Raw genomic sequence first — 1,153,433 nt, 5'->3', positions numbered from 1 at the left:
AACCTGCTTCCCAGCACTCCAGTGGCTCTTGTCCAGAAGAGGGCAAGATCACCTCTGCTACTTAGAATCCCTCTCTTTTTTGCAATTAATTATGATTTATTGGTCTTTTGATCGCTTAGCTTTCTCTCCTGAATTAGAAAGCCAAAGTCCTTGATACCTCTCCAACAAAATTTATACATACTATGGGTATTTTTATTGCATTATGTGGTTTAAAAAGGGACTGGCAAGAAGCTGTAAGATGGGTAGTGAGGAGGGCACGTATTGCATGGTACACTGGGTGTTATACACAGCTAATGAATCATCGAGCCTTGCATCGGAAACCGGGGATGTACTGTATGGTGACTAACATAATATAATAAAAAATCATTATAAAAAAAAAAAAAGAATGGTTAATAAGGAATTACAGCTGAACAGGAGAGATCTGTGAACAGCCAGGACTGACCATGACCGTAACCTTTCCCATGCATTTGCCATTAGGTTTGTGCTAATACTCAGACTCAGAGACTGCTCTATTTGAAAGAGACTTAGAGATTATTTGAACCTGTCATCATTTTATGCTGAAGGAAACTGAGACATAGTGCAGAAATAACCACTAGAACTACTGTAACTTTAAACTGTGAAGAAACCCATCCCATATACATGAAAAATTTGAAATAAGGGAGACTTAGCAGAGGATTACTCTGATCTGTCTTGCCATCCCAAGTCCCACGATTCATCTTCCCTGACTATCCTATACCCAGAGCGATAACTCGTTCTTCCTCTTGCTAGGTTTGCCCCATCCATATGAGAATGGATGCCCCATTTGCACTTGACTTCCATGCCGGGAATGGCACCATCTCTCAACCCCAGTCTACTTGCTGGAGCCCTGAGAATCTATAAGCAATGCCAGGATCCTCCCTCAAAAATGTCCTATTGCTTAGAATCATAAATCAACACCCCTCCCTTACTCGATGAGCGCAGTTTATCACCTACAGATTGGCTAACAAAGCAAGTCCAGGTTGTCACACTCCAGAGGTTATATTCAAACTCCTGGCCAGGCCCTCTCCTCCACAAGGACAGCCCTAAAGCTATGTTTACCCCTCACTCAGTTCCACTCATTCTCCTCTTCCTTGGCCTCATAACTAAGGACCCCCCAAGCTAATAGGCAGAAGCTATACGAGTTACAATGGTTACGAAAATATGTGTGAGTTCGAGGTGGAGACTAGGATTCGGCCTTTGCCAAGTTTATTCTTTGTGATATTTCCCATTCTGTTTTCCTTCACCCACTTCGTAGCCCTCAGTCAGAAGACACCTCGGTTGCTTGTACTCCAGGATCACTGGCAGGGTGTTTTTTCTTCAAGAGAGATTGACATTGTGAGCCTTACTCTTTTCCTTTAGTTAGGGGTTCACAGTGCTCAGTGTGCATTAGAATCACCTGGACATCTTCTACTGAAGCACAGGCCCCATCGTGTTTCATTAAATCTAAATCTCAGGGTATGGAGTTGGGTATTAGCATTGCTTAAAACCTCTCTAGGAGATTCAGAATTTCAGCCAGCGTTGAGAACCAATATCTGGTTAAAAGCTGTTCCAGGTTTGAAGTCTTGTGAATACTGAGAGACTAACATTTATTTGGACAGGCTCTTCCAGAACCCCTAAAACTACACCACACGAACTAGTACTACACAATCTGTTATGGTCTAAATAAGTTTGCAGAAAGACTGTAAGATTTAACATGAGAGACTTTCCGATTTCTTCCTAGGAGTTTCTGAAAGGAAAATTAAATTCACAGTTGATTTTTAGGAAGGAGCTTAAAGTATTCCATCAATTGGCCCTGGCCAAAGGCAAGGAAGAATTGGTAGGTCCTTGGAACAAATAGAAGCAGCAAAAGAAGTCTTAAAGGAGGGGCCAGACATCATGTCCAAAGAGAATTGGCTCGTGAATCCTATTTTGTTCAAAGGCATAAGGCAAGAACTAAGAGGAGGTTAGCCTATGGGAAGAAGATGGGGGTATAAGATGGACATTCAGGAATATGGGGTAAAATCAGTTCACTTAAAGACTCCATCTAAGGATAATGGGGGATGATGGGAATTGGGGTTCAGGAGCAAGGTGACAGTGGAGGTACACAGCAACTGGTCTGGGTAGAGGATAGACATTCATTTTAGACCCCATTGCTTTGGAGGGAATGGAGAAACTTCCCAAGTTCCCAAGAGACTAGAACAGAAGGAGGCATGGGAATTTTTCAGCAGTGGGTAGATGTCTACTTTGGAGAACTAAGAACTTAACACGTTAAGATTAATCCCAACTCCACTAATCCACAGGGGAAGGTTATTGGCACGCTGATGTGCTGACTTCCAGTTGGCTCGAGGAGAGGAGTCTGAATAGCCAGAGGAGAAGCTGAGGTTCATTATCCAGAACTGAGATAGTGTTAGTCTGAGGCAGAGCCTAACTTCAAGGATACCGGTGGCCAAGGACCATATCGACTTTGCCACGGTGTGCCAGATGGGAACTACAGCCTTTTTATTTGGATATCATGTGGAGAACTGACAACGAAGGCTAGAAAACTTGAGGACACATGAGGACAAATGTCCGGGCAATAGATGATTTTAAATGCCTTGGTATTATGAATGAATGAATGAATGAATGAATGAATGAATGAATGAAAAATATGTTCGTGTTTAGATGGAATAAACAGAATGTCTCTGTGACAGAGTGAGTTAGTTCCTGGAGATGTTTTTTTAAATCTGAAAGTCTGACTACATGCTCTCCTTTTCAAGACAGCATTAAGCAACTGCCAGATGTCCTACCACCAAACAAGGGTGAACACTGAGAAAGAAGGAAAAGGAAGACTTAAGAATTAGGAAATGAACAGAAGAAAGTCACAGGATAACAGTTGTGTAGCAGGCCTAGTGCACCAGCAGTCCATGCTGCAGGAAGATAGAGAGCTCTGAAAGGGAGTCTGCAGGAAAAACGAAGTGGGATGGGGCTCAGCAGAATGGAATACTGTCAGATCAGATGTCATGCTTGAAAAGTTTTTTAGTATATGGAGTCAACACTTAAATAGACATAATGATTACTGTCTTAACCATAATCTGTGATAAAACTACATTAAGAAGGTAGGGTTGGGAGGAGGTAGAGGGTGCATACGGTCATTAAACTCATCTACCATAACAGGAGTCAGGAATTATTGTTTAGGATGCAGAAATTAAGAAATATGCAATATCAGCATATTTACAAAAATAAAGGTCACTACCAGAAAAAAAGCACTAAAAAGAGTAAAATGGTTCTTTTTGGGAGTACACAGCTGTGGGGTGGAGGACAGCCATTCTTCATCAAGATTATGTCAGTATTATGTCATTTTTGTTTTAACTGGATGCACGGATTTCTTTGGTAAAAACAATATTTAATAATAGTAATTTAAAGGTACAAAAACAGAAGAGCTAAATCTTGAGATTTCTGACTGTCAGCTACCCCAGATGCCCATGCTTCTAAGTCCTCTCTCCTTTTTCTTAAGCACATGGGCTGGAGAGGTTGAGGGGTAGAGGTGATAACACAAAACACGTAGGGTGCACAGAAATCAGGAGTAGGACATAATCTTGCTCTAGTTTACCTTGGAGCTCATGCTGAAATCCAAGTCTGGCTGTGCAGACAGTGTGGAAGGCCAACCCTAACACTCTGCCTGCGTTACTGCATGCGGCTGGAAGGAGTTGCAAAGAAATGCCCACTGGTGTTTGGATCATTTGGCCATGGCCCAGCTCTAGCATCGTGAGGTTGATTTTAATGGCCTATTGATAATTTAAGAGAGCAGACTTTGTTCTCAAAGTGGTGCCTTTGTGGGTTTGGTATCTCTGCTTCCACAAAGACTTGAATCCAATAACCTTAGCCGTGTACAGGTCAGCGGTCACCCCATGACATTGCCAGAGACTTAGATCAGACAAACCTGCATTCAAGTCCTGGTTCTGTCACTAACTAGCTGTGTGACCTTGAGCATTTTACCTAATCTCTGTAAACCTTAGTTTCCTCAACCATCAAATGATGATGGCAACCATATCTATCTCACCAAGATCTGGGGAAGAAAAAAATAAGATAATTCATGTCAAGTGCTCAGTGCAGTGCTCCATAAATCTCAGCAGTAAGTACTAGCTCTCCTATGATTCTAACCCCTTGTTCTTCCTGGTGTCTGTCCAGTTAAATGGCCCTGACCAGGCAGGGCAATCCTCCAGCTTCCTAGAATGGTACCAAGCACACTGCCTCTATTCAGTACATGCTAATTATGTGATGACCAGCAAGATGGCATGGCCAATAGTCTCTTCTCTGGCAGTGAGGCACTTCATGGGAAAATCTATCTCCCTCTGCAAAAATGTGGTGCTGAGCGACATAGCATTTTCAGAAACCATCCTGACCCCTGACACTTGCACGGGGAACAGGAACGCTGATTTCTCTGAATTTGTTAGCCATGAAAATACTCTGGCCTGATGAGGCTGAAATGCATGCCACGTGAGAAAGGAAAACGCGTGTTGGCTTTGGGAGTGTCAATGATGTTATGTCCCATATTCTTCACAAAAGGAAAGAGAACAAAGAGAGAAACAAGCTGCCTTCTCAGTTGCAGAATACATGAAACATCCTCCAAGGAAAGAGAAAGGAACGCTGTTTTAGTCATTCAGTGCGCAGGCTCACCTCTCCAGAATGTCACAAATACCTCCATCAACTCGGTATACATACCTCTCAATCAAAAAAGACAATGATTTGCCTTGAAACCCTGGAGATCCTGACTTTTCATCTCTCTGTAACTCCTCAATTCTCCTGCCCAGGTTCTTCAAGCCTCCTCCCGATCACTATAGGTTTTCTCTAACTATTCTGAGCTTCTGTGAACATGCAGTTCTGGAATGGCCCGGCAGCCTTCTTAGTCACAGTGGGGCAGGCTGTCCTGCTTCTCCCTTTTCTCCCTACTCAGGCAGCCATCTTTGGAGCTGGAGTGTCACCAGAGCTCTTCCCACCTGCCAGCCCCTCTCAAAAGAAAATCTTTTGTCCTGTTTTTTCTAGTCTCCCACAGCCTCAGAACATTTCAGCAGCAGATTTTGTGTGTGTGTGTGTGTGTGTGTGTGTGTGTGTAGGACATTACTTTTTAAGAGGTTTTATATCATTTTATCCCTTTCGTAAATTAAGTGTCTGCCTCTGGATATATACAAGTTCCCCAGCTTTCTGGTGTCACTCATTATTTTATATGAAACTGGAAATGCCCCAACCCCCATTCCATTTACTCCAGGACTTGCACCCTACAAAACCATCACCCCTCGCGCATCATCTCACCTAGCTCTGTACCAGCATGGGCCCTGAAGGCGGGTGGGGAGTGCTTCTAAATTTTTCTCTCCCCTTTTCTTCTTTTTCCAGAGGCCCAATTTCTTTCTTCGGCAAACAACTCCAGCATTCCCCTCTTCTGTCTTGCAGAGCATTTAATTCTGTTTGAGACCACCCTGATCACCTAAACTAGCACCAGTCACCCCATCCTTCCACAACCAAAAAGGCCTAGTAAGATCTTCGAGAGCTTTCCTCAGTAGAATTTAGCCACCTTGATATGAACTGTCCCATTCCTATAAAGGGTGGAAGTACCTGTGGTCATTTGGTTTAGGAATTGCTCCCAAATCATATGACTAATTAGTGGCAAAGCCAAGGTTCAAATTCAGTCCTCCTGATTCCCAACCCAATACCTCCTTATACACCCATAATGCACCTTGATGCAGTCCATCACCTGGGAGAGCTTTATTGTGGGAGGCAGACTGAGAGAGGAAGTAGAGAGGGAACATCTCTGCCAGCTGGCGGTCATGGGCATTTATCAACCTGTGAATCTTTTCCCTTCAGTAAGGAAGCAGGCAATCTGCCTCTCTCCCTTTCTACACAGGTTTGGCTTTCTCTGGTGACTTTTTAAATCGGAACTTTCAAGCTGCCAAAGAACTCTAGAGACCACCTAGCCCAACAGCCCGATTTTATAAATGAGGAAATTGAGGTCACTGGCCCTTTCGAGCTGCTTAAATGTCCTTTTTAAGCAGAACATGCTCATTTTGCCTGTACACAAATTGCTGGACAAGGTACAGTGGGTGTTTTGTCATAAATCTTTAGTAGAGAATTTCCAAGATGGATTTGAATAATGATAGAAAACACAGCAAAACAGCTTAGGTGACAATAACAATAAGATACACTAGAAGCAATTTTATTGTATAGTGAACTGTGGAAAAGGCACTTTTGCACCTCTTAAAAGTGCTGTCAGGCTTTAACTTATTAATCATCAAAGTAGTGCAAAAATCTTATTCAGAAACACCTACTTTCCTAAAGCCACTGAGTGCCAAGAAAAAGAAAGAAATAGTATCACTGTGAACATCTAGATTTGAAAAATAGCTAAGGAGATCAGCAAAAGGCAGTATAGATGGTCTTACCACACATGGTGGTAGAACAAATGAACGAAACAGAGGAAGACACCAAGGACCTACGCTCCGCCTACACCCACTGCGAGGTGGAGTCATTCTGGGCCCAGATCTCTTGAGGACACCAAGCAGAGCTTCTCACATTAGCTGTGATGGAGGACAGTTGTCAAGCACTCCCACCTAGGCTTTCCAGACTTAGCAAATAAAAATACAGGACACATGGGGTATCCAGGTGGCTCAGTCAGTTAAGCATCGGGCTCTTGATTTCAGCCCAGGTCATGACCTCAGGGTTGTGAGATCAAGCCCCACGTTAGGTTCCCCTCTGAGCTTAGAGTCCACTTGAGATTCTCTCTTTCCCTCTCCCTCTGCCCTCCCCTTGCTCACGCACTCTGTCTCTCAAATAAATAAATAAATAAATAAATAAATAAATAAATAAATCTTTAAGGAAAATGCAGGAGACCCAATTAAACTTGAGTTTTTATAGATAAACCTGAGATAATTTTTAGTAGAAATATGTCTCCAAAAATTCTTGGGACATAGTTCTATTAAAATATTATTCATTGTAGTCTGCAATGCAAATATAATTGGGCATCCTGAATTTTATGTGATAACCCCATTCCCACCCGCAATACCCAAAGAGATGAAATGACTCTACATGTCTAGAAATAGCTTGCACCTGTTTGACTCCCCACTGAGTAGGACAACTGGTCTAGACTCTCTTTACTGAGATGCATCCACTGGTCCTATGTTTGGGTGTCAGAGCAAAGTCAAATTGCTATAAACATTTCTAAGCACTGACCCTCGATTTCTGTACTTACACACCCTGGACTAGGAACAAACACTTTCCCTACTGTCATTTGTGGAGCAAGCTTTGAGTAACCCTGGGCAGGAAAAGTGGAAGCTTCAGCTGCTTCTAGCTCTACCTCTTGCCAGGTGAGCCAGTCCGCTTAGGGCATGAGTCTCCCATAGTCGCCGATGGTCTCTAAAATGACAATGACAGCAATCGCGCCTAATGCTGGCTTTGTACCATGTACAGGCTCAAGTGCCCCATGTACTTGAGATAACAGCAATGGAAAAATGCCTCCACATCCTACAACACACCAAAGAGAGAGAGATGAAAATGTAAATGTTTGATTTTATCAAGAAGTTGTAATTACAAGACAATTCAGAACTTGTTAGACTCTCTTCTACCTATCATACTATTTAGAAACGCTTTCACATTAAAGGCTACATGAGGATGGGGGACTGGATGAGTACCTTAATCTTTGAGAGAGTAGTGATTCTAAAGATTTTAAACTATCCCTGATTATGGGGCTTTTTCTTACTTTATGTGATTGCCGTAAGATTCAAAAAAATTATGTGAAATGCTAAATGACTCATCAGTGTCTATTTTCTGTAAGCAAAATGTTAGTGTACTTAAAATTTGTATTTTAAAAGAAAAAAGAAATGTCAATTTTTGTCACTTGACCTGGCAAATTTTGTATATGTGTATGTGTGTATACACAAACATATACATACACATAAAATTTCCAGAGTTGAAGAGACTGTGGACACACGTACACTTACACAACTTTCTTTTCTTTTCTTTTCTTTTCTTTTCTTTTCTTTTCTTTTCTTTTCTTTTCTTTTCTTTCTTTTCTTTTCTTTAAGATTTTATTTATTTATTTGAGAGGGAGAACACAAGCAGGGGGAGCAGCAGAAGGAGAAGAAGCTAGGCAGGGGGCCCGATGGAAGCCCGAAGCAGGACTCGATCCCAAGACCCTGGGATCATGACCTGATCTAAAGGTAGATGCTTAACTGACTGAGCCCCCCGGGCGCCCTCACGTATACAGCTTTCTTAATCCTAGATCTCATTTCCCTTCTGTCTGCCAATCAAAATCTGCTCCCTGGGGGCACCCAGGTAGCACAGCGGTTAAGCGTCTGCCTTCGGCTCAGGGCGTGATGGGATCGAGCCCCACATCAGGCTCCTCCGCTATGAGCCTGCTTCTTCCTCTCCCACTCCCCCTGCTTGTGTTCCCTCTCTCGCTGGCTGTCTCTATCTCTGTCAACTAAATAAAATCTCTAAAAAAAAAAATCTGCTTCCTGGAAAGGATCTGTTGTTGTTGTTGTTGTTATTATTATTATTATTATTATTATTATTATTATTATTATTTTGTCCAAGTGTTCAGATTCTATTAGGTGAATTTGGTGGGAATATTTGGATGTTTGTCCTAGGGTTGGGACAACAAAGATTGATCTTACATGTGTTGTCTAAGGATAGATAACATAAGGGAGAAATCAAAACTGTAACCCAGGGGGCAACAGAGTAAGTCAAACAAGGCAAAGGCTTAATGGAAGTAGCAAAGTTAACCAACTCTTAGGAGAAACAGCATAAGGGTTAGTTCAAGAAGTTCGGGACTTGTGGAAGACTGTCTGAGGGAGGGCCCTGTTCTGTGGCCACATGCACAGAATGAGAAGGAAGACAGAACAGCTTCAGGGAACATGTTTGCTCGATAGGAGGTATGAATGATTGAGACTATATTGAGATAACTTAGTGAAATGAATCCAGGTGCTTTTTCTTTTGTATTTCCTCATACAAAACCTTCCCTTTATTCACCAGAAACATCCATTACTTTGGGGGAAGATTGATATAATTGTAATAGAAATACAAAGAGAGTTGGTGCTCAGATTCTGAGCTCCAAGAGAGGTTCTTGATGCCTACTTCACAGGCAATAATTATGAAAGCCAAAGCTTGAAGCTTTATATTTTAAAGGGAAAGAGTAAGTTCTGTAAATCAAAAGGCAAAGCCTTAACGGAGCTGAGCACAAAATATATCCACCAAAAAAAGACTGAAAAAAGAATATAGGTGACATCAGTTTCTTATCACAAGAAGGACCGGGTTATTGAGGATCTCTCTCCTGCCAAAAGCATACAAAAACGTTATACAAATTTAAAAAAAAATCTAGCTGAACTTGATAAAAAGAAAGTGTACTCTTCAACATTCAGAAACCAAGATGGAACTTAAAATAAGACAGGTATCAAAAACAAGATGTGGGGCGCCTGGGTGGTTCAGTCAGTCAAGCATCTGCCTTCAGCTCAGGTCATGATCCCAGGGTCCTGGGATCAAGCCTCACATCAGGCTCCTTGCTCAGCGTGGAGCCTGCTTGTCCTTCTGCCTCTGCCCTCTGCTGCTTGTGCTCTCTCTTTCAAATAAATAAATAAAATCTTTTTTTTAAAAATGTACCAGACGGGACGCCTGGGTAGCACAGTCGTTAGGCGTCTGCCTTCAGCTCAGGGTGTGATCCTGGTGTTCCGGGATCGAGTCCCACATCGGGTTCCTCCGCTATGAGCCTGCTTCTTCCTCTCCCACTCCCCCTGCTTGTGTTCCCTCTCTCGCTGGCTGTCTCTCTCTCTGTCAAATAAATAAATGAAAAATCTTAAAAAAAAAAAAGTACCAGACAATTAAGAAGAGAATTTTATTTAGGCTATTGTAATAGGGATAAGGTTCATTAATGGGAAACATCTCAAAAAAAAAAAGGAAAAACATCGAGAGATTTATAGAGGCATATAAACAAAGAGTTATTCCTAAATCTTATGGGGTCATGGGAAGGCTGGATTCTGCTCTAACCTGAGTCACTGAGGAAAGATGGAGGTGGGTTTTATCTTGAAATATGCCAGCACCTATTGCTAGTCTTTTGTGGCTGGCTGGTTAGAATTAACCTTTCTCTCAGAACATAAAAAGGTTGGGAGGATTTCTTAACTATAATTATTTTCTGGGAGTGCGGGGCTGAGGTAAAGTTCAACCTCGTCAGCACTCCCTTTCCAAACAACGAAGAGGCAATCAGAAACCTTCTGATTTCATGAAGTATGGTCTAACAAATAGTCTCTGGCTGTTGGCATTGTTCCTGCAAATCAGTTGAAATAGTTATTTAGAGGTGGTGGCAAAGGTCAGAGTCCTGCTGATCAGACATCTTAAAAGAGGGATCTCCATACTGGAAAGGGGAAATATTATCAAAAAAGGTTGTTTCAAAGTGAAAGCTAGGAGTTCAACCCTGAGGGTACCTGGTACAGTGGATTCCAAGAAGTCAGTGGAAAAAAATCTTTCGGCAACACCCACTCACTGAGTTTCTTGACTCTCTCAAGCTAGGAGGTGCCTGCTCCCAGTGTCCATGTCCAGTGTTGGCTCCCTCTCACATAAGGTCCTGCATGCCCCAAACCTTTCACAGTACTTTCTTTGCAGCTAAGACAGTTGACTGTTCAAGAGGACATCCAGCCCATGCATGGTCTGCTGTGAGAGGGAGGCTCCTATCAAGTTCTCAAGCTTTGGTTCACAGGGACTCTTCAGATCCTTGGGGAAAAGGGCCAGCCTCAACACAACTTAGAGTCTCAAGAGGGATCTGAGTCATGTTTTAGTCTTTGTCCTCTGTGACTCAGGGTCTAGCAGGAGGGAGAGAGATTAGAAATGTAATTTTGGAGGGTTGGGATCAGATACTGAAGAAAACTGGCAGAACTGAAAATGTGGTAAGGATTAACAATTTGAGCAACTTGGGGCGCCTGAGTGGCACTGCGGTTGGGCGTCTGCCTTCGGCTCAGGGCGTGGTCCCGGCGTTCTGGGATCGAGCCCCATGTCAGGCTCCTCCACTGTGAGCCTGCTTCTTCCTCTCCCGCTCCCCCTGCTTGTGTTCCCTCTCTCGCTGGCTGTCTCTATCTCTGTCGAATAAATAAATAAAATCTTTAAAAAAAAAAACAAAACAATTTGAGCAACTTGCATGCAGTCTAATTGGCACATAGATGCCAAAATTTGTTTTTCCAGGGTGGGGAAAGGGGCATAAATTTTTATTAGATAAGATAACAAGACAGAGTTTACATATCCATTAGTTACCATAATTTTTAAAGGGTTGAAAAAAAATACTCAGAGAAGGAACAGAGTTAGAACTTGACAACTCAAAAGACAGTGCTATAAATGAAAACTTTCTGTTGAAATACAAATTTCTCCCGTAGCCACCCCTCCTTTGATCAAAAATAATGTCAAAAAAAGATTATTCTTGAGCACAAAATAAGACTAGCCTCATTTCATTTGGCTTCACTACTTACATAAGTGCAGCAAAAATGGTAATTTACCATATAGACCTTCTTAAGTTGGTATTGCTGGAAGTGTTCATAAAGGAATCTCAAATTGAAATTTTAAATGCCCTTTGAGATTAGGAAATCAAGTCATGAACTCACCATCAGATTTCACTTTTGTTACCTATAAATTGGGGCAAATACCCCTCTACTTGAAGTCCCCCAAATGTCCTAAGATTCCTGAGCCTTCAAGGAGATGGCCTTCCTTAGTCATCCATAAATCAAGAAAATCTGTGACTCAGGTACCAGTCCAGTTTTTCCAAGGGAGGATTTATAAGCATTGATTCCACAGTTTTAACTTCAGTTCCTAAGTAATTGGTCATATCTGATTAAAGGAGCATGATTCTCAACTATGACATTTCAGGCAAGGCCTTGGTGGCAAAACCAATATTTCCAACCAGTGTTTCCAATACTTGTCAACAAGGAGAGCAGATTTCTGCAGAACGCATGCAAATAACTATATCGACCATGAAAAAAAAAGATACTGAATAAGAGCTCCCAAATTCTGGAGGTATCAATCAGGGAGGAAAAGGTAACATTTATAAATATTTCATCAGTTTACAAAAGCATAGTCTACTGAATTGTTATAAATTATAGATAACTTAAAAGATCGAAAGGATTCCTTATACATCCAAAAAATAAAACATTAACACATGAATAATATACCAAACAAAACCCACAGTCATCCTTCATCACTTCATTGATGTAAATCAATTCTTGTTCTGCTTGATCTTGGATTAGCAGTCTTGCAAACCCACTTGCTTCTTGACTGGAGTTCTAGAAATCTTCACTCAGTCACTGGTATGGTCCCAAAGTTGTTTAAGTGAGAGGATATCACCAGAATCCTGGACTCAGAAGTATCTGACACAGTCTTTGTCCACAAAGCTCTGACAAAGCCCTTTTTTGCTGAAGATGAAGCCCTCTGGCCTGCAGTTGGTTTTAAGTGCTTTCAGGGAAGCGTCAGAATAAAACAAAAAACTGCTTACAGATGAGAAGAGATGTAAAATAGTTGTGTTTATTACTGATAATTTTTTAAAGTGGAATATCTCATGAGTGTTCATTTTAAGAATAATGCATCTGGCAAAGAAAATTGGTGGTTTCCGTGGCATGTTAAATAAGATAAAATCAATAAAAAATTTTGGACAAAATATCTCTACACATAATGATTAACCTTATTTCTATGGAAGAATGAATATTGCATCTAATTTATAAAAATGGATGAATATAATCTTTTACAGAGAAAAACAGGTTCAGAGGTAACACACAATAATCCTGAGAAATAATATACAATGAATGTACCAAGTGGATATACCAAAACTATAATTAGACTATACCAAGAATTTCAAGTAAAGAGATTCTGTAAGTCTGGAGTGATTCCTAAGTATCTTTATATTAAGGTAAGTTCATGAACTCCAATTGAAAACCACTGGCCTGGAAGATGCTAGATCCAAATTAATGAAGTAAAACTGAAACCAAGTTAACAGCTTTACAAACAACTAAAATGATGACTCTACATTGTTGTCTGTTGTCGGAGAAAGCAGCACTAGAGCTCTGATGAAGGGAAACATATGAATAGTGAGGGCAAATCACTGATGGACAAATCTCTAGGAAATTTCCACACGGCATACAATTTCTGAAATATTCATATTAACAACATTTTTTTTCCATGCAAATTTAACCTAGGGAGGGCTAAACATCTCAACTGACTTGACAATGTTTCCCATGCAACTCATCAATAGTGACATATCAGATAAGCCTAATTATTTCTAGCACTCCTCTTTTTATAAGGTGGAAGAACATATCCTTGGTGATTTTCCAAGGACCTTCTGGGAACTATCAAAGACAGTTTTAGGTCCAAAAAATATTAGTTAGAATTCAATTTTTTTTTTTTTTTAAGATTTTATTTATTTATTTGACAGAGAAACAGACAGCCAGAGAGAAAGAGAACACAAGTAAGGGGAGTGGTAGAGGAAGAAGCAGGCTCCCAGTGGAAGAGCCCGATGTGGGGCTCAATCCCAGGACTCTGGGATCACGCCCTGAGCAGAAGGCAGACGCTTGATGACTGAGCCACCCAAGCGCCCCAGAATTCAATTTTAGTAAGGCAAAATATCAAGACTGTCAGCATATTTGAGCTTGATGAAGATATGATCATGGGTTTTACCACAACAAAATTTAAAAATTCAAAATTTTAAAGTTAAAAAAAATGAGTCATGTGTGATTAAGAAACAATACTTAACTACCTATTGAACAAAGTGCCAATAAAATATTTTAAAAGTAAACCCAGGAGGAAATGTGATTATAAAGAACTTTAGCTTTTTCACATGCAGGAAATTTTTGCTTTCTTAAATAATCAGGAACAAAGTCAAAACAGACCATGGAGATGATTCTAGTCAAACAAAGAATCTTCACTATCTAGGCACATTTTACAGAAAATAAGAAAATAATTTTTTACAAACTTTCAATAAGAGTAGACCAATACTCCAGGAAAAAGGTCACCTCAAGAGAGAGAAAACCAAACTCTAGTAATGCATCAATGTAATATTTGCTATTATAGCTTTCTAAAAAAAATATTACAAATAAACTCATCAAACTTTAGCTTTGACTTTAACAAAGTTCTCTTTCCATGAACCTACTGCTGTTTTCTATATACATACATCCCTTGCAGAACAACTTCTCAGGGTGGCAAAGATGAACACTTTCATTAATAGACACAAGTATATATGGCCTCTATGCAACATATAAAAACAAGAAGCAGGGGTGTCTGGTTGGCTCAGTCATTAAGCGTCTGCCTTCGGTTTAGGGTGTGATCCCAGGGTCCTGGGATCGAGCCCCCCATCGGGCTCCCTGCTCCACTGGGAGCCTGCTTCTTCCTCTCCCACTCCCCCTGCTTGTGTTCCCTCTCTCGCTGGCTGTCTCTCTCTCTCTCTGTCAAATAAATAAGTAAAATCTTTTTTAAAAATCAAAATAAACAAATAAAAAATAAAAAAACCAAGAAGCAGAAAGTATAAGCTTAAAATTATGCTTAAGAATGAATATATATCTAAGTGAACATTCCATCTTATTCAGAAATGATCTAAGTATCTAATGAATATCAATAAATTAATTCAATTTAGTTTCAGTCCAAGATTTAAATTATCTAAAGATTTTGGAACTTATCTTTAAGCTACATGCTACAAAACATAATTTCTATCAAAATAATATTAGAATAATGCTTCTATTTGGTTAAAAACAAGTTTACATCTCACATATTAAGTTATGTTATCTTATTTGACCAGTAAACTTGTATACATTTAGGAAAAACATATCCAAGTAGAATAAAATATATGTGTATATTATATTTAACACTGATAAATCAGAAGAGACATAGATCTTTTTATTAAATCAAAATTATTAAAGTAGTTTTATTTGCCAAATATTTTCCAAAATTATTTGATCTTGATTTTCTTAAAACATTTGAGTTAGTTTCTATTAGGATTTTTTAGCACATTAAAAACATTGTAAGTTCAGTTTTCTTAATTTCTGGGAACTTTAGGCATATTCAATTTATACAAGTACTTACTTATCTTTAAGTCAATCAGAATAGAGCTCCCTTAAGAGGAGGTATTCATTTATTAATACCATCCACAGATAAAAAATAATACACAATCATGCAATGAGAGGTAATGACATTACTGAAATTCAGAAACAGATATACAGACATATACAGGTGAAGCGCATATGCTTCAATTCTATACTTTCAGTCCTGGATCCAGAATAAACACAGAAAAATTTTCTGATTTTATATCAACAAGCTTTTTCTTTCCTAGTGGATATGAATTCTTAATTGACTTGAGGTCAAAATAGACAAATAGACAAACAAATAAAAGAGATTAACAAACTAGATTTTCTGTTGTCTTTCACCCAACAGAAACAAGATCCCTATGAACCATCAGTCCATTTCCAGAAATCACCAAGTGGTCAGACCATGAAATCAAAACGAGTGGCACTAGAAATCAAGTGAGTAATCGACAATAATCAAAATCAAATCCTTGGAATGATACAAATAGACAAGAATCCAGAACATAGGATCAGAAATCAGAGACACCACTGAGTACCCAGATCATCGGTCAGGAACAGAACTCACAGGTCTCTGAGAGAACCCATCACAGGGGTGGAGTAAACAGGGATCTCAAGGTGAGGTTCAACCTCATCTGAGTCTTAGTACCAAACTATCAAAGACAAAATGCACCTGACATTTAAGGAGATTATCTTAATCGGGTTATCGTAATTGATAGAATGTTCACTAATGAGAATCATCTCAAAGAAAATAAAGGGGGCCTGGGAAAATGCAGGTTTACAAAGGAGTCATCCATGAGTCTTATGAGAATGATGAGGGAGGATGAAGATGGGTCTTATCTGAGTCATTGAGGAAAGCTAGAGATGGATCTAATCTTGAAATATGGGAGAGCTGGGTGTCCTTTGTGGATTAGCCATCTCTCAGGAAACGAAAGGGTGGGGATTTCTTTACTATTGCTATTTTTCATGAGCATAAGTCTCAGGTGAAGTTTAACATTGTCAAAAGTAAGCTTGTGAGCTGTAACTCCCCAGCTGGAACTTGATTTAAGTTCTAATTGTTTGGGAATGGGTTTAATGCTCATTATCGAAAAGCAACACAACTTGCATAAGATGGGGAGCTGGAATTGAGAATGAGATAGCCCCATCAATGGCTTCTTTCTCAGTGAAATGAGAACTAAAATATCTTCTTGTGCCAGTCCAAAGAAGCAATAAGTAAGCTTGTCTGTTTGGAGCTGTGAGGGAAAATATCTCCTATGAGAAGCAAAGAGACAATAATTGTTGGCAAGGATGTGGAAAAAAAGGGAAACTTGTACACTATTATTGAGACTGTAAATTGGTACAACCACTATGGAAAACAGTATGGAGGTTTCCAAAGAAATTAAAAATAGAACTAACATATGATCCAGCAATTCTACTTCTGAGAATATATCCAAAGGAAATGAAAACACTAACTCGAAAACATTTATTGACAGCATTATTTACAATAGCCAAGACATGGAAATAGCCCAAGTGTTCATTAGCGGATGAGTGGATAAAGAAATTGTGATATATATATATATATATATATCACAATATATATAATGAAGTACTACTCAGCCATAAAAAATGAGGAAGTCCTACCATTTGAGACAACATGGATGGACCTTGAACATTATATTGAATAAAATAAGCTAGACAGAGAAAGACAAATACTGCATGATGTATGATCTCACTTACATGTGGAATATAAAACAACAAAAACAAAAACACACCAAACTCATAGAAAAAGAGATCAGATTTGTGGTCACTAGAGGTGGGGGTGGGTATGGCGAGGGGAGATTGGAGGGAGGTGGTCAAAAAGTACAAAGTTGCAGTTACAAGATAAATAAGCACTAGGGATGTAGTGCACAACATGGTGACTATAGCTAATACTGCTGCATAATATACAGGAAAGCTTATAAGAGAGTAGATCCTGGGGCGCCTGGGTGTCTCAGTCGTTAAGCGTCTGCCTCCAGCTCAGGGCGTGATCCCAGAGTCCTGGGATCAAGCCCCATATCGGGCTCCTCCTCTGGGAGCCTGCATCTTCCTCTCCCACTCCCCTGCTGTGTTCCCTCTCTCGCTGGCTGTCTCTCTCTCTGTCAAATAAATAAATAAAATCTTAAAAAAAAGAGAGAGAGAGAGAGAGTAGATCCTAACAGTTCTCGTCATAAGATTTTTTCTTTTCTTTTTATTGTATCGATATGAGATGATATGTATACATTGTGAAATGATCACCACAATCAAGCAAATTAACATATCTATCAACTAACATAACTATTTGTTCTCTCTTCAGATCATTTCAGTATTTCACTTTTTCTTTTTTAATGTTATATCCATTAAACAACAACTCCCTATATTCCCCTCACCCATCCCCTGGTAGCTACCATTCTATTGTCTGTCTCTGTAACTTTGAATATTTTGGATGCCTCATAGATGAGGAATCATGCAGTATTTGTCCTTCTATGACTGACTGACTTATCTCACTTAGCATAACTGTCTTCCACTTTGTTACCATAGCAGCTTTATTCATAATAGCTGGAAACAAAAACTGGAAACAAAAGAAAGGTCCATTTGCAATAGCGTGACTAAATACACTGTGGTAAATTATTTCATGGAATATCATACCCAATGAAAATAAGTGAACTACAGCTATGTGCAACAAGAACATGAATGACTCTTCCATTTGACTCCTGAGTCAGAGAAGTCAGGCATGAATAAATACATACTACATAATTCTGTGTACACAAAGTTCAAACAAAATTAGTCTATAGAATTAAGAGCATGGATAATGTCTCCGTGGCTTCTGAACTTGGGCAGGGAAGAGGTATGATGCAGAAACTAAGGACTGAGTTAAATTTATAGAATTCTTGGTTATTCCTCTTTCTCTTCACTGCCAATAAGTCATCGCTTCTTTCTCAAATGAAAGCAAAATTCTTTGGCTCAATCACAGGCATACCTTAAGACAAAAATAAAATTAGCAAATAAGATTATGGAACAAGTAACTAGTTTTTAGGGGAATTGAGTTTCAATCATACAAGATTTAGCCTTGGACTCAGAAGTTAGTACTTCATACAAATCTACTCTACCCGCCCAACAAGAAAAATAAAAGATAATTGGATTCAAGGAGAACATTGTGGGTATTCTGTTGTAATTCTCTAGTAGCTGATTATTATGAACAAGGCACAGGTAGGTAAGAAGTTCTAGTTAAAGGGACTTGGAAGAAAATTAAAGTTGTTTATTGTAATCCTGAGAAAAAAAGTCATATTATCCTAAATCTTTCTCCAAAAGCATCCACACCAAAACACATAACATATGCAAAGGTGGCATTGCCCTTCATGAATCCCAGCAGGCATCTCCACCATGGCCTTCATGGTATTAGCTGAGTCTTAATAATGAAGAAAATGACTCTCGTTGCTGGTATTAAACAGATAGCATTAAGAAAGTATCCTAGGACCCTGTGACGTGTCAACTACTAGTTATGCAAAATTTATAAAATCGGATCACACAAATAAAGAAGTTGGGACCACTAAATAAAACTGCTAGAGATCTGAATGTCCTTTTTGGCTGTGCTCTAGAGATTAGATGCAGAATCCAAGTTGTCTACGCAGAGCAGCTGGTCTAGGACAGAACACAAAACCTGGCCTGGGACCCAAAATCTGACAGATAATGACCTAGACTTGGTTTGAGATTGTATTTGTTTCAGTTTACTATGAACCAACCACAACCCATGTGATATATAAAGATCAAATGTGAATTCAAGTGAGTGAATGTGGCTTCCCATTGCTTCTCTAGTTTTCATGCAAGTTCATTACTCAATGCAGCCAATGCAGAACATGAAATCTGCTGGACAAGTTTGCTCAAAGACCTGGCTCTCTGCCTTTGGGCTGAAGGAGAATCACCTTGGCACCCAAGCCTGCCCAACCATGCATGAAGACATTTTTCTTCTGCTTAGACTGAAGAAGGGCAGCACTAGCACTGAAATATACCTACTAACACATAAGGAAAGTCTTGTTCTGCTACATATTTCCTATTGCATCACTGGGGTTACTTACAGCAGGACAGGCCATAGTCTCCTAAATGCAGCAAAGGAGGGATTTCTTTGGAAGTACAGTGAGTCTGAAGGACAACAACAAGAACCTACCAGCCTAGGCACATGGTATTCTTGCTATAACAAATTCCCTTTAGGTAGGAAGTATATTTATTTAAGTGACACATGGTGGGCTTATTACTTTAGTCTTTATGGAACCCATTACAAGGAAAATTCAATACTTATAAAAAGAAAAGGTTATAAATATTAAGAATAGGACCAAAGCCATAACTTTCAGGTAGGAATTATAAGAGGAAGCTGCCATCTTTATTAGACATTCTCATAAGAATATTAAACAGGTGGACAAGGAGAAAGACACTAATAGTCACCATAAAATAGTTACTATAAAGGAAGTTTACAGAAAATGACTGAATGGTTCCTGTCATCATAGAAGGTATAGTTACAGCAAGATTACTGAATTTTAGGACTGGATAATTCTTTGTTGTAGAAGGTTGTCCTGTACACTGTAGGATGTTTAGCTGTGGACTTTATGCATAAGATACCAGTAGTAACATCCCTTCAGCATGACCATCAAAATGGTCTCCAAATATTGCTTGAGAACAATCAGAGTGGAGAGCTCTCAGAAGCCACCCATCTAGTGGGTAGGTGGATGGAGTTGTCAAAATGGAGGCATGGAAGAGGAAGAAAGAAGTTGGAACAAATCCCAGAGAAAAGAAACCCAGGCAAAATCACTCCCAGTTGGGAATTCCTGAACTAGAGGAAAGATCCAAGAGAATCAAGGAAGAATCCAAGAATAATGATTAAATCTTAAAAAGAATATTCAAAGGAGAGTGGAAAATAAACTGACGGTGGGGTACTTAGCCTTCAACAAACCACAGCCCCACCCAGAAGAATAGGAAATTAAGTTCCTTTTAGCTCTAAGTGGGTTAAGAAGTGGTATTGCCAATAAAAGGTTTTGTCTATAAAAGACCAACAGAGCTAAAACTGTAAGTATTTTTAATAGTTAAATAACATTACAAATTAAAGAAAGAGCAAATCAGAAGAAGGCAATAAAACCTCATTAAGGCTAATTATGATAAGGGTTTCCTTTCTGGAAGCGACCTTTTCAATGACAGGCCAATTTGGGTTATCTAATTATCATATCTACTATGGAATTGTCAAATGAAGGAAACTGACTTTACAGATTTTGTGGTTTACATAAAGAAAAGAGACTAACACACCTAGGGTAATCTGCCAAGCTCTTATACTTCTGTGCCATTATCTCTGAGTGCTTCTTACAGAATTTGTTCCCACTAGAAATTTTATCACCAGTTCAACTCAGTTTAACCAGCTGATTTCAAGCCTGGGGTGGGAGTGGAGATAAAGAGATTTCTCAAGACCATCTCCTTATCCTCAATGAAGTTGTTAACTAGTGACAGAGGTAGAAATACTCTGAAATAAATCTTATTAATGCCTCCCAAGGAAATTAATAAGTTACAAACAAGGAATAAAACTGAAACTCAAGAAAGGAGCATTTAATTTCAACAGACTGAAGTTGGGGGATGGGACATGGGGGGGTGCTAGTTTATGTAAATTTAGAACTGAACCTGAAAAGTGGTAAGAATTCAATAGGTGCTGATGGTGGATGAGCATGAAATGATATTAAAGGTGGAAGGAACAGAAATGGTGAAAGCTGAGAGGTCAAGAGGCATAGGGTCTAATTGTGGAATGATGAGTTAATCTAGATGGCTGGAGCGTGGGATGTAAGATAACATGGGCGATGTTGCTAGGCAACCAGATTGGGGTTGGTTGTGGAGAGCTTTGAATGCCAGAGTAAGTTGTATATGATGATTGTTTAAAACTTCTGCCTTATTACATTGAATATTTTGGGTTTGAATTATAGACTACACTTGTTGCTTCCATCTCTAGACATATTGATTATAGATGAAGACTACATCATTACTAAATTAATGTTAATAATTTTTTCAAAAGCATAAGTACATCCAAGATGATTGACTGGTAGCACTTCCAGAATTTAAATCATAACAAAACGGCATTTCAGTCTTGGTCTTGATGTTGAATTTGCATAGCAGATACACTATTTTTACTAGAATTTTAAACCCATTTTGGAATGACTTTGAGAAAGACAGCAGAAATTATGGAGTCATTAAAGTTCTCTGAGTCTGATTTGGATATTACCATTGTACTTGATTAATTAAGAAGCTGGTAGGTTAATGTTGAAGAAAAATGTGTTTGTCTAGGCTCTATATCCAGTGCTGAAGCAATACAGAGGGTAGCAAAACCCAAGACATGTATTCTATAGAGAATAGTAGGAAAGGGCTCTTTGAATGTTATTGTTGACTTTCTAGAAATGTCCATTGGACAACAGTAACAGAAAAAGCAAATACTTTATGTCATTAGATACTATGCACCTTTCAAAGAAATAAACAACCATGTTAGCCACTAAACATTTTACCTTCCCCAACAAATTTTGTCCTGTGGAGTTAGGAATCAAGGTTACAAAATAATGTCAAAATAATGTCAAAAAGAAACTCACAGCTTTATCAGAACTTTTCCACTGAAGAGTTCACCTCTGAAAGCCCTTTTGTCAAGAGAGTTTGACCTATCCCAAAATAGTCTGAATAATCACTCCTCTAAGAAAACAAAAATGCCTTCGTGAAAGGTGCCATAAAAATATAGTTATGTAGATTTCATTAGCATTGCCCTTGCTCTATTAATAGCATATTTCTGAGACACTTCATGTATGCAAAATTTAAACTAGAGGTTAAGGTCTACTTGAATTACTGAAGAGAAAACAACACATCATCAAAGTGACAGTGTTGAAGTGTCTTGGCCAAGTCACTTAGTGACTGTTATTTAAATGATGAAAACTTACCTGTATTTGTGAATTTTAATCCAAGATGTTCTGTGCCTTCTGCTGAAACAGGACTGAATTACTAACCCTTGTTGAATGACATTATGTGTCCCATATATAACAGTCTTTTCCTCTGATTGTGTACATGTATCTTTATTACAGTCTCCTATGTGAGAGTTTCTATTACAGTGCTTCGCTCACAGAAGCTAGTAACATTCCATTAAAGTTAACTTTACATTTAAATGGGTGAGAACTATATTGAAAATAAGTGAATTCCAGTTTACCTTCACTATACAGGAAAAGTCTCCTTACGCTGCCTATCTTTGCTCAGAAAATAGGTGTACTTCGTTATGAAGATATTTCTCAGTCACAATTCCTTCTTCCTGGCCTACTTTTAGGTACCGCACTGTAGAGATTTGGTTAGTAATTTGTGCGATCTCCTTCAAGAGAAACACTTTGGAAGTTCAATAAGCTTTGGAGGCTAATGGATTCTGATTTGAATTCAGGCTCTGCTGTTTACTAACTCGCGTCCTGAAGAAAGTTACTTTAAGTTCTCTGCGCTTTGGTTTCCTGGTTTCTGCAATGACTGTAATCAGAGTACCTATTCCATTGTATTGCTGTAAGGTTTAAAGGGACTGTACCCACAGATCTGGTCCATGGTAGGTGTTCAGGGAATATGGCGGCCACCATTGGGGTTGTTAGTACCTGGTTAGAATTGAGCTGTGACAAGCCAGCAGCGACAGACCGGAAACTGGTGTTCTTCTACCGGTGAGAGCTAAGCTTAAGAGAAAACACTGTAGAGGAAAGCTCTCAGAAGCTACCTCTCTACCAGTGGGCAGAGTTGACCAAGTGGAGGCAGAGAAGAGGAAGAGGGGAGAGGCTGGAGCAGAATCCTTGAGGTGACAGGGGTGGAAATGTCAGAGTAGGGAGGAAAATCAAATCAACATCAAGAATAGAGTTGAGCATATGTGGAATGTAAGAAACAGCACAGAGGATCATAGGGGAAGGGAGAGAAAACAGGATGGGAAGTCATCAGAGAGGGAGACAAACCCAGGAGAGACTCTTAACTCTAGGAAACAGACTGAGGGTTGCCGGAGGGGAGATGGGTGGGGGGATGGGGTAATTGGGTGACATGCATTAAGGAGGGCATGTGATATGATGAGCACTGGGTGATATATGCAACTGATGAATTATTGAACACTATATCTGAAACTAATGATATACTATATGTTGGCTAATCGAATTTAAATAAAAAATTTTAAAAATAATAAATTAATAAATCTTTAAAAAAAATTTATATATGAAAAAGAAAAAGAATGGAGTTGAATATGGCTGTAGCCAACTGAGAAAGATAGTAAAAATAAAATTCTTCCTTAGCAGAATCAGAAACTAGGGAATATAGCAAAGCAAGGGAGTCAGCAATAACACTAACCTCTCACATGAGGACTTTACAGGTTCATAGCACAGTCACAACTATGAATTTAGGGTGAGGTAAACCCATCACCAAGCCCATACAATGCCTACAGCCTCACTGTTTAGAAAGTGGAAAAACCTGAAAACCCCACTGACACATAAATTTGTAACCTTCATGTTTTTGAAATCACCTCACTATATTTCTAACCATATATTAGAAAAGGAAAACATGTAAGTGCCCGGATTTCCAACCTGTGGGAAAAGGACTCACAATAAATAGCTCTCGCATGTTCTCCTAGAGAGCCTAGAAGTAATAAGCTCCCTTCCTGAGCACTGCTGCACCATCAGCATGGCCACTTATCAATGCCTGAGCAATCGTAAAGCCTAACGCTGGCTGGCTAGCTGCTGGACCAGGGCCACCAGGCAGTGCCAGCGAGGTTAATATAGTGTGCTGAGATGTACTTCCCCCAAGGCTACAAATGCTGACTCTTCAGGGGTTTGCTAAGGGGGAGAAGTAGCCTCTTTGCTGCCAAACAGGCTTCATCTGGGAAAATTGAGCTCTTGGTCATCCAGGCATTTTAATGGACTCTGTGAATCACCGATCAGCCAAGAATGAATGTGAAAGAACCCAGGATCCTAAGCGCGCTGATTGGCTCTTTCCACAAAGACAAATGGAGAGCCAGTCACTCTCAATGCAGCAGGCCACAAAAGAGATCCTTCCTGCTAACTCCAGCCTCTCCTGTTTCTGTCCCTGGAGGACCATAGAGGTAAAAGCTGCCATAAACCACAATTCCTTGCAGACAGAAGAAAAGAGTGCAGGAAACAAGGATGGATTGAGTCATCCAGCATTCAAAAACTCTCAGCCTGGGCTCACAGCAGATAAGAATATTGAGATGACTGGGGTCTTCATTTTTCAGAAGCTACATCAAAATGATTGAGACCCGACACACATTAGAAATAAGGACTCTTAGTCTTGGAAAGAAATTCAAGTCCATTTACTCCACCCACCCCCAAACCACTTTATAAATGGTAAATTTGAGGCTGAGAGAGGCAAAGGCAAGTGTCCAAGGTCAGATTGCTTATGAAAGGCAGAACTGAAACAGGAGTCTGTGACTGTGTACCCCCAGCCTGATTCTGAGTAGACCATGGTGCCGTGTGCGGGGGTGCTGGACGAAAGGCAGAAAGCACAACCACTTCAAGCAAATGTGAGCAGTCAGAACAAAGAGCCTTCACAAACAATACATACTTAAATCAGAACAGGGGGCTTGTATGACAAAATGCCTTTCAACCAAACTGTAAGATTTTGAGGGTCCCCAGGGATGAAAACACCGTCTTTGGTTGCTTAACTGAGACTTAGTTGGAAAGTGAGAGAAGATCCAGTTCTGATCTAGGACATATTGAGAGCACCTTTGCTAATATCCAAGATGAAATAATAGAAACCAGTTTATTCTCTCTCCTACAAAATATGTACATGAAGTGAAGCCATGGTTTTCAAGTAATTTGGACATCAGGCAACCAAGGACAGTGATTCTGGAGAATGAGAAAAAAATTAGGTGAGTCCTATGATGGCTCCATCTTACAACCTGGAGAGAGTTTCCAGGCTGTAACCCAGGTGGGTGAAGCCAGGTAGAGTCCCATTAATTTTCCGGGCTGGGATTCTAGGGAGGCTAAGGTGGTGAGAATCCATAAAGCAGAGTACAAGAGAGGAGAGTACTACAGAGAAAGAGAACTTAGAGATTTTCAGAAAGTGTCCCAAGAGTGTTCAGTTGTGTACTAAACAGTGGACGTATGGGATGAACACACAACTGATGGAGTATTCATATGACAGCTCCCCCTGTTTGAAAATCATACTATCCAGTTCTCTGATGTTTTCCCATTTTTAACACAAACATCTACTGACCTTCATGGCATTTCCCCAAACTTCCAGAAATTTGTCACCAAGACTTTTGGATTCAACATAGTCTTTGAAGCCGTGATTAATTTTGAATTATCAACCCTATTTCTACTTGCTTTAGCCATGGGAAGTCACTTAACTACGGTCTCAGTTCTCTCTCCAGTAAATGAGGACAACAAAATTTTGGAGTTTTTGTAGGAATTCAATGAGATAATTCACCTAGCACAATGGCAAGTCATGGGACATGTGTAACAAATGGCAGTAATGTAGGTCGAAGAGGGGCTCCTGGAATTGGAAGACTTGAGTTTGAAAAGGATTCATAGTTATATAATCTATATTTGGGTAGGACACATAACCTTTTAAGCCCTGATCTCTCAATTATAAAATAGAAATGATCATAATAGTCACTACCTCATTACATGAATTTGAGAATTAAATGAGAAAGTACAAAGTAGCCCCTGATGCACCTGGCATATAGTAGATGCTCCAGCAATATTGTGAGTTATTCTCTTTCCCACCCTCTTCCTTCCTCCACCCATCGCCCACCATCATCCAGGGCTGAGTTCCCATTACTCACACATCATTTGTTCCATCAGCTTTTCTGGCCTTGGATGACCCTATCACTCCTGATCCTTCACTCTATTCTCTAGCAGCCCACACTCAATTCCAGCTGGCTCCAAATCACTGCCCAAATGCAACTGTTTTCTACAAGTTTTGATGCTAAACTTCACCTCTTTAATCACAACATCATTTCTTCCTGACCTCCCACTTGCCAATCCTAATTTTTCTGCTCTCATAAAGTTCTGCCAGGCCTAGTTACAAAGAGCAGGATTTCAACGGACATTCAATGGGAATTCAATGGATACAACTGCCACCAGTCTCATCGGTTTTTACCTTTTTGGCCTGTGGGTTCCTGTTAGTTGTGCAGCCTTAGAATAAGGCCTACAGTCTGGCCAAGCACATTTGATCAACCATGGCTTAGTCAAAATATTATATCCTTCCATAGGTTTGAAATTCCCCTAGCCCACACAAAGTTTAGCTGATAGATTGGGAAAGCATCATTCACTTCTACAGATTTTACTCTTTGGCTCTGTTAATACTCTCTTGGCAGGAGGAAGAACCTGAGACGTTGAATTTAATGAGATCATTTGATGGCGTGGCATTGATAGTAGGACTTTGTTGATTTCATCCCTGGTTCCCCATTTAAACCTCTGAGGTGCCCAAGAACTTCTGATTTAATTGAGTTGGGAGGCCTGAATATTGGTGGTTTTGGAAATGTCGCTGTGATGATTTTAATATTCAGCTAGAACTAAAAACCACTGCAATAGAGGGAAAGATGAGATTATTAGAACAGTTTCGTTTATCTAATCCCAAGACCTCAATTATAGGAAACTTACTCTTCTGTGGTGTGCTAGAGCTGGCTTACACCAGCTCATGAAAACTGATTGTTGAAATTTCAGAAATTTCACTAGCCCATTAGTGTCTCATTGGTAGACTGAAAGTAGTCACATAGGAGCATTTACACATGGGTAAATACTACAAATCAGGGTGTCCCTCCCCCGCTGATTGTGAACCATTACCAGCACACGACTGCTCTAGTCTTCAGTTCATTTCCCTTCTACCTTGCTTGTCCTTGAATCAAATTACACATAACTAAAAGCACTTTCCTTTTAATGTCATCTCAGATCAAAGTTTTTTCCTATTGTTCGCTATGAAATTTCTCTGCTTCCTCTTCTTTAAAAGAGAAATTTAAAAGGCTAGTACTATTGCTGCCATAATAGTCGATGAATACTTTCATAAATAGGGACCTAGAGAGTTGAGGAGAAGAAGCCACTCTCTATGCAAGTCTATTTACTCTCATTTGCTCATTGGTCTGATAATCCCTAGTTCTATTGATCTCCTAGATTTATTGGTCTAATTTTCATGGCTCTGCAAACCTACCAGCAATCCTTCCAATTCTACAGCACAAGCGTTATTGTTTTCCATATATTTTATGGCAAGCAGTGTAAGAAAAACAACACTTATCTTAAGTAGACACGATAATACAGAATATGAAGAAAGAAATGACCTTAGAAGTCATCCAGCCCAACTCCCTCATTTTGTGAATGGCCCAGCAAGCCCGGAGAGTTAAGTGACTTACCCATGATCATAGCTCACGTCTAAGCTAGTTCACTTTTTCTATGCCTTTGCACTTCCAAGCAGCAGCACTGACATCCCCTACAGAATCTGGGGCTTTTCTGCAGACCTACTGTCTAAGAATCCGTATCTCAACAAGATTCCAAGGTTACAGGAGTGCGTGAAAGTTTAAGAAGTACTAATTTGCCCAATAATTCTACTTCTGGGTGTATGCCCAGAAGAGTTAAAAGCAGGGTCTCAAAGAGGTATTTGTACATCCATGTTCATAACAGTTTTATTCACAATAGCCGGAAAGTGGAAACAACTTAAGTATCCATTAATGGAAGAATGGAAAAACAAAATGTGGTATATGCAGAAAATGGAATATGACTCAGTCTTAAAAAGGAAAGAAATTCTCACACATTCTACAATGTGGATGAAACTTGAGGACATTATGTTAAGTAAAAGAAGCCATCACAAGAACACAAATACCGTATGACTTATATGAAGTACCTAGAGTAAAATTCATAGAGACAAAAAGTAGAATGGTGTTTTCCAGGGGTCAGAGAGAAGAGGGAATAAAGATTTATGGTTTAAAGAATTTCGGTTTTAAAATGAAAAGAGTCCTTCAGATTGGTTGTACAGCAATGTGAATGTACTTAACTTACTGAACTCTACACTTAAAATCGTTAAGATGATAAATTTCATGTTATGCATCTTTCAACATATTTAAAAAAAAAAAAAGTCACTTTAAAAAAAAAAGAAGGAAGAGAAGAGCACGAACCCATACCGATTTGATTCTGTTTTTCTGGAAGGTCTGATTCAAGAATGAAGCAGATGTCAAGTGGAGATAAAGCCAGGTAAGAAGACTACTGAAACAAGTTGCATAAAAACACTTTTCATTTATTTAAAATTTGTTTTGTTTAGGTTTTCTGCTGGCTCGGATTCCTCACAGCAACCTTCAGGTAGGTATTATTTAAGCCTCATGTTATTAATAAGGTGACCAACTCATCCTGGCTTGCCTGGCACTCCCACTTTTAGCATGAAAAGTCCCATGTCCTAGTAAAACCCCCAGACCTGAGCAAATTGGGACAGTTGACTACCCTAGTTATTAATGAATCTTAGAGATGTTATGTAGCAAAGTAGAGCTAAGATTCAAACTCAGATCTGATTGAAGAAGGAACCAAAGAAGTATAATTAAATGCATAAGAAAAAGAGAGGGGTGACCCTAAAACCTCTCTGCTGATGTCATCGTCGTAATAAGATAATAGGACCATAAAATCTTTTCCTACAGTCTGCGTTTAGATTTAAAAGAAATTTAATCTGCCATGTCAAATATTCTTAGTTAACAGGCTTCTCTGTCCCTATTAAATATGTCATTACGACCATTAATATTCTGGAAAGTTTGCAGGCTGCTGCTCTTCAAGGCAAAGACGAATCTCTGATCTGTGTGTCATGATTAGAATGACTTGGAGCACAGGGTAGAAACAACATGCAACGACCCCGTGGAGTATCATCAGGGCTGTAATCGGTATTTGCCCAAAACCTTCTTAATAAAGGACTTTGGAGGGGAGAGCCTGGGCTCTTAAAATCACTGTTTAAAAAAAAAAATCACTGGTAACCTCAAGCAACATTCAAAATATAGGATGACAACTGGATGGACAAAGATATTCGTGCTACAGTGACAGAATGACCCTATTTGATTTTTCCTACATTTCACCAGACCGGTAGCAGAGACGGGCAGAGGGAGCAATAAAGCCAGAGGAGTGGAGTTCCTAATAATCCATTTGAGCTGAGAAATTTCAGACTCATTCACATATCTGCCCTATCTCTATCTTCTTCGGTCTTGGGTGCTAAAAGAGAGGAATTATTAAGAAGTGAAAGGCAGGGGCGCCTGGGTGGCTCAGTCGTTAAACGGCTGCCTTCAGCTCAGGGCGTGATCCCAGCGTTCTGGGATCGATCCCCACATCAGGCTCCTCCACTGGGAGCCTGCTTCTTCCTCTTCCACTCCCCCTGCTTGTGTTCCCTCTCTCACTGGCTGTCTCTCTCTCTGTGTCAAATAAATAAGTAAAATCTTAAAAAAAAAAAAAGAAAAGAAAAAGAAAAAGAAAAAGAAAAAAGTGAAAGGCAGAAAGAACAACAGGAGGAAAAGGGAATGTTCCACTTCCAGGAAAAGAGATTAAGAATGAGAGCACCGGCCACTGATTGCCTAAGGAAGTGAGACAGCCCAAGTCCCCAAGGATACTTCTGGAGAGCACAAAGTGGATTCCCTATACTTCACTATAGATCAAGGAATAAGTATGATGATGCTGTGAGGTCTGAGGAAACTTCACGACCATTTAATGTTGCTTCATTTTTCATTCTGTTCAGTCCTTGGGGTTAGTAATAAAGCCCAGAAGTCACGGGTAGAGGGAGGAAAGCTCCACGTACTGCTCCACTACCGTCTGGGGGCAGGGGGGAGTTGAGAGAAAAATCTCCAGGTATTATCTGTGGAAAGAGGAGAACAGAATGCTAGCTCCCTTGAGCATGTAGAAAGAGAAAATGTAGCTCTTAGAAAGAGCTGACCTTGAATGAAACAAAGAAGTGGCCCAGGAAACTCATCCCAAGGCCTTTCCCTTGTAGGTTCACGGAACAATCCTCTCATCCATTCAGAAACAAACCAGCAGAAATGGGTGCCGAAGAGTTAGTGATAGACTAGAGCTTCCCTCAGCCTTTTCCTTCTGCAGCGCACTTGACAAATGATGTTCACATGCCCTGAAAACTCCCATGACCCTCTGCAAGGCTACTCTAAATTGCCTGTGTGATTTCTGCAAATTCAGTTTTGCAAAACAGGATGCCAGTGAGCGAGGGGGATGTTACATGGATGTGTGCCGATTTCCCTCAACTGCATTATAATGACAAAAAAAAGGCGACTTGGCTGTCAAGCTTAATTCTTTATCAAGTCAAGAATGACTTCTCACACAAAGATTTGGACACATATGTTCATAGCATCATTACCGTCGAGAGCCAACAAGTGGAAACCACCCAAATGTCCACTGACTGACGAATGGATCAAAAACATGGGCTAATAGATCCATGAATACTATTCAGGAAGATAAAGAAATAAACGAGTACAAATGTCTGAACCTCAAAAACATTATGCTAAGTGAAAGAAGCCAGACACAAAAGAACATACATTATATGATTTCATTTATATAGTATGTCAAGAAGAAGCAAATACATAGTGACAGGAAGTAGCTTAGTGGGTGCTCTGGGACTGCGGTTGGGACTGGGAATAACGGTAAACGGGCATGAGGTTTTCTTTAGGCTGCTGGAAGTGTCTTAAAATTAGATTTTGGTGATGGTTATACAACTCTGTAAATATACTAAACTTTATTGAAGTGTACATTTAAAAATGGGATAATTTTATGCCGTGTAAGTTATATCTCAATAACTTGCTTTTAAAGAAAAGATTACTTGGGAAAAAAAACCAGCTCGTGACATTCCTCATAACTGATAGAGACTGGCCTTGCGTATGTCTGCCAAAATCGCTTACCTCCAAAGCTGTTCTCTGGCATCTCCTGACACTTAGCTCAGAATTTTAAAAATGTACCTTGTGTCCCCTCCTTTGTTGAGAGAAGTGTGGCTCCATCCTCTGTGACACATTACCACATTTTTGTAAATATAATCAACCCCATTACACTTGCAGGATTGCTTGAAACTCAACAATCTATTCTAGAAGCAGAGAAACCAGGAGGTGTTGTGCATGGGTTACTTTCAAGGACAAAATACAGGAAACAAAATGTAACCTGTCATAATTTACCCGTTGTGTACCCTTGGGGCATTTTCCCCACCAGGGGGGCAAAAAAGGATAATGATAATGTTTTCTGGGCATTAAAGACTGTTTATATTAAAGAATATTTCTTATGTGTGAAATGAGAACATAAAGGTGATATTTCCTATTGACACTCGGTTTAAATAATCCTGTGTTGCAAATGACTCAAAAACTCACAGTTTTAATACATTTCTGTTGCCATATATAGATCTGAGAAAATATGATAAACAGATTACAAGTTTATAATAACTTTTGTAGTGGTACAATGCTATGAAACCAAGCTTAGCATGTTTAAATTTTACTTAGGTCACATCTCTGATTACAATGAAAAAAAAAGAAAAAGAAAACTAAAATATGCAAGTTGGAAGGGAACTAAAATACCATCTAACTAATTCTCCCAGCTGAGGGAACAAAGGACTATGATAATTAGCTTGCTCTGAATCTCACAGAATAGGGAAGGCAATCCAGGACGCAGAGACGGGGTCTCCTGACTCATGATCACGTGCTCTTTTCGTTATTTCTATAGTACCCAGAGCATGCACGTGGAGGTGACGCTTCGGAGAAATATGGATAAGAGAGGGGTTTCCACTCTGAGGACACCTCATATTCAGTTAGAATTAGGGTAGACGTGGCAAACTGTCCCTCCATGGACTAAATGCAGCCCTGCAGACCAGTCTTCTCGACCAACACAGATTTTTTTAAAGATTTTAAGTTTATTTTCAAATTTTTTAAATTTGGAGATTTTATCTACAAATTCAGATTTCCTGCCTTTTTTTAAAAATTGGAACTTTGGCCACACTGGGCCTGCATTCTTCCATGACAGCGATCAGGGGGTGAGAGGTGGCTGTCCTATTTAGAAGGGCCTTGCCTTCCTTTAGTTAGTGTGTCGTTTTTTTCTGACACCTGGTCTACCTCTTTCATTTCAATTACCCAGACCCTTGTAGGCATTTGTGTCGTGCACTGAGCTAGGGGATCAGGGAATACCGATTCCATAATGCGTCTGTATCAAGGTGGGACTTGTGAGACAGCTGTGGACAGCCTGCAGGTTGGCTCAGTCCTTAGCCTTTCTGGCTGGCTGTGATTTATGCAAAGGAAAACTGCTGGGACTACATGTCAACAACAGGTTTATTAGGGACATACTTAGGAATGGGTGTTTTTCTGTTTTGTTTTTTCAGGTTTTTTTTTTTTTTTTTTTCAAAGAGAGAGCTCTGGATATTCTAGGACAGATTTGTTCTCCACATTTGGGGGGCCTTGAGTAAGAATGGAAAGAAAGGCCTATGTACCCTATGCCTAAATTTTTAGAAGTTCCAAACTTAAGCTAACAGACTATTCAACAAGTAGGAATCTATTTTCCATTGACAAATGTACCCACGTTACATGAAGTCTAGTTTTCAATGTAAGATTCTCAGGTATTTTGGAGTTCTGGATGTGAACACGCCAGCACGTGGAGAGCTGGTTGCGTGGCCCTCCCCACAACTCACCCCACCCCTTCCCATCCTGGGTCCACCTTCCACTACAATGGCTTCAGGAACATTTATGTGGACATCACACCCAGCTCTGTCCTCACCCCTCCCCTCACACAACAGCCTCTGGCCACTCCTCCACCCTCGAGACTCGCACACAGGCCGCAAGGATGAGTGAACTCTGTGGGCAAATCCAGCTCACAACGTGTATTTGTGTGGCTTTTGAACTAAGGATGGTTTTTGTATTTTTAAAGGGTTGCAGAAAAAGAACAATACAAAGAGTATGTAACAGATTCTAAGTGGCCACAAAGCCCAAAATATTCAGTATCCTGCCCTTTACGAAAAAGCTTTGCTTATTCCTGCTCTAAGACCCAAGGCAGGATTTCTTCCCACTTGAATGGAAGGGCGGTTTCACCCAGATCCTTCTAAAACTGCCATGGAGGCGATTCAAAGTCTACTTGCCTCCTCCACAATCCCTCCGTGACCCTGGAAGAAGCCCTCTGTCCTACCTTTTGCAGCTTCCTCCTGATCAAAGAGGATCTGATCGGGGCCAGGGTAGGGGCCGTATGCTGAACACTTACTCTGAGTCAGGCACTGACCTAAGGCGTCCACACACGTTGCCTGATTCTAGCCTCTCAGGCCGACTCCTAACAAGGGTAGAAACCTGGGGGACAAACCCGGGAAATCTGGACACGTGAAGGAGTCTAGCACTCTCGTGTTTGCTGACATCAGCGTGATCGTCCACAGCACCATCTTCGTTTAAGTGGACCATGACGACGATGACAATGATGGGAAGGAGAATCGATCATCTTTAAAAAGCACAGTTTCGGTGAAGGGCAAAAATGACTCCTTTCTTCCTCCCCACAGCAAAGGGATTCGGGAGCTTAGCTGAAGCTCACAAGTTAGGAGTTAGGAGCCTAGAGACCTCTGTGATTAAATTCCACCTCTGTTTCTCCTCTGTGTCTCTCTAAGGAGAGAGACAGATGGTGTGTCAGACGAAAGAAGATCATGGGGAGATGAATCTCTCTGACACGGGCTCACAGGCAGCTTTCTCTGAGGCCGGTGGCCTCGGACGGAATCAAACGCTTCCATTAAGAGAGACTGCATCAGGGAGTTGGCCCCGCATGAGGCTGGGACACCTCACCTCCCAGCAGCCGGAGGGACTCTGCTCGGCTGTTCCCTCACACCACAGAAAGCAGCCCTGTCCCAGAGGAAAGCAGGCTCTTCCCCCAGAAAGGCCGCAGTTCAGATCCCTGAGCGGAATCGAGAACAAAGAGACCTTAGAGAACGTCAGTCATGACCTTTGAGGTTTATCTGATTTTCTTACTCACAGCAACACAGGAACGGCTTTTATTTTTTTATAAGCAAAGGCAAAAGCTGCACTGTAATGGAATAAATCAAAGGCGTAAGCATTTCCAGGAGCTTTTTTCAGTAAGAAATAGTTTTATCTATTGCTAATATAGAAAAACTTGGCCGGAATCTAGTAGAGAATTAAGTGAAAAAATTCCAAAATCAGAAAAGTGTGGAGGAAAACATAAAAAAAGGCACATAGGCTCATGCCCTCGATGAAGTAACATTTTGTCATAGTTGCTTCAGGCCTTTTAAAAACAAACTAAATTAACTATTATTTCTAAAGCCGAATTTCCCTTTTTACCCACATTTCCCTACAGCCCCACTAAACCTGTTACCTTATAAATTACATTAACAAAATCTTTTTTTTAAAAGATTTTATTTATTTATTTGACAGAGAGAGATAGCCGGTGAGAGAGGGAACACAAGCAGGGGAGTGGGAGAGGAAGAAGCAGGCTCATAGCAGAGGAGCCTGACGTGGGGCTCGATCCCAGAACGCCGGGATCACGCCCTGAGCCGAAGGCAGACGCTTAACGACTGAGCCACCCAGGAGCCCCTACATTAACAAAATCTTAATGCCAAATTATTGTTCCTTAGAATAAATCTTATTTGTTCAAATATATATGTGTGTGCAGTACTCGATTAAATTATTTGTATGATATCATCTATAACCTGTGCATTTATGCTCATTAGTACTATTAGACTATAATTACAGTCTTAAAAATGAGTTAGGTAATTTACCTCTTTTTTCTATTCTCTGAAACAGTTTGCATATTAAAGAGATTATTTATTTCCGTTTAGTTTTGGAGAAATTCACCTGTAAAACTGTCTTCTGTTGTCATAATTTTTTACTATTAATCCATTTTTTTAAGTTCTCATTCTGTTAGCTTTTAAACCTCTTTGGTTTTGGGGGATTGGGGTTTTTTTTTTTTACTTATAGTTTCCATTTCATTCAGATTTTTTGGTTCATTGGCAAAAATTGCTCATGGTATGCTTTTCGTGTATCTTAAAATCTCAACGTTATTTGTACTATTTTCCCTTTCCTATTCCTTTCAGTATTTATTTGTGATTTTCTTCCTTTTCTCAATTAATTTCATCATAGTTGTTTTACTATTTTTACTCTTGATAATTTCTCTTTTGTTCTGTTTCACTAATTTCTGATGCATCCTTTTCCTAGATTCTTTGTTTGCTCTGATTTTCTCTATTCTATTTCTTCGCTTGAAACCTTACCCCATTTATTTTTATTATTCTGTTTAAACAAATGCAACATCACACAATTTTATATGTAATTCCTTTGTTTTGTTCAAAACAAAATATTTTGTATTTTCAGTTATGATTACCTCTTTAACTTACTAGTTGTTAAGTGTTCCCTTGCTTTCAAATAAATTTATTTTTGAAATTTTTTCAATTAATTTCTTATTTAATTGTTTTTGGTAACTGAATGCGCTCTGTATGATATAAGTTCTTTGGAGTCTGTCGAGAGTCCCATTGTGCCATTATTGAAGGCTCATTTGGGAAAATGTTTTTTGTGTATGCTAGAAAATACTTTAGGTCCTCTATTCAATGACAAGTTCTATATAGGTACTGGATCGAGCTAATGAAATGCATTATTCATATTACTACAGTGCTACCTTTTTTTCTCCATGAGCTATGAATCTCTGAAAATGTTGTATTAAAATCTCCTTCTGTGATTGTATTAATGTAGTAAATTGCACTGATTGATTTTCTATTGTTAAACTACCCTTGCATTCCTGAAATAAATCCTACTAGGTTATAATTATCCTTTTTATTCAATTTGCTAAGGATTTCCTTAAGATTTCTGTTTCTATATTTATAAGAGAGATTATCCAGCGTACTTCCTTTATTGTAATATTCTTGCAGTAAAACGAGTTAGGAAATGTCCCCTTTTTTCAGTTCTCTGGAAGATACTGAGTTGGATTGTTGTTATTTCTGTCATTAATGTTTGGAAGATTTATGAGAGAAACCATCAGGGTTAGTAGTTTTCTTTGTGGGAAGCCTTTTGAAAATGGATTTAGTTTTCTTGATAGATACGAGAATTCAGATGTTCTTCTTTTTCTTGGGTCAGTTTTGATAAGTTCTATTTTTCAAGGAATTTGTGTATTTCATTGGAGTAGTCAAACTAGCATAAAATTTTTCATAGTATTTTTACTATTTCTTCAATATCCATAGGATTTATAACCATGTCCTCATTTTTTATTCCTAATATCAGTAAACTGATTTTTTCTGTCTTTCTCTTGATCAGTCTTATTGGGAGTTTATCAATTGCATTAATGTTTTAAATAACTTTTGGCTTTTGATTTTCCTGTTGTGCCGCTGCTTTCTATTTCATTAATTACCACCGTTATCTTCATTATTTCCTTCTTTCTATTTTGTTTCGGTGTGATTTGCTATTCTTTTTCTAGGTTATCAAGTTAAAAAATTATTTTTAACCTTTTCCTAATATATGCATCAAGAACCATAAATTTCTCTTTAAACATTGTTCTAACTTCATCACACAAGTTTTGCTGTGTGATATATCATATTTTCATTAAAACTCATTTAAAAATAGTTTCTAATTTCCATTGAGATGTTATCTTTAAAATACTAATTACTTAAAAGTATATGACCTAATTTCCAAGTAATTAAGAAATCTTTTCTGTTACTTATATATAATTTAATTCTACTGCTGTCTAAAAATATATTCTACTTAATTTTAAAATTTTATATTTTACTGAGACTTGCTTTATGGCATAACATATGGTCCCTTTTTGGTAAGAGTGTCACATACACCTAGAAAAACAATATGTATTCTTAAGTTGATGGGTGCAATGTCTACAAATGTCAATTTTGTCAAATTAAATAACCATGTTGTTCAAAACTTTTCTATCCTTACTATTATTTTTTCTCTTTTCCTATTAGTTGCTGATTAAAATATGTTAAAAGCACCAACAACAATTGCACGTTTCCACTTTTCCCTCTAGTAGCATCAAGTTTCTTTTTTGTATTTCAAAGGTATATAATTAGGTATTTACAAATTTTTGCTTTTTCTTGTCTTTCCCTGCATAAAACCTTTGGTACCATGTGACGTGGAAGTGCTAGCAGCATCCTTGTCTTGTCTTACACTTCAAGGGAAAAGTTTTTAATATTTCACCATTAAATTTGATATCTGCTATAGGCGTTTTGTAAAATATTCTCTGTCAGTTAAGGAAGTTCCCTTCTTTTTCTAGTTTGCTAATAGCTGGGATTTTTTTTTTTAAACCATGAGTGGAAGATAAGTTTTATCAAATAATTTTCTGTACCTTATAAGATCATATAATTTTGTTTATTAGTGTGTAATATTATATTCATTGAGTTTAATTGTCACATGACCCTTAATATCTGGAATAAACTCTCCTTGATTGTGATGTGTACTATTAGATATAGTGCTTAGTTTCACTTGCTAATATTTTCTTTAGGATTTGTTTATATTCTGTATTTTTGTTTTCAAGATTTTTATCTACGGTCTATATTTTTCCAATCTGGTAATATTCTTGTCAGGTTCTTGGATCAATATTATGCTGATCCATAAAGAATAGAAAAGAATGTACCCATTTTTAAATCTCTAGAAGAGTTTTGTAAGATTGCATTTTCTTCTCTAAACACTTGGAAGAATTCACCATTAAAGACATCTGGACCTGGAAGTTTTCTTTTGGAGAGAGTTTTAAAAATAGATTCGATTTCTGGGGCGCCTGGGTGGCACAGCGGTTAAGCGTCTGCCTTCGGCTCAGGGCGTGATCCCGGCGTTATGGGATCGAGCCCCACATCAGGCTTCTCCGCTATGAGCCTGCTTCTTCCTCTCCCACTCCCCCTGCTTATGTTCCCTCTCTCACTGGCTGTCTCTATCTCTGTCAAATAAATAAATAAAATCTTTAAAAAAAAAATAGATTCGATTTCTTTATTAGATACAAGAGTATTTAAGTATATTATTTTTTCTGGATCAGATTTGACAAGTTGTAATTATCAAGAAATCAGTCCATTTCATCTGAATTGTCACATATCGACATAATGTGTTTTGTAATATCCTTTTAGCATCATTTGAAGTATCTGTAGCATCTAGAGGGATGCCTTGTGTGTTCCCTCATTTTTTCTTGATCAGTTTCATTAGTGAATTATCAATGGTATTAATCTTTGAAAATAATCAAATTATGGATATAATGATTTTCTCTATTGTACATATGTCTTGTACTTTATTGATTTCTGGTCTTATCTTTATTACTTTTTTCCTTCTACTTCCTTTGGGTTAAATTTGCTGTTTTATTTTCAAGCTTCTTAAGATAGAAGCCTGGAACATTGATTTTTAGCTTTTCTTTAACATAGGTATTTACCCCTGTAAGCATCTCCACTATGAGCACTGCTTTAGATGTGTCCCTTACCTTTTTATATGACATGCCTTCATTACCTTTCAGTTAATAATATGTCCTTATTTCATTTTTATTTCCTCCTTATCCCACATATTATTTTAAAGGGTGTTATGCAATTTCCAAGCAGCTGATGACTTTAGCTCTTTCTGGGATTGAATTACAACTTAGTGTAACTGTGGTCAGAGAAACTATTTTGAATGATGTCAAACCTTTGAAATTTCTCGAAGTTTACCTTATGACCTAGAATATGATCAGTTTTGGTAAACGTGTCAAAGTGCACTTGAATGTGCATTCTGTCATTGTGGCATGCAGTGTGCTCTATGTGTTTATTATGTCAAGTTTCTAATTATTTTTAAATCTCTAATACCCTTACTGAGTTTATCTTTGTTTGCTCGTTCCATTAGATGAGGGAAATGTGTTAAAGTTTCCTTTCATGATTATAAATTTGTCTAGTTCTTATTTTAATTCTGTCCACTTTTGCTTTCTGTATTCATGCTAGAATAACAGATATATAAAAATTTGAATTGTTAAAACTTATTGGTGAATTGACCTTTTCATCATTATGAAATGTCATGTGATTGTCTCTAGTAATGCTTTTGCCCATAAAAATCTCCTTTATCTAGCATTAGTATTTTCACACCAGCTTTTGGGTTGGTATTTACACGGTATATCTTTTCCCATTCTTTCACTTTGCTCCTATCTGTGTATTTGCACTTAAGGTATTCATCTCGTAAGTAAATACTGTCGTGGTTTTTTAAATTAACTCTAAGAATACTGTCTTTTAATTGAAGCATTTAATCTATTTATATTTAATATAATTAATGTATTTAATAAAATCAGACATATTAATGTTTAATTACATAAATATATTAAGGTTTATTTCCACAATTATTGTTTTCTAGTTGACTCATTTCAGTTTCCTTTTTCATTTTCTTGCCATTTTTTAATTAATCAAAAAAGTTTATTATAACATTATTTTCCCGCAATAAGCGGTTAGTTGTATATGTCTTTCTTATTCTTTTAAAGAGCACGGCATACTTCCTTATGATAATCTAATACCATTTACTAGTTTTTACTACTTCTTCAGTGTAGCTAGAGCCTTAGAACACAACCTCATTTCTCCCCCTCTTGCCTTTTACAATACGTTTTTCATGACTTTTAATCCTACATACATATTTTTAAGCCCCACAAAACATAACTATTTTTGTGAAGTTGATATTCATTTGAATCTGGGGGTCCTGGGGTAGCTTAGTCAGTTAAGGGTCAGACTCTTGAGTTTGGCTCAGGTCTTGATCTCAGGGTCATAAGATGGAGCCCTGAGTCAGGCTTCAGGTTCAGCAGAGAGTCTGCTTGAGATTCTTTCCCTCTCCTTCCTCCTCTGCCCCTCCCCCACTCTCAGGCCTGCACCCGCATTCTCTCTCAAATAAATACATAAATAAATAAAATCTTTAAAAAATATTCATTTGAATCTACCCACACATTTCCTCTTTTCATTATTCTTGTTTCCTTCTGTATCTCTGTATTTCCACATTATTTCTGTTAGTGGAGACTGCTGGTGATTAGTTTTGTCTCTCTTTTTCTCTTAAAATATATTTATCTTTAACTTTTGAAGAAAAATTTTGCCCGCACAGCATTATAAATTGCTAAGTATTTTCTTTAGGTAAATTAAAGTTGTTATACCATTGTTTTCTAGATTTCTGTTGAGAGGTCAATTGCCAATCTTTTTGTTGTTCTTTTAAGTGATATTTCTCTTCTCTATGCCTCCCTTCAAAATCTTTTTCTTTCATTATTATTTGTTTACAGCTTTACTATGATGTGTGTGTACGGTCAGGAGGCAGGGGTTGTAGACTTTGCTTTTTTTAATCCCGTTTGGAATCTGTAGACTATTTTCAATCTGGCTGGCAGATATATAGTATAAACAAACAGATCATTATAGTCCAGCTAGGGTTTGAGATATTTTGAGGTTGTGTTTCAAGTTTTTGACAGCTTGTCTATTCTTAGTTTGTCTTTATATCTAGGACATTACTCTTCAGTTATCCCAACCAAAACCCTGGATATATTCCAGGTCTTCTTCTCCATGACAGACCCTAAACTCCCATTTTTTTTTTCTTTCTGTCTTAGTCAGCTCAGGCTGCCATATTCAAATACTAGGGGTTGGGTGGCTTAGACAACAGAAATTTGTTTTCTAATTGTTCTGAAGGCTGGCTGTCTGGATTAGCATGCCAGCACGGCTGGACTGAGGTGAGGGTTTTCTTCTGGACTTGCAGACACCTGCCTTCCCGCTGTGTCCTTACATGGTCTTTCCTCTGTGCATCATGAGAAGAGAGACAAAGATTTCTCTCTCTCTTTTTATGAGCTCATTAATCTCATCATGAAGGCCCTACCCTCATGACCTATTCTAACCCTGATTACCTCCTAAAGGACGCTTCTTCCCATACCAATACATCGGGTGCTAGGGCTTGGATATATGAATTTTGAGGGGACACAAACATTCAGTCCATAATGCTCCCCAACCCAATAAGGCTGCCAGACACCCTGGTTAGCATTTTAGCCTTTGAGCAGCTGCTTTGTGGTTGGTCTCCCCACAAATGTACAACTCAGCGGTCATCAAACGCCTCATTGGAAACTACGTGTTGGGCTTCTCCAGAGTTTCTTTTTCTCCAGCATCATGGCCTCTCACATCATGGCTGCTTTTGTTGCTCTCTGGTGCTTTGCAACATCTGTGGTTGTGTATTTTATTCAGATTTTAGAGTTGTTTTCAGCAGGAAATAACTGTATATTTTAGTCTGATAGATGCTACTTCTTTTTATCTGTAAGCAGTAGTATACTGCTTTCTGAATTGCATGGGTGAGAAAGATTATACAAATTCAAGAAAGACGTTCTTTCTGGGAATAAGATTACATGATTAGCAGAGATTCTCTGTGTTCTCTAGGAATTTGGAATGTAGATAGTGTTGATTCTTTTCTCATTCACTTTTTAAATTTACTTCCAATCTTTAATTTCATTTGGAAACTATTTGATCAGTAAAACTCTACTTATCCAAACTATACATTTATTCTTAATTCTATTTTACTGAACGTCCTATAACTAGAAAAGGGGGGTTGAAAAATAAATTTAAACTACAATGGCAAAAGATACATTCACTTCATATAGTCATTATGAAGCAATGAAAACATTGGAAATAAATTAGTTGTGAGTACCAATACCATAGATATTGGAGTTCAGAGTCTTTTTGCACATTGGCATTTTCCTGTTTCTGCAACACCAGGGCTCTACACTGAGAGAGAGAGAGAGAGAGAGAGAGAGAGAGAGAGAGAGAGAAATAGATAGATAAAATATAAAGAGAGACATGAATTGAACCATAAAAAGAATATTTCAAATTTCAACTCATTAACCCACCACGAATGGAAATTTATAAAATTTTCAAGGTAATATCTTTTTTAGCTAATTAATAATCTTATTAATTTAAATCTCAAACTACTCTCAGCATAATATCAAAGAGTTCCAAAATGTATATCCAATCCAAATATGCAATCTATAAGAAATGGACCATGATGTGTTATTACTGTTACATGTCAGTTTCATGTGTTATTATGCTATTTCTCACCAGACTTCAACAAATTACTGTCACCTACACAGCATTAAGATAATTTCTTGTTGAAGATAAGTAGCAAGAGCAAAACTACTTAGCACTTGACTAATGCTTTACATGGATTAATCCGCATTTGGCAAGTATTATCTTGTTCTCATTTAACAATTGGCAAAATGGAGACAAAGAAACATTAACTCTGTAGAGCAGAATTAGCCCAGTAGCTTAAAGAAGAAATTTGTCCGGATAATCATCCCACCTCTTGGATGCACTTCCTAGGCCAGAGCTAAACTGATTAGCAACCCAAACCAACCAACAAAGTAAATAAACAAACAAAATACTCATCTTTTAAAAAGATATACAGACCCTTTTTTAAAAATATTTGATAAAGGGGGACTAGAAAAAATGTTATTTTTAAGATTCAGAGTATTTCTGCTTTCTAAGGGATGGAGGCTTGAACTTCCCTGGAAAGAATCTCCTTAGTTGTAGGGAGGGGGTACGTTGAGAGCCCGCCACCAGGTAGGACAGGAATCCATTCATTATTATGGAGTGAGACTTTTCATGTGTAGTTTAGTCACTCAAATACTGATGCTTCAGATAAAGAAATTAAGGTTTTGGTTAGTAAAATAAATAAAATTAATTTTAATAGGTCTTTGTCATTTCAAATTATGTAAATTTGTTTTAAGTTCATGTATTATTGCTGGTCTTGGTAGATGTGAATGCTATTATTCAAATTGTTGCTCACAGGAGACCATGTTAAAATCTCAAAAGACTTAGAAGGTTGTATGGGCCTGGTCATAGCATCATACTGGAGAGCAGTCTTGAAATGGAAGTGTTCCGTTGCTGAGCCTAATCGAAGGACTAAAGACAATGATGTTGTTCAAAATAAATAAACTAGACTTTGAGAACTATACTAATGATGAATAAGCATATTTGGGACACATATTGATAAAAATTACAGGAATTCCAAGACATTTTATGATCTGATTTATTTGTGATCAAAAGCGCTAAGAGCATGGAAAGTGTGTATAAAGTTGGGACTCCCTCTCAAGGGAAAGTACATCCCCAATGACAGTCATCCTGGATGAGGGAAGAATGAGAGATGGGATTAGGTTGAGGGAGGGGGAAAACTATTTTCTTTCTCCAGAAATTCAAAGAGATGGGGCGAGGATTCTGGAGAAGGGGGTAAGATTATGGGGACTCCCATTGGAGAAAGCAGGCTGCCTCTTATCACAGCTGCAATCTAGAGATTAAATAGCCTGGCCGACCTTTAAAACAGCAAGACCACAGACAGCTGAACAAGAAGTTGCATAGTAGGGGATCAGTAATGAGGGTCTTAGGACTGTAGTCTCTTTCCAAGAGCAGCATATCCAGGTACAAATTATCTGTAATGTAATTTCCCCCAATATTGACAAGACTTTAGTGCAGTTCTCTAATTGCTCTAGTGTGGTTTCAGCTCTTGCTGGTCTGGCTGAAGTGGTGCTAAGAGAACAGCAATGGTTTCAACAACTGAGCAATGTGTTCTCAGGACTATAAGAAGCAATGCTCCAAAGTGAGAAGTGACAGTGAGAAGTGACAAAGGTGACAGGTGACAGATGACTGGAGTGGCAGACAACAACCTGGTCGGAGTGGGAACACCTAAGCACTCCCTGGGGGTTTTCAGAACACCTCGGGAAGGGCAGGTTTCTGCAAGTCTGGCCTTCTGGCACATGAGTGTTATAGAGACCCTTGATAACCTGATTTGGGACCTCACAGACTGGAAGATTCTAGGATATTTAAAGAACACAATACAAAAGCTTTCACAGTTAAAACAGAAAACTGCAGAGCAAAAATAAACAAAACTTACTCTATGCTTATCATTTTTTTCATGATGCTTTTTGGAAGTTTTTACCACTTCAACTGTTTTGTTTTTTTTTGCAACACATCAATCAATTTTTCTTTTAAAATTAAAGATTTTTTTTTCACCTTTACATCCCATCTGATTAGACTAATATTTTATTTTTTTAAAGATTGTATTTATTTATTTGAGAGAGAGAGAGGGAACACAAGCAGGGGGAGTGGGAGAGGAAGAAGCAGGCTCCTAGTGGAGGAGCCTGATGTGGGGCTCGAACCCAGAACGCTGGGATCACGCCCTGAGCTGAAGGCAGACGCTTAACCACTGCACTACCCAGGCGCCCCAAGACTAATATTTTAAAACAAATAGCGATTCTTTAATGTTAGTCAAAGGAGATTGTATCTCTTCGGAATAGATGTATTTCCTTCCCTTCACTAGTTATGATGAATAGTAAAAGTTTTCAGCAGTTGGTCTTTACGCGTGTTTACTTTTGCAAACTCACGCATGCACACACAGACACACAGGTATACTTTTGATTGACACTAATTTTGCTTATTTAAACCAATGTTTTTCAAAATTTCAAGGATTCAGATTACACCATCACAACATGCAGTACCCATTAATGATACAGATTCTTCCCTGGTATTCCCAGAAATTCTGACTCAGAAGGAAAAGTCTAGAGCTCAGAAATCAGAATGTTCATAAGCTCGTTGGCATTTATTGTGTCAATAATGTTTGAGAATCACTGCCAGGGGCTCCTCCATATGTTGGACATTTATTACTTAAAAAATTCACAGCTTTTTCACTCACTGTAGATGCTCAGAGATAAAACAGTCAGGTTATTTTTCTAAATGTAAAAAAAAAATCAGGGGTGCCTGGGTGGCACAGCGGTTAAGCGTCTGCCTTCGGCTCAGGGTGGGATCCCGGCGTTATGGGATTGAGCCCCACATCAGGCTCCTCTGCTATGAGCCTGCTTCTTCCTCTCCCACTCCCCCTGCTGTGTTCCCTCTCTCGCTGGCTGTCTCTTTCTGTCAAATAAATAAATAAAATCTTTAAAAAAAAAAATCAAAATCTGAAAAATACAAGAACATTTTTTTTTTTACCAAGAGAGTAAAAACATCTGAATTCATATTGAATTGCTGGACATGATGAAGCGTGTGCCCCAGTTTACAGCACTGTGATCTCACTTGAGATAAAGTTTTAAGTAACCTCTGCTAATCTCCGCACTTCATCCCTGGCTCCTACCTTCTACTGCGATGCCACCTCTGCAACAGCTCCCAAGGAGGTAGAACTGGGAGTTTTTCCACGTAAACTGATCATCTTTCCACCCCCCAGTTCTCTGAACCTTCCACCATATTGGATGGACTCCCAATAGGATGATAGCTTTTCTTCTAGAACAAGAATTTCTAGCCAGTCAATAACATTTACTAATTACTAATTGTCACTTTTATTTTACTGGGGTGTTTGGTTAACACCTGTTATCACACCGGATTCGTAGTATCACTCTTTGATTTCTTTTCTCATGCTCAGTATACATCCTGCAAACTTGCCTTACTGTTATTCATGTGCATATCTCTTTCCTCCTCCCCTTTTCCTCCCTCTGCCTCCCTTCTTCCCTCCCTTCTCCATCTCCTTTCCTTTTTCGTCAGAAGATGCCCCGAAGAGCTGGGCAAACTGTTTCAGGATCACCCAAGGTTTGTTCCGCACACGTGGCATTTCTGGATTCTGCATATGTGGACAAACACTGAGCTTGGAAGTGAGAGGTGCAAGTGGGGACTGGAGGCAAGGCACTGGCAGGTTGCGCCTGCACAGAGTGGGTCAAAGCCTGCAGTGTCACTGCAGCAGCTGACAGGAGAGATGGGGGGCAGGGGGGGAGCTGTGAGATTGTGAGGGGGACCCAAGAGATGCTGACATAGGTGTCTTTGAAAAAACGCATAAGATTTACCAAGCAGACAAGTGGAAGATCAGGAGACTCCTAGTAGAGAGATTAACATATAGAAAGAAACCAAGGCATGAAACAATGGGTTGTGTACAGAGACCGATCTGCAGTTCCAGTTTGATAGAACATAAAATTTAAGGGGGTAATGACAGGAGATGAGGCCTTTCCTTATAGCCCTTTATAGAACTGAAAAAGACTCTGTGATTTGTTTATTTTCATGTATACTGGAATTTATTACTTGTTTAACTTCATGAGACATTTTATGTCCAATAAAGGCAAAGGCATGACTGTCTTCACCACAGTCAAGCACATGGTAGGCATCTTAAATGAAAAAGGGTGAAGCCGTCAAGGGCCTTGTGTTCCATTCCAGAAATCTCCCATCACTCTCGGAGATGCTGGAGGACAAACGTCATATCTAGTTCCTTCTCTTCAGTGCCTAGTGCAGAGACTTCTGCCAGTAGGTCCCCAGGGACTATTGACTGCGAATGTTGAATTACATCGTTTCTGAATCACACTGGTTCCGTGGAAGGTATGGAAAGCATAAGGATGCTGTGACAGGCTGCTGTATTGTAAGAGAGACGTCAGAGAGCGTGATCTGAAGAATTTGAAGGAAGACTGAAGACATTTTTGACATATAGCTATTTTCCAAGCTAGCTCGGCTCGTCACATCATTCATAACACTCCAACTAATTCATTCTATCAGCTCTAACCTCAGACTTTCTTTCTGGATTCTGGCACATGAACTTCCCAAGATGTCAGAGAAAACACTTGCTGTTACTTCACTGTTCAAACAGTAACAGTTACCCAAGCGTGGGCTTTAGAATATCACTGCATTTAAAAAACATTAATTGCTCTTTGACATTTGCTTTCAGATATAGTATTATCAATGTCAGTGTGGAGAGGCGAGTGAGTCCCAACAAATGAATGATTCTTGGGTCAAAGCCCCAAAACGTCTTCAGGTGCTCGCACATAACTGTGACATCTCTCATCTCTGACAAAGATCCAAAGACCATGTAAGTGACAAATAACATAAGGGATACCATTTCAGGGTGTTTTTTTCCTTCCTTTTCAAATGTCATTGAACATTCACAATGAATTGACCTCACCTAGAAAAGACTCAAAAAATGGAGATGAACATCTGTGAGTGACTCCAGGAAGGTCTTGAGATTTGGCAGTTTTATATACTTAAGCCCATCAGTTGTTCTCTGGCACTATCTTCTTTTTTTTTTTTAAAGCTTACATTGTATTGTTTACACAATGTCTTGATAATTTCATTAAAGAGTAAGATAGGCAACATCTGACAGAAAATAAGGAAAAATTTTTGCTAATTAAATTATGTGCTGGGCAACAGGATCAAAATTTCAGAGTCAGAAGGTACCTGAAAGATCTCGTGGTTTATCTAGGAATTGACAACCTATAGAATTAAGTCTGGCTTATAGATAGGTTTTCTTTAACCCACACTTGGTTGTTGCCCCTGCCCCCCGCCAATCTGAAGCAACCGAAAAAGCAAGATGTTTCCCACAAATCTGTAGACTTGCAGCCTCTCTTCTGTTAGGACAGTACCGGGCCCTTATCTCTGACTGCAACCTGGAGCTGCCAACAGCTCTTCCCTAGAGAAAACGAGGCCCTGCTTCTCCCCTCACACCCCATGAACCCCATGGACCCACTGAGAAGCATTTAGGTCTCCGGCTTGGACTCCATAGGTATGTGAATTTTTGATTCCTGTGTTAGTTTAATGCTAAGGAATATTTCAGCTCTCACATCTTGAATATCTGAAGTTGAATAATATATGCTGTACTTTTATCTGGATAACATGGGTAATTTTTCTTCAGTGTGGTATTATCTGACAATGTAAATATTATAATTTGTTTAACATGTTACAGTTTAAACTAATTAGGGATTTACTTCTACCTAATGAAATTTGCTTATAGCAGTTTAATGTTATCTTGTTAGTACAGACTGCAAATGCCAAATTCTTTTAAAATATTTTTCCTTTGAAGTCAATTTGAACAGATATATATATGTAGATATATATATGTGTATATATATATATATATGTGTATATATATATATATATGGCCTCAGGTTAGTTTTTTATTCTGAATGTTTTTCAAACTTTCATACTAACTTGAATTAGCATTAATTTTAGAATGGCAAAACAGCTGACAACGAACACTCGGCTGTATAATTGGGAATCTGATGCTCGCTCACGATAAATGATTTGGCCTACTTTATTGAATATTTATTTAGCAAATGTTTATCATATTTCAAAATCTCTGTGTAAAGGGCAATTAGGGAATATAAAGGTGAATGAGACATGGTCTCTGCCCTCCAAAGAATTTACATTCTGGTCAGGAATACAAATACATAAATAATTCAAAGCAGCAGGGCCAGGGGAGTGTTGAATGGTTGGCCAGTGGAACTGAGCACTGTCAAGGTCAGAACTGGAGTAAAGGTGTCGGGGGCGGGGGGGGGGGGGGGTGTGTAGGAAGTAAGGATGTTATTCCAAGATTCTGACCCGGTGATCTGGTGGGTGTTAGAGAGTCTATCCAGGTTTCGGACAGGATTACAGATCAAATGCCTGCTGAATGCTGCCCCAAAAAGGGGTAGATATCAGGCTCTGATCTTGTTAGTAAGAATTTTTTTAACAGCTTGTATAGCTTTGTAAAAAATGCAACTTGCAAGAGTTAAATGTTGGCCTCAAAAGAATTAGGATACTAGTCTAATGACAGAGAGATTAACAATAGTCTGCCTCTCTGTTTGGAGTTGCTTTGACTAGTTTCTCATGAGGATTGCTGTGGCTGCTCCTGGAAGGTGTGGGTTTGGGGTGGCTCTAATATTTGCTAAGAGGAGAGATAATATCCTCTTAGACTAGGTCATTGAAGACTCTTGTCCTTTAGACAACATTGAAAAAATCTGGTCTGTAAATGTTTGTCCTATAATGAGTTTATTCTGGAGGTAAAATCAGCCAGATTTACTATTTGGTATCATAGATTTTTAAAAAAATGATAAGAATGACTGTTGAGCTAAAACTTTCCCTTTCCAACTTCTGCAAATTCTTCTATTTGGATAATCTGGTGACATTAGGAAATCTCACTTTAAATGACTGAGACTCACTTAGAGCCTCCAGGGAAGGAGACTGGGATTAAGAGAGGTAGGAAGTATCACTGATAAATGTGGCAGAGTGCACGCTTCAAATTGCAGAGCTGCTGTAAAATGTCGTTTCTGATTACACATTATTAGTGTGCTCTCAATAGTACCAGCTGGCCAAACACAGACAGGAGAAGAGTGCATAATATTAACTCACGCTGGTAACTTACAGTTGTCTCGTACTTTTGTTGAATCCATCTGTTTCCATCTGCTTAAGTGCTTCCGATGGGGCTGTGTACCTGCTTACTTGTCTTTTGCCAACAGTGCTTAGGTCAGCTTTTTTTTTGGGGGGGGGGTCATTGTTGGCCCTTCCCTAAGCACAGTTAGTGAACTAGTCCATCCGCCTTTATATTTATTGAACATAATTGAGGCGAAGTGCTAGCACAGATACACAGAATACAGTGAGAGTCAGTCCCTGCCTACAATATGTTTACAGGAAGGAAGGTGGAAGGAGGAGGGAGGGAAAGTAATTCATTAAGACCCTGTAAATCCCAAGCACTATTCTCTTATTTAAAAGCCCCATAAAAGTTGTTAAACTTACCTGCATATTTATAAAGGTGGTCACAGATTGCTCACCAGAATGACCCAAGCTAGAAAGTGATGCAACCCCTCCCACCAGACCTCCCTCTGGTAGCTTTCCTTTATTCCTTTGTCCTTAGGCCGGTAGATTTTTGCCCTCTAATATAGCGAGTCATATACTTCTGTCACAAAGACTGTGCAATACATTTTCATAATTCCAGTTCCTAGCCTAGGGTTTGGCTCATAATTGGCACTCGGGGAATATTTATTGAATTAGTTGAATTTCCTTAACGAAAACAGAGTACTGGTGGGGAGATGACACTTGGTATTCAAAACCTCTGATGTAATGTCTCCTCACCACGGGGTTGGAGCACGTCCACAGAGGAGACAGAACACCTGCCCATTAATCACTGAGCAATTGCCCAGGTCATCAGTTTTCCCCAAGAAAATATGAAAAGGGCAAGTTGCTGTAGCTTGGCTTACTGACGAATGCTCTGAGTGTATGAATGTGCCCCACTTTAGGAAAACCTAATGTGGAATGGCTGAATGTAAAAGACCTTTTAAAAATGAGAACTCCAGGGGCGCCTGGGTGGCTCAGTCAGCTAAGCATCTGCTTTCGGCTGAGGTCGTGGTTCCAGCATTCTGGGATCGAGCCCCTAGTCAAGCTCCCTGCTAGGCAGGGAGTCTGCTTCTCCCTCTCCTTCTGTGTGCGCTCTCTCTCTCTCTCTTTCTCTCTCAAATGAATAAATAAATCTTTTTTTTTTTAATGAGAGTTCTATGGGTTGGATTTGTAGTGCCCTGTGAGCAGGCCACGAATTGCGCTGGCCACATCCGCTATGTTAGGCACAAGGGGTAACGTGATAAGACAGATGGGGTGTATCCATGACTCTGTGAACCCATGTTTAAAATGGCTGCTTTCCTGTGGCGCCTGGGTGGCACAGCGGTTAAGCGTCTGCCTTCGGCTCAGGGCGTGATCCAGGTGTTATAGGATCGAGCCCCACATCGGGCTCCTCCGCTATGAGCCTGCTTCTTCCTCTCCCGCTCCCCCTGCTTGTGTTCCCTCTCTCACTGGCTGTCTCTATCTCTGTAGAATAAATAAAAATAAAATCTTTAAAAAATAAATAAATAAATAAATAAAATGGCTGCTTTCCTAGATACACGGCCTTGCCCCCACGTTTCAACACCAGCATTCTAACTTCCTGTTTCATCGAAGCTCAGGATTTTTTTTTTTTTTTTTTTTTTTTAGATTTTATTTCTTTATTTGACAGAGAGAGACAGCCAGCGAGAGAGGGAACACAGCAGGGGGAGTGGGAGAGGAAGAAGCAGGCTCCCAGCAGAGGAGCCTGATGTGGGGCTCGATCCCAGAACGCCGGGATCATGCCCTGAGCCGAAGGCAGACGCTTAACGACTGCGCCACCCAGGCGCCCCGAAGCTCAGGATTTTGATACACTCTGTTGACTAAGCACGTCCTCACCACCATAAACTTTAGCAAAGTTGGCATTGCATCTCCAAAATCATGTGAAAAATGAATCAGTGCTTACACTTTGTTTGGGAATCACGTTGAATTCAGAGTCCACAGGACTTCCTCTGGCTGTCTTGCAGAAAATCTCCAGGATCCTCTCTGCTTCCTTTCTTCTCCTGGACCCCTCAGGCCCTGATGCCCCACCCCGCTGCTCAAAAAGGAGAAATAGTGCAGAAATAAGACAGGGATGACTGTATGTATGTACTTACATATGTAAATGTGTGTGTTTTCCCTCTCTCTCTCTCCATTTACAAGTCTACCAAAGTAAGACAGGCCTAGGATTACTCCTGTCTGAGTGGTCCCCCCCGCCGTCCTTCACCAGGTGTGCCTCTATTAGGGCCAGCCTAAGTGGCTTTACCGAGTGCTGGAGGTGAGAGCGCTCTGCTGCAGATACTGATAATAAAGGTGTGCAATCTCCTGCAGAGATTTTGCAAGCAAGAATAAGAACAAATTAAAATCTGTTTATTACCACCACATACCAGGAACTCTAAGCAATGTCTGCACCAAATACTCCTCCTGACCTAGAAGGAGCAGACCGACTGTTGGCTGGCCCAGTCCCTGGTACACCTCCAGCCAGCCCTGCTCTGGAACTTAGAAATTCCTGCCCTTGGCTGGCTTTTCTCACCTTTCCTCTCCACGGAGGAAGAGTAAGCAGGGTGGACTTAAAGCAGCACAAAATATGACCCTTGGACCCCTGGTGGCCTCTAGTTATTTAGATCTATCAAGTTGGCAGTTTCAAAGGAAAACAGATGAAACAATATACTTTTCATATGTTGGCAATTATTTTTCTCAGAAATCACGTTAACATCTTTCAAATTACATTCCTAGCCTCTGCACCATGTACTCTAAAATGGCAAAGTTGGTTTTTCATCTCAATTAACAGTGCACGTTTGTTTAAAGAATATTTCCCAGGGCTCCTGGGTGGCTCAGGTGGTTAGGCGTCTGCCTTCAGCTCAGGTCGTGATCCCAGGGTCCTGGGACCGAGCCCCGAATTGGGCTCCCTTCTCGGTGGGGAGTCTGCTTCTCCCTCTTCCTTTACTGTTCCCCCTGCTTGTGCTCTCTCGCTTTCTCTGTCAAATAAATGGATAAAAGTCTTTAAAAAAGAAAAAGGAAAGAAAAAATAAAGAATATTTCCCATTGTTTGCATGTTATTTGTTTTAATAAAATTAACAGTTTTAATTATTTTTGCCATGTTGCATTACACCCTTCAAAAGTGGCTCAAATGGGTCATTTAAAGCATTAAGGTAATCATTTAAAAAGTAATGCAACCACAACTTTAATGAATCTGAAGTTGTGCTAATTTTATACAAGCATCTGGAAAAAGAAAAATCTACATAGGAAGTAAAGAGTAGTTATCTGAAAATCAGTAATTACTGAACAAATGACCCATTTACTCCCTGTCCGAACCTTAGTTGTCTATGAAACTGTCATTTAGTGGCACGAAGCCGTAAGATTTTCACATCATTCTAAAACAGAAGAGCAGCCACTTTGGTAAACCAATCACCTTTTCTTGGAATGAGCACAAAATAATGTTTTGGAATAGCAAACTGATTCATTTTGTCATTAAAGTTAGACATGAGGTAATATCGCTCATGCCTCTAAATTACTCGGGCATCAAAATGAGTAATTTTCAGTACATATAGCAAAAATAGGTTTGTCCCTCTATTTCCAAGAGTGTAAAACCTGAGACAAAGTCATTAGCCATGTTTTATTTGGAGAAGAAACAGAATGAGCTCTTGACCAACTTATTGAATGACACCTTTTAGATGTTCCATATTGTCAATGGCACAGGATGTGATCGGCAGTCGGCATCCCGTGGACATGCTAAGAGCTGCCACACTTTACAGGGAGATGGAAACAGTATTTTGAGCAGAATATAGATCCACTTCTGGCAAAGGTAATTTAAATGAGGAAAAGTACCCAATTATTTCTTATTATGCTTTTCTCTAAAAACACACACTACGGAGGAGAGCTTTCTCATAGATAACACCTGTTTTGGCGAGTCATGAGGTAGGCTGGAAATGGCACGTTGGGGTCAGAATCGAAGATGAACCAGCTGTGCGGGCCATGAGGAAGGGCTTTACCAAGAGGATAGAACGGACTGTTCCTGGACGCCAGTCCACACGTCAGTATAGTCACAGAGAACATGTGGCAACATACCTCCAGCTCTTCCTTCAGTGACTGTGACTTGATTGTAAACCCTGAGGAAATGTCTTTTCAGCCTGCTGTTTGAAGAAGAGGCAGTAATACGGGACTCTTGTTACACAAGTTTGCTAACTTTCGAGAGGAGTGGTGCTTACCCCTGAGTGGTTGAATAAGGTATGAAATACAACTTTTTTCTCATGGCACTGTCCAAATCAGCAAAGATCATCACAACAATTTTAAATGACTTGCTCAAATGGAATATTTCAACATTCCAGTCAATAGCTGAATACCTTGAATCTATCATCCGGGAGATTAAAATACAATGTTTAATGTTTAGGAAAATGTATCACCTTTATTAAGAAGACTGAATTATGGTGAAGACAACTTTGTCATCAGGAATTTGGATCTTTCCCAAAATTTTATTATTCTTTTTCTCCCAGCAGAAAAACAAATCAATAATATATATAATTGAGCATTTTTTAAAAAACACGTCCAAATGCCTAGAGCAAAAGATTATAAATACATTAAGAATTAAAGCAACTGCAGAATGCCCATAAAAGAGGGGATTAGCTCATGTCTAAGCTCCTCTATCTAACCTTATCTACCAAACTAGAGGCCAATTTATTCATCTATCTATCATTAATCCTTGCCCAAAACTTAAGATCCTGTGAAAAATTGCAATTCATGATATCAGGTTTCTAAAGCTTAGAAATAAAGATCATATTTAATAATTTTTTAAAAAAGAATTAAAGCACCTGGAGAGTGGATTATTAATCTACTTCTTGCTGTTTCTCCCATTACAACATTTAGCTTTCCCGTTTGGGACATGATATTCCAGGCTAGAATGTGACAGAAATTTGAAAGTAACCTTCAGTGAACTCTCTCCTCATCTTGCCAGGCTCTTCACTGATCCTAATATTCATAATTATCTGACAGAGTCACCAAATACTTGCTCCCATTTCTGCTGACCTGTAGTTGTAAATAAAGCTTTTCTATTTTTATTTTGTACAAAAATTGAGAACATAAGCCAAGTAGACGTGAAACACGTCTGGCAGCTCACGGCACATTCATCCTAGAGCCAGGCATCCGTGTACTAGTACTTTGGTGAAAGATGCAGAAGTATATTATCCATTATACTGATACAAAATAGTATTAATTAACTTGTAAATATTTTTATATCATATTTACCTTATTTAAAAGATGCTCATAGAACACTATGCATGCCCGGACACCCATAAAAAGCTTGCTGATGCTAAGATGAAAAAGACATTCTGCTTCAAGTCTGGATAAATGAAATCACAAGGAATTACACTGGGTTTGGAATAAAACACTCCTGGTAATAAGCCATGTGACTTTGCTTTCTGCCTGCAGATCCCTGAGGAACCTCGTCAGAAAGAATGGAAAAGATGAGGGAGAGGAGGTCAGGATTTGAGGATCCTAGGTTTCTGGCCGTTTCCTTTCTTCCATCCTAAGTTGTTAGGATGGCTTTAAATTTTGCATATATTGCATATGAAAAAATTGTTTTATAATAGAAGATTTTGCAGCATTTAGCTCATTTTACTCTCATCTTTTAGTATCTATTATTATTATTGCTTATTGCAATTTAAATAATGTCAATGCTTCCTACTCTCATTGTCTATTAAGACTTAGAATTTCATAACCATGCAGTTAAACTCTCACAGTGACAATAATTGTTATGTGTCTGTATGATCCTATGCAGAACATTTTTACTGCATGTGTCTTCATTTCAGTAATGCAAGGGTAAGCATTTGTTTCCCATACAATCACAAGCTGTTCTTAATGTAAACATCAGTATTCCATCAGCCTCACAAAGCCACAAGCAGCGGCAGGCACTTCCGTAAGCATCAGCATTCTTATCTCTATTCCTCCAGGGAATACATTTTCACTTTGGTAATTTTGCCTGTATTTTTAGGATTAAACGTCTGCTTTTCTCACACTGGAGTGAGGAGGGGCCTGCTCATTTATCATTAAGCAGCCAGTCTGTTTTCTAACACCTAAGAAGGGAGAGAGAAAGGAAAAAAACCCTGCCATCCAGCTTGACTTCTTGGAGTTTTCCAGGAGTTTGGACATCTGTCCATGGTAGCATATACCAGGTTGCACTCCTTTCAGGTGCTAGAACAAAGAGGAGAGGAGAGGAGAGGGGAGGGGAGGGGAGGGGAGGGGAGGAGGGGAGGGGAGGGGAGGGGAGGGGAGGAGGGGAGGGGAGGGGAGGAGGGGAGGGGAGGGGAGGGGAGGGGAGGGGAGGGGAGGGGAGGGGAGAGTTAGTTGTCCCTCTTATCAAGTGGCCAATCTACCTCTTGGTCCTAGCACTGTTTTAGTATCTATCGTCAGCATTAAGGGGTTAATTTCTAGAGTGGGGGATTGGCTGGTATAGCGAGGAGCAGGCAAGTGAAAATAGGAGCCATTTGCTTTCCTCTTCTTTTTCTGTGTTATAATCATTTGAGCCTAATGCTCTTTGCCAGTAAACCACATTACTCATACTACCACTCCCTAATAATGAGAAATATCATTTAATAAATAAATTTCATCTGCAAACAACTGTGCTGAAGGTTTTACATATATCACTTCATCTAAAACAATTCAACAGCTATAACGCAGGGGTTCCTTCCTCCAATGTTCAGATTAGGTCATCGAGGTAGAGAGTTAAAGAGTTTGCCCAACACGATGTGGCAATTACACGTGGAACTGTCATACCAAAACAGAAGCCAAAGACTTCAATGCCTTAAGTGATGTAATATGATGAGCCAATGTCCTAAACCTCTATATTATTTTGTTCTACAAAAATATTTTGTGAGGCTTTCAGGAAGAAAAGCTATACGCAGTTTCCTTTGATCAGCATTAACTAGGTTGTTCCATGAGGCTCTCGAGGGAACGTACACCTAAGACACGGATCCCTTCCTCAAGGAACTTGGAATCTAGGGCTAGAGATTATGGAGACAAAAAATAATCGTAACACAGCAAAAAAGTGGTAAGTATCCCAAAAGAAGTACAGATGAGGTTTGTTTGGTGGAGAATTAACTTGCAGCTGGAAGATCAGAGAATCTTTAGAACACAGGCCAGATACAGTCAGATATGGAAATGTACAAGCAGGGATACATACTAACAAGCACATGTGGTTACCTTACCCAGCCACCCATTCGAGAAGGTTCCCCAGCCTCATCATATACAGGGCTAGCAGATGCTGTGCTTTCTGGAGCAAATTATATTCTCTCTTTGATCTTATCTCCTTACCTATAAATTGAAGGGAGTGGCCTGTAAGGCAAAGGAGAGCCACATTCCATGGCTTTGTATTCAGATTCTGATTGGATTGGTTGCCAAAGGGAAAAGCAATCCGGGGGAAGAAAGAAAGAATTGTTATAGACTCTTGAGTGACTCTTGCAAAGGAAGTGAGCTGAGAGGGGATGGAATGTCTTCTACATGCCCACAGAAATCCCTGGGTCTTGAGAGGATAATCCCAGAGCCATGAGAGGATAATGCTGGATGTCCATCTTGTCCCCACCCTCTAGGGATCTGTATTTTTTTCCTTTCCTTTGACTTGCATGGTAAAAGGGTCAGAGTCTGGTCTTCAAATTCGGGCTGTTGGGAGGGGGGGCTGGATGGCAGGCTGCCTGGACTCAAATTACCTCTACCCACTGTATTTCTCTGTGAAATTTCCATGATGCTACAATTCAAGAAATGTAGATGAAGTACCAAGTGCAACATGGGTGCATAGTAGGGATCCAGTAATATCTACTGGAAGTCGGGAAAGAGGTGCTTGAAACAGACTGTAATGGAACCCAAATTCATCTGTCCAGTGCCTGGCAAAGACCGTCACTGAGACATCCAGCATGCAGCATGGAAAGGGTTTATTCAAGAGGCAGCCAAACAAAGACACAGTAGGGTAAGCCTCAAACCCACCACCCTGAACAGGAGGAGAGGCAGAGAAATTTAAAGACAAAGGAAAGAGGTCTGGGTAAAAAGCTGCCGCTGCTATTATTAGTCCTGTTAACTCATTGGTTACCGGTTTCATAGCCAAGGGCAGTTTTCCAAATGATCTATCTCCTCTTTCTCTGGTGATAACAACTCAGGGGCCCTGCTAGGGATTTGAGACTTTCTCTCCCATCAACCACCCTTTTCACATTTTATTGGCAAAAAGTTGATGTACAATTTCCAAAGGGAATTATGCCATAAAAATAGACATCCAATCAATGGACAATTAAGCATCCATTAATAAAAATATGCAGACTCTGTTCTTAGGAAAGTGCAAATGAAATAACATTAAGTGGAAAAGTCAAATAAAAATTATTACATAGACTCTGTAATTACTATAATGGTTACACATGGAAAGATCTAAAATAGGCCAAGGAATGGTGAAAATAGTTGTTTAAGCAAAAGGAATAAAGATATATAATTCCTTGTGAAACTGATTTAATCATAAATTCTTTTTCTAATGAATATATCATGGTACTTTTTCTTATTGTTGCCAAAACCCCACACCACACAGAAAATGTTAAATTCCCTACATAATCTCACTCCCCAGGGAGTAAGATTTAGCTGATTTTAGCAGAATGCTGGAAAACTTCCAGATTTCCGTGCATATAAAAGCATACCTACACACATTTCTCCATAAATGGAACCATGTTCTGCATTCTGTTTTATATCTTTTTTATTTTTTAATATCAATAGTGTTTTTGATCATGAAAACAATGTAAGTTTATAAAAATCTTCGAACAATAAAAGATAATCCATTTAAACACAAATAATTCTAGAGGTTCAAACACAAAGGACAAGGTATAGTCTTTTCCTTGATTGCCATCAAGATTCCAATCAGGTGGAGCTCCCCAGTTCCTAAATGCAGCAGCCTGGTAATAAGGCTGTGTCCTCCAAGGTCAGGAGGAAGGGCAAGAGAGGAATTCTGATGGTGTGGGGGAAGGGGACATTAGCCCCATCTGTCATTTTGCGCCTGACCCATCAAGACAGGGCTCCGTGGGGTTCTCCACAGTGAGGAAGGAAGAAGTTGCCTTTTGTGTTAATTAAATAGATGTGAGCCGGGGGGGTCCATAAGTGAGCCGCAAAGAGGCAACCGCTGAAAAACTGCTACATATGTGCGAGCGGGCCCCACAGGCTTGGTTTCGATTTTCTGTGTTTACACCCTACTATCCAAGGAGACCTGCTATCCATATTCTGCAGGTCTCGAGCCCGTGTGCCTTCTCTCCCAAGGGATGCTTCTCGGCTAACGGAGGCTCTTACTCATTATCCTCCTGTCATTCTAGCTAATAGGACCGAGGTTTTCCTGAGGTCACATGGCACTGCTGCTCCATCTTTGAACGAGGCAGGCTGGAAAAATGCCTTCTCCTTCTGCTCTGTAACTACTTGAGTAATGAAATAATGTAAGGTTATGCAGCTCAGCATATGGCATTTCCTTGAAGAGCAGAATCGTAGGAATGGAAGCCCAGGAAGTTAGTCTTTAGTTAGAACAGCCTCACGGAAGCCTCTTAGATACACTAGACCTGCTATTTTTCACACAGGCCCCTAGGTTTGGGGACCTATGAACGCTGGCCGCTGTCAGCATTTGCATCTCTCTGAGGAGAGAGTCTAATGCGAGCATCAGATTCTCAAAGAGGTTTGTGGCACCCTGAAATATAAAAACCCCTGACATTATTGGCCTTGACCGCCACAGCACACCCTTTGGCCAGATTCCCTCAGACTCTGTTTGCTCTTTCAAGCACACTCTTCAATTCCATACTGCTTTTGCTTGGAAAGGCTCACACCTGTGACTTTCCAGAGACTCGCTGCTTCCTCAGACAGAAAGCCAACTACCTGGAATTTACATCCCCTTGGGGTGGCCCTTGGCCAATGACAGGCTGGTAGAGTCTGAAAGCCAGCTATGTTGGCCCCAGGGGGAACAGTCTGATGGGTGTTTCATACTCCGGTGTGCCTGTGGGACAGGATGCAGCTGGAGATTGGCCAGACATTGCTTGATGTCTTCCCCTTCCACAGCTTGTTTCCCTTGCTAACTCTGTGGGTTTTTCTGGGAGCACTTTCTTAACTCACACAGAAGTCCTGGTCTCTGGGTCTCCTGGGAAGCCTGCCCGAAGACAACTGCCTATAGCATGCCAGCACAATGAGCCCAGTCGTCCTTTTCCCCCTGGAACCTCTTAAAACAACAACTGATCACAGCCAAGCAGCGAGATGGGCTGTGCTGGACAAGCGGGAAGCATTGTAAGAGGCGAAGCGAATCTGAAACAAATAGGTGGGCATATAAACAGGACACAGAAAAAAGGAAAGAAAAAAAAGAATGGTAAGAAATAGTAAGAGAATCATTCATGTATTCACGTGGTACCGTGTTACACTGGAAAAGGTTTTAAATAAGACCAGAAGAATCTATGTTCTTGTTCAGACTCTGTAAATTATTAGCTGCTTGGCCTTCAACAGTCACTCAAATTCCCTGAGCTTCAGTTTTCTGACTGTAGATCGGTGATCATGACGCTGCATTCACAGGCTTATTGGAAGGATCCAGTAAAACAACGGAAGTGAAAACTTCAAGTCAGAAAGCGTAATGAAACACCGTCTTTCCTAAGCACGTGTTTGTCCCATGATTTAGACTACGTTAGTACTTAACCAAGTGCAGAAAGCACTGAAGATACGACACTGTCATACAACAGGTTTTAGTCTAACTGGAGAAACAAAACAAACGCAAAGGAAAGAGCTAAACAACAGCTAAACATGGATCTACATACAAAAATGTGTAGCTACCGAGAGCAGAAGACTCCAGAAGATGGTGAGGTCACACTTGCTCGGACGGAGGGCCTCATGGCTTAAGTCATTTCTTTCTGGTCAATGCTTCCCTGACACCTGTTCTCTTTTTCTGGGAACACTTTTCACATCATTAGAAATTAGTTATTCAATGTCAAGCTTTTCCACCAGATGGTAAAGAACAAATCATATCTGAATTATTCACCCAAGAGTCTCCGGTGCCTAGCACGTAGTGGGGGCCCAAGAGGTATTTCTTAACGACTCAGTGAATATTTTAGGGTAGGTGGAATTTGAATTGGCGATTCAAAAAATATGTGGCAATGTGAATGAAAGTAGAAACAATGGACAAAACTGTTTAGACTCGAGCAGGGCTTGTGCTCAGCAGCCCAGGAGAAAATGTGGAGATACAGGGTGAGAGCCGCACTATAAAATGGTTTTGATTGCCAGAGTGACTGACCTTCGCCCTCAAGGAGTCACCGGAGCTTTGGTGGCAGAAGAACATGGTGGAATCAGTGCACTAGGAAGATCCTTCTGGCAGCAGGTGTGGCAAGTGCTGTGGGGCTATGTCGGTGGGATGGAGCTGAGAGCCGGTGCATGAGGGACCGAGCAGATAGACTAAAGAGCAGCCCTTGTCCAGAGGCACAAACCATTGCCAGGGGCGCCTTTCCTGTCTCAGCTTCCCTTTCATAATTTAGCCAGAGATTAAACTTTTGTGTCAAAGGCCATCCAGTCTAAGTTCCTCACTATTTTTCCAACAAATGAATCGGCAAAGAACAGATTTGCACAAAACTAGAAAATGAAGTCAGCGATACATCTGATGCATTGACCTATGGGTTTCCTTCCAGGCAGCGTGTGGCCTGTGCTCACGCACTTCCACGGACCTCCACCGGCAAAGCCCTCGATGCCTTAAGGCAGCCTGTTCCTCACCCACAGGACTGGCATCACTGACATGACTGGTCATTTGTTCCGAGAAACTCGGCAGGATCATCCTGCCCCTGGGTCTGGGACTGGCTGGCAGTCAGAAAACTCAGATCCTATTGCAGAGATGTCCCTGGCTAGATGAAATGGGGCGAGTCATTTCTTCCAAGTTTACTTCTATGTTCTCACCTTCAAAATGACGAGGTTAGGCTAAGTCGTTGATTTTTCAAACCTGGGTAATCGTTACACAAGTTCTCCCTGAGGGAACTTGTTTGAACCCAACCAAACCTCCTAAATCAGAATCCTTGAGAGCTGGGCTCAGGAATTATATTAGAAACAAACTCAAGTGATCTTATGAAGCCAGTCCAGGTCGGGTGCAGGGAGAGGCACTGGGATCCCATGGACTAGATGAGCCCCTTGGTCTTCTTCGGCTCTAGAAATTCAATTCAAGAATCTTCTCCTGTGATTCCCATCTTAGTAATAATACAAAAAGTCAGATAACTATAATATTTTGTCATAATATATGGGCTTAGGTTTTAAAAGCAGGGGTGGGGGAGGGTATCACTAACAATGTAAAGAATTTTTCTCTAACTCTCCCCCTTCCTGCTGCTGCAGACACTCCAATTCCCCTCCCTCCCGGTATTTTGGGGGTTCACCGGGGCATCATTAAACACCCCATTTCAGTTACCAGGGTATTCTGCTCTGCTGCTCAGGCTCTGCTTCTGATGAGCTCCCGTCCTCCCTGGAGTGACGTGTGCATCATCTCCGAAATGCAAGAATCCCTCCAAAAGCTATGTTGGTGCTACTGCTCCCTGTGTCCTGCTGAGGACGATTATCCCCTGCTTGCCAGCAGTGTCGCCAGGATTCACAGCCACGAAGCCCACTGCTGAGGAAAGGGCCACCCACATCACTAAGTTGCAAATAGAGCAAATGGGTTTCATCTCCTGTGCTGCCTCAGACCAGTGGAGAATCCCACGCCTGCATCAAGGTTTGGGGGAAACGCCATGACCAATTAATTCTGTCTGTTATGAGTACAAGGTTGAAAAATGATGGCGTGCCAAGGATGAGCCATGTAGTCCAAATCCCCTTTGCTGTTTCTGGCTGTCTTTTATTTTACAGATGAGAACACTGCAGCCCAGAGAAAGACGTACCCCAACTTCCACAAGTACTGCAGAGACACAGATTCGCCCAGGCAAAATTTTGGTTGGAGGCAGGACTTGAGGCTTGTGGGATCGTTCTGTGTGTGTGTGTGTGTGTGTGTGTGTGTCCCCTTAGCAACCCAGGCAATATTTCACATTGCAATGCAATGCCTCTTGTGCATAGTCTGGGTGGGCTTTCCAGATGTTTATCTGTCCTTTCAAAGTTGAAAAGAAATTCTCTACAGGATTGATCCAGGCAGCCTGATCTCAGGACATTACTTACTGCATTTTCTAATAGTTGCTATTTCCTCTTTGTTAAAGGGTCAGCTGTAAAATAACGCTTCCTTTGCTGAAAGCCGGCACTGCTGGACAGATTAGATAACTGGGGGGATTGGCAGCAGACTGCAGATCCTTTAACCCGCGGGTCACTCTTTCATCTCTCACCCAGATGAGGCCTGACAGCTGTTCAGGAGCCTCCTTGGGAAGGAATGCCCAGCCACTTGTCTCAAGGCAATCAGCACCAAGAAATAGCACCTCTTTGAATGTCTTGAAATACATTTTGTCATCCCTTTTACTCCAGTTGTCTGTCATTCCACAAACCAACAGAGATCCACGACTTCTGGATGAAGTTTAGTTGGCACAGAACGAGGAGGCACATTAAAACAGGTCTGGTGTCTGGCCCCACAGCTCTGTCCACAGGCCACATGTAAAAGGATTTCCCCACATCTGATCCCGATTCCATAGTAGGTGCTAGAAAAGCAGCACTTCTTGAAGAAGAGGTTCTCTGTCACATTTCAATAGAGTCCGTTATTCCCCACCATGTCCACTTCCCAGAGTGATGCCCAGTACTCTTTTTTTTTTTTTTTTTTGGTCTTCCTCTTTTTTGTAAGATTTTATTTATTTATTTGATTGTCAGAGAGAGAGAGAACCCAAGTAGGGGGAGCAGCAGGCAGAGGGAGAAGCAGACTCCCCGCTGAGCAAGGAGCCCGATGTGGGACTCAATCCCAGGACCCCAGGATCATGACCCGAGACGAAGGCAGACGCCCAACTGACTGAGCCACCCAGGCGTCCCAATGCCCAGTGCTCTTGCACGACATCTCACAGGCTGAAATTGTTCAATGTCTTGGTTAAGTTCAACCCACTCAAAGATTAACATAGAATTCAGCTTAGAACGTATCAATTTACATGGTAATTACTGTGATCGTCGATTCTATGATAGGAATAAAGACTGACATGGGAGAGAGTATATTATAAATGAGATTTTTTAACATTATTGATGCAGAGCAATAATACACAACTTTTCCAGTGAAAGGACACCTTCTACTCAGGAACCTCTCCAACCATAACTGTGGTCATTCTTTTGGTATTCATGGAATGGCAAAACATTTATACTTACAGATCTCTGGAATCCTTGTCCTAAATTCTCCCAAATTCTCCTTCCACCTTCCCCAAGTTTCTCACAGGTCAGGAGCCTCTGGCCCAGTGGGTTTATGCATGGGTGTATTCTCACAGGGAGCCCTGTTTGTTGACATGCCTGCTGGATTATCTGCTCCTACAATTATGCTTTATTGTCATAAATGTACAACGGTTGTAAAAATGGGGTGTAGAAAAAGAGCAGGGGCACCTGGGTGGCACAGCGGTTAAGCGTCTGCCTTCGGCTCAGGGCGTGATCCCGGCGTTATGGGATCGAGCCCCACATCAGGCTCCTCCGCTATGAGCCTGCTTCTCCCTCTCCCACTCCCCCTGCTTGTGTTCCCTCCCTCGCTGGCTGTCTCTCTCTCTCTGTCGAATAAATAAATAAAATCTTTAAAAAAAAAAAAAAAAAAAAAAAGCAGGCCGGTGACAATTTTCAATCCAAGTTACTATTTCTTGATTTGTATTTGTATCCCAAATCTTTCTATGGGAGACAAAGTCAGCTCCGATGATCCCCACTCCACCCTGGCTCTGATACTGCTACTGTTGCTGTTTTATTATTCCTTCTACTTTCATAAGTATCATTAGCAAATTAGGGATAATCATGGAGTATTGTTAGGCTTTTCTTTATCAGAGAAAGGTATTATCAAAGGAAGGTATTTTGGAGAACTGTGGTGTAGTAGAGAGAACATTGGATTAATAGTAAAAAGACCCATTCCTCTTATCAGACTGAGTGTTTGGGCATGTGATTTAAGGCTCCTGGGCTTCAATTGTGTCATCTATAAGTTGAAAAAATAATTCCTGCCTCATAGCATAGTTAGAGAGATCAAATACTTTCATGTATATGAAAGAACCTGCAAGCTATTAAAGTTTTGCAGTATTACTTGTCATACATTTTTTACAGTTATAAAAGTAATGGTAGTTTATTATGCAAAACTGCAAAACGTAATGAAGTATGAAGTCAGTTAATGTAACTCACGATCTCACAATTCCAAAGTATCTCCTGTTACAATTTTGACATGTGAACTTCCACACTATTTTTGCTCTCCGTGTGTGCACATGAATGTGTTTAAAAAATTGAAGTCTGTAAGCATGGTTCTGTGATCTATTTTTTTCACTTACGATATCTTGAGTGTGATGAGCTGAGGCGTGTTTCCCCAAAATTTGTATGTTGAGGCCCTAATCCACAATGTGACTGTAATTGGAGATAAGCCCTGTCAGAGGTATATAAAATCAAATGAGGTCATAAGGGTAGGGTCTTAATCCCAAATGACTTATGTCTTTTATGAGAAGAGGAAGAGACACCCATGATGTGTGCACACAGAAAATAAGGCTTTGTGAAGTTACAGGGAGAAGGTGGCCATCTGCAAGTCAAGGCCAGAAACATAAGAAATAAATTTCTGTTGTTTAAGCTACACGGTAATGTTTTGTTATGGCAGCTCTAGGAAACTCACACATGGAGTTTCTCTTTAAATATTCTTTTTTTTTTTTAAAGATTTTATTTATTTATTCGACAGAGATAGAGACAGCCAGCGAGAGAGGGAACACAGGCAGGGGGAATGGGAGAGGAAGAAGCAGGCTCATAGCGGAGGAGCCTGATGTGGGGCTCGATCCCAGAACACCAGGATCACGCCCTGAGCCGAAGGCAGACGCTTAACTGCTGTGCCACCCAGGCGCCCCTCTCTTTAAATATTCTTAATGGATTTTATTTTTCATGTCCATGCATTCACCTGTTTGATATAATTATGTAATGAATCCTCTATTCTGATTATTTAGGTCATTCCCAATTTCTGGCATAATAAATAATGTTTCTAATATTCTCATATATTTGTAAACATTTTTTGGTGCAACATGCTCTCCAAAAGGACTGTAGTACAAATTAATGTGACTAAACTATAGGAATTCTTTGTTTTGGTATCTTTTCTGAGTTAAAAAATGTTTTAAAATAAAAGTAAAGAGAGAGAGAAAACCCATAATAAGGATAGAATATGTCTAGAATATTTATACGAGTATTATCTGCAGCCATTATTATTTAGGTACAAGACCAGACAAGCCTTCTTGGAGATCAATATTCTGATTACAAATACCGTCAATCAAACAGAGACTAACATAAACGCTCTCTGTTAGCAGGAATTTGACAATGTGGTGAGCAAAAGGGGTGGAAGGAGAGGATGTTCCACAGAACGTATCTTTCTAAAAATTATTGCTCCTGCACAGAGAAGAGCAAACACAGGAGTGGATGTGGGATCACTGCCTTTGGTGGTCTCTTCCTTAATTTTATGAATTTTATGAGCAATGGCCATAGATACTTGTCTCCCTCTGTCCCCCATATTATGAAAAGATTTACCCTGGCTCTTATAATCAGAGTGGTACTCCCTGGGATTTTCTGGGAGTAGGATAATTCAATTAATGCCAAATATTTACTAAGCACCTAATTTATGCAAAGTTTTGTTCGAGGTTACAGAAATTAATAAGGACGAGTTCCTACCCTCTAGGTGGACGAGCTAGCGAGGCAGACTAATAGGAAAACAACGAGCTCTCATGAAAATTGAAGGAAATAAGCCCGTTGGGAGCTGGAATAGTACTGACTAAGCATTAAAGAGATTAGGACATCAATAATAGAGGAGGTGGCATTAAGGGACAAATAGGTTTTGCTAGGCAGAGTCAGATGGAAAGCCGCTAAAAATTCCTCACATCTGAAAGGAATGTCTGGGGATCAGGGAGGTGTGGTGCGTAGGATGTGTGATGGGGGAATGCACCTGGCTGTGGGAGCCACAAATACTGTACAATGGGTTTGGGATAACTAGGGAGCCACCAAGAGTTTTTTTTTTTTTATTTTATTTGTATTTAAAGATTCCTGGGAAAACTGTAAGGGATAAAAAGAGTAGAAGAAAATATATCGTGCCTTGTCCAAGAGTGACAGAGGAGAAAAATTTGCTCCCTACCCCACTCTACCCCACCTCCCAAAATTCAGTTCGGGAGGATGCTGTTGCACTTTGCAGAGCCAGAAAGTGGGAGGTATATGTCTGTCGCACACTACAAGGCAGTGATATGAGGTGATCAGACAGAAGATTCCACGCATTTGTGCAAGCGCTTGGCTGATCCGTTTCATATTTGTCCAAGTGTGGGAAATGGTTCACTCTTCGCTTGTGGCAACGCGTCATGCACCTTCTTTTGCAAAGCTTCAGCCTGCATCTGCCCACCTTGATGTGACTTCCGGAAAGTTGCATACCCTCTCTGAGCTTCAACTTTCTCCTTTGTCTAATGTGGGTCATCCTTACAGACCTCACAAGGATCTTGCAAGCATCGAATGAGATGAGGCATGTGAGGGTGTTTGATAGCTATAAAGCACAATACACACGTTACTGTTATTATAATAATTCTTTATTTCTGTTTTCTATTCTGTGGGAAAGACAGAGGAAATATTCTGTACCATTTTACCAGAAGGTGGCAGCATGTTGTCTGCTAGGCATATCCTTTCTCTTTTAAATCTAGGAGGTATTTTCTGGAGACTTCTTCAAGCAACCATGAACCTCCCATGGGAAGGTGTATGAGTGTGAAGACCCTGAGTCTTCTCTTCTGTCTTATTTTGTTTTGTTTCAGACTAAAGGGGATTCACATAGAGAAAAGTTGCAGGAAGCAAAGCCTTCTTAGAAGCTCAATTAAGGAGCCTGCATTCTTTTTCAGGCTCCACCCTGCAGGGTCTGTGAGAGTCAGGCCGCATATTTGCTCGTGGCTTCTTAAAATGCCCTCATTGTGGCCTGGTGTTTGAAGCAGGGACTTAGCTTTGGTTTTATGGATCTGATGAATGGTTTTATCTGATTGTCTCGTCTTCTACCAGTTAATCCACATCAGCATGTTCGCATGCATTACCCGAACACTTCTGGCTGCAGAGATGATCTGAAGAAAATCTCAAAAATAGTCACATCCTTGAGGATTTTACAGCCAAGCTTGCTGGGAAGACCAAGCATGAAAGGGTTTGAAAACTGTTACAAAATTATAAATCAACATGAACAAACAAAGGTGCTATTGGCTGACTATTGGAGGCCCTACAAATGGTCAGAGCAAGACAGGTGGTGATACATATTTAAAGGAAATGTATTCTACCTGTTATTTCAAATCAAAACACTTTTTGTGATGTTTCACAACGTCTTCCACTGCACACACCCCCAAAGCAGACCCAGCATACCTTGCACACCACCATTTCCCACAGAGCTCTATTTATGTATATGTATCTTCTTAAGATAATGTTCTCTTTGGACTTTGTTAAAATATGTTATTCATCATTATTTCTTATAGTGATATAAGACAGTTATCTGGATATACTAAAAACCTAAGGCTTTGGAGAACAGGGACTATGACATTTATCTAAATATCTCTATAGTGTGTCTAGTAAAACTAAATAGTTGTGGCAAATAATTTTGTTGATAATATAGAGATGGTATATATTTATATCAAACCTAAGAAGCGCTTTAACCATTTTTTTATAATATTTTTTTATTATATTATGTTAGTCACCATACAGTACATCCCTGGTTTTTGATGTAAAGTTCGATGATTCATTAGTTGCATATAACACCCAGTGCACCATGCAATATGTGCCCTCCTTACAACCCATCACCGGTCTATCCCATTCCCCCACCCCCCTCCTCTCTGAAGCCCTCAGTTTGTTACTCAGAGTCCATAGTCTCTCATGCTTCATTCCCCCTTCTGATTAACCCCCCTTTCTTTATCCTTTTCTTCTCCTACAGACCTTCCTAGTTCTTATGTTCCATAGATGAGAGAAATCATATGATATTTGTCTTTCTCTGCTTGACTTATTTCACTTAGCATTATCTCCTCCAGTGCCATCCATGATGCAGCAAATGTTGAGAAATCGTTCTTCCTGATAGCTGAGTAATATTCCATTGTATATATGAACCACATCTTCTTAATCCAGTCATCTGTTGAAGGGCATCTCGTCTCCTTCCATGATTTAGCTATTGTGGACAATGCTGCTATGAACATTGGGGTGCATATGGCCCTTCTCTTCACTACGTCTGTATCTTTGGGGTAAATACCCAGTAGTGCAATGGCTGGGTCATAGGGTAGCTCAATTTTTAACTTTTTAAGGGACCTCCACACTGTTTTCCAAAGTGGCTGTACCAACTTGCATTCCGACCACATCCTCTCCAACAATTGTTGTTTCCTGCCTTGTCAATTTTTGCCATTCTAACTGGCGTAAGGTGGTATCTTAGTGTGGTTTTGATTTGAATTTCCCTGATGGCTAATGATTTTGAACATTCTTTCATATGTCTGTTAGCCATTTGTATGTCTTCATTGGAAAAGTGTCTGTTCATATCTTCTGCCCATTTTATGATTTGTTTATTTGTTTCTTGTGTATCGCTTTAACCATTTTTAACAATTTTTAAAAATCGTTTTCAGTGCTCTTGGATACTGGATATCTACTTGGATAACCAGTGTTCCCTCGACTTGGTTTTGCTTCCTACCTCGAAAATGATGATAGCACAATATACAGGAGTGGTGATGAAATCCAAGTTGACTATGAAGTATGATCCAATTGATGCTTACTGTGGTTTTGTCAAATGTGGAAACAATGAAAGATTTTTTTTTTAATTTTAGGAACTATTTACAGAGTGGCATGAGGTACATAGCCTGTACCTATGAATCCAAAATTGACAGTAGATCAGATAGGCTTCATTAGGAAAGAGCCCAAGACCCCAACCTCTGTGATCATTATGCCTCAGTGATAGGAACTAGGAAAGTATCCAAGTCTATGCAATATTTCTTGCAGCCCATAACACTTACAATTACCACGACCTTCATTTTCATTTCCAAGTTTGTTTAAAAATCTATCTGATTTTTGCCCAAGATCCAACTCAAGTGTCCTGCTATCTCAGAATAAGCAAAGATTTATCTAGCCAGGCATTTCTTTTGTCTGTGAGATTAAATAACTACTTATACCATATCAAAAGAGATAATCCTAGACCACAGGAGACATTTGCTAACACACAGTTTGATCGGTGAAAGTCATTTCTCTTTCCTGAATCTCATTTTACCCATCTGTAAAAAAATGGAGATGGCATCGGTGCCTGTCAGCCTTGACCTTCTGCGATTCTGAGAGAGGTCAAGTTGTGGTAGTTGACCAGGATTCAGGACCAGGAGCCCTCCTAGAAGTGGGGAGGGTCTTTTTAATGCAATTCTTTTCACTGCGTGTATTTGTGTCAGTACCTGAACTGCTTGGTTGACTGGCCCATGATCAATAATGGGGCCTCACACATAAACTCTTCCACCAGATCAACCCCTTCCTTTCCCCTTCCGGTTTGGAAGCACCATTCAGATAGTGAAAACTTCACTTCAGAGCTGCCTCGGTCGGTCCTCCAACAAACGTGGAAAGCGTGAATGCTGCCTCAAATGATGAACGTCACCAACCTAGGGCACTGATCATCGACGAGTCAGCAAAAGAACACTCGCCCTAGAGTAAGAGAGCTTAAATTTGAGACCTAACTCTGGTCCTGTTATTGGCTTGAGTCCTAGGACCTGAGCTTCAGTTTACACGAATTTAAAATGTGAGAATAACAGCGGACTGTGTTGGTTATGGTGTTCATTGGGTGACATTACAGATGTGAACTTTTACGAAGACGCATCATTCAACATTAATTGAGAATCCACAATAGGAAAGTGATATGGTTTTTAAGGACCCTTCAGGGAAACAAGAACGTGGCTGGCACACAAAAAGAGTAACGTAAAAAAAAGACTAAAACCGATAAGTTTATAGAAAGAGTATAAAATGGCATGAGCAGAGACAACGTCCATGTAATTCGTGACAGCAACAGAGAAAATAAGTTAAACCAGAAGAAAATCACAACAGGTAAAAAACTAGTACGGGAATAAAATAGCTATTGGTGAGTAAAAGCCATCAGAAAAATACCCCCAAAAATCTTCCCAAATTAGAAAGCTGCCACATACCAGGAGCCTAAAATAAATGTCATTCATAACGTTAGAAACATCCCCAGTTAAATACAAGTTTAGAGGTACACACCATAGTTATCCCCTCAGAAATGTTACCCAATGACATAAGACAAAACAAAGGAACAAACTAATCTATTAACTATGGGAAAAGAAGTTAAAAAAAAAAATCTCATTATTTGCAGATAATATGATCATCTATCTAGAAAATCCATGGGAATCAATTTTTAAAATTATAAAGATTGAGATATATTTAATATTTTATTATATTAATATTTAATATTGCTATATTTAATATCAATGGCTTTCCTAAATATTAGCAAAACGAATTAGACAGAATAAAATAAAATGGCAATCACAATAACAACCCAAACTATAAAATTCCTAAGAATGTGAAAACTATACAATTTATTAAAATGCATAAACAAAGACCTGGATAAATTGAGAGAGAAATAGTATTTCTGGAAGGGAAGACTCCTTGTAAATAAGTGGTTCTGGGTCCCATGTTGGCGTGTGAATACCTTTAAGACATTAAAAAAAAATTGCAGGATAATATGAAAGGAAAATATCCATGTTTTTAAAAAAACAAAACCGTGTATTTCTATGTAATTTTTGCCTAGCAAAAATTAATGTGGTTACCTCAGGGGAAAAGGCTGGGACTGAGCACAAGAAGGGATTCAGTTTTTCCTGTACTCTCAGAATTTCTTCTAGCAATATATATTTGAGAGGAATTAATACCAATGAGGAAAATGAAGGAAGGATGAGGGAGAGGAATTTCTTCGAGCAGCCCTTTGAAAAATGGGGACGTGCTTTTCAACAGGTGGAGACATGTGACCAAAGCATTCCAGAATGGAGGGAAAGCCATAAGGAAAAGAATGGGAGCATAAACATGAAGGGGACAGCTCTGCCAATTCCCATTTACACTGTGCAGATTTAGAGTTCACAAAGCACATTTCTCCCAGCGTCTCATATGAGTAGCACTATGATGTAGTGGTTTAAAAACATCAGTTCTGGGTTTAAATCCCAGCTCTGCCACTAGCTAGCTGTGTGACCTGGGGCTTGTTACCCAACCTCCCTGAGCTTCCATTTCCTTGTCTCTAAAGATGAGCTAATAAAAATACCTGACTTATGGTAACATCTTTTTTTTTTTAAGATTATTTATTTATTTGAGAGAGAGAGAGAGAGCACGAGCAGGGAGGAGGAGCAGAGGGAGAGGGAGAAGTAGACTCCCCGCTGAGCATGAAGCCCAATGCCAGACTCGATCCCAGGACCTCAAGATCATGACCTGAGCGGATGGCAGACAATCAACCAACTGAGCCACTCAGGCATCCCGACTTATGGTAACATCTTAACTAGAAAACCAAAAGGGCCTTGTAGGGCCTTCTCATCTCTTCTAGTCTACTCTGAAATTTGGATAATTTTTTCTTCCATAGGAAAATACCATGTTTTCCAATTCCCTGTCATGAAAACCATGACTATTTTTATATGAATAATATCGTTATGGGCCTCCTTTCTCCGAGATGCCATGCGATGAAATGTTAATGGACCAAGTGTGTTTTAGAACCTGCAACCAGAAACACACACATGTCATGGGCCAGGGACATTCCGCTACTGCGCAGGGGCCTGGCCAAGGAAGATCACTAGCAAGGAGCTTCCACAGCCTTACTTTTTTTTCTGATTTGCTATAGATTGGTCTCCTTCTCTTCTCGGTGAAAGATGTGAGAAAAAAAGATAAATGAGAATCTCTAAGGCAAGTCAGCCTCCAACGAAAAAAATCATTTCCGGATAAGAAGGCAGACCTTTCCTCCAGCATGGCTGCAGGTGAGACAGAAGTCAGTAACCGTGTTTAATATTTTAACAAGGATGCAGGCATAAATAACATCATTACCAAATGTGACTCCACAAACCGGAGACGTTGTACCGGTGAGTTTATGCATGATGAGGCTTTTGGAGAAGGAAGAAGGAAGGCGATAGAAATGCAGTCAGAATCTGATTTTTATCATCTCAGAATTACAGGAAAGAAACGGTGAGCCAGTAGAGCATAAGAATTCGTGTTCAATATCCCAAGGGAATTCTTAAGGGGTGGAAAAAACCCATATGGATTATATACAATTGCAAGAGTACCTTCCATGAATTATGCATGTTGGAACTGAATCTTCCAAAATCTAAATCACTGATCTGTAAGAACACAGGTGAAGTTCTGAGCTAGCATCAGTTTGCTTTTTCCATGACTGTTCTCATGTATTCTGCAACGTTCACTCCTCACTCAGTTCAGGAAAAAAGCTCACCATTGTGCACAGCTCCTTTTTGAACTTTAAAATCTCCTTAAGCGCCTATCTAGCCCATTATACAGATAAGTTGATTCATTTTCAAAAAAAAAAAAATGTTAACTGAGAGTAAGTACTAAATGAGAAGAGAAGCTCAATGACTTAACTTTTCTGCTCAAAATCCCCTGAATGCGTATATCACTTTCTTCTCTTTGACACAAAGCCTTCTGGATTAAAAATTTCATATCAAGCTCTTACGCACTAGAACAAAAGACCTGTGTCTGCTTTGCTTAGCCTGTCCTTGCACCGCCCCCCGCCCCCAGACATCGAGCCTCTGTGTGCTCAAGCCGGGAGGTTCTGAACAGCCTCAGGCTCTTCGGAGCACCAGGTTCCAGGAGACGCTCGACGACTCTTTCAGCCTGTGTCTCAGCAGCCCGGACTCCTGGCTTCGTCCTGTCACAAGGTCCCCATGAATGCTAGGGCCAACGTATAAAAGTCCCCAGAGCAATGTTACATCGTACACCACACTTCCTGGTTCATAAGTCACCCCATCATCATCAAAAGCGTTTCTGAGCATCTCTTGCAAGAGGCAGTCTATCACACAGAACGCTTAGTCTGTGTTTCAGTGGCTGGCCTGGAAAATTTTCTCTGGAGCAGTAGGGTCCTTGAAGGAATTGTAGAATTAGTAGGTTGTCAAAGGTCTGGATATCACCAAGTTGACCTGTGTGATCAATCCTAAATCAAGTCATAACATGGAGTGGCTGAGCCTGGACCTATCAGAATCAGAACGAATATGATAGAAGTCAAGTTTGGCTCTCCTGGAATCAGCCAAGTTCTGTAACACACTCAGCCACTCACAGTAACCTTCGGTTCAGCTGGTCATTTACGGAGGGCCTATTCTCGTTCGTGGAGGGGAGGAGTGTACAAGTATATGAGTGACTTCATAGAGTTTCTCCTCACTCTTGGGGACAAAAGGAACTCAGAGCACATGCTCTACCAATGGTGAGAAAGGGGTCTTGGGTTTGGGAGAAAAGACTTGAGTTTGAATGTAGGCTCTCTATTTCCGTGCATATATCTTGGACGAAACTATTGATCACAATGAACTCAAATTGCTTCAACTGGACGATGAAGATGATGACTACTGCCTACTTCACAAGATTATTGGAAAGCTCAAGTTTGGTAATGATTGTGAAAGTGCTTCATAAAATGCAAATATATATATACACACACATATTTGGAATTATTTGTGTTATAATATTATCATCATTATTACGGTGCTGATGAGCATACTTAATGTGTACAAGAACCACCTGGAAAACTTGTTAAAATGCATATTCTAATTCAGTGGATCTGGGAAGGGACCCAAGAGTTTGTATTTTTTAATTGGATGCCAAGTGATGCCAATAGCACTGCTTTAGGGACCGTACTTTGTGTGGCGGGCATTCAGGACCACTTAGGACCCTTGAAAGTGATGGATGTCTGCAATGCTTCCATATGTGACTCTGGGAGAAAGAATTAGAATATCTTAGAGTGTTTATTCTATTTTGAACATAAAGGCAGTTTTTACTTCGCACTGATTGCAGGCACCAAGGGCACAAGAGTCTGTCACACAACCTCAGTTGTGGACTGTTGGATTGTGTTACCATAAACCATAAGTACAATCAAAGAATAGTGATGAATGTCTTCTATACATTTTTTCCCTTTAGAGATTTTGCTTTGCCTAAATACTCAGCTACTCTTTAGAGAAAATTCAATTTGGAAACTTGTTCTTGGCAGTCCTGAGAAATTATTTCCAGTAGAGAAGAGCTGTGACCGGATGGCCTGAGAGGGACCTCTCCCTTCCACGTGTCCACCAGGCCCTGTAAGACTCTCAGCAGTTGTGCTCACTGTGAAATTCATCTTTGTCACAAATAGCAAATCACATGCTATAGGATATCACAATCTCATTATGGGATGTCATCTCACAGCACAAATACATTATTTTCACCAGATTCACAGATAGCGCAGCCCATGTCACCGCCAGCATGTGATGCATAGGCTCGATCTGGGTGTATTTGGGTGTGTGATTTACACATGGCAGGACCCTGGCAGACGTGGACGGCAGCCAGCCCCAGAAGGGCTCTAGAGAAGGTTTCTCCTTCACGGTCCCTTAAACACAAAACCCAGTGGCTGGCAAATGTTGTGGCACTTTAAAGGAAAGAAATAGGGACTACCTCAAAAATCTGTCTGAGACACTTCTCTTAGCATCCCGTGTACTAGAATTTAGACCTTACAAACAAAGGGATTTTGGTGGAATTCACACAAGACTGCATTGGCTGGGCCGGCAAAGAAACATCTGGTATTAAATCTCCCACTACGGAAAAACTAATTTAACAAGGCGTTGTATCTTCCATGAGAAGAAGCACTGTGCTATGCAGTTTGGAATTTCTATGGAGATCAAATCTTACCAGGAGAATGAGGTATGAGAGAATTACAAGTATTCTTTTACTTGTGGCCACTTTATCTCTGGAAAGAGAGAACCAAATCTTGAGAAATGAAGCTGTATAAATCTCATAGTGGAGAATTTCAGTATGAAAGCATCTAAAACCCTTCACATCTTCTATTCAATGCTCAAATCTCTTCCCCACATTATAGTTGCCCAATCTCTGCTTGACTACTCAGGGTATTGGGGAGATCATGATCTCCAAAAAATTTTGCTTTTATTTTTCAAATTCTTGGACCGTTGGAAAGTTCTTACACAGAATGAGGTACTTCTCCAGTCACCACCCTCTGGCCCTAGTTCTAAGTCTCAGTGGTTCACGGCATAAGTCTATCTCATCGTCTCCCCAGCTCCCCCACCTCTTTAAATTCTACCTCCCACTAACCATAGCTCTAATACCGCACATCTCTAATGCTACATTGGTTTGGTCCCTATGGGAAATTCAGTTTTCTGAAGGAGTAGCATCATACTCAAGACTAAATTCTTTTACTTTTTTCTAATTCAATTGCATGTGCTCATCAGAGAGAAAGAGAGAGAGAGGGAGAGAGAGAGAGACCCAGAACAGCAAGGAAGGAAAAGAGCAGTAACAGTCTAAATAAAGCTGATGATTCTGTCCATCTCTGGCCCCAGGGACTGTGTAACCCAGGATAAAGGTAGAATCTATTTCCTCTGTTGGCTCAACTCCCCAGTGTCCCTCACGTATAGGCAACTCACCCCTTGAGCGTGTTTCAAGTATTTAAGATGACGTTTCTTGTTGTTCTAGCATAGCACCAAAACACGGGCCTGCTACTCCATGGGGAAACTACTAATATTTCACGGAGAGTAATTTTAAGCTAACTGTATTAGTTTTCTATTGCTGCTGTAACAAATACTACAAACGTAGTGATTTAAAGCAACACAAGTTTATGATCTTACAGTTCTAGACAGTCAGAAGTCTGACTGCGAGTCTTACAGGCTAAAAGTGACTTTAGCAGGGCTACGGTTCCATCGGCAGGGCTGCATTCCTTCTGGAGGCTCTAAGGGAGAAGAGTTCCTTGCTTTTCCCAGCATCTAGAGGCCACCTGCCTGCTCGTGGCCTCATTCCCTGACTCTGTCTCTCCTAACTCCCTCTTGTAAGGACTCTCGTGATTACATGAGGCCCACTGGGATCAGCCAGGCCAACCTCCTCATCTCACATCTGCGAGGTCCCTTGTTCCAATTAAGATAACATGTTCGTGGGTTTCAAGGATTTGGATGTAGACTTGGGGTGGAGGGAGGCATTATTCAGCCTACTAGCCTAAGTTGAAGCAGAGGAGGCAATTCTGCATTTTCTTTTTTCTTTCTTTTTTTTTTTAAGATTTTATTTATTTATTTGACAGAGAGAAAGAACACAAGCAGGGGCAGCAGCAGACAGAGGGAGAAGCAGGCTCCCTGCTGAGCAGGGAGCCTGATGTGGGACTCGATCCCAGGACCCCGGGATCATGAACTGAGCCCAAGGCAGATGCTTAACCATCTGAGCCACCCAGGTGCCCCAATTCTGCATTTTCTATTAGAGGTGTGTATTTCCTGACCTAGAAAGATGGGAGGGTGTGGAAAACATGAGCAGCCTAGCGTCTGATCTCAGCATCTCTCCTTTACTGCCTGGTCGTGTGATGGGGTAACTCATCTTCAGAGCCGGGATGAGGGTGGGATGAGACCGTCAGGGAGCACAAGGTAAGGGGGCACTCAGGCTCGGGTGCCAGTCTGTACTCACGTGCCCTACGAGTAAGGGACTCCAGAAATTTCAAGCCCTAAGGGCCTTGCTTGCCTCACCGTAGGCTCTGCATCCTTTTATCTTTCTATGCCTTGGTTTTCTCGTCTGTAAAATTGGAATGTAAAGTTAATAATCACTGTTCTTCTCTACCTTGCCTTTTTGTTTTGCTTTATCTCATCAGAAAGCTATATGAAAGCAATTTTGTCCATGGTAAAACACTATGTGCACATTTATTTATTTATTTATTTATTTATTAAAGATTTTATTTATTTATTTGACAGAGATAGAGACAGCCAGCGAGAGAGGGAACACAAGCAGGGGGAGTGGGAGAGGAAGAAGCAGGCTCCCAGCGGAGGAGCCTGATGCGGGACTCGATCCCAGGACCCTGGGATCACGCCCTGAGCCGAAGGCAGGCGCTTAACCTCTGTGCCACCCAGGCGCCCCTATGTGCACATTTATGACGGCTAAGATTTTTCTAAAGCATGAGGGTAGGGTAAATACTTCCTACTTTTCAGCCAATTAATATAAAAGTTAATTCATGTAAACAAAACGTGTTAAGGTACATGTTTACAAAGACAAATCAGGAATGTCCAAGGAGCTGTGCGGTTGAGGGCGATGGTTCATCAACCTTGGCTGCCCACTGGAATCACCCAGGAAGCTGTGCAAAGTGCCGATGCCGGGGTCTCATCCCCAGAGAAGCTCATGTAATTGGCGTGGGGTGCAGCCCAGGCACTGGGATTTTTCAAACTCCCCAGCCGACTCTAATGTCCAGCCGAGGTTGAAAACTGCTGGTTCATGCCTACTCTAGAAGCCTCAGAAATGTGTTTCAAATTGATTTAAATTTTATGGAGAGTAGAGAACACACTTTTCCTGTTTGCGGAAGGTATGCCGTAGAATCAACACGCCAGGCAGAATTCACAAAATCGTGTTCTGATTCATACACAAAGCCATTCTGTTAACATAGAGGAGTCTAAACATCAAGATGTAAGGGAATGCTTACTTTTGACCCAAAAAAGGTTATGGATTGTTAAAAGAAGAACAGCCTAGTACAATGTCTCCTTCATAGATTAAATCCTACCTAATCTTCGCTCTGGTAGTGGTTTTAGATATTAGTACATCAGAACCGAGGAGCTCTGAAAATGCCCTTACAGCCTCTCTGATCAGTTAAGATCGAGTCTCTGAGGGTGAGACCCAGACATCAGATATTTTTAAAATTTCCCCTGGTGACTTTCATGTGCCAACAAAATCAGAGCCCTTAACCTAATTCCCTTACACTCAAAAGCACTGTGACCAGCCCTTACTGAGAACAGGCCATGTATTGTCAGGAGCTGCAGAGAGATTGCTCCCTACCCTCAAGAGGCACGCAGTCTGGTGAAGAAGAAAAACATGGCAACCTACAGTTCATAAAGGTAAGAACAAGATGGCGGGAGCATACAGAGACAGCTCTGCCATTTCTCCTTTGACGGGGCGTGGGAAAGAGGGAAAGAACAGAACACTCCAAAGTGCAGCAGGAGATTCTGTGAAGGTGAGACCTGACCTGCAGCTGTGGTGAGAAGGGAACTTCTAGAGGATGTATCACGTGCATGAGGACCAGAAGCCTCAGGGAAAGGAATTGACCATATGGTATACGGCACTACTAACTTTCTCAGAATTACCACAGAATCGTCTGAACAGCATCATATTGGATAGAGAACATAACAGCATGTATCAAACTATTTAAACACAATTCTTGAACTACTAGTCAGAAGTAAAAGCCCCAACTACTGATGAACACACAAGAAGGATGCATCTTAAGGGAGTTGTGCTGAGCGGACTCAAACCACCAGATACTGAATGATACCGTTTGTAGGACATTCGTGAAATGACAGAATTATAGACTTGAAATACACGGGGTTAAGGATGGGAGGGGGGAGAGGAGAGAGAGCTGTGAGAAAGAGGAGATCATCGTGGTGATAGATTAATTCTGTCTCTTGATTGCAGAGGTGGTATCAATTTCCATATGGGATAAAAAGGCAGAGATCGATACACTCCCATCACGTCAATGTCGATTTCCTGGTTTTGATACCGCGCTACAGGTACGTAAGGTGTAAGCATGGGGAAAACTGAGGGAAGGATGCACTGGAACTGCCAGTAAATCTATCATTATTTCAAAATATTTTTTTAATGAACTAATAAAATAGAATAGATCGTTACAAAGGAAACCCCACAATTCTAATATCACTATGATTCAAAAGGCAGCTTTGGACCCTGAAAAGAGTGACAAAAAATTTCTTGGATTTCCTTTTATTCTTTTACTCTCCTTATTTCTCTTTTTCTTACCTTCCTGCCCTCCTTTCCTCCTTCCTTCCTTTCTCTTTTTCTTCTGTTTTCCTCCCTTCCTAATCTCTTTTCTAAAATTACTGCTTGAGGAATACTTTTTAAGATTATTCCAAACAATAGAAAGGAGGGGAAAAAATAATAAAGGGCCTAAATGATAGAAAAAATTTAACGATGTTCCAGTAAGTCTCAATAGTTATTGGCTATAAGCCCATTCTGAAAATCTAGTTTATAATTTACACAGCAGGATACTCATATGCTATTTTATTAATATGCTAACTTCAGGCTAAAATAAGAACCAAATAACATCTCAATTACAACCATTTTAGCTCCTTTAATCTAGTGGTGACATATTAACAACCAAGAACAAACCTTGAGGATGAGAAAGAAAATGCAGTTTAAATTACAGAATTTAGGCTATTTCTATATTGGGACACCTGGGTGGCTCAGTTGGTTAAAGGTCTACCTTCAGCTCAGGTCATGATCCCAGGGTCCTGGGATCGAGTCCCACATCGGGCTCCTTGCTCAGCGGGGAGCCTGCTTCTCTTTCTACCTGCTATTCCCCCTGCTTGTGCTCTCCCTCTCTCTCTCTCTGTCAAGTAAATAAATCTTTTAAAAAATAGAATATTTATATATTTATAAAGTTGCTTATAGATTGACATTTTATGTTTTGCTTAAAATGTGTTCATACGGGGCGCCTGGGTGGCGCAGTCCTTAAGCGTCTGCCTTCGGCTCAGGGCGTGATCCCAGCGTTCTGGGATCGAGCCCCACATCAGGCTCCTCCGCTGGGAGCCTGCTTCTTCCTCTCCCACTTCCCCTGCTTGTGTTCCCTCTCTCGCTGGCTGTCTCTGTCAAATAAATAAAATCTTTAAAAAAAATAAATAAATAAAAATAAAAATAAAAAAAAAATAAAATGTGTTCATATAACAACAATAAAGTGGCCCTCTATGGAGCGAACTCCTGCACTAACCTCTAACGTATCTAATAAAGATGGGCACCTCTGCTGTAGCTAAGTGCTCTTGAGAAATTATCAGTAAAGCAAGTCACATCTTTCCTTTGTCTTCCATGTTAGCAACACAAATGTTTGTTCTAGCAGTTCTTGCCAGTGAGAAGTGGGGCGATTAGAAGCTCCCCCAAGGATTGGCAGCAGGCCCAGGCCTCATTCTGAACCAGGGCCGAGGTGAATTTCCCTGCTCCGCCCCTCAATGACTGACGTTCTAGAAAATAGGCAGATGCTGAAACTCAAAGGCCGTAGCACCTTCTCCATGAGCTACCAATGCTGCAAATATATCATCCTTTGATCTTCAAATGGCATAATTTATATTTCCAAGTAAACAAGAAATATGCATCTAAAATTATTCAAAGGGATAAATGGGTTTTGTTCAAACAACAAAAAGGAAATAGAACCTTTTCTTTTACAAAGGAAATTACATACTTTAGAAAAACCTAAAAATATCTTCTAATTGAAGAGAATATGAATATCCCCTAAAGAAAAAGAAGCAGCTAATTATACTAAGAAATTTAATGAGATTATCACATACCTTAATGGTTCTAGAGTCACTGTGGACTTTTTTTTAATTGTTAGGGTAATCTGTACCTTTGATGACTTAGAGAAAATGGATAGTTTTCCACTAGGTTATTGGAAAACTACTTTATTAAGTTCTTCCAACTCGAAGTGCTCAAATAAAGCCAAATCACAATGAATCTAGATATAAAGAGATACTGAGCCTTCCTGAAAGTGAAATACAAAGCAGATGTGCCAAGAGCTACTTTCAAAAAATGAAACCCTGCACCATGTTTCAGATGCCAGGATGCACAGAGCTACCCCTCGTGCATGCGTCTCTTGCTGGCTGGCAGCGATGTGATGCGATGTGACAGGGAGCCAAGCTAGAAGGCTCAGAGGACCCAGAGGACCACCTCTGTCACTGGAGACCCTCTGCAACCTGGCAGACACTCTCCTTCCAGCCTCTCTCTTGTTAGCTCTTGCCCAACTCTCCTCACTCAATTACCCTCCATTCTCCCAGCTGTCTTACCCAGTGCTCTCCCTTCTCTGTCCCTCTCCCGTGGCAGGTATTACCTTTGCTGGAAAGGCTTCCTCACTGAGTCAGACCTCTTTGTTGACCATCAGCTGCCTGCCCAGGGCAGAGAAAAAGATAGACAGGGGTCCTGCCTTGATAGAGCTTAACTGTTAAGTGGGGGGGCATACACCCAAAACAAGTAAGCAGATAATTAAGATCATTTTGAGTCTACTGAGAGCTATGAAGGAAGTCAATAGAGCAACATAATAGAGAGTCGCTGGGGCCAAGAGGCAGGGCTACCTACACAGGGCATGAGGGAAGGCATCTCTGAAGAGGTGACATTAAAATGAGAACCGAGGAATGAAAGGAAGTCTACCATGCAAAGAACAGGAAACGAGCTTCCCAGAATCGGGGATAGAAAATGTGAAGGCTCTGGGGTGGGAATGGAATTGGTAAACTCATGCAACTGAATTGAAATAAGAATGGCCAGAATATAAGAGATTCCAAGTGAGGTCAAAGAGGTGGGATTACATGGGGTCATGCAGGATCTGCAAGGCCATGGAAGGGAGTTTATGTTTAATTTCTAGTGAGATAGGAAGTCATTGGAGAACTTAGAGCAAAAGAATATTATGATCAAATTTATATTTTAAAAATATTGCTCTGACTGCAGTATGGAGAATGCATTTTAATTTGGGGTGGGGGTTGGGGGGGGTAGAAACAGCAAGATCTGCCAGGAAGTTACTGCCATAGACCAGACAAGGGACAATGTTGGCCTGGAATAAGATGGTAATTGTAGAGATTGAAGAAAGTGAATGGATCTTAGTTATATTTTTGAAGGTAGAATCGACAGCTCTTGCGGAAGCCTTGGTCTTGAAGGATAAGAGAAAGGTAAAATACAGAATGACTTGTGGCTTGGGGACTTGAACACTGAGATGATGGTGGCAACATCTAATGAAGTGAGGAAGACCAGGGAAGAAAAAGATTGGAGGAGGAAAATGGGAGTCATATTTTGGACACTGAGATATCTGTGACACATCCAAGTGGAGATGTCAAGCAGCAGTTTTGATGAGAATAAAGCATAAAGTAGGAGCGAGTTCCAATCCCGCTGCTGAGACTGAAATCCTACCCTTTTGGTTTTCTCTCTACATTTAAATATTTATCCCCTTGGAACAGAAGTTCTACTTCTGGGTATCTCTCTTCCAGGAAATGCTGACACAATGTACAAAGAGGCATGTACTAAGGTATTTTTGTAGCATCATTTGTGATAGCAAAAAATTAAGATCAAACTATTCACACACACACGTACAAGAAAACGATCCTCATAAACCACGCGGTACATTCCGAACCCGGAATCTCTGACGGTAGTTGATGGAGAGTTCTAGTATTATAGTATCTAGTATCTAGTATTATAAAACGAGATCACAAGCTATATTTTTATGTAAAAAGAAAAAGTCAAGTTATAGAATTACAAAAAGATCTCACTTATGGGGAAAAGTAGTATTATACGAAGATAAATGCATATATAAACAAATCCATAAAGATGTGACTCTGTAAAATTACATCCGTGGAGGAGGAGAAGAGCGGGTGGGAAGTAGGACCTGGATTCTTTATTCTACTCAAGTAATGTTGGACTTTTTTTAAGAAAAATATATCACTTTAATATCTTAAAAAATAGTTACACCAGTAAGTCCTACCCACGGACCTCAAAAACAATGAATCCTCCTCCTTTATTTTACAGAAGAGAGAAGCCAGGACCAGGGAACTTGAAGTAACTTATCAAACTTTCATAGCTAATTGAGCCTGAATGCAGGTTTCGTGGTAGGTGAGGCTATTTGGCTCTTAGAGTTGTTGACATGTGTCTTAGTTTGAGCTGCTGTCACAGTACCACAAGACCGGGTGGCTCATAAACGAAGGAAATTTATTTCTCACAATTCTAGAAGTCCAAGATCTCACAATTCTAGCATGGTCACTCTCCAGTGAGAACTCTCTTCTAGACTGCAGACTTCCACTTTCTTGTTGTATCCTCACATGGCAGAAAGAGTGAGAGACCTCATCTCTTTTATAAGGACACGAATCTCACTCATGAGGGCTCTCCCTCCTGATACCATCGCACTGGAGTTTAGAATTTCAACATATAATGTTAGGGGAACACAAACATTCCTCCATAACAACATGTTGGTATATTTTATTAGCATTTGTGTGTGCTAATTTCATTGATTCAGTATATATCTGGCTACAATGTGTGGATTTTGAGATTAAATGTGTGCAGTCATTCTCTATATAAAGAATGGATGTGTATTTCTCTCCAGCTGTGGGAGTAAGAAAGGACGGATCCAAGGAGTTTAGAGTAAGCCAGAGAGAGCTCCATGAACCACATGAGGGACTGATAGGAAACTGGGATCACATGCGCGTGCACGCGCACGCACACCCACATGTACACACACAAAAGGTAGAGAGAGGATCTCATGGTATGGGGTCAAATGATGAACTATCCACATAATTTCCTAAGAAAATAACTGCCTGCAAAGACACACTTTCCTCCCCACCATGTCCTGAGGGGTGATGCCTCCGCATGGCACTGCTCACTACATGACAATTTCAAGGCATAATGAAGTAGGTGGTAAACTGAGGCAGAATTTTTTGAAGTCAAGATTGGGTGGACAAAAGGATGGCAAAGGGTGATCTAACGGAGAGGAAGAGACAGGAAGCTGAGAACAAGAGTGCATCTCGATGGTTCTGACTCTTTTTCCCCTTCATTGCATTTCATCTGGTCTGCAGCAGCCGTTTCCTTCAAGGGGGAGGAGTTGTTATTCCTGCCATACCAATTCCAGCTTGTTTCTCAGGGGGACTGTCAAGGGGACTGGGCAGTGGACATGCTTCTCCCACACTATGCCTTCCGTGTGGAGGAGTCCCCACCACCAGGGCAGCCTGCCCCCTCTCCGCCTCTCTTACTCCTGCCTGTGGAGGACAGGTGACGTGTCTGAGTGGAGAGGACTAAAAATTGAACCTGTATCATCTTTGCCCCTTATCTTTCCTTTTCTACTTTGAGATCTTTCCTGCAGGAAGCATGCATTCTTCTCTGCTTCTCTGTGTCCTGAGTTTTACAAAGGCAGGTGTTCCTAACAGGGCACGGTCCGTCTCTCTACTTCTAGGATTCAGTATTAGTTAACCCGCCAGCCCGTCAATAGAAACTACATTCTCTAACACCAGCCTCATTTATAATAACCAACCTGCCTTACTCTAAATTCTTACATGCTCCTTGGTTCAGAACCCAAATGGACAAGAGGGCCTGTTGATTGGGCCTGCTCAAACCCGAACAAATCCACATGTAATGGCAGGAACAGTGCACTAGTCAAAATGCATTTGGCACTGATGACTTACTTGGGACTTCGTAGGGGCACACTGCCTGAAACCAGTCTACCAAGAAGTATTCAAATCAGAAGGAAATCAGCACATTTTTTAGCATTTATTGAACACATGTCACTGTAGAAATAAATATTCAGTTATTATTGGAGATTTGTGTGCACTTAACGTAATTAAAATATTTTTATTGCAATGAAAATAAATCTTACCGCCTGGGTGACTTTAAGTCTTAGAAAAATGTCAGCTCATCCATCGAGTCTGCCTTGCTGTCACCTGCAAGATATGCTTCCTCCTGCCTCAACTCCTCAAATACTTCCTCTGCATCACTGAAGCCAGTTCCCACAAACAGCATTCTATGGTAGCAGCTGTGACTATGTCTTCTCTCCCATCTCTAGTGCTGTGAGCTCTGCAGCCCAGGGACCTTATCTTATTCACGGCTCTGTGCTTTGCGGCATCTATTATAGAGACGTGCAGTTGGTAGATAACAAGGAAATGCAATTTCAGAATGTTTAAAAGCAAGCAGATCATAAACCAAAAGGCTTAGAGTTGATGGCAAATCATATCATGTTCTTTTCCTCTTTATAGCCATTTAATTACGTATTTAAAAATCAATGGACATCAAGGACAGTCTTGAAAAGAAAAATATCCTGAAGAGCAGCCTTGGGCAGTTGAGAAAGGTACAAAGAGGGAGGCGCAGTGCCTCTTGTCCTATGTGATTTCAGGGTTTTTCACTATCTCTCAATCTTAATAATCCATATTTCTCAGGCTCTTGAACCCCATCAACATGATGCAAGGATCCACCCCCCCAACAATGTTCTCCCCTCCCCCTCATCATTCCCAATGGGTATCTTAGGTGATTCCTAAGCATCCCTATCGATGTAGTCTCTTTGAGCACTGGGTGTTATATGCAGCCAATGAACTATTGAACTCTACATCAAAAACTAATGATGTACTATATGTTGACTGATTGAATTAAAAAAAAATGCAGGGGCGCCTGGGTGGCACAGCGGTTAAGCGTCTGCCTTCAGCTCAGGGCGTGATCCTGGCGTTATGGGATCGAGCCCCACATCAGGCTCCTCCGCTATGAGCCTGCTTCTTCCTCTCCCACTCCCCCTGCTTGTGTTCCCTCTCTCGCTGGCTGTCTCTATCTCTGTCGAATAAGTAAATAAAATCTTAAAAAAAAAAATAAAATAAAATAAAAAAAAAAATAAAAATAAAAAAAATAAAAAATAAAAAAAATAAAATAAAATAAAAAAAAATGCAATCTCTTGCCCACAAAGCCTGCGGGTCACATGGTAACTCACTCTACCACAGCTGCCTCCATCTTTGACCAAGGCTCCTAAGCCTTTTCTGTCAGGGCTCCCAAAGCTGCCAGATGTGTAAGGGGATCATGGGATCCTCCTGCATGCTGAGGAAACTGTCTCACTTCCTCACATCCCATCACATGGGTTCAAAGGAGGGATGCTTGTGTTCATTGTCTCCTGGAGAACGTTAGGGAGAGAGTTCCTCCAGCTTCTGCCTGGAGTCCCTTGTAAACCACCTCCTTGTTCTCTTTCAGAAGAAAGAATAATCCCTCATGAAAATTCATGCTCAGAGAGCCTGCTGTCACTTCAGCAGGGCCCCAAAGCATTTAAACAAGAACTCCACCTACATCAGGGACCCTTTGCTTCAGGCCATGCCTATCCTGTACCAATTGGCCAGAGAAGCAGCATGGAGCCTCAAAACCCCTGAGAAGTCATCCCAAATTAACCATACAATTCATCCAACTCTGAGCCCTGGGGCTGAGAAATCCGGCTCTCCCAGTTCCATCTCAGTGCTCACATAGGCGAGTCATTGCCTACTCCACAGTTCATCAGCACAGTGGAGTGGGATTTGATGAAAGAAGGTGAGAACACTGAAAAGAGCCCAGGGTGAATGTAAACTCCATGCTCAATCCCTCTGGTCCAGACTGGCTGCTACTTTCATAGGACCTTGGAAATGTGAGTAGCTTCCTCCCCTTATTCTTTGTCCATCTGTATACAAAGTGGTTGGACCTGGAGATTACACTGACATACTAAGAATACATGACAGCTTATCTAATATTAATACTAAATATTGATTTCTTGGTCCTAGTTTAAGCTCATTTGATCATTCAGACAGGACCCATGCTCATTCATGCAAAGCTTGAGCCTATTTTAAATTATACAAACCCACGAATACCAATGTCAAAAGCTCCATTCATATCTTTTTAAGTTAAGAAAATAGCTTGCCACATACTCACCTACCGCCTGAGACAAAACCAGGAGCTGAGAAAAAATTAAGTAGGAGCAACATTTACTGTTCCTGGTGGAACATACAAACCTGTGGTAGAAATTCAGTAAACCAAGCAGCTGTTTCTGTTTTAGCCTGTGATCTTTTCCTTTGCTGAAGAAATACACTGAAGCACTGGGTTTTATCTGATACTCAGTGAAAATCATGTTGCAAAAGGAATAATAGAACTGGGGTTTACATTGCAAAGGAGCAGATATCAACCCTTGACTTGAGCTGCAGGAGGCCCATCCATTGCACAATTCACACATGTGATCAATTGCACCCTTTCCTCTCTCAGTGAGAAGCTGGGCTCAATTCATTACATTAATTTTATTGATTTATAGTCTGTACGAGATAAAAGTCATGTGATTGCATGGCTAGCCCTGGTAATACTCCATGTTCCTTGACAGGTTTCATGATAGGCCTAAGAGTTATTTTTTCCCCTAGGCCATATCTTAAACAGCCAACCTCAGCATTTCCATAAGAGCCCAGGAACGCAAGAGACCTCATAGGTTGTGCACATTAACCCTCTTCATCCAGCACAGTGGTTCACACTTTCTTAAAAAGTCTCTGAATATCATCCAACTTAGGGGAACACATCTAAGGGGCAGGCAACTCATGACCATGAGTTCATCCCTTTTATTTTTAGATGGCTCCAATGGTTAGGAAGTTCTTAAGAATCATGAGTCTAGGGGTGCCTGGGGGCTCAGTTAGTTAAGTGTCTGCCTTTGGCTCAGGTCATGACCTTGGGGTCCTGGGATCAAGCCCAGCATTGGGCTCCTTGCTCCTTGGGGAGTCTGTTTCTCCCTCTCCTTCTGCGTTTCCCCTTTGCTCGTGGTTTCACTCTCACTTTCTCTCTCTCTCTGTCTCAAATGAATAAATCTTAAAAAAAAAACAAAGAAAGAAAGAAAAGAAAGAATCATGAGTCTAAAATCTGTCTTCCCACCCAGCTTCTAAAATGTTACTACCTTATAAACTCTTCACCCACCTCCTCACAGATAGTAAATACCTCATAAATAATAAGTACCATATGGGTATTAGACGGCGGTAGTTCATTGTATGATATTAGAACCATGTATGTTGAAGGCAGGCAGGCCTAAGGTAAAGTGTCACCTTGAGCAAATCATTCTCTAAGCCTCAATTTCCTCATCCATAAAATGTGGAAAATAATCGCTTCAACCTTACAGAGTCGAAAGGATTAAATGAGATCATGCGAAGCAAGCACTTAGAATAGGGGCTGACAGGAAGCACTCAAAATATTTAGTTATATTAATAGCACCATCAACAATTATTTCTGGCAATGCTCTCTTCGATTGAAAAACTGTCAGACACATACCCTGAAAGGAAATGTACAAAATAACCTGCTGAGAGCAAACAATAGAAAACCTCCAATTGATAGCAGAACTCTGTCCTGGTCAGCTCATAACCTCCTGTGCATAACATAGTACTTGGTACTTTTCTACATCCTTTGGGATATTGGACTTATTTTTATTACTGCTTATGTGATGGATATCAGAATCTATCATATCTAGCAGTCAATGGTCATAGAATTGGGAGGGGACTTGGAGATTAATCGGTATTTTACATATATTGAAAGGAAGGCCTAGGGAAAGGGAGCAATATGACCAAGGTCATGCCAGATTTTAGTAAAAGAACTAGAACCAAAAAAATGACTTCTGACTTCCAGGTTAGAATTCCTCCTACTCTATGATTCTGCTAGTTGATACCAAGGAATTCAAAGACATGTGATGTCTTTGGCATTTCTGAGCTCTGTTCTGTAAGGGTAAGTAGATGTGTAGCCTCTCTTCATATTTGCTAGAAGCATTTAGAAAGATGCTTGTTATCCTTTCTCCCCCTAGTTATTTCCAGATTTTCTACTGATCACCTTCTTAAATCATATCACTTGTTTGAATCAGGCCTCCTTAAATTCAGGTGGCAGAGAACCAATTTGAACTAATTAAGGCAAAGGGTAATTATTTGAAAGACTGCTAAGTGTCTTCTAGAACTGAAGGAAGTTTTGACTTTGGAAAGGAAAGAAACTTCCAGCGTTCACGGACCTCCTGCCTAGAGTACTGCCATTAATGCAATGTGACTTCTATGGCAGTCACTCTCTGTCTCTTTTGTTCTTAGTTTTAAATGAGAGAGACAGAGAGTTGGACAGAGGGACAGAGAGGGAATAGATGGGTACAGCTTAGGTCCAGTGTCTACTCTTGGACCAATGCCATTGTATGAGTTAGAAGGTTACCCATTGTGTAGCTCTGCTGGAGACCTCCCTCCCCTGGGCAGGAGGAGCTCTGTCTGGAAAATGGGGAATCAGTGTGAGCAAAGAAGCTGCTTCAAGAAGTGTGTGTTACATTTCACTTGTGCTTCCCAAGTAGATTGTGAGTTTGTGGAAGACAAGGACTATGGCAATTTCATCTTTATAAAGTATTTTCAAACACTTTCCTTCCCCTATGTGTACTAAACATCCGATGAGTATCAGTGGATTTGAATGTATTAGAAACTAGATTAGAAGCATACCGTTTCTCTTGATTCAGGCTTACCAAACCAAGCTGAGAATGTCGCAGTGTCCAATGACAAGCAAGAGGCCTCCGCCATGTTTTTTGGGTCACATGGAAAACCTCAAACACAGGTAATACATCCTGTCTCCAAGGAAAGCTATCCTGACCATGTTTCCCTCTCCAGCTTCTTGTAAGGATAGAGCCCTTCTTTCTTAGGCTATCTTCCTACTGGAAATGTCTTTTCCTGACAGCCTGGTGCTTCCCCACATCTCTGTCTTCTGTGGTTGAAACGGAGCCCTGCTGTGCTCAGGTCATTAGGGTTCTCATCTTGCCTCTTCATGTGACAGCTATCAAGATGACATGTTCTCTTCTCCTGAGAAAAAGCCCCAATTAAATATGCTCATTAAAGCCCTGTGATTCTCCTGCTTTCTTCAAATGCATAACAAAAATGAATCACTTTCTGCTGACCTGAAGCCTGGCCAGGGAGTGCTTGGCCCAGGCCGAGGTGTGGGCTGACGGCCAGAACCTTGTGCGATGTACTAGGCAGTTTTCCCTGTCAAATGCCAGACTTTTGCTGCTGCCCCTCCAGCTGGTCAACAGACGCTGGCAGGCGACTGCATGAAGAACCCGGAACAAAATATCACAGTTTACTCAGAATCAAAAGAATGATAACAAATTAAGGTGAAATTGAGTTCAAATCTGCCCAATTCAGCCCTTAATTGGCCACATCCACCATTCCTGGCTTTTTAATTATAGGCTATGAGCCAGTGAGGTAGGCAGGAAGGCACGAGACAGGAAGTCAGAACAACGGAGTTTGCCCACGGGCCCCACCACAAGCTTGTTATATAATCTTTCAGCCTCAGGTACCTCGTGTGAAGAGAAGATTTTGCTAATACCTTGCAGTTCGCAGACTTTATTTTAAGATATGATCCCAACAGGGGCGCCTGGGTGGCATAGTCGTTAAGCGTCTGCCTTAGGCTCAGGGCGTGATCCCGGCGGTCGGGGATCGAGCCCCACATCAGGCTCCTCCGCTGGGAGCCTGCTTCTTCCTCTCCCACTACCTCTGCTTGTGTTCCCTCTCTCGCTCGCTATCTCTATCTCTGTCAAATAAATAAATAAGATCTTTAAAAAAAAAAAAAAGGTATGATCCCAACAAACTTTACTACTCCCGATACAATTACCACTATTAGCTAATATTTATAAAATATTGACTCTGTGCCGCACACTGTTATGTGCTTACTTGCTATGTGTACATTTATGTAATCCTTATAACAACCTTTTGAAGAAATTTAGTAATATTATTTTCCTGTTTTACAGATGAAGGAACGGAGATTTAATGAGAGAAATAACTGGCTCAAGGTTACATCAGCCAGTAATGACAGAGCTTTGGAACCCATGTTTTTCACAGCTGTGATACCCCAGTAATGTCTCAGTGACCAAAACCAATGTGGTGATGCTAAGCTTCCTTCCTGGCCTCCTTCTGCCCTAAACACTTGGTTTCTGGTCCTAAGTACATAAGCTAATCTCCTTCAAATTGGTTCACTATTTCTATACTAACTAAGCACTTTGAGGACTTTATCCCATTTAAAAATCAGCTCATCTCTGCCTTCTAAAAACCACCAAGGTATAGCTGTCTGCATTTGCTCTGAGCTCCATAAATTCACCATCTATAATTCTCATTTGGCAGCAAATGTGTTGCCTCATTAAGTCATTACTTTATCATTATCATTTATCTCTTGATCATCTTTTGCTACTTATGTCCTCTCTCACCACCGGGATTGAATACCTTGAGGATGAGGACATGGACCATACTTCTTTAAATTACTCTTAGCCCCTGGCACAGTGTTCCATGCCGATCAGTAAATGCTAACTGGGCTCAGGATAGCTTCTTCCCCGCCTTCAGCCTGAACTATATCCCTCAGTGTCTACATGGCTGTAGGTGTCCTCTTTGGAAACTATGGTATCAGAATTGACAGTCAGAAGTCTGGTGGCTTTCATTGTGCAGGAAAGACAAGGAAAGGGCCCCCTGACCTACACCCATGCCACTGTAGCAGCCTAGGTTCGTTACTCGTGCCAGAGCTTTACCATGTCTGCACACTTCTATGTGTCTTATGGGATCAAGGCTAGCTTTTCTGGGGACATCAGCCAAGAAAAAACAGCTGGCAAATGTGGAAACGATGGTACTAGGCACCTGGCCCGCTTAGATCAGCTTTCTGTGCCAGCTTCACATTTTGCATCAAGGCCTACCTTGCAAATAGAGAGTGACTATATAGTCTGTCCTCTCCAAAAGCTGATCTTTCAGTGCCAGTTTCATAATACTCATCTGTTGGGCTGTCTGTCCACAGCACCTGCAGCTCAAACAGCCAAATACAGAGGTTGCAAGATCTAGGCACTCCCAGAGTATAATGGCAATGCCAAGAGCTGAGGAGTTGATGAGTGTCCAAATTATCTTGTCACCTTGTCTTTGAGGTTCCAATACCCTAGCGCTGAAGGAAAGCGGACAAGTTTTCCAGGTGAATTGTATTGTATTTTATAAACATCATGTATTTCAGCAAACAGGAGATGCAGAAGGATTCAGTAAATTCTGAAGAGCTCAATAATTTTCAGAAAGGATGTTGTCCTGTTATTGCTTCCACAACACCGATTTATTAACGATCTTCAAATTGCTTTTAGTAGCCAGCTGCTTTCCAGTTTCACTGACAAGGTAAGATAAACCAGCTTTGGCAATAGCAAGAAGAGAAGGTATTAGCTATAGGTTTTCAAGTGTACTCCTTCTACACCAGCTTTGAAGGAGGTGCTGAGCAGGATGGGTGCTGAACAGGGGAAATGGTACCAACAGGGGCAAATATAAAAGTTTTGTTCATATTTAAATCTCTGTGAAGATAATTGATGTTTTAAAACAAAAATAATAACAATAAGCTGTAAGGTTTATAATATATGTGGAAGTTAAATGTATGGCAATGATAGCACAAAGGCCAGGAGAAAAGAAGTGGAGGTACAATCTTATCAGATGAGAATACCTGATGTACTGTGGCATACTGTCACTGGAAGAAGTTCAAGATGAATACAATAAACCTGAAAGCAGCCATTAAAATAAAACAACAAAGAATTATAGCTAATTGTTAACAAAAAATATAGTAAAATAAAATCTTCTAAAAAATAATCCTGTAGTCTAAAAGAAGGAAGAAAAAGAAGGGAAAGGGAACAAACAACAGAAAGGACAAGTAGAACTGAAATAGCAAGAGAGTAGAGTTAAACTCCATCATGTTGATAATTATATTAAATGTAAACGATTGAAATACCCCAGTGAAAAGGCAGAAATTGTCAGATTGGATTAAAAAAACAAGACCCGGGGCGCCTGGGTGGCACAGTGGTTAGGGCGTCTGCCTTCGGCTCAGGGCATGATCCCGGTGTAGCAGGATCGAGCCCCACATCGGGCTCTTCCGTTGTGAGCCTGTTTCTTCCTCTCCCACTCCCCCTGCTTGTGTTCCCTCTCTCGCTGGCTGTCTCTATCTCTGTCAAATGAATAAATAAAATCTTTAAAAAAAAATAAAATAAAATAAAAAAATAAAAAAACAAGACCCAGCCATATGCTGCCTATAAGAAACCAGTTTAAATATAAAAATATAAACAGATTAAAAGTAAGAGCATGGAAAAAATGTACAATGCTAGCATTATTTTTTATTAAGTTTTTTTTATTTTAATCCAGGTATAGTGAACATAAAGTGTACAATGCTAACACTAATTAAGGGGAAAATTCTGGAGTGGATTGATTAATAGACCAGGAATATTTCAGGGCAAAGAATATTACCAAGGACAAAAATGATCATTTCATAACGGTAAACGGATTAACCTATCAAGTCAAATTAACAATCCTAAATCATTACATGTGTATAACAGCCAAAAATCTGGTAGAACTGCAAGAATAGACAAATCCAAAATTATAGCTTAAGATTGAACATTCCTCTCTCAATAATAGCTAGAACAAGTAGACAAAAAAATCAGGAAAGATACGGAAGACTTGGAAAACACAATTGATCAATTTGACTTAATTGATATTTATAAGAATATTCCACCAAAATTAGTAGGATACACATTCTTCTTACATGCAAATGAAGCATTTGCCAAAATAGATCACACCATATCTTTGGCTATGACCAAAGTTTCAATAAATGTAGGGGGGGTTAAGTTATAGAATGTATGTTCTCTGACTGCACTGTAATAAAATGAGGAATCAATAACATAAAACTCCAGAAACGTCTCCAAATATTTGAAAACACATTTCCAAATAGCCAATGGGTCAAAGAAGAAATAAAACTGGAGGTTATCGGGGCACCTGGATGGCTCAGTCATTAAGCGTCTGCCTTCGGCTCAGGGTGTGACCCTGGCGTTCCGGGACTGAGCCCCACATCAGGCTCCTCCGCTGGGAGACTGCCTCTTCCTCTCCCACTCCGTCTGCTTGTGTTCCTTCTCTCACTGGCTGTCTCTCTCTGTCAAATAAATAAATAAAATCTATTAAAAAAATAAAACTGGAGGTTATAAATTGTTCTGAACTAAGAAAATGAAAATACAGCATATCAAAATGGGTGAGATGTAGGTAAAGCAGTACTTAAAGGGAAACTTATAGCACTGAAAAACTTCATAGAAGAAAAGAAAAGTCCCAAATCAATGGCCTCATTTTCCATCTTAAAAATTAAAAAAAGAAGAGCAAATAAAACCCAAAGTAAACAGAATAACAAATATAAAGATTAGAATAGAAATCAATAAAAATAGAAAACAGAAACAATAAATTCAAGGAAACCAAATGTGGTTCTTTAAAATGGCAAATAAAATTGATAAACCTCTAGCAAGTCTAATCAGTAGAAAGGATAGATACTAAAAGTGGCCATGAGAAACGCGACTATAGATTCCAGAGATATTAAATGATGACAAGGGAATATTATGGAGAACTTTATGTCAATAAACTCAACAACTCAGATGATATGAACAAGAACATCAACAATGACAACAACAACAAAAAAACTGAATAGCTCTATATCCATTAAAGAAATGGAATTTATAGTGAAAAACCAGGGCCACAGAAAACTTCAGTGAAGCCCAGCTGGCTTCACTGGTAAATTCTATAAGATACTTAAGAAATAATACCAGTTTTATATAAACTCTGCCAGAAAACTGAAAACTTCCCAATCTAGTCTATAAGCCCAGCATTTGGTAATCTGAGAGCAAAACCAGTGGAAGTCATTTTAACTAAAGGAAAACACAGACTTATATCCCTCCTTAACATAGTTGCAAAAATTCTAAATATAACTTTTAACAAGTTGAATGTAAGAACATATAGAAAGGATAATACATCATGATCAAGCGAGATTTATTCCAGGAATGGAAGGGATTTAACATTTAAAAATCAAATTCGTATTAATAGATTTTTTAAAAACATGTGATCATCTTAATAGATACACAAAACATATTTGATAAGAGCCAACATTCATTCCTGTTAAAAATTCTGAACAAAGATAGAAGGGATCTTCTTCAATCTGATAAAGGGAATCTACAGAAAATATATAGCTTTGCAAGGTTTCAAGCTATAAGATCATAATATAAAAATAAAGTACACTTCAACATGCTAGATATAAACAATAGGAAATTGAAATTTAAAGATCAATACCACATGCAATAGCATTATTATTTATGCAATATTTAAGGATATAAGTAATAAAAGATGTCCGAGATATATACCCTGAAAAGTACAAAGTATAGCTAAGAGAAATATAAGGAGACATAAATAAATGGAGTTCTCTCCTATGTTTATGGACTAGAGGTCTCAATACTGTTAAGATGTTAATTCTTCCCAAATTGATCTGTGAATTACAATCAATTTCAATTAATATCCTAGTAAGATTTTTTTTAAAGAAATTGACAAGCAGACGTACATGAAAATGCAAAGGACCTGAATAGCCAAAACTTTGAGAAAGAATGAAGTTGGAGGACTCATACTACCTGACTTCAAAATGTATCATAGTTGCGGAATCAAGACTGTATAGTAGTAGAACAAAGATGGATAAATTGAACAGCATGGCAGAATAAGGAGTCTATATTTACACACACACACACACACACACACACACACACCACATACATGGTAATTGATTTTTTACAAAGAAGAAAAGGTAACTCGGAGGAGAAAGGGTCTCTTTGATCCTATATTATCAGGATCAGTAATATAGGAAAAGTAATATAGGAAAATGGAATACCCATAGAAGAAAAAAAAAAGTGTGCTTTGATCCATACCTCACAACATACACAAAAATGAACTCAAAATGAATCAGACCTAAATGTAAAACTTAGAACTATAAAACTTCCAGAGAAAAACACAGAAGAAAACCTTTGTGGGCTTGAACGAGGCAAAGATTTCTTAGCTATAGTACGATATGGAGGATCTGTAAATTTTTTTTTAAAGTCACCTTATCAAAACTAAAAAATTGTACTCTTTAAAAGATATCAAAAAATAAAGAGACAAACCACAGACAAGGATAAAAATACTTGCAAATCACACGTCTGATTGCCAATTTGTATCCAGATTAAAGAAGTCTCAAAATTTAAAAAAAAGAAGAAGAAGAAGCAGCAAACAACTTAATTTTTTTAGTGGGCAAATTATTTAAATAGACATTTCATTGAAAAAGATATATGAATGGCAAATAAGCACACAAAAAAAGTTCAACATCATTAGTTATTAGGGAAATGCAAATTAAACCCACAGTAATATTACTATGCACCCATTAAAATAGCTAAATTTAAAAAATTGAACTTACCAATTATTAGCAAGATTATAGGGTAATGAACTTTCACATACTGCTGTTAGGAATGTAAAATGATACAACAAATTTGGAAACGAAGGTACAATAAACTCCTACCTTCTGACCTCGCCATTTCATTTCAAGATATTTACCCCAAATAAATGAAAACATACGTCCATACAAAGATTTGTATGCAACTGCTCACAACAACTTTATTTGTATTAGACCGAAATTGAGTTATTCATACAATGGATTATTAGTCAGCTATAAAAAAAGAATGAATTATTGATACATGCAAAACATAGATGAATCTCAAAATACAGTCCAAGAAATAAGCCGAACCAGAAAGAGTACATACTATAAGATTCCATTTACATAAAATGCAATTCTAGAAAATGTAACCTAATTTGTAGATAGAAAGCAGATCAGTAGCTGTCTATGGATGGGGATGGGGGATGGGGTGGGGCAAGAGGGGATGAATCACAAGGAGCATGAAGATAATTTAGGAGGTAAGGAATGTTCATTTGCTCAATTATGGTGATAGTTACATCGGTGTATGCATATGTCCAAACTTACCAAATTATCCACTTTATTTTTTTAACATATTTTTTATTTAAATTCAATTAACCAACATACACTACATCATTAGTTTTTGATGTAGCGTTCAATGATTCATTAGTTGCATACAACAGTCAGTGCTCATCAGATCACGTGCCCTCCTTAATGCCCATCACCCAGTTACCCATTCCCCCACCTGCCTCCCTTCCCCAACCCTCAGGTTGTTTCCTGGAATCAGGAGTCTCTCAGGGTTTGTCTCCTTCTCTGATTTCTGCCCATTCAGTTTTCCCTCCCCTCCCCTATAGTCCTCTGTGCTATTCCTTATATTCCACATATGAGTGAAGTCATATGACAGTTGTCTTTCTCTAATTGACTAATTTCGCTTAGCGTAATCCCCTCCAGTTCCATCCACATCAGTGTAAATGGTGGGTATTCATCCTTCCTGATGGCTGAGTAATATTTCATTGAATATATGAACCACATCTTCTTTATCGATTCATCTGTTGAAGGGCATCTCGGCTCCTTCTACAGTTTGGCTATTGTGGACAATGCTGCTATGAACATTGGAGTGCAGGTGCCCCTTCTTTTCACTACATCTGTAGCTTTGGGGTAAATACCTAGTAGTGCAATTGATGGGTCGTAATGTAGCTCTATTTTCAACGTCTTGAGGAACCACCATACTGTTTTCCAGAATGGCTGAACCAGCTTGCATTCCCACCAACAGTGTAAGAGGGTTCCCCTTTCTCCTACATTTGTTGTTCCCTGTCTTGCTAATTTTAGCCGTTCTAACGGGGTAAGGTGGTATCTCATTGTGGTTTGATGTGTATTTCCCCATTGGCAAGTGATGTGGAGCATCTTTTCCTGTGTCTGTTGGCCACCAAATTATCCACTTTAGATTTGTGCAGTGTTTTGAATATTGTTTTTACTTCTCTAAATACATATATACCTACATATATAAATGTCAGAGAAAGTTGAAAATTTATGGGCTAGATCAATCAAGTATCAGGGATGTCAGAGGTAAGTGCTAATACAGAGTAAAACTCAGAGTTTCAATTTTGCTTTCCCAGTGGAGCCACTAGTTTCCATCGAACTCAGGCCACCTGCCTGCATCTGGGACATCTAAGCGAATGCTACTCATCACCAAGGGTATTTCATTCTTGAATGATACTCCCTCTTTATAACAATGACAGACGGTACTAATAGGAAAATATTTCTGAGAATTGTCTCGATCAGGTGTGAAATAAATTCCAATGTTTTCCTATTGCCTGTATGCGTGGATTGACATCAACCCTTGCCTGGGAATAAGATGGGAACCTGCTAAAGCAGTGCTGCCCCGGCAGCTGGAAAGGCTGTACACAGTGAAGAAGTACCCTGGTCAGCTCGCGATCCCGATGAGTCTAGGGGTGGTGACTGCAGTGGCTGGCGGGGAAGACCGGAATGAGGAGCCCGTAGAAGTCATTCGACTTTCCTGACGTCACCTTACATTCAATCAGTTCTGAATTCATATCCCCAGTTCAGCAGCCACATCACTGGGCTGCGTCAGCCAGAAGCTACTCTTGCCACACTGTAGGGAGCGAGAGGAAAAGCAAACCGTGGAGTTTCCCAGCTAGCTAGCTCAGGCCACAAATACCCTGCAAACAGTGGACTAAATAGAAAGACCGTGTCCCAAGGCTTGTGAACCTGAGCTAGTCCTCTGCCAGCTTTGTGCCTCCGTGTCCCCGCTTCCTCGGGGCCCCTCATTTATTACGCTCCAGGCATACTGTCCACAGTCCCTCAGTGCACCAAGCTCTTTCTTGCCTCAGTGGCCTTGAACATGTGGTTTCCTCTGTCGAGAACAGTTTATCCTTCACATAACTGACCCCTTCTTCTCTTTCAAGTCCCCTCCTCAGAGAAGCCCTCCTAGAGCCCCATAGGGAAGGTTATCCCACTCGGTTCTGTGTCCTCTGTGGCTCCTAGCACCATCCATCATGTGCCTTGTTTCTTTCTTTCCTAACAGCCCATCACACTCTGTAATTATCGATTACGATTTGGTTTATATGCTTACTGTCTCCCTATAGCATATCAACATTGTACAGAGTATATGAATATTTGATAAAACATTTTTAAATTGTGGCAAAACACACATCACATAAAAGTTACCATTTTGACCACATGTAAGCTTTCCAGGGCAGGAAACTTCGCAGGTTTTTTCTGTACCCCGGAGCCAAGAAGAGCGTGTGCCAGGTACTCAACACTGAAAATCTGTGTGTTGAATTAATGAGTGGAACATTAAAAGGAGGATAATTCCTACCCAGCCTGCCTCACAGAACTTTTATAAGAGAGAAAAACCACTCTGAAACACTACCCATTCAAAGGTATAAAGGTATCGATGTTTTTGTTATTTTTAATACGATGCAGCTCAGAGTTCAATGCTAATTGGGTACTTAAATGCAGATTGGTTAATGAACACAGTTTAAATTGGGCTGGCCTGATCAAAGACAACTTTCTAGAGTAGGGGCAGAGTCTAAATAGCTGAAAGGAATCATACCTTGCTTGTCTGGACAGGCCGAGATCTAACGCAGAGGTTTGTCTCCTCTTGGCTTCCCAGGTAATAATTTTTCTGGCTGTCTTTCATTAAAGATGTTTTTTTCCCTTTCCCTCAGAAGAACAGGCAGAGTTGGCATTTCTGAGGGAAATAAGCAGTCAAGGAGCATAGCTCTGGACACACTGAAAGAATTCTGATGACTTCGTGTTTTTCCTCGAAGGGCTCACAGTTTGCAGATCTCCTCTGCATTTACAGAATGACAGTACTGAGGCCAAGCTAGCGATGAACGCTGAGGAAGGAGGAGCTCTCCACGCAGGAGTGACTACGAGACCTCACTCACCTCCTTGCATTCCTGAAGCTTGCCGAAAGAAACTGGTTTTCTCTTGAAAATGGAAGGCTAAATACCTTACCTGGGAAAATGCCACTTACAGAGATAGAAATATTGGAGATGCGGTAGGATGTAAGTACCCTGGATTTGTAGGTGCCAAAGGAGATTCAAATGGGAAAAAATGTAAAGAAAATAATGTGCAACCCAGGTAGAAGAATGTGGACAGTAAGGAAAATCCTGATTTCCTGGTGTCAGAGAGACACGAGGTCCTCTGGACCTAACTGTGTGACTCTATACAAGTTATCGGCCCCTTCAGAAAAAATGAGACACCTGGATTGAATGATCTCTCGGGGCCTCTATGGTTCTGTTTTTCCTGTGAAACTCATACATTCTTCCTGTGAAAGTAAGAGGGTCAGGAGTCATACGGAGCCTTTGACCACATTTGTTTCATCACCTTAACTGCATTGGGGAACTGGGTTTAGGGCTCTCCTGCCTTTGTTTAATTTGATTTTTCAATCAGGGTTCTGATTTGCCGAAGTTCGGGATGGAGGGAGGATACCAGCTGTGACCGGTGACCTGTGACCTGTGACTTCAGTTAAAAAGAGCTCGTTGAAAAGATAGCACCTTACAGAATCACAAGAAGCCTGAAGAAGCCAGAGGGGAGGTGGGACCTGAGGGCCAGCGAGGACCACCACCATCGTGTTACCAATCTGGTGCCCTGAGGACTCCACACTCCCTCCATGAATACTGGATGCCACGCTGGCACCTCCATGTCCTTGACAGAGGACATCACAACAGTCAACACCAGAAGTGCAGCAGCTGCGGCCGCCGCCTGACTCTGGGATGGATTCTTGGCTGCACCTGGACCCAGTTAGTCATAAGCTCCCACTTTAGTCTTGGTGGTTGGGTCTCATGGCCCTAGCTTCTATCATGTTACCTAGGACTAGGCATAAAAGAAATAGGAAAGGGCGCCTGAGTGGCTCAGTTGGTTAAGCATATGCCTTCGGCTCAGATTATGATCCCAGGGTCCTGGGATCTAGTCCCACATCGGGCTCCCTGCTCAGCGGGGAGTCTGCTTCTCCCTCTCCCTCTGCCTCTCCCCCCTGCTTGTGCACTCTCTCTCATTCTCTCTCTCAAATAAATAAATAAAATCTTTAAAAAAAAAAGTAAAAAAAAAATAAAAGAAATAGGAAAGTGAATAGTTGGGTTTTTCAATGTCCATAGTGGAAGACAAGTTCTATCTCCCCACAAGATTTATGAGGTGGAAAACTCGCCCACAAAGGAAATGTTCGGATATGTTGCAGTCACAAAAAGACAGATGTTTAAAACATCTGAAGTATTTATCAATAGGAAAAGAACATGCATTCATACAGGGCCACATATCATTAAGGACTCAAACTTCTAAAATTGAGACCTAGAAAGGAGACTACAGGCCACCTAATCCAGCCCTTTGTTTTACAGATGAGAGAGGGATGATCGCCAACCCAGGTGCACAGCTGGACCAGCACTCCGGTTTCCTGTTGTGATGCCAATCGTCTTTGCATTATCATGCCACCTTCCAAAAAAAGAACAGAACCTCTTTGTCAAACTGGGTGAGATGCCGAATGTTCATAAAACATTTATTTTTGCAACTTCACTTGGTTCGATTCATTATGAAGACTTTGAGATTCAACAGATGCAGATACGACGCCCTCCCCTCTCGAGATTTGTATTCAATTAATATTTATTAACCACCTATCATAATGGCCGTCATTGAGTTGCAGTTCTCCTTAATGTAGCAGGAAGGGCAGGGGTCGGTTGGGTCTGAGGAGCAATTGGTGAGGGACCTAGGGCACTGTGGGATTCTCTCACCCTCTGTCACCTTCGCTGCTCTCAGAGCATCATTTTATGCTCCCCTTTTTTTTATAGCTCCCTCTGCCTCTGGTCCTTTTGGCTGGAAACAAGACCTGCAGCAGCTATGGAAAGATATGTTACGGTGTCAGTAAACAGCCCCGCTCCCTCATTGCCAGCACCAAATTCCCCAGGAGGAAACAGTGGCCCGGGGTGTCCCATCCCATCAGCGGTAGCCAGGGGCATCAGAACTGCACTGCACAACATGGCTGCTCCCAGCATGTCTACAGAATGGGGAGGGCAGTTCCAGAAAAAGCTGGGAAATGCTCAGAAAGAACATTGATTCCTGTATACATATATGAATTAACTTCACACTCACATTAGCTCCATTCATTCATTTCCTCATTAAATACATACTGAATGCTGCCACTTTCTCTGCCCTATTTTAGATCATGAACGTACAGCAGTGAACCAAATAAGCAAAGACCCAAAAAGGTAAATGAAGAGGGGGATGTATTGTGCATCAGACTGCGGTGAGTGCCATAGGAAAAATAAATCAGGGTTAAGAGTGAGGTTTGGGGGGGATGGACAAATATGCACCCATGATTATTTAATGTAGCATACAGAGAAGGCCTTGTGCAGAAGTGGATATTTGAGTTGAATTCTGAGGGAATTGAGAGAACAAACCATGAAGCTATGTGATAACAGCATTATTGGCAGAAAAACAACAAGTACAAAGACTCTGAGGCTGGGATGTGCCTTGGGTGCTCAAGAAACAGCTAAGAGGGTGGCGTGGCTCTACCAGAGAAGGCGAGGAAGAGCTCCAGCACGAGATGAGCAGGACGGGGAGCAGTCAGACCGGTGGGGCCCAGGGCTTTGTAAACCACTACCGAGGACTTAGGCTCCTGCTCTGAGTGCGAGGGAAAGACATTCAAAGGTTTTAAGACTAGAAGTGACATAATCTCACACGCTTATTGTGTTGAGAGGAAAACAGGGAAGGAGTGAGAAGGTTGCCAAGTTTGGGATTTATTTTAAAGGTGAAACTGACGAGGTATACTAGTTGATTAGATGTGAGAATTGAGAGAGAGAGGGGAGATTTAATGATGAGTTTTGACTTCAGCAACTAGAAAGATAGCAATGCTATATACGATGAAGGGGAAAACTGGAAGAGAAGCAGGTCAGTGATGGGATCTGGGTTCAGTTCAGGCCATGTTAACTTAAGGTGATTTTTAGACATCCAAGTGGACAGTGAGCAAGCACTTGACTGCATGAATATCGAATTCACGTAGGAAGCTCTGGTGAAGATAGATATTTTGGGATTGTCAGTACATGGATGGCACGTAAAGCCTTGAAACTGAATGATATTACCATGGAAGTGAATATTAATACAGAAGAGAGCAATGAGGGAGAGGAGGAATCCCCTGAGCAGTCCAATATATAGAGGTTGGGGAGATGAGGAGGAACCATAAGGGATTTAAACAGGAATGTCCAGTGAGAAAGGAAGAGAATGAAAAGAGAATGGTATTCCAGAAGCCAAGTGAAAGAGATGTTGAAGAAGGAGGCAATGATTAAGTGGATCAATAGTTCCTGGTACTCCAATCCGGCTGAGACACTGGACTTAACAACATGGAAGTCGGAGATACATTTCCTCTCTTTCTTTCTTTCTTTCTTTCTTTCTTTCTTTCTTTCTTTCTTTTCAGTAAGGTGCTGGGAACAAAATCCAAGCACCGTGAGTACCAGAGAGAAAATAAGGAGAGAGAAATCAAAGACAGCTTGTATGAAAAACTCTCTGGAAAATTCTGCTATAAAAGTGAACAGAGAAGTGGGGTAGTAGGTGGAGGTCAAGAGGAGTTTGTTTCATTTGTTTGTTTGCTTGCTTTTAAGATGAGAGTATTGAAGCATCCTTGTGTACTTACACGAATGATCCAGTAGAAAGGGAAAAACTGATAGTCGTGGGAGAGAGAAGGGAAAAATACCAGAGGGATGTTCCCATGTAGGTGAGAAATGATGGGATCTAGAGCACGAGTCTGAAAGTTGGCCTCAGATGGGAAGAGAGAAGGTTCGGCCTCAGTAACTAGAGGAGAGTGAGCCATATAGGACAGATGCCGGTGAAGTGATAGACATAGGAGTAAGAACATATGGAAGTTTCTCTCTTTTTCCAAGTTTCTTTTTTTTTCAAGTGAAGTAAGAAGTAAGGTCACCAACTGAAAGAGAGGATAGCAAAAGAGATCCTGGAAGTTTGAGAAATTAAGAGAGAATGTAAACTACAAATAAGTAGGAGATTAGATGGACTAGGGAAATTTAACAGTATTTTCAGGCTTCAATACAGGCCCTTTTGAAATGTGTCATCATGAATTTAAAGGGTGACAAGACAGCATGGTTAATTGTTATTTCCCAGCTACATGTGCTGCATGTGTGCAGTGACTGTGTGGGTGGAGTATTGAATTTAGCCAGCTTGGAGGTCTTGCCAGGCAAATGTGATGAAGGGAGACGGGAGAAGAAAATGGAAGATATGGGTAAAGGGGAAATTATAACAATGAACGATGGAAACTGAATTGAGTAAAGTGGGAGAAGGAGACAGGAAAGCATGCAAAAGGCAGAAGAATCAATGACTGTAGATCTCAGTGGAATGGAAAATTTAGCATTAGAGTTGGGGTATAAGAAGGAGCGAGGTGAAAATCCACAAGACTGAATCAGAGAGGGAAATGCATGTGAGATATTGACATGAAGAGCGATGATAAGGAGTAGGCTTACGTTGTTGTGGTGAGCGCCGGGTGCGGTGCGCAAGTGTTGAATCACTAAATCCTACCCCTGAAACTAATATTACACCGTGTGTTAACTAACTGGAATGTAAATAAAAACAAAACAACAACAACTAGAATGGGCCTAAGTTATGTAACTTCCCTGAGACCTGCCAGTGGAAGAGCCAGTTTCCCTTCTAGTCTGGTTGCGATGGTGTCACCATGGGGCTGATCTCTTGTCTGCCCTATGGCCATTGTTCCTCCCGTTCCCCCTCTTCTCCACCATTCCTGACCATAGAATGCTTCCTATAAGCACAACAGGAAGACGAGGCTCAGAGAGGGTAAGAAACATTGCCTAAGACCACACAGCTGGAAAGTGGAAATATTTGTGACCCAAGAGGTAGGATGAGAAACATGCCAAAGAGTTGAAGGCCAGAATCAAGAGGCAAACCTTCCTGTGGAGGAAACAGCAGTGGTGAAGGATCCAGACCAGACAAGAGCAAGTTTCTGTGGCAGCCCGAAGCCTCAGGACCTCTCCCAGTTTCCTCTCGTTTGCCCACTACGTGGTGTGTGATGACGGGTTGCCAAGGGTGGAAACCTTGAAAGATTTAATAATAGTTTTGTAAAGGTCATTACAAAGTGCTTTATAATTGTTCATCTTCATCTTTTAATTCCTGTTTTGAGAAACAGGAAGAGAAATAAACAGGAAAATCCCCAACAGGATCCAATTAAATAAAAATAGTGCAGACAGGAAACAAACATCATAAACCTTTAAAGGAGGGCAGAGGACGATATGGGTTGAGAAATCCTGCAGGACTGATTACTTTTCCTTGATATTGAAGTAATCAGTTACCGTTAAATGGAACACTGACAGACATTGGACAATAGCTTATCATCTACTTGCAACCCCTTTCTGCCATGTTGGACGTGTCCCCAAAACTGTGTCTGCCAACACCTGTAAAGGAAAGAGGACCAGACCTGGCCATGCCTCTGTCAAGTTATAGCATCATATTCCGGCCTACGAAGCAAGTGCGTAAAAGAATAGCTAGCATTCATTGAGGGTTAGTGTGTGTTATACACTGGGCTATGAATTTCGCACACAAAATTTAAAAGAATTGCCATGCCTAAATGATACACTCTTGCTTTATCAAGTCTGAGCCTCGACGAGCTTTGAGTGCCTCAAATGTGAACTAATTCATCAGATTACCCAGGGTTTAAGTGAACGTTTATAAAATGCTACTGTAAATGGGACATCCAGATTATCACTGTAAGTGCAGAGATCGATAAGACACAGGCCTCTAGAAGGTCATAATCTGGCTAAATATTAAAGTTAGGATCTGTTGAATCTGTCCTATATTGGTGCCTATCATGTGTTTCTTATTAAAAAGTACTTTTTTTTTTTACGATTTTATTTATTTATTTGACAGAGAGAGAGACAGCCAGAGAGAGAGGGAACATAGGCAGGGGGAGTGGGAGAGGAAGAAGTAGGCTCCCAGCAGAAGAGCCTGATGCAGGGCTCGATCCCAGAACGTCAGGATCAGGCCCTGAGCCGAAGGCAGACGCCCAAGGACTGAGCCCCCCAGGCGCCCCTTAAAAGTACTCTTGATTGGAAGTCAAGAGTCTTTATTTCTACCCCCTTTGCCACCAGTTTAATCAACTGTAAAGACTCCAGGGGAATCCTTGCCCTTCTTTGGAACCCAACTGAGTTTCTTAAAAGGAATGGTTTGACCCACGTTCCCTACATTCTCTTCCAATCCTTTTATTTTTTTATTCAACAAACATGTATTTAGGACCATGTGCCAGGCCCTTTGCAAATATTAACCTACTTATTCCTCATAACAATCTTATTATGTTGGTAATATTATTATCCCTGAGAATATCATTGTATTAACCCTATAATAAAACTATTACTATCCCCTGTTACAGATGGTGAAACAGAGGCACAGGGTCATTTGGAATACTTAAGATAAGGTTACTCTTGGGGCGCCTGGGTGGCACAGCGGTTAAGCGTCTGCCTTCGGCTCAGGGCGTGATCCCGGCGATCTGGGATCGAGCCCCACATCAGGCTCTTCTGCTATGAGCCTGCTTCTTCCTCTCCCACTCCCCCTGCTTGTGTTCCCTCTCTCACTGGCTGTCTCTATCTCTGTCGAATAAATAAATAAAATCTTTAAAAAAAAAAGATAAGGTTACTCTTGAGAGACTTAGGATTTGTTTACTTTTGCTTTGCTGAGTGATTTATACACAGCCTTTGAGCATTCATGGCAGGTGTAGTTACGATATCAGTTTTGTAGAATGTTTTCTGCTTGGGTAGAACAGCTGCAGTCACCACCAGAAACAGTGGAGCCACAAGTCTTCTGTGTCACAGTGACAAACATGCACACGGGAGCAACCGGTGGGAGTCCCTTTATGTCCTTTCTGTCCCCCGACACTTACACTCTCTCTTGCCTTCCCTTTAATGAAAATAGGTGGAAGTGCTTAACACAGAAACCTGTTTATTTTACGCTCTTTAAAAAAATCCCCTTTCTCTTTTGTTCCTTCTCTCCCTCTTCCCTTCCTCTGTCGCACTCAGCCTTTCAATACCACCACTTTTATATTTATGTTCTTTTCTGTCTTTCAAACCACTTGCTACCCAACAGTGATGGCTAACTTCCACCCCAAGCTGCCTGTGTATCTCTACCCCATGATTCTAGACTCCTTTGCCTCCCTTCCCATCTGCTCTCAGAGACCATTTACCTACTGCTGCAGTGAGGGCCTGCAACCGGGTCCCCACCACAGCCCCGCAGTCTGATACTGCTGCCACAAGCTCCCTCTCCCACCCCCCCACCTGACCCAACAATTCCATCTTTCTGTGTTGCCCCATGCTCTGAGATTTCTACATCAAAGGGCTCTGCAAGCACCAGGCTTGATCTGATCTAAGCCTTCTCAACACCCAGCTATTTGACAACACAAAGTAGAATTTTAACAATGGGAGTTCCTCAAAATAATATAACGTGGTGGTCAGAAGACACCCGTTTTGAACAGAACAGCATGTGCAAAAGCAAAGCAACAGGTTTGGGGTTTATTATTATTTTTTACAAGTCACTTGATACTAATAACATTTAAAGTGCTGACACCTGCAACTTTTTAAAAATTGGAGAAGAGGCAAGGTGATACCTTTATTAATGTGACTCTCACTGGCCTTACGACAGCATTCTTGCATGGTGGGGCCGAAGAGGCTGCCCTGCTCTCTAATGTTCTGGGCCAGCCTGGCTCTGTTCCTGGGAGAGCTTCATTCAGATGAACATCAGCTGTCAAACATGTTGCCGGGGCGGGGTTGTGGGGGGGTAGTTCCCAGCTACTGGGCAAGGAGAAAGAGCATGGACTTCAAGTCAGAAGACTTAGGATGATATCCAAGCTTTTCATTTACTTACAGTTTAACTTTAGGCAAGTCACTCTCTCCACCCAAATCTCAGTTGACTCATCTGTAAAATGAAGAATTTGGGGGAGCTCTCCTCTTCTTGGCAGGTGGGATGCAGCCCAATTCAAAAATCACTTAAGTAAGCCCATAAAATCTTCAAATTAAAAAAAAATGAATTTGGCATATTAATCCCACCGGTCACTAGTGCTTTAAAGTTCTGAGATTGCATGATTTTAAGCTTATCATCCAAAATATCTAAATATCTAATTTTATCAAATTGCATATTACAGCAGCAATTTCTAAATTCCCTGCTAAGTGGTCCCCAGTAACGAGCACCACTCTGCTAGCTAGGGTGTGAGGACATAACGAAAAATAGAAAACATGGTTCCTGACCTCCAGGAGTCTTAATCTATTATCTATGCAGAGAAACACTGACAAGGGTAACTGGCCTGAATACTTGGGAAATGAAATTTTTCTAACTCTAGTCGCACCTGATATTCAGAATCATGACCGATAACAAGAGTGATCGTGATGTTGGCTCTAAGCTGGGCTTTACAGAATGGGCAGATCTTGATTAGTGAAAACAAGAGAAAAGACTTTTAGTAGAGGAAAAGCAAATAATAAGTGTTTGAAATGATGTGTGGAGAAGGTTATTGGACAGTAAGAGAGTGACAATGTTAAGGACGGTTTAGAAAAGCTACGTGGAGGGGCGCCTGGGTGGCGCAGCGGTTAAGCGTCTGCCTTCGGCTCAGGGTGTGATCCCGGCGTTCTGGGATCGAGCCCCACATCAGCCTCCTCTGCTATGAGCCTGCTTCTTCCTCTCCCACTCCCCCTGCTTGTGTTCCCTCTCTCGCTGGCTGTCTCTATCTCTGTCCAATAAATAAATAAAATCTTTAAAAAAAAAAAAAAAAAAGAAAAGCTACGTGGAGAATTTCAGATTTGTTTCCATGAATGGTTGGAAGCCATCAAAGGATTTTTGAGCACTTAATATGATAAATGCACAAACCAAATAAATAATAAAAATCAAACCTATATCTCTCCTGGAAGTCTTAATGTGGCAGGTCCCAGAACCAAGGGCATGTTAGAAGTTTATAAGTATAGGGGCGCCTGGGTGGCACAGCGGTTAAGCGTCTGCCTTCGGCTCAGGGCGTGATCCCGGCGTTCTGGGATCAAGCCCCACATCAGGCTCCTCCACTGGGAGCCTGCTTCTTCCCCTCCCACTCCCCCTGCTTGTGTTCCCTCTCTCGCTGGCTGTCTCTATCTCTGTCGAATAAATAAATAAAATCTTTAAAAAAAAAGAAGAAGTTTATAAGTATAATAAAAGAAAGAAAGAAAAAGAACGAAAATCTCCTTCCTCTCATTTTCTAGTACTCTGATCTGGGGACTAGTAGCCGAAGCAGCCGAGAGTTCTAATTGCCTGTTAATTGACAACGCATAGGGAGGGAAGTGATTGCTAAGGTAACCAGGTCCCAAGCCATATGGGGCTTTGCAGAGTCATTCCAACACCTTGAGCTACCCTTGGTAGTGAACAGGCAGGCCTGTTAGGCTGCTCAGTCTGTGGCAGAGCGCCTGCTCCTAACATTCACCCAGAAGAAGGCAGGGCCATCCTCGAGGCCAGATGACATTTCTGGGTGACATTAAAAGAAGTTTGATGCTGAAATCTTTAGGAAATGTGAAAAGACAGATTTCTCTCATTGAGCCCCAATCGTCCCGCTAAAACAATTTTAAGTGGAACATCCTAGAAAAATTTCAGCAGCTATCTGTAGCCACAAAGTGTTAGACCTGGAATTGCCCTTAGATGCCAACACTTTCATTTGTTAGATGGGAATATCAGCCCAGAGTGGAGAAGGAAAGTTTTTAAGGTCAAATTTTAATTAACAGCAGACCCGGGGTGAAGCCCCAGGTTTCACAGCTCTCAGGCAATAGTTTTCTCTAATTTATCAAATGGCCTCTCGCATTATTGCTTGTTGACTTACAGAAGGAATTCCAGGCAATCTTCAAGATCAATGTGGTAGAGCGATGGTGAAGGGGGGAGTGGGGTAGTTTCTTGGAATTCCCACACATCTAGGGTACTGTTTGTGAAAAAGACCCTCCAATTCTGTCAGTTTACTAGCTGTCACTACAAAGGGAGGGAGACTTGGAATCTGGTGCTCCTGGAAGCAAAAGTTAGATTATTCCTTGACAAATCAACTTCTAGACATCTGGATATTGTGATAAAACCATCCTATTTAAAATCCAGTTTTCAAGCTATCCCTTCTTGCTCCCTATCCTCCTTTTTCTCTGCTCTCTTTTTTCATCCCATAATACTTACGACTTTCTAACTTACCACGTGATTTTTTTTTTTGTTAAGTTTGTCGCATATTACCCTGACTCCCGGACAAAAATGTCAGCTCCACCAAGAATCTTTGCTCGGTTTACACATGTATCCCAAAGGCCCAGGTAGTCAATAAATATTTTAAATGAGTGGCTGCATAACAACTGGATCTGCCATTTACTTTGAACGATGAGCATACTTTTAAGTCATGGTTTCTTATCTGTGAAATGGGCAGAATAATTCCCACCTAACAAGGATGTTATAAGGATCAAATGAAGTAATGTGAGAAAGTATCTTGCACAGTACTGGACCCCAAAGCACCTGTTACCCCTGGAAATGGTTGATGGATTGAAAAGTTGTCTTTCAGAAAGATGGGTTCTGAATGGGCAACACTGAATCCCTCCACGACTGTGCTGTGATGTATAGCTTACAGCCAGGTTTTCTACTTACATTTCTCACTTTTCAAATGATGACACACTGCAGAGAATGCTTGTGTAAAAGCTCAATTTACTGGGAGTATTTTTTTTAAGATTTATTTATTTATTTATTTGAGAGAGAGAGCGTGCGCATGTGCGGGGTGAGGGACAGAGAGAGAGAGAGAGAGAGAAATCTCCAAGCAGGCTCTCCACTGAGCATGGAGCCCGACATGGGGCTTGATCCCAGGACCCTGAGATTATGGCCCGTGTCAGACGCTTAACAGGCTGGCCACCCAGGTGCCCCCAAAAGAGTATTTATTAAATTAAAACAATTCACAGATGTGAAAACTGCTTTTAGTTTTTCTTCAAAGCACTTCATAGTTTACAAAACCCTTTCATATCCATCATCTCGTCCGATCCCATTTGTCACCAGGCACAAGGAGTGAGAGCTCATTCTGTGCCTTGTCAATCATCTTTCCCATTTTACATACTGTATGTCCCTATACTGCAGACACCAGGCTTCTTCTCACTCCCAGATCCTGGTTTGTACTTGTACTCTTCCTTTTTCCATCTATACTTTGCTCAGGTTGTCCCCTCTGATTGGAATGCCTTCTTCCTTCTGGTCCCCCAAAGAGACCTTAAAGTTTGATCCCTTTTTTCAAGGCCTAATTTGAGTCCCTTCCCTTCCAAAAGCCACCCCAGGCCCTTTTAGCAGGTGTCTGTAGAGAAATCTGTAGTTTTTGCCTCTTTAATATCCATTCTTTCTTCTTATGGTATCAACAAACCTTTTCCAAATGATCCTAGTGGGGCTATCAAATGCCCTGTGAAGTGTTTCCCCCTCCCCAAGCTGTATACCACCACCAACGCAAACACTGAAGCTGGACATGTGAGCCGAGCCAAGCCAAAAGGCTCTCTGCTGAGATGGTGGGATGGAGTCTTGGGCAGAAGGCCATTCTGTTGTGAACTCCTGAGCCTTGAGTTATTTCAGTAGCGTGATCCTAAAGACGATCTCCAAGACCTTGGACCGCTAAGCTCCCAAGAGTTGCCTTCCTGTTCCTGTCTTTCCAAGACCTTTTCTCCTTCAATTCGGAGAACTATCCAGTTTCCCTCAATACATGATCCACTTTATTGATTAAAGTTTTTGTTGTAAGCAGCCAAGGAAACTGAACTGTTATATTCTCTCCAGTGTTTCCACAGTTCTTTCTTGGTCACTCTATTATATTCCCCACATTTCTGCTTTAGATAAGTGTTGAGATATGCTCCTGCCTCTCTTATTGAACTCTAAGCTCCCCACCAGGGTCTGTGCCCCCTTCAGTTCCTACTCTTGTCACTCGCATGCCTAGGCCCTCAAAAAATGTTAATCCAAGTTGAGAAAACATATATTTTCTTTAGATTGCCTAATGATTCAAATTCTCATCCAACACTTAGTTTAAAAAAAAAAACCTATTTTTTCTCAAGTGCTTAGGATAATTGAATCTCAGGACTGGAAGAGACTTGTAATTTTAGTAATAGAATTTAGTTCTTATGCCCGTATCCCATCACCCACGTAAGAGATGAAGTACAAATAGATACCATTGGAATATTGGTATGGGCGAAGTGATTGTCACCCCTCTCTAGGAGAGCCACTCTCTATCTCATTCCATCCTCCAATGATCAAAAGCCAAACTACAGCCAGAATTAGTGTAGAATGAAGCAGAGAAGGGATGGTGGTTAGGGGGAGTGGCAGGAATTTTGAGTGCCTGGAAGAAGCAGGATAGACCAGAGAAAGTTGTAGAATGAGTAAAAGCAGTGCCAAAACTTTTATGTGCTTGTAGAGCTTTCACTCCCATATCCATTTGAAGGTCTTTAGGAGTGCATCTGTGAGGTAAAATAAAACCAGGGCTCCCTGCTTCAGAGAGAGCCAAGAGCCTAGAGAGCCCAATTCCCCAGAGAGATTTCTAACTAGTCCTGGCAGAGCCTGCCCTGTCTTTGCATCAGGGTGGAAAGCAGGATACATTTAATGTTCTACTGGGATATCTCTGTTTTTTCTATTTCTTTCAACTTTATTTCATTTCAAGCTTCAATTATCAACAGATGGTATTTCCTTTTATTTTTCTTGGATTCTCTATTCTCTCAATTTATAAAATCTCAGATGTAGCCAATGTTTATTTTTCAAACATGCCACTAAAGCTTCATTGTAAAATTTGATAAATTATGTCTTCCCCTAACAAATAAATCAATTTATTAATTTAAAAGTTATCCTTCATATATAAAATAGGTTAGTATATAAAATATATGTAACATTTTAAATAAAGAGATATGCTATATCTTTAATGTATAAAGTTAAATTTATCCCAAAACATATCCAGCATATGAAATATGGGAAGGCAGAAAGGAAAGAAAGAGAGGGGGGAAAACAATATTTATTTAGTCTCTGATGTATGTGACACATCTTTATTATACAAACGAGGAACTGTCTATAAAGGAGGTTGAATGAAGCCAGTTAACAGATGCTCTCCTACCCAGGCATTTTTAATAGGTATTTTTTTAATCAAAAAATGTTTATGATCATGAGTAAAACAAGGAAGGGAAACTGACTCTATGCCATTAACTCAGGAAATGATGGCCAAGGAGAGAAGCAAGTTTCCAGCAAAGCCAAGCACAGGATGGTATGTGTGCTTTCCCTGCCCCATTCCCCCAAATCGAAAAGTACTGAAGAAGGGTGTCAAGCATAAAACGCTTCTCATTTGGAGGAAGCAAACTGAGAGCGTGAAGCGTCAGTACTGGGGAAGTTCATGGAAACATCTTCTATAGCGCTTGATATATCTGCCATCACAGGGCTTCAACATATGCAGGAAGGGCTACCAAGGCTTAGGACCTCTCAGAAAAGACATGGTGTGGGGCCGAGATGGGAGGTACAGTTTGACTGGGGGGGATATGCTCTGGCTGGATAAAGTGGGCCTCGCGCCCCAAATTAGGAAGAAATGAGGTTGGGAAGGAGAGCCTTTCTTCTTTTCAGCTCCTTGCCATTGTCTGTGAGTATCTGAAATAACGTAGAGAACCTATGGCTTCATTAACCAATTAAAATATCATCTGGAATCATTAACACAAAAAGGATCTGAATAAGGCTTCTTGTGTGTTTGATCAACAAGAGTCAGCCCCCTGGAGCAAAATCGCCCTTGCATGAATGGCTTGAAAAAGAAATTGCCCCTGGGTGTAGCTGAAGATCGGATGCAGGCCAACGGGAAGCTGATCAGGAAACAATGAAGCTGTCTTAGTGCGCTGCCCTCACAGCCCAAAGTCAATTTACCAGGTTCTATCATATCAGTTTATACACCTACCCAAAATATGGTAGTGTCTACCCCACTCCACCCTCCCCCATAACACAGTGTATCATCAAACATTATGATCTTTGCGTTTTTCATAGGCAACAACTTATTTCATTGTGTTTTCAAATTGTATGCCCTTTACATAAGTACTAAAAAAAAATGGTGAACTTCATATAAAAGATAATTTTGAGATAGGGAGGCCTTTTTAAGCATGAAACAAAACCCGGAATCGTAAAAGAGTGGCAAATTTGAATGTATAAAAATTAAAATTTCTGGGTGTGAAAAAATAACATAAGTAAGATTAAAAGCTAACAGGAGGGAAAAATATTAGCAAAGCAAAATACAAAACACCATTTTATTTATTTATAAAACTTTTAAATTAACAAGAAATATTAAATAGGAAATGGGGAGAAAGGAATAAAATTATTTCTAAATGTAAACTTGATTTCTCTTCCTTTAACACTCAAATAATTTTACACCATTCTTGGAATAAAAGTCAAAATCCTTGTGTGGCTTACCATCCTAGGCATGATCTGGCTCCCCTCCACCCCTCCAATTTCATTTTTTATCATTCTCCCTCTCGCTTCCCCGTTCCAGATATATTGGCCTTCTCCCAGTATTTCTTGATTTCTTCATGCATTCTCTCCCCTTAGAACACCCTCTCCTTCCTAAAAAGTAAAAATAAAACAAAATCCTTATCTTAACAGACATTCAAATCTTACCTTAAATGACATTTCCTTAGAGAAGCCTTTTCTGAGCACTGCAGCCCCCCACCCCAAACTAGATGAAGTTCTCTATTATTTGGTCTCACATTTCCCCACCCTTACCCTTCACGGTACCTCACAGTCCGCTGATCTCTATCTGTCCTGATTAACTTATGTCTCCTCCACTAGATGGAACTCCCCCAGGGAGTTCACCTGCCCATCTCCAGGACTTAGCCGATTGCCCGGCACAAAAGGCAGTTGAACCAAATACTTGCTAAATTAATGCTTGTTTTAATTTTCTCAATTCTCAGACCATTGTGGTAAACATTCCTCACATGGCTCCTATGTGTACCATTGCATTATCTCAGGTACTGGTTGTCCAAGGATGGTGAGTCAGCAGTATCTGCATTTCCTGCTCACTTGTTAGAAATGCACGTTTTGGGCTCCAGTCTAGACCTACTGAATCAGAAACTCTGGAGATGGGGCCAACGATCTGTGTTTGAATAAGTCTCCAGGTGATTCTGACGTGAACCAAAGTTTGAGAATCACTGTTCTAGGATATCACCAGCTTCAGGAACCCACACACCCAAATACCAAGTTGCTTAATCACTCTGAAAGTTTGTTTCTCACTCATGTAACAGTCCAACATGGGTGCTCCGCAAGGTCGTTCAGGGACCTAGGCGGACAGAGGCTGTGCCAGCTTCCACACGTGGCTTCCAGGGTCACCCACAACTTTGGGATCCAGTGGAAGCAGGAAAAAAGAGAACATGGAAACCATGAGCAGCTTCGAGCACCCTGGTCTGGAGGCAACACGTGGCACTTCCACTCACATTCCACAGTCCACAACCAGTCATGTGGCCCCATTTCGAAGTAAGGAGGCTAGAAAATACAGCCTCTACTGGGCAGCTGGTCCTCAGCAATAACGCTGTCCTATGGAGGAGAATACAAACTTTTGACAGGTAGTCGGCCATCTCTGTCACTGTCGTAGCATGAAAATGTCACTTTCGAAACTTATTTCCATAAGGAGAACAGGAACCCTCTGTCTCAGCAAAATCCTTATGAGGCAGATTCTACGTCTCTCATTCTGGTTTCTGTGGTGTGATTCACAGGTGCTACAACGAGCCCAGGTCAGCTGTTTCATCCATTTGGTGGGGTTTGCTCCATCTGGTGCAACACTCCTGGTGATCTCTTCAGTTCCTGAAGGGTTAGGAAGAAAATGGTTCATGCCGGTCCAGGTGGGGCAACAGGCCGGACACAGGCCTCCTCCCTCTTCTCCCTTTTCATCTAACACTCCGATCACAGGCCACCACAGAGAAGTACATTTGGTGTTTAGGTTTATTTTTTGAATTTCTATTTATTTTTTTATTGTTTTGTTTAGTAAATACCAAAGTTCTGACATAGATGCCCAAGCCCAAGGCACTAGTAAGAGATCATGTCAATGCTTGTCTAGCGTAGCTGTCCTCCGTCCTCTCAGAGCAGGCAGGTTCTCCGTCTCGAGTGTTCTGTTGGCAGCTGGCAGGAGTGGCGAGGAGTGCAAGGGGAGGCCTGTTACCAATAGGTGAGGACCGGACATTGGCTCCGGCCTGCTCGGTGTCCGTCTACCGCATGAATCTCATTAATCTTTTTTTTTTTTTTTTGAGAGGAAGAGGGAGAGAGAGAGAGAGAAAGGGCAGAGGGAGAGGGAGACAGAGAATCTCAAGCAGACTCCCCGCCAAGTGTGGAGCCCAATGCAGGGCTGGATCTCACAACCCTGAGTTCATGACCTGAGCCAAAATCATGAGTCTGACGCTTAATCGACTGAACCACCCAGGCGCCCCCTCATTAATCTTTTATTTTTATTAATTTAACAATTTTATTAATCATTTCATTAATCATCATTCTCCGAAAGTATTTATGTGTACACAAAAGTGAAGCCCTGTGCTGGGCCATCCATATGCAAAAGAACAAAGTTGGATACCTACCTTATACCGCCTACGAAAGTTAACTCAAAAAGGATCATCAACTTAAATATAAGAGCTAAAACCATAAAACTCTTAGAAGAACACACAGAGGTAAATTTTCATGGTCTTAGATTAGGCAAGGATTCTCAGATATGACATCAAGAGCAAAAAATAAAGAAATTATACTTCTTCAAAACTAAAAAACTTTTTGCATCAAAGGACATTACCAAGACAATGAAGAGATACTTACAGGATGTGAGAAAATATTTACAAATCATATATCTGATAAGGATCTAGTATTCAGAATATATAAAGAACTCTTACAACTCAATAGCAAAAGAACAACTACACAAAAGATGGGCAAAGGACTTCCATAGACATTTCTCAAAAGAGGATATATACAAATAGCCAACAAGCACATTAAAAGATGTTTATCACCATAAATCATTAGAGAATTGCAAATCAAAACCACGATGAGATACCATTTCATACCCATGAGGATGACTACAAGAAAGAAAAAGAAAAAAAAAAGGAAGCGTTGGTGAGAATGTGAAGAAATCAGAACGCTCATACTCTGCTAATAGTATATTGCTAACAATATGGAAGTAGTTGAGGTTTTGGGTTTTTTTTCCCCCATTAAGTCTAAGCTAACTTTTGGCTCTCTATGATAATTGATAAAGATAATTTCTGATAACTCAAAAGTTACCACTGGAATTTATCTTGGGTTCCTGTTTTGATGTATTCTTTCTCAAATGTTCAAAGCAATGACTTTTGGAGTCTGCCTTTCTACAAGATCTGTGAGAAATATAAATGAGATATGAAATGAAAACAGAGAAAGGTGAGAGAAAAAAATAAGGTCTTGGGCTAACCACAAAGAGAATAACCAACTTCTAAAAGACTCAGCATGAATATTTTTTAGTTTCTATCTTGAACCAGGCACCTGGAGTGGGTGGTAGAGAGGAGATTAAAATGAAGAAGGACAAAGGAATCATGGCCACTATCCTCCAAGAGGCAGAACTTGAGTTGGGACTTAAGGTACACGACTTTGACAGTGGCAACGTGAAGCGTGGGTCTGTCACACAAAGCAGTAGTAAGCACATAGTACCTGGCACAATAAGCTCTTCAAAATTTAAGTTTGACTCTTGCTCATTTAGAGGTTGATTACCTAGTCTGTTTATAGTCTCTAGTCATCTTGAGTTTAAGCTTTCTTTCACTGGGACAGATTTTCATCATTCCAGGTTTGTACATATTTTGGAAATTTTGTACCATCTTAAGTACTCTGCTGATTACAGCTAAAACTGATTCTCCCAGGCAACTCATTCATTCCTTCCTCTGTGTTTCCACGGTGCTCTGTTCACACCTTTATGGAGCTCAGATTACACTGTATATTAACTATATGTTCACTTTTCTGGCTCCTTCACTTGAGTGAAAGCTCCTCATGGAATGTGATCGTATCTTTTCGAGACAGTGAAACATAGCGGTTAGGCATTTGGGTTCTCAGCTCCTTCTCCCCAAGTTCAAATCCCTGCTCTACCATTTCCTATCTTGCTGTATAACCTCACACATGTTATTTGTTGACCTCCTAATATTTGTTTCTTCCTGTGCATAATAATGAACCTATCTCATAAAGATGCATTCTGAGCATTGATTAGATATGCAAGGTACTTTCTCCAGTGCTTGGCACACAGGGGGTGATCAATAAATACAAACTCTCATTCTATAGCCCACAGTTTCTGACTCGCACTAAGTTCATAGAAATAGTAAATGAATAAATTATTTTACTAGAGCTTCCTGGATTGGGGAATAGTTGCAGCCTACTTTTCCTGCCCAAATTTCCTACAGATAAAAAGAGAAATCCCCTTTCAAACATCCCATGATGCTACAGTGAGTCACTCATTTCCCTTTGATTTGGTGGGGAAATGACGGTAACTGTTTCTTCCTCATCTTTCCCAGAACCTCTGGACTCAGTTAAGAAATGAAGATAGGGAGCAGTCATCCGAGGTACAGCTCAAAACAAAACAAAACAAAACACCCCAACCGTAGCCGGTCAGTTCCCTGAGGGCTACTTCTGATCATTCTCATGGACGAACATAGTGTGACTTGGGAAAAGACTTCCGGAATCTCTGTACAAAAGGTGTCTCCTGCAAGAGATGTTATTACTACGAGGCCTGATTTCGTGGATAAATAAGGGTTATCACCTGCTCCCAAGATGCGTTCGCGCTCCTTTTAGTGCTCTCTCAATACCTAAATCACAACGACTAACCATGAGTAAGCTACGTGTTGAGGGCTGTGCTAAATGCTTCACATGTCTTAAATCATTTAAGCCACACAACATGTCCACAAGGTTGGTGTTATGACCCCCATTTTACAGGTGAGGAGACTGCAACACAGTGAGTTGAAGTGACTTCCCCCGAATCACCTGGGGATATGACCCGAGGCCACCTGCCGCCCCGTTCCCACACAACAGTACGTCCAACTGCCCTCCCAACTATTTCCATGTCACTCACTAGCCTGTTGCGTAGAAATCCTTCCATGACAGGATCATCTCCAATCAAATTGTGAGCCTCCTGAGGGCACAGCTCGAAGCCGCACTGATTCCCCAGCTCCTGTCACGTACCCGGGACACCATAGGTGTTCAAGGCATGTTGCAGGAAGGATTAAGCGCATAGAGGCAGCGTGTCTGCCAGAGGATGTTTTGTTGGATTTTAATGAAGAGAAATTTCATCTGCCTCGGGTTCCTGAAACTGGTCAAGATCTTCCAGGTCCAATGGCGCTGAGATGGTGAAACTGGAGCCCTCCTCTCCGTACCCCTCAGCAAGACATTTCAAACAAATCATCAGATAGGAATTATTTCACTTGTCATTCCTCACACTGGTTTCAGACTTCCATAAGGAGCTTTCACTGCAGGCTCGGAACACAGTTCCGTGGCTCGTTCAGTGCCTCCTGATATGGCCAATTTCTCCATCTGCCTCGGGAACTGAGACTCCCAACATCTGCAAAACCCTCCCAAGGGAAGCAGTCCTCAGATACAGTATGTCCAAGAATTGGGCTTGTGACATGGTCTCAAAAGAAGCAATGTTTTTTCCAAGGATTGAGCTGCTTTTCCTGCCTTTGGTTGATTCTCTCCACACGTCCAAGGCAGAGTTGGGCTATTCTGGGAAACTACCCTGTTGGCTAAGGATTTCAGTAAGAATTTAATGAGGATTAAAGATCCCAGGGTATTTCGCTAAAGAATAAAGCTTGTTTGGGGACCCTTGGGTGGCTCACTCAGTTAAATGTTCAACTCTTGATTTGGGCTCCAGTTGTGATCTCGGGGTTGTGAGATCAAGCCCCACATCGGGCTCCACGCTGGGGGTGGAGCCTGCTTTAGATTCTCTCTCTCCCTCTCTAAAAAAAATTTACGAAGGAAGGAAGGAAGGAAGAGAAGAAAGAGAAGAAAGAAAGAAAGAAAGAAAGAAAGCTCCTTCGGTAGCCAGGAATCTGAGAGTGTACAGCAGCTTTTTGTGGACTGAGACTACATATTCTCAACAACCTTCCTCATTTCCTTATGGGAAATCTTACTGTCTCTGGTCAGGTTGAGGTTTCATTTCTTCTCAACTACCTATGACCACATCACATGACTGTTAAACAGAGCTCCCTTCCACCAAACAACACACACACACACACACACACACACACACACTCACTCACTCATTCACTCTATCATCTGCTTCAAAAACAGCTGCCATCTAAAGATTGCTCAAGTGATTTTCATACAATTGAAAGTAAAATTATGAAGCCCAGCACAATACGCATCTTTGGGTAACTATATGAAGCATTTCTTTCATCAACTGTCATAGAATTGAGTTAGTTTAATGCACCATTCTCAGAAAGCATGTCAGCGTTCTTTAATTTGTCAAGAAAAAAGAAATATAACTGATGTACTCTTTTTTTTTTTTTCAAATGTGCCCTTCTCCTCCATGGTTTACTGACAATAAAAAATGACAATCATTCTTTCCTTTCACCGGGTATTATCAACCTTCTTTTGCTCATCAAATATTTCGAGACCCTCAGTGTGCAAAGCACAGTACACCACCCTGGTTCTTACCCATTGTTCTGAAGAGCCAACTTAGAAATAGTGCTAAAAAATGAATTTATATTAATAATAAATTGCAACTAATATCCAATGGAGAGGTAGTACCCTAACAGGAAAATTTAGAACAACTCATGAGACTATCTATACAGGGATTTTCTAAAATGTTCTTTAGCTTCAAAAAGTCTTCACATAAAATGTTAATTGGGAGCCCACCACATCAAATAAAAGTCATTTTCTAATTGAAGCAGCTGAGGTTGGAGTTTGCAGACTTTAAACCCTGTGTCCTGATTCATGGGCCTTGGCCTCAGTCACCAACGAAATACCTAAAAAGGGCATTATTCCTCTCAGGATTTGGAGAATATACCTATGATTCGGGATATCTTCCTGGATTTAGTGGAAAAGGCTTAGACTCTGAAATATTTCAAATGGGACTGGAGTGGAACAGAGGTGAAAGAGTGGATTACTTAGATGGCACTGGGAAAAGTGGAATATTAATATTATATGAAGAAAATAGAGAGCTGTAGCCCTACCGTATACCATATTCAAACCTGGGCTCCAGGTAGACTACGGACCTAAATATTAAAGAAAAAAACAATAAAGCTGTCAGAAGAAAATACAAGATATCCTTGTGAGAATCGAGAAAGTCTTTTAAAGGAAAATCCGAAAACATAAACCAGAAGGTTAAAAGTTGATGGATCTGACTCTAGCAAAACTAAGAATTTTTGCTCAGTGAAAGACGTAATAAAAGCCAGAGGACAGGCTGGAAGAATATATTTACAACATACATAACAGTCACAAGATGGATATCTAGAATATGTAGGGAACTTCTCCAAATCAACAAAAAAGAGAAAGGAAAATAAACAGAACAGTACTCAAGAGATATGCAAAGTTCATTTGTAAAAGGAAGGACCTTAACTAGATTACTTAAGAAGTATATGAAAAGATGCTAATAGTCAGAAGAATGCAAATTATAGCAACACAATACCACTCTACACAATCATTATGGCAAAACAAGAAAAGAAGATGATACCAAATATTGACAAAACTATAAGGAGATGGGAACAATCTGGCACTGCTGCTTTGGGTGTAAAACATACAGCTTTGTGGAAAGAAACCTGGTGACACTTAGTCAAATTAGGAATGAATGTGTTCTATAACCCAAGAATCCCACCCGCTAATGAGTATGCCCAGAGGATATCGCCCATGAGTTCACTAAATAACACGCACAAAGAAGTTATTTGTGACATTGTTTGTGGTATCACATATGGAAGTTAACTAGTATCTGCCAGGAGGGAATAGATGAGTAAAATATTGTATGTTAATATTCTGGAATACTGGGCCACGGTCAGAGTTAACTAAATAAACGTATAACCACATGAATAGACCTGAAAACTTACTGTTGAATGAAGATGTGTACATAAAACAGTATTTGCAAAGTTAAAAACACACCAAAAACAGCAGAGTGCGTATCTAAGGGAGAGAAAGAGCTGGAAATGACAATCGTGAAGGGAAGAGAATACATAGTAATAGAATGAGGACAGTCTTTGAATGAACTAATGATGACAGTATTCCAGGAACTACTGAGTGTAATTTAATAAACTCTGGAGGAACAGAAAAGGAAACAGGGAGGACTGCGGTTGGGGAGGCCATGTGATATAGAAGCAAGTCACCCAGCTGGGGGAGGGGGGAAGAGTGGAGGGGGGAGGCAGGAGACCTGGGTCCCAGCTGGACTCGGTCTGTCATCTGTTGGTCACATGAGCCCAGGACGTTCTCGAGATTTCCTTTTTCCCCTTTGATAGCTGGAATTTGGACGATCATTTCCAGCTTTGTGCTTCGCGTGCTCTGTTCTTCCTTTCCCATCAATAACCTCCGTAATGTCATCAGCAACAATAAAACCATATCACCCATTTCAGAACACTTTTACTCACATCGAAAAATAATCTAACTTATGAAAACTGTCTTTTGCTGAAGGTGTATTTTTATACACCTGGATGACAGAGTGACATCATTTCTTTAAATGGGCAGTCTTTATCATCTTAAAGCAACGGTTTCCCTTTCTATGGATGAATGAACAAAGGAAGACAGTAAAAAAAAAAAAGCTTAACTAACGTTCAGGAAGACTGGAGGAACTGCAGGACCAAAGAGCCCTTCTTAGAGAACCACAGGTTGATGAAGAGGAGGACAACGACGACAGTGATGATGATGATGACGATGATGACAGCCGACTGGAAAAACATAAATCCAGAAGAGTTCGGCTTGTTTCTGGATATCTAGCTCACAGAGGCCACTAAGCCCTTCTAGCTGGCTCCAGTTCCCTTTTGACCCCACTTTAATTTACTTTGAAACATACCCTGGAGAGGAGAGATGGAAAGCATTATAAAATGAGGAAAGCCACTTTATAGAACTGTGAACTCCATTTGCAAACTAAAACTAACAAAATGGGAAAATATACACTATCGTAGAAAATCTATTCTGAATTGTTCTAGAGAAATCGTTTTGCCCTTTTCAGAGTTCATTAACATTCAACAGCTCATTTCAATCAATTAATACTTTGGCTATGAATAGGAAAATATGTGTGACTGGCCGGTCCGGCACAAACTAAAACATTTGCATAACATCAGCTCTTTCTTTGGTTGCATAATTAATCATTTGGGATTATCCATTTGTAAGTATAATTTTTCAATGTCATGAGAAATTATGTGTTACTTATGGAAACACTCCAAGTCATAATTACAGCTATCATTTATTGAGCGCCGACTAAGTATTTGGTATTATACATATCTTAATTGTCATGCTTAACACAATATTATAAAGTGAATATTATTATACCTAGTTTTTGGATTAGGAAACTGAAGTTCTGGGCGGGTTATTAACTTGTCCAAGAGGATAAGCCATTCAACACTGAGAATGACTGTCCACAGAGCTCATCTTTTTACCCTGTCACACAGCCTCCTCTGACAACTTTTTCTTCTAGTAATAGTGACTCCATATTAATAGCTAATGTTTCTTAGGTGTTCACTATTTGCCACTGTACATGAAACTTTGACAGGCACTGCTTCATTTTAATTCACCAAACATCCCTATGAGATGTGGATGTTCCTGGTATGTACATTTTAGGTAATGGGAAAACTGGGGTTTAAAGAAAGTAACGCCTGGTCCGATAGAGCACAACTAGAAAGTAATGGAATCTGCATTCAAGGTCCCAGTATCAGTTCATATTTTCCTTAATTTCATTTTTAAAAATTTGCATATAATAAAATTGAGCTTTAGGGTATACAGCTCCATGAGTGTTCACATGTGTATAGATTCACATCACCACCACCGCAGTCGGTAGATAGAACAGTTCCATCACGCTAAAAAAGAGTTCCTTCATGCTACGCTTTTGTAGTCGTGCCCTCCTCCCGTACCAACTCCTGTGCTCCCTGATCTGGTCTCTGTAGTCTCATCTTGAGAATGTGATATAAGTGGAATCATGCAGTGTATTATGTTTTTCAAACTAGGCTTCTTTCAATCAGTATAATGCCGATCAGCTTCATCCATTTCATTCCCTCGATGACGTTGCTTGTTATGGCTGCGTTGGTTTTCCATTGTAAGGATGTACCGCATTGGCTTATCCATTCAACTGTTGAAAAAAGTTTGGATTATTTTCAGTTTTATGAATAGATGATGAATAGGTGATGGTGTATACAGTTGTGATAAACATTCATCTACAGGTTTTTTTGTGTGAACGTAAGTTTTCAGTTCTTTAGAGGAAACACTGAGAACTGGGTTGTTGACTCATAAAGTAGGTGATTAATCTTATAAGAAACTGCCCAACTATTTTCCAGAATGGCTTTATCACTTTATCAATTTGCCTTCTTTCCAGCAATACAAGAGTATTCTATTTGCTCCACACCCTCATCAGCATTTGCTATTGTTAGTTGTTGTTGTTGTTGTCGTCGTCCTGGTTTGAGAGAGAGAGAGAGTGTGCAAGCGGGGGCAGGGGGAGTGGGAGGTGGGGAGGGGAGTGGGGAAGGGAGAGAGAGAATCTTTTTTTTTTTTAAAGATTTTATTTTTTATTCAACAGAGATAGAGACAGCCAGCGAGAGAGGGAACACAGGCAGGGGGAGTGGGAGAGGAAGAAGCAGGCTCATAGCAGAGGAGCCCGATGTGGGGCTCGATGCCATAACGCCGGGATCATGCCCTGAGCCGAAGGCAGACGCTTAACCACTGTGCCACCCAGGCGCCCCGGGAGAGAGAGAGAATCTTATACTGGGTGTGGAATCCCATGCAGGGATCAATCTCACAACCTTGAGATCATGACCTAAGCCAAAATCAAGAGTCACTTAACCGACTAAACCACTCAGGAGCCCCCCTAGTTGTTGTCTTTAAAACATTTTAAAATTTTAGCCATTCTAAGAAGTTTGTAGTGGTATCTCATGTTGCTTTAATTTGCATTTTCCTAGTCATTCCTTTATGTGTTTATTTGCCGTCTATATTTACTCTCAAGCAAGGTGTCTGTTCAAGTATTTTGCCCATTTTTTAAATTGAGCTGCTTTCTTACAATTGAGTTTTAAGAGTTCTTTATACTTTCTAAATACAGGTCCTTTATCAGAAATATGATTCACAAATATTTTCATACAGTCAGCTGCTTATCTTTCATTATCTCCATAGTGTGCAGAGAGGTGGGTTTTTTTTTTTAAGATTTTATTTATTTGTTTGTCAGAGAGAGAGCACAAGCAGGGGCAGCAGAGGCAGAGGGAGAAGCAGGCTCCCTGCTGAGCAAGGAGCCCAATGTGGGGCTTGATCCCAGGACCCTGGGATCATGACCTGAGTCAAAGGCAGACACTTAACAGACAGAGCCACCCAGGCATCCCCTGTGCAAAGAGTTTAAACCAAGACAAGTCATGACACCAAAGATCTACTGGGGTCTCAGACAAACACATGGGGCAGGGAAGTAGAATGAGTCTCCCCAATACCCATCCCCACGGAAAAATGTCCCTTGCCCGCATTCAACTTTTCTCTACACAAGAGCAATGTGCATGCAATCCTAAAGAAGCCAAATTCAGGGCTTCAGTTCTCATAGTTTGTGTATCGCCCCTCCTCACCTGGACTCAGGGGCTGAGAGGAGAGAGGGGGTTTCTCTCAGTCTCTTGCTGGACTGGTGGGGGGCCCTGAGTGAGAGACAGGAGCCTGCTCTGTAGTAGCCCCATGAAAAGTAGAAACGCACGTCTGTTTGCAGGTAGAGAGAGTTGCTTCATCACAGCTACTGCTCCGTGGTTTCCAATCTTCATAAACAGTGAATTAAAGGAAATTGGCTTAACACGGCAGTATAAAAAATAAAAGTCCTACATGAAAGGATTTTCCAGCTACGAGGAGTTATAAACACCGTGTTGTATTTCTGATCCGAGGTGTATACAGAGTCTCGGAGAGACTGTGTTCATTCTGTTTATTTAGACTCCACTTTGGGTAAATAACCACCTCTGGGGAGACATAAGCATAGCACCTCTTCCCCATTACAGAGTAACAATTTCCAACTCTATGCCATCCCTTTATCATTAGTGTGTATATATAATTTTTGTGGAGTTATAATCCATGTGATGCTTGCTTCCTAGTGTTCTGGGTTTTGCTTAACATTATTTCACATACATTTTTCCATGGAGCAGCATAGTCTAAATATTTACCATTTTACAGAGCCACACAGTGATACAGCGGAATAAGAATAGCTCACACTTACATAGCAATTACTGTATGTCAGGCAAGTGCTTTACCTATTTTTACTCATTTAATGTTTCCTCCCTACAACCCTCTGAGGTGGGTACCATCTGTCTTAGTCTGGCTTCAAAAGAAAGCAGAGCCTGAAGCAGAGGGTTCCACACACTACTTTATACAGGGTGCCATCCCAAGGAAGCAGGGGTAAGGGAAGAGGGACAGGCGGCAAGGAAAGGAGAAGTCGATTTGAAGGTGTGTTATCAAGCCCGTTACCACCAAGTGTGATGGATTGCCCTACCTCCCAAGACCACCCATCCTCTCATGAGACCATCCTGCAAAAAGCCACGTCAGCTGCACTGAGGACAGTCATACAGAAGGAGAAGGGAGGGACTGCTTATCTACCACTTCTCATCTGCCCCGTGACATTTTATCCACACACACTTCTGGGCTGGCTCATGGCACACCTCAGGGTCAGCAGGGAAGCCTCGGGAATGAGGGCTTGAGGTGAGGTACTCCGTAGTGTGCCTGCCCAGTCACTAAGTCACTCAGGGCCCACATAAACCTGGGGTGGTGGCAGCAGTGGCTGGAATAGACAAGAGATTCTCTTATTGCACTGGTTTTACAGATGAGATGCAGAGATTAAATACCTGCCCTAAACCACGTAGCTAGTAACCGATGGAGCCACGTTTGAACCCAGAAAGCCAGGCTCTTAACAACTGTGCTAAACCCGTCCTTTGGTCTAGGGACACCTGTGTTGTTTTCAGGTTTTCACTGAAATGCTTCAGAGCATAACAAAGACATTATTGGACAGGAATCATTTTTTTCATTCATTCATTCTTTCTTTCTTTCTTTCTTTCTTTCTTTCTTTCTTTTTCTTTTCTTTTCTTTTTTTTTTTTTTAGAGAGAGAGAGAAAGAGAGTGGGGGCAGGCAGAGGGAGAGACAAAATCTCAAGCAGACTCCACAACCAGCATGGAGCCCAATGTGGGGCTCAATCCCATGGCCCCGAAATCATGACCTGAACTGAAATCAACAGTTTAACTGACTGAGCCACCCAGTCACCCCTGGACAGGAATCTTTGATTCTGACATGGCTCAAAACTTGGAAAACCATTTCTGCATGGATTTCAACTTGCTTATGTGTTTTTATGAGAGCTCAGACTACATGGTCTTAGAGCTTTCTTATTCTGAATAACATTATCCTAAAAATTTTTGAGCACATAATATATATTTTTTAACTTACAAATCCTTAGAATGTAAACCCAGAAATTAGACTTACTGGGTCATCGGGTAGGACCATTTGTATGATTTGTGGTTGAAATTACCAATTGTCTTTGAAAATAATCTTACCAATTTCATGCATTTACCAGATCTTTAATGTATAAGTTCACCTCTTTCCTTCCCTGATCACCATTGGGATAAAATAATATATATAAAGTAATTAACTTTCGGTGGTTTGATAGATATGAAGTAGTGTCATAAAATTTTTTTTCTATTTCTTTATTGACTAAATAAGTCAAACACCTTCCCAAGTGTTTTTCATGTGATTTCCTCTTGCACTAGTTTTATTTTTAGCAAGTTATTTCCCCTCTCTGGGGGATCAGCTTTATCATGTCTCAAGTGAACAGGTAGGCTGAGATCTTCAAGGCAGTTTCGAGCATTGAGACAGTACCTATTGGAGTTCTACTTTGATTCTCTAAATAAGTCAGTGAGAGTTTTCTATCTTTTGAGTTTCTATGAGTCTAGAAACAAGTAAGCATATTCCTTGACCAGAGACTCCAAGAAATGTCTTGGTCAATCAAATTCTCCTCTTTCTGGATGGCTCATGTTTTAGTCCTTCCTAAAAGGAGGAGAGATGAACTTAAATAACCTGGTGGTGTTTCCCCCAATTTGAACAGTTTATAACATTTTATATAATGAGAACACACATCACATGCCTCTCCCAAGGCAGCAGTTATCTCAAATGGTGAACACTTCTTGTTGTCTTCGAAGGCTAGAGCTTCTGAAATATTTGACCTATTTGTTCTGAATTCGTGGTGACCTACTGATTCTAAGTTTTAATCTTTTAGTGGCTGAGATCAAAATGGCCCAAGTGATGAAGTCATCATTGTCATTTCTGGAGATTTAAAAGAAAAACAACAGCACACTCAGACACTAGTTAGGGAGTAGATTACCATGTTTCCATCTTAGGACAGGGCCAAAAAAAAAAAAAAAAGCAGGGGCTGATTCTTGAGGAGTGCCAGCCTCTGTTTCCTAAGCCTCTTTCTACATTCCAGAAAGGAGAGGCCTCCTCCTCTTCACTTTTACTCCTATAAAAATCTGTCTTCAGAACTGGACTAGGAGGCAGGCGAGATAGGTTCAAGCCCTGTTCTGCACTTGACACCCCTGTGATTTTTAACGTCACTCTCTTCTTCAAGTCCAAGTTTCTTCATCCATTCCCGTCAATACAGTCCTTTTTACTAATTCTCCATAGACTCCACTAACTGGTATGCAAGATGTTTGAGTTAATAGCAGTGTCTTGTTTATTATCTCTATGCGCCCCCAAAGGCTTGTTATGGAATTTGTCATAGGAAGGAGCTCTCGCCTCATTAGTATACTGAATTTTTAATGACTCTCTCCTTGTCCCTGTGGGTGATCACTACCATCCTTTCTTTCCAAGTTTGCCCAGGTGCATGAGTTTCCTAGAGCTGCTGTTCCTTGGCCAGAGGCATGTTCCTTGACCAGAGCATGCTCCTTGACCAGAGACTCCAAGAAGTGTCTTGGTCAACCAAATTCTCTTTTGTCTGGATAGCTCATGTTTTAGTCCTTCCTAAAAGGAGGAGGTAATTAACAAATTACCACAAATGCGGTGGCTTTAAACAAAGGAAATGTATTCTCTCATGGGTCTGGGGGTTAGAAGTCCAGAATCAAGGTGTCTGCAGAACCATACTCTCTGAAGGCTCCAGGGAAGGATCAATCCTTGCCTCTTCCTACCTTCTGATCATTGCTGACAATGCAACTGCATCACTCCAATCTCTGCCCCTATCATCACATGGGTTCGTCCCTCTGTGTGTCTTTCCACATCTCCAAATCTCTTCTTATAAGAGCACCAGTCATTAGATTTAGGGCTCAACCTAATCCAGTATGACCTCATCTTAACTTGATTACGTCTGAAAAGACCTTAATTCCAAATAAGGTTACATTCACAATGGATGATGTTCTAAGCGGATGTCAATTTGGAAGGACAGACTATTCAACCCAGCACACTAGGACGTCTCTAGCCCTATTCCTCCCATCCCATAGCTTTGGGCCTTATCTCCTGCCCTCATTATGAACAATCCTTTCCCCTCAAATGATTCTGCCTCTCTGGAGTCATGATAATCATTTTCATTGTTCTCCTTGACAATAGGCTCTCGCTCCTTCCATCCATTTTCCATAAGAGACTGCTGTCAGGTTAACCTCATAAAAAGGACAGCTTGATTATCTTGACTTCCCTGCTCAAGAACTTTTCGATGGCCCTTATTACCTATAGCATAAGGGCCACACTTGGGCCACACTTCCTTAGAAAGACATGCACAGACTTTCCCACTAACTCCGGCTCACCTTTGCAGTCCTATACTCATGACTTGGATTGTCTTTTCCCTCTATCATCTGCCTTTTCCTCCTCCAACACTCTGTCTCTCCCTCCATCCAAAAGCCATTCTCCATCAGAGCATGTATTATTCCCACCACTCTTGGAAAACTACATTGTTGCCAAAGTCTACCAAGAACCCCAGCCTATGCCCTGCCAAATAGTCACTCCTGCTCCAAAGTCCCAGAATATTTTGTACTTCACTTGATACTTTTCATCCTTAAATTACCCGATCGAGCTAGGTCTCTTCTGATGAGACCATGAGCTCTTAAGAGCAGGATGTTTTCCTCATTCCCCCAACACCTGGTTCTTATGGAAAGATGGTTGGTATGTTTTAAAGAGAAAACAGAAGGAAGAAAAGATTCTAAAGTAATGATCTTCAGAAAGTGCTTTTGGGGGTATGAAAATATTTTGTATTTCATTAGTAGTCAAGCTTATAAAAAAGCAAAAATGCCACCTTTACCCCTAATTTCAAATTTTCCTACTTATGAAAATAGCTCACTTCTTCATACTAAGCAAATGTTACTCATTTGAAATTACCAAATAAATGTATACTAATAAAATGTGTTTTTGTCTTATAAGCAGACTCTGGGTAAGATCTATTGAATTAAAATATATGAAAACTACTAGAGCAATGGAGTCACGTATTGCCCTTGGTTGATGCAGTGCTCGCAGTTCCTCTTAGCCTCTCTTAATCCCAGGAGCCATAACGGTGGTCGAGATGTTTTTATCCCATGTGTGAGATTAAAGAAGACAGATGCTGTAAGGGCAAGAAGCAGACCAGAAAGGTACTGGACTTTGGAGGCACAAAGACTGTGACGATTCTGCCATTTATTAACTGTGCAATTTGGGGGATATTACTTCTCAAAACCTGTCTAACTCACAGGATTGTTGGGAGGATTAAATAACAGGCCTAAAATTAAATGAATAACATATAAGAGAATAGATGGCACCTACCTCATTACAAAGGTAAGCTCCGGTGAGAGGTGGATTTTTTTGACTTGCCTGGTGAATTGCAGAGGTAATTCTAACAGCCGCTGAGAACAGAGATTGAGTAGGGCCTTAACCTCTAAATTGCCCCGAGGGAGAGCTCGCTAATGAAAAGCCGCAAGAGTGAATTATCTGCTGAATACACCCTTTTGCAGAGGTGCAAAATTACTTTTGTATAGATATCCAGTTTGCTAATTATCTTTTAAAAATCAAAGGAGAGCTCTTTCTAAAGTCCTGGTAGTGACCAGGAAAATAACGTAAAGAAGAAGCGTCACATTTTACTCAAGAATCAAGAAAAACTCACTTGGAAATAAAATAAGTACTTGAGTACAGAGTGTTTGGTATGACTCTCGAGTAGACAAAATACTTCCTCGACCGTGGTCCCCTTCCTGTAAGATTTGGGTGAACACTAACATCAGGAGATGACTCTGAAAAATAGAAAAACCCACTTCCTGAATTCATTTGGGTCTTTAAAAGGAAACCCGTGGCTGATTTCTCTTGCTGGTTGGGTTTCAAATCGTCTTTTTCTCCTTTCATGAGGCTGCCCTTCTCTACTCTCTGTTCTGTTATGGGCATCAGCATGCAGGGCTATAGGAGCCAAGAGCGCTGTATGGGGATGCTCTGGCTTCTCTGGACAGGGCTCCTATTAGGTTTGGCCCGTGAGTCCTGGGCTCTCACATAGCTTGTACCTTCATGGCCAGTGTCGGAGAAAAGTATTCAGGCCCTTACAGGGCTTTGGGGGATCCTGCCCCCCTATGTGTATGTTTCCGGGCCTACTTTTCAGCCTAGGATCTTTTTATCTTCTTTGTCTTAGACCTCAAAGAACTTAGCCTCCTGGCTCTGTCCTTCTAGATGTTACCTTTGCTTCCCACTCTATCACTTGCATAAGACACCAGGGCTCTAATTAAGAGTTTTACTACCAATTAGAATAGGGAGCAAATAGTAGCTAATAGAAATCACATGGGGAATGTGGAAAGTTTCTAGTATCTTACCAGTAGAGCAGTATCCAGAGTCTGTGTCCAGCTTCTATCCCTTTGCTCTCTACCCTTTACCTTCACTATTCCAGTAAATCATTATCCTGTTTCCACACAATTCCCCTACCACATTTATACTTATACATACTCATTCACGTACACACACACACACACACACACACACACAGGAAGAAACAATCACGACAAAAAAGAGATGTTCCTTGTTAAGAGTATACCTTTGTCTCTGAAAACTCCACACTGGGCATCTCTTCACTTTTCATAGGAATGAGTGACACAGGACATACTCAGTGTGGTGACGGTGATAAGAATAAAAAATTAGGGGTCAGATTCTTTGGAAGGACTTCATTCTGCTCATTCTTATACCCTGATCTCTTGATATCTTGCAAAGCCCATCATCGTCTGATTTCGAATCAAGCTGGTCCCTTCCCGGTGGTTCTTACACTACCTGGCTTGGTATCTGTGAGTAGCTTGTTTGTTGCTCTTCTCCCACCCACGAACCACCAGAGGGTCCCCAAAGCCACAGGCTGAACATGATATACCTTTCTGTCCACAAAATCTCAAAGATAAGGGATTTAAAATCCCATCTTCATATTAAAATAAACACATGCATATTGTGAGCAGAAAAAAAAGTTCTTGTGTTTGGTTGAACAATATGGGATTGCCAATATTCAACCATTTTTGGCCTGAAAACTGGCAGTTGCATATGGTTTAACCTAATGGGTTTTTGTTGTTGTTGTTGTTGTTGTTGTTGTTGTTGTTGTTTTGACAGAGAGAGAGACAGCCAGCGAGAGAGGGAACACAGGCAGGGGGAGTGGGAGAGGAAGAAGCAGGCTCCCAGAGGAGGAGCCTGATGTGGGCCTCGATCCCAGGACTCTGGGATCACTCCCTGAGCCGAAAGCAGATGCTTAATGACTGAGCCACCCAGGTCCCCCCTAATGTATTTTTTAAATCACAGAAGTGGTTTTATGGGGGCTTGAGCCCCAGACGCAGAAATTAAACTTCTGTTTCCATTGACATGAGGGATATTTTAAGTAAAAGTTTGAAAAGCAGCCCTTTGCGCAGTTTAATTTATTCAATGATATTTGGAATATTCAGTCACACTGGGAATAATTGGCTTTCACTCAGAAACGGCTATCTTTCAAACTAATTAGCACTGGATTCTGAGAGCAAAGGGGAAAATGATAGGTTTCACGTTTTGAATTCTCTCCAAAGCATCAGCTCCTTCAGAGTTCTTCAATCTCTCCCAAACCCAAATCTTCCCCTTTTTTTTCTTTCACAGATCTTAATCATAAAGACCTATTCGGCTTCTCTGCTTTCCCCCACTCCTGCCCAGAGCCTAAGAATTGATGAAACATATAAGAATCCAGATCATGGGCTATGTGTCCAGGTGGCTTGCTGGCTTTCTGTGCTCCCTTCTCGAACTGAGGCAAAGGTAAGATTTTCATAGGAGACTGGGGTGAGAAGCTGTGCTGGGGAGAAAGAAATGTCTTTATTAAAAGTTGATGCATCGACTAGAAGAAATCTATAAAATCCTCATATATTACTGGATTGTTTCATTCACATTTGCATTAAATTTTTAGTCATGTGACCAAGAATGGGTTCCTCCCCTTTCTCAATCTCACGGCCCCCTCCCTCTGTCATGTGTAAAATATAGGTATTTAACTGCATGGATTAAACCCTTCTAGGTCTGGCGCTCTAAGATTCTACAACTGAAAGGCCTGCGTCCACGTTCATAAAGCTAAGAACAATTCAAAATACATCAGATGAGCTCACCATCAACCAGGGATATCAGTCTTTGGTCATGAAGCCAACCCTTTTTTTTTTTCTCTCATTCTACTGCATAGTTGCCCCATGTGGCTGGGATTTGCCAAGATTATTGATCCATAATATTCAATAATTGCAAAAGCAAGGAAGTGTTAGAAGTGCTAATAAGAAAAGGTACATGGTAACTTAGGTAATGATAATTAGGTAAGCAAGGTAGGGTATGTTTTAAAACTTTAAGTGGCATGATTCACTAGATTGCAGGGAAATTTCTAAAGACAAAGAGCTATTCATGAAGCAGGTGCAAGGATCTGTCTATACCTCTGCAATCAGCAATAATTTTTAAGAGTAAAAGAAAGTGATTGATGAACCAGAATACATTTGAATGTGACGCCAGCATCTGCAAAAGTATGTTCATTCAGGTGAAGGCTGTGAGTTTGTTGAAGAATTTAAAGGTGAAACATGCAGTACATCCCCAGTTTTTGATGTAAAGTTCCATGATTCATTACTTGCATATAACACCCAGTGCACCGTGCAGTACGTGCCCTCCTTAACACCCATCACCAGCCTATGGTGACTAACATAATAAAAAAATATTATTATAAAAAAAAACAGGCTTACAGAAAACAGATAGAAGTGTCACCAATTACAATTTTTTTGATTAATAAACCTTAAAACAAACAAAAAATATTGTAGACAATTCTATTAGATACATTAAAATAAGATTATACTCTAAGGAATTATTCTTCAAAAAATTCCAATGGCATAGATTTAGAGATATATGGGGCTTAATAACTGAAGTATATGTGAGTCATTAGCAAACATGATTCTTTTTAACTTTTGCCTTACTATATGCTTATGTTATTTTGATTATTTAAAAATAACATCTGGAAAAAAAAAAAGAAAAATTAAATAAAAATTAAAAAATAAAAAAAATAAAAATAAATAAAGGTGAAACATGGTATCCTTGCTGATAAGACCTGTCACAAACTATGAAAAGTTTGTGAATTTAAGGATCTCAGTGAAGAGGGGGGAGTGTAGGCACGATAGCTACTAAGAGATTCCCCCACAACACAGACGAATTACCAAGGAGGGAGGTGACCTGACTCAACAGATTGCCAGTATATGAAATAAATTGATTATTTTTGGAAAAGATGGAGAAAAGGTATATCCATAAGAAGGGAATTCTTGGTTTTAAAACTTTGCAGGTCACACTCATAATTCTATGTGGTGAAAATGAGGTTGTGGACAATAAGATTAAACCATTCTGTATTTGTTAAGGTAAGACTCTATAATTCTCGTTGGCTTAACACAATAAAGGTATATTTCTCACTCAGGTAAGAATTCAATGTGGGTGACGCTTGTGGGGTGATAGTTCCTGTGCAGGGAGCCAGGAGCTCTCTATTTCATGGCCAGGGCCTCCTTCAGGTCCTAGGCGTCTCTCCATTGTCCTAAAAGATAGAAAAAGGGGCTATGGGGAAGGCACAGCCACCTCTTACCATCCCACCCAGAAGGGACACAAAATCACTTCTTCCCATTGGTGAGAATTAGCCAGATGGCTCCCATTTGAGATGCAGGGGAGCAGGAGAAGGAAAGACACCCCCAGGCTTGGCATCACACCCTAACAGCAACCCTACACTAGGAAGGAGTCTTTGGCAGGGGTCAGCTGTCCAGCTCTGCCACACCTTCTAATCCCAGTGAGGAACAAAAGGATTTGCAATCAACTTTTCAGAACCTAACCTATTTGCATATAGAGAAATAGAGAAACTTCTGTGGTATGTACTCTAAAATAGGAACCATGACTCACAGCACTGAATGCCTTCGTTTTATAAAATGAATGAATAAAAGCAAATTTTAAAGGAACAAACTATAAAGAAAGGAGAGGTGTTCTATTTTAGATCGTAAGTGTTTTAAAGCCGAGTTTGGGTACTGTGTGCCTGTGTGTGTGTGTGTGTGTGTGTGCGCGCCTCTGTGTGTGTGTGTGTGTGTGTGTGTGTGTGTGTGTGCCACTATCTTTTCCCTTGAAAAATTACTCCACCCTCATTCTGTAAATATCTTACTAATTGCAGCTAAAGATGGTGGGGGAAACTGACCAGGGTCACCTCCCTTCCTCGGGGTTACGTAAGATTCCCCTGTCAATCAAACATTGTTATGCCTGTGAGCATAGTGAGTTTTCAGGAGTGAGCACTCCACCTCAGCCGGGCCAATCAGAGCTCACTATGGTGCCTTTTATCCGGAGACTCTTTCTCTGGGGCCGTCATCTCTAAAACCTGTAAGCCTGAGGCTGTTGACTTTTGCCTCTGCATGGAGAGCCTAAGAATGAAGCCAATCAGAAAGCTGAGGACATGATTTGAATGCCTGGACAATAATGACCAAGTCCACCACTTGAACATTCTAGTTATACATGAGCCAATAAATTTCTCCACTTGCACCTTTTTTTTCTTTGCTTAATTTGATTTACTGCTGATAATAAAACCTTCAAAATTAAAAGGGTCTTCACTATGACACTTGGTTTGAATTTTTCATATCTTTTCATCATGTTTACAGTTCTGTTCTAAAACCTTTAATAGGCTCATTAATTGCCCACAAAGCTAAATTAAAGCTCTTCTGCTTCACTTTCAGAACCTTTCACCAAAAGGGTTCGCCTTCCTCATCCAAGAACATAAACCTTAGAATGCCCAGGCATTTATTTCTCATACTGACATCTGGTTTGAGTCCATTTCTGTCTTAATCTGTCTCAACTTCTAAAATTTTACATAAGTTAGCACGGTGCCCGTGGAAATTATTACTGCTTTGAGGGCTGGAACCAGGTCCCACAGACAAGGGTAATCAGCATCACCAGCCGTACCCCACCCCTTGCAACAGTTCAATTCTTAGCATGGTACAGAACCCATAAAACACTCAGCAAATACTTGTTGAATTACATTTCCACAGTGATATCTCTTTGGGAAGCAGATTTTTAATTTTGAACAGTTTACATTTTTTCTTTCTGAGAAGGAGAAAAACTATCTAAGTAGACAATTTAAGAAGTGAATTTACAGCTTGAAAAAGGTGCTGAATTGACCAAAGCCTTCTTGGAGGCCAGCATTAAGGTCACTTTTTTCTTTATTTCATTTTCAACACAGTTACGGCTCAGGCTGCAGTTCAGGCAGGGTTTCCCAGGAACTGATCTAAGTGGTGGTCTCTTTTAAATGTGAAAGAAGAAATCAAGTTCTCCACAGATCAGCTATCCTGAAGCCGTTAAATATCTGTTCTTCACTACTCCTGGCGCGCCACGGCGTCTAGTATTTGTTAAATGATCCCCTCCCTCCCTTGGGTTCTTTCCCCCAACCCCAGACATCATTTAGTCCTGATAAATACTAGGAAAACATAAAATCAAGGTATAAAATCAAGGTTCAATTCCTCATATCTTTAAGTATTTTTATAGTTTTTATTCACATTCCATTTGTTCACATGCCCTTCATAAAAACTTTGTAGCCAAGAAAGAAGAATATTGTCCATTTTCCAGAGGAGGAAATTGAGGCTCAGAGAGTCCAGGGAACCTAAAGGTCATACAGCTGACAAACAACAGACCCAAGGTGTCAGCACCCACCCTGTACCCTATGTAAGACATCATCATATGTGCTCTGGGAGGCTTCTCAGGCAGGCAGGTGGTGGTCAAGACCATAGACTTGGACGGAAGCAGCCATAGGTGAAAGCTCAAGTGTGTCACTTAGTACCATGTGACCTTGGACAAGTGACGTGATTCAAACCTCAGCTGGAATTCAAACCTCAGTTTCCTACTCTGAAAATAGGAATCCTCCTACAACCTCCTACAGAGATAGTAAGGGTTGACTGACCCAGTGGCTGAGACTTGATAAGTGCTCTGAAAATACTAGCTATTAAGGATAAAATTGTCAGGGCAATGGGGAGCTAGCCAGGTGCATGGAGTGGTTCCTGCAGGTCTGAAAGCTGGACTTCAATCTCTCTTTAGATTAAATAGACTGTGTTGTCTATTTAATGTACTGTGAAGGACCAGGACTGCGGGACATGCTTCTTCTTTGAAGAACATCAAGAAGACATTGCTGGCTTTTGGCCCTGGCTCCATAATACTAGTCTTGAAATATTATCTCTGGGTGAATATGGGAGGGAACCCACCCAAGTAAACTCAGACTAAGGTCTCCCGAGGAGGGCATAGGCAGGATTAGGATCCTGGAGTGAGGAAGTGCATCTCTGCTAATCCCATGCCACCGGAGATTTCCTGTTCCCATGGACCTTTCTAGCTGAAGGTCTCGTTGCACATCCCCCCAGCACTTTCTCCTTTAATGATCAGCCACACCTGCAGCTTTTCCCACCCCATTTTGCCTTGTGGTCAAATCCTGGAAGAAACAGATGCCTCACCCTGCTGATACCTGCCCACCTACCTCACAGTCTGGCAATTGGAGGCTGACCCACCCGGAAGTGAATTTTGAATTTTGATATTCCTCAAGTCCCAATCCCAATTGAGTGAAGCTTCTTCTTTTCTATCTGCCTCCACCTGCCTTTGGTACTTTGGTGAGGCTCTGACTCTGCCTCGATGATGGTCTCTAAGGATGACTAACTCTTTTAGTCATCTGCTCTCTATCCAAAGGGATGTGACCTTATCCTGAGGCAGACTGAAACACAGTAAACTAAACCTACCACAATAGGTTAATACCTACTCTTGGAGGAGAAACTTTATTTAACAAAGACCATTAGTCAGTGTAATTACCGTTTATTGTCATCGAGATGCTCCAAGTCTCTCTCTCCATACCCGCCCCCTCTGAAATACATCCGGGCACCTCCCTAGACACATGTCAGGTGTTGTTCATGTGCTGTGGAGGGTCACACTCTGTCCTCCCTCCCAGATGTGCTCCAACAGCCTATGAATCTATGGTCAGCCTTTCCTACAGGGTGGTTGTGTTAAAACAGGACGTGAAAACGAGATGGTATAGAATAAATCGAAAGCATTATGTAAATTTGAAGTAAAGTTACGATGCTAAGCCTTTAGACACTTTCTAGATCTCTTCACCCTTGGAAATAAGAGAAGAACATTACCACAAGACAAATATTCAGCTATCAACTGAGGAAGGTGAACTCTGATCCTCCTTGAGGATTCCCTATATCTTTGAACAGCCACTTCTTGGTGATGTGCATTTATTTAATACCTCTGATCAATAACCTCATTGCTCCCCAGTCTCCCTTTTACTGGCCTCTTTGATAGTTTTAATTAAACTAATGCACTTTATGGAGATAGGAAACCAGGCACTTGATAATGTCACTTCCTGGTTTGGGTCTTCAAGCTTCCCTTTCATAAAGTAGAAGTAGGAGGGACAGAGGGGGAAGGAGAGGTACAATTTGCTTCTGCTCAATTCACAGTGGTATGAAGCAGAATAAAGACTTGTTTGGAAAGTGTCTGAAATCCTCTAATTCCTATAATTATCTTAACTTTTTAAAATGTTACATTAGCCTCAAAGCCGAGCACATTGTTTTGAGAGCCATAAAACCATCAATTTGGGGAACAAACCCATGTATGCTTAGTTCAGTAGTGGAAAACATGATTTCCTATGTAGGCAAAGTGATGATGGAGTTTAAAGCAGGGATGGGAAAGGCCGGTAGTGGAATAAGGCACAGCCCACGTGTGACTTGGTAGACCAACAGCTATTCCTTAAAAATGAGGGAGGGGCGCGGGGCATGAAAACAAGATGACAGAGAAAAATTGTAATAAGTGGAGTATACAAAGCACACATTGTGAAATAAAAGAAGTCCTGAATGACTTTTACTTTCTTGTGACCCCTGTGGCTCCAATGTATACTTTCTCCCTGCATATCATTCCCCTGACCACAGCAGTTTACTTATGGTACCAAAAAACCCCAAGAAATATCCTCAACTGAGCGGTCAAAGCAGTAGGGTTTTAATTTTATGATATGTAAAGCCCCGAGCATCTTGTTTGGGGCATTGAGACTTACAGGTGCACTGAAAGTTAGGGCCTAATAAATTTCTTCCATGTATCAAGGAATAAAATGACTTTTTAAAAGATAGTTAAACTGGAACAACGAAGATAAGGCATAACCTCCTTTCTCAGGTGTGGTAAAACTCATTTTTGAAGAGTCAACAGTATCCAGCTTCGGAAGAAAATGGCATTGACTAGTATGTGAAGATTTTCTGTGTGACTTTGGCGGAGGCTCTTGATCTCTCTGTTTCATCAGCAAATATTTTAATATCTTGGAATGAGTACTTGAACAAGCACTGAGTAATCACTGGCTAAATAAAAGACGTTTTGATGAACGCTCTGTATTTCCAGCCCAACTGAACCACTCAGGGTTTCTATATACATCACACATTTTCCTGACTCTACACTTTTGCTTATGCCCTTTCTTCCACTAGGAATTCACCCTCCTGTGTTCCTTGTTCTAATTTTACCCATTCTTTAAGGACAAGGTCAACTGTCTTTTGTGTTTTCAGCTTTTCCTGATTTCATTACCTGGAAGCACTGTTTCTTCTTCCAGACCTTCAAAGATCGCTCTTTTTCTCCAGATCGGTAGGGCCTCATATTCTTATTTTTGACTTAAGTACATGGCTTCCGCCCTTCCCTTAGAGGGCAAACACTGAGCATGATTTGTTGCAGAACTTAACATGTAATAAGCACTTAATGAATGTTTGTTGGGTAGATTGTGTGATGGTTAGTTTTATGTTAGTTTTAGGTGTCACTTTGGTTAGGCTACAGTACCTAGTTATTTAATTTAGTGATTTATAATACCTAGTTATTTAATACTAATCTGGGTATTGCCAAGATAGTGTTTTGTAAATGTGATTGACACCTACGGTTGACTTTAATGTGGGTGGGCCTTAACCAATCAGTTGAAAGGTCTTACGAACAAAACCAGAGTTTTCTGGAGGAAATTCTGCCTCAAGACTTCAGTATCAACTCCTGCTTGAGTTTCCAGTCTGCCAACCTGCCCTCTAGACTTTAGATTTGCCTGCTTTACAGCTTTGGGGACTTGCTGCTCTCACAACTGCACAAGCCATTTCCTTGAAATATTTCTCTTTATACACGTATGGGCTCTTGGTTCTGTTTCTCCAAAGAACACTGACTGATAGAGATAGCACAATATATCCTGTTTATCATTTAAACTAAGGGACTTACTTGACCACAAGCTCCAGGAAGACATGAACTTTCGCTTTGTTCACTGCTGTATCCCATTGCCTAGGACAGTGCCTGACACATAATAGAAGTTCGATTAGTATTTGCTGAATAAAAGAAGGAATAAAAAAGACAGCTTTATGGAAAACACCACCGCTGGCTACTGGCTGGGTTTGAACTTGCCCTCGCATGCCCTGGCTCTTGTGCTGATACACATGGCAGAAAAAAGTCCCAGGCCTGCCACTCTGGGTGTTCCCCCAGGCAAGCCACTTCCATTCACTGAACTTTATTATCTTTTTTTTTTTTAAGATTTTATTTATTTATTTGACAGAGAGAGAGACAGCCAGCGAGAGAGGGAGCACAAGCAGGGGGAGTGGGAGAGGAAGAAGCAGGCTTCCAGCGGAGAAGGGAGCCCAATGTGGGGCTCGATCCCAGGACCCTGGGATCACACCCCGGGCGGAAGGCAGACGCTTTATGACTGAGCCATCCAGGCGCCCCATGAACTTTATTATCTTCTTCTTCTGTACGATTAAGATTTTGATCTGGTAGAGCTCTCAACTCCCCCACACCCTTCTTTGACATTTTTCATTTTGATGCACGGCTATAATATCCTCAATTTTGCGTCTGTTTTTTGTCATTGTACACACTGGAATATTATTTATTGCCTGATAGTCTTAATTTCTTTCATTACAAATCACACTGTCATCAAATACTACCTGAGCTTTATAAAACTGCTCTTTTCCAAAGCACTTCAAGAAAACTTCAGCCTCCATTTCTAAGATGAAACTCTGTCCATATCTTAGTTGTAGGGAAATAAATAGACTCCCTAAGGTTTACCAGAACTACAATTCCTTGTCCACGAGTGCTTTACAAGTCAGCTTTAAGGGCCCATACATTCATTTATCCTGCACCTAGGTTTCAGAACTCAAACCTTTGCTTCTAATTTTAGGGCCAGGAAATTATTTTATAGCTGTTTTGCAGCCTCTTATAAATACTTCCTGCAGGGCTTTCTTTGGGTATCTTTTGTTTCCTCTCATCCTGTGGGGGAAAGGATTTCTGGAGTCTGAACATACCTGCTGGGCCCTGCCTGGGCCCTAAGAACACAGAGGTCATATATCTATGCCCCGGGGCCAAGCTGCTGAGTAAATTTCGGCTGCAGGGCTCGCTTCAACTCCCACCAGCAGAGGAGAAGAGGCTCTTTGCCAAGATGTGCCAAGGAGGGGGTCTTAATGCACTTATAGCTTCTCCTCTTCCCATTTCAGGCGAATTCTTTCAGAGCTGGCATCCTAAAGACAAAAAATTCTTGGAATGTCCTCCCATGGAATGTCAGGTTGTGCAAGGGTAGACTGGGGAAAAATAAACAAATAAACAAAATGTACCAAGAAATTGTACCCAGCACAAGATTGCTTTATTTGTCTTTTCATGTCAAAGTCACAGTTCTGGAATGTCACGCCTGGATGATACCGTATTCTATTCATTGACACTTGAGGAAAAGGAGTTTCAGAGATGAGGAGAGGCTTTTCCACCAATCATGGAACGAACTAATGGGCAAAAGCCTGGCTACCATCAGTCTCCTGGCTTCCATTCCACTGATTTTATCCAAATGTATTTATTCATAATGCATATCTATATACTCCCGCTTCCCTCCAAAAATTTTATGAGGCAAATCATAATAAAATGCACATACTCATATCCCCAGGGCAGTTTAAATAGACATGAATCATTAGAAATTAAATAGAGAGAGGGGGCTGTGGGGTTTTCTTTTCTGTCTTTCTTCCTTTTTTATATTTTTTTTCTTTTTTCTCCTGTTTTCCCACTAGACTATGGAGCGCACTGGAGAATTTGCGGGTTTCTTTGGTGTGTGTGTATGTGTGTGTGTGTGTGTGTGTGTTTATGCTCAGAAACGACTAATCGAGAAAGCATAATTTGAAGGCACGGTCCAGGAAGTATACCTAGGGTTGTGTGTGATAATGTTGTCAGAGCTGGAAGAGTGTCAGTATTCCCATCAGATGCCCTCTCTCCAGGTTTTGCAACTTGGGATTTAAAATAAGCTTTGGACCACAACTCAACCCACCAGGTCTTCGATCAGGGGAAATAACTCCTTCTATTCATGTTCTGCACTGGGCATGGGGGAAAAAAGCCAAGTTTTTCAAATAAGCTTGTTATATACTGCTGGGTTTAGAGAATCTTTTTTTTTTTTTTTTTTTTCCACAGGCTTTAGAAGACAAAACAGGCATCACTACCATTCCCTGCTCCGTTTTATAGGTCTGCTCAGAGAGCCGGCTTCTATCATTATAACATAAGTGTGTAAATAAAAGTGTTAAAGGCAATACCTATTTTTTTCTTCTCCGTGAGAGCTTCTGGAACGGGGACTTGGGTGTGCGACGTGGGTGTGATGTCTGTGGCATGTCTATACCATGGGGTGGAAAAAATAGCCTGCTAGAATTGGACAGTAGGAAAGCCAGAAACAATGAAATATGAATACATTTTAAGCCTAGAAAAAGGGAGATGCAATCTTCAATCGTGGGTCTTTGGTTAAAATAGATATAAAACACCTCGTGTGAAGAGTTCAGAACCCAGAGTCTGTTGTGAGGCGGATCCTTGCAGGAAAGGAGTTGTCAGTTGTTATCTTAACTGGTAAAAATCATCCAGTCATAGCTCCTCAGGCCTGAAAGGCACCTCAGGAGTCAGAGCCTAAGCTCCTGACCAACTCGGGAACCTCCTCTTCTGTAACCCTGACAAGTGGGCAACACGGCCCTGAATACTGCCCGTGATGGAGAGTTTATGAACTCACAAGGCAGCATCTTCTGTGGAGTGGCCCTCCTTAGAAAATGCTCCTGTATCCTGAGCGAAAGCCTGTATTTCTGTTAACTGCTGTCCATTTTTCCTTGTTCCACTTTCTATAGCCATCCAGAAAAATAAATAAATTTTCCCTCTAAGAGCCCTTCATTCAATCATTCACAGCAAACCAAACCAAATATCTCCAGTCTACACTGACAAGGTATTGTGCTCCCCCCTCAGCCCGTGACCCAGTACCCAAGGTTTATAGAAGACAGGATTGAAGTGCAGGGTGTGGGGCTGGGCCTTGGGGCAAGTTTAACAGCTAGAAGGGGACGGAGTAGTGTCCAGAGATTGGTATGGGGGACCCCACAGTTTCCCCAGAACAGTTGATGAGGTCAAGGCATTTGTAGAAAGAGGATTTCTAGAGCAATCAATCAGTTGCTTTTTCTTGCCTGACGTAGGAGATCCAGCAGACTCGGTTTCCCCAAGAGAAGGGAGAATTGAAAATTCTGACTTAATTTTTTTTAAGTTATTTTGTCAGAAAATTTATTGAAAATCTGTGTTCAGATTTTAAGGTAGAGAGAAGAGAAATGAAAGGTTTTGTTTGCCATGGTGGAACTCGACTCGAGCTTTGGGATCCGATGGTGCGTGTGGAATGCTGGGTAAAGTGTAAGGCTCTCTAAGACAGAAGAGATTGCTGGTGTTTTTCTGGTAACAACACAGTCTGAGGTCCGATGCAAAGAACCTAAGTCTGGGGCCGCAACCAGCCACCTGCTTATTCATTTCCTCTTTCATTTATCAAACATTTATTGAACACCTACTATGTGCCAGCGCCAGCGATAAGCACTGGGAATGCATCTGTGATCAAGAAGGACACAGCCGTGGCACACATGCAGGGTACATTTTTGTGGGGGACACAGACGAGTTGTCAGGCAGCGACAATGGCATTTGTGAAAGACTGGTGACAGAACCAAAGGCGATGAGCGGCTGTAAGGAGCCCACATGACCCAGACTAGGGGGTGTGCAGGTGGAAGAGGTTGGGGAAAAGCCATTTGCAGGAAATGACATCTAACCAGAGAGCTGAAGGATGACAATTGCTAGCTGGGGGCCTCGCAGAAATCACCATCTCTCTGAGCCTCAGTTTCTTATCTCTAAAATTGGAATGAGAATAACAGTCCTGACTCACCTGCTTTAGTGGGAGGTCGTGAGGATCCACAAACAGATTTCTGTGATAAGTGCTCAGTTAAACTGTAAAGTGTTCTATCATTGTAAGAAATGACAATTGTTAATAATTGTTATCAGATAGTGTGTTATCTCCATTCCTAGACTCTATTTTCTTCCCACAGGTACAGATCTGGCTCCTTGAGCACAGCAGGACGAGAGAATAAAAGGACAGATTTGGGTGCAGAAATTTACACAGCGACAATTTCTTTCCAGCTAGAGCCCCCAGGGCCTCAGGGCTACCGGGCACAGTGGTGAAGGGGAAGGTGGAACAGGGCCCTCTGAACCAGGTGCATGGGTCACAGGGGGTGCGCTTCCCTTGGTGTTCACCTTGTTAGAAAGAACAGACTGAGTCAAATAGTTATCCACGCTGTTCTGGGGACCTCACTAACATTTCCAGGGCCCAATCTCACCAGAGATAAAATTTCCCCAGCAGGGTTTCGTGCCCCTGAATGACTTTATGAGATGCCAAGGATATTCAGCTCAGCTCATCCTGATGGTGGGGAAAACCAGTGGCCCAGCAATTCCAAACGACAGCAATTCCTGGTTTACTGAGATTTAACTTTCAAGAGCAAGGAGTGCATTTTGCCCAAGGGCCAGTCTCCTCTTTTTGTTTTATGCATTCTGGTCAAATTTCAGGGGATTTTCCATGCCCCCTCTGGTGGCCTGGAAACATTAAATGTTTACTAAATTCGAAATTCATTTGAGAAATAGAAACTGCACCGTCTCTACTATTTGGGCAGGTCTACTTTCCCTTTCTGTGCCCTAGTTCTCCTATCTGCAAAATAGACATGGTGGATGGGATTTCTCCCCAAGTCCCCCTACCATCAACATTCCGCATGTCTGTGATGCTTGTCTCTCTTCTTGCTGCTTACAGTTTCAAATCTAAGAAGCTTGGGCCACTTCCATTTGTTAGACTTTTCTTGAAAATCCAACCACCCTAGAAGGCCAGATCTTGTAGCCTGGGCTGCTATTTAAATCTCTGTCAGACCAGAGCCACTTTGTTTAAAATTATATTTTGTTAATCCATCATGTGGATGTGGAGCTTGCTATTTTTAATACATGCTCTGAACAGCCCAGTTATTCATGGCCGAGAGTTTGCCACAGAACTTTAGAGCTGAATTTAAAAACAAACAGCCCCAGAGAAGCAATAAGAAGGCTGCTTTCACAAGCGAATAAAATTCAGGAGTGGGAAAGTAGAGGGGCAAGTTTTACCTTTAAGTGGGACAGCAGCTGGGGAAGGCAGTTCATTTCTTTGCTCTGTTTGCTGCTGGAGGAGGAAGTAGAGGAATGACCCTCCTTATTGCTTGTTTACGTGGTAAACTCCATTGACCTTTCCTGAGTCATTTGTCAAAACTCTGGAAATGTGCACTTTTGTTATAGGACCGGGACACTCTTTAATATCTTCTAAAAATTTCTCTCTCTCTCTCTTGCCTCACTTTCCCCTCTATTTCCTTTCCTTCTTTAGGCCATATAACATACAAGGGGGGCACAAGTCATGAAAATAGAAGTATTTAATGAAATTCAAGCAGAAATACCTATATTTAGAACTCTTTTTTTTTTTTTAAGATTTTATTTATTTATGTGACAGAGAGACAGCCAGCGAGAGAGGGAACACAGCAGGGGGAGTGGGAGAGGAAGAAGCAGGCTCCCAGCGGAGGAGCCCGATGTGGGACTTGATGTGCGACTCGATCCCAGAACGCCGGGATCACGCCCTGAGCCAAAGGCATACGCTTAACGACTGTGCCACCCAGGCGCCCCTATTTAGAACAACTCTTAAGTGATTGTTGGGAAACCATAGATAGCTTACACTGAGATATGTAATTCTAGCAAAAACCACCTAAATGTTGACTTCCTGGACTTTGCGAGATGATATTAATTTGTCATTCATTCGTTTATTTATTCATTCCTTCAAACATACTAGTTAAGGTTATAAGATGGGCCAGGAATTGTATTAAATGCAGTGTTTACAAAGCTTGCCCTTGAGGAGCTCATGAGTTTACTAGGGCCCAGAGATTAGAAAGCCTCCCAAGAGCCCAATTCAGGAAATGATGATTCCTCATCCTCTTTCTTATTTTGCCAATTCGGCGGGAGATATTTATACCATTTTATCAGAGTTCTATAAGATCATATCAAAGGTATTTTGATTTCTCTTCAGGACATCCTCTATACATATAGGCTCATTAAAGTTCAGTGATTCATCGAATTCTGATCTGGCTCATGTAAAGTAGAACAGACAATGCAGAAGAACAGAGAGACCATTTATTGACTCACTCCTTCAAAACATCCAAGGCCCAGGGCTAAGGCACAATTGAACAATTTCTGCTAACTACCTGTTTTCTCTCTGTGAATAGAAGTATCACAAGAAAGGGTAGAAACAAGAGAAGAGCAATGTCTTAATTATGCTTTTGGAAATTAACAATGAAAAAAGTGTCTTGACTTTTTGGCCGGAATTATTTCAAACTGCCATCATGTAGGTTGGAGGTTGTCACTTGCATGGGTGCGCTAGTATCCTTCCGATCCGTGGAATGACTATGCCTCAGCCCGCTGTCTCACAGATGCCTACCATTGATCACGAGAGAAGCACTGACAGATGGGAGTGGATCGATTTGTGTTGGAGTTCCAATCACTCACATAGCTTATACCACCGCCCAGGTAATGGTAATAACCCTCTCCGATGAGAAGTCAGGGCAGCTATAGCAGACCTGCAGAAGCCAGCATTTGGGGCATGTATCCTCTTTAATATTGAGTGGGTGAGAAAGCTTGTTTCAAGAAGAAGGAAACCAAAAGCAAAAGAGATTAACTGGTTCTGCCAAAGTTCTTCACTCGTTACTCAATTCAGTAAGCCTTGAGGGCCTTCGTACAGGGTTAAATGCCATGGGAAATATGAAGATGGATACGATGTAGTCCTTATTCTAAAGAATCTCATAGTTTGAAACTTGCGTTAACAATGATAAAGCAAGGTCAGAATTCATCAGTGCCACCTGAAAGTTTCTCAAACAGTGTGGCGGAGGTCCTAAGGAGGGGACTTTCCGACCAGGTTGGGGGGGTCGTTGGGGAAGGCTTCTGGGAAAAGGTAGGTGTGGAATTGGCTTTGGTATAAGGTTGAGAAGAGAGTAAGGAGGGGAGAGAAATTCCAAGGTAATGTCAGTGGCCAGATCTGTGTTTTGTAAACATCACTGTGAGCCACAATATGGAGAACAGATTGAAGAAGGGAAAGGATTAAGTTTATAACAACAGTAGTAGCAGCTAACATTTAATTAGTTATTACGTCAGGCATTGTACTAAGTGCTTGACCCACTTATCTCATATAATCATTAAAACAACCTTGGAGATAGGAATTACCATTTCCCTTTTATGGGGAAAAGCATGGCAGAACCTGGACTAAAAACAGTTTGTATTCTTGGCAGTGAGAACTTGTAAGAAAATGAAAAACTCCTATCTGAATCAGGGACTGTGGAATAGAGAAGAGATGGATCTTAGAGAATTAGGAAGATAACTGGTTTCTAAGAACCAATAGGCCTTCTAAGTGTTTGCCTCAGAAACCTCATAAACACTAAAAATAGCTGTGAGATCCTGTTCTATCTAAAAGGACCATGACTTAGTGGAACCTGCCCTGTCAAGTACCTATAACTCCATTGCAAGAACTCCTTTGTCTTATCACAGTCCATCCACCCACATTCTGGCACTCTGCCTGGCAACTGGTGGGTGCTCAAATGGTATTTGTTGAATGAGAGAATTCTCACCTGGGCATTCAACAAGCATTGTGAACCTGGGGCCATTCATTCTGTCTCCCCTCCCCCCCACCCATACTTTAGTTTTTCTAAGAGCAGGCTGTGCCTCATTAACTCATTATATGTTAAGTTGAAAAAGGTGTTTCCAGGAAAATTAATTACCTAGGGCAAAGATAAGAATACCGTAGTGGCTAATGGGAGTGTCTATATGGCACGTGGTGGGCATTCTTTATTGATATACTTAATTCTATCGTGTTTGGCAATCTATGCAGAAAAGGGCAGAAGATTGGTTTCATATTCCTTAAGGCAGGTTCCTTCACCATCTAAGACATTGGAGTTTTTGAGATGGAAATGATCCCGTAGAGATGTCCTGGCTCAGAACACCGCCCTTAAATTCAGAGGGAGGAAGACTCCCCTCTCCTTGAATGAGCTTGGCAAGCCCTGCCCCCAAAGGGGGTGGAGGTAAAGAAAGAATACGTCCACAACTCGCACGTCTGCCTGAGTAGAGATTGGCAAGTGGCATAGGCGCGCAGACCTCTGTCATTTATTTATTTTTCTTTCCACTGGGTGCGCTGTCCCTTTAAATGGGGACGCTGGTGCTGGCTCCGTAACACCGGAGCCGGCAGCTTGTTGATTTCAGAGCTGGTGAATTTCACATTGTTTCCACTTCACTTTCCTCGCTCGGAGGGAGGCTCCGGTTGGCTCTACCACCGCTATCGCCGCTGCCAGCGAGGGCCAGGGGAGGGCAGGGACCTGCAGCATCGGGGCCGCCGTGGGGCCGCAGGGAAGGGTGTCGGGGCCACACACGCACCCTCGCTGCAGTCAGCTGCTGCCGAAGCCGGGACGCCCGGAGCGCACCGAGCCGGGACCGCCCGCCTAGACGGCCGCCCGCCCGCCAGCCCGCCCACGGGCCGGGGCCGCAGCCAGGGAGCCGGCTAGGGGAGGAGGCCCGTGGGGGCGGGGTGGGGGGCGGGGGTGGGTGCTGCTGCCGCCGCGGAGCTGCTACTCGGCGCGTTTTGCATGAAGATGGCGGCTCCCACCGCCAGCAAGGCAGCCTCCCTGGGCTGTAACAACAAGCCAACGTTCCCGGAGCTGGATTTCAGGTCAGGAGCTCGGGTGGAGGAATTGAACAAACTCATCCAAGAATTCACGAAGCACGACCAGCGGGAATACGACGACCAGAGAGCACTGGAGATTCACACAGCCAAGGACTTCATCTTTTCCATGCTGGGTAAGGAGGAAAAAGGGGGAGGTGTGTGTGTGTGATGGGAAGCGGGGCAGAGAACCCATTCCCCCTTCTTGTGCTCTCTTTCCTTCTTGGTTTCCTTGCCGGAGCCGGGTGCCTGTGGTAGAACCCATCTCTGTTCCGCCTCTTCCCTTCTTTCTCCGCCTCAAGCCGAGCTCCCTTCCTTAGTATACTTTGCGCCGGATCCCCTTTTACCCCCGTTCGCTGGCTCTTTTGTTAATTTCTCACCGGCCGGGGGGCTTGTAAAGCAGGTGAAGTGTTCGTGGTGAAACAGCTCTCTGTGGGAGGGAAGCCCCTGGAAGCAGCGCGGTTCAGGTGAGACCCGGAGACGCCTTTCAATGAAGGTATGTGGCTCCGGAGGTTCGGATGAACGCCGAGCCTCGGGTCCAGTCCTGAGCTTGGGGCGCGGAGACAGCTCGGGGCTCTGGCTCCGCGCCCGAGCGACAAGTTGCTTCTCTAGTCTTGCGGCGCGGCGCTGTCATGCCAAGCCCCCGGTGACCAAACTTGTTGGGTGTTCCCTAGTAACCCGCTCGAGTAGGCTGGGCGCCCGGAGTTCCTGCAACTTTGATTTGCAAATCGACTTCCCTTTGAAGCGCTCGGAAGCATTTCCTGTGCTTCTTCAAGGCTCTTGCTGAGCTCGGAATTTCTAATTCCCAGCTCGAAAATGACCAGGCTCAGAGCTCGGACCCCAAGAAGCGCCAGCTCCCTCCTCTTTGTGTATTGTCCATGCGCCGGCCGGGCTAGGCGCCTTGAGTTTCGAACCCCGGAGACAGCGGGGGTAGAATAATGCCGCCCCTCCCACCCCCAAGCCCGGCACCTACAGGTCCTTCAACAGATTGTCGGATGGTGTGTAATGGAAAATAATTAAGCAGACCCGGAGACCAAATCCCTCTTCAAGTGTCCTGTCGTTCGAATGATTGCTACTAGGGTGTAGACTGAGTGTCGGCTGCTGGGAGCCTCCCTCCCACGTATCTTGCGGCTCCACCAGTGCAACCCTGGGGGCATGCTGTACGTGGCCTGGCCGTTAACGTTGCGCAGAACTGGGATTCGAGTGTAGGGCTGTCCTTACACGGGGCTCTGTGCCCTCTACAGATCCATCCTCAGCCCGTTTTCCAGGGTCGTGGAAATTTTTTTTGAAAAATGGCTTTGACCCCAGAGGCAGAGAGAGTTTTTTGCCTTTCTGCTCCCACATACTTGGGTTTCAGCCGGTTGTCGGTCGTTGCTGGTTCTGTCATAGGGTACCTTCTTCCCTCTCGGTTTTCTTCCTCCCCGAAGCCCAAGTCCAAGTCGGGGGTTTTACAGATTGAACGTCTGGGGGCCGGTAATAGTCATGCTTTGGGAAGTTGGAGAAAGTATGTGAAAACTTGAGGTTGGATTTTACCTTTTGCTCCACCCAGGCCAAGTATGTCCTAAATTCTGTATGGAGTTGAAAAGCTCTCTATTGAGCTACTCGACCATTCAACTGTCTATATGAATTAAATGTATTTCTTTTTTCCTTTTCTTTTCTTTCTTTTTTTTTTTTTAAACAACTCCCTGACCTGGTGGGAGTGAGCTTCCAGATCTGAAAACCAGCACAGTGATTGTCAGGAGGGTGGGGATACACGGAGAAGGCTCAGGGCAGTGATTTCAGTTGCTTAATCATGGCCTTTCTCTTTGACATAAATAATGGAAGTCTGCCATTGTGTTGTTACAGCCCCCGCATCAGTTCTGATGTCTCCTGTACTAGGTGGTTTTCTAGAGAAAGGTGCTGGGTCACCATCACTCAGGATAATCATGGAACAGAAAATGGGAGGGGAGAGGAGGAGGTGGGGTAAGTTCAAATACCCAGCTCATTGGGAACTTCTCTGCTAACCCCGTGGCTGAGACACTGATCTAGCAGAACCTTCCCCCACATATGAAGGGTGAATTATTCCAAGGTGCTTAATGTGTACGTGCGTTTAATATCACCAGAGGCATTGTGTTGGCAGGTAAGCTAAATTACCTTCTATTCCTTTTTATCCCGTTGACCTTGCCAGAGAAGTTTTTCTTGCCCCCCTGGGAATTTGATATTTCCACCTGCAGGAGAGAAAATTCAGGAGAGGTCATTTAAGCCTTTTGCCCCTCTGGACACTAGAAGGCAGATGGCACAAAGCCCTTGCCTGTGTGTGGTGCTGCATTCATTTGTGAGTTCTCTGCTTTCCTTTAATGAGGTGCTGGCAGTTGTAGACAAGTGAAGGTTTGGCGACAGCCAGGGTCCCCGTGTGGATTTACTTTTTCTAAAGCGGATTTTCGCTTGGCTTAAAAAACAAAATCTCTTTTTGTGCACTTTGTTTCACTTGCCACAGCCTTGAGTCTTTCATGAATATGCAAATGAGGTGTCTTAATGACCCTTAGCTTGTTAAGGTGTCACTGGGGTGGCACCAGGCTCTCTTTTCTGGGAATTTTTATTGGGGGGGGGGGGCGCAACTCGTCTTGGCTTTGTTCTGTCTCTATCTGAGCTGCGTGTACCCGAGGATGGTCAGCAGCTTAAAAACATTATCCCCTCACACGGAGTGAAATGGTGGAGGCATTTGGTGCAAGCCCCTTTAATGGAGCTGTGGCTAACCCTACCTCTGTTTTTAGGCAGCTGGGGTGGTGGGGAGCTGCCACTCTCTCTGTATAAAATTGTTAGTCTGGACCCAACCCCCCTTCTCAGACGCTTTTTGTATGGTCTACCTTGGAGGCAACTTGATGGTAGACAGTTGTCATCATCAGTGACCTGTCAGCCCCAGGGAAGTCCGTTGTCCTATCAAAGCAGGGTTCTTAATAGGCTGTGGAGTTGGTCTGAGCCTGTTGGTGGTCACTGCGGTCTCTGTGATCTGTCTGGACATTCTGTGTTTGTACAGAGTTTCTGATTCCTTTGAGGCAGATGTTGGCTGGAAACATCTAGACTCACTCTTTATTTCTGTACACCTTGGTCTTTTAGGAGACTGATTGCTGTTATTATCTAGTTAATATTTGAGAGCCCAGATTGTGTGAGAGGCTGGCAGTGCATAATAAACACCATTTATCAAAATTCAGGGAAATTGCCGGAGTTCATTAATGTTTTAATAATATTTGGTATTTGCATAATGTCTCTGCCAGCTCTTTTGTTATCTTTATTCCCTGGCGAGGTTGGATGGAGACTAGTTGTGTCCCCATTGAACAGATGCAGAGCAGGGGCTATGCAAAAACTGTAGAAGCCAGGAAGGAGACAAGCAGTCACTTACCCTACAGTCCAAATGGTAGCTACTATGGCATAGTTACTAGGACAGCTGTCATTTACTGACGGCCTTCTCAGTGCCAGGAACTTTGCATGGTCTTAAGAGTAGCTATTGCTTTCCCATTACACAGATGAGGCTATTGGAATTTACTGGGGTGAAGACCCACCCAGGGTCTCAGGGCTAATAAATAGTACAGATGTTGCTCAAACTCACAACACGCCACTTCTAAGATGTGTTCCTTTTCTCCTACTTGAGAAACTATTAAGAATAAATGCACTAAGTCCAGAGGACGGGCTTTGTTTAAAAAAATTGCTACCTCTTTCAGGATTTAGTTTCTGATTTCAGCTGTCAGTGTTAGAGTGATCCGAGCAGCACCTGAGCTGATTTTTGGAACAGTCTGAGTTCAAGTATTTTATTCCATGATAAAATCACTTGTTCGAGTTTCTGGTTGAGAAAATGGCCATTCCAAAAAAATGTGGAAATCTGTAGTTTTAGTCCTGGTCTGCTTCTTTGCTAGCCGGGTGGTCTTAGTTTCTTCGTCTGTTGAACATGAATAACTTAGTAAACTGAAAAGGAATATATATATGATTTTATTATTTAAAGAAATGGGCATTACTAGAAAACCTAGTGAACTTAAGCCTGGATTATTTATGCAGGTTGGTATCAGAAAGAACTAGAGAGTACCACTAGAGGCGGCCTAGGAGAATATAGGCACTGGCTATGGAAGGCATGACTAGTTCTAACTTGCACCGTGATTTGTTAAGCTCCTTCTGTGCTCTGGCCATTGTGCTAACCTGCATAAATCCATCGATTTACGTCATTTTCTTCCAAGAATTTGTGTGAATAAATATTCTCATGCCTCTGCATTCAACAACTACTTATTGAATGTTATACTGCTTGCCAAACAGGATGCAGGGTCCCGAGGACAGCATAGTGAGCAGAAACTTGGAGAAATTCATATACGCCCTTGGAGACCCCTCCCTCTTCTCTTTTGCCCGCAACCTCCACGAAAGTAGTTTGCTGGCTCCTGTGTCCTTTTAGGTCCGTAAATACAACGTAGCCACCCCACAATCCTACAGTGTGGTGCTTCCAAGTGCTGCTATACCTACCGTATCTTGGGGCAATTTCTGTGTCTTCAGAGTAGACCATTTTGAAGCCTGGTCTTTCCAGCGTTTGAATGACATTTTTCTCTTAATGGATTTATCCAGCAATATTTATTGAGGGAATTTATTCTGTCGTTGCCTTGTGGGCCTCCAAGTCTTAGTAAGTCCCTTAGAGTTCTAGTCACTAACGTGCTGTGTCTGGGTAACGGGCAAGATCATATTTGAAGTCGGCTCCAGTGCTGAAAGTGTTGTGCGTCTAGGGCAGGGAGAGCCCTCTGAATATTTATTTTTGTTTCTTGTTTGGGTTGGTTTCAGTTCTTCCTCGGTGGTTCTGGGCATTGTTGACCTTCATCCTTGACAGAAGAGGCCTAGAACTGTGGATGATTCTGGGTCTTCCCACGATGCCTTGTTCTGCTGGCCATTGGATAACGCGCTGTGCATGATTAGACTGGGCCCCTTTTGCTTACACAGAAATATTAGATTCTCTCTTGTCAGACTGAGAACTTGCCATTGAATATTAGCTCTTTAGACTCTTCTGCAGCTCTTTTTTTTTTTTTTTTTTAAACAATTTGGAATCTCTGGTCCCTTTTCAGACCTATTGAATCAGAATCGCTGGAGCTCTCCAAACTGTCTGATCAGCACTCTGATATCCTGTCCTGTCCTAGGCCTGATGCCATGCATTTCTCATCCAACAGGACTGCTCCTGTGCACAACGAAGGATCCCAGTTGACGTGGAGGCTAGGACCAGGCTGCTGAGCCTAATGAGTAGATACGCCTGCTCGTTCTTGGGAACGGAGTCCTTCCACCTGGGACAGAGGCAGGGAGGCATGGCCACTCCACCAGAGGTTGCCCTAGGGCTTTACAGCATTGTATCATTTAGTTGTCACCATAACCTTTGGAAAAAGAACTACAGGACCAAATTCAGGAACTTCTCAAGTGTACCAACAGGGAAGTGGCAGAGCCGGGACTTAACCGAGGTCAGGCTGATGAAACCCTTGCTTTTAACAAAGACACTACTCTGCTTGGTCAGGAGTGGGAGGAGACCTGGATTCGGGCCCCCATTCTTCCGGTTATTTGCTATATGACTTTGGGCAGGTCACTTAGATTCTGAGCCTCAGTTTCTGAATATGTAAGTTGGGGCGAGTAATCATAGCCACCACATGTGTTTGGGTGCATTCAGTTCTGAATCTGAAAACCTTTGTGCAGGACAAACGAAGGACATGTCTGAATTCTAGTACCAGCTCTGGTTTATACTGTGTAGGATGTGCGTTACCCGGAATAAGTCTCCTAGCCTCTTTGGAACTTCTTTTTGCCCATTTTCCAATTATAGAAAATACAAAGAATAAAGCAAAATCATTCCCTCATTCGAATCACTATTAATATTTTGACATGCGTTTTTTCCTAGACATCTGTGTTTATACACACACGTATACCCACTCATACTTACGTGCACACAGTTTTACATCATATGGGTGCATGATTTCTCTTGGTAAATTTATCAATATGCTGTCATCTCCCACACTTTAGAAAAAGGAGTTCTTGTCTAAAACCTGTGGACAAATGTTCTCCTAACTTCTTTCGTTCATCTTTTATTCCAAAAGAAGATACTGTTCGAGAACTTAGAACACATTCTCTGATTTAATCAGTGGGGGTGTTGAACCTTGACATCGTTGACTCGTGAGGGTTTTACCCGCCTTCCAGGGCCATCTTCTAGCTGTGTCTTTGCGTGCTGTGGATGGTCACAGAATATACCAATACTTCTCACTTTCTTCCTTTGCTTGGACTATTTTCACTGTGAGGAGTTCTTAACCTAGGTCCATGGAAATAATAATATGGAGTGTGTGAATTTGAATGGGAAAAATTACAGCTTTATTTTTATTAATCCCCAACTGAAATACAGCATTTTTCTTCCATTATAAAAGTAGGTAATAAATCATAGTAGTATTAGCAGTACCTGTATTTTTTTCCTTTCCACTAGAAATCAGATATTTTCATTTCACATTATAATTGTTGCAGATATCTCAAAAAGTTGTTTATTGCTGCTGTGAAGTGATCATGTCTCTTAGACTGGCTGCTAGATTTCATATAATGCAGTAGTGAAGAATCCCATGTATTCTGTCACAAATTTACTTTTTAAATGTATGTTTTTGCTTTAATATTGATTTTCTTTAAAGTCCTGTGTAATTTTATCATTTTCATCTAAATGTTCTTTTTGCAGGAGTCCATAGGCTTCAGCAGCCTGTCAAGATAATCTACGTCAGAGAGACAGTTAAGAGTTTTAGCTTCTAAGCAGTGACACCTTACCTCTACTTCCTTTGCCTCTTTCAGCTCCAAGTCCAATGCCACTTGACTCATGAAGCTTTCCTATAACTCTCCAAGGAGAAAAAACATTTACCTTGCCTCTGTGTTCTCCTAACACCTGGTCCCCCTTATATAGCACATTCCTCCCCGTGCTAAGTTAAAGAATCCAAGGCTTATTTATCTTTGCAGCACTCAGTGGGGTACACACTGGGTGCTCACAGAGTGGTAAGTGATTTGGTTCACTCTGGAAGAAGCTTTCTGTGTGAAACTTCTTCTTTCAGCCTCAATTTAAGGAGTGAGCACTTTCTGACATTGTCTCTAAGAATTTTCCCTTCTGGAAAACCAGGCTAAACGGTCTTTTCTGGAAAGAGAATTTTGATCTGATCTTTTTAATTGGAAGTGGAGTTTTTTCTAGATTCCAAGAACAATAACCTTAAGACTTATTGTAGGGCAGTTTAAGAAATGTGCTGACAGATTGCTGTAGCTTTTTGACCCAAAACAGCAAACAGTGAGTTGTAGGAATATCCCCTTTCCTGTCGATCCTGACTTTTCTTCCATGGCCATTGAGGGTCCTCGTGGAACGCTGCGTGGAAGTTCTGCCTTTGGGGCTTTACAAAATGCAGGGAGGGCATAAGTCATCTTTCCCATGAAGCCGTTTCTTAGGTTTCTCAGTCAACCTCCAAGTTTCCACATGCCTACTCAGGAATCTGAATTCTAGCAATTCTTTATTATAAACTACTATTCTTTGCCATCAGTAATAATAAGTTACCTTTGTGCAATGCTTTCTAGATTATAATACACATTCACATTTGATGTGGAGTGGTATTATTCTCTGGACAGGCCTTTGGGAAAGGTTGTGTAGGAACTGTTGACCCCCATTCACAGATGGGGGTCCTGAGACTCTGGGAGGAGTTGGAGGTCATGGAGTACCTTGTAGAACAAGACTCAGCCCCGATCTCCAGTGTTTTCTGCTGCAGCACACGGTCTGCAAAGAGCTTGTGGGCTTTCCCGCCTTTAGACATCTTCCATGGGTTGCTGGGGTGAGTCTGTGTCCCCAGACAAAGGCAAGGGTAGCAGTTTTCATTCCTCTCTGGGCTTTTCTGCTCTCCCCTTGGGCCAAGGACAGCTAGTGAGTGAGGCTGGCTGAGATTGGAATGGGTCAGTACCTGCCCCATACGTCTGCCTTCTCCAGGTCTGATTGTTAGGCCTTGCCCAACTGGTTCTTAGGGTCTGTGACGGCGCTAACAATGGACCTGGGTGTGAGTACTTGCCGCTCCGTGATCTCTTTAAGGACATTCGTAATTACGCTGTTATGTGAGGCCCTGTCTCTAGGAAAGAGCTACCTGGTTTTTTGTCCACTTACGTGTCTTTTCATAAATGCCCTCTGCACAAGATAAAGGGACAGCTAACTAGGTACAGTGCTGTTATGAACAAAGCTACCACGGGGAGCTGTTGTTCAGTTTGTTTACTTTTCATAATTTTCCCTCAACACAAGAAGACGTGATTGGTGTTGGTGTTAAGTCAGTAATGGGAGGTGGTATAAGTTTTGTTTCGGTTTTGGTTTCTCCTAACTAGTGTTGGACTGTCTACAACGCGTGGAGAATTGTGTAAGCATTCCTTCATGAATTCATCCAACACGGTCGGGAGTGCCCACCGTGTACCAGTGTTCCTCACTGCACTGTGTAAGGGCATGGAGTGCTGAATGAGAGAAGCAAGGTCACTACCTCCACGGACTCCCGTTCTCTGGGGGATTCAACGAGATTGCAGTATGCAAACAGGTAGGGACGCGTGCTAGTGAAGAAGCGCAGAAAGTTATGATAGAGGGTGTAACTGGGAGGCTGGAGTGAAGCAGAGACGTTGGAAATGGGAAGGTGAGAAGGAGCCGGCCCTCTGAAATGAAGACGAAGTCGTATTAGGAGTTCTGCGTAGACAGAGCAGCATGTGCAGAGACCCTTGGGTGGGGTCGATTTGAAAGCAGCTTTCCAAGCTGCTTAAATTATAGCAAGTCTGATCCGGCCTCTCCAGGGGGAGTGGTCTGTATGCAGACTCAGCCTGCGGTGGAAGGAAGGGGGTGCCTGCCTTGGACTGTAGGGGGCTTCCTGCAGGTGGAGCCTTTCCAGGTGGACCCACCCTTTGACGAGGCACCTGCTCACAATATTCAGGGATTAGGGGGAGGAGGATAATGTAGAAAGGTTGGATTACAGGTCCTCAAAAGGCCCTTTGTAGGCTTGTGATTCTCTGATTTCACCCTTGATAGCCTAGGCTGGAAACAGTGAGTCCTATATTAGATGGTTTATGGGTCAAACGGTAGTTTTCATGGGGTAATAATAAGGCTTTACTTGTATCTAGTCCTGCACAGTCTACAAAATACTTCCAGATGCGTAATCTCATTTTGACGGCTCACAGCAACCCTCTGAAGTAGGTGGTGTTTTTGTCTCTCACATGGGAAGGAACGCAAGGTCAAGAGAAGTTAAGTAACTCACAGTTACTACGTGGTTGAGGTGGGATCCAACTCAAGCCCTCTGAGGCCCACCCCAGAGTCTCTGTATTATGCTAATTCTAAAAACCTTCTCCCCTACCCCACCCCACTGTGCCCCAGGGTGTGGAGGCGGTAGGATTTCTGGGCCAGAGAGAGGCTCTCAGGGTCAGGAGGAGGAACCCAGCCAACAGACTGCAAGTCTGCACGTGCCTGGTACTGATATTCAACTTGTAAGCACTTTCTAGGCTGCTTCAAGATCACCCTTTTAGCAGCCGCAGCTGTTCTTAATAGCAGCTGCTTGTGCGGATTGTGTTGTGATTAATAAAGGAAACTCAACAGTTTGTTCTCTCAACTGTGCCCTTGGTGTGCGCAGCCCGCTCCCAGATAGGCGCTGTTTGGGATGCGGAACAATGCAGTCCCGCTTGGGCACCGTGCAGAGGGACCCCTCGCCGTGCTGTCAGGAGGGGCGGTCCCTCGAGATTAGGGCTGGTGAGCTGAAGCCCTCCCCCCCCCGCCCCACCCCGGGACCAGGTGGTAAGGACAGCGAGTGCGGTGGGCAGCTCGAGAAATGCCAGCTGGTCCTTGGGGTCCAAATCAGGGATGCCAGGGAGTGGGCGGCGCACCGGGAGACACCATCACTCTCCCCTCTTGTTTAAAGGGGGGCACTGTGCCTAGGCACCTGCCAGTGGCCAGTCGTGCCTCCGTGCAGCGCCTCCCCAGCTTTAGGGCACCTCAGCCTCCCGTTTGTTAAAGCAGATTGCCTGCCCTGCGCCCAGAGCTTCTCAGTCAGTAGGCCTGGGGTCCAGGCTGAGAATTGGCATTCCTACTAAGTTTCTGGGGGATGCTGCCGCCGCTGCTGGTCCACAGCCCACACTTGAAGAACCACTGCTGAAGAGGCAGGGCTGATCCAGCTTTGGAAGTTTTAAGAGACCCGATGGATCTGGATTTTTACATGAATTCTTGATTTTTTAATATTGAGACTAAAATATCAAAGGAACATCGTGTGGTTTAGAACAGGAGGTCGTGTAGTACACTGGCTGCCGGTGCATCACCTCTGATCTGAATACTTTCAGAGAAATCCTTGTGCTGTCTGCTCTGGAAACTGAGGCCCAGGGAGGGGCAGTAGTTCGTCAATAGCATACCGTCAGTTTGGGGGCAGGATCATGACTAGAGCACAGGTGCTCTGTCCACTTGCCAAAGGTATGTGTGTTGGTGTTAGTCCTAGCGTATCGTGTATGCTAACATACCAAATACATTTTCCCTTCGAATGGAAAAACTACATAACTTTGAAAATAATCACACTGAAATAATTTTTTACTCTGCTCCAGGCACAGTTCTAAATACTTTATACTTTATGTACGTTGACTAAATTAGTCCTAACCACAATCCTATGTAGAAAGGTTATTCTTCTATTCTTATTTTCTGACGAACGTCCCAAAGTACAGAGAGGTTAGATAGTTCCCCAATGTCCCAGAGTTACTGGTAGAGTGGGGATTTGAACCCCAGAGATCTAGCTAGCCTCAGGCAGAAAGCAGCAAATAATTACGAATCTTCTTTTGTATCTCATTAAACAAACAAAAAACCTTTTCCTCCTGCGAAATGAAAATCACTGATGGAATATTAGTTTTAATTCATGCTGCTAGGAAGCTTGGAAATTAGCTGGGCTAAGTTCCTCCCTCCTCCGTTTTACAGAAGTGGAAACTGAGCTCCAGAAAGGAAAGGGGACTTAAGCATCGTGAACATTGATTTTACTTTTGGGCAGAGTGGAAGTTAGGTAAGTGTCCAGCAGGTGATTGCTTCCTGAGAAAGGTGCTTACCCCTGAAACTGGTCACTCATTAGCCTCTGTTCCCCCGGAAGGAAGGGTCTGCCTGGGTTTGAAGGGAGGGCGAGTCACTGAAGAGGGGCTGTGCTTCAAGGTAGGGAACATTCCCTCGCTCCAAAGTCACTTGGTGTCATTTGCAGTTCTCTTAATTGCTATTAGATGAAGGACGCTGAATAAATAACCTCATGGGCGTAGTGTATTTCTGGTCTGTCGTGTTTGCCTTTGTCTCTTGATTGTTTCTTGTCTCTTCCTGTCTGGTTTCTTTCCTGTGGCCTGTGTCCTTTTCTCACACCTGTGTGCTGTTTCCACAGCTTTGAGTGTCATGATGAATGCTGTCCTCTCTGAACGATCTGTATGTGTAGTAAGGGAGGGGCTGGCTGGGTGGACGAAGGACTCTGGCCAGCCTGCAGTTGGGAGGAAGTGATGCTGCAGGGGCTAGGACGCCTTCTCCGGACCCGAAGGAGAACCACCACTGCTGTCCCTCCCTGCTGCTGGGCTGAGGGCTCAGAGCCTTAGTAGGATTTAGAGAATTGTAATAGGATTCAAAGAACTATAGAGGAGTTAAGCCAGTGGGGATCTTCCTGAGATCAATTCACCCACCCTAGCGTTTTGCTGGTGGGGAAATTTAACCCCCTGGTGGACAGTGACTTGCTCAAGGTCAGAATAGTGGTGGTTGGGAAATATGCCCCAGCTGTTGGCCAGGGATTGTTCCAAGTGCTTTAAAATCATTAACCCATTGAATCCTTGTAGTGGTTTTGTGATGAGGGTACTGTTACCATCCCCAGTTTCCTGATACGGAAACTATAGCAGTTCAGTCACTTGCTCAAGCTGGCGATGGGGGCTCCATTCCAACCCAGGAGTTCTGCTCTGTCCCCCCCCCCCCCCACACCTTTCCAAAAGTCAAGGAGCACTACTTTCCCAGGCTCTGTGTTGATTGCTGGCATCTAAACATGAGGTGGTTATGAACACTGAGGGGAGGATGGAAGGAAGGGAGGGGTGGAGAACATGGTGGTCATGCTACTCTGCAGGCCAGTGGCTCATACGGTTCTTCGGTTCTTTGGGTTCTGGTCCAGAGCCTTGTCATTCTATCATGTAGCCTTCCTTGGCAGCGCTCATTCTTCTGATACTTGTGGTTTATGTTTATTGAAAGTGTTTTGGATTAAATCTTATTTTATCCACAGTCTCCTCAGTTTGAAAGAAGGAAGGTGTGTCCCAGCTAAGAGACTGATTTAAAGCTGTATAAAGGTCAACTGGGCCCTTGATATTCAGTAAATTAGGGCAGTTTTATGAAGGCTTTTTCCTCTCTCTCTTCCAATTCCACCCCCCTCCCCAGTGGGTTTTGTCCCAGATTTAGAACATTTAATTAGGACATAGTTAATGTAGTCTGTCGTTGTGGGGAGATTGGGGAGCAGATCTTTTTTTCAGCAAAAGGCAGATGCCAAATGTACTTTTGACAAAGTTACTTTGAAATAAAAATTTATAAATTGGGTTTTATGTGAACCAAAAGATCTGCCTCTTTAGTGTCGTAACTGTTTTTGAAAAGCGAGTAGTGACTCGTTGAGGTAAATAACCCAGTCCGGTCTCCCTGCTGTGTAAGGGCAGATGTTTACACATAGACCTGTCTGCGGCGTTGGCCTGGTGCTCCAAAGCCAGTCATTGGGATGCAACAACTCCTTGAGATCCCAGTGCTCATGATACAGAAGATTGGAATTGGAATCCTCAGGGAAGCCTCATTCCCAACCTACTGACTCATGGTTTTCCTGTGATAAAGTATTGGTGGGAATGGAAGCGTCCTGGTTTGCTAAACCCATCTGCACGATGGAGCAACTCATGGGAGAGGATTTTATCCTCCCTAGTTCTTGGGGGAGAGGACGGATGGGAAACGATTTTATTCAGTATTTTTGTCATTCAAGACCAACCGGCCCCTGTTCCTGTCCTCTGGATCGCATTCTCACTGCAGACCGCCTCAGCCCTCTGCCCGAGGGATTATTTCTGCCCCCTTCAACTACAGTGTCTCCTTCTGAGACATTCATGCGTGCGTTCTGTAATTTTTCACCGGGGGTCTTGGAGGACCTCTGCAACAAGTCCTCAGCGAGGCAGTGGAAATACGATGTGGAACAAACCTTCATGTTGTTGACACAAGTCTTAGGAGGAGATGGACAATGAAAAGAACCATACAGATTATGACCAAAGTCCTGAAGGAAAAATCCAAACAAAGCAGAACACGTTCCTGTGATTTGTCATTCCCTCTCCAATTGGACGTGGTTGGCCATGCTCTCCTGAACTCTCTTCGCGTGGCTTCTGTGGCAACATACTCTTCCTGGTTTTCTCCTTTTCTCAGTTTTCCAGGTGAAGGACAGACTTGAATTCCTTTGTCCAACCCTTGGTGACTGTTTCTGTCTCTTCTTCCTTCCCTGTCTCTGACCTGTCTCTACGGTGCCTGTCCCAGCCTGAACTCTTCACCGCCTCTTTGACAGTTCCACTCGGGTGACCCCAAGGTGCCACAGATTGAGTGTTCAAAGTGAATTTATGCTCCAGAGCTCCTCCTCAGTCAGCCACACCGCTCTTCACCCAAGTGCCCACGACAGCAACTTGGCCGTTATCCTGAGCTCCCCGCTTGTCCTCCTGTCCCAGAGCAAAGGAGGAACGGAGGCCTGTCAATTCAGCCTCCTTCTTTAAGACCCCACTTCCTTCTCTCCATCCCCCTCGTCGCCACGCTAGTGGGGGCCACTACCATCTGTTTCCTGGATTACTGCAGTAATCTTCTCACTGGATTTTCTGTTTCCAATCTTGCATCTTTTTAATCCATTGACCATGCTGAGTCATCTTTTAAATATGCCTAAATCCCTCAGGGGCAGCCTATCATTCTTCACATGAAGCTCACACTCCTATTTCACAAGGCCTCCGGAGACCCAGCTGCTCCCATCTCTGGCTTCATCCCCCTCCAGTTCTACCGTTTATCTCCTGTTTACCTGCTCTGAGATGGGCCCTGTGTGAGGCACTGACACTGCGTTCTCTCTTGAAGTAAAATCCCATACATTCTGAGTGTGACGAGAAGGCCTCAGTGCTCTGTCTCCCATGGCCTCTTTGGCCTCCTCTCCTCAGATGTCCTCACTGACTTGGTTTCAGTCACATTGGCCTTTCAGTTCTTGGGAAATGCCACATTGCTACCCACTGAGGCCCTTTGCTGGAATGCCCCATCCCTCCCACCACATGCCCACACAGCTCATGAACTTCTATTACCCAGAAGATCTCCGCGCCATCAAATCAGCACTTCTCAGGGAGGCCTTTCAGGCCAGCCCGGAACAAGCCAAATTCTCGTAAGCGGGCCTTCTACCTTCACAGGTGTCTTAGTCGCACTGGTCAGCTATGAATTTGTGATCATTTGTGACAGATGTCTGACTTTTCCGACTGCCATAAAAGCTTGATGACAGTCCCTGGGGTATCTGGTTTTGTTCCTCTTTCTTTGCTTGCCTGAAATAATGATCATTCAAGAACTCTTTGGGAGGGGCTCAGTGAGTATTGGTGGTGGTGGTGGCTATTTTGCTTTCGTTCTAGCAGTGGGGTAGTATACCATTCATGAAGAGTTCATGATGGCCACGTGTGTGGTGAGTTTTGAGTATACACCTTGGTGTGGTTAGGGGGCTTGTCTTCCTTCCCTCCCTTGTCTCCCACCTCTCTGTAGCATGTAGGCATGGAATTATAAAAATGTGGACTTAGAAATTATTTAGTCCACTCATTTCCAAGCTTTTCTAAACATAAGGGTCTTTTTTTCTTTCCAGTGAAAAAAATTACAAAGGTTTAAATGGTAGTGGTTGTATTTTTACTGTCAGTCCATTGGGGAAAAATGGGTAGTTATGGAAAGCTACAAGGGATCCAGTTAACCATGCAAATCACTTTGGATTTTTTTATAATAGCATCTGCATGTATTTGAAAAATAGTCGTGTGTATGCATTAGAGCGAATGCTTGGTGGGCGTATGGATTTCTAGCACCAATAACTCCATGCTTCTGTGATCTCTCAGGAGCTAGCATCCAGTCTGGCTCTTTATTTTACATTTGCATCAGTTTTAGAACTGGTTACCTGTGAGCTCAGTTTTCTCTGTATATGTGTTTAATTTGACCAGCGTAGTGTTTTTACAAATTTAGAGCAAACGTTTAAAAAGCTGGGAGATTTTTCACAACATCAGATTTCCGGCTTGAAAAATTAGAGGGCCTGGGCCTTATTTCCTCGATGGCCGTAAGTGAACAGTAAGTGTCTCCTTAGAAGTGTCACCCTTTCTTCTGTGTGTCATGGTGCTCGCTTCTCTCTATTGCTGTCTAGCAAGTGGCCAGTAGGATGGGGCCTAGAAACTTGGTGACCTCACCCCTGGGTCAAGAAGGCCTCCTGTCCATCTCTGCAGAGGCTTATAAGCAGGAAGAGCCCTGGAGTCAGGAAACCTGAGTCCTTGTCCTGTTGCTGTTACTAACTTGCTGACCTTGAGTAAGATAGACCGTCTCTCCAAGCCTCAATTTTGTCATCTGTCACCAACTTACAATAAATATCTCCTGGACCCCACAGAATTGTTTGGTCTATTAGTACAATGGGACGTGTTTGCTGTTGACTCCCCCATCTTCTCTTTCCTTGTCTTTGTTTCTGTCTCACAGAGGGATCCGTCATTTATTGTTACACCTCGACATTCACCTTAACAATACGAGAAGGGAGCCATGGGTTCTCCCTTGCTTTCTCTCCCCCAACCATTTTTTACCCCTGTCCTGTCTGGAGCAGCTCTACTCCTTTCATCCCATGTCCTCTGCTCCTGCAGGGGGCGGGGGGGGGGGGGTCCCAGAGCCATTAGTAGGCTCCGGCGGTGACACACAAGACACCTCAGAGTTGAACTCCAAATGGCAAAGAATCGTCGTTGCATTATTTTCTGTTGAGATACTCAGTAACCAACCAACTGTGGCATTGCTAATACCTGTAAAACCCTAACAGGATACTTGGCTGGCATGGAGGATTTAGTTTTCAGGGACATTGTCCTTGTAGGCAAAATTTGTGGTTCTGTGCTAAATTGTACTGTTTGAAAGGAACAATACCAGTGCTTTTGTCTCTCTGGATCTTCAAGGCACAGTAGGCATCAAGGCGACAGAAGAGGAAGTAAACAGGAGTGTTAGCCTCTGGGATTCCATGAAGCAGGGTGATAGGGTGGAAAGAAAGAATGTGGTCTTGGGAGTCGGGCAAACCTGAATCTGTGACAGGATAGCTGTGTGACCTTGGGCAAACTATCCTTTCTGAGCCTGTTTCTTTGTTAACAGAACAGGGATAAAAGAGCATGTTTCACCTTTTAATTTTATGCAGGCCTACCTCGGAGATATTGCAGGTTCAGTTCTAGATTATTGTACTAAGGTGAGTATCGCAGTAAAGCAAGTTAAGTGAATTTTTGGTTTCCCAGTTCATGTGAAATTATGTTTACACTATACTACAGTCTGAAGTGTGCAATTAAGCATTACGTCTAGAAAGACAGTGCACACGCCTTAGTTAAAAAATACCTCATTGCTAAAAAACGCTACCCATCATCTGAACTTTCAGCGAGTGGAAGTAACTGATCACACGTTGTCATAACAAAGATAGTGATAAGGAAAAAGTTTGAAACGCTGCAAAAATTACCAGTGTGTGACACAGAGACACGAAGTGAGCAGATGCTGTTGGAAACATGGTGCCCATGGACTTGCTTTGATGCAGGGTTGTCACCAACCTTCAACTTGTTAAAAAATAAAAGGCAATATGTGCAAAGCACAAGACAGGGAAGTACAATAAAATGTGTGCCTGTTCATAAAACTGTCCTTCTCGTCCATTTTTTCACTGAAAATCCTTTTCTCCCCCCTCCTTTAACTGGGATGAGTGGGTCAACCTGTGAACAGAGAAGTAGCATAAAGGTGTCTGAATAAAGGTCTAGTGTGATTGTTTGTGCAAACATTTGGGCTCAGCATTCCCTGGAGTAAGTAGAATGGAACTCCTAATGTTGTTGTTGTTGTTGTTGTTGTTTTAAGTTTTGTAAATAAACCAAAGTAGATTTTCCAGGAAAACAAAAGAAATTTTTTCTGCCTTTAATGGTTTCCCAGGCATTTCAAAAAAGGGTAGGATTGGCCAAACAGGTGCTCATTCCAGCCACTCCGTAAAGCCAGTTCACCGGGCCTTTGGAGGGGAACAGAGCCCCCCCACCCCATGCCACAGTGACGGGCCTGGATTAAAGTAATTGAACTAAAGTTGAGATTTTAAATTTGAAACCCATACTAATTTTCTCCCAGAAGAGAGGGAGAGGGAGATAATGCAGGGGAGACCTGACTTGGAGCTGACTGGCGTATACGCTCAGGGGTGTGGGAGAATGTGGCCTGCCCACTCAGAAGTCTGCATAGGAGTTTAAGATTGCACTAATACGTCTGAGAATTTAGGGTGGTGCTAGAGGCCGGGCACCTGCTGGGGAAATGAAGGAGGTAGGCCCTGGATCCCAAGTGAGGGTGTCAAGAAGAGACTTCTGCTCCTCCAGGTTTCTTGAGAAGTGGGGGCCATGCAGAGAGGTCCTAGCAGATACCCCACTCATCTACCCATCACCCAGCCTCCAGGAATTGGTGACTGGTTGATTTTGTGGAGAGTGTTGGTGAACTTGGAGTTGATGATGAGTTGGATACCAAAAAGGATCCTGGAGAGACTGAGAAGAGCTTCTGAATGTTCTCTGAGATGTCAGACAAAGAGGAGATTTCTTACCAATGCTCTTCTTTCTTATTGCTCTTCACTATATGTGTTATAATTGGGTGAGAAAAAGCCAGAAGGAAATCTTTCCCTTGAGGGAGAGCTGCCCTGTGAAGTTGTCATACCCCTCATCAAAAAGCTCATTCCTGTTTCTCAGGGTGGGAGAAGGAGGGCTGGGGTGCTGGGTGGGCAGAGAAGATGGCTTCTTAAGGAATGGAGGGGTGGAGCTTCTTCTCTGGTTTCAGGACTAGAAGCTTTCAGGGATGGAAGCAGAAGCTCTAGTAACTTCCTTAGAAAAGAAATGAGACTGAACATTATAGGCCACGGGTGACAAGTTTGTAAGGTTCTGGCGGCTTTTAAACGTTCTTGGGTGTGTTGCTTGCATTACCTGTTTTCTCTCTGCTGTTAGGAGAGGTAGAGATCTCTGAGGTGAGGGATGTATTTGTCTTCGGTGGGAGCCAAGTGGAGGGCTGGGCATAAAGCTGGGGAGACCAAGGCTCTATTCAAAAACCAGTCGGGGATAGAAGAGCCCAGGCGGGGCCCTGAGGAAGGGGCAGACAAGCCTGCCTCAACAAGGCTAGGAATTGCTAAGGATGCTTCCCAGATGTTTCAGGAGATGGAGGCTTATCCTGTGATACCACAGGCATTTGAGACCTTGCTTGCCTGCTTGCCGTGTTGTCTTTAGTAAGTCACTGCCCCTCGCCAGCGCTCTCTTTCCCATCTATAAGTGAGGAAGTTGGGTTGCGGGAGTCTATGATTTTAGGATTCCCTAAGTAGAACCTTCTCTCTCATTGATACATCAAATAGCTATACTTTCGAAATTCCTGGGCGTTTGTGGAGGTGGTTGGTTTGGGGCCAGTTCCTTGTCCAGGGAATGTTGGGAGAGTGGTTTCTGTTCTCACTTGAGGAAATCGTGGTGTCAGGTCACAGGACTCTCGGGGAAGCCCACGTCCCCTCCCGTGGCTCCCTGGAGGGTGACTCCCTGAACTCCTGGGCAGCGTGGCCCCTGGTAGGGGTTAGTGACCTGACCCCTGATGCTGTGAGTGCTACGGAAGCTCGAGGCTGCGGGCTCCGTGCCCTGGGACTGCAGCGTGGAAGGCCCTGAGAAGGCAGGGGACACTGAAGGTGACAACCAAATCTCTTTGTGCAAATTAAGCAGGACACCAAATGGGGACTTCCTCTTTATCTTCTTTAAATACTTTCTGCTCATTTGTCAAGGTTCCAAGTAAGACAATTTCAGAGGTTCAGAGGTGTCTAATACAATTTCCCCCCCTCTGTACATAATTCTATGCCCGTTGTGGAACTCTATTAGAAACATGAGGGTAATTATAGAACGGCTTTCTGCTTTTCACTTGCTTTAATACTAGCCCTCAGTCTGCCTGGACTGGCCGTGTTCATAAGTAATGACTGAAAATTAAAAAGAATGCGGCAGACTCCTGATTTAAGATTTTTCCACGCCTTTCTCCCTTGCATGTACGTGCTACTTACTACAGGTGGGGAGGCTGATCCGTGGGGGTGTGCTTTGGTTAGGAGTTCAGAGACCCAGTTTCCAGCTTGGGGGGCGGGCAGGGGCACAGCTCTTTGCACTCGCAACGGACGTGAGGACCAGAGAGCCTGTTGGGTGTGAAAGCACGTTGGAAGCTGATGATGGGTGGACAAATGCCAAATGCTGGAGGGTGTTCGTTAGCACAGTTCCTGGCGTGTGAGCAGCAAGGCACTGCCACCCTCTCGTGTGCTTCTGGGCGGTCTTACACGTGTGTTTTGTGAGGTGAAATTTTATACTTCGTAGTTGGGCTCGTAATTGTTACATTTGCTGGACACATTATCACGCACACGGTACACGTAGCCCCAAAACTCTCCAAGGTAAGTGGTTTTGTTTTCTTACAGCCTCCCAAGCAGGTCAGGTGCAGATGGGTTACGTCATGTGCCCCAAATCAGATGAAAGTGTTCGGAAATACTCCCCTAAACGCTTGGCTTGTGTTCACAGCCTTTGCAAGGTTTTCTTTTCTCATTTGTCACGTTTGACTTTGGAAAGGCTTCCACCACCTCGGTAACAATAATAACAGCTGACATTTCCTGCAGCTTGCTTCTGCCAGCACATTTTACAGATGAGGAAGGCGAGGCTGGGGATGTGCAGAGCTTGCCAGAGGTTACCCAGCTGGGGTGGCAGGCCCATCTGAGCTGTTTCTGTACCACTGGGAATAAAAGCGTGCTTAAAAGCGTTGACTGCATCCTCGGTGTCAGGCACCGTGTGAAGTAATGCCCATTCAGAACCTCGTCTGGTGGCTCACTCCCCACCGAGGAGACCCTGGGAAATGTTCTGCAGGCGGAAACTCTTCTCAGCCTTCCTCGCCTCACAGTCCATGTGCAACATTTCCCTTTTGCTTTTTTTCTTCCTGATCTGGAAATGTTACCTCTTAACAAGACTTCTCTTCCTCTCCTAATCCAGATGTTACATGTCATCTGTCTGCAGCCTGAATTGGGTTTGTAGACCTATCACACTTGGCCCTGATTGTCTTAAAAACAAATACGAAATTGAGTTAGATCTAAAAATTCAGGTGACTATGGAAAAAAAAATCTAGATTTAGGATTTCTTATGAAAAACTGTGTCAATATGGGATTTGCTTATCCACCTGCCAGCATCAAACTACTCCCTCTAGACTGGAAAGGGCCTCCATTTTTTTTCTCCCTATCTCCTTTCTCCATCCCCCACATAACTATCAGGCTGTGGCACCTAGGAGTGTATACTTTACGTAAGATAGAAAAGTAAATAAAGTTGGGCATAGAGAAGAAATTTAGGAAGTGTATGCTGAATTGAATTAAAGTTGGTGGCTTAAGAATCATTTTAGTTTGGTAATAGAATATTTGCTCTTTGCGAGCTGACTTGCTTTCATGATACTTTTTGGGCAGATGGGCGTATTAGGCTTAATCTATTATTTAAGGGAGGAAAGGCTCTATCCCTCTGCTTGAAGGTTTATGACCCATCAAAAGCTAAAAGATGTACTTAGACCTGCTCTTGATAAAATTATTTTTATTGGACTAGTCAGCATTTGGAAATATGAAGAAACTATTTTCTTTAAAACAAATTGTAGACTTGATGAGTTAAATGAGATAATGTATGGGAAAGTACTTTGTATGTTATTGAGTATTAAGCCAATAACTTATTGGAGATGTTTTGGGAGCGTTATCACCTTATCATCATTTCAAGCTTATGACAGACATTTAAATCTTTGCTCTCCACCACTCCGTACCTCCCTCGACAAACCACTTACCCTCTCTGAGGCTTTTTCGCAGGTGTATAAAAATGTGGCTAATGTTATCTCCCGGCACCTAGGACAGTGCCTGGCATAGAGAAGGTGCTCGATATTTATGCTGGATAAGTGAATAAATAAATAAATAGATAGATATGGGGATTTTTGTGACCTTACTGAGCTAATGCACATAAAACATTAAGCAGAGAGTCAGCATATGTTAGCTTGAGTTTTTAGTTTAGATTGTTTTCTAAAACTTCCTCCTGGACACGGGCTAGGGGATGATCTATGTTCTTGGAGGAAGGGGCGGGAGGCCCGGCAGGCAGGTGACAGGAGGCCACAGAGCCCCAGGCTGTGTGTGAGATGCTGAATGGACAGAAGCAAACTCATACAGGTGTCAGAGCTGCTCTGTTGCTCTGATCCCCAGCCTTTCTCATCCGGAGCACGCTACAGGCACATGGTTAGGCGGGGGCAACATGGGTTCAGACGCGTGGAATTCTGGACGTAGAGATTAAAGTATTGGAAATAACATGTCAGATCTAGAAGGGCCCTTCTTTGTCCATCAGACTCATCACTTTCTCGTTCCCAATGCTATGTAGAGAGTGGAAAGAGCAAAGAGCAAGGACTCTGGATTTGGACAGTCCTTGGTCTGAATCTCTACGTTGCCTTTTCCTATGTGACTGTTGGCATGAGTCTTAACTTCCTTGACCCTCATTCACTGGAAGTTTGTGAGGCTTAAGTGAACTATCAAGCATTCTCAGCACTATGCCTGACATGGACTTGGTACCCAAGGAAAGGGGGGGGACCCTCATTGTCATGGAGAGGAAATGGAAGTGTAGAGAGACAGGAATGGTTGGTGAAAAGTAGTGGCTATGGGTGTTGAGCTGGTGCTGGTCCCTGCCCCCATGTGGGGGTGTGGTGGGGGAGGACATGTGTGTTTATTGTGGCCAAAATTGAGTTGCCTTTTTTAGGGAGTGAGCTAAGACAGCATGTTTAGGAGTATCAAGGCAGGACCTTACCTACCTACTGGAGATAAAATGGTACACCGAATTAATTTGAGCAGGAACCTTCCAGAGGAACTTTAGGCAACTGAGAAGATGATGTGTGTTTTGTATGCCCAATAAATCTCTGGTTTCATCTTCTGCTGAGTGGTGAGAGTCTTGTTCTTTGAGATAAGATGTTAAGAAATGATGAAAATTATCTCTAAAAATATAAGAACTTTGAGCACATCAACCATCATTTCCCCCCATCAAGACAATCTTTGAATTTTTATTAATATTTTAAAATCACCATTCTTTGTGCTGTCTCCACTGCTCTGCCGAGATGTGATATTTAGAGACTTCTGAGAGGTATGTGTATCCTGTATCTGTAACCACCTGCCATGGATGACCTGAGGGCGGCCATTATGACTTCATGCGGTATCCTCACGCCATATATCATTTTTGCTGAAATTCACTTGTTCCGAAGGATTTTACAAGATAGCATAATCACTTGGCTTCATGGCTTTCCAAATTTATGAGTTTGTACCCGTGCAGTCAGGAAGAGGCATGGTATGCCAACTGTTAACTTTATAGGTAAGGGTTTTTGGGGGTTTTTTTGTATTTTTTTTTTTTAAACCATTGCCTACAAAACACACTGCATCAGACTTTTCAATACCCAGAAAACCATCATGCAGGAAGCTCAGGTTTACCTTTTGGCATGCTAGGCCATTAGACATTAAAAGCTAAGCCTGCCGCACTCTAAAACCCAGGCTTTCTTTAAAGGACAAGTACAAGCTCTTTGTTTATCTGCTGTCTTGAATTTTCAAGGTTCACTCAAATCATGACTTCCCAAAGTCTAGAAAGTTGAAAACACTAGGAAAATTCTTCGTTCTTTTATTTCTGATGGGAATATCCCCTGGCAAGTTTGATCTGTGAAAATAAACGACACAGTGATGAGGCTTTGTGCTCGAATGCACATTACTTTACCATTAACCAAGCTACCTGTGTATGTTTGATCCTCGTACCTCTCCTGTGACAGAGGCAGGAACATTGTTTAGTTACTTATTCCAAGGAGTTGTTTTTCCAGAAGCACCAAAGGATGTCAAGAAAAGGTTGCTCTTGTTTTTGTGTATTCCGGGAATAAAGAAACGTGAAAAGAAATGTTTTTCTGACTAGCTGTCGTTTCAGAAATTGCATTAGACATTTCTTATTTCTTAAAATCCACCCTTCCCAGAAAAGACACTTCTCAAGTCAAACTTTAGATTATTTGGGTTTCTTACTGACTGAGCAGCATTTTTAGTATTTTATTTTATGAAACTGAGCGCTGACTCTGGCTGCAGGTGAGCAGGACGTGATGTCTTTTTAGAGGAGGTTTTTAGACTGGATTTAATCTTACAAATGGTAGAGTGATTTCTTAGTGTGGGAGAAGGCTTTTACCATAATGTTTTACTGTCATGTTGTACATTTTCCGAATAATCCACAAAATACTTTTCAAGTTTTGGTACTCCGGGTGCATAGTTTTTTGTTTCTCTGTTCATTCTCATTCATTCATACAGTTTTGGCTGGGGCTTGAGCCACCCTGGAACAAGCCTAGAAACTGTTTTTAGATGTATGTGTGTGTGTTTTCTTTTCTTTTCTTTTTTTTTCTTTCCTTTCCTTTCCTTTCCTTTCCTTTCCTTTCCTTTCCTTTCCTTTTCTTTTCTTATCATCCTGTGATCCACTGTAGGGCCAGATCGGACCTCGCCTGGGCAGGGTCTTGTAGTTTCCCTGCAGGCTGCAGTCTCAAGGAAATGTTTCTGGGACTAGACACAAACTTTGAAAAAGAATAACACATGTTAAGTAAAAATTAGGTATTAAATGTGAAATGAGAGATTCAGAGCCAAGAAACCTCTTGGAATAGCCAGTTCAGTGAATTTTCTTTTCCGGGGAGCTCCAGCAGTCTGGGCCTCTGCATTCCAGCCATTCCAAGCCACTCACTGGTTTCGCTTCTCACATGCTTCAATTGTATTCTTCCTTCTTCATGTATTATAAGCACCACTATTTTAAGGCCCAGCCTGAAAACCATCTTAGTGAAGCCCTCCTTAATCCTTTTGTCAGGATTCTACCTACTCTGAATGGAATTTGTGAGTGTGTGTGTGTGTGTGTGTGTGTGTGCATTGAACAGATAAATAAATTATATTTAAATTTTTCTGCTGTTGATTTTTCCACTGGACTATACAGTCCCATATGTGGAAGGCAGGACTGTGTGGCTTTTTTCTGTACCCCTCCCAGTAGCTGGTCCCTGTCCTCCCTGTGCCAACGGTGGGGCGGGGGTGGGGGGGGCTTGGTCTGAGCTGTTCTTCTAGACTTCGGAGAGCTTGGACCTGGAATTCACAGGGCAGAGGGCTTAGTGCCTTCTTTATATCCTTCCTTGCTGAGGGAAGCAAGAATTAACACTTTAAGAAACATTTGCAAAGAGGTGAGGGATTTAGAAGCTTTTATAATTAGATTTCAAAATACAATGAGTGAAGACAAAGCATTTTAAGTGAAGTAATTCATATAAACTGCTTAGTGCTTGCCTAGCATTTAGTAGGCTCTCCACAAATGGGAACTGTGTGATCCTAAGGGAATGGCTTAATCACGTATCATACTGGCTAAAGGAGGGAATCCTCAATGATAATCCCTGCCCTCTGGGCATGCCTAGCCTAACAGATAATGGAGCCGTCTCTGAGGACGGAAGACTTTGGTCCCGTTCACCCGGTGACCATAAAACATTAGAGGAACTAATTGTATTTTGTGGACAAGATTTTTTAGGAGTAGAAATTTTGTTGCTGCTGTTCTTCGGAGATTTGACGGTTGTTTAGGAATGTTCATGCTTCAATGGATTTTATTTCTTTATCAGATGGAATTTGCTAGTTTCCAAGATACTATTGTGTTCTCTTAAACTTCTTAACAGTTTGTTAATGATTCCCAAGTCTTGCCTTGGCTTCTGAACTTTGACATCTAGACATCGTTGTTTTTTGTTTTGTGGTGATGGTTGTTTTGTTTTTTTGTGTTTGTTTACTCATTCCTTAAAGATTCAGGAACAAATCTATCAGGGCAGTAATCTTTCATTGTTATTTAATGAGTTTAGATGTCCAGGGCTGGCCCTGAAAAAAACCCGACCTGATTGCTGGGATTCTTTTGTTTCTGTACTGTCCTCTGTTTTGGGGGTTACCACTGAGTGAATAGTGACAAAGGGGTGCAAAGGGGTGGGGAGACCTCTCTCCAGAACACGGCAGTGTTGGTGCCCTTCTAGTCCCCAGAGAAGCAATGTCAAGAAAGCTTAGCTGGCTTCTCCCCTTGGGAAGGCTCGCTGGCTGCCGGCGAGTCCATTGCCTTGCCCCTCAATGCATGACCCACAGACGTGCAGCGTCCCTGAGAGCTGGTGCGATATGCAGCATTTCAGGCCCTGCCCCAGGCTTGCAGAACAGAACATGCAGTTTAACAAGGTCCGGAGGCAAATGATACACACGTTCAACTTTGAGAAGCACTGTTCATTCTAGGGCCACAGCAGGTGAAGCAGGTCTCAGAACTGTTAGCATTTGGAAAATATGCTGCTTTTTATTTCTACTTAAAAGTAAAAGAATTTGGTAAATGAAATGTGTTTTGGTTGGAATAAACCTTCATTTACGACTTTTTATTTTGGAGAACCTCAAATATATAGAAGTAGGGAGACTAGTATAATGAACCCCTACATACCTGTCACCTACCTTTAATGGCGGTCGACCCAACTCATTCTCTCAACCTCACCCCACCCCACCCTGATTATTTTAAAACAACTCACAGCCATATAATTTATCCCCAAATATTTATTTTTCCCTTTTAAAAATCTGTGGTAAAATATACATAAAACTTAACTATCTTAACATTTTGGAGGGCACGGTGCAATGGTGTGAAGTACATTCTTGAGCAGCCAAGCTCGAGAACTCTTTTCATCTTGCAAAACTGAAACTCTGTAAACGCTAAGTATCTTTTTTCTTCTTAATATAACCATCACACCTCAAAAAAAGTTACATTAATTTCTTAACGGCATCCAATCCCCAATCAGCGTTCAAATTCCCCACATTGTAGTTTAGCTTAAAGAAATCAAGGCATTCATGTCCCCGTCTTCTCTCTGTGAAGCTGGTGGCCTTGTGTGTTCAGTGAAGAATCTAGAGACAGTGGTGAGAGTGGGGCTTGTTCTTCCCACCCGGTAGCCAGGATTTTGTTTGAAGACTTTGTACTTTCCAGTATTCTATTTTTAGAAACCAAGAGTTTTACAGTTTCAAAGAGCATGGACTTTTGATTAAGAAGAACAAAGTCTGAATCACTCATTGCTTCTTAGAATTGGGCAAATATTTACTCTTTCATTACTTTTAGGCAGAAGATTTCTATGAAAATTGAATTAATGTGGAATACCATATAGTCATGAGAATGAATGAACTAGAGTCATATTTCCCGTGTGGATAATTCTCAAAAACAGTTTAGAAAAGCAGGTTGCAGAATGATGTGTACAGTGTAACACCATTTATTTAATGTTAAAAAATTACTATAAATCGTCTATGATTACACACATGTAAAAGTATGCAAACATGCTTCAGAGCGACACTGGCACATTTCAGGATAGCAATCCCCTCCCTCAGTGAACAGGAGAGTAGCTGGGATAACTGTATCTATGGTTTTCTGTTATCCAAAAATCTGAAGGAAGCGTGGGGAAATGTCAAGATTTGCAAAAGCTGCCTTTTGCATGGGTATTCCTGGCATTATTTCTGTTGTGTATGTTTGGAAATACTGCAAAAGAAACACTTTTTAAAAACTGGCCAGTTTATAAGAGGCAGCCCACGGAATGGGAGAATATATTTGCAAATGACACTACAGATAAAGGACTGGTATCCAAGATCTACAAAGAACTTCTCAAACTCAATACACGAGAAACAAATAAACAAATCAAAAAATGGGCAGAAGATATGAACAGACACTTTTCCAATGAAGACATACAAATGGCTAACAGACACATGAAAAAATGTTCAAAATCATTAGCCATCAAGGAAATTTAAATCAAAACCACACTGAGATACCACCTTACGCCAGTTAGAATGGCAAAAATAGACAAGGCAAGAAACAACAATTGTTGGAGAGGATGTGGAGAAAGGGGATCCCTCCTACATTGTTGGTGGGAATGCAAGTTGGTACAGCCACTCTGGAAAACAGTGTGGAGGTCCCTTAAAAAGTTAAAAATTGAGCTACCCTATGATCCAGCCATTGCACTACTGGGTATTTACCCCAAAGATACAGACGTAGTGAAGAGAAGGGCCATATGCACCCCAATGTTCATAGCAGCAATGTCCACAATAGCTAAATCGTGGAAGGAGCCGAGATGCCCTTCAACAGATGACTGGATTAAGAAGTTGTGGTCCATATATACAATGGAATATTACTCAGCTATCAGAAAGAACGAGTTCTCAACATTTGCTACAACATGGACAGCACTGGAGGAGATAATGCTAAGTGAAATAAGTCAAGCAGAGAAAGACAACTATCATATGATTTCTCTCATCTATGGAACATAAGAACTAGGATGATCAGTAGGGGAAGAAAGGGATAAAGAAAGGGGGGGGGTAATCAGAAGGGGGAATGAAACATGAGAGACTATGGACTATGAGAAACAAACTGAGGACTTCAGAGGGGAGGGGGGTGGGGGAATGGGATAGACCGGTGATGGGTAGTAAGGAGGGCACGTATTGCATGGTGCACTGGGTGTTATACACAACTAATGAATCATCGAGCCTTACATCGGAAACCGGGGATGTACTGTATGGTGACTAACATAATATAATAAAAAATCATTAAAAAAAAAAAAAAAAAACTGGCCAGTTTATGTGCATTTTTTTAGACTCAAGTACTCAAAACTGTTATTAAGTATGATTTATCTATATTCACAGTACATCACAAAACTTTGAAGCTGAAAGAAAAATTTGCTGGGTACAAAAATTATAAGAATGATTTAACTGGTGGGGTTCCTGGTGGTGGTAAAGATGTCAAAAAAAGGGGCACCTGGGTGCCTCAGTCGTTAAGCGTCTGCCTTCTGCTCAGGGCGTGATCCTGGCGTTCTGGGATCGAGCCCCACATCAGGCTCCTCCACTGGGAGCCTGCTTCTTCCTCTCCCACTGGCCCTGCCTGCGTTCCCTCTCTCGCTGGCTCTCTCTCTCTCTCTGTCAAATAAATAAATAAAATCTTTAAAAAAAAAAAGATGTCAAAAAAAAATTGAGGTAGAGGCACTTGTGAAGTGTGCGGGGTTGTTCAAAATTTCAGCTCATCTTCTGTGTCCTGCCTGTTTCATCTCTGGGGATTCTGGGGAAGGGGGCCAGAGCCATTGTTTATTTTATTGGAATGGGTAGCTCTGCTGCTTCCGAGGAAGGTTTGAGGTGGCAGAGTACCAGCTCCGCGGTGGCTCTTTGGCCTCGAAAGCATCTTAGGGCCACAGAGCCTGCCCTTTGCCCTCAGTTCCCTTTGCTGCTGTCCCATCTGTGGACAGCACGACTCTGAGTCCTCAGAGCCAGGTGGTACTCTCAAAGATCAGTGAGAAGGGGGCTTCCTGGAGGACTGTTGGTCTTGAATCATCTTTTCCTTACATCGGGTTTTTCCTGCCACACTGATCAGTGGTCTTATTATGATAATCCTGCCTAGAGGGTATGATAAAGGGCACACGTTTGGTATTTATTCATGAGTGTAGAACGGAAACCATTCACTGGGGATGTTCCTTCTGGCAATGGGAAAGATTTGGGCTTTTAAACCAAAGTAGATGTGCTGCGGGTGGGGAGCCGACATGTTAATTAAGCCCCATTGACAAGAATGATGGAATATGTCATGCCAAGAGCTGAAATAATGTGCTATTTCTTCAGGTTGTCTAGCATCAAGATCCCTTCATTGCGGATGTTTTATTGTTGGTAATTAAATGGAGCCTGTACCCGTAGTCACACCGGTACCTGAAGACGGCCCGGAGGTCTGCCTCTAGTCCCATGTAACCCTTGCTACTGTGATTTTATTTCCCTCACAGACTGATTTTTGTCCCCTTAATCATATTTATTGCTCTTATCTCAACTCTCAAATATCTCTAATCTTCCAGAAACATATATAATTATCTTTTAAGGGTCTGAATTGTGCCAGATGTAGCAGAAGAATTGCTTCCTGGCTCTTGCACAACACTAAATCATTTCGTATCAGGTTTTCCCTCTTAGAGTGGGAACGAAACTCTGTCCTTTTCGCTCAGTGATTCATGGATTTGTCCTCTCATTCAGGTGCTCATCAGATACTCACTGAGCACCCCTTCTGTGTAGGGAGCTATGGTGGGTGCCAGGAGGGAGACAGAGGCACAGCAAGGGGGTTACCTACACAGATCCATGTGCAGAGAGAGATCCTTGAAGCAACCTGAGAATTTTTGTTTGACTTGGATCGGGATGGAGCAGTTGCTGGTTTTGAAACATACCTGTGTACCTCTACGTCCCTCAACCTCCTTGCACTGGGGTCATTCACTTTAATTTTCAGCCGCAGATAGTTACCAGGGAGAGAGGGTGAGTGCAAAATTGCAGAATGCTTGACTGTGTTTGAAAGGTGGAGACATTAGGGGGATGACTGGTTTAAAATATAAACAATAGCAACTATGGAAATGCAGTGCAATTCCATGTTAACGTCATTGCATGGACACCAGACACTGACTGAAAGGTAAGGGGATGTCTCATTTGATATATCTGATATGTTCCGGTAGCAAGGACTTTGGGCTTGGCTTTTTCTGCCTGTGAAACTGTGTCCCTGTGATTCGAAGTGTTTTTGAGTCATGGTGAGCTCCTTTGCTGTGACAAGATGTCCCAGACTCCCAGACACAACCCTGCAAACAGACCAAGCCTGAGAAATTACTAGAACTGACTTTTTTTTTTTTTTTTTTTAAGCAAATGGAATTTTCCTATCTGGGTCTCCTTTAAGGACTTGCCTCTAAAGGAGAAGGGAGGTACCTGGAGTGGAGGTGAATTTAACTCTTTCAAGTTTGGGAACTATGTAATGATCACATAACCTTGTAGCTGGAACTGGTGTTCAGAGAGAAGTGACTTTCTAGAATTACAGTAGCATCCCCAGGACTAAGATTTCAGTCGGCCAACTCTTCCCACTGAACTGTAGCAGAGATAAAACTACTTGCAGGGTTTTAAGTAACTTCTAACGGATTGCTTCCTTTCCCCCTTTCTTTTAGGGAATGGTTAAAAATTTACATCATTGACAATGAATACTGAACCTCGCTGTGAACCAAACTAGAAGCAGACTCTATAATTCCCCGCACTTTGGCCTCTCTTTATATGTATATCTTCTACTCTTTCTAACCTAAAATATAAATGTTTACGTACATGATTTATTTCCATGCTGGGCCAGAAACTGGATCTTTTCTCCTGTCCTTCTCTTGTCAATGTATAATTTTTGTTAAAGTTATAAACATGACTCTCATACAAATGTAAATGAGTACATGTCAAAGAAATATTTAACTCATGAATGCGGGAAGCAACAGGAAGTGAAAGCCAGTTCAAAGAGGCTTTGAGGAACTGTGTAGTTGGAGGCACTGAGGACTATTGAAGTAAGATTTGCTAGGTTAGATATGAAACTGGTTAATATCCTACAGGGCAATAAAACAATAACATTTGGGGCTCCCATTTCTACCAATCAGAAGTCATATGGCTCTATAATGGAAAAAAAATCTGTAAGTTCACCTGTAACTTCACAAAGTCTGAACCTGTCTCGATGGAAATAAGCAAATCAAACGCAGGTGCAGCTCCTAGAGAATAAGAGAATCCTTGAGTGCGCCCATCAGATAGGTAATACTCCAGCAGGGCATGGTACATCCCGCCTCCCTTTTGCCTTATTTCCAAGCATTGCATGATGTTTTCTGATGTCCTCACTGTGGTTGTGCTTAGCCTAGGAGTGTGTGCATTCCTTCATTTCTTCTTCCGTTTAATAATTACTGAATGTCCATTTTGTACCAAGGAATATGTAGGCACTTGGAGATCTATAACAGAATGAGTCAGATGGTCCTTGTTCTCGTGGAGCTCAGAGGCTATTATACTCACATCCTAAAAGGGAGGCAGGGAGTTCTTTTCAGGAAATCAGTTTTATTGTGGGGGAAGCAATGGGAATCATCTCTTTTTGGCTCCCCGTCCCTTTTGGGTCTCAGTGCTTACATGGCTAGGATAAAATGCAAATATCACTGAGAATGACAACCAGAGCCAGGACTTTTTGGGATAAGAGCAGACAAATATTCATGCCACTTCTTTTTGTTCATGTGGCATTTATACCTTTCTAGTGACAAACTTTCACAGAATCAAGATTTTGCCTTCTGATGTGAAGGGCTCCCCATGGCCTGTCCCTCCAGATTTCTCCAGTGGCCTCCCTCTGTTTGCCTCCACGGGTATAGATCTGCTTTTAACTGGTTAGACCAGTTTGTGACATAAATTTAAGCAACTTTTGGAGCAGCAAGGACCTGCCAGGGAGGCTGCTTTTCCCCAGAAGGGTTTTGGTAACTGTGATAGCTCAGATTTCATGGCTGTCAGTACAGTTTTCTTACAGCGAATACGTATACATTTATTTGGGGTATTTGGGGTGTTTGCCAGTTTAGTTCTTCCTTTCAAAAAATGGGGGGGTGTGGCTGACATTTGTCTTAGAACCATAAAAGATGGAGCTGCAAGGAGCCTTAGAGATCTTTCTGGCTTGCCCCTATCCCAGCTAACACAGGGAAGTAAGTATGGAGAAGCCAGATATTAATTAACCTTTGTTCTCCTGATGAGTCAGTACTAGATCTGAAGTTTTTGTTTAGTTTTGGGTTCCTTCCTCTGTAATGGTGGTTCTGACTGGATTTATTGGTGGCATTTACAAATCCTCCAGAGAGGATGCTTTTCTTTTGAGTTTGCATCTTTGTATCTGTTTACAAAGACAGATGCTAGATGCTTGGTTATTTTTTATAGATTTTATTTATTTGAGAGAGAGAGGAAGAAAGGAAGGTCAGAGGGGGAGGGAGAGAATCTCAAACTCTGCATTGAGCTTGGAACCCAAAAGGAGACTCGATTTCACAACCCTGAGATCATCACCTGAGCCGAAAAACCAAGAGTCAGATGCTTAACTGACTGAGCCACCCAGGCACCCCGATGCTAGATGCTTGTTAAAGAAAATTCCATTAATACTTCAGGATATTAAGAAGAAAGCAAAAATCCTCTCAAATCATGGCCTCCAGCGATAATTTTACTGAACATTTTTAGGACGATCCTTCCAGGCGATCCTCTCAGTATTTACATCTCTATCTATATTTGCATTTAGATAAAGATGTATGTATGTCTTTATAATTTTCAGTAAGTGAGAAGAGCATCATTTTCTTGCAGTTGATTTTTCTTTAACTTGAAAAAGGATACTCAGCTTCTTTTAAGTACACATGGAAGTCTTTTTCTCTTGGATTGTAATTTACTTGTATTAATCTATCTCTAGGAATAGAACTTAAACGTTTACTCTTCTTACTTAATCATAAATGTCAAGACAGGTTATGTCTTCGGGGCCAGCTGCAGAGATGTGCCTCCCAGGTTTCCTTTGAGGGAAGGGCTTGCTGACAGTTGGGGGGAGGGCAGTGTGCACACAGCCTGTGCTGGCTGTCAGCTCCACGAGAGTCCCCCGTGGCTGCGGCTGCACGGAGCTGCTCGCCCCCGGCTGTGCCCTCCCTGGGGAATCTGCATCTGTTGACATCTGATGACATCTGGACCTATGGGGTATGAAGGCTGCCTGGATACCAGAGGCCCTGCTGCTAAGCTGAGGCCGTCTGGTTTCTTTGGGGTTCCGCCTTTGCCTCTGCCCGATCTGCTTCCTCTTCCTGCCTTTGCAAGGGCTGATCCTTAAGAAATACCCTGAACTCCAAACTCCGTCTTAGCTTCTGCTTCTGGAGAACTCAGCCTAAGCATCGGATCTTGTTGCTGTTTGGGAAGTGGCTCAGTAGCCACGGGTGCGATAGGAGCTCCTGCTCCAGGTGATCCCGGGATGTCGCCCTGGGAGCCAGTGGAATCCTAGGGAGCTCAGGATGTCCTCATCCATCCCTTTTCTCAGGGTGGGCTCACACTCTCCTTCGCTGCCCCTCATCAGAGGTGTGGGGTTTGAAGAATCTGGCCTTGGGCAGGTGCTAAAGCTGACTGCTGTGTGGTTTTAAGGAAAGTTCAAAAGACTTTCTTGCTAGTGGTATTCTCTACAATAAAAGTCTATTTTAGTTGTTTATGATATTAATCAGTTGAAGATTTATCTACTTTGGGAGAACTTTCTCTGGACCATTGAAACCTCCTGCCTAAGAGTTGATGATTTTTTTTTCTTCCTCTAATAGATACCCCCTTCTTTGGCCTTCCCCACTTCAGACTTGCAGCAGGATGGTGTCCTCTCTAGACGAACCGTGTTTGCACAACCTCTCCAATCACGCTTTTATTTCCAGTAGAACTTATAATCTCACGGATGAGCTGGAAAGAAATAGGGCGATGGAAGGCGAAGGAAGCAGAGAGCGCCTTTTTAAGGCCTAAGGAGGTTTGTTCCAGTCTTCGCATGTGATCAAATGCTGTGTCACCTTGGTTAGTGCTGAGAGCGCCGGTGGACCCTTCCCCTCTCTCTTCTCAAGGTCCCTGTGGAGACCTTCATTTCAAAGCTGTTTATGCTGGTGGAATCTAGCTTAAGGAGAGCCATGTGTGCTCTGCGGCCCCTCAGAAACTCCCCTCCTAATCTCCAAGACTGAGTGTATTTTGCCTTTAACCTCTAGCCTTAGCTGGCACCTGCTGTGTGCATTTCAGAGTCTGTGTGTATTTCAGGGAGATAAGGAAGGCCGGCAGAAGGTTTGGCCATTGTTTCTTTAGCACCTCTTTCTGTCTTTTTCTGGGGAGGTGGAGGTGCTCCGTTAGACTTTTGCTGGCACCGGGGTCATGCTCTTCAGCACTGCACGCCCCCCACGTGATCAGCCTGGACGATAGCTGGGACTGTAGAGAGGAATTGGGATTCTCACAGGAAGGTCTGCAAGTCACAGTTCATATAAATGCAGAAATTCAAAAGCCTCACTTGACTTAATGGATGCTTTTTAAAGCTATAAAAAAAAAAGTTAGTTTTTCATGAAAGGGCAAACTAGACCAGAAGATGCTGCTGAATAAATCTTTATTCTATAGACGGTAATAAGTAAAGACCTGATATCAAAGAACTTAAGCTTTTTATTTCTTGTCCAATTTTCTCCGTGGGGTGAAAAGGTCTATAAAGCCACTCATCTGTGTCCACCTTTTTAATAACTTAGTCATGCTTTTGAATTCACCTGGGGGAAGAGAACTCATAAGTAGATAATACACCACGGAGCCAAAAAGCCACTTGAAGTCATTTAGTTCACTCTTCATTTTGGGTGCTGGGAAGAAGGGGAGGGACTGCTTGAAGACAAATGTTTGTTAGGGACGGTGCCTACCTATCTCATGTCTTCTCCCTATCCTCACGCTGTCTCCCAGTGATTTTTTTTTTCTTCTTCTTTTCCTTTTTCAACAATAGGTTTGAGTGAAAGGAGGGTTGTGATTTACTTGGGAACCTCAAATTGCCAACAACTGGTATCTTTGGCCCTTCCAAGTTTTGACAATAAAATCCTCGTCCAAATTTAGACATGAAAACTTCTGGAGAGAAAGATGGGCAAGACATGCTTCTGTGTGGAATACTCGCCTGAGAACTTCCAGACCCTCAGCTTCCGCATCTGAGTAGCCACGGCAGAGTATCACACAGTTGTTACTTATTCTTGTTCATAACGATGCCTTCATTAGGAGTTCGAACTAGATTCCTTGAGCAGACGTTTGAGTACGGATAAATGTTATAAAATAGATATGTACGATATAGAACTACAGGCAAACAGTGTACATTTGAGTCATTACAAATGAACAGGGTCGACCCTGGGAGGATGTCTGTATGCCACCTTGCGGGAGGTCAGCGAGATTAGCCCTGCCTTGAGCGGCTCTGACACGGGTAGCCAGGGAAGCTTCATGGATGAGTTTATATTTGAAATGGGCAGAGCTTAGAGTAGGGAAGTGGGGGTGGTGTGAATTAAGTTTCGGATATTGGGAAAGTGCGTGCATGACGTGTTTGGTGGAGGTAACCGGTTCGAAACGGTTCTGAATACTCAGGATGATTGTCCGGTTTTTTTTCAATTATGATGTATGTTGTTATGGGTGCTCTTTTAAAGATGAGTTTCGAATCATCTGGAATGATTTGAAGGTAATACAGTTTAAATACAAAATAATAGATATGGTAATCTCTGGTATTCAGTCCATCTCCTTAGTTAGAAAACTAAGAAGATACAAGTGTGCGGCTAAGGCCTTTGTGGAATCCTTGGGGTCCTATCTAACACACATCTTGTGCAGTACATGGCATTGGACTTGGTTAAAAAAAAAAAAAAAGATGAGTTTTCATCCCTCCCTTCCTCCTTCTTCTCTCTCTTTCTCTTTCTTGCATTCATCCACAAACGTATATTAATTATTGTGGGCAGACATTGTTCTAGATCCCAGAACTAAATGCCGAGCAGGTCACTCCCCTCAGGTTTCCCTCAGAAATCAGTGTGTTGCCATTCTGAATAGGCAGTATCAGGGGCTATGAGAACACACCGGAGGAGCACCTACCCCAGGCCGGTGCCCTAAGAGAGTTTCTGGAGACAGCTGGAGACCGAAGGGCCAGTAGGAAGAAGCCGGACCAAGGAGGAGGAAAGAAGGGGAAAGGAAGAGCATTTTAACCAGAGAGCAAATTCTTCAAAGGCCACTGAGCCCAAGGAAAACATGGCCCTCCCAGGAGCCACAAGGAGTTTCGTGTGACCGACAGTTGGAGCGAACAGAGGAAGTGACCAGAAGCCAAGCTGAAGGGTAAACAGAGGCTAGAGAATAAAGAGCCTTGCGCACCAGCCTTATCGTAAAGCACGGTCCTCAAGAGAACGTAGTCGCTCTTGATGGAGGGGAAGGAACGCGCTTGGGGAAGAGCACGGTGGCACGATGCTGGGCAGGGGCCCGATGGTCTACACAAGGCCAGACTAGTTAAGAGTGTGGTGCGGTAGTCGATGGGAGCCTGAACTGCAGTAGGAGCGGTAGTTATGGAGAAAACAGGGCAGGTTCCAGAAATAGTGAGAAGGTACCCTGGTTCAGATGCGTGTTGTCGATGTGGGTGGTAAAGGAGAGGCAGAAATCTAAGGTGATGGCTGGGTTGCTGTCTTGGGCACAAGACCGCATCCTGGAGCCATTCGTAGAATGGCTTACGGAAAGCGAAAGGAGACACGTTTCAGGGTGGACCAGAGAGCTTGCCACGGGTCCTGTTGAGGTGGCAGTCCCTGGGGAACATTCAGGAAATGATATGAACATTCCACCTTTGCTGTCGGCTGGCCTGGCCCTGGTGGTGGCAGGGGCAGCACGTCAGAACTGTCATTTTGCTCATGAGGAAAGTAGAGTCCAGAGAGGTGGAACAACTTGCTTAGGGTCACATAGCTTCTTACTAGTTAAGTCTCCGGCATTTGCCCAGGTGTGTTTCTGCTCCTGTTGTTGGCTCGGTAGCTTCTGGAAAACATGTAGAGATATATTTATGTAACCATGTTGTCCCTTGCTTGAGAGGAACTGCTGATAATAACAATGTGGGCCATAAATCCACGTGGGGACGATGCCCCATTTGCATCTCATTTGGTTCCATCTGCGCTGTCTTCACACAATTACGGCAACTTTGTTAGGCAAGTGGTTGCTTAACACAGTGGAAAGTCTTAATTACTCTTTAATAGCTATGTACAGAGGGAAAGTCGACCTTAATGTTTAATCATTTGGTTGTCTCTTGAAAAAGTTTATTTCCGTATTCCATTTGTGTACTCATAAAATATATAAATGCATATTTGTTCCATTTCCATTTTCCTTCCAGATTTCAGTGGCACAAAAATATTTTCTTTTTGAAGTATTATTGCTATATAAACATGGCAAATTTAATGAAAAATTAAAAATTGAAAATCCACCCACAGTCTTTTCATAACAACAACAACAACAACAAAATTCAGGCTTTATGTTCTTGTACTCTCTCTCCACATCCATATGGTAATCCTAATTCACATTCATTTTTCTGTTTTCTCCCACCAGATATTTTGCCATATTGTTTGCTCGTTTGTTTGTTCATTCATCCATTTGGCAAACATCTTAAGTATCTTCTAGACACATGGTGTTAGGGGTTATAGTAGTGACTGTCCTTACAAAGGTAACATTTGGGAAATAGAGGAATGGTTGGGCATGTAACATATTTACAGGTAACAAGTAAGACCTAATAGAAGAAAATTGCAATTGACTTAATAATCATGTTAATCAAATAAGCATGCTGGTTTTATGTTGTTGACATAATATAACTACTTTCTTGTTTTTTCTCATTGTATCAGTCGGGGTCGCAGGAGGAAATGGGCGGCACACCCAAATTAGGGTAAATGGAGGAGGCTTTCATATAGGGACATTCACAAAGGGATGGTGCAGTGCCCTGGTGCTAGTGACGATAAGACACCTGTTCACCTAAAGGACCGGAGGAGGAGACATTTTCCAAGTACCTTCAGTGTGTTAGGTGCTGTGCTCAGTGCTTATGAGAAGGGCGGTAATGTACTAGGGGCGTCTTCTGCCTCCAGAGGGTGAAGAAGAGCAGGACAACAGGTCAGAGTGGCAGAGATGGGCTCACAGGGAACAGGCATGAAGGAGGCCATGTGGTTTCCCCAGCTGTGAAACTGGCTAAATGGCGAGGGTGGGAAGACTGAGTTGAGCTCAGTCGTTCTTTCAGGCAGAGCTTTGCAGTTTGGGGCTGTGGATGGGTTCTAGTTGGGGAGGGGAATGAGCAGGGAGGCCTCCTGAGTCTAGTTACTTATGGTCCTGGAGGCCTCTTCCCCTTCACCCTGATGTCATACAGTTATCAGCACTCTCTTGTGTGCTGTGACACGATGAAAGTTGGGAAGTATCGAGGGACCCTCTTCCAATTATCAAGTACTGTCTTTCTAGAAATTCTCCCCATACTGTCTAAAGCTATACACTTGAGCACTGGTGACATTGCTCAACTCTAATGTAATCATACCAGTAGTAGTTGTGTGTACGCAGACTTTCCATTTTCAAGGCTGGGGGAGGCTGATGGCGCCGAGGGAAGGGTTTCATTTTGGAGCGCGTCTGGATTGAAGCACGTAAGCACTTCCCTCCCTGATGGATGTATAGGACAAGGGCGTGCTTACTAGGGTTGTGTGTCTTCTAAACTTGTGAATTTCACGTTGGGTGCTTTGCTGAGCATTGCCAATTTGGGGAACTGTTGGCTTTGGGGAGCTAATGAATCCCTTATGCTGAGCCTCGTAAGGGGAAAGGGAATCGAGGTCAGAATCCAGAGGCACCTTTATGGCTGTAATTCTGTGTGTGTGTGTGTGTGTGTGTGTGTGTGTGTGTGTGTGTGTTTCTCTGTCTCTTTGAATGAATGAAACCTTGGCTGTGGCTCATGTTTCCAAAGACACAGTGTAGGGTCCTTACTGCGATCAAGTTATTGATTTTTCCATTGTTTTGTTCTATTTTGCTCTCCTGATGGAGGCAGAGAGGCTTGTCCAGAGATGGTCCTGGAGAAAACCTGGAAACTGATTCTGCTCCTTAATTTCAGCCATCTCCTTACCCATAATTCTTTTTCAGTATTGAAATGTTCAGCCATAAAGTCAGAGCTTTGCTACCTTTGATCCTGAGGCCTCCCAGGAATAAGACAGAAGGCCAATAGTGACCTCCCCTTGACCTTGGGATACCTTTTGGTTTGTTTGTCTCTTTACCTTGTATTGTAAACTGCCACAGATCCTTTTTGGAAACAGGTGGGAATGAGTGAATTGTTTTCCTTTATCTAAATCTGAACAGTCAAGAAGCTAGGCAGGAATTATTTCGATGCCTCGGTTTTATGAGACAAACTGGGTCATGATTATTAAAAAAAAAAAAAAAGTGAAATGTCTAGGAAAAGTCACAAAATTAAGTCAGCTCTACCTGAATCTATCACAGGGTTTATTTTTCTTTTTACCTCAACATCCTATAATATCTCTGTTCAGTACCCAAAGGTATTTCCAGTTATTGAAGTGGAGAGTCACCTTAATTGCTCTCCCCACAAATACTTTTGTCCCCATCCTGTCACTCCGGCTTGAAACTTCCCTGTGGCTCCCATTATCATCAGATTAAAAGTCATCCCTGTTCACCTGCCCACCTCCTGTGCCTCATCGTCTTCTTCCACAGTATTTGCTCTCTCCACTCTGGGTTCCTTTGAGGTCCTTTAGCCTGACTCACTCACTCTGGACTTGAGACCTTGGAACATACTTTCTCTGGCCTCTCCCCCTCCTTACTCTTCAGCTCATAGGTGAGGCCGGCTCAGTCTGTTCGTTATACTCCCATCGGTACCTGTACCTACTATCCCTTATGAGATGTCAATCCTTCTGCATAGAAGCTAGTCCCCATGAGGACAGATTCTGCATCGTTCTTGTTTACTACTGTATCCTCTGCTTCCTGCCCGGTGCCTGGCAATCAGTGCATGCTCAAGAAAGATTTGTTGAAAAGAATGAAATGTATTCTTTACAATAGTCAAGTTTTGCTGACCTTGCATAACCTGTATTTGGTAGGTACTATCAACTTGTAGATAACTAGCATTTTTAACAAGTTAGTATCCTTCCTTTTCCAATAAGCTTGGATATCTTCAGTCTGCACATAGCGGCAATTTTTCTAAGTTGCTAAGTGATTGTTGGCACCGGGGGCGCGGGCGGAAGGTGGATTGTGTGTGCAAGCGACTGGCTCAGCCCCTGGCTTCAGGAACATGCTCACGGTCCACGTGAAGTGAAGCTTTACAATACGAACTTTCTCTTGCATCATCTCCATGGATGGCCTCTTCATAACCTCTGAACTTGGTAGAGCAAACGTCTTTATCCCCACCTTACAGCCAAGAGATGTTCCCGACAATACCCAAGTCAGTGTGTGGTTGAGCCGTTGTACCGAACATTCGCTCTGAGGGTGGAGATGACATCAGGCCACACTGACTGGAAGGACAGCAGTACGGAGTTCCAACAGCCACGGGAGACCACTCTCAGTTCAGATCTATTGTTGCCTGACACGAGGCATGTGATGAGTGGTTATCTGTTGCAGCGTGGGTCTGCATGCTTAAGGACCAGGTTAGCATGACCGAAATGCCCAGATGGTCTGGTGCACGTACTCATTGTGCTCACCATGCTTCAAATGTTCTAGTTTATTTACCCGTTTTACGGATGAGACGCTGAGAGTCAGAGGATGTCATTAACCAGGAAGGCTCAGCTGGGGAATGGAGTTGGGATTCAGACGCAGATTTCCTGACTCACATTAAGAGGTTGTCTCCGAGCAGTAAGAGCGAGGAGCAGCCTTGAATGCATGGTTTAGGGATCACTGTGTGTCTAAGCAGGCCTGGACCAAGATCATCACTATTTGGTTGCGTAATGTATTTCATGATGATGATTACTAGCCTTCTTCAGCAGCCATTCTGATAAATTGCAGGCCCTTGCTCCAGTTAAGCACCATCCATCCAAGTACGATTGCTGTACAATTTATTTTCCTCTGGGAATCGCTCCGCATGCCTCTAATATAATGTGAAGGCTGCAGCCACCTTGTCTCCTGCCGCTCAGTTCCCTTCCCTAGCTCAGTTCAGCTGAGTGTAGAGCGTGCTGGTGGCTGCCTGGAGAGCAGGGGTCTTCTCCATTATTCATGATGTTAGTGGCGGGTTGTCGGCTTTGGCCTGTGCGGACTGGAATGGGCTCATTGATGGCAGCAGGTGCAGCTACTTCCTGTGGAACTGGCCACAGCCCTGATGCAGGCTGAGGTCAAGGGCTGCTGGGGATACGGGCTTTGCAGAGCAAAGGTCTCATCGGGGTAATTGGCAGTCTTCACTCTCTTTTGGCACAGCTGGAAACTCAACTGCGATTGGAGCGTGGGTAGGGTCAGCCACGACTGTGTGATTGTAGATGGTTGTGCTTGGGCTTCGTTCTAGGGCTAGGGGAGACAGAATGGCTAGAGCCTCGGACCTCAGCTGGAACTCGCTTTTTAGATTCTGGATTGTTTTATCACCACGTCTGTCTCCTCCACCACCCAATCCCGCCATGTTATTCCTCCTCCTATTTCATTACTAAACACAGTATGTTTATTTTAGCAACTAGTCTGTGGCCTCCTGAATCCTTTAGTGTTTTCTTTGATGGACACATTTTTGGTTAGTAGCCTGGTCCCCAAACTCACATTTCATTGGCCCCATTTCCATGGTAGTTTGCTTAGCTAGCCACTAATGCCAGTCTGCTCGGACGGCTGCCTCAGTTTTTCATCACTCTATGTGGCCACTGCCATAGCATGGAAGCGCTGCAGCCACTGAATCCCAGGGACGTTAGGCTCTTCCCTTCCCTGAAATAGCTCAGTCCCATCTTTTCATTTTAAAGACCAGAAAAACGGAGCCCTGATGTGTTTAAAATTTTTGCCCGTAGGTACCCCCATCTGTGCCCCTTAGATGACTTCTTTCTTTGCCACTGATGACTGATGGGCTAGGAATGGCAGAAAGCAAGGACCAGGGGTAGCTTTTTCTCCGTTAGCTGGCAGGCACTACAACAGCAGCAAAGTGTCAGAACACGCAACAGACTTGCTTTGGCAAAATACACATTTGGTGACCTGCGTCATTGAAAAGTCCAGGACTTCTGGCTACATGAAGAGAGTCAAATGATGTCCTTAGTCCACATCAGGCCTTGTTTCTTTCCTTTTCATGGCTGTTTCCCATTGCCTCGACTCCATTTTCAGAGGAATTTTCCCCTCTTGCTGTACCTGCCTCTTGTCTGTTTGAAGTCCAAGCGGGGGGGAAGCTCTGCCTCTTCTCCAGCCTTCTTGGCAGAAGCCTCTCTCTATCTCATTGGCTCTGAGTAAATCAGTCACCCACCCCTGAAGCAGTCTCTGATCAGAAGGATATAGGGCCAAATGACATAGGGGGTGAGATTACCCCCAAACAATGGGAGGTCCAACCTCTCCTTTTCTGTGCACTGAGAGTGGGGAAGCAGGGGTTCCTCAAATGAAAATCTCGTTACTGGGCCATGGATGATTGCAGGAGACCCAGCCAGTGATGGTCCCACGAAAGCATGCATGCAGCCCTACTGGCCTCTGGATTTGGCTGTCCTAGTGAGTACGGAGTAAGAAGCGGAGGCCGCTGAGATGCGTGAAGGTCACAGGGTTGTCGGAGCTGGGAGGGCTTTTCGGGTCCCTGTCTCAGTTACTGATTGCTGCATAACAACTACCCCCAAAACCTAGTAGCTGAAAACAACAACTGATTGTATTTGATGATTCTGTGAATCAGGAATTCAGGCAGGGCACCGAGGAGATGGCTTATAATTGCTCTATGGTTTCTGTACCTCAGCTGGGAGCTGGGCAGACATCTCTCTCCCTCGCTCCTTCCAGTCTCCCCCTGCACCTTCAGTCTCCCTATGTGACTATTGTGGCCTTCCTCATAGCAGGACAGCCTCCGTGTAAGTCAGACATTCGACATGGAAGATCAGGGATCCAAGAGACAATGCTCCAAGACACAAGAAGTGGAAGCTGCTAGCTTCTTAAGTCCTGGGCCCGAAAATCTGTGACACATCACTTCTGTGGTATTCGGTCAACCTGGCAGTCAGAGAGCCCAGCTCGATTCCAGGGGAGAGGACCTCTTCTATTCCAGCTGGAATTACCTGAGGCCCCCAGAGAAGCAGGGATTGACCTAATTTCTCAGAGCCCTCTTCTCAGAAATGAAATGAAAACCAACAACAGCCGAGGACAAAGTCCATACCCTCTCCAGCCAGGACACCTGCACTTAACCATCTTTTGCTACCTTTTTTCTGGGCTGTCTCCATGAGTCTTGGGATCGCAGGGCAGGGTGGGCCTGGGTATCTAGCTTCCCCTTTGCAAATAAGATGCTTCCAACGAGCTGCTTGTCTGAGCCACCTCTTCCTTCGTCCAGTGCTCTTCCTGTTACCTAGTGGGCCACTGACAGGTTTCTGTGTGAAAATCATTCATTTCAGAACCTAATCATGTCAATATTATCTGACTTCATCGTCTCCCTCCAGCCTGCGGCTGTGCCCTGTGTGGTGTGTGCGCACACACTCAGGGAGATGAGAGGGAAGGGGAATGCTCTCCATTCCTTCCCTTCTGGAAGGAGCGAACACTCACAGCTCGTCCTCACACAGGGCCGGACGTCTCCTTCTAGGCGTGTGTGAGGCAGAAGAGAGGTAGTCGAACGTGGTCGTGTGGGGCTTTCAGCAATTTCTCAGGAAACCAGAACTCCCCTCTTCTGAGGATGGGAGTTTTCTCCCATTTGTGAGTTATCTCGTACCTGGTGTGAGGACATATTGTTCTTTATATCCTTATGTTTCATGTGATCTCCCAGAATGCCTCCAAAGTAAGCACTGTCTTCATGGAAATATAAGATAATTAAGTTAGTTCAGAATTTATTTACGATCTGGGACACCTGGCAAAGAACATTCTAGTTGCGAATCGCACGTGCGTGTGTGTGTGTTTGTGTACATATGCATGCACACCTGCACGCAGAGATCCGCCGTGTCCTTAACATTGCAGATCGAGCACGAAGAAATCCCCCAAAACCCCCATATTGGGCTTGGGGGTAGGAGGAGGTAAGGAGATTATTTGAATGCAAGCAGCCCCATTGATTTCCTGATACTAATTCCCTTAATCAGAGAGATAACCAGAAGATTCAGTCTACTGGATGTTCTCTTTGTTTTTAACCCTCACAAAGTGAAGGGACCAGGCCAGCAGTGTCTTGGTCCTTCGGGAAGAGCGTGGCTTCTGCTTACACTTGCACTCGAGAGTTTTAGTCTGTATTTAAAGTTTGCAGTTGTGTTCTCCACCTGAGGGTTTGGGAGAAGTTCTGAGCCCTGGAGATGAACAATTAGCTTAATAGAATGATATTTAGGGAAAGTTCGTGGGGTACAAGGGTCACTGGCTCAGTTCTCAGTTTCTGATGAGTCGATTTCATTGTTACCCTTGGTGTCAGCTACTTCTAGACCCTTGCTTTTTAAAGGGGGCATATCTAGTGTTGCATTGGACACACAGGTCATATACTGGGTGGCGGGCGGGGTCGGGGAGGAGTTAGAGGGCTCCACGCCAGGTCTGCTGCCCAGGTGCCATCACAGCTGCATACATCCCACAGCTTCGCTCCCTACTCTACCCTCAACTCCTTTCTCAAGACCCCCAGATTCCGAGCTGTGGGTGTTTTGATCATGTGCGGGGAAGTGCTTCCTACTTGTGGATGAAGGAAAGTAGGATTTGCTCTCTTTGCCCTTCTAGTGGACTCCTTGTTCGTGTCTTTGAGTAGTTTGCGCTTACTCCCTCTGAATCCCTTTCTCCATAGACAATCCCAGAGGCCCGTTTACACGCTTCAGAAGAAGAATACACAAAACTGTGAAGACAGTGGCGTCTAAGGTCGGGAACTGAGATCTGATCCGGGTCAGCCTCTAAGTTGCAGTTCACATAACCCTGGGCCACCCCCTCGCCTCATCCACGCTGCCAGCTCCCTCGGCTGCTGTAGGAATAAAACCCAGTGACATGCGAGGGTGCTCTGGAAGGGGGGAAGCTCTATACGCAAGAGGTTATATAATTATGTTCTGAGAACGCTCCCAGCTGTCAAGTATGACACACTGACATCCTCTCTTGCTCCTCCACTGTTGGGAAGCAGCTGTTAGCTTCGTTTCTGCCGCTCCCTTCTCCATATGCCGGAGCGAGGAGAAATGAATGGATTAAAACTCTGTTGGGGGTGGGGGAAACCATCTGATGTCTTCTGTCAGGCTTTTCATCAGTGAGTATTTTAAGCTTTGGTATTCCCATTGAAGCTGTAAGGGGGAGTATAGATCCAGTGTTGGGGAAGGAAGGTAGTGGTCTAGTCACTCCAAAGCAAAACAGGACAGTGACACAGTGCTCTGGATGTTGGGGTAGGAACTGTAGTGGACTCTTCAAAGCTGGAGCTGAGGTTGTCCAAGCACCTGTGAGGTTTCCTGGGCTAATTTGTGTGCAATTGGAGCTGCTTCTCCACAGATCTCAAGTTTCATTTCTTATCCCTCCTCATACCCTGCATCTACCCATATCTGGGACTTAGGTCGAGGCCCTTGAGCATGGGTTGTCACATCTAGAAAGTGCTTCCGTCTTGGTCACCAGAACGCCAACTTTCAAGATCCAGTGCAGATGTGACCTTTGCAAAAAGTCTGTCCCAGATGACCATTCTTGTCTTTTCCTTATCTCCGTGTCTATAAATGCCTCGGTTACAGCACCCACCACTGATGTGAAGACACCTGCCAAGTAATGGTGGAATGTGAACAGTGAGCATTTGAAGGCAGGCATCATGTCACCTGTCCCTGTGTCCTCAGGGCTTAGCAGAATTTTTGCCACATATTAAGGACTCAGCAGATGTTTAATAAGTACATGAGTGAGTTAGAAAGAAAAAGAGCTGAACTAGTTCCTTAACATTCCTTCTGATTCAAGAATTAATGTTAGTGCCCCATCCAGATCCCCACTTGGAAAGCATTCTCCTTTCCTAAGACACGGACTGTTACCAGGTTCGGGCCTCGGGGCTGTGGTAACACATGATCACACATTAGATGGCTGAAAACAAATGTCCCCCCTCACAGTTCTGGAAGCCAGAAGTCTAACAGCAAGGAGCTGGCAGGGCTGTGCTCCCTCTGAAGGCTACCAAGAGGCCTTTCTTGCCTCTTCCTAGATGCTGGTGCTCGCCTGTGGTTCTTGGCGTTCACTCTCTTCTAGCTGCATCACTTCTGCGTCCGCCTCTGTCTTCCCACAGCTGCCTCCCCTCCGTGCGTGCCTGTGTCCACATCTCCCTCTTCTTTAAAGGACGCCAGGCATTGGATTTAGGGCCTACCCTAATTCAGGAAGATGTCAACTTGACTACATCTGCCAAAACCGTATTTCCACATAAGGTCTTATTTACAGGTGAGGGGGCTGGGGGAGTCAGGACTGAACCGTTCAACCACAACAGCACTTTGGGCTTTTATCTTGGAATCTTGACTCCTTAGCTCCTCGGCCTCCCCTCCCAGTGACCGTCCAGCTTCTGCTTCAGCCTCTCTGGTCCTGGGGAGTTACCTCCTTCAGAGGCAGATTCTCTGTATGTGGGTGGCGGCGCTGGGGGGAATTTTTCCTCTCATTGGGCCCAACTCTACCTGCCTGCCACCCCCATCACTCTGCAATTGGGGTGAGGAAGGGGAGCTTTCAGCCTTTGGAGATGCTGCCCCTTCCCTCTGAGGGTTTCCCTCTTGGAGTTTTCCATTTCTGTGACTCTGCATCCAGGTTATAGTTTCGTTACCAAGCTTCCCGTGTGTCCTCGCGGGGGTGGGACTAGACGAGGGCCTTCCAGGTGTGGTGTGAGCACAGATCAAAGCCAACACATCTGCTTCTAGGGAATCCGCTTCTGCTCATGTAGCTTCAGTCACACTGTCTTGGCAGCCAACATGCACCCTTGAAACGTCAACTCTTGGTCGTATGCGATGCTGTTAAGCCCTCTTCCTCTCATTTAGCATTTCGACCCCAAGAGTAGGACCTGGCCCTTGTGCGATTATACTTTTCTCTGTTGCGCTTGGCATGTTGCGCTGGCCCGTAGCCCCAGCCTGTTGAAACAGCTGTATCACCGAGCTGTCATTGCATATTGGATGATGATGGGTCGCGTTGCGGGAGGGTGGAGGGAAGGACCATCACTAGAAGTGGGTCTATGTCAGAGGCCACTGTGCTGCTTCTCCATCCCCAGACAGCGGACCAGCACAGAACCTAGATATGATTTGGCGCTAACTATAGAAAAGGCATGAGGATTTTCAGCTGTCACTCTAGGTTACTGAGATGGGGGGCAGCTCCTTCATACCCTTGGATGGGAGGTCTCTTCTGATACTTAGGTACTAGTCAGATACAAGTAGGCTCTGGTGGTCCCAACCATTTCTCTTGGAATGAGTTTACATTTACATTGACTGAATTTGAATAACTAATGCCATAGATGGTCAGAACCAGAAAGGACGTGGCACTGTTAACCTAAAGGCAGTGCAGGCTCTAGGTTAAGTCCATGAGCCTGGATCAGGCAGATTTGCACTCCTGGTTTATTTGTGATTTCGGAAAACATTACTTTGTAAAATAGGATTAATAATAGTATCCACTCAGAGGGTCGTTGTAATTAAATGAGATGATAGGATCCAAATAATTTTCACTAAGGTGCAATCAGGAAAGGAAACTGAGACCCAAAGAACTCAAATGATTTATCCAAGGTCACTTGGTGTGTGCCACCTTGAGCCCAGCTCTTTGGTCTAAACCACTCCAGCACTTCAGAAATCATCGTTTACCAATCTGCTTTTGTTCATAGAATAAAGAAAGGGAAATAAAATTGGTACTTAAAGCCTCCTTCACCAGAGTGTGGACTGAGTTCCTCTGTAGCCTCTTTGGATTTATTTCGGATGTGTCTGGATTACCAGCAGGAAACAACTGCCCTCTGGGACAGGGACAGAAGGGAAGAAGTTGCCCCAGACCTTGGTAATGTCACCCACTCCTGCTGGGCGGCCCTGGCAGCCGTCTGCGCGCTCAGCAACTGCCTGCATCCTGAGGCCATGTTCTCTCCGTTTTCTATATGCGGTGTGGACTATATTTTCTTTCAGTTTCCTGTGAATTGGAGAGGTGCATTGTGCCAGCTTTCCTAAATTGCCACAATCAATATTCTGCCTTGATTTTTTATGCATGCTAATGGCTTTTCTCCTTTTGAAATGTACTTGTTTCCTAGATTAGTCTTTGCAACATTAAATAAATAAAATAAAATAAAATAACTAAAAAAAGAAAAGGTAAAAAATAAAAGCCCTCTCTATATCACGGTGAGTTTCTGCCTGGAATTTTGTGGCATAAATCTAAATGGGGGTAAAGAAACCACTGCTCTGCAGGGCTGGAGAGACCCTGGCTGGCCTTTCTGGGCCAGTCAACTTGGAGCCCAGGGAGAGTGAAGAAGGAGGTGGGGTTTCAGCTCAGAGAACCACTTGGCCTGGTGCCCAACAGCTTGAAGGCCTGTACTGTCTTTGCTGGCTTTCAGGAGTCATGGCCCCTCTCTCCCACCAGCTGGATTGCTTTCTGACAGAGCTTTGTGAGTTTGGGGACACCAAAGTAGCCTCCTGAGATTGGGTGATACCCTTCGCACCCTTATTTATATAGGATTTTCTGTATTCATTTTACAGGAGGTTGGGGCTCCAGTTTGCACAATCTCTGCTTTAGTTTTCTTTATACATCTTACGCTTCAGACAGAGGAACCCCTCCCTGGTCTTACACTGTTCCCTCCACCTGTGATGTCTACTCTGGTCCCCACTGCAATCGGTGTCTGTTTTTTCTGAATACCATCCATCACTTAAAAATGAGATCCGTGTTGTCTGCTTCATAAAGCCTTCTCTGATTTCTGTTTTTATTCATTGATTTGTTCATTGCTTTCAATAAACATTTTATTGAATGTCTGATATGCTCTATGCTCTGTGCTGTGGATGAAGCACCAAAGAAACAGAAAAAGATCACTGTCCATGGCCTTTCCATGGCCTCTCAGAGAGAGAGAGAGAGAGAGAGAGAATGTGTATCTAGGATGTCAGATAGTAAAGTGGGAATGGGGAGGTCGTTTGAAGTAGAATGGTCCAGGAGGGAGGCCTTACTGTCGAGGTCATACTTGAACTAGGATCTGAAGACAGAAGTGCTGTCTTCCTCCTCTGACGGCCCTCCCTCTGCCTTCTTCTCACAGCCTCTTAGTTCCGATGGGGATGGGAACGTGTTGGGGGGTAGGAGAAAGGAAGTTATGTACACTTGCCATTGCCGCCTAACATGTTGTCTTCTGGTGCTTATGAAGTGACTTTGGAGCCTTTCTTGTTGACTCGGCTTGTTTCACCGCCGTTCCTAGTGAACTGAAGCAAGATGTATTCTGTATTGTGTCATACTGTTCAAGGAGGGGTCAGGGAGCCCTCTGGGCCCATGACCTTCAGCGACGGTGCTGTGTTGCTCTGTAAGCCCAGCACGCAAGAGCCCCTTCCAAAGGCTTCGTTTTCTCAACCTCAAAATAAGGGACTTGAATATCTGGCTCCTTAGCACGTTCCCAGTTCCGAGGTCCCTCGGATATTAGGAAAATCTAGCTCAGGTCGCATCTTGTGCAAGACCCTTGGCCGATGATGCCAGCCCACAGACTGCCCCACTGCTTATGGCGCATCGGCGCTCTGCAGGTGGCATCTCCTACCTGCAGCACCCTGAGTCCCAGGACAGTGTCCCCTCTGCCTAGATCGTGAGCACCCACATGACAAGCCTGGGGACATATCTTGTGCCCTTTATAACTTGCAGTAGTAGGCTCTGTGTTCAGGGTTAGTTAATTAATAGCTCTGTGTAGCTCTCTGTCCGTTATTTATTGCGTGCCTGGAGAGTCTGATCGGCCCTGTGATAGATCCTGGAAATACCTTTCCCAGGAGTCCTCTAGAAGTTCACAGCGTGTCAGATGAATAATATTATTTGTAAAGGACTTTGTTGTTTTCCTGGTGCTTTCACTTCTGTTGCCCTGTTGATCCTCAAACATCCCTATGAATGAGGCAGAACTTATGAGTTTATATTTTGGGCCCTTTAAATTATAGGAATGCAAGAATATGACTTGGCAAAAAGAGAGAGAGAGTGAGCGAGCCCACAAGAGCAATCAGTTTCAATTGTGCTGCTGGCTTGGAGTCTGGGGTCCCACCGTGAGACAGTGTCCTTAGGGGCAGGAGATGGGGATGGAGACATAGGTCCATTCTCTCCTTTGGTCTCTGGTCCCATGTGCCTTTTATGGTATATGAATTAAATCATGGGGCCCCTACCTTTGGGGTGATTTTACGGATTTCCAGGGCTGCTTTTAACACATGTGATTTTTGGCTTACCCATTGACTTGAGAACCGAGTTTCTGGTGTAAAAATTCCCCTTTTTTCCATGTCACAGATGAGGAAATGGTTTTGGAGGGAGGAATGTTCCTCCTGTCTGCATGGGAGGCCAAATGAGAATTGGTCGTATGCCTTCCTCACCTGCAACCAGGGCTTCTTCCTCGTGAGCCTCATTTTTATAATTCCACGGGGGTCACGTAATTGTGGACTCATAATGCCTACGGGGAGAGGAGCTTGTCCGGGAGCTGGCAAGACGTGCCCGTTGGACGGATAATAAGAGAGTGGCTTCCCTTTGAGTCTTCGGCAGCTCTGGACTGCCTTGGGCTCCTTCTGGCCGGGGTTGGAGACGCCTGTTCGGAAATCTGGAGCTGCTTCTCCACTGGCAGCTAATGAATTCTGACTGACTTTGAACGCTCCCCAGACTCAACTGCAGTTCTTTAAAGCCCGTCTTCCACATGGAATTGGCAGGTGCATTTAATTGTTTGGGAGCCAGATAAAAATGCTTTGTTCTTTGTTCCTGCGTTATGCCATTTCAGAAGATCTCTTCTCCCACAGATTGCTGAGGCTGTTCAATTTGGGCCTTAAATTGGCTCTCTCGGAGCAGATCTTTCAATTTATATTCCAAGGCCTGTTCTTTTTGATTACGCATTTAGGGTATCCGTTAGGTTTCTTAATCTCTTTATTCCTATTTATTTTTGCCTTTCTCTTCCCCCTTTAAATATGCTGCACGGTGAAAAACGTGCAGTCGTGGGACATGCAAGTATTTCTTTTTCTTGTCTGGCCACCATAGCTTATGATTCTTTTTTTTTTTTGGCTTAGTATTTTTCTTTATGTCTTAGGATGGGGTTAATGCTGGTGATAATGCTGATCATCATGATTAAAATGTTTCCTTATTAAGTCTGTTTCTGTGCTTCGATCTCAAGTAGGCAGCAGGTTATTAGTGAACAAGAGAGACACCCAGGAAACCGTGTTCCAGACTTCACAAAACGTGCCAAGTGCACCTCCAGGTGCTGGGGTAAAGCTGTGGGAGAGAGAATCTGGGTCTCTGTCCTCCTGGTGCTTACAGTCTGGATTCCCCTGCATCTCCTCATTTTTCCTGCGGGGGGGGGGGGGGTTGGATTGTGAGTCTCATTCACCGGTGAGGGAACTGAGGCTCACAGCGCTGACAGCCTCTGTCTGAGCTCACACAGTCAAAATGGACTGGAGGTGGCTTTCAGGCGCAAGTGTGAAGTCTCCACTGCTAGTTAGAGCCTGTGCTAAAGGCAGGTATTCCAACTTGACCTCTCGTAAGATGTGGTGGGGGCAGCCCTTCCCAAGTGCAGCTGGAGTCTCTCCTCATTTCCTCTCTTCTGAGCACGGGAAGCATTATGGCATGGAGATCTCTCGTGCTCCCTTTTTCTTGCTTTACAGCTTTTCTGAAGCTCCATTGTCTATCTGTGAAATGGAAGGTTTTGGGGAAGGAGGAGGGAAGGTGGGAGGAGAGGCGAAATATTCCAGAGAATGGGTTCTGAAATTGACAGACCTAGTAACAACACAGACACGTATATGATGAAATATTTAGCATATTGCAGAATAAATATTTGCAGGCTTTATTTTTCTATTGTGGTTACATCTGTGGTGAACTGAAATTTGGTTGGGTGTCAAATGATAAAAGTCACATTGTATTAAATGCTACTTTAGTGTGAAAAACTAGTTGTCCCGGAAGTGCCCGGTGAAGAAAGGAGGGTTGAGTTCCGACAGGGTCATCACGGACTGGAGTGGCCACGGGATGGCAGGGAGCTGTGGAGTGCAGTGGCCTGGACGGGAAGAAGAGCTTGGAAGGCTGATGTGGCCAGTGGGATGACTGGTCTTAAAGTCCAGGCTAAGGAACTTAGGCCTCATGCATTCACTCATTCATTCATTCGTTTCTTCGTTCATGCATTTATTCATTCATGATGCAGGGGCGGGTGGAGGAGGGAGCAGAGTCAGTATGCTAAACTTTGTCAAAGACGATTAAAACGGTCTCAGTGGGAGAGAGATGATGAGGGCAGGACTCTCAGGCAGTGATGATGGGGAAGAAAAGTAGCTGAGAGAAATCAAAGGTGATAAGATGGTTTAAAAGCACTTTGAAGCATCTGGATTTCGGGGTGGTCATGAAAGTAGAAACAGGCAAACCCAGGGTACCGTGGAAACGTAGTTAAGACTGCTACAGGGAGAGAATCAGGGGCGTGGTCATTAAAGTGACCCTGCAAAGACTGTGCAGAGGGTCGGTGGTGGGGACTTAATTCTGAAGATTCTGGGACACGGTTTGAGCATTTGCTGGACAACTGGGCTTCACCGGCTTCTTTAGCCGTCTCCTGATTATGTCAGCCACACGGGTGCATCTTTTGTTCTGATTGTTTTAAATTTCCTATGTTTACAGCCTTTGGATTCTAGGCAATGCACGAAAGAACATTCTTTTTCTCTCCATCATAAAATGAAGAGACTGTTTCCTCTTCTTATTTGAAGTGATCCTTAACTTCCCCTTCTTCTGTTTTTCCCTTCTTTAAAATTTTCTAAGAAAACGACCTTAGGACATCTATATGGAACAGGTTGCAAGGATGGTGCCACTGAGTGCTAGAAAATACTTAAGGATTTTTTACGGCCTGCCGGCTCAGGCAAAGAAACCGTTGCTTTGAAATATGGGCCTGTTTGTTTCTTATGGTATTCTGTCTCCTTACAAGCGTCCTTTCTAGTTCATTTATTTTTGTAGCCATTGCACAGATGAAAGAGAGATTGTAAATCCTGCCGCGTGTCGGAAACCAGAGCTGTGCATACCGATTGCCATCTCTGGTCATGCGCTCAGCGGAAAGGATGGACAGGCTCCCCCTCCCCCTTCCCTCCTCCTGAACCGGTTTGTCCAAGTTCTGCTGTTTGATCATTTCCCCTGTTGGCAGAACCTGCCTTTGACCCTCAGCCGCAGTGATTGAGTGTGTAGCTGGCGCTACTCCAGATGCCTGGGGGACCAAACTTTGCCCAAGTTGGCCAATCATTCCTCACAGCTGCTCGGTTGTTCTAGTCTTTGTTGATATTTCCTAGAAAGTTCTGGCTCCGCATTTGTCATTGGTTACTTAGTTTCTTTGGCATTTAGCTGGTCTTTCTGTTGGGGACTGTCGGGGATACAGTGATCAGACTTGGATACAGTCCTGGAAGGAGCTCTAGAGGAGAAAGAAGAGGAATGATACCTTTTTTTTTTTTTTTTTTAAAGTGTGCAATGTTGTGGTTTTAGTATACTTACAAGGTCGTGCAGCGACCACCACGATCTAACTGCAGAACGTTTTCATCACCTTGGGAACAAAGCCCATACCCACTGGCAGTCGCTTTCCCTCCCTCCTTCCCGCCGCCCCCTGGCATTCACTAATCTACTTTCTGAATCTGGGAATTTGCCTATTCTAGACATTCCCTATAAACGGAATTATGTACTACGTGGCCTTTTGTGTCTGGCTTCTTTCGCTTAGCATAGCGGTTTCAAAGTCCAACCATGTTGTAGGCCATAAAAAACTTCATTCCTTTTTATAGCCAAATAATATTCCGTTGTGTGGATAATCACATTTTTATGGGAGTAATATCTTGAGTAGTATGTTTGAATGTTTTCTATACTCATTGTTCCATCAGCTTTATTTTTTATTATTTATTTATTTTTTTTAAAGATTTTGTTTATTGAGAGAAAGAGAGAGAGAGAGAGTGCACAAGCGGGGCAGGGAGGCCAGAGGGAGAAGGAGAAGCAGACTCTCTGCCGAGCAGGGAGCCTGATGCGGGGCTCGATCCCGGGACCCCGAGATCGTGACCTGAGCCGAAGGCAGATGCTTAACCAGCTGAGAGCTACCTAGGCGCCCCGAGCTTAATCTTTTTGAAATTCATTTGTCTTCACATCAAACCTACTTGGTAACCACAATTATGATCACCTCTTTATACCAAAGGAAACAGGCACAGACAGGCCACACAGCTAATACTTGGCCGAGTAGGCTTGGTGTAACCAGAGCCTTGTGCTCCTAGCCACCACATGATCTACGCCCCGCTCCCCCACCTTACAAGTTAGGGAATATAAGACATGTTTAAAAATGATTATAAACATTGGAGAAAGTTACCCAGGTGTCTACGGTGAGGGTTAGTAGCTCAGCGTTGGGGGTGGCCTGGCCGATGTAATGTGTGTTGTACTCGGAATCATTCCTGCGTGCCCTTTGGATTGTGGCACACGGTGGATTGAGGCCAGCAAAAGTGTGTAGGCCACAGGGAAATGGGGTGGAGCTCTCAATTCACTGCCAGGTTTGCTTACGGCTGACCTAGGCCGTGGGTGGGGCTGAGCCTGAGGCCAGGAGTTTTCAGACAGTGTGTGTACCTGGGTGGGACTGGGCAGGCAGGAACTCGATAGCAAGCAGCTCTTTTTTGCCGGAATGTAGAGGAGTACATGCAGGGCAGAGGGTTACATCCAGCTTATCACAGGTGTGATGGGTGATGGAATGAAGGAGAGAGACCATGGGTGAGTGCCAGAGAGCCTGGAACGCCAATTGAAGAGTCCATGCCATGAGGGGCCTTGAGGGGCATGGAAACCTGCAGTGATTTCCATACTGGCTTTTTGAGCACTGCCTGTCTTGCCCAAGTCCATTCAGGTTTCTGGCACTCTGCTGGATCTTCTATCCAGAACCTGGCTGGGGGGGACACTATCCAGGTCCTTTCCGATGGCATTATAGAGTGAATGGCTGGGAGATGGGACTCTCCAGGCCTAGACTTTGCTTTAGTGGAGCCCAGGGTGTTGTTCTGTGATAGAATACTTCTGTCCCTGGCAATTCAGTTATTCATTCAACAAATATTGGAGGCCCTATTATGTGCCCAGAAGTAGACACACATCATTGAACAAAATGGTAAGGACTCCCTCTCCCTTGGAACTTAGACATTCTGTGAGGGAAGCAGACCATAAACAATGGACATGATAATAAATTGTCATTTTGGTTTTTTATTTAATACATTAAGTGTTCTTAAACGAAGAGTAAAGGGAATGGGAGGAGGTTTAAATGTTAGACAGATAAATAAGAAGGTGATGTTGAAGGAAAAACTAGGAGATGGTTAAAGATGAGCTATGGGAACGTTTGAGGAAGCCTTCCACCCAGGGCAGAATTCGAAGATGTTCACAGAACAGCAGGGAGGTGAGTAGAGCAAGTGTGAGCAGGGTGGGAGGTAGCAGGAGCAAGGCTTAGCACCCCTCTGCCATTGGGAGGACTCCGGCTTTTCCTCTGAAGGAAAGGCAGCATTTTAGGACTGAACAGAGGAGTGACACGTTTGCACATGAGCTTTAAAATCGTCCCCCCAGCTGCGGCGGTGAGACTCTGATAATGATCTTGAATCTGTAATATGCTAAGTGCACTTCTTGGAATAGACGGATTAACAACTCAAAAAATTAAAAATCATGCCCGTGGTATGTACAGAGCCTGAGGAATTCTGGAGTCCTCTGTTAGACCCTCAGGGGCCCTCCGAATACATTTCTTTTCCTGCCTGTCATCAATCAGGGCCTCAAGGGGGAAGTGCCTCCCTTCTGCAGCAGAAGCATGGCCAAGCCCTGGTCACGGTGGCTGTGATTTCTGCTGCTGGCTGTCTGTGACCAGGTTCTGGATTTTATTTGCTCTAGTATGACTTAGCTATCAGTACTGAATCATTTACATATATTGAGCATATACTTTAGGAAATACAGATATAGCCTGGGTGGCTCAGTCGTTTAGCGTCTGGCTTCTGCTCATGTCGTGATCCCGGAGTCTAGGATCGAGTCCCACGTTGGGGCTCCCTGCTTCTCCCTCTAACCCTCCCCCTTCTCTTGTTCTCTCTCTCTCTCTCTCTCAAATAAATAAATAAAATCTTAAAAAAAGAAATAGAGATGTATGTATATATAGCACATAGCACCTGGGTGCTAATGTATTAAATTGCTATAGGTTGATTTCTTCCATCTCACAAGGTTTTCTCCAGGTTAGAAATAGGAATGCAAAAGTGTACTTTTAGTCAGCAAAATACTGGGTCTTTTACACAATCCCAACTTACTCCGTTGGGAGTAGGAAACAGACAGTAGTCACATTATCTCCTCTATGAATGGACACCCTCTTACAGTATAAATGTATAAAAGTACTGACGTCACTTATTTTGTCTGGCTTAATGTGGGGCCTTGTCTGGGCCAGAATTTTTCAAAGATGCCTCCACTATTTGAAATTCATGTTACATTTGTTGTGCTGCCTTCTCCCCTCCCCATTAGAGATTTGTGGGATAGCTCCTTGGCAAAATGTCAATGCAAATGTTTGTAGAGGTGGGCGAATGAATTAAAAAGCAGAGTAGGCATTTAACTGGCAGACTGAAAGGAAAATGTCAGTTTCTGTGGGTTAAGCAGGATCTCTGCAGCATATTTAGCACTTGACTTCTTCCAAATTTGTCTACATGAAATAACCTCTCTGTTTTCACACAGGAAATATTTGAATAACTTTGAAATATGTGTGTAATGCTGGGTATGGGACCAGATGGAAGAGCATTTCTTGGCCGATAAATGTAAACAAGCTGCCACTAATGTTACAGCTGTAGACATAAATACACTTTGGTTGTGGTCGTATTTTATTTTTGAGAGTGTTCAGGACTTCAAAGCGAAGCCCAAATGGAGTTTCTATTTGAATTTTGTTGATGGAGCTTTCATTTGTGTCCATTTTACCTGCCCTTATTGGCTAGAATATTTTATCCCAACGTAAAATGAATACAAGTGTTTACATTTTCCAGGTAGTGTCCAAAGTATCACTTCCATCTCTGGTTCCCTGGGGAAAGTCCTCTGCAAACAGCTGTAGGATATTGTAGTTAAAGGAAATTGTCGGCGGAGTTGGTAGGTTACTGAGTTTGTAGAGTCTGGGCGGCTGGTCTGCTGTGTTAAATTGGGAGTTACTTGTCCTGCAAGAATTTTGGTTGTGGGGTGTTATGGGGAATGGCGTTATAACCTTTAACCATTGTTACGATCTAAAAATGATGGAAGATGAAGTCACGGCTCTGGATCAAGAAAGGTTCTGTCTCATACTGTCTTGTTTAATCCATCTCTTTAGGTGGGTGGATTTTTTTTTTAATGATTTTTTATTATATTATGTTAGTCACCATACAGTACATCCCCATAGGTGGATGGATCTTATTCCTATTTTATAATGAGGAAAATTAGCCTTCGAGAGATACTAGTCCCAAGGTCCCTAACTGAGAGTTAGTGACAGAGCCAAGATTTGGACCTAGTTCTAATCTACTCAAAAGCCCATGTTCTTTTTACTGTCTTCAGTTATCTCCAGGGAAGGGGCAAGGTCCTGTTTGTTAAGCATGCCCCAAAAGATTGTGTCTGACAGATGGTCATGTTTCTCAATCTCTAGATGGTTAATGGAGAACCCATGACTTTATTGATGATGACTTTATTTTCAACACTTACTCAGCAAAGTAATGTTGGTTCTCAGAGACCCATCATCTAGATCTTGTTCTGACCAATAATTGTGTGATTATCTTGGGGACTAATAAATCCGTAGGTTTCTTCCAGCTGTGTGACCCCGAGACCATGAAGACTCAGGAATGGCTCCTTCCAGGGTATTTCTAGAGTGTCTGCCTCCATGTGGTGGTTAGTCTTCTCCAGCCGGGCTGTAATTGCTACCTCCAAATAAAAGGGTTCAGGAAACCCTGAGACCAGATCACCTGGGGGCTCTTAAATTAATTGGCATTTAATAAAAATGTTTGTAAGAATCAGGGTGCCCATGCACACACTTCGCCTGTGCTTGGACCACACTTTTGCATCTTGACCCAAGTATGCTAGAAAAGTAACAATGGTTACATCCCAAGAAGACACAGACTAAAAGGTTATGATATGTGGAGCAGGAGTGATAGGTGGTCCCTGGCTTTGTTATTTTAGGGAGCTCTTTCCAGCAGTGTCTGAATGCAGCTTGGTCAGATGATGGCTGTTTTCTGATTTTAAATGAAATTGCATGGCCTTTTTGTTCAGGGTATTTCTGGTGTGTTTCCAGTAGAAAGAGATTTGTGTGGGGTCCCAAATCTCTGCGTTCTCTCAGAGGTAATGCTGTGGGTGGATAGGAGGGGGATCAGTGGTGTGGATTTATGTGTGTGCACGTGAGCACGTTGACCCGAGCCCGTTGACCCAAGCCTGTGGTTTGTGGCAAGGCGGGGGATGGGGGAGGGTGAAGAAGGAGCGGCGTACCAGGTAATTAGATATAAAAATAAAATGAAACAAAAGGAATGCCAAAACAGCCTATGTCATAGGATTATTATGAATATTTGCCGAAATAATACGTAGGAAGCGCTCGAAGTCTGGCATCTAGTAGGTACTCCATAGATACTGTTTTTTAGGTTTTTACTATTGCTTCTATTACTGTTATTATATGTTTATCAAATGTGCATGGGAGGGGCGCCTGGGTGGCTCAGTTGGTTAAGCGTCTGCCTTCGGCTCAGGTCATGACACCACGGTCCTGGGATCGAGCCCCACATCGGGCTCCCTGCTCAGTGGGAAGCCTGCTTCTCCCTCTCCCACTCCCCCTGCTTCTGTTCCCTCTCTCGCTGTGTCTCTCTCTGTCAAATAAATAAAATCTTTTTTAAAAAAAAATGTGCACGGGAGAAAGACTTCTGAATTACTAAGATAGGCTGTGTTTTATAACTGATAGAATTAGGTGATGGCTGTGATTACAGTATAAGCCAGACAGTTGAAGGATGGGTATCGAGTGAGATCTTTATAATGATTTGGCTGAAGGCATTATTTTAAACAATAAAGCAAATGTGGACTCTTGGGTGCCACTTTTTCGAAGTCTCTGGTGGAGAGGGCAAAGTGAGTGGCCAGAGTGAAATTTGAAGTTCTTTCCGGTGAGGCCTTTGGGGGGGGTGGATGGCAAAAATGATCAACCTGGCAGGGTAGAGAAACAGTCTCAAGCTGAGATGTGAATTATGGGCTGAGGAGGCCAAGACTTTCCTCACCTTTGCGACCCTTCTGTCTTGTGGTGGAAATTTATGACTGGAATGTAGATGAGGACACCCACCAAGTCAGGGGATAGAGAGGAAATGTGCTCTAAATGGCAGTCGCCATCATAGACACAAGGTGGTCTCCACCGCAGAGATCACCAGTGCCTCAGTACTGTGACGGAAGAGCCTTTTTGGATGGCAAGACCACCTGCCTGAGTTAGGGATGGTACCTTGTTCTTCCTGCAACTCCTAACTGATGAAAGTGGTTGGAGTTTCTTTTTCCCTGGCTCTTAATTACAAAAGGAGAAAACCTAACTCAGTAAAGTATGTCGTTTGAAGAATGTATGCCAGTCACCCCAGAATCCTCTCGTATTCTTTAGGCTTCTTCATCACTTACTCTGCAACTTTTGAGCTTCCCAAGGAAATGGTACAATGAATACATGTGTTTCTTTTCATTTTGAATCCGATTTGCTTAGCAGCCAAGTCGATAGTGAGTAGAAGATCACACTTGTTTAAGAGGCTGCTAATCGCCAATTGTACAAGTTCCAAGTGGGAACTGACAGGCCAGAGCTTTAGTCTTGTTGGCGTTGCTTTGGAGGAAATCAGGAGAGAGGCTGCCAGCTGCCTGGCTGGGAGATGGGAGGCTTAGCAGTGGACTTTCTCCTGCAGATCAAAGAGAGGCTCTGTGCTTACTCAGGTTTCTCTTTTTCAGGCAAAATGTGGTGTGTGTGAATGGCGTCCTTGTGAAGGAACAGGCTGGAATCAGGCCGTGGGCGTTAATGCGGGGAAGGGGTCATGCTGGGGGAAAGGCTATCGAAGCCTCTCCTCTCCCTCTGGAGTTCCCAACCTGCTGGGATCTGGGAGCACTGTCATAGGGGTGCCTGAAGGCTCCACCTCATCTCTCTCAGTGGGTTTTGTTGGCTCCATTTGCAGGAGGAGAGAACTGATGGGGGAGATCTGCTTGTAAACAGAAGTGGGCGGTGCCATTTTGTTTATCTCACACACTTATGTTTTGGATTGCGTTTGAAGCTTTGGCATCCCAGTAACTATGTGGTATTGTCTGCTAATTTACCCATCAGTCTGTCTGTGAAAGGGAAGGAAAGGGGAAGGTGAAGATGGCTGCGGGGAGAATAGTTTGTCTCAACTCATTTCCTCCTAAAAGGTTGAAAGTAAAATAAAAATAAACTTGAACACTGATGGGCATTGTGCCTCCAGGTCCCATCCCCACAGAGGCAGGGACAAGGTAAATGAGAGGGCCTGGCTGCATCGCTTGTCTCCTCGGGCTGCCTGGGTGGGGAGGGACCCATGCAGGTGGTTTGGGTGTGGGATTCTGGCCAAGGGAGGCTGAACGAGAAGGAACAGGACTGAGCAGCTATCAAACCCTGGACTGTAAGAGCATATTCCATAATCAGCAGATGAAGTGAGCCTAGTATGAAAGGAGCTGGAAGAACAGAGCTCTGGCCCCAGTCTGGCAGTTTGGACTCAGTCCGCTCATGGGGAGCAAGTTCCAGGAGGCTCCTTGTCTGATATGCTTGGAGGGGGGCCATCACGGTTGTTTACAAGCCTGGGCTGGGAACTGTGCAGGCACCTCCTCTCTCTTCTGTCGTCTTCTTGACGGGTGGACAAGGAGGGTGGTGTTTATTTCTCATTTACTGATGGGGAAACCAAGGCTCAGGAGAGCAAAATAAGCTGCAGTTGATGGAGCTGGGAAGTGGCGGACCCAGGATGGGAATGGAGGTGTCGTGCTTCAGTGTCCAGAGCGCTTTCTTCCCTCACCAGCTCTAGTTTATATGTACATACCGTACACACTTCCTTTGACAGATTTCTAGAGACATGTTTATAGTTCTGTGAATTTAACAAATCCAATTTTCATGAGCAAATGTCCCTGCCTCAATTGCTTTTGAACCGAGAAGGACGCATCCCTGTGGCGCCTACATAGTGCAGTGTTGCGGAGCTGGCCCCTAAGCGAGGATGGTCCTGTGTCATCACGGCGGGCGGAGAGGCACGGGTTCCTCGAGTGGGGTTCTTCGCACCTTCCCTCAAGGGGAAGCTGATCAGCATTCTTCTCTGACAGGCCAGAGACAAGAAGGAGCTTGCTTTCAGTGTTTGTCTTTTGTGGTTCCACCGAAAGGACTTAAGGACAGACAGTCCTCCGGCAAGCTACAGATGTGGCTGGTTGAGCCACTTTTTGGCCAAGGCTGAATCACATTACTCCCGTAGTAAAGCATCCGTGTTCCCCCCATTGTCTATGATGTAAGGTTCAAACTTCTTTTGGAATTCCAAGCCTCTGTAGTGGGGCTTGAGTCTCCCATTGCACCTGGTCTCCCCCGGATCTCCATCTCAGGCCACCACAGAGCCAGCCTTCCAGGCTTGCTGAATGGCCTTTGCCGCTGCCTCCCTGTCAAGACACTAGCTGCCCTTTGAAGGTCACCTGCTCCACTAGGTCTGCTTCCGCTTCCCCCTTGATGGGCAGCCTTTGGTTAGTCCGCTGTGACCGTTTGCTGACTCTGCTGGTCTGCCCAGCTCACATACCAATCCCTGTCTCACAGGACCTCACAGACTGCTGGGTGTGTAGTGGATACTCAACGTTTGTTGACTTGAAGGGCTCGGGTTTTGTTTCTGCATGAGATGAATAAATCTCAGAGCATAATGCATTCATTGGAGACTGATTGGAAGAATCTTCCTTCATCCTCTTCCTCCTTTCCACCACGGGATCGAGTGAAACAGAGCATGGGGCTGGGAGTTGGAGAAACCAGTATGCTAGTTCTTTTTTTTTTTTTTTTTTTAAGATATTCATTCATTCATTAGAGAGAGAGAGCGCGCATAAGCAGGGGGAGCAGCAGCAGAGCGGGGAGCCCGATACGGGGTTCAATCCCAGGACCCTGGGATCAAGACCTGAGCTGAAGGCAGACCCCTAACCTACTGAGCCATCCAGGCGCCTCCAGGAAGCTAGTTCTGATTTGCTCTCCAGCCTATATGACCTGGGCTGGAACAGCCTCAGTTTCCCTAGCTATGAGAGGAGTGTGAGCCAATGACCCTCTATGCATGCTAAGCCAGGTGGGCCCTAGTCTTTTGCATCTTGGTGTACTTTTTCCACCCCAGTGGCTTCCTTGCTTCTGGTCTTGTTAGGATCTGTGTGCCGTAGAGCAGGGCCCTCTTGCCCATTTCACTAGAAAGGCCCTAATTGCACACCGAACATGGGCAGCAGCTTCAAAAGCCTCCACCTAATTGAACAGCATCCACTTCCCTGAGATCCCACAATCTTAAGTGTTCTTTGAATCTCCATTGGCCTCTTGATGATTTTTCTCCTGTTACATAGGATGACTGGACAAGATTGATAATACCAATATTGTTTCTCAGTGCTTTCCTCCTCAGACATGCCACTGCTGCGAAGAATTGTTTTTGAATTTCCTGTGTATCACTCCCACAGTGGGTCCTCTTTTATTAGTATTTGACTTTATTTTATTAAAGATAACAGTGTAATTTGGAGTCAGTTCTTGAGGTTGAGGTGATTTAAGAGAAAACAAATCTTACCCATTTACTCTAATTCTGTGTCTATAATGTCTACGATATTTATGGCATTAATTTTGTAGGCAATGTATTGCACAGCAGAACAGGATGTTATATACAGGAATGGTGGCGCTTTGACTGAAGTATGTGTCCCGTGGTAGCTTTGTCCTCAGGCGTGTAACTAAATATGCGCACAGATTCAGCGACCAAGTGAGTACTCAGAAACCTCAGGCTTCTGCAGGAGGCCATGGGAGGTCAGTGAGGACATGCTACGCCATGTCGGCCATTCCTACGTCGGCCACACTCTCGTGCTGCTCTTTAGTTCCTCCCCTGGGTCATTACAAAAGGCTCCTGTTTGACTTTCTGGTTGAACATAGCTAATCCATCTTGTATGTGCCCACCAGTCACATCTGCCAGTCCTGGTTACTGCCTAGGCATCCCCTCGCTCAAGGATCCTTCCTTGCTCCCTGTTGCCTGAGTGAGAAGACGACCCTCAGTCCCGGTGTCCAAGCCCCTCTCCACGTTACCTGATGAACTTGTCTGATACCTCCCTACCCCTCTGTCTGGTTCACTCATGTCCGCAGCCTTTTGCCGCTCCCCCACCTCTCACAAACTCATCCTTTCTTCAAGGCCTGCTTCTGGGACCAAGAACTCCCAGCTTTCAGGGATTTCTTCCTCTTCCATACCTTGCAACTCTTAGTGTGGCCTAATGTATGGGTTACTTCTTGCTGTGTAACAGATGACTCCACAATTGAAAACAGCGAACATATATTGTCTCCCATAGTTTCTGAAGGTCAAGAATCTGAAAGTGGCTTAGGTGTGTGGTTGATTGTAGTCAGGCTGTCAGTCAGAACTGCACCATCTGAAGTTTTGGCTGTGGGGAGGATCCACTTCTGGGCTCACTCAAGAGACTCTTGGCAAGAGATCTCAGTCCTTTTCCACTTGGCCCTTACCATAGGGCTGCTCAATGACATGGCAGCCAGCTTCTCCAAAGTGAGTGATGAGAGAGAGAGAAACAGACAAAGATGAAGCTGTAGTGCCTTTTGTAACCTAATCTTGGAAGTAAAAACCATTATATCTGTTGGGCACACTGACCAACCTTGGTACACTGTGGAAGATGACCACTCAAAAATAGGACCGACAGAAAGTGAGGTCATTGGCGGCCATGTTGGAGGTTGGCTACTGCACCTGCCTTATCTTTCTGGATGTATATATGTATATATTGTTTTTCCAGCTAGCCTGGGGACTGTTAGAGATCAGAGACTGGTCTCATTCACTGTTGTTGCTTCCATACTTCAAAGTGCTTTTCATGGAAATGCGTATTTTGTCTTCACAATAACCTGTTGGACTTTTAAAAAAACTAGTTAATTAAAACAGATGCAAGAAATGAAGGCCCAGAGGGATTAATCTAAGTCAATCAGCTACTGTATGACAGTTTGTGAATTCACTTCTAGGTCTTTCTGATCAAAAACTTAATGGTTTTGCATTTTACAAATGATTTACTGATTTTGACTCCTGTAAACTATTGGCTGCAACCTGCTTCCTGTCTATCAGCTTTGGTGATAATTAAGAGGAACAACTTGGTGGCACCCAACGATGCCGGGAAGTATTTGTATAAAGCAATTCCAAGACAGGAAGAGTTTCTAAGAAGTTGTCCTAATCAACTGAAACCTCATCTTCTGGGCTTTCATTTATTCAGCAACTGTTTAATCAAAGCCCCTGATTTATCTGACGGTTCTACTGAGCAGGGGAACTTAAGAGGCCCATACAAGTGCCATGTTTCAACAGGTTTTTCGCCCTCGGTCCCCAGGGGAGGTCTCACCTGGTACCTTCCACCACAAGGCACTGCCTACCACAAAACCTTGCTCATCTGCTTCAAACAGAATGAGAACAGACTCTGGGTTTTCTAGGTTTGGTGGGATGGAGCCATATTTTAAGTTGAAATATCTCCTGAAAAATTGTCCTAGATACTGTGACTCCATTCACAGGGAGGTCGGTGTGATGGTGGTGTGGGGGAAGGGAAGAAAAGAAAAGAAAAAAGGGGAAAAAAGAAAAGGAAAGCCCTTGCTGTACCCTCAAACACAAAGTTCTGGTGGTTGAATTAGAGGAGCTTTGATTTTCATTTTGAACAAAACTCTGGCCCCCAGAGTTGACTTTCAAAGTGTGGAATGAGTACAAGTGTTTCTAATTTCAGTCATTCTTCCTTTATTCTCTGCAGAAAGGGGAACACGGCAGGTGGCTTTCGAAAACTTGAACCCCCCGAGTTTTTATGTCCCTCTCATGATCATCTTTTATGTCCGCAGGGGGCATTTAGACTTATTCTAGTAATGCTCCTTTGGATTTTTGACTTATTGGCTAAAGATACTTTTTTTCTTTTAATGTTCCTGATTTAGGTATGTCCTCCACCCCTTAGGCCTGGAAAAGTTGTCAGTATTGTGTTTCAAGCTCTTTTCTTATCTCTGCATAGGTGGGCTTTTCATTTTTTATTTTCTCCCCCCCGCCCCCCGTCACAGCCATGGGGTGTTTTAAATGTTACATGTCTCATCACACTGACTTTTCCCAAAACTGTAGAATTTCTTGGATTTCTTTAAAGAGTCCAGAAACACTGGGGAGGAGGAGAGGATGAGAAAGGGATTTGAAAGAGAACTGGGAATGAGCTTTCTCAGATAGTGTCATCCTCCTAGGTGGTTCTGAGTTGTTTTCTGTGTGGATTGACATTCTCTTGAGCTGAGTACTCAGGAGTCAAATTCTTTTCTCTGGAGCTCTGAGAAAGTGCCTGTTCTGATGACAGTAGAATTCTGTCTCACTATTTTGTTTTTAGTCTGCGCGTATCTCTATCTATATGCAAATAATATTTAAATATTTATGTGGAGACAAACCCTCAAGTGTGAAGTATTTCCAGAAATGTCCATATGTATTTGCAGTTCCTTCTCACTCTCACCCCCGATATAAATGGGCATTTAAACATTCAGGGGAGCAACTATAAATCCTTGCGAGAAGTTACCTGGTCAGGTAGCTTTGGTCAGTTGAGGTACATTTTACAAGGCCTACCCAGACACAGTTCCTAGGAATGCCACAGGTAAGACATGTCCACTAGAAAGAAAACGCAGTTAGGAGCAGGAAGATGAGCGTCCCTTTTAGTAGGATTTCCTCAGCACCCAAGGGGCTGCTTTGCCCCTAGAAGGAAAGTACACAAATCCAGAAGGTAGATGCGAAAGGAATGAAGATGACCTGGTGTGTTTGGCCCCAGTCCCTTCTGATATGTATACCCTCACGTTTAATAAACATGCCAGCAGTCGTAATTATGAGTATGTAAAGAGCTTAGCTATTTGTCCGGCACTGTCATGGGTCTTACCTTCTTTGGCTTCACAGAATCCCTGCCCCCAGCTCCACTCCCTCAGCACCGTGAAGCAGTAAGTCCTGCTTACTTCGTACAGAGAGACAGAGCTCAGTGGCTAAATGATGTACCTAGCTCGAACTGGGAAAGTAGAATTTCAAACCCAAGCCTTTTTTATCCCCCAAGAACCCAAGGCTTTTTGCCTTCTGATTTAGTACACTTACCTGCCTCTGTCCCTTACCTAACTGTGCATTCGCTAGCTTGACTTCATAAACGGAGAATAATATATTTTTGGTTCTGTTACTGCTTCTTTCTTCCACCTCTGCTCCCGTATTTCATGAGGTCAAGACCATAGATGCTTTTGTATCTCTAGTTTCTATTCCATTCTCAGAATATGACAGGCATTGACAGACATTGGAAGTCATGGTAGTTTAAAATATGTCCTCAAATTCTTTGACAGTCCCTTCAAAAGATGGAGCCTGTTCTCTTGGAATGTGGGTTGGACTTAGTGACCCATTTCTAACAAGTAGAAAAAAGTGAAAACGGCAGTGAGTATCTTTAGAGATTAGATCATAAAAGGCACTGTGGCTTCCTCCTTGCGCTCTCTGCTGGATCACTCACTCTGTGGAAAGTTAGCTGCCGTGGCATGAGGACACTTAGGAGGTCCTATGTAGAGGCCCATGTGGTGAGAAACTGAGGCCCCTGGTCAACAATTTGGAAATAGGTTATTTAGCCCCAATCAGGCCTTCAGTTAATTACTTAACAGCAGCCTCACAAAGGACCCTGGGTTAGAAATAGCCAGCCCTACGATGCCTAAAGTCCCATCTTACAGAAACTGGAAGGTAAGAAATGCTTGGTTTAAGTTTTGGGTGCTCTGTTATGTAACAATGCACGAACTAATATAGAGATGAATGGACACTCACCCAAAGAGCTCCAGGCTCATGATATTTCTGGTCATTAATGTTAGTGACTCAGTGATACAAACTGTGATTTATAGACACCAGCTATTTCTCTGTTGTTTTCTTTCAACTCTGAAAAAATGTGCAGCAGTTTTGAGGGCTTCCCAAGTTATATAATCACCTGGGGATCATTTAAAAACCCACAATCTAACTCAATGAAATAGAACATCCTAAGGATGGGGTTTGGGAATTTATATATATATATATATATATATATTTTAATGTTTTTTTATTATGTTAGTCACCATACAGTACCTCCCCGGTTTCCGATGTAAAGTTCGATGATTCTTTAGTTGCGTATAACACCCAGTGCACCATGCAATACATGCCCTCCTTACTACCCATCACCAGTCTGACCCATTCCCCCACCCCCCTCGCCTCTGAGGCCCTCAGTTTGTTTCTCAGAGTCCATAGTCTCTCATGCTTCATTCCCCCTTCTGATTACCCCCGTTTCTTTATCCCTTTCTTCCCCTACCGATCTTCCTAGTTCTTATGTTCCACAGATGAGAGAAATCATATGATAATTGTCTTTCTCTCTGCTTGACTTATTTCACTTAGCATTATCTCCTCCAGTGCCGTCCATGTTGCAGCAAATGTTGAGAATTCGTTGGGAATTTATATTTTTAAAAAATGGAGATGATTCAGATGCAGACAGCCTCCGCTTGTCCAAGGAGTATCATTTGGGAACCACTGGACAGGAATGCTTTTTCCTTATTTCAATTCCGATCATCAAGGTTTGCTATGGATAATTGCGTCCCGTTCTCTTGGAGGGCCTCGTCTTGAAGTCTTCCGTGGTAGGGGAGCATGTCTTGGAATGAAGAACCATTGTCAGATCTGCATGTTGGTTCCCCCTTCAAGCTCCACCTTGTGCTTGGCATGGAGCCCATGTCAGACCGGGGTTGAGGGACTGCCTGTCCAGGTACTGCTTGGGACCAAGAGCAGAGAACAGAGACAGGTTCCAGTGTAAATGTTGAGTCTAATGCCTGGGATTAGTCTCAAAATCAGGCATGTTTATCTTTGAGCATCTCCTCATGTACACAGACTTCAGAAGCTTCCTTTGAGAAAGGAAGGAGCACAGAGGAGAATCGGTAGCTATGGTGAGCACTCTGTAGGGGAAACTTGTTGGCCTTCTAAAATGAAGGAAGAAGTCCTAATCCCATAGTCTGGTCACTAGATGCCGACAGTTCTGGCACAACCGGGGAATATTCTGAAGGTGTGTCTTTTCTTCCATGAAATATTATAATCCTAATATAAAGTCGGTTCTCCATCCAACATGGAGGCCCCTGGGCCCAGGAGCGCTAGAGGAGTGTAGGGCTCTGCCCTGAGGTACAGGCCTTTGCCACAACGGTGGAGATGAAGCTCAGCCTGCATGTCACTTCGGACGATGGCTGAGGAGAAACAATGCAGACAGCATCTAGTATACGAAAATGTGAATTTTGGTCAAGATCCTAAATACGACTCCAAGCCTCAAAAAAACAACAAAAGAAACAAGTACAATTAGTTCTTCAGACATTATTACTGTGCCCTGGGTGTAGCTTCTGGGATGTATACCACCTGATGTCTATGCCAAGTGTCAGGGTTTGTCGTCTGATCTGCGTTTTTCAAAGGGAGGAAGTCTGGTGGCTGAATGTACCTATTTTCCCCACGAGCGGTGATCGAAAATCTCTCCTGGCACTAAGTCAGTGTGCGGCCTTGGAAAAGTCCTTTCCTGCTTTACAACTCAAGTCTTTTCAGTGGAGAAGGGAGAGATGTAGACAGATGGTCCAAGTTCTCATCTAAAGAGGTGAGTCAGTTCAGCATCGTGTTGACTAGGGCAGCTCTGACAAAACATGGGAGACTGGGTGACTTAAACAACAGATTTATTTTCTCTCGTTCCTGGAGGCTGGAAATCCAAGATCAAGGTGTCAGCAGGTTTAATTTCTCCTGAGACCTCGCTCCCTGTCTTGCAGATGACTTCCTTCTCACTGTATCCTCGCATGGCCTTTACTCTGCGTCCATGGGTTCTCTGTGTCTCTTTGTGTGTCGAATTTCCTCCTCCTACAAGGACACCAGTCAAATTGGATTAGGGCCCACCCTAATGGCCTCATTTTAACTTAATTTCTTTAAAGGCTCCATCTTTAAATACAGTCACATTTGGAGATATTGGAGGTGAGAACTTCAAAATAATGAATTGGGGGGAATACAATTAAGCCCATAACAAGCATCCAGATTACCTTCACAATTCTTAGAGTTCCACCGGATGCGCTGGCTGGGGGTAGGTGCGGGGCCTGCTTGGGTATGTCTAGCAGAAGTAGAAACAGAGTAAACCCCCTTAAGACATCTGGTCCTTTCCCTGCTTTTCCAGAAACAAATTCTGAGATTATCTCTGTAAGTCAAAAGTGTCAGAGTTAAAGTCACAGAATGCTAGCAGTAAAGGGGACCTACAAGTAATGCCTCTGTTTAACGTTAGAGCAAGTGAAGGGCTAGAGTGGGATGGCACTATGTTTTTAATTAGGTCTCTTGATTTATAATCCAATTACATCTGCTCAAAGACAAATCAGAGTACATAACCGTGGTTTCTGAGCTCAGTGTTGCCTCACTCCAGTACCTCTGAGGCACCCCAGCTTAGGAGCGGTATGACTCCAAGGAGGGGAGGATATAATGGAACTTCACTGGGATGTGCTAAGAACATTCCCAAAATAGTGACATTGTGTAATCAAAAGCTTTTTGTCCCGGAGAGGGCTTTTTTCGACACTTTCTTCTTGGTCTCCCGAGCGGTGCAGGTCTCTCCCCATGAGATATAGGATCAAGGGTAGTAAATCTGCAAATTGGTAGAGTCTTGTTATATTTAAACAGGTGAAGAACAGTGAGAAACAATAATAGAAGTGATCCACTGAATTTTAGTTTAATTTAGGGGTTAGGCCTGGGAACGATTTTTGATGTCGAATACTTTTAGAAACCAACAGCCTGTTGAAGTGTTTGAAGAAATTATATCAAATTGTTATGTCTTTCTGGAATCCATAAGTGGCTTGGGAATCGGAGATGTGACCTGGCACTTTCTCTGGGTTAAGTGGAATAAAATTTGCAAATACTGTTATATACTTTTAAGAATTTTTTTTTAAAGATCATGGGTAAATCAAATAAGAATAATCCTGTCAAATATCCATACCTGTGATTGAAAACAATTGTTTACGTAATTCAACAGACATTTCCATTTGTCCTGTGAAAGAAATCCGTGCGCGTCGCGTTGGTGGTACCCGTGTGTCTTACTCCCATGATTAAATAATGTATCCTTGTTAACCTACTGAGAGAAAGGCTGGCAGCTTTTCCCGGAGTCTGAAACAGGGACATCTGTGTTTAAGCATCAGCTACCTATTATTTATAAAGCGAATCATCTGAATGCAAAAATAGAGGTATCTTTTAGTATTGTTCAAGAATGATTTGCCAATTTTCTTGTATGTCTGCTGTGTCTGAGACACAATATTTGCACCACAGACCCACACCCTGTTTTCAGAGGGTTCCAAAATGATTTATTCGTTCCACAAGTACTTAGCGAGGCTTCCTGCCCTGGGCACTAGCGACCGAGCAGCGAACAACCGCACGAAGGCCCGCTCCTGCTCTCTGAGAGTTTTTATTTTAGGAAGAAAGGCCTCCGGAAGATCATTTCACTCTTCAAAGTAAAACTGCTAGTCAGGCTAAATTTCCCAAAAGAAGGGAACATGATTCTAGGAGCCACAGGAGCAGGTCACCAAGGAGCCTGCCCCCGGCTGGAAGGCTTCTCTGGGAACCTCATTCTGGGGTAAGAAATGGTGGGGGAGGGGGAGGCTCAGCCGGGAGACCTGCGCGACAGGGTCACACAGGGAGTAGGACGCATGCAAGGAGGAGGCAGAATGGGAAACCACAGGTTCGGAAGGAGAGAATTTGGATATTTCTATGTCTTCTTCCTTTTTCCGGTGTGACTTTGGGAAAAATCACTTCACTTCTTTGGGCCTCATGTCCTTATTTGCAGGAATCAGAGAATCTGAGGGACCTCGGAGTCCCTGAACTAGATTCTCTTATTTTCGCAAATTGCCTGAGCACCTACTGTGTACCTGAGCACCTACTGTGTACCAGTAACCTGATTGGTCCTGTCATTCAAAGGTAAAGTGAACTGGGACCATTGACCTCAAGCAGCTCGGTCCAGCCTCAGAGACAAACAGATGAGGCAACCAGTTGTGGTGCTGTGGTGTGTGTGTCACGGGAAGACAGGTGACAGTGGGGTGAGCCCTGGTGGGCGGAGCATGGCAGCCTGAAGGACTTCACGGAGGAAAAAGACCTTTCCCCAGAAAACAGGGCGAAGTCAGCCTGGGCAGCCAGCATGGTATGAAACAATTCATGAAGGTTGGCAATGTTCACTGGGACAACACTGGGTAACGCTACTCTGTTACTCTAAAGTATTGATAAAGTAGGCATGTCCTTTTGGGATTCTGCACGTACCCCAGTTTATGATTATGGAAATCCTTGCTCCTAATCTCCTTGCTGCGGGAGGCTGGGGAAGAGTGGGAACAGTTCCCGTGCTCTGGCTTGGTTTCCCATCTGTCAGAAAATGCCCTTTACGCAGCAGGGTTCTAGCCACTTAATTATTGTTTGTGGGATATTTCGGAGTTCAGGTCAAGGATGAATTTCTGTTGCAGAACTGAAGCACACAAGTAAGATGTTTAAAAATGAAGTGCAGGCGGTGTTTTGTTTTGTTTGGGGGTTTTTTTGGTTTTTGTTACATTTTGGTTTTGTAGGGAAGGATCTTACTGGCTCTTCTGTGCTCCTATCATTGGGTCAGATTGTCAAAATATTCTGTTATCCACCAGAGAAAGACAAGAGCTTTTTAAGAGATGCTCTAAAATTATTTTCTGTTTATTCTCTTAAGTATTTGGCTTGAATAGGAAATAGAGTCTCCTTGCCAAGATACAGTTAGCGTTCCTGCGGTGTGTTAAAAGCTGGCCAAGGGATTGGCATGAGAGGAGAAAGCCCACGCAACTTGAAGTGTTGCTGGAAACTGGGTTGTGGTCGCTTAGTCTAAATGTGATGAGAAACAGAACAAAACAAGACTAACAGGATTGATTGTAATATGTGTTCCCTTTCCTACCTTCCAAAAGGACCTGAGTATACACGTGACCATTAAAATACAGGACAACGCCGAGGCCTCACGAGAAGTTTTGTCTAGCAGCAGCGGGATTTTTGTTTGCTTTTTTTTTTTTGGATCAAGGTATAGAACTATTGTTAGTGTTGCTCTTGTTTGGGGGCGTGAATTTTAGGTGAAAGATTCCTGGCAGTCTAAGCAAAAAAGGGAAAAATGGTTGCCTAGCAACTTGCATTGACCGATAAAAAAGAAAGCAGGTCAGCCTGTCAGGAGATCTACTCTTTAATATAGTTATTATGCTGATTTTTATACTGTAAACATTGAATCATAGAAGTTTCCATAGCTTCTGTAAGTTTTCAGCCAATGGCATACTCTCCTTGGTGAGACAGCTTTCTTACATGGACCTTCGGTAAAATCTTATACTGGGTTGAAGGCATTTCTTATACGGGGACGCGTATGATTTGCTACAAGGGAAAAGTATCAGTAAGTGGATGGTTATCACCCTGTTTCAGTCTGTGTTTGAAAACCTGTGTGTTCACAAGAACGGCCTGGGGCCCTTGTTAAAATGTGGATCCAGTGCCTGCTCCAGATTTGCTGAATCCAAGTCTCTAGCAAGGGGCCCGGGTGTATATTTAACAAATGCACCAGGTGATTTCTTATGCTCGAGCAAGTTTAGGGAGCACTGCCACAAATGGTTTTCCTTGACTGTTTTTCCCTCGCAGTCGGCTTTGTAACAGTCATTTTGAGCATCAATGGTGATAGGAGCCTGAGGCGAGAGAGGTGACGAAGCCCAGCAGAGCCAGTTTAATTAGCTGGTCAGGAGCCATAATGTCATTTCCCTTCCTTGAGCCTGGGCGCTTCAGGATGGTGCCCATCAGCCCCTCCAGGTGTCTTCTCATCTGTAATGCCGCTGATCCTTGGAACATCTCCGTGTGGTGGGAAGAACAAGTATAACACCGTATTTCATCCATTTTACATCTCAGAAATTTGTATGCATTTTAGAATTGATGATGTAGGAATTTGGCGACCCCCCCCCTTTTTTTTGGTCTTAGTGATTTATAAAATAATAGTGCATCTTTCCAGTCAAAGGTACTGGAGATCTGATAAGCTGTAGTTGCTCCTTTTCCAGAGGAGGCATCTGAGAAGGTGGTGTGACCGTGGAGATCCACCACCAGTTGGGGGAGCCCAGTCTCAGACCCAGCGCTCTGTCCTTGCGGTGGTTACTAATAGCTGAGTAACCAGTTATCCCAAGAAGTGGTGGCTTAAAACAGCATTGAACATTTATTATCTTCTATGGTTTCTCAGAGCCAGGCATTTAGGATTGGTTTAGCTGGGGTATTCTGGCTTGAGGCTGCTCATGAAGTGGCAGGTATGCTGTTGGTTGTACATTCATCTGCCAGCTTGACTGGGGCCGGAGGTTCCACGTACAGGTGGGCTCACTCGTGTGGTTGGCCGGTTGGTGCCGATATTGGAGGGAGGCCTCAGTTCATCACCGTGTGGGCCTCTCCACGAGTTCTTCAGAGTCCCCACAGCGTAGTGACCAGCTTCCCCCAGAGCAGGTTGGCCAAGGGACCAAGGCAGGAAAATGTTCAATGCCTTTTATGACCTCGCTTAGAAGTTTCATGCTGTCAGCGCTTCCACGTTCAGTTTGCCTCACAGACCCGACTCTGTTCGAGGGGACCACACGAGGCACGGATATCAGAAAGGGAGGCTCCTTGGGGGCTGGCTGTTTCCTTCACACCACACTGCTTTTCCAATATCTTGCTGTCCCGATCAGCTTGGCCCTCTCATATTCTTAGGTCAGGTTCTCGAATGGAATGAATGAAAACTCTTCGGGATTTATGTCCCATTGTGGCACTTCTGAAATTTTAATGTGCCTACAAATTCCCTGGGCCTCTTGTTAAAACACAAACTCTGATCCAGTAGGTTTCAAGGCAGCCTGAGACTCTGCGTCCTGGCCGGCTCTCCTATAATGCCCTTGCATCTGGCTCTCCTTTCATTTTGTCTGACAGGCAGATGGTTTGGGGAGAAGGAACTAGGGGAACCAGCCTATTTCTCCAAGTTGGTGGAGGGAGGGAGAGGTACGAAGCCGATAAGAGCCCCTGCATTATTAGGTACGCAGCTCGGTGCAGCTGTGAGCCTCTTCACGGTGAAGGTCAGGTTTCCGACAGCAACAGCTGGGTGCTCAAAATGGCGAGGTAATTAGCTTGGGGGGGAGTTGGGGGCGGGATGGAACACAAACAGTGCTTAAAATGAACCGTGTCAATGCATTATTCAGAGCTCAGATGCCCATCGGTGGATTCCTCATCCTCCTCTCTCACCTCTCCCCTCTCCCTCTTACGCACACACATGAGCACTCAGGAAACCTCTAGACCCACACTATATTTCCCTGAATAAACTGAAAATCAGAGCTGAAATCCCTTAAGTGCTCCCACTTTCAGCTGCTTTGCTGTGATCTAGAATACTGGTCCTGGCACTCTGCCTTTCTTCTTGCCTCTGGCAAACCTTCTGCCCTCTGTCTTTCTACACATCCGTTAAGAGGAGCATACCAGACTGTAACCTCGGCAAGGGAGGAGCTGTGTCTTTTTGGTTCATCTCTATGTCATACCACACACATATGCATACATTATAAATAAATAGAGGAGTGAGTAAACCATCCTAACATGTAAGGGGGACCTTGACACTTGGGATGGAACACGGGAACCTCTGTCTTCACGTATCTAGTGGTCGCTGGAGACCTTGGGAAGGGGGTCAAGTTTATCACCTACCACTTCCTTATCAGCCCTGCCAGTCTATCCCTGTAGGAGCTGAAAATGGCTATTTACTGAGTACTTACTATGTGCCAAGCACGTACACCATTAATCCTCCAACAACTGAGAGGAAGGTAATTATCACACCCAGTTTGCAAAGAGGAAACCAAGCCTGTGAGATTTCCTCATACAGTTAGTAGGTGGTACTTGTGGAGTCTTGTCACCAGATGATGGTGGTTTCAGCCTAAAGCTGTTGCTTGGTGCCCATCGTTGCAGAGTAAGATGTCCAGAGAAGACAACAGAATGGCGGACTATCGAAGCTGGAAGGGCTCTTGACATTGAGCTCCTGTATTTATTCTGCATCTGCCCTTGGTGCCGTGGGGGTATGAGATGCAAGAGCCCACACGTTAATGGGATGTGGATAGACATCGCAGTCATTGTCTGAGGCTGTCATTAAATACCAACCAGTGCATATGTGGCTGGTGGGAATGCCCCGTGGTACAGCCACTTTGGGAGACAGTGTGACACTTTGTAAGAAAGTTAAACACATCCACTTAACAAATGGCACAGCTATCACACTCCTGAGTATTTATGTGAGAGAATTGGTGTATGTCCACATGGAGACCTGTTCACAGATGTTTGCAACACTTTTATTCATATTAGCAAAAAACTAGGAACAACCCAAGTGGGTGTCAGCTGCTGAGTGGATAAACAAAGTGTCATATCAGTGCAACGGATGGCAATAAGAAGGAGCGAGCTATTGATTTGATGATATGGATGAATCTTAAAAGTGTCACACTAAGTGAGAGAAACCAGCCATGAAAGGCTACATCCTTTGTCATTTATGTGCGGGTCAGGAAATGGCAAAACTATAGGGACAGAAATCAGGTCAGAAACGCCTGGGGCCTGGGAAGGGGACTGACTGCAAAGGGGCATGAGGAAATGTGTGTGTGTGTGTGTGTGTGTGTGTGTGTGTGTGTGTGTGTGTGTGTGGAGGGGGGTGATAGAAATGTTCTGTGTCTTAATTGTGGCTCTAGTTATAAAACTGTAAACCTTTGTCAAACTCATCAAACTGTATCAAGGGGATGAATTTTATTGTCTATAAGTTATCCCTCAGTAAACATAACTTTAAAAAATATATCAGCCCGTCCACACGCACCATGTTCTGGATGGGAACACTTAGCCCACATGAGGGAATGACTTGCTACAGCAGATGCGAGTTGGGAATAGAGGTTTCTCGGCGCCAGCCCTGAGGCCGAAGTGAGCTGGATCCTTGGCCTCCTATCTGAGGCCACAGCACGTTCTAGGCAGTCCGGGGGTGCTGACCCCAGAGCTCAGTGCAGCACTGAGGGTGACTTTTAAAAACTCACTCTCTACTGTGCTGCTCACCTGAAATTTGGCTGGAGGGCTCCTAATCAGGGAAAAAAAGAAAAAGTAAATTTGCATTTAGCCAGAATCCAAGAATATATAACTCCAATAATAAACCTCTATGTACATATTCCTTTCCACCTTTTTGGGAAAGCGGGGAAAATGGCAAAACAGGATGCTGATGTCTTTGGAATCATGCCTTGTAAGACATCACAACCCAGTTGGTCCAGAAAGAACAAAATATCCTGGAGATTTACCCCAACATCTTGTTGCAGAAAGCAGGTGTGATTTGGAGTGAAGCCAGTCCCGATTTTAGTTCCTAAATCTTTTCCTTTCTACCGTCATGTCCTTGGGTAGCCACTTAACTTCTCTGTCTGCAAGATAGTGACCGTAATTCCTACCTCACAGGGTTTTTATGAAGTGTAAATCAGAGATTGGGAAATAGAATTCCAAGCCTGGATGTGATAGACTTCTCTAGTACATTTATCACCAGGCCATGTCCTTTACATACACTATCTGAAACCTTAACAGCCACGATCCCCATCGTGGAGATGATGAGGTGACGGTAGATAATCTGCCAGCCGTTCGACCACCTGGGCAGAACCGCTGGGCCGTGTGTAGATCGCCGTGAATGATGGTGGATCTGAATTAAGACCTGTTTATAAAATAATTGGATAGGGAGATTGGGAAGAAGTGAAATTCGGGGCGCCTGGGTGGCACAGCGGTTGGGCGTCTGCCTTCGGCTCAGGGCGTGATCCCGGCGTTCTGGGATCGAGTCCCACATCGGGCTCCTCTGCTACGGGCCTGCTTCTTCCTCTCCAACTCCCCCTGCTTGTGTTCCCTCTCTCGCTGGCTGTCTCTATCTCTGTCAAATAAAAAAAATTAAAAAAAAAAAAAAATTAAAAAAAAAGAAGTGAAATTCTGCTTCTTAGTTTGAAAGAAGGCATTATTATTATTATTATTATTATTATTATTATTATTATTTGCTTTTTAAGAAAGAATAGGAAAACAGTTGAAGCCAGAATGAGGGCCCTGAGTATCAACTCCCAGGTAAAGAGAAGCTGCCTTCCCTGGTCTCATCTTCACTTAGCTTCCTCTCTTTGTCCAGGAAAAATACTCCAGCAACCCAAGTAGACCTTGTGCTATTTAGGGCCCAGCTAAAACCAGAGATTCAAGGAGCCTTTTTCCATCTATCCCTCAGCAGCATGACCCTCTGTAGACGTTCTCGAGACTCGCAAACCCTGCCTGCCTTCTGAGATTCGGTGGCTGGCTTAAGACTAACTCAATAGGGTTGATTTTATTAAACTTGTTTGTTTTTCTTCTTTGATAGCTGGAATAACATACCAAGTAAGTTTTCCATCTTCATTTAAAAATCGTTCTCAGTCTGTCACACAGCCAGTGTCAGCCTGGACTTATAAAACGCCAGCAAGTTTTAATAACCTAAGACAACTAGGAAAATACCAACTGGCAAACTTACCAAAGACCATGGAACTGGATGTTTAAATTCTTCTATTACATGCTTCATGTGCCTGGACTCCATTTTCCTTTTCTTTCTTTCTTTTTCTTTTTTTTAAGATTTTATTTCTTTATTTGAGAGAGAAAGTGCACGCACGCAAGCAAGCAGAGAGGGAGAAGCAGGCTCCCCACTGAGCTGAGAGCCCAACATGGGGCTCGATCCCAGGACCCTGGGAACATGACCCGAGCCCAAGACAGACCACTTAACCAACTGAGCCACCCAGGCACCCCTGAGTTTTCCTTTTCTAACCATTGTCTCCCAGTGTGACGTGGCCAGTTAAATGTATAGATTCTAGTGCATCCTATCAAGAATGGTGTACTGTTTTCGTGTCATGGGTATTATACACAAAGGGCATAATTTGAGCTGAAAGTAAGCATACTAGGTTCCAATAGGTAGAGAATATGATCAATGTTAAATCTATATGTGAGGTGAAAAGCCCAGGATATTGTGGGTACCGTAGATTTCTATACTACCCAGGGCAGAGTTGTCTTAAACGCTTAGGAGCCTGAGGACCAGAAAAGCTATTGTCAAGGCCGGTGGTCAAAGTGGGAGACTAGAAAGACAGAATCCCAACACCAGCCCAGAGCTGTTTCAACTAGCCCACACCACATTCCTTTTGTGTTGGTTATTTAATAAATTCATTTCACAACCCGTAGAGCACAGTAGGAAACAATGCAATTACTGAACCATAGGAACACAGCTGCCAACATCTTGTTGATTCAGAATTGTCCAAACACTTCCATGTGGGGGCGGGATTGATGCAATTTGCTGGTTCAACAGTTGACATTGATAAATTGGAGTTTCATTTCCTCAGCCTTCTGTTGGAGGTGCTAATGAGCATTGAAAGGCCAGAGAAACACAAGAGGGAGACAAGGGAGAATCCTGCCTGATCTACATACTAAGTAATTGAGCCTGCATCGTGTAGACTTGACACCTCTAGGTAATAGGTGGACTCACTGAACGCACTAATAAAGGCCAAATAAAATTAGCGCTGTGAAAATTTTTTTAATTATTTAAGTTCCACTTGCAGATTGTGTGGGCTGATATCCTCATTTATTAGAGAGAATGTTTGCTTTTCCTAATATTCTTTTGCGTGTTTCCTGAAATATTCTTTTCTATTCCATGGGGCACTATGCCAAAATTCCTTGGCTTCTGGAAAATGAGGGGGTTGGACCAGATGATCTCTGAGGTCCCTTCCACGCTCCATTTTTTTACTTCCTTGGCAAGAGAATTTGCCCGAAATGAATTGCATTCCCCAACACACACATTTATCCAGGCCTCTGTTTTCCCATTCATTTTCTTCTTCATTCAAAAAGCAATTGGGATGCTTACGATGTGCCAGTTACTGTGCAAGGAACTAGTAATAAAGTGGGAAGTGGGCCAGGGCACCACTAGGCCCCTTCTCGCATGAGTTATATTGTAACAGGGAGACAAGTAAGAAAGTAGAGCAGGTCAGGGACATGCTGGGGTTACACACAGCAGTATCCAAGCATACAGGAGGGTCCCTAAGCTGGACATCTTCACAGAAACTCTTTGGAGCATGTAATATTTTAAGTTGCCCCTTGAAATGAGAAGGTGAAGACTGGGAGGAAGAAGTGTTTGGATGGACTTTCTTCTGTGTGCCTCCCAGGACTTTTTGAGCATCTTTTCTGTATGTGCTTAGAAGGGGATTATGAGACTGTCCTTAAAACACAGGCATGGCTTGATGTGGGAACACAAAGTAGAGAGAAAAAGGAATGATTTTTGGAGAAGGGATGGCCAAAGTTAACAAAGTGCTGATGCTTTTAAAAGGTTAAAAATTATAAATAACAGCCTTAAAAATATGTATTTTATCATTTCCTCCTTAAATGTAGTCCGTGTACTACAATTAAATTCGATCACATCTTTAGGAACATCAGCTATTTGAATCAAATTGTTAGAGTTGAAAATCCTTTATATGTTGTCTCTTCTCGTTTTATACACAAGGCGATTAATGGACAAAAGAGTTCATCGTTTTTCCCCCCCAGAATTCAGCCAGTTTAATAGCAGAAGTAGCTCTAGAAGTCACCCCACATGGCCAAGGCACCTTCTTTTTTCAAAGGTTAACTCAACATACTACCTCTTCCAGAAGACTTTCTCCCATACGCTACTCTTTCCCACTTTGCTAACAAACTCCAATTGTAACCTTTCCCTCACAGTTTTTGCCAAGTTATTTGAAGTCTAATTACACCTCCTGACATTCGTTAGTAATTTATTTTTTCTTCTTTAATCCAACAAATGTCCACTGAACTTCTACACCGAGGGCCCTGGTACCAGGGAACGTTGTACCTGCACTGAGCGAGTTCGCAGTCTGACGGAGGATGGGTGACGTGGTTTCGCAGGATGAACTCTTAAGTACTTCCTTTGGGATTTAAGTCCGTCGGTGATCTGACCCAGTTCTTACTGTCCAGGATTCTCTTGATGAAGCTGGGTGTATTGCCAACCCAAGACATTGCTCCTTGTACTCCCAGAGTTCCCACAGAAACAAATTTGTACTAAACATATGTCAGCATAGAGAGGAGGGACAATGATTTTTGTCTTTTTTGCACCAAAGATCAGTAGGCTGTCTGTGGGATACCCTTCTAGGAGAAAAATTTCTGTTATTATTTCTATGGTTTTTATATTTTCTCATCCTCTTACCCTGTTAATTTATTCAAAACCAGAAACCAATTTGAACCAAATGGGTCGGCATGAGTCCTGGACATTCAAAATTAACCTTTTACATATATGAATCTGTATCATCTTGAAGTCCAAGCCAGCCATGAATAATCTTTTTCCTTCCCTTCAGCTCTTAGTCAGAAGAGTACATTCATCTTGGAGAAATGCATTTTATTAAGCTGGGAGTAGATGGAGTTCGGCATTCTCCAGCTGTAAGTCATTTTAGAGATTATCAGACATTTATTTACTCTGTTTTTAAAGCCAATTGGATCCTTTTTTTTTTTTTTTTTGTATGGCATTAATTAATATTAAAGCTGTTCTAAGCAGAATTTCTTTGCAGGTAATCTTGATTTTCTTTGTTTTAAATGTGCTTGGTTAAGGCCACCTATAAATAAGCCAGAGCTCAGAATATTCAGTGTGAAAATAATATGCATAAAAACGCAGATTTCACTTTGAACAACTACTCTACTAGCTTATAAATGTGTCAAAAATCTATCATATTATCATATTCTATCATCTCCGTTTAGTAGAAACTATAGAAGTGGAATGTCGGCTGATTGTTGGCGTTAGTATGTTGGTCAGGCTGTCCTGTAAAGGACTATTTGTACACTTACAGCCCATCTCACCCCCTCTGTGGTAGCACCTGACTCTTAAACCAGGGTGTCAGAGCACGGGTTGAAGAATTCGGAAACCTTGATCTAGTCGCGACTCTGACACTCACTAGCTTTGTGAGTTTCCTCTACTCGTGGTGCATCTTGGGCAGTCACCTCTCACGAATGCCAAATGGAGTGGTTAGGGGCCCCTGGGTGGCTCAGTGGTTAAGCGTCTGCCTTCGGCTCAGGGCATGATCCTGGAGTCCTGGGATCGAGTCCCACATCGGGCTCCTCTGCTGGGAGCCTGCTTCTTCCTCTCCCACTCCCTCTGCTTGTGTTCCCTCTCTCGCTGGCTGTCTCTATCTCTGTCAAATAAATAAAATAAAAAAATCTTCATAAAAAAGAAAAAACAAAAAAAAAAAAACCAAATGGAGTGCTTAGACTAGAATGCACTTTTGAGGTAGATGAATGTGAGCGATGGAATGTTTCCATTATGCACACAAAGAAGGAAAAGCCCTGAAAGATAACTGGAGAGTCACCAGCTCAATCGGAATGGCCAGGTCCTTTCAGCTCGGTGTCCTTCATCTCTTTGGACCTCATGCTGCCCTCACAGCCACCCTGGTAACTCCTCCCTGGGATTGTACTTCACTGTTTACAAAACCTGGTCGTTTGCATTTGCTCCTATGTCTATTAGGATAACTTCTAGGTGGGTATTTAAAAGTGTGAGAGTAGTGAAGTCAGTTAGCAAAATCCCATTTTAATAGTCCTACCATGCGATCAAAATTGGGGTCCTGTATACCTTTTCTATTGAGTCTTATTTTGGGGAGAAACCAATGATTACAGTGAAACAGTGGAAACCACTCTCTAGGGTTCTTCTTCTTCTCAACTATATTTAGAAACAACTCCTATTAAGAATGAAGAATTTAAGCAGATTCCCCACTTCGTATTTTCCTTTGGATTAATACCATCAAGCTTGTTTGGGGCATGTGTAATTAGCATCTATTGGCTTGCTACTAATGATGTCTCTTGGTAGCCTCACATTTAGCAATATGCTGGGTATGCATTCATTTGTTTAGAATCAAATTACATATTTTTTTCAAGATTTTATTTATTTGAGAGAGAGAGAGAGAATGAGCCAGGAGAGCAGCAGAAGGAAAGGGAGAAGCAGGCTCCCTGCCGAGTAGGGAGCCTGAAGCTGGGCTTGATCCCAGGATGCTGGGATCATGACCTGAGCCAAAGGCAGCTGCCTAACTGACCGTGCCACCCATGCGTCCCTCACATTACATATTTTACGTAAAAACATCCCAAGTAGTGCCTAGGTTCACAAGTGCCATGTTTACTCCATTGGCAGCTGGACTCTAATACCAGTCTGACCAGCCTGTGTTTGAGGAGCAAGAGTCAGTCCTGCAGAGAAGGAGAGGGAAAGAAGGGAGGCATTTGGAAATTGACAAGAGTCATCTCCCTGGCACCCCCTATTGCAGCCTCCTTGTCTAACTTCTGTCCTCAGGACCTTCCAGCACTTTGATGTCCCACTATGGTACTTTGTTAATCTACAAATCACTCCGTCCCCTCTGAATCAGAACTCCCATTCCGGCAGGGCAGGTGGTCTCCACTGCAGTGAGAAGGTCGCGCTCTGATTGAGCACGTTTCTACTAAGGAGTACATGGTAATTCGAGCCTTAACTCCCAAGAAGTGGTTCTCCGTATTCTTTTTGTAATTGTGAAAATGAACCTAATTGGTAGAATTTCTGGCAAGAGGAGAGGGAAAAGAGAAAATTTTGGCCTGAAAGTCTGTCTCCTGGTTCAATTTTCCTTGTCTGCCCTTAGCTTTCCCAGTGTCTTTCATTTCTGGACCCCCTACTGTTTGAAAGCTTCAGTTACTTGGCCCTCTCCCCGGGCAGTAGCGGGATGTGTTGTGAGGATGAGCTGGGGGAATGGGCAAAGTGGATAGTCATCGCCACTTACCGCTAGGCCGTCTAGAAGTCACTTTGTCTTCTAAGTCACATACCTGGGTGCAAAGATCAGATCTACAGACTATGTAACTTTGGGCAATTACTTAACGTCAGAGCGTCCATGTCTTCACGCTACCCAGGGGCATCACAAAGATTAACACAGAAACATCCTTTGGCTCGAAGTAGATGCTCGGTAAATGGGTTATGTTATTAGGAGGCCAGAGGTGGTTAGATAGTGGCATTAGCAGTATCTGGAAGGCAGCAGCATCAGAGGGATTTCAGATAAGTGATTTGTTATTTCAGATGTTGCTATTTGAAGGGTGCCTGATGTCAGAGACCCTTCAGATTGTTTTAAGTAGATTTCTGGGAAAAGAAAACAGGTGGTGAGGCTGCGTCCCATGCAGGTAGCCCGGGGTGGTCCTCTAGATGTGTGCGGATGAAGCCAGGAGGCTGCTCCCAGGAGGGGCAGCTGAGAAGCCCAGGGGCAAGATACTGGAGGAGGGCTCACACCCAGCCTGAGCAGCCCCTGGGGCCACACACTTCCTTCCGCAGGCCTTCATCGTCTGTCTGAGGTGAGAATCCATACCAGACAGAGAAGGTGCCAGATCGTTCATTGCCCAGAGACTGTCTGTAAATCCAGTGCCTGCTATTTTCTCTCTACCTGCTCTAAAGAAACTTCCACACATGTCTTTTCCCCGCAACACAGAGACTCACCTCTAGACTTTGAAAGAACTTTGGAAAAGTCTGAAATTACCTTTTGGGTCGTTAACTGTCGTAGTTTCAGGGGAGTTAAAGATGTATCCTGTTCCATTCTGCCTGAGTTATATCAGCACTCAGAAGGTCTTCATTTCCTCTTTGTTGCCATGTGTTCCTCAGTCCGCATGAATTGGAGAGAAATCATCTGTCTGGAGGGTCTGTGTTTGCCTCTGCCTGGATCCAGGAGGCATGTGCTTTCCACCTGCTCGCTCTGCCTTGCTACAGACTCACTTACAGCTCGGCTTTCCCTCTACTCGGGAACACTGCACCCTTTTTCTGTCCGGACTCCTGAGAGTCAGAAAGAACAGCAAGGACCATCTAGTCTGACCGCCTCACTTGGTTGTGAGGACACGGCCCGGAGAGGAGAAGCGACGTCCTCGTAGAGAGCGTCAGCGCCTCGGAGCATCAGGTGTCCGGCTTCGCATTTGGAGCTCTTAGCCATCCACAGCTTCTCTTCTCCCCTGAGCCCTGGCTGCGGGCTAGAGGGTCCGCTCTGCATGCTACCTGCACTTGGGCAAGCTCCTGACCTGCCTCGCAGGGTCTGAGAAGGGGCAGAAATAGTCAAATGAGCGAGTAAAGTTGGCAAAAAGTGAAGTCTTTTTTAGACAGCTTTAGAATGATTAGAGCAGGGAATTGGGAGCCCCCCAACAGCGTTCTGTATAGAGTAGATCTTTTGTAAGCACTGATTTATTTTTCTGCTGAAGGCCAGCCTCAGGCAGAATTGGGGAATGGCCAGCTGGATATGATGCAGGGATTTTCAGACCTTCTTTCCCTCTTTTAAAGCTGCAGTACTCTTACTTCAGATAGAGGCGGCAGAGGAAGCCCAATATGTTAAACAGAAAAAGGTGGTTGAAGTGGGGATGGGAGGCCCAGGTTCTGCCCTTGGGGTGCAGGGGGCTTCCTTACCCTGCTCACCCATCCCCAGCCTCCAGTCCTTCAGGATTCCTAGGGAGGCCTGCCCCCCCGCCAACCCCTGCTCAGTGTGGAAGCCACCATTGCCGTGAACAGCGGTGAGGGTTTGCAAGTCAGGCAACCCTGTGTTGGTCACTGTTGGCAAATCCTTTAACCACTCAGCCTGATTTTTCTTTTCTTGTAAATTGAATATAAAGCATCAGACTGAAGGATTTTTTTCATGTAAATGTTGAGATAACAAAAATCAACTTGGTTCATAGCAGATACTCTGTAAATGTTGATTCCCACCTCTCTTTTTATCTTTTTCTTTTCCTCCCCTTTGTCTATGCTGCTTTCCCTTAGATGTCCCCTCCCTCTTCAGAAGCCCTGAGGCCTCTGGCACTAGCACTGGCCAGACACTCTCAGCTCTCCAGGAAAACTGAGTCACTTGTATTCTGGTGGCAGCTCGGGGCGTGTCCGTCGTCCCCAGGAGCATTTCCTTTGGCTTTCTGGATTCTAGCAGAACAGCTCCACTCCTGCCTCTCTGAGTTTTAGTTCCTTGAGAGCTGGCCAAATAATTGACATGCGAGGGAATTGTATTGAGGACTTGGTAATCGTTCCTTTCTTACAAACAGCAGTCTGCCTTCTATCCCTGGTCGAGTACCAGTCTAGACATTTACGTAACAGTGCAGTTACAGAATAAGGAGGATTCCTTAAAGTCCTCCCGTGCTGCCAAATTGCATTCCAAAAGTGACAGGGCTCGTGTGCCGATCACTCAAAACCTGTTTGACTTTGTAACCAGGGCATTCACAAAAGCAATAGCAATACTGAAAATATCACTCCAATGTAGGACTTTACCTTGAAAAAAAAGGTTGACGGTGGCTTGACAAGAGTGTTTTAGGGGGAAAAAAAAAACCAAAAGGATAAAGTTGTTGCATTTTGGAGACAAAGATAAAATGCCCTAACATCATAAATAATAATAATCAGAAGGAAAGCATTTCCATGGCAGATCACATTCCAGTCTAAGCGAAGAGGAACGTGAGCATCGTTCTCTCTGCGGGATGCGTCATTCTGCTGCTGTTTGAGCCTGTTCTGTTTAGTAGCTATTTCTTGGTTGTACAAAATATTAACATTCTTGGAAAATTGCGTATGAACCTAACACTGCTTTCATTGTGCGGATATAATGCCAGTCTTGTACAAGCTAGTCCATGTTACAGTGACACATTCTGCATCCGGGCAGACTGTTCTAGGGCTCAGTAGCCTAACCCCTAGGCAGTGAACTCAGGGACAGAGGTGAGGAGTAAGGCTCCACCCCTGTCCTCGAAAACCTCATGATCTTGTGTGAGACACAGAAATGAGCTCAAATAGCTGTAATACCAGTCACACCATAAACCTCATGACGTTTCATATCAGATGAATCAAAAGGCTCTGCAAAGAGAGGGAAGAATACGTCTGTGGGGAGGAGAGGAGGCAGAAGCTTATAGAAGGGGTAGAATTGGCAGGATTTTACCAGGTGAAGATGGAGAGCAAAAAGAAGAGAATGAACAAAGGCTTGGGAGCGAGAAAGCACAGGACATATGCGGGGGACTGGTATAGTTTGGGGGTTTCACTTTGGGGCTAGAGCCGCTGAGGAACATAAGGGAGCAGTAGGACGAGGTTGAAATAGAGGTTGGCCTCAATGTCGGAGGCCTTGACACGAATGGGAGCACCGTGGAAGAATTTTGAGCAGGGGAATGATATGCTTAGAGCCGTCCTGTAAGCAGCTCCTTTTGGTGGATGATGCTGGGTGATGGTGCTGGGGAGTAGATCCAATTAAGAGGTATTGCAGTAGTCCCTGTGAGAGACGAGAGGGCCTGAGTTGCACAGTGACAATGACACACGGTGGCAGTGGGATATATGGGGAGAGCACGATACGAGACCTTTTGGAGCAGAATCTCAAGCGTTGATCAACTGAGTGGATGGTATCGGACTTTAGTACCTCTCCACTGATGACGGGTACTGTTTCGTAATGATAGCTAGTGTGGAGCCTGATTTTGGAATGTTGGAGAGCTCATGCTGAGGGCTGGCAGAGGCAGGGCTGGGCAGGGCACAGACCTGGGGTCTGTGACTGGTTAATACTGCAGTGTGGGCAAAGCTCGTGCCCCTCAGGTTACTGCTGGGTGATCCATGCCAGCTCTGGGAGGGGTGATGATATTGAGACCTGCCCGGAGCCCCAGTCCCTGCTCATGTTCTGACCATAGAACCATGCATTTTTAGATTGGAAAGACCTTAGAGATCATCTTTAAGTCCTTTGCTGGCTGGAAAACTATGGTCCAGAAAGGTCAAATGTGTATCCAGAGTAGGCCAGAGTCTGAACCCAGAATACAGCCTAGGACTATCACTCACTAATTTTTAGAAAACCTCTTAAGTAATGATGTGTATTAGCATTTTCCAGGGAAATGGAACCAATAGAATATAAAAGGAGATTTATTACGAGGAATTGGCTCATGCAGTTATGGAGGCTGAGAAGTCCCACTACCTGTCGCCTACAAACTGGAGGCCCAGGAAAGCTGGTGGTGCGATTTTGCACTTTGCTCTGAAGGCCTGAGAACAAGGGGGAATCTAGGATGTAAATCCTAGTTTGAGGATGGGAAAAGATATGATGAGATGCCTCAGCTTGAACAATGAGGCAGAAAAAGGGGGCAAATTCCTCCTTCCTACACCCTTCTTTTTTTCTCTGGTCCGTGCCCACCCACACTGGAAAAGGCGATCTACTTTACTGAGCCCATTTCCAATGCTAATCTCATCTAGAAACACCCTCACCGACAAACACAAAACACTGAACCAGAAATCTGGGCATTCCCTGGTGTTCTCAGGTTGACAAGGCGAATTTACTATCCTACGCTGTTTGGAATTGTTGATCACGATACTTTGTTCTAACAGAGCATTTTCTAACTTTTCAAAGTTTTAATTGACCTGTTTCTTTTTTGACCCTCATTTGACCTCATTGGTAAACAGACATTGTTCCTTTCCCAGGTAAGCAAATGAAGGTGTGACAGGTCATGACCTTCCCCATCACATGGGGAATTAATGGAAGATCTACACCTAGAGCCTGGGTTTCTTGCCATGATTCCCTTCTCTTTCCCACAGTTGGATTGTAAATTTTGTAGCTATGCTAAACCGCTGGTTCTCAAAGTGGGTCCTGGACCAACAGCTTCAGAATCACTTGGCAGCTTCCTAGAAATGCAAACTCTTGAGCCCTGCACCAGACCAGTGAAGCACGAAGTCTGGGGGCCAAGGTCCAGCAATCTGTGTCTTAATAATTTCTCCAGATGATTCTCTATGCTAGTTAGAAAACCACTGTGGGAACAAGACAGAATCTACTGGGTATCCGTGATTTGACTACATTCTGCTTATATATCGAAGTCATCAGAGAACAGAAAAGATGGTACTAAGCTAAAATTGACCTTAAAAATTAGTACATCTGTCTTTTTCTCTTCCATTTCCTTCCCTCCCACCCATCCCCCCAGTCCCTTCCTCCATTATCCAGCCAACCTACAAGTTACATTGTGGTAACTTATTTAAAGTGTTTTCTGTTCCTTACAAAGCTGCCAGAGTTTGTCATGAGCTTTCATTCATTCAACCCACATTACTTGACACTTACAAAGCATGGGAAACTAAAATCAAAAGAAAAGAACAAGGAAGGAGGGAGATGGCTGAATAGATAGACAAATACTGTTACATTTCTTAAAAAAAAAAAAAAAAGTCACATGCTCAAATAATAAGACCAGTGTTCTTTATTGACCTAGAGAAGTGCGAACAGATGCTATTTTAAAGAGACAATTCCATTTTCGCAACATCTGCAAATTTCTAGAAACCATATTAGGAGCTTGATGAAACTTTTTCTCCACCAAGCCTCATAATAGCCTTGTGAAAGAGGTGGTAGAATACTCATTAAAAAAAAAAAAAAGAGGGAACTAAAGTTTCAGAAAGTCAAGTAACTTATCCGAGTGTCACAAGCTAATAAATCATGAAGCAAGTGTTCACATTCAAACTTTTCTGTATCCTGAATTCATAATCTCTCTGTCACGTCATCCACATTATCTCTTAGGCATCTTTCTTTTCCATATTCCTTTTTCGTCCCAAAGCTAAGGAATTTTGTCAATGAATATATCCCACCACTTGAACAGGCTTGCTGCAAACAGCATGTGGGCATTTCGGATTCATCAGTGAGTAAGTACTGTTCTGAAACCCAGATCCATTTATGACTCACTTGGAAAGCATCTCAGTAAAACGAAGTGTGAATTAAAAATTATATCCAACCTATCCAATCTTCAGGCCTTTTTCTTCTTTTTTTTTTGTTTGGACTCAGTCCAACAACTGTTTAAAAAAAAAGATTGAAAGAAAATTGGGAACGCCTGACCTCTAGTGGAAACACTGCAAACTTCCTGTGGTTTTGCTGGAGGGCTTCTCCAGACCACCTCCTCCCCATGTGTAAAATGGAATTCTCGAATTTCTGATCGGAAAGCTCCTCTCTTGATAAAACTTGGATCTGTGTACAAAGATCGTTTTTGTTGCTGCCTTAAAAATAGGGTTTCTGCATCTCAAATTCATAGTGCATTTGGGTTGGAGTTTTTTAATGACCTTTCTCAAGCAAGCACCATCTCTTAAAAGAATTCTTGTTGTTTAGTCTTTTCCCCACTTAACTATAAATCCTAATCCAACTGGATTTTTGGAAGGGACACTGTAAGAATATGAGTGTCTGTATTTAATCCGTTGTGTCTAAATTTGCCTTCGGGACAGTTGATAGCTTTGGAAATTGTACACTTCTCTTCAAACTGTGTAATCTTTGGTTTCAGGGACTGAGCTGTAATTGTGCCCATCACCACAGGTTTTACTCCTTGGCTGCCAAGTCAGCCCCACAGCCGATACTCACTGACCCACATATGTGCTCCCAAGCGAGGAGTGGCGTGTGCCAAGAGCCCTCAAGGAGTCTCGGTTGATTACACAATTGCTTTGTCCAAGTTTAAGATTGAGGACAAAAATCAGCCACTGTCTCCTGGGTGGAGAGACATAGAGGGTGTGAAAAAAGAAACTGGAAGAAATCTAGAAAAAAAAAAAAAAGATCTCTTTCATTCAAAGCAAAATGAACAAGTGGGAGGTTGCAGATGTTAACGAATCCCCCAGCCATGAAGAATGAGAGATGTCCTGTCTTTCCTGAATCTCAAATACTGTCATGTTTCCAAAAGTTTCATCGAAGTTGTGTCTTTCTTGAAGAATGGGTAACCTCAGCTCTTAAAGATTTTAGAGAATTACTGGGACAGCGAGCCCCTTCCTCTGACTTGACAGCTTTGCCTTTCTTGAGTCCTTGCAATTAAACTGTCTGCTTTGACATTGAGGGAGGGAGTAGTCTTAATTTTTAAAAAGCATTTCAACATTACTAGTTTAAAACACATATGTATCCTTGGAGATTATGTTTCAGTCCCGGGTGGGGCCTGGGGACCCATATTTTCTACACACTCCTGATCAGAGACCCACCTATGGAGTGGAGAGAGCCCTGGATTGAGGATCAGGACTTTAAATTCATGCCTAGCACCTGTGGCAGGTGTCACCTAGGCGTTTTGGACTTCGACAACCTGATCTGTCCCCTGACAGTTGTAGTATGTGACCTTGAAAGTCTGCTCTGGCTGTAGTCAACGATGATTCATTCATTCTTTGTGTGCGGTACACACATACAACTTAAACTTCGCCCCCAGGAGTCCAAGAGTTACTGATTCAAACAATAATCTTCAACACTATAAAGTTTACCAAAAAAAAAAAAGCCCTCTTATTTCTCCCTTAATAGCCACCGTGTTGGTCCACAATTCCTGACTAGAATATCAAATCGCCCTTTTCAGCCCCACACCACCGACTCTTGCTCCGTTTTTTGATGGTTGGAAGACAAGTAGAAGTAGAAGAAAAAAGCCATCTCTCAAAATGTCACGTTCCCACTTCATCATTAAGAGATTCACTTTTTGACTTTCTCTTTGACTTTCCCTTCTTTATTGTGTGGGCATGGATTTAAAAACACTGCAACAATTTGACCCTCTTTCAAATGATCTGCTCATGCTTTTAAACTGCAAATTTCAACCTCCGCACAGGGCTTTGACTGGTTGTTTTTTTAAGTTTGGCTGCTTTTGATGGGAACATTTTCAGGCTCGAACAATAAAGTATGTTTTTACCCAGACACTGAAAGTAATTATCAGGTAGACAATCGTGGTTCTGAAGTAGATTCTGCTCTTTATTAGTCTGTCACGCTGTCAGTACTTTTATTCTGTGTCTGTTTTGCTTGGAAATACTTATTTGAGCCCCTAATCCTTCCTTAAATTATAGGTATGGGTATAGCTGTACTAATCCGAACTTTGGTGTGGAACATTTTGGTTTTATATAACGGAAAACTTTTAAGCCCTGCTAATGGAGTTGTTTTTTGAAGTAGCAGATTTTTAGGATGTTACTACTTGGTTGTTTGGAAACTTAATTGAAGGTGTTAGTATTTTTTTTTTTGTTTCTTTTTTTTTATAATAATATTTTTTTATTATATTATGTTAGTCACCATACAGTACATCCCTGGTTTTTGATGTAAAGTTCGATGATTCATTAGTTGCGTATAACACCCCGTGCACCATGCAATATGTGCCCTCCTTACTACCCATCACCAGCCTATCCCATTCCCCCACCCCCCTCCCCTGTGAAGCCTTCAGTTTGTTTCTGAAGGTGTTAGTATTTGAAGTAAGATTTATTTAAATGAAGATAAAGACAATGTAGGCAAGGGGTCATCATTATCAATGTATTAGGCATTACAGCAATAAGCCATATGGAAAATTGATTAATAACTATTGACTTGACACTTAAAGACGAGTTATCTTCTAGGAATGATCCACGTTTATTTTTCTGGTGTAGATAAAGAAAGAGGGCATGTCATGAATAACCCAGCCAGTGTAGGCATAACTAAGACCTCTAGGTTTATCATCTGTAGATTGCCCCTAGCAGAGCAAGCTTTACATTTGGAGCCCTTTCTTGACCTTTCTGCCCACCCTGCAACAAACCAATTAGTAACCTGGTAAGGAATCCAAATAACCCAACGTTCCTTTCTTGAAGATTATGGAGGGTGGTCAGACTAGTTTCTAATCTAATTTAGGCCAAAGAACCATGTAGCTATTTTGTGCAATTATATTCGCCAGCCATTTGGCCGCCAAGAGCCCCTGGTCCCCTGTCTGCGCAATGAGAACTCTAATGCTCTTCCCAGAATGACTGCTGGGAACAAATGAGAAAAAGACCGGGGCCGTTCTCTGGGAACTGCAAAACAGACATTTAGATCACGCGTACAGTGTAAATCAGTATTTGTTGTGATTGTATCGATCGAAGCCAGGTTAAAAAATCAATTTCCTTTTATTAATAGCCTTGTCTCCTTAAATCTTTTAGTGTTCTTACTTATTTGTAGTCAGAATCCATTTTCAGAAAGAGTGGTGCCTTAACCTCGTAACATCAAGGACTATTTGCTCTACCTTCTCTATTCCCCTTATTCCTAACACCTGAAGCTTTATTCAGTGATGCTGTGCCTTGCAAGCCTGTCCCTTGCAGCAAGGTCTTCGATATACTTTGAGAATCAGTTGTCAATCACATTGCCTGCCCAGACAAAGCATCGTTTAGTCTTGGCTCAACCTAGATGGAGCCTGTGAGCTCTTGAATTACCAACAGATTTTCTCCGGGAAACCAAAAGGCAAAGTTACGAGTGCCTGGGTGGTATCTTGAATTACAGCCCCCCGCCCAAGGGGGGGGTTGCTTGTAATATAGTCTTACCAAATCTTACCCCCTTGCTAATAAGCCTCTGTTTTAGGGTTTTTAGACGGTGGGTCCCAGCTAGAAATGCTAGGTAGATGAATAGGATGTGGGTGCCATCTCCTGGCAGTTATTAGAAATTGCTTGGAAAGACAGTCCATTTATTTACAGGGTCTGTTCTTGCGCATCAAAGGAAAAATGCACTATTATCATTGTTTTAAAAAGCAGGCGTTAGACTTTGATCTTAGATCACACTGTAATTACATAGTAGCTTTTCTTCTAATCTCTGGCTATGACTGTTGGCTAAAAACTGGTGCTTTGGAAAACGTCCTAGACTTGAATTATTCTTGAAGAATAAGAGATGTCTTTGTGGAGATACCATATAGTTAGTTAACGGTCAGCTCATGAACAGGGTCCTAGCTTCCCGCTTCCATCTCTTCTGCGGATGTAATAGGATTCCTTTGCTTGTAAATATCGTGGCTCTGGAGTCTTTCATTGTGTCTGGAAATGACAATGTCAGGTTGACTCTATCTAAGTATATCACCCTGGCAATTTTCACCCTGGAAGATGCTTATAAACTCTGTCTTTAGGTTCTACCATCCCTTTATTCATTTGCTGACATCCGTTGAACTTCTGTTGTGTGAGGTTAGGAGACACACAGGTCATCAGACAGAGAGACACGGACAGGCCAACAAATAATTGATAATTGGTCTAAGCCACTACACTAAAGAAGGTGTGGGCAAAGGTCATGGAATGTAGAGACTAAATATGTCATTCGCAATTTTTTCCATACAGTTTAGAGGGACAAAGGCAGAATAATCCCAGGTGGAGGCTAAAAGAGAAATGTTATTTTGGTTTGTGAATTCGGTTTGACCTTTTACATATGAATAAGGCTGTGCGCTTGAACAAAGCTCCATTCTGAAGACCAGTTCCTGCAGTAAACTGGGAAGCCAGGCTTTTTCTCCTCAAAGCTTACTCCCCATTGTTTTCTCTATAGTTTGAGAAAGGAGTGCCTGTTTCAAAGTAACATAAATTTTCATCTCTCCCGAGTTTTCCAGAAGGAGAAGAGGTTTTAGAATGTCCTTTGGGAAATGAGAATTGGAATATCAACAAAGCAATAAATGAATAGGCGAGGTACTAACTGCAAATGAAGTGGAAAACAGTCCTGCTGAGTGAAGGAAGATGATGAACTCTGAGAAGTGTGCTCACACACAGTTTTATAAGCCACATATCCTAGATCTATACCTTGATTGTGGGCAAGAACAAGTAATATCATTGGCTTATGCTTCAGTTCTCATGGCCAGTTATACATCCGACGTGTTATAATTCCACCCAGAATTATTAGAGATGAACCTGTCCAGCACTGCTAAGCACGCATGCAGGCACGCACGCACGCACGCACGCACAGCTCCAGAAACAAGAGCTACGTTGGTGTAGTACTAAGAAGCACAGGTAAGGGAACAGAGCAGTTAAAATGGAGAAGAGAGAAAAGCCAGGAAGGTGTGTGTTACTGAGCTCATGAGCGGATGGCTCCTGTGAGACCCTCTGGGGAGTGGTGTAGAACCCATTTCAGAACTGTCCCAGCAGGCGTGCCGAAGCTGGGACATTTATTCACAGATTCCTGGCCTCCAGCGGGTGAGGGCTGCCCCCAGGGGTGTCCATTCTTGTGCATTAAGTCCCGGGTACGTCCCGTGGTGCCGGAGTTGAGACGTTGCTCAGGCAAAGGAGCAGGATCTGCGGCCTGGAGGAGGGCAGCTGCCACCTTGCGGGGACCCGCCTCCCACAGCTGTTAAGAGCCGGGCAGGGCGCCGCCAGTGTCTGCTGCCCGCGTGCGTGTGAGCGCGCGCGCACACGCCACACACTTGTGTATTCACACACATGAGAAGAGAGGTGGAATAAAGGGAAGTCAATAATAATAATAATAAGGAATGCTCATTAATTTTATTTAGATATGAGAATGGTGGTTGCAGTTTTAAAAAGGTCTCTGGCAGGGGCGCCTGTCTGCCTTTGGCTCAGGGCGTGATCCCCAGGTTCTGGGATCGAGCCCCACATCAGGCTCCTCCGCTGGGAGCCTGCTGCTTCCCCTCCCACTCCCCCTGCTTGTGTTCCCTCTCCCGCTGGCTGTCTCTCTCTGTCAAATAAATAAATAAAATCTTTAAAAAAATAAAAAAATAAATAAAAAGGTGTCTGGCAGTTCGACACATATCGTGTTTATGGGTGAAATGATATGATGCCTGGGATTTACTTTAAAATATGACAGAAAAAAAAAAGTGGGCATAAATGAATCAGCAGTGGCAACCATCATTGTTGAAGGTGGGTGATGGCTACGTGGTGATTTGTTATTTTATTATCTCTATTATTGTGTATGTTTGAAATTGTCAAAAGTAAACTAATTTTAAGATGAGATCGTCACTAGCCAATGATGATTTAAAAATCCTCTAGAGGGGCCCTGTTTATATACATAGGGATCATTCTGAGCTAATGCAGAAACTCTAAGTATGTAGTGTAGACCACAGCCGTAAAGCCCAGTTTTAATGCGCAGTGTTGTATTTTCTTAGGCTGCTGGGTCACAAGCAGGCTATCTCTTCATATAGGCTTAGGGATACCAGTTGGTTTTTGGTTTTTGGTTTTTCGGTGGGGGAAGGGGCTGTGTTTTGAGAAGGCACAGAATTCCTCATGTTTCTTTCCCCCTGGCTCTCGGTGTGTCTGAGCTTAGTTTTACACAGGAAAGAGAAGTGGTCACTTGTAGATACTGTGTCCTCAGGGGAAAAAGATTTTCCTGCTTCAGAACTCAGAAAGAGCTTATGGCTTTGTGGTTATGAGTTCTCAGACACCGTCAATCTGGCTCCACAACCTAGTCATAGCAATTGAGGGGATTTGACTTTAAAATGAAGGCTTCACTGTTAGATTAAAATACGTAAATTAGACTGTGCGTCTAAATAGGTGGGACCGTTCTCAGAGTTTGTCTTGGGGTCCTGAAAGAATGCCAAGAATGTTGCTGTGTTGAAAACACTTGTGGGATGCTCTCTGAAAATGGTCTAAGAGTTACGTGTGCAACACATACACGTGTGTGCACACGTAGTTATGTGTCTCAGCGCTAGATAGCTTTTTTTTTTTTTTTTAGTCATTTATAATCATGCTTTCCTATGATCCATGACCCATTTTGCTCATACACTTCATTCCTTAGGGATGGCTAAAATCAGCTATTCATCTGCTTTAGAAATCATTTCATTCGAAAATAGGATCTGTTTTATTTTTAGATAGAGAAATAAACTTCCCCTATTTCCTATAGTGTCGTACATGGCAGTTTTAAAGGCTTGAAGATATTAAACTGTTTGTTTCCTAGAAGAGCACTCTTAATACTGGAAAGGAGCATGGGATAGTGAAAAGAGTATGGAATCAACTTGAATTTGGATCTCAGCTCAGCTATCATGACCATGAACAATTTATTTGTTATTTATCCTCATTTCCTCATCTGTAAAATGGGGACAGTATTATGAACTTGAAAGTACCACGAGCATTGGATGAGATGACAGGTAAAACATTCCACCTGTGCCTTAATGCATAGTAGAGCCAATAAATGTGCCCTTCTCAGAGAGCCTTTGGTATGAGATGTGCATACTTTGAAAATGTGCTCTATAAATTCAGTCCTTCTTTTGCCATTATGTGCTATTGCTAGTACTGTGCTCTCCCCTTTTAACACTGGCAGAGTTTAGAGGATGTGACCGCAGCTGGGCTGCAGGTTAAAAATGTAGATGAGTAAACTCAATGAGAGAGAAGAGTGGCATCCAGCATGATGCACCCTTGGATTTCTTACTGCCACTGTTTCTGGGGTCCCTGTGGCATGGCCATAGGTGGCTTTAGGAGTCTGTATTGTAGTTGTCTGTCTTCAGTAGTAGCTTTTTGTGATGCGTGGCCATCCTAGAAGACATCTACACTCAGACTCCATCACGTGTTCGTATTTGTAGTCTCCCGCTCCACCCCCCAAGATTCTGATTGATCATCTCTTGGGACAGGAAATGCCCACTGTCCACTGGCAGCATTGTCAGAAAATTCTAAGACAGGTCTTTCACTGACACATGAGATAGAATATTTCTCTCTCTGTCTTCTACTTACTGGAATCCCACAGGTAAAGCCCATTTCTTTACCAGGGCAACTCATCAAATATTTGAAGGTGGATCTCATGGCCTTCTTGAATTTTCGATTCTCCAGGCTAAATGATGCACTCCTCTTCCTCTTCTGTGTTTTGGCTGGGACCTTTATTCATTTCCTTAAGTGTTATTTTCTCAGCTTATAATTATATGTTCATTAGTGTATGATTGATTAGCGTGAGAGCTGTTCACACTGCTCATCAGGTATTTCTGGTTCTCTACCTTCCCAGCCAGAGGTAGAATTGCACTTTCTTCCCTAGGGTGAGTGAGACCACGTGACTAGTTTGGGCCAGTGATTTATGAATGAAAATGGTATCTGTTGGGGCGCCTGGGTGGCACAGTGGTTAAGCGTCTGCTTTTGGCTCAGGGTGTGATCCCGGTGTTATGGGATTGAGCCCCACATCAGGCTCTTCCGCTATGAGCCTGCTTCTTCCTCCTCCACTCCCCCTGCTTGTGTTCCCTCTCTCACTGGCTGTCTCTATCTCTGTCGAATAAATAAATAAAATCTTAAAAAAAAAAAAAAAAGAAAAGAAAATGGTATCTGTCATTTCCAGACCAGAGCACTTACCTGCTGAAAAGAGATTCTCCAGGGCTTTCTTTTCCTGCAGCAGAGTAACTGTGAAGTTCTAGATAAGGATAGCTCTATCCACCTGGGTCCTGGATTAAGAAAAGAAGAGCCCCCAGCCAACCCCTGATGGTCACAAAGCCTGAATGAAAAATAAAAGACTTTTGTTGCTTTCTGTCACTGAGGCTTTAGCTTTGTTACCCAACATAACTACATCTCTCCTGACTGATACAGTTATATGTGGCTTTCTCACTACACGAGAAGCATTATGCAGTGGAGGCTGTGTGTTTCTCTTCACCATCTAGCATAGTTCTGGCTTAGACGAGGCACTAAGACTATGTGTTGCATGCATGAATAAATTAAACCTGCGTTTTGAATCCCATCGCCATCATTTCTGCCAGTTCCTGAACTTGGCTTACTTCATTATTTCTCTTCTAAAATGTAGACGACCCCCTCCCCCGATCCAACCCGGCTTTCCAGTTTCAGAGAAATTAAGTGGTTTGCTTAGCATAGACAGCCTCAAATGGGAAAGGAATGCAGACCACACCATGGGGTGGGGGTCACAGGCAGAGGCGAGGGGGTACAGCTGACTTGATTCTGAACATCTCCGTCACAAGCTTATGGCTTCTTCTGCAGGTCAGGAGAAGGGTGATCTGGTCATCATTGATACGTTTCTGTGTCCTTAGATAGCCATTTAATACCATATTGGCATTACACTTGCTTTCCACTTGCTGTTGTTTTTATCTTTCAAGAATGAGCCTTCCAAGGTGAAGACTTCTTGTAAATTGACAACATGTAGCTTTCGTGCCCTGTTTTGGCTGTGGGAAGCTGGTAGGTGGGACTAACAAGCTGCCCCCTTGAGTTTTGCCATTAAGTTCTGATTGGCAGAAACCATGAGCTTTTAAACTATCCTAAAAACTAAAAGAAAAAAAAAAAAAGGCAAGACTTACGAGATAGGGAAAATATATTGATAATGTGTATTGTATGTGTGTGCTTAGAACCCTCTCTTTATTGGCTGCCAAGTAGTTATCAGGGCACATGCTAAGTAATTTGGTGTGCATTTTCTTGTCTTATCCCTTTGAGCACCCCACTAAAATTCGTTCTCATTCCTCAACTTCATTCCCCAGTTGAGACCCAGAGTGGTTAATTATGTCGGTCATGGGCGGATTGGACTTGAATCCAGGCCTAACTCATGCTCATTATGTTCACAATAGCTAAGTAGACTCTGACAAAGCCCACCAATTTCTAGAACTTTAATTTTTTAAAAAGTAAATAATGAAAAATTAGGCTTTTTTTTTTTCATTCCGACTTTTGAATTATTACTAAACGATCTTATAGATATGTGCTGACAGTATTTCATATTATATTGTGTGGCAAATTCTGTGATCCCCAAGATGCGGTTACCGAGGCATTGGAGTTGATGGAAACAATCTGTACACTCACCAAGCAGTTGCCTTCTGATCCCAGGATCTGTGTCAGCCACTGCGGTAATAAAACCTGACTACAGGAGCTTATGGCCGATTGTGACGGTTATCTTCCATTTGCTGAGCTTCTTTGCCAATTACTGTGTCAAATGTGTTCTATTATCCTATTGAGGAGGGAAAATAAGCCATGAGTAAGGAAGGCCCACTATTCAATAGGCGCAGGAAGTGCTAATGTACGATCGAGGCCCTCCGTGGGGGCGTGCAGATTATTTATGCTGCAGGGCACTGGTTCAGAAGGAACAAGAAAGGGCTGGAATCCAGCCTGCCCTCTACTTGCCAAGCGGTGTGCCATGCCACACGATGGCATTCATCAGAGGAAGCATCTGTAGGCTAGCAGCAGCCCGGGTGCAGCGAGGGAAGAGAATGCTCCATTCATTTCCCTTCATCTAACATGTTTTGTACGCCTTGCATGTGCTAGAGGCTTTAGACGGGTTTAGTTAAATCTTCAGAACAACTCCGTGGAATAGGTGTTGTTTGCTATTCCAGTTTTATAGATGGTGGAGAAAGGGAAGAACATATGGGGAGAAGGAGCGAAATATCTGCCATGTGCTTAGGCATTTCATATCAACTCCAAAAGGGTGGTTTTATGGTTTGTTTGTTTGTTTGTTTGTTTGTTTTAAATATATGAAGAATTGGAAGCTCAAAAATGTTAAATAATTTGTCTGGCTTACTTAATGACAAACCCAGATTTAAACCCAAGCCTTTCTTATTCCAGTGCTGTTGCACTCATATCTGTATCAAAACAAGGAAAGATCAAGCAAGGGAGACTCCTTTGAAGAGTCACCTTTTGAATCAGACCAATGACTATATATATTTGGTCAATAGATCATTACCAGGGGCACCTGGGTGGTTCAGTCGGTTAAGCCACTGCCTTCGGCTCAGGTCATGGTCTCAGTGTCCTGGGATAAGCCCTGCATCAGGCTCCCTGCTCAATGGGGAGTCTACTTGTTCCTCTCCCTCTGCCCCTCACCCCTGTTCCTGCTCCATCTCAAATAAATAAAATCTTTAAAAAAAAAAAAAAAAAAGGTCATTACTGGGACGCCTGGATGGCTCAGTCGTGATCCCAGGGTCCTGGGATTGAGCCCCGAGTCGGGCTCCCTGATGGGTGGAGAGCCTGCTTCTCTTCTCCCTCTCCCTCTGCCCACTCCCCTGTGATTTCTCTCTCTCTGTCTCTCTCTCTCACTTGCTCGTTCTCGCTCTATCTCAAATAAATAAAATCTTTAAAAAAAAAAAAGGTCATTACCATATGTAAGGTAATCAGTTTTCTAAAAGATTTAAATAAGATTACCTGCAGTTGACATTATGCCAAAAAGAACAGGCTCTTTGCCTTAAGAATATATTGCTATAACTGTTAATATTAATGATCACTCAACAGGTTATTGAAAAAGCTGAGACGTTCCACTGGTATCTTCCTTCTCTATTTCATGTGTCTTCTAGTCAATTTATTTTGGAATACTAATAGCTTCTTGCAAGACAGATAAGGTCTGTTCTTCCTTATGATAACTGTGGATGCTCAGACATGTTCTGCTGCTGGTCTAAAGTCACACCACAACTTTGACCAATGAAAGCACAAGGTTGACACTTTGCCTTGAGACCCCTGTTGCTTCCCTTTCAGACCTTTCTGCATTTATGTCAAGTTCAGTTGTCATCATAAGGAGAGCAGTAGGTCTATGCCATTCTGACCTTTGCAACAATTGTGGAAATAACAGTGCTGTTAATCTGTCGAATGAGTTATTTCTCCTTTCTGAACCTCAGTTTTTTCACCTGCAAGGTGAGGGACTCCACATATATGATTTCTGGCCACCAGTGAGGAAAATACTAAAATCCTCCCCAAATGGGAGTCATGAAAAATCCCGTAGATTGGTGCCTTTCTTAGAAAGTGGCCGTGCCTACTTCTCAGGGTGTGAGTAAGCTTGACAAAAATATTTATTTCTTTGAAGTAGAAATCAGGTTTTTATAGGAAGGTTTTATATTATTTATTAACAACCAATAGACCGTTCGCCGAGGAGGTGTATCCGAATCACAGAAGCACTTCGTCTGCAACGGTCCATTCCATACCCTTCCCACTAGAGAGCGCCGTTGCTATCACAGGGCACTGTCAGTGTGCCACATGAGTTTGGGTGGAAAAGATAACATCTTTTAATGAAATGAATATTGTCAAGATACTCAGGTCTTTTTTAATCTACATAGAAATCTTTGATATACATAGTCAAAGATACAGAGGCAAAATTTATCTAATTCTGTAGCTTTAATAATAAGACATAAACATTTTACCTCTTTGACCTGTCTTTCTCCCCCCATCATAGGTAACAGCTTTGGTTTTTTTTGTTTTTTTATGGAATCTGCACAAGGACCAATTTCCCTCATCTACTTCGTACTTATTAAATTACCTCCCTGAGTCCCCACATATCTACTGGAGAGAAACTATGAGGCTGGAAACCATACCTGGTTCCGGTGTGCCAGCGTTAACAGCCTGGCATTATGTGCTTGAGTGATGGCGGCTTGTAATTTGTATTCGGTGGAATGTGATAAAGTTTTATTCACTAGAATATAAGGGTGTCAGGGACAGAGCTCCATTTTTCACTAGATATTCTAAAGATAATCAGCAAAGGACTAAGTGGATGACATGAAAGTCATTCCTTAACCTCGAGGCCCCAGTGTAAACAGAACCCAAATCCTTCTGTCCCCTGCACCAGGAACCCAACCACTGAGACCTTGAGTGTGCAGCAAGGAAAGTGTCTCTTCAAGAGGCAGCCAAATGAGGGGGTGGGAGGGCAAGCCTTAAATCCGCCTCCCCCGGGGGTTGCAGGGGCTGCTGGGGGAGAGGGGAGGATTTCTAAAGGCAAGTGGAAAAGGGACTGGGTCAAGGGGGAGATTCACTCTGGTGACTCAAAATCCGACAGAGGAAGTTACTGAGCAGGGGAGTGTTAATTTCATTTCCTTATGCTCAAAGAGGAGGCCAGGGGTCCTGACTGGCTTGGCTGGCTTTTTGATGAAATCTTGAGTCTGGGCAAAACAACGAAATTAATACTTGGTTATCACAGTGTGGGCAAGAATATTAGGCTACAGAAACGTGGTGGCAGACAGCATTCCTGAGAACAAGCAGATTTGGGTGAAAGAGTTGCAGCCGGCTTAGCTGCCCTGTTAACTCTTTAGTAACTGGTTTCACCAGTAACACAAAGGTCTTCTTAAGTAGAAACTAGAAATAAAGCAAAGTCAAGGACTCAACTTACAGAAAGGGAGGCTGAGGGGCAGTTTTTGTGTTTTTAAGAGCAAACATATGCCCATGCTTCCATGAAAAAGAAGAGACCCACCCAGGGGAATAAGCCATTTCTCCTGCTAACAAGCTCATTGTTAATGTGTGATTCTTCCTTTTGTTCTCACTCATGGTTTTGGATAATTTGCTAATAGCTAAACAGCCAGTCACTGGATCTCACCCTCCTGTAATTACACAGAAATCCTTGGATCAATTCACAGATAGCACTTGTTGGAACTGGTGCCCATGGCCCAAGTATATGGTTGAATTTTTTTCCCTCCAGTCCCTGGCTGTGTTTTAGTTGCATGGCAACCCATCTGCCATGATAGCTGATGTCAGCTCATTTTCATTTAAACTGAGCCCAGGAAAGTTTTCAAGGAGGGCATTTGAGTAGAATGCTGGGCCTGCTCCAGTTTGTGTTACCAAGTCATTGGTAAAACTGCAGACTAATGGGCTCAGGCGGGCTAAATGTAAATGAGGATGTCACAGGGGATTAGCTTCCAGAAATATGTGGCCTTGGGGACTTTCTAACTTTTAGGAGCTTAGCAAATGAGCCTCAGCAATATTTTCTTTGCTTTCTTTCCTTTCTCTGCCCTCTAAAGGAGGAAGTGTCCAAAATTAACCGAACTCCTGGGAAGAGTTTAGCCAAATACTTTTGTGACTCCTGAAAGGAGGGGCAACATTTTAACTAGGTGCATAAGCCACATCTGGGAGGAAAAAATATTTTATTACCGGCAGGAAGGTTCCTAGTGTATACATTAACAAGTGAGAGCATGTTAAAACTTCTTTCATCCAGTAGAGGGCAGAAGGGAGTTTTAGCTTTTTCTTACCTTGTGAATATCCAAACAAAAATTGACTGTCCAAGGCAAAATGCAGTGGCATGTTTGTAAACAAATTTTACCCAGCCTGTTAATACACAACTTACTCTGGTTGTCTAGACAAGCCCTTGCTGGTATGCTCAGAGCCAGTTTGATCCTGTCTAGGACAAAAGAGAACATACAGAGTTTTGAGCCATGTATGCCTAAGAGGGAGCAGTGATATGGTATCCAAATTATAATACCACTTCTAATTTATTCAGATCTTACTTCTTAATCATAACACATTTCAACATGGTTCCTATGTGTATTTATGGCACCAAATGCTAGAATTTAAAGATATTTGAACTAATGATGAATAAATTATTTCATTATCAAGCGTTTATTTTTGAAAGTAACCACCTACCTGTGAACCTATAATATAGTGAAAATGGTTTTCCCAAGCTACCCTGGGTTCTGAGAAGCAAACCCTATCTGTTTATAGCTATAGCTAAAAACTTGGAGTGGTAATTGTTACATTGTAAAGATGAGGTTAATACTGAAACATGACAATTGAGAAATGAATTTGGGTTTTGGTGTTTATGATAACTTTTAATCCTTGGTTACAAAATTTGGTTTTCGAAAACACTTTTAAAAGGAAGATAAATTTTCCCTGCTGACTTTCTAGCGCAGGTTGGTTTTGCTTGGTTAGAATGTACAACCCAATTACAGTGGGTTCCTTAGGAAGCCCCCTTTGAATGGAGTTAGGATATTTATTTATTTTTTTAAAAGATTTATTTATTTGAGAGAGAGCGAGAGAGAGCACATGTGCACCTGTGTGGGGGGTGGACCGAGGGAGGAGAGAGAATCCCAGAGACTCCCGACTGAGGGCGGAGCCCAATGCCAGCTCCATCCTACAACCTACGAGATCATGACCTGAGCTGAAATCAAGAGTTGGATGCTCAGCCAACTGAGCCAGCCAAGTGCCCCGAGGATATTTATTAAGAAGCCCCCCCTGGAATCAGCCACTGTGGAAGGTAGGGACCCAAAGCAGGATCGGGCGGAGGGAGAAGTCAGGTTTCTTTCCAGGCCGCAATGTCAGCCTTAGCCGGCCCCTCTGGGATCTCTGGATTAGAATGTGTACCCCCCACCCTCACCCCAAACACAGGACATGACTTTGGGTGAGCTGGCTCTTTGCAGCCGGTCCTTAAGGGATTGTGCTGACAGATTCCCAGCAGCTGGGACAAGAAGTCCTTTATTGAGACGGGATGTGGGTGGGACAGCACAAGGCATGTGAGAAACAGCCTCAAAAGTCAGGTACACTGGATTCTCTTTCTGACTAGTTGTGGATTCTTTAAACTTGGGTAACTTTTTGATTACTTTAAAACAAAGTGATAGCTTGCTATATTGCTATTTGTAAGGAAATGGGACTAAATAAGAGTTTTTCGTGGTTAATATGGTTTGGACAATAGGATTTTAAAGAATGAAAAGAACACATTTTTATTTCACTTGAGTATTAAATCCTGAAATAAGATGGTAGCATAAACACATATACAAGGCTTATTTATTTGCACTGGAGTTGTCCTATGAATAGTAAACTATGTTGATTAAAAGTAATTGCAGCGAGGGGCGCCTGGGTGGCACAGCGGTTAAGCGTCTGCCTTTGGCTCAGGGCGTGATCCTGGCCTTCTGGGATCGAGCCCCACATCAGGCTCCTCCGCTATGAGCCTGCTTCTTCCTCTCCCACTCCCCCTGCTTGTGTTCCCTCTCTCACTGGCTGTCTCTATCTCTGTTGAATAAATAAATAAAATCTTTAAAAAAAAAAAAAAGTAATTGCAGCGAGTAAGGGAATTGTAGTTTGCGACAGTTCTTCGCAATATTTGGAGAAAAGATTAAGTAAGTCACTGACAGTGATGCTGGCTGTCATGGAGCAGTCATCTACATTTAGTCTATAACTGTTTAAGCTCTTCATGGTTAAGTCCCATGAAGTCCATCTGTTTGTTTCTTTGCCATTCAGTTCAGTTGTGCGCCTGTTGGGTGCAGAGCCCAAAGCCTGCCTAATACAGATTTGAGACGTGATCTGTACTCTTAAAGAGCTCCCATTAGCATCCAAAAATCACATTTTTTAATGTCACCACCAATCTTACCAGAAAAGTATACCATTTGGGAAGGTATTAAGCTCATGGTGCAAAAGATGAATTTTCTAAAATTTAGCGCTTTTTTTGTTGGAAAGCTCCAGTTTTTTTCATTGGCAATAAATATTTTAGTTGTTTTTGCGAAGACAGGCTAACTGTTCATTTTTTAATGAAAATGTCTACCAGATACCCAAGTCTGAATGCCTGTAGTTGATCAGTTGTTCTTCAAAGTAAAAATAGTCTTCCACGAACAAAGCCGCTAACTTAGCCCAGAACTCCAACACGGGCACTCTTCTTGAAAACAGCTTTTGTATTTCAGTATGAGGCAGACGTGCACTATGGTCACCTGCCGTTTTGTTGCACAGAACATTAGAAAGGTGGCGCTAGAGTTGGGATATGAGAAAAATTAACCCATTTTTCTTTTCCTTAGGGATTTTCTTCAGTGCAACTCAACTTTTTTTTTTTCAATGCTAGTACATGTCAGCAATAAAGAGTCCAAGGACTGCTAGTGTAGTTTGGTGCCACTGTCTTCACGACTGCCTAGCACTTTGACCCGCCTTTTGCTTTTGTCCCATCAACCATCAGTTCAAGTGTCAACACAGTAAACAAGGGCAAATACTGTGTTAGTGTTATTATGGGAAGAGTTATGACCTCACAACCCCTCCCAGTGTCCCACATTCAGTGTCCACAGCCTACACTGAGAGTCTCCGGGACAGAGGAAGGTTTAAGCAGGAAGAACCTAGGGGTGGGAGGCTGTTTGGGCAAGAGATAAAAGAGCCTGGCTTTATATGATGGCAGCAGAGATGGAGAACGGGGAAGGAGTGAGAAATGTCGCAGAGGTTATATACTTAAAATTTGATGGTAGAAGCCATCAAAGACTCAAAGCTTACCGAGGTGTTCAGCCTGAATGACCCAGTGGATGGCAGTGCCACCAACCAAGATGATGACTGGGGTAAGAAGACCCCCGGTTTATGATTTAAAAAGATACTGCTCTTGCCACAAGAGAAAATCTGTCGTTAATTCTCCCACTCTGTAAAGGATGTATTCTATTGCCTATGAGAAAAAACAAAGCATACTGCTGGCTGGGCCCAGGCAGCAGCCGAAGATCTGATTTTGTACTTCTAATGAATAGTGGGTCTTAGAAACTCAGCACATTCTATACTGATGCAAAAGAATCTGGTGTGTGTATTTCCAATAATAGTGTTTTCTCTTTCTGTTTCTAGGAATGGTGCAAAAGCTGGACCAAAAACTGCCAGTGGCCAATGAGTACCTGTTGCTCTCCGGGGGAGTCCGGGAAGGCGTGGTGGACCTGGACTTAGATGAGCTTAATGTCTATGCCCGGGGGACAGACTATGATATGGACTTCACTCTTCTGGTGCCAGCCCTTAAGCTGCATGACCGTAATCAGCCTGTGACACTCGATATGCGCCACTCAGCCTTGTGCCACTCTTGGCTGAGCCTCCGGCTCTTTGATGAAGGGACAATCAGTAAGTGGAAAGACTGCTGCACCATCGTGGACCACATCAATGGTGCCACCAACTACTTCTTCTCCCCAACCAAAGTGGCTGACTGGTTCTATGACTCCATCAGCATTGTCCTATCAGAGATCCAGAAGAAACCCCAGCGAGGGATGCCAAAGGTGGAAAAGGTAGAAAAGAACGGGACCATCATCTCCATCATCCTGGGCGTGGGGAGCAGTCGGATGTTGTATGATATTGTCCCCGTGGTATCTTTCAAAGGCTGGCCTGCAGTGGCCCAGAGCTGGCTCATGGAGAACCACTTTTGGGATGGGAAGATCACCGAGGAAGAGGTCATCAGTGGGTTTTACTTGGTGCCTGCTTGCTCCTACAAGGGCAAGAAGGACAACGAATGGCGGCTGTCCTTCGCCAGGAGCGAGGTGCAGCTGAAGAAGTGCATCTCTAGTAGCCTCATGCAGGCCTACCAGGCCTGCAAAGCCATCATCATTAAACTCCTGTCCCGGCCCAAGGCTCTCAGCCCCTATCACCTCCGGAGCATAATGCTCTGGGCCTGTGACAGACTTCCCGCCAACTACTTGGCCCAAGAAGACTTTGCAGCCCACTTTTTGCTGGGCCTCATTGATGACCTGCAACACTGTCTGGTCAACAAGATGTGCCCCAATTATTTCATCCCTCAGTGCAACATGCTGGAGCACCTGTCGGAGGAGACCGTGGTGCTCCACGCGCGGAAGCTCTCCTCCGTCCGCTCGGACCCGGCCGAGCACTTGCGCACCGCCATCGAGCACGTCAAGGCGGCCAACCGGCTGACGCTGGAGCTGCAGAGGCGAGGGAGCACCACCAGCATCCCCTCCCCGCAGTCCGACGGAGGGGACCCCAACCAGCCTGATGACCGTTTGGCCAAAAAACTGCAACAGCTAGTGACTGAGAACCCGGGGAAGTCCATCTCTGTCTTTATAAACCCTGATGACGTCACGAGGCCCCACTTCAGAATCGATGATAAATTTTTCTGAGCATTTTGCTGCCTTTTTCTTTCTTTTTTTTTTTTTTTTTTCTTTTTCCTGGTTCTCAAACTCTCATAATGTGTCGTGTGGTTTGTGATGCTGACTTTCCGTTTTTTACATATCCAGCCTCGATTGGATCTGTTAAGAACACCTTTTAAGTTTCCTGGTTCTGCAGGACGGCGCAGGCTCTGAAGCAGTGTATTACTATTTCATATTCTGCCTCTGATTTTGTTGTTTACTTTTTGTAGGTATTGTCACATTGTTTTTGGTTTGGGGTTTTTTTGTTTTTTAAGGAGAACTTGAGCCATAGGTGAAAATGCCCATGAATTCTCTTGCTTTTTACCGTTTCATGCTTTGTGCAAATTTGTTAATGAGGATAGGGCAACAGATCTCTTTCTGGCGCTTCAGGATTCTTTTTTTTTTTTTTTTTTTTTTTTTAATGAGCTTTCATCACTACAGATAGTTGAGAATCATCTGAACCTGGAAACTACCTGGTATGTTAGCTGGATTTCTTTCTTTTGACCAGTGACCGGAGTAGTTTCCCTCTCTCCACCAGACAACGTGGACTTTGAAAGTGGTAACGCTACCAGTTGTGTTTGGGAGCAACCTCATTGAATGTAATTGTCCTCAGATCAGAACTTTGGATGGTTTGGAGGCTGTGTTTGACAACTTTCCAAACAGAATTAAGGTTTCCAAATGGTAGTTTTAGTGTGTGTAATTATTTGAAGCCTTATTTAAATCCTATTAAAGAACATACCATTATAATTGTTATTTGCACTAATGAAATCTTGGCCATTGTCAGAGTTCCAATGTGTGTGTTTCAATATAAATTGACATCCACTGTTGAAATGCTATCATTTTTTTAATTTAGCCCATTTCTCTCAATCAGTAGAATAATTCTTTGCATTTGTTTCGTTCTCCTTTAATTGTGGGGTCCTGTTTTGCCCTCTTTGATATTCCTGGTTCCTGTCTCACTGAGAGAAGTTTGTGAAGCTTTACACCTGCTAGAGACCATCTGAAGCTGGAGAAAATATATACTTGATAGAGTAGGTGTCTTTGTAATGTACTGCCTTTGGGGTTATAGAGGTAAGCTTTTTTTGTAAAGTCTCTTTGCTTCTACCGGGAGTTGTGGGGAAAACTGGCAGAAAGAATTTATAATCCCCAAGTGGAAGATACCATGCCTGTTCAAAAGCAGGTTTTTCTACAGAGCAGGAACGAGGACATATCTGTGGGTGGTAGCTTCGTGTGAAGGTGTCTTCTCTTCATGAATGAAATCACTTGCCAGGTTTAGGTACTTCAAGGCATTGGCTCCTTGTTTTGGTGTGGACTCATGGCAAACTGTGGTGTTTGAGAGGTCAGGGGCCCTGCTGGTATCGCAAAGGATGACCATGGAAAGGTCAAGCAACATTTTGGATTTGATCTCGAATGTCCAGACCCACAGGTTGGTTTTTGGCCAACTGAAATCAGGCATATGCGGTCTTGGGTTTTTGCATGGGAATTAATGTAATGCTTATAACTGAAAATGAAATCATTCAAGCATCTTAAGTCAAACACAAAATAATAAAAGAAACATACTGGCCTTGGAATTTTGTTGTTGTTGCTGTTGTTAATTTGTGATCCAGAAGCTATTTTCTTATTAATAATACCAACAATGATTTTCAGTAAATGCAGCACTGGGTTTGCTATTGTCTTTCACATCAGATGCCCATGCAGTGAACATCCAGTATTCATTTGTCCATTTCCCCAGTTTTTCTACTGGTATCTACCTATCCTCCACATAATCTATGTCCTTCTCCTGAAATGACTCCATTCCCAGTTCGAGACATGGTATACGACCGATTGGCATAACTATTTCCTTGGCCAAAATTATTAATTAGGGATTTGTCATATGATGTAAGCTGTTCCAATCAGGGACATGCTCAGGATTCTAGGCTGGAATGCTGGGAACGAAGCAGACCTCTGGATGTGGAAGACAAGCACATGGCCTCTGTCGCTCTGATAGCTATCTCATGATCATGACTGGAGCCATCCTTAGGATGAAACTGACATTGTGTGATACTGTGGAGAGAAGAGAAAGAAAAGCATGAGCCACCTGACACTGCCGCCACCCCCCCCCCAATAGACACACACACACTGGATTTTCTTGTTAAATAAAGCAACATTTAGTTCTTTTAGCCAGTTTGAATTTGGTTCATCAACATACTTAAACCGACATACTGAACCATTTCAGTTGATGTGTGTCTCTTCTTTTTCTGTGGATAGGTATCAGGATATCTCTATAATGTATCTAAACGCTGGTTTATGCTCTCTGATTTGATTAAGTCCAAAGAGTATCACAGCCTCTGTAACTAATAAATATGCATCTGGTAGAGTCTGTTCAAATTTATTATACTTTGGCCATTATGTTACACTTCCGTGATTAGAAGAAATTGTTATAAACCACTAAAGTAGCAAGCATATTCAAAGGCGTTGGTTCCCTTTAAAGTCAACTTAAACTGCCATAACCTTGCTTTGAATTGGCCTCTCAGATACTATTAGCAACCTCTACAATATTTTAAATGCTGTGTTTGCAGACAAAATTTCATTCCAGGTGTGATAAAAACCTAGTTTCAGTGATTCTTTTGGCATGTTTTTCTTTTTTCCAGATCTAGTCCTAATAAGAACATTTTCTCCAAGTTCTTGGTTAAGCTTCATTTAAAAAGTCCAGAGCTTCCTGAGATCTAGTAATTTTTTTTTAATTAGAAGAGGGAGGGGCAGAGGGAAAGTGAGAAATCATGACCTGAGCCAAAATCAAGGGTCGGATGGACGCGTAAAACCAACTGAGCCACCGAGGCGCCCCTTGAGATCTAGTAATTTTAAAACTTAAATATTTTTTAGTTCCTGGAATTTTCTATCAGCACCATAAACCTAGGACTCAGGTCAGGAATTGTTGAAAAATGGATAGAAATGGTATGTAGTCTGATAGCCTTTCTTATCTGAAACTTAGTAAATAATTGAATTACTAACCTACTCTCCTTCTGAAGCCCAGAAGATTGGTGAAAATCACTTCTGTTTCAAGTACAATAGAAAATGTCATAAGACTGGAGTCATAATTTCAACATAGTTTATAACTGATTTTTTTTTTTTTTTTTGGTTGTGGGAATTTACAAGCTGTAACTCAATAGGATTTTAATTCCCTGATGAGATCTGGTTTCACATAGTTCAAAAGTAGATTGTTTTTTTACCCTCTGCCTTTCTCATTTGAAATGGAAGATCCGAAGATGCAAGTAAAGGTTGGTTTCAGAGTGGAAGGAGCCAATTAGGATCAGAGGTTATAAAAATAAAAATATCCCTGAAATTACTATACAGAATAATTTTGGAAAAAAGAGTGGCAGGCATATGTGGTTAATTTTACTTTCGGGTGGAGATGCGAGGAAGCAGGGGAGAGGCTTCTGGGGCTAGTTGAAGAGCTCCTAGTGACTTCTGTACCGTCCGCTTGCATACACGCACACACGTGCACACGCTGCTTGCCTTCACATCATCGATTGGAAATTTCTCCAGACTATTTTGTAACACTTCCAGGGAGGATTAAGCCCTTGGCTGGTCACAGCTAAGTGTTGATGATTTTGGATCAGATCATCACCTTGCCAAGAAAAATGTCCTGACTTGGAGTTCAGCCTTGGGAAGAGATTGCTGGGAAGGAAAAGGAAGCTGGTGCTTAGCAGCAGCCGTGGGATCCTGGGGTTAGGTGGCTTCCTGCTGCCTGAAAGCTCTGCCCTGGTCTTTAGGGAAGTACCTGCACTTCCGTCCTGATATGCTCTCTCCGAAACCTCTTCCCTTGAGTCACCCAAGGGGGTGTTGGTATGACTATTTCACTTCCCAACTGGTCGTTATTAGGGGTCAGGGAAAGTCTTATTTCATACTTTCCATCCCATATTCTGACCCAGGGGTGAAAGCTTTTTTGCCGTTAAATGGAGCACTAACTACTATGTATACTAAAGGAAGGATGGGCATCATTTCCGTTATGGTTCCTTTTATTAATATCAGGTAAGTAATATGTATTTTTAAACTGATTGAATCCATGTAATTAGTGCTCCTCTGTGAGAAAAATCGTTTTAGAAATGTGTGTAGCTTCCTCAATAGGTAAACAAAGAGCAGATGATCTACATTGTTTAGAACAGATATTTGCCATTGGAGAATTATTTCCAACATTTCTAGAATTCTGCCTTCTGTTAATTAGCTGGAAAAGTATACTTTTTATTTTTTTAAGAAAACATACATTATATACAGTAAAAATCAAGCTTGTAACAATTTACGATAATTGCGTCTCTCTGTGCCCATATCATAGCATTCATACCCTATTAGCAGTACATACAAAAGCATTATGGTTCATAAAGTGCACCTTTTGCTGTTTGGCACTAAACTTTTAGACGACTGTAGCATGACCCTGGTTTTCTAACTTTGGGTTGACAATTTTCAATCCACAGTTGGGTCCCAGCATTCATCAAACATCAGGGAGACCATATGCCAATGTCAGTGTGGTTTAAAATAATGTAGACATTTGAGAAAAGTCGATTAATCCCCCATATAAGAGTGCTCTTGTTCAAATATCTTTAAAGACATATTTACCCTTAGGGTGCTTGGGTGGCTCAGTTGGTTAAGTGTCCAACTCTTGATTTTGGCTCAGGTCATAATCTTGGGGTTGTGGGATTAAGCCCCATGTTGGGCTCAGCTTGGAGTCTGCTTAGGATTCTCGCTTTCCCCCTCTCCCTCTGCCCCTCCCCATTCCCCCTGCATAGCCCCTCTCTCTCTCTCTCTCTCTCTCTCTCTCTCTCTCGAAATAAATAAATAAATAAATAAATAAATAAATAAATCCCATAATATAGCAGCTGAGATGAGAATGTTTTGTTTCTAGACCACGTTCCCCCTCTTTTCAGGATGAGTGGATTCTTACTGTGACTTTGGTAAGGGTGGACACATTGATACATTTCTCATACAATCTTCTCCACCAATTAATCACAGAAGCTAAAGGGTGGTAAGTGTGGGTGGAGGTTAAACTTTGATTTTACATCCTTTGACTTTGTATCTTTATCTGTAAAATGTAGAATTGGGGTGGCTGTGCTTTTCTGGGTTTCGCAATCCAAAATTGCCTCTGTTTCCAAAATCATCTCAATTTTGGATCTGCAGATCCATCAATTTACATACCCGGCTCATTCATTTTGGTGGAATATTATTTTTAAAGATCTTGTTAATTGTACCCACAAATATAGTGGGGCACAGCAAACATGTTTCAGGTACTTTCTTCTACAGATGTTCTTGCTAGATGCTTTGTTCTCATGAACCTATTTAAGTTTCATGCTAATTCTAAACATCTAAGGAAACCAAGACTCAGAAGTCAGACTTGCTCAAAGTTCCATAGATAATTGAGTGGTAGGGCAGAGCCAGAATTTGAACCCACTTGTCTGTTTCCAAAATTAAGAACTTTCTACGATTCCCCCCTGCCTCTCATATTAGAATCTATTATTTAGGATAAATTCCATTATGTGTATTTATAGAAGACCTGCCTTTAGATAAAAGGTAAACCTTAAATAACAGAACCTGGAGCAAACTTTCCTTTAGAGCTTTTTTATCACAGAATAAACAGATTATTTAGAGAAAGTTAATTCTCTGTCACTCGGCAGATCCTGGTAGGAGAGAGAGAATCACTTTTGGGAAAGTTTCTGCTTGAGGCGGGGAATGAACAAATGTCTCCACCATCGTTTGGATTCCTGAGCTCATGGCGTGGGCAGTGGAAGAACTGTTACTAGTAGCAAAAAACTAACTTTTTTTTTTTTTTTTCCAAGATGCAGGGAGAGAGAGATTGTCTTAAAAAAAAAAAAAAAACAGTGGGTAGTTGGGAACTTAGTTACATTTAAAAATTAGCTACAAATGAAAAGTAACGGACAGCTTTAATGGATCTGTCTGCTGGCATTGAGGTAAAAAAAGAAATATATATAAATAGACCATCTTGTACTTTTAGAATTATTTCTGTGGTTTACGGTTTTTGTAATATGATGGTGTTTGTAAAAAAAATCTCTGGGCTTTTGATAGAACTTTGGTTGATGAAACTCACTACAAAATCTTACCACTTACATTTTCTAAATCAATACACTTAACCATTTACACTTATAAATCATTTCATAGTAATCGAACTCTTAAACCAGCTTTTATAGGCTATCACCGAATTAAAGACTGTGAAATGATTTTAATGACGACTTAAGTGGTGGGCGCAAGGGACAAGATAGCATTTCCTGGTTATAACAATATCTCGAAATAAACGTTTGTTTCCGATCCTCGTTTCTTCCAGTCTCGACACAGTCTGTGCTTCATAGACGGAGCAAGTATCTGTCACCGTGAGCCAGCCTCTTCCTTATTCATGGGAATACATAAACGCAAAGAAGTCTTCCCTGTCACGTGATAATAAAATGAAACACAGCTGATCTTTCCCGGTGATTAGCGAGTACTTTCTATAATGCTTACTGAAATTCACCCAATGGCTGTCCTCTGAAGAGGACTCTGGTGAAGCAAGAACAACAATCTTTAGAGGGTGGGGAAGCTCCGGCTGAGACAACCCGCACCAGTAGTGAGCACACCAGACCAGACCAAGAGCTGAACCACCTCGTCACTCAGTTCTGACAGTAGCTGTGTGACTGGGCAAAGGCCGTCCCTACTCTGGCTCCTCTCATTTGTAAATTGAGGAGTGAGATTTGTGACCTCTAAGGACACCTCCTTCTGTGAAGAGCTGTTGGCTCTAGAAGAAAAAAATACGAACAGAAACTGGACACAAGGGAAGAGTAATCAATGACAATTCGTGACGGGTAAACGGGACCAGCAGGCCCAGGCAGGAGTTCCAGATGAACTGAGGTGGATGGAAATGGCAGGGAGTGCTCAGATAGGCCAGACTAATGATAGGACATTCTTTTGGTTATTCCCTTCTGTCTTCTGCTCTCCAAGAGATGGCATCATTGTTCTGAGAGCTCCCCAGGGCCCGTCTCATGTTCATAGGTACAGATCCCTCTGGGCCCTCTATGCACCTGTGTTTGTGGCATTTTATAAAGCTGTTGCTTACAGAAAGATTTTACTAGAAAGTTGAAACCTTGTTTTGACTCTCAGATCTCTAAATATAGCTCAAGCGTTGACCTGAGGTAATTCAAACATCAGTTTTGTTTTCGGGTTTTTGATACAAAAGTTCTGAGAGAAAGGAAGCCATTTGGGGGTTTGTGTGAGAAGAAGGTAAATCTAGACTGGGCATATGATCTGTGTAAAGTTGATCTCTACCCGCCGCATGGTCACCTCATGATCAAAACTTCTGGGGCAATGTCTCCCATGGTAATCCTGTGACTCTCACAAGATCCCAGCATGACTCCAGCCAGTGGGATTGTTCCTTGCTGTCATATTGACCCTCCAGTCATTCTGTGGGGGTTTTTAATGCTGATAGTGTGGAGAAGAATTGTAACAAAGTATAACAGAGAATGGAACAAAACAACTTTATCCAAGAATGTTTTCCTCATCTTCACCACGAAGCTCCTGGCCCGGAAGCTCTCTGAACTTTGGCACTGATTATCTATTTCCCATATGTTCTATGCCCAGACTCAACCCTCTTTATATTGTTCTTAACAACAGCTATGTAGGATACTGAATGGCCCCAGGTCATTACAATAAAAGTCCCTGTTTTCTACCTCCCACCTTTAATTACCCTGTAATTTTTTGATAAACACAAAAACTTCATGCTTCAACCTTTCCTTGTAAGATCCTTAGACACCCCTTTTCACTTTCTTATTATTCGTTAGAGAATGACTATCTTCTGAGTATTCCCGCCAGCCAGCCAAAAATATTTTGACAAGCTTTCTCTGAGGTTTGTATTATGAAAATTACAGGTATTAGGGGGTTTTAAAAAAAATTTGAGACAATACTTTTTCAAACTACATATTCTCCTAATTCCAAAATACCATTATGCAACAACCCTCTCCCCATTAAAAGTCATTTATCTACATGGAAGGATAAGTGGATATTGAAGGAGTTTCCTAAATTTCTTCTGCTTTAATTGATCTCATCAAAGAACCTGTCTTAGTGGAGCGGGGGGGGGGGGGGTGATTCACAAAGAAATATCTAGTTAATCCACATATTTTGTGTAAGTATTGAATTCCCATTGTGGAGAGGGGCTTCATGGAATTTTAGTCTGCTGAAATGGAGTGAAGCTGGGGGGAGAACGTCTGCCCTAGATGATCAGATATAAAAAATGGAGGTTCCAACCACACATACACACAAACATTAGTATATCAAAGTATTAGGTTAGTTCAACAAAATAGGAACCTTTGCTCTGCACCTGCCTCTTGGGGTACTTAATGAATGAATGCAGCTTCAGTTAGTGGCTCTGTGACTTTATTTTGGTTACCTTTTCTCTCCACTTCAGTTTTGTCCATTGTTATTTGAGTGTAATTTGCATTGGTTTTTCATTGCCCACCTTAGGAGACGCCACAGTGTGTTGGTGGTCGGGCTCCAGATTCTTCGCCTTTAGAGGATCTCTATTCTTATCTGCCTCATATGTTAGAATTTTCCATGAGAAAGTATTTGTAGAAGTGTCACCATCTTAATGAAGAGTAAAAGGCATGTGAGGAGATTATCTCTAAAGGTCCTTCTAGATCCCTAGAGAATCCATAATTCTAGAAAGCAGATGTTAGACCAATGCAATGGGGAGTGAAGGAAGAGCAGATAACATCTCAACACTTAATTATGCACTCAACCAATATTTATCGAGCACATTGGCTCATCAAACATTTACTGGACACTTCGAAGAGGACTGTTTTCCAATCTTGAGAAGTTTTAAGCCTAGTGAAATGATGGTGAAAAGGGGGGAAGACATCAGCCCTAGATGCTCAGATAAAAAAATTAAAGACCTATGAAAATGTCATAATTTAGAAGGTAAAAAGACAAGTATTGCAAACTGTTTTGCCATATCTCAGCCCACATTGGCACAGTAAGTTAGGGTGTCTCAAACTCGGTACTGACACCTTGGACCAGACAGTTCTGTGTTGACTCCCCTGTGCATTAGGGTACTTAGCAGCACCTCCAGGCTCTGCTCACGCTATGCCCCTCTAGGTGTTGACAAACAAAAATGTCTTCAGACATTGCCAAACGTCCCCTGGAGAGCAAAATTGTCGATAGTGGAGAACCGTTGGAGTAACTAATTCTACCCTACCATTCATTTCCTGAGGGTAGAGACAATTTCAGGTTCATTTCTATGAATGACCAAAAGCAAGGAAACACCTAGGAAATGTTAGCTGAATTAAATTTGTAAGAGCAACGTGCTGATGAGTCTTTCCAGAGTCCTTCATTAATCACTTTCATGTTTGTAACTATCAAAATACTTGCGCCAGCAGGTAATCAACCAACATTTTATAAAGTTTCACGTATTGCCAACAGGGGCTGTGGGTTATCTTTGAATTGTAGCTTCTCTCCTCAAGACACTTACAGTGCATGTAGGGAGATAGTAATTGCACAGGTGGATACATATTAGCAGAAAATAGAGTATACAGAAAGGTCAAATGAAAGACCAGATAATGATTATCACAGGAGTTGGGCTTAGGGAGAAATCTTGGGTTGAGGTATTTAGGGAAGGCTTTGAAGGATAAGAGGATTTATAAAACCATGGAGATGGCTGGGAAAGTGTAGAATGAGGGAGAGTCTTAGGGAGACGTGGAAGGGTGACATACAGGAATAAAGGATAAGAAATCCAGATAGTTCTGTTCTTTCACACATTGAGGTCTGAAAAGTGCTGCTGGAACTGTAATTCGAACTTGGAAAATATATCTGTTGCAAATTTGCATGGAAATGGAATCTTCTTGCTTTATTTTTTGGCAGCATGGGAAGTATATAAAGCAGCTAGACAGTATTTGAAATTCAAACATTAATTGTCATTGAAATGACTTTACTGCTGAATAAGTCTCACATATAAGCCCTGTTTTGCTTTGTTATTTTTGGTTCAGTTCATTAAGGAACATTATCCGTTTGTAGCAACAGCTGTTTTCCAAAAGCCACACAAGGTTGAACAATAGCCATTGAGAGCAGTTCATCTCATTCAGAAAAATTTCAGTCTCAGCCCTGTGCCTGAAAAAGTCATAAAAAAAGGTTTACCAATGCTAAGTTATTGACTTTCTGTGTGGTTGAGCAATTCAGAATATTCAGCTTCTGTTTCTGAACAAAAATTCTCAGAATTGCCAATGGTTAAGACTACAAAAGTCCCTGAAGTTCACTCCTGATGCCACTGTGTTTATAACACATGATCAGTTCAAATATTGTTTTCAAAGCACCTGCTCATGAATAGTCCAATGAATAATAACAGGTTTGAACATTACAGTTCCACAAGTTTTACACATCTGTCCATCTAAGCTTTGGTTCTGCTCCGTACCTATTTTCAGCACCATGAGCTGTCACACATCTTGGCAGATTCCACTTCAGGTTGTACAGTATCAGTTTTTTGTTTTGTTTTGTTTAACTTTGAAGATGTTTTCACCTGTGGTTTTTCCATACAGACTAAAAGAGGCTTCGGTCATGTCAGACTCTGAACTGACTCCTCAAATAAACAACTGAGCAATATTAATAACACTTATGAACTCCTCCAGAGCCAACGAAACCCACTCAAACTAATTTGTCTTGTTTTTAAATTGGCCATCGATTTTGCTCTCAATGTCGTTTGTCTTCTGTTCAGATTATTCCCTCCCATCTTTTTTTTTTTTTTTTAACTTTCTCTAGCTTTGAAATTCCACTTTAGGAAACACTTTGGTATTGACTATTCTGAGAAATATTTGCTGGTTCCCTGGAGTTTCACTTCAACATACAATCTAGGCTTTATTATTATTATTATTATTATTATTATTATTATTAATTTTAAAAGGTTTTCTTGGGGCACCTGGGTGGCTCAGTTGGTTAAGCATCTGCCTTCAGCTCAGGTCATGATCCCAGAGTCCTGGGATTGAGCCCCTCTTCTGGCTCTCTGCTTGGTGGGGAGCCTGCTTTTCCCTCTCTCCGCTGCTCATGCTCTCTCCTGCTATCTCTTTCTCTCTCTCTTTCTGACAAATAAATAAATAAAATCTTTAAAGAAATAATAAAATAAAAGGCTTTCTTAAAATACAGTTTTAAATATTTGCTTTTGTTTTGATTTTTTTCTTCTGGGGCTTTATCAATACCCATATTCTATTGCCTTTGCTAGTCTTCCATATCTGTCATTGTCTTAAAATCTTTTTTCTTATTCTTATTTTCTGTTTTATTTTTTACTTTAATCTCTTACAATTTTCATTTTCTTTGCTATGCCTCCTTTGTGTCTATTCTTGTCTTCTTTTTAATTTACTCTTTTCTCTTTTTTGGTAAACAATGTCAAATTTACAGAAAATTTGAAAGTACAATACAAAGATAATTTGTCTCCCAAAGCTTTTGAAATTAAGTTGTAGATATGATGCCACATCATCACCAAATACTTATGTGAATTTCCTACTAATAAGGACATTTCCCTGTATAACCACAGCACAACTGTCTGATTAGAGATTGACTCTAATATGTTCAATGGTCAATCTAATCCTCAGACTTCATTCAAGTTTGGTAAATATCCCTAATACTGTCCTTTATAGCAAAAGGATCTTGTCCAGATTCTTACACTGCATTTAATTGTGACATTTCTTTAGTTTCCTGCTATCCAGAACCATTTCTCTACCTTTCCTTAGTTAGTTTTGGGCCTTGACACTTTTGAAGACTACTAGCTAGTAAATTTGTAGAATCCCTCTCAATTAGATTTGTTTATCCTTCATATTTAGAATTAATTTTTGTATCATTGGCAGTAAAAACACATGATCTAAGTAAGATGAGTTCTTAATGCATTCTATTCTGTGGCATGTTATTTAGATCCTCCTATCACTGGTAATGTTAACTTGGCCACTTGATTAAAGTATTGTCTGCCAAGTTTCTCTACCATAAACGTAACTTCTTTCTTAAAGTATTCTGTAAGGAGGTACTTTCGAACTATGTACATGCCCTACTCCTCATCATATTACTACTTAATTCATTTATTTACATTAGGATGGACTTGTGGATTTTTTTTTTAATTCAACGGCCCGTAATCCATTATTATCATTCTTTATTTTTATGTTGAAACAATCTCAAATTTGGCCATTGAGAGACACTTAATGATGGCTTCTGTGTCCTTTTGAGCTGACCTCATTACTCTTTGAGAACTTCTTCATTTTTCATGTACAACACCATGTTGCAGGCTAATCTTGTACTTTCCCTGCCCCAGGCCTGTAGTCATTCATTTTCCCAAAGAACTTTGGTTCCTTTTAGTAGAAAATGGTAATTAGAAGCCAAGATCTGGGTGCTGGGGCTGCTAATTGCTACTTCTCCCAGGCCCTCTCAGTGTAGAGAACTAGGGTACACACACACATCGCTTCTCGGCCTTTTGGCTAAGATCAAGTGTAGGGTACACACACACACACACACACTTATTTTTATTTCTCTATATTTTGAAAACCATGAGGTCATCCCAACATTTCCAATTCCAATCTACCTTCATAGAGTTCATTTCTGTTTTCTCCCTTTTCACCTTTTCATATTGTATCTTTATTCTCTGAGAAAACTGGCCTGAATATATTTATGTGATCAATGTTTCTGTATATAACCAATCTTCTATTTCTTCTGCCACTTCGTAGACACTTCTACTCCCCAAAGTGGATGGCCTTCTCATCCCACTTGAGCTCTGACATGGCCCCCTGGGCTGCTGCCCTCCCCAGTAAGACACTCTCCTTACCTGGTAGTGCAGCTTCTCCAGGCTAACATGCACCCTCCCCCGCCCCCCCCCCACACACAGACACACATACTATGGATGCCTACCATGCTTGGCCTTGTCTAGTAGTTTTGGACTGCATTATTTGAGGAGAGAGAATTTTTTTTTTCTTTTTAATTATTTCCAGTGATCTCTTGCTTCTTATTTCATGTACTCCTTATGATTTCCAACTGTTTAACTTCTGACATTTTCTAGATCTGATTTGTGCTATTCTTTCAAAGGTACAGTAATTTTCTTAATGTCTTTTAGTTCATTTTGGATTCTTAGTTTTTACCTGATTTGTGGGCATATTTTTCTGTATTCTCATAGTCAGAATATGATAAGTTTAGGGGCACCTGGGTGGCACAGCAGTTAAGCGTCTGCCTTAGGCTCAGGGCGTGATCCCGGCATTATGGGATCGAGCCCCACATCAGGCTCTTCTGCTAGGAGCCTGCTTCTTCCTCTCCCACTCCCCCTGCTTGTGTTCCCTCTCTCACTGGCTGTCTCTGTCTCTGTCGAATAAATAAAGAAAATCTTAAAAAAAAAAAAAAAGAATATGATAAGTTTATTTTAATATTTTTTTTCTTATAATTTGTGTTTTATGGGGCTAAATTGTATGCCTCTTTCCCTTTCGTGTTTAGATAAGGTGAGTTTTCTTTTGGGCTATTAGAAGGAATTGCCTATTGGGTGGGAGGGCTGGTGTAGGGTAGCTTTCCCAGCTGTAGAATTCAGTGACTCCCTTCTCTGTTACTGCCATGAAAAGCTTAATATATGGCCTCTCTGTGTAGCCTCACTGGATTCAGTAACATCGGATTCAAGAGCCAGCTTGGACTCAATAACATTTTTCTGCCTCTAGCCCTGTGGACTCCAGTCTCCTTTGCTTCCATGCTGGGACTCTCTGTTCTATCGACTGTACTGCTGTTACAGAACTCCCTGGGATGTGCTTCCTTAGAGTCCTTCCTCTTTTTTTTATCTTCACTCTCCTGCTCTGTGCAACTTGGTGTTTGTTTCCAGTACTTTCCCCTCAAGGTGGAGTTTATCCTTGGGGCACCTGGATGGTATAATTGGTTAAGCATCTGACTCTTGGTTTCAGCTCAGGTCATGATCTCACGGTCGTGGATTCGCGTCCCGTGTCAGGCTCTGTGCTAAGCGCAGAGCTTACTAAAGTTTCTCTCTTCTCTCCCTCTCTCCTTCTCTCTTTCTCAAATAATAAAATAAATCTTTAAAAAAAAGATGAAGTTTATCCTTTTGGAAATGAATGCTTGATAGTTATTTCTGAGATTTTCAAGGTCCCAGATGTCCTTAGCATTTTTTGAACCATATGAATCCCCCTCCCTTTTTTTTTGTATTTATCAAAATTCTGGCCTTGTGAGAGTCTTTCCCTGTTGGTATTTCTCAGAACGATCCATATTGTTTTCTCATCAGGATAGTATTTTCTCTCCTTGTGGATGAGAATTTGGTAATATTTTAGTTTTGATAGCTTTTAAGATACAGTGGCAGATTTCCACCACAAGGTAATTAATTATATCATGCAGGTCCTGCTGCTATTGATGGTTTGGTCACAAATGGCTTTTAGGGGGATCTTGTTGAAGATGTTGTCCTTTTATCCTCCCGGTATTGGTGGATGTGTTTCCTTATCAGGAAATTTTGGTGAAATTGAAAACCACAAGATGCAGTGCCAACCCACTACTGGTGTCCTGGTTTTTGAATGAAGTGAATTCTTCTTGGGCCAGTTATTTGCAATAGAATAAAACAACAGGGCCAGGAATTCTCTCTGGTTTGGAATGAAGCCATACAGTGAAACACGGCTTGTGTTTTTAAGGGTTTAAGCCCTGTTCACTTGGCTGAGAAAGAGCAGCACCTGCAGAGTTCCCCCTGCACCACAGAGTCGCTCCTAGTCTGTCACCTCTTTGTGGTGTTCAAAGGGATTCAATGACTTCCCAGGTGCCGCTTCCTCATCTCCAAACAAAAGGTCATTGATTCTACCCCCTTTCATGTGCCCTCCCATTTTAGAGGCAACCAGGTCAGCTACTTCTACTAGAGCTCCTAGTGAGCATGCTCCCTGCACATCCTCCCTTCCCCATTCACTCTTCACCACTCTTGACAGCTCGCTCTTCTTCAAATATAGTTGACTTGGGGCATTGGTGTTTCCTAGTTTTGTCTCAGAAAGGATTTTTGCTTTTTCTCCCTTCTCAATTGTTGCTTTCGATTGACGGCTAAAAAAGTGAACAGAGATGTCTTTACTTCACTACTTTTACAACTTTTCAGCTGTTGTGTATGTGTTCATGCACCGAAATATTGAGGCTTTTTACCTAAATCCTACCAATCTTTTCGTTTATGATTATTGATTTCAAAATTATTCTTAGAGAGGCTTTTGATTATAAGAATGTTCATGTATATTTCCTTTTCATGTTTTATTTTGTACCTTTAAAAAATATTTAATTCCCTAATTCTACTGGAGTTTATTGTTATATAAGGTTTAAATTATATGTTTAATTTATGTACTGTTATGAATGGTTGGTCTGTTTTCCCCCTACCTTTTGTTAATATCTGTCTTTTCCCCGCTATTATGTAATGCCACAAAATGTATTAAATTCTAATGTGGACTTTCTGGAGCTCAATGTACTGTTTTATTCCAATCATCTGTCATTCTGTTTCTGTTTCAGATCCACAGTGTCTTAATGATTTTATCTTGAATATGTGTTTTATTACATGAAAGAATAGCTTTATCTCACTCCCTTTATTTTTCCAAAATTTGTCTTAGCCACTCCAGCTATTTTTGAGGCATTTTGTTAAATTGATTAATTGTTATTTTATACCCTTTTAGAAACATGGAATTCATTTCTATTATGTCAGTATTTCAGCAAAGTATTCTGAGTTTTTTCCACTGTTCCTATTATTGCAAATGTAATTTCCACTCTTGTTCCATTACATAGTTTCTTAATAGTTACTACGGCTATAGAGAAAAATTTAATATCAAGATAAGACTGGCCTTGTGAAATTAATGGGAAAGATTGCCATTAAAAATTCATTTAAAGAGTTTAAATATTAAGAATTTTCTATTCCTTGAATATTTAAGGAAATTCCATTAAAACCTAACTAGGATTGATGCCATGTTGTGGGAGGGCTACATTTGCATTTTTTAAAGTTTTTAATAGATTTTATAGGGCACAAGAGAGACAAAAGCATCCACTTAATTCAGTCATTTTATAAACATCATATGCCAGGCACTGCACAGTGTTGGGGATACTGACATAAGACATGTTCTTTGCTTCTTAGTATCTCTAGAATTTATTTTAACTGAATAAACTGGTAAATATGCTAATATTAAATAATAATTAAACTAGCAAAGTAATCTGAGGTTATTTCTGACAAATTCTTCTTTTGATGTTGCATTACCTAAACTAATTCTGAAAGGTTAAAATGAGTTATTGATTAGTTTTCTATTTGAGTCCCCACTGTAACTTCTGGAGCGGCATTTGTCAAGTCTAATCTCTGTCCCAACCCAGCTGACCCAAGGGATATTACGCAATACCATTAATGCCAGTGATTCACTGGTTAGTGTTTGAACTGCTTTAAGAAGCGCCATGTTGCTTGCCCACCACACACTACACACATATTAAATCCCCTTTTTAGGGCTTATAAAACTCACATGAATCCTTCACATATGTTTATCCTTTTGTTATGTATAAGATGAATTCACAATTATTCTGTTTGTCTTTTTGTTTGTTTCTTAGAACATCCTATTGGGTAGTTAGGGCAAAGATTACTTCTTTTATTTTGCAATTCACAAAAGTAAGACTTGAACAGGACGACTTTTTCTAGGCCACACAGCGGGTGAGCCGTGGCTAAAAGGCTTGTGGGGGGAGGTCATGGAGGGGACGTGACCTGCGGCTGACCTGTGAGCGGACCCCCTGCCCTGTGCTTGAAATGTACATGCTGCCCCCATTCCCACAGCGGGGCTGTTTGCAGGACGCAGCCTTGAGAGAGAACTTCGGGCCGCCTCTATGACTAAATCCAGGTATGTGTGGCCTCCAGTAAACTTCTGAGATTCTGGCAGCTGCGTGGAGATCTGTTGGTCTTGCGGAGCCCAGAACAGACGTCCTGTCTCAGTTTCCCCCTCTGCAGATTTGGAGCGGTCTGTGCTTCCTCCCTCTCGACGTCCTCCGTGCCCTGGCCCTTTTGCAAACCAGCAGGCAGGGAGCCAGTCTCCTCACTGCACATGTCTGTGAGGGAAGTAGTTTTAATCTACCCAGTTTCCACTGCAGGGAGTGATGATCTGATTGTTCGGGCTCTGAATTCTACTGTGACTTAATTTCCCTTTGAATTATCTTGTAACTGAAAGTTTCTTCCTCTATGCCTGGCAGTGGCCCGTAGCCTTCCTTACCTGGAAAGGGGCGCCTGGGTGACTCATTTGGTTACGCTTCAGACTCTTGGTTTTGGCTCAGGTCATGGTCATGGGATCAAGCCGCCCCCTCTGGACTCCCCCTCAGTGCTGAGTCTGCTTCAGATTCTTTCTCGGTCTCTTCCTCCCCCTCTACCCCTCCCCTTCAGATAGATAGATAGATAGATAGATAGATAGATAGATAGATAGATAAAATCTTTAAAAGATAAACTGGAAAGAGCCATTGTGCCAGACCTCTAACTCAGCATCTGGGTCCTAACAGAGATTATAGGAGTTACTTCTTCACGAAGACATCTTGCTAACCTTCTAGCTTTCTCCAATTTTACCCCAATTTGTTATTTGTATTTTTCCCCCCTCGGGAAAAGAAAAGTAGACTGTGTAATGAGAATAATAGGGAGATATAATTTTATATTACTGAGATTGTAAGTGTTATTGATATTTAATTTCTGCTGTATTTTGTATTTTATAAGAAAAGGAGAACTTTGAAATTATTTCATACCTTTGGGAATACAGAGTTGAGTTAATTCAAGAGTAGCATGTAATTATGGACAGATAATGAAAATCGAGTTCATTTTCATATTGTCTTTATTGTGAAATGTAATATCATTCAGAAAAATGCATAAAATGTGAATATAAATATGCAACTTAACTTTGACAAATTTTTATAAGAATAAACACCATCGGGGTGCCTGAATGGCTCAGTCAGTTAAGCATCTGCTTTCGGCTCAGGTCATCATCCCAGCCAGGGTCATGGGATCAAGCCCCCAGGTCAGGCTGTCTGCTCAGCGGGAAGCCTGCTTTTCCCTCTGCCTCTGCCTGCTGCTCTGCCTCCTTTTGCTCACGCGCGTGCTCCCGTGTGCATGCGCACGCGCCCTCTCTCTTTGTCAGATAAATAAAATCTTAAGAAAAAAAAAAAAAGAATAAACACTGTTTACCACCCGGATCAGGAAATAGAACATTGCTAACACCCTCAAAACCTATTTGTGCTTCTTTCCAATTACAACCCCTTTTGCTCTATCAAATGTAACTTTACTAAACTTTATGATAAGTTCTTCTTGGCTTGCTTTCTAGCTTTTCTGTATGCTGCTGCACCTTTAAATGACATAGTTTAGTTTGACTGTGTTTTTGAATTTTACACAAATGGAATCATTCTTTTGTGTCTTATTTCTTTCAGTCAACTTTATGTTTCTGAGATTCATCCCTGTTGCTTCAGGAAACTGTAATTTGCTAGTTTTCGATGCTATCTGATATTCCATTACACAAAACGCCTCCATTTATTAACTATTTCCTGCTGATGGGTATTTGAGGATGTTTGTAGTTTTTAGTTATTGTGAATAACACTGTTATGAACATTCTTACCCATGCCTCCTGGTACTGACAGGCACATATTTTTGGACATAAATCCAGGAGTAGGATTGTTAGTTATAAATGTTTCAAATACTGTCTCCTTTCTGTGACTTGCCTTTTCCTTCTTTTAATGATATTGTTTGATAAGCAGAAGTTCTTCATTTTATCTCAATATAAAATTTATCAATCTTCTCATCCTGTTCAGCAATTTCTTCCTGCCCCCATGATTGGAGCCACTTTCCCATCTTCTAAAAGGTTTATAGTTTTTCTTTTCAAGTTTATGTCTACAATCCATCTGGAAACATTAGGGTTGTTTCCAAATGTTGCCTGTTCTTGACAGTTTGAATGGTTAGGAATAAAGTTTCTATATGGATTTTGTACCTGTCTTTTTATGGGACACATGCATTTGTTCCTTCTGGGTGTATATCTATGAGTAGAATTTCTGATTCAGCTGAGAGTAGATAATTCCCGTTATCTAAAGTGTTGCCAATTTATACATCCATCAGCAACGGATGAGATTTCTAGTTTGTCCCCATCCATGCCAGCACCTAATATTGCTAGCCTTTTTATTTGTGATTGTTTTGGTGGTGTATATTGTGTTTCATTACCATTTTAAATCTGCATTTTCTAATACCTAATGACATTGGATAATTTTTCTCATGTTGATTGAATATTTGTATATCTTCTTTGGTAAACTGCCTGTTCAAGTTATTTGTCCATTTTTGAAATTGGGTTGTTTGGTTTTTCCCTATAACATGTAGGCCTTCTCTATATATCCGCAAACAAGTCCTTTCTTATATGAATTCAACATCTTTCTCAGACTACACCTTGTCTTTTCACTTTCCTAATAATGTCTTTGATGAACAGAAGCTTATTTGTAAGAAAATCTAATTCCTCAAGTTCTTTTCTTTTGTGATTATTGTTACTTGTGTCCTGTCAAAAAATCTTCACCTACCCAAAAATGTCATGAAGATAGTCTCTTTTGTTTCTTCTAGATGCTTTACTGTTTTACCTTTTACCATTTACCTTTTACCATTTAGGTTTTTAATCTATCTCAAATTAAATTTGCATGTGAAGTAGGTTAAGCTTTATTTTTTTTCCTTGTGACTACCCAATTGGTCCAGCATCATTTATTAAAAGATATCCTATGTCCTTTGAATTTTTGGGTACCTTTGTTGAAAAGCAAGTGACTACACACACACACACAGACACACACACACACACACACACACACACACACACACACACTTCTAGTACTTAATTCTGTTATATGGTTGATTTCTTTATCCTTATGCCCAATGCCACACTATCTTAATTACTGTGGCTTTAAAGTAAATCCTGAAATCTGGAGATGTAAGGGCTTTAAATTTGTTCTTCTTCTTGAAAATCTATTCTAGGTTTTATATATTTCCATATGAATTTTAGAATCAATTCTTGTCAATTTTCACACACACACACACACACACACACACACACACACACACACACAGAGCTTGCTGGGATTGATGGGATGATGTTGGATTTGGAGAAAAGAACATTTAATCATTTGGGAAGAAGACGTAATAAAAAATATTGCATCTTCCCATCTATAAATATGGTATAGCTCTGTGCTTAAAAGGTCTTCTTTAATTTCTCTCAGGTATATTCTAAAGTTTTAAGTTAGAGATCTGACACATATTTTACCAGATTTATTCTTAGGTGTTAAACATTTCTGATGTTATTATAAATGGTATTGTTTTTTAAATTTAATTGTCTAGTAATTATTTTCTTATAATGTTTTCAGTGAAATCTATTTCTCTGGGTGCCTTGCAGTATGGTGTTAACTTGACAAGATTCTGTCTTCTCTAATCTTTCTCAGTCTCAGTGAACTTTTGTTTCACAATCTTCTTGTTTCTTTGTTTACTTCTATTCTGGGTTTTTAAATTTCTGAATTGAAATGCTCTTTGACATGTGCCCATTCTTGTTTAATTGTTTTCAATTATTTTGGTACAGTTTTCTTTACTTGGTGACTATTGTTTTGGTGGACAGTTTTCATTAGCTAAATATTTTGATTTGTACTTTCTGTTTTATTGTTATGATAGTTTTATATTAATGAGGCCTGCCACGTTTTGTTCATTTTTAAATGTCTTAGATTTTCCTCACCCAGACATGGCTAGTGCTTCTATGAAGGAAGTGTGTGAGGGATTTAGGGTCTTATTTTGTTCCTGATGTATGCTGCTTGCAGTTACACTCCTGTCAGTTCAACGACTAATAGTTCTATTAGATGGTGTCCTTTGGGGACAAGAGTTGGGTTATAATAACTGAAGATTCAAGATAGTGTCATTTTAGTAGAAAGAAACCATGATCTTGGATTTGACCAATGATTTCAGAATATGTTTTTCCATATATATGTTTTCTTCAGTGACTGCCACCTAACACTAATTCAAAATTTAGGTAACTTCAAATTAAGGAGAAAAAAATTTTCTCAGGTCTGGAACTTTAAACATTATAAAAATCTCTTCAACTTATTTCTCTGCAGGTTTTATTGTGAGTCTCTGGTGAGTTATAAATGTCCCCACTCTATATCCAGTTCCTTGGTTTCTGTTCTTTCTATGGCAGCTATTGGAATGCATGAATTTAAAGCCCCTGGGCTTCATAACAGTAATATAGAAAGTATTTTGCATTTCTGTGCAGTGGTTACTTTCATTAGAGATGTTCAGAGTACTTTATAGCCATTGTTTGGTGGAGAATGTCATTAGAAAGCATCCCCAACCACTAAGATTCTTTCTATACAACTTCATTATGCTTTTTTTTTTTGGCCAACAGAAACAGAAGAAACTAAGGTCCTAGGAAGGCTGAAAGACTCACCTGGTGTTTTATCATTTATACTTCTGGGCTTCAGCATTTTGGAAAAATTTTTTGAAAATGTTGAAGATAAACCTGAAACAAAATGTCCAGACAGTGAAGAAACCCCATTGACAGCAAATTATTGCAGCACTGTCTATGGAATCTGAGGTACTTAGAGATCGCCTCCATTATGGAAGACAGTTTCAACCCTGAGGCTTAACTTACTATTACGTCAATGACTTGCAGTTGTCACGGCGACAGGTATCCTATTCTCATAGATCCATCAATTGCTTGGACGCTTCCCTTGCTGAAGTTCATTGCATCACCGAAGCAAAGCCTTGCTGGCCAGGGTCCCCTAGGGGGCAGCAGAGTAGCAGCTGCCATCTACTAGGCAGTTCCTGAAGGAGTCTGAAGGCGTCCCAGGATTTTGGGGAAGCCCAGTCTGAAAGAAAGACCAGAAGACAAGAGTAGAAAAGTGTCAGGATGTCAGCATCAAGGAAATATATACAGGTATGCTCTGGAGGCAGAAATGTAACTGAGCTAGAAATGAGAGCTGGGTTTGTGGTGATTAAATAAATAGAGAAATTAATGTTTACTTTTTAATCTAGTGTTACCTGAGTACCTGATCTGGGGCAGGCGCTTGAGGCATGTATTAAGGATTTTTCTCGTAAATGTGGTATCGAGACACATAAACAAGTAATTAAGTAGGATGTGTTAGGTGTCTTGAAGAAATGCACAAAGGGCAGTAGGAATTCAAGGATGGTGACTACAGGGAAGGAGGTGGTGGGGAGGAGGGCTACCTGTGTGGGTGACACTGAGACCAGGCCTTGGAGAAAGAATGAGTAGTAAGAGAAAGAACGGGGAGAGGTTAAAGGGCATAATGCACATCTGAGCAACGGGGAGCTGTTTGGTCGAGCTGTAATATAATGTCCACAGGAGGAAGTAGGGAAGACAACGTGGTTAACTTCTCCCTCTGTGCACCTCTTCTCTAAAGCATAATATCTCTATTAATATACTCTGAAAATAAGAACCATGAATCCCCTTTGTCAATATTAGTGGTTTTCATGGCTCTTTAGGGTTCTTAAGAGAATGAAGACTAACTTGGCTTGCAGAAAATGGAGAGATTTTATTAACTGGTTGAAGCCAGAAAGCCCCAAGGGAAACAAGCAATAAGAGCCCTTACTTTGCTACAACATTGCGAGCTAAGGACATGGGGAGGAGGAGGAGAGACTTTCTCCGGAGAGATCAAATATGTCAACTCAGTATATAACCTTTGCTCATTGTTGCCCTTGTAGCTTCCTTTGTGAGCTCTAGGCATCTTGAAATTCTGGGGGCTTAATTATTAAAGTATCCAGGATTTTTAGATCTTTTGACGCTTGGGTCTTTCCCCCTCACTTAGTATCAATATATCAGACAAATATTGAGAAAAGCATAGCTCTTACAAATCACCTCGTGGAGAGGCGACGCACATTCTATGAAAAAGTGAGTGCCTATCATCACTGGTTAGCTTGCTTGGTATTTGACGTGACGTGGGATAGGGGTAGTAAATGGCTTTATTCTAGAGTTAAGATTCTAGACTCCCAGTGCTTACGTGAAAGATCACCAAACCGCTCCTCAATTCCCACTGGCAACAGTATTTAGACTAACATTAGCGTCTGGCAAAGAACAAACATGTGATCAATAGTTGTCAAATAAACAGATGAATGAACTCATCCATCCATCCGTTGCACTATATGAAAACAAAGACATTTGTCAGAGTTCCTAGCCCTGACTTTGTTGCTCTCTAGCCCTTGCCTAAAAAAATTAAGAACACTGATACTTGTAAAAGAAAGTCAGAGAGGCATGCTAATTGTTCTCTGAAGCAGAGCTCCCAGCCAGGGTCCTGAGCACCATGTGATGCGTATGCAGTAAGAATCTGACCCGCTTACCAGTGACTAGGTTCTGCGGCCGCTGAGGCTCGGAAGCCAGTTGCTTCAGGACACAAACAGTATCAGCTGACGCTCCTGGGAGGTCAGCAGGTTCCAGAGGAATTTGGGGCTCTGCCCCTAAGGCCCGCAAACTCCAAGAACGAAAGCCAGCCTTCTCAGCTCTGACAAGAAGCCCTGAGTGTCCACCTGGAGGAGGTGCCCCTCCGCCTGGATTTCTATCTCAGGGGCCCACTTTCTGGAGTCGGAGCTAGCTCCAGGGCGACCGTTCTATCAACGCAGGGACTGTCCGCAAGTTAAAGCCTATTCCTGTTTTGAATTAGTTGATAGGGCAAAAATGTTATTGCGCTCAAACCCCACTTACAAATCCCAAGAAAATTCACTATTACATCTGTTAATGCAAGTTAAGGAAAATTCATTAGATTCTTTAAATGTGCTTTCAACTGTTTTAAATATTTAGGTGATTATTGAAAAAACCAGTGGCTTTACATTTTTATCATCTGCTTTGGTGAATGGTTTCTCATCAATAATGACTAGCAAGAATTTGAAGAGCTCATCATGGCCATTTCAAGCATAAAACCTGAGCTCAAAATTTGATGTTCGTTGACAAGATTTGAAATTTCTGAAAATATTATATTCATAAATTTTATCAATATTTAATATAGTTTCCTCATTATGATTTTATTTACCTTATATATTAAAAGAAAATCTAATATTTTTTTTTAAAAAAACAAACCTTCTGGAGACTCTCTCAAATAACTTTCGATATTCTTTAGGGTGCCATACAAATATTATCATTTGCCATGAGCCCCAAGATGTACACAGTCACTCGCCCCCCACCCTTACACAAAATAGGGAGAAACCATGCTCTGAGTTTCTGAGACTTAGTTAGGACACTCATTCTGACTTTTTTTTAAAAATATTTTATTTATTTATTTATTTGACAGAGAGAGAGCCAGTGAGAGAGGGAACACTGGCAGGGGGAGTGGGAGAGGAAGAAACAGGTTCCCAGCAGAGGAGCCTGCTGTGAGGCTCGATCCCAGGACCCTGGGATCACGCCCTGAGCCGAAGGCAGACGCTTAACAACTGAGCCACCCAGGTGCTCCTGCCTTTAGGTCTTATGATTTAAGTCTTTACACTTGGCTTATGTCAAAGATCAGAAAGTTGCTTCATTTTCAGTATTTAAGATATTGTTTATTAGATTATCCAGATTGCCTGGTATGATCTGATAAGAATTTGTTTTATCATCCAATAAGAATTGAGCAACCAGTTGGACTTCCCTTGGTGTTGGCCTCCATGATGGTAACCCTCAACTGCAATAATAATTATTGTTGAGACACAGTAGGACTTTTGAAGTTGATGTTAACATCGAATAAATGATGAAGACAAACAGGCAAAAGTTAAAATCCCCCTTCATTGTAAAGAACTTGATGTTATCTGAAGATAAAAAGCTTAATCACCCAGATTGATCTGCATACAAATTTTCATTTTCTTTCCTCTGTTTCTTTCCCAACATCTAAAATAGTATCTTTGCTGGGCTACCCAGGTGGCTCAGTCAGTTAAGTGTCTGCCATCGGCTGAGGTCATGATCCAGGGGTCCTGGGATCGAGCCCTACATCAGGCTCCCTGCTCAGTGGGGAGCCTGCTTGTCCCTCTGCCAGCTGCTCCCCCTGCTTGTGCACTCTCCCTCTCTCTCTCTCTGTCAAATAAATAGATAAAATCTTCAAAAAAATTAAAAATAAAATAATGTCTTTGCTGAGACCTACACATCATTCTTGCCTGATCTAATTCTTGACAGGAATACAGACCCCTCCCCTATGCCCCATGAATATAAGTCAGGCAACTTCAGATCTGTATAAACCCAGCTACTGGTTATGAATTCTGAGGACTGAAAGGGTCTGAAATATGGACTCTTACTTGTCATTGTCACTTTCTTTGGAAGGACATAAGATCAAGCCCTGAGAAGTAAGGATGGTGAAAGTCTTGTCTCCTGCTGCACCTAGGAAAGAATTTTTAAGTGATTTTTATAAACGTGGGCCAAACTGCATATCTGAGACATGTTAAAGGTGTCACATTTAAACACTGTCACACTGTTTTTCCCATATCTTCCAAATCTAATCATCATCTCAACCTATTTTTGAAATCGAGTAGCCCAATGTATGCCTCCCCCTCCCTCTACTCATCTTTTTCTCCCCCCCCTTTCTCTCTCTCTCTCTCTCTCTCTCTCCCCCCTTCCCCCCTCTTTCTTTCTTGGTGTCCCTCATGATAGGACTGTAACAATGTTTTCCAAATACCTGTGACACAGCTTTGTCTTTTTTAGGTTATTCTCAGAACTACTGGCTCCTCCTGTCTTTTTCCTTCTTCTAAATTGTGTCTAATGCACTTGTCCTTTTCTACATGTGGTATTTGTTAAAAGAGGGATAGAGGAGTGCCTGGGCGACTTAGTTGGTTTAAACATCTGACTCTTGATTTCAACTCAGGTCTTGATCTCAGGGTCCTTGTAATGAGTTTGAGCCCCACATTGGGCTCCATGCTGGATGTGGAGCCTATTTTTAAAAAATTTAAAAAAAAAGAGAGATAGAAACTGTCAGGCTCTTATATAGGTCTATTTCTTGGGATTATATTTATTTTAGATAAGTGTATCATTGTTTCCTTCTGTTATTCTAAATAATTTGGAATAAACTGGATGATATTTTATCTTTCACATGTGTCTATCTGAGTTTTTCCATCAGATTATATTACCTTTGAGGACAGTGCTTATATCTTTCTCAAAAAATCTAGCAACCAATGATTTTAGCATATTCTGATGAAAACAATAGGTGCTTATCTCACTCAGCTCAATTTTGCCTAATGCAACATGACTTAAAAGAAGTCTGGCAGGTAAGGAGTCAGAGAACTGGGAATCCAGGGAGCCCTGGATTCTCAAGTCTACCTCTGGTAATAATTGGCTCTGTAATGTTGGGAAGATTTATTTCCATTTTCCAGTATTGTTTTCCCTATTTGTAAAATTAAGGGATTTGGGCTAGAGGTCTCTGAAATTTCTGTCATTCTATAGTTATGGTGAAATTCTGTATTTCTGCAGGAATAAGTTACTTTAAACAAAATTTCTTTGAGTTATCCCAGATTAAAATGAAAATCGAAGGCTGAGTCTACAAGTTTTTTTTTTTTTTTTTTAAAGCAGGAAACTTAAGGTTCTGATAAATTGTTGACACGAGTGCTTTTGAGAATGGAAGATGGAGTAGTTATAAGCTTATGCTTAAATAGTCAGAGGAGAAGGTTGGTAAATGATTACACGTCATTTACCACACCATTTAAGTAAATATGTATTTACCTGTGTCTTGTTATTTAAAAAAAATAGTCTGTATCTCAGTTAGTTTACTAAAAGGGAGAGATAAAGTTTCCTACAATATTAAATTTTTTATTTCAATAGTTCCAAAGCTAGTTGAGATTCTATTTATTGTAATTAAATGTTTTTGAGAAAAATATTGCTGTAGAAAACTGTGTTTATTTATTTCAAATCAAACTGTTTATCATAGGAGATTATGCATCCTCAAAAACTGTGGTAATTAACCTACTAATTTAATTTAAAAAATTAACCCGACCAATTTTTCTTAGTTAACTCAACTAGTACCAAAATATATACATTCTCTTAGGATGAAAATGTATCTTAGGTGCTGTACCTAGTAAATAGTCATTTTATAAGTAAGATAAATATCTCTAACAGATTAACTTTAAAATGTGAGACTGAATATTAGTTTGTTACATTGTTACTCTGAATTCTAATCTCAACCTGCTGTTGAAAATTGGACAACTTAATACTATGTTTTTTTTTTTTTTTTAATATATAAAAAGTCTCACATTTGGGGGCACTTGGGTGGCTCAGATGGTTAAGCATCTGTCTTCAGCTCAGGTCATGATCTCCAGGTCCTGGGATCAAGGCCCACATCAGGCTCCCTGCTTGGTTGGGAGTCTGCTTCTTCCTCTGCCTCTGCCTGTCCCCCCTGCTCGTGCTCTCTCTCTCTTTAAAAATGAATAAATAAAATCTTTAAAGAAAGTGTCTATATGTGTCTTAAAAAGAAAGTCTCACATTTTTTGATGACATAAGATGAGGCGCATCTTTTCATGTGCTTTTTTGCCATCTATACATCTTCTTTGGTGGAGTGTCTGTGGCCCATTTTTAAGTTGGTTTCTTTGTTTTCTTTTTGTTGAGTTTTAAGAGTTTTTTATATACTTTGGAGAACAGTCTTTTTCCAGATGTGTCCTTTGCAAATATTTTTTCCCAGTTTATGGCTTGTCTTCTCATTCTCTTGACAGTATCTTTCACACAGCAGAAATTTTAAATTTTAATGAAGTCCAGATTCTCAATTCTTTCTTATATGGATTGTGCTTTTGGAGTCATATCTAAAAATGTGCCGAAGCCAAGGCCATCTAATTTTTTTCCTATGCTACCTTCTGAGATTTTTAGTTTTGCTTTGAAACTTAGGTCTATGATCCATTTTAACTTACTTTTTGTGAAGGGTATAAGGTCTGTGTCTAGATTCATTTTTTGGCATGTGGATGTCCTTTGTTTCAACACCATTTGTTGAAAAGGCTGTTTTCTCCATTGTATTGTCTTTACTCCTTTATCAAAGATCAGTTGACTATATTTTTGTGGGAGAGGGAAGATAGGGTTCTCTATAATATGCCACTGGTCTATTTGTCTATTGTAAATTGAAACAACAATGTGATGCCATTAAATACCTATTAGAATGGCCAAAATTCACAACACTGAAATACCAAATGCTGGCAACGATGTGAAGCAACTGGAATTCTCAATTATTGCTGGTGAAATGGAAAATGGGACAGCTACTTTGGAAGGTACTTTGGCAATTTCTTACAAAACTAACATACTCTTACCATATGATCCAGCAATTTCAATCTTGGTATTTAACCAAAGGAGCTAAAAATGTATTTTCACACAGAAACCTGCATGTGGATGTTTTTAGTAGCTTTATTCAAATTGCCAAAACTTGGAAGCGACTAAGATGTCTTTCAGTAGGTGATTGAATGAATAAACTGGTATATCCAGACAAGGGAATATTAGTCAGTGCTAAAAAGAAATGAGCTATCAAGCCATGAAAAGACATGGAGGAAATAAATTCATCTTACTAAGTAAATTAATCTAACCTGAGAAGGTTACATATACTACATGGTTTTAACAATATGACATTCTAGAAAAAGCAAAACTATGGAGATAGTAAAAACTATAGAAACAGAGGTTTTGAGGGGGAGGTTAATAGGAAGGGAAGAATGAATAGACAGGGCAGAGGATTTTTAGGATAGTGAAAATACTCTGTATGATACTATAATGATTAATATATGTCATTATACATTTGTCCAAACCAATAAAATGTACAACACCAATAATGAACTCTAAAGCACGCAGTGGTCTTGGGGTAATAATGGTGTCTCTATGTAGATTCAATAACTGTAACAAATGTACCCATATGGTGGGGGAAGTTGACAATGGGGAAGACTATGCATGTGTGTGGCCAGAGAATATATGGGATATCTTTGAACCTTTCTCTCAGTTTTGCTCTGAACCTAAAACTGCTCTTAAAAAGTGTTTTAAAAATAGTCTCACACCCAGAATGTCTTTAATTAATTTATTGCATTTCCAAAAAAGTAAAACAAATCTCATGTTTGGTTTATTAAAATTCAAAACAACTGGTAAATATTCATGATATGAACTTCCTTCCTCATCACTCAACTCCCAGGAGAACAATACTGTTGTGACTCTTGGCACAAGAAAAATAGTGTTGGTATTCTCATCTCCTCTTTACGCTATCCCAGCTGCTGGTTGGTAGTTACTCTAACCTATAAACTCAGGAACAAGGCTAAGCATTACTGGAAAGCATGGATTCTCTGGTACACAGCCTTCACCAACAGCACACGCCTTCCTGTTATCATGAGCTATTTGCCCCCAACTGAGTAGGGGGAAAGAAGTTGAAAAAAGTAAAAGAAAGCTTAGGTAGACTGTGAGGGAAAATATGAAATACATAGTTATCACATATGTAGCAATCATATTTTCAAGAATAAATACAAACATTGGGCCTTCATTTGAAACTGAAAGGTGTCAAAGATGAATTTATATGAAACAAATTCTATTTTCCCATCATTGTCAATTGTTACAAATGAAAAATATATTGCCATGTAAAACAGTGCTTCCAATACCCTGCATTAATATTTTTGTTTAGAAAAGGTAAAATTGTTTGCAATCTTCATAGCATATTGGCATGTACAATAGGAGTGAAACTGTGTTTGGAGTTGAGCTTCCAACCAGACCGTTAATGTGCCATTGATCTTTAAACTATTCTAGACACCCCAGAGGATAATCTTCCCCTTGATCTCCAATGCCAACCTTGGACTCAGGGAATCCAGAACTTTTTGGGGAGTAGACACCTAGAGACAGTCTACTGAGGACCCCTTTTCCGTAAGTGCCTTTTTCTCATCAACTCACTTATTAAGAGATAATTACATTGGTGCCTCATAGCTGACCATTAACCCCAACTGTTTGGTTCGGAACTGGGCACACAGAACATGAGCCAGGTCAGAGTTACTTCTCTCTGAGATTTTTGATCTTTGGTTGAAGAATAGGGTCTTATCTCTCCATGGGCTGAAAGGTTGCATGTAGAACAACATTGGTGTTGTAAGTTGTGTTTTCCAAATATAGAGAAAGGTAGTCTATTGGAAGAGAAGGGAGCTATTTCTAGAAAGAAGCAATAAAGACAGGTGGAGGACATCCTAAAGGTCCCTGGTGACAGTCCAGCTATTCCTGAAGCCAGTTATGGCTTTGCTGTTCGATTATTTTCTAAGTTACTTGTGTACTCTTCCAATATATTCTCATTTTGCTTAAGTCTGCTGGGATTTCGTCACTTAGACCAAAGAGAATCTAATGTAGCTTCCTTTTATTACATTGTGTCTGGCTATCAACAGTGTCTAATGGAACTAGATGAAATGCCATGTTATTAGAAAGTGACACCATGTAATATCCATGGTCTCTGCAGAATGGGCTTGAGATTGAAGTTGAAGACTATGAAAACTAGTCTACTGATAGTTCTCTACTTACCAGTAAGTTCATAATTTTGAACATTGAGTTAACTTGGAATAGTGCATATCCACTATCCAGTGTTCATATCATACTTAAGTGTAAGAAGAAATATAGATATGGATGTGAATCTATGTGTGACATAATAGCATATCTCTTTAGGAATGAGAAAAAATTAAGAAAAATTACATTAGAGATGGGAATTTTCTTAGAGATTACCTATCTTTTCATTGTTTTCAGGTGGATAAACTAAAGCAAGAATGGGGAATTGGTTTACAGTAATTAGCAATATGCCTATGATTTCTCGACTTCTAGGTCAGTGCCCTATGGAATTCTCTGTGGGAAGAAGGATACTAACTTGATGTATGACCTTTCTGGGCCTCAGTTTGTCCTCTGTAAGGCACGGAGGTTATACCAGATAATCACTAAGATTCACTTTGGCTCTAACAGTCTATGATTCAATGATTTTTTTGCTGCATAAAATCATTAAGCAATGTTTATATAATGTCAGAGGACTGACTTTGTTTGGAAAATCTGGATTGAAATTCTATTTATAAAAGAGAAAGAAACAATTGTTAAAGAGGAGGAAAGCTAGGCCAGAAGGACAAAAAAACCAGAAGAGACACAAATTAAGACCAAAATTTAATTGATTTATTTGTTGGCAATTTACAAGTTGAGTCTTTATAGGTTTTTTAGAAGTCATCTCACTGCTTACATCTGGCTTACAAACAGATTTTGCTATTTAGTTTTTTGCATTTAGTCTAAGCAGAATGTTTTTCAATTAAAAATACATCAGGATCAGGTTCAGGAAATAATTCAATGAAGAACACTTAACAGCTTCAGCCTTGAGGATGAAATGTGTTATATTTTAAAAGGCTTAGTTATAATGATAGTATTGAATTAGTCATATCTTAAAGCAAGTTATAGGGAGACTATTAACAATAATGTGTTTCTGGGTAATGTGGACATTGCCATGACATTTTTAGAAAGACAAGTTCAAACACACTCATTTTATTGAGGGCTTTGGTTTAAATCTGAGTTCTAGTGCTTCTTATTTGTGTGTCCTTGGGCAAATTACCCAATCTTTCTGACACTCAACTTCCTTCTATGTAAAATGGAGATACTATTTATATTTAATTCAAAGGATTGTTGTGTGTATTAAATGAGGAAACAAACTGAGGGCTTCGGAGGGGTGGGAGTGGGGGATTGGGATAGGCTGGTGATGGGTAGGTAGTAAGGAGGGCACATATTGCATGGTGCCCTGGGTGTTATACGCAAATAATGAATCATGGAACATTGCATCAAAAACTAAGGATGTACTGTATGGTGACTAACATAACATAATAAAAAAATTAAAAAAGATAAAGATTATTTATCAAAAAAATGAATAAATGAGAGAATGTGTGTACAGGACTTAGCATGGTGGTCGGTGTATTGTAAGTGTTCAGTGGCTCCTTTCAGAGTAGGCTCTATTGATATATGACATTTAAACTGTAGATAACTTTGCAAAAAGGGAAAATCTTCAAGCAAAGTGGATACCAGGTTCTGTTTGTATTCCCATAAATAAATAACCTTATTAAATCAAGCAAACGAGTCTTTAACAACAAATGGGAAGAATTCAATCCAAACATATAGTTTAGATCATTGAAAATAGTAATTAATATTTATAGAGTTGTTTGTGGTTTACAATACTTTCATATATAAATAAAAGTGTGTGTATTAATTTTCATTTTTGTCTGTCCACTAAATAACCATATTATTATTTCCACTCTTTAGATGAAGAAACTGATTTAGAGATTTGATGTTTACGTAGCTAGTTGGTGTTGGTACTGGCACTTGAAATCAGATCTTCTGACTACTGCTGGCTCAGTCTCCACTTAATGAATGTTTATTAGGAGCAAAGCCCCATAATGGGCGCCAAGAAAAGTATACTATAGTGAGCTCCCATTGTTTTGCTCACCTAGCACTTCTTCCTTCAGCTATTCTTTATTTTCATTTAAAGATTTATTTATATATTTGAGAGAGAGAGCTAGCACGGGGGCGGGGGTGAGGGAGAATGAGAGAGAATCTCAAGCAGACTCCCTGCTGGGTGCAGAGCCCAACTCAGGGCTGGATCTCATGATCCTGAGATCGTGACCCTGAGATCATTTGACCCTGAGCCAAAATCAAGAATCAGATGCTTGACTGAGCCACCCAGGCATTCCACCGGCTGTCCTTTATTGGAATCTCCCAAAGTTTTCTGAGAACTACCACTACCCACCTATCTCTAGCCATGAAGTGACTTCATGTCACTTACCTCAGCCATGGCAACTAGCCAAAGCGATCACCTGCTAATAAAATGGGAGATTCAGAAATACTCTAACAGATGTGCCATCATTCATGAGAGAGAAAGAGAGAGAGAGAATGAATATGTGTATGTGTATTTATTTTGGGAAGAGTGGAAACCTGATGTGTCCCAAGCCAATTCAAATCTTCTCCCTGAGAATTTGAACTTACAGAAGAGAAAGTTATCTGGGTATATGGACTAAAACATGTAGCACTTGGGAAAGTATAGCAGTCACATTCTGCCATGGAGGAGAGGAAAAAGCCTGTCTGAGGTAGGACAGAAAAGCCGAGTAGTTATTTAGAAGCCAGTCAAATGTGGGACAGAGTCCTAGAGGTAACTTTCTAGTTGTTCTCAGCCCAACTGCATTCTTTCTTGGTGTTTCGTGACCCATTCCAACATCCTTACACTAAATCTCCACTTTTGATTAAAGTTAATCTAGTGAGAATTTTTTTTTTTATATGCAGCAAAGATTTAGAATTAATACCAGCACCAAGACTGAAGACATGCGGTCTCTGCTTCTGTGAGTAAGAAACCAACATTAGTATTTCCCAAAGGCCTAAGATTAGGCGAGGTGCCTGAGAAGCCCTGGGGAGCTTGTTAGAATGCAGATTCCAGGGTGCCACTCCTGCAGGCTCTGGTTCAGGATGTCTGCAGTTTGGCCTGGAAATCTGTATTTTTAACGAAATGTTCAATTGATTCTGATTCACTACCAGAATTGGAAACGTCTGGCAGAAATGCTTTTATACATGTTTTGCAGACGTGGCAATGTAACTTAAAGATGGTGTAGGTCATGTCAGTTATGAAACATCAGTCATATTGCAGTTTGAGTATTGATTAGATAGTAAAGTTAAACATTTCCCCTTATGGGGTTACTATCCTGTTGATGTGCTAGGGTGAAGAGAAGAGAGCAGGTAGTGCAGTCAGACTTGGGTTTTTGAAGTGTTTGGTGGAAGAATGGGAAAGGACTGAAGATCGGAGCACAAGATGTTATGTAGAAATGGAAGAAGAAGTGGCGGGTGGGCAGAGGAAGTGGAGTCACTCCTCTGCCCGACTCCCAAGGGCAATCACAGCATCAGGCATCTTTGGCCAGAAGCAAGGGAAAAAGCAAAAGATAGAAACAAAAGCTCTTTTGATGGAAAAATTCATTTCTGTGTCTCTGTTTCTCCTTCCTTGACTTGCCCTGTGCTGGTCTTTGCCTCCTGATCTGATGGGCTAATGCCAGATGGTCATCTTGGGAAGGATTACTTCCTACCCCCAAACTGACCCTGCCATAATTTACGTTTACCTCTGCATCTTTCAGAAGTACAGCTCATCAGCAATTCATGGAGCAGCTCTAACAGTCAAGATGCAAGGACACTTGTGAGAAGCTGTTCCATCGGAGAAACACAAACAGTTCCATCGATCTTGCTAACACCCTAGAGGTAAGTGTGAGAACAATAAAAATGGTCTTGGAGTTGGAGTGGGGCTGAGGGATGGCTTAATGATTCTTGAGTTGTTTCCTGGCTTTGCCAAAAAGCATTGCTGGGAAATAGAAACTGGGTGTGGTTAAATTCTCCATATCTTAGAATGCCCTTGCTGGAAGAAAACTTAGAGATTATCTAGTACCTAACTCTCTGAGCCCCAGTGAAAGGAAGGGACCTGTCTAGGTTCACGCATCTAGTTGGTGGCAGAGCCAAGTCGAGAATTTGGGTCTCCCAACTCTGAGCTTAGTGTGCAATAAATGCTCTACAACGAGCAGGGCATTGTGCTGTGTACCCCAAACAAAATTACTTTAAATAAAACTCATGACTGTACATAAGGTGTGAGAAGGCAGCCGGTAGGAGAACAAGCAGTGTAACAACAATTGTCTTAGTCAGTCCAGGAGGCCATCAGAGTTGGCTTCCACCACAGAAATTTATTCTTCATAGTTCTGGAGGCTAGAAGTCCAAGATTAAGGTGCTAGTCAATTCATTTCCTGATGAGATGTCTCTTCCTGGTTTGCAGGCAGGTGGCCACATGATGGAGAGAGAGAAAGACAGAGGGAGTGGAGGAGGGAGGGAGAGGAGAGCACTCTGGTGTCTCTTCTTATAAGGACACTAATCCCATTGGATTAGGGCCCCACCCTTCTAACCTCATCTAACCTTAATTACCCCCTAGAGCCTTTATCTCCAAATACAGTCTCACTGGGGAGTTAGGGCTTCAACATATGAATTTTGAAGGGACACAATTCAGGCATAGCAGCAATCATCTTCAGACAAGCCCTCATCCTATGTCTTTCTGCAAGTCCCCATGCTCACACTGATGATTCAGAGGGAGGAAGGGACTTGTTCTTTTCACTGCCAATAACGAAGATGTTGCTTTTGAAAGGAAAATGGAAGTACAACTATCTCTCAGTCATGGCATCTATTTTATTTCCTGTGGTTTTTCCTTATGAAGACAGAGAAAATCCGTAGGAAAAATCGGCTAACATTGATGAGTCTCTTAGAGAGATAAAGGAAAACGCCCGTATTAGTTGACTTGAGCTGAGTAGGCGTACAAACTGAGAAGTGGTACAGGTCCACTGTCCCGTATTTGCACTTCTGAAATCCAAAAAGCTCTGAAATCTGATTGGTTTTCTATAAACGTGAAGCAACCTCTCTTGGTGACAAAACTCCACCTGTCCTGAGTGAGGCTGTTTAGATAGCCTTTACTTATCCCAATTATTGAGAATATCCAGATGCTTTGCGGAAGCAATAGGAAAGCATTTGACTATGGCTCACTACCCCAGATCCTGCTGGAGGGTTTGTGATATATTAAGAAAGGTACTGAACTACTCACTTTCTAAAATCTCAGTGAGTATGAGTTCTTGAAATATATATGTATTCCAAAGATTTGAGGCAAGGAAAGTAGACTCTGGACTAGAGTGAATACTCCGTCCCAAGGACTGAAATGGCGTGTGGTATGGCGGGGGGCAGGGAGCCAGCTTCCGCAGAAGTGGTGGTGTGCCCCAAGTTGCCCGGAGATGAGCTGAGGCTGAAGTCGTCAGAGCAGGTATGGGTGAGAAGGTGAGTCAGTCCTGCAGATCTGCCAGTCCTTCCTCTGCCTGACTCCAATTACTGCGCGTGGGGTCATGGAATTCTTCAAATGAAGTTTTTAGGTCAAAATATCTGGATGTGTAGTGCAGAGGTTTCTGGGGAGGAGAGCCATGGTGATTTGAAACGGCAATAGAATGCAGTCATTTCAGGAATTTGGCAATGCGGTCTCATCCAGCAGGTTGACCTCCAGGGAGAAGGCGATGTTCTGCTCTTTCCTCCTTATTCATCTCTCTTTGTTGGAACTTGGCCCAATCACTTGATCTATGTGCCTCCTTTTCTTTTTTTCTTTCATTTGAGTGTGGATGATGTGGATAGCTTTTCTCACCACGTTCTGGATCAATACCTAAAATATCATTAGGAAGAGACTTTCAGCGACACACAGGTCCTGTTCCGATGGTTACTGGAGAGCACAGCCTTTGTTACAGGTAGCAACTTCAGGGCTGAGAGTTGGAAGTCCTGACTTTAGTTTCACCTTTGATATTAATCCCCAGCGTGACCTTGAGCGTGTCGCGTCTCCTCTCTAGACTTATTTCCTCACGTAGAAAACAAGAGGCTTGGAACTGAGGATCTCTGAGCTCTCTTTTATGGTTAATCCGGAACCTGCAAACAACAAGGTGAATAATGATAATTACAGTGCAGTCCCAGTTTATTTAAAAGTTACTGTGGGTTTTTGGGGGTGTTTTGTTTTTTTTTTAAAGACTTTATTTATTTATTTGACAGAGAGATAGAGAGCACAAGTAGGCAGAGCGGCAGGCAGAGGGAGAGGGAGAAGCAGGCTCTCTGCTGAGCAGGGAGCCCGATGTAGGGCTCGATCCCAGGACCCTGAGATCATGACCTGAGCCGAAGGCAGCCGCTTAACCAACTGAGCCACCCAGGCGCCCCAGTTACTGTGTTTTAAAAAAGATTTTATATATTTATTTGAGAAAGAGACATAGAGTGAGAGAGAGCGCGCAGGAGCAGGGTGAGGGGCAGAGGGAGAAGTAGGCTCCCTGCTGAGCAGGGAGTCTGATGTGGGGCTCAGTCCCAGGACCACGGGATCATGACCTGAGCAAAGGCAGACACTTAAGAGACTGAGCCACCCAGGCGTCCCTAGCAATTATTGTTTGTAGACAACTTTCACAGCCATTAGCTCATTGGATACTTACAACAAACATGTTGGCATGTGCTGGGCAACTTGGTATTGTTATTCTCTGAAGAAGTTCAGAGAGAGTGGAAATTAGTTGACCAAGGTTACAGAGCAAACTGGTGTCTAAGAAAGAAAGGGCCAGACCAGGTCTTCTGACTTTCTGGCAGCCTAGCCTGTGTTCTTTCCACTCTCCCTCACCACTTCACTCGTTTCAGAGGTGCCTTGCTCAGAAGTATCCTAAAAATGCAAGCACACTGTGTGTTCACAATAGAAAAGGATGTTACTTATGATTAGTTGTAGGCAGAAAAATTACTTATACTTTGTTTTGAACCTCAACAGTCGTTGGTATTTAGGGGTTAGGTAGTTACAGGACATGGGACAACGCCAATGACACGCTCACCCTGAGCACTCTGGAGGAAACGGAAGGAGGCAAGGAAACTGTGTGGGAAGAGGTGCCGTGGTCAAGTGAGACAGCAGCGGCATTCCCCCCAAAAAAACACACTTCTGACCTGCCTCATGTCCGAGAGTTTCGTACAGCCTAGCGTGGGCTTAGGAGGAATAGCATTTTCTATACTTGACACTATTGTATTTGGAGATAAAATAGCCAGAAAATGCTTTAGCTTTTGTTTGTCAAGACACAGGTTTTCCTTGTTAGCTGAGAAGATTCTGGCAGATGCGGTGTCAGAAATGTAGAAGAGAGAAGGACAAAAGGAATAGCGTCGAACCTCTCTGGGCCTTGATTTCCTCGTCTGTAAATGCACCTGGCACTCAAAGCCCTCTGCCATTTTGGCTCTGACCTTCTGTAGCTCCTCTGTGCATTCTGCTCCAGGAAACCCAACTTTTCTCTCTTGCCCACGAGGCAAACTGACCCTGTTTTTGCTTCTTTAAGCCCCTGTCTCTGTGATTTGTTCTCCTCATATTCTAACTTCCCTGGTTTTTTTTTGTTTGTTTGTTTTTTTAAAGATTCTATTTATTTATTTGACAGAGAGAGAGACAGCTAGTGAGAGAGAGAACACAAGCAGGGGGAGTGGGAGAGGAAGAAGCAGGCTCCCAGCAGAGGAGCCTGATGTGGGGTTCGATCCCATAACGCCGGGATCACGCCCTGAGCTGAAGGCAGACACTTAACGACTGAGCCACCCAGGAGCCCCATCTAACTTCCCTGTTCTTAAGGCCAGCACAAATGCCATGACACTTTCCCTGAACTCCCCAACTGGAAGTGGGGACCCCTTCCTAATCTGCAGGTCATTTGTTTGATTTGTGGTTGATGGTCAGAAATTTCCATCTTGTGTTATAGTTGTCTATATCTTGTACTGTTATCTGATTGGGATCCTTGAAGAAACACATCCCCATGCCCTGTCCCCTCCCCAGAGCTGTCACTTAGTGAAGTCAGAGCTTAATAAGCATCTAATGAACAAAGGGATGAATGAGATCTAAGGGCCCTTCATTTCTTTTTATTTTTATTTTTTTTAAGATTCGATTTATTTATTTGACAGAGAGAAACAGACAGCCCTTCGAGAGAGGGAACGTAAGCAGGGGAGAGGGAGAGGAAGAAGCAGGCTTCCAGCGGAGCAGGGAGGCCAATGCGGAGCTCGATCCCAGGACCCTGAGATCATGCCCTGAGCTGAAGGCAGACACTTAACTACTGAGCCACCCAGGCGCCCCAATCTAAGGGCCCTTCAAACGTGAACTCTCTATGATATAAAAGTAATATCACACCTCTTCTGAAAGAAGGTTAACAAGAATCCATTTAGAAGTAAGTACTTTTTACAAAGTTGTAATTGAGGCTTATCCAATCAAAAACTAAACTATTTTGGCTGAATTATTTTTATTTCTTAAAAAAAATAAAAAACATTCAAAGGTAGGTGTCACGCAGTAGAAAAAAATCATTGTGTAGGGATTTTTCCTGGGGAGAGTGAACTTTGAGATCCTATTGTGTTTCTTACTAGCTGTGTAACTTACGCAGGTCATGCCACTTCTCTGAGTCTAATTTCTTCAACCTGAAGACAATGAGATCTGTTTCACAGGGTTCTCAGGAGGAGTTAATGTGATAATGGATGTGGAAGTGCTTTATAAACTGAAAAGAACTCCACATGTAAGAGGGGTTAATCTCATTATCATTATTATTATTTTAGGAGTCATTTCCATGGAACATAGATGTGGTCTCTAGAGCTCCTTTGAGCCTCTTAAGTGTACTGACTGTATTTAGAAGTTTATATAATACAGATATGGGGTTGAACAACAGCCAATCAATGCTAATAGAACTGGGTCTTTATAGTGCCTTTCCTCTGAGCTCAAGAGCTGTTAAAAGCTGGATTCGTCACTCTTCAATCAATTTCCATTCAGTCATTTGTTCAACAAATGTTTACTGTATGCCTACTACGGTTTGGGCACTGTTTTAGACAGTGAGTAGGTCTTCAATAAGGCTAATGTCTTGCTACATTGTGGGGAATGCAGATTCATAGAAGAAAAGGGACTTTTCCACAGCTGCATACATAGACAGGGTGGGGGTCAGGGGTGCAGCTCAGAGCTTAGGGTGGTTAGTGGCCTACACTGTCGGAAGCATAACTGTATTTCATGAACTGAAGCCGGACACCTTTGGTTTGAGTCACATACCTCCATCTACAGCAAACTGCCTTCGCCTTATTTGCCCATAACAAGAAATGATGTCAGTGGCTGAAAGGCACATTGTGTGACCCAAGTTACATGGGTTAGGTTTCTGAATTGCTTTGGTCGGCTCAGTTTCAGACACTTTGGAAAGGAAAGTTAAATGCAGCTATTGATTGAGAGCGATTTGAGTCTGTCCCGGAGCTGACTCCTGCAGAGCCCCGCACCTGGCTGCAGACACATTTCACAGAGTTGCAGTTTCCCTTTTATTCTCCAGAGAGAATAGCCTTTTCTCTTCCAAGCGCAGGATTTTTAAGATGCCAGGATAAAAGCTCCCCTTTCATGTGTGGGTGACTCAAAGAGCAGGGAGTCAGCAAGGATGTGGTAGGCCAGTGCAAGGTGCTACAAGCGAGCATGAGGCCTAGTTCCCATTTTCAGCTGTGTAACTCTCAAAGACATTTCCTACCCAAGGGCTTAGTAAGCTTCCACAGTTTTGGAATATTCCAGCACTTTTAGCCAGAACAGGAAAATAACATAGATCGTTTGTACCATTTTCAATGATATGATTGTCGATAGTCAGTCTGACACATTTGCTGAAGGATTATGGACCTAGAGAAAGACACAGCAATGACAGGAACTTCTCCCTCCAAAAGCTCGCTATGGGGTAATTAAGAGCATACAAAAATAATTAGAAGGGACCACTCATTGAACACATAGTTCTTGACAAAATTTTGTTTACACAAACATATTCTTCAAAAAACAAAAAGGATTTAGTGGATTCAGGAAAGGACTTTTGTTTTGTTTTATATTTCTAGAATATGGTATTCAGGATAGCTTTCTAGGTAACTGAGAAGATTGGGAGAGAAAAGATTGTTCAATGGATATGAAGTTTCAGTCATGCAAGAAGAATAAGTTCTAGAGATGTGTGGTACAGCACAGTGCCTATAGTTCACAATATCGTATTGTGTACTTAAACATTTGTTAAGAGGGTAGATCTCATGTTAGGTGTCCTTAAAATAAACAAACAAAGGAATAAACAACAACAACAAATGGACACAAAGAAACTTTTGGTGGTGATGGGTATGTTTATAACCTTGATTGTGGTGATGGTTTCACAAGTGTATCCATATGTCCAAACTCACCCAATTGTATATATTAAATATGTGAAGCTTTTTGTATATCCATCATACTTCAATAAAAGCTGTTAAAAGAAAGATGGGATGGGAAATGTACATTCCAGAGATGAATAAGACAGGGAGGCAGAAGCTGTTCCTGGGCACCTAGAGTGGTCCTATTAGGATAGATTGGAGGGGACAACAGGCAAGTGCCATAAGAAAAGGTACTTGTGGGTCACCTTGACAGCAACCTTAACTTCTGTTAAATTGGATAGGCCATGCTATAAATCTTTGAAAGTGCTATTTGGAAGCATTTAATGATTTCTCATGTACAATCTAAATCTTTGGTCTATAATCACTATTTTGCAATTCACCCAGTGTCTTATATGCCACAGATTGCTCTGAGCAACTGGAAATCTGGCTTCTTCTCAAATAATAAGCGACATTGTAATTCCTGAAGAATGAGAGCTCAGAAAGATATACCACAATGGTTTTTCTAATTACTACTTTAGCTGGGATTTGGTGTGATTACCATGAATAATTTTCTTGCTTTTGGCAAAATGGCCCTAGAAATTCAATAACCATAATGGGTCATTAGTTTGAGTTCAATAAATACTATTTTGGCTTGCTGAGACAACAAAAAAAGGAAACTCCCATATCTTCCTTTTGATTATATTTCTTTGACTATATTATATTCAATATATAGTCAATATATTCAATACATATTCAATAATATATTAAGGTGATTTTCTTAATCACCTTAAATATAAGAAAATATAAGAAAATTTAAGAAAATAGGTGTATTTTTGGAATTAGTTTTCTCTTGTTCTTTGCTTGTTGTTACAATATTCTCGGTGATTTAGGAATTGGTGTGTTTATCTAGTTATCTAGTTTTCATTAAAGTAATGCATTCACTTTTTAAAAAAATTTAATTCTAGTATAGTTCACATACAGTGTTATGTTAGTGTCAGGTGTACAATATAGTGATTCAGCAATTACATGCATTACTCAGTGCTCATCATGGTTAGTGTGCTCTTAAATCCCTTCACGTATTTCACCCTTCCCCTCACACCTCCCCTCTGGTGACCATCAGTTTGTTCTCCATAGTTAAGAGGTTTTTTGTTTGTTTGTTTGTCTCATTTTCTCTTTGTTCATTTGTTTTGTTTCCTAAATTTTATATGTGAATGAAATCATACGGTATTTGTCTTTCTCCAACTGACTGATCTCACTTAACAGTATACACTCTAGATCCATCCATGATGTTGCAAATGGCAAGATGTAATTCTTTTTTTATGGCTGAGTAATATTCCAGTGTGTGTGTGTGTGTGTGTGTGTGTGTGTGTGTGTGTGTATTCTGCCTCTTCTTTATCCATTCATCTATTGATGGACACTTGTGTTGCTTCCATAATTTGGCTATTATAAATAATGCTGCAATAAACATAGGGGCATATATCTTTTTGAATTAGTGGTTTGGTGTTCTTTGGATAAATACCCAGTAATAGAATTACTGGATAATTTGATAGTTCTATTTTTTTTTTAATGATTTTTTATTATATTATGTTAGTCACCATACAGTACATCCCTGGTTGATAGTTCTATTTTTAATTTTTGAGGAACCTCCGTACTCTTTTCCACAGTGGCTACACCAGTTTGCATTCCTACCAACAATGAACAAGAGTTCCTTTCTCTCCACATCCTTTCCAACACTTGTTGTTTCTTATGTTTTTTTTTTTTTATTTTGCCATTCTAACAAGTGGGAGATGATATCTCATTGTGTATTGATTTGCATTTCCCTGCTGATGAGTGATGTTAAGCATCTATTTATGCATCTGGTGGCCATCTGTGTGTCTTCTTTGAGGACATGTCTATTAATTTCATCTTCCCATTTTTAAATTGGATTTTTTGGGGATTTTTTGGTGTTGAATTGTATGTGTTTTTTATATATTTTGGATACTAATCTTCTATCAGAAATGTCATTTGAAAATATCTTCTCCCATTCAGGTTATCTTTTAGTTTTATTATTTCCGTTGCTGTGTAGAAGTGTATTTTGATTTAGTCCCAATAGTTTATTTTTGCTTTTGTTTCCCTTGCCTCAGGAGATATACCTAGAAAAATGTAGCTAGGGCCGATGTCAGAGAAATTACTGCTTGTGCTCTCATCTAGGATTTTTATGTTTTCAGGTCTCACACTTAGGTCTTTAATCCATGTTGATTTATTTTTTGTGTATGGTGAAAGAGAGTGGTCCAGTTTCATTCTTTTACATGTAGCTGTCCAATTTTCTCAACACCATTTGTTGAAGAGACTGTCTTTTTCCCATTGGATATTCTTGCCTCCTTTGCTGAAGATTAATTGACATATAAGCATGGGTTTATTTCCGGGCTCTCTATTCTGTTCTATTGATCTATGTGTCTGTTTTTGCACCAGTACCATAATGCTTTGATCACTTTGCATACATCTTGAAATGCAGAATTGTGATACCTCCAGTTTTGTTCCTCTCTTTCAAGATTGCTTTGGGTATTCGGGGTCTTTTGTGGTTCCATACAAATTTTAGGATTATTTTTTTCTGTTCTGTGAAAAATGCTGTTGGTACTTTGATAGGGATTGCATTAAATATGTAGATTGCTAGATTGCTTTGGGCAGTATGATCATTTTAACAACACTTGTTTTCCCAATCCATGAGCATGGGATAGCTTTCCATTTGTGTCATCTTCAATTTCTTTCATCAGTGTTTTATAGTTTTCAGAGAACAAGTCTTTCACCTCCCTGGTTAAGTTTATTTCTAAGTATCTTAATCTTTTTGGTGTAATTGTAAATGGGATTGTTTTCTTAATTTCTCTTTCTGCTATTTCATAATGCATTCATTTTTAAGTATTTCTATTTCAAATTCTTTATTGTTCATCAAATGAGTATGTATATGAGTGTATATATAGCACCACTTTTTCTAAAATACCCAGAGTCCCAAACTAGTGACTAGAACAGAATAGAATAGTGGATCGGGCCTGTCCTGGAAATGCGGGAGGGATGGATTCTATAGGGCCTCCGCTTTGTAATGTTGGGCAAGTCACATACCTGCTGAGGGCCTCAATTTTCCTTCGGGAAACTCCCCTGGCTTTCTTGCCTTCCACTGGTATTTATTGATGTGTGCTAAGTGTGGTGCTTTGTGCTAGATATTGTACATACAGCTCCATTGTGCTTTCCCCAAACCTTAAATTCTAAAGAGGGAGACTTCAGGTTACCCAGCAGTTTGAGCCATGAAAAGAGAATATCCAGGGTTCTGTGAGAGCCCAGGATGAGGAACTATCAAACCACACTGGAGGATACAAGGATGCTTCATGGAGGGGCTGAAACTGGTGCTGAAATATGAGTGAATTCAAGAGAAAGGGGGCACGAAGTCTTTACAGGCAGGGAGAACAACGCAGAAGAATGCACAGAGGCATGACACATATCAGATACTTGGAGAAAGGGATAAGCATGGGGAGAGGTGGCACATGGGACTGGAAATGATGAAGGCCCTTTAGGCCAAGCTGTGAATACCACTACTGCTAATAGGAATTACCTTTTATGGATTGAATTAAAAATACAAGTTAAGCATATTCATATGTTTTAAAGATTGGCAAAATTAGTATTGCAGAGAGCCTAGATTTCAACCAAATAGTCATTTCAGATGCATATACCATTTCTCAAATGCAAACAAATATTTAAAAAGATCTGCTGGCTTCACTGAGCCCTATTAACAATGTGAAGAGATGAGGAAGTATAGAAATAATGATGTCCTTCCATGATATAAAATTTTACAACTGTTAATTTAAATGTTCACCAATAAACAGTCCAAATATTAGCATATTCTTGAGAGTAATAAGAGTTGAACTACTTGGTAGTATTAATCCTAGTGTATTTCTCCTGAGTATAGACATTCAGGATATTTTTCACTTCTCGGCACAATTTTATAAGTATTCAAATTAAGACAATTTTTCATGTTTACTGTAGTAGCAACCTATTAAAACCTGAACAGAAAAAGAGGGGGGGAAATGTGTAAGTTAGAAACTGCAACAGGAGAGAAGTGTTGAAATTCAGTTTACCAGTAATTAGTGATTCCAACCACATGTGAAGTTCATCCACTTTTGTTAGCTTTATTTGCTTGATAACCTTGTGAACTAATCATTCACAAACTGGAAGAGTTATAAGGATTAGGAATGAAGCATGAGAGACTATGGACTCTGAGAAACAAACTGAGGGCTTCAGAGGGGAGGGGGATGGGGGAATGGGATAGACCGGTGATGGGTAGTAAGGAGGGCACATATTGCATGGTGCACTGGGTGTTATACGCAACTAATGCATCATCGAACTTTACATCAGAAACCAGGGATGTACTGTATGGTGACTAACATAATATAATAAAAAAAACATTAAAAAAAAGAAATAATGTATATACCGTGCATAGTGTATAGAGTAAGTGGTTAAAAAATTAAAGTACTATCACTTAAAATAAAAGTAAAAGTACTGTCACTTTTCAGGCTCTGTGCCAAGTGCTCTCCTGACCCCCGCCTCAAGAGCAGGACAGATGGGAAGATGAACCAGTGGGACTTCTGTGGGAGCAGAAGTCCTGGGAGAGGTAGAGCTAGAAGGGCTGCTATCCTGAAGGTTGTTCTAGAACTCATGGAGTTAAGGAGGAGAGACAAAAGCCCAGCTGGGAGGTCAGAAGTTGAATCTTGCATCGTGCTGATCAGGGAGGTAAGGATGTAAATGCAAGTCAGATGCAAAGCTGGTGGCCAAGTGGAGAGAAAGAATCCAGGATCACACTGCTGAGTGCTGAGTGGGTGAGGTCAACAGGTGAAGATCCAAATTAGCATGTGGCCCAGATTTCTATAGTGCAGTCTGAACAACCGGAAAGTCAAGGTTGGACCCTCAAAGGAGCTACACTGGAAAGGGTAGGTTTGATGGCAAATATATGTGCAAGATTTGGTCTTTGTAGTGAATGAACTGAGATGGACAGGAGAAGTAAGCATGGAAAATAGTCAATGCCAAGTCCAAGGGAAGGCATCCCTAGAGTTTTGACAGAGGTAAATATGTTACACTGGAAGGCCCTTCTATCTAGGCAGTTCTCCTGCTCTGACACTGTAGCAACCACTCAAAATGGCCAACGCCATTGGGGCTGAAATTAAAATTGGCCCCTCAGATACCATAACAACCCTGTTCTAATGGGATTCTAGGATGGCTAAGGCACCTCCCTCAATTCAGTGCTGCTTTTCTTCTCATCTTCTCTCCACTCCAGCAGCACAGACAATTTGCTTCGCCTCAAATCCACCCTAGCATTCTCTCCACTTGGAGTTTAGTGCTGAAACTTCTGCCAGAAATAGCTTTTTCTTCTTTGTTGGACTGTTGCATTCTTCAGCATTCCAGTGCTCCTTCTCTGCCTGGCAAAGAAATGAACTCCCTCTTTGGGGCTCCTGTAGCACTAGTGCAAACACTGGTCATGGTGGTCTTATCTACCAGGTATGACTGGTAGTCTTCCCTACCAACTACATGTCCCGAAGGCATGTACAAAGGCCGAACATTCAAATTCTGAAAGTGACTGGTTGGACTTCTAACTCTATAGCTCATTGATGTGTATTTTGGGCAAATAATTACCTTTTTTTGAGTCTCGGTTCCGTATCAGTGTTATTATGGGGATTAATAGTGGGTAATAAGATATAACCCAGCATGATGTTAGACAAAAATTAAAATGTTTGTTAAATTCAATGGATGGAATTCATAATATGAATATAAACTAGCCAAGTACCTTATGTTGAGTTTTAGGGGCAACCTTCGGCTCAAGAAAGTAGTTTGATTTCTTACATTATCACGCTGTATCCTTTTGGTAAATTCTCTGATGTCACACAAGAACAAGTTGCTTTCCTCCCTTAGTAGTTTTATTGGAGTGATAAAATGGTGACATTTAAATCTTATTGGACGTATAATCCACAAAGAAAGACGTTCAAGTTAATTTTATAAGCTTATTTTTTTCAGTTTTGATTGCTCTTCAGAATTCTGATTTTCAGTTATCATTAAGATAGATGAACAATTCCATTTTTTGGTTCTTTTTCCATTTCTTTTCAGCTTGATTGCATTCAGACTTACATGGTCCTCCACTCAGGGCCTGAGTGATACTTCTTGCATGATCTTCACCCTTGAAAATAATTAAAAAACAAAACTCAAGTGTAAGAAGGCTTGATTCTGTTGGCGATTCTCCCGTCTCCATCTGTGCTGCCCAAAAATGTCTGCTTTCTGTACTCACAAGAGATTAGTCTTTTGGCACTATTATCTGGAGCAAATAATGCTGAACGTAAGAATAGCAAATGATTTGGCATGTACATCAATGTGGAAATAAGTTTACAGATGCACAGTAATGTACCTGCAAGAATACATCATCTTTTAAAATGTGCATCTCCAACATATTTACTTTCAATCAAGAAAAACACCACATCCATTATTACAAAGGTAGAATGGCTCTTTGTGTTCTGGAAGGATTATTGATAGATGATTGCTATGTTTAGCCATGGAAGCTACCATCTCACTTAAGGAGAAAAAAAGGCCCTCTATTTAGGGAGAATACCAAGAATCGAGGTATTTTAAGTTCCTTGCCTAAAAGGAGAAAAGTAATTGGGACAAAATTAAAGAAATTGGGTAAGAGGATCAAACAGTAACGTTCAGTTATATGCAGGACTTGAAACTAGAAGATCTAAATCTATGGAATATTTGTCATTCATTAATTATTTTGCCCAAATCATTCCTTCTTCCCTGACTGAGTCAGGATACTGGTTCAGTTCATGAAAGTCTATGGAGCCAAGCAGGGAGATTGTTAGTAGGTAGTGTGTGTGTGTGTGTGTGTGTGTGTGTGTGTGTGTATGTGTTTTAGTGGAGGGGAAGTGGGCAGTTGGGGAGATGGGAAATCCCAAGACCAGAAGGAGAAGAAATAGAGTGAAGAAAGTTTATGTTTAAGAAGACAGAAGTAGAGACTTTTGTTTCTACAACCTGAAGATTTAGAGAGAAACAAGCAAGAATAAAGTAGCCTGATGGGCAACACTGGGAAATCCAGTAGTAGTCCAGTACAGAAGCAGCCCTGCTCTTCAAAGTTCACTTTTATTTACTCCTGGGGTAAAATGAATGAATGATGCATCTGAATTGAAAGTTCCAGGACATCTTGGCTCCTTCCACAGTTTAGCTACTGTGGGCATTGCTGCTATGAACATGGGGGTGCAGATGGATCATAGGAGAAGGGAGGGAAAACTGAATGGAAAGAAATCAGAGAGGGAGCCAAACCATGAGAGACTCCTGACTCCAGGAGACAAACTGAGGATTGTGGAAAGGGAGGAGGGTGGGGGGATGGGGTTGCTGGGGGATGGGCATTACGGAGGGCACAGGACGTGATGAGCACTGGGTGTTATACGCAACTAATCATTGAACATTACACCAAAAACTAATGGTATACTATATGTTGGCTAATTGAGTTTAAATATAAAAAAAAAAAGTTCCGGGAAAAATCTGGCCCTTCATTCATTCAGTCACTCACTCACTGATTCATTAATGAATTCAGAGTATAATCATTCTGTGTCTACTATGTACTGGGCACTATGCTATATGATAGGACTACTCTTTAGACAGACATACAAATAAATGATAGGACTGAATGAACAATACTGAAAATACTATGAAGATTCAGAGATAGTTCCGCAGGATAAGTTTTAACTGGAATTTGAAGAATAAGTAAGTTTCCTAGGTTGGGAAAGAGTGAGCCCAAGGGTTCCATCCAATCCCATAGCTCTATGAAATTGAGTTTGTCCTTCTTTATTGAATACAGCCTTGTATCATCTACTAACTTGGGTTGCTGGCATGATGTAGGGGGTGAAAAAGAAAGAAACAAGTGAAAAGAAGGGGAGAAAGGGGCAGCAAGGTAGGTAGAAGGAGACTATTTTGACGGGATTTTTAACTCCTCATTTAGTGGTTGAATGGCATTCATGGGGCCTAGTGGATTACTCTTTCTTCACTTCCACATATTCTCTGTTTTATACTCAAGTACATTGTATTTCATCAACATAAGGAATATAGTAACCGTGAGATAATGGGTCAGAGGACTGACTTTGGATTCAAGCAATTCCAAGTTTAGTTCTCGGAGTCTTTATCTCTCTGGGGATCAGTTTCTCATTTATAAACTGAAGGAGTTGGGCTAGAGGAACCCCAGTAGTCTTCTGAGCTCTGACATGGATGCTGAAAGGAATGTGACATCTTGTGAGATAACCAGGGGTTAGCATGCTTTCTAATGGGGAGTGATGCCATGGTCCACATAGAGAGTCTCCCAGAGTAGGGGTTGGAAGGGGCCTTACAGATTGTGTTGTTCCAGCCTTTTGTTTCACAGAGGAAGAAACCAGGATTAAGTCTCAACCCTTCCCAATAATCTTCTTATAATGGCTATTAATTATTAATTATGTATACCTTGCGGTTCTTCAGAGAGAAGGGAAAAATGTTTATTCAATGAATCTGGAAGGGATTGGGAAGGCTGATTGAAAGGTTTGCCAGTCATAATATATATATAGGCATACTTTAAAAATCAAATGAAAAGCAATTTTAAATTAAGACAGACTTTAAGTACCTAAGAGAGGGCCTGGGAACATCAGCAGCATCATGGTCTTACAACCTCAGGGCCTGGAAATCAGTATACAAGGGACCTTCTGTGCAGAGCAGCAGGTTGGGTCCACCTCCAACTATGACTCTTGTCTTTGCTTCCTTAACATCTAATTCAGTAGAGTCATCTCAGTGGGATAAAATGATTAAAGAGGTAAAAAAAAAAAAGTGTAAAATTCTGGAAAACATTTTTAAAGATGACAAATATAAAAATCCATTTGTCTTTTTCCTTTTTAATTTTTTTGGTAAATTGTAGTGTCAGTATTATCAGCCATTGGTCATGAATCTCTAAGTTCCTGTTAATAATGCCCTTGAGCTAATACACCTGTGGGATCCATTATGCCATTGTATTCTTTTGCTGTTATTTAATTTCAGTTGGCTGAAATTACTCATTAATCTTTTCCTCCCTTTTTAATAGCAAGCTTTTTGGCACTAGTATCATGGCTAATTGCTTTATTTCTGCATTTTACTTTGCTTGGGTAGCCACAGCTGCTAAGTGAATTGGGATTTGAATATAAACATAAACCAGAAAGATTTTCACCAAGTAAGAACACTAGTAATGAAAGAAATATTTGTTATTAGTCATCACACAAGTGATACACTGTGCTACATCTATCTGGCACCATGTAGAACACAGTATGGAGGTTGATTATTGCTGGCAACACATTTTGTATAGTTAGCATTTTCTAGCCCTTCACCAAGATCTTCTGGTTGTGTTTACCAAGTGAAACAAATAGAGTTCTGAAATCATAGTTTGCAGATTCATACACATAGGACAGGTTCTCCAACCGAGAATGCACGTCCATGTGCATACCATTATGGAGGAAGCTGTAATGAAATGGGGCACCAAACAGATTTAACTTTTAATTTTGTTTGTAGCTTGGTACTTGACTTGGGAAAAGTTGTTTTCTCCCACTGTGGGCCTCAACTTACTTTTCACTTTTGTATAACAAATGTTTGCACTATAAGATTTATGAAATATCCTCTAGTTGCAAAACTACAATGTAAATACTATGATACAAACAGACTATGGGTATACCCCAATACCTAGGGTAGTACCTGGTAGGTTCTCAATAAATATTTGTTTAATGAATTAATGACAGACTTTGGTTATATTGGTTGACTTTTTTAGGACTACTTATTCATATGCTGTTTTTACCAGAAAAATTTGAGCTTTCATATATTTGGAACTTGGGGGGCAGTGATCTAGGGTGAATAAATGGCTTTGTTGCAAATGATTACATGCCTTTGAGGCAGTATTTTTATTGTGCATCTTTTTTTTTTTTTTAAGATTTATTTATTTATTTGAGAGAGACAGCATCCAGGAGAGGGGCAGAGGGAGAGAGAATCTTAAGCAGACTCTGTGCTGAGTAAGGAGCAGGACGAGGGGCTCGATCTCATGACCCTGAGATCATGACCCTGAGATCACAACCTGAGCTGAAACCAAGTGCCAGAGCTTAACTGACTGCACCACCCAGGTGCCCCTTATGGTGCATCTTTAGACTAAATAAAGCTTGGTGTACATTTTGTTTACTCTTATCACTAGAACTCAAGGATTGGGTTAGTCTTCTTAATGACTCCAACAATATTTAAGAAGTTACTTTTGCATGTCATTTGCCATGTGATTTCTTATCCCCAGAGAGAAAAAAAGGCAATCAGTTGAAAAGTGTTGTTTCCCAATATTCTGTTTGGACTGATCATTTCGACCTGTGTGTACTTGGGACCTAAACCTTAATGAGATTGGCACACCCCATTTTAAGTGGGCATTATGCCAGTGTAACAGATGGGCCTTGAAACTGTCAGTTGATAGCTTGTGTATAAATCTCTAATATTGTCAAATGGACAAAGTCCTTAACAAGAAATGTCAAAAATGTTTGTCAGTTGGCTTCCAGATGCCTTACCCATGCATCATTACTCTGCCTCACCACTCTGCAGGTCTCTTTAGACTCTTATTAGTCTCCAGAGAATTCACTGTTAAAGCATGTGGATGAGTGATTCCTTGGCAAAATACACCCAGATGACCTATATTCTCTTCTGCCGTTTCTCATCTTTCATAGACTATTTCTTACCTTCATTACATACCTACAACAAGAATTACTTCTATTGAAACTTTATCACTTACCGTTTTCTTCTTATGAAGACTGTTCTTTCACCTTCACCCAAGAAAGAGAATGAAACACTCACACATAGTAGGTGATCAAGATAGGTTTGCCCTCTGAGAGATACTGCCTCATCTCCAGAGCATCATTATTCTCACATGGCTTTGCCACGCTGACTCCTCGTTTTTTTGTCCTTTGAAATTTCTGTCATCTACTTTATTCCTCCCTTTTTTTTTTTAAAAGATTTTATTTATTTATTTGACAGAGATAGAGATAGCCAGCGAGAGAGGGAACACAAGCAGGGGGAGTGGGAGAGGAGGAAGCAGGCTCATAGCAGAGGAGCCTGATGTGGGGCTCGATCCCGGAACGCTGGGATCACACCCTGAGCCAAAGGCAGACGCTTAAGGACTGCGCCACTCAGGTGCCCCCTCCCTTTTTTTATAACTAATTTCTTTCAGCTTCCTAGGCTCTTTGTGAAGGCATGGCCTTCCTATTAGCCTGCCTAAGAGATACTTGAACATAGCCCCGATTATTTATGGTCTTTGCTCAAGAGTAAACACTGAGCACATTTGTTAACTGCCTTGCGATAATCTTGCTGCCTCACTGGTCACTTATGACCCTGTTTATACTATCAGGATTGCTGATTGATGCTTTTCATTTGCCAAGTAAACTGGTTTTATGGTCATGGAAAAAGCATTATTTCATCCAACTCTTTCATTTACTCCTCAGGTATCAAATTAGATCTTCTAAGTTCCACACGCTATTCTAGATGCTGGAGATACAACAGTGAACAAATGGACACAGCCTTTGACCTCGTGGAGCTTACATTCTGGTGACAGTTTGGAACTGATACCCTCAGTAGAGACTGCCACCATTTTACAGTGAATACTCCTTTATAATGCTGAGTTGACTTCAGTATTGTCAACCAAAAAGAGTTCTAAATGGTCAGCTGTTATTTTTTATAATAGATCATGAGTTATAAATGATGAATAGTAAGAAAATAATGGAGCACAAAAAAAAGGTCACAAATTCCTCTCAATTTATATTCAGCACTCTGGAAGAACATAGTGAACATATGGAGGAAAAATTTATGCAAACTGGTAATTGATCTGACATATTAGCAAGGCTCTTTAAATTGTTAATTGTAACGTAATACATTGTTGTTTGTCAATTCAATCTTTATATTGTTTCTGTACATTCTAGTAAGAACCAAAGCTAGAGAATCTGAATATGCATACACAGCCGATCAATTACATGGGTTAGCCAGAAGTAGGCTGGAATGTCAATATTGGTGGTGCTACTCTTATTCAATGTGTAATATAAGTAATATGACTGTATTATTGTCCAAACTAGGACAGTTTTTGATGGTCAAATGGGGCACCCCAATATTAGGGATCTAGTCCCACCCAATTCTTGGCATTTTTAAATAAAAAATTACCAGGCTAGTAGTGTATTTCCCCTCTTCCAAGTTCATCATCAAATAAGTTCATTATAACTAGGCCATATGATTTCTTATTAACACTTTCAGAAAGCACTTCTGTCCTTAAATCCTTTTTCATTTCATATGTGTGTTGGGAGAGGGGTCAGATCCCTTTTTCCTCCCTCTCTCCCTCCCTCCCTTTCTTCCTCTTTCTTCTTTCTTTCTTTCTTTCTTTCTTTCTTTCTTTCTTTCTTTCTTTCTTTCTTTCTTTCTTCCTTCCTTCCTTCCTTCCTTCCTTCCTTCCTTCCTTCCTTCCTTCTTTCTAGGATGAGGTATTTGAAGGTGTCTAGCTTCTTATTCTTAAAACCTATGGGTGGGCTAACTGCCGAACCTCTTCTGTGCTCCCACTATGCATAGTGTGATAATCTCTACCTTATACCTTACCATATCTTTGAAAATCAGTTATGCTTCTATCACCTTTAATAAGCTCTATGCTTCTGTAGGGCAGAGATCATGTTTTATTCATACTTAAACCTCTCTGTGCCTCTGGTTGCTCATCTTTAAAATACAGATAATAATAGTACTAACCCCATGGAGTTTTATAAAGATAAAATTAATTAAAACATTTGGAATCCTTATAATAGTGTCTGGCACATAAGCAGCTTTTAGTAATGGTAGTTCAATATTATTGTCATCATTATTTGTTATCACAGTGCCCGTAGTCAATGTCATATACACAAAAACATGTATACTACATATTATTAATTCATCAAACATTTATTAGTATTTCCTACATTCAAGACACTATATACTACCCGAATGAATCAGGAGTCTCTTTTTTAGTAAGGATGGAGAAGAGGAATAAGATATGCATATAAATAATTATAATACAAAATAGAAAGTAATAAGCAATCAAAGACAGGTAAAGATAGAGCAACATTGTTGTTTCTAATAGAGAACATTTTCAGATAATCTTGAGGAAAATATAAGATTTGCATATGTAGGCATTTGTGTTAGTGGTATAAGGAGGTAAAGATATTATAAGGATGACTATGTAAGTAAAGGTATGGAAAAGTAAAATCTTGAGGTTTGCTTAGAATAACAGCAAATATTGTCTAGGAGTTCAGTTTGGAGAAGACTTTAAAGGTAGTGTGGATTCAGATAATAAAAAGGTCTCAAATGTCAGACCACAGATTTTGCATTACATTTTATTTATTTTCTATTTAATAAAGCATCTGGGTTTTAAAAACTATGAATAAAAATAATGAAAATTCATGAACTAGGAGGTTCTCCTTGTTCCCTTTCAACTGCAGATAATGGGGAGGTGGCTATATAAGAAATCATCCTGGAGTAGATGGCTAGCTAGGCAGGACCCTTGGGTTCTGAGCCTGGGTCTACTCTGTGACTCTTACCAAGTCAAGTACTCTTCCTGCCTCTCCATTTTTTTTTTTTTAAAGATTTTATTTATTTATTTGACAGATAGAGAGAGAGAGAGACAGCCAGCGAGAGAGGGAACACAAGCAGGGGGAGCGGGAGAGGAAGAAGCAGGCTCATAGCAGAGGAGCCTGATGTGGGGCTCGATCCCATAACGCCGGGATCACGCCCTGAGCTGAAGGCAGACGCTTAACCGCTGTGCCACCCAGGCCCCCCTTTGCCTCTCCATTTGTAAAGAGGTAAATATTAAGTGTGTGTATAGATGGTTCTAAAATTATCTTCTTTCCTGAAACTTTTGAGAGGGAAAGTACATATAATGGGTACAGTATTAGGAGCAGAAATTATTTATCCCAATGAAATAGGTGATTGTTCTTTAGGAAAAACTAACTCTACCCTCACCCTTATTCTACTTCCTAAGCCTATCAAATTTTAAAGAAACCCCGAGTTTTGTGATTTTTCCACATATTTACTTGGGCATGCAATGGGAGAGCCTAAACGTTAGTAGGCCCTAGGTTGCGGCCTCTGCAATGCCATACTTGAATGTTTTAACTCCCCAGTGCTGAATGGAGGCAGGCTTTGCTCAGCCACAGCAGTTTAGCAGGAGTCCTCCCCTAATAAATGTCCATGTTTGGCTGAACCCTCATGATTAATATTTGTAATCATGGCCCTAAGGCATTGGAAAATCTCAGGATGCTTTCTGAATCACCAGAAGCCTGAATTATAGTCTGCCTCAGGTTTCTTGTTGGGAGTATATTTTATTGTATTTCGATGTGTTGAAAATTGGGATTAGAAGTTTACTGTGGAGGTGGGGCGCCTGGGTGGCTCAGTCGTTAAGCGTCTGCCTTCGGCTCAGGGCGTGATCCCAGCGTTCTGGGATCGAGCCGCACGTCAGGCTCATCCTCTGGGAGCCTGCTTCTTCCTCTCCCACTCCCCCTGCTTGTGTTCCCCCTCTCACTGGCTGTGTCTCTGTCAAATAAATAAATAAATAAAATCTTAAAAAAAAAAAAAGTTTACTGTGGAGGGATCTTTGTGTTATCTGTAGTATATGATTAATCTGCACATCTCTCTCCTTAACCATTCCAGATAACAGAGTGTTCTAGATTTGTTTTTATGCCTGAGAATAAGACATATTCTCAAGGAGAGAGTATTCTCTCAGGAGAATTTGGACTATTGAAAAAAAAGATAATAAGTACGTATTTTTTTTCCTACTAAACATTTTGCAGATGAAATATGGTGTGGGCTTTAAAAAATACTGTGATAAGAAAGTGGTACTTGAAGGGATTTTTGGCTTTGCAACCTTCCCTAGAACCTCATGCAAGAAAAACACTCTTCTTCTGCACTTTGATGAAAATGATTACATACGTAGTTTTAAAGTACATATTATCAATGAGGTGACTCCCCACCTTTGGGGACTTTGCTTCTTGGTAGATTGTTGAAAAGAAGCTAAAAAGAACACCTCACAATGGCCTCAGTGGCTTCGTTGAGAGAACTTCAGAAGCGCTAGAGCCTCATGGAACAGTTTTGAGGTGGAGGCCAAAGAGATCTCAGGGAAGCCAGCAAACTCTGAATCTGAGTAGCAAAGAAGCGGGAGAATATTAACCTTTAGTAGCTCCAGGAGGACTCCTACCTTATCCCTGAAAACAAAACAAAACAAATAGGGGAATGCAAAGAGAAATATAAAGTCGGGGGAAGTGGGTAGAGGAAGGGGAAACATACACCTGAAAAGTTACTGCAGCAACTAGAAAGAGAACCCCAAACTGTGACCACTGAATAGGATTCGTAAATCTCCTCTTCTTTTCTCCCTTCTGCTTCTGAATAAGACCATACCCAGCTCAGAGACCCTAGGCTCCTCTAAGGCTTCCGTAATCCATCCTGGAAAATCGTTTGGGACTGATGCACAATCCCAATCCAATCCATTTTCTAGTTTGCAAAGGAAAATCCGGTCCGGCGTTTATTTTTAGCAGCGCTTCCCTGTGACCGAATGCTACAGCTCTTCAGCTGGGATAACTGAGGACCCTATTGGGGAGAGAGGCGAAGGGGGCGGGGGAGCGGGAGGCGGTGAAAAGGGGAGGGGGGAGGCCCTGCGCATGCGTGCCAGCGCCCATGCAAATCTGCTGTACATCCAGAGAGCAAAGTGGGATGATCTGTCACTACACCTGCAGCACCACGCTCGGAGGACAGCTCTTGCTCGCAGCTTCCAGACCCAGGTAAAAAAAAAAAAAAAAATAGGAGCGGGCACCGTGCATGCATTTCAATATCAGATGCGCGTCTCAGCCTATTCCCTGTAGAGGCAATCTGCTGCTGCTGCTAAGTGTCCTTTGGTGGCTGATTGCGCTTCAAGGTTTAAGAAATCCCATCTTTCAGGAAGCCTGAGGGGAAGGAAGGAAGTACGGGCGAAAAATCATCAGATTGGCTTCCCAGATTTGGGAATCTGAAGCGGGCCCACATCTTCCGGCCAACTTCCATTGAACTTCCAGCGCTCGAAAGGGACCGAAATGGAGAGCAAAGGTATGTGGTTGTCCCCATCGGGGGACTTCCTGCTGCATGTGCGTGTGGCCCGGGCAGTCCTCAGCGAGGGGACTGCAGTGCTTGGGGAGCGAGCATCATACTAGGTCGATAGGAGGAGATGCTATGTCCGTTGCAGCACCAGGGGAGTGTGGCAGGAAGGCGACTTCTTTTTAACTCCCACAGCTTGGAAGACAGTGTTTAATACTCCATCAGTTGCGTAGTGAAGTGTGATGAGTTTTTTTTTTTTTTTCTTTTTGGGTGGGTGGGGGGGAGAGTCTTTAGATGGTGGGGGAGGAGAGAGATGTTGGTAAAGCAGTTTCTTTTCTGTAGAATGGATGGGCTCAAATAAATATATTTCATTTGCTTTAGGATTGCTGACAGGCGTGTTTGTATCTGATATCCAATAATGCATTGCTATAAAAAAATGTTTGGATTTCTCCACCCCCACCCCATAAAGATGGTATTTCTGGGCGTGTATGACCACATCCTACTGCATTTTGAATATATATCAGCAGAGAAATTGGGTCTATTTGAAACAGTGTGCGTTAGAACTGACCTCTAAGGAGAACAGTGTATCGGAGTACTGCTTGGCTCCCAAGCATGATGCATTTACTAGTTCTGGACATGTATATATTAATATTCTCCTCATAAGCAAATCTGCATACTCTACACACAGGAACTGGTAAATGAACTGTAAAAATCAACTTGTGATGGCATATTTAACACACATAAACAAAATGACTATTACAATTGTAAGGTTGGATATCCTTTGGGTTTAACTCCATCTATGCAGGTTTCTTCTTCCTCCTCCTCCTCCTCCTCTTCCTCCCCCTAAAACACCCACGAGGTTGCAAGAACCTTGAGTGATGTGGTCAGATATCCAGTAGGAACATTGGATGTATTTAATTCTGGTGAAATCAGAAGAAATGATGTCAACTTTTATGAAACTATATTCATTACCCAGAACTCGAGAAGCTATATTTGAAACAGGGTTTTATTTTTAAACCAGGAATGTCAGTCATCGTGGTAATGTGCTCAGGATCAGGGAGTGGTGGTGGGTTACCTATTTCTGAGCTGATTAATAAAAATGGAGTGTTGAATGATAGCAGGTATGTGTTCAATAAAGTATTTTAAGTATTTAATTAGAAGACTTAAGTATGTGAACCTAGGTGAGCATTTACAGTATGAAAAGAACTGAATTAACATGGATTTAGACTGGTTGGCAATTTTCAAAGTAGACAAATTATTCTTACGATTTGCTGATGGGCATTTCTGTGGTCGACAATGATGCACATAATGAGAGAATCCATGTCTCTCTATACATGAGGCATATATTTATTAACCCTATCGTGTAATCCATTTTTAATTGAGAAGCCAGTTTTAACTCATAGAGGTCTGTAATATTCTAGTTGATTAAGTATTTCTGGCACATAAATTAACAGAGAGAGTATCATTTTACTCTAAAGCAGTTTTTTTTTGTACTTAGATGACACCTGCTATTTGGTTATTAAACTTGGTTATTTGGCAAGGGTTCTTAGTAACACTTTTGCCTCCAATTTATACACTAATCCTTGGTCCATCATATAAAAAGGATGTATCTCTTAGCGATAATTTTTTATTTCCCTTCTTTGCCCATAAAATATGCTACATGTCACTCAAAGTTCCAGGTGATTTAAGTCTCAGATTGATAACAGTACTGTTCTAGCTATTAAGTACTGCCAGTCTTGGGAATTTGGAATAAAGAATCTCAGAAATATATCTGGGAAAAATCAGGCCAGAAGTTCTATGCCAATCCGGAGTGCAGTGATACAGGCGTGATTCACAGTACTGACCCAAACGCAATGAAGAATTTTTTCCCCAAGCCAATATTGTGGTCATTTTGCAGAGGTAGCATAATTAGCTCAGGTAAAAGACACACTGAAAGTCCTTATGCATTTAGTTCTTAGACTTCCTTTATAAAACTGAATTAGCCAGGTAGTGATCATATTAAGAATGGCTAATTACTTACACACTGGCCTCACTTTCTAAGTTGATGCAAATGGCACAGCTAAAAACGGTTGCTAACTTGAAATTTTTATTAGAGAACAAAGAAAAAGAGTATGTTAAGAGGAGTGTATCCATATCTTATTCTAATTGGTGTGTCTTTCATACTTTATGCTGTCTTGTGCAAACTTCTTCCCCCAGCAGATTTCAATTTAATTCTAGGAAGACATTCTCCAATGTAAGTACATATAATTTTTTTCCCCCACTGGAAACTCTTTTAACATAGATTCAAAGAGTGTTATTGCATGATTCAGTTGAAGGTTCAAGAGTTCTCCATTTCAGAAAGGAATCTAATGGCCCAATTAATTTTGAATCTCGTTGCCAGACTTTGACAACCTTCACATTACCTCCAGCATTTGAAAACCTTGCTTAGAACACTTGTCCAGAGTCTCCAGCAGAACATCAGTTATTTACAAATAAGATAACATTTTTTTGCTCCCTTACTTACTGCTTTCCATCACTTCCTATCATCCAGGGTAAGGAGGAGAGGAAAATAAATCAATTGACCTAGTAATCAATCATGATCTAATTTCAGAGATCTTTATGCACCATGATAATTAATATTGCCTCAAAGATTTGGGTTGGTGCGCAGTCTGACCAGCTTTGACAGAATTTGTGCCTTGCACTGGTTCATGGACTTTGCTGTACATTCGAATCCCCTGGCATGCTTCTTTTTTTTTTTTTTTTTAAAGATTTTATTTTTTTATTTGACAGAGATAGAGACAGCCAGTGAGGGAGGGAACACAAGCAGGGGGAGTGGGAGAGGAAGAAGCAGGCTCATAGCGGAGAAGCCTGATGTGGGGCTCGATCCCACAACGCCGGGATCACGCCCTGAGCCGAAGGCAGACGCTTAACCGCTGTGCCACCCAGGCGCCCCCCCTGGCATGCTTCTTAAACATCCTCATGCCCAGCCAAACCCATCCCAGTAACATCAGAATGCTGAGGAGTGAGAGAGGCACAGGTATTATTTTTTTTGAAAGATGCCAGGTGCAGCAATGTTTGGGAACCACTCATTGAGCCTCTTGGTAACCAAAATGTGATTTGAAAACTCAGCTTTTTAGAACCTCTGGATCTTTACTCCAGGCTTATTGAACGAGAATCTGATTTTTAATAACATCCCCAGGTAATGTACATGCACGTTGAGTTGGAGAAGCATTGATTTAGGGTTAGGAAGGAGGTTCTTTGTCCCTCTCTCTCTTTTCTACTTTTTTCCCTTTTCTGCCTGCCCCACATCTGTTCTTTGTCTAGTTACGTTCTCCACCCCAGACTGGCATATTAGAAACACCTGTGGAGCATTTAAAGCATAAAGATGCTTTGGGCACCCCTCGAGGCACTCTGATTTAATTGCTTCTGGAGTGGGACCTGGGTGTAGGTATTTTTAAAAAGCTCCCCAGGTGATGCTAATGGGTAGCCAGACTCAACCACTGGTCTAGGCCCTTGCTACTCCAGGTGTGGTCCATAGACAAGTAGCATTAACATCATCTGGGATGCAGAACCTCAGGCCCTACCCTAGACTTACTGAAGTAAATATGCCTTTTAGGAAAATCTGCTGGTCATTTGCATGCACATTAAAGTTTAAGAAGCACTGGTCTAGATCTTAGGGGACTGACTGTATCTAAGACTGCCACTTCAGTATAGAGGAGTGATATCCTCGAATCAATACAGAAGCTCCTGGATATGTGATCATGTTATAAGTCTTTGGTTGCTTTTGGAATGAATGGAGATGAGATGCAAAAGAAATTGCTTGCTTCATAGATAAGAAAATGGACTCACTTTTAGATACCCTCTCTGCTCTTCCTCACGCCGTTTACTTTCAACCCCTGATTATCTTTAAACCCTTATTCTGTAGGTTCAATCTGAGCTTCTGACAATGTCCCTGGTATTAACCCAGGGTAGTGTGATGTTAGACTGCTTAAATCAAGGTGCATCTCAGAGTGAATATAGCCTTAGCCTCTTCCCATGGTCATATGTCCCTGTTCAACTCTTTTGAGATTCATTTTATGTACCCCTTGCTCCATAAAATCTTCCCTGACCTCCCTCACATCTAATTAGTATTTTGTTGGCTTACTTTATATGACTTAAGTACTTTTTTGTCCCTCATGTAATGCATTTCCTATAATCCGCATTGCAATTTTTGTGTTTTTTTATTTACTTAATATTTGTTGAGCATCTGGTAGATTCTCAATGTGCTTACTCCTGAGACTGTAAAAGAACACCAAGATGCAGTTTCTGATCTTAAAGATCTCCCTTCATGTCTCCACTAATAGATTAACCTTCTTGTGGGCATCATCTGAACCTAACATTCCTGTAGCTGGCCAGGTGCCTGCTTCAGATAAAATGTTTTTGTTTACAGTAGGTTACATATGTTGAATTGAATGGTCTTACTTAGTTTACCGTGCCATGTTCATGCATCCAGGACATGGTAAATTGGGAAAGGTGAAGGATGTTTGGCTACCAGAAACATCGGTTTGATTCCAGACCAAGGAAGGCAGTGACCTGACCTGCTTTCTCTGTAGAGAGCTGCACATGTATTCCCAGTGAAGATTCAACTCTGTTCTGGGTTTCACACCAATCATTAGAGTCGAATAGGGGCCTGAACCAATATATCGAAGGCATAGAACAGTCATTTCTCTGAACCAGGATGGTCCACTCTGCAGGAGAGAAAGGAAATGTATATGTAGTAACTAGTTTAGCAGGGCTGGGAAGTGATTTTAAGAAAAGCTATTTTGTGGTTAAAAAAGAATCCAAAACTCTGAGGCCATTGTGGTGGGATAAGTAAAATATAAAGCAGTAAAAAACATAACAGAATAGGCATTGGGCATAGGAGATCCCTGTTCCTACCCTGGCTCTCATATGTAACCTTGAACAAATCATTTTCCCTCTCTGAGTCTCCTGACTCTTAAATAGTAAAGGGAGTTCATTTCATTTAATTCAAAATATTTACTTAGTTGCTGCATTGTTCCAAGCACATTATTAAATGCAGGGGATGGGGATAGAAATAGTGCACTAGCTTGCCCTCTGGAAGTTTCCAGTCTATGGACACATGGACAGGCTCAAGAGCTGTCGATTTCCATCATCGTGTGTGTTTTCCTCATTCGTTTTTCAGAGTTCTAATCGTTGCCCAGGAGGCTACAATATAAAGTCTTTCATGATTCATGGCCTCTATAGAAGCACTTAACATTCCACAGCAACAGTGCCTACCTTTTGTTCCCCCTTTGGTTTATTGAAACAAAATTGCTGTGTGGGGAAAACATTCTGAACTCAAGCTATGTATCTATTCTAAAAGTGGCTCTCACGGACCAGCTACCTTGCTAGTAACTTATTGTGTGACTTAGGTGCTTATCATGAGGCATGTTAACATTAGGAAGGAGTCCTGACGTGCCCGGGAGTGTCATCCCCTTATCTCTGTCTTGTTATGCCTTTAAGCTTCTGAAGTACTGACCCTACTGGGTATGGTGTTCTGTACCCACTAAGTGGCCAATCGTGATATACTGGATTTTCTGACTTGTCACATACTAGCAGCGATAAATAACATTCATGAGACACTTTGTATTCTTTCATAGGGCTTTTAATATATCTCATCTCCCTTCAAATCTGGTGGTTGGGCATTTTAACTGCATTTTAGAGATAACAAAACAGAGGCTCAGAAAGACTAAGTGACTTAGGCAACTCCTCTTATCTTTGTTTCTCTGTAAAACAAGAATTATTGCACCTACCCCAAACCCCACACCATACTATCATGATTCTGAAATGAAACTCGTACCAATAAAGCATGTAGAGTTGCTTGGAATCATTGTCTTTTGGTGTTACTAGCTCTGTTTGTCTTTTCATGAGGATACGAGATCCTGGAGGGGAGAGACTGGTCCTTCGCCCCCTTTGTAGCTTTAGCAGCAAGTCTACCACATAGATGCTCAACAAATCTTCCCTGTTGACTTCGGCCAAAGCTTTCATTTACTAAAAGGGATTTCTTTTGTGCGTATTCTGTATTTCTGTAGGAACTTCTCAAATACCTGAATTTGTCTCTGTTTTGCTGGGACTCAGTTATGAGGCAGTTATATAACATCTTGTGGGTTTGGGGATGGAGATGCATTAGGTCAAGTATCACACCTTGAATGGGTTTCAAACACTGACTGCGTGAAATCTGATGACTAATAGCTTTCTCCATCAGAGGTACACATGAGAATCATTGGGTAGACGTGGGACATGGGACTGGGATATTAAGAAGCACCTCAGTTGATTAAGGTATTCACTCTCAATTATGAATCAATAGATAAGCCACAGGCGATTAATGTGAAACCATAACATGTACCTCAGTCTTTTATCAGGAACACTATAGGGCTCCTACTACCTGGATCTTGACTGTTATTATCTTTAGTGTTAAGAGAGTGACATGTAGACAAGAGACCTAATTCCTATACTACAGGCTTGGGATAGCAAATAGACAGGTCAATAGATGGTGAGTGTCTGAGCCTAAAGAGACAGATCATTTTCCTTTTCCCCAATATCATCATCTTCATCTCTACATTGGTATCCTTGCATTCAGAACATGGTGGATTTTTTTCCCCCCAGGATCTACGTCTATACTTCTAATTTTAGTTTGCTCTTCTCTCCAGTTACTTTTTGAAATAATCCCTGTCTCCTTGTCTTTGGGAATGTGGGACTCCCACCCTCGGGTAGTATTTTGTTGCTGTGATGAAACTGACGGCACTTTGGAGGAAGTCCCAAAGGACACCTGTTGCTCTTCCACAGACCCTTGTTTTTTCTTTTTTCCTTTTTTTAAAGGTATATACTGGCTTTTTAGCTAATACAAACCCCACCAGTAGTGATTCAGAGAGCACGGATAATTGAAAGTGGGCTTTAAACTCTGCAAAAGATGGAAAGGAAGCTGTTTTTGTTTCTGTTTCTGGACTGCCAGTAGCCTGAGAAGCAACCCAAAGGGACTTGACTGTAAAAAACACCACCACCACCACCCAGAAGCTTTCGGAGGCCATTCAGAAGACAACTAAACACATCAAAGATTCCCTTAACCAGGAGGCAGGAGGAAGCAGCAATGCCAATCTGCCAATAATGTGTCCATCTCTCCCTACTGCATTCATTCCTACAGTTATCACCATGTGAGACAATCTGGTTTTTCTTTAATCCTCAAACACTGATAATATTCAAATAGGTCGAACAAACCTTGACACAAGGTGAATTGGGAAATTCCTTTTCAACTTTTTGGAAACCAAAAACCTAGATATGTTTTTGACTTCCAAAAAAAAAAAAATGACATAATTATTCTAATTGTTAAAATCTGCTAAGTTTAAAATTAGATTATTTATGCAGTTTTCTGCTAAGGCACTTCTTTTATTTCAAAATATTTTTAACATTTCTAGTACTATTTAAAATTGAATTTGATTTATTTCTTTTTCTCTTCTGGGATTTAAAGGAGAAATATTTGCTATGTGTCAAGAGATAGGTTGCCATCTAAATCACACTTGATTTGCAAGTCTACAAACGATTTAAAATGAGATGTCATTGGTACTTTTGGTACTTTTTACCTGTGGACTTTGCGTCAGCCTCAGTGTAAAAGGCAAAGTGAAAATGCAAATAGAGCAAAACCCTGAGTAATACTGAGGTAAGGGAGACAATCAAACAGGAGGGGAGACAGGTGAGGGGATGGACTAAGTGGGTGCTGGGGATTAAGGTATGCACTTGTGATGAGCACTGGGTATTGTATGTAAGTGATGAATCACGAAATTCTACTCCGGAAACCAACGTTGTACTGTATGTTAACTAACTGGAATTTAAATACAAACTTGAAACAAAAAATAAAGTACTTTGATTATAACAACAACAACACTAATATTGGATTCTAGTCCCTGTATTCAGTGGAGGAAACTGGGGAACAATCTCTCCCTTCTCCTGTCTGCAGCTCAGAGTCCTAAGCCTTTTTTTTTTTTAAACTCTATTTGCCTATTGATTTCTACTTTTTTATTACAAAGAAACTGCTTTTTCCGCTAGTTCCTCTTCTTCCTTTACTTCATTATTTTTAGGCTTGACATCTATGGAAAATAAAACATGGTGGTCATAACAACCACATTAATTTTTAAGGACCCATTGCAGGTTTGAGCTAGCTTTTTAATACTGTGAGTTGTGTGACTACGTTGCTGGGTCTATAACCGAGCCGAGCAATTAACTTGGTTCCAAGTGAGAAAGCACTAAGCTGAGGAAGAGCATTGCTACTTGGCTGGCATTTGTAGATTGCATGATTGTGACCACATATAAGCTCAGGTATGTCTGACTTGAAGGGGGACTGAGGGCAAAGACCCTGGCTGGGGAGTCTGAAGACTTGGACTTGAGTCCTTATTCTCACCCCAACTCATAATGTGAGGTTGAGCTGGTTACTTCCTTTCTCTGTTCTTGTTTCTCCATCTGTGAAACAAGGGTGGATTAGAGGCAAGATTCATTTAACCTCTGGAATTGTCAGAACCAACGTTTGTGAGGTATTTATGTAGGGACTACGGTGGGTAAATTCTGTTTAAGGATTTATGGTTGGTGCCTCGGTCTCTCCTATTTCTTTGGCCGAGTGACATTTTTGCTCAGCAGATCGTACGTTACGGCTTTATAACTTCTTTCTTTTACCCTCACATGTGTCTTCTTTACAATTAAGGTTAGTTTATTTACACATCAGTCATATGTGAAGTTGATTTGGTAGATATGGTTTTCTCCTGTCTCCCAACCTAACCAGCACCTCACCTCTAAGAAAAGGAAAGACAAACAGAATGAAAGAAATCCAAGTGCTGAGTGTTTTAGTGACATAATAGAAGGAGATTTGATTTTCTTTTAGCTCTCAATCAGCAGTAATATATTATTCAAAAACAATTGCACTTAGTCCTTCAATCTTCAAATAATTTAAAAACTGATAACTATCTCTTCTGATATTTGATTGGCTACTGATCATTTTAGATAGAAGATACATTTTTGCTTTCAGATGAAAGCTATCCAAAGTCTAAGAGTTTCATGGTTAGTAAGCTGAATTTCTTGATTTCACAAAGAATGAAATATAGTGATGGTTGGAATATTTAACAGGCATTAATGTGTTGATGAACATGTGCTATAATCAGAAATACTTGTGATATCATGATACTTACAAAAAACAGTGATGTGGTTATATGTACTGAGTACATTAATGTAAAATGTGTATGTCCGTGGACAAACAGTTGATAGTAATATGCAGAAAATGGCAATATTTGGGTAGTGATAATTGGATTTTGAATGGATTTATTCCCCATTTTCAAATTTTTCACCAATATTTAAGTTTGTTTTTTTGTTTTTAAATAAAGCATAGGTACACTCGGTATTGGGCTCAGTGATAAACTTTTAAACAGATCTACTCAAACTTAATTCAAGCAAATCTCTCTATATTTCATGGTTTTATGCTTTATTCATGTGAGACATTGAAAGGACGTTTGAAGAGGGGTGCCTGGGTGGCTCAGTCAGTTAAGGGTCCGGCTCTTGGTTTCAGCTTAGGGTCATGATCTCAGGGTCCAGAGATCAAGCACCGGGTTGGTCTCTACGCTGTGGAGCCTGCTTGGGATTCTCTCTCTGCTCCTCCCTCACCTGCGCACACACATGTGCTCTTTGCCTCTCTCTCTCTAAACAACAACAACAAAAAGAAGATAGGACATTTGAAGAGATTACTGTGTTTTGAAATAATGCTTATGTAGTTTTTGCTCTGTACCAAGCACTGTCTTTTACATATATTGACTCATTAAATCCTAATAACAATCCAGTGAGTCATACACTATTGTTATTCCTATTTTAGGGAGTAGAAAAACCAGGCATAGAGACTTTGAGTAACTTGCCCGGATCACATAGCTAGGAAGTGGCAGACTGGCTTCTTAGTCTGTAAGTTTAACCCCTACTGAACATCTACGACTCATTTTGCTCTAGTCTGTTAAGTCAGTTAACCTTCCTTTGTTACTGAAAAACTAGCCCAGATGCACACACATGTGAATGCACACACATGTGAAATGTGTACATTTCATTAACCTTTAGCATGCCTGATCTCTGTAGGCTCAGGTAGGTCTCACCTGAGGCTGTTCAGGGGGCCTTATGGCAGAGACTCTGGGCCAATGAGAGCCGATGTAGGGAATCGCTAGGAGTTCTTGCCTGCTATCAGGTAGGTATGAGAAAGAGCTCTCTGCTCTTGTGTGCCTTCTGTTGACTTCCAAACCCAAGGTTTTAAGGAAGCATGGGGTTACAACCTCCCCCCCCCCTTTTTTTCCCCTCATCTCACCTCAAAAAATTGTCCTGCCTCTCTGGGAAGCTCAGTGGTATGGTAGAAAGATTATAAGACATACAATTAGCAACTTGTTAATCCCTCCGACTTGGGCAAGATCTATCTCTGTGTCTTTGCCTTCTCATTTGTACCATGTCTCTTTTAAATTAATGGGACAAGGAAAGAAAATATATATAAAGAACCAAGCATAAAATCAGTACTCAGTAATAATAGCTCTTGCTGTTGTGGTTATTATTTGACCCTTAGGCTTACTACTTCCTCTGTTCCTGAATGAGGCTGCATTCTTATCTCAAACTCTCCATTATCATGTTAGCCTGGTTCCAGGGAACTAGATGCAGCTTCTGATGTCCTTCACACCATAGGAGCATTCCTGATACATGACAGGACTCCTACTTGATGCTGGAAGCTACTACCTGTGTTGCTCGTAGTGCCATATTCCTTCCCCAGTCATTCCCCTCCTCCTCCTTTGACATGAGCTTGTGATGGGTCTGGAATTGGTTCCACTCCTCCCCATTCTTCTTTAGACTGCTGACCTTGCTACCTTCAGGAGTTTTCTCCTTTATCTTACCTAATTCCTGCTCACTCATTTTTCTCTGCTTGAGCACCAGAATGCCACGCAACTGTGGTGTATGGTTCAAAATGATAGTTTTTAAGACATATTGTTTATATAACACTATAAAAATTAAAGAGTAGTGATACTGATTGGTTAATCCACTGCTTTTTTTAAAATCAGAATTTTACTAATTTGTTTCCATTGTCTGGCCTAAAGTGAAGTCCAGTTTCCTCAGGTTGTGTAGACAACCTAGTCTAAGGTTCTCTTGTACGTTGCTATTGAATATAGAAATCAATGTGTATTTTGCTGATTCTTGAGGAATGTTAGAATAAGGGATCACGGGTAGCATTCTTATGAGGAAAACCTATACCTTAAAAGAGTAAGCAAGATTATTCCTAGAAAATCACCCCAGTACAAACACACTGATTAGTTAGTTAATACAAAGTTGTTACTAATAATGTAAACAAATACACATGTATACAAATAATAGGTTTTGGATGTATCCATTTATCTGTGCCATGCAAATTGCTTGCCATTGGGATTAAAAATGAAAAAAGACAGTTTCTGACCTCATGGAGACCTCAAAGACAAGCTTTTGAAGGTAGACACCACAGAAGTCTGGGAAGAGCTGACAGCTGGGAATGCATGTGAAAACTTAGATTCAATTTTAAATTTTCTTGTAATATCATATCTTCTGTGTGGATTGCTCTGGCTAGGTGTTAACAGGCCAGGAACCAATGACTATGACAAGGTTTCTACCCTTTGCTATCACACCAGATATAGAAATATAATCTGTGGGAATACAGAGAAGGGAGTTGGCATTTGAGCTGGGTCTTGCAGAAGGGATGGAACGGAAACACTGGTAAAGTATTCCAGGCTAATGGATTAGTAGAAGCAAAGGCATAGATTCATTGGTAAATGTGTTGCAACTAGGAAAACATTAAGTGGTTGGTTGATTCATTCATCTAGCAAATATTTGTCATGCTGGATACTGTTCCAGGTGCTGAATATAGTAGTGACAAGACAAAGTCCCTGCCCTCATGAAGCAGGTAGGTTTGGGTACAGGATGAATCATGAAAGATTGGAGGTAAATTGTGGAGGCCTATTACAAATTACATAATGTAGGTGATGATAACTTACATTTCAAAAACATTAATTAATATAATTGTCTTTAAAGTTAGAGTCCCAGGGCTTTTAGAGTATAATTCTACTTGCAAAGCTTCAATTATTCCCTAGCTTTTCAAGAAAACATCCACTTTACAAAGCAAGGCACACCTGTAAGCCCACTGCCATAGCCAGAGAAAACACTATGATCCAGTATTTCACTCTATGACTTGGCAGTCTCTGATGCTGAGACACTTCCCTTGCTTAATGGAACAGTGAATGTCATTTCTGTTCACTTTTGGTTCTCAATCCCCTGAAGTTTTTGCATTGAAAATTACAGATTGGCCTTTAGGAGAAAGGTTCAGAGAAGCTTTTTGAAATATGTCAGGTTCAAAAATTGCTCCCTGAAGGTCTGTAAATTATTATCAAGGCTCAGAATTATGATGACAGGGCAAGAACTACGCAAGTACTAATATACATGTATTTTGCAATTATGTTATATGAAACTGTTCAAACTCTTCTACCCTTAAATGTGTGAAAACTCGTGTGAGAAATATGTTTGACTTCAACCTTACCATCACTCTTTCAATGGTAAATTTTGATTTTCTGGCTATCTTTCTTCAGAGAAGATAAGGAAATTAGAAAGAGCAGTTTTTGAACCCAATTCTGGTTTTGATTTTTGTCTGTACAATTCCTAGCTGAAGATATCAGACCAGGTTCCTAATCTCCTGTCGATTTTATCATCTACATAATGGAGATAGTAATAGTATCTATTAAAGGAGTTGTTTTGAGGATTAAATAAGATAATAAATTAAAGTGTTTACTATACTGCCTGGCATATAGTAAGCACTCAACGAAATGTAGCTATCATTATATATCTCATGACTGACTCATTATAATCTAAAATCATAGTCATGGCTTTTGCTGAGTCCGATGGATTCTGGTTTGCTTAATTATTTAAATGAATTCCAAGCATAATATTCCAGTATGAACCTCTAGTTTTAGCTCAATATAGAGCTGTAAAATATAGTAATCCCTCAAAGATACTACTTTTGGATCCAAGTCTTAAAATTGTTTCAGGAAGACACTTCCTGTCAAACTGGACAGTGATAATCAATGGTTGAAACCTAGAATACCGCCTTGTATAGAGAAGGTCTCATCCTGGCTGGTGAAAGATTTATGAACAAGAGTTGGAAATTGAAGGTCAGCAGATGATTTTCATCTAATAGCCATAAGGAGCAGTTAGACAGAAGGCAAGGACAGCCTTGTCTTCTCTCTCAACAACCTCTTTTGATCTTGACTGGCCACTGAATCATGTCTCAGTAAGGATGTGAGGGTGTCGGGAGCACACTGCAGGTTCCTATGCTACTCGTTCCTTCAAAAACGTTTCTAGAGCAAGAGAGTTATAAAGGCAATACCTCATGAATAAAATTTGAGGTGATTTCTTCCTTTTCTTTTTCTTTTTTTTGTTATTTTGGTCACAGTTATAGAAAGCCTATTATTCAAGATATTTCCTTGTCTCCTCCCTCATTTTTTAATCTTCAGAAACAATCTCGTTCAACTCTATTTGATATTTATCCTCATACTTTAAGTACTATTCTATTCTTGCTGCCTCTGAATTTCTCAGCTCTGTTGTTGATGTCCCACCTTGGAAATGAACTTCCCATCTCTTTTCATGAGCCCATTCTCACCACCACAGACATCCTTTATCCCCTCTTCTTCCCAGGGCTGTTACATCAGGATTTTGGCTAGATCAGTATTTAGAAGTTACATTAGCATGATTTTGTAAATACTTTTTATGACTAAACCAAGTTAAGCTATGACCACACTTCCTTTCCTCTTAAGATTTTGTGCTTTTTCTGTGATCGATAGCTGTCTTGTTTTTTTTGTTTGCTTGCTCAGCTCTCTATATACTTTTTTTTTTTTTAAAGATTTTATTTATTTATTCGACAGAGATAGAGACAGCCAGCGAGAGAGAGAACACAAGCAGGGGGAGTGGGAGAGGAAGAAGCAGGCTCCTAGCAGAAGAGCCTGATGTGGGGCTCGATCCCATAACGCCGGGATCACGCCCTGAGCCAAAGGCAGACGCTTAACTGCTGTGCCATTGAGGCGCCCCACTACATACTTTTTAAACTATAAGTCCCTGCCAGTGTTCCAAATCTCATTTCCAGACATTCAGTCGTACTGATATTCTATCAAGGTCATCTTCTTGAAGTAACCTCTCTCCGAACTTTCTGACTTGGTTCTAGATGTGCTCTTTGGTTTTGATTCCTCCTGCATGGGTTTGATTCTGGAATCTTCCTTCCCATCACCTTGGAAAATTTCTGCAGCCCTCTGCCTAGATCTCTGTTCTCCCGTATTCTCTGTACTCTTCACTCCCTTATTTTGGTGGACTAAGTTTTCCAGTAGCTTCCTGAAAACAGGACGCATAGTAGTTAAACTTCCTGGGCCTTTGCAATATCTGAAAATGCGTCCATTCTTTCCTCATATTTGAATAATAATTTAGTTAGGTATAGAATTGTAGGTTGAAAATAATTTTCCTTCGGAATTTAAATGGCACCACTATAATGTCTTTTCCCTCATTCAGTTTTGTTGTCCTGGTCTAATGCCATTCTGATTCTTTATTTTTTGAACATGACTGATTTTTTCTCTTTGAAAACTTCTAAGATCTATTCTTTTTCCCAGAGTTCTGAAAATTTATAAAGATTTGCCTTGTCATGGTTTAATATTTAACCATTATGCCGGGCACTTAGTAGGCTGCTTTAATATGGAAACTCATATTCTTTGCATCCAGAAAATGTTCCTGAATTTTTTTTTCTTGCTGATTTCCTATTCTGTTCCTCCTCCTCTTCTTCCTTCACTTCCTACTTCTTCTCCTTCTTCTTCTTTGTTATTGTTTGGTTCCAGCTTTTTGGAAATCTCAGTACTTGGATATTGATATCCTGAATTTATTTCTGTGTGTTTTATTTTTCATATGTTTTATCTTTTATTTTCCATCTCTTCTGCATTTCCCCCTGTTTTCCAGGTGATAGGCTCAACTTTATCTTTAATCTTTCTGTTAAGTTTTGTTTTTAATTTCTGATATCAGACTTTTAGTTCCAAGATCCTTATTTATTGGTTTTATTTGAATGTTTGAGTGTATATTATGCTGTTTCGTTTCACTGAGGCAATATTTTCTAACACCTTGTTGAAGATAGTAATGATGTATTTTTTTTAGAAGTTTTCATCTCCTGGGGTGCCTGAGTGGCTCAGTCATTAAGCGGCTACCTTCGGCTCAGGGCGTGATCCCAGGGTCCTAGGATTGCAAGCCCCACATTGGGCTCCTCTTCTGGGAGTCTGCTTCCTCCTCTCCCACTCCCCCTGCTGTGTTCCCTCTCTCGCTGGCGGGCTGTCTTTCTCTCTGTCAAATAAATAAATAAAATCTTTAAAAAAAGAAGCTTTCATCTCCTTCTATAGCCTTTGTTTCCAGTTAGCTTTTTTTTCCCCCTTGCTTGCTTTAATTTTTGTCTTTCATGTTAGAGACTTTTTACAAATGTTTTTTTATATTTGGCTACCTCTTCATATTTAAGAGCCGGCTAAAAAGGTGATTGGAAGCTCTGCGCATGTGGATGAGGCTTATTGAAACTTATTGAAATAATCTCAGTTGTAGGACAATCACAGTGGGCTTTTTCTGTGGAACTCCTGATATCAGTATCTTTAGGTCTTGCCTCTTAATATTTACAAGTTCCTCAAGGAAGATGTTTCCTCCTCCTGGGACAATAAAGACATGGCTGCCAGGATTATGTGGGTCTTAGCAGTCAGTGTATACACATTCACTTAATCTCCCAGTTTTCAGTGTGGTTCTCACTCTACCCATTGCATGGGGAACGCCTGTCCTATTTTCTACAAAGAATAAATCTCCAGTGTTCTACTTGGACTGGGGAGGGCAGGTGTCTGGATACTTAATGTTTAAGAGAGGGTTTGAGGTTATAGTTCCTTCTTCAATACAAACTTTCCACTGATCCTGCATATTTTATTCCCTTCCCTTTCATCCCATTTCTCAACAAACCTGGTGCTACCACGGTCTAAACTTTCGAAGATTCTGCAGTCTAAGTTAGGTTGCTTACTGTCTTTCCCCACTGCTGACTTAGAATTCAGCTTTCTCAGGTCTGCTAAATCCTTTATATCTTCATTAGCTGGTTTCCTATTTCTAATTTGTTCTCTTGTCTCACTTTTGCTCCATCTTTGTAGATTTATCTCTCTCCTCTCTCTCTCTCTCTCTCCCCCCCCCCACACACATACCTTTATCATACTTTTGACGGTGTTTCAGGTAGAAATGAAAGTAAAAGCAAATGTTCATTTTCCCCATCTTTAGCTAGAATTCTCTTTACTTTCAAAAGATACTCTTGCAGAATGATAATCTCAGCTCAGAGGTCCCAGAGATAGCATTTTGTGGAACTTTCAGCAGTGCCCTGGCTGGCTTTTCCCTTTTATCCAACATACTTAGATTGTCAGATATCAGGGTCATGAAAGTAGTCTTGTGAGAAAGCAACACGTAAATATCTTAAAGAGTTACAAGATTGGGGCACCTCGCTGGCTCAGTTGGTTAAGCGTCTTTTTTCAGCTCAGATCATGATCCCAGGGTCCTGGGATCAGACCTCACATGGTCTGGCTCTCTGCTCAGTGGGGAGTCTGCTTCTCCCTTTTCCTCTGCTTGTGCATTCTCTCTCTCTCAGATAAATAAATAAATTACCTTTTTTTCCCTTTTTTTAGTTACAAGATTAAGAGAGCTACCAAGATGATATCTGGATAATTTTTTAAGTTGCCTTGACATATGAATTCATTCATTCTTCCACTACCTGGGCATCTGTTAGATGCTTACCCTGTCATGCATTGCTGGGCATTGGCAAAACTTGAATAAGAGACTGTGACCCTGTGAACCTCCCATGTTAGGATGGAAGACAGTCACCACTGCTCAAGATGCAATATGGTAAATGGCCTAATGGACTTATTGACAAGTGCTGGAGGCTCTAAGGGGGATGAGTAAGTCTGCCTTCAGATTCATGATTGGAAAAAGTCAGCCTTCACAGTTCAAGCAATGATTTCCCAGAAAAATCCCCCCCCACCAATTCATAACTGGCAGGGTTACTGGCAGGGTTACTGACTTCCCAGCATCGTAAAAGAGTCTCTAGGGTCAGAAGGGACTTCGGAATTCATTTTTAGCTTCTTCACTTTACCTGTAAAAACCAAGGCTCAGAGAAAAAGTGGCTCAATCCTGGTGAAGTCAAGACAGAAACTCTGGTTTCTGGATTCCCATAGTAATTGTCTATCCACTACCTCATATTGATTCCCTACTCTAAAGCCCAGTTATCGATAAATAGGAGTAAAATTTTTAATTGGTGGCTCTGAGTCTCAGAGATTTGGAAGTAACAGTTTTGAAAACCCCTGAGGATTTTTTAAACACAGTATTGCAAATGAAGGAACTCTGCTTTGAACATAGGTGCAGGACTCCAAACTCTTTCTTATGTTAAGACTGGGGCTCCTGTGGTCCATATATACAATGGAATAGTACTCGGCTATCAGAAAGAACGATTTCTCAACATTTGCTGCAACATGGACGGCACAGGAGGAGATAATGCTAAGTGAAATAAGTCAAGCAAAGAAAGATAATTACCATATGATTTCTCTCATCTACGGAACATAAGAACTAGGATGATTGGTAGGGGAAGAAAGGGATAAAGAAAGGGGGGGTAATCAGAAGGGGGAATGAAACATGAGAGACTATGGACTATGAGAAACAAGCTGAGGGCCTCAGAGGGGAGAGGGGTGGGGGAATGGGATAGGCTGGTGATGGGTAGTAAGGAGGGCATGTATTGCATGGTGCACTGGGTGTTATACGCAACTAATGAATCATCGAACTTTACATCGGAAACCGGGGATGTACTGTATGGTGACTAACATAATATAATAAAAAAATCATTAAAAAAAAATAGATCATCAGCTGCTTGGAAAAAAAAAAAAAAAGACTGGGGCTCCTGGATGGCCAATTCTGTTAAGATTCTGACTTTGCCTTGCGGGGGTGGGGGTGTGTGTGATCTGTGGGTCCTCGGATCAAGCTCCCAGTTGAGCCCCGCCCAGAGCCCCGCCCAAAGCCCCGCCCAGAGCCCCCTGTCGAGCGGCACAGATTCCTACCTCTAGCTCCATGCTCTGTGCTCCATGCCTGTGGGGAGTCGGCTTTTTCCTTTCCTGCTCCTGATTTGTGCTCCCATTCTCCCTCTCTCTCTCTAATAAATAAGTAGAAATCTTTTTTTAAAAAAAGTAATGTTAGAAAGACAGAAGGCTTGGAGTTGTCACTAGTTCTTTTGAAAGCAGGGCCATGGTTCTTAAACTGGAAGAACAGGGCTCTTTTTATTCGCACGGATTAATATTGATCGAATTTAAAGTCACCCGGCAAATTCAGGGGATGACTTCCCAAATGAAGCTCTGGTTATGCTATTTTGCGATATATTTTTGAGATTTTTCTGTGTTTGTATTGTCTTGAAAGCACACAACAGATGTATAAACATATAATTTAAACATTTTGGAGAGGCGGAGAATGTTGTCTTCAGTGAACGCTTAAGAATGTAATGTATTCTGTTAAATTTATGGTTTTCTGATTTAATTAACTATTAGCAAATGGTATATGTGGGGAAGCTAAGACTGACAAAACATATTTTTCAATACTCATTCTTTATCAGTAATATAATACTAACAATAATTACATTACTCTTTAAAAACAAAACACAATAAGAAAGAGATCTTATAATATCTTCCCCAAGTACATTAACTTTTCATATCCACAAATCATTAGATTGTAATGTTCTCAATGAAGTTTTTCTTGGTCCTTCTCTGCTGGGAAGGGTCTTTCCTTCTTCTGGCCCTCTGTTCCTGCAGAGTTGATTTCTTTCCACTCGGAATTCTTCCGGTACATGTCAGCGCCTATCTCCTAGGCTGTAAGCATCTTGAAGGAAAAGACTATGTCTTTCTTGTTAGTAATCCCAGTGACTTGGCACACATTAAGTACACAATAGAGAGTAATTGAATAAATAAAAATATAAAGCCCTTGATATGTAATATTTACTTATTTGATTTTCATAACTTTTTCCATTATATCCTGGTGTAAATGGCTAAAGACTGAAGGCTGACACACACGTAGCACACAGCCTCTACTTCCCCTTCTTCTTTTTTGAAGTCACTCAGATTTCACCCTGAGCTCAGATCCAGCCTTTAAGTACTGGATCATATTCCCTGTGACTTAACTTCCTGTTTCCCGTGGAGGAGAACGATCAATCTTCACCCTTTCAGAATCTGGTTAGGCATAAAAACTTCCTCCTCCATCTTGTTAGAAGCATTTTCTCTGATGTTTTTATTTATTTATTTTTTAATTTTTATTATTATTATTTTTAAAGATTTTATTTATTTATTTGACAGAGAGAGACAGCCAGTGAGAGAGGGAACACAAGCAGGGGCAGTGGGAGAGGAAGAAGCAGGCTCCAGCAGAGGAGCCCGATGCAGGGCTCCATTCCAGGACCCTGGGATCACGCCCTGGGCCGAAGGCAGGCACTTAAGGACTGAGCCACCCAGGTGCCCCTCCCTGCTGTTTTTAAAAACAAGAAACAAAAGAGTGTCTTCTCTATTCTCATCCTGTACAGTAGGGGGGGGGGTATTATTTTTTATCTGCACATGTGCCTTGTCACCAGTCCTCCGGTCCTTCCTCCTGTTAGAGCCCCGGTGTGCCGCTGCCTGTCAGCTCCCACGGAGACTACTCTGAACACCTTCTCACATTCCCATTTTTGTCCTTACAGCCCTGACTTCAGTGACTCTGAGAGTACACATTGTACTTCTCGGGATCTTTAGCGAGTGCCACCAAAGAGACTTCTGTATTGGCTCAAAAGGGTGGCCACAACTGACATGACTAACATGTTCTTCAAGATGCCGCAGGATTTCTACTTTTTGGAGTGTTGGAGGGGAGGTTTTTTCATTCCCCCAGATCAAAAGTGGGGCCCGAAATAAATAGGTGTAATAATGAAGGCCTTCCTTGTCCTTGTTGTCTAAGTCACTTTGTTGGACATGCTTTTTGGTGTCTGTCCTATCTTTTTTCTCAATTCATCTGTTACCTTTGCATGGGTTATTCATTTGGTTAGTGTTAAAGTTCTTTCAAAATCAGCCTTTTGATTTGTAAAGGTTTTGCAAAGTTCCTGTGGCAGGCCCTTTAGAATCGTGGCTTAATAAGGTACAAGTGAGGATCATATGGAATAATTCTTTCTCTTTGATTGTATCTGTGGAACAGAGATTGCTATGGATTTATGTATGGAGAATTAAATTTATAGTACAAAAGTGTGCATTCAGATTTAGCTCTGTGACCTTGGACATATCCCTTGGCCTTTCTGGGCCTTAGTTTATTGTAAGTGAAAGTAAATGTCCTGTCTCTGGAGTTCTGGAAGGATTCAAGGAGAGAGAGCATATGGAAAGTGCTTTATAAAGTCTCTAGTACTGTACAAAAGCAAGTTGTTATTAATAGAGGTCTGACTACTCCCAATTGTTTCTGCTTGGTCAGTTAGTTCTGGATGAATAAATCGGAGAGGACAGGAAGGAGGGAAACAACACTGAGCTAGGAGTCGGGTGATCTGGAGTCCCTCCTGGTGTTCAGCACTCAGTCACTGACTTGATGTGACCTTGGCAAAGTCACTTTACCTCATGCGCTTCTGTTGCGTCATCGGTAAAGGAGGTGGGCTAAAGAAATGATGACCTAGAGACTCTTCCAGCTTAAAACCATCTAGGATGTTTTTGAGTCTAGCCGATAAAAGATTGTTATCTCTTTAAGAGTGTCATTATGGGGGCACCTGGGTGGCTCAGTCCTTGGGCGTCTGCCTTTGGTTCAGGGCGTGATCCTGGCATTACGGGATTGAGCCCCGCATTGGGCTCCTCCCCTGGGAGCCTGCCTCTTCCTCTCCCACTCCCCCTGCTTGTGTTCCCTCTCTCGCTGGCTGTCTCTCTCTCTGTCAAATAAATAAATAAAATCTTTTAAAAAAAAGTGTCATTATGTTTATGTTATTAAATCAGAAGTCTTACCAATTATGAATCCAAATAACGTATTTTGAATATACGATTTTAGGGAATTATTCTACAGAAAATGCCAAAGTGTAATCACTTGAGCACTGAAAAGATACTGATGGAATCTCCTATCCACTGAGTGTTTCTATTGTGTGTGGGAAAGAAGGTGTAGATTTAAAGAGGAGGCTGAGTATTAACAACAAATGAAATTCTGTATGAGAAATTAATTATGTCCACAACACCTAAAGCACATTTTGTTGTGGAATATGCACTAATATCTTTAAGGTTTTTTTCCCTTCATTCAACCAAAAGATAATTGAGTATTTGTTAAAAATCTGCGCTATGCTAAGCATTATAGATGCACAAGTGAAGACAGTTAATTCCTGTTAGAAGGGATGGTTGATCTAGTGTAGAGAAGAGCATGTGTTAAAAATTATGAGAGACGAAACAAGGTTCCAAGAGTACAGGATAAAGAGAGATTAATTTTGCTGAGGGGATAGAGGGAAGGTAAAAAATTATAGGGTCTTTAAAACACTTGATAGATTATACGTGTTCCCATGTACTATCTTGTTTAAATATTATGTAGACTTTGACAGGTATAAGACATGATAACATCTTTTGGAAATTAGTTTGAGATCCCCTGAAACTCTGAAGCTTAAGCAATGTAGAGAAATACCAATAATACATGGTTGTTAAAAAAATTAAGGTGGAGAGTTATAATCAAGTCTTGTGAATTACTGAAAGTTTTGCCCAAAGTGATGTGGACAGTTTTCCGTATTTGAGCATGAATATCATCCTATTAACCATCGCTTTTGAAAATGAGAAGGCTATAAGAAATTCCCCAATTTACATAGTGTAGGCATTTAATGGCATGTACATTTTTAAGGTGAATTTATCTAATATTTGCAGCACATTGGTTTGTGATCACAAAGCTAGAAGTAACCTTAGTTCAATTATCTAACTTTCCAGATAACGAATATAATATGCCCCTTACCTGAGTACAAAATGAGGATTATAATCATGGTCTCCTGGACCATTGTCTTTGTCACCTGACTACAGCCCAGAGTCTGCTTAAAGACTGCAGCAAGTAGATCTGCATTTGATGTAAGAGATTCCTAAAACGGTCTCGGTCTCTGTTCTGCTGTTCACACAGTATTTTTCCATGAATACCTTTTAAAATAATTAATGTCATGTTCAAAGTTACTAGTACTGAACGATGCTAATATTTCGAGGAAGCCCAGGACTCCTTTGTGTCACCATATGCTTTTAGTAAGATAACCACTCAAATATGCAAAGTGACTTCTACTCATAAAATGAGGAAATATGGTGCTAAGAAGGCATTGCTTCATCTCATATTCAGTGACAAAGCTTTAAAAAACGAAATGTGCCTTTCTATTATGATGCTACAGAAATTTGCTTAGGTTTGTTTTATGGCAAAATAAAATTTTAATTTATCTCAGCACATCTAATAGAGCAAATCTGAAATTTTAGTAACTGTGGCTATAACTTATTTTGTTTAAAGAAGTGTAATTTCCTGGGTTGGTGAATATGATCTTTGGTTACATTCTGTATCATTTGGATATTGTTAAAGCATTGTGTCCATTTTCAGACTCTGCAGTATGGAAGACTCTAGTAAAAACAGAGGAGAGTGTGCCTGTGAAATGAACACTTTAATGACAGGCTGAGGAATCGAAGTTGCTTAACCTGAAAAAGAGAGCTCAGGAAATGTGCCAATTACCACTCTTAGCTTCTAAGTGATTTTATGAGGACACTATTGTTACCCCTTCCATCCAGAAAGGAGGGATTTTGGTTCTGTGTTAGTGGTGATGGGACATAGCAAGGGTTCAGCCTGGGGGATTCTTGCTGCATCTTAATTATTTCTCAAGCCAAGAATTGTTGACCATTGGGTTTTAAGTTATCTTTTCTTGTGTCTGAGTAAAAAGATCTCTCAAGTTATCTTTAAGCTCTGTTGTTACCTTTGGGGCAGAGAGATTCAAGCCGATTTCTCCTGTAATAAAAATGATCAGGTACAATGAAATAACTGAATCAAAGAATGTGAGAATTTTCTAGCCAACCCCTCACGTTACAGCTGAGGAGCTGGAAGCGTGGAGAGAGTAAGTGGTGGAGAGAGAACTTACAGCAAGGTCTGACTCTCATGTCTGGGCTTTTCCATCTCTCTGCTCTCCTTCTGAATACTTGACTTCATTATCTAACATGTGATGGATTTGGTTGGCCATTAGTTAACATTAAAGTAATAATTGGGATGGAAGGTCAAGCTCAGGATAAATTGGGAAATGCAATTCTTTCCAAGTATTGCAAGTGATGGCTTATTCTGTCAGATTGGTGGCTTTCTGCCAGGGTGGCTAAGGAAGAATAGATTTGTTGATTGTAGATGATTAGCAGTTAGAAATTAGGAAAGTTTTGAGATGTGTGCTAGGTCATTGTGCTCTTCTCTTACACGCTAGAAATAAATGTGTAGGAGTGGGTATCTTGTACCTTATCACAATTGAGCAGTTATTACTGGTAATTCTGCACCCCCAGGGGTGGTATTAATGTCCCACCAGGTACAGTTTTCTGAGACACATGTTCACCACTGTCTCAGTTCTTTGCCGTGACTTCAAATTGTGTGGGAGAGGAAAGGATGGAGAGGTTCAAACCAACTTCCTTGTTGTGGAAAACATCAGTGCATAACAAATGATAAAGTTTCAAATGGCGTGGTTGTTATTTTGTCCAACCCCTCATCTGACAGAATGTAAAACCTGGATCCAGGAAAAAAAATATGGCTGTTATTTGGTAGTAGGTAAGGACTAGAAACCAGAAATGAGAAGGAAAAAAATACCCAACATTTGCAAGTTACACATGTGTTATGGGACGTCACAGGGAAATGGTGATGGCAGTTTTTTTTTTTTTAACAACTAAGACAGTTATCATATATCTTTAGACAGGATGAGAGAAGACATCTCATCATGCGTCATTCCCTTTATAGCGTTAACATAAAAGACTTTTTCTGAATGGAACTAATATTTTAAAAGAATGAGAACAGTATGATAAGTACTCTGAGAGGCTGACAAGCTGTTGACAACAACTCAGGTCTTCTCAGTAGTGTGTGTGGTTTCTCTTTATAAAACGGGAGTGACCATCACCTTTTGAGAAAAGATGAAAAAAAAGTGGTAAGGTCTCTGTTGCTACTTGATCATCTTTGGCAAGTTTCTAACCCTTTCAAATCTTCAGAGAACTAAAGGTAAATTATAGAGTTGGCAGGAATATTAGAATTCATCATTCATGCTCCATGTAGGAATCTAATCTATCTTTTGGATTAATGTTAAACTTCTCATTAAATTTGTGTCTCTCCTATCCTTGCTCTTGGTAGTAAGTAAGCTTTATTGGAGCCAAAGTCTATGTGTAGTCACCTTTATGGCCTTTAAGGATAACAACAGCTAACACTCAGTAAATATTTATGTTATTATTGCTGTGTATGAAAGTATCACTATTTTTACTTTTATTATTACCTACGGTTGGTGTTTGGAAGACACTTAAGAATATGGTGTAATTCCTCTACTTTGCAGTGGAGACTGAGTCTAGGAAAGAGGTCTATATAAATATATATAGCTACATAGCTGCAGACTGTAAACAGAGCTTAGATACACAAGCATTGTTTCTCTCCCAGTCCAGAACACTACATTTTAAAGTAAATAATCTTGTTAGAAAAGCCCACTTTTAGTTTGTTTTATTAATCTATGATTGACATATACCTTTATATTAGTTTCAGGTGCACAACATAATGATTCAATATGTGTAGACACTGTGAAATGATCCCCACAAGAAGTCTAGTTACCATCTGTTTCCATATGAAGTTACAATTTCTTCTTCTTGTGATAAAAATTTTCAAGATTTACTTTCTTAGCAACTTTCAAATATACAATACAATATTATTGACTAAGGCCACCATTCCCATGACTTATTTATTTTATAACTAGAGGTTTATACCTCTTGACCCCCTTTGTCCATGTCACCTACCCTTCAACCTTCTTCCCCTCTGGCGACTGCTAATCTTTTCTCTGTATCTTTGAATTTTGTTTTGCTTTGTTTTTAGACTTCAATATAAATGAAATCATACAGTATTTGTCTTTTGGTCTGATTATTTAACTCAGCATAATACCCTCAAGGTCCATCCATGTTGCTGCAGATGGCAAGATTCCATTCTTTTTTTTTTTTAATGGCTGAGTAGTGTTCCATTGTTTATATGTATGCCACATCTTTATCCATTTATCCGTCACATTTAGGTTTTTCCATACGTTGGCTATTGTAAATAATGCTGTGATGAACATAGGGGTACATATATCCTTTTGAATTAGTGTTTTCAATTTCTTTGGATAAATACCTGAAGTGGAATTGCTGGATCATATGGTAGTTTTATTTTTAGTTTTTTTGAGGAAACTCCACATTGTTTTCCAGAGTAGCTGCAGAAATTGAACTCCCATTAACAGTGCACAGGGGTTCTCCTTTCTCCCCATTCTTAGCAACACTTGTTACTTCTTGTCTTTTTGATAATAACCATTCGAAGAGGTGTGAGGTGGTACAACCCATTGTGGGTTTGATTTGCATTTCCCTGGTGATTAATGATTTTGAGCATCTTTTCATGTGTCTATTGGCCATCTGTAAATCTTCTTTGAAAAAATGTCTATTCTTATCCTCTGCCCATTTTTTAAGCAGATTGTGTTTTTTGTTATTAAGTTATATGAATTCTTTACATCTTTTGAATATTAACCCCTCATTGCATATATTTTTTGCAAATAATTCTCCCATTCCATAGATTGCCTTTTCATTTTGTTGATGGTTTCCTTTGCTGTGAAGAAGTTTTTAGTTTGATGTAGTCCCCCTTGTTTATTTTTGCTTTTGTTGCCTTTGCTTTTGGAGTCAGATTAAAAAAAAATTCATTGCCGGGGCGCCTGGGTGGCACAGCGGTTAAGCGTCTGCCTTCAGCTCAGGGCGTGATCCCGGCGTTATGGGATTGAGCCCCACATCAGGCTTCTCCGCTATGAGCCTGCTTCTTCCTCTCCCACTCCCCCTGCTGTGTTCCCTCTCTTGCCTGCTGTCTCTATCTCTGTCAAATAAATAAATAAAATCTTTAAAAAAAAAATTCATTGCCAAGGTTGATGTCAAGGAGTTTACTGCCTGTGTTTTCTTCTAGCAGTTTTATAATTTCAGGTCTTGCATTGAAGTCTTGAATCCATTTTGAGTTAATTTTTTGTATATGCTATAAGATATTAATCTAATTTCTTTTCTTTTTTCATGCGGCTGCTTTATTTCCCCAACACATTTATTGAAGAGACTGTCTTTTCCACATTGTATATTCTTGCCTCTTTTGTCATAAATCAATTGACCATATATAGCACGGGTTTATTTCTGGGTTCTCTGTTCTGTTCCATTGATCTTCTGTGTGTTTTTATGCCAATGCCATACTATTTTGATTACTATGGCTTGGTAATATTGCTTGAAATCAGGGAGCGTAGTGCCTCCAGCTTTGTTCTTTTTTCTCAAGATTGCTTTGGCTATTCAGGCTATTCTGTGGTTCCATAGCTATTTCAGAATTGCTTGTTCTATATCTGGAAAATGCCATTGGAATTATTATTCTTTTTGATGCAATTGTAAATGAGATTATTTTCTTAATTTCTCTTTCTGATATTTTATTGTTAGTGTATAGAAATACAACAGATTTTTTCAAGATTTTATTTATTTATTTTTGACAGAGAGAGCATGAGTGGGGGTGAGGAGGGGCAGAGGGAGAAGCAGACTCCCCACTGAGCAGGGAGCCTGACATGGGGCTCAATTCCAAGACCCTGGGATCATGACCTGGGCCAAAGGCAGACACTTAACCCATTGAGCGGTCCAGTCACTCCACAACAGATTTTTTTATGTTGCTTGTGTACTCTGCAACTTAACTGAATGTGTTTTTAGTTCTAACAGTTTTTTGTGGAGTCTTTAGGGTTTTCTATATATAAAATCATGTCACCCACAAATAGTGACAGTTTCACTTCTTCCTTTCCAGTTTCTTTCTTGCCTGATTGCTCTGGGTAGGACCTCCAATACTAGTTTGAACAGAAGTGGTGAGAGTGGGCATCCTTGTCTCATTCCTGATGTTAGAGGAGAGACTTTCCACTTTCACTGTTGAGTATGATGCTAGTTGTGGGTTTGTAATATATGGACTTTATTATGTTATGTTCTCTCTATACCCACTCTACCGAGGGTTTTTATCGTAAGTGGATGTTGAATCTTGTCAAAAATTTCTTCTGCATCTATTGAGATAATTATATGATTTTATCCTTTATTTTGTTTATGTGATATATCACATTCATTTGTGAATATTGAGTGATTTGCATCTCTAGAATAAATCCCACTTGATCATGTTATATGATCCTTTTAATGTATTGTCAAATTCAGTTTGCTAATATTTTGTGAGAATTTTTGCATCTATTTCATCAGGGATATTCGTCCGTAATTTTCTCACTTTGAGGTATCCTTGTCTGGTTTTCGTATCAGGGTAACGTTGGCCTCATAAAATGAGTCTTGGAAGCATTTCTTCCTCTTCAATTTTTGGAAGAGATTGAGAAGGATAAAAGAATTAAATCTTTGGGTGTTTGATACAATTCACCAGTGAAGTCATCTGTTTCTGGACTTTTGTATGTTGGAAGGTTTTTGATTACTGATTCAATCTTCTCACTAGTAATAAGTTTATTCAGGTTTTCTATTTCTTCATAATTCAGTCTTGGAAGATTATATGTTTCTAGGACTTTATCCATTTCTTTTAGGCTGTCCCATATGTTGGCATAATAACTGCTAATAGTAATGTCTTTTGATCCTTTGTTTTTTTGGTATGAATTGTAACCTCTCCTTTTTCATTTCTGATTTTATTTATTTTAGCCCCCTCTGTTTTTTTTCTTAGTCTAGCTAAAGCTTTGTCAATTTTATCTTTTAAAGAATTTCATTGACCTTTCCCATCATCTTTTTAGTCTTTATTTCATTTATTTATGGTCTGATATTTATTATTTCCTTCTACTAACTATGAGCTTCGTTTGTTCTTTTTTTCAGTTCTTTTAGGTGGAAAGTCATTGTTTGAGATTTTCTTGTTTCTTGAGGTTGCCCTGTATTGCTATGAAATTCCCTTTTAGAACCACTCTTCCTGTATCCCATATCTTTTGGTATGTTGTATTTCCATTTTCATTTGTCTCAAGTTATATATTTTTTAAATTTCTCCTTTGATTTCTTCATTGACTCATTGGTTGTTCAGTACCATGTTGTTTAATACCCACATATTTGTGATTTTCCAGTTTTCTTCTAATTCATTTCCAGTTTCATATCACTGTGGATAGAAAAGATGCTTGATATAATTTTAATCTTTTTAAATTTATTGAGACTTGTTTTGTGGCCTAACATATGTTCTATCTTAGAGAATGTTCCATGTGCACTTGAGAAGAATGTGTATTCTGCTGCTTTTGAATAGAATATTTTGTATATGTCTATTAGGTCCATCTGGTCTAATGTGTTGCTCAAGGGTGGTCTACCCATTGATGTAAGGGGGTATTAAAATTCCCTACCATAACAATATTGCTGTCAATTTCTCCATTTTGGTCTATGAACTGATTTATATATGTAGGTGCTCCAATGTTGGGTGTATAAATATTAACAAATGTTTTATCTTCTTACAAATGTTATCATTATGTAATGCCATGTTTGTCTTTTATTTTTTATTTTACAATCTTTGTTTTCAAGTCTATTTTGTCTGATATAAGTATAGCTACCCCAGTTTTCTTTTGATTTCCCATTTGCATGAAACACCTTTTTCTGTCCCTTCACTTTCAGTCTGTGTGTGTTCCTACATCTGAAGTGAGTCTCTTGCAGGCAGTATAAAGATGGGTCTTGTTTTTTTTCTTTTATCCATTTGGCCATTCTGCATCTTTTGATTGGAGACTTCAGTCCATTTACTTTTAAATAATTCTTGATAGATATGTACTTATTGCCATTTCATTGTTTTCTGGCTGTTTGATCGTTCCTCTCTGTTCTTTTCTTCCTTTCTTGCTTTTTTTCCCCTGTAGTTTGATGACTTTCTTTAGTGTAATGCTTAGATTCCTTTCTCATTATCTTTTGTGTATCTAGGTTTTGGCTTTGTGGTTACCATCACATATAACAACCTATATATATATATATATATATATATATATATATATATATATATATATATATATATATTAAGTTAGTAGTAAGTTAAGTTTGAGCGCATTTAAAAATGTCATATTTTATACCTTTTTATTTTGTTTATCCCTTAATTATTAGTTATTTTTACTTTTTTAAAATCATTTAACCTTTATACTAGCTTTATAAGTGATTAATCTACTACCTTTACTATATATTTACCTTTATCAGCAGGATTTTTTCTTTCATATATTTTCTGTTTCTAATTAGTGTCCTTTCTTTTCAGCTTAAAGAAGTCCCTTTAACATTTTTGGTAAGGGCCCATTCCGTGGTGATGAACTCCATAAGCTTTTGTTTGGCTGGGAAACTATCAGTCTTTCAATTCTGAATGATAACCTTGTCGAGTAGAATATTCTTGATTGGAAGTTTTTCCTTTTTAGCACTTTGAATATATCATTCCCGCTCATTTTGAGCCTGCAAAGTTTCTGCTAAAAAATCTGGTGATAATCCTATGAGGGTTCCCTTGTATCTAACAAGTTGTTTTTTTCTTGCTGCCTTTAAGAGTCTCTCTTTAACTTTTTCCATTTTAATTGTAGTGTGTTTTGGTGTGGATAGTTTGGGGTTAACTTATTTGGAACTGTCTGGTTGTCCTAGATCTGGATGTCTGTTTCCTTTCTCAGGTTAGGAAAGTTTTCACCTCTTATTTCTTCAAATAGTTTTTCTGCTCCGTTCTCACTTCTTCTGGGAACACTACGCTGTGAATATTATTCTGTTTGATGTCCCATAGGTTCCTTAAGTTATTTTCACTTCTTAAAATTCTTTTTTCTTTTTGTTGCTCTGTTTGGGTAAGTTCTACTGCCTCTGTCTTCCAGATCACTGGCCCTTTTTTCTGCTTCATCTAGTCTGCTGTTGAATCCCTCCACTGGATTTCGGCTATTGTATTGTTCAGCTCTGAGACTTCTGTTTGGTACTTTCTTATATTTTCTGTCCCTGTGTTGACGTTCTCACTGTGCTCATCCATTCTTCTCCTGATTTTGGTGAGCATCTGTAGAACCATTACTTTGAACTCTTTATCAGGTAGATTACTTATCTCTGTTTCTTTAATGTGTTTTGTCTCCCCCTGGGGTTTGAGCTTGTTCTATTGTTTGGAACATATTTCTGTTTCCTCATTTTTCTTGACTCTTTGTGTTTGTTTCTGTGCATGAGACAAAACAACTACTTCCAGTCTTGAAGGAATAGCTTTGTGTAGGAGATGAACTTTATTGTTCAAATTTGCCCTAGTGGTTGGTTGTCCTCAAACCTTGATGAGTGTCTTAATAGCCTGGTATATTCTTAATAAGTCCCAGATGCTGAGCGTGTGCCAACACCTGTCAATTTTTCAAAGGGAGAGATCTCAGCCAGCATCAAGTTTTGGCTGATTGGAAGCTAGACCCTCAGACAGCAGCATTTAAAGTGTGTAAATATATATACAGTTCTATGGGACCACAATCATAAACCCCGCTGGCCTCCAGGCTGGGCCATATGGAGGTGTCTTCTTAGTGACAGTTGTAAAAATCTGGGCTTCAGACAAGTATATAAGCTCTTTACTGGTAGGTACTGGCAAGCTGTAGCAGGAGTAAGGGAGAGTGCAAAGATGGCATTCTCTCAGCCTCTGTTCCCTGAGAGCACCTACCTTACCTCTAGATGTGTGGCAAACCTAAAGCTTGCCCCTTAGGCTGAAGCTCCAGGACAAGTAAACAGGCCTTTTGCATAGGATGACTGGGAGTGTGTTTTAGTCTGCTGTCCTGGTGGTGTCCTGGCGTGGTAGCCTGCCAAGAACTCTCTCTCTAATTGTTTCAGTTCCACGGGGCCCAGAAACTTAAGCCCCCTGGCCACAGAGCCAGGTGCTCAAGGGCTGTCCCGTGTGTGAACTCTGCATGCCAGCAGGCTTTAGTGAGGCAACAGGAGAGCTGGGGCCTGCCTACTGGTGGGAAAGCACAGGGATGGGGCATGCCTACCAGCTCGAGCAGTGCAGCATAGCAGTGCCGTGACTGCATGCCCCCACTGGCATGACCACGGTAGTGGGAGAGTGCAAAAATGGTGCCCAGCAGTATCTCTGTCCCTGAGAAGAGTCCCAACAGCTCCCTGCCCCCCTAGCAGATGCTTTAAGATTAGCAAATGAGTCTCCTTCACATGGGGTCTAGGCACCTTTTAAACTGCTGCCTCTGTGCTGGGTCCTGGGGTAAGTGAGTCTGTGCAAGCCCTTTAAGAGCACAGTCTCAGTTCCCTAAGTCCTTTGAGTCTTAAGGACATAAGCCCTGTTGGTTTTCAAAGCCAGATGTTCTGGGCGCTTGTCTCCCTGGTGCAGGTCCCAAGGGTTGGGTGCCTGATGTGGGTCATGAATCTCTCCCTCCTCAGGGGGAGATTTTGTATTTGTGAGAACCATCCTGATTGCGGGCGGCTGTGTCAAGAATGGTTTTTTGGCAACGCTATGTCTCTGCCTCTCCTACTTGTCTTGATGTGGCCCTTCTATCCTTTGTTGTGGAGGAGTCGTTCGGCTAGGTTTCAGGTCTTTTGGAAAAGGAATAGTGCTGTACGTAGTCGTGGATTTGCTATGTCCATGGGAACAGGAAAGTTTAGGATCTTCCTATGCTGCCATCTTGAACCGCCCTCGTCCATATATATTGTTGTGATAAGCAGCTGCACTATCTGAAATTCAAGACTTTAGAAGCCCCATTACTAATTAATTAGGTAATTGATTAAAAGACCTATTTATTCATTTGCCGACATTTCTTGAGACCTATCATATGCTAAGTACTGGTCCACAGAAAAAAGTGAAGAAAACCAACAGAATTTGCTGATTTCATGAAGTGTGTCTTTTATGATAGGGGAGAGACGACCAAATGAATAAAATATTTTATGTCAGATATTAAAAAGTACTGTGAAAAACGAGCAGGAAAGCAGGTAGAGAAATGCTAGGAGACATTGAGGGGCTTATTTTGAATTTTAATTAAGTAGGTCATTGGAAGGCCTCAATGAAGAGGTGACATTTGGGCAGGGGCCTGAATTGAGTAAGGAATAAAACCACGAGCAAGTGAGGGAACAGCGAATATAAGTCCTCTGAAATGGGAATGTGCCTGACAGTTCTGCTGAGCAGCGGGGAGGTCTGTGGAGCCAGCGAAAGAGAGAGTGTTGGAGATGAGGTTTGGTGAGGCTGTGGTATATCTCCATCTTCATACCCCATATCCACATATCCAAGAGGACACCCCGTGGATAATTGGGCCCACTCTTTCCTTTATGTAGGGTGCTTTCTGCCATAACCAGTTCCTTCAGACAATTAAGATTTGAGTCAGTAGGGTTAACAGTGAATGCTCTGGAATATTGAGGTGGGGCTACGCATTGACCTGTGAATGACCTTGTAGACCAGAAATTTGGGCCAGTGCCAATAATTTCCCCTTCGAAAATGTAAACATCTCTTCTGATGTTACAAGAGCCTCACATTGCTAGAGGGAGAGACAGAAATGCAAGCGAGTTTGCAAGAGGTGAAATTCCATCTGTACCTGTTTCCAAAGGCAATGTGAATCCAATGGATACCTCTGAAGAACTGTTGTAGAGCTAAACCCAGTTTCATTTTTAAGGGAGCTTGTTTTTCCACAGGGTTCCTCAGACCCCCCCCCCAACACATACACACACACAAGTAACCTTTGGGGATTCATTGCATTGCTAAATCATGGCATTAGCCTGCTGTCTTCTGGAAAAAAGCTAATCCCACTGCTTCTGTCAGTGGGAGAAGTCAGCCCTCAGGCTGGAACCGACTGCACTGAGAATAAATACACTTAGAGATACGGGAGGGAAGGGAAGCCCTTAAAAACAGGTTCAGATCTTCCGGGGGTGGGGGGTGGGGGAGGTGGGCAACAACTCTAGGAAATGCTGTGCTGAAGCAGACCCAGAGAAGGCACCTATTCCTATTATTGCTAATCATAATAGCTTTCTTGAATACATTACACTTTATATAGTGGTTCCCTTCCCCCATCTCATTCAGCCTCCTGCATCATCTATATGGCCTTGTTATCAAAATGAGATCTACAAGCCAGCAGATCGGCGTCCCCCGGAAGCTCGTTAGGAATGCCCGACCCAGGGGCATCTCCATGGCTCAGTCGGTTAAGCATCCGACTCTTGGTTTTGGCTCAGGTCATGATCTCAGGGTCACGAGGTCGAGCTGCGCTCAGGCTCCACACTGAGCGTAGAGTTGGCTTGAGATTCTCTCTCCCTCCCCTTCTGCCCCTCCCCCCACTCACTCTCTTGCGTGCTCTCTCTCTCTCAAATAATTAAACGAATCTTAAAAAAAAAAAAAAAAAAAGGGACTCCTGGGGGACTCAGTCGGTTAAGCATCTGCCTTCAGCTCAAGTCATGATCCCAGGGTCCCACGTCTGACTCCTTGCTCAGCAGGGAGCCTGCTTCTCCCTCTGCTTATACTCTCTTTCTCTCTCTTTGACAAGTAAATAAATAAAATCTTTATAAATAAATAAGTAAGTAAGTAAATAAATAAATAAAGGAAATGCTCCACCCAGATCTACTGAGCTAGAATTTGCATTCACTAAGACCCTTAGCCCCTTAGAGTTTAAGAAGTATTGTTATAAGGTTCATAAGACAATCATTCCTCTGATTACAGTAAGGAAATGCAGGATGGCATGGTTGGGTGACTGAGGCAAGGTCATGCACTTGAGTGACAGTGAAGTCAGACTCATGCTCAGGCTTCGTGCCTCCTGATCCAGCAGTCTCCCAACTGCAGTCACTTCTTCCCACACCATGATTCCTTTGTGGCTTTCCTGTGATGTACTAGCTTTTGAAGGAAAAGCAACCCTTTTTCTTTGAGCCTGGACTATCACCTTCTCTTATTTTCTTCACCAGCTGCCTTGGGCCCCTTCCTTATCTGCTTATGGGTTCTAGAATGCAGACACCTTGGGAAGCTATGCAGCAGTGCCCAGGTGGAGCCGACAGTGAATGAATCTAATAAGACTTGCTGGCCCCAGTAGCCTGCACTGGGCTTCTCTGCGAAAACTCCCCAGCTTCATTAAAAGAAAGGGGTAAAAATTCGGAAGAAGACAATGAAGGGAACACAGCAGGAACATTTTGATGAGTGCAAATGGGTTTTTCCACTCCTGCTGATGGTTATAAGAGAACAGATGATGCTTAGTTTAGTACCACAGAAAAATACATGTATAAAGTTTTCTTATGTCTACAGGGAGTTCCCCGCCACCATTCTTCATGGTTTACTACAGTCTTAAAAATATTAGTATTCCCATTTTAAGGATATAAAACTCTGCCTAGATGTCCCTTAGATGACACTCAAAAAGTGGGTGCTTTATCCTTTGCTGACTTATTGACCTGTTAGGTAAAACTGAGTCTAATGGGTAAATGGTGCTTTATCTATAGGAATCATGCTTTAGGTGAAGAAAAATTCTAACAGAGTTTTAAAGATGTGACTCATAGATCCTGAGCTATAGTTCTTTGAGTAATTAAAGCTCACTAATCTCGACTTGAATCTTCATATTTTATTAGACGATTTGTTCTGTGACAAATGATTCATGTCCGGTTCACCTACTGTGTGCACGGAGTTCATTGTAGTGTGTGGTAGGGAGGGTTCAGTAATGAATGAGATCATCTCAGGGCCTGCGGGGCCCATATATATATGTTCAGGACACACTCTAATGGGAGACAAAGAGACATTTCTCTTCCCACTCAAAGAATAAAGGCCCAACCCAGGAGGTGGGCTTTTTGTGTTCTTTCTGGACAGGAGGTAGGCTCTGGACATTCAGAATCTCCAGAGTAGGGAAAGTCACAGTGAGAGCAGAGACACAAGATGAAAATGCTAGGTTTGTATTTGGAGCAGCAAATGAACAATGTGTTGAATGTGGCTTAGAACCTATTAACTCAGAGGCAAAAGAAATATGCCTTTATTTTCTTTAATTAAATTAGCCTAAGTCTGACTTTGATTCTCTGTGCCTGGTGGTAAATTCATTATTGGGTGTTACTGCCTTTTCCAGGTGGAATCAAGGTCCTACCTGGGTCTTACGGGCCTCAGAACATTTGTGGTGATTGAGCAGTCCTGGAGTATGTGCTATGCCTGGGGCATGAACATCTTTATTGCTACCAAGAACTACTCTTCTCTGGGACTCTGCTTCCCAGAATGCTGATGCTCGCCCCCGCCCTCCTTCCCCTCAGCACTCACCTCCAAATGTCTTTAGTCCCAAGGAAAATCCCCCCCATCTAGATGTTCCTGGGGGCCCCTTTCATAGTCTCCACAATGACCTTATTCTTTTCCAAGAGCTAGGATCTTCAGACAGCTTCTGTTTCCCTCACCAGAAAAATCCCTGAGTCAAGGAAATACTACTTTAAGTGACCTAATTCAAATAGCAAAGGAAAAGGAGAACAAATGTAAGTTAATATTTTAATAAACAGCTGCATCACATGCAGAGTACCTAGGGCATGAGGTGATGAAGGAAAATGGTGGGGTCACCCTGGGTACTTCCTTGGCAGGAGAGGGAATGGCAGGGGCACCTTGCGCTAACTCTGGTGACTCTGCTGACTGAGGTCACAAGGGCCTACATTTCGGTCTGATCCCAACTTTCCCACTGCTTTTGTCATACATGAATTTGCCTCTATCTGTGCCTTTCTTCCCTCTTCCTTGCTCAGAATGAGTCAGTTTTTCCTTCATTCTAAGCCGATCAGCCTTTACCCTGGGTCCTGTCACCTTCCGTGTCTTGTGGGACACTGCGTCAGCATGTACTCTGTCTCTGGTTTTTCATCCTCTCTCTCTGCTGACTTCTCAGCTTAGCAACACACTCAAGTCTATCCTATTTAAAAACAAAATCAGCTCGTCAAAAGTCCTTCTCTTTACCTTCCATCTCTTTCTAGCTCCTTCCTTAACTCTCTGCTTTCCTCACAAAATCTGATTGTGCCACAGACTTACCTCTAGGACTCAGGAGTGCCTGAGAAACAGCCTGTGTAGCTCCAGTCTTGGAGACAGATGGGTTCTACCACTTATGGTATATTCTAGAAAAATAGACTGTAAGCCTTTCTAAGCGTCAAGTTCTTCATTTCTTTTTTTAAAAGATTTTATCGTTTATTTTAGAGAGAGAGAGAGAGCAGGGGGAGGGGCAGAAGGAGAGAGAGAATCTCAAGCAGACTCGGTGCTGAGTGCGGAGCCTGACTCGGGGCTCGATCCCATGACCCTGAGATCATGACCTGAGCCAAAGTCAAGAGTCAGATGCTTGAGCCACCCAGGCACTCAAATTTCTTTGTTTTGATAGCAATACTAGTGAGCCCAACCTTGAAGTACTATTGTCAAGGTTCAATAAAATGTAGGCAAACTATTTAGTACAGTTTTTGTATGCGTAACACACACTGAAGCTATGGCAGTGTTGTTATTGCTCATGCATATTGCCTGAACACCTACCCTTCCCTGTCACATCCCTCCAGTTCACTTGGCAAATTCCTGCTCATCCTTTAGTACTGTGCCCTGCGGTGGTATCTGCTCCCATCTCCTCCCCTTCGCTTCCCCTAGTCCATGATGTTCCAGCTATTCTCTCATGGTACCGAAGAAGTTGTCTTGTGTCTGTAGAATCTTCTGCTTCCCTCTCAGCATTGCCCTGGGAGCTCCTTAAGGTCAGAAACAATGGCTTACGTCTCCTGCCTTCACATCCTCATTCGGGACCTGACATGTTGTAAATACTCAAGTGCTCCTTGAATTTAATTTTATTTCATACACTTCTTAATAGTGCTTACTATGTACCAGACGCTTTGGAAATATTAGTTTGTTAATCCTCATAACAACACTGTGAGGTGGGCCCTATGATCTTCATTCTGTAGATAAGGGAACTGAGGCACTGCAGGTTAAGTTACCCGAGGCCACACAGAAGCAGAAGAGCTGGGATCTGAACCCAGGTCATTCGCCTCATCCGTGTCTAGGCTTAATACTATCTGCCCTGGGGTGATAGTACGTACCTTGTCGGTTGGAGGATTATCATGCAGACTATGAAAGGTATAAGTGAACTTTGTAAATTACAGAATGTTGAATGCAAGAGGGAGGTGAGTTCTTTGATTCCTGTTAAAAGTGCTGTATAAATATATGTTGTGACAATGCCCTAAAAGAGGGCATTATAAACATAACACTTTATGGAAATGTGATTATTGTTAAATGACTTTTTTAATCCTGATTTTAAATCACTGAAAGAAGAAATTACCATTCATATTTTCTTTTCCATCAAAGGCAAGCAAAAAGTGGAAACTAGTTTAACACATGTCACCTCTGGAGTGTGGTCCCACAGCCATTTTTCTGCAAGGATCAATTCAACTTGTGAGCAGCTGTTTAGAGCAGATGAACTTCCTAAAATGGCCCTGGAGAGAAAAAAGCAAACAGGCAGCTGCTTGACCTTTTTCCAAATGAAAAAACAAACCCTGATCAGTTGGTCTTGATTGGCATGGGCTGAGTTGAGGAGTCTTTGATCAGTGTTTATAACAAATCACCCGTGATGATTACTCACGGCTCACCAACATCATACGACAGATCTGGTGGGTCTGATGTGTGTTTCCATTTTAGCTCCATCAACACAGTCAGCTGCGGACGGGATGCGCCGTGCTGTGCAAGTGCTGACCTATGGCGAGAAGCAATCCAGAAGGTTTCGCGGTGTTTTTGCAGATCACCTGTGTTAGGATTACCCAGAAAGGTTGAATCATGCAGGTTTGTGGCACTCAGCTTGGACCTACTGATTCAGAATCTCAGCATAAGGATTCCAAGATGTTGCATGGAGAGCAAGCATCTCTAAGGTGACTCCAAAGAACACACAATTTGAATATTGCTTCCTTAGTCGTCTTGGCTGTCTTAACAGTACCGTAGATTGGGTGGCTTGAGCAACAGACATTTATTCCTTAGAGTTCTAAAGGCTGGAAACTCCAAGATCAAGGTGCTGGCAAGATTTGGTCCCATGAGGGCCTGCTTCCTGGCTTGTGGACTGTCACCTTCTCACTACACAGTCACATGGCCTTCTCTTGGTGTAACAGCATGACGAGATGAAGAAATAGATGTGTGGAATTGGGGCAGGCAGTGGAGGGAAATCCTTCTGTCTTCTTAAAGGGCACTGATCTCATCACGAGGACCCTACCCTCATGTCCGCATCTAAACCCAATTACCTGCCCAAAGCCCCATCCCCAAATACCATGCCATTGGGTGTTAGGGTTCCAACACTTGAATTTGGGAAGGATCACAACCAGAGGTAGGATTGTGATCTTTGACAGTCATGGACGATTGGAATGGGCTCTGGAACTTAGTTTGACCTTCCCCAAAAGAATGCCAGATTCTCTCTTTTTTCTTCCACTGGTGATCAATTCATTGACGTTTGTAACTGCACAGGAGCTTGGAGCTTGACTTTGCCTTAGAACAAAAAGATACTCTTAAATCTATTTTGGCTCAGTTGTGTCAGTGATTTCAATTCTGTTCCCTGTGCCTGTAGGAAGGAAAAAAAGAAATGAATTTTCTGGATGACCAACATTTGAATTGCTTGAGAATGATAAAAGTAAGCCCCCAGAGTCGTGGTTAAAGTGATGATGTATTAGGCAGGGCTTTAGTCAACACCTGAATGATGGCTGCTGCCCCCTAGAATTTTCTTTTTTTTTCAGACTTTGTAACAGCTGCTTAATATAGCAGGGAAAGATTTCTTTTTAAAGCCCTGTTAGGAGGTGCTGGTGCAGATAAGTGGGTCCTTTTTGACATCTCAAAGCAGTCTTCGTGTTCATCACACCAGCATAACCATGATGCCAACAGAATGGCAGCAGCTGAGCTCTTGTGATCACGTAACACTCGTGATCTGCCGCTGCCGGAGCACAGCACCAACCGTATGCCAGGGAGCCCTGTAGGTGTTTGGGGCCCATTCATTTGTCTAAGGACATATGCAGATTATAATTATTGTTCAATAGGTGTATCCCATGCACCACTGCAATTCTGACACGAACTGCCTGCAGTTCACACTGATCTCACAGGGAAAGGGCGTAGTCTCCAACAAGACTGCCCTCACTTTGGATACCAGCCACAAGTTTGGGACTCCCCAGGCCACCTTCACGTCTGGCCAATTGGCCACAAATTTGCAGGGGGTTTCCCACGACCTCCTTCAAATCAGATGATTTGCTGGAACAACTCACAGAATGTAGGAAAGCATTGCACTTCGGATTATAGTTTTTTTTTTATAAAGGATACAAGTCAGGACCAAATGAAGAGACACAAAAGATTAGGTCTGAGAGGGACCCAAACATGGAGCTTCCTGGCAGTCTCTCTGTGGAATCAGAGATGTCACCCTCCTGGCATACTGGTATGTTCTCCAGTGAAGAAGCTCACCTGAGCCTAACTGCTCAGAGCTTTTAATTAGGGTTTCATTACATAGGAATGATTCATTGAATCATTGGTCACGTGAATGACTGATTCTTCAGTTTCTCTCCCCTCTTGAACTGTGGCTCAAAGTCCCAACCCTCTAATCACATAGTCTGTCCTTCTGGCACAGCCAGCCCGTCATGAGTTATTGCCTTAACTTAAACTCAGGTGTGGTCCAAGGCCCCACCATGAATAACAAAGACATTCTTATGATTTGGAAAATTCCAGGGGTTTAGAACCTCCATGCCAGGAACCCAGGACAAAGACCAGACACATTCTTTATCACACAACACCTTAATTTCCAGAAAACTGTGTTTTAGATGAAATGAGTCTTGGCCATCAGAACCTTACCCATTGTTGAGGGAAGAATAAATCTTAGCAATGATTTAGTCCCAGCCTCTTCCTTGAAAGATGAGGAAACAGGTCCAGAGGTGGAGGACATCATCCAAGACTGTAACTAGTAAAAGAGAGAGGTAGAACTGGAAATCTGACCAGGTTTGGGTTTTCTTACCTCAGGGCCAGAGATTTGAGACAGGATGGACAATGACTTACAAGATCTACATTTATATGAGGAAAAATGGGGATTGGAGGGCGGTGAGGGAGAGAAAACATGCATGCTTGTGTGCACTCAAGCCTGTGTGTCTTAAGGAGCTTGTGGGAGAGAATGTTGGGCATCTGCTGTTTACCCTGCTTGTTCCAGGGCCGCCATCTGGTTAATGAAGGGCTTCTTAGACCGCTGCTGGGGGAATTACTGAAACATAAAACTTGGGGTGTGTGTCATTTCTCCTGACCTAGGGAAACCTTGTCATAAAAAAGACATCAAGACCCTGGCTTCTGGCTTTGTTCTGACTCTTGATCAACTCATGAGAAAACCATGGGGAAATAATCCTGTCGTAACTCCTCCATTCTGATGAAAAGAGTGGGGAGAGGAATAGCATCACATTCTGGCACTGTTAGGATGTCTCTGAAACCTTCTGAGATTTTTTTTTTCCTGGAGCAAATAAAAAAGATATAAAGAAAACACGAGATTGCCATCTTATGACCCTAGGCATGCCCCTTTTCTTCCCTTCCTAGACTTAGGCATAAGGTTGACTAGATGTCTATGACCCCAGCTCACTAGTATGGCGAGCATGTGGGTAGTCACCATTGCTCCCTGTATCCCTCTGTACTTACCTGCTTAAGCTAAAAGGAGGAGTTGTATAATGCTTTGGAAAGAAAACAAAAACCAAACAAAAACATGTCTTCCAGCTAGCTGACATTTTTTCTTCTTGATGCACTTCCTTTTTTTCTTTCTGAATCTTTTTGGTCATGGAGCAACTTTTGAAAGTTGCCCTCTCCCTCTAGACCTTGTATTTTAGGGGGAAGAGACAAGGGGAGACTGAGGCCTCCACTCAGCCCGTCTCTCTTAAAGAGGTCATCTGATCCTGGTCTTCAATGCCTCCTGTATTCCTGTGACTTGCATGTCTCTAGTCCAGAACTTTCTCCCCAACTTCAGACCCATGCACCTCAAATGGTACTGGCTCAAATGGAGTTCCTTATTTTCTCCCCGATCATTCCCCTGTCCATTTTCTCAGCTCCCAGGATGCCACCACAGTCTTTGAGAAACTTAGCTTTGTCCTCAGGAACTCCCACCCTCAATGACCCCATATACACTTTTCTTATCTCTAGTTTAAATTATGGTGTCCCTCTGGTTCTACTGTCTCTGTGCAGACACTCATCGCCCCTTACCTGTTTCCTGCAGTGGACAGACACCTCACTGCCCTGCCTTCTTCTGACAGTGCCCTTCTCCCCTCTACAACTTACAACAAAACACTGATTCCATGCTCTGGATTACATCGAGCCCATTGACATACATTGAGGAATGGCATCGAATGAATGAAAGAAATATTTGCAAGGGCATTCCTAAGCTGACTACATTTCAGCACAGCAGATCTACTTGAGGCTTTGGTCAGCCGAGCCCAGCACCAGGCCCTTATTAAATGTCTTTTTGTCAATAAATTATTAAGCCTAATTTAGAGCAGACTCTAACTCTTCCCATCCTGTGATCCTGGGGGCTCATGAGCCCGGTCCTTAAAAGTAGGGTCACTTCTTTTTTTATTATTATTCTGGGCCTAGCATGAAACTACCCAGCAAATGGTAGGTGCTTTCTGTTTTTTGTGCATGGAACGGATGCAAGAATGCACTTCCCTGTGTACTTGAGAGCCAGGAGACCCTCACAGGAGAGTGAAAAGATTCCATTCATTTGTAAATATAGAAGCTAGGGTTAAAGAGAGGGAAGCAAGTCACATTGGGAACCTGAGCTTGTCTGGCTGGGCTGTTCAGATGCCTCTCACGTCCCCTGTTGGGTTTCCCGCTGTGCAATCACTGGTCTTTTCAGTTCCTGGCTTTTCTTCTGTCTGCACCAGAGCTCACCCCACAGTCTAACAACCTCTTTGACTCTCACCACGTAATGACATGAATCACCCCTGCAGTAACCCTCCCCACCTTCCAACCTGTGTCCTCGCCTGAGTCCATTTGGGTTTCTAGCTGCTCCAGCTCCTTTACCTCTTTCAACCTGGGCCCCTGGCCGAGTCGCCTGTCCCTTTTGCACCATGTCCTTCAGTAGCTGGCATCACTCTTTCGGGTTTGTTTTCATCTGGGTACGACAAGACCCTTCCAATCACTCCCCCCTCCCAATTCTTTGTTTAAAAGATTTGGAGCAGTGATGCCTATTTCCAGATGTTGCTGCTGGCCCCACAACAATCCCTTCCCTACCATATCTCCGTTTCTGCCTTTTAAAAATTGTTTTCTTAGCCCTGATGGGATAGAACACATGGGGCGAGCTATTTTTTTCCATTGACAGAAAAAGCCCACAGTATGGAAATCTTTGGCAACACAGGAGCCAAAGAAAAGGTTTGTTTTTGTTATTTCCATCATTTAAACTATGATGTTTTGCTAGGACATGTGCACCTGACAGCAGAGGGAACGAGAGAGAGTGTCATGCTCCTCCAGTGCGGGAAGAATGACCATCTCCTAGCCCATCCCCAACCCCCACTGCTGAAGCCCCCTTTTCTATTAGGCTGGGCTCCACAGTACTGCACAGCTGTATGGAGAAGCCACACAAAGTGGCCATCATGGTTTAGAAGCTTTATAACAATAAGATCTTTCGCCTTTAGTTTTGATCCCTGGGTGTGGTGGTCCAAGGAGCATGGGCTTGATGGGGGTTGGGGCCTTCCTGGACGAGAAGGTGAATCTAAATTTCTTTATGATCTAAAGATGGAGCTGAACTGCTTATCTTTTGGGTCAAGTCCAAGTCTTCTGCTTATCTTCCCACACCCCACTTTGCACATCTCATGCTCCAGCCCCAACAGCTGCTTACATTGCCCACACAAGCCTCACCTGCCACACTTCCTGTATTTCTGCCATATACAACCTTACTTCCCATGGGGATGCTGCTTACTTATCTACTCATTTCTTTTTTACTTAAAATATTTACTATTCTCCCAACCTGGGACCTAGAACAGTGCTTCTCAAAAGCATAGGTCCCAATCCTGCAAAATTAGCCCCCCACCCCCGAACTTACTAAGAGTGTGAATCCCAGATCCCAGCCCAGACCTCTTGAATCAGAAACTCTAGGGTGAGGCCCAGCAGCCTGTGTTTCAGGAAGCCCTCCAGGGTTCTCCGGCATATACTCGTTTGAGAACCACGGCTCTAGAGTGAATTCCAGGTCCTCCTCGTTCCCCTATGAGCACCGTCAAAGATCTTATTCTAGTGGAGGTAGGAAGCTGGGTCTGCGCTGGCTTTCAGGAAGGCCCAGGATTCTGTAATTATGCCATGGAACCGACCTGGTTTCATTTGTTTCATGTGTTTGTGGAGAAGATCTTATTAACCACAAGGGCATGCGGTGGGCTTTGGGGAAATTTCAGGCATGGCTCAGCCATGAGTTTTGCACATAAATGAACTGGGACAAAACAAGGAAGGTTTAAGATTTGCAAACAACTGTAAGGCAGAACATTGTCAAATGATCTAAGAAGCACTGAGAAAGATAGGTACAGGGAGAGGATGTTTCTTGGTTAGGGCGTGGGGACACGGTGGAGTCTGAGTCACCCAACAACGATCATTAAATGCAGGTGACAAGAGGACAGGGCTGAGGAAGGAGTAGCCTCTGACCTCAGAAAGCTCACAGAGGGGAGGACACACCACCAATCCAACAATCATGGCTATCAGTGTGACAAACAGTCTGGGGTGGTGGTTGAAAGTGTGAGCTCTGCAGCTGGCTTGGCCTAACCTTCTGCATCTGCCCCTTACTAGCTATGTGAACGTGAGCAATTTACTTTACCAGTCTCTCTCTGCCTCAGTTCCCTCATCTGCAAAGGGGGAATAATGAAAGGACTTACCTCGCGGAGTTGCGAAGATTAGCGCACAATAGAGGAAAAATATTTGAGACATTTAGCCTGGCTCATTGTGAGGACCCAGTAGATGTTGGTTACTATTTCATCACTAAGTATTGAGACAGCAACTTGTATACAACACCCCCAGAAGCACGTGCTCTAGTATGGCTATTTTGATGCTGTTTTACTTGTGGTCGGGGTAGATCTAGAAAGCATTTGAACAGTAAGTCCAGCTGACTCAGTGGAATTATTTCATATTGGTCAAAAATATAGTGTTAGGATTGAATCTGGAAATGATTCTGGTGTCTCCTCTTTTGGTGAATGAGATCTCAGTCAGTCGGTTCCACACTTATGGGTCAGGACAGCCTGAGTCAGAACTTCCAATGCCAGCCAGTCCACTTAGGGTACAACCTCAGCGTAAGTTGGCAAACCTACCAGAAACTGTCTTTGGCATCATCCTCAGGCCTCTGGGTGGGGCAGCTTGCCTCGAAAAACATTAAGAGAGAGTGAGGTCACATTGCATTGCCACTGGTGCCAAGGCATTCTGCTCCGGGCACAGACCAAATGGCTTTTCTTCAATTTCCGAACTTAGAGTTTCTTATTCTTCAGAGTCATTTGCATATTCCTGTTAGAAGAAAAAGAAAAGACAATATATTGAACTGGGCAGTAAAATGATTAGAAAGTATTACTCATATTGAAGCAATTGGAAATATAGCTCTAAGAGAAGGGGGTTCTCTCTCTGTGTATGTATGAAATGCACGAGGCAGGAGCTCTGAGAGCATCGTGGCATGTCCTAGAGTTTGCCTGCTGTGACCTCTAGCGTTTCTCGCTGGCCTGGCCTTCTGCAGTGGTGACATAAGGAATGCAACGGAGGGGTGAAGTCATCTTCACCCTGAAGTTCACGAGTTACGATAAATGCTGGACTCAGAGTTACCTATAGAAATAGCCTCAGTCAGCTCTGTGTGGGAACCAAGGGAGTTCCATGCTGATTGTCTACAGGGTCACAGTTTGAATGGTGAGGAAGGAGTGAGGCCACTGTTTGGCCTGCCATCTTAATGTCTGCATCAGTGTAATGGACTTTTCATACTGCGCAAAGTCAAGCCCTCTCAGTGGCACGTATTTGGGTTGGGGCCAGGAAGAGACCCTGTCACTACAGAATGAGTAAATCCAGATTGCAGACCAGGAGCTGATCAGACACAGAAGAAACGGTGTGTCTATCCCAAACCCATTGCACTCATTTGCCAGGGCTGTTCTAACGAATGACTTAATTAACAGAAGTTGATCATTTCATAATTCTGAAGGCTAGAAGGTCAAGATCAAGGTATCAGCAGGATTGGTTCCTTCTAAGGGAAAACTTTTTCCATGCCTCTCCTCAGCTCCAAGTGGCTTGCTGACAACCATTGCCGTTCCTTGGGGGGTGGAAGCCTCACCCTGTCTCCCCCTTCATCTTTTTTTTTTTTTTTAAAGATTTTATTTATTTATTTGACAGAGAGACAGCCAGTGAGAGAGGGAACACAAGCAGGGGGAGTGGTAGAGGAAGAAGCAGGCTCATAGCAGAGGAGCCTGATGTGGGGCTCGATCCCATAGCACCGGGATCACGCCCTGAGCCGAAGGCAGACTCTTGACCGCTGCGCCACCCAGGTGCCCCTCCCCCTTCATCTTTACTCGGGTATTTCCCTGCATATGTGTCTGTCTTCAAATTTCCCTTTTCTATAAGGACACCCATCAACTAGGATTAGGGCCCATCCTCATGACTTCTTGACTTTCCTTACCTTTGTAAACACTCTACCTCCAAATATGGTTACATTTTAAGGTACTGGGGGTTAAGACTTCAACATACAAATTTTTGAGAAATACACTGCAACCCACAGTCACATACAATGAATCCACTCTACTTCCATCCTGTACACAATTACATGAGAGGGCTGTGGACCATGAAACAGGAAGCCTGAAGGGTAATGCCATCTCTACCTCTACTTTGCAATTTGACTTAAACACATAGATTCTGAGGCCTCTTTTCATTCTGTGAAGAGAGGGCCTGCTGTTCTTTCAGATTTCTTCCATTTCTAGTCTTCTAGGACTCTGCACCTCTTTCTTGAAAGTTCTCCTGTCCTGTCTAGGAAGTCTTACATGGGTTAATGGCCCCATACTTACTCTTCAGGCTCATAGTGTTTTGAGCTGTGCCAGTGATGGGTCCAACAGAGAATTCCAAACACTTCTCACAACAGGGGTGGAAGAGCTGGCTTATGCTTTTATTTGAACTGTTAAGACTACTGGTGAACTTCTGGGTTCGTGGATGTCTGATGGGTGTCTTCATTATCCTCTAAGTTCCCCATATGAACAGGACTTGTCAAGAGTGTAACCTCTCCAGTCTGATATTACTGAGGGTACGTCAGCCTGGAGGGGCCTGACCACAGGAGGTGGTGTCGTGGGTTTAAGAGCCTATGGGGGTGTGGACACAGCTGGATCTTCCCAAGTCTTCATGGCTGATGTGAATTGTAGTTTTCATTGCTCTGCTTAGCCATTCTTGAGTGCCAGGTGCAGTAGTACATCTGGGGAAGGTTGAATTTAACACATTTTAGTGACCTGGTTTTATATGCATATAGGACCTTTTGACTCTTAATTTTCTTTAATTTATTTTTTAGTGTTAACTATGTATATATATACTTTATCGGAGCATTAATTTTCAAGTACTGTAAGCTTCCATCTGTGTGTCTTGGGAGAGGCACTTTGCCTCTCCAAACATCAGATTCCTCATCTATAAAATAGGCACAAAAACCCCTTCTTAGAGACTCTGAAAATGAATCAGGTGAAATGGTGAGTAATGAGCAGAGGACTTTATGGATAGAGAGATCACTATGTCCCTGTTCATACCTTTTGTCTTGGGGTGATAATTAATAGCATCTCTTTGAAGTCTCAGAAATGTCTGAGTTTGCATAATAAACTATATGATCACCTTAGAAAATAATGAATAAAAGAAATATTGGTTTTATCATTCATGTCACTATATAGATGATCTTAACTTTTAGGGTCTTAAATAGTCTTCACTGAAAAAAAATTAGAGACTTTTTCCTTTGCTCACTTTGAAGGACAAAATAACCACCTGAATATGAGCTCTATACACCCATGCTCGTTCACATAATCGATGTCATGGGCCATTGTGCAGCCCAGGTAGACCCTGCTATTGCTCTGCCCTGGAAACTATTCCACCCCTGCCAGTGGTTAGGCTGTCCAGAGGCTTCTGTCACTCACCTGACTTTTCCCTACCCCTTACTCTATCCCTAGGACTGGCTACAGGGTGATACTGGTTTCTCTAGCTCAGCCTCTCCTGTCTGCTCCTAAAGACAAGTAGTCAGGCCTGTCCATTTTGAGGATAAAACCACTGATCACACTGGGAGACAGATGGTGATAGAAAGAAGAAAAACACAGGAAGGCTGCAAAGCTTACGAAAGGGTATGGTGTTCTTCCCAAGTGTCTCTTGTGTATTTCTCTACATCCTTGCTGTGACAGTAACTGCAAACCTCAGTAGGCTTCTATCCTTGCATTTAGGCCTAAGGCTGGAAGATACCACATTCTCTCCCTTTCTTTAGGCTCCATTTGCTTCTTTGGGAAAAAGCAAGCCTCAGTTAAAGTCTTGTCCCTCACAGAGTGCTGAATAACAGCCGAGGGCCTTTCCTTGAATGGCCATTTGCATCCCTAAGGATTTACAGACTGGAGAATACTCATTTAACAAGGACTTTTATTCATCGAACTGCATATTTTTAAATTACTATTAGCATTGAAATTTTTAGCAGTAGAAAGTAATTCAGGGATTACAAAATCTACTGTGCCCCGTCCCCCTTTGCACAGTTGTGGAAAATGATACTCAGAGATGAGTAACTGTCTTTTAATCACAGAGTGGCCCTCATGCTAGGTCTCCAGACTCAAGATTTCTTCCTAACATACTATTCATAGTCATTTATTTACCATTTTGTTTTTACATATAAGTGTGCACCAATGAATGATGAATTTCTAAATGGGTTGCATAGTTTCTACGTGTGTATTGCAAATAAATGCTGAACCTCTTTCTTCTGTGGATTACACTGGCTAGGTTTTGGCATCAGCACCTTTAGCATTCATGGTGTTTTGATTATTTATGAAGCAACCGACTGCTGTCTGTGGCATGTAATAGTTTGTCATGAGGACAGTAACTACCTCTTGGATTGTTCTAGGGATTAAATGAGATAAGGTAACAAAAGTCCTGAGCATGTATCTGAACCCCTAGGGCTGCAAATCTGCATGTCGAAGTGATGACGTAGTGAGAAAATCTAGTTCTGAAACACCCAGCATCGGGTCACCTGGGGGACTCAGATGGTTAAGCATCTGCCTTTGGCCCAGGTCATGATCTCCAGGTTCTAGAATCAAGCCCCAGGTCCGGCTCCCAGCTCAGCAGGGAGTCAGCTTCTCCCTCTGCCTATCCCCCTGCTTATGGGCTCTCCACCCACCTCTCAAATGATTAAATAAAATCTTTAAAAACAAAACAAAACAAAAAAACCCACCCAGCATTGACGTTGGAGTGAGTTGGATTCAAGAACTGGGTGATTTGGAAAGGTCTCTGGGTAGAGTCTTCACAAATGTAGGAGGTCTATCTATGTAATACTTTAATGTAATTGTGCTCTTTATGTTTTTTTGCTAATGCCAGAGACCTCTTTGTGGTTGCCCCCTTTCTGGGACTCCTCAAGGCACCCTGCTGGTACAAACATGTAACCCACAGAGAGTAAATCAATGATGAGAACACCTCCTCATGTTCAGGAGACCCAGGGAGGTGAATCACCTGGATTTGCTCATTTCATGGATAAAAACTACCCTTCGAATCCTCAGTTTCCTGCCTGGTTCAAACATTACCTTTGCCTAGTCAGAGCCTTCAACTTGCAGTGATCGCTCATTCTTCTGAAGCACAGCAGCTGCTCCTCTAGGATGCATGTGTGCTTCTCACTGCCTTTCATATCGTGCTTTCAACAATGCCTTACTTCCTCCTGTGTTCCCTTGTGTGCTTTGCCCAGAGTCTGACACATAGTAGGAGCTCATGAACTGCGTGCTGAAATGGAGTGGAGCAGGGGAGACAGAGCGAGGGGACTCAGTCAATCAGGGCCAGCCCGATATCTTGTAGAACACTTCCAACTCTTCTTGTTAGTGTCAAGGGTTCTAAACTTCATCTTTGTACCAGAGCTGCAGATTTCTATGGCCTTGATGGATTCTTTGGCAGTACAGAAGCTTGGCAACTGAAACATTTATGGAGATTCAAGCAAACTGGTTAATAAAGGGGACGAAAAGAAACCCACACAGTCTTCTCCTCCCATGCTCTATTTCTTTTCAAGAAGTCTGTTTGCGTTACCACTTCAACAGTTTGGTAAATAACTGTGCCTTCTCACTGATCTGTCCTCTTGTGCTTGAGTGGTAACATGTGATGATTAGTCATGGGGAAAAGCTGTATGCATCTTCCAAGCTGCTTGGCGATATGTATGCAGGAGTTTAAGGTAAACAGACATGAGTGCAAGCATATTGGCTTGGTGTGATAATTTTAGTATGTATTCATTGACTTAGAATTTTCAGGTTTGTTCATATCAAACTTAAAAAAAAAGAATGTTCTGATAATGACTTTCTTTTTGGCATAGGAAACCTTATTTTTCAATACTTTTATTAAAAAATCCAGAGTTGTCCTCAAAGCAGTTGCCCTGGGAGGTCTTGGAGGGGTTGTCTTTCTTTATCTCCTCCTCCCACCCTGTCTTACAACTGTCGGGCCCTATGGAACACAAGAAACCTCTATATTTCCCTTCATTATCACTCATGCAGCTTATTATAGAATACTATTGGACCAGAAGTCAGGAAAGATCAGTTCGAGGCCTGGTTTGGCCATTAACTTGCTGTAACATTGAGTAAGCCAAGCTCTTTTCCAAGGTCTCGGTTTCTTCATTGGGAAAATAAAAGAATGTGTCTCTATGAGCTCCTTGCTAGGGCAACCTAAGGGTTGATAGTTTTATTTTAGTTCAGTTCATAATGAAATGTCATTTTCCTTCAACTAAAATCACATGATTTTAGCTCTGGGCGTGGGCTTATATAGCTTCAAATTTCTTGCGTAGTCTTGGGATTTTACTTCTTTTTTGTTGGCCAAGAGGCACAAGATGCTTTGCTGAATGCCTCCACTTCACAGTAACCTTCAACTTCTCCCGTAACTAGAGTATTTCCAGTCTGTAAAGGACCATCCCATTCATCCTTCCTGTGACCTTTACAAAAAATATGCAAGGTACCAGGGGTGGGTATTTCATGTCTATCTTACAGCAAGGGAAGAGGTTACATCACCCAGTCGGCTCCCAGTCACACAGCTCGTAAGTGATGAGGAATATTCCCACCTACTCATCCAGAGTGTCTGCTATGTATTGGTCAGCTTTCGACCAGCTGGGAAACTGGTGGCTAGAGAACATAAGAAATCTATGACATTTCCATAGAAATCCCCACAATTATTTTGTCTTTAATAACTGACTTCTATGAGTCCTGTTTTCCTAACCTGGAAGAAATAACAAATGGAGCAGATAATCTCTAAGAAGTCTCTTAACTCTTACCTTGTCTCCAAACCTCCACCCCTGTCTCCTCCAGTACATCTTCTGCTCCACAGCCAGAGAGATTTTTTTAATTGAAGCACAAAGTAATCACATCACTCTCCTTTAATGTTTCCCTACTGTCTTCTTGGAAGCTCTGCAGGGTAGTCTAAATTCTTGCACTTGGTGTGTTAAACCATTCATAATCTGGCTTTTGCCTTCCTCAACAGCCACCCTTTCGCCCCATCATTTCCATGCCTTCCATTTATTTGCTCAAAACCGACTTTCACACTCATGATATTCCAGTTTTCATGCTAGGATGAAGATGACAGCTGGTAAATGAAATAGATCTCAGTGATGTCCTGTCTAAGATAACTGTCTACCGTCCAGCTGAGCCAAATTGTCATTTGACACTGCTCAGCCCAGTTGGCCTTCCCATTTCAGCCATCCTCCATCCACCTGAAAAACATCTGCTCATCTTCAGAACTCAATCTCTATCACCTCTATGAAGCCTTTCCCAGAGTCTCAAGGAGAATCAAACTAACTTTCCTTTTGGCCCCCATTGTACTTTGTATAATCTCCATGATAGCACTAATAACACTTTTTTTTTTAAGATTTTATTTATTTATTTGACAGAGATAGAGATAGCCAGCGAGAGAGGGAACACAAGCAGGGGGAGCGGGAGAGGAAGAAGCAGGCTCATAGCGGAGGAGCCTGATGTGGGGCTCGATCCCATAACGCCAGGATCACGCCCTGAGCCGAAGGCAGACGCTTAACTGCTGTGCCACCCAGGCGCCCCAGCACTAATAACACTTTAGCCATATTCATTGGTGTACTAGACGGCAGATGCCTTGAAGGTAGGAAACTCAATAAACATTTATTTAGGGCTTTAACTGTTTTTGTGAGTCTGCACAATCAATAAACCAGTGCCTGGGAACACTAGTCCATTTACTATGCTTCTATTATTTTTAGAGAGGTTGATCTGCCTGTAGATATATCCCAATGTGTTATCCTCTGTGTTAGATCATATATTAGATCATTTGCCATTTCAGTAAAGTATGCTGAGACTTTTGACTGACACCTGACACCATTGGCTGGCGTTAACTTTCAGAGAACCGCAGAGAGTTGGAGGCTAATGGATGGGTGAACCAGAGCCTTGTGTCTGCTACAGCCGTTTGCACAGCCCATAAACCTTCCTATCGCAGACGTGTAGAGGGGAGGAATCACTAGATAATGGGCCATGTTTGTGCCCAGATTAGACTATTTTAGATCATCTGGTCTTATTTTAAAAAATGAACATTTACATGCAATTTCAGCTTTATTGAAAAATGCCAGATTTATTTTTAGGGTTTTAAAAATTACTGTTTTATTTTTATTTTTTAAAAGATTTTACTTATTTATTTATTTATTTGTCAGAGAGAGGGAGCGAGCACACAAACAGGGGGAGTGGCAGGCAGAGGGAGAAGCAGGCTCCCCGCTAAGCAAAGAGCCCGATGTGGGGTTTGATCCCAGGACCCTGGGATCATGACCTGAGCCTAAGGCAGATGCTTAACTGACTAAGCCACCAGGTGTCCCACAAAATTACTGATTTTTTTTTAAAAAACAGCAAGCTTAAGAAAAAGAAAAGGGGAGGAAAATGCCAGGATAAAAAACTAAAAATTTAATTCTTTTCTGGATTCCTTATAAGCTGTTGTGTGTTTTTAAGCTATTGTTGTTAGTGCGTATCATCGATGAATCTGTACAAATCTACCTACATTCCATTTTCTAAGGTGAACAGAAGAGGGATAACAAGTGAAGATATAACTAGTACTTGATATTGAAGCCCGTGCTGTGGATTCCTGCATTTCTAATAGATGTTTTATTCCAAATTCAGTCCCTTTGTAAGCCTTTCTCCAGACATAGGCCCCAAGTTACTACCTCTGCCTTCTTAATTATCCTGCCCCATCTTTAAGTCCACATCTCTGCAGCAATTGTGGCGCTTTTTGGGAATTCTATTCATTTCTGGTAGTTTGTATGTCCGATGTGTTTGCCTTCTGTCTTGTTTTCACGCTTATTCAATCGATTTTTCACACTCCACCAGAATGAGATGTATCATCCATCCGTCTTCTCTTCTCTTTTTTTTTTTTAAATATTCTTCCATGTGGCAGTTCTTTTTTTTTTTTTTTTTAAAGATTTTATTTATTTATTTGACAGAGAGAAAGACAGCCAGAGAGAGAGGGAACACAAGCAGGGGGAGTGGGAGAAGAAGAAGCAGGCTCCCAGCGGAGGAGCCTGATGTGGGGCTCGATCCCAGAACTCCAGGATCACGCCCTGAGCCGAAGGCAGACACTTAACGACTGAACCACCCAGGCGCCCCTGTCTTCTCTTATCTTGAACTAATTATGTCTCCCCCACACTTATTTTGTAAAACTAATCAAGATTTATAATCCTATATTTAAATAGTGTATGTATTTGATTGATTTAGGTCCCGGTTAGACTGTGAGGTCCTTGTGAGGAGGGACCCTGTCTTTTCTGTTCTACTAGCCCAGGGCCAAATACCCACTTGGCAAGTCCATTGCTCTTTTAAAACAGGAAATGCTCACATTCAGTGCTACTCCATTGGTACTTCTTGTCTAATTTAAAGAACACCTTTTTTTTGTTGTTGTTTATACAATCTCTTCATCTTATAATAAAGAGGACTTTTTCTTTATATCTTATAATGGATTCATTTGGCTGCACAAAATAATTGTTAAGGTATGTTACAATGAGGAGGACATTGGATTAACTTCAAAATTCCAGCTACTTCCTTTTCCCCATATCTTGATAAAAGTGGAGGCAGGCCGTGTGATGGAAAGCATGTTAGTCTCCATGTTCGGACACCCAGGATCTACTCTGTCGCTCATTAGTGGCGGGACTTGGAGCAGCTCACGTGGCTACTCTGGCCCTCAGGAGCTTCCCATCTAATGTGGGGGTAGGATTCCAGCACGGTCTATCTAACTGGGTTGCATGATGCCAGTGAAATGCGAGGTTAATTGCAGAGCACAGAACAAACGGATGTTGTTACCGTTACCGTAGGATCTATATGTATGGGCAAAAGTGAAATCCTTGGAAATAAGCTGGAAGGTTTTTTTCTGTAGCATCTCTTCTGCCAAAATGTATATTGATTGCAGCTGGAAGGAAACCACAGCGAGAGGGGAAAGGATGCCGAATAGGAGTCAGAGGCTGTTTAATATTCTGACAGCTTGAACATGTTTCTTTATGTTTTATAATAATAACTTAGTTTCTAAGTAACTTCTCTGGTAAGAGAGCCCACAAAATCAGGAAGGCTATAAATTGCTGAAAGGCTATCCTCAGGGAGATGACCAGGAAGGGGCAAATGGGATTGGACCAGTGTGTTCGGCTGAGGGTGCTCGGCTGTCTCAGGCTTTATACACCTCAAAGGAAGCCAGTGATGTGGTCCGTCATCCTTGGACTTCATTTACTGAGAGCCTACTATGTGCTACATTCAGTGGCAGGTGCTCTGACACAAGTATCGCTCTTGACCTTCAGAATAGCTCTTTGGACGAGTACTCTTATACTGTTAATGCATTTTAAAAGACTGATACTCCAAGTGGTATGTGACATTCCCTAAGCTACAGTTATGATCAGGTCTTCCCATTCTAAATCCAGGGCTCTTCATTTTATAAAATACTCCCACTCCCTGCCACATGTAGTACTAGTACCCACGTTTACAAAGTACTTCCACACAGATTCCCTTACTTGATTGCTACTTGCTCTGTCCTAGACCTTTCCAAAGCATGCTCCTGTGTCGTGCACGCATGCCTGAAACTGTCCTGTGTGGGAACCAGCACTCTGGCCCTGCCTCCTTCACCAGTTAACTTTGTGACCTCAAACCCTGAGAGACGAGGTTGCGTCTACAAGTTAGTTGGTAGAAAAATCTGGAGGAGATAAGTTTCTTGAGAACCAGGTCTCCTAAGGAGATAAAATGTACTGAACAGATAAGTATTTGTGCATGGAGACCACTATTTAATTAAAAGCTGCAATTACGATTTTATGCTTCAGGTAGCAGATAAAACTGTGACTTTATAGTGGGATAAGGGAAAACATTGATAGAAAATGTTACTGTAAAGCTTTGATCCTAATCTCTAATGCAAATGATACTTGGGGACAAAGGAGAGGGAGGGAGCATTGTTTGTGGAAGTCTCAGCTTTAAGCATCGAACCTGTACAGACACGAACAGAGTTTGGACTGTCTTTAAGAGAGTCTGAGCCTACCAAGTGCTCCTCTCTGTGGGGGACCCACGCTATCCTGCTTTAGAAAGTGAAGCCTATAGAAAGCCAGTCTCAGAGAACAGGAATGGGCAATACTTTAAGCTAGGTAGCTTTCAGGTAAGTCTGTGGAAAAGATCATTGTACAGTGTTAATTAATATGATGGCTAATGTGGCCATTGAAGTTGTTGGAAGTTGTTAATCTGGATTTTACAGCATTTCAGCTTTATGAAAATGAATTTGTCATGAAAATGAATTTGTCATGAAAATGAATTTGTCATGAAAATGAATGGCAGAAATAAGCTAACAAGGGGAGTGCTTGGCCTCTCCAGGTAAAACTTCCTTTATAGTGAGACAAGTATGTCACCTCTGGAGGATGAAGGTAACATGCCTTTGGGGATATTTTATTAAAAAGTTAATTGTGATTTTCTTTTGAGGTCAGTTGCTGCTACTCCAGGGGGTATGACCTTGAGGCTACTTCCTTCTTTCTCTGATCTTTCCTTTCCTTCCCTTACATCGTTCCTTCCAGATGCCTCTTGGTCTGGTGGAAAGTTGTGGGAAATGGAGTGAGGGATGGGGAAGCCTATTCAGACTGAGTCAGATGCATTAGGAGATTAGTGAAAGGGATCTTTCACTAGGAATGGGGATGTGTTGGGGTGAGAAGACTTTTTGAAGTAGCATTTTCACTACACGGTGTTAAGCAGTAAACATCAGATGGGGGCGAGCTTGATGTTAAGTGACTCGCCCCTGTTTATACAGCTTGTCAAGTCCTGAAGCCATTATGGGTACTGGGTCCGGCTGGAACGCAGAGGATCCAAGGAATTCCTGGGTCAGGCTCCATTGGTTTTGTATAACAGGAGGCTCCTTCAAATGCCAGCCATTATTTTATTTGCCAGAGTGATTACATTTCATCTGGAACATGATAATCACAAACTCTGGTTGGTGTTCAACTCAGGAAGCATTTCCTTTATTTAATTGATTCTTGCTTCTATTCCATTGGATAAGACTTGTCCTTTAGGGATAAAAATTGTTTGTAGAGAGAAATCTGTAGCCGTTGTCTGCTGTATTTATGATCCTCTCTTTCATAACTTTTCATATTTTCTGATTTAGGGCAGAATTTCTTTATATCAATGATTTAATTTTTTATAGTGCCGGTTTTGTTCTTTTCCATTTCCAATGTGGAATTAATTTGGCTTTTGCTTCTTTGCTATTCTTAGCCAGCTTCCTTAATAATTTCAGACTGGCTTTCTCTAAGATATCTTTTAATCTCATCCATCATCCCTTATTTTAACAAGTCCACTGTTTCGTGTATTTACTTGAAAACACAGAGCAGATATTCCCAGTTCTTTTTCTTTTTCTTCTTCTTTTTTTTTTTTTTTAAAGATTTTATTTATTTATTCAACAGAGATAGAGACAGCCAGCGAGAGAGGGAACACAAGCAGGGGGAGTGGGAGAGGAAGAAGCAGGCTCATAGCGGAGGAGCCTGATGTGGGGCTCGATCCCACAACGCCGGGATCACGCCCTGAGCCGAAGGCAGACGCCCAACCGCTGTGCCACCCAGGCGCCCCTTCTTCTTTTTTTTTTTTTAACTGTGGTTTTCTTCACCTTCAGAGCATCCAGTTTTGCAGCATGGGTCCAACCTGTGCCGTTTTTGGTTTTGTGTTTGTTCCCCTTACGCATGGGTCCAAGACTGGAGTTTTCCCCAAATTGAGCTCCTATCTTCTCCCTTATTCCCTAAGAATTTCCATGGGAATATGATAGATTCCATCTCTCAGGAAGTATGTTAGAGGCTTGCTTGATGTGCAAAGCTGTTCATTAATTTTTAGGAGATCAGGTAGTAAGGCTCTGCCTAACTCAGAAATTATCTTCTTTTTCTGATGCCTGGGTAATAGTCAGGGTTTTCCAGAGACACAGAACCGATAGGATATATATTGGCTGACATGATTATGGAGGCCAAGAAGTCCCGCGGTTAAAGCTGGGTATAATTCAGTCTGAGTCGGAGGCCTGAGAACTTGGAGCACTGACTGTCCCAGGCGGGGAGAAGATGGATGGCTCAGTTCAAGCAAAGAGCAAATTCGCTCTTCTTCTGCCTTTTTGTTACATTCAGGTCCTCTAAGCATTGGATGACACCCATCTACATTGCTCAATCTCATGATTCAAATTCCAGTCTCTTCCAGAAACACTCTCCTAGACACACCCAGCAGTAAGTCTTGCCAGCTCTCTGGGCATGCCTCAGCCCAGTCAAGCAGACACAACAAAATTAACCATCACAACCTGTCCTCTGGCTGTGAGAAGTAAACTTTTTTTTTTCCCCATGAGTGATCTGAAACAATTTCTAGTTCTTATTTTTCCAGAAACAGAGTATACAACTCTCAAGGTTCTTCCTGTCTTCCCCAGTGCCCACCACCAACTTTACATTCCTCTCTTACTTGGCTTTTCTGCACCACATTTTCAGGGCAGGGACCCCACTTGTGCTGTATGAGGAAAGGAGTAGCTATCAGAGGAGAGTGGAAATCATCTTGGATGGGCTAGAAAGCCGTTTTCTTGCTGTATGTGTGGGGAGATGGATGTCAGATTTCTGATCTCCGCGTCTCTGAGAGGAGAGTACACAGGGGGAGGTAGTCAGGCCTCTGCTGCTCTCCTAGCTCTGTGGAGACATCAGCTGTGGATGAGGCCACAGGCCTGTGTCATATGGATGAGTGTCAATTGCTCCTAGATGCTGAAAAATTATTGCTAGATATTATTAGTTTCTATTACTATTGTGATGTCAGGTCATATTTTGGGGGGTTTTGTGTGTATTTTAATACACAAACATGGAGAGAGAGAAGGAAGTGCCATAAGTATCAGCACTTCAGTCCCTGTGAAGTCTCCTGACTGTGTCACCCCAGACTTACCTTCAGTAGCTATAATTTCCTGGAGTCCTCTTAGAAGACAAGGATCCTTAGCTCATGTTTTTCTATCAGTGGAAATGTAGTGTCAGCAGTTGAATCTACCAATCTTTTGATGATTTTCAAATCTAGTTTGTCCTTCCTGTGGTCCACTCAGGGCTCATGGGGGAAGCAGCTCAGTGTCTTGGCTAGACCACCAACCCCTGAGAGACAAGGGCCAAGTATGATTTACCTGTGATCTGAAGCACTTTGCAAAAGTTTAGCATGGACTTTTACAATGTACCAAATTAGGGTTCCCGTAGAACAAGTGCAGCGGCCTATACAGATTTCAAGGGAAAACGCAGCCACCTTTTCAATCACTGCATCTTCAGCCCCTAATGGGATAACAATTCTGAGAGGTAGCCAATGATTTTTTTGATCATCGTAACTGCAGCGGTAATTTCATACTAAATCTCCCACTGGAGAAATAAATTATTTTCATTGAAAAGTAAGTTCCATTAAACCACGATTTAAGAGAAAAGCAGAATTTTTATCTCTCTCCAAGCTAATAACACTTTCTTTTCCAAATAAACCAAGCGCCCTGCTTCCTAGGGCAAAGCTAAAGCGTTCTAAAATTTCTACGAGTTAACATACTCCAAACTGCTTTGCTCTGTTCTCCTTAATGAGCTTAGTGCAAAGTCTGCAGCTTCCTCAGCCTCACGAAGCCACGGCAGAATGTAATAAAACTGCTGGTAGCAGCATTTGGGTCCCCAAGGGAACGTTCTTGCAAACCAGCAGCTGATGTGGAGTTGACAGAGGCAAGCGGTGAACCACAGAAGCAATGCAGCGCTCTTACCTGCCAAGTTCTAGGTACCTGACCATTGGCAGTTTCAGCACCAGCGTTCAGCCTGACAAAGCACCAGCCCAGTGTACCAGCTATGCTGCTGATATAAAACTATACCGGAAATCTTTTGAGATGTGATATATTTTTTAAAAAAATGATGGACTGATTATTTAGCAGGTTTGTCGTACTATTTTTGCAATCTGCAAGAACCACTGATGTGTCCGATTGTATTTTGTCCTGGTTAAACCTCACAGCACCTCTAGGTTGCCTTTGAAGTTGCAAAGTGCTGTTAAGGATCCTTTCCATTGTTCGTAAGAGCAATGGTGGCGTGAAAACAAAGCAAACAAACAAACTAATGGTCTCATGGACCTCACTGGAGAAGCAGTTTCCCCAGAGTTAACCTTTTTTTTTTTTTTTTTTTTTTTTAAAGATTTTATTTATTTATTTGACAGACAGAGAGACAGCCAGTGAGAGAGGGAACACAAGCAGGGGGAGTGGGAGAGGAAGAAGCAGGCTTCCAGTGGAGAAGCCCGATGAGGGGCTCGATCCCAGAATGCCGGGACCAAGCCCTGCGCCGAAGGCAGACGCTTAATGAATGCGCCACCGCGGCACCGCATCCCAGAGTTAACCTTTGAAACTTCATATTCTCTTGCATATTGATTCGTTTTGAGAATTTTACTAGTATTTGATCCTTTTTCAAATTAAAAGTGAGGGCTGCATGTATAAAAACTGAAGGCATTGTCTGGATATGAGTAGGAAATGTGTTTCTATTGATGAATTGGGGTTTAAGTGTTAGCAGATATACTTAGCGTGGTGGAAGCATTGTACAACATCCCAATACAATATAGCCAAATGTAGGATTTTATAAATTACAATGATTAAAATGTCCATTATTGTATTTCCTCATCAGTCTGAAGATACAGATTCAACAAAGTCAGCTGGATGGAGCCCAACTGGAAACTGGGAAATAAAGCCAAAAATAATTTAAAAGAGTTAAAGTTGATACCTTGAAGCTTACGTGGGTTCTCAGTCCCTCTTCCTTCCCTTCTCTCCCCCACAGGTGCACACACTATGGGAGATTCTTTTCAGATTTTATTATTTTAATTTTAGATATAGTTCTGGTAGAGCTGGTGATCTACCTTTTCATCCATAGAAGACAGAGGCACACTGGCTAGATTTAAAAGAGGCAATTATGATTCTGCTAGAAGAGGGAGAGAAAGAAAAATGGTAAAAAACCTGGCAGAAAAACTCTAAAAGCATTGGGTTCAATCTAGTGAGGAGATGGAAACCCTGTACATTTCACTAGATCCAGAGGACGTCGCAAGACAGGACAATGTGGGTATTCATCGTAACCATCCTGACATATCAGGAAAGGATTAAATTATATTCAACATAATGTGCCTAATAAGGAGCAGAAATGTATAGTGCGTTTCAAGAAACATTCTGTGCAAGAAAGTCAATGTTTTTATGAACTTCAAAGGCTGAAAAAAACCCTCTCAACTCACTAGAGAACATTGGTATCCAGAATAGCAACCATGTCATGATTATACATTTAGCTTCCTGTGGTTGGTATGCACTGGGATCCTTTGTTATTTATAAGTTCTGTGACCTTGGGCATGGGATTTTATCTCTCACAGCTTCAGAGTTCTCTTCTGTAAAATGACTGTAATAACATTTACCCCTCAAGAGTGTTCTATAGATTCAATGAGTGTTTTGTGTTTTTTTGTTTTGGTAAAGTGTTTTTGTATTGTGCCTCCCAAATAATGTATATTTAAAAATTGGGGCTATTACTTATTTCCAGCTTTCTGTGAACAAGGAAATACATTGGAGCTGAGTAGTACCAAGAATTACAGACCATACGTCATATTTGGATGATTCTACACTTAGGTTAGGTGTTTTCTTGTTGAAGACTCTGAAAAATATGACATGAACTAAGAACATCGACACTGGGGAGATTACGCCATAACCTTGAAGTAGCTGGCCCTGTTACTGAATTTGGGGCAGGGTAATTCTTTTGTATTTAAGGTGGGAGTTGTCCAGTGCGTTGTAGGATGGCTGGTGGCCAGCATCCCCAGCCTCTGCCCCCTAGATGCCAGTAGTACCTTCCCCCACCTCACTTGTGACAACCAAAGAGGGCTCAAGAGACTTTGCCAAATGACCCTGCAGGGCAAAATCACCTCGGTTGAGAACTACTGTACTAGAGACACAAATGTATAAATATCAAGTATAGAGTTTTAAACAGCAATCACAGGTAATGCTGAGTGTTTTTAAATTCTCATTCCCTTTGTGCTACGAGGCTTTGTGACATGTATCTGCTTTATTGCATTTACCTAGACGTATCATTTCTTCACAATTTAGATGCTCCTTAGTGATAAATAAAGAAGAGTGAGAAGGGATTGGGGTGGAACAGCGTGTCTCATCTAGTCTTTTGAGAATGAGGCTCCCAGGCGAACTTCAATCACTAATTTTCTGGATGGCTTTAAATCAATCAACATAGGTTTAATGAACACATAACCCCTTTTTTAAAGCCCTGTGCCAGATATTGCAAGGGAAAGAAAAATGTTTTTCTGAACCCCCGGGATAAGGGAATTTCTTATCCGATGTGTAACATTTCCTTTCTGGCCCCATGTCTCTGCAGGCCAGTGATGGTAGCCACCCTAGTTCCAAACAGCGTGCCTTTCCTTCTAGCTTCATTAATCCTTTGTTCTAATGTCCTCGTTCCTTAATTCACCTCTCCACCTCCCCCACCCCCACCCTTACTGCATAATTATGCAGGGTTCCAAGCATCATCATCTTCTTTCTGGCATGACTCAGACTCCTGATCAAGTTCCATTTCTGGTTGCCTCATTTAGGGAAAATTATCTGCTTCTTTTAGCCCACATTAGTGAGGAACACTGGTCCGTCTCTTACTCAGTTGGTCTTTAATTCTAAAATGCAGTCATAATCAAAATTTTCTGGGTCTCCTTTCTGTCCACATTTGGGGGGATTCATCAGTTACGATTATATTGGTCAATACCAGTAACAAGAGATCTGAAATGATAGTGACTTAAACTAAATAGAATTAATTTTCTTTTAACATAGAAGTCAGGCGATAAGTGTCCCAAAGCTGGTATGATGGTATTAGGATATCGTCCGTCTCTCCATTTTCCTCTGTCCTTCTGCTCTGCCATTCCTACTGTGTCGCTTCCGTTCTCAAGGTTGCTTCATGGTCAAAAGATGTCTATCTATTACAGTTCCAACCATCACATTGGAGTCTTGGGCAGAGAGATAGAGAAAGAGAAGGGTACAAAAGGGGGCCTGCCAACAGAATATGTTCTTTTTCTTCTAAGTCTCTCTTAAAATTGTTTTTTTTTTTTTTTTTAATTTAAAACCTACAAAGGGGCAGCTAGGATACGTAGCAGGGCCCATTGCTGCTGCCAGTGAGAGAGGGAAATTGTTAATAGAGGAGGAAGTGAAATAGATGTGCAGGCAGCATACATTTCTGTCACCCAGAGAATTCCGAGAGGAGTTCTATCAGATGTCATATACACCATGCATGAAGTAAGACCTCAAGAAGATGTTTCATATTCTGCACAGCAAAGATTTCCTATTGTATTAATCCTGAGTTATGATTCCTAGCATGGTTTCTCTGTGCTTAAGTACAGAGCCGGAAGGATTCATGATCATTGCTCCAGGGAATGAGGTGGAAAAGTTAACAGTACTCTGAAAAGTGAAAGATGTGGTCAGTCGGTTCCATTGACAATTATTTTCTTCCTCCACTGATTTGTTAGAAATGGCTAATTAGCTGTGGGTTTTTATATACAGCCAGAGTTTATCAGCGAAGCAACTTGACGACACTCTTTCTCTAGGATATATGAAAACCACGAGCAGTTTTGACTTACAAGGGGTGGTGGAGTGCTCGGGTCTGTTAGGCTGTAACATAGTACGGTGTGGGAGAAAGAATGGACTGTGTTTAATAATCCCCTATTCTGCTCCAACTTGACCATTTCCTGGCTCTTTTACTCTAAGGTTCCATTTTCTACCTGTAAAATGGGACTAACAACCTTTAACCTTCCTCTTACTTGTTTTGTCCCTTCTCAAAGATGTATTAGATGCCCACCCATGGCAAGACACTATAGTAGGATAGAGGTGTTTTGAGCTTTAAAATAAATACTGTATTTCAAAGCAGATGTACATTCGAAATACCATTGTGTTACTAGCGTTGATTTTATTATTTAGATCCAGATCAGATTTAGTCATTCTTGGCAACAAAAGAAACTATTTTTTCTAAAAATATCCTAGTAGCCATCAATTACCACAAAAAGAATTCTTCTCTCCTGTGTGATATTGTAACAATGTATTACTCAGTAATAACTAGTTAAGGAGGACACCCAGATAACCTAGATTTACCCCTAACCCTCTTACCTGCCTCCCAAACGTCGGTGGACAAAACATTTCCTTTGTGCCCATTTCTAAATATAAAATCAACAAGTAACATACCTTATTCTTTGTCTCTTTATGCAGTGGCAAAATCCTGAGGTCCTTCACGTATCTGTTATGCAACATTCAGCATTTATAAAATCACTTCAGAAGTCCAACATGAGGAATGGATATTGAAAAGAAAAGAGTTTTATTTATTTTTTCATTCTGGTTTAATGAAAATTTGATCCATTGTCTTTCTCTTAATTAGAAATGATTTGCATCAAGGTTTTCTTACGGGGCATACAGGAACTAATTAGAATATTTTTAATAATACAGATCTGTGCTGTGTTCCCAGAAGGCCACAGAGCTCTGTCAGAGAAAAATAATTCATTCCTTGGTCTGTATTGTATAAGAGGAGATCGTATCTGGTCGAGGGGAAAATGGTGGCATTTGAGCCCAGCTTTGACAGGTTTTGATGTGTTTTGATAGCTGAGCACTCCAGGAAGAAACCCCTAAGGTGGGGAATAAGGGAATTCCTGGGGGCGTCTAGGGAAATGTGAGAGGATTTTGCGAGCATTTCAAAGAACCAGAATGCAAACTCCTTGAAAACAAGAACTGTAACTATTACCCATCCCCGCATCCAGCCTAGTCATGCTGATAACAGAGCTTGGTGATGAGTTATCAAATTGGATTATAGCCAGTTCTAAGCCAAATCAAAGGATTGCAGAAAAATGGTTTTGCCCAACTTTTCCTCTTGCCGTACTTGAGTATGACTTGGGTGTTTCATAAAAGATTATTTCAGTTCCCATTTGTGAGCCATTTGAAATATGGTGTTTCAGATGGGCTAACATTAAGTCCTGTGCCGCAGAAGAAGTTTATCCCAGGAAGAGTAGTGGCATAGACGGTGATGTGGTTTTGAAATATAGGTGAGGTTCAGTCCAGAGCCAAAGAGTCCAGAGCCAAAGACCAAGAAAGAATTCTTGAGACGTCTTTGGTGCAAAATGGTGGTTTATTAAAGCACAGGGACAGGACCCGTGGGCAGAAAGAGCTGCTGTGTAGGGGGTGGAGGGGATGTGAGGGGTGGCTGATTATATATTATGGGGTTGGGGGATAAGGAAAAGGGAGGTCTCAAAAGAACTTTTGTATCCTAAAGAGGACCTACAAGATACCGGAGGCCTTGCCATTGTCAAGTTAAGATTGTTTTTCCCCTCTGGCAAGGCATAAGCATTAAGATGATTGGGGGCTTCCTGGAAGAATGTCACACATGTCCCACCCAGGAGTGGGGGCTGGGGGGAGGTTGCAGTGTGTCCGCTTACGCTTTGTCTTCAGCCAGCCTTCTGATCCCTCATCAATGACATCTACTCCGGTGAACCACAGATACTAACATCTCCCTTCCAACAGTTCTCAAGAGTTCGCTCTGCACCTCAACATACATTCCTAGTTCATTCTCACAAAGTCCATTTTACCTATGATCAGCAGATCTACTCCCCATCACGTACACACAAAAAATTGGTCTGCAGACTTAGAAGGTGGGTTAGCTAACTTTGGGACTAGAACTGATAGACGTCCGAATTGACAAAAGCAGTATTTTAAAGCTGCGGTTCTCAAACTTGAGCAGCTAGCAGAATCGCCTATAGTTCTTGTTAAAACTTTGAGCCCTGGGCCCCACCCCTGGACTTTTGGATTTAGTAGGTTTGTGACCAGGACCTGAGGATTTGCATTTCTCAAAGTTGCCAGGTGATGTCAATGGTGCTGATGTGGAGACCACACACTGAGAACCATCCTTTATGGATATTCTAAAGCCATGCTCAAGTAAGTATCCTCTTTGGAAAAGTATGGCGAACAAAATCTTAGGGACGATGTTTCACTATGTAGCCCCAGAGTTAGTCTGGCTTTCTCTCAACAAAGCTGGTACCCACTCAATCTTCATCTTGCCCAAAAGCACTACCTCCTAGGATGAGCCTTGCCCTCCATACATTGGAGCTGTCCCTCACACTGTTTTTGGTGTCCACCTATTGAATAAAAATACTCACTGTTCAAGGCCCAGCTATGCCTTGAGGCATAGAAATGCCAGAGGCTCTCTCTGACTCTCATAAACAGAATGAATTTTTGGAACAGTGTGTTCCCATAGCTCCCTGCTTATATCTTTATGAGGCGCATAACATCTGCCCACATCATCTAGTTACGCTTACCCATTTTCGTCTCTCCTGTAAGCATAAGGGCTGGAAGTTGGGGAGGAGAGGGTTTGAGTGGGATTTGGTTTTCCCTGGTATCTAGCAGAGTGTCTGGCATAGAGTATGTACCTGGCAAATATTTCTTGAATGAATAGATAAGTCTTTTAATCCTTTTTCCTCCCACGTAGCAGCATCCTCTGCATGAATAGTGTGATTGGATGGAGGGAGAGCATTAATACAGAAGGAAATTGAATTTGAAATCTAGAGACTGATGATTGAATCTCAGCTCTGCACTTATTAGTAGCCTGGCCTCAGGCAGTACACTGAGCTTCTGTTCCATTCTCTGTCTAATGCGAAGAGCCCGAACCTACAGAGATGTCTTGAGGGTCAAGTGAAATACTGTATCTGAATGCTTTGGCAAACTGTAAATCCTATAGATGTGAACATGATGCTAGCTGCTTCGAGTTTTTTATGTATCATGAAGGGATGTCTATCTTCCCGAATGACCCACAGCAACAGTGGATTCAAAACACTTGTATCAGGGTAATGCACCAGACTCGATGTTTTACTGGCCCATATTAAATGTGTTGCCTGTATGAAAAAGTATTTGGTTTTTGTGTTTTGTCTTCTAAGGTGAGGGAAAAGGATGGGAGGATTAAATAGGGGAAGCAGGTCTCTTATTGGCCAGTTACCCGTAACTGTCGCTGAACCTCCCTACTCATACTCTGTGTCGTGAAACAGTCCCAGCCCTGGTGGGCTGTGACACCTGGAAGGCCCTCGGTGATGCTGTGTAGGCCCCTGGTGTGACAGAGGAGGAACTGCAGGTCAGAGAGACTGCACCTACCCAGGTTTACCCAGGGACTTGGTGCCCGATTCACACCACCTGAAAATCCCGCCCACAGGCTGTGACAAATGTCTGTTGGTCTAAGAAGCTCAGTGTTCAGGCCCTCCTTAGCCTGGGACTGTGTTTCTATCAACCCACCGACCCAAGTGACTTCGATGTTTTTCTGTGTTGTGGGATTTTACTGAATCTCCCCTTTTGGGTCCTAGTAGATGTCTGTGTCTATGAATATAAATGACAGATGTACAGATTTCAGCTGAAAACTCTATTTTTTTGGTGTTCAGGTGGCCAACTTCCTGAAAATTTGGACCTTTCAGACAGAAATAAGTTGATCTTAGTATCCTATTCATTGTGTTAGGATTAAATGGTGATCCGTGAAACCCGTTATTTATATTTTACATTTATGTCGTTCATGTTTTCTCAACGAAAAATCAGGATGTATGGTCTGAGGATAGGACAGAATATTTGAAGTCAGGATTGTCCTATTAGACACATATCAATATGACACGTAGAATTTTCTTTTAGATTAAAAAAAAAAGCCATTATGCTTGAAACTTTAACATTTCATTCTGTAGGTCATGAATACTTCAGCTTCATTCAGCAACTTTTATGGAACATTTTCTGTGTGCCAGGGACTGTGCAAATTGCTTACGATGCTTCGTTGAACAATACACAGATCTTGCTTGGAAGAAACTTACAGACTGATGAGAAAAATGTACTTAAAACTGTATTATTACAGTGAAGTATAATAAATGCAGTAATGTAGTAAATAATAGGTAGAGGGTTGGCACACACAAAAAGGAGTGGGCGGTTGTTTGGGTGGCTCATGGCAATACAGATGGGAACTCTCTTTCAGAATGAGTAGGAGTTCATCAGAAGGGGGAACGAGGAGAAAGGATGGCGGTTCGGGTAGCGGAACTAGGAGGTACACAGGCGAAAAGATGTGAGACAGTGTGGCATATTCAGGTGGCTGTAAACCAGTTGATATCTCTGGAATGCAGAATATGTGTACCTTGGTGATAGACACTGAGGATGAAGACAGAGGTAGGGACAAGTTTTTGGAAGGCCTTATAAAAGCTGTTAAAGGGTTTGAATTTTATCCTGCAGGCAAAGAGGTTATTTTGAGTGTGTTTCATTTGGAGGACACGTGCCTTGGTCAGAGTTATACTTAAAGAAGATACTTTGCTCTCTTTGTTGCTTTTCCCACACCTCTCTTTGGGTCCACTTCCTTGTAGTCTATAACAGAATAAAAGATGGTTTCCTACGTTAGGTATGCAAGAGAGGGGGAACAGATTTGCATGTTGCCAAGTTATCAAAGAAAAATCATTTTCTTCAACAATTTCTCTCCCAAAACTGCTAGTAATAAAAATATCAGGAGTGGACTACCCCACAGAATAACCCTAAACAGAAATTTGTAAAAAAAAATACTACCATTTTATGTGAAAACAATTCATAAGTGAAAACATTAAAATGAGATTTCAGTATCATTTTAATAACACACAAAACTCAAGATATTCATTACAACTCAAAGTTAAAATAAGAAGGGGAAAACTAGATTGTCAAGGTGATCTATGAATTGAGAATTCGAGCTGTTATTCATTAGGCAGAGAACTCTTACACGGAAATTAATCAGTACTGAGATCTGTACTTTGGGAGGGCCGATCCCTCCCTGTCCAGTGAGGAGAGACTATCATTTGAGTCACCCTGTTTATTAGCGTTGCTTGCTTGTTTATTAGTGGCTGGGGTTTTAGCTTTGGGGATTAACCCTCTGTTGACAGATGAGGGGTAGATGGGATCACTTGCTGGGTCACTAATGAATTTTCCACTGTCTGGGGACTATCAGTTAAATCAGATGGTGCCACTTATAGGTGTATTGGTCTAAGAGTGGAGATAACTGATTGGGTAGGAGACTCAAAAGCCTTTAACTTTGATATCCTGGTTGTGCTGATTTTCAATACGATGCCGTGATCTCCCATGTAGAAACTCCCCTTCCTCCAAACTCAACGACAAGGACTCCATCTCCCAAAGAGAATAATGACTTGAAATAATTCCAAGAGTGAGTCCATTGATCTACTTGTGAATCCATTTTGTAGATCAATCAATCCCAAGATCGAGGATATCCCTAACTGCCTCCTAACCCCATACTGCAAATTTAGTTCTTATTAGGTTCTCATTCAATTGAAAGCCTGATCTTAAAGGTAAATTATTCTACTTTCTATAAGCATTATTTTCCCCCAGATTTATTCTCTCTCTATTGCTGTCTTCTGATGTCATTTCCCATTTTTCATATTTCTCCTACTTTCAGAACACAGAGCAGAATCACAAATAAATGACCTCAATCAAAGTAATTATTGTTTATTTAGGAGATGCTTAGCTATTTGGAGGAGGAAAAAAACAATAAATGCTGGCAATTTGGTGGGTTTTAAAAAATAATTTGTTTTTGGCAAAAAGGGAAACACCCATTGACATGAGAATCTGAAATTCAGAGAGATTTAAAAAATTCTAAATATTCTTTGTCCCTATAAGGTCATGGATAGTTGAGACCTGACTATATAATGGGAGGAAACACTTATCTCATGCATATGTAAGTATCATAGTGCCTTGATTTTCTTTATAAAATGAACAAAAGCAAAGGCAAAATCAACCAATAAAATCAAATATTTTTCAAAAATACATTATTTTCTAGGCCACTAGCCAGTTTTTATGCCATAGACCATTTTTGTTATATCATAAACCATTATTCACTTTCTGATATTTGTATCACTCTTTATATCTTTTTATCCTGTGATGATAAAAATAACATTAATAATAATACTAAAAATAATGTTAGAATACTGTGTCATGTCAGAAACGCACTGGACATGGGGTGCCTGGGGGGCCCAGTTGGTGAAGCATCTGACTGTTGGTTTCAGGTCAGGTCATGATCTCAGGGTCATGAGATGGAGCCCTTCATAGGGTTCTATGCTGGGTGTGTAGTCTGCTTGGGATTCTCTTTCTCTCCTTCTGCTCCACCCTCATCCCTCTCCGCTCTCACTTGCCCTCTCTCTCTCTCTCTCTCTCTCTCACACACACACACACACACACAAAGGAAAAGAAAAGAAAAAAGAAATGCACTGGACATGATATCAGTTGGTATAAAACTGGATATGCTACTTACCAAATGTGAGTCTGCACAAAGTGGCCTTATCTTATTAAGCCTTATTTTGCCCCTCTGTGAAATGGGGTTATCTCTCTGTACTACTTATTTCATAAAGTATATTTGAAGATCGAATTTTTAATAGATATGAAAATACTTGGAGACCTGTAAAATATTAAACTTTTTATTTGTAAATATTTTCAATCTGCTTCTTCTTGGGCACTTCTACTTAGTTTGTTGCCAGCTTGCTTATTTATTTGTTTGTTTACTTATTTATTCATCCATGCATTTATTCATTTATTTGCACCTTATTTTCTAAGGAATTTGCTACTTTGATGAGATCGCCATCATAGATATTCATACATCCGTTTTTCCCTAAATGTCTCTAATAGAAGCCACGGTCCCCAAGTTGATACAGATTCTTGGTAACCGTTCTTTGATTACTATCAAGGGACGACTGAAAAAACTGATAAGACTACTTGTTTCTGAATACTTCTTTGAGTATCTGAACATTATAAGGATTCAACATCTTGATAAATCACTGAGTTTCTTAAAAATATTAAATATATATTAAATATATTAAAATTTTAAATCTTACTTCGGCTGTTGGGGGAACTTTAATATAGGGTGAACTTCAATCCCTCTTCATTTTCTAGACTGAAATAAACTGGTAGGTTATACTGAAAAGATAAATTGTGCGTGAAACACATCTTCTGGTTCATTGATAAATATGTCATGTGGATAGAATACAAAGCTTCATTAAAGTCCCAATGTGTTATAGCTCTTCTTCATTTTTTATCCATCATCCTTAACATTCAGCACATAGTACCTTTACAGGGTAGGAAGTGGCAAGGTTTTATAAGACACATTGACTCTGTCTTCTTCACATTATTTATGTGATGGATTACCGAAAGCTCTTTCGGCATGTTTCCGGGTAAAAAAATTAATCTTATGGAACAGAACTTCCAAAGTCATCATTTGATATAGACATAACTCATTCATCCAAAGCTCATCAAAGATAATATGAGCTTAAAAATAATTAATTTTGGTAAAATCCTAGATAAGCAAGCTGTCTAGATCTATCTACCTTTATGTCTATCACTTCTTGAGACTGAAAGAACACAGGGAGATGCCCCATGCAATTTTTTTGTAAGAGCTTTATTGATATATAATTCATATACCACAAAGTTCATCCTTTTAAAGTGTACAGTTCAGTGGTGGTTAGTATATTCATAGAGTTGTCCACCCACCACCACTATCAAGCCCTAGAACATTTTCATCACTGCAGAAGGAAACCTCATATCCATTAAGCAGTTACTCCCGATTTCCCCTTTATCCCAGCCCCGACCAACATTAGTCTACATTTTGTCTCTAAGGATTTTCTTTCTTTTTTTTTTTTTTTTTTAAAGATTTTATTTATTTATTTGACAGAGATAGAGACAGCCAGCGAGAGAGGGAACACAAGCAGGGGGAGTGGGAGAGGAAGAAGCAGGCTCCCAGCGGAGGAGCCTGATGTGGGGCTCGATCCCATAACCCCGGGACCACGCCCTGAGCCGAAGGCAGATGCTTAACCGCTGTGCCACCCAGGCGCCCCTAAGGATTTTCTTATTATCAACATTTCATATTGATGGACTCATACTCTCTGTGGTCTTTTGTGCCTGGCTTATTAAACTTCAGATGTCTTCAATTTCATCTATGTTTTAATCATATTGGTATTTCTTTCTTTTTTACGTCCGCATAGTATTCCATTGTATGGATATTCCCAATTTTATTTATCCATTCCATGGGATCTTTACATTCAGCAACGTACCTCATGGATCCCTCCTCTAATCTCCCAGAAGAGAATACTTCAGGTGAAAAAACTAGCTATGAATCACAACTCATTTATTTATAGTAATTGAGAGGGAAGGACTCTTTTGTAGATACCATACTATGCTGGAAACGATAAAACTCCAGGTTTCTTTTGTGAGCTTCTCTCCCCCTTGTCCCCTAATTAAATGTGATTTCCTGCTCTGATTGAATGATTGATTGATTGATATTAAATATTAAGCTACAGCCCTTCCCTGGATGAATACATCTGCCTAAATTTGCCAGTTCCTATCACTCCATCCTAGGCTCATCCATTATGTTCCAACCACATTGGCCTTTCAGTATCTTTTTTTTCCTTTTTTTAAAAAATTTTTTTATGTTATGTTAGTCACCATACAGTATATCCTTAGTTTTTGATACAATGTTCCATGATTCATTATTTGCGTATAACACCCAGTGCTCCATGCAATACGTGCCCTCCTTAATACCCATCACTGGCCTATCCATTCCCCCACCCCCCGCCCCTCTGAAGCCCTCAGTTTGTTTCCCAGAGTCCATAGTCTCTCATGGTTCATTCCCCCTTCTGTTTACCCGCCCCCATTCTTCCCTTCCTTCTCCTACCAATCTTCCTGCTATTTCTTATGTTCCATAAATGACTGAAACCATATGATAATTGTCTTTCTCTGCTTGACTTATTTCACTTAGCATAATCTCCTCCAGTGCCGTCCATGTTGCTGCAAATGTTGTGAAATCGTTCTTTCTAATGGCTGAGTAATATTCCATTGTATATATGGACCACATCTTCTTAATCCAGTCATCTATTGAGGGGCATCTCGGCTCCTTCCACAATTTAGCTATTGGGGACAATGCTGCTATGAACATTGGGGTGCATATTGGCCTTTCAGTATCTTGACTACAACAAATTCTAGCCTCTGGTCTTCACATATGCTGTTCCCACTTGGAGTGTTCTTCACTTAGTTAACCGTTTATCAGTTATAATTCTCAGCTGAAATGCCCTTTATGTCAGAGAGTCTTTTCGTGACCATCCCCTACCTCCCAACCCAGTATATATTATATGACCCTATTATTTATTTTTTTATAGCACACAATGCTTTTCCTCCCTGGCAGTTAACACAACTTGTAATTGTAAATGTATTTGTGTGCTCCAAAACATAGCCTCTCCTAGGATGTTGGCTCCAAGAGGGCTGGACACTTTTTTTTTTTAACGTGTTTTTTAACTGCAATATCCTTGGTGTCTGAAACAGTTTCTGGCCTACAATAGGCATTCAGTAAATACTTGTTGAACAAACAATTGGCTTAAATTACCACCCGTGCCCTGATGACTCCTTACTTGGCATCCCTTTCCCAGACCTATCTGATGATCCATTCTAGTGTGGGCCGCCGTCTTGACATCTCTATCTGGGTGTTCCTCAGGGTACACCAAAGTCAGGCTTTCTAAAACCAGGCTCATTATCTTTCCTCTCCAACTTTGCTTCTACCTGCCTTCTTTAATGATTTATTATCCAAGCCAGAAACCTGAGTATCACCTTAGATTCTTTTATCTCTTTAGGCCTCTCATACCTAATCGGTCATAAGTTTCAATAGATGCAGTCTTTTAAATATTCCATTAATAAGTTTTTATTTCCACTGCCACTACCTTAGTTCAAGTTCAAGTTCTCATTTTCTCAGTTGTACAGTTGTAATATCTTCTTAACTCGTCTCTCTCCCCTCACCCTCTTCCTTCCTCTCTTCCTGGTCTTATTTAATCCATACTCCTTGCCACTTTGATCTAAGTATAAAATTTGACTCTGTCCCTCTGCTTCAGAGTCTTTAGCTCTCGTCCGTTCCCTGCAGGCAAGGTGCCAACCTTACTGCTCGGCCTACATGACCCCTCCTGCCTCTTCAGCTTCAGCAGCAGCCATTCACTCATGGATTCCAGTGATGCCAGACTGCTTTCAGTCTCCCAAACGTGCTATTTTCCCAACACTGCACCCTTCCCCGTAGGGTTTCCTCTATCCACAAAGCCTTCTTTCTCTTATCTGCTAACAAACTTCCAGTCACCTTTTCAGATACTGCCCATGTGCCATCTATTCCTCAAGGACTAGGCTAACTGCCCTGCAGAAGAGTTGGAGTCCTTCCTGTCTGCTCCATGAGAGCATGTATGTACCTGAGTAATATTGCTTGGTATGCGCAAGCAATTCACATTGCTTTGAACGTTGTGGCAGATGTCTCTCCCACATACTAGACACAAGCCTTTTGAGGGCAAAAGCTGTGCTCTTCTGAGGGCTCAGACATCGGGTGATGACAGACTTGGCTTCTAATCCCGATCCCTACTTTCAGTCTTTGGGTGCGCTGTTTAACATTTTAAGTGAGGAGATGTATGTAGTTCCTAGTACACTACCTGAAATACAATAAGCATTTACTAGTAACAGTCATTATTGATCATATTACTTTTAATAGTACTGGAAGTCACTGTACTGTCCAAGGCATAGGACAGTAACCTATGAATGGTGACAACATTTGTTCAATCAATGATTACATAAAAATTCACTATTTTTGGCGAATCATGATTAAACATCAACAAAGTAAAGAAGGAGTAACAAAAAGCTATGAGCTGGGCCCAGAAAGACAGCTGTATCACACAAACGGAAGTGATCTGGCAACAAGGGGTTTAGTCTATGGTGTTAGAGGGAGGGCTGGGGGAATCAAAGCTCTGCTTCTGCCCAGCTCTGCTCAAGGCCAGATCTGAACATTTTAGAGAATTCACACAACACTCCATGATCCATAAGGTGTGGCCCAATAAGCTATTTAATGAAGTTATGTGTTTTGGGTTTTTTTGGGGGGGAATCTTCTAAAAATATATGTACATGATATTAATAGGAACAAAGCACCTAAACACATATTTACATTTTTGCAGTGGACGTCACCAACTAAAAATGGTTATTAGAGGAGGCAAAACGATTGATGAGGACTATATAGACATAAAGTGCCAGAAAACTTAGGTTTTAGCTCTGGATAGGTTCCTTTCCTTCTTCAGACCTCCATATTTTATGTGTAAAAGTTTGACCTGGCAGTTCTCCTAGGTCCTTTTAAACTGAAAAGTCCTAAGGTTACTTGAGTTACTCTTTAAGTAGGGTGTCAGTGATATCCCTGAACAAGAAAATGCCCAAGCAATCAAGACCCATTTTAGGGAGACCTAACCGATGCTGTTTATTATGGTATGGGAATAAAACTATTTCTTGTCTTCTATTGTTTCACCAAAATTCAGGTATCAAAAACTATCATATAGTAATCTTTTCTATTGTTTTAAAACTATGGTCTAGCAACAATAAGAAGTACAAATTATTCACAATCCTGTAACTCATATAAAACTGTGAAAACCAGAAGAACTGATAAATAAGATAAGTGCTATTGGAAATGGCCACCAATACAAGGCATGGGGAATTCAGAGTAGAGCCTTGAAGAGTAGCAGGACATGAGTATGAAAAGTAAGAGGAAAGGGCATTTATGTCGTTTAGAAAGTACAAAGAGGAAAAAGCATAACATGATGGTTTGGGAGTAGGTTGAGGGATAGGGAGCATAATTTGCATGAAGATTAAAAATCTAGGCTGAGGCCAGATTGCAGGCAACTTGAATGTATACACAATCTTTACTTTCAAGACTCACATTGAACAAAATCCCCTTTGGTGACAGTTTCATCACTGATGAAGAATTGGACTAGATGATCTGTAATATTCTGTCCAATCATAATGTTCTTCAATTTTATAATTCTCCAGTGTGCCCGAATCAAACAAATGATCTATGTATTCCAGCTAGCTATAGATAGATAGAAAGATGATAAATAGGTAGATAGAGAGATACAAAAGAAATTCTCAAGTCTCTCTCTCTCCCTCTGTCTTTCTCCCTCTCTCTGTCTCTCTCATCTGTCATCTGTTCCAGAGAATTCCCAACTGTTTCCAGAAAACTGAAAGAGTAAAGAATTGCCCTAGTAGTTTTAACTCTAATTCTGCATTTTTTTTTTTAAATCACGATTGCCAACTATGTGCAGAAAACTCTTTTGTGCAACATCATTCTTTCAAGAAACACGTATTGATTTTGAATATATCGCAAGGCAATTTGCTACTGGTAAGAAAATGTCATTGACAGCTGGTCATAGCAGTCAGTAGTAAAAAGGAAGAAAGGGAAAGAAAAGCAGAGTAGCACTCCAGATGGATTTGTCAGGACGCTCCTTCTAGCCCCTCATGGGGTGCCTGCCAGCGCGGGCGTGGTGACAGTGGTGATGTCGTCCTTTGTTTTCCCGAAGCTACGAGTAAATGGCCCTTTAAAATGGACTTCATGGCAACTGCTACACTGACCTTAGGTTAACATTTAATTGGAAATTCTCTTTTCCTTAGGGACAGCTGGAGCTGTGTGAAATCTTTCCTAAAATAGAAAGAAGCAGTTCTTACTGACAAGAGATGCTGCCATTTACGTTATCCTGTATTAGTTTGGAAATATAAAAAAGTCTTATTTTTTAAATAAGTCATATATGTGCATGGTACTGATTTCAAACAAAAAAATAATACATGTCTCTTAACTCCCTCTTTAGTCAACCAGAGATAAAACTCTTTTTTAGGTAGCCTTCCAGAGATAATCATCCATAGGAAAGAATTCGAAACTTGTGTTTTTCTATCATCTTTTATTTGTTTTTGGCTCTTTCAATCTCAGCTGTGACTGTGTTTATTTCTTCAGAGAAGAGTTCTGCTTTCCCAGGAGCATCTGGGTCCTGGGTTAAGGCAGGGATCTCTTGCTTAGTGTTCCATGTTCTTGGGAAAGTCATACTCAGGCTCAGTTTCTCCTTCTGAAAAGCAGAAATGGTCTTTCCATGGGCACCTCATCTACTTTTGGTGAGAGATGAATGGAATAATAGATGTGAAAATGTTTCAAACAATTAAGAACAATATAAATATGGTTTGAGAAGGGAGTGGTAACTGTTGAGAAGTCAGGAAAAATTCTCAGACGTTTGATATTTTCCACGGAACAGTTTAACGAGCTCCTGGATCTGCAAACAAAATACAGAAGGACAGAAATCAAAATTTGAGTATCTCTAATTTATAAACGAAAGTTAATCTGTTTGCAGACACACATAAATATATAACATATCTCCGAAATATGCCTAGCAAAGGAGCCAGCAAATTTTCTGTAAAGAACTGGAGAATGAATATTTGAGGTTTAGTGAGCTCCGTCGTAGCATGAAAGCTAGCGTAGATGATGAGCAAAGAAATGAGCATAGCTGTGTTCCAATAAAACTTTATTTATGGACACTGGAACTTGATTTTCATATTATTTCCACTTATGAAAATATATTATTCTCTCTATTATCTTTTGACTGTTTAGAAACGTAAAAACCATGTTTAACTCTCAGCACATACAGATAAGGACTAAAGGCTAGGTTTGGTTCGTATGCCATAGTTTGCCAACCACTAATTTAGAACAAATTCATAGAAAAATGAACTTTTCCCAAACAAAATTTTGATTTACTTACTCACGTTTTTTAGAGATAATATTTGATGTTTTGACTTTACATGAAACCATGAGTATCTTTGCATTTTCTACTGTATTTATTTATTTACTTACTTATGCACTTCTTTATCTCAATCCTAGTTGATTATGTTTTATTGTATATAATTAACGCACAGTGTTGTATTAGTTTCAGGTGTGTATCATAGTGATTCAACACTTCTGTACTTAGTGCTTGCTCATCAGGTTAGGTGTTCTCTTAGCGCCCTTCATCTATTTCACCCATCCCCTTACTCATCTCTCCTCTGGCAACCACTAGATCGCTTTCTGTATTGAAAAGTCTGGTTTTTTGTTTGTCTCCTTTTTCTTTGTTTATTTGTCTGTTTTGTCTCTTAAATTCCCCATGTGAGTGAAGTCATATGGTATTGGTCTTTCTCTGACTTAATTTCACTTAGCGTTATACCCTCTAGGCCTATCCAGGTTGTAGCAAATGGCAAGATTTCATTTTTTATGGGTGGGTAATATTCCACTGTGTATATATATAGACCACATCTTCTTTATCCATTCATCTGTCAATGGACACTTGGGCTGCTTCCATAATTTGGCAATTGTAAATAATGCTGCAGTAAACACAGACATGTGTGTGTCTTTTCGAATTAGCGCTTTCTTTTCTTTGGGTAAATACCCAGTAGCGGAATTACTGGGTCATATGGTAATTCTATTTTTAACTTTTTGAGAAACCTCTATATTGTTTTCCGCAGTAGCTGCACCAATTTGCATTCCCACCGGCAGTGCACAAGGGTCCGTGTTCTCCACATCCTTGTCAACACTTGGGGTTCTTGTGTTTTTGATTTTGGCCATTCTAACAAGTGTGAGGTGGTATGTCATTGTGGTTTTGATTTGGATTTCTCTGATGATTAGTGACATTGAGCATCTTTTCATGTGTCTGCTGGCCATCTGGATATCTTCTTTGGAAGAAACTATTTAGGTCCTCTGCCCATTTTTAAATTGGATTATTTGTGGGTTTTTTTTTTTTGGCTTTGAGTTGTATAAAGCTCTTTATATAGTTCAGATATTAACCCCTACCCCTTATCAGATATATTATTTGCGAAGGTCTTCTTCCATTCAGTAGGTTGTCTTTTTGTTTTGTTGATAGTTTCCTTTGCTGTGCAAAAGCTTTTTATTTTTGGTGTAGTCCCAATAGCTTGATTTGGTTTTGTTTCCCTTGCCTGAGGAAACATATCTAGAAAAATGTTTCTCTGACTGATGTCAAAGAAATTACTGCTTATGTTTTCTTCTAGGAGTTTTATGGACTTACTCGCATTGACCCGACTGTGTGAATCAGGTGGGTAGGCTTTCTGCAAAACTAGGGACATACGTTGGACAGTGTTTTAGGAGCTTTCCTTTTCTCACATCTTGTGATATGACGGTTCTGGATTACCTCTTTCTGTTTGAGTTCATCTTATATGTGATATATAAAATGCACCTATGAAAGCCCTTCTCCCAGCAAGCTTTTGGCTTCTAGTACTTCAAATGCATTTACAGCTAGACGTTGATTTCTGCATCTTGATAGATTCAGTTTTCCTCAGTTCTGAAGTTTCTCTGTATTAAATGAGATGTTTTGGATATGCATTGATTCTTAAATGCCTCCTGGGTATCACTTGGGGCACTGCCATGTTATCACTGCATTGCCCAGTAGGATCCAGAAACGTTTTATTTTGGTGGGGTTTTTCCTATCCAATACCCCCACGAATGTGAGCTGTGAGTCATACTAAATGAGCACATCTACAAAACACAGAACCGATATCTACCTTGTGGGCATGTGGTGAAACTTAATTAGTTAATGCTTCTAAAGAGCTTTTTAAATTCATGGATAATGTATTATTCCGTTGCTAAGAGCTATTATTGTTTATTATTTCCTCTAGGTATTTCCCAGCAGGTGCTTTGCTATTAGGATTATAATGGCAGTAATTTTGAAACAAGTTGACATTTGCATTTGTTTGCAGAGTACGGGAAGCTACAGGTCACATTTTAATGAAATCTTCTCCTCCTTCCCCCCAAAGTAATTAGGCGCTCAGTTACAGCCTCCTCTTAGGTGTTCATACAATTTATTAGTGTTTAATAGTAACATCACCATCAGTGTAAGAAAGAATCAATAGAAAGACTTTTTCCAATTAGATTAAGTGATTTAATAATATGTCTATGTTAATAATTTGCTTAATGGTGAGGCTGTGTCGAAAGGGATGGAAAAAATATTACATCCAATGATTTACCAATAGTAATAAATTGACCTTTAATGTTGGTCCACACTGTAGTGTTTGGATACAGACCCTAAGTCACTCTTCCATAATGTGTACGTGATCTGGGAAGGGCTTGTGATTTTTAGATGTTGTGCCACTTAATGCCCGCTTGCAAACGTGTGAAAGCCGGCTAGCTTGTTATAATAGAAAGAACACTGAGCCAGCATCAAGTCACTCCTTTAGAGACTCAGCTCTCCCCTTCTTTGCAAATTTCTTCTCTTTCTGGGTCTCAGGCTCCTTATCAAATTGGACTATATTGTTGGTTTTCAAGCTGTATCCCTTGAAATTTAAGATTCAGAACAGATGCTTCAGGGTTTCTAACAACATTTAAATACTTCCCAACAAACACTGGAGATTTACATGCCCAAGGACCCCGTTTATTGCCTTTTCCTCTTATATATGTTATGATTCCTTTTAAATTTACATCTGAAGATTTTCATTGCTTAGGAAAATTTTCAAAGACAGTTTGTGATCCAAAAGATCCCCTCCAGCCCTGGTGTCTTAGGATCTTGCATCTCAAGTAAAGCTGAAACACACACACACAGAGAACTATTAAAAACAGTCTTTGAAGGTTTCAATTGTAGACTCTGAAACCAAAGACAAGTTTAATTCCTGAGGCTTATGCACTATAGAAGCTCTGTTAAATAAATAAAATATTCAATGAATAAATAAATAGCTTTTGAAAGGCACTCTCTGAAACTGCTACTAGAATGCTTGGCAAATACCTGCCTTAATTTTTCTCAATATCTTATTCCCTCCTAAGTATCTGATGTAGCCAATATTCATTTCCAGGCTTCTCAGGACTCAGGAAGTCATGTAGATGTGGTTCAAGTGGGAAAGAGCTGTAATATGCCTGCTTAAGTGCCTACTGTCCAGGGGAGTGAATTAAGGCACAGAGGAGAATGGAACTCAATAATTTGTGCTCTATTAGCACTTTCAAAATGCTAGTCCCAATGCCTGTTTCTCTTTTCCCCCATGGAATCCTCATGGTTCTGACCCACAGAAATACTTCAGAAGCAATTGTTAAAAGCTGAGTTTGCATCTTTCGATTGCAACATAGACTAAAATGGTAGATATAAATGGTAGGATATATATATATATATATATATATATATATACATACAGAGTGTGTATTTTGTATATTTTATATATTTGTATATGTAGATATATGTATATATGTACACACACATACATATGTAATATAAATACCATAATTGTCAGTGCAAACATGCTACCATTTAGTAAACAAATAAGCAAACAAAAAGTAAGTTCTCAGAAACATCTTAAATTGTGTTGATGTGACAACACTCAGTGTTGGGTCCTCTGGCTTGGAAACTAACTCCATCCTTAATATTTTGTGTGATTCCTGGAGTTACCCCTCAGTGCTAGTCTTCCTTGAGCATTGTAGTCACTGTCTGTCATTTGGAAAGATGAAGTCACTAACATCATTGACATTGTGACAAGGGCATGACCATAGCTCTTTGTAGGCCTTACATTTTGAGTTGTTTGTACAATGAAGAGAATCCTTTGCCTGACGTTGTCCACCATGCAATGGCTGTGGTGTGCTCTGAATATCCAGAGGCTCTAAGAGAGGGAGTGGATGGAACCGAAACTCTGCCAGTGAGGAGCTTCTGTTCTGCTACCGACGCTCTGCGAACGTGGGCAAGCACTGTTCCCTGTGTACATCTCAGTTTCCTTGTCTGTGAAGTGCGGAGGTTGAGCAAGAAGATGTTTAAGGTCTGTCTTAGCCCTGAAAGCTCTAGTATCAGGCACAGAGCAAATTTCAGCAGTTGCATTTACACAGTATTTATTTAATGCCCAACAATCACCATTATGAGTATTTCTGGGGGTTGGACACTGTGCTAAGTTTTACTTTCATTGTCTCTTTTAAACTTTACTATAACTTCCTGAGGATGCCATTACTTTTTTTTTTAAATGTTATTTAAGTTCAGTTTAGTTAACATATAGTGTATTATTAGTTTCACAGGTAGAGTTCAGTGATTCATCAGTTGCATATAACACCCAATGCTCATTACATCAAGTGCTCTCCTTAATGCCCATCACTCGGTTACCCCATCCCTCCACCTTCTCCCCCCACAGCAGCCCTGTTTGTTCCTTATAGTTAAGAGTCTCTTATGGTTTGCTTCTGTCTCTGTTTTTATCTTATTTTATTTTTCCTTCCCTTCCCCTATGTTCATCTGTTTTGTTTCTTAAATTCTGCATATGAGTGAAATCATATGGTCATTGTCTTTCTCTGACTGACTTATTTGGCTTAGCATAATAGCCTCTAGTTCCATCTACATCGTTGCAAATGACAGGATTTCACTCTTTTTGATGGCTGAGTAATATTCCATTGTGTGTGTGTATGTGTGTGTGTGCATGTGCGCGCACGTGTGTGTGTGTGTGTGTGTGTGTACACCTTCTTGATCCATTCATCTGTCTATGGACTTCTGGGCTCTTTCCATACTTTGGCTATTGTGGACATTACACTTTTTTAACAGAGGAGGAAAATGAGGCTTAGAGCAGGGAAGTGTCTCTGAAAGACATAGTTAGCAAGTAATAGAGGTGGAACTTAAACCTAAACAGTCTGACTCTAGAGCCCACAATGCAATGTCAGTGCCATATTGCCTCCAACCGTTAGGGGCACCACGTTAAGACCTGTCAGAGTCCACAAAGGCCAATATATCAGAGTTCCTGTCCTCTACTTGTGTTTAAGCTGAAAGGAAAGATGAGTGAAAGGGTTAAGAGAGAGGCCAGGCAGCCTGTGCATTGGGTTCCAAGGGAGAGGTGCAGCACATGGCTAGCATGGGAGCCTTAAGAAGAGGGCAATAGGAACTTGGCACCACTGAACTGTCATTACAAAACCAGCCAAAAGCATTGTCAGCATTTAGCAAGATTTCCATTGCCTTATCCAAAGGAATAGGAGCAAGAGAGAGATGTTATAAAAAGAAGAATAAAGGAAACATCTATTTATCAGCTGTGCTCTCAGTCATCATGGTGGGGTTGGGCTGACAGACTCTGATAATCAGGCCAAAGGTGGTTTGCCAGGCAATTCTGTGCAACCCAGAGGGTCTTTGGTTTCCTCCTACCTCCTCATGATTGCCATTGCCCTTGTCTCTCCCTTTCCTAACACCCTGCCCATCTAGAATGTATCTCAGTTTTCACTTGTGCTTTCAGTTTAAAATTATGCAACTGCAGAATTTTAGAACAGGCCCCTCTGATAACATCTTTATTTTTCTCCTGGACACTTGAGTCATCGGGGAAAAGTTCCCTGAAGTCACCTCTGCTGGACAGCGTGGCTTAGTCACCTCATGGCAGAGAGGGACTCAGGAGGCAGAGCAGCCAATAGCTATGACTCCTCACCCTTCCCCACAGCAGCTCTGAGACACCCACATGCACCCGCACTCATTTGCAGGAAACCAGCCCTTACCATATCCTTGACTCATGAAGGAGAAAAGAAATGCCACCCTTGAAGAGATTTCTAAACTCATTTGTTAAGAGTGGACTTGTGCAGATGTCAACATCATGAAATGATGATGTCTTCTATTGGTTGTTGAAAATATTGCAGTGCCGTCCAATAGAACTTTCTGCAATGGTGTAAGTGTTCTCTATCCGTGCTGTCCAACATATTTGCCACTGGCCACGTGTGGTGATTGACCACCTAAAATGTCAGACTTGCGGTGAGACTGAGGAAGTAAATTTCAGATTTTATTTAATTTCGGCTATTTTAAATTTAAGTGGACACAGGTGGCTAGTGGCTATAATATAGGATGGGGAAGCTATGGATCAAAACAGCCATATATTTAGAATTGACAATCTAGGACGATCTAGTCTACTAGGTTAACATTGGTATCATGTTTTCCTAGTCATATAACATATTTTATAAAGTGATTTCCTGTACAGAATTGTATTTGAGCAGAAAGGTCTGGAGTGTATCATGAATTTAGATTTCATAAATATTTATTGGAAATATATGTATGCCATTTATCCACCAGATCCCAGGCTCAGTCTCAGAACCTTCTTCAGTGCATTGCTCCAGTTATTAGGATCAGATGGTCAAATTTGTCAAGAGAGAGAAACCTGTTTGCCATCTCTGAGGTAGGGACAAAATGTATAGTGTACTTTGATACAGATATCTTCAATTAAGGGTTGATGACCAGATGATCTTTAAAGTCTTATCATGAGAATGTATGATTCCATCAATTAAAAAAGAATCAGTTCTACATCTTATCCACACTTCTTTATAAAGTTCATCAGAAAAAGCATCTCTGTAGCACGAAGATGATTGCCACCTGCCTTCAAAAAAATCCCGTCCCCCTACAGAAGAATAGAATAGAAAAAGACAGGTGCACCAAAGATTTTAAAGAATCAACTTATTGGCTTAAAAGACATCAAATGACTGATCTCTTTTGTTGCTGGCTTAGTGTATATACAGGCTCAGGCCAAGTCATAGCCGTTATAAACATTTATTAAGGTCAAGCACTGTTAGGTCCTGGTATACCTAGGGGATTCAATGCCAAGTTATTAAAGATTATAAAGTGATGTTGCATGGGGCGCCTGGGTGGCACAGCGGTTGAGCGTCTGCCTTCGGCTCAGGGCGTGATCCCGGCATTCTGGGATCGAGCCCCACATCAGGCTCTTCCGCTATGAGCCTGCTTCTTCCTCTCCCACTCCCCCTGCTTGTGTTCCCTCTCTCGCTGGCTGTCTCTATCTCTGTCGAATAAATAAATAAAATCTTTAAAAAAAAAAATAAAGTGATGTTGCAAAATCAGCAGGGCTTTACTAGGTCATACTTAAGTAAGCAGTAATGCTTTATGACATATATATATATATCATATATATATATCATATATATATCATATATCATATATATCATATATATATCATATATATATATCATATATATATAGATATAGATATATATAGTCAATTTCATCACAACTGCGGTGATTTTAATGATTTGGCAGTGATACTCTTAAACACCACCAGGCTTGGCCTACAGGAAGAAGAGTGATGAATATGGAGGTACTTGAAAAAAATTTCAAACATTCTAATCACTGAAACAGAGGCTGAATGATTAAGACAGCACCTAAACCCATGGTATAGCTTGGATTTTTTATACTGTTAGAATATTTTGCAATTATTTTGTGATGGTAGGAATAGGTCATGGCATTTTAAAAAATAATTCTCATTTCTTATTAATTATGAGCTTATAATTAAAATCAGTTATATTTTTAAACTCTCATAATCATTTCATTCTTAAACATATAAATGTATTTATTTATTTATCAATGATTGCACACCTTCCTGGTAGAAAGTATAGTGCTATATATACTCTAAGAGATAGTAAGGTAGGAGCCCTCCTCTCTAAGAGTTTGGCTTCTACTTTTGGAGCTAGGCGTGTGTGTGTGTGTGTGTGTGTGTGTGTGTGTATGTACATATATATAGAAAGAGAGACAGAGAGAGAGGGAAAGAGAAAGGAGAGGAAAAAAGGAGGGAAGACAAAATCTATTATTCAAGTTAGACTTTGGTTAGTAACATCTTAAAACAAAGAGGCGGTGCTTGGGAATTGATGGGATGAAGAGGTATATATCTGGCCTGGGCCGTTAGGGATTTAGATATGGACTCCACAGATCTCTGTTTGGGTCTCAGCTCCCTAGCCTATTAGCTGTCTGAATTTTTGGAGATATTTAACCCTTTTATAGTGGGTTAATATATAAACCCTCCAAAATTCATGTCCATCCAGAACCTGAGAATGTGACTTTACTTAGAAATACTGTCTTTGTAGATGTTATTAAGATGAGGTCAGGGACGCCTGGGTGGCTCAGTCAGTTAAGCGTCTGCCTTTGGCTCAGGTCATGATCTCAGGAACCTGGGATTAAGCCGCACATCGGGCTCCCTGCTCAGTGGGGAGTCTGCTTCTCCCTCTGCCCCTCACCCTGCTCATGCTTGCTCTCTCTGTGTCTCAAAAAAATAAATAAAATCTTTAAAAAAATAAAAAAAAAATAAAAGATGAGGTCATACTAGATTTGAGTGGGCCCTAAATCCGATGACTGGTGTCTTTTTAAGAAGAGGGGAAGACACACGGAGGAAAACGCTATGTGAAAGGAAAGGCAGACGCATCTACAAACTAAGGAACAGCCAGGATTGCCAGCACACACCAGAAGCTAGAGAGAGGCACTGAACAGATTCTCCTCAGAGCTTCCAGAAGGAACCAACTATGCCAGTGCCTTAATTTCAGACTTCTGGCTTGTAGCACTATAAGAGACTAAATTTCTGTTGTTTTAAACCTCCCAGTTTGTGGTACCTTGTTGTGGCAGCTACAGGAAATGAATATACCTCCAAACCTTAATTTTCTTTATGGCGAAATGAGGATGATGATACTTACCACCTGAGAGTTTCAGTGAGAACTAATGAACCAGAATTGAATTAAGGAGAGATTTGTCAAGTGCAAAATGCTCTAGAAATATTTGCACATTTAAATATCAATTTTCTAGGACTGTGAAATGTATCTCCCAGCTGCTCAGCCTTCGCTCTGGGTAAAGGCAAGTGTCCACATGCCTGCTATCTCACAATAGAATTAGCGATGTTATGTTGTCTAATCGCATATCATGTTGCCTTCCTGGCAACAACTTTTCATAGATATTTACTTACTGGAGAAGAAAAATGGAAATGCTTTGGCCAAGATGGAATGGTTAATGCATTTGGACTTTCTGGCAGCGTTTTTCATTTAGTCAGAATCATTTTTCCCCCACAGATAAGCAAAATTGTTATGCTGTGGTTTAATAAGTAAAATAGTACATCTGGTTCAAATAACAGTCTAAGTGGGAATTTGCATTCCATGCTTGGCTTTTCAGTTACTACTGTTTTTCCTAGGAAGGCACACCTTCTTCCTGCCTGATCGGGATTAGATGAGGGTGAAGAACTCTATGTACCATGTAGTATATGTAATCTAGAGTCCCAGGAGAGAAGGTATGTGTAAAGCTATTTAGCTCAGTTCATTTTCAGATGATTTGGTAAATATTGGCTAATTTGTTCTCATTGCTCCCCTGAGAGAACTATGAGTTGTGTTCTTTTGTAACACAGAAGCTGAAACAGAACAGGTTAGTGATTTACCAAATGAATAGAAGGAGTAGCGGTTGCTGGGGGAGGCGGACTCCCGGAATTTTAGGTTCTACTCACTGATGAGCTCAGGCCTGCAACTTCCATTGACATGAGAGAACCCCAGGCATGCCCATATTGCCACTGACCTTGCTGCAAATGTTCAAAGAATTTTTCTAGGCTTACATCCATCATGTATTGCAAAAATTTTTGCTCTCTCTCTCGTCTCCCAGTTTCTATTCCATTGCCTTATATCTCAAGATGCACAGGTAAATGTAATAGACATGGCCTCCTGACTTCATTGTGCTATGTCTGGTAGCGGACGGAGGCAGTTTCAGCTCGGTGTAGCAAGTGGTGTGATATCTGTCAGAGCTCAAGATTAGCTAGACAAGCCACTTACTTTCAGCAAGATGTGGCAGAAATCAGTAGTCTGAAACATCCCATTGCCAGACTCGTCAACCGATGTGGTGTAAGGAGTTGAAAAAATTATCCACCTTTGGGTATAAATAGGGGCTCAATCTGGTGAACAAGCGATGTTAACGGGATTTTCAATTACAGTTAAGCAGTTGCTATGGGAAGTCACGAGTGATATATGGGATGAAGCAACATTGTAGCCCATTCGTTGGGCTAAACGTAATGACGGATGCCCGGGGGTGGGGCATTCTCCAACATCTGGACAGTTGTCATCAGAGTAATAAGTAGAGCTTAGCCATTGGCTTGAGGTTTAGGAATAAGATTTTCTTCTATGAAAGGGAAAAAATGCAAATTAGGGCCAGCAAATGGACAGAGGCCTTTGGAGTATGAGGCAGATTAGTAGAAAAAGAGCCCTGTTGTGGGAACAATGGCGAAAAGAGTGGCCATGGCTCGGGGACTGGGAAGGGAGATGAAGGTGTGGGCTGCTGGAACTTGATACTTATGAATTCCAGAATGGGGACTGGTGCTGGTTGAGTAAATTGTGTCATGAGACAAAATTCTGGGGGGAAACAAGGTTTGGAAATGAAGCTGCAGGTATGAAACACGACTGTAGCCTCAGACGTGGAGTGGATGAAGGATGAGGATTGGAACCAGGTTGGGCCTTATATAATTTCTGTTTCGTTTTTTTTAAAGTGGATTTCTGTTGTTGTGAGAGACCATGTGTCACAGAAGGTTAAGTGCACAAGAAGAGTGCTGATTCGGCCTTTGTTTATTGGGTGTGTGACCTTGAGTTATGGAGGGAAAATTCTTTCTAGCCCTGATTACTCTATCAATAAAATGAAAGCATTGTCCTGTAACAGTAGTTCCTAAATGCCAGGCTATGGGCTGATGCTGGGTTGCTTGTAAGAGTCACTCACCTTTTGGGGGATGGGGTGGCTCAGTCAGTTGGGCGTTGACTCTTGATTTCAGCTGGGATCACGATCTTAGGGTCGTGGGGTGGAGCCCCTGCATCAGGCTCTGCCCTCAGCATGGGGTCTGCTTGTCCCTCTCCTTCTGCTGCCCCTCTCCCCTGCTCATACTCTCTCTCTGTCTTAAAAGTAATAAAAAAGAGAATTGATCACCTGGGGAGTTTGTTAAAAATATGTGCTATCCTCTACCGTCTAAGATTATGCTTGAAATAGCTAGAAGTGGACCCGGCCTGTGCCTGTCACACGTATCCCATGTGAGTCTAAGGAATGAACCTACATAAGACTATGTAAGATTAGCCACAGGAGTTTCTTCAACATTCTGTTTTCATTACTTTTTCTTTCCATCATTTGTCTTTGTACCTCTTTGGTTTATGGCCCGAGATGATGATCAACAATTCAAGAAAAAAATTTATCGACACATTATTTCCAACTGACATTTGAAGTCTAGGAGCCAAGTGAGGCAGGGAAGCTTATTTGGACTGCCTGAGATTCTCAGCCCCAACAGCAGCACAAACCATTGCAGGTGTAACGTGGGATCCGCTCTCGTCGAACTTCCCAGCCCATTTTTACAGAGACAGAAGTTCGGCTTTCTTGAAATCTGTGGTGTGCCTTTTCTACACCAGAAGGCTTTTCTGAAGCCTAATTAGGAACATCTACCTAGCATTTCATATTCTTTAGAGAGAGAGTCTTTATAAATAACTATAGGATGATGTCATTGTAGAGATTAGGTGATTTCTTTTCTTTTCTTTTTTTTTGGTAAGATTTTATTTATTTATTTATTTATTTGTGTGTGTGTGTGTGTGTGTGTGTGTATGTGTGTGAGAGAGAAAGACAGAGCACAGGCAGAGAGAGAGAGAGCACAAGCAGGGGGAGCGACAGGCAGAGGGAGCCCCATGTGGGACTCAATCCCAGGACCCCGGGATCATGACCCGAGCAAGAGGCAGACACTTAACTGACTGAGCCACACAGATGTCCCAAGATGAGGCGATTTCTACTGCCAGGTAAGACAGAGCGGAGATGCCCTTGGAGTTCATATTCCATGAATTAAATCAGCTTGCTGTGTGCAGTGGGTTATTTTGGGAGGAAGTAATATATCCTAGGCCTCACATGTGACTTTGTTCTCTGGGAAGATAATTTCCTACTCAATAAGTAAATTAATTCTTTTCTTATTGGAAGGGAATTTACTTATAGACTCTTCCTGGGTTCTAAACCTTCGCAATCAGCCACAGAAGTCTGTTCTTAGAGTCATACAAAGTTAAAATTGAAAGGACTATTAGGAATCTTCTGGTTTATGTACAAGGAAACCATGTCCCAGGGAGGAAATGACTTGCTCAAGATCACACAGCAAATTAGTGGCAAGAGAACCTTAGTCCCTGGTTCTTTAGCTCTGCCTTCAGTGGCCAATAAAAAGGCCACTAGGATGGCCAACAGGAAATGTAATGATAAAACCAAATGCTGGCAAAGGTGTGGAAAAACTGAATCATTCATATATTGCTGGTGGAGATAAAAAATCGTACAGCTCCTTTGTAAAAACAGCTTGGCAGTTTCTTATAAAACTAAACATTGAATTACCATATACCCCACAATTGTACTCTTGAGAGCCATTCCAGAAAAATGAAAACTATGTTCATATAAAAAACTCTACATGATTGTTTATAGCAGCTGTGTCTGTAATATCCAAAACCCCCAAACAGTCCAGATGTCCTTTAAAGGGTGAATGATTTAACAAACTTAGTACATTCATGCCATGAAGTACTACTCAGCAATAAAAAGGAAAAAAAAACATTCTGCATGAATCTCCAAGGAATTATACTGAGTGGGAAAAGAGCCAGTCCCAAAGGCTACATACCATATGAATCTGTTTATATAACTATTTTTTTTAAGGACAACATTTTAGGGGTGGAGAACAAATTAGTGATTTCCAGGAATTACAAAAGGAGTGGTAGGGTGGGCAGAGGGTAGGTGGGTGTGGTTAAAAAAAAAAAAAGCAACATAAGAGGGGTTGTGAGTTCAAGCCCCACGCTGGGTGTAGAGATGACTCAAAAATAAAATCTTGGGGGGCACCTGGGTGGCACAGCGGTTAGGCGTCTGCCTTCGGCTCAGGGCGTGATCCCAGCGTTATGGGATCGAGCCCCACATCAGGCTCCTCTGCTGTGAGCCTGCTTCTTCCTCTCCCACTCCCCCTGCTTGTGTTCCCTCTCTCGCTGGCTGTCTCTATCTCTGTCAAATAAATAAATAAAATCTTTAAAAAAAAAAAAAATAAATAAAATAAAATAAAATCTTGGGGCTCCTGGGTGGCTCAGTGGGTTAAGCATCTGCCTTCGGCTCAGGTCATGTTCTCAGGGTGCTGGGATCCAGCCCTGCATCGGGCTCTCCACCCAGCAACGAGTCCGCTTCTCCCTCTCCCTCTGTGATCACTTTTGCTCTCTTTCAAATAAATAAAATCTTAAAATAAATAAATAAATAAATAAAATCTTAATAAAAAGGGCAACATAAGAGATTCTTGTAGGAATCTAACAATTGAGTATGTGGTTTGTGGTGGTGGACACATGAAACTTTACATGCGATAAAATTAATAGAACTAAATATAAACACACACAAGTACAAGTCAAACTTGGGAGGTGTGTTATATAAATGTGAATATTCTGGTTGTGATATTATAATATAATATATTTCATATATTATATATATAATACAATATATCATAATATAATACTTTTGAAAATGTTACCATTGGGGGAAATTGAGTAAAGTTGTACATAGGACCTCTCCATTATTTCTCACAATTACATGTGACTTTGCAATTGTCTCACATAAATTTCAATGAGATAAAAGATATTCCTACAAATAAGAAAGTTAAAAAAAAAAAAACAACAAAACCCTGCTAGTATTTTCCTTTTGTCAAAATAGACAAAGATGTTTTTAGAGAGAGAGTCATCTCTCTACTCTCTACATCTACTCCAGTGTTGGTGAGGATACAGTTAAGTAGACATTTTTGTGTACTGCACTTCTGAGAGTATAAATTACTACACTTTTGCTAATAATTTTACATATTAAAATCTTTTGACCTTATAATTTCACACCTATGAAATTGTCCTAGGAAAATATTCAGAAATATGAATTAAATTTATATATAAATATTTTCACTATAGTATATGGTATAGTGTAGTATTATGATAGCAATGAACTATAAATAACCCATGTAATAAAGGATAGTGTTTTTGAATGCTTCATTAAAATTGTATTTCCCCAAAATATTTATTAATTAGAAAAAATGCTCATTACATAATGTATAAGATATGTTATTTTTTTAAAGATTCTATTTATTTATTTGACAGAGAGAGAGAGAGCATGCACAAGCAGGGGGAGCAGCAGGCAGAGGGAGAGGGAGAAGTAGGCTTTCCGCTGAGCAAGGAGCCTGATGAGGGGCTCAATCCCAGGACCCTGGGATCATGACCTAAGCTGAAGGCAGACACTCAACCAACTGAGCCACCTAGGTGCCCCAAGGATATGTTATTTTTATATCACAAACTTTGTATCTACATATACACCTGACTCCTATACTTACTAGCTGTGTGACCTTGGGTAAATTGCTAATCCTCTCTGTGGACCTCTTATGTGTAAAATGGGGATATAATAGTACCAATTTATACTTTTTATAAAATAGTAAATGATTAAAGTTCTTCTAAGAGTATCCTAACACGTAAACTTTAGTTCATATTAAATAGTACTTTTATCTGGGTAGTAGCAATACTACCCATCTTTACACTCTGTTGTTTTAAAACTCATCCACAATGGTCATGTGATACTTTGCATTTAAAAAATAATGTTATATACATAAAGAGTGTGTGTGTGTATATGTGTGTGTGTATATATATATATATATATATGTTAAACTTACTCTAATCATGACTAATTTTTATTGATGCTTAATTCATATTCAGAAGGCCTACAGCTTGTCCGTTTCTGAGAGAGAAGGACTTTGCAAAGTCTTATCCTCCTAAAACTTTCCTTAGATATCCTCTTGGAAAGTGAGAGAAACTTGGAACTGAGCACTTAAATTTTTAAATTTTTACTATGACCAATTTTAGGAATTATAGTTAAGGAATATGATTCGATCTTGAAGAACAGAAAGTGTTGAGAAATATTTACTGTTCATTCTGGCAGTAGATAATTAACTTCTTGGGGAATTAATCACTGATGCAAATAAATCACACGCTGGTTATTTAAAAAAGATAGACATGATATATTGGTGATGACAGTTGAGAACTCCAGCCATGTACTGGGTTATGTTCTGAAGAAATTAATCATTTACTTATTCTTGGTGAACTTTAATTTGCTTTTAAAATAGCAGCCATTATAGCAGCTGTAGAAAGTTTTGTAAACTTGGCATTACAGCCAAATCAGAGAAAAGGGTGATCTTGGGAAACAAAACACTACAGAATTCACATAAAAGAGAGGATTAGCCCATCTGTCTAATCTCCTCTATCTAATCTATCTACCAAACTAGAGGCCAATTTATCAATCTATCTTTAACCCTTTGCTCAAACTTAAGATCCTGTGAAAAATTGCAATTCATGACATTAGGTTTCTAAAGCTTAGAAATATAGATGATATTTAATAATTGTTTTGCCTATGATTTACTCTCACTTTTAAATTCTCCTTTTCCCTTTTATCCTGTTTTGAGGTTTTTTTTTTTTTTTTTTTTTTTTTTTTTTTATTTTATGCCTTGAATACTTCTTGGCCAATCTAAACGCCCATTCATGTTAACAGAGTGCTTGCAAAAATACAGGCTTTATAAAGAAAATGTTTGCAGAGAACAGAGATTTTTTTCTTCAATTCAGACTCCAAGAAAAACCAGAATCCATATTCCTCTATGAAAATCAATAGTACTTACCACTAATGTGTCTTACCAACTTCTAAGAAGATATGAAAAGAGCTTGAATTTATTAGTTTCCATTTTTATTTCTAGTGCAGAAAATTTATAATTTCAAAGAAAATTCAAGTGGTTCTTAAACATTTGGAAATATACTCAGTCTCAGAGTAAGAAAAAGGCAAGTTAAAAATTAAACCCTGACATACCATCTTTAAACTTTTAGATTTTGCAAAGATGAGAAGATTGTATGACACACTCTGTCGACTGGGTGGCAGGTGAAACAAGCTCTAGCATAACGCTGGTGTGGAAGTAAACTGGTTTAATCTTTATTGAGGGCCATTTGGCAATATCTGTCAAAATTACAAATACACATATCATAAAACAGCAATTCTGTTTCTAGGAATTTATCCCAGATATACTCGGACATGTGAAAGCTGAGTCTATAAACTAATTCATCACAGCACTATCTACAAGGGTGAAAGATTGGATAAAACGATGTCTGGTTAAATAAATGAAAGTACATCCATAAAATGGAATCCTGTGTATCCGAAACACAAGAGAGCTTTTTATTTGCCATATGGAATAACCTCGAAGGTATCTTGTTAAGCAGGCACAGCAAAGGCACAGGACTGTGAGAGTATTACGCAACCTATTTGCTTTTTTACTAATAGATTTCAGCAAGTATCTCTGGAGGAATGCATTAACACAGGACAGAATGGTTTCTCTATGGGAGGGGACTGTTGGCTGGAGGGTAAGGGAGAGAGACTCTTTAAAGGTCTCTTGTTCCTTTTGAGTTTTAAACTAGGTGAATATATCACCTAATCAGAAAATAAATTAACTTTATATAATAATGCATTTATACATATGTAACCTATAATAGGTGGAACTGTTTAAAACCAACTTTCTCCTTGTTACAGAGTTCATTTTTTCCGTATCGTCTTTAAAAAGGAAAGACACCATATAATTATTTTGTGACGAGAAATGATTTTTTTTAATGATTTTTTATTATATTATGTTAGTCACCATACAGTACATCCCCGGTTTCCGATGTAAAGTTCGATGATTCATTAGTTGCGTATAACACCCAGTGCACCATGTAATACGTGCCCTCCTTACTACCCATCACCGGTCTATCCCATTCCCCCACCCCCTCCCCTCTGAGGCCCTCCGTTTGTTACGAGAAATGATTTTTAAAAGTTTAAAGAGAAGAGTTGAGTTGTACAGTATGGAAGTCAGTTTATTGTTTCTACTCATATATGAAGAAAATATAAACACCTCAAGAAATGATGCCCTCTCTCCTACCCCGTCTTCTCCCCTTCCCCTTCCTCTTCTTCCTCCACTTTCTTATTCTATTCTTGTTTAGCTTTTCTGTAAATTGATTAAAGCTGGGAGGAGTTTCAAAATATATTCACTGATATATGGGTACACGGATGGCGCATATGAATTAATATTTGTGAGTTAATATTTGTATAATTATTTACATTGTTTCCATGCTCCTAGAAATAGCAACAGGGCCGAACTGCCTTTCTGAACATATCAGCCTCATTTTGGTAGGGGGTTTTTATTAGTTCTTAACTTAGTTTCATTTAAGAAGCTTTTTTTTTTTTTAAATAGAGAATTTTCCACATTTGCCAAGGAGCTCTATACCCGATACATGTTTCTGTAAAGATCATGAGTGCATTCCACTAATCTTTGCTATCAAATCTAGAGAAGATGAGAGGAAAAAAGGAGCTCGAACCATTTAGCTTCATAATGCCATCTTGATCTGGCTCAAGATACAGTGCGTTTTCATATTTAATTTCTCTTCTGTCTAATACTGGGATAACCCAATCCTAAAACTGATTCTACACTCCTGGACATGCTTTTGGAACTCCATAAAATAATTACATTTTCGAACATGCAGTTTTGGCAACTAGTCATGCTTGCTTCTCAGCCTCCCTAAGTGGCTGTCCCAAGGGGCTGAATCTGACGTGCCATGAGAAACCTCAGGAGCTAATAGTGATGCTGGGGAGGGAGGTGAAGTTATCAGACCTCACTTCTCTTCTCTACTTGTCTTACAGCCTCTCATCCACTCGCTGAGTCTGCACCAGGAGTGACCCATTTATGTTCTTTATACCTCAGGAGGCCAGTACTCTCTCTATTCTGGGCAAACATGGGAAAGAATGTAATGCAGATCTGGCTTACAACATTCATAATGAATTAGGCTCTCTCGATGAAACACCAACACATCTGGATAAAAAACAGAATACAAAACATAGTAAACACCAGTCCTTTTGCACAACACAAGAGGACAGCAACCATTTTTTGGGCATAATGTTTCGAGGAGCTGTGAAGGAATTGAGTGCCTCTTGGTATGAGTGGCATTTTCCTTATATTCAGATGTTCAGTATCAGAACTTAACAAGCAGACGTCTTAATCCTATGATTAGAGGTTTGATCCATATCTGATTGTTTTTTTTTTTTCGGATTCATCATTTAGTGACACACTTACAACTTTATAAAGGCAATGAGTCTCTCACAGTGCCAGCCTTAACCCTGGATGATTTGTTTGCGCTTTTCAGAGTATTCACTTACTAACTTTTGAATCAGAACCCAGTGGAAGACTCTTTTTTTTTTAATGTTTTTTTATTATATTATGTTAGTCACCATACAGTGCATCCCCAGTTTCCGATGTAAAGTTCGATGATTCATTAGTTGCGTATAACACCCAGTGCACCATGCAATACGTGTCCTCCTTACTACCCATCACCGGTCTGTCCCATTCCCCCACCCCCCTCCCCTCTTAGGCCCCCAGTTTGTTTCTCATAGTCCATAGTCTCTCATGCTTCATTCCCCCTTCTGATCACCCCCCTTCTTTATTCCTTTCTTCCCCTACCGATCTTCCCAGTTTTTATGTTCCATAGATGAGAGAAATCATATGATAATTGTCTTTCTCTGCTTGACTTATTTCACTTAGCATTATCTCCTCCAGTGCCGTCCATGTTGCAGCAAATGTTGAGAACTCGTTCTTTCTGATAGCTGAGTAGTATTCCATTGTATATATGGACCACAACTTCTTAATCCAGTCATCTGTTGAAGGGCATCTCGGTTCCTTCCACGATTTGGCCATTGTGGACAATGCTGCTATGAACATTGGGGTGCATATGGCCCTTCTCTTCACTACGTCTGTATCTTTGGGGTAAACACCCAGTAGTGCAATGGCTGGATCATAGGGTAGCTCAATTTTTAACTTTTTAAGGGACCTCCACACTGTTTTCCAGAGTGTCTGTACCAACTTGCATTCCCACCAACAATGTAGGAGGGATCCCCTTTCTCCCCAGTGGAAGACTCTTAACTCTAGGAAACAGACTGAGGGTTGCTGGAGGGGAGATGGGTGGGGGGATGAAGTAACCGGGTGATGGGCATTAAGGAGGGCACGTGATGTAATAAGTACTTTGGTGTTACATGCAACTGATGAATCAGTGACCTCTACCTCTGAAACTAATAATACAGTGTGTGTTAATTAATTGAATTTAAATAAAATAAAATTTTAAAAAAAGAACCCAGTGGAAAGTAAGGAACACTTAGTGTCCCATCTAAATTCCTCTCAATATCATTAGGCTGTCAAGCCTCTGGTCTATGTGTTTGCCTCCCTCAAAAAACCTATGCCATCCTGCACTTCTGTTCCTAACTTGAGCAAAATATATTTGACTTTTAAAAAATGATTTTTTTTTTGGTCTGGTCAGAAAAAGACAGTACTTCCCTCAGTGCTCTCCTAGTGCATTTTGTATTTACTTGGATTTGGCCTTGTTATTAGTGGTTCTTCTCATGCGCCCTCCCATCCCTACCCCCACCACTAGAATGTGCCCAAGCAGAGGGAAAGAATTCTGTTATTTCTCTCTCTCTGTCCCCTATAGCTTTCAGCAGGGGACCTGGCACATAGTTGCTACACAGGTAATGTTCCGTTAATTGAATGGACTTATGAGTGACACTTTGATTATGCAAATGTAAACAGCTAGAGAAGAAAGGTGGGAAGGGGTAAGCCAAGTATGAAATATTAATTGGTTGTATTTCTAATATATTAAGCTCCAGCTATAAGTGTCATAATCCAGAAAGACGTTTGGTTGCCCCTCTGTGTTTGTGAGGAGATATTATGGACTTGCTTGCCTGCCAGCTCTTAGGTTGACTAGCAGGCTGCCTAAAGAAAACAACTCCTGCCATGAGTGTGTGTGTGTGTGTGTGTGTGTGTGTGTGTGTGTGTGTGTGTGGTTGGGGCCCCAGCTGGGTAGAGAAGAGGGACAGCCTTGTTCATTTATGGGTATGGGGCATTTCATAGTTTACAAAGTACATCCATACCTATCTAATATCATATTTGATTTTCTTTGTTTCTTTTTTATTATTACTATGTTCAGTTAGCTAACGTATAGTACATCATTAATTTCTGATATAGTGTTCAACGATTCAACAATATGAGAATACTGTTTCTAACTATAGTTAAGCAAACTCAGCTTTAGAGCAGTTCTTCCAGTTAGTGAGGGACAGAACCAAGACTGGCCCCTGGATCTGTTGTTCCAAAAACAGGTGAAGAATGGAATTTCAGAATCACCTGGAGACCTCAGACTCCACCCATATCCTCCCTTAGTGGTGATCCCTGCTCCCTCTTTTCCCTCGTCACTGTTTCCACGAGACAGTGTTGCATCCCTTGGGTAACTGAGGGTAGAGTGAGGGTTGAAAACCCTCTGACACAGTGATTGGACTGCTAGTGCAGGGCTTTCTGCTCAGGGCATTTTCCACCAAATGGCTTCACTGTTGTCTCATCCCGTAGGCAACAATTCTCTAGAATGGCTCTAGGTGAGGTTGAAAGGAGCACTCAACCAGGGAACTCAGTTCCGGTCTGTCCCGCTGCTTCTCTGTGCTACTCCATTGCCTTCCCACCTCCTGGTGGCTGTGTTTTGTTCGGTGCCCTTGGGCTGGTGGAGGGCGTGCTGTGTGAAATGATTGCATCTCCATGCCAGTTGGCACCAGGAAGCCACGCTGTGCATATTTATTTGTGCCCATGCCACTTGACGACAGTAAGATTTAAAATTTGGTTTGCGTTTGTAAGGGAATTGGGAAGAAGGACTTTTTCTCAGTGGGCTCTTCACCAACAACTCTAAAGACCCACTGTTTCAATCCTGGTGAGCGATGACGTTCTTTGGAGAAGTCTGGCAATATTTAACTTCTCGGTACCGAATAAATATTTGGGAGGGAAGACGTGGACCCATTTCCCTATTGCTCCAAAGAGAATTTGCTAGCATGTCGTTTCCACCCTTGGCAATGGAGTACAGCGCCAGGGGGGGCCAATCTTTCCAGATTTTTTGAGGTCCCTGCTGGTTCCGAGATAGATGTGTCAGGGTTGGAGGAAGGAAGTTGTACATGTGTATTTCTTTTTCATTGTTTGTATTTAGTTTTTGCCTAAGATCATCTCCCTTTATTTAACTTAACCTTTGCTATTTCCCTAAACTGGAGACACAGTTTTGCCACCAGTAAGAACATCTTCTTTGTGGCAGGCACTGTGTTCCATGTGTTGTTCACATTATCTCTCATCTTTAAAATAGCCCCACAGTGTAGGCGCTATGTTCCCAAAACCCAGTGGGGAAAGTGAGGGATTCTATCCTGTACTCTCTAATACCACAGCAGTAGACCTGGAATTCCAGCCCTGTCCTGGTCAGCTTTCAACGTCCATACTTATCATACATCATACTGCATGGTTAAACTAAGCAGAAACTTAGTTTTTAAAAAGGTAACAATTTCATAAAGTAGTTCTTACTCAACCTGTTATCTGTTGGAGAAAGCTCTCATCATTTTAAGTAAAGAATTTCTCCATGAAAACTAGTTAAGTGCAGACAGGAAATATAAGGGAAAGGTATACATATCATTTTAGGAGGGTGTGGCAACAAAAGTAGTGATTGGACTTGAAGTCAGCAATCTTGCTTAAAGAGAGTGTGAGGTTTCGGAGAGGGGATATTTGAAATATTCAGGTCACATATAATCTCATTTCTTGAGCTCACTTGACCGGAAATATAAAATTAGTGTGTCAGAGTCAGGTGGTGCTGGGAGTCCAAACTCTATGGACGGGGTCTGACAGGGTGATCCTCCCTAAGCCCATGTTGGTACGTATAGACCTAGAACCTGAGCCTCCTTATCTTGCGACCAGTATTTTTTGTGTGTGTGGGTCACTGTGTTATGCTTTGGTCACCCACAAAATGTAGGGAAGCAGACATCTCCGCTTTTTTGACTTGTATCAAAGGTGACTCCAGACCCTATCACACTGATACACAGTTCAGAGCCAAGTATGTGGCAATATAGACATTTTGAGCCTAAGAATATATCTGGGAAAAATTCTGAGGCCAAATGGATCTCATAAATAAAATATGACAGTGGGTCTCATAGACTGAAGTTCCCGGTGAATGATACATTAGGGAGAACAGCCCATTAAGTTCTGAGTGACAGCGTGGCCTCTCCTATCGGCAGCTTGTCAGGCAAGGAGTTCGGGCAGCAGATTGGAAGCATGCTGGCTAGCTCAGGCAGGGTGGCATTTTTCCTACCGTATAGTTTTTATGCAGAGCACATGCCAAGCAAATGATTCTCAGCAGGGAAGGATGCAGACAACTTCTTGTGTATTACCTCCATTGGGGTAGATGAAATATGGGTTCTGGAAGCCTTTTTGGCAAACTCTCCAATTACCACAAGGAGTGCTTACAAGGAAAAAGAATGTGAACTCTCTTTTTGAGTCTATTGCAACCTTGAAATGTTTTTTGGCTTTTGAGTGTGTGTGTGTATGAATGTCGATTTAATCTTGTTGAACTGAATCATGAATTTTTTTCTAAATTCAAAAACAGGATAGATTTTCACATCTTCCTCAACTAGGGATATGGAGATGGGATGGGCAAAAATGGAGTGGTAACAGGAAGCAGATGGCACAGTTCCTGTGTGGTTATAGGAAGTCAGAAGAACTCCACTAAGCTCTTCTCACCCATTGATCATAAATGACCATAAAATATCCAGGTGTGAAACAATCAATGGGTTTTTCAATAGATTCCTTTTGTCCTCCCAGCCCATCTCAACTACCTCCCCCCAGAGTTATGGAGAAACCCTTGTCTGGATGGACTGGGAACTGATTAGGCCAGGTTGCTAAACTCCATTTCTCTGCTCCTGCTGAAAAATCACCCACCTGGAGATGCTTTTGTGACTTAGGCTATGACACAAGAAAGCATAGCTCTGAGAGATATTCCCAATTTCTCCTTCAAAATGGTGTTTGTTTCAAAATAAGTTTGGAGTAGAGCAACTTATGTCAAATTTCTCACGGGAGAATAAAATGAAACAAGAAAAACCAAAGGACTTGCCATAAACAGGTGTCAGGATTGAGCTTAATACCTGCATTCCAAAATCTCATGCCCTAGTGAGAGGGGGTGGTAGCTGTCCTCAAATTATCCCGTGCTCGGGAGTGCCAGGAAAACCTCTGAGGCAGATAAAGCCCGTGGCTTTGACTGCAAGTCTTCAAAGACGTCAGCAGGAAGTGCTCAGAGAAAACTGGGAAGGAGTGACTGGTGGGGATGCCAAGGAAGGTGCAAATAGACATCTCCAGCCCTGGCCATGCCGCCCTGGCACACACCACTGGTCAAGTCCACCCCTCCCAGTTCCTGCTGTGTACTTCCTCTCCTCTCTGCTTTTTACTCCTCCCTCTGCCCAGAAAGCTTTGTTCCTTTTCTGAGCATCGGCTCAAATGTGCTTCATTCTGTTAAGTCTCCTGCAGGCCCCACCCCAGGGGGAGGGAGGAGGATTCAATTCCTACATCATCTGTGATTCCAGATGATATTTACAACTCTTTTGGGTAGGTAGCGTGTTATATGATTTTGTTGTTATTGTTGTTGGCTCTCTGTGTCTAACTTCGATCAGTCTGTGAACGAAGTCTTACCTGTGCATCCCCAGCCTCCAGTAAGTGCTTCCCACCTGGTGGGGATGCAGGCACTTTTGTTCATTTGATGTCAATTTTTAAACTGTCCTCAGACAAAGAGCAGATAATCTTACTCTTCTGTTTCAGTGTTTGTGAGACAGTCAGGCTTTCATCTATGAAGACAGAAGTCGCATTTGTAAATGAACAGGGTTACTACTTTTGTCTTTTCCCTCTGTGAATCTGATCTAAAAGCCTTAGCAGCTTTGAATGAGACTGAAACTAAGATTTTAAAGCCTTCAATTTCTGTGCCAGAGGGTTAGAGAGAATATTTTTGGCTCTACTTCTGGGGAGGAGAATGTTCAGATTCATTATTAACATGTTGCCTTTCTTCTACTTTACCCTGCTCTTTCATCGTATGGTAGATCATACTCTTTAGTAAAGTTTCTTTTCCCCTTCCACCCTCCCTCCCTCCCTCCCTCCCTCCCTCCCTCCCTCCCTTCCTTCCTCCCTTTCTTTCTTTCTTTCTTTCTTTCTTTCTTTCTTTCTTTCTTTCTTTCTTTCCTTCCTTCCTTCCTTCCTTCCTTCCTTCCTTCCTTCCTTCCTTCCTTCCTCTCTCTCTCTTTCTTTTTCCCTCCCTCTCTCCCTTTCTTCCTTCCTTAGCAATGGTAATGAATATGTGAAATCCATCTGTTATCTTCCGTTTCACCTAATGACATTTATCTGCCACAACTGGATGGAGTCTAATCTAATGTCATGGGACACACGTACAATTTAGAGAAGCCTATGGCTTTGCAATTGAATTCTACTGGCAGCACTCTCTGCTAAACTTAGCTTACTTCACCATTTTCCTTTGAGTTAGTCAAAATAAGCACTCTTCAAAGCAAACAAACAAAAAAACTATGAGTAGTCTTTATAGCCTTGGTGATTCTGTTGTAGAATCGGAAAACAGTAGAATAAGAAGGAGCCTTGGCAATCATCTCAATGAGTCTTCTACAAGTCCTATGGTAAGCATTTCTTAGGTCCAATTTGAACATCTCCACTGAAAGCAATTTATTATCATCCAAGTTAGCACATTCCTTTGTTAGTCAACTTTGATTCATCTTTGCTCTCCTGGGTGAGCAAATATGACGGATGGAGTCATATTTACACCAATAACCCAGCCTTACTGTCCTTTCCCCTGTATATGTTCCTAAAATGCTTAGACTAACTACCCTACTTCCAGTATTTCTGGATTGTAGGTGGAGGGTAGCTCCAGAGTCTTCATAAAACACCATGTCAGCTTTGGATCCTGTTTTTCCACATCTATGAGTTCTTTCTCTCCCACGCTGCTTCTCCTTGTCAGTTTCTTCTCATTATAAAATCCCTACCAAAGTCCTACCTAGTGGTGGTTGGACCAACATCATCAGCATCACCTGAGAGCTTATTTGAAATGTGAAATCTTGGGTCTCACCTCAGACTCATTGAATCAGAGCAGTGCTTTCACAAGACCCTCAGGTGAGTTGTACAATGAAGTTCGAGAGGCATTGCTCTGTCTAGACAGTGTCTTGTGATTTCCCGTGGCCTTGCCCATTCTGAGAACACTAATGTCAGAACTAAAAGAGGTTCTTCTGTATGATTCTCAAATCAGAATGAACAAGTTGAGGTAAGTTCTGTACAGCAAGTGGGAGATGACGTCTTGTCACTGAGCAGTGGCCTCTGCAGCCATGTCCTGAGCCCCTCCTTCCCAATGGAGCTTTTCATAAAAACTGCTACTCCTCTTCTCCCTCAGTTCCTTTCTCTGGACGTAGTCCAGAAAAGTAATCTTCACTTTTGGGCAGGCACCTTCATGTTCTTTTCAATGATTTTTTTGCAAACTTCTTTCTAGGCTCTTAGTGTATCCCTCACCCCTTTTCCTTCAGCCTGAAATAAAAAAGCCTACCTGGAAATCAGTTCATGCCAACAGATCTTGATGGACTCACCAATTCCCAAGAATACATCACACATACACACAGAAACAAGTCTGAATTCCCCTGGGATTTAACTGGACCATCCCATATTCACTAATATTAAACATATATCTTCCAAAATCTTCTCTCCTCTCTAATTGTTGCCTTCTAGCCCATGAAAACTATGCTTAAAACCCTTCTTCCTTATGACTTTCTTTTAGGCATTCAAAGAGCATTTTTTATGCCCTTATCCCCTAAACCCTCTCATTGGTAGCCGGAACATTCCCATTTTTTTTCATCTTTTCCCCATGTTTAACGTTCAGTTATTTCCCCAGAATTTCATCTAAGAAGGGATGATGCATACCGATCACAAAATAAATTGATGACCGTAAGCAAGAGATAGTGGCAGGCAGAGAGTAACGACAGAGGACGTTCTCCTAACAAATGAGGCTGCATAAAATGTAGCAGACTTCTACGAGCAGCCAAGCTGGAAAATACGTCTGCTGTTTTACTGCCTCTCATGTGTCAAGCAGATGAGCTGCTGATCGTCTCTTCTCAAAATATCATTGTCCAGCTTACTTTTTTTCCAGTTTATTTATATTCTAGATTTTAGTTTCTCAGAGCTCATTCTGGGAACTCTTGAAGCAATACAATTATGGGAGTCTGTTCTTCAAAGGCTCTATATATCCAGAGCTCTTCAAATTATTGGATATTAGAAGAAATAAATTTAGGGATCGTAATAAACCTGCTGAGAGGGTCGCTGTGATAGCTGAAGCTTTTGTAAGTTGATGAGATACGTATCTAAGTAGACACAAAACATCTTAGAATCATAGGCAAGGATCATTGAGGATATTCTTTTGCTTCTCAGTTGTAGATCATAATGCTTTAGAAAAAGAAAAACAAACAAATAAACCAAATAAATCATCAGTGATTTTGAAACTTCTCTGAGGCTAAGAAAATATGGTATACTTTCTTTTCTTTGCTGATGATTCAATAATCAACTATAACGTAAGTTTTTATCCTTTGGGTAAAATTTGCTCCATTGGAAGAGATTATCTATGAATGACTATATAATATAGTAATAATCAATAGAGTAAATTTAAGGTAGTATGTGTTATATTTTTAAATATGGAGTTTTTCTACATATAAAATTAATTACTTATGTAATAACTTTTAAAATTAAAATGTACTATAATCACAAGATTATAAAATCTTTCATAACTCCATTATTTATAAACAATATTTTGATGTACTATTTTCTAATCCTCTTCTTTAACCAATGAAATATATGAACGTACATGTTATGATTATTGATTATATATAATTTTATGTTCTGCTTTTATCACTCATCATATATCATATTATTAAATATTCTTTGGTTTTAATTATTGCCTAATATTCCAATATATCATCATTTATTTTACCCTTCCCTTATTGTTGCACAGATTTTTTTGCCAGTGGGATGAATGTGTTTGTATGTAAATTTTGACCGTTTCTGTGATTATTTCCTCATGATGAATTCTGTGAGTTGGGATTGCTAAGTTAAAAATTATGGGGGAGACTGGGTGGCTCAGTTGGTTAAGCAACTGACTCTTTTTTTTTTTTTAAAGATTTTATTTATTTATTTGACAGAGATAGAGACAGCCAGCGAGAGAGGGAACACAAGCAGGGGGAGTGGGAGAGGAAGAAGCAGGCTCATAGCAGAGGAGCCTGATGTGGGGCTCGATCCCATAACGCCGGGATCACGCCCTGAGCCGAAGGCAGACGCTTAACCGCTGTGCCACCCAGGCGCCCCTAAGCAACCGACTCTTGATTTAGGCTCAGGTTGTGATCTCAGGGTCGTGGGATGGAGCCCCACATGGAGTCTGCTTGTCCCTCTCCCTCTGTTCTCCCATCCCCCCCCAACTCATGCTCTCTCTCTTTCTCTCAAATAAATAAAAAAAATTATGGACATATCATTCATATCTTTTAAATTTATATGGTGTTTAGTTTGTCAGTTAATTAAAATGGCATTTAAGACATGCCAACTGGGTGGAGAGAGAGAAAGAGAAAGTGTGTGTGTGTGTGTGCGTGTGTGTGTGTGTGTGTTTGTGTATGTGTGTGTGATGGGGTGAGATAGAGAATTAGAGTTATATATTTTCAAGGAAAGAAAAAGAAAATAATTTGTTAGTAAATTAGTCAAGACCCTACCAGTTAACTAATCTGAGACACTCTAAAAATGTGATTTTTATAATTGGAAATCTTACTCCTGTATTATAGAAAAAGGAGAATTTTTAACCTTTATGTTTACTAATAGAAAACACACACACACACACACACACACTTGTGTAATTAGCAGTCTATTTTTGCACAATACTGTATTTCTAGATTGAATAACCTCTTTTTAAATTCCTTAAAGGTTTATAATATTGTCATGTCATAAAAGCAAAGACACAGAAGAACTAGACTCTAAGTCCCATGAAGGCAGAGATGGCAGCTGTCCTAGTGAGTCTGTGTCGCAGCCCCCAGTAGAGCCCTTGACATGTGGAGGGTCACAGCAGATACTTGAACAGTACAGACAATCTCATTTTTGTGACTACTTGGGTGAAAGAACAGATCTCTTCAAGATCATTTTATTTTCATAAAAAAATTTAAGTGGAGAGCAATATAATGGAAGAAATAATATTGTCTATAAACAAATAAAACAAAAACCAAAAAATAGGATCCAAAGACTGATTTGAAGGTGAGGTCTCTCAAAGGCAGGAAGAGCTCGTCAATCTGGAGTCTCATCCAGAAACTCATGGAAGACCTTTATGTCTCACTTTTCAAAGGCAAGTTATGGGAAACCCTACTGCAAAAGTCTTTCTGTTTTTCCTTGCCTTATAATTGCAGCACAGAGAACATTCCATAACACTTTAAAATGTGTTTTCTTTTAAAATTCAATCTAGGAATACTGAGAAAATGTAAATTTTAATTTTAAAAATTAAACTAATGCCTATAGCAGCATGAGGAAAACATATTTTCTTGTCAATGTATTTGAGGTAATGAGGAATAGAACAGAAAAAGATAATTTAACTTAAACTCAATAGTGTCTTTCTTTCCTCAACTGGCTCAAATCCTTTTCCAGCCACCACTGAAGTGTTTTACAGGTTAAAAAATGCTTAGGGGCTACAGGCTTCTTCTTTCTTGTCACCAGATAAAAGTATTCTGCGTAGTAAGGCCCTCATTCTATTATCTTCTGTGTAGTTTACATTTAGAAAAATAAGGCCAGGTGAACAAAGATTCTTTCCAGTAGATCCATTCAAAAAGGAGGATTTAGAGGAGATAATTTTACCTTAATTTTAGCTTGTTAACCACAGTGAACATGAGCCCTTAAGGGGAAAAATTTTTCATGCAATTTAAGAAATAAAAGCACGAGGGAATGATGATTTAGGAATAAGAGGGTCTGTGGTGGGGGATACATAGAGTGCCACCCTGAAGACTCTCAACCCCATACTCTTGGGAGCAGGCCAGCAGGTGTGGAAGAGTTGTATGGTACTGTCTTTAGTGGGGTGCAGTAGGAAAGAGGAGAAAGGTGGGATGCCAAGGGACTGCATAGCAGTGTACCTGTGATCAGACAAGTAACCCATCCATCATTCCAAGGTTGATCATTCTCGCTCCTGATAAATGAATTCATTTACATTCCCTTTTTAATAGCCTTATTACAATTGGAAATTTATAAGTGATGTTTTGGGATCTTATGCATAATTACTGAGGGAAAAAAAGTTTGCATGTTTAATTCCACACAGTGCTGGAATTGTATTCATCAAAGATTCCATTTTGGACGTTTCCAATAATATGAGTATCAGTGGAACGTCTCTTTGAGGTTTGTTTATCCAGTGTACTGCAGATCATTCATCCTCCATGTCCCTTAATTGGAAGGATGATTGGGGAAGTTGTTCCTTATCTGATTTTTCTTTGACCATGCATAACTCTTGGTAAGTATTTGTAAACCACTGGAAAGTTGTGTGGAAGGTCTATGGGTCAAAGAGCATTTGTTTCATGGAAGGGTCATTTCTTGGACTGTTTATCTGTTGTGTGTATTTGGAACTCAAACATGTTCATCCAATCAGATCAGGAGAAATGAAGTGGGTCCTCTGTTGTTGTGCTCACAGTTTTCAGTGTCATGTTTGTTAGCAAACACTTCTCATCACACTGTTCTAGAGACACAAAACAGCAAGGTATCTGTGGTGGACCTGGGAGGAGCTTGTCTACATTATTTCCTCTACCATAAAAGCCATTATTATAAAAATGCCCATAAACAAAATGAGAAAGAGCCTGGGGGCAATCAATAAGGCGCAAATTACACAATAAAGTCACTGATCTCTTTTCTGAGAAAATTTTCAGCGAGGAAATTGTGCATAGAAAGTCTTCAAGGAATAATTGACTTCGACAAGTTTTCTACTGGTCAGCAAAAACTTTTTTGCTTTGAAGTGAAAATACAAACAAAAAAAGCAAAACAAAAAAGATCAGCAAAAGAACAGTAAACAAGGAGAAATACAGCTTCCCATCAAGAAAAATGAGCAGGAAAAGGTCACCATCTTGTGTTTTCTGTATTCTTTATCTATCTCACAGTTTGTGGTTCCAAAGTATCTTATCAGCATTAGTCTTTTTTTCTTAAAAAATCTGGGAGCATTCAACTAGGAATAGTTATGCCAATTTAAATCTCAAAGTAAAATCTGGGCAACAAGTAGCATGTTTGCTGGAGGAGGGGTGTAAAGAAAACTGATTTCTATTTATTTGGTTTTTGTTAAAAACACAAGTTATTGGCTTTAAACCGTCTTCTTGTTTTCTGTTTTGCAGTTAATGTTCACCATAGAAGATTTAAGAAATATGTAATAAGTAAAAGAAAATGAATAGCACTCAATCTTATTTCATAAATATAACTTTTATGTCTTTTGTATTATATTATAAATAGTTTTGTGTCCACTCAAACTTTTTTCGTTATTATATGGTGAACATTTTTTCCATGATATTTCTAACTCTGTGAAGTGTTCCATCATGTAGATCCATAATGATTTATTTCGTCAGTGTCCTTTATTCATCTCTTGCTTATTTAATTTTTTTAAAGATTTTATTTATTTATTTGAGAGAGAGGGAGAGAGAGAGAGGGAGCGCATAGAGGGAGAGGGAGAGGGAGAAGCAGACTCCGTGCAGAGCAGAGAGCCCAACCTGGGGCTTGATTCCAGGACCCGGCATCGTGACCTGAGCCGAAGGCAGATGCTTAACCAACTGAGCCACCCAGGTGCCCCTTATTTAATTTTAATTAACAAGCATAGGATCAGTTGAATAAGAAGTCAGGCAAGCCAAACACAGTTATGAAGCTCAGATAATGTTGGTTATAGGTCCTCATTTAGCAGAACGATACAAAGCTTGATTTCTGTCTCTTCCAAATGATGTAACAAAGCAGACAAAGGAAACCTTGTATGAACTCAATAAATTAACAAATGCAAATGTTTGGTCCAGGGATGTGAGGATAAGACAAAGAAAACAGGTAGGTGGAAGTACCAAAAGGGAAGGTTCATGAAGGCCAGGTAGGGCATACTCCATCCAATCATGTTAAGCATTTTTTTTTTTAATGTAGCTATTAGTCTACTCTTCTGGCTGGTTTGTTTTCATGGCAAAGAACTGGCTTGGGTTACAACTCTCCATAGTTAAGATAAATGGGCATTTGTAGAGCCATGTGGTGGCATGAAGTCCAGGCACAATTATAATCCTGAGACCCTGCATGGCTGCTTCATAGGGACCAAGCCTAGAAAGACTCTTCTAGAATCTCTCCTTTATCTTCTTCAACCCACTTGAGTGCAGAGAGACTCCCTGGGACACTGAATCTCCAAGAAGGGGCATAAGAAACAAATAATTCTCTAACTTTATTCAGACATGGGGCTGTTTTTTTCCCTAAACCCAGCTGTTAGCCTTTCACAAATGATTACTGTTTCTGGAACACAGTTTGAGGAACATTGCTCTGACTAGAAGTGATTACTCTCTGGAACTCCCTTAGCGTTTCTATCTGTTGCTACCCGAGTATCTGTGCCTTTGATATGCTAGCAGTGATAAAACCAGGATGAACACTAGATCACCTGGAAGGATTTAAAACATTTTCCTTGCTCTTCTGATTTTCTGGAACCCAGCCCCAGGCATTGGTTTTGTTGCCTGGATGATTCGTCTGTGCAGAGGTGTTGAGAATCACCACCTGATGTACGGTTCTCCTTTATGTACTTTAGGGAATACGTTTCATGTAACCTCAGATTCCTTTAAGGCTAATTCAGGGACCTTGCAGATAGTAGGTTCTCAATAAGCGTGTTGTTGAATGAATGAATACAATCCTAAAGCCTAATCCTGCAAAAAGTATCAAGCGCTATCTAAAATCAGAGGTAGGGAAATAATCCCTGATAGTTGCTTCCTTTTCTTACTCTTGGATAAGTGCATTTTAAAAGATAGAAATAAGTCCGCTAGATAACCATAAATGCTTCCTGCTCTGATCTTTTAGAGGCCTGAAGAATTTTAAATTTTTTCCATAAGAAAAGCAGAAAACAGAATCCTTCTAAAGCTTGAGCTGTAGCGTCACCTGGGAGCCATCTGTTCATCTTTTTTCCTCCCTCCCTCCCTCCCTCCCTTCCTTCCTTCCTTCCTTCCTTCCTTCCTTCCTTCCTTCCTTCCTTCCTTCCATAACCGAAGACCAAGTGCTTGCTATGTGGCGGACACTATTCTAGGCTTTGAGAATATGCTAGTGAACAAAACTGACAAATGTTCTGTTCCTCCCAGAAGTCGTGTTCTAGTTGAGGAAACAATATGTATATAAGATGATGGTAAGGGCTGAAGGGGGAAGGAGCCTGCGAAGGGTGTGGGGAGTGAAGTGAGGTTGCACTTTTTGTATGGGTGGGCTAGCCTAGGCCTGCTGAGAAGGTGATATCTGAGTAAACAGTGGAAGGAGCTACAGGAACATCTGGGGGACAAATTTTCCAGGCCAATGGAACAGCAAGAGCAGAGGCTCTGAGACATGAGCACACACTGGTGTATTCCGGAACAGCCAGATTAGGAGAAAGAAATGGGGAGGCTAGATCTTGTAGGACCTGGTAGAGTGTGGTATGGACAATTGGCTTTACCTCTTAAAGGGATGGGAAATTATTGAGGGTTCTGAACCAAGAAGTGACCTGACCTGACATTTTAATAGGATCATTGTGGTTGCCATGTTGAATAGACTGAAGAAGGTAATGGGTGGAAGCAAGAAACCAGTTAAGAAGCAATCGCAGTAAACCAGGTGAGGTGATGGTGGTTTGGTCCAGATTATTAACAGTAAGAGATAAACAGTGGTTAGGTGGTGAATCTCTTCTGTGATCTATGGACCAGTGTAGCAAGACTGGAGAGAACACAAAATTTCCTCCCTGGATACATATTGTAATAACTCTAATCTTCAAATTTTCTTGGAGCCCCTTGTGAATGTCTAATGATCCCCTTTTTACAGTTGCAAACAATGCGGGGCACCTGGGTGGTTCAGGTGGTTAAACGTCTGCCTTTGGCTCAGGTCATGATCCCGGGGTCCTGGGATCGAGCCCCGCAATCGGGCTGTTTAGTGGGGAACCTGCTTTTCCCTCTCCCTCTGCCTGACACCCCCCCCGCTTGTTCTTTCTCTCTGTCTGTCAAATAAATAAATAAAATCTTAAAAAAAAACCCAATTGTAAACAATGCAAACTAAAAGCAGGAAAATGTGGTTTATTTTTAACAAGTACTCAGCTTCCATTTCTTGGATGCTTTTCTTGTGGAAAGACTAAAGAGGGGGTTTCTGTATCCAGAGAGTTGAAATAGATGTATTTAAACATGCCTTCCAATACTGGGATTCTATGATTCTTGTGATCTTAGTAACTCTGAAAATTATCTGAGTATGCAAGGACTACAAACTTACATATGATAGTGGCACAAATTGTAATAATAAGTTGGAAGTCAATACTCGTGATCATGGGTGATATTCAAAATATTGTACAATAAGCCACAGAGACACTGGCCAATCAGAACAGATGCTGGCTGAAAACAACAGATACAGCCCTGTGTCTGACTGGATATCATTTCTGCTTATACTTGAGTATGAATCAAACTACACTTTAGAGGACATGGTTTGACAAAGATCCCTATCAGTTTAAGCCAACTCAATTGTGCAAGTAGAATGAACATGAATTTGGTGCTTAGGTTTGTGTCTGACACTTTCAGAAGAATACAAAAGAAGTATAATGTATGGTTGTGACCTTCTGAATGCTTTTCATCCATTTTAGAAGGACTTCACTTGGCATTCAGAACAATTGAGAATCATGCATCAAATGATATAATAACAATTTTATAGGTCCCTGGCCTCCCAATACCTTGTCCCCACCTGAATAGCTGCGAGTAGTGTAATGAAAGAAGAAACCGAGCTGACTTGCAAGATTTTAGGAAATATCATTGACCTCATGATGCTTGCAGGCATCATGGAGCAGACACACAGTGTTTCCAGCCAGTGTTCATCATACCTAGTCACCATACAGAGTGAGATCCTCTCTCCGTGTTCATGATCCCCTGCTGATATAGGTGCTTCCCAGTGCTAAGAGAACCAATAATCATAAGCCAAGGGTAAAGCGACAAGGATAAAGAAATAAGGAGAGTGGGGAAAAGCAGTCCTGTAAATGCAGCCTTGTCCCATGCTTCAATCCCAATTCATGACTAGTTTTAAGAAACTCTTTGTTAGGATACAAACAGTGATTTTTAAGGAGCACATGCACCCTAATGTTTATAGCAGCAATGTCCACAATAGCCAAACTATGGAAAGAGCCCAGATGCCCATCTACAAATGAATGGATAAAGAAGATGTGGTATATATATATATAATATGGAATATTACTCAGCCATCAAAAAGAGTGAAATTTTGCCATTTGCAATGATGTAGATGAAACTAGAAGGTATTATGCCAAGCCAATAAGTCAGTCAGAGAAAGACTAATACCATATGATTTCACTCATATGTGGAATTTAAGAAACAAAACTGATGAACATAGGAGAAGGGAAGGAAAAATAAAATAAGATGAAAATAGAGAGGGTGGCAAGCCAGAAGAGGCAAACTGAGAGTTGCTGAAGGGGAAGTGGGTGGGGGGATGGGGCAACTGGGTGATGGGCATTAAGGAGGGCACTTGATGTAATGAGTACTCGGTGTTACATGTAACTGATGAATCACTAAGTTCTACCCCTGAAACTAATAATACAGTACTTGTTAACTAAATTGAATTTAAGTAAAAAATTAAAAAAAAACCTAGCTCTGTTGTGTGAGATCTGATCGAGTACCTTCAAAGTCTAGGTGAACATCATTCGTTCAGCACTCGAAGCAGACATCTGGATCAAGGTTATGACTTCTTTCCACAATCAACGCAGGAGGCTTACGTAACAAATGAAGGATTTATAGAATTTTAGTGTACTTGACCTATTTATACCCCAATCATTAACAGGAGCCTCGGGGCAGAAGAGAGTGATATAATCTCTCTCCAGAAGGAACAGAGTTGCCCAAGTCAACTAACTACAGATTCTGCCTCTTAAGTCGGATGCCCATTATAGCTCTGCCAAATGCCTTTTTTAGCGTCTTCCTATTTAAGCCTGCCTCGCTAAGCTGGTTACGTGCCAGAATATGTTGGACTGACCATGCCATAATGGACTCCTTCTGCATTAAATCTTTCAGAGCTGGTAAATTTAGACAACCTAAAGAGCCATGTTATGTCTGTACCACTTATCAGATTGGCATTAGGGTTGGAGACTTTAGACTGGGACCTGGATTTTCCCAGAGGGCTGAATTACTTAATCGTCAGCAATTTTGAGGTTCGCAGTAAAGTAGAAATAATGGAATTATCAGCTCCTAGCTGTAAAAGCATCTTCCCAGAAGGTCAGAAAAGGAATTCACAGCCTTTTCTGTTTGCTGGGTGGTCTGGGCCCTGCGAATGCACACTGTTTATTTGACTGGAAGTGTAAGAAGATTCTGTTATAGGAAAGTAGGTTCTGTAGCACGTTCTGGATCCTATTGACGGCTCCTCATGAGGGGATAAAGCGTCAAAATTTGGTCCATATTCCTCTCCTTCTGGTAAATATTCTTCAACAAAGCTATAGAGCTATGCAGTCATGTCCTAAATCCTGCGTCTACTTCTCCCTTTGTGCCTCGGTTTCTTCATCTGTGAAATGGGGATGATAATGGCACCTCCCTCGCAAGATCATTGTGAGGCTTCATTCAGTCTCTTGAGGATGTGCTCAGGAAATGTTAACTCTGCTTATTTGCTGGTGTTAAAGTGGCGAGGGCTGACAAGAAAACTTCCACCAATAAAAGGCTCAGGCCTTTTATTTTTAGTTGTCAAAATTCTATTAAAACAGATGAAGAGCTTAAATAAAACTAATGAAGCAAGGCCTGGAGTAACAGGAGTAATAATCAACATATCTTTAAAACAGGGGATTGAGGGGCGCCTGGGTGGCACAGCGGTTAAACGTCTGCCTTCGGCTCAGGGCGTGATCCCGGCGATCTGGGATCGAGCCCCACATCAGGCTCTTCTGCTATGAGCCGGCTTCTTCCTCTCCCACTCCCCCTGCTTGTGTTCCCTCTCTCACTGGCTGTCTCTATCTCTGTCGAATAAATAAATAAAATCTTAAAAAAAAAAAAAAACGGGATTGAAAATGAAGAAATCTCTTTCTTACTCCAACAAAGAAACCAGGATATGTGGGGAGCATGCCATGTGTCAGGCGTGGTAATAGCAAGCACATTTAGCCTCCCCTCATCCTGGTGTTGCTGTCCGCACTTTATAAAGAAACCGAAGCTCTAGTGAGCAAGCATCAAGATGAAACACTCAAGCCTGACATCTCTACAACCCTGCTCTTGCACTAACTCCAAATACCACCTGTTCCTTCCTCCCCTTCTTGTTCCAAGCCTCGATTTCCTTTCTGTGACGTTGCGGCACCCTCTCTTGGAGCTCCCCTCTCTGCGGCATTGCTCCCCTGACACGGTCCCAAAAGACCCCAATTGGCTCTCCCTGGACACAGCTGGATTTACCTGAACTGCCGAGATGAGGCAGCTTGGTATGGGTTTTCACCCAACCTTAGCCAGATAACAGTCTTCTTATGTCCAGTTGTCAATGGCTAACGAATGACCCCCTTTGTATCCCACCATGAAAATATTTCAAACGTTGTGGAAAAGCAATCAGAAGAGGCAAGATAGAAGTGTGGCCTAGCATGCACGTGCGTGCATGTACGTGGGCACTGTCCTTGAAGCTGTGTCTCTGCATTCCTGTTACATTCCAGTATTAAACATCCGTCTTCACGTGGTTGACTCAGCCTGCTCCTGGGATTGCTCTGAGATAGAGCACAGTTTGGGAGAGGAAGATTGATACTCTGCAGTCAGAGGGAAGACTGAAGTTTGCTGGAAGCTTGTGGGACAACCTGGATCTGGGAGGAGCAGAGACCTGGGTTCAAATCTTTGCTCTGGTTTTCAAGAACTGTATGACCCTGGCGAGTTCACATGACTTTTTAAGCCTTATTTCTTCCTGTGTGGAGAAGATTTACCTTATTTTGTTATAGGTTCCCTCTGATGATCAGTGAGGTAACAAGAGTCAAGATTAGGTAGTGCCAAATGAATGGCGGTTATTACCAATGTGCAATGATTTAAATAGAAAAGCCAGATATGTATAAGCAGCCATGTTTTGCCTGGTCAGACACATGGTGGATCATAGACCTTCTCCTCAGAAGGTACCTATTGAAAGGTTGTCCTTTAGAAACTGAGTGGCACACCCCATGTCAGCCTACTCATCAGCCTGCTTCACCTGCACTTGACAGCTCCGACAACATGTGTCACCTTCCACATGTCCACAGACACAACCTGAGCTGAAAATGTCGGGGAAGAAGTGAGGGATGGCTCCGTCTGGTTGGCTCCTCCTCATCATTCAGGTCTTGAGCAACTACCATCTCCTCAGAGGGAACTTCCCTAACCATGATATCTCAAGTGCCCCTCCCCCCACCTATCCCTGGCCAGCTGCTCTCTCCCCCTCAGTCTGCTTTATTTATTTTCTTAAAAAAAAAATAGCCTTCATATTTTTTAGAGCAGTTCTAAGTCCACAGGAAAACTGAGCAGAAAGTACATAGAAGTCCTGTATGCCCTCTGCCCTCCCCCGTGCATCACTCACTTCCCCGCTGTCAACATCCCCTTCGGTGGAGGCACATTTTTTTTTTTTGCAGTTGACAAACCTACATTGACACATCACAATCGCCAAAGTCCGTAATTGACATTAGGGTTCAGTTTTGGTGTTGTACATTGTGTGGGTTTTGACAAATATATAATGACATGTAACTACCATTATAGTATCATACAGAATAATTTCACTGCCCTAAAAATCCTTGGTGCTCTGTCTATTCATCCTTCTCTCCCCTTAACCCCCGACAACCACTGATCGTTTACTGTTTCCATAGTTTTGCTTTATCCAGAATGCCCTATAATTGGATGGATGCTTCTTTTTAAAAAATCATTAATGACTATTTATATGTTAAATTATTTATTGTTTTCTCCTCCCAATAGAATGTCAGTTAAACAGAAGCAAGGTAATTTTCTGAGTTTTTTTTTTTTTTGAGGGGGGGCAGAGGGAGAAGCAGACTCCCCACTGAGCAGGGAGCTGGATGCTGGGCTCCATCCCGGGACTCCAGGATCATGACCTGAACCGAAGGTAGACGCTTAACTGACTGAGCCACCCAGGCACCCTTTTCTGACTTTTAAAATGAGGGATATCCTCAGTGTTAGACTATAGCTAGCTCAGAATAGCCTTTGATAAATAGGTATTAGCTTAATAAATGAGTAAATCTTTCCCCCATCAAAGTTATTCTCATCCTTCTGCTGAGGTTGTAAACTGATAAGTAGAGGGGCACCTGGCTGGCTCAGTGGGAAGGGTAAGTAGAGGGGCACCTGGCTGGCTCAGTGGGAAGGGTGTGCGACTTTTCCTCTCAGGGGTTGTGAGTTCAAGCCCCACGTTGGGGGTAGAGATTACTTCAAAAAATCTTTATGAGGAAAAAAAACAGATATTGGAGATATACAGATGGCAATAGTACTAGTATTGGCTGCCAGTTTTATTATCTCTCAGATGACAGGCACTGTGCTCTGAAGTGCATTGTGTAATTTAATCCTCATGATTACCTTCTGAGGTAGGTACAGTTTAACAGGTAACACTGGTAGTATATAGATAGTCTAGCCATTTTATCGGCAAGAAAATAGAGGTTTAGAGAAGTTAACTTACCCAAGCAAGGTCACAGAGTTAGTAAATAGAAAAGTTCAGGCCCAAACTCAGGTCCATAGGATTCCAAAGTTGACGTTCTTAAACAGTGTGTTATAATTGAGAGCTGGAGGACACCCGGCTAGCCCGTTCCATTCCTTGAATTGGGCACGTGCTTGCCTAGTCTATGTGCCTTGACCTTCGCTCCGGTCCACTTAACATTTATAGAGCATCTGCTATTTGCTGTGCGATGTGCTCTAGGACATCACCTGGACATTCTTAATAATGCAGAGTTTCAGGATCTACGCCTCGCTTGCTGACCCAGAATCTGCATTTTTACAAAATCCCAGGAGATTTGTATGGGTGAGGTATGTATGTTTGAGAATATCAAAACCAAACCTCTCCTGTCCGCAGCTCACGAATCAGCCAGCATTTCAGCTTTCAGAGCGGCTTGTACTTTAAGAGGGGGGAATAGTCATCCATATAAAATGCTTCTCTCATTCCCTAGCACTTAAGCATTTAATAAATATTTGAATTATTATAAATTACACAAGGAATGAAACATCAGTCAGGTAGAAGGACCAAGTTTAGCTGAATGTGAACAAGCTAGCCTCTGGGTCCCAAACAATGAAAAATATTCCCTTTTAATCACAAGAAATGCAGCTTGTTTTTCTCTTGCCGTTATTCAGTGGGGGTGTGGGTATCTGGGGGACAGTGTAATGTTAGGCTTTTGTAAGTAGAGTTGCTTAAATTTTCTTTAACACGATTTAGACTGTAACACATCTGCAATAATGCGGTAATGAGTGTTGCTAGGGAAGGCTGATATTTTACTATAAGTCACAGAAGTGCCACTGCACTTCCCCCAGGGAAGTTGTGGGTGGTCAATTTCAGCATGACTGGAGGCTGCTCTGTTCTCACAATAGGGAACAGAGTGTTGTGTTTTCTAATATCTCTGTTCTGATCAAACTCAACCTTGACTACCCACTTCACCGTTTATGAGCATATATGCCGAGGAAATGCACGTAGCTACTCCAAGCGTGCCACCTAGCCCAGAATTGTTTGCCTGAAAACGCCAGGCTGCCTTCCGACTGATACTCCCCTTGTGGTTGTATTGGAGTCTGAGGATGAGTTCAGCACTGTAATCAGTGCATTTGTTTTCTGCTTTGTCATACACATAACTGGCAAGTCTAGCCAGGGCGCTGTTTGCAGAGGAAATCTCCTTGTGTCTGGAATGCAGAGTGGCCAGTTTCTCAGATTTCACTTCTCTTTCTCCCTCACTGCAGCCACCCTTTCCTTTTGTTCCCAGTTGTATGCAGACTGTAATTATGTATATTTCCTTTCCTGCAACTTACAATTGTATAACACTTCTGCATCCAGGATGAATGCAATTCATCCGACATTCTCCCTTTTTCTCCTTTGTGACTCAAGCTGTTGCCTTGTTCTTTCTCATTGATTTCCACACCACAACACAATCAAATGAAAATACAATATGTTGCACCTGACAACGCATTTAAGTCACCTGCCACGGTGCTAATAGGTGCTGATGGTTTGTTAGTGTAGCAGTCGGTGGTGAATTGTATCAGCACTGCAATAACATGCCTGTATTTGCTTTTTTCTGGGATATGCTGTGGTTTGATGCCTGAAAATTTCAACAAAATTGTGAGAATTCAGAGGAAATGAGCAATAGATAATCATCCAACATCTTCGTGAGTGTTTCAGTCCTAGCAGCCCCAGTGAACTCTCCTTCCCTTCCGAGGAATTGGAGTGGAGGTAGGCACTAGCCCTCTTTGGGTATTCTTAGTGTTTAAGGCCCTGCACTAGGTACTTTATATGGCCATTCCTATTTTTACTTGGATTTTTGCTTGATCTTTATAAGAAATGTAGGTTTTAATACATACATATAATTTGTTTTATAGGCAAGAAAACTAAAATTCATAGAAGTGAGATGATTTTTCAAGGTTTTCTAGGTGGTCAGAGACAGTGTAGATTTGTCTGAGTGCAGTATCCATCCCTTTCCACACACTATCTTCTCTTTTTGTAAAATTTTAAATTACAGAAAGTTCAGCACATTCCTGTCCTATCTGAAACTGTTTGCTTGCATGGAATCTATTTTTATCCTATTCTAAGTGGCCACTGCCAAACTCCTATATGTAATACACACACACACACACACACACACACACTCACACACACATTAGTAAAGTACATGCTTTCTACTATTTGTGAGCAAATACATTGCAAGTCCAATTGTATTTAAGAAACTTTTAGCTTACCATAGCCCTCATAATATTGTCAATCTGGTTATATTGTGTATCAGTAAATTATCTTGCTCAGCAAGATTAAAGATCAAGGGCTAGCCCTGGGTTGTCACATGTTTGCTGTGTGTCCTAGAGAAAGCCACATGACCCCTCTGAGACTCAACTTATTTATCTGTCATGTAGTGTCATCCACATGCCCTATTTACCTCACAGGGTTGTTGTGAGTACTGAATAAGGTAATGACTATGCACAGCTTTGCAAACCATGAGAATACAGAGAAACATATCAATCCTAAGTCACTAGGTATTTACCAGGCCCTTACTAGGAGGGGATGTTAAATACCGCACCAGGGAGGCTACTAGGACTTTCTTGCCTTCAAAGAACTTAAAACGAAGGCAAACAAAAAATGGAATCATCGAACTGGGTCTTGCCTTTATAATAAATTTATAATAATTGCTCCTTTTGTTTCTTCAGTACCATCAACAGTTGATTCTCAGGTGGAGTAAGCATCACACGAAAAGCTGTCAATTACCTGATGTTTTATAACTCACATTTTAAAAGTTTTTAAAAATGTAATTTACTTTACTGTGTCTTGGATTCCATTTACCAAATTATTACAGTGTTTTCATATCATACTTCTCACCCATCGAGACCAAGCTTAATTCCCCCACTGACTACAGCAATGAAATCCAAGTATGGGCCCTATACAGTAGCTTCAGCATCACCTGAGAACTTGCTAGAAATGCAATTTCTTGAGCTCCACCATCCCAGGACTACTGAGTCAGAGGCTCTGGGAGTGGGGCTCAGTACTTTGCTTTAATAAGCCATCCAGGAGATTCTGATGCATGTTCAAGTGTAAAACTCAATGCTCCACGAAAACCTCAAGGTACAAGTCAGAAGCTATGAACAACTAGGCTAACAGAAGTCAGGAAGGACACATGAATGGGGGGAGGGGCTGGGAATAAGATTATAAGGAGTGATAGGAGGGGACAATTGAATTGGAGAGGTATTCTTCATAATGGTAGCCGTTACTGATGATTTTAGCCATTGACTACCATTTAGGAATGTGAAGCAGGTCCAAATACAATTTTCTAAAAGATAAAAATATGATTGTCTTGTAAACATATAGTGAACACATGTCAAAGATGAATTTAATTCATTCATAAATTCCTTAATAAGAAACTAGCAAGATGGTAAAGCTGGTTCAATAAGAGGCTGGATAAAGCTGCAGAAAATGAGAGGCTGGCGTATTTATATAGTCAATACAAGAAAGAATGCTAAAATAAGATTAAGTTAGTTACAAATTGGTTAATGCCCTGCAGAGCAATAAAACTATTACCTATGGGGTTGTTTTTTTCTCCTGGACGAAAATAATTTGCAACCAATCACGCTTCCACAAGTTAACATCTAACTTTAAAGAATCTTGGCCCTAATCAATAGTAAGCCATAAGTCAAGCAATATGGCATTCCTACAGTCTAGGGCCTAGATTGTCTAGTGTTGAGACAATTATATAAATCTTAGGAAGACTTATTAGGCAATGCTTTATTAAGACTGAAAGAGTATGTAGGAATCTTTCTGAGTTATTTCTAATGTTTGGATAACGTTTCTTAACAAGTAAGGATGACAGATGTTCCATTTTTTAAAGGAGACTGAGAATCAGAACTTACATGTGAAAATTTTCCATTAACAACTATGGACTAAATAAAACACACTTGAGGACAGATAACTGTGGATTGCCAACTTGCAATCCAGGTATAAGCCATTATTGAATTTGCAAACTCCAAAAATATTCTATTCATCCTTTGACGCCACTCATTCTATTCATTTTCTCCATTGTGTCCAGTTAAGCACTCAGTGTTTCATTATTAAAGCCTATTATCCAACTTATGAAGGCAGAGCTAACAGGGCAGTCTCTTGCTCAGATGTCCTTACCGGATATTTCAGGGCCTCAGCTCCCCCTGTGTTCTTCAGAAAATTGCAACGGCTTTGCTTTCTTGCAGTTTGCTTTCTTTCATGACTTCGACCTAAAAGACAAGCTGCTTACCCTATCAATATTTAAAGAATTCAAGGCAAGATTGAGGATGAAATAAGTTTCTAGGCAAAGTAAGACCAAAACCATTTAAATCCTTATTACAACATTCTTAGGTAGAGACGTGCGATATGAGGATTTTCATAAAGAGAGGATTTTTCTTCCTGCTTTTTCTCTTGTGTTCTAGAGTCTTCTACCCATTGAGTTAGTATCTTTCAAGCCTCAGAGGGAGGGCAGATACAACCCAGAACGAAGAAATCAATGTGTAGTTTAGCATTTCAAAATAGAGTTTTAAAAGTGCACAGTAAGAGGAGACCGTCTTGAAACCCAATACACCCTTTTTATGAGTTTTTTTTTTTTCCAGTTCCTAAACATTGACTTTGCATAGAAAGAGCCAAAGTATGGTGGAATCCTCGTTTAGAGTTCACCCATTCATTTATTCATTCATTCATCCTACAATTATTTATTGAGCATCTAAAACATACCGGGCTCAGGATCTACAGTAGTGAACAAAACAAAGCGTTCTCCTGGAGTTTACATCCCGATGGGCGGAGCTAGACAATGATTAAATCGCAAATAAACAAATCACAAGTCCGGTGGTGATAAGTGCCATGGGGAGAAAATGAGCAGAGAAAGGGACGAGGAGTGTCACAGAGCGGGTATGGTTGCTATTTTACATCTGGTTGCGAGGGAATGAAGGTCTCCCTGATGTGTGATTGTTGATCAGACCCGAGGGCAGCGAGGGAAAACCCAGGCAGCTATCTGGGGTCTGAGCAGAAGGGACTGGCTGTGCAGAGGCTGGAATCAGGAGGTGGCTGGAGCAGAGTGTCCGAGAGGAGGAGAGAAGGGCAAATCGTATAGGATTTCACAGGTCAACATCAGAACTTTGGATCTTACTCTGAGTGACGGGGAAGCCCGTGGAGGGTTTTGTAGAGCAGAGGAAAGATGTTATGTAACTTGCATTTTTAAAGGAATCACTGTGGCTGCCGTTCTGAATATAGACTCTAGAGAGCCAGGAGAGGAAACAGAGGGACCAGAGAGGAAGCAATTACAGTCATACAAATGAAGGATGATGGTGGCTCAGACCATCAGGGTAGTGGTGGAACGAAGAGGGAATATCAACTTGTGGATGTATTTTGAATGGTGAGTCAGAACCGTAAAATATCAAAGGGCAGGAAGGAGCAATTGGAGGAGCTGTGAGTTGAACAGACATGCACTGAATCTCCAAGAAATACCCTTCCGCCTTTGCCTCAGACCCAGCTCTGGAGATCAGAAGCACATGGGGGCCCTTGGATAATTTTGAGGGGATTCTGGAGCAGAGGGATTCTGTTATGCAGGACAACTGTAACTCCCAAGGAGAAGGGCTGAATCCTACATGATGCTTGCACGGTAGGGGGCATCAGTTGGGCAAGGGCCTGGCAACCATGGATAAGGGGCCACTTCTCAGACTCTTGAGCTCTCTGCATGGTGAGCAACCCCCAGATTTCCCACAACCTTGCAAAGGATGTAGTGGTAAGAGGAAAGAAAGCCAGCTGACCAAAGGGATCTGTGGCTAGGACTAGAACACAGTGTGTAAATATTTGTTTATCAGGGCCCATGGCGGGGTCAGAGATGCTGGTAGCTGCAGACTAGATTAGATTCAATACCCAAGACCAGGTAGTTCAAACGAGGTCCCAGGAGATGCCAGCAAAGACAGGGACAGCTCACAAGGACAGAGTCTCCTCTTCCAAAGAAGAGAACTTATCCTAACAGAGCTTTGTAGAAAGTGTGCAGTCTTCAGCAACACTAAGACAACACTGGTTAAACAACAACTCCAGACAAAATTCCTGTGTCTCGCGGTTGATTTGAAAGACGAACCGGTATCCTTCTAAAGTCTTGAATCAGGGGTGGGTATTCAAGTATCCTGGGCTACTTGCCCAAATAGAGAATTTTCCCTCTGCCTAATCTATTTTTATTGTCCGCACAGCCTATAGTAAAATAGAGCGAGAAGAGCAGTCACCTAGTTGGATTTTTACATTTTTCTGGCTCAACCACTGTGATTTGCTACTGTGGCAAGAAAGTGCTAATAGCTTCCGATTTGACTTGCGGGAAAACAGTTTCTGCCCACACCCCTACCCCCATCCCCGCCCAAGGTCTTAAATTCTCCATCTGTAAAATGGAGGGCTTGTGCAGAAAAGCTATATAATTTCTTTAAATTATGGGGCTCTCTAGCTATGGCAGCTTAAACATTTTCAGCCATGCTGTATCTTTTCCTACCACTCTCCCCATCGTCTGGCCCAGTGCCTTGCTCACATTGGGTCTGAAGTGACTTTTACCTCGTGAGTGAATGAGGAGCAAGAAGGGGTCCACCGACAGCCCAGTGTGGGGCATTGCTCAGGGCGAAGGGCCTGGCCTGAAGCCCACAGGGTGATGGGAATAAGGCAGATTAAATGGGGAGCCACAGGTGCCTTTCTTCATAACCTATTCCCCTCCGCGCCAGCACCTCTCTATTTTCTGGTTTAGTCTCTGAGAAGTACAATGAGAATATTTGAACTCTTCTCATCTCTTTTCTTTCGCTCTCCACTGTTCTAAGGCATGAAAACTGGGAGCTGGACATGTCCAGAAGCTCAAGACCGCCTGCTGGTGGCAAATTTAGCCTCTAGGTTTTTGTTTTTGTTGTTTTGTTTTACTGCACATGAAAAGGCTCTAACCAGCCATTCGAAGTGCTGGCTAGAAACGTTTGATGCCCAGGATCTTTCCCTTGGCGAGCAGATAGTAACCCTCTGGGAGACAAGTTGACACGTTGGTCTGGTGGTGCTGGCCGAGGACCCGGGTTCTGCCAGGATCTACAGATGCTGCTGTCCTGGCTGATCGGAGCTCCCCAGATGAAGTGGAATGCTCAGGCTCACACTGAGTGTTTTCTAATACGAGGCAGGAAGGGATATGAACAGACAGTGGAGAGAGGAGATCGCATTGGACTAAGGAGATGGATAGATGGGCTGGGTTTAGTTAGCAGGTGATATGGAGGGGAGGGAGCTTGAGATGCAGAGAACTGTCAGAGAAAGCGTGTGGGAGAGGAAGGAGGAAGCGCAGGCATGCCTAGGGAAGTGCGAGTAATCAAGTCATTGATTTATCTGGATCTGTGGTCCTTAGCAGCATTCATAAATGGATGGTGCCGGTTTTAGAGAAGTCTAAGATCTGAGGCCAAGAAGTCTATATTTCACAAAATCAATAATTCAAGAGAATGCGGCGAGAGACACGTGATCATCTGCTAGATGCATGCTACAGAATGTAGTGGAACATGAGTGATTGTGACCCAAACCTCCATCTTTGGCTTTCCAGCAAAAAGAAGTGGTCTGTTTTAAAGAAGGACATGTAAATGATTTTTGATGAATTTCAAGCCGCACTTGACTCCTGTGGGCGTTTTGATTTGAAATGAATACTTGCCTACATTATCCAATTTTTGTACTGCTGGAAAAAACTATTTTGCTGCTGAAAAGATAAATCTTCAAATTTTAATAAACCTCCTTGAATTCTCTGCAGTTCCTATTCTGATTCTATACATCTCCCTGGTTCTATACATACGCTGGTTCCAGAATAAAGTATTGAGACTTTAACACTCACTCCATAATTTTTGCATGAAGTGGATATTCGTTGTTTGAGTTTCAGATTGAGTGCAGTGGTAGGGTAGAAAGAGATGGAACAACCAGGGTCAGAATCCACTCTGTTAAGGGTCACTCTGCCTCTTAATCATCTAGTGGCCTTGGGCAATTTACAAAAAACTCTCCAAGATCGTTTTTCTCCTCTGTATAGTAATACAAACAATGACAACCTCTAGGTTGCAGAGAAGAGGAATGTGAGTCTCTTGCAGTGTAGCTGATGTAGGGTGGGTGCCGAAGGATGATGACTCCTTCCCTTCCCTCTCCCTACTTCATAAAATGTACTACTTGCTTGCTCAGTCTTTTCCCTGAAAACATCCTTTTTCACTGAAAACCACTAGCCACTGTGTGACCTTGAGGAAGCAATTTCTGTCTCTGGGCATCAGTCACACTTTCATTAAAATGAGGGACTAAAAGGCGGTGGCTACGGGACCTTACTTCTGTTGGGGATTTTCAGTGAGTTTGAGGATCTCACCTACTTCCCAGCTCAGCTTTTCCTTAGCTGGGGTTCCCTACCTCCGGCCCAGGAAGCCTATTGCATTCCAGTGTAACTTACATAATAGGGGCTCTGTATCAGCCTTACCAGCTGCTGATAAGCCTTAAACTCAGAAATAGGCTAATAGAATTTGCTGCAAGCTACAGATGGAGCAGTGTTTTCTTCTTGTTAGCTAACTTTCTTTTTCATTTCAAAACATTATGGTTTGCACGTCTCTGAGAACATTATATCTTCTGAGAATTTAGCACAATCTGCTTATATAAATGGTCTGTTAACCGACTCCTGTAGCAATTAGTTTCTAATGGTAAACAGCTGATTTGTGTGTTTTAGACACAACGTTGTATGGCTAGGCTTTGAAAATGAGTGAAGAAAATTGGAAATTCTTGACCCTGGTACCAGGTTGACACGGTTTTTCAGGGACCTCTGTCACGTCTTGTTATTGTCTCAGGACTTAGGTATAGAAGAATCTGGCGTCACATCTCAAGAAGTGATCACAAATACATCTGCTACAAAGATAAAATGATAATGAATCATTCATTCATTCATTCACTCATGTTTTAATCTCTAGAATACTGATTTATGTATTGACTTTTTGCATAAAGAAAACCCCCAAGAATTGTGGGCTATTTTAATGCAGTAGAAAAAGCTCTGAACTCAGATCAGAAGACCTGTGTATGAATATTGTCTTCCACTTTATAGCTGTGTAGACTTGAGTAAGTTAGCTTTCTGAACTTTAAAATTCTCATGTGGAGATCAGCATCCCTGCATTCTAGGGTGCTGCATGGATTAAAAGCGTTGATCTATATATATAATAATGTGTGAAGTCTAAAGCACAAAAGTGGGCATTGTTATAAAATATCTTTTACTTTTGTTCATAATAGCACCATTATTATCATATTATTTAAATTTTCTATTATGTAATACCATATTCTGGATTCCTTAATATATTGTTCTTTTTAAAAAGTGCTATAAAATCCAAGGAAATCATAAACGCCCAAAGAAAATGGATAGTAATCACTGGTACAATAACTAAATTAAGTAGCTAAAGGGAGGGCAAAAATCAGTTTATTTCTTATCTTTTTCAGCCATCTACTATGAAGGTGGCTTCGTCTACTATGAAAGTTTTAGGATTGCAAAATTCTTTCTCTTTCCTCACATCTGCAGGGGTATCCTGAATTGACCTTGAACGTGAAATTATTTCTTCATCATTATACCTAAGCACAGAGTTGATACTTAGGGGCCACCCACCAATATGGCTGTCCCGAATATTGTATTGTTGAAATACAACCATATTCTGCTGTCCCAATACTCTTGTCTTAACCACTGCCTTAGCATCTGTCACAGGTGCTCTTCTCCAACCGTCCAGAGTCCAGGAACTAAATGGGTTAACTCCTGGAACAGCTGAGAGCCTCCAGGAACTCCCTGGGACACTAAAGGCATCCATTCGGATTGATTGATGCCACCGAGGGCTGATTGGTAACCATTCTGAATACCACTCCTACCTAAGTTCTGCACTGGAGGTTAAGTGGCTCCATTTCTACCAGAAGGTAGTATCTTTTCACCGAGAGAAGTGCTTGATGGAGAGAATATAAGCAGCACTTTTCTTTTTCAATGCCTTGCTGGCCTTAATCTCAAAGATTTAATGTGATTCTGAAATTGATTTAAGACCTGGAGTTTCTAAGTAGGATTTGAATCTCCAGAATCTAGACCAGATATACCGTGTATGTGTGTGTGCAGGTGTCCAATACATGTATACATTACATATACATATACTACATATGTAATATGTAGTCTATATGATATATAGTTTGTGTACATAATGTATGTATATATTGTGTTTTTATAATGTGTGTATATATAATGCAATATATTATATATTATACACATTGTTCTGAGGAGATCCCCCCCAGAGATCAGTGACTCCAAAAAATTTAAGAATCATTGTGTTAGATTCTTTCTGAAATAACAAATTGTTAGATTTACAGAGAAAAGACAGACGGGGAAATGTGTACAAATGGAAACCATACCAGCAAAAAATACAACCGTTAACAATTTAATAGGAAGACCTTTAACAGGACTTGAATGATTTAAAAAGAAGTGAAAGCAAGTTTAGTGTAGTCTATGGCTGGGCGTATGCACGTTTCCAACAGAAACAAATGGATCTCTGCATCATCTTATCTTCATATATTAATACGGCTACTACTATATACTCTCTTAACTAGCTGCTAAAAATGTTGCTAGGTTTCAACTAAATATATACAAATATATTCAACTAAATGTAAGTCATCATGGGATTTCATCAGTGAAGCTGAACTCTTCGATACAGTATGCCATTTGTGTAAGACCATCCATCCCTTTCCCACCTCCATACAAGCGCGATTGACTGTTGGCTCCAGTCTTCCTCCTACCATTACTATGTTGCTGCCTGGTGGTCAGGGAAAGGGTAGAGTGTGTGTAGGGAGTCTATGAAGGGCAGGAAATGGCAGGTGACCCCCTTCTCAGGAAGTGGGGAGTTGAAGAGTGGGTTCTGGAGTCTCCAGAATTGTGCAGGTCCAGTCTCCTTAGGTCCAGTTGGTAAGACAGGTACCAGAATCACTGCTGCTCTCTGGAAGACCCAACCAGTCACTGGGCCTAGAATTTCTCATAACATTTAAGGGGGGCAGGACGGTTGCCACCAGATGGTGCCAAACCACAACTGAGAGTTGGATTTGATCATATTCCTGAAGCTCCCCCTACCCCCTACCGAGAGCCCCAGCTGGAAAGAGACAAACTTTCATTATATATCATAGCAAATACAGACATTCGGAATTGGACGGACCTGGGTTATATCCTCTTGTCCCTAAGGTTATTGTGAAGTCCAAAATGACATAGTAAAGCCCATGTAAACAGATAGGAATCACAGTGACCGGCCTTTGTTAGGCACTCTGCATGGGTTACTTGGTTCTGACCTAGAAAGAACTGACTTGGCCTGCAATTTGTTCCTTAGATACTGAATTACTTTTGCCATTGACACTCTTACTTTATTGAAAACAGAGTGACCTTTTCTCACTTGCTATTGTATCCAACAGAATAAGCCTGTTTCCAGGGTGGCAATGACCTCTACATAGCGGAACCACATTTTGTCTTTAACTGATCTTCTGGCTATAGCAAGGCACCCAGTTAGGGCTGGCATAAACTGTTGAAAAGCAGATGTCATATTCCAGAGATGTCTGGAGATGGGAGTGACATTCTTTGTGGAGGATTAGAATTTTGCTGGCAGCTTTATAAGAATTCAACAACAGAGGAAGAGCAACATTGAGTAATAGCTTAAGAGAGACTCCGGACCTAAAGTGGAGCCTTAGCCAAGCAGAGGGAACAGAGGAAGGAAAGAATCTTGGAAGCTGATGAGAAGACAGTTGGGGAGCAGATGGGGCAGGACAGGCTGGCACACACTAGATGGGTAGGGCATGGGGATCAGATTTGTGTACAAATTCTTGTGATAAAGTCAGGCATGAAGGTTAAAGAAATACAAGAAATGTGGCTGAAATTCTGCTATGTTACTAAAAGAAGCCAACCCCTATTGAAAGCAATAGTGAGGCGGCCCATTAGATATAAAGAGCCTCAAGCTCTGAACCCACAGATTGGAGTCTGTTTCTGAGCCCAGAGGTTCTTCTGACTTGGGCTGAGGCCTTGAGTAACTCTCTAGCCCTCTCTGGACCTCTTTTCTGCAGGGATCTCTCATGTAACTTCTAGATTAAAAATTCTTACATACATTATGTTTTCATGGATAGAAAGCAATAATATTATCTGTAGATATTCTTCATGTAGGGATTGGTTTAATTCCACATGACGTAGAAGGAAATTGCCATACAACAAGGAAAAAAGCACTGCTCTTCCATATATGCAGGTGGAAGAATCTGGAGCTGTGCCATCAATGACCGGTGATTTGAAGGGTTAATAAGGGCATCAAAGAGAGAACAGTTACTCTGGTTCCTCTTCCAGTAATTGTTTATTTCTTCTATTCCTTCTAAAAAAGAACAAAGGAAATGCCAGAGGAGATTTGGTATGAGATAAAGTTGGTTCCAGATCCCTTAAATGGTTTGTTATTGAGTTCAGACACACCTTAGTCATTCAGCTCCATGGTTCCATGGTATACCAGTTTGATGTTCCTGTGTATTTCTAAAGAAGATTATGAGCTCAGATTTTTTTTTAAGTCGGCAGAACCTTATTCTTCAGAGCAGCTCAGCAGGCGTTTTGAAGCTAGTTAGACCAGATTTTCTCCAGAATTTAAATTACCAGAGGAAAAGACAAAATGATGATTGCAGATACAGATTTTTAAGGTCTATAAAACAAGCTAAATTTGACATTCGGGGTTAGGATGTCTGATCCTGGGAGTGATGCCTTCCCTAGGTACCTGTCCAAGTATGGGCACACCCAGGGTTTAGGTGGTCTAGGCTGTGACCAGGCTGGCTGTGCGGCCTGGAAGTACCAAGAAGTCAGAGGGTCTGAAAGTTAAGGATGTTTTTTTTCCTGATTCATTTCAGAAAACATGCAAATTTGCATTTGCAAATTCAAAACGGTTTTTATCTGTTTGAGGTGTTACCTATGACTTAATATCCAAGTCTTGAATTTTTAAAACTATTCCTACCATTTCAGAAGGTCTCAAAACTACCGCTAAAGCAAACCAAATTGACTTCAATGGGAGTCTCGCTCTCATTGCAAAAATTATTGAATTCAGAAATACCTTAATCACCCCTATGGTTCCATAGTATTATTTTGATGTTTCTATGTATTTCTAAAGAAGATTATGAGCTCAGATTTTTTTTTTCGATCAATACTATTTTTTCCAAAAAAGGAAAATGCTTTGGAAAGTATAAATTATTTTAAGCATCAATATCATGAAACAATCAGCATGTGTCAGCTTGTATCCTGTATGCTTTCTACATTTCCACACTGTGCTAGGCCCAGAGGAGAATACAGCAGATGTAAAAGGAGAGTGGTGTTCACGGGTGACTAGGAGAGAAATTAAGGACGAGTATCATTTGAGGAAGTATATAGTCAGATGGCAAACTGAGTATCATTTAACAATGTATAAAATAAAGACGGATAAGTGGGAGAGATTAATGTGAACCACAGCAGTCAAGTGTCACTTCCTGAGCGATATCATGCGAGGTAGGCCTTTGAAGGAAGAGAAGCTTTCGGAAAGATGGAGGAATAGGTAAAATCTCATTTGGGTTGGGCTATATGTAGGGCACCTGGGTGGCTCAGTTGGTTAAGCATCTGCCTTCAGCTCAGGTCATGATCTCAGGGTCCTGGGATCCTGGGATCAAGCCCCGGATAAGGCTCCCTCCTCAGGGAGGAGCCTGCTTCTCCTTCCCCCTCTGCTGCTCCCCCTGCTTGTGCTCTTTCACTCTCACTGTCTCTCAAATAAATGAATGAAATCCTTTTTAAAAAGGAGGGTTATATGTGATGAGAGGGAAAGGAAGGAGGAACAGAATGAGAACATTACAGAGTCAAGAAATGAGAATAAGTGAAATAAGTCAGTCAGAGGAAGAAAATACCATATGATTTCACTCGTGTGGAATTCAAAAAACAAAACGAATAAACAAAGAAAAAAGAGACAAGTAAAAAAACCTACAGAGAACAAACTGGTGGTTGTGTGGGGTTGGGGGGATGGGGAAAATAGGGGAAGGGGATTAAGAGTGCCCTTGTGATGAGCACTGAGTAATGTAGAGAATTATTGAATTACTATATTGTACACCTGAAACTAATATAACACTGGATGTTAATTATACTAGAATTAAAATTTTAAAAAATTAAAATTAAAAAAACAAGAATGCAGAACGTAGAACATTTGTGTTTGTGTTGACGCTGAGAAGGAAGAAAGGGAGGAGAATGAGGGTGAGCCTGGGGGATATCCTCCAGGAGCTCCAGCAGGAGGCAGTCAAATGAATCTTAGAAGGCAGGCAGAGGCCTTTGACCTGATTTCCTTCAGGCCCCTTTACCTTGATTCTGATCCATTACCAAACTTCTCTAATCTATGCTCAGGGGTTTTCTTGTATTTTCTGGGGAAGCATTTCTTGCCTCATCTTCTAATCACCAGCCATCAGGTCCGAGATTCCATCTTGCTTTAAGCTGCTCAGTCATGTTGGCTCCAGACCTTTAGGACTGCCCTCACTTCTAACCTGGTTTTTCTCTTTGTTCTAGACCAGATCTTACAGCGCTTAGTAGCCAAGAGGCCTCATTCTTGTCAGGAGCCAGCTCATCCTCCTCTTAGCTTGCTAAGCTGTGAGTTAAGCTGGGAAATAAGAATCCAGGAATAAGGATAAGTGACCATATTATTGACACAGACCCTAAGTTTGAGAATGTAAATCTTTTCTTCTCCTCTTTTTTTTTTTTTTTTTTTTTTAAAGATTTTATTTATTTGACAGAGATAGAGACAGCCAGCGAGAGAGGGAACACAAGCAGGGGGAGTGGGAGAGGAAGAAGCAGGCTCCTAGCACAGGAGCCTGATGTGGGGCTCGATCCCACAACGCCGGGATCACGCCCTGAGCCAAAGGCAGATGCTTAACGACTGCGCCACCCAGGTGCCCCTTTTCTTCTCCTCTTTTATAGGCCAGTTACTTCCATTCGTATTTATGGAATGTGCTTTGGAAGGAGGTATTAAAAAAAAAGCATAAAATTGTTTTTTATATTAATAGTCTAAGATCTCCTAGGAGCCTAAAAATAACTTTATAGAGGTTCGAAATACATAGCCATAATTATTTTTAAAAGCTTAAAGCTATTTTTAAAGCTGTCATAATCTGAGTAATTCTAAAATAAAATGGCAGAGCCTAACGCAAAGGTAAATTATGTTGAACTCAGTTTAGCATCCACACAGTTATATATAACTCCCTAGTAGTCAAGGGTTCAGAAGAACTCTATTTAACTGGACCGAGCTTTAATTTATTTTCCCACGAATTCTGAACAAGTACAAATGTAGCCGAAATTTTGTCGATGAGTAGATATTGAGTCCATCAGAACACTTTGAATACCCCAAAGAGAATAAAGCGTTCACAGTTTTAGGCAATTTTCTTATCTACTCATAATCTTTTCACTAATTCAACATGATGGTATTTTAGAGGTAAATGTGCTTATCACATTGATGAATTAAAAATTCACCATGTTGGGGTGCCTGGGTGGTGCAGTTGGTTGGACGTCAGACTCTTGGCTCAGCCCAGGTGGTGATCTTAGGATTGTGAGATCGAGCCCCTCCTGGGCTTCATGCTCAGTGGGGAATCTGCTTGAAGATTCTCCCCCTCTGCTCCTCCCCACTCTCCCTCTCTCACAAATAAATAAATCTTAAAAAAAAAAAAAACAACTCACCATGCCATTTAGATTCTGAAAGATGCAGAGAACTTTTGAATTATAGTTTCCTCAATGAATTAGGAAGCCACTGGGCCATTTGAGCTCTGAAGAATAGAAAATTCTGAATCCTTCTAAAAAGTTTTCATTTAAATTATAACAAAGATTTCCAAAGACAATGATGACATTTAAAACATTTATCTTTTTTGACTTGCAAAAGAAATAGATGTTTACTGAGGAAAATATATATAATCCAGAAAAGTGATAAGAAGAAAATAAAACAATTTATTTACCCTTTTCATCCGTTTGCTTTGAATATGGGTCATGTGTGTTAGACCACTTGTGTCAGTATCATAGATTTAAGCTGAACAAACATGGCGGAAGTCTTCGAGAAAGGGTGTGATAGAGATAGGATGGGCATGTGATAGAGTGCAAGGTGCCACAGGAAGATGCTCCTGGAACGCCTGATAAGCTGGAACCAATGGGGTGATCGTGAGATCTAAGTGGGTGCCTGAAAGGTGAATACAAATTCTTTAAGTGGAAATGTTGTGAGAGTTGAGTGTTTCAATACAGGGGACAGAACATTTGAAGACCGTGGTTAGAGAGAGCAGGACAAAACAGGAATTTTAGGATGTCTCATTGGTCAGAGCTAACGTTGTTGACATTTTTGCATATATTATTCCTGTCTCTTTAAAAAGATGTGTTGAAATATATTTTAACACACTCTGGATCATATAGTTCTCTACCTAATTTATTCAGTCATAAATTGTGTTTACTGGCTCACATCATTGGAATTCTATATAATGTTAAATGGCAGTACAATTATCTATGTAATTAGAATCTCATAATTAACCAGTTCCCTCTTCTTGAATATACTGTGTCCAATTTTTCTCTATCATAGAAAGAGAACATTTTAATAGACATTTTATACATATCTCTGATTATTGGCTTAGTATCAAAGGTACTGTGTATTTTAAATAAACAGCCCCACTCCCAATTAAATCATCACCAACATAAATCAGTGCCCTTTTTGGCTTTTTACTGAGAAGCATTTATTGAAAAGCCTCACATATAGAATTGCCCTCAGGAGGCATAAACTGACTTGCATCCATACTCTAAGGCCTCATATTTGAATATTATGGCACATTCCCTTGGTTCAGCGGTCTCTAGCTATATCCTATAAAAATCCTTCAGTTGGATTTCAGGGAAAGTTGGAAGCAGTTTTTAGTTTCTGATCACATTTTTTTAAAAAAAATTAGGATTTGAGTAACATTTGCAAAATGCAGAAATCTTGACTCCATGACAAATTCCGGTAGCTTGCCCTAATACCATACGTTGGCAGTCACCTCTGCGGCCAGGGACATGGGACACTGGAACTTGAAATGGTTCATTGCATAAGATCTTGCATAAAGTACCTTCACCAAAGGTAGTAAAGAAAGCATATAAAGAATTCGGCCACAACATTGCAGGTCTCAGATGTTTTTTAAAAAAGAAAAAGAAAAAAGTGAGCACTGAGTTGGAAGTCAGAAGACCGAGTGCTGGTCTTCTATACTCCCTAGGTTGTAAATTCCTTGAGGTCGGGCAGCATGATATGCCATCCCTCTGTCCCTCTATTGCATATGAGAATGCTCAGCAAATGGCACTCAGTACCATCAAATGAATTTGCAGTACATTCAACTGAATGAATGAATCAGTGAATGGATGAAAGAAAGAGTGGATGAATAAACATTAAGCTTGAGGCTTTTAGAAGAATAAAATGTGGTTTACAGAAATGTGGATACATTGCATGTCCTAAGCCTGCCAACCCGAGGGGATATTTCTATGGAAACAGAAGGGTTATATACTCCAGCAAAGTACCTCCAGCCCTTTTTGCAGAAACATGTATGCACATTTTAGTTTTCAATCTCTGAAATGTATCTTGGGGGAATGAGCTTTAAAGAGAGATAAGAGCTGTCTGCACAATTTTGTCTTTTCTCGTTTTGTGTTTTTAAGAGCTGTTTTTCATAGTATTATTGCAATCAAGGCTTGTACCTTGAGGAGAGAGAGCATCCTAACATTCCTTCCTGGAAACAGACTTAGTAGCAGGCTTTCCAAATAGTGAAAAAAATTTCCTCAAAATGAAGATACGTAGATGAAAGTAACATTGAAACCCTGCACTTTAAAGATCACCGTCTATTATGGAAAACCTTAATGATGAACGTCAGGTATTTGAAAGAAAACTAGTGGAAGCCATTAAAAGAGAAGAGAAAGGGAAAGAAATCATAGACCTAAAGGAGTCTTAGAATAAAGATTTGGTGATAGACATTTTACAAACCAAGGCAAGCGTGGGAGGTCTTCAATTTATATTTTTAAATGTGAGCAGATGGGCTGAGCATTCTTACAGAAAGTGAATGTGTGTGTCTGTGTGATGAAAATGTAGTTCATGAAGGCTGTTCCTTTGCAGGTGGGGATAATATGAGCTTACTCACTTTGCAGTGATAGGGAGAGCTAAAATCAAATCCCCAAATTGTTTCACATATGGTGACCCAGTTCTTATTTTCTTATTAATTGTCTGGAGAGCTGTTCTTTCTTTACATTTGATAATTTGAGTGGAAAGGGTAGTATTTGCAAAAGGAATGTGAATGTCAAGCATGTAAAGATTAGACATCTCCTAGCAGAACTGTATCTCTGGTGTGGATTTAACAGTACTGGGTGTCATGGCAGTTAAGGGGGGTAAAAAGCGAAGACACACTTCCTGCTTACAGATTGGCATTAAGAAATAGAGCAATTAACAAGTAACTTCTTCATACGTGCATGGGTTTACACGTGGTCATTGTTGTTGTTTTCCCTTGAAAGACAGTAGAGAGTTAAAGATGCAGACTCCAGAGCCAGAAGGCTTGAGTTCAAATTCTGACTCTGCTTCTTCCTAGCTGTCTGACCTTGGGCATATCATTTAACCTTCCCGTGCTTCAGTTCCCTCAGGAGTACAATGAAGGGGATGGGAGGGAGAATAATAGTACCTATCGATAGGGACGCTGGGGAGGATTAAATGAGTTAATAGACATGTTTAGAGTGGTGTATGGCATAATGTAATTGCTATATAAACATAGTGATTGCCTTTATTATTACTTGTTATTATTCTGATCTAATAGAGGTAACTAGGGTCTGAATTTCTCTTTTCAGAGGAGTGTAGCAAAGAGGTGTTTTGTTGTCATGGAAAACACGATCATCCTTCATGAGGTGACTGTACAATGTTGCTATTTTCAGATATCCCCCCTTCCCCTGACCCCTCTTACCAGACCTTGCTATCTGCCTACACCCTCCTTTGGGACTAGTTATTTACTCACAATCACTGTTTGCCATGAAAAAAAGACCTTTAAAAAAAAAAAAAAGGAAACATTCCTTTAGGGCTGATTTATTGGACAAATTCATGTGTATTCAACCTATAAACTACAATTCAATTCAGGCTTCTCCTATTTGCCAGTATTACGCACATCCCTGTGAATAAAAAGATGAATAAACTGTTGTTATTAGAGATTAAAATCTAATGGGATCCAGACATTCGCATACATGATAGACTATTGTATTAACCTCAGTTACTTCACTCAGACCCGCTTCGTCTCGATTTATCTGATTTATCTCCATGAAGCTTCCTGATTTGTAAATGAGTTCCTCTCTGCCATATGGCAAAATTTCCTCTTCCTTTCTTCTCTGTCCCAGCTTTTTCCGAAGTCTATTCCAGCTCCATCTCTCCAGCATTGCCAAAATGCACACAGTAGTCCAGGTAAATCTGGCAGGATCGGGGTTCCACTTTGTTACCCACACCCTTTGTGTGGATTTTGCTGCTGGAATTCATACAGCTGTACCCCAGGCCAAACATTTAGGAAATTGTGTACTCTGGTTCTCAGAACTATTTGTTCATTTGAAGAATAATTCTTTGTCTTGTATTAAGGACAGCAATATATGTCCATAGTTCATAAGTAAGAAAGCATAAGAATAAAGAAATAAAGCACCAGTTACAGTCTCAGTACCGGAAAGAACATAGCTATCATTCATGTTTTGATCTCTCTCTCTCCGCCCCTGTCACCTAACAGATTTGGGACTCAACTGGTATTCACTTCTGCCTTTTGAACTTAATATTATCCAAATGTCGGCACTTTCCCCATTTAATGAAGTACTCCTAAAGGATCCAGTGATAGATTTAATTCTGATTTATGATTTACTTAATCACTCTCTTTTTATATGCGGAAGCCATAGTGTTCACATAATACTTTTCCATGGGTCCCTCTGTACCTTTATAGAACATTGTTCTTTACTTTGCGTCATAGAGTACTTCCTTATCTCGTGTTCTTTCATAAACAGTTTCATCTTAAACATTTGAGTGCTATAGGAAATGTACATGATTCAGGGTCCACTATTCTAATACTAGCTTGGGTGGGATTCGGCAAGTCACTTCCTCTGACTTCCCGTGGGCTCTCTCATCCGTGAGATAGGGTAACAGTCCCTTCCTTTGTTACGACACAGTGCTGGTGCAGGTGAAATGAGGTGGGGAATGTGAACTTGCTCTACAAATTATAAAACCAGGGAGTCTTCTCGCCCTGTGCTTGGCTTTTTTAACCCAAAGGCAACATCAATTTTTTTTTTTTTTAGTGGAGAAAGGCTATGTTAAGGTGCCGAAAAAGAACATTATTCAACTACCTGACCTCCCAAATGGTTTGTTAATGGTTAACCCCAACTCACCCCTATTCCACAGTGACCTGATTATTTGGCTGTTTAAAAATAAGGATCCTTGGACAGTGAAAGGACAATTCTCAAATGTCTATTAGGAAAAGCAAAACTATTGATGAAAGAAAACTTTAGTTATGTCTTTCCAGTTACCTCTCTTTTCTATCATAGACTGTAACTTTATAATTGCAACAACAATATTAACATAATAATTACAATGTATTAGGTACCTACAAAGTGACGGCTAGGTACTTGATATCGTCAGTTTAAATCTTCTTAATCCTGAAAGTTATACATTGGAAATATGTAACTTAAAAAGCAGAAAGTCCATCATTAAGCCAAAATCATATGAAGAGATCTAGAGTAGATTTCAACATATCAGTCTTAATTAGAAAGAAACTAGGTTTAGGAAGAGATACCGAAGGCAAACCTAATGGCTAAGTGGAACCAACAAAAGGAAGACCAGAGAAGACGCTGGTAAGGACGCCCTCTAGTGGGAGGCGGAGAGAGGGAGTTCCCACCTCTCCTCCAAGCCCGGTGTTAGTCTCTCTGCTGGGGCACCGTACTATCTGCCCAGCGACTTTCCTTCATTCCAAACCTGACAGAACTAAGATGGGGCCAGTGCCTTGACCACTTCTCTGAAAGTTAATTTATTAAGATTTACTAAGGTATGATTGACATATTATAAATTGTACACAAGTAAAGTGTATAACTTGTTAAGTTTTGACACAGAGCTATCACCACAGTAAAATTAATGAATACAACAATCAAGCCCTTTTCCTCTTTAAACTTCTCCTTCCCCTCTTTGTGTCTTCCCCATCTCTAGACAATCACTGTCTGCTTTCTGTCATTATTGTTTAGCTTGCCTTTTCTAGAACTGCATGTAAATGAAATCATACAGTAAGTGTGTGTGTGTGTGTGTACTTTATTTCATTCAGTGTAATTGTTTAGAGATTTTAAGCATGTTGTGTGTATCAATAGCTCATCCTTTTTTGTTGCTCGGTGGTATCCATTGTATGGATATACCATAGCTTGTTTACCCATTCATCTGTTGATACATAAGTTACCCATTATTGTATAACAGATTATCCCAAAACTTAGTGGCTTAAAACAAGCATTCATTATCTCAGTCTCTGTGAGCCAGAAATTTGGGACTAGCTTAACTGGGTAGTTTTGACTCAAGGTCTCTCCTAAGATTGCTGTCAAAATGTTGGCCAGTTCTGCAGTCATCCGAAAGCTTGACTGGGGCTAGAGGATTCACTTCCAGATGGCTTTGATCTACTGTCAAGTCCCATGCCTTGTCCTTCTCTGTATTCATTAAATGTGTGTGGCTGGAGTAGGTTGAGCTGTGATTATGGACCCGTTAAATTTCAGGCTGAGCTAATTGCACATTTGCTCCTTTCCTCTGCCCTTCTCCCACATTAAGTTATGGAGAATCAGTGCAGGTATTTGAAGGGGAATACGATGATGGCCTATGTTATAGGAGTCTGGCTGCAATGACAGGAAGTGGCACATTTTTAGTGGAATAGCCACCCCCCTAAATGGGCAGGGTCAGAGAGGTTCAGGGTTTTATTTTCTTGGTCTTATGCTTTAAACAAAATCTCTTTAGAAGGGGTCAGATTCTTAGATTTTCATTAGCATCCAACCACACTCTTTTTAATTCTTGACTTTTAAAGACACGCTGAGAACGCAGGCTACATGTATATATTGGGCTTTACAGATCTGGTAATGATTGCTGTGTGGCACGGGCAGATCCTGGTCTTCTCTCTGAGCCTTGGTTTCCCCGTGTCCAAAATAAAGGATATTATCTGGCTAACTTCTGCAGTGCTCTTGAGTTTTAGAGTTATGTATTAGAAGGAGTAGGTAGAATTACATATTACAGAATCACCAAAGTTGTGAGTCTTGTCTATCGGACCCCCAGATGTGACCTCTTCCCAGAACACAATGATGGATCCACTAGCTTTATGGCTCAATGGTAATGTTTAATCTGGATAGACAGACATTTTCCTCACTCTTATGATCCTCCCCTAGGATGTAGCTAGGCAGGGGCTCTGTTTCAGGTGCACCTGAGGCTGGAAAGGCTGGAAGAAGTGGGTTAAACCTGTCATTGCAGTTTTGCTTCTAACTCAAATGAGGACTAAGTGACATTTACTGAGTAAGTGTTGCTGATATACCAGCAGTGCTTATCTTTTTAAACTCAGATCCTTTAAAATGTCTTTTTGCCCTGTTTATTTTATATATTTTGTATATTTTGCTGACTTTTATTTTATCTAGTAGATATAATAAAAATAATAGGTGTTGTAGAGGTGCCTGGGTGGCTCAGTCAGTTAAGAATCTGCCTTTGGCTCAGGTCATGCTCCCGGGGTCCTGGGATTGAGCTCTGTGTCAGACTCCCTCATGGATGTGGAGCCTGCTTCTCTCTCTCTCCCTCTGCTGTTCCCCCTGCTTGTGCTTTCTCTCACTCTCTCTGCCACTGTGAAATAAATAAATAAAATCTTTAAAAATAAATAGTAATAGGTGTTGTATTAATCAGGGTTCTCCAGAGAAACAGAATCAATAGAATAAATGTAACTTGTAATATATAACATATATTATTTCACGTATGATGTGCCTATAATAAATATTTGTAAATACATAAACTTTATTTATACATAAATAGACTATTTAGAAGGAATTGTCTCATGCTATTATAAGAGAATGGGCAAGTCCAAAATCCTCAGAGCCAATGTCTTGTTTCAAGTACAAAGTCTAGAAGCTGCTGTAGCACAAGAAAGAGCTGATGTTTCAGTTTGAGGGCCAGAATTATCTCTTACTTAGGGGAAGGGGAAACTTTTCTTCTATTCAGGTCTTCAACTGATTAGATGAGGCCCACCCACGAATGGCTTCATTCGGCCTATTGATTTAAATGTCAACCTCACCTAAAAATACCCTTACAGAAATACCCAGAATAATTTGACCAAATATCTGGGCACCCGGTGGTTGACTCATAAAATTAACTATAACAAGTATATTGACTATGCTTTTTTTCCTTTTAAACTACACAAGGCTCATTTCCCGAAATTCTGTTTAAGGCCAATCCAAGGGTATGTTCCATAAGCATTGAAAACGAGAACCCCTATTTGAAGAGAAGGACGCATCTTCCCAAAATTACCTTCCTACATCTGACCACTGAATGTAGAATGGAACGCTTTAGTATTACACCTTTATTACTTCAGACCGTGGCTGGTCTAAGTACCAGAAACACCTTTTCTTTTCTTTTTTCTTTTTTTAAAATTTTTTTTTAAAGATTTTATTTATTTATTTGACAGAGAGAGAGACATCCAGTGAGAGAGGGAACACAAGCAGGGGGAGTGAGAGAGGAAGAAGCAGGCTCTCAGTGGAGGAGCCCGATATGGGGCTCGATCCCAGGACTCTGGGATCATGCCCCGAGCTGAAGGCAGACGCTTAACGACTGAGCCACCCAGGTGCCACCAGAAACACCTTTTCTAAATGTGGTTTTTTTTGTTCTTAGAGCTATACATTATCATCCTTTCTTCTCTCTCTCTCTTCCTCCTTCTAATATTTATTAAGTATCTATTATATGTAAAGTAATAAAACTAGAAGGATGACCATGAAAGAAAGGGTCTGCATTTTTTCTCCACAGGCTTTCAAAATGTTCTCTGAAGCGGCCTTGTGGTGTCAGTGAGTCCCCTTGTGTTTTAAATTTTACATAAAAAAATGGAATTGTTGGTGTGAATTATTGGGATGAGCCACAGTGTGCTTTTATAGCTTTTATTAAGGTAGTCTTATAGAAAATTTCTAAAACAATTTTAAGAGGCCATTTTGTAGTATTGTGTAACCATGTATTTTGACCCAATGAGTTGTGTTTTTTGGTGTGTGATTTCAGCAAAGAATCCTCAAATTTAAATAAAGGAGTTAAATGCCACACATGCCAACTTTGCATTCCTTTGGGTTCTGTTAGTCATTATCAAAGTTAGTGCTTTTATGTGGCACGTTTTCCTTTAGAATGTCCTTCCATCAAAAGGGTGGGTCCTTTCATTGTTCTCTCCTAAATCCCCTGTAACCTCACCAGCATCATTAAACAAAGAAAGATAGAACTCGCCTCTCTGTTTGATCATGGTGGATTTACCCCCTGGTGCAAAAGTTTCTCAAATGGGCCTCCGAAAGATCAACTGGGCACTCAGGGAAGAAAATCTAAAGTGTTGAGAACCAAGAATTTTTTAGAGTAGGTTGTCGGTTTTATGATCTGGAGGGATGGAAGCAGGAAAAGAGCTCATTATATGCAATTTAAAAAAATCGCTTTCAAGAAGAAAGGAAAATCAACGAGGAAGGGAAATAGAAGTGTTTATTAACAACTTCCATCCGGGATCTGGATTACTATGGGGCCGCGGAGGGAGGTGGGTTCCTGATGAACCCTTTCCTAACTTATCCTCACTATTCTTGTAAATTGTCCAGCACATACCAGGCACTGTGGGTAACTCAGAGATGTCTGAGGACGACTGCTGAGACTAGTCGATTACAACACAATATAAAGGGCCACTGGGTCCCGCGAGAGGGCTCGGCAGAGGGAAGGTGAGTCGAGTCTGGAGACGCTCAGGGAAGACCTCTGCGTCTGCTGTGCAGGAAAGCGGCGGATCTGGCGCTGGATGTGGACCCAGAAGCTAAGTGTGTTGCTGGGTTGGAAGAACAAGAGCAGGCACGTGCAGAAGCTAAATGACGGTCCAGGGGGAGCAACGGCGAACAGGGAGCAGAGTCAGAGGCAGAATCTGAATGTGACAGATTTCTTTTAATAAGGCCCCAAGAACCCTATTAAGCTGTCTCTCCTTTGCTGAGGAAGATACGGGAAGCTCCGGCCTTCTTGGCCAGGGACCCCTGCACCGTCCCGCCAGGTCTCCCGCCTGCCTGTTGCTGCAGCCCGGCGGCCGCTGGCCGCTCTGCTCTGGCAGCCGTCCCGGAGCTGCATGAGTCAGTTTTGCGCTGAACCTCGGCATAATGGAGGAAGGTGCTATTTTGGGATAACAGGCATATGATCAGCTCTTTTTTGGGCAGATTTCACAGGCCGCGATGTTTGCAGAATGAGTGACTTTCCAGAATTGCCTCCCTTTCTGCTAGAGCACAGAGAACAGTTTCACGAAGTCATTGTTGCCTCTCCAGCAGAAAAAGATTTCACATTTGACATTGACAGTCCATTAATTGTGTTAACAACTGTAATAGCTTCAGAGCAGTTTAATGGAAGATGTTTATGTGTGGTTAATAAGCAACATTCTATTTTTTTTCAATGGTAGAAATGAAAGTGGAGACTAATTTGGAAGGTGTGGAGAGGCTCCGAAGCATCAGAAGGTTAATGGAATCATGGAACCCTAAATGAATAGAACTTCCCATCCGTTCCCCCTCCCCTTTCTCTTGCTACGTCAGTTGCCTTCCTAGTTATTTGCTTTCCTAACCTTCTTCGATGCAAGCCAAAATGTGAGCTTCCAGCAGAGAATAGTTACTAAGAAGGGATATGCTAGGATACTTAAAATAAACATATATTCTTTTGGCAAGAAGCCAAAACCAATAAAATATTTTATAAAAAGATAAAAATGCTATATGCCTGTGCCTTGATTTCTAGGATTGTGAAGTTTAGGGACCTGCTCCCTCCTGGGTGTAGACAATACGGTCCTATGGGTACAGTGGATCTTAATCTTATTTCCAGGGAGTGTACACTCTGGCATTTTCGTTTCCTGTGTTTGGCCAACCATACTTGGGAAAATCTTCTGGATCCAGTCTTGAATCAGGTGGCGAGATCAGAGGTGACCATAATGAAGTCCCTACCTTCAGAGACATTTGAAACGCCTGTATTCCAGAGAGGTCGCTCCACCCTTCACTCTTTTCTCTCCCTCTCTCTCTCTCTCTCTCTTCCTGGCAATTTCATCAATCATATGATTTGGACTATCACTTCTGCATTTTCCCCCAAATATTTTATCTGTAACTAAAACCTTTTTTGATAAATTGAAGATACTCATGTCTAAATATCTGCTGGAGCTCTCTACTTGAATTTCCACAGGCAACCCAAATTCATCACGTTCAACTTTGAGCCACCCATGTACCTCTCCCCATTGAAAACAAAAGCAAACACCATCAATGTGATGCTTCTCTTATATCCCTGTCTTGGTAAATGGCACCTCTGTCCTCTTGTTGTGTAAGCCAGGACCCTCATATTCTGTCCCCCTTAACTTTTTTTTTTTTAAATCATGCTTTATATCCCTTATTTCTTAAAACGTATGTACTCTGATTCCTAGTTGCCTTTAGATAGCTTTGCAGTCCTCGGCTGGGCACTGCTCAGTTCAGGGCCTTATCATTTCCGTTCTGAAAACAGTCATGGAAGTTCTGTTGGCCTCACACCCTCAGTCTTGTCCCTCCCCAGTCACTGTTTCCACACACATCTTTCTAAGTTACAAATAGGATTCATAGACTGCCTTTTATAATCTTCCAGTAACTTCCTATTACATTACCTGTGGGATAAAGTCCAAACTCATTTGCATGGCCTCTGCCTCTCTCAGTAAAGAGAAGTGTGGGGTCTAGAATCAGACAGAGCTGAGTTCAAATCCTGACTCTGCCATCTACCAACTGTGTGCTGTTGAGTGTCTTTTTTGTGTCTTGGTAAGCCCTACTTCTGTTCCCCAACACCTGCTTCTCTTCTATTTCCGGGCATTACCCTTCTCTCTCCCTTCAAGTTAGGTGTGCCTGAGTGACCTGCTCTGATAGAGAAATGTAAGCAGAAATGGTCTGTGTCTAATGAATCATCGAGCCTTACATCGAAAACCGGGGATGTACTGTATGGTGACTAACATAATATAATAAAAAATCATTATTAAAAAAAAAAATGAAATGGTCTGTGTCACTTCTGTGTGGAGACATCCGGTTACTGGCACTGGTCTCTCCTGTCCACTTCTTCCTCTGATGAATGCGAAAACACGTGCTGATAGGAAGATGCTATAACGATTAAGGACTGCAAGCCAAGCCAACACAGATAGAGCCGCTGCCCTGGGGAATGACCCAGATCCCAACAGACTATGTGTGGATGAGAAACAAACATTCACTGGGATGAAGCAACTGAGATCTGGGAGTTGTCACCTCAGTGCAGCTCTGCCTAAACTGACGCCTTAGGTATGGCTATGAGAATTGCATAGCGTATGATGGCACCTGTTGGGGTGCTTGGCACAAAGCAAGTGTGCAGGTGATGGGAGCAGTAACCATGGGTGCCTTTCCAGCTTTCCAGACAAGACCCTTTTTTCCCTCCTCCTCCTGCTCTTTCTCCTCTTCCTCTTCCTCCTCCTCTTCCTCTTCCTCCTCTTCCCCCTCCCTCCCCCTCCCTCCCCCTCCCTTCCCCTCCCCTTCCCTCCTCCTCCTCCTCCTCCCCCTCCCTTCCCCTCCCCTTCCCTCCTCCTCCTCCTCCTCCTCATCCTCCTCCTCCTTCTTCTTCTTTTTAAATCATCAGACTTTATCCCAAAGGCACCTGTCCACTTGGTGTTTCACATCTGGGCATCTTTTAGACACTCTGATTACTCTGCACGCACTGTTTGCCACAATGCTGCTCATCGGATGAAATTGACCCAACCCTCAACCCGACTTAATTGTGACCTCTGTGGAGGCTTTCCTCAAGCCTGCTCTACCCACAGCCCAGAGGCGGGCCCTTGGGCTTCCCTGCAGAAGACCTCTCCTTAGCACTTCCACACTCCACTGATCTCATTCTGTCTGTCCCTCTTACTGGCTTGTGGGCCTTCTCAGAAAAAGACTCTGTCTTGTTCATCTCTACAGTCCTCAGATCCTAAAACAGTGTCTTCCACAAAGTAGATATTTAATAAAATGTGAAAGTAAATTAATGCACTCCCCAAGTGACTGGAATAAGGTAAAAATGCTCTCGTTTTCCTGAAGCCCCTCGGTTCTCTATTTCTTTTCACACTCAGCATGCATTTGACTTGATGACCATCGGCCGGTCCAGTTTTCTTACTTTACAGACGAGGAGACCAAACCCAAGGAAGGACACAGGTGGCCCGGCATGACAGTGGCAGACTGTGGGGCAGAAATAAGATATTGTTGCTCTGTAACAACTAAATGTGGAAGGGCCAGGGAGTCCATAATATGTGTATGTGTGAGCTCATGCACAAGTGAGTGGAGATAAAGTCATGAGATCATCGTCGTGGATTAAATGGTGGCCCCCAAAATGTATGTCTAATCTTAACCCTCAGTGCCAGCAAATGTGACTTGATTTGAAAAAAGAATCTTTACAGTTGTAATTCTTGAAATACCACCCTGATGAGATTATCTGGGTGGGCCTTTAATCCAACGACAAGTGTCCTTATAAGAGACACAGAGAGGAGAATACCACGGAAAGATGGATGCAGAGAATGGACCTCTGGATGCATCAGAGGCTGAAGAGGCAAGGGAGAGTCTCCCCTAGTGCTCTGTAGGGAACACAGCCCTGGGGACACCTAGGCTTGGTGCTCTTAGCCTCTGGACTTGAACGGTTGTTTCAAGGTTGTTACAACAGCCCTAGGAAACTAATTCAAGTATCACTTGCAGAATAAATTATGTTTCTATCCCCCCTGCCCCGAGCATATTTCTTTCCAGTTATGCTTTCTATGATAGTCTTTCACAAACGTTTTAGTCTTTCTTATTAAAAAATGAAAGTCCTTTCTTTTTCCTTCTTTTTTCCTCTTTGCCCTCCAGTTATGGTGAGGCATTTCTTTCAGCCCTCAATCCCTTAAAACAGCCTCAGTTATATTTAAAAAAAATCTTAGGTTTTTTCCCCATTGAAGTTGAAACTACAGTATCCCCATTCATGTCTTTTCCCCTGCAGCACGTGTTCATGGAAACAACAAAATTTTGAGCTTCTGAGAGACTTCTGATACTTGGGGTAAAACTGCTCTTTTCTCTCAACAAAAGTCATGATCCTTGGCTTATGGACTTCACCAGGTGGCAGGGAGGGTCAGATGAGAGAAAGAATTTGTGGTAGTTTTGTAAACTGTGAGGTGCTATGTGGGGGTGATATCACTAATAGTATAGCTGTTGATTAATATGTACAGAATACAAAATATATGAAATCTGAAAGTATTTAATACAAGGCATCTTCTGACTTCTGATCAAGCTGCTTTTAAACTATACTTTGCTGCCATCTTGTGGTCTTTCTGGTAATTGTCAGTATTCGTGGTTTTCATGGTCCATTGTTTTAGCTATGATTTTTCTAATTATAAAGTTTCAGAGATTTTTTTTAAACAGTGATTTTACCTTCCTTTTTACAAGGAAGATGGAGAATACAATTTTGAAATATTTAGTGTCTTTTTATGTTCTTATGTGACAGATGCTAGGAGACTAGGCTTGGACATATCATTTGAAAAATTATGGCAGATAAATCTAGAGATGAAAAGATTCAGGCTGGTCAGAGAGACAGTGGACAGTGTTGCGGACTTTAGAGAGATGGAAGTACTTATCCTGCCCTGGAGGAGTCCGCCAAGTACTGTTGTTGGAATGCCAACATTTCCTGCACATAAAGTAAGTGTTCCTGTATTCTGGCTTCGCTGCCGCGTCCTGCTAACTCCTTTTCCCCAGTATCTCTTTCATTTCTTTGGTAATCTCCAGCCTCATGGCTCTTGTGTATTTCTGGTCCTTGCTAACTCTTGTCCGGACCATTTCAATTCCCATTCTCCCTATCTCCATTATCTCCCCTCTTGCTGTCATCTTGCACACTGCTCTAGATTCCCGTTCCTGCAGGACTATACAAACAGTACAGGATGGTGAACAAGAGTAAGATCTGGAGACAGATTGCTGGCATTTGAAGTCCCAGCACCATCAGCTTCATTCATAACCGGATACCCTGGGGCAGGTTACTGAAGCACAGGCATTTCAGTTTCCTCATCTGTGTAGTGACGACGATCCTGGTGCCTCCGTCATATGTTTGTGAGAAAGGTTAATGAGCTACCCCACATCCAAGTGCATAGTATTTAGTTAATGTCCACTTAATATTTGCTGTTACTAGCCCTTCCTACTGGAATGGGAATGCCTTGAATACAAGACTGTCTTTGATTTGTGTTTGCGTCTTTGAATCCACGTAGCACTTTTACGTTTAGTTATTTGAGAATATTTTTGGTTATATAGGCAAAGCAGCACTAAGCTTTTGATGGTACATTCAGTTCACTTCTAGGAACTCATGTTACGTGACCAAAAAATGCCTAAGGCCATACTGCCATTTTTAAAAAAATGTGCAGAAAAATTCAATACTTGCTGTACTTACAGTGACTAAATAGTGATTCACATTTATTGAGTATCTACTATGTGATAAGCGATGTTCAAAATGCTTTATATGGAAAACCTTACTTAATACAAAACATTTGAGATCAGTACTATTGTCAGCATTTCCGTTTTATATAGAGGAAACAAAGGTGTGGGGAAGTCCCACAGCAGGTAAGAAGAGGAAACTAGGTTAGAACCAATGCATTCTGTCTCAAGAGTTCACACTCTTAAGTGACCTCTGTGCCATAAATACATCCTTCTTTAATGCCTGGTTTCAATTTTGGGGTGTTGCTTCTGAACATCAAAACACAGAAAATATTTTTTAAAAATTCCAGGGCACCTGGGTGGCTCAGTCGGTTAAGTGTCTGTCTTCGGCTCAGGTCACAATCCCAGGGTCCTGGGATTGAGCCCCACGTCGGGCTCCCTGCTCAGTGGGGCGTCTTCTTCTCTCTCTCCCTCTGCCCACCACCCTCCTTGCTCATGCTCACTCTTGCTTTCTCTCTCTCACTCGCAAATAAACAAATAAAATCTTTTTTAAAAATCCCAAGCCCAGTGGCGTGTGGAATGCCACACTCAGCACTGTATTCATGCTGCCCAGGCCTCAAGTTGAACTATGGTCACGGCCTTCTGTTGTGCTTAGATTGTTCTAAGTGTGGAGATGGTCTGGAGGCCCCAAGGGCCAAGGAATTCTAAGTTTGTTGCAGTAGGTAAAACAATGATTCCATTCCAATAGCATCTTGTCTCATGGACCACAAACCACTTGCTGCTCCAACTTCTGTTAGAAAGGTTTGCTCAGAATTTTGGGGCCCTGAGGCACAAAGCAGACTCGTGCTGAAAAAAACACATTCCCTGAGAAAAGAAGAGCAGACTGAGTTTCCTGGTGTTCCAAAAAGACTGAACAAGGACTAGTTTTCAGACTTGGTCCCATGGTCCTGATTTTTTTTACCCACAGGTACCGATTTTTATGGTATACACAATTATCCATCCTATAAATAATTATTAAGCATCTTTGAAATTCAAGGGACATTAAGCTGTCCTAGAGATTGTGGTGTCTTCCCCAAGCATTCCTTAAGAGAAATCCTATCCATCTGATACACCTTACTGCACATATTAGTCCTTTCATTTATTCATGTATTTGGAGTTAATTCAAAGCTACGTATGATCACGCCTACACAGAAGATGGTGCCAGGTGTCACCAGGAATATTAAATATGTTAGATGTATTTATTTTATTTTATTTTATTTTATTTTATTTTATTTTATTTTATTTTATTTCTTTAGAGAGAGAGAGAGAGCACACACAAGTGGCGGAGAGGGGCAGAGGGAAAGGGAGAGAGAGAATCCTAAGCAGGCTCCACTCCCAGCATGGAGCCTGACTCTGGGCTTGATCCCAACACCCTGAGATCATGACCTGAGCCAAAATCAAGAGTTGGACACTTAACTGACTGGACCACCAAGGTGCTCCCCGCCTTTTTTTTTTACCCATTCTTGCTACTCATTGGCCACTACCTCATTCCTTCACTTTACTCAAGTAGCACTGACATGAGACTGAGAATGCAGCCAAATTTTGTTGAGGATTTGGAGGAATGGGCGAGGTTTCTATTCACAAATTACTTTCACCAACTTACCACAAGGAATTTCTCATTGGCCTCCTTTCTCTTCAGGATTTAGTTAAACACTACATAATGTTGGGACTCTGCTGTAGTTTGAATATTTGTGCCCCCCTCCCCCCCAATTTGTGTTGAAAACCTAGTGATGCTAATAGGAAATGGGGCCTTTGGGAGATGATTATGTCCTGAGGGTGGAGCCCTCAGAAATGGTATTAGTGCACTTATAAAAGAGAGCCCAGAGAGCTCCCTCACCCCTTCCGCCATGTGAGGACACAGTGAGAAGGCACCAGCTGTGACCAAAAAGTGGGTCTTCCCCAGAACCCAGCCATGGTGGCACCTGAACTTGGACTTCCTAATCTCCAGAGAACTCTGAGAAGTAATTTCCTGTTTTCTATAAGCTACCCAGTCTGTGGTATTTTGTTTATAGCAGTCTGGGCTAAGACAGACACTATTCTTTTCTTGTCATGTCTCTTCACTCCTTTAGGACCCTATCCTCAGTTGCCTTTGGAAGTCTAATCCTAATAAAAACAAAAGTTGTCTTCTTAAGAAAACTTTTCTTCTTGTTAAACTAACTGACATTTTCCCCTGCCATATACAGAAAATTTGACCTTTGAAAAAGGCAGGCACACTAAGTGGTAATCATCTGTTAATAATGATAACCAAACACACGTATCTTGTTATACACGGTTCTTAGGCTTGAGATGAATTAGTTCATTTAATCCTTATAACAACCCTATGATATACATACTCTTATCATCCTTATTTTCTCAGATAAGAAAACTGAGCATAGAAAGGTTAGAATTCCAAACCACAGGGGCTGGCTCCAAAGTCCATGCTTTTACTGTGAAAGTATTCTACCTGCCACTAAATTTATCTATTGATAATAACAGAGTTAAATATTGAACAATTATGTAGCTTCTCTCTTTGTTTCAAGACACTAATGACATATTCATGCTAATAAGGCACCACCAAGGTCCTCTGGATGTTATCGTATTCACACATTCGAACTTGCCAAGTCCTATTCAAGATGCCATCCTCGAACATTATCATTCTTCCTCTTTGGGTTTTCTTGATTTTTCCTTTTTAGAAAGTAATAAAAATTGAAAATAACCCAGCACTTCGTAGTCTCTAAAATCAAACCACTGACTGTAACTGGACGCAAGCTGGGGGGAAGATGGGATTGCATGAACAAAGTCATAATTGTGTGATCGAGTGCTGAATGTGTGGGTTGTGAGCTCGGGGGCAGTGTGTAAAGAGTGTGGTGAAGCTTCAAATTCTAAAATCATATAATCATGAGATGGGAGTGACCTTAAAGTTTGGGTTGTGTCATCCTTCATCAGATGATTGAATAACGTCTATGTCATCATTTTCAGTTTATGCCATCTCTTGACATAGTCCACGAATTTGGGAAAGATCTAACTTTGTTATTTTGAACTGAAATCTCTTTACTTTCAACATCAACCACAGGTCCCAATTCTAAAACTGGGATCACATCAACAAGTCCAACCCAGGTACACACAGCATGCAAAGACCACTGATATGTCCGGCATGGATCTTTATTTCTCAAGCTCCTTGAAGTGTTTCTGGGACAGGACTTGGAGTGTCCTCATCACCCTGGTCCTTTAGCATAAACTTCCTCCTGTGGAGAACACCATGTCCACGAGTATGTCAGCTACACAGCATGGGTTTCCGCGTGGGAGCACTGTGTGAGTGTTTGATGGAGGCTGTTTAAAATAAGAATCGAGTGAACAAAAGAGACATTGTTTGCAAGAAAAGGTTAGTGGCTAGAACATAGTAAGCCTCTTAGAAGTAGTATTGATATCACCCAAAATATAGCTTATTTCCCCAAATTTGTATACTATTTGACATAATGAATGGTACACCTATTTGCTGATAGCAATATGTTTTATTGAAAGTTATATATAATTGAAAGCCCATTATTTGTCCCATGGTGACAAGATGCACTACCTAAATTTTGTTTGTCTATTAATAAGAGCCATGTCCAGTACAATTCTAGTTCATCGTCCTGGTAGACTTTATGAAGTAAAAATGCATACATTCGTTGTTTATTATTGTTTAATTAAGGTAAAATTTAAAGTGGGGGAAACACATATATCTTAAATACATCCATTAATATATTATATTATATAATATATTAATATAATATATAATGTACATTATATATGTTATATTAATATAATGAAGAATAACCTTTTTTTAGGAGGGGGAGGGGCAAAGGGAGAAGGAAAGAAACAGGCTCCATGCTCAGTGTGGAACCTGACATGGGGCTTGATCTCACGACCCAGAGAACATGACCGAAGCTGAAACCAAGAGTCGGTCACCTGACTGACTGAGCCACCCAGCTGCCCCATCATGAATAATAACCTTCAATAATTCACTGGCATTTGAGAAATAGAACCTATGTAACCAGCATATCAATCAAGACATATAACATTTCCATCACTCAAGGAAACTTTTTCATGCCCGCTTCTGGTCAGTTACCCTCACACCTCCGTATATAACCAATCTTCCTTTTTTTTTTTTTTCATAGATTAGTTTGGTCTGATTTTGAATTTCATGTAAGCGAAATCATACAGATATACAATTTTGTATCTGACTTCTTTTGCTCAACATAGTGTTTTTTTAAAGACTTTATTTTCAAGCAATCTCTATACCCAACAAGGGGCTCGAACCCACAACCCTGAGATTAACAGTCACATGCTCTACTTACTGAGCCAGCCAGGCACCCATCCCCACCTAATATTTTTGAGATTCATCATGTTATTGGGTATCAGTAATTTATTCTCTTTAAATTTTTGGGTACTCTTCTATTGTATACATATACCACAATTTTATTTACCCATTTTTATTTTGTTAGACATTTCAATTAATTCCAGTTTTTGATTATTTGGAATAGAGCTGATAGAAACTCTCATATACAAATACTTCTGTGCTATGTTTTCACTTGTGTAAAAACCTAGGAGCGGAATTGTCAGGTCATAGTGTAAGTGTATGCTTAACTTTATAACAAACTGCTGAACAGCTTTCTAAATATTTGAATGCTATTGTGAGTGATTTTTAGAAGTATTGCGTTCCAGTCATTTGCAACATACTATATTCCCAATGTATGAGAGTTCACATCCTCACCAAACATCAATATATAGTGTTTTCAGCCTTTTAAAAATGGAGTACCATCTCATCATTATTTTAATTTGCATTTCTCTGATGACTAATGATGTTGAAATCCTTCTCATGTGCTTATTGGCCATGTGTATATTTTTGTTTTTGAAGTGACTATTCAAATATTTTGCATATTTTAAAATTTAGATTGTTTTTCTATTATTGATTTGATTTGTAGAATCACATTTGTAGAACTGGAAACCACAAATCTTTCAGTCTCTATAGATTTGTCTATTCTGGGCATGTCATATTAAAGGAATCATAAATATCTTTTTTTTTTTTTTTTTTTTTTTTTTATGAATGGCCTCTTTCCTTTAGTGTAACATTTCAATGTTTGCTCATGTTGTAGCATGGATCAATACCTCATTCCTTTTTGTGGCTGAATGTTCCCTTGTATGGAAATACTACATTTTGTTTATCCTTTTTTTTTCTTACATTTTGCTATGTTTGATTTCCTAAAATTTTATTAATGATTTTTTTGCACCTATGTTCATGAGGATATTGATTTGCACTTTCTTTTCATTAATAGTTTTGTCAGTTTGGGGAAGTTTTTTTTCGCCCACTCCTGTAACTTGCGAACAATGTTATCTAAATTAGTATTCTTCTTTCCTAAATGGTATTCTTCCTTCCTAAATGTTTGATAGAGTTTAGCAGTGAAAGCAGCTGGGTTTGTGGGAAAGTTTCTCTTTTATTTACAAATTAAAATTCTTCATCAGACATAGGATTATACACACTTTTTTCTTTTGTCAATTTTGAATTCACGCTATTAAAGAAATTCATCTGCGTTAATTTGAATATACTGGCATGAGACTGCTCTTAATATTCTGTTTATACTCATGTCGTATGTCTACAGGATTTATAGTGGCATGCCATATTTTATTCCTTGTACTGGTAATTAGTGTTTCATCTCCTTTTATCTACTTAGCTGTAGTAGGGTTTGACAGTTTTATTACCTTTTTTTTTTTTTAAAGATTTTTTATTTATTTATTTGACAGAGATAGAGACAGCCAGCGAGAGAGGGAACACAAGCAGGGGGAGTGGGAGAGGAAGAAGCAGGCTCATAGCAGAGGAGCCTGATGTGGGGCTCGATCCCACAACGCCAGGATCACGCCCTGAGCCGAAGGCAGACGCTTAACCGCTGTGCCACCCAGGCGCCCCGACAGTTTTTTACTTTTATACAAAACATTGGCTTTGTTAATTTTCTATGTTGTTTATTCTATATTTCATTGATTTCTGCTCCTTAATATTTCCTTTCTTTGATTTATTTGGGTTTAATTTGCTCTACATTTTTATGTCCTTTTAAGGTTAAACTTTAGATTATTGATTTAAAAATGATCTTTTCTAATATGCAAAGTTAAAGCATATATTATTTATTTCTAAAACCTGATTAAGCGGGATCACACAAATGTATAGTGTTTTGTTTTCATTCACACATATTCTCAAATATTTTCTACTTTCCCTTGTGATTTCCTCTTTTATTTGTGTTATTTACAAGTGTGCTATAAAATTTCAAAATGTTGAAAACTTGCTTCATATCACTGTTGGTGAATTCTAATTTAGTAACATTGTGGTATTGCATACACTGTAAGATATAAATTTTTTAGAAGATTTTATTTATTTATTTGAGAGAGAGAGAGATGGACAGAGACAGAGAGAGCACACACACCCTCATTCATTAGTGGGGGGGGAGGGGCTGAGGGAGAGGGAGAAGCAGGCTCCCCTCTGAGCAGGGAGCCAGACATGGGGCTGATCCTGAGACCCTGAGATCATGCTTCTGAGCCAAAACCAGAGGCTTAACCAACTCAGCCACCCAGGCTGCCCTAAATTTTTTTATTATTGAGATTTATTCTCTGGCTTGTCACAAATTTATCTTGAATATTGTAAGAATTTAAAAAGGATGTTTATTCTGCAAGTCTTGGAGTAGGGTACTATAAATATCAATTATGTCACATTGATTGAGGTAGTGCCCAAATCTTCTCTTTTCTTACTGAATTTTTAAATAATTAATAAATTTATTGTTTAGAGCAGTTTTAGGTTCACAGCAAAACTGAGAAGAGGGTACTGCATGCATCCCCCTCCCCTACATGCACAGCCTCCCCCATTGCCAGCACCCCCACCACAGCAGTACATTGGTTGTAATTGACGAACTTACATCGACACATCAGTATCACCCAAGGTCCATAGTTGACATTAGTGTCGACTTCTGGTGATGTACATTCTCTGGGTTTGGACAAGTGTATAATGTATCCATCTTTATAGTATCAAACAGAATTTTCATTAACTAAAAAACCCTCTGTGCTCTGCCTACTTATCTTTTCTTCCCCCTAAGCCCTGGCAACCACTCATCTTTTTACTCTCTCCATAGTTCTGCCTTTTCTAGAATGTCATATAATTGAAATGATGAAGTATGTGTAGCCTTTTCAGATTGGCTTCTCTCACTTCATAGTATGTATTTAAGTTTTTTCTCCATGCCTTTTCATGACTTGAAGCTCATTTCTTTCTAACAGGGAGTAGTATTCTGTTGTCTGGCAGGACCACAGCTTATTTATCCGTTCACCTACTGAAGGACGTCTGGATTGCTTCCAAGTTTCGGCAGTTATGAGTAAAGCTATGATAGGGGCAGCTGGGTGGCTCAGTCGATTAAGTGTACCACTCTTTTTTTTTTTTTTTTAAGATTTTATTTATTTATGTGACAGAGAGACAGCCCGCGAGAGAGGGAACACAGCAGGGGAGTGGGAGAGGAAGAAGCAGGCGCCCAGCGGAGGAGCCCGAGGTGGGACTCGATCCCGCAACGCCGGGATCACGCCTTGAGCCGAAGGCAGACGCCGAACGACTACGCTACCCAGGCGCCCCAAGTGTACCACTCATGATTTCGGCTCAGTCATGATCTCAGGGTTATGGGATGGAGCCCCCAGTCAGGCTCCCCACTGAACAGGGGAGTCTGCTTCTCTTCTTCACCCTCTCCCCCTCCCCCTGCTCATGCACTTTCTCTCTCTAAAATATCTTTAAAAAAAAACCAAAAAACGACTATAGGGCAGCGTGGTGGCTTAGTCAGTTAAGCGTCTGACTTCAGCTCTGGTCATGAGCTCAGGGTCCTGGGATCCAGCCCCAAGTCAGGCTCCCCTGCTGAGTGTGTGTGTGTGTGGGGGGTCTGCTGCTCCCTCTCCCTCTGCCCCTCCCCCCCACTTGTGCGCTCTTTCTCTCTCTCTCTCAAATAAATAAATAAAATCTTAAAAAAACCTACTATAACCATCTCATTCATTTCTGGTGGGAATGGAAAATAGCACAGCTACTTCGGAAGACAGTTTGTCGGTTTCTTATAGAACTGAACATACTACACGACGTGCTCCTTGATATTTATCCAAATGAATTGAAAATTTATGTCTACACAAAAATCTGCATATGGATGTTAACCATTTCTTGTAGTGGGCTTTTTGTTGGTGACAAATTCTCTTAGCTTGCATTTATCAAAAAAATTCTTTATTTCATCCTCATTTTTAAATATTATCTCCAAGAGGTAAAATTCTAGAATGCTTTTATTTATTTATTTACTGTAAAGATTTTATTTATTTTAGTGAAAGAGGGAAAGAGAGCGCTGGCTCGGGCGCAGACACATGCACAGGAGAGCAGGGAGCAATTGAGGAGGAGGGAGAGGGAAAAAGAATCTGAAGCAGACTCCATGCTGAGCACAGAGACCTACACAGGCCTTGATCCCTCCACTGTGAGATCACAGCCTGAGCAGAAACTAAGGGCTGGATGTGCAACCAACTGAGACACCGGGGCAGCCCTGCAATGACTTTTTTTTTTTTTTTTTTTTTAATTTCAGCACTTTAAAGCTATTGTTCTGTGATTTTCTGGATAGATGGATGGATGGATGGATGGATTTATTTATTTATTTATTTATTTATTTATTTATTTATTTATTTATTTATTTTTGGTGCAAAATCAGCCATCTTATTGTTTTCCTGCGTGTTATTTATTTATTTATTTATTTATTTAATGGCTGCTTTCAGATTTTCTTTTTATCGCCGCCTTCTACAGTTTGATTATAGTGTACCTAGTCGAAGGGTTTTTTTTTCTATTTATATGGCTTTGGGTTGGCTATGTAGGTAACAATATATAGGATGATTTTTTTAAAACAAATTTGCAGTTTTTTCGGTTTCTCTCTCTCTGTCTTTCTGTCACACATAAATACGCACACACCCCCTTTCTTTCAGAGTTTTAAATTACAGTAAATTAGATTACCTGAAGTACTCAGTACTTCTTCTATTCTTTTTTCCCCCCCTCTGTCTTTGAATTAGTTGATTTCTATTCATATGTCTTCAAGGCTATTGACCCTTTCTTTTGCGGTGTCCAATCTCCTGTACAGCCTCTGTAGTGAATTTATTCAGGTACAGTATTTTTCCATTCTAGAACTGTCATTTAGTTCTTTCTTATAGATTTCACTTCTCTGTTGGGATTTCGCACCGCAGCACTGTGTATACATTATGTTTATATTTTTCTTTAAATTCACAACCATATGTATAATAGCTGTTTCAATGTCCTTGTCTCCTAATTTCAACATCTGTGTCATCTCAGGATCTATTTATAGTAACTTCTTTTACCTTTGACTGCATTTTTCCTACTTTTTTGCCTGTCTAGTAATACTTGATTATGTGCTAGGTATTTTGGATGATATATCGTAGGGAACCTCCAGTATCTTATTTTTCTTTGAATAGTGTTTAGTTTTGTTCTGGCAAGTGGTTAAACTCCTGGTGGTTTCCCTAGATTTTGTTAAAATTGATCTTATGTTTTATTTCCATTTTATCTTTAGTCTTTGGCATTTCTTTTACTATAGGATGTGATCTTTACTCCTAGGCATGCTCTTTTTACCATCTCAATCCAGTGTCTGAATTGCTCAGCAAGGCTTTTTCATTCTGATGGTTAGAATTCAAACATCTCTGAGCATTGGCTAATGTCTCATACCTCCTTTAAATGAACATAGGACTTAGCATTGTTGTGGCTGCTCTCTAGAGTGCCTCACAGAGTCTTTATGAGTAGTGCATACTTTGGCCAAGGACAGGAGGGCAACCTGTGTAAAGATTTCTCACTGCCACTACTCTGGGAAGCTACCTCTCCCCAGTCCTCTGTCTCACAAACTCCAGGCACCTCAGCAGCCCCAAACTCCAATTTATGCTTCTTACCTCAGTGAAATTGGCATTCCCCATTTGGGCTCTGGCTTCCATGCTGCCCCTGGAAAATTGCCACAGGTGGAAAGCTGGAATTAATATGGAAATCACTTCATATTTTCTCTTTCTCTCAGAAATCACAGTTCTGTACTGTCTGTTATTCACCACCTAGAAATAGTTTCCTAATAGGTTTTGTCCAGTTTTATTGTTTATGTTGGAAAGGTAAGTCTGATATGAGTTACTCTGCCATGACTAGAAGCAGAAGATCTAGAACTTTATCCATTTTTTTAAATTTAATATGGCATACACAATCCATTCTTGGCTGCTAGCAATTCTGTTCTAGGTGGCTTTCTAAATCTCACAGTTACATGCATTTCAGGGAGAGGAAGTTAAGTCAGTAGAGTAAAAAAAACAAAACAAAACACTTTTTTAAAGAAAAAAGATGTTTGTTATTTAAAAAACTTGAAATATTTTAATGTACTTTTTTCCATTTCATTTTGTTAAATCCATTACAAAAGCTTCATTGATTTCTATTTTTTCTTGAATTGATTCTGAACTTTAAAGCTATGTATCATAAATCCTCCATTGTGTAGCTCCAACCTATCTTTCTGCTCTTACCTCCTACACTGTCTAACCCGACTCTCTAGTCGTGTTGAACTATTTGTTCTTTCAAACACAAACCCTAACGAACATGACATACTACATTCCTTATGATTCATTTTCTTATCTATTTTCAAATGTTATTTTACCCTCCTTTTAATTTGATACCATATATGGTACTTCACACATTCTACTGAGAATAGTCATTATTTTATCACAAATAAAAAATGTCTTCAAAAATCTCCTTTCTGATTTTGAACTCCCTTTCTACTTAGCATAATGCCAGGAACTTGGACATCATTGCTTCTTCCATTCTTGTACTTCTCATATGTAATCAGTTACCAAGTTCTCTCAGTGACAAGTCCTAAGCATCTGAATCTACTGTCTTATCTTTATCTCCACTGAACTTGCTGTAGGTCAGACCTGACAATTTCTTGTCAGAACAACCTGGTCTTCTCCGTCTCCGGACTGGTACCAGAGTAATCCTTTTGAAACACATATTTAATTATAACAAGTTCTAAATTAAAATCTTTCAGTGGCTTTGACATGATTAAAAGGTCAAGATTTCTTAGTCTGTCTGACTCTTAGTTGGCTTGCATGGTACAGCTTAAGAAAGCATAACCTAAAACGCCCAGTTTAAAGCCTGTTCAGAAAAACACTAGTGGTTTGTAGCAAGGAAGTAACATAAAGATTTATGAAAGGCTCTTTTGATAGAAGCAAACCAAGTAAACTTTTTTTTTCATGTTTCAAAAGAAATAGTTGTCATTTAATGAGTTATTGCCATAGGAACATATTGTAGGTCAGTTATGGAAATTAGTTTTCTGATTTGTAGGTTAATAGTGCCAATTATTCAAAAATACTGTTTGTTGTTATTGATGAGTAAGAATATCAGTACATGTGTTTGGAGGGACGTAACATGACAGCTCTGTAAACACATGCCTGTCTTTCAATCTGTCTGTTTCTGGCACAGAATGGTGACATTATTGGAGAATAGCTACCATCAGAATTAATACTAATGCTCGGAATCTGGCTCATGCATACGTTGATGAATTAATTGATCTTTATCCTAAATATGGTGGATGAGTCATGGTAGTACCAAGGAGAATACAGGTGATAGCCACACAGTTGGAAAACAGGGGGAAATGAAACAAAATCCTTTGGAAAGGGATTTAGAAATGAAAGACCTGAAATCTGTTCTGAGTTGGGCCACAGCATTGCTAGTTGTCAATTATCTTGAGTGATTCATTTTCCTTCTCTGGGCTTCAGTTTTTTCCATTTGTACAATGAAGGCATTGGACTGTGTAATATCTGAAATCTCGGTAATTTTTAATATTCTTACTTGAATTTGGAATTTAAAAAATATTCCCACTTCATACTTTATATTTTAAATGTGTATCAGTGCTTTGGGAATTAGGGCCTTTAAATTGCTTTATGTTATCTATTGTTATCAGCCCAATTCACAAGAGCTCTACGGCCTCTCTCTGCATTAGAGACCCACCTCCTCTTCTCTCCCTCAGCATACCCTAACACTTACAAAACAGGGAATTTGTGAGGTTTTGGATATCATTCAAAATTACGCACTTAGAAGTAGAGCTAAGGAAGTCATGCCCAAATCCTGTAATCATTTGAAAGTTTCTTATCTCAGTTCATTTTTTGACTTTACTTCTGGTTCTAGTTGTCTACCTTCTGAACCTACAGAGGCCTCCAGTAAATTTTCTAGCTAATATTTGGGAAGTATTTTCAAAGAAATACAGCATCCGCACCTGGCAGATGTTGAAGAAGTGTCAGAGGCTATGGAGAAGAAAAAGGTGATTGGAAAAGCAGTGACCAAGAGATAACTCTAACTAGTGCTCTAGTCCGAATGCTAGTTCAGTGGGTAAACGCTGGTCTTATGTACCTAGATCAACTATTTTGAAGAACTATAGGTTGGAGAATGTTTCCTGTTGGTTTCAAATTTAGTTTTGTATTCAGCAATCTGTCTAGAATTGAATATCATTTCCATGTGGCCAATTTTACTGCAGTGTAATCTATAATTTGTATAAAGACCAAGGTTTGTCAGTTACAATATAACTTTGCATATACTTTAGCCTATTATAAAGTACAATCATGATTAATTAGACATGACTTTCCCCTACATGAGTTGGCACAGCCCAAGGAGATGAAAAGGGAAAGCCTGGGGGTTTGCTGGGAGCAGAAGCATTGTGAAGACAATAGTGAGTTGAGAACCCAGTTCAGATTGATCAGGGAATTCTCCAGGGTGACTGGCCTCAGGAAGACTGATTCATGGTGACTAACACCTAAGAAACAACATTTAGTTAATACGTCAGATGTCAGTGGGTACATTTGGGCTGGGACAGATCTCTCTTGCTCCACTGCCACTGGAAATTACCAGTCTGTTTTCTACAAAGGGTTTCACGTGTAGTTCGTGGAAAACCAACATAGTAATCGTATGCTTTTTTGGAATGTGCATGATTATTACAGAGAGAGTTGGGTATTTCTAAGGAATATTTGAGGAGACTGAGCTAGAATCTGGGTGCTGCCTTTACCTTACCCCAATGTCTTACAATCCTCACGTTATCAGGTATAGGGCAGGCAACACTATTCATTTAGTTATTCGATTTTAAACAGGCATTTATTTAGTATAGACTATGTGACAAATAACACGGAAAAAAAAAGAACCCTGTAAAACTGAAAATTATTAGGAGAAAAATCCAACATGCTTTGATATGTGTTCAGTGGCTCTTTTAGAGATATTTAATACTGGGATTGTTTAAATTTATGGTGAAATTCTCAGAAAAATAAAATAAAATAGTTTACATCAGTGAATTTCCCAGATATAAAGCTTACTTTTTTTTAATATTAGGCTTACTCTTTTTTTAGTATAAAACCTCTTCTAAAAAAATTAAATAGCAAAAGCAAAATCTGTATTTCTTCTTATTTTTTAGAATATATTTTTCAAGCCTAGTTCTTAGAAGGTTGTGAACAGATTTTATAACTTTGATTTCTCAGCATCATTCTTATTAATATTAATAATTATATTTTAGTGTAAAATGGCACAATCCTTCTCAGAGACTTGTTAAGGTGTCTGACACTCTTTATCCCCACACTAAATATCCTTTATTATTGTGATATTTATCGGTTTGTTGTCTATTTTTTCTCCTGAAAGTTGTCATTTCTCACTTAAAAAAAATCTTTTTCAGTTTCTTTTTTTCCCTTTTAACCAGAGGTCAGGAAAGCTTTTCCTGCAGGAAATACTTTTCCTTTGTGGGCCGTACAGTCTGTGTCCCAACCACTCAACTCTGCAGCTGTAGCGTCCAACAGTCCTAGACAGCACACAGATGAGTGGGCGTGGCTGTGTTACAATAAAACTTTATTTTCTAAAACAGGCAGTGGGCCCTAACTGCTGTGGGCCATCGTGTACCACCCCCTGTTCTAGATTGTTGAGTGTGCTGAAATACCGATGCAGAGTAATATGTAAAAAAAAGTAAGTAGAATTTTTAAAAAAGTAAATAAATGTCTAAGAACTTAATGTGTTCCTACAAAAAAAATTTACAAAATTTCGTGCCATAATTCTGTGATAGTGTTTTGGAGTACTTAGATATCTTTCCTTCCCTTTCTCCTTTCTTTGCATCTTTTTTCAGGTTTGTGTCTGCATTGCAGATGTTTGAGGTTGTTGGACGAATGACCTCCAGATACACTTGCTTCATGTGAATGTGTGCATGTGTGTATCTATGCTATCTCAGTTATAGAGCTGAAGTTCCTCACTGTACCAATTAAGACCTAGATAAGATTGGTTTTATCTTTATTCTATGAAATTTGGAAGGTTCCATATCCTCCACCAACACCACCAAGTTTATGCAAATTTCAAGGTGGCCTCATATTTTTTAGGGTCACCTCTGGCTCTGAATTCTACTTCTGCCAAATTAAGTCAGTGTAGAGATTGTTTGGATATCCCTGTTCTAAAAAATTTCTTGGCCATTTTTATATCTCAGACTCCAGCCTCCTACTGTGTTTCTCAGCTTTCCACAGTCCCTTCTGGATGGCCCCAGGAACTCCAAATTTGTCTAACTTTATTATGCAGATTAATTCCATTTTCTCCATCCTTACTCCCAAACTGCTCTGAATCCACTGTTCATTTTCTAATCCACCAAGGTGCTCTGCTGAAAAAAAAGGACCTCTTCTCCTTCAGTTGAATCATCCTCCTAAGAAGGGAATTAAAATTTTGTGTGGAATTTTTTCCCTTATGGATGTTCAGATAAATCATTGGATGTACGGATGAATGGAGGGCTAGACAGGTATTATTCAATACTTCAGAGGACATCCACATTCATAGAGGATGGAGATACAACACTCAAGACTTTGGCCAATATTTTTGTTTTCCGTACGCTCGCTTCATTCAATTTATTTATTCTTTGGAGGAAAACACACTCCGGGAAGTCAGAGTCCACAAAGGCAGAGCAGACACCGCGTTGTTCCTCAAGGAGTTTCTAGTCTAGAGGGAGGAATAAACAGGCCACAGAGGAAGGACCGGTGCTTCCAACTTCAGGCGACATGAAGAGTTGACATTTGGACGGCCCATGATAGCGCTCAGTAAACTAGAAGTGATGCAGAAGACCTTCTTGGCTAAGGAAAGAAAATAAACCAAGACTCACAGGTTCAAAAGCCTATTTTCAAGAAAAGCAAGCACAGGCTCACAATCCATTTTTTTATAGTCTGAATCCAAGAAGCTCTAAAAACTATTGTTTTTGTTGTGTTTTGGTTTTTAGTTTGCAGCAAACCTATTTGGGGGCACAAGCTGACCTGAATGATGTGAGGATCATTATGGTCTCAATTCATTAAACTTATGAGAATATTTGTAGGTATCATTGCAGAAATATCAATGTTTTTTATTACAGGTGCTTCTCCAGCATGCAGAGATTTTGCTCGTATTTTATACATTAACTCTATTACTTTGTAAGAACACCACCGTGTGCCCCCAACCTGACTTACAGTACACATCTGGCCCCACGTGTTTTGGATACAGGACTGTGGACCCGAAGGGATATTGTGGAAACAATGGTCAGAAAGCTAGATAAAATCGTGCCCATTCTTGAATTCCACATTAAAGATGTTGGAAATTCTACTTTAGACTATAAAGAAACCATTACAGGCTCTTGAAGAAGTGAGTGGAGCATTCAACAATGTTTTATAAAAAATAATTTGTGTTCCTGAGCATACACTATTTTAAATTTCTTTCCCCAAACAGTTGTAAAACCCAGGATAGTTTTCCTTGAGTAACAGATAAAGATGTCAGATGAGATACCTGTTGAAAATGGATATTTACATCCATCGTTTGTTTCCTTGTGAAGCTGTATGGGAGAAAGAAGGATAGAGAAAGCAATTTCAGATTTTGTTGGCAGCTTGCTAAGTGTCAGACCAGATAATATGGTCAGAGTTTGATGTCCCCAAATGAATTTGCTTTGAAAATGCAAGAATTGCTTCCTCGAAGAAAAGAATAAACAAGCAAAACCCACGAGAAACAGTACTTTATTTCATTTTTGTTCTCATTCTCTTCAAAATAATTTTATTCTAATTAGATTAGGAAAATTAATTGAAAAATTAAAGATGGTGGTAGTGGGGTGTGTGTGGGAGAGAGAGAGAGTGTGTGGTGGTGGTGGTGGAGGTGGTGTGTGTGTGTGTGTGTGTGTAAGAGAAAGAGAGAGAGTGAGGGAGACTTATGGTAAGTTCTTAAACTCTGCTGTTACAGGATTTGTATTCCCTTGTGCCTGGGTTCTTAGTCACATTGCTTCAAAGAATGAAGAGGTAGACCAGACGAAGAGTGGTGGGCAGCAAAGCCAAGTTTATTGAGCAAGAATACAAAGTTCCTGGAGAGAGAGGGGGGCCTGAGTAGGTTGCCCCCAGAGTTTCTAAGTTTAGGGGTTTTTATTAGTTCTTTTGCAGAACTTTCTTAAGCCATCAGGGTGTGCTGAGTCATGCCAATCAGGGCTTTGGTCACATATCTGTCTACCTACTAGGTTAATATCCATGTGCTGATGGTCCTTTTTTGTTGACATTTGGGGGCTTCAGTCTTAATTGCTCCTTGTCCATGATATTGACAAATGATTTTGTTGTTAATGGTCTTATTTTAGGACGTTTGGCAGAAGTCATTTCTGCAAAGTGTGCAAAGCAGAATGTCAGTGTGGTCCTGTCTAAGCTGCAAAACAGGATGTCATGCTGTTTTATTTTAGCCGTCCTGACTCCATATTTTCTTGTTGGGGACCGTGGTCTTGACTGCCTAACTGTCCACCTAACTCCTAACACTGCCATTGGAAACAGGCAGCAAGAGTTTGGGGATTAGAAAACTGACTCTGGAATGTACCCATCTCAGTTTTCCTTTCTTGGAATACCTGGATGGTTAGATAGTCTCTCACTTTTCCCAAGCTTGTAATCATTGATCCTGGGAACTTAGGCATAAACATACACTTTACTTTCATTTTAAAAAATATCAGTTGAGGAGTTTGAAACAGGTAGATATAGGTAATAAAACTGTGAATTGGTACACTTTTCAAAAAGGGTATTTGGTAGCTGTCTTGAGGATATTACTAAACCCACTCCCTACCTGTGGTATTTCAATCCCTAGAAGTCCATACAGGGAATCAGAGAACTCCATCCAATTCATAGCTTATACTTTTCCTGAAAATCTGTTTGAAGTGTGCATGATAACAGCATGTTCACATTTTATGGCTTTTACTGGAGTCCAAGGATGAAGCACTTGCCCTAGGGCTACGGAGCAAGAATTTTTGACTCTGGAACCTCAAGAGTTATGGATAGTCTGAAGATTTGACACTCTTATGTTTTTTAAAAAAAATCACTTATAAAAATGCTGATATATTTTTTAAAGATTTTATTTATTTGTTTATTTAACACAGAGAGAGAGAGCACAAGCAGGGGGAATGGCAGGCAGAGCGAGAGGGAGAAGCAGGCTCCCTGCTGAGCAGAGAGCAGGACTTGGGGCTCTATCCCAGGACCCTGGGATCATAACCTGAGCTGAACGTAGACGCTTCACCAAGAGCCACCCAGGCACCCCCAAAATGCTGATATTTTTAAAAACAAATAATATTTGTTTCTGATTTTGAAAGTATTCAACATTAATTGTAGGAAATTTAATAATACACAAACTCATGAACAGAAATTGAGGACCACAGCTCTTGCATGTTTCCGTGTTCCACAGGCACTGGACCTCATGCTTTCTGTACACTGCCTTGGTAAACCCTTACCCTGTGGTCATTATTGTTCACATTCCATGTAAATAGAAGCTGACAGCGGGAGAGTGAGGTGACGTGCACAAAGTGCTCATGCCAGCAAGTGGGAGAGCAGAGGTGAAGCCCAGGAGGTCCAACTTCTGCACTGGCGTTCATGAACAGCTGCACACCCCTGCCTCCCCTCAACCGCGGTAACCACCAAAAAATCACCAAGAAATAGCCACTGTTGCATTTCTGTGTAGATGGTTTCGGTCTTTTCTTCCATGTGTATTTATTTTTAAAATTAATTAATGAAATTTATTTTTAAATTTGAGTAATTTTAATTGAATTCTAGTGAAGGTTGTTTTGTTGTTTCATTTGCTTTTTTTGTTTTTTGTTTTTTTGGTTTTTTTTTTTACCTCCAATGTTAGTCTTTTTGATAGTGGAACCATAACTAACAAAATGACTGAGGCATGATCTTGGTACCTGCTAATCCAGAATGCGGCCCTAATGGTGAGTGTCTAGGTAATTTACTTGGATTAAAGACAAAGTACAAACAAACAAAAAAACACTCTCCAAACAAGCAGGCATCATGCTAACACCTCCTCCCAAGCAAAAGCTACTTATATTCCTCGGCTCGAGGTGTCAGTGACGGCATCAGGCATGTGGTAGAAAATGAAAGAGACACGAATCTTCCAAATTTTATCTTCATATCCTTTCTTTCCAAATATAAGAATCCCTAACATTGGTAATAATCTGAAAGTTTTAGAATCTGACTTTAAGAATCATATTTCCATTTGCATTTACAGATTATAAATTTTAAGTGCAGGAATGGCCAGTGGGTGATTTATACCATGTCCTGATTTTTTTTTTTTTTTTTAAGATTTTATTTATTTGACAGAGACAGAGACAGCCAGCGAGAGAGGGAACACAAGCAGGGGGAGTGGGAGAGGAAGAAGCAGGCTCATAGCAGAGGAGCCTGATGTGGGGCTCGATCCCAGAACGCTGGGATCACGCCCTGAGCCGAAGGCAGACGCTTAACCACTGTGCCACCCAGGCGCCCCCTTTTTTTTTTTTTTAAAGAGGCTCTCTTTTAAAAATGTTCTAGTCCTTGGTAAGCAGACCACAGATCTTGGGGAAAAGGAGACAAGAAATTCTTGAAGGGGATTAAGAGGTACCAACTTCCAGTTATACAATAAATAAATCACAGGGATAAAGAGTACAGCATAAGGAATATAGTCTATAATATTGTAATAATGTTGTGTGGTGTCAGAGAGTGACTACGCTTATGATGAGAATTTCATAGTGTATATAATTGTGCAATGACTACGTTGTAAGCCTGAAACTAAGATACTGTTGTATGTCAACCATACTTCGATACAGAAGAAAAAAAAGAAACTCTTATTTGTAGGGAGTCTATAACTGCTAAACTCTACATTAAACATTTCCTTTTCCCCCATATTTTATTGCCACAACAATTCTCCAAGTCACGTCAGTAGCATCATTTTGAAAATGAAAAAAATGAAACTCAAAGAAGTTAAGAAATTTGTCCATGAACACACATACCTAGTAACTAGTAACATTGGGATATGAACTCAGGAATGTACAGCTCTGCAGTCCTATATATTTCCTATGATGTCACCTGAGAGCTGGACAATCATAATATTTAGGACCTGGAGAGAATTTCCATCCAAATAGGAAAGGCAAGTAAAATTTCAAAGGGAAAAAGGAAAAAAAATCACTATCTAAATCAGTTTTGTGGTTGTACACCATTTTACTGAAGCCCAATTATTTTTCTTATAGAAGTTTTAAAAGTTGAATTGAGATACAATTTAGATGTCATAAAACTCACCCTTTTCAAGTATAGAGTCGAATGGTTTTTGTATATTCACAAAGCTGTGCAACCATCATCACCAGTTCCAGATCATTTTCAGCCCCCCCAAAAAACTCTGTAGCAATTAGCTGTCACTTCTTACCCAGTTTTGATGAAGCAAAAATCTTCAAAATCTTTCTTCTGAAAATCCAATTTTCTTAGATTCTCTCCTCAAACGAAAATGGTTCCTAGTTATTTTTATAGATGCAAGAGAGAATTCATAAAATAATCTAACATAACAGATGATTGATATTGCTGTTGTTAAATATATCTTTATGTATGAAAAGGATTATTAATGGAAGACTTCCCCAAAAGTTATCAATGTCAGTAAATCCGTCCCCCTCCCCACCACTATCATCATTACTACCATGTATTTAGCACTTACTCTCTGGCAAGCACTATACTGAGAGACTCCATTTCATTTAATTTTGACAACAATCCTGTTAAGTAGTTATTAGTACCCACACCATTGCACAAACAAGAAAAATCAAAGTTTGGAGAAGTGAAGGCACCTGTTAAGTGTCACGGTTGAGAGGTCTAGCTTGATTTGAAAGCACAAGTTGTAACCACTGAGCTTTCCACCAAGTGAGAGCAAATGGTTGAAAGAAAATATAGATCTAAAATGAAAATAACATTTGAATCCGAATGGAAAATTTACATCAGACCACAATGCTGAAGAAAGTTGCCTTGTGCTAGCTCCCGGAAGCTTTATCCCAGTGATTTGCATACCCATACAATTGGATACTTACTGTGTACACCTGCATAAAGGTCCTTTCTTTGGTAATTAAACTATCAAACCAGAAATGGAAACAATTGCAAAGTCAGGAAGTACAAACCTTTCAAGTTGGTACTATGGAAACCTCTTCTCCCAGGTCTTTGTCTGCCTGTCTTCCGGGATCATTATGCTAGACTGGTCAGGGGAAAGATTCAAAACACTGCTTTTCTCCTTGGCTTGAATTTCTTTCTGCTACTTTCCAGACCTTTATTTTTATCATACCCGAAACCATCTGGCAGCTGTGTCATTGGTTTTCAGGAAAGACACAATAGGTGACACGTGTTGCTTTTGCATAAAACTGCCACATGTGGTTCTAATACGTTTGATAAGGCTTATCTGCAGTTGAGTTTTATGATTACCTCATTCTTGAAAGAAGCAAAACCCTAGAACTATTCTGTAACTCGGGGTGAAACTTTGGATCCAGTTCAGTGGCTATTTGTTGACCCTTCTCTGTGTTTGAGCAGCATCTGTACATGGAGGAAGGTAGTGGTGGTATTTCATGATGAATGAACCTCAGAATCGCCATGAAAGGGAATACAGTGTGTGTGTGTGGGGGGGATGAGATAAATATAAATCATATGACCAACTGTGATACAAGGCAGGATGTGATAAGTTCCTCAACTTCTCCTGGTTCTTCCAACTAGATTAACCCCCACCCCTACTTTAGACACTATATATAGCACGGTTTACTTCTCTCCTTTTTGCACTTATCATAGTTGCAACTGTTTGTGTGATTATTTGGCTGAATTTACAATAGTACTTTGGTTTTCTTGGAACTCTATCAGACGTAAAGACTATACATAATACAAATCAGAGGTAAGTATGTGAATGTTCCATGCTAAGAAGTATGCGTAGGTGAGCCTCAAAGAGGAGTATCTAACCTACTTAGGGAAAGGTTCTTGGTGGTGATGACACTGGACCCAATATTTGAAAGATGGATTTGTATTCACTGGGAGAAGCAAGAAGACAAGATATCCAGACAAGGGAACAGCATATGCAAAGACATACACACGTGAAACAGCATGCCTCATGGATATGAATGGAGTTAAGTTCATGTAGAGAGATGGAAGGTGAGACACATCGTCAGGCATCTTTGGACTGAGCTTAAATTGTTAACTTTATCTCGAATGTTACAAAAAGTTTCTAGACAGCAGAATCCTTCAGGGGTTTGAGTTTTGTGTGATTATTTTGGCAGTTGGAGGCTGAATTGAAGATAGCTGGACTGTCTTTCGTAAGTGAGTTATAATAATCAGGAAGGAAGGGATGAGAGCCTAAAAGAAGGCAGGACCAAAGGGATGGATGTGAAGGCTGTTAAGCAAACAGTATCTCTAACAGTCTCTAGCTGATTGGAGATGGGTTAGCAAGAGGAGTCTAAGCTGGCTCACAGGTGTTTGTATTTGGAAACTGTATAGAAGTCTTTTTACAAAAATATGGAGCTCAACAGGTCAGGGAGAAAGGATACGTCTAGTCATGAATTTGTTGTTTTGGAAGTATCTGTGACACATTTTAGTGGAGCTTTCCAGGAAAGCTTAGAAATATGTAAGAAGGCTATGGAGGGATCTTGTTAGGAGACACACATGTACACACAAGAGTCACCAAGAAATGTAGTCTGGAGGCGCCTGGGTGGCTCAATTGGTTAAGCATCTGCCTTTGGCTCGAGTTATGATCCCACAGTCCCGGAATGGAGCCCTGCATCGGGCTCCTTGCTCAGTGGGGAGTCTGTTTCTCCCTCTCCCTCTGCCTGCTGTTCCCCAGCTCCTGCTCTCTCTCTCCCTCTCTGTTAAATAAATAAATAAATAAATAAATAAATAAATAAATAAATAAATAAAATCACCCCCCCCCCAAAAAAAAGAAAAGAAAAGAAAAAAGAAAAGAAATGTAGTTGGTAAGATTTGCCCAAGAAAAATAAAGAGGGGGAAGATTAGAAGCTGCAACCCTGGGAAACGGTACTGCTAGGGGGATGGGCATAAAGAAAACTGAATTTGAATACAAAACAAAAGAAAAACCAAGAGGAAAGTGGTGTTTCTGAAGACAAGGGGGAAGAGTTTCATGACATGGAGTGTGATCAATAATTTTCACACATATAATTACAGTTTTAGGTATAATTAGAACAAAACGTGTCCATTGAATCAGGAATAGCCTAGTTTATGGTAACTTTATAAGAACACAAGTGGGGTCACGTAGGCAAAAGGCAACATTCAGCAGCTTCAGGGAAGGATAAAAAGTGGAGACAGTACATGTAGACTCCTCTTGAAGATGTTTGCCAGTTCAAGGAAGGGAAGAATGAAAGGATAGAAAATAATCCACAGTCACGTGGGATTTGGAAAATTCTGTATGAGACTCTTACCTGGAACGTGGGAATGGCATTCTTGACCTTAAATTGTTTTCTGCATAGGCACAAAGATACACATATATATATTTGAATATATTTGTGTGTATAAAAAAACCTTAAAGAGGGCTAAAATATTCATTTTCCAAATTACCACGTATTCATCAAATCTGCAGTATGACTCTAGTCAATGGCTCCAGTTAGCTTTATCTCCTCCCCCCACCTGACCACAGATACATGACCCCTTGTATCGGGTGAAAACTCACTATTATGGGAGTCAGCCTGAGCCTTGAGTTAAGACTCTCTCTCATGCCCTACTCTGGAGGTTGACAATAGTAAAAACCTCGTAGTTTGCTATAAAGGCAATCCTTATTTTTATTGTTGTCAGGTCTTTAAATGAATGTCTGCCTTTGACTTCTGGAAAGCAGACAATTTGCAGAAAGAAAAATCAATTTCCAAAGAAAGGAAAATGGCCCTGAAATCTTTTCTCCGTATTTTATAAAACATTTGATTCTTATACTATCATACCCAGGATCCACAGCATAGCGTTTTGTAAAGAATATTTGACCAGGAGGCAGGGTCCTGAGTTAGAGTCACAGCTCTGTCCCTGGGAGTCATGTGACTTTAGGCAAAACCACTGTCCTGTTTTTGTCTTCTTTTCTGTTATAGGATGGGGCTAGATATCACCTATCATCTATTACACTTGTATTGAAATTTTATTCCATTAAATCCTAAATGAAGTCATTCCACAAAGTATTTTCCTTTTCCTCTCTGTCTTTCAGAAGAACTCTGTTCTTGACAAATGTCCCTACATTGTCTTTGCAGTTTCCACAGGCTTCTATCTGAATCAACATTATCTGTATAGCTATCTGTTCTTCCCCATGCCCACTAGCGAGGTCACTGCAGGCAGTAGTTACCTTTACAATAGGACGTATACGCTCAATGAATGTATGTTGAATAGAAATTATTTTTTTAAAAGATTTGTTTATTTATTTGGAGCGAGCAGTTGCCCACAAGTTGGGGGGCAGGGGCAGAGTGAGAAGCAGGCCCCCTGCTGAGCAGGTAGCCTGTTAAGGGGCTCGATTCCAGGACCCTGGGATCAGGACCCTAACTGAAGGCAGACCCTTAACCGTCTGAGCCACCCATGTACCCCAGAAATGAATTTTTGTACTCATGTAGCAGGTAGACTTAATATCTACTATAAAATTTAATGAGATTTTTAATTGGAGGGGCTAGTTAATGTGAAAGCTAAAAGGGGTTGATTGAGTATTGTTGAAGTTGATGGGGGTCTCTATTATTGTTTTGGTGTCCTTAAGACTCAGGATTGTTGAAATTTCACAGCGTATTTTAGTTATATTGTAATAACTATTTTCCCCAATATAACTTAACTTTAAGACCTCATTTTAGAATATGGGTACATAAATTTAAAATAAGAATAAGAATAATATCTCAGATTTATGGCACTTTAGCTTTTCTTATTTTTTATCTCATGTACTACTTTACCTTATACGATTAGGCTCATGGATACCTAAACTCTTTTTGGTATCAGCATTCTATTGGTAGGCACTGATAAGGTATGATTCAGATTTAAGTCTTTTGACTCTCTGAGCATCTGGACTTGTTAGCGATTTGGAAATGACCTTTCTGGTTTTACTGTATATCCCTCAGTTTGTATTTTTGTATTTTAATCAGGGTTAGTAATAAATAATGTTTTAATCAAAGCAAAATTTATGTATTTAACTTTGTTTTAGTATATTATTTATTTTGAAGAGGTAATATAAACACATAGTGCCAAGTTCTAAAAGTACAAAGTCAACTGCAGTCTCCCTCCCTCCCTGGTTTCCAGCGTCCTCCTCCTCCCTAACACTATACCTGACTCCAGTTTCTTGTGTCCTCTTTCAGGAAGGGTCCACGAGTTTGTAAACATAAATGTATGCACATTTTTTTCCTCTACCATACAAATTGTAGAATACGCTAATATTCTTTTATATGCTTGTTAAATTGAGTAATAAATTTCAAAGATCTGTCCATTTTAATACATATGGAGTTGCTACATTTTTTTCAAATTGCAGAACATTCCTTTGTAGGGTAGTGCCAAACCTGAACTAGGTCCCTATTGATGGATTAGTATCATTAATATCAAATAGCATTAGCAGTAATGTTGTATCGGTACCTTGTGTGGTTGTCACTGGTTGTACCTTGTGCAACTCTATCTGGAAGTTAATATCTAGAGAAGGTGTTTGGGAGAAGTGGCTTTTTTAAATTTCAAAAGATAGAGACAAATGGCCATCCATCAAGGCAATCAATGTGTACTCTTACCAAGAATGTAAGATTTCTATTTCCTTTACATTCTCTCTAGTACATTGGGTTAGCAAACATTTTCATCCTTGAAATGTGAACAACTGAGAAATGGTACTTTATTGTTGATATATTTTGTAGTTGTCTTATTATGAGTGAATTGTGTGACTTTTCACATATTTAAAATTGAATTAAATCTACTGTGTAGTTTATAACCTAACTCTAAATTCTTCATGGATTATTGTTTTTTTAATTTAATTTAATGTACAGTTTTCCCAGATGGAAAATCCACAAAGGCCATCCCCATTTTATTTCACTTCATCAATATTTAATAGACATTCATATTAAATATTAAATATAAATTTAATATTAATTCCATTCAATCAATATGTAGTAAGTAAATTATTTATTACATGTTTTAGGTATTGAAGATATTAAAAAATGAAGGCTATAGATACCTAAATTTATAGATAAAAGGGCTCCTAATCTCTTGGGAAAGATATATATGTGGAGGCAGAATAAAGTAAATTTTATTGTAGAGGAACTATAGTGTTCAGAAAAAATTTCCCTGAGAGAACACTGTGGCATTTGTGGTGGGTCTGAAAGAATGTGTGGGATTTTTAGAGTTAGAGAAGTGTTCAGGTGATGGGAGTGAGAATATCCATTTGGAACTGTGCCCCTGTTTTAGTATCGAGTTTTGATTAATAAGCAAATGGTACTTCCTTGAAATTTCCCAGTATTAACTATCTTGGATTGATTCTCACAATAAACAACTCATACTTGGCTATGATACGGTAGAAATATTTTCCTTCCCTGTGACTCAGACAGCTCATCTTTAAAGTTTTCTTATGGATGACAAACTCTGCATTTATTCAAAACAACTTGTTAAAGAGCTATCACAAGAAAATGGAAAATGTCTGATTGTAGCAGCAAATCTTGAAGCATTATTTATTTGAAGATGGGGTCTGGAGGTGGTAAGGTTGGGAAAAAAATGCTTGGAAATCTTAATTATTAAGCTGGTTTTATCCGAGCAGTACTGCAAAGGTAATATTATTCATGGCCTGTTGAGTGTGGTAAGACAAGATGTATCTATGGTGAGTGCCCTGTAACTAATAGTGACATGATGGGACATAGGCCAGGGGTGGAGGTAAATAGAGTCTGAATTCTGGATGATGTTCTTTTCCAAGCAGAGTCTGTTCTTTAGTGGAGGTGGTACCTATTCAGTATGGCTAGAAGTTCAAGTAGCAGCATTTATTAAGCATTGGACATTGTATATTTCAATGACATTTATCACCTTCAGTTCAGCTCAAGTTTCTTAATCCATATGAAATTTTCTAACTGCTTACTTCTTACCCATAAAAGACAGAATGAACTATCCCTTCTTTGTAGCTTTACTGAAATCTGCAGTGCTGCCGCTACTGCAAAGCTATGTTATACTTATGGTTTATATATCTCTCTTCCTTTACTAGCTTTTTAGGGTAGGCAGTTAATTTTAGTTTCTAAGTATTTGTGGGGAGGGTGGATGGATGAGTGAATGAATGGGTTAAAAGTTATCTGGAAACTTTATACTGTTTTCCCAATGGCAGTGACCTTGTTTTGAATTCCTACTTTAACATGTTTTGCAACATTTTTTAAAAATTTAATTTAATATAATTAGTTTAATTTCAATGCCTCCCTGGTGGTAAATATTGGTCTTTTAAAAGTGGGTTTTTTCCCAATAGAAAAATGGGAAAATAATAGGAACAGGCAATTCCTCACAAAAATATAAGCTCTCAAAACAAAAAAATGTTCAAACATCCTCATAATTAGAGACATGCAAATTAAGACAATATTGCAAACAAACTGACAAAAATAAAAAAAGAGGGACAATGCATTCTGTTGTTGAGGCTGTAGGGAAACTGGCACTCTCATATATTGCTGGTAGGAATCCAAATTCATGAAAGCCTTTTGAAGGGAAACTTGGCAATACTGAACAAAGCTACCTATACACTTACTTTTTCACTTAGCATTCCCATTCCTAAGAATCATATTGTTGCAAACAATTGATCATAGGGGGGAAAAAGGAGAGCAGAAAACCAAGAAACTAACTCTTAACTATAGAGGACAAACTGATGATTACCGGAGAGAAGGTGGGTGGGAGGATGGATTAAATAGGTGCTGGGGACTAAGAAGGGCACTTGTGATAAGCACCGGGTGATGTATGGAAGTGCTGAATCACTAATATTACACTGTATGTTAACTAACTGGAATTTAAATAAAAACTAAAAAAAGTCATATTGGTACAAGAATCTACCCTCCAACAATATGGAAATATGCACATGTTTATTGCAGTCTTGTTTATAACAGCAAAATATTGGGAATAACCTAAAGGTCACTACATATGAAAGTATCTGCTCAGTTGTGCAAAAGCATAGAGAAGATAAACCAGAAACTAAAGGGACCGGTTACCTATACGGGATGGGTGGGAAAGGAGTGGAAAGAAGGGGAAATGAGAACAGGACAGGACTGGAGGGATGAGAGACTGACACATATTGGACTCTTTTTTTGTAAAGTTTTGACTCTTAGAACAATACCAATGTTTTACATACTCAAATAAGAAAGAAATAATTAAAGTTAATTAATTTTGATTAAATAATTAAAATCAGCCAGCATGGAATACAAGCAATAACAAGTGAACCTAACTGGATTATAAATGAATGACTAACCCATACTGAAAAGGATGGGAAAGAAAAGAACTACCTTCATTACTTTGGGAAATAATTATTTTTAATGTATGAAAGTTGTTTATTTTTTTAAAAAAGCAAACCAACTACAATACTTCTCTTACCAAAAATAAAAACATTCTCTTTGAAGAATGCAATCACAAAGCAGAAAGAAAAATTACATTTACTTTGAATGATCAGAGATCTCACCTATTTTCAGTCTGGCATGTTTCCCTCAAGTCTTTTTTCTTTTTTTTAGTTGAAGTGTAGTTGACACACAATATTATATTACTTTCAGTTGTACAAAATAGTGATTCAACAATTGTGTACATTACACAGTGCTCACCAAAGTAAGTGTAGGCACCATCTGTCTGCATATGATGTTATTACAACATTATTTTTTTCATGGGTTTTTAAAAAATTTTTTTAATTTAAATTCAATTTTGTTATCGTCTAGTGTATTATTAGTTTCAGGGGTAGAATTTAATGATTCATCAGTTGCATATAACACCCAGTGCTCATTACATCAAGTGCCCTTCTTAATGCCTATCACCCAATTACCCCATTCCCCCCCCCCATCTCCCCTCCAGCAACCCTCAGTTTGTTCCCTGTAGTTAAGAATCTCTTATGGTTTGCCTCCCTCTCTGTTTTTATCTTATTTTATTTTTCCTTCCCTTCCCCTATGTTCATCTGTTTTGTTTCTTAAATTCCACATATGAGTGAAATCATATGGTATTTGTTTTTCCCTGACTGACTTATTTCACTTAGCATAATACCTTCTAGCTCCATCCATATCATTGCAAATGACAAGATTTCATTCTTTTTGATGGTGGACTGGTATTCCATTGTATATACCACATCTTTTTTTTTTTATTTTTTAAAGATTTTATTTATTTATTTGACAGAGAGAGAGGCAGTGAGAGAGGGAACACAAGCAGGGGGAGTGGGAGAGGGAGAAGCAGGCTTCCCGCTGAGCAGGGAGCCTGAGCAGGGCTCAATCCTAGAACGCTGGGATCATGATCTGAGCCGAAGGCAGATGCTTAACGACTGAGCCACCCAGGCGCCCCAATACCACATCTTCTTGATCCATTCATCTGTCAATGGACATCTGGGCTCTTTCCATATTTTGGCTACTGCAGACATTGCTGCTATAAACATTGGGGTTCATGTACCCCTTTGAATCACTATTTTTGTATTCTTTGGATAAATACTTAGTAGTGCAATTGCTGGGATGTAGGGTAGTTCTATTTTTAACTTTTTGAGGAACCTCCATACTGTTTTCCAGAGTAGCGTACCAGTTTGCATTCCCACCAACTGGAAAAGAGCGTTCCCCCTTCTCTGCATCCTTGCCAACATCTGTTGTTTCCTGAGTTAATTTTAGCCATTCTGACCAGGGTGAGGTAGTATCTCACTGTGGTTTTGATTTGTATAGAAATAATATTTTGACTGGATACTGTAAGGTTAAAGACAAAAACAACTGTGCATAAATACCATACTCTGGTGATGATCCATTTCTCACAGGAGTATTGGTTAGGAATTCTATAACTACTCTAAGTGTATTCTAGGATTGAATAAGTAAGTTAATATATTATAAATAATAAAGGCCAGGGTTTTCATGGTCAGAAAAAGAAATTACAAATAAGGAAAAGGCAAATAATAAAACAAAACTTGTGTTTGATTGGAATGATAGGTATTAGTGGTTGTCATCTCTGTCTCTGTCTCTGTCTCTGTCCTATCTCTCTCTGTACCTATCTGTAGATATCTGCCTATTATATATCTACATATAGATGCACCTACATATAAATATATCCACATATAGATACATATAGATATTTCTATTCATTTATATAGTGAGATATTTCAGTGAATAGGATGTATGAGTATGTGTGGCTTTATACATACATATATTTCCTAGCTCTTTCCACCAAGAAAGCCTGGGAGCAATGATATGTCAGTAACGATAAGCACACTTACCACCCGGATTTTGGTTCCTAAATACTATCCTCCAATAAAAACAACTAGGACTCAGAAAATTAGTTGATTCCAGAGCTGGGGCAGGAAAAATGAAAGATAAACCTGGAACATCTTGTGGTGCCAGAAAATTAAGGAATTGCTCAATAAAAGGACATGGGAGCCAACCAGAAGGACCTCCCAATGGCTAAAGCTGGGACAATTGGAGCCACAGAATAATGATAGTATTGGATTATGACCCATAGAATAAATATCCTTGAGGCCATACTAATATAAATAAATAATGGAATAAATAAATAAGTAGAGAGAAGGTACAGTTCCTACCAAGGAATTCCCATTACTATAGGAGGAATGGGGAAAATACAAAGTCACTTTTAGGAAAACAGCACAATGAAAATGGCTATAAGCAAGATCTACCAAATGATGCTAAAATCAGTGGATGGAAGTTTGAGGAGAAACAGGATACTAACATAGCCTCAAAGTTTCTTCTCAAGAGATTTGTCAACCGGTGACCCCTGGGTGGCTCAGTTGTTTAAGCATCCTGCTCTTGATTTCGGCTCAGGTCATCATCTCAGGGTTGTGAGACTGAGCCCTGAGTCGGGCTCCTTGCTGGGTGTGCAGCCTGCTTAAGATTCTCTCTCTCTCGGGGCGCCTGGATGGCTCAGTCCTTAAGCGTCTGCCTTCGGCTCAGGGTGTGATCCTAGGGTCCTGGGATCGAGCCCCACATCAGGCTCCTCCGCTGGGAACCTGCTTCTTCCTCTCCCACTCCCCCTGCCTGTGTTCCCTCTCTCGCTGGCTGTCTCTCTCTCTATCAAATAAATAAATACAATCTTAAAAAAAAATTCTCTCTCTCTCTGCCCCCCAACCCCCCCAAAAGAGTTTTATCAAGCACAAATGAAAAAAAAAGTAACCTTATAGTATAGAAACTTAGCAGCCACTACCTTAACCAAGTGATCAATACTGTATCACTAGTTGACATCAAGTAACGATGCACTAGAGAGGAAAGAACATGGCTGCTGTGGCTTTCTTGCCCACATGAATAGCCTTATAGGAATCATTAGGAAATATCAGACAAACCCAAAGTGAATGAAATTCCACAAAATATTTGACTAGTATTAATGAGAAGTGTTGAAGTTCTGAAAGGCAAGAAGAGGCTGAGAGATTGTCACAAATGGAAGGAGACTAAGAAGACACATTAAATGCAAAGTGGATCCAAGTTGGATCCTGGAACAGAAAAAGGGTATTAGGGGAAAACAAAACAAAGCACCTGGTGAAATTTCCAAATTTTGCAGTTGATTTCATAGCATGGTACCAGTGTGAGTTTACTAGCTGTGTTAATTGTGCACTGGCTATGTGAGTTATTAACATTAAAAGAAGTTGGGTGAAGAGTATACATGAACTCTACTATTTTGTAACTTTTCTAGAAGTCTAAATTTATTTCAAAATAAAAGTTTGGAGAAGAAATAAAAACTAACAAGAGGAAGAAGATAATACAAATACAAACCCAATGTATGTGGTCTTTTGAACATAGTTACAAGTTGTTTGGATGATGTATGTCATTGATTAGGTAAGCTAGTTGCTAATGATTGGTTTTGCCACATTATCTAATAAGGTTAGTTCTAGCAAGAAAATACCATATACTAGGTGGCTTATATGACAAACATTTATTTCTCACGGTTCTGGAGATTGGGAAATCCAAGATCAAGGTCATCAGCGTATCTGCTGTCTGGTGAGGACCTACATCCTAGCTCACAGATGGGTCTTCTCACTCTGTCCTCACATGGTGAAAGGAGAGAGGGAGCTCCCCCAGTTCTCTTTTATAAGGGCACTACTCCCATGCATGAGGATAAAGGCACCCCAAACCTTCCATTTCCCGATACCTGGGGGGTTAGGATTTCAACATATGAATTTAGGGGGTACGGATGAAAACATTTAGTCTATTGTAGTTATCTATCAAAATTGGATTTGAAGGACTTTCTAAGACATGAGATACAGGTTTTTACCCTGGGAGACTGTACACGTAACATAGAACAAGATACTATGTTAGCTATTATACTGGCCTTTATCTTTAATTTTTTGGGTTGGTTTCTCTGTGAAAATAAAGTTGCTTTCCATTCAAAAGACATTTTGCCATTAATAAACTCATTAAAACTTTTGAGGCCTGGCAAAATTCTGAGTATGTTATTACTGATTCAATGTAGGCTTCCAAGTGGATAAATATACTGATTAATCACACAGCTGATGCCAAGAGTCAATAGATTCCTATTTAATATGAACAGAAAATATCTCAGATAAATCACCACTTTAAAATCTCAGAACTACCTCATACAATTATGAACTCCTACAAACTGTGAGTAAATAACTATAATAAGGAAAAATTTAGATACTAAGAATTTAAACAAGTTCACCTATCCTTATGTATCAGATTTTCCATTCCTTCTCAGAAAGTGATAAATTGTTTCATTTTGAGACCACGGTGGTGAGTCACCTGCCACAGTTGGCCCGAAGTCAGTAAGAAAATAGAGAGAATGCTTCACTTTAAAAAATCTTAATTAGAAGCAGATAACATAATTTAAAATTTGGTCATTTATTTAATAATATATCTTGGATTTAGAATAAAAAATATAATTGCAAGTAAAAATTTGGTTTGGGCTTGTGTAATAATACATAGCAGAAAATTTGGCAGTTTTGCTTACCCTAAAATGTGCCACTTTCCTACCATCCATGGTGCTCCTGGAGACCTCTCTTTGTCTTGTTTTGTCCCGTTTTGGGATGTTATGGTACTTGTAGAAATGAGTTCTCCTTAAGTGCTGTCCAGGATACGTTAGGAAGACTACGTCTATGTGCCTCACTGGAACTTGATGTCACCTTTAACAAGCATGTACGTCAAAGTCCTGGTAAGGGGAAGAAACTCTATTTTTTTTAAACTAAGTCTCAGTAATAAAACTCCAGTGATCCATTCCCTTCTATACCTACTTTGATCAAATGTCCAGAATATATAATATGAAAATATTTTGCATTAAAATGTTACATGCTTTCTTTGGTTTCATCTGAGCTCATCTGAGAGTTCTGTAATGGACAAGAATCTATAAACGGGATCCCCAGTGTGTTTTCTTTTTCAAATACTGTGATGATCCATTTTCTTTGTGGTAAATACGCTTCACCATAAGAATCACTATGACAGCCATTTAAACAAGACAGCAACAGGCCCTTTGAATATTCATTGTAACAGAGTTGACTTTCCTGTCTTGCCTTCTAAGATTTTTCATTTCTACTGAGGAGAGGGAAGAGTCACATGTAAACTCTTCCCATAATCAAATGGAAGAGCCACTATGTTGGACCAGTAAGGAGCACCAAAAACCCAGGGCGTTTGGTGACAGAACCTGGTCTTGCGAAGATAATAGAATATCCGAAGCACTTTCATATGTTTCACCTCACTGAATCTTTGCAATAGACTTTCCAGGAAGGTAGAGAGGCTCATTATAAATATGAAAGTTGGTGCTCCAGAGGTCATGTGCATTTTTTTTTTTAAAAGATTTTATTTATTTATTTGACAGAGAGAGAGACAGCCAGCGAGAGAGGGAACACAAGCAGGAGGAGTGAGAGAGGAAGAAGCAGGCTCCCAGCAGAGGAACCTGACGTGGGGCTCGATCCCAGAACGCCGGGATCACGCCCTGAGCTGAAGGCAGACGCTTAACGACTGCGCCACCCAGGCGCCCCCTTTTTTTTTTTTTTTTTAAAGATTTTATTTATTGTCATGTGCATTTTAAAATCACACATGAACCTGCTCACTCCGCCCAAGCTCCTCGTGGGAACCAAGGCCTTATCCTGTTCCTTTACTACATTTCAAGGAACAGCAGTTCTGTCAAAGTAAAGAAACAGCTCTAGGCACTGGGTTCCAGAACAGGAGAGCTCTACCGGAAAACTCTCTGCCTCTGCTTGCAGCATGAAGGGCTATTTTTAGATGTTTTCCTTTTGCTAATTGTCTCTCCCTCCATGGGGAATTTCTATGGGCAGAATCCCCAGATGAGCCAAGTTTCTCACTAATTCCCGAAGAAACCGGAAAGACAAAGGCCACAGTCCAGGTTGCCTGGGCCTCAGAACCTCCCCAGTGATCACAGTGCCGTGGCCTTAGCAAGATCATCAAGGACTTGGGAGTCCACAGAGCTTTGGTGATCCTAGTGAACAACGGGGCTTAGAGGTGACTAGAAGGAAGGCCTGAATGTATCTTCTTGAGTCTTGGAACCACCCCAAATGACCTTGCCTGGAGCTCAATTCTGCAAGGAGTTTAGAGAATGTGGAACCAGCAGTGGCTGTGGGCTCAAAGGCCCTCCAGATTGTCTCTTTCTTCTACATCTTTGAGAAGAAAAAGGAAGAGACTTCTGAATGAGTATTTCTCCAAGCAACTTCAACCTTAAGTTTCGACCTTTAGGGAACATCACAGGAACTGTGAAGGTCTAGCTTAGAGAAGGGAAAGAGGAAAGGGGTGAGGAAAACCATTTTCACTCCTTTGCAGGGAAGCGGTAACTAGCTAGTGTCCTTGGGACAATGGGTGGAAAGAAAATGAAGTCAGTTTTTGGCTCAATGTCAGGGTAAACCTTCTAACAGGTTTTGTGCAATGAACTATCTGGGGAGCTGGTTGTTCTCTATTACCTGAACCATTCAAGCAGAAATGCCCACATTGATATGCCTGCTGGTGTTCATTGAAAAGTGAAAGTTATCAAAAACCCTCCATGTGGGGGACTAAGTAATAATAATTGCTAACACTATTGCAGCATTTACTTTATATCAAGTTTTTTTTTACTCTTCAACAAGGTAGATGCTGTTATTAACTCTCTTATTGTTGAGGAAACTGAGGCACAGAGAGGTTAAGTAATTTGTTCAAGGTCACACAGCTAGTAGGAATTTGAACATAGGCTGCTTGTCTCCAGCATTTGTGCTTTTAACCGCTTTCTGTATGGCTGTCCTCTAAGGTCTCTTCTTGCCCTGAGATTCCAACTTGAGTGCAGTCTGGTCCCATAGTCAGCATTCTTTGTATGTTTCAATCACAAGGCTTCCAAAAGGGCATTGATGGCCTCTGAGAATGAATAAACACACAAACAAACAAAGCCAAAGAGTTTGCTGACGAAGAAAAAAATCGAGACCTGTAGACCCGTAGGGAAGCTCACTCACTGGTCGTCTTTGGGGCCAATTGGCAGAAACAACCTACCAGAATATCGCACCAGAGCGAAGTGCTCTTGTTTTCAGATTTCCCGCCTCATCTGCCTCAGGATCTCCACCTACGGCCTTTGCTTTCTTCTGGCCTCCTTCTACCACCCCGCCCCTACTCACCCCCCTCGCCCCCCGCAGCCTCTGCCTCCCCACTGGACCTGTGCTAAGCTTTTTCAGGAGACTGGAAGCCAAGGAGACAATTAGGAAGTTGCCAGTTCGCTATTCCACATCCTCTTCCCCGCTCTGCGCCCAGAGTGGTATGTGACTTACCCAAGGTCACAGAGCCCTGATCAGAAAATCCAGGTGTCCAGACTCCCACATCCGCGCTGCGCCTAGGCACACCTTCGCTCTCTTGGCCCGCACCCAAGAGCTTTCTTTATTCCACATCCCCGCCTCCCCAGCTCCCCCCCACCCCCATCCCGGTTCCCTGGAGTCGCTTCTGACGCTCCGCAGCCTCCAGGGTCCAGCCCTTCCTGCGGGCGCTTCCCTTCCGCCGGATTCCCACGCCGGAGTCGCCCTCGGCAGGCGCGCAGCCCTCGGGAGCGCAGCCTTCCGGGCTAGCTGGGCCGGGCCCCTCGGAGCTCTTCTCGGCGCCCCGCAGCCCTGCGCGGCGGGGGCACTGAGGCGAGAGGGCGCCGCGGGTTCACCGCCCGACCTAGAGGGCCAGGGCTGGCTCGGGACCCCGTCCCTGTTCCTTCGGGCGCCGGCCCCTGGAAAGGGGCACCGACCCACGGCGGCGTACCCCGCGTGGCCAGTCCACTCACCCTCCCACCCGCAGCCCTGCCGCTTCCTTCGGGAAGTCCCAAAGAGTCACGTTCGAGCTTGCCGGGGTGTGGCCGCGCCGCCGGCTACCCCAGGGCTGCCCCCAGCGGAGCGGCACTTCCTCCTCTCTCCCTGCCCGGCCGCGGCGCCCGCCGCGCTCCTGCCCCGCGCCCCGGCTCCCTGTCCACCTGGGACGCGCGCACCATGGACTCGGGACCCGGCTGCCGAAGACAGGCAGCCTTTTGGTTGGACAATTAGCGGAGGTGGGCGGGGAGTTGACGAACCCCACACACGCGCCTCTCCATGAAGATTCTTGAGCTTTCTTTGAAGAAAGGAGTGCATATGCTGCAGTGTCTCTGTGGAAGGAGCCTGAGGTCCAGCAACAGCCTAAGTGGTGAGAAAATATTCTTTCCCCAACCCTAGAACGCTGCAGATGCCCCCATGCCCCCCCCTTCCTCCCGCTGGTTCCCTGCCCCTCCCTCCACTCCTTTATTCTGCGCTGTCAGTGGTAGAAGGAAGGCGTTTCCCCACTGGGGCGAGAGAATGGCCCCGCCACCGGTTCTGTCTTTGGGGGTGTTTTTTGTTTTTTGTTTTTTTTCTTTTTTTCCTCCTAATCCGTGAAGTCATCTGCGCTTTGTAGAACGCTCTAGCTCTCGCTGAGCGCCTGAACTGGAATCGCGGGTCTTTTTCTCGAGGGGTGCTTATACAGTGACCTGCTTTCGCACTTCCTCGCGGCTCTCTCCTTGTGACTTGTGAGGGCGGCGTGCGACTTGGAGTTGCTCAGTGTCTCCTCTTGAGAAGTTGCTGGTGCGTTCGGCAGGCGAGGGGACTTTTAAACAGGTGGCTGGCGAGCCAGGTATCTTTTTTTTTTTTGCTTGGTCAGAGAAGTAGACTTCTGGCCCTCCTCGGAGAGTAGCTTTGCCCTGGAGACCAAGCGATTTCTGTCCTCGGTGCTGAAACAGGAGAGTCCCAATGAGCCCTGGGTTTAACCAACCGGGTCGCTCAGGAAGGGCCCAGTGAGGGAAAGAAAGAAAATCAGACCCTTTTAAGGACCTGAGAAATTAAAAAATTAAATGAAAAAAAAAAAAAGACTAAACTAAAATCAAGTAAGTGAAATTCTTTTCTGCTGAAGCCGTATGCGGTGTTTTACCACTTCGTGTTGTGCATCTCTCTCTCTCTTTTTAAGGTGTAAGTATCCTTTAAAGTGATTATGTCTATTAACCTTGTAAGTGCTAATCCAATTTTTGCGTCTTTTGGTTTGCTCTTTACAAAATGGGGGGAGGGGTGTGAGGAGAGCGGAAAGGTGCCCCTGTTATGTCTAAGGAAGTGTCTCTTTGTAAAATAATTTTTTTGTCCGTAAATTGCTCATAACTTTAATAGTCAACATTTTAACAATATTATAATAGGTTTCATGTTTAAAACTTCATATGCTATTCTGGGGGATCTGATTCATTTGGTTACATACCATTTTCACCCTGTTCTAGAGCTATGAAGATTATATTTGGAAAGATTAGAATATATATAGATTTCATTCAATTTTTCTAAAACTTTGAATTTCTGATTACTCACCACTCTAAATGAAAAGTAAAACTATTTTAAAAGAACTAATTAGGTAATCTAACTATATGTGAAGTACGAGAATCCACTTTTGAAATAAAATCAGCAATGAGATCTTTTGTTTTTACTTTTGTTCAATTCATAAGATTATTTACACAGTCTTTTTTTTTGTCACCATATTTATAAGTGCTAAAAGATATTCAACTGCTATATTCTAAATTAATATGTTTGATGTTGAGGTTTTGTATTTTGAAAATACATATCTCAGGAAGCCAATTGAGATGTATGTTGCAATTATTTCAATTTTCCTTGTCTACATTAAATAAAACATGAATAGATTGCAGCTTGGATATATGTTTCCTAGATGTGAAAAAAGTTTAAGTATGTATGGTGTGTAATAAAGATAGGGCTGTACCTCGCATAAAATTAGGTAACACATTAATTTATATGCAGAGTCAGTCTCTCCTATAGTAATAAATCCAAATAGAAGTTATAACATATGTGATGGGGCAGCACAGATTGTTGCAAAATCATGGGACTTAGAGTCAGAAGACCTGGGTATAAAGGAGTCTCAATAAAATTACTAAGAATCTTTTAAATTCAGTATTTTATCTGATAAAAAAGTGGAAATAATAGCTCTAGCCTTGTTCCTATCTCTTATTTAATTCTAGATTTAACATGGAATCCTTTGAAAATTGTTGTATTTTATTTTTATATATGCTTTTTTACTTAGTAGAGTGGTTGGTATTTTAAAGGATGATCACTCTAGGGGAGTTCTTACAAAATGGTATGGTCACAGGTAGTGAAGATGAAGATTCCTTCATACCCTTTCCACAGCCAAAGGTAATATACAGAATTACCAAGAGATTAGTTCTGGGAACTACATTGCTTTTGATTGTGGCCTTCCTTAGCTTATGATCTTGGATAACATACATGACCTTGCTGTTCCTCAATTTATGCGTACATGTTAATTACTATGGCAATAGTACTTACCTCATACATTGTGGTAAGGATTAAATGAATTGACAATAGCTAAAGATATGCTGAGCTCTAACTAATATGCCAGGCATCATTCTAAGAACTTTGAGTCTTCCATATATAACGTACCCAGTATATTTTAGATATTATTATTATTGTATTCCGTTTTAACATGATTTCATTCATGTGACTTGTACCATTAGCATGACATCACAGCAATTCTGTGTGAAACGTTGTTATTCCCAGTGTGTGAATACAAAATGAGGTGAAGACATCAGATATATTGTCATGGAGCAAAATTTTAAGAATAGAGCTGGAATGCCCAATTTTAATTTTTTTAAACTTACCTAAAGAGAAATATAATATTTTGAACTGTGTTAGAATGTTATACCAGCTGCTTCTTTCCCATTATTTTGCAGTTGAGGGAAATAAGGGCTACAGGGGAGAAGTGACATAATTTGTTCTAAGAAGTTAAGAGATTCTTGGATTGGTGGATTTTTATAATTGGTAAGCATTTCAATATTTTCTTTAGGTTTTATTAAATAAATGAAGTTAAATGCAAAATAATCATTACTAACTTTTGAGCTTCTTAGTATAAATAAAATGTTTTATTGTTCCTGTCTTTCCTCTATAATATCAAATATTAACATCTTATCTAATTTATCCATTATATTAGTTCGTAAATCCTTCTTACTTCAGTAGGATGGAGATAGCATGAGCTATCAAATAGAAAACAATCTTAGGGGCACTTGGGTGGCTCATTTGGTTAAGAGGCTGGCCGACTCTTCATTTCCACTCAGGTCATGATCTTACGGTCCTGCAAGTGAGCCCCATGTCAGCTCCCCACTCGTACAGAGTTTGCTTGAGATTCTTTCTCTTTCTCCCTCTGCCCCTCCTCCTGCCTCTGCTCTCTCTCTTAAATAAATAAATACATCTTTAAAAAAATCTTAGACAAGGGTAAGTGGGTTGTTTATGGCAATTTCCTTGATCTTATGATCCTTTGTCTTTTTTTTCCATATCTCAAAATGAATGATTTTTTTTTAAGGCACATGGAGCTTATCTATTGAAAGAAAGCTGAGAAGTTTAAAATTCTAAACAATTCTCCTCAGAGTATATGACCCTCTACTAACCTGGAAAATGCTAAGTTCTTGCTTCAAAGGGAGAGTGAAGCAAGTTCATTTTTCTCTAGATTTGAGATCTTTACAAAGAAACATAAGCTTGAAGAAAAGTAGAGATTAAAACAGTAGCTTTAGTGATTGCTCTCTTTCCGCTGGAGATGTAGCTGGGAGGAAAACAGAAGCATTTCTATTAAAGAAGGATGTTAAGGTTATAGGTTTCTCGTCACTTTGGGAGGAAAGACCAGTAAAAGAGGGATTCTTGTCCTGACACCCGGGCTCCAGAGAAGGCTGCCTTAGGTATTAACCTGACAGAGGATGGCAGCACTTTTGGTAGTGGGTCCCTACAATGGTAATAACTAAGTGTGCATGCCTGTGCGTGTGCATACTCGTGCAAGGAGAGAGGGGAAGCACTTGTCTTACCACCCTACATGATTCCAGAAGACCAGCCATTGCGCTCTCCTCCTTTTGTGTACAGTCATAACTCTCCTGTGATATTCAGTCAATTGGGGGTTGCTCAGCCTGGTAGCATGGAGGATTACCACATGTCTAGAGACTGACTTGTGCAATCACATCAAGTTGCCTTGATGTGGCCTTGAAACACTCCAGGCCAAAATAATTTATCAATCCTAATGAGCACACATAACTAAAACCCAGTCACACTCTTACTTTCAAGTACAGAACTACCATCTAAGTTAAAATTGCCAACGTATAGTCAGTTTGCATCAGCTAGTGTGTGCCTAAGAAATTTAGGCTTTAACTACTCCACAACACAGTCAAGTGATCCAAGAAAGAATTTGGTTACAATGTGGTTATTGCTTTAAGCCCATTTTCCAGGAAGGGATCCTCTACAAAGTTAGCATTACACAGTTGTTTTCCACTCCTCTCTGCTTTACTTCTGAGTATAGAGTCCTTTAATCTCTTTTCTTTTTCTTCAAGGATGTAAGTAACATCCAAAATTGGGACAAATGAAAAGAATGTATTTATAAATAGAGGATATTTTAGATTCAAATTCAATCTTCAGAAATCCACTTCAGCAAAAAAACAAATGACAAAATTTACCTTTTGAGGGGCGCCTGGGTGGCTCAGTCATTGAGCATCTGCCTTCAGCTCAGGGCATGGTCCCGGCGTTCTGGGATCGAGTCCCACATCAGGCTCCTCCCCTGGGAGCCTGCTTCTTCCTCTCCCACTCCCCCTGCTTGTGTTCCCTCTCTTGCTGGCCGTCTCTCTCTGTCAAATAAATAAATAAAATCTTTAAAAAAAAATTTACCTTTTGAAGCCATATACTCAGTTGTTCACATCATTTAAATTTTAAAACATGGGTGATTTCAGTGTGTAACTGCCTTCATTTATTTAATCTTGGAAAACTTCTTTAAAGAATAATTGATGATTTATACATGGCAATTATCTTTGTTGTAGAATCTCTTTGAGCTGGCTTTTATGTCATAATCTTAAAATTCCTCACTATTTCAATGTTGCTCCGAAGGCTACAATGAATAAGAATTATGCAAGACACAAAACATCTATCACTTTCTTATGGCTTTCATTTTCAAAGGAATTTTTGTTGTTTTACACGAGATTTCCAGTGTTAATGTCAGAAAATTCAAGTTAGTACTTGTTATTAGTTTATTTGTTACTTATAGTACTTTAAAAAGTAATTTACTAAGTGCCCACCATGTGCAAATGCAATAAGTGTTACCACTTTTCACCCAGTATTTTGGGCTTTCCTCTTGGGCACATTGTGGGGTGGCTTTACCCCATTCCCTTAAAGTTAAGTGTGGCCATGTGACTTGCATGAGCAGATGAAATATGGGCGGAAGTGACACACCTCACTTCCAAGTGGAAACTCTAACAGCCAGAGCACAACTCACCTCAAGCTCTCACCTTCTGATGATGTTCAAGGTGATGGTTGCTCCATCAGCCTCTGTCCCTGAGTGTCTGTAATAAAGAGAGCCCCACTATGTGACCCATGATGGATATTTAGAGCAAATGAGAGGTTGAAGTCTTTTAGCAAGTAGCTTAGATTTTTAAGACTATTTATTGTCTGGCCTATCCTGATCGATATAGTAGGGCAGGACAGTTTAAAATAACACAATTTAATGGTAGATTATTGGGCTCTGTTTAAGGTTCTTTCCAGTCAAATCCTTCAGTTTCTCTAGGATCTCATCTGTAGGATATAACCAATAGATGTATTGGTTTTCTTTCAAGATCTTTGAGTGATTAGTTTAGCATTCCAAGGTATGTAGTTTTGTCATCCTTCTTATAAGTTAGCATGTCTGGAACCTAGGAGGTCCTTGTTTCTTAAATGGTATTTATCTTTCCCCCAAAATAAGAATGAAGTAACGAAGTTCCACTGATATTTGAGAATATACTTTCAAAGTTGTAATTTAATTTCAAGGGTCCTAAGAACTCCAGTGCTCCTTTCTCTATACCCTGAGATGTAAAAACTACCCTTTGATGCCCTCAAGCATATCCTCAAAAGGGAGACCTAGCTACAATACCTGAAAAACAGAGACAACATGGCAGCTCGCATCTCTCCTGCAGTTTTGCCAGGCAAGAAGAAATGCAAATAAAATTGTTTTTCTTCTCCCAGATTATAAACTGAGATCTGTGTGCATGGGGAAAAACCATGGCAGTAATCCATGGTGAAGGGGTTGGGCTGAATGCTCTCATCTGGGGCAGGGACCAGCAATCCATTTGCCTGGCTCCAGGTTAAGTACAGCAAAAGAGAGGAGGGAAGCCAGACTTTTTCCAAGGCCCAGGATACTTGAGTCATGCCAACTAGCCCTTGACAGTTGTTCACCCTCCCTTCCTTCTCCATCTGAGGGTAGGAAGTTAAACATGTCTCTGACTTCAAGGGTTACCCTTTTTCAGTTTAGCAAATGTTCCTTGAGGACTGATTGTTTGCAAGTTTCCGTGTTAGGCACTGGAGACCCAGTAGGGAGAAATACATAAATACGCACACAAGAAGTATGCTACTAGGCAGGATATGATACGTGCCCAAAGTGGGGTACCAGGGGGTCTCAGTCTGTTTCAGTTTAACAACCTCTTACCTGAGTTAATGCTCTATGGTAAAATCACTGCAAGGAAGGAATAATTAATTCTGCCCGGGATTCATGTTAATCTCCCTGAACTTGAAAAGCATTTACAAGTTCAAAAGGTAGTACTGGCATGGGACAGATGGGGCTCTAATAGAAAGGAGTAGTATTTCTGGATAGTTTGCCAGAAGAATGTGTTTATATAAGAATACAGATATAAAAAAAGGTACGGATATTTAAAAAAAGCATTTTTTTTCCAAAAGTAATTACCCTACAACTGAATTCAAGCCTACCCAGCCTTGTTCATATTCAGATATCCTGCCGAGTTGTCTGTGCTGTACGTCTCCTCTGCCCCTGCTTCCACACGAACCCATTTATTTGCAGCCTGGTATGATACACCAGCTTCTAAGAAAGCAAGTTCCATTCTCTGGTATCAGAGGTAGAAAGGGACATCCAGGGAGTACTTATGGATCTATTTGCTCAGTTTTCATGGAACATCTTAGAACGATGAAGCTTTCCTTTGTACTACTTAGTGTATGAAACTGCTATCTTTAGGTCATGTTATTCTCACTGCACAATGTGAGGAATGCATGTCCGAATATTTCCTCTAAGCCATTAAATGTTGTGGGGCATTTGCATTTCCCAGGGTGCCAGTCAGAGCGATGCCGTGAATCCGCCAAGACCATCTCTCTTGCTGCAGTGATCTTTCTTGTTGATACATAAGCTTCTAGTCCTGCCCTCCCCCCTCCACTCATTACTGTTTATAGAAACGATACCATCGCAGTTGGTGTCACTGATTGCTTACGTTGCTGCTTCAATGAAGCCAGCTGGGATTCGATTGCATGGTCTTTAAATAAAACTTAGTGGCACAAAATGAATCTCTTTTTTGAGGGGAGGGGTGTTGTTGCTAGCTGGATGGCTCTCAAAAGCACTAATCATTTGCTTGACATGGAGCAACTTGAGAATCAGTGAATCGCCATGTTGGCTCAGTGTCTGACCTTGGCACCAAGGAAGTTGTGAGTAGATAGCACGGTTCAAATCCTTATGAGGCCATTTTCAAAATGAGAGTGATGAACTCCTTACCCACAATCTGTTGTAGCGCTCAGTATGTAACTCCTTGACTGGAGGTATTTCACGTAGCTACCCAAAGGCTGAAGCCAGAAGATTACTTGAGATCATGAATTCCAGGCAACAGTGTTCGGTGACAATCTGGTGACAGTCCCGTATTCACAGACAGCATCAGGATGACCTGGAAATGGTGAGAAACAGAGAGAAAAGTTGGTGCTGTGTTTTCTAAAACTGCCACAGTAAGAAAATGGAAGATATCGATAATGACTTTTGGCCTTTTGGCTCCCAAACTCCACTGTGTGTTAGGCAGGATTCCTCTTTATAGTTATATAATACAGATTCGGAAACTAAGGTTATCTGGGTGGGGATTTATATGTCTATATATATTTATTTATTTTCTCTCTTATGTGATTGTGTGTATGCGTCTGTTTATGTGACTGTGTGTATGTGTGTGTATGTGTATATTTGATTAAATGCATTCCAATTTGTTAATGTCAATTACCTTTAGGGAGTTTGGTGGTAGACACTTGCTTTATGCATTACATATTTCTATATTATTTGAATTATGAAAATGTGTTCCTTTTATAATAAAAGTAATGATATTTATTTCAGATGATATAGTTTTCTGCTCATAGGAGTAAACTTAGAAAATATAAAATCTCAATAAAATAAGAAAATCAAAACCACAACCCCAATATAATCCCTTCCATTCCTTTTATATGAATTTTTAAAACAAAAGTTATCACATGAGAATTATATGCTTTGTTTCTTTTCCTGTGATCTTGAACAATTACTCTAAATATGGAAATAGATACTCATATTGAAATGTTTGGAAAGTACTTTTTTTCCAGAAGGAATTGTAAGAAGCTGAAACTTTGGGGGCAGTAAAAAAGGAGGCTTCCTTTTAGCTTCGTGTGTTTCTGTATTGTTTCTAATGATTCGTACATACTGACATATATATACGTACATATACATATCAGGATATAGCTGGATGGGAAATTGTGGACCACTTGTTTTTTTCTTTTTTACTTATCTGTATTAAAAATACTAATAGATGTGTCAGAAAAGATTCTTCTAAACATGATTTTAAGTTATTAAAGACATCACATGTCTGTGCTACAATGATCATCTATTTACCTGCTGTTGTTGGACGTTTAGATTACATCCATTTTTCTATGCCTTTAAATTTTATCATTTAATTTTTTTGACAAATACCCTTGTGTAGAGATCTTTTGTGTGTGGTGGGCTTAGGAGATGGTATTCATAATAACTTTTCTTTCTCCTTCTTCTGCTTACTTCCTTTCTTAATCTCAAGTTCAGAACTATTGAGAAAAGAGTGTGTCAAACAGATAGCTATTAAACGTATCTGCTTTCTTACTGGATTGCTGGAGTACTTACTGGCTTAGACAATGGTCAAAATTGGATTTAATCTCTTTCTCCCCAAACTAAATCTTGAAATGCGACTCACCAGAGGGAAGCTTTGGATCTGTACAGCAGGCCCATCTGTTGAGAAATCCAGCCTCATCTCTGTTGAACCTCACAGTGGAATCAGAGGGATTTGGGCTTTATATCTACCTCTAAAGACACATCTGGGTCCTGACCTACTTGTGCTTTTCCAGCAACTCAGAGCTTGTCCAGCCTGTGGGCAGGCAGATCCAGAGAGAGAGAGAGAGAGGAGGGAGGAACCCATAACAAACTAAGTTTCACCTGCCCCATTTTTTTCTCCCCAGTCTCACCAATCAGATAAGTTTTCCTCTTTCTTGGAAAGGAGTGAGAATGGTGGCTAGAAGAGCAGAGACTCTCTTCCCTATGTTGGGAAAGGCAGAAGTGGCTCTTTCGTGGACCAAGAAGTAAGCAAGTGAAGTGGGAACAAAACTTTATGCCTATAGTGTGTAACTTTCAAAGGCACAACCATTTTTAAGGTATTGGTATGTTGTTCTCCAGTAACTTACACTTCTAACAATATAATATTCTCCTGGCTTTGTGTGACCATGGGCTACTTTCTTGGCCTCCCACTGCCTCATAGTAAAACGGGGCTTAATGATAGTGCTTAGTTTATAGGGTTGTTCTGAAGATTAAATGCATTCGTGTCTGTAAGATTCTTAGCCTGTGAAATCCTGAGGACATAGTCAGTGTGTAGGGTTTTCTTTCTTTCTTTTTTTTAATAGTTTTTAATTATATTATGTTAGTCACCATACAGTAAATCCTTGGTTTTTGATGTAAAGTTCGATGATTCATTAGTTGCGTATAACACCCAGTGCACCATGCAATACGTGCCCTCCTTACTACCCATCACCAGCCTATCCCATTCCCCCAGCCCCCCCCTGAAGCCCTCAGTTTGTTTCTCAGAGTCCATAGTCTCTCATGCTTCACTCCCCCCTCTGACTACCCCCCTTTCTTTATCCCTTTCTTTTCCTACCGATCTTCCTAGTTCTTATGGTCCCTAGATGAGAGAAACCATATGATAATTGTCTTTCTCTGCTTGACTTATTTCACTTAGTATTATCTCCTCCAGTGCCTTCCGTGTTGCAGCAAATGTTGAGAAATCATTCTTTTTGATAGCTGAATAATATTCCATTGTATATATGGACCAAACTTCTTAATTTTCGGCTCTTCTTTTTCTTGTCTTTCATCCCTCATGGTGAGATAAAATACCAAATGCATGCTGTTAGTGTGTGATTTATCCCATCTCATTCTTTCTCTTAAGGTAGAAAAAAATATGTGCAGCGATCTAAATTTTATTATATACTTAAAATTTTGATCTGTATGTTTAATTAGCCCTTCTTTGTTGTTTAAGACAGGGCTTTTTTTTTCTGGTAAAAAGCAATAAGAATCTGGGGGCGCCTGGGTAGCGCAGTCGTTAAAGCGTCTGCCTTCGGCTCAGGGCGTGATCCCGACGTAGGGGGATCGAGTCCCACATCGGGCTCCTCCGCTAGGAGCCTGCTTCTTCCTCTCCCACTCCCCCTGCTGTGTTCCCTCTCTCGCTGGCTGTCTCTCTGTCACATAAATAAATAAAATCTTTAAAAAAAAAAAAAAAGCAATAAGAATCTGTGTGTAGCCAATTTCATTTGTGTAGATCTCTATTTCCTTAAAGCAAATAATCACCATAATATCCACAGCATTAAGAATAATTCAGAATTTTATTTCATTGATAGAAACAAATGTAAAATGGTATTAATGGAGCAATTTGGCTGTATCAGGTAATTTGGATGGTACTCTTCTAAGTGACTTTTGATAACTGAATTTCTGGAATTAATCATAGTAGCACTAACTTTTTTCTTAATAGTTCATAATTCTCAAGTTTCAGTTCTCTCTTGCATACATAGATTATTTAGACCATCAAGACAGGAGGTAACAAAAGTCATGTTAAATTTTAACCTTGTAGAATCAGTGTAACTGAAAGAATTCCTGAGTTCCTGAGTGGCTAAAACATAAATTAACTTTGATTTTCAGGTCCTGACAGCAAGTGTCATTCAGTAGATTGCTGACTTTCCATTCCTTGACTGTGTGTTATCTTGCCAAGTAATTTCTAGGAAATACTAAAAGAGTATTTACACAGTCCACAAGTCTGTCCTGAGATGCAAGAGCTTTGCCACTCTCCTCTTTGAGTCTTAAGGAAAACCAGGCTCTGGGTGTTCAGAATAATATGTTGAATACCCAAGGAAAGCAAAGGAGTATAACAGTGCAGAAAAATGGAAATGTAAGGACAGATATGAGCTGTCACTGTCCTTGGAGCTCCTAGGCCATGTCCTTCTCTGCGAGAGCCTCCTGGTCATGTCTCTTTAACTCCAGCCTATTTCTGCATAATGGATGTTCTTGGTTCCCACCAGACTCAGGAACTGCTTCCTCAGGTTCCAGAGAAACAGTGAGATTATTCTCATTCTCATTCCAAGGTTCATTGCTTTTCCCATCACAGAATGACTGGAAGTAGAGCATCCATGCCCTTTGGGAGAAACAGTCAACCCGGCACAGAGTATGGTCTGATCACTCCTGGTTTAGAAAAAGCAATTGTGGTAGTTGTCAGTACCTTTCTCAATGTTTGTGTTATTCCATTTTAAATGCTACCAGAGGAGGAATATTAAGTGTATGACCTGGGTAGCATTGCACCTTTTCTCCATCTTTCTTTCAAAGTAGATGTGGAAGAGCTTAGTGTGGCATGCTCTTCTTGGCATGATCTCTTCCACAAACGCTTGGGACAAATAAGACAAGCCTTCTGAGATTAAACGAGGATTTTCCAATAGAGAAGCCTAAATGTAGGGAAAAATTCTGTATGAACTTGGTTCTGCTCGGAATACAGCAAAATGAAATTACTAAACAAAATACTTAACATCTTAGATGGAAAAATCTGCTTCAATGGTTGGAGAGGTTTTAGAGCAACACAAACTAGGAAATTGACTGACATTGGTATAATGAGAAAGCCTTGAAACGTAGCCCCTCTGAAAATAGATGAGTTTCTATGATAAAGGGAAATTCTAATTTGTATCCTATGGGGCAAAAATTACTAACACTCTCCCAAAATGTTATCCATCTAGTTATAAGAATTTTAATATTCGGCCTCATTGCCTACCCTTTTGCTTAAAGAGTTGAAGATTTTAGGTTTGTCAGAGCAAAGACATTATGGGACATCACCCCATTAATATATTGATTCAGCCAGCATTTACAGAGACCCATACTATGAGTCAAACAGTGGACCTGCATGAACCCTATTATAAGATAACTCATACTTTGATAACAGACACAGTACATGAGCATAAATAATCCCAATTATTAAGTGTCTATAGTGTGTCGTTCTTAGTTACCATTGTCGTTATTCTAGAAGGGACTGCTATGGTTGTAGCAGAGATAAATTCTCCCTAGTGTTTTTTGTTTTTAGGTTTATCTTCTCTGATAATTACTATTTGCTGATGAGATTGTTTACATGTGCTCAGTTCAAGTTCTAGTTGAATAGAGTGGTTGTTAATTTGTTTTTATCACTCCAAGCTGGAAATATGTAGCTGTAGTTAACATTAGGGCAACTAGCCCTGGATGAATCATCATTACAATTTTGTTTTCCAAAATGCAATACACTATGGATTCCATTACCTCAATTGGAAATGATGGTCATGGCTTTGGAGTTTGGGAGGGTACAGGAAGGAATAGGGGAGAAAATATATTATTTTGTAGTTTGCTTTTAAAGTGAAAATATAGAAATGACTAGAGATCAATATAATCTAATATACTTAAGATCAGAGTGAACAAATTGTTCACATTATGCCTTACGTATTTCAGATTTTTTAAAATAAAGAAGTAAAAAAATTATTATTGATAAAATTAAAATTTCTTGGAATGTCCCTAGCTCCATTTTAGAGTGTCTTCCTCTCTCAGGTGTGAAACCAAAATGACTTCAGTATGTGTCCCTCCAGTTCATGGATTTATATTCTTAATATGTATCCTGTATGATATTGTTTTGAGCGTTTCTAAAATTTACATAAATGTTCTTGAACTGTACTTACCTCTCTGCATCTAATTTTTTCACTCCATTTTGTGAAATTTACTTCTGTTAGTACAAATTTATCAAGCTCAGAAACATGCAGCTGGTGTGGGGGAGTCTCCTGGAGTCACCGAGAGCACAGACTATGGTTTGTGAGAGAGCACAGGGTTTGACCTGACTCAGACTTAGCAGTCGTGTGACTTTGGACAAGTTTCTTCACTTCCCGTCCCACCCCCCAGGGCATCTGTGTCCTCCTCTGTAAATTGGTACTAACAGTAGCACGTACCTTATAGAAAGTAGGAGTAAAATGAATTAATATAGATGAAGCTTTTAGAATAGTGGGACACTGAGTGCTGAATAAGTATTTTATTACCTGTATGTTTATTTGGGAATGTGTATTGACTCATAGTAGGAGAAGCAGACTTGCTTGGCTAATATTCCCTGATTTTTTACATCCAGCACCATGGTAACTAAAAAAAAAAAAAAACCTGTGTCCAGAGCTGGCTTCCTGTCTGAGGCAATTGGGCATTGAGTGGGGCCTGAATGGGAAGTTCACCTAAGCTGGACAAATCAGTGGGTCAGTAAGAAATAACTGTCTTCTGACCGCGGCTGCTGCCCAGGGGGCTGTCGTCAAAGGAATGTGCAGCGTCTGCTGAAGAATTGCCTTATCACTTGGGGGGTTGGTTTTCTTGTATTGGTGGGGCTGCAGGGACAACGGAGGATGGTGTGCGGTGCACTTCCATTTCCCTTTGGTTGTAAGCTACACCCTCCCCTGCCCGCTCTCCAGAATTATAAATAGGTGCATTTTGTCATCTCACCTTTTGAATTCAGAGGGAGTGGCTCCTGGTTGAGCTGGACGTAGAATGAGCACTTGACGCTGAAGCACGTCCCTCTGGAGGTTTCAGAGGAAAAACAAGTGCAAGACTTGTTTTGGAGGCTTGGAATAGATGGAGCTGAGATTGTCCAGTGACCTCAGATCTGTGTCAGCACTCCTTCCCCGGCTACCTGCGCCTCCTTCACACCTTCCTCCTAGCTGAAAAGAACAGGCTTTCTCAAAAGAAGGGAGGGGCATTACTAAGGCAGACATGAAAACTGAAATGAACCTTTGTGTTGATTGCTCCCCCCGCCTCATGAAGCTTTTTGGCATGACCTGATGAACTTCATGACTCTAATGAACCTTGCTGCCATTCTCATAACACAGATACTAGGAAGCGAACATAATTCCTGGGTTGTAAGCTTCTAACGAGGAGGGACCAATTATTCTATTATGCATGGAGCATAAGTGATTCAAAATGTAGAATCAGGATATTCGGGTCCTAGCAACAACTGTAGGAACTGGATACACAGTTTTATTTGGCTGATGAGGAAACACGCCCAGGAAACACGCCCAGCAAACTTGAGATAGTGGTTCAGAGCCCCACGTCTGTGTAAGGTGGCTGGCTCTTTGGATGCTTTACTCTTAGTATACTCAGGGTTTAGATGCTAAGATGGAGTCTGTTTCTTTCATTCACTCATTTCTTGACCTTAGGCAAGTTTTTTTTTTTTATCTTCTGTAAGCCTCAAAACCCTCATCTGTAAAGTGGGTATAAATAATCATTTTTGCCTCCATCAAAGCAGTGTTTGAAGATGGGATGAAACAGGATGCTTGCAAAGTGGGGAAATCTAAAAGGCATAATACAGATAAAACCTATTATTACTATGGTTATTATGTTCGATGTATTTATGGCACAAGGCTGTCTTGCCGATAAAATAAAGCTCCATTTGAGATTGTTTTGGAGAGACAGAAGAAACTGGGCAGAAGCTACTTTTATCAATATGAAATTGATAGCTTCTTTGGAATAAGAATCATATCTTCCAACAGCTGTCACATCTTGTTACTCCCAAAGTTTTGCGGTGTACCCTGTGGTAATGCTGCTTGAAGAGGATGCTATTCCCAACAATGGTATTAAACCTTGTCTTTCTGCATTGTGAAGTGGGACAACATGATAAAGGTTAGGGCATTTTGGTGATTTAAGCTTACTTTAAATTATTTTTGCAGATGATTAATAACGAGTCTTATGAAGGGTGTGGAAATGTTCTCCAACATGTATGCAAAGTTCTATTATGGAAGGCTTGTGTCACTTAGTTCTCAGTCAATCGTGAACAGGTCTAAACTATATTGGAGTTTAATTCCTGGGCTCTACAGGCACTTTTGTCTCCGAGGCAGAGAGAACAAATGAGCTACTTTTAGGTGTATTAATCACATTAATGAACAGCAGCTTCTAATAAAAATAACTTAGCACAGGCAGAAAGAAATAGTAAAAACTCATGTGAGCACTAGCAACCAGACATATTTTAGACACAATTGGGTTCCTAGCATGTGTTTGGCAGGGGCATATAGAGATACAGCAACTCCTGCCCCAAGGAATTCACAGTATGGCAAGGGGAAAAAGATCTAAGATAAAGAAGATATAAAGAAGACATCTTTAAGGGCAGGTGCTAGACTAAAGGTAGGAACAATTTATATTGGATGCAGAGAGAGATGAGAGCAGCTCCCTCTGCTCGGTGATATGTGTGTGTGTGTATGTGCATGTCCGCACATGTGCGTGTGTGTGTGTGTGTGCGTGTGTGTAGTCAGGGAGGCTTATCTGGGAAGGCTTCAGGGGAATATGCTCCCCAAGTCGCATTTTAAAGAATAAATAGGCATCCACATCGCATAGGAAATGATGAGGAAGGGCATTTTGGGTAAAGGGGAGAATATGCAGTAAGGCATGGGGCCAAGAAAGAGCATGTGTTTCAGGCTAAATTTGCTCATTCTTTCCTCCATTCTTTCAGTCATTTATCAATGGTCTACTCTTCACCAGGTACTGTTCTAATTACTGGGGATTCAGTTGTGAGCAAAACAATGTCTATTTTTAGAGCTTACTTTCTAGTGCAAAAGTAAACTAATAAATAAACAACTAGTGTGTGTATAATATAAAGTCAGATGGTGGTGAGTGCTATAAAGAGAAATAAATGTTTTAAGGGGATAGAGAGTGAAAGGAAGATCTCGTTAGATACAGCAGTCTTCTTTGAGGGGATGGCTTTTTGAAGGAGCAAGCCTACAAGTACTGAGGGGAAACTTGCTCTGGCTGAAGGAACAGCAAGTGCAAATGTCCTGAAGCAGGAGTAGGCTTGACATATTCAAAGAAGAGCAAGAAGGGGAGTGTGGCCAGAGCAAAGTGAGGAAAAATGGTAGGAAAGGAGATTGGTTCTGGCCTTGTAGGCTGTGGCAAATATTTTGGAATTTATTTTGAAGATTATGGGAAGTCGTGAAAGAGTTTTGAACAGGGGTGTGATAAGCCATTTACATGTTAAATAGATCACTCTGGCTGCAGTATGAAAATAGATTGTATCAGGGAGACTATTTAGAAAGCTATTATAGTATTTCTGGAGAGAGGTTTGGAATAGAGTAATAATGTGTGAGGAGGTAAAGACTTGGTCTGATCTGGGATATATTTTGAGGTAGAGCTGACAGGATTTGCTCATTGATTGAGATAAAAAGAGATGTCCAAGGTGGCTCAAGTAATTATGCCTGAGCAGCAAGGCAAAGAGAGAGATGTTTGACTGAGCTGGGAAACAAAGAAGGGCAGAACTGCTTCATCTCAAGTGATCTGTTTTCCTTAAATAGGACCTAGAATTAGAGTAGAGGCATTGAGTAGAAAGACGAACGTCTGGAATTTAGGGGAGTCCATGGCCAGAGATATGAAGTGTGATTCGTCAGTGTGTAGGGGTATTTAGAACCCCAGAACTGCATTCAGTCGCATAAGGAGTTAGTGTTGATATGAAGAAGAAGAGATTTAAGGACTCAGCCTAAGTTCTGCTATATTTAGCCATTAAGAGTAGATGTCACCGAAGAGACTCCAAAGGAGAAGCTTAAGGAGTGGAGGTAATTCAGGGAGTGTGACAACAGGAGTTCAGTGAAGAAGGTGGCGAGAAGGAAGGGCCATCTGGGTCACATGCCAACGAGAGATCTGTAGTTAACAGACTGAGAATGGATCTTCAGATTGGGAAACGTGGGGGGTCATCGCTCACCTGGGCGACATGGGTGTGAAAGTCTGATTGGAATGGGCTCAAGAGACTAGAAGGAGCGATAATAGAGACAATGATTATCAAAAAGATCTTTGCAGGAATTTTTCAGTGAAGTTCTATAGGCAAATGAGGGAATGTGGGATCAGGGAACACCATTTTTATGAGAAATATTATGGCCCATGCTGATGAGAAGGATTGACTGGAAAAAGGAACACTGTTGCTGCAGGAGAGATGGGGATAATACAAGAGGAGATGGTTTCCCCTTGTTAACAAATTCCAGGCTTGCACCAGCTACATCCTAGTCACGCCCGACTCTCGTTTAAAAACAATGATAACAACAATAGCAGCAACCACAAAAACAGATTGTTCTACGCTAGACTGCCTAGATGTCAGAAAGGACCCATGTGCTTATATTTTTAAAAAGCTCCCCCAGTGATTGTAGTGTAGAGCTTGGGATTTGGTAGCTCTTGTTTTAGGCAACACCATGGATTTGCAGTGGTGTCAAGAGTCCATTGACTTGGAAGGACAGATGATGGGACTGTAAATTTTGACATTTTTAAAAAAGATTTATTTATTTATCTGAGAGAGAGAAAGAAAGAACACATGAGGAGGGGGAGGGGCATAGGGAGAGGGAGAAGGAGAGATAATCCTCAAGCTGACTCCTCACAGAGCGTGGAGCCTAATGCGAGCTCCATCCCAGGACCCCGAGGTCATGACCTGAGCCAAAAATCAAGAGTCAGCCGCTTCACCAACTGAGCCACCCAGTGACTTCTTATTAATCTTTAATCTCTTAGCTTTGGCTTTTCTTGTTTTGGGATTTCTCCTCCTAAGAATGCTATTAGCATTAGTGACTGGAGGCTGCTAATGGTTTTTGGAGCCTATGTGGTTTTTCTCCAGGGCTGTGAATGGAAGTGTCTGGTTCTCACAGTTTGTGATTAGAAACACTTTGATTAAGATTTTAAGCAAATAGTTACTTATTGAAAAAGTGATGACCATTTGCTTTCCTTTCTTGTAAAAATACGTAGCAATAGCCATGAAACTGCCGAATCTAGCACAAGCATGTTCAAGAAATTGGGTCAAAATGGACCATTAAAATTGACACCTAATATATTGAGTCTTAGCACCCAGTTAGGTGCTTAGACACTTGATTATTTAAAGTGAATAATACTGTGAAGGGAGATTGGATCTGAAATCTGAAGGCTCTGTAATTTACAAACTATGTGAATTTTGTATATGCATATGAAAAAAAGCATGCTAATCTTTCCTTGCCTCTGTCCTGGAGTTGTGAAGATCAAATGAGTGGAAAATATTTCATGATTGTTGAAGTCTTACAGATGTGTGTGTGCGTGTGTATACACACACGCACACACACATATGTACATATGTATGTACATATGGTTTTTATGTGAATTTTGGAGAACAGCTTTTATAAACATAGTTTTACACTACATGACACAAATATCTTGGAAAAGCGACTATTCACATCTCACAACCATTTGTGATGCAAAGTGAGGGTGATTAAAATGTGTATGTATGGGTCTAGCTATGTTCAGTATTGTTTTCATTAGATTTCCTCAGAGATTAGGATAATTTTTGGAGTATGATTATGTGAGAGGAAATAGAATGATACTGCAGGTTGTGCCGTTGTACCCCGTGCTGGTCACAAACACTTGGAGGTGGAAGGGGGGAGATCCTCTCTGGTCGTGGACAGCAGCTTTGGAAGGGATGATATTACATGAGAGTACATCTGGCAGATGATGACCAGGATATTAATAGGATTTGAAATCATGACTTCTAAGGAGCAGATGAAGGCCTAGAGAAGATGTTCAGCCTAGAGAAGAAACCAGAAGATTGAGGTAAAATTTAGTATTCCAGGGATTTCAAGGAAGTAGAAGCAGGTTTTACGGACTGAGTTTGACAGGCAGCTCTGGGCTGAACAGGAAGTCCAGTGACTACAACCGTGGCGAAAGCACAATGAATGCTTTGGCAGCTTATGACTCTCCAGTTGCTGTTATTGTGCAAGCAGATGCCGTGTGACTGCTGGGGTAGTGCAGAAGGATTTAAACATCCGATAGGAGATGTAAGAGATGACCTATGGAGTCTTTTCCAGCTCTAATGCTCTGTGTCGAATCTGAGACTCCATATGAGGAAGAGCCAGTGAATTTTCTGAGCTCTGATGGAGGCTGCGGGAAGGTTACAGAGAAAGACAGAGATGGGAAATGGTAGGTTATGCTAAGCAATAGAAAGATTTGGGGTTGTTTTCAGAAGGCTCCCAGGAATACAAAACCTGTCCTTTCAATTCTCAAGTCTTTAGGTAAATCCTTGGGTGCATGTTGTCCTGTCATTCTGTTCTAACCCAGGAGGTCAGAGCAGTGTCATTGGTGTGCAGCTTGATCTCTTCTAAAGGACAAGAGGAAATGTCAGCCCCTGAGGCCTCTTCATATCCTCCTTCAGGGGTAAAAGTCACTGTAAAATAATAAGGCCCTTTAACACATAGCTCTGAATAAGTGGATACATTGAGTGGAAGAAGCAACCATTTAATTTATGGGTCACTTAGGTAATAAGAAGTCCATTTGACATACTTAACAGCTAACTCTGCTCTTAATGCAGAGTTAATGTTTTCCACTTTGACTCATAGGTTGATGTTGTTGGAAGGAACCTGAGAGACAGTTTAGTCCTTCTACAGAGGGCAGGCTGGAAGGAGGGCATGGGCTAACGGGCACATACTCTCAGAACCGAGACTGTGGCCCGAGACTTGTCTGCCCAGAGTCTGAGCTGTGTTTGTACTGTTCACACTTCCGTGGTAATTGGCATCACCACAGGCTGAGATGAGTATTTTTCAGTTTTATTGGAAATAATGTCCTCTCACGGCATCATTTCTTATCTCTACCATTCTGTATGTGAATTAGAGTAAGCTTTTGGAACTGACACAGAGGAAAATCTCCTTAAGGAGATAATGATACGTAAGGAGCAAATATCAACTAACCCAGAAACCTGCACTCTGGACATTCATGCACCTCCTGTGTGATTTTGCTACACCTGTGTGTTCCTGTTATTAATTTTGCTTTGAGTCAACACACTTAAAAAAATGTCAATTAAAAAAATTTAAAAATTAAAAAAGTCGATTTAGTCTTATTGTAGCAATTATATTGGCAGCATTACAAGTTTAATATGGTGGGTTTTTTTCCCCAATATAAAAATAGTTATTTTAAAATAACCGTAAATTTTTAGAAGATTTTATTTATTTATTTGAGAGAGCGAGCATGAGTGGGGGAGGGGGCAGAGGGGCAAGCAGACTCTCTGCTGAGCAGGGAGCCTGATCCCAGGACCCTGGGATCATGACCTAAGTCGAAGTCAGGCACTTAACCGACTGAGCCACTCAGGGGCCCCAACCATAATTTTTTGAAGGTTTTATCTGGTTGTCACTTAAAATCATTTTGTATACCATGCTTTGGGCGATACTGAAAAAGTGAGACTATTTCAACAACCTTTCTGCTCATGTAATAGATGATGGCCCATCTTCCTTTCTACCATCCCCATCACACTATGGCTGTTTCAGTAATTTAAGAGAAAGAACACCAAATCCTACCCTTGTTCACACACACACAAACACACACACACTTTTTTTTTCTCTCCATCACAGTGGAGGAATTACGGAGGAAAGAAATAAATAATTCGTTAGAAATGCATGAATCAAGTTACATTCATACATGAACTAATGCTAAGGACCCCCCTCCTGACTAGAAAGGGTGATTAAGGAAGTGTGTGAAAGGAGTATTTCCTTCCTGCTTACAGATTCTCGTTAGAGTTAGAAGGTCTAGGTAAAGGCTGCTTGCAGAGTTTTTCTCCTTAGAGTGACACTGAAAGGTCCACAGAAGCATAAACACAGCATTGTAAATTCAGTTTTGGGAATTTGTGTTTGTGGTAGGAACACTCCCATTTGGTTTCAGATGATGCTTGGGACAATCTGTCTCAGCGATCTGCCTTCTGGGACAGATCTCAGTTTGCCAACGGAGACACCATTGAAGAAGACAAAGAGACTTGACCCCATCTGAGCCACAATTTTTAATTCTAATGAACTGAAAGTTTTCTAGAATAGAGCTTTTTAAACAGTGTGCATGGTTAGTGCCCTCTAGCCCTAAGGAGACTTTCATTTCACTCTAGTATGGTATAATAATTGTAATTTTCTAGGCGTGCCTTGTTTATGATGTGAAAAAGTAGCAAATACTAGACAACGAAGAACAAAATCTGTAGTATATACGGTGCTTTGGAATTTAGGAAACACTCATGCGCATCAGCTGCCTTGAGACACATAGCATTTCCATGAAGTAAATGTTATTTTCCCCGTCTTTCAGGGGAGGAAACTACAGATCTGATTCAGTTATCTTCGTAAATTTCCACAGTTTAAATGGGTAGCAAGTGAAGACTTAAAAGCTGTTTTATTTTTAATCTGATGAATCTTCTATGCTAGCTGCCTTCAGGATTTCAAATTTTTACATTATTAGATTATAAAAACTCAAAAACACAAACAACTGATCTTTTTTTTTTTTTTTTTTTTTTAAAGATTTTATTTATTTATTTGACAGAGATAGAGACAGCCAGCGAGAGAGGGAACACAAGCAGGGGGAGTGGGAGAGGAAGAAGCAGGCTCATAGTGGAAGAGCCTGATGTGGGGCTCGATCCCATAATGCTGGGATCACCCCCTGAGCCGAAGGCAGACGCTTAACCGCTGTGCCACCCAGGTGCCCCAAACAACTGATCTTTGATATATACATATATATATATATATATATTTCATAGGAAGCTGTTTTGAATTAATGAATTTCATAGGAAGCTGTTTTGATATATATATATATATATATATATATATTTCATGGGAAGCTGTTTTGAATTAAGATTCTTTTCGGGGGCACCTTTGTGGCACAGTTGGTTAAGCATCTGACTCTTGGTTTTAGCTCAGGTTGTAATGTCAGGGTCATAGGATTGAGCCCTGCATTGGCTCCATGCTTAGCATGGAGTCTGCTAAAGACTATCTCTCCCTCTTCCTCTGTCACATGCTTTCGCTCTTGCGCGCGCGCGTGCTCTCTCTCTCACAAATAAATAAATCTTTAAAAAAATTAAAATTCTCTTGAAACAGGTTTTCTGACTTAATTTATACATTGCAGTATGAGATGACAGAGATGTGAACCTTGCCTTCAGGGAGATCACAGTCTTATGGGGGCAGGGGAAGTTACATATGCAAACACCTGAATACAGAGCAGCTTAGGATATGTGTTATAAGGTGGGTATAGACAAAATTCTATGGAGGAATAAAAAAAAGCTTAAATTGAAATGAAGAAATCAGAGAAAGCATTATGGAAGAAATATGATTATGTTAATGATTCTTTTTGACATAGGTAAACTTTGTTTTGAAAACCTTTTTATTTAACTATTATACATAGAGAAGTGCATTAATCACGCATTTACAACTTGGTATTGTTTCACGAAGTGAGCACACCCAAGTAACCACTGCACAGATTAGAAACAGAACATAGCCAGCATCCTGGTAACTCTCCCTCCAGTCGCTACTTTCCCCAAGGGCAGCATTTACCTTTCTCTGACACTATAGTTTGCCTGCTTTAAAACTATGGTAAAACTTACATTTGTAAGATCGATCCATATTGTTACATATAGCTGTAGTTGTAGTTTGGTCATTTTTGTTATTGTAAATATACCACGCATTTATTATCCATTCATCTGTTGATGGTCATTTTTTCCAGTGTGTAGTCATTGTGACTAGTGCTGCTATGAACAATCTTGTACCTGTCTTTTTGTGAAGGTATCTATGCATTTCTATTGGGACTAGACCTAGGAGTCAATTTTCTGAGTCATGGAATATGCCTACACTAACATAGCTTTTCATGAGGAGGAATAAGGATGACAAAGGACTTCACTGGTAAAGGAGGCATCATTTACTAAGACCCATGATAGACAGAAGAGAGAATTCAGAGACTAATGAGCAATTTAGGTGGCAGGAATATACTGTGTTTGAGAGCTACAGTGGAATGTAGATTTGGAGAGAGAGACAAGGAAAAAGGGAAGAGTTTTGAGAATGCCTGAGCTATTTCACAGAAAGACGATTGTATTAGGCATTCAGCTGCAAGTCACAGAAGACTTCAGAAAGTGTCTTAATCAGATGGTTTGATTTTTCTCAAATACTAAGAAGTCTAGAAGTAGGCCTTTTGCCGGCTTTCACACAAAACTCAACTAAGAGATCCAGGATCTAGGATCTAGAATCCAGAGTCTTTTTTACTGTGGAATTCTTAGCATGTTGCCATTCATATTCTTACTTGCTGCTTTACACTCTCAAGATAGTTGCTGTAGCTCTAGATATCAAGTCTAAATTCAAAGCAAAGAGTGTTGGTGATGTCAGTCACATCAGTCTTTCAAGACAGTCAAAGTTTCCTGAATATCTCCCCAAAGATTTCCTCCCAAGTCTCATTAGCAAAAGTGGGTGATGCCCAGCTGAAAGTGAGGTTGGTAGATTGGGGCATAATATTATTTAAGACTGGCTTATATCAGTTACCATCCATTGCCCTCATCTAAGCATATTGTTGCCCAAGGAACACTAGAACCCTCTTTGCAGAGAAGAAAATGAAATGGATATGAGGTAAGTGGTTAAATGGGTCTTCCATAACAATGATGGCCTTGGAGTAAAGGATGTAATGTGCAAGTTTATATTCACATAAGAAAATTGGGAATTTTTATAGAGAAAATTAATATATCATCCCATTAAATAGTTTACAACTCACCATGGTTTTTTATTATTACTATTGTTTTGGTTGTTGTTAGTGAGATAATGTGGTAAAAAAAAATAATCAGATAATATCTCTGAAAGTGAGCTTGCCCTAGCAAATTATCACTCACATAAAGTGACTTTTAACCAGATTTTTTAGAATAACGTGAAACCAACAAGCATACAAGCATCGCGAGCTGCTGCAATTACAAGTGGAGTGGTGTAAAGAGATTTCCATGATGCATAAATTAAAACATCCCATCATAAGGCTAACAGATCCAAAATAGCCTCAATTTGGTCCTTCGTGTGACTATTTCTGTCTCAAACCTGCAGTTGTTGATTTCTGACAAATTAATTTGTCATGAAATAAGTTGAGTTTGTGCATAGAAGGACAGAACATCGATTCAGATCTTTCAAAAACTCATATGTATTGCCCTAAAGGGAGAAAAATGGTCATAGGAATTTCTTCTTGTTTTAAGCAAGTCTTGGAAATCAGGTCAGTCAATAAATTCCATTTCCTGATAATTTATTCCCTACCAGCAGCAAAATAAGGTGCTTATTCAATTAAAGTTCACAAAACATATTTCTGTCTCTCGTGGTTGTTTATTATCTTGTTTGATGTTATGGCAGCATTACTAACTTAGTGAGGGTAAAGCTTTCTGTACTGGGTAGAACTAAAGAGAAAGAACAGGCTCACAACTGTGTCATTTCCAATGTAATATTGACAAAGGCAGAGCTAATGGACTGATACCACACTGTGATGAGTGTTCTGTCCTAGAAGTTTTATTTAGGGAGGGGAAGAAGAGGGAAGGAATGTGCGTGTGTGGTTGGAAGTCCCCGTTCAGACTTGAGCTCAGCCAATGATTAGCATATGTGATTAAGAGTGATGAGCAGAATGTTTCCGTATTAGATTGTCTCATAGTTTCATACTTATAGTGTCTATTGGTCTGTTTCAACACTATAGGTAGAACCAGTACAAGTGTTGTTTTTATCAGGAGGCAATTGATGGACAAATTTCATTATTCTGAAGGATGTTAAAGATTTCAGAATGTAAATAGTTTTAGAAAAATAGTAGGTGAGCTAAAAGCTTTACCCTTTTTTTTTTTTAAACGGATTATAGTTAAGTAATTGGGGGTCTTTGGGGAAGTAAGAGGTAGAGTCAATAGTCATATTATTTTGGATAGTTTAATCATGAAGTACAACCAAGTTTTTTCATTTGTAGCCTCATATGTCTGAAGCACAATATTGGGCTGATTGTACAATAGCCTAACATTCATGCACTAATTCAACAGAATATTAACAAAAGCTTACCATGGGCCATTGTTCTAGGTGCTAGAGGTAGAGCAATGGACAAATTAAAATGTCTGATCAGTTGTTCCTCCATCTGTATGGAAACATGTATTTTTCATGGCATTTTCACAACTTAACCAAACTGCCATGCTTTCCAAGCAGATGAAAGAAAAGAGAGAACACTAGAAACAGGCTTCAGTTAATCTCAACTGAAGAGGTTGCACTGGCTGTACAATGTGAATTGTACATTCCTTATTTTTAAATTTACAATGTAATTATAAATAAAGCACTTTGAGCAGCATAAATTTTGTCCTACAACACTTGATTGTACATACAGTTCAACACCTCTCTAAAGGCTCAACAGTGACTTAAACAATAGATATAAATAGTGCAGAGTCCACATGTGAAGATCTTTGGAATAAAGCATGGTCAAATAACTGAGCTTGAGCCCTAGGGTAATTGCCCACAGAACTGAAGCTAAGGACTAGGCTATGGATAAGCATAAACACAGGATAAGTCGATGTTTCGTGTGTAGGTTTGGTCTTGGAGAGACAAATCACCAAAGGACTGGGGTGGATCAATGAGCAAAGGTCAGGGCTAGAAAAAAGATCATTAGGCATAATCTATACCAAGGTTTTGAGTCAGCAATAGGGACAGTTCCCAAGGGCTGTGACTGATCCCTGAAGTCCCTCAGAGGAGGTGACAAAATACATGCATCTAGATAACCCAACAGGTGAGAAAAGCAAGTGAAGCGGGCAATGAGAGAGAACGCCAACAAGAAGAAAGCGACAGCACTTTCCAAATGGGAAAATGGAGCAGCTGCTACTCAGCTCCACCCAGTTTGTTCCAGGCAGGAATGCAGGCTTATTATTCCTAGATTTTCTAGGAGAAAAAAAAAAATCCAGAGATGCAGAGAATCCAGATATTTGAGGTGAAATCTCATACTTTTAATAATGTTAACATTTCAAATTAAAGCCTAAAACACACTTATAAACACTGTGTTGGTTCCAGTGCCTTTTAAGATGGTTTTGGTCCTGAGCGAGGGATGTTGCATCCTTGTCCACCTGCGAGCCTTTGGCGTGTTGTTAATGGAATAGCGAGCTATTTTACTCTCTTCAGCCCGATTTTTTAAAAATATAAACTAGACCATGTTTTCTACTGCTTGTACTCCTCGATGGCTTCCTATCCCATTCAGAATAAAATAAACCTAGTACATCTTTTAAGGCCCTGAATGATGCCCCGGCCTACCTGTGCAACCTCATCTCATTCTTGCCTAGGCTCGCTATTTCCCACACATATTATTACTCTACTTCCTAGAACATGCCAAACTTTTCTTACTTTAGAAGTTTATAGTTTTTTATTCTCTCTTCTGGAATAATTCCCTTTGCTGCCCATGTCTACTGTGTGTTTGGATGGGTTATTCTTTTATCTAGGAATCTTCAACAATATGTTTGAGATATATGTAAGAGGCCCCCCGCTGATCATCTAGTCTTGTCTGGTCCTTCACGTTATTCCATTCATCATAGGACACTCATTATTTCCCTCATACCATACGCTGAATGCAATCGGAATTTTCATTTTTTTATTATTTTATTATTTTTTTAAAGATTTTATTTATTTGTCAGAAAGAGAGAGAGAGAGAGAGAGTGCACAAGCAGGGGGAGCGGCAGGCAGAAGGAGAAGCAGGCTCCCTGCTCAGCAGGGAGCCTGATGCGGGACTCGATCCCAGGACCCTGCGATCATGACCTGAACCAAAGGAAGATGCTTAACTGATTGAGCCACCCAGGAGTCCCTGGAATTTTTAAAACAAAATTATTTGTTCACATGTTAATTGTCTGTCTCATGCATTTGATTGTAGGCTCCTGAGGATAGGGAACCTGTCCATCTTGATCACACTGATATAACTTCAGTGTCTAACGCACAGTAGGTATTCAACAAATGTGAATGAATGGATCACTGCAGAAAGGATTTGAATGATTTGTTTCTTTCTTATGTTGATTTGGTGCTGAATTCTTTGGATCTAGATCTTCTAGAACTATTTCTCAATTTAGGTAAGGTACTCATCTCTTTTAATGAAAAACTATGTTAATAGCCATCCAGTGCAATTTAAATTATTTTTATTACATATAATATGTACATGTAAACCCAGGAATAAACTTCTCTTGTTTATAGCTGTTATAAAATTGTAAAACTAGATAATTGACATTAATTTGTGAACCAGTCTTACAAAAGCAGCTTAATTCAAATTAATAATATTCATTTAATGTTGTAGGTGATGTTTTAATGACATAAAATTCCCTCAGTTCTGATGCAGTTCCATATTTAATGTTTTTGTGCCTTAATATCAATAATAATTATGCAGAGAATACTTGTTCACATAAGCATATTGAATAGAATTAATAATTTCTTAGCTTTGTTTGTTAATTGAGGATATTTGGCCTCACACTTAACTAAATCTTTGCTGCTAGAAATCCTAAAATGTTAAATTTAATTACATGTCATTCCAAAATGATTTTCTTTCACTTGAAGATAAAGTTAATAAATCAACATTATTGAAAACTACATTAAAATGTTATGTGAACTAGTTGATAGAATTGGGAACAGAGATATTTCTAACTGCACATTTGTGGTTTATTCTTACCATGAATGAGTTGTTGCAGTAATGGTGTGCTCAGATCTGGGCTTTCTATAATACATCCACTGCATTAATGTGCCTTCTTAGCACTGAGGCACTTTTGTTTGCAAAAGTCAGATGATTACTCCATCTCCCTCTGTTTCCTACCACAAACAGTTATTTATTTGGTGAATGGTGGTTTCATCTGAACTCTACTTTGAAACATATCATCATCAAAAATAGAAATATTGGTTGCAAAATTTTGCGTCAACAGTCAGTTATAAAGTCATCATCCAGATGCCCCCACGATATGTCTACCTGCAAATGTCTAAGTTAGCAGGCATACAGACACAAACACACGTTTTTCTTTATAAAATGTATGGATGTACATATGTTTGTGTATTTATACATATAAAATTTAAAATTTAAATTCCCATAGGCAGCCCCTACCTTGCCCCTTACCTAATTGGAGAAACTGTATTAAAAGATCCATCTGTGTTTTAACTCTCAAAAGCCTAGGCATTGACTGTGACAGGTGAGGCTCTAGACCAGACTTGAAACATGTAGGCTTAAAATAAAAATACAAATAGGAAGATGAATCTCTCTCTAGATATATATTGTTGTCTTTGAACTCAGCTCTGGTCTGGGGAAGGGTCACCCATTCTGGGCACGCCATTCATAGGGTTTTCTGGAATTGTGCTTCTCCTGAAGATACCATGCACATAAGTGCAATGTGACTAGTGTCCCCTGGAGTTGTGCCGTGTGCACCTGTCCATTCAGCAGTGGGAGAGTGCATAACCTTCCATCCATCTCTACGACAACCGTCCTTTCCTGTCTCCTGGAGAAACCTGCATTTTCCCCGTTCTAGCTTTCACAAGCGACCATCACTTTGGTATTAGTTTCTATGAGAATTCTCTGTCATAGAGGTATTCACATTCTAAAAGTTGACATTTGCAAATAATGAATAATTCGCATCATGGAGTAATGAAAGTGAAATAACAAGCTGTTTTGTTTTTCATGGCAAGATGTGAGAGGTGGTCAGCATCGCATATATTTTATTATATGCAAGCCTGAATCGAAGGGTTTGTGTGGTGTTTCAGATTCTATATTTATATTAGTTTCTCGAGCAAGTTCTAGACCAATAAAAACAATATCTCCTTTGGATTAAAAGAACATCTGATGGTTGGGTGTTCTTTTGCATGGAGATCAAAATCCTTGCACCTCAGGGTAATGATGGACAGTGCTCTCTCAGGGACACACTTGCTCTTGTCACAGTATCAGTTCTCCTCAAGATGTCCTTCATCTCCAATTCAACAAGACGAAAATAGAGTTTGCCATCTTATCTACTTAACTGGGCCACCTGTGGGTATCCTTCACTTCTTTTAGGGATATAATCAGTTCTCTAATCTTCTAGTCTCAAGTTCTTGGATTTACCTTAATACTTCACTTTATTGTCTTTGCTATTGATAAATCACATATCATTACCACTTTTTCCCTTACAACATATATTATGCTGCAAGTGCTTCACAAGAATGTAATGGCTCCTCATATCTGCTGTAGAAAGGCCAACACCTTAAGCTCTGCATTTATTCATAGTTTGGCCTTACAGCAATTCTTATTACCTACTGCTATCCAGCATAGCCCGTATGATTGTTACGTGGATTACTTCTCCGTCTTTGGCACATACAAAACTCATTTTTCCTCTAGGCTATAATCTATGTTTATTTTTTCCTACTGGAATCCCTTTTAAGTTTTTCTCAATCCAGATAACTACCCTTTTCTTGAGCTGTGCCTCAACCACACTTCTCCATGTTGGCAGTTGACATTGGAATGATGATTCCTTGGTGTGACTTCTTACCATTTACATACGTAGCTTATCACACTAATCCATCGCTGTATACTGAGTCATTTTCTTCTATGGTTTGTTCATTTTAATTGAACTGATATTTACTAAATTCTTATTTGTAACTTATCTCATTTTGCCATCTTTAGGAAAGAAAAACATATCAGATATTCTGCTCACAAGAGATATTTAAAATCCAGTAAGAAAAATAAGATATCTTCACATGCAACCATTATAATAAAGTTTTGTTTTGCTTTTAAGGGTAAGCAAGTGGGTGCCTGGGTGGCTCAGTCGGTTGGCTGCCTTCTGCTCAGGTCATGATCTCAGAGTCTCGGGATCTGGGATTGAGTCCCACATTGGGCTCGCTGCTCAGCGGGGTGTCTGCTTCTCCCTCTGCCTCTCCCCCCTGCTTGTGCTCTCTCTCTTTCTCTCTCTCTCTCCCTTGCGAAAATGAAAAGAAAAAAAAAAAACCCTAAGGGTAAGCAAGTTACATATAGTGGGTTATAGGAGTTTAGAAAAGGAGAGGTTGCATTTAGTGGGAGTATGTGAATCCCCAGGAAGGAGGTGGCATTTCAACTGAGCTTTGAGGCATGGGTAGATGTTAGGCAGGTAGGAAGGGGAGGATGAATAACAAGAACAAAAACATGTGAGTGGCTGCATGTGGGGAAACAGAGGACACCTTGGTGTCCAGGAATGCTGGACTGCAGGTTCTTTGGCAAGTGGAGCTTGTAAAGATCGTAGCTGGAGATGAGACCAGAAACATAAATTGAAGCCAGGTGGTTGGTTGTACAGGATTATAAATTCTCTCCTAAAGTGTTTAGACTTTATTCTTTAGACAATGGAAAGTTGAATGCTTTGATCACAGAGGTGAATCAATCAGTATTTGACCATGCACATTTTGTCTTTGCAACGGAGCTGGACGCTATTCATTTTGAGGAAGAGATCGTGTAAATTATAAAGAATTGTTAAGTTCTTTCACATTATCTAACATCATCCTCTCAGTACCTTTGAAAATTATGTCATTAGCCTTTTCTTTTACTACCAAGGGGAATAAGTCCCAGAAAGTTTAAGTAACCTGCACAAGGTCACACAGCTAAAAGGCAGAGTCAGGAATTTAACCATGTGTTAAGATTCATACTCCATGCTTTCCTTCTTTACCATGTATCTTTTTCTCAGTTGAATTTTTAGTTTTCCAATACAAGCTCTGATCCTCATTTAATATACAAAATTAAATATTATGTAAATATGTTTATATGTGTTATTTTTCTCACATGCCTTTTGCTTAGTTCTTTTCAGATACTGAAACACTAAGGATACAATATCTTGTATGATTGAGGTTCAAGACCCCAATTTGGAAACTCATAATGATCCCTATAATGAAGTGTAGTATCCTTACCATTCTGAGCAGTGATGAGGTTGGTATGTAATAATGACATAACATTAAACTCTCGGGCCCAGGGGACCTCATTAGTTGCAACTTATGAAACTCACCCTACCTTCTTCAGATGGCTTTTTCAATTCCTCATATTTGGGAAAATAAATACATTTTCAGCAGGCTTTAGGGTTCATTTTTTGGTCTCTGACTAAGTATAGGCTCTGAGAAGAATTGAGCAACACACATGGTACAGTGATAAGAATGCTTTTGACTAGAATTTGCAGAAAATATGACTCAATATGGCTTAACTGCTAAGAAGATGATCTGGCTCATTTTACTGGGAAATCCGGAAGTAGTCCAGACTTCAAGGTTGGTTGGTTAAGAGGTACAACTCTCTTATCAAGAATTTGATTTCTCCTCATCTTTTGCTCAGCCATCCACAGTGCTATTGGCTTCCTTCTTAGACTGGCTTCACTATTGGCCATAGATAGGATGCTTCCTGAAGCAAACTTGGACTAGACCCCAGTGGGATAGATAGGCTACCACTGAATGCAATTAAAAAATCTTCGTGCCAGAGAATTATCATTCATACACTGCTACAGACATAATTTACAAAGGTTAACCTTAAACAGTTTGTTTAGGTGGGATTACCTTGACTGATGTAGGGTGATTAGGACCGACCTCTGGAGCTGGTATACTGGTAATTCTGACCAAAACAAAATGGCTGCTGTCCAGTGGAGACTGAAAAGAAAGAAACAGTATCTACTATACATCAGGGTGAATGATATTTTTGAAGCCATTTATGCTTTCCCCAATTTCAAAAAATTTTCTTCTTATGTCAACATACCTTTATCTGAAATTTATTTTGGGGACTGCTGATGAAGCCATTACTCAGCAAACCCTAGAGGCCTTTGAAGTGAAATTTCTGTTATATATAGTATTCTGAGCAAGACATGCAGTGAATGAAAAATTTCATCTGTCAGCATTATAGTTACTTCAGTTTTGGGGGGAGGTTGAATACAGCATGTTCTCTCAGAAAAAATAAATTAAGCATATGGAGGATTAACCAGTGCCCTGCTTCCATGATTAGATCGAACTATTTATAATTCAGTCTCCTTTGATTTAATTTTTAAGTGAATATTGGAATAATTAATCTGTGTTAGCTCAGCATGGAGACTAAGAAGACACTTTGATCAATCAATAGCAATTGGCAAATGTCGAAAGATAATGCAGTTAAGCTGATTTGGATTCCCTTCTAAGTTTCCAAATGTACTGACCAACTGTCTTCTGGTTTGTAACATAGAGTCCAGATGACTCCAGATGACTTTTGCTGTGCCCCATATTGCTAGTGATTGGAACTTTGGGCAAGAACTTTTTATTTTGACTTAATTTAGAGAGAGTTGAAAGAGATCTCTTAATGTTTCCCCATCGTGAGATATTTGCTTTCTGTATTTAGCAATTACTCCACTCAGTTGGCATCTGTATTTGTAAAATACCTTCTTCTTTTATTATCTCTGTCTATAGCAGCACCATTTGCCTCCGCATCCTCTTGGAAGAGAGGATGGTCTTCTCTGTTAATCAGTACATCTTTTTCTCACTGGTGAGCACAGCAATCATACAGCTTTTCTACACTGAGTAAGTCCCTGGAATTAGTCATGGGTTCTCATACTGACATTCAATATTATAATTATATCTAGAGGAGAATGGAAGGAATTTAATGGTGAAATTTAAAGTGTGATTGTCCCAATGGGAATTTTAGGATCCCAAATGGAATGTTAGGGAAAGAATGAATTTTATGGGCAAGAGTGGGAAGAATGGTGAGGTTCCTTTGCCAAGTCTTGTGATAATTTCCCTCTTCTTCATTCTGTCTTTATCCTGAAGCACCGAGATTGCTTCACTGGGGCCGATATTAGATTCCTTGGCTTCCTTTCTTTATCTCCACTGCACAGAAAATAATTCCACTTGCTGTGCTGACTGAATATTCCCAAGGTTCTGATGTCCTCTATCCTATTATCTTTCTACCACCTGCATGACAGCCCAGAAAGTCCTTCTCTCTTTCCGTTCCCAATCCAAATCCTATCTGTCTCTTAAACCCAGGCTGCTTCACACCTGTGCTAGAAACCCTTCCCCAGTACCCCAGGGCAAAACAAATCCCTAAATGTATTTCTATAGTCTTTCGGGTCTTCATCACACATAATTTTTATTCTTTAGCCTAACCCATCTTGCTCGCTCTCTCTCTCTCTCTTTTTAAAATATTTTATTTATTTATTTGACAGAGAGAAACAGCCAGCGAGAGAGGGAACACAAGCGGGGGAGTGGGAGAGGAAGAAGCAGGCTCCTAGTGGAGGAGCCCGATGTGGGGCTCGATCCCAGGACCCTAGGATCACGCCCTGAGCTGAAGGCAGACGCTTAATGACTGTGCCACCCAGGCACACCCCCTTTTTTAAATAAACATTAAGCACCTTAACATGCTAGGGGATGGGCGGCATGATTTAAATTTTGTGATGCCCAGAACTGGATACATAGGAGGCACTGAATTAAAAGGGACTGAATGAGCCGAGCAGTATTATTATGAGAACATAAAACATTATTTTGGTGAACCAGACTCGATTAATAATTTATTCTGTTTTTCTCCCATCTTACTCACACCCCCCATTCAGGAGCAAGGAATATGTCTTTATTTGTTTGGGTGTGTCAGTGGGAGACAGGAACATTTGCAGGCTTTTTTGTTTGTTCGAGTTGGACAACTGAAATAAAGAAGTTGACGAAAGCTGTGGGGTCTTTATGGGGTCACACGTGATTTTAGACGGTCCCATATTGCAATAACGTCTGACCCAGATGGAGAGGGACTTCGGGCGGGTGGCATCTGCTCTGTTTGGGGACCTATCCCACTGCTCCGTCTCCTGACACGGCTGCTGCTTCCTGCCAGGCTGAGGGCGTGGGCCTCTCGCAGACAGCACTGGTGTAGTCTCCCATGGCCCGGAAAGAGGCTTGGAAATAGAATAATTCCCTTTGATATGAGGAGAAAAAGGGAGGCCCAGGCACATTGCCTGTTCAAAAGGAAATGCATTTCCTGTACCCAGCGAAAGCAGAACTAGGAGGAAAGCAGAATTGAGTGTTATGTGAGAACGCGTATCTGCAGGATGTTGGACAGTGCTTTTCAAACAGTGTGCTTCTTCAGGCATCCATATTTTATCAGTGTGTACAACTAGGGATTTAACCTGTATTTACAATGTCTGTTCTACAGAAAAGTGGACTGAGCAGGGTCTGGGCAGAGAACATTTGTAATAAGAATGCAGACACAAAGCATAATGTGGAGATAATGCCATTGCGATATTGCCTGCTACCCAAATGAGAAAATGTTTCTTTTAGTTTATGCACGTCAACAGTTATACTGAAACAATGACTTAATTCTGAAGGGCAACTAAATAAATACTATGTTATTTGTGGGAAGGGTATATATTTTTTTAGTTTTCTAAACTTCCTTTTACTTTTAGCCAGGTATACCTTTTAATTACTTCAAATATGCTGTCACACAATCTAGTATTTGAAAAATTCACCTCCATCACAGGAAGGCTGAAAACCATTTATATATGATAAAGATAGCTATGTGAAGAGTACATAGAATAATCTCTTGGAAAAGTTATACTCAGGGAGTGGTGATGAGCATCAGAATTTATAAAACAAAAATCTTATTTGCAGAACTGTTACATTTATATAATACTTTACAAAATACTTTAACACATGCTCTTTCCTTGGAACCCAGAAAGACTATTAAAGGATAGGGGGACCTAGTGTTATAGCATGTAGTTTGGAGTCAGGCAAGGGTCTGGGTTCACCTCCTCACTTTGTCACTTACTAGCTGCAATGCTACATGAACATTACTTAAACTAAGTTAGCAAGACTTAGTTTTCTCACTGGTAAAATGACGATAGCAGGAGTATCTACTTCTTGGGTTGTTGTGATAAGTAAGGAACATAAACATGGTACTTGGAAAACAGTCAGTGTTCCATATATATTTTCTCTGAGATAGGGCAAAGATATTAGCTGAAAAAGTCAAAAGAATGGTTTATGATCAGAGAGCTAAAATGGGACTAGGTCTCAGGCCTACTGCCTACCAAGGGTATTTTAATTTTATAAATTCTTGGTAGAGGTGAATGTAGAACTTTGGCCTACATTTTTCACAAAGCCAGTGTGCTTATCAGTGACATGAAGTATAACCTATGGTTGCCCGTGTGCAAAAACGGTGTCTCAGGAATTGAATCAAGTATCTAATTAAATGACGTAAAGTGCAATCACTTAGCCTCTGATTAGGAAACACCAAAATTTCTGTTTATGGGAGTTTTCTGTTCTGTTATAAACTTGAAGGATATATAATTGATCAAAGAGCATGTTAAACTATATCAATATGTAGCCTCAAGTGAAGTTAAGTCTTAATTATTCATGCTCAGTTGTCTATTATGAATAATTTTTAGTTAATTTTTCACACTAGATCAAATTATCTTGTAAATGCTTCTGAACCAGTCTTGACTCTTCCCCATTCCCACCAGAACCTTCCACCTGAATAGCTGGTAGACTTATGAGACTTGAAATACAATATAAATGAGTCTAGTGTTCAAAATAAATATAGTTATGTTATATAACTGCTGGGAATAAAGTATCTTGTGTACTGGTAATAATTTCAGCTATTCTATCATTGTTTCTTCTCCCTTTTCATCTCTGCTAATGCACATACCTAAAAATTGTCCATAAACCATGCTGCAATAGAATGTTCTTCATTATTTGGAAGACTTTAAACCAAATATCTTCTCCTTATGCTTCCAGATCCCCTGTCCACTCTCCTACCTCTGCTTTCTACCTGGGAGATTGACCTGTGTGAATTCTTCAAGGGGTTCTTATATAGTCTGGCTCTTTTTTTTTTTTTTAAGATTTTATTTATTTATTTGACAGAGAGAGACAGGCAGTGAGAGAGGGAACACAAGCAGGGGGAGTGGGAAAGGAAGAAGCAGGCTCCCAGCGGAGGAGCCCGATGTGGGGCTCGATCCCAGAATGCCAGGATCACGCCCTGAGCCGAAGGCAGATGCTTAACGACCACCCAGGCGCCCCTAGTCTGGCTCTTTATTGGATTTGTCCCATGGGGAGCCTTGGCACCCAATGAATGGGTAAGAGAGTGAGATCAGAGTATTTATTTCTCTAGTTCCTTTTCTGTGAAGCCACCTCTAGCTAGGTATGACAGAGTGTCACCACTTGTTTCTGGGTAGCATGAGTTGCACAACCTTCTCTCCTCTTGGCTTGAGTCACCCCTCCTTCTTGTCACATCAAGCTAGCAGAGCTCTGCTAGTACTAGCCCTGAGTTCCCACACCCTCCTTGTAGTTTCCCTCCACCTTGATCTCCCTTCTTTAATTAGTCCTTTTGTAAATAAATGCTCCTCAAGTTATCCTGATTTAGGGATGCCATGTGTTTCCTTTTGGGATCCAGTCTGATACCAACGTCAATCATCCAAAAGCACGTCTTGGACATTGCTTGTCTGTGGCTCCAGTGTGTCACTCCTTCCTTTAGGAGCCAAGAGGCATTCATTGTCTGCCCATTGCTTTCAGAATAAAAGGCATCCAAGCCCATTCACAATTTGGCTATAATCAGTCTTTCCTGCTTTACTTTCACTAACCTCCTCCACATACCCTCTATTCTAACAAGATTGGACCGCCAGGACTTCAATCCTCAGTAAGTCCCTTTGGGAGTCACTTCACCTTCCTATCCTCAGATCTTAAACTTTAAGCTTCCTTCTAGCATTTCCACATGATGGCAGTACTGGCAGTGGTAGTTGCATGAAAAGGTGCCATTGGAATTTAATAGTGCCAAGATAGGGAGAATATGGCAGGTGCTTTGAGGACTGTAGACCTGATGCCATTGATTCATTCATTCATCAATTCTTTATCAAGTACTTCCTGTACGTTGTGATAAAATGATGAGTAACTCATTAGGGGGTGTGGAGAGTGGGGGTGAGTCAGGCTTTGGAGGCCGACAATGGCGGTTTATGTCTGGATTCTTCTACTTATTAGCTGAGGGCCTCTGAGTTGTATTTTCTCATCTGTAAACAAAGAAAATATTTTCCTCACAAATTGCTATGAGGCTTAGATGAAATAGTCACTTTAGATAGCCCTTTAGATAAATGGATATAGGAAAGAAAGCATCAATATTGTAACTATCATTTTTTTTTAAAAAAATTTTATTTATTTATTTTAGAGAGAGGGACAGAGAGTGTGAGAGAGACAAAGCAAGCACGAACAGGGGGCGGGGTGGGGGGAAGGGCAGAGAGGGAGGGAGAAGCAGGCTTACCACTGACATGGGGCTTGATCCCAGGATCCCAAGATCATAACCTGAGCTGAAGGCAGATACTTAACCAATTGAGCCACTAAATTTAGGTGCCCCTAAAATTCTAGCTATCATTATTACTTTTACGTTTTTCTACCTTTTGAAGTATAAAACCTCCCACATGAGCCCCGAAGCCAATGTTTAGGTCGTGTGTGGAAGGTGTTTGTCCTGTTGAATGACCTTGGGTCTGTCTCAAAGTTCATTATCAGGTGTCACCTCACCTTTCGTTTGAGGCTTTCGTGAGGATTTCTCTGCTGTTTGATGCTAGCTCGGGGAGTTCATAAATTGTAACATTATTTGATGAATTGCCTAGACCATTTTCCAGCAGGATTTTCCCTGTATCTATCTGTCTAGCTAGCTAGCTACTTAGTTTAATAATTTTAGACTTGCATGTATGGCTGTTTAATCAGGATTTCAGATTCGTAGGAGCTGTGTTCTGTCCCTCCAAGCTTCCCTGCCATAAGAACAGCTTCTCATTGATTTGTAATCCTTCCAGTTTTTTGTCATTAAAAAATCATGAAATGAGAATATTGAGTTTAGCAAAACTGGGCCTGCCCTAATGATATCCATAATCACTTTAGGAATTATGGCTTTTTCTATTATTTTAGCTTTACAACCTCCCATCAGTGAGTAAAGAAGTCTTTGAATTTGCACTTTCCTCATATTTTCTGCATTTCTTTCCATATTTCTGGAAAACAAGATCTGGGAATAAGCTAATATTTCAGGTCCTCTAAGGTTTGCAACTATGTTCTTTGCACCCCTTTATCAACTTTATTGGCATCCATACAAGTTGCACGTTTATAAGTGCATCATTTAACAGATCAGCCTTCTGTGTCCTGATCATTCAGTTTGTAGGTGGACAGGAAAAAATCATCTTCTCTGGGTATGGGTGGAAGCGCTGAAATTGCTCTGGAACAATCCATCCTCAATCTTCACTAACTTCAGGTTAGAACAGACCATTGGTTCAGGGTTCTCCAGCATGCTCACAAGACCATCATGTTTTTCAACTCCAGTTCTTAGACGGCTTCAATTTAATGTTTTGCTCTGTTTCTGTGTATATAACCAATGATTGAAAGCTACTTTCATTTGAGTTGTAGTCAATAGCATTTCTTTAGTTACAGACACAGAAACTCAATTTGAATTTACTTAAGAGGGAATTTTTATTAGGATGCTAGGATTGCTCACAGTAAGAGCTGCATGAATGAGATTAGATACAGGATTTCAGGGTCTGAGAAAAGGACTCAAGAGCTCTCAGAACATTCTGTCACTTCTACTATTCCTTCTCTCTGTTGGCTTTGTTCTCTCCCTTTTCTCATGCTGTTTGGGCATGGCTGCAGACGCTTACAGCTGTGAACCCAGAACAAAAATGATGAGAGTTGTGTCTAACCAATTCAGTATATGAAAATGCAAGAAAAGGCTATCATCTTGGCTCATATTCCTGTCTATGCACCAATCACTGTAACAGAGAAAATGGGGTGCTGTGATTGGCCAAATCTGTGTCATATGCATACTCCTGTAGCCTGGGAGGGCATTTCCTATGATTGGAAACTTTATGAGAATCACTTGCCTCCAAAAGGGATAGATATCGCTGCTGGAAATAGGGGAGGATATTCTGAACTGACAACAACAGATGTCCAATGCACAAAGGGGAATTAATTTTTAAGTTTTAATTTCTACATGATTAAACAACACCTGTTTTACCTTATTGCAGAGTCATATTCATTCAAAAATATTTATTTAGTACTTTTTATGTGCCAGATAATAAAAGATAAATATGATGTTCTCTACCCTTAAATTTAAAAAAGATACATTTTTAGTAATGTACCCTATGTATTAGCCAGGTTTGCTTCCACGTGCTGTGTAACAAAGAACCCGTACACTTCAGTGGCTTACAATGCTGGATATTTAATTCATACTTACATTCCATGAGTACTAAAGGTCATGAATTCTGGTGTATAGCTCTGTTCCATATATCTTTCCACTGTGGAACTCATGCTGAAAGAGTAACCTCTACCTAATACAGGATATTTTCATGTTGGAGGGCAAGAGCAAGAAAGCTTGAGCCAAACCACGCTTTGTGTTGGAAGCTTCTGCTTAATCATTGCAAACATTGGCTCACAATCCTTTTGGCCAATGCATGTCACATGGTCAAGCTCACAGTCCATGAGATGGGAATGTGGCCTTTTCCCACAGAATGTATGACAGATCACATGACGATGAGTGGAGATGTAGTATCTTATTACAGAGCGGGGACAAGTGATTGAGGACAATAACTCAAACTACTATACTTTACAAAGCAACTTTGGGTTTTCACTCTTATTCTTTTGGTGTGTGTTTGAAAAAAATGAAATATTGGTAGGTAATTAGTAACTGCAATTACTTTTCTTTACAGTAGATGGAAATTAAATGAGTGTGGTTGGCCTACCTATGTCACTCCTGTATTTCATTTCCTAGATGCACCACCCACACATGCAGGCTTCGATGACTACTATGTCTTTGGTTACCTCATAATAATCTGTTCACGACACAGGATTGCAAGTAATGTTAGCTGGCCTAGAAAACCTGTTGGCAGTGGGCGTAGGGATAAATCAGTAAAAGCATATAGCAATCAGTCTTAGCCATTCCTAAGATTAGGTCAAACCTCTGTGGCTTGAAGATGAGGTGGCTGAGAGTTTCTCTCTAATGCTACATTTCAGTTGGCCCTACAACACACCCTGTGTCTGTAATTTCATTGTTCAGTTAAATACTTATTCATTTATGGAACACATGATAAGAGTTAGGATTATAAAGATGAGTACACTCATCGGTTTGGCACTCAAAGAAATCACAGAAGTAGAGTGAAAAGTATGTAAATTGTAGAGGTTTTTTCAAGTATGGAAATTAAAGGGAAGATAATTACCTCTCTCGAGCCTGGCATGGAAGGCAGGCAGGGACACAGGGAGAGACTTCCTGAACAGGTGAGGCTTGAGCAAAATTGTGAATAATGAATCGAAAATATTTTGGTAGAAATTGAATGTATGCTTAGGAAGTACTGAGTGGTGGAATAGCAAGTAAGAACGTGAAATTATAGAGACACAGACTTTTTGGTCTGTGTTTAATAGCCCTGGGAGGCATGAAGAGATCAAACTGAGAAGCCAAACAGATGAGAGCAAGAGAGCTAGAGAAATGAGATCATTTCCCGTCTTGGAGCAGAGAAAGTAATTATTCTCCCTCTCTTCCTCCCCTCCTTTGGAATAGCTGGACGTTCTTTAGAAGTTTTAGGTTATTGTCCTTGGAGTGTCTGGGAGATTTTAAATTTTCAAGCATTTATTTTGGAAGCTCTGGGACTGTGGGCTTTCGGGGACCTTTAGGCTCTAGGAGCTGGTAGGAATCAGAGTTAGAAGAAGCCAGGTGACAACATGGGACGGCATTGAATTCCACAGGAAGGGGAGTGTTATTACAGGAGTCATGAACTTTCACTCTAAATATTTGAGCCTACACAATGGGATAGCAAGAGAGAGGTACACGGGAGGCTTTTTGAAACAGTGAAAGAGAATACAAACCATGGTTTACATTTTTCCCCTTTTAAAAAGGTGACTAACATAACATAATAACAAATTTAAAAAAATATTACATTAATGTAATTATTTTATTTTTTATTATGGTATTATTTTTATATTGTAACTGGCTTGATTATACATAGGGGTCAACAAAATAGGGTTTTTGCCATTTGCATTTTTTTTATTATTAGTCCTACTAAAAATAATTTTGTGGCATATAGGAGGGCAATTTTTAAAAATAACCTGCTCTGGGTATCACATGTGTTAGTTATATCACTACCTGACTCTCGAAGCTAGGAATAGAGGCAGGGACGCAGGGCGAGCTCTGTCCCAGGGAGGGAGACCATGCATCTGAGTGAAACCTTCCCCGTGGAGTCCATCTCTGCAACTCGAGCAAAGCATTTTTGAAACAGCCAATCCTTGCTGGGCACGGTTCCTACAATGGCATTAGGATTGTGAGCAAGGCTGGAGAGCCACACATTCTAGTAGCGAGAGAGAAAGTAATCATGTAAAATACAATACTTCAAATTAGAGCAAAAACAAAATAAATCAGCATGGGGGTAATAAGTGGCGGGGGGGTTAGTTTAGAGAAGGGGTCAGGCGAGGTTTTGGGAGACGTGCCATTTGATGAGAAGCCAGCTATGGGAACATATGGAGGAAGAGCGGTCCAGACAGAAGGGTTGGCCGCAGCAGAAGTGCACAGAGACTAGGGCTGTGTTTGTCCAAAAGAGAGAGAAAGGCCACAGTGGCTGGAGTGGCTTGAACATGGGGGAAAAGGAGTTTTGTTTTGTCTTGCGGAAGGAAACCGGCCTTTTAGAGCCCAGAGGAATAGTAGACGCGCTCTGATGATGATGACTCTTTATGACAGTTCTCAGACTCCACATGCTGATGGTGTACGTCATGGACATAACGTCGGATGTTCAAAGCACTGTAATGCAGTTAGAAAATTCTCTTGCCATTTTGAGCAGAAGTGTCTTTAGTGCTGAAGTTTTAAAAAAAATCTTTAACCTTTAGCTTCTTGAGGCTCTGAATGACAATAAATGTAATATGACTAAAATTTTTATTTTAAAATAAGTAATTTATTTTACTGGTCCTTTGATTGTATCTGTGACTTTTTACACGTTGCCCATGTTTATTTTTACCTCAGGTGTGGGAATTAGAAGTAATTCCGCTCTTCATTTCATCACACATTATCATCTCGATTCAATGACAAAGCATTTCTCCTCTTTTTTTTTTTAAAGATTTTATTTATTTATTTGACAGAGAGAGACCGCCAGCGAGAGAGGGAACACAAGCAGGGGGAGTGGGAGAGGAAGAAGCAGGCTGCCAGCGGAAGAGCCTGACATGGGGCTCGATCCCAGAACTCCGGGGTCACGCCCTGAGCTGAAGGCAGACGCTTAACGACTGAGCCACCCAGGCGTCCCCTCTCCTCTTGTTTTAATCCTAAAATACTTGTCCCCTTTATGTTTGATCCTCACTCCCATGCCCCTTCCCATGATGATACGCAGGGTCAGGTATACGCCAAATACTGAAATGCATCTTTGTAAGATGCACGTTGTACGTAGGTATGCATTTTTGATTTACATAAATGCTACTGCTCTTTATTTCCTTTCGATTTTTCATGCGGCCTTGTGCTCAGGGTCTATCCATGTCTTTGTGTGCATGTCTACTTTATTGCACAGTAGGCCAGTTTTTGTATTTATTATTTTCCTTTTTCATTCTCGCAGTGATGGGGCTGCCTTCAGTTCGGGCCAGGACAGACAACACCGTGGTGACTGTCATTCCAATCATTCCTTCGTGGACAGGGCTATCAAGCACAGAGGGATTTTGGAGTCAAAGACATTTGAGGACTTAATTTCGCTGAATCTCATTTCCATCTTACACAATCTACACAGTTTGCGAAACACACATGGCTTTTTCTTGGCTGAGCAGGTGATGGTGGAGGCCAGGCTCTGCTGCTGATTATCCTCTGAGAGCCCACTCTCTCGTCACCGGGGAGGGAAGAAATACACAGAGAAGGAAAGCTAACCACGCGCACCCCGTGGTGTTCGATCAAAAGGGACTCATGCAATTTAATATACATTCAGGTTCATCGATAAAGAAATAGAGATGTGTAAATATGCATGTGTTAGCAAATGCACACAATTGGCTGAGAGGTTCTAGAAACAATGCCGTGAGCACACTTAGTAGTTTCTATACAGCATTTTTCTGGGAAAAGAGCCCAGACACCTTGGAAAAGTATTTGATTCCAGGGCTGGGTAGGCAAAATACAAGATGAGCCTGGAAATCTTGTGATACCAAAAACTATGAAAGTTCTCAGAAAAGGATGAGAACTTGTCAGAAGAACGCAGGAGCCCACCTGAAAGGGCTCTTCATGGCCAACACTGGCACAGTGTGAGCAAGAAAATAAATAATGATAGAATTAGATTTTAGTCCGTAGGACAAAATAAATATCCGTGAGTCCATACTGATGTCAATAAATGATCAAATAAATAAATGGGGGCAGGGGAGAGGATTGCTTTTCCTTATAGAAGAATTCCAACCAGTAAGTGTGGAAGGAAAGAAGGAAAGAAACCCCAGAGTTACAATGCCCACAGCTAAGGTGCCCTATGGATGCTAGGATCATTGAGTGAATATTCAAGGAGAAACAGGATATTTGTGTGGTTTCTTTTTTTTTTTTTTTTTTAAAGAATTTATTTATTTATTTGACAGAGATAGAGATAGCCAGCGAGAGAGGGAACACAAGCAGGGGGAGTGGGAGAGGAAGAAGCAGGCTCATAGCGGAGGAGCCTGATGTGGGGCTCGATCCCATAACGCCAGGATCACGCCCTGAGCCGAAGGCAGACGCTTAACCGCTGTGCCACCCAGGCGCCCCAGGATATTTGTGTGGTTTCAAAGTGTCTTCCCCAAGATATTTATTCTTTCCAGTACAGAAACTCAGAAGCTGTTACCTTAACCAAGTGAACAAAGTTAATATCACTGGTAATGACGTATTGACATCATTAATTCCTTGACGTGATGCACTGAGATGCGCACACCATTATTTCTGTGGCTTTCTTTTTAAAAACATGCATAACCTCAATTTAATCATGTAAAAACAGCAGATGAGTCTAAATTGTGGGACAATCTATACAATTACCGATCAATAAACCTCAAAGGTGTCAAGATCATGAAAGATGAGGGAAGACTGAGGAACTGTTCCAGGTTGGAGGAGATTAAAGAGAAATACAACTAAATGCAATTTGGGGTCCTAAATAGGATTCTGGGATAGAAAAAGGACATTAGTGGGAAATCTGATAAAATTTGGGAAAAGGTCGGAAGTTCAGTGAATTACGTGATTCCAATGTTAATCTGCTAGTTTTGGCAATTTAGTGTGGGTGTGTAAGGTAACATTAGGGGAAGCTGGATGAAGTGTATATGAGTGTCTTTACTAATCTACTACTTTTTCAATTTTTTTCTTCAATCTAAAATGAGCTCAAAATAAAATATTAAAAAAAAAAAAAAGAATTGTCTTTGAACTCACCAGACAGGAATCCTTGACCTCTCTGTTCACAGTATTCATGTCTCCTGTGCACTATCAAAGGGGCCTTTTGAAATCTCTCTGTCAGTCTTTGCCCATCCTCCAGAGTGGGCCATTTGCATTTGGTGTCCTCAGTTAACGCCAAAGTCCAGTGGGCTGAAGGCACAGAACTTCTCTGTGAACCCTGAATTTTCAGTTCAAATGCATTGTCTGAGAAAGAATGAAGTCCAGGATATTGGCCTGGGAGTCAGAAGACTCTATTCCATACGAGCTGTGCCATTACTTCACATTGTATGCACAGTATACCCATCTTTTAGAAAAATACATAATCATTAATCAGCTGCTATTTCTATGAATTTACAGTCATCTCTCCACTTCTATGTCTTTACAATCACGTAGTTCTCTTAGAAAGCAAACAGGCCTTCTTCTCGGTGATGTAGGTGTGTTTCTTGACACAGCATGTGGGAGGCGGCTAGCATGTGAATGCTTCCTGGCTTAATGAAGGTAACTGCAACATCGTCTTCCATGGTTTTTCCCTTCCGTGCTGTGCTGTGGGTGTTCCGCTCACCCACTAGGCTCGCAGTCTGGCTAAAGTGAGACTCTGCTGCCACCCTGTGGCTTGTGATAGGTACTGTAGGGCCAGGAAACTAACTTTCAATTCAGGAATTACAGAATCATAGGCCTTTAGAAAAGTAGATGATCTCTCAGAATTCACCCAAGTAACCCCCTTCGTTGATAAGAAAATTGATGCCCAGAGAAGGGCAGTGACCTCCCCTGTGCTACTTGGTGATCAGTGGTGGAATTAGGAGCTGAACCCACACCAGTGCGACTGAATTTAGTTTGTCAGACATATATGACAGGGGGAAAAGGATTCCAAGACTTTGAAATTTGAATAATGAAAAAAATTCCAAGGCATTTTTGGGGCCGATCTGTACAGAATTGTTTCCCTTTTATTTCGCTCCATGAAGGAGTTACAAATAATTATGCAAAAAATAAAAATTATGACTAGAAACAGCCACTGTTTCTAAGAGCATAGATATTTTAACCCTAAAAAGACAGAACATAAGTAAGAATTTTGGCAGTTCTTTTATGTTACATCTTTATTTTTTTCTCATTTCACTACAACTTCTTTGCTGGTGTAAATGCTCACACACAAACTGCATTAAGGGAAATACGTGTAAAAGGGAAGGCAAGGGCCAGAGATTCAAAGAACTGGGTCTGATTTCAACGCCTTCACATTCGGTGACTGTGAAGTAATGTAACCGATCAATCAAAGCACTGATGTCCTTCCTCATCGATAGTAGTGACTACCTCTGTCATGGAGTTTTGTGAAGATTAATAGGGAAGATTAGGTAAAATTGGGTGTGAACTGTAAAGCACAATACATGTGCTTATTATTTTGTTGCCATCGTGGCCTGAATTGAGATGAGACAAAGAAATTTATCAATGACAGGCAAGCCCTCAGGGACTGCTGTTCCTCTCCTGCTGGGGAAGGGACCTGTGGTCTCATATCCTATGGAGGTCGATGACGTTTTGTGCTCTGATGCCCAGCTGCTATTCGTGTGAATGCGTCACATGCTTAATTTGGTCTCTGAGTGTGCGTAGATGTGTTTAAGTTCCTGTTTCAAGGGCGCTCAGTACCCTGCATGCGTTCTGTGATTCCCTAGGCAGACTCACAGGACTCAGCACAGAGCTGATAGGATCCAAGGGGAGAGAGAGGCAGATTCTATTGAACCCCATGGACAGGCTTCTCATGCACTGTCTCTTCTGTGAGGGAACATTCCAAGGGTGCTCCTGTCTCCAGCAGAGAAAAATGCAGGGAAGCGTTGCCACGTTTCTGCCCGGAGAAGCCCATTAGAAATGTAGCACCTGAGGATTTTATTGTGGGACTGGTCACATAGGCCTTCTCTGCCTGGCACCTATCAACCTCCCGGACTCCTAGAAGGAAGGAAGTTGTCAACCTAAATGATATTGTTTGTACACACAGTCTCTGCACCGTGAACCACCTTAATCAGAGGATGGAGGGAACACTCCAAAAGCTGAGTTCCCAGACGCCAGCCAAAGGTTAGTTTTGTAAGCCAGCCTTTCTGGAGATAGCAGCCTCAGGCCTGCTTTATTAATTATTTTCTGTGTGGTCCTCAAACCGGACATATCCTACTCAAGATTGTTCCTACACATTCTAAATGCAGAGTACGTCTGGGTTTTACTTTATCAGCACCGGCCTAGAACGTCTTGTGTTCACATGAAGTCTGTATGTTAATTCTCAGCTTGTATCTGTATTGTTTGTATACTTCTATGATATATTTTAAATTCGGGAATTCTCTCTGTTGCCATGCCGAGTACTTCTTTGAGAAGTTAAGTTTTTCAGTGGGCTCGCACACCAGAGAACTTTTGTAACCAGCTAATTTACATTTACTTTAACAGAAGGTTCTGCAGTGTAAAAATTCTCTCCTAGCCTTTAATGACTAATTGGGACTTTTTTTCTAGCTTTATTGAGAAATAATTGGCATAACATTGTGTAAGTTTAAGGTGTTGATCTGGTAGACTTACATATTGCAAAACGATTAGCACCATCGTCCGCTAACACCCACATCCTGTCACATAATTACCGTTTCTTTGTTGTGGTGAGAACATTTAAGATCTTCTCTCTTAGCAACTTTCAAGTATATAATACGGTATTATTAACTATAGTTACCGTATTATACGTTAGAGCCCCAGAACTTATTCATGTTGTAACTGGAAGTTTGTACTCTTTAACTGGGACTTAATCTGTTTGATTTTAGATGCCAAAAGGAAATTTTCATTAATATACACTTACATAAATGTCATTATATTATGTCAAATAGAAGTTGTAATGTGCTGCGTTAATGATAACGTATACGATCTCTAGCCAGGAAACCCATGATTAAAAATCACTGGAGACTTGGCCTTTTCTCATTGACTTCAGAACTATGGAAATGAGTGAGAAAAACTTCTTTTTTTTTTCCCTTTTGATGCTTAAGCTTTAACCTTTCAGGTCCAGGACCTTTCTCTTCTTCCCAGCCAGACCTCTCCAAGGCATTTCCAACCCACTTCCACACCTCTCACTCTTTCCTTACCGCATTCAAATAGGCTTGCACCTCCCTCCCCCCAGTCCTCTGGCAAGAGCTGTGATCCAGATGTGGAAAGCAGGGACTCTTTCTGCCAAAGGAAACCAAAGAATAAAAAGATGAATAGTAGTTGCTCTGGTTGAGGTGAGTGAAGGAGTTAAAGCTCGCCCCTGAGATCCGTCTTCCTCTTCCATCATCTTGTCAAGTGACCCCTTATCATGCCTAGGGCTTCGAGGAACAGGCTGCCACAAGCACCCACCCAGGTTAGAGCTGCCCATGACGGTGGTGTAACAGGATGTCTGATGTTGGAAATATGATGAGCACTGGGTGACATACTCAATTAATGAGTCCTTGAACATTATATCAAAAACTAGTGATGTACTATTCCTTGGCTAATTGAATTTAAATAAAAAAAAAAAAGAAATCAAACATACAACTGGTGAGTGCAACTCCTGGGATCTGGGATGTTCAATTTCCTGAAGGACTGGGTAAACTTGAAGGGTTCATTCCCAAAACGGAAAACAACAGCCAATCTTTTTAGCAAATGGAAACAAAGTTTACCTTTCCAGAACAGAGAGTATCAATCGTTCCAAAAGGAAGACAAAGCAACAAGGAAATCCTCCATCATCCAGAGGTGACAGCTTGGAGCCATTTGGTGTATTCCTTCCTAGTCTTTTTGGTGCTGTTTCCACCCCATATACCTGGGCCTCGATGATGGTTGCAATTTTAGAGCTTGTACCTTTTCATTTCACACAATAACGAGAGCAGGAGTTTATGTCTTCACAGACTCTCCGCAAGCCTGTGTGTCAGGCCTCTGCAAGCTTTACATAAGCCAGTACAACGGTGTGGGTTCTACGGTTGGGCATTTAAATTGTTTACATTTTCAAAAAATTAACTATATGTGTAATTAATGCATATCGTCATCATGTGCAACCTTATACATAAAGTTCTTCTTCTTCTTTTTTTTAATCTTGAGGCTATTTCCCCAGGGACTCCTCCAGCAACCCTTTAGGGACCTTTGCGTGTAATGTGCTCTCAGTGAATTCCTGCAGTAGAGAACCTTAGTGATGCCTTCTTGACTTGCAGATCCCTGTCAAGAGCCATTTGTATCCCCTTCATCTTATTGACATTAGGAATTCTTATTAATTTCGATATTTATTAATTATAACTTCTTCAACGTACATTTATTTCATTACTTAGTGAGTTTTAAAAATAGACATTTTCAATTTCAAAATGAATCAAAGCCACGTTTATTTGATCCATTCCTGTATCATCTGATAACCTTTAAGGAATCCTTGTTTCTTTTCAACATCTCTCCCATAAGCACTTCCACTTAGGGTTGGGGAGTTGGAAAGTGAATTCAGTTACGATCCCAGCTCTATACTTCATAGAGGTGAAAACATACGTTTCTTTAAGTTAAGAAACAAGAAAACGCAGGGCATAAAAATACTGGTTGGGATTTGGTAGATACCAATTTGTGATTTCCTCTATAGATAAAATACAATTCCCATCACTACTAATCCTGCAAAGGAATTCTTTGTTTTTCTTTTACTTCCGGGTATTTAATGGGATTTGGGAATGTTCTATAGTGTTAATCGTCATCACTTTTGGTACCGTAGTGCCGATTATTTTCAATAGTCATTGTAAATTTGGCAAATGTGTTCCAGAAATATTCTGTTTTATGTATGTATTTATTTGATCTCCAATTTGTATTTTGTGAATTGGACAGATGCACGAGGATCATACTTTTGGCATGTTTCCCCTTTTTAAAGTGTCCCTGTCACGATCGTCCAAGCTTCATTGCTTACTTAAAACTGTAACAGATGTTTTACAGTGTTCGTTTAAAAACTCCATTCTTTACATGATTGCATTTTCCAGGTAACCTTCCGTCTGCAAAAAACAAATGTTCTGAATGGTGTGTATTTTATCATACTGAGTAAACATTAAGCTCCTTGAGGCAGAGATCGTGGCTTATTAAGTTTTAACCTGCCTTCCTGACCATGTCATTTAGCACAAATTCTGAAACCTATCAGGTGTTGAGTGAATATATGGACTCTGGTTGAAAAGGCAAGGTTAGTAATGGCACAGTATGGTGGGAAGGTTGTTGGAATGAAAATACTTGGTTTCTTGTTCCAACGTAGTTCAGGTGAGTCTGGGAAATTCATTTCACCTCTCTGAGCCTCCCACTCCTTGCCCTTACTACCTCAAGGTACTTTTATAAGAAGCCAGTTAAATCGCAGCTGGGAAAGGAGTTGCCAGCTTAAAGCACTGTCTGAAGGCAAGGTGGAGATTTTTTAGGGTAAGAAAAGCGGGTGCTGTTCAAATGTTGAGGAGAGACAAAAAGAAATTGCTTCCCAGTTCCCTCTGCCTTTTAGTATCTTCAACGAACATTTGCTGAGCATTGAGTTAGTCACTGATGGTGGGAGAAAGGTCACACTTACCTTGAAAGGCACAGTCCCTGAATTCAAAGAGCCAGGAATCTGGCAGGGAGGGTTTAGCTCACGGTGGGATGAGCGCTCCTCCTGCAAACACTGGACTTGAGGAGCAGTGTCCAGGGATGGCCTGGGGCTTCACAGAGCAGATTCGAGAACTTCTAAGATCTGCTGCTGCCTGGTTGCAGAGCAGGTGCCCTTCTCGGGGGTCTAAGAACAGTGGATTGATGTGATATTTGTTTAGGAATGGATCTAATACATAAATCTTCTCTTCCCAAATTGCATTTTATTTTATTTTATTTTATTTTATTTTATTTTATTTTAAAGATTTTATTTATTAATTTGACAGAGAGAAACAGCCAGCGAGAGAGGGAACACAGGCAGGGGGAGTGGGAGAGGAAGAAGCAGGCTCATAGCAGAGGAGCCTGATGTGGGGCTTGATCCCAGAACGCCGGGATCACGCCCCGAGCCGAAGGCAGACGCTAATGACTGCGCTACCCAGGCGCCCCCCAAATTGCATTTTAAATGGTCATATAGGCCATGGTCTATATTTGGGTGTCAGTCGTTATTGAGCAAAAACAGTGAAGCAGTTTTCATCTGGAAAGCTTCAGTTTCTTCTAGTTGATGATCAGATCACCTGCTTACAAACACCCCTCCCTCTCCAGTGCACCTTTACAGATGCCATTCTGATGGCTTGGGGCTCTTACCTCCTCGGCTCTTGTTCATAGGTTTAAAACCCTTTCTTCCTGCTTTTGTTGCTCCCTCCAAAACAAAACTGTAGGAAAACGGATACTCTAAGGATCTGTGATGGATTCACTGGGGAATCTGCAATCTCCTGCCACAGCTTCTTGTCCCAGTCAGCTTTTGCTGAAAACCTCGTGTCCCACGGTGAGATAGAGAAAATGCCGTAAACAGAGTACAGTGGTGGAAAGGAAAAAGAACATGTTCTCTCTCCTGAGAGTGGTTTTGTTCAGCAAAGGCTTTCATGGCAGCCATGCGGAACTTGCCTCTTGGGAAAGGGGATCCTGACAGTGATGCAAAAACAGCAGGAGGGTAGGGGCTTCATGAACCTGGGAAGAGCTGGGGTTGGTTAGCCCACAGGAAATGCAGAGTTTATTACAATCAAGACCCTACTGCCTCCACATACTTATTCCCAAACTGGGTTTCCTGCAAGCACTCTGCACTTTCAGAACTGCCCATCACTGGGTTATGCTTTCTCAGGAAATTGAACGCATTCCATTTGCTGTTAGCCCAAGCTAATGTAGATGTAATCCTAAAGTAAAGCTCGTGTCTGGCCTGGAGAACTTTGTGCCATTGTCCCTGCAATTGCATGAGTCATTGAAGGTGGTTGAGAGCAAAGGTTAAATTCTCCTAGGAACTTGAAGAAACCCCACTGTTGGAACAGTCTTCTGTGGTCAAGTGTGTGCTTAATATACCGGAGTTTTAGTTCGTGATATAAGTATACGTCTCCTAGAAGACCTCAGGTATAACTCAAATCAACTCTTGTGTTCTGTAGGCATCCTTTCCGCACGCAGATTTTTTTATACTTCTGTGTCAGGAAATGAAATGCTTCTCTGCTCTGGAGACTGTACCGGATTATGTTGCCAGCCGGTGGCTCAGCAGGCCTGCCTGTTTCCCAGCGGACACTCCGAGCCTCATTGCCATTTGTCTAGCTCAGTTCAGAGGCTTTGGGCAAAGCTTAGACAGAGAACCCAGGCAGGCTTCTGAATTTAGAAAACACTCTCTTCCTGCCCAGCCTGAAGATGAACAGGAATACAGTTACATGATGCAAGTGGCTCGTGCAGCTAGTTCTTTGGGGAAAGGAAGAAATACAAACAAGGAAGAAAAAAATTAGACCATGTTTTATATTTCCTTTGCCTAAAAAAGGCAAAGATCTAATGTGTTCCTTTCTCATGAAGTCCCTACTAGTCATCAAAGTGTGTCCTAACTCTCTGACACACAGGTGTTGATTTCACCTTCCCTCTCACACATCTGACTGCTCCTTGTGCTTCCATCATCACCGTATTGTAAATGCACCTGTCTCCTTAGCCTACAGGGCTGGAAGGTGGGATTTGATCTAGTTCATCTTTATAACTTAATTGTTTATCACAGGCCTCCTTACATGGAAAGTGCTAAATAAAGATTTTCTAGGGGCGCCTGGGTGGCTCAGTCATTAAGTGTCTGCCTTCGGCTCAGGGTGTGATCCCAGAGTCCTGGGATCGAGCCCCACATCAGGCTCCTCTGCTGGGAGCCTGCTTCTTCCTCTCCCACTCCCCCTGCTTGTGTTCCCTTTCTTACTGTCTCTCTCTCTGGCAAATAAATAAAAATAAAATCTTTTAAAAAAATAGAGATTTTCTAAATGTTGAAACAGACACACATGCAGAAGATTATCTTTAGCATTAATAAGACTTTTTAAAGAATATATATAGTGCACATGTAAGCATCGCCATATTTTCACTAGATAAAGCACATACATCTTCAAAATTAATTTATTGTTCCTTTTGGAAACTATACAACTATTCTAAAATTAGTTTTATTATTAATCCATTTAACATTTGAATGAATGCACATGGTGTACCGAAGTGCAAGACTCATGCAGAATGATGCTTTTTTTTTTCTTTTAAAAAAACAAACAGGTTTAAAATATGCCTGGTTCCCATGGGAACCAAGCCAAAGCCATAGAATAGAAGAAATAAGATTCATAGTTTTATGATTGTTGCTACTGCATAGCATTTTCTAAAGCCTTTTATTTTGAAGGTGGCATTCACAGTCAGCAGGCATGAAACAACTTTATTTTAACCAACTTTTGCCTCCTAAGCGCTCAGCAATTCCTTTGAAATGGAAGAGAATCAGAAACAGAAAATATCAACTTTTCTGGCCCTGCCATTTAGCATTTGCGACGAGAATGGAGGCTTAGCTTTTAGGTCTGATAGGAAGTTTATTAACTTAACTGAGTGAATGAAACCAAGCAGGCACGGTATTTGAGAATTTCATTCTGAATGCCTGTGGGATGCTAGGAATTATGCTATAAAAATAAAGTCCTGGCAGGCCTGGATTTTATATCTTCTAGTCTAGAAGAGAGTGACTACAATTTGCATGCGTAGGGATCATACATTCCCACGGTAATGTCACTTTCCAGAAGAATGGTTTCACTGAGTCCCCAGGATATTTACTAAGCATCTCTGATGGCCCAGACTTAGAGCTAAGCCCTACACGGTGCAGTACTTGCCTTGCAGACTTCACAGACCAGAGTTTGTGGACTAGTGTGGGAGAGAGGAATGGAAACCGACTTTTCCTACCAACCAGACTCCAGTGAGTGACAACATGGCTTTAGGAAGAGCACACAATGAGGTGACAAGAGGGGATGGACTGTGATTGGACTGATGAGATTGATGCCAGGCATAGAGTAAGGGCTCAGTCATTACGTGCTCTGTGAATGAACTGTTTAATAATTGTTCATGTTTTATTAATCTAAGAAATATAAAAATGAAGGTGAGATAACACTTCTACTTTGTATAATTAGCCAATTAAAAAGAAAAAAAAAAAGAAAACCCTTAGTGCTGATGAAAATACCTAGTGTTTATCTGCTAGCTCTGCTTGGAACCAGGCTTCTCATTAAGATACCCTTAAGTCTCAGCCAACCTTCTGCCTCCTAATTTTAAGTTTGTTCAGTGGTGTAACAAATCTGGTTTTCCAGATGGTTTTATCATAGCCCTGGAAAGCAGAAATAATTTATGATGACTGGATTGATCCATATGATGATAATATATCTCCAACTTTAAAGCACAATTAAATTTCAAATGTCCTATCTTATATTCCCCATAAACAATGAAAATGTCACAGATATTACCATGTTTTGCGCATCTTCTGGATTTCATCCTATACTGAGAAGTAACTGAAAAGACTTTAGTTGGACCATGCATGCCACATTTTGTCCCAGTGTATGAAAGGACATGGCCATTGAATGTATCAATCCATCTTCTTCAGAGTTTAGGTAAAGTGAGTCACCATGAATTGATAACATATTATTGACCCGAAAGACTGAGCAGTTCTTGATGTTTGGTGACCACTCTGCAAGACCCCACCCTGTTAGTCATTTGGCTTCTATCTTGAGTATCCCATGAGTTGTGTGAAGTATGTTTTTGTCTTCACTGTTTTATGTATATGTGTTCATTGCATTTGGAGGGCCAATGGGACTTTTGACATATAGTATTATGGAGGCATATGGTTATTCAGATGCATTCTCAATTCTATTTATTCATTCAAAAGAGAAAACCCCAGAGTTATTTGTGTTGGTGGAACCTGAAAATAACCTACAATGCAACAGTAGGGTGAAGACCAGGTACATTAGGAGAACGACTCACTGGAATAGTATTCAGTTACCAGTAATCTTATAAAGACTCTTTAACAGCAAAACATAAGCTTATACAATGTTGAAAAAGAAAGCTATAAAATCTTATTGATGTCATAAATACAATAGTTGTGCGTCCTACTTAAGTAGAGACCATGCGAGGGTAGGGGGCGACCCCGACCTTCTCTCCATCTAAATACTTGCGTTACCATGTTTGTTCTGCTGGCAGTACACCATGCTGGTGCAGAGCTTCCCTGCAAGCAGATCTTTTCCCAGAGCTGAGAACAAAAATCCCTGGATACTTTCAGCTTTCTCCTCAGCAAGAGTTTCAGTCTTCTTGCCTTCACCCTACCCTGAGCTGAGAACCAGAGTGATGGAAGCACTGGGAACCTAAGAGACCCAGAGAACTTTTGACCCTTTCTTGGCCCCTCTAAGAAACTCAGTATTTCTTCCTCAAAAAGGTTTCCATATCCGCTTTCCATCTAGTAGAAACCTTCTGTATATCATATCCTCTTTTCCTACTCTATAGACTTTTAAAAAATTTTTTAATTCAATTAATTAACATACAATGTATTACTGGTTTCAGAGGTACAAGTCAGTGATTCATTAGTCTTCTATAATACCCAGTGCTCCTTACAACACATACCCTCCCCAATGTCCATCACCAGGTTACCCCATCCCCCCACCGCCCTCGCCTCCAGCAACCCTCAGTTTGTTCCCAGTAATTACGAGTCTCTTATGGTTTATCTCCCTCTCTGATTTTGTCTTGTTTTATTTTTACTCTATAAACTTTTTTTTTTAAAGATTTTATTTATTTGACAGAGATAGAGACAGCCAGAGAGAGAGGGAACACAAGCAGGGGGAGTGGGAGAGGAAGAAACAGGCTTCCAGCGGAGGAGCCTGATGTGGGGCTCGAACCCAGAATGCCGGGATCATGCCCTGAGCCGAAGGCAGACGCTTAATGACTGAACCACTCAGGCGCCCCTACTCTATAAACTTTTAATCAAGGAAGTACTTGCCCACTCCTTCCCAAGCAGTAAGTCTCATGGCTTAACCTTATTGTTAAAAGTTCAATGAAAGTACATTTCTTACTTTGTGAAAGGGGGAAAAATGATGGTGGGATTATTTCAAAAGTATTTTTCTCATTTCAAATTAATAACAATTAAAATTAAAATAAATATGAATACATGTTGTAGGGAAATCAATACTGGAAAAATTATATGAACTGAGGCGTCCAAGCCCACAGACATCCAGAATTGCTGCAATTTAGTTGTGAGCCTTTAGTGCCTCTTTTGTCTTTGTGTTCACAATTGATTATCTGGTTAGGTACAAGACACCTTCTCAGTGTTGCCCTACCCTTTCTTTATGGTTACATCTTCCCCTCCTCAGATCTGTAGTAATCAATAACTAGCACTATTTCTTAAGTCTTGGCTAATGGCTTGATACCCATCATTGCTTTCTGGAAACTTCCTTCACCATATGAAAAGGGGTTGAACCATGTAGTATGGTGAATGTGCCTGCATGCTTTGCTGGTTTTGTCCTAACTGCCTGTCAAGGGAATTTTTCCACTTTTTCATGCTGAATTTCTGAAATGCAGCACCCCTTCATATCTTGTCCTTACTGGTGAGCCTCATTTCTTTTTAAGCATCTGAAGTAAATCTTTTATTCATGAACTTTTGCTTTTTTTCTTTTCCTTCTACCACACATTCAATTATTTTTACTTCTTTTATGTATATCAGTATTTTTGATTGTATAACATTCCTAGACTACATTTGTACCAGGAACTCCACATGTTTAATTTATTCTGCTGATAAAACAGAGAAAAATCTCTATATTTTTGTATGAGACCTGTGGAATTAGAACACTCAAGCCTTTCTCGTTAAGAGAAATGTGCATATGTGAGTGTTGATCTTTTTGCCAAATCTTGATTAAAAGGGAGATCATAGATCGAGACTATTGCACAGGGAGAATAAAATCTCCTTGTTCTTAAAGATGTATCATTTCCATCTTTAAATTACAGATGAACTGTTGTTTTGGGAAAATACTTTTGAGCTGATAAAAAAATGAAACTTAAACCTAAAGTAGTTAAATTTGATCTGAACAAATGAACTTGGTTAACGGGCTAACCAAGACAAAGGTCAATGTGAGTGTGAGATTAGAAGACTAATCCTGGGGGCCATTGTAGTGGGAGAACTGAGACCAAGATTCTTACTTTAAGCAGAGGACACCCTCCCCACCCCCCACCCCACCCCAGCCCAACACACACACCCAAACAGGCAGAAGTGGCCACAGATCAGTAGCATCCTCTGACTCTTGACCAAAAACAAAAGCAAAAACCAGATCTTCCCTGGAGGAAGACAACCACAATACTATTTATTTATTTATTTATTTATGGGGGTGGGGCAGAGGGAGAAGGAGAGAGAGAGTCTTAAGCAGGCTCCACACCCACTGTAGAGCCCGACACGGGGCTCGATCTCACAACCCTGAGATCATGACCTGAGCCAAAATTAAGAGTCAGAAGCTTAACTGACTGAGCCACCCAAGTGCCATCACAATAATCATTTTTGAATAATACTTTAAAGAATTAGAGGGCTTTTACTTCTATTATTGAATTCAACTCCCTAAGAGAAAGATTGATCCTCATAATTTAAAGAGATAGATTCAAATTTGAGCTTACAAATATCATCAGACTCTTAAAAAAAAACATTCTTAATGATAATTACTAGATACAACAGGTAATAAATTTAGACTCTTAACAACCAAGAACTTCATGTATTAAAATTATCAATTTCAGACTATTGGAGAGCTCTGTATAAAATATTTAAGAAATAAGATTTAAAAAACAGCTTTACGTAAAGAAGAAACAAGAGATTTTCAAATGTGACCAAATTAGTTTCCAAAAGGAATCAAATACAACTTTTAAAAATGGAAAATTTAATTAAAGTTAGAAACTCAATGGATGCTTTATTAACACATCAGGCAGAACTAACAAGAGAGTTTGTGAAATGGAAGTGATTACCCTGATTATAATAACACAGAGACAAGATGGTAGAAAATATGAAAGGTTAGATGAGAACGGAGAATGCAATAAATGTCTAGATCAGAGCCTAGAAGGAAAGCATAGAGGTAACTGAGAAAAAAATGGACTGAAAACTGTCTGGAAGTGATGAAAAACCTGTAGATATATAATCTCTCTCTCTCTCTCTCTCTCTCTCTATATATATATATATATATGGTACATTTTATATATATAAAATACACCAGTGTCCGTTTGGGCCGCCATAACAAAATACCATAGACTGGGTAGCATGAAAACAACAGAAATCCATTTGTCACAGTTTAGGGGACTGGGAAATCCCAGCTCAAGGCACAGGCAGATTTGGTGTCTGATGGGGGTCCTTTCCTAGTTTATAAGTGGCCCTCTTCTCTATGTGTCTCACGTGATGAGAGGGATAAGGGAGCTTTCTGGGGTCACTTTTATAAGGGCGCTAATTCCATTCATGAGGGCTCCCCCTTCATGACCTAAACATCTCCCAAAGGCTCCACCTCCAAATCCCAACACATTAGGGATTAGTTTTCAGCATATGAATTTTGGGAGGACATTCAGTGCATAGCAACCAGGTAGGATAATAAAAGGAAATACACACCTATGTATAAGGAAATAATAATGTATCACCCAAGAATTTATAGTGAAATTAAAGAACACCAAAGAAAGAGAGCTCTCAGGAACAGCAGGAGAGAAAGACAGATCAAATGCGAATGAACAATAATTAGGTAAAGATATGATCTCTCACCCATGGAAGCAAGGAGACAGTGGAACAATACCACCAACGTTTTGAGAAAATTACAGCAAGTTTAGTGTGTGCAGTCACAAAAGCTGTGCCCCGAACAACTCCAGGCGGGTGCCATTCACACAGACTTCAGTTTGTATAGCGCCCCCTAGCGTTAGTCAATGTGCAGAAGATAGAATTTAGGCTCCAACAAAACCAGCTTTCAAGAACGACCCCACATCCTTCAGGAAGTAGAGGAAGAAGCAATTTTAAACTTGATTTATGAGGTCAACATAACCCCGTTACTAAAACCTGACAAAAATATTACAAGAAAATTAGTATAGAGATAACACATAGCCACAAAAAAATCCTTAACAAAACATTGACAAATCAAGTTCAGGAACATATAAAAAGGATAATAAACCACAACTAAATGAAATTTATCTTGGATACAAGGTCGGTTTATAATTTGAAACTCATCAATGCAATTCATCATGTTAATAGAGTAGACGTTTAAAAATAATGATCACATAATCCTCTCAACAGATCCAGAGAAAACATTTGATGAAGTTGAGCAGTCATTCATGACAAACAAAACAAAAAACCACTCTTCAAAGTAGAAATATAAAGAATTTTCTCAAGGTGATAAAGAACATCTACCAAAAATCCCTATAGTTTACCTCAAAATGAATGGTTAAATATTGAATGCTTTCTTACTGAAATTGGGAATAAGACAAGAATGTGCAATTTCACTAGTTCTATTCCATATTACACTGGACATCTTTGCCAACATAAAAAGGCAAGGCAATGAAAATATAATTTATAATGTGGAAAATATGCATACTCTATAATTATCTCTTCTACCTCGAGGCGAGTGCTGTAGATAAAACTCTTGCATATCACCAAGAGACACATACAGGAATGTTTAGGATGCATTGGTTAGAGGAGCAGAAGTCTGTAAACAGCCCAATGTAATAAATACATTTTAGTAATTAAAACGATAGAATACTATACAGCTGTGAAATGAATACGCTGAGGCTGTATGTTACTACATGGATAAATCTTAGAAACAGATTTTTGAGTAAAAATGCAAACTGCAGAAGATTAAATGTGATACACTAAATACATGTGAGGCTATCCCAGATCTCGGTAGGAGGGAGCTTTTTAGTAGCTTCCTAACTTCAATAATCTACTAAATCCCAACAGTACTTATCTCCAGTGCATAGGTACCGAAGGGTCTAATAATCATTACAAATGTCCTGTTTTATATGATAGTCCTCTGCTCAGTAGTCATAATGACACCAAATAAATTCCAAGTACAGTAGGCTGGTTTCAATTCTCATGGTTTGGCCGTGAAGCTTTTAAACGTTCCTGTTGACAACCACAATGAGTACTGTGCTGTCAAATGGTAATTATCATGGTGCTTCTGTTCTCTCAACTCTTCCCCGCCAAACCTGATGTTATTACGGTGACATAATACAAAGAGGGTTTTAGAAAGTCAAGAGACTTGGATTCTATTCCTGGTCATTCTCTACACCTGCTGTGTGTGTGACCAAGGGAAATTATCTAAATATTTATGACTGAGCTCTGTCAGTGTGGAAACAACCGTGTTTGCAGTTTGGGCAATAAAACATAACAATAAAAGTTTTCCTTCCCTGAGTAATATACAGCTCCCAAGAGATGAAGGGAGAGACACATGTGGTGACCACACAGAACAGAGCACAGTACTCATTACGAGAGCAGCACAGGTCATTCTATGGGGCTTCCAGTGATGAAGCAGTCACATTTCATTTGTCAGTGGAGGCTAGGAAGTGCTTCCCACTAGATACAGTATTTGAAGTGAGAGTAGGAGATAGGGGTTGAACATTGTTGGAAATGTATTCCAGAGAGAGGAAAGATCTAGCACAAAGGTACAGAGGTGTGTTGAACATACATGACAAGCTGTAACCAAAAGCAACACTTTGGATAAGGGTTCTGGAGACTAAAGAAAATACAGGATTGGCATAGAGTTTTCTGTTTTTACTCTGCATCACTCTAAGTGAAGACTATTGGATACAGTGGCCAAATGGTCTGTTCACTGTCAGAAATTGCAATGGGACCATGGCCAGCTTGGTAACTGGATGCTTAATTCACTGAACTGTATTATATTGAGTTTTCTTTAGAGTCTAATTTTAGGAGCCAATTTTTTTTATGCTAAGTAAATGAACCTTGACTACTATGAAGAGTCAAGCATCTTTTCTCCTCAGTTTGGTTTATTTGGGAGAGCCATAAAACGAGTACCTGATTACATTGTGTCCATTACAACTGTATACTCATTTCATCAAAAGTTTAGATGTTAATCTACCTGGTATCCTGTGTTGAGTTTTACCTGTGATCTGTGTTGAGTTTTGCTTGGTGTCCTGTGTTGAGTTTTATCTCTGTTGAGTATTGTCTATGGCTTCCAGAATTTGCTTTGTGATTATTATTGGATATAGTATCAGTCTTCACGTTTTGCTCCTTAATAGGGTCCTGCAAGGCTATCTTTGTGTAGTGGGTAGTCCAAGTATAGCATATACTGTGGTATGATGCTTTTTCTTTTGAGTGTCTAAGAGAATGCAGTGACACTAAGGTTTACCATTTTATAGAATTAAGTATTTCTTCCTTTTTTACCTGATAGGCTTTTATACATGGAATGAGTATTTTGATACAGTGGAAAAATCATGGGATTTTAAAATTTAAATATCTGGGCTTTGGGGTTGGTTTTGTCTGGGCTGCACTTGAATTTCTTCATCTTGTATGGTGGTCTATCAGTTAGGGTCCAGTGAATAAACAAACTACAAAGGAATTTGGAAAGGGAAAGTTTAAGATAAGAATGATTAAGTATAACATGGATTGAAGTAACAGGGAACTGACTAGTAAGAAGGAGAGTTCTATAGAATGCAGAAATTGCATGTATGAGGAGCAGCTGCTATTCAGAGGGCCAAGGAAGAGTAAGGAAGAGCCCTTCTCCTCTATCCCAGGTTGCGATCCAGACCCCTTTAGAGGAGACATGGCCATAGCTAACTGGAGGATGGAAAGGTCACTGAAGTAATTCACCATTGGGACTTGTTATACACCTCCTGGCGTACTGGGAAAGCAATCCACAGGGAACTGCTGAACCTCACTCAAGACTTGCTGCGGAGTTGCTGGAGTCAGTGCTCTGGGAAGTTGTGTGCTCCTGGACATTGCTAAGCCCCAGATAATGTAAGAACTAGGCACTACAGAAGCCTTCCTCTGTGGGAGTGGGGCATTGGAGGGACTGTACTCCCTAGAAGTGTAATGCAGAGAAAGCATCGGTATGGCAGGAGCTGAACACTGGCAGGTGCACAGAGAATTGTGCTGTCCAGATCTTGCTCACCTGCAGGGTGGTGTGAGGCCTGGGATGCACGGTATCCACATTGGGAGACCCATGCCAAGGTCGGTACTGTGATGGGGATGGGACCCCAAGCTCACTAAGGGATTGTACATTTCTGGGCTTTTGAGTCAGGCTGAGCACCACTGGATTTTAGCTGCTGGCTTCTATGCAGTGAGAATAAGAAGAAAATCAATCTAGTATCATAGCTCCCTAGAAAATAGCAGGAAAAAACCCTTTCTCCAGCACCCTCTACTGACAAAGCTTAATATTGTGTTTGCTGTAAAGGAAAGAAACTGAAGGGGTTCAAGTCCATTATGAGCAGATAATGAAGAATGGATTTGAGCGGAGATACAATAAATTGATAACCCACACAGATAAGGACATGTCCTCAAAGATGTTAAGATTATTGAATTAGATTTGAATTTAAAAGCACGTTGTGGAGTCTCAGGACACAAAAATTCACTGTTGGCGAGAGCTATAATTTGCTGTGATTAAACATGATATTGACATAAATTTACAGTGTCAAAGCTGGATGGATAGATTGCATTGCTGCAAATCTGTCATTCTTGTTTTTAAGGGATTTATTTCAAGATTGTATTTGAACATTGTTGTACCTGAAATTAAACTTATTTGAGCCTCCTAAGCTAAAATGCACTGCATGTTGGTGGCCATTAGTTAGTATAAAAGAACAGTATCTGTTAAAATTTACTCATATGGCGGGTATTAAAATGCATTTACTCTTGTTAATATTAATATTCTTAGTCCAAGTTTTAAAATGAGGAGCTGAGGTAGAGTAACTTACCAAGACTACACAGTCAGAGATGACCCAGGATTCAAATCAAGTTTTTTCTGTCTGGAACCTGTGCAACTAACTTAGAACCAAAGCGTCATATTTCCCAAGACCGTAACAGTATCAAAGTGCTGTAACTTGGGTAAAATGCATATTTACTTTGGACTTTTAATGTCTATGTGTGGTCGACCATTCTGGTGGGTGTCCCCTACTCCAAACCACCAGTGCCTTTTTTTTCTTTTTAGGTGAATGTTTCCTTTTGTATTTGGTTCTTCCTCAGTAACTCACGAATTTGGCACCAGAAGTAAAGAACAGATGAGCAGAAATTGATGTAGAGTCCTTTGTCCAGCCCTGACATCAGAAAACGCTTTATGTACACAATGCAAGATAACTGGATGAGGCACGTTCAGGAAAAAACAATTTGCCTTTCACAACATTGGTAGATTTCTGCAACCATTTCACTAAGATGAGTTTTGGGCTACAAATATGACTGAGTAAGGTATAGAGAATCATAGAAACTCATATGTAATGGTCTCAACCTGGAAACAAACCATGTGTCCATCACCATGGGATGGATAAATGAAGTGTGGTATACTTACCTAAAAACATACTTTAAGGAAGTACAGCATTGCTATGCACAACAGCATGGGTGAATCCTGCAGACATAATATTGGGCCAAAGAAGTCAGGGACAAAGTCTACGAAGTTCAAAAGCAGGCAAAAGTCATTTATGATGCTGTAAGTCAGAAAAATACCTTTGGAGGGTATTCTCTGGAAAAGGGCATATGGGAGGCTTTTGGGTGCTGGTAACATTAAGTACTTGATCTCAGTAGTACTTATGTGGGGGGAGATATTTGTAAATTTCATAGAGAAGAACAGATAAGATTTAGGTGCCCGACTGTAACATGTCAATAAAAATATAAAAATGGTTAGAAACATAAGTTTTTAGAAATAGGGAAATTGTAAGTAGAAAAAAATAGCAATATGGCTGAATATTAAATAGCCACGGAAAGAAGCTTACTAAAGGCTTTTAAATAAGAAAAAAAATGTTTAGTTTACAGTATTGAGATGAAACAAAGTGGAGTCCAAGCTTGACTGCATTACATTATCCCCACCGTGTAAAACAAATGTCTAGAAAATTACAAGGGGAAAAAAGCAGCAAATAGCAGTACTATAGAAATGGGTTATTTTTCTTCTTCCTATTTCACTAAATTTTTCAAATTTCCTGCAATAAATGTATAAATGCTTTTAGTAGTCAACTGTACTAGTTATTGAGAAAAATAAATGTTTGGGGGAGACTCTTAATCTTTAAAGACCCCCCAGTTTTCTCATTACCTAGACAATACACAAAACCAATTTATCGAAATGCTTAAGAACTCTGGAAAATGGCTCCAGCCTGACTTTCTAGCCCAATTTTTCCCTGCTGCCGCAAGCCTTCCCAATGCCTGGGCCCCATGAGACCTTATCATTTTGTTTATTGATTCAACACATGATGTTTAAGCATCAGTTATTTGCCAAGCACTCTAGGTAGACAACGTCAGATAAGAATGATTTCTGTTCTCTTGGTTCCCATTTCCTCTCTTGGGGAAGGCAAAACATAAATAATAGTCCTGAAGTTTGGTTAGGTTGAAGATGGGAGAAATCCAGAGTATTGCAAAAGCATATAGAGCAGGAAGACCACCTCTGGTCTAAAGGGACAGAATTATTGCTGGAAGCAAGGATGGCAAAGATTCAAAGTCTGCCGGTTGTGAAGAGGTCCGACATGATGGTGGAGAGTGGGGAGAACAATGGATTGTGAATCTCAGGAAGACTGAGGAATTGCTGAGGAGCGGGGGAAGGACGTACTGGAAGGCTAAGAGGAAAGGAGTCAGAGTTGGATGTTTGAGGATTGTGGACTTGCTGCAAGCCCACGTATGCCATGGTGGTGGGTTACTGGGTGGGGTGGAGGAGAAAAGCATTCCAGGAGAGGTTGTCGGTCAGCTGAGAGCCGGTGCTGGATGGGTTGTACAGGTGGATGTTGACTTCGCTAGAAAGGAAATGGGGGTGGGTGGAGAGGGAGGAGTGGGTCTGCTGGTTGGCTGCCCTTTGTGCTCTGTCCTGCCCCGACTCCCTAGATTGTGCCTCCTTCCAGTCCGGCATGAAACTTGATTTATTCTACCAGACCATCCCTGAATTACCCAGTGTGATACAGGCCTCCTTCCTTGGATTCCATAGCATCTAACGGCGTATGACATGAGTTGGTGCTCAATAAACAGTTGCCGAATTTAATATTTCTGTGAAGCATCACTCTTAGAAACAGACGTGTTGAGCCAAATGAACTCTGTGTTTAACCTGGAACTATTGTTATGTTCCGGTAGTTCAGGCCAACTGATATACCTGTTCTGAAAGCAGTTTTGTCTAGACAATATATCAAGTCATGGTGTTCATGTTGTAAAAAGCAACAGAGTTTAGATAAAGTTTCCACGTATTTGTGCCAAAAAGGCAAAACGACAGCTTTTCAAATAGTCACTTAATGTTTATTCTTGTGTTCAGTGTCTCGCTATGGTCTCACTCTTCTGTAGATAAACCTGCAACATCAAATGAGATGCACGGATTCCAGACAGATGCTTCCAGTGTCTGGAATCAAGACAAATTATACCACTTGGCTGTCACAAAGAATGCCTCTTCTGACGTTATGGAGCAATTTGTTTAATGACACAATTGCTAGGCTGTGGAACAGATGACTGTCTCCTTTGTCGCTCAGAATTCCTGGGGCACTGCGGAGAGACAGGCAGCTGCAGCATGATTGGCGTGTCTGGGTACCTGCAGGCTCGGTGCCTGAGTGCGCACGAGGGGACCAGCTCTATTCCACTGAGGGCAGTTGGTGGGGGGATGGGGAGGCCATTTTCTAGTGACCATGCTATGCCGCAAGTCTTCTTACTTGGCTGATTATTGTTAGCGGAAAGATTCCAAGCTTGGGATGAACTCTTGAAACCTTGTCATCTGCAATATGCTGACGCATGTTGTGTTGCAGGGTCCCCTAAAGAGATGGGGGAGACCCTCCCTACCTTCCCGGACATCTCAGCAAAAATACAGACCTCTGATGAGCTACTGTATAAAGGAATAAAATGACAACTTTCTAACATGTATCAGGATATGATTAGGCTGAAGGACTCAGAGGAGAAGGCATCTGTTCGACTTTTCTGGAATGAATTGGGAAAGCTTCCTGGACAAGGTGTCCCAAGAAGCTGGGGTATGAAAAACTAATATGCAGTCTAATATGCAGGAACAAGGTCAAATCACTTCCTAAATTACCTAGTTTCTGGATCACAGAGTATTGAGGTCTTTTTAAAAAATTTTTTTTATTCAAATATAATTAGCATACAGTGTTATATTAGTTTCAGGTGTATGATGTAATGATTCAACAATTCTATACATTTCTCAGTGCTCATCAGGATAAGTATACTATTAATCCCCTTTATCTTCCCCCCACACACATATACACATCTCCCCTCTGGTGACACCAGTTTGTTCTCTATATTTAAGAGCCTGGTTTTTGTTCGTCTCTTTTTTTCCTCTTTTTTTTTTTTTTAAAGATTTTTATTTATTTATTTGACAGGAGAGACCGCCAGCGAGAGAAGGAACACAAGCAGGGGGAGTGGGAGAGGAAGAAGCAGGCTCCCAGCAGAGGAGCCTGATGTGGGGCTCGATCCCAGAATGCCGGGATCACGCCCTGAGCTGAACGCAGACACTTAACGACTATGCCACCCAGGCGCCCCTCCTCTTTGTTTGTTCATTTGTTTTGTTTCTTAAATTTCACATGTGAGTGAAATCATATGGCATTTGTCTTCCTCTGACTGACTTATTTCACTTAACATCATATTCTCTAGGTCCATGCATGTTGTTGCAAATGTCAAAATCTCATTTTTTATGGCTGAGTAGTATTCCATAGATCAATGGAACAGAGTAGCGAGTCCAGAAATAAATCCACACTTTTATGGTCAATTAATCTACGAAAAAAGAGCCAAGAATATACAATGGGGAAAACGACAGTCTCTTCAACAAATAGTGCTGGGAACACTGGACAGCCACATGCAAAGGAATGGACCGCTTTCTAACATCATACACAAAAATAAGCACAAAGTGGGTTAAAAACCTAAATGTGACATCTGAAATCATAAACTTCCTAGAGGAAAACAGGCAGTAATGTCTTTGACATCAGCCGTAGCGTAGCAACATTTTTCTAGATCTGTCTCCTCTGGCAAGGGAAGCAAAAGCAAAATTAAACTCTTGGGCTGTTTAACCGGAGTGCATGGTATGTGAGAGAATCAGTTGCAAGGCTAACTTGAAATGTCCATTCCTAGGTTCTAGGCCTAGAAATTCTGATTTAATTGATGTAGGGTAAAGCCAAGAAACACGCACTTTAAAAAAACATTATAGGTGATTTCAATGTAAATCGTCCCTAAGCCATTCATTTGACAGTCGCTGGTGTTAAGTATGAAAAGGTAACTGGATTTTGTAAAACGGATGGTGGTTCCAAGGAAAGGAGAGATTTCCTGAGGGAAGAGTTAATGGAAGAGCGGTAATGAGTCTCTACTTTAAAGCCTGGGTGGAATTTATGGCTCAGATACTATGTAAATTTTAGTTGGAATGTGATCTGCATAATTAGTGCTCCCTTTTCTTTGAATTTCTGACTGCTCCAAACCTTTTATTTAAAGAAGGGAAGGTAGGGTTGTCCTTCACCTTAAATTTTACCCAAGGACAGATTCATTGTACAGATATTTCTGCTGCTACTCAGAGAATGCCTAGGACAGAGAATTCATAAATTCAGGATTTGCTTCACTGACTGGAAGGTGCTCACGGCATTTTAAAATACAGTTCTCTTAAACGTGTTTTGAGAGCTAAACTGTTAACTCGGACCCATCCATAGGCTGAAGCATTTTCCACTGAGTCCACGAGGTGGCGCTCGCCGACCATTCCTGGCCTCCAGGCCTGGCAAGCTGGCCCCGGTGAAAGTGTGTGTTCAAAAGCAGAATCTGGGGAGATCCTGTCAGCATTATGGAACGGGCTTGTTTGAATTGTTCTCAGAACATGAGGAATGACAGTATACTCTGCTCTTTTTCCAGTTGTTTCCAGTCTTGTCTAAATGCTGAAGGTCATCTTATCCTGTTCCAGAAACAATGTTAGGATCAATTTTGAACACGAAAACAGGCTTATACGAAGGCAAAAGGAAAAAAGAAAAAAGAAAAATAATAAGACAAAAAAGAAAAAAAGAAATGAGGTCTGAGAGTGAAAAAACATATAATCCTAATAAACACACGAATGAGAAACATTGGGAGGGAAGAGGCGAGAAGGAAGGTGTAGGTGGTGAATTCAGGTTCAAAGACATTGAATCAAATATCTCTTACCCTTTTTCCAAGGTCAGCTCTCAAGGTCAGATCGAACAGCCCTGGAGGGAATGTGGGCTGGGATGTGCTGCTCCAAGTTCTAGGGTTTGGCTAAAGAACTCAAGGCAGCCAGATTGATGGTCATTTTTCTACTTTGGCCTCACAATCAGCTCATTAAAGTTCATGCAAATGTCTGGGATCCAGTAAAATCTTATTGCTTTAAAAGACACTACAGGGACTTCTTGGAACTCCTGGAATCTATGGTCTCTGGATTTGGGGATACATCTGTGAGTCCCTGGATGAGCCTGATGCCTGGCAGTGTGCCAGTACTTCATGCCTCAGTATCCGTGCTTCTCAGCAATGATGTTTGAACCCTCTCCATGCCCCCTGCTCCACTTGCTGCTCTCCTCATTCCCAGAAGCTACAGAGCCTTGCGCGTACATCAAATCGCAGCACTTACTGTGAGGGGGGAGTTTTCGGCCAGACTAATTTTGTCATATAGCAACACTTACATGTGAGCATGAAGGGTAAAGCAAAGTCCACGCCAAAATATGGATCATGCTGAACTAGAAATGATGTTTCAAACAATTTTTGTTTTCTAAGCTTACAAAGAATATTGAGATAAATTTTGAGCTCAGGTCCTACACAAAGCGTCATGTGAAGCATGAGGCCAAAATGAAATGATCAGCTGCCCTTCCTAAAGCAGATCCAGATTAGGTTACAGCCTGCTTTCCAAAATCTTCAGGAGCCTGCAAGATGAAGTTCCATACTAAGGTAAGTATTCAGAACTCAACATCAGTCTTTCCAGCCCTATTCCTTACCACTGTCCTGTAATAGTCCAAGCTATTTATCTTTTTATAAAATATGTATCTTATATAGTATCATCCACAGTTTTTTGGAGATTTTTATAGAAGAGAAAGAATATTCCATTCAGACTGTGACTGTGGATTTAGAAGTTACTGTGATAGTGCTGTCCAGTGATGAAAGCTGCAGTTAGGCTCAGTCTCGGGGAACTATAATGCTCGCCCATGTTACAGAGAGGATGGCTGTCGTTGCAAATGTCTGAATTTCTCTGTAATAGGTCTTAGGTAAAATCCAGGCTTCCCAAATAAAAGTCACCCTTTCAGCTTAATGGTAGACCATGTGGCTTCTGTTTTTCTGTCTGGGAAGAATTATGGGTTCTTGGCATAGGGCTCATCTCCATTACCTGGCAGCGTTATTTTGGCACCGTTCAATGACACTCTAATTTTGATGGATGAAATATACAGTAGATTGAAATTAGGCTTCTAAAATGTACATACAATTGGTGGGTTAAGGGGAGTCAGCAAAAAGGCAGCATTTTATGTCTTTTTCAGGAAAAGTTGTATTGAGTTCATGGGATCTAGGGAATATAATTCTGGTACAACTGCAGACCTTTGAATTATTAACAGGGAAATTCTGTAATGGTTGGAGTTATTTCTGGAATCCCAGGGCATTCTCTGTGCGGTAATTGGTACCTGCCCGTCTTTGCTCCACAAGTTTCTGGGTTTAGAACCACTGAGGACTCACTTGTTAAACAATTGCATCTTCTAAAGTAGACTTTCTCTTGCTATCCTTTGCACAAAGAGAAGAAGAAAGTAACAAAGAGTGGATCAAAGGGAGGAATCTGAGTGCTGTCATTTCCCATTTGAAGAGGTCTTTTCACACTGGGAAGGAACAGCGCTCCTGCACTATGGTCCCTCTCTTTATTCTCAAAGGGATATAGTTGAGTGAAGAGCTTCTCCCTGTGGCTCCCTGGCTCTGGGGCTATGACAATAGGTCGTCAAAAAAATGTGCAGCATTGCTGGGAGAGGTTTCATAGGGGACGAAACAAAGGCACAGAGGAGAAGAGACTCCCCTAGGATCAGAGAGTGAGTCCCTGGCTGAACTGGGGTTAGGATCCCAGTTCCCTGACTACATGATTAATAATACCCTTTCTATTCATTACATTTGCCCTCAGATTCACTCACTCAGATATCCATTCATTCATGCCTTTATTTATTCAATATTTACTCCAGAAAAATAAAGAAAGCTGTTATGCCTTCTCTGACAAGTTTTTACGCCTTAAGGTGCAGGACCCCATTGAACTGAATCTTCAGAGATTAGTCATCAAGGCAACTGAAGCTCGGGGAACTGAACTAATTCGCCCACTTTTGCCCAGCTAGTTAAGTAGCAGTACTGGCATTGGAATTCAACTCCCCAAACACAATTTTCTCTTTATTTTGCCTTATATCCTTTTACCCTTACCAATGCCCAACACAGTGTCAGGGATTGAGAAATGTGTGATATTTCTTGTACCTGGATTGAGGAAGATTTTCTACAGTGTGTTAGAAATGTAGGTTGTGGTTTCCGCCGTCAGTGAGCTCGCACTTAACTTGGAGAGAGATGCTATATACATTAAAATTTACATAAAACTATATGTTAAATGCATTATCAAATTAGTATATAATATTTTATGGGATGGAGAAATGTCAGCCTCACAATGGACGCTCATAGGGACTGATGGTATGGTTGGTGAGGAAGGCATCATTTGTTTTATTTTTAATTTCTTGAGTGATTAACATGTCTTAGAAGGGTAAATAGAGTTGGATTTTCAAATGTGGCAGATGTTTGAAATCCTCTTACCATCTGCAAAACAGAGGATTTAAAGAGATCCTGCTCTATAGCTTTGTGTCCCCTTTCTTTCTAATTTATGGTGATTCCAGAAGAAAAATTTTGAAAGATGCTTAGAAACTAGGAAAAAGAAGAGGGTTAGTGAAGGAAAATCTTGAAGCTCAGCACATAAAAATTCAAACTTGTGATCTTATTCTTCACGGTGTCTGTTGGCAGTATTGCCCTGTTCAGTGAGTGGTATTCAGACTACCCCATTTTTCCAGAAATCTAGAGATCACCATTGACTCATTCTGTAGTTCCCACCCCAAACTGCTCTGCCTACTCAGTATTACTACACTGCCACCACTTTAATCTGATTTCTTTCACCTAGACTACTGCAAAATACTCCCAAAAGGTCCACCCTGGGATCACGTGCCCCATGCCCTTGATATTTTCCAAGACTACAGTCAGAGTGACTTTTCAAATGCAAAATGTTTTCACTATATCTCATCAACTCTTTAAAACCTTTCAATAGATTCCCTATTGCTCTTATGACAAAGACAATGTTTCTTTCAGTCTTAAAAAGTTTCCTCTTATTCGTTACACTCTCATACCATGAAGTCTTCTTACATGCTGTCCCCCTTACCTGTAAAAGCATTTACTTAGTTACCTTTATCTTCAGCCCTTGGACTTCAGCTCAACATTTAACTTCTTCAGCAAAGACTTCCCTGACTGCCCTCTGCTTGTATTACGTTCATACACAACCATGTACTTTTCCTTCTTCACAGATGCAATTTCACATTTAACTTGTGTGATTATTTGATTCCCATCTGGCTCCCCCACCACTAGACTCTGAGCTCAGTTGTGGCAAGAACCAGATCTGGCTTTGCTCACTACTGTATCCTCATGTGTAACACAATGTCCAAAACATACCGGAAATCACTGTGTATTTGTTGAGTGAATGATCCAAGAAAATGGGATTATTCTGATTCCACAAAGGAAAGATTAAAGAGTGACTTAACAAGGATTTTCATGGGAAGCTGCTTTACACTGAGAAAAGTTCGACATTCCTTTCAGCGGCACTGAGAATGGGTACAAGTCCTACATTGTACAGGGCATGAAGAAATATTGAGATGAATTACCAGTGGGGTCTCTAAAATCCATATAAAGAGTATTGACAGTAGCAGAATGTGTGGGAGCAGGAGAGAATAAAGGCTGGGTCAGTGGACTGAAGGTGCTATCGTAGTCAACAAAGTTACTATCTCAATAAAAACCTTCAGGCGATTTTACATTTCTGCTTGAATCTGAGGCCTAACATCTGATCTGATGGCCCTCATCCATAAGAATGTGATAAAAGCAGACAATCCTGTGTTGGCTCTTCCGTGTGTTGGATGATTCTGGAAGACCCACCGCAAAGAACATTCACATGTATGACTGGACCCACATATTTGGCGTTGCAGTTGAGTACAAAGTGGCCCAGAAGGGTTGCCCACCCTCGATGACCCTCAGGCCCACACTCTCTTGTTTTAGTTCAGCCCTTTGGAGGGGCTTCCCTCAGGCCAAACTCATTTCTCCAAAAGGGCTTTATAAAGCCAGAGAGGCCTGCGGGCCCCAGGAGCTCTGAAAAGGTGCAGCGCATGCGGATGGGTTGCTTTAGTGATACTGCAAATGCCACTGTGATGACGTACTGGTCAAGCATGAGCTTCTTCTACTGGGATTCTGATCAATTGTCTGTCTTCGTCATGAGTGTGATATCTGCCTGATAACAGCAGCAACACTGTGCTTCTCTGGGTGCTCTGCTCTGGCTTTTACCCTTCTGAGGCTAGAGCAGGAGACTTACTAGCGAGTGATGTGACTGCACTGGCATCAGGAAATAAAAAGACCAGGAACCCCTGGTTCTACCTCTTGACCGATAAGGACAGCCAAATCTATTCTGTTTTCCTGGGGCTGGCTTCTTCTAGGTTGGCGGTAGGTTTTCAGGACACTTACAAAGGGCTTAAGATAAGCCCTTGTGTGGTAGTTTTTACCTTCCCCAATCGATTTAACAAATGATAAATGCAAGCAACAGATATGCAGATGAATAGGGCATACTCACTGTCTTCAATCATTTTAACATTTGCGAGAGACCTTCCATTAGAAGGTCATAGACCACCATTATAATGTCAGAGATGTGAAGAAAGTACAAAGTTGAGAATCATATCCAGTTAGAGATATGTATACCGTACTTTTGAGATTTTTTAAAAGAATGGTAGGATCTCATCAATGGGTGAAAATAAATAACATAGCATCTTCCAGTTTGAGTTGCCTAAGAAACAAGTCAGAAAATATGTCCAGACGGTAATTGGAAATGAGAAACTCAAACTTAGGGTAGTTGTAGGTGTTTGAGAAAAAGGGTGGATTCATCACTATGGAAAATACTGTTTTGGTTAATTGAAGTGATATGACTGCCAAAGAAGAATAGAATTCAGAGAATACATTTATTCGGGGACAAAGGAAAGAAGAGAGACAGCCCACAGGGCTGAGCGAGGGAGTGGCGGAGAGTCGGGGGAAGTGCCTGAAGTTCAAGGATGCTGGCGATTTTAAGTAGAAGGGTTTTATTCAGCAATGTTTCTGGATTAATGGGAGGCTGAAGAAATAAATAAATTTGGAATGGATGCTACGAGCAAATATTCTCTCTTTATAAATTCTACTGGCTTTTCCTTGAAACTCCTGGCTAAAGGGCAATGCTGCTACCCAACTTGTTCTTTATACCAGAAGCAATTTTCTCTTTAATCACCTTATATTTCACAGATGCCTTGCAATACCAACAATATTTTTCTGCTTTCCTAATGATCTTGAGACTGGGATTGTCAGGGTTTCATTGTCCTCTTTGCAGCTCTGCTGGCTTTTTTCTCCAGGCACTGGCGTCCTTAATAATATCTCATTCCTCCTCCTTTCCCAGAGAGTTCTTTCGCTTCCCTCTGTTATCTATGACCCTTTCTCCAGCATCGCTTCCTCCAAGGTCCTTCTGATGAATCTAAGACACACACTGCAAAGATGCAATTCAGATTATGTTACTTTCATCCTTAAAAACCTCTAGTGCCTCCCGTTTTTAAAGAGAAAAGCCTGAGCTCCTTGGCACTGTGCTGTGAGCTCACTCAGAAATGTGTTTTGAATGAATACATTAATCTTTGTGTCCTTCGGCACCAATCTAGCTTGTAGTGGGTCTCCATCTTTGTGTTCTCCAGCACTCAATACAATGTTGGGAGACACAACTCCGTGTATATAGTCAGCAATCAGAAAATATGGGCCACATTCTAGTCTTTTCTGGGAAATGTCATCCTAAGCATAACTTTACCAAGAAGTTTAAACCTACAAGCAAAGAGATCGTTAATCAGGCAAGCTACTCAGAAACAGACATAACCTTAAAAGCTTATCTTTAAGGGCAATTATTTGGGGAAGGTAACATCACCTGATCTAAACCAGTGGCTCTTCTAGCCCGGCTGCGCATTGGTACACCTGGGGAGCTGTTTATACCTACCGATGTCAGAGCCTCCTCCCAGACTAATTAGCTCAGTTCATCATCATTCTTTTCAGCAGAGGTTCTCCAACTATGGGCCCCACATCAGCCACATCAGCATCACCTGGGAACTTGTTAGAAACACAGGCTCTTGGTCCCACCTCGTACCTTCTGAATAAAAAATCTGAGAGTGAGACCCAACGATCTGTCCGAACAAGCCCCTCCAGGTGATTCTGATGTGTATGGATATTTAAGAACTACCAATTTTCAGTACTTAACTTTCACTTTCTCCCACTGGATTCAAGGGGGCATAGCGAGATATCAAAGAAGGTGAGTATTCCTCTCTGGCATCTCACCACTACAAAATATATCATTTGAGCCCGGAGGGTTTCTGTTCTTCATCTGGTTGTGTTGGGTCATCACCCAGAATGAGAGTGAGCTTCTTGACGGGGCGACGACCACATCGTCCTGGGGTCGTGATTTCTTTCCTGTGGAACCCCAGCACTCAGCACAGGGCCTGACATGAAGTTGGTGTTCAGTAGGGGCAAGAAGAAAACTTGGAGGGTTACTCGGGCTAACTGAAAGAAGTAGACACATCAGCTGTGGTGTGTTGTTTTCTTAAGGATTCTTTTTAAAAATACCAGGAGATTGCAAAACTCCGTCGGGCAAATGTTATTTATCGTTTGTGCTTCAGAACACAGGATTAGGAGGTTGAGTGTGTAACACGTTGAAAATCATTCTGCACTGGGAAAACCGCGGAAACAGGTCCTATCAGCAGAGATCAAACAGAACAAGGAGAAGGAATGCTTATTTTGACTAAGGCTTGGGACGCTTCAGCAGTGAAGCAAAAGCTTATTTCGCTGTGCGGAGTAACTTGCTTAAAAAAACAAACACAACAACCAGGTTTTCTGATGTGGAAAGGTTTAAGGAAGTAACTAGGTAAGGTTCCCTCTGTGACCGATGAGAAAAGTAAGGCTCAGGAGACTCCTCCATGGTGTCCTGGCTGAGCAATGCTGTCCTGGAAACAGACCTTGATTTCTAGCACTTTGTCCGACCACCTCTGTCCTACCACGTGGCCAGAACAGTGCACTGCCTTCCTGGGACTTGCAGGTGGAGGAGGCCGTGAGCCTGGTGGTGATTACAGTGAGAAGCCCCGGGGTAGGAAGCCAGAGGGTCGGGGCTCTTTCAGAGATCTTTGCTAATATTTTCTTTCTCTTGTAAGTGGCTTTCAATCTCGGAATTGAGATTCTCACTGTTTTTCTTTTAAAAATAATTGAAAGTTTATTCCTTATTTAGTATTCAAAGAAACCAAATTTTATTTTTGTTTTGTTTTGTTTTTAGCTAGTATTGTTCTAAATGAGAAAGAGATCCGAGTTAAATGCAGGATATTTCCCCTACCTCCCAGCCTTCTATGTTTTCTCTTCTTGAGCTTTCAGTTTGTGGTGTAAAGATAAGCACATAGATCATAGAACATGGGAGCAGCTGTATAACCCCTTGTCCTGCTGAGGAAAGTGAGAGTGGGAGGAATAGGACTTACCCAAAGTTTCACAGACGGAGTAATCATCAGAAGGAGACGGAGAGCCATTTCTCCTAATTCTTTCTTCAGTGTTCTTTGAACCCTTCAGGGGCTAAGACGTCTCCCCTGGGAGGCTTGCTCATAGATCTGAGACACAGCTGGATGAAAGAGTACTGCTGCCCCCACTAAATGCGGGGAGACTCCACCAGGAGTTAGTTTATCCTCTTACTTTTTAAAAAAATAATCATTTTTTAAAGTAATCTCGACACCCAACATAGGGCTCGAACCCATGACCCCAAAATCAAGAGTCTCACACTCCTCTGACTGAGCCAGCCAGATGCCCTTATCCTCTTGCTTTGATGTCCTGATCACGGGGGTTTTAACTAGCCTATTGTGATCTAGAGGGAAGTCCCTTGAGATAGGCTTTCCAGTCACTGATGAGTCAAACTAGTCTTTGGCTCAGCAGTGATTGCTGCTTATGGTCCCTAAAGTCAACTCCACAACCCATTCTCTATTCCTATAGGCTGTGATTGAAGTCAAGTAGAACAAATGAGAACTCAGCAAAAGTCCACTCCACCTTAATATTGAATCACAGAACATTTGCTTCCTTTCCTCTCTGCCAAACACACACATGCATGCACACACGTGTACATGCACAAACATGCACACATACATGTTTGCTTGCACACACATGCTTGCACACACACATGCACAGGCACAAGCCCGCTCCTACGGCAGTACTTGCAGCAAAGTGCTAAAGGGTGTGAAAGCTGCGTTCAGGCTGCCTGGGTTCAATTCCACCTCCACTCTTGACTTGTGATAAGATTTTGGGAAGTTCTTTAACCTTTCCATGCCTTGTTTTCCTCATTCCTTGAAAAGCTTGGTTTGTTTCACAGTTTTGTGGGTGTGTGTTTAAAGATTTATTTATTTATTTATTTATTTATTTATTTATTTATTTGAGACAGAGGGAGAGAGAGAGCACGTGGATGCCAGCAGGGGGAGGGGCAGAGGGAGAGAATCCTCAAGCAGACTCCCTGCTGAGCACAGATTCTGACCTGGGGCTCGATCTCAGGACCCATGAGATCACGGCCTGAGCTAAAATCAAGAGTTGGACGCTTCACAGACTGAGCCACCCAGGTGCCCCTGTCTCACAGTTTTTAGGGTAAAACTGATGTCCTTTACCTGCACTGAGCCGAAGCCAATCAAGCTTCAGCTTCATGGGTTTCTCACTTGCACGGACCCTTCCGCAGCCCTGGGAGGGGCGCTAGTAATGTGTTCATATGCACGTAGGTTTTTTGTAAATTTGCAAAAGTAAGATATTCTGACCACACTTGAGTAATGTTGCCAGCTTTTTCCTCTGTCCTCTCCTTTGTCCCCTGTGGAAGGACAGTAGAACTGTTTCTGCCATTTTTGGGATCTGGCTAAGAGGAAGGTGAGTTGGGAATACATTTAAATTGGATTTAGTAGGATTATCGTCATGTACCTTACAGTTACTTCTGAGGAAATCCTTGTTTGCAACGCTCCAACTGCCCACTGTGCTGACTTGGTGGGGGCATGACACAGAGGGCAGGGCCAGAGTTTCCACTGTGCTTCGAAATTATTCCAGTGAAGGAGAAATGAACGGAAATTAGTGTGGGGGAAGTTCTTTCAAATTTTACAGCTCATATAGACTAGAAATTAAGTTTGTCTTTAAATCAATTTTGACAGTATACCTAAATATTTATAGGACATTAACAATAATGAGTAGTAAAACTGAATTAAACACTTTTTAACTATTAATAATTAAACACAGATCAATCAAGTTAGAGGCAAGATTGAATCATTTATTTTCTTTTCAGAAAATATTGCAAAATTGTTACATGAAGAAACAATGAGAGCATATATAGACAAAAATTATAAGGAATAAGTGTTAGAGTTGTATCTGGATATTGTAATGACTAGGTTATATGTAATTTTTTTTACAAATGTGTGATTCGGTCTGATTTCTTATCTTATTTATTTTAAATACTTGCTTGATAAGTAATTTTATATATTCTCAAATAAGGGTCCCCCAAATTGCATAAGCTTCAAGCCACACAAAACTTGTCTGTGTTCCTACAGTTGACTACTTGTGAGAGGTTAAGGAAGGTACTTTCTGGGTTTCATTGTTTCCATCTATAAAGTGAAGATAGGATGAGATTACTCCTAAGTATCTCTAAGGATCCTTCTAGCTCTAAAGTTCTGTGATTCTGCCTTCTCTCTACAATGACTGCTATACTAGGGTCCCCAGATTGCCCTGGCAAAGAATTAATCTAATAATGATGAATCAATGTCCTTTCTAGGAATTTCTTGAGTGGAACATATGGGGGGTTTGATGGCAGCTGGATTCTCCAGTGTTTGGGGATCTGAAGGGTACCATTCCTGGGAATTACATGGGTGATCAGAGTATTGCTAAAATGATTTGGCATCCTCAGGAAGCTTACAAATTCTACAGACCACTCTGGTTCATTTCATTTAGGAAAGGTATAGAATTTTTTTCTTGCTGCATAACAAATTATCAAACATTTATCAGCTTAAAGCAACACATACTTATTATGTTGTGGTAGGTCAGGAAACTTGGCCCAGTTTGGTTGGGTTTTCTGCTCAGGAAAGACTGAAGTCACTGTGTCTCTGCTCTCATTTGGAGCTTGGAGCTCTCTTCCAAAGGTCATTCAGGTTGTTGACAGAATTCAGTTCCTTAAGACTATAGGACTGGGGCCCCATCTTTTTTGATGGCTGTCAGCCATGACCCTCTCAGGTCTTGTAGGCTGCGCTCAGATCAATGCCACATGACTATCTCCATAGGCAGTTCATAGTACGGCAATCTGCTTCTTCAAGACCAACAGAAGATCCTCTTTCCTGCTAAGGAGGACTCTTATATAACATAACGTAATCCGGGAAGTGCCTATGCATCCTGTTCACAGTTGTGCTCATGCTCGAGAGGGGTGGATTATTTGAGTTCCAACCATGTACTTGTTTATTTATGTTCTTTTATTGCTTAGGCTGATTATTTGAGACAGGTATGTTTATCCCATTGTTCATGATCAAGATACCAAGGCTTGAGAAATGAAGTAATTTGCCCAATTTAAGAAGCAGTGTCTGAATTTGAATCCAGGTCTATCTGACTTGAAAGCCTGAGGTCTTTGCATTATACCCCATGGCCTCAGGAATTGATTGCCTGTCTGCACGGAAGAGCATTTCATGGCTTCTCTGAGCACATCAGCTCACATGGAACATACAACCATCTCATGACGTGTCCTGTCTCTCCTGGGGACCAGGGATTCGTGAGATTTATACACACACACACACACACACAGGGCATGTGTATTACTTAATACAGTGCATAAGGCACAGTTTAATGATAAGTACCGCCCCCCCCTCAAAGTTTTAAGTTGTCCAGCTTTCAATTTTCAATTTAATTTAGCAAATCTTTCTTGAGCTTTCCATGTGAAAAGCAGTGAGGGACATAAAAATAAATCGGAAACATGTTCTGACTATGGTTTTTATAAAGAACATCACAGCAGAGTATATGGAGCACTGTATGCAGTCAGGAGCTCTGGGCTCAAGTGTCTTCATTTACCAGTCACTTTAGCTTTTAATATATTTTTAAAGATTTTATTTATTATTTGAGAGAGCGAGCGGGAGCAAGCATGCAAGTGGGGGAAGGGACAGAAGAAGAGGGAGAGAGAGAATCTTCAGCAGACTCTGCGCTGAGCATGGGACCTGATGTGGGGCTCCATCTCACAACCCTGAGATCATGACCTGAGCTGAAATCAAAATCAAGAGTTGGACTTTTAACTGACCGAGCCACCCAGGAGCCTCACTTCAGCTTTTTAATCCTCAGTTTTTCCTGCTGCTTAATTCTCTTATAAGGGCACTTATGAGGATCAAATGCAATGATTTATGGGGCAATATACTGTTAACTGCAAATTATTGCCGTTCGGGTTTTATAGAGTAATACATGCAGGCTATTCAAAGGAAGCACGAGGGAAGTGATGACTCCCCTCGGCTGGGCATTTGGCAGGCTGCTTGGATGAGGCTGCATTTAGGCTGGGCCCTGTTTTCATGTCTCAAGACCCTTTGAAGAAAGTAGGGCTTATGTAGAATGGGGGAAATGCTTGTCATTTAATTTGACCGTATTTATGGAAATATCTTTGGATATCGAGTCATTTATTTTATATGCAGCCCTCATCCATTTAATTACTTAAAATTCACCGGGTGCCTTGCTGTAACTACAGTGATGATCGCTTAAGTGATTTTCAATTTGAGGACCCTCTCTCCTACTGCCAGGAATGGCCAGCAATCCCTGTACCTACAGATGAAAGATTACTCCAAACTTTGCAGTGAAAGACAGCAGAAGGCAAGGGGGTCAACGCTCAGAGGCGAAGATCCTTTGCTCTTCTTTGCTCCTGCTTTTATTGGTCCTTCAGAATAATCACAAATCCTTATCACTGTTTCTCAAGCCCGTGATGTGTGACAAGGGGTCCTACTGATATGCTAATTTGCATGTTCTATTAAACATAGCCTAAGGGACAATGCCGACATCTCTTAGATCACAGGGCCACTGTTTGGGCTAGGAAAGTTTCAGGAAGGCAACTCCCCATGGCATTCCATCAGCGCGGTCACATAGGCCTCGGCATTCGGAAGGCAAACACCCTTCTCCGAAACCTCCCTGCCCTTGGCAGGCCTCTGTGTTACATTTTAGCAAGCCAGGTATTATGGCGATTTCAAGCTCTGTGTTAACCCCAATACCCCACAACATTGCTATGCACATTTAAAAAAAAATTCCAAGCTCAAATTACTTTTCAAAGAGGGTTTTAAAATCATTTCCTTCTTAATATCTTGCCTAGTAAAATGAACAAACAAAACTTTCCCTTCGAATAACACAAATAATGGTAGAACTGATGCCTATGCAAGTTAAATGATGTATTAATGTAAAAGGAAACTAAAAGAAATGCTTAAACAAACAAAATGCAGAATTGGTTTTGTTTTGTTTCAGCACGATACTAGAGGTTTTCTATGCATGTTTTTATCCCTGGAAGTAATAGGAAGGGCTTCTTGGAGGAAGCGGTTTGGAAGAAGTGGGCACTGTGATCTGAATGATCAGAAAGGAAGGAGAGGCTGCTCAGGTCAGGGGGACTAACACAAGCAAGGTTGTGCATTGGGAAGAGGATGCTGTCTGGAAGAGAAAAGGATAATGGGTCTTATCTGAACAGAGTATTGTGGGCACATATACCTCTGTACCTTACAGGTTAAAGCACTTTATCCAGCATTCCGTAACAACCTGAGCAGAAAAGCAGGGAGCATATGGTTCTCCCCCTCTTACAGGTAAGGCAAGGGATGCTCGGAGATGCTTAATTTGCCACGTGAAAAAGCATTTCAATGTTTCGTAGACCTTCTGGTTATTTGCTCTTTTCCCAGGTCATTGCTCTGATTGTGGAAGGCTGGATATTATCCAGGAGGAAGTATAGTTCTTTGAGTATAAAAGCGGCATGACAAAAACAGGATCTTAGGAATATTGTATAATAGAGAAGCAAGGCCTAAAGGAAGAATGTGAACGCCAGGAGAGGAGGGCCGTTTGTCTTGTTCATGGCTTCATCCCTGGTGTCAGAAAATGTTTGTTGAATGAATGAGTGATAATGTATTGTAATACCGAAAAGGCATTTTCTGCGGTCACGTTGATCTTTGTGGGATCCTAGGGTGGACTCCTAAGGACTAAACTTTTCCCCTGGCAGATGCTTACCTCTAACAACATGCCTTCTCTCTGCGATACCCCATAAAGATGGGAATCCTGACTCTTTGCTCCCTAATGCTGTTGTTTGTCATCTTTTGATTAGAATGACCGTTCTTAAAGTTCCATTAAAAAAAAGCCATGAAAGAGAACCAGTGTTCTAAGTGGAATTTAAACAACTGATACTGAGTAATTTACTCAGTGCTTCCACTGCTGGGGACCACATGGCCTCCCCCTCATAGACTATGCACTCCTGTGCTGGTTTTTCCGTAAGGTTCTCTTTGTGTAGTAACCCCTCCTTGAGGTCCACACTATCACCTGTTCATCCATGTCCTATGTCTTCTTTAAAAATAACGTATACTGGAGAAAGCAGCTTCTGGTTATACTTTTAAAACATGTTCATTATAGCAATATAGAAAAATAAGAAGAAAACGTCAATCTTTGGTAGAGTTACCAAATAGAGATAAGTACTATTGATATTTGCTGTTTGCACATCTATTTATATAAGTCTATATTTCCTATATACACATCTATGTAATAATGGAGGCACATATTTCCTATATATAAACTCATGTATGAATTCTCATACATAGATATGTATGTGCAATATGCAATTTGAAATAAAATTGAGACCTATGAATTGTTAAGTTTTGCATTTCACATTTTCTCTGAATAGTGTATTCCATTTCCTTTTTTATTTGTTTAGGTAATATGATTTTTAAAAGATTGTTTCATGTTTCTTTGTGTATATAGCATGCTTTTTAACTCTTAATTTTTTTTTTTAGATATTTAGGTTGTTATCTTTTCACTACATCTCTTACATGTTTCAAATTACCTTATAAAGTGGTTGAATCAATCTTACCTCCTACCTACTGTGCACACCTCACTACTCCTAGCCAGTTCTGCTCTTACCTTTTGAAAGTGGGACCTGAGAAGAGCTCATTTTAAATTGTATTAAGAAGGTGTCTTATTTCTTAAGGCCTGGCTTTTCTGTCACCCCTTCTTCCATATGAATCAAGATTCCCATAGCACTTTGAACACAACTGTAGTTGTTTATCCTGTAGTATGATTATAAATTAAGTTTTATCTCCATCAGCACTTAGGGCAGGGTCCAGAGCATAATTTTGTCAGTAAACATGAAAGTTGGCTGCTGAAATAAGTCCTTTGAGGAATGGGAATGAAGGGTGAGAAACCATGGGCAGGCAGAGAGGAGCTTACTGGGGTGGCCAGGTGGGTATTGATGGAAGCCTGCACCAGGAGACAGCAGTGGGAATAGAAAGGACACAACAAAGAGACAATGTAGGGATGACAGTGAGTGAAGCGTGCCCATGGGCAGATGTGTGGGTCCTGTGCTCCGGTTATGTGAAGAAGAGGTTACGGACAAAGAGAACGCCCAAGCCTTCTGTTTAAGGACCAGATGGAGGTTAAGAGGGTTACCTGATAGCTGGTGGACAAGTTAGGCCAGTTTGACATATTGAGCCTCATGTTTCACCAACATTTCTAGATAATAAAAAGACTAGTCTAAGTTATACTTTTTTGATAATATATTGAGATTCACATATGTAAATAATTTATGGCCTTTATGAAGTAAAAAAAAATTTGAAGTCCTTTTTTAATGTCTAGAGTTGGCATTAGGATGCAGGCTAACCTATTTAGAGGTGATGGAACTATTAAAATTAAGAAAAGGAGGTATTAAAACCAGAGCTCATTCAGGTGGGAGAGGAGAGGTCTCAGGAGGTTGTGACAGTCCATCAGTGGAGATTTTCAAGAAACACTCGGGTCATTTGATGAGGAATTGGGCAATTTGGACTTCCAATCCTAGGATTCTGTGATTCTATCAGAATTATTTTCTCTTCAGCAGGTTTTATATTTTGAACTGATTTGTCACATTTCCCTTGTCATTTTTTATCATAAGAAGTAGGAGAGTGGTGTAAAGATAGCATCTTGGTTTTTATCAGTTTTCTAGACCTATTCACATTAGAAATATAGGAACAAAGTGGTATATACTTTTAAAATTCTCCTTCCACTTTTTCTTTTAATATAGTTTTACCAACAGGGAATAAAGCTATTTTGCTTCTCCCCTTTAGCTAAGATCTAATCAGCTCCTTGCTATTTTGACTTCTAAGAAAATCCGCATGATACAAACCTTAAACTGAAACGTTTCCCCTTACTGCTTACACGTGCCACCAGGCTCTCTATTCGGGCCCCAGCTCCTCTGGAAGTCTGAGGTTCATTGTGGGTGGTAAAGGCAGAGTTTGTCTTTGTTAGAGTGATCCAAGTAATTTCTCCATCCGGATCTCCTTTGTGTTGAGTTCTCAAGATAACTCATGTCCTCCTCTCTGTTCCTGGGCTCCTCGGGCTGACGGAGTTTCTTCAAACTAATGTCTGGTGCTTGGGGAAAGCAGTTTGACTCCATTGTAGCTTGGGCTTGGCAGGCAACCTTAAATATCTCCTGAAATAAAGAAGTGTTCTGTGGAGTTTAGAAATTATTGATACTGGGCACAGACCTAACGGTTTAGAAAACTCAGAATTTCGGATAACAAATACGCCCCAGAATCCCGGTTATAGTGCAGAAGCAGGTTTCTTGATTCTGTATCAGTAGGCGTCTTGTCTTCCCTCAGCTGTGCTTACTAAGACCCCTCCAGCACTGCCCTCCTGATGTGTTTTCTATTAAAGATAACAGTGTTTAGAATGCTTTCCTTCTTTCCCCCTTTCACCCAGAGCCCAATATATTACCTTACCCCTAACAGGACCTAAATTAATGATCGAATACCTTCTAGGCAACTTGTGTGTTACTCTGAGAAATATTTGTGTGTTGTGCAGAACTATTTAGACGGTGGCAATCAAAAACTAAGTGGAAAGGGGAAGTGGAAATCGTTTCCCGCATTTTGTTTCATGGAAGGTTCCAGTTCTTTAAAAAACAAAAACATCACAAAAACACTTTGTGGTAAAAAAAACACATAACATTAAATTGACATCTTCATCATCTTTGAATGTTCCGTTCAATAGCGTTAAGTACTTTCACATTGTTGTGCAATGGAACTGTGGAACTTCCTTCCTTTCTTCCTTTCTTTCTTCCTTTCTTTCTTTCTTTCTTTCTTTCTTTCTTTCTTTCTTTCTTTCTTTCTTTCTTTTTATTTATTTATATGACAGAGAGAGAGAGAGATAGTGCACAAGTAAGGGGAGCAGCAGGCAGAGGGAGAGGGAGAAGCAGGCTCCTGCTGAGTGGGGAGCCCGATGCGGGGCTCGATCCCAGGACCCTTGGACCATAAACTGAGCTAAAGGCAGACACTTAACCAACTGAGCCACCCAGGTGCCCCTGGAACTTTTTCAACTTTCAAAACTAAAACTCTATACCTTCTGAACAACTGTTCATTCCCCCTTCTCTCAGCCCCTGGAAAACACCATTCTACTTTCTGGTTCTCTGAATTTGACTACTCTAGGTGCCTCATATGAGAGAAATAATTCAGTTTTTGCCATTTTGTGCTTGGCTTATTTCACTTGGCGTAATATCCTTAAGCTTCATCCATGTCGTAACATGTGACAGAATTTCCCTCCTTTTAAGGCGGAGTAATATCTCAGTGTATGCATATAGCATACTTTGTCTATCATTCACCCTTTGATGCACATTTGGGTCACTTCCACCTTTTGGCCATTGTCACTAATGCTTCTATGAAAATGGGTGTGCAAAAGGAGGGCTGATGTTCAAAGTTGTTATAATACCGCCCCAAATGAGCTCATCTTAAAATTGCTATGACTATTTAATAAAAATAGCGTAGTGGCAACTGAGATAATTTTATTACCATTGAAATCTGTGTGTGGCTTTGAAGGAAGCATCTGGAATATCTGTATCTAGCTATATTTTTTTGTTCACTTGTTGCAGAGAATATCTTAAATGCCTTTCACCTCATTTTTTTTCTTGATGGTGTTTTCTGGCAAAGCACACTAACAGTATTTTTCAGAATGGCATTAACGTCCTCTCAAATCTATAAATATTCTTATCTACCTTAACTCATTTATTAAGATCCACAATCTACCCCTCTTTCCAAGCTATTGTACTACAGACCACCAGCTCCTTCCCACACATCAGCATTAGTCTGTTCTTTTAATTAGCCCTCACAAGCCTGTATTGAAGAAGGTGTTACTGTGTTTTATGATTTAAAATAATTAGTGTGTGAGGGCTGCTGTATCCAAGAGTCAGATGTCTTAGGCTTCACCAAGAGGTGAGCCTGATGCAGCCTCTTCCCCATTTCTTTTGGAGATCTTGGATATTTCAATCTAATATCAATTCATGAAGTCTTTTTTTTTTTTAGATTTATTTATTTATTTTAGAAAGGCAGAGAGAGTACAAGTGGTGGGAGGGGCAGAGGGAGAGGGAGAGAGGCAGGCTGTGTACTGAGTGCAGAACCCCACTCAGGGCTCCATCACATGACCATGAGATCATGACCTGAGCAGAAATCAAGAGGCAGATGCTCAACTGACTCAGCCACCCAGGCACCCCTCAATTCGTGAAGTCTTAAAAAAAAAAAAAAGCATCTGCTAGGCATTTGGGGTTAGGTAAGATAAACGTACTTCCTGCCCTAGAGGAATTCATGGTCTAGTTGGGAAAACCACTATATATCAGTGTATAAAAGTGATCCAGGTCACTTGAAGGAGGACTAATAAACTGACTGTGGGAATTTGGGAAGGTGTCAAGGAGGAGGAGACATCTGAATTAGGACAAACACAGGAGAGGCAATTCCTGGCAGAAGGACTGCCATGTGCAGAGACATGGAGATTTTAAGGAAATATGAAATGTTTAAGGGAACAACCTCAGATTCTTTATCTAAAGTTAAGGTACTGGAATAATTTAGTCCTGAAATCCTTTCTTCTTCTTGTGAGTCTGTAAAGTATACAAGTACTGGCTAACAGTTTTTCCTCTCACATTTTATTGTTTCAAACTCTGACATTGTCACCAGGTTGGGGAAGTGTGGGATGATGCCCAGACTTGGAGTTCCTTCTACCATCTCCTGAAACACTGTTCAATTACGAGGACAAAAGAGAAGATTCACTGATGGTTTTTAGGCCCTTTATATGGTGCTAACATCCCAAGTAGTGTTTTTTCTTTCCTTTCTTTTTTTTTTCTTTCTGATACTCTGAATATTTTGCAGTTTTAAAAGGGATTTCTTTCTGATTTATTTGTTTGGGACTCAGAAGTGTAAAAATCAAACATCATTATCAGAGAGATTGTTTTCATCGTAATTTGTTCCTCTTATTTTCATACATGTGAACTTTTATTCTCCCTTACTTCATTCCCCCTCTGCTTCCTTCCTTCCAGTATACATTTAATTAGAACGCCTACTTCTAAATGAGGAAACTAGATTCCCTGCCTTCTAGGAAATCATAATCTAGTAAAGGAGATAAGACATGACTAAGACACATATCAATATAACGCAAGGCAGAAAGTTGTCTTTGCCGTGAGAGTGCCAGAAGGCATCCTCGACATACAGAAGTGAGTATGTGTCGCAGTGATGGTATGTGTGCTGGTGTGTGTGTGTGTGTGTGTGTGTGTGTGTGTGAGATGTAGGGAGGAATCCTGTTGGGAGTTCACAAGAGAAGTTGTAATTGGGAAGGATCTTAAGGGACTTGAGTAAGGAAAGCATTTTCCACCTGACCTAACTTTCTACAATATTAACAACCTTTTGTTTTGGTTGGAAAAACACAGATAAGGTTTGAAGTCTTTCTTTGTGGCTGGTTACCTGAGTATCTTGGGTCTGACTCTGGACTTAAACAAATATAAAATGAATATTTTTTCAGATGGCATTGGTCATGAGAAAAAACCATGTCCCCCAAGCCAGCCACTCTGCAGGTGGCTGCAATAAGTGGGCTTTCTCTCCGCTTCTTGGAAACAACAGAGAAGGATTCTGCCCCGGGTGGCTGAGTCCTAGTTACATTGATGCTCGGTCGAGACTGTACTGCAAGTACAGTTTAAGAGCTGCTCTGTAGCTCCTCGTCAATTTTTTTCTCAATGTGGTGCTTATACCTCGTTTTACAAGCACATACTATGGGGACAGTAAGTGAAGTGATGTGAAAACCGCTCTACTATTATTCATATTTCCCAAATGAAGGAAATGTCCACCATATTGATTAGAAATAACTTTGGATCATGTTCCTTTTTTCATCCAGATAACCCAAATTATAGATTGAAATTCTCCATGCTGATTTAAAATAGTAGTGGTGTTTTTTGTTTATTGAACACCTAGACTATGTCAGTCACTACCACATATATTGTGCAAAAATATTACACTTTCACGTACTCTTATAGCTCTCTACAAATGTTATTGAGGAGTCCAAGGTGATCACATCATAATAAAAATAGCTACCATTTATTCACTATATACTATATGGCATGCACAATGCCAGGTAATTGACGTGTTTTCTCACTTATTCTTCAAAATAATATTAGTATTTTTATTCCCATTTCTAAGGTGACTACCAAACTAAAAGTAATTAATCTAAGATTCTATAACTATTTAGAGAATTTAAATTTAAAATCAGGACTCTGATTACAAGTCAAACACTGTCCTACTCCCAAGACGTTTGGTTCTTTTGAGTCCTAATACTTCTTAGGTAAGCGTCTCTCTTTCAAAAAAAGCTAAAGATAAAAGTAAGTGTGTGCCCTGTCTCTCCAGCTCTTAATATAGTTACTGTGGTGTTACTGTCTTTCCTTTGTATTACACTTTTTATTTCCCACAATTCTGAAATAATTGAGGAAGTTAACAAGGAATATTACTATACATCCTGATTGCCCTCCTCTGAAGTGGGGTCATCTCTAGGGTATAATGAAATCTCTGTTTGAGTGGCTATACAGATTTCTGAATTTGAAGCCTAATAAATTTCCAATTGTCTTAGTCCATTTGTGTTGCTATAACAAAGGTATCATAGGTTATAACTGGGTAGCTTATAAACAATACAAATTTACTTCTCACGGTACTGGAGGCTGGGAAGTCCCAAGTTCAAGGTGCCAGCACATTGGATGTCTGGTGAGAGCCTGGTTTCTAATTCATACTGGTGCCTTCTAGGTATAACCTCACATAGCAGAGGGAAGGGACTAGGAAGCCCTCTGGGGTGTCTTTTATAATCAACACCCTAGGTACCCACCCCCAAACACCATCACATTGGGCATTAGGTTTCAACATACGAATTTTGAGGGGACACAAATATTTAGACTGCAGCACCTCTCCAACTTCCTGCCTCATCTTTTATTTTATGCTTTTATTTGTTCATTTTTAGATGAACAAAGAAGAGGATATATTTCTTTTTCCTCAGAAGAAGATATTTTCCAAGCAGACTATGGAAGGTGCCGGTCTACCCCTTCCTTTTATAGATGAGATGACTGGGGCGCAGAAAGGGGAAGAAAGCCACAGGGTCTTAGGACGGATTAATGATAGAAGCCATACTAAATTCAGGTCTTACCACATTACTAGTCCTGTGTTCTTTTTCATATGTGACTTTGGGAAAGCCTCTGCATATTTATAGCCGTTTTTCTACTTATGTGGCCACCTGGCACTTTCCAGTAATACTCGTAGAGAACTATACAGGAGTTGGTGAGAGTATGTGTAACACCTTAGAACTTGTTCTCTTAGAGCTTTGTCTCATGTGTTCTTTATGCTAATTTATATCCATGTAAGAAAGTAGTAAGGCACTTCCATCCCCATATAATTTCTACATATTGAATTTTAGTTTAAAGTAATTTAATTTTAATTTATTAAAATTTATTTAAATTTAATTTTATTGTAATGAATCTGGTTACTACTAACTCTGTTGTACCATACTTATCCCCATTGCTGTTATTAAAAGATGCAATGGCACAGAACTTTATTGGTGAAATTGTATCATGGTCACCTTTAAAGACTTTTAATAGCTTTCTGCTGCTTTCAAGATAAGGCACAAATTCCATAGCAGTACATTCTTTTTAAGATTTTTTTTATTTGTTCGACAGAGAGACAGCCAGCGAGAGAGGGAACACAAGCAGGGGGAGTGGGAGAGGAAGAAGCAGGCTCCCAGCAGAGGAGCCTGATGTGGGGCTCGATCCCAGAACGCCAGGATCACGCCCTGAGCCGAAGGCAGACGCTTAACGACTGCGCCCCCCAGGCGCCCCCCATAGCAGTACATTCTATTCTGTAATGCTGTGTCACTAAACTTCCTTTGGAAACTGATTCTACAATATGCCTTCATTTATCTGATTCTCTGAACCCAATGAACTATCAACACTCTTCAAAGACTGTTCATTCAGTTATTGTTTCGTTTGACCAGGTTAGTGTCGTTAATCACGAGCTTGGCACGTGAAATATAATAATGCACAAGATACACCAGGTCCCTGTGCTAGAGGACCTCCCAGCCTGACATCACTACAATGCTGGACACCTCCGTGCTTTTCTCTCTCTTTTTTTTTTTTTCCTGTTTGGAAAGCCTTCCTTAGCCCCTTCCCTAGGAGGCCACATCCCTTTTATCCGTGGGTGGGAAATTCTCCCATCATTCTCCCTGATGAAACCTTGCAGGGTCCTGCCAGTTGGGAGTGGGGTTCATCTCAGCACAGAGCACCTCTCTGGGGCACATGTGTCATTCTGTCACCACCTAGAACGTCAGGTTTATCCACTAGACAGTAAGTTCTCCAAGGGCATGAACAATGTTTGGTTTTCTCTGTGTCCCCCATGTGCTAAGCAGTTTGGCTTTTAGTAAGTGCCTAGTGACTGAGGAATGGAGGGATGGATAAAATGTGTGGCTAGTTAAAAATAGAGACATAGGGGGGCGCCTGGGTGGTGCAGTCGTTAAGTGTCTGCCTTCGGCTCAGGGCGTGATCCCAGCGTTCTGGGTTCAAGCCCCACATCAGGCTTCTCTGCTGGGAGCCTGCTTCTTCCTCTCCCACTCTCCCTGCTTGAGTTCCCTCTCTCGCTGGCTATCTCTCTCTCTCTGTCAAATAAATAAATAAAATCTTAAAAAAAAAATAGAGACATAAATGTAGAAAGAAAGGAAAATAAATACTTTGGTAGGAGACTTGGCAACATATCCCATTTTATTCCTTCACCAGTCTTCTTACCTTAGCTTTAGAAGTTACGTATATATACATATATATAATATATATACAACATTATATGATTATATATATGTATATACACACACACACACATACACTGGAGGTGACTTGTTATGGAGAACGAACACGTCCATTTACAGACTCTCCTGACATGTGAGTCGAATTACATATGTGTAAGACGTAGGCAAACTCATGTCTTTACCGAATTTTCCCCAAGCCATAGTTGTTTTTAAAGATGGCTTGCAGGCTAATGAATACTCCAGCAATGATTTGCAAAATTTGCATTTAATTTAATCTTCGAATCCAAAGAACACAAGGGGTGAACTAATTAAGGAAGTTATTCATGGGGCTGTCAGACGCTACAGCTTGCAATACGTGTACGAAAGGCCGGGCCTGCCGGGAAATTTCCTGGCAGAGAAGATCCTGAGGCAAGGTTAGTGTCCCGCCTTTCAGCTCGCTTGTATTCTTGGCATGTTGCACCAGATGTTTTGCAAGCAGTACTACCTGGTGAGGAAAATTCTCATTAGCATCACAAAGAATCCTGTGTTTTGATGATACTTGTACTGTTACAAAGAGTATTATGAGTCTTTTACCCTATGCGATAAACCAGTAAGAGAAATTCCTGTGGCACTAAAGAATCCTGTTTTGTTTGAAATGAGATGTTGGATGAAGAGGATGAGGGGACCTGGGAAGTGAGGCGAGAGAGAAGAAAATGCCTACCCTTACATGCTAGTTGGGGGCATTTGGGGGAAACTGTTAGCATTCTTTTTGTTTTTTTTTTTAAAGATTTTATTTATTTATTCGACAGAGATAGAGACAGCCAGCGAGAGAGGTAACACAAGCAGGGGGAGTGGGAGAGGAAGAAGCAGGCTCATAGCGGAGGAGCCTGATGTAGGGCTCGATCCCATAATGCCGGGATCACGCCCTGAGCCGAAGGCAGACGCTTAACCGCTGTGCCACCCAGGCGCCCCAACTGTTAGCATTCTTAAATGAAGACTTTAGAAATCATTTGATCTTGCCTAACAGGTAAGTTTAAATGGGGGAGGGTGAGGAAAGGTCCAAAGAAGGAAATAAAGAATTTCAAATGAAGATCAGAGGTGGCATGCTAATGCCCTCATTAATCATGAATTTAACCTTGGCCCATACCCTCAGCAGCCTGAGCTTTTTATGCCTACGTAAATCAGGTGTACCGTAACGTTAATAATAACGAGCTTACTGAGTGGTCGTGAGGATTCAGTGGTAAGCATGCTATACACATCCCCTTTTATTTGTCTTTTATTTTTTTTAAAGATTTTATTTATTTGAAAAAGAGCAAGTGCGTGAGCAGGTGGGCATTGGGCAGCAGGGGGAGGGAGAGGAAGAAAAGGAAAATAATCTCAAGTAGACTCTGTGCTGAGCGTGGAGCCCGATGTGGGGCTGAATCTCAGGACACCCCCCTCCCCAGACCACCATCTGAGCCAAAACCAGGAGCTGGATGCCCAACCGACTGAGCCTCCCAAGCTCCCCTATTTGTCTGCTTTTAAAAGAAAGCCTAAAATAGGAACTTTTAGGTGAGAAATTAAATCTGATACCAGAGAGACCACCGATCGTAGAATCAGGAAGCCTGACGGTATTTCCGTGTAGCCGCCAGTGGCTGTGTGACCTAAGGTATGCTACACGTTTGTCAGTCTCCAATTTCATAATCTTGCAAATGAGGGCATTGGCCTGGATGATTCTTAGGGTTCCTTCCATTCCAGTTCTTATGTGCAGTGATTCTATATAAATCTTTATAATGAAAGTCTACTATTTTCATTTTCCAAATGGTCCTAAGGAACAAAAAGTTTAAGCTGTTCGCCCAGGCTCTCTCAATAAGCTCACAGCAGTTATGCATTAAAATGCAAACCCCCAGAATTTAGTGACTTAATGCTGCATTAAGTTGCTCTTTAGATATATACTTATACAGTGGCTCCCTAAGACTGAATACTCTGAAAAGAAAATCAGAGGAGGGCATTTTGTGGCATATTGCCAGTATAATTCTTTTTAAGTCTTACACAATTTGACTGGCTCTAGGAGAATTGGTTAGCAAAGCCATACACACTTTAATTACACAGATTATGCAACAGGGGGCTCTCTAACAAAGAAGAAAATTAGTGAGACACCCATCTAGGCCTGATTCTGCTTCTAAAGCGGAGTAAGTCTTGCTCACAATTTTCAAGGAAGTAGAAGTGAGATGCTGTGTTATTACAGGGCTCAGCTAGGATTATAAACTGAGGGAGATGTCAGTACTGAGGATTATTTTCTGATTGCAGGACAGCAATGTGATATTGGATGTTTAGTGTTCTGCTCACAAAGGCAGCCGTTCGACAGATCATGAGAAGGCATTCTGAGCAAGCTCAGACCCACCGGCATCCTCTCCGGTGAATTTCTGGATTGAGCAATAAAGGAAGGCTAGAGAGAGGAAGATCTACTCCACGGATCAGAGCTCCGTGTGAGAGCTGGAAAGGGTTAATAGAACTAGTGTGCTAGAGTGGAGAGGACATCCCTTTGGAAGACAACAGATTTAAGTCCTGGTTTCTTCACTAAGTAGCTATCAACTTGACTCACTGAATTTACTCCTTTCTCAAGGTTTTATTCAGTAATAGTAGAATAATAATAATACCTATCATGCTTATCCCACAGGATAACTGTGAGGATTAAATGCTTGAAAAACTCCTAAATCCTAAGATGTGATGTGACTTTTTCTCAATCTGATCTCTCAGTTCATACATATCTTTAGCTATTTAGAAGGAGAAAGCATAGGGTCTGCTTCCAACCTTTCCTAGTTGAGAGCATTTTTCATATCCAGCTTTCCTACCCTGCCAAGGACCTTTTTCCTTTTCATATGAGACAATAAAGAAAAGCTGCAACAACCAGCACCATCCCCAGCACCCCCCCCTTCCTTCTCCCTTGCACCACCAGCACCACATAACTGGGAGGTGACTGATCTATTGGTAAGAGGCAGCATCCCGACTTTCTGTGTTCAAATCCTGGCCATTCGCTTTACGAGAGGTTTAACCTTAGCTAACTTGCTTAACTTTGGTGTTTCTCCGTTTCCGTGTTGATAATAGTAATACCTACTTCATAGGGTTGTTATGGAAATTAAATAATTGACACCTATAACGTACTTAGACCAGTTCCTGGTAAATAATTAGCACTCAAGAAGTATTTCCTTTAATTATCATTGCTTTTATCCAGAGGTATGGAGAAGTGCTTTGTGCTAAAAGATAACCAGTCAGGTTTAGTTTTTCTGGGGACTGAGGACAACTAGCCATGGACCTGAGGGATGAAGGATAACCAATCCCTCTTTTTGTTTTAGTTAACCACCCCGAAGTTACTCTGGAAGATAAAAGGGCATATCCTCGTTTGCTTTTTTGTGTACCATGATGTAGTGAGCATTGGAATTAGAGCCACAGAATTTGAGAGAGAGAAGGACCTTAGTACTCATCCGGTTGATCTCATTCTAAGACTGGGACTGTAGATACACAGAGAAGAGGAATAATTTGTCCAAGGTTCCATATTGAGTAAATAGCATGAGAGTGAGATTTCAAGTCAGGCTCGGGGTAAGTCCATTAGCACATATTACTTTTATTGGCTCTCCTCACTGTAGAATTATCTCTTGCTTTGATCTGAATTATTACAAAGCTGCTTATTACGAGTCATCTAAAATTTCCTGATCTATACAGATACAACACATAGGAAGGAAAACAACAGAAAACCAACCTCTGAAGTCCAGCTATGATGGGAATAGCTTTATTTTGTTTTGTGCCATCCTTACAAGCAGCAGAGCACTTCATCATTTCTCATTCCTCCTCCACCTCCACCCACTCAGAGATAGAGGGACAAGTCTGAACCAAAACTGGGAGACTTTAGCTGCTTCAGAGAGTATCATTGGGATTGGGGTCATTTATCCTCATGACAGTCTTTGCTACGGTTACTAGTGTTCTTTCTTTTTCAAGTAAGTGGTCATGTTGAAAATATGTGGGCACTTTAGATTATATGCTACTTCTCTTGTTGTTTAGAATCCTTAAGATTGAATGTCACTCCTGGTTCTGGGACCCTTCCAAAAGTAACCTTCCATTGGGAGGCTCAAAACGTAAAGATATCTGTTATTCTTTTTAAAATTTCTCATTTTATAGAGGAGTAAACTGAGACAGAGAGGTTAAATGACCTTTCTATGGTCACGCAATTCTCTTCTCAAAAATGTCACCCAGTGGGACACGTGCTTACTCTCCAGTTTTGAAGATAATACTGTGTGAACAGTAAGTTAAAAATTACTAATTGGGCAACAAGATGGTTGCCTTTCCAAATCCTTGACTTCACAAATATGACAACTGTCGATCCACCATCTACTATCTCTCCATCTTCCTTCTTGTGTTTTGGAACATTGACTTGAGAAATCATTTTGTAAGTATTTTTCTCAGTTTATACTAAGTTTTCTCAAATTGGTTTTGGGTTTTCCGGAGTTGTGATTCTCCTTTTTCTTTCTAAAAAATGAAATCAAAGATACTATATTAAAAGCTGTGAATGTGTACATAGATTTAAATATGTCCTTCTTTCTACCATGAATTGAATCTCCAGATTTCTCTATGATCACTGATAGTAGAAATGGTAGGTCTTGTAGCAGACAATTGCAACTGGGGGCCAATAACTATTTGCTTTTCGCATTCTCCATTATGACCCTAACAGTTTGATTACAAAAGACCTTCTGTGAAGAGTACCTTCATAGAGTTCCTAGTATTCTCCTTTGCCCTCCTAATCATTTCCCCTTGGTTCTCTGTTCACCTTTAAGCTGTTGGCTTTTGGTTACTTTAAAGTCTCTTACCTCAAATGGGATCTTTCCTACACAGGAATCCAGAAGGGCCAGTGACTATCTTCCACAGAATCCACTATAGTTTTGACTAACCCCTAGGGGCTTTTGACATTGGCCTTTCCTGGGGAGTTTTCCTCACTTACATTTTAATAGATGCATGTTTTCTTTTCCTTACTCTAGAACACTATACCTCACAGGAACATGATCTTTTAACCACTAAACTGTTAAGAGGCAACCCCCTTAATCAGCTGTGCCATATTAATATACCATCTAAAATAACTGTTAGCCCCATGCTTTCTTCACAGGGTTATCTTGATATGCTTTCCCTGACTGTCTCCATGAATCTTACATCTTGCTCCATTCTACAGTCATTTTTTTCACTACCAATCAGTTTCATCATTCATTCATCCTTATCTTTTTACTTTCTTAAAAGAAAGGTTTGCCAAGTATTCCCTTGGATGCAGCCTATAGAGATTTTGATTCATTCTCCACCCGAGCAATGCTGACTGTAACCATTTTTTTTTAAAAGGTTTTATTTATTTATTTGAGAGAGAGCATGAGAGAGGGGTGAGGGGCAGAGGGAGAAGCAGACTCTCCACTGAGCAGGAAGTCTGATGCAGGGCTCGATCCCTGGACTCTAGGATCATGACCGGAGCCAAAGGCAGGCGTCTAACCAACTGAGCCACCCAGGCGCCCCCTGACTGTAACCATTTTATAGAATATGCATCTCAGCTCTTGAAATCCTCCTCCTGTGGTATTGCTCTTACTTGAATGTCTCTGATGATGGGAAGCTCACGTCCCCATTTTGTGAAGCCGTGTATTTCATTGTTAGTCTACACTTTCTTATATACAGCTGCTTATTGGAATCTAAGTTTGCCTCTGGGTGCACAGGATACCTCTTTCTTTTTTTGAAAAGAAGTTTTTTAGACACTTGAAGATAGACATCACTTTCTCCGGGTTTTCTTTCCTTGGCTCTAGTTATTAAACTAGTGCTTCAAATGAGGCCATGAGCATCAGGAAACAAATAGTCTGGATGCCTCTTAGATTTTGAGTGGCCTTAATTCATGGTTATCTTAACTTTTTTAACACTTCAAGAATACAAATGGTCCCCTTATTAATTCATATTGTGGATTCATCACCTAAAGACAGTCATGAAGGGAGCCTCGGATTTGGAGTCTGCTAAACTAGATTTGAATTCTTGACTGGAACCATCTTTCAGACAATTGATTAACCTTTCCAACCTTCACTTTTCTCATTGTACATGTGGATAATAATGTTGGCCTTACAGGATTATCATGGGGATTAAGTAATGTAACCTGTAGAGAGCCTAGCACCGTGCCTGATGCATTGCAGTTGCCTGATAGTTTTAGTTTCCCTTCTCTTTCCTATTCTATTCTTCCTTTCCTTCAGATACTTTTAGCCTATACTTTCAACACAGTTTTCAGTTGACGTTTTTGCATGGTTCAAACTAAATGTTAGCATAAGATTTGTCTGAAATTAATAAGGACTCTGCAAGGAACACCCAATGATTGCTTGACTGAAATGAAAATAGGGCTTAATATAAGACTATATTGAAGGCCAGTGTGTAACAGACGAAACCACAACATGGAGAGTAATTTGCAACTAACCACTAGATAGCTTGATATGATTCACTCTCCAGAGTCCACAGCTCCAGACCAGTGTCTTAGGAGTACCTATGAGATTGTTTCCCTGTATAATTTCTGGACTGATTCTCCTTGGCAGAGCATCTCTTCCCTTGACAGAACAACCGTAGGCCTGGATGGATTGCTCAAAATCCAGAGACAAGAAAGAAAGGCATACCTTCTTCTCGGAGCTTTAAATGTAACTTCTCACGTCCAGGTTTCTTTCCTCTGATGCCTGACACTATGACTTTCTACTCACTTTAGAGAATAACCGTTCCCCTCAGGAGAGTAGTGTGGGTTTACCCTAGGATTTTATCAAGGTAGCATTATCAGAAAATAGTTCAGTGTCTGTGCTAGATGTACAATGGGGATAAGGGGAACACATTCCCAGATTAAGACGGGGTGTTTTCTACTATAGTTATCAGACATTTGTTTCTTTTTTTATTATACCTACTACTTAAATGATGCTATCAGAGACTCGAGGTGACACCACTATTTATAAAGTATGCCTAAGGTTTTCTTAAGGTAAAATTTGAGACTATTCTTACTCATCCTGAACATTTATTACTTTCAAGTTGAAATTATATCAGTACACATTTACAGAGTCTCTGCTGCAGTCAAACTACTAGATCCTTACAAGAACAGAAGATGTAAGTCATGATTCTCTCTCCCAAATTCTAATTGTATAAATTGATCATACTTAGAATCTTTTTCAATAATGAAGTCCAGTTATTTTAGTATGAAATCAACATCCTTTCTCTGACTTTTGTCCTCGGCAAATAATAAATGCTTCTAGTTACTTACCTTATCAAGGCCAGCTATGGCTATTTCCTTGTCTTGTCCGCTTTTAGAGATGAGAAGAACTGTCAAAATGAGGAGGAAGGGGGCGCCTGGGTGGCTCAGTCGTTAAGCATCTGCCTTTGGCCCAGGGTGTGATCCCAGGACCCTAGGATCGAGCCCCACATCTGGTTCCCTGCTCCACTGGGAGCCTGCTTCTTCCTCTCCCACTCCCCCTGCTTTCTCTCGCTGACTGTCTCTCTCTGTCAAATAAATGAATAAAATCTTAAAAAAAAAATGAGGAGAAAGAATGGAATCTCTTCTCCCTTGCTGTGTTCTTAGCATCTTCAACCAGCCAGAGAGAGACAATTTACTAGCTTACTTTTAAAGAAGTCTCTTTTCTTATGGTCTCTAGTTGATTACCATATTTATACATTATCTGGAATAGGCTGACGACTTCAGGAGCTCTCTTCTAGCTAACACTACAAGTTTAAATACTAGTATCCTATCCAAAACACTACAAAAATATTATTACTTCTTCCTGTTTTAAATACTGTTTTCATTTGTTTGTTTGTTTTATGAGAGGGAGAGGGAGAGGGAGAGAGAGAATCTTAAGCAGGCTCCATACACAGTGCAGAGCCCAGTGCAGGGCATGATCTTATGACCCTGAGATCATGACCTGAGCCGACATCAAGAATCAGATGCTTAACCAACTGAGCCACCCAGGCATCCCTTGTTTTAAATACTGTTTAAAAAAAATCACCTTTATACAATAATCTTATTCCTTTCTAGGTAGCTGAATACGGAAATGCATATCTATCTATTTATCTATCTGTTTGGCTTATATTTCATAAAGACACAATCACCAATGTCTCCTCGATTTCATGTTGTGTATGATGGATTAGTGGGCAAAATTAGGCACAAGGGAATATAGTTCTATGTGAAAAATATTTTTAAATGAATGAGAATTTTATTAAATGTTTTCATTTACTACTCTGGAATTTTCTCTGTTTGCCTCCCCAGTATTCTGAAAGGAAGGTTGCTAAATATTTTTCACTTTTGTTTTGAGCAATTTTGCTTATCCTAAAATGTGAATTTAGGTATTTTTAGTTGAAAGTTGTGTATTTTAGGGTGCCTGGGTTGGTTAAATGTCTGCCTTCAGCTCAGGTCAGAGTCCTGGGATTGAGGGTCCCCCCTGCCCCCCGTAGGGCTCCCTGCTCAGTGGGGAGCCTGCTTCTCTCTCTCTCCCTTTGCCCCTCCTCCAACTTGTGCTCTCCCTTGCATGCTCGCTCTCCCTCTCTCTCTCTCTCTCTCTCGCATGCTCTTTCTCTGTCAAATAAATAAAATCTTAAAAAAAAGAAAGGTGCTGTATTTCATCCATCCACCCACCCATCCATCCATCCATCTTCTTGACATATCCATTTACTCACTCATTTATTCATTCACTCATTCATACTTTCTTTGTTTTAAAAATTAGTGCTCTTTTCAATATATTTTAATTAATCTAGGTCCTATATAGTAGTCATTTTACAGGCAAATAAACTTAGGCTCAGAAAAAATTATTTACTCTTTATGCAAGGACAAATTATTTACTCTAAATTACATACTTTTTCTGCTTTACAATTTATTTTTAGAGAATTCTAAAAATTTAGGACTAGAAATGATCTTACTGGTCACTTTGTCCAAACTCCCATTGGATCCCCTGATAGTTTTCCCTAACCAGTTTGTCTATTTCAGTTATTTCCAATATAACCATACTCAATATCAAATCCCTATGAGTACAGGACCAGTGGGATCTTTCACTAATTGATATTTTCATAGCACCCAGTGCTTAGTGCACATAGTGGACAAAAATATGAATTTGTTACAATTTTAATAGTACAGTTTGAGTGTCAGTCATGTGCTGGGTGCTGTAAGAGAGGACTATTTCAACAAGATCCAGTCCCTGAAAATTTGGGCTCTAAAATCAGAAGTGAGAGCAGCTAGGAATGGTCCATGGAGAAAGCAGCTCAGTAAAGATGGCTGACAGCATGGATGTTAGGACTGTCAACCCATTTTAAGGTCATTTTGATCATATTCTGAGAGTTTAAAAATTGACTACTTATTTTATCCAATGTCTATGGTCTGTCTTTTCCTTATTGTTGTATTCCTTCTCTTCTGTGAGAGTGAGCACACACAGATTGAAAAAGAGAAGGATTGAGAGAAAGCGATCAGAACTAAGACTACAGATGTAAATATGGGCGATGGGGGTTGCTCAGGGCAGAAATCTAGGTACTGTGTTCCCTCTCAGGCTATCAGATTTTAACGGATTGAATTTAGGCAGATAACTTTAAAGAATTTTGATAAAGCAAAATGATCAACTTGGAGATATGGAGGCTACCCCTGAGTTAGCTGTTTGTTTTTTGATATAAGAAGAAATGTTTCATTTTTTACTTAAGATGGATAAATGGGTGGATTAGTTATTTCATTGATTAATTTATTCAAGAATTTATTGAGCACCTGCTGTATATCCAATGCTATTTTTGGCACTGGAGATAGGAAAATAAACAAAATAGACAATCTGTCTGTCCTTAAGGGTTTTATATTCTCATGGGGATCTTCCAGCTACATCTCCCTTCTAGAAGGAAGAGGTATCAGTGGATCGGTGACAGTGGAAATTAGAAAGGGACTAAAATGATGGTGAGTCAGTGGAAATTAGAAAGGGACTAAAACGATGGTGAGTCAGTGGAGACAGGCTTTCTAACATCCTCAGTCCAGCTGGGAAGGGAAATAACCAAGTGCCAACCATGAGGTTCAAGCCAAACTAATATCTACTTTTTAGGAACAGTAATATAAGACATGTAAATTTATCCTCTTATAAATTTTTCTAATTCCTACTTTGATTTCGTTTCCCTATAGTTTTCTTATGAAGCTCAACTTGAATTACTGAACAAAAGAAGAGGCCACACTCTCAGAACCAAAGGGTATCCTCTCATGACTGCGGGTGGGAACACCATCCCTTTAGCTCCTAGGCCCGGAGAGAGGTACAAGCTGCAGAAGGAGGAGACTTGGGGCGCTTGGGTCCCCTCCCTTCCAATGTGGAGTGGTCTTTTCAAGGTTATTTGCTAGATGTGAAGCCCTGCTAGCGGGTACTAGAGGTTAGTGGATGAAAGACAGCTTAACATTCCCATTTTTTCTCTGTGATCTTAGTTAGGACATGAGAGACACTGAGATCAGAAGGCCTGGATTAAGCTCCTCGATCTTTACTCATCCGTTGTGTGACCTTGGGGGATGTCATCACTTACTGGAGTCTTAGTTTGTCTGTAAAATTGGGTTATTGTTGTTCCCTTAACTTTCCTCTCAAGGTTGTTGGGAGTCTCATTGAGATAATACACAGGAAGACGATTTCTAAGCAGTAAAAGATGATGTATATGCAAGTGATATTTGCTTTCTTACTATATGAATTTTATTACATGATTATAATTGCGTATGGTATCATGTTTTTATTGACATACAGTGTAACACAGAGGAGAAAAGGGAAGCTCTGGAAATGAATTCCGTGGGTTACATTTGAACTCTACCAATTCTTAACTGGGTGACCTTGATTAAGCAACTGAACCTCTTTGTGCCCCAGTTTCTTCATTTATAAAATGAGGATAATGACAGAACCTACCTCGTAGGGTTGTTATAAGGATTCAGTGTGTCCATACTCGCAGCGCACTTAGAACGGCAGGGTGCTTAGCACTGGCTCACATTTACTGTATCTTATATATCTCATCAAAACAGACATTCTTCGAAACATTGATATTTCTCTACTTGGGCAATAAGGATACTACCCCTGATCTGTGTCACAAAGAAGAATTAAACCTAGTGTCTTTCCTATTTTGAGGAATGACTAAAACCAGACCAACATATAACATGTAACAATTCAGTTGTTCAACTATTGGATAAAGAACCACACATAAATTTGTTGTGTAAAGGAATTCACAAATTATTAGAAAGTAATTGTTTATATTGCTTCTGCCAACCAATTTTCACCAACAATCTGGCAGAGAAAAGCGAAAGCACATGGAAGTACCACTCCTGCATGGGATAAAATTCATGGAGAAAAGGTCTTCTGCCTGTCAAGCTTGCTGTGTCAGAGCGCAGTGAGCTCATATTCACCAAGCTTTGAGTCGGGGGCCTGATCTCAGAGCAGAATGATGTATGAGCACAGCTACATTTCTTTGTGTTCCTAACAGGGAAGGACACTGACAGTATTCCACTAATGAAAATTTTGTTTGCCATTACAATGTCAAGGTTAATCATTCATTTCAAGTAGATCCAGCCTTCATTAAATACATCAGGTCCAGGAGTGAATGATGATGCGTATGAATTACAAGGTATGTTTCCTTGTTTTGGGATGTCCGGGTTTTATAGCAGGGACTTGATTTAAATGGATATTTTAATAACAGCATGCTCATTCTACTACTTTACATTATTATCACATCTTCTTGGAGCCTTGCTGCAGCCCAGTTCAGTAGATACTGCTAGTGTCATGATCACTGACCTGTTTTGCAAATGTGGTTCAGACAGATTGAATACCTTGTCCAGTAGCATACAGTCAGTGGGTGATTAAGAGTCAAATAAGATCATGATGGCATGTCCTGTAAGTTCATTGAGGGCAGGAAGAATATCGAGGGTGTATTGAGTTCCCCTTGGTAACCGAAGCAGAGCCTTGGATGTACTCTGCGCGCAATTTAAGGTTATAAAGTGAATGACTACGGAGGTCCTGAGAGTTTGATGTGGCTGTTAGAAGGTTTGGTATGGGAATAAGGGAAAGACTATTTAACATTCTGTGTTTTTTCCTTTTAAAATGTGGACATGATGAAGACTGTCCATGTTTCATTTGCTTGAGTGGAGGTCAGAAATATAAATACAACTTCATAATTAACCTTTCAATGTGTATCTGGCAACTTTCTCCAAAGTAGTTAAACCCGCTTCCACCCATGATGTCTTCGGAATTGTAAAGGTAAATTCACAAGTTGTGCAAAGAAATATGGCATAAAAATCAAGGTATCATTTTCCCTTAGATATTGCCCTTTAAAAAAAACCAGATTGTTTTCCCTCAATCATCAGTAGGCTGATTTAATCTCATTCCTGACGCTTAAGTGCAAGGATACTGAAATGCCCTTGTAACTGTGGAGGAAGATTCCTGACATTTAGTGGCTTGGTAGGAAAGTTATGAATTTCTGGACATCAAAAAACTAATGTAAGCATTGCTTCTGAGCTAAACAGCTACGTGCCTGGAGCCTAGATAACATCTCAAAGGTCCTGAGGCTTACCTCTTCCTCTCACTGGGGAAATGGAGTCCATAAAGTAAGGGAGGCTGAGAATGACTTACGGGGCTAAGCAGTTCAACGAGCACCCTGACAACAGCTGCAGGAGTGCAAGAAGATGAGTAGTCTTTGTTGTCTCATCGAATCGGAAACACCACGTTCTTTTAATAGAGATCTAAAGATGGGAATAGTGTCACTCTCAGAAAGCTCCCATTTGTTGTTTTGATTTTGTTCCTTAAATGCCTGACTTGCTGCTGGCCTGTCAAGGCAGAGAGGAGAACTTCACACAAGTGTTGCCTGCATTTTCCTCTCCTGCCCCATCTTCCGCCCTGTGCAACATTGGTTACCTCCTGCATCAAAACATCTTCATTTCGCATAAACCTACAGAAAAAAAACAGCACACTCAAAGATTAGAGAACACACATCCTCTTCCCAGGCTTTGGGAATTCTGTGGAAATGATAGATTTGGAGAGTCTGAGTTGATTTCTTCCTTCTAGTATTACCTACATGGGGTGTGTGTGTGTGTGTGTGTGTGTGAATGAAACTCTCAAGCTTTGACACATGAAAAACTTGTTAAAAACTCAAATTCCTGGCCTCTTCTCAGAGACTTCTGCTTCACGTTCTGAGAAACCATCAGGAATCTGCATTTTAAAAAAAGCATCTCAGAAGAGTATCATGCATTTTCTTAAAAAAAAACAAAAACAAACAGTCATCATCTCTTTCACTCATTTGGCATTTTCCAGTTTTCAAAATGCTTGCACATACATATTCAGTTCTGTGAGGTAGATGGGAATGATTATTCCCATTCTGAGGATAAGAAACTCCAAGTTTAGCAATGATTTCCTCAGGGCCTCACTACACATCCCTCGCTCGCCCATCTCCCTATATTCCTCACCTTAGCTGACCTTTTTCTTTTTGGGTGTTGAACTGCAGGAGGCCAGGAGCCCCCAACGCCAGCTTGTACTATCTGTGTCTGCCTTCCTCAAGAATGAGACAAGTCTTCTGGTAGCCAAGGAAGGAAAATGATTTTATTGATGAAATGTGAACATTTCCCTAATGGACGTGTTACCAATTGATTTTAAGCAACTCCCCTTGCCCTATTGGGATGCATATTTGCAAATGTGTTCAGCTTCACTTTTGGAGAAGAGGTGTGTGTGCATGTGTTTGTGTGTGTCTTTTTCACCTCTCTCGTTCTGTATGGTTAGAATCCCAAGTTCACTGTCCTTATTCAGTCATGTTGAACTGCCCCAGGAGATTGTGTTCTGTGTGGACAGTTGGGATCCCCCCTCTCCGGGTGCCTTGCTTATTCGATCCTCGTCCTAGCTGTCGGCCTCATAGAGCCCCGTCTGCCCGTGTTATGTCCGGCAGCATCACGAAATATCCAGGCCTCCAGACACCGTAGCGTTGTTTGACACAGTGCTCAGTCTAAACAGCCTCAGAGGCCTCAGTCCTTCTCATCGCCTAAGTGAATTTCTGCTAGGTTTGTGCCCACATCTAGAGAGTTCCTGGGACCTCTCCTCAGGGTTCCCTATCCATTTGCAGTGGCTTCCAGGGCCTGCGTGTCCCTTGCCCTCTATTAGGATGTTTGGAACGTATACTTGTTTCTGTTGGAAATCATCCATTTAATCTCCTGGCACTACCCCTGATGCTTAGTGGAGAGACTGAAGGGGCAGGATTAGGGATATCTGAAGACAAGTTGAAGAGAGATTATGATTATTAACTATTAACTAATAGCCACATCCAGACCTTAGCACGAATGGCAGGTGAGTACTCCTTTATGTTTCCAAAATCTTTCATGCTGCATTTCAACTTGGGTGACAGTATCTTCTCTGCTGAGTTTTCTGTAACATCTCTCTGTCATCACCACCATCCTGGAGACCTGACTGCACCCCAGAGCTGGTTGTTGACTGTCCTTGCCCACAGTCACCGTCTCCCCCCTCCTGCATTCTCCTCTCTGTGCAGGGTGCTCACTTGATCCCTCATTTTAAGGATAGAACCTGCTTTGCAGCTTTCTGGATAGAACCAAGAAAACTGGGTTTCAAGGATGTGGAAGCACTTCATGCTGTAACAAAATGAGCTAAAGGTGGGGCTCAACATGAGGGCCCACAAGGCCATCGTTACTTTCTCTAGTGTCCACTGCCTGCCTTCCTAAATAGAGAATTCTGTGTGCTTCAGCTTGTGGGAGAGCGGGTGGACTGCTTTCCCTCAGCTCTTCCTGTCCTAACCCCTTCTTCGTGCGCTCAGGGTCCTTTAACCGGCCGGTGGTTCTGTTTTCTCTTGGGGGAGGGATGGGACAGAACAGACCTGAGCTGCAGTTCCTTCACTCTGCCTCTGAGAATTTCTCATCCAAACCTCAATCACGTAGGATTGCGTAGAGAGGAGAAAGGGGAGAGACAGAAGACAGGGAAGGGGGAGAGGGGTGACGGGAGGGAGGGAGGAGAAGAGAGTCTGGGAGCAGAGGTCGCCTGGGAGGGGAGGAGGACCCGAGCGCGCCGCGCTTCCCTGCGATCCGGGAGACCGACCCCCGGCCGGGCCCCACCTGGGCGCTCTCAAGCCCTCGGGCGGGTGGGCGAGCAGTGCCAGAGGCACTCCGGCGGCCGCCGGCTGTTCGTCCCACCCTCCGTCTCCGTGGCTGTCGTCCCCGCCTAGAGTTTCCTGCGGAGCTAGCGCTCCAGCGGAGCGATCCGGCTGGGCGGCGGCGGCGGCGCCCGGGAGCCAGTGAGGCTCGGCGCGCCCAGAGCCTCTGCCCATGAATGGGACTCCGCCCTGAGAGCCCCCTCCGGGGCCTGGGGAGGCGGCGGCGCGGCGGCTGGGGGCGCCCCGCTACCCCGCGGCTCTGAGCGGCCACCCGCGCAGCAAGTTGGGCGAGTTGGCGGCAGCCCGCACCTGCTCCCTGGCCCCGAACCCAGAGTCTGCGTCCGGCTCCGGGGGCGCGCTCGACAGCCTCCCGCGGTCGCCCCGGACGGCCTAGGGGCCCCACCTGCGCTCCCGGCGCCAGACCATGGTGGGCAGCTCCGGCCCGGAGCCGCAGCCGCCTCGAGCCGACGTCGCCCGCAGCCAGCCCCCGCCCCGCCCGAGCCGACGCGCGGGGGTTCGCAGCGCGCCGGTCACTTCCTTCCTCGGCCGGGATGGGCTGCGCGGGAGCGAGTGATCGGCCTCGCGTCCGGCGGGTAATCCCCATCTGATCTGCTGCCTGCGAGCTGCGGACTGCCGGGCCGCGCGAGCCTGGGGGGCCCGGGCACCGCGGCGATGACCTGATCCCGAGCCCGCCAGGGCGCCCCCTCCTTCCCTCTTCCCTCGCTCCCTCTGAGCCTGTGCGGAGACCGGCTCGGTGCGGCGGCCCCGGGCGGACCATGGCGGGGAGCTCCAGTTAAGGCGTGTGGGCGCCGAGCTGGAGAGGACACCTTCGGCATCGCTGCCTTTTGAGGGGGCTTATTTAAACTACTGAGTCATTCCAGATTTAGGATTCCCTAAATAATCACCAACTGTGCCCGTCTTGTGCCAGAAAGCGAGCAGAAAGAGCAAGAGCGCCCGCTCTTGGGACCCCGCGCATCCCGGCTCTCGCCTCTCGCGGGTTTCTCCCCGAGGGGTGCTTGGCCCTCGAGGATCTTCCTCCCTCCGTCCCTCCCTCCTTCCCCGTCCCTCCTTCCCTCCCCCTCCCTCTCCTCCCGCTCTCTTCGCAGCGCTGCTGGCGGGGAGTCGCGCGCACCGCAGCTGGAAACAGCTGCCCCCGCCCCGCGCCCCTACCCGACTCCGGCTCACGGCTCCCACTTCGCGCCTCTCGGAATTCCAGAACTCCGGCGGCCGGCCCCTGGAGAACCGCAGCCGGCGGGATGCATTCTGTAGACCTCACCCAGCCGGGACGGACCTCCTAATCTTCAGAACTGCGGGCCGCAGGGAGTTAAATTGCTGCCTTCCTCTCCTCCTCTCTGGCGGTTGGTGGCTTGTTTTCTAAAGGAACGTTTTATTCACTTTTTAGTATTTTCTACCGGGGGCACGCTACCCGCCTCGGTCCAGACTCTGCTTTGTAAACGGGTTTTATATGTATGTATGTGTAGATATACTTTGGACACCTTGCAACGCTTGCGCCTCTCCAACGGGGCCACGGCTTGTTGTTTTGGACATCCTTCTTACCCTTCCACTTGGTACTCTGAACGCAGTGTGACCAAACTCCCCACTGGCCCTCGGACGCGGATCGTCTTGGGGTGCAAGTTTGGGGTGCAAGAGTCTAGTTAACTGGAAGGCCTGGGACCGCCCCGCCCCCGCTGCCAGCGGTTGGGGAAGTTTACATCTGGATTTTCACACATTTTGTCGCCACTGCCCAGACTCTGACTAACCTTGTGGGCGTCGGGTTTTCGGTACTGCAGCCTCCTCAAATATTAGCACTGCCTCCCCGCGCCTGCCCTGTCCCTCCAGGCCGCCGAGGTCCTGCCCTCGCCCCGGTGGAGCGCGATCCCGAGGGCGCAGTGGAGCCCGGGGCCTGGGGCCCGCGCTGAGCAGCTATGGCTGCGGCGATAGCCAGCTCCTTGATCCGGCAGAAGCGACAGGCGAGGGAGTCCAACAGCGACCGGGTGTCGGCCTCCAAGCGCCGCTCCAGCCCCAGCAAAGACGGGCGCTCCCTGTGCGAAAGGCACGTCCTCGGGGTATTCAGCAAAGTGCGCTTCTGCAGCGGCCGCAAGAGGCCAGTGAGGCGGAGACCAGGTCAGTAGAAGCCCAGGCGGTGGGCTCCCCAGAGCTGACGCCCCCCTCCCCTTTTGCAGAGCACCTGGGGGCACCCACCGAAGGGATCCAGGATCCCCCTGGTGCCATTCCGGCCCCCGTTCTCCCCTAATTTCCAGACGTCTCTCTTTCAATCACCCTCTGTCAGTTAATAGCTTCTTGTCCCATATTCAGGAAAACACTTTGTATCTTGATGAAACCACGGTTTGACTAGGATGAGAGCTACATGTATAGATGCTCCTGGTCCCATAAAGCCTGTAGAATCCTTGAGGGCAGCGACCATCTCATTCATATTCTGTCTCTCATCCGTCCATCTATCCATCCATCCAGGGCTTATACTGCCTGCTGAGGACCCAAATATAAATAAACCTTCTTCCTGTATCTCCCATAACATTTAGCATAGTTCTGGACACAGGCACTCACTGGACACCAGATAAGCTTAATTTTTTTCTTTTTCTAACTCTTCCTCCAGCAACACATGATATTGCATCTTTCAGACATTCTGATGGGTTCTCACCTCCCCACTTTCCCGCGTGCTCCTTCACTTCCTTTTACACAGACCTCTTTTTCCTATTCTCTTCCTCCAATACTCTCCTGGTTTCCCAGGGTTCTGCTCATTAACTTTTCTAACCTATTGCTCCCATCCTTTGCACACTCACGCTTTCTTTTGGAACATTAAGGAAACAACATAGTATCTGCAGTTTGGCCTAAGGGAGTGTGAAAAAAACACACAACTTTAGACTTATCAGAGATTTTCTTGTTAAGGCCTTTCTGAAGTTGATTCCCTTCTTTGTCCCTAAACTCACACGGTTGGTCTTCGATGTGATCTTTATTTACAAAGGGAAAGTGGATATCTTGAGTTTCAGGGTGCTTATTCCCAGCTCAAACCAGGCCAGCTTGAGAGAATGGAAGTGGAATTGCCCAGATATGTCCTTTCCCCGACTTTGTTGATTTTCAGGGTGTGGCCCACCAGGTCATTTGCAATCTGCAGATACTCTCCTTTTGGTGTGGTCAACTGAAAGGAAATACGGCCTAGAAAGCAAGCTTGCTCTGTGATCAGGTGACTGGTTTTGGTTAGCATCTTTGCTATTCTGACTGTGATGTTCATCTGGGTTCCAGAAATGAAACATGGGCTAGGGTCATTGGGGTGAGGAAAACATTTGGAAAGTGTGGATCAGTGAAGCTCAGAATTAGTTTAGAAATTTAGTATTAAGTCTTATGAAGAAACCATCTCATTTTCGTTTTTCCCATGGGTTTTCATGACATGATTGACTTCACAGTGGACTCCTTCTCTTATTCTGTGATGTTGATCGCATAGTAAATTTCAGGAGTAAACAAAAAGATCATGATCCCAAGGCAAGAGCTACTAAAATCTCGGTTGGTTTACATACAATTAGTATAGTCTATTAATTTCATAAAGTGAAGCTTTCTATGAAAACTAGAGTTCTATATTTATAGAATAAGTAATTCATATTAGGGGAAAATAAAATCCCTTGTATTTTTTGTGTGGGGATCATTTGGGGGTCATCTTCTCTGAGGGCTTCTGTGGTCTACAAGGAACTTCAAGACTCTGAATTCAATGTAACCCTTATATTTCAGCCTTTGAAGTATGGTCTTGCACTCCAGTTGGGATAATTAAGTGATGTTTGTGAGTAGATGCTACTCAGCCTCCTCGGTTCTAAACAAGGCAGTACAAATGATAGGTGGGTGATATTTGTGAATGGGTAAGCTGAACTCACCTGATCCGTGTGGAAGTTGATTTGGAGATGAGCAGTTTGCATGGCTTAATTTTACATGGGGAAATTGCTTCCTGTGGCCCTTTCCTTAGCATCTGTTTAGAAAATAGAATTGCTGAGTTTATTGTTTTCTTCAGTGTTAATTTAATCCGCTCCTCTTTTTCATTTACTTAGTGGACATCTTGGCAGAGAGGATCCTGGCTGGTGACTTCTTTTATTTAGCTAAAGTCTCACAGTAATCATCTGGCCGAGAGATCACAGGCCCTGTTAAGACATGCCCAGTGCAAGGCCAACGTGCATGCATTTGCACACCGCGGACTTCAGTTTGGCCTGAAGCTTAGCTTAGAAGAATGGGAGTGTGGGGTGCGGAAAAAGATTTGGAAAGATGTTAGCGTGCTATTATCGCTACTAACAAAGCCAAATAATTAGTCTGTTGGTTTGCTGTCAGCAACCATGATTCACATAGCATGGGATGAGCCTATTTATAGAGAGATAGCACCTTCCACATCTCAATTCCAGAGAGGATTCTTTAGCTGGATTGCGAGGAAGTTGCTAAACACCAAAAAGAAAAAGCTATTTGAGGGAACCTGTTTTATAAGCATTTGATGTTACCTTCACTTAATATTTGAGTTATTCTTAAAATCACTTGCCCTTCTAAGTCATACCCTTATGAACTATAAACTGAGTCACAAATGGTAAGAAAGTGGTGAAATGGAATAACTTGTCCTGATAAAGAATTTCCACTCTGAAATTCTGTCATTGAGACACATATTCCATCGACTAGACTTTCCGAGGGAATGAAGCTGAGGCAGTAAAACTAAGTGAAACGTTAGATGGGAAAGGCCACAGTTGTTTTTCTGATTTCATGGCTGACATATTGTCTCTCAATTTCTTGTCTTAGTTCACCAAGTTCTGATATGTATAAGGTTGAAACTTTATAAACACTGGGAGTACGGAAATTACATGGTAAACGTTTCAGATTTTAAAATCATGATATTGCACAATTAAAACAGGAGAGGTGCCAGTGCAGGACCTCACATCACACAATTCCAGTGTCATGGTGCATGTCCGATGCTTTAATAATGCCATCCCAGGAGCACAATGTGATGGCTTGTTGTGGGATTGTGCAGCAAACTCCTTACTTAGAGGAGAAAACCTAGAATCAGGGCAAATTGGTGGTTTGTAGAAGGTTACATAGCTAGATTGGGGTAAAATTGGGACTAGATCTAAGTCCAGTTGATTTATCTTGCCTGTGTTCTTCACAACACAACACTGAGAAAAGTAGTATAAGAAAGCTGGGTGCCCTCTATCAAAGGTTGGGAGTAATTTTGTAGATTTTGCATTTATTTTTACCATTAGGGATTGCTGCTGCTGTTATTATTATTATTATTACTATTATTATTATTTTGTAATTAGAACAGGAATAGTGCAGAGTATAGGAGGTAACTGGTAGAAGGTTATGGTATAGGCTAAATCAGGCAATTAGGGTTCTAAAATGACCATTCTATAGCTAGCATGCATTATAGCAATAAATCGAATAGTGAAGACATACAGACAGTGCGGGAGTAGTTAGTCCCTTAGGCACTGCATGGATTGTAGCTCTTTGGAAATGAGATGTTGGAGACCTTGAACTGGCAAGTTGGCTGAAGTCATCGAACCATAAAAGAGCCTTTAGAACCTTTCTGTTTGTGTACCTTGTGATAAAGAAGGGAGCATTCTTGTGTTATTATTTGAGTCATTATTTATATATAGTATACCTGTATGGGCCAGGCCTGCTAAATATTTTGCTCACATGTTGACACCACTTCATTTGCTGCATCTAAGCTACTAGTACACACATGTGAATTACATAGCTCATTCATTTCCAGCATTGGTTCTACTTTTGAATAGAAACACCTCTGCATATGGTTGACTCTAAAAGCATTTCTGTTTTGACTCAAAAGTTACTGCAGGTAATTGATAGCATTCACGATCAAGTAAGGGAAAAGTGTTTGTCAACTCTGGGAATGTTGCAGAGGCCATGGACCTTGGGAGTCATCCAGTAATCACGCTTTCATTTTTCAAATGAGAGCCCTCTGGAAGGCATAGTAACGACATAAGCCTAAATCTATGTATTTTATGTGATTTTTAAATTTTTATAATTTTTCTGTATCATTTAATTCCTTCCCTTAAACCAAAGCATTAAAACAAAATCAACAATCAGGAAAAATTCCTAGCCTAAAAAATATTAGATGTTTTTCATGACTTAAGTATTTGGTTTTCTAGGTCCCTTCCTTTTAGAAATGATGTAGTCTATTTACACTGAGTGGGTAAAATAAATCCAATAAGTGATTATGTCTTTTACTAAATTTTGTTACTTTTCATTTGTCTTATTTTTCTGAGTCCTTATTTCTGCTCTTATACAGATTGTGGCTATTCAAAATATTTCAGTATGCTTCCAACTTGTTTTGGTAGATATATAGAATTTAACAGCACACTCATTCAACATTTTACTGTCAAACACATCCTTTTACATAGATGAAGAAAACATTACAGATAATAGAAACTTCAACAAGAAAATTGATGAAAAAGGGGAAATAATGCTTAATCATGGGATCTATGGAACATAAATTAGATTTTTATAAGTTGAAATACTTCTGGTTAATATATAGATCGAGAATAGTTTCATAAGACAGGTGATACTTTACATTTATAGCAAGTACTTTTATTGTATTTTCTTTTTTAAAAGTCTGACTTATGTCTCAACTACAAAATCGGCCTAATTAAATGATATTTGGCTTGATGTCTGTTAAAAAAAAAACCAAAAAACCCTCACAAGCTTTTCTCTTCAGAAACCCACCCTAGGATTTAAACTGATATTTTGTGTGTGTGTGTGTGTGTGTGTGTGTGTGTGTGTGTGTGTGTGTTTAAATCCTATTTTCTCTACAGCAGTGCATTCTCATCAACAAATTAAGTTTCAATTGTAAGAACATTTTAAAATAGCAGGTACTGTGATCTCTTGATTTCTTTCATCCCACAGAGATCTCATCAAGCCATAACTCAGGATTAAATCTTTAAAGTTTTAATGAAGTTGATATTCTTGAACAGAATTAGACAAACCATTTGCAAGAAATGAGGCAGTCTCTGTATTTGAGGAAGCAATAGGAATATTTTGGAAGATCTTTAGAAACTAAAGCTTTGGCTCATGAAATTATATGTAGGAAAAAGTACTGACCTTACCACTGTGTCACCACATTGCTTCTGTTCTTGGCGAGAGCATATTTACACATGGATACGACAGCGTGGGTTTGGTTTAGGGAATTTGTTAGTAGTGGTTACTGTTTTCTCTTTTCTTCCTTGAGTGCTTCATCAAGATGTATTTGCTATTGGCTTTTCCTCCTAGAATTATTATAGATTTTATGAGGACTCTCAAAGACAGCCTTATTAGAAGAGACCCAGTTAATTTACTACATTTTGGATTCTCTAATGGCCTACCCATCAAACTATAGAGTTTTACCTGTTGTCTAAAGAAAGATCCACCATATTAAAAGGACTCTCAAGCCAAGGCCACCTTCTAAGCATCAGAAAAAAGGAGGAGCCTTAGATACAAAATGTCTGTAAATGACCCATATATAATGATAACTTTTAATAATAACAATTGACTATATGACTTCCGGATGTACAGAGTTTCTTCCCAGCTTTTACCCCTTTTGTTCTTTATAGCAATCCACTGATACAGTTAGCCCCATCTTTGTCATAAGAAAACTGTGGTTCAAAGTGGCAGAGAGACTTGTCCGGTTCCTGGAGTCAGGAAGTAGCTAGGCTGTCACATGGCCCCCACTCCCCACACTGCAGGTCCTCTGTCTTTATCTCTACTACCTTGAGCTAAGAAGGCTGACTGTGAATAACTCAATTTGACTTGAAGCCTGGAAACTCTTGCTGGGCGAATCAGATAAAGAGTTCAAGGAAGTATGGAGTGTGATGACAGTTTTGCTTTGCTCTGTGTATGATCTAGGGCCCCCAGGGAGAATCTCTAGCAAGGAGGAGGCTTGAAATAGAAAGACTGGTAGGTGGGTTATTACGTGCTGGTCCCAGGCTCCTGGCTGGGCTATCCCTCTCTGCATGCCAGAAGCCTCAGAGATGTCAAGGGGTGTCACTTGGGACACCTAAGGACTCACTGGGAGACTTGGGTCCAGAGGGGCAGACTTTCTTGACTCTAAGCATAAACAATTGCTTCAGATGTTTACGAATGTAAAGAGGTTAATACCAAGGTCAGGAGAACCCTGTAGGATTTAGTCTGCTTGTCCTGTATTTTCTTGTCTTGTCTTTTCTTGTCTTTTTAAGTGATGATGTAGCAGAGTGATTAAGTACATGGACTTTGGTGTGGGATCTGAATTCAAATTCTGGATATTCTGGATATATTATTTATAATAACTTTAGGCAACTTTCTCAATGTCTTTGAACCTCTGTTTGCTGATTTGTAAAATGAAGATAGTGTCTCCAGCATTTGGTTAGGAAACATTTGTCCGAGGAAGAGCCATTTATTTATTTATTTATTTATTTATTTATTTATTTATTTTATTTATTTATTTGACAGAGAGAGAGAGACAGCCAGCGAGAGAGGGAACACAAGGAGGGGGAGTGGGAGAGGAAGAAGCAGGCTCCCAGCAGAGCAGGGAGCCCGATGCAGGGCTGGATCCCAGGACCCTGGGATCACGCCCAGAGCCAAATGCAGACACTGAATGACTGAGCCACCCAGGTGCCCCAGGAAGAGTCATTTAAGCTGAGTTCTAAAGGATAGGGCAGGCAAAGAGGGATGGAAGAACGTTCAAGGCAGAAGAGAACAACTTTCTCGTGAAGATTGGGGTGAGAGGGAATTGAAGTGTAGATTGAATAATGAGAGAAAAGGGTACAAGTAATGTTGGAAAACCTAGCAAGGGCTGACTTGTGAGGGACTTTGTATTTTAATCTAAGATCCATTAGAGTCAAAAATAGGGGCTGATAAAATGTGACTTGCATAGTTAAAGGGACACGCTGGCTTTGGAGAGGAGAAGGGATCACAGGAGAGCCTTAGGAGGCTAGGGCATAAGTCTGGGCCAGCACTTCTCAAGGCGTGGTGCAGAGGCCCTGGGAGCTCCTTGAAAACTTTTCAGTGGGTCCATATGGTCAAAATTATTTTCATAATAACATTTCCTAATACTGATTATTTACTTTTTTCATTCATTCTGTGATGTGTCCAATGGAGTTTTCCAGAGATTATATAATATATCCACAATCATCTGGAAAGGCTATTAAAATTTTCCTTCCTTTTTAGACATGTATCTTGGTGAGGCCAGCCTATCTCTATATACTTCAGCCACAACAACATGTTGCAAGAGATTAAATGCAGAAACACATTTAAGAATCCAGGTGATTTCTGTTAAGCCAGGCATTAAAAAGATTTGCAAGCATATAAACTACTTTTTCAAATTTTTTTTTGTTTTGGAAATTATAATTATGTTTTATTTAAACATACTATATTATTAGTATATAATGGACTTATTTTTTTAATAAATATTTGAACATTTTAAGTTCTAAGCATGGTAAGCATTAAATGATATTAGCCACATATACAGAAGCTTTTGGGGGTACTCACTAATTTTTAGGAGTGTAAAAAGGTCCTGAGACCAACAAGATTGAGAACCACTGGTCTGTGCCATTGATTATGTTCACCTGAAACCTTCTGGCAGTCAAGGCGGCCATGACAAGGGGAGTGGAAGGTAGAATGAGCAAAGCCTGATAACAGGTAGATCTGAATCAAGAGCAAGTAATGTTCCTGGGTGATTCCCGGCTGAACAATTCAGTAGTGAGTGGTACCTTTGCTGAGATGGAGGGGAGCTAGGGGACAAGCAGGGTTGATACGCATTAAATAATACCATTCCCAAACTACAAAGCATTATAGAATGCTCAGGTGAAAATTTGAGTCATGTTATCATTTACTGTTCAATAGTTTTGCACCATGATAAGGATCCTGATTACCCATCTGTATAGGGCTATCCACTTTGTCCTCAAATTCCCGAGGAAACGTTTTATTAGAGTACTCACCCTCTACCATGGATCTACATCTACTGCCTTGCAAGGGTAATCCTATAAGCAAATACATTTTAGGCAGAGGAAAATATTCAAGAGAGTGGAAAGCCTTAGTAATTTTTCTAGTATTTTAAAATTGAAGCCGAATGTTTGATAGCTAATGGGCTTTCAAAGACATTTAACCTGGTTCAGGCCTGAATATGTCCTGAATGTGGCTTTCATATTCTGGCACGTAGGTGGATTTCACATGTGAGTTTACGCCAAGTTCATTGGTCTTTGCATAATCAAGCGAGTCTGAAAAGACAAACTTTGTAAAGTCTTCCTTGTTTTATCTGCTCAATGTTAGTCATTTGATTAGTTTGTGGTATTTATATCCCTCCTGGCCCTCTGCTTCTAATCATACTGTTGTTAATGTCTCTTATTGGAGTTTAAGTGTTTACGGTCTTTTTAAGTGACTTTTCAGGGGTCAGTAGAGAAAGCCCTAAGATCTAAGACCAAACTTGGTTTCCTAGAGGAGAAGAATGGCACGAGACAAATGGGATCTGTAGTCCAATCACAAAATGTTAGGGCTTAGAGGTTATAGAGGCCAGCAATTCTCAGCATAGCTGCAAAATGAAATCACCCGTGAGTTTTAAAAATGTGCTTACTGTACACCCAGAAAATCTGACTTACTGTGTCTACTCTGGGGGCCCGGATATCAGTCATCAGTTTTGTTTGCTTGTTTTTAACCTCCTAGATCATTCTGAAGTGTAGCCTTGGATGAGAACTACCAACTGTTGCAGTCCCATCATTTCATATCTTATAGCCCTTAAACAAAAAGTCATTATTCTATTCATTAATGCCTTAGGAACATAGCCATAATCCCTAGACACTCTGTACACTAAATTATAAGGATGATCCTTTCTTTTTGCTTATTGTTGAATCTTTCAAATGTTCGATGGTGTCCAAAATCTGAGCCACATAATGTCTGTTTGTGTGCTTCTTCTTTCTGACCAGCATGCCAGTTCCTAAAGATAGGAGCTGTGCCCTGTTCTTACTAGTTCTCAGTGCCTAACATCCTGCCCGTGTCACTGTAATTCCTCAGTCACCGGTGAAGAAGTGAGTAAATGACGTATAGACTCAGTCAGTCTTGCCTTTACAGCAAGCCCCAGAGGAAGAGGGGTTCTCGTTACTATCACCAGTTGTCACAAAAAGATGCTGAGGTCTAGCTGGCCTGGGTGGGGCTCCTCGGGTTCACAAGTCTGGTTAGAAGGATGTAGATTGTGGTTTCAACTCAGGTTTGTTTTTCCAAGTCTATTTTCCCCCACTCTGACAGCACTAGAAATGAACCCATTTCTTTCTTTCTTTTTCTTTTTTTAAAAGATTTTTATTTTTAAGTAACCTGTACACCAATGTGGGGCTCAAACTCCCAACCCCAAGATCAAGAGTCACATGCTCCACCGACTGAGCCAGCTAGGAGCCCCTGGACCTGTTTCTTCCTTGTTTTTTCAACAAGGAGACTCCGTGAAAGTGCATCTAAGGGCCATTTTAGCTTGCAAGGTCATGAAATAGCTCCCCTCCTTGCAGCAGAAACAGTCATGGCTGGGGACATGACATGCTCATCTGCTCTCTGCTTTTTACTTTCACAGGAATGATACAAACTATTTTCCTAGTGTGCTTTAGGATGTTCCTAACTGGATCCCATGGTTTAATTACCTGTAATGTGCTATTAAACATATCCTCGTCTAAGGTATTGTTCTTTATTTCCTTTGACCCCAATTTAGGCCCATTCCGTTCCTTCAAGGATTAGGAATTAAATCCAGTGTGCTGCAGTGTTGAAGGTTTTTTTTTTAACCTAAGGTCAAAAAGGGGATTGAAATGAAATACGAAAGATTCAAGAGAGAAAAACTATGAGCTTGTGTAAGTTTTTTTTTTTTTAAGATTTTATTTATTAATTTGACAGAGAGAAACAGCCAGCGAGAGAGGGAACACAAGCAGGGGGAGTGGGAGAGGAAGAAGCAGGCTTCCAGCGGAGGAACCTGATGTGGGGCTCGATCCCAGAACGCTGGGATCACGCCCTGAGCCGAAGGCAGACGCTTAACGACTCTGCCACCCAGGCGCCCCTGTATAAGTTATTATAAAAAGAAAATAATAAAAATTTCCAGAAGATTTTTTTTTATTGCTACTGGTGACTTAAACGTTTTATTTTAATTTCGAGAATTCAAAAGATGACCCAGATCACTTTCACAGTGCCCCAGAATCAGATAATACTCCTCAAATAATTAAGAACCAGGGACACAATTTAAGTAAGTACCCAAAGTAGGGAATCCATATTCAAATTACCTGGTTAGAATAAGTGTTAGATTCTGGTTTTTTTTTGGTTTTTTTTTAGACAAATAGCACTAGCTGAGGTGTCTACATAATATCCATTCCATCTGTGATATTCTGTTGGAGAGACGACTTTAAAAAAAGACAGCCACCCAGAGTCACATAAAGAGGTTGGAACAGAAAATGTTAGTCAGTGTCTGAGTAATTAATAAAATATGATGGAAAATAAGGAGGATCTCAAATTTCAGGTTTCCCACTATTGAGAGAGTTAAAAGTATGTTGTCATGTTTTACTGTTTCAAGGAGGACTGTGGTGGAATTTTGCAATGAGAGTGGAGCCATGTGAGGTGATAATGGCCCAGAAGTCCAGAATTCAAGGAAAGGTAGAAAACCAGGCTTCCTCTGTCGTCCTTTCCTCATGGGGTATTCCTCTGAGAGATTGGAGATTTCTTTTCTCTTCAGAATGGTGGACAGGGCACCTGTTTGCCTCCTTGCTGAGCCTGTCTCCCTATTAGTCCCTCGGGTCATTTTCCTTTGTAGCTTTTGTTCAGGAAAGCAGTCAGCAGCATCTTGGCTGAGCTACCTTCACAATTTGCAGCTTGGTATCTTGAAGAGTAGTCTGACTACTCTTCCCTCTCCGCCTTTAGACTGTGAGGAAAGCAGCACCAAGAAGGAAACTCACTTCTCAATGTTGCTTTTCCTAGTTTTTCCACAAAATATCTTTCTTTGAGGTTCCTGGGCTGCATTTTCTGGTTTACTACACGGATTCTTGAGTTAGAATTTCATTCATTGTGGTTCTGCTAATAGGACTACCATCTAGGTTGGGAACCTGAAAATAGAGGTTCCTTGGCCCACTTCTTATTTTCACCTAAACCCTAGTCCTACCCACTCTCTTTCTCATGTTGAGCAAACACATTCAGTCCAAAACTTCATTCCATGGGTGTACCTGCAAGGGCTGGAGAGTAGTAAAGTTCATGCACCTTGGTTCATTATTTGAATCCAAGAAATGCCCGAAATTCTGATAAAAATTCTTGTTAGAATTGGTGCTTTAATACTTTGTCTCATGCCATTACTCAACTGCATTTGAGGATGAGTATCTGCGACATCCGCCTTGGGAGGGAGGTGTCTGCCTAGTGGGGTGTACAACTTAAAGTCTTGATACGTTTGAATTGGAAAACATCAGAGCTCATTATAATCACCCACCTTACAGAGGAGGGAACTGAGACCCCAGAGGGGTAAGTGAGGTCATACAATGACGAAAGGCAGTGAGGACTGAGACTCGGCATAAGCCTATGTTTTACTGTCTCTGGGCATACATTGTCACTGCTGGAGAAAGATCTATCCACCTGCTTTTTTTGTCTTGAGCAATTTAAATGTGGGTGGTTGCTTTTAAATATCTACAATCAAGTTATATTGCCAGGTACCTTTATGATAACTCATTGTCATGGTCTTGAGCCTGGGATTCAGCAATATGAGGAAGACCTGGTTCTTTTCCTTTAGGACAATATATAATTAAGATTTGTTAACCCTGGATAGATTTGTATTACTGTGTCCCAAGTAGTTTTGTTGTGTTCTTTTGGACAGTTTCTCCTTTAATGTCTATATTTCAAGAAAAATAACAATAATTCCTTACTTAAAAAAATTAGCCACAATCTGTCTTTTAAAAATGCTTATGTGGGTTCAAAGCCTGGCTGAAGGCATGCTGTTTTACTTGTATGATACCAACATGAATAAGCTGGACAATCAAGGTTGTTTCTTCATCCCCCCTCACACAGTGGTCTGTTCAAGTCCAATGTTGCTGACCTTCATGGAATAGTTGTCACATCTATCCATTTGAGTTCTTTTTGTTTATAGTTGTTGTTTCTGTTTTTTCCACGAGGAATGACCTTAACCTCTACACCTATCTTTGACTTATCCCCACAGGGCCCCTCATTTATCTACTCTGCTATAGTACTGCCCACTAATTGAAGCCCAGCTCAACTTTCATCTTTTCCACTAGATCTTCTCAAATCCTCCTGAGTAGAATGAATCACTGCCTGCCCCAGGCTTCATTTGGCTTTGTCCCTGATTGCTGTCTGCAGTTCAGTCTGTCTGATCTCGTAATTGCTGTATAAGTACCTGTCTCTACCTTTGGAATTTGAGTTCCTATAGGAAAAAGACCATGTCGTGTCAATGCTCTCTCCATAGTAGGTGGTCAGAAATAACTCATCAAAACAAAATGAATTCCATTGGTGACTAATATGCCCATGGCATCAATACTAGTCAGGCTCGGGCAGAATTTCTGCACAAATGTGAAAATGCTGAGCAAGAAATGGAATTCATATTTCAGGCTACTATCACTTTCCTTTTATTTGGTGTTAAAATAAAAAAAAATATCGCCCACCCATTTTCATTTGATATATAGCGTTAGATATATGCTAAGAATCTCATGTCTTCCCTTTCTCTTCAACCCAAATCCCAGTTGCCACCCCTGTTTCCCTAAGTACATACTTTTATCCATCCCTTCATCAGCAGGATAACTACTTATAAAGGGGGAGGTTCTGTGGGAATGCTAACAGAGGGAGCACCTTTATATTAATTTATATCTTTGACCCAGAAACTGAGGGGAAGTAGGTGGTGTAGCCAATTTGGAAAAGGGCCTGTTTCTATTTTGACTGGCTTTGGTTTCTTAACGATAGGTTAATGAGGAATAACCTTTGCCATTGGTTTCATTTTTTTTAAAGATTTTATTTATTTATTTGACAGAGATAGACACAGCCAGCGAGAGAGGGAACACAAGCAGGGGGAGTGGGAGAGGAAGAAGCAGGCTCCTAGTGGAGGAGCCTGATGTGGGGCTCGATCCCATAACGCCGGGATCATGCCCTGAGCCAAAGGCAGACGCTTAACGACTGCGCCAGCCACCCAGGTGCCCCTGCCATTGATTTCAAATTCAGTTATGTCTGGTCCTTACATTTACAGCTGAGACCAACAAGTCATTTTCATGTTAAATACCCTTGAGGAAACATATTCACTCTGGTTTCACTTTCCTTGGTGAAGCCCTAAGTGATGGGGGAATACAGTATTGATTGGGTCTAATGGAAAAGCTTTTTTCTGTCAACTCTTTATTACCTCATTGGCTTTTCTTCTTTCCTCTTCTCTTTCTCTTAAAGCTATTGATAGCAACATTAAGTAAGTTTTCTGTGTATGCTACAATCCTTGGTATTCTTTTGCTTGGTTTGAAACACAACCTTTTACTTAAAATATGAATAAAAGTGGTCTTCAATTCAGTCTAAGACAGCATAGTGTCATAGAAATAACATTGGCCTGGGAGTCAGAGTCCTTTTGACCTTGGGGGAATCTTTTTTCTTCTTCCCTTCAGCTTAGTTGCCTCATTTTCAGAATAAAAGAGTTATATCAGATGGTTTCTGAGATACCTTTTACCTTTATCATTCTTGACGTATGTTTTTGGTGTTAATACTTATAGAGGACAGTTGGTTAGATTCTAAGATTCTAAGATATCTGTGTGGCAGATATAAGAAAATAGCTTAATGATATGCTGGATATGAAATTGTAGAAGATTTGGCATTATATTAAATGGAATAGAAAAATGCAATATATTTTGTTTAACTGCTCTCTTCTATCTTATTTGTTCTTAGACTCATTAATTTAATTGAATACAAATTGACTGCATTTTAAAATTTTCCTTGCATTATTTTAGTTTTTAGTAATCCATTAGGCGTTCAAGATAGACTATTACATAAGCTTGGACTTCAGCACTGAAGGAATTTAATAAGATAGTGGAACCATATTTTGTTCTAATAGAAAGTACATTTACTTATTTACTAATGCAGCTTCAAAGAGAAGATAACAATACAAAATCGACAGGAAAAGGAACTATGATATTGAGTGAAAATTGAAGACTTATTGCTGAATAAGCTAATGTGAAACATTTCACAACGATTGTAAATTTAGCAGTGGAAGTGTGGTAAGGTATAGGATTCCCATAGGAATTGGAATTGGAATGTAGTAGAGAAGGAAGTTGCCTTAATTATCAAGTTTTTATATTTCCCAGACCTTGGAATACACCTTTTTGATATATTTTAGGCCAGAGCTTCATCAATTAAGAAAGGAAGAAACCAACATTTAGTAAATGTCAGGTTTGACATACTCATAGCAATCATCACATTTGTATTATGGACGATTGGTGAAATTGTGCTCATTAGTGGTAAAACTATAATACATAGAAATGAAGGGTATAATTAAAATTTTGCCTAAAATGAGAGTTTAGAGTTTCTGTGAGTTTCATTTAAGTATATCACCCACATCGTCTGTTGTCATAGGTATTATTAGTATTTGACCTTTTTCTTCTTTAGTTTTTTCTATTTCTTTATCTGTGCAGTATGGTGGCAACATACTTAGAGGAAATTTAGTTTTATCTTTTGAGCCATTAATCATGTTACTTAACCAAAAATAAGTTGGCCTGTTCCTTCAACTTAAGGTCTAACATAAGTCACTTTTAACCCTTCAATGAGAAGGGATCTTTTTGTATCTAAAGAGAATGTCACAACAATCAGTAGGGTCTGCCTTACAGTGTTTATCAAGTATGAGGAATCTTTAGAGAAATGATTTGGAGGCTTCTTACGGGATTATTTCGCTCTATATAAATACGAACCGAGAATGAAAGTAAGTTCTATTGAACTACTGGCTGGTTTACTGTTTGATTAGAACACAGAACTAATAAAGTCATTTCTTGAGCTTATTCTTATGTAGAACGTGGTTATTAACTTATTTTATGCTGAAAGACAAAACCTAGGTAGTGCTGGACACATAGGTGTGACATAAAATATATTTGTCAAATGAATAATCTTACCAATGACATAGACCTAAGAGGGCCAGTGAAGGCAGTTAATTTTCTAGTAATGGCAAGGGTAAATACAAATTATTCCTCCTGGTGGAGAACGAGAGTAGGGAGTGACCAGTGATGCTTGATGAGCATTGATAGGTAAAATCATCTTCATAGATATTAAGCTATTGATCCTTTGGCAGATCTGAGTCTGTCAGGGGGAATTTTTCTGATTCAGCTCTATACCACATCTTAGATGAAAAAGGACATAGGTAAAATTAAAAGCAAAATTGTACTCACTGATATTGTAATCAGAGAGTCTCAGGATTATGGGAGACTTTAATGGTCATATAACTTATATGATATTTGAATATCCTGAACCTATCACCATGGTCCCTTTATTTACCTTTTCATACATTTATTTGAGACACAGCCATTGTTTACTTATCATTTGTCTAGCACTGTGGTGTGGGGCAACAGAAAAAAAGAAACAGGTCTTTAGCTTGAGGTTGTGTGTTAGTGGAAGGTACAGAGCATTGAGAATTTCACATGTAGTCCAGCTTTTTTCTTCAACGCTTTAAGAGTTCTTGAGTTCTTAATTTTTTTTCCATTTAAAAAAAAATCTGTGTATGGTTGCAGTGTACATAGGGAAATTGAGTTTTCTCTTTTAAACCATTGACCGTGTTATTTCACCGGAAAAAGCATGGCCTGTTCCCTGAATTTGAAGTCTGATACAAAGTCCCTCCTAAGGTTTTTTTAGCATTCTAATAAGGAGTTACAGCACCTAAAGTTACATGACAGATCGTAGGTGTGTTGTTGAGCCTGATTTCCTATCTCTGGACAAACTTCCAATTTATTAATATCTTTGTAGAGGATGGAATCGCACATAATGATCCAGGTTTGATTTGATAAACCCAGAGTAAAATATCTTTAGTCTAGATCAGAATTTCTGTGAGGCCTTTAGGAGGTCACGTTATCCCTCTGCACAGTAATATTTGGTTAACTGTTCTTGCAACTGCTGTTTTATAATGTGCTTTGAGAAAAGAGCTTTATAATTTCACAGTAGGGATTTTATTATTTTTTAATGTTAACCAAATTCTTAGGATTTTCATAAGAGGTTTTTGTCTGCATTCTAAATTAAGTCTCCAGTTGGTCTAGACCTCATCGGGATTGATTCAGGCACTTTCACAGGTAGATTTCACAGCACGTAAGCTATATGCTCCAAGGCCTTCTTGTGTTTAATTTTAAAAGTTCTAAGCATATCTTTGTTCGTAATTTCACTGTTACAGTCTGTGCACTAATGTAATGAAGAGACATACATTTTACTGGTCCCACGACAGCAGTTCCTTGTGCTCATGCAAGCCCCATTCATCATTCAGACCTATTTCCCAAGTTAAATTCTCCACCTTCTCCTTTATGTACCCACTTACTCTGTAGATACCTTTATCGTAAAACTTATAATATTTATTAAAATTGTTTCTTATAGTTTCTGTTCTTCTGCTAGACTCTGAACTTGAGAACTGGGTCCATGAAAGCAGGGTCGTCTTTGTGAAGAGTAGTGTTTGCTGAATGATATCTTTCATGGAGGTATTCCTGGCTTCTTGGTTGTTATTGTTTGTTTCTCCTTTCTCTGCTATGGTTTCTCCTTGGATGGGTTCATCTTTATTGACTTCATCTGCCTCTTCTGTATTTCTGACGCACAGATTGACATCTGAGCTCCTCATCCAAACTTCTAACTGCATGTGAGATGCCTCCATGTAGTTCCAGGGTAACTGAAACGCAACCTCCCTCATCTTGAGTTTATTATTATCGTCCTCCAGATCTCAGTCTGCTTTGTATCTTGAGTTTCCCATCTCAATGAATGGTACTACTTGTGACACCAAGTAGGCACTTAGCAAATATAATATTTAGTAGTTCAGTGACGCCAACCTTCTTGTCTGCCAGCTTGACCCCACTTATCTTTGACTCATCTCCCCAATCTCTCATCCAGTCATGTCTTTCCTGGGTTTGATCTCTGCAAGGTCTTATTCCCTCATTTATTCATCAGACACTAACGTGAGGACTTTCTGGGGACTACTGAGGGGGATAGTAAGATGAATCAGAGACAGTCACTAACATCAGACAAACTGACAGTGTTTGTTCCATCTTATGTGAATCCCATCCCTCTTGTCACTGCCAAGATTGAGGGGCTTTTTCTTACAACCTAGAATGTTATAAAGTCTCCCACCTGGTGTCTCAACTTCTCTTTTCTTGACTCCTTGATCATAGTTTACACAGAATTTTAAAAAATACATACTAAATAGTATGCAACTTCCCCATAAAAACTTCGTAGTTTCCCAGTTGCTTTCAAAAGCACCTTTATTTTTTTTAAAGATTATTTATTTATTTATTTATTTGAGAGTGAGAGAGAGCATGCGTAAATGAACAAGGGGTGGAGGGAGGGGCAGAGAGAGAGGGAGAAGCAGACTCCCCGCTAAGCAGGGAGCCCAACTACATGGGGCTTGATCCCAGGACCCTAAGATCAGGACCTGAGCTGAAGGCAGAGGCCTAACCAACTGAGCCACCCAAGAGCCCCACAAAAGCACTTTTAAGTGGCCTAAAAATGACTGTGGTTTCCTGAGATCTTGTTCCATCTGACTCTTTATCCTCCCCGAGTGCATTTATCCACAGCCCCCACACTCTGAGTGTGGCATTTGAACCAGGGCAGGGAAGATGAGAAGGATTTCAATAGAAGTCATTGTGAGTGGTAAGCACGTGAAGAAATGAACATAAATGGGAAACCATATGGCTGCCTGTCCCAGCAGTTACTGCTACTCAAAAATACATGGCACAAGAAGGCTTTTCCCCATCCATCCATTTGGATATTTCCCAGTTGGTTTGCAATCTAAGCAGCCATTTTGGATGTGTTCTATGGAAGGAAAAGTCATGGGGATTGGAATGTTTTTCATAAACTAAGGGAATGGTATCAGTGATTGATTCCGCCTAGGAGAGAGCTCTTCTTTATACGCCTGGCTTATCATAGCACCTTTCTTAGTTTAGTCTAACTATTTTAAAATTGAAATGAGAACATTAGAATATGATATTTCAGCGTAGGTAGTTCTTAGTTCTTTTTGTTGCCCAGATATCATGGATGACGATTTTAATCAGACGTATAATGTTCATTTCTTCATTTGTTCCTTTGGTTGAATTGTCTGCCGTTGTCTAGTCTAATTGTAGCTTGTACCTGACACCTGTGGTTTATGACCTCTCACAGAAATAATGTATTTTGAAACGTGGATCTTACACTTAACACACTTATAAGAGAATGCCTGGTTCTTAATCTGTTATATCAAGTGAAGACTTAAAATTGATTTTACGTAGAATCAAAATAAAGTGGAATTGATCTAAAGTTTTGTTTTTGGCCTCTTTTAACTTTATGGAATCAATTAAAGATTAAGCACCAGGAATGCTACGCTTCCTTTTTAAAATCTAGGATTAAAAAAAGAGGAAATGCTTATGCTGAAGGGATAGCATTAACATATATGTAAGCAGTTCCCAGACTTCCCCTTGAGGAAATGCGCAGCCCAGATGGTCCCAGACCTCAAGGGAGAAGTGTAGAATAGATATTGTTAAATTAAGTCTTTTCACATTTCTTAGCCATTCAATTCTGTTTCTTTATAAGATTTTCTTATTCTTTGTTTTTCCTGTTTGTCTTCCTTTCCTTCTTAATTTTTAACTTCTTTTTTTTCAGTAATTGGGTATCACAGACATCAGTCTCAAATAAGGGACAAAATTTTGACACTACTTTATATTTCCTAAGATATAAGTGAAAGTTTTCACTCATTTTGGTTTTTTTTCTATTTCATATGTTTCATTTTTTTGAAAAACTGAATTTGTAAAATATATTTTGCAAACTTGGATACTTATTTTTACAGTATTTCATAGTCTGACAACATATAGCAAGATGCTTTAAAAAATGTGAACTATCTGAAAAATGGGAATAAATTTGTGATAGTCTTAATTAAAAGCAAATGGTATTAATTTTCAAATTTTTATTTTTCCTTCTATACTCCATTTCTCTCCAACTCTTATTCTAGTTACCGCTGTATGGAAATTCTGTGTTTATAAGTCACATATATCCCTTAATAGATTGGATTCTTTTTAATGCATGGTTTCTAGTTGTAGCCCCCACGACATCTAGTGCAATACCTGGTGTACCATCACATTTCACTAGACCAAAAACAAAAACGAAAACAGAACATCTTATTATGTCAGTTTCTATAACATCACATATTTTAAATAAAATGCAGTATAAATCCTGACATCTTCCAGTAAAAGAATTTCTTTCTGTAGTTGAGATTCTACTACTGTTTTGAATTGTCTTTATCTTTGCTTATCTTCATAAGCACTTAGGTTTTATGTACTTTCAATTATATAAAATAAGAGTAGCAACAGTCAAACTTTAAAGTCATGCCATTTCTATGTTGTTACTCTAATTATTGAAAATAACTATCCTGATTTATTGAAAAGATGAAGTAAGACCTAAAATCTATTAAAAATGTATCAAGGATTATTTAAGTAGAACTTGGCTTTTTGAATTAGTTTATCAATTAAGCTATTTTCCTTCTCCAAACATTAAAAAAAAAAAAAAGACAGAGATACTGTTGGATGTCTTATCATCTAACAAAATGGTAAGAAACTTTCAGTTCATTTGAACCCTAGCATTCTAAGCTTCTGAGGAACTCCTCACTGGTCTTACACTTGTTACATCTATTCTGCGAAGTCACAAAAAGGCCAATTCTGAAATGTCCTTTGACTTCTTCCTCTGCGGTATCATCATGAAATATTAAGCAGCTTCTCTGTGGGTCTTTCCCACAGGCAGGCTTGCCAGAGCACGTTCTGATTCACAGGTAATAATGGGATCTGATTACGATCCTTGCATTTGCAGTGCAGTCATCCCACGTCTGAGCCAGGAGCACTGTGGATATTTCTCTATATTCTTTCTCAAACACAGTGCAGATCCCTGCTAGCAATTGCCCTTTGTCATAGTCATATCATTGTTACTCATATTATTGTTACAGATTTCTGTGATGCCACGTAAGGAGCTACCACAACCATATGCAGTGTTTAGAGACCAGGGAGCACCAGGCTGGTTAGTGTCCACCTTATGGAAGACAATAAGGTATACAAAGGCACTAGCCCTGTGCCTGGAACATTATAAGTGCTCAGTGTCCCTTCCCTCCCTCACCCTGTGCCACTTTTGATTCTAATTCCAGTGTTCTTTGCATTATAGAAGATTGCCTCTCTTAGTAGCCTCTTTATTGAGTAGATCAGAAATAGTTTCATTTTTGCCTTTATCCAGTTGGTCATTTTCAGTTTGCGTTCTTTACACGCTTCTTTGTTTCTGTTCATGCACTGCTGTGTATGTAGAAGAAAAAATGGAACAAAATAAAAATTACATAAATCACTCTAATAATGAATGCATCAGAGCCTTCCTTCAATTTTCACATTCTCTTTTATTCTGGATTTCAGTGAATTATAGGACTCTGTATTTACAATAGATTTAAGCTAATGAGGGAAGTAATATTTGATGAGATTTGAATGTTGTTTTGGAGGGTAAGATGGATACTCATGGCATCCCTGGGTCATAGTCAGAACAGATGAGATTTGTGTAGGGAAAAATTAAATAATAAGACTCAAACAGCCATTGCCACAAATCATATTTAAGATATGTTCCCAAGATACCCTGCAGCCAGCATGTAGGGTGTATGTGCATATGTACATGTATACTTACACACTAACAGACATAAATGTGTGTGTAAATGAACTATCGAAAAGAGTATCTAAAACCATGAAAAACCCACATAGCAATATGTATTTAGGTCAGCTTAGAACCGTTGAATTAGTTCAAGGAAAACCATGTTCATGTTCAGACTATGTCACTAAGTAGGTGGGTGTCACCGTCATTTATTCTTCATTGTTTCAGCCAATACTGCAAGCTTACCACGTACTAGTAATTGGACTGAGTACCAGGGAGTTACTTCACCTGTCTGAGCCCCAGTCACCTTAATGTTAAAGTCATCTATTAAGAATACAAATGAGTCTTCTAGTTCTTAGAGAGAGGGCCTTTGTCCTGGACTCTGCTGTGGTCTTCCTCCAGGCTGGTCTTTCTCCATGGAGCAAGAAGTCCAAGGAACAAAGTGCTCATATCCACCTGGAGCCCATGCTTCTTCATTCTATACCACATTGCGGGTATCTGGAACCGTTGATTCCCTATCCAGTAGCACTGAGCCCCCTGCTGTGGTCTCTGTGGGCCTTTCCCCAGAGTCTGTGCTTCCAAGGACAAATTGCACTGAAGGGGGTATACCCCTAGGCATGAAGGGTCACCAGCGCTGTTTGCAAGAAGTGTGGATGGCATTTGGCCATGTAAGCTTCTGCGTCCACATGAATCCATATAAGGTCCCCAGCAGTGTTGGTTGGCTGGAGCTGGGGGTGGGAAGAGAAGAGGTCTGAGGTATGAGCTTGGGGGCAAGTTCTCCCAGTGTTGTCCTATTTGGCAAAAGATTCTGAGGAGCCCAAGAAATTTAAGTTTGACTCTGTCTGGGCCTCTGATTCCTTAGGAAGGTATCATTTTCAGGAAATAAAACTAAACATGTTTTACAAATGAGTGAAACCATATGATAATTGTCTTTCTCTGCTTGACTTATTTCACTTAGCATAGTCTCCTCCAGTTCCATCCATGTTGATGTAAATATTGGGTAGTCATTCTTTCTGATGGCTGAGTAATATTCCATTGTATATATGAACCACATCTTCTTTATCAATTCATCTGTTGAAGGGCATCTCGGCTCCTCCCACAGTTTGGCTATTATGGACAATGCAGCTATGAACATTGGGGTGCATATAGCCCTTCTCTTCACTACGGATGGGCTAGCCCAGTGATGGGTATTAAGGACGGCACGTATTGCATGAACACTGGGTGTTATACGCAAACAATGAATCGTGGAACACTACATCAAAAACTAATGATGTACTGTATGGTATAGACTAACATATCATAATAAAAAATACATTAAAAAAAACCTAAACATGTTTTATGGAACAGTTAGTTACCTTGATTTATAAATTTAAATATTAGATATATGGTAGGAGAGTCTCCATTTATTCTCTTGCCCTGGGCCCTACAATTATTAGAAGTGGGTGTGAAAAATGCCTGCCTTAGAAGTGTATTTCATGGGACACATAAGATACATCTATCATCTATCTATCTATCTATCTATCTATCTATCTATCTATCTATATCTATAGATATCTATAAATTAAATTTATATGTACACATTAAATTATAGATATTTATAGATATAGATAGATAGATATATTTAAATTTAAATTTAAAATTTAAATCAGAAAAAATCTACACAGATTTAGGATATGTTATTACCATGTAATAACATAAAAATAAATAGTAACAGAAGGGGCCCAGCAATAACGAGATACTTGATACTCCACATATAATTGCAGTTTATAGCACTCAGGACAGTGTAGGAACACATTGTCACAGCCACAAGGAAATGCATTAAACGTGACAAGCCTTTTTCATATCTGTGTCTTCGCACATGCTCCCTAAAAAGCCATTTCTTCTTCCTTCTTCCCCCATCAATCATATGTATGTATATATGTATCTCTCTATCTCCCTATTTCTATCATTTATCATCTCTTATCTGTTGCTACTCTATACAGATGAGGACATTATAAAACAAAGAAAGCTAGGGACTTGCCCAAAAGCGACAGAATTGGGAATAGAGTCAATTTTTTTCCTGACACTTCAGTCATTCCTTTTTGTTCTTCTAGTCTGCTTTAGGAATACACAAGTAGCTGGCCTTCCAGTCTGTGCAGATGGTGCTCTGAATGGCACCCCTGGAGCTTGGCAATGGGAAACCTGTGGTGACTCAGTGATAAAGCCATTACTCAGTAGATATTCAGTATAGTTTAAGAGAATATACATACATACATATATATATATATACACACACACACACACACACACACACACACACACACACACACATACACACATCCCCCCACCTCAGAATTCTCACATACGTACTGGAAATCTTGAGGGAGAATTACCTGCTATGAAGAGGAGCCGCCATATTTGGGAACTCCTCAACACTTTTGCATCTGAATAAGCAAAATGACATCTGTTCTATCCTTCTTTCCTTCTGTTACAATGGAGTTGTTTTTTCTTCCAGCCGAAACCAATCTCCTGTGTTCTAAATTTCATCCCCTTCCACCTTCATAGGAAAGATACTTCAACTCCTCTCTCTTGGATTCTTGCTATTTTTGATTCAACAGGCTTAAATCTTTTAAAATCAATCAGACAACCTCACCACAATCCCCAATCCTTTCTCAGGTGCTTACTTTTCTTTTTCTTCATGTTCAAACATAGAATTCTCTGTATTTATTGTCAACTTTTCTTCACCCCTCACTCACACCTCATATTATTCTATTCCGGTTTCTACTGTCATCACCAACAAAACTGTTCTTTCTATGGCCACTAAGGGCTTCCAATTCACTAAATACCATGGATATTTCCCAACCCTCATTTCCCCAACCTCTTGGTAGCACTCAGTGCTTAAGTACAGCCTCTCTCCTGTGCTGTAAACCTGTATTCCCAACTTCTACTTGGTGCCTCAAACTGAACATATCCCTAACTGAATTTGAAGAGTTACTTCCAAAACTAGTCCTCTTTTATATTCCTCTTCTCAAATAATGGCAGCAATATCTATCTGGTTTAAATTGGAAACCTTGGACTCATCCTAGCTCTGACAGTAAAGGTTTATTTGCACTCAAAGACTGGGGAGAAGGACCGCTTCTAAAAATTGGCTTTTGACCCTTTGGTTGATTTTCACACCAGCATATGAACAGTGCCAAGGGTATACATCAGAGCAAGGTTACAAGTTAACATGTGCTCATTCCTCCCTAATATCTCACAGGGACATCCTACGCTCAGTGGGCAATGTAGCTCCTTAAGGGGAGAGAGGTCTGTATCAGGTCAGAGAAGTATAAACTCTTGAGTTCTGTCTTTCGTGCCGTGCTGGGAAGTATATGTTATTTTGCAGGGGGTCGTACATCACTTTAGTATGTAGTCTGTTTTCTTATAAGAAAATTCAGGCTGTGCCATGGTTACATACTTCCACTTTCTATTTTTACTGCCTCCCACACATTTCCTTCTCTGCCCACATGCAATTAATAACTAAGTCAAGACAATTTTACATCTTAAGCCCCTTTGTCTGTAGAGCACCCTCATGCAACTCTGTCATCTCTTGCTTGAGCTACCATTGTTATAATTAGTGTTTTCTAGCTTATCTCTCTGCCTGTGCTTCTGTCTTGTTATTTCTCTTGCAGTGTCTACTGAGTTTATAAAATATGGGCTAGATTGTGTCATCTTCAAGCTTAAAACTTTTACACGTCCTTCCATTATTCTGTGCAAAAGTTAAAAGTTCAAAATATGGGCATTCCTTCTACAGGGAAATTTTCATAATCCAAATTTTATAATTCTATGTATTGGATTAATATAGTTGGGAAATAATCCATGTGAATTATGTAATTATGAATTATAAATGTTACATAATTGTCATTTATTTGGGTTGATTAATTGTTCTAGGTTAGAAATGGCAAAGGAGTAAAAATAATTCTGTTGCTTGCTTGCTTTGAACAATTTCGTGCTTTGTTTTTAATAGCAATGCATTTTGTTATTGTTACAGGCAATAGAGAAGACCACGCTAATAATTGGTAAGGAAAGAAAGGCTATTATTCTTGGACAAAGGTACATAAAATCAAAGGCTAGATTTGTACAGTGATGGTTAGGCTTTTACAACCATACATTTGGAACTCTACAGTTTTGGCATAGATGGCGAGCAGGTGGCCAGCCTGGGTAGGGATGGGCAAGTGAGTAAAAACTGTTCCCTAAACTATCCTTTCTAGATGTCCCATATATCTTCTGGTCTTTAAATCTGGAGTTTCTCAGATGACTCCTGCTTTATACTGATTCTTCCAAATGGTCTGTTACAGTCTGAATGACCTGGAGTCATCTTGGACCATGTTCCATACTGTTAGTCTCTACATTCCAGCCACACTTTTAATTGTTTAAACTCCTCACAGTCTTTACTGTCCTTGAAGCTTTTCCTTTGTACTGCTGCCCTGGTGTGGAATGTTGTCACTTTCCACTTCCTATATTTTCTCTCACCTACCTGCTCCATCGACTTAATTCTGCTATGTTCTTTAGGACTTATCTTCAACATTATATCCGGACTTTTGACTCCTCTTTTAGTCCATTCTGTTTAACAAAAATGAACTGGTTGGCTTACAAGTAACAAACATTTATTCCTCATAGGTCTGGAGCCTGGGAAGTCCAAGATCATGGTGTCCATAGAGTCAGTGTCTGGTGAGAGCCTGCTTCCTCATCAATGGCCATCTTCTCTCTGTGTTCTCACATGGTTGAAAAGACGAGGGAACCTTCTGGGGCCTCTTTTATAAGGGCATTAATCCCATTCACAAGGGCACCGCCTTCTTGGCCTAATCACCTCCCAAAGGCTGCACCTCCTAATGCCATCACCTTGGAGGTTAAGATTTCAACATCTGAATTTTAAGAGGACACAAACATTGAGTCACAGAAACTCCCTTGAGACTAAATGAAGTCTATCCCCCATAGCAACCAGGACTCCTTTAGAGCACTTCTTATATTTGTAATAAATTAATTATAGAATTATTTAAGTTCTCTTTTTCCCACTGTAGGGTCAACTTCATGAGGGCACCAGCCCTGATTGTCTTGTTCACACTTGTAGTTTTTATTTTACTACGAAGGTCAGAGTGTTGGTGGAAGGAAGAACTAGTGGAAGTATATGGAAGGAAAGAAGGCAGGCAGGCAACAGGCTTAGGGTATAATTTTTGTCTTGCATCTGCTTTGATACGTATTTTTCAGAACATATGTGGTCTTTGGTTATCTCTATCTTGTTATTCGAGAATTCACATTATGGGTCACTGAGATCATTATTGCTTTATGTAGCAGCACACACTTGGTTGCTGTTTGGAGAAGTATGTCTATCAGTATATGCAAACATCTAGAGCCGTGCTGTCGGTATGGCAGTCACTAGCTCATGTAGCTTGTGAGCACTTGAAAGTGGCCAGTGTGAATTGAGATGGGATGTAATTGTAAAACACACAATGGATTTTGAAGACTTAGCATGAAAAAAAGAATATAAAATATCTCAATGATTTTTATGTTGACTATACATTTTTTTTTTTAAGATTTTATTTATTTATTCGACAGAGATAGAGACAGCCAGCGAGAGAGGGAACCCAAGCAGGGGGAATGGGAGAGGAAGAAGCAGGCTCATAGAAGAAGAGCCTGATGTGGGGCTCGATCCCATAACGCCGGGATCACGCCCTGAGCCAAAGGCAGATGCTTAACCGCTGTGCCACCCAGGCGCCCCTGATTATACATTTTGGATATATTAGGTTAAATAAAATATGTTATTAAGATAATTTTAGCTATTTGTTTCCCTCTTAATTGTGACTGCTAGAAAATTTAAAATTACCTATGTGGCTTGCATTATACTGTTTTTGGGTAGCATTGGCCCAGGTATAGAACATTCTTTCCTTTACTACTAGACCCTGAGGGAAAGGCATCGCCATTCTGGTGAAGTGGGGTAGTTGCCTTCAGCAATGTTGCTCTAAGAAGTCTAAGAAGTTCTACCGTACTCCTTATTATGCAGTTAGGGGCTGGTTTTCCCAGGTTACTGTTTCTGTTGCACCATCATAAATAGAATTTCTGGACAAAATCACCATTTTGGAAATAACATCATTGTTACCTTCTCATAATGTTTTATCATTTAGGTTATTTTGTCTGTGGGTTTCTACTCCAAAAGCCATCATCTCTGTTTCCTTTGCTGGGTTCTAGAATGAGGTTTGGTATGTTTTCACTTAAGTAAATGAAAGTTAATGAAGTCTTATACTTTGAATTAGCCCGAGAGTTTTCCCAATGTAAAAGAGGATGTTAAAGTCAACTATAAATTATATTGCAACCAATATTAAGTTCCAGAACTCCGAATTCCAAGTAGATGCCAGTCCATTAAGCAAACAGATGAAATATGCTTTGCCTAAAGGTTTATCTGCAGCACAGGAAATTGTAATTCTTAATAATGAGACAAAAAGGGAAGCTGGGGCACCTGGAACAGAAACTACACATCGCCACTTAATTATTAGTGGATATTAATTATTATTGCTTAACATTGGAACTGATTTAGTGTTCTTACATATTTCTGGCACAGCCTTTATTTTAAATCTTGTTATTAATTTCTGGCAATTTTTCCCCCCAAGCCCTGAGCTATCAAAAGTGTCTGTTATATACCACTGTGCTGTTTGAATCTGTTCAAATCTGGGTATTTCATGGTACCCAATGACTAAAACATAGTAAAATCATAAATCAAAAGCCTTATAATTGCCACCATTATTGTTTTAAAACTGTAGAATAAAATATCTAAAAAAGATCTTGACAATCCAATTCCTTTAATATCCTTTTAAAATTTTTATTTATTTTAAGAGACATGGACAGAGAGAGAGAGAGAGAAAGAGAGATTGATTGAATATGCAAATCGGAGAAGGGGCAGAGGTAGAGGGAGACAGAATCTTAAGCAGGCTCCATGCTGAGCACAGAGCCTGACATGGGGCTGGGTCTTAGGACCCTGATCTCATGACCTGAGCCAAAATCAAGAGCTGGATGCTTAACCAACTGAGCCACCTAGGCACCCCTGCAACTTCTTTAATCTTACATGAGAAACCTGAGGAATGAAATGAATCACCCAAATGGCAGAGCTAGGACTAGAATCTAAACCTTCTGACTCCTGGTACAGTGTTCTTTCTATTAACTTCTGTTGAAAGTATATTGGTGCCAAAGTGTAGTGACTGGAAATTAATATTGTTAAACTGGGTAAATAAAGCAGTATCCTTAGGTAGGTGAAATTAAAGAAAAATTCACAATTATTTGTGTGTGTGTGTGTGTGTGTGTGAGAGAGAGAGCAATGTAGCATTCTGAGAAGTAAACAGTTTGTAAGTTTCATCGTTTTGCTGAATATTTCCAAAAGAATTAAAACTTTTTTAGTGTCTTACATGTCCTTATAATTCTTCTTTTTACTGTTACAGATATCAGAGTACCAAGGGACATTTTTGACATTTTGCCTAGCTTATTCCCAGAATATATGCTATAATTTGTATTTATTTATATATTTAATGAATAGCCATACACATGTGTGTTTATTACATAGTTATATGAGAGGTAGGTATGAATTATTGGCACTTGATAAGAAGTATTTCTGGTTCAGTAGAATTAGGGGAAAGATTAAAAATAAAACAAAGAACAAATAAATGTTACTTTTTAAAAATCAGAATGTAAACTTAAGCCATTCAGAGAAAGTTCTTAGAGGGCTGTCTTGCTAAACTATATATATAAAAAAATGAATCCCTGCCATATTGCTTCTGGAAATTTTGAATTTAAGTCTACTAAAATTATGCTTATCAGTAATCTGGGATTTACCTAGTTTTTAACTGTAAAAGTAGTTTTGTCCATATCTTTCCATTTTTAGAAAAGCTATTTTAATAGGAGGAAGAATTCTGGTTGAATTTTGATGAATGTGTAATACCAGAAAATTCATTTTTCCTGCACCGGGGCTCCATTTCTTCACTTGTAAAATAAAGAGGGGGAAGGAGAATAGCTTCCCCAACTGGGGGGTTGCAGTGTTCTGGGGAAATTGATACCTGTTTATATGTATTCTTTTCCTTGAAGCAATTGAATGAATTATTTCGAAAATACTTTTCCTTTAGGGTTTGTTTAGAAACATAGAACTAATGAGCTGTCCATCATATGTCAGTCTCCTTACATAGTGTTGGGCCCTGGTAGGCTCTCAGTTCCTGACTGGATGGGTACTTGACACCTAGAAGGGATCAGACAGATGTGGGCCTGGCTTCATCCATCAAGGTGTTTCTTGTTTTTGTCCTATTTGATTGCACAATTCTAACCACGATGATGGTTTTGAATATGAGACAGTTTTAATGTTATCTGTAATGTACCATGCGTTAAAGACAAGAGGCAAAAACCACATTGATGTTGAAGTGATAAGACTTTGACTCTTGTAATCTGAGATGTTACAGAACTCCATCGCCTGCTTAAAAATAAGTGGGTCTGCTAGAGAGAGTAAAACAACAACAGCAAAAATCAAAATGCATGGTTGATCTCCAAACCAAAGCTGGGAACTCCTCAGGTGCCAGAAATGAAGAGGGAGCTTATATTCCTAGAGAAGACAGGAACTGATTTCATGTGCTTCAAGGGGGATGACCAGAGCCAGGGCCTGCATGGGCATCTATAGTTGGGTGTTGGGTTTCTGTCCTCCTGTAGGCAGTAGATGAGCCCTAGGCCTGCATGAGGCAGAAAGGGACCTTTGACAGAGACCCTGCTCCTTCCGAGAAATGGTGAGTTAGAACTACTTCCACCTGGCACAGAAAACTGACAGGGCCCATCTAAGGAAGGTAATAGGTGGAAAATGTTACCTGTAAAAAATGAGAAACCTAAACCTGGACCATTTCATGGGTGAAGTCCAATATTATAAAATACTAACAGTATCTTCTTGTTAAGCAGGAATTCCAGTCTGAGAAGTTAACAAAAAAACTTCTCTGCAGTTGGAGAAATCCACAAAGTGTCATGAGTGACCAACGTAAACTCTTCCTGATGGCTTCACAGTCCAAGGCAACACAAAACAATTTCCTCTGAATAAAATCTCATTGTCCAATAATAGAAACCACACAAGGATACAACACAGCAAACTGCAGAATTCATACCCCTAAATTCTAAATACTAGATCAATCTGAAATACATTTAAAAATAAGAATATTTTAAATGTTTAATCATTAAAAGGAGCAGAAGCTATAGGCAGATACAGGCAGTATGGAAAAAAAGATTAAAAAATCTAAGAATCATTATATCATATGCAGTATTAGGAAAGAAACAAATGTTGTGGCAAAGACAGAAATCTTTACATTTTATAGAGGGAAGGAGAGATTGAAAATGCGGTGGTGAACAAAACAGATGGTAAACATGTTGATGTATCTAATATATAATGATTGACAGAGATCCTATGACAAGCCTTCCATGAGCTTAAGAAGAAGCTAGAACAACTGGACAGTGAGAGGAGTGAGTTTTAAGGCGCTCACATTATTTGGTAGGAGCTTAGTGATAACAGTTATCCTTGGATTTTGCTAAATTACAAATTTACGTTAAATATTTAAGAGTAACCACTAAAATAATAGAAATAGAACTATAATTTTCAACTCAAGATAAGGGAATAAACTGGAGGGAGAATAAAGAAAATGAAATCAATCCAACTGAAAGAACATGAGGCTAAGTAAAGAAGTAAAGAAATGCAAATTAAATAGAAAACACAAACTAAGACGATAGATAAAAAACAACGAAGTTGGAAATTACCGTGAATGCAAAATGATTGTAGTCACCTATTAAAGGATTTCCAGATCAGATGAAAATTCAAATCCAAATATATAATATCAGTTTAATGCTTTTTATGCAAAAATGTCCAATACAGAAAATAGTACTACGTATTTTTGTGGATACAAAGGGAGGAAGTAAAGGGACAGAAAGTAAGAACAAGAAGACTACATGCTGAATGCAGAAGTATCATTGGGTCTGGCTAGGAAAATAATGGAATGGAATTAAGGGGGATAACCATAATATTTTAATTGTGTAAAAAATTTGAAGCAATTATGGAAAATGTGAGTATCTGTTAAATGTGGGTGGTGAGTTCATGGATGTTTGAGAGGCAGGAGGGAATGAGAGCCTGCCCTGTGGGTTCTGGAGCCAGACGTCCTGGCCTCAAATCCTCAAAGCCCTTCTATTTATGAAATATAGGAACCTGGACATTTACTTCACTTCTTGGGCCTTAATCTCATCACCTGCAAAATGAGAAAACAAAATAAAACCTCCTAGAACTCTAATAAAGATTGTATGAGTAAATACTATGCATAGGAATCGTTGACTAGTCTCTGGTACATGGTACTGAGGGCTGTTGTTAGCTCTGTGGTTTTCACATGTTTGAAATGTTTTGTGTTAAAAAAAGAATTCAAAGAAGTGAAGGAGTTAAAGAGTATATAAAATTATATAAATCTGCAAATTGTAATCAAGATAATATTTACCTTGAAAATACCGATCAAAATTCTTACATGGCACATAAAGAAATTTTTAAGGCCTCAACATCAAAGTTAAAAGAGAAAACCTCATGAACATTCTATCTGATCTGTTTTCCCATTTATAATACTAAAGATGATCCACATGCAGAATGGGTTTTGTGTGGATACATACTTGCAAGGAGTGTCAAATTTATTCTTTTTTTTTTTAAAGATTTTATTTATTTATTTGACAGAGATAGAGACAGCCAGCGAGAGAGGGAACACAAGCAGGGGGAGTGGGAGAGGAAGAAGCAGGCTTATAGCGGAGGAGCCTGATGTGGGGCTCGATGCCATAATGCCAGGATCACGCCCTGAGCCGAAGGCAGACACTTAACCGCTGTGCCACCCAGGCGCCCCTATTCTCTTATCTTTTCATTCAGAAACAAAACACAGAGATTCTTTTTTGGGGCGGGAGGGGCAAAGGGAGAGGAAGAAAAAGGATCTTAAGCAGGCTCCTGCCCAGTGCGGAGCTCAAGGTGGGGCTTGATCTCACAACCCTGAGAACATGACCTGAGTCAAAATCAAGAGTCTGATGCTTAATCAATTGAGGTTTTGGGCACCCAGGTGCCCCCAAAACACAAAGATTCTATAATTACACAGTTTTTTTTAATATAACAAAGTGCAAGACTTGAAACAACAAATAAAAAATGATTTTTTTTCACATAGATATAATATAATATATATTTTAATGTTTAGTTGTTTTCCCAAACATACATATGGCAATTTAAAATTTTATTTGACAAATCATATCTTTTGTTACTAGGATGTGTCAGATATAAATGGGAAGCTCTTGACTTTTTTAAATAGGTTATGGGTGGTAGAGTCAAGCTGGCCTCTTCTGCAATGTTTAGGAGAATCATTAGCTATGGTTAGATCAGTCCCTGGGGATTGAACCCTGACATATGCCTCTTGGAATTGGCTATGAGAGAAGGGGCTGTGTATGTGTGCGTATGAATACTTGGTGTCTGGAATGAGACTGATCACCCTTGAGAGTATCGTCTGAGTTCTTTTGTCTGTAAACAACGTTCATGTATTTGCCCATGAGATTTTTCATCTATGTGTCTGAGGTGGTCTCCCATTATTGGTCACAGTGGCAGTTCCTTGCAATTCTGTTTCATTTGCTTTCAACTTGTCCCTGAGAACATCCCAAAGTGAATTTGGGATATAGCATACAATCCATATTTACATCACAAGTGTACTATCTGCATTTGATAAGTATTTGATAAGTATTTTGGTTAATTGCATTATTTTAGTTTGTGTAGATTACATTTTTAAATGGAATTTTAACAATCTTTATTATATACAGTGGTGATATGTATGATCTGTTACAAATACTTTCCCCATTTTCAACTGAACTAATTGGAAATAGCTTGTAAGTATCTATTTGTACTTATGAGTCCCTTAGGTTTCCGGGATCCTAGACTGGCAGCCATTGAACTGTCTAATACTGTCATTTTAGAGATAAAACCTGAAATCCAGAGATAGGAAATCAGTTCACTGAACAAATATGTGTTTTATTCCTATGCTGTGTTAGTGGGCACTGATGGATAAAACCCACATGGCCTCACTCTCATGGATGCCATAGTCTTCTGCAATTTTCCAGAGGGGGCAATAGATATAAAGCAAATAAAGAAAATATATTTTAATTACAAACTGAGATAAGTGTTATGAAAGGGGAGAACAGCGTGTGCTGACAAAGAATATGAATATGAATATAGAAATGAATATGATTTAGACTTAGATTGGGGTCCTAGGCAAGACCTCTGTGAAGTGATACTTAAGCTGAGACTTGAAGAAATCAATCCAGGCAGAGGGAATTACATGTGCAAAGATCCTTAGGTCTGAAGAAGAGAAGGCGTGTGTGCCTGGAGCTTAGCGAGCCAGGGAGAGAGTAAATTGAGATGAGGATGGAATGGTAGGCAGGAGCCAGATGGTGCAAAGCTCTCCAGGCCATGCTGAGGGTTTGGCGTTTTATTGTAAATGAAATGGGAAGCTATTAAAGGGTTTAAGTAGGAGAGTGACAAGCTCCAATTTATATTGTAAAATATAACCTCCACTGTAGTGTGGTTTGGAAGAGAAAATGGGTAAGAGTGTCAGTGAGGAATCTAGCCAGGAGCTGCTGATGGCTTGCATGAGGTGGTAGCTTTGGGGATGGAGACGAGCAAACAGTTGGGATCAGACCCCCGATGTCTGGGTTCCCCCCGGCCCATGCTTCCCACTACACCACCCTGCCTGGCCTGAACTTGCCACTGAGTTGAAGCTGATTAATGTGCTCTTGGAGTGCTAAATGGCTCTTCTGCAGAAAGTATTATTACCTCTTCAACTCACTCTGGTTGACTCTGCAAGTTTTTCTTCGTGGATGTTGTAAAAAAAAAAAAAAGATGATAGACAAAGATCACATTTTACGACAATAGCATTTTACCTGCAGGTAGTTTAGATTTGTGGTGTACGAGGGAATTCCCCAGGCTTGCCAGCCTGAATGAGCAGAGCTCCCTTGAGATGCAGGACAGTTTTAGGACAGGTCCAACATTGTGCAGCTCCTCTGATGTCAGGAAACTCTCATGCCTGTGCTCTTCCAAATAATGTGCCCTGTTCATTTATTTCTGGTGCCAAAAGATGTGCCTGTGAAAAAGAGGCCCTAAGACTGTAACTGAGAATATTTTTCTATGCTAAGTGGGGATGCTTTCATTACACAAGACTTTTGTATGCATGGATGTGTTTACACTCTCTTTCCCGAACCCCCCAGCTTTTTTTTTTTAATATCAAGAGGCCAAAAGTTGTGTCTTCAGCTCTGGTTGAGTCCTGTTTATTCCTGGTCCCTTGCTCCACAGTTTTCTGTTTCCATGGGCTAATTACAGTTAAGGAGGAAAAGAGAAGTATCAGCATGTTAGACTGCTTAAAGAGACAACTGATGATTAACAACGGAAGGTGTAAGGAGGACAGGGATCTGCCTTCAGCTCCTGGTTCTGGCATTTACTCCTATCTGATTTACAGCAGGTGACTTAACCTCTGCAAGCCTCAATTTCCCGATCTATTAAAAAATGCCCAATTATAATGCCTGCCTTAAGTTATTTCTATGAAAATTTAGAGAGATAATCCACACCAAGTGCCTGGTATGTGGTAAATGTTCAGCAACTCTTATCTGTGAATGAAACTCAGGAGAATTTGCTCATTGCTACTACTCCTAACCATGGGTCTTCCTATCAACTTTAATTCTGTCTGCAAGTTAAGCCCTAGAAGCACCTACTTTCCGGTCACGTAGCACACTGTACTGTGTATTCTCAATTCCTTAGAACAACTTTCAGAAGCAATTCCTAGTCATTCAAACAATTTCACAAGAAGCCAAGTATGCCTGTGCACAAAGAAATTAAATCGCTTTCTAGATACCGTACAACTAGCGGGGGACAGGGCCAGATACATCTGGGAGGTGTGAAAAATGGTTTTCATTTGAAGGAGCACAGCACAGAGCATCATGGCACATTAAGGAGCCCAGACTCCAGGGATTAGAAGGTGTGCTGTCATGACATTTTCCCTCTTTCTGTTGTTCTGCTTCTTTATCTGTCCGGTGAACCTTGACTTAGATCATCCCAAATGGCTATTCTGGTTCTAAAATCTTATGATTCTAGGAGAGTCTTCATGTTTGAAAAGCTCATCAGTGAGCTGCCAGGTCTTCTTCCCTGGGTGACAGTCTGAGAGGGGCCATAGAGATATGACTCTGAGGTTAACCAGAATCAAACTTCCTTTCATGAATCCAAGTCCTTAGAATTGCAAATAAATAAGTTGGCTTTGTGGGAATGCTCACAGGAAGCTTTCTTCACCCTCATATTCCATGATATTCTACACTCAAACAGGGCTTTCGTAGAAGACGATGATAGATTTGCATTTAAGGATGGAGAGGTCCTGCATTTTTCTAGAACTTGAGTCTACGCATGCTGCCATCCACCAAGCACCACCAAGCGTCGTCAGTACTTAGGCTGACGCCTTCTCTCTGCCCTTACAGCCACTGCCTGCCTGACTCCCTTATTCTATATAACGTGTCTTCCGTGACTGCAGCGCACCACTCCAGTTCATCCTTCTCGATTCTTCCCCACTTTGGCTTTCTAAAAGACTGCCCTCATATGTCTCTCCACGCATACAGTCCTTCAGTGTTTTCCTGCTGCTTAATACACTGTTGCCTAATGCTTCTCCTGCCTGGAGTGGGTGGAGCAAGAGAAGCTTCTGGCCTGTGGAAAGAAGCTTTTAATTTCTGCTTCTGTTTAGTATTGGTCTCTTTAAACATTTCAACTTTTATTTATAATATATACATAATTTACAGAGTAGTACATACATGTAATTTATAAAGTATATATATATATATAGAGAGAGAGAGAGAGAGAGAGAGAGGGAGAGAGGGAGAGAGAGAGAGAGAGAGAGGCTGTAGATTTGAATGTTTTTACAGATGGGGATGCTTAATCAAAAGAGTTGGAGATCATTAGTTTGAAGGTTAAAGTAAAACTTACTAACTTCGCTTAAGGAACCTCAAATGTCCTGGACCCCTATTTTTCTTCTGCTGTCACCTCCAGCCACTGAGTGCACCTCCTTATTTCCCTGTACCCTGTACCTGTCTGCTGGCTGGAATCCCTGAGCATGCTCAGCTGACCCATTGCTCCTGCTGCTTAAAGCGAAATCCCCCTGCCTATTCAAGTGTAAATCTAAAATGTTGCTTCATCTTTGAAGAAGCCTTTCTTACCTACCTCTTGTCCCAGAATCCACCATCCCAGGTAAAATTAGCATCCCCTCTCTGTGATTCCCTGGCATTTTGCTTGTTCCTCTGTGACAGCACTTTTCATGTTCATTGCTATAATGATTAGTTGTGTATGTGTCTCCTTGACGAGGCTGTGGGTGCCTTCAAGGCAGGAAGTACACCTTACTCATCTTTGTACCCAGCACCTTGTACATGTCGGAAGCCAATAAATGGTGTTTGAGTTATTTTGAATTTTCATGAGCATCTTATAGAAGAGAATCTGGGAGGGAGGGGGCTACTAGTATGAGGAATAAAATTGGCTTGGTACCAAATTCCCATCCCTGTTGGCATTTAAGTCCTAGCTCAATTTCTGTGCCTTGCTTCTGCCTTCCTTAGCTCAGACTGCTTCAGTGAAGAGCACACTTTGGACAAGCGTGCCCTTTCTTTCCATTTAGCTTTGAGGTGGCATGAAGGTTAAGGATTGCCCGTCTCAAGGTCACTTGATTCCTATAGGAGTGTAAGGCATCTCAGGGCTTTGGAGACTGTGCAGTTTATGGAGGATGCCGCTGTGCTTGTCAGACTGCGTTCAGTGTGCAGGGGCTGAGACTGAGAAAGGGGAGAAACAGACTGAAGGCTGGAGGCGTCATATGATAAGACTGTAAACAGCTTCCTTACAGATCAGAAGCCCCTCTGAAAGTCACAGGTGACAATGAAAAGTCCCAGATTTAACTTATCTCCTTCTTTCTTTCAACATATAAACACTCCTCACCTACTCTGTGCCTGGCACTGTGTTAGGTGCTGTGACAGAGTGATGAATAATTCAAAGTCCCTGCCCTTGAGGACCTCACAGTTCAGCAGCAGAGACAGAAGACAGGGTGTGCCAGCAGCTGTAACAGTGTAGGGAGCCCTCTCTTAATGTGTGCACAAGATAGTTCTGCAGAGGGAGTGATTAATTTTGCTTCAGGGTGTCGGAGAAGGCCCTCAGAAGAAGGCTAAGCCCAGAAAACGCCACAGGAGTTTGGGGCAGAGGAGGAAAGCAGGGTTTGTGCATTTCAGGCAGAGGGAACTGAAGCGGCAAGGGTCTAGATCAAGGGTTGGAGAACTTCCTCTGTAAGGGGCCTATTAGTAAATATTTTAGGATTTGCAGGCTGTAGAGTCTCTGTTTCAACCATTTATCTCTGTCGTTGGAGCAGGAAAGTAGCCATAGGCAATGTGTGAATGAATGGGCATGGCTCCGTTCCAATAAAACTTTATTTACAAAATTGGCAGTGGAGGGGCTGTAGTTTGCCAACTCCTGGTCTAGCGGAAGGATCTTTAGAGAACCTTTAATCTGATGGTTCCTAATCTTTTCAAGAATTAGGATTACTTGGCACTTGCTGTCTGTCTCCTGTGCCTAGAAGGCCCCTTTTAGTGCTCTTCTAGATCTCCCTGACGGCTTGCTGCTTCTATTCGTTCAGGTCTATGGGTCACCATCCTTTAACTACTGTGTCCACAGTAGCACGCACACCTCCTGTACCCTCCATCACTTTTCATTGCTTTCATTTTCAATACAGCACCTGTACTAAAACTCTACTTTATATTACTTGTCTGTCTGTTTATTTCCTATTTTCCTACTGGAACGTAAGCTTCGTGTCTCACTCTCTGTTAAATTCAGTGGTGAGCTGCAGTCCATCGTGCTCATCTGTCCCCAGCTCCAGCTCTGCATTCAGTGATGTTACATGGTAGTGTCAAATCAGCTGTGGTGGGAATATTTACACAGTGGAAATCAGCCCCTTGGGAATCAGGTTTGGGGCAGTTTTTTGGTTTGGTTTTGTTTTTTCGCAAGCTGGTTTACTAGCAAATCACTACTTATCCCGTGGGCCTAGAATAATAACCTCCACAAAGCCCAGTGGTCAATGAATACTTGTTTTTTGAATGAAATGAGCCATTAGTGTCTGTTGACTGAGAAAATAGATATGCACTTATAGATACAGAGTCCTTTGCAATGATTTTTGGTATGCGGGGAGTTCACGGCTGTCAGGGCGGTAACTGCTCACGGCGTCTATCACCTGCCTGTGATCCATGGGGAGACTGAGGACTTGGGTCAGGACGTCACTCCCTTTACCCCTCAGGGCAGATTCTGGTGGCCATGATGACACATCTCCAGTATTCTGCACTCAGTTCTGCAAGGTGCTCCTTTTCCCGTGTCCACTGCAGTCTGCTGAGTGAAAGCGGGGCCTCCGTCCTGCATCACTTTTCCTAAACAATATGTATTTTTAATGAATTCCTCTCACTCAGCATGGTTGTAATTTCTGCAGTGTGTTGCAAAGCCCAGAAAAGTTCTGTCCTCTTTCGAATGTCTTACTGTATCCCATTTCTGATTTGTCTGGGGCTTTGATTTATGGTATGTAAATATGCCCCAGTCTATACCCTTTAGCTGTGATTTGGTCAGAAAGGTACCTGTTTATGAAGAGTCTCCAACCCTCCAAAATAGTCTCATTTTGAAATCTGCAGCAGCGTGAGGTCCCAGAAGCACTTGACAAGAATCGCATTTAACAGCCTCTTCAATCTTCGTTCCTTTAAGGGGCAACATTAAACCTTAATACTGAGGCCCCCTTTCTAAACCCACAGAGACTGATTAGAAAACTCCGTCAGGTTACTCCCACAATCCATGTTGAACATTTACAAAGAGCTGCATTTTCACGATGACTGGTAAACAGTCTTTTTAATTCCCTGTCCTAAGCACACACAAAGACACAGAGGAGTAAACTTGTATTTAGAGGGCCATCTGGCTGATCCCCAAGCTTTCCAGGACATCAAGGCTGGAGAGGACCTTGCATTGTCCTGCAGACTGTCTTAGCTTTTGCAGACCTCCCGGTCTGCAAAACAGTGTCTTCACAGCTGTTCTGATGTAGAGTTTTTCTGCTTCTCCCTGTTTGCTTCCGTCCATGATAGAAAACTCACTCTTTCTTTAGGCAGCCTGTTCTCTCTTTGAATCCAGTTCATAGGAAATTCTTTTTCACCTGCCTCCCTATGACTTTCACCCATTGGCCCTAGTTCTATCCCCGTGGAGCTACTCAGAACAAATTGGCTTCTTACTTCTGTCTGCTGTTAAGAAAGTGAGGGCAGCTCTCACGTCCCCGGAGTCCTCCCTTCTCCAGGCTGCATATTGACTGTTCATTCAGCCATTCTTCACAGGGCAGTCCTCTGTGCCCTCCTGGTTTGGCTCCCTTTCCTTGGGGCCTGTGTGAGTTTTGCCAGTGTCTTTCTCAAAGTGACTGAACAGTGTGGAGAGTAGCTAGGACCACAGACTCTTACACTAGATCTGTCTCTTCATTTACTAGTTCTGTAACTTTGGGTAAGTGTGGTAGATTTTGAATCTCCATAATCTCATCTGGAAAATGAGAAAAAAGTACCTTAGATACTTCTAGATATTCAGTTATTGTGAGTATTAAATAAAAATATAGTAAAACCATCAGGGCAATGCCTGATACAAAGTAGATGGGTTCGGAATATAGACGTCATTGTTGTAATAAATACTATTAATTCTCTGGATATAGCTTCCATAATAAAGTTTGGATCACTGTTGTGTTTTTCATTTTAATTAATGAATGAATTTGTATTTTTCATTTTAGAATGGTGTTTACACGAGGTACTTTATCTCTGACTTTGAGTGCAAATGTTGAATAGATGGGCCTTAGATAATTACAATCCAATTGTAGTATCAAAGATGTTTAATGTGTATATATATGTGTATATATGTACTTCTTGCACAGTTTCCTATGACCCCTTTCCTTTATCACCCCCATACTCCAGTAACTGATAACACAACTCAGTGCTCTCCTTCTTCCCTTCTCTGCCTTCTTGTCTCCCAGGCCCCCCAGCTTGCACAAGATATGCATGATGTCTTAGCTGCTCTTTGAAAGGAAAGCACGATGTTCATCCAGTGTATAAGAGAGGCGTTCTTGTGCTAAATCAGCTATGTATTAGCTGGATGACCTTAGACAAGACACTTTCCCTCTGAGCCTCAGTGTTTTTTTTTTTTTTTAATCTTTGCCATTGATGAAGGAAGATATTTTGATGAAGGGAGGTGTTAGATTCCAAGATCATTTCCATTTCTAAAATTCATTTGATTTTCTGCCATCCAGTGGTCATCCTGAGATGTGTGGTCAGGCCCCCATAGTTGCAGCCTGCTCTGGGTTTCCGGTGCATACCTAGCTAACTGTTCCACTGCACTCCATGTGACACCAGCAGGAGGGTCTAGAGAGCTCTTCCAGGTTCTAGTGCTCCTGAGGGGCTTTGAATTCAAACCGCTGTGGAAATTGCCATGTCATCCTGAAGGGAAGCATTGTTGAGCCTGAGTTCCTATCCTTTACCTACTTTCTCACCCAGCCTCTTTGAGAATTAAATTCCTAACTTGCTTTGTGGCTATAATTATCACTAAACTTTTTATTTTAGAATGGTTTTAAATTTACAGAAAAGGGAAGCCAGTACATAGAGTTCCCATATAAACTACACCCAGTTTCTTATATTAACATCTGACATTGATTTGGTATATTTATGAAAATTAACAAGTCAGTATTGATATATCGTGATTAACTAAAGTCTATAATTTATTTAGATTTCCTTAGTTTTTACCTACTATTCTTTTTTGGTCCCAGGATCCCATTTAGAATACCCATTTAGAATGTCATGTCTCCTTAGACTCCTCTTGGCTGTGACATTTTCTTAGGCTTTTCTTGTTTTTGATGACCTTGACAATTTAAGCGTTCCTAGTCAGCTATTTTGTAGAATGTCCTTTAGTTGGTATTTGTCTGGTGTTTTTCTCATGATCAGACTGGGGTTATGAGATTTTGGGAGGATCACAGAGGTAAAGTGCCGTTCTCATCACATCATGTCAAATGTACATATTATCAGCATGATTTATGACTGTTGATAATAACCTTGATCACCTTGCTGAGGTAGTGTTTTGTTTGTCAGGCTTCTCTGCTGTAAAATTACTCCATCCCCTCCCCCTTTTCCTATTGTACTTTTTGGAAGGAATTCACTATGCACAACCAGTGGAAGTTTATTTCCTGTTCACCCCAACCGAAGTGGGTATTTCTGATAGCTATTATCTTTTTTCTATCAGTTATTCAGAGGCCCAGTATTCTTCTATTTTGTTGACATCCCCTAGGGCTTTGTCATCTAAATCCAGCCAGCATTAAGAGAATGTTTGCTTTTAAAAGCCTCGGCCTGAAAATGGCACACATCACTTCCACTTACATTCCATATGACACTCATTCATCTGCCAAACCTAACTGCAAGGGAGGCTAGGACATATGGTCTAGCTGGGTGCCCAGGAAAAAGAGGAAATGGATTTGGGAGAAAAGCTAGCAGCATTTGCCACACCATTTTAGAGTACAAAAGATAACTAACCAAACCCATGCCATCTCACCATCTAATAATTTGGCCATCACTTCATTAAAAAAAAAATAATAATAGAAGAACATTATCTTAGAATCAAGTAGGGTCATATAAATTGGAAAATATCCATTGTTTATCTGTCTGGATGCCCTTTCTCTGTTTTCTTTTTTTTTTTTTCCTATTAAAATGCCACTTACTCTTCAAGTGATGGATGAAGTGCCTTCACCCAACCTTGAGACAGAATTAGTCCCTAACTCCTTGGTGCCAGTATGCCACTCTGCTTCTAACTCTTATTTAACACCTACCCCACAGTAGTAGTATATATGAATATGTTTCATGCATTAGACTGGGTGCTCCAATACAGCACAGGAATTATTCATCTCTTAGATCCCCAAGTATTGTCTGACAAATAAAAAGCATATTTGTTGAGTGCCTTTAGGATTTTAGATGTACCAAAAAGTGGTCTCAATTTTTAACCCCTTTCTTTAAAATATAACAAAACATTTCTTTTCCCCTCCCTCCCCCATTATAAAAACAATCCACACTTATGATAGCCAAGCCTTCGTGGAGGAGATGATCTTGAACTGAGCCTAGAAAAGTTGGTAGGGTTTGGTGGATGGTAATCAGGGGACAGGCAGGCCTGGCTTTCTATGACACATTCTAGGTTCAGGGCATTTGTTCAGTAGATGGTCAGGTCTCCTTTGAAACATCTAGAATGCAAGCATTTGCTTCCCTAGATCATCACCTAATTAAAACTCAGACTCCAAGCTTGTTCTGGCACTGCTTTTGGGCAGTCACGGATGGTATAAAAGCCTGATGCTCATTATCTTGAACAGGAGTTTCCATCCTGAATTCCCAGGGCCCCAATAGGGGGATAGCTTCACCATAGCAAAAGAAGTGTTTAATTACAGCTGCAGAAAGAGGAGCATGAAAAAAACAAACAAACTTTTGCTGGCATTAGTGACTCAGCTGCTATGCATCTCATTACCAACCAAAACATTACTTCTTAAAGTGACCTTATCAAGCTTATTAGAAATAAAATATCAAATATAAGGCAGTTGTTCCTTTCCTTCTACCCTTTTCTATCCTCTACTCTTAGCCTACTGTTTACTTTAATGACTTACAAGCTTAATTAATATATCACTATAACAGAAATCAGAAGACGTCTGATTTTCATCATTGAAAAACAGACCTTAATTAGGATTTATATTCTTTTTATTTCAAATCATACTATCCCCGATATTTATTCATTGAAATTCTCAATGGCTATAGTGAGCATAGGAATTATTTTTCCCTTTATACAGATATGACAGCTGAGCCTCAAATGTAAAATGACTTCCTCAGGACTACATGGCAATTGTGGTCAAAACTGGGTCTTCCGGCTGCATATATAGAATTAAGTGTGCCATATTAACACCTGCCTGTCAATCAGTTAGGCTCGTGGCAGAAGCACACATGTTCTTTTTATTTCCCCTGATTATAAAAGTGATCTGCATTTATGATAGCCAAGCTTTCTTGGAGGAGGTGATCTTGAGCAGAACCTAAAACAGTTGGTAGGTAGGGCTTGATAGATGGTAATAGTGGTATAGGATATTATTTTACAGTGATCTTAGCTAGCTATGTGTTCCTCTAACATGTCCCTAGTATGTCAGACTGGGTGGGCCCATGGAGGCAACACACTGAACATGAATCCATTCCTTGATTTCTACCACCACTCAGGGCAGAGGATTCTAATATGCTCCAGGTCAATAGATACTTATAGAAGGGATCTCAAGATATTTCAGTTTAACTTTTAGACAGTATTGATAAGGAAATTAAGGCTCACAAAGTAAATAAATTGGATTTATTTAACACACATATATAACATATAGTTATCAATCAGAATGCCTAATTTCCAGTTCAGTTCTCTTTTTTCATAACCCTGCTTCCTTATTCCCAATTTTCTTGTTATCTTTTCTACTTCTTAGGATTGCTTTGAAGATGACAGGTTTATATAGGCATTGCCTTATATTCCTGAATATATGTGATCAAGGCATATGTGAACAAGTTTAACCACAGACATATGCTGTAGAGAGCAGGTCCATTCCTAGAGAGTTAAATGCACTGAATCCTTAACTGGAATTCTTATCTAGAATTAAACATCAATAAGTGTGTTTGGTTTAACACACTATACCTAGCATATTGCCTGACAAAAAAGAGATTTGGAGTAAATATTGGTTGAATAAATGGGGGAAGGAATGATATTGAGTATCAGTTGAACTTCAGTGATTGTCCTTTTGCGGGTAGTATGTTGTTACTTCAGGGATGCATTAGAACAGTCTAATTTTTGCCCAGTACTGTAGTAGAGACAAAGATGGTAGTGATGTTGTAGAAAATGAATTGTTGCTGGCAGCCAGCACCACAATGAGAAAGTTTTAAATATTTATGTTAGCTGATATATAAAAATCCAAAGTTCAGCTTGACAGTATTAGTGTGTAGGGAGTTTTATTTTATTTTTTTTATTTTTTAAAGATTTTTATTTATTGACATAGAGACAGCCAGCGAGAGAGGGAACACAAGCAGGGGGAGTAGGAGAGGAAGAAGCAGGCTCCCAGTGGAGGAGCCTGATGCAGGGCTCGATCCCATAACGCTGGGATCACGCCCTGAGCCGAAGGCAGACGTGCTTAAGGACTGTGCTACGAGGCGCCCCAGGTGTGTAGGGAGTTTTTAAAAGCTGAGAACCGCTCCTAGTTTGGAATACTGAGAGAAATATGCATGAATTAATTAATTAATTAAATGAAAAAATGACTTTTGAAGTGCTGGGGCTCCTCTCTGATGAGGTATTCATTGAAGGTGAAATCTGTTTTCACATACATCTCATGACCATGGGGGTTTTGCTTTGTCCTCTGGTTCTCATATAAGCCATTCTTTCTTTCTGGCTGAAATTGACTAGCATTTCAAAATCCAGGAGTTTCTGCTGGATAGTTGACATTGAACAGAAATAGAAGTCTTCCGGGGCCTGATTTTGACTGCTGGAAGCTTAGGAATTATAGGGACAGTGTGGTCTAAATAGTGATTCTGGAATGGGACCATAAGCTTGGTGGCATCTTCAGAAACTAGATGTTTGAGGGAGAGAAATAATTCACATTTTTAGCATATCTCTGTATTTTCCTAATCATAATTCGTTTTTATCTATTTGTATTTGGTTTACTGCTGTATAGTATTATGGCTCTGCCTCTAGAAGGAAAAAGAAGAGTAAAGATATGTTACTGAAATGCCCCCTTTCCAAATGCTTATTTCAATATTTAAGCCTTTGGCATTTGTGAGTTTACTTAGAGAATTTTTGGATAATTTGCAAGTGTGTATTTTTATAAACAAAATAAGAATTTGAATAATCATTTCATTTTGTTTTGCAGAACCCCAGCTGAAAGGAATTGTGACAAGGTTATTCAGCCAGCAGGGATATTTCCTGCAGATGCACCCAGATGGTACCATTGACGGGACCAAGGACGAAAATAGTGACTACAGTAAGGAACATTAGCTTCTTGCAATCCCATTATGATCATATGTATGGCCCAATGTATCTTAGACTTAAGGTGTGGCCAGGCTGCTTTTTGAACTGTTTAGCTGCTAGTAAGCTGGTGTCTTGCCTTTTATCCTTTTTGCTTTGATTCCCTATAGTAAAGAGACAGTTGGGAGGTGACATACTAAATGAGAAGGTAGGAGGCTTGAAGGAGTTCCAAATAGTCAATGGATTAGAATATCCTTCCATCCCAGGGTTTATAGTCAATATGGTGATAAGTATTTGTAGGAACAAGACAGACCTTCCAGCACAAGATGGTGTTTTAATCCTGGAACCAAATAGTAAACATGTTATAATAATTCTCGGAACATCGTTTCTGGCAGACCAAAATTACTTCTTAAGGTAAACATTGAATACATACATATGTCTATTACATGTGATTTCATTTTGATTGAGGACAAAATTATTGATTTTAAAAGGAAAATATATTTTTTCTTTTATATTGTTTTAAAAAGAAAAATAGTATGATGATGTTTTGGTAATAATAGGATAATAAAGGCCAGTAGACCTGAAATTTCGCCTGTAAGTTTTTTAAATAAAATGCCAGATATTCAAAGTTTGTTAATAATATCCCTGGAATTAGTTTTTAACTAATTAAAGCATAGAGTTGACAAGTTTAATAACTAAGCAAACTCATCAAGGTATGACAAAGTATATTTGCATTCAGAAGAATTTTGAATACAAGCCTCAGAGTCAAGAGTGATCACTCACATCATATCTTTTAGTTCCTGCACAATCATATACAGATACCCGGGGGGAAATTCATGTTATCTTAAAATTTTGCAGGGTGCCATATTGTTTCCTAAAGTTTGTCCGTATTCACTGCTAATCAGTAGTGTTGAGCACATAGTAAATACTCATCAAGTATATGTCCCATTGAGTTGTCTTCTGACGGATATGATTTTGTGGTCAGGGTGACAATCTACCAACTGCATAAGATAATCTAAGACGCCTTATATTTTATGGTGAAATAACTTTTAAATTAAAATTAAAGATTTGAGGGAAGATTTGCAATTCCTAAAGTGTGAACATGTTCTTGTCCACCCCTTCTAAATCATTCTTTGTCCACTTCATATTACATATGACAAGATATGAATTACAATACAGAAAAGATATTATAAAACATTGCAACTCAGTTTCCTACATAGTCGATTAGCCTATTGTCGTTTGTATTGTTGGTTTGTGTTGGTTTGTAGGAATGCATTCTTTTTTTTATTGATTTAGTGATTTATTTATTGGAATGCATTTTTTAAATGAGTCATGTTTTCATCTGGGTACGGAAGAATGAGCGTGCCTTTCTCTCCATGTAAGATCTTCATCTGTTGCATCTGTACTTCCATGTAGATTTAGTGAAGCTACGAGTATTGTTGGAAGGAATCAGGGAGATTGCTTAGTTGTGTCACCTGTGCTGTCCGGAGGTATCCCTTGATCTCAGTTTCTTTTTCTATAAAATGTGGTGGCTGGAGACAATAATATGAATGTCTCCTGTCAGCACCATCCATCCAACTTTTTAAAAAAAATCGAAACATTATCAATTAAGGAAGATAGATTCAATCCCCAAGTAAGTCGAATAACTATACACAGTTCCACATGGTGCAGCCATAACCCAGACAGCTGTCCTGCAGATGTATGACATTTATCATGGGTTTGTGGTGGAAGGGCAGGGGCAAAAGTGTGGGTTCAACTGACAAAAATCCTTCTTTCACTGTTTCATAGAAAAACAATTGAAAAGTGCTCTCTCTGCAGATACTGGGTCAATGTCTGATGTAAATCCATATATATATACAGACAGACACATACACACACATACATTTATACGCATATATATGTACAAATATATATGCCTATATATGTATGCATAGTGGCATTATGCATAACACACATATTGAGGATGATACGTTTTGTCAGATACTTTTAGAAACTGGATTCATACATTTAAAATATTTTTTCTTAAGATAAACAACTCCACATACTTTTTGATATATTAGTTTCAAAAATAGTTTAGACATACAAAATAATAAGACTAGGATAAATCTATCTGGATACCCAGTCCCTGGCATAAAATTTAGTTAAAAAATATCAATACATTTGAACCCACGGTGTACCTGCCTTGGTGGAGTCCTGCTTTCCTTCAGTACCAAACATAACAACAAGCCTGAATGTAGCATTGTTTATTTCCATGCAGTTTTAAAAATACATTTTTTCATGTATGTATACTTAAAACCATTTGTAATGTTGTTTTGCATGTTTTTAAACTTTTAGTAAGTGAGAACATATACTGTGTATAACTTCTGTGTATTTTTCCTCCCTAAAATATTATGGTTGTGAGCTGCATATATGGTGATATATTTGCCTTTTATTGTTCACTTTTATTTTTGTAAAGTATCTCTTTGCATGAATATACCCAAATACATTTATCCATTCTCTTTTTGGTAGATAATTGTCATTTCTATTTTAAGGCAGCACAACCATATTTCTTATAGTTGTTGAATAGACCTTCCCTAACCATCCTTTATAAAATGACACAACTTACCTTGGCCCTCTCTATTCTGATACCCTCCTTTTTTGTATTCATAGCTCTTATAACCACCGTACACACACACACACACACACACACACACACACACACACACACACAGAGTTGCTGTTTATTTTTTTATTTTCGATCTTCCTCTTTCTTTCAGGAGAATGTAAGTTCCATGAGGGAAAAATTTTTGTTTTGCTCTTTAATTATGTTTAGAATGATCTCTAATACGTAGTAAGTACTCAGCAAAAATAGGATGAATGAATGAATGCCCCCTTGTGCATATATACAAAAGTTTCTCCAAGTCATTGGATAAATACTCCACCCACCCAAATATTAATTTAACTTTTCCTTTGAAATAATTTTAGACTTCAGAAAAGTTACAAAGCAATACAGGATATTCCTATATACTTTCCATCCAGTTTCCCCTAATGGTATCATTTTATGTAACAACTGTAAAATTATCAAATCCAAGAAATTAACACTGGTACAATACTATTAACTGAGCTATAGACTTAATTCAGATTTTTCCCAGTTTTTCAGTTAACTTACTTTATTCTGATTCCCCAGCCCCCCCCCCACACATATTTCCACTGAAAAATTTCCAATGAGAGCAAATAATTTTTATTTATACTTTTTCTTAGTGGGGATGAAGGGTAAACATATCAGAGGAGGATTTGAATTCTACTCATTTTTTTAAAATAGAAAATTATAAGCCTCTAAGATGTGAAAATGACTTTTCTTTCTCTACTTTGTGTGGGCAGGAGTAAAAGCATTTGATTGTTTGAAAAAAAAATCTTGTTACTATGAGCATCTGTCAGAATTATGCTGTTCGGTTCACTAGACATCATTACGTCCAACCAACCTTACCATGGTATCTAGCATTGGATTGATAGAGACACCTGTTCTTTTGTTCATGAAGAAAAGACTAATTACATGTAATTGAGTACAAAAACAAATGGGTTTGTCAGCAGCAACAGATAAGAATCTCTGCAAATGTAATGATAACAAAAGATACAAAACTGTGTTGGAACAGTGGCACAAAAAAGACAATTGCAGTGTGGAGAGTATTAATAGGAATATTTTACATAAAATTAGAAAGGTAATTATTTTGCTCTACTAGCTGCCATAGGAGAAGATGCATTTGAAGAGGTCAAACATGCTGGGGTGGAAACAATTAAGATATTATAACCAAAAGTATTGTTCTCTTTCCCTCTGAACAAAATATATGGAATGAGCTGCCTGATAAAGTAGTATAATGGTGAAACTAGAGATATTCAAGCAGATGCTGTATTGGCACTTGTAGGGGGTTTTGCAAGTAAACCCTGTTGGTGTGGGAAGGGGGAGGAAGGTGGTGGTGATTGCGGTAGTTTCAGGGCTCAGTGACTTTTAAGGTCTCCTTCAGTCCTGAGATTCATTTTTTAAATTTTATTAAGGTTTTTCATTTTCATTCCAGTATAATTAATATCCAATGTTATATTAGTTTCAGGTGTGCAAGATAGTGATTCGACAATTCTACACATTACACAGTGCTCAGCGTGTGCTCTTTAATTCCCATCACCTAGTTCACCCATCCCCTACCCACCTCCCCTCCGGTAACCATCAGTTTGTTCTCTCTAGTTAAGCATCAGTTTCTTGGTTTGTCGCTCTCTTTTTTTCCCTTCATTCATTTGTTTTGTTTCTTAAATTCCACTATGAGTGAAGTCAAATGGTATTTGTCTTTCTCTAACTTATTTTCTAGCATTAGACTTCCTAGGTCCTTCCATGTTGTTGAAAATGGCAAGATTTCGTTCCTTTTTTATGGCTGAATAATATCCCATTGTATGTATGTACCTCCTCCTCTTTATCCATTCATCTCTTGATGCACATTTAGTTATGGAGTTTATTCTGTCAATCTTTGGGTTGTTTTCTGAGTTATTTACATTGATGTGTTAGCTAGTTGTATCCATCAGAGAAGGTAAGCCAGGGGTCTTCGTACTCTGCCATCTCCCCTGGGAATCCCAGTCCTGAGATTCTTTTAAAAAGTATTTTGAATAGGTAAGATAAGTATATAGTATAAAACCAAAAAGGTGCAAAAGGGAATGCTATTGAGAAAGAGCGAAACAGTCCCTGCCATCCAGGGGCTAGCCTGGCACTCCAGCTGGCCTTGGGGTACTTGTGTTGAATACACACAATTTCACAGAACACCCAATCAGACAAGGCCGCTGTGATTGTGCTGGATCAAGACAAAGACAAGACCACTGTGTAATCATGTCTGAACACAGACAAAAAGAAGAATGCTGTCCAAACTACAAAATGATCAAATATTTCTCTATCCTGCTGCTTACTAATTCACCAAACACAGCTTTAACTTTGGTCTGTTCTTCTTGTCTTAAAGATAATATTTATTAACATACCCAATGATACAATGACACTCACTTCCTTAGAGCATCGATTGGGAGTAAATCTACATTTCTTTGAGCCCACCCTACAATTGCCTAACCCAAGACCAAATCCTCTAAGTCCTTTCTTACACCCTCTTACTAAGACATCCCAGCTTGACCATGGAGTGCATTTTTCCTCCTTGCCTTGAGTCATTAAACTCAACTTTGTTCAACCATGGGTGTGTTTCTTTCCCTGGGAGACACTGACATAGTCAAAAGCAATTTTTTATTCTTCTCCTTTCTGCCCCTTGGCCACATTTCTTGGTGTTGTTTTGGATGTAGTCTATGCATCGGTCAACATATACAGTCCTCTGTGTGTATGTCTGTATCATCTCTTTCTCCATCATCTATCCAACGCTTATTCAGTATCTTTTTAAACTTAGATTGTTATATCTATGAGATTTTTCCCTGTTAGTATGTGTTTACGTGGAATAATTTATTTTACCTAATTCTCTGTTGAAGGCCATTTCAGTTCTTTGTATATTTTGCTACTGCAAACAACACGATAAAGAATATCCTGGTACATAAGTAATTTTGCATGTGTACAAGTGTACTTAGGGGACGGATACTTAGAAGTGGAATTCCTGGGTCAAGGGTATATGCTTTTTTAATTTTGATAGATATCTGTTTGCTCTCCATCATACAAATTTACATTGAGGGTGTCTATTTCCTTATGTTCTAGGTCAGCACAATGTTATCAAACTTCTGGCTTTTTGTTACCTAAAAACATAAACATTATTTGTCTTATTATGAGTTAGGTTGAGCACTTCATATATTTTAAGAACCATCTTCATTTCTCTTTCTATAAAATACCTGTTTATGTCTGTAGGATGTAAACCTACATTTGTAGGAAATCTATTTATATTTTAAAAAAGCCGCTCTTTGTTATATGAGCTGTACGTTTTTACTCATTTTGTTGCTTGTCTCTGAATTTACTTGGCCATGCTATTTTATTTTATTTTATTTTATTTTATTTTATTTTATTTTATTTTATTATAAGTATGCTTTTACACCCTCAGTTTTTCTTTCCCGTTTAAAAAGGCTTTATTCATTCCAAAATGTTTTTTTAAACAATCTCCCATGCTTTGTCTTAACAAATTGTTGTTTGACTTTTGTGCTTAATATTTAGCTAATATGGAATCTGTTTCTTGAGATCTTTTGATTCTAGACCTCTACTATTTTATGTTCCTAACTACTGATTACAAACATAGTTTATTCAGATTTTATGAATCAACTAAATTTCTCATGAGTTCAGCATAAAGAAACATTTCAAAATGGTCTGTATCTGAGTTTCAAAAATCCGATTGGAAACTTAAAACTGTAGTCTTCCACTTATGTTTTCTATACAATACCAAACATATGATGTTTTGATACCACCACCAGCCATAAGTATATAGACACAGCCAAAGCCAACAGAAGCTCTGTATTGCTAAACTATCAACAGAAGCATGATCCACATGGTTAGTTGGGAAAAATTATCAAGTACACAAGGGATGCTGAGAAGAATTATAAGGAGGTGTTTCTCCCTAACCAGGGGCCTTCCTGGACAAGGAGTTCATCTCTTACACCCAGTAGAGCATACACATTATAGTTTTCATGGGAAAGTAAGGACTGTGCCGTATCCAATTATAGGGATATTATTTTCTTCTACTATCATCTATCCTTTAAAAATATGTCATCAATTTGTATGTGTGAAATCACACCTTTAAGTTGGAAGAAAAGAGGAAGAAACGTGTGTTATCCTGCTGATTTTCTTTAAGCAAGATTATTTACATAATCTTAAGCAATAGTGTGGTAATGTTATTACTCTGACAGTGGCGTATTTTTTCAAAATCAAAATTAATATTTATCCTTAGCTTATGAATGCAGTTACTTCACTTGATATTTTTAAAGAAAGATAAAAATGCCTTTTGATTTCAATTGCTAGAAGAAGAGTAATGAACATTTGTTAGAAATTTGCTTTTGTTGACTGTGCTTTAATTTTAAAGACTATACCTCCAGATAATATTTGTGGAAAACAGGAACAAGAACCAATTATTTCCTTGAATAGTTTACCACTCACATAAAATCACAAGGGAATAACTTTCTAAACTTTTTGTAGCCTTGACCTCTTTCCTTCTTATTAGTCTTGTATTTCTTTTCAGTCTTAGACTTCTGTCCTCATGTGTCCCTCTAGTCAATAAAGGAAAAACATGAACTATTTGAAATGATCCTTTTTCCTGGTTGCTCTGTGACTATTTATGGGCATATTTATAGGCAGTATGCATAGTGGTTAAGAATCTTATGGGAGCTACTTAACCAGGTGTATCCCTAGAAAGAGCTGAGGGCTGAGATTGTCTTTAATTTATTCTGGCTTTGTGAGGTGACCAGTGCATTGACCTTGAGCAAATCACATAAAATTTCTCATATTTAAACAGTCTCTGATTGTACAAAAATGAGAGGAACAGAGAATCTCTCAGAATTTAGAAGCCTTTCTGTTCTCATGAGGAAGGGAATGTATCTCAGAAAAACTGACTGGTGGCTTCCATTTCCCTTTTCGGAACAATACCATTTGTTCTGAAAGGTACATTACCAGCAGGAAATCTTCAATGTACAAATTCCTATGTAATATCCTCAAGGTGTGTGTAAGGATCTGGAGAGTCATGCGCATAAATGATAGAGCCAGAATTTGAATCCAGGCTATCTGACTTAAAATTCTGTACCTTTCACTTCGTTATTTAACCTCTTCATATCTTAATGCCCTCATTTCTTCAGTGGGAATGATAATAGAGCTTACATCATAGGGTTGTTGTGCAGATGAAATGGGTTGTTTCATGAAAAGTACTTAAAATCGTGCCTAAAACACAGTAATTCCCAATAACCATTGTTAGTTGTTTTTGCTGTTACTATTATTATTATCTTCATCCACATGGATGAGAGAGTACTTGTTTGCAGGGAGCTCGTACGTAGACAGCCACCATTTCAACAAGTAGAATCCTTAATGGTGGCAGCTGATGTTATGTGAAAGAGTGTGGAAGTGCTGAGCTAGGGTATTGAAGAGTCAGTGGTTCATACAGTGTGTAGTCCCCAGACCGTTTCCAGCAGCAGCATCTGGGAACATTTTTGAGCCTCGTGCTAGACATACTGAATTAGAACTCTGGGCTGTGTCTCTGTTTCGACAAGCTCTCTCGATGATTCTGATGCAGTGCGGTAGGTAAGACTGGTAACTCTCCTCTGCTCCCGGGATTTGGAGTGTTCACATTTGCTGAGTAAGGCAATCTCCGTCTTGGCACTGCCACACCTACTTCTACTGGTACCTGATTCCTAATGTAATAGGGAAAGCATAGATTTGTAGGCATCCCGCAAAGCATGCTGACATTCAGACTTTGTGGTATCTCAAACATGTGTGGAATCAGTTACATTTTTAAAAGTTTTCTAGTAGCCACATTTAAAAAATTTTATTTTAATTCCAGTGTATTTAACGTACAATAGATGAATGGATAAAGAAGACACACACAATGGAATGTTTTATTTGATTTATACCTGGAGAGAGTCAGAGCTCAATTCTAGACAGATTTATGATCAAACATAGGTTTGGGGGAATTGCACAAATGATACAGGTAAACCTATATCTTGGACATTTTACACATGCTATTTACGTTTACTTGGAATGACTTCCCTAATCTTACCCCGTGACTTTGTTGGTAAGCCACTCTTACCCTTTAGAACTGTTCTCAAATTTTTTCTCCTTTGTGTGAAGCCTTCTCCAGATTTCCCCGACACCTGCCACCCTTACACAACACCCCGCACTAACTCACTTCACCCGACTGTTTCTGAACTTTGTGTGTACGTTTACAGCTGCACAAGGCACATTAGACTGTCATTCCTTATCTGCATTTGTGTTTCCCCTCGTAGAGTGCGATGTCCTTATTTGCCCTTCTGTGCAGCATAGCCATGGACCGTTTCCAACACTGGAGGGCTATGGCAGATAGGTTTCAGTTAGCTGGCACACCTCACGGGGAAAAAAAAAATGAATGTATTCAAATAGTGGATGTACCTGCTTTCCCCCACATTTTCCTCCTACCTGCCTCAGCCCTGAAGAGATTTGAATTTGGCATACCTCTTACTCAGTGTTGTGAAATCAAAATGACGGAATACAACTTCAAAGAACGAGTATAAAACACTTAAATATCACTAATTGTATGTCAAAGAGGCTTGGGATGTGAGTCAGATAACCTGGTGTCCAGTCCAGGTCCTGTCCCCATTTCACTGCATGTTCTTGTTTAAGCTTTCTGTTCCTTGGTTTTCTACTCTGTAAAATGAGGTGTTTGGAAAGATTATCTCCAATATCCTTGAAAATTTTGAAAGTTTAAAAGCCTATATATTGGCAATGGATTTTGGTTTTATCTTTGAAAACCTTAAAATTTTCCCTTTAAGCACATCATTAGAAAGGGCAAAATCGTAAGAGTGAATAGTACAATAGTTTGTGCAATGAATTTGAAAACTGTAGTAAATTCACTCTGACTTCAAAATATAACAGAATCTGACCACTTTCAATACCCCTATTGCCACTATGTAGACCAAGGTGCTCTCATCTTTGGACTTTTGCAATTGGCTCCTGACTGATCTTGTCACTTAAGGCTTTCCCTCTTCAATCTGTTATCCACACGGCAGCCAGAACCCAGTTACAGCATGGGTCAGATAGGTCACTTCTCTGTTCAGTCTCTTTCAACACACATCATTAAGGGTAAACGCCAAGTTCACTTTATGACCAATATGGTTTTACATAATCCTGCCCATTACCTCCTGAATGTTCCCCTTCCTTTCCTTTGACTAGTCTTCTTGCTGTTCCTCAAATACAGCAACCATGCTCTTTCCAGAAGCCCTTGGTACCAGCATTCCGTGTCTTCCTAGCATGTTCTTCCTCCAAATATCTAAATAGCCACCTTCCTCATCTTCTTTGTTCCTTTACTCAAAAGTGAAGCCTTTTCCCATGGAGCCCTTTTCTGGTTAGTCCATACATTTCAATCCTTGTCTTCAACCTTCACTCTCTCTTGGCAACTTGACTTCGTTCATCCTCCAGAACACTTGCTACTGTCTTCTATACTTACTTATTTTATTATGTCCCTCCTCCACTAAGACGTTCCCCATATATATATCACAGAATTTCCTCATTCGTACTTGCTTATGTTATTTTTTCGTTAATTATATCATCCTTTAAAAACAAGATCAACTGCCTTTTGCCTTTGAGAACTTTTTCTGATTTCTTTAACTGGAAGTCCTTCTTTTTCCTCTGCATACACTGCATAAACATCTCTTAAGAAATTTATGCAGTTTCATCTGTATATGTTTATTATGTATGTGACTTATTTACTTCCTTTAGGTTATAAGTTTCTTGAGGTCATTGACTGTCTGATTTATCTCTGTGTTGGCATGTAATAAGGCCTTAATAATGGGTAATGCCTTAATAATGGCTATGGATAGGTTAATTTGTAGTAATAATAGTATAATCACACTACCATTTAAATTGGAAGGCTTAATTAGAATAAAAGCTCCACAGGGGCAGGGAGCTTTGTCTGCATGTTGCGCCACTCTATCTCCAGCACCCAGTATCGTGCCCGGCGCATATTAGGTTGTCCATATTCGTTGAATAAATGCATGCAAGCGAATTCTCAGAACAACTCCATCAAAAACGAATATGACTTTGTTGAACGACACCCAGCTTGAAGGATTAATGCAAATTGGATCACGTTTGCATTTTGTTTTGAGAATGACAGACAATTTAAGAGACTTCAAAGGATGGATAAGGAAGTCATTTGCCATTATGAAAATAGGAAGAAAATTGAGTATGCTTCGTCTGGAAAAGTGAACTCTATAGCAATAATAGTAAAATAAGACACTCTTGCACAGTTTTAAATATATCTTCAAAGCTTTATGTGAATATATATTCATGGTGATAATTACAGAGGCATCATTTTCTGAAAGTATGTAAGTGGTACATTTACCCATGAGAGAGGGAGCCATTGCTTTTATTATTCAACCAGGACCAGGAGCTAAAGTTAAGCTTATTTTGCAGGGAACAGAAACCATACACTATGGTGCTTAAAAAGTAAGAAAAAAGGGGGGTGGGTTTCTTGAAGTAGGAGAAAAGGGTTTAGAGTTGTGATAAATTAGAGATTGTTAAAATCTCGTTGAAATTACCTGCTTCTGAGGCTCTGAGATGGAAAGTTGATTTGGTCAAGGTAGAGTAAGGAAAATTCAGTTCCATTATATCTCCCTCCTGTGTTCATTCCTCAATACAAATTATTGCTTCAGCGATTAAGCAGGTTTGCCTACATTCTCAAACTTAATAGAGATAGTAATTAATGACAGTGGGATTTCTTATATGTCTCTGGTTTGATTAGGTATCTGGTTTATAGCCACCAATTTATTAAGCATAAATCATAACTTTAGTCTCATGTGGATGGATATTTTCCAGAGCATAGTACCATGAACTGTAAAAGAAGAATTACATATTTTCCCTGAGGGTTTTGGAAAAAAATGTGAATTTGAGATATATCAGATAATAATAGTTAATGTTCACTGAGTAATTTTATAAGTTTTATTCCTTTAAGTATCACAAGAATTCTATAAAACAGGTATTATAGTCATGCCCACTTTGAAGATGAGTAAACTGAGGCATAGGGAGTTTAAATAACTAGCCCATGGTCACACAGATATTAAATGGTAAACCCACGATTTGTACACAGCGAATTTAATTCCAGGGTTAATGCCTTTACCCACTCTACACTGAATTTCTCTTTCCTGTTTAATATTTCCTAGTGTATAATGAACATTCCCTTAAATCATACCACTACATTTTCTCAAATACTTTTTAAAAGTATTATGAAGGAAGTATGATTTACTTGTAAAACATTATGGTGGTTTATTTTGAGATGGCGTGAACACTGAACTTCAGAGGAGTTTTCTTCAATATGTTTGATACATTTACATTGTAAATTATTTTTTAAATTTATTTTATTTTTTTAAGATTTTATTTATTTATTTGAGAGAGAGAAAGAGAGAGAGAGAGAGGGCACAAGCAGGGGGAGTGTCAGGCAGAGGGAGAGGGAGAAGCAGGCTCCCTGCTGAGCAGGGAGCCTGATGTGGGGCTTGATCCCAGGACCCGGAGATCATGACCTGAGCCTAAGGGAGACGCTTAACCAACCGAGCCACTGGGGCGCTCCTTAAAATATTTTTTAGTAATAGTATTTTTTAGAAATAGTAAACGATTATACAGTAATTTTAACATTCTTAATCTGGTGGCCCGTTTCATGTATCTGACTTGGGAAATTTGAGGTGTGTAGGATGTGTGTTTGTGTGTGTGTATATATTTCCATGTATTATTCAGTAGCCTAGATAGAGTGGTACTGAGCAGGCATCCCGCCAAGATCTAGTGAGGTTGCACTTAGTACATCTGCTTTTCCTGACACTGAGACAGAGTGTGGAGCACATTCCCATGTCAAAATATGTCTGTTCAGCATTACTAAGCCCACTCCATAGTATTCTAATTGAATTTTTAAAAATATCCTAAAGAGAGCTTCTCTTTGCTTCCTCTTACTTAGATATTGGCAGAAGACATCATTTTATTGTTACTTTAGTATGTAGCGGGGATCAGTTATGATCCTTAAGGAAGCAGTGTGGTGTTGTGAATATCCCATACAATTTCAGAGACAGACAGTTATGGAAATTAACATGCATTTCTCCATTTACCAGCTGTATACACTTGGTCAATTTGCTTAGCACTTTCAAATCTTAGTTTCTCATCTGTAAAATGGGAATTACATGTAAAGACTTAAAATATATAATATCAAACTACCCTCATGGAAGAGAGTGCTTTGAAAAGTCTGAAGAAGAGAAATCTGTGCTGCCTGAATTTTGGACAAGAGTAATTTCTGGGAAAGTGTAGGACTGAACAGAGCTGTGAAGAATTGTTAATAGGCCTTCTTGGTGCCTCATATGCAGTTTCAACACTCTGCTGGGCCCTAGACCCAGCCTTCTCGTCTTGAAGGGAATTTGATTGAAGTTGAATCTGGGAAAGATTCAACCCCACTGCACTTGCAATTTCCTTCATAGTGGGTAGAAATGAATACAGTTACACATGGTCTCTTCTGGGTCCTTTGAATCTGCTTGTGATCTCAGCAGGGTAAGTCTTATCAAGATGCAAGGGAAGATAGGCTACTTCCCACTGATGTCAAAGTCCTCTGGAACAATGGCTCCCAAATTTTTGAACATTAGAATCACCAGGATGACTTTAAAAAAATCTGATGCCCAAGTCAATAAAATCAGAATCTCTGAGGATGGGACCAAGGCATCAGTATTTTAAAAAACACAGATGATTCTGACGTGCCGTGAAGTGTAAGAACAGTGACTTCTTCTAGAACATTGCTTCTTGTACTGTAGTGGGCATCAGAATCACCTGGAGGGCTTGATAAACTACTGGTTTTGGGGCCCTTACTCCCAGAATTTCTGAATCAGTAGGTCTGGAAGAAGGGCTGAATGTTTGTATTTCTAACAAGTTCATAAGACCACACTTTGAGAACCACTGCGCCCGAACAGTGCTTCTTGAATCTCAGGTGCCTAGTAATCATTTGGGAATCTTGTGAACATGCAAATTGATTCAGGAGGCCTTGGTGGGCCCGAGATTCTGCTTTTCCTGTAAGCTGCAGGAGATTGGTCTACTGACTGGTAAGGTTCGATAAGCAACAACATCATCTGGGAGCTGGTTAGAACTACCCCCAGACCTACTGAATATGAAATTGCTTTTTAGCAGTGCTGCACATTGGAATCACATGAGGAATTTAAAAAAATATCGATACCTAGATTCAATCCCAGAGACTTTTATTTAGTTGGTATGGGAGTGGCCAAGGTAAATCAGAATTTAAAAGCAAACAAACAAAACTCCCAGAAGGTAGTAATATGCAGCGAAAAACTTGGGACAGAGTTCTACAATAAGATATTATTGTTAAGTACCCTGCAAATCATTGCTGTCCTTTTATGGAATGTTCCTTGATATCATATCATAAAACAAGCTGGAGATGACAAACAGCCCCTCCTGGGTCCACAGCAGACATCACTAAATTCTTTTGTTTTGTTTAGACATCACTAAAGTTTTACAACAGTCATCGTGGCCTAACTTCAAATATCTTCTTAAGACACAGTTCTGGGAGGCTGCGACAGAATGACTGGAGTTTCCCATATGCCTGCTGTATGCAGACTTCATCTTCATTAACACCAACATATTGAGGGAGACGTGTGTTCTAGTTACTAAGTTATGAATATGATTCCCATACAATTCCTGCTTTCTAGCTGCTCCTAGAATGGCAGATGAAGTTGAGATTGAACCTTTATGTAAAATAAAACGTAATAATGCCAGGTAGAACTGGTACTGCCAAGTGATTAGGGAAAAAAATAAATCACTAGATATCAGAGATGGAAGAGAGCTCCAAAAGCAATAGTGCTCAGAGAAAGTGGACTTTAAACAGCCTTGAAGAATAGGAACAAAATATATAAGCTAAGATCAGGAGAACTTCATTTCAGATGAAGAGGCACAGAATTACCAAGTGGAGAAAGCTCCTTCCATCTTGGGGACAAATTAACTGACTAATGGGTCTAGCAAGGAAATTACGTGGAGGTATCATAGGACCATGTTTCAGAGTGCTTACCTGGCACCTGGGAAGTTTACACCTTTATATTTTAGGACACGGGGAACCAATGAATGTTACTGAGCAATTGCAATCGAATGATAGATGAGATGTACTTTGGAAAAATTTTGTATGTAGGGACAATAGGAGAAATGAGCGGACACATTTTAAAGTATAGAATACTGATCCTCTTATTTTTCAAATTCTTTTTTCCTCCTCCATTTCTAAAAAAAAAAATCTTACCACATTTATTTCTATAGATCCACTTAATATTTTTGGAATGAAGCAGAAATATAATTTATATTTACATATTATACCATATCATAGATATTTTATAGTATATACATATATATTAATCATGATCAGTAAATATAACATTTCCGTGTCAGTGTCAGTATAACTTGAGTGGAATTGTGAATGTTTTCTTGTGGCTTTTTCACTGACTTCCCACTATTTAAATGTAATTGCTCATCAGTATTGTGTGCACAAATTTTCAGAAGTGCTTTCTTGTTTTGGTAGTTAATGATAATGAAGTGCAAAGCTTTGGTTGTGCATATCTAAACCATCTCAAGCAAGTAAGCTTTTGTTGTCTGTGTGTAATTTTAACTAAGAGGAACTAAAGGTTTTGTACTTTCTGAGTGGGAAATTTCTGCTTGGCTGACAAATTCTTTTTAAGGCTTCCAAATGTATTTATTATAGTTCCATTTTTTCCCTCACTTCCTTCACAGCTATTTAGATTGTTGTTACTAGAAATTCTCTTTTATTTCTCAACAGCAACACTATTTTATAGCCTTATGGCCACTAGAACCTAGGTTCACATCCTAGTCCTTTCTTGGCTGTCTTCATGACCTTGGGAAAACCACATCTTCGAGATTCAGTGCCCTCATCCGATGATTGCAGAGTCCACATATGGAGTTATTTTTTTCTATTTTATAGACTTTCACCACTATGACTGCAGGTACCAAGTCTGTCTTTTACGTCAGTGTATTACAAGTGCCTAGCACAGTGTCTGGAGTATATGTGATGAATTAATGAATAAACCTAATAGGCTGTAGTGTCAATTTTGGCAACTTAGTGTTTGATGGAAGATTTGTGAAAGATGTAAATCTAAAACCTTTGAAATATGAAAGATTTCTTGGAGGATGTTTCTGCCCTTTGATCTGGACTGACACCTGTGCTGTTCCGAGCTCTTCATGTGGACCATAAGACAAGTCTGATGTGTAAGACAAAGTGGCTGCAGAGGATGAGTGATGATGGGCATTTGCTTTTATTATCGATGGTGACATGCTTCATTTTTCATCTTAAGAAAAAGAATCACATTGAATTGACTTGTTAATTATGCAAGTTTTTGAACACTTCTGAAGTAACACAGGAAAGGTTCTATGATACTATCAGGTTTAAAAACCAGTGGCAGAATTTCTGCCAGAGTTAAGGCAACATTTCTACTAGCTTCTGCCCAAGAAAGGGATCATGCTGTTGTTTATTTTCACTATGTTGAAAATTCACAATATTTGCTATCGGCCAATGCTTAGAAAAACAATATTAAGTCTCTAAGCCCCAAACCACTCATCAGTTCCAGATGTCGGTAAATTTAGGGGAGAAAATAAATCAGACAATTGGATTATTTGACCAAGTGTTTATAAGGTAAGGCATCAGACTGAAAGCACTGAATCACATACCCTAAAGTATGTTGATTTTTATTGTTTTCATTGTTTTATTTTAAATACATAGTTATATTTGCTCACTGAATCTTAAATATATAAGATGAAATATGTTGCTTTTTTTTCTGCCATGATATCTTAAGAACCTTAAGATATGAGATAATGATGACCCAAGCGTCCCTTACCCCCCACCCATTGAGAAAGCTCTAGCTACATCAGTAATGATAGTTTGTACTTTACTTTTATAGTTTAACAAGTATTTAAAAAGTATTATCTTAACTCATCATCATACCAAGTCAGTGAAACATTCAGAGTGGACACGAAGGCTCAGTGAGGTTACATTACTTCTAGTCACCAAGGTCACAAAGCTGTTAAATGGTAGAACTACAGCTCATGACTGAGACCTGTATCCTCCAAGTTCAGTCTTCATCCTACTCTTGTTTCCTTAAAACCTAAAGTAGGGACTCTCATATCTTTCCCTTAAATTCTGGAGGGAAAGCTATTTTAGAAAGTTAAGCTCAATGACCACAATTGTTTAAGCTTCTACTGTGCAATGTACCTTGGATGAAAAAAAAATGTATTTCATGTTCTCGAAAAATTCCTTGTTTGCTTGGAGATTCAGGCAAACATAAATATGAAAAAGCAATGTGGTAAGTGTTGTGTAATGGTGTGGAATTAGAATGAGGCAGCGATTAATTTGCCTGAGTGAATACTCCATTGTAGCATAATTTTTATGACCACTTTTGTGTTGGAGGAGTTAAGAGCCCAGACTATCTATCTCTTCTTAGATTGTTGACTATTCTATAAGATTTTCCTATTGAAAATGAAGAGGGGGTAGAATTGACCTCAGTAAATGATAAATAAAGGCCAGAAATAAATATTATTTTCATGACTAATGAAAAACCAATTGAGTGACTTATAAATATTACTATAAATACTATAATTACAAATGTTATTACAGGAGACTATAGGATTATAAGGAAAAATAACCTAGTGCCAACTTGATTTTATGTTCAGATTTTTGTAGGATATGATATTATTCACAGTGTAATGAAGTATCTTTATTGAGAACATTTTGGTGGGTAGGAAATGATAATTTTCAAGACAATCTGATATTGAGAGTACACAGATTATAAACCCAAATATCTCTATTCTCTCTCATTATCTTCCACTGTAAATTTAACTTCGGTTTTTAGTGGGTCACGGAATGCATGTTTTCCATTGCCTATTCTTCAGTTTCAACCCAGAATTTGGAAACATGACATATGCTCTTTTATACCTGTTCACTATTACAAGCAATAAGGAAGCCGTCCTTACAAGTTGCTTGGGAAGATACCAGATTTACCTGTTGTAAAGAAGAGTTCATAATGAGCTCATAATTTTTTCTCCCTCCTTTCTCTTTCTTTTCCTCTCTTCCTCTTCTCCTTCTCCTTTGCATCTTCATTGGTTGTCATGGTAAATGCTGTCTGATGTGCTTTGGATTGACTGCTACCTTTTTTGTCATGGGAATTGTTTGTGTGGATAACAGTCAGGTAGAAATTAAGTTGGATAAGAACGCAGCACTTTTACAAGGTCCAGTATAATTTTATAAGAAGTCTAATATCTTGATTGTAACAGATTTCCCCAAACTCTTCCTTTCTTCTTCTTTCCTTCTAAAACCTGCTTCAGCATTCACACACACTAGCCCCATGCATCCTGTGCTTTTGTTCTCTCAAACTTTGTGTCATGTAAATTTTCTGGCTTTCCCTTTAGATTCCATATTTAAATATATTCTACATGTGGTAAATATTGTCAGTTTTTTCCTTGTATGCTTAATTTCTTGCATGCTTTTCTTGCATGCTTAATTTTCTTGGATGCTGGAAATACAACCAAGAAAAGCTATGCATAAGGAAGCTTAAAAAAAAACCACTGCTGATTCATTTGTTTATTTGGCAAATATTGGATAGTGGCTTGTGAGACCAGGATGCTATATGCTAGGCAACAAGGATAATAATAACAGTTTCCAGGGCTTTCGAGTTGCCCACAGAATAGTAGGAACCTCAGGAAGGATTACAGGTGAAGGTTTATCCTCCAGGGACCACATCTGTTGGCTCCATCACTATTTCCCTGTCCTAAGCACGACATGTGGCATATACTAAGTGCTCAACAGATATTTATGGAAAGAATGCATAGTTTTTGAATCAGAGACGTGATAGAGATACTTACAAGATATCGTATGAGAGTTCACATGGCTAAGGCTATGGAATCATACCCTAAAGTTTAGGATGACAATTTTCATTCCCTTCTTTATTCACTTGGTACCCAAAAAAGAAGTTAGGACTTTTTATACCCTGAAATAAAGCCAAGTAGTGAGATACTTATTTTAAAAGTGACATTTTACATGTCAGAATGCCTAGCATGATTCCTGAAGAAAAGTAGGCATTCCATGAATATAATCTTTTTAGGTTTTCCTTCCTCATGTGTTACTTTTCTTTCATCCTCTCCTGCCACTTAAATTTCAACCTGAGACTGACTGAAATTTTGTAGGTCCTAAAACTTATGCAATTTTAGGTATTCCCTTAGAAAATTAAGTGAGAAAATAAGTCACAAAAGATCAAATTTTAAAAAGCTGAAAGCTATCACAAAGATGATAAGATCTAGGGAAAGTTAGTATTTTAATTAATTACTTGATGGATGCAAGTCTATACATTTCTCTTCCCTTATTTTTGTGTATAACCTTTGAACATCTTTTCATATGACAACAATCTTGTAATTATTTCCTGAAAAAAATCATTCAGTCTTTCTTGTAGCATAATTCATCAAAAATTATCCTTTATAATTTTATTTCAATTTATTAAAGTTTATTTTAGTTTCACAGCTCATCATTGGTAATATCATGTACATGTTAAGGATTGTTACCAATATGAGAATTTTTGGTTGTATGATATCAGGGCATTTCAAATCCGTCACCTCCGTCCCCTAGTCAATAACTTTTGCTAGTCATTACAGTATTACAATAATGCTGTATACCAGCAATCCCATAGCCTCCATGTCATGCAACAGCAGTGTTTATGTCTCATCTGTCTGGGGTGGTTGACAAGTAGCTCTGTAGATCTTGTCTCGGTTACGTATCTGGAGGTCAGCTATCTGTCAGTTGACCTAGAATTGCCTTGGCTGGATTACTGAGGCCACTTTGTGAAGCTCTAAGTATCTTTCATCCTCTTCCTGGCACCAGCGGGTTAGTCTGTGCATGTTCTTAATGCAAAGGCAGAGGCAAAATGAGCAATGGGAAAAAATGAGCTCTTTTTCAGACTCTGCTTGCATTTGCTAACATCCTCTTGGCCAGAGCAAGTCATGTGGTTGAGCCCCGTGTCAAGGGATAGGGCAGAATATCCTTCTAGAGCATTACAAATTTATATGGCAAAGCATATAAATGCAAGGAAAAGTAGAGAACTGAGTGTATCAATGCAATTCATCTACTCGATTTTTTTTTTTTTACCATTTTCCTTCATTACTTAAAACACACACACACACACACACACACATGGTTCTCTTCAGGTGTATTTAACATACAAAAAACCCCAAATCTGTACGTATTCGATGTATACAGTTTGTTGAGTTTTGATATATGTATGCCTTCAAGAAGCCATTACTACAATCAAGGTAATAAACATACCATCAATTCCGAAATTTTCTTTGTGCCCCTTTGCTTTTCCTTTTTTTTTTTTTTTTTTTTTTGTGAGAACACTTAACATGAGATCCACTCTTGACATATTTTTTTTAAGTGCACAATTTAGTATTGTTAACTGTAGTCACCGTGTTGTACAGCAGATCGCGGGAACTTACGCGTTTTGCATAACTGAAACTTTATATCCTTTGAATAAGAACTACCCATTGGCCCCTCCTTCTAGCTCCTGGCAACCTCCATTCTACTGTCTGCTGTCATGAGTTTAATTATTTTAGATACACCATGTTAGTGGAATAATGCAGTGGAGTAATGCTAGGACTAGCTTATTTCACTTAGCACAATGTCCTCCTGATTTGTATGTACTACATTGTCTTTTTCTAATGAGCCGTCCATGGACATTTAAATTATTTGTATATCTTTACTATTGTAAATAATGCTGCAATGAACATTGGAGAGCGTATATGTTTTTGAGATCCTGATTTCAACTTTTTTCATATATCCCAGGAGTGGGATTGCTAGATTGTATGGTGGTTCTGTATTTAAATTTTGAGGAACCTCCATACTATTTTTTATATTGCCTGTACCACTCTACATTCCCATCAGTAGTATACAAAGTTCCCAATTTCTCCACATCCTTGTCAACACTATCTATCTATCTATCTATCTATCTATCTATCTATCTATCTATCTATTTAAGAGTGGCCATTTGAACAGGTATGAGGTGGTATCTCATCATAGTTTTAATTTGCATTCCCTGGTGAGTAATGATGTTAAACACTTTTCATGTACCTATTGGTCATTTGTATATTGTCTTTGGAGATGTGTCTGTTCAAGTCTTTTGGTGGTTTTTTAATTGGGTTATTTGGGTTTTTGCTGTTGAGTTGTAGAAGTTACTTTATATGTAAGATATTAACACCTTATCAGTTATACAGTTTGCAGATATTTTTTCCCCATTTTGCAGGTTACCTTTTAATTCAGTTGATTGTTTCCTTTGCTTTGCAGAGGGTTTTTGGTTTGATGTAGTCCCACTTGTCTAGTTTTGCTTTTGTTGCGCACTTCTGGTGTTATATGCAAGAAATCACTGGAGAGACCAACGCCAACAAATTTTCCCTATTTTCTTCTGGGAATTTTATAGTTTCAGGTCTTATGTTTGGATTTCTAATCCATTTTGAGTTATTTTTGTGTGTAGTATAAAATAGGGGTCCAATTTCATTCTTTTGGATGTTGATATCCAGTTTTTCTAGCACCATTTGTTGAAGAAACTATCCTTTCCCCTCGTTACTCTTTTCAAACCATTTTTCCATGTGGTTTGGTGATTGAGTTTCATATGGATCCCAAGAATACCAATTCCATCATTTCACTTTTCAAAATACAAGAGTTAGATTTACGTAAAGGTTTAGAATGAGATATTCCTTTAGGAAAGGACAAGATTGAGAAAATGCCTGAATATCGGATTCAGTGCTTGGACTCTCTTTGGCTTATAATGGTAGTCTTCAGCAAATGTTTACTGGGATCCTGAATAGAAATAGAATATATACTACTCTGTTTATTCTCTCAATCTGTCTCTTTCTCTCTGTTTCTGTCTCTGTCTCTCTTTTTTTTTTCTTCCCTCGCTCCTTTTCCCCATATTATATAAGTGTGTCTTAGATGAGATATTTGTTTGGAGAGCTCACAGTCTACCTGTGGTTAGGACAGAAACATGTTTTGGGTTTGTTTTTTTTTAAAGGAAGAAAATTATAAATTGTGGTGAAAATTGCCTAGATTCAGGACAAGGGCAGCTTAGAAGTGAGAGAAAGCATTGATATTTGGTGTGTCATTCCAAGCATGGCAGGGGTTTCAATATGAAGCTACAACAAGAAGAACATTCCAACCACAGAGAATGTAGTAAGCAAAAATATGGGGTTAAAAGTAGGAAGAGGGTGATCAAATTACTAGAACCAGTAAATACATATATTAGAAGGAATAGTATCATGTAGCAGAAATGTATGCTGTGTGTATATATAACTGCTACGATCAGGCTGAGATGTTTTTAAGTGTTTAATTTCTTTTTTGTCTTAAAAAAAAGCACTTTTATTCCAATAAGAAAACCACAAATTCTGGAAATGTGTCTTTTCATGACTCTTATGATCAATAACATTTATTGAATATAAAATATGTATGTATAACTGGGGTAGAAATTATAGAGACCCACCCTCAGAACTCTTTCATTTTAGGGATGGAGACAGATGTGTAAATAAATGGTTATAATACCATGTTCCAAATGCTCTTACAGAGATCTACCGATGAATTACGCAATCATAGAAAAGGAGACAGCCATCTCAAAAGGGTTTGGGTAGGACTCATGGTGCGACTGAATAGTGAAGACAGGTTTTTCAAAAAGAGAGAACAAAAGAAAAGAAACTTTAGCCTCATTAAAGATCAAGGGGAACTTAGGAAATGGGAAAATTCTATAAAGTCCGTTATGGTGAATGGAATGAGTAGCCGGTGATCAACTTCCAAATGCCATTTGAAGCCAGATTGCAAAGGGTGCTGAGGGTCAGGGTGGAGACTTCGTGCAGTCCCTGGAGGTTGTAAGCAGGGGAATGGCCTGATGAGATGCAAGGGGCCTGAACAATGGTGTGGCCCGCTTACTAGGAGTTCAAGGCCTGTGGCTTGGGGGGTGGAGAGGAAGACTGGAGACGTGGGAGGAGTTCTTGTGAGTAGCAAAGGACTCCTGTGAGCTAGAGCCTGTGTGCTACAATGAAGAGAAATAACAGATAAGGGTACATCATTTGCCACGTTTCAAGATTTTAGGAGGCAGGTGCAGACCCTCCCAGAGAGAGTAGTTTTTAACTTTTACCACTAAGAAGTTTCATTCCAAAATGTTTACTGATTTTTTTTTTAACGGACTTGCTAAATCTCCTAAAGCATACCATGTAAAAGCCATTATCACTTTCCCATTCGTGTATGACTTTCGCAGCTTCTTGCTTTTGTCCCTGCCTAGCTTTAGTAATTTTCACGCTCTCCTCAGGTATGAACGGCTTTAGAGTTGCTTTGTTATAACTGTTTCAGCCAAATGGACCAATGTTCTTAGCATTTGTCCTGGGAAATCTTTAGGTTAGAAAGATATTCTGCACAATTTTGGATTTCACTGTTCTTTTTTTATAAGAATTGTCGTGGAACTTGATACTTTCCAGTAGTTGCATTTATTTACCATGTAGAAGCATCTTACATTTAGTTGATACCTTACATATTAACTCTGCTTTCTTTAACAATCTCTATCAGCTAGGATTAGGGTTGGCTCTGCATTACACAGACTAACATAACAAGGCCTTATCTTTCTCACATAAAAGCCAGACCCAGGTAATTGAATGCTGGCCTGGTGCCATTGCCCTACAATGTCCTCAGAGACCCAGCTCCTTCCAGCTCACCTGTCACTGCTCCCTTGGGGGTAGCCCTTGTTTTCATGGTCTCAGATGATCCAGCCGCCACCCGCACACACCCCCCATCCCAGTCCAAACAGCAATAACACAGAGGGTTGAGAAGAGGGTAAAGGGAACCTAGAAGCTAAGGAAAGAGTCTTCAAATATACAGAGACCTTTCTGCCAGCATCTCATTGGCCATTACTGAGTCCATAACCACAGCCAGCTGCGTGATATGTAGAGAAATGTAGCTAAGCAGTCTGACTTTGTGAAAAAACAAGAATGGATACTAGGGGAAATTAAAACGGAAGAAGGAGGACACACAATATTTTAGGCAGATAGCCATATGAGAGAGCCTAAAAACCTTTGTTCAGGTGCAGTTTCATTTGGGTTACTTCTCTGAACCTGTTTGTCCTTCTAAAAATTAGGATAATCATTCTGTCCTAAATGGTCCATAGTGCTGGTGGTTGAGGGTCAAATACAATGATGAATTGAAGCATTTTGAAAATTAAGTGTTGCACAAAAATAAAGTATTTATTTTTTTAAAGTATTAAGCGATCTTCTGAATATTAACCAATAGATATTAGTGAGACTATGTCAGTTGTTACATCAGACCTTATGGAACTTTATTTGACAAGCAAAAGAATCATAGATTAATGACAAAGAACTCTAATATCCAGAGAACACCTCCTGTTTATGAAACACTTTCAAGCATATGATAATGCATTTGATTCTTCTGTAAACACTATGCAGTAAGGATTATTATGTTCATTTTACAGATGGGAAAATTAAAGCAGAGGTTAAATGAATGGCTCCAAGCCAGGTAGCTTCTGAGTGGTGAGTTTAGAAACTATGTTGTCTGCAAATCTCACACTTTTTTTGTAGTCTGTTGCTCGAATCTTTATGCGTCACGCGTCTTGTTTTCCATTTGGCAAAGTTTAGATCTCTAAGATTAGAGTGACAGACATTCAGATATTTATCCCTATTTTATCTACATGGTGTTCATTCCCATTTCTCCGTAGTATGAATCAAATCCAATTTACCGGTCCCTTTCTGTACACATCATTCTCTTCCAGAACCACCTAAAGTCCTGTGCCACCAAAATGTTTTTCCTGTACTTGGCTTACCCAGATTCGGCCCTTTCTTTAAGTGTCAGCCTGGGTCCCATCTTCCATGTGAGACATTTCCTGAATATTTCAGGCCACACAGATCTTCCATTTTCCTGAACTTCTGTAACATAGAGAATATATATAGAATGCATATATTATATTTAATTATAGAAAAAAATTATACACTGTATCAGATTATTCCATATGTCTTAGCTTTCTCTCCCCAACTAGACTTTAAGGTCTTGTACTTCTTAAGTTATTTCAGTAGCACAAGGACAGTGGTAAGAACGTAGGAACAACAAAACCAGTTCAGATTCAAATGGAGCTAGCTAAGAATTCTTGAGCATCTCCTAAGATCTAATCGCAACTTTCATGACAAATGAGGAAACACGTTCAAAGAGGCAGAGACTGGTCCAGTGTCAAGCACATCTAGGAATTAAAACATGCTATAGTGAACCTTTGGTCTCAGGCTTGATCCTCTACACTATCAACTGAACATTTGACTAGAAGCCAAATACTCTGTGTGTGTGTGTGTGTGTGTGTGTGTGTGTGTGTGTGGTTTAGCTTACCATCCCAAGTTGAGAGAAACCGAGAATAATCAGGCATTCCAAGTAGCCCTTGGGTGGATTTTCATACATTTTACATTCAAAACTAAGAAGATGACCAGAACTGATGGACATTTTATCAGTTGAAAAGAGGGATAAGAACTTCCAACTAAACCAGGATGTTAAAGTGACCTACAGATACATGCTCTTATGAATGCAGCTGTGAACTCTTTAGTCCATAGCCATGTTGTCATCTGTAGAGCCTGTATGATTACTTTCTTCTCTTATGTAATTAGAATTCTTTCAGGGAAGGGGCAATGTTTTATGCTTATGCTCATTTTATAATTGCACCAGTAACTAGAGTAGTCCTAGGGATATAATTCATAAAAATGCATTGTTGGAAGAAAAATAGATTATCTTCTTGTTTTTCTGTCGGGTATTCGAGTACCTTCTCCAAGTAGACATGTAGACTGTTGAATATCTTCAGAGATGGGCCACCCAAATATTTAAAGACTACAAGCAGGTTCCCATTTCATCCTAGGATATTGAATTAAATTTAACAAGTTAATTTTTAATGATTTTAGTGGTTTTGTGCATGTCTATATAGATATGTGTGTATATGTGTGTATATATATATATTCTGAGATATAAAATATATCAATTATTGATCAATCTATTTATATGTCTACATTTACATGTAGAAGAATTGAACTATAAAAAGAAATGCTCTCATTCCACCAAAGTAGCTAAGAATAAGCCAGTGATTTTTATCTTTATCTTCTGTATTCAAGACAATGTTTAGGAGCACAGGGAAAAATCTGAAAATGAGACGCTCTGGCATAGGTTATAAAAATCACATTTTATTATTACTTATGTCCACAATTATGTTTTCTACTGTTGAGAATGTTTTGGTTCGAATTATTTATTTGTTTGAAAAAAATCTTATTACACTGTTTGAGTATGTGCTCATTTTGTGAAACAAAACTGTGGGGCCCATATAGACCTTCTAATGGAATGTAACCCCTTTACTACAAATGAGTTTATGGGATGTACCTGGGGTCATATAGGTAATTAAAGGTGGTGCAGAGACAAGAAGCCAGTTCTCCTCATCTCCTCAGTCTCCCTGTCTCTCCCTACTAACTTCAATTCATAGTTTTTAATTCTCAAAAGAGTCATCTTAAGAAGCAGGATGATTTATTCAAAAGGTCACTGATTCTTTCCTCTCTGTCTTCTTTTTTTCCTCTCTAGCCCTCTTCAATCTAATTCCTGTGGGCCTGCGTGTGGTGGCTATCCAAGGGGTGAAGGCCAGCCTCTATGTGGCCATGAACGGTGAAGGCTATCTCTACAGCTCAGTGAGTACCTTGTAAAGCGCGCGTGTGTGTGTGCGCGTGTGCTTGTGTGCCCACGTAACCTGGCATTGAGACCTAGTGAAGTAACCAGTATTTTAGGGAAGAAAATGAGAAGTTGAAGTCATTTAAGATTTTTCTAAATATGTCAGGATTTTATTAAGATTTTTACAATTTACAATGTAAAGAATCATGCCCTCTTGAGAAAGAGCTTGTTACTCACTATACAATACCAATTCTCTTCGTCTGGCTTCTCCTTCTAGAGGATAAGTCAAGCTTTCGAATGTTACCTTTCTTTTTAATTCAAGAGGTAAAACGTTTTTCTTTCCTCCTGTTACTTCTCCTTTAAGCACATGGTTTAAGAAGTTAAATTCTTCAGTTTGTCTGGGAGTCTTCTCTGTCTTGTTGTGGAGAAAAAACTTTCAGAATAGGTTGTGTTTTGTTTGTATTTAACCGATCTGTTCGGTACCTAATACATCAGCTTCCTGTCATAACCGGTCACTTCAAAGACCGGTGAATTTATGGAACGAGCTCTGAATTAGGGGCTGGATATTTGAGTTTTATTTACATTCCAGTTACTGTTTCTCTTTGGGCGAGTTACCTCCCCTCTTTGGCTGAATTTCTGGACCTGTAACAGAGTGTGTTGGACACCATGTTACTTAACATCTCTTTTCAACCTTAAACTGACAAAACTCGGTAGCACCAGTGGCTACGTTATGAGCACTGCCATAGTTTAAAGTAGTTGACTCTTGTCTGATGCCTGTTGGACCCTCGAGATAATAATTTATGCACTGGGAGAGTGTGGCTGCACTGGATCTCATGTATATGTATAATTTCTGTTCTCTCATAAGGGAATGTGCTATTTGTAGTCCATGAAGAGATATCCTTGAAAATCATGGTTAAAGATTTCCACCCTTACTTTCTATGATCTCAGTAAATAGCATAGTTATTCAGGAAGTTCACTTATGCCTATTAGATTCTAAATTGACTATTAAATAGCTTTTATTAAACTCTTTTCATATTCAGTTAAATGAATCTCTGCTATACTATGCTTGCTTTCTAGTGATATGTCTGTCATTCATATTAGGATTTTTTAAGTTACTCTTTTATTCCTGAGCATATTCAGATATGCATTTAAATTCATATACTAGATGTGTACATGCACATTTTTTTCAACCGTTCTATTCGGTATAACACAGATAAATACATTTTGGTTAAAAGGAAAATGAGCTTTCATTCTTAATGTGCCATAATTCTAACAGTTCTTAATGTCCGCTTATTGTGAGTCTGTGTTTTAAATCTAAGAATTAAAATAAGCAAAGAAAAAGATTGTTTTTTTGAGTAATTCCAATTAGTTAAGCTTTAAAAAAAAAGTTTTGGGGCACCTTGGGCTCAGGTCATGATCTCAGGATTGTGGGATCAAGCCCCACATCCCATATCGGGCTCGGCTCACTGCTCAGCAAGGAGGCTGCTTCTCCCTCTGCCCCTCCACCTCCCCATGTTGATGCAAATGGTGGGTATTCATCTTTTCTAATAACTGAGTAATATTCCATTGTATATATGTACCACACCTTCTTTATCCAGTCATCCGTTGAAGGGCATCACGGCTCCTTCCACAGTTTGGCTATTGTGGACATTGCTGCTATGAACATTGGGGTGCATGTGCCCCTTCTTTTCACTACATCTGTATCTTTGGGGTAAATACCTAGTACTGCAATTGCTGGGTCATAGGGTAGCTCTATTTTTAACATCTTGAGGAACCTCCATACTAATATCCAGAGTGATTGTACCAGCTTCCATTCCCACCAACAATGTAAGAGCGTTCCCCTTTCTCCACATCCTCGCCGACATTTGTTGTTTTCTGCCTTGTTAATTTTTGCCATTCTAACTTGTGTAAGGTAGTATCTCATTGTGGTTTTGATTTGTATTTCCCTGATGGCTGGTGATGTTGAACATTTTTTCATGTGCCTATAAGCCAGTTGCACGTCTTCTTTGGAGAAGTGTCTGTTGATGTCTTCTGCCCATTTTTTGACGGGATTATTTGGTTTTTGGGTGTTGAGTTTGAGAAGCTCTTTATCTATCTTGGATACCAGCCCTTTATCTGTAATGTCATTTGCAAATATCTTCTCCCATTCCATGTGTTCCCTCTTAGTTTTGTTGACTGTTTCCTTTGCTGTGCAGAAGCTTTTTATCTTGATGAAGTCCTAAAAGTTCATTTTTGCTTTTATTTCCCTTGCCTTTGGAGATGTGTCTTGAAAGAAATTGCTGTGGCCAATGTCGAAGAGGTACTGCCTATGTTCTCCTCTAGGATTTTGATGAATTCCTGTCTCCCATTGAGGTCTTTTATCCATTTTGAGTTTATCTTTATGTATGGTGTAAGAGAATGGTCTAGTTTCATTCTTCTGTATGTAGCTGTCCAGTTTTCCCAGCACCACTTATTGAAGAGACTCTTTTTTCCACTGGATATTTTTTCCTGATTTGTCAAAGATTAGTTGACCATAGAGTTGAGGGTCCATTTCTGGAGTCTCTGTTCTGTTTAATTTTAAACGGTGGGCACAGGCCTGAAGATATTGTTTTAAGACTAGAGAAGGCTGATACTAGGGGAGGCAAACCTGAAAGACAAGAGAGCAAGGCTCCATCACTTCTGCAGTACTGAGTCCCTCTGTACAGCATGCCTCAGCAGGAGAGCACCAGCACATCCAGGGGCTCCGTGGTCAGTTAAAAGCAGGCTGTTAACATAGGCTTTCTTGAGGTGTTTTTGGTGTATATTAGGACGAGGTTTTCTTTTAAAAAGCAGTTTCCTACTTCATGTTAAATAGTGTGGTTAGGCACACCAATGGAGGCCATAGCCAGTATATGGCAGGGACGGGGGGGTTGGCATGTGCCTGGGGGCAAACCCAGCTGGTCTTAAAGAAGCTACTTAGAGTCCAAATGGTATCATTTATCTAGTGTCATTCACCTGGTTTGTGTCCATTTTTAAACTGGGAATGAATTCCGTTGGACATCTGATTTCTCCCCCTCACCAGGAGGCGGGAGAATGGGAAAGATGGAGTGAGTGCTGGGTAGCATAGAGTTAAAATTTTAAGATCCATTCTGAAAAATCTGTGTTTTAATAGTGGAGTTTAATTCATGTGCATTTAATGAGATTGCTGATGCATCTGAATTTGTTTTTACCATTGTAGTTTGTATATTTTTCTTTTGCTTCCAATGTTCTTTTTTTATTTCCTTGGTTTGACACTTTTTTTCTATTCTGTTTTTATTCTTTTGCTAGTTTATAAATGTAGGTTATAATTCTGTGTCTTTAGTGATTTACCCTTATTTTTTTTAACATGCATATATAAGTATATAGTCTGCTAAATATTTTATTTTGTGTTTCTGTCCTCCTTCCCCAAAGCTGGTTGACCTTGGGATGTTGCCTTATCTAGTAAACACCACCATAGTTCTCACCAATTTGATTAGTGACACTTTAAAAGAAAATCATATGTGTGATTACTTATTATTCTATAGCTAATAGTTAAATTTACCAATCTTTAAAATAATTTCTATGCATATATTTTTTTGTTTTGTGTGCATATCAAATTTAGCCCCTGTGAAATTTATTTTTCTTCTAAAAGAAATCTTTGTTCTGAGTTGGAGGGTCTGTAGGTGGTGAATTCGTTTTTGTCCTGGTGTCCATGACAATGTCTTCTTTTCACTTTCACTCTTGAATTATAGTTCAGATAATTTTATGATTCCAGTAGACCTGTACTTTTTCCAGCACTTTGAAAATTATATTCCATTGGTTTCTGACATCTGTTGTTGACTATGAGAAGTTTGCTCAGTTGGATATTCTTTCCTTTGTAGGTAACTATATGGAAAACAATTTCCTTTTTGTGTTTCATGTTTTACACATCCAACTATAATATCTGTTGTGAATCTATCGCAATTTATCTTGTTAGACATTGAGGAGTGTACTTTTATTTTTATTTTTTTAAAGATTTTATTTTATTTATTCGACAGAGAGTGTACTTTTATTTTTATTTTTTTAAAGATTTTATTTTATTTATTCGACAGAGATAGAGACAGCCAGCGAGAGAGGGAACACAAGCAGGGGGAGTGGGAGAGGAAGAAGCAGGCTCATAGCAGAGGAGCCTGATGTGGGGCTCGATCCCATAACGCCGGGATCACGCCCTGAGCCGAAGGCAGACGCTCAACCGCTGTGCCACCCAGGCGCCCCCAGAGTGTACTTTTAATCTGAAGATTCATATTTCGTCCATTCTGGGAAACTTTAACTCTTAACCCGTGTACATTTTATTTCTCTATTTTGATGCTGATAATGCTCAAAATGACTTACGTTAGAAGCTCAGATTCATCTACTTTAGAATTATTGCCAGCTAGTTTGTGATTTCAATCACTGTGTTTTTGATTTTTGGATGTCCAGTGGTTTCTGGGTAATATCCATCTAATTTTGATTGATTTCTTCCTGTTTTTACTATCTAGCTCTTTTTATGGAAAGTTACTAACTCATTTATCTCTCTGAGCATTCTTATAATACTTCGTCAGACTTTCCTGTAAGTTTCATTTCTTTGGTAATGAATTCATGTTTTTAATCATTGATTTTGTTGGCTATCATTTTTAGAATTAGGTTGAAATTATCTTAGAATTTAAAATTAGTTCTCCATGTGTTTGAAATTTTGGTCTGCAGGAACATTTCTCTCCCCTTCCCTGCCCCACCTCATGATCTTCTTCCTCCGAGCTCTGCCCTCACTTTCTAGTTTGTTGTTGTTGTTGTTGTTGTTGCTGCTGCTATCCAGCCTCCAGTGGTCCCAGTTTAGCATAAGATGTTAGAGTCATTGCAAGGTTCCTATCCTAGGGTAACATTGGGGTTAGGGAAGGGAGCCTGGGCTAGGTCTAGTTCCTCTGACTGTGAGGCTGTGTCTGTCACTAGATCTTGTCTAAAGTAGTATCAACATTTTTATTTTAGCCTTTTTACAGTTGGAGCAGGAAAACTATCACAGCCACTGGTGTGAGCAGGTAGGCTGGTTCCAGTTCCCGTCCTGCATAGAGGGATTTTATTCCCATTGACTTGACCAGAGTGGAACTCTGGGACACAGCACCAATGTCAAGATATGGAGCTTGTAGCTCCAACCTACAAAATCCTTCATTTCCATTCCACAGGGGTGCTCGTTTCCATTCCACAGGGATGCTCAGCTTGCTTTGAACCTGGCTATGTCATTTAGATCTTACATTTTTATATTTTATTCATCGCTGCTATCTGTTTGGAGCAGAGTGGGTGCAACATAGTCTAAACTCATGCCTTTTTTCTCTCTTTTTTAAGTTATAGTAAAAAACACATAAAATTTACCATTGTAACCATTTTTAAGTGTTACATTACAGTAGCGTTAACTATATGCACATTGTTGTGCAACAGATCTCTAGAAATTTTTCATCTTGCAAAACTGAAATTCTGTGCCCATAAACAACAATTCTCTCCGCCCTCTCTTCAGCTTCTGGCAAACACCATTCTACTTTCAGTTTCTGAGTTTGACTGCTTTAGATATCTCATATATGTGGAATCATGTAGTATTTATCTTTTTGTGCTTGGCTTATTTCACTTAGTGTAATGTCTTCGAGGTTCATCTATGTTGTAGCGTCTGAAAAAATTTCCTTCTTTTTAATTTTTTGGGAAGTCTCCATACTGTTTCCCATAGCAGCTGTATCATTTTGTATTCCTAACAGCAGTGTATAAGGGTTTCAATTTTTCCATATTGTTGCCAACATTTGTTATTTCCTTCTTCTTTCTTTCTTTCTTTCTTTCTTTCTTTCTTTCTTTCTTTCTTTGTTAGTGGTCATACTAGCAGATACAAGGTGATATCTCATTGTAGTTTTGACTTGCATTTCCCTTGGATTAATGATGCTAAGCACTTTTCGTGTACATGTTGGCCATTTGCATGTCTTTGGAGAAATGTCTATTTGAGTCCTTTGCCCATTTCTAAATGTGTTTTTTGGCTGTTAAGTTATAAGAGTTCTTTATATATGAATATGAACTCCTTATCAGATATATGGTTGGCAAATATTTTTTCCTGTTCTGTAGGTTACTTTTTCCCTTTGTTGATTGTTTTCTTTGCTGTGCAGAAACTTTGATGTAATCCCACTTATCTATTTTTACATTTGTTGCCTGTGAATTTGGTTTCATATCCAATAAATCATTGCCAAGTTCAATGTCATGAAGTTTTTCTCCTATGTTTTCTTCTAGGAATTTTATAATTTTAGGTATTACATTTAGGTTTTTAATCCATTTTGAGTTAAATTTTGCATACAGTATAAGGTAAGGGTCCGCTTTTATATATTTATTTTTTTGCATACAGATACCCAGTTTTTCCAACACCATACATCAAAGAGACTATCGTTTCCCCATTGTGTAGTCTTGGCACCCTTGCCAAAGATCACTGGACCATATTTGTGAGAGTTTATTTCTGAGTTCTCTATTTTGTTTCATTCATCTATATGTCTGTCTTTATGCTAGTACTAAAATTTTTGATTACTGTAGGTTTGTAAGATGTTTTAAAATCAGGAGGTGTGAGTCTTCCACCTTTGTTGTTGTTGTTGTTAATCAAAATTGTTTTGACTATTCAGAATCCTGTGAGGTTCCATGTGGATTTGAGGATTTTTTTTTCCCATTCCTGAAAAAAAAATGCCATTGGGATTTATAGGGATTACTTTGAATCTGGAGGTTGTTTTGAGTAATATGGCTACTTTGGCAATATTAAATCTCTCAATCCATAAACACAGATGTCTTTCCATTTATTTGTTTTTTTCCTTAATTTCTTTCAGCAATGTTTTGTAGTTTTCAGTGTATAGTTCTTTTGCCCCCTTGATTAAGTTTGTATTTATTGTGCCATTTTGAAAGGAAGCCCAAAATAATTTTAATGGCTTTAAGTGATACTTTTTTTGGTAAAGTAGAGTAAATAAAAGTTCTAGAAGGCATCACTTTCTCACACAAAAGAAGCTCACAAATGCTAGAAACTTCTGTTCCTGAAACACCTTCTTCAGTAGTTCAGGAAACACTGCTGTGTCACAATCTGTTGAGACAGATTTTCCTACAAATTTTACCTTATTCAGATAGTGCCCTTAATTTTAAAATTTTTGCTATTTAACCGGTTGTAACTGACTTGAGTTTTAATATTGTTTGGTGTTTCAATCTCTTTGAGGTTTACAAGATTTTGAAAAAGCTTGTAAAACAGCCTAAATTTTGTCATATTATCACAATGCTTAAAGGCATTTGTGTGGGAGTGGGGAGGGTTGCATCTTTTCGTCATATACAGAGAAGGTGTAGTCTGAATCTCCTCCTTCTACCATCCTCTGTAAATTTACTCTATGATTGGTATCTTTTTATATTTTTATTAGTTTGAACTGAACCTTGTATACATAAAACAATTACAGATAAGGATTGTTTGATATAAAATTCTAAAGTCAGATTATTTTCAAATGGGAGGTTAAGAAATTGGTGATAAAATATTTTAGATAATTATTATAGGGAGTTATATGCATAATAAAATGCATAAAGGATGAAAGTAATACTATTGTTACATTGATGATGCTGTTATATTTGACTTTGTTGTTGTTGTTCTGTACCTATGTAATTCTTAACCTTCCTTGCCGTTCGTATCTTACTGATATGTGAACTCTTTCCATTAATTAGATACTACTTCTGCTTTAGTATCACAGTACTATGTGTCTGTTTTTCTAGGGGGAAGGAATTATTTCATATTCATTTTTGCTACCTGCGCCATATATTTCCCCCAGTCACAACATTAAGTACATTCTCTGATAAAGGAAAGCTCTCAATGAACTTGTTGAATTTTAAAGAATTGCCTATTCCAAGTATAGATGGAGCAAATTATATACAGCAGGTGAACAGTTAACTATGATTACATTGGTGATCTTACAGTCCACAGCACAAATGCTCCTTTGCCATCAATGTCAGCCTTAATAAACCTAAAATTCAGTCGATATATATTTATTGGAATCTACCACATACTAGACATTAGACCATATAGTGAGCATATGAAAATGGGTAAAATAAACAGACTTATCTTCCTAGACATTCCACTTATCATAATAATTACCTGTTGCAAGAAGTTTGGGCCAGTACAAAGTTAGAGAGCACAGTCTCCAAGACCACCTTCACTTCTAACACCAACTGTACGTTCCGGTCAAGGGTGGTTCCCAACACTACTCTTTGGTTTGATAATTTATTAGAAGGACTTACAGAACTCACTGAAAGCTATTATAAGTATTATACTTGTAGTTATTGTTTATTACAGGGAAAGCATACAGGGAAGCCAAGGAAAGCAGTATATGGGCATAGTATAGGAGACACCAAAAGTACCAAATGCAGAGTTTCTGTTGTCTTCTTCCTATAGAACAGAATGTGTTACTCTTCTAGTATCAATATGTGACAATGCACATGAAATACTGCCAGTCGGGAAACTCACCTGAGCCTTGGTGTTAAGAGTTTTTATTGAGACTCCGTTATGGAGGATTGATTGAATGATTGCCCATGTGGCTGATCTCAGGCTCCTGGTAGACCGATACATTGAATGACCCAAAGTGCTAACCCTAAAACATATTGTTTCTCTCTGGCTAATCTAAGGCCCTCAGGCAAACAAATATCAATTTCCAGAAGCCAAGGGCAAATGCCACGCATCTTTTGGGACAAGGTTAAGTTCTTTTCATGTATACACACTGTCTAATTGAAATGAATGCCATATTTTATTAATACGTTGCTCTGACTTGGCCTCCAGTCACACCGTGTTATAAACAAAACATGTCCTCCCAAAATGCATATGTTAAAACTCTAATCCTCAGTGTGATGGTATTAGGAGGTGAGGCCTTTGGGAGGTAACTGGGTTTAGATGATGTCATAAGGGTGAAGCCCTCATAATGGGATTGGTGTCCTTATAGAAAGAGGACAAGAAACTGGAACTTTTTCTCTCTGTGAGCGCACAAAGTAGATGTCATGTAAGCATACAATGAGATGATAGCTGTCTACAAGCCAGGAAAAGAGCCCTCACCAAGAACCAAATCTGATGACACCTTGATCTTGGACTTCCCAGCTTCTGGAACTATGTGAAATAAATGTCTGTTGTTTAAGCCAGAGTCTATGATATTTTGTTAGAGCAAAGAAGATATTTCCCTTCTGCCTACCATCTATTTTCTTTCTCCAACTTGGAAGAAGGAAATAATGAAAGGAAAGAAAGTTATGAGAGTAACATCTGGTACATCATCATTTGGGAAGTGAAAACATAACTCAGTGCTTTGGACAACTTGGGAGCCTTGACATTTGAATTTGGGAAATTGAACTTAAAAAAATGCAATTTGAATAGCTTGAAACATGTCTAAGACTTGTAACTAGGCTGAAAGTATTGGGTCTTTTTTTTTTTTAAGGTTTATTTACTTATTTTTAGAGAGAGAGAGGGAGAGAGAGAGAGGGAGAGAGAGAGAGAGAGAGGAGGGATCAGGAGCAGAGGGAAAGGGAGAGAGAATCCCAAGTTGACTCTGTGCTGAGCATGGAGCCAGAGGCAGAGCTCCATCTCAGGACCCTGAGATCACTACCTGAGCCGAAACCAAGAGTCGGACACTCAACTGACTGTGCCACCCAGACCCTCCAGTATTGGGGCTTTTTTAATGAGTAATTTGGTGCTTTTAGCACACATATCCCTGGCATTTCAGTGATTGGTAATGATTAAAATGTTTTAAAAAGGTTTGCTTTTCTGACTACAATCACTGTTTACTTACTTATAAACTTAAAACGATTATATTGATAATGTTTGGCTTTGTATCAATTATCTCTAAAGTCAGAATTTTTAGGTTATGAACTATTGAGATTTTCTTTTCAACTGAGGGATTAAGGTCAAATTATATGAGTACAAATTCTTATTGTTTAACACTGCCTTAATCCATGTCAATTTTATTTGAAACTAAATCAATGATAAAATGACTCCTTTAAGTCAGTCTTTGTTCTAATATATAAGTGGTACTATAAGCTGTTATGAGAGTAGTTCTACCAATGATAGCCATTGCAGCAGTATTAATGGCTGTGCTGGCACAAATAATGCAGTTTATTTAGTTTTTGTTGTTTCTAAAGGGCTTTTAGATTTATATGTAATTTGCACAGTCATTCTGTGAGGAAGGACAGGAATGGACCATTAAATATAGATGAAAAGCTGTGGCTTAGGAAGCTTGTTGACTTAAGTCCATCCTGGTGAGTAATAGAACCCAAACTATTATCTAGGTCTTAACTCCAGAAATCATGAGATTTTGATAATACTTCACTGCCATTGGCCTTATATATAATAGATCTTATCACTGTAGAACGCTTTCTCAATTTTTAACTGAGCCTTCATATAAACGGTCTCATATGAGCCTTACAATAACTGTGATATTGCTACTGCAGGACAAAAGATACACCTGGGAAGCAGCGTGTGTGATTAAAATGAGGGCACTCAGCATAGGTGAGGTAGATCAAGAAAAAGAAATCCTAGTTCAATGTTCATTTCTTAAACCAAAATTGTTTATCTTATTCGCTATTGCAATTAAAGAGGTATCACTCTGTACTGTTATAACATAATGTCAAAGGCATAATTATATTAAAACCAGGGCAACCTATCACCTTGTTTATTTATAGGTATCAACAGCAATAATAACAACAAGAATGAGAGAGCTATTTCTTAATTGCCTCATGTCCTTTTGCACCATGTAGAATTACATGCCTAAATCTGATGTTTCAGTGAGAGCAGATGATGTCAAGTTTGTGATAAGGTACTGACTTTATATTGAAAAACTAAGTCAAGAGTTATTGAGAGACATGGGAGGGGCCTTTGAGGAAGAAGAAAAGAAGAGGATCAACATGGAAAGCTGTAAGGGGAGGATGAGTTTATGCCCACAAGGTGACAATAGGAGAAAGTACCTTTTTATTTTAATTCTCTAATTTCTTTTGCTTCTCACTGTCCTAGATGTCCAAAATTTCCCATTGCTGAGGACCCAATAAAACTTTTCTCAATTTCTGCAAGATAAAATTTCTGCAAAAATAACGTCCGTATTTTGTACCTTGATAGGACATTTATCTCTATATTCCCTTTCTTCCTTTTGTTAGAATTACTGTTTTTTGTGCCCTATTTATCCTACCAGATGCAAGCTCCTTGAAGTTAGTGATTGGATCTAATGTAGATTACTATATCCTGTAGCACTAAAGACTGCAATTACCATGTGAAGGTACCTGTTACAATCTTGTTGAATCAGTTGATGGATACATTTCATGCAGTTTAATTCTGAAAATAATTTATTGGGCATCTTGTCTTACTGGTTTTTGTAATAATTGTGCTGATTGTGTCCCTACACACTTTCTAGTTCAGTTCACTGTTTCAACTTCGAAAAGGCTTTGAAACATGGCATGTTTGCTAGAGGAGTCATTGTTCATGCTTCTCTGCATTGAGGTCTATATTGTGTTGTAGTTTTAAGAGCCAATGTTGTCGTGTCTTCCTTTCTGTACCAAATACTGCTTAAAAAGAGAGGGAGCTAAGATTGGCAAGGACATCTTCTGGGAAGCAGCTGGTCATTGCAGTTCATCTTTCATTGGAAGATTTCCATTTTATGTTGAAAAGAAACGGCAGGTTTTTTAACCAAACGTATGTAGAATAGAGGTACAAAATAATTACCCGCTCTAGAATTTGAGTTTCCTCATCAACTGACTTCTTCATGGAATGTTCTGAAATCTGAGGTGTATGCAGAACTATTTCTTGGGGCAGGTAGTTTCTCTGAGAAGTCCTGAATATTTAAGGAGAGAGAAAGAGAGAGAAAGAAGGAATATCTTAGCCATTAATGCCAAATGAATCATAGAGTTTTGGTTAATGGCACTTGGATAGAGAAAAGTCAAAGGCCAACACAAAGGCTTGTTTAGCAATTCGTTTATTAAATATTCAGTTCAGGCTATTTACATTTTTTTCTTCCATATACGTGTGATTTCCTTGAATTTCATAACATTTCTTTTTCATCTTAGGTTAGTTTTTGGCTATAGCATCTAGAAAAAAAATTATTTATTTTGCCTATTTTTTTTATCCTCATATATATTAATTAAGTGAACTGGGGTATCCTTTCCAACAACAACAACAGCAACAACCAAAAGAAAGAAAGAAAAAAGAAAAGAAAGAAAGAAAAAAAAAAAGAAAATACGAAATCTTGCCAGCCCAAGAATCTGGCAGTTGTTGCTTGCAAGCGTGATATGATCGGTCGTTGTTGGAATTAGTTTGCCTTTCTTTAGAAAGAATCAATAGATCATTACTTTTACTTTCAGTAAGGACTGAATAATGGTGAGCATTCATTTTTAACTTATTATGTTTTCAGTATTAATTGGTGTTGATTTTATTCTAAGAGTTTATAACTTCTGGAGAATATTCATACTTTAGCTCCAGGCCTAGCCTTCATTGTAAAAATTACCATATGTGTTTCTCCTAACATTTTTCATTGAAAAATAAAAGTAGAATTAAGCTTCTAAGAGCAGCACTAATGAAGACCTTTAGTTGAATCATTTGGAAATGATACTAAATTTTATATTTTTTCCCTTCTGCCTTGTCATTAGGCCAATATGTAGTCATATATCCAAAATGTCTGGATTACATTTCTTTAGTCATTAGTGAATCAGGCAGTTTTAAGTAGTATTTAATGCAAGCTTTAGAAATAAAACTGGGTTTGAATCATAGTTCTGTAACTTTCTTTTATATCATTGGAGAAATTTCTTAAACTTCTAGGCTCAGTTTCCTTATATGTAAAATGGGGATAATAATGAAAATGCATGCTATATAGGATTATAGCAAGGATGAAATGAAAGGATGCATGTAAAACCCTAGCCTTGTGCATGGTACACGGTGAATGCTCAGTGTTAGCCAGTAGTAGTAGTAGTAGTAGTAGTAGTCGTATATGCTCAGTATATCCTCAATCAGGTCCTTAGCGTCAGTCCATGATGTTCATGTAGTATTAATTCTACCCTTAGTTTCAGCGGTGATTCCTCGTTTGCCTAATGTACTTTCTTTAGCCTCTCTGGCCATGGAAGATTAGCTGTAGAGCATTTCTCATGTAATTAGAGCCAATTAGCTTCAGGCCCAAGACTTGACTTTATCTGTTGAAGGAGAGTTACTTTTTTTTTTTTTTTCAACTGGATTTAGAACTGAGAGGATAAAAGGACTACAACCACCTTCAGAGTGCAAGAGAAATCCTGGATTAAAATGATTCCAACATTCAGAGGACCAGATGCCTAGGCAAAAAGATGGAGAGACCAGGTCTTGTTCACATCCTTCGAAGCTGCACATAAAAACACACCTGAAGCCAGCCCTACATGTGACATTTGCAATTTTATGACCCAATAATTGACCTTCTTGTGTTAGCCAGTTTGGGTTATATATTTTTAAATTATTAACCAGGTAAACTGAGAGCGATGAACCAATTTTCATAGTAGTCAGACTTTCTGTGAAAATTCCATGTTCCTGTCATTCTTACTGAGAAATTACCCAGTGGCCTCCTTCTGAAGATTTATGGCTTTACGGTGGCTTTCTGGACCAGGCTCATTCCCAAAAGAGATTTCCTGTCATTATTAGTTCTGCCTTCCCTTGCTTTTCCCTCTCTAAAACCAATGTAAGAATTAGCAATTTCATAAGTAAATGTTTCTTGGTTTGTAATAAAAAAAAAATCATTCAAAGATATAGATCAATTTTTTTTTTCTACTCTCCATCCTCCCGCCCCCAGCTTGAGCCAGTTTTTCAATTTGGGGGCTTTTCTTCTTCGAAATATCTCTTTATTTAACTCACTTGGAGGAGGTGAGACTACATACAATCAGTATATAGGCCATGACTTTCATATACTTTAGGGAGGGGCAAAAGCAAAACAAATGAGTGCTAAATGCAAAGGCAAAAATCAGTTGGTTTTCAATTGAGATTTGAATGGAGAGAGACGTGGTGAGGCAGAGAAACAATTTCAAGCCTACAGCCTACTGCATTTATGGGACACCTAAAGTTTGTTTCTTTTTTTTTTTTTTTTAAAGATTTTATTTATTTATTCGACAGAGATAGAGACAGCCAGTGAGAGAGGGAACACAAGCAGGGGGAGTGGGAGAGAAAGAAGCAGGCTCATAGCAGCGGAGCCTGATGTGGGGCTCGATCCCACAACGCCGGGATCACGCCCTGAGCCGAAGGCAGACGCTTAACCGCTGTGCCACCCAGGCGCCCCCTAAAGTTTGTTTCTATACCACAAAATTTTAAAATCCAGTCGTTAAATTGGGTAAGTGGTTTAGCTGCATGGAAATGTATATATCAAAAGTGACCTATTTCCGCCACCTCTAACTGGAAGGAAAGAACTTTATTTTGAGGCTATTGAGAACCTAGGTCTCTCACAGGGTAACCATATGCCCTGGTTCATCCAGGAGAGTCCCAGTTTATGCATGATGTCTTAGTGTCGTCATTGAGAGTAACTGTTTGATCCTCGGAAGAATCCTGGATTAAGATTTGGGCAATAAGTATGCAATCACCTGACACATGATCCTACATATGACACAGTGAGTCATCTGAGGTATCAGTGTATGCACAAAATCTCACTGAAAAATTTAAAATTCCTTCTTCTGATTTTACTTCCAAGACCCACTCTTAATGAAAGAACTCTTAAGTTCACTTGCCCATATCACCCAGGTTTTGCGTTTGGCTGTGAGTAAGAGAGATACCTGTAACAGAGGTTTAAATTTTCTCATGTAATCACAAGTCTGGAGATTGACAGTTACGGGTGTTGATTAATGGACTGGTTCAAGAAGCGCATTATGGCCAAGGTCTTTAGATGTATTTGGCCTTTTCCTCACGGTACGAGATGAGTTCTATAACTCCAGCTTACACATGTACATTCTGGGCAGTGGAAAAGGGGCACAGAGAAAGATTGTGTATTTGTCAGGAAAGCATACTTTCCCAGAAATTCTGGTAATGTCCATAAATAATGTATAGAACGGTGTCACATGGTCGCCCCTAGGTGAATGAGTGTAGGGAAATGTCTTGATTATTTTTAAATTTTGAGCTGTAGACATTGTCATAACTATCAAAGCAGGGTTTTGATAATATTAAGGGGAAAATGGATATTAGGTAGGCACTTGACAACTACTAATACCTGTCCAGACTGAAATATCTAAATATATATATATATATATATATATATATATATATATATATATTTAATGAATATATATACTGGTGAATCAGGCAGTTTTAAGTAGTATTTAAGAATGCAAGCTTTAGAAATAAAACTGCTGAATATATATATACACACACACATATATATATCCTATGTATATATACTGTAAGACTTCAGAACAAGAGAGATAGAGAACAAGTGAAGAGATTAAAGAGTATATATGCATGTTTCATCTCTACATTAGGTAATCTAAGATATTTTGCATCACCATTAATATTATTTAAAAGATTTATGAACTTCTACTAAGAAGCTAAATATTGAACTCTAGAGACTAGAGGGAAGAACGATTACCTGTAATTTTATTCAGGTCCAAATAGATTAGAACTCACCTGGGATTTGGAGACAGAAGCTTTCTGCTTGTTGAATTTTCATGGCAGATTGCTGGATATTTCCTTTGAAATTTCTTTCTATAACTAGGACAATGAGAAATAAACATTACTGTTTCGACTTCCATTCTTCTATTTCATTGGATGGGAAAAGTTCTTTCTATGTGGAACTGTGAAAAGGCACTAGGGAACTGAATGCCACCACTGAGGACATAGCATTACTTTACAAAGGTGTGTTTGCCTATGGTTGCTTTCTTCTTTAGGAGGTGGGAGGGACAGAGGGAGAGAGAGAACCTTGAGCAGGCTCCACACCCAGCTCAGAGCCCAAAGCGGGGCTCTATCTCACACCCCTGAGGTCATGATCTGAGCCAAAATCAAGAGTCAGACGCTCAATCTACTGAGCTACCCAGGTGCCCCACCTATGGTTTCAATATAGCTTTCCTAAAAATCCAGGGATCAGCAGTTTTTTCCATGCTCCTGTTTATCCAGTAGTTTATTACCTATTTATTTAGTGTTGGTAATGTGGCACATATTATCCAAGGCACTAGAGATAGAATGTAAAACATTTCCACTGTAGTGGAAGATAGCAAGACAGCATGTAAATACACAAATATGAAACTATTCCATTCAGGATGAGTCCTACAAAAGATAAATATATTTCTGTAATAGAGAATAATAGAGGAAACTAATTTAGACAGGATTTCCATAAAAATGTCTTTAAGGAGATGATATTCAAGCTAAAATCTAAAGGAGGGAAAGAAAGAGAATAATCACTAAACCAGGGGAAGACTGATGCTAGCAGAGGGAAAAAAATAAGTGCAAAACATTCATGGGAAGAAAATATTTGTCAATCCTACTGTTTCTGTCTTACCCTTCTGTCATAATGCTTGCATCTGAAGTGCTAGTTCTTACATATATTCATTTTCATTTACTTATCTATTTGATTTAAAATATTTTTACTTATTATGTACGGAGTACTATTTTGGGTGCTCTAGTTATGAAAGAGGAAAAAGACAAACACTGTGCTTTCACACCATAATAAAAGAATGAAATTGTTAAAGGTCATAACAGAAGGAAGCAAGTTTATAGAAACACAATACATGTTACTTCTTAGCATATTTTCTGAATTTTAAATTTTACATTAACTCTCATTATGAGTTTCTTTTATTTGTATCATCCTTGTATTTTGACTCTTTTTACATAAAGTCCACAAATACATTGCAGTTTTTAAAATCTGTGTGCTATTTAATGAATGCTTTCTTCATTATTAATATTCCCAAGGGATTTTTAGGAACTTTCTTAGTTATTTCAAAAAAGAAAAAAAAATGATTTCATTGGCATTATCTTAAGACCTTAAAGTCTAATTAATAGCAGGTTGCCAAATATATGTACATTTTAAAAGCTCCATGCCACATATAAAAAAGTAACTCAGATAGATCATGGACTTAAGTGCAAGTGCTAAAGCCATAAGCTGCTTAGAAAAAAGCATAGAGCTAAATCTTTATGATCCTAGATTAAAGAGTAGTTTCATAGATATGACACCAAAACATAAGAAACAAGAGAAAAATAGGTAAGTTTGCTTTCCTCATGATTAAAAACATTCGTGCTCCAAGGACATGGTCAAGAAAGTGAAAAGACAACCCAAAGAAGGGGACAAAAGTTTGCATATCGTATATCTGATAAGGAATGTGAATCTTGAATGTATAAAGAACTGTTACAACTAAAAAGAAAAAGACAGCCAAATTAAAAGTGTGCAAAGGATCTGAATAGACATATTTCCAAAGAAAATATACAAATAGTCAATAGCCTCATAATTAGATTCTCAACAGTGTTAACTATCAAGGATATATATGTTTAGATCATAGACTGTAGTTTTTTCTGCCTCTTTTTGGATCAATTCAAAAATTTCAATCAAAACTACAAATACCATTTCATACCCATTTGGATGACTATATTTTAAAAAGACGGATGGGGCGCTTAGGTGGCACAATCAGTTAAGCGTCCAACTCTTGGTTTCAGCTCAGGTCATGATCTCAGGATCATGCGTTTGAGACCCGCATTGGGCTCCATGCTCAGCTCGGAGTCTGCTTAAGACTTTTTCTCCCCAGGGGCACCTGGGTGGCTCAGTCGGTTAAGCGTCTGCCTTCAGCTCTGATCACGATCCCAGAGTCCTGGGATTGAGCCCCGTCTTGGGCTCCCTGCTGCTTCTCCCTCTTCCTCTGTGGCTCCTCCTGCTGGTGTTCTCTCAAGCTCTCTCAAATAAATAAATAAAATCTTAAAAAAAGAAAAAGAGACTCTTTCTCCCTCTCCCTCTGCCCTTCCCCCCCACTCCTTCTCTCTGTCTTCTAAATAAATAAATACATCTTAAAAAAATAAAATTAGTAAAAAATAAAAAATATAGATAATAACAAGTGTAGATAAGGATATGGAAAAGTTGGAACCCTTATTTACTGCTAGCAAAATGTAATATGATGCAGCCACTTGGGAAATAGTCTGGCAGGTCCTGAAAATGTTAAATATAGCATTACCATATGATCCAGCAATTCCACTACTAGGTGTATACCCGAGAGAAATGAAAACATATGTCTACACAAAACCTTTTGTTCACTAATATCCATTGCAACATTATTCATAGTAGCCCAAAAGTGGAAACAATCCAAATGTTTATCAAATGAAGAATGGGTATCTAAATGAGTAATGGGTAATCTAGAGTTGATTGTGGTGATGGTGGTTCAACTCTGTGAATATACTAAAATCCATTGCATTATACACTCAATCGGTGAATGGTATATGACTTTTACCTCAATAGTGCTGTTATTAAAAAATCTAACTCTATTTAAAATATCAATTTAATCATGATTTAATAGAGATTAAAAAGTAAATAAGATCATTTTTTCCACTAATGGATTCAATGCACATTAATTGAATTTTATTTTTTATTTGTTTAAAGTAACACAAAGGTGTGAATTTCCTCACTGTGGGAGAGGTGTGACACAATTCTAACACTCTGGTGTCGGAGCACAACATGAAGAAAGGAGGGAAACAGAGTAGAATCTGTGTTTCCATTGTGAAGTGGTGTCCTACAACTGTAAACACCCCTGATTTTGACCACAAAATACTACCTATGAGAGAAGAGTTTTTATAATAAGATTAATATTTGTTGGGACTGGTGGTACTTGATTGTACTTACTGAGCTTGGACATTTAAATTATTATTGCCAGGGCTTTCAAATTGTTGCATATCTGTTAGTAAGGCGGTACCTTTGGGTAGGTATATGTTTAAATCACAGAATATATTTTTTCTTCCTCTCTTTGGCTCAATTTAAATATGTTTCGTGAGGTATTCCTGAATATTCTGTATCTTAAAATTGTGTCTTGGTGCTATTTAATGGGAAAAGGTATAGAAATACGTGTATCTCTTTAGTAATGCACATTTTCACTCCTTGCAGCAGACCCTTACTACTTCCCTAATACACATTTGGAAATTTCAAATTATGGTGCAGTTTTAAATACAAAAATTTTAAACAGGCATTAACTGAAGTTTGAAGCTTGTTAGAATATTTAAAGAATTATACATAAAGATATACTTTTTAGAATTAAATATTTATTTTTATTTTATACATACTGTGATAGAATCACTCAAAAATCAGTTTTAAGGAACTAAAATAGCATAAAGTTGAGGGGCAGCATGTATCTTCTGTTCTCAGGGCGGCTTGTTCTACCTTCTTCATTTTTAGGTATAATAAGCACATCTCAAGTCAGAATAGAAGCCTGTTTTGTGGAGCATGGCTGTTCATCCAGCTATTATCTCGTGGAATTGTCACAATTATGTTACTATCATTCTTTTGTGTTCATTACAGCATTCATTATGTCTGTTTTCAAGGCCAGTGGCTGGGTCAATCAATATTACTTTCACTCAGGGAATTGGATAAGGTTTCATTCTCAAAAGATTTACCATTTTAAATATGCTATGTCTAGTTAGCCTTGTATAGTTTAATTCAGGCCATCTAAAAAAAAAGAGAGAGAAAGGAAGAAAAAAATAGAAATGCTCTAAAACAAATACCAAGATGCATTAGAGTTTTAAGAGAGTTGAAAACTTTCAATATAATTTAGACTAAAATAACATTTGGTAATTGATTCCCTGTATAGCCATCCAATCTCTGCTTGAGCCACCCCATAAGACTTCTCATGCTGTGGTAGAGCATTCTGGTGTAGTGTGAACAGTGTTTAGAATCAGTCACACTTTCCAATTTCTGTAATTTCTTTCTTGCCGCTGGTTGACTTTAGGTGATTTACTTAATGAGTTCCTCTTTATTATTTTTTTTTAAATCTAGTGTACTCTATCTACCTTACCAGTTTGTTAGAGGAATTTAGAATGATAAAATAATAGGTAATACACTCAGATCACCCAATAAATGTAGTATTTGCTTCCTACCCCTTATAAATGTCAAGACACTTGGCAAATTACAAGATATTTCAGAGCCGTATGTATATTTTTCATCTGAAAAATGTATTATTTCTCTATTTTGATTTTGGTAGAATAATAGTGATGCTTTTCCTTACGCTTATCCTCCCTCTTGACTACCTTCATGGCTTGTGTTCTCTGCCCTCTCATTTCCTCCAGATCACCCCTCTAAACTCTGGAAGGGGCCTTTTGTTGCCTCGCTACTCTTTATTTCATCACCTTAAAAGTAAACCAGCCACTTGCTGCCTTCAGAACCTTCAGTGAATTCTAGTAACCCACACTATCAGATCCAGAATTCTTTGCCCGGCCTTCAAAGCCCTTTAACGATTTGACTCCAACCTAACGCTGGTTTCACCTACATTTTCATTTCTCTCTATAACGTGTTTTCCTTTCCTTTCTTTTTTTTTTCTTTTCTTCTTGAGTCATTTCATAGATCTCACCTTGTCATGCACTCAGTCCTAATGCCTTTTCCTGCTCTTTTAGCTTATTAATCTCCCGTGCCTTCTTTCAGACCCAGTATACCTCCACCATGTTGAAACAAGAAATCAAGTCTACCTTTCCTTCCGTAGCATTTTGTTTGTACCTTTTATAGCTCTTTATTCTGCCTTTGGTTTAGTTTGTACTTTTATCTCCAGAACTACATTACCAGCATCTTGAAGGCAGAGCCTGTGTCTGATTTATCCTTGAATTTCCATCTACCAGTTTCCTGCAAACTCTCCTACCCACCACCCACCCGACAACACCTCCACAGAGGTGACGGATTTGTCTATTATCACAGTTGCTTTCGCTCCCAATGTTCTTCAGACACATGGAGATGCTTTGTGGCCTGACCAAAGCGACTCTTGAAACCATATCAGACTGAATATTTGGAATTTAATGTTCATAAGTGGTTTGTTTCTCCCCTTGTGGTCTAAATCACAGAGGCAGGCTTTCTTTCCATTAGCAGCTCTATTGTGCTCTTCCTTTTATTCTCTTTTTTTGCCTTTTGTATATTTTTTTATAATCTATTTTCTATTTATGGCTTGCACTTTTGCTTTCATACGATGTGATACCCAGAAATAGAGTTATTTGTGGCATGATAAATTGAAGGTGATTCTTCAATTTACAAAAAGCAAGCACTATTTTTATAACTTAAATAATATATTTACATTATATTTTACAGATTACAAAGCATGTTTGCATCCATTATTTTATTTGATTCTTACCCTGTGAAGTAGGCAAAGGGAAGGAAAATTGGGTTTATTTTATGGATTAGAAAGTGGAGGTGCGGGGGCTTAAGGGATTTAACTAATGTCACAAGCTGGTGCCAGACCTTGAACTAGTTTTTCCATGCCCATTCTAAGACATTTTCCACTGTATCATGCTGGGATATTTAAAATTCGCATAATCTGATTTCTCAAAATGATTTACCTGCAGTTTTCCCCTAATGCTGTATCAAGTAAAATGGGTTGCTTTAGGTTTAATATTTTAAAGGGCCTTATTTGGTTTGAACTTTTCTTTGATGTTTTCAGTTGTTTGTTTTGCCATTAGCCTGTCAGTGTCCCTTACCCTGCAAATCAGTTTACCATCATATTAGTTTTGAGTGTTCGGGTGATATGTGAGGTAATGTGTTACTGGGGCAGTCACAAATTGGTTTCAGAATGTTTTCTGAGTTTACCTGTATGCCATTTGAGTGCCTTATTTTTAATGTGGCTATTGCTGGGGTATGGTTTTTACTCTTGAAAGTTTTTAATGGTGTCTGCTAATTCATCATCCCAGAAGTAATTTAGCATTCTTATTATAATCTGAAATATAGATATGGAGTTTAGAGTAGTAGATTATTATAATAAGGATCTCTTTCTCAAGATTTCTTAACTGTATTTCTTGGTCCTCATTCTCAAATCTATATTTACAAATAGGCTGTGTTTTCGGTTTCTTTTTATTTATTTATTTATTTTTACAAAATGAAGAGACACAGGCCAAGTCCCCACTATATAAGATATATTGACTGAGAATGGAAAATGGAGTTGTACAGGCCTTCAGTCTCAGATGAAAAATGCCGAGGGAAGTAATTGGCCATATTCCAAACTCTTTTCAGAGACTGATCCAATAGTCCAAAATGGAAAATGAAGTTAAAAAAAAAAATTCCCCAAAGAGGCATGATTCATCTTGTGTGGCAGTAAATATAACTTTTTGAACACTGTTATTTATTTGACTACTTCACTGGAATCCAAGTGTACCTATCTCTGCAAATTAGCTTTTCAAAAACTCTGAAAGCCCAGCCCAAATGCTGCCCTGACAACCAGCTGTTGTTGTTGTTGTTCTTGTTGTTGTTTTAATTCTCCTTGTATCGAGAGATCTTCTAATTCTACCAGTTCCCTCTCGGCTATCCAGCACTGTGCCCACTCTGGCTTTATTTTCGTGGACTCCTAGTTAATAAAAGTGATCAGAGAAGACAATTAGACCAAATCAGTGGCTTTTTTTCCCCTAATATTCACCCAAATTAGAATCCAGTCTTTGCTGAAACATCTCTAAGATTGGGGGCTTTATTACCTGAATTGTACACTGGAGACGATTGTTAAGGTCATCTTCTTTTTATTGTGCCTGTTTTGGTCCTGGTTCTGCCAGCTGAAGTCACAGGGAATATATATGTTAATTGCTTAGCCGTGCTTGGCACATGGGTTATGCTCCAGCGCTGGTGACTGCCATGAAGATCAGCTGAGTTTTTCTGTCTCTGTATGCATTCCATCTCCCTTAGTCATGATCCATGTCCATATCTGTATATACTTACCTTCCATCGCAGACAATGAAGTTTGACACATAGTAAGGGAATTAAAGTGTTTTAAAAAAAATTATTATGTATCTCTCACATGACACATTTTCAACCATTTGTGGAACACATTTGAATACTATAGGAAGCTAAAAAAGTTTTTAAAAATAAATATTATAGGAAGCCATCATGGTTTCCATGAGAACATTCGCCAGTTTCAGTTCTTTCACAAGGTAATAAATATTACTTAATAAATAAATTAACAAATAAGCAATAGAATCATTAAAATCTGTAATTTGAAAGAAACCCTAAAGTCATTTGGTTCAATTTCTCTCTCTCTCTCTCTTTTTTTTTTTTTTTAATTTCTTTCAGATTAGAAGGTAGAACTCTAGACCTGGACCGTTTTCATTCCTTCCTCATGCAGAGCTCACTCTTTCATTTATACGTATGTCTCCTAAAATGTGAAATTGTAATCTGTGCAAGTAATGTTATATTAGTTCCTGCTTTGCTATAGCCCTTGCTGAATACCAGTTGACTCTCTGGGGCCACCAAGAATCTGTTTCTAGTCAGTATATACTATCAGCAATGCAGGGCTGGGGAATTAGAATTCATGCACTTGCCACTTAGAAATATATGTTTAAGAAATTCTCTGATATTACTTTTGTTTAAAACATTGATTAATTCCCACAAAGTTTTTATGATTATTCTGGTGGTCTCCCACAGCACTAGCTTATCTGATTTTCTGGTATAAAACAAACCTACGGAAATATGTTTTTTTCATTGACTTTATACTTATACAATAACAGCTTTGGTCTTTGTTATGTTTCAGTGGGTAGCCTGAACTAGATGCATGATAAGCTGAAACAATGCTAAGTACAGCCATAGTGTAGGGGGACCAAGATGGTGTTCCTGGTAGAGTTCTCATTATTTGTAACATAGAGAACTTTTACTTCTCTTTGGTAATCATTTCTGTAAGTCGAATGGAAATTCATGCTATTGGAAAAGGTTTTCCCTCACTGACATTGGCTACTTAGGCTTATTCTTTTCCCCTACGTGGGCCCCAAACCTTCTTTCAATTGAGGTCACTTTGTTTCCTATGACATTACATTCCAAACAAATCCTTACTTTGTACTCTCACTTGCTCCACTTATCACAAAGCCTTCTGATAGCCCAATCTATATCTAATTCTTCTTCCATATATCTACCAAAGACCCTTTCCTAAAATGTCTCATCCTTTGCTTTCTTAGCCAAAGTTTTGATGGTCAATGTGATGCCTCTCAGAAAAAAAATGATGCCCTTTCTCCACCATTGATAAATCAGAACCTCCAACTTCTCTCAGAGATTGGGGCACGATTTTTTATACAGATATCTGATGAGATGGTGGTAGTCAGTAGCTTAAGACTTCTATAGTGGATAAATTTGTGCAGGAGTTCCCAACTTATGTTTCTCCTGATAGTAGTTATAGAAACAAAAAGTCATCTGGAAAATATTTTTGGCTGTGTGTTTTTGCGCATTTTTTTATGTTCAAGGAATTTTCATGTTTGTAGTGTCATTGGATCTGCATAAAAACCTGCGATGTCGATCAGATCAGTGTAATTATCACCAATTAGAAACATAGTAAATTGCTCAAAGGTAATAAGGGTCACTAATACCAGTACCCAAGCTGAGATTTTCATTTCATACCTAAGCCTCCTGTCTCCCTCCATTATTTGAAAAATGAATGTTCCATTGCTTGTAGTCATTTAGGGTTTCTATTTAAGACTTTTATGTATTTGTTTATTTTTTGAGAGCAGAATATTGGTTGTGGTGTATGTCTGGAAGTGTAAGTACTGTGCTGTGAAGAGATGAGAGCTGAGAACAGTCTGCTAGGAGGTGGAATGGGGAGGAGACAGAGAAAGGGCAACTCAACCTATATTTCTGGGAAAGAAGGGAAAAAGAAACAAATAAAAGAATTCTATCTCTGCTTAAAAATTTATTTTTTGTATTCAACTTTTTAAGTTCGTATGAGAAGACTGTTAACTTTACATTTTTCTTCGGTACTCTGTAATGGTGCCCATCATCCTAAGCACCCAGTGATGGTGTACCAGTGTGGCAATAGGAAACAGTGTGTTGCACTCTGTGTGAAAAGTGATCCAAGGGTTTTATTTAAAGTAGTTGGAGTCTTTGAGATCTGTGACCATCCATCCGTACTCTTCTTGTTTTCTTCCATTGCTATCCTTCTTTCCTTCTTCCTCCTCCTTCCTTCCTTCCCTCCATTTCTTTCATTCTGTTTATCTCTCTTTTATGCCCCCAACCCTTCCTTCTTCCTTTTTCTTTTGGATATATATATTTAATACTCTTTCATTGAACATGTGTTATATTCAAAGTGAACTAGCTGCTTTGGATACGTGTAATACAAAGTATATAAAACTTGGGCTTTCCCAGGAGCTTATAGTTTTGCAGGGTAGGTAGACAGTACAAAAATGAGGACATTCAAGGTGGGCTCTTCCAAAGTCCCAAGTATGGAATAAGCATTATCTCAGTTATTCAAAGTGAAATACTGGGGTTATGGAATGGAGAGGATGTTCTTGTCCTGGAAATGTAGTTTGAATCACTAAGTCCTACTAATTTGCATCCAGGAAAATACTGGCCTTTGTAACTTGTTCTAAACTGTGTATAAGATTCTATTATCATATCACATAAAGTATGGTATATGTGATAATATATATCATACCTTCAATATTAAAAATTATGTACAAAGGAAGTCGAGTATGAAATGAGAAACTGACTATTCCAGGTCCCTTTATGAAGGTCTTCTGTCCCCTCTCTCCTATGAAGGAGAGCAAATTGGTAGTAAGATAAAAAGAGGATACTCTGTTTAGAAAGAACTATGAGCAACTACGTGCTTAGCAGGGCTGCTTTATCAAGCATACAAGGACTATGCCATAGTTGTATTTATGAATGGAAAGGGAATGAGGGTAGTAATTTCCGGGAATGATGGAGAGGTTACAGGGGGATGAGACAAGTGAAAGCAAAGTCAGTGCTTAATGCCCAATAGGGAATGTAGGCAGCTTGAGGATAAACCTCTCACATGTACATATGTGTCCAAAAGCCATGGAGGGTTAAGACATTACTCTACAGAATCCCTTCCATATGTGTATTCTGGTTCTACCACCTGTTACTTAGGGGCCATTTAGTAAGAAAAATAGCTTTATCCAATTTAACAATCCCTCAATTTCTTGGGATATTAAATGATGAATGAAAATCATGATAATAATTGTGATAGTTAACATTTTTGAATGCTGACTACATGTTTGGAATTTATAGATTTATTCATTCAGTCTTCATGGCAATTGCCTAAATTATGTCCTCACATTATTTTCCTTGGACCGGTGAAGAAATAAAGATGAAATGATTTACCCAAGATTACTCACATGGGAGATGAAGCTCTTAACTGTGTTAAATACTGATTCTCTAAGAATAAGAAAATGTCAGCTAATATTTATCTACATGGTGCTTGGTAGTTTCAAAGGGCTTTGACATCCACCATTATTTACAATTCACACAGCACTCCCATGAGGTATATTAAGTAAGTTATTTATCCCATTTTAAGAGCTGAAAACATTAAGGCTCAGGGAAACTACCATGCCTAAGAACACATGAGTAGTAAGTGATAAAACGGACATTCCACTTCAGGTCTATTTATTCCAAAACCTAAGTAGAATTCACTGCACTCCAATATCTGTTCATAATTTAAACCCACATAGACATGTCTAATTTTAGGCAAACTTCCAATCCAGTTGGCTAAAATCTAATAGTTTCTGATGTTTGGGAATGTACGTTTCCGTCTCTTAGTAATTATCTTCTGCATTATACAATCTTCACTGGAGTTGCCAGATAAATGAGATGTCACTGCACTTAGCAAGGATCACTGCTGCTGGCTCTCGATTGATTGGTTTTATCTGTTGCTAGGACGAGTTGCTGTCTTTCAGCAGCTGCCAGCCAGGCAGGCCTTTCTGAGTGGAACAGAGCCCAGGTTGACAGTAGCTGGAAGAGGAACGTGTCCTAACCTGGCAAGGACATCCTTCAAGTCTACGTTTTTGTCAACTTGGCCGACAGAATCCCCAATTTTGATGCATTTCATTCCTTTCACAAAGCCCATTTTTGTCCTTTTTCCTTCTTTTCTCTGCTTAAATTTGTTTAGTTGCTAACAGACCATATTCATGCACCTTACAAAAGAATAAGTAAATTCCAATTAACATCTGAAATGCAAGAGAATTTCGTTCTGGCTCTAGTGGGAGAGTGATATATTGTTTGATTAAAAGAAGTAAGAGCTATTTCTTCTAAATAAGGGTACACATAATTTTCCTGGCAATTACAAAAAAGGGAACTTAAAATGTTCCCTTTAGGATTTTGAAGAAAGAATGAGCATTGTTCAATTTGGATGGCTTCCCATATTTAAAATCCTGTTTATCTGCAACATGACTGAAGTAAATGCTGAGGAAGGAAGGGCATTGTGTTCATCTTTCCTCTGCTTGCCTTTATGTATCATGATCTGTCTGCCCGGAATGTTCTTCACTCTGGTTGGTTAACTGTTCTTCACACCTCCAGATCAGGCTCAAAAGCAAAACTTGTGGCAAAACTTTCCACGTGTACCTCTATCACCCCTACACGTTCACTCCCTTCCTTGTGTCCTCAGAGTGCTTCATTTATATTCCCACTTGGGGACTTCGGATAGTAAACTATCTTTATAGCCTTTATGTTCTGCATGACATTTTATTTTTGAATTCTTAGCACCTAGTACTGTGCCTGACCCTAAAAGACAGCCCTCCTTCTACCCCAACACCAGCTCCTGGGAGTCTAGTGGTTAGCTAGTGTACATTATAATCCATTATTCTCTTTAGTCTTCAGACAGCTCAACTCAAGTTCAGGACCCTCAAAAGCCAGGCTTACAGGAAAATATCTATATCTATCTATCTATCTATCTATCTATCTATCTATCTATCTATCATCTATCTATCTATCTATCTATCTATCTATCATCTATCTCTCATGTATCTACCTATATCTTTGACCCCTAGAAATATATTAACTGCCTCCAATCACACCCACACCAGAGGAATTTGTGCATTCTCTAATTACAGACTCTGGAAAATGGAGCACAGACTGTTTGAACTGGAAGGAACGTTAGAGGGTCAGTTGGCCCACTTGCTCTTTGGCAGATATGGAAAAGAAAGACCACGGAAAAGATGAGACTTGCCCAAAGCCACCAGCCAGAGGGCTAGTGGCTGAGCTGTGCTTCAGCCCCTACTGAGCATTGTTAATTAGTTGTTTCTCCCTCCCTCCCATGCAGTTGTTCTACGAAGCAAGTGTGTGCTTACTTACTTTTGTATTTTCCATAGCACTTTTGGAGTTGTCCACTTTGGATTCTCAGTAAATATTGAAATGAACTAAGGTTTCTCTAATTTTGTTCATCAACTTCTCATATTCCCTTTACTACAAAGGGTATGAAAGAGAAAACCGAGTCCTGCTTTAGAGGCTAAATGAAAGAAGAGTTTGCCCAGTTCCCAATAAAAGATTGGGGGGCAAACTTCTGCCTGTTCATCCCCGTTCCTTTCCTTAGCCGTCTGTAATTTCTTACCCTCTTTTTCTCTTCTCAGGATGCAGGATCTACCCATATTTTCCAGTAGGTTGAAAAGTGTAATAACTTAAAACAGTCAGCAGCACAAGCCTATCTCTTCCACATGCTCTTGCCCTTCCCTGGAACACTCCTTCCTCCACGCTGCCTGGCCAAATTTTGCTCATCTTCCAGGTCACAGCTTCAGTTTCACTGAGGTCCTCTGTGCCACAGTATTTTTTTCCTCCATAGTATTGATGATAATTCTGAAGTTTTGATGTGTTCATTGTATTTAATGTCTGCCTCTCCAACGAGACCACAAGTTCCACAAAGTCGGAGACCATTTGTAGTGTTTTACACCATTGGATATCCATCCCTGAGCACATGGTACCTGATACATAGAAGGTGCTCAAGATATTTATATTTAATAAATGAATGAGTTAAGTCATTCTTAGTTCTTGTCTGTGTTTGCCTAGGGACTTTTTAGTGGGGTGCTGCATCTTTAATACCCTACCTGCAAGATGAGGAGAACACTTAGTTCCTGGAGACTTGCCCTGGAATGCTTCCACTCCATGTGCAGGGATTGCTTTATCTTTGTCTAGTCCTAATCTGCTCCCTTCGTGATGTCACATGCTCCTTTCTGTTGCCCTTCGAGTTTTTTTCACAGTAAAATTTTAGATCTCTGTTTCTTTAGACTTCCAATATCTCACCTAATTTTCCTTATGGATGGTAATTTCTCTCCTCATTTTGGTGTAATGTGTTTGGCATGCTCTCACATTAACTGATTTCTGAATAAGCTTTAGAGTTTCTTAACCTTTTTATGCTATGGATTATCTTGGCAATCTTGTCATTGGATTCCTTTTTCAGAGTAATAATGTGTAATGCATAAAATAGAAAATACACGAGATTAAAATAAACCAATTATATTGAAATATATTTATGTATAACTCTCACTTCTCATGACTGCCCCTAGAAAATACCTGGTTTGGCCAAAATTGACTGGACCCAGGCACAGTTGGAAGGTGGGCAGGTTAGTTTCCCAGGATTATGATGTTGGGTAAACGTACTTGGGCATCTCTGTTTATGCTGAAAATCAAGGTATACTGTAAGATGCCTTTCAAACAACTTGATTATTAAACTTTAACCTTTAATAATTAGCTTCAAGGATATATATATATATATATATATATATATATACACACACACACACACACACACACACACACACACACAAATTGGGTTTGAAGTTAGTTTCACATGTGTATTTGATGACATTTGAAGTGGATCATTATAATTCCGTAAGTACCACTGGTGGCAAGTGCTGGGAGGAGAGCTGCCATGCAATGGAATACACACTATTTTCCAACTCAGGACATTCAGTCTGCAGGTGCTGAGAACTGTGGTACTGGTATCTTCCTGAGCCATTCTTGAGGTAGCAAAGAGGATTGCCTGTGTTTCACCTAGGCTTTGCTAGCATTTCTGTTAGACATGAACATACACCATCGAGAAAATGGACTCATTGGGGCAGGAGGCTCAATGTGTGCATGGAAGAAAAATAAAGAGCGTAAACACCTAAGCCAGCTTTGTGATTGTGAAATTGAAATTAATTCCTCCCAATAAGGAAATATCCAATAGAATCAATATGGCTATGGTACATTGGAGAGAACCTTAGTCTCAGAGCTGGAAGAGTTGAATTCAAATACTGACTCAATGCTTTGTGCCTTGCATATTGAGCAAAGGGCTCTATTTAAAACTTCATGGGCCATTCTCATTGTCTAGAGTGTCTCTCATCAGGTTGTGTACTCATCAGGGAATGCTTGATTTAATAAGCTTTTATTGAACATTTATAGTGTGTTGACAGTGTTAAGACCTTGTTTTAGGAGCTGCACCATTTCCTGCATAATGTTTAGAGCAAAATAAAGCATTGAGTATGTTCTTGAGGAATTCTTATAGCCTTATTACGTGTTTTCATATAAGTAATAATGATGTCCTACATCTATTCTTTCAGCCTTATATTTGAAGGATGATTAAATTTCTCCATTTTTTTTATATTTAATATTTAAAATCGATGAAAAGGCTCTATCCTCAAGCACTACAGAAGCATACATTTACATACAGCCAATCTGTATGATAATCATAAGCCATTCTCATCCCGAGTTTCTCAGCAACATGAGTCCAGTTTGACTTTACAGGGTGTAGTCAGAAGTGGTATTATTTTAGCTACACATATCCTCATATTGATGGGAGCAGGAAAGTCTCAGTCTTCTCTTAGTCTGATAATCTCCTCCAGTCTCTTCTGCCTATCAGAACCATGCTCATCCAAAATACAAGTAAACACTACCTCTTGTGAAGTGTGTTGAGTCCTCACCAAGTACAAATGTATGTTCCTTCTTTTGTGCTCCCATCCCCCTATCATGGTCCTTCATGGTCTTCATTTTTCATTTATCTGTCTGTCTCTGGTTAATTATAAAATCTATGAAATCACATGGAAGATTTATGTTTTTCTCCTTTTTGCTAGATCATCTAATTTAGTACTTTATAAATAGCAGTATTTAATAAATAACAATTGAGTCATGGGTGTATGAATAAAGAAGTGAACAAAGTTGAAAGAATATGAGTTTTTTAGTAAAGATTTTTGGAATAAGTACTAGGCTGTTGTGAGCCATGCATTGTGTTTAGTCTTGGGTATATATAAGTAGTGAACTTTTATCTACTGCCATAGCACTGATAGTCTAAGTTATAGTAATGTTTATAAATGAATGCTCTCAGTGCTGAAGAATATATATCAAGTAATGTAGGGATACTACCATTTTGGAGAATGTATGAAAAAAGTCTATGGCTCTTAAAAACTTAACACTCCTTGAAGAATAGAAGAAAAGAACTTTTGGGAAATACAGTAGGCATAAAGAGTAGAGTATGGTTCTACAATCAATGCCTAAAAAATATTAGACAGGTATGAATCATATCAAAACAGCACTGTTGATTTGGGGGGTGGTAGAGATTCTATTTCAGTTTCAAACTGACTCCTTTATGGTCTCATCCAAACTGTTTCTTGCTTGAAATTCTCTGTTTTATAATCTACCCCCCCCAAATGAGTATTCAGAGGATTAATTATTACAAATCACTTTGCAAATGAAAGATATATAAATTCTAAGTGGGCTTGTTTGTATTGTAGGTGATGTGCCAATGAAATATTGACAAAAGCCCCAATTTGCTAAAGCCTGCGTTGATGTATTAAACCCCTGCGGTAGAACAATACCTCTGGGGAGGCTTATACATTCATTTCTTTAGACACGTGAATCGACAATTATAAATAATTATATTGCAATACTCCATGTGATGCCAGTTAAGAAATCTTTATTGAACAACATGGGAGGTGGTCTTTGAGTTTCAATTACTAAAGAGTACACTTTTCTCTTCCCTCCTCAAACAAGGTATTGTCTGGAGCAGACTAGCAGTCCAAAATACTGCTTTTTTTTTCTTTTTTCTATTTAAAAGTCTTGCTTTATAGCATATAGCAAAGTGAATGAAACATGCCTGTTTGTGGACCATGACTCAGATTGTAGGAGAATTCTAATCACATAGATTTCCTTATTATCTTTATTATTATTGTAATTATCATTATTTAAAGCAGGCATACCAATTTGAGTAATGTCATTGTACTTGATAACATGTGCTGGAAGAAAGGATGGTAAAAGATTAGCAATATTCTTTAAAAAAAAGTTTAGCAATATTCTTGCTGTTCCAAAAAGCTTAGATAATGAAACTAGCACAAAGCAATTTGGGAGAAGTTAGGCTATCTCATTTTGGGGCATTCTGCTGACTCCCTGGATTTTTTTTTTCTATTTGTTAGCTTGTATGTAAGCCCGTGTTCTTTGGGTTTGGGCTAAAAAGGGTTCAGGAATAATGATATCCGTGCAAGTGAGAAAAGAGGATTAGATTGTACCACTCCAATACTCCATCATATTCTCTTCTGAAATGTAAGGTGAGGACTTTAAAAATCTTTTGTTTGCAGATTTGAAAGTATCAGTTTTGCATAAAATTTTTTAAGGGATTGTAAAAGCGTCGCACAAAATTATAAATGACTTGTGTGCACTAGATTTGTAAAGAGAATTTTTTTCATTTGTTATGAAAGCATAATAATGGTCTTTCTCTATATATATCTAAAAAAGATAAATAATAATCTCGTATGTTTTGAGACTTTGTTTCCTTATGAAATCATGACAATTTTTGAAGATTTGGTTTGAGAGTAGAAACACCTGTAATGCAGTGTTTTTATAAACCAGACTTGTATTGGAATGGCTGTCAAGTATGAGAATGTTTGAGATAAAAATAGCCTCTGTATAAACTCTTGATTTTGACAAATATTCCAGGGAAGAAATGATATGATTTGATGTGAGATTGACTATTATTTGAAGAGCAAATCTAGGTTTACCTTTTAAAATATTCCATCGCAGCAACCATTCCAGGTTGTTACATTTTGCTGCACTTTCCTGTTAAAACACTTGATTAGCATCTAATCAATAGTGTTCCTGCTGTGATTATATTCAGCTCCTCTTAGTTGGACAGAAAGTCAGGGGGAAAATGTGGGTCTTAATCGGATCCATCCACATTCGGTTATTTTGTCTTTGAATTCTTCTTACATCTAATAGATTTTCTTTTTTAAGGTCTTATATCTGTTGATGGGTTCTACAGGAGAGATGACATCTGAAGTCTGTGTAGTCATAGGGTAGTGATTATGGTAGAGTGAGGCCTGGGGGCATGCCTGGTATCCAGTTGGCTGCAATGGTTATTCAACGGTCATGATGATCTAGTAGTATAAGTGTTGAACCAATTTTCTTGGTTTCGTGGTAGATAGGTAAATGAACTAGGAGTGAGGAAATCTGATTTCTAGTTCCAGCCCTGCCACTGATCCAGGTCAAAGTACCATGCATTGCCAGGAGGCTCCAGTCAGGGTTCTCTTGGACCAGCCTGCCCTTGTAAGCCAGAAAGAGTGAATGAGAGCTGGCGAGACAGCAAGGAAGGAAGGTAGGGTCCATGCTGCCTTTCTCTGAATAATTCTGATTACACAGTAAAGTTCACTTCACTGAAGTTTTACTCAACTGTTCTCTTCGAAATCTCATACATTTGGCACTTTTGTTTCTGATACAGAAGACCTCCAGTTGGTAGCAAACCCAAACAGTAGAATAACCCCTAAATCAAACTGGCATGGAAGATGTAGGGATGTGGTGATAGAAAGACGTATTGTTTAATTTTAGAAAACTCTTTTAAATTAGGTTACAATTTAGCAGTGGAGAGAGGACTGGAAATCCCTAGACACTTACACTTCATTTTCTCTTCTGTTCAAAAATTATAACAAGTAATTTTTCATGTAATTTCCCTTCATTTCTCAAGAGAAGGGATTTTTCTTCTTCTACACTCTGCCTTTATTTTTCCTTCAGAAAACATCACAAGAGCACAGAGTTAAATTAACCAGAGAAAACTCTGATTGACTTAAATGAAATCTCCCTCCTTCACTTTCATCTCTCCATCTCATCCGTCTATGGATAAAATTTAAATAAAATACTGGGAGAACATCTAATCGAAACCACCTCTGAAGAGGTCACTTGTTCAGCTAGCGTGTGTGTGTGTGTGTGTGTGTGTGCATGTGTGTGTGTGTACATGTATTTATATACACATATATACACATAAGTACACCTATATATGTTTTTAAATAGATGGAGGAAAAGACTGACTTTACAAACCTAAAATTATAGAGACCTTTACAATATTTTTCTCCATATTTATCTCAATACCTTAGACATGAAGTCAATCATATAAATATTTGAATAATGAATTTTTCCTTTAATATTCCCATTATTAATATCCCTTACAAAAATGGGAGTAGAAGGATGCTGACTTTGTGGTACATATTGTCCTACGTCTGTGACTGTATGATGCCAAATGGGTCTACGAATACTGAAAACAATATTGGTTGGTGTTCTAGATGCTGTGCCCGACACGAAGCTACCACACATTTGAGAAGACACAGGGTTTGGCATTAGCTAGCTGGGTCAAATGTGAACAATGTCAGCCCTTGGAGAGTCGCTTATGTCATGCTGAACAGACTTCTGATTCGAAGCAATGATAATGAGTGGTTTTAAACTTATTATGGCTATAGCTAAAATTCGGGTTGAATTTTAGGCATTTCATAATTTGGTTGGGTGTAGCTGTGCATATTTGAGCTTTGACTGACATCATTATCCATTGCCTTTCTGTTTCCACTTAAATAGAGTTTTGAATTGGGTTAGACACATGGTTCCAATGCTAGTTTGATACAAATATTGTCAAGTATGGCATACTTTGCTTTTATGAGGACTTTGGGAAAATACTTTGTTTTTTCTTTTTAATTAAGATTCACAATCTGTTCCTCCAGGAGTTTATTGTCACAGGTTACATAATTTTGCTATTTTGTCTTAAAACTTGGAAATAATGTATTTCTATGGCTAATTTATTTCTATACATTTATTTTCTCTTATTTCCAAAAGTTTCTCACATTTATAACTAAATTACTTATACCTTTTGATCTGTATCAGTAAGCCAGTACTTCCAAGAGTATTTATTTGGAGAAAAAGTCAGATTTGTACAAAAGTGTTTTAGAATACTCCCCTGGCTGTAGTGCTCATTAAAAAAAAAAGTAACACCCACAAGATTTCCAAACTCTTCTGTTCATAGAATAATTAATAAATTGAGTGTTTCATATGTTTAGATATTTTCAGATTTTTTTAATATTCAAAAAGCCCTCCTAGTCAATGATGCTAAATCACCAGATGACCATGTAAAAAGCCACTTATTCATATATAAATAATGTACAGTGCATGGACTGGAAAAATTATAATTTAAGGCTATTTAGTAAGCAAGGGTTAATTGCAATGTATGTGTAGATAGATAAACATGTATATTCCTACATGTGTATACATATGTATGTATATAGATGTATGTGTGTATATGTGTGTGTACATATATATTTTGTGTATCTATATACATATATATAATATATATATATATATGTAACTTACATATAACTTAGCAGAGCAGAAGTGATTCTAAGCCCCTCAAATTATTAACAAAGGTAAAATTGTATATAATTTGGTGGGGGCATTTTAATTTTTTTTATTTTTATTTTTTTTAAGATTTTATTTATTTATTCAACAGAGATAGAGACAGCCAGCGAGAGAGGGAACACAAGCAGGGGGAGTGGGAGAGGAAGAAGCAGGCTCATAGCGGAAGAGCCTGATGTGGGGCTCGATCCCATAACGCCAGGATCACGCCCTGAGCCGAAGGCAGACGCTTAACCGCTGTGCTACCCAGGCGCCCCGGGGCATTTTTATTTTTAATTAAAAGTTACTTTAATAAAATACAGCATAAGAATCTTTTTGATATGGCAAGTAGAAGTTTCCAGCTTATCACATGAAGAAATATATATCATGAGGTGGAGATTCAATAAGTCAAGTTCTGACCCTGATACTTATAGCATTTTCAACGTGGGCAAATCATTTCATCTCTGTGAGTCTCTGGGATTCTAATCTTTGCTCTGCCACCTCGTTGGGATATTCTGAAGAGCAAATGAAGTAATAATGACTGTGGAAGCCCCAAGGTGCTCCCCATAGGTAAATGATGATATAGTTATTGAATGTTCTAGTGCTGAATAAGTTATAGTGTGCATTGAAAAACAAAGGGTCCTTACTATTTTTGCAGGCTATCCAGAACTGAGATCAGAACCTTAGCCACAAAATGCCTATTCTGCCCCAAAATCTTGAACACATCAAGAAATACTGTTATAAGAATATTTGTAGTTCCTTTAAAGCATCCCATGATTAACGTAGTATGATTTACCTTGTGATACAGGATGCTAAGCATCATCAGCAGATGTAGTGGTAAGTTTTTCAGATCGGTCATCTATAGAGCAAGTTATGGATTTCTTTCCTATGTCCAAACCATCATTTACAAACCTATATGGCCTTTGACTCCTTCTATATATCATAAGACTAGAAATCCGAAAGCCTTTTTTTTTTAAACAGCAGGGTACATTATTTAGTTTGAATATGTATACTTCTTTCATGAGGGTAGTATTACTGTGTAAAAATGAGAAATCACAATTTGGTGATATTCTGAAAAGACATTTTTTTAAATCGCCAGGTGTAAGTTGGTGAAATCTTTTAGCAAAGGGGAAGTGGCATTCAATTATTTAACGCTTGATATTTGTCATGTACATGTGTTAGGTGTTCACATGTATTATACATGTATTATCTTATTTAGTCACTAGCACATTTAGGTGCTGTAAGTGCTGTGATTAACTCCTGGTGAGTATTAATCAATGAGAGGCTGGATTTTTGAAGAGAAAATAAATCTGTCTAGGGTTACATGGCTAATAAATGGTAGGCCCCAGAGCTTTGCTTATCTGGCTTCAAGAGACTTGCCCTTAATTACATGGAACCTAAGAGTTGTCCTCTCTGGACACATGTGCCTAACACAACTTTCCTTTCACTCACTATTTTATGAAAAGCTCTTAACCCCTTTCACTAAAGCCATATTGATGTTAATTGAACCTAGAGATGTGATGGATAGGCAGTGCAGTGCGGGCAAAGGCTGTGGAATAAGATATTAGAAGAGACCTAGGTTCAAGTCCAAGCTCGCACACGCACAGAATCAGCTTGCAAATGTCAGCTGACCTCTTTGAGCTTCAATTTTTTATCCCCGATGGGAAGATGATAAACCTATTCTATGGGATTATTGGAAGTCTGAATGAGGCACAGTCAGCTGTGTTATCAAGTCAGTTGCTATACTTGGACCTAATATCTTTTTTAATCTCTACTGGGTAAATTCTACTTATTTTCCTAGTGAAGAGGAAACTGATGTTTCCTGAACATCTAATATGTGTCTAGTGCTTTATTTACACGAATTCATATTAACTACAAACCTAGAAATTAGATGTTATATATTACCCCGATTTTGTAGTGAGGAAACAGAGGCTACCTCTCTCACATAATGCCAATAATAAGGCATGGAGACAACAATTTCATTCTACACTTCTCTTTCCTTCTCTAGGCTGGAGCCAGGTCTCCAGTACCCAGCAAAATCCCATTCTGTGCCTCAAATAGGTTAATTTTGAATGGTCTTTGTATTTGCCTGTCTGAATTCTCTACCTGCTTTTCATTTGTTTGTTTATTTTCCTCCCTGTCTTTCAAGGCTGTTCCTTATTATTCTTTGTACCTTTCTTTCGGCACAAAAGTTGAGAGGTGCTGTTCTGTCTCTCCTAATCACCAGTCACATTGCCTATTTTGTCTTCTTTATAGCACTTGTTACTGTGTGAAGTCATTTGTATATTTATCTAGGTATTGGCTGACTCATCTAGTACATTATAAGCCCCATGAGACCAGGGACCTTGTCTATCTCATTTGGTCCTGCCCAGCACTCAGAGTGGGCTTCACACATTAAGTTTACAATCAATAATTGCTGAATGAATGAATGATGTTCAGTTGTTTCTTAAAATCTATTTTCTGTGTAAGCTGAGCCTCACCAAATCATTTTAAATGTAACCTTTAGTTGTTTGAATATTTATTCATGTTTTCCCTAAATGACACCCAATTTCCTGCAAAGATTTCTTGGTGCTAGTAGGCTTGAGTATTTGGTAAATAATTTGAATCCGTGCTGGTACAGCAAAGGCACTCTGACGTGGGATCTCTTTGGAAACATGATTGATGGTTCTCGACCGTGATAGAAAGTAAAGCATATAAGATATGGTATACATGAAAACTCATGAGGGAGTTTTGAAAACCTTTAAAATGCAAAGATAGTGCTTATATTTTGAGTATACAGCTTGCAGGCAATCTTTAAAGTACAGTTCCAAGGAGAAAAAAAAAATCAATTTATAAAAATGGTCCAGGTGCCTGGGTAACAAAGACAAGCTAGTTTCAGGATAGACTCCCTAACTGGAGATGTTGTCTACTTTGTTACTGAAAACTCGTTACTAAAAAAGTTGATTACTAAATAGATGCTTGAGGTCATCTATCATAGCCAGAATCCTAAGTATGGAAACTTGATAGTTGATGCGTCAAGAAACAGGATGGCTATGGATGGACTTTCAGGCTTTCAGCTAAAAATGCAAAATCATCAAGAAAATATCATTTGGGTTTTGAACATAAATTTAATCTGGATATCACAGAAGATCACATTATAATTTAGTGAAGATACTTTAAAAAAATTTAATCAAAGGCATAAATCAATTTTCAAAGGGAGATTCATGAATCCTTTGGGAGAAAGATTCTCTGTTTTATGTTCCTCTTACATGACACACAGATGGTTTATGTCATTGTGCTTTAGCTTTGATAATATTTCTGGATAACTAGGTGTAATCTGCATTAATTGCTATAAATTGCTCTGATTCCTTGCTGTGAATATTTTTCTTTTGTAAGGTAATTGTTTGTATTTTGTGAATGATGGATCATTGTTACACAGAATAGTATTGCAATGCACAAACTTATTTTTCAGTACCCACATTTTGCTTGAAAACTTGTCACTTCCACCTAAAGTTATTCCTATAATCAACACCCAAATCCCGAAGCACTTTTGGCAAAAATTTCATTCTAAAGCCTGTTCTTCAACTTATTTCTAGAGATGATAATGCCTTATTAAATAGTGACTGTCAGCTTTACTTTTCCTTGATAACTAGAGTCATCAGAGAAAGTTACTCCATCTCAAGCTGAATAAAGGAACTATCTGTCTCCCATAGGGTGTTTATATCTATCTTAACATTTACCATTTAGTTTTGAAAACAATACAATATGTTTCTTTCCACTGATAGCGAGTTTCTCAAAAGCAAGTGATCCAGATGCCATATCAACTCTTGTAAACTCAGGTTCTAGCAGAGTTGCTGGCACATATTAAGTATTAAATAAATAGCTGATGAACTTGAAATAGTTTGTGAATAGTTTGTTCTTTTCACGTACATTCTCAGAAGCACTTAAGGTTTTACATTTATTTGCTCCTCTACTCAACAGCCCCAGTCTATTTTGGGGTTAGTGGTTTTACTGCTTTGGCTAGCTTTTCTCATGTAATCTATTCCCACTTGTGTTAGCGTTCAGATCGTTTCTGGTGGTTGCTGCTTCTAATCTTCTTTGATGCAACAGACCAGATAACTAAACGCATTAAAACAATGAGCTAAATTTTACAGACTGTTAACTTCGGAATAACTTCCGAACAAAGCTATATGCTTAGTATTCTGTTAAGCATCATGGTGGTACAAAGAATATATCAGACACGGTTCCTCCCCGATTTATTTGGAGAGGCAATATGTTAAAAGAGAATGAGACAATATATGTCCAGTACTGAATCATGCTGTACAGATGAGAGTAAAGGAAGTGAGGCTAAGGGAATTAGGAAATCAAGGAAGGTTTAAATGATCATGGCAGGCTATTTGATTAGATCTAAACCTTAAAAGTTTAACCAAAGAGAAACAGATGAGGTGATTGGCAGTATTGAAATTATTTGGAGGAAAAAGTCTAATAGAGCCAAATATTTATGTTTGGCCATTAATTTTCTATATTAGCATTATTTTTACTTGTAGATTACATCATCATTTAGAATTGGATAGAATGTAAATTCTTTTTTTTTCTAAAGATTTTATTTATTTATTTATTTATTTATTTATTTATTTGAGAGAGAGAGAGCAGGGGGAGGGTCAGTGGGAGAGGGAGAGAGAATCTCAAGCAGACTCCCCACTGAACTCAAAACCCAATACGGGACTCAATCCCAGGACCCTGAAATGCCAACCTGAGCCAAGACCAAGAGTTGGGCACATCATCAGCTAAGCCACCTGGGCACCCTGGGTAGAATGTAAATTCTAAAGATATTTTGAAAGTTTAGGATGGACGATGTTTTACATGACAAACTGACTCACAGATCACAATACTTGCATCTCTGCAGTAAGCAGTAACTCCTCTATATATTACAGGTGTGTGTGTGTCATGGCTCAGCAACACGTGTGTAATCCCTTAACATTCCGCTTAAGTAGCCCAAACCCTCCTTTGCTTTCATGACATAATTATTTGATTGTTTGATGATAAAATGAAGATAATTTGATAAAAAATCAATCTCAGGAGCACACTCAAACAATAATAAAAAGTTATCCTAAGTGTTTTTCAAATGTAAATTATTACAATTAATAAAATGAATTTTTTCTTCATTTGGTTTTATGAATATGTTCATCCCATCCTCTCATATGTGCCTTTTTGAAGACTGTTTAAAAATTCTGTGATGGAAACCTCTGTATCCTCCATTAGTATGCATACCTAAAACAACCAAAACTCTGGTCATGATTCCAGAAATCAATGAATTCAGCCAGACTGTAGATCACTCTGAGTACCTTGGCAGGGTGGGGTGGGGGAGAACAGATTTCTGGGTGTTTTTAATTCTCCATAACTCAGTTAACACCACAGTACTCAGCACTAGTAACTGTGAATGGAAACTTTTCCAACCAGAGTCTGCCTTTGATGCATATGTGACTTGGAGGGTTTTATGGTTTGGCAAGAATCTGAAGGAAGCTAACATATTGGGGAGAGAAAAATTCCATCATAAAATTCACTTCTCTCTGACGGGTGCCAACAATGCAGGTGATGGAAAATGTAGCCAGATATCTGATGGCATACCATTTGGAGCACAGGGATTAATCCTTTTCCTCCTCAGCTTCTTTAAATCGCTCTCGTAATAAAAGCATCTCTTGCTTCAAGGTTTGGTTAAATCATCACCTCCTTTTTGAAATCTTCACTTGCGTTAGCAGAATGAATGGCTTCCCCTCTCTAAGTCAGATGTTCTGTGCTTCTGTCAGTCAAAAGGGTACATTTTTGTTTAATTGGACATATATCCAGCTCTCCTAAGCTGTGATCTTTCCAGGGACAGACACCAGGTTGTGCTCATTTTTAGATCTCCGACACATAGTAGATCCTCAGATATTTATCATCATGTGAATGAGCATACTTAGTCCTTAGTTGGCTTGATTGTTTCTGTTTATTTCCACTAAAAACAATATAACCTTGAAATACTCTAGAATCTTACTTTAATGCTCTCACAACAGGATGTATTTGTAAAGAGGTGGTATTTCATTTGTTTCATACAAAACGTTTTAATTACTAAGGGTATCCGTGAAAATAATTATGCAGATCTGACCCAAAAGGTGGTTCACAGCATGAATACCAAATATGAAAGTATAATTAGGTTCTAGTACATTTGAGCTTTTATTAGAATGGGGTAGGAAATGAAGCAAGAACTTTAAAATTTAAAAGAATTTTGGATTATAATGTGAAAAAAACAGTAACAATACTCAAATGATGGATTCTTAGAGAGATGTTTATTTACACAGACCATTTTTTAAAGGAGAAGATATCATCTAGTAATATTTCATTTACTCATTTTCTTTATTCCATATAATAAATTGGTATTCTTCATAACTCATTGATTTAGAAAATAAGTTCTTGATATAAAGAGATTTGTTTGGAATTATAGTGAAAAGAGGACTAGATTTGGAATCAGGAAGCTTGAATTTTAGTACTGTCTTGATTATGAAATATATAGTTATGGCCAGTCCCTCTATTTCACTGAGGCTCAAATACTTCATCTGTAAAATGGAGATAATTCCAGTCACATAGGAATTAATTGCTTACCTACCCGTAAGGGCTGTGGGGATTAAATGGAATGATTCATGCTTCATGTCACAGTGGACCAGTGTATAATTCGAGGCCTGAACAGTTCCTTGGTTTGTTGGGTTATATTAAATCTCACATAGTAAGTAGTGTATGGGAATAGCTTGTTATATATTTAGATTATGATGTATCTTTGAATATAGGTTACTTTTCCCACTCATACATTGGTGGAGCCTAACTGGGGTAGTTCCAGGCAGTCCATTCAGCTTGTTGAGCATAGCTCCCAGTAACATATATAATTTCAGTATCACCACCAATTTGATGGTAGTTTGGAACTCTCTGCATATCACTGGGATCTATGAGTCGAAGTCCAACCTCCCCAGTAGTTTTCTAAGTGACTTCAGACACTCACTTTAAGACTACCACCTCAATGATTCTATGACTCTGTAAAAACTAATATATTACAGTAGAGTCTGTCCAGAGTTTAATGTTTTCTGAGTTACTGGGAACCTGAGATTTGGAATTTTGTTCTTTTTATTCTCTAACTGTATTGATCTGCCATGAGAGTCACGGTAAGCATTACTCTTTCCCTGTGGAGTAGAAGATAAAAGGCAGTTCTGCAGTGTGACCTGATTCTCAAAAATCCAAATAGATCGAAACACTTTTTTCTCCCCCCCTCCTTTTCTGCCCTCTGTTCCCGTTCCCTGCCCATAGCAAGATACTTATGATCGGGAAGGCAAATTGCAAAGCCAAAACTATATTTCTATAATTATGTTGTTACCTTGTATAAAGATTATTTGAAGGACAGAGTAGGGAATAACTGTAATGAAATAATATTTCTGCAAAGATCTCAAAGTGTTTGAATAACCAGATATACATTGAGCAATATTAACTGACCATCCATGATGGGCAAGGTACCTTGTGATCATCAAGATATCATCAAGGGTACAAAACTAGATACTTTATCCTTCTTGCCATTAAGAACTTTCCAATCTAGAAAGGATGTTAACATTTGGAGTATTGATTACTGATATGTCTTTTCTAGGCTCTGATCAGTAAAAAATAGTGTCAAGAGTGCAAATGATAACCAAATTATCTGCTTTTTTTATTAGTGGCAAGTGCCTGGGAGTTGGAAAAGCTGCAATGCAGAATTTATTGTTGACCTGAGACAAAGTGTGAGGTTATTTGTGGGTCTCTAGATGTAGACCTTAGGGTTACAACCACCCTGTGAGGAGAGCTACATCAAGAAAGTGATCCCAAATGCTGCTACCCACTCTGCTCTGCAAAGTTCTCCGAAGGAGCAGGAATGAAGGAAAGAATAGCGGACCTCTACTTACACCTCAGATGAAAGAACCTGGACTCTGTTTCAGAAGTGCTGATCACATGGGGTTAGGAGAGGAAGGAGGAGTCTTAGTCTCCATGAAGCAGGCAGTGAAATAGATGGAATTGTACTTTTCCCCTACCTTTGAACCTAAATATCCCTACAAATTTTTTATATGGTCCAAGAAACATGAAATTTCAACAAATAAGATTGTCCATTCTTCCTGTGGAATAAAGCAGTAGACATAGCAACTGAAGTTCCACTTCTCTGTTGTAGTAAAAAAGAGTGGTAGTAAAAATTTACTCTTCTTGGAAAAAATGGAATTCCCTCCTAACAAGGAGTGATAAAATGTGTATACAGATAATTACTATAACTAAAGTCTCCTAAAAATTTAAACACTATAACTAATTATATGTGTCTGTGAAAATTATTTTAAATCCACTTTTGAACAAGCTATATATAAATAAAAAATAAATATTTCTACTCATCTTTTAATGAAAAGCTCAGTTGCCTCTCCAGAATTAAAGACATATGAAAAATAATATTTTGTTTGTGAAGAAAACAAAATGAATCACAAGGTTCTATTCAGAGAGAATCACAATTAAAAGACTTTATTAATATTACAAATTATATAAATAATAGTGATAGTTAAATACTGAAGCCTTATATGTGCCAAGTTTGTACTAAATCTTTCATGGTGGTTACATTTGCCTACATTTAAAAAATAATAATCAAGGATATGTTTTATGCCATTCACCTCATGAAAATCTCTTATACATCTGTTGTGCCTTTATTTTTCAAGAGTCAGTTTAGGAACCATGTCTTCTGAGAAGTCTTCCATCATTTTCTCTCACATACATTATTTCTTAGTTCCTGGAAATCCTGTAGTACTCCCTGCAAAACATAGCACTTACCCAATAGCACAAGGCATTCATTTGATCTGTTTATGTGTGCATTTCTTACCCCTCACCTCATGGACAGAAATCAAGCTCTGTGTGTCTCTGTACTTTCCCCCAACATTGCTATCTCACTTAGTACCTTACAACAATAAATTTTTAATAATCATTAACTTTTAATTATTCCCCTTTGTGAGTTAGAAATTAGGAGGATTTGATCCTTTCAATTTGAATTTTTTAAAATATATCAGTAATTCATAATTATATAAAAAGTAAATACATTTCATCTTCATGCATAGGAAAATAACTTATTTCTGACAATATTTTAACATTTTAGTGCATCCATACTGGATATTGTACAATTCATGATAAATAGACATTTCTACCTGGCCTAATTCTAAATTGGGAAACAATTCCTATTTTGGTGGTTTTGTTCTCTAGTATCTCCTTCCAAGATATGTAGAATAATTATAAAGAGATAGAATTTGCTGGGGAAAAGCATCATGTGAGTGAAAGGTTACTTGTTTGGGAATCAGAAACCTTGCTCTATTCCTACTTCAGCTTCTAATTCATACTGGAATTTTAGGAAGTCCTTTCATTCTTATTCTACCAATACTTATGGAATGTTCATTGTATATAAGTCTCTGTTCTAGACTCTGGAGGTATTGTAGTGAGCAAAATGTACAAATATTTATGCTTCTGTGGGGACATAAGTTCTAGTTTTCCTTTTTGGGCTTTGGCATATTCCCCTGTAGAAAAGAAACTCCCCACTTGATAAAATGAGAGGATAGGATATAAACCCTCTCCAGATCCTTCCATGTTTAACACACCAGAGTGACATATTATGATATGTAATTGGTTGTGACAGTTAAGGACTAGAAGTTATGATTGCAAAACAGGCAACATTGTTCTATTCCAAGATATTAACAGTTTAGTCACATATATACCTTAGTAACTATAAGGGCAAGTAGCTTCCTGTTAACCACCAGCAAGGAAGCAGTTCTCCAGATAGGGGAATTCTGCTTCACATCAAGCTAGGCAAGCTTTGGTTCAGAGCTCTCAGTATGGTTTCTTACAGATTTGCTAAAATAGAACAGGATTTCAACCTTCTAAGGGAGGAACCACTAAAAGTGGCAAAATGAGTGATATTAACTTACACTAATGTGGCAGCAGAGTTTGGGATCATCTGCAAACCCTGTTTAACCTTATTGGGGAATTTAATGAGCACTGGGCAGCAGTAATCAATCTTCAAAGTCTTATGAGATAATATTACTAATTTGCATTATTCTCCAGAACCATCTTACTAACTTTATATGCCCTTTACATAAGAAATAAGACTGAACTACAGGGTTTTATTATAGGCTCAAAAAGTATTGTCTCAGAGATCTAGCCTAGCATTCTGAAAGGAAGTATCAGGTGAGTCAATGCTAGACCTGAGAGAACAACCCTGGAATCAATTCAGTAAATTATTTACTCATGTTTTACTCTAAGTACACCATAGCTTATAGTCACTGCCCACAATATGTACCTACAACATAGATGGTGTTGTAAATAATATAATATGAACATAATACAATGTGATAAGTGATATAATCATCCTCTGTACCTAGTGGTATGAGAATATAGTTAAAGAGTGAATAAACCTCCTTAGTTAAATACTTCAGAGTGGAAGTAATACATGAACTGGGAAGTAATAGAGGAACATGAGAAATGCTGAGGCTCTTATAGTTCTGTGAAAAAGAGGTAGGGCATTCCAGGCAGAAGGAACAGCATATATAAAGGGGAAAACATACAAAAGTCATATGGGATCATCAATGAAAAGTGAACTTCTGACTCCTGGTTTCTGGTCCTAGATTGCTGAGAAGTCATTGTGACCATCCTCATAACAAGAAAAAAGCTGAACAAATGAATATTCATAATTCTTTTTAGATTTAATAGAGAATTAGGGCCACAGGGAAATCACCAGCTGAAAATGAGGGGATGAGAAATATAGAGTCTGAGCTTACTGAGAGTAGAAGCTACCACTGGATTGTGATAGGAACACATGAACGGTCAATGGATGAATTGTTGGAGGCTCAGCATGGATGAGCTTGAGAGAGAAAATCTTCCTAAAGACCCACTCTTCATAGGGAGCACACTTTCACGAATTTTAGCTTTAAGAACCCAAATAAGTTTTTGGAGTGAAAATCAGAGAAAAAGTCCTCTTGTATGTGGCAGGGGGAGGAGGAAAGTAACCATTTTAATGTATACCAAGAGCATTTGTTCTTACTGAGAAAGGCCTGCCCTTGGAGGAAACTACTTTATCAGAGCCTAATCAACATGGGTTTTGCCAAAGCCTAACCAAGAGGGAGAAGGGAAATTGTTCAACTACAGGCTCCTCTAGCCTTCCCCTCTCACATAAGAGTGTGACAGAGAAGCTGAGAAGCACTTGTGAAAGTCACAGCCCAGGGGAACAGGCCACTAAAAGATGAGAGCTAACCATAGGGATATAGAATCTTTTCCTTCTTCCCCACATCTTACCACCACTCTACAGAGCTCTGTAGTTATGGGAGATTGCAGCTGAAAAGAAGTACAAAGTTCACACTCTATTTAAGAAGGAGCCTCTAGGGAAAACCAAAGACAACAGGGGAGACAAAAAACAAGGAAAACAGAAAAACTTTAGCCTCTGACACCTCCAACTCTAGCAAACAGTAAACACAGCTTAACCCCTAACCAGATAAATATAAAACTTACACTAAAGGCCTATTTACCTCTGTTTCTTTTACCCAATGCATCATGTCTGGCTTTTCACAAAAAAATTACAAGGTGTACTTAAAATACACCTTCTTTCTTAGAAGAAAGAAATCAAGTATCAGAAGCAGACTAAGTAAGATATGGCAGAGATTTTGGAACAATTCAGACCAAGAATGTAACATAACTGTGATTAATATAATAAAGACTCTAAGGTAAAAAGTGGACAGCTTGCAAGAACAGATGGGTAATGTAAGAACAGAGGTGGAAATTCTAAGAAGAACATCAAGAAGAAGTGCTAGAAATAAGAAGCACCCACAAAAATGAAGACTGCCTTTGATGAATCATTAGTAGACCGGACATGGCCAAGGAAAGAAACAAGGAGCTTAAATATGTGTCAATAGAAACTTCCCAAACTGAAAAATAAAGAGAAAAAAAATCCAGAAGAGAATATCCAGGAACTGTGGGACAATTATAAAAGGTGTAGCGTACATGTATTGAGAATGCCAGAAGAAGATAGAAAGAAACAGAAGAAATATTAGAAGTAATAATTTCTGAGAATTTTCCCCAAATTAATAAAATACACCAAACCACACATACAGAAGTTCAGAGAATACCAAGCAGGAAAAAAACAAAAAACAAAAAACACAAAACCTACACCTAGACATATCGTATTCAAACTGCAGAAAATCAAAGAAAAAGATAATATCTTGAAAAAATCTGGAGGGTAGAGGAGTAGAGGAGAGCACCTTGTCTAGAGAAGAACAAGCAAAAGAATTGTCTTCAGAAAACATATAAGCAAGAAGAGAGAGGAGTAAGATATTAAAGTGCTTAAAGGAAAAAAACAAAACCTACTAACATGGAATTCTGTATCCAGCAAAATTATCTTTCAAAATTTAAAAAGCAATAAAGACTTTGTTAAACAGAAGTTGAGGAAATTTATTGCCAGGAAATGTGTCTTGAAGGACATGTTAAAATAAATTGTTCTGAGAGAAGGAAGATGATGTAGGTCAGAAATTTGGATGTACAGATATAAAGGAGGAGTGGTAGAGAAGGATTAGATGAAGGCAAAAGTTTAATTTGTTTAAGTTTGTTCAGATTAATAATAGCAACAATGTATTTGGTGTATAGCTTATGGATAAATGTAATAACAGCAATTTTATAAGGGAAAGAAGGGAGGAATTGGGCATACTCTGTTATAGGGTACTTCCACTAACTGCCAAGTGGCACAGACTGTTTGATAGTGACTTGGGGGGCGCTTGGATGGCCCAGTTGATTGAATGTCCGACTCTAGATTTCAACTCAGCAGGAAGTCTGCTTGGGGATTCTCTCCTTCCCTCTTTCTCTCCCTTTGCCTCTCCCCCCCCCCCACTTGTGTGCTCTCTCTCTCTTTGTCTCTCGAATAAATAAGTCTTTTTTTTTTTTTAAATAAAGTGACTTGGATTATCATAAATATATATTGCAAACTCTATTAGGACAATATCTAAAAAAAAATTAAGGAAATATGTTTGATATGCTAAGAAAGGAGAGAAAATGCAGTCATATAAAATGGTCAGTTTAAGCCAGAGCAGAGAAAGAGTGGAAGCCAAAACGTAAAATAAAATAAAGGCAACAAAAAGAAAACATTAATAAATATGTTTTCAAACTGTGTCAATAATTACCTTCAATGTGAATGGTCTAAATTTGGCACTTAAAACAAAGAGATTATCAGTGGATAAAATTAAAAAGACCCCACTAAATGCCATCTACAAGAAACCCTCTTGAAATTTAAAAATATGTATAGATTAAAAGTAAAGGGGTAGATAAGGATATCCTATGCTAACACTAATGAAAAGAAAGTTGGAGTAGCTATTTTCATTTCAGACAAAGCAGACTTCAGAGCAAGGAAAATTATCAGGGATAAGGAACAGCATTACATAATAATTAAAGAGACAATTCTTGAAGAAGACATAACAATATTCAATGTATATGTTCCTAAAACAAGAGAACATTGCAATATGTGAGGCAAAAACTTATAGAACATCAAGGATATATAGGCGAATCCACTTCTATAAGCATACTTTAATACCCTTCTATCAGTAATAGACACATTCAGCAGGCAGAAAATCAGTAAGGATATATTTGAACTCAATAGCACCATGAATCAACTAAATCTAATTGTTATTTATGGAATACTTCATCCAACAATAGCAACATACACATTCTTGTCAGGCTTGCATGAAATAGTTACAAAGATAAACCACATTTGGGGCCATAAAACACACCTTAACAAATATAAAAGAATGGAAATCATACAAAGTATGCTCTCAGACTACAGTGGAATAAAGAGATAAAAAACAGAAAGGTAGCTGGAAAAATCCCAACATTCTTGGAGATTAATTAGCACATTAGTCAAAGAAGAAGTCTCCAGAGAAATTGAAAAATATTTGATTTAAATGAAAATAAAAATACAACTTGAAAAAATTCATGAGATGCAGTGAAAGCAGTGTTTAGAAGGAAATTTATAGCAGTGAAAGCATAGAAAGGGAGAAAGATCTAAAATCAATAATCTGAACTTCCACTTTAGAACATTGGAAAATATGGGGTGCCTGGGTGGCTCAGTCTGCCTTCGGCTCAGGGTGTGATCCCAGGGTCCTGGGATTGAGGCCCTCATTGGGCTCCCTGCTCCGCTGGGAGCCTGTTGCTTCCTCTCCCACCCCCCCTACTTGTGTTCCCTCTCTCGCTGGCTGTCTCTCTCTCTGTCAAATAATAAATAAAATCTTTAAAAAGAAAAAAAAAAGAACATTAGGAAAATAGGAGCAAATTAAATCCAAAGTAAGAAGAGGAAAAGAAATAATAAAATTAGAACAGCAATCAATGAAATTGAAAACAGATTTAGTATAGAAAATCAGCAAAACCAAAACTATGTTCTTTGAAAAAAGTCGATAAAATTGATGAACCTCTAGCCAGGCCAGACAAATGAAAAAAGAGACAGACACAAATTACACCAAAAATGGAAGTGCAGCCATCACTACTAATTGTATGGATATTTAAAAGGATGTGACAGGGATATTATGCCCAACTCTATGCCAACAAATTTGATATCTCAGATGAAATGGATACATTCCTTAAAAGCACAGACTACCAAAGTCACACAAAGAAGAAGAGATAATTTGTGTAGGTCTGTGTCTATTAAAGAAATAAAATTTATAGCCTTCCCAAACAGAAAATACCAGGCCCATTTCACTGGTACACACTACCAAACATTTAAGGAAGAAATTTTACCAAATCTCTATAGTCTCTTCCAGAAAATAGAAGCAGAGGAATATTCCCTAACTCAATGAGGCTAGCATTACCTTAAAATAGCAGGAACAAAAATATTACAAGAAAGGAAAATTCCAGACCAGTATCTCTCATGAATATACATACAAAAATCCTCAACAAAATATTGGCAAATTGAATCCAACAATTTATAAAAAGTATTGTATACCATGATCAAGTGATATTTATTCCAGATATATAAATCAGGTTTAACATTTGAAAATCCATTACTGTAATCCATCACATCGACAGGCTAATAAAAAATATTATTATTTTTTAATGAATAAAAGAATCTGACAAAATCCAACACCCAGTCATGATAAAACTCATAGCAATCCAAGGATAGGGGGGAAATTTCTCAACTTGATAAAGAACATCTACAAAACACCTAGAGTTAATATCAGACTTAATGGTGGGAAACCAGATGCTTTCCTCCTAAGACTGAGACCAAAACAAGGGCACCCCATTCCTTATTTTTAATGTTTTTTTATTATATTATGTTAGTCACCATACAGTACATCCCTGCTTTCTGATGTAAAGTTCGATGATTCATTAGTTGCGTATAACACCCAGTGCACCATGCAATACGTGCCCTCCTTACTACCCATCACCAGTCTATCCCATTCCCCCACCCCCCTCCCCTCTGAGGCCCTCAGTTTGTTTCTCATGGTCCATAGTCTCTCATGTTTCAAATTTTTCTTCAACACCATATGTAAGTCCTAACTAATTCAATAAGACAAGGAGAGGAAGTAAAAGGTATAGATTGGAAAGAAAGAAATAAAACTGTCTTTGTTCACAGATGACATGATTATCTATATAGAAGATCTGAAATGGCAAGAAAAAAAACTAGAGCTTATAAGCAATTATAGCAAGCTTGCATATGGAAGGCTAATGTGCAAGAGTCAATTGCTTTCCTTTATACCATGATGAATAATAGGAAGTTAAAATTAAAACTATAACATTTAAGTTACCATGAGAACAAAATGAAATACTTAGGTATAAATTTAAAAAAGTTTATAACGTCTGCATGAGGGAAACTACAAAGCTACGGTGAAGTCAAAGAAGTTCTAAATAAACGGAGAGATAGAATATGTTTACAGATAGAAGGATTCAATATTGTTAAAATGTCCCTTCTTCCCAACTCCTCTACAGATGCAATGCAATCTCAACCAGAATTTCAGCAAATCATTTTGTGGTTATCAATAAACTGAAAAGCAAAAGACCCAGAGTAGCCAACATAATACTGAAGAAGAAAAAAACCCCATAGGTCTGATACTACCCAACTTCAAGACTTATTAGAAAGCTACCATGATCAATATAGTGTGGTATTGGTGAAATACCACAAAAATTCACATTGGTGAAAGAATAGACAAATAATTCGATGGAACAGAATAGAGAGCCAAGAAATAGACTCACGCCAATATAGTCAACTGACCTTTGACAAGGACGCAAAGGCAATTCAATGGAACAAAGTCTTTTCAACAAATAGTGCTGGAACTTCTAGACGTCCACATGCAAAAAAAAAAAAAAGAAAGAAAAAGAAAAAAGAAAGAGAAAGAAAGAAAAGAAAGAATCCAGACATAGATTGTACACCATTTACAAAAATGAACTTAAAATGGATAATAAACCTAAATATAAAGTACAAAACTATGAAACTCTTAGAAGATCTAGATGACCTTGCATTTGGTTATGACTTTTTACATACGACACTAAAGGCTAGATTCATGAAAAAGAAAATTGCCAAGTTAGCCATTATAAGACATTAAAACTTCCACTTTGTCAAAGACGCTGTTAAGAGACTGAAAAGACAAGCTACAGACTTAGAGAAAATATTTCCAAATCACATTTCTGATAAAGGATTTGTATCCAAAACATACAAAGAACTCTTAAAACTCAACAGTAAAAAAATAAACAATCCAATTAAAAAATAGAAGTTCTAAGCATGCAGCTTACCAAGGATTATATATTGGTGGAAAAATAAGTTTATGTCATGGTATTCAACATCATATGACAACAGGGGACTTGCAAATTAAAACCACGAGACACTACTACACACCAATTAGAATGGTTAAAATTCCAAACACTGACAGCCTCTAATATTGGTGAGCCTATGGAGAAACAGGAACTCTTTCTCAGTGCTGGTGGGAATGCAAAATGGTACAGCCACTTTGGAAGACAGTTTATTACAAGGCTAAACGTAGGCCTGCTTTATAATCCAGTAATCACATTTATAGTTACTTAATCCAGATGAGTTGAAAACTTACGTCCACACAAAAGCCTGCACATGAATATTTATAGCAGCTTTATTCATACTTGCCAAACCTTGGAAGCCATAAAGATATCCTTCCAGGGATGGATGGGTAAACAATCTGTGATACACCACCCAATGCAATAGAATAATATCAAATGATAAGAAGAAATGAGCCCCAGAAAGAATATGGAGGAACTTTAAATGCCTAATGCTGAGCAAAAGAAACCGGTCTGAAAAGACTACACACTGTATGATTCCAACTATAAGAATTGCTAGAAGGGGCAAGCATCTAGAGACCTTGAAACAGTCATTGGTTTCCAAGGGAGGGAGGAAGGGAGGAATGAAATGTTCGTGCAGAGGATTTTTAGGGCAGTGAAACTATTATATATGGAATTGTAATGGTGATTACATTAAGTTATGCTTTTTTCAAAACGTATACAACTGTAGAATACAAAGAGTAAGTCTTAATGTAAACTATGGACTTTATTTAATATTAATGTACCAATATTGGTTCATCAATTATAACAAATATATCACACTGATCTAAGATATTAATGATAGAGGAAACTCTGTGTGTGGGTACAGGTATATGGGAATGTTCTGTACTTTCTGTGAAATTTTTCTGTAAACTTACAGCTTTCTAAAGAGCAAACTGGACTAGTTAGTGTGGGAGATAAGTAAGTAAAAAATTAATTTGAGGTCATTTTGTGACGGACTTTGTGTAAGTTTGGTCTTTTAAAAATGCTTTTGCCTTAGTCCACAATAGATTCCACTCGTGGAAATCAACAGTACAAAAGTAGCATGTCAATCATAAATGAAAAAAATCAAACCATAAAATAAAAAAAAGATTAAAATGGAAGGTTAATACGTATATATAGAACCAATCAGATATGTAGAGCCTGTAGGCATAAAGCCTTCTGTATTTGACACAACAGACTGACCCAGCACTATTTGGAAGCCACAGTAAAAACAGAGATAGTCATTTACACAGTTCTTATTGTTTAATTTCGGGCCATGGCAAATGTAGCTACTCCTTAAAGAAAATTTTCAAATAGCATCTCAGAGGGCAACTATTCGAGGGATGGCACAAAAGAGAAAAGAACCCACAACCAAAAGATAACTCTACTAGTAGAAATTATTTTTGGTTCTTTATGACAATGAGTAGAAGCATGTTTTATAGTTAAGTGGCTAGTAATTTTGTACCCTTTTATCCCCCTGTAGGTTCACTTCATTCATTCATTTATGCACAAAATATGTGTCGAGCAGTTACTATGTCCCAGACATTTATCTAGATCTCAGGGATATATCTCAGAACAAATGAAATTTAGACACTAGTGAATTAATCAGACAACTATTCAGAAGTATTTAGCAGCAAACTTTTCTCCATGGGATCAAAAGGTACCCAAGTATATGATTACAAGTGGAAAGATAGGAGATAGAAATCAGGTGTTAACCGTTTTTCATTTGTGTGTGAATTTTTACTATGAATGCAGGGGCGTAAAGCATTAGTGCAAGTCAAAGTGTTTCCGAGAACAAGTTTCAATGGCTCAACTTTATAACAATGCTAAATAAACCTCTTAAATATTTCTGGACAGTGCCAGTGTTTGTCACCTAAATGATGTTTGTAGCATTTTTATCATACAGCAAATATCATTCATTTACTGTCCTTTTCTGGGTTGTCCTATGTGCCAGTACATGTTTCTAATGTAGGCTGCTTTCTGTTCTGTTCTTGTAAGTTTGCTCTTAGTGTACATTGAACTATTTTTTAAAAAGTGTAAGTGTTGAAAATATAACATCATAATAATTTAAAATATTCATTTTTTCATTTATCCTTTATGAAAAGCACTATATATCACTCGATGTTCTTAAAGCACATGAAAAAGAAAGAGACAGCAAATGAATAAGTAGGCTTGCTGTGTGTCATGACATTCAGATGAGTTTAGGTTGTTCTTGTTTGTATTGTATATTATTGTGAGAGATTTCTGGGAACAGCTCTCTATGAAATCTCTCCAAGTAGACAGCTATTCCCATATCAGCATCTGCGGTGGGGTCTGGAGGACGTTACAGAGGGTACAAGTACACTGAAGCCTTTCCACTCCACGATTGCATAAGGACTGTAGGGAATGGATTTGGAGGGGCTGAAGCTGCGCCGTTGTTATGGTTTAGGTGAGCCCTGGGTGTATTTCACCCAGAGGACTACCCCTAATCCCTCCACTGCGGTCTCGTGAGATCTTTGAAACCTGTTTTCCCCATGTGTTGCTAATTGCCCCTGCTGAGGTCACAGTGCTACTGTTAGCAGGCATCAGGACCTCTGTGAAGTCATTACTCGATGCTGTGTTTGGTCTAGGGAATTTCAGAGGTGTTACAGAATGATAACTTATGGCTGGCCCACAATATCCCCATACACCTTGTGGTGGGTTGAATAGGGTCCCCCAAAATTCATGTGCACCTGGAACTTCAGAGTGTGACCTTATTTGGAAATAGGGTCTTTGCAGACTTAATTAGTTAAGAATCTCAAGATGTCATCATACTTGATTAAGGGTGGGCCCTAACTCCAATGGTGTGACTTTGTGAGAAAAGAGGGTACAGAGACACAGGGAATTAGGCCTCATGAAGACATAGGGTTGGAGTGGAGCGTGCAGCTATGAGCTGCGGATTGTTGGGTATCCCCCCCACCAAATTAGGAAAAGGCCAGAAAGAATTCAGAATTCTTCCCTAAAGCCTTCAGAAGGAGCAAAGCCCTTCTTCTATACCAATTTTGGATTTCCGGCCTCCAGAAATGTGAGAGAATAAATTTCTGTTGTTTTAAGTCCCCCAGCTTGTGGTAATTTGTTACGGCAGCCCCGGGAAACAAATACACCCACACACACTGAATGTGAGAAACTAGAAAATACAAGGAAAACATGCAACAAAATTCTAGGCCTCATCATTCAGTGTGGTAAAGAGAGTCAAAAACAAAGCTTCTGTTATAGGCAGGATCTTCCCAAATCCTATTTGCAATAAAACAGAACCCCCAAATTAATGACTCACAAAAGGCACAAATTTTACACATTTAAAACAGGCCTTGAGTGAAATTCATTGGATGTATCACTTCCAAGCATAAAACGTTTTGACTGCAACTAGAATATTTTGACATACGTTAGTATTATTCTTATCATTTTTTATCAGTTTTATTTTGCACTTATCAATAGTCTGGGTCAGATCCTAGCTCTCCTGCTCACTAACAGGTTAACTTTGAGCAAGTTACTCTTTCTGCCTGGATTTCCTCATCTGTTAAATGGGCTAATAAGAGTCCTAATCATGCAGTTAGTGTGAGGATTCAATAAATCAATAAATGCAAAACATTCAGCCCAGTTATTTGGCACGTGGGGAATTCCTAACACACATTAGATATTAAAAGCTTCTGCTCAACTACTTAAGATTTGTCTTGGAGAGGTAGTATGGTCATAACTATTGACTTTAAAATAAGGAAAGACATAAATGACAGGAAATGAGTTCCTGAACAACAATATTATCTAATCGTGGATAGTATCATTAGAATATATGGAGATAAATTAAAACACTGAGTTTTTTTCTAATCTTGTAACTAGCAAATAAAAAGGCCAAATACCATGTTTCAAATTTTAAACTCTGAATTTTTGTTGCATTTCTTATTTAATGCAAAGCTATGACAAGGAAATAAATGTGTTATCTGCTCCATTAACTAAAATTTGTTCAGAAAGAAAAAAAAAACAAACCTCATTACATTTGCAAAGTAGGATTCACAAAACAAGCTGCTAAAACAGCTGTGCAGTTCTAAAAATAATAATAATGAATCTAAGTATAAACCCATCACACTCTCTTAAAAAATTACATTTATGCTTCTCTGATCTTTGAAATTGTTTTATATTTTCATCCAGTTGACATGTTATAAAAGATATTTTTTGATTGCATGTTAAGATAACATTTTTTCCAAAGATGATCTCCTAGGTAAATGTAAATGTTAGAAGTGTCTCATCAGCCATATCAGTCAGATGCTAAGCTAAATAGTTTGCATAATTTAATATGCATTCCCTGCCCACCACGCACGTATTCTTTCAGAGCTGGAAATGAAATCCCAAACTGGGAGAGACTCTTGGAGATTCTCCAGTCCATTTTTCTAATTTAATAGATGTGGAAACTCAAGCCCAGAGAAGGGGGGTTATTTACTCCATACCACACAGCAAGGCAGTGACAGACCTGCTATGTGCCTTTCCTCCCTTTTTATCCTTTGCTTTAATCTTTATATATTTTTTTAAGATTTTATTTATTTATTTGACAAAGTGCATGAGAGAGCACAAGCAAGCAGAGAGGCAGGCAGAGGGAGAGGCAGGCAGAGGGAAGAGGGAGAGGAAGTGGGAGAGGCAGGCTTCCCGCTGAGCAGAGAGTCTGATGCATGGGGCTCCATCCCAGAACCCTGGGATCATGACCTGAGCTAAAGGCAGACGCTTAACTGACTGAGCCACCCAGGCACCCCTGCTTTAATCTTTATGTTACAGCTGATTCTTTACTGATAGAGAAGAAAGCCCATTCAGGATTGCTGGTTCAGATTACAACTCAACTGCTTTTTCTTTGTGTCATATGCCTTGTGTTTAGGATTGTGGGCTCTGAAGCCAGGCTAGGAGGGTTTGATTATGGGCATATCCTTTGCTGGCTGTGGACTTGCATATTTCCAGACCTCAGTTCTCTCATCTATATAGTGGGGAATATAATAGTGAGTATCTTGTAGTATTGCTATGAGAATTAAACGAAGTAAATATATAAAAACTTAGAAGAGTGTCTGGCATGTAGTCATTCAATTAAAGTGAGCTAGTAATAGTTTTACAGGCTCTGTCTCTTTTTTTAAGATAGTATTTGTCTGTCTCTTCTTTTAAGATAGTATTTATTTAATTGACAGCGAAAGAGAACACAAGCAGGGGGAAAGGCAGAGGGAGAGGGAGAAGTAGGCTCCCTGCTAAGTAGAGAGCCAGATGCAGTGCTGGATCCCAGAACCCTGGGATCATGACCTGAGCGGAAGGCAGATGGGTAACTGACTGAGCCACCTAGGCGTCCTACAGGATATCTCTTGAACCCAGTTTTCTCAGCTATTAAATGGCAGGCACATTTATCTCACAGAGCTGCTGCCAAGATTAAATAAAGTTCTCTATGAGAATGTGCATAAAATGTATATAGAAATGTATGTGAACTCATACATTAAACAAGCGTAATTTAGAACATAAAATCAAAATACAACTGGATTTTTATTTCAATGTCCTTTAAAAACTTACACACTGGGGAGAATGTTTCCCATCTGCCTAGATCAAACCCATCACGTTTCTTAAAGTTGTATAACAGTTATTCCTTTAATAAATTGAAGTTGCCTGGTCCAGTAAGATGTCAGTTCTTCTTTATTCAAAGGTTATTCATTTCCCAATCCTACCCTGAGTCAGGTCCTAGCTTGGCACGATTGCAGAAGACTTCCTCACCTTGCACTCGCTGGCACCGCCCACGTTCTGACCACTATGACTGACAGCTTTAGGACTAGAGGGAGGCAGAGAGTTCTGACTTGATTGGGACACCATAAGATGCTATTTGGGGGTCACTTCTACTCCTGTGCTTTTTTGTGGGTTCTTCAGATTTCCCCAATGAGGCTCTCCAACTGCAGTTCTGTCAGCCCAGTGACGATTTCTAATCTTCAAACCACCACTTCCCCATTAGCCCCTGGTTTTCCACTTTTCACTCTTTAAGACTTTCCATGGTGAGACCCATTGCCCTCCCATCCTGCCCTCTTGGATTGGAATTAAAGTAACTCTAGGCTGGCTCTTTCTACCATGTGGCCCACACCTGGTCTGAAAAGAACACTCAGGTCCCTTTGCCTTAACCAACTTCAGGAATGCAGGTCAGTCAAAACATAACCTTTCAATCAGATCCTCTCCCTTGTTCTCTTACTTTCCCAGGTAAGGATGTTTTTGTCATTGGTCTACTGTGCTCTTCAGTATGGCAAGAAGAAGATCAAAGGTTCTGAATGGTCCTACTGGAAACCTTTCTCTGGGTTTGAGATGAAAAACATGACAAAGCCTTCAACTTTCTTCATCTTCCTTTTGGAATTTAGAGCAGTATAACCAATTTTCACATTACTTATTTTTCCATTTTCGTATTTTTTGGCATCATACTTTGGAATTTGTATCTATCATATTCTGATGCCTTAATTAAAATTTGCAGTTTTTAAAAATCCTCTTATATGCATGATGTCTATTCAGTCAATATTTGTTAACCAATTGATCATTTTCAGTTTTCCAAGAACTGGTTAAATGTCTGGAATAGAGTTCACAGACAAGCTGAATGTTTATCACACTAAGAAGGAAATATGTGTATGGGAGGTAGGGTGGGGGAGAGCTGTGACAGCCAGATCCCCACACAAAGGCTGGAAAGCAGGCTCTACTGCTCTGAACACATGCAAGGAGGAAGAATATTTAAAGATCCATAGAAATAGTAGGGAGTACGGCAGCGTGGTCATAGCATCACAAGCAACATTCTTAGCTACCCAACTACAATCAGGAAAAGATTTTCCTTTCCTGAACCAAAAGACTAGATTTCAGGTGCTCTCATCACACACATATACACACACACAAATGGAAACCATGCGAAGAGATGACATGTTAATTAGCTTGACCGTAGTGATTATTTTACTAGTATTTGTATATCAGATCATCATGCTGTACAACTTAATACATACAATTTTTATTTTAAAAAGGCTTCAAGTGAAGACCCCAGAGTGGACTGGCCAAACAGGTTCCCCCACTGCAGACCAATTGTCCTTCTTTGTTCGCTCTGGGAAACTCTATCTTCTGTTGGTCTTGCAGGCACGGGTATGCATACGGATAGATACTTAACGGAGGGCTTTCTTGTTGAGCCAAAGAAAAGTAATAGATGGTTTATGGCTACCCCCTCAAATTTGACTTTTCCTGCCAGCTTATAGCTTTTGCCTTTGGCCCAGGCTTATCTGTTACAACTGAATAAACTTGAGGCAGCACTTTCATTTAGAAGCAATCTATTCTCTGATAGGAACAGCAATGAACTATTTTATTGATGGATCTAGAACATTTAAATAAGAATCACTTCCCCATAAGGCACCTTGGTTTTGTGTAAGTTTATGAGAAAACATAAATGTAAAAATAAACCAGAACAAAAAAAAATTAGTGGATCCACATCCTAAAAGCTTGCCAGACTACTTTCAGAATACTGTGATTTCCTTTGGATGACAGTTCCAGTAGGAGTGTTCATTTTGCTCAGCACTGTGTATCTAGAATGCATCTATGCTGTTGTATAGGTGGGGGGGTCTGTTCATTTTCCACACATTTTTTTCTGAGACGTGTGCTATTGTAAAGGAGAAGGAGACATTACCTGTTATATTCGGACTATAGGCCCTAACGAATATAGCACAACTGGTGAATCCGTTCTCTCAGAAGGCTTCTGGGTGGCTGGTTCTTGTTTCTGAGCACTATATATGAACCTCGTTTAACTATAAAGTTTAATGATTCTTTCTTTTTTAAAAGATTTTATTTATTTGAGAGAGAGAGAGAGCACAAGCAGGGGGAGCAGCAGGCAGAGGGAGAGGGAGAAGTAGGCTTCCCGCTGAGCAGGGAGCCCGATGCGAAACTCAATCCCAGGACCCTGGGATCATGACCTGAGCTAAAGGCAGACACTTAACCGACTGAGCCACCCAGGCACCCTAGGTTTAATGATTCTTAATGAATTGTTGAGTTTTAACATTTATAATCTAAAAAAGTAAGTAATTGTTGTGACATCTCTTGTTAGTAGGTGCTGGGTTTATATAGACTAGCTTGTTCTATACTAGATGCTCTTGGTAAAATAATTTCTGTTAGTTTCAGATTATAGAGAAACAGGAATTCCAACCCAGCCCAATAGTGTGACAGGAAGGAGACGTCTTTAGCTAGGAGGTTGGGAAGTGGGATTATCTAGAAAATACAATCAAGCCCACCTCATGATCTATAACTTCTGGTGATTTCCCAGAGAGTGAGAAATGCAGTTCAAATTCTTTGGCCTGGTATTTATATCTCTCCAAATTTGTCCACAAAGTGCATTCCTAGTTGTTCTCACCCTAAGCTGTATTTAAACTTTACTTAACTAGAAAGGATATCTGACCATATCTGATCATTGAGCAAATGCTCCATTCGTTTCCTATTATATTTTCCTGTATTGTTTTTATCAATCTTTCAAGATCCCTCTCAGAAAACACTGCCTTTAGGAGACTTTTCCAGTTGCCACAGGTGCATATTATTTCCAATTTCTCTTCTATATATCTATACATCAATACCTTCCCCTGCATGAAAGCTCTGGTGCCCAGTGCTGAACAGATGAAATAATAGATACTAATCATCTTCAATCTGAAACATTAATACCCTGATTTATCACCCATGTTATTCAACAGAGCTGGTTTCAATTCTTAAGGATATCTTTTTCCAGGGCGCCTGGGTAGCGCAGTCGTTAAGCGTCTGCCTTCGGCTCAGGGCATGATCCCGGTGTTATGGGATCGAGCCCCACATCAGGCTCTTCTGCTGTGAGCCTGCTTCTTCCTCTCCCACTCCCCCTGCTTGTGTTCCCTCTCTCACTGGCTGTCTCTATCTCTGTCGAATAAATAAAATCTTTAAAAAAAAAAAAAAAGGATATCTTTTTCCATAAGAACAATCAAAGGAACATAGTCCCTAGGCCACTGAGGCATCTTTTAAAGAAACATCTCAACTGCACTGATGGCATCATTGGAAAAAAGAATGGGAAGCCCTCCATGGTGACTAATATCAAGGGAACAGAGGTTATTTGGAACTGATCTATGTGTTAAGCAACTTCACTGCATTAGGAGCAATGTCCTATGTCCTAATGTGTCCCTAACTGGAAATCAGTCATGCCAATTTGAGTAAATACATGTATCTCATTAAGGTATTCACATATTGTTGGCCTTGACTTCGGAAGAGCCAGACAATTAGATACCAGCTGTAAGTGAAAACCAGCTCTTTGTTATTTTTCTTTTTCCATTCTCATTCCCTCCTTCTCTCCCTCTTTGTCTCCCCCCCACCCCTGTGTCTCTCTTTCATCAGAGCCAAGTTCTTGAACCCTATCTTTGTTACCACCAAATGTTCCTTATGGCTTTGCCAACAGTATAAGCACTTTCCAATTTTTATTATTAAATCGCTTCTCTCAAGTGAGTTAATAGGTACACTTTGAAAAATCTTGAAGTACATAAACAGTTGGCAAATATGAAGTATTTTATGTATTTGGTCTGTCATTTATTTCTGGTATGGTTTACTGTACACATTTTATATGCATATATACTTGTCACTGAATTCCCCAAAGTAATATTTCAATATGTGCTTACTGAATTAATATGCTGTTTTACAGAGGTTATTGGGCAATTTTTACTCAGTTCTCTCTAGCTAGGTAAGAGTGTTTGGGGAAGATTATCCTATACTTTCAGCATCTCTCTGGATGTAGAAAATAATCCTTACTAACTCCACTTTCTCCTATTTTTTCAGACTTACCTTCAAAAATAGAGTATAGAAATGTTTATAGGACATCACGAAAGGTAATTACGATGTGTTAACCTTGAGGCATCTATTTTAGGTTTTATGTTTGTAACAGGCTTCCTCAGCCTGTATAATTATCTGGCTAATGGTGATCAATCATTATGATGCCGATGACAGGCATTTCTCATAGTTTCTAGTTCTATTTTTTAATCACTAACTTGACATCCTGAAGACTCAAATCCTTGAATCAATCCACTGCGCAGGAAGGGCACCGGCAGAAGGCAGACAAACCAATCTTGCTGTCTCAAGGTTGTACTCAGGTTGAATTCTTTCATCTATTATTTTTTGCCAGCATTTTTTAAAGAAAAAGTTTTATAGAAGTACAAGTAAATTTTTTCACTTTTGACACCTTCGGTGTCAAAAAGACATTAATTCCTTTAGCATTTACTGAGGGTCTGCCATGTGCAAAACCCTGGGAAAGAACACTTACCTTTTGGAGATGGTTTGCTGTCCAGCCACAGACATGGATGCAGAAACAAACAATAGTGAAAGGAGGTGCTCCTTGACTCCCAGAGCTTAAATCTGAGTGCAGGATGAGCTGTTGGTGAGAAATGACTCTAAATAGAACCCAGCACGCTGGAGTCCTCTGAAGGGCTCCATAGTCTGTGTTGAGAACTCACCTTCAGCCCAAAACAACCCTTGCCTTTCTTTATTATTTTCCTTTTTTAACTAGTTGGCATTTTGTGAAGTTTCCTTTTTTTGCCTTGTATCATAGTAGGTTGTACGTATTTGCCTTTTTTGTCCAGGAAGCTCTTCAGTGTTCTGAGTGGCACTGTCACTTCAACCTTGTCCATGTTTGTAAACTCAGAATGCCTAGTGCAAATGTTTGAATGGGTTCCCCCATTAATTCATTTATGTAACAGTGTGAGTGGTTTGGTAGCTTGTTGGAAGATTGATATTCTTACGATGGGAGAAAATCCCTTCGTAGAGAATTCTCCTTTGCTCTGCACAAAAGTGATTAACTCGCTCTTCAATCTGTGAGAAGCATGGCCCTATATACTTCACTCACTCTTTACCTGCCCAGAATCCAATTTAGCAAAACAGTTTCTTAAAATTTATTATTCATTGCTTTCTGCTCATCTATGAGGGTTCTGAAAAAGAGATGGAGATTAATATAGATGATATTTTTCTTCTAAAACTAGATGAGAGTTTGTCTGTAGAGCAGGATATGGAAGTGATAGCTTATCAAGTTTAGCAAATCACAAGTCAGAGGACATCAGACTAGGAAAGGACCTGCCAGCTTCACCCATGAATGTGTTTTCAGTGTCTGGGCTCAGTGGGGCTATTCTTGGCCACTCCAAGTGATGGAGAGCTCTCTTTCTTTAAGTGTGCTGATTCTTTGACACACAGAAGAAAAATCAAACAAATTGGAGCTTTGTGACAAATAAGCCATAAATATCTAGCTTCATCTATATGATAATTTCTCCTTCATTTTACTCAAATATGGAAACATCTTTTAAACCAGTAGCAAGCATATCATATATACATACAGCCCCCTTTTCCGTTGTTGAGGAGTTATATCCATTTAGTGAAGTGGTTTATAACTTTCTGATACTTAGTCCCAAGTCCCTATGTCTATAATCATGCAGCAATATTTCATAGATTACATTTTGATGCAGCAATTTCACAGAATCAGATTATGGATACACATACCTCCCTCTGCCCTCTCCATGTCTTCAAGGACACAAAGGTAGACTTGAAAGGAAAACGAGCCCTCTGTGAAGCGTAGCTGCAACAAAAAGCAATAACAGTTATTGAAAATTCCTAGAGTAAATTGTGTTTGTATGAGATGTTTTGTTTTGTTTTTTCATTTTGGATTTGTCTTGAGTGATTATTTCATTTTCAGATGGCTCCAAGGAACTTGGGCTATTCATTTTCTTCTGCAGCACTCTGATTTTTCCAGGACTTGCCATCATTTTCATTAGTCACTTCTTATAACGTCACTGGGAGGAAAGTCAATATTCTTCCCTCTCCTGCCCACCTGGGAACCCTAGACCTGGAGAAGAGAAATGAGTCCGGGCAGGTCAGATTCCAGACCAGAATCATTCTCAGAAGGGCAACTTTTAAAAACCATTTTAAGGAGTCTGAGTAGACCAAGTAGTTTATTCACAGACTTGGAAACTGATTTCTCAAGGTAGTTCTTCTCGGAGTCCCTCAACACTGATGCCCCTAGCATCCGTACCTCTTTCTTAGAATGCATGACAAGTCTTTCAGACTCCTACATTAAATTGCTTTCCTTTTTTTTTTTTCCCTAGAATATTCAAAACCTGATACATGAGAGTACATTGATCTAATTTGGGGATGGAGAATGGGAAAGACTTCCCTGGAGCAGCAGCTTTTAGGTGGATATCAGCTCCTGCCAAATGTTAGGAGTAAATGAGATGCAAGGGTTGGAAGGTGCCATTAGCAGAGGGAGGAAAGGGAGGAGAAGTTGATGGGGAAAGCTAAGGCCAAGGAGGAAGAATGGACATGGTAGGTTGGGCTTTATAGGTTGAATTTTGAATATTGGTGGGAGGCCTTGATGGAAATTGTAACTCAGGAACTCAGGACCTGATCAGGCTTTTTTGGCCACACTATTTAACTTTCAGAAAAGGAATTAAGAATCAGTCACAATATATCTGGTTGCTAAAGCAGATATTAATGTAGTCTCAGGAAATGTTTAATGAATGAATGATACAGAATAGAGAGTAAAAGAATTGGAAGAGAATTTGAATCTCTAAATTCATGTAAAGCCAGAAGATATTTTGGATGTCAGCAAATACACTGACACAAAGAAGTCCTTGCAATTTTGAACCTGAGGCCCATTCTTCTTTGGTATTCCAGAATGATGCATGGATATCTTACTTAGAAAATGGCCATCATGTTTTGTGCCCAAAGTTAATAACTTTTGGATGACATTTGAGAGAGATTTGTGACAATGTCTAATTGATTGATCATGGTCCAGTTTTCTGAAGAACCATCTTGAGGGCATGTAATGAGGGAGCCTGCCAGTAATCCAGCTGAGACACTCAGAATGGCAAGAAAAATTTACTCCTCAATTCAATTTGAATTGAATTTGAGGTATGTGTAGTGGAATTCTACCATCCTGTCAACACCAGTTGTATCTCCCTGTTATTCTTACCTCTGACTTATGGGTACATTTCTTGGTTTCTCATTTTCAGACTAGCACTGTCTTGTCTATACTGTGGAAGAATATACAGGTTATACAAGTATGGATACATATTTGTAATTTTAGTTTATCTTTGCTGAAAGCGTGAAGGATGTATGAAGTGTAAGGAATACTGATTCTCGTGAGCATTTTGGACTTAGCTCGTCCAGAATTAGTTCCTCAGCTCCTATAATGTACCCACTTTATTTTTGTCCCAGTACCTTTCATGAATCCTGCTGTGGTTCATAATGATTTAGCTTGAGGTTCTCCAACCCTCCTTCTTTTTCTTAGTTCATTTTGCCGAATGATAGAAGGGGAAAAAAGGGAAATTTATGAAATGTTCATATAATTGGACAGCATGAGCAGAGAATGTCAAGAAAGTCCAGTTCTTTGCTCATGAATCGATTTAACAGTTGCCAACTAAGGTGCAGGAAATTAAGTGCCATATTACATGCAGCCTGAGGCTCCTTGGAGACAAGAAAAATGCTTTTACTTTTCAATGAGCTGTGGGAAATTGTTCCAAGACCATCAGGAAAAGCTCTATTTCTGTAAAAAAGAACTCCATGGTCATCAGAGCAGAAGGCACTTGAATTTTACATTGTGACAGGTTTCTACTGAACAAACCACTGGATCCTGACTCCATTGACCTTGGGAGATAGGAGAGTATGGAGCGCAGAATTGGAATTGTAGGGGACGCCTGGGCGGCACAGCGGTTAAGCGTCTGCCTTCGGCTCAGGGCGTGATCCCAGAGTCCTGGGATCGAGCCCCACATCAGGCTCCTCCGCTGTGAGCCTGCTTCTTCCCCTCCCACTCCCCCTGCTTGTGTTCCCTCTCTCGCTGGCTGTCTCTATCTCTGTCAAATAAATAAATAAAATCTTAAAAAAAAAAAAAAAGAATTGGAATTGTAACCCCATGAAAATTATTCCCTTTACTAATACTGCCATGTTAAAAATGCTTTATATTCTAAGTAAATAAGACACTCAGCCACTAACCTGAATGAATGCTGTTTCTCTTAATCACATGGGACTCAATAACAATGTTCAAACACTTTGACCCAGTTATTGAACTCATAGAAATATATCTTAATAAAATAATTTCAAACAAGAAAATAAAACTATATGCCTGAAGATATTTTTTTGCAGTATTAGCTATTATTGTAAAAGATGGAAACAATTTAAATACCCAATGGTGTAGAAATTATTAAATAAATTCAGATGTACAGAAGTAAGGAAATATTCTATAGCCAATGAAAGTTAGGTAGACTATGTAATTGTAGAAAATTGGCTCCAGTCTATGTGATACTGGAGAAACTAATCACTAGTATAATAAATATAGCTAATATTTATTAGGCCCTTTTTTGTGCCAAGTACTATTTTAGCACTTTACATTTATTTATCCTCAAAATAAGCCTAGGAGGTAGGTATTCTTATATTCCCTAAATAAAATTAGTGAACACTGTTAACTAATGCTTTTTACTATTTAAAAAGATGGCTTAGTAATATATAACACCTGAGGACAAAGTTCAGACTTTATTAAAATAGGCTATTCACATATTACAAAAGAGAGGAAGTCTTCATCCCACATAGCTACTTCTTCTATTTGCACACCCACTCCTAGAGTCCTGGTGTTAGATCTAGTGTTAGGTAACAGCCACCAAAGAGCCCCAGATATGGGAGAGTAGATGTTTGGAGAAGGAAGCATTTGTGGAAAACTGAAAGGAGCAGAATTTGCTAGTATGTAGGTGAGAGAATTGTAGCCTGGGTAATCTGTTCATAATCTTCTAGCTCATAATGCAAAAAATGACAAGGATGATAGATAGAACTGACATAGGGAAATTTAATTTAAACATTGGGAAGAACTTCTGAACTTTAATAGTGTTGTGTTGGCTTGTGCATTAATGTTTTAAGATAAAACCTGTACTATAAAACCTACAGCTACCAATCCTTCGGAGGAGTGGAAAACCTGGACATAAAGAAGGAAAGGACATTTACAGGTCGAAGTGGGAGGTGAAGTACCTTGTGAAATATAGAATAGGGGCGCCTGGGTGGCTCAGACATTGAGTGTCAGACTTGATTTTGGCTCAGGTCATGATCTCAGGGTCATGGAATCGAACTCCAAGTTGGGCTGTGGCCTGGATTCATGAATGGGTTAAGATTGATACATCACCCCCTGAAATTTTACAGCAAGTTTACATATGAGTATTTTCAGGGCGAAAACCTGTGTTTTTTATCAAATATTTTTAAATATCTCTGATACCAAATTTAGTATTGTAGCAACTCCACTGATATGTTACAGGAAAAGAAGGCTGAATGGTAATTACAGTAGATGATTGATAGATAGATAGATAGATAGATAGATAGATGATAGATAGGTGATAATCTATTACATATAGTTGGAGAATCTTATTGATTCATCCTAATGTTGTGAATCTCCCCAATACAAGATTGGAAACTATCAGTCAAAATGAAAATGGGTAACATAACTATTCAAAAGTCTTTACCCCAGGGCCATTGAAGAGTATAAGACATAGGAATTTGACATTGGGCCACAGATCTAATTTGCGCCTTATACATGGCATAAAATAATAGCTTAGGGCTTTGGGCTGATGCCCCAGGTTCTTCCTGGGGATACCATGCTGCCTCTCACATTAAGTCGTCTCTCCAAGGACTAAAGCTCCATTAAACCTGCCTTTGCATACTTTGGTTACATCTGTGTTTTTTATTGTTGGAAATCTCTTGTCATTATTTAGAAAGCCACCTTTAGGTTTTATGTTATCAAAACTTACAGGTATAAAAAATTTAAATTAGCATGAGACGTTGTCTGATTCCTCATGTCATCAGTCTCTACACAAATAACCAATGAAAAGAGAGTTGGTCCTCCTTTACAACCCAAGTTTTATTGCTTTTTACTTTAATAACAACTTTATTGAGATATAATACACATTCATTGCTTTTTTCCTGAGTTTCTTTTCCCTTTGATTCACTGTAAAAAAGTGTGTGTGTGGGGGGGGTGTGGGGGGTGTGATTGCATGTGGTATTTAAAGATAGAGCAAATTGACTTTTGAGAAGAACCTAGTTAATAGAGCCACTTGGGTTTGTAATATAGGATGGAGTAAGATTAATTGTATGCGGCAAAAAATAAAATGGAATGTATTCAGTTTCTAATTAACATATTAATTTTATTAGTTATCTTTTCTTCCCCTTAGTGCCTCCACTGACTCTGACAATTGCTATTGCCCTGACATTTTATAATTTAAACAATAAGGCCAAGAGTAAAATGCGTGTCTTTATAAGGAACATATAGCAAGATTATATCCTTGACAGATCTAGTATTTCAGGGTGGTTGGCAACAGCCTTTCCCTGAGGTTCCTGTGACTGAAACTCCCAGCTAATCTGTAGTCTGCCTATTTGGGAAGGCAGTAAAGCTCTCTGAATACCTCCACATGGCTTTTTATTTGTGCATTCATTCAGTTTTTTGTTTGTTCAGCAGATGCTAACCAACTGTCTCCTTTATGTAATGACCTCTCTATTCTTGATATTATGGGGGTTACAAGATTAATAAGAAATAGCCTGGCTTTTGAGGAGGGATTTGTAAATAACCAAAATACAGGGGAGATGAGGCTCGTATAATGGGAGACTGGTAAACAGAAGGCTCTGGGAGCACAGACGGAACAGCTTAAATTGAGAGATCACATAAAGCTGCGTGCAAAGGTAACATTTCATCATGACTCAGAAGGATAGGTAGGATTTTGGTAGGTAGAGACGCGGAAAGGGTGCTAGAACTTCCAGCGTGAGGGAAACATTGGTTTATTGAGTGCTTTCTATATACAAGACACTGTGCTAAATTAACCCTTTCTTATGAGCCAAGTTATTTTTCTTTGCTTTTTTTTTTTAAGATTTTATTTATTTATTTGACAGAGAGAGAGAGAGAGAGCATGAGCGGGGGGAGGAGCAGAGGGAAAGGGAGAAGCAGGCTCTCCACCGAGCAGGGAGCCCAAAGTAAGGCTCGATCCAAAGACCCTGGGATCATGACCTGAGCGGAAGGCAGACGCTTAACTGACTGAGCCACCCACGCGCCCCCTAGTTATTTTTCTATCCCCACAATACAGAGAAAGAAATGGAAGCCTGTGGCGGTTCACTTTGTTTTCAAGCCAAAGGGAAGTGCAAGCAACAGCACCATTGCAGTATTTGCTAGGGTGCATGGCCATGTTTCTTTTGTTCATCACCATGTCTAGCACACTGATTGGCAAACTTTTCCTCAAGGAGCGGATAATAAATATTCTAGGCTTTTCACACTTAAACTCTTGTCACAGTTACTTACCTCTGTCATTGTAGCTCAAAAGCAACCATAGACCATGTGTAAATGAATGGTCATGGCTATGGTCCAATAAAACCATTTTTCAAGTGAAAATTGAATTTTACATAATTTTCACATTTCATGAATTATTCTTCTTTGTATTTTGGTCAACCACTTAAAAATGTTAAAACCATTTCTTGCTCGTGGCTCTACAGAACCAGGTGGTAGGTTGGATTTGTCCCAGTGGGACATAGTTTGCTGACCCCTGATGGTATATCACAGGTGCTTAATATTTATCATGAAAAATAATTAGTGGAAGAAGAAATGCTCTACTCCTTGCCCCAGGCCCCTGCATCACACAGCTCCTGGGTCCTCCATTTGACCCCTTATTTATGTGTGTGGACTCTGTAGCTTGCATGGTCAGTGGCCCTGTAATCCAACACTGAGGAGTATAATATTGGATACTACTACATTTTATATAGATGCATCTGCTGAAAAATAATAGGTCAGGAAATCAGCTGAGATAAGGCTTTGATTCTGTTATTGAACCAAGAAATATCTTCAAGCCTCTTCTTGAAATGTGCAAAGATCTGTGATACCTTAAGACATCTTATTTGTCCATCTTTAAAGAGCAGTTTTTTGTATTATTTCTTTTAAGAATTTTGGAATTACCTTCAGTAGGCTCTTTTTCATTAAAAAAATGAAAATGGCCCTGAAAGTTGACTTATTTGTAAAGGGCCTATGAGGCATATCTGATGATATCCTTAGAAAGCACGGACGAGATCCAACATACTTGAGTATCGCCAGCAAGAGCCAGGACACCTGAGTATCCTTGAACCAGACCAGTACTGTTACAGAGACAAAGGCAAAGCTGTGGCATCAGAAGGTGTATCCCAGGAGTATATGTGTTGTAATGAGCACAGGCTGGTGTATTCAGGTGTTGAGTCACTATATTGTACACCTGAAACGAATGTTACACTGTATGTTAACTATCCTGGAATTTGAATAACAACTTGAAAAAAAGAAAGTGGATTCCAGGGACATTTTGAGGTTCAGTAGACATTTTGCTGTAAGTTCTTAGGGCAAGAATCCTGGAATTCCATACTTATTGTTTTGATTATCTGTAGCATATTAGAGCTTTTCATACAGTTCTGTCTGACTTCAAAGTCTCTAAAAGTCTAATAATTATGAGGATTCCAAATAAAGCATAAAGAGGGCTTGGCAACTTATCTGTCCTCTCGTTGTCTCATTTTCCTCCTCTGGAAAGTGGACTGATGGTAGCTACTTCTTTGGGTTGATGCAAGGATTAAATGAGGTAATGGATCCTTTTAATTATTTCAGTTACTCTTTTTTTAGAATTTTTGTTTTTCTTTTTTTAAATAAAGACTTGTTTATTTTAGAGAGAGAGAGAGAGGGAGTGACCAAGCAGGGATAGGGGCAGAAGGAGAGGGAGAGAGAGAATCTCAAGCTGACTCTGCCTTTAGCGTGGAGCCCTACACGGGGCTCAGTCTCAGGACTCTGAGATTATGACCTTAGCCGAAATCAAGAGTTAGACGCTTAACTGACTGAGCCACCCGGGCACCCCCATTTTTCTTTTTATCCATGACAGAATTAAATACAGAATTCAAGATTTCCATTTTCTTGCTATGTCTATTATGAACTCAAGATTTTCTTCTTAGACCCTTCTGGATTCCACATTGAATGTGAACAAATCATTTCCTGTCTTTGTTCTACCAGCACTTGTCATAAAAATAAGATGTACCTAGCCAATTTACTCTTTGGCTTTTAAGAAAAGACCTCCTTCTTTCTTGAAAGTCATTTCATTGATGGGGTGAATTAACACAAAATATTAAATCAGTTTAGTTACTATGTGCTAGGAGAACATTTATTCATTCTCGATTCCTGAATATGTTATATAGTTACAGTGATTTATGAAAACAAATCTGAATATCTTATGTCACATTCGCAGCAAGAGCCTAACTCAAAATGAGGCATTAGTTTACATGATGGGAGGATTGATTCATTTGATTTTCCCCTAGGGAAAACAGGGTTTCAGTCTTTAAAGATGAAATATTACACATTAGTTCCTCTTTAGCTTCCATAAGGAGAGCCCACTGTAATTCTACAGAGTGTTGCAGGAGCACTCATTTCCACCGTGCATACTGCTGCTCATTGCTTAGGATGCTTTTGCATCAAAGAAGACTAGGAATAGGATGTTTTGTTGGACTGCATCAGAGCATCAGAAGACATCTTTAGGCTAACATGTTTCTCTGTTTGACCCTAAAATCCGTAGATTACTAAGTAAGGTCTTACTTGAGTCTTTATATATAAGAAGTTTATTTCCTCTGATTTGAATTTAAAAACTCTATTTCTTTTAATTCAATTTAGAGAATTCCATGGCATAGCCAGCTTATGTCTTAGTGTTTTGTTTAAATCATTGTTTCTCCATTTGGCTGTACATGAGACTGCATGGAAAGTTAAAAGAAAAAAGGAACCTCATTCCTGAACTCATGGGCATATTTAATTGGTTTGGAATGTGGCCCAGACATAGGTTTTTCATTTTTTCCCCTTTTTTTCTTTTTTCTTTCTTTCTTTCTTTCTTTCTTTCTTTCTTTCTTTCTTTCTTTCTTTCTTTCTTTCTTTCTTTTCTTTCTTTCTTTCTTTTTTTTTTTTTTTTGAAACAACAGCAGATGAGTTTTACATGTAGTTTTGGTTAAAAACCAGTGATATATATTAGCACTTCCCAAATTTTAACATGCATATAAGCTACTTGGGGATTTTGTTGAAATGCAGACTCCTTCTTTTTTAGGTTTGGGAGGAAACATTGGTGGGACCAGTGTTGCTGATATCAGGATCATGTTTTCAGTAAGAGAAGTCTAAAGTAAGGCCCAGTTTTGTTAGGAGACATTATCTATGGATGCCTTGGCTGAACTACTGTCTATGAACTAATTAACTTTTGCAAATGATTTCATACTGTACATAAAAAGCAGCCATTTTTTTACTACCACGTTCTTTAATTCAATCCGACATCTATTGAACATCTGTTACAGGCTCACCACTTCGCCAAGCTTGCAGGGAACATGCAGAGTAGGAAAACACAAACCCTAGGCTTAAGTAGCTCAAAGAGGAGGCTCCTGGGTGGTTCGGTCAGTTGAGCATCTGTCTTTGGCTCAGTCATGATCCTGGGGTCCTGGGACTGAGTCCTGCATCGGGTTCCCTACTCAGCGAGGAGTCTGTTTTTTCCTCTCCATCTGCCCCTATCCCCTGCTCATGCTCTCTCCCTCTCTCTCTCAAATAAATAAATAAATAAATAAATAAATACCTTAAAAAAATAATAAGCCAGATTTTTAAAAAGTAACTCAAAGAGGAGTAAAAGGCTAGGGCTAATGACCATAATTCAAAGGGAAAAGCATTATAAGAGAAGTTGTTTTGTTTTGTTTTTTGTTTCCGCTTAATTTTGAGATGTTATGCATTTTTGTTAGAGATACTTTTTAGGCTTAGGTAATGCCTCAAGTCTAAAGTCTTTTCTCTCTCTCTCTCTCTCTCTCTCTCTGAAGAATGGGAGGGGCCGTTCCTAGGGATTTTCATCTATCCTGTTGATGTGTAAAGTATCTGAAACAGTTCTTGACTAAAAAGCCTTGAAAAATGTGGGTGGAATGAATGATGGTAACAGATATCTGCCATGTAATATTTAGGGACAGTGGCTTTTGAAACAGGTAGTGTGACAGGAAACCAAAAGTAAAAGTAAGGAGACCTAACATCTCACGTCACACCTAGGACAGTTTTGTTATGCGAAGAGTGGAGAAGGGATGGAAGAAGGTGCTTGCAGAGCAGCTGCTATAGACCAGACATTTAAAAACCACGCAGAGGACTAGATCGCTCTGCCCATTCTCTATATGACGTCATCGGGTCTCCCAAATTCACCAGAAGCTATGGTTAAGAGGTTGATTGTTTAAGCAGTTTCAGGCTGTGTGTCTGGGACAGTTGGTCTTCCATTAGAAACTCTGAACCTAGAGATGAATAGAGGGTCATTGGATTTTTGTGAAGAATTTAGTAATTCACTTGGTCATTGAAGAGAAAGTTCTCCAAATACAAGGTCTTTTCTTTCAGTTTATGATCTTAGTTTTCTTTTTTTTTTTTAAGGTTTTATTTATTTATTTGGCAGAGAGAGCCTGCGTACATGAGCAGGGGGAGGGGCAGAGGGACAGGCAGACTCCTCACTGAGTGGGAGCCTAAGGGTGGGGGGGGCAGGGGGGTGTTCTCTTCCAGGACCCTGAGAGCTTGACCTGAGCCAAAGGCAGAGGCTTAATCCACTGAGCCACCCAGGCACCCCTATAACCTTACTTTTAAATAAGCCAGCTATTTCTGTTTCAGTTTTTTTAAATGATCAAAAACAAAAAGTAAAATACTCTAACATACCTTTAGGATTCAGTGAGGATAATGAGTTATACTAGATTTTGATTACTTCATGGGAAAAATAGCTGTAATATATTTATGTCATTTTATAATATATAATTACATATTAAATTGTATAATAATCATCTGTCTCCAGCCGAATCTAAAAATCATTGTGTGAGTCGTATACTTTTTAGTGCTCAAGACTTGCTCAGTTGAAGGAATTTTGTTAATCACCTTTTTGTCCTCAAAAAATGGTTTTTGAATATCTTTCAAGGAATTCACAAAGTGCTCAGCAGCCTCAGCTGCCAAGGGAGTTAAGAGCAAAGTTTATGCCTCCCCGCTGCCAGCTTACTTGTACAAAAATGTCAGAGGCAGCACGTGGGGAACTTGTAATGGTTTAATTTACATGTATGGAGTCAGCACAAAATTAATAGCAGTCTGTCACCAAGGTTTGTTAGCTAATTGCTGGGTTTTAATGTTAAGCAAATGAGTGTGAATTTTAACAACACTGTTTAAGAGCCTCTTTGGGAGCCTGCTCTTTCCATTCCTCTTGGCATGCCTCAGGTTTCAAGCTATTTTCTGAAGACATTTCTTAATTCTTCAAGTATTAAGGTAGCAGTCTCTGTTGTCTTTGGCATCCAGCCCCCTCCCTAATAAAATCAGCTAGTTACCTTCTCAGGAAAACAGGCCATATGGCAGAATTTCCATGGGCCACTGCCACTCTTTTCTTCTTTACACACCCCTTTCCCTGTAAAGGGAAGACTGTTCAGATTATCCCACAGGACACTGGAGAAATGACTTCCTGTAATTTCTGTAGTCTGATTCTACATAAAATTACTGTAGGTAGGGAGATTTCCTTTTACTAATTTAAAGCTTCATATCTTTGTAACCAGGGTTTTAAAAACATTTCATGATATAGGGACACCTGGGTGGCTCAGTCAGTTAAGCATCTGCCTTCAGCTCAGGTCATGATCTCAGGGTCCTGGGATCAAGCCCCACATTGGGCTCCTGGCTCAGCGCAGAATGTGCTTCTCCCTCTCCCTCTGCCTCTCCCCCCCGCCCCCGCTTGTGCTCTCTCTCTCTCTGACAAATAAATAAAAAAAATCTTTTTTTAAAAAAGCACATTTTATGGTGTAAACAGATTTTTTTTTCTGCCACTGTCTTTCTGACACTTTATGCAGTGGGGGATAATTTTCCTCTGCGCCCGGATGTAACCTCTGACAAACCCATGGCATCTCTACTGCCCTCAGGCACTCTAAGTCACACACAGTGTCAGTTCAGTAATGAGAATAGAGTCCAAGATATTTATTCAAACTTCTGAACTTGATTTATTAGTTAAGTCCTTCTTTCTTCTTTTTTTTTTAAAGATTTTATTTATTTATTTGAGAGAAAAAAGCGATAGTGAGAGAGAGCATGATCAGGGAGGAGAGAGAGAAGCAGGCTCCCCACTGAGCAGGGAGCCCAACATGGCGGTCAATCTCAGAACCTTGAGATCATGACCCGAGCCAAAGGCAGACACTTTAACTGACTGAGCCACTCAGGCACCCCAAAGTCCTTCTTTCTTAGAGTCTCTTATATACTAGCCCTTACTGTCTAGGTGCTCTGTTAGTTGTTTTGTGGAAGGAGGGGAGGTGTAAACATTGTATAGGTCTTGTTTGTCTAGGTGGCTTATAAACCCTGGGCCTTGGCAGATTTTACAACTGAGGTCTTAGGGTGGATGAGCCCAATATCCATAAAATCTGTCTTTTTCTTTCATGAGTGCTTTCATGAGGACATTAAGGACCAATTCCGTGCTGGTTTCTCTCACCTGCAGTTCCCTTGACTCGTATCTCTGTGGTGGGTGGTTCCTTGGTAGATCCTTCCTTGGCTGCTGCATACCTTGTGGTGCATGTGCAACCTCTTTGTGGTGAGAAAGGAGCTCCTACCCCTGTGCTCTAATTTAACCTATCCAGGTGACCCCTTCTTCCCCGCCCCATCTCTCTCTCTGTTTCTGTCTCTCTTTGACACAGCTTACATCTTAATAAAATTAACTATCTTAGATGTAACTCAGGTCCCGGTCCTCTGTGTCCTTCTACTGGGGAGAGGTAGCACCCCTCAATCCTTTCTCCATAATGGGGAGGAAAGAGGACTTCTAGCACAGCAACAGCTTTCTCTGGAGAAACTTGATAAGCAGGTTTCTCCAAAATCCTCTTTCTGACCCGTGGACCTCTCTTTAAATCTTATTGTAGCTAAGAGGTCCAAGAGTAATGGAATATGTTCCTTTTCATCATCTATGCCAATTCTGCATATGCAGATTTGTTTAATACAATAGAATGCATTCTATATTGGTTCCTTAGTTAAAACTGAGGTAGGAAAAATTCCAGTTAAGTATGTTACATCTTGGGGCACCTGGGGGGCTCAGTCATTAAGCATCTACCTTCTGCTCAAGTCATGATCCCAGGGTCCTGGGATTGGCCCTGCATTGGGCTCCCTATTCACTGGGGAGCCTGCTTCTCCCTCTCCCACTCTCCCTGCTTGTGTTCCCTCTCTCACTGTCTCTCCCTCTGTCCAATAAATGAATAAAATCTTAAAAGAAATATGTTACATCTTTAAACAACTTGAGGATAGAATTTGTTCAATGTGGTTTCTTAACCATTGATTAGACACTACTAATTAGATATAATAAGAATTTTGTGGGAGATCAAAGATGTCTAAAGTAAAGCAGTTGTCTTCATGGACATGCAAGTAAATTGGGAAAACCAGGTATGCTGTAAATAGCTCTGTATAGATGAATGTGCCTGTGATAGAGCTGATCAAACCACATTGACATGGCATCTTGTAGTTTGGCAATCCAAATGGTTTGTTACTTGACAAAGGGAAAAGCTAGATAGTTTGCTAGGCATTGGCCCATTTGACATGATGATTTTGGTTTGGGAATTGGTAGAATTACTCGTCAATGTCATAGAGATGCTTCAAGAAATGGAACACTGTGGGGGCACCTGGGTGGCTCAGTCAGTTAAGTGTCCGACTCTTGGATTTGGCTCAGGTTCTGATCTCACGGCTCCTGAGATCAAGCCCTGTGTCAGGCTCCACGCTCAGTGGGAATCTACTTGGACATTCTCTCCCTCTGCCCCTTCCCCTGCTAACTGTCTCTTTCTCTCAAATAAAGAAATAATTCTTAAAAAAGGAAAAAAGAAATGGAACATTAGGATGGGGAAGGAAAAAAAATCTTACAGTAAATTAATCTACAATAGGCTATTGATTATGTAATAAACTTATGGTAAGGCTACACATTTTACTGCAATTTCTGTCTTCAGAAAGCATCCATAGTGAAGCCAGTTATGCCCTGGAGACATATTTAGGAAAGTTTCACATAAACTCTCTTCTACAAGATGGACTAATGATAAAGAATTCTGGCATTAAGACTTAAAATTCTAGGTTTGAATCCCTAGCTTTATCATGAAATGCAATACCTGGCTTATTTTCATTTTCCTATCCTATGCTTACGCAGACTTTTCCTTTAACTGTGACAAAGAAAGATCCATATGATTCTTATATCTTATATGGGAAAAAAAGGAATATTTGATTATGTTTTTCTTTTGAGGATTTATTTTTAAACTACTCTCAATTTACAGGTTTCCTTAGAAAAGAAAGTAGAACTCATTCCCCGCTCCACTTAGAAACCTTTCCTTGAATTTTTTTTTCTGTCATCTGCTCAAAGCCTGTGAGGGATGTATTGCATTGTACTCAAGACTTAAAATTTCCGTTTTTCTAATATAATGCTTTTGGGGTTTTGTGGTAACATGACTGTGTCCACCTCACTAAATTCTTTTTTTTCCTCTATTTTATAGATATTTTGGCAGCAGCGTTTTACAAATATAAAGTTGCTCTAAAACCATTCAACCATAGCCTCAGCATCTATTTTTATTATAGTTCCTATTCATCGCCCCAAAATAATAAAAAAAATAAAATTACAATGCAATTGTTATCTTATTATGCAATATTTTCATTATAAAGATTTCCCTTTTCAATTTCTTCACAAAACCTTCTCTGATACTTGACCAATATTTTTCTCATCTGATTCTGTTTTGTAGCCATATTAATCAAGCTCAACTCCATGACCTTGAAAAAGGACTAAATAGAGGAATTGCCCTTGGGTATAATGAATTGACACAAGAAAAGCTACTCTGGTTAGATCGTAAATGCAACAAAGTAATTTGCTTGGAATCTCAAGAGAATGATTTTTGTATCGTCTATTAGAATGTATTCGGCTGAATAACTGCAGTTATATAAGTAATAGTGATAATGTTGCAGACGGGGGGAATAAATATACATACACCCCCACACCCATCACACATACATACGATAAAATCTGATTTATTAGTGACACACTGTTTGAGGATTGATGACAACGTACAATATTCAACTAATTTAGAGACACAAGAGGTGTCTTTTTTTTTTTAATTTTCTTGTTTACTGCTTTCTTTCTTTTTATGTGGAACAAGGATTTCTTTCATATATCATTGCCAGAGTAACTTTAGGCCAATAATCTGCTAATTTTTGCTGTTCTACTCTTGAACCACACTAATATTTTTATATTTTCTTTTAAAGGTATACAACTAATATACTTCAAATTAATTTGAATCTTTATATGTATTACAACAAAAGAATTAAAAACAAAAAACTAAAGATTAGAGCAAAAGACTAAGATAGTAAATGTTTATGTTTCCAGATCTTTTTTTAAAAAAAGAATCAACTCCAAACTATTTATGGTTTAAAAACATTTTTATTATAAGCAATTTGTGTTGGTTAAATCAATGATGCTAACTGCTATTATTTACTTTTTTCCATTATACTTATGATCATGTATTATATTTTTCCTAGTATAAAGTTTTCTGGGTTCCAAAAAGTACCTTTCTACACAATTAATTTGTAATACTTCTGTTCATTTTGTGGTATTTTACTACTGTCTTAAGTATTAGAATTCAGGAGTTCAATTCCTAAACATTTGCTACAGTTTCAAGCCCTCTCAGAAGTCAAGTTGAAGTTAAAAATAATTCATTTACTATTGTTTAGAATTAGCTCACCTTATCTTATGTAGTAATGTATAACTTTATATTTATTGTTATGAAAAGAGGAGAAAACTAGTATTTACTCTTACCACTGGGATACTGTTCTAAGGGAAGCTGTTGGCAAGGTGGTATTTTCTTCCTTAATCATCAAAACAATTCCCTGTTCAAGTGACTAGAACATTTGGCTAACCCAACCAATCAACAAAATCAGCACCAAAAATTCCTTCATAGAATAGGTGAACTACACATAATCATTCTCCTGGGTGTGAAAACCAAAATGGCTGCTGCAGAGGATATGGGGAAAACCCTTCACTGAGAAAGAAAATTTTAGAAGTCAAAACCCTAAGATAATGCTGGATTAAGGATTTATGAGAAATTACTCAAAAGACCTGATGTAGATGATGACAGGAAATATGTGTGCAACTGACGTAGGCATTAGGACATTATCTGGACATTATTATACTGATGTGGAAAGGCTATATTTTGATTGCTCTTGAACAGGAAGTTGAGTCTGTCTAGCACAGCTGCAAAACTGAGACATAAATTGAAAATTCTGGTTCCATAGCCAAATGCGAATGCTGAGACTCTGACAGGGTTTTAAATACCAATAAGATTTCCCCAAAAGGAGATAGGATAGTGTACTTGGTGAACCTAATAAAAACCTGGAAAACTAGGAAAGGCATGTAGCAATATGATGCTGATTTCATATTTTGAAGGGTGACTGAGTTACATTATATTTCCTTTGCATAAGGCTTCAACAAGGACCAAGCACTAACAGGATCTTCTATTTTAATCTATCTGAACATAATTGCAGTTTATGAGTTTATGTCTAAAAGCTGTACAAGTATGAAAGTTTCTGAAAGGCAATAATGCTTGAAATCCACACTTGATAATTAGATTTGATGAAAACTAATATTAACTTCCACATAGTCACTAACCAGATCAAAGCTAAAAAAATGAAAGTCCAAAAGCTTGAGTTACCTCAGTTCAAATTCAGATTGCCTGAGTTCAGGAATGCTCCTTATCCATCTTTGTCATCTTTCCATCCGTGCATCTATCCATACATAAATATATCAAATAAAACCATAAAGGAAATTATTGTCAAATAAGAGTTTTAGAATTTGCTTGACTATTTTTATGGTCTTAAACAAGGACTCCATTTCATTTTGGTCCAGTTAAAATGGTTCAGAGATAGAGCATATTAAAAGGAGAAGAAAAAGTTTTTTTAAAAAGTTCTTAACATTAAATGCATTAAATATATGATATATGCTATACTGAATGGCATACAAATTCATGTGCATCATTTTTCAAGTAAAGCGACATGGATATGTATGCATATCCTACTTACTTTACGAAACGTATACACGGATAAAATATTTGCAAACAAATTTATCTAAGTGAATATAAAACATAGAAATATTCACATATTAACATGTCTGTCAGCTATAGGGAAGTTTGTTTCTGTATGTGTGTGCGTGTGTGTGTGTGTGTGTGTGTGTGTGTGTGTGTGTGTGTGTAAATGCAGCCCTGGATTTAAATAGAGGGTACAGGGGTGCCTGGGTGGCACAGCGGTTGAGCGTCTGCCTTCGGCTCAGGGCGTGATCCCGGCGTTATGGGATCGAGCCCCACATCAGGCTCCTCCACTATGAGCCTGCTTCCTCTCTCACTCCCCCTGCTTGTGTTCCCTCTCTCGCTGGCTGTCTCTATCCTGTCGAATAAATAAATTTAAAAAATCTTTAAAAAAATAAATAAATAAATAAATAGAGGGTACAAATCAATAAGAGGATAAATTATTGCAAAAATATCAAGGGATTTCTCCTTACATATAATCTCCTTTTAAAAAGAACTGTGTATACTTGGCCAGATTATTGAGAGTTTCAATGATTTAATTATTATAAAGGTATGTAAACTTATAAAGCAAAAGCTGGAAATGAAAGGAATGATTCAGTTACATGGGAAGTAAGACCCTGCCATGTTGTAGCTTGTTGAATGCAATTATGATAGAGGACCACATGGCAGGACAAGGACCAACAAAATGGGTTCTGTATTCTGTGGCCTGAACCTGAGTATTTATGGCAATGAATTCATTGGCATAGCACAACCAGACAAGCCATAACAGAAGTGACATGCACTTTCCCTCCTCACCAGAACTCATATTGGAAAACTCCATAAATCTCATTTAATGGATTGTTTTACTTCTTCGTAGAATACCAACCAGGGTCTTGCCAGGGGGGTATACTCATTAGAATCTGTGTAACCCCAGGAAAGGCATTAATGCCCCTGGAGGGTTTCCATAAGCTTAATATATACCTCTCTAGGAAAAATATATGTACTTGGCTATGTTTAGATGAAGTGTAACAGATTTCTCTTCTATGTTGAAAACTATCTGGGATCAGACATGAGAAAGATGTAAATTTAATCCTTGGCAAATATAATATTTAATGATTACTTTTATATATTTATTTTTAAAGATTTTATTTATTTGTTTGACAGAGAGAGAGCACAAACAGGAGGAGACAGAGGGAGAGGGAGAAGCAGACTCCCCGCTGAGCAGGGAGCTGGATGTGGGGCTCGATGGCGGGGGAGGGGGGGGCTCGATCCCAGGACCTCGGGATCATGACCTGACCTGAAGGCAGATGCTTAACCGACTAAGCCACCCAGCCACCCTAATGATTACTTTTAAACAATTAAATGAGTTTTACCTTTGATAATGCATCAGAGGTTACAAATTGAAAAAAATAGAAATAATAGTAGGAGATCAAATAGTGCTTATAATTGACGTGTAAAACAATCTGACTTGAATCCAAATTTTATCACGTTGAATATAAATTTAATTCATTGTAAAATTTATGCTATGATATGCACATCAATATTATGCCTAGAGTGCTTTGATAATGCGAACTTTTTTGCATACCATAATCATTATCCCCCCTTTAAATCAGCCTACTCCCACTGCACCTAAATAGTAAACCTCAGAAATGTTTTCTGTCCTCAGATCTTAATTTAATATGTATCCTCACTGCAAAACTTATTTATTGGCTTTTGCTGTTGTATGTGAGAAAAGTTCACAGTGTCTATAATATATAATGATCTTAATTTTTCTATTACTTTAATAAGAATAGCAACCCTTTAAGGAGGTTTGATAAATGCAGTTTGATAAATGCTCTGTCTGCAGCATATCTTTTAGTGCTGATCATAACCTTTTATGCTTATGAGAGGGATGTGCTTTTAATTTTCATTTGCAGATGAGGAAACGGAAGTTTTGTCAGTCGAAGTATTTTTTCCAAGGTCTCACGGATAATAAATGGTGGAATCACAATTCATACCCTGACCCATGTGTTTCCTGAGTTGAAACTCTTGTTGCCACTTTACATCAATCCCTCTCGTCCCTCCTAGGCTATAGCATGATATACACTACACAGCAATAGAACCTTAGCAAAAATTGTGCAATGTTACCTAATATTCCAGGCAATATGGAGAGGTATTATATGTGTCAGTATAACTCAAATCATAAGAAAGTATGTATTCATTTATTTGTTATTACATATTTTGATTGAATGGTTAAACATTTTAGGGTGGAAACTGTTAGAGAAGTTTAACCATTATCCTAATGTAAACATTTGGTATCTTCCAACACGATCTTTTTTTTTTTTTTAAGATTTTTTATTTATTTTTGAGAGAGAGCAAAAGAGAGTGTGCGCACAGAGGGAGAGGGAGAAGCAGACCCTGGGATCCTGACCTGAGCTGAAAGCAGATGCTTAACAGACTGAGCCACCCTGGCACCCCTCAACTTGATCTTTTAAGGTTTATATATTAGCTTGACAGTTTTGGCTTCTGCCCATTTATAGACTCAGATATTTTGAGTTTAAAGGATATTAGAGGCTATCATTAGTCCAGTATCAGATCTGATGCATTGTCCTCTGTACATGCTTCCTTATAGCCTCTCTGATAATCTTTCCTCTTCTGCCTCTGTGACTATCGTAAGTGATACATTTATCAGATACCCTATACTGTCTGTTACTATGGTGAAAAGAGCTGTAACAGGTGAAATTAATACCTATTATCACTTTTACAGAAATACATACTACTACTAAGGTGATGTTACATATAGCTGTTTCAGAGAGTTATAAATGAAAAATAAATGTGCTAATGATAATACAGGATTAATTCCCTTTCTCAAGTGAATAATTTTCATAGCTGAAGTCATTATTTGTGGAAAAGTTTCTACGTTTTTTATGCTGGGAGTCTCAGGAAAACTTCAAACTTTCCCTAAATTGACATGAGGGGGCAGGGTTCAATACATAATTTAAATAACACCCATCTTCTCTTCCAAACCTCAGGCTTCAGCCAAACACAACCACTTTTTTCCATCCTTTTTATTAATTCCTGTATTGACTTTAATGTGCATTTCTAGACACATCTTACAGAAAATCAATAGAGCATCCTAATTTCCTCAAAGTGTTGGCGAAAGCAAAATTCCTTATTTCTTTTCCTCTGTCCATCTTTCTGTCCTTTCTTCCATCTTTCCCCTCCCTGTTTCCTCTATCCCTTCCTATTGCCACTTCTTTGTTGTTGTTGTTGTTAATTAAGCTTATGTAATATACATTGCTCTTGCCAGGATTCATAATTTGTCAATATTGTCTCATTTCCTCTTTCCCTTTCCCTTCTTCTTCAATAGGATTTGTTCCATGTCTGGGAGCAAAGTTCAGGATCAATAAAATGGTCTCTCTGATCTCAGAAATATTATCTTTTGGAGGTTCAGAATAGGTGACTGAGCACTTTTGTAAAATATTCAATTGAGAGTGAGATTTCAGGTTTCAGGAGCTCTGGGAAATCGGACCGTATTTCTTCATCCAGAGTCAGGTATATTTCTCTAACAGTGCCAAAGTAGGACATCAGATGATTTTTTGATATATTATAAATGCCATTGGTCAGAAATGATCTCTGAATTCATTGATCAATTCATAAATACGTTTTCATGGGAATGCATTTCATACTCCTGAAATATTTACTAAACAACTAACTTGTCAGTAGGATTTAGTTCCTTTTTGTTGCTTTCCTTGATATTAAGACGAACCATTTCCCTCAGGGTATAATGAGAGCAATGTTAGAAAGGCAATAGCATGAAAATCATACTTGATATAATGCTTTTTATTATGATTTAGCTTTTTGGAGTTCTTTTCTTTTCCAATTTCATGGAAGTATGTGTCTCATGTGAATTAAGTGGTAGTTTTCAGAATATTTTTCCTGATTATCTAGTCACAATTTTTTTTACCATGGCTGACATTGATCAAAATAAAGATGATCTTTGTATTACTTGAAGACAGGTGATTATTTCTGAAATAGTTGGCAGTAAAAAGCACCTTGACAGAGCCATTGATTATAGTTAGAAGCAACCAACATAAGTACACACATTTTTATCCTCTTTGTCACTCTAGGGTCGGAAATACTATATCCTTTCTTAAGAGCCTGGGTATTTTATCATCCTGTCAATAAAGAATTTCTTCTTTGGTTCCAGTTAAAACATCTCTGGTGCTTATTTTTGGAGAAAGAAAATATCTGGTCTATCTGGTCATAATTCCCATTATAAAATAATTTCATGATTTTGAAGATTAGACATCTTTTTAACTACTTCCTATATAGATTCAAATTTATTTCTTTGAAATCACTTCATAGGGACAATGTGTTGCTGTTAAAAGTTTTTTATTTTCTTTACTGAGAAGACAATATAAAAGTGAGAGGTTGTTATTTGTGGTGTGAAAAAAAAAACAGGTAGTTGTGTTTGAGAAAATCTAGCAAGGGGAGATATGTCTAAGTCGTACTTACTGACCACAACAGTAAAGAATTCTTTTTTTTTTTTTTAACTCGTGAAGACATTAATCCAAAACACTTAGTGATTACTTTGCTATTACTCCAGATATTGAGAATACAAAAATGAATCACACTGTTCTCTAACTTCACATAACTCCCAATCTATGTTTAAAAAAAAAACAGAAAAATAATTAAATGTACAAGTGTTATCTGGCTCATTAGTCTATCACCAGTTCTTATATGAATACATAGCACAGACTAGGTCCTAAATAATTATATATGCCTAATTTATAAAATACAATTTATAGACAAAGTGCTCAAATCTTTTTTTTTAATGTTTTTTTATTATATTATGTTAGTCACCATACAATACATCCCTGGTTTCTGATGTAAAGTTCGATGATTCATTAGTTGCGTATAACACCCAGTGCACCATGCAATACGTGCCCTCCTTACTACCCATCACCAGCCTATCCCATTCCCCCACCCCCCACCCCTCTGAAGCCCTCAGTTTGTTTCTCATAGTCCATAGTCTCTCATGCTTCATTCCCCCTTCTGATTACCCCCTTTCTTTATCCCTTTCTTCTCCTACCGATCTTCCTAGTTCTTATGTTCCATAGATGAGAGAAACCATATGATAATTGTCTTTCTTTGCTTGACTTATTTCACTTAGCATTATCTCCTCCAGTGCCGTCCATGTTGCAGCAAATGTTGAGAATTCATTCTTTCTGATAGCTGAGTAATATTCCATTATATATATGGACCACAACTTCTTAATCCAGTCATCCGTTGAAGGGCATCTCGGCTCCTTCCACAATTTAGCTATTGTGGACAAAGCTGCTATGAACATTGGGGTGCATGTGGCCCTTCTCTTCACTACATCTGTATCTTTGGGGTAAATACCCAGTAGTGCAATGGCTGGATCATAGGGTAGCTCAATTTTTAACTTTTTAAGGGACTTCCACACTGTTTTCCAGAGTGGCTGTACCAACTTGCATTCCCACCAACAATGTAGGAGGGATCCCCTTTCTCCACATCCTCTCCAGCAATTGTTGTTTCTTGCCTCGTCAATTTTTGCCATTCTAACTGGCGTAAGGTGGTATCTTAGTGTAGTTTTGATTTGAATTTCCCTGATGGCTAATGATTTTGAGCATTTTTTCATGTGTCTGTTAGCCATTTGTATGTCTTCATTGGAAAAGTGTCTGTTCGTATCTTCTGCCCATTTTATGATTTGTTTATTTGTTTCTCGCGTCTTGAGTTTGAGAAGTTCTTTGTAGATCTTGGATACCAGTCTTTTATCTGTAGTATCATTTGCAAATATATTCTCCCATTCCGTGGGAAAGTGCTCAAATCTTAAGCATAAAATTTCTGTGTAACCACGACCTAGGTATATGGAACCACTCCATCACCCCCAGAAGTTTTCCTAGAGCCCCTTCACAGAAAAACCCCCATCAAAAATTAACTACCATTCTGATTTTTACCACATGCATGACTTTCGTCTGTTCTTGAACTTCATGTAAATGGTACCATACTACATGTTCTTATTAGAATCTGTCTTTTTTTTAAATCAATTTAATGTTTCTAAGATTCATCATGTTTCTTTTTAGTTTTTGTTTTATTTAGTAATTGTTTTAAGACTATTTTTTTAGAGCAGTTTTAGGTTTATAGCAAAAGTGAGGGGACAGTATGAGATTTTTCACAGAATTAATTTGTTTTGTATATCTCTAGTTCATTTTTATTGCTATGTAGCAGTACTCCTTCATATGAATATGTCACACTTAGCTTAGCCATTCTTGTGATGATGGATACTGGGTTACTTCCAGCTTGAAGATATTATGAATAAAGCTGCTAGGCACATTTTAGTCGTCGTCTTCTTCTTCTTCTTCTTCTTCTTCTTCTTCTTCTTCTTCTTCTTCTCCTTCTGATGGCCCTGTAGAGTCATTTGTCTTTGGAATTTGCATAGGAATAGAATTTCTGAGTCAAATGGTTCGTGTATATTTAGCTTTAGTAGCTGGTGTCAAATGTATTTCCAAAGTTGTTGACTCAATTAATACTCCTATGTTACAGTCAAATTTAGAAATGTAATAGTATAATGGATTTATGGGCAATACATAGCATGACTATGGCACAAAAACACAACTTCCTCTCTAGCAGAGTAAGGGTAGTGTTCTCATCAATGGCAGTACTTGCATGGAACATTCATTGCTCTAAGAAAGGAAAAGAAAAAAGGTGAGAAAATAGATTTCAGGTGCTGTCATCACACAAAAAACTATGTGAGAACATACGTTAATTTGCTTGATGGTAGTAATCATTTTACTGTGTATATTTCCGTCAGATCATCATGCAGAATGCCTTAAGTATGTAAATTTTTTATTTTTTTTAATGGGTGAGTAGATCTTTCTAGGAGAATCTTGTTAAGTTGTATGAGTTGGATGGGCCTGGAATATTTGATCAGCAGCAAATGTGTGCTGTGGTGAGACAAGAGATTCTGGAGACAGGGACAAAATATGTCAATTTTTGTCCCATTAGTTTTCCATTATTGACTCATTTTTAGCTTAGAATCTTTGATCTCCTTTATTGAAAGCCCACTACCTTAAGCAATGATGTTTTCTCCCAGAAGAAATAGCATCCCTTGCTTTTGCTCTTTCTGGATATCAGTCTCTAGACAACAATAATTAAATATCATACACTTGATTTCTGCATCTGCAAGAATTCTTTCTCTCCGGAAGAAAAAAAAAAAACAGTCTTTGGCTCTTGTGTATTTAATTTTCTATGTTTGATTTTAAATAATAAACATGCAAATTGTATCCTTCCTTTGTAGCTCGGCATAAATTTAAAAACCTCCAAAATAGAATTATTCAATTTTTTAAACACGAAGAAAGTGTTCAGATTCTGTAGAAAAAGAAATTTGTAGCTACAATCTCCTACTTGTTTTGATAATGCGTTTATCTAGAATTTCCAAAAAAAGCAATTTTCTAAATATTTATAATTATCATTGAATTAATGTTAGCAGGAAATAAAAATTATTCTCATTAATTTAGGTATATAATGCATGATCAGAATTTAAGGCAGGAATAGACTTTATAATTTAATTTTTGTAATGCTTTAATAATGTTTATCAAAAATCACTTATGTTTTTAATTATGGCATTATTTTCTCTTGAGGTGTATAATATTAAGTGGATATTCTCTAGTGGCCAATTCTGAAGATCTGTTTTCTTGTCTTGGCTGTAAATTATATCAAACTCATCAAAATCATGACTCTTATTTTTTTCTACGTGCTTAGTAAGCAAGCTAACATTTAATACTAGAATATATCCCTCAATTAAAAGCATGTTTTTTTGGGGTTTTTTTTTTTTTTTTTGACCAAATGTGGAGCATTCAGGGCTATAGAGAACCAAATTTGAAAGATCATCAGAACAAACTGAAATAGAAAGTCACACTTTGGCATCTCCTAAAAAGTTAAGTTATATATCAGATTTAATATAAACCCAGATTCAATATAAATGTTATTTTAATTCTCAGTGTCTTAGATTATCCATGGGAGTGCCTACGCCAAGGACTAAGAAGAATGAGGAATTGAGTATATATATGAATCAATAATAATGTTGTTTTCAAAAAGTATTTTATTTTATTTTATTTTTAAAAAGATTTTTATTTATTTATTTGACAGAGAGAGAGAGACACAGTGAGAGAGGGAACACAAGCAGGGGGAGCAGGAGAGGGAGAAGCAGGCTCCCAGTTAGGCAGGGACCCTGATGTGGGGCTCGATCCCAGGACCCTGAGATCACGACCTGAGCCGAAGGCAGGCACTTAACGACTGAGCCACCCAGGCGCCCCTAAAAAATATTTTAAAATATCAGAGTAATGACATCCATGTCTAAAAAATTCTCGTGTTCAGGTTAGACTCCAGCCTCTCTCATTGGTTGGATCTTTTTTTGTAGTATAACAGAGAGGACGAAGTCATTCAATGTCTTTTGATTCAAACACTTAAAAGAAGCCCTAGAACGCCCTTGGTCAGTGTCACGTAAAAATGGATAGCATGTGAGTTGCAGTGATTGCCTCCTTGTTCAGACAACATTGAGAAGTCCACCTCACATACCTCTCCTTTTTTGTAGTCACAGTACCATCAGAGGAAGCGAGAGGTTTGTTCTTTCCATTCTGAAGATACTATGTGAACAGTCTGAACACGTCAAAAGAATCAGAACAAATAAAAGTCTTTTCGAGCACCATACAAAATAATCTATGTTCCCTAGCAACTAAAGCTGGAGTCTCCACAGTCATTCATAAGAACCAGATTCTATATGTTGAAAAAAAAAAAATCTATTCCTAAGGTCTCTGTACTGCCTATGTAAAGATAGTATTTCAGACCCTACCCAGTGTTCATGAAATATGGAGAAATCCTTTCACTATATTTTAAATACTCTGGGAGAGCTGAGTCAGGAAATTGTACCACAAATTTGCCTCACAGGAATAGTTTGGCCAAGCTCAAACTTGGACTCACATGTGTATTGAAAACCTGCTGCATGCAGTGTTGTATATAAATATAATTACAGACAAGTTTTTGAACAATACTTGATTTACACCTGCTTTTTCTATGAGCTTATGGTTATGCTTATGTGGTACAGTGTGTTGATTTATATAAACTCTACAGTAAAAAAGCACCTCCACATTCATTATTGATTAATTAGGACAGTTCCATTTTAGTCGTGGTTGACCGATTCATCATGACTTATACATTCGATAACCAATTCTTATGTCGAAAACAGCTGCTAAAACTAAGCTATTGAAAGCACTTGGCTAACCAATAGACAATTATTGATTATAATGGTAGATAAAAAGTGGCAGTAGTAAATATGGTTCATCAACTAGGTAGGATTTGACAATGGAGACCAATTTAATTATGTTCAACAGTAACACGGTGCTCCCTGAAAAATTGCCTTCTGATGTATATGTATAGTAATATGATCACTATTAGTCCAGAAGAGCATTAAAGGGAAACTTTTGGATCATTAAAAAAACATGAAAACCAAAAAGCAAACAACAACAAACCCCCCCACACCTTAACTATCTGAGGAAGGATAGCTTAAAGCCACATTCCAGAGAATGTGATAAGTATATTCAGTGTTAATCCTTGTACAACACGAGTAGTGATACTTCCTATATTCAGATAACTTGGTATCAGGATAGATGAAAAGAGTTGCATGGAGAACACAAAAAATATTATGTTGGGCCATATCTATATATCTTGAAATAGCTTCAAAAAACATATTTGAGATTATCCTCCACGATAGTGTTTCAAGGTCAATATATATCTTAAATATGTCCAGGTTCTTTGGTGGCTGTTAATTAATTTCCCATTTGTGATTTTTATTTTGGTCCCCTTTGAACCTGTATATCATATATAATGGATGAAATTTGTTCTCTGGGAAATAGATGTTGATAATTTGGCTCTACTGATATCTAATAGTAATAAGCAATAGAAAAAAAAATTGTCCCTCCCTGAGAATTTTTATGACTGATCATATATAAAATGAAAGGAGAAAAAGAGTCCTGAAGGGTCAGATAGTTTAACTTATTAAGCAGTATATGGGTCCTACTAAAGAATGTCTTCAAGTATTCATGGCAGGAACTCTACTTTCAGAAGCTAAACGCTTTTCATTTTCAACATCCCTCATTATTGGTAAGGTCTTATTTAAAGCCAAAATCTACGTCACTCAATTAGTCTGAATTTCTCCATGAAGCCACACAGAAATTGTGGACTGGCTCTTCTTATAAATGCTTTCCATATTTAATGTCTTCAGTTTTTCCTACATTCCTCATTATATATGGTAGAATCAATAATCCTATAACAGAAACACTCATTAAATTCTTGACCCTGGATTGTCCTGTTTCTGCCACTGATCTCTAGGTGTGTTTTTCAGAAAGCTGTCAGCAAAATGTGTGCCATCATGCGGACCCACATTACTGGTAGTCTCTCCTTATACTGTTTTGACAGTGAAAGTTGGCTGACCTTTAAATAGTATCGTATGCATGCTTGCGAGGAGAGCAGAGTCTATGGAGCCAAATCTGATTGCACGCATGGGTAACCGCAAAACACAATGACCTTTAGGCTAATAGACTCAGTGTTTTTGTAGCCAGGTAGAAAGACAAAATTACCTATCAATTTAATACTTTATAATGAAGAAACAATTCTTCAGTGCTGAAGTCTTTTTGGGATGCCAAATTAGTAAATCTGCTTGTTGAGTATTTGGGATTAGTCTGGAAATGTGCCTACAGGATTGGGCCAGCAGCACCCGTCAGCGTGTGTCAGCGCCCTCCCACATCACCGAGCTTCTGTGCTCCACATTCGTGCTGTTGCTTGGAAGTTGCTTTAGGTTTCCTTATCACTTTAACATTTATATCAACTAGAACCAGGCACTGCACAGAAAGGCCTGTCATAATATCTGAAAGATGAGTTCTTAAAATCTTAGGCGAGGAGAGTATGTCTCCATCTACAAAATATTAAGACTTTCAGAACTCCATAGGTGGCAGTAAAGGGATTCAGGGGAATTTGGATTTACGATGGTTACACTTGGTGCTGAGTCCCTGAAAATCCCCTCTATGAAAGGATTTGCTTCACTTATATATTTCCCCCATATTATATATTTATATTTACTCCCTTGGTTAAAGATCAGTTTTTTCCCTGTACCGCTTTTAGTAGTCACTGATGTCACCTATAGTCTGAGTCTTTTTCTTTTAATGTTTTTGTACTCATACTGGTAATTATTATTCTAAGAAGATAAATGATGATATTCATAGTTTTTGATATTCCTATTTTTAATTCATGACTATGTTGGATTGGAGCATGCTTTTTGAAGAGCCATTTTCAAACTAAAGCTATAATTTTTAGTTCATGTTTTGAAATTATGTTTCTGTTCAGAAGGTATTAAATAACATGGCTTTTTCTAATGAGATGGGGTTCCAAGGAGCTAGACACTTGGTTATAAATTCTCACAAAGTACCTAATATTTTGGCTTGGATGGCTATTGACACAATCCCAATACCATCCCAAGTAAACTTATTGGAAGTTAATGAGCAAAATGGATATGAAACTGAAATCTCCAACTGTGAAGTCAAAACTTCATTCATCCTCTAATCATATTTTTTTAAACTATCATATATATTCAGTCTTAGTATTCAAGTATCATGAACCAATGATTTGATTGTTACTCTTAACTCTAGGAGATCTGGCAGAGGTAGAATGTTCTGTGGTTTGTGAAGCCCTCTTGAATCTCCAGAATTGTTGTTATTGCCCTCCCTTTGCTTATTGCTATGACTACTATTCTAACACAGAACAAATTGTATTAAATTCTATCATTTCCTGGTCTCCCCATATGATTACTATGCAAATTCCTTAAGGGCAGGGACCATGACTTTGCATCTTTCTGTTCTCAGCGTCCTCCATCCTATCTGACATGTGATTGATAGATATAGATACCCAATAAATGTCCACTGAGCAAATAGTAAGTTGTGTTTGAGCAAATGCATAATTACTGCCTGCTTAAATATTTCTGAGGTTCACACTAGCAGAAAGGGGCATCAATCACAGTTACAATAGGAGTCTTGGAATTACAGTCTTCAAAAGGAAGGTAATGTTGGTTTGTTTGGGAGATAGCATCCTGTCTGTGTGGAGAAAATAACCATTTAGTTCAGAAGAAGTTCAGACATGTAGTGCTAGGATCCGTAGGGTAAAGATATACTGGTAGCTCTATCTGTTGAATTTATCTGGCAACATGAATTTTAAATTAAAAAAAAAAATCATGTAGGCTTGGATTCTGAATCTCAAAATCAGCATTTGTTTTGGCTTCATTTGATCTTGTCCTGCATGTCTTCTTTCATGTTTATCAAATTGAACTTTTGTCAACTACTTAAAAATGATGCATTACATTTTTGGGGTGCCTAAGTGGCTCATTCGGTTGTGTCTGACTCTTGGTTTCCACTCAGGTCATGATCTTGGGGTCGTGAGATGGAATCCCGTGTTGGGCTCCCTGGCTGAGCAGGGAGTCTGCTTGAGATTCTTTCCCCCTCCTTTTCCCCTCCCCCTCTGCTCCCCTCCTTTCATGCTCTCTCTCTCAAATAAATAAATAAATAAATAAATAAATAAATAAATAAAATCTTAAAAAAAATAAAATTATGCAGTACCTTTGAAGAAGTACATATTCACTTACTCAAAACCATAAGATATAAAATAGTATTCACTAAAAAATTTCCACTTTACCTGTCTTTGGCCACTCTTTCCTATAGGCTACCAATGTTATCATTTTCTTATGTGTAGTTGAGAGGTTTTTGTTTCCATATATAAGCAGATATGTCTGTTTAGCACACTTTATTACAAAAGGTAATCACAGTATCACTTCACTTTGCTCTTTCCACTTAACTACATTTCTTGGAGATTATTCCATATTGGTGCACAAGAAGTTTCTGTACTTTTATTTTTTTAAGATTTTATTTATTTATTTTAGAGAGAGATCGTGAGCAGGGGGAGGAGCAGAGGGGGAGGGAGAGGGAGGGGGAAAGAATCTCAAGCAGATTCCCACCTAATGCGGGCTCAATCTCACGACCCTGAGATCATGACCTAAGCCAAAACCAAGTGATGGGTACTTAACCAAATGAGCCACTCTGGTCCCCAAAGTTTCTATACTTTTTAAGCCATGTAGTATTATGGATTATTAGATTTTACCATACATCATTTTTTTCAACCTCATATTGGTGAAGTTTTACTTCATTTTTTTTGCTGTTATAAACAATAATAGTGTCATTAAACGTAAGTATTTGTGCACATTTTAAAGTATATCTGTAAGTTACTAAAAACAATATGTAAAGTGAAATGTGTGTACTTTTGCTAGATATTGCCAAAAACTCTATAGATTTAGTATAGATTTAAACTCCTTAAAGCAATATATGGCAGTGCCAGTTTTTCCACAGCTTCACTAACACAGTGAGCTGTGTAACTTCTGAATTTGGTGGGTGAAAAATTTTATTCATTGTAGTGTTGACTTTTACTTCACTTAGGATATATGACTTTTAGTATTTTGCAAGAAAAATAGCTAAGAGCTGCATTATTTTGATTATTATTATTATTTTTGGTCACTAGTCTTCCCTTGTTTTTATTTAGATCTTTGCCTTTTACCTATTGATTTAAACAGACTCTTTATATATTATGAAAATTGGCCCTTGGAAATGCTTCCCATTTTTCTTCTTCTCTTTTGGCTTAGTTAATGGTGCCTTTTTGTGTACAGAAAAGTTTGCATTTTCATGAGTACCAAGTATTTGACAAACTCAACAAAATAAAGATGTCAACATTTTTTCAATCTTTTATAGCTTCCGAGATATTTAAAAATCACACAGAAAATGCCTTTCTTACTCCAATGTCATTTAAATTCATTTAAAATATGTAGATTATGATTTTAAATGTTATAATTAAATCTTATATATTTGGAATTTATCCTGAGGTAATTTTTTTTTCCATAGAGCTACCCAAGTGTTTCAATACAAATTCTTAAATAATTCATCTTTTCTCCATTAATGTGAAATGCCACCTTAAATATACACATATTATTTACTTATTTGGATTCTGTACTTTTAGTCTGCTTCATTGGGCAAATCCCAGTACCGTACTGATTTAAGCATTGTCACTTTACATTGTTTTTATTTATTTATTTTTTAATATCAGTAAGTCTACCTCTCTCTTCTCTTCCTCCCCAGATCACTCTTCATTTTCATGATTGTCCTAGCTATTATTTCTGATTTATTTTTTTTCACTGTTCTAGTTTCCTATTGGTATTTTATTTACAGATCGACTGAGGGTTTGTTGACATCTTTATGGAGTTGCACCGGCCTGTTGAAGCACGTGGTATTCTTTTGTATCCCTCAGAAGCCTTTTGGTATTTTCTTAATATAGTTCCTAAAAATTTACTATGAAAATTATTCCAAACTATGTGTATTTTTCCTGCATATTCTCTTATAAAGAAGGTTATTTGTACACATAAAAGATAATAGTTTCTGTATATTAATTTTATACTGAGCCAGCTTACTAAATTCTCTCATTGTTTTCAATACCTGCTCAGTAAAATTCACTTGTTTTTAAAAGGTGAACGATTTTATCACCTGCGAAACAGTATCTGTATAATAGTATTAATTTTATCTCCTTTATCTTTTTTTTTAAAGATTTTCTTCTCTTACTCAATTATATGGCCAATTATATCCAAGAGAATGAAGCAGTGTTTAAATAGTAGGGGTTGGGGCGCCTGGGTGGCACAGCGGTTAAGCGTCTGCCTTCGGCTCAGGGCGTGATCCCGGCCTTATGGGATCGGGTCCCACGTCAGGCTCCTCCCCTATGAGCCTGCTTCTTCCTCTCCCACTCCCCCTGCTTGTGTTCCCTCTCTCACTGGCTGTCTCTATCTCTGTCAAATAAATAAATAAAATCTTTAAAAAAAAAATAAATAGTAGGGGTCAATTAGTTTAGTTTTGTTTTTTTTAGATAGTTTCATTTTGATAACTTTCTCTCTTTCTTCTTTGATAATCCATATGTTAGATTTTCTATTTTTGTTAATTTCATTTTGTTATAGTATTGTCAGTTTTATCCAGGTTTTATGTTAATTTGTAGAATTTATTAAAATCATCCTTCTTGATTCTTTTATTTCCCCTGATTATTTTTTCCTTATTATTTCTTATATTGGATATTTGTGCCTTTTCCCTTTACTTTTGATTGGGCTGATCCAATGATTTCAGTTGGGGCAATTTTGACACCCTCTACCCCAAGGAGCAATTGATAATGTCCATAGACATTTTTGGTTGTTACAGTGGCATAAGGGGAGTAGCACTGGCATCTAGTAGGTAGAGACCAGGGATACTGCTCCACATAGGGCCCAGCACAGCTCTTACCACAAAGAATGATCTTCCCTGAATACCAAGGTTAAGAAATCCTGGCCGCTAAAAATATTTCTTGTATTAATAGTATTTTATTTTTCAAAGAATCTGCTTTTGTATTTATTGACTAACTCACCATTTCCTTTCTAATTCATTAATTTCTGTTTTAATCATTTTAATAGTCTCACTTCTGCTTTCCTTAGGCTTCATTAATCTTTTAACTGATTTCTGAAGATGGATGCTTAGCATTTATTTTTGTACTTGTGTCCTTATATAAATATTTAATGCAATGACATGTTCTTGAGCAATGTCTCAGCTGCGTCCTATAGACTCTGATGCAGCATATTTTCATTATTGGTATTTAGATGTAATATAATTCTGATATTGATTGCTTTTTTGACTGAAGACACACTCAGAAATATTTTTAAATAATCGGATTTTGTTTTCCAGTTTTATTATTTGTTCTGTCACTGTATGATCAGAGAATGTCATCTTTACTCTTACTTCTGTTTTGTTTATGTTTTGTGTGTAACCGTAAATAAGTCAGTTTTTATGAATGTTCTATAGCCACTAGTAAAGAAGATCCATTTTCACTTTTTATTGCAGTCTGTCTTATTTATTAGTGTTTAAATTTATGAAGGTTGCTGCTATATTATTGGGTACCTATCTGATTATAGCTCTTTACATAATTTCATTAAATATGTGTTTAATAACTTTAAATGACAATTCTTGCTTTTTTAAAAAACTTTTTTTTGCCTTGAATTCAACCTCACTTATTGTAAAGACAATGATTTTCTTTAAGATTTATTTATTTATTTGGCAGAGAGAAAGAAAGTGAGCAAGTGTGAGCAGGGGGGAGGGGCAGAGGGAGAGAATCTCAAGCAGATTCCCCAGTGGGTGGGGCTCCATCTCAGGACCCTGAGATCATGACCTGAGCTGAAATCAAGAGTCTGACAGCCAACTGAGCCAGCCAGGTGCCCAAAGACAATGACTTTTGTCCTCCTTTTGTTTACATTTGCCTGGTATATTTTTTTGCCATTATTTTATTTCAAATTTTCTTAAACACTTTATTTTAGGTGTCTTTCCTCTATATAGTACAGAGTGGGTTATGCTGCTTAATGCAACTTGGAAGTCTTTTTCTTTAATATGTCAGTTTAACCTGTATGCATTTCATTCTTTAAAGAATTTTTTTTTCATACCGATCAAGAGAAAGACACTGTCCCAGAGTCTTGGGAAATAGCAGTGAACAAAACAAACAGACCACCCTGCCCTCTGGGAGCTATTAATAGGGACTATATACTGTATTTAATTTTAATTGTATCATATTCACATTATGCTTTTCTGTCTTTAAAGCTTTTTGTACTCTGTTTTTGCTTACTGGAGTGTGTGTGTGTGTGTGTGTGTGTGTGTGTTGCTTCTGATAATTGGGAGATTGGTATCCTTGACCTAGTATAACTTTTATGCTCTAAATACTCTCAGTCCTCTATTTCTTTAAACAGTAGTTGATTCACTACTACAACCAATAATGGAATTAATTTCTTTCCTCTTCTTTTTATTTCTCTTCTACTTCTGCACCTGATTTTAGTTAACTATGTAATATTTCTTAGTGTTTTACTTTGAGCTATTAAATAGACTTATACCCCATTATTTATTTTGAGGTATCCTTAATTTATAAAAAATATCCTTTATCCCTGGTATTGAATGTGTGGAAATGACCATACTTACTTTCCCACAGATGATGAGAGTATGTGTTATTTACATTCTCTTCTGTCACCTCAATCCTTGCATACATTTAAATCTTTGTTCCACAAATAAGTAGATTCAACTTTCAGTACTAATCTTTTTGCATAGTCTTTCCAAAAATATCTCTGCTGGGTGAAATTCTTCAGGAAGCGCTCATGAGAACAATATTCCCTGAATTCTTGCACATTAAAAATGGTTTTTTGTTAATGTTTGCACTCAACACTGTGGCTGGATATTAAATACTTGGGTTATTCCTTTTTTCCCATGAAGATTTTGTGAGCGTTATTCCACTGCCTTCTAGAATTGAATGTTGCTGTGAAGATACCTAAGGTCAGCTTTATTTTTTCCCTTCTGGTAATTGAGTTGTTCTTATTTCTTGACAGCTCCAAAGGATCCTTTCTTTATCCTTGAGGTTAGTTGCTTTAAAAGGATATATCTTAAAAAATAAAAGAGTTGGCTTTTTCATGACCAAGAGCATGATGATAACATCATAAAATGAGAAATTATAAGTAATATAAAAAAGGATAGATAAGGAGCTCTGGGAAATTGAAGAGAGTTTTCTTTTTAACTTAAAAAGTAGCAGATTAAGTTTTTCATGGGATTTAAGCTGAGTCTTGAAGAATTAGGATATGGGAAACTGGGAGGGAGCAGGACTCAGGTGGATAGAAATGGGAAAGTGTGCTAGAATCACTGTGCATGAGGTCATCTATAATACTAGATTCTGAGCACCTTGAAGTCAGTAAATACTTTTGCTCTGTGTTTTCATCCCCTGCAACTCCTAGCACAATCTTTTGCATATAATAGGAGCTACATCAATATTTATTGTTGCATATTATCATCCTTATTTGTAGCAGGTAAATATATTTAAGATGTTTTTCAGAGTAAGGAATGATTTTATCACCGAAAAATCATCTTAATTCAGTGAAAAGTCAGTATTCCTAAACAGGTGTAGGGTATTAGGGAAAATCAGGCGAGTCATCTTAGCCCCATTATAATATTGATTTCATTTATCTTTTCTAAATGACAATTATTTTCACTTCTGGGCTACAAAAATCCAAAAAGTTCTTTCATATATGGTAATTAGATATAGGATTCATCACTAATTGTGCTTCTATTGAATGTCAAACATATGGAAAAATCAAGCATGAATGCACCTGTTTTTCCCTATTTCCTCTAAGCCTTCAGCACACTAATGGATTTCCATAGGGGTAGGGATTTAACTTGCACAAGATCTACGAAAAATTTATAAGATGAGCTTCTTTGTAGAGTTCCTCTCTACCAGCAAGACCAGATCTTGAACTTCCATGAAAAGACTTTATTATTTCTGAGAACTCCACCCCCACACACTTAGTGTCAAATACAACTCCCTTACCTTTCATTTTGCCCACCCCTACTGAGCCCTCCGATATTCACATGCTTAAATTTGCTTGTGACTTGAGTTACATGGTCATTGGGACTAATAGTCTACCACACATGGAGAACTCTTGCTAGAATAAATTACACATAACTAATGCTTTTGTCCTAAATTGGTATGAAAAGAGCAGACTAAGTTGCCATAATTTCTCCCATCATCCATCTCTTCACTAAAATTCAGTGTAGGACTTCAGAGATTTGTCCTTAGTTCCTTAGATGAAAGAATAGGTGTACTGAAATCAGTAGTCTGAGATAGAGCAAACAAAATGAATCCATTAGCATGTTTTTTTATTCTTACCATTAATATTGATAGTGTTATAGTGCATGAGGGCTATCATTTGTGTACAATAAAAAGAGAGTGGAAAGGAGCTAGCATTTTATTCATCTCATGGATACTTACTGGGCTTGATGGATATTTTGAGTTCTACACATCTCAAGATGCTATACATGGACCTGATGTTATTTTGCCAGTATAAAGACTGGGAAAAGTTCGGCACTAAGTTAGCTCATTCTGTGGGATTGACACTTTGATTTGTATGATTCCATAAAATCTCTGCTCCTTCCAGAATGCTGGTCTACCTTCCCAATTGAGTACTGTTTGTAGGGAATTTCCTTCCCATCAGGTTTGGGAGAATTAGATCACCATAGGCTTGACTTGGGACGAACACCAGCCATCCCAGCACTATCTAAAGATTGCATTGATATTGTTTTTCAGAAGGATTAAATGTGGGATGACCTGAGGAATTCATGGAGGTAGAGTAAGCTTTGGAACCTTTGAAGCTGCTGTAGGATGATAGAAAGAGTAATGTAATTGTAACTAAGACTTTGGATCCATTCCCAGCTCTGCTGCCTTCTAGAGATAGCTCACGTCATTCCCTGAGTCTCCATTTACAGTGTTGTCTACCGGCTGTTGTTATGCGCATCAAATAAGATAATTCAAGTCTTTCTGTTTAATGAAACTTCTTCTTCTTCTTCTTTTTTTTTTTTTTAGTCAAGCCCCCTTATTCTATAGGTAACAAAACAGGTCTGGAGAAAGAAAATAATTCACCCCAGAGAAACCACATTGTTAGAGAGGTAAACTGGGCTAATGGATTAATAGATAAACTTATTCCCCATCCATTGCCTTCATTGTGGTAGGAAAGAACAGCCATGCATATAAAGTCTGGATTTCAAAGATATGCCCTTATGAGTGGGAAGTCACATGGAAAAAAAAAGAAGTATTTGATTTACTACTGAATTCTTGAGATGATATGGAGCCTTTGTCAGAATTTATTTAAAATGAGTATTTGTTGAGCATTAATTGTGTCGGAGGCATTGAACAATGAAATGGAACTAGAAGTCCGTCAGAGGAATTAGCTCTGCATGCTGTAAGTAGGAGGTGCTACTGAGTTTGGTCTCTATTTTCTGAAGTCAGTAATTCCTATTGTATGAGCTGATAAATCTCATTTTGCTGCATGGTTGTTTTCTAGTTTCGTATACACCTCCTTTCACTGAAACAGCCCTAGTTTAAATACATGAAAATACTAACAAAGTGTTTCTTTGGAGTTCCATAGGGCATCTCATAACGTTCTTATCTTCTTCATTGCCATGGGTGCTCTGTGACTCTTGATTTTTAAATATTAGCTTAGTGAAAAGGGCGCCTCTCACTCGTCCAAATAGGCATTTTCAAATTTTCCATGCATTTCAAGATTTGTTCAGAATGACTGAAAACTGTATCAATAATATATCAACAGTATTTAAAATAAAGAGAAAAATTCAGAATTCTGTCAGAGAATTGCAGAAGCCAGAGAGAATGGTGTAGGTTTTTCCCTTCACAGATAAAATTAATCAAGGATATTATTCCAGGTGAACTTTCAGTTTTTTACATCTAATCAAATTTAGCAATGCCTAGAGACTATAAATCTAAACTATTTAATTCCGGTGCTTAAAGATTAGAAAGGTAAATGATTTTCTTAAGTAGGTCATCCTTAGCTTAAAGTGTTTAGTTTTATTAAAGCTTTCATTTCTCGTTTTGGAAATTCTGAGACCATATCTGCCATCTTTATTTTTCAATTCTGTTTTCACAACCTGAGAGGTCATCTTTCCTGGTAGACTAAATTAATCTGATTTGTCATTCCTTGCATTTCAAGGCTTCCTCCTGTCCTCTTTAAATTATGCAATGAGGCTTTTACCCTTGTGACAGTAAAAAAAAAATAAAAAATAAAAGAGAGAGAGAAAAAGGAAGAATGCTTTTTTCTTTTTTTTTCCCACCTAAAATTCCAGGTCAGTCTGACACAGGATCTCATCAAAATTAACTGTGGGTGCTCAAGAAAATCCTGTTTTTTTTCTACTCTGAGAATCTTTATCTCCTGGTCTGTTGGAATTACTGTTACTAAGAGTTTCTTACCATGAGCTCTGCATCGAAAGTATTTTTTTTTCTCCAATTCTTGCCAGGTTATAATATTATCATCACCATTTCTCAACATATTTGTTTATTAGGCAATGAGCTAAGTATCTGAGGCTAATCCCTCCTCTCCAATGACATGAGGTCTAAAATATGCCACAATGATGCAAAAAAACCTAAATGAAAAAAACCTAAAAAACCTAAATGAAAAAAACCTAAATCAGCATGCTCTTGATTTGTGGAGGAATGGCTAATTAGAATATGAAAGAGTAATACCAAATATGCTTCTATGTAAATAGAAGTCCATATGAATATGAAAGAGTAATACCAAATATGCTTCTATGTAAATAGAAGTCCATACAGTCACCGAAGTTTCACATCACATAACTGGGATATCCACACATTGCTAAAATTGGATGATGAGAGGGTTAGAATGTATATTCTGATTCAGTAGGTCTGGAACGGGGTCTGGGATTCTTCCGTTCACTTCAGTTCCCAGGGATGTTGATACTGTTGCATTGTGACCATAGTTTATGTAGCAAGGTATCAGATAATAAGTTTCACCCTGTGCAGAGCGCTTTGAAGTTTACAGCATTCTTTCCCATATATTGTATTATCTAATTTTTATGACAATTATGTAGAGCGTGTACAGGGATCTGTATTTATTCTGCAGATGAGAAACCTGAAGTGAATGTGATTTTTCAGGCTTTTCAAGTATGTGAAGTACTAGTTAGTAAATATAGCGCAAGGATTCTGTTCTTCAGACTCCAGGAGCAGACCTCTTTCATTTATACAATGTTCCAAAGTTGTATGAGAACAATATAGTTTAGTTTATATTCCTTGACCATACAAATTGTTTATAATAGCTATTTTTGTATTTTTCAGGGGAGTTTATATTGACCTCATTTTAGGCTACTGAAAATTTATTTTCTCAGTCTGCAAAATCTGTTATTAATCTTTAGGTTGTTGCATTGTGCTATTTAGTAGTAAGTGGTGTTTGGCTTGTAACCTGGTAACACTATGCTACAAACAATTTTAGAATTTCTGAGAAATAAAAATCTGTAATTATCAAGACATACAAGATTATCTGATATGCAGCAATGAGTTAGTAGAAAAACACCAGAACCAAAAGAGCCGCATACAAATTTTAGCTCTTCCATGCCCTGTGTGAATGAGGGCAGTCGTTTAAAAAACAAATATAAAGGATTCCCTCTCCCTGGGCTGGAAAAAGATACCATTTTTTTCTTTCCTTTTCTTGCCAACTCTTTTTTTATACAGTAAGTAAACATTATAGCAATATGGCATGGTAAGGTAGAAAGACATTTTCAAATTCAAATAAGATTCTTCCATCAATTAATTCTGTGTGCTTAACCCTCCAAGGCTCAGCTCTTTGTAATTTCAGCCATTTAGATCCATAACATTTATTGTGCTTCAACTGTGTGCCAGATGCTAGACTACTTATGCTTGGCATAGGGATGTCCTTACTTTCAAAGAACTCACAGTTGTGGGGTGGGGAATCTCATATTATGAGCTCCACATAGCCTGAAATTATTTGGTCTACTGTAAAATGAGGCTTATGCTACCTCCGTAACTCACAAAAATGCTTCTGAGAATTGAATAGAGTAACATAAGAAATGTAATAGAGCTCTGTGACTGGAAACTTTTATAGGCTCTGATAACGCCTTGTCTCCCTCCTTTCCTTTCTCTCGGACTCAGGATTAGACCATTGCACTAAGTAATTACTGAAATCCTGTAACCAATGATAAAATGTAAATTGGTGGCGCTAGTGGTATTCTTTCATACCAATCTTGATGGTTACAGTGCCCTAAGAAAACATGGATTTTAGATTATCTTAGATTGTGATATTCAATTCTTGGTATATTTTTTCCCTAAAATAGTGATAATGATTCTCTTTTTATCATTCATACTACAAGAATGTATTATTTCTTGTTGTGAGGAAAAAAATACCTCAGTCATCATGATTGTGAGAAAGTTCCCATTATTTTTAAGGATCTCAACTATGTGTGCAAAGGTGATGAGCCTTGGAAGGGTGACTTGGAAGCCTTGCTGAACAGAAGGAATACAGTTGTGGTGGGGGTGGAGTTAGGTACATTTAACCTATCTCAATTCCTACACACCATGAATGTCTGTAATGCAGTTGGCATGAATGACGATGTCAGGACTCAGAGAGAGTAGATTTTTACCCTGCTAGTAAATTATGTGTGCTTGATGTCATCTCTAATCACTTATTTTTAAATTTCCTATAAGCAAAAATACATTTTAAAGTAATAGGCCTTGTAGAAAACAAAGAAAAATAGAAGGAGCAAACTAGAAGTTGGCTAATAGTCATCAGAGAAGGAGAAAAACCATGAGAGACTCTTAACCATAGGAAACCAACAGGGTTGTTGGAGGAGAGGTAGGGGGATGGATGGGGTAACTGTGTGATGGGCATTAAGGAGGGCACATGATGAAACGAGCGCTGGGTGTTATATAAAACTGATAAATTATTGAACATTACATCTGAAACTAATGATGTACTATAAACTGGCTAATTGAATTTAAATTTTTTAAAAAAATTCCCCTGGCTCTCAGTATTTACAAATCTCTTTCAGTGCTTCTCAATTCTGAATTTTGCTGGGTCACATCTATTTTAAGCAAAAAATTGAAAATAATGATCACGTATTATGGACTTCGATCAGAAGTAATTGATCTATATTTGTCAGTGATGGGTAGTTGGGAATGAGTGGCCCCTCTGTCTTTGCTTTGATTTCCAGTCAATTCTTCCTTCAGTTTCATATGGTTATCAGTTACCTCCTGTTCATTTACTGTGGTATGATAAATTTTTACCAAAACTAATGGAAATTTAGCTGTACCAGGTAGAGGGGAACATTTTCTCCCTTGTTAAACATAGCTTCCAATATTCCAACAATCAGATAAAGGGGAATACAGGAAGCAATCGATGTACATTTCAGATATTCACTCTGCTTAATAGTTGGCTTCTGGGGACAGAGAAGATTGAATTGCCATCTTCATAAGAACAGAAGAAAGGATATCATATAATCTAACAACAAAGGCACAGGATATGGGATTAAGCTTCTAAATGTGAACAGTACCAGAGTTATGCTTCCTGGGTTTTACATCTCTTTCTATAATTGCTGCAAAAATAGTTACTTTACTGATTTCGGCATGAAGAAACAGGGTAGCTGTTAGACGTTTTAAGACTTGCTTTTCCATTCCTTTATTGTATATGTATGTATCTATGTATGTGGGTTTGTGTGTGTAGTATGCACAGATAATGTATTTATTTGTTTATGGCTACAGTAATATATACGTGTGTGTGTGTGTGTGTATCTGTGTGTGTGTGTGTGTGTGTGTGTATGAAATATGCATTAAACTGGGGGAAACACTTGCTAGCACTTGGAAAGAGCAATGTTTCTCTTAGGCTGGGGGATAGGACACTTGAACAGGGGCTATAGAAGAATTAGTCTCACAGGCCAAGTCAGGAAGTTGAGTTTTCATTGCACTGAGGAGCCAAGGAGCCATTCTCTTTTTTCTTTTCTTTTCTTTTTTTTTTTTTTTTAGCTGAGATATAAGTCATATTATAAGAAAATTCACCATTTGAAAGTGTACAATGCCATGAATTTTAGCATATTCACAAAGTTGTGTAACATCACCACTATCTAATTTAAGAACATTTTTCTCTCTCCCCCCAAAAACCCTATACCCTCAACAGTCATTCCCCATTCCATTCTCTCCCAACCCCTACAAACCACTAATCTACTTTCTGTGTCTATAGATTTGCCCATTCTGGATATTTCATATAAATGAATCATATAATATGAGGCCTTTGGAATCTGGCTTTCTTCATAATGTTTTCAAGGTTCATACATGTTATAGCATGTGTCAGTAGCTCATTCTTTTTTCGTGGCTGAATAATATTCCATTCTATGAATTTGTATATAATATATATATGTATATATACATATATATATTCATACATATTCCACGTATGTATACACACACGCGTGGAATATGTATGAATATATATATATATATATGGATATACCACATTTAATGTATCCATTAATCAGTTGATGGACATTTCATCTGTTTCCACTTTCTAGCTATTATGAATAATGCTATTATGAACATTTGTGCACATGTTTTTGCATAAACATATGTTTTTAATTCTCTTAGGTAAGGTCTAGAAATAGTTACTAGTCATATGGTAACTCCATTTTTAGCTTTAGAAATTGCGAAGTTGGCTTCCAAAGCAGCTATACCATTTTACACTCACAACAGCCATATATAAGGGTTTTAGTTTTCTTCCCATCCTCAGTGGAGGATGTGTAGATTGAATGTTGAGTTAGAGGGGTCATCTACAGAAGCAACAATGGGTTTAAAGTTTAAGGTCAATTCTGTTTGGGACATACTGACTTGTTGGCAGGATATTCAGAGGGAGATGCTAAGTGGTTCGCTCAATTTTTTTAATGTGAAATTTCAGTCATGAGATTGCAGCATGGCTTCATTTCCTTTAATTTGTATCTGTGCAAGTGTGGCCTTTGGTTATGGGTGGGCCAGTGCTAGTAAGAAATAAAAAGTCCTGGGGTCTTCTCCAGACTTCTCCAGACATAGAACATTGAAATTCTGCATGGGGGTTAGGAGTTTGTATTTTAAATACTTAAGTACAAGTACTTCAGTCAATTCATTTACGTACTAGAGTCAAAAAAACTACTAATTTTTAACTAATATAACCTACTCCCCCTACTACTAGTAGTAGTACCTACTAGTATAAGAAATGGTGATTGTAAGCCCCACACTGACTGTGCTAACCCTGATCACTCTGGGGATGACATGTAGTTGAGAACTGACATTCAAGTTTGACCAGCATCATGCCAAACACTTCACACTTTCTCTTTCGTTTCATTTTTCAGGTGGGACTATTATAATCTTCATTATAAAAATGAGGAACCTAGCCTTGAAGGTTTAAGTACACAGAACTAAGAGATGGCAGAATTGAGATAAACCCTAAAATGTCTTTTCACTTTATCAAACCGTATTAGAATAAATGTTATTTACTATATATAACAGAAGTTGCTGAGAAAAGAAAAGACAAATGTGTTCCATCTGTGGGTAGGGGTCCTTCACATTTGTTTTGAACTGACTAGGGTAGAAATCAAAGCAATGGAATTTTACATCAGTACCATCATCATCACCACCACCATCATCCAGAAGCACTTCTCAAGCTCCTTTTTGCTGAGCTATGTTGCACTGCACCTTGCAAATATAGAAATGCCATATCAATTTGCTTGGTAGTAATAATGGACTTGGTAATTGGATTTCAGAAAACACTGCAACAACTCTCAGTTGATATCTTGCAAAATCCCAACCCGGAGGCAGTCTCTCCGTGGTAGATTTAGGGTTGGGCAGAGGCAAGGTGACCTTGATTTTATTGCAAACCAAGCTGCAGTGGGCTTGCAGAATTGTAACAACCTACTCTCTATACACTTTATCTTTCTTTGTTTTATGGGCTATGAGGAAGTGTCTTCTGGACACAATTTATTATTTTAGGCAGGAAGATTTGTGGAAAAGTTATTTTTGTCACTTTGGTAGTAGTGCATATTGTAACATCTATTTTATTATTTTAGTAGTAAATATTGTAAGTAATATAGTATGCTACATTATATATTTTTGCAATTAGATGATACATTTTTAGCTCCTCAAGGGCACTGATTATCCTGGTTTAATTTTATATTCCCCAATACATTTTTCATATAATAGAAAATTAAGGCAACCATATAATTATCATCTAAACCTCAATAATTTTCAAGTAAAATGGGGCATCGTTCAGAATGCTGTCAGGACTGTAGGCAAAAACTGGAATTGTACTGGGCAAATGGTATGTATCATCACTCTACATTAACAAATGCTAAAAAGGCATACACATTATTTATCACATCATCTCAGAAATCACAGGGTCAGAGCTCATGAACTGCATCATAACTGATAATAGAAACCATTGCTCTTGATTCATTATTATGTTATTTAGCTCTTTATTTTAAGATCAACTCAGTGGCAGAAATAGAAGGCAACTGAAGAATAATATGAGAGAGAAAAACCTAGATGAAACAGTATCTACGTGCTAATATTTGCTTGTTAACCATTTCTTTTACCATTCCCAAAATAGAGTTTTAAAAATGGCATTCTGCTTCAGTAAGAGAGCTTTGTGTTGTTTTTAAGTATAGTCACTGTAAGTTTCCTAGGTAACCTGTAATATTCAGTGTTCAGGCGCCTTTGATAAGTAAAATGTGTTGAAAGTACGTGGCTATAAGAAACTGGTTTACCTTAGATGATTCCAAGATTTCTTTAATGTGATTTTACTTGATCTGAAAATATTAACGATCTCAGATTCACTCTACGAAGCTACCTACCTCTGGTCTAGAGTAAAGTATCGTCGGAGGTACCGCACAGAATATATAGGGAGGAAGTAAAGATGGCCTATTCAGCTGAAAAGAAAAGAAATGAAAGATTCCCAACTGCATCATAACGTGGATACTAAGTTTTAATTTAACATTCATTTTTCTGGATTCTAATGCCTAGTTCTTTCTAGAGGTAATGAAAGATAATGAAAGCGTGTTGAGTTTTAGCCTATGTTCACAAAGAGCTGGAATGGGCAAAGTATTTGTTGATAATAGTAGCCAAACTGGTTGATTGAACAGATTGTCCATTTTCCAACTTGTATTGGGATGATTTGATAGGTTCCAGACAATGTAATCACAAATATACATGTGAATTTTTGCCTTTGTCATATGACAAGTATGTATTGATATAGCCTTTTTTATCTTTGAGTCTAGTGAAAAGAAATTTTCACAATTCATTTGATATCTGCCAGTTGTGGCTCTCAGGGAAGACCTCACCAGATCCAGGTAAAATATAATGTACAAGAACAAGTGCTAATTATTATTCTTTCCTGTTGGGTTCCCAGATGCTGACATTTTAGTATTAAAAAACATAAATCTGGAATCCAAGAATAATCATGTTCAAGGAGTTTACAAAATTCTTCCAAATAGATGCACAGGTGTCTGAAATGGAAGTTGATTCTCTTCTGGACATTCTCATAAGCTGTTCTCAGCCAAAGTACATTATCTAAGTCTTTCCAATGGAGTTGGTTATCATGAATAATGTGTTTCAGGGGTCTTTGTTGAGCATAAAAGAATAAGAAACCTTGCTTTCATTGGTTTTCCTTCACCTGCCCAGTTAGTAGTTATTCCCACATTGATATCCCATTCAATATGGCCCCACTGAGTTTCCCAGTCCTATCTCCCCCGTCCTTTCTCAATTTATTTATATTCTCTCTGGATCTATGACTAGTGCCTAAGTATGCATCACACGTGGCATTTCTCTTTCTCTCTATTATTTACTCCTGTCATTTCCTCTTCTTATTACCCCTTTTCTGGTCAAAACTGAGTTTGAATTATAAAGCTTCTCAAATGCCTTTCTATTTCACCAAAAAGTGTTTTCTTGCTTTGCATATGTGCATGTGTGTGTATTTCTCTTCTCTAAATCCTCACGCCTTTCAGCCTTTATAGTATTTAAATTACAATTGTTGTTTTCTAAGTGTTATATCTTACCTTTATATTGATAGCCATCACCAGAAACAAGGATTGCATCTCAAATACCTTTGTATAATTTTTTTTCTATATTTTATGGATCAGTAAATGTTCGTTGACCTGAATTGCATTTTACTTTTAGATTTCTAAGACTTGGACTATATTTCTTTCTTTATATTAGCACACACATTTTTTCCCCAATTTGTTCCATCTTTGAGTTGCCCTGTATCACTTCATCTAACATTTAGTTATTTGAAGGACTATTTATGATGTTTAAAGGCCAATGCTGTTGGTTCCTGTGCTGTTGGTATCTCTTCCATCCTCCAGCAACACTGGTGTTTGTATATGTGTCATAGTCTAAAGGTACTGAATACCTACCTGGGCTGTCATGATGCCCCCAGTATTTCTCATTTGAGTAAGGCCTATGTCTTATGAAACAAGCCCTGTTAAACTCTAATTACTATCAGATAACCATAACGTTTAAACCTAGTTACCATTTTTGCTTCAATAAAACTTTGGGAAACTAAAAAGCAAACAAACAAAACAAAGAAACAACCTAGTTACCATTTTCCCATTGGGTGATCTCTGGAACATGAAAAATGTTTAGAAGAAAAAGAAATACTAATCATGTATGAATAGGGGAGGTCGTTTTGGGAGTGAGGCTTCATCAAAGAGAAAAAGTCACCCTACTTAAATAAAGAGAAAACCCAGAAAATTTCACGTTCTTGATAGAATACAGTTAGTACCAAAGATAGACAAACTGCTAGGTTTGGCTAAGACCCAGTCTTAGCCCATCATATTAGCTCATTACCAGTACTCTTCTCTTTAAACCAACTTCTTATAGAATCACATAAGTACATTAATTTGCTCCTTTGTCTTTCACATGTTTGGGGCAAGATTCTTTAAGGTAATTGTGGTTGACATATGTTCAGAGGACTTCATTGTATCTCATTTTACTGATAAAGAGGTGATGATAGAGGAACCACTGGGAAAATAGAAAGAAGAGGTTTCCCTAATTATGTTTTTCAATAAGCTATTAGATTATTGAATATCATGCTTCTAATCGTTTTTAAATCCTTTAAGGGAATTTTTGAAAACATATTTATGTGTAGATTTTAAAATATTTTTTATGTAATGAAATAATATTTACCAATTGCCTATAGCTTACCACGTTCCTGGTTCATGGAAGGCAATTATTATTTTTTTGTTAAATGAATCAGTTCCTGATTGACTATGAATATGCTTGTGTGTGTGTGTTTCCCAGTATGTCAAATGATGGATGAGAGGTGAGATAAAAACCTAAGTTAGGCTAGAGTAGGTAAAAACTACTTTAAATTTGATGGATCAGAAAAAAAAATTCAGGGAGGAATTGATGTCTAGACAGGTGTAAGTATGGGAAGAATCTGGAGTAGGTGATAACAGAAGAGAACATTTGGACAATCCAAGTGGAAAGAAAGCACAAAGTTAAAACATAAAGTTAAAAATAAATATGGAGTAAGAAAGTTTAGGTAATAGTAAATTGTTTAGAGTTTAAGGTTGGAATGGAAGTGGAATGGTGAGAAAAAAGTGTGGGAAGATAGGTAGAAACCAGGTCATGGAGGGTTTTTGATACTGGATGGAGTAGATTGAAATTCCATGGTGAGTCACTGAAGAAATCTGAGCAGAGGTAGTTTATGACCTGGTTTGCACTTGAGGAAGATTAAACTGTCAGCAGTATATATGATGGATTGGAGTGAGTAGGTACTAGAGGCAGGGAAGCTAGTTAGGAAACAATTTTAATAGTCAAGGTAAGAAGTAATGAGAGCCTGAATGGGAACAGTGGCAGTAAGACTGTAAAGAAAGAATGTGTGTGAATAATATTGAGAAAGTGGCTTTGGCACCAGAAAGGAAAATGATGGCTGAAGCTTGGTTGTTGTCCTTTTTTGTCATAATCAGAAACAAGAAATGTAAATGTATCTGTCAGAAACAGAAAGATTAGGTATAGAAAAATGAAAAGAGCTCAATTAGTAATGAAGTACAAGGTGGGTCACTTAATTGAGAGAAAATAGGCTGCAATAGAGACAGATGGGGTCTATGTGTGGAGGTCTTTGTTTTGGGCAGTGAGTCTAAAAATTGAATGAGCACCAGAATCACTTGGAAGTCTTGTTCAAATGTAGATTCCTGAACCCCCTCCCAGAGTTTCTGATTGTGTAGGTCTAAGTGTGGTCTGATAATTTACATTTCTAACGTATTCCAAGGTGAGGTTGATGTTACCAGCCAACAACTTTGAGAACCTCTATTTCCCTGCCCAGGTACTGTGAGGCACATAAGAATCATCTGAAGAGCCTTAAAAACAGAACAATACTACATCTGTTAAACAATTCTAGGTGGCTTTTTTTTTTTTTTTTTTTTTTTTTTGTCCTTGAGTTCCTCAGGTGATCCCAGTGGGAGACAGACTGAAAACCACTACTCAGATCTTCTGTTACTTAAGAAGTTAAAAATTTGGAATATATGTAAATTTTTCTAATTTGGATAACATTGCATCATTGAAAGAAAACAAGTTTGACCAGTTGACACTTCCAAGTTTGCCAACCCATCTACATGTCTAGGTGTGACATCTAGCTTAGGCAGATGAAAGGCATATGACATCTAGCTGAAATGTAGGGCCAAAGCATAGAAACTAAGCTTGCATTGAGCCACAGATGTCCTTTGTCTTTCACTTGTTTGGGGCAAGATCCTTTAAGGTAATTGTGGTTGACATCCATTGCTAAGAGTGTTTAGAGTTTAGAGTCGTCCCCCTTTTCTTGGTTCAGAAGGAAGACACCCTTACAAAGGGAAATTTCCCTTATGCTGGTAAATGTCTCTACTCAGTTTCCAGAGCTTCATCTGTATCTGCCTTTTTTTTTTTTTTTAAATAACCAACTTAAAATAATCAATAGGCCAAAGAGGCATATTTTAGGGTGGTACATTTTGGTCCCCTTACCACTTCTCCCCATAGATTAGGCTCTTTTGCTTTGGCTTGACTTCAGTGATTGACTGGTACAGAGTGAAGAGTGACACTTAAACTAACCTTGAAAAGAGTGTGGAAAAAGTTAATTCCTAAGACCAGAAAAGCAACAATCACAACAAAAACCATGGCAGACACTTGTGTAGTACTTACTGTGCCCAGCACTGGTTTATGTGCATTACACATATTAACTCATTTTGTTCTCAGATCAAGCCTATGCAGGATGTGGAAACTGAGGCCAAGAGTGGTGACTTGCTCAGTGTCATGAAGCTGTAAGGCAGGGAGGGGATGTAGGGTCCAGGGACAGGCCACACCCAGATGGGCCACTTTGGTATGAACATTATTTGGAATTAAAAGCAATCCAGACCCAGCAGATTCAGAAAAAGCTCTTTACTTCCCCCTCAACTGCTTGCTTTACCTGGGAGAGAGCTGTTAACAGAGATTCCTCCTTACTTAAGAAACGTATCTGCATAATAGTACAACCTTTGTTTTCCAAATATCTCCTTTTACATTCCTCCTAATGGTTTTTCTCCCCTTTGTACTTTCAGACCCTTACCCCTCTCCTTAGCTCCTATAAGCACCATGTTGCCTGACTGCCTTTGGAATTTCTACCATCTGAGTGGATTCCCCATACATATGCTATTAAATTTGGTTTTCTCCTGTTATTCTATCATGGTTCAATTTGATTCTTAGTCCAGCTAGAAGGACCTTGAGGGAACAGAGAAAATTCTTCCTCCACAACAGGGACTTGAACTCAAGTCTGTCTGATTCAAAGCAAATACTCTCAATCATCGTTCTACTGTATTTTTTTTTTTTTTAAGAGAGGGAGAGAGAGAATCTTAAGCAGGTTCCACACTCAGCATAGAGCCTGGCATGAAGCTATATCTCACATCCCTGAGGTCATAACCTGGGCTGAAATCAAGAGTTGGGCGCTTAACTGATTGAGCCACCCAGGCATCCTCTACTATATTCTTAATATATAGAAAATACACATACTTTCCTTGACACACAGATTATAAAATAGAAAAAAACAGAATAAAATCATCAAATTATCTTCAATGAATTTATCTTGTCACACTCATAACATTCAGATATTAAAAAACTTATCACCCAGGGCATTGAAAGAACACTTGTGAAATGAGGTGATGGATAGGAAGGCAGAGCTTACATTTAGGTCTGCTCTACACTGTCTGTAGTAGACTAAACAAATATTTGTATTTTTCTGGGTCTCCCTTTTCTCACCTTGAAATGTTGGTCTTGAAGATTCTTTTAAACTCTCAAATCTTAGGAATTAAACTGTGTTTCTAAGGTAAAATGAAAAAAGGACAAGAGCATTATCTGGGGATTGTTTTTTTACCATGACTGCTATTGTTTAGAAAATATGGTTTATGGGGCGCCTGGGTGGCACAGCGGTTAAGCGTCTGCCTTCCGCTCAGGGCGTGATCCTGGCGTTATGGGATCGAGCCCCACATCAGGCTCCTCTGCTATGAGCCTGCTTCTTCCTCTCCCACTCCCCCTGCTTGTGTTCCCTCTCTCGCTGGCTGTCTCTATCTCTGTCGAATAAATAAATAAGATCTTTAAAAAAAAATATGGTTTATAATTTTCTTTAATAGAAAAGTTTGCACAGGAGAAGTTTTTGATTTTCTGGCATTTTTAAAGATATTGTTTATTATATGGTGTGAAGACATTTGCATTTTAATAGGGAGTGAGTTTTTAAAAATTTATGTTAATTACATAATACATATTGTACTTCATAGAGCAATGGGTAAATTCATCTACTTTCCATGCAAGAGGGATCCTGTTTTGCATTTCAGACTAAAAGCTGGGAAAACAATTTCCTTCTTATTGTTAAAGACAATGGACAGTTAAACAGAGAGGTCGGGGTTGACAAGGAATAACCTTCATTACTTGGTTGCATAGGTAACAAATGGCTTGATGTGACACTGTCCAATTTATAAGATATTCAGGTTAATGGTAATTTGGGAATAGTTCTTTGTGCCTGGAAAGAAAAAAAAATAGTCATTTGGAGAAATATAAATGGAAACATAAATTACAGATTTCATGTAGGAAAAAATTAGGGCTGTTCTATCACCAAATGTGACAATACACTTGGTCTGGAAATTGGTTTCAGGGAGGAAAGTAAATATTCCTAAACATACTGTGAAATCTGAGTTCCTTGCGGACTCTATTCTTAGGCTCCAACATAGTGCCTTGGACATAGTAATAAGTCAAATGTTTGAGCAATGAGTGAATTAGGACTACATTTAGCACTTTAATATTAATGATAAGAAAGTGGGATGCATACAGAGGAGGACAGCAGAATGAGAAGATGGAATTTTAAAATTAAATCCTATGAGGAAAGGTTTAAAAATCTGGGAGTGTTAGATGAAATTTTCAAGGGAACTAGAAAGCTGTTTTTGTGCAGCCAAAAAATTATAATATATCAAAGAGTTGGATTTGTTTCATATGACTTTAAGGGATAGAACTAGAAAAAATTGGCAGAATCTTTTCTATAGGGGAAAAAGATCTTGGAGGAAAGAAGAGAAGCAATCTAGGCTGTCCAAATACGGCTCTGGGCTATCTGGGGAGGCCATGAGAGCCTCATAGTTGGAGACCTGCTAAGAGAGTAGATAGAATCAACAAGAAAGCTGTAGAGGGGGTCTCGTTATTAAATAGTCTTGAATTTCTTGGTTTTTGAGCACTTTTAAGGCCTATGTGACTAGGAGTCAAGCACTTAAGTTTAGGGCCCAATGCTATTGAGTAATGAATAGTTTTGGGGAAGAATTTCTGTCCCCTCAAAGGTCCTTCCAGCTGGACTAGGAATCAGATTGATATGCGATAGGTTAATAGGAGAAGATCAAATTTGCATACGTATGGGGAATCCACAAAGACAAGGAAATTCCAAAGACAGACAAAATGAGGTCTATATGTCATTCTGAACTAAGGAGACAGGGTTATGGGTCTGGGATTTCAGAGAGAAGGAATGTTCTTCTCAGGGCCATAAGAAGAGCAGATGTTTGGTAATCAGATGTTTGTCCTACCATATAGATGGTCACTAGGAGAAAATTTATCTCTGTTAATAACCTTTATTCTGGGAGACACCCTCAATTTAGATTCTTCTGTGGGGTTAAGGGAGAGACAAAAGTTTCTCTTGAGCCCGCAGTGTCTCAAATACTTTAAGCTCAAAATAGCTTACGCACTAAAGTGACACATTTTAGAGGGTGCTGTCCTGAACCCCTTCAATAGTAAGTGAAATCTTAACTGAAGAAACATAATGATTCTGATGAAGCATTGCCCAAAGAGGTCCGCCAATTGCAAGGCCAAGGGTTAGCACCTTGTAGCGGTGGAACGAAGGTGAGAAGAACTTCTTAAATTACTGGATGAGGAGTATTAAGCATTCCTCTCCTTCCTTTCATCACTGGCTCAGGAAGACGGGATCTGAAATAGAGGTTAGTGTGCAGCAGTTTGACTAGAGAGTGAAAATGATATCAACACCTATCAAAGGGAAGCCAAGACAGCTGGACTGAGCAGAGGAAGCCATTAGGTTACAATGAAATTTTGACAGTAGGCCTCAAGTTCTGAAGCTCGAATAACAACTTTGAGCCCTCCTGAGTTGGGGTGAGGAGGATGGGCTTCTATACCTCTATGTTGATGAGTCCTTAGTTACTGAAGAAGCTGTGACCTTGGGTGAGGGAGCTCTCTTCAGCTGACTTTTGGGGAACTGAGAGCATGAGGCATTTCTGCCAGCAGTGCTCCCAACAGCTCAGGAGTGAGTCCTCCATCCTGAAGAGAAGTTTGGCTTGCACATGACAGTGTCCAAAACAACTGTTTTTATGTAACTAAATTCAGGTTGGCAAATATTATACTTTATTCAATGAATGATTCTAAAATCCATCTTTTCCAACCTTTCATGTGGTCACAGCTGTCAATACTGTTTAACTTTGTCCTAACGTTCATATTTAAGACAACCATTGGCCACATGACCCAGCTTCAAAATGGATAATCTAATGATGCTTATGATGTAACATTTTTAACAAGTTTTAATAAGTCCATTACCAACTCCCTTTCTCTATTTTGGTTTTCACTCTTGTATAAGTTGCTTAACCATAACACCTAAAACTACTTGGAATACAGGAACATGTGACCAAACTATAAACCAGTCTGTAGTTAGAGTTCTGCTGTTTTTACAAACATATGTAATGTATGATAATGTTGGCTTTGTGCAGTCATTTCCCTCATTCTGGATCTTTCTTTAGCAAAAATATTTGACAGTACCATCACTTCTCCCCAAAAGAATATTCGCAAAAAAAAAAAAAAAAAAAAAAAGAAGAAGAAAAAGTAAAAACACACCAAGATTTGTGGAAGAAAAGTTATTTTTAATCAGAGATTCACTACTGCTTTTAATTGTCATTTTTAGATTTGATTCTGGGTTCTCCCACTTATTAAATATAAAATACTGGGTAAATGTTTTGCCTTTTTGACTCTTAATTTCCTCCTCAGTAAATTGAATGTAACATTGATCTCACATGATTGTTGTGAAGAATAAACAAAAGTAAATTAGTAAATACCTATAAAACATGATGCATAATCACGTAGATGCTTGATTAATGTTACAACCCCTGTCTCCATTGAGGAAAGTGCATCCTGTGGATTGAGAAATGGCCTAATTAAGAGTTTGACAGTTCAGTAATATGCATCATAATGTTTATAAATTACATTGACACATAGGGAGGAAGGTAGCCACTTAAGGATGTGCCACTCCCATTTCTTGGCTTGGGTTTGTCTTGCCCTGGTTCTTTAGGAAGTTCCCCAACCTTGGGCTCAGTTCTCCAAGACAAGGCTGAGGTCACTTAGTCACATGGCCACAGCCACCACAGTAATCAGTGGACTTAGAAATGCCATTGGAATAAATGGATCACAAACGTCCAATCTATCCAGAGATACCATGATCACACTAAATAGGGGACAGTTTAGTTTCCTCATAAAGTGTCTGGGTAGTCTTTCTATCTGTTGGGCCACAGAGGCAGTTCTTGTCATATTTGATAAATCAATTCTTTGGAACATAAAATTCTATACTAATATAGTATAAGTTTTATAGATGAAGCAGTTAAAATGTACTAAAACGAGGGGCGCCTAGGTGGCACAGCGGTTAAGCGTCTGCCTTCGGCTCAGGGTGTGATCCCGGCGTTATGGGATCGAGCCCCACATCAGGCTCCTCTGCTATGAGCCTGCTTCTTCCTCTCCCACTCCCCCTGCTTGTGTTCCCTCTCTCGCTGGCTGTCTCTATCTCTGTCAAATAAATAAATAAAATCTTTTTTAAAAAAATGTACTAAAACGAGAGCTTGACTGGACCTATGACCTGGCCTTGCCCCTTCCAAGCTGGGTGGTGTTAGGTAAGTCACTTGACTTACTGAAAACTGTCTCATCATCATGAAAATGGCATAATAATACTTCCCTTAAAATTACTTTGCAAATGAAATGAGATAAATATTTATACATGAAGAAATTAAATGAGATGAGCCTTGGCAAAATACAAGAGCTTAATAATTCTTGCTGGAGGATATTCTTATTGGATGTGCGGTGCTAACCATTTAGAAGGTATTCCCTTTTCAAAGGGTGATTCCTCAACTGATTTATGCAGATCTCCCCGCTGACTGCAAATGCAGCTTCCAAAAAAAGAGTGGGAGGCACACTTTCAGCTCTGGCTCTGGTTTCCTGGGAAAGTTATGCTTTGAAGAAGAAGGGTGAGTGACAGCCTTTTCTTGCTAAAAGGGTGAAAACATTCTGTGTGGAACCCTCTTCTACAGAACTTTCGACATTGATTAAGGATTGGCACATCACCTCCTGACAAGTTATGCTGGAGGAAGAATATGGGACAAAGATCATTGGTATCATGGCACTTCCAGGACTGGCACAGAACACACAGCTCTGACAAGAGCAGTTGTCACAACAGACAGGTTACTCATTTCTCTATTTCTTTATATTACACATCATTGATGGCCAGCCCTCTCTTATCCCTACCAAAGCACAAGGACTAGCTTTTGAACTCATTAATAGAAATTGCCAAGTTATCTTTTTTTTCTTTCATTTTTTTTTTCTGAAAGTCTCCATCTATGTGAATTTTTGTGTTGAAGAAAACATGAAAGGAGAGATTATCAGTCTCCAGGATGTCACAAAAGGAGGCACATTATTTATGACTTTTAAATGACAAATCTTGAAACTGCTTTGAGTCCAGGCAGGATAAAAGGTTGGTATTAAATGTGACCTTTGATTTTAATGGTCTCAAGCAGAAACCTTCGTTTTGGCTGTGCAAATTGTACTGTAAATTATTGACCCAGTTCCCTGTCTTTTTTCAAGCAGCGAGGGAGAACGGGCAGGCAGACAGCAGCACAAACTTTTTTTTTTTTTTTTTTTGTCACCTACGGTCTTCAAAATAACAAGTTGTTTGAACTTAACCATTATTCTCCCTACACCATTTTTACATAACACATTTAAATCCAATTTTCCTGAAAGCCACTGGCTGAGCTAAATCGGGCCTTGTCATTTTATGACAAATCCCTTCCCTCCTGCAGTCCTCAGTTTCCACATCTGTAAAATGATGGCGTCAGTTGACAAGACCAGTATATTTGTTTCTGTCTCTCCATCTTATGACTATATAACCTTCCTGTTTTTATTGCCTATGAAAGAATAACTGTGAATTGTGACAACAGCCCAGCAACTTACAGCCAAATAGGTGATGCAAGGAGCATCAACTTGTCTACAGTCTCAGTATTTAAAGGTAGGCCCTGCTGTGCAGGTCTGTATAAGCGACAGTGTTGCAACAGGAAGAAGATGCATTTACAAAATAAGGCAGGCAACACAGAAGTTCAACTGCAAATGCATGTTGCTCATGTTGCACGATGGCCTATTTGGGGGAACATCGTAGGCTGTTTAATGTTCCTGTGTATAACGTGGGAGACTTCACTTTGTAGCAAGAATCTAAACTTTTGTGTTTTCCTATTTCTCTTAAAATATGCAGCTATGTAGGGTTTATTATGTTCTTTGGAAGGAAAAGAGATTTTGAGTTGTGCCTTTTTTTAAGCATTTAGAAATTACCATGCAGCAGATCGCATACTTTCTTTAGAATTTCTTTGTGAAATAGATTTTGTGGCATCACTAACTCAGCTGGCATTGATTTTGCCCATCCAGAATTGATCTTTCTTCCAAAATACACTCAACCCACTGTCTTCTTTCCAGTTAATGGTAACTCTGCCCTTCCAGTTGGTTAAAAAACAAACCAAAATAAGAGTCTTGAAATCATCCTCGGCATGTCTTTTTTTTCATAGCTCACATATAATCTGTTGGGAGATTCTCAAGGCTCTATTTGTTTAAACATAAGCATAATCTGACGACTTCTCACTTTGTCCACAGTTTCCACTATGATCCAAACCATTAACATTTCTCCTCTGGAGTTGACTAACCTGCTAACTGATCTTCCAGCTTCTACCATTGCCTGTGGAGCCTAATCCAAACAGTAGCCAGAGGATCCTTTAAAATATGTGAGACATCATGCCATACCTCTGCTTCAAACTCTATAATGTCTCCCCTCTTCACTAAAAAGCAAACATCTTTCTACAGGCCTTGAAAGGAGATATGATCCCTCACTATGCTTTTGACACTATCTCTTTATTGTATTCCTTTTGGCTTATTTCTCTCCGGCCACCCTGGCCTCATCTCTGGGCTTTGGCCTCATCTATCTTGATAAAACCTATAAATCTGCTAAAACTATAGCACCCAGCCCCAACATATCCCAACCTTACCCCAATTACATTTGTAATAGCACTTATTTTAATATAGTATCTATTACATTTATTGGCTCCCTTCTACTCTCTGCCAGAATACAAACTCCATGAGGACAGGTATTTTTATCTCTCTGCATTGCTATACTCTGATATGTAGAACAGTGCTTGGCTCAGAAGCATTGACTAGCGGTTGTTTGGTTAATTCCATAATAGATACCAAAGTCAAGCAGAAGTGCCACAGTTGTCATTTGTGTTCAATAAAGTCCTAGGTGGCTTTGCAATTGTCCATTCTTCCATCTGTTTTCTGTGACTAATAGTGTTGGCTTTTCCAGAATTTTATTAACATGCAAATATTCAAGGTAATTCCCTTCTTAGAGCTATCTCTAAAGCCTCTTGTCTTACCAGGTATATCTATTCTGATAATGTGGGAGCATGAACTCCTCCCAGCTCTGTGTGAGCACCAAGACTTATTTCTAGTGGTTCTTTTCCTAGTCTTGGGTAGTTTCCTCTCAAACATACCAGTACCCATCCAAGTACTTAGGGGCTGTGCAGAAATGCAGAATTTTCCTCTTTCTGTCTGTTACTCTGTCCTGCAGTTATAGCCACCTTGGCTCCCTGAACTCCTAGGTCTCTTTCCTCAACTCAGTGAGTTTGTGGGCTGTCTGGGTTCTTCCTTTTTGTGCTGCTGCCTAGAAACTTCTTACTGGAGTAATGGTAATACCCACCATATTTGTTTCCCTTCTCTGAAGGATGGCAGTTGTTCACTGCCTGTTTTTCAATGTCTGAAAACCATTGTCTGGTTTTTGGTGTTTAAGACGGAAAGGTAAATCTAATCACTATTACTCCAACATGGCCAAAACAGAAGTCTAATGGAAAATTACTGAAGCCACTTCTTGAAGTTATTTTCTCTAAACAAAGGAGCATGTAAGTGAACCAGGTAGTAAATGGAATATAACAATACGACTAATTTTCACATGTATCGAATCTGCAAATTATCAGCAGAAAAGCAATAAATTGTAAGTCAAAGGGTTTGATTTCTAACTCCATCAATTGCAATGGTTTGACTTTGGGCAGGTCACTTTGAGTTTTAATTTCAATTTCATCATCTGTTTACATGGGGAATAGAAGTCCTGCTGATTTGTCACAAGTTACATCAAGGATTAAATGTGGTTATGTATAGAAAAATTCCTGTCTCTAAAATCCTGTACTTACAAGAGGGGATATTCTCATTATCATTATCTGTTAAAATAGAAAATTCAGGATGATAGAACATTTCTTCTTAATTCATTTTATGCATGCTTATCCTGATGAGTTATGTAGACAAGAATACCTTCTATTATAATATAATGTGTGTCATGATTAATTTTAACCTTGATATAACAACAAAAATTCATAATACTAGTGGTTTAAACAAGATAGTTTATTTCTGTTACATAAAAGAGATCTGAAGGTATACAATTATAACTGGCATAGGATTTTCAGAGGACATTGTAGACCCAGGTTTCTATTTTACTGTTTTCCACCTTCAGTGATAGCGTTTGTCACCTCTTAATTCAAGATGGCTACTGGAATTTTAGCCATTGCATCTACATTTCTATAATGGCAGCAGGAAGAAGCAGAGGCTAACAAAATGTTTTCCAACACGCCAGATTAGCTCATTTTAATCAGCTTTTTTGAGCATCCCATAACATACTTCTGTTTACATTCTGTTAGCTTGAATTTGGACAGATGACCACATATGGCTACAAGGAAGGCTGGTAAAGGATGATTTTAATTTTTTTTCTATAAAGTACCTGTTTAACAATATGTATTTTGTTATCAGAGAAGAAAGTAAAAATAAATATTGATAAGGAATTTTAGTTTCTGCCAAATAACTTTTATTTACCAACAAGGAGTCTCTGAACTAGTTCATACAAGGCATACCGTATACTGATCCTTGACATAAGTGCAACTAGACACTCACAGACAAATAGCTGTTAGGATAATTCAAAGAATATTTTGAAGGCATTCCTCAAAGAGATTTCCCAATGATGTCTTGAGCTGTCATAGTTGAAATTTATGGGATGCATTCTGTGGAATATCATGACACACATTGTCCTCATCTTAGGAAATAACTGTTTCTGTAAATTATATCTAAACTGTTTTCTAAATCGAATTCTTTTTTTCACCGATACACAATAACTTCAAAACTATTTCATTTTAATTCCAAGATGATTTTTAATAAGACTCTTGAGACTGTACCTTTAAGGTTTTCTTGACTTTCTCCACCATGCACTAGCTAATGATCTGTACAGTGATGTCTAAATGCGCTAAGAAGTTGGCTATGTAAAGGAGCTCTGAGATCCTAAAACGAATCCTTTTGTAAAGCCAGGAATGTGTTAGCAGTGAAGATAATCACCGTGTAATTGATCTGGCCCTAAGGGGGATTTTCCTGTGTTGAGCTATGTGAGCGTGCTTTTCACTGGATGGCCCATAGGCGCGCCAACGTCATCGTGTCTACAACGGTGGCAGGGAGCCCAGTTAGGCGGTTATCGCTATAAGTCCTGACACCAGTTTCTCTCCACTCCAATTCATCGGCCACTCTGATGCCAGAGAAGTATTTCCCAAAAAACAAATGTACTCATTTCACTGCCCTGCTGAAAACCTCTGCTGGATCCCATTGCCTGCCGGATAAATGCCAAGCCCTTTAGCAGAGCATTGATGGTCCTTGACATTTTGGCCCCGACTGCTTTACCAGCAACATCTCCTGCCTTTCCCCTCCACATACCATATGCTTCAGCCACACTTCACTTCTTCCCACTCTCCAAATATACCAGACATTTCATACTTGTCTGCATTTGCCTTCAGCTATGCCTGAATTGCTCTGTATCCAACACCTTTTCTACCTGAAGAATTTCTCTTTCTGCACGCCTCAGTTCAACTCTCTCTGTTCCAGCCCCCCAAAGAAAGTCAATCATCTCTCTCTTTATTTCCATAGCAATCTGCCCCTACTTACATTTTACTGTAATTAGCATTATATGTCTGTCTCCACACTTAGACTGTAAGTTTAGGGGCCATGACATAATAAATTTTTCTGTACGGGGAGTGGGTAACATTTGGGTGTTTACTAAATCCCTTAAAACTGTTCTCCATTGTGGCTGCACCAATTTACATTTCTTTTTTTTTTTTTTTTTTTTTAAGATTTTATTTATTTATGTGACAGAGAGACAGCCAGCGAGAGAGGGAACACAGCAGGGGGAGTGGGAGAGGAAGAAGCAGGCTCATAGCGGAGGAGCCTGATGTGGGACTCGATCCCAGTACGCAGGGATCACGCCCTGAGCCGAAGGCAGACGCTTTAACGACTGCGCTACCCAGGCGCCCCCCAATTTACATTTCTATCAACATTACACAAGGATTCCCTTTCCTCCACATCCTTACCAATGGTTGTTATTTCTTGTCTTTATAATAGGAGGCTTTTTAACAAGTGTGAGGTGTTATCACTGTGCTTTTGATTAGCTTCCGCCTGATGATTAATGATGTTGCGCATCTTTTTTTTTTAAGATTTTATTTATTTATTTATTCGACAGAGATAGAGACAGCCAGCAAGAGAGGGAACGCAGCAGGGGGAGTGGGAGAGGAAGAAGCAGGCTCATAGCAGAGTAGGGAGCCTGATGTGGGGCTCGATCCCAGGACCCTGGGATCACGCCCTGAGCTGAAGGCAGACACTTAACGACTGAGCCACCCAGGAGCCCCGATGTTGCACATCTTTTTGTGTACTTGTTGGCCCTCTGTATGTCTTTTTTGGAAAAATGTCTATTCAGATCTTCTGCCCATTTTTTAATTAGATTTTTTGTTCTTTTGCTCTTGAGTTACATGAGTTCTTTATGTATTTTGATATTAGCCCCTTATCAGATATGTGATTTGCAAATATTTTTTTCATTTATTAGGTTAAATTTTGTTTTATTGATTATTTCCTTTGCTGTAAAGAAGCTTTTTGGTATGATGTAGTTCCAGTTATTTATGTGGCTTTTCTTGCTTTTGCTTTTGATTCAAAAAATCACTGCCAAGACCTGTGTCAAGGAGTATAGCACCTATGTTTTCTTCTAGGAGTTTTATGGTTTCAGGTCTTACATTCAAATCTTTAATCCATTTTGAGTTAATTTTTGTATTTGGTATAAGATAGTGGTCAAGTTTCATTCTTTTGCAGGTGGCTGTCCAGTTTTCCCAATCCCATAATTGAAGAGACTGTCTTTTTTCCATTGTATATTCTTGGCTCTATTGTTGTAAATTAAATGACCGTATACATTCATGGTTTACTTCTGGGCTCTTTGTTCTGTTCTGTTATCTCTCTATGTGTTTCTTTTTATGCCAATACCATGCTATTTTAAGTACTATAGCTTTGTAATATAGTTTGAAATCAGGGAGCATGATGCCTCCAGCTTTGTTCTTCCTTCTCAAGATTGTTTTTCCTTTCAGGAATTTGTTGTTGTTGTTGTTTGTAATTCCATACAGATTTTACAATTATTTGTTCTATTTCTTGGAAAAATACCATTGGAATTTTGATAGGGATTGCACTGAATCTGTAGATTGCTTTGGGTAGTATGGACATTTTAACAATATTGTTTTCTTTAATCCATGAGTACAGAATATCTTTCCATTTATCAATTTCTTCTTCAGTTTCTTTTGTAATGTCTTATAGTTTTCCAAGTACAGTCCTTTACCTACTTGGTTAAATTTATTTCTAGGTATTTTATTCTTTTTGATACAACTGTAGATGAGATTTTATTTCTCTTTGTCATAGTTCATAATTAATGTATAAAATTATTTTCATGTATTGACTTTGTTTCCTGAAACTTTACTGAATTTATTAGTGCTCAGTTTTTTGATGAGGCCTTAGGGTTTTCTATATATAATACTCATGTAATCAGCAAATAGTGAAAATTTTATTTATTTCTTTCAAATTTCGATACCTTTTCTTTTTCTTGACTAATTTCTCCAGCTAAGATTTCCAATACTATGTTGAACACTACTAGTGAGAGTGGTGGTCATCCTTGTCTTATTCCTGACCTTAGTGGAAAGACTTTCAGCTTTTCATCGTTGAATATGATGTTAGCTGTGAGCTTGTCATATATAACCTTTATTATGTTGAGATATGTTCCTTCTCTACCCACTTGCGTCATAAATGGATGTTGAATTTTATTAAATGCTTCTTCTGCATCTGTTGAGATGATCATACAATTTTTAATCTTCATTTTATTATTGTGGTGTATCACAGTGACTGACTTACAGATGTTGAACTATCCTTGCATCCCTGGAATAAATCCACTTGATGATGATGTATTTTATGTTTTATTGTATTTTAAATTCAGTTTGCTAATAGTCTGTTGAAGATTTGTGCATCTGTTTCATTGGATTGTGATTTTCTTTTCTCACGGCATCCTTGTCTGGTATTGGTATCAGAATATTGCAGCCTCATAACATGAATTTGGAAGAATTCCCTTCTATTTTTGGGGAGAGTTTGGAAGTATTAGTATTAATTTTCCTCTAAATGTTTGGTAGTTACTAGTGAAGCCGTCTGGCCCTGAACTTGTGTTTGTTGGGAGATTTTTGATTACTTACTTAATCTCCTTACTAGTAATTAGTCTTTTCCAGTTTTCTAATTCATTATGATTCAGTTATGGTAGATTGTATGCTCCTAGGAATTTATCTACTTTGTCTTGACTGTCTAATTCGTTGGCATATAGTTGTTCATAATAGTCTCTTACAGTCCTTTGTATTTCTGTGGTATCAGTTGTAACATCTCTTTAATATTTGATTTTATTTAGTTGGATCCTCTTTCTTTTTTCTCTTGGTGGTCTAGGTAAAAGCTTGTCAATTTTGTTTATCTTTTTAAAGAACGAACTTAGTTCCATTGAGCTTCTCTACTGTCTTTTTAGTCTCTATTTCATTTATTTCTGCTCTTATCTTTGTTAGTAACTTTTTTCTACTAACTTTGAGCTTCATTTATTCTTTTTCTGGTTCCTTGAGGTATAAAGTTAGGTTGTTTATTTGGAACTTATCTTATTTCTTGAGGTAGACATTTATCACTATGACCTTTCCTCTTACAACTGCTTTTGCTTCACTCCACAAATTTAGACATATTTTATTTCCATTTTCATTTGTCTCAAGGTTTGTTGTTTTTTTTTTTAAATTTCTCTTTTGATTTCTTCTTTCGACCATTGGTTGTTCATTGGTGTGGTGTTTAATTGCCATATATTTGTAAATCTTCTAGGTTTTTTTTTTTTTTAATTTCTAGTTTCATACCATTGTGGTAAAAAATGATGGGTCATATGATTTCAGTCCTCTTAAATTTATTAAAACTTGTTTTGTGGCCTAATATATGATATATCCTGGAAAATGTTCCACATGCACTTAAAAGTATGTATATTCCATTGCTTTTGGATGGAATGTTCTGTATGTATCTGTTAAGTTCATCTGATCTAACATGTTGTTTAAGGCTAATGTTTCCTTAATTGATTTTCTGCCTGGATGATTTATTCATTGATGTAGGTAAGATATTAAAATCTCCTACTATTATTATATTGCTGACTATTTCTCCCTTTAAGCCTGTTAATATTTGCTCTTTATATATGGGTGCTTCTATGTTGGGAACATAAATATTTATAAATGTTATATCCTTTTATTGTTTTATTGTTTGGCCCCTTTATCATTATGTAATGCCCATCTTACAGTCTCTGTTTTATGGTCTATTGTATCTGACATAAGTATGGCTACTCTAGTCTTCTTTTGGTTTCCTTTTGCATGGAATATCTTTCTATCCCTTCACCTTTTGTGTGTACTTACATCTAAAATGAGTCTCTTGTAGGCAGCATATAAGGTGGTCTTATTTTTATTTATCCATTTAAATACTCTATGGCTTTTGATTAGAGAATTTAGTCTATTTACATTTAAAGTAATTATTGATAGGTGTGTACTTGTGCCATTTTGGTGATTGTTTACTTACTTGTTTCTATAGTTCTATGTTCCATTCTTTTTCTCTTGTTCTCTTCCTTTGTGATTTGATGACTTTCTTTTAGGGTATGCTTACATTCCTATTTCTTTCTTTTTTTCTTTATGTATTTACTGTAGATTTTTATTTTGTGGTTACCATGAGACTTACATATACCAATTTATAACAGTCTATTTTAAGTTGTTAACAACTTAAGCTTGATTTCATTATTACTCTCCTCTCCATGTTTTGTGGTTTTGATATCACATTTTACTTATATATTCCTTAACTAATTATTGTAATCATAGATGTTTTTACTACATTTGTCTTTTAAAATTCATACTAGCTTTATAAGTAATTATTCCACTACCTTTACTATATATTTGTCTTTCCAGTGAGGTTTATTCTTTCATATGTTTTCTTGTTTGCAATTAATGCCTTGTTTTTTTTCAACTTAAAGAAGGCCCTTTAACATTTTTTGTAAGGCCAATTTAGTGGTAATGTATTTTTAGTTTAAAATTATACTTATTCATTGCTGGTAAAGAGGAAAGCAATAGGGTTTGGGGGTTTTTTTGGGGGGTTTTTTGTATTTTTTTTAAAGATTTTATTTATTTATTTAAGAGAGAGCATGAGTGGGCGGGAGGGGCAGAGGAAGAGAAAGAGGGAGAAGCAGACTCCCCACTGAGCAGGAGCCCAGTGCAGGGCTCCATCCCAGGACCCTGAGATCATGACCGGAGCAGACGCTTTACTGACTGAGCCACCTAGGTGCCCCTCTTTTGGATTTTCTACATAGACAATCATGTCATCTGAGAAAAAGACAGTTTTATTTCTTCCTTCCCATTCCATATACATTTTATTTCCTTTTCTTGTCTTATTGTGTTAGCTAGTACTTCCAGTAGGATGTCAAAAAGGAGTAGTGAGAAGAGACATTCTTGCCCTTTCTTAGTGAGAAAGCTTTGAGTTTCTTACTGTTAAGTATGATATTAGCTGTGGAGTTTCTGTAGATTTTTTTTTTATATATACAAACAGAAATTTCAAGTTTTAAAAATTTTGGACAATTATGTTGGGTTCAATTACTTATATATTTGCTATTGTATAGAAAAAGCACCCATGACTTTCCAAAGCCCTGTCATCAAAACTCTATTTAGGTCTTTTCTCTATTTCTTTCATTAGAGCCACAGAGCCAATCTCTGTTCTTGTGAACAAGGCCATCTTGTCAAACCCTATGTGCCTTCTCTTGTGATTTCCTCTATCTTACATCCTCTTTACATGTGATATTTTTTTTTTTGGTGTGTATCTTACATTTCTTTCAAGGGCTCAGCTCAAATGCCACTGCACTTGAGACATTCTTAAATATCCCAAAATAGCTATGAATTAATCTGTCCTAAGTTACTACATATTTAATAGTTCATTAGTGTCTACAGTTTATAAGAAATTAATTTTAGGGGCCCCTGGGTGGCTCAGTCGTTGGGTGTCTGCCTTCGGCTCAGGGCGTGATCCTGGCGTTCTGGGATTGAGCCCCACATCAGGCTCCACCACTAGGAGTCTGCTTCTCCCTCTCCCACTCCCCCTGCTTGTGTTCCCTCTCTCGCTGGCTGTCTCTCTCTCTCTCAAATGAATAAATAAAATCTTAAGGAAAAAAATTAATTTTATTCGTTTTTGGGAATGTAGAGTTAATTAAAACATGGCTCATGTCTAAAAATGTATTGTATATGCTTAACATTGTGTGGGGGTTTTGTTTGTTTTTTGTGGGTTTATTTTTTAGAATTCATTTTATTGGTCTGTAAAATAAAGGAGAACTGAATGCTCAAACCAATTTTATAATAATTATTATATAAGGATTTACAGAGAATTGTGTTATATGACATGAAGATATAGACATTAAAGATTTTCAAAATTCATTTGAATTTGTTAATTATAAAACTTCTAATGGGAGCAGGTTTTGTGAGGTAATACATTGACTTTACCTCTAATTTTACCAATATGTATTAAAAACCCAAGGGCCAACTGTAGAGAACCTTCAGTAATAAAGAACCTTCTTTATGCTTCCGCATAGGAAACATCTTTGATATATCTACTTTTATAATCTAAATGAAATAAATGAAGAAATTTGACAGCACAAATAATTCAAAGCCAATGAGATTATTGACATTTAAGGAATATCCGTATGTAAGAGGTTATTAGGAATAGAATTTTTAAAAGAATGTATTTTTAACAGCCATCATTAGATTTATTCTTGGCACATAGAAGAAAATAAAGTTTTCCAGAGGTTCTAAGTATATATTTCATATCTGAAAACCAATGTACATGAACATGAGGCTGTTATTAAAGAAAGTCATTAATTATGGTTCTGCTTGTTCTTCTATTGTGAAGAATATTCATTCAATTGCTTTCTCTCACTGACAGGTAGTAATGACTCCAATAAGCTAATGAGACATCAAGTTAAATAAATATGATTTTGAGTTAATATTAGTGTAAACAGGATTTTAATGAGTTTTTATGTTAATAGAGTTTCCCTGTTGATAGTTCAATGTTGGTGTTATGCATAGAGGGATGAATATAGCACTGAGTTCCAGACCCAGCTTTGCAGCTTACCACATCTGTGGCCAGAGTTGAGCTATGTCACCTCTGTAATTGGGCCTTAGCCTCTGTGCTTCCACCATGATGTTGTGGTGAGGATCAAATGAAGTAACGGACATTGACATTGCATTTTTGAAAGGGACAAGTGTTATTTGACTTCATGAATATAAAATTTAAAAATCTGTGAAGTAGGTTTACTTTGATGACTCACATTTTCTTTTTTAGCTTTGTTTTTGCTCCTTTTCACCCTATCTCCATTCCAGTTGTTGTTTTCCATTTCCATTCACCCATTCGTACAGCAGATGTCATTGGCCATCTGTTACATGTCAAACCCTACAGTAAGCTCTGTGTAGCTCCTTGAGTCCTACTGACTCTTTATTTCATTCCTTAAGGACCCAAGTGTTAACTAGCTAAGTTGGTAAACAAATATGTGCTGATCACCTTTATTCACGATTAAGAGTTTGTGAGGCTCTCTAGGACTGTGACACTTATTTTGAAAGTTTTGTATGCTTTATTAGCTTTTTTGCCTGGCTGTCGAAAATATTTTACAATCAATTAATATACTCAGGTAGCCTACCCACTCATTTTATCTACACAAAAACCTGGTTCTTCTGGTTCTCATAGGAATCTGCTACTGATCTTCTGATTAATAATAAAAAACATCAAGTCTCTCTGACATCAGAAAACTTGAGCACAGGCTTATCAAGAGACAATTAAATTCATGGTGCTATAAAGAGTCTGGATATAATCTTGTTGCCCTGCATTCCCTATCTCACTGTAATGGCCATAACAGTGGGGGGCTATGTTTGGTCCAGGATCATATAGCACATTACTGGTAGAGTTAAGACCACCTCACCAAGCACTCATTGACACTGTAATATTCATTTGTGAGGTTTTAATAATTGCTGGCATGTGAACATACTACAATTAGTGTATACCTGAGGGGAAAATAATTGGGGAATATATTTGGCCTTCTGTATTGAAGTTTCTTTTTTAATTAATGTCTAACATGTAAATCTCTTGGGCTTGGTATTTTTCTGGGTTAAATTGGAAAAGAAAAAGTAGTACATAGCAAGCATTTTCATCCCTGCTTGATTAACATTCTCATTTTCACCATGATTTTAATGTCTTTATGTTCTGAAACATGAGTAATTTCCATTGCTTTCTTGATTGGTCTCTTTAGCACTACTGTTTCCTACAGTCAGGAAACAAACCTTTGATCTCTAGGAAATTGACTTGATAATCCCTCAGCCAGTATATGTGTATGATTGGCCTTTGACCTATGGATCATTCTGGTTACCAACCAAGAAAATAGCCTTCATTCCATCTGGATTGGGATGGTGTTATTCTTGAGCATAAGAATACATGATACAATTACTTTCATCTTTACTGTTTTCACTGAAAGGAAAAGGGCATAGTTAGCTCTCACAAACAGACTATCTTTATTTCTTCACCTTTCCAGATTGACAAGGAATATTGTTTATTGTGTCTTGTAATAGCCACTTACAAGATTTTGCTTTTCTCAAATGGCCAGATGATTCTCCTTTATTCCTAAACTTCATGTACTGACTCTCAAGGCAATCGCTGCTTAGATGGGCTATCTATACCCATGATACGTGCTTCTGATGGAAGGCCACAAATACATCTGACCTCTCTCTGCTGGCTCCAGAAAGCTATTTGGTATTTTTAGACAATGCTATTTTTTAAAAATCTTAACCCCCCCCCCCAAAAAAAAAACCCTTCCTGAATAGGGAAGATATCTGATCTGATCTATTTCTAATAAGAAATGTTAGCCTTAGATGAAATGTAAGGTGGATAAATAAAGTTTGGCAGGAGCACAGTTGCGTGCATTCATTACTCAGTTTTCCTTCCCAACCTTGTTAGCATTCCATTTTAGGCTCGTAAGCTCCTACACCTAAAACAGATCTTATAAATTATTTTGTTCCTTTTCTTCTCTTACCCCATTGTACAGATGAAGTAAGTGAGGCCAAGAGAGGTGAAGTAACATCTTATCATTTATAGTTTACAATTTTAAAATTTTAAAAATTACTGTTACTGACTCCATCTGTTTCCCATTTGTTCACATATTTTGCACATATTTTCCTTGGTACTGTGCCGGGATGAGCTTAATTAGCTTACTACTTAAGTTGATTCTAATTTATCTAAAAAGCACATGCATAAAGTGTTCCGGAACGGAAAGCTTATATAAGTTAGAAAAAGCCTGTTAATTAACTATTACTGGTAATGAAGAGACTACTGAAAAGGTAAGAAGATTTGTGCCACTGAAAGTGCCCAAAGAGGGGCCGAGTAAAACAATATGAAATTTCTCTTTGAGAATAAACACTAGCATGTTGGTCATATTTACCTGTTCATCATAAAGAATTAGGATTTCTCAGAAACATTCCTCAGGTGTTTATATATGTCTGGCTAGTTGAGTAAAGATGTTGGTTATTATACGGTTCAGGAAATTTGGGTCCTATCAGATTTAAAAGCTGATTTTTTTAGCTTTTATTGTATCCCTGATATTTCCATTGCCAACCTAGTTCTTCTTTCCAACATTCTTAGCACCCCGGTTTAGACTCATTGGCTTTTTTTTTTTTTTTAAAGATTTTATTTATTTATTTGACAGAGAGAGAGAGACAGCCAGCGAGAGAGGGAACACAAGCAGGGGGAGTGGGAGAGGAAGAAGCAGACTCCTAGCAGAGGAGCCTGATGTGGGGCTCGATCCCAGAACTCTGGGATCACGCCCTGACCCAAAGGCAGACGCTTAATGACTGCGCCACCCAGGCGCCCCATAGACTCATTGGCTCTTATACCCACACAGCTATTAGAGGTAATCTTGTCTCCTCCTGTCACCCCACTTTACAGATGATGTAAATGAGGTCCTGAAAGGTAATCTTGACCTTTACAAATTTAGTAAGCATTAGTACTGATTTTGGATTTTTTTCCCCATTTGTTCAGCCTCATTCGAAGGTGCAGTTTCATTTTTATTCAGGTTACAGGTTAGAGAATAGATATTAATTAAATAAAGTAATGAAAAAAATATATTGTCGGTTTTAAAGGCCATTAATTCTCTAATGGCCATCAGTGAACACTTCACTTGTAATTAGGTGCTTGAAAACATTTTGGTCTTAAAAGAGTTGAGTGTTCTCTCCTGTCTTATCTGTGTGATTAATATGCTTAGCATATCTTTTTACCATAATGAAAAATGTTCATCTCTTTGTCTTTGGTGTGATTCATTTTTCTGAATTATCTCTGGGTTCTTCCTCCTATTCACTATTGGTAACAAAGCTGTAGAATTGACAACACATAAGGAGATATTATGAGACCTAAATTTTTTTTTTGTAAAGTAACTTTGTAGGTTGACATTCAGAACCCCCTAAAGAAATTTATAAAAGACACAATCTTCCTTCCCCTCGTGAGTACCTTCACCATGCTGTCCTGATCGGTCAGTCTGGACTCTGTGAGGGTCCCTACAACAGTAAAGAACCTTGTAGTTTTCCATCCACTTTTTGCCAAATGCAAGGACTAATAAGTCCCTTATGATCTCATATGGTGCTTACCTGAAGGTATTTTATAAAACTTGTCAAGAAAGGAAATATAACAGAGAAGGCTTGCTCTTTAAATGATGTTGCATTCAATATTAAATTCCATGTAATTAAGGCTTAGTTTCATCCCCAGTATAAAAAAAACCCCAGCCGAATATTAAACATTTTTAAAGATTGGTAAAGAAGACCCATGATAAATATTTAAAGTTGGTTGCCTGATCCTGAGGTTAATAATGACCGTCCATAGTGTTTTCTGTGGGCACTGAGAAGAATGCAGAATTAAAAACAAAAAATGTCACTAAAAATACATTTTTCTTTCATACTAGCACTTTCTAGAAAGATTTATAGAGAATTGCATGTGTTCTTTCAAAGTAGAGACTATGCTTGGCCAATCCACAGCAACCAATGAGTAATTCATTATTATTATTTTTAGACAATTAGTTTCAAGAGAAATACTTTTAAAAGTTACTTTTCCTTATATTTCTAGTAATTGTACCTCTTACCAAGCAAACACAGAAATCCCAAGAACCCCATATCTAATCTCTGTTAAGGCATAAGTCCACTCAATAGATACTGATTTTTCTTCCTAAGTCTTTGCCCACTGTCATATGAAAGTATTATTTTCTGTCACTGGTGCTTATGTTATTGCAAAATGGACACTTGTTTTTGCAAATATGGCCTCTGTAAAATGAATCCATAATTTTACTCTGTATCCTTGTTTGTGTCAAAGAAAGAGTGCTTAAAACTGTCAAATTATAACAGAAAACTAAACAAGCTCAAAAGGAGGGAAAAATTGCTATAAAATGCTGTCAAGTCCACTTTGATGGTTCACATTTTGACTGCCATTCTTGAAGGAGAATAAAAAATGTGCAGCCTAGAATATTTTAGTTATTAATTCCATACTTGACATGCTTAATGGCCAGACATGTTGCCAACTATCTTCATAGGTAACTTGGGATTTTTTGGTTTCCTGACCAATTCAGAATTTCTACAGTGCCCTTGAGTATTCTTGCCAATAAGCTCTAAATATTGCCTAAAAAGGAAGGTGGCCATCTCTTCTCTCCACTGTTCATAATGATCTCTCACTAACAGGGCTCTAATTCTTGCACTGTAATACTCACATTTAAAAACTGTGCCTGAGGCATTATAAAATATGGCATTCATCCAGGCCTTTAAAAAAAATCTCAATTTTTTTAGGTACAATCTTAGAAATAGCCTTTTGCTATCTTTTAAAATTAATTGACTCTGATTTTTCTCTTTGATCATTTAAATTGAGTCTATGTTAGTTGAAATAAAGCCCTTCTGAAAAGTTAAACTTAAGGCCAGTCATAAATTAAATGTAAAAGGAGAATTTGTTTTGTTCCTGCTTCAGAATGAGAGTTCCAAATGCCTTTTTGAAGTACATAAGAAATTGGTGGGCCCCGCTGGCTCTGTATGCGACTGCCCACATCCATCCTAACTCTGGCTCCAGGGCAACCACAATGGCACACAGCTGACCTTGTAGGGATGTTTCTCTCCACCGAACACTTAGGAACACAAAGACAGAGTCAGTCAGTCACTATTACTCATTTACCCCAAATGTTGGCATGGTATCTGACCCAAAGGAGGGATCCTATAAAATCCTTATATATGAATTAACTAAATACCCTTAAAACTGATATTGAATATTGATTTCTTATTGGTGAGAAATCTTAAACATTTTGCTATGTAAAAATGATTAAGTTTTTTACTAAAAAGTACACATAGTGTCTTTTTTTTTAAATGCCTCAGGTTATAGTTTAATGTGAAGTAAATGGAGGCTTGATGAAGCTTCAAGGATAGTATTGATTTTTAGACAGTTAAGGAAGGTGCATTACTATGATTATCTTCTCAGGGAAAAAAATGGCACATACTCCAGATGCATCTATATGCCATTCATGCTCAGAAAGAGAAAAATGCCACCAATTATTCAGTTTTTTATTTTTAGGATGCCAAAACATCTAACTATATGAAAATAAGCCCATATGGAAATATGATGTGTAGAGCTGTGAAGGAAGATTTTATCCAGAGTGAAATGAATGGCTTAGTCCCTGATATTATTAGTATCAACTAGACTCTAGATCATGCTTTCATTTTACAAGTGGAAAAATTAGTATCTCCAGGGCTGCATAGCTCCCACCAAGCTTGATTCACTAATTTAGGTTGCCACCTGGTCCCCGTAGGGGACTGTTAATTTACAATCCTTGTACCAGACAAGAATGCACTAATCTCTGGGCCAGTGTGCTGAGACATTCTTGTGCATCTGCTTTCAGAATGTGGGCAGACCACAAGATAAACACGATGAGCTAACCTCTTGTTATCCATTTCATGAATTTCTGACCTATTTGAATGGATTTCTGCTTTATATAAATCAGCTTCTTCAAGTAGTAGGAAGATACACATTTTATAAAAAGTATGCCTCCATTTAAAAATTTTCAGGCTTATTTTCAACAGTTATGTCAGGAGAAACACAAATCCAGTGCTGTGTGGGTTGTGAGGATGGTACACAAACAAAATATAATATTATAATAATCAGAATGCCTTTAAAAAAGAGTGAGGACAAAGACCGTTTTCCAACATTTGAAAGTATTTCAGTATGGATTGGGAACTCATCCTAAGATAGGCGGAGTCATGATATTCTCAGTTGTGTTGAAAATTACAGATGACATAGGATGAGACCATGAGGTGTAACCTTGAAAGTTTACCCAGTCTTAACCAGGGTAACTCTTAGCACCAGTCTTAAGAGAAGCGGTTTGGTAAGAGAGTCAAATAAAAAAAGTATAATACTAGGACTGCTGAGAAAGTGAACTGATTATGGGAACCTACTTGAAAGAATAAGAAATTAGAATCACTGTTGAGGAGTTGGTCCTTTATTGACTTTCAAGAAAATGAGCACCCTTCCTCAGTGTGCTATGCTGTCCAGTGTCTGTGTCCAAGATGATGGTAGAAGGACAGCGTCAGTAAGGAATCCGAGGTCTAAGAGTTGAAGACATTCTTTTCTTAGCTCAGATTAGATTATATCTAAATTGGACATTCATTTCTTGGAGCCATAGTTTAATAGGTTCACTGGCAATCTAGAACATACCTAGTGCAAGGCAGGCAAGACCATGAGGTAAGTAAAACCATATCATGCAGAATGGTTGACATACTGAGAATATTTAAGAATGCATGTGGCACTTACAAAACCTTTTCTTGTATCTGAAAACCGTGAGTCATGGGAACCCAGACCATCAAGGCCATATTTCTGATTTACCTGGAGCAAATCTTGTCCTGTTCTTTGGACTCCCTACCTCCCAATGGGACAGTTACAACAACCAAAGCTAATATAACTTCACTCAATGCATAGATACTGGAGGTATTCTTGACATTATTATTTAAAAGATTACAGTGTTGTCATTAATTCTATTTTTTTATTGGCAGTTCCATGATACAAAATGCTTCCTGTTTAAAATAACGAACAGCTCAATGCTATGTTAATGCAGTGATATATTATGTAGACAAGGATGTCATCTGTGGATTAAAAAAATAGCTGCACGTGTTCATAAATACTTGTTAAACCCACTCTTAGGACAGCAATATAAAATGTAAAACGCTTCTTTCATTTTGAAAACGAAACTTGAGGAAATAATTTTTCTACTTAGGCTTTATTTATTTGTAAATTCAAATGGTCTCCCGTTTAAGATTTAAAACACTGTGATTTTATGATTTCATGAAAAAATGCATAATATAAATGTGGAGGGCGGGAAAATCATTGCTAATAACATTAAAAACCTGTAGGAAGTACAGGTTGCTTTATGTTTAAATGTATATATATATATTATTTTGTTCTGGTAAAAGGGTGTGTGTGTGTAAGTGTAAGAGACGATGAGAATGAGAGAGTGAGAGAAAAAGCAATTTCTCTTTCTAGTGAAAAAAGCGATAATCAGTAGTTCCATTTTGGTCAGTTTGTAAGAAAATCACAAAACCAGGAATCATCCGCTTCTCTCCGCACTAAGTTTAAGTTTGGCGACCAAGACTTCAAGCTTGGAGGACAGTTCCTCCCTTAGCATGGAAGGCTTTTGTATCCAGTGAGTTCAAAGCATGATTTCACCAGGCTCCCTCCCGGAACACCGGAGACCATCACGGTTGTGTACTTAGGGTGCTTAAAACACACAATGTTCTCCTGTGCCCATGTGACAAACACAGAATTAAAAGGGCCTAGAAAAATTTTTAGTATAGTTTTCTTATTTTCTGGGGAGCTTTTCTCCTACCCTGTTTGTACATTTCTCTGTATCCCTCTGACTTTTTAAGGGCTTCATTATTTTACTGCTCAAATATGAGTATACTTCTCCATATTAGATCAGGATAGTCACCAATGCAATGCTAGAAACACTGAGGCAGAAGAGATACCTCCAGAGAAACACTGCTGGGTGTCACTATAACAATCTGGTCTGATTTCACAGACCTATTGTTGCTTTCTCTTAGGCTCACGCTAATGAAAGCCTAAAGAGATGAGCAGAAATAGTATTTTTTTGAACAGGTCATCATACTTCAGGATAATAAGCATAAAGGATAATCCCTGGCTCATATAAGGTACTTTATAATTTACAAGCCCTTTTCTCCAACATCACATTTGTATTCTGACGCTTTTCATGGGTTAGATATTGATTTACTGGGGTTTAAGAAGAGTATTTCAAAGAATTGGGCTTAGAATTTGACAAAATCCAATCATCAGTGTAAAGTTGGCTTATGTGAAAAGCATATTATAGCTCTGTTAAAGAATTAGTTAAATTTGGGTTGCCTGGGTGGCTCAGTCAGTTAAGCCTCTGGCTCTTGATTTCAGCTCAGGTCAAGATCTGAACCCAAGGGTTCGGGGATCCAGCCTGACTTCGGGCTCTGCTTGAGGATTTCTCTCCCTCTCCCTCCGACCCTCCCCCTGCTCACTGGTGTGTGTGTGTGTGTGTGTGTGTGTGTGTGTGTGCCCTCTTGCTCTCTAAAATAAATAAGTAAATCTTAAAAAAAGAAGTAGTTAAATTTTCTAAAATATGGTTGCTTTAAAAATATTTTCAACTCACTAATCACTTGCCCTTTAAAATAGTTTTTGATTCAGGGCACCTGGGTGACTCGGTTAAAAGTCCAACTCGATTTCGACGCAGGTCATGATCTCAGGGTCCTGAGACAGCCCCAGGTCGGGCTCTCTGCTTACCGGGAATCAGCTTGAGATTCTTTCCCTCTCACTCACACAAGCTGTCTTTCTCTCTGACATAAATAAATAAATCTTTAAAATAAGTAAATAAAATAGTTTTTGATGCATTTGGGAATTCTTGAAACATAAAACTTCATGCCAGGTGCAACTCGTATAAAGTGTTTTTGTTCGTTTGTTACTGAGAAATGTAGTATTTGTTTAATAATTATAAAGTTTTGATCCTTGTTTAATCCTGGAGAAGTGATATGGTTAAAAAAACTATGCAACATAATCTTAAAATAACTTAAATTCGTTATCTTTCTCAAGACTACTTTCTCAAAAGCAAAAACAACAGAAAAAACAAAAAACAAGACCCTTTCCATGAACTGTGACCCACCATAGGTGTCCCCAGTGATTTCCTTCAGCTTGCCTTCAAGCTACAGAATAGGGAAAACTCCTCCTTGACTGTCTGTGCTTCACATAGTCTTCTTCCCTTCCCTCCTTGCTTCTGACTTGCAAACACAAAAGGCCTTAACATACCTCACTCAAAAGAAATAGGAATGGTAGAGACTGGGTAGCCAAATCAGCATCCCCTTTGGAGAGTGTCTAAGTTTGCTAGGACGGCCATAACAAAATACTGCATAGCATACCAGCTAACAAAACGCCACAGACTGTGTAGTTTGAACAACAGCAATTTACTCTCTCACGAGTTTGAGATGCTGGAAATCCATGGTCAAGGCACCAACAGTGTTGGTTTGCTCTGAGACTCCTCTATTTGCCTTCTAGGTGGCCACCTTCTTGCTGCCTCTTCACCTATTGTCCTTCTGTGCACGCACACTCCTGCTGTCTCCTCTGTACCCTAATCCACTCTTCTTATAAGGATGTGAAATCAGAATTGATTAGGGTCCCATGGTAATAGGCTTATTTTAATTTAGTTACGTCTTTAAACACCGTATCTTCAAATACAGTCATATTCTGAAGTACTTAGAGTTAGGACTTCAAATTGTGCATTTTGGGGGTACACAATTCAGGCTATAACAGAAAGCAGAGGGAGGGGAGAAGCTCCTCAGATTTATACTTTGAAATCCAACTCATACACAAATGAGTAAATTTGATGACAGATCAAGTTTCTTTCTCATTTTGGAACTGAAAAATATGCCTTGGTCACAGAAGAGAATGCTTTTGCTAAAGAGATTATCTAATTAATATTGTCTTCCTCTGAAGGATTCCTCCAAATGTGGGAATGAAGTGGGAAAGAACAGGGAAATTAAGGCAAGTTGAAAAGCCCCTCCAAGGTAGCTCTAACAGGATAGGAGCTTTCAGAAAACTGAGGCTAAGGCCCAGAAAGGCTACAAGCTATTGGCTTATGTGAAAATACTGATGTGGTTTTCTGATATTAATGCACCAAGCCTACTCTAAATCCTTAATAACAAACCCAGGCACCAAGTACCCATGGTGGAGGGAGGGACACATAGGTACGTAACTCCAATAATTCTTAGATAGGGGAATGAAGACCTGATGTGGCCTGAACTTCAGACTCTTCCTAAGAAGTTAGAAATCATATTTCAAAATGAAATATTATGAATTTAAAAAAAAAACTGTTGGGGTTAAATCAAGAATGTCCATGGGTCACATCTGGGTGGTTACCCATGATCTTTCCAAAGCATGTTCAACCATATAGCTTTGTATTACAACAAACTTGTAAAATAAGTATCATAATTCAGGTTTTACATTTGAGAAAACTGAGGGTCATAGAAATTAAGGAACTTGCTGGCTTTACCCAACTGATAAATGGTGGAGGCAGCATTGAAACCCTGTGTCTATTATCAAAGCCCTGAGTTTTCTTTTGTTTCATTCTACCTCTCAGAAAATGTATTCTAATCCAGGTACTATAGTGCACAATTACTTCTAAAAGTTTACTTCTGAGGCATATTTCTTAACTGTCCTATACAGTTTTTGAAAGAGAGAAGAAAAGCAGTAAGAATCATGGAACCCAGAACTCTCTCTGTCACACCAACTGAAGCCTATTCCATTCAAGTCACCACCGCTCCCCCTAGTGGCAGTATTCTCTAATTGGAGGTTAAGAGCCACCTCGAAAACAACTTAAAATGGGAGGAAAAATGTGTGCATAGTTTCTGTAATCCCACACTAACTTTTGGAAATGCCAGAATAATCTTATCCTAAATGTGTAATGTTGTATGGAACATGAACATCTTATGCTTAGAATTCATGACATTGGACCATCTTTTAGGTCAGGCTATGTCACTAGTGACTCTTTGGACTCCATTCATAAAATCACATGATTACTGGAATATTGTAAATTGATTTTGGATTAATAAAATAATTCCTTCCCTTCCCTTCTCTCATTCTCTACCTATTCAGTTCCTGTGCATTCTTCAAGGGTCAAATACAGCCTCTTCCAGGAAGCTCTTCTTAACCCTGATCCTTATCCAAGAAGGAGATTTTATTGTTCAGTCTTAACGCCTCACAATATTGTAGAGTCTGACTTAAAAGGATTATGATGACCGGTGATGGGTAGTAAGGAGGGCACGTATTGCATGGTGCACTGGGTGTTATACGCAACTAATGAATCATCGAACTTTACATCAGAAACCAGGGATGTACTGTATGGTGACTAACATAATATAATAAAAAAATTAAAAAATATATATATATATTTCAGAAAAATAAAATAAAATAAAAGGATTATGAATCGCTAGTTCATTAACTGATTATCAGAACACAGAATTTAAATTTTAGCTGAAAGTATACATGAATTATATAATTATTTCAGTGGCCACTCAAAGATTAAACATCAAATATGCTTTTTTTGTCAACCTCGCATTAACCTTTTCCGCTACTCACCTTGGCTGACCCATCGATAGCTGACGCACGTGTAACATATGCTTCGATCGTGAGAATACAGGCAAATATATGCTAACAGTTTCATTGACCTGTTTATGAGAAATCGTTAAAAATACATAATACCTAAATTTTTGCCTTTGCTCAAATAAAGACTACATGTGTCAGAAACTAAACCTTGTCAAGTCTAGCATAATATCTCCTTCACATATTGTTCTTCTCTCCCACACAGTAGTTTTAAATACAGCTTTTCAGCAGTTGAATGCTAGGAATTTGCATGCTGATTCTATTAGGGAAAATGGTCAGATTCTATTCAGACTGAATACAATCTAAATTGGTGAGACACTGGGATACTTTGCTACTTGGCTTCAAGTTAAGAGCACAGCATCAGTGTTGAGGTTGGCTTCCAATGCTGGGTCTTTCCCTTTCATAAAATGGTTTAGAAAAGTTCCAAGTTTCCTTTTGGCTTCATTTCTAATAATCCAGACTTGTACTAAGGAGAACAGACATTTAAAATGCCAAACTGCAAAATATCTGAAAAGAGCAAAGACTGTTTGAACATGTTGGGCACACGTCAGGGGAAACCAAAGTCACATACCAACTGCTTATCAGCTGGTGAACCCCAAACTTTAAAACTAAAGTTGTAAAAAGAATTTGAGATTAACAACAGAAAATGATATGGACTCATTCTAGACAATGAGTCTTTTCAGTTTTAAAAAAATTGTCTAATTCAGTTTTTTATTTTAATTTTTTTTTTATGTAGGAACATGGAAATCAAAATAGGTAATGAGTCCAAATTATTTCCCTTTCAGATAGAGTAGAACTCCATACAATACAAATTGAACTGATGGATTTTACGGTCAATGATCTGAAAATACAATTCTTTATTCTATTTGGTATTTCTTAAAAATGGCTTTAATAGAATGAATTTTATTTTAACAATGGAAGTATAGCCTTCTTACTAGTCAGCTTTATATGTGCAGAACCATATATGTGTCATATATATATATATCAGCATATGTATATATGTGAAAAATATATATATATATGTGAAAAATATATATATATATCAGCATATGTATATGATATATGTGAAAAATTATGTACACTTATGTATTAAACAGCATTTTATGTAAGACTTTATGCAGGGCAGTGTGGGTATGTAGACAGGAACTGAACAAGAGCTGTGACATTTTGGAGTATATCAAAAGAATGGGTTTATTCTTAAATGATTCACATGTAATTCTATAAGTATTAACATCAAAAAAGAATCATTAGCATTCTATTTATATTCTCCAAGACCCAGAATATCATTTGTTTGCTTTGCTTAATACATATTAATGGATTTTATGAAGTTCAAATATATTTGAATTTCTACATAACTGGTCCTCATTCAAGAAACTAATCTCCTATAGACAACCTATACAAAATTTTTTATCTTTTGTAAGCTAACATAGAATGTGAAAAGGATGTTGATTTATATCTGTTTATTCTGTCATATGGTACGTTCCTTGAGAATGTATGATCCTATTTACTTTTTAAAAAATGTTTCTCTTTCAGATATTTTCTGAAAGAACAAAGACAATTTTGTCGATTGTTAACTGTAGCCTTTAAATTTCAATTATAAAACAAAGAAATAAGAAAATGTATAGTTGGATTATGAATTTTGTTTGCATGTTGGTTCAAAGGAGGTTTAAGTCATATATCAATGCGAGGCTTGACATTGGACCTCTGTCCATGACAAAAGCTATTTCACCAAACTCTTCCAGACATTGTAATATTCATCTATTCCTTACTCATTCACAAACATTTATGGAAAAGCTACCAGATGCCAGGTGCTGTGCCAGATTTGAAAAGTAAGGGAGAAATACTGATGTCAGATAACATTGTACGCAGGAAGGTCATATTTGCAAATATACATAATATGAAATAAAAGTGAACCTTGTGTGAAGGGAGCCATGGATAAATTGCTGTGGCGTGGTGATCAGAGGAAAAAGAGATGATTTTCAGATGACAGGGAGAAGATTTTGAGAAGGAGGTTGAATTTGAAGTAGGTCTTTAAGCATAATTGAGAGCACGTTGGATTTGTAATAATTGAGATTTGGGTTTACACGCGAAGGTGGGAGGACTTGGCACGTGTGAAAGCACAGCAGAAGCAACAAGTGAAATCTGTGTGTAAATTGTGATGGAGTCTGTGGGAGGTGAAAAGGTACATAATACATAACCTGTGAAGATGGTGCATTTGTATGAGATGATGTAGCAACCTGGTGAGGAAGAGAAAGAGCACGAATTATCTGCATACGCTCAAATGATTTCTTTTTATGGATTTGTAACCAAACATTGTACAACAGGAAAACAGGTAGGTAAATGTTCGTGCTGGTAGAACCATTTCATTGGTCTCCCATTTTTGTTGGGTCTGAGTAGATGCTTTAAGTGAGCGACTTGTCACCGTTTAGTTTGCAAAAGAAAATGAGGATTAAGGCATGAGTCCTGTATCACAAATGCATCAAACTCAAAATGTGCACTAATAGGACCATTAGGTAGTAGGATTGGCCATTAAATTTCAGAGTTAGTAGACCTGCCCCTGTTCTTTGACTCAGTGTTCTCTTTGTACAAATGTCAATTCTACTTTGAAGAACACAATCTCTGCTACGTTTACCATCCCTAAGGAAAACCATTAGTCAAGCTTACTCTGTTTTTATCCTGTTTACGTAAAAAATGGTCATCCATGTTTGCCTTTTGCCCCTTGTTATGTTACCAGTGCCTTTTTTACATAATAAGAGCAAAATACCTACAACCAAACTGGCTATAAACAAAGTGTGTTAGCTGTAACCGTAAACAGAGTGACACTGTTACAGCAGTTGAACCACGTTGGTAGACGTCATTTGATTGATGGAAAATATGTACAATTTTAAGTACAAAGCCTATTTTACCTGGTCATCCTGATCTAGGAAAGGGCATAAATCCTAACCAGAGCACTGTGGCATAAAGAGGGAAGGTCCCTGGACTGGATACTGTATTCTAATCCTGACTTTGCTAGTATCTAGCAGCGCGATCCTAATTGCTTCATTTCTGCCCTCTGGAGACCTTGATTTCTTTCTTTCTTTCTTTCTTTCTTTCTTTCTTTCTTTCTTTCTTTCTTTCTTTCATTCTTTCTTTCTTTCTTTCTTTCTTTCTTTCTTTCTTTCTTTCCTTCCTTCCTTCCTTCCTTCCTTCCTTCCTTCCTTCTTCCTTCTTCCTTCCTTCCTTCCTTCCTTCCTTCCTTCCTTCCTTTTCTTTCTTCCTTCCTTTCTTTCTTTCTTTCTTTCTTTCTTTCTTTCTTTCTTTCTTTCCTTCCTTCCTTCCTTCCTTCCTTCCTTCCTTCCTTCCTTCCTTCCTTCTTCCTTCCTTCCTTCCTTCCTTCCTTCCTTCCTTCCTTCCTTCCTTTTCTTTCTTCCTTCCTTTCTTTCTTTCTTTCTTTCTTTCTTTCTTTCTTTCTTTCTTTCTTTCTTTCTTTTTAAAGATTTTATTTATTTATTAGACAGAGAGAGAGACAGCCAGCGAGAGAGGGAACACAAGCAGGGGGAGTGGGAGAGGAAGAAGCAGGCTCTCAGCAGAGCAGGGAGCTCGACGTAGGGCTCGATCCCAGGACCCTGGGATCAGGCCCTGAGCCAAAGGCAGATGCTTAATGACTGAGCCACCCAGGCGCCCCATGGAGGCCTTGATTTCTTCATCTTTGAAATGGACAGTCAGACTAGATATTTACAGCTTTAAATTTCAAGGATTCTATGTTCATCGTAAGGACACAACTTAGGAATTTCCTTTGCTTTTACTACCTTCCATGAAATCCAACAAGTGTGCTTATCATCTCTCTGTCTGACCAACAGTATACTCGAAACATGACAGAGGTAAATTACATTCAATAACCTTGGACTTTAGAGAAAAGCATTCAGTGAACCAGGCCCCTCACTCTTGACTGCTCTTTAGTGGTGAATGTGTTTACTTTGAATTCTCCTTCTGAAGCCTCATCGTCACAGCAAGGTGCATTGCAGCAAAGATTTTTTTTTTTTAAAGATTTTTTTATTTATTTATTTGACAGGATAGAGACAGCCAGCGAGAGAGGGAACACAAGCAGGGGGAGTGGGAGAGAAAGAAGCAGGCTCATAGCGGAGGAGCCTGATGTGGGGCTCGATCCCATAACGCCGGGATCACGCCCTGAGCCGAAGGCAGACGCTTAACCGCTGTGCCACCCAGGCGCCCCAGCAAAGATGTTTATATAAAAAAACTACAACGCTAGCTTTTCAATTCTATCAGAACTATTTGTCTAGCAGATTACTCGTTAGGCTGTCACAATAAAAGTGACTGGTGTGACTGTACGTGTGGGCTTGATTGAGGCTGAGCAGAACACACCTGTGAGATGTGGTTTGCTAGCCCTGCCAGGGAGAGAATGTCAGGTCTCTGTCTACTCACACCTGCTGGGTACCTGCATGATACCAGGATTCATTCTCTCTCTCTCTCTTTTTTTTTCAATCTTACATCCTTCTAGACTAATAAAAGGTTTTGTGGTGTGTGCAATACCTCACAGCAACATCACAGCAGTCCTGCCTCACAGGTGTTCTGTAGTCACAGTGTATCCCAGCCCGTATTTCTCATTCATTGACCGTAACAGGAGTACCTCACAGAAATGTTCCCGTCACTGAGCCTTGTCATCACGGCCAGGAAGATGTTTAAATGAAAGTGTAATTTAAACCCAATGAGTAAGCAACACAAGCAAATTCTGGGGTTGTTTCTCGCAGGGGCAGTGGGACTATTTCTATAGCATGCCTGTAGTGACACGTTACCCCCGATAAAAGCCCTTCACTGCATTTTCACAGGGGAATTTCCACCATTGTCTGGAAAGCCCGCCGTGTTCCTGCCAGCTTTGGTTGAAATTTAGATAGTATTGCAGGAGAAATTGGGGGTCTTCTGAATGTTGAGATTGATCCAAATCATGGAAAAGCTGAAAAGTGAAACAAGTGAAGTCCAAAGAAAGATGTTTTTTTTTTTTTTTTTTAATGTCTATTCCTGCACTAAGACTCAAGATGATTCTGGCATTCACATGAAAGATGGGGTATTCTCCTTCACTCAGCTGGGCCATTTGGGTGGTTTGTTTAATGGGGGCTTCCCTGATCTTCCTTCAGTAACTTCTCACAGGAAGTGTACCACTCCTTGAAATGGGTTCAGGTGACCTTAGAGTATATCCTTGTAGTCAGGAGGCTTTTGTTTGTTGTGTGAGCCTGGGTAACTACCTATCTATTTCAGAGGCTAAGTTTTATCACATTTGAAATAGATTTATCACATTTGGAATAGATTTTTAAATAGGGATAGAATGTCAGGTCTCCATCTACTCATACCTGCTGGGTACCTGCATGATACCAGGATTCATTCTCTTTGCTTTTTTTTTTTTTTTTAATCTTACATTCCTTCTAGACTAATAAAAGTTTTGTGGTGTGTGTAGTACCTCACAACAACATTGCAGCAATCCTGTCTGCTTCACTGCGCTCGAAACATTTTAAAAGCGGCTCTACTCTGTATTTTAAAAGCAGCTGTGCTCTGTATTAGAGGTCTGAGAGCCATATTTAGCTAGTAGGTTAATTTTAGTTGACCAACGGGGTGCCTGGGTGGCACAGCGGTTAAGTGTCTGCCTTCGGCTCAGGGCGTGATCCCAGCGTTATGGGATCGAGCCCCACATCAGGCTCCTCCGCTATGAGCCTGCTTCTTCCTCTTCCACTCCCCCTGCTTGTGTTCCTTCTCTCGCTGGCTGTCTCCATCTCTGTCGAATAAATAAATAAAATCTTTAAAAAAAAATTTTTAGTTGACCAACAGTTTTTCCCCCTTAATTTAATGTATTGTTTGAAAAAGTGATACATGCACAGAGCAAAGTAGGTCTATTTCTTACAGCTCTATTCTCCAGCTACCCAAATCTCTTCCCAGGAGACAAACACCAACACCAGTTTCCTGTGTATCCCTCAAGAGACTTTCTAAACATAATATAAGCAAATACCTACTTGTGCATATGCATTTGTGTGCCTATTTAACACAAACGGTAGCATACAAATGTACACATGCATTTTGGATGTATGCATATTTAATACAAATGGTGGTATGTACGAATATGCACACTCTCGCAGATTGCTGCTTTTCTTGAACAACGCGTTTTAGCGATCTTTCATTAGCAACACATTCATCGGCAGTATAATATTCCATGGTGTGGACATGCCAGCATTTATCTAATCCCCTATTGAAGGACGCTTAGATTGTTTCCGGTGTTTTGATATTACAAGCATCTTTACCATGAATATAATCTTGAACATAGTCCACTTTGCACACATGCCTCTTTCTCTGCAGGTCAAATTCCCAAAAGTGGGTCAGTGGGTTTTTGCATTAGAATACGAAAACTTCATCTGCATTCCCTAATAGCACTCCTTTGGCTGCATCCTGCAGATTTTGATATGTTGTGTTTCATTATTATTCAGCTAGAACTGTGTTTAATATCCTTTGTGATTTCTTCCTTGACCCATGGATTCTATGTAAGTCTGTTGTTTAATTCCAGATATTCAAGGCTCTTTAAGATATTTAAGTTTTATTAATCCTTAATTTAATTTTGTTGTCAGTGAACATACTCTGTGAGATATCAGTCTTTTGACTTCTTATATGGGCTAGCACATAAATATTCATTTGCTTTTGTTCAGTATAGTGTTCTACAATATTAATTAGGTCAGGTGGTTTGATAGGGCTTTATTAAGTTTTGCCACATGTTCTAACAATTATTGGGAGAAGATTATTAAAATTTCTCATTATGGTTGTGGATCTATTTGTTGGCTTCGTTCAGTTCTGTCACTTTGCTTCATATATTTTGAAATACTGTTACTAGACACGTATGTAAGATTATTGTGTCTAAGTCCTGATGCATTGCTGTGAAATGTTTCCTTTTATCTCTGACAATATTCCTATCTTAAAGTATCCTTCATCTGATATTAATATACCCATATCTACTTTCTTTTGTCTACTCTCGACTTGTGTGTATCTTCTCCATACTTCTACTTTCAACCTCTATGAGATGTAAGGATATCACTTACAGACACAATAATGTTGCATTTTGCATTTTTGTTCAGTCTTACAGGCTCTGCCTTTTAATTGCACTGTTTATTTTGTTTACATTGGAAGTGATAATCGATATGGTTGGGTTTAAATCTACCATTTGTTATTTGTTTTCTGTTTATCGCATCTGATTTTTATTTTTCTATTTCCCTTCTTATTTCTTTTTAATTAATGTGTTTTATGTTCCATTTAAATCCCTACATTGGTGTTTTAGTTTTGCTTTTTTTTATTATATTTATAGTTTTTGCTCTAGAGAGTACAACAGAGATTCTTACTTTATGACAGGCTACTTAGAATTAATATTAAGATACTTGACATAATGTATAAGAGCTATAAAACAATACATTTCAATTAAACCTTTGTCCTTCCTATAATGTGTATATATACATATGTGTATATATACATATATATGTGTGTATATATGTGTGTATATATACATATGTATATATATGTGTATATATACGTATATATACGCACATTTACATTAGAACACTTTCAGTGCAATGTTTTTTTAATTATAAGAAGAAAAAGTATGTTCTTTTATATTTGTCAATATATTTTTGATTTCCAGTGCTATTTATCCCTTCCTATATAACCTAGTTACCATCTGGCATAATATCCCTTCAGCCTGAATAACATCTTTCAGCATTTATTATAATGCAAATCTGCTAGAAGTGAATTCACTTATTTTGCTTATCTGAAAATATTTTTACTTTACTTTACCAATTTTGAAGGATATATGCACTGGATATAGAATTATGGGTTCAATTTGTTTTTTCTTTTAGTACTTTAATGACTTCATTCCATTGTCTTGGCCTTTCCATTGCTTACTGGTGCTTGGTGTGTCCTTTTCCCTTCTCTGCTTCATTCATTTCTTTTTCTTTATCTTTATTTTTCAGGAGTTTGGTTATAAAGTACCTGACCATAGTTTTAGTGTATTTATCCTGCTTGGGATTTGCTTAGCTTCTTAGATCTATGTCTGTAGGAATTTTGACCTTTACTGTATTTGACAAATTTTAACATTATTTATTCATTGTTTCTGCTTTGTTCTATTTTTTTTTCTCCACATAGGTTAGATTGATATTGTCAATAGGTTGCTGACTCGTGTGTGTGTGTGTGTGTGTGTGTGTGTGTGTGTTTAAATCTTCATTTATCTGTGTATTTTAGCTTGGATAATTTCAGTTAATCTGTCTTCAAGTTCACTGATGCTTTCATTTGCCAGTTTCCAGTTTGTTAATAAGTACATCCAATAATTTTTTCCCCCTCAAACCTTGACGTTTTCAGTTCTAAAATTTTCATTCGGTTCTTTTTTCCATCATCTTCATTTTTTTCTGCTGATATTTTTTATTTGTTTACTCATTACGTTCTTTTCCTGTAAGTGCTATAACATTTATAGGAGCTATTTTAAAGTCCTTGTCTATTAATTTGAACATCTGGGTCACCTTCTGTTTTGTTTGTTTGTTCAATTTTATTGAGTGCTAATTGGCTGATTATGAGTTATGTTATTGCTAGCTTATATCCATGTTTCATAATTTTGTATTGCATGTTAGACATTTGTATGATATATTGTAGAGTACTCTGTATTATCTTTTGATAAAGATTGTGTGTTTATTTCCTGGCATTTAGATAAATAACTAGTAGATCTTCTTAATCTTTTTAGGGCATGTGTGTGTTTAGGTCTTGATTATTTTGCTTCTGTCTTTGATCCAGGGGGTGAGGGGATCTTATTTACAGTGTGGTCATTAACTCTAAACTGTGGCTGTTCTGAGGTCTCCAGTGAATGTCAAATATCAAGGTCTCTCCTTTCTGGCTTGTCTGCAACTTCAGGATATTCCAGCCCTGCACAACTTCTTGTATCTCTATTGAGCTCTCAGTTCTGTAGTAGCTGCTCTAAGCTGGGCCTTCGGGAGTCTTATCCTCAGCATGTTCAGTCCATCCATAAGCCCAAGATCCTTAGGAAATTCCCATATAATCTCCTGACCTCCATTCCATCAGGTTTCTTTTCTCTGGCACCTTGATCTACAAATTCAAGTCCCTTTAGCAGTCCTAAACTCCAATTTCTGCCTCCACAGTTCAAAATAACCACAGTGCTGCAGTTCAGCTTCCCTCTCCATTCCAGGGTTGGAAAGGATGCCTTGCAGAAAGCCAGGATCAATGTAGTACTTACCTCATATATTTTCATTCTCTCAAAGATCAAAGCCCAGCAATTTCAGTTGACACATGCCTGGAAACTGTTGCCTCATATTTTGTCCAGTATTTATAATTGTTACATCAGGAAGTTAAGTTTGACTGGTTATTCTGACTTCATGAAAGTTGACACATGGAGTTTTAAAAATTGGAAAATTGGGGGCACCTGGGTGGCTCAGTTGGTTAAACATCTGCCTTTGGTTCAGGTCATGATCCCAGGGTCCTGGGATCGAGCCCCACGTCATGCTCTCTGCTCATCAGCAAGCCTGCTTATCCCTCTCCCTCTGCCACTCTCCATGCTTGTTCTTTCCCTCTCTGTCAATCTCTCTCTGTAAAATAAATAAATAAATAAATAAATAAATAAATAAATAAATAAAATCTTTAAAAAAGTAAATAAAAATCAGAAAAATTCATGTAAATATATTTTGTCAACCTTACTTGATAATTTCCAGGGCCCTTTAGAGTATTCATAATGACTTCCCAAAAGGCATAACAATGGTTACATTGAAATATGGTAATTTGAAAATATATCTACTTCCATCCTTATCCCCAGGAAGGAAAACAGAGGCTGAGGCACCAGAGGCACTCTTCCTCTTTCGTGAATTGCTGAGGGTATTCAGTGTACTTGCCTCGATGTGCAAACTCATAGTTATAGACTGTGTACATGCTTGCTTCCCAGGAAACAATGGTGTTTTTAATGGAGAATCACACTGTTCCCTCAATATCTGCTCTCTGTCTCTAGAATAATCAGAATTCTGGAAATAATTCTGATAATAGTGATCTGCAATATGATATATCTTCTTACCCACTGGTCTCTCCAATTTCCCATTCCTACCTCACTTCTTTACTTGTAAGCTTTGGGCTAGAGGCTAAGTCAAATGGCTGTGTGGCATTATGCCTCATTAGGAGGTGTTAAGAATCTGAAAATCATATAATTTAACTCAGATTGATAAAAACATCCTCTATCAGAAAAAGAGAAATAGATTTATCTGGTTCCTCTGTTAATAATGGCCAAATTGAACCTTAAGCAGCATTGCCTTGATTAGCCTATTACAGGGAAAACACATTTTTTGAATTCTGTAAGTAGAGTGACTTTTCTCAACCTGCTGCTCAGGCTAATCCTTCTTGTTTGTGATATCAGATATAACCTAAGAAGTGTAACTAGCAGTAAAGTGAGTGATATGCCAAGTACCGTGTTAGGCACACCTTTATTGTCTTATTGATTCAACCTTATAGTGAAGATATGATTGGTATTAACTTATAGATAATACAACTGAGCTTCAGAGAAATTAATAACTTGTCCAAGTTGAAAAATTGGGAATTTGAATCTTTATGTCTGTCTACCTCCAAAATTGTTTCCAATATACCAAAGTTTTCATTATTTTATAATGATTTAAATTTACCTTGTTGTCCTGTAAGATATTGCAAGGAATGTGTTAACAAAACAGCTTTATTTTTAGAGAAATTATCTCAGTAGTTTTCCAGTAAAAAATTATCCCAAAAGTATATAGATAAAGATTCCATATCTGCTGAGTTTTTTTTTAAGTTATAAAATTAGATTTGTTCTAGTCAAAGCAACTCCGTTTTTTAAAAAATGCTTCGCTTGAGATAACGTATTTTAGCATTTTTTGCCTCTTGTCAGGATGGGAAACAAAAGTTCTCCTGCTTGACTTAATATTATTATGTCTGGCAACACAGTTGACAGAACAACTGCTAATATACCAAGGATTCTCAAATTCGGTACATCTGAAAGCCATTAAGGAAGTCAGCAAACCAGAAGCTTCACATCCAAATATTCAAAGGTTATACCCGAAGGGACTCTCTATCTCTGGAGTTTTGGACATAAATCGTGTGGCAAGAATCATCAAAGTTTTTGTTTCTTTCTTCCTTATATACAACCCAATAAAAAGGTAATGCAGTAAACAGGGGAGGTGCTTTTGTACATGAAAAAGATTTTATTTTTTAACTGGAAAGGAAAAAAATCAAAATGAGAAGGCCCTTGTATCTAGCATATGTTTGAAAAGTCAGTAATTTCTACCTACCGTAGAGTCGTCATAACTACTTATATAATAGCAAAGTTTGTTTACTCTGATTACATTTTCTATTTTGTTTTCCTAATAAACAATATATTACCACAAGTTTTAGTAAGTAAGCACTGTTTTTTTAAAATAACTATATCTTATATGGACTCCTTAATTTCAAGAAATTATTTAACTATTGAATATGAATGATAAGGCTATGGAAAGTTCAAGTCAAAAGGGGCATTTGAGATTGCCTAGTTCAACAAAGTTCTCGTTTACGCTTAGGGGATCAAGTGACCTAAGACAGAAAGTGATCTTCCCAATTTGAACAGATTATAGATATATAGGAATAAAAATCCAAGTTTCTTGAAGCTTTTTCATCAATTATTTTGACTCAGAGTAGATTTTTTTTTAATTCCAACAACTATGGAATACATGGAATATGAGGGAAATTAACAATCATGGTGCTTACCTTCATAGAGCTTAATTCATATGTAATATGCCAACTAATGTTAACTTATGGAGAAAAAAAAAGCAAGGTAAAGGATTAGAAAGTGAGGAGGAGGTGCTAAATTATGTAAGGTAGTCAGGGAAGCTCTCTGAGATAGTCAGATTTGAGCAGTGACCTGAATGAAATGAGACCAAACTGTGTTACATGAAGACATTTTCAAGAACCGAGGATCTCAATTGTGAGGGACTTGAAATGGTTATGCTTGTTTTTGAGAAACAGCAAGGAGACCAGTGGCTGCAGTGCAGTGAGTGTTCATTCATTCATTGTGCATTCATCCCATGGGATATTGTACCTAGAGCAGTCAGGAGGAAATTGAGATCTGCAAAGAACAGGATGAAGGTAAATTGTAATTAGGCTCCATTTATATTAACTATACAGGATTATACAAGTCATGTATTCCTAGTTAAGTTGGGAAGCATACATTTTGCAAGTATATCCTGAGCTCAAGTAGTATTCCAGCTTTACTTGTCATCTGGTTGGAACCGCTGGGTGTTGTTAACTTTCCAGGACAAGGCAGGGTGAGAAAGTATTTGAAACGTGAAAAATAATTGGTCACATAATGACTTGTACAACACTAGAACAAAAAAATTTGTTTTCTGTCGCAAATGCTGCTGAGAAAGTGAGTTCTCCAAAGTAATTTCGGAACCCTATCAAGGGTCATGTTCATATTCCACTGAAATCCAGGTCAGATCAAGCTGAATAAACTTAACATTTGAAAAGATTTTTTTAACTTATTTTCTTTAAGATTTGGAAAGATTCTAGAGTAATCAGTGTGAAAAGTAAACAGCATTTCACATATCTGCATACATAATGTACATGTGGAGATGTTTGTTTCATCAACAAATAGTTCTACAAGCGTGGCTGTGTAGCTACAATGAACTGATTGCTTGGGATAATAGATATAAACACACTTCATGAGATGCAATATGTCTACTGGTTAGTCTTTCAAAGATAGAACACATCCTCCTTATTACACTTGTTATTTACTCTGCTTTCATTCTCTGCACTGGATTAGGGTAGTCTAGGGTTTTATCACCTTTGGCTTTATTCTGCTTGTCTCAATTACGCACTAGATTTATTGTCATTCCAAACACACTTTTTTTTAACCTCATATCCTCTTCTGAATATATGTGATTGCCCAGATGTTTGCTGAAAGCTTTAGATAATTTTTTTTTAAAGCATGTGTGTATGTGTAATTTGTTTCAGCTATAATGGGAACAATCTATGTAGGGCAACACTTAACCAGTAACAGGTTCCTGGATACTGGAGTGGATGCAAACTTCTATGACAAAAACACAAAATTGAGTGTCTAGTTACATGATTGAATGCATTTTTCTTGCAATAAGTAAAAAATTAAGAAGAATAATGAGTTGGAGTTTTTGTAAATTTTAAAAGTTTACAACCTGTTTCCATGTCCTTCATATTACTTTTCTTAACTCAATTTATAGTTGCACATGTGAAATCCAAAGAAGTTTAATCACTTGCTACTAGGTACGGACCCAGGAGCAAAACTGATTTTTTTACTCTAAGTATAAGACATTTCATTTCTCATTTACACAAAAAGAGGGATAATAGCAACTATATTGTAAATTCTTTGATGTCCACCTTTGTATTTGTATTGAAACTATGTAAATAGTGGAAAGGTTGCACTTAGAATGATTGTCCAAATTTGCTCAGTGTTCATAACGTTTCTCTCACCATTTCTACAAGGCTGTCTTTGTCCCCACAGAAGTGCCTGTACTCAGCGTCTGACATTTTTTTCCACCTGAAATGTTTTGCCCTAGCCAGGTATTTGTTGCCTCATTTCCGAATTCTGACTCTGCAAAACCCCCTTGGATTGAGGTTAAATGGAATACTTCACTTGACTTTTCATTTCCAATTAGAATCTGGGTGCTCTGTCTGGGGTCCACCTTGCCAGGTCAGAAGTTCAAGACCCAGTCCCTGCCTAATGCTATTCCTGGCTCATGTCCCTTCCTGATATCCTGGATTTTTGCTGTTTCAAGAGCAGACTTTAAACAATTGTGAAACTCAATAGAGACCTCAGAGCTCATTATTTGCTAAGTAAAAGTGTTATTTTTCTCATATATAAAAGAAAATGTAGTAATTATCTTTGATGGAAGTGGGTTTTATGATGGCTCGTCTCAAACTGGCAGCTTGGCATCAAATGCAGCCTTGGTTATGCAGTAGAAAGCAATGTATGGCATTGCAAAAAGTATTGAACCAACAGCCAGGAGCTCATGGTCTAGCTCAGGGCCTGGATCTCCCTGTAACTTCCTATGACTCTCAGAGCAGTTATGTTACTTTGTTTTTGTTTGGTTTGAGAGGGGCGGGGGGTGCACAAGCTCACGCCCAGAGGGAGAGAGAGAATCTTAAGCAGGCTCGATGCCCAGCACTGAGCTGGATATGGGGCTTCATCTCAGACCTGACTTCATGACCTGAGCTGAAATCAAGAGTCTGGCCCTTAACAGACTGAGCCACCTTGGGGGGGCCCCTTCAGTTACTTTGTTAAAGTCACCAAACTATCACCAAGCAGATTTTATCTATCTCTGAGTTTTCATGTCTGTGAAGTATACTTCTAAATAAAAAGGTTGTGTCAACATATGATGATATATGTATACAATTCCTTGTCCCATATATCTTCCTTCCTTATGTATAATTTAGTCATGAAACTTTCAAGAGTCCCTTAGTATCTAGGGTTGACTAGTACTGAGCTAGGTCTAGAAACAAAACCTGTGAAATTATTTTGATTAGTCTGTTTTTTAAAAAAAATATAGCTAGTAAATATATAGTAAAAAAAAATATATAGCTAGTAAAATCAACAGTAAATTTTAGCGTTTTCTAAGTCCTGCAAGAAAACCAGAATTTAAAAGTATCTTATAAATTAAATCTGAATCACTTTGTTTCCTCTACATGGCAGTGATTAAACTTTGTCCTGATTATGTTGAGACAAGGTTACAGAAGAGCCCCATAGGCCCATCACTTACTTCTGTGTTGCCAGACAAGGAATATACAATAGTTTTATTTTTTCTTCGTTTTCTCTAGTCACTTTGTTTCTCTGATTCTTTCTTTTTTTATTGAGATAAAATTCACATACCATAAATTTCATGTTTTTAAAGTGTATGTTTCAGTGTTGCTTTTTTCCCAAGGTTGTACAAATATCACTACTATCTAATCTCAGGATACTTTTATCTCTCCAAAAAAAAAAAAAAAAGTAGTCGCTCCTTACTTACCTGACCCCCAGCTCTCGGCAGCCACTAATCTAGTTTTTGTTTCTGGATTTGCCTCTTCTGGACATTTCGTATAAAGAGAATCCTACAACATATGGTCTGGGGTGTCTGGCTTCTTCCACTTGGCGTAATGTTTTGAGGTTCATTTAGGTGGTCACATGGGTCAGTCCTCTGTTCTTTTTTGTGGCTGAATAATATTCCATTGTGCGTATGGGCCACATCCTATTTATCCATGCACTCATTGATGTATGAATTGTTTCCACATGATGAATAATGTGCTGTGGACATCTGTGGACCTGTTTCTGTGCAGATACGAATGTCCAGTTCTCCTAGGTACATACCTAGAAGTACAATGGCTGGCTCCTAGGGTAATTGTATGTTTAACATTTTGCAGAACCACCAAACTGTTCTCCACAGCTGCTGTATTATTCGCATTCCCACCAACAATATAGGAGGGTGATAGTTTCTTCATAGCCTCACCAGGACTTTTTATGATCCATTTTTTTATTACACCCTTCAGAGCGGATATGAAGTCATACTGCAGAGTCTTTTATTTTTCTGATTCTTTAGCCACTAGATTTACTTAAAATTGAGAGTGTCCTATGGCATTATATTGTTATTATAAATATAGTATAGATAGATACGTATATACTTATTATCAATATATAACAATAACATATACCATCTGTATTATATATATGTGTGTGTATAATGTTCACAATCGCCTTTCCATTCCCCTTCCCATCATTTCAGTCTCATTTTCTTGCTCTATAATTTTAGAACCATTTAAAACCAAGAGAGCCTCTTAAGCAGTGTCTTTTTATCACTGAAGGCTTTCACCAACACTCATCGATGCATCACTGAGCTTCCTGCAAATGAATCCGGGGGACTAGTCTGTGAGTATCACCTAGAAGGACATGTTTTCACCCAGCGTTAGTCCCGCATATTCCTCAGTAACTTAACTGCAGGTGTAATGCGTTAAACCATTGGAGCCTTACACATAAAAGTTACGAGGAAGAAATTTTTCCAGTACATCGTGAAGACAGCAGTGACAATTCTGAATGTGTTTCAAATATAGAATTCTTATTTACATGTAGTCGAAGAAGATGTCATCACATTTGTTTTTCTTCTGCTTATCTTAGAAGGGAAGGTATTTCTTCGTTCCATGAAATATATTTTGTCCATTTGACATGTTAGGATTTGATTTCATTGTATTGATTATAAAATCTCATTATAAGTCAGTAAGCAAGACTCAGGCAGGAAAGGTGATCTTGAGAGGCAGTGATTGTGAAGCATGAAATGTGAGTTCTGGCACTGATGCCGTCATGTGTGTGGTGTGTGTGTGTGCGTAACTTGAATTGATCAGATAACCTTTTGGTTATCTTACTTACCAACGATGAGGTTGAAGTAGAGGATTTTTAAGGTTCCTTCTTGAATTAAAACTCTTATTCTATGTTTCATTGAAGACCACACAATGTAGTAGTAATATTTTTTCTACTACTTATCCTTGGGTGTGTTATCTGAAATTTTGATTATTAAGTTTAAAAAATGTTAGAAGAGATTAAATGAAAAGTTACTGACAGTAGGCAAAGAGGTGATATACCTGTGATTTTATGGAACAAACTTTGACTGCATAACAGATCCATGTACATATAAGCTGGTCCCTTCAAAAACATCGGTGAGCCTGTGTGTGCTGTGGTTGTGTTTGATTTTGATTCCCAGGGATACACTTTACATGATAAGGGCCACTAAAATGTGTAGTGGTCAATCTCTTAAATTTACAAAATATTTTACTGGGACCAAACCTGGGCACAGCCTTGAGTAATGTTAGCCCGATAAGTGATTCAAGCCTAATGGTTGTGTTCTGTGAAGTAAGGTTTGTTTAGCAAGGAAATCTTGCTTCTTGATTTTGATGAATCTTTGTAACCAAGTGCCATGGAAACTGTGTGCAATTGCCTCTGTTTTGTTCTTAATACAGGACCTATATTTCAAGTTCATTGCATTTAAGCATTTGCCAGTTCACGTTTAAATCCTTTCTCTCTTTTATATTTTCTTTTTTTTTTTTTCAGGATGTTTTCACTCCAGAATGCAAATTTAAGGAATCTGTATTTGAAAACTACTATGTGATTTATTCTTCCACACTGTACCGTCAGCAAGAATCAGGCCGAGCATGGTTTCTGGGACTCAATAAAGAAGGTCAAATTATGAAGGGAAACAGAGTGAAGAAAACCAAGCCCTCATCACATTTTGTACCAAAACCTATTGAAGGTATGAAATGAACTTCTTTTATTTTTAGGCCCTGATTTCTGTGTGTTGATGCCTGTTTTGCTCCTTGTCCCTTGCTTGGTGGGGTTTACTTAGAGTGCAACAGAGCAAAACAAAGTTTCAGAAAACAGAGTAGTACCTCTTCCTTAAAGAGACCCAAAAAAAAAAAAATTCTATTACAAATACTTAGCACGTATTAAAACAACTGCTTGAATACAGAAGTTAGAAAATTCCTGAAAGTAGAAAAATAGTGCTTGTTACCAGTTGGAATGTAATTTCCTTCTCTAGTTGAACACAATAATTTAATTCCTCAAGCTACACTCTTGAAAAGCCAATCATGCTATTATAGTGCTTTAAAGATTGCAAAAAGCCTTTAGAGATATGTTTATATCCTAATCTATACATCTTTGTGAGCAAATCTAACAATATGGTGTATTAATTTTTCTTTGTATTTTCTAAGGAAAGAAAATAGTATGCTATTTACTGTGATCAATAAATATTTATCCTTCTCAATTTTATCCTTCTCAATCCAGCCTATAACCTCCCCTCTCATGATCATTTAATACAGTGTTCACTTATTTAAGGTTGATTGGTGGAATAAATAATTTTATGCTAAGGAAACCCCTTTTGGACGACTTGTTCCTTATAGAAGATGAGAATATACCATTGGGGTAACCACTTTTGCTGTATTCATTCAAGCTCTTTAAGACTGGCTAAGAAAATAGCAATAACCGAGACATTTACTGATAACCTTCATTTCTGAAAGTCACATTATAATCACTTAAAAGATTAGTTCAGCTTCCTTGTCTGTGGAAATGAGGCGATGGAGGCAGCACATGACAATTCTGTGACAGAGCCAGGTTTTCTGTCCCCTAAATATCTACAAGGCATGTCAGGTCCACCAGTGTAGTGTCACAGCGCCTGCTGCACACTACAGAAACAAACAGTCAGTCAACAAACATTTGTCAGTCAACACTGTGTAGGAAGCACTTGGGGGAAATGTGACATTCGAAGCTCTGAGTGCCTTTCAAAACTGCCTTCACACCCTGTGCTTTTAACCACGCAAAGCCGAACTTTCCTCTTGTAATCTATTTTCATTATTTGGGGACACATGTAGTTCTTTGGCCCTCCTCTCCCCACAATGTCCATCCACTCACATGCCTGAATATGCCGATTAGTCTTTGTAACGAACGAATCCAAGAGTCACTACTTCTGTGGGGGCCTGACTGTCTTCAAGTAGAATTAAATATTCTGTCACCTTATCATTGTATACAATCCTCTCCCCTAGAACTGATCACATTGTATTAAATTTACCTGTTTGCCACACTGTCTCCTCTTCTCCATGGCTTGATCGTTTTTTGAATGTGCAGAACAAGGTTTATTTTTTCCTCATATATCCTTGTTGCTTGTATATTATCTTGCATATCATAAAGAGACATTCAATAATCTGTTGTCAATTAATAAGTGAACACACAAGTGAACAAATGAATAGGTAAGTATGAAGGCAAAGAAGAATTCTATATGCTGCAGATAACCTTATAATATTCTTAGAGATACGAGATATGCGTATTAATGGCAACAGTATAACGTAAAAAGTGATGTATTTCATGTTGCTGGAAATGATATTGGGATTTAAGGAAAGACCTATCACTTCCACCAAAAAAAAAAAAAAAAAGATATTGAAAAGTTGATTATTTAAATGTAATTTTAAGGAGAGGCCAGGTTCAGAGCATTAGAGATGAGAGGTGGAGATCAAACAGACAAAAACACTCCAGGTGCAGTGTGAATAAACTGTTAACACTTTTGCATCATTTGTTATTGGAGCGTAATTAACATTATATGTTATACATAAATATAATATACACGTTATGTTCATTCCAGCGGTACAATATAATGATTCAACAATTCTATACATTTCTCAGTGCTCATCAGGATCAATGTACTCTTAATCCCCTTTATCTATCCCACCCATTCCCCTACCTACATCCTCTCTGTTGCATCATTTTTATTTGCACATTTAAATAGATTTTGTTGTGGTTGAAACAAAAGTAGCACATGCGCATTAACAATTTTTGGAAAATTCAGGAAAGTATACAGGAAAGGAAAAATCCACATGTTTTGTTCGGTGTTTTTATGGAAATACTTTTCACACTGATCCCCCCAAAAGAGGAAAACACATCTCTAACCTACCCTCCTAATCATGACTGCTGTCTGCACTTTGGCTAGTCAAGCTTCTTCAGACTGTGTGACCATGTACACATTTCCCAGAGTAATGGATTCATTGACTACATTCTTAGTCCCAGGGCTGCCTCAATTCTATATTTATTGCTGCATTTCAGTACAAATGTAGGAAGGGACCACTAGACATTCCTAATTGTTTACTTTAGAATTAGATTTGGTTATGTCCAATACGAAACCCATGTTAAGAGCAGCTTAATCAGACAAAGTTTTATTCTCACCAACCAAATCAAGAAACCTGCCATCCAGGGCCTGTTCTGTGGCTCCCCAGTTGTTAGGGACCTCAGCTATGTCCATCTGAGTGCCGCTCTCCCTAGCGTGTTGTACAAGTGCTCCCTGCACTACCAACACAACCACACAATGACCCTGGTTCTACTCTTACCCCCATGATCCAACCAGAATCCTCATTCCAGTCAGAGGGAGGAAGAAGGGATGAGAAAGACAGAAGCAAACCCTGTGCCAGCGTTCTCTTCAAGAAGCTCCCCATTAGCCGCCATAGCACACTTAAATCCCAGGGACTGCAAGCCAGTCAGGTGGTCTCACTTAGGTGCAGGGAAGCCTAAGAAGGTAATGTTTCTGCTGGATGGCTACATGCCAAATAAACGTCCTGTTCTTTTGAGAGAATAGCAGAATGGGACTGGGACAGAAGAGCCTCTGCTTCAACCTGCCATCATCTTAACTTTAGAACAGCCCTGATTTCCTAATTTTCTTATTGATAGTGTTTGGTTCATTGTTTTGTTTTTATTTTTTCTTATTTATTGATGTTTTAGAATGATTTTCCTTTTGCTCTAAGGGGGAAAACAAAGTCCATTCTAAATCAGATTCACTAATACTTGGATTTGTTTCCGAGGTCTCTTCAGATGGTGGCAATGAAAGCTTAGGTGTTGGAGTATATGGGATATGATAAAAATCACTTCCAAAGATGAAAGCAAGAATGCAATTGTTTCAGAACAAAGACCTTTTAATTCCATAGAAATGTCTTTGCCTTTTGTCTTTGAGAACAAGGTTCACTTTTTTGAACAAATTAGTTAACAGTTCTATAAATGCTTACTCCATACAGGTATTGTGCTAAACATGTCTCAGTTATCCCCTTTTATTTTTCATTCCATTTCTATGAAGTGGATTCTAATATTATCCCCATTTGACAAATGTGGAAAATGAAGCACAGAGACATTGAGTAATTTGTCCCATGTCAAGCAGCTTGTAAGTGGCAGAGGCAGAATCCAAGCCAAGGCATTCTGACTCAAGCACGCGCTTAATCTCTGTGAAGACTAGTGAAACTGCTTACAGTCTGAAGTCTGAAATGTAACCTCAACATAGCATAAGACCCTAGCAAATGCTTTTGAATACATGTCTCCTATATGCTTCTCTCCTTTTTAAATCTAGCATATGCTTGGTCACTCCTTAGAAATAAAAGCCTTTTCAGATTCATGGAGAACTTCATGTTCTTATATTGTTAACAGACCCATGAAATTCCTCAGTTCTCCCACACCTTGTTTGCACTTCGATACCATTATTATAATGCAAAAATATGAACAAATTCCCAGTGATTCTCCATGTAGCTATGCTTTATGTTATCAAATGATGTAATTATATAATCGCTATTAGTATCAAAGATATATGCACTTGAGGTTTTATTAGGCATTATTCTGCCATGCAGCAAGAACTTCTTTCTCCTCGCTAGGATCCCCAAAACTACTCATGCTACCACTACTACTATTACTATTACTAGTCTTACTGCATCTATATACAGTTTACTGTTTACTAGGCAGGTTGCCTATGTTACCTTCATTAAACCTCACAGCAGCCTTATGTTATCACCTTCATCTTACAGATGAAGAGACCAATACTTAAAGTAATTAAGTAAGTACGCACGCCCTGGCCAGTCACAGGACTAGATAAATACAGAACTGGGATTGCAGTTTAGGTAGCCTGCTGCCAAAGCCTATACAGCTACCCCCTACCCTATATTGCCCTTCAATCTGAAGTAAGCCTGTGGATATGCTAATAATTGGAAAAGTCAGTGAGAGCAAAGCAGACATGTTATACCATGATACAACTTGAGTAGTAAGCTAGCTCTAAACCATGCAAAATGGAGACAGGTGTATATGATATGACAAGATAAATCCATAGTGGTAGGTAATCAGATAAGATAGTTATGGGAATGCCATGTTAAAACTAGGCAAGAAAGGATTAAGAAGACATCACTTCTTTTTTGACGAATTTTAACAGGCTTCATTTCCTACTCTGCAAAAGAAAAACATGGAGCAGATAATTCCTAAAGTTCTTTGACAGTGACATTCTGTGCATTCTTTATAAGCACTTTATTGTAAAATCATGTTTCTTCATGTAGCCTACCTTAGGATTTATAAATAAGATGATTCTAAACACATTTCCTTTATTGAATTATTAAATGAATAAAGTACAGTTTTATGAGCTATTCCCATAATGGATGATTTGTAACTTTTCTAAAAGGACTAGGATGAAAAACATTCTAGCCATACTCATTGTAAAGAAAGTATTAGGTAATATTTTTTCCATAGGACAATTATAAAGCACATAACTAGAAGACACTTTCAGAAAAGAAAGAAAATGATGGCTTTATAAGAGGTTGGCCATATTGCTGGCTAACTGGAAAGGTTGTCAGTTATCTTTAGTTTTTAAAGGAGTTTTTATAAACCTGTAAACCCACCACTGTAGTGTTACCAACAGAGTCCAGTACTGACTGTGGACTGTAAATGTCCCCCTTCCCAGGGGCAGGGAATTGACCACTTACAGGGGGAAAGCCAGAGAAGGTTTGTTTTGTTTTTCAAATAGCTCTGTCTTTTCCCCAGTCTTGATGATGATATAATTTTGAATGTCGGGATTCCCAAAATTAAACTCTGCCAGTTCCAGGATCTTTAAGTCCTGCACTGATTATAAGATAATAATTACCCACCAGCCCCGTTCCCATCCCGGTCTCACTTTCCATCCTGGGTTTAGAACACAGGTGGTGTTAATGAAGGGTTGCAAGGCCATCTATTCAGACAGATGGATGGACTTGATATTTAAACCCATTACTATGTACACTTGCATGTCAACCTTTACTTACATGGGTCCCCTCCCCTGGAATTTAAGACAACAGCACAGGATTCATGATTCCCAGTTTTGCCCTTTCAGAGCATTGTTCACACCACAGATAAGTAACTCCCCCAGATTTAAATTGTCTTGGTGGTAACCTCCCCCTTTAGCTTTAGATACAGCAGCCAAATACTCTTCGACAAAGAACAAGATACAGTCTCCTCCTTTTCTCCTCCCTCCTCCAAGAAGCTCATTACTCAGCTCCTGCAGGTGGTTGGGTATTCAGAATCTAGTTCCTTCCTCCTGAAAAGAATGTGTGCACTTTCCAAAGACTTAAGCTTCAAGAACTTAATCCTGGGGGGAGAAATATGCTTCTACAGTAAAATTAGTAAATATCAGTTGAGAGTCATTGCTACAGAAATATTAAACTCTAAACAAGTAACATTTGCTAATTTCCACCTATATGTTTCCCAGTGGGGAGACAAGACACACACACACATACACTCACACAAGGTATAAATTATCCATTTTTCTTGTTGTAAGTCTTGATTTAAGCTAGTGGAATCGGATTTAAATGCCAGCCGTATAACATTGAGCGGTGTTTACCAAACATCAGTATCCGAACTATTTGGGGCTACAAATTCTCAGGCCAGATCTCCAGAGTGTTCTGGTTTTATTGTCCAAGTGATTATGATGGCAACCAGGCCTAAGACTTAGTGTTCGAAACTGAATTGGGTGATTCTAGGCTTATTTTGATCAGGTCTGGCCATAGGCAATTATTTAAACTTATTCAGATTATTGTGATCAATATTGGACTAAGCCTACTCTAACATAGAGTAAATTGTCACTCTGACACCATGAAATTGCATATATTAAACACGTTACATTTTGCCATTTCCTACTGCTATTAAGATGGCTGTATTCTAGTGCTGAGTTAAATATTATATGGAGTAGGAGCTAACACCAATTATCGCACTAAATTGACATTGAGAAGAAGTAACCTCATACAAATCAATTAATCAAGGATAAATAAATGTCTAATTCTTCTGATAAAAGTTTTGCCAATGATTTGCTAAGTAATTCTGAGAAAATAATGTTCTCTCTTTGCCCTCAGTAATCTCTGGAGATGAAGTTGATTATAAATGTCATCTGTTTCATAGGAATAATATGAAGATAAGACTTTGTAAGAAAGTTGGATAACCCAAATCTGTCAGATCAATCCAAAGTGCATTTTTCATTTTCCCTTGGAAACTGGACGTTGTGTTATTGGGTTATGTCCTGGAGAAATGCTGTGAGGTGTGGTATTCACTAAGGGATTTGAGACAATGAAAATCAAAATTTGGAGAGAAAATAATCTCTTCAAAAATCATATAGTGAGATACCAAAGAACTGAACAAATCAAGAGTCCTAATGTTTTAGAGCTCTAATTGGGAGGATACTAATGGCAAATTGATTTTGATATTTTTATTTCAATTGACTGGAAAGAAAACTAAATGGTTTGTTTCCCAGAATCCTCTTTTGGACCCAACCATACTGAAAGACAAAAACAGAGCAAAAAAATACCTACCACTGATATCCCTGATTGTTTTAATTATAGCGAATAACTGCAATTCTCTCTCTCTCCCTCTCTCTCCATCTTTGAGTTTTGGATCTCTGCCAGCCTGTGACACCTTCTTCCCCCAAACCAGTATAACTCGTTCAAAGCAGCATTTTCCTGGCTTGGAATTTAGTCTTTAATGAAACCCTCCTACCTCCCCCTGCCACATCCTTCTGCCATATCTCTCCCTCTCCTGCACACATACATCTGATCTCCTTCTAAATGAAGATGTAGATCTTTGTGTTCACAGTGTCTCTTAACTCTTTATAATAAATATTTACAGCATACTGGGTACATTCCTTTGGCAATACAGTGCTTCTGAACCAGCACTTAAAATTCTTCTACAGTTCCAAAGGGATTCCTTGTGACATTAATTAAAGTGTGAAATTGCCTCATGTTAATTGCTCACACCCTTCCATGATCTGCGATTAAGACAATTAAATATCTTTAATGGTACATTAACTAACAGAGCAATCTAACCTTTCCACTTCTTAGAAATTACAGAGGGCCAAGGAAAATTCAATTAAATTGGTAGCAATCAAAAGATTGGTCGTATTTCATTCTTCTTTGATGGAAACTGATATAAGATGGGGGTTCTTTATAGCGTGCCATTTATGAACTTTATCAGAAACTGAAGTCGCATTGCCTGCATTTGGAAAACAGAATTCTTCAGCAACAACTACAATTGCCGTCCACACAGGTTTTCCAATCTCCCTTACAGAGCAATGCTGACAATCAAAGGTTTACACCCAGTTCTCCCCATAATCATTAGAACACTCAGGAATCCAGCAGTTATATACAGAGCAATGCTAACAATCAAAGGTTTACACCTAGTTCTCCCCATAATCATAAGAACACTCACCTTTTAAATGATTTTCAGGAATCCAGCACTTACATAAATAATAATTAGTGGCAATGGTATTGTTTTATATACCATTGGTGTGGCTCGTTGTTGTTAACGTGTTTCCCTCCCCAGAGTATCATTTAGTAGTCACTAACACTTCAGGAGTATGCAGGATAAGATTATCATCCCAATTTTAAACATGAGGAAACTGAGTTTAAGAGAGGTTAAATAACTCACCAGGTCCCTAGATTTAGGAAAAGGTAAAACTATGACCAGAGCTGTTATCTCTATCAAAGTCTGCCAGGGGATCCAATAAGCTGCTAGAGAATTGACCAATGGGTCTATATCATACAGTCAATAGTGACAAGAGTGATTTCAGTGGTGTAGCAGGGAATAAATCTAATTGGAGTGGATTCAAGTTATCACAGGAGGTAAAGAAAAGAAGAAAGTAATATGAAATCACACTTTTGAGAAGTTATGCTATAAAAGGGGTAGAGAAGTGGGGAGTCAGCTGGAGAGAAACATGGTAGTTACATAGTGGGATTGCTTGTTTGTTTAAAGCTATTAAGGCATATTTGTAGACTGAAGGGAACAACTGGGAAGAAGTAAGATTTGGCATTACAGGAGAGATGGTCACCGAATAACACTGACCAAAGCGGGTGGGATCACACACGGAAGTGGCAAGTGGAGGGCAAAATTTAGACAGGCGTGGGAAGAGTCCAAGCACCAGAACATGTGTGAGCAGATGTATGCAGGCAGGTCATTTTCACGGTGGAAATATAAAAACCTCCTCCTCGGCTGCTCTTTTCTAAGTGAAATACGAAGCAAGGTGATTTACTGATTTAAAAAAAAAAAAAGGAAGAGAAGAAAGGAGGAAAACAGGAAGGAGAGAGAAGGAGAGGGAGGAGAGAAAGACAAGAAAAGAAAGAAGACTGGCCTATAAGCTAAGTCTGAGGAGGGTTTGAGGAGGAAGGAGAAAGTATGGAATGGCCCCTTAAGAAGAATGCGAGAGGAAATTGGCAAGAGTAATGTAGGAGGGTTCCAGGAAATGCTGAGGACCTCCATGAGGTTTGGGATCGAGATTTTGACTTGAGACCAGTCAATGACGTTTTATGTTGTTTGTTTCTTTTTCCAGACACATTGAACTATTTGACTATGAGCAGGAACCCTAGAGTTAATCACACATGAAGTTTAATGCTGCTTCTGCCCTGTAGTGCCCTGCACTACTTCTAACAAACGACCCTTTTTGTTCTTCGGTTTCCTTAGTTGCAAAAGGGACCAATAAAAGTGTCTATCTTTTGCATCATTTAAAATAACCAAAGTGTATATAAAGTACAGATAAATAGTAAGAGCTCAATTAACAAGAGCCATGATTATGAGGACGCTGACTACTTAGGAGGTGAGTGCCCACTGGATGGTACCTGCACCTGGGTTATGACAGTTGTCTGATTTATAAATAATAGCAACTTCCGGGATTCCACTTTTTTTTCATATTTTTAAGAAAGGCATTATTTTGGTTTGTTTTCCAAGAGCAATTTATAACTAAAATAAATGAATTTATTGAATGCTCAAAGTTGCAAACAGGGATTCTGAGCTAGTATAATGGCAAAGAATACTTGCATCTTCTGATAATTGCATGTGCAACAAAGGTACCAGCAACAAGAATATAATAGAAAAATGGTAGCTGGAAAGCCTGTCCAGGAAAGACCTATACCATAATCTTACAAAGAGAAGATGTGTTTTATTTTTGACAAGATTTCAATGCTCAGTGGTATATATTCGGTCTCTCTCTTTTCTAACGACACAATCTTGTATTTAAAAATAAAGCAAAAGATAAATAGAGCAAATACCATAGCTTATTCTAAAGTTGGTAGCTTATGGTCTTGGCACGACCAAGTGAAGCATTTTATTTGTGATATCAGAACTGCAGGGCTTTCTATAGAAATATAGCCAGTGCATCTCAGGTGGCCGTGAAAATGACAGCCTTCACTATGCCCAGTAACAATGTGACTAGTATCTGTCATACGGGTGTGTTCTGCTCACATTAAAGGGTTGAACGGGGGATTTCTAGTGAATGCTAGGTCTTAATACACGATGTGGGCTATGCTATTAGAAACTTTCATGTGTCATTGTGTCTGCACATGAGGAAGAATATTCTCTCATCAAATCTCTCTACCTCATTTTTACCCTGAAAGCTGCAGTGAATCCTTCTGTTCCAGTGTACTATGGATCAAGAAAATCAAAACATGAATAAAAGGAAACATCCAGAAGGAGGAGAAGAGAAAGGGGGAGGGTGATGAGAAGGGGAAGAAGAGAAATAAATTGAAACATATATCAAAATAGAGAGAACATAGAAAACTGATTTGAAGAAAGAACCAAACAGAAATGCTTCCCTTTTCAGAACGTTGTCTCCTTTAACCACTTACCCAAAACCATTATGATACCACACGTGTTAGAGAAATAATGATATTTATCTCAAAAACATCCTGTGGGATAAAAAAGAGTAATTATTTTTTTTGTGTGTGCTTTAAAGAGGAAAGAGGACAAGGAATGTGATCAAGAACCACCCAGAAGTGCCAGGTGAAAGAGCAACAATGTTGTTGATCAACCATTGTATCATCAGGACGCTGAACATTCTTGATATTTAGATAGTGAAACTTTGTTGGGAAAATAGGGTAAAGTGAAATTAGAAACACAATTGGAAATCAGTTCTATGCCAGGTGGTAGCCATTAAATCATGTCCACTATAAATAAAATCTGTATCGCAAAAGTAGTCCCCAGGGTCTCAGATGAGACACGGTGAGATTGCAACATCACAAATTGCCTAAATCAGAGAACTTGTTTCCAGTTGTTAAGTGGGCCGTGGCACTGAATCTGAGTTTCTGAGAAAGGTGATTGGGGAGCTGGGAGAACAAGAAATACAGGGAGTTAGATTTTTTGTTTGTTTGTTTCACTTTATTCCCAGTCTGGAAATTACTCCTCATCATAAGAACTGGAATATCAAACTGCTCTCCTAGCTGAAGTGGGCCAAATGCACACAAGAGGACACAGGAAGAAAATATTCAAAAACAAAGAGATTTTTTTTTTTAACGTAAAGCCTCCTAGAGCAAAATAAATCTGTTCCTAATGAAATAATAGCTTATTGTAATAGAAAGTGATGGAAAACTCCCCCCCCTTAAAAATTATTGTACTTTGAAATAATGCAAATTAAAAGATCTGAGGTCATTGCAATTATTAATAAGGACCTGATTATCAGGAAGAGAAAAACGTAATCTTGCATAGTATGGGGCTGATTTGAGAAGCACGAGTTGGGAGCTTGTAGAATTTATGTAACTATTTGGAGTTCAGAACCTAGGCAGTTTCCTAGATATGCTTCTTTTTTTTTTTTTTTTTAAGATTTTATTTATTTAGTTGACAGAGATAGAGACAGCCAGCGAGAGAGGGAACACAAGCAGGGGGAGTGGGAGAGGAAGAAGCAGGCTCCCAGCAGAGGAGCCTGATGCGGGGCTCAATCCCAGAACGCTGGGATCACGCCCTGAGCCAAAGGCAGACGCTTAACGACTGCGCCACCGAGGCGCCCCTCCTAGATATGCTTCCTAAAGGTTTCCCACAATTGCTTAGTATATGATTGGAAATTAATACCAGAATTCCAAAGTCTAGTACTAGTAGCTGTATAAAATTGTGATTGATTTTTACTGGAAAGTATATGTGATGCTCCTATTTGGGATTAGTAATTCTTGATTTACCATTTGTTGTTTGTTTAGTCTTCTTCAGTGCTACATGAAGCTCCCCACAAAACGAAAGGATGACTCTTCTCCACATGTTAGTTAGCTTAACCAAGTGAACCCCACCTTTCAGTTGTAGTCAGAATTATGGTACTTGGAGTATATCAGATACTATGTATAGTAGATAAACAGCAGATTTCACATGTAACGCTGCCTCAAACTAGGTCTGTGTCTAAGAAATTCCAATTGTGTTTGCAAGTTATCAGAACTCATCAAAGTTTCAGAGGCTGCCAACCATTCGTTATAGGATCCGTGCAGTGAGATTCAGTTTGACCGATTCTTCCTGACTAATCTGACTGGCTGTATTCATGTCATGCAAACATAGTTAGACATTTTTCTAGATAATGAGATTGAATAAATAGATTTTCTCTATACACTCCTGTACTTGATGGACATATTTTTTTAACTCTTCGTTCCCTATCAAATTGAGGCTGATAGACATCAGGATCATGCTTTAAAATTTCCAGCTTGGAACTCAGGAAGTCTGACACAAGTTAGCCCTGCTGGGCTTATCCCTTCCTACTTTTCTATTTTACCCCATTCTCCAACCAGTCCCTGCTTTTCTTATATAACCTGCACTTCATTGCTTCACTCCCTTTCGGTAGCCTATCCATCTCTCTAAATCCTGTGCACCCTTCAAGGCTAAATTAGCATCGAATAGCTGTTGTTCTGTACTCATTTCCATTCACCTCTCTACTCTGGCTCTGAACACCCTGTGATTTGTGTGCACATCTGTGCTCCCCTTCTTAGCCTTGAGCTCCATGATGGCAGAAATCAAGTAGTCATCTCTCGCAGTTGCTATGGAATCTAGCAGAGTGCCTGGCACAAATCTAAATGTGCACCTGTTTATAGAATCAACGAACAAATCAATGCTTGTAGCAATTCAGCTTTGGATATTCGCAAAAGAGTAATTGACATTGGAGGAGAGACAAGAACTTGGAAAGGCCATTTTAGGATGAAAGTGATACAATGTTATTTAAGCCAAGTCAAAAGGGCCAATAAATGTTTTTGTGAACCAGTTCCATCCTACCAAAGGCTTCTAAGATACTCTGCATCTCCCAAGTCTACATATGAGCATCAGGATGAGTCCCGTCAGACAATTTTCTCCACTGGCCTCCCATCGTTCAGTAATTTACAGCTTTAGCTCCAGTCAGGACACTTCTCTTCCAGACAACAACAAACTCTTCTAAGAGCTGTCTGATAGAAATATCATATGAGCTACATGCGTAATTTAAATTGTTCTGATATTTACATTTAAAAAATAAAACAAACATGACAAATTTTAATAATATATTCAGCCCAATATATCCAAAATATTATCTATTTAATATGTAACTAGTTAATTCATTACTGGTGAGATACTGTTCTTTTTGTGTGGCCTTTAAATTTAGTGTTTTATACTTACAGCACATCTGAATTGAACTAAGCACATTTTAAGTGCTCTGTGATCACATATGGCAAAATAGATATTATATTAGGCAGTGCATTCCTAGAATATTCTCATCAGATTTTCCTATCTTCTTACCAACTCTATACCCCCTCAGTTATATCTCAATTCTCTCCATCTTTACCATAGTACCAAGACTAATATTTTTGACTATTAGGGAATTGTTGGCTCTTTTATGCAAATAAGACATTTCTGGCTTTAATAGTCATTTCTTTGTTTACAGCTTACACTCAGTATTTGTGTGTCTGTGATTTTTTTTAAAAAATGTGAAATTATTAATTATGCTGTGTAAAATATACACAACATAAAATTTAACATTTTAACCATTGTAAGTGTACATTTCAGTACCATTACATTCACCTTGTGCTTTTACACATTGTATCTTTCTCCCTTCCCCCAGCCTCAGGTAACCACTCTTCTCCTTTCTGTCTTTATGAATTTGACTACTTTAGGTATCCCACATAAATGGAATTATAAAATATTTGTCCTTTTGTGTCTAGCTTATTTCACTTAGCCTGATGTTTTCAAGGTGCATGCTTGTGTCAGAATTTCCTTACTTTTTAAAGGCTGAGGGGCGCCTGGGTGGCACAGCGGTTAAGCGTCTGCCTTCGGCTCAGGGCGTCATCCCCGGCGTTATGGGATCGAGCCCCACATCAGGCTCTTCCACTAGGAGCCTGCTTCTTCCTCTCCCACTCCCCCTGCTTGTGTTCCGTCTCTCGCTGGCTGTCTCTATCTCTGTCAAATAAATAAAATCTTAAAAAATAAAATAAAATAAAATAAAGGCTGAGCAATATTGCATTATATGTGTATACCACATTTTGTTTATCAGTCATCCCTTGATAGATATTTTTGCCACTCCCACCTTTTGACTATTGTAAATAATGCTGCTCTGACCATAGGTGTGCAAATATCTGTTCACATCCCTGCTTTCATTTATTTTGGTGGAATTTCTGGATTATATGATAATTCTATGTTTAATTTTTTGAGGAGTCACCATATCATTTTCCACAGTGGCCATACATTTTATGTCTCCACCAGCAACATACAATGTTTTCAGTTTCTCCACATACTCTCCAACACTTGCTACTTTGTTTTTGTTTTTTGTTTTCCTTTTTAAAAATAGCCACCCTGCATTCGTTTTTATTACCATTTTCCGATGACATTAGGAATATTTAGTAGAGGTAAGGCCAACTTGAATCTCAATTAATAAATGGATCTAATTTAAACATTGTCTGATATAAGACAATCATTTGTTCCATTTTTTGATGAATTGCTCTTCTGCTTTAATTAGAATTCTTGACTAGGATTTTGAAGCCCAACATTCTCATCCTGGCTCTGCCGTTACTCACCATCTGACTTAGGGAAGTTGCTTAGTTTCTTTAACATTTAAAAAATTCGGCTGAGAATTTCTCACTTTATTCACAAGGTTATTATAATTATCAAATAAATTAGTCAATTTAACATGGTTTTGAGGGGTATCTGGGTGGCTCAGTTGGTTAAGCATCAGCCTTTGGCTCAGGTCATTATCCCAGGGTCATGGGATCGAGCCCCGTGTTGGGCTCCCTGCTCAGTGGGGGGCCTGCTTCTCCCTCTCCCTCTGCCCCTACCCCCTGCTTGTGCTCTGCCTCTCTCAAATAAATAAATCTTAAAAAATAAAATAAAATAAAATGGCTTTGAAAACTCTGAAATAATAGATTTTTTTGAGGGATTAAAAGTTTATTTATGAAATTAGACTGTGGTTATTTTGTACATCAAAGTGATTGGGTTTTCCATTTTGGACATAAAATGCACGTTGTAGAACACTTACACCTTCTGTTTTCTTCTTGTATTTCATGTCATCTTTTTATTGTGTGTCATTTAGAATAGCACAGTTAAGGAGGGTTAATACAACCATCAAAGGAAGTTATATTACTGAAGATAAATGTTTTGTCCTTTCTTTCTTTGCTTTTTAACTGGATCATGCTCTTTTAATTACATTTTCATTCTAAAATTTGATTGAGATTTGTACTCCTTGATTTCTTAGCTTCCTGAGTTAGACAGTAATACTGACATCCCAAAACCTATAAAGAATGAAAATTAAAGCCCAAGAAATTAACATTTGTTTGACAAAGATTTTGCTCTCTTTGTTTATATTTGCATGCAATTCCTAGATTTGACCTAAGTTTGCTTTCTTTAAAGAAACAGTTCTTTCTTTTAACAGAAATACAGAAATTCAAATACTTTCTTGATTTATTGAGGGGGGGTTCAGTGAGCTAGGAAACCCATTTATTACTCTTTATTTTCCAACTAAGATATATGAACTAGTTTTTTCAAAACCTGGAATTTTATTACTCCATTTAATAGAAATATCTGAAAGTTAGTAATCGAGTAGTCCTGGAGGAGAGCAAATCGCTCACTCTGCTGTGGTACTAAGGAGTTTTGTTCTTTTTGAAGGACTGAAAATGTTCAGATGTCAATTTAAAAATCCTCTTTGGGGACTTGCTATCAGGATGGAGAGCAGGGTTAAGTTATTGGAAAAGTTATCTGCAGTGGTAATTATAATGGCAACATTTTGCATTGTCATGACTGAAGTATTTTATGTATAAGTGAGAAATAACACACACACACAAAATAAATAAAAATAAATACAAATTAAAAGCAAACACCCTGAGAAGAATCCATGACATAAGGAAACTAAAAAATAAGTAGTAAAATAAGAAATTCCAGTATAAAAGTTATATAAAAAGGATATTCTTTAATTTAAATTGGAAAGTAACATCCTTCAAGTATCTCTAAGTTGGAGTTTAAGAAATTTGCAGGTGTATGTATGTGTGTATATATATATATATACACGTACACACACACATATATATTTTAAGATGTTATTTATTTATTTATTTATTTATTTATTTATTTAGAGAGCATGCATGAGCCAGAGGCAGGGGCAGAGGGAGAAGCAGAGAGAGAATCTCAAGCAGACGCCTAGCTCTCAGCTCAGAACCCAATGCGGGGCTCAATCCCAAGACCCTGAGATCATGACCTGAACTGAAATCAAGTCAGATGCTTACCCAACTGAGTCACCCAGGCGCCCTCTCTATTTTATATATATATATATATATACATACACACAACATATATATATGTGTGTGTAAATATTATTTATTATAATTATATATAATATTAAATTATAAATAATACATCGATATATTAATATACTATTAATTTTATTAATGTTATATATTATATTTCTAATATATATAATATAAGTATTATATATATTTTAAAAGATTATTTTTGTCATTCTTTGAGACTCTGATTTAGCGCTCTGTAGTCGGGCCTGGGGATCTATTGGTTTTCACAGCTGACTAGGTGGCAGAGTAAGGAAAACTGTTTTATGGTATCACATGAATAGCTTTCTAATAGAACCACTTCATTACTTCTGAGTTCCCCTGTGCACTTACCAGTTATAAATAAATAGCTATATTTTATAAATATAAATGTATGGTTAATTTTGGAGATTTTGACACTTCGCCCGTAACAGAAATACAGGTAAGAGACATTAGACTTGAGGAATTTCAAGATTTCAATAGGATCTTCCATAAGGATCTTCTGTCTTTTGTAAAAGAAAGCAGAAACTTAAATTATCTACTGATATCATCTGAAAATTACAGCATCAATTCATTCTGAACTCATTTCCTCTGTACGAATTTGTTACTTAGGCCAAAGGTCTTTTGGGATATTGGAGGGGCCATTTACTGCAATAATTGAAATACTTTGAAATCTCATTTAAAATATATATGTAAAAAAATGAAATAAAATAAATATAAATAAATATGTGTAATAATTTTGCACAATATACTTAGCAAACATAGTTTGTATGTGTATTTTGTACTACCCAAACTGTGGCTTCATTTACCAAGATCAGCATCGCCTAGGAGCTTATTAAAAACGTAGAATCTCAACTCCACAAAAACTTTCTGTATCAGAATCTGCATTTTAACAACATCGCTGGGTGATTCAAAAGCACATTAACGTTTAAGAAGCTCTACCACTGAGATGTTGGGGGAAAAAACCTGTCTCCGCATCACTAAACTAGTCTAAAGAGAATATGTCTTATATCTTAACTTTCTTAATCTAGTTTTGAATTTAGAATACCTTTAACCAAAAAAAAAAAAAATTACCACTTTGTTCTCTGCAATCTGTTATTCAAAATTCTCATGAAGAGATCAGCTCCTTCATTTTCTTAAACATCTTTGGATGCTTACTATATACAGGCATTTAGTCCTCATAAAAATGCAGTTTTTTAGCTATGAGAGTGTGTCTAAGTTGACATAGTTAATGAGCGGCTGAGTGAGGATGTCACCCAGGCAGTGTGGTTCCCAAGTTGGTTCTCTTAACCACCATGTGGCATCTCTTTGGTTATAGCCATGCTCAGGTCTCCTGCACCAGGGCAAAGCCCAAGCGAGGAAGCTATTTGATTAGAAATAGCTTTCAGATTACCAAAGCACTGTAATGTTGGTTCAATAAGTGGAGGTACTTAACTATTTCCTAAATCAAGGATAAAAATAATTCCTGATATTGAAGTGAAATATTTCATGTGCTTGTACACATTTGTTTATTTCACAAAAACATAAGGAATGAAAATCCTATCTTACAAGAATAACTGTGAATTGAAAATTATTATTCTTTCTATGCAGTAATCTAGCAATAGTCATGATAATTCATAGATTACTGAGATTTAGAGCCAGACAAAACAATAGAGGAGAGAGGAACTGTTTTATATAGAGGTGAACTAAAATCTCACAGTTGCATATTCAAACCTGGAACAATCAAGAAAATGGCATTTTGTTTGTTTGTTTGTTTTCCTCTGTCCTCCCTCCTATTATCATTTCTTATGAAGGATGCCCTGAAAATTGGTGGTAAATATTTCAGTTGGACATAACAATGTCATATTTCTTGTAGTAGGGTGAAGATTAGGAGCATGTAAATAAGGATTTTTTTTTCCTATGCAAGTTAGACTGCAGATCAAGGACTAAAAGATACAAGTATCTATTTCTATCCTTTTAATGTTATACTCACAATGTCTTCTCTAACTCTAGATGAAAATCCTGTTATATAGATTAGCAGACAGGTAAGACTCAAGCCTTATCTGTAAGAGAACAGAAACCACTCTATGACCTCAGTTCATGAAGACTTAAAAGGTTATGACTGATAGAACCGGAAGAGGACCATTTGTATCCACTAAATGTGTTATTAAGTTAAAACTCATTTTTACACTGGGGAGAGGAGCTAGTGAAGAGAGTGAAGAATATTGTAAAATCAAATTTGATGTGTTTATTGAAGCCAAATTGATGTCTACAATGATAATAAATAATTGATGTAATTTTGCTTTTCAGTGTGTATGTACAGAGAGCCATCACTTCATGAAATTGGAGAAAAACAAGGGCGTTCAAGGAAAAGTTCTGGAACACCAACCATGAATGGAGGCAAAGTCGTGAATCAAGATTCAACATAGCTGAGAACTCTTCCCTTCGTCCCTCTCATCCCTTCTCTTTCTCCCCTCCCCTTTACCCATTTCCTTACAATAAATCCACCCAAGGAGAGGAAAATAAAATGGCAACCCAGGACCTAGTGACTAAGATTCTGCACTCAAAAATCTTCCTTTGTGTAGGACAAAGAAATTGAACCAAAGCTTGCCTGTTGCAATGTGGTAGAAAATGTACATATACAAATATTAGCACACATAAAATCAAGGGAAAAAATAAATCAGGACACCACAACATCGTGCTGTTATTAATAGAAGGCTAAATATAATGAAGACATACTATAATAAATTTGAAATAAAGTTATTATCTTAAAGACAAGGGTTTTGGAGAATTGAACTTACAAATTAATGTAATTCCCTGAATAACTCAAACTTCGGATAATGCTGTGATGTGTGCTTTGTGTTGAATTTGAATTTTCCTTGGGCATCTGGAATTGACACATAATTACATCCTGTTTCCAGGATTTTTTTTTTTACCATGATTTTGAACATGTACAAATAATAAATTCTTCTAACACCCCTATGATATAAGCCAGGAATCATTTAGAAGTTTAAAGTTTTATTCTTGAATTTGCTACTTATGATGATTTTATGCAAAAGATAGACTTCTGTTTGATTTAATGGTATTAGCTGATTTCATTCCTTCATAAAAAGAGTTTCAGATTAACCTAGGAGAGTATCATATTTTTCTCAAAGGGATTAATCCAGGATCTCATTCTTTTAGTCATTTAGAAAAAAAAAACATGTGTTCTAAGGCTGAGGTAACTTTTGGGACTTTTGTGTCATTGCCATGCCTGGGCAGTGATGAATAAGTTATATGCTCATATCATTTGGTCTGACTTTTCACACTGTGCACAGCTTTGAGAGTATAGGTGCATGCCGAGCTGTGTTAGAGAGTTTTGTACCATCTCTTGCAGCAGGAAAGGAAGAAAAGGGGTTTCACACAAGGAAATAAATCCTAGGATATTGGTCAAAGCAAATTGTATTTGCCTTTGTACCTTACCAGAGTTTTATGTATGTAGCATTTTCCAAACTTCACCAAGAAATTGGGAGGCATGGCTGTGAAACTCTTAATTCGCTATATCATGAAGCCAGTGGCTTGCTTGTTGCTATATATTCTTGTTAATAAGTCTAGTTGACAGTAACTGTCTCCTAGAACACAGAAGGGAACTTGATACATTGACTTTTCAAGGGGCATAGAGAAACGATATAGAATTAACAGCTATGGTTCCAACGCACAGGGTTGTGTGAGCTTAAAGTAGTGAGAAAAAAAAAAAAGAGAACTCAGTGTAAGGACGAGGCAAATGCATAGTTAGGAATACTAAAGTTTTAGAAAACTACTAGGGAAGAAATGAACGTTGTACAATTGCCTTGGGAAAAAAAATAGATCTACTTAGTCCTACAAATCAGGAATGGTATAGAGACATCCAAATTAAAATAAAACAGAATGTTAAAAAATGTATGCAGAATTATGGATATTATCAATGAGAAGACTTAGCATGTTACTTCTCCTATAGCTCTACTGTCCAGCATGTATTGTTCCAAATATGACTCCCTAAAATATATACACTTTGCGGAAACTCTAGGCCTTCACTTAAATGACCTTGCCATTGGTTGCTGTATTCTTTCAAAGTCAGTGTAGTTCCCCTCACTCTACACAATCATTATTCTTCAATAGTGGTTTGTGTCCTTCACCAAGTATTCTATTTATGTTATCAGGAGGTTAGCAGAAAACGAAATGGAGGAATTTGCCTTATCGGTTGTAAAGAATAAAAGTTAGGCATCTAGGCAAGGATTTGGAACACATATTTGCAAAAGATATTAGTTTAACCAAAATATTTTGAAAGTAACAAATAAAGACATTTAAATTAAAAGAAAAAAAAATGTTGCTCTTCGAGAAGAATACCCTTGTAAAAAAAAAAATTACAAATCTGGGCGTATTTCTCCTTGTCACTCTTGATTCAACTTGATTCTAAACACACCTGTCACTTCTAGGAACAAAAAAATCCCAAGCACAAAGCCTTGTTTTCTTTGAAAAAGTACAAAGAAAGAGGGTTCTACAAAATGGGTCACAGGCTCATTTAGCACGAAATGACTTGAGATTTTATGGTGATCACACACGCACACACGCACGCACACACACACACCCCACAAACTCATCAGTAACCCAATTGACAGTTTTAAGTGTTCTTAATTACATAAATGATTTCATGACAATATATTTAATCCGGTTAAATATTATGAAAAATGTGATAGGGATACAAACTCCCAACACGATTTCCCCCCAGTTGTCAACGGCTGTCCATCATTTATCACCAAGACTCATACTTGTCTTCTTCCTGATTGCAGTTAAGAAACAGAAGTCTAACCACCCAATTTCTATATTTTTTCCATATCATTCAAGCAAATGTTGACCACAGTAAAATGTTTAGAAATTAGCTTTTCCTTATTTACAATTAATTTTGAAGAATAAATTGGAAACCTCCTATTTCTTTTACATGTTAACCTAACAAAAACTGCAGTTTAGAGCAAAGGATGAACATTTCCTGAACTGCTGCTTACTTTTTAAGTACAGAAAACCTTTAATAGAAAAAGTCGGTATTCACCATCTAGGTTTTCAAACAATTACCAAATATAAACATATAATTATCCTGTTTCCTCCAAAAACATGAGCCAGTTTAAATCATTTGTTTTTCAAGTTTCTTCCAAGTGAAAGAATTCTGTACTTTGATTTTCGTCTTTCCAATTTCTGGGTCTCAATTCATCCATCTCTTTTGTTCCCATAAATAAAATAAGCTCTTTTTTTTTTTTAATTCATTGGTTTATTCTCAGGAAAAATACAACTTTTAGTAAAGCTTTGTAATTGACTACATACATATAAGTTAAGATCTGTTTATTCTAAGAGTCCTTATTGTAACATGTTTCAAAATCAATGGGCTTAAGAATGAAAACAAAACTTTTGAGAATCCGAGAGTAGTTTTCTGGTCAATATACTTCACTTGATTTTTAAGCTAGAAGTTTGAGGTGTAGAAACAAAATGGTGCTGAAGTTCCATTTGCTAATTTAGAGCCTTTTGTGCTTCAGGAAACTGGAGGACAGCCAGCCAACCCATTCTTGATCACAGTAATAGTTTGGGTTTCAAATTTTACATATGAGTTTCATAGCTCATTTTTAGCCGCTATGGATTGGTGCAATAAAGAAACACCAATATGGTGTGAATTGTGATGCTTACGGGCCTCATTTTAATCCAGATAGCTTTTTAGAAGAATTCTTCAATTTAAGAAAGTGACACTGGTGTAGACAGGGGTTATATCTATGGATGGTGGTCCTGCAGTACCACTAGCAAGAGCTGAGAGTATTGAGGGGAAAGTAAAGGATGAAGAATGGCGTATTGGGTATTGCAAAGTTTGAAGGTCCTAATTTGAGACCACTGATTTCTTGGCGAAGAAGCATGACTACATCACCAATAATTTTTTTAAACATGGACCTAGAAAGAGCAAATCTACTATTCTACCCTCATGTCTTAGTCTACAAGGCCTTGCTTTGAGAAGGTTTTTCCATGATGTTACTTAATTTCGTCTGCACAAGGTGAGACCCACTCAAACATCAAAATTCCCTGCTCATTTTAATAGCATAAAAGGCTGAGATTATTTCTCTGTCATAAAATTGTAAATAGCATTTTTTAAATCAGAATCACATTTAAAACAGTGGATTGTTCTACAAATATATATGTGTATATATACATATGCTTCTGAAATATGGATATATAGAGTTTTTATTTGACTTGTGCTCTTTAGTCATAGCTAATCAAAAAATAAAGAGATTTGAATGCAAAACTTTATATACAAATGTATATTTCTAATGGTAATATAAATCACCACTTTATAATAAAAAAAGGAACTGGTGGAAATAATCATCAAAGCACATGCTCCTTCAGAACTTCAGTGATTCTGAATTCCCTCTTTAATGTGGAAGTGAGTTTTATTTTTTAATTTTTAAAAAGTTATCTTAAAAAGCTGTACTTCCTAACATAGATTCCATGAAAAGTCATTTCAGATTGAAAAGTTACGGCTGAGGGCAGGAAAAAGATACTAAATGCAGATCTTTATTTTTCAGGATTTTTCCGCGGAGCCCAAGCTGAAAATTCAACATTTAAAATCTAAATACGTGAAAATTGCTGATGTTCAGAGATGATATATTAGGCTTCAGTAACAGAAGCGAAAATATATTTAACAGTACAATAGCTTTAAAATAGTGTCATCATAAACATTGCATCATTAGATGTTTTATTAGTCAGAAAGAATGAGTTGATGTTTCTTTGTCTTTGCTCCAAGCACAACCTGAAAATGCTGGCATTCACTTTACTTAAAGTTGGTCAACAGTCCAAAATATACTCCCATGAATAGAATTGGTATTAGCTCCATTACAAGGTTAAATGTTACAGTTTTAAGAAATTATTGACACTGAAATGTTTAATAAACCTGTTGTATGAGAAACTGAACAAATTAATGTTTCATTTTTGCATTGAAGCACAGACTATTCAAATCATTATTTTTTTGAGATCAGATTTGTAAAATGTTTATACATCACAATCTTCTTGAAGTAAAAAGCAATGAAAATCTCAGGATGTTCATGCATGCTCATGTAGACAAAATACTTGCACTTTTTTTTTTTAACACTAAACTTCTCTGGGAAGTCTCTCTACTTAAAAATGTGTTTATCCTATAACGTGTCATTGAAAAAGTGCTGTGTCTTATAAAAGAAGATCAAAATTAGATTCACAGAAGGGGAATTAAGTCAGAATTTTTATTGAACATCATAGCCAAAAGTAAAAATTACTTGCTAAATATGAAGCACCTAGTGGTCAACCTAATGTCTTACTTTTCGGGGATTAAGAACTAGAGCACATTCATTTCTTCATTGATTCATAATGTACTAAGTAGAGATGTGGTTGAGTTTAGGGATTGTAAACTAAATTTTAGTCTTAAAAAATTCTAAGAAAGGCACACACAAAAATAAATAATGTAATACCAGAAAGTGGGTGTTACAATAAGCTTTTCCATACAACCGACAGGAGAGACAGGGATTGAAAAGAGAGTAGATATTACTGAGTAATAAAAGAGAGATGCCAAGGATCCCCTCAAGTAGAGGAAATAGTTTGAAGACAAGTTATGGAGGCATGAAAATCACACCTCACTTGGGAAATACTTATGACTGAAACATGAAAAGAGTGTACAGATGAGATGGGGGGGAAACCTGAGTTGATACCAATAAAAATGAAAAGCCATTCAAAATTTTGTCAATGCGATATTTAGATTTGTTTGAGCCTCTGTAATTGTCAGGGTGCTCCTGCTTGCTCGGAACAGAATCCCCAAACCAAACCGGCACTTCTCCAGGTTCGCAGCATCATCAGCGAGGCTGAATTTGTCTGCAGTTCTTTTAGCTCCGCCCACCTCCACGTGTGAGACCTTCCTCTGCCGGTCAGGTATTCCTTTGCGAGTCGCAGACCCCGCAGATATATATCCTCTGTTCTCTCTTACAGACCCGCCAGGAAAAAAACCCAAAAAACCCAAAAAACCAACAAACAAAATCTAAACAGTGGCCCCATTTGGGTAATGTATCCATACTTGGATGAACCACAGTGGCCAGGAATTTGAGATGGCTTGACTAGTTTAAGTGAACCTGACTGAGCCTTTCCTTGGACTTGTCTGCTGGGTGTACTTCCCCAAGGATATAGGTCTGCGTAGACGAAGGGGTGAATATTTGAATAAAATTCAGCATCCATTTGTCAAACGGAATTGGAAATGGACACCGAGTAGCAAAACACAGCGCATTTCCATTTTTGTTAATGAATGTGTTTCCTACCACAACTCGTTGGATTTTCTAAAAACTGGCAGAGAACATTTTGCAAATATTAGTGAATTAAAGCTCCTGCCATAAACCACGGGAGGGACAAACAAAGGCGTTATAGGTTCAATTCCCTGAATGCCTGCTATGCAAAGGCACTGTGTGGGTCACTGAAGAAGACACGAACTGTTGCAGTTTGAAAGCAAAGTGGTGCATTTGAGCCCTCGCTATATGCCTCAGTGCTTTTAGATGAGTATCTCAGAGAGGACGAGAAAATGCAGCTCGGCTACTTTAAATCAGAGGTTTATATCATATCTACTTTCTCATACCCATAAAAGAGAAAAAGAAAACTGTAAGGATTAGGCTCTTTACAAAATGCTTCTCAAAATATCACCCAACAGTCATTCCAAGTCTTAAAGTCACGGCTCTTTGGGACTTCAGAATCACCTGGGACAGCCCTACGGGCCACTTTCGAGTCTTTTCTATAGATTATAGCATATGTTTGAACACTGGATGGTGATAAATGTATTAATCTCCCAAAGTAGCCTATTGCAGTTGGCCGCAGTACTGGTTTTATAACGTTCTTCTTTATATGAAGTAACTTGTCCTATAGCTCCTACCCATCGTTTCAAATTTCACTCCCTAGGTCTAGCCAATGTCAATGTCATCCTTTACCTCTGGGAAAGTCATATAGATATTTGAAGATCATAGTCATTTCTTTCTCTCTCTTCAGGTGTTCTCTACTCATGTGAAATATTTTCAAGTATTTTAAATATTTTTTGTTTACCATTCTGTTCACCCGGAGCAAACACTAATAACTTGGAGTGCATAACCCAACACGATATTCTTGATATAACTGGTCCAGAGACAATCCCTCATTCTCGTTATGGTAACAATATTAAATTAAGATTGCATTAGTTTTTATAACAGTCTCATAAAAAATTTTTAATATTCAAGTTTATTTTCATTAAAACACCTTCTCATCTCTATGACTTAAATTAAGATGGAGTTTTGCTAATAGACTGACAAGAATAATTCTAATCTGATTAAGTCTTTGAGAAGCATGGATTCCAATAGATACATACTCAGAATTTTCCAGATGTACTATAAAATTCCCATCCATGATTAATCATGAATCATCTATTTAACTTTGTGTGATTATACCTAACTTTGTGTGATCAGATCAATCTGTTTTGGGGATTAACCACAATGCACTTCATCTCATCTCATTTAAACTGGGTTGAGGTTGGAGAAATGATCATTCTGATGGAAGCTCTTTATCTTAGGAAGTATGTGACCTTAGAGAAGACATATGGTTTTGCTCCATTTAAACTTTCTCTCCTCACTTTAGTCTCCGTTAATTTAATTAAAAACCCCCACTAATTACATTAATTAGACTTACAAGAATCATTACTCAGTTTCTCACTGATTTCACTTTTTCATTCTGCAATTTTAAATTTTTGCTTACTTGTTTTAATAATCAATTCCAGACCTCTTCAAATTCCATTCAAAGTTTTCTTCTCTGAGTCAGCTTGCAATGTTCTGGTGCACGCTCTCAGAAGTTCTTAACCTGGTAACAGTTCTGAGGCCTTGAGGACCTGAGAATGCCTTTTTGCTTACCTTTGCCTATGAGTGACAACTGGGCAGGCAACAAATCCTTGGGCTACTTCCTTCCATAAAATTCTCTTAATTTTTTATTGACTTCCAGCCTTTTTGTTTTGATTTGTTTTGAAGGGGGAAGAATATGCTGTAATTGAAAGTAATATGTGTTCTCTGAGCATGAGCTTTCACAATTATTTCTTAAGAATTTAAAATATTATTGGTGTTGTCTTATTATCCTTCTAAGCCATTTGACAGGCTTATCTAGAAAACAATATATTTTAATTAATGTTCTGTGTCTCTTATATAGATATTGGTGTATTAGTCTTGCCATTCTGTTGTAACTTGTTATCTTGAAAAATATGTTCCTGACCCAGAGAAGCACACAGATACATACACAAGGAGAACACTGTAAGAGGAGGTCTTTAATGTGTAAGTTACATGTCAGCCCATCTTTGCCTTGACTTGACTCTGTCAACCCCATTTTCATCCTTGGCTTCATCTTTTTGCTCCACCTCTGCATTTCCGGATTGTCACACCACTTGGTTGACTAACTTAGCTTTGAATTAGTTTATATTTTTTACCCGAATTTTTTGAGTAGTTCTTTTCCTTGGCCAGATAACTCTGTAATAGCAAAGATTCTGTTGGCTCAGCATATCTGATTAAATAGGAGAACATCCATCACAATACCCTTTGTGGTGGTCTCACTGGTACAAACCCACTCATACTACATCAGATAGCCTGTGTTGGTACATCTCAACAAACATGCAAACTAAGCATGGAATTATGGGCAAAGGTGACAATGACCTACTGGACTAACCCTTTCTCCATTTTCAACGCTACAGCTATTTTTGACCTGCCTCAAAACAAATGACTGTGGTCTGTTTGAATACAGCCAACATAATTGTGGACTTGCAGGGGGCTATCCACTTCTCTGACAGAGAATACATAGTTATCTGGAACTTGGTCCTAAGAGCAGGAATTGAAGGGGTTAACTGTCCCTTCTTCTTGCATCCTCCATCCATTGCCTCTGCAACTAGACTTGGGTTCTGGTCAAGTGTATGTATCTGTCTTCCAGGTGAAGGACTCCAATAATTAAATCATCAATCAAAACGCTTATGATGATTTCATTTTCTGGCCTTTTCCATTTATTTACAGAAACGAAAGGACCCATTCAGTTCCTATCACTGGACCTATTCAGTGGTTCTTATCCTGATTCCATGTTAGAACCACCTAGGCTCAACCTCAAACCTAGAAAAACAGATAAAATTGATTTAGAATGAAGACAGGTGATTCTTATCTGTAGGGATTGAGAATCAGTCCACTCAATGACCTCCTAAAAAAGCATATTTAGTATTTGTTAATTGCCTATTTAAGACTGGGTAAATGTGGATTTCCAGACATCTCATAAGTTATAAGTATCCATGAGAGTTATGAGCGGAAGACTCCCTTTCGGATGAGGCTTAGACAATTGAATAGCTGGGGATATTAGATGTGAAGCCACAGCCAAGTCCCTGCCATATTCTGGCATCCTGCCTAATCGTCTAGAGATGATGTAGTGGTATATTTAGAGATTTCTAGATAAGGACTTTGGCCTTATACTAAACTTGTCTATGTATTTGGAATTGATTGAAGGACGATTTCTTCTGTCTGAGCCCAGAGAGATGTTTATCTAAACAGCCCCATTAAATGGGTGCTTACTTTTCTGCACAAGATATAACGATCTGGGTGAGGTCAATAAGTGTGGTTGCTGTCTTGAAATTGTAACCCCCGAAGTCATCAAGGGCATCCATGAATTATCTGGACCTTTGTAGAAAATTGGTTTTATTTTTCATCTCTACTGTCATGGTTCACAATGCCATTTTGTTTAGGGTGAATGTGCTAAACCATGCTTCTCTGTTACTTGTAAAGAAGTTCACTTTCCCCTGATTGTGTAGATTTAGTTATGAGATTCTCTTAGTGCCGTGGTCTCTCTGGTTTGCTGTCTTGGATCAGACCATCGGTTCCTGGGACAGAATTAAGTTGCAATAGTTTTTTCCACACTTTGACTCAGAGCATACTGTCCTCTGCAAACAAAATTGTTACCCCTGATATTTTCTTCTCTGCCCAGCACTATCCTCTAGAAACCAAATAAGAGGCAACATGTGAATCTTCCTCTATTACACGTACACTAACACTGTCACAAGCAAGAAAAGAATATTCTGTCTGTTCCTGAAAGCTAAGCAATTCAGTGGTATTTGGTTTTATATTTTACCTTATAAGCCCATCTACCCTGTTTTTCTCCAGTCCTTGTCCTTATCTTTTCCAACAGAAACACAGCCTGTTAAGGTTCATACGCCGCTTGACTTGCCCTGATAATGACAAAGGAGAGTCAGAAATTTCCTTTAGGTTGTTCTGAGTTCCAGTGCTTAGAATCAGCTGAATGCAAGGAGAGTGAAAAAAAAGAACACACCCGGAAACTGGCTCTCATTCTCTGCTTCTGCCAAAATAGCAGCCAATTCTCAGAAAAAGCCTGGGGAAGCTTCGTCCTCCTTTATTTTACAACAGGAGGATACTGGAAATTGGGTGAGACCCACTATATTACTATAGGGCTTGATGCCATTTCATCCATCTTTGACTCTCTCATTATATGGTTATTGGTTTTTTCCAATGGCACTCCTAGTAACACATTGTCCTGGCACAGGCTAATGACTCCCACCCAGTGAACTCTGAATTCAGTCCTGATAGGATGCAGCCTCATTGCCCTCATTTTATCATCATCATCAATCATCATCATCATCTCAGGAATACCACAGAGGACTGGAACAAAGTATTTGGTATAGTAGCAGGTGATGATACTTATGAAGTAAGAAAAACTCTCATCTAAATCTAGTTGGTGTAGGATCTTGAGTAAGTGAATTCCCTTCTGAATCTCATTTTCTTCACTGTAAAGTGGGGGAACTTGCAAAGTAAGAATTAATTTGATTGCCTAATATTCCTTATCCATCTTGAAAGTCTGTATCTTCTAATTGGTATGTTTTGGCCATTTGTATTTAATGTAATTTTTAAAAAAGATTTTATTTATTTGAGAGAGAGCAGGAGGTGGGGGAGGGGCACGGGGAGAGGGAGAAACAGAATCCCCACTGAGCAGGGAGCCCAACATGGGGCTCAATCCCTGGACCCTGGGATCATGAACTGAGTGGAAGGTAGACGCTTAACTGAGCCAACCAGGCGCCCCAATATTTAATGTAATTATTGATATGTTTGGATTTGATTGACATTTTTATATTTTCTTTCTGTTTGTTCCCTCTGTTAACCATCTGTTTTGAGTTTCTTTGTTTCCCCTTTGCTGACTTCTTTTGGATTATTTGGTGGTTTCTCTAGGGATTACAATATGCATGCTTAATTTTGTATGGTTTATTTAGAATTGATATTTTACCACTTTGGATGAAATGTAGAAACCTTACCTCCATATAGGTCCCTTTAGCCCCTCCCCTTACATTATGGTTATCTACATACATTGAAGCCCCTATCAGACAAGGTAAACTTTCTGCTTTCAATTTGCACATATTTTAAAGAGCTTAAGAACAGATTAATCAATTATATTTACCCAGATGTTGGGCATTTTTGTTGCTCTTTCTTTGTTCCTAATGTTTCAAGTTTGCTTTCCCTTCGGTCTTAAGAACTTCCTTTAGCAATTTCTTTAGAGCAGTTCTGCTGGCAATGAGTACCCTTAGTTTTCCTTTGTCTGAAAGTGTTTCTATTTCATCTTTATTTCTGAAGTATATGTTCACTGGATAGAGAATTCTGGGTTGACAGTTCTTTTCTTTCAGTGCTTTAAAACTATGGAGCCACTTCTCTCTGGCCTCCATGGCTGTTCTCCTCTTGGTAATGTGTCATTTTTCTCTGGCTGCTTTTGGGACTTTTTTCTTTCCCTTTAATTTTTAGCAGTTTATTATGATATGTCTGGATGTGAATTTGTTTGTGTTTATTCTGTTTGGCCTTCACTGAGCTTCTTGGATCGATGGTCTGGTTCTTTTGCCAAATTTGGGACATTTTCAGACATTATTTCTTTAAACATTTCTTCTGCACTACCATTTTCCTCTTCTTAGATGCCACTGACATGAATGCTAGATTTTTGTTGTTGTTGTTGTTATTTTCCCACAAATCTCTAAGACTTTTTTCATTTTTTAATCTTTTTTTTTTGTTATTGTTCAGACTGAATAATTTTTATTAAGTTTTCTTCAAGTTCATTGATTCTTTCCTCTGTCACCTCTATTCTGCTACTGAGCTGGTCAAGGGAGGTTTTTGGTTTTAATCTTGATTATTGTGTGGATAGGTCTAAAATTCCTATTTGGTTCTTCTATATATCTGTTCATTTAGTACTTTTTCTATTGCTCCTTTGGTTTTAGAGTCAGATAATTCTAACATCTTTGTCATTTCACCATTTATGTCTTTTGATTGTATTTTCCCATGCAAGTTGATATTTTCATGGTAGCTCATATGCCAAGTAATTTCTTAATTGTATCTTGAACATTTTGAATGTTATATTATGAGGCTCTGCCTCTTCTTTAAGTCCTGGGACAGTGTTGACATTTTTGTTTTGTAGTCAGAACGTGGTTAGGTTCTAAGTTCCATCTTGCCTCCTGTGTCTGTGGTTCCAATGGCTTTGGTATATTTTTCAAAGCATTCACAGTGCTACTTGGATCTGTCTGGTGTATATGCCACCTAGTGGCCAGATTCAGACATGGGCGGCGGCATATCCAGTCAGTTCTCAGTCTTTTGTATGCTGACTAGTATCAGCTCCACAAGTACACAGCTAGGGAATGAGTCCAACACTTACAAACAATTACTTGAGGTTGATCTCCTAAGCTTTTTGCTCTCCATGACCTTCTTATACTTTCTAGTTCCTGGGGGTCCTCTATTTTGTCTTTTGGCTAGAAAACTAGAACTCTAGATATCCTGTTCAGCAGTGCACTCCTGAAGTGTGCCCACATCATGAGCCAAATAATGGAAGGACAAACAAGACAGAAAACAATGATGGTTGGTCCCACCTTCTTTGAATTACATCTCCTTTGCTGAAGGTAGGAAGAAGTTTCCTCTGCTTAGAGTTTTGGCTACTGTGGGTTCCCATTATGCCACAGGATTGCTTAGGAGCTGGGCCATGGGTTGACAAAAAAAAAAAAAAGAGAGAGAGAGAGAGAATAGGGGGTTTCCACATTCTCTCTGAATAGTATGATTTCCCTTTCTGCAACTTGAGCCACTTTTAGAGGGCTTCTTCTGAGCTCTGTCTATTCCTTTGTGCCCACTGCAGTGTTGGCTGGGAGATATTGGGGGAAAAAATAGTAATGTCACCACCAATTCATTGGTAATTGAATTCCAGATGTCTTCCCCAATTTACTTTCTACTTTTCGGAATCCTCAAAGAGCTGCTCTCTGTATTCTGTCCAGACTTTATTCAGTGCAAAACACAGAGTGACTGGTACTTACTCCGTCTTACCCAGGCTGGACTCTTAATATTCTTTAAAATTCCGAAGATTTAATGCTGCTTATTTATATTTGAATTATCCTATCTAGTCAGTTTACTGAATGAGTCTCCCCTACTCCCCTCAAAGGTCAGATACCAAGCAAAGATATAAAACCCGGAGAAATGGAAATCAAATATTTTGATACTTTGCCAATCCTCTATGATTTGAAGAAAAGTGAAAGGCCCCCATCCAAGCTATCTGCCCCTGAATATAAAATGTGATATTATATTACTTTCAAAATATGGATTTTGAAATAATATTTTTAAAAAGTAAGAAATACAAATAGCTAATGTCAGCCTTTCCATTTAGTCTGATTCAGATTTAGAAACGTGCAGGAAAATGGCTCTTAATTGGACACTTTGGAAGTTTGTCATAGGATCATCCTACAAGCCATAGTAACAGCTCAGTGCTTCAAAAGAAATATGAAAGCTGGCCACCTGTAGAAATGCATAGAGTCAAAACAGCTGACCTCCTTTTCCCTAGCAAAATCTCTATCATGGCTTAAGTAAGTGGGGGCACTGAGGGGCAAGCCTGCAGTGACTGCCATTCATGGTGCATTTCTTCTGCAAATCAACTACACTCTATGCACATAATCATGTCAGAGCCTGACTAGGAAAGTCTGCAAAATCTTTTCACAGAAGACTCAACAGGATTGAAAAAAATATCACTTCTCCGATACCCACATAATAATTATAAAATATAAAATGCCAATAGAAACACGTATGCACTACATCATTCTTGACAGGTATCCAAATAAAATATTAATTTATTTAAATTAAGGGTCAGTTCCCATATTTAGCTCTTGAGACAGTTTTTTTAAAGCAGCTAAAGGTTTTCAGTAGTCATTTGATTTTTAAGAAGAAATAAAGACAGTATAATTACATGCTTCTTGGCAGACAGAATCATGTTATATTTGCATTTTAGATGTAATTTGATTCTTCAACTTCTTACACTATTTTATTTCTTTGTCCTCCAATCTCTTCTTTTGGACCGTGAGATCTTTGAAGGTCATAAGTAAAGTTTACTCAGCTAGGTTGGCACAAAACAGAATTTAACAAACGTTCTTCAAATTGTTTCAAATATGCGAATAATCAATCATAATATTTCAATAAGAAGTAATGGGTTTTTTAGCTGGCCATACCAAAGGAGAAAATTCCTGGCAAGACATTTTTTTAAAAAACACTCATAAAAATTTATTTTCAGCAAAACAACCCTCTCCATTTAACTACAGTATGTGACATTCACTGTACTACTGCTAGTTTTTTTTTTTTCTTCCTTGATTCAACGTTATACTGGAGAAAAAATTTAAGCCAGTATTCTAAGTGGTGTGTGGGAGTTCTCTCTGAGCACATATCTTGTTGCTATATAATGGGATATGTGCATATATTTTAACTCCCACATAATCTTCTGAACTGCTCTGCTGAAGTCTGCACAGCATATAATCTAGTTAGATGGTTTCTTCCTGGGATTCTGGTTGAAATGATCTCAAGGCTGAATGTAACCTTCTATAAGGTTCAGATTCAATATGAAGAAATTTCCCCCTTGGTCAGCAAAAATCTTCATTCTTAGATGAATCTTCTATGGTGCCCAGAAAGCAAATTATTTAGAGCAGCGTTCATCCAGTAGATAAATAATGAGAGTCACATACATAATTTTAAATTTTCTAGTAGCTACATTTAAAAGGTAAAAAGAAACAGACAAAATTAATTTGCGTAATACAATATATATAACCCAATATCTAAAATACCACCATCTTAACATATAATCATTGTAAGAATTATTGATAAGATATTTTAAATTTTTATGTGACGTCTTTGAAATCTAGTGTGTATTTTATACTTACAACAAATCTCGATTCAGACTAGCCATGTTACAAATGCTCTATCACCACATGTGGCTAATGGTTGCCTAATTAGAAGGATAGATTTAAAAGAAATGGGATGAAAAGGCTGAAAGTGATCATTGAAGTTCTCTTCCCACCTCTTTTCTAATATTTGAATATTCCCCTTATATCTGTAGATATTTTTCTCTAATCCAAAATGGTTTTCAAGTCCTGCAGTGTCCTACCTGGTCCAGCATCACCTTCCTGATTTTCTGAGTCTTCTACTAATGCTACAGTCTCTCTCTGCTCTATGGCACCTCTTTCTGTCACTGGATCCCAGCTCAGGGGTAATGTTTTTCCATGGCTGTTGCACTTACTTTTTCCACTCTGCAGAATATACTTCACTCTTGCTATCTTCAACACAATGATTTTCTTTCCTCCTTGCTTTTATGACTAATCAATTCCTTGTAGGTCTCAAATTAATTTGTCTTTCTCAGGGAAGACTTCCCTAAATCCCTAAGAGCTTTCTGAGAACATAGCCGACACAACATATCAACTACCATCTTCATAACACTTACCATAAAGGTTCCCCTTCTAGTGAAGATAGGTATACATGAGGTCATACAGTCATAAACCAAGTACACCGTTGGTGCTTAATTAGTATTGTTTGAATGAAAAGCATGACTGATTAAATGGATGAAAGAATGAAAATATCAGAAAGAAAGTGATTTATTAAAGGTCTCATAGTTACCAAGGTATAAGTCCTGGACCCTAGTCCAACTAAGCTCACACAATTTAAGCATTTAAAGAGATTGCAGCTTAAAGGAGATGCGATCATTGTAGTATGGACAGTAGAGTTATAAATATCCATGCGTTCTAGAATTTTTGGTTATGGTAAGTTTCCCATTTCTGAAGATAACATAAAATATGAGCTGCCGTTGGTAGTATAAACTGGTATGAGTGTTCTGGAAAGCAGTCTCTCAATACCTGGACTATACCTGTGACCTAGTCAAACCATGTTGAGTATATATCTCAAATTCTAATACAGGTTCAAAAGGAGAAAGAGATGAGAATTCTGTTGCAGTGTTGTTTGTGTTGGCAAAGAATTATAGACAATGTAGGTGTCCCCCACTGTGGACAGGAGGGAGTGGGTAAAATGCAGTGGATACACACCAGAGTGTAATACACAGAAGTTAGAAGTAACTGACTAGATATACACACACCACCACCAGTGGGTCCTAAAACAGCACTAATGAAAAAACAAGGGGCAGAATCAGATGTTTACGTAAGGCACCATTCATATAATTTAATAATATACATTATGTATATATAAAACAATGAAACAAATTTTAAAAGAAAATATGAACAAAAAGATACACACTAAACATATCAGAAGATCAAATTGTTATCTATAGAGGGAAGGAATAATGATAGTTGGAAATAAAGACAAAAGAAAATAAAATAAATGTCATATACAGGTCATTGATAATGTGTCATGAATTAAGACATATAACTGACTTAACCCACAGAAATTGAGAGCCAAGGATCAGAAGCAAAATTTTAAAATATATATAGTATTATATGAATATATTTAAAATATTTTTGCTTGTCTAACTCACTCATACTCTTTTTTGAGATGGACATCTTTGAAAATTTTTTTTTCTTTTTTCCTTTCTTTGCTCTCCTCCCCTCCTGTCCTTTATTCTCCCTTCCCCCTCTTCCTTTGCCTTGCATTCCTTTTCCTGTCCTCCTCTCCCCATCCCTTCTTCTGCCCTCCCCAGACAGTCTGTCTCTTTCCTTTCTTGTCTCATCTTAGGCTAATTTGAAGTGGTCATTTTAGAAATAAGCAGCTGCTTGAGATGTTCAAGAGGGCTCTATATCATCTGCCAATCATTTAGTTAATAAAAACAGCTTGTTATGTGGACCCAGCAACCATGCTCTCTATGCAGATAACTGTCCTAACTACCCCCTAATAAAAACAGTGCCTGTGCCTCCCCCAGTTATTCCTCCTTCTTCACTCAACTCCCAGTAGGGCATTAACAATCTATTTTTTTCAAGTGTTCATTTAATCTTACTTTGTTAGATGCTCTGGGCAAAATCATTCAATGAACAAACCAACAGAGTCACCCTCCTAGATGATAGAGCTATATGGATTGATACGATATAGTTACTGAATTCTGGAAGATTCCATTCCAGTGGAGAGTATACTACAAGTGATTTCATCATAAACTACAATTTATAGGCTAAGTTACATGATACTCTGATATAATCATTTTGACATAAGCTGTTTTGACCAAAAATTTAATTTTCTATATGATGAATGAAGACCAGTTCATAGCCAGGGATCAAATAGCAACAAGTTCAGAACAGACTACCGACACTACAGATTCTAAAAAGGTGCCATTTTTACATCATGTTTTCAAGATAAAGGGGGGAAAATTAAGGTATTTCCCATATTTTATTAGCAAAAATATCTAGTAAGATTTATGAACATATCTAAAGATAATGAAAATACAAAACAGATTTAAAAGAAAAAGTAACCTAGCTGTGCACAAATAATCCGATGGTGCGGTTTCATAATAGGCATTTTGTTTTGCTCAGAGGATTAGGGACTGTTTCAGGTAAAACAGGCATTTGAATCAGAAAGGCAGAATTGTTAAGAAGACATGAAGGAAAATATGCACAACAGCCCAGAGGCCAGAATATATATACCACTCAGGAGAAGCAGGAAAGGAGATTTTGTTTTCACTGAGAGAAGCTGTGCAAAGGGTGGTATTAAGAAAAACTCCTGGAGAGAGAAGCCAGAGACAAACTTTGTAAGGATATTAATGACAGAATGGAGAACATGGATCCATGAAAGATTTAAAATGGATGATGAAAGGTTTAATAACAGTAGCAGAGATATAGAAATGTTGCTTCATTTACAATTGATTGACACACTTCATCAGAGCACTGGTAAAAAAAAAAGAAAGAAAGAAAAAAGGACATTGGAAATCAGACTGTGTAAACCACATTTAATCATTATACAGCATTCTAATCCTGACCAAAGTCTCCCGTAGGTAATATTACATAGTTAAGGGTTTTTGCCATATTCTTGATTTCCTTTTCATGGTAAGAAAGAACGATTAATATCTGTCTTTTGTGTCAATCAGATTGCCCAAAGCTCTTCTTTTGTAGCGCCCAACCTGTGTTCATTGTTCTTGATATTTCTTGATCATTTTCCTGAATCAAACTGTATATTTAACGTTTTTATTTTGAGTGGCCTGAGGCCTGGTTTGAACAGCATTTTAATTTATCTAAATTAATATGTTAGAGATGAAAAACATCCCAGGATATGGTATTAATCCAGATACATTGACATTGTTACTGCTCATAGATGAATTTCATCTTGCAATTCCAGCTATTTTAGGGGCCATTTGTTTCCACTTCTCATGGTGAAAATTCAAAAATCTGCTCCCTGGTGAGGGCTGACCCCTGGTGATGAATAAACTAAACTAGGATTAGTCCAACTGCAGCAAACTGGGAAAGTCAAGATATCATACGATTCAATTGTTTTTCGATAACCATGGGTCCTACTTACTTCGGATTCTTGTTATATTGATATAAATGTGAGATGTTAGTATCAGTCTTCCTTTCTGGTTACTGATATTATTAACTATATGCAATGTTAATAAATATGTTCCTTTACAATTTCTCTTATCCTTAGAAATTGGATTCCACCCAAAATATTTCAGAACCAAAATCTCTCTAGAACATATATTCTATTCATCTGATGACTTGGATACACTCATGCTTCAAAGAAACTTGAACTCAAAAATCTGATTTGTTTTTCCTAAGTCAGCTTGGCTGAGCTGGAACTGCCTTTCCTAGGATTCCTTTCCTTGATGCTTTCCAGTCAGAGTTGACCAAAACAAAAATTTGCGTGAGATGCAGAAGGCATAGGTGAAGCAGGAGTGACTCCTTTCTGAAGGTCATAATGATTTGATGCACTGAGAGATAGACCAAGAGGTGCCTGTGGGTTTCAGTGTGTCCTCATTCACCCGTGCTGTATGTCCGGTCCTTCCTGGCTGCGGGCCCTGCAACAAAGGCTCACCACAGCGTGCGGCAACAACAGCACTCCAGTCTCGGCCATCAGCCTCCTGTCATGGTCACACACCGCGATGGGCGTGCCTGGCTTCCCAGATTCCCACGCAAGCCCTAACGTGTGCATCATGGCCAGCCCTTCCGGAGGGTGGCTTAGCAACTTTTCTCTAGTTTTCAGCCTCTCCATGTTCCACCTTACTTTCTAGCCTCTCCCACAGTTGTGTCGTATCCAATTCCCGTAATAAAGCCTTTATTCCTTCACACTGTTAGTGTTTCTCTTTCCTGGGTTATGGCCTGACTGACAGAGTACTTAAGGGTAATTTCATTCTAGCTTTTAGTGAAGAAATGACAATAGTTTTTCTTCTAAGCACTTTCCTTTTAACTAATAGTGTCTCCCTTGACTTACGATTCCCTTTATAGTTTTAGCTTAGAAGATACTTAATCAGTTTCATGAAAACTCATTTCATCTATGCAGAGTAAGAAATTCTCACTAACAAACTTTGAAAAAAAAAAAGAAAGTAGACATTAATATATATCGAGTGCTTAGAATTAGTCTTTAGCCATCAAAACAATTTTTCAGCCCGTAGCCAAGTCTGTTTATTAAAGAGTTATGAACATATAATGTGTGTATAATTTAAATACATATCTAAGGAGGATAATTTCAAAACTAACTTTAAAATAATTTTAGAATTTAATTTCTCCTAATAATTACATGGATGTTTAGTCATGTGGGAGAGCTGACCGGATGTCTTTATGAATAGGGTATCTCACCCATGTCTATAGCTAGTCTTCATCTTGATATAAAATTTGACATAAAACAGAGTTATGATTTGTGAGCTAAGAGAATAGGTTAAGAAGTGAAAATCCACCAAAAAAGGAAGGCAGGAAGGCAAGAGAACAGGTTGGTACTGTTTTCAGTACCATTTTCATTTGTATCATTTCAGTAGAATCTGAAAGCATAATCATAATGACACTACCACCACCAATAATAGTATCTATCATATGGACAACATGATTCAAAGGTGAAGAAAGTGTATGGAAATGGTAACATTCTATACAAATGACCATCGTGAGTATGATGCTTTCCCCTTCCCTTTTTACTGTCTTTTTCCATCTGGTACTCAAAGGAGTTTCTTGCTGATATCAGCCAATTTAATAAGATAATCCATAAAACTGCCAGTGGGACTTGCTTTGTTCCCAGGCAACAGAGGCTTATTTTAAATATGGTCTTTCCAAAGCCATGATTCATCACTGCTGTCTAAGCCTGAAGTGACATTTCACAACGGAGACCTTGAGAGAGCTGAATCTTTCAGGGGCCTAATCAATTAAAATCAGCTGGTAGTAACTAGGTACCTACATTGTACTTTCACATTCATTCACTAATTGGGAAGTGTGAGCAGGCCCTCTGAGCGGAGCGGTCAGAGGTAATCCCTCACAGGCCTCCCGCTCACAGAGTTTCCAGCATTGCAGGATGGCAACAATACAACAAATTATTTTCCTACATGATAGAGTATATATAAAATGCTATAAAAAAGATATAAATTAGAAGCTAAAAATGGAGGTGATAATTGAGTGGAGGAAACCAGAATTCCAGACAGAAGAAATGGTCTGAGCAAAGACACAAAGTTATGAAAATGCAAGATACGCTTAAGGTAGGTGGGCCTCTGGATTCCAAGGCTCTTTATTTCCATTGTACCAAGGTTGTTCTGATTCATGGAATTCTCTTTTCTTAACCACCATGGGACCTACGGAAAAGGCATTCATTTTTGGGATTTGCTTAAAGTTAGGTGGTCTTGTGTGGTCTCAGGCTAAGGATGAAGTTACAACGCAGATTTTACCATGTACCGGAGCTTGCAATCACAACTTTTTGCCCTTGTATGTTTTCCAGCTTGACAAAATGCCATACTGAGTCTTCATTTTCAGCTACAGTACAAGGGCCATATTTATTGTTTCTAGCTATTTAAAAAATGTGCTTGTGTTCACAGAGGCTGTGGACCTATTTTCATTTTGTAATACGGTGATGTGTATTTATCTGCTTCTTATTCATACATTTTGTGGGATACCTCCATTTCAAATTGATTTTGACAAAGTGTGATACCATTCCAGCATTATTACAAATGATAAAGAGCAAGGTGGAAGGGAGATTGGATTCCTCATGTAAAGGTTAAATAATTCTGATTTTGAGCAATGAATATCGATTGCTCTTTTAAGATGTGTTTGAAGAATTCTTGTCATTGAGGAAAACATTTATGGAGATTATTATTCTTCAAGATTACTTATCTTGAAACCTATTCAAGTGCAAAGAGAAGGGTGAAAAAGCCATGGTAAACAGATGACTACTTTGCATATTAAGTTGCTTTGAAATGTACTGTTCTTACCACAGGAATAATGGATATCATTGAGAAATACTACAATCAGGTGTTTTTGCAAAATTGTAGCATAGCTTTGGGTTAGCCTGCAATGTGCAGAAAAAGTACTGTGGAGAGGGGAAAAACATTCTTGCAAAAACAAAACAAAATAGAAAAACCCCTAAATCCTAAGTAGTTTATTTGAGTGAAAAATTCCCCTTGCTATTAAATTTACATCTAATTTTCTCTCCTCTGTTCAGAATAAATTCTGTTATAAAAAGAACAATAGTACGCCAACGGTAACATATTAATATATTTTATTGTTTTCTAAACACGAATTTTTCATGAATAATTTCCGCAGTTTTAGGTAAATTACTTAACATTCTTCATATTTGTTTCCTCATTCAGAAACTGAAAGAATTAGACTAGATGACCTTTATTAGATTTCTTTTTTTTTTTAAAGATTTTATTTATTTATTTGACAGAGGTAGAGACAGCCAGCGAGAGAGGGAACACAAGCAGGGGGAGTGGGAGAGGAAGAAGCAGGCTCCTACTGGAGAAGCCTGATGTGGGGCTCGATCCCATAACGCCAGGATCACGCCCTGAGCTGAAGGCAGACGCTTAACCGCTGCGCCACCCAGGCGCCCCCAGATTTCTGAAATGACATATAAATGGTTAAAATAGAGATAAATGAAATATTTAGCAGGATTGGTTTGTAATGTCTAGATAGACAAATAGATTTAAACATAACATAGTTGGTAATTAAATGTGAAAAACTATGTAGCACATATATGTATGAAAAGTAATAGATGATAAAATGGATATACGTGTTGGCGAAAAAAAAAGAATACGTACTTGAATGGTCAAAAAAAAAAAAGTGAATCAGGGTGTAGTGGAGATGGCAGGAATGGAATGTCGATGGAAGTGCCCACCAGGGTAGAATAAAGATGGCAGGTTTGTTGCCTGATGATATAACTTACTCCCTTTCTAGATAAAAGAAATCATAGGCATCTCTACATCACATTTCTGTGGCTGTTGCTGTTACTAGTGTTGTTGTTATACTATTAATATTGTTATAATTAGCATTTAAGTAGCAGGATAGGGATGGATGTGGAATGGCTTCAGTGAGGAGCAGCTGAAGGCCCCCAGGAAGAAAAAAAAAGAGGCTGATCCTGCCACAGATTGCATTTGAATGGCCAAGGTGTTAATAACGTACCCATTCTAGGCTTCCCAGTTGTACACAACCCAGATACTTAATTTTCAGGATGATCGACGTTTCCTGCCTAGTCTTACTATCAAGGATGATAACACCAAGTAGACTACCAATGTAGGCGAATTTCCTAAGATGCCTAGCCTAGATAAGTCGTTTCCATATTTGCTGTTTTTATAGATTTTTCTGTTTTAGCTTAATCTCTTTCTATTGCTGTTTCCATTGGATCTTTTCCTCAGACAACTCCTTCCCTACCCTTTGGAATATAAGTTCTTTTGAGGTTAAAGGCGTTTTTCTCCCTCTCCCTCACTTCATCCTCTTATTTTCAAGCCTGGCTCCTGACATGGAAGACATGCTTAGTGAAATCTCTGAGGAAATCACAATTTTCAAATTCTGATCAAATTCTTAGCTCTGAAGTTGTGCACACTTAAATGGGCCTCAAGATAATTTATTGTGGTAATTTGTAGATAGACAGATTTTCCTCTTCATTAAAATATAATTATCATAAACTCTTGCCAAGAGTCTCAGTAACCTTAAAGCTATACCTCATGTTAGAGAACTTATCATTGCATGTTCAGGGACAGTACAGTGCATAATTTGTTTTTAAGGTTTATTTATTTATTTTGAGAGAGAGAGAGCTGGGGGAGGGGTAGAAGGAGAGAAAATATCAAGCAGACTCCATGTCCCATGGTGAGCCCGACGCGGGGCTTGATCTTACGACCCTGAGATGATGACCTGAGCTGAAATCAAGAGTCAGTCACTTAACCTACTGAGCCACCCAGGCATCCTGAGTGCAGTGTATAATTCTGTACAACATGGCATCTCCATAAACGTGGGGTTGTATACACTTTTATGGGAAAAGATTTATGTTCTCCTGAGAATAAATATTATTTTATTCAATATATGTATCTATGAAGTATATGCCATGAGAAGTTGTTTTGGAGGCACATGTCATACATGCCTGTCTTTGCAAAGCTTATTTTCTCATGAGGGGAGACACATAGTAAACAATAAAATAACAAGCAGGTCTATTGTCAAGTGTGTTGGAAGGTGCTAAGTGGGGCAAACAGGGCTGGGAGAGTAGGATCTGCTATGTGAGCAGACAAAGGTTTTGCAGGCAGTTTGTGGTTTTAAATAAAGGTAGTTAGTGGAGGTGTCATTGAGAAAACAGTGTCTGGAAAATATACAGAACAGCAAGAAAACTATTATGGCTGAGGAGAGGTCAGAGGGGGCAGGAAGAGTGTTAGTAGATAATGCCACCTAGGTAAGAACAGCATCTGCTGAATATTGAAAGCCTTTGTAAGAGCTTACTTTTATTATGAGTAGACAGGTCACTAGTAAGGGATTTTAAGCAGCAGAGTGACAAAGCTGACATTTGGCATGTTAAGGGGAGGGCAAAACTTGGAACACTGGCACCAGCTGAAAATCTATTGCATGGTAAGGTGAGAAATGACGGTGACTTGTGACAGCATGGTAGCAACGGACTTGATGAGTGAGTGGATTCGGGATATATTTTCAAGGAGTATCCAATAGGAATTGGTGACAAACTAGAAGTAGGTATATGAGACGGAGAAGTCAGGGTACATATTTCCACCTCGAAATTAGTAAGCACTGTCTGTGGGTTACAGTAGGTTTTGATAAAATGCAACTCAGCAAACACAAGTTCTATATGACTTTGTTACTTGATAGCTCTCTAGTTTTGAAAAGCATAGACGCTGATATTCTAAACGAGACAAATAGACTTTATTGGCCATAATATGGCATAAAGAGCAGGGCCAAAAGTATGTCCTTAATAAATATTTGAGCCCCACTCACATATTGATGGCTCGCTTTTTTTCCCCTCCTTGAGCTCTTCCCACACACGTCTTTATTCTTTGTCGATCGTAGTTTAGTTGTTCCTAATGTCAGTGTCAGAGGACTTTCCTCTGCAGTCCAACAACCTCGGATATCTGCTATATTATAACAACACAACGTCTTGTATTTGCCTACATATTTGAATTTCCGTCTCATCAGATTGTAAGATCCATAAGGACAGGAAATGTATGGTGTTTACTGCTATAGTACAAGTATCCAGCATTGTGCCTTGGAGTAACAGGCTCACAGAATATTTGTGTGGAATTAAAAAAATTAAAAATAAACAGATTAATAAATGAATCAGCAATCCCTTGTCCTGATGAATTTCGTCCATGACAATTACCAAATTCAGATATATTCCAGTCCATAACTGAAAGCAAAGGAAACAATTCCTAAGTAATTGGATTGGTTAATTGCACTCACTGCTAACTCATGCTATGATATTATAGCCACTTTCCCAATGTTTCTTTGTTTTCTCCAGTTGACTCTCCAGTACATGGAAAATATTTTCTGCTTCCATTAAAGTCTTACTTCTATCCCTATATTTTTGTACACATTATTGTCTCTCCTATGTTAACGAAAGCCCAAGGCAATTGACCTTATTTTAGTTATCTCTTCTTTCATTATGTTTTATACATATTTTTATACATCTAGTAAGTTTTTACTTTTTCTTACTCTAGAAAAGAAATATGTCTCTACTTTAGAATTTTTCCTCCCTGTATTATTCTTTTATTTTCCTTGTATCTATATTCTTTTCTGACTCCTTAGCCTATTGAACTGTGCATGTCCCTGACAGACCAAAACAAACTAATGCACAGCACAACCGCATCCTTTAGAGATGTCCACAGTAGTACAGCATCTCTTTATTTTCACAACGAAACAATTTGGAAGGATATTGAACTTCCTGTTTCCAAGACCTCAGCTCACACTCAGGCTGTCTTGTTTTGTGTCCTCAATTGTTTCCATCAATTTGTAGAATGGATTTTGGAAGTCAAGTACATAGATTTTTTCAGTCTGCCTATATTCTCCAAAACACTCCTGTCGGGTGATTGAAAATTATTACTGAACTTGCTCTTGTTAAGCACATTAATATCCGGTTAAATTATCAAGTGTTTTGTTTTTCAATCTTCATTTTCTTGATTCCTTGTAATGTTTGACAGTTGACTGTTCTGTACTTCTCAATCCTTAAATATCCCATTTCCTTTGGTTTCCATGATCCCTCCTTGTGTTGCTCCTTCTACCTATTTAATATCTCTTTCTTCTCCACTCACTGCTCTTATGCCTCCTGCGCACAGAAATATGGATATTACCAAGAATATGTCTATGATCTTCTTCTTATATTTCTCTTTATTCTCTTAAAGATCTTATTCACTTCTATCTTATCAATTACTACTATGAGTTACTGTCTCTGATGGTGACAACTTTCCTTTCAACTTCTTGGATCCTTTTTTTTTTAAGTGTGCTCCACATGGAACCCAATGTGGGGCTTGAACTCATGACCCTGAGATCAAGACCTAAGCTGAGATCAAGAGTCAGTTGCTCAACTGACTGAGCCACCCAGGAACCCCGACTTCTTGGATATTTTCACGTGAAGTCTCTAAAACTACTCTGTCCAAAATGGTGGCCACTAACCATATGTAGCTGTTGTGCATTTAGAATGTTCCTAATATGAATTGAAATGTGCAATAAGTGTAAGACATGTGTTGGCTTTAAAGACATAGTATAGGAGCTCCTGGATGGCTCAGTCGGTTAAGTGTCAGGTTCTTGATTTCAGCTCAGGTCGTGATCTCAGGGTCATGGGATCCAGTCCTGCGTTGGGCTGTTTGAGTTTCTCTCCCTCTGACCCTCCCCCTGCTCAGGCTCCCTCTCTTTCTCTCATTCTCTCTCAAATAAATAAATCTTAAAAAAAAAAAAAGACATGGTACAAAATGTAACATAAAATATCTAATAATTTTTGTATTGTATATGTGGTGAAATAATTATTTTGGATACACTGGGTTACATGAAATATGTTATCACATTATATTTTGATTGAATAATGCTGTTTGAAATAACCCAAAACATGCCCCACATTCCCTCTCAAACAAGTGCCTCCACCTGAGTTTTGATTTTGGATGGACAGCAGCTCTTTTCCTGTCCCCTTGGCTTTAACTCTGGGTTTTCTTTGACATTTTGTCTCATAACCCTTCTCCGCCATGTGCTTTCATTCCAACACTGTCTCCTTTTAATCGATTATCAAGCCTCATAATGTTTTCCTTTTAACTTATATTGACTCCACATTATTTTCATCTCTATGTTTACTTTTCTGTCCTAGGTAATTTCAGTAACTAAAATCACCCAGCCTTAGGCTCCTTGCTCCTTTAAACGATCCCCTATCCCATCTCTTAATAAACTTCATTAAACATAACCTTCCTCTATGCAAAAAAATTTAATGGTTTCTTATATTAGTGAGTTACATTCACATCTTTTAGTCATTGTTCAAAACTAAAAGTTTTTCCAGTGTTATCTGTGCTCTACATAATTGCTTTTCCTTCCATTTGCTTTGAGTTAGGTCTGGTCTTTGTAAGTTTCCAAGTACTGTCATATCTTTCTACCTTTTCATCTTCATTTATCGTAACCAACCTAGTATTCAAATTCTATTTTAAATGTTATTGTTCCCATAAATTTGGCCACAAATAGCCTCTCCAGTCTGAATTTTGACAGCACTCTGTCTTTTATGGCATTTCCCACTTTTTAACTTGTTTGGAGTTTTCTCATTCGTTACCCATTTTGTACTTAAGATGTTCTTTAATAGCAGGAATCGTAGCTTAATTATGTTTATACCCATATCTAAATGGCTACCAGGTTCCTACCATGACCGGTGTTCAAAATTATTTATTAGATAAATAAATGTGTAAATGAATTAATGAGTAATGATATAATCATGCTTTCTAAAATTAAGGTATTCTTCTGGAAGATTTCCCTCCTCTGCTAGTAATGGCCCAACTTTTTAGTTATTGCATTTTGTTTTTTCTCCCATCTTAATATGCAAATCATTGACTTTAGCAAAACAAGTATTTCATTTGCTGATGAAAATGCTTAAGACAACAAAAAAGGGGCATATTAAGAATCAATGGAAGCTGCTACATCTGTATCTTTTTAACGCCATCTGTCTCCCAAGTTGTTAGATGAATCCAAATCCCATCCAAGTTTTGCTGGTCTGCAACAGTAAAATGCTTCCGTGGCAATTCCAAACAGATTGAACATATTTCAATTAGACAATTTAGTTGTAAGAGCATTATCTTGGCAGATAACCCTCAGGGATTATAATGAATATAGCTTAATTGGTTTATTAAGTAAAATTTACAAAAGCTCAGAGCTTTAGTTTGAAAACCTTTTAGGCATCACCGAGGTGTGGGTTTTGCATATGATAAATGTGATGAACACTGGCTACTGCAGCAGGTGTGGGGAGTGGTTGTATCGGTTAGATACCTACTCAAGCTAGCTGAGAAGTAGCATCTGTAAACACAAGCACATTTTTTAAAGAGCTAGAAACAATAAATATGGCCCTTGTACTGTAGCTGAAAATGAAGCCTCAGTATGGCATTTTGTCAAGAAATCTTGGCCCAAGAATCAGAATTCCCAGATTCTAGGCCTAAAATTATAAAATAGAATTGTTTCCTATTTATTTGGAATGATAATCACAAATATCATTATCAGTATCAGTACACAATTATGAAAAATAGGCCTTCATATTTGTACAGATTATGGGTATATAAAATAAGTCTGGGGTTTAATCCTTACATTATTATATATTGTTTTCACCTAACTTAAGATGTAAGAATATATTGAATTAGTGGTGAATATTTATTTTTTGTGTGTGTTTGTTAAGATTACATATGTAATGCTATGCGAGGGCATGGCTGCATCATACAAAGCAAAAATCACTTCGCTTTGGAAAGAAATTCTTACATCCTATGTTTTTAAATCCTCCCTTTAACAAATGGAGGGAAAAGAGGGTCAGAAAGGGCAAGGAAATCTTCCATGAAGATAGTTCTCCAAAACCAGACACCTAGATAGTTGGTCAGGCTGATTTCCAAACCTATGTAATCGGCTTCCCAGTTGGCTACTTAGGTGACTTTTATAAGTAACTAGCAAGCACTTGTTTCCAAAGCTGTGACACAGTGAAGAAAATCAATAGAGCCTCTAAAGGTGAAACAGTGATTTAGAAAACTAAAGAAAAAAATACAGAGAGAAAAACAGTCTAGGATTTCCTGACTCCAACATTTTACACTCAATTTAACAGGAAATTAACCATGATTTCCAGGAAAATCCTTTTCATCCCTCTAGATAATTATAATCGCCACCAGGATCAGATATCTTCTATAAGTTAGAGCTTTAGCCTATAAAATAATGGAAATATAATATAGCTTATATCAACATGGGGATAAAAGCCAATTAAATTCCAATCAATGTGTATTGCAATACTCTACTATGTTTAAAGCATTATTTTAAGCAGTTTTGGAAATATACATATGAAAAATAATATCTAATACTGTGTTAATATTGCACTTTATAAAATTCCTTGTATGGATTGAATTCTGTCCCCCCAAAATAAGTATTGAAGTCCTAGTCCTAGTCCGTGTAAATGTGTCCTCTTTTGGAAATTAAGTCTTTGCAGGTGTAATCAAATTAAGATGAGGTCATTAGGGTAGGCCCTCATCCAATAATGCTGGTTATTTTTATAAGAAGAGGAAAATGCCATGTGAAGGTGTGGACGCACAGAGGATTGCCACGTGACAACAGGCAGAGAGGTTGAATTGATGCGACTGCAAGCCAAGAAATGCCAAGAATCCACAGCCACCCCCAGAAGCAAGGAAGGATTCTACCCTGAGTCTCAGAGGGAGAGTGGCACTGCTGACACCTTGATTATAGACATCAAGCTCCCAGAACTGGAGGAGAATAATTCCTGTGTTGTTAAGCCATCCAGATTTGGTCCTTTACTACGGCAGCCTTAGCAAACGAGGACACTCTTTTTCCTAATTACCAAATTTTAAATAATTCAGGGCCTGCCTTAATTTGAGTTTAGATGTCCAAAGATTGTGATAGGACATTCGAGCAAAAAAGGAACTGCCATAAGAAAGATCGCAGGGGCAGGGATGAAAGGCCCACATGAACGTAGCTTGGCATCTGGGTGGTCTTGGCACTACTCCCAGTGGAAACTGTGGAAGTGAACAGGGCACTGTCAAAAATAACTACAGCTCTTTCGGAAAAATGGACACCAAAGCTGTAAACAAATGGGCTGCTTGCTTCCAATTATTTTATTCGTCTCCATAGTCCTAGGAAGAGAGGTAGGATGTGCCCATGTTTTATTACCACTATTTCTAAAGAGGAAGATAAAAATCATACAATTCAGGTCACTTACAGCAATAAAAGCCTTATTTTTTCAACCTCATTGGATCTTAAGAACACTGCAGAGTAGGTGAAAGAAGCAGAGAAACCAGTAATTACATTGGGGATGTAAGACTCTGTAATCACATGAGTTCCCGGGTTTATAAAGGATTGTGGGCAATTTCTGACAGCATCAAATGCAAGTCATAAAGCCCTGTGTACATCAAGCTTCCCTCCTACTCTTCCTTCTGGGTATCTCAACTGAGTTTAATTGGAAATTAATCAATTGAGTTCACCAAGGAGAAAATCTGTCAGAGTCATGACAAAGCCAGAACTTGTGTATTACCAAACCTTGAATGATAAGATTCTACTTTTACAATTGTTTTCTGGGAGATATTTTAATGTTATCATCTTGATCCTTTTAAAAGAACAGCAACAGCACACATGTGCTGGGAACGAAGTGATTTCAATGAATTAAATATTAACAACCATCCTCCAAGGCACTTGCTGATGATGAAGCAAATTTAGGGTGGCAGAAGAATTTGCCCAGACTCACACACCTTAGGGGAGACGGAACCAAGCTTCCCCAATCTTGCTCCGAGGCTTGTGTGCTGCACCGTTATTCTCTCCTGCCTCTGAAACTTGGATGTGGTGTGTGCTGAATGCCCAAATCCCATATAGTTACTTTCTCTTATATCCGCTTTTTCCCAAGCCAAATAGTCATCTTCACATATATACAGTGGCATCTTCAAGAAGCACAGCGTCTCTCCTGGCCATGGCCTGATGACCAGCTACCTCTGCAGCCCATCTCCAGCCCGACTGTCCCAAATCCGCCAATCACAGCCCTCCGACCCTGGTACTTACAAGATGAGTGTGGCCACACAGTGTGGTCCAGAGGAGGTCACCGTGCTCTCAGACTCTGATTAACTGCCTCTCCCTCCGCTCTCTGCCTCCAAAATGTTTAGGGATGATATTTGGAGGATGGTGGGAAGCAGATGACTGAGAAAGGGACTGACTGAGCTCATCTCCTATTGGTGGTGTTTCTTTAAAAACAAAATAAGGAGTTTTAGGGTAAATGAGGTCATTTCTGATCCCTTTCCTCTTAATTGCTATCTTTCTCTCCATAAACTGTAGGTGATCTCCCTGCCTGCCCTGAGTCTTCCTCCATACTTGGTTCATAAAATCCACACACGTAGCTCTTACCATCTTGACATGCCTTACTGTAATGTCAACTCCTTCAAATCACGCCTGGAGGGACCATGTGAGGTTCACCGCCAATCTCCCAGAGAGCCAGATAGAGTGCTTTGCTTTTAGTTTATATAATCTTAAATTGTGTTGTATAAGCTAAAGAAGAGAAAGTAAGAACCAATCATTAATGTGTGAAAAGTTACTCAGATTACTATGTGTAGAATATTTCTGATTGGGAAAGAATCTCTTTCTCCGTCTTTAGGCCTTCTGAATTCCATCATGAGTAAGAAGAGGACTTTATGTTATCTGTCCTGACGATGTCACACAAATGTATATAGGTCACACTCCAAATTGATATATCAATAAATATGAGATGGTATTACCAATGTCTTCTGCTGTTTACTTAGTGCTGGTTCATATTTTATTGTATTTTCCAACTTTCTTCTTTCTTCTAAGCCAAATGTGAAAACATATTTAACCTGGTAACATTTCCCCTACTTTATTAACTTTCCTACCATGATTCAAATGTGACTATATTAATAAACTCAACATTTTCTAGGTAATAGAAATAGAATATTGTCCAAAAGAAGTGATCATTTGAAAGTTTATGTATATCTGTAGATCTTTTTCCTCTATTTTATCTTTTGAAATAAAATACACATCCTCTTCAAATGCTGGAGATGATGGCATGGGATGACAATAAATTGTCACAGCAAAAGAAAAGGTCGCTTAGCACAGCTCAAGTGTCTGAGTGTCAGTATTCTTCAAGGCACCATTGAACTAAGGCTTCTCCCACTGATCTTCAAAATAGTACCTTTAAGCTGAGGACAGAGAACATCAGCATCTGTCAGTTCACTTGCTAATTAAAATAAGGGTAACTCTGGCACCTGGGTGGCTCAGTCAGTGAAGCATCCCACTCGTGCTTTGGGCTCAGGTCATGATCTCAAGGTCATGAGATTGAGCCCCACGTCTGGCTCTGTGCTGGGCATGGAATCCACTTGAGATTATCTCTCTCCTTCTCCTCCTCCCTGCCCATGTGCATACTCTCTCTCTCTAAAATAATAATAACAACAATAACAATAATAATAATAAAATGATGGAAACTCTACCTGGTTAAAAATAATTTTTTTTCAAAAATTTTAATATTATGCTCATGAAGGAGAGAAATTTATAAATAAAAATGACACAATCACTGTACTTTTTCCTAACCCTCCATTCTCAGCCTGAAAGTCGATTCCTTTTCCATACCCTGCTTTTCAAAAGCTTTTGTGCTGTAAGGTTCTAGGCAGAAGAGAAATGCCAAGAGGTCCACTAAGGATAATTCCTATGGAATCACTGACTGCAGCAACATTTGGTGTTGTTATGAAGTGTCTGAGAGAATGAGATTTGTCCTAAAGGTCTTGTGAATGATGGTGAGGCTTTCTCTCCTGTAGTTCTGTGTACCTATTGTAGTCAGCTGGACAAATGAAATCACGCTTCTCCCTACTGTGCAGGAATTTACCGTGGCATTTCTGTCCTCTCGAGCCCCTAGAAATGCCCATATCAGAAAGGTACCTGAAGATCCTGTTTCTTGGCTCCTGAAGACTTTAACTGAGATGTTGTGAATGACAAGAAGTTCTTGCTAAAGGTGTGCAGAGGGGGCACCTGCGTTGGTCCCAAACACTAACTTGGAAGATAGCCGATTATAATTAGTTTTCTTTGTGTTAGTATCCAGTAATGTCACTCAGGAGTTCAGCTTTGCCCTTTTCGCTTGAGGGATTGAAGTGAAGCACTAAATAGCTTTTGTAATTACTGTAGGTGAAGTCCTAAATCTAGTCAATGTTTGACAAACCACAGAGGTCCTGCTGCTGTAGGGATTTCGGTATATGAGAAGGAGTCTGGTGGAGGTGGTGGAAGGAATTCAGTAAAGGGGACGATAATTTTTATATGAAGTCAAAAATGGGCTTTTATTCTTTAACAACCAAATGCCTGCTAATACTAGACTTACTTACCACTTCAACAACTCATATTTAGATGAAAAATTCCCATCTTTAAAAGTCTGACACTACCAACTTAACACCTACCGGCCATTTACTTTGTATGAGGCCTCGTGCTAAGCAATTTGGGGGAATAAAGAGATAAATAAGACAGGAGTCGGACTCTCGAGAAGCTATTATTTGTTTGAAATAGCAGCCTCCTTGCCAAAGCACCCTATCTCCCACGACCTCTGAAAACACTCCAAGCTGTGATTTCCAAGGTTTCAATGTAATTTGTTTTAATTTTTTGTTTTTTTAAGTAATCTCTATACCCAACATGGGGCTCAAACTCACAATCCCAAGATCAAGAGTCACAAGCTCTACCAACCGAGCCAGCCAGGTGCCCCTAATTTGTCTTAATTTTTAAAAAGATTTTCACCATGATCTTTGAAATAATTGGAATTACCAATTATTATAATTGGATACCGAAAAGCATGACTTAAATAAGCCATAAACACTCTTTTATATATAAACATATTGCTTCATACTAATTTTGTACATTTATTGGACAATGACCAGTGCTTTGGATGTTGACCTTGTGGCACGGAGAAATCTTATAGTAGTTTCCAATGGCAAATACTATGCAAAGTAAGTTCAAAATCATAAGGAAAAATATTTTTATTTGAAAAATAGGTAACCTAGACCTGGCATATACAGTTACTCTCACATAATCAGAATACGTTATTAGACAGGATATTCAATTCTTAGGATATGCCCGAAGGCAGCTTAATGTTTTTGTGTATCTATACATGTGTATATATTTGCATTTTGCTCACATAGTCCATTTGGGGTATTTCCTCGGCATGAATTCTATCCAAATTACCAGAAGGAACACTTTGGTTATGCTTTCCATTGTTCTAGTGTCTAAAATTTCAGCATTCAAGCCAGCAAAAAGAGATGAGACAGTCAGTACATTGAATTAGAGATGCTGATTAGATAGCCTGCTTTTCCTGTGTCTGTCTCCTAGTCCTCTTCATAAACTGGCAGATAATCTCATAATTAAACCGTTCTGGTCCTGTACATACAGCATGATCAAGACTCACCATGTTTCAGCAGCTTCACACTCATTTATTATCAAGATTAGAGATGCCAAAAAAAAGAAAAATCACGCGTTCACTAATTTTACATTGAGGATTCAGTAAGGAGGGGAGAAAGTGAACAAGGCAAATCACGTTTTTTAAAACTCACATGCTTTTCATTATTCAAGTAACAGTGAGACAGATATTGCTTAAGGAAAGAATATACTGTTTAAACACTTTCAGTGAAAATGTACATAATTAATTTTTAGTTCTATTTATGGTTGAATAAAAAGCTAATGGCTTTTTCTACCTGCGGTCTCCATGAGGCTACAAAATGGTGTGTATCATGTCCTATGATAGTACACATTTACTAATATTGATATAACAAAATAAGTCTGATTCCATTAATAGTCATGAATGTTAAACTCAGTTTTAACATTGTTCTAGTAAGAACACAATGTCCTCTATTTATCTGTTCAGCCATTATATTGTACCACCAAGTGAGTTTGCTCTCCGGGGATTTAAAAATCAATCTCCTTTCCCCTCAGGAAGTCTTGATAACTCAGTAAATGTTTTAAAATATCTACATATTTGTGCAAAACATAACATTGCTGAGATGTTTCTTAGAGCAAAACTTTTACTGAGATAGAGGTGGAAGAGCCCTAGACCTGGTAATAAATGCTCTGGGTTCAAGCTTTAGATCCCTCCATTAAATTGGAGCATTAGCCAAGAATTAATTTCTATGAATATTAGGCTCATTTTCTTGAACACAGGGATATTAATTTTGTCTTACGGTGCTGCAATAATACACTAGATCAAAATCACTTGCAAACAGAAAGCTTTGCATGGGTGCACGTTATTATAGCACATAAATCGTTTTTGTGTGTATGTTGATAAAGAAAAATTGCACTGCTACTTGTGAAAATGGCAAGGAAGACTTTATTTGAAACTATTGCAATTGGGGTCAACGTTATTGCAATAGGGGAGAGAGACTGAATTTAATTCCCCTGAAACAAAAGGCTGGAAGATTTTTAAATGCTGGGGTGCACTAATGGCAAAGACTTTAGCGGGGAGATTGGTCAATGTGATTAGGCTGTGTTTGCTAATTGACACTTACTGAAGTTAGGCTCCTATCTCCCCCCTAAGAGTGGGAGGCAGAGGTCCTATCTTTCTTGAAGATTATATCTAAAAGGAAAGAGGCTGGGAGAAGACTTCTCAAAGAGACAGAGACAGAATCTACAATGGCAAATTTTCTTTTTTAAAGACTTTATTTATTTATGTGACCGAGAGACAGCCAGTGAGAGAGGGAACACAGCAGGGGAGTGGGAGAGGAAGAAGCAGGCTCCCAGCAGAGGAGCCCGATGTGGGACTCGATCCCGGAACGCCGGGATCACGCCCGGAGCCGAAGGCAGACGCTTAACGACTGCGCTACCCAGGCGCCCCTACCATGGCAAATTTTCTAATGGAAATGGTCTAAGAAAAGGGAAGTTAAAAATCTATGGTCAGGGGGAGCCTGGGTGGCTCAGTCGTTTAAGCCTGACACCTGATTTCGGCTCAGGTCATGATCTCAGGGTCATGAGATTAAGCCCTGGGTGGGCTCTGCCCCAAATGCAGAGTGTGCTTGCCTTAGTCTTGGGTGCTTGAGATTCTTTCCCCCTCCCTCCGCCTCCCCCTCTGCTCCTTCCTCCACTCCCACTCTCTCTCTATCTCTCAAATAAATGAATAATAAAAATCTTTGAAACCAAAAAAGAATCTGTGGTCAGGAAGAAGTCTATCTAGAGCACAGTCAGCAGAGAGGACCCTTCAGGGTGTCTTGGCCAATGTGTGTCCAGATCACACAATTCCAAAGGCAAAAATGAACAGCTAAGTCAGCAGTCACAGACCCACCTTTTGTTCTTTGTTTCAGGTCACTGCTGACCATCATTCAGCCATCATCACTATTGTATTCTGATTTTTATTTTTTAGTGTTGGAGTTGTAGATGCATAATCAATGTCAGGCAAATGCTTAATAATAATAAAAAAAATGACTGGAACTTTTGCAGTGAGGTCCCTCCCTGCCCTGAGATTTATTGATGTTTGCCTCTGAATGAACTTCTGCAGTGACACATGTATGCGGGCTTTATCCTTTGATTCAGGTAACTAAAGTAGGAGAAGTACACGGTGTTGACCAATTCTTCTAGACGTTGCTGCCAGGAACAGGCTAATATCCATGCAGTCACATGCCTCTAAACAGCTTTATTTTTCCTGGGTCCTTGTTCCGTGGTTCTGGGGGAGGGGGCAGTATTTGACCTTCCCCATCCTTTTCTCAATGGCCTTGCATTCTGATTACACGGCTAAACTTAGATTTGCTAAATAGCACTTGTTTAATATGGCAGGGCCATTCTCTGAACATGTTAAAATGTTGAATCTTGAAAGTATTTTATGATATAGCCAGTGACCTGAGTGCTCATTGATTGAATAACGAGATTCAGAATTTAAATTCCAATAATTCATAATAGTGAGAAAATGAAAAAGAGCAATCAAAACAATTGTGTTTAATACTTTACAGTTAGTCATAAAGCCCTACCACTTGCATGAATGTATTTGCTTCTTACAGCAACTTTGTACGTTTAGTAAATTTTGACTTCACTTTACAGACAATAAAATATGCTCAGAGAGATTATGTGACATGAACATTTTCACAGAGCGTAAGGGTTAACAGCCAGGTCTGGAAGTCTGTTCTGCAGGATAAGAAAAGTAACATAGAGGGGCGCCTGGGTGGCACAGCGGTTAAGCGTCTGCCTTCGGCTCAGGGCGTGATCCTGGCGTTCCGGGATCGAGCCCTACATCAGGCTCCTCCGCTATGAGCCTGCTTCTTCCTCTCCCACTCCCCCTGCTTGTGTTTCCTCTCTCGCTGGCTGTCCCTATCTCTGTCAAATAAATAAATAAAATCTTAAAAAAAAAAAAAAAAGAAAAGTAACATAGAGAACTGTCCAGAAAAAAGCTCTAGAAACACACTAGACCTTGAGTTTAAATTCCTGACTTATGAATGGCTCTATGTAAATTAATTCAATAGCTATCAATTCTGTCTTCATTTCTAAAAGTGATTTTGTGAGAAGTTAAGGAGAAAACATATGGAAACTTTCGTGAACGTCTTACACAGAGTAGGACTTCATATAGATTGCCTTTCTACATACTACCATACTCTCTTCTTTCTCCCTCTGCTTGCCAGCCCATTATTCTTTCTATGGCACTCTGACTTTTTGCTAAAAAGGAAGATAAATAAATTTGAAATTATCATCTTACAATTTTGAAATCAACTTTCTTAGGTATACTTTGCATACAGTAACATTTACCCATTTTAACTGCATGTTATAATGAGTTTTGGTAGAAACCCGCAGTAGTGTAATTCCACCACAATCAAGATTTAGTTAGAACATTTATACCACACCCTTAATTTCCCCTGTGTCTCTTTATAGGAAATCCTCACCGTCAGCACCTAACAAACTTACCACTTTATCTTTTCCAGAATATGGAAATGATCGTGTTATTTTCTTAAAAAAAAAAATGAACGAAAGAAAGAAAGAAAGAAAGAAAGAAAGAAAGAAAGAAAGAAAGAAAGAAAAGAAATCCTTCCGAGATCTTAATTGGGTTTACATTGAACCTATAGGTAAATTTGGAGAAAATTGCCATCTTAACAATATGAAGTGCTCAGATCTCTGTCTTCGTTTCAAAAGCCCATAACCCTCTAATCATGAGAAAAAAAAATCTGATAAATCCCCAACTGAAAGACATACTATAAAACTGATCACATGACACCTCACACTGTCAGGTCTCAAAAACAAGGAAAGATGGAAAAACTGCCATTCCCAAGAAGAGCCGAAGGAGACCTGACAACTGGTAACTTTGCAATATCCCACATGGAATCCTGGAACAGAAAAAGGCCTGAGGGCAAAAACTAAGGAAATCTGAGTAAGGCATGGATTTTAATTACTAATAAATTATCAACATTTGGTCAATAATTCTAATTATTGCTTACTGAATAAAGTGAAGTCAAGCTTCCCTGGCTATGTTGTCAGCTCGTATCCACAAAAACACACCTGTTCTCCAGCTAACATGTTCATTGATCCTTCCGTGGTTAAAAGGTTTTGTTTTATGATGTGAAGCTTGGTGTTTTTAGTCAGTCAGAGGGTTTGACAAGGAGCCTGAGGGAATAGGGAGGAAACATTTGATTTCGAGGCTCAGACTTTTTATCTGGAAGGTAGTTAAAATGGCATCTACCAGGAACTTCCCTAGCTGACTTCAAAACTACATGGTTGAAAAAGCAGTCTTTGATTTCTCTTATCTCCCTATAAGGCATGCTTATCAGAAAAGATTAGAGGTGCAGAGTTAATGCTACCCGCAGGAGTGCTGTCCCTACAGCTTTCGCTAACCAGCTACTGCAATCTATTCTTTCACCGTAGTGAGACAACTGATAACGTGCTTTACATTTCCCAATCTACCTAGCGTTTGCGAACCTTCACATCCAGGACAAAACCAAAAATGGGAGCCCTAAAGCACAAACATAGTCTTAAAGACAAAAACAAAGTATTCAAAGAAATTCTGAGACTAAAGAAGTGAAAAATTAAGATGTCCATGAAGGATATAATGGAAGGGGTGGGGGAGGATTGAGTGAAAGAAGGTGTGCCTGGAAAAAAAATAACAAATTATTGTGGCAAGCAAAAAGGAAAAAAAAGAATGAAAAATAAGTGCAAGCGAACGGAAGGGTGGAGGTAAACTGAGAATGTATTGAGAGACAAATTCATGTGAAGGTCTAAGAGCACGCCAGCTGGACTTACGGGTTAACTTGCTTCAAGTTAACAGCCCCTCACTGGCTGACTTAAGGCCTCTGATGGGTAACAGAACTCATTTACTTTCTTTGAGATTTGATGACCACTAGCCTTGGGGAGTAAAGGACCAGAATGTCCCCAGGCCACAGGAGCCAGCAGGTCTGTTTGAGGCCCACTTAGCTTTCTGACTAGCTCAACAATCTTCTAGCAAAATGTTTTTCTTTTTTAAGGTCACACATATGTCTTCACTGACTTCCCTCTGCCCATCCGTAGACCTTGCCCTTCTTTACAGAAAGAACAGAGTACTCTTGCACCACCCCTGGGTACCAAGGGGCTGGACCTTCTGGCAACCAGCCCTCCCCACCGCTGACCCTGGGCACCAAGGAACTAGACCTTCTTGCACAACCTCCGAGCGCCAAGATAACTCTGTAGCTGACATCATAGAGTCAGCACCTAACAGAGAAATGTCACAGAGCCCTGCACTCCCTTAACGGATTAAACCCCTTGAAAACTCTCTCGGCCAGGCAGAAACCTGGGAGTTGGTCCTTGGACAAGAGTCTGCCTTCTCTCCAGGTGGCCAGCCTCCTGAATAAAGCTCATATTACTTTCCAATCAAAACTCATCTCTTGAGTATTGGCCTTTCAAGTGACGGGCAGCCCATCTTGAGTTTCGGTAACAAAGGAAAAAAAATGAACATACAATAGGGGCAGAATTTCGAATGGAAAGAAACCAGTTACCCAACAGTTGTTCACATTCTCAAAAGGAGGGGAACCCACAGGTAACGGTGACTTAGCAGAGCCTGAAAAGCAAGGAGAACTGGCTGTTGCTTCTCCTTATCTGCTCCCAGATGCCAGCCTTTAGTCCCACAGCCCTTCCGCTGCCCCAGCTGCCCAGTGTTCCTGGTGCGGAGTGCCCACGACCAGGTGAACCAAGCCGTCGTATTACATTACTATGCACTTGCTTCGACATCCATGCTGACCCCTGTGTTGGTATACATCGTTTTCAAGTACTTGCCATGGGGGAAAAATATGTGGAGGATGTTCAGGAGGGAAGAAGAGAGGCCGGGTCATCCCTGGGCAACCTCCAGTCATGGGTATCGACTGAGACCACATTGATTGCTCAGCAATCAATCCTAGAATTCCCTTCCTTCCGTTCCTGAAGAGGTTCAGATGGTGTGCACAGTGTTTTTATATCATTATTATAATTTCAGAGTAACCAAGCAAGCCTTCCCTTTCTCCTTGCCGTCTCCAGAGCAGCACAGCTGTTTTCTGAAGTCAGGGATTGGATGAATAGCCCTGACGCAATTCACGAACCTTCCGTCCATACTTTCAGACTGTTACCACCTACTAAAGTGGGGAAAATAGTCAAAAGGAACATTCTACATGAGGATGGGAATGTAGGTAAGAGGTTGGAATACCTTTCCTTTTCTCTCATCGGGACCTTTATGAAGGAAAGGCACAGCAATTGAGGCATGATTCAGCGGGGGCTGTCATTAGTGGCAGACCACACAGCCAGGCGCCACAGTTTGCCACTAGCTTCCAGCCTCCCGTTCCAGCTGCCAGGAAGCAGAGGGGGTGGTGGAGAGGCTGACTCAACGGAGCAGAGCCAGGGGCAGGGAGAGGCTGCCAGGCACCTCTCTGCTGTGAAGAGGCAGGCTGCAGCTGGGCCCATCAAACAGCTCCACGCAGGGCCCCGCGCTGTAACAAGAGGACGAGGGACGGATGGGCCAGGCCAGGCTCTGCAGCAACTTCAATGTAATGTTCAAGGTGGTGGGAACCGTGGAGCCCCTGAGAGGATAACATGGCACGTCAAGGGTCCTGATAACTTATTTCATTATTGGCTTTGGAAAAAGAAACCATCACACATGCATGCTGAAAATTAAAATAATAGTAGCTGGAGCAGATCGTTGTTAATTGTGCTCAGCAGGCCTTAGAGTGATGTAAACAATATGTTGCCAACCAGCCGCACTTTCGTCATTCGGAAATAATGTGAATTTTCTTTTTCTTTAACTTTCCAGGTTAAAAAACACTGTCTTGGGGCGCCTGGGTGGCTCAGTCATTAAGCATCTGCCTTTAGCCTAGGGCATGATCCCAGGGTCCTGGGATTGAAACCCCCAGTGGAGCAGGGGGCCTGCTTCTTCCTCTCGCCCTCCCCCTGCTTGTGTTCCCTCTCTTGCTGGCTCTCTCTCTGTCAAATAAATAAATAAATAAATAAAATCTTTTTAAAAAACAGAACAAAACACACACACAAAAAAAAACCACTGTCCAATGTCTCATCACAGCCCTGTGAGTCTGGCAGGGCAGGGATTAATAACCCATTCATGCAGATTCAGGGCCCGAGATCAAGAGCATCTGTAAAACTGTAATTGGGCTTTGACCACCAGGCCATGCATTGTTCTTTCTACCTAACCCCCCAGTCCTGCAGATCGTCTGTCAAATAATATTGGCTGGAGGAGAAGAACTATTTCTCAGTTGTGGCATTTTCTAAAGAACTATCAGCAAGACATGGGCTGAAGTCGTATTGGCTTTTTCCATGGACCCAGGTCACCATCTTCCCTGTTTTCTAGGCTGATGTAATGTCTCAGTTGTGGCCCGAGTTCCCTCAATTTCCTGCATGATCACTGAGTTTCTGTGTTATCTTAGACTTTAGATTCCCTACCTAGAAAATGAAAGGCTCAGGAAATGTTTCCTTTCCTCATCTCTACCCCCCTGCCCCATGTTTCTGCAGAGGCCCACCAGCAGCCTCCATGGTAGGGGCCAAGGAGTGAGGGACGTGAGTGCAAGTGTGTTAGACCGCACTTCCCTGCAAGTAGCGCCGCCCTATATGTATCTGTCGAACATGGAGGTCTCCCCAGGAAAGTTTTGTCTGGGCTACTCCCATTCCAAACACAAAAGGTTTGGAAACAACTAGACCTGATGCTTTCTATTTTCCTTCTGACTTTGCTATCCTACGATCACATAGTTCCTGATCAACATTTTAGGTTTACATCGTAGTGTGCTCTTTTGGGATAAAATCTCAGTATTCTGTTAAAAATACACGAGAGAACAAAACATCCTAACCCTTTTAACAAGGTGTCTCAGTACCTGGCACCTGAAGGGCATTCCATTTGATTCCCCATTTTTCTCCCGTAATCCCTCCCATTGGCCCAGTCTGTGGTTGAGGAAGCAGAGAATGAGGAGCCGCTTTCTTTGTTTCTGCTTCCGTGGGCATGTGCTCTGTCCCCTCTAAGACTCATTTCTAAAGTGGGGTTAATCCCTAGGTATAGTATCATTGCAAATAGAAAATGGAATAAAATAGTAAGTGTGCTTAGCACGATCCCCAGCACATTTTGGTGCTCACAGATGGTTAGCTCTCCCCACTCATTTCCCTGACTTAACCCATCCTAATATTTTTAAAGCACGTTAGTTATCCTAGTATTTTTTTTTGAGATCATACACCATTTTCATCAGCAAGGAATGCATTCTCCTGAAAATGTAATCAGGTGTTACAAACTCCTATGACTATGAAGATCAGGAAAGTAATGTAAATTAATAAACTATCCCTACCATATGGTAATACCGAGTGATTTAGACTATGGCTAACTATTTGTTTTATCTAGCTGAATTTTGCCATCAGATCCAGTATGTTCAGAGAGGCTGAATTTCCACATTTTCATTAGAAATTACCCATGTTAAATGTTGGTTTATTTTTTTTTAAACCAAAACACCTCTTTGAGGTGACCTTGGCAAGCCTATAGAGGGTTTATTGTACTGATTTGGGACTTGGGGAGGTAAGTGGGAAGATTCTGAATTTATTTTATGTAAGTTTCTAATTCATACTTCTAAACTATTGTTCTTGAGGTTTTTTGGTGATTGAATCAATATAAGAGCCAAGGACTGACCCTGAACTTTTCTTCTCATCCACTCTTACCCTCCATTCTCCAAGTGACAGCTAATTTAAATGGAGATGTTTTAAGGCCTGGATGCAAGGGTCAAGTAGACAGGAACAGAAAGGAACCATGGCATTGATTTTGAATGGCTAGATAGGTTGTACAGTCAAGAGTGAAGCGAGTTGCCCAAAGACATCCACTTACAGGGAAGGTTGAAAGAGTTGTGAGTGGTGCATGTGTTAATTTGGGAGTTTTGGTATTCCAGAACTCAGAGTTTAGAATGATTTCACTTATTTGATCCAAGTCTCCATGGGCTGTCCAGTAATATACCCCCGCCACCTGGATGACCTGTAAAGTAACTCCTCCAGGGAAGAAGTCCTCAAAACTTAAAGTGAGTAAGACTCACTCAAGAGGCATACTTTTTCTTTGTAGCTTTTCAACTTATTTCTCCTGACAAAATGTATAATTATAAATCTGTTTTTGAAAGAAGCAAAAAATATAAATGAACAGGGAAATACTTTGTCTACATGTAATTACCCAGACGTAGCTATTATTTTGTCACATTCTCTTGTAAGAGTAATCCTGCTAAAATAAGCATAAATGGTTTTATATAAACATATTTTGTATATATGAAATTTCTGGCAAATATAATATTATTTATTCTGCTTATTAATTTTTCACTCTCTTATATTATTATTCTCATTGTCTCTTGATTCTTTAACCCCTTTAGAGGTGTTGTTAACCCTGACTAACATTGGAATCAACAGAGAAGCTTTTGGCGAAAATACTGGTGTCCAGGCCTCAGACCCAGATCAGATACAGCAGAATCTGGGAAAGAAGGCATTTTTAAAAAGTTTCATTTTGGAAATAATTTCAGACTTCTAGAAGAGTCACAAAAATAGCGCAGGGAGCTCTTACAACAGCTTCACCTAGTGTAATGCCTTACATAATCATAGTACAGTTATCAAAATTAAGAAATCAACATTGGCTCAATAGTACTTAAATAATAGACTCCATTTGAACATCACTAGTTTTTCCACGATGTGACTCTTCCTGTTCTAATATCTAATCCAGGATCCCACTTCACATTTAGTAGTTATAGCTTACATTCCTCTTCTCCAATCTGTGACACTTCCTCAGTCTTTCCTTATCTTTCATGGCTTTAACACTTTTGAAGAATTCTGGTCAGGTATTTTGGAGAATGTTCTTCAGTTTGGAGTTATCTGATGTTTCTCAAGATTAGATTGGTGGGCAGAAATACCACAGAGGAGGGGTGCCTGGATGGCTCAATCAGTTAAGCGTCTGGCTCTTGATTTTAGCTCAGGTCATGATCTCAGGCGTGAGATCGAACGCCCCACATCAGGCTTGTGCTGGGTGTGGAGCCTCCTTAAGATTCTCTCTCACCCTCTCCCTGGGCCAACCCCTGCCCCTGTCACTCCTGTGCACGCACGCCTTCTCTCTCTCTCAAAAAAAAAAAAAAAAAAATTGTGCCCTTCTTAGTGTATTGATATATTTTATTAATGGTTATGTCACCATTGATCACTTGGTTAAGGTGGTGTGTGCCACATTTGTGTGCTGTAAATTGTCATTTCTTCTATGCTTAATAAGTATCTGGCACAAGATACATTGAGACCATACAAATACCATGCTTCTCCTTGAACTTTCACCTCCTAATTTTGGTATTCCATGGATCTTGCCTGCACCAATTGTCACTGTGATATTCTAACCGTGGTTTTCTGTTTCCCTCTTTTGTTCTAAACTTATTAATGGGAATTCTTCTGTAAGGAAGAGACGCAATACTTCTCCCTCTTATGTTTATTTCATCAGTTGTTTGCATCCGCACAGAATCATGAATATTTATTTTATTGTTTGTTATAACCCAATACAGTAGCTATATATTGTGCTGCTCAAACTGTTCCAGATTTGACCATTGTCCACTCTTTCAGGCTTGGCTCTGGAATACTTTTCAACATTGCTCCATCCCTTCTCTCTCTCTCTCTTATTTGTTTGTTTGTTTACTTTTCCAGCATTTCAAGCTCATCCTGTATGAAGCACTTCTCCAAGGAACTCTAGTTCCTTTACTGAAGAATATCAAGAAACCAAGATATGTGTGTTAAGTATTATTGCTAATGGATGTCACTGCTTCTAGGTCCCCTCCTGGGACAGAGCTACGAAGCATATACACATCTTAACCCATGAATACACATAAGTATATTTATTTCTATATGTATCCATAAACATGCATATTTAAAAAGCCAAAAAGCCTCTCATGAGTTCGTGCAGATGCCTCCAATTCCAACCAGCATTTCAGGGGCCATTTTAGCAATCTCCCTTCATCCTCTCCTCCTGTCCCCCTTTGTTTTAACGTCTTTCTCTGAGGGTGAGAAAACTGGCTCTCATTTTCTGTCACATATTTATGTTCAAATGCAGAGTAAATAAGAAGCAGTTCCAGAGCTGATCATTTGGAATGAATTTATCAACTGGAGTACTGTTTGTGTACATTTCTTTTTGTTTAGATCTTTTTTTTTAGATTGTTGGTCTTCCTAGAGTTCTTGACATATTCTGGATAGAGACTCTTTATCAGATATGCCCTTTATAAATACTTCTTTTAGTCTCCAGCTATCTTTCATTCTCTTAATAGATTCCTTTGAAGTATAATTATTTTAAATTTTGATAGTCCCATTTTATTATTATATTCTTCTTCTTCTGTATGGATTATATTTGGCATTGTATCTGAAAAGCAAAAAAATTGCCAGCCAACCAAGGTCATGCAGAATTTTCTCCTACATTTTATTAGAGAAGTTAGAAGTTTTACAGTCTTACATTTTATATTTATATCCATGATCCACTTTAAGTTAATTTTATAAAAGGTGTGATGTATGTATTAAGGTCATTTTTTTTTTTTTTGCATATAAACATCTGCTTTTAGTTCAATCAGTTTCTACTTCACATATTTTGAAACTCTGTTGTGAGTTAATTTCACATTTATCATTATTATATGTCCTTAGAGAATTGACCCTGTATTACCAGGTAATATCCTGATTTAACCCTGACAACGTTCTTTATTCTGAAGTCAAATTTGTTTCATTAATACAGCTACACTAGCTTTCTTTTGAGTGTTAGCATCCCCTTTACCTTTTTAATCTACGTCCTTATGGTAAAGGGATTTTTCTCAGCAAATAGTTTGGTGTTGCTTTTTTATTCTATCTGATAATCACTTTTTTTTTTTAACCGAAGTGTTCAGATGAGTCCTACTTAGTGTGATTATTATGATGATTGAGTTAAAATCTGCTCTCTTATTAGGTATTTTCTATTTGTTTCCTCTGTTCTTTTTTTTTTCTTCTCTTTTACACCTTCTCTGGGATTAGTTGAACATATTTTTTATTCCTTTTAACTCCTCTATTGACTTATTACCTGTATCTTTTTTGTTAAGTTGTGTTAGTGGTTGTCCTAAAGGTTTCTGTATATATTTAATTAATCAGTATATCTTCAAATAGTATTATACTGGTCACGTGTTTTGCAGTTATGCCCATTGCCCCTCTCCCATTCTTTGTGCCGTTGTTTTTATGCCTTTTATTTTTCATATGTTATAAGCACAAAATTTTTGCTTTCAATGATCAGTTATATTTTAAAGTAATTAAAAAGAAGAAAAAATAAAATTTTATATCACCTTCATTTATTTAGTTTTTCCTTTCCCTTATCTTTTTGTACAGTTGTGAGTTTCTGTCTGATGTCATATTCTTTCCGCTTGACTACATTCCTTTTTCATATCTTGTAGTTGATGTCTACTAGCTATAAATTCCCAGAGTACTGGTGTTTCTAAAGAAAGTATTTCTTCTTTACTCTTTTAAAATAATTTTGTTTGGTATGGAATTATAGTTCGACAGATTTATTTTTCTTTGACACTTCAAAGATGTGCCTTCATCGTTTTCTGCATGATTTCTGAAAAAAGAGATCTGTCATCATTCTAATTGTTATTCCTCATGTGTAATGTATCTTTTTTTTTTCTGGGTATCTTCCAGATTTCTGTTTCTCTCTTTTTTTCTTTCCCCTCAGCCATTTAAACACAGTATGCTAAGGATGCGTGTGTGCGTGCGTGTGAATGTGTGTGTGTGTGTGTTTAGTGTTAATGTTCCTTGCTTGCTATGCCTGACAAAGGATCTATCTATAGCAAGTTACTTGTTACTTGGTATGTGCAAGCCTGGAGGAGGGTGGAGGGCCTTCTCTGTTATGAGTAAGCGTCATCCTGAGCCGGGCACTGCATCCCTGGGACGTGGATGTGTGGCCTTCTCCGTGTTCCTAGCCATCTCCTTGCAGAGTTCTGAGCCCAGCATGCATTTAATCCTCATCACAGCCACACATGTTATTTATAATAGCCGTGAGTAATTTCTTCTTGGAAGAAATCCCCATTCTATTTAGTATGACTAAGACAAAGGGCTCGACAACTATGTTTGTAAAGTACAGACACATAGTAGGTATTCAGCAAATGATGGTACCTTTCCTCTTGTCTCCACTTAAGGTGTTGTGAGCTTAGGAGATATTTTCAGGAGGGAATGGGTATATGGGCAAGGGACAGATTTTCTTCTATGCTAATACTGTTTTCAACCCAGGCAGACTGTGGAGTCCCTTTGCTTTGTAATTCAATAACTACTTATTTACAGACTCAGCAATTGGCAAGGTCACTCTGACCTTCTTTGAGACAAACTGTCCTGGTAGAGAGCCCACTGAGTTCTAGCTGTTTTGCTAATGTGGTTTCTGGGGTTTGTGGGAATTCTGCCACATTCATAAGCTGATTCATGTTCCCTTTGCATATGCAGGTGCACAGCTAGCATAGTCACACGCGTGTTCTATAAACATTTACTCCAAAGACTGAGACAAGATTTGCTTCTCTGAATAAATAGTTTTATTTATTTGTTTATTTATTTATTTATTTAGTACAAGTGGGTTGTTAAAAGGCAGATTTTTTAAAAAATTAACATTTCAAATAATGGCATCTTCAACATTCATTACTATATTCTGTATAATTCTGTTAAGGTATAGAACATTTTTAAAATGGCTTTAGTATATATTTGAGGATTTTCCTCTGTTGTTTGCCTATTCACCAAGTTCATTTTCCCAGTCTAATGAACGAACACTGAAGATTAATAGAAACGAATGCAATTACCTAAATGGAAAAACACTTCCCATGTGGTCAGTTAATTCTTATCTTTTTCAGAATAATTTTATTCCATTTATTATGTGAAGAACAGATACTTTCATCAAGACCTAGACTTATACTTGGAGGGCATTAAAAAAAAAATGGAGAGATAGATGGGAGATGAACCGCACACATTCTTATATTGATTTTTTTTTAAAGATTTTATTTATTTATTCGACAGAGATAGAGACAGCCAGCGAGAGAGGGAACACAAGCAGGGGGAGTGGGAGAGGAAGAAGCAGGCTCATAGCGGAGGAGCCTGATGTGGGGCTCGATCCCATAACGCCGGGATCACGCCCTGAGCCGAAGGCAGACGCTTAACCGCTGTGCCACCCAGGTGCCCCTCTTATATTGATTTTTAAGGATATGTTGTATGAGAAATTGTCCTTTTGAAAATATGTCTACTTCAAAATACTGAGGCACGGCGTGTGGCCGTGTGGGCTGGGGGATTAGTGTACTCAATGTCTATGTCTCCATCACCAATCACATGTTCCTTTATCCCCGGCGTTGCTACGCCAAGGTCTTCCTGGAGCACAGTCCGCTTCTTTATGTCCGATTTTTATTTGACGTCTCTGCTCTTCTTTTATTTTGTTCTTGGGAGACTGTGTCTCTCATCTTTCAGAGATAAGTTTTTTTGGCGTGCTTTGATTTCTCCAGGAATTTTTGAGGGCATCAAGCCATTGTCTTCTCTCCTGTATAATCATTCCCTTCATCTCTCTTGTTGCTGCCCCACCTACACTATTCACACATCTTCCCGATTGTTCTCACAGCCCCCCACGCGCCCTTCCTGGCCACACCTCCCACAGCGATATATCGCCTTTTGTGTATTTTCCCTATTTACATCAAATTAAGTCCGACTACATCTACTTCCTCACTACTTAGTCACGTTTTTTTAAGCTTAAATTTTACAAATGAAGCATGAATTGCATTCACAGAGTCACTAATTCTGTGAGACTTGTTAAGTCATATAGTGATCCCAAGACCCTTCTTCCCTACTTCTCCTTTTCCAGAGAAAATTACTTTCAGTTAATTCTTTTTCTTTTTCTTTTCTTTTTTTTTTTTTTTTTTGCAGCTTCATATCTGAACATTTTAATATCTCTAAATACCATGGTTGTGTCATGACTTGGCTGTTTCTTTTCAAGCTTGAACATTGTCTATTGACTCCCTACCATGAAAGACTCCAAAATTTGTGCAAACTGCCATCTCATCATTCTTCCAGGAGAGATCTGTTGTATTTTGGTTAGATCTATCTTCAGTCTCAGAAATTGTTCTTGAATGATTTTGCTCTTTCTAGACTCTACTTTCTCCATATTTAGACTCCTTTTTTGAGATATCTTCAGCCTTATCTTGCAAAGATTCTTTTGAGTTTCACATTTTTCTTCTTGTATTTAATTTCTATAGGATATGTTTTTTGTTTGTTTTCTGAATGATTCTTTTTCATAATATCCTAGAGTTGTTCAGCAAATCAAATATATCACCCTATTTCTTTGAAAATATCAAAATACTTAAGTATATATATATATATATATATTTTTTTTTTTTTCTCTGTATAGTCTCAGCTTTCTCCAAGTTGTTTTCTTCAATCTACCGTTTTTGAGTCCCCCTGCCATGTGAGAGGCTTTCCTCAGACATCTAGTGATCCAGATTGCATCTTCAGAGTTGAGACTGTTATGAGCTAAAATCTTGATTAGCAACTCTGAGCATGAAGGGGGACTTAACTGACTGGCTATTTTACTGTAACATGATTGGACTAATTAATTTGTTAGGAAACCCCAGATGTCCAAATATTTAGGCTTTTCTTTTGTTGGGAGTCAGACTCTATGACAGGGCCCCTCCCATCTCTAGTGTGGGCAGGAAAGGCCTAGTTGCTAGTGTTTGGGGAGTGGGAGAAGAAGGCTGGGGGATCAGCATTTTATATGCATCAGTTTGTTCGATCCCCCTGTTTGCATAAGCTACATCAGCTCTCACTGTTCTTGGAGTGCCTGAGTCCAGACATCCTCAGTGGTCAAGTTGGTTAAGGTAGGAAGTGCATTTACCAGAATCTTTTCCCCCGTATTGTTCTTGGTTAGATTTGGCCAAAAAGAAACTTCAGTAAGATTTAAAAGGAAGAAATGAAGCATCACTTAATATACTCTGAATCTCTTTTTGTGTTTGCCAGACTGAGATTCTTGGGGTGGTTTCTACTGAGAAGCAATAGCTTTCCTTAGACCTTTCCAACAGCTTCCTCTGATATCTCACTTTGCTGTTGGACGTGCTTGGCTTCTCAGATTGACTGATGATTTCCCTGATTCTCCAGCTCCTTTCCCCCATGGTTGTGTAAAGTCTATTCCCTATAACACACACCTAATTGCATCACACTCATAGTTCCTCTGCTCCTCTGTCTGAACCTTGACTGATAGACCTTGTCAGTGGACAAACCTGCCGCCTTCTGCTCAGAGGCGTGCCACATAGACGGGATAGCTGTGCGCTGTCTTAGGTACAGTTGAATTCCTAGATGGAACTCATGAGACTTGAGGGGGTTGCTCCTCACCCTTCACCTACTTAGCTTCACCACCATTTCCAGAGTTTCTGGTGCTGTTGTTCCTGAAGTTCGTTCCTGGCTTCTCCCATCGCAGTCTTGGGATTTAGTTCCCTCAGTGCAGCAGTCCCGTTGTCTCTGCTTTCTAGCATCTACAACGCTGTGAGATTTAGAACGCTATCTCTTCACCTATTGTCCCCATCTTTGTAGATCTATGCCTTAAAAATTACCTGGTATTTCGGTGAGATTTTGGTTTCAGTGGGACTTCAGAAGACAGTGAGTCAATACCTGTGTTCAAACTGCTATCTTTACTGAAACACCTCCATTCACTTTCTAAATTTTGTAATCTCACTATCTCTCCATTCTACTGTTCCTTCCTATATGAATAGCCTAGCTGTTGAATTAAAAGCCCTCTTTCCCAGTCCTTGTTGTTCTTATTTTTTCAACAGTATTTTATAGGACTGATCCTCCCGCTCGTGAATTTCCTTTACTGCCTTCCTCCTCCCCCCTCCTCCCCCCCTTCCTTTTACTGTGTCTTCAGCACCACCAGCACTGATGCAGCATCAATTTTATGCCAGATTTTTACTTAGGCATTACCCTTTTCCTGCAGAGGATGGAGGAAACTGACACCAAAAGTTTGGAGAGTGGAAAAATACTTTAAATTATAGTGTGCCCTCATTGATAGTACTAGAAGAATTCCTCCCACTCACTGAGGAAATGACAGGCTGTAAATTACCTCATGCTATTAGGGTCTAAAGCAGACAGCAAATCAGTCTGCATGGATGCTTCCTTCTAAGGGGGGCCTGGCTGTCCATTATTTCAGGGTTCCTAATTCTCTGCAGAGCATCTGGTTAATAGCATGTGGGCTTTGGTTCTGCTAGGCTAAACAGCGAACGGGAAAATCCAGTGAGGACATGGAGAAACATCCTTTTCCAATACACTGGAGACAAGTGTTCAGTCGGAAGGAGGAGGTGGCCTTCCGTTTTTGTCACAAATCCTGAACTGAAGGACAAAAAGGGCAACAGTCACCAAGGGAGTACTCAGCACCTATTGCTGCTGTGTGAAACTTATAAAGAGAGTGGAAATGTTTTTTTGCAAATAAAAATCCTAGTATGACTTTTGAAAATGTCATTCACCTTTATATAGGGAAATAAAGAGTGTTTCTTTAGGTTCACTTCAATTAAAAAAAAAACGAAAACAAACTTAGGTATAGAAACAAAGGGTATTTCTCAAAGGGGATTAGAGAAATTGAAAGACAAATTTTTGGTGCATTAAAAGTAAAGACCTTTCATATGAAAAAATTCAAGCAACAGCAGCAGCCATTTTAGTTACAAGTGTCAGTGAATCAGCAAGTGATTCAAAGTTCTCTAAGTTGTGATAGAACAACAGCGGGTCTGGTGCATCTTTACCAATTTTTATCCCTCTCTTGATCTTCCCTGCCCTGATTTAGATAATTTTCACATAAAACACTTAACCTTCCCAGAAAAAAACAAACAGATGAAACAATGTATTTTATAGTTTGGAAATAGACAACTTGCTAAGAAAAGATAAAACAATTGTCCATTTCTGTCCTGGATATTCCAAAACTAGACTTGGATAGTTTGGGGGGTTTTTTGTTTTGTTTTGTTTTGTTTTTTGTTTACGGACATGATCAATTTTATTGAGTTAGAGAATGTATATCCAGGGTATTCACCCTATAGGTGCTCCTGCCTGGACAACCTAGAATAGGAACAAGGAGGTCCTATTTATATTTTGTAAATTTATTTATTTATTTATATTTATTTATTTATTTATTTAAGGATTTTATTTATTTGAGACAGAGAAAGAGAGAGCATGTGCAGGGGAAGAGGGGGAGGGAAAGGGACAAGCTGAGTCGTGCTGAGCCCCATGCTGGGCTGGATCTCATGACCCTGATTCTGACATGAGCCAAAATCACTTGCTCAATCGACTGAGTCACCCCGATGCCCCTATACTTTGTAAATTTAATGGCATGGACATCATGATGGTTTTTTGACATGCCAACAGGTTAGGGTAAACTACCCTGAGGAGAAAGAGGGTAGCAGACATTTCCTAGCATAAACCCAGCTTCCCCTGGTTATTGAATTCAGGCACTAATCTAAGAGCTACAGTGATGGGATTCTGCAGATGTAAATAAACTGCTGTGTTTAAACTCTTTTATCTTCAGAGCTGGGGCCCTAGGGCAGACAGTGGATCCTCTCCTGAGACCCTCAGGGTGAGGGTGACCTTTGCAGGGCCTGGCAGTTCACACGCAGTGCCAGCATCTCCCTGAGGGGTGCCTGGGCCCGTGTGAGCGCCCCTGCTGTGGCGAGCGCAGCCATCTTGTAAAGTGGGGAAGAACAAAGGCAATACCACGAAATGTCTTTAATGTCCTCCTTACTGGCAACACTTTATGAACGTTTGGGGAAAGAGATGTTATTGTTCTAAGTGACTTATATTTCCGTGCTACAGGGAAGACAGCAGAGCCCTGTGAAATTGGTGAAGTGCTGGGAAATAAAGCCCTTGGGGGTGCTTTAGACAACAGTGGGCCCTGTGAGAGGGTGCTTGTGCTTTCAGAATTCAAGATAATTTTTAAAAAGTATAAATTTGAACACCTAGTGTTCATCATCATTTTTATATATTCTGTATTTGCAAATTTGCCTACTCACTAAAACTTATTTGTAACCCCAAATCAATACTCAGGGCTCTTACATGGTCATTCTCAGGCATATGCAGAACAACAAAACTTCTGAGTAGCTCAACATGCGTGTACCTAGATGAGGCTGAATAGGGGGACGCTCTGCCTTCCTGTTTTCTCTGCCATCCAGTAAACAATTGTCCTTTCTTTGGTCTGTTAGTGCTGTGTCTCTCTGGCTTTGTGTTTTCTGCTGGCGATTTCACTGTTTAGTGCCCCACCAACGGTAGTGCTGAAGTCCTGTCTATGTGTTCCCAAGTCCAGGAAGGCTGTGATGTGCTTGAAGAAGAACACAGGTGTGTCAGATAAGCTTCACTGAATTAAGTTTCATTCAGGCATGAGTTGGCATGAGTTCAACATTACTAAAACAATGATAGATAACACACAAGGTGTCTTTAAACAGAAAAACATACACAACAAGGTTACGTATTGATTGGTTGACAAAAATGTGACGTGGACTCAACAGAAGCCAAACTGTATTTCCCCTAGAAGCTATGGTTCAGTATTTGCTAATTCAGTATTTGCTGCAACTTTATAGACTATAAATACTGTGATAATGAGAACTAACTGTATGTACATGAAGAGAGAGAGGTCAGGAAACTAATTTGACACCCATAATATCTGTACTATACCAAGTACTTTTCTGTAATGTATGTGTTTACATTCTGTTGTATTCTTGAGTTCTGTCTATGGGTTAATTCAATATTCATTTCCCGCCTCCGCAACCAGCCCCCCGATAACTGAAAGTGCCTTTATGTGAAACTGGAGAGTTTTATCTTTCCTTTATTGTTATATTCTCGAAATTTGAGAGTATTGTTCCTTATTGAGCTATGAAACACATTACTTAATCTTGCAGGAAGCTGGAGTATTATGGAATTTTAGAACTGTATGGTAAAGGCAAGAAGTCAAAAAGCCTCCTTAAAATAGGTGATAGTTCAACTTAAGGATGAATAAAAGTTAAGTAAGTGAAAAGGAAAGGAGAAGGATTCCTAGCAAAAGGAACAACATTGCAGATTGAAAGGCACATTTGAGATGAAGGTAGTTGGCATGACGTGACTAGTACAGGTGTCTGAGAGGACATGGGACATTGTGTGGGATGAAGGCAGAACTCACCATGTTAAGGAGTGTGACGTTGGGCAAGGAAGTTTGTCTTCATAGAAAGCATATAAAGAAGGGGCATTATACTTTCCCGTTGATTTCTTTGCCCATCTGTTTATTGCAGAATGATCTTTCTAGTTATGTTGTGAAGGATGAACTAAGTACGTGGTTAGGAGGATATTTTAATATTTTTAGTGTAAAATGATGTGGGCCTTTAGCAAAGCAGTAACAATGTTAATGAAGAGGAGAGGCCTTAGAATTTAAAGTGTTACCAACTAACAGGGTATTGAAAGTAATTTAAAAAGAGAAGTCTGGAATGGCTCCCTAATTTCCATTTCTTTATTTTAGTCCTTCTTCCCCTCAGCTTTTCTAAGTTTGATGAACAAATACTGTCTAAGCAACTATTACATGCAAAGTACTGAATAGAAACTGGGAATATGACAATGATTTAGATATGATCCTGCCCTCTCAGAAGAGAACAGACAGAGAGAAACGCCTCAGCAAATAAGTAATATATCACACGTGATGTAAGATTTTTTATCTGTCAATTATAAAATTTAGATGATTTTGCATCCAGATATGTTGTAGGTCTAACATTACAGATTTCTGCAAATCCTTGAAAATGTTGAAGATTAAACAGTTATCGCCAGATCCTAATTTGTTGATGAGCTATGGCCTTGAAAATACATTAAACCACAGACTAGTGTGAGATCCTTAAGGAAAAGGATTACTGGATTGCCACCTATAAAGCCTATAAAGCTCACCCATATTTCAGGGTTACATAATGTGTGAGATTAATTATATTTTCCAAATTGTAATAGTTAGACAAGGAACAACTATATGGGAGTGAGAGAAGCAGTACTAATTGGTCAAAGGGAGAATTTAACCAGTGACGTAATTAAAATGGCGGTCTCAGTCCACTCTTGTCATGGAGGAGTAGCCTGGAGTCTACTCTTGTCTGGAGCTGGATGACTCCCAAATTTAGGCAAGGAGTCTGGCTTTTGTACTCTTTCATCCACAAGATTTTCAAAGTGGGCTGCCATTAGGGAGAGCTTGTTCAGACTTTAATTTCAGCAGCTCCCTTAGAGTAAGCACCATTTGGTGAAGGACAGCTAGCTATCAACACAACACACACCAGCTCTAAAATTGCATGCCTAGACCCTGAAAGGAAGATCCAGATGGGGCAACAGAGCATCTTCTGAAAAATACAAAACTAGTTGTGTCTAAATAATGAAATCTTCACTGGCACACCCATTGTAATTTCCCTATCCTTGAACATCTATTCACCCCATGTCCATTGCGCCTTTGAACAGCCCCTGTAATTATCCCTTCTCATTGGTAGTGAGACATGTTTCTTCACTTATCATTTTATCCTGAAGCAAATTCCCCTTCTATTCTATCTTCTCTGCTTCTCTTCTAGAAATATTTCATTTTTCTCCTTTTCTTCCCCCAAGGCTGACTTCTCCTTTTTTTCCCCAGGAATATGTGTGTTTTATCCATTTCTCTTTTTCAAGATTTGCAATGACTTTACATGCAAGCTAATGTTTCATACAATTTTGAACAGAACCTATCGGTGGCTCCCGTCAAGTTGAGTCACTATGTAATATTAGGGACAATAGCTTGCTTATTGTTTGTCTATTATATCTCTAGTGTCCAGTGTGGCAATTTGCACGAAGATGAATGTGATAAAGATCAATAACTGTCCCCTTCATCTTTTAATAATAAAAAACTAAGGTGTGAGATATGTATGTGAGCTACTGACTTTTTGGTTACAACCTACTGACTGGTTACAATTAGGGGTGTCCACGCGACTAACCTTATGCCTCTACAACATGAGCGGACATAATGTGTGTGCCATCTGGTACATCTCTTTACAGGTGCTTATCTTGGACCCTGTTTTCTCCTCCGTGATAGGTGAATAGTGGTAATGACTTAAGGCACACTTGGAAACTTACGCACCAGTCTTGGATTGCTTACTTCTAAACCATTATACTAGAGACAAAAACATTTTTTTTACAAAAAGCAACTGTATTTTGGGATATCTTTCTGGATCCCAAATTGTTAAACATATCCTGAAAACAAAAACAAAAATGGGACCTGAAAGTGGGTTGCTATTATAAAAACTAGGATTACATGTGACATGCAAAAAGTGGCAGATGGAAAATTCACAAATATTGTGAGTTGCAAGCTGGAAAATGTTATTATACTGTGGCAAGAAGTCCAGTGAAATTGTTGTTGCCATAACTTGGAAGGAAGATCATGTGCTCCTGAGACTAGCTTTGAGGAAATCGGTTGGCAAAATTCAGAATGATTCTGTGTGTTGGCCGCTACTTATGCTGTTAGCAAGTGACTACAAGAAGGAAATGGATGTAAACCTGGCCATGTAGAGGTGGGCATCAGAAGAGCCCTCTAAAGAATTTAGAGTGGCTAGAAAGTGAAAGTGATGAAAAGCCCAGAAATTTAGGATCTTTCGAAGCTAAAAAAATCTAGCTATATCTGTGCCTCAAGCAGCAAGAGATAATATGACACCTAAAGTTATCCAGATGTAAAGATCAGTTCAAAGACGTCCATCATCTTTCTGTTATTTCAGTTGGCTTCATGGGGGCCATTTAAAATTTTTGACCTAAAGGAGGTGGACCTAGCACAAAAGCCAGTAAATGAAGGAGAAAGATTGTAGTTTTAGTGATAAGGACCTTTCGAGGTATTTGGGTGTACTGCCTTTCACATTCACTTCCTGGAAGCAACCAAACTCGAAGTTTATCCACCGCTGAGGGAATTGCGTTGCCAATGAGACCACAAGCCTCCCCGGCAACACTTGAGCCCCTAGACCTTCACTGGCAAAAAGTGGGCTGTGAAAGCTGTCTGGTCCCCAAAGAGGGAATATTCTCCAACCCATCCTACTTCAGATTTGGTCAAACAGGGTAACAGGCAAGGGTGTCCCATAAGCAAGAACCGTGGTGAATAATGGATAAAGGAGTTATTTGCAGAAGGCAGAAACCACATGCCACTTGGCATGTGAACCAAGTAACCTACCCCACAGCCTAGAGGGGGATTCTTTTTGATTTCTGTTAATTAGGCTTTTAAATCTACTATGGAACACAGACTGCTCTGTCTTTCCCATTCTCTCTTTTCCCTGAATGTGTTTTTTTACAGACATACTATTCCCATTCTGCCAATATATATTAGTAGAGACCGAAACAGACACCTTGTCATTTAGTTAACAGATTGTTTGATTTTCAAAAGCCAAATTTAGATATGATGAAGAGGACTGCACTTTATGAAACCTTGGATTTGGGGCTGGATGCAGTAATTCACGGATACTTACTTAGGTGGCCGGAATGGTTAACTGGGGGAAATTGTAATGCCCTAAGTATTTTCCATGTTTTCTCTTAGGAACAGGCACTCTGATTTTCAGCTAAGCTCATTGACATCCAACAACAGACTATGTTTCCTCGTCTTTCTTACTGCCAATTGTGGTCAGGTGACCAAATTTTGGCCAATAGCATAGAGGAGGAATTGACATCTCCAACTTTCAAGTCATCTCCTTAAAGATGCTTCTATTGGATTTTTTCCCCATTGTCATTGGCTATAAATTGACTATAGCAAAAACCGTAGCTACTGTAAAGGTGTTATGTGTAGAATGGCAGAACTTCCCTCCCAGTCTGGGAGCACTGACACTTGACATGAAACCCTTTGGATGCTGGGTAAAAAATAGACTGTTAATTGCCAAGGATGGAAACAAAGCAGTTAGGGGGTCATTTCAAGAATTTGAGCAAGAGATTGGATAGTGGCTTGTATAAGAGTGGTAACATTGGAGGTGATGAGAAGTGATCAGAATTTGAACACATTTGATTTTAGGGCCCACAAGATTTCCTAATATATCGTCTAATGGAATTGAGAGAAGAAGTAATGTTAAAAGATATTTTCTAAGATTTTGGCATAACTAACTGGAAGGGTAGAATTTTCATCATCTGAGATGTAGAAGATGACAGATAAATAAAAGAAAGCTCAGGAGCTCATGTTTGGTCATGGAAAGTTGCAGATGTCTATTAGGATTTTGAATGAAGCTCAGTGAGCAATCTGAATTGGGAATACATATTTTGGCCATGTCAGCAATTATTTTAAATTCATTTTCCTAATTTTTTATTAAAAATTTTTTTCCTAACATATAGAAAGGTTGTTGCAGATATTAAGACAATCCATCCCTAAATACTTCAACTTGAGTTTCCTGAATAGAAGTGCATTCTACTATAAAAAACACATTATCAATGTCACACATAAGAAAATATGTATTTCCCCAATGTTTAGATATGTACTGTAGCCATATTCAAATTTTCCATTTATCTACATATTTCTGTTATCTTCTCTTCTCCAAAGTAGAATATAGTCAAGGTTCAAACACTACACTTGGTTATTTTATGTCTTTTAATTAAGAAGACTTCCTTCACACTTTTGCCACATTGACTTTTCTAAGCTACCAGATCTGTTCTCTTATAGGGTAGCTCACATTTCATATTCATCTGTTTTTTTTTTAATTATGTCATTACCTTGTTTTTATATCCCCTATATTTTAAGTAAACTGAAAGTGAAGTCTTAGTTCTGTTTGGGTTAAGCACATTTGGCAAGATAACTTCATTGATTAGGTTGTGTATTTTATATTGTATCATAATTAGAAAGCAAGTAATTCACTTCCCACTACTAGTGATGCTAAATTTAATCATTCTTCAGAGTGATGAACAGATAGTTACACTGTAAAGATACTGACACGCACACACACACACACACACTTTAAAAGCCTGTGTGTGTGTCTGTGTGTGCATGCACACATATGTACAAGAGGGATGATTTTTTGCACTATGTAAATATCCTTTCTCTAACAACATTTTGTTAATTGTTATAGCAATTGATGATCCTTGCCCGAATCAATTGTTTGGCCGTGGATTGGGAAACTGAGATTTTAAAATTGTGACATTATATATATCTGCTAGCATTCTATAAAGAACTTTTGTCATCAAATGAGAAAGAACTCATTTCTTCATGTAAAAATAAGGCAAATGGTTTTACTTTAATTACCATTTTTCATTAAATCTTGGCAAAATAGTCCATTCCCTTGATGGCAAATCAGTTCCTTTTCCTCTTCTCAAGTATCTCTATTCATTCTTAGATGTTTATTTGCTTAATATTTTGTAATTAATTAAAGGTAGTGATTTTTTGATATTAAACTTCCCCAAAATTTCCCTGAAAGGAGCCCCTTCAAGCTACTTGCTATATCCCTTTGAGATATACCAATTAGTCTTGGATACTACCTTTCTTTCTGGCAAAACAAGATGTCCCAGCAACACCTGAATGTTGTCAGGGAAGATGTCCTTTCTTCAAGAATCCCTGGTCCCTTAACACAGGGGATGGTATTTAGAAACCAAGATCTGCCTCTACCTATGCTCATTGCTACTGACGTCTTTGTTTCTAGGTTCTTCCAGTGGATAAAACTAAAAATATATCTTCTAAAAATAATGACTAACAAATTGATATTTGCCATTCCAATTCAATTTCGTAGGACTCTCTTTTGTTGAGTTTTCATAAAGCTGCTCAGAACCTCTAATATTCTTGGAAAGTAGAGTCTTCCACCAATCCAGCTATTCCAATGCAGAGTTACCCTCACTCTTCCAGTCCAAGTTTGCCATTGCTTCCTTAGTTTGGAGGAGGTTGCTGGATGGAAGAGGGTGCACAACAGTCCAAAATGGATTGAAATATATTGAGGTATTGCTAGCTCCATGGCATTCTTTTTTCAGAATAACTTTCTGTAAGGAAAACGGGATAGTAACAGAGAGTAAACCAGGAGTAACAATTCTTTTCCCTTTTTTGGCTCCTGTAATTTTGGGAATTAGCAGAATAACCCTTACATAAATAAACATGCATTATACAAACAGAGAAACATTCTTCTGAAACTTTTCGAGATTCCGAATTTACCAATTACAATCTGATTTCCTTCTTTTTCACTTCCAACCAAAATTACCCTCAGTAAGACACCAGAAACCTTCAGATTTCTGTACCTAATAGGCTGTTGGTGATCCTGATCTTACTTGATACCTTTGTGATGTTTGACCAAGTCCACCTTTGTAAGAAGTTAGGCTGTTAACGCTTCTTTGGCTTCTCTGGCACACCTCTCCTTCTCTGGGCTTCTTTCTAACCCGTGGCTGCTTTTTCTTAATTTCCTCTGTGTGCCCCTCATTTCCTGCCATCCTTTTAAAACCATCATGCTCCCAAAGTAATCCATTGGTTCTAGGTCTTTTTTAACATAACACACTTTAATTTTTAATATTCGCTAGACCTGGCATAAAACGATTACAGTTTATCACTTGCCTAGCTAATGAAAACAAAGAAACAGAAGCAAAATGGTCTGAGCATTTCAATAATTTTCTTTTGTATTATGGAGCAATTTTGCTCTGCTCTTCAGAAGGTTACTGGTGGTTGTGATAGAGGCAAGGTAAAATATACTTGGGGCCTCTAATAAAGAAAGTTAATTTTTTTGTACTTCAACATGACCAAGTTTTACAATAATATTGATTAAGACTTAGATACTTTCAATGTGGTGAAATCACTGTAGTTGGACTTATTTTGCAAACAAAGGTATTTGAATTCTAACCTGATTTTCCAAATGAAAATAGGACCTGAAGGCTGATTTTTTAAGTTATCCTTTAAGAACAATTGTCCTTTAAATGCATTTGGAATAAATGCAGAAGAGACAGACATGGCACTTAGAATCCAACCTCATACATTACATGAATAATGATACTTTCACAGATGAGATAAATTTAATGGGCAAATGGGCTGCCAGGGAAATGACTTTCAAACCCACCTTTCATTTATTCAAGGTTATAACTATGATTTGTTTGCAATCGTAATTTTCTGTTTCACCTTTGATATTATTTCTTCTTTATGATTCACACTAAAAACTGACTACTTATATAACATCAGCATCAAATTGCGGTGGGGTTTTTTTGGGGGGTATTTCTACTTTAATTAATTAAGTGAAAACAAGAATTTACTAAGCAGCAAGAATAATTTAGATTTTAATAAGCTTTTATGTCATTATAAATTATATATTTAAAAACATTCCAACTGGTGGAGGTTTAAAAGCTTGGAATTCTAGGGGACTTGTTAAAATTTACGCCTATTACTATTTCTTCTACTCAGTTAATGGATTTATTTCATTGATTTGTGTTAGTGTCCAATTTCTTCTCTTGCCGTATATGTGACAGGGAGCATTATTAAAATCAATGCAAAGTATTTGCCACGATGAACAAAACCATTCTTTATTCTTTCAGATATATTATTCTAATCCAACAGAGGTTTGTTTAACTTAGGAAAGGAAAAAATAATGCCATATCTAGAGAAGCAAAATAAAAGATGAGATTGAGAAGCCACGCTTCATAACAAAATTTCGAAGAACATTAGACTTAAAATTGATACTGACAAATATCACAGAAAGCGCTGGAAGGTTATTGTGGTGATTTCCAATGTACGTGAAAAACACTCACGTGCACCCTGCACTAGCACGTGTTTATATATGATACGTGAACCCATTTGTTTAACCACATCTGATAAGTGTCTACAATATCTAATTTTGAGTTTGGCTCCGAGTTTATAGAATTTCTAAATATTTGGAAATATCTAACTTGTGTTGCTAGTATTGAAAGGTCTATTATCAGCACTAACAGAAAAATAATGGTAGCCACGTATGTTATTTAATTGTTTTATCAGTCAGCCACATTGAAAAAGTAAAAAGAAACTAATGAAACCCATTTTAACAACATATTTTATTTAGCAGTATGTCCAAAATGTTACACTTTCAATACATAATTAATATAAAATTGATTAATGAGATAATTTACATTCTCCTTTTATTTATTTATTTTTTAAGATTTTATTTCTTTGAGAGAGGAGGGACATCTGGGGGGGGGGGTGCAGAGGGAGAGGGAGAAGCAGGATCCCCACTTGAGCAGGACCCTGAGATCATGACCTAAGCTGAAGGCAGACACTTAGCAGACTGAGTCATCCAGGCGCCCCTACATTCTGCTTTATTTTTAAGTTTTCTAAATCCAGTATGTATTTTACTTGTTTAGCCCAGTCGGGACTGTCACATTTCAAGTGCTTAAAGGCACACGTGGCCAGTGACCACTGCATTGGGCAGCCCGGCTCTATGTTCCTTGCCTTTTTCAGCTTCCAGAATCTATCCACGTTCTTTGATTTGTGACAGCATCACTCCAACTTCTATTTCCATGGTCATGTCTCCTTCTCTAACTCTGATTCTCATGCCTCCCTCTTATCCCTCCTACCTGTGTGATTGCATCGGACCCACCTGGATAACCCATGTCAAGATGCTTAGTCACATCAGCAAATTCCCTCTTGCCCTTAGAGGAACGCGTTCACAGGTTTTGGAGATTAGAAAATTGACGTATATAAGGGAGGCACTCTACCTACCACAGTACCCAATCTGTTCAAGGCAATGTTAAGTATAGAAAATTCTCCAGGAACTATCCATAGTGTTAGTCCTAGCTCAAAGAGTTAGTGATTGAGTTCAAACAGTGACACTGATACGAATGTAGTTCTTTTCCTTGGATGTGCATAACATAGTAGTAAGGTGGTCTTTCACTTGCAAATGCAGTAACCCATTAAAAAGCTTTTAGTACATAGCAATGGCCAGATGTGTCAATTCACACATTTTGTTCATTCTACACAACTCTGTTTACTGACAGCTGTTTGTGTGTCTGGGCTCACTCTGTCCACGTCCAGTTCCTTGGAGTCTAATCCCTCTTGCTTCCTCACTTCCCTCTTCACCGGAACTCATTCGATTCCCCAAATATGCCCTGCCTCCTCCTACCACAGAGCATTTGCATTTGGCTTCTTTCTGCCTGAGATGTTCTTTACCTTCCTCTTTAAGACCAGTTTTAAGACAATTTTTAAAAATGCAGATCCAACTAACTTTCGCACCTCCCTGTCTTTCCCTTTTTTTCCTGCTGTTAAGGTAATCATTAGCCTGAATTTAGTGTGTGTGTGTGTGTGTGTGTTAAATACGTATGAGGCCCAGGCCTCTGGTTACAAAATCTTAAGAGATATTTTCCTCCCTCCAAGCCCAGTTACAGACAGGCAACTGTTCCTAGATTACCATTCTACAAATCGTTCAGCCAGGTATGAATCTGGACATTAGGTAAGGATCTCAGTTCCAGCTCCAATTCAGAGCAGCCTCCCCTGCTCCCCACACGTGGCCACGGGAGAACAAGGCCAGGTGCCCTCCCACCACAGTCTCCCGTGGACAGTGAGCTTCAGCTCATTAGCTGACCGCTTGGCTATGTGATGTCCCCGCATGGCCCATCATGAGCGATTTCTCTTTCTTTCTGGCAAACCCAGCTACACATATAAAAGGTTGTTGGCTCTATTTTACAGCACATATCTAGATCATTTGTGGAACATTTCTGCCTTTTTTGCTCCAGATTCCTAGAGGCAGAAATCTTCTGTATTCATGTATTTTCATTTATGTTCCGAGGCTTCCTTCTGAAAACTACATTGCACCTACATTCTGGAGAGAAAAAAAAGATTCTTCTATATTCTGGGGAATAAAAATGAGTCTATGGATAAACAACAAACCTAGGAGAAAGGTAACAAGATACTGTCTATGAGAAACTTGCCTATTCCCTCCTTCCAGGTAGATCGGAGACAGATGCTGCGTCATGGACATTGCTCTGCAGTCTATGCTCTAGCCGCGGACATTCAGTGAGCCCCTGCCCTCTTAGGCTGGTGGCTTCCCAGGGCCAGAAAATGAGGAGGCAGAGAGATAGTATTGCAACTGCAGTAGGATGGAAAGAGAATTTATGCCGGTTTCTATGGTTTATTCCATACAGAGGACCCCAAGGACACACTAGGGGACTGGCACGCGTGGAGCTCCTGTATCCCCATCTGGAAAAAATAGTCTGTGGTGTGTCGTAGGCAGGCTGCACAGGAATTTTCACTACTATTTATGTGCAGTAGCTATGGTCACTAACAAATGTGTTATATGGTACTGAGCCCCAGACATACCTCTGCAGCAACTATACACATCTTTTATTCTGGGTATTTGCTGGTGTGCTGGGAAAGAAGAACGTAGTATTCAGAGCTCATTTTTTTTTAAATGAACAGAATATGATACAGCAGTTAAACAAATAGAGTCTTAGCTGGACAGGAGGAAAAAAAAATCATTTAGCTGCCTGTCTGCATATATATTTAAATTTAAAAATCAAGTTGTATGTCTGGCTTTCATACCTTCTCCTTTTGTCCCCCCATCCCCCACTCTATCGTACTTCGTCTTCTTTCTCTTTGTCAACCTCTTTCTCACCCTGGGGTTAAGAGATGATGGTAGCTGGCCTGGGATGCTGAATGGGCTTATAGGATTACGACTATCTCACTTGGTGAGAGAGAGGATATGGCATTTGAGAGAAAGTGGGACACCAAAGACAACCCCAGTGTTTCTGACCTAAGCAAGTGACAGGCTGAGGATGCCTTTCCTAAGCACGGGGACCACTTCTGGAGACGCAGGGAACACAGGTGGGGAGACAATCAGAAGTTCATTAGGACTTATTAAGTTTGAGACCCCATTAACCGAGTGACTATGTAGAGCAGGGCATTGAAACATGGCGCTCAGCAGTAAGGTCTAAACTGGGAGGCACACTGGAGAGGTTTCACCCTGAAGATGCTGTGGAAATCCTTGAGTCTGGAAGTAGGGGCAGTTAGAAAAGGAAAGAGAAGTCTGATGCCTAAGCCTGGGTATATGCCTAGATATTTTCAGTTCAGCAAAGGTCTCCTCTTCTTCCTTCCCCCCCGCCACTTCTATATCCCCTCCATACCTCATCGCCTAGGAAGTGAGGTAGTTCAGTCAACCAGGGGTAACGCTCCAGAGGATAGGAGGTGTAACTCATTCAGATATTACACTGCGTCTTAACCATCGTCATCAATAGCTGACTCTTAGGGTGTGATTTAGATGGAAAAGAGAATTTAAAATTCTAGCATAATACACTTTAATAATTGTATCTATTTTGCCTGTTTTTATTTTGACAAACATTAAATACATTTTTAAAATATTGCCTTAAATTCCTCTGTTGCTACTCCTTGGCGACTTTTTCTTCATCTCAAGATTTCTGCTACATGTATGGCTTGATCAACATATTGTGAAGATTAGCCTTTAAAACGGCATGTGTGACATGCAGGGCTTCTGCGGCGGGCTAACTGTGGCTAGTTAGTGTTGGGGATCCAGCCTCCCCTACAGCGCAGCTTTCACTGCGGTCAGGGCTCTAGGCTGATCCAATGTGCCCCTGACAAAGCAACGTTAAACTCCAAGGTGCCCACCATTGAAAAGGGAAAATCCATGTCTACACTCTGTGTTCTCCTACCCTGGAAAGGGCCTTCCTCTCTTGATTCCTGGCAACCCATTGTCTCCACAATAGGGTATGAGTTTAGTGAACTCATCTGTCATCAGATGAACAAAACGGACTTTAAAATGACTGGGAGTAAAAGACAAGTGGTGAAAATAAGCAGAACTAGAAAAAGAGAGGTTCTAAAGAGAATATAATTTCAAAATCCTATGGGTACAGATGCCCTACTTACTTACAAACTGAGGAAAAAAACAAATGTATACATTTTTGTGAGGCACAAGTTAGGGTCAGATATCAGACTTCTCTTTCTGGTATGAAATATCAGATTTCACTTACTATTTTCACAAGTCTTGCTCTCCTACATTTGAGCTGGAAGCAAAGCTATCAGAGCTTGCATTTTCTCTCTGTAATTAGAGAGCTGTGATGTTGCACTCGTCATTCCATCTTTCCAGTCCTTAGATTCCTAATATGTAAAGAAGGAGGACTGGACAAAATGGCTTCAAAGACCCCTTCCAGCTTTAAAATAATTCCGTCTTATGGCATAACGTACCCTGTTCCTTTGTGCAGGGCCCTAGCCAAATAAAATCTTAATTTTAAGTAGTTTATCAAGCCAGTTAAAGAGAGGTCTTTTATTTTATGGCCTAACTCAGTGCTTTTAAAACATTAATGTCCATTTGAATCATCTGGAGATTTTATTAAAATGAAGACACTGATTCAGTAAGTTGGGGGAGTGGCCTGAGATTCCGCATTTCTAACAAGCTCCCAGGAGTTGTTGACACCGCAAGTCTAAGCACCACACTTTGTTTTGCAAAGATCTGAACTGTGGGGGATCCAACTATTAGAGACACACTCACACACGAGGTCTCTCTCAGACATATGGACAAAATTGTGATGACCCAGCGTTTTATTGCAAAGATTAAGTTTAAATCTTTTCCCTCACCTAACATCAAATCAAACCCAAATATATTTAGAATAATTATCTGAATATTTTATTTGCATTCAGAATTAAATACATTTAATTGTAATTACTTTTTATGTAACTTACTGATTTTTTTTAACTGATTGGTCTCCCGTCAATGGAGTAAAAATACGATGCACTGTCTCTACTTGCCTCCTCCCTCTCCCTACAAAAGAACCCCGAGGTGCCGAGTTCACTCTCTAGAAAGTCATCCTAATGATGTGTCAGGGAATCGTCACTGTGTGAAAAAGCCCAGTACAGGTGCAATGGGATTTACTTTCAATTTCCATTAAACCTTCTCTTTTCTCTCAGTCTAATTTATGTCAGGTCCTGGACCTATGAATCTCATATTAATTTGGACAGCTGGTCCCTGCCTCGAAGCCAAAGAGCTGGAAGATGTTTTATTAACCACTGCCCACCCAAAACACACACATGCACAAACACCGACTTTCCTGAGAAATAATCAGTCAAAATGAAAGGGCAACATGTTGCTGAGTCAATTAACGTATTGCTTCTGGGAGGAGTTTTTATACTTTCAATTTGATAAGTGTGCTCTATTCTCGAAGATAAAATCTTTTTTGAACACTAACAACCAATGTTACCAATTCTTTCCTGTAATTACCCAAGTGATTCTCACCGTATAATTCCTAGACTCACACTCTTGTTAGTAAGGACCCTCTAAGTCATTGAGTTCACGAGTAAGATTCTCTTTCTAATGAAGAACTGTGACCTTATGCCAGTTCAGGTTCTAGAATAATTCCTTGTTCTTGTTCTTGTTGTCTTTATGGTGGGACAGATCCTAGAGATTCTGATAGAGCTAGAGAGGACAACTGGACGTTTCTACTAGATGGAGGGTATGAAGCAAAAGAATTAGCAAGGGAACTCATCTGAGATGTAGTTGTTTTTTATTATTATTATTATTATTATTATTATTTTATTATTATTTTGCCATATCAAGCCCCTCATTTTGGCATTCTGATTCATTAGATCTAAGTAGGATCTCCAAAAATTAAATTTTGATAGGCATCCTATGTGATTCTGATGCAAATGTGTATGGGACCATATTTTGATAATGATCTCATTACTCTAGAATGTCTTTGCTCTTGAATCATTTACTATAAAAATTAACAACCAGAAATGTGCCTGTTAGAGTAGCAGAGATTCTTAGTTACACAGATTACTGTTATTCATATCAAACTTCACATGTAAATTTAACACAAGTCTCTGTTTAGATTATAGTTGACCACATACTTACCATTCTTTCAAAAGGTGAGAATGAATCCTGTATTGGGCACTAAGATGAATTATTGGTGGCAAAGAACTGAGGGACATGTGACTTTTTTTAATCCAAATTGTCACCTGAATCCAAAACATATTTTTTACCCAATTTATTTTAGATACTTAAAGTCTATGCTCCAGATCTTGCCTAGAAACACACAACACAACACACACACATGCACACTCGTACACATGCACGCACACACACAGAATGGCCGTCTACTGAAGAGAGCCCCTTCTGCTCTGAACATGAAAGGTATTTCAGACCATACATCTTGATCTCTTAAGCTTGTTAAAGGACTCCTTCACATTTTGTAGACATGACATAACTTTCATTTTAGCATTTGCTACTGCTTAAATGCCTCTGGGGCATTTGCTATTATTTTTTAAATTAGTAAGGGCAAAACACAAACCCATTTTAACTGGAGTGTATACATTCTGCTTACTTAAAATTCCTGGGAGGAGTGAAATGGTTTCTGAACACAGTATAGATTTTTTAGACTACAGGCCACTGGAAGATCAGCATGTTATGTGGATACAAGTTCAACCCTCTTTGATGAAATACAAGGCTGTAGAAAGAAAAATAGGCAGTAACCACACTGAATTCCTAAAATTGGTTATAAAAAATTTACGTAGGGGTGCCTGGGTGGCTCAGTCGTTAAGCGTCTGCCTTCGGCTCAGGGTGTGATCCCAGAGTCCTGGGATCAAACCCCACATCAGGCTCCTCTGCTGGGAGCCTGCTTCTTCCTCTCCCACTCCCCCGGCTTGTGTTCCCTCTCTCGCTGGCTGTCTCTCTCTCTGTCAAATAAATAAATAAAATCTTAAAAAATAATAAAATAAAATAAAATTAACTTAAAAAAATTTACGCAAATTTTTATAACTATCTTTGTATAGTTATTTATAGGGAAATTTAAAAATATAAGAAAAATGTTGTTAAACGTGTTCTTTTCTAGAGATTCCAATGTAAGTGAAAGCTTTTAGTAGAGGAAGCAGTAGGAAAGCATAAATTGAATTTTAGAGCTGACTGGGGGCCTTTAGAGGAGGAACGAGAAGGCCTAGGTTCCAGCACCAGCTAAGCCTATGACTCGGTGACTGAAGGCAAGTTCTATCTCTTTCTAGATTCATTATCTTCTTCTTCAATATGACTTCTTAGGAATGGGAATGTTCAATTCAGTGGTTTCCAGCCTGGGTTGTATAACCTTTCTGGAACCGGAGGCAGTTTCAGTGTTTGAAAAATACTTATTAAAAAAAAAAAAGTAAAACAATAATCACACACACGGCGAGGGGGAGAGATTATGTACTCAGAGTAAGAAAGTACATGGGGCACCTGGGTGGCTCAGTCAGTTAAGCCTCTGCCTGCAGCTCAGATCATGATCTCGGGGTCCTGGGGTCCAGCTCCCTTCTCAGTGGGGAGTCTGCTTCTCCCTCTCTCTCTGCTCTTCCCCACTCCCCATTCATGTTCTCTCTCTCAAATAAATAAATAAAATCTTTTTTTAAAATGCACATATTTATTAAAATATAAAATGACATGTTTTTTTCATATTGATTAGAATAAAGTTACTTAGTAGGACAATATAGTACCTTACACAGATGAGAAAATGTATTGATGACTTCATGAGACGTGATAGACTAGGAAGGTAGGTCGGTTACTTTTATTAGTGCCACAGATCACAAAACTCATACTGAAAAATAAACAATTAAGGCATTTTGTTTTGGTGAAAAGCTGGGAACCACTAATTTAGTTACAAGCCCTTTATTTGATTTAATCTATGTATGTGTGTATGTGTTTACTTCTGTAACATTTATTTATTATATTCCACGTAGTTCAACATCTCAGTTATACTAGCAGTCTTCTCATAAATGCTTACAATTTTTACATTGGCCGTGAAGTAAATGGTGACAAATGTATAGACTTTTGTAGGGGACCCATAATTATTCTGAGAATTTGGTCACATGGAAAAAAAATTCATTTCTTGTGTTAAAAGTAAAAGCATGCCCCTTCTTTTAGATATTAGGAGAATAATGTCTACTCATGGGTAACATGTTAGTTAAAGACAGCCAGGACCAGAGCTGACTCCTGAATTTCAGTCCAGAGATTTCTACTGAAGAGTACGATTGATTTATCTTGCTGATGAATAATAAATATATTTATTTCAGTGTTCTTAAAAGTTCCTAGAGCATTTGGAAAGAAATATTATGAAATGCCTGGATATCGGGCGCCTGGGTGGCTCAGCCTGTTAAGTGTCTGCCTTTGGCTCAGGTCATGATCCCAGAATCCTGGGATAGAGTCCTACATCTGGGCTCCCTGCTCAGTGGGGAGCCTGCTTCTCCCTCTACCTCTGCTGCTACCCCTTCTTGTGTTCTCTCTCTTCCTCACTCTCTCTCTTCCAAATAAATAAATAAATCTATCTTAAAAAAGAGAGAGAGAGAGAATGCCTTGGTATCATAAACACCAAACTCAAAATAATGGTTCTTCTAATTAGGATGGAGAATGACATATAGCTATGTGGAATGATAGGACTGTGAGTGGCCTTCAGGTATATTAGTAATACTTTATTTCTTAACCCAAGTTGTTAATACACAGGGTTGCTATCCATAGTTTTAAAAATACCATAAGTAATTGCTAAGTGGATTTTTAAAAAGGCATGATATTCTGCAAATCTAAAATTAGTATGCATGTTGATCTGCACAATTCATGGGGCAAGACTTATTCTGATTACTCTTAGACACACCTGCCCTCCCTCCCCACTCTGCATTTATACATAGCACAAAGAAAAGGCAATTACATATTGTGTAAAAGATGTTACATTTCTCTAATTATATAAATAAATGCAGTAACTTTTTTTTGGTAAAGGTTTCTCTTATATTTTCATTGGGGATTTATAACTATGGGAAACACCATTTTTATCAGCCAAATCTGAATTCACTCTGCCTTTCAAAAGAGTCACTTACTCCAGAATATTACATGGTAAATAGTCTTTCTTCTTAAAGACAAGACAGATGGGGAAAAAAAATGACAATTTAAAGCACAATGGCAAAATTATACACTGGTGTATAAAATGGAGGTGTTTTTATTAAATTTTGAAGAAAAAGAGTAGAAAATAGGAAAATAAATGTAGTTAGCATTCTGAATCCAAGTGATGATTAAATATCAATTATTCTTTTCATCCTTATTTTAGGGGGAAAAAAAGTCATCTAGCACACAGAAAAGCTGTGGTAAGAGATGGTTTCACTTCATTGAGGAAGAAAACACATGCATCAAATTCAAGGAGGTTATCTATTTTCCTAGGCACCAGGTATAATGCTACCAACTAAAATTTGTGCCAGACCTATTTTCTGACTATTTCAAGGATTTTAAGTAATTTTTTTTTCATTGAAAATCCTTTTTGTTTCAAGGAAAAGGATAATTCCTTCAATTATTCTCAATTCTAAATTAGAGACAATGTGAAGAGTGTCTTACTATTTATAGACTCCCACGTCTTAAAGGCAATTCAGAAGGTTATTAAATATAACAATCATTTCACTTCTTTAACAGCCATCCATTTCCTGCTGGAATTCATCTGGGGATGAGAAAACCCACTATGTTCTGAGGCAGCTTATTCTATTATCGGGCAATAATGTTTTTCCTTATTCAGAGCTGAAGTACTCCTTCTTGTCATTTGCTCCTGGGGGTGTAATTCTGAATCTTGAGGACTTCCAAAAACAATCTTATCCCCTTTCTCAGGAAGACTTCCTTTTGCAAGATCACCAAAATATCATTAGCTCCTTCTGATATTCACATTCAATCAAGTTTTGGCGGAAACCATCTGCCTTCCTCTTGAAGATGCTCCAGTATCTGTGTTTGCAAAGTCACGTTTATAACTTGAGAGTTAAATGTATGCTTAGACATATGAATTATAAAATGGTTTTGCCTTACTTTGAGACAAATACTAGAAAGACACATAAATAAGCCAGCATAGGATGCAAGACTCTAGTCCTTCCTGCCGGCCCAGTGCTTCTATTCAGCCTCTACATGAAGAAAACTTGTAGATCTTCTTACTCTTCACTGCTCTAAGCAGACAACATGCAAATCCCCTGTCTAGAGGCAACCCTAGACCAGATCTGGCGAGTTCATGCCTGACCCAATGGCACTCAAGTTCACATGGGCCAACAACAGTAGCAACATCAACAAAAACACCTGCAAGATGCTTCCAAACTATGATTTTCTTAACATTTCTATTTGAGTATTTTCTAGGATATTAAGAATATCACAAAAAAAGTCTTTTTAAACTTTCTATTCTGAGATAATTGTAGATGCACATGCAGTTGTAAGAAGTAATCTAGAGAAATCCCGTACACTCTTCACCTCATTTCCCCCAGTAGTATTGTGTATAACTATGGTACAATATCACAGCCAGAAGATTAGCATTGATGCAACCCATTCATCTTACTCAGCTTATCACCAGCTTTGCATGCACACATTTGTGTGTTCGTGTGTGTTACCACAGTCAAGACAGAGAACAGTTCCATCACAAGGATGCCTCATGCTACTTTTTATAGCTACCACGAATGCTTTTCTTCCCCTCCCTAACTGAGGCCATTATTAATCTGTTCTCCTTTATTGTTACATGAATGCTGTATAAATGGCACTATACAAAATGTACTCTTTTGAGGTTGGCTATTTTCATTCAGCATGAAGATCCACTCAAGTTGGTGGGTGTAAACATAATTTGCTTTTTTTTTTGCTGAGTAGTATTTCATAGCATGGATGTACCACAGCTTGTTTAAACGTATATCCATTGAAGGACATCTGGGTTGTTTATATTTTTGGCTATAATGAATAAACCTATTTGCATATTTTTGTACAGGTTTCTGTGTGAACATGAATGTTCATTTCTTGGGGATAAAGGATCAAGAGTTCAATTGCTGGGTTATAAGTGCAAGTTTAGTTTTTTAAAGAAAGTATCAAACTGTTTTCCAGAGTCTCCTGCCAGCAATACATATATGGCCTTGCATACAAACCTGTCTCCATTCCCAAGGAACCCAATGCAAGGGCATTAACCATTGGCCTGGCGTGCCAACCATCTAACAACTGAAATGAAGCTACACTCCTAGGACTTTTCCCTCATTATCTCCTTGTAATGGATAGTTTGTTGTGCTGCCCAGGTGCACCCATCAGCACAAGGCTTTTATTCCACCAGCTGCTGAAACTGTTGCCTGCTAATGCCTCACAAGCGTGAGCCTCTCCAAGAATTATTCTGGACTGAAGAGAGCTGCCTCACTCCAAACTACACTCCACCCCTCGAGGGAGACCATGTCCCAAATGGGTTGATGTGGAGGTGCAAAGAATTAGCCCTCTAGTCTCCATCTGGGACATTTCTGACGGACCCTTCCAGCTCCAGCTCCAGAGCCCCTCATGGGATCAGCTAAGGCCTATGGGGCCACTGCATCTCAGTTCAACTCCTCCCTCTGCTCAACCTTGCTTCCTCACTTCTGGGAGTTGATCTTTATTGTACACCCCTAAAAAAGAACTCTTGCATGTAAAACTGTCTCCTTTTCTAAGGAATCCAACCCCAAACAGTTGGTACCAGGAGGCAGACACTGAAGTGGAGTTTGGGAGTTGCATCCCTACCTAGTGGTGGTGGAGGACTGATGGCCTTGGCACCCTGCAGCAGTGGGACTGTTCAAAGTTCCTCTGTGAAGAACTGGGAAGGAACAGCAGTGAATGAGGAAGCTCTCCTGGTTCAACAGAGCAGGGCATCGAGCAGCACAGGAAACATGATCAGTAAAGGACCGTGACTCGGATGACCTTGCTCTAGTCCTTGATGCATTCGAGATGCTAGTTCTCAATACATTCGAGAAAGACAATGGAAGTCTACGTGTCATTAGTCATTCACTGAAGGTGAAGTTGAAAATCAGAGTTGTCCTTGACAGCTTATAAATTTATTTAATCAGAGTAGATAAGCAAAATTTGACAAGTATGTTAGAAGTTCTGTAGAGTTCATTAATAACAAATTGTGGTACATAAACCCTGTAGAGATTGAGATTTCTGCCAGACTAGAGATGTTATTAAGTGTCCAGAGGCTTAGGGCAGCTGTTGGTAGATTTTTTTTTTGCGAAGGGTCAGATAGTAAAGGGTCAGATAGTAAATATTTTAAGCTTTGCAGGCCAGTCTCTATCGCAACTGGATTTTGCCATTGTAGCATGAAAACAGCCATAGATAATTAAGAATTGAATGTGCATGGCTGTGTAAAAATGAAACTTTGCTCACAAAAGAGAGGGAGCAGGCTGGATTTGGCCAATGGCCTGTAGTTTGCCAAGCTCTGAGGTGGAGGGCATAATTGGGCAGCACATAAATAATAAGTAAAGGACAAATTAATATATCTTGCAGCTTCTACCACTAGGAAGAAAGCACCATCTTTTATAGGCCTATATGGATTCTGGAGATAAGATATTTCATACTTGGGACTGCTGCTTTGGCCCATTTACCTGGTGACATGGAAAGCTGTCAGTTTTGAGTGGGGTCCGGAGTAGGAAAGGGCCCTGTAGCAGGTTCGGGCTATAGTATCTGCTCCCCCAGTAACACAAGAGAGATCTATAGTAAAACCAAAAGATGCCATATGGACTTCAGAGCAAACCCAAGAGGAAAATCCAAACTAACACAGCAAGTGGTAGAGCTGATGTTTGAATCTAGGTTTGCCTGGCTTGTGAGAATAGACACTTACTTTTTCTTAAATCCCCTAAGGCATAGAGAACAGTCTTGCATAGCATAGAAATCAAATAAAAAGATACTTAAACGTGCTAGTGGTTATATGGTCTGATCAGTTAGGAAGTATTTGTTAAGAACTGTACCTGCCCTGTGCCTGATAACGCATTGCCAGTAAATAACTTTTTGTTGAATGCATTTAAACAAACAGAGTCAGGTGTTTTTGTTCTTGTTGTTTTATGAACACTAAATTTTGAAATACACAACTTCAGGTTTAAAAGACTTCCAGATCATAGGAAGAAACTCCATTAGGAGTCATAGTTAACTTTAGGTCTGGCAATTTTAATAACGATTTTCTTTTCCTTTTTCCAGAGTTCCTCATAGTTGTATGGAAGCCTAATGTAATCTTTGCCCCAAGGGAAGAACGGTTTCTTTCTTTCTCTTTCTTTTTCTTTCTTTCTTTCTTTCTTTCTTTCTTTCTTTCTTTCTTTCTTTCTTTCTTTCAAGAATTATGCCATGTTTTAGTTTGGTTTGCAAAAGAAAGAACTTAAGGCTTTGATACCAAGTAAGATCAAATTTGGGGGGAATGCTTCTTCACTTCTGGATGGTGTTAAACGCTCCACGAAGAGAAGCAAACCTGGGTTGCCACGTGACTTATCAAGTGAGCTGGGCTGGTCTTGAACCTAGAATCAGCGAGACACAAGATCCCGTGGTGGGCAGATTGCTGCTCTTGCTCCTTTTGCGATAATAGGAGCATCTTGGCTACCACTGAGGTGGAATTTGCATCACAGAGAAGTCACAGAACCAGAAGAGTGAAGCTAAAGGCGGGGGAGATTTAGACTGACAATGCAAATGTAACAGCATAAGGAGCTTTTACTGAGGCAGATGTGCCTGTGGGTAGTAGATGACAATCTAATTTACATCCAGAGTTTATGTAACACAGGGGCTCTAACCTTTGGCCTTGGGTTCCTGAGTGGGAACCGATGAGACAGGGAACATCAGTTGAGAGTTTATTCTGTGCTAGGCACTGAGATAAGTATTTTAAACTTATTTTGCTTACTTCTCACAAGAACCCTATAACATCAGTAATTTTATTATTTTCTAGATAAGAAAATGGAGGTTTAGAGGGGATAAAAATGTAAGACTCCAAGTTTATCTTATTCCAATGTCCATAATGATGCTTTATGTGCTGATTAAGGAAATAGAAAATAAGTGGAAAAGCATTCTCCTTTTCAGGGCAGAGGATGGGTTCAGTTTATTGATCCCATGCCTTTGGTACTAACAACAAAGTAAATTATAGGTCATAAGTAAATGATAATATCCCAAATTCCCCTTCATAGCCCAGATTTTAAATGCTATGCTGTTCCCTATAGTTCTAATAAAATTTGACAATGTCCTGAATAGTTCATGTTGGACTAAAAATTTCACTGCCTGTATTTTCTCGTGCTGTGAGAAATGGCACAAGAATGAGAAACTTGCTCATGTACCTTCAGAGGGAATGGCTTCTATGAAGATACTGAAAACTTATTAAGAGTGACTGATCAGTCCTGATTTCCAGTGGTCTGTATAGTTGTCAATCCACTGTGGACCAATGTGGTCCCTAGTTATCAGGCCACAAATTTCTGCACTAAGTGGATCTCAATAAGATTTTTAATTAAAATTTTTTTAATAGTGGTAAAATACTCAGTGAGTATTTTTGAATGAAAGAATGAAGTCTGGAAGATTTAAAAGGATAAGGGCAAGAGAGAGCTTAGAACTGGACATTTACTAGGCCATCATGAGACTCATGGTAGGAAAATGGAGAGGCCAATCTTAAACCAGAGAGCAGCTGAACTGAGAACTCAGTGTGCATGGCCTATTCAACAGGTCTAAGCAGCAGAGGGGGCTTCCTATAGTATAAGCGGGGTAACAAAACCCTTTGAATGAATGTTTTAGATTCCAAACATATAATAAGCAAGAAGTCCTGCCATTAAGTGGCATGGCACCAAAAAATAGGCCAAACCTCAGGATCACTTCTGTAGTAACATATAAAGAGTAAGTTTTCAACAATAAATAGAGATGAGTCATCAAAATATTTTAATGATTTAGATTCAGTAAATATTGACTTAAGCCATACTTTTTGTGGTATTGTGCCAAGTGTAGGACTGCACACACGTGCCCCCCCCCAACACACACAAGCAAGGTGAGGGGAGTAAGAGGTGCTCCAACTTCATACTTCCATAGGGATTGCTGAGATTTTTTTTCTCTATGAACACTAATTAGATCAAGTTGAGATAATGTCATTCAGTTTCACTCTACCCTTGCTGATTTTCTGCCTGATAGATCATCAGTTACTGGTAGAGGTGTGTTGACGTCTCCAACCATAATCGTGGATATGTATATTTCTCCTGGCATTCAAATATTTTCTTATTGCAAATTTGTTTTTGTCTCATATATTCTGATGCTCTATTGTTAAGTGCATATCTGTTAAAAGTTCCTTTGTCTTCTTTGAGAATTGACACCTTATTATTACTCAGTGCTCCTTTATATCCCTGATAATTTTTCTTGCTCGGAAGACATCTTTATTGGAAATAAATACAGCTCTTCCAGCTTTGTTTTGATTGACATTAGCATGATATATTTTTCTTTATCCCTTTTTCACCTGTGTTTTTGTATTTAAGGTAGATTTCTTGTAGACAACACATAGTTTCTTCTTTTTTTAAATCTATTCTGATAATCTCTTTTAATTGGTATATGTAGCCATTCACATTTAAAGCTATTACTGACATAGTTGGATTAATACGTACCATTGGGGACTGGGCTTTTGGTATGGAGAACCCTTTTGTGTATTTCAAAATGGTTACTTTCCTTCAGAATTTTTCTTGGTTCTTCGTTTTGGAATTTTTCTTGGATCTTCATGTTGAGAAACTTGAAAGTATGGGTGTTTCACTGAGATTGTGGCTCCCAAAAGTTTCTCAAACTCAAGTTAATCCAAACTCAGCCTCCAGCAATTTATCAACATTATCATTTAAGTATTCCTCCCAGTCCATGGCTTCAGTGGCTTTTGCTACAGGTTAAGAAGATCTTGGCTGTGTCTTTCTATATGTGCCTGTCTCATATCACTCAGATTTTGAAGTGATGCCCTTGACCTCAATTCTCTGATACAACAAGAAGATGCAGTTGATTTTAGAATAACCCATATTTGAACTGTGTGGGTCTACTTGCATGCAGATTTTTTTTCGATAAATACAGCACAGTACTATAAATGTATTTTCTCTTCCTTACGATTTTCTGAATAACATTTTCTTTTCCTTAGCTTACTTTATTATACAAATACAGTGTATAATACATGTAACATACAAAATATGCGTTAGTTGACTGTTTATGTTATCAGTAAGTCTTTCAGTCAACAGTAGGCTATTAGTAATTAAGTTTTTGGGGAATCAAAAAACATGCAGATTTTCAACTGCACAGGATGGTTGGTCCCCCTAACTCCCTTCCCCTCCCCCATTCTTCAAGGTCAATCCAAGTTCAGCTTTTTCTTGTTATGGTAGGAGAAACAACAGCCAAACTCTTTAAATGTCAGATCGGAAACCAGGAGTCCAGATTTCTTTCTCTATTGATGAAATCAAACCCAAACTTTACACCCTAGTGGCGGTGGCAGCTATGATGTCTGGCAATATATTCAGGAAGCACAGTTAGGAGAATTATTTTCAAAGCAGAGCTTTACCAGTGTGATCTATGAAAAAGTTACATAATATCTCTTTAAGTTTAAGTTTTCTTAGCTATATAGTCACTCTTTTTCCCTATATTACTTGTTGACTTAGATAAACCATATGAGAAGATCAACTCACTTTGGTTAAAAAAACACACAAAAGTCTAAAAATGTATAAAATAATATTATCAAATATTTGTTTATTCAATGTAAAAAGTTGAAGTTCTGTGATCATTTTAACCTCCAGACATTTGAGGAAGTTATTCTATCTATATATAGCAAAGAATACTGGGCTCTGGAGTCCTAGTCAGCCAATAAGAAGATCACAATGTGAATGACATTTTAAAATTGATGCCCTCATGAGACATTCAATTGCACAACTTCCAAATCTTAAACATTGTGAGTATTGCACAGGATAAAAATATACCCAGGATTTAAAAAAGTAATTAATTTCTCCTTCTAAAATATTTTATGTTAATAATTAATATAACATGTATAGTAAAAAAGTTTTCTCTAGATATTACATGTCATGTCAAAGTTAATTATTGTAATTTTAACTGTGGAATACTTTTAATCACTTAATGTTAATTGCTCTTTTCTACCTACCCATCTGTTTTTCTGTCTGTCTATAAAAGAGGAGGAGGAAACTAAAAATTTCTTCACTAGTGCTCTGTTCTCTCCTTCTTAAAAGTTTCTTATGACATCAGCACTTACTCTAAATACTTTAGAGAAACTTGGATGATACTGAAAACTTTTGAAAGAATATTTATAACATACCAAACTAAATATTTTTTATCTCCAAAACTAAAATGTACACAACCCACACTGAATTTAGCCAATGTCGTTGAGGACAAATGATTTGCCAGACAATAATACAAAAGACAATAAGATACGATTCCTAACTTAAAGGAGAGTAGACCTAACATAGGACACATATGATAAATTAATCATTCCAGATGTATGTAAAAGGGACTGTGCTTGGAGATGATTTACGCAGAGAATTGAAGTGAGGTCAGGGAAGCCTCACAAAGGGGAAAATGTATCTTAAGGAGAAATGATAGTTGTACAGACTGGGGAATAAAAGTTGTTAACTTCAGGTGCCATGGGTATAACTGGTATTGGTTTGAAATGTAATAATTGAAAGCATAGTTGAGTAGTGGGAAGTAAGACTGTAAAGATAGTCAGGGACCAAATAACACAAAGGTTTATACGCTATACAGTTAAAATTCTATCACATCAGAGCATTATCAAATGTTGGACACAAGAGTTGAGGAAAACATGGCAGATATGGCTTAATGTGTTGCTTTTGATCAGATTTCTTTATGAGATTTATTTTTTCTTCTAAACTCAGCGGGCTCTTGCCTTATTTAATTTTTAAGAAGTTCACTTTTTTCTAACAGAGGTATAATTTAACAAGAATTTCTACACTTTGCACTGTTTTTGAACAGGTAAGAACTACAAAAGAGGCTATGGATTGTCTTTCCCCTGAGGAATTTGAGACTAAAAGAATCTTCTCCTCTCTTAGAAATGCTTCAAGGAGAGCTGACTAGAGATAGGTTAATGAACACTGTTAGTGAATGACCTTACCGGGTCCTCCAACCAAACATTTCAGTGGTTCTGTGATTTTTAGAGAGTTGCAAACAAGCTTTGCAAGTTTATGATAAAATTTGCAAAGCAGCTTATGGTTTGCAAGGATTAGTGGGGCTCTGTGAGCCCGTGGATTAGCCTTTATGTTTTAATGGGCCTGCCCTCACAGACAGAAATGACACTGTTCCCTCAGCTTCAACAGGCTGTGCACTGTCCATTGTATTTCCAGTTCTGGCAGTACTGAACTCTTTATTCCTCAGTCAGGCCTGTTGTGGTCAAGGTCATACATAGTGTTGCTAGCTGGCAAATACAGAAAAAGATGAAGTTAATTGACTTTATAGGAGATGATTAAGCTCATAAAGGCATAGAATCTTTGAATGGGAAATTGCCTGAAGGTCACTTAATTAAATCTCCAGTTGGATTGAGGAATCTGCCCAGGGTTTCATCTGATCTAACTTTAGGAAGATGAGATAGCACGGAAAGTCTTCACAGGGAATTCCTTAGGATGCTCTTAGTGCTTGTTCAGACACATAGCAGTGTTATCTCTGGGCGCCCTTTGGAAACAATGCCTTAGATCTCTCATGGAAGGAAAATAGCAAAAGGAAGAAACAAAAAGAAAAAGAAGGATAACCGTAAGAAAAATATTCTGCATACTTAATTACTAATCTTCAAGGACACTGATAGCAAAGAGGGTGCTACATTTAATTGAGGTACAGGTATTTAAGGAATTGAAATTGATTCCAGAATCACTCAGATTTGCCCATTGATGCCCTTGTGGACGTTCAACACAGGAGGAGCGCTTATCCCTACTTTAGACGCCTTGTCACGTTCAAAGACATGAGGGAGAGGAAAAGAAAGCCTGCCATCCACACCTTTAAGAGGTCAGCATGTCTATAAAGCAGAAGTTTTAATCCACATGTACATTGTAACTCCAAACTCCTTCTCCACATATTATTACTATTGTGTATCATGAAACTGTGGGTCACAAGAGTAACCGTTTATAAAATACACTTGAGTTAGTGTGAGAGGCTGCTGATTCCCAGGGACATATTGTTTGGTAATTAACTATAATAAAAATGTACTTGGTGATAGCAGTCTCTTCCCATCCTTGTTAAAGGTGGCACATGAACTTCCCATAGGAATCTGCAATGATGTATGCAACTTGTTGATAGGAAAGCATTATTAATATCGTTCTCTAGTTCATTTTCTTCTTCTATCTGAAGAGGCTATGGAGACAGAGGATTCAAAGGACCATTTATGCTTCCTTTGATATCAACCAAATGAAAATGTGATACATTCTAATTGGATACTATTTTGATGCGTTTTTAAATTTTCCATGGCTGAATGATTATAAACCATATTTGTAGGTTTATATAACCCTAAAATGTATACATCATGAAGATTCTGGAAGGCTTACAACACCCTCCATCCTCTAACCTTTATCATACACACTGGATCTCATATTCTGCCAATTCATAAACAGATGCCTGAAGAGCTTTCACATTCTGGATTTTGGAAGGATCCTGGTTTTCTTACAGATGTAAGTGAATGGTTGATAATATAGTATGTCTTCATACTTGCAGCAATCCAAGTTTAGAAAATATTGTCTATATTTTTTAAAGATCAGGACAATATTCATCTAGTATATACTTTGTTTTTTCTTGTGTTTCATTTGGGTGATTGAAATGCTTGCTTTGTCCTGTATTCTGCCACTAAATGGCCAGAATATCATCTGTTGAATCTTCATAGAAAAACACGTAAGTAGTGTGCCAATTGCTGAACAAACTTTGGCGACATAATAGTGGTATTCACCAGGCTTTCTGTGTTATACATAGGATTCTTCTAGCACTGATAAAAAGGAAAGTTGTAAAGTCTTATACTGTCCATAGTTAATACATCCTAATCAAGGCAAAAAGAACAAAGACAGACTAATCTGACAGAAAGGGGCATGGATCCTTGGAAATTAAATTCAGAAATGGAAATGAAATAGATTCCTTGCTTTTTTCCCAGCTGCCTCATCTTAGATGGAAAGTCTGTGAGTAATAGAAGAATTTCCAAATGTTTTATTAGTAGAGCTCGAATTCAAGGGATTCTTAAAAAAATGAGAAAAATGAGAATTGGGAAAATATTTAATTTAACTTTGAATATCTTTGAGATGTGTATATACTTTTTATCAAACAGTTCATCTCTATTTTTTTTTTTTTTAATTTACGTGACAGAGAGACAGCCAGTGAGAGAGGGAACACAGGCAGGGGGAGTGGGAGAGGAAGAAGCAGGCTCCCAGCGGGGAGCCCGATGTGGGACTCCATTCCAGATCGCCAGGATCACGCCCTGAGCTTAAGGACTGCACTACCCAGGCGCCCCCATCTCTACCTTTGAAGTGAAAAATTTGCACCAATAGTTTAAGACAGTTTTATGGTGGAATCTGCCTGATAAGATTACTTTTTTCCCCCTAAATAACCTTTTCTATGACACTATTTGGTTATAAATTATTTTGACCTCTACAGAACACACTTCAGCTTGCAGAGTAGTGTTTGGGGGATCTGTATGGAAGGAGATGTCAAGGTAATTGCAGAGGGAGGAAGATCCATTGCCAGAAGCTGATTCATTAATTTCCAGACAGATTCATGGCTTGTGAATCAACCGCCAAGAACTCAGGACCTCTTGGCTAGGACTAAGAGTGGTTGCAATAGGTTCAGTGACAGACATCTGCTGTGTCTGTTAGAGAGCAGTGTGGTTCAGTGTTCAGGGTTTTCATCCTTCATGCATTTCCAAACTTGAAAGAAGATTTTAAATTGGGTTGAACTGGAGGAATTTTTAACAGTAATCATGACCTCATTTCCTTTCAATATTGCTGATGCAAACAGTGTCATCTCACCACACTGCTATTGATATTCTAATAGTTAATTTGTGTTGTATCCATTTGACTACTTTCCTAACCAAATACGTTATATACATAAGAAATAGCAGGAAGATCGGTAGGAGAAGGAAGGGAAGAATGAAGGGGGGGTAAACAGAAGGGGGAATGAACCATGAGAGAATGTGGACTCTGGGAAACAAACTGAGGGCTTCAGAGGGGAGGGAGGTGGGGGATTGGGATAGGCTGGTGATGAGTATTAAGGAGGGCACATATTGCATGGTGCACTGGGTGTTATATGCAAATAATGAATCATGGAACATTGCATCAAAAACTGGGGATGTACTCTATGATGACTAATAACAAGATAAAAATTATTAAAAAATAAAATAGTGCAAAAAAAAAAAAAAGAATGGATAGTATATTGACTGGCTTGTTTGATTGTAAAAAACAGAAACCTATTTGGTTAACTTAGACTAAAAACAATGTATTAGTAACATGGTGGGCAGCCTTTAAAGAATTAAAGGAAAAAATGAACCCAATACTCAAAAAGAAAAATAAAACAGAGTAGTCCTTTGGAATAGCTGATTGACCCAGCTTCGTCAGGCAACACTCTCCCCATCATGGAAGGGGTACATTTGTTGACTTTGCCTCCAAGATCATTTGCAATATGGTAGATGTAGTTCCCTAAATGAAAATCAAGGTGCTTTTATTAAAAGAAAGAGGAAAATATGCTGGAAGTAAATAAATAAATAATAATAATAATAAATAATAATAAATGTCCACTACTTGAACCTGTAACTGCAATCTTAATTAACTTCTTTCTGTGAAGAATGTTTGGCATTTATCTCCTTACCAGAATAATCATTCATTCATGAATGAATGAAACATGTGAATTGCCAGATTCTTGCTAGGCTTTAAACTGTGAAAAAGAGAGATGTAGACCCCGCTCTCATAGGATACATGTATCTCCTACAGAGATATAGTCCCTCTTTACTAAATGCTATCATTAGCTAGCATCAGATAAAACTTTCTTAGGTGGAATGATCAAAAATGTTTCAGGTAGCATCATTATTGTCAATTCTAATTGGTAACTAGTAGGTTACCAGTAAAGGTTTGGGGAAGAGGATAATAATTTAAATAAAAATGTCTTGAAAGAAAATTAATCTATTGGTGGTCTGAAGAACAAACTTGGCTTGGATATAGGAAGAAACAGAGGAGGCCGGGGGTCAATTACCAGAGAGTTATCATCTGCTTTCATTCTAATAAGGTACTAAAACACTGTAAAAATAAAAATAATAATAATAAAATATTAACATTTATTTACTGATGCCTTCAGTGATTTATATACGTAAATTTACTCTTTCCCATATATATATTTTTTCTTTATAGCTCGATTAGGGAGATATGGGTAAGATAATTGAGGTAGAGTAAGATTTGCCCTAATTTGTTTATTTAATGAGTGGAAGAGGTAGGATCAACGTAGCTTAACCTACCAGTGCTTTGATTCTTAATATTCTTTAACCATTTAACTACTGATAGGTGGAGAAGATTAAAAGAATGCATTATGCAAGAAGAGGAGATATTAGTCAATAAACTATATTTTTGACTGGGACTAACTATGGCAGATGGTGGTTGGATTTCCCTGTCTCAGAGCTGGATCTAAATGAGGAGTAATATTGCCTTATATGCTTCGTAATACAATATTAACATGCATTTTATCAGTAAGGATTTTGTTATAGATTCATGCGAATTAACTTTATTTTTAATGATGGATCAAAATCACCTATGATGGAGAAAGATAAAATGCCTCAGATCTTCCGTTAGGTCTCTGTCACATCTACTGACTCATTCTCTAGAGAAATGTGTGCCTGTGAAGTTTGAATTTTATTTCTTAACATACCTTGGTTTGTTTTCATGTATAAAGGATGGGATTCTCTGTACCAGTCCTTTTTGCATTTAAAATGCCTCGTTTGAACAGCTTTGATTGATCTGCTTCTCCTATTGGGAAGGTTATTATCAAGTTTATTTATCACCTTTTGTACTTCCATTTCCCATTTCCCTGCAAGTCATACCCATTTTTAAGTGTGGCAGGCAAGGATCTGTTAAGCCACGTTTCTACTTTTGTAAAAATCAAACACTTGTGCTTTCCTGAATAAAGTTGATCTTTTTTTGTTTTGTTTTTGAAATTGATTGCCTACAGTGCCACACAGGGAAGAAAAATAGAATGAGTGTATGGAGCATATTTATAAAACAGTGTTTTGATACACCCATAAATGAATATTGTAAATATAATGACTCCTCTGCAGTTCGCAATGCCTGCTTGTGAAGGAAATACTCTAGTCATCCTGTCTTCTTGGCTCTCCTCAACAACAAAGCTAGACAAGGATAGTATGATACTCCATAGCAAGGCTACAAAACAAAAACAAAAACTCCACAACATTGACCTGATATCATTAATCTTTCTCAAAAACATACTCTTTGGTTACTTGCATAATCTCCCCCCCCCAGAGATATAATAGAGATAGTTAATTAATTGTTCTTATCCCATTGCAAAGTGAAAAAAATCCTCAAATAAGTAAGTTTTAAAAGAAATAGTTTTTCTTTTTAGTATTTGTCAATCTCTAAGTTTAAGAATTTATCTTATGAAGGAACCCACATGCAAAAGGAAAATCCATTACCTTTGAATAGAGATGAGAAGAAACTGGATGGAGAAGGGGTATTTCATAGACTGAAAGGATCACTCAGTATAGGAAAGGGTACAGCTATGGGATCAGAGAATTTAAAGGTCTTATCTGATGCTTATTTGGTTTATGATATTAAGTTCAACAGTTGCGCCTTTATATAGTTCCGCCAGACTTAGGTTGGAATGTATTTGTAAATAATGAAAATAACAATTACACTGTTTCACTCAAGTCTCACACTGAAAACCCACAAAACTCTTTTAACCCATAGAAACCAAATATCAGTGAGGACTAAACGTGTTCTGTAAATTAATGGAGTGTGAGCCCAAGAATCTCAAACCACTATGTTGACAAAAATTCAGTCATTATAAGAACCCTATTCTTATCTAAATAGGAGAAAATGCATGGAACTACAATTTAAGGATATAAAATGTATAAACCAACAAGTCAAAAGTGGAGGGTAAATAACCTATGTTAATGTCAGGGAAAAGACCCAGGTCCTCTAGCTCACTATTGTTTCCCCTGCAATTGATACTTTTTTATTTTCCACTTTTAGGCTACTTTACCAGATAAAAACACACTTTTTAAGTTTGCAAATAAAACATTCTTTTTGTGGAGGGAAACATTTTAATACTCTCCCATATTTCTATTTTATTCCTTGATAAGTCAGGATGTTGGCAAGCTAAAAGGCATCCAGAGAAGGATAATCAATATGGTGAAGGGTCAGTAAATTATCATGTACAGAGAACAGATAGAGGATATTTAGTTGGTAGAAGAATAGCTGTATTATGACCTATCTATGATCAGTAGGTTGACTTTGGAAAAATGGGGAATGCTTAGGCTGTGTAGTTTCAGAAGATAAAACTAGGCAAGTCAAAGTCAAAGGGTAATTTATTTCAGTTTAATATGAAGAATTATCTCAACAAATTATGGTGTTATTATGCCTCCCATTCTTTTATTATTCATTTGTTAATTAACATTTATTCAGTTCTGGGTACGGAGATTAATAAAACATGGACTGTACTCTCATGAAATATATATTCCAGTCATAGGGATGGTACAGTTTCACATTATGCAGTAGAGTATGATAAGCCTTGTAGTAGAGATGAGTACCAAGTCATCCTTTGACACATATCTTGACTCATCTAATCTGTCCCCCTACACAGGTTTGCATTAGAGGATGCTCAATATTTAAATGAAGGAATTAGATTCATCCATCAAAAAGAAGAAACTTTGTTGATGTGTCCATGCACTCCATCTCAGGGGGTATTCAAGAAATATTCAAGACATGGCCACGTCTGAGATGCAGTCGAAGGCATAAGACATGGCCCCGTCTGAGACACAGTTGAAAGCATTTTGGTATTGAGAAGAAGTTTGATATAGATGGACAACTAAGAACTTTCACAGATTTAATTTTGTGGGCTTATGCCTAAAATAGGAAAACAGAAATGCATTCTTCACTTCACCTTAGCCTCCACAGGTATAGTTCTTTATGGAATGCTCAGAAGATAATCTACTCCTAAGGGATCTCCATATCATCAAATTCATGGTAACAATTTGAATGTCAAGTAGATAATATAAAAATTGAATATTGATGAAGTCCAATGATCATGCCTTAATATTGAAAACATTTTCTCCAAATAATGTAATGCCTCTGTGAAAACAGGATTGGCAACAAAATCAGCCAAGTAGTCCCCCAACATTGATTATGTTTGTGAAAGCTGCTTTGTGAAATATGTTCTTCTTGAAATTCAGAATCCCAAATAGGGGAAGGTCAGAATAATGAGGCCATTAAAATGACATGCTGACGGTGATCAATTAAGATGTATTATAGCAAGATAGACCTTCCAGGAATCTGCTTCATTGGGAAGTCTACTTGTAGGACACAGCCCTTCATCTTATGTAAACCTTTTGTCTGTGTTTATGGATGTCATCTTGTAGGTTTAGATCATGCATCTAAATTCTGTAGCAAGGAAAAGGAGAGAGAGAGAGAGATAATCCCCAAAGGGCAACTGCTCTTTGCAAAAACAACAACAAAAATTTCAACACTTTCCTAATGTTAGATATTTAGGTTGTTTTCAATATTCACTTTTAGGAAACACTAGGTTGAAAATGTTCTTATTTTTTTTAATTTTTAATTTTTTAAAAAAGATTTTATTTATTTGTTTGACAGAGAGAAAGAGACAGCCAGCAAGAGAGGGAACACAAGCAGGGGGAGTGGGAGAGGAAGAAGCAGCTCCCAGCAGAGCAGGGAGCCCAATGCGGGGCTTGATCCCAAGACCCTGGGATCATGCCCTGAGCCGAAGGCAGACGCTTAATGACTGAGCCACCCAGACACCCTGAAAATGTTCTTCTTTTGAAAGTAGAATACCACTCCTTATATTGCACTGTCTTGACATATGATTTACATAACCTAAAATATGATTTATATTATATATGTTTCTATCAATATAACATATATTATTTATATAATTTTTATAAGTCAGAAATGATTAGAATGAGTAGAAATTGTAAACCAAGATAGACAGATAGATGAAAGAAAGAAAGAGAAGGAAAGAAAAAGAAAGATGGATAGAAAATGGCAGTTTGAGCAGGAAGGCATAAAGAAAGCATTCTAAAATAATATATAGAGAAGCCAGAAGGAACTTATTTTCTTGGAGGATAAGGGGCTTTGATAAAGAATAATAAGAACTACTTGGGATGTTGAATTTTTTGGTATATATTTAATATTTAGAGACGTTAGCGAGAGGCAGTGGAAGTCCTCTTGATTAGTAGGGAAGTTTTGGAAACTTGATGCATTAAGATCCAGACAGAGACATAACCCGTATCAGTAATTTCACAGAAAAGACGTAACATAAATAATTTTAATGAGGTATAAAATTGCCAACTATTGAAAAAGTAAAAGGAGAAGTCAAGGTGTAGGAGAGGTGGCAACTGCTGGTAGCTACAGCCACCCCTACAGCTGAGGGAAGGAAGGAACAAGGGAGTCGGGGTTCTGTAGATCTGCAACTTCGACTGGGGAGGGAGAGCGCTCAGTTCCTCCGCAGCTGGTTTCTCTGAGCCCAGAGGAGGGTCCCCCTGGGTCTGGGACTCAGACTTCTGAGAATGGGACCTGCTGCTATAGAAACACGTGGTGCCATCATGGGGAAGGACTTTGCTGATGTGCTACTCACAGGAACCACCAGCGGACCTTGATCGCTCAGGAAAACAAAAAAGCCAGGAGCCGGTTCTGGCTTCCTCTTCCAAGCCCGCAGCCTCTCTCTAGCACCTCTGTTGGCAGAATCTGTCAGGGAAAAGCCACGGAAGTAGAACCTGGTCTCAGGCCCAGTTTCCCAGAGGACACAACATGGACTGTACTCTCATGAAATATATACTCCAGTCATAGGGATGGTACAGGGTGGGTTTGGAGCTGAAAAATATCTTCGTGATTGGCACAGCTCATATCTTCTGACATGGATTAAATAAATAGATCCCTGCAACCAATTCATCTATTTAGAATGAGCTACTTTTTTTTTTCTTAAGATTTTATTTATTTATTTGACAGACAGCCAGCGAGAGAAGGAACACAAGCAGGGGGAGTGGGAGAGGAAGAAGCAGGCTCTCAGTAGAGGAACCTGATGTGGGGCTCCATCCCAGATCGCCAGGATCACACCCTGAGTCGAAGGCAGACGCTTAACGACTGAGCCACCCAGGCGCCCCTAGGATGAGCACCTTAGAGCCAAGACTCCTTCTTTTCTTCTTGGACTGTGGAAATAAAGAGGCTTAATTCTGATAAATTCGATTGCCATGTTCCTATGCTTTTAAAGAAAAGAGAACTACACTGAATCAGGCTACACGGGCCAAAGTTTGTATTCTGCCACTAGATGATCTCTTAGGACCCTGGACAAATTATTTACATCACTTAGTCTTAGTTTACTCTTTAATAAAAGGAAGCTACATCCTTTTTATCTCACAAAGTTTTCGTAAGGACCCAAATGAGATAATATCATGAAACCACTTTGTGTGTCACCAAATCATTGATTTCTTTTCCAAATCCAGATAGTTTCTAAGTGTGACAGAACGAACTTCTGCAACGTCTCTTTAAGCTCTTTTCTGTTTATTCTTATTCTAACCACCTTAGTTTATGTATATATTGGATACAACTTCCCAGTGGACTTTAATCCTTGACTTTAATTTCTTTCTTCTCCAATGTGTGTTATAAACACTGATGGATTTTATGGATGAATCTTGTTTAGTGTGATTGAAATGTATCACTCTCTCACCTGCCTGTGGTACAGTAACTGCAGTCTACGCTGCCTGCCTTGTGGTCACAGGCTATGTAAGCAACATCTTATTATTACATTCTCACCCTCACGGACATTTGCTAAAAGTCTTTCTCCATAACGTATTTTTGTAAAAGTGAACATAGGCATAGCCTCCTTTGCCTTTCTACAACAGGACAGCTTACTTTGTGTGAACACACTGTGTTTGCATGTTTGTATGGAAATCTCTTTATTCTGTAGCATATTAATCATGAGTCTGTTTATAACATTCTCCTTATGAGATTGTAAGCCCTTTGATATTAGAGGTAGTTTTTATATCAGTGCTTCTTACAGTGTCTTGCAGATCATAAGTACATAATTAATACTTGTTGCATAATGTATTTGTGGAAGGTTTGGCAGAACTTTATGTTCAATTTGATATAAGGGGTGAAGGAGACAAAAAACCAAAGATGTCTCAGGTTTTTGAGCCTAGAAGTGATGGGGATTTTTTTGTAATGTAGAAATTTGGAATGAATGATGGATTAGAAGAAAGTTATAAATCCCCATAAGTCAACATGCTCAGGTTTGGTTGTTAGGAGGATGCTTAGTGGTTTGTTCAATTAAGAGACTATTTTGATAGGCTTGGCCAAAGGAGAATAAGGAATATTATAATTATAGATTTAGACCTTAGAGGTTATAACTGAAGACAAGTAAGAGGCTGTATTTCCTGAGGGAGAAAAATATAGAAAGGTCTAGGAGAGTGTCATTCACCTAATAAAATCTATTGAACACATTATTTTGTGCAAGCAATCATTGGTGAATACAGTTGATCAGATCACCAACTATTGTGAAACTTACAGATTTAGTGCCGTAAATTGGTAGAGGCAAAACCCACAAGTTGGTGTCCTTTCATATTCATTCAACAAATATTTGTTTAGTAGCATTTATAAACTTGTTGCTGGGCTATATTCTTGGGGATTTAACAACAAACAAATCAGAGAGCTTCAAAGATACTGCAATTAATATCTAAAACCCTGGGGAACCAGTAGATAATGTCGAGGTTGCTAGAAGCAGAGGTTTCCTTTAAGTGTGTCTGAGCCTGGCAACTTTCTTCTATTTATCTTAGCTTTCTTGTAAACAATGATCCAAGTTCCCTAGCCTCGGATATATCTGACCTAACCATCAGCTCCCGGGAAAAAGTACGGACACCAGCTAGAGACGTACTGCTGGCCTAACGAGGAGGGTGTCCGAGATCCAGGGAATCCCTATCGTGATGGAATGTGTTTTGATGTTCCCAAAACAAAGCGAAGCCAAAGTGTTTTAAGTTCTCTTCTTAGTGGACATTTTTCATGCCTCAAGGGAGCAGACCACCTGGAAACATCCTGAGCAGTTGTTGGGGCATGGTTTGGCTATGTTTGTCCTTATATTGAGCCCTATGTTTGTAGAGCTTAGTTTAAAAAAGAGAGACACTTGCATAAGTCAAATTTCTGTTTAAATGCTAGTTTCTCAGAAATACCTTTGTATCAAAAGAGCAGTGTCACTCCCTATCTCTTTACTCTGATTTATTTTTCTTTATATCTCATTACCTGACATTATCGTCTATATCATTGATTCTTTATTTATGCTTTGTCTGCCCATTTTAATGTAAATTTTATAAAGGTAGAGATTTAATTTGTATTGTTATTATTGTATCTTCAGTGCCTAAAACAATGCCAGACATATAAGAGGTATTCAATACCTATTAAATTACTTTGTTGAACGAAAGACCAGACATTTAAGTTCTCTGCCAAAACATGATTTTCATTATTTCCTTATAAAACTTTGATTCTATGACCCAGCAATTGCACTACTGGGTATTTACCCCAAAGACACAGATGTAGTGAAAAGAAGGGCCACATGCACCCCAATGTTCATAGAAGCAATGTCTACAATAACCAAACTGTTGAAGGAGCTGAGATGCTCTTCAACAGACAAATGGATAAAGAAGATGTGGTTCATACTTGCAATGGAATATTACTCAGCCGCCAGAAAGGATGATTGCTCAACATTTGCATCAACATGGATGGAACTGGAGGAGATTATGCTAAGTAAAATAAGTCAAGCAGAGAAAGACAATTATCATATGGTTTCATTTATTTGTGGAACATAAGGAATACCATGGAGAACATTAGGAGAAGGAAGGGAAGAGTGAAAAGGGAAAATCAGAGGGGGAGATGAACCATGAGAGACTATGGACTCCGGGAAACAAATTGAGGGTTTTAGACAGGAGGGAGGTGGGGGATGGGTTAGTCCAGTGATGGGTATTAAGGAGGGCATATATTGCATGGAGCACTGGGTGTTATATGCAAACAATGAATCATGGAACACTTCATCAAAAACTAATGATGTACTGTATGGTGACTGACATAACGTAATAAAAAAATAAATAAAACTTTGATGCTGAGAATTTTCTTTCACAGGTTTATCTAGCCCTTCAATATAGGGAACAGTCCTCGTATTTGACATGCCTTTACAGCTTGACAAGGGGTCCAAAATCCAAGGTGGTATCTAGGAAAAAAGATAGCTTATCATAGGGATCCAGGCACAAGGAAATGAATTCAGAGTCTTGTTATCTGAGTCAATATTCTTGAAGAAGGGGCTCTTTTACTAGCGTTGGTACGTATGAACCCACAGTCCAGTAGGCCTGATGTCGGTCTCATTAGTCCTGATCCAAAATTCCTTACATTGCTTTCAACTAAGTCTGGATTTTAGCTAAGTCTGGATCCGGACAGAACTAATCCTGAAGTGAAGGGGGAAGTGGCACCAGATGGGAGGAAAGGCAAACGAACTATGCAGTAGAAAAGAAGGACACTTTGGGTTTCTATGTAGCTGTGGCAACAGGAATCCAAACAACCAGTCAGTTTACCAAGACATTCAATCGACGATTACCTGAGCAGTTAGAAGGAAATAATTGCATGACTAAAGTGACCATAAACCTTAGTCAAAATGAGTAACTGTTTCAAAGGGATACATGTGCCCCTATGTGTATTGTGGCATTATTTATAATAGGCAAATTACGGAAACAGTCCAAGTATCCATCAATAAATGAATGGATAATGATATGATATATGTATATATATTTATAACTATATATATATGATATATAGTGGGATACTATATATACACGTATACACACATCACATATACATACATATCACACATATGAAGTGGAATATTATTCAGCCATAAATGAGAATGAAATCTTGCCATTTGCAACAACATGGATGGAACGAGAGGGTATAATGCTAAGTGAAATTAGTCAGGGAAAGACAAATATACGATTTCACTCACATGTGGAATTTAAGAAACAACAACAACAACAAAATGAACAAAGGAAAAAGAAAAGAGAGACACAAACGAAGAAGCTGACTCTTAGCTATAGGGAACAACCTGATGGTTACCAGAGGAGAGGTGGGTGGGGGGCTGGGTGAAATAGGTGATGGGGATGAAGGAGGGCACTTGTTGTAATGAGCACAGGGCAATGTATGGAAGTGTTGAATCACTATATTATGCACCTGAAACTAATATAATTCTCTGTGTTAAATATATTGGAATTAGAATTTTTAAAAACAGGCAGCTGGTAAAAAGTTTTAAAACATAATACAGCGAATAGTCATATGTGTGACCAAAGACTATAAAAATACCTGTTTTTAGAAGTTTCAGTGATGATTTCTTTCTGATGTTTAGCATTTATTATCCAATGGAGCAACTAATACTTTTTTTTAGCAGCGATATAGTTGGAATCTAAATCCCATTAAATCTCAGTTTGTGAGTATCTGCTGTTTCCCTAACCAAAGTCTCACTCTGCTTCTCAGAAGTATTTTTTTTTATTTTAAAGATTTTATTTATTTATTTGACAGAGATAGAGACAGCCAATGAGAGAGGGAACACAAGCAGGGGGAGTGGGAGAGGAAGAAGCAGGCTCTTAGCGGAAGAGCCTGATGTGGGGCTCGATCCCGTAACGCCGGGATCACTCCCTGAGCCGAAGGCAGACGCTTAACCGCTGTGCCGCCCAGGCACCCCATGCTTCTCAGAAGTATTAACAGAAGAAAGATGAGGTAAAATCCTAAACTGTTAACGTTTGGATATAAATGCCAAATACGCTAGGCACATATCCAAATGTTTCATGGAGCCTCACGAATAAAACTGAATGAGTCTGGAGCTTGTAGTCAAGAATGTCTTTAATGTCAGAGAGGGTACTCAAAGATAGTGCTACCCTCACTGGTGATGATGAGTTTGTATGTCCTTGGCTGCCTTCTTTTGCTCTAATTCAAGCAGAAGGAGTTCCTTCTTCTTCTTTTCCTTCTTTTTTTTCTTGTAAAATGCCTTTGAGTCTCAAGTTTCTCGTCCCTTCAAACTGTGCTCTTTGGAGTCTTCTGTGTTCCCCCTGAACACCATCAAACTTCAAAGTCCAGCATGGGAATCGAGGAGAAGGCTCTGGTCAAGCAGGCACTTCATCCAGAGCAACTCTGCTTTTCCTTCCCTTACATACTGGAGTTTGAAGCATACTTTCATTTGAAGAGAGTATTCTGTGAATAAAAACAGCATTTTTGAGACAAAGAGAATATAATGGGAATAGGAATAAGCCAATGGTTCTCCAGAAAAAGAACTGGTCTTTGTTGATTATTGATCTTTCAACTTCACTTTTGTGATTCTAATGGTTTCTAACCACATTAAAATGTGTTTAGATCTATGACCTCTCTTACTTTTTTCATATTTAAATGTGGTTTGTTGTATAGCTCAATTACCAATGCATGAGACCAGGGCAGGAATTCACGTTCTGAGAAAAAGCGTATTAATAGTTTTCATGAATACAGCAATTTTCTGAGGGAAGGAATATTGATGTATCTGGGCATGCAGCTTAAGTGGGATAATTAATATATCTCTGGAATTAGCTATGCATGAGCAACTCTGATGTCGGTCAGCAAAATATAAGCAAAGTCACTCATAGGAATACATTAAATATCTCTAAAAAACAGATTATAGAGACTAATTAATTTAGTGGGAAAGCTTACTTCTTCATATTGACACATACATTTAACTAAGACAATGAGAATGTAAGGAAAATGGTATTTGAAGAGGCGAGTTAATAGGATGAGGGAAATGTAGACTGCAGAATAATCACAACCTGAGTCCAAATAAGGGAAAACCTTTGAGTTATATTTTAGCGACTATTTGATAGAAAACCTTTTTAACCCAGAAGTATTTAATTTCACATTAATCATGACTCTTAGGCTCTGTGCCTTTGAGAGAATATGGATTATAATGTGAGATATATAATTGGGAATTATAGAGCAGTGACTATCATGGTAGGGACCTTGGACAAGAAGGACATTGAAAAGTCATTGTGTTAGGGGGTGCCCAGGTGGCTTAGTTAGTTAAGTGTCCGACTCTTGGTTTCAGCTCAGTTCATGATCTCAGGGTCCTGGGATCAAGCCCCGTGTTGGGGTCATGTTCGGAAGGGAGTCTGCTTGAGTTTCTCCCCACCCCACCCCTGCCTCTCTCTCAAATGAATGAATGAATGAATGAATGAATGAATGAATAAATCTTTTTTTAAAAAAGTCATTGTGTTAGATGCTAAGAGATTGGGGTTTTGAGCTAAGCTTTACCAAACATTACTGACCATAGACAATTAAAATTTTCTCTCTTTAGGTCTCAGTGTCTATAATTTGAGGACATAGAATTAGTCATTTCTGGGGTGCCTGGGTGGCTCAGTCGTTAAGCATCTGCCTTCAGCTCAGGACGTAATCCCGGCGTTCTGGGATGGCTCCTCCTCTGGGAAGCCTGCTTCTCCCTCTCCCACTCCCCCTGCTTGTGTTCCCTCTCTCGCTGGCTGTCTCTCTATCAAATAAATAAATAAAATCTTTAAAAAAAAAAGAATTAGTCATTTCTAAAGCTCTTCCCAGCTATATCATCATATGAATTAAAATAGAAAGGTTGGACTCACAGCACAAGTGGTATTCTATAGAATTTTATTTATGATAAAACCTAGATGAGATAAGAACAAAATTGATTTTATAGCAATCAGTGAGAAGTGAAAAAAGAATTTGAAAACTAGAAGATATATAAAGGGAGTTGTCAGAGGTTATTGTTAATAAGAAAAAACTGAAAATAATACATCTGACATTCATGAGGAAAATCGACAGTGTCTCTCTCAAATGATTTCTGCTTGAGAAGAGAGTGGGTCTCTTGTCCCATCCCTCTTTTTATTGGCTCTAATAATTAGAATTTAAGTTTCACCAAATTTGAACATGATTTTAAATAATTAAAGGAAATTTCCACTGCTTGAAAATACCTCCTTCCCTAAATCACCACTATGTATGATAGTTCACCATTTGAGACATGGATCATTCAGGAATGCAAACAGCAGATCTCACTCTACTAGTTTCAGCAGGAGGAGATTTATTTTGAAGACTGTTGGGTAGCCTGAGGAAACTCGTGTGGACCAAGAACCAAGCCGAAATGTTACATATCTAGCAGACATGTGCCATATAGTCAAGGCTAATACCAAGGAAGTGCTGTGTTAATACACCATTCCTACCATGTGCTATTCACAGCTGAGCATGCTCAGAACTCTAAGAAAGTCATCGGAGGAGAAACAAACGGCTCTGCTTCCACATTTCTTTGCAAATCTGATGTACTCGTGTGTGATTATCCATGAAGGCTGAACTATTTCAGTGTGAGATGCAGAGTCTTCTGATTTTTCTTGTCCTTTACCCTTGTGCCAGTTAGAAGAGGACAGTGGAACTGTGAAGTCCCTGAATGGTAGAGCCTCAAGATGGCAGCAGCTTGGATTCTTGACTCTCTGCTTGGAGGAAAGCCAGAGCTGCTTCACAAAGACCATAACGGGTATCTGATCACACAAGTAAAGAACAGATCTCTACTGTGTTAATTCATTGAGCTAATCCATAAGTAATTTATGGATTATCTGTTCAAAGAGCTAAGGCAAGTTACTATAATAACACATGGAAAGAAAATGGCATTATTCATGAATATATATTTAACACAGAAAAATCATTTGATTAGTTTCTAATCATCTTTTCTGTCAGTGGTCACAATGTTGTGCTTATTAATGGATGGCTTCCTTTCTACAATACCATTCCTTGTCCCTTTGCTCTCAGTCAGCGTTTTATCTTTACTTGGTAGGGTACTTTAGCTAGGGAGGTTTCTTAAACTTTCCTTTTTTTTTTTTTTTGAGGGTTTGAACCCATGGTTCCTTCTTGTTTGGAGTTGCTATCATTGTTATTGCTAAACATAGAAGAAATAAGGGGTTCCTCTGTGTTCCAGAGGATGCTTTGTCTTTCAGACAAATTGCTTCCTGACCGCAAAGTGTAACACCAGCCTTATCCCTTTGAAAATTAGGGTCAGTTGCTTTAACAACAATCTTCTTTCTCCTTTTCCTTCCCATCTTCCTCTTCCTCTTCTCCTTCTCCTTCCTCTTCTCCTTCTTCTTCTCCTCCTCCTTCTTTTCCTCTTTATCCTTCCTTCCTTCCTTCCTTCCTTCCTTCCTTCCTTCCTTCCTTCCTTCCTTCCTTCCTTCCTTCCTTCCTTCTTCTTTCTATTTAGTCTGTGCATTCAGTGATAAACAGAGCCAGAAATAATCAGTGTTCATGTCAACTCAGAATTAACTGAAATCATTATTATTGACCCTAATGAAAAAAATCTTTCTTGTGTATTAAGATCTATAAGAAGCAAAGTCCACAGTCAAGGAGGAAAACAAGGAATACCACCTCCATTTCAAACCTTTACTTTTTGTACCCATATATTCTGGCCATGAGAGACACAGCCAGAATATATAGTGCTCATTAGTTCAGTAAGTGGACCACATTTTGAAAGAAAGCACTTTAACTTTGCATGGTGATGTCTTCTAGCTGGTGTTCGATTTTGTATCTTCAATAAGCAGCTCCACATACCAGATGCCAGATACCTTTGTATCATTGGATAGCCATTACCATGAGCATAAGCTTACTGTATTACTTCCGAGGTAAGTGTATCCAGAAGCAATGTTGTGGGTGTTCTCACAATAGTGAGTTCATTAAGTCCACAGTGTTGCTATCAGAGACACAGAGGGCAGGGAGGGAAAATAGCAGTATCTATTCCAGTAAGGACAAATTACTGCCTCTTTCATGATGGAAGTAGTCCAACATATTCACCTTCACACCAGAGATCTTGCTAGCTCTCCTAGTTATTGTCCCCCTTGGTGAGTTTAACACTTCTCTGATTCTGACAGATTAGACAATAAGTATTACCCTCACCTTCATGAGGTGAAGTCCATGTTGTTGAGCTTGCATTTAACTTCTTTTCCTGACTCCATACCACTTTGTGAGCCCTTTGAGCCAACAGTAGAATGAATGGGGAAAAGGACTGACTGCAATCACAACACTGTTACCACATATTGGCTTTGCGACATTGGTGGCTTTACTTTTCTCTGTATTGATTTTTTAATTTCCAAAATAGGGATAATCACATCTGTGTCATGGGTTTGCTTTATAGACTAAACAACAGTCTATAGCAGAAATCCCAGCATTTGCTTTATACTCAATAAACAGAAAAACCAACTTGTCAGTGTTAATATTATTAATCATAATCATACATCAGATCATGTGTCAGCCTTTATTGGTATAGGGGAATGTAGTTATGAGATCTTCTACTCTTATATTGACATTCAGGGCAATGAGGAAGCCAAAACCTGAGACATTACCTTGTAATAAGAGTGCATTGTTTTGGGTAGCAATAGGGAAAAAGAAATTATCAAAGGAGGCATAACAAGAGGAAAGAGTGTATGTTGGGAGGTGTGTTAGGCACTTTCAGTGCTGCTTAATGTCTTGTGTTCTTCTCTGTGTTGGGCAAACAAAAGGCTATACTTCCCAGCTCCCTTGTTTTGATGGGGCCATATCACCGCATCTGCCTAGTGGGCAGTGATCAGAAATAAGTACGTTGGGTTCCTGAGTCACTTTTGGAAGGGAGCCACACTTGAAAGAAACTTGACTTTTGGAGGACTTTGAATCAGTGAGCAATAAATGTTTCTGTGTAAAGTAAGTGAGATTTCAATTTGTCTGTCACCACATCTTGGGTTAGCTGTTCCTTACGAATATATTTTCCAATAATGGTTACAGCTTATCTTGGCAGGGGGTCTTATTCAAAACTCTAACAGGGTGTTTGTCAATATTTTTACATTTAAATTCTAGACTTGGGATGCTTGAGGCTCAGTTGGTTTAAGCGTCTGCCTTTGGCGCAGGTCATGATCCCAAGGTCCTGGGAACAAGCCCCAAGTGGGCTCCCTGCTCAGTGGCGGGCCTATTTCTCCCTCTGCCTGCTGCTCCCCTATAAAGAAAATCTTAATAAATAAATAAGTGAATAATTTCTAGACTTGTTGTTAGTCCACTCAAAGATATTAAAGGTGGGCTAAAGACAATAATATATAGAAAATTTAAAATAATATTAAACTATAATATATAACATACGTGTTAAAATTACTTAATTCAAATTATTGGTAAAATATGTTACAAACAATAAATACAAATTAATTTATCTTTTAACCTGATGCCTTATCCTGATGGGTTTTAATTATTTCACAAATATTTCACAAACATATCTTATTTAATATTTGTGAAATTTTAATCCCTTCTTGCACTTGGTATTAGTAAGAATTGAAAATTCATTTTGTTAAATATTTGTTAAAATATTTGCAGGATTATTTTGTTAAAATATTTGTGGAATTTAATTTTTAATATTAATCTAGAACTCAAAAAGAAACATATTTAATTTTAAGAACACTGTAGAAACACATTAGATCTTTTGTTACTACCATATGAAAAACAGAATCTGTCATTATAATTGAAGAAATTATTTTCTTATCTCACCCTATTTTTCTATATCCGAGAATAGGCAATATTTTTTTTCTTACAATACAATGATACCTGTTACTCTGCAATAAAAGGACAACCATTTTGGTACTAATTTGATATAAAAGAAATAGGTCAAGATATTTTCTATTGCCCTAATCTACCAAACAATTGCTTTTTCTTAAAAAGCTAATAGTTTGCCTTTATAATTTAAAATATTTCATAGAGCTTTTGCTTACTGGTTAATCCTGCCGTGTGAATTACATTTATTTGCCAAACATGTTGATCTAGAATAATATATTTCAATCTTAAGGCATTTTATTTGCAAGAAATATTTGCTTTTTCTTTTTCAAATATAATATTTCTTAAATATTAACATTAATTTAATTTACAGATATAGCATTTTATCTTTCTGGAGAATTATCATAGTTTGCTATGCAAATATCAATGTTCATACTAACTTTTAATAATTAAGCAGTTATTTAGACAGCTAAGTTTTGACAGTGCTAATTTATAATTTACACTACTTCCAGTGTGGTCAAATCCAAATTTTAATACAGTAGATAATATTTTTGCAAACCTCTTCATTAAAAAAAAAATGCATCATCTTTGTGCCTGCTATGTTATACTACAGTTTACCTGTGGGCTCTCTTTGTTACAGGAAGGCTTAGGGGACACAAATGCACTCAGGCAGAATGGGATCCAATGAACTGTGTTAACAGCTGTCCTGAGAGCAGTCTGATTTCCTGGGCCTGTTGCAAAGAAGAAAAAACATCTCACACCCTGGAAAATGACCTTGGGGCTTAACGATATAAAAATTTGAGGTTGGGGGCGCCAGGGTGGCTCAGTTGTTAAGCGTCTGCCTTTGGCTCAGGGCGTGATCCTAGGGTCCAAGGATTGAGCCCCTCATCGGGCTCCCTGCTCAGAGGGAAGCCTACTTCTTCCTCCCCCACTCCACCTGCTGGTGTTCCCTCTCTCACTGGCTGTCTCTCTCTCTGTGTCAAATAAATAAAATCTTAAAAAAAAAAAAATTTGAGGTTGGCTAGGAGTGCCACCACACCTGAGGTCCTCCATGATCTGACACCAACCTGTCATTTTGTCTGCTACCTCATTATACTTGACATTATATTCTCATCGGGTGGGACCATTCACCATTTCTCTCACAAAACCACACGTTTACTAATTTTGGGCACCCTGGCTTATATCACCAACGTGAAGCTACCTTCCTCCTTCCTCCTCCCTTTCCAAGGGCTCCAGTTTGAATTCTTCATGACCTTGGACCCTAAACTAACGAGTAAATATTCCAGACGTTAAAATAGACATTTTATAGTATTGAATAGCTTTCACATCTATTGCCTTATTTGACTCTAACAAGAATCTTTCCAGGATTTGGGGTTATAATCAAATTAGTTTAAAATACAACTTTTCAAATGAGGAAAATAGAAAATGGAGATGTGTTTTGACCCACAGCAGATCACATCAAATATCTGATGAAGAATTTGAACTTAGGCAATTTGTCTTAAAGCAGAGGGCTTTTTTTTTTCTCTCAATACCATATATGACCTCCTAACATCTTTCATTTCACAAAAAAATATAATTTAAGAATTGGAACAGCTCTTGAAAATATAATTTAGTTAACATTGACTCTTTCTTGCTTCCTCTTAATTTTGTTTTTCTTTTTCTGATAGGCTTCCTTGAAAGACGAAATGGCCCAAGGCTGTAGTCAGTGAATTAGAGTTCAAAAAAGGTATTTGTGGTTGAATATACACCAAGACTACTTCCTGCCATTGAGAACTGTGACTTTGTGATTAAGTTTGACACATGGTAATGATGAGAAAGAAAACAAGCTTCATGAAGCTCCACCGTGATTGCCAGAGACTGGTTTTTCAAATGGCAATTTGCTGGTTCCACATTGTAGAAGAACATTTTCTTTATCCAGAAACATTAAAACCAACTGCAATTCCAAAGGGGTCAGGAATTATAACATAGGGTTTGAAATGACTTGTCAAAAGTGCTCAACTCCAGATTTAGAGTTTCATGAGAAGCTTTGATTTTCCCAAAGTGATACATGAGCCTCTGAAACAGCTTTGCTCTGCTCACTCATCTGATTTCCCTGTGGAGCATACAGGCTTTATAAGTAATTTGATCCCCAAAGAAATGCCTTTGGGAAATGCCAAGCCTACACAAATCATAGGACTTAAAAGTACCTGCTGCCTCTACCGCTACTACTGTGTGTCTTGTTGAAGTTTCTGCGCCTTTATGTCCCACGAAGAGGTTGAAATGAATCAGAAAACTATAGCTGGGGGTGAGAGAAAATAGGAAGAGAGATTACATTTCGTCAGTCCTTTTATTCTTATCTCCAGTTTCAAGGCTTTTGGACAAGGAGAGTGAGATGAAAGGAAGTCCCTGCTGTCTCACTGAAAGACGAAGCCATGGTTCCTGGTGCTCAGGTGCAAGTCCTGGGTTGAATACATCACCGTTAAATCTTGGGAATTTCTAAGTTCTATCCTGGCAGAGAAAAATGCAGCTGTACATTTTAAGGGTGTACAAGGGAGATGAGAGAAAAAAATTAAAGTGACTTGAGAATTATGGTGGCCTCAGAGGAATTTGAGAGGGCAACTGAAAGTCTTAAGACTTTTATTGGATTATTTGCACTCTTGTTGCCAGATGTACTGGGGGGCTTGTGGAGCTCTTCTTTACTGTGTTGTCGAGAGAGATTGTTGAACCAGGATTCATAGATCTGACTTGCAGTTATGGCTTCAGTACTGTCGTCGACCTTAAAAATAAAATAGCCAGTTATTTTACTACCAAAATGAGTTTACTTGGGAATAGCAGAGGCAATGCAATTTGGGACCAACTATGTCAAACCATAAGCAAGTCTGAAGAGACAAAAACAAGGTCAGCTTTTATTGGGCTTTAGGAGGAAACTGAGGAGAGTTGTATTAAACAAAAATTCATGGGAGAAGAGCAGGGTTTGGAGGTTGTGGTGGTTTCTCATTTGCTGCAAGCCGTGGTTAGTGCGTTGCTGGGGGGTGGGGAGGAATCGCTCTTCTTTTTCTTAAAAGCAGGAGATAGAATTCCTATGTGAAAAATGTCCTCCCTTGTCAAAACAATTCTTATCTTCTCTCTTCCTGCTGGTTACGCAGGCTGCAAGGAATGGTCTGTGCAAGAGAGCTGCTTGCTTCAGGCTTCCTGACTGTTTTAAATGAGATTTTCTTTACTCATTGTCACATTGTCTACCTCTGTAACTTTGGCCAAATCACTTAGTTTCTCTAGTTATCTCTTTTCTTTTTCAATAGAACAAATTTGACAATATCCATCTTTCATACCTCACAGAACTATTGTGAGGCTCAAGTAAGATAATGGCTGATGAAAGCCTTAATATCTCATAAAGGACCAAAGAAATGAAAGGAATTATTGGAATTGCAGCATAGGAAGTGAGTACAGCAAATCTTGGTATTGTTTTGCTTTCATGTATCACATTGTACCACCACATTTTTGTTTGATAAGATTACAGCTTTCAATAAGTACACTCACAGAATCGAGAATCTGAGACTAGGACAGTAAGGTGGCCTAAGATCTCTTGCGTGGCATGGGATTTCAACAACAGGGCACTCAGATTTCAGGTGTTCTACTTTGTCTACATTTCGGGTTGGGTACAATGTGCCCAAAGGATGTGCCAACATCTACTAGAAGGCTCTCACTCAGGAGCAAGCACAGAAGAGAATTACAGTACTTTACTTCCCTTTCTTCTTTCTTTCATTCCTGCCACACACAGCCATGTACTTACCATTCATTTATACGAATCAAGGAAATATTTATTCTAGTGCTCAAATTTGTTTGTGGAAGAAGTCAGAATTACTACGGAACAATACTATTATTTGGTCATATGATACTCATACTATGGGACTATGAACTTCTTTTAAGTCCTTAGAAAATAGACTCTGATATCCATTTAATTTTTTAATTTCATCCATTTCATTGAAGAAAACTCACTGTGCTGAAATAGAAGCATCATTGAAATGTGCAGAAGGTTTGGTAAACTGGTTTTTAATAATCTGCAAAGAGATGAAGAGATCTACTAAGCTTGGCCTCAGAAAATCCTTTATTTTGGCGTTGGGACTGAGAGGGAAAGTGGCTCTCTTGTAAGTGTGCATCACACTTCTTTAAAGGGCAGTGTGCCATTCCGGGTGCTCCACCAGCACTCACAGTTCTTACAGTCAACATTATCACTCCGGGTAGATTATAGAGAAGGAAGAGGAATTCCATGGCAGCCACTTAAGCGATTTAAACCAATTTTACATTAATTAAAAAGAGAAGATCTATAAAATTCTAAAGAGAAAAACGAAGAAACAACATTTAAAGATTATACCTATAAATCAGCAAAACAAATGACATTAGACCTTTTCATCAGTACATAAGCCTTTAGCAGGGAATTGACATGAAAAGTTCCGAGGGAAAAAAAAAGATTTATACCTAAAATTCTCTTTATAGAAATTACCAGTTAAGTGTTTGGGCCAAAGAAAGACTTTTTTTCAGACATCGAAGGACTCAAAAAGTACATATAAAAATAATATAAGGATACATAGAGGCAAAATTAAACTGAAATCCAAAAAAGTAAAACCATCTGGGAAATGGTCTTCAATGCTTATTTCATATGCTAAGTACACACACACACACACACACACACACACACACACACACACAGATTAGCATCTGTCGTTGACTATGCTTAAGATGTCGCTTTTACCTTGCCTCAGTAATCAAGGAAAAGACTTGGATTCTCTTAGAGTAGTTTAAAGAGATATTATGGAAATGACTCAACATAAATGCTTTTTAATTTTTCTTTTATGAACCCTATATTTCTTGATAACCTTAACTCCTTGATTTTATGCCTATTTCTGATGCCAATCAGTGTTGCAAATGACAACAGGCAATCCTTGCTATATGAAAACCAGTCGATAACAAATTTCACCATTACTCTGAATTGCTTATTAAAAATTGAAGAAACAATCAGGAAAAAAATAGGTTGATAAATGAATAAATGGTTAGAGTTATCCTGAGTGACAACATTCCAATTTTGAAGAAATTATTAATTTAGGGGGGAAAAACCCCGGAAATTATTTTAGTGAGGGATACATATATCATCTCACTGCCACAGCAAGAAATTCTGCACTCATTTCTTGCCCATATTTATAAATTTAAATCGAATATATAAAATGGAGAAAAAAAGAATGCCCAAGGGGGTATGGTGCTAGTCTGAAGCCAGTACACCAGACACCTGTACCTGAAAACATGTGTGTTCATCTTCTTCTAATGATTATTCTTTACCAGGAACAATGCATGTTCTCTAGCTTAAATGGCGGATTTGGGGTCCCTTACTTTAGCTTTGGTCAAACTGCAGAGAGAAAAATGTAGCCCATGGTATCTGGAGGGAAACTATATTTATCTAGAACTTCAGCATCTGAGTAATGAACATGATATGAATGCAAACCCTTTATTTAATAGGTGCTAAATATTTACTTAGCACTGCCTGTGTTCCAGGCACATTTCTAGTCCTGTTGATATAAGCAGTGATCAAAACAGGTTACATTTGTTGCCCTAATGGAGCTTAAATTTGAGTGATACAATATAGAAAAAGTAAGCACAGAAAAAGTAAAGGATATGATATGTTAGTAGGAGGTAAATATTTTTAACAAATGAAGCAAATAAGACAGAGAGTAATGTAGACTTGGGTTTCATTTTAAACAGGGTAGTCAGGGAAGATTCATGAAAAAGTGACTGAAATTGCAAGAAGTCCAGCATGCTTCCAGCAGAATGAGTGAGGGGTGAGAATTAGGAGGTGAGTTCACAGAGTTGAGGGCGGGTGGTAGATCAAAATGCATTTTATGGTTCTATACTCTGAATACGGTAGCCACTGGCCACATGTGGCTATTGAGAATTTGAGTGCTTCCCTGAATCAAGATGTGTTGTTTACATGTAAAATACACAATGGTTTTTGAAGACTTAGTATTAAAAAATGTAAAAATCTCATTAATAATTTTTATATTGATTATATATTGACATGATAATATATTGGATATATTGAGCTAAATATATTGAGAATATATTAAAAATATAATTGACCTGTTTCTTTTTATCTTTTAAAGCCATTACTAGAAAATTGTGGCTACCTTTATATTTCTGTTGTAGAATATTGTCATAGACCATTTTAGGATTTTAACTGTTACTCATGGGGAATTGGGGAACCACTGCAAGGTTCTGAATCAGGAAGTGACATGACTGATCTTGTCTTAATAGGATCACTCTGTTTGCTGCTGTGAGAAGAGATATAGAGGGATGAAAGGAAGGGAACCACATAGGAAACAACTTCAATAATCCAGGCAAGAGGGGACTCACCATGGACCACCGTGAAAGCAGTGAGGATCTCGAATACTTTTCCACAATGTGTCCAGGAACATTGGGTGATGAACTGGATGTGCAACTCTAATCTGAGCAAGAATTCCTAAAGAATGTTGTTGATCTAGACAGGGAATTGACAAGCTCTGAAGAGAGTTCTGGTGTAGCTGGTGGTGGCCATCAGTTTTTCTCCTCAGTGTTTCTCATCAATGTGTCCCTGCACCCGGAAATTAGATGCACAAAATGAGGGTGAACCAAAATACTTTCTATCTTTGGTGAGATCATTTGCTTTCATCTAGTTCATGCAACACATTATTAAAGAAAGTGCTTCTCAGCCCAACACCTCTAAGCCAAACAAACTATCTTTTGGTGTTCTTTCATCTTGAATTTTAAAAATCTTCATAGGTATTTTAATGATAATTTGATATATAATAAGGCCAACACCTACACTTAGTCATAAATACATAGTTCTAGTCTTGTAGACATGAACAACATTTTAGATAAAATTTCATGCCAGGAATAACTAGAAATGTGTGTGTACAGTAATCCCCTTTTATCCATGGTTTCAGCTACCTGAGGTCAGCTGCGGTCTAGAAGGAGATGATCCTCCTTTTGACATATTCTCAGAAGGTCACTAGTAGCTTAACACTATCTCATATACCTACATCATTCACCTCATTTCATGTCATCACATGGGTGTTTTATCATCTCACATCATCACAGAAAGAAGAAAGGTGAGTACAGAATAATAAGATAATTTGAGAAGCCATATTCACAAAACTTTTCTTACAGCATATTGTTATAATTATTCTAGTTTATTATTGGTTATTGTTGTTAGTCTCCTTTTGTGCCTAATTTAGAAAGTAAACTTTATCACAGATATGGATGTGTCGGGGAAAAAAGATGGTATGCATAGGGTTTATTACAATCCATAGTTTCAGGCATCCACTGGGGGTCTTGGAATGTATCCATCACAGATAGGGGACTACTCTATGTGAAAAATTTAACTGGAAGAAATTTAGCAGTGAACTAATGTACTGACCTCCCAAAATGTCCTAACTCAAAAATTCCTTGTGCTAGAGAAAACTTACTCTTTTTATGTCTCAGTGGAAATCATTTCCATATATGGTTCTGCCCTGCCTTTCGAAATGAAAATTATTTACTTTACAGGGTTGTTAAGGTTTAGATAGAAAGTTATTCTTGGTCCTCTTAAAAACATTGCTTGACTTTGATGAATAATACTTTATTTTTTCTCAGTAGTATTTAGGAGAACCAAAGTGTGTGTGTGTGTGTGTGTGTGTGTGTGTGTGTGTGTGTGTGTGTGAAAGAGAGAGAGAGAGAGAGAGGGGAGAGACAGAGAGAGAGAAATACCTCAAATTTTACATTGTTACACGGTGTAGCACAAAGAATATTGTAAAACTAAAAGATGATAATTGACATATGTAAAAAGAACATATAGGGACTTTAAAAATTCTTGCTGCATAATAGTAGAACAACCATCTATTATTCAAATAGAAATACCTGAGAGGAAAAGGGTGCTAAGTTCATAAAAAATGCATAATTTTTAAAGTTATATAATTATTACCCAGATTTAGCCAAACTCAAGGTTTAGAACATAGTCCTCCAGACCACTAAGTCTGCCCAAGACTTTTAACATCAACAACACAAAATAAAAATAATAATAAAGGCAATTCTCTGAGTAATATTCCATTGTATATATGGACCACATCTTCTTTATCCATTCATCTGTTGCAGGGCATCTCGGCTCCTTCCACAGTTTGGCTACTGTGGACAATGCTGCTATGAACATTGGGGTGCATATGGCCCTTCTCTTCACTGCATCTGTATCTTTGGGGTAAATACCCAGTAGTGCAATGGCTGGGTCATAGGGTAGCCCTATTTTTAATTTTTTAAGGAACCTCCACACTGTTTTCAAAAGTGGCTGTACCAGCTTGCATTCCCACCAACAGTGTAAGAGGATTCCCCTTTCTCCACATCCTCTCCAACATTTGTTGCTCCTTGCCTTGTCCATTTTTGCCATTCTAACTGGTGTAAGGTGGTATCTCAATGTGGTTTTGATTTGAATTTCCCTGATGACTGCCTTTCAGTTTGTTAATAGTGTCCTTTAGTGTACTGTTGACTTTTTCAATCTTTTTTCTCTCTGTTGTTCTGATCGGATAATTTCCATTGATCTATCTTCAAGTTTTTACTGATTGTGTTAGGGTTCTTCAAAGAAACAGAACAAATAGGATGTGCATATACAGAAAGAAATTTATTTTAAGGAATTGGCTCACATGCTGTATTATGGAGGCTTGGTGAGTCCAAAATCTGATGGAGGTAACTGTCAGGTTGAAGACCCCAGAAAGAGTAGCAGGTTGAATCCAAATGCAGTCGGGCTGGAGGCCAGGGACAGCCAATGTTGCAGCTGAAATCCCCAAACAGTCTACTGTTGGAATTCCTTATTTTTTCCTCAGGGAACCTCAGCCTTTTGTTCTATTCAGACTTTCACCTGATTGGATGAGGACCACCCACATTATGGAAGGAAATCTGCTTTACTTTAAATCCACCAATTTAAATGTAAATCTTATCCAAAAATACCCTCATATAAAACCATCCAGAATAATGTTCAACCAAATACCTGGATACTACAGCTCAGCCAAATTGACTCAAAATTAACCATCATGCTGACTTTTGCTTCTCTTATCTCCACTGCTATTTAGTCCTTCTGGGAAATTTTTTGTATTTTGGTTATTGCATTTTTCCATTCTGAAATTTCTATTTGGTTCTTTATATATTCTGTTTATTTACTGATAGGTTCTATTTTAATGTTTGGTGTAAGAACATTTTCAATTGTTCATTCAAACTTTTTTTTTGGCAACTGTTTTTTTAAAGTCTTTATTGGAAAATCTGTGTCATCTCAACGTTGGTGTCTGTTGATTGTATTTTCCTTTTAGGCTGCGATGTGTATATGTGTGTGTGTGTGTGGTGTTTAATATGCTGAGATCCAAGGATCTTTCCTCTCTGCAACATCCCCAGCATATTCCAGTTTATAGGTGTTCAGAGAGGATATGGCAATCTTGCTATCTTTAGAAAGACCTGCTTCCAAAGTGGATCCTCTGCTGATGTCTGGGAACTTGGATTTCAAGAGGTTTCCTATTGTTCCCTGAAAAGAAAGGCTCCTTGTGGTTAAACTCATTATGAAAACAATATTGTTTATGTTAAACATTTGTTTTTCTTCTGGGACTCTGGAAGTTTGGTTCATGCCAGGCGAGGGCCTATGTGACCAGCCCCCAGCAAAAACCATAGCAACTGAGTCTCATACTAAGTTTTTCTGGCAAACATTTTATAGATGTTGCCACAACTCATTGTTGGGGGAGGTAAGCATGTTCTGTGTTACTTCCCAACCACATTGGGAGAAGACCCTTAAATGCTTACATCTGGCTTCCTCCTGACTTCACTCATGCATTTTTCCTTTGCTGATGTTGCTTTGAATTTTTTTTTGCTATAATAAATCATAGCCATGAATACACCTTTATAATGAGTCCTGTGAGTCCCCCAAGTGCATCACTGAAACTTGGGGTGACTTTAGGGGCCCCTGACACATGGTACTCCTCTTTTTGGTCCTTTGGCTAGAAATGATCTAATTCTGTGGTCTTGCCACATTGAGGATGAAGTAGTAGAAGCAGAGAGAGAGGAAACAGGTCCCCTCTTCTTGGAGCCATGTCTCCACTGTATGGAGAGGAAGGTTCCCTTGTCCCCTTGTCTCAGACATTTAGATCCTGCAGCCTCTTGTTACTGGCTAAATTTCTGACCATTTTTGATTTGGCTTCAATGAACTATTATTTCTCTCTTGTCCATGAGCAGATATCCTTGCTTCTTCCCATATTTCCTAATTTTTTTATTTTATTTTATGTTGAACACTAAGAGAACTTTAGAGCTAGAAGTAAATAACATTCACCGCCCTTCTGCCAAATATGATGCCCTTTATTCTGTCATGGGGCAAGTGTATGGTCTAAGTAAGTCTAATCTGTAGTGATGTACCCTGAGCTTTCTTACAGCTCCATTTACATCCAGTTTGCCTCTGGCTTCAAGTATTTTGAGAGTAAGTATTTTATATAAGAGTTTGGGGTAAAACTTTACTTTGGGAGTAGTTTATTTAAGACTTTCTTTGAGAATAAGACTACTTTGGGAGTATTTTATACACAGCTTTCCCTTTAATAGGCCTTAGAATGTGAACACTGGTGTCAGCTTTCAGAACTGTGGGAATATGTCTGCCTTAAACCCTGGGTGCCAATTTCTCTGATCTCCTTGGACTTCTCTTTGTTCTTCCAATCTGCCTCAAGCTCTATGAATCTTTGCAGATATCCCTATACCTTCTGTCCTTCCACCAGCCTTCAGAGGGTCACTTTAGTGCACTGCAAGAATGGCCGGTTTGCCTCGCACAGATTTTCCTTAGGTCTTCTGTCCCCCACCTCAATCTTGGAAGGGTAGCTGCAGTGAATTTAGTGAAGACCCAGAGTGCCTAAGAGGGTTTCAACTTACCTACCCTGCCCTGAGCCTCCAGGAAATTGCTTACACATGTTAAAGCAACTGTGCCCTTCCTAGAGAGCTCTTAGCTCTGGGCCCTGCCCCTACTTTCATGCAGTCGGTGACAGCCTGTGAGAAAGAATAGATATATGTGTAAACTAGTACTGTGGGTGGGGCACTCTGGGTTTCTAATCTACCATGCCAGACTACACCTGCCTGTTAAAAGTCTGCAAAAATTTTTTTGTATCCCTGTTTAAGGCATATATCTTCTTCTTTTCCTTCTACTCTGCAAGGGATGAAAGCAGCATGGGTCTCTTAAATTCATTTAGGTTTCTTTGTATCCTTTGTTATCTGATAGGTTTAAAAAAACCCTATAATTTGGTCACGTATATGGCTTGTTTTTATTGTCAGGTTGGGAACAACTCTCTTGCAACTTTGTAATTTATAATCATAGTGGAAATTCTCAATTTCCTCTATCCTTGATTTTCAACTAAATTTAGAATCATATAGAATATCGTGTTTTGTGTTGGGCTTCATTTTCTTATTATTAGTCTGTTAAGATTAGTCTATTTGTTGCAGTAGTCCATTCTTATTGCATAGTGTTCCCTTGTACTGAGTTTGTTCTTTTTTAGATGGATGTGTGGATTATTTTCACTTTAGAACAATTATAAATAAACTTCCAGTAATATCCTTTTCATGTCTGTTGATGAACATATACGCTCTCTTCTCTTGGAAATATACCTCCAAATAGAAATGCTGGGTCATAAGGTTGGCATGCATCTAATTAGCTTTAGTAGATATTGCCAAGCAATTTACCAATATGTTTATATCAGTATACACTCCCACTAGCCACTATGGAAATTCCAGTTGCTCTACACCTTCATCAACACTTAGCATTGTTATTTTTTAAAATTTGGTATTTCTAATGAGCATCGGTTGGTATTTCATTGTGATTTAAATTTGCATTTCCCTAATGAATATGATGTTAAGTACTTTTTGTTTTTACTTTGATTATTGAAGTGTAGTTGACATACGGTGCTACATTACTTTCAGGTGTACCACATAGTGATTTGACAATTCTATGTACTAGTCGATGCTCACCACTATTAAGTGTAGTCACCATCCGTCACCACATATTATTACACTATTATTGACTATGTTCCCTATGCTGTACTTTTCATCTCCATGACTTATTCATTTTAACCGAAATTTTGTACCTCTGAATCCCCTTCACCTATTTTGCCTATACTCCTCATGCCCTTCCCCTCTGGCAACCACCAGTTTGTTCTCTGTATTTAAGAGTCTGTTTCTGTTGTTTTGTTTGTTCATTTGTTTTATGTTTTTAGATCCCACATATAAGTGAAATAATATGGTATTTGTCTTTCTTTGACTTATTTCAGTTAGCATATTCATTCAGCACCTTCTAGGTCCATCCATGGTGTTACAAATGGCAAGATCTCATTCTTTTTTATGGCTGAGTAATATTCCATAGTAAATATGTACCACATTTTCTTTACCTATTCATCTGTTGATGGACACTTAGGGTTGCTTCCATATCTTGGCTAGTGTAAATAAAAGTGCTATAAACAGAGGGGTGCACATATCTTTTTGAATTAGTTAAGCATTTTAATATACTTATTGGCTGTTTGAATATCCTATTTTGTGTTACAGTTATTTAAATCCTTTACCCATTTTGTAAATCGGATTGCTGCTTTATACTTAATGATAGAAGCATTTTATATATAATTAGAATAAGTACTTTTCATATATTTATATTTCAGAAGTCTTTTCCAGTATGTGATTTGCCTTTTTACTCTACTCACGATAACTTTGATAGAACAACCTTATTTTTAGCTTATAATTAGTGTTTGTGTATATGTACAAATGTGTGGAGAATGTGCCTGTGTGTGTGTTTTCTTTTCCTTTCTCTGATATTCATCTTTATATTCTTTAGAGAAAGTACCCAATACCTTTCTTGTTTGGAATAATATTCTTTTAACACTTTGTACCTCTATATCCATTAGTAATTTAAGATTTAATTTTCATTCTCATATTTCATAGTTTTTAAGGTTACATTGTGCAGAAACTGATCTTCTTAGAGGGGAAGTGACCTCCTCAAGATCCTCACACCAGTTGGTGTTGGAACAGATTTCAAACCAAAATCCTTTGATTCTACTGATATGTTTATGTGTTTTCCATTAACAGCAACCTCTAAATAACAGATTAAACATATCCATTGCAAGTTTTTGTGTTTGTTTTTATTTATCACACTCTTCTGCAATTTACTTCCTCAAAATGCAGGCTCTTTAATTTTAAGTTTTCCACAAGTGACCTAATAGTTCCAAAAGCTTCTACAAGTCTGAAGCTCTTTATCCTGACCTGGCAAAACTGTACAACAGAGTCCTTAGGGTACTTTTGCTTCTATGAAAATTGACAATTTATGTCTCCCCAAAAGCACCCTTACTTTTCCTTTGCTCTCAAGTCTGATGTTTTAATCTATTCAGTTGCAAATGAAAAGAAGATAAAGGCAAGGCAAGGCACCACAAAAAAGTACTGTATCGAAGAGGAAAACAGAATCTTGTGACTGCAGTATGAAATAAATACTTGATTAAAGAAATTTAGAAATATATTTCAAATAACCCAGCAGATGCTATTTTAATTGATGCTATGAAATCTTTCACATTTCATGTTAACATTTGTAAGTGATGAATAAACAATAACAGTGGGTATAAATATTTCTCAAGATGAATTTGCGCAACCCAAACTGCACTATTTTGATTAACTAACATATCACAGAGCTTTCTAGTTACAATTAATACATGCACTTTAAATGTCATTCTACACCCTGAGTTAATAATCATTAGGGGCTGAGAGGCTCAAATACATTTGTATTGCAATGAATGCATATAAATACCTTGGAAATAATCAATATGGCCCTACCACAGGGATGCCATTTACTTTGCAGCTTGGAAATCATACATTTCCTACCAGTCTTAAGGTTTTTAATGGGGGTAACTATAAACTGCAATACAGTTACCATCTCCAGTCACCCATTCTTGAAATATTGACATAATCTTTGACTCCATCCTATCCCCAGAGTCTGATGTCTAATCAGTTGCCAAATCTTGTTGATTTGGCAGCAGTGGTGGAAGTGGAGAGAGGGAGATGTATCACTTGCTCTCAATTTCCTCAGCTATTACTGTAATGGTAAAGGAGGTACCATTATTGCTTCCTTGAGAAGTTGCAAGAGTTCCTCTGGTCTTTCATTTCTCCCTCCTCTTCTTAATCTACTCCATTTATACTACCTGGTTAATTTTTCAATCACACTGACAGGATGTGGCTTTGGCTTTGTTTTAAAATCTCCCAATAGTTTTTATTTTGTTTTGACAATATAATCCCAGGGCTCTATCCTGATACCCAATTTTTCACATGCCCTGGCCCTAAACCCTTTTGTTTTTGCTAAGTTTTCCCACCATTCCTTTAATAGATTTTATATTCAACTCCCCTAAGTCTCTAAGATTTTCTCACTAAGGACTATTGCTTACTGACATCTCCTATCACAAGGCTTTTAACCTATCCACTTAAAGACAACCTTGAAAAACCTGTTTAAACAATAAACCTCTTTTAAAATGATTTTAACCATTTTTTAAATAAACACAAACACGCAGACTATCAAGCAATCTAAGGAACATTATTTCAGCTCTGGGAAGTATTTATTGATATTAGAGTAAAACAAACTGTGCTGTTGTGCTAATTTCTCTCTGGTGGGATAAATCTACCTCTAACTTCTTTCTAAGAAAAGTCATCTTTAGGCTCTGTTTTTTTCTTCTGGCCACAGGAGAAACTCTCATGATTCAATTAAATATATCACATAAAGTGAAGAAGCCTACATTAACCAAAGTGAGAAATAAGCAGAGTGGGCTCATTTCTCTACGGTTATCTACTTTTTCACTCACATAGACCTTTATGTCTGTCCAATGAATTCATTTTTATGTGACACAAGGAAACAATTTTTTTTTTCTAACAGGGAAGACAATATCAATGAGCATATATTCCATTAATGATTCTGATTTTAAAAAGATTCAAATTGTCTTCTCATGAAGAGTTTTAAATGGTAACATCACTAGGAACTAGATTCAATGAGACTTCATTTATTCAAAAGCTTTTAGGAGTGGTATTCCAAATAATTGAATTTTTCAGATAGTTCAGATTTATACTCTAAAATTTTCTTTTTAAAAAAAGCCTTGTGAAAATGGATAAGTCCTTTTTTTGTTTTCCATAGCACAGGGCATTGACCTGTTTTTGTTGATCTTGGGGGGGGTTATCTTTATGAATATCCATTAGCACAGAGCAATATAGTATACCTTAGTGGCGTTAGCCATGTCTTCTCTAATGTTGGGTGGTCAGCTAGCATTTCTTTCATAATACATTTGCTTTCCACTAAGAATATTTCTCTTGCTCTGATTTCCTTCTTATCTTCTGACTTTACCTTTTGTGAGCTGAAAAAGAGGGGAGCAAATAAGTCAAGAATTGTATATTATCCCTAATTATAAAATATTTTTATATGGCAGTTCACATTTTGCAAAACATTTTAATATAATTTTTTAATTGTTAGAGCAAATTGGAGTGTATATATCATCTACACTTTACAAATGAGTAAATGGGAGCTCAAAGAAGTAGATAATGTTTCATTAGTCCAGATAGCCAGTAAGTTTTATCTATAGAACCTGAATTCAAACCTTTTGACTTCATGTATGATATATTTCACATTATAGGATAGTTGCCAGTGATTTAATAGAGCTCTGAGTAAGAGCTCAAAAAGTAGTAGGGGAAACTGTGAAAGCAATTTCTATTCCTCAGTGACTCTATCTATCTATATCATCTATCTATCTATCTATCTATCTATCTATCTATCTATCTATATCTATCTATCATCTATCTATCATCTATCTATCTATTTATCTATCTATCTATCTATCTATCTATCATCTATCTATCATCTGTCATTTATTTACTTATTTTTACACTTGGGTTCAGAACTGTTTTGAAGAGGGTAAAGTCTCCAGAAATAAGGGCACTGACGAGATAGGGGGTTACTGTGCTGCTTTTAGCTAGCAAAAATTTTTTTGTTCTACTAGCTGTAAAATATAATTCTGGACATCATAGACCATCAAATAGTAAATTCTTAGAAGATGTGGAATAAGGATGCTTAATGGACTTAGAGTCTACCAGCATCATATTCATGGGGACTCAAAGGCACTTTTTCTGATAAACAGTAAGAACTTCCAGTAGCAGAGGTTCCTAGCTGAGCCCAAACTGAGTTGACAGAAAGCAGGGCTTTGAGGACTTAAAAACTCAGAAGAGAGCAGGTTTCCACCTTTCTCACTTCATCTGACTTTGTCACAGAGCAAAAGAAGGGAGAGATGAGGCTAATGGGAGAATTGATGCAGGTTCTGCATTCCCACTCAGAACAGATTTAATGCCCTAGAAAGAAGATTAGTTTTGAAGCTGAAGAATATACCTTCATAAAATATTTTATAAGTCTTTGGGCATAAAGAGTATTACTTCCTGGTCTTGATGACAAAATATGACTCCTCATTTGAAAGAGGGCATTGTACATAGGACCAAAGATAACTGTGGCTTTGAGAGTACTAGAGTGTTCTCCTAAAATACTTATTTTCATGGTGGTTTCTTGGGGAGCAGAGATTGATGTGATAATGGGGTATATAAAGCAAAAGAATAAAAACATGGGGACCATCTCATGATGATTATAGCTGACTTTCATTTGTGGAGACACTCACTTAGGACTCCCTGAAAAACGAAGGCAGGAGATTTATTTAAGGGACTGAAGGTCATAGGTGAGTGCGCTGTGTGTGGATAGTAGAGGAAACGAAGTCAAGACAGGCAAGGGGGTGTATATGTGAAAAGAAGTGGAATTTTGGTTTATTGATAAGTATAGAAATACATTAATATTTGTAGTCCGGAGAGACCTGGCAGTATTGTTCAACACTTAAAATACAGATTTCTATTGGGCACAGATGGGTCAGTGGAATATTGTGGAAACTTTCTGTTACATTTGAATGGAGAGATTTTTGAACTGTTAGAGGTTAAAAGAATGAATTAAGTATCTTAGATCTCTTATTTGAGAAAGATTCCAGACAAAATGAGAGGAGACCACACTACTACTCATTCACTAAATATCTATTTGTTCATTTTTCTGGTTAGAAGATTAATCTTGAGGTTGGATCCAACAGAACAAACAAACTGAAAGAGAAAATTTTCCAAGATATGTAAAACAATAACAGCCAGTTACTTTTAATGAATTTTATGTTCTCAGGTGTAAAAAGTTATCAAATAATTTATCAAGAATAAAGCATCAGGTGGATGTTTGAAAAACAGGTTTATCTAGAATGGTTTATGGCTAAATGCACTAATGAAGAGCCATCTTCTGGAAACCATAGAGTATTCAAGTAGAGAAGGGCCCTAAACATCAGGTCTGACCTCATTTTAGAGATGGGGAAACCAAACCAAAGAGAGTAAAGTTAATTTGGCTCACCTGAATCCTAAACAGAAGTATCAAGCTGTTTTCACTCTGATTAATTCTTTTTTTTCTTTGTTACATTCTTATTCTTTGGAGATCATCTCAAGCATTATATTAAAAGGTAACCTATACTAGCACCTAAAATCAAAGCTAATCATATCGCTGCTATAGTGGAGCAACTCAACATTATAAAGAGAAATTAACCTGGTACATCTATAAATTACCACTTCATTGACACTTCTAATGTTGACTTAAATAGCAAATAATCTGTACCTGCCTTTAAAAAGTATATCTCCTCTATAATTACTAAACCAAATAGTAAAGATAACTCATTACCACATTAAATAAAGGGAACTGAGATCAGGTTTACTTATGAACCTTATAATGACAATTAAGAGAGAGCAAATTAGGATTGTTGGTATATTTAAACATCCTACGAAGAGAAGAAGCAGGGGAAATCAGTTTGCTAGAGAAGAGCTATTAACTGGTTAAAAGGCATTTGACACTAGGAGCAAAAGGAATGTAGTTAGTATAGGATTTGCTTTTTCTCAAGTGATATATTTCCTTGCCACTTTAATAATAGTGTCACAGTAATTGTATTTCCCAGGAAAGTTTTATGCAAAAGAAGTTGCTCAATATGAATGCCTGTTAATAGGCTATAGCTCATAAGGCAATAACTTATCTGGGTACATCAACAAAGGGAGTATAAAATTGTATAGTAAAACCTTCTGGTCAGACTGGCTATCAAAGAACATAGTTTATGGCTTTGAAAATGGAAAATGAATTTATACTTTGAAGTGCCAAAAAAGATAAGCTTGTACATGAATATTTGTCCCCAGTTAACTGATAGCATGTTTTCTGTTTTGGGTACAAGTCTAGAATAAAATTGAATATATATTATAAGATGCTGTCTCTTAGAAGTACAAAAAAAATTCAAATTATTATAGAGACCCGATTTCTACTTTGACAATTTTATTAAAAATACTTTTTCAGTTTCTATTGACCAAGTGCATGCTGTGCATCCACTATGTGCCATACATGGTCACAGGAACTACTGAGAACCCAAATGTGGTGACTGCCTCTGAGGATTTAGTATCTATGGGGAATACACAAGTCAATGACAGCATAAGGTTGACAATGATCTGTTGAAATAGACACACAAATGGTCCTACGGAGGGACAGAGGAAGATTAATCTCAGCTTGGGTAATTTGGAAAGACTTTCAAGAGTTATGGTTTGAAAAGCTGAATTTGAGGCAGGAAGTGAATAGAGCCTTCCCGGAAGGAGAACAAATTGTGTCCAGAGACAGAAAAGTTCAGACTACACGTGGAGAGAGAAGGTAATTGGATGAGGCTGCAGAAGAGGGAGAAGTAGGTAGAACAAAGGGCAGTTTCTGGGTGGTGCTTCATTTCCCACCACTGTCCACCCAGTAAATTCATCTGGGCAGATGTAGAAGATCACACTCATGAAAGCACAGAAATAGCTCATCGAAGGGGCCTGATCCTGCAGACCAGAGATGGAAGTATGAGCAACCTTGTACTTCTGGCTTGTGGCTCATTAGTAGCAGAGACTACTCTTTATCATTGGTGCGCTCCTTTCCATTCTTCTATCTTCTCTTAGGCAGCGGTTATCTCAACTCAATCCATCCTCATTTCTGGTTACGTTCCATTGATCTCAATCCCTATATTTACCTGGTAATTCATTCCTTGATGTCTTATGTTCATGTTACTCACATGACATCATCAAATTAATTTAAATAAATCATAGAACTGTCTACTTTATCAACACCTGGTGAGTCCCAAGAGAACAAGGCATTCCACATCTCTGTTGCTAGGACCCAAGCCTGCTTTAGCCTGACTGCATATTGGCTAAGTAAATGATTGAATAAAGGGAGGCTGAGGGGGCACCTGGGTGGCTCAGTCAGTTAAGCGTCTGCCTTTGGCTCAGGTCATGATCCCAGGGTCCTGGGATCGAGACCCACGTCGGGCTGTCTGTTCAGCAGGGAGCCTGCTTCTCCATTTTTTTCTGCCTGCTGCTCCCCCTGCTTTTGCTCTCTCTCTCTCTCTCTGTCAAATAAATAAATAAAATTTCCCAGAGTGTCCTTGTTATTCAAGGTGAACCCTTCAGACCACATCTGATAGTTTATGTTAAAAAGGTGTCTCACAGTGGACCCCTGGATAGTTTATGCTAAGAAGATGACTCAGGATGGGAGCTGATCAAGCTAGAAAGATTAACCATGTGATTAGAGCGCTGGGGCTTTGAGGCATGTGATATCAGCCCAACCTCTCTGGAGGGGAGGGAGAATAGGGATTAACTTCAACTCTATAGTTAATGACTGAATCAATCATACTTACATACCAAAGGTCAAATGAAAACCTTGGACACCAAAGCTCAGGTGGGTGTCCCTGGTTGCCAATATTCTGAATATTGCTGCACATCAATGTGCTAGAAGGGTAGTGCAACCCTGGGGACGATGGAAGCTTTCAGTTAAGACCATCCCAGATCTTGCTCTATACATCTCACCCTTTGATTATTTTTTTTTTAAAGATTTTTTTATTTATTTATTCGACAGAGATAGAGACAGCCAGCAAGAGAGGGAACACAAGCAGGGGGAGTGGGAGAGGAAGAAGCAGGCTCATAGCGGAGGAGCCTGATGTGGGGCTCGATCCCACAACGCCGGGATCACGCCCTGAGCTGAAGGCAGACGCTTAACCGCTGTGCCACCCAGGCGCCCCTGATTATTTTTTTTAATATATGTAATAAAACTGTAATTTAAGTGTAGTGCTTTACTGAGTGCTATGAGTCTTTCTAGCATGTTATTGAAACTGGGAGGTAGTGGGAGCCCCAAAATTTATAGCCACGTGGTCAAAAGACAGCATGTCCTGATGACCTCCAAACTTGTGGATGGTGTTTGAAGTGAGGGCAGTCTTTTTTTTTTTTTTTTGAGAGTGAGCATGATTGGGGGAAGGGCAGAGGGAGAGAGAGAGATACAAGCGGACTCTACGCTCAGTGTGGAACCGGATGCAGGGCTCAATCTCGACCTGGAAATCATGATCTCAGCCAAAATCAAGAGTTGGATGCTTAACTGACTGAGTCATCCTGGTGCCTGGAAGTGAGGACAGTCTTAAAGGAGGCTATTCCTTTAGCCTGTGAAGTTTGGCCCAACTCCAGGTAGTTCGTGTCAGAAGTCATTGCACCGACCTATTTTCCCCTAAGGATGAATTTGAGTTCAGACAGGCTTAGTAATGTTCCAGTGTCACACACTGTGTTAGCAGAAATCCTGGGATGAGGGTCAATTTTCTTTACGTTGTACCACGCTAGATATTGACTCACAGTCTCATCTTCATCCCCACGGTACAATTGTGATAGAGAAGCAAGGAAATGGGCTGCCAATGACAGCAAATCTCACGTTATGATACCCTCTGATGGCAGCTGGTAGCTATTATTTATGAAGGCTTAGTAGGTGCTGGACACTTTGCTAAGCACTTTACAGTCATGAGCTTATTTAATCCTCATAATCCTTCAAATATCTCCACTTAACAGATGTAGAAACTGAAGGTTACGGAATCTAAGTAACTGCCTCAGAAAGCAAAAATAATAAGTCACAGAGTCTGCATTTGGGGAGGCAATATGGAGTCTTGAGAAAATAGATTCTGGGGGCAGCCAGCCTCGGTTCCTAGATATAGTGGCTTGATCTGAATTGTGAGATGTTTTACAATTTACCTCTCAATCTTTTCAACAGAGAAATACCAGATTTGAAATTTGAATGCAATGCAAGCTCTCCCTCCCATACTTTTTTTCACTTTATTTTTTAATAATGGTAAAGTTTAAATAATACAATTCACATGAGACTTTGGTCAAGGATGGAAATTTTAAAAAGAATTATCAAAGAAATAAGGCTTCATTCAAAATAAGAACTTAGACTGAAAGTTATGTGGCCTTGAGCAAAGTCCCTTTCCATTTGATGAGTCAGGTTCTTCTGTTAGGTGGAGATAATAATGGTATATGCTTCATGAAGTTGTCGTGAATTATAAATTCTTTAGCACAGTGCCTGAAACATAGCAAACACTGACAATAATTATTATTAGAGTTTGCATTGTCAGGAATGATTAGAATAAGTCAGGTGACTCAACTACTATTGCTTAGTAAAATACATACTTCTGTTTTGTATCCTTGTTTGGTACAAGAAAGAACACTGAAGAGGAAATCAAATGATAGAGGACTTAGCCTGATGCAAAGCTAGCTGACTCCCAACTAGCCATGTACTTTAGAGAAGGCAGTTCTCTGAGTCAGTATGAGTGTCAACTGACATTAGAAGGTGTGTCTCCCTGAAATCCTTAAAATCAAATGCCTCATAGAACATGTTAACATTATCCACTATTGGTATTGATGATGCAGAAATCAGCCTATTAACTGGTTATACATTTGTGAGACTTGGCTAAAAAGGAAAATAATTTTAGATTGTGGCAGAATGCAAACTGACAATTTGAGGCAGTAAACATACGTGAAGGAAATAGTAAGACACAAAAAGGGACGCATGAAGGAAGTTTCAAAAGGGAAAACAAAGGAGCCAGGATTCTTCCTGACTAAGGCTAGATCCTTGCTGCACTGCTGGGCACTCAATTCCTCCTGGCACCTACATTGTCATGATTAAGTAGGATAAATGTTTCACACTGAGCTTTGGAGTGTGCAATAGAAAAACAAGGCTGAATTACCAGGAATAGCAAAGAGCCACTCTAAATTACTTTGTGTCTCAAGGACACAAGGCTATGTGCAGAGGTGAAAAGCAGATAAAAGAAAAACAGACTATTCACACAGCAAACACAACTTGTGAAACTTAACTTTTCTCAGTTGATGGAAAGAGCTGAAAAGGAGACCTATTCATTGCTTTTCAATAGCTTGATGCCTTCCTTCTTTTAAGGATACGTGTGAGTGCTAGGTCCCCATTTATTTATAAAAGCCACAGAGTGATTAGCATGTGGGAAATAAACATTTTTTTAAATTAGGAGGCATCCCATTAATTAGGAGATTTATTAGATAGCCAGGTGGTTCAGTGAATCAATTTATGGTTAATTCAAGAAAAATAATACTGTCATCTAAAATGTGTATATATTTGAGGGCAAACTTTTAAGAAAACAAACAAATTGATCTGGATAATGGGACTTATTAATCAGTGGGACTGTGTGTGTGTGTGTTTTCAGGTGTAAGATAAGGGCGTCAAAGTTGTCAGCCTGAGAAACACATTAACCTTGAATTTAGTGAGTCAGAACTGGTGTCGTAGTAATATGTACCTGTAAGAGTAGCATGGCTACTCCTGGTATAAGACGCCAGCAATAAGCACCCTCTTACAACTTCTCAATAAAACATCCATGAAGACAAAAAAAGTTGAAAACTAAAATTGATTTAAAAAACTTCATAGTATAATTATGAGGCAGATATAAATGAATCATAATAATAAATTATCCAAATTTTAGCTTATGGAAGATCTTGCTTTTCTTCTTAAGATATATCATTCCCCAAAATATTAGTTGCTTAATATTTATTCATGTAGGTAGAAGCTATTTACCTCAATTCAACTGGGCAGTAAGTATGAAAAATCAGTGAAGACCACCCAAATGAGAGCAAGCAAAGGGTCACAGAGCTTATCACGGAAAGCGTGAATTACCTCTGAGCACCATCATTTCTGCTCAGCAAAGACTCAAAGGCAAGTGGTGGTGTGGGAAACGTTGATGGTGGAGAAAGGGGAAGACTTCAGGTATGTCCTGATTAGAGGCTGTTGGCATAGGGAATTTGTAGTCTAAAAGCAGGGCATCCCGTTTTTGGTGGGGTTACATAGTTGGCTTTATCTGGTTAATCCTAAATTGGAAGTGGGGGCAAATATTAGAGAAGCTACCAATTATCAGTGAAGTCCTGGCCATTTGGGGCTGATTGCATAAGGGATTATTGTTCAACTTCCCGACTGTAGCACAGAGAGTAGTCTGCCTTCCCAAATTGATGACTTTAGATAGTAGGTTGGCTTCTTGGGTTGGTTGCTGCACATTGTGAGTCAGAGTTCTATTTTACATATAGACTGGCCATGGTGCATTTGTATAGTTAGTCTCTTAATAAGTATTGAAATCTGAGAGTGACGTGTGGCAATTGGGAGGGATAATCGTCACAAGAACAATACCTCAAAGTCAACAGAAATGGGCAGGTCACTAGTAGCAATCCCTGCTAGCAATTTTACTTTTCATGTGTTACATCAATTTAGATTAATGAAGAACCAGCCAAAAGGAGGTGGGAAAAGATGCCACCTGAGTAGTGCAGCAGTACATTGGGTGAAAGTCAGCTCAAGATGTGGAAGCCACGCACATACCCTGTTCCTCAGCTATGGATCTGAAGAAGGTTACACCATCCCCTGCATGAACTGGAACAAATAACAAGGGTTGTCTATTGACAAAGACCTGGCCAATTTTTGAAGATGAGTAAGAAAGAAAAGAAACTTCAAAAAATCATCATGTGCTTTAACAGAAAATTTTACTGAATAAGAGAGCAAACACAGTATCCAGGAGACTCAAAAGAAAAACGTAACTTCTGGGGCATCTGGGTGGCTCAGTCAATTAAGCATCCATCCCACTCTTGATTTTGGCTTGGGTCATGATCTTACCATTGTGAGATGGAGCTCTGTCAGGCTTTGCACTCAGCAGGAGTCTGCTTGAAATTCCCTCTCTTTCCCTCTCCCTCTCTCCCTGTGCACCCTCACTCTCTCAAAATAAATAAAGAAAATCTTACAAAAACCAAAAAACTTCTGAAAATGTGCTACTGTAAGATCCAAAAGGAAACTCCAGGAATCTGTTTTAAGACTTTCATTAGAATCAAAGAAGTTATGACTTCTGTGAAATGGATCTGACAGGAAGAAGGGGAACTTAGGCTGATGAAAATGGAGACAGAGGAGATAAGCAAAGATGGAAAGGACACAGAAATAAAGTGGTGGAGTATGAATCTTCACTGAAAGTATCAAATCAATGATACAGCTCACAAACTTGAAACTCTCAGAATGGGGACAAAAAAGGGCAAAAGGCAATTTTCTATAAAAGGTGAAAGATACGATTGATATGGCCAGTGACTAAACCAACAGCCTATAGATAATGGATAGTCCTGGGGGAGAGACAGAAACAAGGAATGAAAAATGTTACCAAATTCTAATGCTAATATTAATACTATGAAATAATTAGAGCTAACATTTATTAAGTGCCTACTATTCCTCAAGCTATGTGCCCTGTATTTTATTTAGATTATTAAATTCAATACACACAATGGACCACTGCGTAGATTTATATTAACCCTATTTCAGAAATAAGAAAATTGAGCTTAAAAGCATGTAAGAATATTCCCTGAGGTTATTAAATAAAGCTTTCCTCATAGGATTTTATTTTTTTAAAATCAATAAAAACATGACTATATAGATCTTGTCAACATTTTTGTACTGTCGATTAAAGAAAAATAATATACATATATTCTAGCTTCATTTACTGTCTCTATCTTCCTCCTTCCCTCCCTACCCCGTTAAACAATTCTAACTTGATTTGTCCCACCAGCACAACAAAATAGGAGAGACATCTATTTCCTTAACAGCTATTTTCAGATGTAGTTTGCTTGACCTGTCAGCTGTATTTGCCACTGTTAATCAACCCTTCTCAAAACTCTCTGCTTCCTTGGAACCTTGTGGTGCCACAGCACAAGATTTCACAGTGTCGTCATTTATTTTTGAGCCTCTCTTTTCTTGGGGGCAGGAGTTGGTGTTCCTTTGCTTTGGCATTCCATCTGAAAGACTTTTCTATCTCCAGTCCCCTATGGGAAGTTGTTTGGCCTTTGCCATTTATATGCCAGTGACTCTCAAGGTTGCCAAATCTCTCCTCCGAGCTCCAGACTCTGTATCTTCTTGGATGTTGATATGCATCTCACACAAAACCAATTTCTTGATTCTGGTCGTATTTTCCCAACAAAAGGCTGCATTTCCCTCAGGCTGTCCTGACATAGGAAACGGCATGCCCCCATTGGGTGCAATTATTCAAACAAACATTTTAGAGGCATCTTTGTCAGCTTGACTTCTCTGACGTTGACCTCTGAACTCTCATGGAATTTTTTCATCACTATGTTCAAATAACCCAGCTATAACTACATCTCTTCTTGTCTACCATTACTACCTCATGGTGAAACACCTAGATTATTGCACTGGTCTCTTAACAGTTCTGCCCATTTCTACGATTACAGGATTCTCCCCCACTCCACCCTTCCACTCTCTATCTATCCCCCACTCAGCTCCCAGAAGAATCCTTTTAAAATATCAATTACAGCATGTCACCCCTTGAAGTCATTATCAATGACTTTTCATCACACTTAAATAAAATCTCAAATCCTTGATCTTTCTGTGGAATATCTCTCCACGTCATTTCCTAGATGTTTCGCCTTCTTCATTCCATTCTAGTCGTCCTGGCCTTGTTGGTCCATATTCTCACCACAGGATCCTCACACTTGCTATTCCTCTGCTTAGATGGTCATTCCTCAGACATTTGCAAAGTTCATTCTCATTGCAGTTAGGTCTCTGTTCAAATTCTTTCATCAAACTATATCTCCTCCCCTAGTATAAAAGATCTATGAAGTCAGGGATGCTATCTTTTGTTCACTGGTATATTGGCTAGAACTGAGTATATGTTACATAATATTTTTTTCAATAACCAAACCTCAAATTCAACAGTTCCATCATCAGGCAGCCATCACTTTTTTTTTTTAAGATTTATTTATTTATTTTAGAGAGAGAGAGAGAGAGAGTGAGTGTGCAAGTGGTGGGGAGGGGGAGAGGGAGAGGGAGAGAGAATCCTTAAGCAGACTCCTTGCTGAGCACAGAGTCCAATGTGGGGTTTGATCCCAGGACCCTGTGATCATGACCTGAGCGGAAATCAAGAGTCAGCCACTTAATCAACTGAGTCACCCAGGTGTCCCAGGACACTATCACTTTTATCCGGATTTTAAAACTCTCAATCTCTATGCTATTACAATGTGCAGATAGCTTACTAAATTTTATCACCCTCCACCAGACCTACCACAGTGTACATACTTCTGCCTTACATTTTCAGAAGTCTTCTTCCCTCCTTCCTCTGTTGATATATTCAGTGCACTTATTCCATATCTAGCACCCAGAACTTCCTGTTAAAATGCAAATACTCCAGATTAGGAAAAAAGTATGCCATGTTGAGTTCTTCCTTTCGAAGAAGCTTCACATTCTTCACATGCTTAGGTGAGAGTTCTGTTCAGCTGGGAACTCAAGGAAATAAGAGGGTAGCTATCAGAGCCTGAATACAGTGTCACAGAGAAGTAGTTCTCAACATTTAGTCCATCACAATAACCCGAGGGCTTTTACAACACAAATTTCTGGGTTGGGATTTCTAGCTCTTCTGATATTTTAAATATGGGATAGGCCCAGAATTTGCATTTCTAACGAGTTCCTAGTAATAGTGATGATTATGGTTCAGGGACCACATTTACTCCTAGGAAGGTGACAGTAGGAAAAATGCTTATAGCTATTGGAAAGGGAAAGAAAATAAAAGGAAAGTGAGGCACCCATCAAAGACAGAGCTCTCCTAAACATATCCACTCACTTCTGTCTGACACCTTACTGTATTTGAAAGGGAGAGGGAGAGAGACAGAGACAAAGACAGAGGGATAAGAAAGAGACAGAAAAACATGGTCTATTAGGAAATAAAAACTCTAAACTGAACTTCCCTTTAAACTACTGGTGTGACCTTAAACAAATCTTTATAACTCCGAGCCTCAAATCGTTGATGTTCAGAGGGATATAAAAATATGTCTCACTTACATGAGTTGTTACAAGAATTAAATAATGTTTCTCTGTACAAAACCCTGGCACAAATTAAACTCTCAAAAAATATGTGCCCTATTTCCATTTTATAAATTTCCCAGACTTTGCACTTTCCTATATCCATGCTACTAATTATTATTTATACTCTAATCTTATACCATCACCCAAAATTAAAAATAGGAATTCTACTGTGTTTACATCCAAGCATCTCTTCCAAACTCGTCACTATGATGATTTTGTGTTTATTATAACTTCCCCAGCATGATGATGCATTTCCCAAGATTTTGTGAAACACAATAAAAAAAAAATGATACTGCAAAGCATCTACCCGCATGCTCACCTGGGGACCTGTATTCCTGGCTATAGAACTGCATTGCCAAATAGGTAGCCACATGAGCTTAGGCAAATCATTTTAACTCTGTGTTTTACCATCTGAAAATTTGGATAATACCTAGTGTTCTAGCATGTCAAGATGTTTGAAATGATATATCAGTTAAAAATGCTTTCAGTTGTCATAAATCCTGCTAGCTTGGATTGAATAAATAAGGTTTAATGTTTCTCTTTAAAAAAAAAATCTAAAAAAGGAAATCCACAGTAGTATAGGTAATCAAACATGTCATTAAGGATCCAAGTTCTCTTTATCTTTATGGTCTGTAATCCTTTGCATGGGAGTTGATAAACTTTTTCTGTAAAGGGCTGGAGAATAAATATTTTAGGTTTTTTGGGCTATAAGTAATAGCCACTACTTAACTTTGCCCTTGTAGGGTGAAAGTAACCATAGACAATACATAAATAAATGTGATTGTGTTCCAATAAAGCTTTATTTACAAAACACAGATGGTGGGTCAGTTTGGCTGATAGGCTCCACTTTACTGATCCCTCTGACCTCAAAATGTATGTTGTACCTCCAGAAATCACACGTACCTTCCAGTTAAAAACAAAGAGTCTGTTGAAGAGGGTAGAATTCAGAAAGGGCATTCCTCCATGTCTATTCCTCCCCTGGAAGCACCCATTCAGTGACTTTCTATTACATCATTTTGGTTAGAATTGTATCTATGGTGGGCCTTATTAGATGTTTACTACCATTCATGTTCATTTCATTCCAAGTAAGTACCTTCGCCTGTCTTCCCCTGTCCCTCAGAAATTAAGTGTGGCAAGTCACTTGCATTGGTCAAGAAAATTTAAGTAAAAATGATATATGTTATTTCTGAGCTGTACCTTTAGGACCCCAATGTAAAAGTTGTCACATCTTTTCCTCTTTGTCACTGTCTATAGAACATTCCAGATAACAACTATATATGACTGAGTCCCAGAGTGAGAACTCATGAGTTCACAATGACTTTCCTTGTACATGAAACCTGAGTTGAGAGCTATTGCTTTGTTTTGTAAGCCACTTATATTAGGCAGTTGTTATTACAACATAACTCAGTCGCCACTGAGATATACTAGGTCACATAGACACTGAGGAAAGTAAATGTGGCTTTTCAGTCTCTGTTATAAAGCAATGGTTCTCAATTTGTGGTCACTGGACCAGCATCAGCATGATCACTTAAGACCATGTTAGAAATGGAAATTCTTATCTCTATCTCAAACCCACTAAATCAGGAATTTGTGACTCAACAAGCTTTCTAAGTGGTTCTAAAGAATCTTTATCTCTGTAGTAAAGGAAGGAAAGGGACAGAGGGATGTAAATGACTTTTGGTTCAATACACAGTGTGTACAAAATAATGAGAAAAAACCCTCCAAAATGCTACATTACTATATCATTTGCTGCTGTATCTTTATACCCAAGAGAAAGGATATAGATGAAAGTAGATGTTGGACAAATTACATAACCTTGTTCAAATACTGTCATTATAAACTCTAACTTTTCTCAGATAAACATTTCATTTACAATTATAAATATTATTTCAGAAAAAATACATTATCCTGTTTACATAAATATAGAATGTGCGAAGACATTAGATGTATAACTTTAAAATAATTAAATTTTACTTTAACAGTTGATGTGCAAAATGCTAGTTCTGCAATGCTAGTGTTCAAGCCAATGAATAACTTAAGAAAGCCTCCAGTTGAATGTGAACTTCAGTTAAAAAATATATATATTTGTTGAAGTATCTTAAGTCTTGAGCCCAAAATAAACTGAAATACATGATTGAATCTACTTTCATTCTGTTTTACTTTTGTTAATTCTGTGAAAATGATAAAAAAAAATCATGCTTTGAAAAGTTAAACATATGTGATAATTTTATCTTAAAGTTATCTTAATGAGAGTGGAAGAAATGAGGAATAGCTATTAATTGTGAGTGACCATCCCTACTCAAATAGTCCTTCCCTTCCTGACAAATTATTGTGGTTATGTGGAAAGAAGAATGGAACATGAAGAGAAAATAAGAAGATGGTCACCTTCCCATGTCAGTCTCTCTCTCCCCATCTGAAAAATGAAGCGGTTCTACATAGCACATAAGGCACTATGTATAAAAGCAAAAATGTGTTTCCTCATATCTGTCCAACAGATATGAAAAGTAATTACTATGTGTAAATACTTTGAAAAGCATCATAAATATACATGCCATGAGATAAATATAACACCTCCAAAGAGCTTATGTTCTGATGGGGAACACAGGCAAGAAGATGAATGACCTCAGAATACCTTAATAATTGTTATAAAAGAGAGAGGACTTCCAGGGAAGAAGGCAGAGTAGGAAAATCCTAAGCTCATCTTGCCCCACAGATCCACCTAGATAACACCCACATCGATATAAATAATGTATAAAATGACCCAAAGACTGGCAGGACAGACTCTCCATAGCTAATGTAGAGAAGAGGCCACATTCAAGAGGGTAGGAAGGGCGGGAACGTATTTGGGAACAAAGCTGACCTGAGGAAGAGACACACATTGCATTCACAGAGAAAGGAGAGGAGCAAACCCTACCCCAGGCACCCTAGGCACCCTAGGCATGGGGACCTACACTGGAGAGATGAATCCCAATAACATTTGGCTTTGAAAACCAGAGGTGCTTAACATTGCAAATTCTTATAATCAATGGGGCTTAAAACCTGAACCTTTAAAAATCAATGGTCTTGGCTCTGGGAGAGCCAGAAGGTGAGGGGAAAATGAGTTTCAGCTCTTAAAGAGATAGCATAAAACAGCCCTACTAAGGTACAACATAGAAGCAGCAGTTTGAAAAATGCCTGCAGCATATAGGAGGGAGATTTGTTTACTAACCTCAAAGCTTGTGCTGGAAGGACAGGGATCTCAGAAAGACTTCTCCAAGAACAAAAGAGCTGGTTGGTGCCATCTCCCTCACCCCACTCAGCCTGGATACAGGGATACTTGTGAGAATGAGTACAACATGAAAACTCTCCACCAAGCTTTATAAATAAATTTAAATATAAATATTTATATATAAGTATAAATATTTATAAATAAGTATTTTTTTAAATTTATCTATAAATAAATAATGAATAAAAATTAAAAAAAATAAAATCAATAAGGAAACAGTGGCTTTGAATGACACATTGGGCCAGATTGTCCTAACATATATTCAGAACATTCCACCTAAAACAGCAGAATACACATTCTTTTCAAATGCATATGGAACATTCTCCAGAACAGATCACATATTAGGCCATGATGTGTATCTCAACAAATTTAAAAAGATCAAAGTCATACCATGCATCTTTTCTGATTACAATGCTATTGAACTAGAAGCCAACCACAAGAAAAAATATGGAAAGACCACAAATACATGGAGGTTAAATAACATGTTATTTAACAATGAATGGGTCAACCAAGAAATCAAAGAGGAATTGAAAAAAATACATGGAGACAAATGAAAATAAAAACACAATGGTCCAAAATCTTTGGGATGCAACAAAAGCTATTCTAAGAGGGAAGTTTATAGCAATACAGTCTTACCTCAAGAAGCAAGAAGAATCTCAAACAACTTACTCTTACACCTAAAGAAGCTGGAAAAAGAAGAACAAACAAAACCCAAAGCCAGAAGAAGGAAGGAAATAATAAAGATTGGAGCAGAAATACATGAAACAGAAACCAAAAAAACAATAGAACAGATAAATGAAACCAGGAGCTCATTCTCTGAGATCAACAAAATTGATAGACCTTTAGCCAGATTAGAGAGAGAGAGAGAGAGAATTCAAATAAACCAAATCAGAAATGAAAGAGAAGAAAGAAAAACCAACACCACAGAAATACAAAGGCTTATAAGAGAATATTATGAAAAATTACATGACAACAAATTGGACAACTTAGATAAAATGGATAAATTTCTACAAACAACCTTTTCGAAATTGAAAATTAGAAAATTTGAATGGACTTATTACCAGTTATTAAATTTAATTAGTAATCCAAAAACTCCCAACAAATAAAAGTCTAGGACCAGATGGCTTCACGGGTGAATTCTATCAAACATTTAAAGAAGATTTAATATTTATTCTTCTCAAACTATTCCAAAAAATAAAAGAAGAAACAAAATTTGGAAGTTTTCTGTGAGGGAGGTCAGCATTACCCTGATACCAAAACCAGACAAATACACTACAACAACAACAACAACAACAACAACTACAGGCCACTATCTCTAATGAACATAGATGAAAAAATCCTCAACAAATATTAGCAAGATGAATCCAACAATACATTTAAGAAATCATTCACAATGATCAAGTGGGATTTATTACTGGGATACAAGGGTGGATCAATATTTGTCAATCAATCAACGTTATACATCACATCAACAAGAGGAAGGATAAAAGCCACTGATCATTTGAATAGATGCAGAAACAGCGTTTGACAAATAACATCATTATGATAAAAACTCTCAACAAAGTAGATTTAGAAGGTACATATCTCAACATAATAAAGCCCATATATGAACAACCCAAAACTAACATCATACTTAATGGTAAAAAACTTCAGGATTTTCTGTTAGGATCAGGAACAAGACAAGGATGTCCACTCTCCCCATTTTTATTCAACATAGTACTGGAAGTCCTAACCGCAGCAATCAACACAAAAAGAAATAAAAGGTATCCAAATCAGTAAGGAAAAAATAAAATTTTCACTATTTGCAGTTGTTATATATGGAAAACCCTAGAGACTACACACACACACACACACACACACACACACACACACACACACACACAACTCTTAGAACTGATAAATGTATACAGTAAGGTCACAGGATGCAAAATCAATGTACAGAAATCTGCTACATTTTTATACACTAACAATGAAGTAGCAGAAAGAGAAACTAAGAAAACAGTTCTGTTTACAACTGCACCAAAAATAAAATATACAGCAGTAGACTTAACAAACAAAGTTAAAGACCTGTACTCTGAAACCTACAAAACGCTGATGAAAGAAATTAAAGAGGACACAAACAAATAGAAAGATATTCCATGCTCATGGATTGGGAGAACAAATATTGTTAAAATGTCTATACTACCCAGGTTCTCTGCTCTTCCCTTTCAACAGATAACTGTATCGTCTGGTGCAGTGCCAGCCATGTCCCCGAGACATGATGGTGAAGGTAAACAGATTTGGCCGTATGGGATGCTTGGTCACCAGAGCTATTTTAATTCTGGTAGAGTGGTTATTATTGCAGTGACCCCTCATTCACTTCATTGACCTCAACTACATGGTCTACATGTTCCAGTATGATTCCACCCTTGGCAAATTCAATGGCACAGTCAAGGCTAAGAACAGGAAACTTGTCATCAATGGAAAGCCCATCTCCGTCTTCCAGGAGTGAGATCCTGCCAACATCAAATGGGGTGATGTTGGTGCTGAGTGTGTTGTAGAGTTCGCTGTGGTCTTCATCACCATGAAGAAGGGTGAGGCTCATTTGAAGTATGGGGCCAAGAAAGTCATCATCTCTTCTCCTTCTTGCTGATGCCCCCATGTTTGTGATGGGCACAAACCATGAGAAGTAGGACAACTCCCTCAAGATTGTCAGCAATGCTTCCTGAACCACCAACTAGTTGACCCCTCTGGCCAAGGTCATCCATGACAATTTTGACATCATGGAGGTACTCTGAGAACCTGCAACTTTAACAATGACATCATTCTTCCACCTTTGATGTTGGGGCTGGCATTGCTCTCAGTGACCACTTTATCAAGCTTATTTTCCAATATGGCAATGAACTTGGCTGCACCAACAAGCCTCCAAGGAGTAAGAGCACCCTAGACTGCCAGCCCCAATAAGACCAAGAGGAAGAGAGAGGCCCTTAGCTGCTGGGGAGTCCTTGCCTCAGCGCATCTCCCAATACACTGAGAATCGCCCAACTTCTACACAGTTTCCATCCCAGACCCCCTGAAGAAGGGGAGGGGCTTGGGGAGCCCTATCTTGTCATGCATCTTCAATAAAGTATACTGTACCCAGCCAAAAAAGAAAAAAAAAAGTCTGTACTACCCAAAGGAATTTACACATTTAAAGCATTCCCTATCAAAATGTCAACAGCCTTTTTCCCAGAACTAGGACAAACGATACTAAAATTTGTATGGAACCTCAAAAACTCTGACTAGCCAAAGCAATCTTGAAAAAGTAGAACAAAACTGGAAGTATCACAATCTCAGATTTCAAGATATTCTACGAAGTTGTAGTAATCAAAACAATATAGTACTGGAACAAAGACAGACACATGAATCAATAGAACATAATAGAAAACCAAGAGATAGACCCACAAGTATATGGTCAAGGACAACTTTTTCACACCATACACAAAAATGAACTCTTAATGGATTGAAGACCTACATGTGAGACCTGAAACCATACAAATCCTAGAACAGAGCACAGGCAGTAATTTCTCTGACATTGGCCATAGCAAATTTTTCGAGATATGTCTCCTCAAGCAAAGGGAAACAAATGCAAAAATAAGCCTTTGGGACTACATCAAAATAAAAAATTTTGCATAGCAAAGAAAACAGTCAACCAAACTAAAAGATGACCTATTGAATCTGAAAGATATTTGCAAATGACGTATCTGATAAAGTGTTAGTATCCAAAATATATAAAGAATGTATATAACTCAACAAAACCCCCAAATAATCCAATTAAAAGTGGGCAGAAGACATGATTAGACATTTCTTCAAAGAAGACATACAGATGGCCAAAAGACACATGAAAAGATACTCATGATCACTAATCATCAGGGAAATGTAAATCAAAACCACAATGAGATACCACCTCACACCTGTCAGAATGGCCAAAATAAAAAACACAAGAAACAAGTAATGGCAAGGATGTGGAGAAAATGGAACCCTCATTCACTGTTGGTGGGAATGCAAACTAGTGCAGCCACTGTGGAAAACAATATGGAGGTTCCTCAGAAAATTAATAATTACCATACGATCTAATGATTCCACTACTGGGCATTCACCCAAAGAAAACAAAAACACTAATCTGAAAAGATATATGCATCCTTATGTTTATTGCAGCATTATTTACAATAGCTTAGATATGTAAACAACCCAAGTATCCACCCATAGATGAATGGATAAGGAAGATGTAGTGTGTGTGTATACACAGACACAGACACAGACACACAGACACACAGACACACAGACACACACACACACTGGAATATTATTCAGCCATAAAAAAGAATGAATGAAATCTTGCAATTAACAACAACATGGATGATTCTAGAGGGCATAATGCTAAGTGAAATAAGTCAGTCAGAGAAAGACAAATACCATATAATATCACTCATGTGTGGAATTTAAGAAAAAAACAAATAAGCAAAGAAAAAGAGACAAACATAAAAACAGACTCTTAACTGAATAGAACAAACTGATAGTTTGTTACTAGAGGGGAGGTGGGTGGGCAGATGGCTGAAATAATTGAAGGGGGATACAAGTGCACTTAACATGATGAGCGCTGAGTAATGTATAAAATTGTTGAATCACTATATGTACACCTGAAATTAGTAAAACACTCTTCATTATACTGGAATTAAATTTTTTAATTAAAAAATAATTACTATAAAACAGATATAAGATGTTTTCAAATGTCTCAATCTCTTCCCCTAGCTTTTCCAGATCTCCTGTCAATTTTTCAGGTCTAATTCTTTCTACTTCCTCAATGGATTAGCATAGTTGCCTCCTTATTTCTCTTTCAGATTCCACCTCCAATATATTCTCCGCTTGACTGCTGGGTGACCATAGGAAATAGCAAGTCTGAACATTTATTCGCCTAAAAATTCATTTATAGCTTCTCAATGTCAGCAAATAAATTCAAGCTCCTTAGCTTCGCATGCCGACTCCTGACCTGGCCTCTGCCAAGCTCACTAGTAGCACCATCTCTCTTCACTCTTCAGGTACTTGCTAAGCTCGAGCTTTACTGAATGGGTTGACGTTTTTAATAACTGACAGGTTATTGGCCACACCTGGGCCTTCACTCCTGTGCTTCTCCTCTATGTAGTTAATGTATCCTTGCACATGATTTCAGTCTAATATTACCTCTGCAGAAAGGTCTTCTCGTCAACTCTACCTGCTTTCACTTACACCCAAGTTTCTCTCTCTCTCTCTTTTTTAAAATATTTTATTTAGTTAGTTATTTGAGAGAGAGAGCAAGCACGAGTGGGGGAAGGGGCAGAGGGAGGGAGAGGGAAAGGGAGAGAGTCTCAAGCTGACTCTGTGCTGAGCATGGAGCCCTATGTGGAGCTCAATCTCAGGACCCTGAGATCATAACCTGAGCTGAAACCAAAAGTTGGATACTTAACCAACTGAGCCACCCAGGTGCCCCCCAAGTTCCTCTTTATCCCATCAAACTGTCCTTGCCTTCTTGTTTATCTGCTTGTGTGATGTTAGTTTTCTCCATTAGAGTACTACTCCTTGAAGCAAGGAAATTGTATATGTGGTCACTGTTTTATCTCTGGAGTTTAGTGCAGTTTCTGTTACACATAATGGCTATTCCCTAAATGCTGGCTGAATGATGAAGTAAGTGTGCCCATATAGCAAATAGATTCAAGGGCTCATCCTACGTCTGTGTGACTCATCTGCATTAAGGAGAGGAAAAATCAGGGACATTTGACGTTGGTCTTAAACCCAATTTTCCAGTAAAACAATTACGTTCTAGCAAGATGCGATGATAATTTAAATTGGGACAAGGAATCCACCCAAATCCCAAAACACATTCGCCCTATTTTATGATGTTTGACCTATACTCATGACACATTTGCTGTGTTTCTTGGAATAAAGCTCTTAATTTTAGATTTCCTCCTCCCTTCAGGTTAATCTAAAATTATATTCCTGCCTGTTTTGGTTTTCTGTAGAAAACTGACCTACACATCTTTAAACCAATGCTGTGACTTCACAGTGACGAACATGATAAAGAACACTGAAAATAATTTGGCTTTTTCAATATTTCTTAATAATTTATTTTGGTGTTGTTTGGCATGTGATTCATATACTTATTTAGTCATTCAATATTTAATGACTTGAAAGGAAGCACTCAGAGGAAATATAGTCCCTTTCTTCTCTGAAAATGCTCAGCATAAAGTAAGGACTATAAATATGATTAAACTCAAATATAATTGACAATAGCATCATGACATAGAAAGAATCCCAGAGGAGATCAGAAGGAAGGAGACCTGAGTTCTCTCTAGACTGAGCATTAAATGACTGTGATATTTGGCAAGTAACTTTACCTTTCTGGGCCTTAGTTTCTTATTTGTAATAGGGATTTGAATTATATAAACACTAAATTATTTTTCCAATATATGCAAATTGTTGTGAATGTAAGAAATTAAAATTTAAGCAATAAAATGTTTGTCTATTAATTTGGTAAATATTAAATAAGTAATAGTTTTCAGTTGGCAAATTTATTTTGAAATGTACATTCTTATAAACCATTAGCAGATGTGTAAATTGTTGTAACCTATAAAACTTAAAGATGTGAGTTGAGCATGTAATTCTAACATAAGAAATGTTGTTACAAGAGAATTTTTAAAATAGTTAATAATTGTGTAAATTTACAAAATTAAAAGAGTGGATGAACATTTCATGGTGCATTCCAACCATTAATTCTATTTTTGAAAACTGTTTAAAGCCCTTACGAAGTATTAGATCCTGTTCTAGGTGATACACATGTATAACTTAGTTTAATTCTTACCACAAATGTATGAAGTAACACTCTTAGCATAACCACCCTGCGAATGAGAATGTAGTTAAATGACTTGCTTAATATATGGCTAATATGTAATAGGGTCAGGATTTGAACAGAGACACTTTAACACCATACTCCAAGCTTTTTTTTTTTTTTAAGATTTTATTTATTCATTCGACAGAGAGAGACAGAGAGAGAGAGAGCAGGAGCACAAGCATGAGCAGAGGGGAGAGGAAAAAAGGGAGAAGGGAAAAGATGGAGAGGGAGAAGCAGACTCCCTACTGAGCAAAGAGCATGATGTGGGCTCCGTCCAGGAGATCATGACCTGAGCTGAAGGCAGACGCTTAACCATCTGAGCCACCCAGGCGCCCCTATACCCCAAGCTCTTAGGTGCTGTGCTGAGCTCCATCTCACCATGATACTAAGTAGTATGGCATGAAGCAAAATATAGAGGGCTAATCCAAGGTAAAATAGAGGTGGAGATAATCAGAAATAAGAGGTGAGAATTAATGAGCATGTGAAGACAGTGAAAATGTAAAAAGAGAACAGATAGCCTGAGATATACGTGGCAGGATTCTGGAGAATCAATGAGTTGACTATGGAGGGAAATAGAAGAAAACATGGGGGCTAATTAATAATAACAATAATTATACTAATGCTGCAGCTACTACTTATTAGGAAGCTACTATGTTTCAAACACTGTGCTAGGTATTTAACACACCATCATACCAATTAACAGCATTTGATTAGTAGAGATAATTAAGTTGAATCCAATTTTAAACTCATGGGGTTTGAAGTGCCCAAGGGACATCCTAACTCCTGAGGTCTCTATAGGGAATATAGATGAGAGTGAATGATGCAGAATGAATCAGAGAGTAAGCTGGGAGGAGATTCTGCCTCCTTAAGAGAAGCGGGAATCTCAGAAAGCAAAGGGTTTCAGTGGTATCTCTATTTATCTATGGATCTATTGATCCATCCTCAGTTTCATAAGAATTAATTTTTTAAGTTACAAAAGAACTCACAGTACACCCAAAATAAATCACTCTATTTTTCTGTGTAACAGATTTTTCTCATAAGCCTTCACTCACTAGGTGGTGACAAAACAAACACAGATACACACAAACAACAAATAAACACAAACAGGTAAACTGTTTTAAGCCATTCCTCCTATTCGAACAATCTGTATGGGTTTTTTTTTTTTTTTGTCTTCTGTTAAAAATTTTTCAAAATTATTGAAAAAAGTAGAAGAAAACAGTATAACCTCCATTTATTAATCAACTATACTTAATAATTATTTAGCCTTTTACCAAGTTGGTTTTATAATTTTTTTCTGGCTGTTGTATTTTAAAGTTAATCACAAATATCATTACATTTTACCTCTAAATATTTTGAATGCATCTCAAAAAACTCAGGACATTTTCCGTTATATTGTTTGTATAACTATTACACCTTAAAATTCATGATATTTTAATGCGATCTACTATTCACTCTATTTTTAAATTCCCTGATTGTCCTCAGTGGGTATTCCTATTTGTTCAAAGTGGGATCAAATCAAAGTTCGTCAATTACATTTTGTTTTGCTTGTGAATTTAAAATTTAGAAGCATCTCTTCTTTTCTTCTTCATTTAAAAAAAAGATTTTGTTTATTTATTTCTCTGAGAGAGAGCACAAGCAAGGGGAGTAGCAGGCAGAAGGAAAAGCAGGATCCCAGCTGAGCAAGGAGCCCGATGCAGGGCTCAATCCCAGGACCCTGAGATGATGACCCAAGCCGAAGGCAGATGCTTAATTGATAGAGCCACCCAGGAATCCCTCTCCTTTTCTTCTTATACCACTGACTTTTTAAAGACACCAGGTCAATTGTCCTGTAGAATGATACAACATGTAGCTTGAACCCTTCTAATAAAAAAATTTTGTCGATGATGCTGTATGCTTCATATTGCATTATGTCCAGAAGGTATGTGACCAATTGTCTTGGTTTGCCCAGACCTGAAGGACTTCCCTGCAAGTGAACATTTCAGTGCTAAGACTAGGGTAGTTCTGTGAAAACCAGGACAGATAATCACCTTACTGGGAAAGCCAAAAAGAAGCCCTCCCTCTAACAGTGCCATGCTTCAGGAGACATCGGCTGGGGTTGTTACAGGTTGGCCTTAGGCTGACAAGCACAGTGATCTCCTTTCAGGGACATTTCTGCATTCAGTAGCTCCCTCAGTATCTCCAAACACATCTCTTTCTTCTGGCAGTTTGGTCTGGATATGGAAGATGGGCAGACCTGCATTATCTTCCGCTTTGCTGACAAAATGGAACCCTTTCTTCTCCCACAATCTCAGGCAGAAGGGAGACATTTTTCTTTTTTCATTTCTCTTTTTGAGTAGTCAAGATTTTTCCTAGACCATTAGAGAAACAACGTAGGTGTTTCCTTCTTCCAGGTTGCATTGTTTCTGACTCAAGCCTCACAGCTAAGCCCTAGCAGAGACTAGAGCCCACGGGACAAAGGTAGCCATCTTGATAAGGAAACCTGGATTTCAAAAGTGTTTCAAAATCATTTTATCTCAAATATCCATCTTTCCTCATAGAAACTAATATCTCTCATGTGCTTTAAAATATTATGGTAAATGTACTGTGGCTTTGAAAATCATGTTATATAAAGGAGAAAATGTTGCTGGAGAAATAACACCAGAAAATTTTCCTCTTGCTATTTTCATTATGTGAAATGGCTTGATGATGGATTAAGTGGACTTTAAAAGCATGTAGAAAATATTCAGATATTTGGTACTTCTAAAATCTTTGGGAATATTTTTATTTATCCATTTATATGGTAGATATTATGTGGCCAATAAAATTTCCTAATATTTTTTAAGCCATATGGCAACTATGTCTTTTAAATTATCTGAGTGTTATGACTACTGGGGATATAGGTATCTTAGGAAATCTGCACAGAAAGTAAAAGGATTTATACTACATAACTAGTAGAAATGGGACATAAGCTCTGTATTTCTGAGTTCTTGCTCAACACTGTTTTCTGTTATAACAAACCATTGATTGTATTCCTATGGGACTGAAAGCATCTGGAAGACAATGTGCCTCCTGGAAGAGAAAGCACATACAATGGTCTTTTTTCATTTCTTTCTCTAAATAATGTGGTAGATGAAGAGGTAGGGCTTAGAGAAGGGTTGCAAAAATCTAACGGGGTGCCAAAAAACTTCATAACCAAGATAAGTATTTTAATGCAATATATTAAAGTCAAAATTAATGCAGAAATGAATGATACATCAAATATTAACATTTAAATAAAGATGGGGCAAGTATTGTGAAGTTTTCCTTCTGCCTTAGGCTCTAATATGGCTCTGCATGGCACTATAGAGAGTTCCTTAAGGAAACACTTTCTGTCCAGCTGCACAGGGTCAGCTGTCAAATTCTGCTGTATCTGCCTCAACTGACGATTCCTGCCTTACCCAAAGTCTCACCCTTCCCAGGCCCCCCACATGCATAACTGAGTGAGGCAGAGGAAGCAAAGCCCGGATGTTTTGACCAATCAGAGGAAATTCCAAGGAGCCACGTCCTCGAACTCCGCGTTAGGTTGGCCAGGCTTTATCTCTTGTACATTTGTTTGTCTTCTTTCTCTGCCTAGTTCTGGTTCTTTCACCTTCCTTCACAGGTGCTGATCCTTATAACATCTTACACCTCGATCTCTGACTTAGCGTCCGCTTCCAGAGACCCCAACCTATGACTGGAATGAAGTACTAAAGCCTCCCTCATTCGGGTACCCCCGGTTTTGACTGAAAATTTGAGTTAGCTTGTTCCAGTTTTTCTTCTTAAAAATCTAAAGGAACTGTTATTTATACTGCCGCTAGGAGAATGGGCATGAATTATAGACAAGTTTTAAGCAAATGAATACAAACATCTGTAGTCATAACAGATGAAATTATAAATAATATTCAACTACAATGTGGTTTTATGGTTGACTCTCAGTCCAACCTCAGTGTAGCGGAAGTCCTGCGCTTAGATTCGTTAGAGTACTGATGTCTTATGGTAATGGCTCACATTCCCCTTTTTCGTTTATATTTCCCTTTTGCTCCCTCTATCACAAGGTCCCACACCAGATTAGCAACGTCCTTATATGATTCACTACTGTGGGTAGTTCCCAAGGCCTTGGTCAGAATTTACTCAAAAATCTTTGATAAAAAAGTCTTTCTGCCACATATACAAGACGTCAGTTGCATTTCCATTTAACCCGATTATTTCTTCTTTTTAGTAAACATTGCATGGGTTTATATAAATGCTGCAAATTCAGGAGATATTTCCCCCTTAAATGCAAATATGTTTAGCTGGCCAAGAAGCTTCAGCAACATTCTTTTTATGAATGACTTACAAAGGGATTACATGGGCTTCCAAGAAAATGAAAATGTTTCTTCCTAGTTTTGAGACAGGAAACAATATAGTTCGGGTTGAGTGTTACCAGAAAAATTGTCTCCTATGAGGTACAATCCTTTTCACGTACAGTATTTCCCCACCCTCCCCACCCCTTCCTTCTTTCATCCACGGCAAAGCACTGCCTTCCCTGAGATCCTGCCCTTCTTAAGTTGCTCACGTTCGGGAAATGTTGCATTCTATCTTATACTTTCCAGCCTCAATAGAGCTTCATTATTTCTTTGTGTTTATGACATACAAGTTATATTTATACTTAGGTAATTTTTTTTCTACCAAAATACCAAAAAAAACCCAAAAATCACTGGGACTCAGAATATTTTCATACCCTACTGCAAACTTAGTATTTGACAGTGACTAATCACTTCAATTTTCTGGATTTCAACTCTTCCTTCTGGCACATGGAGACATTTGCTGAAATATTATTGAAATTTTCATTATCAGAGTTACAAAGTTGAATGCTATTGTGGTTTCACCCTAGGTGTAGCTCTGGAGAACTGTATTTGTAATTTTTGCAGATTCAGCAGAACTGTGGGCATGCGTGGGGGCTATGAGATGAACTATGGATATGGATTCTAGGACTTTTTTTCAGTAGCTAGAAGGCCTTGGACATATCACACAACCTCTCAGATTCTTAGTTTATTCATCTGTGAATGGAGATAATGGGGATAATAATAACTAACTTGCATGGATTTTAGCAAGATACGATGACCCCTTCTTCCCAAAAAAGTAATCTATGGCTTATAGTAGTTACTTCATATTTGTTAGCTACCACTATCACTGGAGAATTTACAGTATTTTTGTTAGCCCAATTTCTTTTCTAACAGTTTTTGCTTGATTGTATTTACTTTCTGAGTTTATACCTAAGTATTAATTTGCACAATTTTGTAATATGTGAAGTGCTTTGAGCTCTCAGAGAAAAAGAATTATACAAATAGAGAACATTATTATTCGTTGCACTGATGTGTGAATGCTCAAGGCTCCTAGACACATTCATCTTAAAGGATGTATGAAATTCAGAATCTACACGGACCCTGTACATGCACACTTAATAAACACTGACAATTTATAATTTTTCACTTTTCTGCTAAAAGTAAAAGCAAAGACAAAAAGTTAATGTAACACAAAATTTATGACAAGATTATAAAATGCTAGAATTTAATCTTCAAGTTAGTATTAACCTCTTGCAAATTAAGTGCAGGGAGTGGTAATAAGAGATCTTGCCAATCATTGGCAATCACAGCCAAAGTCCTGTCTATACACATTTGAGCTATGTACATTTCCTTATTATTATATTAGCATCTTACATTTGCATTACCTTGGCACAGCATTCTTGTATATTTCTTTAATTCTCATAATTATCCTATGAGAAAGAAAGCCAGGGATAATTAGTCCTTTATTATAAACGAAAAAATAGAGGCACACAGAGCTTAAGTCACTGATCTATGGTCACATTAAAGAGTCTAAGTTTACACTCTATTTACTCTACGGATGGGAAGGTACAGAGCATGTAAGGAGAATTGTCATTGTTCCAATTTGCCTGGAGTGTAGATTTGAGATGTGGGTTGGAACAGGTTGAAAAGATACTTGAAATCAATGCTAAGAAATTTGGGTATTTTTTTAATAGATTTTATTTTTATTTTTTATTTTAAATAATTTCTACAACCCATGTGGGGATTGAACCCACAACCTAGATATCAAGAGTCTCAGGCTCCACAGATGGAGCCAGCCAGGCACCCTGAAATTTGGTTATTTTTATGGGTAGAGTCAGAGGAAAGATTGAAGGCTCAGCAAAGGCTCCCCTCATCAGAACTGTGCTCTGAAAAGATCAATATGGTGGTGCATGAGGATAGACAGTAGGTGAACAGGAACAGAGGCAGACTAATTGGATAATTGGAATAGTTCAGAAAATAAGGCAATGATAAACAAAACCATTAAGAAACCAGTATGAAAGTGTGACTTTAGAGAAGGCTAAATTGTTAAAAGACTTGGGAATATAGGGGTCGTAGAGATTAGAGAGGATGCAATGATTTAACTCCTCTGGACCAATTAGGCTCTGAACCAATTATGAAGTAGGCCACAGGATTCTGGAAAATAGAGATAAATACATCTGTTCAATGGCTGAGGTTTGTGGTTTGGCCACATGATAGCCAATCAGCTTGCTGTATTTGAACGAAACAGTCTTCCACATTGTCTTTGGCATGAGTCGATAATAATAGGACTCTGGTGTGGACTCCTTGGTAAAGTGGCATGTTAAAGTGGGATATGTCTGATATGATTGCATTTGTGAGCAATCAGTTTCTGAAAAAGGAGGGAGGGTGAAGCTGAAATAAGCATGCTCATACTTTCTTCCAAACTTGATAATCAGAAACTCACTTCTCTTCCTATGATGAATGGACAAAAAGGCATAAGGAAAGAGTCCAAAATTTGACCAAAGGATGGTTCTAGGGAAATCATTCCACAGGGAAATGCCGAACTTGGCAATAAGTGAAATAGAACAAAACCATCTTTGAATGGCTTCTATTTAACTTTAGCCTGTAGGAAATAATCAGTGATAAACTCAGCCTAAAGCAGGGTTTCTCAGCCTCAGCACTAACGAGGTATCTGACCAGATAATTTATTGTTGTAGGCATCTGTCTTGTGCCTTGTAGGGTATTGAACAAAATCCTTGGCCTCTGCCAATATCACATCCCCAGTTCTGACGCCCCAAAATGGCTGCACACATTGCTAAATTTCTCCTGGGAAAATTCATCGTTCCCTCCCTCCCACTGAGAATGACTGGCCTAATGGCCAGGGCTATGAACCATGTCTTTGTGCTATCTCAGGGATCTAAGTCTTAATCTTTCTAAATTAATTGTGCATGAGTCTCTGCAAGTGTATTACCTGACCATTTTTTATTTTAGGTTCAAAAGACCATGTTTATCATTATGAGGGGAATATAATTTACATTAGACTGCAAATTTTGGAAAATACATTGATAGCTAGATAGCGGGGAGAATGCTAGTGGGAATTCATTATACATAATTATTTCCTAGTTTGGAAGGATATTCTTTGGTTTATAAAGTGTTTTTAAAATCCTCTTTGTCAGAGATGGAAGACTATACTTATTACACAAGGACGTAGATGGGAAAAAAGCATCAGGTGCCACTGTGATTAATAACACCCTCGTCATTATTGCCATTTCACAGGCATCTAATTATGTGTTTCCTGAAGATGTTATTGCAGCATCGGGCTGTAGTTATAACCATCTGGAACAGGAGGGAATGCCATTGTAGGAACCATGAAATAAAAAATAAAAAGCCAATAAAATACTCTCAAATCTTCAACAATTTGGGTTCGTGCAAACACCATTAGGATTAAAATAGTAAGACTTGGGTTGCAGAACCAGTTTTGCTGTGACTTGCTTTTTTACCCTAAAAGAGTCGTTTATTTCTAGGACTAAGGTGGTGCATGGGAGCCAAAGCAACTCTCCACAATGCTTCCTAGTTGGTTAGATGGGTTGGAAATTGTTTTCTGGTTTATATTTGTCCTGAAGACATAATTATTTGTCACTTAGGGGCTCTCTGATCCAATTCCCCAATTTTGGTAATCTTGGGCTTTGGCCTCTGTCCTTGCACTATGAAAGTCAATTTCCTGTGAGGTTAAGTAAATTCCCTTATTAGAAAGCAGCTTCCAGTGGTGCCTGGGTGGCTCAGTTGGTTACGCATCTGCCTTTGGCTCAGGTCATGATCCCAGGGTGCTGGGATCGAGTCCTGCATTAGGTTCCTTGCTCAGCTGGGAGTCAGCTTCTCCCTCGGCCTGCCACTCTCTCTTATGCTGCTTGTGGTTCTCTCCCCTCCCTTTCTCTGACAAATAAATAAAGTCTTCTAAAAAAACCAAAAAACAAAAACAAAAGCAGCTTCCAGCCTCAACACTGCTCTAGTTTCTCTCTTTCTCTTAAGTTCCCACTTGGTCATTTTTTTTCTTGAATTTTAACTCTGCGGCTTTTAGAGAACTTTTCTTTCTTTCTTTCTTTCTTTCTTTCTTTCTTTCTTTCTTTCTTTCTTTTTGTTTGGGCCTTTGTTTTGAGCATAGTTGACACACAATGTTACATTAGTTTCAGGTGTACAGCATAGTGATTCTACAAGTTGATACATTATCTATGTCCACGAATGTAGTTACCGTCTGTCTCCATACACTATTACATGTAAAATCCTGTGCTTTTTATTCCTGGGACTTATTCATTCCATAATTGGAAGCCTGTACTTCCCAGCCCCTTCACTCATTTTGCACAACCTCCCCACTGCCTCCCTTCTGGCAACCATCAGTTTGTTCTCTGTATTCATAGGTCTGATTCTGTATTTTGCATGTTTATTCATTTGGTTTTTGTTTATTTGTTTGTTTATATTCCACGTACACGTGAAATCATATGGTATTAATCTTTCTTGGTCTGACTTACTTCACTAAGCATAAGACCTTCGGGGTCCATCCATGTTGTCTCAAACGGCATGATTTCATCCTTTTTAAAAAAATTATTTGAGAGAGAGAGAGAAAGAGAAGGAGGGAGAGGACGAGCAAGGGGGAGGGTAGATGGAGAAGCAGACTCTCCACTGAGAAGAGAGCCTGATGTCAGACTTGATCCCAGGACCCTGGAATCATGACCTGAGCCAAAGGCAGACCGAGCCACCCAGGTGCCCAATTTCATCCTTTTTTTATGGCTGCATAATAGTCAATGTGTTTAATAATAGGCTAGTTCCCACCACTAGAAACTGGAAATATGATACATTTAACATAAATAATTGGGAAAGTAAACTGGGTCATAGAATAAGAAGCACTATAATGTAACCACCAAGAATTATCCCATAAAAGTTTTAGACTTTTCCTTTTGTTTGTAACAGGGTAGTTAAAAATATTCGTATTTTTATCATACTCAATGTATCACTTTATATTTCGTTTTTGTCTTTAAACTGTTTTATAAGACATTTAATAAATGCAAATGGATATTTATAGCATAGGTGAGAAGTACAAAGGTTACTAGTGATATGAAGAAACTGCACCCAATTTTTGAAGACAATAACATAAATCTCTTTTTTAACCCAAGATAACCATTACTCTGCATATTGTTTTCATTGTACCCTTGCTTTCCTGCATCATTGTTATTCTTCATTATGTCATATACTTGCCACATTTTTTATGATATGAGAATTTGTATTAACACACATTGTTAGTTGAATAGTATTTCATAAATTGTATATCATAATTTATTTAACTATTCTTTTTTTAAGATTTATTTATTTATTTTAGAGAGACAGAGTGTGGGGAGGAGGGGCAGAGGGAGAGAGAGAATCTTGAAGCAGACTCCCTGCAGAGCATGGAGCCCAATACGGGGCTCCAGAACTCCGAGACCATTACCTGAGCCAAAATCAACAGCTGACTGCTCAACCGACTGAGCTACCCAGATGCCTCTATTTAACTTCTCTAATATTAGACATGTTGTTTTCACATTTTAATAAATCATGCTGTGTTACTCATTTCTGTGCGTGCGACTGTTTTAAAATATTTTTTAATACTTGGCTAATGAATCTAAAAATTAAATTAAGATATTAAAGAGTATATACTTTTTAAAGATCTTTGATATAATGTGCTTAAATCCTTTTTCAGAAAAATTTGGATTGATTTCAGCATAGCGCTGTGATTAACGAGGTGGAAACTTAAATCAGACCACATGAGTTAAAGTGTCATTTTACCTCTAGCTAACTGGACAAGTTCTTAATCATTCTGTGTCTATCTATCTAATTATTTATTGTAAAGTGATGCTAATAAATACCTACTTCAAAAGGAAGTTATGAATATTTATAGAGTAATAATATTTGTATAAATATGCTGTATGGGAAGGATTTAATACAATCACTGCTTGATAAATATCAATAACAATATATAAGTGTGCTATACTAATGGTATACCCTTGTGAACATTAATTTATATATTTTATAAAATGTTTTCTAATATTCTAGGTAAAAATTATTCTTATTTAAACTTTCATTACTTTAAGTACATTTCTTATAAACCAGAACTCCATGTCTTTCCCATTGTTATAAAGGGTTGTTTTTATTCTTATGAATTCGTATTAACTTCATAAATTCCAACAAATTTAACCATTTTATCCAGTAAGTTTCGCAATGTTGGGGTACCTGGGTGGCTCTGTTGGTTAGGTGTCCAAATTTTGATTTTGGCTCAGGTCATGATCTCTGGATGGAGAGATTAAGTCCTACATCATGCTCCACACTGAGTGGGGAGTCTGCTTAAGATTCTCTCTCTCCCTCCCCACGTGCTCCTCTCCCTCCATGTTTTCTCTCTCTCTCAAATAATAAATAAATAAATCTTTTAAAAATATGTTTTGTAATTGTTTCTCCCATTTTATAGTTATTCATTTTGTTTATTGTTTTGTGACACAGAGTAAGATTTTTTTAATGGAATAAAATATTTAAAACTTCTCTTTGTTGACTTCCCCCATGATTTTATGTTTAGAGTGTGTTTCCTCATCTTGGAGAAAATTATTCTACATTTTCTTTCAGTTAAGCAGCTTTATTTTCAAAATTAAATATGCCAAGGATTTATTTTGGTCTATGTTAGCATATTATTTATATCCCTTATTAATTTCAAAGCCTTCTCAGAAGAAATTCTAGGGTTTTGAAGTAAAAGAAATTATTATTAGAAAATGATGATAGTGTCTCCCTTTCCAATAACAAGAGTCCTTATTTATTTATCTTATTGTTGTTTGCTCCAGACTTAAGGATGTGCCACCAGTGTTTCTTGGTTAAGTGTAATATTGGCTAATGGATTTCAGAATAATACATATTCTTTATTACATGAAGAAATATCCTTTTATTTTCAATTCACTCAGCATTTTCATGAAGAATAGTTGCTAAATCTCACTAAATTTCTCTATGGTATTGTTAGCTAGGTCTTTTTGGAGGAGATAACCGGAACTATGCATATTCTGTGTTATTAGCTAGGGCTTTAAACCTAATGTCCTCTGTTTTGACTTGTATCATGTTCTTTTTCTTACTAAGTTAGAATTCTTGCTATTAATTTTTCCATGTGTCAATAAAAAGGAAATGATTATGATGGTGATGATGACTATGCTATAATTAAACTTACTGAATGTTTATTATATATAAGCTCCTGGGCTAAACTTTTCACATGCTCTATTTCATCTGATCATCTTATTAAGTGAACTAACAGTGACAGAGAAGAAATAAGAAATATAGGAAAAAAGGTACCTTGTAAATTGGAACGTGGACTCAAGACCATCATTGTATTTCTTGGTATGTCTTGCTTTTGTAATTTTTCCTGTGGAAACACACTTTACAAGATTTTGTTTTATTCTGAGTTCTGTGTTCAGAGACCAGTGTACCACTTTCCATAGATGTCCATGTTCATCATGGTTTGGATGGCTAAAATCTCTACTGGGATTTTGGCAGAGAAGGATGATGGCTCACAAGGGGAGAGAGAGAAAAAGGAGATTCTTGGGTTACTCTTAGCTCATTAGAGAGTTCTGTGCATTTGGAGAACTTCAGTTTATTTCCCAGGTTAGCTGAGCCTTTCCATCCCAGAATTATGAGAAAAACAGAGTTTAATAAATTTCTTTTCTGACTTCTTTGATGCTGTCCGTACTATTTTCTATCAGAAGATGGAACATATGGTTACTAGTTTATAATAGTGTTTCTAAACTTTCTCTCATAATTAATGTAATTAGGGTAAGGTCCCTCTGGATTTGGGCATATGTTTTCTTCCATATTTAGTTCACAGTTCTTTGCATTTTCTTTCTTTTGTTTCTTTTGATTTGCATTTTGATAGAATTAAGGCAGAATTCTACCAAATTCCCTGGTCACATAACCTAGAAATGCCTATAAATCTAGCTTACTATTTAACTACAAAGTAATACTGGATTTATTGAGTCTTACATCTAGGATTCTTTGGATAGAAATAATAATTTTGTGAATATATTAAAAAATCAGTTAAGGCAAATATCCTTCCAGTATAATGTCTAAAAATAAAAGATGATTGAAGATTAACTTCTTTCCCCCCTGGAATAACTTTAGTGCTGCTGGTATTAGGTGAGTCCATAAGACATCTCAATAGCATTATAATTGTTACTTACAAATTGAAATAAGGGATTAACTAATTGATTTATGGTCATGGAAATGTTAACATATCTCAAATGCCTAAACTTAGGTGATCTGAAAATAGCACTCAGTTGAAATATATACAGATATGAAAAAAGGACATTGTCAATTCTTCCCTTAAGGTATAAAAAGAGGTATAAAGTTAGATTAAAGTTAGATTTTCTTTCTTTTTTTTTGTAATGGAGAAAAAGAAAAGCAGTAATTTAATAACTGAAACAAAGCATCTTCTACTTTCAGCCAAGATGAAGTATCAGAAAGCTGAATTATCTACCCACCAGAAACAATCTAAAAAACAGACAAATATATAAGATGACAGTTTTCAAGGTACTGGGCATCAGGCAAGGTAGGACAGCAATCCCTGAGAGCCCACAATTTCCCTCAGTTTATACATTAGGGTATTTCTCGGAGGCGGCACAGGGCAGAGCTGGCAGAACGTGTTAGTAAGAAACCAGAGCTGAGAGTCAGGGACACTGGAGTGTTCAGGATAGAATAACAGAGAGGAGTGATCTGTACAGAGACAAGGCTTTGAGATCTGTGGGGCATCCTCTTCAAGAACTAAGTACTGATCACTGCATGTGGATGAGAAATTATCTGAGGCTGGAGAAGATCTAACGGGAAGAATTAGAGGCAACAGTGCCCTGGATGAAACAGGCCCAGGACTGGTGACTATTTTCACCAGGCAGACTGGAAAAAACCATAACTGAGAGGGGCACTGGGTAGAGTACTCAGAACTCTTGCCTCAGTAGAGGGAATAATTAGCCTAGACTGAATAGTGCTTAAGATCCAACTAATAAATCTTTTGCCTCAGTAGTGGGAATAATTAGCCTAGACTGAATACTGCTTAAGATCCAACTAATAAATCTTAAGAGTAAAACCTTAAAGGGTTAAACTGCTCCTAAGTATCTTAACTGCACCTCAGAACAAAGCTTAAAAATATTTATAAAAATACAAAAATACTCAACACGTAGCAAGATAAAATTCACAATGTTTGACATCCATTAAAAATCATCAGGCATACAAAGAAAGAGAAAAACACAATCCATAATAAGGAGAAAGCTCAATCAATACAAGCTGACCCAGACCTGCCACAGATGTAAGAAATAGCAGTAAAGGGAATTAACACGCTTCACCAAAGAATACATACAGACAGCAAATAAGTACAGGAAAAGATGTTCACCATCATCAGTCACTAGAGAAATATAAATGAAAACTATGATGAGATACTAATCGTAGAATGCCTAAATTAAGATCACTAATCATATGAGATGTAAGGGACAGTGTGTTAGAACTGATATTCTTATATACTGTTGATGGGAATGTAAAAGGGTAAAATTACATTGGAAAACAGTTTGGCAGTTTCCTAAAAATTTATATATATATATAGATTTGTGTATACACACACACACACACACACCATGTGATTCAGCTATTCTATCCTTATTGGTAGACAATAATTTAAGTACAGCTTTATACCTATAAAGCTGTTATGACCATTCATATGAAGTTCTTTGTATGGACATGTGTTTTATTTTTCTTGGGTAAAATTATGAATTCCAAAAGGGTAGGGGGCTTATCTGTCTTGTTCTCTATCCAACTTAGTACCTAGCCCTGTACCTGGCCATTGTAGGAGTCTGAATATTGGTTGACTGAAATAATATGATCTACTGTAGGCTTTGTCTTATCAGTAAGTAAATGAATCAACTGTGGCATATCAATACCATGAAATATTACTCCACACTGAAAATGAATGAACTGTTGAACCATGCAACAATATGGATAAATCTTAAAATAATTACGCCAAGTAAAAGAAGCCAAATGGTAACGAATACATACTATATGATTCCATTTATATAAAACTCTAGAAAATGCACATCAATCCATAATGACAGAAAGCAAATCAGTGATTATCTGGAGAGTCAGAGGGAGAAGTTAGAAAGGTGTCATTCTAAGTGTCTATCAATGGACAAACAGATAAGAAAGATGTAATACACACACACACACACACACACACAGTGGAATGTTACACAACCCATTTGCCACAACATAGATAGACCTAGAGGGTATTATACTAAGCAAAATAAGTCACACTGAGAAAGACAAATACCATATGATTTCATTCATATGTGGAATCTAAAAAACAAAATAAACAAACAAAAAGCAGAATCAGAGCTATAGAACAAACTGACGGTTGCCAGAGGGAAAGTGGATGGGGGAACTGACAAAATGGGTGAAGGAAGGTGGGGAAACAGACTTCTAGTTATGAAATGAATAAGTCACAGGAATAAAGGGCACAGCATAGGGAACCCAGTCAATGTTACTGTAATAGCATTGTATGGTTCCATGATGACAAATAATAGCCACACTCGTGAGCACAGCATAAAGTATAGAGAAGATGAATCATTATGTTGTTCACCTAAAACTAATCTAATGTGTGTCAACTGTATTTGAATAAAAAATATTTTAAAAAATTAATAAAAGTTTGTTATTTAACTTTAAATGGAGGGGCATGAGGAAATGTTTGGGCATATATACATGTTTACTGTCTCAATTGTGATGACGATTTCCCGGGTATATGCACACATCAAAGCTTATTAAATGTTATACTTTAAATATGTGCAGTTTATTATATGTCAATTATGCCTCAATAAAACTGGTTGGCCAGATTCTCTTCCTTCAAATAAAGCAATATCCAGAAGATCTTACGATATTATTCCAGGAACAATAATGTATTGGAGATATACTGATATTTGTTTTTATGTTTCCCTGTTGTGTGTTTTTGTTTTTGTTTTTTCTGCCTTACCTTCTTCTGCCTTTTCTTCAAATATCGGTCCCTCCTAGGGCTCTTCTCTCTTTGTCCTCTCATTTCCATGATCTCCCTGCATGATTTCTTTGTACCTTGATGTCTTCAATCCAACCAAATTTTTTTCTAACTCACATACAGTTCATAGCTCCTAAATATCCAGCTATATATTTGACATTCTCACTTAAATGCCCACTAGCAGCTTAAAATCAACATGTCTAAATATAAATGTCTAAAAACATTAAATACCACTCAACAAAACAAGGCTTGTCAGGTGGGTTCTCATGTGATACTATATGAATGACATACCATCACCAATGATGTGTTCTTTCCCACATTTTTACTTGAATATACTCAAAACTTTTAAATGAACTTTTACTTTATATGGAATTTAGGTGATAGGGGAATAAGATAAATGAATAAGCAATCCAAATATTCTGGAGACAACTGCCCCCTTTCTTCAACAAGTCCATGTCATCAAAAAACAAAGTGGGAAAATTGGAAGACATTTCAGATTTAACAGGACTAATGAGATATAACAACCAAATGCAATGTGTGACTATCGGATCCTGATTTGAATAAGCCAGCTAAATATGGTCTTTGGGAATAATTAGGTGATTTTAATACTGGATATTATAGAGTTTTGTTAATCTTTTTGTTGTGAATATAGCATTGACATTATGAAAGTGAGGTTTGTTTTTTTTGTTTGTTTGTTTTTAAGACATAACAGTAAAGATTTCTCCTATTTGTTGTTGTTGTTGTTGTCCTTGTTGTCTAGGTTTGCCCAGGTGTGCCATGTATTATTCTGGAAACTGTTTTCCTCAGAAGAAACTGCTCTTTGCCATGATTATGAAAGAATCAAGTAGATTTAAGAAAAAAATCCTACATCTTCTAAGCAAGCAAATATTAAATTTGTGATCCTAACAATCTTATTCAAGTGTTTGTTCCTACAGAACAGAAACAAAATTTTTATCCTAGAAAAGCTGTATCTCTGATTTTTGAAATGAAATCATCCAGTAATCATTACATGACATTACAGGGATCTATTTCTATGATGAGGAATTCAGTTCAACTCATGATGATCGTTAGAAAATAGGTAAAATATCAAAGCTCACTCTTACTGTCTTCTTCCTTCTTCCATCCCTCTCTTTCTCTCTTCTTGCTCATTCTTATGGATATAATAGTATTAAGAATTAAGTATAATAATATTCACTTATTTAAAGTAGTATTTATTTTAACAATAAACTTCCTTGCCTATTATCACATTTCATTCTTCTCTCAAGCCTGGGATCTCTAGACTGCTAGTATTTTTTTTTTAATCACTGTTTTCATATTTTGGGGAACTGAGACTTAGAGATTTCTACATCTACCAACTTTTACAGCCAAAGTTGGATTCTCCATTTTGGATTCTGAATTCGTTTTACTTCAAAAATTCTCATAAATATTTGGTTTTTTAAAAATTTTACATTGAGGGATTTTATAATAATTCTAATTATTTCTGTGTTTTAGCAGGAATATGCATTTTTGCATGTTTCTTGGGTGATTTCAATTTATATTAAATTTCATATTAAATTTTGAGAGCTTCTGCCATGGTTGATAATAATCTGAAAATAAATGAATGCAAATATGCTCTAATATTTAAAGTGGTGTTACTTCTATAATTACAAAAGGCAATTTACTCTTCATCAGAAGAAAAATGCTGTAAAAAATATTTTCCTCTTGAATAAAAAATAATCCGTGTCCATTTGTGCCCCTAAATAGATTACTATTTCTATTGTTTCCAAAATGAGATGGAATCCATTTATTTGGAAGTTTAAGATGATAAATTTTATGCTAACATAAATAATTCATACATCTTCTAATATTATTATAAGGTAATAACTCCCTTCATCTTCACTTCCCTCACATACTTAAAGCTGTGTTAGAATTTTTGAATGAATGAATACAAGGTCACTTGTCTCCAGGGCATACATTATATGAATAAGTGAAATGATAGTAGATGTGCTTAAGGTCTCGTAATTGATTATAAGACATCAAATATTTAATGTAATGTATTTAATAAATTAAAAACAAATCAGAACTTCTGCTTTCAACTCTGGTTTCAACTCTTGGAGTAGTCACTCTCATTTTAACAACAAGGAAAAAGCTGAATGAATAGAAAATCAACAACTTTCCTTAGGTCCAGACGAGAATTGAGATCACAGGGAAAATCACTAGCCTCAAATCTTGAGACACAGGCAAATACAGAAAATGACAGTTGAGATCAGCTTCCTTGAAACAGAAGCTGCTGGAGCTATTGTTAGGATCATTCAAATGGTCATTTTGATGAATTGCTGGAGGCTAAGTGTAGACAAAACTCAAAGAGGCCCAGTCTTAGGAGGTTTTCCACACCACAATGGGTTTCCCAGCCAAATTCTCATAGAGAAGATCAGAAAAAAATCCTCTGTGTTGCAGGCAGAAGCAGGTGGAAAGTAGCCACATTGAAATACACTCAGTTTATTTTTTACAAGAGAATCTGTCTTTCTCTCTCATGTAACAGGAAGAAAAATGAAGCTAAGAAATATTTTGGTAGGTTATATGCCAGGGACTCAGTTTTCCTAAAATCTGAGATTTAATCATGAGATTATTGAATGTTTCCTATCCCCAAGATGTCAGTACAATATTAACAGAGCCCCAGGATAAAAATAGTGAATTACAACCAAAAGAATTTCAAGATACATATTCTCTATTTAAGAAGGAGTTCTTTCAGAAACCCAAAGATGACAAGAAAGAAAAAGGAAATACAAGGAAGGTAGAGTAAACTGAAGCTTCTGGTACCTACACCTATAGATAACATTAACCACTGGCCAGATTAATATAAAATATTGCACTAAAAATTTATTTATTTCAGTTCCTATTCCCCAATACATCATTCCTAGCTTTTAACAAAAAATTATAAGGAAAGCTGAAAGTCAAGAAAAAAGACAGTTTGAAGAGACAAAGTAAAAAATACATGAGACTCAAATATGACACAAATATTGGAATTACCAGGCAAGAAATTTAAAAATCTAGACAAGTCAATGGATTCATAATAATCTTTTTAACAAATGGTAGTAGAAAAATTGGGCATACAGAAGCAAAAAAGAAAAAAAAAAAACAGAAGGCATAGACCTTATATCTTCCACAAAAATTAACTCAGAACAGAACATAGATCTAAATACAACTTAAATTAAAAACATCTGCTCTCCAAAGGACACTATTTAGAAAATGAAAAGACAAGACACAGACTGGAGGAAATTATTTGCAGGACACATGATCTGATAGATGACTTGTATGTAAAATTTATAGAGAACACAAACTCAACAATGAGAAAGAAATCCATTGTTAAAACGGGCAAATTTTCTGAACATACACCTTATCAAGGAAGATGTGCAGATGAAAAATAAACATATGAAAGATGTCCTATACTGTCATTAAGGAATTATAAACTAAAGCAAGAATGAAATATCGCTATAAACCTAGTAGAATGACTAATATATAAACAAAACTGATAATAGCAAATGCTGGTGAGGATGCGGAGCAACAAGAACTCTCATTCATTGCTGGTGGGAATGCAAAGTGGTCCAGCTAGTTTGAAAGAAAGTTCAGCAGTTTCTTACAAAGACAAACATAACCATAGATCCAGCCCTTACAGTCATAGATATTTATTTGAAACTTATGACTACACAAAAACCTGCACACAAACATTTATAACAACTTTATTCATAATCACCCAAACTTGGAAGCAATCAAAATGCCCTTCAAAGGTTAATGGATAAACAATCTAGAGTACAACCATACTATGGGATATTACTCAGGGATAAAAAGAAACGAGGTATCAGGCCACAAAAAGACATGCAGGAATGTTAAATGCATATTGATTTGTGAAAGAAGCCAGTCTGAAAAGGTTGCATTCTATATGATTCCAACTATGTGGTATTCTGAAAAAAGGTGAAACTGTAGAGATAATAAAAATATCAATGGTTGGGGCGCCTGGGTAGCGCAGTCGTTAAGGCGTCTGCCTTCGGCTCAGGGCGTGATCCCGGCGTGCCGGGATCGAGTCCCACATCGGGCTCCTCCGCTGGGAGCCTGCTTCTTCCTCTCCCACTCCCCCTGCTTGTGTTCCCTCTCTCGCTGGCTGTCTGTCTGTCACATAAATAAATAAAAAATCTTTAAAAAAAAATATCAATGGTTGCCAAAAGTTTAAAGGAAAGAGAGGAGGGATGAATAGGTGAAGCACTGGAAATTTTTAGGGTGGCAAAACTATCATGTATGATAGATACTATAATGGTGGATTCATGATGATATGCATTTATCAAAATTCATCGAATTATACAACACAATGAGTGAGTATTCTTGGAATCTATGAATTTTGTTAATAATTGTTTTTCATTGTATTGGTTCCTTACTTGTAACCAATCCACCACACTAATGAAAGATGGTAGTAATCGGGGAAACTGTGTGTGGGGGGAATGGGGACATTGATATGAGAACTCTGTACTATTTGCTTGGCCTTTCTGTAAGTCTAAAACCATTTAAAAAATAAAGCCTAGAGATGCCTGGGTGGTCAGTGGGTTAAGCGTTTGCCTTGGGTTCAGGTCATGATCCCAGGGTCCTGGGATCTAGCCCCACATTGGCTCCCTGCTCAGCGGTGAATCTGCTTCTCCCTCTCCCTCTGCTCCTCATCCCTCCCGCTGCTCATGCTCTCTCTCTCAAAGAAATATAATCTTTAAAAACAATAAAACCTATTAATTAAAAAATGTAAATGACATAATAATGTATATAGAAAACCCTGAAGATTTGACCAAAAAACTGTTAGAGCTAATATATGAATTCAGTAAAGTCACAGGATCCAAAATTATGCAAAAATCAGTTGCTTTCCTGTACACTAATAATAAGCTATCAGAAAGAGAAATTAAGAAAAAAAATCCCACTTACAAAAAGAATAAAATACCTAGAAATAAATTTAACAAAGAAGGTAAAAGACCTGTTCTTTGAAAACTGTAAGACACTGATTAAAAAAAAATTGAAGATGACACAAATAATTGGAAAGATATACCATGAAAATGGATTGGAATAATTAATATTATTAAAATGTCCATATTACCCAAAGCAATATACAGATTCAATGCAATCCCCATCAACATACCAGTGGCATTGTTTACAGAACATTTTTCAAAGAATCCTAAAGTTTGTGTGGAACCACAAAATGCCCTTAATAACCAAAGCAATCTTGATAAATAGAAAAAATCTAGAGATATCACACACCCTGATTTCAAACTATGCTACAAAGCTATAATAATCAAAACAGTATGGTACTGACATGAACTCAGACATATGGATCAGGGAATAGAATAAAGAGCCCAGAATTAGACCCATGCACATATGGTCAGTTAATCTAGGACAAAGGATGCAAGAATATGCAATGGAAAGAGAAAATGTCTTGGATAAATGCGAAAATGTCTTGGATAAATGCTGCTGGGAAAACTGGACAGCTGCATACAAAAGAATGAAACTGGACCACTATTTTAAACCATACAGAAAAATAAATTCAAATGGATTAAAGACTTGAATGGAAGAACTGAAACCATAAAACTACTAGAAGAAAACATAGGCAACATAGGCAGTAAGCTCTTTGACATCAGTGTTAGCAATATTTTAGAGGACTAGTCTCCAGGCAAGGTTAACATAAAGCTAAAATAGACAAATAGGATTATGTCAAACTAAAATTCTTTTGCACAGTGAAGGAAACCATCAGCAAAATAAAAGGGCAACTTATTAAATGAGAGAAGATATTTCCAAATCATACATCTGATAAAGGGTTAATACCAAAGTATATACAAAACTTCTACAACTTAATATAAAAAAAATTAAAAATGGGATGAGGACTTGAATAGATGTTTCAAGTTGACACAAATGGCCAATAGGCACATGAAAAGATGTTCAATGTCACTAATAATCAGGGAAATGCAAATCAACTCAATGAGATATCATCTCACACTTAATAGATTGACCTTATTTGAAGGGCAAAATAACAAGTGTTGGTGAAGATATGGACAAAAGAGAACACGTGTACACTGTTAGTTGGAATGTAAATTGGTGCGTTCACTATGGAAAACAGTATGGAGGTTCCTCAAAAAATTTAATTTTAAAATAGAGCTACCATATGATCCAGCAAGTCTATTTCTGAATATTTATCTGGAAAAAAAAAAGAAAATACCAATTTGAAAAGATATATGCATCTCCTGTTCATCGCAGCGATATTTACAATAGCCAAGATATGGAAGCAACCTAAGTGTCCATTGATAGATGAATGGGTAAAAAAAATATGATATACATATGAATATTACCTCAGCCATAAAAAAGAATGAAATCTTGCCATTTGACACAACTTGGATGGAGCTAGAAGGTATTATGCTAAGTGAAATAAATCAGATAGAGAAAGATAAAAACCATATGATTTCACTTACATGTGGAGTCTAAAAAACAAAACAAATGAACAAACAAGACAAAACAGAAAGAAACTCAGAGATAGAGGAAACAGAAGTGAGAGGGGTTGGGTTGGGGTGGGTGAAATAGGTGAAGGAAATTGAGAGGTACAGTTTCCAGTTATAAAATAAATAAGTCATGGGGTTGTAATGTACAGGACAGGGTATATAATCAAGAATATTGTAATAATTCTGATGGTAATAGATGGTAACTAGACTTACTGTGGGGATCATTTTGTAATGTATAATAATATTAAATCACTGTGATGTATACCTGGAACTAATAGGATATTGTATGTCAGTTATACTTCAAGAAATAAATATATATTTGTCGTACATGCACTAACCAAGAAAGATGAATCAGAAATTTTCTTTGAATAGAATCACTGCCAAGATTATTTTATCTTCAATCAAGAACAATAGTTATCAAATAAATTTAAATTTAAAATATACTGTGTGAAATAGCATAAAAATATAAAATACCTAGGCATTATTCTAAAAAGAAATGTATACAATTTTATGGAGAAAATAATGAAGTTTTGTTGAAATATATTTACTAAGTTCTAAATACATCTATCTTCTTCATATATTGAAATATTCAACATCATAAAGGCATATACTCCATAATAATCTATATATTCATTACAATCTAACAGAAATCCTAACATTTATAGGGAATATAAATAACCAAAATTACCATGAATAACAAATTTCCCAACAAAACGTCACGGCTTGCTGTAAAACCATAGTAATTAGACAGTGTGTTATTAACCTAGGTTTAAATACATAGACCCATGGATCAGAATTGATAGCATAGAGACTGACTCATACAGACAGGCCCTTAATATGACCAAAGTAGTTTTACAGGGCACTGGAGAAAGGTTGAACTTGATAATTTATGTGAAACCATTTGTTATCCATGTTAAAAAAATAAGATTAAACTCCTGTCTCATACTTTATATAAACATCAATACTATTTACATAAATGTAAAAGCCAAAACTATAAATAATTAGAAAACCATTTGGAGAATATTTATTACCTTGTTGTAAAAAGTATTTTCTGGACAAAATAAAAAAAAAATCACAAGGGGAAATATTGGTAACTTAAAATCAGTAATTAGAGTCATGAATTTTTTTAATCCCCCAAATGCCTCAAAGATATGAAATACTGAGCCACAGACTGGAAGAATATATTTTCTGCATATAAGCCAAGTGAAGAATTAGTGTTTTAAATATATTAGTTACATTTGTCAATAAAAAAAATAAAACTGAAAAAAATAGGTAAGAGGAATTACAGAAAATGAGTATATCGAATTAATGAATAAACATTTGGAATAAACCTATGAAAAGATGTTAACGATCAATATTAACAGAAAAATGTAATTTAAAACCACATGAAGGGGGGCGCCTGGGTGGCTCAGTCCGTTAAGCATCTGCCTTTGGATCAGGTCATGATCCCAGGGTCCTGGGATAGAGCCCCGTATGGGGCTCCCTGCTCAGTGGAGAGCCTGTTTCTCCCTCTCCTCCCTGCTAGTGCTCTCTTTCTCTTAAATAATAAATAAAATCTTAAAAAAAAAAAGAAAAAAAGAAAAGAAAACCACATGAAGATACAACTTCACAACCAATTTCTTGATTAGCCCTTTGACTGTCACTTTGTTCAGCCTTTTTTTTTTTTTTTTTTTTAATGTGGGCTCCACACCCAGCCTGAAGCCCAGCATGGGGCTTGAACTCAAAACTCTGAGATCAAGACTTGACGTGAGATCAAGAGTCAGACGCTTAACTGACAGGCACCCAGATGCCCCTGTCCAGCTTTTTCTTGTTGAAAGAATAAGAGTGACAACTTTCGAACTCTTTACAAGTCAGAACGGAAACTGGAAGTTCTTCTATTCTTAAGAATATATATCACACTCTTAAAACACTTATAAAACACTCTTAAGAAAAAGAAAAAAAGCTGAACCCATGAAAAAATATGTGTATACCGTACACCTGATGAAAGACTTTTGCCTGTAATATGTACAGAACTCTCACAACTCAGTGCTGAGAAATTAAGCAACCTAATTAAAAATGGGGAAGGATTTTTGCAGTTTCTTTTAATAGACACACTAAAGAAGATATATGGATGGCAGATAAGCACATGAAAATATGCTTGACATTAGTCTTAGGAAAACGAAAATTAAAATAACAATAAAATACCACTCTGCACCTGTTAGGATGGCAGAAACTTAAAAAAAAAAAAAAAAAAAAGCCTGTTCTTATGAGGTGTTGAAAAGGATGTGGAGGAACTGGAATTCTCACACTGTGCTAGTGTGAATGTAAAACCTTACATTTTAGAAAACAGTTTGGAACTTTCCTAAAAAGTTAAAATATGCTTATCATATGATCCTACCCTTCCAATTCTATTACTTACCCAGTGGAAGTTTATGTACATACAAAGATGTGCACATAGCAGTTTTGTTAATAGTCCCAAACTGGAAACAATCCAAATGTCCACAATTGTTGATGCGATTAACAGATGGTAGTAGGTCCAGCAATAAAAAGGAATGGATTATTGATAGATGTAATAACATGGATGAACCCCAAAATAACTGTATGGAGTTAAAGAAGCCTGAAAATAAGAATATATTCATATGTCAAAAATTATCTAATTTTATACCTTATAAATGTGAAGTTTATGTCAATTTTACTTTTAAAATCTTTTTTTAAAATCCAATTTCTTTGTTTTTATAATTGTGAAAAATCACTGGAATGGAAAAATCCCTTAGAGGGTAGCTTATAAAACTAACTTAAGAAAAAATGGAATGACCAGTTTGTCCTCCATTTTCTTTAATGAGGAAATTGTTTAAAATCCTTTTGCAATTCACAGAACTAATTTTTTGATCCTATGTAAATCTTTCCAGGGAATATCCAAAGAGACAATGCACATACTCTGAGGCTTATATCAGTTTCCTTTATATCTATTTCTTGAGCCCTTTTCCCAGGGAGAGCCATTTAATTTGTTTGAGTTTTTGTTTTATGCCTTTTAGATCATGCATGTTTACTTTAACTGCTCCATATTCTAGCATAATTACTGTAATCTATTTTTTACTATTTTTATTTTGTAACTTAATTTCTAAATTTACTTTAGATTAGAGATCCATTAATGTCATATTCATTTATGTTTACAAATCATCTGAGTTTTCACTGATTTCTTCCAAATTCTCACCAATTTTACCATTGTCTTTCCTCAATGTGTCAATAGTCATTTTCCCACCTTTCAGATAAGTAGAAGTCTTTTCTTCTTATGAGACCTATATGTCAGGTTTTGGGTTATTTATTTATTTTTGACGTGATTTAGTTTGTATTTCTTTCGAGCAGATTGTCCATAGTAGCAGCAACATTAATCGAACCCATTGCTTCTCCTGTATACCGCCACAATTAAATCTGGTATCCTGCAAAGATTGCTTGTCTGAGTAGTTTAGCTTGCAGCTCCTTGTCTCTGCCAATCATCAATGCAGAATGTGGCCTTTGGGATTTTCACACCCATTTGTGCCTCCCAGACTCTGCTGTTTCTCTGATGTAATTAAGATATCATTAGTTGGGCCAACAGAACTGTAGCATGCATTATTTTAATGTACTCTGTGCAGGATGCAAAATATGCCTATTCTTTCTCTTCTTTTTAATTAGTCCTACATTCACTGTATTTGGAAATGATTCACCACAGTTTATAGTTATGAGGGGTCAGTATTTGGTTATTTCATTAAGTACAGTAACTTTTACTGTGTGTATTGCAATTTTTGTCTATTCAGTTGTCTCAGAGAAGAAAGTAAGAAAAATTTTTAAAGATTTTTGTTTTTTTGTTTTAGGTACTTATAAGGATATTTTTATAATACCAGAGTTGGGAAAATCTTAAACAAGATATGAAACTCAGAAATTTAAGTCTAAATTTGACAGATTTCTCTTTGTGGAAAAAGGAAAAAGAAAACTCACATGGAGTAAAAGATACAATAATCAAATCTGAAGGACAAAAGAGAGCCAGGATGAAAATATATATAAACACATGTAATAAAGTCTTAATACTAAATTAATGGGGACAAAACAAAGAGTCAATAAAATAGAAAAGTTGGCACAAGATATGAATCAAGTTTTAAAAAATGTTAATAATTCCTAGAAAATGCCCAACCTCACAATTAAATGGGGAGAATAAAATTAAATAGTATTTAATGTCCGTGTTTTTCAATTTTGTATATTGATATCTCAGATGCATGGAAATAGGCACTTTTGTGAGATTGTAGGTAGTATACATGTAATATTTTTGGAGGGTGTTTTAGCTTGGACCCCTATACATTGCCATAGGCTGGGTGATTTAAACAGCAAACATTTATTTCTCACAGTTCTGCAGGCTGGGAAGTTCAAGATCACATTACTGGCAAATACTGTGTCTGGTGAGAATCTGATTCCTGGTGTGCAAATGGCCTTCTTTTCATTCTACCTTCTCACGATAGGGAGCAGAGAGAGCAAGTTCTGTGTCTTCTTTTAAGAGCACTAGTCCCATCCTGAAGGGCTCCACTCTAATGACTTAATTATCTCCAAAGGCCCAGCATAATGTTGGGGATTAGAATTTTAGGGGGCCACAAACATTTAGTCCATAACAGAGGGCATTTTAGCATTATTGTTAATTCTAACAACTTTGACCCAACAAATTTTGATCCCCAAATTCTACATGTTAAAAATCCCTAAGATGATAATACTGACACAAGTGCAAAGAAAGATATATACATATTTATAAACTCATATAAAGCATTTTGGTAGTAATAAAAAATTAAAAATATTCTTGATGAGCTCCCAACAGTACATTTTTGCTTTTGTTTCCCTTGCCTACAATGACGTGTCTAGTAAGAATTTGTTGTGGCCAAGGTCAAAAAGGTTGCTGCCTGTTTTCTCCTCTAGGATTTTGATCGTTTCCTGTCTTACATTTAAGTCTTTCATCCATTTTGAATTTATTTTTGTGTGTGGTGTAAGAAAGTGGTCCAGTTTCATTCTGCTGCATGTTGCTGTCCAGTTTTCCCAACACCATTTGTTGAAGAGACTGTCTTTTTTTCCATTGGATATTTTTTCTTGCCTTGTTGAAGATTAGCAGGCCATATACTTGTGGGTCCATTTCTGGGTTCTCTATTCTGTTTCATTGATATATGTGTGGAGATGCCTCACAAAGTTAAACGTAGAACTACCCTATGACCCAGCAATTGCACTACTAGGTATTTATCCAAAGGATAAAAAAATGCTGATTTGAAGGGACACATGCATGTCAGTGTTTATAGCAGCATTATCAACAATAGCCAAATTATGGAAAGAGCCCAAATGTCCATCCAATGATGAATGGATAAAGAAGATGTGGTATACATATATAATGGGATATTACTCAGCCACCAAAAAGAATGAAATCTTGCCATTTTCAGCAATATGAATGGAACTAGAAGGTATTATGCTAAGTGAAATAAGTCAGAGAAAGACAACTATTATTGATTTCACTCATATGTGTAATTTAAGAAACAAAACAGATGAACATAGGGGAAGGGAAGGAAAAATAAGACAAAAGCAGAGAGGGAGGCAAACTGTAAGAGATTTTTAACTATAGAGAACAAAGTGAGGGCTGCTAGAGGGGAGGCACGTGGGGAGATGGTCTAAATGGGTGATGGGCGTTAAGGGTGAGCCCTTAATGGGATGAGCATTGGGTATTGCATGCAACTGATGAATCACTAAATTCTACTCCTGAAACCAATACTACACTATATGTTAACTAACATGAATTTAAATAAAAAATATCCTAATATTTCCACAGATAAGAAATATTCAAGTAAATGATTATACACATATAGTATAAAATGATATAAAATTCCTTGGTAAGAATGAGGTAGTTTGTGTTTGTGTTTGTGTGTGTGGCGGGGTTAATACAAATGGATCTCTATAAAACTTAAAGTGACCAAAGTAAGTTAAAAATACTTATAAAATTGGGGCGCCTGGGTGGCTCAGCCGTTAAGCGTCTGCCTTCGGCTCAGGTCATAATCCCAGGGTCTTGGGATCGAGCCCTGCATCAGGCCCCCAGCTCTGCAGGAAGCTTGCTTCTCCCTCTCACACTCCCCTTGCTTGTGTTCCCACTCTTGCTGCCCCTCTCTGTCAAATAAATAAATAAAATCTTAAAAAAATACTTATAAAATATGATCACGATTAATTTAACAAACTAAGAGGGGCAAAAACCTCTTATATATACATATATATACCATATATATGTGTGTACTTTGAAAATACTAGGAGAAATTCTATTTCTCTGATTCCAAAATTACATTATATAAAGATCCATTACAGTAGTTATCTTCTTTTCTTTTTTTTTTAACTTTTTAAAAAGATTTTATTTATTTATTTGAGAGAGAGAGCAAAAAAGAGCAAGAGAGAGCACAAATGGTGGGGGAGGGGTAGAGGGAACATAGAGAAGTAGACTGCCTGCTGACTGGGGAGGCCGATGAGGGGTTCAATCCCAGGACCCTGAGATCACAACCTGAGCCAAAGCAGATGCTTAACTGACTGGGCCACTCAGGTGCCCCAAGTAGTTATCTTATTTTCTAATGTTTTCTTTGGCTATGTCTCCACTGACAAGCTGTATGCAGTCAAAGAAGATTGAAAAAAGCAAGGATGAAAGAATAACTTCCATTTAACACCAAATCATAGTTACCAGAAATTTTAAATTGGGTATTTCAATAAATCCTGACAATACGAGATTGTTATTGTCCCCAGATTCCATCACAAGGCTCAAAGTGGGATCCCTAATGCAAAGAGATAATAAGGTACAGAATCAGGATTTCATACCATGACTATATGATTTTAGAGCCTATACATTCTTATCACATAGGCTCATCACCTACTCCAATTCTGTGTTGTAAATCTTTGTATTTTCATGGCCTAGCACAATAGCAGACTCAAGAGGTTCCACTACTTTTTAATAAACAAATGAATGAGCACCACGAGTCATGGTATTGTGTTTTTATACAGACAGTTAAGACAGATTTCTGTCCTCCAGAGTTTCATAGTCTACAACACGAATAGCCATAACATTCCACAGAGATCAAGAAAAGTGAAAATAAAGCTTATCCAATAAAATACGGGAAAACATATATAAGATAGTTTGTAAGGAGTGGAGAAACACCCAAAAAGGTGTTATAAAGTGGCACTTGAATAATCACTTGATAATTAGATAGGATTGCACCATATAAAAATGGAGGGATTGAGAGATAAGGGAGATAAACAGCAAGCAATTCTAATTAACGAAAGGCACAAAAACACTACAGTAAAGGAGATATTTACTAAATTGTGACTCGTCCAGTCTGTTTGAAGTAAAACAGTAACTTTAAAATCAGGTCAGGGAGATGGAACCTTTTCTACTGGCAAATGGAAGAGTTGGATATCATTTGTACCTGGGGGAATATAGTAGAAGCTATGTTTTAGGATGATTCCTGGCAGGAGTATGTTGTGTGGGCTGAAGGGGAGGGGAATATGGTGACAGAATCTATTTAGGGAGTAGTCGCAATTATTGGCATGAGAAGCAACTGAAGCTTAAAACAGAAAAAGGGTAATACGAATAGAGAGAGGGAGACTCAGATTAATTAGAAAAATACAATGAAAAATTTTACTTTAATATGTTCATTTTGAATTTTTAATGAAATCTTGGGATGGTGCTCAGTACTAGTTGTTATGGAAACTGTTGTTCCTGACCAAGAAGATGAGAATCCAGGTATTGGGCTGAAAGGGTCAATATTTCTCACCTAACTCACCAAAATACATCTTTATATTCTGTCTCCAGAGTACAGGTATTCTATTATCTATAAAAAATATCCTAATAAACAAAAACAAATCAACACCTTGCTTATATCATAAATGAGACATTAAATCATTTTTAATTAACTATAAAGACAATTGAAGTCATTCTTTTCTATATTATGTGGTATTTAGATCAAATGTGTTCCCTTCAGACAGTCAGACTTGTGATAAATTTGATAGAAAATCATGGTCGGTAACAACTGAGTAGAAACAGATGGGCTGGAAGTTTTCCAAAAGGTCTTGGACAATATTTGTTATAAAAGCATGAAGAGAATTTTCCCAGAAAACTGATTTAAAATTTACTGCTTTGTTGATGCTTAAAAATGGGAGATTTTAGAACCGAAATGTCTTTGTATTTTCTCCATTTTTCACATATTTACCAAATTTTAAATGAAAAACATTCTAATTGAAGAACAGCCTGCAGTTTAAAGTATTGATTTTAGCACATACACTCTTGCTATCAAGGGCAGGGTAAGGAAAAGGGGCACATGAGGCTATTCTTTCAGTGCTAAAATATCAGAAGACACATGGCATTTCATCCTATTTTTCAGTGACTACATCCACTAGAGACATATACTAACTAGTCATGGCAGACATGAGAAAAAAAGAGTGATATGCTTTATAATCTTGCAAAGAAATTTGTGTTGTTTTCAGAACACTGTCCTATATTCAGAATTTAGTTGGTGATGTGATGGGAATTTAGAGAAAGCTTTAATTTTCTAAGAACCAGCCAGAAAGATGACTGACTTTATTCTTGCATTTTAGTATGAATGAGAACCGCATCCTACAGCAGCTCAGAAATGCTAATCTCAGTAAAATTTTACGTGGGTGAATACTGGTTGTTGTATCTGGAAGAAATACACAGTGAACCTGATCAAATCAAAAGTTAATTAAATCACATTGGTTATTAAAGACCAATTGGATGCCCCTCCCCCCACCTGGAGTTATAATATATCCTCTGATAGCCATTGATCTCAATAGGTTCACCTCTGTGAGATGGAAAAGAGGAAACACAAAAGCCTAGAAAGGTAATAAATGAGAAGAAAAAATGAAAGAAATAAGGCTCTAAAAGATAAAGGGGGAGAATTAGGCTGAATATAAAGCATAGAAAGAACAGAGGCAGATTCTGTGTTTTCTGTCAGTTTTATCCTATAAACCCCTCAATTATAACTAAAGGTTCCCTCTTCTACACCCTGCTGGAAGCACATCAAGATTATGTATGAATGAATAAATGAATGAATGGATGAATGTATGAAAGAGTGTATCTATTTAACAGATACTTAAACGGAGTCTATTATGTACCTGGTACCGTTTTAAGCACTTAACAATTTCTAATCCATATAATTTCCATAATAACACTTGAGGTAGACAATATTATTCCATTTGATAGTTGAAAAAACTAAAGCACAATAATTTAAGAAACTTGCCCACATTACAATCACATAAGTCAGGTCTTTTTTTTTTTTTTTTTTTTTTTGAGAGAGAGAGAGTGGGGGCGCACATGTGAGCTGGGGTGGGGTGGAGGGAGAGGTAGAGAGAGAATCTTAAGCAGTCTCCATGCCCAGTGTGAGCCTGGTGCTGGGCTTAATCTCACGGACCCTGAGATCATGACCTGAACTGAAATCAAGAGTCAGACAACACACTGGCCACCCAGTCCCCCAAGTCAGGTATTTTTTAAAAAGGCCTTCAAATTTAAAATGCTCCTGGGATCAACACCTTGTGGGGCTCCATGCTCAGCACAGAGTTTGCTTAAGACTTTATCTCTCTCTCTCTCCCTTTCCCCCACCCCTCACCCTCCGCTCATGCTCTCTCTCTCTTTAAAAATAAATAGATAGATCTTTAAAAAAAGGCCTTCAAATTTACATTGAAGACTGCACAGAATGATCTACAATGTAATTATTCATTCTAGCAGCTGAAAATTTTCAAACCACTCTACACCAGTTATCTTTTTTGACCTTCACAATATCCTTGAGATAAATAAGGCAGGAATTACTATCTCTACTTAAAAGATGAGGAAACTGAAGACCAGAAGGCTCACAGTGCTTGCTCTAGGTCACACAGCTAGTGATAGATCTGTCCTTCAAACTTAAGCTGAGGCTGTCATTCAACTCTCTTTTTTTTTTTTTCATTATAAGTCCAACATTCATTCCACTATACTCACAATAACAGCATGAAGTTTGTTGCTGACAATTACCTACCTGTGAGCATTCCACTAGCTCCTTGTGCTTTGTAATACAAACCAACTCTATGTAATGTTACCCTTTCACATGGAGGAAATAATAGACACTGGTTCCTCAGGCTATCTCAAGGTTGTCTGTTGCAAACCAAAAGCAGGTCAGCTTTCACATTGTCATGTCCCAGGACAGACAGTGCATCTCCCTTCCAAATCTTCCCCTCTTTGATGCTTCCCCTCTTTGATGTTAAGGTTAAGTCTAACCTTAACCTTATAGCAGAAATTCATGGGCTCCACTTTCCAATGGGAAGTCTTCTCATGGGAGATTATTGAGCTCTACGATACCAGCTATTTGTATTTAATGTTTTGATTGATATTAAAATAATCTCTGCCCTCTTTTCACTAGAGTAAGTCTTGCAAACATACACATTAAAGACAATGAACTGTATTATTGCATCTGGGTGCCTGGCAGGCTCTGTTGGTTAAGTGACAAACTCTTGATTTCGGCTCAGGTCCTGATCTCAGGGTTGTTAGATGGAGCCCCCTCAAGCAGGGAGTCTGCTTGAGATTCTCTTTCTCCTTCTCTCTCTCTCCTTCCCACTGCTTATGCACGCTCTTTCTCTCTCAAATAAATGGATAAGTGTTAAAAAAAATCTTAAAAATCTTCTTAAAATCTTTTAAAAAGATAACGAATTGTACTCTTTATCAAGGCTATGCTTCAGTGGAAAAAAGGAAAAAATCTGTTATGATTGCCTTATTACCTTTTAAAGAGTCAGAGTCCACAGGTTTTATTTCTTTAAAAAACTGAGAACCAGCATTTTAAGTACAGAATAGAAATGATATTCCTCAACTTATCAGAATATCAGAGAGAAGTTTCCCCTTCTGGTCTAATTTTCCCACCAATTTTTCTAGGCAGTACTCTCTACCCAAAACCCGAGAACTTGTGTTGCCCTTATAAATCACATTTTTCTAGTTCTGTAGATTTTTCTTGTTATTTAGTGTACCTGCAAAACACTCTCTATTCTATCTCCCCTCTAGAATGTTTGAAGCCATCTTTAAAGTACCCCTAAAAGTAAGACATTATCTCTGACCTCCCAAAATGTTTGCAGAGCCTTTTTCGTGGCCTTCATTACATTTAGACTTGGGTATAGTCATTATATACATGTCTTCTCTATTACACTTGGAGCTCCTTAAGGATAGGTTTTATCTAGGTATCTCTCCCAGGATTTGTACAAGATCGCATTCAATTTATTGATTCCAGGTGGGGAGTGAAGTCAGATATTTAACTCACCCACATTCTTTAGATTATTGGACTACTCTGAGTTAAATTTTTTTTAAAGAAAAGGAAATAAAGAAGATAGAAAAATAACTATACACACACAAATTCTAAGTTCTAAATTTGTATTCAGAATATTACTTCATGCATATTGTCATCATTAATCCATTATCTGAAGACCAGCTAGCTATTGTGGCTATAGGATTTTAAGACTTGTTTTATTATTATTGCCTTTTTGGACCCAGAAAATAAAAAATTTAATTAAAAAGAGAGAGAATATCAGGGTGCTTGGGTTAAGCGTCTGCCTTTGGCTCAGGATGTGATCCCAGAGTCCTGGGATTGAGCCCCACATCAGGCTCCTCCACTGGGAGCCTGCTTCTTCCTCTCCCACTTCCTCTGTTTGTGTTCCCTCTCTCTCTGGCTCTCTCTCTCTAATAAATAAATAAAATCTTTTAAAAAAAAAGAGAGAGAGAGTGAACAAGTAAATTAATTTAAATCTAATCAAAGTTTGTTTTAAGTGGGTTTAACTGACTTTTTTTTTTTACTTTTCACAAAATATAGACTAAATTCATTAGCAGCTTTCAGTTGTCAAGTTGTAAGCCAAAATGATTCATCCTCTGACTGCTATAAAGCATTAAGGACCACTAGCACTTATGGTGGATTACAAATCTCTACAGCAAGGTAAAAGAAGATTTAATGGATATATTGAGAATTTAGATTAGTGTAATCATTGGGAGGCTGGACATTATAATATCTTACTCTTACATTAGAAATAAGTTGTTATTGGGGAGAAAAGGAACTAAAATGGAGTTTGGTACTGATCTTCAATGAACTCCATGGAGCATCCTTCTAAACATTCTGTTAGAATAAATTCTTCAAAGGTCAGATTTTTCTTTCAACTTTTTTTTAAAGATTTATTTATTTATTTGGCAGAGAGAGAGACAGCTAGCGAGAGAGGGAACACAAGCAGGGGGAGTGGGAGAGGAGCAGGAAGCCTGATCGGGGCTCGATCCCAGGACCCTGGGATCATGCCCTGAGCCGAAGGCAGATGCTTAATAACTGAGCCACCCAGGCGCCCCTTTTTTTCAACTTCTGAAAGTCAAATACAATTCAAACTGGTAATTTCCACAGATGTTCTCTATTGTAAGACTCTTCTCAAGTGGGCCATGTATCTGGTGAAGTTTTTATCACATTTTATTTGGCTAGAAGGCAAAAATCATGAATTGGCAAAAAAAAATTAGGGCATATCATAAATGTACATTAAGTATTCTCTCCAGGTGATTTGTATATTTCAGCATTTATATAATACTTTGCAAACATAAATTACTATCTAATTTTTATTCATTATTCCTAAAACACCCCATGGTAATCCAATTCCCTGCTTTTTAAGGCAGATTAGTCATTTATCTTAGGGGACACAAGTAACTGGCATTAGAATTTTAAGTCTCCAAACTCCTGTTTGCTTACCTATGCTGTCTCTCATTTACATTTTCACATCTAAGAAATTTTCATTTTATCTGAAAATAATAAGTTTGACCCAGATAGGATTCTTTTCATAATTTAAAGCAAAAAGTATGTTTGTGTTTGTGTGTGTGTGTGTTTTGAGTTATATTGCAGTGTGCATGTGTGGGAATATAGGGCAGGGGCACACAAATACAAGCATAGACTGTACCCAAAAGATGGAAATTTAGAAGTATTTGGTTGAATTCTTTCCAAGTGTTAGAGAAAAATACAGAACCAACTTTAAATAAGTACCATTTTCTTTGATTAAAGTAAATGTCAAATTACTTTCTTGCATTTTTGCTAATTAAAGCAAACTTCTTAAAAGCTAATTGTGACATATTTGGGCCTTTTGAAATTTATTCTGATGTTTTCACCTTCTCAAGGAATGGAAATACATCTTTAGGAAACTCAGACTCTCAAATTTAAATAAAACAAAATATGTACATGGTAGGCACCAAGTGCCCTATTGATGAAAACAGAAATGAAAGAGAAAACCCCTCTAACTTTGAGGTGCTTTATGATATTTGTGGAAAACTCAAATATGCATGCCTGGAACATTAAATAAATGTGAAAATGTAAAAGCATCATTCTACTAAAAGAACTGTGAAGTTCCCTTCAACTCTTAACATTCAAGTTTCCATACCTCTGAAAGGCAAAAGTTTATAGTTAAGTTACAGCAAAGTTCATGGTTACTTATAGAACTACAGACTTCCAAATGGGAAGGCGCTCCATGTTAATATAGGAATTGTTAGGGACAAATTTAAAAGTGAAGATGTAAAGTTAGAGTACTCAATAAACTTGATCAGGACTTTTGCTGAAGAGTGTAACCTTAATACATTGGGAGGCTACCCACAATGGGGGAAGCCCCTAAGTACATTGTTAAATAAAGCTGGGAATCCGATAGCCCTAACATCAGTCAACCATCACCCTTCCTAGCCCAGTCATAACAGAATGCAAGGAAAATTATCTTTGCAACCAGTGGAACAAGAAGGAAAAAATAAAATCCAGATTCTTATCTCTGGGATATTGTACCTACATGTCAACCATCCAAAATGAATTGCAACTCAAATTCACATGACCTCAATGATCAAATGAAAAAAAAAATCAATCTGTTTAAGGTCATGGAGGGACTGCTAGTGATTCTAGGTCCCTTGAAGGAAAAAACCTAACCATCTCTGAAGCTTATTAGGTTTCTAAATAGTCCCATAAATAATTTAAAGCAAAATAAGTAGCTCAGAGTAAAATATAACTTATCACACAGGGAAAACATATACCATAAATAAGCCCAGCAGAAACAGACTCAAAAATGCTTCCCATATTTAGGCCCAGAAGCAATGAACATTATAGAAAATTATTTAAAAATCACCAAACCACTAAAATTTCCAGAAATAAAAAACATTCAAGAACTCCAAATAAATTTCAATAGAAGGAACTAAAAAGTAGATTAGACATAGCTAAAGAAAGAATTAGTAGATTGGATTAACACAGAAAGCAATAAAATGAGAGATGTGAGAGGTTAGGACTGAGATGTTCTAAAATATTTTTATTAGAGTTTTGGGAAGAAATAAGATAGAGATTGGAACAGAGTCAAGAAAGAATGGCTAAGAATATTCATGAATTGAGGAAAGAATCTAAACCACAGATTCAAGAATTGTAGCCAATTTCATACATAATTATAAAACAATATCCACACTTAGACATTTGATCTGAAGTGTAAGAAGAAATGAAGCTCAAATAAATGGTTAATATGTGCATAAAGCTAAATGTGCACTGACTACATGAAACAATGTTGCTTTAGGCATTAAAAATAACGGAATGAAAATGTACAACAATAGTCAGGAGTAAGGGCAAATAAAATAAAAAGGTCCTAATTCCTCACATTGTTGGGAAAAGTTAATTTTATACAAAGTTAATTATATATGTTACATAATTTTTAGGTACCACTGAATGATACTAAATGCATTAAGTTGTAAACCAGTATAGGAAACAATGGGATAATAATGATAAAATGATCAACCCAGAAAACATAAGAAAGACAAAGAGGCAAGAAAGAAAATGAAAGGTATTATACAAAAGAAAAAGGATAAAATAATAGATATAAACCCAAATATCTGTCATTAAAATAATTAGGAATAAAAGTATTTTATGTGTAATTAAGAAATTGTTAGATTGGACAGAAAAAAAACTTTAAGCTTTAAATTCTATTTTTAAAAGGTGATGTACAATATATGGCCACTGAAAGACTGAAAGCAAAACATGGGAGAAATCTCCCCATATAAATAATAACTTATGAAAATTGATAGACTATGTTAAAGATGGAAAGAAATGGATTTCAAGAAAAAAGGTATTGTTTAAATGTGAAAAGATTCACTTCATAACGATAAACACTTCTTTCACCAGAGAGTTATTGCAAGTTTAAATCTGTAAGCTCTTAATAACATGGACTCAAAACAAATAAGCCAAAATTGATGAGATTACAAAAGGAAATAGTGGAGAGTTTTAACACACCTTCTCAGTAATTAATAAAACTAGAAAACATAAATTTCAGTAAGGATACCGAAATTGTTAACAGCATGGTCAACAGAATGCACTTGATGGTTATATATTAGACACTGCATACAATAATAATACAATTCAGAAATCTTCACATATAGTTGTGTAGACAATTCATCAAACAACTCAAAAAGAAGCTACCCTCATTGAATAAATATGAATGGTGCTCCGCCATTATACAATAAACAACAAGCATGACATTACATGATAACACTACACTCATTTAAAATACACACTTAAAATATACAAAACTAAACCATATCCTTGACCATTTGCTTGTTATTCAACTGATTCCAAAGAATAGTTAAATCTAAACTCCTGGGTTAGAAGATTCCAGTCTTAAGTTACTAAAGAATGAGCTTCGTGTCTAATTCATAAGGCATTATCTTTATGAGGCAGAATATTGGTTTTATTCTATATACAAATGATTAGTGGAGAGCACTGGTATCTATAGTCCAAACTCAAGTGAAACATCTGCATGAATAATAATGACCAGGTTTTAAATTTGCTATTTCTGTCTTTGAGAAATTTAGATAAGAGTAGATCAATATACAAGAGACCATCACACTGTGGGGAGCCTGCAAAGCAAGCTTATAATTTGGGGCTTGATTTTACATACACTGAACAGCACATAAAGTTTTACATGACAGTGTATTAACATGTGCAAAGTAGTATTTTAGGAAATCTAGGATGTATAAGTTAGCAAAGAAACTGGAGGTAAAGCAAATCACTGAGGAGGCCGTTATAATACCTGCATACATTTAGCTATTTTGCACCTGTTGGTAACAGGACACAGTCTAGCTTGAATAAACAAAAAATGTCCCTATGTAACCTTGAGGGAAACATTTAATGTTACCATTATATCACAGAGAAAAGAGAATACTCATAGCAACTGGCAGCAAAGAGAAACATTTGATTTATAAGAAGGTAGAAACCATCAAATAAGACACTCCTCAAAGAGCTGAGAACACATGGGGTCGATTTGAATGGAAGACAGAGTACATCTTCCTGGTGATCCAGTCCACTTTGTTTTGAACAGAGAACAGGCTCAAAAATTTGTGTTAACTCTGGAACATTCCAAATAGGGACCTGTCCAAAGGTGAATGCATCTCTTTAGGACTTTACACAAATTTATATAAATAACTGAGACTCATGTTTGTTCATACTACCCTAGCAATAAAAACTAAGTAAAATAAAAAATACATGCTTTCAAGATGATTTTGGTGACAAAGGGTGTTATTGTAAGAATAGTTTCCTATCATACAACCAAAGAAGGATGAAAGGAGAGGAGATTTAGCATTCAAAGTATGAACATCAAAGACAGTGAAATTAAAGAATAAGCAGCTCATATCTGTGCTGTCTTCATATTTGTCCCCAAGTTCAGGATTGTTATTCTAATTTTTCCCAGAAATAGTACTAAACTTTGTGTTGGAACCAATGCTTGTATAATGCCTCAAACAAGTACTCCTTAATCAAGCAGTTAAGCTACTCATTCCTCTCAATGGAATGACCCTCAGAAATACAATTAGTGTGGGGCGCCTGGGTGGCACAGCGGTTAAGCGTCTGCCTTGGGCTCAGGGCGTGATCCCGGCGTTGTGGGATCGAGCCCCACATCAGGCTCCTCTGCTATGAGCCTGCTTCTTCCTCTCCCACTCCCCCTGCTTGAGTTCCCTCTCTTGCTGGCTGTCTCTATCTCTGTTAAATAAATAAAATCTTTAAAAAAAAAAAAAAAGAAATACAATTAGTGAAAAAATGCTACTTTGTATGTTATATTGAGCTTAAGTTGATGGGGATAGTTAGGATCAAGAAGAGTTTTTACGTATGGTGTGAAAAAAAGGCTATGTACTTTATAGGGGAAATTTAATAAGAACATTCTGCAATGTTCTTATTAAACTGCATCTCCTCCTTTTCTTTAAAAAAAGTGTTTTACAGCAACAAATTAAAACTCTTAAATAGTTTATGAGAAATTAAAACTTTTAACATGTAAGAAGTATGGTATTTATATTTTATTTGTTTCTATATTTTAAAAAACCATTAGTTAGAAATGATGTTTAACCCATCATTGCAATATCAGTGTTCCATGTTTTGAGGGCTAACAATAAACATCTGGAGGAGAAGCAGTGGACTAAAACTTGAGAAAACTAGTTTCTAATCCTGAGTAACATGGAAGTTTTCAACAAACCACTTTTAACCCCCTTTTCTCATCCACAAAGGAGGCTCATAATATGAAATCAACGTATATGACAATATACCATTTTATGCATTTATATTACCTTTTTAATTTTTTTGTATTTTTTTTTGTATTTTCCTTAATATATTACCTTTTTACTAAGTACATTTATAGGTGAAAAGACCTAAGTACACTTATACCATTTTATGCATTTATATTACCTTTTTACTAAGTACACTTATATTACCTATTTACTAAGTACACTGAAATAAGGGTAGACTCACAGTTCTACTCACTGTGAGTTATATCATATTTACTGCTGGATCTCCTGTTCTTCCATAGTTGAATAGATCTAACACTGTCAAATTAAATCAATTGTTCATCTTTAAAAAGGAAACTTAATTTCCTAGTGAAAACGGGCAGAAAGATTAAGGTACTCAGTAGCTGTGTTATTCAGGGCTCAAATGAGTGTCTGAAAAACGGTCAGATGAAGAAATTCACATTTCATTTTACCAAAAGGAAAAACTGGCCAAGGCAGTTTGGAGGTGTCTCTCCAAACAGCCCCATTTTCCCAAGGAGTGTCTATGAGCATTCCTTCCTTTTCAGTAGTTTACGAATAATGAACACAGGTACTAGCTCTCTGCAGATGGATACTTTGCACTTTTTATTCTGACTTTTTTGTTGTTAATTTTCTGTTTTAAAAAATCATTCCCTCCTGGGGCGCCTGGGTGGCACAGCGGTTAAGCGTCTGCCTTCGGCTCAGGGCGTGATCCTGGCGTTACGGGATCGAGCCCCACATCAGGCTCCTCCGCTATGAGCCTGCTTCTTCCTCTCCCACTCTCCCTGCTTGTGTTCCCTCTCTCGTTGGCTGTCTCTATTTCTGTCAAATAAATAAATAAAATATTTAAAAAAATCATTCCCTCCTGTGAGAAAGTTAGGTAAGATTTTTAATATGTCATATTTTAAATCATTTTACTATACATTGTCTTGAATTTACTCAATGTATATGTAGAGAGTATCTACTGTATGTAAGACAATGTGTTTTGTGTGTGATGATGAATAAGGTACATTTTTTTTTTTGTATTTAAACAGCTTCCAGCCTAGTGAAAAAGCACAGAAACTGATATGCCCAAGAAATTGCAGTATGCTCTGCAAAAATTCATGAAAGAATGACTAACTGTGCCTGGGGGATACAGGGAAGGCATCCCACACGTGGTGACATTTGTGCTTGATCTTGAAGAGTGGGTAGAAGTTTGACAAAAAGAAGATAGGGGAGAGAAAGCATATTCATACAGATGGAATACTGTGTTTAGAGATACCAGTTTGTGAAAAGACCTAGTACACTAGAGGAATAATGAAAGAAAATTTTCTTTTTTTTTTTTTTTTTTACAGAAAAAGAGTGAGGTAATGGTGACAGCATCAGTGTGCAGAATATACTGAGGGAGAGAGAGGCTATAAGCCAAGAGAATGGATCAGAGATAAATGCTGTTGAGATATAATAAGGGCTTGAGATGTGATGGTGTCACTAAATTAATAGAAGAGCAGAACATTTAAAAATATGTTTCTTAAGTATAATCAATCTTATAACGGTCTTAAAATGATTTTGGTATAGATGATGAATACTTTAGAGCTGATGTTCTATTTTATTTATGCTTTAAGTTGGTTCTAAGGTTGGCATGGAGCTAGTATGGAAGAAGCAAATGTTTCTTCAGTCACTTTCTCCAAAAGTGACACTTTTCAAAATATTTAAAGATATTATGTTAATTTAGAAGGGTGAAGTCTGATGAAAACATAGTAGGGGAAGCAACATGAGAGTCTTTCTGTATAGTATGTGATTGAAACATGAGTGGTTGGAGCATGCAATACACAGACACGTGAGAATGGTTGGTACACATTATGCATCTTCTCCATCACCACCTCATTAGCAGGATCAGTTTCTGAGCCTTGCCCTAACATCTGACTTCCTCCCCCTGATGTCATAACCTCAAAAAATTTCTGATTGATTAATGCTTAACAAATGTCTGTAAAATGAATGGGTGTAAATGTAATGCACAAAGGCAAAATGCCAACTAACTACATAGAATACTGTATAAACATCTAAAGGACCAGGTGATTAATCTCAACAGGTGAAGACAAAAGTAATTCTGCCATTTGTACAAAACTCAGTGCTGATCATCACAATAAACTGAGAGTTGATTGCATGGTCTACATGGGAAAACAAAGAGGATTCTATGAATGGTCATTCCTGAAAGAGAAATGTATGTGTGCTGCTTGTGCTGTGGCTGTTAGAAGGGGCAAAAAGATACAGGCTGAAGCTGAAAAGGTAGGCAAGGGTCAGACCATGCATCTTTGGACCACATTAAGATGTGTCCTTTATCTTGAACATAATAGAAAAGTACTAAATTCATGTTAAGAATATGATAAGGTAATAAAATTTGTGATTCAAAATTAACACTGTTTGTTATGAGAAGAATTTGATAGATGAGAACCAGAGTGGATAACAGAGAAATCAGTCAGAAGTTTTCTGTGGAGATTTGAGTTACTTACGTAGGCTAGAACAGTGATCTTTTAGGTAGAAAATGAAGTATAGATTTAAGAGACTTACAAGGTATAAAAGACAGTAGTTAATAATAAACTGGGAATAGAGTATAATGGTTGAGGAACAGAAGATGTCAAGAAACACAGTTTACATGACTGGATAAATGGTCTTCCACTGAGGTAGGGGAGAATAGCATATACCAGGTAGATGTAGAATGGAGGCAAGAGTATAATTTTTGTTTTGGAGATATCTAAGTGGAGATGGCAGGTATATAAAAAGTCTAGGATGGAGACGTCAATTTGAAAGTCATCTGCAATATGTGATAGCCAAATAAAATTTCCTTGGTGAAATGTTTAGTATGAGAAGGAAAAATACTCTATGAATAAACCTTGAAGAATTCCAAATAGTTAATGGACAGGTCGAGCAAAAAAGCAAAAGGGTTAATCTAACTCAGGAGTGTGCTGGGTCATGGAACCCAAGGGAAAGAAGAGTTTCTAGAATGAGCAAGTAGCAAACTGTACCAAATGCTGCCAAATTTCACATTGTATACGGCCTGAACAGTGTCCATTTTGTTTGATGGCTTGGAGCTCCTTGGTGACTTGAGGGAAAGATGTTTCAAAAAAGTAATGGAAGCCAGGCTGGAATGTTTTCAACACTTAACAGTAGGAGGTGAGGAAATGACCACTGTAGTATGAACTAGGGTCTTTCAAAAATGGCTTTGAAGGAAGAGAAGGGAGGGAGAAGATATGGATTCAAGGGAAGATCTTTTTGTTGCTGTTGCCTGGGACTATTTTTTTTTCCTCTTAATAGGAGAGACCTGATCATGTTTCAATACCTGTGAGTAGGATCCATTTGAGAGAGTAAAGAGGTAATAGAATGAGTTTCCTGAGAAAGCGCAAGGAAGTGATATTTTGAATTGAAGAGAGGCAAAGAGAAAATATGACAGTTGGTATGCACATGGGAAGTGTATTCCCAGGAATATACCCACAGCTTGATAAAATAAACACAGGGTTCTGAAGGAAAATAAAGTATAGATAAAGTCGATGGATTGCAGTCATACACTACTGGCTACAGCACAGGATGTGGGATGTACTCAATTCCAACAAACTCTATACATTGTGTGAAGTTATTTGTATTTCGCTTCGTTGTCTTTCACTTAAGTAAAGCAGATTGGAATGCAAGTGGAATGAAATTATTATTGGAATAAATTGAACCCTTAAATTATTTTTAAATATGTATTTTATTGTTAGTTATAAATTACTTGCAATGCATTTAAAAACCAGGACAGACAAAATGATATCAAACATTGAAGGTAAAATTGGCCTCTCCTCTCCAGATGATAGTCACTCCCATGCACATGTGTTTTACAACAAATAATCTTAAAGGAGAAATCACTTTTGTTGTAGAATAGGAAGATGGTAAGACTAGAGCAAAAAGAGATCCAACACGCTTATCCTTAAAAATCCTGTTTATGCTCATAAAATGTGTCATTCAGCCTTACAAGATGAATCAGCTTAGGCCCTTGATTGTTCTTGGGTAGAAATATCCTGTTGGGGGTCTTTTAATATTTCTTTGAGCAGACATGAACACTTCAATCTGTAGGTATCATAGAATTATGTACACTTATCTGTGAGAGACTTAGAAGACATTTTCAAAAGTACTAAGGAGGAGGAGAATTCCATTCAGGAAAGCATGGTTTGATTTGGTCCAGAAATTCACTGTCTCAGTTGGAACATAAATTAGTCTTGAGCTGAAAGGAACCTCTGTAATCACAAGGTCTCCAAGCCTGAATCAATAATATTTTCAGAGAGGCTAAGTGTGATCAAAAGAAACTGAAGCCTGAGGTTATCTTTCTCTTTTCATTTCACAATATCAAAACAGCTCTTTTAGCTTAGTCACACAAAGAATCTAGAGTTAATGAATAGAGCTCCGAATAACACTCAGTAATTATTGGTCAACAAAGAAGCTGGATTAGATATGAGATTAAGGATCTAGATACTCCATATTTGAAAGAGATATGGGGACAAATTATTTATTATACAAATATTTTTAGATAATGTAAAGAGTTGGCTGTACCCTAAAACTTCACAATGGTAAAATACCATAGTGCCTTTCATTGGAAAAAGGTTGACAACTGTAATGAGTCTTGGATATTAAAGCTTTAAGGGATCTTAAAAGGTGTTTCCAGGGGCGCCTGGGTGGCGCAGTCGTTAAGCGTCTGCCTTCGGCTCAGGGCGTGATCCCGGCGTTCTGGGATCGAGCCCCACATCAGGCTCCTCTACTAGGAGCCTGCTTCTTCCTCTCCCACTCCCCCTGCTTGTGTTCCCTCTCTCACTGGCTGTCTCTCTCTCTCTCTGTCAAATAAATAAATAAAATCTTTTAAAAAAAAAAAAGGTGTTTCCAAGACCAAATTAAACCAGAAGCCCTACAGGGAGTGAGATGGACTGACATAACCAGTTATAGTTATAAACATTCCCACAGGACAAGGGAAGAAGAATATGTCATTATTTTGAGGAATTTAAGGATACTAGACACGTGCCAGATTTTACTCAATTATCTTCTAAGTCTATCCTATACAAGCAAATATAAAAAGTTACACACATTTTACATACACTGGCAGCATAATAAAAGCAAATCATTTTTTCAGACACACAGTTGTGGGATTGCAATGCCCTACTTGGTTAAATGATTTTATGTAAGGGTCTCAAACCCTAAGGAAATGGAGCAAGGATGACAGATAAAAACATTAAATGCAATTGCCAGTCTGTAGCTGAAGCATTGATAAAATGGCTGAATAGCTAACAGAGAGTACACAAGGAGATCTGGAAAGAGATAACCTAGATTTCAGTTTCCCATTCAAGTTTCCTAATATATAAATTTAAAATTTAAATTCTGTATCCAACTGGAATGAATGAGTCTGGACTTTTTCACAAGAAGACAACTACTTTGACTATTTTCCAGTGGTGCTGATGGGGTTTGAACTTTTTTGCCAGATAGTCCTTGGGGAAATTATCAAAATTTCACTTCATGGTCGAGGGAGGCCATGAGAATATCTCAGGTTGAAAACATCCATATTTGCATATGTAGAACAGTCCAAACCTCTGCTTTCCAAACAAATATATCTCAGCATTATTGGTTTGTATTTTCAGTCTGGATACATTTTCCATCATAAATAAATATTCATATATTGACTGATTTATGTAAAGAAAAATCACAAAAATCACAAATCTTTACACAGATGTTGATAAAACTTTACTCATAACTGCCAACATTTGGAAGAAATCAAGATGTCTTTCAGTACAGAAATGAGTAAACTGGTATATCTAGACAACGGACTATCATTCAGCACTAAAAACAAATGAACTATCAATCCATGAAAAGTCATGGAAGGACCTAATATGTATCTTTCTATGTAAAGAAGAAATCTAAAAAGGCCGTATAGTTTTATATATATATATACACATATATGTATATATGTATATAATGTAATATAGTTATGTATATCTATATATACAATGGAATATATTTATACAATGACTATTATCCAGCCATCAAAAAGGATGAAGTCTTACTATTTACACTGAGATGGATGAAACTGGAGGGTATTATTCTGAGCGAAATAAGTCAATCAGAGAAAGACAATTATGGTCTCACTCATATGTGGAATTTAAGAAACAAAACAGGATCGTAGGGGAAGGGGCAGAAAAATAAAATAAGATGAAATCAGAGAGGGAGACAAATCATAGGAGACCCTTAACTATAGGAAACAAACTGAGGGTTGCTGGAGGGGAGGTGGGGAGGATGGGCATTAAGGAGGGTACATGATGTAATGAGCACTGGATGTTATATGCAACTGATGAATTATTGAACTCTACATCTGAAACTGTGATACACTATATGTTAACTAATCAAATTTTAATAAAATAAGTTAAAAAAAAGGCCACATAGTGTATGATTTCAACAATATGACATTCAGGAAAAGGCAAAATGAAGACAGCAAAATGATCAGTGGTTCCTAAGAGCTGGGGGCTTGTGGACGGATGAATAGGCAGAGCACAGATTAATTTTAAGGTAGTGAAAATACTCTGAATGATACCATAATGATGGATACGTGTCATTATACGTTTTTCCAAATCATACAATGTACAATATCAAGAGTTAACTGTAATGTAAACTTTGGACTTTGGGTGATTATGATATGCCACTGTAGGTTCATTGATTGTAACATATGTACCGCTCTGCCAGGAATGTTGATAGTTGGGAAGTCTGTGCATGTGTGGGGGTAGAGGCTATATGGGTATTTTCTGTACTTTTTGCTCAATTTTGGAGTGAACCTAAAACTGTTCTGAAAAATAAAGTTTATTTAAAAGGGGGACAAATTTCAAGCCTTTATGGCCCATGTGACCCTTCTCTGATAGGTTGTGGAGAAAGGAGAGAAAGAAGGATGGGGAAAGTAGAGTAATGTTTCTCATTGAAAAGAATTGGAAAACTAAAAGGAGCCTGAATATTCTTCAGCGCTGCTTTTGTCCAGTATTTCATAAATATCTTTTATCAGGTGTAGGAAATTCCCTTCTATTCTAGTTTACTTCAAATTTTTTTTAAATCATGAATAAGTTTTAATTATGAATGAGGATCTATTGAGAAGATCCTATGGTTTCAGTCCTTTATTCTGCCAATATGATGAATAATATGGATTGATTTGTGAATGTGAAACTAACTTTGCATTTCTGGGATAAACTTTACTTCATCATAGTGTCATTCTTTTAGTATTTTGCCGGATTTAATTTGCCAACATTTTGTTAAGTTTTGCATCTATGGCTATAAAGGGTATTCCGTTGTAATTTTCTTTTAAAAAATAAAATTCAAATTTTACTTAAATTAAAAAAAAATTGGAAAACTATAAGCATTTCTTGTTTTTCTTCTTTTTAGAGCAATACTATTTGAATTAATTCTGACATTCTGTGTATTCATCATCCCAGGAAATTTCAACTATAGAAAAAACAAGAAGTGGGGAAACTGTGGATGAAAAGAGCAGAAACTAGAGAGATGTCTTCAATTAAAAAAAAATTAACACTAGTTCTGACTCATTGTGGAGAACTGGGTGCACATATTATTCCTCTTGTCTTAAAATTAAAAAAATAATAACTTAGAAAGTAAATGACAATAGTGAGGGAAATGGTGAACAAGAGATTTCAGTACATATTTTGATAGACAAAATAAAGATGGAAGACTTGGGGCACCCGGGTGGCTTATTTGGCTAAAGTGTTTGCCTTGCGCTCAAGTCATGGTCTCCAGGTCCTGGGATCGAGCCCCTTCCTGCTCAGCAGGGAGTCTCCTTCTTCCCCTCCCTTTGCCTACTGCCCCCCTTGCTGGATGGAAGGCTGTTGATTGTAAGTAGCAGCACAAGGTGAAAGATGGACTAGGCCAAGGTGAACTGAAAGCTGAGGGAGAATAGGTCTAGTCCATTGAATGTTAGTGGGGCTCTAGACTCAGAACCAATGAACCAGATAAAGGTGGCAACATGGTAATGAAAGCAGGTGGTTTAACTAAAAGTCTTTAAAGAGTAAGCTATTTCTTTCTTCGTAAGCACTTAGAACACCCAGAGCTAGCTTGGGGAAACTTACAAATGAGTTGAAGAGAACTATCATGGTACAAATCAGAAAAATCTTATGAAATTTGGTGGTAAGAACTAAAAAGTATAGGAATTGTGAGTTTGGATGCAAAGAAAAGAAAGAAAATTCTAGCATACATTTTGATTTTTAGTGAGGAATATTTACATTACCAAAATGTAAATGCTGTAATTTGGTTGCCAAATTTTAAAATCAATCTATAGCCAGATCTTGAAAGTTAACTATGGTTCCAAAATAGAATGTAAATGTTAATCACTCTAAAAAAGTGAAAGTAAATATATACCAGACCTTAGAGAGTGTTACTGAAGTTGCTAACTAAATGGAGAGCCTTTTGGGTGTCTATGGTTGGGGAGACAAATGGGGAGTCTACGGATATGAGGTGAAAAAAATCAGCTTTAGGCATGTTATCTAAATGCTGAAGTGGAAAGAAATTTAGAATAGTGATGTAACTACTGGATTTAAAGAGATAGGGTGGGGGTACAAATAACTAAATCCTTACCACTTACTGCACAATTAAGACACAAGGTCTAAATTCATAAACCAAGAAATTGTACAATAAAACTACCAATTAGGCTTATTGGTTGCTTCTGAGGAGCAAGACTGGTGAAAATACATGATAGGACAGTGAATTATTGCTTTTCTATGAGCCCTTTTGTTATACTTGATTTTTAAAATTATCTGGGTTAACTATTTTGATTAAGATTTGGGAAAAATAAGTATGGGAGTGATGTCATCTTACTTTGTGAAAAGCATGCAGCTGTATTCATCATGACAAAATATTTAATTGAATGTGTGTTTTCCAGATTTTACCTTTGAGAATATTTCTTACTTTTAAATTCTGAGTTAGAATAGATGTTATTTGATGAGGCAGTCTTAGATCTCCAAAACATGAACCTTAACTTGGTCACATAACAAATGATATTGTAGTCCTTTGACTACAGCATACATTTCAAATTTCCGAACATAAGATTCAATGAACACCTTCTACAGACTAGCTTCAATCAGCCTTTTTCACTAAACACAGTTGTATGTGCAGGTTTTTGAATAAGGCTGTGCTCATTTCAACGTTACCTCTGCCATGTACCAGTTGTATGATCTGGGATAATTTGCATGAGCATAATTACATAGTCTTTAGTCTTCCCTTTTGCAAAATGAGAATCATTATTATTACTATCAGGAAATTGTAGTTGCTAAATGCTTAGCATCATTTCTGGCATGTAGAGAGCATTGAGTAAATATTAACTATTATGAATATTATTGGAATGTTCCATCTACAGAGCTTTCTCTATGTAGCCTACACAATAGTCACATTGTTTTATTCAAACGATTATCACACATTTTTGTAGTGTTCTGCTGGTATAATCATTTATTTAATGCTTCGCTCTTCTTTGTTAATTTTTTTAAAGATTTATTTATTTATTTATTTATTTATTTATTTATTTGAGAGAGCATGAGCTGGGGGAGGGGTAAAGGGAAAGGGAGACAAGAGACTCTCCGCTGAGCTGGGAGCCCAGTGCAGGTCTCTGTCTCATGACCCTGAGATCATGACCTGAGCCAAAACCCAGAGCTGGACGCTTAACCGACTGAGCCACCCATGTTTCCCTCTTGCTCTTCTTTGTTTAAGATGTCTCTCTATAAAGTATAGATTATATCTTCTTGAGAATAGTAACCATGTTATATTCAACTTTGTCTCCTCTAACTCGTTAGTGTTGTGCCTGATATATGAAATAGGTATCACAGTAAAGTCTCTTAAGAAGAAAATAACATGAGTGAACATAATTTAAAAAAAGAAAATAACAGAAAAAATAGAAATTATGTGGAATTCTTAATTTAAACTTCAGAATACTGGCTTTAGGAATATAGATATATTCACGATTTCTCGAGATTTTAAAATTCAGTAACTCCTTTTATCTTCAAAAGTTTGGTAAAGAAAGTGGTACCATTAGACCCATTTTAAACATAATATTGGGGGGCCTGGGTGGCCCAATTGGTTAAGCATTTACCTTCAGCTCAGATCATGACCCCAGGTTCTGGGATTGAACCCCACACTAGGGCTCCCTGCTGAGCAGAGGCCTGCTTCTCCTCCTCTCTGCTCATGCTCTCTCTCTCGCTATTTCTCTTTCTCTCTCTCAAATAAATAAATACAATCTTCAAAAATAATATCAACAAGGGACAATGAGGGTTCCACATATTTACTGATCAAGAATTAAAATAATGAATAATAATAATAGTAACAGAGATGATAAAATCCTCCCAGGTTATTATTTCTTCTAGTGTGCTGTGTCTTATTTGGAAACTGTTAGAAATGGTTGAACAAGGTTTGAAACACGTCATAATTCCTAACATACTGTTCCACCACTAAATATCTGTCCATCCCCTAATAAAAGAAAGCCAAAGAAAAACATTGATTAATTTGCTCAAGAAGCCAAAATCCAAAAAAAGCACTTCTTTTTGAAATTCAAGAATGACATAGAGCATAGAATGCTGAGATGTTTAAAAACTACTAAGGATGTAGGTATAAAACTTATGAAAATTGCATAATATTGGTGAAATCAATTGACTAAGATATTTGGGTACTTCTATTAGTTGCATAACAGCTCTACTGTTGTTTAAAGCCTGGAAGTTATTTTGATCACAGGCATATATGTTATATCCTTCAAGGATAGAAAACAGCAGAAAAAAAATTTAATTTAATTTAAATTAAATTAAATTAAAAAAAATTAAAACTCAGAAAAAAATTAAGTTCTGCTCACTTCGCTTTCTGCCCTTGGCTAAATCTCTTCAAGTATCTATGTTTCCTCTCCTCACTGGTAGCATGATGTTCTCAGTATTTCTTTCCAGTCAAACATGTTGATTCTATGAAATCTCTTTAAAACAAAATGAAGAACTAAATAGCAAAAAACTGGGAGATAAGAAATTACTAACCACTTGAAGGCAGAGTACTGTCCTTATCCAACGTTGTATGTATCGTGTAATTTCAGGATGACTTGCTGCTTTTCATAATTATACTAAAATTTATCAAATGGATAAAAAATGAAATTGGTATATTGTGATACTGTAACTATAAAAATAAAGATGTTTCTTTGAGTTGAAAAAAAAAAAAGACTTTACACTTTCACAATGATTTCCATTTGAAATGACCTTATAGGAAATGACCTGGACATCGTCACCCTAAATTACAGTGCATTTTTCCATTGTACTAAAAAGATATATTTTTAAAGTTGAAACTCCCTTTGGGTGATTGAACTATAATGCGTCTGTAAGACTCAGAGACTGCCAGAAGGAATGCTGTCACCCAGAGAGGAAGATTAATAGCAGTAATAGCAGTCCAGATTTGACCCTCTGATAACCTGAGATCTCTGTGGAACAGCTGCCTCAAAATGACTGTTCCTAAGATGTATTTACAGAGAGGAACCAGGGCAGTGAGTGGAAGTTTCAAACTCCAGCAAAGGAGTCTGGAATTCGAAATGATTTGATATTGAAGGATGCAGGTATATATTAAACCATGTACTTTTTTCATCTGAATCACATTTCTAGAAGTAGTAGATAGATCATAGTATTACAGGAACTCCTAAACAATGTAGTATTTTATCAGATTTTTATTTTGAGATTCTATAAAAATAGTCTTATCACAGCAGCCTCTAGTAACATGAACAGTGAGAAAAAGCCAAGGAACATCTCTGTTAGAAAAAAAAAATAGGTTTTTAGGCCTTTTGGAAGCACCATATGTCACTCCTGAATCTGCAGCTTTCAAATGTTCATGGCCAAGGTATAAATAAATACAGCTTATTCATTCCAGCAACAGGAATTTTTATTTGTAGTAAAACATTTCGTGTGGATCCTCAAGCTCCAGATTTGATCCTTGGTTATTCGTTATTGACTGGAAAGGCTTCCCCCAAATATCTAAAAAGTTCCCGTAAAATTTTAGTCCGTATATTTTGGGGAAACAAATGCATGTTCCGCAGCCTGCTGCTACTTTTGGAACTGTCTTGCTTTTCCGAGCATTGTCACTGTAGGACTGAAACATATGTGGAAATTCTAATGATGGTACATAGCTCTCCTCCCTGTTTATTTGTTACTTCTGTTTCTCAGACTGCCTCAGGATAGCACACAGCTGAGGGAAGAGGCACACAGAACTGTTAACAGCTTGACTTCAAGGTAACAGACAAAACACTTGCTTTCACAATCTCTACTGACATTTGATAGGATAGGAAAGTTAGAGACGGGTGTGGACAAGAGGAAAGTTTAGTCTATCAAGTGCTGTCAGATCACATGCACAGATGACAAAGGAACGGTGACTCTTTTTAAGGCACTTTCACAATCAGATTAAGACTAATGGAGCTATTCATTACCCTTAATTATATTCATAAGTATCTGGTGATTAGAATACACTCATAAATTAAGATACCTTTAAATTACATAAATTAGATGGCTTGGGGTACACTCTGAATACTTACAAAATTAGTGAAAAAAATCTGTGGCAAGTAGTATTGCCATTTTCTATGTGTTGGTAACTATAACTATTATTTAAAATCTGCTTTGGGGAATAAGTGAAAGAAGTTATGTAAATAAAAAAATGCCAAAGGACACTAAATTATTTGTTTATAGAGAGGTATTTGGCAGGGTAGTGGCAAGATTTATATATCACACGAAGTATTGACTTTGTCAGAGATGGACTTGACAATTGGGTGACATAGGGCCATTGCCATGTGGGGTATCATATTACCTCCTTTGACTATGAAATGCCTGGAAAGAGAGCCAAAGTCCCTTCCACCATGACATTCTAAAGTTCCATAAAAAGTTTAAAGTAAAGAAAATTTGTCTATACTAACTGGCTTCTCTGTTATGGGCATCACATACTTTCCTGGCTTCTTTATCTGTGAGCTCTATTTATTTATGTTCTTATATACATATAAACACCTGAAATGCATTTACAAATAGTTGTAACAATATGCACACATACACAAATTTTATGTTCACTTGGAATCTGGCACTGTCTTGACATCTTGTATAGATTGTTAGCACTGGATTGGCTATAATATTTATACCTTAAAAAATTTAGAAACAATTAATGAGAAATTTGAAAAATTCTTTGTAAAGTTTTTACCAATTACTTGCAGTGCTGGCAAAACAAGGATATTAACATAATTCATTGTATTATTAGCTTCTGTTTCCAAAATTAATCTTAAAAATGTCAATCTTAAAATGTCGGAGCCAACCATTTAATTTAAGAGAGCCTCTACATAGTATCTTTTTAGATATGCCCTTCAAAATAATGTGACCTTCAGAATAATCCAGGAAGTAATACATTTCTGAATCTTCTTCAAGTTCTCCATATATTAAGACATTCATGGAGCATCTGCTGTGTGAGAATGTCACTCAGCTCTAAAAGGTGCTTTGACCACACTCAAAGCAGTTAAATGACAATCTTTAATCATCAGGGTACCTCATAGAGAAGATGAGAGATAAAACCTAGGAATCTCTATATGCATCAGAGCTTTTTCCCCGCTTACATAAATGCAGACCCTTGGGAAGGAGGAAAACAATCTATAGATAAAATGGTTACTTCACAGATTGACTTAGAGGAAAAATGCTTCTAAAGGTAACGGTTTGCAAAGGGAATAACCAAACATGAACTAAACGTCTTCAAGTAACATGAAGAAACCCTTCTTTCCACCCATCCTCTCATTTCATTTCTCCTGTTTTGTCTTCATTTGTCATCCACAGACAAGAACTTAGAAGTTTCTGCTTGCTTCTAAAAGCCCATGGATTTCTCAACTGTGTTCTCCTCTTAGGAAGCATATGGTGATTCTATAGAGATCATCCTTTTACAAACTTCAGAGTATAGTGCTGATACTCAAATTATTTTTGGTTTTTTAGAAAGAGTAAAAAATGATTTTTTTTATCAAGTTGATAATTAGGCTAGATAACCAGTAAGATGTTTTGACCTTTTTTCTTATATCTGGTAGATTATTCCCATAATGCCCTGATGTGGCCTGGGGAATTCCTACAAATAGAGTGTCTGACATATGACCATTGAATGGAATATTAAGGAGATGAGTTAGTCTTTTCAGTTTTATTATTAAATGTCTATCAAGCGCTGTCAGATCACATGCACAGATGTGCATGTCTATACTACACCCATTTTTTTTTTCTGAACTATCTGGTTTCTCCTACCATTTACTTCAAAGATTAACATATGTCCAGTCTTTCTAAATAATGCATTCTGTTATTTGTTCAATTATTGATGAACTGAAATTGATTCATTTATTCAACATGAATTTATGAATATCTTCTCTATGTAAAAGACTTTTTTACAGTGAACAAAATACATTGCATGCCCTTGAGTTTACAAATCGTTTCAGGGAAACCAACATGGAAGCAATTACTTTAATGATTATCATTAAGATATAGAAACAGAGTGAAGAAACAAACTGATTTTTACCTATAGAGCAGAGACATTTCTAAGAAATGGTGATTAATATTGCACAGGATAATAAGAGAGAATGGGCATTGCTTCCATAAAAATGAAGCATGCAAAAGAGCATAAAAGCATGAAATAACATGTATTTAGAGAATTTCAAGTCTTTTTGTACGGTTGAAATATAAGATGATGTTTGGAGTATAAGATGATCGAAGGATTGATTGTGCATAAGTTGGGCAACTTCTAATCAAAGTTGAAATGAGAACTATGATATTTAGATAAAATTATCTGAGAAATCTCTTTTCTACACATTCTAAGTTTTAATTTGATTCAAATCATATGATAAAATCCTAGATGTTCACATATTTGACAACATGTTGGTTTCTTCCCTTCAACTTGTATTTCTTTTGAAAGCCTCCACTGAGGTATTTTGATTATGTCCTTCAGAAGTCATTAAACATTTTTTATATAAATCAGAGTTTTTATTTGTTATAATTGTGATGAGAATTTTTTCTCTCAAAAATCAGTTACATAACATATCAAATGTATTTTAATATTTAGTTCTAGTAAATTATCTTTTTTTGAAGCAATGGTATAAGTTACCTCTTTTGTGGTAAAAATCTGTCTAGTTTGCCACATTCTTGTTTTGCACAAAACATGAGGATGTTCAGATGATGCTTTGTAAATTAGGATATTGATTTCTCTTTGTTTGTATTGGCATTTATTTTTTTATCTCTTATTATAGATAAAAGATATATCTTTTTTGTCCCTAGATAAAACTTTCTTCAAATTAATTATGTCAACATGCATTATGTAAAAAAGTCAATATCTAAGCCTATGGTGATATGCTTCTATTAGTGTAATTCTAATTTCTCAATTTAAAAATGTTTACTTTGCATAATTATTCAAATTAAAATGGTCTACAGATTATCGTGTCATTTAAATATATGTATAATATAGTAAATATACATATTTTCCCATTTGAGTAGTTTTATTTCAACAAGGCTTAGCTAGCATGTTCTGAAGCTGTTTCTTATGTTATTTTCTGCTTTTTAATCTTTTTAAAAATGAAATTTCTAATTATGCTAATATATACTTAATACAGGAAATGAATAGCAATAACTAGGCTTCCTTTTAACAACTGTAGGAAACTGTATGTTCTGTCTACAATCTAATGGTTTAATTAATGAACATTTCTTTTTGTTTGTCCGTATTTCCTCTTGCACCCTTTCAGAGGCAAGAGAAAACTGACATAGAGTTACAATTTAGTACAGAGAACACATTATCTATATATAAATTAATAATACAAATTATATATTAAGAAGAGTAAATAAAATGCAGTTTCTGCTGGAGAGCAACACCGAGTCTAGTAGCAGGGACAAAATACACTGATAACATTGGGGCACCTGGTGGCACAGCGGTTAAGCGTCTGCCTTCGGCTCAGGGCGTGATCCCGGCGATCTGGGATCGAGCCCCACATCAGGCTCCTCCACTATGAGCCTGCTTCTTCCTCTCCCACTCCCCCTGCTTGTGTTCCCTCTCTCTCTGGGTGTCTCTATCTCTGTCGAATAAATAAATAAAATCTTTAAAAAAAAATACACTGCTAACAGTAATACTCACTATAATGATGTTAGGAGAACATAGTGTTAACATTTGACCTCTAGAGGCGGAGTTTGATCTCACCTCTGCCAATTACAACTTGGGTGCCATTGGGCAAGTTATTTTACTTTTCTAATCCTCAGTTTTCTCATTGTAAATACACAAAATATTAGTGCGTTCCCTTTAGGGTCAATGCAAGTATCAAATGAGAAAATTGGTTTAAAGAGCTGAGCACTTTACTATTATTTTAAGAGCCATAGTAAGTGAGAGGACCAAAATTATAACACTTTCAGGGGATTCAGAAGGTAGCGGTTGAACTTGGCCATAGGATGTTAAATTTTTGCTCTAGGCAGTATGTTACTAGTTACTTTAGTTACTCTAGTTACTCTAGTTACTAGTAACTCTAGTTACTCTAGGCAGTATGTGCAAAGGTTTGTAGGCAGGAAATCTCTCGGTCAAGATTGAAGTTTACTTGGAGCATGGGGTTCATAGGAGGAAATATTGAGAAATAAGGCTGAAAACATAAAGATCAGAGCATGGAAGGCCTTATTTGTCAATCTGTCTCAAAGACTATTTAACTGTCTCTCTCTCTTAGATGTTGGACTGTTTTCTCTACAGATTTTTAAGCAGGTTGCTAAATTATTTCTAGTCTCAAAACCTTTACAATATTAAGTAGACTTAAAGCCCTAGTAAATATTACAGGTCTTCTACACAAACACTCAGAAATGATCACATTAACACCCCCAGGCACACACACGTATATTTCAAAGCAAACATTTAGTAGCACTGTTTGGCAAATATTGCAAATGAAAATAGTATTTTGAAAACAATAGGCTATATAAACACATTTTGTGAAGGGGAGGGTGACTCTTGAATACTCAGAATAATGATTGAGTGAGTAGGTCATGACAAGGTTAGACCTCATTTTGTATAAATGGTCTTATTGTTGGCTTGCCCTTTTCTCTCTACACAGACTATAAACAGCAGTAAAAATGGATAATGTAACGTAGACAATGTTTCTCGGTACTATTAAAGTCCACAAAGTAAGCGAGACAGCAGAGTAAAGAGCTATCTTCTAACAATTGATTCTGTCAGTTACAGTCTCGGTAGGGGATAAGAACATCCTAATTTGTATGTATCTTCCTCGAATATCAAGTTTCCAGTGGTTTAAGACTAAACAACTCACTTCAGTAAACCTCTATGTAGCATCTATTCTAAACCAATTGCCATGCAAAGCTCTGTTGGAAGGAGCAAGGAGGACAGATGACAAAAGCTATGTATGAACTCATACCATACATTTCATACAAGGCAGACTATGGTAAGTGCTAAGAGTAAGTACCAGTGGATCCAGGAGGGAGCTTTATTCCTCAGTGGCAGGGCAGAGATGGGTCATGGGGTCACAGAGGGCGTAAAACATAAGTTGGAATTTGAAAGATAGTTAGGATTTTGATACCTTAAGATGTTTTCCATATGCGGGATATTTTGAGAAATGATTTAATTTGAAAGATCTTTCAGGCAGAAAATAGACAGTAAGAAAATACATAAAACTGCAGAAGTCCAGCTGTATTCAAAATATGAAAGCAGCCCAAGTGTCCATCAAGAGATGAATGGATAAAGAAAATGTGGTATATATAATGTGGCATATTACTCAGCAATAAAAAAGAATGGAACTTTGCCATTTGCAATAACATGATAGGCCTAGAGGGTGCAATGCTAAGTGAAATAAGTCAGTCAGAGAAAGACAAATGCCACGTGACTTCACTCATATGTGGGATTTAAGAAACAAAACAGAGGAACAAAGGAAAAAAGAAAAGAGACAAACTGATAACCAGACTCCTAAATACAGTGAACAAACTGGTGGTTGGCAAAGGGGAGGTGGGAGAGGGAATGGGGGAATAGAGAAAGGGAATTAGAAATACACTTACCTTGATGAGCACTGAGAAATGCGTAGAACTGTCGAGTCCTTATATTGCACACTTGACACTAATGTAACACTATATGTTAATTATACTTGAACGGAGGGTTTTTTTTGTTTTTTTGTTTGTTTGTTTGTTTTGTTTTTTTAAGAAAATACACAGTACTGGAGAAATCCGGGTGTATTTAGGAAACAGAGGTCTTTTCGATTACAAGTCCACTTATATCCTATCTCATTTAAGCCTCACAACAACACGCAAAGTAAAGATTCCTTATCTCCATCATTCAAAGAATGGTGAAATGACATGCCCTAGGTGAGACAGCAAGAAAACTGGACCCAAGTGTATGTATCTTCTCTTCTCAGTACCACAAGCTGCCCGGATGGGATAAAGGGAGAGGTGTGGGGAATGGCTGGAACATGGAGGAAGGTAACCAGCATGAAAGTGAGAGCCATATGCTGGAGTGCAATACCCGAGAGGACTGGCCCTGGAGAAAAGTGGGGACTAGGAAAGCTGACTGCCAGGGGTGCATTCTTGCCATACCTTTTGTACTTGTGTAATTTTTGACAAGTGATTTAACCTCTCTAAAGCTCATTTTAATTTTCGTAAAGTTGAGATGATAATACCAATAACTGTGTCAAAGGGCTAGTGTGAGAATTAAATAAATATAAAATGATTAGTACCAGGCCTGTAAGTTTTGTAGAGATTAATAAATACAAGCTGTCATTACCCTTATTAAAATTGTATTATAATTATTATAACTCATTTAGGTTATGATGTAATAAATAATAGAGCTTATATTAGGCTTGGTGCTGCCTTAGAAAACTCAAGCATGGGATGGCCTTAGCTGGCTAAAGAATCCCAGGACCATTCCAAATTCCAGTGGCCAGTTAACTTACATGCTGTTGCAGCTCAAGGAATCAGAAGAGCTTTCTTATTAATAGCACAGCATGATTCCTACACCTTATTACACCATATATCTAATTCTTCCTTGTAGTGCAGTTCTTTTAACAGTGTGGTTGTAGCTAATTATGTAAATATACTTGTCCACCCCACCTCCACTAACTGAGAGCTCCCTAGTGGCATGGACTACACTGAATTTACCTTTGTCTGCATCTTCATGATCAGATTTTAGTAGATCCTTAGTAGATGGTTGTATAATGAATGCGCACTTGGGTGAATGCAGAAATTTAAAATTTTAGAAAATTTCCCGATGATCTCATCGTATTTTTAGCTAAGTAATTTCCTTGTGCTCCATAAATAATTCTTTGTAAACAATAATATAGGTTCCTTGAGCTCTTGCTGAGGCAGTTTTTATTCTTAAGGATGGACTGTTCTTAAAGAGCTTCAGATTTCAGCCTACAAAGATAATAAAGTTGATATCTTGGTTCAAAAACAATAGGCTCTTGAGTTAGGTGATCTTTCAAGTGATGGGGACTTCAAGCGTGTCTCTTATGTCTCAGCTGAATTACAAAGACATTCTCCAGCCTCAATGACTCTATTATCTAAGACAGGAAAAATGTCAGGATAGGTCATCTTGTGACAGAGGACTAATAGCACAGGGAAACGTGAGAATAGATCATTGTGGGTGTAGGGAGACAAGATTTGAGAATATGGGTGTACTATTCTTGCTGTTTGTGACAGAGTGTATATATATATATATATATATATATATAAATTTAGATTTTTTTAGAGCAGTTATAGGTTCACCGCAGAACAGTGAATTCGAGGGGAAGGCACTCACAAGCATAACATCTCCCATTATCAATGTCCCCATCAGAGTGGTACATTTGCTACAATTGTCCCTTTGCTCTTCTATTTTGTTTCATTTGTTACAATTGCTTAACCTACACTGACTCATCAAAATTACCCAAAGTCCATAGTTTACATTATAGTTTACTCTTGGTGTTGTATACTCTATGGGCTTGGACAACTGAATAATGACATGTATCCATCACTATGGTATCATATAGAGTATTTTCATGACCTTACAAAATTCTCTGTGTTCTGCCTATTCATCCCTCTATCCACCCTGCCCCCCCCCCCACATATACTTTTGGCAACCACTGATCTTTATACTGTCTCCATAATTTTGCTTTTTCCAGATTGTCATAGAAATCATACAGTATGTAGCTTCCTAGATTTTTAGATTGGCTTTCTTACACAGTAATATGCATTTAAGTTTCCTCCAAGACTTTTCATGACTTGATAGCTGATTCCTTTTTAGTCCTGAATACAGGTTTCTCCTGCTACGTAGAAGGAGAGCATTTCTATGAAATCTTTCACAAATTGAAATAGTGTAAAGCAAAGTGTATCCCCACTTACCAAATGTTCATGTTATGTCACTTCACTTTTACGAAAGACCTACATTAGTACCTGTTTTCACTGACGGAAAGACATCTGACCAGGATTTTTGCTTTTATAAAAAAAGCCATTAGGGTACCACAGTTTAGGGTACCAGGGAGCATAACTGCTGGACTGTATGGCAAGAGTATGTTTAGGTTTGTGAGAAACAGCCACTCTTCCCAAGTGACCGTACCACTTTGCATTCCCACCAGGTTGAACAGGATTCCCTGCTGCACACACTTGGTGTCGTCAGTCTTCCAGATTTGGGCTACTCTAATAGGTGTGTAGTAGTACCTCATTGCTGTTTTAATTTCCATCTCCCTCACAACAAACAATATGCAGCATCTTTTCATGTGCTTATTTGCCAACTGTATGTCTTCTTCAGGGAGGTATCTGTTAAGGCCTTTGGCCCATTTTTCAACCTGATTGATTGTTTTCTTACTGTTGAATATTAGGAGTTCTTCGTATAGTTTGGATAATAGTGCTTTATCAGTAATACCTTTTGCAAATATTCTCTTCCAGTCTATGGCTTGTCTTCTCATTTTCCTGACATTGTCTTTCACAGAACAGAAGTTTTTAATTTTACCCAAGTCCAGCCTATTCATTATTTCTTTCATGGATCATGTCTTTGGTATTGTATCAAAACAAATCATCGCCATACTTAAGGTCATATAGATTTTCTACTATTTTATTTTATAGGACTTTTACAGTTTTTTTTTTTTTTAAGATTCTATTTATTTGTGTGTGTGTTTGAGAGACAGAGAGAGAGCACAAGCAGGGGAAGTGGCAGGCAGAGGGAGAAGCAGACTCCCGCTGAGCAAGGAGTCCAATGTGGCATTTGATTCCGGGACCCCAGGATCATGACCTGAACCGAAGGCAGACGCTTAACTGACTGAGCCACCCAGGTGTTCCTATAGTTTTGTGTTTTATATTTAGGTCTGTGATCCATTTTGAGTTAATTTTTGTGAAGGTTTTAAGGCCTGTGTTGAGTTGTGTGGTTTTTTTTGTTTGTTTGTTTGTTTGTTGTTTTTTGTGTTTTTGTTTTTTTGGTATGTGAATGTCCAGTTGTTTCAGTACCATTTTTTGAAAAGACTATCTTTGCTATTGTCTTTGCGCCCTTGTCAAAGCTAAGTTGTGTGTACTTACATGGGTCTATTTCTGGGCTCTCTGTTCTGTTTCTTTGATATATTTGTCTATTCTCTCATCAGTACCACACTCTCTTGATTATTGTACCTTTATAGGAAGTCTTGAAGTTGGATAACCTCAGTCCTCCAACTTTGTTTTTCTTCTTCAATATTGTGTTAATTATTTGGGGTCTTTTACCTCTTCATATAAACTTTAAAATTAGTTTGCTGATATCCAAAATACCTTGCTGTTTTTATTTTGATCGGGATTGCATTGAATCTTTAGAACAAGTAGAAAAGAAATACTGAGTTTTCCAATCCATGGATATGGAATAGCTCTCTCCCTATTGAGTTCTTTGATTTTGTTCATCTGATTTTTGTAGTTTTCCTCATATAAATTTTGTTCATACTTTGTTAGAGTTATACTTAAGTATTTCATTTTTTTGGTTGCTAATGTAAATGGTATTGTGTTTTTAATTTCAAGTTCCTCTTGTTCATTGCTGGCATATAGGAAAGTCATTGTCTTTGCATAATAACCTTGTATCCAAAGGACCGAATATATATCCAAAGGACTGAAAAAAATATATATATATAAAATTCCACCCTTTACAAAGTATTTTCACAAATATTTCATTTAATCCTCTGACAGAATTATGAAACAGGTTATATTTATTATCTTTTTATTACCAGAGGGGATCCAAAGCAGTATAATTTCCCATGTTATCTTAGATATTCTCAGAATAATTGATCAGGAAAATTATGACAAATTAATGGTACTCTTAGCAAGTTCTAAATAATAATGGATGTATTAGGCACCCTAGGAAAAGCAGAATGTCATCTTGTTTTCCTTTGGATGTTTTTGGATGATTCACTGCTACATTGATGGTATTTGATTTCATGAGAGTACCTTAATGGACTGTCATTTTCTTAAAGTAACTTATTTATTGTATTTTCTTAAAGATGGATAGGAATTACATCTAATTCACTAAATTCTAGCAGTCTGGTATGTTCTATATTCTAGTAAACAACTACAATTCCCCAAAGATAACAAGCTGTTCCAGTCTATCTTCTGGACCTTGTAAAATTTGTCATTATGGTAAACTGCTCCTCTTAAAACCTGCTCAAACATAGAAAAATGCCTTAAAACAATGTTTTGTTTTTAACGGAAACTTTTGTGAATTCAAAATAGTGAATTAAGAGACAAAGCTAGGCAATATTAATGTTTAACCCTTGAAATATTCATTTAATTGATTTTAAACTCTTTGGTAAAATTAATATTTGTAATGATTGGGGCAGTCTGTATTTCAATTTTGGCTAACACTGACTTAATTTTATCAAAGGAAGATATGTACACAGTAACCAAATCAGTTCAGAATTTGTCTGCAGCAAATAATAAAAATTCCTGGTCAAACTAAATTAAACCAGAGACTTTATGATCTCACCGTGATCTACACAGGTTGCAAAAGTAATCACAATTATTCCGCATCCTATACCCATGCCCTTTGCAATCTGACTTCACAATTCCACCGGTAAGTATGTGAAATCTATTTTTTTACCTCTCGAATCTGAGTTGTCTTGGCCAAAAGAATGCAGCAGGAATTAAACGGTGCCAGTTTCAAACCTAGCCCTCAAGAGGCATTTAAAACTCCTACTTGCTTTCTTGGGAATTGTGTTTCTGTCAAGTGAACAAGTTCAGCTTATCTTCTTTTTCACTCCATGATTCTATACTTCCTATTTTCTTCTTTCCTATTTGTAAATTTCCTATTGAATTATTTTTTTATTTCATTTTCTCAACTAGAAAATTAAATGTTGACGTTCCCCCTACAATCTTTATTTTTTACCTCCATTTAATCTTTCTCCAATGAAATCCGTCCATAACCATAACTTCAGTATCACCTATTATTGATTATTCAGAAATTTATGTCAAAAAAAGAGAAATTTATGTCTATAACCCAGATTTTCTCAACTTCAGTAATATTAATTTTGGGTCAGATGATTTTTTTATTGTGGGGTGCAGTGCTACATATTGTAGGATATTTACCAGCATTCCAAGCCTCTATGCAAGAGGTGTCAGTAATATCCCCATGCACTACATGCCCATAGGATTCCCCTCCCAATAATGTCAAAAAAAAAAAATGTCTGCGATATGGTCAAATATTTCCAGAGGTGGAAGAAATTGTCCCCTATTGAAAATTACTACTGTAAACTAATATCCTTTGAGAAGCATACTTATGTCTTTCTGTTTACTTAATGCCTCGTTTTTAATGTCTCAGACATCTAAAATCAATTTATGTTCAATCAATCCTATATTATGACCCTTAAATAGAATGTAAACTCCTTCAGGACATAGCAGAAACATTATTTTGTCTTTTTTTTTTTTTTTTGTATATATAATTCCTCTGTACTGGGAATATGGTAGGTATTCAGTAAGTAGGGATTCAAAGATATTTGTTGACCAACCAACTGCAAGGAAACTCATTTAGAGCATTCAGAACTCGTGTCATACTCTTAGTATTATCTCAGTGGTGTCATTTTAGGAGTAAATTTGACCTTGAAGAACAGCAGGTAACTTAGTAGAAATATGGTGTTCAAGGTGGTAATCAAACTGAACAAGTGTTTTGTTTTTGTTTTTCAGGATAGGAGAATTGCACTGAGTATGAAAACTGTTTTTTTCTTTTCTTTTCTTTTTTTGATGCAGAAATTATGAAGATAATTCCCAAAGAGAAATTTTAAAATCCCTTCCACAGTGACAGAATAACGGTAGTCATGAACTACCACCCAGAAGGACTATTCTAAAGGCTGTGATGTGTGTGTGTATGTGTGTGTGTGTGTGTGTGTGTGTGTGTGTGTAGAGGGAGAGAGAAACCACAATAAAAGTAAAATGAAAGTTTATTTTTATTAGAATTAATGGTAAATGTTTAAAAGAACAAATGATAAAAACCTACCCATGGTTTTGTGAGCAACAGAGCAACATTTCAAGACCTTCAATACACAATAACTTGCTAACTTTTATACTTCTTGTGTGCTATAGGGGTCAATGTCAGCAATAAAAATTGGTCAAGTATATCTCATTACTTAAATGTTTCTCTTTTAGTGGTTTAATTAGTATTTTTGAGGCATGTGTGAATATTATCTTAGAGAAATTATAGAATTGTTTCTAGAAACTATCAATTTCCTATCTTTTTATTAGTTGGCATAAGGTTAATCCAATGCATTTAATTATATCTTTATTGAAATGCAAATATTTTGTACAAAATATTAAAAAATAAAAAAGGATAGAAATCAAATTTAAAAGTCTCCATTTTACTTCCTATACTCTCAATCTCACTCCTCTGCCCAAATATATTCACTAGTAAGGGACTGCTATACATTTTTCACTCCATCATTAACTATGAATTATCTATTGATTATCTATCTATCTATCTATCTATCTATCTATCATCTATAGATAAATCCATCTATGTTTCACAGACTATGCCCTTTTAAAACTGAATATTTAACTTAATATTATTTGAACATTTTTTGATACATATTAATCTAACATTTAAAATTGCTACTTGGAGATCATAATATGGATGTATTATAACCTACGGACTATAGCTTATTTACACATTTCCTTAAAATGATGGTTTCTAATTTTTCATTTTTGTAGGTGTTGTTAAAATGACACTCTATACAGTTTATACAAGTTTGCATTTCATTATTTGTGCAGAAGATATTTCTGTAGTATAATTTTCAAAATCGCAAACATTTTAGATATTAATACAGATTCAAATTTGAGTTTAGGCATCTCATATTTTCCGTCTAATACAAGACCTAAAGCTAATCTATTTGTATTTTTCTCTTGGTCAGTAATCAAAGCAAGATTTAAAAGAGATTAAACGTGTCTTGTCATGGTCCTCCACTTTGCTCCTTTCCCTGATGTTTCTGTCTCTTACTAACAAGTCTGATTTTCCCCCCACATTTTCATCTCCTAGTTTAACTCTTTTCAGTTTGATCTCTGCCTTTGAAATAATGCCAGGTTCTTGAGGTCATTCCACCTTAGAGGTCTAAAATCCCCCTGATTTTTTTCAAATGTTCTATTCATTAGAACTCTTTTGCCTCTACATTATTAGAGGACATAATTTGGTGTGAAAGCTAAAGGGCCTGCTGATGGTCTGTCAGCATTATCACGAAATCACCACCTACTCTCAGGTTATGGTGGCTGGAGCAAGCTGGCCATCTGAGATGTAAATTTCCCAGGGAGGAACAGAGAGGAATTTGTGCTTCTTGTATGAGGCTGACTTCTAGAGAGGAAGAAGGTTGGAACTGAGTCAAACATGCCTTGCCTATTTTTCACATGTTTACCAATTGTGTAAGTCACTATTCTCTCCCTGAGTAAAGTAAGTAAAAGTACAAAGGCCAGAAATTATGCTAAATGAGTTATGCCTAAGTGGAAAGAGATTTGTTTTCTCTGAGTCAACTAATAAGCGATTCATCTTTCAACATTATTTACGTATGTGGCTGTTGGTGCTGGCTGTCAGCTGGGTTGTTTGTCTACAAAGGTCTAGGCTGAGCTTTTTCACCCAGTGATCTAAGTTACAAAAGCAGAAGAGTGGGGGGTAGAGAGAGAGAAAGAGAAAGAAAGAGCATGAGCAAGCCAGCTCCAATGTGCAAGGACTTTTTAAGCCTCCGATTATTTCACATTTGCAAATATACTGTGGACAAGTCACACACCCGAGCCAGTCAATGTGACAGGAAACAATAAAAAGATGTATCAATCCACCATAGCAGGGATATCTCAGTGATAAATATTAACTACTCCCATTATCAAGTTCCCAGGGAGGATTTAAAGTAACTGAAAAAATTTTTAAATGCCTTTGACTTGATGATTTAAGTTCAAAGAAATCAAACTCCAAAATTCTTAAAGACAAAGTCAAACGCTCTTGCTTTTGTGCATTAAAATCTAAGAACAGGGGTGTCTGGGTGGCTTAGTCCGTTAAGGGTCCAACTCTTGGTTTGACTCAGGTCATGATCTCAGGGTCATGGGATTGAGCCTCGTGTTGGACTCCAAGCTCAGCAGGGAGTCTGCTTGAGATCTTTCTCCCCCCCCCCTTTCTAAGATAAAGAAATAAATCTTTAAAATCGGAGGAAAATAAACTTCTTTCACTTCTTTTTCCATTCAGTTTCAATCAGAATCATCTCTGTCTGAAGCCTAATCAAAGTTTGATCGTCATGATAAAGATGACTAAAAATTGGCCATTTTCCACGATAATTATTTTTAATTATGCAGGTTCTCATGAATTGAATTAGTAGTCTCTATATCCTGCTTTTAAGTAGTTCAAAAGTTAAGAAAACACATACACCACCATCAGCCTCAAATTCATAGAATTTCAAAAACAAACCAATGTCTAGCCTTAGAGTGATATCCCATTGTTCCCAGAAGCCAGTGTACAATGCGGTTTACATCCTTGCTATTTTTGCTATTAAAAAATCAGTAGCGACTAAGGGAAAAATAGTTGACTAAGTAAATCTTGGTTTTAACCTCACCAGTCCTTGCCAATCACACCAGGCATCTAGGACCTGTGGGAGAAATTTCTCATCAAGGGCGTCATGTTGGCATTATGTGCGTACTATATCTGGAAGGAAATCTACTTGTGCGCGTTTCCCCTTTCTCTGTCAGTGGTTGCACAGCTGTGGATTTTAAGCACTCTGGTTCCGCATTGAGTGTGCTTATCTGGTACTTGAGAATCTACTTGCTTTTGTGAAAACATGTTTTTGTTTTATACTCCTGACTTATTTCACTGCCTCTAGTACTGAAACTGAATAATAGTGATAGTCTTGCAAATGGATTAATTTTTTTAAATTCCATCTTCTACTTTTTTTAACATAATTTTTTATTTCAAACAGGCTCAACACCTAATGCAGGGCTTGAACTCACAATCCTGGGATTAACAATCACATGCTCTATCCAATGAACCAGTTAGGCACCCCTAAAAAGTCCATCTTCTGAAGGGGGATGTTACACAGTGGTCTCCAAAATCTACAGTTAAGGTCACCTCGATAAATCTTATGTAACTGAAAAAGCCAGAACCAACTCAAAGCCATATTGGGTGGGAGTGTATAATTATTGTGCCTAAATGACTATTCCATCCACTGTCTCTTGGCCACGAATGAAAATAAGAACAGCGTAGAGAGGAATCAAATTTTGGGTGCTGATCAAGTACTACCTATTGATTCTTGGTACTGAATTAACACACTGTTGCTCTTACAGTAGCAGAGAACTTTGCCGTGTCTGAAATTAAGAGCGTCAACCTTTAGCTGTTCCTGGGGAACACAATAAAACCAGCCAAATTATCTCACTTACCAGTTTCTTAAAGCTTGTATATGCCATGTCTGTTTTGAGGTAAGCCTTAGGAGAAAATATTTTTAATCAACTTCAACCAAGCTAGCTGAGATAAAATTGAGCCTGATGTGGATCAGGTAAGATGAGGAGGCTCACACACAAGTTGACGGTGAATTTTTATTGTGTCTCCATGTGACATTCAACATGTATAAGACAACCACTACGTTGTAAAGAGCATCAGCAAGTTGTAGACTCTGCCAACCGCATAAGTTGTCAACCATAAGGACATGGGTCCCCTTACTAAGGTTTAAGGCTTAATAAATGCACCATGGTCATATTAGTATTCTTAAGCACTTTTTAGGTTGGTCCATAAAGGCTCACCCCCTTTCCCATATTCCTAACATTTGCACAGATTTTTGGTTTAGGGTTTTATGAGGCTATTAAATGATACTCCTCTTTCCTTCCGGAGTTCAGAATCAGTTGAGCAAGAAGGCATAGCAATAAAGCAAATACAAATGAAATGACTAGATTTACTACTGATAAAAAATAGACCAGAAAATGTGACTTTACATCTGTGAAAAACACTCCCCAGAATTAAACATACTCCCTAACCCTGCAATACTTTCCATTAGAGAACTTGAGTTTTCTTTCAATTTAATATTGCTAACCTTAGAACACAGAGGAACAGATAATGCGTTTGCTCAGTTAACATGTTGGCTCCTTAAAAAAAGTACTCAGCACAATGCAAAACATGCTTAATTACTTCTCCATGGAATATAAACTTCAGGTAGGGGGTGCGTGCATGGCCCAGTTGGTTAAGGGTCTCCCCTTGGCTCGGGTCATGATCCCAGGGTCCTCGGATCTAGCCCCACATCAGGCTCCCTGCTCAGTGGGGAGTCTGCTTCTCTCTCTTTCTCTGCTCCTTCCCCTGCTCACTCTCTCTCTCAAATAAATAAATAAAATCTTTAAAAATAAAGTAAACTTTGAGTACAATCTCACAGAAACAGAAGGAGAGGGGAGTTGATTGACTTTGCCGCAGTGTTCCAATGAGATCATTCAAGAGGTCCTGACCGAGATATTTGCAGCAATCCAGATTCCAGCCCTACCCTAGACCTTGGTGATCAATTTTTCCTCCAAATTTGCCAATATCTGATAAATGTTGGTATGTTACCTCGAGGTGACTTAGTGACTTGCAACAAAACAAGCCTATTCATACATTTTGTGCGTTATTATTACCTTGTTTGTGTTGATCTCTTTAATCGACTTGAAATAGCTTTGGAGAATGCTGTGAATTGCGCTGCAGCTTCGTATTTTTCAAGCAAACAATTTTTTCAGCACTACGCATTAAATATTTTCCTCTATGCCACAATTTGTGAAAGATTTTAAAGAAATACACTACTGATAACTATTCCTATAATTTAATATTATGATGCACTCCTGCAAATTTGAAGATGTGGAAACTAAGTTTGGGTTCTGAGAATTAAACAGAAACTATAGTATCTAATGAATCCCACTGTAGGCCCATGAATATATAAACCCATTTGGAAGAGACGATTTTTCTCAGACCGGCAGAATGTATGTAATCTTCTTTAATGTATTAAGTACATTTAAATAAAAATTCTGATTCAGAGGGAGGCTTCCTTAGTCACACAATCTAGAAAAAGCAGTCACTGAAGCAGCATAAGGAATGTCTATCCAAACACTGTTCAGAGGCAGGGAAACTTGGACCATTGGACTCAACTCACTTCTGCTCCTAAAGGTGAAACTGTCTCTTTGGTGGGGGGATACATACCTGGCTGTGGATAACAGAGTTGAGGCAAAACCTTTTAAATATTTCTACTCCCCTGTAAGAACAAACCAATAATGAGATATTCTAAATTCAGGTTATCAAACTGATGGTGTTCTGATCCCTTGATCATCCACATCATTTCTGAATAGAATGTATGTCTATCCTCATGTGAAAATTTATTGATCAGAAGGATTTTGACTGCTCTCATTTTCTGATACAGTGATTTTTCCTTATAAATAAAATGGTTTCTTTCTGGGATTTGTCTTTCCATATAGCTTGACTACAAGCAGTTTAAAATAACATTTTCTCTGCCAATCAACAAAGCAAACAACCGACAAAAAAACTCAACCTACTGGGGATAAAAAAAAAAAAAAATCCAAGCGGTAACTCAACCATTTGAAACAAATGGGATATGATGGAAGATCTGCCTAACACTGCAAACTAATGATTTAACTGCAAAGATGATAAACGAGTATGGGTGCCACAACCAGAGATCATTTTGAAATTCTTTTTTTTTTTTTTAAAGATTTTATATATTTAACAGAGAGAGATAACCAGTGAGAGAGGGAACACAAGCAGGGGGAGTGAGAGAGGAAGAAGCAGGCTCCCAGTGAGAAGCCTGATGTGGGGCTCGATCCCAGAACACCGGGATCACGCCCTGAGCCGAAGGCAGACGCTTAACAACTGTGCCACCCAGGCGCCCCCATTTTGAAAATTCTTATTTACAAGTTATAACATTGTTTTATTCACTGAAAATCTATTGTATGTAAAAATATGGCAGCATATTTTTTCCATATTTCCAAATACCACATTATTGAGACTAAGTCATGCTAAAATAAAAATACATTAAAAAATATCAGTGGTTTAATTCAATCTGATGTAAATCAGACATTTCTTTTTTTTTTTTTTTTAAAGATTTTATTTATTTATTCTACAGAGATAGAGACAGCCAGCGAGAGAGGGAACACAAGCAGGGAGAGTGGGAGAGGAAGAAGCAGGCTCATAGCAGAGGAGCCTGATGTGGGGCTCGATTCCATAACACCAGGATCACGCCCTGAGCCGAAGGCAGACACTTAACCGCTGTGCCACCCAGGAGCCCCTTTGCCACCCAGGCACCCCAAATCAGACATTTCAAGAAAATATCAGGCCAATATCAACCAGGAATGTGAACACTAAAATCTCCAATAAAGTATTAGAAAATTGAACCTAGTAAACAATTAAAAAGAGTAACACATAGTGGCCACATGAAATTTAACCCAGCAATGTGGAGTCCATATACCACTAGATAAGCAAACATTCAATTCAACATAATGATTGACCAAAGGAGAAAAATTGTGTAATAACCTTAGTAGATAAAGACAAAAGTAGGGAAGAGAAGCAGAGTACTCAAATCTCAGAAAATCCTAGGCCTTACCTTATATTTTACATTTCCATGACTGATTAAAGCTTCAAAAGACATGGAACTAGAAAAATGATTCCTATCCATCCTTTCCTTTGAAAGTTCAAGAAATGTATTTAATTTAAATACATGCAGCAAATAACAGTTATCACGTTCAGGGAAAGCAGACAGTAGCTAACCTAGAGAAATTGCTAGAATAATAATGTTTTCCCCTGATACAGTCATCTGCTGATGCCTTGGGCATATACCAAGAAATTCTAAATCTATCCTTTTTGTTTTTTTAAGATTTTATATATTTATTTGACAGAGGAAGAGCACAAGCAGGGGGAGTGGCAGAGGGAGAGGGAGAAGCAGGCTCCCCGCTGAGCAGGGAGCCTGACTGGGGGGGAGAAGGGGGTTCCATCCCAGGACCCTGGGATCATGACCTGAGCCAAAGGCAGATGGCAGATGGTTAACCAACCGAGCCACCCAGGCACCCCTAATTCTATTGTTATAATGAAGAACTGAGCAATCATAGAGGTCAATGCTAACATTGTCTGTTACTGTGCTTAGTATACACATATTTTTTTAATCTTAAAAGATCCCAGTATACTCTTTCAGACATGCTGAAAGATCTGAATTAGAAAGCAGAATCCAGGGGTGCCTGGCTGGCTTAGTTGGTAGAGCATGCTACTCTCGAACTCAGGGTTGTAAGCTCAAGCCCCACATTGGGTGTAAAGATTGCTTAAAAATAAAAATATTTAAAAGAAGAAACAAGAAAGTAAAATCCAAATTAACAGTACTTAGACTTAGACTTTATTTTTACCCTTAGACATATATCCTACCACATAGCATGCTTTGACAGTAACGATGAGGTGTGATGTGCCCTGAAATAGTTTTCTTACAGGCTGGTCATTTTATTTATCTTCCACTAAAATGTCTAAATTCACCATTTAAAGACCATTTTCACAGGTAATGAAAGTTGGAGCTGAGAGATATTTTGACAATCATTGTCTTATCTGTTCCCCTAATTTCTCTGACTGAGCTCATTGGATACCCTTTTCTGCAGAATAATCTTGAAATCCCATTACGATATAAAACTCAGATCTCGGAGTTGGTTAAAGATTGGCTGACCTAGTTCTGCTACCCACTGTGGCACATAGCCCAGCTCTGCTTATCCCCCGTCAGTAGGTCAGCAGAACAGCTGGGCTCCACACGTCTAATATGACCAACATGCTAACTGGACATGTTGTCGCAACAAGGGCAGACACAGAAGAAACCAAGCAAAACCATACACAACTCTTAAGGCCTATGCTCATAAATAGTATGCTTTTCTACCCATATTCTCTTGGCTAAAGCAAGTCATGTAGCTAAGGCAACTGTCAAGTGGCAGAGAAGTACTTTCTGTCCACAATGAGGCCATGGCATGGGTGCAGATACGGGGAGGCATGAACAATGGGACCAATAATTTATGCTGGGGAAATGAAAAGTCCATTTCCCAATACCACATAGGTCACAAAGACTAGAGTATTATTATTTTTTTTCCAAATGGTCTACTGAAAATGCATGTCTCCAGGAAGGCCTCATGGAGAGGTACCACTTAAAGAGCACAAACAAACAAACAACACGAGCTCAGACGGCAAGTAACATAACTTGTGTATTTTTTACTCTGTCTACTTAAATTGTCTGCCTTGGATGTCTAGGTTCAAGTCCTAACTCCGTGACTAGGTAGGTCTACGGTTTAGGACAATTGTTCTCAAACTCTAATGTGCTCCGGAGACACCTGATGGGCTTGGTAAGACACGGATTGCTGGGCTTCTGTGTCAGTGTTTAATTCAGTGGATCTGGGGTGGGGCTTATCGTGATGCATTATGTCCCATGCATTGAGAAATACTGATTTAAGAAATCCAAAAAATGGATCATTCAAAACTATGAGAGTTAGTTTCTATTTTAGGAGGTCCCAGGATTCCTTTCTCTTTATTTTCATTGCTTTCAGTTTTGCAGGTAAATGGTTTTCCTCGCCCTGTTCTACTTGTTCCATCTTCTATTCACAGACATCAATAAATCTGAGGGGATTTTGTACTTCAGCTGACTTTGGGTGATTCACAGTCGGCAGGTTTCAAGCCTTTGTAAATATCAAATAAGCTTGTTTGCCTCATCAGCTAACTGAGCAAATTGAAGAGAAAGAGTCTGCCTCCATATTAATTAAAAGCTTCCAGTATTTAAATCCATCAATCTAAATGTGATTCAATTCAGCGAACAAATATTGAGTTCCCACTCTAAGATCCTCAGCTAAACATTGTTGAGAAAACGGGGAAGGTTAAGAAAAGGACTCCACTAATTTTATATCGATTAGTTAATTCCCTCAAGTAGCAGACATTAACTACCATAAACTTTTAGAGATAAAATGCTAAGAAAGAATTATTCATTTTTTGAGGTGCGTGTGAGGGGTGGCAAAGGGTGAGCTGGGAAGCACGATCGTTTTCAAAAAGCTGTACAGAAATGCAGACTGAAGAGCATGAATACAGCAGTGATAGGAATCGATTCACATCTTGTTATTAATGTTGCTGAGAATCATAATTAAGAATAAATGTGGGGGTTTGTTTTTAACAAACAGGCTCAACAATTCTCTGAATTAACAGTGTCTTTTAAAAAGAGTATTTTCCATAATGATGTTTTAATCTTCTTTGCATAGCATAACTAAATCTAATATTCAGGAACTGCAAGAGTAGCAAATATTATCCATTGTACAAATGAATAAATCAGGTCATTAAAAAATATATTCTCAAGGTCACAGACCAACTCAGCAAGGGACATGGAACTAAAATAATCGATTTGTGACTTTTTATCATTCTTAAACTCATATGCTGAGCAAAATTTGTCATCTTCCTCCTTAGTGAATAATGAAGATATTTAAAATATTAATGCCCCTAAATTCATTAATCAATGATGCTAAGGAAAATAGAAGTAGCACTGGAAAGGATCCACTTTTTTTTTTTTTTTTTGGCTACAGCATTATTGTTATTCATAAAAGTAATCTCATTTTGCCTGTTTTAGTTTTCCCTCTAGGCTCTGATTTATTCCTGCTGCACAAGTTTTCATGGTACTCTAAGCTGATTGTTAAAAATAATAATTTACATTTATAAGGCAAATTCAGTCACAGAAAGAAAACCAATGATTTTCTCAGATATATGGAAATGTAAACCTTCTATATACACACTCCAATCCTGGAATAAAAAAAGGAAGATGTACAATATTTTTTATAGTTAAAAGAAAATATTTAAAACTTAAAATATTAGAGACTGAAGAGATATTAAGGGTATTTTAATTCAAAACTACTAATTTATAAATGAGAGTAATAAGAGCCTACAAAGAGAAAATAAATGACTCACCCAAGATCGCACAGGCAATTTCTATTTTATTTGGGACTCAAATCAGAGGCTGCTGCATGAATTAAACTTCACGAAACATCACTTAGTACTTTCTATGTTCCCAGGCCAGTAAGTGATGCAACTAGGAAGAGAATAGTCTTTACTCTAGAACTTACCCTGCAATAGACAGATAACATTTATGTGTCCTTTTACAGTGAACACTACAAATGACTACAGCACAAAAAAGTAAGAAAAATATTTTACAAGAAGTTACAAACAATGTGTTATTTGGATGAAATGTAACTGATATTCATTTGCTGGGTGTGGGGGCGAGGGAAACGAGGAAACGTGGAGAAAAGACTTTTGAGATAACACTAAATATGCATCAGATTTTAGGAAAGCATTTGAAAGGAAAACATGGCAAAACACTGATGGGGCATGTACATCAGATTTTAGGAAAGCATTTGAAAGGAAAACATGAGCAAAAACACTTTGGGGCATGTACAGAAAGAAACAGGTGTGTGTATAACGGAGTTGTGGGACATAGGCTTTGAAATGAAACAGAGAATAGATCTTGATGAGTGGACAGAGAGTGGGTTTTATGAGTCCATCTTTTGGCTCTCTCCATATCTCTGACTGCAAGTATCCTTAGAAATTGGGCTCAATAAAATCCCACTTAAACATTCAATCAACTCCTCTTTCTTTAAGTTTTCACTTCATATCCCTATTTAATCAGTCATCTGATTAGCATTTTGTGAAATGCATTAGGTTAGGTATGAGAATTTAGAGATGTATAGACATGGTTCCTTCCTTCAATGCAATGAAGTGAGATGGACAGCTATGTAAGCAAGGAGTTAAAATACAATTTAATAAAAGCTAAAATGCAGTTTTGTATAGGCTGCTGAGAAACTATTCTTTTTTCCTGAAAGAATTTCCAGAGAAAGGACCATGTAATTTACTGCTTAAAGAAGGAAGAGGAGTTTTCCACTTCGATAAAGGGGAGGAAGAGCATTTGCACACAACATTTATAGAGGGCATGTGTTAGAGGGTGAGTGAAATCATGATATACTATTATGATGATCCCAAGTATTTAAATACTATCAGAGAAAGGGTGCTATGGATGCTAGGTCTGTCCTTCTGCATAAAGACTCTTTTTCCTTCTAAGGTCCCTGGAGAAAAAAGAAATGCACAAAGTCCAGTAAACAAATACGTATTTTCTTATTAGCTAGGCCTTTGACTCCACACACCAGTACTCTAATTAAAGTTCTCCTTTATCACACAAAATAGTTACTTTATTTGGCCTAGAGGCTGAAACTGTTTTCCTTCTAGTACGTTCAAACTAGAATGTGAGAATTTACCACTTCAATCACACACACACACACACACACACACACACACACACACACCCACAAATCCTGCTTTCATTAGAGAAATAGAAGCAGAGAATTACGGAGGGCCTGAAGGAGTCCCAGGACCCACAGCTTAGCCCTGACTTGGTCAACACAACTTGCCCCTGTGCTTCTCCAGCAGGAGAGTTAGCATCAAGGCAGAATGAGTACAAAGGAGGAAGAGAAACTCCTCAGAAGAGAGAGACAGCCTGGTTTGCTAGGAGCCCAGGGCTCTTAACCTAGCTACATAAAAGGAAAGAACTAAAAATCAGTACAGCTGATAATCTTCCCTGGATTTGCTCTGCTCTGCGTTTATTCTTCAATGATCAGATTTGCATTCCAGAAAGAAAACTCAGGTGCCAATGTGGAGTATACATAATAATAGGTATTTTTGTAAGAAACATTTCAGGTTTTCTACAATGCCCAAGTCTGCACGCTTATGTCAAGGGGGTTGACTATATTGCTTAGAAGGCCAGACGGCTACAGGCTGGTGTCTCTGGGTTATCATTAGCCCCAAACAACACTATGAATGTACTGGAAAATCCTGCACAAATTGCTATGGGATCATAATGCCACAGTTAATTTAGTGCATTATAAAAATTATATTATGGCAAAACCCATCAATATTTATTGTAAGTATGACTATGTAAAGAGCCTTAACATTTTTTTGCTCCCCCCTCAACTTTATTGAAGTATAATGGACAAATAAAGCTGTAAGATATTTAATGCGTATAATGTGATGATTTCATATACATACATATTGTGGAAGATTCCACGCAAGTTAATTAACACATCCATCACCTCACATAGTTACTTTGTGTGTGTGTGTGTGTGAGAGAGAACATTTAGTTTCTACTCTCTTAGCAAATTTCAATTATTCAATACACTATTATCAAGTGTAGTCACCATGCTATATATTAGATCCTCAGAACATATTCCTCTTATGACTGGAAGTTCATATCTTTTAACCAATCTCTCCTCATTTCCCCTTCTCCCTAGGTCCTAGCAGCCACTTTTCTACTCTCTGGGGTTATGAGTTAGGTTTTCCTTTTTTTGATCCCGCATAAAGGTGATACCATGCAGTATTTGTTTTTCTCTATCTTCACTTAGCGTATTGCTAATTATACTTAGCATAATGCCCTTCAGTTTTATACTTGCTGTTGCAAATAGCAGTATTTCCTTCTTTCTAAAGGCTAAATAACATTCCATTATGTATGTTACCTCTCACATTTTTTAAAAGATTTATTTATTAGAAAGAGAAAGAGAGAGAGAGCGCAGGGGAGTGGACAGAGGGAGAGGGAGAGGGAGAGACAATCTCCAGCAGACTCCCCATTGAGCTGGGAGCCCGCTGCAGGGCTTGATCCCAGGACCCTGAGATCATGACCTGAGCCAAAATCAACAGTCAGATGCTTAACTGGCTGAGCCACCCAGGCGCTCCACCTCTCACATTTTTTATCATTCATCCATCCACAGACATGTAGGTTGTTTCCATACCTTGACTTTTGTAAATAATGCTGCAATGAACATACAAGTACACATCTCTCTTTGAGATAATGATTTTATTTCCTCTGGATTTATGCCTAGAAGTAGGACTGCTGGATAACATGAGGAACTCCATACTGTTTTCCATAGTTGCTGCACCAGTTTGCATTCCCACTAATAGTGCACAAGAGTTCCCTTTTCTTCATATCTTTGTCAACATTTGCTATCTCTTGTCTTTTTGAAAATAGGCATCCTAACAGTTGTGAAGTAATATCTCACTGTAGTTTTGATTTGCATTTTCCCTGGTATTAGTGATGTTGAGCACATTTTATGCATCTGTTGTTTACTTGTATGTCTTTTAAAAAAAAAAGTCTACTTAGGTCATTTGCCCATTTTCAAATTGGTTATTTGGATTTTTGCTATTGAGTTGTATGAGTACCTTCTATATTTTGGAAATTAACCTCTTATTGGATATGTGGTTGCAAAGATTTTCTCCCATTCTATATGTTCCCTAAGTTCCCTAAGTTGTCTTTTTTTTTTAATGCTTTTCTTTGTTGTGCAAGAGTTTGACATAGCCCCATTTGCTTATTTTTCCATTTGTTTTTGTATTGATGTCAAATCCAAAATAAAATCATTGCCAAGACCAACATCAAGAAGCTTACTCTGTAATTTTTCTTCTAAAAGTTTTTACAGTTTCAGGTTTTATGCTCAAGTCTTTAATCCATTTGATTGATTGATTGATTGATTGATTGAATGTCACACAAAGGAAACTTTATTTGCAGTAAATAAGGACATCAATGGGTAATAACTTCCAAAGCCATGACTCCCCAAGCAAGAGTGAATGGGTTCCTTTTGTCTTTAATCCATTTTAAGTGGATTTTTGTATATGATGTACAAGGATACAACCTCATTCTTTTGCATGTGGCTGTCCATTGACCTCTGTGTCTGGTTTTATGCTAATAATATACTATTTTAATCATTATAGTTTTGTAAATAGTTTGCAATCAGGGAATGTGCTATCTATGGCTTTGTTTTTCTTTCTCAAGATTGGTTTACCTACTTGGGGTCTTTTATGTTTCTGAATATATTTTAGGATTTTTTTCCCATTTCTGTTAAAAATGCCATTGGAATTTTACAGAAATTATATTAAATCTGTAGATTTCTTTGGGTTGTATGGGAGTTTTAACAATATAATTATTCCAATCCCTAAGCATGGAATAGCTTTCCGTATATTTGTGTCCTCTTCAATTTCTTTCATCATTGTTTTATAGCTTTCATTATACAGATATTTCACCGGCTTGGTTAAACTTATTTTTAAGTATTTTATTCTTTTTGAAGCAATTATAAATGGTAGATGGGATTTTTTTTCTTGATTTCTCTTTCAGATAGTTAGTATCTAGAAATGCAACTGATTTTTGTATATAGGTTTTGTATCTTGCAACTTTACTGAATTTGTTTATTAGTCCTAAGAACTTTTTGGTGGAGTTTTTAGGATTTTCTATATATAATATCATCATGTCATCTACAGAGACAATTTTACTATTTCTTTCTGATTTGGATACTTTTTTTTTCCTTTTTGTTTTCTAATTGCTCTGGCTAGGATTTCTTATAATAAAAGTAGCAAGAGCAGGCACCCTTGTCTTATTCCTGATCTTAGAGGAAAAGATTTCAGCTTTTCAATGTTGAGTATGATGTTGGCTGTGGGCTTGTCACATATGGCCTTTTTTACAGAGGTATATTCTCCCTATACCCAATTTGTTGAGAGGGTTGGTTTTGTTTTTAATCACAGGTGGATGTTGAATTTTGTCAAATACTTTTTCTACCTCTATTGAGATAATTATATTATTTTTATCCTTTATTTTACTAATGTGGTATATCACATTGGTTGATTTGTGGAGCCATCTTTGCATCCTTGGCATAAATCCCACTTACTTGTGATGTATGATCCTTTTAAGCTATTGTGGAATTTGGTTTGCTAATACAAAGTTGAGAATTTTTTCATCTGTGTTCATAAGGGATATTAGCTTGTAATTCGCTTTTCTCCTAGTGTCCTTGTCTGGTTTTGATGTCAAGGTAATGCTGGATTCATAAAATGAGTCTGGAAGTTTCCTTCACTCCTCTTTTATTGTTTGGAAGCATTTGAGAAGGAGTTGTATTAATTATTTGGATGTTTGATATAATTCACTAATGAATCCATCTAGTCCTGGATTTTTGTTTGTGGGGGTTTTTGATTACTGATTCTATCTTCCTAATAAGACTGTTCAGATTTTCTGTTTCTTCATGATTCAGGGTTACCTACCTTGTTTGATGTGTGTACTTTCTCATTCTTGTTATGTATAAGAGTTGCTCAGCTAGATTTTCAGTTTCTTTCAGAGGGAATTTTTCTAGTTGTAGCTGTACACTGAGTGTGTCTTTGGGATGAGAGAAATTCAGAAGACTCTTTGTGTTGTCATCTTGGTTGACTCCATCTGAGAGCCTTAAAAATTTAATTGGCCATAATCTGATTTATTCTTACTACTTAGCTGAATGTTCTTAGTTTGAGTGAGTTTGAAAATTAGGATAAAAATTTCCTTTTTTAGTTGGCTTCAGGGAAAATGCAAATCCACTATTTATTTGCCAAATATCCAAAATATAATAAACATTCAATTTAAGAGATCGATAGAGTCTATTCCTAAAGCCAATTTTCTTTTGGTTAATTAGGAATTCCTGCCAAGCTGAAGAGGAATTATAGGCTTCCTTCCTATTTAAAATAAACATGTGATAGGTCTTCTGAATTATAAGGTTTGCTTACCATTTCTGCTTCAGCCATGGGACTTTCTGAGTTTACATGGGGATTTTATTCAGAGGTTTTCATCACTTCTTAAATAATACAGACTGGCTTCAGCTCTAATGTCAAGTATTTGGGCTGCTTGCTAAATCACCTTATCAGCTGCTTTTAATGATTTGTTTTCTAATTGAGATTTCATTATCATTTGTAATATTCACTCCCAATACATGTGTGATTCAGTGTTTTTAAGTTGTGCAATCACCACTAACTAATTCTAAAACATTTTCATCACCCAGAAAAGTAACCTGCACCCATTTTCAGTTACAACTCATTTGCCTCTACCCCCAGTCGCAGGTAACCTCTAATCTACTCTCTATTTCTATGGTTTGCCTATACGGCGTGATTAAATGGGTTAGTATAATGTGTGGCCTGTTGTGTCTGGTTTCTTTAGCTTAGCAGCATGTTTTCAAGGTTCATCCATGTTGTAATCTGTAACAGCACCTCATTCAATTGTGTGTCTGAATAATTCTCTATTGTATGGATATAAAGCCCATTTTGCTTATCCATTTATCAGTTAGTGAGCATTTTGGCTATTTCCACTCTTGAGATATTATGAATATCACAAATAACAAAGAAACATTTGTGTGTCAGTTTTTGTGCAGACCTACATTTTCAGTTCTCTTGGGTATATACTTAGGAGTTTAATTACTGGGCCATATTTTAAATCCATGTCTAACTTTCCAAAGGATCTGCAAACTGTTCTCCATAGGGGCTGCTCCCTTTCTCAATCTCATATACAAGTTTGGATGGTTCCAATCTATCCACATCCTCACCAGCAAGTTATTATGCACCTTTTTAAAAAATATTTTTTTTATTTATTTGTCAGAACAAGAGAGTGAGAGAGAGAGAGAGAGAGAGGCAGAAGGAGAAGCAGGATTCCCGAAGCTGAGCAGGGAGCCCAATGCAGGACTCAATCCCAAGACCCTGGGATCATGACCTGAGTCAAAGGCAGTCGCTTAACCGACTGAGCCACCCAGGCATCCCATTATTCACTTTTTTTACTATAACCATCGTGGTGAACGTGAAGTAACATCTTATTGTAGTTTTTCCCCCAATGGGTAATAATGTTGAACATCTTTTCATGTGCTTATTGGTCATTTGTCTGTCTTCTTTGGAAATATGTCTATTTGAATCCTTTCCCCACTTTTTAATTAGGTTATTTGTCTTTCTATGTTGGGTTCTTTACATATTAGCCCCCCCTTTTTTTTAAAGATTTTATTTATTTATTTGACAGAGATAGAGACAGCCAGCGAGAGAGGGAACACAAGCAGGGGGAGTGGGAGAGGAAGAAGCAGGCTCACAGCAGAGGAGCCTGATGTGGGGCTCGATCCCACAACGCCGGGATCACGCCCTGAGCCGAAGGCAGATGCTTAACCGCTGTGCCACCCAGGCGCCCCTACATATTAGCCCCTTATTAGACACATGACTTAAAAATATTTTCTCCTCTGATTTCTTTATGTTGATGATGATGTTCAGTTAGCTTTTTTAAGAGCAGATTTATTAAGTTTCCTTTCAAGTTTAGTGGTGCCTCTCAGTTTTCAATATTTCTTGGCAAAATTAATCACTTTCTATTAGATTTTAAAATATCCATAACAATGTTCTCATTCTAAATGCCTCCAACTATAGTTACTCCACGTGTACATACAAACATTTTTCCATTATTAAGCCACAAGATCTAGGAATAGTCAGTGGACAGAACTTGCACTTGACAACTGAGAAACTGGCACTTTGGTCACATTTCTTCAAGAGACTTTTATTGGTCATAATTTCATTAAATTTTATATGAAGTTAATTATAAGATCATCTCAGGAGATAGTTAAATGTTAATGATCAGTTAGAAAAACTAGAAATTGTTTAAAAATATTCAAAATAATTGTGAAGATTTTAGCCAACTATCCAAATATCTACATCAACCATTAAATAATTATCTTTTTTAGAAATGTTCTAAATAGATTATTAATTGGCTTTGTTGCAACCCTATCCTCATTCCCTCCTCCTAAAATAAATTTTTTGATATACTATATAATGTACACTGGGTAATCTAAAAGGTAATGCTACATAAATAAAGAAGGTCAAGTCCAGAGGTTAAGGAAACACAAAATTACCAAAGTGATTTTGTAATCACTTTTGATTATCTTTATACCTTTTGAAAGTTAGTTAAAAATAACACCTCAGGTATATTACTTTTTTAAATGTCCATTATATTGTTTGAACACCTGGAATAAGACATGAAGTTAAGAGTTTATGTATTACATTTATGAACATGGACTTCATATGGTTGCTTCTACTGGCATAATTTCATCTGGTCCTTGACTATGAGCATATAAAAATGACTTTTATTGGAGGATTGAATCAGTGCTCAAATTAGAATAACTCAAATAATGTGGTGAGCAAGAGCAGGATGGAGAAACTTATGAGAATAGTTTGGTTGTATGAGAATCGTTTGGAACCATTTCCGCAATTGTAATCAGTGTCATATAACACAAGCTCCTGTTTTATAATGTGGACCCTACTACAGAAAACACTCAGTGTTAAACTGATCCTCCTTGATGTGAAGACATAGCAGAAAGATTCCTACTGAAATGTTCTATCGTAATATGCGATAAAATATTCAAATACTCATCAATGTTTGATCTGCTGATTATCTTATAGCCCATCAAATCTCATTCTTCTCCACAAAACCCATTGCTTTGATCCCGAATAATTAAAATTTCAAGATTCTCTCTTCTTTATTTTGTTTTCCAGTTGAGTTAAGAACAGTACATTTTTGAAATCTACATAAGTAAAAGACAAGCTGTTACAGAGTGAATATTCTTGGGTTAGCACAGAGATGTGTAAGTATTTTGTAAAAGCCAATTAAGAGAAGAAGATAAATTAGAAGATACTTTTTAAAATTATGTCATTGAATTAAAATAGAATAGAAATGAGGCCTGGATGTTTGGATAACACATTCAGTATATTTTAAATCCATTTCTTTCCACATTTCCTTCTTCTCACTGTCCCCCTCTACCTACTACCAGACTTTAATTATTTTTATGTATCTATGTGTGTACATATATGTGTGCATTGTCTCAATAGAAGCAATAGCTACAGCTCACCTCCTGAGTCTGGGATTACAGTAAACATTTACACTGTTACTTATCTTGAAACATCAGGTTTCTCACTTTTTGGCAATTTAAAGCCAAACGGTCCTCTTCAACTTACTGTAGTGTGGGATTTTGGAAAGCAAATCTCAATGCTAACAGTTTGGTAAGTTGAATAAAGACTGTTACAGGTTTTTTGACCTTGAAGAGGATACTTCATCTCTCAGGTACTTTATTACTTCATATATAATATTGGAAAATATAAAGGAATTCAGACAAGATAAAGAACTGGTCTCTTCTTGATCCAAAATCTATCAACAAATGATTCTTTTTATTTTTAATGTTGCTAAGCAGGAAAGTCTGTCACTTAATAAGCATTTTTTTGGCTGGCATGAGGCCAAGGTGATTTTGAAAATCAGCAGAGTAAGGTCACAGAAAATTAGAATTTCATTGAAACTCAAGCCATTTGTTTTGAATGGTAGATTATAAAGCACATAAATAGGACCAATACAACAAGTTTATATGCTGGTGTACCCTAAGTTTAGAATTAGAAAAAAAATCCTAAATCTCATGGCAGTAATTAATTTCACTGACATCAGTGACACAAAAATGGTTTATTTAAATCAGTTTTTTTAATTGCTTATAAATGCAAAAGTTTTGTTTCCATGACTCCAGAAAGTCTGACTGAATGTCTTGCATGGATAAATTTTCCTTTGCTTTCTTTATATAGATCCACCACACTTACAGGGAAAATAACTTTTCTATCTGATTTTGTGGAAAATGTAGTCAATAAGGATTCTCATTTCAATACTGATAAAACTAAAACACATTTGAAAAAACACTTAAACTCTTTCAGCAATAAGAGTTAGGAAAATATGAATAAAATAATACTTTGGCATAATTTTGTTATTAAAATGATCTCTACAGGATTAAATAAGAACACTTATTCTCTAGACTGTTTAGATGTTGATGACAGAGTATAAGAAAACATCTTACCTTTATAATGTCAAAAGTTCATATATTTTCTTCACCTCAGTTTTTCTTCTGTTTTTTACACATCTGGAAAACCTGCCAAAAGAGGTTACACTATAGACTGCATTCTCCAAGTATTAGTGCAAGTTAACTTTATGTAATCGTGATAAATCATTCTGCAAATTAAAAATAAAAGGTAATTGTATCCCCTTGAATAACAGAATTTTTAAAATATCATATAGCAGGCATCATATTAACGACGAATTATTAAAAGCTTTTCCCATAAGATAATAATGTCTGCTATAAGTACTATTTTTTAACACCTTACTGGAGATCTAGTGATGATTAGAAAATAAAATAAAAGCATAGAAAAGGAGAAAAAAATTGTCATTATTTACAGATGATATTTTGTAAGTAAGAAATCTAAAAATTCAAAAATCTAAGTATTGGAATTGATAAATGTAGTAAGGTTGCTGGACATAAAGTTAACTGTGTTGCAATGCAGTGGCAACATTTTTTTTTTATTATTTTTAAAAAGGATACTATTTGCAATAGCATAAAAAAACACTTAGGAACACCTAACAAACGATACTTAAGACTTTTACCAGAAAAGTATACAATATTTTAGGTAAACCAAACAACAAAAACTAGAGAAATGTAAATAAATGCCATGTTTATGGATTGGATAACACAATGTATAAAAATGTCAATTTCCCACCAGTTGATGTGTGAATCAAAAATGTAATGTCGATCAGAAACCTCAAATCCCCAAAATTAGTTTTGGTAGGAGGGTGATTAAAAGCTGATTCTAAATTGATATGGAAACACAAACAGTAAAGAATTACGAGACAATTTTGAAGACAAATAAATTTGGAAGATTTGCATTAATGGCTATCAGTACTTATTACACAGCTATAATAATAGTATTATATTGGTACAAGAATGGGTAAATTGACCAAAAATAGAGTTCAGACTATACAAGTCTGAAAAAAAAAAACTACACCTAGTTTATTGCAAAGGTGATACTGCAGTGTAGTGGGGGAAAGGTGATTTTTCTCAGTAAATAGTACTGGGACAATTCAATACCTTATGCCATACACAAATATTTACATGTGATAGATACTTTAAAGACATAAATATAATATAAAAATAAAGCTTTTCAAAGAACACAGAGGAGAATTTATTGATGAATTAAGATAGGCTTTCATAAAGAGAACACACAAAAATTGGTAGGCAAAAAAAATAGATGAATTAGACAAATTAAAATTAAGGCCATTTGTTCATTAAAAGATAGTTTTAAGAGAATGAGAAGGGAAGACATAGCGTCAGATAAATATTTGCGATACATGCCTACATGCCAAAGGTTTATGTTTAGAATATATAAAACAAAACAATGGTAAAATGACAGACAAACCAAAAGGAAAATGAACAAAAGACCTGAAAAGCATTTTACAAAAGAAGATAGCCAAATGGAAAGATGCTAAATATTTAGGTCGTAGAAGAAATGCAGATCAAAGCCAAAGTGTAGTACCACTACATAGCTGCCAAAATGGGTTAATTGTTAAAAATCTAAAATTTAGCCAGGTTATAAACAACCGGAAATCTTGTACCTGCAGGTTTAAAGTTTAAGTTTATACAAACACTTTGGGAAACTATTTGATACCCTATAATCCAGGAATTCCATACCCAGGTATTTATCCAACAGAAATGCATATTACGTTTCTTTTTAAATGTACATGAAGACTTATAGCAGCACATTTGATTGGAAGGTCCATTAACATTATTGTCTTTTCATGTAGTGGAATACTATACAGCCACAAAAAATGACAAATCTCAATTAGATACAACAACATAGGTGGTTCTCATAAACAAAGTGTGGAGCAAAAGAAGCCAGGTGTAAGAGAGTATATATTATTTCATTTATAGAACATTTAAACCAGAGAAACCTTATCCGTGTTGGAAGTCAAGGTAGCTGTTAATCTTGTACAATGGTGTCACTAGAAGGGGGGATAAAGGGAGCTTCTCATGTGCTTGTAATTTTGGGTGTCTTAATATATATGCTGGAGTAGCTCAGTCAGTTAGACATGCAACTCTAGATCTCAGCTCAGGTCCTGATCTCAGGGTCATGAGTTCAAGCCCCACGTTGGGCTCCATGTGGCATCCACTTAAGGAAAAAAAAATACATATATGTACTAATTACATATGTGTATTCAGTTTATGAAAAATTAATTGCATTTTGTATACCTCATTTTTCTACTTTTCTCTATTAGGCTTCAATGGAAGTAGAGAAGAGAGAGTGATCTGGCTGCATTAAAAAGATTTAGCCAAAATGTCACCACAATGCATATTTTTATCCATTTAACTTTTTTATTTTTTGAATTATTCATTTAAAATAAATTACTGACAGTGTATTTCTAGAAAGATATAAAGTGAAACTTTGCAGTTTTCATTGCAACATTGTCAGGACATTCTCCATAAAGAGATCCATATTTCTGTCATATTTACACAGGAAAAAAAAAGATATGGTGGTACCCCTATAGTCTTCATTGTGTTTGATTTTATCACATTTTTTTCTGTTATTAAAAGGCAGCTATTATTATTTTAAATACTATATTTCATTTCACTTTAAATACCACCGTACTGTTTGTTTTTCTTTTGCAAGAACTATCTATTCATATTCTTTGACCACAAGTAGACTAGAAATTTAGCTCTGTGTCTAAATTTCAGTCTGCAAAATTATCCCTGCCCTCATCTTCAAACAGAAGGTGTATACTGTGCCGCACAGTTACCAGATAGTCATCAACTGGGAAAGCAATCTAATACAGATTCTGTGCTGTGTAATTATTAGTCCCAACCTGCTGAGTCAGAGTTCATTAGAGAGAACATTAGGGGGCTGCATGTCTCTCACTGATTGTATGAGCAACGTCTATGAACTTTAATGGGATCTACATACACACAGTCAGGAGAGTTTCAATAAGCAAACTTAAAAATAACCATTTTCTAACTGCAGTGATACACTGCAGATTTTCCAGTTATATGGAACTCTTGGGGACTAGATTCATTTAGCCTTTGACTTCATTTGGCACAGAATACCCATAGGAAAACTTTATGGCATTTTAAGTGTGTTTGCTATTGTGTATTACTGCTTACACAAACACAGTTATGCTTGCATGCTCAATTTTTTAGGCCATAGTATTTTTTAGTTCTCATCATCAGACTCTGGCTTTATGTGGTTGCTTGGATAGGGGAAAAATTGACTTTATAATTGAAGTTAGTCTCAGTTTTGCCTGAGACTTTTTTTTTAATCAGAAGTTTTTATAGAAACTTTTAATTAGAAGTTTTACATTAAAAAAAGTATAGTCCCCTTTTCTTAGTTATATGTTTTTCTGCACACCCAAGGCTGGATCTCTAGAGTTATCTAAGGAGCTGACCCATAAAATCTGGGCCTCAAATGCCATTAGGCTTATTGTTGTCTTTCCAGTTTTCAATGTGATAGTGTTCACGAAAATCAAGATTGCTATGTCCCTTCTGTTATTCTCCAGTGGTTCACTCTTGCAAAGTAAAGAACAGGGGGCTTCTATCATTTACACAAAAAGAAAATGATCTCTATATGACTTTATCTAGAGTTTTAAGAAGCACAAGTCAAACTTTAAGAAAGATAGAACTAATATTGTTGCATGTTTAGATTTTTGGTATGAATTCATAAACATACTTTGTAAGCATGCCAATATTAAAAGTACCTCCACATTAAGCAATTACTACAGACTTCCAGATCAGTGGTTCTCAAACATTTTAGTGTGCATCTGGTCACCTGGAGGTTTTATTCAAACATGGATTATTGACCCTTACCCCTAAAGTTTCTGACTCATTAAGTCTGCCTGAGACTTTGCACTTCTAACAAGGTCCCTAGTGATGGCAATGCCATTGGTCTTTAGATCTCACTTTGAGAACCACTGATGTAGATAAAAGCGGTATTCCAGATACAGCTTTAAGACTTCTTCTCCATTTGAGAATCCCTATTGGAAGGCATTTTAAAAATGGAAGGTTTATTTTAAGAATAGTTCTGTATCTATTTATTTACAAAATAAATCATTTAATAAGTATGACATTTTATTGGTAATAAATTTTGGCACATTCCAAGTGTATTCGAACATGGTGGTAGCGACTGCCTTCTGGAATGGCTCCCAGAGGAACAGACTCCAGCTACCACTCTTCTGCTAACCCTTGCCACTGCCCTCCTCTGACACCTACCTTTGCTAGCCCCACTCCTCACTTCAGTCACTCTCTCCTGCTCTTCTACCTCACATATTCTCCATACACGGAACGTTTTAAAGTTTTACCATGCCTGCCTACATATTCCAGCACCTTCCCTGCAGTTTCTCTGCCGGGTCAAGGCCAAACAGTATACAGATGGTTTTTGATACATCCTTGCGCTAGTAATCAAAGGTACCCCCTCCACCACCACCACACACAAACCATTAATTTCTCAAACAGCTTCTTTGTCCTTTGATGACTGGAAATCTCTGAGTAGCTGTATTTCAGCAAAAGTGCTAGGGGTCACCTTGCCCAAAGTCTCTGTGAGCCTTTTAAATGTAATTTTCATGAATGAACTTGATGGTGCATTCTGGAGCTGACACAGGAAGCACACGGATCTTTCCCGTGCAACCCACCAGAAAGACTCTTTTGTTCAGCACAGAGTGAAGTAAATCCTCTTTTGCTTCCTGGGTGCATGGACTTAGGCTTCTCCAGGAAACCAGAGAAATGTTCATCCTCCAATTCTGAAGGATCTCAATTCAGCTTAAATAGCAGAGTAAGGGAGAGACTCACCCTACCCTTCACAGAGGGGTCCACCTTAGATAGAGTTTAAAACATGAAGTGAAGCATGCATCATAGTTCCAATGCAGATAGTCAGCTTAAACTCTAACGATAACCCTGAATGATGGGTATAATTAATAACCTAAATTCAAGCAAAAGGTGATTGTATGCCCAGCTACTTGCTGTTTTAAATAAGAGAGGCTAAGGCAGGCCATCCCAATGCTACTCTGTTTTCTTTGACAATTTGTCTGAGTTTTTGTACGTAAAGTTAATTCCAAACTACACTAAATACATTTGGGCTCACAGAAGGTTGCCTCTAGTTTTAATCTACTTTAATTATTGTGTATTGTTTCCTTTAAAGTCATGCAGTTTTATTTACATTTAATGGAATTTACCTTTAACTCAATTAGGACAACTTTCAGTGAAAACCTCCTATTCCCTTAACCAGGAACGGCCTTGTCTCTTTTACCCCTCTCCCGATCCCTTCTTTGTCCACGGAATTTCTCATATTTTGAGGCACAACTTAGGTTCCTACCCCAATTATTTTTTTTGTCCTAATATCCCACATCCTCTAACGGGAGCTTTTATAGCACTTGGGCTTGTTTGAGTCAGTTTTTATTCTCTATCAGTGCCTAATAAAGTCATTTGCCTATAGAGGTGATATATATTTTCTGTTATTAAAAAACATCAATTCATTAAGCTGTTACTGAGTATTAACTTTGTGTCAGGCCCTATGGAAGAGCCTGGCACTATAGAGAAAAATAATATATGGTTTCTCTCCTAGAGGAACTCACAATCTACAGGAAGATACAGGCATGTAATCCAGAAAGTATAAAACATTATATCAATTTCATAGTAAAAGTACCTCCAGAATGCTTTGACAGCACTAAAAAGGCATAATTCTTTAATTCTCAGGAATTAGGGGGGACTATGCATAGAAAGTAACAGAAAACCTGAGTCTTAGAATAGAAAAGTCACCAGAGGGGCGCCTGAGTGGCTTAGTCGTTAAGCGTCTATCTTCGGCTCAGGTCATTATTTCAGGGTCCTGGGATAGAGCCCTGAGTTGGGCTCCCTGCTTAGCAGGGAGTCTGCTTCTCCCTTTCTCTCTGTCCCTCCCCTCCACGATCCTCCCCCACAAAATAAATAAATAAAATCTTAAAAAAAGAGAAAAAGAAAAAGAAATATCACCAGGTAGAAGGGGAAAGGAACTTTCATCCAGTTACTGGCACACAAAAATTACAATGTTGCAAGCCCACATGATGTGCTGGGACTATAGTAAGTAGTTTATTTATTTATTTATTTATTTATTTATTTATTTATATCTTTAGAAATTTATTTATTTATTTATTTTTAATTTTTTGAGAGAGAGCATGAGTGGGGGGTGGGAGAGAGAGAATCTTAAGCAGGCTCCACGCCCAGCATGGAGCTCAATTCAGGGCTTGATCTCACAACCTTGAAATCATGACCTGAGCTGAAACCAAGAGTTGGACACTTAGCCAAGTGTGCCACCCAGGCACCTCTATCGTAAATAGTTTATTTGCTGGAGGGTGCCATACATGGAAGGAGTTTCAGTATATGCAACAGTCAAAGATTTTTGCCTCTTATTCTTGCCTTTCTACATGTGTAGTCCTCCCTAATGGATGTGCACATAATAAGAATTAATGAATGGAAAACAACACCCTTACCTGTCAAGAAAGTACTCATTAATCCCTCATGATTAAAAACAGAGAGAAATCAATCAGGCTAGTTGAGATTCAAGGCAATAGTCATATCTTCTAGAGGTATGACATCATATCTCATTTTCATTTATACAATAGGCACTTATTGAGGATCAACAATTTGCATGGTACTGGGCTGATTACTACTGAAGGTCCTAACATAATTCAATCAGTATAGTAAAAGGAAAGGAAGACACAAATAGTGACAAACATATTCTCGTAGAATATGCAGAGTGTGGGAGTGCAGAGCAGAACCTGATGACTCATAGCAGGGGCAATAGGGGAGTGTTTCAAGAGAAAAGCAGTAACTTTAGTGAATTTTACAAGCACAGTAGCGTTTGAAATAGAGAAAGAGTCTTAGCCAGAGAAACTGAAACAAAAATAGTCAGTAGGTTGTAAATGTAAGTTCAATACTCCAGAAGGCCCATCTTGATTTGGGAGCTTCTTGCCTTGCCTTTCAGAGCTATACACACTAGTAAAAACAGAGTAATATTTGCCTCTAATTGTGAAATATCCGGAGACTAAGGAAATGAAGCACCTAAAAAAAGGATTATTCAATACGGGTTCATCCATAATGTCATTCAACCAAAACTCAGACATTAAATAAGCAGCTTATTTATTTATTTAATTTGAGAGAGAGAGAGAGAGCTTGAGCACGAGCAGCGGGAGGAGCAGAGGGAGAAGCAGGCTCTCCACTGAGCAGGGAGACCAACGCGGGGCTCAATCCCAGGACCCTGAGATCGGAACTCTGAGATCAGGACCTGGGTCAAAGGCAGACACTTAACTGACTGGACCACCCAGGCGCCCCTAAACAGCTTATTTAAAAAGAAACAGTTGCTGTGAACTTTTTTAGAGCAGTGTGTAAACTGTTCTCTGCTGCTGTCAATGAGACATTAATTATTTATAATAAATTATATAGATTTATCTTCGTAATTACAAATGAGGACATCATTTTAATGGAGCGCAAGCTGCTTCCATAACTGACTGCATCAGCATCTTTAGAGTTCCAGGGAAGCCATCCCTGGCTAAGCCTTGTTTAGGATGTTATTTATTTATGGTGAAGCTTCCTCAGATTTGGAAGCACTGAGGCAATATGCTGACAGGTCACATCAACAGAATGCACTAAGCTGACCTTGGATATCCTAGGAGTGAAAAATATTTATGAGGCTAAGTTTTCTCTGAGAGTGTGAAGCCTAGAGGAGAACTGCTCCTCAGGCCTGTCACTCAGTAGAAAGAACCAGTACATGGAATTTGGAGTCCGAAGGTCTGAAGTCAGGTTGTAGTTCTATCACTTACAGGGTGCCTGACTTGACCAGGGTGCTCAGTCTCTCTGAGGCTCCATGTCTCCCTTCCAATACAAGGATAACCAACAAGTGCCTTGTCTTCAGGTTTATTGTGAGGACAATGAGAAAAAAAATACTCAAAGTGTTTCATATAATGTGTATACTTGCCAATTCATGTTATTATTTTACTGCTGAAAACTCAGTAAGAAGAAGTGTGCTGAAAGTAGGTTGGAATAAATTGGGGGTCTTATTTTCTTTCTACATGTTAAGATTACCTGCCCAGAGTTCTCAGGAGGTTTTGCTTGCTTATATTCACATTTCCATTTTTTTTTCCCCATTAGATTTCTTCTAAAGAAAGGCCATTTAAAGTGACAGTTTCTCACTCTTAAGACTTTTGCCATTTCCTCAAACTGCAAGGCTTCTTACATTACCCCATCTGGTATTTGATGTAAAATATACACCCCCGTGATGTGCTAATTGTCTCCAGAATGTGGCCTCACAATTGTAATTAGTTCTTTTTACACAGTTTCTTCCTGCCATGGATAGTATTTTCCTGATTAAATGATAATATGGGATTGTCTGTGTCAGAGCAACAGTTCATTGTTTCCAAGAACATACATTTTAGAAGCCAGCAGAAGGTCTGTCTTCCGTAAAGGGTGGGAGCTCTCCTGTCACCCTATTGTTAAACCCTTTGTGGAAGCAACGTACTCAGACACATGATGAGGGAGATTGCTCTGAAGTAGAAAGCAATTAAAATTCCTTTATTATACTTGAAAAAGAACAACACAAGCTGAATATAAATGTAAATAAATTACCCAAACATAAGTGCAGAGGTAATTAGAATTGTGAATTTAGCACATCTGAATATAAGATTTTTCTGATCTAGTAACTACATATAATATTTATATGTGATAGGTCTTTAACTCTTAAAATGTATTTTAAATTTCTTATTTGTTACATACATCACAAAATGGAGACGATTCTGGCAACCAGCATGATAAGATCTTAGTCTTATTTGGGATGGGAAAGAAAATGACCTGGGAGACCCTTTGCCAGGAACAGTGAGAAACTCACCTCTAATCGTAACTCAAGAGGGCCAACGTAAGGCAAAAAAGGCACTGAACACAAAATCAAAATATGTTAAAACAAGTGGTGTTGAGATACAGACACATCTCAGGAGGAATAAGAAATTGTAAACTAAAATTGTGGCAGTGGAAATGGAGAAAATTAAATATATCGAAGACAAATTGGGGAAGTGAAATTGACAAAACTGAGTAAATGTTTTGAAATGGAGGTAAAGAGTTTAAGAAGTAAATAGTAAAGGATAATTTCCAGGCTTTGAGTTTGGAGTACTAGGTGGCATCAATAATTCATATGACAACTATGGTGGAAATAGGTTTTTCGAGAAGGAAAAAGAGCATATTGATAATTTGAACATCCTGAAATGGATATGTCTTTGGGGGTATTCAGGTAGAAATATTCAAAAGGCAGTTAAGGTATATGAATGTAGAGCCTGGGGGAATGTCAGGGCTAAATTTACAGATTCAGAAGTCATTTATACGTAGATCTAATCAAAGCTATGTAATGACAGAATTGAGAAGAGCACAGGAAATGGAAAATACATCTGAAGGAGACTAAGGGTAGGTAGAGGAAGAAAATTTAGTGATAGAAGGGATGTTATTGACTCAACGGAAGTATGAGTTTTAGGGGAGAAAAAATGGTCGATAGTATTGAATACTACCAATGTAGACCAGGGTTATAGGGAATTCATTGAATTTAGCACCTGAGATGCCACTGTTGACATAGTGAAAGCTATTCATTTCAATGGAGTAGTTTTGGTAAAAGCTATCAGTGGCCTGTGAAATGGTGGGAAAAAAGTTTATTAAAAATACACGGTGTAGGCATGGCTGGCAGGAGAAAGAGAAGATGATGATTATATGGGGAAGAGGATGTGGGTTCAGAAAGTGTTATGAATTTTTTGGCTCCTTAGGAGGGAAAAATCTGGAGGATTAGTATAGCCAAAGGAAAACAAACCAACAGAGAAAGGGCTTGGAGGTAAAGGAAAAGAATGAGATTATGGGTGGAACAAGAACCCCACAATATCAAGAATGGTTGGCATTCAGGAATTGGTGTTTAAAATTCACCCTTAATATAAAGAGAAGCACTGCTTCCTTGGAGAATACAGGAGATAAAGTTGGGGTCTAGTGTAGATAAGTTCAGGGAAGTTGGATGGGAAACCAAGGCAGCCCAAATATGTTTACTCATAGTCAGAAACAGTTACACAAAAGAGATTTTATTTATGCACACCTATACATGTGCACACAATTGGATTTTGAAGTAAAATTTGTGCAAACCATGGTTCATTGCATAAAAAAAAAAAAAAAAAGAATGGCCTTATTTACCATTTCCATTAAATTTACCCATGAACTCTCTCCAAAGTACTTTCCTGCCCCTGCATCTATGATTCTGGACATGAATTAAGCAAGTCACAAAATTATGACTTGTCTTTTTTTTTTTTTTTAAGTCTTTATGGAAACACTTTCCTTAACAAATAAAATACATGGGGTAAAAAAAATCCAATAGTTTCTGATTTAAAAGACCACTCTAGCACATTAAAATGATATTGGCAGATAATTTTCTAGAGATAAATCTTAACATTTTTAAGGGGAGTAGAGATGCATTTGTTTTCATATCAAGAAGAATGGCCCTTCAGAGACGCCTATTGATTTCACAGAAATTTCAAAAAGAGTAATGGCTGACTAAAAATAGCAGTGGGGGTGAGAAATGATGGTGCTGTAACTCCTTAGTAAACATAAGAAATTAGATTAGGCAATTAAAGCCAAATGGGCCTGATTCTTGCATTCCCACAGGAGAAATAGCCCCTGCAATGTACTCAGAGCAGAGATTGTACCTTGGTCATTTCTTAAAGCTCCAGAATCTAGAACACTGTTTGTTATAAAAATAGAAGAAGGGAAGTGTGGAAAACAGATAGAAGCAAAGACATAAACTGCAATGAAGACGTTGAAATATATAACATAATAATAAAATAAAATCCATAATAAGGGTTGAGTAAACAAGAGTAAGAACACTTGCCTTAGTAAATGCAGAGTGTACAGATGAGATTACTGCTGGCTAACCCATGTCTGGAAATAATATATAGTCGTGGGTGCCAAAGTACAGAAGAGAGGCTGAAAAACTGTGTGAGCAGAGGAAGACTTTCCAGAAGAAAGAGTCTAGAAACCATGGGATAGGAGTAACAATGGGAGTCGATGCATCATTATTATGTAAATGGAGGAAGAGAAGAGAAAATACCATTAGCAAGAATTAAAATTAGACTTGTTCATGTGATTTCAGAAGGGTAGAACTGAACAGCTTTCTCTTCCCTTTCCCATCCCTTCCCTCCTCCTTCCCCCTTCTATTTCTTCCCCTCTCCTCCCCTTCCTTTCCTTTCCTTTTTGGAAGACCACACTTCAGGGGGTCAATTTCAATTAAACTATTTGGTTTATGGCAACTTTTCATCATTGGTATTTACAATAATTTAAAATACATGAAAATATATAAAATATAATATGAAGTGAAAATATAAAATTGCCTTTCATATAATATAGTACCATTAATGTAAATTATTGATATGCATAAATCACAGTGTTTAAAACTGTATGTTTCAGAAATAAATAGTCAGAAAACCCCTAAAAATAATAGTGGAAAAGAGTTAAAAAAAAAAGGATAGAGAATAGTGATCTCACCCAAATGGTGAAGTAGAAGATCCCAGCCTCTATTCCCCACAAAAGCAACAGCTCTGCAAGAACTCAAGAGTAATGGATACACAGTATAAAAAAAAAATGTAAATGTGACATCAAAAACATAAAATGTCTGGGAAGGAGAAAAAGGGTAGAGTTTTTGTATGCCATTGAAGTTAAGTTGTTATTAGCTAAAATATCAATAGGTGTTTCAAGTAAGCTCAGAGTAAGGTAACCACAAGCCAAAACCTATAGTAAATACATACAAGATAAAGAGAAAAGAAAGTATACCACTATGAAAAATCATCATTTCAGAAGGGAAGACAAGAGAAGAAAGAAGCTACAAAATATCCAGAAAATATTAACAAGATGGCAATAGGAAGTTCTTACATATGAATACTTAACCTAAATGTAAATGGATTAAATTTCCCTATCAAAAGACTTAAAGTGACTGAATGGATAAAAAACAGTACCAAATTATATTATGCCCACATGACATTCATTCTGTCTTCAAGTATATTCATAGGATCAAAGTGTAGGAATGCAAAAAGAAGGCAGGGTAGATATACCTTAATCAGACACAAGAGACTTCAATTAAAAAAAAAATGTTAAGAGACAAAGAAAATTATATAATGTTAAAGGGGTCAAATAATTAAGAAGATGAAACAGTTGTAAATATATATGTACCCAACCTTGGGGCACCCAGATATATTAAGAAATGCTAAAAGATCTGAAGAGAGTAAAAGATAACAATACAATAATAACAGAGGACTTTAATACTCCACTTTCAACAACGGATAGATCATTCAAACAGAAAATTGATAAAGAAACACCGGATTTGAACTATACTTTAGACTAATGGATCTGACAGACATATACAAAACATTATATCCAACAGCAACAGAATACATTTACTTCTCAAGTGCACCCAGAACATTCTCCAGGATAGATCATATGTTAGGTCACAACATAAGTCCTTATAAATGTTAAGACTGAAATCATAGTAAGTATTTTTTCTAATTACAGTGGTATGAAACTAGAAGTCAATAACAGAAGGAAAGCTGGAAAATTCACAAAATGTGAAAATTGAACACATACTAAAATTAAACACTCTCCTGAACAACCAATGGGTCAAAGATGTAATCAAAAGGTAAATCAAAAAACATCTTGAAACAAATACAAACGGAAACATAATACACCAAAATTTATGGAAAGGAACAAAGCAGTGCTGAGAGGGAAGTTTATAGCAATAACTGCCTATATTAAAAAAAAAATCTCAAATAATCTACCTAACTTTACATATCAAGGAACTAGAAGAACAGATATAAACTAAGCCCAAAGTTAGCAGAAGTAAGAGGATAACAAAGATCAATGTGGAAATAAATGAAATAGAGATGACAAAAACAATAGAAAAGATATATAGGGGCACCTGGGTGGCTCAGTCAGTTCAGTGTCCAATTCTTGATCTCAGCTCAGGTCTTGATCTCAGAGTCATGAGTTCAAGTCCCACATCAGGCTCCATGCTGAGCATGAAGCCTACTTAAAAAAAAAAAAAGATAAACAAAATAATTAGGAGTTGTTTTTGAAAAGATAAACAGACTTGACAAACCTTTAGCTAGATTAACCAAAAAAGAGAGAGGATTCAAATGAATAACATAAATGAAAGAGAAAGATGTTTCAACTGATAACCACAAAAATTACAAAAGATTATAGGAGACTTACTATGAATAATTATATGCCAAAGATTGGACAACCTGGAGGAAATCGATAAGTTGCTAGAAACAATACAAGCTACCATGACTGAATCATGAAGAAATAGAAAATCTGAACAGAAAAATAACAAGTATGGAAATTGAGTAAATAATTAAAAACCTCCAAAAATAGAAAAACCCAGGATCAGATGGTTTCACTGGTCAATTTGACCAAACATTTAAAGAAAAATACCAATTAATGCCAATTCTTTTCAAAATCTCCCCAAAAAACTGAACAGGTGGAAACACATCTAACTTCATTTTGTGAGGGCAGGATTATCCTGATACCAAAGCTGTATAAAGATAATACAAGAAAGAAAACTACAGGCCATTATCCCTATTGAGTGTAGATGTAAAAATTCTCAACAAAATATTAGCAAACTGAATTCAACCACATCAAAAGGATCTCACCCTCATCAAAAGGAATTTATGCCAGTGATGCAAAGATGGTTCAACATCTGCAAATCAATCCCTGTGATTCACCACATTAACAAAATGAAGGGTAAAAACCATATGATCATCTCAATAGATGTAGAAAAAGCATTTTACAAAGTTTAATGTACTTTCATGATAAAAACTTTCAACCAATAAGGTATAGAAGGAACATGCCTGAACATAAAAAAGGCCATATATGACAAACCGACAGCTAACATACTCAATAGTGAAAGACTGAAAGCTTTCCCTCTAAGATCAAGAGCAAGATAAGGGTGCACACTCTCACCATGCCTATCCAATATAGCCCTGGATGTCCTAGCCAGAGAGCAAGAAGAAGAAAAAAGCATCCAAATGGGACAGGAAGAAGAAAAACTGTCTCCTTTTTATGATAACATGATCATGTATATGGAAAATCCTGACTCCATCAAAAAACTCTTAGAAGTAAAAAACAAATTCAGTAAAGTTTTAAGACACAAAAGTAATATGCAAAAAGCAGCTCTATTTTTACACATTAACAATGAACTATCTGGAAAAGAAATTTTTAAAAATTTCATTTACAATACCATCAAAAATAATAAAATACTTAGGAATAAATTTAACTAGAAAGTGAAACATCTGGACATCAAAATGTGTAAGACTTTGATGAAAGAAACCGAAGATGACCCAAACAAATGGAAATATACCCTGTTTATGACTAAGAAAAGTTAATATTGTTCAAATGTTCATGCTACCCAAAGCCAACTATAGAGTCAATGCAATCTTTATCAAAATTTCAATGCTATTTTGCACAGAAAGAGAAAAAAACTAGCATAAAATTTATATGAAATCACAAAAGACCTTGGATATTCAAAGCAATGTGAAATAACAAAACCGGAGGTATCACGTATCGTGATTTCAAAGTATATTACAAAACTACAGTAATCAACATAATTTGCTACTGGCATAAAAAGACACTTTGACCAACGGAACAAAACTGAGACCCCAGAAATAAACGCATATGTATCTACTCAGCTGATATTTGACAAGGCAGCCAAGAATTGTTGATGTGGAAATGACAGCGTCTTCAATAAATGGTGCCGTGAAACTGGATATTCACATGCAAAAGCATGAAATGAGACTAGAATTTTACACCACTCTCAAAAATAAACTTGAGATGCATTAAAGACTTAAGTGTAAGACCTGAAACCACAAAACTCCTAGAAGAAAACATAGGGAAACTGTGCTTTGATGTCAGTCTTAGCAATGATTTTAGATATGTATGACACCAAAAGCACAAGCAACAAAAGCAAAAATCAACAAGCGGAACTACTTCCAACTAAGATGTTTCTGCATAGCAATAGAAAAATCAACAAAATGAAAAGGCAACCTACAGAACGGAAGAAAACATTTGCAAAACCATGCATCTGATAAGGGGCTAATATCCAAAACATATAAGGAACTTATACTAGTCAATAGCAAACCCACCAACAATTCAGTTAAAAAATGGGCAGAGGACTTGAACAGACATTTCCCTAGAGAAGACATACAAATGGCCAATGGGTACTTGAAAATGTGCTCAATATTACTAATCATCAGGAAAATGCAAATCAAAACCACATTGAGATATCACTTCACACCTGTTAGAACGGCAATTATAAAAAAAGACAAGAAATAACAAACGTTGGTGAGGGTGTGGAAAAAAAGGGAACATTTGTTCACTGTTGGTGGAAACGTAAATTGGTGCACCCACCCTAGAAAACAATATAGAGGTTCCTGAAAAAATTAAAAATGGAACAACCATATGATCCACTAATTCCACTTTTTGATATATAGCTAAAGGAAATGAAGCCATCTTCTCAAAGTGATATCTGTACTTGTATGAGCACTGCAGCATTATTCACAATAGCCAAGATACAGAAACAAACAAATGACCATCAATGGATACATGGATAAAGAAAATGTAGTATACAAATACAATGGAATATTACTCAGCCTAAAAAAGAAGGAAATCCTGCCATTTGCGACAACATGGATAGACCCTGAGGGCAATATACTAAGTGAAATAAGTCAGACAGAGAAAGACAAATACTGTATGATCTCACTTATATGTGGAATCTAAAAACACTGAACTCATAGACTAGAGAATAGAATAGTGGTTGCCAGGGCTGAGGGTTAGGGCAATGAGAAGATTTTGGTCAAAGGGTAAAAACATTCAGTTATAAAAGGAGTAAGTTCCAGGGATCTAAGTACTGCATGGTGATTATAATTAAAAATAATATATTGTATACTTGAAAGTTGCTGTGAGAGTTTTAATATTCTCACCATAACAACAACAAAATGGTAGTTTTGTAAGGTGAGGGGTGTGTTAACTAACCTTATTGGGGTAAACATTTCACAACATATATGTGTATCAGATCATCATATTGTACTCTTTAAACTTACACAATATTTTATATCAATTATATCTCAATAAAGCTGGGGGGAAAGGAATGAGATGCAGTGAAGAGAAGGGCCATATGCACCCCAATGTTCATAGCAGCATTATCCACAATAGCCAAACTGTGGAAGGAGACGAGATGCCCTTCAACGGACGAATGGATAAAGACGTGGTCCATATATACAATGGAATATTACTCAGCCATCAGAAAGAACGATTACCCAACATTTGCAGCAACATGGACGGGACTGGAGGAGATTATGCTAAGTGAAATAAGTCAAGCAGAGAAAGACAATTATCATATGGTTTCGGTCATTTATGGAACATAAAGAATAGCAAGGAGATCGGTAGAAGGAAGAGAAGAATGAAGGGGGAGGGTAAACAGAAGGGGGAATGAACCACGAGAGACTATGGACTCTGGGAAACAAACTGAGGGTTTCAGAGGGGAAGGGGGTGGGGGATTGGGCTAGGCCAGTGATGGGTGTTAAGGAGGGCACGTATTGTATGGAGCACCGGGTGTTATAGGCAAACAATGAATCATGGAACACTGCATTAAAAACAAATGATGTACTGTATGGTGACTAACATAACTTAAAAAATTAAAATAAAAGAATGAGGAGCTGTATTATCTTAATAAAAGTAGAAATTTGAAGCAAGTAAGGCAAAATGTTAATCACTGTTAAATCTAGGGAGGAATCTATACCTATGTCTCTTGCATATTTTCTGTGCTTTTCTACAGGTTTAAAAAAATTTTGAAATTAAAGTTTTCACAGGGAAAACATTGAAAACTGTCTCAAATTTGTTGAAACACTATGTTTTAGAAATTGTGATTCACTGAAATGCAAGTGCAAGTGTTTAAGGGAGGCTGTCTTACTGAATTCAGCTGTCTGACTCCCTTTAAATGAGGGTCTGTGTTCAGCCTCATGAAAGTTATAGCAGAGCCCAGGATGATGATGTGGAGGATTTCAACCAGCCTAAATTAATCTTTGGGGTATATAAGAAGGTTATTTGCATTAACGAGAACATTTGCAAAAAAAAACCCTCAATTAATAGAAACTCTTCAAAAATATGCAGAAAGAGCTGTAAGATGCCCCAAGAGGCAGCCTGAGTTTCATAGTGGGAGGCAATTAGACATATAATGGAATGTTACAGAACCAGATGAGCTTTCTAAAATGATGGGGAAAAAAGATCTATATTTTGGTCAGTTCTAGAAACCTACAGACTGGGAACACTAGAAAGATAATTTTCCATCCTATCATCCCACAGATCCCTAGACCCTCATTCACTGTTAAACATCCAAGTCCTTCAGTATCTAAATCCTTGAGAGTATCTGTTCTTCAAAATTATTGTCACTTCAACCCTACACTCAAGATTATTTATTCATTGATGTCTCAGTTATCCACAGATTTTTCCCATCCCAAATATTTCCACTAGATATTTTGAATTCATGATCTATACTCCCCAACAGCCCTGAATGTCTTTAAACATACTCCTAATATCACTATTTTCTATGCTGTTCTTTGGAGAGATTACTCCTTTTCTTAAATTTATGCACCTCAGGGTCTAGACGGGAGTCAATGTTCTCTTCCATTCTCTTTCCTACTTCAAAACTGCTTCCAAACTCTTTTCTCCTCAGCATCTTTTTAAATCCAATGCCACCAGACTTAATCACCTGCTATTCCCCATGGTCACTTTCACCTTCTAACCCTCTAGTTACTCCTGTTCACTGACTGATGGCTTTAGCTTCTGATTTACCATCTTTTCTAACACTGCACATAATTCTCAATTTTCAGTCCTCATGTCTCTCTGTTCCTAAACTTACTCATCACCAATAGTTTAGTTTTTTTACACCCACTTCTGTCACTTAGTCCTTTGGTAACACCTAAAACCTTGGGATCACCAATACTTAAAAACTCGAATTCATAACTTCTATACTGTGACCCACACCCTCTGGGCTTCAGGAATATAGCATTATTTTTAACTTTTAAAAAACTCCAAACAACAACAAACAAAAACTCCATTGAGCCCCTCCATTCAATTAGTCCTATCATTTCCTCATGCCATAAACTGAATGTTTGTATCATCCTCAAAATTCATGTGTTGTGGGACACCTGGGCGGTTCCGCTGGTTGAGCATCTAACTCTTGACTTCAGCTCAGGTCATGATCTTGGGATCCTGGGTTCAAGCCCTGCATCAAGGTCCATGCTCAGTGGGGTATCTGCTTGATTTCTCTCTCTTCCTCTCCCCTGCCTACTGCCCCCCTTCCTGTTCACACACATTCTCTCTCTCAAATAAATAAATAAATCTTTTTAAAAAATCATGTGTTGAACTCCTAACCCCCAAGGTGAGCGTATAAGGAATTGAGGCCTTTGGGAGGTGATTAGGTTATGAAGACAGAGCAGTCATGAATGGTATTAGAGCCCTTATAAAAGAGGTTTCAGATAGCTCTCTCGCCTCCTTCCACCATGTGAGGTTATGGTGAAAAGATGGCCATCAGGGGAAAAGATGGTAAATCAGAAACTAAAGCCATCAGTCAGTGAACAGGAGTAACCAGAGGGTTAGGAGGTGAAAGTGACTGTGGGGAACAGCAGGTGATTAAGTCTGGTGGCCCTGGCTTTAAAGAAGCTGAGGAGAAAAGAGTTTAGCCTTCACCAAACACTGAATCTGCCGGCACCATGATCTTGGACTTCCCAGACTCTAGAACTATGAAAAAAAATGTTTGCTGTTTAGAAGCCACCCAGTTTACAGCATTTTTGTTATAGCCGCCTGAATGGACTAATGCACCTCAGTATTGTTCACCATCCTTAATCCCTTCTTTCTTTTCTTACAATATGTAATGCAGAATTACAAACACTGCTTTGCAGATATTTCTAATGCTTCATCTTTCCTTCCTCTGTTGTACAAACCCAGAAAACAAAATCATGACTGTAGTTAAGTTGAACTATCTGTCAGCTGCGGGAAAAGTGGACATTGATAGATGAAAAACACAAAACCCAACTGACTTGTTTCACTATAAATTCTTGATGACAAAACTGAGATGAGCCTTTAACACTACCTGGAAACTCTGGTACACTTCCCTAAACATTTTTTCATATTCTCCCAAATAACTATTTTATATCATCTCCTCTTTCTTCAGATTTCTATTTTGGAGAAATCCCCAACAGTTAGCTGTTGTCATATACTTTGTTACTCTGTTACAAATGTACAAGCAACAGAGAAGAGAAATCCTCCATATCACGACAACCAATACATACCGCCTTCCAGTTACGAAGACAAACTTTTCTTGCACTTATCAAGGGTCAACCCCTTCCTCATGAGCTCTAGGTTCACTGTCACCACCTCAGTGTAAGCCATGATTGTTTATCGCCTGGACCACTACCCAGCAGCCAGTATTCTTTTACAAACATTTATCACATTCATCATATCTGCTTAAAACTATCCAATGGTTTTCCACCATAATTAGCGTAAAACACAAAAATCATTATTCTGGTTTTTCAAAAAACAGAGAAAGAGAGGTGATCCTTGATTGCCTGTTTTTCCTCATCTCTCACTCTTCGATCCAGCCTTCTCCAGTGATGTATTCCAGGCCAGTCCCTGTTTTACTTCTCTTGTATTTATTATTACCTCTGCCTGGTATGCGTTTTTCCTCCACATTTAGAAAGATAGGCCCTCCTTTTCCTTCAGATACTTGTTTTCAAAATAACCCATTTAAAAAAGGCCTTTATTGGCCAGAGAGAAGAGAGGAAATGGCCCATGACACAGAAATTTTTTTAAAAAGGCCCTCATTTACTACTCATATTCTAAATATCCCAACTCTAATTTTCTGTTATTAGACCTATTTTTAATCTCTTAATGGAGAAACCACTATCTGAAATCTAAAGGAAGAAGACAAGGGAAGTACGTCTACAACAAATTGCCAACTGTTGCCTGGTACAGAGTTGCAGACAATACGTAGCATTCACAAAGTAGGAGCAAGAAATAAATCTTTCTTTCTTTCTTCTTCTTTTTTTGTAAGCACAAGGTATTAGGTGGTTTGTGTCACAGCAAAGCTGACTAATAACACATGGTATTCATAGAAGTCTCGTGAAAAACCACAGGAGTTATTCTGCTTCGGAAACTCAGCAGGGTCTTAACTACAGAGAAGAGAATATTTGTGTAAGCTTTAGAAGAAAGATAGTTTGCTGGCTGGGGAAATGGAATATAATATCTAAGCAGAGGGACATTGGATGCAAAGGCCTGGAAACTAGGAAGGATGTGAAACATTTGAGGAATTGTAAATGGTTCAGTGGTACTAGGCTGTGAGGTGTTTCAGTGAAAATAGTGAAAGATGAAAAAAAAGTAAGCTGGATCACACTGTGAGGGGCCCTACCAGCAATCTGGGATTTATCTGAAGGCTGTAAACAAGAGTTAAGCTAGGTCTGGTTTGAGCAGACCCAGATAGTATAAAGCTAGCTCAGGAGGCAGTTTGGAGGACCTGTAAACAGTGAAAAGGTTACAAGCAGGAGGAAGTCTACTGTCGTAATACTGGTGAGACATTTATAGGATCTGGAATAACACGATCAGATATTTAGTCATTTCTAAAGGAAGCATGTGTAGAAAGGGATAGATCGTTTTTCACATTTCATCTTTTTTAAACTCAACTATTTTAAACTCAGAGGCTCAAAGGTTCTTGCACTTTCCTATATCTTAGGGAATTAATGATATTAAAACAGGAGAAAAAAATAGATCAAGGCGGTAAAAGGAAAGATACATGTCACTGCCTTTGTTTTTACACATGATATGATACCTTGTCCAACCCTCTCTGTCTTCCTTCTGATCATCTCTGATGGGGATGTGGCATTGTTTTAGAATGTAGTAGGTATCACAGAAAATCAAAAGTAATTCCAGTGCAATCCTGTGTTTATTCTGCTTCTCCGTCATCTGCCTGTTTACTATTAGCTACCTCAAATGCTTTCGGGACAAGCTATTTATCAGTCAATCTGTCCGTGAGTCACTAACTCATTCTCCCCTTAATGACCTCCCTTAATAATTTCCATAAACATGAGCTTTTCATTCTATTTCCCAAATCTATATCCCTAGCTCACACCTCTCTCTTGACATTTAGATTTACACACACACACACACACACACACACACACACACGCACTGTCCTTATGTATTTCCAAACACCTTTGGCTTTCAAAAAAATCTGTTACAGCATGAATCGTGATTATTTTAAATAAACTTTCATGAGACTGAAATCTAAAAGAAAGTATGGAAATAATCTAATTCACACAGGTGAGAAAATATGCTCCTATTGGATTATCCAGGTAAACTGAAGAGTAAACTTTAGCAACTCTTTATATTAGTATTGTTCTTCATAATTTACAAAATATATCAACATCCAATTTGAACATCAGAAGATTTCCACAGCTCAGTCTAGGTTACATAGAGTCATAGTGATTTTATAAATAAAGATCATAGGTCTTAGGCAGAGCAAGCTTCAGGGCATTCGATCTGAGTAGCCACACAAGGCCTGTGTTTAGTCGGGTCCCGAGCTGGATTTAGCACTCTGACATTACTGTCTTAAAACCATTAATGATTTTTAAACACGGAGTTCTACATTTTCATTTGGCACTGAGTCTGCAAATCATAAAGACAGTCTTGAGTTTAAAAGAAAAAGATATTTAAGCAGAGAGACACAAAACATAATTAGCAGATTTAAGAAAAGAACATTGAGGTACCTTACTTGTGTTTCAATGCCCTTTTCATAACTCAGTGCTGCCTAGAAGCACATAGCAGATCTGTTTCTTCTGAGCTAGCTTTTCCGAGTTTCATAGCTCACCAGCTGTAAGCTTTTTAACACTATATCTAACATTACATAAGAGACAGTGACAGACTCAACCTTTATTTTCCTCTTTATTGAAAACAATATCCTCTCTAACTTTTGCCAAGTGTTTTTGCCTTGGAATAAACCACTAGCCAGAACAACCAATCCAGGGCATACTCATTCATATGGAAGGTGGCCTTGTGCTATTAAAACAGATGGAATTTTTGAGCCTGACTGCTTTGCTCTGAAATAACAGGGCCATTATCAAAAAAACAGAGAGCACATGGAGATGTAGAACAGTGACCAGGTTGCTTATCTGTATAAATAAAAATTGTAAAGGCCATTAAGGGCCCATATCCTGGTATTGTGCCCCCTCTAAACTCTGCAAGAGATTAACTGCCAACTTATATACTGGGAAGATAGGAAAGAAATGGTATTAGTGTGCCTCTAACTCTTTAAAATATCCAGAGATTTATCATTTTACTACATACAGTTAGAGAAACTCTCTTCAGGCATTGTGTATAAAAAATATGTTTGATAAGATCTGTATACTTGCAACAATATCTGGGACATGCAAAGTTTAGACAGTGTACATTTTAGCTACATACACAAGCTTTTAGAATGTAGGTGCAGATTAAACAAAATAGGGCAAAACTAAAGTCACAAGTATTTTCTAGTTTTCCACTTAACTCCAGAGCTTCATCAGCAACTCTGAGTTTCTTTTGGTATGTGTAATATCAAGGGCTTTTAATATCTTTTCATGTTGAAAAGAATGCCTCAGGGAGGAAAAAAGCTACTGTAATTATGTAGCACATGTAAAGTGTATTTTAATGCTTAAATTGCAATGTAAATACTATTAAACGTAGGACCTGTCTCTTTTGTTCATAGTATGCCCTTATCATGTAAACCAGTGATTTCAACACAGAGTTTATTCAATAAATATCAATCGAATTAGTAAATAAGATTAGGTCAAAAATAAGAAGGTCTTAAGAAGTCTAATTAGTTTTAACATGAAAAAATTTTTGATCAGTACAAAAATCTCATTCAGAATGTTAAGATTTGGAGGCTTTGGAAAGCAAAATTCTGATTAATTATAAATGTACACATAGCACAACAAATTTTCAGTTGTACCAGATCTGCTTGTTTTGGTTAAATAAAGTCAGTTAATAAAGCTGTTTTAAACCTGAAGAATCCAGCTACTATCCCACGCATTGTATTAAACTGTCAGAAAAGTTTACGCACGTGCGTGTGTATGTGTGTGTGTGTGTGTTTTAATTGAGCCCATTTCTTAAAAGTAATCAGGAAATATCACACAACAATATGGCTTCTTTAGAGGGGCACCTGGGTGGCTCAGTTGGTTAAACATCTGCCTTCAGCTCAGGTCATGATCTCAGTGTCCTGGGTAGGCTCCCAGCTCAGTGGGGAGTCTGCTTCTCCCTCACCCTCTGCCTTTCTCCCCAATTTGTGCACACTCTCTCTTTCTCAAATAAATAAATAAATAATATCTTTTTTAAAAATATGGTTTCTTTATGGGGCGCCTGGATGGCTCAGTCGTTAAGCGTCTGCCTTTGGCTCAGGGCGTGATCCCGGCGTTCTGGGATCGAGCCCCACATCAGGCTCCTCCGCTGGGAGCCTGCTTCTTCCTCTCCCACTCCCCCTGCTTGTGTTCCCTCTCTCGCTGGCTGTCTCTTCCTCTGTCAAATAAATAAATAAAATCTTAAAAAGAAAATTTAAAAAATATGGTTTCTTTAGAAAAATCTGAAGATCTGTAATACTTGATCTGCGTTACCAGATGGATACAATACACTAAAACAAATGATGCTGCCCCCGATAAAAGAGATCATAGATACAACAATTTTCCAAGGTTCCCAGCAATCACTCTTGCCTCTCTGACATTTTGCTTGGCCTTATCGTTAATTTGGGTTCACTGTCTAGGTCTTATATTAACTTCAGTTGGTGATCCTTCTTTAAGTGATCTGATAATGAATTAACATGCTGTTAACCAACCTTTATTACTAAGTTCTAGTTCTATCTGCCAAAGCTCTTTGTAGGGAAAGATAAAATTTTCTCCTTTGATAAAGTGGCAGATTCCAAGTGTATCAAAATTAAATATTTTTTCTGCCACTCCAATGACATCAAATGCCAAAAGAGGCATTGTCAAGCACTGGCTACTTACTATTTAAAGGAATCTCTAATACAGAGAATGATCCTTTTTATAGAATAATTCAAATAAAGTATTGAACATTCAATAAAAACCTCTTATCTAAACAGGAAAGGATTGGGTGAAACAGTCCAGAAGATAGACTTCAGAGAGTTCAATAACTTGACTCCAACAGCTTTAATAAATTTTACTTTCAGGCAAAAAGACTCATAAAAATACACTTAAGCCTAGAATACAGCTATCCCATAGCCAGAAATAAATTTGATAAGATCCAAAATAAATCAAATAAACAAAAAGACTGTAAAGTTTTTAGTTCATCAAAGCAGCTGACAAGCGAGTGTTCCCTGAATTGGAAGATACTAGTGAAAAAGCATCAAAACATTAAATATACCTTCTATAAGAACAGAGTATATGCAACCTACATAAAAAATGTGCCCGATATGAACAAAGCATGTGCTTGGAAAGGAGAACCCCTGATATATAGACATAAAAATAGACATAAAAATATAAGCATATAGCATATAAGCATAAAAGTATCCTCAAAGGCATCTGCAACAAAAGCCTTCTTGAGGATAGGGCCTGCTTTCAGGAGCTACAAGGGTCACCTAATTCAGCGTCATGTTCATTAGACACCTGTTGTCTAACTATTATGCAAAACTGACTTTAAAAAATTGCTTTTGGGGCACCTGGGTGGCTCAGTCAGTTGGGCATCTGCCTTCCGCTCAGGTCATGATCCCAGGCTCCTGGGATGTAGCTCCACATTGGGCTTCCCTGCTCAACAGGGAGTCTGCTTCTCCCCCTCCCCCTGTCTGCTGTTCCCCCCTGCTAGGGTTCTCTCTGCCCCCACCCCCACCAATAAATAAATAAATAAATAAATAAATAAATCTTTTTAAAAATTGCTTTCACAGACTTTAGAGGGAGGAGATACATAGCAGAGAGACCTCCGCTTCTGCCTAGGGTCTCAGAGCTCATGCCAGATTGACACTCTCACTGTGAAACCAAAAACAGGTGAATAAATGACAGGTTTTATAGTTTTAGAGCACTGGCAAGTTTTAGGAGTGAGTACAAATGTATTAAAATGTCTCAGAAAAAGAGCCCTTCTAGGGTAAGTCAACCCCAGGTCTTCTCTGGGCTCATTTTCTGATTCTAGCTAAGGGCTAAGGATTGGGCTTGGCCCTGGCAGAAGAACTCAGTTGTGCGAGAGAAAAGCTAGTCAACCTTTCAGTGGCAATGCTGGGGTGCTGTGACACACTGGAGTCTGGGAGAGCCCAAAATGTATAGCAAGTTCCGACCAGGAGGCATTCACTGAGTTTTGGGGCTTTGCTTGGGAAACTATGGTGAGAAGCACTTCTAAACAGCCCTTCTGCAGTTTTTGTTACTCATGAGACAAAGATTGCTCGAGGGAGGATAAATACTTGGCTAATCTTCCTTTCAGGAAATCTGAGAAAACTTAAGTTCTGTGGGATAAAAGACTAAAATGATGTCAAAACCTCTGAGTAGAAGAACTAACGCTTCTGCATGCTTTCAGGGACTAGGAAAGGGGACCTTCCATTTCCTGGTCAAAAATCCAGCAGGGTCATTTGTAGAGACTAGTGTTGAATGAGAGTTGGATTGAACCTTATTAAAATTATGACCTAGCCCATGCCCAGAACAATCTTGATAGAATGGAGAGGATCAGCCCATCAGATGTAATGTTGCATAGCCTAAGAAAGCTAAACTTCCTGCAACTCCTTATGTTTTTTACAATGTTAACTGAAGAACTGGGTAAGTTTGAACATGCTGTTTGAGGACAGGAGTGACTCTACCAAGGGACTTAAGAAAGGCAGCAACCAACATATTTATCCTTCAAGAACCTGCTCAGACCTCTTAGGTAAGAATGAGTGTATTCCGAGAGTTCTTTTTAAACAAACTGTCTTAAATAGCATTTATCAATTCCCTCAGGGTAATCTTTCTGCTTGTCTAACCTGCTAAGGTTTAAAGGTAAAATTTCTCTCTTGACCCCCAGTAACAAAACAAGAGTTCTTAGCATGGGATCCATGAATGAAGTTCAGAGGGCCAAAATACTTGGATGTAATTTTTAAAAACTATGTATCTTCATTGGCTTCTAACTGAAATATAGAATTTTCTTCCACCAGGAATATAGGTAACTCATTATGGTAAAATTAGCATATCTATAACTTTGTCACCAACAGAAATCATATAGAGTTTCATATCACATACAGTTGTTGCAGATATTTGGAAATATCTCTGTGTTTCTCAGCACTTCAAAATTATGGTAGTTATTCAACCCACTACTAGATCCCATTAAGCACACACACATATCTTTTATATATATATATATATATATATACACACACACACACACACACATATCACTTAATCACAAATATCCTTTTAAAAATATTTGGTAACTTGTTCCCCATATAGTTCGTTTCCTTTTTTGTGCTACATTACTTTAAAATATTTTAAGGAGGTATCCAAAAGCTTCAACATCCTACCAAAAAGTTTGTATCAGTTTGATAGAGATGCTGTAACAAATGGCCACAAACTTAGTGGTAAAAACAACATCAATTTAGGGCGCGTGGGTGGCTCAGTCAGTTAAGTGGCTGCCTTCAGCTCAGGTCATGATCCCAGTGTCCTGGGATCGAGCCCCACGTCGGGCTCCCTGCTCAGTGTAGAGCCTGCGTCTCCCTCTCCCTCTGCCTGCTGCTCTGCCTACTTGTGCTCTCTCTCTCTCTCTCTGTCAAATAAATAAATAAAATCTTAAAAAAAACCCAAAAATTTATTATCTTATAGTTCTACAAGTCAGAAGTTCAATAGGGGTCCCACTAGCAAAAACAAAGTTATCAATAGGACCGCATTACTTTCTGAAGGTTCTAGGGGAGAATCTTTTTCCTTGCCTCTTCCAGCTCTAGAGGCCACTCATACTTCTTGGCTCATAATCCCCTTCAAACGTCTTCAAAGCCAGCAACATTGAATCTTCTTGTCCATTCTTCCATAATCACATCTCCCTCTGACTCTGACCTCAGGAAAAAAAAAGGGTGGGGGGGGGAGGTTCTCTGCTTTCAAGGATCCATATAGTTAGATTGGGCCCCTGGGTGATCCAGCATCATCCCCATCTCAAGGTCTTTAATTTAGTCACATCAACAAAGTCCCTTATGCCACATAAGTTAACATATTCACAGGTTCAGGATTTTAAAACATGGACACTTTTCGGGGGTCATTCATTATTATGCCTACCATAATGTCCTTGAAACACAAAGAATAAGAACATCTAAACATTTAGCAGACTAAAGTGAGGACACAGAATCATTTGATCAATACCCGATGATGAAAAATTCCCTGAAGAGGTGTTTATCTAATACCAGAAGCTCTACATTATGTGCCTAACCTCTAAAATATGTGAAATTTTGTTCTAGAAAACAGATCATCACAGGTTACACTGATCCTGTCAGAGCTTGATGTCAGGCCTGTTTGAATAGATCTCTTTCAGTTTTGCCTCAACTCTTAGGTCTTAGTCCTTATTTTTAATGCAACATCCTTAGAACATGGCTATCTGGAATCTTACTTGAGAGTGTGGGTCTCTCCTCTTTAGGTATGGTCTTTGAAATCTCTGATTAGTTTTGTAGCCTTTCAGCACATGTTATATGCAGGCTTTCTAGAATCTTGCCTTGCTTGTGTTCACTTTAATCGTCAGAAGATCCAGGGAGAAATCTCAGCAAATACTTTGGTATTCTTTTCTGTGGATCTTTACCCTAAAGTATCCTGCCTCCTAAATTATATTTAACCAGTGAGCTCCAAAGTGTGATTTTCAGTTTCTCAGTTCATAGAGACCATCACACTTAGGGTCTACATTCCTGCATCACATTTCAAAATGCCACCAGGAAGAAAGCAGAGATGAAAGTGGGGCTCCCTATGTAGGCCTCCCCTCTCTCAATGATTCCAGCCATACATTGGTTGTTGTCCAGTGTCTGCATCATTGCAGTAGAGTAAGTATGGTACCCATTTATTCCCTTGCCAAAGTTCTCTAGATATTCTATTTGACTTATCTTTGAGTGTATTAAACTTAGTATGTCTAAACTGCTATAAAATATATTCACTAAGTTATCAATTTTTAGATTTTGTATTTTTCTATTCTAGAATGTTCAGTGGTTGCTTTTTATAGATCTCATCTCTCTCTTGATATTTTCTACAATTTCATCTATTTTATCCATCTTTCCTCTGTTTTGTAACAAATCAGTCATAATTATTTTAAAGTCTTTTTTATTCTATGTTCTTAAAAGTTTGTGTAGAATCAGTGTTATATCTTCATGAAAGATTTGGTGACTTTTCCATTGAAACCACTTATATGCTTAGTGTTTTCTTTTATAGACTATTTCAAACTATATGTTCAATTCTCTTAATAAATATAAGATAAAACAAATATCTTCTTGCATGAATACTGATAGTTTGTGACATTCAAGAAATTTGGAAATTTCATAAAAGTTTTAGAATTTATGAGCAAACGTTTTTTATACTATTTCCATATTTTCCTCTTAATAGCTTTAGGATCAGTACTGATATCTACTCAGTTTGATATTTATTATTGATATTAAAACTATTTTTTTCTTGGTAAAACTAAAGTTTATCAACTTTATTAATATATTAAAAAACTAGCTTTTGGCTTCACTGACTTTACCTGTTGTTGTTGTTTTTTTAATTTTACTGCTAATTTAATTATCTGCTATAACATTTATGATTTTCTCCCTTATGCTTGTGCCAGGTTTAATTTGCTCTTCTTTTACTAGTTTCTTGAGACTGAATCCTAGATTACTGATTTTAGGTATTTCTTCTTTGCTAATATAATCATCAAACGTTAATTTTTTTACTTCAAGCACTGCTTTAGCTGTATTTGAGGAATTTTGATTTGTTGTACTATCTTCATTTAGTACAAACTATATTTTACTTTTCTTAAGCTTCTTCTTTAACACATGGGATATTTATAAGTGTGTTGTTTAATATCCAAATATTTGAGGGTTTCCCAGATATCTTTCTATTATTGATTTCTAATGTAATTCCATCATGGTCTGAGACCACACTCTGAATAATTTCTATCCTTTTACATTTGTTAAGGTTTGTCTATGTGGTCTATTTTTGTGAGTGTTCCATACACATTTGGAAATAGCTCATATTCTACAGTTGCTGGTAGAGTGTTCTGTATATGCCAATTAGATCCTGTTGGTTGATGATATTATTCAGAGCATTTATATCCTCACTGAATTTCTGTCCACTCATTTTATCAATTATTCAGAGAGGATTGTTGAACTATTCAACTTTAATTGGATCTGTCTGTTTCTCTTCAGATCAGTTATTGCTTCATATATACTATAGCTCTGTTTTTTGGTGAATACATATTTACCATTATTATGTTCTCTTAAACAATTGACCCCTTTATCATTTTGTAATATCCTTCTTTTTTCCTGAAATGTTTCTTGTTCTGCAGTCTACCTTGTCTGAAATTGCTACAGCTATTTGGTTTTCTTTTGATTAGTGTCTGCATGATGTATCTTTCTCCATCCTTGTATTTTTAAGCTGTTTGTCTTTATATTTAAATTGTGTTCTTCTAGATAGCATACAGTCAGGCTTACTTTTATATCCAGTCTTTAAATCTTTGCCTCTGTTTGGTATGTTTAGACAATTACATTTAAAGTGATTATTGATATGGCTGGATTAAAATCTTCTATCTTGCTAGTTGTTTTGTATTTGTTCTCTTTTCTCTTTCATTTTTTTATGTTCTCTAAATTTAATTGAGCATTTTTATGATTGCATTTAAACTCATGTATAGAAATATTATCCATGCATCATTTAAAAAACTCTTTTAGTGCTTCCCCTGGAATTTACAGTATATATTTTCACAAAATCTGAGCCAGTCATCAAATGATATTACAACATCACATATAATATAAGAACCTTATGACATCATTTTGATTTCTCCTCCCATCCCTTGTGCCTTTTTAATTAAACATCTAATTTTTATATATGCTATAAACACATAATACATTGTCACAATCTTTTAAAAAACAAGTCAGTTATCCTTGAGAGCTCTTATAAATAAGCCAAAAATTATTTTTCATTTGTTCCATTTTAGATGGTCAGAATTTCTTTGCAGAAGCAAACAAATTCAAGATTCTCAGTTGCTAAGTCAAAGCCTACAAATATAATTTCCTCCTTAGAATAGTCTCAGAAAGAGGTTATTACAGGATAGTAGTTGAAGGCAGTGGCTATTTTGAGAAAGCATTATTGAAAGTGAGAATGTATGGGTTATGAAAGGAAGAGTATAAAATAAGATTGGAGAGATTATTTGGAATCAGAATATAGAGAGTCATTAATATTTATGCTGGGGCATTTTTTTTTCAGTGCACAACTGAGTGATTTTCTGCCCAATTATGTTTAGGGAGAATTTGTTTGATGATATTTTTAGAATGAATTAGATGGTTGCAAAATGACTGTGTTCAGAGAATAAAGTTAGAGCACCAGACTAGGATGGTAGCAGTAAAAATGAAAATAAAAAAATGTAGATAAGCAATAAGAAAAGAATTAACATACCTTGTTAACTAAAGGTAAGGAGAGATACAGGAGATAAAGATGATTCAGTTTTATAACCCCACTGACTGAGAGAATAGAATCTGAATTGAGTTATTTTTGGGGGGGAAAGATAGTTAAATTGGTTTTAGATTTGATTAAAATGCATGAGAGAAAACTAGAAGAAGCTATTCAAAGAAGTAAAGGGGGAAGAATGAAGAGGATTCAGAGGTTGCACAGTCAGAATATCTCAAAAAGTACAAAACAAAACTAAATTTAATTTAAAACTTCCATAGAAAGGGTTTTATATATAAGGCTAAAAAGCTAAAGCTTTGTTAACTGGTGTTGGAACTGGTGTGAATGAAACTGATTTTTAAAAGTTTCCTGGGCCAGCTTGTTTCACAGAAGTAGAGAAGATAGGTGAGGACGAAATAGAAACATATGGGAGCCGTGTTGTCAAAAGACTGCCCCAACTCTGCTGCTCTTTATAGGAACCTCATGCCAACAGCTGATCCAAAAAAAATCTAACCTGTTCTTGAGGGGGAATGCATCTGGCACACATCAGTACAAAGACAGCATAAGAAAACAAGAAGGCAAGAGCATGAAGGCTTGCTAAGAAATAAAAAGCATATGTCAGAAAAATGAAATTGCAAAAGGAAGACTTTAAAATCAGAAACAAATATGTCATTACAAATCAAAGTAAAAATAAATAAATAAATCTTAAAAACAATTCTCATAACTAATGTAGGTAAAAATAGAAAATCTAGCTAGTCATCTAATTTATTATATATTTAAAATCTCTCAAAAAACCCCTCAACCTCACATGAATTCCTTTAAATATTTAAGGAAGTAATAATATAAATAAAGAACCACTTCCAGAGAATAGAGAAGACTGAACACACTTAACATTCTATTTTTAAGGTCAGCATAACCTTGATACTAAAACCTGACAAGGGCTTTGCAGGAAAAACAAAAACAACAACAACAAAAACTTTAGGCTAATTTCTCTTGAACAGAAATGCAAAAGAAATCACTTACAAACTAGTGTAGTATTCAGCAATGTGTATAAAAGTAATGCATTACTACCAGGTTATATTTATTCCAAAGAATGCTAAATTACCAATATGAATCATTACCTTTCCTTCAAAGTGGAGAAAATCATATGACTATCCTAACAGATGAAGTAAAAGCATGTGATTAAGATTTAAAACCACCATGATAAAAAAAAAATATGAGTTTCACACAACTAGGGATATAAGGGAACTTCCTTTGACATGAGGAATCTTAAAAAATAAAACCATAACAAATATCCTATTTAATGATAGTATATCAAAAGTCTTACACATTTTTGGGACAAAACAGGGATGCCTACCACCACCGTTCCTACGTAACTTTGTATGCAGATCCTAGCCCGTGCAACTATAAAATGTAAGGGGTACAAATATTTATATAAATACATATCAAATCATAAGTGTATGGAAGGAAGAAAAACAACTGCCATTTTTCACGGATAATATAATTTGACACACAGAACGTCCAAAAGAACCTATAGATAAGCTACTAGAATTAATAAGTTAATTTTCCTAGATATATGGCTAATATAAGCAAATCAATCTCATTTTATACACCATATAAAAATTACTACAAGATTATTTTTCAAGTGATATCATTCACAATTGTGCAAGTGTGCAATCCAAATCTAGTGAAAATATGCACAACTATCAAATATTATTGAGAAAAATTCAATAAGTCTTAAATGTCAATATAAAAGTGTCAATGGAGGGCACCTGGGTGGCTCAGTCAGTTAAGAGTCCGACTTTGGAGGGAGGTGAGATGGCAGAGGAATAGGGAATCCGTTTCAACTGGTCTCCTGAATTTAGCTGGATATCTATCAAACCATTTTGAACACCCACAAAATCAGCCTGAGATGTAAGAATATATATATCTGAATCTCTACCAGCAGAAAAGTGATTGCTTTTTGCAAGGTAGGATGTGCTGAGTTGTGAATCTGCGGGGAGCTATTGGAAGATAAACAAAAGGGGGAGGGAGCCTCCATAAGCTGACTCCTGGAAAGTGATATAACACTGGAGCGGAAAATCGGAACCCTGAGAAATCTGCTCTAGGGAGAAACATCCCTCTCTGAAAGTGGCTCTGGAAATGAAAAGGCAGAATTCTAGGTAGGGCATTGTGGTCTCAGGATAGGAGGAGCCACAGAGTGAAAGGGGGTGCCTGACCCTGCAGAGTGCCCAAGCAGTGGATCCAGGAAGCAAGTTATGGTCAGCGAGTTCAAGAAGGGACCCTCAGCTGGGATCACCATAAACCACAAGCCAGTTGGGTCGATAATCACTCTTTTCCTGAGCAGCCTGAAAAACTCTGGAACCAGGCAAAATCTTGCAGGGCAGTAGTGGCCCAGAAAGTATATTAGAGCAGCACACAGATATGATCCTGGAGCATCGGGTGCATGTGGGAGCCCACAGCCACTCACGGTTTTAGAATCACAAAGGGCAGTGGCACTCCTGGGCCCCTGGGACGACCTCTGAGAGGGTTGCAGTGGGTGTGTACCACAGGAGGCTGCAGTTTTTGGGGGTGCATACAGAAGTGGAGACTGTTTGTCCTGAAGGGTTTATTAAAGAGAGCAGATTGTGATTTTTCTGCTCTGGGCCAGAGGTTTGGGTGTGACCATTTTTGCTCTGATCCTCAGAAGAGGCACAGAAAGCCTCCAGGGAACAAAATCCACACAGAAGACTGGTTTCCACTAAGCTCCTCCCCCTGACAGGGGGCAGGGCAACTCCATCTAGGCAGGGGTACTGAGAAACAGTGTGGCAGGCCCCTCCCCTCAGAAGACAAGTTGGAAGAACAGGTGGACAACAACCCTATAGATCTAATAAGACTGTAAAGTCCCAAACACTAGGGGAAAATATTATATTGAGCTCCAGGTGTGGCCTCACAACTTGTTTATTTTTCAGATAAAATTTTCTTTTTCTTTCTTTTTTTCTTTTTCTTATATTTTTTCTCTGTTTTCTTTTTACCTTTTCTTCATTTCAACTAGATGTTTATTATATCAACTTACATTTCATAGTTGCTTTTTAACTCTTTTTTCACGTCTATATTTTTTATAGATACATGCTTTATTTTAGTCATTTTTCACTCTATGCAATTTTGCCACATATATATAAATGTGTGTTAGAGGACACTATGTCCCAAAATTACAAGGAGAGTGTGTGTGTGTGTGTGTGTGTGTGTGTGTGTGTATCAAATACACCCAGGAACAACTGGAACAACATGCTTTGTCCACACTGAGAGATTATAGTCCCTGTTCCCCTCCCCCTTTTTTCTTTTAATTTTTAAATTTTATTATTGTGTTTAATTTTGCCTTTGTTTCTCAGTGGTGGCTTCTGACCACTCCAGATTTTGCTAGGGTGTATCTTGCTTGGATTGTGATTGATATTTTGGACTCTGCTCATTCACTCAACCATCCCTCAACAGAATGACTAAGAGGAGGAACTCTCAACAAAGAAAGGAACCACAGACAATGTCCTCTGCCACAGAACTAATGGATATGGATATAAGCAAGATGTCAGAGATAGAATTCAGGATAGCAATTAAAAAGTCACTAGCTAGGCTTGAAAAAGAGCATTAGTGACAATATATAATCTCTAAGAGCAGAACTGAGATCTAATCAGACCAAACTAAAAAATGTTATGAATGAGATGCAATCCAAACTGGATACTCTAACAGCCAGGGTAAATGAGGTAGAAGAGAGAATCAGTGATCTAGAAGATAAGCTGATGGAAAGGAAGGGATTTGAAGAAAACAGAGACAGGCTGCTAGTAGCACATGAAGAAAGGATTAGAGAGATTACTGGTGCCATGAAACGTTCCAGTGTCAGAATTATTGGAATCCCCAAGGGGGTGGAGAGAGAAAGAGAGGGCTAGAAGGTATATTTGAACAAATCATAGCTGAGAACTTCTCTAATCTGGGGAAGGAAACAAGCATTCAAGTCCAAGAGGTAGAAAGGACCCCTACCAAATCAATAAAAATAAATCAACACCCTGACATATAATAGTGAAGCTTGCAAATTTTACAGCCTAAGAAACTATCATGAGAGGATCCAGAAAGAGGAGATTTCTTACATATGGAGGGAAGAACATCAGAATAACATTAGACCTGTCCACAGAAACCTGGCAAGACAGAAAGGGCTGGCAACACATATTCAGGGTGCTAAATGAAAAGAACATGTAGCCAAGAATATTTTATCCAGCAAGGCTGTCATTCAGAATGGATGGAGAGATAAAGAGCTTTCAGGACAGGCAGAAACTGAAAGAATATGTGACCACCAAGCCACCCCTGCAAGAAATATTAAGGGGGATTCTGTAAGCGAAGAGAGACCCCAAGAGTCACACAGACCAGAAAGAAAGAGAAAATCTACAGAAACAGAGACTTTACAGGCAATACAATGGCACTAAATTCATATCTTTCAACAGTTACTCTGAATGTAAATGGGCTGAACGTTCCCATGGAAAGACACAAAGTTTCAGATTGGATAAAAAGGCAGGACCCATCCACCTGATGTCTATAAGAGACTCATTTTGAACCTAAAGACACCTCCAGATTTAAACTGAGGGGATGGAGAACAATTTACCACACCAATGGACCTCAAAAGAAAGCTGGGGTAGCAAACCTCATATCAGACAAATTAAATTTTAAACCAAAGACTACAGTAAGAGATGTAAAGGGACACTGTATCATACTTAATGGGTCTATCCAATAAGAAGATCTAACAATTGTAAATATCTATGCCCCCAGAATGGGAGTAGCCAATTATATAAACCAATTAATAACCAAGATAAAGAAACATATTGATAATAATACATTAATAGTAGGAGTCCTTAAGACTCCACTCACAGCAATGGACAGATCATCTAAGCAGAAGATCAACAAAGAAACAAGAGCTTTGAATTGCGCACTGGACCAGATGGACTTTGTAGATATACACAGAACATTCCATCCTAAAACAGAATACTCATATTTCTTGAGTGCACATGGAACTTCCCCCAGAATAGACCACATACTGAGCCACAAGTCAGGTCTCAACCAATACCAAAAGATTGAGATTATTCCCTGCATATTTTCAGACCACAGTGCTTTGAAATTGGAACTCAACCACAAGAAGAAACTTGGAAGGAACTTAAACACTTGGATGTTAAAGAGCATCCTACTAAAGAATGATTTGTTCAACCAGGAAATTAAAGAAGAACTTAAGCAATTCATGGAAACTAATGAGAATGAAAACACATCAGATCAAAACCTATGGGATACTGTAAAGGCAGTCCTAAGAGGGAAATACATAGTCATCCAAGCCTCTCTTAAAAATTTAGAAAACTCCCAAATGCACAAGTTAACTGTACACCTAAAGGATCTAGAGAAAGAAGAGCAAATAAAGCCAGTAGAAGAGAAATAATAATGATTAGAGCAGAAATCAATGAAATAGAAACCAGAAAAACAGTAGAACAGATCAATGAAGCTAGAAGCTGGTTTTATGAAAGAATTAATAAGATTGATAAACCTCTGGCCAGACTTATCCAAAAGAAAAGAGAAAGGACCCAAATCAACAAAATCATGAATGAAAGGGAAGAGATCACAACTAATACCAAGGAAATAGAAACAATTATTAGAAATTATTATAGCAACTATATCCCAACAAATTAAGCAACCTGGAAGAAATGAATGTATTCCTAGAAACTTATAAACTACCAAGACTGAAACAGGAAGAAATAGACAATCTGAACAGACCAATAACCAGTAAGGAAACTGAAGCAGTCATCAAAAACTTCTCAAAAAACTAGAGTGCAGGGCCAGATGGCTTCCCAGGGAATTCTACCAAACATTTAAAGAAGAAATAATACCTATTCTACTGAAGCTGTTTCAAAAAATATAAATGGAAGGAAAACTTCAAAACTCGTTCTATGAGACCAGCATTACCCTGATCCCAAAACTAGACAAATACCCCTTCAAAAAGGAGAATTACAGAGCAATATCCCTGATGAACATGGATGCCAAAATACTCAACAAGATCCTTGTCAATAGGATCCAACAGTACATTAAAATGATTAATCCCCACGACCGGTGGACTTATTCCTGGGATGCAATGGTGGTTCAACATTCTGAAATCAATAAACATGATAGAACATATTAATAAAAGAAAAGACAAGAACCATATGATCCTCTCAATAGATGCAGAGAAAGCATTTGACAAAATATAGCATCCTTTCCTGATTAAAACTCTTTAAAGTACAGGGATGGAGGGAACATACCTCAATATCATAAAAGCAATCTATGAAAAGCTCACGGCAAATATCATTCTCAATGGGGAAAAACAGAGCTTTCCCCTAAGGCAGGAACATGACAGGGATGCCCACACTTAACCATTGCTCAACATAGTACTAGAAGTCCTAGCCTCTGCAATCAGACAACGAAAAGAAATAAAAGGCATTCAAATTGGCAAAAAAGAAGTCAAACTCTCTCTCTCTTCACAGATGACATGATACTTTATGTGGAAAACCCAAAAGACTCCACCCCCAAATTACCAGAACTCATACAGCGATTCAGCAATGTGGCAGGATACAAATCAATTCATAGAAATCAGGTGCATTTCTATACACTAACAATGTAACTGAAGAAAGAGAAATTAAGGAATTGTTTCCATTTACAATAGCACCAAAAACCATTAAGATACCTAGGAATAAAGCCTAACTAAAGAGATAAAGGATCTACACTCTAGAAACTACAGAACACTTATGAAAGAAATTGAGGAAGACACAAAGAGATGGAAAAGCATTCCATGCTCATGGACTGGAAGAATAAACACTGTGAAAATGTCTGTGCTACCCAGAGCAATTTACACGTTCAATGCAATCCCTATCAAAATACTACTGAGATTTTTCACAGAGCTGGAATACACAATCTTAAAATTTATACAGAATAAGTTAAGTTTGAAATAAGTTAATAATTTGTATGGAATAAGTTAAGTTTGTTGAAAAAGAAAAAAGCTAGGAGCATCACAATGCCTGACTTCAAGCTATATTACAAAGTTGTATCATCAAGACACCATGGTATTGGCACAAAAACAGACACACAGATCAGTGGAATAGAATAGAGACCCCAGAAATGGACCCTCAACTCTATGGTTAACTAATCTTTGACAAAGCAGGAAAGAATATCCAATGGAAAAAAGAGAGTCTCTTCAATAAATGGTGCTGGGAAAACTGGACAGCCACATGCAGAAGAATGAAACTGGACCATTCTCTTACACCAGACACAAAGACAAACTCAAAATGGATGAAAGACCTCAACGTGAGACAGGAATCCATCAAAATCCTAGAGAAGAACATAGGCAGTAACCTCTTCAACACTGGCCATAGCAACTTTTTTCAAGACATGTCTCTAAAGTCAAGGGAAACAAAAGCAAAAATGAACTTCTGAGACTTATCGTATGATTTCATTCATATGTGGAACATAAGGAATAGCGTGGAGAACCACAGGGGAAGGGAGAAAAAACTGAATGGGAAGAAATCAGAGAAGGAGACAAACCATGAGAGACTCTGGACTCCAGGAAACAAACTGAGAGTTACATAATGGAGGGGGGTGGGGGATGGGGTAACTGGGTGATGGGTACTAAGGAGGGCATGTGTGGTGATGAGCGCTGGGTGTTATACGCAACTAATTAATGATTGAACACTACAAACTAATGATATACTGTATGTTGGCTAACTGAACATAATAATAAAAATTGAAATAAATTAGTTTAAAAAAAAATGAATCTGCCTTCGGCTCAGGTCATGATCTCAGGGTCCTGGGATGGAGTCCTGCATCAGGCTCCATGCTCAGCAGGGTATCTGCTTCTCCCTCCCCCTCTGCCCCTCCTCCCGGCTCATGCTCTCTCTCGCTCTCTGTCTCAAATAAATAAATAAAATCTTTAAAATAAATAAATAAATAAATCAAAGGAATCAAACATTCAATATTCTAATCTGTTCAATTTTTTCCTCTAGATTCAATCAAATCCTAATCAAAACCTCAGCACCTTCTTTTTAGAGGGAGATTGAAGGATTAAAGCTAGTTGTAAAATTTATATGGAAATTCAAAGGACCTAAAATAAATGAAACAATTCTGGGGGGGAAAAAGATACCACTAGACATCAAGATTACAAACCAATGGTAATTAGCACAACATGGTTTTAGTGTAAAGCTCATCAAATAAGTAAATAGAACAAAACAAAGTTTTTAAAAGCCAAGCTATACACATCTAAGCCTCTGATTTATGAAAAAATTGGCCAGTAGGGGAAGGATGAGCTTTTCAGTAAACGTTTCTTGTTCAGTTGGATAGCTGTATGAAAAACATCCATTATGACCGCTAGTTTACACCATTTCAATCTTCACGTGGGACATATAATAGTAAAGTATCTAGAAGATAAGATAGGTGAATATCTTCATGACCTTGGGGTGGAGAAAATTTAAGCAGAAATCTAAGAAGCACAAAGTATATGGGTAATCATTGATAAACTGGACTATATTAAATTTAAGAGCTTCTGTTCATCAAAAGAGAACTTATGCAAGTAACAAAAAGGTAAGCTACAGTGTAACACATATGTCTTAAAAATAATTCGACTTAAAATAATGAACTTGGTAAATAATAACTTTAAAAATTCAGACAATTCAATATAAAAACAGGAAAAGTCTCAAACAGGCATTCATAAAAGATGACACCCAAATAGCCAACAGATACATGGGGAAGCATTCAACCTCACCAAGGAAATGCAAATTAAAACCACAATGAGATAATATTACACAGTACCCACTAACATGTCAGAGGGCCAAAATGAAAAAAAAATGGACAAAAAAGTATCAGAATAAACATGAAGAAACTGCAACTTATACACACTTTAAATAGAAATGCAAATTGGTACAACCACTTTGGAAACTCTAGGATGGTATTTATAAAAGCTGATATAAGCAGGCTCTGTAGTGGATCAATGATCCCTGCCTCATGGTATTCACTCCACATAGCTGTTTCCTCTCACAGTGAAGAGAGCTAATCTCTGTACCCAGTAGAATATTGTAAAAATAATACTGTAGCACTTCCAAGACCAGGTCATCAAAGACACTGTGGCTTCTGCATTACTCTTTTTTAGCTCACTTACTCTGAGGGAAGCCAGCTACAATATCATGAGGGCATTCAAGCAGCCCCATGGGGAGGCTCACATTGTGAGGAATTGAACCTCGTGCCAATAGCCATGTGAGGAAGTCATCTTGGAAGTGGTTCCTCCAATCCCAGTCAAGCGTGCAGTTGACTGCAGCCAAGGCCAACATCCTGACTACGGTCTTATGAAAGACCCTTGAGCCAGGAATACACAGAGCCAAACTGCTCCTGGATTCTTAACTAATTGAAATTAGGTGAGATTACAAATGTTCATTTTTGTTTTAAGCCAGTAAGTTTGGAATAATACACCCTCTGACCAAGCAATTCCACCTTTGTGTAAAAACCTCAAAAAATGTGCATATATGTGTGTGCACAAAGAGACAAGTAAAACACTGCTTCTAACAACACTGTTTGTTATAGTCAGAAATGGAAACAAACCAAATGTTCTTCGATATTAAAATACTATACAAGAATGAAAACAAACTTCTGCTGCAAGCAAAACCACAGATTAATCTCATATGTATCGTACTGAGAAAAGGAAGGCAGATACATAAGAGTACAAATTGTATGTTTCCATCAAATACTTTCAATAGCAGGTAGAAAGAGTCAAGGAGACAGAAATCAAAAGTCAGTTCCTCTTTGAAGGGAATATAACTAGGAGAAAGTGTGAGAGGATCCTGGATGCAGCCACCTCTATTTCCTGATCTGATCGGTGCTCATGTGGGCAGGTTATTCTCATGAAAACTCATCAACTGATTTGTGCATTTTTCTGCATTTATGCTGTGCTCCAATAAATTATTTCCCTTGTAAATGATTTCTATGAAATTCATCTTTTCATCTCTCATAGCACTTCATAAAAAGTAGCGGCTCTGAATATGTATTAAATAGATAAGTTAAATAATAGGACATTTTAGATTATATGACAAACAGGTGACACTTTCTAATAAATTTTTTAAAACAATATTTCAATTAACATTATTTGGTTCTCTACGAAGTGGAATATGTATGTATATACACAAACTTATATTCATACACACACCCATACATGTAGTTAAGTTAACCTTCTGGTAAAAAGGAAAACAAAAAACACCCTCAGATTAGATTAACTCTCTGAGTCCTAAGGGAATACTTTCTTTCTCACTTTCTCTATCATTTCATCTCCTGTTAAAAGAGATGTTATAATCTTGTGAATTTGAAATTCACGTGCTCACGTTACTCTGCATATGGACATCTCTGTGATGACAAAAAAATCAAATAATAAATGAAGATTGCATCAGGTTCATTAATCAGTTAAATTTTAATCTTGTTTACTCTAATGCTGGAGTTAATTCCCCTAAGAGGGCACTCCACTTACTTGTATTCAATAAACAGTGTAGCAGACTCACATAGCACTTATAAACTGGCATGTACAATTAGCATTTAATTATATAAACAATGAAACTCCACTTATCGAAGAATTATGTGACTATAATCTGCTATCATCCAGGGTGACTGCAATCTCAGGAGTTGCTGAAGGAGACACCTGATCAGAAGTTCACTAGGAAAATTTGAAACGGGGTGTCAGTCACATCAAGAAGTATACATTGATTCACTAGTCAGCAGAGCAAGCAAAACTCATTGATTAACCACTACTTGATCATACAATAAAGAATTATGACTACCTTTTATGAATCAGACACTGATGAGTGCATGGGAGTTAACAATGGAGTGAAGCGTCAGTCTTTGGTAGAGCTAAGCAAAGTAGAGAAAACACACGCACACACACAGGTGTGTTAAACAGCACCATGACAAGTGCAACAGAATTCTCTGCAGACACAAAGAAGTGAGATATTGGCTGAAGGGAGAAAGAAAGCTAAATAAAACAGGGTGTATAGGAGTTTTCCAGAGGGTGGAGGGAAATATTTTAGGAGTAGTAAAAAACCATTACGAGGGATGGATGCTCGAAACATCATGACATAGTAAGGCATCTGGTAGCAATCCAGTATTCCAAACTGGTAGTTTACAAGGACCAACTGTGACAGAGGAAGAGACAAGAGCTATAGGCAAGTTCTGTGCCATCAAAGATTTCATATGCCTCACACTAGGGAGCCTGGACTATATCTCAAAGGAAATGAGCCATTGAAGGCTTTAAGGAAGGCTAAAATCATAACTCTATTTTTCAAAAATCCTGTTAGCTTGGTTTTCCACCAAAATAGAGCCTGAGAGAAGGACATGTGATGGATTGTTTATTTTCAAGATGGTCTCAAGAGCCAGAGTGGGATTCCTGGAAAATGAAGCAGGAAACGAGGAAAAAACAAAGATTTAGTGTTGAGGTCACCATTATGGGCAATGGGAGCTTGTTTCTGCTTAGGCCTCTTGAGAAATGTGCACATGTTTCCCAGAATTATCTGCTTGAGTAATAGGAGGTAAGGGCATTTATTCATTGGCTCCTGTTCACAATCGGTCAGGGGTTGCCCCTGGGAGTCTTCAGTCTCTCCAACTTCTAAGCCCCACTTGCACTCCCTGAGTGAGCTCTCAGGTACAGCCCTAGGACTGAAAGTAAAGATGTACCTGGGGAAGGCTGGTAGGAGAGACCTGCCTTCCAGAGGATGAGAATAGTGATACCAGAGACATCTAAGACAAATCTCCTTGAGCACAGATTATTTGATGGCTGAGTAGCAGCAAGCATAGTACCTTGGGACAGAAATGTGAGGGGAAAACGGAAGGACCAGGAAAGATAGCAGCCTTCCTGACTGTATTGGTAACACGTTAATAGGCAAACTTGACTTTTTTTAAAAAAAACTTTACCAAATGTTGGTTTTCGCTGGGTACTTGGCTTGGGTACTGTACATTGCAAATCCCAACAGACAGTATTATTGTCCTTAAGCAATATCTTAAATTTCTTTAACGGAAGGATCCCGGCACAGAAGTTAGATGGTGTCTGGTGGACATTTTACATGGTTAATTTCAATTTAATTTGCATTACAGCTCAGGACATAATTCTAGATGTGCTGAAACTTTAGCAGTTTTAGAAGTTTTATGTTTGGTGCCCTTATTCATTTGTCAATAGTTTGTCCAAAGCAACAATGGTTTCCTAGAGTTGAATGTTTACATCAGCATTTCTTACCACTCCATGCAAAGCTTTTCTATGGCACTTTGATTTATTTATTTTTATGGCTCATTTCCTTTATTTTACAAGCACCAATATAGACAATCCTTCAGAATTTGCCAGAAAAATATTCAAACACAGAAGGACATGTTTTTCTTTTGATGGTGGATATTTACTCATTTGAGATGGAGTTTTGATAAGAATCTTCATTGTGCAGATATTAATAATGAAACTTAGCCAAGGCAATCGGGAAGTCTCAAAAACAAACGGTTCCAAAAAGACAGTGGATCAGGTCTCTAATATTGTAAATATTGAATATTGGTAGTGCTTGATTCCCCTGTCTTGAAGGTGAGTCATCAGAACATTAAAAAACTTGTCAAAGCAACGAACGGATATTTCAACACTCAATGTGTTGTTCCAGTTCCCTCTCTCTTATTCCTTCACTCTTCTTTTTGAATTTAGAGTCAGTTTTCTATGCCCCTATACATAAAGAATTTTATGAAAATAAGACAGAACATTGTGCTGTGTTATAATTAAACCAATTAGCCTTAAAGACTCCTCTTCAGACAATGGATCCTATTAAACAATTCTCACCATGTCTTCCTTTGGATAAACAACAACAACAACAAAACAGAAACGGTTCTCTAAAATCTATCATTTAAAGATTTCTTTAGTAGAATATCAAGATTCCCCATGACACAGCTTTCTTGAATTATTTTCCACTTTTTGTCTGAGTTTCTTATCATATTTCTTAGACATTATATTCAATATCACTACTTTCATGCCTAACATGTCCTATCACCACCGACTTAAGTACCTTTGTTTAGGTCTAGAGAGCAAGGCAGGATTCAGTCTACACTTCCCTGTCCCTCTCAACACCTAATATCATGTTCAGAATATGGAAACTGAATCTCTTTCTTCTAATGTCTTCTCTTCCTGTATGACATATATAATACCTTTTGACATGTGTATCTTGTGACATATACACATCTTCGTTATGTAAAGGAAAACACACAAAAAGCCTTATCAGTTGTGGGCTGTGTCTGATTATTTCTATACTCTAACCTGCAACATTTGCTTTCCCACCTATAAGTATGCTTGATAAATACTCACTGAACAAATGAATGTACGGAGGAATGCACTATAACCTCCCAGTATATATTTCAACTTTGCAAAAAAAAAAAATCACTGTTGCAATTTATTGAGGGTGATCAGATATTGATGTTTGGGAGGCCTGGTTAAACTGATCTAGCAGGGATCTTACTAAAACTGGATTTTATAAGTAAGTGCACAGATGGATTTAGGAGAAGGTTCAGAAGCCTAAATCTGGTCAAGCCAAGAATCTCTGACAGGAGGAAATGGTATCTTTCCTCTTGTCAAACACCAATCTTGTTTTGGTTCTACATTTAATTTCCTCTTTCCTCTTAAATATCAAATTTGCACTGCTTCTTTGTCTTTTGAGTCACAACAATTTCCAACTTTCTAGTTCTTAATTCAGCAACAAACATGATCACACTTCCACTAATCTAAAAAACAAAAAATTATTCCTCCAGGAAAACTTTCTGGTTATTTATCACTTCTGGATGGATCTAGATTTTGTACATTCTAAAACTTATTACAATTTATGGGGCCCTTTGAGCAAAAAAAAGAAAAGCATAAATACAAGTTTAGGTAAAGATAAATGTTTATTATGAAAAACAGAAATTTCCACAAATGAGCGAGGACTAGAATAATTAGGCCCTTTCTTCTGAGATCTTTTTGGGAATTTATCAGAGGTGTTTACATGGAAGTGTTTCCATTGCAGCTAAGCATAGAATATTCCATATCTCTCAGCAATGCACTGCACTCAGGGGACCCATGCAGACGATTGTCCCTGAAGCCTAAGGTCATTATCTTCATGGAAAGTCAGCATTTGCTACTGCCTTGTTTTTCTCCTTGTGCTCAGAGCTGGGCCTCTAAAAGAAATATCTGATACTCTGCTTCCATTCCCTCCTCTCCCAGTCATTCTGCTACTCACTGCAAAATGGAATTCACTTCTGCTGCCCCATTATAATTTTGCCTGAAATTCATCTGTAATTTCTTTCTTGCCAAATCATGTTGATACTTTTCACTGCTAGTTGCCTAAACATTTATATTTGTACTTGGCCATCAGTTCTTTTTCCTTGACTTCAATGCTTTCTCCTGGTTAGCTTTCAGGTTCTTTTCTTAGTTTCCTTAACTGCTCTTTCTGATTTTATTCTTGGGATCTTTAAGTGTAATTTTACCTTACAATCTCTCTGCAGCTCTATTTTAATCCTATATAGTATATTCTCATTTCCCTATATAACATCTTATTTTTTCAAATACCTTCCTCTTCTGTCAAATCTCTCTAAGTCCATATTTCTTTCCTAAATTCCAAGTGTTTATGCCCAAATGCTTGTGCAAAGTTCCCGAGGTGAGAACAGGCTTGATTTATTTGTTCAAGGACTAACGTGGAGGCTAGTAGGTCAAAACTAATGAGTGAGTAGAAAGGGGGCAGGAGATGATTTAGGAATGCTAGTTAGTATGGTATATTTCAATGGAGTACTTGCAGCAGAGTCATTAACAAATTGCTTTCAGTTGTTTATTATTTGTATATCGTCACTTTCGGACTAAACTCCTTGAAAGAAGAAACTATATTCTCCTTGCCTCTGCCTTCCCAGTACCGTTTTACTTGTACGCATTTCACTGAATGAATATATGAATGAATATATGAATGAATAGAAGGGTTTCCATGAAACTTGCTCTGTATGATTCAAAAATAGATGACTCCTGGTAAAATACCTGTAACATTTATCTTATAAGAACACAAGAGAGAATTCTTATAAAATTTCAAATGGAATTGCATATTTTCTTTTGATTTTAAATAAGTCCATGACAGAGCTAAGTGAGATATTGACCTTTAAAAAGTATTCTATTTGCTTTCTGAATTTCTTTAAACATACAACTGAATTGTAAAATTATATCAGAAATATGTAAACTTTCTCAAAGTGCCTATAATATAAAATTGGTAAACTGAAAATTTCAGCAATAAATTGCCCTCTTGTCTAGAGTACTGAATGAAGAATTTTCCTTCAATAGTCATATATATTTGATTACTTAAATGGTGAGGAAGAAATACTAGATCCTGTCTACATGTTTTACATTTTCAATAGAGAAATAGAGATGCTCTAGTTTCATAATAATTCATAGAAGATATAAACATTTCTAAAATGATTTAAGCCTTATAAGGCCATTACTTATACTACAATTACCTTTAATATAACTATAAACCGATTGAGCACCAATCATTCTCACCTCCTACATTTTTTATGAATTCTGGCAAAATAAAAATAAAATAGCAATGCAATTATACTACCACTTTTGTATTTATAGATACTAAACTCCTCCTGAAAACCAAGAAGTACAGATAGCATAGTAAAAATAAAAAATAAAAAAAATCTCTGAACACCATCTTTAACAATCTAGGAGTCAGAATATCCCACAAAAACCTGGAATAAAAATAAGTATGGCCAAATCATAAATAGTAGCAGGACTTGCGCAAAATGAGTAACTATATGGTGGGAGCAGCTGAAAGGGGAGGAAGGCACTTGAATTTGGTTTCCAGATTATTTAGCTCAGTAGATCGGTGCAAGCAAAACGTGGATGGCAGCTCCCAAGATGCAGAGCTGCAGTCGTGCACCTAGTTATTTACTTTGTGTAGAAGGAAAGCAACTTGAAGTGAGAATGTGCATGGGTTCATGGTAGTGGCTGATGGCCCGGTCATCTATTGGAGAGCTGGAAAGAAAAAGACTGGATGATCAGAGACAAAGAAGTCAGGGATAGAGGCATGTGGATGGAAGCAAAAGGGTGAGCATCAAGAGTAAAATTGTCACACCACCTGTTAACAACCACCATGACAGAGTCACTGACCAATCAAGTGGATAAAATGATTTGCCCAGTTGGTGTTATTCTTGTCACCAGCCCTTCTAGAACTGGTATGACTGATGGTCAAATGGAAGGAGTGGCTAAAGTGGCAGAGGAAGAAGCCACACAGGAGTCCAACAGTATGGATTCCTATACAAGGCTCTTCTACCTACACTTGGCTCTGAATTTTCAACTTGCCAGCAACAAAGACCAGTATTGAGCCTCTAATAGGATATAATTCCTCCAGGAGATAAAATTGGCCACTTGGAAATAAATCCCACCAAAATTTAGGCACCTTCTATGTTGGTGACACTTGTAAAGACCCAGTGGTGAGAATTCCCTTTCCAGGTGATTTCTTCTTTGGATTTTGGTATCATATATCTCATTTAGGTATGCTACTTAGATTCTGATAAGATCGCTAACCCAAAGGCTGCCAGTTCTGAGTAGGAGTCATAACAGGAAAAATATCTGCAGTAAGTCCAGGCTGCCATACAAGCTACTCTGCCACTTGGGTCATGTTGCCCTGCAAATCTGATAGTTCTTGAATTGTCTGTGGCAGATATGAATGAAGTATGGATTACGTCACAGCATTTATAGGTGACTCATAGTACAAACCTCGGGTCTGAAAGAAAAGCAATTTTCTACCCATAACTATTCTCCTTTTGAAAAATAGTGTTTGGCTTACTACAGGGCTCTCTAGAGACAAAACACCTGACTATAGGCCAGGATGTCACCATGTTACCTGTAATGCTCATTATGAATTGGGCATTTTCTGAGCTATCCAGCCATCAAGTTAAGTATGCATTGTAGCATTTCATCATCAAATGAAAGTGGAAGACACTTTCACATATGTGAGACAGACTTTGAAAATTCTAAAAGTATAAGTAAGTTTCATGAATAAATAACAGATATGTCAATGACCCACGATCATGTCCTATCCTCTCTCCCTCTTCACCTGCATCTGTGGTCTCAAGTGGAATTCCTTATGACCAATGACTCAGAAAGAAAAAATCTAGCCCTGCCAGCATATCTACCTTTACAGTCCCACTGGAGTATCCATGAAAGACAGTCCTAATAGAAAGTTCTCTAAGTAGGCACTTGTCTTTTTATTAATAGGCGATTTTTAGAACAGTTTTAGGTTTAGAGAAAATTGAGGATAGTATAAAGACAGTTCCATATAACTATTCTCTTCCCACCCGTCACCCCTTCTTATATTCAGCCCTGTAACTAATATCTTGCTTTCGTGTGGTACCTTTGCTACAACTGATGAACTGATATTGATACATTATTTTTAACTAAAGTCCAAGTTTATATTAAGCTTCACTCTCTGCATTATACACTTCTATGGTTTTGACAAACGCATAATGTCACGTATCCATCATTACAGTATTATATAGAATAATTTAACTGTCTAACAATTCTAATCTCCACCTATTCACCTAGAATCCCTGAAAAACACTGATATTTTACCGTATCTATAGTTTTGACTTTTCCAGAATGCCATATAGTTGAAATTGTACACTATGTACATAGCCTTTTCAGATGGGGTTCTTTTGCTAAGTAATACATCAAGAGCTGAAGTGGACAAAGCTGAGCTGCCAGGTGTTAAGATGGTCATTTAAGGTAACAAGCCAAAATGAAAGCTAACAGTCAAGCCTTTAATCACTTACAACAATGGATTAGCAAGGGGCTCACCAGGATAAAACATCAGTTCCCTCGTTCCACTGGAATATTTTCCCCATGGAATGGTGCCAGAGGAAAGTCATATGTATCAGTGCAGATGGGAGAATCTACCAAGGGAGCCCTGAATAAAAGGCTCCTGCTGTTTTATGGACCTGGAGCGGAGGAGGGGAGCTGGGGAGAAGGAAAAGGCTAGGAGTGGAAAAGTACTGAATATGGAGTCAGAATGGAGAAAGATGTTGCAAGTCCCTCCAATAAGGTGGTCATGGCAGAAGCCTCTGAGAAAGGCCTCAGCAAAGGGCTCCCTATAAGCAGGTCTCCAAAATGAAGCATCTGGGCTAGGAATGTAGATAGGCATAAGAGCATGGCCAGCTGGGGTAGGGAGTGGGGAGGCTCTGAGTACTTGACTGTAATCCTCTTTAGACTGTGTATTAAGCCGGGTGTGGGGAAAGCAGCTTTCCCTCATGAGGCCTGCCAGATAAGGGCTTTTCAACTGACTAAGGTCAAGACTGAAAGGTAGCACCTAGGATTTTGGCCTGGAGATGGACTCTTCAATATATCTTTAAAGTTCTTCCAATATCTTTTCTTGGCTTGATAACTCCTTTTTTTTTAAATTAATGGATACTATTCTATTGTATAGCTATACCAGTTGTTTATCCATCCACTTTTTGAAGAATATCCAGTTTGTTTCTAGTTGTGGGGAATTATGAATAAAGTTGTTATAAACATTCAATGCACATTTTGTGTCAACTAAAATTTGAGTAAATACCTAGGACGGTGATTGCTGGATCATACGTTAAGACTATGTTTGGCTTATAAGAAACTGCCAAACTTTCTTCCACAGTGGTTGTGCCATTCCACATTTTCACCAGCAATGAGCGAGAGTGCCTGTTGGTCCACATCCTTGCCAGTATTTGAAATTGTCACCGTTTTGGATTTTCACCATTTAGTCATTGTTTTAAGTTGCAACTCCAAAATTACATGCTGTTATAGACTGGATGTTTGAGTCCCCATAAAATTAATATATCAAAACCCTATTCCCCAATGTAATGGTATTAGGAGATGGGCCCTTTGGGAAGTAAATTAAGATTAGATGATCTCATGAGGGTGGAACCCTCATGAATGGGATGAGTGCCACACAAGAGTCATAAGACATTGCTTCCTCTCTCTGTTCTATGTCATGAGATGTTATAGGAGAAGTTGGCAGTCTGAAACTTGAAAGAGGTTTGTTACCAGAACACTCCCTCACTGGTACCTTAATCTCAGTCGCCAGCCTCCAGGACTGTGAGAAATAAATTTTTGTTATTTATAAGGCACGTGGTCTAAATAGTTTATTTAGCAGCTCGAAAAGACACATGTGATATTGAGCACCTTTTCATATGCCTATTTGCTGGGTGTGTATCTTCTTCAGTGAGGTGTCTGTTCAGATCTTTTGATCATTTTTTATTATTGTTGTATTTTAAGGGGCTTGTTTATTTGTTCATTTGTTTGTATTTTTTAGATAGCAGGGCTTTCTTAGATATGTGTTTTGCAAAAAAATTGTCTCAATCTACCACTTGTTTTCTTTTCTCTTGACAGTCTTTTAAGTCTTAAAGTTTTTAATTTTAATGAAATCCAAATTATCATTTTTTCCAAGAATTATATTTTTAGTGTTATATCTAAAAACATCACCAAGCCCACAGCCACCTAGATTTTTCTCTTATGTTATCTTCTATAAATTTTATTATTTTACATTTTACATTTAGGTCTGTGATCAATTTAGAGTTAATTTTTGTGAAAGGTGTAAGGTTAGGGTCAAGATTCATTTTTCTGCATGTGAATGTCCGGTTATTCCAGCACCATTTTTTGAAAAGACTATTCTTTCTCCATTGTATTGCCTTTGCTTCTTTATGAAATATCAGTAGACTATATTTCTGTGGTCTATTTCTGGACTCTCGATTCTGTTGCATCAATCTGTTTGTCTAGTCTTTCACCAATTTCACACTTTTTTTTTTTTTTTTAGATTTCATTTATTTATTTGACAGAGAGAGAGGCAGCGAGAGAGGGAACACAAGCAGGGGGAGTGGGAGAGGGAGAAGCAGGCTTCCCGCTGAGCAGGGAGCCTGATGCGGGGCTTGATCGCAGAACGCTGGGGATCATGCCCTGAGCCAAGGCAGACACTTAATGACTAAGCCACCTAGGCGCCCCTCACACTGTCTTGATTAATGTAGCTTTGTAATAAGTCTTTAGTCAGGTAATATTATTTCTGATGCTGTTCTCCTTCTTCGGCAAGGTATTGTTTATTGTTTATTGCCTTTCCATGAAAACTTTAGAACCAATTTGTTAATACCTACAAAATAATCTTCTGGGAATTTGTTATCATTTTGAATCATATATTAAGTTGAGAATAGCGGGGATAATATTGAGCAAAGCACAGGATTTTGCATTTTGCTTGGAAAGGTAGAGACAAGAATTTACACTGAATAATCAGCAATGGCTAATAGTTTGGCTGATGGTTGGGAACTTGGAAGAAACACAAGGGGGAAATTAGTTAAAAGATCTGAGAAAAAAGTATATAAAAAAAACTTTCAAACAGGTTCAGGATTTGGAGATATTTGTGCCCATGAAAATTCTCATCAAAAGCAACTTCAGCAAGGAGGATTTTAATAATAAAATGGTTAAAATGACTTATTCTGTAGATATGTCAATCATCTAACCTCACCTTGCTCAAAGACTTATAATGAAGTGGCCATGTTGGCAAAGATAGAGGTTTTGCATGGTCTTAGCAATATAGATTTCCACTCGCCAAAGACCAGTCTCTAGCTTCAGCCACTGCTATGACTCCAATATGTAACATTACAATCAACCAATTCTGAGCCGCTGATATGGCACCATTCCCCACGTGATCAGTCAGACAGCTGGTGTCAGATTGATTACACAGGACTACTTCCATCAAGAAAGTTGCAATCTTCGCAACTTTTGTTTCTCTCTGGAATAGACATTTCCTCTGGATATGGATTTACTTTCCTTGACCACAATGCTTCTGCCAAAACCATTATCTGCGGACTTATGGGATGTTTATTTGTTGCCATGTTTTTCCACATAACATTGATTATAACCAAAACAAAGCAAAACAAAGAACTCAACTGATAGCAAGTAAAGTGAGACAGTGAACTCATGCTCATGAAATTTATTAGTCTTACCACACATCCCATAATCCTGCAACTTCCAGCCTTATAGAACATCGCGATAGCCTTTTTAAGACTCCGTTATAGTGCTAGGTAGGGCACACTGCTTGCAGGGCTACAGTAATGTCCTCTGAGATGCAGTATATGGCCTAAATTGGAAACTGACAAATATGCTGTTTATCTCATATCTAGGATTCATGGGTCTGATCATCAAGGGGGTAGAGACAGTAGTGGCTCTACTCACTAATACCCTAGTGAGGCTTAGCAAAATTTGACCTTTCTATTACCACTACTTCGGATTCTACATGGCCAGAAATCTTAGTTTCCAAAGGAAGAAAGCTTCATCAGGGGACACAGCATGCCTCTACCCTGGCTCATAGCAGTGGCTCTAATAAACTGGAAGAAGACAGTGCTACCTGACCACTGTGTGCTTCTCATTCTAGGACACCTAGAGGGAAAAGGTAGGGAGGTGGTCCTGAATCTTCTGTGCTAATTGGTCCTGACTACCAAGGAGAGATTGGATTGCTACTACACAATGAACATAAGGGGGAGTTTGCCTGGAATGCAGAGGTTCCCTGTCCTGCTTCTTATTATTCATGGGACCTTGTGATTAAAATCAGTGAATAACTATAACGATCCAATAGGAAAAAGGTTAATGGCTCAGACTTTCCAGAAATTAAGGTTTTGTTATCCCATTAGGCAAGGAACTAGGTCTAGCCAAGGTGCTTGCTAAAGGCAAATGGCATAAAACATAGGTAGTGGGAAAAGGGTAGTTTTAAATACCAGCTACAACTGTATGATCAGTTGTAGGAATGAGGACTGCCATAGTTATGAGCACCTGCTTCTCATTTTAATATGAATATATGTATGCATATATTGATCATTTTTTCATGTTGTCTTCTCCCGTTCCCATATCATATAACATAAAATGTGGTAGTGGCAATTAAATTTATATCTACATACTTAAGTTGTAGGATATCAAATGGAGAACATGACTCAGCTAGAACAGGAATAAGCATCACCCAAAGACCGATAAAGGGATGATGTATCCTCTGCTGAGGAGAAAGTTGAATATTTGGGGGTGTAAGAAGGATATGTGCATTATGTTTGGCAAGGATATGATTTTTCTGTTGACTTATTAGAAATTAAATTAACTACAGTTTTCTTTTATATACTTTTATAGTTTTACCTCTAATGTTACGTTCTAAATAATTTCTTCTTTCTTCTACCATTTAGTGGCCCCACCCCTCTTTTCACACACACACATAGACACACACACACATACACACACATACACACACACATAGACACACACACACACACACACATAGACACACACACACATACACACACTATCATATTAGAGACACATACATGTATAGGAACACCTTAACTAAAACAGTTTTTGACTGGTTTCACCTCTGTATTCTCTCCAAAAGACGAGCACCCTAGCTTGGTCTTACTTCTCTTCGAATGCTTCCTGCCTGACCTATCTAACCAGCCCTTCCACCTACCACAACTCCAGCACTGACTGAGATCCAACTTTCTTTCAGTTGAAGCATTTCTCTACTGTTATTTTTATTAGTTTATTAGATTAATTTATACCCAACCCCTTTTAAATCTTTAGTATTTCCTGAGTTGGGGTTTCAGATGGGAGCCTGGAGATTTTATTAATTCACAATCTTGCCAAAAACCCTAATTTCTTTTCTGATGCAGACATTCTTTGCGATGTTTAAAAACAGTATCATCAAAATTTTAAAACTCTTTCAGCATTACTTCATTCAGTTAAATATGTGAATAATGCTACTGCTTATCAACAATCAGGTCAATGAGATTAGGGTGAAAAAGTGGTAAAATAATACTGCAAATACATGTAAATGCAAAGTACAGGTCAAATTCTATTAAAATCATACAGACTTGCCAAATTTGTTGTGTTCTTGAATGTTAGCAAACAACAAGCAGAAAATATTAAGTACAGAAGCAAAACAAAATGTTAAAGTGTCATTTTTTAAAAGTTTAAAATCTGATCTACAAATTAGAGTAATGCATGCCACAGATTGTTTAATTCATGGTTCGAAGAGCACTGGAGGAACAAAAAATGTATATAGTCTTTTGGGAAAATCATATCAATTAATTTTGCAAGTTAGAGTCTTATAGGACAGTAAACATGTGGAGCTACCTTTTCTACAAGGCAGAATTCATTTTTATCTCTACTTGATTAAAAAAATAGTAGGCAATATCTCAGAATCGGGGTCTTAATCAAAAGGTCCCCTAGATAGTTAAATAATTTCTAGGAAGCCCAGTTAGACAATGTTCTAGTATCACAATGAAAAGACATGCAATCATACTCGCCTTGTTTCCAAATTTTGGATATTGATTTCAACAATATAAAATTGTTTCACAGTCTTATAAATCAACCATATTCTACTTCTCTTTATTCTTTCCAATCCCTGACATTTTTATTTTAAGTATTTAATTGAATCTTAGATAATAAGAATCTCTAAATAGTAAATAAGGCTACTAATGTTGACAGCTAGAGATAGGGCTTTTTCTAAACCGTAGTTCCTGATCCCATCAAGAGTTATTTGTGTATTTAAAATAATTTCTCCACTCTCTTTATAGTTCTCTCTCTTATTTTTCCTGCCACCTAGGGCATTGACTCCTGTATAATTTTTGCAGTTTTAAGGTAAGCTTTCCTTTTTCCTCTAATGAGCTAATTTATTTTTTTTAAGACACTAATCTTATTAAAAATAATGTTTTATCTTATGTTCCCTTAATTTTGCTTCTTTAAAATAAAATGCATGGAAAATCTAGTTGCATATTTAATATTTAATTATCATGATAAGATAAATATTCAATGCTCTTTTTACTTTTTACTCTCATTACTAAATGAAAAATTATAATCCCCTATGTAGCTTTAAAGAAATGATGATGATGGTGATGATGATGACGTTTAACCTGAGTACAGCACTCAGAATTTACCCATGTTTTCACTTTCCATGTCTCATATAATTCCAATCAATTCTCCCTACAATACTTATAGATAGACTAGACCAACAGATGATCCTCTCTACATAGGCATTAACAGTGAGACTTGCAAAATAAGTGAATTTACTACTTTACTAGTAAACTCTAGAACTACTAATCACATACAGATCCTTTGCATCCAAATTCTATTCTATTCTTCTATTCTATTCTTTTTCCAATATGTCACATTCTGTGAAAATATTTTCTAAACTGCAAACTGGAGAGAACTTAATATGAAAGAGGCTGTTCCTGCTCGACAGCATACCCCTCTTTATAAGATTAGTGGCGGATTATATAATTTCTGAGTGATTTAATGGATTACATAAAGAAGTAACCTAAGTGGTGTTTGACTGTAAAGAAAACAAACAAACAAACAAACAAAAAGTAAAGCCATTCTAAATTGCAATCAGCACAGCAATCGTTAGCATCTTCAACTGCAGGAAACATTTGACTCTGTAAAAATGAGAATCTGACTTATTCTCCAAACATGGTGCTCCACAGCCCATCTTTAACTTGGCATTTACTGCTGGGATTACCATAGGCAACCAGCTGCTCTCTACTATAGGGAAGGAGGCCAAGACTCAGTTGGAAACAATCAAAGACAAAAATCCTGCTGTTTAAGAATAAGTGAGAATCACAGAATCAAGAAAACTTCAAAGAGTTTCTGGAAATCAATAAATGGACAGTTTTGAATGAATAACTGGGTTTTCACCCTCTTCTGTATTTTTTTAAACAAATTAGGCATTGACATTTATAAAAGCTAGTTTGAAATGACTTTGCAAGCGTAAGAAAACTCTATTATTTCTTTTTCAAAGAAAAAATAAACTTGTGTTTTTTCAGATTTTAAAGTATAGAGTGAACACAATCCAGCTATAACAAAATTTTAGTCCTTATTTATGGTCTGACTGTCCCACTTTTTGTTTTTGCTCCTCTTCTCTCAACCTCAATAGTTCTTAACTTTTTATTGTGACACTGGAAACTTTGAAAGTATGATGAAAACTATGGTCCCTAACCTTGGGAGCAAATGCATAAACATATAAAATTACATAATCAGGTTATGAGTCCCTAGAATCCTATCCTTTAAGTCCAGCTAAAGAACATTTACTGCGCCTTTAATGTTCTTTTATCCTTTGCCTGTCAAATTCCAATTCAACTTTCAAGACTCAATCCAAAATGCTACCCCTGAGAAGTCTTCTCCATTTCTATCTCTCTATGCAAGTTGACATTTATTATTCCCTCCATTACGCTTATACCTTTATTATAATCATTTAATCATTTTCCTTACCTTCCTTCCTTCCTTCAACATTTATTAAATAGGCACCATAAAACTAAAATGAATAAAACAATTTCTGTCCTCAAGGAACTCTTGCTGCACTGATGAGACTTACACAAATGTGTGACCATGTGAGATAAGTGCTAATATATACTGCAGGAAATGCCATGAAAGTACAGGGAAAAGGATCCCCGGTGTTTCTAATCAGTATACTGAATCCTATTTATGGAGTTCTGCAATTTACCAAAAACTCTCCAAAAACTCATCTTCATTTAATACTCCCAACTTTGCCAGTTGCACCAATATTAATAACAATTAAACTTACAGTTGATAAAATAAATTGAGAGATGTGAAAATATTGTACAGAATGACCTAGCTAATAATAAATGACACTATGATTCAAAGTAATGTCTTCTGGGGCGCCTGGGTGGCTCAGTCATTAAGCGTTTGCCTTCGGCTCAGGGCGTGATCCTGGTGTTACGGGATCGAGCCTCACATCAGACTCCTCCACTGGGAGCCTGCTTTTTCCTCTCCCACTCCCCCTGCTTGTGTTCCCTCTCTCTCTGGCTGTCTCTCTCTCTGTCAAATAAATAAATAAAATCTTAAAAAAAAAAAAAGTAATGTCTTCTGACTCCAAAACCAATACTTTCTTTCATACTGTGGAAGGTTTTCCCTAGCCTGGTATAAGTCAGTATAAATCATGTGTCCATTTTGCTGCCACATTATAAGGTTCTTGGGCTAAAGTACCACATCTTTTTTCATTTTATAGTGGAGGGAGTAATAGGTGATAAGAACTGCGGTTAGGGATGGGAAAAACCCAGGAAGGACATTTTGGTCTATTTTGAGGGCTTTCATTTTTATCTTGAGTTAGTCAAAAGTCATTCATAGGTTTTGAACAAATTAGCAAAAATTTCGATTTGTAACTTTAAAGGGTCACTGACTGTCTGTGAAGAATAGACTACAGGCAGTCTAGTTAGAAGATTTTATAACACCCTACGTGAAATTTGATGGCAGCTCGATCTAGGTGTCATTGGTAAATATGGTAAGAAGTGGTCAAAGTCAAAATATATTTCATTTTATTTTTTTTAAGATTTTATTTATTTATTTGACAAAGAGAGAGAGAACAAGTAGGCAGAGCAGCAGGCAGAGGGGAGGGAGAAGCAGGCTCTCCACCAAGCAAGGAGCCCAATGTGGGGCTCGATTTCAGGGCCCTGGGATCATGACCTGAGCTGAAGGCAGCTGCTTTAACCAACTGGGCCACCCAGGCACCCTCAAAATATATTTTACGTATAGAGATGAGATCAATTGCTGATAAATTTGATGTTGAGAGAAAGAGAAGAGTCAAGAATATCTTAAGGTTAAGAGTATTTGTTTGAAATGGGAAACCTGAGCATTGCAGTTTGAATGGAACAGTAAAATAGAGTTTATTTTTAGATATGTTAATTTTGACCTGCCTACTGGACAACCAAATGGAGATTCCAAGTAGTTGGATATAAGACACTGGAGTTCTGGAGAGAGACTCAGACTCCATTTAAAAATTAGGAAGTGGTCAACATATAGATGGCATATAGAATTGCTTACCAAGAGAAGAATTTTAGGGATAGAAGTGATGAGGTCAGGGAAAATAAAACAAAATTAGAAGTGACATAAGAAGACACAGAAGGGGCAATGCCTGGCCAAAGGAAGAAATTCTTTCAAGAAATGGGTGACCCCTTGTTTCAAATATTTGTTATGTTGAACTTTTTGAAGACTGTTGCATTACCAAGAGGTATCATACCATGACCAGAGCAGTTTCACTGAAATGAAGGGAATAAAAGCCTAATAGGAATAGGTTCAAGACAAAATGGAAGGAGAAAGATTAGAGAAGGTGACCCTGTTACGTGATGATTTCTGAGCCTCAGGGTATTCTAGCACCAAGTGACCAGAAAGTACATTAAAATGTGGTAGAGCTGAAGACTAAGATTATAAGATAGAAGTCATTTCTCCTTCAGTCTTGACCACAGGGAACTCATTCATCTAGCTACATTTATAGACTGTGTGTTCTGTGCAAGACTCTGGTTATAGATTTACATAAATGAATTCAAAAATTTAGCAGAAAAATGTGTATTTAAAAATTAACTAAAGCCAGTTGGAAATTTTTCCCGAAGTTCAAACACCAGAGCCAATGATTTTACCGACAAGAGATCCTCCTGGAATCTCAAGTAGAAATATTTCAATATTACTTTACATGCAATGCTAAAAGTCTTAATTATTTGGTTTCCCAGCTCATAAAGGATTAGAAACAGATTATTAGGCTGAGGTTGCCAATAAGAGAATTAATAAAATGTGAGAGTTTGGTTGCAAAAGTGGCAAGATATTTTAAAATTAAGTGGTAGTTAAAGGAATCAAAGAGCAGAACAATTGGGCCCATTTGGAGGAGGGAAAAGCTAATCTATATTCCTTACAAGGCCCTAAAAAGGCATGAAATTAATACTACAAAAAATTATCAGTTACTATGTCATCTCTTCAATGAAGTCAAAGAATATCTAAAATGGGATGATCCATGTTAGATACTTTTCCATTGAAATGTATTTGTTGGCCTTCATTTCTTCTTTCTTCCTTCTTTTCTTTTCAATGTCATATAGATGAGCCATTCACAAAATTATTTGAAACTCATATTCCAGCTGTCTGGGATACTTGAAGAATTACTATACTATTACTTATGAGTATTGCCTCATTCTCTCAAAAACGTTGTCCATAACTCAGTGTAAAATTCCATTCTTGAAAACAAGTATTATTTATACTCATATTTTAAAATTATCTCTATTTAAAACATATTTGTTGTTCTGACTGATAGAAATAATGTAATTTTATAACTTAGAGCTCCGTATCAGTAGGATTTTTAGAAGACCATAAAGAATGTGAAAAACTTCATAAATGCAGTTATTCAAAATGATTAAAATAAAGGTTTTTCCTTAGAAGAAAACAAAGCAAATTATCATTTATTGAGTACTCATGATGGGTCAGACTAAGCTGTCATGTATCTTTCCTACATATTATTTACATACTTTAGCATTCCATTTTATAGATTTTTTACATTGTAAAGTGCAGAAAAACTGTGACTTCACAAGAACACATTGCTAATGTGGGAAGCTAAGTCTGTGCCCAAATCTACTTCCAAAGCCTGTCTTTTCATGTTGCTGAAGTAAGTTTTTGCCATGTGGGAAATTCAGACACATAAAACTTCACTTCAAAATAAAGTCAGAAATACAGATACTGCTGTTGCATTCATCTATTTACAGTGGTTCTCCAACTTTAGTGTTCTTCAAATTTGCCTTGAGTGCTTATTAAACACAGATTGTTGCTCCCTCTCCAAGTTTTTCATTCACTGGGTCTGTGGTGGGGACAAAAATGTATCCATCTAACAAGTCCAAGATGATGTTTACGTTGCTGGGCTGGTGGCCACACTTTGAGACCACTGGCCCATTAATTCCTTCAGTACCCCAACAGTGAACAAACACTTGTTAAGTGTTTTAAATGAGATGACCAGTGTATTAACTCAATGGGGGAAATTCTTACACAATGGACAATATATCGTGCTGTACACTTGAAAGATCTTACAATTTTATTCATCAATATTACCTCAATAAAGCTTGGGGGAGAAAGTTCATGTGTTCATATTGTACCCTAGACCTATGGAACAGTCTCCTGAGGGAGGACCCAGGAGTTAATATGCAGGCAGTAGAGTGATGCATGGTGGCCTCATTTCATGGAGGAGGGAATTATGAGGCTCTCAGGATGATCTGTTGATAGAATAAAGGTTGGACTCAAGTCAGAATCTAATTCCCATTGGTCAAAGTCCTCTCCTGTCTCATGGTTTCCCCCATTCCTTCCCAGCTGATCTATTTTCTTTAAATTTTGATCTTGCTATTTTCAATAGCACCTTTGCTTATTTCCCTTTTACTTCAAATTCTAGAAGGAGGTAGTTTCCACTAACAGAATATGGATCAATGAGAAATGTTCTTAGGAGTTCAAAATAAAGTAAGTCAAAGGGTTAGAATCCATATTCCCTTTTTTGGTTAATTCATCAAAATCTTTGATCTTAAAACCTGTCTAATCAGATGAGAATCCCATAAATGGACACTGGGATGAGGACTTCCCATGCAAATGGTTGTTAAAGGAGCCATCCTAGAAAAACAGTGAGTAAGGGAGTGGGAGAAGCAACACAGGGAAAAGGAAAGATCAGGCAAGGATGCAGTTTTAGGCAAAGTACAAGCCTCAGCTTGTTCCCACACAAGAGCTCAGACAGTAAATTATCCTTTGGTGTTTTTCGCTGTTTGAGGCAAGGAAGCTGGCTTTTCAACTCTCACACCAGTTAGTTACTTTAGAGGCCATCCTACAGGGATATACATTTTGAGGTATTTCAGACTCTGCTGTCCGGCAAAGAAAATAGAGAGAGCAAAGGCATGTGGGTCCTGGGGAAAGTGCACACAAATGTGGTACAGGGATCAGAGGAATGTGGGCAGAGCACCACCAGTGTGCTCTAAGCCATAGGTCTATCTTTAGCTGCCCTTATGTCCACTGCTCTGAAATCTAATGGTTCATAAGATGCTGACAGTATTTTTTTTATCTCTAAAATATCTCTACTTTTTGATTCCCATTGCCACTGTTCTAATTAAGGATCCTTTTGCCTCTAATAGTAACTCCTTCAAATTCTGGACATAAATCTACCTGTTTCTAAATGTTTCTTTATAATCACTCACACATTTTGCATAACCATATGAGTGATTTCCATGAGGAGTAGTTGCACTGTTGCTTCTCTTCATATAATAAAGTTCTGATTGCGTCATTTACTTACTCAGAACTATTTATTTCTCACCGCGGCTGATAGAATGAACTCTGCCCTGGGTGTTCCTGCAAATCCTCCACAATCTAAACCTAGCCTATCTTTCCTGTAGAGTATCTCTCCATCTCAACAAAGATGCTATATACCAACCATTCCCAAGACTCTCATTCTCTGAAAAAGTCTATGCACTATTAGACTTTCATGCTTTTTAACTATTCTATTTGCTCTCCCTGGTGCATCCCTGCCCACGCCCCATCTCCATTCACTGAAATTTCACCTATTCGTCACTGTCCAAATGAAATACTATCTCCTCTGTGAACCCTTGGTTAATCTCCAGTCGGGATTAATTACTACCCAACCCCTTCTCTTGGTGTTCCTATAGCACATTCAACATACACTACTAGTACTACTACTACTACTTTTTCTTCTCCTTCTTCTTCTTCTTCTTCTTCTTCTTCTTCTTCTTCTTCTTCTTCTTCTTCTTCTTCTTCTTCTTCTTCTTTTAGCTTTTATATTTGAGTTTATTTTTCATTTAACTTTTAAAACACTACTATAGTTGACTATTAAAACAAAAACAATAGCAAGTAGTGAGCTATGATTATAGTCCTTCACTCATTCACTACTGCATATAAAATGCCAACAGTGTTATTCACTGGCCCCATTAAGAGGTCTGACACTGAACACCACCCCTCGGATGATGTTCATCATCCTCATATGCTTCCCCATTGTAATGGTGCCATCCTTCCTGACTTGGATCAAAGTTGACCAGTTCTACCTGGTCCTTTTTATCAGTCTCTTCTGCTTCTACTTCCTTCCTCTCAGGTAGGAGTTTTTTCAGCAAAGAGAGTTTATCAGGAGAGAGAAGGGAAGTTTACCTTAAATTCGATGATCAGGCGACCCTTCTCATATGGTCTATGATAAATTGGCATGCCTTCATTTAGCACACACTTGATATCTCCATGCTTGACAACTGGACCTGGATGAGAGGTGATGATTAGCGGTTTAGTTATCAAGAGTATGTATTGGCTTTTGAAAGCTGCACAGTGCTTCAACCAGCTGTAGGTCCATACACATGAAAAGGTCTTCTCCTCACTGAGTAAAAACAGCATGGCCCTTCTGATCTAAAACAATGATAATATCTCCTGGTTCCAGTCCTGGTTTTTGGTCTCCTTCACCATGGAATGTTATCTTCTGGCCATCTTTCATGCCTTTGTCAATATGAACTTCTAGAATCTTCTTTTCTTGAACTATCTTCCTTCCATTGCAGCTTTTACATCTATCTTTAGGACTGATCTGTTCCCTATCGCCCTGGTACTCCATGCGCACAGATTCAATTTGCTGAACCATTCCAGGTCCTATCTGATGAATTCTTATTTGAATTCCAGTACCTGGGCAATTGGGACAACATTCAACTCCTTTCTTACCACCTCCGCCTTCACATTTATCACAAATCATATTCTTTAGCAGAGTTAGGTTTCTTATTGCACCATTATATAAATCTTCTAAGGTTACTGAGAGCTGACGCACAACATTTTTACCTCTCCGTTCTTTCTGCATCCTTCCTCCTCCTCCAAAACAAAGATGTCTGTGCAGGAGCCAAAACCACCACCAACTCCACCTTCTTTAATTGCCTGTTGGCCTCCTTTGTCATGTAATTCCCTTTTCTTTGCATCAGAAAGTACTTGAGAAATCTGTTTAAACTTCTCTCCTTCATTCGGATTCTTATCAGGGTGGTACTTCAAGGCCAGTTTCCTGTAGGCCTTTTTCAATTCCTCCTGGGTGGCATTGGGTTTGACCCCCAAAATATCACAGTAAGTGGTTTCTTTCACCATTTTCTACAGCTGGTGAGAGGACCGAGGCCTGTGTGGGGGAGCAGGAAGGAGCACATTGCTGGGTGCAGCTCAGGCAGCCACCGCTCTGCCACATCTCACCGAGCATTCTCAACATACACTTCTTTATCACATGTTCTTCTGTATTTTACAGTGTTGCTGCATATAAATCTGCCCCATAAATTGTGAGTTCTTTAAGACAGGGATTATGACTTATTTGTTCTATGCCCTAGCACCCACAAAACACTGCCTAATATATAATAAAATCTAGTAAGTCAAATCATTATGCTGTACATGCTAAATTTATAGTGTTGGGTCAATTATATCTCAACTAGAAAAAAAAGAAAAAAAATAATTATAGAATTCAATAAATTAAATATGCTCCCAATAGTTTGTGTAGAAAGATCTTCTATGTACTTGAAACAAAGGACAGTAAGGGAAAATAAATGTAGGAAACGTGCCAACTAAAGAAAAAATAGTGTAGGTGTACATTCAAAATACATTTGTATACAGACATTCTTTCACCTGGTTAAGGTCAAGGAATACGTGATATATGGGCTTTTCATCTCAATCTGCTCCCAAACCTAACTTTGTATTACAGACTGTCATGGTGGATCACATGTTCTCACAGAAGCAATATTCTATTTCTTTTTAGTTGGCAGAGATACTGAAAAATCATTATTTTGCTTTAGTATCTTGATGGTATGGTTTTCCTTTTGGGTTATTTTACTCTATTGGACATGTGAGTAAAGTCTTATTTCTGGGAAGGAAAGGTATAAATTAAGCAACCACAAATGGAAAAATAAGTAACTCTGTGTGCTCTATATGACTGCTAAATGTGACAGTGTTTTAACCTCTACTTACATTTTGTTCTCATTGTTTAAAACTATGGAACCAATATATCAAGTAGATATTCCCTGATTGATAAAGATAGATAAATAGATACATAAATACATAGATAAAATTTCTGACGGAAAGGTAATATGAGTAGCAGGATTGTAATGTCTTATAATAATGTCTAACTATATTGAAAATAGGAAAACAGAAAACCCCACACAATTCTATAGCAAATGCCATTTGCACCCGAGCCTCAGGTCCCTTCCCTTCCAGAGATCTCCTACAAAACAGTACCCCCACTAGTTGCCGACTTCCTGTCTGAGTGCATTCTCTGGCTATGAGAACATGCTCAGCCCAGGCTAATATATCTGCTGCCGATCTGATACCCCAAAAGTAACCCTCAACCACTGAGCGATAGAAGTTGCTGGATAAATAGCCCAGAATATCTGCCTTTCAGTGGAACAGTTCTGATATACAGTTCACAAAGTATCTCACAGTGTCCCAGAGAAACCAAGCCCCAGGTGACTGTAGTGGCAAAGCACTCATGACTGCCTTCTTTATTAACTTGCCTACTTTTCTTGACTAATCCTCACTCCCTTTTCAGTGCTTCCTGGGATCACCTTAAACTACTCGTACTCTATCTCAAAGTACCGAACTCTATCTCAAAGTCGGTTTTTGAGGGAATCAAAACCAAAGTTCCTGTAACAATACTTTTTTTAAAATATGGGAAATATATTTTTTAAATTTATGTTTTAGGATTACATGTTTTTCATGCATGTCATTTATTTTTAAAAAGTTACTAGCTTCATTTATGAAACAAATGCCAATGTACATATAAACTATTTTCCAGATAAGAGTAACACACACACAAACTTACATACGTACTAAAGAATGCATTCTGTACTCGAGTTTAACCTAGTTTTTACTTAATAACTTTTTTAGTATTTACCTTTCTTTTCATCTTACAGTTCATAAAGACCACTTTCTCATATTATATATTTTATCACTTTTCGTGACATTCTACTGTAATTTGCTATGGTAGTTATCATTTGTAACTTGAAAAACACATTTAAATAAAAACTGTCTTATAAATTTTCATGTACTTATAATTCAGTTACATTAAATTAAACATTTTCCTCTAAATGCCCCTGTGATATTTAGTATATCATTCTCACAGACCCAGGTATACAATATAAAACTTTATCCAAATAGAACTACTATGATTGGATTATCTCTAATCATAATAGCTTTCCTTTCCCTAAATCTATACACAAAGTTTATAATGATGCAAATTAAGAAAAATATGAAGGACTATCACCAAGTAGTTTGTGTCTTAAACATTTGGATCACATAGCTAACTATTACAATGAAGGCATTTCCCAGGGAAATTCTAAATAAGAGATTATTTTCCAGTTTCCGTTATTTTGGTTGAAACATTTTTCTGGTAATTCTAGAATCCCAAATTGAGATCTGAGCATTGACACAGATGCATTTGCACCTATTTTTTTAAAGATTTTATTTATTTATTTTTATTTATGAGAGCGAGAGCACTCACGCAAACGCAAGCAAGTGAGGGGGCACAGGGAGCCGGAAAAGCAGGCTCCCTGTTGAGCAAGGATTCCCCTTGTGAGACTCAGTCCCAGGACCCTGGGATCAGATGTGAGCCAAAGGCAGATGTTTAACCAACTGAGCCACCCAGGTGCCCGTTGCACCTATTTTTTAGAGAAAGAAACTTGCAGTTAAGAGGCACACCATGTGTTATGGGTGATTTCTTGTTATAAGGAATGTGTCTTCTTTTCCTCATATTTAAATCATTATTTTACTAAATAAACATAATCTGGCTAATACCTTAAAGAACTATTTACATTATTACCAGGTATATAAGTAATAAATGGGAAGATTTAATATGAGATTTTAGTATTTTTATAATATGCTCGTTAGAATAAGATAAACATGGTCTATCCAGGAAAATGAAAGAAGGTTTCTCATGGAACCAGACATTTCTCTTGTGGCTCCTGCCTTTCAAGGCATCTTTATAAAAGGGAACCCTATCCTAGTTAATGAAAATATTTCATTTGGGGGCTTTACAAAATCTTTGTTCTATCAGGAATAGTCCTTTGTAATAAAAATGTTATTTTTATGATAAACTGAAAAAATTAAAAAAATAAATAAATTCAAAAACTTTCAGTCCTTATAAAATCATCCAAATAATTTCTAAAAATCAATATAGGCTTGTTTTTATTTTTTTTCTTCTTGGAATTTCAAAATAATTTTGCAATTTGAAATGCAATTTGAAAATTCCTCCAAACACACGTTCTGACAATGTTCACAATCGTCTAGGCATTCACTTGCTTCACTGAACACAAATCAAGCACATTTCTTTCTTTTTTTTTTAAAGATTTTATTTATTTATTTGACAGAGATAGAGACAGCCAGCGAGAGGGGGAACACAAGCAGGGCGAGTGGGAGAGGAAGAAGCAGGCTCATAGCAGAGGAGCCTGATGTGGGGCTCGATCCCATAACGCCGGGATCACGCCCTGAGCTGAAGGCAGACGCTTAACCGCTGTGCCACCCAGGCGCCCCTGAGCACATTTCTATACAACTCCTTTGGGCCATATAAGAAGAATGAAATGTGATTCCTGCTCCTTTGCAGGTTACGATCCAGTAAGATTGATAAACCAGCACATGAAAAACCACAAGTCCTGCTATAAGAGCTGTACAAACAAAGGAACCTGAGGGTGCAAAGAATGTACTGGGTAAGAAATAAGAATTCACAGAAGAGGAGGCGTTTGTACTGGCATTGAAAAATCCAGACAATTTTATAAAGCAGCATTGGGGAGGGCATTCTACACAGATATTAGCAGATGCCAAAGGATGGAGGTGAAAGGAGACAGCCCAAAGAGAAGAGTGAGCATTTAGACGTGGTTTGGGCCTGGGTATTTAATTGGACAGAAGAGATTCAAGATGAGATGTGGCCCAGTGTGGTGTGATAGAATATGGGAGATCTTTGAGGACCTTAATTTTAGTATCTACCCATCAGAGTCAGATGAACTGCCTGAATAGGTCAAAAATACTTCCAGGGTGTGAGACAGTTGGAGTGATTCTCAAGATTGCAGGAATCCTGTGCAACACTGCTAATGGGTGGTTGAGATACAGTGCCTCACTGAGCCCCTGGCCAGCTGAAGTTAGCCCTTCCGTTCCTGGGAGAGAGTGTGGCAGACCACAGATCTATCCAAATGTCATGGAAATTAGATGAAATCATTACTTTGAAATCATGTTTCAAAGTAAGTACAATGTTCTAGCCATTCTACTGGTCTCTGAGTAATCTGTATGTGCATACCTTTGTACATACATACAGAAAATATACACCAGCTTATATACGTGTCACTGCCAAAATTCATCATATCGGCTATGTTGAGACAGGGTCTACTTCAAATGGCTACGAACACAATGGAAAAAGAATTTATACAATAAAAAGACAGAAAATAGAAATCTTTTAAAAATTTTTCATTCTTAGAAAAAATTATCCAGAAAAAGATACCCAACAGTTCAGTTAGTTCTTAGCAGGTATGCTGTGGCACATTACCCTATGGCAAACGCTTCTCAAGTGTTCTGAAAATGTTAGAGTTATGCGCAAAATTCACTTTTGCAACTAAATGTAAGTGACAACAGCTGACGTACAGAATGTCCATCTTAGCAAGCTGTGTCCCACAAGGTGTTCTACAACCAATGAGTAAGGGGCACAACACAAATGAAGCTGGCACTCTGGCACTAAAAAAATAAAATCAGTTTACTGAAACATGTGAAAAATGGTAAGGGGAGCTTGAGAGTAATAAGGAATTTTATTCAAACAGTGACATAATACTGAAGAGCAGATAAGTGAAGTGGAGACTGAAAGAGCTTCTGTAGGTATTGAAAGACATTGTTATTCGTTATGGTGCTTGTATCGTAAGTGCTGACTTGCTTGGTCCTGATTTGCATCCTTTAACACCATCACGTGTGTGCTGCCACAAATTCTAGTATTAGAAAGTGTGTCATGACACCCAAAATGTTGATGACACCACTCTTTTAACATTTGGGATTCAGGCATAATTTATCTCTTGAGAGATCCAACAAGCAGAGGTGAACGAAAAAAAAAAAGTTTGGCAGTTAAAGTATCACTTGAAGCACTGTCATAACTACTTCCTAGTTGTTATTACCCTATCATATGTATTAATGTGTGGGCTCTGTACTGAGACCATTTAAGTTCAAATTTCATAAGCATATAAATTTCCAATATAATACATTTTGTATTTCTCTGTAGCCACTATGAAAAATGGTATGGAAGTTCTTCAAAAAATTAAAAAGAGGACTACCATATAATCTAGCTATTCCACCTCTGGGTGTTTATCTAAAGAAAACAAAAACCCTAGCTCAAAAAGATATCTGCACCCCCAAGTTCACTGCAGCATTATTTATAATACCCAAGCTATGGAAGCAATTTAAGTCCCCATAGATGGATGAATGGATTAAAAAAAATGTAGTATATAATTTAGTAGAATAGTACTCAGTGATAACAAAGAAAGAAGCCTTGTCATTTGCGACATGGATGGACCTTGAAGGTATTATGCTAAGTAAAAGAAATCAGATGGAGAAAGATACCACGTGATTTCACTTACGTGTGGAACCTAAAAAAGCAAACCAAATGAACAACAAAACAAAACTCATAGATACAGAGACCATATTGGTGGTTATCAGAGGGTAAGGGGGTTGGGGTGGGAAAATGGGTGAAGGGGGTCAATTGTATGGTAATGAATGGTAACTAGATTTATCATGATAATTACTTTGTAGTGTATATGGATATCAAATTATTATGTTGTACACCTAAAACTACTGTATTGTTTTTATCAATTTTCCCTCAGTTGAAAAAAAGTGTATTTCTTGCTCCTTTAATAGTGTAATGAGAATAGGCAGTGAGCTTGGGAATCTCTTCCACAAAACTTTATTCAGGGATTTAGATTCATCCATTTCATATCTTTGTCCTCCCACTGGACCTCTGAGTGTTCCACTGGATGCTTTCCACTAAACCAAGAAATCAAGGACAAAGAGTGCACAGACAATCTCATGAGAATAGTTCTAGCAGTTTTAGGGCAGACCAAGAGGTGAATATATGACTTCTATACCAATTCTATTGGCCAGATGTCAGTCACATGGCTCTACCTAACTCTAGAGGAGTCCAAGAAATGTCTAGTTATGTGCCAAGGAGATAAATGGTAATGGGATTTGGTTGAACCTGTTGTATTGTTTTTGTTCCAAGCGGGGTATGGCCACTCTCATATAACTTTGGTATCTAGAATATTGGCACTAAAATATAATTTATGTTGTACTGGTCAAAGAGTTATTTTAAATTATGGCTAGCCTTCTGTAAGATGGATGCTAACAACCCAGAAACGGACCTAAGGAAATCCAGTAGGGTGGAGAGAAGCATAAAAAAGTACAATGTATGATCTTTTGCTCAGTAGACTGAGGATTCTTAGCACACAGAAAAGAAAACTAGAAAGGCCAGCATATAGACGAGGTACTGGACTGAATACATGGGACTTTTAATTCTAAAGTTATAAACAATGGGTAAAAGATCCAAAAGATAGATTTGATAAAAGTTGCATAAAAATCAAAGATCCATAAATGTCAAAGTACTGCTGTGGGGCTTATAAACTCTACATCATTGCAGGTTGAAATTTGCCATCAGCTCATCAGGGTTTTGTGGTGAATGTGGCACTAGATGGGATATTGGGCCAACTAACCTCTGAAGTCTCTTCTAGGCTGAAATTCTAGCTCCTGTGGCTGATTTTTAAAGTATGGTTCCTTACTGTGAATCTTGAACAAAGAAGCTATCTGCAAACATCTACCCTTCCCCTTAAATCTGAAAATTATTTGAACACATTATCCCCTACCTCATCCCATTTATTTAACATTATCATAAAGATGTCCAATTTTATTTGAAATGTTTTAAAATTATTTTAAAATGTCAGCCAAATCATTGTCCTTTCTTTAATTTTATATTTGGAATCACAGAAGGAAGAATTTGGCTTCCTGTAATAAATAATGGCCCTATGTTTCATTTTAAGAGGCAATTCATTTCTGGATTGGCTGTCAGTATTCTGCAGCTGGATATTCAGAACCTCTAGTATTATGGGAGAGACTAGGGAACTCAGAATGACCTGGCAACATTCAGGGAGATCAGCTATTTCAGTGAGGTTGTCTTTAATCCAGCAGCTCTTTTCAAAAATCTTTCCAGCTATTTGACTTTTCAAGGTTTGATTCCATATCCCAAAATCTTATACTTTGGAAAATTTGTGATAAAGATTTTTTTTTTCTTCCCAGATATTGCATTATCTTTGCGAAATTGAATATTGATCCCTTTCACTCAGACAGTTTTGAAGTCAAGGATAATTCTGAGCCTTGGGTCCTGGTTTAAAACCATAGCACATAATTTTACATGTATACTTCATGGCTCTCTCCAGTGAATTTAGTTTTTGTAATCAGTGAACCCTGTTTGCAACAGAGTATGGAGACTGGGTTGTCATATGTTTCATTTGCAAATATAAACTCCTGTGGACTAAATAGCTTTTTACAAGGCAGATTGGGATGGATTGGACTTTTCAACTTTTATTCAGGTATTAGAAATTCTTAGACTTTGACCAGCCTTCTAATTAATGTCAAATATCTTTAATTATTTTTGAGGACCTTAGGTTCACAAAAATCAGAACAAACAAGGTTGTATTGGTGGAAGCTCAAGGTTCCAGGGTCTAGGGCTACTTTTTGCATTAACAAGGAGAATATGCTGTTATTAAGTACTAACGCAGGGGGCCGGGAGGAGGGGAATGCTAAATTTTAAATTGTAACTGTGGTTGAGTTGTGATATTTCTCTGAATATTATACAATCATGAAATTATTTTAAGACCTTGGAGGAAAGGTAACTCTTATACCTACTGAAGAAAGGCTATAGCATACTTCATGGCATCAGTTTTCAGTCTACATAAATAACCCTAACGGTGGCAATCTCACAGCTTCCAAGGTAGCTCATTACTACCTCAGACGACTATAGTCTTCGAAGGCTATTCTACATATTAATGAAATTCCACTTGCAGCGAGTTCTGTTCCCTAAGGCCACATAAGACAATTTATAATTTTATATCTAAGTAATAGATTTGCAGAAACTGGAAGGTTGTCATCAATGTAGATTAGTGCAATTTATTTAAAATAGTGACTACATTATTAATTCATTATGGATACCCTATTTAAAAGTTTTCTTTAAAAAAAAAAACTGGGCAGAAATAAAATAGCTTGAAAACATCTTTGCAGCCTACAAGGTGGGGCTGCATCTTCTGCAAGCTCTAAAAGTAGTTACAAATGAAATGCATGGATGATGTGATTGCTACATTTCTGCCGAGAGTTTAAAGAGCAAAATCTAGATATGCATGCCTCTGTAAGACGAGTAATTTTTCTTTTATTTTCAGTACACTTTCTTTATGAAACTTAAGTTTTACTGTTTTTAAGTCTTTCTTTCTCTCTCCCTCCCTCTCTCGCTCTGTCTTTCTTTTGAGTTATAGCTGTGCTCTTTTCCTTCAATGTTTGACCCAAATGTAATCAGAATCAGAAACTCTGCCTCTCCTTTAGTCTACATTCTGAACTGATGAATGGATGGATGAATAAATCATTAAATAAATGAGTCCCATGAAGGTCCTGAACATCAGCTTCATAGCAAGAGTCCTTTTCACTTTTGTCCTCTTCATTTTTGTCCCAGGGTAGTTTGTCTTTTTACCCAAATATGGTAGATGGGCAACTCATTTACATATCTTTCATTTGGAGATTGCCAACCTATTCTGAAACTCCAGTACTAACAGATTCTCAGTTGTAAAAGTGTCTCCTTCATGGAAAGTCACTTCCCGGGAAAACTTTTGAGCCCACCATTCTCAGAATTTTGACTAAAATGTTTTTTATTTTAGTTTTACAGTATTATTTTGACACTAGGCACATCCTCCTTTTGGTCCCAGGATCAGTTTCTATAGCTGGGTTAAGCCACTGCTTGACCATCGGTTTCTAGTACGCATAGATTTTTTTGAGGTATTAAATGTTGTGCGTGATCTTTATGATGCAAATCATGAATTTATAGTGTAGAAAGCCATTCAGATTATGTGGTGACTCAGCTTCAAGTGTTCTGGATAATGTTTATTCTTTGGAAATTTCAAAATTAACAATATAACAGACCACCATATGCCTGCCACAATATATAGTTATTATACCTTTTTGTATGAAAGGGAAGAGAATATATATGTGAGATTTTGCACATAAAATAAAATCTCTTATGATAAACTTTTATTTTTTTTTTTAACATTTTCTTTCTGAACAAACTTCAGGCAGAAAAGTTGATATTAATACCAAGTTGATAATAATCTGTGTCTCTTCGTGGCGGTCAGTATCTCACTGATATAGTTATATAAAATAGCTGGCTGTCATCTTGTATAGCACATTATGTGATAATCAAATTTGAGCTTTCCTTCTGGGGACACCATCTCCTGAGACATTTTATGTATCCTGTCAAGACTGTTAAGCACTGACATTTCATATTTATTCTGAAGAGTGATACTTCCAATTCTGCTTATTCTTTTATTTGAGAATTTATTACAGCACACATAGAATATTGATTGTCATCAAACATCTTGCAAAAGAATTGATATGAAAGTTAGAGAGAAGGACACAGAAAAATAGATCAATGTGACTCTATATGAAAATAACACCTGCCACAATTCTCAACATCTTTAATAAAGAAACTACAGCTCATTAAATATGTTTTTAGAACACATTCCCCCCATGAAAAAAAAGAAATATAATATTGAAATAAAAATGTTATTAAATTTTAAACCCAGAAACTAATCCCAAGGCATCTTGATCCATCAGTAGCTCAAATTATATGATCCCTTTTGAGTAATAAAGGCTCCAAATAGCACATAATAATTCCTGTGAACGTAGGCTGTAGAAGTGGAAAATTATATTCACAACCAGATACCAGGACAAAGGGAGGTCATAGATCAAAAAGATTTCGAGCTGAAAGATCTAGGTGTAGGACTAGATGCTACCCTTTAAGTTTTTAATTGTATAGAAGATTTTTATCATTTATTAAATCTATCAAAAATTAGGTGGTTCTTCCATCTGGATTCAATTTTTTAAGCTGCTAAAAACATTTCCCTGGTGATAAATGGGCACAGGCAGTTTTAAGATCAAATATTTATACCCCATAATATTATCAATGACCTTTTGTGGGTACCTTTAACTTTTATTATAAAATAGATTTATTTAGCATTTATTACGGACATTTTTAAATATAAATAAGTAAACAGAAAATCCAACTTCATCTATTATCAACTCCTGGACAACCGTTTTTACCTGTTGCCCTCTTACCATTGGTTTTATTCTCATTTGGCCAGCTAGATTATTTTGAAGCAAATCTTTGCAGGTAGTTTTTATTTGTTTATAAAGAACAAGGAGCTATCCTTTAACAAGGAATATCATATAAATAAGTCTGATCATTATAGATTTTTAAAATGTGTATTTCTTTGGTGTTGAAATGAAAAAAAAAAAAGAATAGCTTTAGAGCTGTCTTGCTTAGTTTAACACCTGTCCCTGATGAAGGTAATAGACATCAAAATTGTCTCCTTATTCCCATCAGTGAATGAGTAAATAAAAATGTGGCAGTTGCTAGAAATCGTACGCAGAACAACCATGGAGGCTTCATCAACGTATTATCAGGAGACTTGAATGCTGGGGGTGGTGAGAGTTAAAATCTGAAGATGTGATGAAAATGAGCGTATTCTAAAAATTAAGATATTCTTGGAAAAGTAAGTAAAAAAGCTTTCCACTTAATGCTGAGAAAATGCAGAAACTACAATTAAGATGGGCATCGAGTTCTGTTGGCAGTAATTTGGTAGAGAAACAGTCTGGCCCTGGCAGCAGCAGAGGAATTCACAAATGTAATGGGAATTGTGGCTTGTTGAATTCTAACCTTCAGGCTTTGGCTAACCTGCTGTTTGACCTCAAGAGAGGCTTGGAGCCTGCATTTTCTTCAGTCTTCTCTGGGGAAAGGAGGCATAAGGATAATGCTGGTGGTGATGATCATGCCTGTATATTTATATACGCTTGAAGTGGATTGGGTTATTATTCTAGTAATTTGTATTATTTTTTATATCTCACAATGTACATTCATTTCCTTTTCAAAAGAAGCCCAAATGAGTAAGGCATGTATTTTTCCCTCTCTGACTGGGGTAACTAAGTCTGATAGGGTATGTAATTTATTAAAGGTCAACAAGGAGGAGGGGTGCAGAGCCGATGCTTGAATTCACTTCTGATTCCAGCTCAAGGCTATGATAGCAGATTGCTGCTGTCTCTACTATGGAAAGATAGTAGATATTAAACCTGTGGTTTTCACTTCTGTCCACCCCTCTACTGCTTTTGTTCGGTCCCCTGAGACCAACATGTTACATTTTGAAAGGTTTACAGTGTTAGTCACACATAGGAACAAGATCACTCTACCAGAATAAGAAATTCTCCTCTAGAATGTACAAATAGGATTTCTGAAGGACAGCAACTAAAAAGGAAAAGAAAAAAAATTCTTTAGGCTAAAGGCAGGTTGGTAAATTAAGGTGGCATCTAAGAAACACACTGGGGTTTGTTGAGACTTGAGTGTGACTGTTCACTGAACCATTCAATAGGAGAGAGTACCAGATTGCTCAGCTCTGATTACAGACAAATCAAGATTTTAAAAGGCCATCACATAAATCTGTCTATACTTCTTTCACTGAAAAAAAAAAAAGATATTTCCTTAAAATGTAATAAAAATATCCACGTCTGTAAATGATGCCTAATTCTTGGGCAGGGAATGAGGGTTGGAGGCTTACAAAAAGAAGCGTGACATACTCATGTTTCCTCTTATGTTCCTCTCATGTTCTCGCCTCTCCTATCAAAGGAAACTTCATGGCTTAGCACTTGAACATGTAGCCAAAACATTGTGTTTATGCAGATAAGCTTGAAATAAAGGATCAAGACAAGCCAAGTTTGAGAAACAGTTTACTATTATTATTTTAAAGAATTTTTATTTATTTATTTGACAGAGAGAGAGAGCACAAGCAGGGGGAGCAGCAGGCAGAGGGAGAAGCAGGCTTCCTGCTCAGGGAGCCCGATGTGGGGCTCGATCCCAGGACCCTGGGATCATGACCTGAACCAAAGACAGCCACTTAACCGACTGAACCACCCAGGCACCCCGAGACAGTTTATTGCTGAAGAGAAAGTGCTAGACCAAGAGTCTTGCTCTAGCTCTGGTTCTAGCCCCATCTGCCTTTACTGTGTGACTTGGGTGATTCCACTCAATTCATCCAATTTCCTGAGTGTGCCAGCTCTATTAGACACAAACCAAGTAACCTCCATCAGAGTGGTCTCACAATTGAATAAGAAAAATTAAGTCAATTATATAAATGGCTTTAACATAGATGGATTAAGATAAGTGCATTATGAAGGGTACTAAGAGATTTGCAGTTTCTAAGGCAGGTGAGGTCGCCCTGGATAGTTTTCAGGAAAGGCTTTGTAGTAGAAGAATTTTGGCCCAATAACTACCACCTCCCTTATTATGCCTATAAAAAATGACACATTATATGAACACAAGGGACTTTGCAGATGTAATTAAGGTTGCCAGTCAATTGACATTAAATTCGGGAGATTACTTTGGGTTATTTGGGTGGATGCAATGTACACACATGAGCTCTTAAAAGTAGAGCTTTCTCCCAGCTGAGGGTAGGAGAGGAAGTCGGAGAGACGCAGCTAGAGGGGAAGTCAAAGCGATGTGAAGTGTGAGAGACTCAGCCAGCCATGGGGAGGAGGGGGTAAGATGAAAGTCATGAATGTGGGTGGCTTCTAGCAGCAAAAATCAGCACATGGCTACTAGCCCGCAAGGAAATGGAAACCTCAGTCCTACAACCTCAAGAAAATTAGTTCTACTCACAACATGAATGATTTTAGAAGCGCATTCCTCCCCAGTGACTCTGGTGCTGCCCTGCCAACACCTTGATTTTGGCCTTGTGAAACCTGGGGCAGGCGACCCAGCTGAGCCCAAGACTTCGGACCTACAGAACTGTGAGACTAAAATTTTGCATTGCTTTAAGATTCAAAATTTATGGTAACTTGTTATACCACCACAGAAACAATTATAAGCTTCATGGCTATGGGCTTTAATATATGGTTTCGATTTTAAAAAGAAGAGACTAAGGGAGGCATCCCAGGAAAGTATAGGTAATAGCACAAAGGCAGAATAATTCAAGTGTGATACAAAATCAATTCAGTTTGCCTCATAAAACTGAGTTTCACAGTTTCTATTAGCTCATCTGTAAGTGTGTTATACACATTTTTCTTTGGAGGCCTAGGGGTATAGGAAAGTGGCCCAGGGGAAACTGTGGGGAATACTGAAGGAAAGAACCCTGTTGACCCATTCTGGATCATTCCATTCACAACATCCTTGCCCTCACACTGCTTCAACCATTAATGTTTTACTTTAGTCATCATCTGTATAGGACTTGATGTGTCATTTGAAGAAAGGATTTGGCAGTTTAAAACTTTAAAACAACTAAAGTCAAGGCTTGCTTCAGATCAACAGTCTATAAGCATTTCTCAAGCATGTTATGAGGATCAAATTCGGTAACTGTGAAATGTTACAGTTTCACAGTACAGGTAGGTTTCCTATGTGATATGCACTGATATAAGTATGACCCAGAGGACCACCACTCAAGAGTGGCACTGTCATTAGAAGTAATCATGCTCTAGCACAAGTCTAATGATTTCACTACAATAGAACTCTCTCCCCCTTATTTTGGAATAGTTTAGGGTGGCTGTTTAGGGTCCGGGAGAAGAGAAAACTGCTCTGCATAATCATTTAGGACCCAAATTGAAGCTTTGCTATCTTCACTATGTGACTTCTCTTCTTTTATTTTTTTTTTTAAGATTTTATTTATTTGTCAGAGAGAGAGAGAGAGAAAGCATAAGCAGGGGGAGCAGCAGGCAGAAGGAGAGGCAGGCTCCCTGCTGAGCAGGGAGCCCAGTGTGGGACTCAGTCCCAGGACTGTGGGATCATGACCTGAGCCAAAGGCAGATGCTTAACGGACTGAGCCACCCAGGCGTCCCCAGTATGTGACTTCTAAGTACTCTCAAGTCAAATCATTATCATTCTGCTAAAGTGGGGAGAAGCAGGGAGGGGATGCTTAAGGGAACTTTTATGATCAAGGCCAGGAAGAGCATATATAACATCTACTCTCATTTCATTAGTAAGCACTGAGTTAGTTATGAGAACACAACCTAACCATCTGGCAGGCTGGGATATGCAGTATTGCCAGGAGCCAAATGACCAGCCACCATGGAAGGAGTAAGGTTGAAGATTTTGACTGATGCCTGTCTCTGCCTCAGAGTCATCTGCAAAAAAAAAAAAAAAAAAAAAAAGCCTCCAGGATAAGGAAGAGATGTAATATTTTCATTAGCAAAAATCTATGGGGCTGATGTGGAGATGGCATGTATAGGTGGAGGGAGGAGAGAGGACCCAGTGTTGGTACCGGTGTCAGCAATAAGAGAAAGGTACTATGAGTTTTCTCTCATAATTTATGAAATCTACATGCATTCTACTTATGATAAGATTTTGTGGTATTTCACAATAACAGAGGAGTGCACAAGGACCCAAGTATCCTGAATAAGTTCCAGGCCACAGGTGGGCACAGACCTCAAAAGAATGAGAAGCAGTACACCTAAATGAGGCTCTATGGGATAGGAGAGAAAATCAGTATGGAAGCTACGCAGTGTACAAATGCTGCAAACGCAATGAGGTCCAAAAATTTTCACCATAATGAACAAAGTGAAGGACAATGACAGTTTGGGAATTTGACGGCAAGGAGCAGAGTCTTACTGAGGTCATCTATGGGTAAGTGAATTACTTTTTAATGTATTTTTTACGATGCAATGAATTTGTAAGTATAACTCTATGCCAAGAGTGTTTTCAACATACGTTCCATGCCAGAATAAAAGACACAGTCCATCTGTATGGCACCTGTATCTTATACCAAACAGTAAGAGATTCATGGAAAACATCACATGGCCTTTGGTGCAAAGACAGTTATCAAAGTTAAGAGATAACACCAGGTGTATAATGGTTACTGGTGAGTGCAGTGGAAAGGAAGATGCAAATTGTGTTTTTAAAGACTTGAAACCCCTCATATTGGAGAGAAATTACATTTTCTTTTCCAACTGCAAAGGATAGAGCCCTCAAGAAAAAGTGGAAACTTAGAGAATTCAAATACATTGTTTTAGAAACAACTTCCTTTTGTCCTTAAAGATAGAATGGGAGGCCTTGAGAGAAAACTCACACTTTTTTAACTAGAAGGTGGCAAGCAAAGTCCAGTTGACCAGTTGACCAGGAACACAGACGGGAGAAGAGGTGGATGCAAGGTGAGAGCTCTAAGGGACCTTTGGGTTCCTTTCATTCTGAGCTTGTCGCTTCATGACAGGAATTCAACAAAGACAAAATTCCTCTACACCTTAAAAATAATGCAGCTGCTCTGGATCATATTTCTTTGTTGTGGGATGAGTGTTTTGTTTGTCTTGACTTTCCTTTCTATTTTTTGAGAAGTTTGTGCAAAGATGACCCAATATGAATCAGCCTACTTTAAGGACAATAGGCACTAAAATTTTATTGCTTACTCCTTACTTTCTAAGAAGGAAAAAAAAAGACATTTTTTATAGAGAGTAGAGATATTCCTACAGGCACTTAGTTCCCCAAACTCCCAAGAAATAGAGGTGAGGATATAGACATTATTATACACAGGACATAAGGCACAAAACTATTTGCTTAAGGTAAGACACCAAGTCAATGCAGGAAGCAGATGATACCTCACCTTTGACTCTTCCTTTAGTATTTTGAGCCCTCACTGCAGTTGTTTCCTAAAAAATGTGACTTTTATGTTGATTAATGTTATTTTAAACATTCCATTATGAGTTCAAAATTATTGGCCTGAAACTTCAAACTAAAGCATAACAAAAAAATAAAAGTAAAGACAACTTTCACTTTCCAGAGGAAGAAAATTATTAGCTAAGGAAAACAGATTAGAACTTATGAAACAAGAAAGATTTTTGAATTACATATCATATTGATGAAAGATACCACCTTTGCTTTTGTTATTCCAGAGTACTTGAAAAGCTTTTTCAAAAGATTTTTACTCATCTTTATTTCAAAAGTTTAGTAAGCCTGATTAATATTGTTATTTTTATGTTACCAGCTCTGCTTATACTAAGTTTTCAACTTCTGCTGAAAGCCATCATCTGTTCCCTGGACTATTATAACACTCTCCTAAAAACTTCTGAAGTCCATCTTTTCAACGTCAATGAACGCTGATGGAAAAACATTCTAAGTTATAGACTAGGATATGTGACTCTGTGCAAGAAGCATGCATGACTTTCCTTTAAATACAAGATAGTTCAAATTACTTAGCCTAACATTAAGATCAAGTTAGCAGTAAAAACTTTCTAAAATCTTATCATCCAGTAGTTTCTCATACCCTTACGTCCAATCATACTGGGGCACGTAAGACCATTCATAAAGAGTCATATATTTTCCTTTCTTCTTCTGAAAGTCCTTTGCATACCACAGACTTAATAACTTCTTAACCCATTTCTTTTCTATGCATGAAACCTAATTCAAATCTAAAGTCTTTGTTTTTTAATTAGTTAATTATTTTTAAAGATTTTATTTTTTTTTTAAGATTTTATTTATTTGACAGAGAGAGACACAGCAAGAGAGGGAACACAAGCAGGGGAAGTGGGAGAGGGAGAAGCAGGCTTCCCTCTGAGCAGGGAGCCCGATGAGAGGCTCGATCCCAGGACCCTGGGATCATGACCTGAAGCGAAGGCAGACACTTAACGACTGAACCACCTAGGCGCCCCTAAAGATTTTATTTTTAACTAATCTCTACACCCAACTTGGGACTTGAACTTACAACCCCAAGATCAAGAGTTACATGTTCTACCAACTGAGCCAGCCAGGTGCCCCCAAATCTAAAGTCTTCTTATAGGACTTTCCTGGATTATTAAAGAGCCATGAACTTATCTTTCTCTTATTTCCATTGTATGTTATAGTCAATATTATATATCAACTATTATTTGATTACTTTATACTAGAATCATTTTATATTAGCATCAGTGTCTCTTTGCCCATCAGGGTCCAGTCAAGAAAATGTAAAATATATCAAATATTTTAATAAAAATATGATATATTTGGTTACATAAATATTTAAAAGACTGAAAAGGCAAAACAAGAAACAGTAAGATACTAAAGAACTATTTCCTGAAAGAAGCAGCTACCATTTCTGTAGATGAGGTTAAAAAAAGGGAAGAGGTGTTTTATTTTTTATTTTTAATTTTTATCTTACGTTATTTTATTTATTTGAGAGAGAGAGAGACAGACTGTGAGCAGGGGGAGGGGCAGAGGGAGAGAATCTCAAGCAGAGTCCCCACTGAGCATGGGGCCCGACACGGGGCTCGATCTCATGCCCCCCAAGATCATGACTTGAACTGAAATCAAGAGTAGGATGCTGAACTAACTGAGCCACCCAGGAGCCCCAAAGGGCAGGAGGTAAGTGTTTTTATTTTTTAAAAAGATTATTTATTTATTTGAGAGAGAGAGTCAGAGATAGGGAGAGAGCACAAGTGGGAAGGAGAGGGAGAAGAAGGCTCCCTCCTAAGCACGAAACCTGATGCAGGGCTCGATCCGACTCAGCCACCCGGGCGCCCAGGTAAGTGTTTTTGAACTGTAACTTGGAGGAGGCTCCTTCAGAGCTGGGGCCCATACTTCTTTCGATAGGACACTGGCTAGCTGTCCTGGGACCTCAGGATCTCAGAGAAAACAGTGGAGCTGGTGCCCAGACCTTTGAGGAGGGGCACTATTTCTCAAGGAGCACAGTGAGGCTGGTTGTGGAAGGAAGCGAAAAAACTGAAAATGGTATCAACTGCCACTCACTGCTAGAATAAAGAGACACTGCTGGGATTTGTGGACAGGAAGAGAAAACAGAACATTATGGAACTCAGCTTCTAATATTCCTCTAGCACTCATTAGCAGAACTATCAGGTGGCAACAGGCGAAGTAGGAACATGGTGGTTTTCATAGCCCAGTGAAAGCATCACAAAGAAAGCAAAGAAGGGTAGGATTGGCACTGAGGGACAAAATAATAGCCAACAATTTTCTTGAGACTCTGAGTTCCCAGAGGGCCAGGACCATGTATGGATCCTTATTTCTTCCACAGAGCATATTATAGCACTTCTCATGTAGTAGAAAATCAGTAAATATTTTATTTAAAATATGCATAAATCCTTGATTAACTCTGAGCCACAGATATCTCAAAAGTAAAATAAAAAGTACACCAACTCCTAGAAGTAAAATATAGAGTGATGTAAGATAACTTATGTCAAGGATAGCGAATTTTAAATAAAGTTTTGTACTTTATTTTCTATTATATTATCTTCAGGAGACCATTTCAGAAATAATGCAATAAATCTTTCCTACTGTTAAGGACACCTTAGTTTTCCAGGGGAAACAGATTAGAAGGGCATTCCAATGTCTTACCAAGCCTTTTTTTCAGCATTGTCTGAAATTTTTTGCAAGTTTGAAAATAAAATAAATATCTCTGAAATGAAATTAAAGTAATCTGTTTGGGTAAATAAGAATGAGAAACTTAGAAGGGGAGGATAAAGTAGACAAAAATATCTTAAGCATAAATTTCCAGATTTGGCATAGCCTTATATCAAAAGCCAATCCGGGATAATAAGACAATGTGTGGCTAACATGGAATTGAAATGAGAGGTATCATCTAAAAAATAAGAGATTAAGTAAATTAAACCTCCATAGTTTTATCTATTGATAAATGCTTCTTCATATTTAAGCAGAGAATGAGAGATATTTCCTACAAAGCACTGTTTATTATGGCAAAGTTTACAATATATTTGCCATCCTAGGCAATCGGAAAAAAAGAGATAGTGAGATGCAGACAGAGCGTGAAAAAAAAAAGTGTGTGTGCGCATATATACGTGGTATAGAGGTATTGTGATTGGTAAATTAATACTCCTAAGTTCTTCAAGAAGATCAACACAGAAAACATCTTTATTTTCCTTCACTGACTTTCCATGAACTTTAACAAATAAATCATCAAACAAATCCCTACATACAAAAATGGCTAGCAATAAAATAACTGTGAACATTTACTTTTTTATTATTTGTTTTTGTTTTTCAGAGAGAAAGAGAACATGTGCACAAGCAGGAAGAGGGGCAGAGGGAGAGAGACTCTTAAGCAGGCTCCACGCTCAGAGCAGAGCCCAACGTGGGGCTCTATCTCATGACCCTGAGATGATGACCTGAACCGAAATCAACAGTCTGACGATGCTTAACTGACTGAGCTACCCAGGTGCCCCAACCATGAACATATTAAGCCTTTAATGCCAGTCACAGAGGCAAGTGGTGCACAAATTACTTGTTTTATTTCTCATAATAACCCTGCAATGAAAGTACTATTATGTTACTAGCAAAATATCTGGTGCATAAAGTTACTTGGTTAATATTTGTTGAGTGAAAAGATACATGAATCACTAAACTTCCATTTTACTGATAAGATGCTGAGCTATGAAACAAAAGTTGCCCAATGTTATTTTATTCAACATGTTCTGAAGATTTAAAAATAAAAATTAAAAAAAAACCTATTATCAGTTTTTGAGCTAAAGCTTTGGTATGATTAAAATAGTTAATGTTTAAATTCACATGTACATTGTTGAAAGAAGAGAAAATATTCACTCTGAGATAATGCCTCACAGAATCGTAGCAAGATTCTTTTAATTAACAATGGCAACATTATAAAAATTTGGCATAGAAAGAGAACAATTAGAAAACCAGCATTTCTTATTTCTCACTTGATTACGACAAAGTTCATCTGTTACCAAGAACAATCTCTGCTTATCTACAGAAAAAAAGGGGAATGATGATAAAACACTTATATTTCTGTATGTTTTTGAATGCATTAGATCAACTTCAAAAGTGCTTTTTTTTAAGTGCATTTGCTGACTCCTTGTCTCTTCTCCCCTTGCTCACTCTATTGCTTGAAGTTATATATATGTTAAACTCCCAACTATTCATACGTACAGATTCCGTTCAAATCCTACCTCTTTCATGAAAATTTTCTAGATAATTCTGCCCAAAAGAGGTGTATCTTTCCTTTGCATACTTATTTAAACTCTGACTTTTGGGAGGCACATTTTACCATCTGCTTGCGTAATGGAAAGTTGCATTTGAAGTCCAGCTGTAAGTCAATTCAATTACTGAACAGCATAAGCTATCTTCCAGAAAGGAAAACAAACCATATATGGGGAAAGTTAACATCATCCAGAGCCTCAAAGTAGCTCTTTAATTTTCTTCCACAATTTCTGGTACTCTATTAAAATACACAAGAA

At 39.1% G+C, this 1,153,433-nt stretch overlaps 2 protein-coding genes and 3 pseudogenes across 3 annotated transcripts; 4 read left to right on the top strand and 1 right to left on the bottom strand.

The window, feature by feature from the left end:
- Positions 1-149,103: 149,103 nt before the first annotated feature.
- On the top strand, positions 149,104-257,866 carry MB21D2 (Mab-21 domain containing 2). The gene is made up of 2 exons (XM_026496444.4): positions 149,104-149,361; positions 255,025-257,866. Exons 1-2 carry the CDS (start codon positions 149,151-149,153, stop codon positions 256,287-256,289), a joined length of 1,476 nt encoding a protein of 491 aa, XP_026352229.1. The 5' UTR covers positions 149,104-149,150; the 3' UTR covers positions 256,290-257,866.
- Positions 257,867-268,727: 10,861 nt separating this feature from the next.
- LOC113257157 (U2 spliceosomal RNA) lies at positions 268,728-268,836 on the top strand (annotated as a pseudogene).
- Positions 268,837-312,651: 43,815 nt separating this feature from the next.
- On the top strand, positions 312,652-850,283 carry FGF12 (fibroblast growth factor 12). Of its 2 annotated transcripts, XM_057306659.1 has the most exons (6): positions 312,652-312,738; positions 312,896-313,039; positions 646,802-646,912; positions 673,209-673,312; positions 831,279-831,477; positions 849,821-850,283. In XM_057306659.1, the coding sequence occupies exons 2-6, from the start codon at positions 313,027-313,029 to the stop codon at positions 849,937-849,939; spliced, it is 546 nt and encodes a 181-aa protein (XP_057162642.1). In that variant the 5' UTR covers positions 312,652-312,738; positions 312,896-313,026; the 3' UTR covers positions 849,940-850,283. The 2 variants fall into 2 exon arrangements, with proteins under 2 accessions (XP_057162642.1, XP_026352240.1); XM_026496455.4 differs by lacking the exons at positions 312,652-312,738; positions 312,896-313,039 and adding an exon at positions 600,179-602,099.
- A 131,869-nt stretch (positions 850,284-982,152) lies between these two features.
- On the top strand, positions 982,153-982,669 carry LOC125281467 (glyceraldehyde-3-phosphate dehydrogenase-like; annotated as a pseudogene).
- Positions 982,670-1,131,880: 149,211 nt separating this feature from the next.
- On the bottom strand, positions 1,131,881-1,133,055 carry LOC113256544 (dnaJ homolog subfamily A member 1-like; annotated as a pseudogene).
- Between the last annotated feature and the right edge of the window lie 20,378 nt (positions 1,133,056-1,153,433).

Source organism: Ursus arctos, unplaced genomic scaffold (assembly GCF_023065955.2).
Source record: "Ursus arctos isolate Adak ecotype North America unplaced genomic scaffold, UrsArc2.0 scaffold_4, whole genome shotgun sequence".
Taxonomy (NCBI): domain Eukaryota; kingdom Metazoa; phylum Chordata; class Mammalia; order Carnivora; family Ursidae; genus Ursus; species Ursus arctos.
This window is presented reverse-complemented; position numbering and strand designations above follow the sequence as displayed.

Excerpts from the sequence above, each read along its gene's own strand:
- MB21D2 (XM_026496444.4), top strand. The coding sequence starts at position 149,151 with ATGAAGATGGCGGCTCCCACCGCCAGCAAGGCAGCCTCCCTGGGCTGT. Across the intron at positions 149,362-255,024 it reads CTTCATCTTTTCCATGCTGG|GAATGGTGCAAAAGCTGGAC; the intron begins GTAAGGAGGAAA and ends TTCTGTTTCTAG.
- FGF12 (XM_026496455.4), top strand. The coding sequence starts at position 601,901 with ATGGCTGCGGCGATAGCCAGCTCCTTGATCCGGCAGAAGCGACAGGCG. Across the intron at positions 646,913-673,208 it reads GGACGAAAATAGTGACTACA|CCCTCTTCAATCTAATTCCT; the intron begins GTAAGGAACATT and ends TTTCCTCTCTAG. Across the intron at positions 831,478-849,820 it reads TGTACCAAAACCTATTGAAG|TGTGTATGTACAGAGAGCCA; the intron begins GTATGAAATGAA and ends TTTGCTTTTCAG.